The sequence below is a fragment of the Lithobates pipiens genome, unplaced genomic scaffold (assembly GCF_037356315.1).
Source record: "Lithobates pipiens isolate NorthernLeopardFrog02 unplaced genomic scaffold, aLitPip1_a1.2 Scaffold_13, whole genome shotgun sequence".
NCBI classification, from domain to species: Eukaryota; Metazoa; Chordata; class Amphibia; order Anura; family Ranidae; genus Lithobates; species Lithobates pipiens.
Genome location: NW_027507718.1, coordinates 72,727,086 through 73,869,986, shown reverse-complemented (window position 1 = coordinate 73,869,986; position 1,142,901 = coordinate 72,727,086). Strand labels below are relative to the sequence as shown.

The window sequence follows — 1,142,901 nt, the reverse complement described above, 5'->3', positions numbered from 1 at the left end:
TGTACCCTTTGCATATGCACGAGAGTAGGTGAGCACCGTAGGTCCATTAAAAAGGATCCCACGCCACTTCCTCCAGGCATATAATAAAGATTTTGGATGCCTGGAGGTTTTGGAGATTGAGGCCATCCCCAAGGGTACACTTAGCAATAACGAGGGGTTTTCCTTCCTGTGCAGGAGGGAAACTTTTTGGATTTATTTGCTGGGTTCCCTCTCACCCGAGGGCACCCTCAATGAAGAACTGGACATTCTTAGTATTATGTGACATCATACCGGAGGCTTTACTAGTTTCCCATTTTGAGTCTCTTGGTAATATTGACAACATCACAACATCTCACTAATAGAGCTGTCTCAATGATAACTGTATGCTTACATATGATGGAATTATATCAAAGAAAGCATGTGTTTCTATACATGCGGTTTCATTCTCTCTCACTTAATATACATTTTAATTTTCAGTTTTTACAATCCCCTGTCACCATTATGGAACAGAATTATGTATTAATTTTATCCGGATTATCTGTAACATGATATTGTTTAGTGTTTCATTGTTTACAGTAATCCTGTTCCATTATTTTCATTTTATCATATATATTTTTATTTTTATTTTATTTATTATTAATTTTATATTTTTTTCATTGTTTTTCATTTATATTTTATTTTTCATATTTTTTATTATTATTTTTATTTATTATTTTCGTATTATTGAGACATTTCATTTTATTATATTTTATTGTATTCATTATTTATAATTAACATTTACATTTGTTTATTGATTCCGTTCTCATATATATATATATATATATATATATATATATATATATATATATATATATATATATATATATATATATATCTCAGCTTATTACTATTACCATCCTATTTATTTGTGAATCAAGTAGATTTATATGCATTTTGCATTTCTTACTTCAAGTTATAGAGCTGAGTGAGGGGTTCACATCATATTTCATGTTTCTTATCTCCACCCCCTCCCCATTCCCTTCAATGTGCTTAAATTCTGTCATTGCCACTTACTCCATGACTTTGAAAAAGCGGATGCACGTGAAACATGTAAGCCATTGCAACCCAGAGCTTGCGGTCCACCATGACAGACGGGCTTCCTGTCTCATTGTTTCCGGCGGGATGCTGACACCATCCAGTGTGCTCGGTTCCAGTCACCTCGTTCGGTTCTCCCAGTCCTATTCAGCGGTGGACACTAAACCATACTGCCTGCGGCTCAGTGGGGTTCCCACTCGCGATCAGCTACAGGGTCTACTGCTTTTCACAAGGGTCCTCCGCCATTGCGGTTTCCAATCTGGACGCCAGCAGAAGCTAACCACCAGCTAGAGGTAAAGGGTTGTGATACAACTATCCCCCTCCAATTACCAGGCTTTAATCATTATCCACATGGATTATTACATCTTTTCCCATGTTTAACCCACAAGCTGATCTGTTGATGTTGACCCTTCCCTGCCCAGATGTTATAGTGGTTACCCTTTTTATTAATAACATTCTTTTACATCAGTATCTATATTGGCTATATGCTTTTATGACTGCCTTTGTATACTCTGCAAGTTTTTATTATTGACAGTTGATGTTTATTTTTCAGAAGTGCAATAAATTAACTTTTTACTCAGCCAAAGGTCTACAAATATTTGTGCTTTACCCATAGAGCTTTTGCCATTTGTTATCCATCCTTCCAGTGGTTGGCAGCTGCACTGGGTTTTAGCCCATGTTATATCCTCCAGAATCTGCCTACCCATGTATATGGCTGACAGTTTTAAGCGCTTAAGAAACTTTGTGTATGTTTACCTCCTAGAGTGCCCGTGTGGCCTGCAATATTAGGATAGTACCACATGAGCACTCCAGGTCAGAAATTGCAGAACATTTTGCCAATATTAAAACAGAAATTAGATGGCACAGCCTGTCAATGCATTACTCTGCTTGCCACAATAAAGATTCATTGTCCTTGTGGGAATTGGCAAATACATTCCCCACTGATGCAGCAGCAATATTAAAAGAGAAATATCCAGGCTGGAAACATGCTGGATTTATGATTTGAGGTCTTATGCTCATGCAGAATAAATGTTGAGTGGAACTTAATTTGTAATTTTAATCTGCATAATTTTTATTTTGGATTAAGTAATTTGAATTTTAAGTCATGGTTTTTGGTTCAATAAATGTGTTGTCTTAAAGTGATCGTAAAGGATGTTTTTTTTATTTTTTTAAATAACAAACATGTCCTATTTACCTCCACTGTGCCTCTCATTTTGCACAGAGTGACCCCGAACATCCACTTCTGGGGTCCCTCGGCAGCTCTTGTAGCTCCTCCCCGCATCAGATAACCCATCAGATAACCCCCCTAGGAGAAGCGCTCTCCCGAGGGGGTTACAATGCAGGCGTGCTCCCAAGTCCAGCATTTGTGTCCACAGACATGAATGCCGGAATCAGCCCCGCCAACCAGCATCTGCATCATTGGATTTGATTGCCAGCAGTGGGAGCCAATGGCTGTGCTTCTATCAATATATCCAATCAGGACACCGGACACGAGACACCAGTTAGAGCTGGTGTGCTCATCCCCCAGAAGTTCAGGTAAGTAAAACAGGGGCTCTTGGGGGCTGCAGCATGAGAGTAGGTTTATCACCTTAATGCATAGAATGCATTAAGGTGAAAAACCATGAGGGTTTACAACGCCTTTAATGTATAAGTATGGACATTTATTGGGTACAATTAATTGCTGGTTGTGGTGTGTTTTTTTTTGTGTTACCACTAGAGGAAGCACAATTTGGCTTCGAGAATAGATTGGGCTTAGAGTGTTTGTAAATGCATTAAAAAAAAGGAATGGAATTGCACAGAGAGGCACTCTTGCAGGCTCACTCCCAAATCTTGCCGTTTGCGTCTATAGACAGTGGGATTGGGCCCCACCCCCATGTCACTGGCTTTGATTGACAGCAGAGGGAGCCAATGGGGTGAGGAGGAGAAGAGCTGCAGATAGGCACAGTATTGGATCAAATGTGAGCTCAGGTAATTAAAAGGAGGGGTGAGGGGGCTATACTGATGCCTAAACATTTTTGTTATCTTAATGCAAGAAATGTATTAAAGTAAAAAATGTTTAGGCTTTATATATACAACTTCAATATTAATAAAAATATGTTTTATTTATGATTTTTTTTTAAATTTTGATTAATGTGTAAAGTTGTTAATAATAAATGTGATCAGTGGCTTGTGTCGAGCTTGATGACCAATTGAGTTGCATAAGGTTTCGATAGACACCGTGGGTAGACTCCCATCCCCTGAAGACATTTGTTAGCAACTAAATGTGTTGTGCAGAGCTTATTCGTGACGCCATCATGCATGCCAATCCCAATGCAGTGATGTTGCTGTGTCAGGTGACCTGAGTCCAGGTGACAGATGCACACCGTTGGAGTCAGGAGTGCACCACTAAGGTAATGGACCCTACGACTGACTTCTGCGGGTAGAACTCTGTGGGGTTCAGGAAGGCAGATCCACTGGATCACCAACACGGATCCCACTGGAAGCTAGAGCATAGATTCCCCAAAGCGCAGAGTCTAAGAGCCAGCAGATGTTCACCAGAGCCTCTAGTGGTAAGGATGGACTGCGCTGCAACTGGCTCCAGGTCGCGGCCACCAGGGTCTCCCAGCTCACACTCACATTAGGCTACAGGAGGATAGAGAGGAAGCAGCAGCCCAGCACAACAAGGTATAGTCAGGAGATAAGCCAAAGATCAGGGCAACTAGCAGACAAGGATAGACAGAGAACACGCCAAAGGTCAGGGTAACAAGCAAGCAGGGATAGTCAAAGATAAAGCCAAGATTGGTAACAGAGACAGACTTGGAGCACACAGCAAGCAGCAGACAGGAAACCAAACACAAAATATTGCTCGGCAAGGCAAGCTTGGAGAATACAATGTTAAATAGTGGTTTCTTTTGAGGCTAGGGTGGAGCCACACTGAGGAAAGATTACTTAACCATACAGGTGTAAGAGTGCAGGCCCTAAGGCTGATACACAGACCAGGTAAGAGACAGACAGGACATAAAAGTATTACTGCAGCGTCATGACATGCAATTTTAGATTCTGTTCATATTGTTAGTACATTATATTGTACTAATAAACTCCTTATTTGAAGACATTATACAGTTTTTTTCCCCCTCTATGGGCTTTATTAATTGGCTGAGCTGACGTGATATTGTGAGCCTTCCTGGTCCAATTGAGACAGCTAGTGGTGGATGGAAAATAGGCTGGCGCTATGGATCTATTGTCTGGTTGCTGCCCCACCCCAAAGCCACTGGTAGAATGTAGTGCAAGTTAATGAGATAAAAGGGTGTAAGTGGCGCTGCCAGCAGTTAGTGCTTGAAGATAACGGCAATGTGAAAATCCTCTACTATGAAAGCTATAATATGCCTCCCTCCCTGGCAAATTAATATGTATGCCTTAAAAAAGTGTAAGTATTCCCAACATTGAGTGAATAATTAAATACTCCAACCATGTTATAATGCAATTTCCCCAGTGTCAAAGTGTCCAAATGTGCAATCAAATGTATTCCCTACAGGGAATAATACTAAAGTGCTAAAGTGTGTGGTAGTACGGAATCTCCAATCCTGGGACCGGGTTTTGGGAACAGCCAGAAGTCTGGCTGGATGATTACACAGGTGGGTCCTGGGTTTAAAACAGAGCCAAGACCATGGTTCTGGGCTCCACCCTCCCGAGGAGTCCAGGCGAGTAAGGGAGAAGAAGTGTGCATGTCTGCACAGGTCGGTCTGTCAGAGCAGACAGAGGGTCCAAGCTTGTGGGCTGAAAAAAAGAAGCTAGTAAAGAGTGCTGAGGTACTGGGTGTACAGGAACTCTGTTAAAGAGCCAAGAGGGCTGCAGCCGAAGTCTGAGCAGTAGTGCTGCTAAAGAGAGCCAGGTGGCTTGGTATTTTTGGTTCTACGTACATTATTGCTGTGGAAAGCTGAAACCCCTGTGTGGGCAACTATTTTGTTATCGGACTTTTCTTTCTTTAATAAAAGTGGGCCTACAAGCCCTTAAAACGGCATATCTGGCGTGGACTCAGCTCACTGGTAAGCTCTACCTTTAAGCTAAAATAACCCCCAAACATTACAAGTGGTGGAGAATGCGGGCACAAGACGGTGGAATCCGGGTCCTTGCTCTACAGTAAGTTCAAGTCAGGAACTATTGGCTGTGTGTGGAAGTGCAGCCAGGCAAAAGGCATTGCGTGTTGCAGGTGGTGTACCTGTGAATGAAAAGTCTAATTTTTTTTTTTTTCTCTTGCTATGAACTGTGTTTGTGTGCATGAGACAGCACAATCAGTGTGTGCAATGTGCAGGTGAGGAAAGCTTGCATGAAGAGAAAAGCAACTTGCTTTAAAAGAGACAGAGCTCTGTGGTTGGAGGGGATGTTACCGCCTGAACGAGCCCCATACATACCTGATCAGAGTGTATCAAGGAGAAAAAGGGCTGGGGTTGTCCCTAGCAACCCTGGTGCAATGAGTGCACAGGTGACTGCTATTATGGAGAGTCCACCAGCATTTGAATCTGCAGTGGATTGGTGCAAGCGGCATTTAGCAGCACTGAACCAAGCTACAGAGGAAAGGAAGCCAACCCTCAGTGCAAGGGGAAAGCCGCTGGATGTCCATAACTGGAAGAGGGCTGTTGTTGCCCCTGGCAAAGCTGCTGCAGTTAAAACAACAGCTATTGTGAAAGATGTGAATGTGTCACAGCATGAGATGGGATCCAGCAGAGAGAAGCCCATGCGATATGCAAGGAGAGAGGCTGATCAAAGGCTGAAGATGAGAGTGGTTGCCCATAGCAACGCAGAGGAAGCCAGTCGGGCTGTCTCTGTACCATGGGCTATGTCTAATAAGGATCGTGGAAAGTGGCTTAAGGAGGAGCCAATTTATCATGTTGGAGAGAGCCAGCAAAGTTCTGCTGGGAGAGTGCGGTCTCCCATGGCAACCGGAGTGAAATTTATGCCTGAAAGGAGCTGCAGTAGAGGTTTGGTTCAGCATCCCCAAAAAGAGGCCTGTGCATTCCGGCCAGCTGTGAATCACCAAGAGAGAATCGCTTTGGGAAAAAATTGTCCAGTACCATGCCTGGAATGTGGCCAGTTGAGGCATGGCAGGTTTTCTTGCCCTAGGTTGTGGAATACGGCTGGAGATAATGTTACTGAGAAAAAAGTTTTGTCTGTAGGCTCAGATTCCGGTGAAAATATGTTTGCAGTCACCCCTAGCAACAAGAAGTTTCCTGTTGTGCCTGCAGGGGCTGCTAAACGGTGGGAGATGCCTGCTGTAGTTTCATCCCATGGCCACCAGGAGGAGTTGGCCAGTAAAAGTGCAGCAGAGGACTGGTGCATAAGACGACGTACTCAAATGAAGATGGTGACCCCATCTACTGCGGTGGGTAAGACTGTCTTTAATGAAATTATGGCTGGAACTGCTGATTTCATGTATAAAAGGATTGGTTACGAGACTGTCCATGACGATGCGAGAGTGACCCCAGTTAGTGGGGCCACTGAATGTGCATTTGAGAATGACTTTTCCCTACATAGTGGGAATGCAAGGGTTAAAATCCAAATAGAACCTGTGTTGATGACTAAAAGTGTTGTGTCTAATGACTATCAGGCTCAAGTTGACCATGGGCTAGGACAGCCTACAAATGCGAAAAATGCTATAAGTGTTACTGTTAATGAAAAGTTTAATGCTGTTGGGAAAACTTTTGCTCTGCAAGAACCTGGGGTTATCAAAAATGGGCCGTTGCCTGTAGCAACTGGTGGTAAGACAGCACAGTTGTCCACAGAAATCTCCAGGGAACTTCATGTGTTGGAGTCAGAGGTTGCCCTGGACAACTGCGATGTCACTCTGGTGGGACAGAATGGAACTGTATCGTGTAATGGTAATGTGTTAGTGCAAGCTGCTAGTACTAAAAATGTGCAGGTAAATGGTGGATTAACACAACCTGTGAAAAATGCAAAGGTGTGTGAGGCTTATGAAATGCAAGCAGAGAAAGGTGGTGAATATGGTGTATTGCAACCTGTGCTACCACAGTCTGACATGATTTACAATGACTGGTGTAATGAGTCTGCAACTAAGCCAGTCTGTTCTTATGTGTCTCCTTGGGCAGATGGATCGGTGCTGAGGAATACCGCAGAAGGGAGCGCACATACAACAGATTGGGATAGTTGGAGCAAAAATCTTATCTCCCTGATAAATAAGGCTTTTATGCACAAAGATAAGGTGGACATGGTTTCTGCTGGGCCAGCAGGAGGGGCTGCAGAACAGCCTGTACCTGAGGGCGCGGTGCCTGCTGCAGGAGTTAACCCTGGTGAGCAGGATGAACCAAATAAGGGCACAGCAGAGACATTGTCCGTGACCCACAAAACTGAGGTTGACATGGAGTGTCAACGTGACGTCACTGGTAATGTTCTGGAGCAGTTCACTGATGCTGAGCCTGAGAAGTTGGGTATGAGTCCAGCAATTGGCAGCGCTCTGGTGGAGCACCAGGCTGTGTTTACCTCCAGCCGGGAGGAGGTTCCGTTAACCATTGCAACTTTTCAAGTCTCAGCAAGTGAGTCTCTCTGCATCCCCAGTGTCATGAAAATTCCCAGGAAGGACTTGGGTCTGGAGTCAAGGGCCTGGTTATTAACCAAAGCATTAAAAGAGATGCTTGAACTTTGGGATGTACAGCCAATCTATACTAGTGTGTCTCCTCCACAGTCTGATGGGCTGGTACTGCGCAGTACCACTAGGTGGAGCACTGTATGGGAGGCTGTACAGAGCAAAGCAAAACAGGACAGGAATGGTTTATTCCTAAATTTGCTACTTTTGTTAAAAGTTGCCGCTACGTATGCTGCTAGATTAGATCCAGAAGAAATATTTGACACAGACGTTGGAGAAGTTGAAAATAAGCCTAAATTGCCTGTGGTTACACCTCCTAACAGCCAGATGGGAAGCATTTCTGCTGCTATGGTCCAGTGTGGTGCTGGTCAGTTGGTGAAGGGCGTGTATACTGCACCAGTAGAAAAACCACATGAGGTGGAAGGGCCATGTGTGGACCTGAAAGCAGCAGAGATCCTGACCAGGGCTCAAACAAAGGTGGTTAAAGAGACTGGGGTCCCCAGTCCAATGGTTGGTTTAGGTGACAAACCTAATAAGGTTCCCGGGACAGGGGAATGGGCAAGGAGCGTGGTAAAAATTGTATGTGGATCAGACGAGAGCTTGCCTGTTCCGGTGGATAAAAATACAGGTAGCATCAGAACGGGTCAAGTGGTAGGACAGCTGCCTGCAGAGTGGGTGAACCCAGGGGAGGTGGCGTCCTGTGAGGTTCCTGTGGGTGATGGCGGCCCTCTGGTATGTGTGCCCTCTGCAGACTCTGCCCTAGCAAATGTTGGAAAAAAGGGCATTGGTGACATGTGCAACATTGAGAGGTCTAATGTTGGTTTGTATATGTCTGTCAATGATGAACCAAATAATGTGTTAATGGTACATGATGATAATGTGGTGTCCAAAGGTACAGGTAAACCTGGTAATCAATTAGTGACTGCTGAGTCAGGTACCAGAAATAAGAGGCGGGTTTCTGTTCTAAACACTATAGAAATAGGCCCCCTACAGTCTCAGAACAGTACTGCTGAGAGAGTTTTGGGGAAACCTGGGAACCTGAAGCGTGGAGGCAGAAGGGTTGGTAGAAAGACCAACGGGAACCCATTAAGATTTCAGGAGAGGAAGTGCTTATGGAAATGCACTCGGAAGAAAAGTTGGGAAGGTTGCATCAAAGCTCATAGCAGAGTGACAGTCTGGCTGGATGATTACACAGCTGGGTCCTGGGTTTAAAACAGAGCCAAGACCATGGTTCTGGGCTCAACCCTCCCGAGGAGTCCAGGCGAGTAAGGGAGAAGAAGTGTGCATGTCTGCACAGGTCGGTCTGTCAGAGCAGACAGAGGGTCCAAGCTTGTGGGCTGAAAAAAAGAAGCTAGTAAAGAGTGCTGAGGTACTGGGTGTACAGGAACTCTGTTAAAGAGCCAAGAGGGCTGCAGCCAAAGTCTGAGCAGTAGTGCTGCTAAAGAGAGCCAGGTGGCTTGGTATTTTTGGTTCTACGTACATTATTGCTGTGGAAAGCTGAAACCCCTGTGTGGGCAACTATTTTGTTATCGGACTTTTCTTTCTTTAATAAAAGTGGGCCTACAAGCCCTTAAAACGGCATATCTGGCGTGGACTCAGCTCACTGGTAAGCTCTACCTTTAAGCTAAAATAACCCCCAAACATTACAAGTGCAATAGACAACATAAATTAATTTATTTTATTTATAAGCAAATTAAAATGTGACCATTCAAAAGTTTACATATCATATACATACATACAAATAAAATGTCCTCCAACTTCAAGTGATTGGTGCTCTAATATTCATGGGTTGTATAATTGGCGGTGAAAAAGTGATTTCACTTGAGCTCCCCCTCCAAAACTGCACTCACCAAAAAAGCTTGACCCCTAGAGGGGCTAGAAGGAACCATGGTTATGCATTCCAGGTCCCTTGTGTGGTCCCTCCTCTTTCTCTGGTATGGGATATTTACATCAATGGTTTGCTCATGTAAGAAGTAAGCTAACCCCATAGCGTGAATCCGTAAGGTTTTATTAATACAATAACCAAAAACACACTTACATATAGACAGGAAGTAAAAGCATCTTGTATCTGTCTGAGATGACATGCATTCCACAGACTGGAAACTGTCTGGGATGCCATGCATTCCACAGACTGGAAACCAGAAGTGACGCAATGATGCTCTAAGCCACAACATATGCGTTTTATCAGAATGGCATCATCAGGAGCGGTGCCTCTCATAGCAACTAAATGTCAACATAAGCGACCAATTTTAAAAGTTATCATTTGTAAGGCACGATGCTAGCAAACCAATAGATCTGCCATACGTTGCTAGGAGACCTAGCTGAAAGTGCTGATGGCCATGTTGGAATTGGTATATCATCCCCAACATAACGGTTGCCAGGTGACCTAGCTGAAAGTGCCAATGGCTATGTGGAAATTGGTATAGCCTCCCCAACACCACGGTTGCTAGGTGACAAGCCATAGTGATTCAAGCTGGTATAAATATATACACACCAACTACATATATCAAAATAATAACTGCAGCATATATATATATATATATACACATTTATATAAAATAAAATTAATTACAAGGCACTGGATATATGAACCCTAATTAAATCTCTTGGTCAGACATTTTAAGCTAGTGGAAGGTCATCCCTAAATGTTCTATCAAAATTAAGATTAAAAATTGGAAATAAAAAAGTTAAGATTAATATCTATATTGAGGGCCCAAAGGTGCAAAGTCACTGGCTGGTAAATCTATTTGGTTTCATTTTGGGACACCTACATCTTCCTATTGTCACCTCTCCAATGCCCCTCGATCTGGTCCATCACATAAAAAATCAATCCTGAGGGATCCCGGTGGTGGAAGGTGTAATGTGTGCACTGCAAGCTTCTCCTGCTGAGATTGTGGGTCTATGTTACATAGGCTGTATTGACCTCCTAGAGCAGAGAGGTCCTCCATATCTAGTAAGAAGTTTGTGTGAGGTGGTGGAGCACATGGAGCATCACCTGTTTGGCAGTGATTTTACAGTACTGTTTTTGGGATATTTTTTGGACTTTGAGCATCAAATCTACATTTATTTTTTAACCACTTCCATACCGCAGGCCGTCATATGATGTCCTGGGCTTTCAGTGATGATATCTGAATGATGTCTGCAGCTACAGGCATCATTCAGATATTGTTTATTTCAGATGCTGATTCCCTTCACTGTAAGAGCAATCATAGAGGCTTAATCGTTCTTACAGGCAACAGGAGGGGACGTCTCCTACCGCTGCCCTAAGGTGCTTCTCCCGACTCGCCCGTGCGATCGGTGAGCCGGAGAAAGAATATACCGTGGAAGTTAGCCATAGAGATTTCCGAGGGTCAGATGGTCCCCAGCAGTCTCTATGACTCTCGGAGTCTCGGGTGCGATGTTATGATGTCACGTTCAGGCCAGTGAAGTAAACAATGCAGGGGACTCGGCTTGAAAGCCTGAGCTTGTTAATGTTTTTGGGGGATCTCAGGCTTTTCTGAGGCCTGGAGGAGAGATGTGGGGTCTCCATATAGAGACTCTATCATGCACTATGATGTTTACATTCCTTGTAATAGGAATAAAAGTGACCAAAAATAGTTTTTTTAAAGAGAAAGAGTAAAAATAAAAAAGTAAAAAATAAATGAACAATAAAAAAAAAATTAAAGCCTCCAGTCCCCACACGCAGAAGTGCAAGTATACGTAGGTTGCATTTGCATATGTAAATTATGTTTAACCACTTGCAGACCGGACCATTTTGCTGGTCAAAGACCAGACCACTTTTTGCGATTCGGCACTGCGTCGCTTTAACTGACAATTGCGCGGTTGTGCGACGTGGCTCCCAAACAAAATTGACGTCCTTTTTTTCCCACAAATAGAGCTTTCTTTTGGTGGTATTTGATCACCCCTGCGGTTTTTATTTTTTGCGCTATAAACAAAAATAGAGCGACAATTTTGAAAAAAACGCATTATTTTTTACTTTTTGTTATAATAAATATCCCCCAAAAATATATAAAAAAACATTTTTTTCCCTCAGTTTAGGCCGATACTTCTACATATTCTTCTACATACTTTTGGTTAAAAAAATCGCAATAAGCGATTGATTGGTTTGCGCAAAAGTTATAGCGTTTACAAAATAGGGATAGTTTTATAGCATTTTTATTAATAATTTTTTATTATTTTTTTTTACTAGTAATGGCGGCGATCAGCGATTTTTATTGTGACTGCGACATTGTGGGGGACCCATCGGACATTTTTGACACATTTTTGGGACATTGTCATTTATACAGTAATCACTGCTATATAAATGCAGTGATTCCTGTGTAAATGACACTGGCAGTGAAAGGGTTAACCAGTGGGTGGCAGTGTAGGGGTTACGTGTTCCTAGGGGTGTGTTACTAACTGTGGGGGGGTTGGGCTTTCATTTAGTGAACACTGATCTCTGCTCCAATCACATGGAGCAGAGATCAGCGTCACCAGTTGCTAGGCAGAATGGAGAAATGTTGTTTACACAGCATTTCCTCCATTCGGCCGCTCCGTGAGACGATCGCGGGGATGCCCGCAGCGATCAAGTCCGCGGGTCCCGCGACCGGACTCACGGGGGTCCCGACCAGCGCGGGAGCGCGCCGCCGGCGGCACGCTTCCGATGGCAGGGTGGCATTGAATATTGGACGTACCTGTACGCCAATATGCCTGCCTGTGCCATTCTGTCGACGTACATCGTCGTGCGCTGGTCGGGAAGTGGTTAAACTACCATGAGCGAGAGCAATAATTACAGCCCGAGACCTCCTATGTAACTCTAAACATGTAACCTGTAAAAAAAATGTAAGTGTCCCCTATAGAGATTTTTAAGTACCAAAGTTTGGCACCATTCCAAAAGTGTGTGCAATTTTAAAGTGTGATATGTTAGGTATCGATTTACTCAGCGTAACATCATCTGTCACGTTATACAAACAAAAAGGGGCTAACTTTACTCTTTTCGTTTTCTTTTATTCAGGAAAGCATTTTTTTCCCCAAACGTGTTTGAAAAATTGCTGCGCAAATAAAACATAAAAAGTTTCAATGACCGCCGTTTTTTTCCCTAGGGTCTCTGCTAAAAATATATATATATGTTTGGGGGTTCTTAGTAATTTTCTAGCAAAAAAATGATGATTTTTACATGTATGAGAGGAGTGCTGGAATCTGCGCGGTATAAAAGTGGTTAATGTGATATGATTGTTTATTTATTGTCTAAGCACTTATGCACTTTAGTCATGTTAATTTTATATATTTGTAAGCACTTTCATATGAATTTATTTATTCACACATCTATTAATGCATTCACTTGATGCACTTTATGTAATTAATTTTTTATATGCTTGATTAATTTGAGAACACGTAAAGTTACAGTGCATCTACTTTTAATATTTCAAGATACACATTTACATCAGTTTTCGAGTGATTAGGTTCATCCATAATAATCCAGCTGCTTAATTCCCTGACCATCAATTCTCAATCAAGTGTCTAAATATTCTTGCCAGTAAGAACTAGAGTTTGTAAAAACATTTCTAAAGCATGTTCACAGAGGTGCTACATAAAGACCTATTAGCAATTGCTAATACCGTATATACTCGAGTATAAGCCGAGATTTTCAGCCTCTTTTTTGAGGCTGAAAGTGCCCCCCTCGGCTTATACTCGAGTCATCGCTGTCTGCCCGCTCGATCAGCGTGTCGAGCAGACAGACAGCGGCCATTCTATTCAAAAGCCGCGCCTCCGGCTCCGCCTTCGCCTGTGATAGGCGGAACACTGAATTTCCCAGCAGCCTGTGTTCCGCCTATCACGGACATCGTATCATCCTCGTACTACGGACGAGGATGATACGACGTCTGTGATAGGCGGAACACAGGCTGCTGGGAAATTCAGTGTTCCGCCTATCACAGGCGAAGGCGGCGGCGCAGCTTTTGAACTTTACAATGGCCGCCGACGAAGAGGGCACGGGACGGCACGGAACGGGACGGGACGGGACGGGGGCAAGGCAAGGCACGACACGACACGGGACGGATGCAAGGAGGCAAGGCACGGCACGGGACGGATGCAAGGAGGCAAGGCACGGCACGGGACGGAGGCAAGGAGGCAAGGCACGGGACGGAGGCTCGGGACAAAGGTAGGCTGGACACACACACACACACACACACACACACACACACACACACACACACACACACACACACACATGGATGGAGACACACACAGGGATGGATGGATGGATGGATGGAGACACACACACACAGGGATGGATGGATGGATGGATGGAGACACACACACACAGGGATGGATGGATGGATGGATGGAGACACACACACACACAGGGATGGATGGATGGATGGATGGACACACACACACACAGGGATGGATGGACGGACACACAAGGATGGACGGACACACAGGGATGGACGGACACACAGGGATGGACGGACACACACACAGGGATGGACAGGCATGTCTCACCCTCGGCTTATACACGAGTCAATAAGTTTGCCAGTTTTTTTGGGGGTAAATTGGGGGCCTCGGCTTATATTCGGGTCGGCCTATACTCGAGTATATACGGTACTTGCAATGAGTGTACTCATTTATTTACAGCACAAGAGAAGGTTAGCAATGTATGTTAAACAAGTTAATATGCCTTAATAGCTCATAATATTTAAATAACGTATTTGAATGTATTCTATAAAAAACATGCCATTTTTAAGGTGATGCATAATTGTTCAGCTTCCAAAGTCCATGGACATGAACCCTTAACCGTATTGTCGACATTTTGGATAGCCTGAACAAGATGTTCTTGAGTTTGGTTAACCTCTGTGTCAAATGCTTTAGGCCATTTCTTTATGTACAGTACTCTCACATACATCTAACACATTGTGGGTAATTCAGATATTTGAAGATGAGGAAGAAAGGATTTAATGGCCTGCTTGTAGGTTCTATTTAGCAGCTTTCCAGTAGTTCTCAGTCCCTCGCTCCCTTTTTTTGTGTGTGTGTTTGGCACACTAATTTGGCATATTGCCAGTGTGACAATCACTGCCTGAACAGTCTCCTCTGTCTGAGATACGTCTCAGGTTTCTTTGTTTTATGACTGGGTGGGGGAGAAAGTTGGCTCATTCTTTACTGAAACAGGATGTCCTGCTGGTGTCCCTGGCTGTGAGAGGCTTCATTTCATCGGATCTGCGAGCCATGCAGGAGGGTTTAGTTTAATCCAGAAAGACTGGGCTGTTGTTTTTTTTTATATATATTTCCAAGACATTAGAACCTGTGAGTAATACTGCCTTTACAATGTTTCAGTATTGAAGTCAAAACTGTATATGAAAAACGGTATGGTGACCTTAGAGTTCAGGACATTCATTGCAGTGCTCTAGGGCATTTGTTTCATTTTTTTTTCTTTTTTTTCTTGTCAAATTTGTTTATTCTAGGGCATTCTTAACTGCAAACATAATTTATTTGAAAAATGAAATTATAATGGTTACCCGAGCCAGTGGCTTACAGCAGGGAATTCCACCAGCAGCCATCAATCATCGTTATTTCCAAAACATACTTTGAGTCTTCAAACAGGGCATACATTAAAGAATACTAATATTTCTACATATAGTATATTGTTGTAATATGGAACTTGCGACACAAATATGGAAAAATATAATAAAAATAAAAAACATCTTTTATGTAGATGAAAGAAAAAAAATATTGTCAATAATAAAGATTTGTGCAGGACCCCTCAACATGCGTTGTTAAAGGGTTGGCTACATTCAATCAGGAATTGGCTGTTTATTTCTAGTCTCCCATGAGAAAGTAGCCTTAAATGATCAGAATTGTCTAAATAATGATAATGTCTCCCATAAAATATTTACACAGATATGGATCTCCTTGTCATGTATAAAATGTTATTAAAATTTGCAATTGCTGTATATTAGCTTCTACCTGCATTTTCATGTCTTTGGAACAACATATTACTTCATTGCAGCTGTATATCAATAAAAATAAGAGCTAACAGCTGTTTACTTTATGGAGAACCATAATCCCCCCTTACACGCCTTAAAAATCATCTATCATCAAGAGCAGATAGACTATAGATGGTAGTTGTCCGTGTATAATTCAAGCATTTTTTTTCTTTTTGTTTTTTTGTTTTTTGTTTTTTTTTTACATATTCCTGGCTATCTATATCTGAGAATTCAAAAGATATCACCCGTTATAAAGAAAAGTGCCGAGCTAAATATAATAATCGTGCAAACATCTACACAAAAATTATAAACTCATATATGAATATGGATGACATCTATAGTAGTTCAATATGTGTATATAGATTACACGTGAAAAAATAATACACTCAAAATAAATCAAAAAAGTCCTTCTATGAACTGTCCGTGAAAAGGATGAGCAACAGCCACCCCTTTTTTTCCTTTTTATGTGAAAAGTGAATGAAAAGAGTCCATCAAGGAATCTAAAAAAGTGCACAATACACCATTATGTGATTACCACCACCTGGAACAAATTCAAGGCTTACCAGATGCCTCTGACCCAAACAGGCATATGCCCGAAGGATCGACACAGCTTTGTTATGAATTGGTTGAATGGTCTCCAAGGAATCGTGAGGTATAGACCAGGTTAGTGCAAAAACTCCTCCAAATCAAACACGATGTCAGACTATCCTCCAATTAGAAGAGCAGACCACACTCCACCAAAAACGATCATACGGGATAGAAAGATGGAACCAACATAGCGTAATTCCGTAAAACTCGTAATTTTATTAATTTAAACAGTATCACACTTACATTCCTGTAGTAGATATAGCACTTTTGTCAAAATGGTTACAGCAGTGAGGTTCTCTCAACGCGTTTCATCGCCCTGGACGTCGTCTGGGGTGTCCCCCCACTGCTGTGGTACTCACTTTTATATGCTTAAGTGTCCAATGGGCTGGAATTTCTAAATTGTGTGTCACCGCAATTCACTTCCGGTTTCCGGTCCAAAATGGCGGCCGCGCGTGCATTCCAAGACTCACTCTGGGTTTACAGTATATCCGCAATTTCCACTTAGTTAAACACCCCCAGTGTATATGTAAAATAGTGGGCTTCTTAGGCGGTTTAAACGAATGTTAATGATATTCATAAATAAGGCAATTTGCTAGCACCAGCAAGGCATATTACCGCCCTACAGCCGAGACCCGGAAGTGTGTGTAAACAACTGTCGACATCACTTCCGGACGCCCTGAGCTGGAACGCAATCACGTCCACCGGAAGTGATGCCGCCGCCATTTTGACCTCCGTTTGGACCGCAAATACACAGCCCACAACCCGGAAGTTATATAATACAGCAGAACCGAAAACAAGGGAAGACTGAACACCTCCCATATTTAAGCAACACTGCTATTATAATTCAAAGTAATACCTAATCGCAATTGCTTCTAATATCAATCATATGTAAATATGACAAAACTATGCATAAACGGAAAAAGTCAGGCCCCTCTTGTACACATCGCATGTACATTGATACATAATGTGATTAAGCATTAGTATATCCTCCAATAAAACAATTTTTAAAAAATGAAATAAAAAAATTAAAAACTTTAAATGAATATATAATAAAAAATCTAATTTATGTAATGAAAATAATAAAAATTAATAAAAATTAATTTTAACTTGTATTGGGATTATAAAGCCATAATGAACCCATATGGCAAAAATTGTGTATGAAACATAAGTTACCACCTGAATCTATAGTTAATAGATGTTCAGGAGAGTATGAAACAGAGATGCTCATCGGACAAATACGTGATATTTAGGCCTAAATATACCCAAAACCAACAAAAAAATATGTACATTATATTTAGAACAAATATGTATTGGGCTCTCAATTTCTATTATAATCAAACTTCATTTATAAAAGCGTTTATGTCCCACTCTACGTTTAAACCATACGGAGAGTAGGACCGGAGCTCATATATCCAGTATGTCTCCAGGCGAGACACCCCCTTGGTCATAGCGCCCCCCCCTCCAAGGAGCTATGTACTTATCTATGGCCACAAACTGAGTACCCTGTGGATTGCTACCATGGCATTCCCTATAATGTCTGGGAACAGTGTGTTTAGTGTCCCTTGCTTTAATCAAAGCAATATGTTCCCCCACTCTAATGGAAAATGTTCTAGTGGTTCGTCCTACGTATTGTTTCCCGCAAGGAAAGGTAATTAAATAAACCACATAGCGAGTACCACAAGTACAAAATGTTTTAATATTGTAATTTTTATTTGTAACCGTGGATCTAAATTGTGTCGTTTTTTGTCTGCCCACTGTGTTATGCACACATACCATGCACTTTTTACACGGGAAGAAACCTGTAAGATTGTGGAAGAAGGAAGGCCTTGTGGGCGGGTTGACAATATTAGGTGCAATGGTACTCCTCAAAGCAGGAGCCCCTCTGAAAAGTACATTCGCTCTATAAGGCAGCTTAGACCCCAGAACTGGATAATTTTTAAGAATATCTCAGTGTTTGTTTACTATGGCTTTAATCTGTCCATGTTGCGTCGCAAAGGAGGTTAACAAGGCCCATTTGTAGCTCTCATTAGGCTCCTGTGGGGGCTTAATGGCCAAAAGTGAATCCCTACTGGTTAATAAGGCCCTCTCAGTCTCAGATTCCAAGACCGCATTATCATACCCTTTATCCTTAAACTGTTGTTTTAGGATTTCAGCTTGTGTCATAAAATTGTCAGTCCGGGTGCAGTTCCAAGAAGCCTAAGGAATTGGCTGCGAGGAACTGATCCCAGCCAGGACCTGTGGTGGCAGCTATCCACAGGGATGAATCCATTACGGTCCGTGGGCTTAAAATGTGTCTTGAATTCAAACTTATTATCAATGAGTTCGATTTCTAAGTCTAGGAAAATGATTTTACTGGTACTCATTTTATAAGTTAACACTATACCCCTGTTGTTAGTGTTTAGGAGAGTAAAGAACTCTTTTAAGGATTCAGAGGACCCGCTCCACAGGAGGAGGATGTCGTCTATGTAACGTGCCCAAAACACCAATGATGGATTGCGTTGGGCATAGACGGCATCCTCCACCCACTTGGCCATAAAAAAAGATTTACAAGACTGGGGGCAAACCAAAAATAGCTGTGTTCTGTAGCGAACTGTAAAAGTTCCATAAGATAGTCACATTGAAAGTCAGCTAAAGAGTGTTCTTGTTCAAGAAAATAACTTTATAATGTTCCTGGAGTTTTATATCCTCCAATTTTCTTATGGTAGCCCCTGTGTCCTTAAGGTAAGATGGTGTCCCTTTTACCATAGGTTGTAAATAAAAATCAATATATCGACCCACACGTGAGGTTATTGAGTTGATCCCACTAACAATGGGTCACCCGAAACTAACTTTACCATAGATCTTTGAAATCCAAACTGGCTAGAAGCCTTGTCTTTTAAGATGATCTGGTAAGGGTGCATGCTGATGTCTGATTTTGGCCAAAGTTGCGAGGATTACTATCTGATATCCAAAGACTGCATAGGGTGCATAACCATAACTATGGCAGGATTTAACTAAAGTTATAATTAAGATCAAAAGTTTATTTTAAAAAATACATTCGTTAAAATGACACACATTGTTAACATACATATCAACCATACATCAACCTTTCCCAAAATCAATGGATTTTGGTGTGCAAAAACAAATTGTATACAATTCTGTTCAGTGTTGGATTAAGCAATAAAGCTCTTACAGAGAGGTCCTCCACACACTCAACATGTTTCTTGGATAGCTTATAAAATTATGCAAAATATGACTTGAAAATGTCACAATAAAGCTGTGTACTACCCAATGTCATTTATTTGCCCTACCTTTTAATAAAATACCTTGCTGAAATATAAGCCCTCCATATAGTTTTGAGTCAGTTACTAAAGATCACGAATGGTATGAAATTGAATCATTAACCCCCTACCTGTTGCCCAGCCCTTTAAGAGTTCTAAAAGCTGGGACTCAGAGACGGGCATTTGGGCCATGTGGCTACCACGCTGGGAGCATGGTCTCAGCGCGGTAAGTTGTTTATACAGTGCCACATATACTGTCCGTGCCATGCGGTTATATATATTTCGAGTTCTTGAACTTACAGCATTTACATGAATCCCTGACAACATACTGCTTACACAAGCTAAAAGTGATCAGAGACACTTTATTGAAATGGATTTGGCATACTGCTTTTAATTGGACCCTGAGAGTTAACTGCTTTTGGGTGCTTGGAGGAAATTTTATACGCATATATACTCTTTTGCCTGTCCTCTCCTTTTGGCGTGATTGAACAAGTCTTGATTTACTGATGTTGATTTTACGTTTTGTCACCTGTACAGGCTTGCTCCCATGTCCCCTCTGGGGAGGGCTCTGGCCTGGGTTCCGTTTTCAATTTCTGCATAGGTTCTTCCCATTCAAGCAGTGGATCAACTATTAAACTATGCCTCCATATCTGTTTCCTGAAGATGTGGCTCACACTGTGAAGCATTTAGAGGATCAATTTATGGTTGGAGTTTGTATTCCCTTGTATTGTACCTCTCCCGGGGATTAGGGTATCAGATCTCTACCTGTATAGTTGTCAAGGGAAATGCTCACCATGATTGTAGAGGATGATCTTTTAATAATGTACTATTGTACTAACGTGTATTGTGATTACCTGTGTATTGTGAATGTTGGGAGTACCTGAGTATTGTGAGTGTTGAGAGTACCTGTGTACTGTGAGTACCTGAGTGTGTAAGTACCTGAGTGTTGTGTTGTGTAGTAGGTGAGTATTGTTAGTACCTGAGTACTGTGAGTACCTGTGTGTTGTGAGTAGGAACGAAACACCCCCTGGTTCGGTTCGCCCCAGAACCTTCAAATAGACCAAAAATGTGTACGAACTTTAGAACCCTATTAAAATCTATGGGACTCGAATGCTCAAAATCAAAAATGCTAATTTTAAAGGCTAATATTGAAGATATGCAACAGAACAACACCAGCAATAAGGGATATCTTCCGGTGTATACTGTGCAGGAGGCACACAGCACCCACTCTAATTGCTGCAGATGCCTGTATTACAGAAACAGAACAACGCCAGCAATAAGGGGTAGCTTCAGGTGTATACTGTGCAGGAGGCACACAACACCCACTGTAACAGCACTAGGTTCCCAAGAAAAAAGACACTGTCCTTGCCTATCTTACTCTTTCCCTGCACGCCAACACACTACACAAGGCCGCCGCGCTGGCAGCCTTATATAGTGTGGGGCGTGTTCTAAACCCCCCTGAGCTATAATTGGCCACAGGCATCCTGTCTGTGGCCAATTATGACTCTCCTCGCTGCTGGCAATGTGATTGGCCAAGCATGAGCCAGCAATGCACTGCGATGGCGTAGTGCATTGTGGGCCGTTCGTGCCACACGAATTTGGTGTGACCGGTCCACAAAGTTCTGAATTCGCTGAACAGGTGAACGGCCCGTGCTCGAGTCCACCATGCGTTTGAGTCGAACACCCAGCTCATCCCTAGTTGTGAGTGCACGTGGGCAGTGAATACATGTGGGCTGCGAGTGCACATGCACTGTGAGTCACGTGGGCTGCGAGTACACTCACAGCCCACGTGTACTCACAGTCCACGTGGGCTGCGAGTGCACATGGACTGTGGGTACACATGGGCTGCGAGTGCACGTGAACTGTGAGTACACATGGGTTGTGAGTGCACTGTGAATACACATGGGCTGTGTGTACATGGACTGTGGGTACACATGGGCTGCAAGTGCACGTGGGCTGTGAGTGCACATGGACTGTAAGTACACATGGGCTGTGTGTGCACCTGGGCTGCGAGTGCACGTGGACTGCGAGTACATATGGGCTCTGAGAGCATGTGGACTGTGAGTGTAGGTGTCCTGTGAGTGCACGTGGGCTGTGAGTGCACGTGGACTGTGTTAATCCTCATTAAATTAGTAGGTGCGATTCCGGCGGGTGTGGAGATCGACTCAGTGTACATCTTGCGGCATGTATACCTTCCTTGATCATATGATCGAGGGCAAATACTGCTGTGCAAAATGTAAGCACATTGTTTCCCTGAAAGCCCAGGTTCTGAATCTAGGGAAGCAACTGCCAACACTGAGAAGACCCTCCATACTAAAGGAGAGCTGGGAACATACCCGCCAGGCAGGGGCCAGCACAGAGGCAGGTGGAGACAACGAGGTGTAGGCACTAGAAAAGAATAGACGGGTGATAGTCAGGAAGGGTAGAGGGGAAAGTGCTAGGGAGGCCGATCCTGGGCTGGAACATCCCAATAAGAATGCCCTGTTGAGTGACATTGGGAAAACCAGTCAGGGACCAGCACTGCTGGAGCCGAGTGTCTCCCCTAGCCGCCAGGGGAATAACTCCTCCAGTGGGAGTGGGGGGGGAAAGCGAAGGGAAAGGAAAGACAGATTCTGGTAGTAGGGGACTCAATTCTTAGAAGGACAGAGAGGGCAAACTGTGACAAAGACCAGAAGCGCCAAACTGTATGCTGTCTACCGGGCACTCGGGTTTGGCACATCTGGTGGATAGATTACTGGGAGGGGCTGGGGAAGACCCAGCTGTTATGGTGCACGTTGGCACCAATGACAAAGTCAGAGGAAGTTGGAGTGTCCGAAAGAATGATTTTAGGGACTAAATTGAGGAAAAGGACCTCCAAGGTAGTATTCTGAAATACTACTGGTACCTCGAGACACATCAGAAAGGCAGAGGGAAATTAGGGAAGTAAACAAGTGGCTGAGGAGCTGGTGTAGAAAGAAGGGATTTGGGCTCCTGGAAAACTGGGCCGACTTCTCAGTTGGTCACGAGTTCTATAGAAGGGACGGACTTTACATAATGAGGAGGGTAACCAACAAAACAATCATATAAAAGATTCAATTCAAAGTAATACCTAATCGCAATTGCTTCTAATATCAATCATATGTAAATATGACAAAACTATGCATAAACGGAAAAAGTCAGGCCCCTCTTGTACACATCGCATGTACATTGATACATAATGTGATTAAGCATTAGTATATCCTCCAATAAAACAATTTTTAAAAAATGAAATAAAAAAATTAAAAACTTTAAATGAATATATAATAAAAAATCTAATTTATGTAATGAAAATAATAAAAATTAATAAAAATTAATTTTAACTTGTATTGGGATTATAAAGCCATAATGAACCCATATGGCAAAAATTGTGTATGAAACATAAGTTACCACCTGAATCTATAGTTAATAGATGTTCAGGAGAGTATGAAACAGAGATGCTCATCGGACAAATACGTGATATTTAGGCCTAAATATACCCAAAACCAACAAAAAAATATGTACATTATATTTAGAACAAATATGTATTGGGCTCTCAATTTCTATTATAATCAAACTTCATTTATAAAAGCGTTTATGTCCCACTCTACGTTTAAACCATACGGAGAGTAGGACCGGAGCTCATATATCCAGTATGTCTCCAGGCGAGACACCCCCTTGGTCATAGCGCCCCCCCCTCCAAGGAGCTATGTACTTATCTATGGCCACAAACTGAGTACCCTGTGGATTGCTACCATGGCATTCCCTATAATGTCTGGGAACAGTGTGTTTAGTGTCCCTTGCTTTAATCAAAGCAATATGTTCCCCCACTCTAATGGAAAATGTTCTAGTGGTTCGTCCTACGTATTGTTTCCCGCAAGGAAAGGTAATTAAATAAACCACATAGCGAGTACCACAAGTACAAAATGTTTTAATATTGTAATTTTTATTTGTAACCGTGGATCTAAATTGTGTCGTTTTTTGTCTGCCCACTGTGTTATGCACACATACCATGCACTTTTTACACGGGAAGAAACCTGTAAGATTGTGGAAGAAGGAAGGCCTTGTGGGCGGGTTGACAATATTAGGTGCAATGGTACTCCTCAAAGCAGGAGCCCCTCTGAAAAGTACATTCGCTCTATAAGGCAGCTTAGACCCCAGAACTGGATAATTTTTAAGAATATCTCAGTGTTTGTTTACTATGGCTTTAATCTGTCCATGTTGCGTCGCAAAGGAGGTTAACAAGGCCCATTTGTAGCTCTCATTAGGCTCCTGTGGGGGCTTAATGGCCAAAAGTGAATCCCTACTGGTTAATAAGGCCCTCTCAGTCTCAGATTCCAAGACCGCATTATCATACCCTTTATCCTTAAACTGTTGTTTTAGGATTTCAGCTTGTGTCATAAAATTGTCAGTCCGGGTGCAGTTCCAAGAAGCCTAAGGAATTGGCTGCGAGGAACTGATCCCAGCCAGGACCTGTGGTGGCAGCTATCCACAGGGATGAATCCATTACGGTCCGTGGGCTTAAAATGTGTCTTGAATTCAAACTTATTATCAATGAGTTCGATTTCTAAGTCTAGGAAAATGATTTTACTGGTACTCATTTTATAAGTTAACACTATACCCCTGTTGTTAGTGTTTAGGAGAGTAAAGAACTCTTTTAAGGATTCAGAGGACCCGCTCCACAGGAGGAGGATGTCGTCTATGTAACGTGCCCAAAACACCAATGATGGATTGCGTTGGGCATAGACGGCATCCTCCACCCACTTGGCCATAAAAAAAGATTTACAAGACTGGGGGCAAACCAAAAATAGCTGTGTTCTGTAGCGAACTGTAAAAGTTCCATAAGATAGTCACATTGAAAGTCAGCTAAAGAGTGTTCTTGTTCAAGAAAATAACTTTATAATGTTCCTGGAGTTTTATATCCTCCAATTTTCTTATGGTAGCCCCTGTGTCCTTAAGGTAAGATGGTGTCCCTTTTACCATAGGTTGTAAATAAAAATCAATATATCGACCCACACGTGAGGTTATTGAGTTGATCCCACTAACAATGGGTCACCCGAAACTAACTTTACCATAGATCTTTGAAATCCAAACTGGCTAGAAGCCTTGTCTTTTAAGATGATCTGGTAAGGGTGCATGCTGATGTCTGATTTTGGCCAAAGTTGCGAGGATTACTATCTGATATCCAAAGACTGCATAGGGTGCATAACCATAACTATGGCAGGATTTAACTAAAGTTATAATTAAGATCAAAAGTTTATTTTAAAAAATACATTCGTTAAAATGACACACATTGTTAACATACATATCAACCATACATCAACCTTTCCCAAAATCAATGGATTTTGGTGTGCAAAAACAAATTGTATACAATTCTGTTCAGTGTTGGATTAAGCAATAAAGCTCTTACAGAGAGGTCCTCCACACACTCAACATGTTTCTTGGATAGCTTATAAAATTATGCAAAATATGACTTGAAAATGTCACAATAAAGCTGTGTACTACCCAATGTCATTTATTTGCCCTACCTTTTAATAAAATACCTTGCTGAAATATAAGCCCTCCATATAGTTTTGAGTCAGTTACTAAAGATCACGAATGGTATGAAATTGAATCATTAACCCCCTACCTGTTGCCCAGCCCTTTAAGAGTTCTAAAAGCTGGGACTCAGAGACGGGCATTTGGGCCATGTGGCTACCACGCTGGGAGCATGGTCTCAGCGCGGTAAGTTGTTTATACAGTGCCACATATACTGTCCGTGCCATGCGGTTATATATATTTCGAGTTCTTGAACTTACAGCATTTACATGAATCCCTGACAACATACTGCTTACACAAGCTAAAAGTGATCAGAGACACTTTATTGAAATGGATTTGGCATACTGCTTTTAATTGGACCCTGAGAGTTAACTGCTTTTGGGTGCTTGGAGGAAATTTTATACGCATATATACTCTTTTGCCTGTCCTCTCCTTTTGGCGTGATTGAACAAGTCTTGATTTACTGATGTTGATTTTACGTTTTGTCACCTGTACAGGCTTGCTCCCATGTCCCCTCTGGGGAGGGCTCTGGCCTGGGTTCCGTTTTCAATTTCTGCATAGGTTCTTCCCATTCAAGCAGTGGATCAACTATTAAACTATGCCTCCATATCTGTTTCCTGAAGATGTGGCTCACACTGTGAAGCATTTAGAGGATCAATTTATGGTTGGAGTTTGTATTCCCTTGTATTGTACCTCTCCCGGGGATTAGGGTATCAGATCTCTACCTGTATAGTTGTCAAGGGAAATGCTCACCATGATTGTAGAGGATGATCTTTTAATAATGTACTATTGTACTAACGTGTATTGTGATTACCTGTGTATTGTGAATGTTGGGAGTACCTGAGTATTGTGAGTGTTGAGAGTACCTGTGTACTGTGAGTACCTGAGTGTGTAAGTACCTGAGTGTTGTGTTGTGTAGTAGGTGAGTATTGTTAGTACCTGAGTACTGTGAGTACCTGTGTGTTGTGAGTAGGAACGAAACACCCCCTGGTTCGGTTCGCCCCAGAACCTTCAAATAGACCAAAAATGTGTACGAACTTTAGAACCCTATTAAAATCTATGGGACTCGAATGCTCAAAATCAAAAATGCTAATTTTAAAGGCTAATATTGAAGATATGCAACAGAACAACACCAGCAATAAGGGATATCTTCCGGTGTATACTGTGCAGGAGGCACACAGCACCCACTCTAATTGCTGCAGATGCCTGTATTACAGAAACAGAACAACGCCAGCAATAAGGGGTAGCTTCAGGTGTATACTGTGCAGGAGGCACACAACACCCACTGTAACAGCACTAGGTTCCCAAGAAAAAAGACACTGTCCTTGCCTATCTTACTCTTTCCCTGCACGCCAACACACTACACAAGGCCGCCGCGCTGGCAGCCTTATATAGTGTGGGGCGTGTTCTAAACCCCCCTGAGCTATAATTGGCCACAGGCATCCTGTCTGTGGCCAATTATGACTCTCCTCGCTGCTGGCAATGTGATTGGCCAAGCATGAGCCAGCAATGCACTGCGATGGCGTAGTGCATTGTGGGCCGTTCGTGCCACACGAATTTGGTGTGACCGGTCCACAAAGTTCTGAATTCGCTGAACAGGTGAACGGCCCGTGCTCGAGTCCACCATGCGTTTGAGTCGAACACCCAGCTCATCCCTAGTTGTGAGTGCACGTGGGCAGTGAATACATGTGGGCTGCGAGTGCACATGCACTGTGAGTCACGTGGGCTGCGAGTACACTCACAGCCCACGTGTACTCACAGTCCACGTGGGCTGCGAGTGCACATGGACTGTGGGTACACATGGGCTGCGAGTGCACGTGAACTGTGAGTACACATGGGTTGTGAGTGCACTGTGAATACACATGGGCTGTGTGTACATGGACTGTGGGTACACATGGGCTGCAAGTGCACGTGGGCTGTGAGTGCACATGGACTGTAAGTACACATGGGCTGTGTGTGCACCTGGGCTGCGAGTGCACGTGGACTGCGAGTACATATGGGCTCTGAGAGCATGTGGACTGTGAGTGTAGGTGTCCTGTGAGTGCACGTGGGCTGTGAGTGCACGTGGACTGTGTTAATCCTCATTAAATTAGTAGGTGCGATTCCGGCGGGTGTGGAGATCGACTCAGTGTACATCTTGCGGCATGTATACCTTCCTTGATCATATGATCGAGGGCAAATACTGCTGTGCAAAATGTAAGCACATTGTTTCCCTGAAAGCCCAGGTTCTGAATCTAGGGAAGCAACTGCCAACACTGAGAAGACCCTCCATACTAAAGGAGAGCTGGGAACATACCCGCCAGGCAGGGGCCAGCACAGAGGCAGGTGGAGACAACGAGGTGTAGGCACTAGAAAAGAATAGACGGGTGATAGTCAGGAAGGGTAGAGGGGAAAGTGCTAGGGAGGCCGATCCTGGGCTGGAACATCCCAATAAGAATGCCCTGTTGAGTGACATTGGGAAAACCAGTCAGGGACCAGCACTGCTGGAGCCGAGTGTCTCCCCTAGCCGCCAGGGGAATAACTCCTCCAGTGGGAGTGGGGGGGGAAAGCGAAGGGAAAGGAAAGACAGATTCTGGTAGTAGGGGACTCAATTCTTAGAAGGACAGAGAGGGCAAACTGTGACAAAGACCAGAAGCGCCAAACTGTATGCTGTCTACCGGGCACTCGGGTTTGGCACATCTGGTGGATAGATTACTGGGAGGGGCTGGGGAAGACCCAGCTGTTATGGTGCACGTTGGCACCAATGACAAAGTCAGAGGAAGTTGGAGTGTCCTAAAGAATGATTTTAGGGACTAAATTGAGGAAAAGGACCTCCAAGGTAGTATTCTGAAATACTACTGGTACCTCGAGACACATCAGAAAGGCAGAGGGAAATTAGGGAAGTAAACAAGTGGCTGAGGAGCTGGTGTAGAAAGAAGGGATTTGGGCTCCTGGAAAACTGGGCCGACTTCTCAGTTGGTCACGAGTTCTATAGAAGGGACGGACTTTACATAATGAGGAGGGTAACCAACAAAACAATCATATAAAAGATGACACAAGGGCTACATCCCAATAAGAAGGACTAGAATAGGAATTTATAAATATGAATAAACCCCATAGTAATCATAACATACCGTCACCCCAGGGATTAAAAAGGTAAGAAGTGGAGGGAAGGAGAATTCCCAAAGAATTCTTCAAAAAGGAACTGCTGTATTTAAAGATAAAAAATTCTTTATTGAAAAATCCACATAATACTAACAACTTATAAATGTATAAATATACCAAACCTCCACCACATACATCTAAAAATGGACAATTGTCTTAGGGACACATATGTCCACCACAAACAGGCAAATAGGCCTCTCAAATATCATGCACAGCTAGTTTTCTATATTGGGTCCTAGCTCAGGCATAATTGGAAGGAAGCACTAAAACAGCAGGGCAGTCCGCTCAATAGTCCAAACTGGGTACTTGTTAGTATACAATGTCCATGCTTCAGACTCCAGTCAGGCGACCTTTGAAATGAGTAATGCCCACTTTGCATGCAGTTTTCCTAATAATATTACAGTCCACATAAGTTAGGCACAGAGTTGAAGTGAGAGGATCCCCCTGGAGTATAAGGGAATGCGTAGGCTGCCCACTTGTTGGTAACAGCTGGGGACGGGCTAGTGGATTCCAAAGGGTACAGGTTACTGTATATGCATATAAACAGCTCTCAATGGGTTAAATTCGAATTCACCACTGCACCATTCGTCCAAAATCTGCCTTGTCCGGGTCTTTGGTGCAGAACAGGTATTACAGCCGTCTTGGGGCTAAGTCTGAGTCATAGGAGATAGGGGGATACCTTCTCCCGAAAGTCAGCGTGTCCACTAAACAAACAGTGCAGTGTGTCATTGCTGTCATACAGCTAGGATGTTTTCAGGAGTCTCGTGAATGCTTACGAAGTCTCCCAAGAGAAGCAGAACGATACAGAGGGAGTTGACTGATAGGTGGATGGTCCATGCCCTCACATAATACAGTATTAAGGATAAATTACTCGCAATAACACAGCTATAGTGAAAATATACACGCTACCTTCCAGCTATGTAAAGTTGGTTTCAGGGTACGGTAAGGGTAAGATAGGGATTAGACAGACCACCCTCTCTCCCCTTGAGGTGGGACAAGGGGAGGAGGGGAGTAGAGATGAAAAGGAGTGAAAGGGAAGTGGGGGGGGATTTTTAACAAAGGAGAGGAGGAAGGAAAAGAAAAGGGGGATGTGGAAAGAAAAGGGGATAAGGTACAAAAGTAGGGGGGTAGAGAATAAGAGAGGGAAAGGGGAAGGAAAGTTAAAAAATTAGAACAAAAGAAGAGGAGGAGAGGACTCTAAAGCCCCGTACACACGATCAGACTTTCCAATGTGAAATGTTGGATGTCAGGCTGTTGGCGGAAAATCCGATCGTGTGTATGCTCCATCTGACAATTGTTGTCGGACTTTCTGCCAACAAATGTTGGCTAGCATGTTAAATGTGTGTTGTCAGATTTTACGATCCTGTGTACACAAGTCCATCAGACAAAAGTCCAAAGTACAAACACGCATGCTCAGAAGCAGAAGTGATCAGTCTTGTAAACTAGTGTTTGTAATGAAGAATTAACATTCATGACGTGGCAAATTATGAAATCTCCAAATGCAGTGCACAATTCTCTTCTTTGTTAATGGTTGTTAATGGGATAATAATGAAGCTGCTTTGTTGGTGATATATGATGGAGTTATTGCAAGCAAATTTTCAAAGGCTTTTTCAAGAATAATATTATATATTTTTTTGTTTTCTTTTATTTGTACAAGTTACCACAACACCATTATCCTGTAGTTTTTAAGAACAAAGATACAACTATGTTGGTGGTTGGTGTCTCCTGTCAATTTTATATTGTATTTTTTTTAAATGTAACTGCCTACTCCCAAACTGTCATTTGAAGTAAAACGCATAGCCAAGTATTATTCATTTGAAGTAAAAGGCATAGCCACAATTTTTTTACTGTGCATTAAAACAAAGAAAAATAGACATGCTATCTGCCAATAAATCTTAACCAAAAAGTGCATTCTATGCATCCAAAAATATAGAAAATATACCAAATCAAATCATTATTCAACCAAAAAAATAATGCCAAAGCAATAACGCCATGGCCAATAATAAATAACACTTTACCTCCTCCGATTCCGCAATATGTCTGGTTGTCAAACGGCTGTTCAGAAATTAACTGAAAAGCACGAAATGAAAAGCGTAAACTGAAAAGAGCTAAATGAAAAACGCGAAAAGAAAAGCACGAATCAAAACTCCCCAAAACTTCTACTAACACAATATTAGCAGAAGGAGCCCAACGGGTGGAACTAAAGATCTGAAAAAACACATAGTACGTCTCGTACGTCACTACGTTCGGAATTGTTGGCTAACATTTGTGTGACCGTATGTATGCAAGACAAGTTTGAGCCAACACCATTCAGACAAAATTCCACGATTTTGTTGTTGGAAAGTCCGATCGTGAGTACAAAGACTTTAGGGTTCAAGGAACACTGACAAATTACATTCATCATTGAGCCCCAGGGGCTGCATGCTATTTAAATTGAAAATGCAATTTTTTTCTTTTTGATAGAGAATTCTATCGAAATATCCTCTTCTTGGTGGTAAAGGGGGGGAGGGTCCAGAGGGGAGGGTCCAGAGGTAGAGATAGTCAGCGCTGAACATATTCCAGAGGGTAGTATTGAGGGCATTAGTGGTAGGTTGACTAAAGCACATAAAACCGAGGTAAGTATAGTAACAACAAGTCCTATTTGAAACCTCGGAACACTCAAATGGGAAAACAGTATGCGACTGGTCTAAACTACGTGGCATGTTCACCAATGCCAGGAGACAAGATGGGAGAGCTAGAGATACTGTTGTACGAGGAGGATTCCGATTTTGTGGGAATTTCAGAGACTTGGTTCAACCGCTCTCATGCTGGCAACTATTCAAGGGTATTACCTTTATCACAGGGATAGAGAGGGTAAAAAAGGGAGAGGGGTATGCCTGTATATCAAGAATAATGTACAAGTGAATGTGAGAGATGAGATCACTAATGGAGCTAGGGAGGAGGTGGAATCCTTATGGGTAGAGGTTCCTCCAAAGGGAGGAAACTAAGGGGAAAGTAATACTGGGCGTATGCTATAGGAATCCTAACCTGAGGGAGGAGGGAGACGGACCTCCAATCACAATTTGGATTAGCGGCAAGGATGGGAAGTGTCATCATAATGGGGGATTTTAATTATCCAGACATTGACTGGGTGGAAGGAACTGCGCATTCGTCTAATGCCGCGTACACAGGAGCGGAATTTCCATTTTTCTGTTCAAGCTTGGCTTGCATACGCACGGTCACACAAAAGTTTGCTGAACTTTCGACCGTCAAGAGCACAGTAACGTACAGAAAATGAAGTTCAATGCTTCCCAGCATGCGTCGAATTGTTTCCGAGCATGCGTAGGAATTTTGTGCGTCAGAATTGGTACAGACGAACCGAATTTCTGATCGAAAATTTTTCCGACCAAAAAATTAAAGAACATGCTCTCAATCTTTTGCTGGCTGAAATTCCGCCAGTAAAAGTCCGATGGAGCATACACGTGGTCCATCGGACTTTTGCTGGCAGAATTTCCGCTCGTGTGTATGCCGCATAAGGCTCACCAGTTCCTAAATGTCTTGCATGACAATTTCATGGGTCAGATGGTAGACACACCAACTAGAAACAAAGCGTTACTAGACCTACTGATTACCAACAATACAATCCTGATCACGGAGGCAATTTAGGGGCAATTTAGGAAACAGCAATCACAAGTCAATTAACTTCAGTATAAATCACACAAATAAGAAACATATGGGGAATACAAAGACACTGAATTTCAAAAGAGCAAACTTCCCTAAACTACAAACCTTGCTAGAAGATATTAATTGGGATAAAATTGTAGGAAAAAAGAACACAGGAGAGATGGGTGTGCTTTAAGAGCATATTAAATAAGGGCATTAGCCAGTGCATCCCATTGGGAAATAAATTTAAAAGAGCGAATGAAAGTCCTGGGTGGTTTAACTCCAATGTAAAAATTCGTATAAAAGCAAAGGAGAACAGGATCAACATTAGTGTTCAAACTTTACAAAGAATGCAACAAGAAATGTAAGGGTGCAATTAGGGCGGCTAGATAGAGAACGAAAGACACATAGCGGAGAAGAGCAAAAAAAATCTCAATAAATTCTTTAAGTATATAAACAGTAAAAGAGGGAGGACAGACCATATTGGCCCCATAAAGAACGAGGAAGAGAATCTGGTTGCAAAGGATGGTGAGATGGCGAATGTATTCTTCTTCTCAGTCTTCATGAGGGAATTGGGGGGCTTTAGTAACCAAAACTGCAGTTGACACCACATCATAGGAAGCACCTTCATGGCTAACAGAGGACAGCATTAGAAATAGACTTGAAAAACTTGAAAACATTAATAAGTCACCAAGACCAGATGGCTTGCACCAGAGGGTCCTTAGGGTACTCAGTCAAGTAATTGTCAGACATTGTTCCTAATTTTTACTGACAGTCTACTGACTGGAATGGTACCAGCTAATTGGAGAAAAGCCAATGTAGCACCAATATTTAAAAAAGGGCCAAAATACATCCCTGGGAATTACAGACCAGCCAGCCTAACACCAATATTATGCAAGCTTTTGGAGGGGATGATACAGGACTATGGGGTTTCTTTGCTAAAGGCATATCCACTTTGCACTACAAGTGCAGTGAAAGTGCACTTGGAAATGCAGTCACTGTAGATCTGTGGGGGCATGCAAGGAAAATAACAAACAGCATTTTAGCTTGCACATGATTGGATGATAAAATAAGCAGTGCTTCTCCACATTTCAGATCTTCCCCTCAGATCTACAGTGACTGCACTTCCAAGTGCACTTGTAATGCAAAGTGGATTTGCCTTTAGTAAATGACCCCCATATACAAGATTTTAGTAATGAAAATTGTATCATTAGCAGTAATAATCATGGATTTATGGAGAATCATTCAAACCAATCTATCAACCTTCTATGAGGAGGTGAGCTGCCATCTAGATAAAGGAAGGCACGTAGATGTGGTGTATCTGGATTTTGCAAAAGCATTTGGTACAGTTCCCCATAAATGTTTACTGTACAAAGTAAGGTTTGTTGGCATGGACCATAGGGTGAGTACATGGACTGAAAACCGGAGAGTTTAGAGGGTAGTGATAAATGGGGAGTACTTGGAATGGTCAGGGGTGGAAAGTAAGGTCCTCTAGGGTTCTGTCCTGGGACCAATCCTATTTAATTTGTACATAAACGACCTGGAGGATGGGGTAAACAGTTCGATCTCTGTATTTGCGAATGATACTACGCTAAGCAGGGCAATAACTTCTCTGCAGGATGTAGAAACCTTGCAAGTAGATCTGAACAAATGAAATCTATTCGATAAGCACCTGAACGACCACAACATACAGGTATATACAATGTAATACTGACAAAAAATCACATACATAGGTTAGACTTGATGGACTTGTGTCTTGTGTCTTTTTTCAACTTCACCTACTATGTAACTATGTCTGAGGGGTCTTCTAAAAAGTTTCCGCACTTTTTTATATTTAACTACTTAAGGACCGCCTCATGCACATGTACCTCGTAAAAGGTACATTTTTTTCAATGTAATTTTTCCAAATTACATTTTTTTTTATTGCATTTAAGTCCAAATATGAGATCTGAGGACTTTTTGACCCCAGGTCTCATATTTAAGAGGACCTGTCATGCTTTTTTATATTACAAGGGATGTTTACATTCCTTGTAATAGGAATAAAAGTGATCCACAAAAATCAAAAGTGATTTTTTTTTTTTAAAGTGTAAAAATAAATAAAATCAAGTAAAATAAATAAGGAAAAACATTTTTTTTAAACCCCCCCCTCCCGATGAGCTCACGCACAGAAGCAAACGCATACGTGAGTAGCGCCCGCATATGAAAACGGTGGTCAAACCACACATGTGAGGTATCGCCGCAATCGGTAGAGTGAGAGCAATAATTCTTGCCCTAGACCTCCTCTGTAATGCAAAACATGCAACCTGGAGATTTTTTTGGGTAAAAGTTGGACGTTATTCCACGAGCGGGCACAATTTTGAAGCATGACATGTTGGGTATCAATTTACTCGGCGTAACATTATCTTTCACAATATAAAGAATAATTGGGCTAATTTTACTGTTGTCTTATTTATTTTTTTTCAAAAAAGTGAATTTTTCCAAAAAAGTGCACTTGTAAGACTGCTGCGCAAATACGATGTGAAAAAAAGTATTACAATGACGGCCATTTTATTCTCTAGGGTGTTAGAAAAAAACAAAATATAATGTTTGGGGGTTCTAAGTAATTTTCTAGTAAAAAAAACAGTTTTAAACTTGTAAACACCAAATCTGAAAAAGAGGCCTGGTCCTTAAGTGGTTAATAGTTTTAAAAATTGCAAATTTTTAAGAGCCCTCATATTAGTGATTGTTGTATGTATCTATGGGGTACAGAGAAAGTCCATGTATATTTTTTTCTTCAATTAGATAACATCCTAAACCCCTAAACAATAAAAATTGCACATAACTCATACAGGCATGCAGAAGCCCTCTGAAATGTAGATACCAACAAGAGCATTGACATAAGAATATTTTTATCACACTTGTAATAACACTATAAATTGATTGCAAATGTAAACCTTAAAGCAAGTATTCACAAGGATGAACAAACTGAAATGTTTATAAAGTGTGCACCAATCACCTATAGGCCATTTTCACACCAGAGGACCGATTAGATCAGCCTGTCCATTTTTCACTCTGTATGAACAGACGATCTGTCACTTCTCCGCTCAGAGAACCGGAAACTGGGTGTTTCCGGGTTCTCCGTGTGCCCCAATCGATCACGACCGTGATCATGACCGCCGGGCACTCACATTGACTCCGTGTACGAGCAGGGGGTGTGCACATGCACCCCCTAGTGGCCGTCTATGTTACCGACGTAACCTGATGGCGATTTGCGCAGCCGAGCCATGTTGCCACAGTACAACTGCGGCGGCTGGTTGGCAAGCGGTTAACTTACTCCAAGTATCTTGTAATAATTGTGTATGAATGTCCACTCCCCCCTTTCCCTTCCCTCTTTGCCAACTATTATCTTTATAATTTGTGACAATATCAATAAAGAATTGTATTTGCCTCTAGATGTACTAGGCCAATTCCCCCTGAGGAAACAAATTTAATTGCGAAACATGTAGAGGAATCCAAACTGGACCTACATCTTCAGAAGCCCCACTACGCTGTGGGTTTCTTACCTCATAAAGTCTGTATAAAATAATCTTTTTTGCTTTATGCAACAATGTTTTTAAATCATTTTATGTACTCATATGTTAAAACTGTCTATGTACAATAAAAAAATGTTTTATATTCAATCGCTTCATCCCTGGGTACCGAGATAGTCCATTCCCATTTTTTGTCTTGGGGCATTTATTGGAGTAGTTCCAGACAACCCCTTATCATTTAGGGAAGCGCTGTACCAATCTTTACACTAAACCAAAAACACTATTTAATTTATTTTTAATATTCAAAGCAAACTCCCCCCCCCGATCCATCCATCCACCCATGTCTCTATCTATGCTATATTTTGTTGAGAAATAACTTTGAAAAAGCCCCCCCTAGCATTTCGGGCCATCACTATCTTGAGCAAGGGCAATGATTCATGTAACATTTACTTCCTGGATTCCATCTGCCTTTAGCTCAGGCTTGCATGCAGGCGTGTGCTTAGTTAAGAAAAACCCTCCTCCCCTCCTAAAGACTGTGACCTTTGCTTAGGCAAGAAACCAGGAAGTAAAAGTGTAAAACAGGTAAATATGGTATACGTTTCCATCTCTTTACTAAGACTAGCAGCATGAGGATTAAAAATAATGTTTTGTGATTATGTTGATGAACTGAGACAAGTACATACTATAGACGCATATAAATTATTCATATTTCATATCTGAGGTTTACAATCCCTTTACGTGTTATATAAATCTCACCTTGCTAGCAGTGTAGATGAAGGAATCTATCACTGCTGACCATTGCATATAAACAAATCAGACTTAAAGTGGTTGTAAAGTCAAAAGTTTTTTTTATTTTAATGCATTCTATGCATTAAGATAAAAATCCTTCTGTGTGCAGTAGGCTCATTAATACTAACCTGAGCCCCATCTCGATCCAGCGATGTTGCAGGAGAGTCTCGGCTGCCGAGGACTCTCCCTCCTCATTGGCTGAGACAATAGCATGGCACCATTGGCTCCCACTGCTGTCAATCAAAGTCAGTGAGCCAATGAGGAGATTGTGTGGGGCTAAAAAGCAATTCCGTGTCCGAATGGACACACAGAGCAGCAGCTCGGGTGCCTCCATAGAAAGTTGCTTGCTGTGGGGGGGCACTCAGAAGGAAGGAGGGGCCAGGAGAGCCTGTGGGGAACCAGGAGGATGGGGGCTGCTGTGTGCAAAACCATTCCACAGAGCAGGTAAGTATAACATATTTGTCTTTTTTAAATGAAAAAAAAAATGGAGACTTTAGTATTACTTTAAATAGTTTTATTTTCCTAAGAGGACAAATTAATCCACTGACAAGAGCAATAAAGATATATATTTTTATTATTTCCTGAAATTAAAATACATACAAGAGCCTATAATAAAAATCACACACATTTTCCTGTCTTCGCACTGAAGAATGTTGCATATCCTCATTCTTCCAGCAGTGGCAGTGAGCAGTCCTTCCATTATACTGAAGGAATATCCCATGAGCACTGTCCAGTAATCTAATACTAAAGAAGGGCTCATTCACATCATGTCCTTTGAGCTGTATTTTGCTGCACACCTCCATACATGTATACTATGAGCAGTACCCATAGGAAACTATTGTATTCTAGACATGTGCACTGCCAAAAAAATTGTTTGCTTTTGTTTTCGTTTCATTCATTTTTTTTTTTCGTTTTTTGGGTCATTCGTTATGATCACAATTCATACATTTGTAAATTCTTACATTCGCACATTTGTACATTCATACATTTGTACATTACAAAAAAAATGTATCCGTAAATTTGTACATTCATAAATTAAAATTTGGAAATTCGAAATTCAAAAATCCGAAAACCCGGAAATTCAAAAATCTGAAATAGTAACTAACTATTAAATTATAGGTATTGTAATTTCCATTCAAATTTAGCTGTTAGTGAATGTAATGAATACGAATTTATCTGAAGTTACAAATTATCCGAAATAACGAATGTCGCAACTAAACAAATGGAACAGAACAAATTAATAATAAATAATAATAATAAAAAGTTTTTATTATTATTATTATTATTATTATTATTGCTATTTATTATTATTAATTCATTACTTTCCATTCGTTTGGATGCGGCATTCGTTATTTTGGATAATTCATAACTTCGGATAAATTTGTATTTGTTACGTTCACTAACAGCCAAATTTGAAAGGAAATTATAATACCTATAATTTAATAGTTAGTAATAGTTAAGTTATTATTAGTTAATTATTATTTCATATTTACGAATTTACAAAAGTACGAATTTACTAATGTAAAAAATTTCTGAATGTACGAATTTCCGAATGTACGAATTTCCAAATGTACGAATTTCCGAATGCACAAATGTATGAATATGCAAATGTACGAATTTCCGAATGCACAAATTTAGGAATGTATGAATGTCCGAATGTAAGAATGTACGAATGTACGTATTTTCGAAATTAAGAATTAGGAATGTACGAACTTATGAATGTACAAATTTCCGAATGTACGTATGTACAAATTTACGGATGTGCAAATGTACAAATTTACGAATGTACAAATTTACGAATGTATGAATTTCCGAATGTACGAATTTACGAATGCACAAATTTATGAATGTGCAAATGTACGAATTTCCGAATTTCCAAATGCATAAATTTACAAATGTATGAATGTCCGAATGTAAGAATTTACGAATATACGTATTTTCGAAATTACGAATTATGAATGTACGAATTTATGAATGTACAAATTTACGAATTTATGAATGTACACATTTACGAATGTGCAAATGTACAAATTTATGAATGTACAAATTTACACATTTTCGAATATTTGAATTTATGAATATTCGGAAAAATTTATCAAACGGGTTTTCGTTAATTCGGATATTTCCAAATTAACTAATTTGTCTAAATTCGCTAAAAAAATAATTTGGAACGAAACTAATTGCACATGTCTAAGATTTGCAATATTCATAAGGGAGGCCGCTCAGGCTGGGGGATTTATTTGTGGGCAGGGTCTTGATGGTGGCCGTCAGTTCCTCTGGGGATTCCACTGCATTCCAGATACTGGTGCAAGCGGTCGGTCAAGTCAGGGGAGTGGGGGTCATGCGGGCTCCCAGGGTCGCTGTATAGGGCTGTGTAGGACTCCTCAAAGGCATGAGCTATGTCTTGAGGGTGAGAGAGAAAGCAGCCGCCCTATTTTTTATTTGGTGAGGGGTAGTCATGTAGGAGCATTCCGACAGTTTGCATGCTAACAGGGAGTGAGCTTTGTTTCCCTTGTCATAGTAAATTTGTTTCAGTCTAAGGAGTGCCTTCTCCACTTGGCCCAGGGACGGTGAGGTTTGTAGTCAAAGCTCCAGGGCCCTGAGGTCCCTTTCAGCTTGTAATTTAGAGGCTTTCGCATCTTTTTTTCTTGGCCGAGGAGATCGCCATACAGCGCACTCTGAGAATTGCTTTGTGAGTGGAAGGGCAGATATAGGGGGTATCATTCTCAAGGAAGTGGTGCTGTAATGTGGACTCTAGCTCCATTTTGAAGGGGATGTGTTGGAGGAGGAAATTATTCAACTGCTAGTGGCAAGGTTTGCGATTAGGGGCACCTATTTCCAGGGTCATAAGTACAGGGACATGGTCGGACCAGGAGATAGGTAGGATCTGGGCATCCCTGGTAACGCGGAAGGTGGCATTATTGATAAAAAATAGTCAATGCGGGAGTGCATGCGGTGATGGGTGGAAAAGAATGCGAAATAGGGCATAACATCTGGTGATATGGCAAAATAGTTTTGAGGTCCTAGTGGCTCGAGTTTGTGGGTCCGTAGGGTTCAGTACATGGCGATCTAGCACCACCGAGTGGGACAAGTTAAAATCCCCACCAACAATCAGATATTCATTAGGTGTCTGGAACAGATGCACAAACACTTTGGTTTAGGAAGTTGATTTGGTGGGTGTTAGGGGTATGTAGGCTACAGAGAGTGACAGCATGCGTTTGCCATTGACCTTGTAAGATAATGTAAATGACTCAGAGCACGTGAAGGGGGAACCACGTTTGAAAAGAATGGCCACTCCCGCCTGCTTACGGGGTTAAAAGTCTGAGGATATTGTCTGGAAGCAAAATCGAAGGAGTCTCCTTTGTTCAAGTTGCGTTTCCTGAAGCAGGACAATGTCCACCCCAGAATGCCTGAGTTTCCTTAACGCAACATGTCTTTTCCTATTCGAGTTTAAGCCGTGGACATTAAGTGACATAATCTTAGCCATGGTCATGGCAATGTGCAAACTTAGAAATACTCATCCGATCCAGCCATGAAGATGCCTTGGTGCCCATGAGGGGAGGATGCCCGTTCTCAGAATAGGTCTGAATGTCCGCCAGGAGCAGGTGGCGAGCCTGGGAGGTGGGGGGGGAGAGGAGAGGGAAGCAGAAACAGAAAAAGAAGAGAAAAACATATTAATTAGAGACATAGAAGTAAAAAATAAACAGTGCAATGAAGCCCCAAGCGGTCCGTACTGCATGGGGCTCAATAAGTTCCAATAAGTCCTCCCGATCAGGGCCCAAAAGAAGGAACCAGGCCGGGCGGACATAGAGAACTGTAGTGATCGATAATCAGATTCCACAGTAGGGTAACAAAGGAACTCTAGTAGGGTAAACCTATGGGGAAACTAGTGATCGGGAAGGTTACCACTCTCAAGTCTTCGGTAGGAAGTGCCCAATGAACAAAACAGATAACGGGCAGGAGGCCTAAGGGGATTGCAAATAAGGCTGATGGATGGATCAGGAGAGTCAAAAAAATAAGTGTACACACCATAATCATGGCTGTCAAGGAAGAAGGGACCTACAGCCATCAGCAATGTTTAGGTTTAGCAGGTCTGCGGGGGGAGTCCTGGCCTTGGGAACGTTTGGTCGGGGGGACCTTCTGTCAAACCGAAGGTGGTGGCAGAGGTGTGGCCACCAAGTCCCATTCTTGAAGGCAGGAGACAGGGATCTCCATAGGTTAGCGTAACACTGCTGATTTTCCTTGCCGGCGGGCTGAAAGGGAAACCCCAACGGTAGACTATGTTGTTTTCCTGTAGCGAAAGGAGGAGGGATTGGAGAAATCTGCATTTCTGTAAGATGATCCAAGGGGGGTCCGGGTACAGCTATATCGTTGCATTGCCAAAGAACATCTTCCTGATAGTGCGGGCCTTATGCATGATGTCCTCTTTTAGGATTTAGGAGTGGATCCTGCAAATGACACCACGTAGTCTGCAAGCAGGTCCCTTGGGACGTAGGGCATGGTGTGCCCGATCCATCTTGATGGATTTATTCGAGGGTTCACCCAGGAGGTCGTAGAATAGGGTTTGCAGGGTGTCATACAAGTCTTCAGGTCCCTCCGATTCGGGCAGGAATCTGACACGAATGTTGTTTCTGTTTTTTTCTATTATCCAGATCCTCCAGGTGGCGCTGCACATCTCTGAGCATCATACGGTGGTCAGCTCCTTGTAGTTGAGTGCAGTGTACTGCCAGCTTGGTTTCTTGTATTTCCTCCTCCACCATCTCCACTCTATCCAAGAGATGTTTAAAATTAGTGTGAAGAACTTGAACTTCGGCTCGGCAGGCAGGCTTAACCTCCTCAATAAGCAGCTTACAATCCCCTTTAGTTGGCATGGCTTGGAAGTAAGCCTGCCTGGGGGGGTTCTGCAGGTAGCGGGGGTCTGTCCCCAATTGATGCTGTGAAAGGTGCAATGAAGAGGGTTCCTGTTGTGGGTGTGGGGGGGGGCGGGTTCTGTGCCAGCGCCCAGGGCTGTCTACCTGCCCCTCCATATGGGCCAAGGTCGTGGAGCTGGCTACCTGGGCATAAGAGATTGTGCGGTCTACCCCCTTTCTTTAAACCTGGGGTCGCTAGGGCGAGACTGTCTCTGTGGCTGAGGGGTAGCAGGGGCAGGGTGGCATGCCTGCTGAGGCATGTGTCCTCCATATTGCCCTGCCTGCGAGGGTCCTGGGGCCCGAGTGTCCTCAGGATCAGGCAAAGAGGGGGCAGGGGAGCCACTGCTTCCTGCAGACAGGCCCGAATCCAAGGTCGTGCGCAGCAGCCGCAGGAAGGCCTCAGAGCACTGTGTGTATGCGGCTGCAGTGAGGCCTAGTAGAGCATGCTGTAGTTCATATGGCGGCACTGCCTGAGAGGTGTGGAGCGAGAGTAGATTCACCTCTCCTGGAGCCAAAGGATGCAGACCGGTTGATCCCCATGCAGAGTCAGGATGGGCCCCGTGGATGGGTTGGAGACTGGGAGCCCGGCAATTGCAGAGACTGCATTGAGGAGGTGGAGGAGGCCAACGCCATCTTGTCCGCCCCACCGAGTTGCATGGAGGGTGGCTAGAAATACCCTCAGAAGGTCGCAGAAGAGTCGGGAGGAGGCTGGGACAATCCTCTGGCTTTGGAGGAGCAGGTTCTCCTGGGTCCACCCATATACAAGCACAGAAAATCCCCTTAAGAGGCTGCAGAGCTGTGGGCTGGTGGAGAGCTAAGAGTGCAGGCTTCCATACAGGGCAACTTCCGCTCACACCCACCCTTAAGCAGTTTTATTGTATTTCTATTTTTATAAAAAAGATTATACAAAAATTAACATCCATGTACCATAATTCTTTCAATCATTAGGAAAAACTTTAACAATTAAAGCGTCAGAACTATTGAGGTTTGAAGAATATAGAAAGCCTTTGTGTCAGGTCACCTTAAGGCGAGGTGACAGATGCACACCGTAGGGATCAGGAGTGCACCGCAAGGTTGTGGACCCTACGGCTGACTGCTGCGGACAGGAGACAGGTCCCACCGGGGTTAGAGCGTAAGATTCCCTGGGGCGCGGAGTCTAAGAGCCAGCAGGTGTTCACCAGAGCCTCGAGTGGTGAGGATGGACTTGGCTGCAACTGGCTCCAGGTCGCGACCCCCAGGGTCCCCCAGCTCACACCCACAGAAGGCAACAGGAGGATAGGGATGGTGAGGGACAAAGGCAAGGTCGGCGCCACAAGCAGACAGAAGTAGTCAGGGACACACCAAAAGGTCAGGCTCACAGGCAAACAGGGATAGTCAAAGACACGCCAAAGTCGTTAACGGAACAACAGAAGAGCACACGGCAGGTAACAGGAAGCCAAACACACAAAGGAATACACAATGGTTGATCAGCACTGATGGCCTGCAGTGCACAGGTTAATATAGGGCTCCCTGATAGGGCCTGGGGTGGAGCCATGCTTAGAGGAGAGGTTATAAAAACCACCAGGTGGAAGTGGCTGGCCTCTTAGTCTGAACACATGAGGGGAGGTAAGCAAACACAGGAAGATCACTGCATAACCATGACACTTTGAATATCATATTATTTTTACCCCTATTTTTGTGCACATGAGAGAAACCATTTAAAAAAATTTTCTTCTCTTCTCTCTCTAAAGTTGAATCTGAGTGCATGATTTTTCAAGAGTGCCTCACAAGGAGGCTGTGTTAGCCTTATATGTATTTTTATCCCAGATCGTAAATTAGAGGTTATTAGTAAAATAAACAAGATAAGGGAACCATGAGCTCACAGACCTAAATTTTTGTTTCCGGGATTGAGCAACAAGAGAAGTCTTATTCACAAATTAAACATCTTGTATTATGTATTGCATAACAATCATGTTAACAATAATCCTCAATACATATATAAGTTTGTTATATTGCAGTAATTAAGCAAATAATTTTACATGTATTGGTTTATGTATTTTAATAATACATTTTCATTATATTTTCATAATTATTGTATGTAATGTAATGTAATCTATATAATGTATTGTATGGATATTTATTAATACATATCTTCTTATAATAAGGGTTATAAATATGGGATCCTATGAAAAGGTTGAAAGTATAGAAGCTGAATTTGTGAAATATAAACACTGGGTTACATTCCAATGAGTGTGGGTTTATTTTCTTAAAGTATTACATTTTAGGAATCGCCACTATGTCTGGAGGAAATTGACACATGAGTGTCAACTTTAGACAATTAATCATTTTCTGATAAGTCCAAAGTTAAAAGTTACATTAAGATTGATTTCTGACAAATTAAAATCAATTTAATACTACACTGCCCCCTGGTGGTGAAAATATTAAGAGCCCAAGATGGCCGTCCCAATGTGGTTGTCATAGTAATGTGGAAACAACCCATCATTTTACACCATCCATTATGTAGTAGTGACACACACACACAATTTTTAGGTGGGATATAAGTGGTCACACATAGCAGAGAGAGGAGATTGGAGGAAGTTTGGAGGGGACTGAATGAATCCTGGAAGGCAAGAGGGTGTTGAGATCTTGATAGCGCAAAGATGTAGGAGGTTGTAAAAAGTCCTTGGGAACCCCAACTTGATGCTTCTCAAAACAACAGAATTCTTAAGCACTGGTAAAGTATTAATCTGTTTACTTTACCTGTTGGTAATTGAATTGTTTTGACATATAGAAAACATCACCATTTAATAATGTGGCCTAGAAATTTGGAGTCGTGTTATTTCTACCTGCAGCATGATATAATTATATTCCAAATATTAAGGGACATACACATTTTTGTCTGTCTCTACAAAGCTAAGACCAAAGTCTGTCCAATGGTTTTGCCATGATATGTGTTTAAAAAAAATAGGTTCATTACATTTTGTCTGTGCATTTTAAAGTGAAAGTTTGAAGGTCTGTTTGTTTTGAGAAGGAATCACAGTGCTAAAGTCAACACCTAGTTATTTACATATGTCGGAAGCTAATTACTAAGTTACCAAGTTATCATTCAAGTATTGAAATATGGTATTTTGTAATAAGAGCTTGTGTAGAAATGTGGTTATCATCTGTATCATCATATATCTTTGATATTTGAAAGTATATCAATATTTGTATTATCACCAAATATACCTGATATTATTTTACACTGAATTTTTAGTTAATAAATATATGTTTTGAGCATATGGTTGTTATCGCTTGTCTTCAAAATAGCTTGATTGTAATGACTTGATTGTATTTGTGGGAAAATGTAAAAATCTCCTGAAACATAGATGTTTGCATAATTCCATAAATATAATATTATTTTAATCTTTCAGTATAAACATTCTGACAGAACATTAAAAAGTCTACACCAAACACAGCTAACAATCCTTATATAAGTACCACTTTATATTATATTGGTAAACCAATGATCGCCGCCAGTTCTAATAATGGAGAAGATGGCGTAAAACGAAGGTAAGAAATATTTTCGCGTTTCTCTAGCCTAGAAAAGATGCATAATTGAAGCTGTCCTTTCAGCTGAGGTTTTGACAGTCAATATGTCAGAATATGTCACTAATGTCTCATACAGACAGCACATAGCAGTTATAGCTGGAATATGCAGATGAAAAATTTGGATGTGTTATTCTCATAGTCTGCTTTTATTTTATGCAGCTAGAGTGTGAATGTGATATGCATACTTTAACAGATATTAGTTACATTCTTATACAGACACAGGTGTAGTTTATATCTCCATCTATCATTTAATATATTAATTTATCTGTTCTTCTATTGATCTAAATCATTTTTTATTTAGAACTCCATACATAAACTGAAATAGCATGACACAAATGTTTACTGAACAAAACATCATGTTTTAAAGCTGCAATGCATGACATTCGGGTTAATTTTACAAAACTTTTCTGATCACCAAACTCAATATATTTTTCTGGTATTAAACTTATTTCTCAAAGCATTTCTGAAAAAATACTATTTTTAGTTTCTCTTGACAGCACAAATCCATTCTCTGACCAAACCATATCAGTTTTTTTTTGGTTTGGCCAGTGACAATAGTTTTCCCGAGTGTCCATAAAAATACTTGCCACCTATCTGCATTTTTCTGCATATTTGTCACATTTAAACGATTCAGATCATCAAACACATTTTAATATTGCACAAAAATAACCCAAGTAAATACAAAATGCAGTTTTTAAATGATGATCTCGAAAAAGCTGTTTAAATCTGTCTGGCCCTATGTAAAAAAGCAATTGCTCCCTGAACCAAAAACTGGTTGTGCCACCCTTGGCGGCAACAACTGCAATCAAGTGTTTAATTTTAACTGGCACTGAGTCTTTCACATCGCTGTGGAGGAATTTTGGCCCATTTTTCTTTGCAGAATTGTTTTAATTCAGCCACACTGGAGGATTTTCGAGCATGAACAGCCTGTTTAAGGTTATGCCACAAGATCTCAATTGGGTTTCAGTCCGAACTTTGACTAGGCTATTCCAAAACCTTCATCTTGAGGTTTTTTTGAGCCAGAGGTGGACTTGCTGGTGTGTTTTGAATTATTGTCCTGCTGCATAAAACACGTGCACTTGAGCTTGAGGTCATCATCTCCTTAAGGATTTTCTGGTAGAACACAGAATTCATGGTTCCATCAATTATGGCAAGTCATCCAGGTCCTGAAGCTGCAAAGCTGCCCCAGACCAGCACACTACCACCACCATGTTTGACTGTTGGTATGATGTACTTTTTATGAAATGCTGTGGAAGTTTTATGCCAGATGTAACGGTACGCACACCTTCCAAAAAGTTAAACTTTTGTCTCCTCAGTCCACAGAATATTTGCCAAAAAATCTTCGAAAATCAAGATCATTTTTGGCAAATGTGAGACAAGCCTTTGTGTTCTTTATGGTAAGCAGTGACTTTCGCCTTGGAACTCTCCCATCAATGCCATTTTTGCCATTTATGAACACTGACCTCAAAGTGGATGTAAACCCACTCTCATCATTTCTAAATTACTGTCATTAAGGATATACATGCCTTCTGTGTGTGTATCCTTACCTGTCAAATATCTCCCCTTTAAACATTTGGAGCCCTGCAATACACTGGATTCTGTGGGCAGGTCTGCTGTTCAGGGCTCGGTGGGTGGAGTTGTGATGTCAGTAGACTCCCCGCCCACCTCTACACACCCCTTGGCCAGGCATCGATATTTATTACAGTGAACTTCTGCTGGTCCCATGGATTATGCCCCATGATCACTAACATCCAGTCAAAACCCAGGAAAGTCACCACATGACTTCAGCATGCTCAATGTGTGGAGCAGCCAATCCTTGGGAGATTGCCTGCTCCGGCGTACAGACCTCATTTCTCCCTCTCCTATAAGCTTATGGTCACTTCAATGACCATAAGCTTAAATCAGACTTGTTTGGCACACTCTGCTGAATAATTCTATAACTCTGATCAGCAGATTACAACCCGCTGATCAGAGTTATTAACCCTAAATGTGACTGCCCCCCCCCCCCACCGATTCCCTGTCCCCTGCCACTCCACCCCTGCTGCTGCATTTCATCCTAAACTGCCGCCTTCTCATTTACTATCCCCTTCGACCCCCTTCTTCCCCCCCAGCACTGATCCCCCTCCCTCCACCTAATCCAACCCACCCGCAAACCGGATCCCCCAGAGTCCCCATCAGCCGGCATCCCTCCTCTGCCGCTCAAAAATAAAAAAGCAAAGAAAAAATTGCAAAAATGGTCTGGCCACAGTGTACAAAATGGAGCACAGAGCCTGGCAGCAAAAGGGTTAAGGACCTCCTGGATGAGTTGTTGTGCTCTTGGAGTAATTTTGGTAGGCTGGCCACTTCTGGGAAGGTTCACCACTTTTCTAAGTTTTCTCCATTTGTGAATAATGGACCGTGGTTCACTGGAGTCTCAAAGCCTTAGAAATGGTTTTGTAACCCTTTCCAAACTGATACATGTCAATTACTTTGTTTTGCACCTGTTCTTAAATTTCTTTAGATCGTGGCATGATATGTTGCTCTTCAAGATCTTTTATCATGCTTCACTTTGCCAGACAGCTTCTATTTATGTGGTTTCTATATTCAACAGGTCTGGCAGTAAACAGGCCTGGATGTGACAAGTAAAATTTAACTTTGCTTTTCAAAAAATGTGGTTAATCACAGTTCAGTTTCATATAGGACCAGGCAAGTTTGGACAGCTTTTTTTCTCTTAATAAAATAAATGATAATTTAAAAAAATGCATTTGTATTTACTCAGGTAATCTTTGTGTAATATTACAATTTGTTGGATGATCTGAATCATTAAGGTGTGACAAATTTGTAAAAAAAAATCAGGAAAGGTGCAAATTTTTCTACAGCACTATATTGCAGCTTACCAGTTCTTGAAGTATATGCACTTTTTTTTTTTATTTGCTCCCATATGGTCTGTTAAATATACTATTGAAAGCATTTCATTATATCTGTTTGGCAAGTGCAAAAAAAAAAATTGCCAGCTCCGGCTGTCAGAATACAATAGTTAGAGGGGGAGATCAGTCCATCCACAATGCATTGCGTGATTGGAAGAATCTGTTAGATGGCTTTTTGCTGTATATTCTCAAATGCTTGTATGGAAGGCACTAAAGGGTCCTACAACCCTATATAAGGGAGGTAGGAGGGAAGTAGTGGTATAATTCCTGAAGCATGTGCTGTGCAACCCCCTTTCTCCCTATGCGTCCTGAATCACCAGGAAGGTTTGAATCTGATTGTTGGCTGTGAGGAAACTCTTATGCCCCATACACACAATCAGATTTTCTGCTGATTTTTTCCTTCAGGTTTGCCAAAACCATGTAGTGCAAGGGCCTGCCTGATTGCATACACATTGAAACTCCTAAAGTTTGACCTCATATTATATGGTTTTGGTAAATCTGAAGGAAAAACTCAGCAGAAAAACAGGTAGTGTGTATGGGGCTTTAGTACTAAATTGTTTCAACGTCAGGTTTTCTGTGTATGAGAAGCAGTAAAAAAAAAAAAATCAGCTTTACCAGCACATGTTTTCCACGATCACAATATTGTGGACAAAACAGGGTGGGGAGAAAAAAGATGATGATGGGAAATGTCTGAAGGAAAATGTGACCTACTCAGCAGGTAGGTTGTGCTCACTATTTGCAATTCATGGTTTGCGTTCTAATTTTGACTGCAATGTACCTTTGAATACTCTAGTAACACCATAGCAAAAGTTTAATATTAAAGCAGTTGACAAAAGTTTCTTAGAGGATCATTTACATAAAATATACAAAATCTTCCCTACGTTATCTAGCCAGTAAAATTACTATTTACATAACACAAAATTATTAGCTGCCCTATCTAAGTATTAAAATGATAAAGTCAAAGACCACAATGATAATATACAAGTCAGTATTCTGGCTCATTCAAACAGCCAACTATTATCTGTTAAATTTGGTAAGCAGTAACAACTTCATTAGAAAATATATTGAAAGCTGCATGATGCCCAGGCTCCATTAGATCTCAGATGAACAGCTTTCCCAGGGGTACATGTAGAGTTCAACTGGAAGTCACTGCAAGATATAAGGAAAGTGATCCTGTTCCCATTCATGTTTTGAAAGGTGATATCAAACAGGGATTTACTTTGCAAGGCTACTTATTGACAGTCAAAAGAGATCTGTGTATTTCACCAATCTTTTCTTCCTATTTTGAGGGACGTCTTCAGTAGATCAGCTTTAAACACGGGATATCTGAAAAAAAAAAAGAATGTCTTCAAAGTACTCTTTTATTAGCTTAACTGGTATAAAGTTTTTACCGTAGTTAGTCATAGTCTAGTAGAAGTGTTTTTTTGCCATTCAAACAATTTTTTCTTGTTTAACCCATGATTAACCCTCATGCTCTTCTTAGATTTTACCTTTTTTTTCCAGTGCAGACTACTCTATGCTTTCATTTATTTATTTAATTTGTTTGTGTAACATCACTTCCCCCCCCCCCCCTTTTTCCTTTTGGATGATACCCTCACTTTGCAGGGATTTCCTCTCACTTTCTGTTTTTGTTACAGAAAACAGGAAGTGTAGGGAAATCGCCTCATCTGGACACATGTGGCAAAAAAAACCTGACAGGGGTATAACCATCCCTTACTCTTTTGCCTTTAGTGGCACTTTAACCACTTCCCACCCGGACACTGTACATAAACGGCCGAGTTCTGAGTGGACATCAAGGAATATCATCAGAACACGTGCTCGATCATGTGATCTGAGCAGAGATCGGGATATGGGCGCTGTGATTGTTTCTCTCGATCACGTGAAGGCTGTGTCCAATCACAGCGGTCACAATGTAAACAGAGACGCGTGTCTCTGTGACAGTTCTCCCAACCAAGCTCATGCAGAGCTCAGTGCGGGGGGTGGGGGGGCTGCAGCCCTGTGGCAGCTCTCTGTGTAAGGATGGTTTTATACAGAGGGTCATCACAGATCCCCCCCACAAAAAGTACAGCAAGCACCACTGTCACCCCTGTCCCCATACACATGTCAGTGTCCCCATAAAACATCTGTCACAGTGCACAAAATATCTGTCATTCCCCCATCACCGCCGGTGGCCAATTAAAATCTGTCATTACTACCATAGATTTTAGACTATAACTTTCACACAGACCAAATAATATACACTGATTTGGGTTATTTTTACCAAAGAAATGTAGCAGCATAATTTTTGGTCAAAATTTATGAAGAGAAATTACTTATTTGCAAAATTTTATAACAGAAACTAAAACAAATGCTTTTTTTTTTTTTTTTTATTTCTGCCTTTTTTCATTTGTAGCGTAAAAAATAAAAACCCCATTTGTGAACAAATACCACCAAAAGAAAGATCTATTTGTGTGAAAAAATTATAACAATTTCATTTGGGTACAGTGCTGCATGACCACGTAATTCTCATTCAAAGTGTGAGAGAGCTGAAAGCTGAAAATTGGTCTGAGAAGGAAGGAGGTGAAAGTGCCCAGTATTGAGGTGGTTAAGGATAGTACACCAAAGAGAGAATAAGAGAGAAAAGTAATAAGAAAAAGACTAAAGTGGTTTACACACTATAAGAATATTCGTCTGATTTTTCTCTGTTTCACAGCAAATCAGAAACCGATAAACGAAAATTTATAGGAAAATTCTCATGCGACCAGGGCTTCTTTTTGTTGTTTATTGTTTTTGATAATGCGCAATCTTTCTTTTCTGATTTTTCTTGTACAAAAACCATCCAAAAATGGTACACAATAAACCGAAATCGTTCATTCTGTTCCCGTACAAGAAAAATGTTGGAGTTTGTCCCTTCGGGAATTTTCGTACGACAATTCAGAATCTGTTGTCAAAAGTTGTGTACACACTATACAAAAATCGTATGCAAATTCTTTGGACGAAAATGTTCGCCTGATTTTCTTTCTATTCTGATAGTATGTACGAGCCTTAAGGCTGTCCATACAGTATACATTATACAATTCTCTTGTACAATTTTCCTTTAGGTTTACCAAAACCATATAATATGAGGTCAAACCTAAACATTTCAATTTGTACGCAATCAGCCAGGCCCTTGCACTACATGCTTGAAGGTAAATCTAAAGGAAATTGAACAAGAAAATTGTATCATGTATCTCCAAGGATAAGCAGTATGCAGTGTTTCATTGCCCATAAATGGATTATAACCAACATGAATGTGGCATATCAGCAATGGCATATTGGCAATAAATTTGATCCAGGGGTTCCATGTCTTTTCAAAATATTGTTGACTATCTTGTAATATACTTACTTAGACCCCTTTCACACCAGGGAGTTTTGCAGGTACTATAGCGTTAGAAATAGCGCCTGCAATCCGCCCTAAAAAAAGCTGCACCATTGTTTGTAGTGTGAAAGCCTGAGGGCTTTCACACTACAGCGGTGCGCTGGCAGGATGCCAGGGAAAAGTCCTGCCAGAAGCTTCTTTGGAGCGGTGAAGGAGCGGTGTGTTCTCCTCCACCGCTGCTCCCCATTGAAATCAATGGGGCAGCGCTGTAATACCGCCGGCAAAACGCCGCTATTAACCCTTTCTCAGCCGCTAGCAGGGGGTAAAAGTGCCCCGCTAGCGGTCGAAATGCGCCGCAAATCCACCGCAAATCCGGCGGTAAGCCACCGCTAAAAATAGCAGCGTTTTACGGCCCACGCTATGGGCGGTGTGGTGTGAAAGGGGTCTAATTGTTTTATGGGACATAATCCAGGATATTTTGTGTTTAACTGATTTAAAATGAACCACTGAAGTTTTCTATATCCTTGCAATTGACATTTTAGCAGCAAGTAGAATAAAAAAAAAAAAAAAAGATCATAGCCCATGAGTGTTAAGGTGCACTCTGGATGGAATCATTTAATAAAATGGTGTGAGAAAATGTTTAATTTGTTATTCTTGCTTTTAGCAGTAGTAGAGTACTGTACTATGTTAGCCACTGATTAATACAGAAAGTTTGGAATTTAGGTGATATCCATCTTTGACTAACTTAAGTTATTACATTAAGTATTTGGGATAACTTAAATACCTTCTTCTGGCTTTATACATAATGCATAAATCCTGAAGAAGAAATGCAAGGTTTCCCACAGATTTTCATCTCTAAAGTGGTAGTAAACTCTTTCTTGTAAGTAGGTATGGTCTCGATGTTCGAATGGAACGTAAGTTTGACTCGAACATCGGGCGTTCGTTTGTTCACAAACAAACCAAACATATGGGACGTTCACAGCAAATGTGAGCTCTGCGGAGTGCCCCATAATGCATTGTGAGATCGCAGTACATTGACGGCTGCTGACCTGCATGCACCTGACCTGCATGCTTTGGCCAATTACAGCCTGATCTGCTGTGAGAGCCATAATTGGCCAAAGGCAATGCCTTTGGCTAATCATGGCTCAGGGGGCTAAGTTCATGCCCCACACTATATAAGGCTGCTTACACAGCGGCCATATGTAGTGTGATCTGTGGAAGTGTAGACTATATAAACAGTGCAGTGCAGTGTAGACTATATAAACAGTGCAGGCAATGTATTAAAATATATACATATACACCGTGTATATATATATATGATTTCTTGGCCATTTTTTAGAGAATATGAATGATAACACAAAAATTCTTTCACTCATGGTTAGTGTTTGGCTGAAGCAATTTATTATCAATCAACTGTGTTTACTCTTTTTAAATCATATGGCATCAGAAACTACCCAAATGACCCTGATCAAACGTTTGCATATCCTGGTAAATTTTATGCTGATAACATGCACACAAGTTGACACAAAGGGGTTTGAATGGTTGTTAAAGGTAACCATCCTGACCTGTGATCTGTTTGCTTGTAATTAGTGTGTGTGTATAAAAGGTCAATGAGTTTCTGGACTCCTGACAGACCCTTGCATCTCTCATCCAGTGCTGCACGGACGTTTCTGTATTCTCATGGGGAAAGCAAACGAATTATCAAAGGATCTGCAGGAAAAGGTAATTGAACTGTATAAAACAGGAAAGGAATATAAAAAGTTATCCAAGGAATTGAGAATGCCAATTAGCAGTGTTCAAATTCTAATCAAGAAGTGGAAAATGAGGGGTTCTGTTGAAACCAAACCATGGTCAGGTAGACCACCTAAAATTTGAGCCACAACCGCCAGGAAAATTGTTCGTGATGCAATGAAAAATCCACAAATAACTTAAGGGGAAATACAGGAATCTTTGAAAACATTTGGTGCACAATAAGGAGGCACTTGGAGAAAGATGGGCTGCATAGTCGAGCCGCCAGAAGAAAGCCATTACTATGCAAATGCCACAAAGTATCCCACTTACAATACGCCAAACAGCACAGAGTCAAGCCTCAAACCTTCTGGCACAAAGTCATTTGGAGTGATGAGACCAAAATTGAGCTTTTTGGCCACAACCATAAATGCTGCATTTGGAGAGGAGTCAACAAGGCCTATGATGAAAGGTACACTATTCCTCCTGTGAAACATGGAGTTGGATCGCTGATATTTTAGCTACAAAATCACAGGAAATTTGGTCAAAATTGATGGCGAGATGAATGCAGTATGTTATCAAAAAATGGTGGAGGAACATTTGCATTCATCAGCCAGGAAGCACATGGGACGTAATTGGACATTCAAACATGACAATGATCCAAAACACAAGGCCAAATCGACCTGTCATTGGCTACAGCAGAATAAAGTAAGTTCTGGAGTGGCAATCTCAGTCTCCTGACCTCAATATCATTGAGCCACTCTGGGGAGATCTCAAACATGCAGTTTATGCAAGACAGCCCAAGAATTTACAGGAACTGGAGGCTTTTTGCCAAGAGGAATAGGCAGCTTTACCATCTGAGTAGATAAAGAGTCTCATCCACAAATACCGCAAAAGACTTCAAGCTGTCATTGATGTTAAAGGGGGCAATACACAGTATTAAGAACTGGGATATGTAAACTTTTAATCAAGGTCATTTGGTGAGTAGTTAGTAGTTTCTGTTGCCATTATGATTTAAAAACAGTAAACACATTTGATTGATAATAAATGGCTTCAGCCAAATGCAAGTGTTATTTTTTAGATTGTAAGCTCTAACAAGCAGGGCCCTCTGATTCCTCTTGTACCAAATTTTAATGTAACCGTAATGTCTGCCCTCATGTTGTAAAGCTCTGTGCAAACTGTTGGAGCTATATAAAACCTGCATAATAATAATATAATAATAACCATTCATATTCTCTTAAAAATAAAAATCATAAATTCTGCCAGGGTATGTAAACTTATGAGCACAACTGTATAGCTGAAAGCAGTCTAACATATATATATATTGTGGCAGCACGCAGGTAAAGTCACCTGGTTGTATCCAGGATGGGATATATGTGTGCCCTAGATTCAGGCTTTATGCAGACTTTTACAATTAGAGGGGAAGAGTTAATGAGCCCAGCTGAAGTAAGTGGGCTCATTAAGACCTCTACAAAAAACCCCAGCATGCTTAGGGAGATGCTCCATCCTGGAACCAGTTTTGTGTTGTATAGACTGGGGAGTGTGATATCTGTTCTGTGCGGTGAGTTAACGCCTGTGTGGCAAACCTCTACAACAGAGACAGGGACTGGTGCAGCACAAGGCTGCACTCAGTTGTAGACAGGGAATCTAAGTGTGTAGTTAGAGGTCAAGCTGACCAGGATTTATTTTCATGTTTTATTTTTGTTTGGCTGTTATATGTATCACTGCATGTAGCATAAATAAACCGCATCTTTTGTTTTTTGTACCTACAACGCTGTCTGCTGTGCCTGATTTTGTGTTGTGAACCCATCCAGGGGGTCACACACACCCGCTGCCGAGCTAACCCCTCACAGTTGGTGGAGAATTTTGGCAGTTTTTTTTCATTTTTTTTAAAGGCCAGCATGGAGGAGATACTGAGACAGCTGGCTCTAGCAAATGCAAATCAGCAGCAAACAAATGCGGCTTTACAAAAGAGCCTTGCAGCTCAACAACAGAGCCTTGCAGCCCAGCAGAAAGCTCACCTGCAGAGTCTGGAAGCTCAGCAACAAGCCCAGCAGCAATCTGAAGCCCGCTTCATAGACCTGTTGCAGAAGCAAGAGCAGAATTTTCAACAGAAAATAGAGACATTAATACAGCAACGTCCGCAGACCAATGAAGCAAGTGGTTACAATAATACCGCATCCTTTGGTGTGAGCCGTTTATTGACAAAAATGACTGGAGAGGATGATCCGGAGGCGTTTTTGACCACATTTGAAAGGACTGCTGAAAGGGAAAAGTGGCCTAAGGAGCAATGGGCTGGACTGGTGGCCCCTCTGGTAACTGGGGAATCGCAGAAAGCTTATTATGACCTAGAGCCTGACCAAGCAAAAGACTATGTGGTGCTAAAAACAGAAATATTGGCACGGCTGGGTGTCACCCTGGCCGTCTGGGCTCAGCGTGTGCATAATTGGACTTTTCAGGTTGGAAAACCCCCCAGGTCTCAAATGTATGATCTCATTCACCTGAGCAGGAAGTGGCTGCAGCCAGAGACTTTGACCGCACGAAACATTGTGGAACGTGTTGTTATGGATCGTTTCCTGAGAGCTCTTCCTACTGCCATCCAAAAATGGGTAAGCCATGGAGACCCAGAAAATGCAGATAAACTTGTGGATCTGGTTGAGAGGTACTTGGCTACAGAGAACCTGACCACCTCTTCCAGGGACTCACGGACTTTCCACCCTAAGACCAGATCATCCCCAGTGGCGGGTAAGATGACTCCAAGGGGTGAGGGTGGAGAGAGTGAGAGGGTGGGAGTTCTACCTAAGGTCTGGCGGGAGCAGCCCAGGAAGCCCATGCTGCAAGAGACAGCGAAAAAGATTATTTGCTACCGCTGCCGGCAAGAGGGACATATTGCAGCCAATTGCCCCGTTGTGGATGAGCCTATGCAATGTGACTTTATAAGGGAGAGACATCAGTCGCTGTTTGCGACAGTTACATGCACTGCCATTCGGGGACCTGAGAAACATTTATGTAAAATGTGTATTAATGGTAGAAATGTTGATGTGTTGCTGGATTCAGGTAGCCTGGTAACATTGATAAAAGCTGAATTAGTTACTACAGAGGTCGCTGGGAAGAACAGGGTGGCTGTTATTTGTGTGCATGGGGACACCCGAGAGTATCCTGTAACTTCAGTGTTTTTTGAGACCCCCAAAGGTAACCTCTCTCATCAGGTGGGGTTAGTGTCTCACTTACCACATGATGCTATTGTGGGAAGGGATTTTCCAAAATTCTGGGAACTCTGGGATTGTCCTGAGCCCCCCACTGGTGCCCCTATAAACCAGGAAGATGACCAGAATTCCTCTGGGAGTGGTGAGGACTCTCCTGAATTTCCCTTGTCGGTATTGGCGGGGGAAACTCGAGAAACTGGGGACATCCTCAGATGAAAACATGCCGTCTGTGGAGTTTTCGGATCTTGAGGTTCACAGGGAAAATTTTGCCACAGAACAGTTAAAAGACCCCACCCTAATAAAGGCACGGGAAAATGTGGTGAAAATAGATGGCGAGTTAGTGAACCCAGATAAGACTTGCACTTATCCTTACTTCACTATGGAAAGGGACCTGCTGTATCGAGTGGCTCAAAGGGCAGAAGAAACCATTGAGCAACTTGTAGTGCCCAAACCTTACAGGAAGTTGGTGTTAGAATTGGCTCATGGGCACATTCTGGGAGGTCATCTGGGGACAGAGAAAACCAGAGAGAGGATATTGCAGAGATTCTATTGGCCTGGGGTCATGAAGGAAATAGAAAATTATTGTTCCTCCTGCCCTGTGTGTCAGAAGTCGGCACCTATGCCACATTTCCGTAACCCGCTGGTACCTCTTCCTATCATTGAGGTCCCCTTTGAAAGGATCGCAATGGATTTGGTAGGTCCGATAATGAAGTCCGCCAGGGGGCATCAGTACATTTTGGTTATATTGGACTATGCCACCCGTTATCCGGAAGCAATTCCTCTCCGAAATACCTCGGCCAAAACCATAGCCAAAGAGCTATCTCTTGTTTTTAGCCGCGTGGGTATTTGTAAGGAACTGCTTACGGACCAAGGTACACCCTTTATGTCCTGGGTTATGAAAGAATTATGCAAGTTGTACAAAGTGACGCAATTGCGTACATCTGTGTATCACCCCCAAACAGATGGGTTGGTTGAAAGATTCAACAAAACCCTTAAACAAATGTTAAAGAAGGTGGTGGATAGAGATGGAAAGAATTGGGACTGTCTAATACCCTATCTAATGTTTGCCATTAGGGAAGTACCCCAATCCTCTACGGGTTTCTCACCCTTCGAGTTGCTCTATGGGAGACACCCAAGAGGGCTGCTGGATATCGCCAAGGAAACTTGGGAAAATGAGAGTTCTCCTCACAGGAGTGTGATTGAGCATGTCGCCCTGATGCAAGATAGAATTGCACAGGTTATGCCAATCGTAAAGGAACATTTAACCCAAGCGCAGTTAGCACAGCAGAGAGTGTACAACCGTGGGGCCAAGACCCGTACTTTTTCCCCGGGGGATAGGGTCTTGGTGCTAGTCCCTACGGTTAAAAGCAAATTTCTGGCCAAATGGCAAGGTCCATATGAAGTAATTTAAAAAATTAGTGAGGTGAACTATAGGGTTAGACAGCCAGGAAGGCGAAAGCCGGAGCAGATCTATCACGTCAATCTGCTGAAAGCCTGGAGGGATAGGGAATCCCTAGTCGTAGAGACTTTGTCACAAGTACAGCCTGATTGCTTAGTTCCTGAGGTTGGAATAGCAGACACCTTATCGAAACCCCAACAACAGGAGGTTAAAGAGTTTGTACTTCGTAACAAAGAGATTTTCTCTGAGCTTCCGGGACAAACATCTGGCGTAGAGCATGACATTATCACCCCGCCAGGAGAAAGGGTAAAACTAAAACCTTATAGAATACCAGAGGCCCGACGGGAGGCAATACGTGGGGAGGTTCAAAGGATGTTGGAATTGGGTGTGATAGAGGAGTCCCAGAGTGACTGGTCCAGTCCTATCGTACTAGTGCCCAAACCTGATGGGAGCTGGCGGTTTTGTAACGATTTTCGACAATTAAATAAAGTTACAAAATTTGACACCTACCCCATGCTGCGTATAGATGAGTTGATTGACCGGCTGGGAACAGCCCGATAGATGACAACTCTTGATCTCACCAAAGGGTATTGGCAAATTCCCCTGGCCGAGTCGGCCAAGGAGAAAACTGCGTTTGTAACCCCAGATGGGGCATTCCAATATAAGAGAATGCTGTTTGGGTTACAGAATGCACCGGCAACATTCCAGCGGAAAATGGATAAGATTCTGAGGCCCCATCAGAAATATGCTGCAGCTTACCTGGATGATGTGATTATCCATAGCACAGACTGGGTCTCACATTTGCTGAAAGTACAAGCAGTCCTAGACTCTATCCGGGAAGCTGGGTTTACGGCCAATCCAAAGAAGTGTACCATTGGACAGAAGGAGGCCAAATATCTTGGGTACACTATTGGGAGGGGGGTGATAAAACCCCAATAAAGTCGAGGCCATACAGAGTTGGCCACGTCCCAACAGCAAGAAACAGGTACGAGCCTTTCTGGGAATCGCTGGCTATTATCGACGATTCATTCCCCATTTTGCTTCTCAGGCTGTGCCCCTCACCAACCTGACAAAAGGGAAAGAGTCTGTTATGGTTAAATGGTCCCCAGAGGCTGAAGAAGCATTTCAGTCCTTAAAAACAGCCTTATGTAGCCAGCCAGTGTTGTACTCACCAGACTTCTCTAAGGACTTTGTTGTACAAACTGATGCATCAGACGTTGGGTTAGGAACAGTGTTATCCCAGGTCTGGAACGGGGAAGAGCACCCAGTCATTTACCTCAGCAGGAAGTTGAAGTCCCATGAGGTAAATTACGCCACGATTGAGAAGGAATGTTTAGCAGTGAAGTGGGCTCTAGATTCCCTTCGGTACTATCTTCTAGGTAGGCACTTTGACCTGGTGACTGATCACGCTCCTTTAAAGTGGATGGCTCAGAACAAGGAGACCAATAGGAGGGTAAATAGGTGGTTCCTGGCCCTACAAGAATTTAACTTTACAGTTAAGCATCGCCCTGGTGTTAAAATGGGGAATGTGGATGCTTTGTCTCGGATACATGCGTGTCTGACTGCTTGTGTTACAACCCCAAGGTTGAAACAAGAGGGGGGGGGGGGTATGTGGCAGCACGCAGGTAAAGTCACCTGGTTGTATCCAGGATGGGAAATATGTGTGCCCTAGATTCAGGCTTTATGCAGACTTTTACAATTAGAGGGGAAGAGTTAATGAGCCCAGCTGAAGTAAGTGGGCTCATTAAGACCTCTACAAAAAATCCCAGCATGCTTAGGGAGATGCTCCATCCTGGAACCAGTTTTGTGTTGTATAGACTGGGGAGTGTGATATCTGTTCTGTGCGGTGAGTTAACGCCTGTGTGGCAAACCTCTACAACAGAGACAGGGACTGGTGCAGCACAAGGCTGCACTCAGTTGTAGACAGGGAATCTAAGTGTGTAGTTAGAGGTCAAGCTGACCAGGATTTATTTTCATGTTTTATTTTTGTTTGGCTGTTATATGTATCACTGCATGTAGCATAAATAAACCGCATCTTTTGTTTTTTGCACCTACAACGCTGTCTGCTGTGCCTGATTTTGTGTTGTGAACCCATCCAGGGGGTCACACACACCCGCTGCCGAGCTAACCCCTCACAATATATATATATATATATATATATATATATATATATATATATATATATATATATATATATATATATAGTGCAGTCAGTGTGGAATATATATACAATGCAGAATATATAATACAGTGCATTGAAGTGGTTAAGGGGAGCCCTATGCCAAAAAAAAACAGGATGGGGTATGGGGTTCCTCCCCCCAAAATACATACCAGGCCCTTTTGGTCTGACATAGATTTTAAGGTGAACTCCACTCCAAATATTTTTTTTAAAAATGGTGTGGACCCCTCCCCCCAAAATCCATATCAGACCCTTATCCGAGCAAGCAACCTGGCAGGCCAGGAAAGGAGGGGGTGAGCGAGCGCCCCTCTCCTAAACCATACCAGGCTGCTTGCCCTCAACATGGGGAGGGTGCTTTGGGGTCCCCCCCCAAAGCACCTTGTCTCCATGTTGATGGGGACAAGGACCTCTTCCCAACAACCCTGGCCATTGGTTGTCAGGGTCTGCGGTAGGGGGGCTTATCAGAATCTGGGCCCCCAGATCCAGCCCCCCCATGTGAATGGATATCGGGTACATTGTATCCCTACCCATTCACCAAAAAAAGTGACAAAATGTAAAAACCACAATAGATCGTTTTTGACAAATCCTTTATTAAAAAAAAAAAAAAAAAGTGTCCCGCGATGTCCATCCATCTTCAATCACGCCACTCGACTTTCCAGGCTTTACTATAGCTTTAATAACTTAAGCTAGCCAATAAAGTGCATTACTTCAATTCCAAAATGTCTGCATTATTCTTACTTTTGAAATATACAGTATATAAGATTAAATCATTGTTTGAAAACAGTAGCATCTGAATCCTTATAGCCTGGAAGCTTTCAGTCTTGTCCCCCTAAAAAACAATATAGATATATTACTCTAGTCAGAGCGGGCCCTACCATGGGTCCCAATGGGTTCATGGGACCCAGGCGGCAATTTGAGAGGGGTGGCAGAGCAGGGCCTGGTGCTACCTACACTATCCACATCAAGTGCAGACTCAGTGAGAGTGTTGCGGGCTGTACCTGATACTTCAGTGACAGCTAGAGATCAGGGTGAGAGTGAGTCTCCTCACTTGCTCCGCCCATATGATAGAGTCAGGACGAAGTTACTCACACAAGCTCCTGATGAACAAGCATGGTGGCGAGTACAGATCACTGACGTGGAGGGGGTCAGGGGGAAGTGTAGAAATGCTGCCCTAGCCTGTCTGTATATGCTACTCTAGTTTGTCTGTATATACTACTCTAGCCTGTCTATATATACTACCCTAGTCTGTCTATATATACTGCCCTAGCCTGTCTATATATACTACTGTAGCCTATCTATATATACTACCCTAAGCTGTCTGTATATACTGCCCTAACCTGTCTATATATACTACCCTAGCCTGTCTATATATACTGCCCTATCCTGTCTGTATATACTGCCCTAGCCTGTCTGTATATAGTGCCCTAACCTGTCTGTATATACTGCCCTAGCCTGTCTGTATATACTGCCCTAGCCTGTCTGTATATACTACCCTAGCCTCTCTGTATATACTACCCTAGCCTGTCTATATATACTGCCCTATCCTGTCTGTATATACTGCCCAGGACTGTCCGTATATACTGACCTAGCCTGTCTGTATATACTGCCCTAGCCTGTCTATATATACTACACTGGCCTGTCTATATATACTACCCTAGCCTGTCTATATATTCTGCACTAGCCTGTCTGTATATACTAGCCTAACCTGTCTATATATACTGCCCTAGCCTGTCTGTATATACTGCCCAAACCTGTCTGTATATAGTGACCGAACCTGTCTGTATATACTGCCCTAGCCTGTCTGTATATACTACCCTAGCCTGTCTGTATATACTGCCCTAGCCTGTCTTTGAATACTACCCTAGCCTGTCTATATATACTGCCCTAGCCTGTCTGTATATACTACCCTACCCTGTCTGTATATACTGCCCTAGCATGTCTGTATATACTACCCCAGCCTGTCTGTATATACTGCCCTAGCCTTTTTTATATACTGCCCTAACCTGTCTATATATACTACCCTGAGGATGAGATAAAATGATGGACAGCTGCACTTCAAAAATTTGCCTTTATCCTTAAAAAATATGATCAAAAATACATGCCACAGCAGAACAGACAGAAGAACTGACGCGTTTCACACTATCAAACAGTGCTTTATCATGAGCTGGGATTAAGCACTGTTTGATAGTGTGAAACACATCAGCTCTTCTGTCTGTTCTGCTGGGGCATGTATTTTTGATCATATTTTTTACAAATAAAGGCAAATTTTTGGAGTGTGGCTGTCTAGAATTTTTTCTCCTCCTCATTCCTATATGCATTGCAAGCACATGTGGCTTATAATTTAGAGGAGAGGTTCATTCCAATCTGATCTACTTAGAGCGGTGATACCACTGTCCCTATATATACTACCCTATCCTAGAGCCAGCAAGGTGAGGCCAGAGAGTTATCACCCTGGCCTGACTGTCTGCAGGTCATAGGTAAGTCCTGGTCCAGACACCCTGTCCTCTCCTCCTTCCCGGAGGGAAACTGCATGTGGCCATGGAGATCGCTGAGCTGTATGGGGGATTGATAGTAAACTGTAAAATCGACTGTAAATCTCATGCTTATGTCATATGTAGGGACTCTTATTATTGGCAGGTGAATTTAACACAGTCCTAGGTAGTTCTGTGGATAGTTTGGGATTGGTTCTCATTAGCAAACACCTATGTGTTCACGTTTAAATAACTTTGATCTCATAGATTTTTGGAGATGTATATTTGCTGAAGCCTGTACATTTTCTTGTCAGTCCGATTCTGTAGTTCTGATTGGTGATGGATCATGCTGTGATTGGCATGGATTGTACAGTATATGAAGAGGAATTTCACCATTTTCACATTTATGGACTATTACTTTATTATATTATGTTAACACATGTGAATCACCTGATGTGTTCACAGTGCTGTTTTTTCTGTGTATTTTTTTTTCTTTACCTACACAATGATATACCCTATTGATTTTCTGGTTTTCAATATAAAATATCACTTCCATATGAGAAAATTATATAACTGATTAATGAAACACTGTTATGTTCTTAACATAGATTTATTGATTGAGATGGTGACAGTACAGAACAGTTAACACAGATTCTTTCTATTGCTTTAAAAGATATAGTCAAGATATAATATTGCCTTATCATTTGTAGGCACATGTTGTTTATTTGTCTTTCTGCCATTCTTCTTCTCTGTAAACATGTACTCATTGTACATTGCCCTATAAAAAGATACAAAAAAAGGTACAAATTTTCCTTTAAAATAAGCTATACTCAGACCATTAGTATTTTTATTTTAGTTTTATGTAAATGCATGCCATTTGGATGATCTTCCAGTTTCTATATTTCTTGGACACTCTGACAGCAAGCTATATATATTTTAAGTCTTCGGTCTTAACCACCTATAAAAATCTTGCTCTTTTTGGCTAAGCTTACACTTGTGGTTGGAGCGGTTATAACAGGTAGTAGAGCTATATTTATACAAACCCCTGACAAGTGCCTTAAAGCGGAGGTCCACCCTAAAGTGGACCTTCGGCTCATTGGAATCCTCCCCCCCTCCGGCGCCACAATTGGCACCTTTCAGGGGGGAGGGGGGTGCAGGTACCTGTACAGTACAGGTATCTGCACCCACTTCCGGGATAGCTCTCTGCGGAAAGGGGCGTAGATTACGCCCCTTTCCGAAAGTCCCCCGCTGCCTGCTGGGAAACACACAGATCCCAGAGGCAGCGGGTCCATCCTTATTGCGCAGCGCGACTCGCGCATGCGCAGTAGGGAACCGGGAAATGAAGCCGAAAGGCTCCACTTCCTGATTCCCATACCTAAGATGGCGGCGGCAGCACCCGAGAGACGATTGAGAGATCGGCTTCGGGTGCCGACATCGCGGGCGCACTGGACAGGTAAGTGTCACTATTTTAAAAGTCAGCAGCTGCAGTATTTGTAGCTGCTGGCTTTTAAAAATAAAAAAAACGCGGACTCCCGGCGGACTCCCGCTTTAAGATGCAAATGTAGCTGGATTGGTTTGGGTACTTGCTGTGCTGATTTTCTTTTCTTCAGTACCACCTGCTGAACATGACCTAAAAACTGGTTCATGTATGCCAATCATTAGTGGGTGGATGCAGGGTGATAATTTAATGGTGGGCATACCCACTGATCAATCTCTTTTTTCGTTCAGCCCACAGGCTGCATGAAAAAAAAGAACATTACAATATAAGCCCAACAAGGACCAGCAACATACTGGTATGTTGCTGGATTTTGAGTGGCTATACCAGAGTGATGCCTGCAGGTTTAGGTATCATCTTGGAATCATTCTTTTCAGCCAGCATTCGGCTTTCATGTAAAAGTAATCCTAGTGGCTAATTAGCCGCTAGACTGCTTTTACAAGCAGTGGGAGGGAATGCTCTCCCCCCCCCCCCCCACCATCTTCCATGGTTTTCTCTGGCTCTCTTGTCCAAACTGGGAAACCGAGAATGCAGCCATTGGTTCCACCAGCTGAGCATAGAGCTGATCGAAGACCAGAATCCGATCATCTCTATGGCCTAAGAAACCAGAAGCTACGAGCATTTAATGACTTTGGTTTCGCCAGATTTAAACAGCACCATTGGGAAATTGGGAAAACCTCTTATCACACCGATCTTGGTGTGGTCAGATGCTTTGAGGGCAGAGGAGAGATCTAGCGTCTAATAGACCCCAATTTATAAAAAAGAGTACCTATCACTACCTATTACTATCATAGGGGATATTTACATTCTCTGTGATAACAATAAAACTGATAAATAAACAAAAGGAACAGAGTAAAAATAAAAATAAAAATAAATAAAATTAAAAAGGCAAAATAAATAATAATTAAAAAAAAGCACTCCTGTCCCACCGTGCTAGCGTGCAAAAGCGAATGCAAGCTTCGGTCTCATGTCATATGTAAACAGCAATTGCACCATACATGTGAGATATCACCACGAACGTCCGATCAAGGGCAGTAGACCTCTGTCAATCTAAAGTAGTAACATGTAAAGGCTTTTAAAAATGTATGTAGTTTGTCACCACTGCACGGTTGTGTGCAATTGGAAAGCATGTGGTGTTTGGTATATATGTACTCAGCATAAGATCATCTTTTATATTTTACCAAACATTTGGGCAATATAATGTGTTTTACTGCATTAAAATTGAAAAAGGTTTTTTTTTCCCAAAAAATTACGTTTGAAAAATCACTGCACAAATACTATGTGAAAAAAATTGCAATAATCACCATTTTAATGTGCTAGGCCTTTGCTTTCAAAAAATATATAATGTTTAGGGGTTCAAATTAATTTTCTAGGAAAAAAATATTTTTTTATGTAAACAAAAAGTTTGTTTTTAAGTGGTTAGAAGATGGTGGGTGATGTGTGGCATAAGCTTCTAAAGTTGTGCATAAAATACCAGTTCAAAACCCCCCAAATTACTTTTTGGAAAGTAGACACTCCAAGCTATTTGCCGATAGGCATGTTGAGTCCATGGAATATTTTACATTTTTCCAAAAGTTTCTGGAAAATTACAAGAATTTTTTTTTTTCATAAAGTTGTCCCTAAATGACATATTGCTCAAACATGCCATGGGCATATGTGAAATTACACCACAAAATACATTCTGCTGCTTCTCCTGAGTACAGGAATGCTGCATGTGTGGGACTTTTTGGCAGTCTAGCCCCATCAATGTAGACTTGAGACAGCAAAATCCCAGTGCCTTTGATACTTCACACCCGAACCATGAATGCCTGCACTGCATTGTTTCATCACCCCTCTGCCTCGGAAGAGCGGAACTCCAACATTGATGGTGGGATCCTGGCATCCTTTAGTCTCATAACTTGGGAATGCTGTGTGATGTTTGCAAAGATTGGATCAGACCATGAGACGGCATCGTTCAGCATGGTGGAAATGAGGAAAGTTAATGACAGTTTAGTCATTGTCCCCCTTAAGATATGGCGTGATGGTTTTTGTTGCTTCTTCAGGTGGTATTAGGACGGGCCTCCAGACAGTTGTACATGAATACAAAAAAAAAGAAAGGAGACCATCAGTCTACAGTTATTGGAGGAATGCCAGACAGGAGCAGCAGTGTGGCCATTAAGGTTAAATACTTATAGGTGTAATGTGAACGAGTAAAATGGGATCCCCACAGGGTACGGAATCTGAGCCACAGCCAGTATCCACTAGAACCCTTGAAGGTAGGGTTAGTCAACAATGCATGCTATTGCCAGGTCCCTTGGTACACCACACCTGCTCACGGGGCTCAGGTTAAAGCAGTAGACAGACTGGGAAATGAAGAATTACAATGAGACATAAGACCTGGATGTCCAGGGATACTTTGTGAAATATGGTACTTGCATGTTTCAGGAAACCATTATATTGGACCCACTGGACTCTTAAAAACAGAGCCAGGCAGAAACTGTAAAGCCTTACAATTCACAGCTCATCTCTGATATTCAAACAAAAGTTCCAGAAGATGAATACATTTACCTTTAAAGATATAGAAGAATATTATTAGCTAATGGACTGTACCATCACTTAATTAACAAGTAATTAAAGATAAGAATATGAAACAATGAAAGTAGGAAAGAGAAAGAAGAGAAAAAATAAAAAAAGCAAACAAAAAAAAAACATACAGGTTTAATGGTCCTTCAACCCAGACAAGTTTATCACACCCATTTCTCTTTATGTGAAAGAGCATTCATAAGAACAAACAAACAATATATAACTGTCCTGAAAAATTATTATAAAGTGCCTTAAAAATAATACATTGCAGCTGTTGCAGCAGCAACTTAGCGAAAAAAAAAAATCACTGTCACTAAAAATGTACAAGTCGGGTACAAAAAAATATTAAAAAGGAGAGAATAAAACAATGGTTGCCAAAAAAGGTTTAGAATTTAGTCAAATCCGGCTGCACTTAATTACTCAAAATTTTTTAGAGGCTTTTCCCCAAAACAACAAAAAGAAAAATAGAGTTAGCTTTTAAATGTAAAACAAAAAAGATGCGCAAATTGCAAGTGAATAATCAAGTGATTGAACACTGACTAAAAATCAGTGTAACAACTAATTCTAAATTTGGTGAAAATCATGACCCTTTATATTTATCTTGAAAGATAAAGCTAAAAAAGTGGGTTAAAACACACACAAAAACACACAGAAAAAAAAACAAATAGTGAAATGTTCTTTTAAAAAATATATAAGTAAAAAGAAAAAATGTGTATATATAGTCCCACAAAAACAGTGTTTTAACAGTGTTTAGAAACACAGATCATTAAAAGGATAAAAAAACATCCAAAGGTGCTGTTGTAATTCTGATATCTATCAAAGGTGTAGCAGTCTCCAGAGTGCAGTGCTTTTCACTTGTCAGACAGCCTGCTTATGTGGGATAATCCATACATATCAGATATCATGCATTTGACAATAGATCATTTTCAACACTTCCAATGTTAGACCCCTTTCAAGAGAGAGAGTGATATAGACAGCCGGATGGCCCCTTACCAGGAATGGTGAACTCCTATCATGGGACTCAAACTCGCCTTGTGCTAGGAAAGAAGAAACTGCTTCAGATGTTCATACCGACAGCCAGTCTGTTACACAGAAACCTCCATGCAAGGATCACTCGCATGGTGTAGCCTTTGGGCGGATATCTGGTTTTTCACTTCTGATCAGCTGCTCTAATCCCTCCATACGGATAATTGAATGTTGACACTCCATGAGCATTCAACTCAAAGAGGAGAACGTCATAGTGCAGTAAGCAAATGGCACTTTATTCCAAAAAATTCCTTAAAGCGCAGAAAACGAAAACAAATTAATAAAATCTTAAAAACAGCTGCTAATGTTCAGGTAGCCTGCTGATATGTGGTGACGTCATAATCCCCTACGTTGGTCTCTTAATAATTACCGACTGAATCACACCGCAGAGCTCCGCCTGTGCAGGGCGCTGCCTCTGCGCGTTATTCTAAAAGTTCTTTGGTGTGGGCCTTTTTTGAGACGAGTGCATCAGATCGCACCGCTGCTATTTGCAACATATGTCTCAAGCGTATCTCGCGTGGCCAAAACATCAGCCGCTTGGGCACCACATGCTTGACCAGACATATGTTGACCTGCCATGCAGCTCGTTGGCAAGCGTACCTCAAAGACCCACACCAAAGAACAAAGCGGACCTCTCCTTGCTCCTCATCAGCTGGCATCTCCAACCCCACTAGACCTTCGGTCCTCTCTGAAACCTGCTCTGAGAGGAATGAAGGTGTAGAATTAGGTGTGTCACAGCCAAGTGCTTCCGGGCACTCTGCTAGCAGTACACCCACGTCCGATTATAGCAGGCAAATGTCCCTGCCCCAGCTGCTGGACCGGCGAAAGAAGTTCACTCCCAGCCATCCACATGCCCAGCGGTTGAATGCTAGCTTGGCTAAATTGCTAGCACTTCAACTGCTGCCTTTTCAGTTGGTAGACTCGGCCCCCTTCCGTGAGTTTGTACAATGTGCGGTTCCTCAGTGGCAGGTCCCCAAACGCCCCTTTTTCTCACGGAAGGCGATTCCGGCTCTCTACCGGCATGTGGAAGGCAATGTCCTTACCTCGCTGGACAGGGCGGTCAGCGGTAAGGTGCATATTACCGCTGACTCATGGTCCAGCAGGCATGGACAGGGACGTTACCTGTCTTTCACGGCCCATTGGGTCACTCTTCTGGCAGCTGGGAAGGATGCAGGACAAGGTGTAGTAGTGCTGGAGGTTGTTCCGCCACCACGCCTCCAAAATGCTACTATTGGTTGTGACACACCTCTCTCCTCCACCCCCTCCTCTTCTTCTTCCTCCATGGCCTCTTCCAGTGCTCTGTCCTCAGAACCAGCGGTGCTCCGTAGGCGTTCCAGGGGCTATGCAAGTACGCAGGCAAAACTATGCCATGCCGTGCTTGCGCTGGTTTGTTTGGGGGACAGGAGCCACACTGGGGCGGATGTTTTGTCAGCTCTGCAGGGGCAGGCCGAGAGGTGGTTGACGCCACGCCAGCTTAAGCCAGGAATGGTGGTTTGTGACAATGGCACCAACCTCCTCTCCGCCCTCCGACAGGGACAACTGACCCATGTGCCCTGTGTAGCTCACGTCCTTAACCTGGTGGTGCAGCGGTTCTTGGGCAGGTACCCCGGCTTACAGGATGTCCTGAAGCAGGCCAGGAAAGTCTGTGTGCATTTCCGCCGATCATTTAATGCCTGTGCTCGGCTGGCTGAGCTCCAAAAGGAGTTGAACCTGCCCAAGAACCGCCTTATATGTGACATGCCCACCAGGTGGAACTCAACGTTGGCCATGCTGCAGCGGCTGCACACGCAGCAGAGGGCCATCAATGAGTACCTGTGCGACTACGGCACCAGGACAGGGTCAGGGGAGCTTGGTTTTTTTCTCACCACGCCAGTGGGGCATGATCAGGGATGCATGCACTGTCCTGTCACCGTTTTAGGAGGCCACAAGGATGGTGAGCAGTGACAGTGCATGCATCAGTGACACTGTACCTCTTGTCCACCTCTTGGAGCATACGCTGCGTGGAATAATGGACAGGGCACTTGAGGCAGAACAGAGGCAGGAAGAGGAGGACTTCCATGCCTCTCAAGGCCCCCTTTATCCAGACAGTGTTCCTGCTGTGCCACCCATCACACAGGAAGAGGATGAGGAGGAGGAAGAGGAGGAGGAGGATGATTGTGTCAGCATGGAGGTGGAGGCTGGCACTCAGCATCAGCAGCAGCAGTCTTGTAGGGATGATTTATAGTCCCAAGAAACACGTGGACTTGTACGTGGCTGGGAGGAGGTAGCTGCGGATCATGTTGCCCTTAGTGACCCAGAGGACTCCGGACCGAATGCCTCAGCTAACCTACGCTGCATGGCCTCCCTGATCCTGCAAAGCCTGCGGAAGGATCCTCATATTCTTCGGATTAAGGAGAGGGACCATTACTGGCTGGCCACTCTCCTTGATCCACGGTACAAGGGTAAGGTTGCCGATCTTATCTTGCCATCGCAGAGGGAGCAGAGGATGAGACATCTCCGGGAGGCCTTGCAGAAAGGCCTGTGCAACGCGTTCCCAGAGACTGGGAGGTTACAAACTCCTGGTCCTGGACAACGTGTTGCTGAGGCATCGGTCAGAAGGAGCGGTGGAGAAGGTGGCCGTCTGACTGATGCTTTCAGACAATTTTTTAGTCCACAGCCCCAAGGTATGATCGGTACCAGCAACCATCGCCAGCGTCTGATTTACATGGTGCAGGAATACCTAGGGGCAAGGTCAGACTTGGACACCTTTCCCACCGAAAATCCTCTGGCTTACTGGGTCTTGAGGATGGATCACTGGCCAGAGCTTGCACAGTATGCAATTGAGCTACTGGCCTGTCCTGCATCCAGCGTTCTTTCGGAACGCACCTTCAGTGCTGCTGGTGGCTTTGTTACCGATCACAGGGTGCGCCTGTCCACCGAATCAGTTGATCGACTGACCTTCATCAAGATGAATCAGTCTTGGATCACCCACAGCTACCAAGCACCTGAAGCTGATGTAACCGAAATTTTTTTTTTGAAATATCACATCCCTTCAAGACTGCCTATGCTGAGTGACTGTCCTGTTATGTTGATTGTCTATCCTCTTCCTCCTCTGCTGATATGTTGGAAGAACATTTCTGGCTCTGGGTGATGCCATCAGCCCATTTTTTCTGCCCCTGTTTAACAGGGGCGTTTAATTACAATTTTTGATGCAATGCTTTGCAGCAGGGCTAATTCTTGCAATAAAACTAGAGTATATGGGAGAGGTTGCAGTGTGGTGGCACCAGCACCAGTGCCTAAGGCCCAATTTTTCTGCCCCTGTTTAACAAGGGCGTTTAATTACAATTTTTGATGCAATGCTTTGCAGCAGGGCTAATTCCTGCAATAAAACTAGAGTATATGGGAGAGGTTGCAGTGTGGTGGCACCAGCACCAGTGCCTAAGGCCCAATTTTTCTACCCCTGTTTAACAGGGGCGTTTAATTACAATTTTTGATGCAATGCTTTGCAGCAGGGCTAATTCCTGCAATAAAACTAGAGTATATGGAAGAGGTTGCAGTGTGGTGGCACCAGCACCAGTACCTAAGGCCCAATTTTTCTGCCCCTGTTTAACAGGGGCGTTTAATTACAATTTTTGATGCAATGCTTTGCAGCAGGGCTAATTCCTGCAATAAAACTAGAGTATATGGGAGAGGTTGCAGTGTGGTGGCACCAGCACCAGTGCCTAAGGCCCAATTTTTATGCCCCTGTTTAACAGGGGCGTTTAATTACAATTTTTGATGCAATGCTTTGCAGCAGGGCTAATTCCTGCAATAAAACTAGAGTATATGGGAGAGGTTGCAGTGTGGTGGCACCAGCACCAGTGCCTAAGGCCCAATTTTTCTGCCCCTGTTTAACAGGGGCGTTTAATTACAATTTTTGATGCAATGCTTTGCAGCAGGGCTAATTCCTGCAATAAAACTAGAGTATATGGAAGAGGTTGCAGTGTGGTGGCACCAGCACCAGTGCCTAAGGCCCAATTTTTCTGCCCCTGTTTAACAGGGGCGTTCAATTACAATTTTTGATGCAATGCTTTGCAGCAGGGCTAATTCCTGCAATAAAACTAGAGTATATGGAAGAGGTTGCAGTGTGGTGGCACCAGCACCAGTGCCTAAGGCCCAATTTTTCTGCCCCTGTTTAACAGGGGCGTTTAATTACAATTTTTGATGCAATGCTTTGCAGCAGGGCTAATTCCTGCAATAAAATTAGAGTATATGGGAGAGGTTGCAGTGTGGTGGCACCAGTGCCTAAGGCCCAATTTTTCTGCCCCTGTTGAACAGGGGCGTTTAATTACAATTTTTGATGCAATGCTTTGCAGCAGGGCTAATTCCTGCAATAAAACAAGAGTATATGGGAGAGGTTGCAGTGTCGTGGCACCAGCACCAGTGCCTAAGGCCCAATTTTTCTGCCCCTGTTTAACAGGGACTAGTAATTACAATTCTTGATATAATATTTCACAGGAGGGCCCGTTCCTGTGCCCACCCAGAGTAACTGTGAGGACTTATAGTGTTGTGGCACCAGCACCACAACCACCAAAGGTCAATTTTTCTACCACTGTTCAACAATGGCATGTAATTACAATTCTTGATATAATCGTTCACAGCAGGGTGCTCCAGCGCCCACCAAGAGTCACTTTCAGGGCTTACAATGTTGTGGCAAAACCAACACCTTGTTCCGCCAGTTCTGCAGAGCATATAGGGCAGGCCCCTACTTTCAAACATCCAACTTACAAACATCTCCTACTTGCAAACGGAAGGAGACAACAGCAAGTGAGATGAAAAAAGATGGACGACAAAACAAATTATACAGGGGTGATAACCCTTCCCTATGTTTTCCAAAAAGCTTAAAAATAGTTTTTTTGACTGGAGCTACACTTTAAAAATGTACCAGTTGAAAATTACAAACAGATTCAACTTAACACAACAAACTTACACAGTCCCTGTCTTGTTTGCACCGCCTGTATACTGCTGTTCTGAGTATATAGGGCCTGGGGGCCACACGCATTTCCTTTTTTTAATATGGGTACAGGGTTCCCCTTAATATGCGTACAAGACCCAAATAGGCTGGTAATGGGCAGGGAGGGCTATCCATGCCATTTTTCTCAATCATTTTCAACCATATTGCAGGAACCAGATATAACATTAAAACCGCAAGCAGTTTTAAATGGTGTTATTTCCGTTTAATGTCATTTTGTGCAGGGACTGTTCTAAACACGGGAAACACGTGGTACTTCACAGGCATACTACAGACACCCCCCAGGCACCATATTTAAAGGAATATTTCCTTTTTTTTCACTTTAATCGTCATTAAAATCAGTGCTCCCGCCAAAACGGCCATTTTTAAAAACATTTTAGGCATTGACCCATGTCCCCTGGGGCAGGAGCCAGGTCCCCAAACCCTTTTTAGGACAGTATCTTACATATTAGCCGTTAAAATTAGCACTTTTAATTTCGAACGTTCGAGTCCCATAGACTTCAATGGGGTTCTAAAGTTCGTTCGAATTTGGGGTCCGTTCGAAAGTTCTGGTGCAAACCGAACCAGGGGGTGTTCGGCTCATCCCTAGTGAGGAGGATAACCAGGTAACACGTCATTACCTGGTTGTTTTTTACAGCTTTTTACTCACTGATCACCAGTCTAGTGTCCCCACAGTGTAAAAATCACAAGTTAAACACACATGCCCCCAAAACACATGTTTCTAAAACACATGTCCCAAAACCACATGTCTCCGACATATGTAACAGTAAAATCACATGTCCCAATGATTATCTGCACACATATGTCCGTGATCACACAAACCAATTATTATACATTTAACGGAATGTTTTTTTTTTACCAAAAACATGTAGCAGAATATATTTTGGCTTAAATGTATGACAAAATTAGATTTTATTGGATTTCTTTTAAAATAGAAAGAAGAAAATATTGTTTTTTTTTCACATTTCCGCTCTTTTTTTGCTTACCGTATATACTCGAGTATAGGCCGACCCGAATATAAGCCGAGGCCCCCAATTTACCCCCAAAAAAACTGGCAAACTTATTGACTCGTGTATAAGCCGAGGGTGAGACATGCCTGTCCATCCCTGTGTGTGTGTCCGTCCATCCCTGTGTGTCCGTCCATCCCTGTGTGTCCGTCCATCCCTGTGTGTCCGTCCATCCATCCCTGTGTGTGTGTGTGTCCATCCATCCATCCATCCCTGTGTGTGTGTGTCTCCATCCATCCATCCATCCATCCCTGTGTGTGTGTGTCTCCATCCATCCATCCCTGTGTGTGTGTGTCTCCATCCATCCATCCATCCCTGTGTGTGTGTGTATCCATCCATCCCTGTGTGTGTGTGTGTGTGTGTGTGTGTGTGTGTGTGTGTGTGTGTGTGTCCCCAGCCTACCTGTGTCCCGAGCCTTTGTCCCGAGCCTCCGTCCCGTGCCTTGCCTCCTTGCCTCCTTGCCTCCGTCCCGTGCCGTGCCTTGCCTCCGTCCCGTGTCGTGCCTTGCCTTGCCTCCGTCCCGTCCCGTCCCGTCCCGTGCCGTGCCTTGCCTTGCCTCCGTCCCGTGCCCTCTTCGTCGGCGCCTCGGCGGCCATTGTAAAATTCAAAAGCCGCGCCTCCGCCTTCGCCTGTGATAGGCGGAACACTGAATTTCCCAGCAGCCTGTGTTCCGCCTATCACGGACATCGTATCATCCTCGTCCGTAGTACGAGGATGATACGATGTCCGTGATAGGCGGAACACAGGCTGCTGGGAAATTCAGTGTTCCGCCTATCACAGGCGAAGGCGGAGCCGGAGGCGCGGCTTTTGAATTATAGAATGGCCGCTGTCTGTCTGCTCGACACGCTGATCGAGCGGGCAGACAGCGATGACTCGAGTATAAGCCGAGGGGGGCACTTTCAGCCTCAAAAAAGAGGCTGAAAATCTCGGCTTATACTCGAGTATATACGGTATATCACAAAAAATAAAAAATTGAGTCGTGAATATATACCACCAAAAGAAAGCTTTATTTGTGTGAACAAAATTATAAAAATGTAATTTGGGTACAACGTTGCATGACCACGCAATTGTCATTGAAAGTGCAAGAACGCTGAAAGCTGAAAAATGGTCTGGGAAGGAAGGGGGCGAAAGTGCCCAGTATTGATGTAGTTAATCAACTTTTCATTTAAAACTAAGTGAGAACTGGATATGATCAGTCATATTGTCACTGGTAATAGGGGATTGCGGATTTTAGCTAGTGGTTTCTGCTAATCAGTGGAGAAAAGAAACTCATTCATACCAGAGCTTCATACATGTTGGATTAGATCATACCACACACACCCAAGTTAGACCAACAAACAGAGGCACCAACTAAATAATGGTGATGAAAATCTAAAACATTCACATGTGAGAACCAACAAACCAGGAAAAATAAAATCTATTTTGTGATCTCCTGTCATTCTGAAAGGTGACAGTTCATGTCAGCCCCTGAGCACTTTGCTGGCATGGACTGGGCAACTGCAAAAGGCCCAAGTCCTGACAATTGCTCCTTGTCTCCCTGATCATCCCAACTTTGTTTATGCATGTCCTTAAGTTCAAGCATTGTTTAGAATGATTTCTCCTTATATTCTATAGTAAAAACATTAATTTCCTCTGTTCTATTTGCTGACTCCAGCATCCATATACTCCAAGCATCTTTTTCATATGTCCACATCATCTTTTTGTGATGAGCACAGTACAGATCCTCCCATACTTTAAGCTTAAATGTGCCTTTCTTAGAAAACCTTTTTCCATTCCAACTTTCCCAATCACAAATATATTTTACCACCCAGGGCCCATATTTATCATTTCTTCCCTTGGGGTCAGTTGGTAGGGTTTACCACACTCAGACACCCTCTTTGAAGCTATTCTATTCCCCATCCTTATGGACGCTTGGACCCTGACCTGATTTCCCAACCTTTTATAGGTTGCGCCTCCAGAGGTAACTACTTTCTGGACTGCGATTGGTTTGACAGGTACCGCCCCTATCACCGTTGCTGCTTTTCACTACTTATCAGAACAATATTTTCCCTCTTCGTGATGATAGTCCTTCAAGTCAGCCTTGAGATTTCCCAAAACTCATTAATGGTTCAATCTCCCTCGTGGACCTTTCTGAGGTATTCTAAAAAATGCCTTAAGGTAGGTTTATTACTTATGTTATCTAAAGAATGATTAGAGCAAACGTGGATAATCAAGAAAATATATGCATGCTTGAAGTACAGAAGGCAGTCAACTGAGGCACACTTATTTGCAATGTGATTTGTATCTATATATATAGCCAGTATTCACAGGTGTCACGTACCTTACAGCGGAGTCAGACTGCTGAGGGTGGCCTCTCGCACGGTTCCGGTCACCACGCCCCTGGAGATGGGAACAGGGAACGTGAGGACACGAAAGGGTGCAGGTGCCTGCAGATGGAAGTAGAAGGCCTTGAAGATGCTGGGTCCTCACGGTAGAAGAGATGTAGATTGGTCACGTAGGTAGGCACCAGAAGACCAGCAGGCGTGCAGGGAACACTACGTGTCTGAAACAGGTAGGATCGGCAACTGGCAGGCAATGCGGCACAATGACAGGAGACAGGTGCGAAATCAGGAACAAGCAAGGGGTCTGGTAACATGCAGGCAAAACGAGGTACCGAATCGGGAGACAAGCCGAAGTCAAAAGTCCAAGCCAAGGTCAGAGGTGGACCAGGAATCCGAGAGTGGGTATCAGGAACGGGTCAAAGGAGCAAGGATCACAGGAGCAAGGCCACAGGAGCAAGGTTTCAGGAACAAGGTCACAGGAGCAATGATCAAGTCTTACAGGAACAGCTGAAGACGATCCAGCATTGGTGTCAGGCCAGGACCCTGTTTATATAGAGGGAAGTGAGCCAGGATTGGTGGAAGTGGCCGTCCGTGCGTGAAGACGTACATCCGTTCAGTTTGCGCGGGTGTTTTCGCGTGTTCGGATTGGCGTACAGCCACGTGTTCGGATTAGCATACGTCCGTTCGTCCTGGAATTCGTACGCCTCTGACGGAGACACCTCGCATGGCGCCTGGAACGAACAGGAACTACTGCTATACGGGAGCGGGCATAAGTACGGTGAGTTCCCTGACAGTGCCCCCCCCTTAAGGGCAGCCTCCGGGTGCCCCTTTGAACCAACCTTTGAGAGCGATGAAAAGCCCGTATAAGCCTCTGGGCATGAAGATTCGCTTCGGGTTCCCAGGAATTTTCTTCGGGGCCGAAGCCTTTCCACTTAATCAAATATTGGTTTTGTCCTTGGCGCTTCCTGTAACCTAGAATGGCTTCGATCTCAAACTCCTCCTCACCATCTATCAAAATAGCTTCTGGAGAGCATAATTCCCGATCTGGAAAGGAATTGGGTACATCAGGCTTAAGTAGAGAAGTGTGAAATACAGGATGAATTTTAAATGAGCCGGGAAGTTCAAGTTCATAGGCTACTGAATTAATTTTCTTCTTAATTGGAAAAGGCCCCAAATATCTGGGTCCCAATTTTTTAGAGGGACACGCCAGTTTCAGATTTGCGGTTGACAGCCATACACGATCACCGATCTTTAAATCCAGTTCTCCCCTTCTCTTCCTGTCAAAAAATTTTTTATCGTCCTCCTGAGCCTTAGAGAGGGTTTCTTTAAGTACCTGATTGTTGGTAACAAAGAAATTCAGCCTATCCTGGACAGCTGGTACAGGAGAATCCGGTAAGGATGTTGGTAGGAAAGAGGGATGAAAACCAAAGTTAGAATAAAATGGTGACTGGTTAGTGGCGGAATGAATAGAATTATTAAATGCGAATTCTGCTAAAGGTAGTAACGAAGCCCAATCCTCCTGAGAAAAAGAAGTGAAACAACGTAAATATTGTTCCAAGGTTTGATTAGTGCGTTCGGTCTGCCCGTTTGTTTGGGGATGGTAAGCTGAAGAGAAATTTAACTTGATACCCAGAGTTTCACACAATGATTTCCAGAATTTTGACGTGAATTGGACTCCACGATCAGAGACAATATCACCGGGAATTCCATGGAGTCTGACAATTTCTCTAATGAATATTCTGGCTGTCTCGGTTGCAGATGGGGTTCCCTTCATGGGAATAAAGTGTGCCATTTTAGAAAAGCGATCCACCACCACGAAGATAGAGGAAAATCCTTCAGAGGGGGGAAGCTCAACAATAAAGTCCATTGCGATCTTATCCCATGGTCTTTCAGGGATAGGTAATGGCCTCAATAATCCCCAGGCTTTATTTTTGCTGTTTTTATTCCGGAGGCAGGTTGAACAAGAACTAACATAGTTCCTGCAGTCTTTCGCGAGGTTTGGCCACCAGAAATGCCTTTGAACTAAATTTGTTGTTTTGTGACTCCCGAAGTGACCCGCCAGAGGATAGTCATGACAAACCTGTAAAATGGAGGCGCGAAGGTTTTGAGGGATGAATAATTTGCTTCCTCGCCAAAACAGACCATCTTTTTCTTGAAGGTTCATATCTGGAGGGATGGATGCACCTCGGGATGACTGTCGAACCTGTGATAGAAAACTGGTTTGTGTTAATAGGAAGTTTCCAGCTTGCAAAATAGTGTCTGGAGGGGATGAGGCTTCAGTTTCAGAGAACATGCGGGACAATGCGTCGGGTTTACTGTTCTTGGATCCTGGTCTGTAGGTTATGTGAAAATTAAAACGGGAAAAGAAAAGAGCCCATCTTGCCTGCCGGGGCCTGAGACGCTTAGCTGTTCTGAGATATTCCAAATTTTTATGATCTGTAAAAATCAATACTGGATGTGTTGCCCCCTCAAGAAGGTACCGCCATTCCTCCAAAGCCAGTTTGATTGCTAGGAGTTCTCGGTCTCCCACATCGTAGTTTCTTTCTGATGTATTGAGTTTTTTGGAAAAGAACGCTACAGGATGCATTAATGATTTAGGCCCTTGGCGTTGAGACAGAATGGCACCTACGGCGTTTTCTGAAGCGTCTACTTCCAGAGTGTAAGGTAGAGCAGGATCAGGGTGTTTGAGTATTGGGGCTGATGTGAATAATCCTTTTAGTTTATTGAACGCAGCTTGGGCCTCGATGGACCATCGAAAACGGTTTTGTTTGCTGGTCAGTTGCGTGATGGGGGCAATAACACTGGAAAAGTTTTTGATAAACTTCCTGTAAAAATTAGAGAATCCAATGAAGCGTTGTACCCCTTTTTTATCAGTTGGAGGTGGCCAGGATAAAATGGCTGAAACCTTTTGAGGATCCATCTCTATTCCCTCAGTTGATATTACCAGACCCAGGAAGTGAATGGTCTGCCGTTCGAACTCGCACTTCTCGGCCTTGGCGTAAAGCCCATGTTGCCTTAATCTCAGGAGAACTTGTTTCACATGGTCACGATGGGTTTCTAGAGAGTCTGAAAATACCAAAATATCATCCAAATAAACAATTACAAATAAATCCAAAAAGTCCCTGAAAATGTCATTAACAAAATGTTGAAAAGTGGCTGGGGCGTTGCAAAGTCCAAATGGCATGACCAGATACTCAAAGTGGCCAAAACGTGTCCGAAAAGCCGTTTTCCATTCGTCCCCCTTACGGATTCTGATTAGATTATAGGCCCCTCGTAAATCCAGCTTTGTGAATATTTTGGCTGATCGAAGTCTCTGGAATAATTCTGGAATTAATGGAAGGGGGTAGCGGTTTTTAATCGTTACTTTATTTAAATCCCTATAATCCACACATGGGCGGAGCGAATGGTCCTTTTTTTCAACGAAAAATATTCCAGCACCGGCTGGAGAAGATGAATGTCGAATAAATCCTTTCTTGAGGTTCTCATCAATGTATTCTTTGAGGACCAGGAGCTCGGGTTCTGATAGAGGGAATATCCTCCCGAATGGAATTTCGGCTCCAGGCAATAACTCGATTGGGCAATCGTAGACCCGGTGAGGAGGTAGTGTGTCCGCCTTTCTTTTGTCAAACACGTCCAGGAATTTGTGGTATGTGGTTGGGACCAACCCCTGGAGCTCAGATGTAGGACCCGAACAGGCAATGACCGGAACCAGGTTGTTTGAGGTCCTGACACAATTTTGGAGGCAGTAAGTGGACCGAAACACTACCTCACCGGTTATCCAGTTTATTTGGGGATTATGGGCTTGTAACCATGGCATTCCCAAGATGATTGGAAAGAGTGGTGAAGAAATGACATCCAAGCAGATTAATTCTTGGTGACCGGATAGAATGTTGGCGAGCAGTGGTTGAGTCTCATGGGTAATGGGACCTGATCTGATGTTGGATCCATCTGCTAACCGTATAGAAAGTTGGCGTTGCTTGAGTGCCAATGGAATGTTGTGTTGCAGAACGAGAGTATGGTCAATGAAGCAACTACAGGCGCCCGAATCAATTATAGCTTGGACCTGTAGTGTTCCTCCTGGCAGCTGTAAGGAAAAAGGAACAGCTATATGAATTGATTTCGTCAGAGGTAATGCATTGGATACAAGAGGTGAGTCTTTGATCTTACGATTTTTATTGGGACATGCATTCGCATAGTGACCAGTTTCCCCACAGTAGAGGCAAAGGTTATTCTGACGCCGGCGTAGCTTCTCCTCTGAAGACAATGGTGAGCGAAGTAATCCTAGTTGCATTGGTTCTGGAGCTTCGGAGATGGGAGCAGGTGTAGAGGTAGGAGGATAATTAGGAACCTTGGGTAACATCCAGGTGGGGCGAAACTGACCAACTCTTTCAGCTCTCCGTTCCCTAAGACGGCGGTCAATTTGGATTGATACCTGTATGAGGTCTTCCAAAGAACTGGGAACTTCGATGCGGGCTAATTCGTCTTTTAATGGTTCGGACAGTCCAATGCGGAATTGGTAACGTAGGGCGGCGTCGTTCCAATGAGTGTCAGAACTCCACCGCCTAAAGTCCGTCACGTAATCCTCTACAGGTCTGCGACCCTGTCGTAGAGCATGGAGACTGGCCTCAGCAGTGGTGGCACGCTGAGGATCATCGTATAATTTAGCCATCTCATTCAGAAAAGAGTCCGTGGTATCAAGCAGGGAGCTGGCCTGTTCCAAGAGGCGATGGGCCCAGGTCTGAGGTTCCCCGAGAAGCAAGGAGACGATGAACCCAACTTTTGTGCTTTCCAAGGAGAAGGTGCGAGGCAGTAGCAGGAAGTATAATTGGCATGCATTACGAAAAGCACGGAATTTGCTGCGATCTCCGGAAAATCGCTCTGGTATAGGAACTCGAGGCTCCGGGGATGGCACCACTATTGCAGGCATGGATGCTGGAGTTGCCGGACTGGCGGACCGAGACGCTGTAGCCCCTTGGGAGGCAGTAGTGTTTGGAGATAATGACTCCACCCTCTGCTCGAGTTGATGGTAACCATCTTGCAAGCCTTGAACTGCTTGGGTAAGGGCAGAGATCTGTTGGCACAAAGCGTCCAGAGGTGAGGCCCCCCTGTCTGACTCCATGTTTCTGGCTGGATCGTACTGTCACGTACCTTACAGCGGAGTCAGACTGCTGAGGGTGGCCTCTCGCACGGTTCCGGTCACCACGCCCCTGGAGATGGGAACAGGGAACGTGAGGACACGAAAGGGTGCAGGTGCCTGCAGATGGAAGTAGAAGGCCTTGAAGATGCTGGGTCCTCACGGTAGAAGAGATGTAGATTGGTCACGTAGGTAGGCACCAGAAGACCAGCAGGCGTGCAGGGAACACTACGTGTCTGAAACAGGTAGGATCGGCAACTGGCAGGCAATGCGGCACAATGACAGGAGACAGGTGCGAAATCAGGAACAAGCAAGGGGTCTGGTAACATGCAGGCAAAACGAGGTACCGAATCGGGAGACAAGCCGAAGTCAAAAGTCCAAGCCAAGGTCAGAGGTGGACCAGGAATCCGAGAGTGGGTATCAGGAACGGGTCAAAGGAGCAAGGATCACAGGAGCAAGGCCACAGGAGCAAGGTTTCAGGAACAAGGTCACAGGAGCAATGATCAAGTCTTACAGGAACAGCTGAAGACGATCCAGCATTGGTGTCAGGCCAGGACCCTGTTTATATAGAGGGAAGTGAGCCAGGATTGGTGGAAGTGGCCGTCCGTGCGTGAAGACGTACATCCGTTCAGTTTGCGCGGGTGTTTTCGCGTGTTCGGATTGGCGTACAGCCACGTGTTCGGATTAGCATACGTCCGTTCGTCCTGGAATTCGTACGCCTCTGACGGAGACACCTCGCATGGCGCCTGGAACGAACAGGAACTACTGCTATACGGGAGCGGGCATAAGTACGGTGAGTTCCCTGACACAGGTCTACAAAACTTACAATCCCCAGTTAGTAATTGCAAAGAAGAAAGATTCATACATAAGATCATTCAGTGTGATTTAGTCTCCGTTTCCACTAGTGCAATTTGTTATGAGACTTTGGACACATAAAGTTGCATTACAAGTTGCAGCCCATTGATTTCAATAGCACCCATTCCAATCTATGCGATTCAAAGCTGCAGTGACTCCGAAAAGGCACCTGCACCACCCAGATGCGACTCTGACCCAGAGTGTAAATTTGGATCAAAGTCGCATTCAAAGCCACACCACAGTCGCACTAAAGTCACACTCTAAATCATGTGACTTTGGAGTTGCACCAGTCGAAACGTAGCTCTAGGCCCACAGGTGCATTGCAATCACAAAGATTGGCCTAATCTCAGTCACGGGTCAAATGGGCCTGCTTTTTTGGCAGAGAGGCACGTATCCTTTTCCACTGCCTCCAAGATTCCAAACTGAGCTCTTATAATTCGCATTTACAATTATATTTTATGTATTACTCAAAATCAGTCTGATCAAAGTATTAGAGATGAAAGGTAAAAAAGAAAGTTCTGAAAAGTTTGTTAGTCTGGGTATTCAGATGGGAGACAGGTGAAAACAAAACAAAACGCTTAGCGTTTCTGGAGTTAGGACTGTATAGACCAGCTCTGTCTTCCATACAAGAAATAACATTTGTCCAAATGTTAAACTTCGTCACACAAGGAGGAAACATCTGTTATGGCAATGTTTACCTACCTCACTTATATGATATTAATGATATATACCATAAGTGATTATAGCCTTGTCTATATAAGAATCAACCAATGTGGTTGCAGCTATAACTCATGAAGTCAATAAGGAAATGACAATGATGCTAAAATACAAAGATCTAATTTATTTATACAGAAAAGAAACATTAGAATAATCAGATATTACCAAATATAACAACTTTAAATGCAGTGATGTTACAAATAAAGCTTTGCCAATGGACAAAGATAATTTAAGTTACATACAAAGAAAGTGAAGGGAATACAGTAATGGAAATACGATACACAGATAGACCTTACGTGTCCATGCTTGCACGCGATCATGAGGCTAAGAGAGAGGCCAGTGATCTGTGTTCCAATATATCCACTTGCAAAAGTCCACCTCTCCTTAATTCCTTCCAGGTAAAAACACCCCCTCTTACATATCCTAAGGCATTGCCACATTCACTCAAGTGTCGGGGGGTTGTAGAGTCCTATTCCTTCACATAAGCCAGGTGGTCAACTGGAGGTCAATATATGTCAAAAAACTTGAGAACTTGGCTTGTTTCTATATCCCCTCTCTGCCCAACCCCATTTAAATAAAACATGTTTGGTAACATTACCACTCTCAGTTAGAGGTCATCCTCACAGCCCAGAAGTGACTACCTCCAGGCAAGGGATTGACTTAGTTACAGTACATCTATGAACCAGGTAGTATAGTGGACACTATAAACAGAGATTCCTAGATACTAACTCTAGATAACATACTAGAGCTGTTTTATGATGTCAGCTGTTCTCAGAATGTCCAGGCAGTTTTCTGACACACTGTTTAAGCCATATTGTATGTCCATTTATTAATGCTGATTATCATTAAAGGTAAAAATCATAGGCCTCACATTTTTACATCAGGCTCACCAGGTTGTTCTTACTCAGCAGAAAAGTCTATCAAATCCTCAGTCTCTATAATTGATGTATGGGGATAGAGGTTCACCATTTTCTGTTCGTCGAACCCAGAAGATGTTATTAGTGCTGGGCAGAGGTTAGCAGAGCTCTGCCCTGTTGCAAACACTTCAGGTTTGGGGACGGCAATCTCCGGAGTTTCCACTGCCAAAATTCTGGCATGCTGCTGAACGTGTTCTAGCAGTTTCTTGTATTACCTTTCCAGATGCTGTTCTTTCCTTAGCAAATACTCCAGATCAGGTTTAAGCTCTGAGACCCGTGCAAGACCAAGCATAGCCTCTCTATAATCTTGCAGGTCCTCAAGGGTAGGTTCTCCTTCATCGCCAAACACAAAGCGATCTGTAAGGCTCTCCCACAGCAATCCAGGGCCGTCAAAGTCATATTTCTCCGGAGAGCATTCTGTTGTCTCCCCTAAATATCCCTGCTCTGCATGCCATTGCAGAGTCCGATAACGATTGTACAGCTATATCTCCTGTTGGACCAGCCTGTCCAACTCAGTCACCCATTGCTCTTGGGGTCGCTCTCCCAGGAATAGCATCCGTAATTCCTGTTGGTCACTGGCTCTTTGCTCTGGGGTTGGAAAGCACTGTCCTGTTGCATACCAGTGACCTGGGGGCCCCAATCCAGAGCTCCACCCAAATCTGCTGCCTGAGCTCCAGGTATTCATCCACAGACACAGTCCTGGATGATCTGCAGCAGCCCCGAGAACTCTGATGCCAGATCCATATCCCTGCTGGGGGTGACCAAAGTCTGCTATCATGATCTTGGATCCAGGTAGAGGTTTGGATTTCCTAGACTGCAGGAAGTGTCCCATCACTGCCACCAATGTAACTGATCCCCATTGCACTCCGCTTGAGTGCTTCTGTCAGTACACAGCTTCCTCCCATCTGGACTTTCAGATATCAGGTTTTACAACTGAATAATGTAACCAAGATCCAGACAAGACTAGCTCAGTTACGCAGCTTTAACATGGACTGTTTATTTTGAGATCTCACACAAATACATACACCAGAATGACAATACAAACTATATGTCAGGGCTAGCTTAGCCCTTCCTTCTCTGGGCTGGCTGTTCAGCTGTCGGCTAATTGCCAGCTCTCATCTCTCTCCACAGTCACCCAGCTGTTCCTGATCCTACGTTTTCCTACGTTTTCCCCTCAAGCTCAGTGGCCCTCCGAGGGAGAGGGGTCATTGAGGAGGGGGTACTGTCAGGACTGGCTTAGCCCTTCCTTCTCTGGGCTTAGCTGTTGGCTAATTGCCAGATCTCAAGCTCTCATCTCTCTCCACAGTCACCCAGCTGTTCCTGATCCTACTCGTCTGACCTGCCTACTTAAAGCTGTCCAGCTCACTTCATCTCTGCCTTTGCCTTGGTCACATCACAAGAAACCATCTCCTGCGGTTCTGTTTAAAGATTGGCTTGCTGACATCCCTTCTGGCTCCTTACCCTGCTTGCTGTTGCTCCACTTAGATCCCTGACTTCTGGCCTGGCTGATTACCCAATCTGGTTATTGAACTCTGGACTGGCTGACTACTCAATCCGATTACTGGACTCTGGCTATGCTTTGACTATGCTTACTCTATTTACCTTTTTATTTTTTATTAATAAACAAGTGTGAATTAATTGTACTTCTATCTCGGTCTGGTTCATGGTTTCTGCCAGTAGGCAAAGGCCATGAATTCAGGAGATACATTCAATCCACTTGTCGGTAATATTTTTTCCAGATTGGATGAGCAAGATCACCGCATGGATCAGTTTGCCATAGCGTTACAAATGCTCCTGAGTCGCACGGCTCACCTAGAATCCCCCACTGTGGCTGCTCTGGTAGAACCTGAGTTGCAGGCCGTCCCTGCTGCTGCGCCAATCTCTGTGCAGGCATCCGCCTCGAGTATTACTTCTATAAGTGGTATGTCTGGTTCCGCTCCGCTTCCCCAGCAATTTGGGGGCGATCCAGTTCAATGCAGAGGGTTTTTCAACCAGGTTGAGATTTACTTTGAAATGCTGCCCCAGGCGTTTCCCACGGGCAGAAGCAAAGTAGGTTTTGTGATATCGTTGCTTTCTGAGAGAGCCTTGGCCTGGGCAAACCCTCTATGGGAGACGCAAAAAAAAAACTGTTGTCTTGAGTTACCCTGACTTTGTGGCCTCCTTTAAAAGGGTATTTGATGTTCCCGCACGCTTCGCTTCTGCTGCCAAGTGCCTCATGTCCATAAAACAGAGTACGAGAATTGGTTGCTTGGAACAATGAGGCCCTCGTGGCTGCTTTTTCTCATGGTCTCTCGGATTCCATCAAGGATGAGATAGAAGCCCGAGATATACCCACTGAGCTGGAGAGCTTGATTTTGTTTGCCATCCTCATTGATTTCAGACTCAGAGAAAGATTTTCTTTTAAAGAGCACTTGCGGAAGCCTCCTGTACATTTGCCTTCGAGCTTTGCAGTCCCATCCGTGCCTCTCTCACCTCCCATGCCTCCTGGTACTGAGTCGGTCAGTGAAGATGAACCCATGCACTTGGGCTTCACGTGTCTCTCTGCAGATGAGAGAGTCTTTAGGAGGAGGGAGAGATTGTGCCTTTATTGTGGCCAGGCAGGTCCCTTTTTGAAGTCTTGTCCTACCTGTCCAGGGAGCGCCCAAACCTTGAGGTCCTGTCATGGACAGACCTTAGGCGGCATTGTTTCGTGCCCAGTTATCCAGAAGGATAAGCCCAGGTTTTGGTCATCCTTTCTTGGGCCAAGTCGTCCATCGAGATACAGGCTCTAATCGACTCTAGGGCTGCAGGCCTGTTCATTGATGCTGCATTTGTTTCGCAGCACTCGATTCCGCTGCAGCTGCGTGACACTCCACTTGCCATTGAGGCTCTTGACGGGAGACCTTTACAGCCTGCCCATGTGACTCATGAAACAGTTCTGTTGTCCATGGCCGTAGGGGCTCTTCACCATGAGATAATCCAATTCCAAGTTATTTCCTCACCCAGGTTTCCGCTGGTTATTGGTTATCCTTGATTACAGAGGCACAACCCCTCTTTTTATTGGCTCCATGCTGAGTTTCTCTCCTGGTCACCACAATGCAGTGAGGCATGCTTCCTGAAGGTATCCAAGGTCCTGTGCACCTTTTCACTCTCCTCCCTGCCGGAGGAGTACCGTGATTTCAGCGATGGCTTTGACAAAGGTCAAGCCGGTAGTTTGCCTCCACACCGGTCTTATGATTGCGTAATTGGCCTTTAGCCTGGTGCCATACCTCCTCGTGGCCGGGTTTACCCTTTGTCGGTCTCTGAGGATAAGGCCATGGAGGAGTATGTTGCAGATGCACTTTCTCAAGGTTTCATCCGCAAATCCTCGTCTCCTGCTGGTGCTGGTTTCTTCTTTGTGAAGAAGAAGAGCGGTGAACTTGTATAGATTATAGCAGTCTCAATCGTGTCACGATTAAGAATGCCTACCCGATTCCGTTGATTACAGAGTTATTTGACCGCCTCAAGGGAGCAACGGTTTTCACAAAGCTTGACTTGAGAGGGACATACAATCTCGTGCGCATTAAGGAGGGCTACGAGTGGAAAACTGCATTTAATACCAGAACAGGCCATTATGAGTACCTGGTAATGCCTTTTGGCCTTTGTAGCGCCCCGGCAGTTTTCCAGGAATTTATTAACGATGCTCATATTTTCCAAGTCCCTGGAGAGCCACCACACAGATGTCTGTCATGTGCTTCAGAAACAAAGAGAGAACAATCTCTATTGTAAACTGGAGAAGTGCGAGTTCTATCGTGAACAGGTTACATTCCTGTGATTTCCACTGCTGGTTTTTCGATGGACCCAGAGAAACTTTCGGCAGTCCTACAGTGGCCTCGACCCGTGGGTTTACGTCCTCTGCAGCATTTCCTGGACTTTGCCAACTACTATTAGAAGTTTATTCGTAACTTCTCGTCTCTGGTCAAGCCTCTGACTGATATGACCAAAAAGAACGGTAACCCACAGAGTTGGTCTCTGGAGTCCATTAAGGCTTTTGAGACTCTCAAGGCTGCCTTTGTTTCTGCTCCTGTGTTGGCACATCCTGATCCTATGTTGCCTTTTATCATAGAAGTTGATGCTTCTGAGACTGGAGTTGGTGACTTTCTGTCTCAACGTCCTAACTCTGAGAGCGCTATGCATCTGTGTGGCTTCTTTTCAAAGAAATTGTCACCTGCTGAGTGCAATTATGAGATTGGTGACAGAGAGCTGTTGGCGATCATTTTAGCCCTGAAAGAATGGAGACATCTCCTTGAAGGTACCACTGTACCGGTTCTTATTTTACTGACCATAAGAATCTTGTCTGAGGCTAAGCGCCTCTCTCCCAGAAAGGCGCAATGGGCTCTTTTCTTGTCGAGTTTTAATTACATTGTCTCAGTCTTACCCGGTGCCAAGAATATAAGGGCTGTTGTCTTGTCATGACAATTTTCCTCCACTTCCAAGTCGGAGTCTGTACCAATTCCTGTCATTCCCCCTGATCGTATCTTGGCTACAGTTCGCACCAGTCTTACTTCTCCTTTGGCTGACAAAATTCTTGCTGCTCAGGTAAATGCTCCTCCTGAGAAACCTTGTGACCGCTACTTTGTCCCAGAGAGTCTCCATACTGCCATGCTCCAGAGTTACCATTTTCCCAAGGCAGCTGGCCATCCTGGGAAGAATCAGCTCATTTGGGCCATTTCCAAACAGTTCTGGTGGCCTAGTCTACGGGCTGATGTTACTGCCTTTGTAGCTGCCTGTTCCGTGTGTGTTCAGAGTAAGGCCGCGTACACACGCGGGGACTGTTCGCCCAACTTTGTCCGCTGAACAGTGTTTCGGTGGACAGTCCGCTCGTGTGTGGGCTTTCAGCGGACAGTTTCAGCGAACAGTCCGCTGAACAAGGTTTTTCGGAAATTCCGAAAAACTGTCCGCTGAAACTTTGTTTCAGCGAACAGTCCCCTCGTGTGTAGGCTTGTTCGTCAAACTAAGTTCCGCGCATGCTCAGAAAGGATTTACACGCCGAAAGTTATAATGCAGTGTATAGGACGTCGTATTTTTCGTCCCGTCGTACGTGCCGTTCACGTCATCGCGCACGGTTTCAGCAAACTGTTCGTTCGTCGTGTGTGGCCATGTCCGTCCATGCTAATTTTGAGCGGACTGTTTGCTGAAACTGTTTGACGGACAAAGTTGGGCGAACAGTCCCCGCGTGTGTACGCGGCCTAAGACTCCACGACACCTTCCAGTTGGCCTCCTACAACCCATACCCAATGGAGAGAGGCCCTGGACCCACCTGTCAATGGATTTCATTGTGGAGTTGCCCAACTCTCAAGGTAACACTGTTATCCTTATGGTGGTTGACCGGTTCTCAAAGATGTGTCATTGTATTCCACTTAAAAAGTTGCCTACTTCTAAGGAACTGGCTTCCATTTTTGCTCTGGAGATCTTTCGCTTACATGGGATGCCCAAGGTGATTGTCTCGGACAGGGGCAGTCAGTTTGTCTCCCGGTTCTGGTGAGCCTTTTGTGCACAGTTGGGAATCCAGCTTGCTTTCTCTTCTGCGTATAACCCGCAGTCTAATGGGGCCGCAGAGCAAGCCAATCAGTCCTTTGAGCAATTCCTATGTTGCTATATTTCTGACCACCATAACAACTGGTCAGACTTATTACCATGGGCAGAGTTTGCTCACAACAGTGCCTTGAATTCTGCCTCCCGATTGTCTCCATTTATGGCGAATTATGGTTTCCAACCTTCCATGTTGCCTGACTCGTTTGTTCCCCAGAGCATTCCTGCATTAGAGGAGCATCTCTGTGGTCTTCGTTCGACTTGGACACAAGTCCAGGAGGCTTTGCGTCATGCTAATGATAGGTACAGACTCCATGCTGACCGCAGACGCCTGCCTGCGCCTTCCTACCAGGTTGGGGACAGGGTCTGGCTGTCATCTCGTAACCTACCGACTTCGTGCTCCCTCACTGAAGTTTGCACCTCGGTTTATTGGGCCTTTCCGTATCCTTCACAGGATTAACCCAGTGGCTTACATGTTGGACCTTCCTCTGAGGCCGCGTACACACGGGCGGACTGTCCGCCCAACTAGGTTCGTCAAACAGTTTGGCAAACAGTCCGTTCAAAATTTGCATGAGCGGACTTGACCACACACGACGAACGAACAGTCCGCTGAAAACTTGCGCGATGACGTGAACGGCACGTACGACGGGACGAGAAATTCGGCGTCCGATACACTGCAATGCAACCTTCGCCGTGTAAATTCTTTTTGAGCATGCGCGAGACTTAGTTTGCCGAACAAGCCTACACACGAGCGGACTGTCCGCTCAAACCAAGTTTCAGCGGACAGTCTTACGGAAATTCCGAAAAACTTTGTTCGTCAGACTGTCCGCTGAAACTGTCCGCTGAAGCCCACACACGAGCGGACTGTCCGCTGAAACACTGTTCAGCGGACAAAGTTGGACGAACAGTCCGCCCGTGTGTACGCGGCCTTAGTATGCGCATCTCTAATGTGTTTCATGCCTCCTTATTGAAACTGATTTACCACCTCTGTGCCACGTCCTCACCCTATTCAGGTTGAGAACCATGAGGAGTATGTGATACAATCCATTGTTAACTCCCGTAGGTTTCGTGGGCGCATACAGTACATGGTGCATTGGAAGGGGTACGGTCCGAAGGAATGCTCCTGAGTTTCATGCTCAGACGTACATGCCCCTGTCCTCCTCCGCGAGTTCCATAGATGTTTTCCCCTCAAGCCCATTGGCCCTCCGAGGGAGAGGGGTCATTGAGGAGGGGGTACTGTCAGGACTGGCTTAGCCCTTCCTTCTCTGGGCTTAGCTGTCGGCTAATTGCCAGCTCTCAAGCTCTCATCTCTCTCCACAGTCACCCAGCTGTTCCTGATCCTACTCGTCTGACCTGCCTACTTAAAGCTGTCCAGCTCACTTCATCTCTGCCTTCGCCTTGGTCACATCACAAGAAACCATCTCCTGCGGTTCTGTTTAAAGATTGGCTTGCTGACATCCCTTGTGGCTCCTTACCCTGCTTGCTGTTGCTCCACTTGGATCCTTAACTTCTGGCCTGGCTGATTACCTGATCTGGTTATTTAACTCTGGACTGGCTGACTACTCAATCCGGTTACTGGACTCTGGCTATGCTTTGACTACGCTTACTCTATTTACCTTTTTATTTTTTATTAATAAACAAATGTGATTTAATTGTACTTCTGTCTCGGTCTGGTTCATGGTTTCTGACACTATAACCAGAAACCTAATTAACATGAGCTAATTAACTAATCATTTAGACAGCCTAGGTGACTCAGAGGTATGATCTTTCAGGACAGACTGGCCGACTTTTAGCTCAGAACACACAATCAACATTATCATAAATATAAAACACAGCAAACCTTCTCACAAAAGCAGAAGTTGATTACAATTAACAATACAAACAGTGATCTCCCCCTCCTTAGCCTAGTAGGCAACAACTATAGTAGGAGTAGACTGTCCGGCTCCTATCCAGTTCTAGGAGTCTGTGATCAGCTCTTTATATATATCATGGGAGATATTGTGGATAAATGTTACTGTTATATTTAAGTAACCATCTTCTCATTGTCCATGAAACAGCTGTTCATCATTTTTCTAATTCACCCTTTGCCCCTAATGGACACAGGGTGACTTAGACATAGGAGCATGGGGAGCTGAAACAAGGGTTTCCAAACCTCTCCAAGGGATTCTCGGTTACACGGGCCCTCCCGTCACAACTTGGATTACAAAAATAGAGCAGTAATCATTATTATGACTAGTGGATATCAATTACTGTGAGATAGAAAAAGTCATATGTGTTCAGTGTTCCAATTTATCAGTGATAAGTGAGTTATCAGGCACTGGGTGTTTAGCACAAATTCCCAGGACCTCCTTTGTGTTTCCAATGGAGGATGCTTACACCCCGGCTGAATATTATAAGCCTTATGTGTCCACTGAGACAAATTTAATGTAGCAGTGTTCTACTTGCTTGGCTTGAGCAATACCAGAATAACGCCACATGTGTTGTATGCTTGGACAGAACTATCAGTTCTCAAGTCAGATATCATGTTTAAGACTAGGGATGGGTGAACAGTTCGGCCTGAGTATGAGTTTGGGCCGAACCTTTGTTGTTTGGACATTTGATGAAAGGCCGAATAAATGGGTCATTCAACTGTTGGCCCCTCCCCCCCGAACCGACCACAATGCATTGCGGCACTGAACAGTGAATTGCAAGCCCTGATTGGCAGTGAAAGCTTCAGCCAATCAGGGCACAAAGCACTGTCAAAGTCATGATTGGACACTGTCAACGTGACTTTATCCAATCATGACTCACACTATAACAGTATTCTTTCAATGGCAGCCATTTTCAGTGTGATTTTGGCGTGGAGAGAGATAGAACAGGGCTCTATTCAGTGCTATTAGTTAGTGTGCTACACTGTGCTATTTTACTTCAATTGTCAGTGTAGAATATTAGTTTAGTGTCAGTCTAGGGATAGTGTGAGTGTAATGAGGAGGACCATCATTCAGCTTTGCATAGTGTGCCGCTAGAGTAGGGTCAGCCATATAGTTTTGTGTGCATTACTGCCAGTTTAATGCCATATAGTTCTGTGTGAGTTACTGACAATTTAATGCCATTTACTTCTGTGTGCATTACTGCAAGTTTAACATCATATAGCTTGTGCATTACTGCCAGGTTAACGCTATATAGTTCTGTGTGCATTACTGCCAGATTAATGCCAGATTTTTCTCTGCACGTTACTGCCAGTTCTACGCCATAAAGTTAATTGTGCATTACTACCAGTTTAATGCATGTCGTTTTGTGTGTTACTGCAAGTTTAATGCCATATAGTTCTGTGTGTGTTACTGCCAGTTTAACACCATTTACTTCTGTGTGCGTTACTGCAAGTTTAACGGCATTTACTTCTGTGTGTGTTACTGCAAGTTTAATGCCATATAGTTCTGTGCATCACTGTGCGTTTGGCGCATTATGTTGCAGTATATTGTAGTGTATCTGTGGAGTGTGTCTGTGTAGTGTGAGTACTCAAATTAACTGCACCAAACACCTAAGCACAGATTTCCACTTCTTCTTTACGTTTGCTTATAAGCACCACCCTCTGCCTCCCAATAATGACTGGGAGGACAACAAGGAGAGGCAGACGTTCCCTTGGCACTGTAAGGGGGCCAGCAACAAATGTGTCCACAGGCAAAGGTAGACATGGTGGTGTCAGGGCTGTGCTCAGCCCTTCCTTTTCTGAGCTAGCTGCTCAGCTTTTGGCTAATTGCCAGCTCCTATGTCTCCACAGTTACTCAGCTGTTGATGATATCCTGCTTGTCAGTCCTGCCTACTTAAGCCGTCCAGTCCAGAGGAGCTCTGCCTTCGCCTTGGTCAACATCACAGAAACTCCTGTGATCCTGTTCAAGACTTGCTTTGCTGACATTCCTTCTGGCTCCAGATCCTGCTTGCTGTTCCACTACATTGATCCCTGACTTCTGGCTTGGCTGGCTATCCGTCCTGGTTACTGAACTTTGGCTATGTTTTGACTACGTTTGTTCTTTTTACTTTTATTATTAAACAAGTGTGATTTAACGATACTTCTGTCTCGGCCTGATTTCATGATTTCTGACAGTAGGCGAAGTCCATAAATTCAGAAGATGCAGTCAATCCACCTGTTGGTAATATTTTTTCCAGATTGGATGAACTGGATCACCACATGGCTCAGAGTCGCACGGCTTATCTGGAATCTCCCACTGTGGCCACCTCAGTACTACCTATGTTGCAGGCTGACCTTGCTGTTGTTTCAGTCTCTGTGCAGGCACCTGCCTTGAGTATTAGCTCTATAAGAGGTATGTCTGGTTCCGCTCCGCTTCCCCAGCGATTTGAGGGTGATCCAGTCCAATGCAGAGAGTTTCTCAACCAGGTTGAGATATACTTTGAGATGTTGCCCCAGGCATTTCCCATGGACAGAAGCAAAGTAGGTTTTGTGATATCTTTACTTTCTGAGAGAGCCTTGGTCTGGGCAAACCCTCTATGAGAGACGCAAAAACCTGTTGTCTTGAGTTACCCTGAGTTTGTGGTTTTGTTTAAAAGGGTATTTGGCATTCCCGCATGCTCCGCTTCTGCTGCCAAGTGCCTCATGTCCATCAAACAGAGTACGAGAACTGTTGCCGACTACGCCATTGAATTCCGTACTCTGGCAGCAGAGGTTGCTTGGAACAATGAGGTCCTCGTGGCTGCTTTTTCTCATGGTCTCTCAGATACCATCAAGGATGAGATAGTCGCCCGAAATATACCCACTGAGCTGGAGAAGTTGATCACGTTTGCTATCCTCATTGACTCCAGACTCCAGATAAAGACTCTCTTTTAGAGACCGCTTGTGGAAGCCTCCTGTATATTTGTCTCCGAGCTTTGCATTCCCCCTCGTGCCTCCCTCACCTCCCATGCCTCCTGGTACAGAGTCGGTCAGTGAAGGTGAACCCATGCACTTGGGTTTCACGCGTCTCTCTGCGGATGAGAGAACCTTTAGGAGCAGGGAGAGATTGTGCGTTTATTGTGGACAGGCAGGTCACATACTGAAGTCTTGTGCTACCCGTTCAAGGAACGCCCAAACCTTGAGGTCCTGTGGGGGACAGACCTTAGGTGGCGTTGTTTCATCCCCAGTTATCCAGAAGGATATGCCCCTGGTTGCTGTTACCCTTTCCTTCCTGAGTCGCCCGTCGAGATAGAGGCTCTAATTGACTCTGGGGATGCAGGCCTGTTCATTGATGCTGCCTTTGTATCGAAGCACTCGATTCTGCTGCAGCTTCATGCCACTCAACTTGCCGTTGTGGCTCTTGATGGGGGACCTTTACAGCCTACCCATGTGACTCATGAGACTGTTCCATTGTCCATGGCCGTAGGGGCTCTTCACCATGAGATAATCCAATTCCAAGTTATTTCCTCACCTAAGTTTCCGCTGGTTATTGGTTATCCTTGGTTACAGGGGCACCTTTGATTGGCTCTGTGCTGAGGTTCTCCCCTGGCCACCATAATGCAGTGAGACATGTTTCCAGAAGGTAGCCAAGGTCCTGTGAACCTCTTCACTCTCCTCCCTGCCAGAGGTGTACTGCGATTTTAGCAATGTCTTTGACAAAGGTGAAGCTGGTAGTTTGCCTCCACACTGGCCATATGATTGCGCAACTGACCTTCAACCTGGTGCCATAGCCCTCGTGGCCGGGTTTACCCTTTGTCGGTCTTGGAGGATAAGGCCATGGAGGAGTATGTTGCAGACGCACTTTCTCAAGGTTTTATCTGCAAATCCTCGTCTCCTGCTGGTGCTGGTTTCTTCTTTGTGAAGAAGAAGAGTGGTGAACTGAGACATTGTCTCATTGTTACCCTGTACTAAGAATGTAAGGGCTGAAGCCTTGTCACGACAATTTTCCTCCACTTCCAAGTTGGATACGGTTCCAGTTCCTGTGATTTCTCCTGATCATATTCTGGCTACAGTTCGCACCAGTCTCACTTCTCCTTTAGGTGACAAAATTCTTGCTGCTCAGGTCTGTGCTCCTCCTGAGAAACCTTGTGACTGCTGCTTTGTTCCAGAGAGTCTCCGTACTACCATTCTCCCAAGGCTGCGGGTCACGCTGGCAAGAATTAACTCTTTTGGGCCGTTTCCCAACAATTTTGGTGGCCTAGTCTACGTGCTGATATAACTACCTTCGTAGATGCCTGTTCCATGTGTGCTCAGAGTAATGCCATGTACACACGATCAGAAATGCTGCCAGCAAAACTCAGATGAGAGCCTTTTGTTGGAAAATGTGACCGTGTGTATGCTCCATAGGTCTTTTCCTGGCGGAATTCCAGCCAGCAAAATATTGAGAGCATGTTCTCTATTTTCCGCTTGGGAAAAGTTCCTATCCGAAAATGCGATCGTCTGTGTGCAAATCTGACACGCATAATATCACGCATGCTCAGAATCAAGTGTAGCACTAACCCCTGAAGGAGCTGCTAGTTTTATTTGGGCTTACCGTTACCTCACTTGGTTGCTTCTCCATCTTGGGGTTCCCGTGGTAGATAGCCCAAAGAATGTGGAAACTGACACTTAATCCTCTTTTGGGTTATTTATTTAGAACAGAACAGAGTCTCTTAACAAAGGGTAGAGGGTTAGTAGTGAGGCCCTTAGATTGCAAAAACGTGGAAGTCTTTAGAGAAAATCCAGAGAATATAGATCGTTTCACAACTGGATTTAACAACCCCCATATAGACCTCTCTCACTAGGCCTAGCTGGTGGGACACTCGACAAAGTCTCTGCCACAGACTTGTGAGATACACTTGAACGTTACTGAGGGACGTAGATAAATTTTATTTTATTTTTTACAAATAACGTGGTGGTTTATTGAGAATACGAATAAAAAGAATATACAGACATTGGTCAATACATAAATTGTAACAGCAAGAGAATACAAGGAGAACACATGTTGTGTGATAGGGGGGGCCCAAGTCCCCAAAATATCAACCGGAGCAAGAAACAGAAAAATTAAAAAAATCATACATAGCAGAGGGAACAATTCCACAGGGTGAATCCAGAGAAGCACTACATCAGGGGATCTCCAGGACTATCATGAAAGTATACCTTGCAGTGTTATCATAGCGCAGCACAGTCCCAACTCTCCTCAATTCAATTATGCAGGATCTTCTAGCTCCTGCGGGGGAAGTTCGTCACAGGTGTCGGCATCATTCAACCAGTCCCCCCAAACTTTAGTATATTTCGACTGACAGCCCCTATGGGCATAAAGTTCCTTCTTATATGGGAGTACATGGTTAATCGCAGCCACCCACTCCTGAGGCGTGGGGGGCTGGACTTGGAGCCATTTTCTCGCCACCAGCAACCTAGCCACAAACAGAGATTCATATAGAAATATCTTGTGATATTTGTCCGAGTCCGGATCTGGAAAAACTCCCAAAAGGCATTGTTTGGGGCACAGCGTCAGAGGTGATCCCATTCTGTCGTGGATAAACCTGACTATGTGAGACCAGAAACCCTGGATCACCGGGCAAGACCACAGTATATGAAAAAAGGTGCATTCCGAGCCGCCACATCTAGGGCAAAGGGGGCTGTAATCGGGTTTGTATTTGGCTATACGTGTCGGCGTCAGGTATGTTCTATGCAGAATATTCAGGTGGGTGAAGCGGTCTGAAAGTCTGGGCGAGACCCTTTTGCCATTGTCCAAAGCTTCATCCCATTCATCGTCCTCAAGTCTCCCCACATCCTCCACCCATCTCTCCTTAAGGGCCTCTGCCAGTGCAACCGCCGGAGGTCTAATCAGAAGGTTGTATATACTAGAGATCAATTTGCATGGATCCTGCCCCAACAGCACATCCACTATCGCCAAGCTGTTCACCCCAGGTGGGGATTGCCCAAATTGTGCCTGAAGAGCATGGCAGAGTTGGAGGTACCTGTAGTGCATGGAGTTCGGGAGAGCAAATTCCTCCCTGAGCTCCTGAAACGATTTTAGCACCCTCCCACGATATAGATCAGAGATATAATTAATCCCATGCGCGAGCCAGATCGAATAGCCAGGGAGTAGCCGCAATTCGCCCAAACCAGGGTTATCCCAAAGTGGGGTGTGGGAGTGGGCCTCAGGAAACGACAATCTTTTCCCAACCACCTCCCAAATCCTACAGTGTGCGTAGAGTAGTCCCCTGCGATTCCCCCGAAGCTCCGCCGAAACCCGGTCCCTAAATAGCAGCTGGAAGGGATGGGTAATTAAGTACCCACGCCTGGGGTAAATAAACGTTAGGTATCTGTCTCTGTCTTGTTTGTCCAGATGGTAAAAGTGGGACACCTGGGCCGCCAAGTAGTACAGGGCAAAATCTGGCATGGCCACCCCTACCAGATCCCCAGGGCATTTTAATACTTGCCACGATAATTTATGCCGCTGTGAGCCCCATACAAAGGAATTTAACAGGGCTTCTATAGATTTAAATAGCCTCAGGGGTAAATAAACAGGGGAGTGCCAGAACACGTACAGAAATCCTGGCAGAATGATCATTTTCACCAGGTTCGTTCGGCCCATAACGCCCAAAGGGAGCTTAGCCCATGTCTTAATTTTGGCCTTCATGGTAGCTATTAGGGGGTCTATATTCAGTCTTATATAATCCTCCGGGGATCTGGTGACAGAGACGCCCAAGTACTTTAACGCACTAACTCGTAAAAGGGGAGCAGAGGCCTCAATTTCAGAGGGGGCACCGATATCCATGGGTAGTATTTGGGATTTCTCCCAGTTAATTTTAAGTCCCGAGTGTGTTCCAAACAATTGAATCGTTTCGAGAGCCGCCCAGAGGGAGGGGCCTGTATCCACCAAATACAATAACATATCATCCGCATACAGACTGATCCTCTCCTCCAGGCTGCCACACTTAAGTCCCCTGATACCGGGGTGTCCCCTAAGGGCCGCCGCGAGTGGTTCTACCGCTATGGCATACAACAGCGGGGATAAGGGACAGCCCTGCCTAGTACCCCGAGAGAGAGGAAAAGGGGGCGACACCTGCCCATTAACCAAGATCCTGGCACAAGGGCCACTATACATAATGCGAATCCATTTGATAAAGCGGGGTCCGAAACCGAAGCGTTGTAGACAGCTCCATAAATACCTCCACTCCACTGAATCGAACGCTTTGGCTGCGTCCAGAGACACCACCGCTCTAGCTCCCACCAAATCATGCTGCGCTTGTAGGTTCATATGGAGCCTTCGTAAGTTATAGGCCGTGTTTTTGGACGGCATGAACCCCGTCTGGTCGGGATGGATAAGGTCTAGGATAACCGCATTCAGACGGATAGCCAGGACCTTGGCCAGGATCTTGATGTCTAACTGAAGCAGGGAAATAGGCCTATATGACTCGGGGAGTTCCAGATTCTTCCCGGGCTTAGGGATAAGGACTATGTATGCCTCACACATCGAGGGAGGGAGAGATTCCTACTCAAATATGTGGGAGAACAGTTCTTGTAGCCTAGGAGTCAGGGTGTCAGCATATTTTAGGTAAAACTCGAGGGGAAGCCCATCCGAGCCAGGGGCCCTGGACACATGCAGTAAGGACATCGCCTGTGCGATATCATCAGTGGTAATGGGGGCCTCCAGGAGTGTCACCTGGGATGGTGTAAGCGAGGGTAAGTCAAGAGGTCCAAGAAGCCCATCCACCCCATCATCAGCATCGGTGGCCACCGAGGAGTACAGTGAGGCATAAAACGCCCTGAACTCCTCAGCCACCGCATCAGGATCAGAGATCAGCACCCCATCGGAGCCCCGTAGGGAGACCACCGTAGGGGGCCGCTGGTCCATGTGCGCCAGGTAGGCCAGCAAGCGGCCAGCCCGCTCCCCACATTCATACACCCTTTGCTTAATGTGGAATATATTCCGCTCAGCCCTCTCAACATGCAAGCCATTCACCACCCTAGATTGTAATTTAAGAAAGTCAGCCTTACTCGGGGACGGGTCATTGGCGAACTCCCTTTCAGCGGCAGACAGTTGGCGCTCCGCCTGGAGCAACGCCCCGGCAGACGACCTGCGATAGTGCGAAATCCGCTGGGCCATTACTAACCGAGCGTGAGCTTTAAACGAGTCCCAGACCAATGTAAAAGGGGCCGTACCGCGGTTCAGATTGAAAAATAGTTCCCACTCCGACCCTACATCCTCCAGGTCAGGGACCACACCCAGCCAAAAAGGATTCAATTTCCAAGAATAGGACTTCGGAGGGCCCGGGAGACGCAACTCGACCCAATATGGGGCATGATCCGAAAGCACACGCGGATTAAACCCCACCGCCCCCAAATAGGGGAGAAGGGGGCGGGAGATAAAAATAAAATCGATCCGGGACATAGCGGAATGCGACGCAGAAAAACAGGAGTATTGTTTGCCCAAGGGAAAAGTATGACGCCAGGTATCCACCAGAGCAAGCTCAAGGAAAAATCTACCAAATCTTGTAAGCCCCGGCGACAGTGCGGGTGGGGGAGACAACACAAGTCTGTCCAAATCCCTGTGTGCGACATTGTTGAAGTCCCCCAGCCACACCGCCGGGACAGTAGGAAATTGGGACATAAACGCCAAGCCCTCATTTAAGAAAGTAAATTGAAATGGGGGGGGTATATAAATAGCCAGGAGAAGGAGTTCTCTACCATTAATCTGAGCATGTATAAAAAGAAACCTGCCCTCGGGGTCTGATTTAAGCAGGAGAAGTAGGAACTGCACAGATTTAGACACCAATAACGCCACGCCCCTGGAATTAGCTGAGAACTGGGCTTGGTACACCCAGCCCACCCAGGGTTTCTTAAGCGTCAGTAATAGGTGGCCAGTGAGGTGGGTCTCCACCAGGACCACTATATCTGCCTTCTGAGCTTTAAGATAGGTCAGGACTGCACTGCACTTCGGTCTCGCCCTGATCCCTCTGACATTCCAAGTGAGGCATTTCAAGCTACTCATAACAGGCATTTCAGTAATACAGTAGTAGAGAAGAGACCAGCACTCCCTCCCGTCCCCCTCAACTCAGGAAAAAGAACTCCCGACAGATTACCCAGCCCACCATCACATAAATACATTGACCAATATACAATTATTATAAGCGGGCACAATACATACCACCAGATAAAAACTGAAAAACTAAATGTAAAAAAATATACAGTATAACATACACCGGACCGTGCGGCGCGGCCCCACCCCGACCAAAAGGTCAGAGGCAGGAGCCGACCCGGCCCGGCCCGGGGAAACCAAGCTTGAGACTCGAGTCCGCAGTCCTGCGGCTCAGAGACCCCCGTAGAGGCCCCAAAAAAACTTAAACCTATTGTGACGGTTATACTCTGAAACGTGAGCAATACCGTAAGGAGCATGGCCCCCGGATGCATCCACGGATAATCAAGTGGCAGCGGCATGCAGGCCAACGTCCCATGCCCGTCCGGGGTGCCATGAAAAATTGGAGTCCGCTGGTAGAGTACAAAACAGTTAGAAGGCAAAGAAATGTTCGAACATCCCAGGCGGGAATACAAATAAGTCTAGAAGGTAGCGGCTGTGGTGACATGAACCAGGGAAAGGGTGGGGAGGGGGGGGGCCCGGGGGGGAGACAGGACCCAGGATTAGAAGGAACGGGGAAGCACACCAAGTACATAGGATGGAAGCGGGAGGGAGGGGAGCCGCAAGTCCAGCAACAGGAGAAACATCATCCGGCCATCGCAGCCAGCAGGGTGGTAAAAGAGTACAGTACCTTGCCATAGGATAAACGTAGATCGGAAAACATAATGTTAAACACTTCACTCCCCCACATCCCCAGCAAACAGGGGGTTCCGACTCCCGACAGAAACATGAATGGTTAGGCAGCCTCCCGTCGTGGTGCCGCCCTGCTCTCCAGCCAGCCGATCACCGCCTCTGGGGTATCAAAGAAGTGGGCTCTATCCTCCCCCGCCACCCGGAGCCGGGCCGGGAACAGCATGGCATATGAATAATGATGTATGCGCAGCTGGCGCTTAGCTTTAGCAAAGAGAGCCCTCTTCTTCTGAACTTCGGCCGAGAAATCCGGGAAAACCTTGATCTCCGTATTGTGGTAAGGGATGTTGCCCTTCAACCGCACTAGGCGCAGGATGGCATCTCTGTCCCGAAAGTTCAGAAACTTTGCAATAAATGTCCGGGGGGGAGCCCCCTGAGGGGGAGGCTTCGCAGGCATGCGGTGGGCCCTCTCCACCGCAAAGGAAGAGGAGAACTCCGCACGGCCAAAGGAGGAGGTCAGCAGTTGTTCAAGAAATGCAGGGGGATCGTTGCCCTCCTCTCTCTCGGGCAGGCCGACGAAGCGCAAGTTGCACCGCCTTAAGCGGTTCTCCATATCGTCCTGCTTCGCCAGGACCGTGGAGAGCTGGTGTTGCAGTCGCTCGGTAACCGTCTGGAGCGGGGGCAGATCGTCCTCCACGCGGCTAATTCGGGCCTCCGTCTCAGTCACCCGGTCTCGTAGCTTCTGCACATCCTGTCGGAGGAGAGATACATCCACCTTCACCTCCTCTATCTTCCCCATAAGAGCGCTCTTACAGTCCAGAATAGCCTCCAAAACTCTAGCATCAGGATCAGGTGCGGCAGAGGAGGAGGGGGGAGAGGCGCCATCCGCGGCCATATTGCCTTTCTCCGCGTGGCGGAATTTAGCCAGTTTAGCCGCCGCTTCCAGCTTCGCTTTAGAGGGAGACATGTCTCCTACGTGTCCGGGATGTTCCGAGGTTCGTATCAGTCAAATATAAGCAAAAAAATAGCCTCAGGATAGAAGTAATCAGATGTTAAGCCAGCGGAGCTCACACACAGTGCTCCTCACGCCATGCCGGTCCAGGCCACGCCCCCGGACGTAGATAAATTTAAAGGAACTGACATATGGTACTGGGTTCTCTCAACTGATCCAGCGATACCATATGCGTGCTGATCCAGGATGCATCCTTCAACTAAGCCTCCAGGCTTCTCCAGAGAAGCCAGCCTTGTGCAAGGTCTTCTCCTGAAAGAGTCCTCCTCTGGGGTTCTTCAGTTGCTGGGCCTCTCCCTTCAGATGAGACTGCACCGGACCACCCTTGGATCAGTAGGCCCCGAAATTCACTCAGGCCTGTCCCTTCAGTTGCGTCGCCACGGGCCTGCCAGCCCCGAGACTCAGGATGCATGGCTCTGCACCCCTGGCCAGGAGGGCCATGGGGCTGGGTCAGGAGAACCTCAAGAAAATAATCCCCCCGACGCATGGTGTTGGTACCTTAAATACCCCCCAGAATGAACAGCAGGAGAACACTCCCACTGGGCTGGTTCCAAGAGATTAGTGGCATTAAATGCACCCAGCTAGACTGCGTCTCTACTCTTGCGTGACAGCGACACTTGCGGTCAAGGAGAAGCCAGTGCAACCCAGCTGGACTGGTAATGAGACCAGAAATTTGGAGAAATAGTCCGGAAACCCAACTGTGGTTTCAGGCAAATTAACTTTTCAAAAACCATAGTGCCTGCTCGTCAGGAGCCAGCGCTACATAATCCCCCCTCCCATTTAGACGATGTCCTCATGTCCTCATCTTCTAGGAAGGAAAAAAACAAAGACTTTCAATCCTGAAAGTCGGATACGTGAACTCGAAAATGGGTTGAGGGATGGAAAGGAAAAAAGGAAAATATGAACATACAATACATTGAACAGTACACATAAAACAAGTCCCATCATAACACACCCCCAATACCTGATTATCTACACCACCCACTCTCCGTCAGCTTGATAGATGATCTTGGTGATTCCTGAATAGAAAATACACAAAACCAAAACACATACTAAGTGTACGGTATAGGAGGCAAAATCCCATTCCTATTTGGAAAATGAGACTCTCTCTCCAGTGTTTTTGACCTACATGTCTGCGTGCAACTGTCCATGTGTTTGCGCAGATTTCCACCATCTAGTGGCAAAAGCTACAAAATGCAAGTCCTTCCTACAAGTGCTGTGGCCAGTAGATGACCTTGACACGGAGCTTTCCTCTAGTAAACCTGACACTATCTAACTAGCCCCACAGGCCTAGTTCTTTTTGCAGAAGAAAACTTTTTCCAAGCAGAGGAAAAACAGTCTCAATAATTACTTTACCAATAAAAGTGAGGGTCTGGTAAAGTTAATGTTTTCCCCTTTGTTTCCACAGTGGTGATAAAGTATATTACGTTGTCCTTTCCCGGCCGGCAAATGACAAGTTTGCATATGTGTCTCTCCCTTCAGATGAGACGGCACCAGACCACCTTTGGATCAGTAGCCCCCAAAATTCACTCAGGCCTGTCCCTTCAGTTGCCCCGAGACTCAGGATGCATGGCTCTGCACCCCTGGCCAGGAGGGCCATGGGGCTGGGTCAGGAGGACCACCAAAACTGAACAAACAGAAAAATAATCCCCCTGACACTTGGCGTCGGTACCTTAAATACCCCCCCCCCCCCTAGAATGCACAGCAGGAGAACACTCCCACTGGACTGGTTCCGAGAGATTAGTGGCATTCAATGCACCCAGCTAGACTGCGTCCCTACTCTTGCCGGCGGTGACAGCGACACCTGCGGTCAAGGAGAACCCAGTGCAACCCAGCTGGACTGGTACTGAGACCAGAAACTTGGAGAAATAGTCCTGAAACCCAACTGTGGTTTCAGGCAAATTAACTTTTCAAAAACCATAGCGCCTGCTCGTCTGGAGCCAGCGCTACACATGTACAAGATGTAAGCGCTCGTTCTGGTAAAACAAGCGTTTCGTAATGGAGATCGCACATTTGTCATGCTGTAAATTTTTGGATCTTTTAATGCAGCGCATTCGTTTGTTCTTTATAATGCTAGAAGAATGAAGTTGTTTTGCTACTGATATTCACACAGAGTTCTCACAAACTTATTTCTTTTTTATTTCTCGTGATCTCCTGAATAATCTTTTTTGATTTTAAAGCCAGATCTCCAAAATAATGTTTAGAATTATTTTTATAGTCATTTTTTTGTAATCAAGATCTCCTGTTTTTTTGATAATTTTTTAATTATTTTCTAGTGATTTCCATATTTTTTTTTTTTTGTGTGTCAAGTTTCCACACCAACATTATTATCTTGTATTTTTAAAGCTCAAGGAGGTTGGTTGTTGTCCCTTTGTTTGACAATGTATTTTTGAAATTTACCTGCATACTCACAAACTCCTTTTTGAAGAAAAACACAAAAACGCAATTATTTTCATATAAAAAAATCTCCATTTATTCTGGCTCATAACAAAATAAAGAGGAAAGCAACGCTGGAGAAACTGCTTGAATTTGCGAAGCCTTTGTAACCCAGGGGACACATCAACTCTTTGTAACTAAAAATTGGTAGCCTGAGAAGTCCATATAATAGGGAGCACAATCTGGTCCAGGATTCCCAGAGATCATGAACATCAGCAGATGACATATGTCCTCAGTCTGTGGTATTACCACAGCCTGCGTCTTCTGTCAGACCAGACTGAACCCAGGCCATCACTTTCTTGTCTTCCCTGCAGCCTTCCCTCCACGCTTCCCTGCAGCCTTCCCTGCAGCCTTCCTTGGAGGCTGTGGCCCGGGAGGTGGACTTGTGGCAGGAGGCGGAGGAGGATGGGCGAGCGCACATAAGTGCATGGTCTCACTAATTTGGCCCCTCAAACCCTTCCGAAGGGCTTGAAAAATAAGATTCTCACACATGAAGCATTGGCCCTCCTCCATTTGCTGCAATTTTGCAGCTACATAGCAGCTATAGGCCTCTTCAGCGTCGGGGGGGGGGGGGGGATGTTTTCAAGGCCGCATTAGCATCCTTAGTGAGGCCCAGTGCTGCCTCCTCCACGTTACTCCCCTTCCTGGCCCTTTTTATTGTAAGGTGGAGAGGAGGCACCTGGGATTGGGTGAGGCTACAGGGCCTGGCCCCCTCCTGGCTGACACTCTTCCCCGCATCCTCCTGGCTGACACTTACCTCCCCCTCCTCCTAGCTGAGGTCTTCCTGTGTATGAAAAAGGGCCATAGTTTTAGTTTTTGGTTCATCAATCACACACAATTTTCAGCACATGATTGTTGCAAATTGAATGTTAATAAATAGAAAAGACCATCATTCTGAGCCTAGCATTTTTCATTCTTGTCCCAATCATTTTTGGTCCCTAATGTCTATTGATATGTAAAACACTTTTATTCAATTATTCATTTGTTATCAATAATAACATCTATTTAACAACAATAATTTTCGGACAATAAATATGTTCAAAAATACTATACCTGGCTCCAGCTGGGCTCATCAACTTCTTCCAGGAGGCCCAGGTTGGTCCTCAGAAGCCTCAGCTGGGGTTGAGGGAAGGGTGGATGGAAGTGTAGAAAGTGATTCCCTGGCTTCAATCTGGTCTTCCAGAAACTGCATCCTGTTGTAGTACCACAGACTGGGTCAGTGGCGGCTGATGACGTTTTAAGATGGGGGAGCGCTAGACCCTGCCCACCATTGTTGATCCCTCCCAATTCTCATAAGTCCCACCCCTTATAGAATCTACCCACTCCGTCCCCTGTAGTACATCATATACCAGACTGTATATTATACACAGGGCTCTGTACATCATATACCAGGCTCTACATTAAACAAAGGGCTCTGCACATCATATTCGAGACTGTACATTATACACAGGGCTCTGCACATCATATTCCAGACTGTACATTATACACAGGACTCTTATGACACATCAATCTGTCTCACAGCCCATCAGAGACAGAGGGATGGTGGTGGGGTAGAATCAGGGACAGAGGGATGGTGGGTGGGATGGGATCAGGGACAGAGGGATGGTGGGTGGGATGGGATCAGGGACAGAGGGATGGTGGTGGGGTGGGATCAGGGACAGAGGGATGGGATCAGGGACAGAGGGATGGTGGGGTGGGATGAGATCAGGGACAGAGGGATGGTGGTGAAATTGGATCAGGGACAGAGGGATGGTCGGTGGGATGGGATCAGGGACAGAGGGATGGTGGGTGAGATGGGATCAGGGACAGAGGGATAGGATCAGGGACAGAGGGATGGTAAGTGGGATGGGATAAGGGACAGAGGGATGGTGGGTGGATGGGGGATGGGAGTATTACTCTTAGTTTCAGTAAATTCCCTCTCCCTGCTCAGCGTTCTCAGTCTGGACTGTGCCTCCAGTAATGGCTCTCCTGACACGGGGACTGACCAGGCTGACTTTCTCCTCTACTCCAGGGGAGCTGCTGTACCAGTCAGTGAGAGCTCACGACCCCCCCCCCCAGAGTACTGCTTTCAGCTCCGCCTCCGCTCCATGCAAAGAATGGAGCTGCCGAGTGCCTAAATCACTTCCGGTTTTTGTTTATTACACGAAATCCGGAAGTAACTTCGAAAGTTAAACCACAATGCTCTATGCATTCCTTCTGCCCGTAGAATCACTATGGGCGGTAGGAAATCATCCCTTTCAATTGCGCCACAAGGCGGGTTTTAACCCTGCAAATGAAGCACCAATTCTGCAATCTCGTGATTGACGTGGCGCTTCCCATAGTGCACTGTGTCCGGCGCTCGGACACAGTGCACTTAGTTAAAGGAAATGTTTTTGGAAATGTTTTTTCTTAAAGGGGCCGGCACCCCCCATGGACGGGCCGCCACTGGACTGTGTACATACACATCCTCTGCTGCTGCTCCTGATCTCATGGAAGCCTGGACCTTATTAAACTCCTTCCTATACATGCTTCTCAAGCTACCAATTTTCTTATCCACAAACTCGATGTCTGCGTGGGGGACCTGCCTCTTCACAAATTGTAGCAGTTTCTCCAGTGATGCCTTCCTAGCTGGTTTATTTCGATATACAGGGTTTTTAACATCCCACAAATTCTCATATCCCTGTATCTGTCTTTGAACTGGCCCATGAATTCAGGGTCTTTGAATTGTTTCATATTTGCTGCAAGACAAAACACAAGACAAAAACACTAACATCAGGCTAAACTCTCCTAATCTTATTCCATTATAGGCCTCAATCTTTAATCAGTATAGGCCACTGATGTACCAAAGTTAAAAAGTTTACCTTCATTAAAACGTTCCTCCTCCTTCCTTAGCACACCGAACGTACATACGACACACGCGTGTTAACTTTATATACACTGCGCATGCGTCAAACTCCACCCGCATCGCCCACCCCTGACGTTCGTTCTACAATAATCCCTGCCCCGTCTCTTTCATCACAGTGGGACAGGAACATGCCAGAGAAACAGCAGGTGCTTAATAGCAGTAACGATGAGGAGGAACAACCGGAGCAAGAAACATCCCGATCCAGGAGAAGATTTAAGGCCTCCAATATGTCCTTTGGTGAGATGGTGGAGATGGTCGACATATTGAAGAGGGCTGACTATGCTGGGAAGCATGGACTGTACCTAAACCCAAATGTGTGAAAGGCCAAAATCATGACTAAAGTTGTGAAGAGTCTGCGCCGGAATTTTGGGGTACGACGATCCAAGGAGCAATTGAGGAAACACTAGTCAGACCTGAAATTGGGGGAGCAGGATCAGGACAGAAGGATCAAGAAAGTGCTTCTAAAAAGTAAGTACTTGTCGTGTGTTCCTATTATGATTATTACTTTCATGCTGCTCCATGTGCTTTTCTTTACTGTTGTACAGTTAAAAATGGCTATTTTCATGTTCGTGGGCACAGTAATCGGTCGTAGGAAACATTGTTCGTTTGCCAACTAAATACAATGTTTTTGGCAGATACAGGGTTAACTACATTTGGTCATGCTAATTTGTATTAAAAGAATTTTAGAACATTGTTGTCTAGATGTCTTTGAAACTATAATGAATTGCAAACTTGATTCAGTGTAATGTAAGGAGAGGACACTCAGCAACTGTTTACACATCTGGACTCAAGAGCACTAATGTGGGACACCAGAGCAAATTTTTTAGGGTGACCCACACATGTGCTCCAGTGGATACTTGGGGTGTCTCCATGTGTGAAACTTGTCCAAAAAAGGTAAGTATTCCAGCTTTGACAAAGGAAAAAATCATGTCTTCATGCCAACTCTGCCAAAACAGACAATTGTACCCCACTTCCAAGCAATGTTTCATATTCCTATTTCTGGCCTCAAATATCTGTGGGCTAAGTATATCTTTTGTTTCATTCTCATAGGGGAGAAAATACTCAGGATGTCTTCTGAGGACACCAGGAACTTCCCACCTCTGAAAGAAGGGGAACTTCAGGATGTGGAGGAAGGAGAGGTGGAAGAAGTGGTTGAAATTGACACCACAACAGGTCAGCTTCAGACACCACAGATTCAGGTAATAGGGGTATGCCTGCATATTTATAATTCATGGTGTGTATTTTTTCTTTTAGGTGATCTGCAGGTTGTGGAAGTACAATCTCTTCACAAGATTAATCAAGGACATAATGTGGTGTATTTAGACATCATCAAGCAAAAAAACAAATGAGGTTGAACAAAAACTGAACATTGAACATGATTGAAAAAAAGAACATGATTGATGTACTAGGGAGAATCTAAATAACAACAAAATGCCACCATTTTTTTTTTTTGGTACATTGTTCACAAATTTTTCTCGCATTTTAAAAGCCAAATTTTGAAGATGCACACAGTGTGTCAACATGTGCTATCTGCCATCAGGGGATTTCAATGTACGCGTTTTGTGGGTGCAACCCCTTCCTTGCAACTCTAGTAGGTGTGGGGAAGTGCTTGCACCCCCAAAACATGTTAATTCATCCCCCATGATGGGAGATAGCACATGTTGACGTTAGGCATGGGATCAGGAGGGAAATCCCCAGTTTGACTCCCAATTTGTATGCATCTTCAAAATTTGACTTTTATAGGGGTGACATCACCCCATCTGATGAAGGCAAGATCAAAACATTTTTGACACTATAATGTCTCATATTGCCTTCAGTTTTTCAAGTTATGTTTTGAAACATGCCTGTTTATGTACTTTTAAAGCTAACAATTTAAAAAACCAAGATGGTGTTTTTTTACCAAAATAGGTTTTCTAAGACACATGTGCACGGAGTAAAAAGATTGTATACTCAACAATGTGTGGCTTCTTCTTTCAATGCTCAATACCAGTTTTTGTATTAAGTTGGTGTTTACAGTGACAATGGGGGTTAGTTAATAATGTAAAAACCACTTGGCACTACAAGTGCACTAGGAGAACCTAGGAGACAGCTAAAAGAACCACAAGCAGTAAATAAAAATCAAGATTTTATATGTAGTGCCGGCTCCTGAAGAGCACGCTCTATGTTTTTGAACTTTAATGTTACACCTGAACTGCAGTTTGGTTTGGGTATAATTATTCTAAATTTTTACAACAGCATCAGACTGACTGGACTATAGGGTATTCAGCCTGGCCGTAGGGGGAGCTGTCTTTTCTGGCAGTCATGGAAACACAGTCTGGTTGGGTGCTTTAAGGTTACTTTCTCTGAGTCAGCCCAGTGGGAGTGTCACTCTTGCTGTTCTTTCTGGGAGAGGGTACTTAAGATGCAGATGTCACGTGGTTCGGGGGTTACGGTCCAGAAGTATGTTCTGACTCCATGGTCCTGGTCCTCCTGACCAGCCCCCAGGAAGGTTATGGCCTGGTGTGCGGATACACCCGACTTTATGTCTCAAGGCTGGCTAACCCGAGGCAAGGAAACTAAGGAAAGTATTCGGAGGTGGTCCGGTGCTGTCTCCGGTTGTGAAGAGGCCCAGCAACTTCGTAGCTATCCAGGGGAGGACTCTTCAGAAGAAGGCCACGCGCGGGTTGGCTTCTTAGCAAGAGCCTGGTGAGGCTGAGGGACCTAAGTGAATCCAATTTTGTGAGGTATCGCCGAACCGGCTGAAAGATACTGGTACCACACGAGTGTTCTACAAGTATTCAGGTTTCCTTGTTCATGTTCTACTGCAAAGTCTGTGGCAGAGACTTATTCTTACATGTTCTACAATAAAGTCTGTGGCAGATACTTATTCCTACATGTTCTACAACAAAGTCTGTGGCAGAGACTTGTTCCTGATTTTAGCACCCTGTTGGCTGCTAGGCCTTGTGAGAGAGGGACTATCCAACTAGAGTGAACATCCAGCTGTGAATGGCTATTCTCTGGATTTAGTCAAAGTAAGCAAGTTCTTTATTATTGACACTAAGAGTACCTGGATTTTTCTCCTAACCCTCTGATCCTATACTGAAAGACTGTTCGTTAACTACGTTTTTGCAAATAAAAATCCCTTTAAGCGGATCTGTCGTCAGTCTCTAATCGAGGTGAAGAAGGTAACGGTAAGTCCAATCAAACCAGCAGCTCCTTCGGGAGTTAGTGCTACATATAAGATCATTTTATTTTATAAAATATAAATTATTTCCAAATTTCTGGCATAGCAATGGCCCCCCTACCCGTAAAATAATCCACATATTTTTGCTGCACTTAATGGGCGCTTTGGGGGGGGGGCAAGCCAGGACGGCCAGATTCCAGGGCCGTCAGGGTAGTTTCATGAAGTTTGGCCTCAGGCCCAACTGAGGCAACATAATTAGGAGCATTTCTCTTTAAAAAACTGTGAAGTGTGCAGCATGCTATGTGGTTCAGTTTGTACTCCGCCATATTTATTGGCTTAAGAAATAGGTGTAACCGGCTGGCCATTATCCCAAAGGCATTCGCCATGACTCTTCGGCTCTGGCCAGCCGGTAATTAAAAACACTCTTCTCTGGGGTGAGGGTCCTCTGGGGAATGGCCTCATCAGGTGATCACCCAGACCAAATGCTTCATCTGTGACAAACACAGATAGGAGTCCTTCTACGTTCTCTTCCGCAGGTGGCAATCCCAAGCCACCACTCAGGAGACGTCTGAAGAACTCGGTCTAGGCAAAGACTCCACCATCCGACATCCGGCCATTCTTCCCAACGTCCATATAGAGAAAGTCGTATGTCGCCGACACCACCGCCATCAACACAATACTATGAAACCCCTTATAGCTAAAATAGTATGACCCCGAGTGGGGTGGTGGGCGATGTGGACATGCTTCCCATCGATTGTCCCTCCGCAGTTTTGGAAAGTCCCAAAGATGAGAAAATTGGGAAGCCACAGTCTGCCATTCCTGTGGCGTTGAAGAAAACTGTGGAGTCAAAAAAGAAAAAAAAATATTAGTACTTTTGTACATAACATTGCAAGCAGATTAGACACAAACATTCTTGGCCAACATCAGTATAAACATTTATTTTAAGGAGTATTTAAAATGAAAGAAATACAATACATTAGCATACATTAAATACATAGAATGTGATGTTAAAGGAGAAAACGTATCCTAATATAGTCCTTCTGCAGGACCTGTAGACTTCTCCCCATTGCCAAGTACTGCAACGGGGTGACTAGCCTCTGCTCGGGAGCGATGGCTTGCCGCATACAGGTGTCCTGCTTCATAATATGGTGATGGAACAGATGGTGAAAAATGGGGTCCCTCATCCGGAGAAAATTCCTGAAATCATCAGGGTTATTCTCCCTGATCTCATGCAGCAAAGGCATATGAGAGAATTGTTCACACTGGAGCAACCAATTCTTGGTCCATGAACTCCTCCCCACCCTGTTCATGGACTAGGCTTGGGTCAAAGTAAGAACCCCAACACCAAGCCCTTGCACAGCACGAACTCTACGATGAGCACGTACCCACAACATGGCTTCAAAATGGTCAGCTGGTCAGAACGAACGAACAGAATGCACCGATGAACAAAAAGGCCTGCGAAGAGCGAGCTGAATAGCAGAAACGAGCGACAAGAATGCACTGAAAAACAGATACAAACTGACTACACACACTGAAAACCAGATACAAACCCACAAGCACAAACTGAAGAGCAGTAATGGACTGAAAAGCACACATTGTCTCTCACCAAACTTCACCTAACACGAAATTAGCAGAAAGAGCACAAAGGGTGGTGCACTCGGTATTGAACTTCAGTTTTGTAGTCCCGTGTTGTACGTCACCTTGTTCTTGAGGGTCGGAATTTGGTGTGACCGTGTGTATGCAAGGCAAGCTTGAGCGGAATTCCGTGGGAAAAACCATCCAAGTTTTTTCGGATGGAAATTCCGATCGTGTGTGTGCGGCATTAGACTCCACGACACCTTCCAGTGGTCCTCCTACAACCCATACCCAACGGAGAGAGGCGCTGGACCTACCTGTCTAAGGATTTCATTGTGGAGTTACCCAACTCCCAGGGCAACACAATTATCCTTATGGTGGTTGGCCAGTTCTCAAAGATGTGTCATTCTATTCCACTTAGATCCCTTTCACACTGAGTCATTTTGCAGGCACTATTGCGCTAAAAATAGCACCTGCAAACCGACCTGAAACAGCCGCTGCTGTGTCCCCAGTGGGAAAGCCTGAGGGCTTTCCCACTGGAGCGGGATGCTAGCAGGATGGTAAAAAAAAGCCCTGCTAGCGGCATCTTTGGAGCGGTGAAGGAGTGATGTGTATACCGCTCCTTCACCACTCCTGCCCATTGAAATCAACGGGTTAGCGTGGCTATACCGCCAGCAAAGCGCTGCTTTAGCAGTGCTTTGCGGTGGTTTTAACCCTTTCCCAGGCACTAGCAGGGGGTAAAACCGCCCGATAGCGGCCGAATACCACCTCTAAAGCGGCGCTAAAAATAGCGCAGTTTTACCGCCATTGCTGTTCCCCTCCCCAGTGTGAAAGGGGCCCACATCTAAGGAACTGGCTTCCATTTCTGCTCAGGAGATCTTTTGCTTACATGGGCTACCCAAGGTGATTGTCTCACAGTTCAGCTTCCTTTCTCCTCTGTGTATCACCCGCAGTCTAATGGGGCCACAGAACGAGCCAATCAGTACTTGGAGCAATTGCTATATTTCTGATCATCATAACAACTGGTCAGACCTATTATCATGGGCAGAGTTTGCTCACAACTGTGCCTTGATGATAGGTACAGACTCCATGCTGACCGCAGATACCTGCCTGCGCCTTCCTACCAGATTGCGGACAGCATCTGACTGTCATCTCACAACCTTCGCCTTCGTGTTCCCTCACTGAAGTTCATACCTCAGTTTATTGGGCCTTTCCGTATTTTTCGCAGGATTAACCGAGTGGCTTACACATTAGACCTTCCTTCTCATATGTGTATTTCAAATGTATTTCATGTCTCCTTATAAAACCTTTGGTCTGCAAACGCTTTACTACTTCGGTGCCACGTCCTCAACCTGTACAGGTTGAGAACCATGAGGAGTATGAAGTACAGTCCATTGTTGCCTCCCGTAGGTTCCGTGGGTGCATACAGTACCTGGTACATTGGAAAGGGTATGGTCCAGAGGAACGCTCTTGGGTCTCATCCTCGGACGTACATGCACCTGTCTTCCTCCGTGATTTCCATAGATGTTTTCCCCTCAAGCCTGGTGGTCCTCCGAGGGGAGGGGTCATTGAGGAGGGGGTACTGTCAGGGCTGGGTTCAGCCCTTCCTTCTCTGAGCTGGCTGCTAAGCTGTCGGCTAATCGCCAGCTCCTATCTCTCCACAGTTACCTAGCTGTTGCCTTCGCCTTCGAAGTGGCCTTCGCCTTCGTCAACATCACAGAAACTCCTGTGATCCTGTTCAATTCTTGCTTTGCTGACATCCCTTCTGGCTCCAGATCCTGCTTGCTTTTCCACTATATTGATCCATGACTTCTGTCTTTGTTGACTATCTGTTCCGCTTACTGAACTTTGGCATTGTTTTGACTACGTTTGTTCTTTTTACTTTTATTAATAAACAAGTGTTTTTTAACCATACTTCTGTCTCAGCCTGATTTCATGGCTTCTAAACCAGGGCATCATTTCCTCTCTTTAGTGAGTCTGCCCATGCTATCCAGCCACAGCATGCAGAGGAGGTGGTGGAATGGCTTACTAAACCTTCCTCATCCTCTTCCATGCAAGTAGAGACAAGTGTGCAGTCCCCTGCTGTTGCCAGAGTGGATAAGCCTAACTCCTTGACCAAATCTATTCCTGCCATAGCCCCAACATCAGCCATGGAGGAGTCAGCTGAGTTATTTGACCACAGCGTCAGCCACTTGCTCCTTGATGATGCCCAGACATTACTGGATTCAGATGTTGGTTCTGAGGTTGAGGATGGCAGGAACATGAGCCTAGAGAGTAGGGAGAACACTGGTAAACAAATTGGCATTCATGTTCCCCCAACCACAGCGTATTGCCAAGTTGTCTCCAGTGGTAATGCTGATGATAGAGGAGATGGAGGTGATGATGAGGTCACTAATGCGACTTTGGTGCAGAGGCGGAAACTGAAGGTGAGAGGTTAAAACCCCAAGGAGGCCCACATCAAGAAAGAGTAGAGAGCAGCCACCCTATTCCATCACATTCTGCAGCTGTTATCTCCCAGCCCACTCCCCAAAGCTCAGTTGTCTGGGCCTTTTTTCAGCACATCTGCAGCAGATCGCACTATTGCTATCTGTAAATTGTGTTTCAGGCACATCAAACATTGAAAAAACACAAGCCATTTGGGTACCACATGCTTAACAAGGCATTTAACATCCAACCACTCAGCATGTTGGCAAGAGCACCTAAAAGTATAAAAGGGGCACAAATCTGTCCCACTCCTCTTCCTCCTTACCCACTTAAGTCTGCCCCTGCTATACCGAGTCATTACCTCTCAGCAGGCTCCACTGACAGGGATGATGGTATAGCACAGGATGTCCAAGGTCCTAGCAGCACATCTGCCAGCAGCACATCACCAGCTGTAGCCTGTAGCTAGCAAATTTCTCTGCCCCATCTGCTGCAGTGGAAAAAAAATGCAGTCCCTGCCACCCACATACCCAAAGTCTAAATACAAGCTTGTCAAAGCTGTTGGCTCACCAACTTCTGGCTTTCAGCCTGGTGAATTCTGCCCCCTTCCATGAATTCGCACAATGTGCTGTACCACAATGGCAGGTTCCCAGTCGCTACTACTTTTCATGTAAGGCCGTTCCATCTCTCTATCATCATGTGGAAGGGAATGTTCTGGCATCATTGGGCAAGGCAGTCAGCCATAAAATCCACCTTACTGCTGACGCGTGTTACAGCAAGCATGGGCAGGGACAATATATTTTTGTTTTTATATCAGAGCTCGACGCTGCAGCTTGTTGTGCCCCCACTTCTCCATACAGCTGGTGGTGATGATGCCAGACCTGTGAGCTCTACCCCCTCCTCTTCCTCCTCCACCACCTCCATGCCCTCCTCTGCAGAATTGTCCTATTAACAACAGGTACCCCGTAAGCATTCAAAGGACTATTCCCAGAGTCAGGCTAAAAGGTGCCATGCAGTGCTTCAGCTGGTGTTTAGGGGACAGGAACCACAATGGAGCAGAGATTCTTGTAGCTCTGCAGGGACAGGCCCAAAGGTAGTTCACACCACGCCAGCTGGAGCAAGGAATGGTAGTGTGCAATAATGGCTCAAACCTCCTGTCCGCCCTTAGACAGGGAAAGTTGACACATGTGCCATGCCTGGCACATGTCCTCAATTTGATGGTGCAGCATTTCCTAAATACATACCAGGGGTTGCAAGAAGTGCTAAAGCTGGCCAGAAGAGTCTGTAGCCATTTCAGGCGGTCATACACAGCCAGTGCTTGGTTGGCTTAAATTCAATGGGAAATCCACCTGCCCATAAACCGCCTGATTTGTAACATGCCCACCAGGTGGAACTCGACTTTGTCAATGCTGCAGTGGCTATACATGCAGCAGAGGACCGTCAATGAGTACTTGTTGAATATGGCATTACAGGCTCAGGCCGCCATGGCTTTTTTTTACCCACACCAATGGCTGATCATTAAGGATGCATGCACTGTATTGTCACCATTTAAGGAGGCCACAAGGTGAGCCGTGGCAGTGCATGCATCAGTGACACAATCCCTGTTGTGTTCCTGATGGAGCAGACTCTGTGTGGCATTATGGACAGGGAACGGGAGGCAGAGAAACAGGAGGAAGAAGATAACTTCCTTTCCTCTCAAGGCACACTTTATCCAGACACCATCATTCCTATGTCACAGAACACACAGGAGGAGAGAGGAGAGGAGGATGAGGAGGAGGATTCTGGCACTTTCATAGGCTTCGAAGAAAAGGAAGACATGCGTCAATCTGTAAGCGATGACTTTTCAACCCCAGGACCCTTTGGAGTAGTATGTGGCTGGGAGGAGGAAGTTCCAGATGCTGTCATCCTGAGTGACCTTGAGGAGTCTACTTCTCAAGCCTTGGCACATTTGAGGCGCATGCACAACCTAATGCTTCAAAGCCTGCAAAAGGATCCAAGAATATGTGGCATAAAGGAGAAGGATGATTACTGGTTGGCAACCCTCCTTTACCACCGTTATAAGGGGAAGGTCTCAGAACTCATCCTGTCCCCATAGAGAGTGCAGAAGATAAAATCTCTTGAGGACACATTAAAGAGGATTTTATTGAACGTTCTTCCTGACTCCAGTGGGTTACAGTGTCGTGGAAAACGTAGATTTGAGTCTTCTGTTGGTCAAGAGAGGAGCGTTGGAGAAAGAGTGAGGCATTTCGTCATTTTTTTAATCCTCGCCACCCAGGGCTGTCAGCTTCCACATCCCATCGACAGCATCTGCATCACATGGTGTACAATTACCTCGGGGTCCAAAACAGCGATGGAGAGCTTTCCAGCTGACGATCCACTGACTTACTGGGTCATGAGAATAGACCACTGGCCAGAACTTTCCCAGTATGCAACTGAGTTGTTGGGTTTCAGAACGGGCATTCAGTGCTGCAGGAGGTTTCATTGTTGATCAGAGAATGTGTCTGTCCACAGACTGCGTGGACCGTTTGACTTTTATAAAAATAAATCAGTCCTGGATTACCAGCTATGAAGCCCCTGATGCCGATTTCACTGATAAGTCTTTTTGGGATATGGAATCTCTGCAGGACTTTTAGGCTGCCTAGCTTTGAGGGTGTTCAATCATTTCATCTGGAAGGATGTTTTTGGTATAGGTTTCATGGGCACAATTAACACCCCAAAGACCATTTTTTCAGCACCTGTTTGACAGGTACATATCATTGCAATTTTTTTGCCTTAATCAAGAGCACCTCTATAGGGTTATGGTGGGAAGGCGCCCCTGACACCCAAAGAGTAATTTTTCTGCACCTGTTTGACAGGTGCATATTATTGCAATTTTTTACAGCAAGGCCAATTCTTACTTTCATCAAGAGTACCTCTATAGAGTTATGGTGGGAAGGTGCGACCGGCACCCAAAGACACATTTTTCTGCACCTGTTTGACAGGTACATATCATTGCAGTTTTTTACAGCCAATTTTTGCTTTCATCATGAGTACCTCTATAGGGTTACGGTGGGAAGGCTCCACCGACACCCAAAGACCAATTTTTACGCACCTTTACTTTACTCTAAAATCAAAGTGACACCAGAATGTATCCAAAAAATCTCTAATCTTGTTCCCAGTGCATTATATTGTGGCCTCATCGTACACACTGGCTCCCTGCAACTGGCTGTTGCTGAGCAAAATAAAGGCAGCTTGCAGGGAAAATGTCATTTTTTTGGCTTTATAAATGCAATTATTGCTGCAGCAGATTCTCGATATGGTACAGATCTGCCACTTTACAGGTAGACTAAGGGGACCCCCCGGCACTATATTGGAAGGAGTTTTTCATTTGTATACTTTCACTTTAAAAATCAAAATATATCTGCTCATTTAAAAATTACAAACTTTTTTTTAAATTGATACATGTCCCTCAGGGCAGGACCCAGACACCTATAATCATTGTATACCCATTGTATACTTGCATATAAGCCTTCAAAATGGGCACTTTTGATTCTTAAAGTTCGGGTCCCATTGATTTTAATGGGGTTTGTTTTTCGGGTCCAAACTTTCGCGGTGTTTGAAAGTTGTGGTGCGAACCAAGCAGGGGTCCGTTTGGCCCATACCTGTTTAAGACTGCAAGCTTGTATATTACAACAAAATTGTGTATGTGAATGCCAAGCAGACTACCATATGTTTTAGCTATATTTAACCATAGCAGCAGTATTCTGTTACTGATTCTCCAGATCCTTTTCTGAGGGAAAGCTGTCAATATGTGGCAATGAATAAAACAATACATAACAGATGTACAATAGTAACTCTTTTAGGGGTTCACCTAATAAAACTTTTTACATAAACCATCTTTTGTGATTTATGATTTAAATGTGGGGCTGTAAAAGCCTGTTTTCAAATTGCAGGTGCATGTAATAATGAAGGTTTTACAGACCTCTCTACATGCTATAGAATATCATCCTGAACACAGAAAAGATTAATTCTTCTAAAACATCAATTATGTCATGTTAGAAATACAACCATATTTTGTGCTTCCCAGTCAAATTATAGTTATTCAACTGAGGCTTTTCAACACAGCTTCAAAGCATCAAAGCATCATATGGTATAGTGCTTATCTGAATCATCCATATGCAGTGTACTATGCATTTCTCCTATCACAAGCATATTCAAAACAATTGAATTAAGAAATGTGTGCATTGGCATGTCTGTCTATAGCTACTTTATGTATGTGTTCTGTTTCAAATGTTGCTTTATGCATTGACATACCTCCTTGGACCCAGTCTGAACAGTATGGTCATCTGCTTGTAGGCACTGGTCACTATCTTACCCCCTTAAGAGTAACGTTCATTTAAAATCCTTTCAGGAAGGAGAATTATTTCCTCCTGGCAGGATCATATAAATACATGGTATGTAGCTTCGCAGTGGGCGGAGACCAGTCTGGGCAATAGGAAGAGCATCCAGAGAAAGAGCTTCATTTAGGATGAAAAACAATTTTTTTTTTAACCCTAGGGATGGGCACCCTTACTACTGAGCTCTCACGTCTACCCCAACGCCAGTGGTCAGACACTATAGCTGGCTACTGTGTTCTTCACCTATAGCAGCCTGTTTTTGCCATAAGGCAAGCAGGTATACCGATACTCAATTGCCCCCAGGACTTATACACAATGCTATAGTGCCTGGCTAGCATGCCAGGGCACATGAGAACTGAGCACAGGAAATAGATACTTGCGGTTAGCAGACAGACAGCATGGTTCTATGACAGTCTAGGTAAAAGGCAGGCTGAGTTCAAGGAAGAATCCAAAATCCGGTTCAAAGTCATACACAGGGAAATCCAATCTAGCAGAGCAGGGCAGACAGACAGAGAGCTTGATCAGGAACAACACACGTATCATTCTCTATCACAAGCATCCAAATGAGAGTTCAGCTGGCTTATAACAGGTTTGGTTTCCACCCAGGGATTGATCACATTAATCAGTTTGACTGGTTGTTGTAAAGTTAGGTAGCACACCATTAAGCCATGTTTGACAGTGCATCTCATGAAATACCCACATGGTGAGGAGGAATACTGGTGTACTCAACTGTTTGCAAACTTAGTTAGACAAGAAGATGGTGGTGGAAGGGGCAATTGAAGGCCTATCCTGGAACCACGTGAAGGTGTTGGGTCCGTCGCAAGAACTTTCCCCAGCCAGAGTGGTATGATTGCCAAGGGAGATCAGGAGTAGGGTGAGTAGGTGCATAGAGTCTTAGGCATGCAGCACATGCAGGTGTAGAGCGGAGAAAGACTGCTTAGAGGGATGTGGACCATGTGCAGTCTGGAGCTAGGCCTTATTTTGTCCCGTATTAGCCAACCCCAGATGAAGGACATGTGGGTGACTCAGTCACGGTCCAAAGTTCTCATGTGCTGACTTAGCACCATCCATAGGCAGCTTAACTCTTCAATAGGACACAGAAGTTGAATCCAATGCAATTTTACTGAAGCCAATTGCTGTGCAGAGAATGTTTTCCAGTCTGTTGAAGTCTAAAAAGAAAATAGGGGTTATTTACTAAAACTGCAGAGTGCAAAATCTTGTGCAGCTCTGCAAAGAAACAAACCAGCTTCCAGGTTTTATAGCCAAAACTTAGTTGAACGAGCTGAAGTTGGAAGCTGATTGGCTACCATTCACAGCTGCACCAGATTCTGAGTGCACCAGTTTTATTAACTCTCCCCAATGACTTTCCTGAACCCTTCCTCTGCAAACAATTAACACTGTCTGATGGAAAATGGGGAGCTAGTCTTTAGCTAATGCTAAACAAATTAGCCATAAGCAGGAGAGAAGGACAGAGGAAGATACCAAAATTGCACTAAACAAGTTGCAATGGTCTAGAACCAATATCAGATGACAGCATCTAGAAAAACATTTTTTATTATTATACAGAATTTATATAGCACCCACAGTTTGCGCAGAACTTATGATAACATCATGCAGTTCAATGCAAGATATAAAAATACATGAAATTGGGGCAGAACAGTATGTAAGTGAATTTACCAAATATATGTGCAAATAGAACCTCTGTATAGAATTTGGAACAAAGAATAGCTTAGCATCAATTCCGATCAGCCCAGACAAAGCTTACATACTGTAGGTCTATATATACTCTCAAACATTTTAGCTCTTCAAGGGCCAAAATTGACATATTTTTAGTCCAACTCTGCAGAGGAACATTGCTGAGCTCATCAAGCCTCATCTAAATATTAATATCATGTCACTATGATTTTTTGGCCAGCCTAGTCCCCTGCACCAAGTCCCAACTACTTGTGTGCCTTAAGTGCTCAGTCACATAATTGTATATTTACATGTTGCTGAAACATTTTCAGAAGCTAGACTGGATTTCCTGCATGAATGAAGTTCTATTCATCCTTATGCATTAACAGAGCCGTTCTTCAGCCACAGAGACACTGGTAAACAGGACATGTGTGTCTGTCACATAAATGTCTTTGCCTATAGCCTTACACCTGGCCAACAGTTCATGGAATAACTGCCTGTTTCCTGTAGAGCTAGGAAGGGTTCCCACTCACCTACAGTGCTTGCTTAACCACTTGAAAACCAGACGTCTTCTGACACTTTTTGTTTACATGTACAAATCAGGGTTCATAATATATATATATATATATATATATATATATATATATATATATATATATATGTGTGTGTGTGTGTGTGTGTGTGTGTGTGTATATATATATATATATACACAGTAGCTCCCAAAAGTGAGTACACCCCTCACATTTTTGTAAATATTTGATTATATCTTTTCATGTAACAACACTGAAGAAATTACATTTTACTACAATATAAAGCAGTGAGTGTACAGCTTGTATAACAGTGTCAATTTGCTGTCCCCCCCAAAACAACTCAACACACAACCATTAATGTCTAAACCGCTGGCAACAAAAGTGAGTACACTCCTAATTGAAAATTTTCAAATTGGACTCAAAGTGTCAATATTTCGTGTGGCCACCATTATTTTCAAGGACTGCCTTAACCCACTTGGGTTGGGAGTTCACCAGAGCTTCACAGGTTGCCACTGGAGTCCTCTTCCACTCCTCCATGATGACATCATGGAGCTGGTGGATATTATAGACCTCACGCTCCACCTTCTGTTTAAGGATGCCCCACAGATGCTCAATAGGGTTTAGGGCTAGAGACACGCTTGGCAAGTCCATCACTTCACCTTTACCCTCAGCTTCTTTAGCAAGGCAGTGGTCATCTTAGCCCTTGTACACACGGTCGGACATTCCGACAACAAAATCTTTTTTTTGTCCGAAACTGGTGTTGCATACACATGGTCGGACAAAGTTGTCGGAAAATACAGTCGTTCAGAACGTGATGACGTTATTTCCTTACGACGGGACTACGTTCAGGCTAGTAGCCAATAGCTTTGGTCTTGTAATTTGATCTGAGCATGCGTGGAACTTTGTTCAATCGGAATTCTCTACTAACATTTCCAGAAGCTAGACTGGATTTTCTGCATGAATGCAGTTCTATTCATCCTTATGCATTAAAATGGAAGTAAACCCATCGACTTAAACAGTTTCAAAAAATGGCATGCTGGGAATGCTAACTGCACATTGGCTGTGCTCTCAACCAAACTGTCAAACCACCCAATGGCTGGTGTCATAATGGATCACATGTGCAGCACCGTGGCAACTGAAGATTAAACAGAGGCAAAGATGGCAGCTTCCGTGGATGAAAACAATAGGGGAGTTTACTTCCATTTTAACAGAGCCGTTCTTCAGCCACAAGCTGGTTGCTCACACAGACACTGGTAAACAGGACATGTGTGTTTGTCACATAAATGTCTTTGCCTATAGCCCTACACCTGGCCAACAGGTGACTGTAGGCAAGACACACTTGTCTTTGTATTCCTCACTTGATTGCCACCACACACGTTTGACACCAATCTGAACCAAATAGGTTTATCTTGGTCACAGACCACAGCACATGGTTACAGTAATCCAGGTCCTTAGTCTGCTTGTATTCAGCAAACTGTTTGCAGGCTTTTTTGTACATCATCTTTATAAGGGGCATCCTTCTGGGACAACAGCCATGCAGACGAATTTGATGCAGTGTGCAGAGTATGGTCTGAGCACTGACAGGCTGACCCCCCACCCATTCAACCTCTGCAGCAATGCTGGCAGCACTCCTATGTCTATTTCCCAAAAACAACCTCTGGATATGACGCTGAGCATGTGCACTCGACCTCTTTGGTCGACCATGTCGAGGCCTTTCCTGAGTGGAACCTGTCCTGTTAAACCACTCTATGGTCTTGGCCAGAGTGCTGCAGCTCAGTTTCAGGGTCTTGGCAATCTTCTTATAGCCTATGCCATCTTTATGTAGAGCAACAATTCTTTTTTTCAGATCCTCAGAGAGTTCTTTGTCATGAGGTGCCATGTTGAACTTCCATTGACCAGTATGAGAGAGTGAGAGCGATAACACCAAATATAACACACCTGCTCTCCATTCACACCTGAGACCTTGTAACACTAACTAGTCACATGACACCGAGGTGCAAAAATGGCTAACTGGGCCCAATTTGGACATCTTCATTTAGGGGTGTACTCACTTTTGTTGCCAGCGGTATAGACATCAATGGCTGTGTGTTTAGTTATTTTGAGGGGACAGCAAATTTACACTGTTATACAAGCTGTACACTCACTATTTTACATTGTAGCAAAGTGTAATTTCTTCAGTGTTGTCACATGTAAAGATATAATAAAATATTTACAAAAATCTGAATGGTGTACTCACTTTTGTGAGATACTGTGTATATAAGCAAAAAAGTCCAAAGGATTGCTGCACTTAAAAACGAAAAAGTTTATTCGTTCAAAAATTTGTCACAAATTTTTGAACGAATTTGAAGAATTGTCTTCTATCCATATGTACACTCTACTCTGTTGGACTATCTGACATTGCTGTTTCATTTTTGGTAAATGTCTTCTATCGCCATATCTTTAAACATCTATATTTAATGTTGAATCTATAACAAACACACTGCAATAGCAACATTACTGGTGATTGATTTTCAACCCCATTTGGCTTGAGTGATCAAGAGAGTTAATTAGCTTATACGACCCTAGCCTGTGTCTGTGGCTGGTTTGGTATTGGCCATCTCCTTTCCCATATTACGTGTCTCAAATCAGACCCTATAATGACCCATTGAGAAATGCATGCCTTCTAAGCCCCTGTACACACGGTCGGAGATTTCCACAACCAAATCTGTCGGATTTTGCCCGTCGGATTTTGTCAGTCGGATCTTGTCCGAAACTGTTGCATACACACGGTCGGACAAAGTTGGGGAAAAAATCCAATCTTTCAGAACGTGATGATGTCATTTCGTTACGATGGGACTACATTCAGGCTAGTAGCCAATAGCTTTGATGTAGGAATTTGATCTGAGCATGCGTGGCACTTGGTCTGATCAAAATTCTCTACACATGATCGGAGTATGTCCGATCGGCCCAGTTGGTCGGGAAATATTTCCATGTTGGAAAATTGGGTCCGACGGAATCAGTCCGATGCATACCACACACAGTCGGATTATCCAACGTCACGGTCCGATAGGACACATTCCAACGGATTCTCCGACCGTGTGTACAAGGGCTTAGTCTCTCTATACATTTAAAGCAGCCTATGGGGAGGCGCAGACACCATAGCTCTTTCCTGAGTGGCTCTGTCACGAGTGATACGCAGTTTCACCCCCACAGTTTAACAAAAGCATGATATCTAAAGCTGAATGAAGATACAACAAGAACTCTTCTCCACGCTGAAAGACGAAAAGCAAACCAGCATTTGACATTTATTTTATATGAAGTCAGATTCGCTCTCTATCCACTAACATGCTCTTCTTTTCTTCCTTCTCACATCGGTGTCTTCTATCCTCAAATTATCCTTACTCTACCCCTCCTCTCTACCCTACAGCATGCACATATCACCCTCACTCCTACCCTCTTCCTACTACTACACCCACATGCTGACATAAACACCAAAGCCTTGAGACATGTGCGCTCATGCACATCCCACTCCCATCTTGCCTTCCTCACCCTCCTTTTCTTAGTCGCAGGTGATATTGCTCCTAATTCTGGTCCGCCATTTTCCAACTGCAAACCACATATACAATACCACTCCTCCTCTGGCAACCACCACAATCTGCTCAGTTTTATTTTTATCCCCCTGCTTCCTCAAACCAGCCCCCCAATCTCATGCACCCTTTGAAACGCCTGCTTCATCTCTAACGAGCTAACAGCTGTGCATGACCTTTTCATCTCTCAAGGCTTTAACATACTCGCCATAACTGAAACCTGGCTTCAAAATTTTGACTCAGCTTCTCCTTCTGCCCTCTCTCATGGTGGCCTCCATTGGACATACTCCCCCAGACCAAAGGAGAGAAAGGAGGTGGAGTTAAATTCCTTCTATGGCCGCAAAGCATCTTCCAAGTCCTTCCTATTCCTCCTTCTCTATCCCTCTCTTCTTTTGAGGGGCACTGCATTTGTCTGTTTTCTCCCATTTCTCTGAGTATTCCAGCAATTTATCGGCCTCCTGGACCAGTATCGTGCATTTTTGATGACTTTGCTGCCTTGCTACACTACTTTCCCTCCTCTGAAATACCGACTATCATTCTTGGTGAATAAACATTCCTGTCAATGTTAACAGCCCAGCTATAGCTCAACTTCTTAATTTAACCTCATCTTTTGACCTAACCCAATGGATACTTCTACTCCCTCCAATGGTAATACCCTCGGCCTTGTATATTCCCATTTCTGCAATCCTGGCAACCTCCACAACACCCCCTTTCTTCTCTCTGATCACAACCTCATCATTTTCACTATATCCTTGCCGCAAACTACCCATCCCTCCTAGCAGCAAATGCCACTTTAACCCTTTCCTTCTCTATTTTGCTACTGACCACCTATATGACATAATCTCTCCCATATCATGTCCTGACCTGGCCACCTCTGTCTACAACAGTTCACTCTCATCATCATTGGATGCACTTGCTCCTCTAACCACACGCAGAATAAGTGCCTGACCGCTACAACTATGGCAAACTGACAACACTAGAAATCTCAAGAGACCTTGCCATGCTCTTGAACGACTGTAGCGTAAAACCAAATGCCTGCAAGACTTCACCCTATATAAAGCTGCCCTTCTAAAATACAATTCCTGCCTCCATGCTGCCAAACAAGCCCACTTTGTCTCTCTTAAGCCACGTACACACAATCAGACTATCCGGCGGACAAACCGCCGGACTATGACGGGAGTCCGCCGGACTTTTAAAATGAATGGACTTGCCCACACACGGAGAACAGTCCATTAATTTTGAACGTGGCTCCAGGTAGACGGGACTAGCGAAGGAAGTCAATGTCGCCGCCTTCATCGGCGAGATTGACACCTCGCTGGCCCGTCACCTGGTATGGACTTAAAGGGGAAGCCCTACACCAAAAAAACGGTGTGGGGGTCCCCCCTAAGTCCATATCAGACCCTTATCCGAGCACGCAGCCCGGCCGGGTCAGGAAAGGGGGTGGGGACGAGCGACCGGGGAATTTTTTATGTCACACGGTATTTGCACAGCAGTTTTTAATTCAATCTTAATTTTATTGATATATAGAAAGCAAGCTAGAGAAAATGCAAACTAAACAAACAGATTCATTGTACAATGATACTTAATCAGTAGAAACCAGCTTTGTTACAATAGTGTCAAAGATTAGAATACGTTGTTGAGCTTCGGATCGTCTATTATAATGTAAGAGCCTGTATACCTACAATGTCTAGTCCAATTTAAAGTGGTTATGTCTGCACCACTATCCTCTCTACGAGTGATTCCCCCTCATTACAGGTAGGCTAGGGCTCTTGTCTTAATCTGGCCATGTTTTCTCTGGGGGGGGGGGGGGGGGAAGCTCTGTGTGTGTCACCATTCCAGTCTAATGAGACTAGAGGTCAAGTAGTAAATTATTTGATAGTACTGCAACATGTAGGGGGGGGGGGGGGGGGAGAGAAGAGAGTAAGGAAAGAGGGGTCAGGACAGTAAAGAGCTTAGGGATCAAGAGGTAGACATTCCCTCTGATTACATAGGTGTATCGGTAGAGTGCTCTGTGGCCCATGGGATAAATTCTGAGGAATATCGAAACATAGTCCATGAGGTCCAAGTCTTGGAGAATTGTTCCTCCCTTCCCATTTCCTGCGCCAACATTCGTTCCAAACTATTAATTCGGTCCACCTCAATTGCCCAATCCCTAGCAGCAGACAAAAAGTGACGCAGAACGTCTTTCTTGACTGACTTAAGTGATCCTGGGAGCAGAGATAGCAGAACCATCTCGGGAGAGGGTGTGACTGAGGTCACCATGAGTCTGAAGTACAAGTCGAGGATCTTTTGCCAGAACTTCCTGACAGGGGGGCATTCCCACCAAATGTGAAGTAGGGTTCCCCTAGAAGACAAGCAGCGCCAGCAAGTATCTGGAAGCACCGAGTTTATCTGGTGTAAAGTCGAAGGGCATCTGTACCAACGGGTCAACAGCTTGAACCCCTTTTCTTGAGAATTGGAGGCTAAGGACATTTTGTGAGTCAGTATGAAGCATTTTTGCCAATCTACAGGCAAGATGGAGTGGCCCAGGTCTTCCTTCCAGGCCTGTGTGTATGGGGTAAGGTCAGGATTATAAGCCATGTGTAAGAAAGAGTATAATTGAGAGACTACATGTGTAGGGGGGGTGGCCTGGAGCAACATGCTCTCCAAGTCTGTTAAGTCAGTGAGTACTTCAGGTAATGATGGGAAGGTGTGAATGAAGGAAATCACCTGTTGCCTCTGCAGCCAGTGCGCATTGAGACCTGAGAAAATGGGTTGGAGGGAACGTCATGAGTCAGAAAGGGGTCTGAACGTAGGACTTGGGCTGCACAGCGGTTTTTGAAACACAATTTTTTTGGGGAAAAGATAAACTTTAATGAATTTTAATGCAAAGAAACACAACATATACCCCAATTTTCAGTAGGGTATAAAAGATGATGTTACGCAGAGTAAATGGATAACTAACACGTCTCGCTTTAAAATTGCATACGCTCGTGGAATAGGGACACACTATCATAAAATAAAATCTTAAAATAGGGGGGCTGGCAGTGAATCATAATGTAGGGTTACAAACCCTTTAAGGTAAATGGGTGGCAGTGAGAGGATTGTAGGCAGCAAGGAGTTAAGCACTGGCCACACTGTGCCCCCCACCTGGGGTATAATTTTTCCTTACCTTGGTTAATCAGGTTGTTGCTGGGAGAGGAGAAGCAGGCTGTGAGAGAACATGCTTGCAGGACTGGAGCAGACCCAGTGAGGCCTATTTATTGATCAGGAGGCTTAAATTTGTTTGATGGACTTTTGCTTTGGGATTATGTTTTCTACCCCTGTGTGGGAATCATTTTCATTTTGCTGAGCAAATAAATGCAGGCAAGAAGCCCTTAACCTTCCACACAGCTGGGTTACCTCTCTGAGAACTCTCCACTTACAGCTGACCCCCCACAATTGGAGGAAACTGATGCATGCAATCCCTTTACTGATCAACGTTGAAAGGCAAGTTTGCTGGCTACACTGTGTACCTGTTGTTAAAAGACTGCATTGAGATAAGCTGTGTGAACATTGTGTCAGCGTTGTTAAAAGGACAGCAGTGTGTGTCTATACAACTTAAACGCAAAGTGTACTGCTGCGTAATTGTAAATCTGCAGCATGGAGGACTTAATAAAGGCTTAATAATAGAATGTTGGCTGCTCAGTTCCTGAGAGCTCTACCTGAGTTACAGAGGGTGGTAAGGCAAGCTGATCCAAATTTGAAGGATGTTCTAGTTGAGCTGGTGGAATGCTACTTTGCGGAAGAGTACCTGGTTGCTGGGTCTGCAGTTTCTCCTGTGGCCATTTGGTCAACCCCAGGGTGGTTAAGCCAAAAAAGGGGAAGTGTTGGCGGTGCGGTGAATGGCGTCACATCACTGACAAGTGTCCCTTGAACCCTGAGCCTATGGAGTGTGACGCAGTCTGATGCATGTCCTTGTTTGCTCCTCTGGGCCTAGTCACTGATCCAGACATGTCATGCTCTGTTGTAAATGTAGCACTAACCCCCGAAAGGAGCTGCTGGTTTGATTTGGGCCTGCACTCTACCAATAACCCTACTAACTTGACTCAATCCCCTTGGCACAGCTGTGGTGCAATGCAATACAATACAATATAATACAAATGCAAAGTACCTGTATTGTAACCTCAGGATCGCCTGGCTCCACCTGGTGGGGAAAAACAGTATGCCACAACACTCAATACTTAACCAGAAATATATTTTACTGTAGAATATTCAAAACAGGTGGTTACAGAAATTGTGCTGTCATCCCAACATAGGACGACAGCACAATATTTTTCAATAGGAACAATTTAAAACAATATATATATTTATATATATATATATATATATATATATATATATATATATATATTTGTATTTATACATGGGAGCTCCCCCTACTTTAAAAGCAATGCATTCGATCTCACTTAAAGTACTTAGTCCGTGATCTTCTTTCTTCGCTAGCTAAAGTAACTCCTTTGTGATTTGTAATCCACAGTCTATGAAAAGTTAGGTTGAGGTGCTCCTGGTGTGGCTCCAATAACTAATTTACAATGCTTGAGGTGCCAGAGTAGATAAGCAACAAGCCTTCTCAGTGTCAGTTGCTCTGCTCCTCCTCCGTGGAACTACAAATTCCAGTGAGGCCTGTATGTGCGTCTAACTGCGTGTAAAAGTTAACAAACGATGGGCCGTAACCCGCTCACCAACTGTATCGGAGCTCCGTTTGGTAACTTTGGTCCGGTGACTGCAGCTTGCTTCTCTGTCAGCTGGGCCAGTCGCTCCGTACCGGTCCGCTGGATGTATCCGGTCCTCCGATGCTCAGATGAGTGTCACTGGACCTTCTCAATCTGGTCACCGTCTCTCAGGCACCATCAGATCACTTTACAAACAAGCAGGGTTGCGCTCCGCAATGGCTGTGGGCCGCTGTCTCCGGGAAGCCTCACAGATAGGCACAGGCAGGAAACGCGATCTCAAGAGACCTAAAATGGCCGCTAGGGTCCCTTTTATCCCCTACCCAGCATGCACTGCTTAAGAGAGTGTTCATGGGTAGGTCACACAGACTCCTGGGTAATAATGTCAACCTTCTCAATCAAAACAACAGTCACTTCCTTTATAAGTCTTTTGTGTTTGTTCTGAGGTAAATAATCATAATAGTGCATTACCCTTATTTAGTCACTAGATGTCTCTAAATGCTGAACCGTAGCAATGTCCATAGACTTTATATTAATGTATACAAACACATATCAATACACAAGGATGTCAGCGCTACATAAAGATAAGGGAGAAAAGTGTGCATGCTCTCCTGGACCCTGGAAGCCTGGTCACCCTAGTCCATACCTGGCTTGTTGACCCCGAACAGCTGACCCAGCATTAGGTAGGAGTGGTATGTGTGCATGGTAACTGTAAGAAGTACCTCACAGTGCTGGTAACCTTTGAAACCAGCTCAGGATCTGCTTGCCATGAAGTGGCTGTGCCCCTATCCTATTGCACAGTGTAAAACTGGAGAGAAACATTGCACTGTATTAGGAACTCTGCAGTGTGAAGATGAAAATGCTGTAGGGGTGACACCTGATTAAAATGTCTTGTCCCCTAGAAGTCTGTGTGGGTGAACCAGAGGTGACCCCTCAGACCCTAGAGTTGCCTGGTGTGTCAAAGCTAGAGATCCCTTGGGACAACTTAGGGACTGCCCAATTACAGGATCCTACTTTTGTACAAGCCTGGAAAAACGTGAAGGTAAACAATGAGCCCCCCTAGCCCCAAGGCTGGAGAATGTGTTTCATATGGTGGTTATCCATGACATGTTGTATCGGGTTGACAAATTTTGTAGTGAGGTTGTGTAACAAATCATAGTGCCTGTCCCTTATAGGAGGAGAGTGTTGAATCTGGCCCATACACATCCCTTGCCTGGCCTATGGAAATACCAAAGAACGTATTTTACAGCATTTCTTTTGATCCAGAGTACATGCCAATGTGAAAAACTACTGTGAGTCATGCCTCAAGAGGCAGCCCCTATGCCCAAATTTAGTTACTTTGGCTTTGCACATTTTTTTGTATTGTTATCCAGAATGTTTTTAGTTTTGCTTATGAAGATATAGGGAGTGCTGATCACTTCCCCCCACAACCGTGTGAGGTGGGAGTGTCCTCTATTTAGCGGTTCAGTAGGCCAGTCTTCCTTTGGGTTTTGAAGAAGCACAATGTATGCATGAAACATTGTCACCTCTTGGTCCGTTGTCACAGTCCTGGTGGCAGTCTTTCAGTAAACCTGTTGGACGGATGTTGGTGTGCAGCTAATTTTTCTTTCTTGACCCTATGCCCCATTACCATAGCCCATTGGTGCCACTGCCTGTGAGTGAGGTTCCTTTTGACCAAAATGCCATGGATCTTATAGAGCCAGTAGTTAGGTCTGCTAGAGGCTATCAGCACGTCCTTGTGGTCATGGACTATGCCACCCGGTATCTGGAGGCTGTTAAGAACCACTTCCTCCAAGACAATCTCCAAAGAGTTGTTCCACATGTTTACCCCAAAAGAGGTTCTAAATGAACAAGGGACTCCCTTTATGTCAAAGGCAATGAAAGAGTTGTGTAACTTGTTCAATATTAAGCATTTGCATACTTCGGTTTACCAGCCTCAGACAGATGGTTTAGTGAAACAGTTTAACAAAACCCTCAAGAGTATGCTAAAGAAGGTGGTAGCTACAGATGGAAGAGACTGGGATTGTCTACTGCCATATCTGTTGTTTGCAATTAGAGAGTTTCCCCAGTGTTCCATTCCATGGGGTTCTCACCCTTTGAACTTTTGTATGGGAGGCATCCCTGAGGGTTGCTGGATATTGCTAAAAAAAAAAACCCGGGAGACTGAAACTACTTCCTAACCGAGTTTCATAGAGCATATCTCAGCCATGCAGGATAGAATTGCCCCGGTAATGCCCCTTGTTCGAGAACACATGCAGCAAACCCAAAGAAGTGTGCCATAGGGTTAGAAGAGGCCCGATATCTGGGATACACCATCAGGAAGGGCCTAATCAAACCCAAGTCCATAAGGCAGAAGCCATTAAAGATCGGCTTGCTTTTGCCACCAAGAAACAAGTGAGAACCTACCTAGGCATGGTTGGGTATTATCAGAGGTTCATACCAAACTTTGCCACAATGGCACCACCCTTAACTCACCTCAGCAAGAGCAAAAGCTCCTCTGTAGCGATTAAATGGAATCCTACGGCTAAAGCGGCATTCCAACGCCTGAAGGATGCCATGTGTAAAAAGCCTGTGTCGGTGGTCCCAGACTTTAGCAAAGAGATTGTGGTCCAGACAGATGCCTCGAGCATAGGTCTGGGGGCTGTCTTTTCAGTGGTAGGTGTAGAAGAACACCTGGTGATCTATTTTAGTCAGAAGCTGACCCCGTCAAATGGAAATTATAGTATTGTGGAGCGAGAGTGTTTGGCACTTAGGTGGGCCTTGGAGGCTTTATGGTACTGCTTGCTGGGGCGCCACTTCCGACTCATAACAGACCATGCTCCCTTAAAATGAATGGCCCAGGATAAGGACTATAATAGCAGGGTTACCCATTGGTTCCTTGCACTCCAATATTTATCTTTTAAAGTGGAGCCAGGGCGGGTTGTTTGATAGCTGGTGTTCGAACCCATGGGTTCAAACAGAGGGTGGAGGTATGTAACAGACAGCCCCTGTCAGTAATAGATGGTGTGTATCTGCCACGCAGAATCTTGAGGTTTTTGAGGTAAATAGATGGCAGTGATAGGTTTGTAGGCAGCAAGGGGTTAAGCACTGGCCACACCATGCTCCCCACCCGGGGTATAATTTTGCCTTACCTGGGTTAATCAGGTTGTTGCTGAGAGAGGAGAAGTAGGCTGTGAGGGAACATGCCTGCGGGACTGGAGCAGACCCAGTGAGGTCTATTTATTAGCCAGGAGGCTTACATTTGTTTTGATGTACTTTTGCTTTAGGAATATGTTTTCTACCCCTGCATAGGAATACTTTTTCTATTTGCTGTATTTGCTGACCAAATAAATACAGGCAGGAAGCCCTAAACCTTGCACTCGACTGGAATACCTCTTCACTTGAAGCGGACTGCCCACAATATATAAATAAGTTGAGCATCTTTTCCTCATACTTTGCTAAACGTGAGATTTTTACTTGGAAATCAATCATCAGCTCCTCCTACATTATCTGGATGGAAGGCAGTTATTAACAGGTCCATTCCTCACTACAAACTCACCTATGTGAGCAGGAACTGCCCTGTGAAATTTAATACAATTTGGAGCAGTTGGATTGACGCACAAGGCATAACTATCTGAAGGTTCCGTTATGTTTATATATTGGTTATCCTAACCCTGAGTTTGAAATTACTTTTATGTTCCCCTCCTTTTTTCCTCCCTTTTCTTTAACAACCCCCCTCCCCCCCAACCTTAGGCTCTTCTTTTTGTAACCTGCTTGCTTAGCTAAGATTTCTATGCAATGTCTATGTAAACCATGCATATGTTTGATACATTGACTGCTTTGTTCTGAGCGCTTGATTGACTTGTACTGTACCTTATGTTTTTGTGTCCTGTTGTACAACATGTTGAGCAAATTAATTTAATAGCCATTTGTAACATACTGTGTAAATTGACAGCACTATACTGTATAAGTACCTGAAATAAATAAACTCAAAGCTAATACCTGTAAAGGCTTTTAAGGCATCACCTCTGAAAAATTTTAGGTACCATAGTTTTTTCCATTTCATAGGCTGACAATTTTGAGTCTTGACATGTTTGCTATTTACTTGATGCAACCTTGTATTTTATATTTTACCAAACACTGTGGGTATTATATTGCATTTATGTGCATTAAAATGAATTTGTATTTTTTTCTGAAAACATGCATTTGATAAACAGCTGTGCAAATATTGTGTAACATAAAAAATTGCAACTGCCACCATTACATTGTACAGGGCCTTGGCTTTCAGAAAACATATCATTTTTGGGGAAATAAGTAATTTTCTAGAAAAAAATTACACTGTGCCTTTAGGCCATGCTAATATCCAGAACAATTTAGCCACACCCACTTTTCTATGTGTCACACTATATGCACTGTATGTTTCTCTTTTCTAGTTGGTCTCTCTTTCTCAGCTTCAGATGTTGGGTGGTAAGCAGACACAGACAGGCACTAGATACAATGTCCAACTATGAATATAAAATAATATAAAACAATATTGGAAGTTAAACATTATTGTCAAGCAAACGTTATAATTATTACTCACAATGGAAAAATGTATCAAAACTCAAGCAGCTGTGTGTGTGGTAACCAATCAGCTTCTGGCTTCAGCTTTGAAAATGAAAGATTTTAGCTGATTGGATGTCATGCACATCTGTTCCAGATTCTGTCTGTTCCAGTTTTGATAATGTCCCCTCTATGTTTATTTGCTGACTACTCTATAGTTTCCCCTTACATAAAGCCATTTTCACTCCCACTCTCACTTCCATTATGCAATTACTGTCCTCCCAGTGAAATTGTTTCACGATTGCAGAGCCCAGCATGCTTAGGAATTTATTTTAGACTGTGAATTTTATTTGGGTTAAATGATTTATTTATGTTAAAAAGCACTCTGAAAGCTATATAATACAATTTATTTTAGGAGCACTGTGTTTCATCAAACTCATGGTTTATTTGTTCTGTATTTCAATGGCTGCGGGTTTCAGAAAAAAGCTTCTTCTTGCCTATTTGAACCCTTGTAGCCTTTCTCCATTTTTATACACACTGGCCACAGGAAAAGTATATAATTATGTCCAAGATGAAGAGTGTGTAATAATGACATGTCAAAAAACAGTATTTTTAAAATATGAAGCTGCTGAAACCAGCAACTATTGCAGCTATTACAATTTGTTCATTATACATCAAGTTAGAATGCAAATTGAGTGCTTGGCACCCATGCAAACTATGATGTACAGTGCCTTGAAAAAGTATTTATACCCCTTGAAATTTTCCACATTTTGTCATGTTACAACCAAAAACGGAAATGTATTTTATTGGGATTTTATGTGATAGACCAACATAAAGTGACACATGATTGTGAAGTGGAAGGAAAATAATATATGGTTTTTAATTTTTTTTACAAATAAATATGTGAAAAGTGTGGCGTGCATTTGTATTCTCCCCCCCTGAGTCAATACTTTCTAAAACCAGCTTTCACTGCAATCACAGCTGCAAGTCTTTTTGGAGATGTCTCTACCAGCTTTGCACATCTAGAGAGGGTCATTTTTGCTCATTCTTCTTTTCAAAATAGCTCAAGCTCTGTCAGATTGTATGGAGAGCGTCTGTGAACAGCAATTTCAAAGTCTTGCCACAGATTCTCAATTGGATTTGGGTCTGGACTTTGACTGAGCCATTCTAACACATGAATATGCTTTGAGCTAAACCCTTCCATTGTAGCTCTGGCTGTATATTTAGGTTAGTTGACTTCTGGAAGGTGAACCTCTGACCAAGTCTCAAGTCTTTTGCAGACTCTAACAGGTGTGGCAGAAAACCACACCAGCCTGAACACATCTCCACCGTAAAAAAAAATGGTGGTTGCAACATCATGTTGTGGAGATGCTTTTCTTTAGCAGAGACAGGGAAGTTAATCAGAGTTGATTGGAAGATGGATAGAGCCAAATACAGGGCAATCTTAGAAGAAAACCCGTAATGCCGCGTACACATGACCAGACTTTCAACGGACTAGGTCCGACTGTCTTCCCGGCGGACTTTCAGCGGAGTTCCGATGGACTTTCCAAACAAATGGACTTGGCCACACACAAGCACACCAAAGTCCAATGGATTCGAACGTGATGACGTACAACCGGACTAGAATAAGGAAATTCATAGCTAGAAGCCAATAGCTGCCCTAGCATTGGTTTTCGTCCGTTGGCCTAGAAAACAGGTGAATGGATTTTTCGAGTCTGTTGGAAAGATTTGAAACATGTTTTATTTCTAGGTCCGTCGGACTTTTGGGGAAAAAAAATCCTCTGGAGCCCATACACGATCGTAATATCCGACAGATTCTTTCCATCGGACCTAGTCTGACGAAAATTCCAGTCGTGTGTACACGGCATTAGAGTCTGAAAAAGACTTGAAACTTGGTCCGAGGTTCAAAGCACCTTGTCCCCATGTTGATGGCCTTAGGGTCTGTGGCCAGGGGGCTTATCGAAATCTGGAAGCCCAGGTCCCCCCATGTGAATGGGTAGGGGTACATTGTACCTGGGGACAAATTCTCCCACCTGAGCTGTGGATCTCTTTAGCTCCTCCAGAGTTACCATACCTCTTGGCTGCTTCTCAGATTAATGCTCTCCTTGCCCTGCCTGTCAGTTTAGGTGAACGGCCATGTCTTGGTAGGTTTGCAGTTGGGCCATACTCTTTCCATTTTCGGATGATGGATTGAACAGTGCTCCGTGAGATGTTCAAAGCTTGAGATATGCTGTTGCATGCTGATGCTGTTGATGCTGTTTATTCACTAAGTCACTCTAACAAACCTCTGAGGGCTTGATAGAACAGCTGTTTTTATGCTGAGATCAAATGACACACAGGTGGACTCTATTTACTAATTAGGTGACTTCTGAGGGCAATTAGTTCCACTAGATATTTATTTGTAAAATATTTTAAAAACCATTCATCATTTTCCTTCCACTTCACAATTATATGCCACTTTCTGTTGGTCTATCACATACAATCCCAATAAAATACATTTTTACGTTTTTGGTTGTAACATGACAAAATTAGGAAAATTTCAAGGGGTACGAATACTATTTTAAGGCATTGTACTAAAGGAGCACAGACTGTTTGCTTTGCAAAGTGAAAGTTTGTAAATAAGGTTTTTGCCTTAATCAATTAATAATGCGCTAGCAAAAGTTTCTCACCTTGCACATGGTTGTGCATTCAAAGTTAACAAAGGTTTGTTGTATTTACTAACATTCAGGTTGCTAAATGAACAGCCTTTGCAGCTTTATTAAATAAACCACTGTGTATTTTAATTAATTCACTCTAAAATTCTGTTCTGAGTGACAACATAGCTCACACAGAATTAAAACTGAGAAAGTTTTCACTGCATTTTTTTTTCAGATGAGCTGCTGAACAGGGAAGCCAATAGTCACCAATACTGAGCATGTAAAATAATAGTCCTTAAATCTAACTGTAGCCAATAGTTAACATAATGCAATTAGGAAAAAAGTAAAAAGAGCAATAACAAAATAGGGTACAGGAGAAAGAGTGGAACGGCCTAAATCGGTTTGGGTATAGTAACCCCTGTCTATATTTACTTACCATAAGATATTATATATGTATTATCTTGTAGGAGTTCTAGAATATCCGTGATCACATCTGCTAGTCTGATATTCTGACTTTTTATATTTTTTGCTTATGAATATACACCAATCAGCCATAACATTATGGTGACCCACCTAATATTGAGTAGGTCCCCAATTTTACACCAAAACAGACCATTTTGCCACCAAAACAGTCCTGACCCGTCGCTGCATGGATGCCACTAGGCCTCTGAAGGTATGCTATGGTATCTGGAACCAAACCTTCAGTAGCAGATCCTTTAAGTCCTGTAAATTGTAAAGTGGGCCTTCATGGATCAGAGTTTTTATTCCAGCACATGCCACAGATTTTTTTAAAGGATTAAGATCTGGAGAATTTGGATGCCAAGTCAACACTTTGAAATCATTGTTGTGTTCTTCAAACCATTCTTGAACCATTTTTTCAGTGTGGCAACGCACATTATACTGCTAAACAAGGGCACTGCCATCAGGGAATACTGTTTCCATGAAAAGCAGTACTCGGTCAGCAACAATATTTAGATAGGTGGTACATGTCAAAGTAACATCCATATGAATGACAGGACTCAAGGTTTCCTAGCAGAACATTGCCCAAAGCATCACACTGCCTCCACCAACTTGCTTTCTTCCCATACGGCAGCTTGATGCCATCTATTCCCAACTAAGCGACACACATTCACCCAGCCATCCACATTCTGTAAAAGAAAACATGACTCATCAGACCAGGCCACCTTCTTCCAATGCTCTGTGGTCCAGTTCTGATGCTCACATGCCCATTGTAGGCACTTTTGGAAGTGGATATGGGCACCCTGACCAATCTGCAGCTATGCATCCCCATACACAACAAAGCTTTCAACACATTAACTTTATGGACAATATGTTTACTTGCTGCTTATTATTCCCCACCATCTTTCAGAGACAACTGTAATGAGGTAATTGTTGTTATTCACTTTACCTGTCAGTGATCCTAATGTTATGGCTAATTAATGTATGTCTTTTTGAGAAATAACAACAATGTAAGTAACAATTAAAAAAATAATGCTTGTTATATACATATACATATACATATACATGTTATGTATAGCAGTGTATTTATACACAATGGGGGTTATTTACTAAAGGCAAATCCACGTTGCACCACAAGTGCAAACTACAATGGCAAAGTGCACTTGGAAGTGCAGTCGCTGTAGCTCCGAGGGGACCATGCAAGGAATGCTGGATGATAAAATCAGCAGAGCTTCTCCTCATTTCAGATCTACCTCTCAGATGTACAGCGACTGCACTTTCAAGTGCACTTTGCACTTGTAGTGCAAAGTGGATTTGCCTTTCGTAAAGAACCCCCTATGTTTGAACATTGTCAATGTCAATAATTAAAACAGCCAGCCAGGGATTTGTATTGCTTGGAGAAGACAAGTGAGTCTACAAGTCACAACACTGACTTTAGACGGTGACAAGGTTTGAAAAAGATTTGTATGGGATGCATGAATTTGTTCCATGCTGGCTGTGTTATGGCACAATTGTCATGTTTTTTTTCGCCAGGTAAAGGCCCATTTGCAGAGACAAGTGAAACCCTGAATGCATGCTTTTTATTTGTATTTTAAAGACAATAGATGGCAGCGGGAGTTTTGTCCATGTGGATAGGACAAACCATGGATTTCTGTTGTTCAACCTGCCAGGTTGAATAAGGGAAATCTTTATGTGTTTGGCAAGCTTTAGATATATTTACCCTACCTTTTTTTAGGTGACAAAAATGTTATAAGGCAGGAAGTAAGGGAGAATCTACAATGGGGGAACATATAGAAATAAATATTTGAAAGGGGTTATAGCCTTCCCCTAATCTAAAATGCATTTTGTTTTTGTAAAACATTGTCAGCAGGACAGGAAGTGAGGCAAAATATTTCTAACAGATCCCTGGATAGAAGTAAAAATCTAACAAGGGTTCTAACTCTTTTTCACTCAATCCATAACTAAGATAAAAAAGTTTTGGCTTGACAAACACCTAAAACCTACTAATCAACAAAATAAAGTATTATATTTCAACTTACGAATTCTTAGATGTAATCGCTGCATTATGTTTCTATTTTATGCTTTCTTTTTTAACCTGGACTGTAGCTGATAACTGCTGTGGAACTTCTTCCATTATTGCTGCTGTATTATCCTTCTGCATTGTTGACACGGTTAAACTGAATATTCATTAATGCAGAAGTGTAGCAGCCATCTTTATAGAGACTGATTTGCCATGGTCAGCTATGGAGTGACTCCAGTGCAGGGAGCAGACATCTTGGCTGGGTCTGGAGGATGGTGATTGGTTGATGCAACAGAGCAAGAAGACACAGTGAACTGGGCTGCTGGAAAAGGGAGCTCTGTTGTTCCACCAGCCTGCAGAATGCAGGGAGAAAGCCATTCGGGGGACCATGTGCTGCTGCAAAAATTTCCTGTTATGAACAGCTGAGCGAAAGCCCCACAAGGTTGTAGTGAATGGGAACAGTGGTGTGGCCTGTGTTTTCTGGAGCTATTTGATGCTGTGCTGTCCAGGAAAAGAGCGTTGATCAGATACAGCTTCTTCCATTATACTATGCAATGGTACATTTAAGGGGCCGGGATCCTGAGAGCATGCACTGGTGGTCAGTGTTTCACTTGCTGGACACAGTTAGTGATTGTGACCATCAGTAGACCCCTGACTATTAGGGGAGGCCCACTGCCTACTATTACTGGGCACTAGCTTGAGAAGGAGGACCCTTTCCCAAACCTACGTAGAAACACTTGAAATTTTGAGAGTTTCTACTGTGGCGAGAGGCCTCTTGGCCACTGACTTTTCTTGTGTGACAGAATTGTCCAGCACTCAGCTTAGTTGCTTCCGTTAAGATATAGCTCAGGACATAGGTACCAGATATTATAGCTGACCGTCCAAGTCTAGCCGACAATAACTCAGATGAGAACCGAAACTGTTTATTGAAAACTCACACAGAACATATAGTACAACAAATCAGGTGAGCTTGATCACATTATCATATGCAAAGGAAACTGTATACAGGAGTATAATTAAAGTGGTTGTAAACCCTTACAACACACTTTGACCTACAGGTAAGCCTAGATTAAGGCTTACCTGTAGGTCCAAGAAATATCTCCTAAACCTACACGGTTTAGGAGATATTTTCCGAAAGACAGGCACTGCTGTCTATGGCGCATGCTCCATAGACAGCGGCGCGCAGGCGCACTGAGCGCGGCATCGTCAATGACGAAGATGCCGTGCGTGTGTTGGCTCCCGTGCGCATGCGCGGGAGTGACGTCATCGCAGCTTCGCCAAATGACAGCGGCGGAGCAGCAAGACCCCACCGAGAAGATGGATGCGCCAGACTACAGGAGACAACGGTGACATCGCTGGCTCCTGTGTCAGGTAAGTGACACATAATGGACTACTATGCGATGCATAGTGGTCCATTATGCTTTGCCTTTGCAGGGAATGAAAGAGGAAGTAAACTCATCAGGGTTTATTTCCTCTTTAACATAACAAAGGAACAACCAGCATATACTAATCCACATCTAGCAACTAATAGTTGTCAGCTAATTAACATAAACATATAACATCTCACAAGAAACAATAGGTGACCCAATTAACAATGGGAGAGACACAAACTTGTGTACTCTGTTCACTAGACAAGTCATCAGAGGACATACAATGTCCCAGCAGTCTGATACAGTGGAATTAATTTATTCTCATAGATCCCTTGAGGATTATGGTTGATAAATATTTTTATCCCAAGTAAAGGAGCCTCTATAACCAAGCCTGCAGGAGGGCCACCATATTCCCTCTTACCATTGGCCTGTACAAGGTTAATATTACACCTTTCCATCCACTCCAGAAGGGAAGTTTTATTGTCCTTATTCAGGGAAGTAATTCAAGCCTTGTTCTCAGTGACCATTAAGTGGGGTTCCATCATTAGAAATCTCCTCTCTCCATGGGCCATAATCAGTGGGTAGGAGGCTGGCCCCTAGTTCTCTCCCAAAAGCCCCTGTCTTGGCTTCCCTGGGACTGGTAAGAGACTAACATCATTCAAGTTCATATGTTGTCTGCTGAGAAATGCTGTGCTTTCTTCAAGGGCTTCAACTTTGCTGGCAAAGGTTTTTATTTTTTTATTTTTTGATCATTCACTGGCCAGTGGGATAAAACAGGGACTGTTTTTGCAAGTTAGCATTTTTTATACTGTTGCTAGGTAAATGCAATTCAGTTCTGTTAAAGTGGTTGTAAACCCTTACAAACCACTTTGACCTACAGGTCAAAGGCTTACCTGTAGGTCCAAGAAATATCTCCTAAACCTATACGGTTTACAAAAAGACAACCACCGCTGTCTACGGCACATGCCCCGTAGACAGCGGCGCACAGGCGCACTGGGCAGGCCGCAGATCGCGGCGATATGCCGCTCATGTCGGTTCCCGTGCGCATGCACGGGAGTGGCGTCATCGCGGCTCCGGCGAATCACAGCACCGGAGCAGTGAGACCCGGAAGTCACTCCGGGATACATGGCAGCGGCGAAGAGGAAGACGGAGGACCACTTTGGGGGCTTTGTTCTCAGATAAGTTATTCATAATGAGCTAGTATGCTATCCAGTTCAATGCAGAGGTTTTCTCAACCAGGTTGAGATATACTTTGAGATGCTGCCCCAGGTGTTTCCCACGGATAGAAGCAAAGTATGTTTCGTGATATCTTTGCTTTCTGAGAGAGTCTTGGCCTGGTCAAACCCTCTATGGGAGACACAAAAACCTGTTGTCTTGAGTTACTCTGAGTTTGTGGCCTCCTTTAACCACTTGAGACCCGCGCTATAGCCGAATGACGGCTACAGCGCAGATCTCCTTTTCTGGGACTACGTCTATTGACGTAGTCCTGTGCACGAGCGGCGTGCTCTGTGATCGGCGAGTCTACGAGACTCGCCTGATCACCTATCCGTGCAAGGGGTCGATCCCGACCCCTTATCACGTGATCAGCTGTCAGCCAATGACAGCTGATCATGTGATATAACGGAGCCGGTAATCGGCTATTATTCCTCCTCGCGCTGACAGCGCGAGGAGAAAAAAAAAGCCGATCACCGGCAACCGTGATCGGGACATCAGTCCCGATCACGGCCAGCCCTGCCAGTGCCCACCTGCCCCCTGCCAGTGCCCACCTGCCCCCTGCTTTGCCTGCCTAATTAAAAAATGTGTCCCCCCTGTCAGTGCCACCCAGCAGTGCCCATAGTGCCACCCAGCAGTGCCCACAGTGCCACCCAGCAGTGCCACCCAGCAGTGCCCACAGTCTGCCTAAACAAAGGTGCTGCACCCCAGTGCCACATATCCGTGCCCAGCAGTGCCACCCATCAGTGCCCAGCAGTGCCGTCCATCAGTGCCCAGCAGTGCCACCTCTAAGAGCCACCTATCAGTGCCACCTATCAGTGCCCAGCAGTCCCATCTATCAGTGGTACCTATCAGTGCCACCCATCCGTGCTACCCATCTGTGCCACCCATCCGTGCCATCTTATCTGTGCCCGTCTTTGCCCATCAGTGCCGCCTTATCTGTGCCCATCGGTGCCGCCTTATCTGTGCCTATTAGTGCCGCCTTAACTATGCCTATCAGTGCCCACCAGTGCAGCCTATCAGTGCCCACCAATGCAGCCTATCAGTGCCCACCAGTGCAGCCTATCAGTGCCCACCAGTGCAGCCTATCAGTGCCCACCAGTGCAGCCTATCAGTGCCGCCTCATCAGCGCACTTCAATGAAGGAGAAAAATGACCTGTTTGCAAAATTTTATAACAAACTATTAAACATGATTTTTTTTTCTTTTTTTGTTTGTTTAGCAAAAAATAAAACTCCCAGCTGTGATTAAATACCACCAAAAGAAAGCTCTATTTGTGGGAAAAAAATGATAAAAATTTCATTTGGGTACAGTGTTGTATGCCCGCGCAATTGTCATTCAAAGTGCATCAGCGCTGAAAGCTGAAAATTGGTCTGGGACTGAGGGGGGTTTAAGTGCCCAGTAAGCAAGTGGTTAAAAGGGTATTTGACGTTGCCACACGCTCCGCTTCTGCTGCCAAGTGCCTCATGTCTATCAGAGTATGAGAACTGTTTCCGACTACGGCATTAAATTCCATACTCTGGCAGCAGGGGTCACTTGGAACAATGAGGCCCTCGTGGCTGCTTTTTCTCATGGTCTCTCAGATTCACATCAAGACATAGCAGCCCGAGATATACCCACTGAGCTGGAGAAGTTGATCAAGTTTGCCATCCTCATTGACTCCAGACTCAGAGAAAGGCTCTCTTTTAAGGAGCGCTTGCAAAAGCCTCCTGTACATTTGCCTCCAAGCTTTGCAGTCCCACCTGTGCTTTCCTTACCTCCCATGCCTCCTGGTACCAAGTCGGTCAGTGAAGATAAACCCATGCACTTGAGCTTCACGTGTCTCTCTGCGGATGAGAGAACCTTTAGGAGGAGGTAGAGATTGTGCCTTTATTGTAGAAGTCTTGTTCTACCCATCCAGGGAACGACCAAACCTTGAGGTCCTGTCACAAACAGACCTTAGGCAGCATTGTTTCATGCCCAGTTATCCAGAAGGATAAGCCCCTGGTTTCGGTCACCCTTTCTTGGGCTGAGTCGTCCATCGAGATACAGGCTCTAATCGACTCTGGGGCTGCATGCCTGTTCATTGATGCTGCCTTTGTATCTAAGCACTCAATTCCACTGCACTCCATTTGCCATTGAGGCTCTTGACGGGAGACCTCTACAGCCTGCCCATGTGACTCATGAGACAGTTCGGTTGTCCATGGTCGTAGGGGCTCTTCACCCTTCTCCAATTCCAAGTTATTTCTTCACCTAAGTTTCCGCTGATTATCCTTGGTTAGAGTGGCACAACCCCTCTTTTGATTGGCTCTGTGCTGAGGTTCTCCCCTGGTCACCACAATGCAGTGAGACATGCTTCCAGAAGGTAGCCAAGGTCCTGTGCACCTCTTCACTCTCCTCCCTGCCAGAGGAGTACCGCAATTTTAGCAATGTCTTTGACGAAGGTGAAGCCGGTAGTTTGCCTCCACACCAGCCGTATAATTGCGCAATTGACCTTCAACCTGGTGCCATACCCCCTCGTGGCCAGGTTTACCCTTTGTCGGTCTTTGAGGTTTCATCCGCAAATCCTCGTCTCCTGCTGGTGCAGGTTTCTTCTTTGCGAAGAAGAAGAGCGGTGAACTGAGACCTTGTATTGATTATAGGGGTCTCAGTCGTTTCACGATTAAGAAAGCCTATCCGATTCCATTGATTACAGAGTTATTTGACCACTTCAAGGGAGCAACGGTTTTCGCGAAGCTTGATTTGAGAGGGGCATACAATCTCGTAAGGATTAAGGAGGGCGACGAGTGGAGAACTGCATTTAATACCAGGACAGGCCATTATGAGTACCGCGTAATGCCTACTGGCCTTTGTAATGCCTTGGCAGTTTTCCTCCGAGATTTGTTTCAGTTATGTGTGGTGGTTTATCTGGATGATATCCTCATATTTTCCAAGTCCCTGTAGTGCCACCACACAGATGTCTTCAGAAACTAAAGCCACATACACACTATCAGATTTTCTGCTGATTTTTTCCTTCAGATTTACCAAAACCATATAATATGAGGTCAAACCTAAGGAGTTTCAATTTGTATGCAATCTGGCAGGCCCTTGCACTACATGGTTTTGGTAAATCTGAAGACAGAAATCAGCAGAAAATCTGATTGTGTGTATGGGGCTTTAGAGAGAACAATCTCTATTGTAAACTGGAGAAGTATGAGTTCCATCGTGAACAGGTTAAAGTCCTGGGCTATGTCATTTCCCCTGCTGGTTTTTTGATGGACCCAGAGAAACTTTCGGTAGTCCTACAGTGGCCTCGATCCATGGGTTTACGTCCTCTGCAGCATTTCCTGGGCTTTGACAACTATTATCGGAACTTTATTTATAACTTCTCGTCTCTGGTCAAGCCCCTGACTGATATGACCAGAAAGGATGGTAACCCACAGAGTTGGTCTCCGGAGTCCATTAACCTCCCTGTCGGTATGATTATTTTGGATTTTAGGTGCTGAAAGCGGTACCATTATTTTGCATGAAAATTTGGCGTTTTATATTGTAGTCCTGTAATTCTTAGGAATAACTCACTTAAATCTGTCCAAACCAGAGTCTAGCAGACATCCCGGGTATGATAAAGTTTGAAAAATTAAATCATAAATTATAATATTATAAATAATTATACCAAATAATAATATAATAATAACAAAAATGATTCAATAATGTAATCAAATCAAAAACACTGAAATTTGCTCAGTTGCAGAATTGTCACTGTCATTACTTTTCAGTATTTGATGACGGATCTCCCCACAAATCGATATTGCTCAAATCTGCGAGTGATTCAAATTTGTGTAATGTAAAGGGACAGTTTTGGTTGCTATGGACAATCTCCAGTTTCCAGGCAGAAAGAACCGTTTTTATAATATAAAACTGCATGCAGGACACCACTGGGGACAAATGGGATGTGAAATAATTACATACAGCAATGTAATCTGTAAGATTACATTATACTGTATGTAATGTGTGTGTTTTACTTTTTGAATTTGGCGCCGTTCTCCCTTCCCCGTGCGTCGCAACGCTCGCAGGGAACGGAGCCCGGCGATGTGATACATTGAGTGGAGGACGGCTCGCTTGGACTGCGGGGGGGGGGGGACATCGCTGGATCCATGGGACAAGGTAAGCAAACTCATCCTGGATCCAGAGATGCGGTCCTGAGTCTGGCTCGGGCTTGGGAATACCGCCAGGGGGGTTAAGGCCTTTGAGAGTCTCAAGGCTGCCTTTGTTTCTGCTCCTGAGTTGGTACATCCTGATCCTGCGTTACCTTTTATCCTTGAGGTTGATGTTCTTGAGATTGGTGTTGGCGCCCTTCTGTTTCAACGTCCTACCTCTGAGAGAGCTATGCATCCTTGTGGATACTTTTCCAAGAAATTGTCACCTGCGGAGTGCAATTACGAGATTGGTGACAGAGAGCTGTTGGCGATCATTTTAGCCCTGAAAGAATGGAGACATCTCCTTGAAGGTACCACTGTGGCGGTTCTCATTCTTACTGACCATAAGAATCTCACATTCTTGTCTGAGGCTAAGCGCCTCTCTCCCAGAAGGGCGTGATGGGATCTTTTCTTGTCACTTCTCCTTTGGGTGACAAAATTTTGCTGCTCAGGTCCATGCTCCTCCGGAGAAACCTTGAGACTGGTGGTTTGTCCCAGAGAGTCTCCATACTGCCGTGCTCCAGATTTACCATTCTCCCAAGGCAGCTGGATTGATTGGGCCATTTCCCAACAATTCTGGTGGCCTAGTCTACATGCTGCCTTCTTAGCTGCCTTCGTAGCTGCCTGTTCTGTGTGTGCTCAGAGTAAGACTCCACAACACCTTCCAGTGGGCCTCCTACAACCCATACCCAATTTGAGAGGCCCTGGACCCACCTGTCTATGGATTTCATTGTGAAGTTACCTAACTCCCAAGGCAACACTGTTATCCTTATGGTGGTTGACCAGTTCTCAATGATGTGTCATTGTATTGCACTTAAGAAATTGCCCACTTCTAAGGAACTGGCTTTCATTTTTGCTCGGGAGATCTTTCGCTTACACGGGCTACCCAAGGTGATTGTCTCAGACAGGGGTAGTCAGTTTGTGTCCCGGTTCTGGTGAGCCTTTTGTGCACAGTTGGGAATTCAGCTTGCTTTCTCCTCTGCGTATCATCAGCAGTCTAATGGGGCGAACGAGCCAACCAGTCTTTGGAGCAATTCATACGTTGCTATATTTCTGACCATCATGACAACTGGTCAGACCTATTACCCTGGTCAGAGTTTGCTCACAACAGCGCCTTGAATTCTGCTTCTGGATTGCCCCCGTTTATGGCGAATTATGGTTTCCATAACCTTCCATGTTGCCTGACTTGTTTGTTCTTCAGAGTATTCCTGCATTAGAGGAGCATCTCTGTGGTCTTCGTTAAATTTGGCACAAGTCCAGGAGGCTTTGCATCATGCTAATGATAAGTACAGACTCCATGCTGACTGTAGACGCCTGCCTGCACCTTCATACCAGGTTGGGGACAGGGTCTGGCTGTCATCTCGCAACCACCGACTTTTTGTTCCCTCACTGAAGTTCAGACCTCGGTTTTTTGGGCCTGTCCGAATTCTTCGCAGGATTAACCCAGTGGCTTACACATTAGACCTTCCCTCTAATATGCGTATTTCAAATGTATTTCATGTCTCCTTATTAGGGATGAGCCAAACAACCTCCTGGTCCGGTTCACAGCAGAATATACGAACACCGTTAAAGTCGAACATGAATAATCAAAAGTGCTAATTTTAAAGGCTTATAGGCAAGTCATTGTCATAAAAAGTGGTTGGGGACCTGGGTCTGGTATGGCTTTTGAGGGGAACCCCCACGCCATTTTTTTTATTTTGGCGTGGGGTTCCCCTTAATATCCATATCAGACCTGAAGGGCCTGGTATGGAATTTGGGGGGACCCCCACGCTGCTTGCTGTTCCACTACTTTGATCCCTGACTTCTGCTTGGCTGACTATCCATTCCGGTTACTGAACTTTGGCTTTGGGTTTTCTGAACACCTTACCTCTCTTCCTGGAGTTTTTTTATGTAAGCAATAAACTCCTTTTTGTTTTGCATCTTAACATCTTAAACTGACTCTCACCCATCAGTTCACATCCCACTATTGCCCAAATAATCAGCCTGAGGTAAAATGTCAGCCCAATATAGAAAAATAAAAATAGAAAAAGGTGAACAAGTCCAATGTTAATAAACAAATCTCGGTGCAGCCAGTAATTCAGTAAAATGTCAGCCCAATATAGAAAAATAAAAATAGAAAAAGGTGAACAAGTCCGATGTTAATAAACAAATCTCGATGCAGCCAGTAATTCGGGGTTAAGGAGCACACCCTGTCTCTGGGGGTCATTGTTTCCTTATATTATTGCTTGTGTTATATTATAAAATATTATCAGACTGAATCTTATCATCTCACTGAGATATATTCTTTGCAACCAACTCTCTCTGCTTGTTAATAGGGATGAGCTTTGTGTTCGAGTCGAACATACGTTCGACTCGAACATCGGCTGTTTGCCCGTTCGGCGAATTCCGAACATTATGGGCTGTTCGCGCCAAATTCGTGTGGCGCTCACGGCCCACAATGCACTGCGTCATCGCAGTGCATTGCTGGCTCATGATTGGCCAAGCATGCACTGTGACCCCGCATGCTTGGCCAATCACAGCGCCAGCAGCGAGGAGAGCCATGATTGGCCAATGGCAGGATGCCTGTGGCCAATCATAGCTCAGGCTGTGTAGTACACGCCCCACACTATATAAGGTCGCCAGCGCGGCGGCCTTGTGTAGTGTGTTGGCGTCTGAAGCAGTTAGTGGGTGTTCTGTGTACCTTCAACACAGTATACACCGATCGTTATCGGCTGATTTTTCGATCTTGCTCTTCTGTAGTGGTTGTTGTCTGCGTGCCCTGACCGCAGTATACACCGCTATATTCACCTCACCTATATAGCTAGCGATCTATCTTTTATAATAGAGCTCGCAGTCAGTAGTGTTAGGAGCTTGTGCGTGCTGTCTGCGTGCTCTGTACCCAGTACACACTGCTATATCCACCTACATAGCTCTTCTCTATTTGAGCCATCTGCCATCTGCAGGAGTTATTGGAAGTTGTGTGTGCCTCCAGTATAGCACAGTATACATCTGTATATACCCCTTTATCTCTGGTGTTCTATAATAAAGGCATCTGCAGGAGTTAGTTGGTGTTTTGTGCCTCCAGCACAATATACACCTGTATCTACCCTTTATTATTGTTCTCTAATAGAGCCATCTGCAGGGTTTAGTGGGTGTTGTGTTCCTCCAGTAGAGTATACCCCTTTATCTCTGGTGTTCTATAATAAAGGCATCTGCAGGAGTTAGTGGGTGTTGTGTGCCTCCAGCACAATATACACCTGTATCTACCCTTTATTGCTGTTCTCTAATAGAGCCATCTGCAGGGCTTAGTGGATGTTGTGTGCCTCCAGTACAGTATACCCCTTTATCTCTGGTGTTCTATAATAAAGGCATCTGCAGGAGTAAGTGGGTGTTGTGTGCCTCCAGCACAATATACACCTGTATCTACCCTTTATTGCTGTTCTCTAATAAAGCCATCTGCAGGGCTTAGTGGGTGTTGTGTGCCTCCAGTACAGTATACCCCTTTATCTCTGGTGTTCTATAATAAAGGCATCTGCAGGAGTTAGTGGGTGTTGTGTGCCTCCAGCACAAATATACACCTGTATCTACCCTTTATTGCTGTTGTTCTCTAATAGAGCCATCTGCAGGGCTTAGTGGGTGTTGTGTGCCTCCAGTACAGTATACCCCTTTATGGTGTTCTATAATAAAGGCATCTGCAGGAGTTTGTGGGTGTTGTGTGCCTCCAGCACAATATACACTACCCAACTGCTGTTTTACCCAACTCCCTTCAGGCCATTACCATGTCTGGAAGGCCAGCAAGTAGAGGCAGACAGGCGCGAGCCGATAAAAGAGGGCAAGCAGGCTCTGTGTCTAGAGACAACAGCGCTTGTCCTTCTTTTCGGCAGCTGGACATGTTGAACCGTAACATGCCAACGACTTGGTAGAGTGGATGACCAAGCCCTCTTCATCCTCCTCATCCTCTCTCACCCAGTCTCAGGGTACTAGCAAAGCAGCTGCCAACGCATTGTCTTCCCTCGTCTCAATGTCATCATCAGTGACTCCTTCCCTTGACCCACCACGTCCTCCTGAGGAGTCTCCTGAACTCTTTGAGCACAGTGTTGGGTACATGCTCCAGGAGGATGCCCAGTGTTTTGTAGGCTCTGATGATGACACTCAGCTAGAGGAAGGCAGTAGCGTGAATGCAGAGAGAGGGGATGCTCAAGAAGGACAGCAATCTGGCAGTCATGTTCCACAAGCTGCAGCATACTGCCAGGTTTGCTACAGCGATGAAGAGGGAGGGGATGATGAGGGCACTGACTCCACGTGGGTGCCTGGTAGGAAAGAGGAGGAGGAGGAGGAGGATTAGGCACATGTCCAACGAGGCAGGATGCCCTCCGGGGGCCAGCTTAGGGGCAGCACACCGACTGAATCACACCGCAGAGCTCCGCCTGTGCAGGGCGCTGCCTCTGCGCGTTATTCTAAAAGTTCTTTGGTGTGGGCCTTTTTTGAGACGAGTGCATCAGATCGCAGTTTCAGTTGGTAGACTCGGCCCCCTTCCGTGAGTTTGTACAATGTGCGGTTCCTCAGTGGCAGGTCCCCAAACGCCACTTTTTCTCACGGAAGGCAATTCCGGCTCTCTACCGGCATGTGGAAGGCAATGTCCTTGCCTCGCTGGACAGGGCGGTCAGTGGTAAGGTGCATATTACCGCTGACTCATGGTCCAGCAGGCATGGACAGGGACGTTACACCTGTCTTTCACGGCCCATTGGGTCACTCTTATGGCAGCTGGGAAGGATGTTGAAGGTTGTTCCGCCACCACGCCTCCAAAATGCTACTATTGGTTGTGACACACCTCTCTCCTCCACCCCCTCCTCTTCTTCTTCCTCCATGGCCTCTTCCAGTGCTCTGTCCTCAGAACCAGCGGTGCTCCGTAGGCATTCCAGGGGCTACGCAAGTATGCAGGCAAAGCGATGCCATGCCGTGCTTGCGCTGGTTTGTTTGGGGGACAGGAGCCACACTGGGGCGGATGTTTTGTCAGCTCTGCAGGGGCAGGCAGAGAGGTGGTTGACGCCACGCCAGCTTAAGCCAGGAATGGTGGTTTGCGACAATGGCACCAACCTCCTCTCCGCCCTCCGACAGGGACAACTGACCCATGTGCCCTGTGTAGCTCACGTCCTTAACCTGGTGGTGCAGCGGTTCTTGGGCAGGTACCCGGGCTTACAGGATGTCCTGAAGCAGGCCAGGAAAGTCTGTGTGCATTTCCGCCAATCATTTAATGCCTGTGCTCGGCTGGCTGAGCTCCAAAAGGAGTTGAACCTGCCCAAGAACCGCCTTATATGTGACATGCCCACCAGGTGGAACTCAACGTTGGCCATGCTGCAGCGGCTGCACATGCAGCAGAGGGCCATCAATGAGTACCTGTGCGACTACGGCACCAGAACAGGGTCAGGGGAGCTCGGTTTTTTCTCACCACGCCAGTGGGGCATGATCAGGGATGCATGCACTGTCCTGTCACCGTTTGAGGAGGCCACAAGGATGGTGAGCAGTGACAGTGCATGCATCAGTGACACTGTACCTCTTGTCCACCTCTTGGAGCATATGCTGCATAGAATAATGGACAGGGCACTTGAGGCAGAACAGAGGCAGGAAGAGGAGGACTTCCTTGCCTCTCAAGGCCCCCTTTATCCAGACAGTGTTCCTGCTGTGCCACCCATCACACAGGAAGAGGAGGAGGATGATTGTGTCAGCATGGAGGTGGAGGCTGGCACTCAGCATCAGCAGCAGCAGCAGCAGTCTTGTAGGGATGATTTACAGTCCCAAGAAACATGTGGACTTGTACGTGGCTGGGAGGAGGTAGCTGCGGATCATGTTGTCCTTAGTGACCCAGAGGACTCCGGACCGAATGCCTCAGCTAACCTACGCTGCATGGCCTACCTGATCCTGCAAAGCCTGCGGAAGGATCCTCTTGATCTTCGGATCAAGGAGAGGGACCATTACTGGCTGGCCACTCTCCTTGATCCACGGTACAAGGGTAAGGTTGCCGACCTTATCTTGCCATCGCAGAGGGAGCAGAGGATGAGACATCTCCGGGAGGCCTTGCAGAAAGGTCTGTGCAACGCGTTCCCAGAGACTGGGAGGTTACAAACTCCTGGTCCTGGACAACGTGTTGCTGAGGCATCGGTTAGAAGGAGCGGTGGAGAAGGTGGCCGTCTGACTGATGCTTTCAGACAATTTTTTAGTCCGCAGCCCCAAGATATGATCGGTTCCAGCAACCATCGCCAGCGTCTGATTTACATGGTGCAGGAATACCTAGGGGCAAGGTCAGACTTGGACACCTTTCCCACCGAAAATCCTCTGGCTTACTGGGTCTCGAGGATGGACAGTATGCAATTGAGCTACTGGCCTGTCCTGCATCCAGCGTTCTTTCGGAACGCACCTTCAGTGCTGCTGGTGGCTTTGTTACCGATCACAGGGTGCGCCTGTCCACCGAATCAGTTGATCGACTGACCTTCATCAAGATAAATCAGTATTGGATCACCCACAGCTACCAAGCACCTGAAGCTGATGTAACCGAATAATTTTTTTGAAGTATCACATCCCTTCAAGACTGCCTATGCTGATGCTGAGTAACTGTCCTGTTATGTTGATTGTCTATCCTCTTCCTCCTCCGCTGATATGTTGGAAGAACATTTCTGGTTCTGGGTGATGCCATCAGCCCAATTTTTCTGCCCCTGTTTAACAGGGGTGTTTAATTACAATTTTTGATGCAATGCTTTGCAGCAGGGCTAATTCCTGCAATAAAACTAGAGTATATGGGAGAGGTTGCAGTGTCGTGGCACCAGCACCAATGCCTAAGACCCAATTTTTCTGCCCCTGTTTAACAGGGGCGTTTAATTACAATTTTTGATGCAATGCTTTGCAGCAGGGCTAATTCCTGCAATAAAACTAGAGTATATGGGAGAGGTTGCAGTGTCGTGGCACCAGCACCAGTGCCTAAGGCCCAATTTTTCTGCCCCTGTTTAACAGGGACATGTAATTACAATTCTTGATATAATATTTCACAGGAGGGCCCGTTCCTGTGCCCACCCAGAGTAACTGTGAGGACTTAGTGTTGTGGCACCAGCACCACAACCACCAAAGGTAAATTTTTCTACCACTGTTCAACAATGGCATGTAATTACAATTCTTGATATAATCGTTCACAGCAGGGCGCTCCAGCGCCCACCAAGAGTCACTTTGAGGGCTTACAATGTTGTGGCAAAACCAACACCTTGTTCCGACATTTCTGCAGAGCATATAGGGCAGGCCCCTACTTTCAAACATCCAACTTACAAACATCTCCTACTTGCAAACGGAAGGAGACAACAGCAAGTGAGATGAAAAAAGATGGACGACAAAACAAATTATATAGGGGTGATAACCCTTCCCTATGTTTTCCAAAAAGCTTAAAAATAGTTTTTTTGACTGGAGCTACACTTTAAAAATGTACCAGTTGAAAATTACAAACAGATTCAACTTAACACAACAAACCTACACAGTCCCTGTCTTGTTTGCACCGCCTGTATACTGCTGTTCTGAGTATATAGGGCCTGGGGGCCACACGCATTTCCTTTTTTTAATATGGGTACTGGGTTCCCCTTAATATGCGTACAAGACCCAAAGGGGCTGGTAATGGGCAGGGAGGGCTACCCATGCCATTTTTCTCAATGATTTTCAACCATATTGCAGGAACCAGATATAACATTAAAACCGCAAGCAGTTTTAAATGATGTTATTTCCGTTTAATGTCATTTTGTGCAGGGACTGTTCTAAACATGGGAAACATGTGGCACTTCACAGGCATACTACAGACACGCCCCAGGCACCATATTTAAAGGAATATTTCACTTTTTTTTTCACTTTAATCGTCATTAAAATCAGTGCTCCCGCCAAAACGGCCATTTTTAAAAACATTTTAGGCATTGACCCATGCCCCCTGGGGCAGGAGCCAGGTCCCCAAACCCTTTTTAGGACAGTATCTTGCATATTAGCCGTTAAAATTAGCACTTTTAATTTCGAACATTCGAGTCCCATAGACTTCAATGGGGTTCTAAAGTTCGTACGAATTTGGGGTCCGTTTGAAAGTTCTGGTGCAAACTGAACCGGGGGGTGTTCGGCTCATCCCTACTTGTTAAACGTATGGTATACCAGGGAACTTTATGCACAGATGGCTGTTACCCACCAGTGTTTGTAAATATAAATATTAGTACCTACTCTTAGCAATAGATGAAGTTCTGATTATATCATTACAGCCAAATTTTTCCAGTAAAAAAGAAATACTGTATATTTTTGTTTATATAGCGGGTCAATTTAAGCTTCCATCAAGGTTGGCAATAAACGGGATTTACAAATATAGATGGAAAGATGATGTTTACTTGGTTTCCAACAAATCTTTTTGAATCAATATTTTCCTGATAGCAGATTAACTCTAATCCCATATTTTAAATCCTTCAACTGGAAAAAATGTGTGCTGTTAACACTCTGGCTGTCGGTAATTGCTCTTTAAATATCATGTCATGGGAGCATCGAAGCGAATGCAGAGTGCTGACTGATTTAGTCCTCAAGTAACTGGCTATCCAGGCTTTGAAGATTTTAAGTTTGTTAAACCCACTTACAACGGCATACTGGACTGGAGCTGTAAATGTGCTTATGTTGGATGGCAGCCAAAGTCATTACAAAGGTTGTTATTCTCTGGGCTGTAATTTTGTGGAATTTTGATGAGAAGGGTTTACAAAGTTGTATTATTAAGTTGCCTTGGGCTTCTTTCTAATACAAGAATATTATTAAATCCCTAACTCATCCATGAGTACAGACACATGAACATGATTATTCATTTTCATATGATCACACCTTTGAGAGATCTTTAATGTATCCCGTGTGCACACCTAGTATCCAAAACTTGTTGGGCAAGTTCCCCCATAATATAGAATAACATTGCTTTTTCCTATCCCCACAGAATCAGAAGACAACAGTGACGTCTAACAGAGAATACTACACAGGTTGTGTCAATGCCCTAGAACTAGTATGGAGCAGAGGAGACCTAGAGTATTTTATCTGTATACTAGCTATGTACCACAGTAGAACTCCTGGGTATCCCCAAAACCTGGGTCACGCTGTTTTGTAATGACTTGCCAGCTCCCTGGTCACTAGTGCTGACTAAGCATTTCTACCTCATCTCCCTTTCTATTAGCCCTCTAACTGTGAGGGCCTTACTAACTAAAACTAAAGCAGACAAAGTGAGTCTAGTGCTAGCAATCAAGAAACTGGATGGTAAATTAGTACAAGCATATTGACATGTTTGCTTTTAAGCTTAATGTCACTTTACATTTATTTTTCTCTAGGGTCACTGGTAAACTTTAACCTAAACATACAAGTATTACTATGAACATAAAATTTTAATCAATATAGTCTAAATATTGGTGAATTAGACAACACTTCTCAGTTATGAAGATGCATATACCAGTTTTGCAGTTCAAGCACCAGTAATAAAGTTCTATTAGGATGGAAATTAATAAAAGCCACCTAAACTTAGTAGCTGGCACCTTTATTTTCCATCACAATGAAAATTCTGGAAAGGCTTTGATCACATATAATGCAAGAAATTATCTACTTTGATTACAGAGATCAGAATGCTAAATGATTAGTAAACAATTTAATCGTTTTTTACTCATAAGGCAAAAGCCGTACGACTTCTCATGCGACTTTGCCCTGCGACTTAAATGAAAGGGATCCGACCATACCAGGCCCTTTGAGTCTGGTATGAATCTTGAGGGGGAACACCACATCAAAAAACGACGTGTGGCCTCCCCCCAAAATTCATACCAGATCCTTATCTAAGCATGCAGCCTGACAGGTCAGGAAAATGGGGGACGAGCAAACACCCCCCTCCTGGACCATACCAGGCCACATGCCCTCAACATGGTGGGGTGGGTGCTCTGGGGCAGGGGGGTCTCTGCTCCCTGACGCCAAAGTGCCCTGTTTCCATGATGATGGGGACAAGGGCCTCTTCCTGACAACCCTGCGGTGGTTGTGGGGGTCTGCAGGCAGGGGGCCTATAGGAATCCGTTCTTCTCCCTCCGCCGAAGACTTCTTCCTCCACCGACCTGGTCCTCCTCTGACACTGGCTCCCACTGTTGTGTCAGGTCTGGTGTCTGCCAGTTCTTATATAGCCATGATGTGTGGCCACCTGGGGATATCACTAGGAGACCCTGCCCCTGTAACCTCAAACAGAGATCGCCGCCCCCTGTCACGACCCTGCCTTAGTTCAGGGTAGGATAGACCTTGTTAACATAGTAAAATAATCTGGTGTAGAGCCATTATATATGAGATCTTTGTAATATTTTTGTACTGCCACAACAGCCTTCTTTTGTCTTGTTTATTTTACTTGGTATGTTCTCCTTCCTGTTTGGTCCTGGTTAGTACAGTCTCCAGCTAGACACCCCCTGCCTCTCACTGTAATGATCAGTCTAATTTCCCTTTCCAAACAGAGCAGAGCATAGATAAGTTATTGTCTTTTTATAATTCAAAAGTTTGGAAAAACATCCTCTGTACTGCACTTATGTGAAGTAAAATTATGTGGTATTTCTTATCCCACACAAGTCTTATTGCAAAGTTAAGCTGCCTATGCCTTATTGAAGAGTTAAAGAGGAGGTCCACCCTAAAATTGAAAATGATATTAACTTTCTACAAAAAAAAATTAAAAAAAAAAAAAATTTTTTTTTTTTACTTACCAGAAATGCCTGTTGCTAGGCAGTCTTCCTAATCTGCCTCTTCCTATTCCGCCGCACTGCTCCTTCACTTCTTCCTCTTCGGTGAGCTGCCCTGTCTTCTGGGACATGCATGTGTCACAGAAAACCACAGGGCCATTCACAAAGCACTGCGTGACTCACGCATGTGCAGTAGGAAATGGGCCGTGAAGCCGCAGGGCTCCACTGCCTGTTTCCCTTAGTTAGGATGGTGGCGCTGGCACCCGATCCGATGGACGGATCGGCCTCGGGGGGCCGACATCGCGGGCTCGCTGGAAAGGTATGTGCCCTTATTAAAAGTCAGCAGTTACAGTGTTTATAGTTCCTGACTTTTTGTTTTCTAAATGGCCGGACCTTAGCTTTAAGCTGCCAGTGGCAAAACTTTCCACACAGACTGGGTCTAGGACATGGGTGCTCAACCTGTGGCCTTCCAACTGTTGTGGAAGTACAGATCCCATCATGCCTCTGCCTTTGGGAGTCATGCTTGTAACTGTCACAGACTTGCAATGCCTCATGGGACTTGTAGTTCTGCAGCAGCTGGAGGGCCACAGATTGAGGAACCATGGTCTAGGACAGGGAAATGCAATTAGCGGCCCTCCAGCTGTTGCAGAACTACAAGTCCCATGAGTCATAGCAAGACCCTGACAGCCCCAAGCATGACACCCAGAGGCAGAGGCATGATGGGACTTGTAGTTTTGCAACAGCTGGAGGTCCGCTAATTGCATATTCCTGGTCTAGGATATATGGCATTGCATACAGTGGTGTGAAAAAGTGTTTGCCCCCTTCCTCATTTCCTGTTCCTTTGCATGTTTGTCACACTTAAGTGTTTCGGAACATCAAACCAATTTAAACAATAGTCAAGGACAACACAAGTAAACACAAAATGCAATTTGTAAATTAAGGTGTTTATTATTAAAGGTGAAAAAAAATCCAAACCATCATGGCCCTGTGTGAAAAAGTGATTGTCCCCCTTGTTAAAACATACTATAACTGTGGTTGTCCACACCTGAGTTCAATTTCTCTAGCAACACCCAGGCCTGATTATTGCCACACCTGTTCACAATCAAGGCATCACTTAAATAGGAGCTGCTTGACACAGTAAGGTCCACCAGAAGATCCTTAAAAGCTACACATCATGCCGAGACCCAAAGAAATTCAGGAACAATTGAGAAAGAAAGTAATTGAGATCTATCAGTCTGGAAAGGGTTATAAAGCCATTTCCAAAGCTTTGGGAATCCAGCGAACCACAGTGAGAGCCATTATCCACAAATGGCGAAGACATGGAACAGTGGTGAACCTTCCCAGGAGTGGCCGGCCGCCCAAAATTACCCCAAGAGCGCAGCGACAACTCATCCAAGAGGTCACAAAAGACCCCACAACAACGTCCAAGGAACTGCAGGCCTCACTTGCCTCAGTTAAGGTCAGCGTTCATGCCTCCACCATCAGGAAAAAGACTGGGCAAAAATGGCCTGCATGGCAGAGTTCCAAGGAGAAAACCACTGCTGAGCAAAAAACATCAAAGCTCGTCTCAATTTCTCCACAACACATCTTGATGATCCTCAAGACTTTTGGGACAACATTCTGTGGACCGATGAGACAAAAGTGGAACTCTTTGGAAGGTGTGTGTCCAAGTATATCTGGCGTAGAAGGAACACTGCATTTCATAAAAAGAACATTATACCAACAGTAAAACATGGTGGTGGTAGTGTGATGGTCTGGGGCTGTTTTGCTGCTTCAGGACCTGGAAGACTTGCCGTGACAAAAGGAACTATGAATTCTGCTGTCTACCAAGAGATCCTGAAGGAGAATGTCCGACCATCTGTTCGTGTACTCAAGCTGAAACGAACTTGGGTTCTGCAGCAGGACAATGATCCTAAACACACCAGCAAGTCCACCACCGAATGGCTGAAGAAAAACAAAATGAAGACTTTGGAGTGGCCTAGCCAAAATCCTGACCTGAATCCTATTGAGATGTTGTGGTATGACCTTAAAAAGGCCGTTCATGCTCGAAAACCCTCTAATGTAACTGAATTAGGACAATTCTGCAAAGATGAGTGGGCCAAAATTCCTCCAGGACGCTGTAAAAGCCTCATTGCACGTTATCGCAAACGCTTGGTTGCAGTTTTTGCTGCTAAGGGTGGCCCAACCAGTTATTAGGTTTAGGGGGCAATCACTTTTTCACACAGGGCCATGATAATTTGGATTTTTTTTCACCTTTAATAATAAACACCTTCATTTACAAATTGCATTTTGTGTTTACTTGTGTTGTCCTTGACTATTATTTAAATTGGTTTGATATTCCGAAACACTTAAGTGTGACAAACATGCAAAGGAACAGGAAATGAGGAAGGGGGCAAACACTTTTTCACACCACTGTATATTCGCAATGGTGACAGATGAGTTTTTACATAAACAATCTATTTCTAGCAGCTTGCAATGTTCAATGCATCTATGCACTTATCTTGAAACACGCATCCTTGCAAATTAGTATGGGAATTACATATTTTTTTAAATCATACTTATTTAGGTGGAGAGCTCTGGAGCACCAGCGGGGAGTACAGTGACAATAGGCAGCAGTAAACGGCAATTTTGATCAAATATACCAGGGGACAGACACCCATCAACATCGCTATGTCCAGAAAGCATAAGGAGGAACGGGGACCTAAGAAGCTGACTGCTTTCTTCCCTTTACCTGTGCAAGGCAACAGGCAAGATGGGGTTGGATTCCCTCAGCCCTTCCTGCTGCAGCCCAGTGAAAGCATGTCTGAAACTAGATTTTGCAAGCATGGATCAGGAGGTAAGCCATGACGCTGATCCCCTAGACCCCGGCACAATAGAAGGGTCACCAATAGCCTTCATAACCCTTCATAAGTCACTTCATGCTGACATTCTTACATTAACTAAACAACTCTCCAGAGAATTTTATTCACTGGATGATAGAGTGCATACCATAGAGAAATCCATGGGAGAAATGACCACCACTATCAACGACTTAGTGGAAGCTCAGGACAAAAACATAGAAGAAAGAGCGTGGCTCAAAGCAAAAATAGCTGACTAAGAGGACCATTCGAGGAGGAATAAGCTCAAAATTAGAGGTATTCCTGAAGCAATTCAACCACCAGACTTCAAAAAATACATTGCTGACCTCTTCTCCAGTCTGTTACCAGAAACACCAGCTATAGAACTTACGATCGATCACATACACCGTATACCAAAACCGACCTCCTTACTGCAGTTGACCCCATTACAGACATCGCAGTGTTTCTGTTTATGCTAATTTTGACCGACCAAAATGTGGGTGTTCATTTTTAATTTATTTTAATAAACATTTTTAAACGGTATCACGCTATGCTAGTTCTTTGTTTGCATGACTGATGATACCTGAGCTCCTCATTCTCGCCTAATGATTGAATATTCCCTGATGAACAATATTGACGAATATATGGCTTGAAGTCTTCTGGGACATGATACACAGGACCCCTTACCATTGGTTTTTGATAACCAGCAGGCCTGTTTGACTTGAGAGGCGCAAGCCCCTGTAAGTCAACATCATCTGGTAAGCCTCCCTTTTGTACTACGGTGGTGGTGTCATCCTTTCAAGCTTTGACGTCACATCAGAGGCTGCATCTCACTATCTCATTCTTTTGCTTTTCACGTTTGGACTTTTTGATTTATACTGCAAACCTGGGAGAGTGTGCAGAATATTCACCATATATACTTTATTGTAATTTTATCTGTTGTACACAAAAATTTGTGTTTGCACTGTCACTTTAGTGATCCGCTGAGATCCACGTTTTATTGGCATTTAAGATATTCATGTGATCCTATTGGATCTCAGCAGGGGTCAAGTCCTGGGGAAAAAAGTGTGGGAACTCCCACCCAAGATCCACTCCCCTACCAAAAAAAAAAAAAAAAGATACGCTCATATGCATATATATATTTCACATAAAATACAGTGACTGCAAATGCGACATGCTACAAGAGATGACCAGACTGCGAATGTGACTACAGGAGATGATCAGACTGCGAATGCGACATAGTACAGGAGATGACTAGACTGCGAATGTAACTACAGGAGATGACCAGACTGCGAATGCGACTACAGGAGATGACCAGACTGCGAATGCGACTACAGGAGATGACCAGACTGCGAATGCGACTACAGGAGATGACCAGACTGCGAATGCGACATAGTACAGGAGATGACCAGACCGGGAATGCGACATAGTACAGGAGATGACCAGACTGCGAATGCGACTACAGGAGATGATCAGACTGCGAATGCGACTACAGGAGATAACCAGAGTGCGAATGCGACTACAGGAGATGACCAGAGTGCGAATGCGACTACAGGAGATGACCAGACTGCGAATGCGACTACAGGAGATGATCAGACTGCGAATGCGACTACAGGAGATGATCAGACTGCGAATGCGACTACAGGAGATGACCAGACTGCGAATGCGACTACAGGAGATGACCAGACTGCGACATAGTACAGGAGATGACCAGACCGGGAATGAGACTACAGGAGATGACCAGACTGCGAATGCGACTACAGCAGATGATCAGACTGCGAATGCGACTACAGGAGATGATCAGACTGCGAATGCGACTACAGGAGATGACCAGACTGCGAATGCGACTACAGGAGATGACCAGACTGCGAATGCGACTACAGGAGATGACCAGACTGTGAATGCGACATACTACAGGAGATGATCAGACTGTGAATGCGACATACTACAGGAGATGATCAGACTGCGAATGCGACATAGTACAGAAGATGACCAAGTAGCTAGTTTTAAAATTTAAACATGTCCTCAGCCCCTTTATGGCACCTCCTTTACATTCCTGTCCTCACCCCCTTTGTAGAACCCCCCTTCACATTCCTGCCCTGCCTCCCTTTTATATCACCCCTCCTCATTCCTTTCTGTTTCTGATACTTTCCCCCTCCCTCCTTCATAACAGTGCCCTCTTCCCTGTCTTACCTTACACAGGACACAGCAGATGACATCGGAAGTGCAGCAAAGGGATGGACAGAGGGCGGGACCTGCCCCAGTTAACTGATTGGTTGATAGAATGCAGAGCAGTTCTATTAACCAATCAGTTAACTGAGCCAGCCCCTGCCCTCCGTGCATCACTGTGCTGCTCTTCCGATGTCAGCTCTGTGAAGACAAAGCAGCTAGCAGACTGTGTTAGAGCCTCGGGCGGCTCTGGTCCTGCAAAGGGAACGGCGTTCCTGCTGTGAAAAAAGTGCGGGGACGCCGTTCCCACGCGTTCCCGCAGGACTCGAGCCCTGGATCTCAGTTGATTTAATTTTTCCCTTTTTTTCAACACTTGTATTGTTATTATATTGATCTGTTGAGATCTATGTTGACTGGTTCTAAGGTACCTATGTGATTGAGGTGTTTGCAACTGAAGCGCTATACTTTTTGGTTGTAATTATTTTATTCGCTGCTTGTCTATAGCAGTGTTGGCAGCTAGGTTGCTTAGTTATGGTCAGAGCGCAGTATTTTCCAATTTATAAAAGACAATATACGCACCGAATAATAGACAAATATCCTTTTTGAACAAAGTCGTGCGAAAGATCTGCCAGATGCAGAAAGGGTCAATGATTATCTGTGGGGATTTTAACATAGTCCCTGACCAACAGATGGAAACATCCAATCCCAGAACTAGAATTAACTTTGCAATGGGAAAATTTATAAATGATAATGATCTCTACGATGCCATCATCCTGGGGAACGAGAATATACATATCACTCTCAAGTACATAATACTTATACTCGTATTGATTATATTTTGACTGATAAATGGTTGTTACAATGGGTTGAGGAGTCTGACATTGCACCCACAACCTGGGCAGATCATGCCCTCATCAGTATAACAATACTACCCAAAACCTCGCAACCAGTATACAAACTGTGGAGAATCAATGCCCAGATTTTAAAAATGCCTACATATGCTACAACTTTACAACAACAGATAGAAGAGTTTTACTACTATAATGTGAGCTTGGTGTCAGACTCAGCAACCCTTTGGAGCACACATAAGGCGTTCGGGAGAGGGGTGCTCATACCCTTAGGCGCCCAAGCAAAAAGAAGGTGGACGCAGTAAATCGAACTCCTCACTAATGAAATAAAACTATTAGACTCCCAAAACCAGTCACATCCATCTCCGAAGTTGAAAAATAGACTCTTGATCTTAAGACAAGAGCTTAGAGCAACTTTATTAGACACATACGAAAAACAACAGCTAGGTACTATCACACCAGTAATAAAGCAGGTAGAGCCATGGCAATGCGGATCCGCGGCCGCCGTCTTAAATCCAAGATCCCATACATATATCACCCTAGCACTAAAGAAAAAACTACAGGAGCCCCAGGCAATAGCTAACGCCTTCAGCTGTTACTACAGCTCCTTGTACAACCTTAAAGAGGATCCTCGTAACTCACAACCTACGCCCGAGATGATAAACCAATTCTTGGAAGGAATTAAACCCCCCTCCCTAGATCTCAATCAACTTGCAGAATATATCACTCCTTTCACCATAGATGAAATTGCAAGAACTATTGACTCCCTACTGAATTGTAAGTCCCCTGGCCCAGACGGTTTGATAGGGGAATATTATAAATTACTTAGAGATGTACTACCTCCACAATTATGTCAATTATTTAATGAAGCTGCCTCCTCCTCCACATTCCCAGCAGAAATGCTAAAAGCTTCAGTCAAAACATTACCAAAGCCCGGTTAAGATCCCAATGTTCCCTAAAATTTCCACCCGATATTACTACTAAACATTGATATCAAAATATATGCTAAAGCAATAGCGACACAAATGATGACATATATGCCTACACTTATACACAGAGACCAAACTGGATTTACTTGGGGAAGACAATCATCAGACGCAACAAGACAAATAATTAATATCATACACTTTGCTAAACGAACTCAAGCGCTTTCTCTGCTCCTCTCTTTGGACGCAGAGAAAGCGTTTGATAGATAGATAGATATTAATAAAATTTGTGTTTGTGGGAACAATATTATCTGCTATCTTAGCATTATACAATCAACCCTCAGCACAAATATATGTCAATGATATGTTATCCCAGCCCTTTCGTATCTCAAATGGTACGAGACAAGGCTGCCCCCTTTTTCCTTTAATTTTCAATTTGATCATCGAGCCCCTAGCAGAGCGAATTCACTCTGACCTAGACATCTCAGGGATAGCAGTAGGGAAAACGGACCACAGAATAAGTTTGTTTGCGGATGATGTAATACTTATAATTGCTAATCCGCTCACCTCTCTTCCGAGAATCCAAAGTATACTAAAATAATTTAGATTCTTTTATTCTCTTACGACTCCAAATCTCATATTTTAGACTTAGGAATAGATGAAAAATCCAGAAGCATACTTTCTACTGCATACCCTTACCAATGGAAAGAAACAAGAATCCCATATCTAGGGGGGACTCTTACCAAAACAACGAAACAACTATTCCACGCAAACTTTCTCCCTTTCAAACTCCAATTTGAGTCAGAACTGCAAACACTAACAAAATTCTAATTCTCATGGGCAGGTCGCCTGGCAGCTTTCAAATGATGGTACTGCCCAAATTGCTACATTTACTCAGATCCCCCCCCCAATTTGCATCCCCAAATACTACTTTAAAGCACTACAAGGCGCCCTAGCAAATATCTATGGCAAGGTAGGAAACCTCAATGTTCATACCACATACTAATTAGACACAGATCTATAGGGTGCTCCTCTATTCCAGAACTAACCGATTATTACTAGGCTACTATTCTGACCCAACTGAAGGAGTGGTTCTTACCATTCCCCAAAACTCTATGGGGAGAAATAGAACAGGCAGCATTATTATCACACATGAATATGCAATTTTGGCTTCTCAGTAGACAAGTCAAATTGACTACCCCTGCATATCTCTCACCTACAATTAAAGCCTCTGTCATGATCTGGAAGAAGCTGATAATATACAAGTGGGAAAAGATATCTGCTACAAAGATGACCCCCGCCCATCTGTATTCAAAACACTAATCCTTGACATACGCGTACAATCGTGGATCAAAGACCTAAACACTAAGATTGGAACCATATGTGAGCAAGGGTCTCTTAAAACATTTACTCAACTCCAGAAGGAATTGAAACTCCAAATCTCTGAACACTTCACCTACCTTCAGATAGCACACTGTCTTCACCATAATCGTCAACTTCGGGCCTCTATCCCTATTAAAATTTGGACCTTCCTAAATAATTCTACCAACATGACTAAAGGAATATCAACTATTTATCCTGTACTAAGAGAAAAGAATATACCTACTAAATTACTCACATTAACCAAATGGGAACAGGATTTAGGATGTAACTTCACACCAATTCAATGGGCATCAACATTCCAATCAATCTATAAAGCTACCTCCTGTGTTACCTTATGGGAGCTAACCCCAAAAATAACCCAAAGGTGGTACTTAACCCCAACAATTCTAGAAAAATTTTAAGGAAATACCCCACCCACATGCTGGAGGAACTGTGACCAATTGGTAACCCTAATGCACATTTTCTAGGATTGCCCTCTTCTACATACCTATTGGGAAGATGTATTTTCTCTAATAACTAAAGTCACTGGTACCCCTGTTCAGGCCTCACCAGATTTAGCCATTCTCAAATATAAACCATATCCCCCCAGCACACCGCAAGATTGCTATACATATACTTCTAGCAGCTAGACTATCGCTAACCAGAAAATGGAAAATGACCACCCCTCCATCCCTAAATGAAGTCATCACACTAACTCAAACACATCACACATATGAACTCATGATCACATCAAACAAAGCCCAATATCTTCGGGAACAACAACTATGTGGCCAATGGATCAAATGGTATAACACTTAGGCCGCGTACACACGCGGGGACTGTTCGCCCAACTTTGTCCGTCAAACAGTTTCGGCAAACAGTCTGCTCAAAATTAGCATGGACGGACATGGCCACACACGACGGACGAACAGTTTGCTGAAACCGTGCGCAATGACGTATGTCACGTACGACGGGACTAGAAATAGGAGGTCCAAGGCACAGCAAAGCACCCTTTGGGCTCCTTCTGCTGACTTTGCGTTAGTAGAAGTTTGGTTAGAGACGATTCGCGCTTTTCAGACTCCAGCTTAATTTGTCCGTTCACTGCAGCGCAGTCTACCTGTGAGGTTTGTATCTGTCTTTCGGTACGCGTGGATCAGTTGTACCTGTTATTAGGCGCTTCTGGTCCGCTCGTTTCTGGGTTTCAGGTCGTTCTTCATAGGTCTGGCTGTTCTTCAGTGCGTTCAGTTGAGCTTGTCTGTCCAGCCGACCGTTTCAAAGCCATGGAGTGTGGACGTACTCGGGAACGAGTTCGTGCTATATGGGGGCTTGGTGTTGGGGTTAATACTGTGACCCGAGCCCAGTCTGTGAACAGGGTGAGGAGGAGTTCATGGACAAAGAATTGGTTGCGCCAGCGTGACCAATTCTCTCATATGTCTTTACTCCGTGAGATCCGTGAGAATAATCCTGATGATTTCAGGAATTATCTCAGGATGACGGACCCCGTTTTTCACCGTCTGCTGGCTTTGCTGACCCCTTATATCAGCAGGCAGGATACCTGCATGCGGCAAGCCATCACTCCGGAGCAGAGGCTCGTCGCCACGTTGCGCTACTTGGCGACAGGGAGAAGCCTTCAGGACCTCAAGTTCTCGACAGGCATCTCCCCCCAGGCTCTGGGGATCATTATTCCAGAGACCTGTTCTGCCATTATTCGGGTCCTGCAGAAGGAATATATTAAGGTAAGTTTGTTATTTTAATATTGCATTGTATGTTTGTATTAATTTCATCATGACTTTTAATATCCATGACAGGAATATGATGTGAATGTCCCCTTTATATGAATGCATGCACTTTTTTTTTTTTTTTGTGTCATTTTTTTTAGCTTTTTACCTTTTTTGTGTATACATCCTGTGTGTGGGGAGAGAGAGAGATAGATAGAGAGAGAGAGATAGAGAGAGAGAGATAGAGAGAGAGAGATAGAGAGAGAGAGATATAGAGACAGAGAGATATAGAGAGAGAGAGATATAGAGAGAGAGATATATAGATATAGAGAGAGAGAGATATAGAGAGAGAGATATATAGAGAGAGAGATATATAGATATAGAGAGAGAGATATATAGATATAGAGAGAGAGATATATAGATATAGAGAGAGAGATATAGAGAGAGAGATATATAGATATAGAGAGAGAGATATATAGATATAGAGAGAGAGATATAGAGAGAGAAAGATATAGAGAGAGAGAGATATAGAGAGAGAGATATAGAGAGAGAGATATAGAGAGAGAGATATATAGATATATAGAGAGAGATATATAGATATAGATATATAGAGAGAGATAGATAGATATATAGAGAGAGATATATAGATATAGATATATAGAGAGAGATAGATAGATAGATATAGATAGATATAGATATAGATATATAGATAGAGATATGGATTGTCAACTCATTAATTTAATTATTCCCCCCACTCAAATTTGTTTCATGTGTTGTATACTTAGTAATTAGTCCCCCCCCCCCCCCACCCCACTTACCCACCTAATTTATGTCCCCTGGTCCATCAGAGGGCTGATTAATCTGTGAATTGGTCCGCCTAATTTTTTTTTTTTTTTGTGTCTTTTTTTTTGCCTTTAAATGTTTTTTTGTTTTGTGTCATTTTTTTTTTCTTTAAATGTGTTTTTTTTTTTTTTTTGTGTCATTTTTTTTTTTAGCTTTTTACCCTTTTTGTGTATACACCCTGTGTGGAGAGAGAGAGAGATATATAGAGAGAGATATATAGAGAGAGATATATAGAGAGAGATATATAGAGAGAGATATATAGAGAGAGATATATAGAGAGAGATATATAGAGAGAGATATGGATTGTCAACTCATTAATTATTCCCCCCACTCAAATTTGGTTCATGTGTTGTATACTTAGTAATTAGTCCCCACCCCACTCAAATTTGGTTCATGTGTTGTATACTTAGTAATTAGTCCCCACCCCACTCAAATTTGGTTCATGTGTTGTATACTTAGTAATTAGTCCCCACCCCACTCAAATTTGGTTCATGTGTTGTATACTTAGTAATTAGTCCCCACCCCCACCCCACTTACCCACCTAATTTATATCCTCTGGTCCATCAGAGGGCTGATTAATCTGTGAATTGGTCCGCCTACTTTTTTTTTTTCTTGGCAGAAAACAAATTAGCAAGATTTCTGTTTAACTGTTGTTCCAAAATGTTTTTGAATTTTCTTTGTTATGAATTGTTTTTATTTAATGACAAATTTTTTTTTTTTTTTTTTTTTTGTTTCAGCTTCCTTCAACGCCACAGGAATGGCAGACTGTGGCTTCCTAGTTCGCTGCCCGTTGGGACTTCCCCAACTGCGGAGGGGCCATCGACGGGAAACATGTGAGGATTGTGCCCCCACCCCATTCGGGGTCCTACTATTGGAATTATAAGGGGTTCCATAGTGTGGTGCTAATGGCGGTGGTGTCGGCACAATGTGACTTCCTTTATGTGGATGTGGGGAAGAACGGCCGGATGTCTGACGGAGGAGTCTTTAGGCAGACCGAGTTCTGCCACCGTCTTACCACTGGTGGCCTGGACTTGCCACCAGATGCCGAAAATGTGGAGGGGCTCCCGTTTGTTTTTCTGGCTGATGAAGCGTTTGGTCTGAGTGAACATCTCATGAGACCCTTCCCCCAAAGGACCCTCACCCCGGAGAGGAGGATTTTTAATTACCGGCTGGCCAGAGCAAGAAGGGTTGTGGAGAGTGCCTTTGGCATTATGGCCAGCCGGTTCCGTCTGTTGCTGACAGCCATCAACCTGGCAGAATATAAACTCAACTATGTTATTCTGTGCTGCTGCATTCTTCACAATTTTTTAAGGAAATTTTCTGGTAACCAGTACCTGCAGCCTATTGGGCCTGAGGCCGGACTCAGGCTTCCAGAACTGACAGGGCTGGATCATGCCCTTCCTGGCTTAGCCCCCCAAACAGCACGTGAGGTGCGTGACCGCTATGTCAGCTATTTTAATGGTAGGGGGGCTATTCCAATGCCAGCTGACCAATAAAAAAAATCTTTTTCTTGAAATATGTCTTGTCTGTTCAAATTTTTAAGTTTGGTTCTTGTTTGCTTTTCACGTTGCTTGTATCCTACATTGACCTAATTCAGGGATATGCAATTGGCCAACCTCCGGCTGGTGCAAAACTACAAGTCAATCATGCCTCTGGGTCTCATGCTTGTGGCTGTCAGTCTTGCTATGCTTCATGGGACTTGTAGTTCTGCAACAGCTGGATTTCCACAAATTGCATATTCCTGTCCTAGTGCATTTGTATAGCAAAGTGGTTTTTGACAATAGGAAATAAGGCCCTTTGTGACAGAAAACACAAAATGACTTTCCAAACTGGTATTGAGTATTGAAAGAAGTAGACACACACATATTATTTTTTTTTTTTTGATTTTTTAATAGTGCACATTCAAACCAGTGCCTCTTATTTAGATCTTTTTTTTTGTGTTTTTTTTTTTTAATTCTTTTTTTTTTGTGAAATTGGTTTTTAAAAAATAATTTTTTTTATATTTTTTTTTTTTTGTTTTTATAAATTATTATTTTTTTTTTTCTTTTTTTTTTTTCGGTAAACGTAGAAATATATAAATATATCAAAAATGCAATTATCACAAAAATTTAAAATAATAAAATCAGATTTTTAACTATTTACATAAAACAAGGGGTAAAGCCAAATTTTGAAGATGCACACCAAAAATTGGTAATGTCAACATGTGCTATGTACCATCATGAGTGATCAATGGACGTGTTTGGTGTGTGCAATCCCTTCCTCTCTCATACTAGAAGGAGGAAGGGTTTGCAAACACCAAATGCGTCCATTGCGATCCTCTGATGGCACATAGCACATGTTGACACACCGTGTGCATCTTCAAAATTTGGCCTCTAAAAATCAACTAAAAACCTTAAAAACTTTTTGGCAAGGAAATGAAGGACATGATCGATTGTGTTTTAGGGGAAAAGGGGCTTATATTCTCCCTAAAACATCGATCATGTCCTTCATTTCCTGCCTCATAGGGACCAGCTGTTGTTGAATGCCCTGGATTCGTTGTTGCGTGGCCAGGATTTGTTGTTGCATGGCCTGGATGTTGCTCTCCATTAAGTCGATCCTGGCATTCCAGGCCATGATCTGCCCTATCAGCCTCTGGGCACTGTCCGCTGAAAAGGGCTCCGCAGCTTCTCCTACCACCACCAGATCATCACCTAAAAACATGTGTAGATAAAAAATTGGTTAAAATATACAGCCATTAATTGTTTACCTTAAGCTGGGTTGTCAGACACTCACTTTCACTTTGTGGGGTGTGTAACTCCACCTGCTCTTCCTCCTCCACATCTAGCCCTGGGCTGGGCTCATCCAGTGGAGCTACGGAGCTTGGTCCAGCGGAGGATACCGAGCTTGGCTGCTCCCTCGAGGACACTGGGCTGGGCAGCTCCAATACTGACGCAGGGCTGGATGGCTCCATCACCGACACGGGGCTGGATGGCTCCATCACCGACACGGGGCTGGGGCTGGGGCTGGGGCTAATTGCCCAATCAGGCTGGCGAGGTCAGGGGGTCCTGGGCTGCTCCGCCTCTTGTCTGAGTCTTTGTTTCCCTATGAGAATGAAAAAAAAAAAAAAAACTTTTAAGCATAGTGATATTTGAGTTCAGAAATTTGAATATGAAACATTGGTTTGAAGTGGTGTAAAATTATTAGCTGGTTATTACAAGATCCTAGTTTAATACATCCTTAAAATGACTTTTTTTTATTTAGGCTGTGTTCAGACTGCTGCGATGTGTGAACGCTGCAAATCTACTGTGGTTTCACGCATCGCATGCGCAGTTCGCACTGCCCTATGTGACCTGCTGGGAGTATCAGTGTAAAGTTTTATTGACACCTCCAAATTAGTTCTCATTTCACAGTGCAATCTTTAAACTCGGACAGGAATCGGACCACATGGTGTGAACACCCATGTGATCCGATTCGGCTGTGGACTAAAAAAGGGCCATGTACAAGTTTGGTCCGGATGCGATGTAAATTCAGCCATACTATATGCATGGCTGAAATCGCATCACACAGAGATCACATGTGATTTGCACTGCAGTGCGGTGCAAATCACATTTGATCTCGTACATTGCAGCAATGTGAACCTAGCCTTTAACCAAACTGTGATACTGTATATCTTTTGTCCAAGTTTCACAGACGGACACACTCGAATCAACGCCTGGAGTACCTGTGTGTGATTATGTCAAAAATGTTCTATGAAGGCCCAAACTACACTTATAAAAGTTTCCTAGTCCAGATGTTGAACCAGCATTTTATCTATCTATCTATCTCATTTTTTTAATTGAGTCTACATTGCACTGAATAAATTTATGAAACTTTATTAAAAATGTATATCCTATAAACTGAGCGTGACAATTCAGTTTATCATGAACAATACAATTAAAAAAAAAAAAAAAAAAAATAACTAATTAAAATCTAATCCAACACCAGATAAATTTACACCATACACAAATTCATGCTATTTACGCCCACATATACGAACAACCATATGCGCCATATTTTCATAAACTACCTACACGAATGATTACGATCTAATCCGCCAGATTTACACCGCCTACACGAACGATTAATATAAATCCGCCAGTTTCAGTCATTATCTACATGAACGATTACGATCAAATCCGCCAGTTTATATACATTATCTATACGTACGATTACGATCAAATCCGCCAGTTCTACATACACTACCTACACGAACGATTACGATCTAATCCGCCAGATTTACACCGCCTACACGAACGATTAATATAAATCCGCCAGTTTCAGTCACTATCTACATGAACGATTACGATCAAATCCGCCAGTTTTACATACACTATCTACACGAACGATTACGATCAAATCAAACGATTATGTCCGACAGTCACGAGAAACGCGGAGTTTACTCACTTTTTTTCAGGACCTTTTTGATGCGGTCATATTGGTCCGGCTCCCTGGACTTGATGTCCGACCATCTTTTCCGCAGCTGGTCCTTTCCTCTCCGTACCCCAAATTTTGTCTCCAAGGCTGTGACCACCTCGTCCAAGATGGCGCTTTTCCTGATATTCGGTTTTGGGTAAGGGCCATGTTCCCCATCATAGTCCTCCCTTTTAAGGATAGCCACCATCTCCACCATCTCTTCGAAGGCCATATTGGTGGCCTTGTATCTCCTCCTTGCTCCTGAAGCATGGGGCCCATGGCTTTCCTCCGCGCTGCTCACGCTGCTAATTGAACTTGCATCCGCCATTTTCTACTCTCATACACCCACAGCGGAAGGAGGGTAAAAGGGGCGGGGAAACACGGTCCCAAGGAACGTCAGGGGCGGGCGACGCAGGCGGAGCCTGAGCGCATGCGCCGTATATAAAGCGTTACCACGAGGCCGTACGCTTGTCCGAATGGGAGCAGCGAGTGCTACACGCGACGGTAAGATAGTTATCATTTTATTTTCGGTTAATTTAAAGCCTGCGTTAGGGATATGCATATTGAATTTTATTCTTATTGATGTTTAATTGATTTCTATGTGGGTTGGTGGTTGAGTGGGCTTGGTGTTTTGTGTGGTAGTGTGGGGGTGGGTGTATAGGGGGTGGGGCTAGTGTGTGTGTGTGTGTGTGTGTGTGTGTGTGTGTGTGTGGGGGGGGGGGGGGGGGCAGTAGTGTGTGTAGAGTGTGTGTGGGGGGGGGGAGTGTTTGTGTGTGTGTGTGTGGGAGGGGTAGTGTGTATGTGGGAGGGGTAGTGTGTGTGTGTGTGTGGGGGGGGGGGGGGGGGGGGTAGCGTGTGTAGTAGTGTGTGTCTCGCCTACATTGTCACAATATAGTGTGCATTTGGTCTGACTTTTTTTTTTTTTTTTGTTGTTGTTTTTTTTTTTTCAGAAAATGCAAAAGTATACTGCAGACCCCTTTAAAGAGGAGGCCTTCCTCTCCACCTTTCTAGATTTAGTGGAGTCCCACAGCAATCTGTGGGATACAAAACACCCCCAATATCCAATCCGTGCTGCCCGGAAGAAGACACTGGAGACAGTTTTGGCGTTTGTGAAAACCCGAGTCCCCCAGGCAGACACTAATTTTGTGAACAACAAAATTAAGAACCTGCGTAGCGCGTATAGGCGGGAGCAAAGAAAGATCCTAGAGTCCCAAACATCAGGATCAGCAGCAGGTCAGGTCTATGTACCTAAGCTGTGGTATTATGACAGGCTGCGTTTTCTGGATGACACGTCAGAAGCCAGGCCGTCACTTTCGACTCTTCCGTCTACCCGTCCCTCCACCCTTCCCTCCGCCTCAGGTGAGCCATCCCTGGAAGATCCAGACCCTTCCTTGCTGGACGAGGTTGATGTGCCCAGCTGGAGCCAGGTATATTTTAGTTTCTAACGTTTGGATTGCTCAAATATTAATGATGTCAAGTTCAATGTTTGAATTGCTTCCAAATCTAGGATTTCATCACAAATTAAATTAGATAGAAGGATACAGTAGTTTACACAAATGTGGCTGAAATCTTAATGAACTGATGGAAAAATGATGGTGTCAAAATGATAGCCTTTTGTATTTCAAGACAAATGTATTTGCAAGTGAGAACTGTAAAATTGTTAGTGATTGATGATTTCTAAATATAGACATATTTTAGTTATTGATTGCTTTGTTTTTTTACACAGGATGAGCTCACCCAGGAGGAGGCCGGGACCAGTGGTATGGAGGAGGAGGCCGGGACCAGCCACACGCAGGAGCTAGCTGGGCCCAGCAGGAGTAGGACTGAGAGCCAGGTCCCTCCCCTCCGCCTAGCCAGCAAAAGGCCCAGGAGGATGGGCCGTACAGAGGAGGAGTCCTTGGTGCTGATACAGCGAGCCACACAGATTTTGTCCAAACCCCCCAATCCTGAGGAGGCCTATGCCACTTATCTGGCTAGCAAGCTCCAAGAAATGGACAAACCCCAAAGAAACATGTGTGAGGCAATCTTTTTTGATGCCATACAACTGGGTCTGAAGGGTGAGCTCACACCCACCACTAAGCTCTACAAAACAGACCCTACTGCTCCTCCTCCTCCTCCTCCTCCTCCTCCTCCTACCACAACTCCACCACCAGAGGCACAGCCTCCAGCGAAGCGTGGAGGGAAGGCTAGACGGAAGAGTCGCAAGTGACTGCCTGGCTTCAGTCTGCTCTGAAAGAAGACGCAGGCTGTTGTAGTACCACAGTCTGGGGACATAGATCTCATCTGCTGCTGTTCCTGGTCTTTGGGATTCTAGGACCTGGTTGTGCTCCCTATGTACATGCTACGCAGGTTCGGAATTTTGGTGTCCACTCACTTGATGTGTGCCTGGGGGACAAAAGGCTTCACAAACGTCAAAATTGTCTCCAGTGTTGCCTCCCTTTTGTTTTGTTTTTTTGGTTCTGAGGAAAAATAAAAATTTATTATTGCAAAAAAATCTTGTATGTTTTTTTTTTTTTTTTTTTATCAATATTTTTGTATAATTTTGGGTTAAAAAAACAAAGTTTATTTGTGAGTAGGCAGATACATGTCAAAAGACTCTGGGGGTTATTTACAAAACACATGTTCATGTAAATATGCTAACTTCAAGTGCAATTTTTAAAGCACTGCAAGTGCACTTGGAAGTGCATTCGCTGTAAATTTGAGGCTTAACATTTGAAATGAGGGGAAGCTCTGCTGATTTTGAACATGCAATCATGTGTAGGCTAAAATGCTGGTTTGGGTATCTATCTATCTATCTATCTATCTAGATATATATATATATATATATATATATATATATATATATAGATTTTTTTTTTTTTTTTTTTTTTGGGTTGGTTTTTTTTTTTTTTTTATATATAAATTGGGAATATATTTTTGCTATAATTGGAAGATTAATCATAGGATGAGGATGAATAAAAACATGTAGTATAACTCTGTGTGAATATAAGCAGCAAAGCTACTTCACTTTTCTTGCTTTACGAAGAAGAAAAGAACGGGCTATATTAAAAAAAACACAAAATTAGCAGCATGACGAATATGCTAGCTTCAATACGAACACGAGTTTTACAAGACCGAGCGCTTCCGCCCTGTAAATTCTTTCTGAGTATGCGCGGAACTTAGTTTGACGAACAAGCCTACACACGAGGGGACTGTTCGCTGAAACAAAGTTTCAGCGGACAGTTTTTCGGAAATTCCGAAAAACCTTGTTCAGCGGATTGTTCGCTGAAACTGTCCGCTGAAAGCCCACACACGGGCGGACTGTCCGCCGAAACACTGTTCAGCGGACAAAGTTGGGCGAACAGTCCCCGCGTGTGTACGCGGCCTTACACTCAATTAAAATAAACATCAAAATCAAGAACAACCAAATTTTTGTAATGGAAATTTGTAAGTTCTGTATATAATTGTATTCTATTTTATATGTACAATGCCCTCACTGTGTACACAGCACTAATAATGTTTTAAGTACATGTTTTGCATTCTTTCGAGTCCTGATTAGAATTAGCCTGCGTATGTAACGCCCCTTGTTACCATAAACGTACAATTGTAATATTAATGTGATACCTACCTAATCAGGTGTATAAAAACCTTCACATGCGTCATAATAAAGGAGAACAGTTATTTGGAAAGATGCTAAGCGTATGTTTTGTGCCTGTTCCCTACTGCAGTAGTTATTAATTTGGAACCACTAATCAATATGAGGATAGGAGTTGCCGATCTCCAAAATATATAAGTCATTTTAAAAAGCACATAGACCCAATGACAGGAGAAATTTCCCAAGTAACAAACATATATCACCAGTCTAGTATGGAATGATATCAAAATGTTTACAGGTGATCTCAGGCAAGGTTTGCTTAAGGAATTTATGAATATAATTACTAGCTTGAATTATGTCAGTACACCTCAATACGTATGCCGTATCATTATTACCCTATATAGTAGCCGATACCTTCTGGATGACAATAATAGTAAAACCTTGTATGCATATGTGGTACTAGTGTATAAGATGTATAAGATGTACTAAACTTATTAGGAATATTGTCAAGACCATGGTACTATAAAGGTGGGGCCAAACACTTCACGACACAGCTAGTTCCCATTTAGGGGTGTCGGGAGTGTTATGGCAGTACCAGCAACAAGGAAGTGCTTAAAGCTCAGCAAGTTAGTTGACGTATAACTCAGAGGATTCCTTTATGATATACACTTACTTACCTGTACCAGTGCATTTTCTATAGACTGCTCAGTTGTATACTATACCTTTGTTGTGTACTGTTTTGTTGTAATATTCTGATGTTGAAAATTCAATAAAAATAATTGAAAAAAAAAAGCGCCCCAAATCGGTAGCAAATTCCCAGAGTTCCTAATCTTGAGTCAGTTATGGCCAGGGGTTACAGGCATCATAAATAATGAAAAACATAAAAAACATGAATACTTTTTTAAACCTGGCAGCTCATTATTACCAGTATGCTAAGAAAAACAACACAGGCAATAATGAACTACTCCAAATGCACAGATTAGTACTGCTTGAACATGCCACATGGACATATGCCAATAACATTATAATTATATTGATGTTTGAAAACTCTCAGTTCTTGATCTAATACAGTAGACATTTAGACAATCTGTGGTGAGAAACATGAGAAAAAGGGAATCAGGGAATGAGGGGGCAGGAGGTTATAATGCTCTATAAAATTCCACAGGCTACTCTGCAAATAAATATATACAGTAAGTGCATATTATTAAATCTAGAAAAAACAAATAAAAAGTATGTTAATAAACTTTGGGCAAATATAAAAACATAATTTTATGAAGTTATGTGTCATTTTAAAAACACATACAATTAGCAAAAGTATCTGAATCTTGATATCAGCCTCCTGTAATTTCATAGCTTTCAGGCTAGGAAAGGGAGGGGCAGCACTAGTATTATTTTATCATAGGAGTAGTTGATCTTTAAAATAGGCTCTATTACTGGGTAGTTGATGCCTGGATTAGACTCCCAGCAGAGGTAGTGAGTCAATCACAGAAAGTGGATTCCAAAATGCTTGGGACATCCATAGTTTTATACTCAGAGAAAAAAAAAAAACATATAAATAAATAAATACGGGGAAGACTTAATGGACTGTGTGACAGACCTAGCCGGGACAGAGGCTTTTGGAGAGGACTGAATGCTAGCCTCTTGAAATCCTCTTCTGGATTTTAAGGGAGCAATACTCTTTGCAAGGTGTATGGCTGGGGACCTTAAAGTAATGTTACTTTGGGTTCAAGTCCATGTTCATAGGAGAGCTACTGAACGTCTCAGAAGTGCACTGGGCACTGGAAGATATAGAGTTTCTGGCCGTTCAGCAATGGGAGCTGGAGATCGCCTACAGACGGCTGCTAGACTATGCTCAGACTATGCTCAGCGCCAGGGCTTGGCTCCCTTTGCCTGGGACTATCAGGAAATACAAGCAGACAGCTCTGAAATCCTGGCTGAAGATTCGGCAAGGTGGCATAGTAACAGTGTGCTTCGCCAACCTGCCCCCGCAGCTATGGACGCAGAGGTCTTATGGCGGATGCAGCAAGTGCTGACTGACCTTGACGAACCTGTTTCTGCACAAGACAAGGTTGGATGGAGGAATGTGCCTGTCCTGCAGCATGCCAGAGAATGTGCAGTGAAAATCTGGAGATTGCCATCCCAAAGCTGAAGTGCTGACAACAGGGCAGAGTTCTGCTAACCTCTGCCCAGCATCGATAGAATCTTCTGGGTTCCACAGACACGAGATGATAAACCTCTATCCCCAGACACTAGTTGCAGAGACAGGGAATTTGATAGACTTTTCTGCTGATGAATAACAACCTAATTCGCATCTGGCAGAAGAGCTGGTATTAGGGCCAAACTTCACTGAGCTTTGCCCAGCACCAACAGCAGTATTTGTGGAGTTACAAGGAACGTCCCCAGCTGAAACGCTGGCCACCGGACATAGGCTCCAAGACCTCTGCCCCACATCCGTGACAGTCCCAGAGGTTCAGGGCGAGAAGGTGGTGGTCACTTCCCAGCAGCAAGATGAGGGAATGGAAGAGGAAGCAGCTGGCTCACCTCTCCAATGGCAGCTACACAGTTTGGGAGTGGAGGAAGCCAGCTTCCTGCCCCAACGGTTAGCTAGAGCGGAGGATGTGGAGTCCCCAGCAAAAATGCTGGCAACAGGGCAGAGTGCTTCCAACCTCTGCCCAGCACCAGCAACAACTGTGGAATTACAGGGAGCCGGAGCAGTCAGCCCCTCTCTCCAGTGACAAGCTGATGTAGTAAAGCTTCTACTCCCAGCTGAATCACTGTTAACAGGGCAGAGCATCTCTGGCCTTTGCCTAGCACCTACAGTATCTCTACAGCTTCAGGAAGCTGGGGAGATTGGCCCCTCTGCCCAGCAGCAGACCGAGCCCGGAATGTTAAAAACCACCCAGCTGAAGCACAGGCAGCTGGACAGAGAGTCAATGACCTCTGCCCTACACCTACTGATGTCAACAATTCCTTGCAGCCAAGATTGGAGATCATGCAGACTGACTATGTGAGTTCACTCTGCCCGATTAATGCATGTCCAGACCAGGTGGAGGTCTGGGACCTTGTTAGTCGACTTTTGATGGGGAGAAATGTGACAGGCCTAGCTGGGACAGAGGCTTTTGGAGAGGACTGCATGCTAGCCTCTTGAATACTGATTATGGGCCCTGGATTTCAAGGGAACAATACTCTTTGCAAGGGGCAGCACAGTGGTGTAGTGGTTAGCACTTTCACCTAGCAGCAATAGGGTCGCTGGTTTAAATCCCAACTACGCCTGGAGTTTGCATGTTCTCCTTGTGCCTGCGTGGGTTTCTTCCTCCCACTCCAAAGACATGCTGGTAGGTTAATTAGATCCTGTCAAAAAATTGGCCAAATATGTGTATGTGTTTGTAAGCATGCCAGGACCCCATGGAGTAAAGGACCATGCTATACTGCAGATGGAAACCGGCAGCTAAAGCGCACTGAGGCGATTCAGTTTGCATAGGTAGCACTATACAAGTCATTCATTCATTCATTCTATGCCTGGGGACCCTGAAGTAATGTTACTTTAGCTTCAAGTCCATGTTCAGCAACCAAGCGAGTATTGCCTTGTTTCCTGGTTGTCAACGGTTTGAATATCTGATATCTATATTCAGAGTGGGAGGAAACGATAAATGAAGCGGCATGTGGGGCGATTCGTTAAAGACCACTTGCCATCACTCTTGTTTGTTTCTACTCACAACAGCTGCAATGTAACTGTTTGTAGCTAATTGGGCAGGAAAATACACTATATTGTCAAAAGTACTGGGACACCAGCCTTTACATGCACATGAACTGTACTGGTATACAGTGGCGGCTGGTGCTCAATTTTCTTAGGGGGGTGGCCCTCGGCCTCCCCAGCCAGCCAAACAGCTCTGCGCCCTGAGCCCACCCTTTTTGAAGCCAATTAGAGCCTCTGGCTCTAACCATGTGCATTCGAAAAAAATAACAACTATGGAATCCATGCACCCGGCACCCTGCATATAGATCAGGGGCCAGGCACATGGATTGGGGGGCGGTACTCCTGTGCCCGGCATGAGAGGCCGCCACTGATGGCATCCCAGTCTTAGTCTGTAAGGTTCAATATTGAGTTGGCCCATCCTTTACAGATATAATAGCTTCGACTCTTCTGGGAAGGCTGTGCACAAAGTTTAGGAGTGTGCTTATGGGAATGTTTGACCATTCTTCCAAAAGCGCATTTCTGAGGTCAGTCATTGAAGTTGGACGAGAAAGCCTGGCTCGCAATCTCCACTCTAATACATGCCAAAGATATTCTATTGGGTTGAGATCAGGCCAGTCAAGTTCCTCCACCCCAAACTTGCTCATCCGTGTCTTTATGGACCTTGCTTTGTGAACTGGTGCGCAGTCATGTTGAAACAGGAAGGGGCCATCCCCAAACTGTTCCCACAAAAGTTGGGAGCATGAAATTGTCCAAAATTTATTTGTATGCTGATGCCTAAAAAATTCCCTTCACTGGAACTAAGGGGCCAAAGTCAACCCCTGAAAACTCATATGTGTATATCTCAATTGAGAATTTAGGTCTGTTCCTGGAGGTCAGCTTTCCTGACTGGCCGGGTTGTGTGCTCGGATAAGGGTCTTATATGGACCTTGGGGGGACCCCCACGCCATTTTTTCCACGTAGGGCTTCTCCTTTAAGTCCATATCAGGTTACGGGGTCAGCAACGTGTCAATCTCGCCGCCTTCGGCAATGAGATTGACTTCCTGTGCTAGTCCCGGCTACCTGGAGCCACGTTCAAAATTAACAGACTTTTCTCCGTGTGCGAGAAAGTCCGTTTATTTCAAAAGTCCGGAGGACTAGCACACAGACGGCCGGATTGTCCGCTGGACTCGCAGTCCAGCGGACAATTTTGGAGTCAAAACTACTTTCTAAGTCCGCTGGACTTTTGGGGAAAAAAAGTTTGGCGGAGCCCACACACGGGCAGATAGTCTGATCGTGTGTACGCGGCATAAGATTACCTGGATTTTTCACCTAACCCACTGATCCTACACTAGAGACTGTTGTTAACTACGTTTAACGTTTTAGCAAATAAAAATCCCTTTAAGCAGATCTGTCGTCAGTCTCTAAAGTTTCTGGGCCATCTACCACAGGAACCCCTAGACGCGAGGAGCAAGCTAGAGAAGGTAACGGTAAGCCCATTAAAACCAGCCGCTCCTCCGGGGGTAAGTGCTACACTACCTCTAGGTTGAGAGATTAGAAAAATCTTGAATCATGAAAAACATTGCATATTTATATGTAATAATTTCCTCTTGAACTAGCAGGTTGTACTTTGAGCTCATTTTTATATGTATTATTTTTTACTCATTGTTGTAAAAAGCCTATTGTTTACAAAGCTCAGTAGCTCACAGCAGTAACTCATGCCTTCCCTCCAAATGCCTCGATCTAAAGGTTTCAGTGAAAAGCAGACTGATGCTAGCTCTTTACTCTGGGAACTTTTTTTGACAAGTAATAACGGTTATTCGTAAAACAAATTGTGTACATACAGAGAAAAACATTTGTTTAAAATCATATAAATGTTAAAAAAAATAAAAATTCACTCAAGCCATTCAGGTTTCTCATTAAAATTCTGTGTTAAAACTGAAAGAGAGAAACAAAAATTTGTTTTAATTAGTAAATGCTTTAATCTTAGACATTAGGAAATACTGACAACACAAATAAGCCAACTTCTCACTAAATTGCAAGAAACCAATTTGTCAGTTTAAAAAAAAGAAAAAGGTCTATGCTTGTCACACAAATTTCCTGACATCTCTCCTAAATTAAGCTATCAAATGATAATCAGCTCCCTGCCACCTTGGACCACCCACAACGCTTTGGATATAAAACACATGTTTTTCTAACACAAGCACTGTGTTCTGAAAAGGATAAGCATTACATTCTTGTTAATGCAGAGCTTGGCAGCATCATCTGCTCTTTACTTCACCATATCTCTGTTATGATATGTGAACCAAGTGACCAACAAACAATTACATGCTTTATTGTGGTAGATGAAATGTTTAAAATAGTATTAACCGCTTCAATACTGGGCATTTCATCCTCTTCCTGCCCACGCCAATTTTCATCTTTCATCGCTGTCACGCTTTAACTACTTATCAACCAGCTGCCACAGTTGTACTACGACAGGTTGGCTCTCCTGCATGAATTGCCATCATTGTACATCGGGCGCGTACACAGCGATCTGTGGGTGCGCGTGCCTGTTCGCTAGCAGGAGAGCCAATCAGTGGGTCCGGCGGATTCTATGACTGTCCAATCTTTCCGCCGCAATGTCGCAGTCCTGCTAAAAATCGCCTCTCACCACCATTACTAGTAGACACGATAACTTTTGTGCAAACCAATCAATATACGCTAATTGGGATTTTTTTTACCAAAAATATGTAGAAGAATACATATTAGCCTAAACTGAGAAAGAAATAATTTTTTTTACTTTTTTTGGGATATTATCACAAAAGAGTAAAACATTTTTTTTTCAAAATTGTTGGTCTTTTTTTGTTAATAGCACAAAAAATAAAAATCGCATAGGTGATCAAATACAACCAAAAGAAAGCTCTATTGGTGAGAAAAAAAGTTTGTAAATTTTGTTTGGTCTCTTTTGTTTGCAAAAAAATGGCCTGGTCCTTAACCACTTGACCACTGGGCACTTAACCACTTGCTTACTGGGCACTTAAACCCCCCTCAGTCCCAGACCAATTTTCAGCTTTCAGCGCTGATGCACTTTGAATGACAATTGCGCGGGCATACAACACTGTACCCAAATGAAATTTTTATCATTTTTTTCCCACAAATAGAGCTTTCTTTTGGTGGTATTTAGTTACAGCTCGGAGTTTTATTTTTTGCTAAACAAACAAAAAAAGATGCAAAAAAAAATAAAAAAAAATCATGTTTTAATAGTTTGTTATAAAATTTAGCAAACGGGTCATTTTTCTCCTTCATTGAAGTGCGCTGATTAGGCGGCACTGATAGGCTGCATTGGTGGGCAATGATGGGCTGCATTGGTGGGCACTGATGGGCTGCATTGGTGGGCACTGATAGGCTGCACTGGTGGGCACTGATAGGCATAGTTAAGGCGGCACTAATAGGCACAGATAAGGCGGCACCGATGGGCACAGATAAGGCGGCACTGATGGGCAAAGATGGGCACAGATAAGATGGCACGGATGGGTGGCACGGATAAGTGGCACGGATGGGTGGCACGGATGGGCACTGATAGGTACCACAGATAGATGGGACTGATGGGCACTGATAGGTGGCTCTGATAGGTGGCACTGCTGGGCACTGATGGGCGGCACTGCTGGGCACTGATGGGCGGCACTGCTGGGCACTGATGGGCGGCACTGGGGTGCAGCACCTTTGAGGCAGATTTTGTGTGGCACTGTGGGTGGCACTGCTGGGTGGCACTGTGGGTGGCACTGTGGGCACTGCTGGGTGGCACTGTGGGCACTGCTGGGTGGCACTGTGGGCACTATGGGCACTGCTGGGTGGCACTGACAGGGGGCACTTACTTTATTTCAGGATGGCACTGCGGGTGGCAGGTGGGCACTGGCAGGGGGCAGGTGTCCGTTTAAATTGCTGGCCGTGATCGGGACTGATGTCCCGAACACGGCCGCCGGCGATCGGCTTTTTTTTTTTCTCCTCGCGCTGTCAGCGCGAGGAGGAATACTAGCCGATTACCGGCTCCGTTTTATCACATGATCAGCTGTCATTGGCTGACAGCTGATCACGTGATAAGGGGTCGGGATCGACCCCTTACACGGATCGGTGATCAGGCGAGTCTCACGGACTCGCCGATCACAGAGCGCGCCGCGCGCGCCCCTCAGGGGGCGCGCAGGCCGCTCGTATCCGGGATGACGTCAATAGACGTAGTCCCGGAAATGTGGGTCCGCGCTATTGCCGTCATTTTGCAATAGCGCGGTACCCAAGTGGTTAAACACCCTTAATAACCAGACCAATTTTCAGCTTTCGGTGCTCTCACATTTTGAATGACAATTACTCAGTCATGCAACACTGGACCTATATGACATTTTTGTCCTTTTTTTCACACAAATGGAGCTTTCTTTTGGTGGTATTTAACCACTTGCCGACCGCCGCACGACGATATACGTCGGCAGAATGGCACGGGCAGGCATATGGGCGTATATATAAGTCCCTGCCTGCCCGCGGGTGGGGGGCCCGATCGGGCCCCCCCCCCGGTGCCTGCGGCGGTCGGCATTCCTTTGAGAGCGATCCGGGATGAGGGGGCGGCCATTCATTCATGGCCACCCCCTCGCGATCGCTCTCGACGAATGGAAATCCCCGGTGACATCACTTCCTCTCCTGTAATGTAAACACAGGAGAGGAAGTGATGTATTCTCTCCTCCGTGTCGGTATTTTTCGTTCCGACACGGAGGAGAGCGGATCGGTGAGTTGCACCAACACTCTACACACACAGTAGAACATGCCAGGCACACTCACACCCCCCCTTTACCCCCCGATCACCCCCCCAATTACCCCTGCCCCCCAGTCACAGTGACACCAATGTCATTTTTTTTTTTTTTTTTTTTTTGCATTGGTGTCATTTGTGACTGTAATAACTGTTAGGGCAGTTAGAGTTAGCCCCCTTTAGTTCTAATGTGCCCCCCTAACCCCCCCCAATAAAGGTTTAACCCCGTGATCACCCCCCGTCGCCAGTGTCACTAAGGCTGGGTTCACATTGCAGCGGTTTATGAGAACGAATGTGATTCGCACCGCACTGCAGTGCAAATCACATCCGATCTCTGTGCGATTCGAGTTCAGCCATTCGCCGCACCCGCCGCACCCGCCACACCCGCCGCACCCGCCGCAAATTTGCACGGGACCCTTTTTTTGGTCCGCAGCAGAATCGGATCGCATGGGTGTTCACACCATGCGATCCGAGTTTGCAGATCGCACTGCGATATGCGAACTGATCTGGGGGTGTCAGTAACATTTCACTGACACTCCCAGCAGTTCGCATAGGGCAGTGTGAACTGCCGCCGGGAGGCATGCGATGCGGGAACCCGCCGCGGATTCGCGGCGTTTCCGCATCGCTCCAGTGTGAACCCAGCCTAATAAGCGATCATTTTTCTGATCGCCGTATTAGTGTCACAGGTGACGCTAGTTAGGCAGGTAGGTATTTAGGTTCGCCGCAGCTTTTTATAGCGCCAGGGACCCCCATATACTACCGCATAAAGCCCCCTGATTGCCCCCTAGTTAACCCTTTCACCTGTGATCACCATATAACTGTTACAGGTGACGCTGGTTGGTTCGTTATTTTTTTATAGTTTCAGGGCACCCGCCATTTATTACCTAATAAAGGTTTAACCCCCTGATCACCCGGAGGGTGTCATTTGTGACTAATACCTGTTAGGGCAGTTAGGGTTAGCCCCCTTTAGTTCTAAGGTACCCCCCTAACCCCCCCAATAAAGGTTTAACCCCGTGATCACCCCCCGTCGCCAGTGTCACTAAGGCTGGGTTCACATTGCAGCGGTTTGAGAACGGATGTGATTCGCACCGCACTGCAGTGCAAATCACATCCGATCTCTGTGCGATTCGAGTTCAGCCATTCGCCGCACCCGCCGCACCCGCCGCAAATTCGCACGGGACCCTTTTTTTGGCCCGCAGCAGAATCGGATCGCATGGGTGTTCACACCATGCGATCCGAGTTTGCAGATCGCACTGCGATATGCGAACTGATCTGGGGGTGTCAGTAACATTTCACTGACACTCCCAGCAGTTCGCATAGGGCAGTGTGAACTGCCGCCGGGAGGCATGCGATGCGGGAACCCGCCGCGCATTCGTGGCGTTCCCGCATCGCTCCAGTGTGAACCCAGCCTAATAAGCGATCGTTTTTCTGATCGCTGTATTAGTGTCACAGGTGACGCTAGTTAGGCAGGTAGGTATTTAGGTTCGCCGCAGCTTTTTATAGCGCCAGGGACCCCCATATACTACCGCATAAAGCCCCCTGATTGCCCCCTAGTTAACCCTTTCACCAGTGATCACCATATAACTGTTACAGGTGACGCTGGTTGGTTAGTTATTTTTTTATAGTTTCAGGGCACCCGCCATTTATTACCTAGTCTCACTAGTGTACCCCTAAATTTAGGGGTGTCTACTTTCCAAAATGGGGTCATTTGGGGGGGGTTTGTGCCATCTTGGCATTTTATGGCCTTCAAAACTGTAACGCCCTTAGAAAGCCTGAAGGCGGTGCTTGGTTTTCGGGGCCCCGTACGCGGCTAGGCTCCCAAAAAGTCCCACATATGTGGTATCCCCATACTCAGGAGAAGCAGCAGAATTTATTTTGGGGTGTCATTTCACATATGCCCATGGCATGTGTGAGCAATATATCATTTAGTGACAACTTTGTGAAAAAAAAAAAAAAAAAAAGTTTGTAATTTTCCCGCAACTTGTGGCAAAATATAAAATATTCCATGAACTCAACATGCCTCTCAGCAAATAGCTTGGGGTGTCTACTTTCTAAAATGGGGTCATTTGTGGGGGTTTTGTGCCATCTTGGCATTTTATGGCCTTCAAAACTGTAATAGGTAGTGAGAAGTGAACTCAAAAATTTACGCCCTTAGAAAGCCTGAAGGCGGTGCTTGGTTTTCGGGGCCCCGTACGCGGCTAGGCTCCCAAAAAGTCCCACATATGTGGTATCCCCGTACTCAGGAGAAGCAGCAGAATTTATTTTGGGGTGTCATTTCACATACGCCCATAGCATGTGTGAGCAATATATCATTTAGTGACAACTTTGTGTAAAAAAAAAAAAAAGAATTTTTTTTTGTCATTATTCAATCGCTTGAGGCAAAAAAATAAAATATTCAATGGGCTCAACATGCCTCTTATCAATTTCCTTAGGGGGTCTACTTTCCAAAATGGGGTCATTTGGGGGGGGTTTTGTACTGCCCTGCCATTTTAGCACCTCAAGAAATGAGATAGGCAGTCGTAAACTAAAAGCTGCGTAAATTCCAGAAAACGTACCTTAGTTTGTAGATGTGACAACTTTTGCGCAAACCAATAAATATACAATTATTGACTTTTTTTTTACCAAAGACATGTGGCTGAATACATTTTGGCCTAAATGTATGACTAAAATTGAGTTTATTGGATTTTTCTAATAACAAAAAGTAGAAAATATCATTTTTTTTCAAAATTTGCGGTCTTTTTACGTTTATATCGCAAAAAAAATAAAAATCGCAGAGGCAATCAAATACCATCAAAAGAAAGCTCTATTTGTGGGAAGAAAAGGACGCAAATTTTGTTTGGGTACAACATTGCATGACCGCGCAATTACCAGTTAAAGCAGCGCAGTGCCAAAGTGTAAAAAGACCTCTGGTCATTTACCAGCAAAATGGTCCGGTCTGAAAGTGGTTAATCACCGCTCAGTTTTTTATTTTTTGTGCTATAAAAGAAAAAATACAGAAAATTCTGTAAAAAAAATGATTTTTTCTTTGTTTCTGTTATAAAATTTAGCAGATTAGTAATTTTTTCTTCATAAATTTTGGCCAAAATTTATACTACTACATATCTTTGGTAAAAAATAAGTACAAATTGGTGGACATTATTTGGTCTTTGTGAAAGTTATAGGGTCCACAAGCTATGGTGCCAATATCTGAAAATTGATCACACCTGAAGTACTGGCGGCCTATTTCACTTCTTGAGACCCTAACATGCCAGAAAAGTACAAATACCCCCCAAATGACCCCTTTTTGGAAAGAAGACATTCCAAGGTATTTAGTAAGAGGCATGATGAGTTTTTTGAAGTTGTCATTTTTCCCACAATTCTTTGCAAAATCAAGATTTTTTTTCCTTTTTTTTTTTTCACAAAATTGTCATATTATCAGTTTATTTCTCACACACAGCATATGCATACCACAAATTACACCCCAAAACACATTCTGCTATTACTCTCGAGTACGGCGATACCACATGTGTGAGACTTTTACACAGCGTGGCCACATACAGAGGCCCAACATGCAGGGAGCGCCATCAGGCGTTCTGGAGCACCCAGGACAATTCTGACATTTCTCTCCTACGTGTAAAAATCATCATTTATTTGCTAGAAAATTACATAGAATCCCAAAACATTCTATATGTTTTTTAAGCAAACATCCTGGAGAATACAATGGTGGTCGTTGCAACTTTTTATCTCGCACGGTATTTGCGCAGCAATTTTTTTAATGCTTTTTTTTGGAAAAAAAAACTGTTTTGTGCTTAAAAAAAAAAAAAATAAATAAAAACACAGTAAAGTTAGCCCAATTTTTGAAGTTACGCTGAGTAAATAGATACCTAACATGTCACTCTTCAAAATTGCACACGCTCGTGGAACGGCGCCAAACGGCGCTACTTAAAAATCCCCATAGGCGACGATTTAATTTTTTTTACTGGTTATATGTTTTGAGTTACAGAGGAGGTCTAGGGCTAGAATTATTGCTCTCGCTCTAACGTTCGCAGCGATACTTCACATGTGTGGTTTGAACACCGTTTTCATATGTGGGGGGGACTATGCATGCGAGCACATGGGGACAGGGGCGCTTTAAAAAAAAAAAAAATGTATTGTTCATTTTACTTTATTTATTTTAGTTTGATATTTTTTTCCCCCCAAAAAATGTTTTTTATCACTTTTATTCCTATTACAAGGAATGTAAACATCCCTTGTAATAGGAATATGGCAGGTCCTCTTTACAGTGAGATATGGGGTCAATAAGACCCCGCATCTCACCTCTAAGCTGGGAAGTCTGAAAAAAAAAAGATTCTGGATTTGATCGTATTGGCGAGTCGGTAGAAGCACCGGTGGGTGGCGGGAGGGGGGGGGATGTCTATGGGGGGGGATGTCTATGGTATTGCAGGGTATCACCGACTATGGCTGGGTATGGCTGGGTATCTCAGAGTATGGCTGGGTATCTCAGAGTAAGGCGTTGCAGAGTATTGCGTTGCAGAGCATTGCAGGGTATTGGCAGGTGTTGCAGAGCACTACAGAGTGTTGCAGGGTATTGGCGGGTGTTGCAGAGCATTGCAGAGTGTTGCAGGGTATTGGCGGGTGTTGCAGAGTGTTGCAGGGTATTGGCGGGTGTTGCAGAGTGTTGCAGGGTATTGGCGGGTGTTGCAGGGTATTGGCGGGTGTTGCAGAGCATTGCAGGGTATTGGCGGGTGTTGCAGAGCATTGCAGAGTGTTGCAGGGTATTGGCGGGTGTTGCAGAGCATTGCAGAGTGTTGCAGGGTATTGCAGAGTAATGGCAGGGAATTGAGGGGTTAAATTTCGGTGAGCAGCGATGTGGGCACTGCAGATGCAGCCCACAGCGCTGCTGACACCGATCTCTTCCCCCTCCGCTGTACCGATCGTACAGAGAGGGGGAGGGAGGAACCGGTGTCATAACATGATGCCGGTTTGTTTACAAGTGATCACTCCGTCATTTGCGGCCGTTTACCGTGATCCGTGATCCAGTGGACCGGCGGTCACGGATGCTCTTGTGTGCGCGCCCCTTCTGGGAGGCCGTTAATTAACGGCCTCTCAGAGTTAAATAACCGCCCTGAAGCCGTTAATCGGCAATGGGCGGTTGTTAAGTGGTTAAATGGTTTAATGGCAATTGCCTGGTCATGCAACACCGTACCCAAATTAAGTTTTTATCATTCTTTTGAGACAAATAGAGCTTTCTTTTGGTGGTATTAAATCACCACTGGATTTTTTATTTTTTGCTAAACAAAAAAAGACTGAAAATTTTGGAAAAAAAACCCTTTCTTCATTTCTGTTATACAATTTTTATGTGTATAAGTACCCGGCAGACACACTGATGCCTTGCCTTGGTATCTTCCTTGCGCTCTGAACCTGTGAACCTGTTCGTTTCCTGAACCCTGGACTCTGAGCCTTGTACCTGATCCGTCCCTCCTGTGACCCATCCATCCTCTCCGTGTCCTGTTTCTCTTCCATCCCCACCTGCTGAACCCCCGTTGTCGACCCTGGCCTGGCCCTGTTTATGATTCCGGTATTTCCCTTTACTTGTATATATTTGTCTGTTTCTATTTGTGGGTTTCTGTTGGTGATTGTTTGGTTGCACATTGTAGTATATTGGAGGCGGTTGTGTTTATTCGCTTATCTTAATAAATTATATATTTTCACTTTATCTGCATTTGTTGCTCTGTTGCTGTCCACACAGCTCTGGTCACACCAGATACGTGACAGTATACCAAGGCCATTCCTGACCAGAAGTGGCTGCACAGAGGAACCATTTTGGTTCTATTTCACACTGCTGGGATGGATTCAGATATAATTGTTCATTATGTTCTGCTGGCAACAGAGAGTTCTGAATATCTCCGCCAGACATTGAAGGGGTGGTCCAGTGATCAGCAGCTGGAGATTATTCGTTTAGCTCACTCTGTGGTTGATCAGGGCAGTGTACTATTTGAGGATGTTCAGCCTTTGATTGGAATGTGTACAGAGCTGGCTCTGCCCTGTATCCCAAAGGGCCATGATGACTTTGAAGAAGGGGGGCTTCACCATTAACCAGGTTGTGTCCTTAGTATGACTGTTGGAGGATGTTATGCCCAGCTTCTGTCATCTCTCCACAACCCAGACCTGCTATTAAAAACCCACCTGCCTCTTCTCTACTACCTGCAACTTCCCCAGAAAAACTTCCTCTGGCCGCTGTTCCCCCTTCCTTGCCATATCCCAGCCCTTCGTTCCAGCCTGACGCCTTCCAGCCTGATGTCCCGGCCTTCCAGCCTGACGCCTTACAGCCTGATGTCCCGGCCTTCCAGCCTGACGCCTTACAGACTGATGTCCCGGCCTTCCAGCCTGACGCCTTCCAGCCTGATATCCCTGCTTTCCAGCCTGACGCCTTCCAGCCTGATGTCCCGGCCTTCCAGCCTGATGTCCCGGCCTTCCAGCCTGATGCTTTCCAGCCTGATGTCCCGGCCTTCCAGCCTGACGCCTTCCAGCCTGATGTCCCGCCCTTCCAGCCTGATGTCCCGGCCTTCCAGTCCGACGCCTTCCAGCCTGATGTCCCGGCCTTCCAGTCCGACGCCTTCCAGCCGGATGTCCCGGCCTTCCAGTCCGACGCCTTCCAGCCTGATGTCCCGGCCTTCCAGTCCGACACCTTCCAGCCTGATGTCCCGGCCTTGCAGCCTGATGTCCCGGCTTTCTAGTCCGACGCCTTCCAGTCTGATGTCCCGGCCTTCCAGTTCAACGCCTTCCAGTCTGATGTCCCGGCCTTCCAGTTCAATGCCTTCCAGTCTGATGTCCTGGCCTTCCAGTCCGATGCCTTCCAGTCTGATGTCCCGGCCTTCCAGTCCGATGCCTTCCAGTACAATGTCCCGGCCTTCCAGTCCGATGCCTTCCAGTCCAATGTCCCAGCCTTCCAGTCCGATGCCTTCCAGTCCGAAGTCCCGGCCTTCCAGTCCGATGCCTTCCAGTCCGATGTCCCGGCCTTCCATTCCGATGCCTTCCAGTCTGATGTCCCGGCCTTCCAGTCTGATGTCCCGGCCTTTCAGTCTGGTGTCCCGGCCTTCCAGTCCGATGTCCCGGGCTTCCAGTCCGATGTCCCTGCCTTCCAGTCCGATGTCCCTGCCTTCCAGTCCGATGTCCCGGCCTTCCAGTCTGAGCCTGACTTGCAACGTAAAACAAAACAAGATAAAGTTGGCGCACAAATGAATGGTCTCTTTAAGAGCGTTTGACTATCTCGTGGGATGTTTGTTTATTTAAATAAATGTCCTGTAGATGGTCTCAATGTGCGGCTGTTAACCCATTATGGACTTGGCAAAAAATGGATGCAGCAGAAAAAACTATCAAAAACAGCGCATCAAAGGGACTAGTAGATTGATGTGAAAAAGACTTTAAAATGTCATTTATTAAATGTAAAAAATAAACACAGACATCTGATCCCTGCAGGATCTCAAACACATAAAAAACACCAATCATAAAACGGACAGATGTTTGATAATGAAAAGCTCCTCAGATCTCTCAATTATAACTTTGGAAAGGTCAAAACCAAAGACCAATGTGCACAGCTTTCGAAATGCCTAATGAATGCAATCAATCATCTGAAAGAACCCAAAAAGTCAGTGTAAACGAATGGAACAACGTTTCTAGGGACACTCACTTCATAGGTGTTCAATGGGCTGCAGAGCTGATGAGTCCAGTCTGATGACCGAGGGGGAGGTGTTTATTTCAGCTCCATCTGAAGCGTTCGGCTTGGAGGCAGAGGTGTAATGCTGCACGCTAGGTGGTAAGGATCAAGCTTAGTCACCAGATGATATCAGCTGTACACATAGGCAGCTTGGAGAACGCTGCACTGCCTGCAGTGCCGCTTGTCCGAGCGGCTGTGGATCACATGAGAGGCTTGTCACGTGGAAGGCTGTGAAGGGGAAGGTTGCTATGCCGACTCTCCTGCTTACATGTTTCGCGCTCCTGCGCTTTGTCAAAGCTCAGGAGCGCGAAACATGTAAGCAGGAGAGTCGGCATAGCAACCTTCCCCTTCACAGCCTTCCACGTGACAAGCCTCTCATGTGATCCACAGCCGCTCGGACAAGCGGCACTGCAGGCAGTGCAGCGTTCTCCAAGCTGCCTATGTGTACAGCTGATATCATCTGGTGACTAAGCTTGATCCTTACCACCTAGCGTGCAGCATTACACCTCTGCCTCCAAGCCGAACGCTTCAGATGGAGCTGAAATAAACACCTCCCCCTCGGTCATCAGACTGGACTCATCAGCTCTGCAGCCCATTGAACACCTATGAAGTGAGTGTCCCTAGAAACGTTGTTCCATTCGTTTACACTGACTTTTTGGGTTCTTTCAGATGATTGATTGCATTCATTAGGCATTTCGAAAGCTGTGCACATTGGTCTTTGGTTTTGACCTTTCCAAAGTTATAATTGAGAGATCTGAGGAGCTTTTCATTATCAAACATCTGTCCGTTTTATGATTGGTGTTTTTTATGTGTTTGAGATCCTGCAGGGATCAGATGTCTGTGTTTATTTTTTACATTTAATAAATGACATTTTAAAGTCTTTTTCACATCAATCTACTAGTCCCTTTGATGCGCTGTTTTTGATAGTTTTTTCTGAGCCTGACTTGCCACTGCCTGTTGCCCATCTTGATGTGCCCGCTGCCCGGCTTGATGTACCTCCATCCGTTGTCCGGCTTGATATCATGGATTTTTCTCGGCAACGGCTAGTTGGATCGTCCGGAGGCCGCTCCTTTGAGAGGGGGTACTGTCAGGAAAGGTTCCACCCGCTGATGATACTGTCTGACACTTGGCGTGCAGTACTGTGGTCCACCATCAGATGTCTCCTGGCAGTCTGGAACTGCCTGGGGAGCCTTCCCCGGTTGATAGTATCATATGATCCTTGGGCCGCAGTACTGGTGTCCACCAGCGGGTGGTTCCCGGCAGTGTGGGGCCAACATCATCTCCTGCAATTAGGTGTCACCTGAGTAATTGCAGGAGGTGTGTATAAGTACCCGGCACACACACTGATGCCTTGCCTTGGTATCTTCCTTGCGCTCTGAACCTGTTCGTTTCCTGAACCCTGGACTCTGAGCCTTGTACCTGATCCGTCTCTCCTGTGACCCATCCATCCTCTCCTTGTCCTGTTTCTCTTCCATCCCCAGCTGCTAAACCCCCGTTGTCGACCCTGGCCTGGCCCTGTTTACGATTCCGGTATTCCCCTTTACTTGTATATATTTGTCTGTTACTATTTGTGGGTTTCTGTTGGTGATTGTTTGGTTGCACATTGTAGTATATTGGAGGCGGTTGTGTTTATTCGCTTATCTGTTTGTTGCTCTGTTGCTGTCCACACAGCTCTGGTCACACCAGATACGTGACACACACCTATTTTTGGACAGTTTCTCCCATTCTTCTTCGCAGGACCTCTCAAGCTCCATCAGGTCGGATGGGGAGCATCGGTGTACAGCCATTTTCAGATCTCTCCAGAGATGTTCAATCAGATTCAAGTCTGGGCTCTGTTTGGTCCGCTCAAGGACATTCACAGAGTTGTCCCTTAGCCACTACTTTGTTATCTTGGCTGTGTGCTTAGGGTCATTGTCCTGTTGGAAGATGAACCTTCACCCTAGTCTGAGGCCCAGAGCGCTCTGAAGCAGGTTTTTGTCAAGAATGTCTCTGTACATTGCTGCATTCATCTTTCCCTTGACCCTGACTAGTCTCCCAGTTCCTGCCCCTGAAAAAACATCCCCACAGCATGGTGCGGCCACCACCATGCTTCACTGTAGGGATGGTATTGTCCTGGCGATGAGTGGTGCCTAGTTTTCTCCAGATATGATGCTGCCATTCAGACCAAAGAGTTCAATCTTTGTTTCATCAGACCAGAAAATATTGTTTCTCATGATCAGAGTCCTTCAGGTGCCTTTTGGCAAACTCCAGGTGGGCTGTCATGTGCCTTTTACTGAGAAGTGGCTTCTGTCTGGCCACTCTACCATACAGGCCTGATTGGTAGAGTGCTGCAAAGATGGTTGTTCTTCTGGAAGGTTCTCCTCTCTCCAAAGAGAAATGCTGGTGCTCTGTCAGAGTGACCATCGGGTTCTTGGTAACCCCTTCACTAATGCCCTTTTGGTCCTGGTGGTTGCAAACTTCTTCCATTTAGAGATGATGGAGGCCACTATGTTCACTGGGACCTTCAATGCTGCAGACATTTTTATGTACCCTTCACCAGATCTGTTCATCGATACAATCCTGTCTTGGAGGTCTACAGACAATTCCTTGGACCTCATGGCTTGGTTTGTGCTCTGACATGCACTGTAAACTGTAGAACCTTATATAGACAGGTGTGTGCCTTTCCAAATCATGTCCTATCAACTGAATTTACCACAGCTGAACTCAAATCAAGTTGTAGAAACATCTCAAGGATGATCAAGGAAAACAGGATGCACCTGAGCTCAATTTTGAGTGTCATGGCAAAGGCTGTGAATACTTATCTACATGCAATTTTTTATTTTTTTTATAAATTTGCAAAGATTTCAAACAAGCTTCTTTTACATTGATATTATGAAGTATTGTTTGTAGAATTTTGAGGAAAATAATGAAGTCAATCCATTTTGGATTAAGGCTGTAACATAACAAAATGTGGAAAAAGTGCAGTGAATATGTTCCGGATGCATTGTACATCAGTAAACCAGCGAGAAGTCATACAGTTTTATATAGCCAATATACTTGTTTTATACTGCTTGTTTTAGGGTATTGCACTTTTTAATGTATCATTTCCTTTAAATGGTGTATTACCTCTCAAGGCAAATTGCTCTTTTTATTGGAAGAAAAAAAACAAGAATCTAACGATGCTTGTGTGTCATGTCAGAAAGTGTAAAAGGTCCGTCATAACTTCTAACACCAAGCGTATTAGACCTTTAATTCAGTCTTGAGCTAAACTATAAACTATTCAAAGACTTACATTTCTTGAAAAGTCATGCACTAGTTCTTTTTTTTTACATTGCCACTTGAGAACTGTATTTTTTCTTTGATGAAAAACAGACATCAGTTGCTTACGCCTAAGTGCTTTACCATATGGAGAAAAACAACAACGATCTTTTTCTCAAAACATATTAAACCAAATCTTTGAACTGATACCTTAGTAACGGCATCACACATAATATCAAATGCAGCAGGGATGAAAAGGTCTTTGCAACTGAAGGCAAAGAGGTAAATACACAGTTCCCATGCCTATTTGTGAATTGTGTTACATGCAAAATGATTTGTATTTCTGTTGAGCCTTGTAATGCAGGCACTACTGCAAGACCTAAAAAACAAGTTGGTGATCACAAATGTCCCCAATACCTACACTCAGCAGCAGAACATTTGTTAGATCATAACTCCGGTCTCTCCGCCTTTCACCAAACCTGAAAAACAGAAATGTAGCTAAGCCTGGCTGGTTTAAACTGCTGGCCCTCGGTTACCCAATCAAAGGCCTGCTGTGCAAGGGTTTGCATGAAGATGATATACTGTATTCCGTTACATACACTAGTTGCATTTTAAAAATGCCTTTTGTGGACTTAATGGTGCTTTAGTATATTTGCCTGGAGTTCGTTACAAAATACTTTATAGATGTGTTTCAAGTATAAAAATATGCCTCTTATAATTGCTTTCCATTATTTCACTCTAGGCAACATTTGTTAGCACTCATAAGAACCTACAGTTCAAGTATCACTTGTACGCCTACGCCATCACTGTGCAGTGAAGGAGGCACCCTAGGAATAGGGCACAGTCCTACACAGCCGAAGAAGATCCTTTCCTGTTCTTTAATTATTGGAAATACTGTAATATTATATTACTGTAATATTATATTACATATGTATATATATATATATATATATATATATATGGTTACCCCAAAAAGCAACAGGCACCTACACTGCAATCTAATTAAAAAAAAGAATTTGAAAGAAAGAAAATAAATACCAGCCTTTGCCCCCACAAAATTGCTTACCCCACACGCGCGGTGACCACTGGACAAAGAACTAAAACAACCTCATTATTTCTCTTCAGCCTCCACCAATATAAGCACATGCTCATGTAGACCTCGCATCTCCAAGTACATAATGCAAATCAACTAATGGCTTTGTTTCAAGCAGAGCTAACCCCCCAACACCCCCCCCCCCCCCCCCGAAATGATTTGTATTTATTGCAGCATATCAGACTTTGGATGTAGTGGCACACTCTTGCAAGGGCGGAATGTACACCTGCCGTGTGGGAAAGGCACATGGCATGTGCCTTTCTCGCACTACATTTTGGAATGCACTGCCCTTAGACTTTTTCCTTTATTTTCACCTGGCGATTCTGCCATAACACACTTCCTGTATTAGTATGACAACAGGGGCAGACTGACCCATCGGTCATTCGGTTGCAACGGCTCTTCCTTCCCTCTCTTCCGTCGTAGGTGCTTGCACTGTACACTTCATCACCTAGGACAGACAAAAAGGGAGGAGGGGCCGGCGGGGAGCAGCGCGCCATTAGCGGTATTATTACAGGCATCAGGTGACCGGGGTGAGGGAAACTTTTTTTTTTACTGGAGGGCCACCATCGGAGGGAGGGGGCACTGCAGTACAGATGTATGGGGCCCGGACCAGACTTCAGTGTGCTCTCCCCCCTCCCCACACTACCCCACTGTATGCTCCCCCCCAGTGTTCCCCTGTGTGTTCCCCCCTAGTGTCCCCCTGTGTGTCCCCTCCCCCCATGTCCCTTTGTGTGTGTCCCCAGTGTCCTCCCCCCAGTGTCCTCCCCCCAGTGTTCCCCTGTGTGTCCCCCTGTGTGTGTCCCCAGTGTTTCCCTGTGTGTTCTCCCCAGTGTCCCCCTGTGTGTCCCCCCAGTGTCCCCCTGTGTGTCCCCCCCAGTGTCCTCCCCCAGGGTTCCCATGTGTGTCCCCACCCAGTGTTCCCCTGTGTGTCCCCACCCAGTGTCCCCCTGTGTGCTCTTCCCCCCACAGTGTCCCCCTGTGTGCCCCCCCACCCCCCACAGTGTTCCCCTGTGTGCTCCCACCCCCCCACAGCGTCCCCCTGTGTGCTCCCACCCCCCCACAGCGTCTTCCTGTGTGCTCCCCCCAGTGTCTCCCTGTGGGCTTCCCCCCTCCCCAGGGTCCCCCTGTGTGCTCCCCACCCCCCACAGTGTCCCCCTGTGTACTCCCCACCCCCCACAGTGTCTTCCTGTGTGCTCCCCACCCCCCAAAGTGTCCCCCTGTGTGCTCCCCACCCCCAAAGTGTCCCCCTGTGTGCTCCCCACCCCCCACAGTGTACCCGTGTGCTCCCCCTAGTGTCCCCCTGTGTACTTCCCAATTCCCCAGTGTCCCCCTGTGCCCTCTCCCCCTCCCAGTGTCCCCTGTGCCCTCTCCCCCTCCCAGGGTCCTCCTGTGTGCTCCCCACCCCCCACAGTGTCCCCCTGTGTGCTCCCACCCCCCCCCAGTGTCTTCCCGTGTGCTCACCCCAGTGTCCCCCTGTGTGCTCCCCACCCCCCACAGTGTCCCCCTGTGTGCTCCCACCCCCCCCAGTGTCTTCCCGTGTGCTCACCCCAGTGTCTCCCTGTGTGCTTCCCCCCTCCCCAGGGCCCCCCTGTGTGCTCCCCATCCCCCACAGTGTCCCCCTGTGTGCTCCCCACCCTCCACAGTGTCCCCCTGTGTGCTCCCCACCCCCCAGTGTCTTCCTGTGTGCTCCCATCCCCCCCCAGTGTCTTCCCGTGTGCTCCCCCCAGTGTCTCCCTGTGTGCTTCCCTCCTCCCCAGGGTCCCTCTGTGTGCACCCCACCCCCCACAGGGTCCCCCTGTGTGCTCCCCACCCCCCACAGTGTCCCCCTTTGTCTTCCTGTGTGCTCCCCCGAGTGTCCCCCTGTGTGCTTCCCCCCTCCCCAGTGTCCCCCTGTGCCCTCTCCCCCTCCCAGGGTCCCCCTGTGTGCTCCCCACAGTGTCCACCTGTGGGCTCCCCACCCTCCACAGTGTCCCCCTGTGTGCTCCCCACCCCACGGTGTCCCCCAGTGCCCTCTCCCCTTCCCAGTGTCTCCCTGTGTGCCCCCCCAGTGTCCCCCTGTGTGCTTCCCCCTTCCCCAGTGTCCCCCTGTGTGCTCCCCTCCACCGTGTCCCCTTGTGTGCTCTCAAACCCCACAGTGTCCCCTGTGTGCTTTCCCCCTCCCCCAGTGTCCCCCTGTGCCCTATCCCCCTCCCATGGTCTCTCTGTGTGCTCCCCCCAGTGTCCCCCTGTCTGCTCTCCCCCCCATAGTGTCCGCCTGGGTGCTGTGCTCCCCCCCCCAATGTCCCCCTGTGCAGGTTTGGCTTGGGATGCAGGGGGCCCCATGATCTTCTATTGCCCGGGGGCCCCATCAGTTGTCAGTCCGCCGCTGTATGACAATACTAACTCACCCTACTGTATCAGGAGAACATAAACAGGGCAGGACTATTGGAGCCTCCCCCTGTCCTTGTGCTAATAACAAAATGTGGGCTGGGTCCTGTAGTTCTCAGAACAATATAACCAATAACAGTGAAGCACAGGAAATTCACTAGCTGATAAAATTCCTTGCAAGATAAACAGGTACTGTTTGCACCCATCGGACAGATGAAACAAAACTTTGGCTTCAATCTGTGTAATAGTTTCCTGCTCTGTCTTAAGTTAGTATGTTGTTTGTATGTTTTTACTAAACCCAACATAATATTTGTGCACTTGCAAAAAAACTGTAAACCTTAGTGACACAAAAAAAATAAAAACTCAATTAGATCGAATGGAAACTAGCATCTAAATCACCAATCTGAGTAGAATGTGTAACAAGCTCCAACCAAACAATAAAAAGTGTGCTATCATTGTGCTAGGTATAAGTCAATAAATCACATAAGAGACACATTAAAGTGCATTAAAAATATGATGAACTCATCCTAAATTGACATATCTGTACAAATAAAGTCCATATAAAATGTGCAAACACAGTGCAAAAATAATACTATAAAAAATATATATAAAAGGTGCTCAGATTTTCTAAACTTCAATAGTCCCTCTTTCTTTGTTATGAAGCAATGATTATAACGTGCACCACAAAAGAAAGAGTGCTCCCAAAAGGCATCACCAGAAGATAGACTAGATGGAGGAAGTTAAAGTACAGAGGAAAAAACACAGTGCATTTCACCAAAATTTTAATAAAATGATTAAAATCACACAATTTTGAAGGAACTACACGGCACGTGTACCAAACAACCAGCAGGTCCAAGCGGTCAGGCCAACTTGTGGAATAAAGTCACGTGTGAGGCCCCTCCCAAGACACATGTATCTCAGTAACTAGCATCATCTGGGGATAGGATGCTGGTTACAGAGAAATGTGCGTGTTGGGAGGGGCCTCACATGTGACGTTATTCCACAATTGGGCCTGACTGGATCTGCTGGTTGTTTGTAACATATAATGTGTAATTCCTTCAAAACAAATGGCCCGTACACACGATCCGAATATCGTAAGACAGATCGTATACTTTTTTTCGCTTACTAGTCTCAAGTAGAAATTGAATAGGTTACTAAAGTCACAAAAATTGTCGTACAAAAGAACAAAAAAAAAAATCGGAAGTGATGTCATGTTTTGTAATGTATTTTTATTGTATTTTAGGACGACAACTGTACTGACTAAACGAAAATCGTTCGAGGAAAAGTTTGGTGCTTGTCCAGTTGAATAATATCAAATTAATTGTTGTGATCGGCTCTCGAAAGCACCGTACGAACGATCCAATTATCGTATGATCGTGTTGAAAGTACTTTGTGTATGGGCCATTAGTGTGATATTATTAACCACTTCAGGACCGCCGTATTGCCATTGTACGTCAGCACAATGGCACAGGCAGGCACAATCACGTAGATTTACGTGATTGCCTTCCAGCGGGTGGGGGGTCCGATCGGACCCCCTCCCGCTGTTTACGGCGGTCCGATTCGGTCCAGGAGCGCTCCGTGATGAGGGGATGGCCGTTGGTTTTCGGCCACCCCCTCTGGATCGCTCCTGGCCAATGAGAAGCTTCCTCCCCTGTGTATTGTTTACACAGGAAGGAGGAAGTGATGTCATTCTCCTCGGGGCGGTCTTTTTGACCGGACTACGAGGAGAAGACTAATAGTAAGTGTGCACCAACACTACACTGACATGTAGCGCCAGGGACCCCCATATACTACCTAATAAAAATTTGAACCCCCTGATTGCCCCTAGTTAACCCTTTCACCACTGATCACCGTATAAGTGTTACGGGTGACTCTGGTTAGTTTGTTTTTTATATATAATCCGGAAGGCAGTGCTTGGTTTTCGGGGTCCCGTACGTGGCTAGGCTCCCAAAAAGTCCCCCACATGTGGTATCCCCGTACTCGGGAGAAGCAGCAGAATTTATTTTGGGGTGTAATTTGACTTCTGCCCATAGCATGTGTGAGCAATATATCATTTAGTGACAACTTTGTGCAAAAAAAAAAAAAGTTTGTAATATTCCCGCAACTTTTGGCAAAATATAAAATATTCCATGGACTCAACATGCCTCTCAGTAAATAGCTTGGGGTGTCTACTTTCCAAAATGGGGTCATTTGGGGGGGTTTTGTGCTATTTTGGCATTTTATGGCCTTCGAAACTGTGATAGGTAGTGAGGAGTTAAATCAAAAATTTGCACCCTTAGAAATCCTGAAGGTGGTGATTGGTTTTCGGGGTGCCGTGCGCGACTAGACTCCCAAAAAGTCCCACACATGTGGTATCCCCATACTCGGGAGAAGTAGCGGAATATATTTTGGGGTGCAATTCCACATATAACCATGGCATGTGTGAGCAATATATCATTTAGTGACAACTTTTTTTTTTTTTTTTGTCATTATTCAATCCCTTAGGACAAAAAAAATAAATATTCAATGGGCTCAACATACCCATCAGCAATTTCCTTGGGGTGTCTACTTTCCAAAATGGGGTCATTTGGGGGGGATTTGTACTGCCCTGCCATTTTAGCACCTCAAGAAATGAGATCGGCAGTCATAAATTAAAAGCTGTGTAAATTCCAGAAAATGTACTCTAGTTTGTAGACGCTATAACTTTTGCGCAAACCAAAAAATATACGCTTATTGACATTTTTTTTACTAAAGACATGTGGCTGAATATATTTTGCCCTCAATGTATGACTAAAATTTAGTTTATTCGATTTTTCTTATAACAAAAAGAAGAAAATATCTTTTTTTTTCAAAATTTTCGCTCTTTTTCCATTTATATCGCAAAAAAAAAAAATCGCAGAGGCAATCAAATACCATCAAAAGAAAGCTCTATTTGTGGGAAGAAAAGGACGCAAATTTCGTTTGGGTGCAATATTGCATGACCGCGCAATTACCAGTTAAAGCAGCGCAGTGCGAAATTGCAAAAAGACCTTAAGGTCCTTAAGGTGTTTATTGGTCCGGAGCTGAAGTGGTTAAAATGTTGGTGAAATACTACACTATATATATTTTTTTCTGTGCTTTAACTTGCTCCATGGGGTCTATCTGGGCTTAGGAGTTCATGAAACCTTTGCATGCAAGATCGTGGTGTATATGGCTGGCTGCTATACAGCAAAGCGTCTGATGGTCTCCCTGTGGGATCAGAGCATCTGGTAAGAAGCTAGTTTAATCGCTTGTGGAGATTCCTTTGGGGAGCACTCTTTCTTGGGTGGTGCATGTTATCATCATTCCTTCACAGCAAAGAAAGAGGAACTATTGAAGTTTAAAAAAATATGAGCACCTTATTGCACCATATATATATATATATATTTTTTCTTTTTTTTTTTGCCCAGTGTTTGTGCATTTTATATGGACTTTATTTGCACAGATGCATCAGTTTAGGATGAGTTCATCATATGTTTCATGTACTTTTATTGTGTCTTTTATGTCAGTGGTCATCAACCCTGTCCTCAGGGCCCACTAACAGGCCAGGTTTGCAAGATAACTAAAATACATGACAGGTGATATAATTTGCTGCTCAATGATTGCAGTATTCTAGTCTGCATCTCCCCAAGGTAATACATAAAACCTGGCCTGTTAGTGGGCCCTGAGGACAGGGTTGATGTCCACTGTTTATGTGATTTATTAACTTATACCTAGTACAAGGATAGCACACTTTTTATTGTTTTTATGTTTTTGCTGAAGTACCACAAACTAATAATCTTTTATTCTGAAAAAAACAGCTGCAACAAAACAATTTTAATGGGACCAGACAAATCTCAATCCATGTATGGACACTGTGGTTGTACAGAATTTGATCTAACTTTTGTACAACCACCCTACTGGAAGATTTCCATTTGATTAGCACTGAAGGCTATTGTCTGCAGAGCTGATCTGTGCATTCTGACAGCATGAAAGTTTCACCACTGTCAGAATATTGACACAGCGGGGATAATTCCCCCATCCACCTCAAATTGGATCCGTTTTTTGTTTTTTTTTCATTAAACCCGCTTGTTGAACAAAAAAATAAAAGATCCATCTATGACTAGCTTAAAAGGGAGTATAGATGTTTGTTAGGATTTACATGCCCTGTAATACAGGAGAGAAATTGTAAAACTATGAATGCTAGTCAAGAACGGTTTAGCTGGAAACTTTCATTTTAAGTAGGGGGAAAAAAACACAGCTGCATAACTGATAAATGGAAGCATTGCTAAATGTTATGGTTGTAAAAACATAAGCTCCAGTCCAGTAAGAATAGACAGGGTCATGTCTTTTTTCTTTGCAAGCATCCATAAAATAAGGAGGATTACAGGAAAGGTTTGCTCTACATAGAAATCCTGATCACTCAGTTTATTAGCAAAGATGTTAAATGAAGAACAGACATAGCTGCTCTTAAGCATTTAAACACATGGGTGAACATATCAATATTCCACCATTGAACCATAATAGATTAACTATTGATTTTTTTTTTTTTAGCTCAGAACTAATGTCAACAATTTGACAGCTAAAACATGGGCCAGTGATGGAAAAAAGACTGTGTATGTTTTTAATGTTAAAATACAATTTGTCATGCTTAACCCCTAATCTTATTTTTATATTCAAAACAGAAGAACAAAAAGATAAGGAACATGGGATAGCACAAAGGAGTTAGTAGCAAATAACACACAGCACACAGTAATTTGCTTTAAACACTTTATTGGAATTTATTTTGGCCATGGTGCTATTTATGGGGTAACCTTAATTTGAATTAATAAAAAAGCAAATTTATTTAACCAATATACTGTATAGCCGTCTCTGGCTAAAACATCACCCATAAACAAAATTAGTCACGATGTCGGTCCAGATAAACTGGACAACTAATCCCCACTAGCTGAGACCAGCAAGGAACTGGCTGGCTGAGGCCCCCCTAACACTGTGGCTAAATCAATTATGTTTTGCAGACCCATGTTAAATATGTCGAGGCCAATGTTGGACAGATACACCAGGTCATGCCTAAATAGACCAGGCAAAAGCCCCTCAAACTCAACATGACAATATGATGGTCCACCAGAGGAAACAAAATAGTTATGGACTGTCCTAATTCAGGCATCTCCGAAGGTAGTGAAAATTACCCTGTGGAGACCATATAAGCATAGGAATCATCTCCGAATAGGCCAAGACAGCATGAGGGAATTATAGTTTAAAAGAACATACTGTAAGTCTTTTTTCATCTCGCAGAGAAGCTCCCATGTCTTTATTTTTCCAACATCATTAGCCCTGGCGTTAATAATTAAAACGTCAGGCAGAGGCCAAATACCCGACAAATAGATCAGTTGGTCTCCAACATTCCTCCATCAGAGACCTCTAGCCCCACCAAAAAACCTAAAATATATATTAGAGTTCAAACCTAAATTGGCCGACTAATTCCTGGACTCAGCTCGATTCTTGGCCCAATAAATAAATGAATGACCAGCTATCCAAATTGTATGTTTGGACGCACCTGAAAAACAACAGATTTAATCAACAGGTTAGGATGGACATAAAGTTTGTACCTATCACTATCCCAAAACCCCACCCTTCTAAGATCAGCAGTGGAGAAACCTAAGTGATTGGCAGTTGTGGCAGCACCAATTCTAAAGGAATGGGAAGTAAAGTGGAACCCAGAAAGATTTTACTTCTTCAGGCATGAAGAAAGAATAGTCAAAAACTGAAATCTCATGAGTGGGGAAAAATTGGCATATATGAAAAAAGAACCACGACACTAAGGCCTAACTGACACATATTGAGATGCATTAGAAACAGGTCAGACTCGAAGAACAGAATAAAGTAATGTCTGCCCAGACCGAGTGAGTCAGTTTTAGATCTACTGATGTATATTTTAATAGAATTAACATCAATAGAGACATGAGAAGATAACAGAAAGCTGGACGATGATTTATTTAGAGCGGTAAATTCCTCCAGTCTTAATGCTCCAAAAAAGGCTAAAGTAAAGGCAGATCGAAACAGCAGACAACCTCAAGAATTGAGATGAGATTACCGATTAAAGCAATATAGGACGTCTGTTGTCCAAACTCAGGCAGGATTTTTTGTAACCCTTCAGAACCTGCGAAACTTGATAAAAGGATGTTAGACTAGGAAGGCCAGAAAATTTCAGGAAAAAGGATATTCCTGCTAGTATTTTGTGCATTGAGGCCAGACTGAAACTAGAATGCATTAAAAAGGACACAAAAGATAATGCCACATACGCATCTAATTTCAAAGGATTGATAGACATATTAGATCAAAAAGAAGACCATTTGTACCAGGAACTCATGTAATCCTCCTAGGTCTCGATGGAAACAGAATTCTCAAGGGTGGCAGAGATCAATCCCAGATCAAGGCCCAGAGGAAATCTGGGAAGGGAAACCAATCGGATCTGCCTCTGGAGCCAATTCTCGGAAAACCTGCCAGAGCGGAAATGGGATAAAGCATCCGCTATGTTGTTGTTGACTCCAGGAATAAATTTTGCCCTTACAAATATATAAAATCTCATACAATGTAACACAAGAAAACTGAGTAATTTAACAACTAATTCTGATCTAGAGGATAACTGATTAATTGCATATAATACACCCTTATTATCTGTGTGCAAGAGAATGCACTTAGGCCGCGTACACACGGGCGGACTGTTCGCCCAACCTTGTCCGCTGAACAGTGTTTGGGCGGACAGTCCGCTCGTGTGTGGGCTTTCAGCGGACAGTTTCAGCGGACAGTTGGACGGACAAGGTCTTTCGGAAATTCCGAAAAACTGTCCGCTGAAACTGTGTTTGAGCGAACAGTCCGCCCGTGTGTGGGCCTGTCCGCTGTACTTTCGAAATGAGCGGACTGTTCCCGCTCGGAAAGTCCGCCCATTTCGAGCGCGTGTACAGGTAGGCGGGGCCCGCGAAGGAGACGTCGCGGGCTCCGCCGCCTGGAATGGGCTTAAAGGGGAACCCCAACGCCGAAAAAAATCGGCGTGGGGGTTCCCCCAAAGTCCACACCAGACCCTTGTCCGAGCACGCTACCCGGCCGGCCAGGAAAGGGGGGCGAGCGAGCGCGCCCCCCCTCCCGAGCCGTACCAGGCCGCGTGCCCTCAACATGGGGGGTGCCTTGGGGAAGGGGGGGCCGCGCGGCCCCCCCACCCCAAAGCACCTTGTCCCCATGTTGATGAGGACAAGGGCCTCTTCCCGACAACCCTGGCCGTTGGTTGTCGGGGTCTGCGGGCGGGGGGCTTATCGGAATCCGGGAGCTCCCTTTAAGAAGGGGGCCCCCGGATACCGGCCCCCCACCCTATGTGAATGAGTATGGGGTACAATGTACCCCTACCCATTCACCTGTGAAATAAAGTACAAATAAAAACACAACACAGGGGAAAAAAATATTTTATTGCACAGCCGGGGGTCTTCCGTCTTCGGGGGTCTTCTCGCCGGACTCCTCCGCTATGTGTGTGTAGCTCTTTTGCCAGCGGAGGAGTCCGGCTTTCTTCCTCCCCGCCGCCGGCCTCTTCTCCCGACTTCGGGGGTCTTGTCCCCCTCTTCGGTTCTTCTGCCGGGCCACCGCGCCTGGTCCGGTGGCCCGGTCTTCTGTCGCCGTCTTCCGTTCTTCTGTCGCCGCCTTCGGTTCTTCTGCCGGGCCACCGCGCCTTCTTGTAGCTCTTTTACAGGCGGTGGCCCGGTCTTCTGTCGCCGCTGTCGCCGCTGTCGCCTTCCGTTCTTCTTCTTGTTCTTCTTGTTCTTCTCCAGGAGATGTTGACACGTCGCTCCCTCCGGCCGGAATGCCAGAGCCGCCCTGCGCTGTGACTTATATAGTGACAATGGGGCGGTGTCACATGGTATATGTCACATGGGTTGGTCACATGGGTTGATGTCACATGGGGACTATGACATCGTAAGGGGGCGGGGTCACCATGTGACCAACCCATGTGACATATACCATGTGACACCGCCCCATTGTCACTATATAAGTCACAGCGCAGGGCGGCTCTGGCATTCCGGCCGGAGGGAGCGACGTGTCAACATCTCCTGGAGAAGAACAAGAAGAACAAGAAGAAGAACGGAAGGCGACAGCGGCGACAGCGGCGACAGAAGACCGGGCCACCGCCTGTAAAAGAGCTACAAGAAGGCGCGGTGGCCCGGCAGAAGAACCGAAGGCGGCGACAGAAGAACGGAAGACGGCGACAGAAGACCGGGCCACCGGACCAGGCGCGGTGGCCCGGCAGAAGAACCGAAGAGGGGGACAAGACCCCCGAAGTCGGGAGAAGAGGCCGGCGGCGGGGAGGAAGAAAGCCGGACTCCTCCGCTGGCAAAAGAGCTACACACACATAGCGGAGGAGTCCGGCGAGAAGACCCCCGAAGACGGAAGACCCCCGGCTGTGCAATAAAATATTTTTTTCCCCTGTGTTGTGTTTTTATTTGTACTTTATTTCACAGGTGAATGGGTAGGGGTACATTGTACCCCATACTCATTCACATAGGGTGGGGGGCCGGTATCCGGGGGCCCCCTTCTTAAAGGGAGCTCCCGGATTCCGATAAGCCCCCCGCCCGCAGACCCCGACAACCAACGGCCAGGGTTGTCGGGAAGAGGCCCTTGTCCTCATCAACATGGGGACAAGGTGCTTTGGGGTGGGGGGGCCGCGCGGCCCCCCCTTCCCCAAGGCACCCCCCCCATGTTGAGGGCACGCGGCCTGGTACGGCTCGGGAGGGGGGGCGCGCTCGCTCGCCCCCCTTTCCTGGCCGGCCGGGTAGCGTGCTCGGACAAGGGTCTGGTGTGGACTTTGGGGGAACCCCCACGCCGATTTTTTTCGGCGTTGGGGTGCCCCTTTAAGCCCATTCCAGGCGGCGGAGCCCGCGACGTCTCCTTCGCGGGCCCCGCCTACCTGTACACGCGCTTGAAATGGGCGGATTTGCCTCCTTACGTGGGCGAGTCCGTTCATTTCAAAAGTTGAGCGAACTGTTTGCCCAACCTTGTTCGTCAAACAGTCCGCTCGTGTGTGGGCAAGTCCGCTCATGCAAATTTTGAGCGGACTGTTTGATGAAACTGTTTGCCGAACAAAGTTGGGCAAACAGTCCGTGCGTGTGTACGCGGCCTTATTCTTGAACATATCACACCAGATAACCACTGAAGCTACCACTGGAATTAGTTCCAGTAAAACTAAATTATGTAGAATTTCTGAAGTCCTCCAAGTTTTGTGCCATTCAGCAGCGCACCAGTGACCTTGCAGAAATGCACCAAAACCTATACAGCCAGTGAAAGGTTTTAGGCTAAAGTCATCAGTCAATTCTTCCTGCCATATAGTAAAACCATTAAAGCTGCTCAAGAAATTATCCCAAATCTTTAAGTCTTCTTTAATTTGTTTAGAAATAGTAATGTGCGCAAAAGGGTTTTTAACCACTTCAATACATGACATTTATACACCCTTCCTGCCCAGACCAATTTTTAGCTTTCAGTGCTCTCACACTTTTAATAACAATTACTCAGTCATGCAACACTGTACCCAAACAAAATTTTTATCATTTTTTTCATACAAATAGAGCTTTCTTTTGGTGGTATTTAATCACGACTGGGTTTTTTTATTTTTTGCGACATAAGTGAAAAAATGTGAAAATTTTGAAAAAAAAAACACTTCTTTTTAGTTTCTATGATAAAATTTTGCAAATAAGTCATTTTTGTTCATAAATTTGGGCCAAAATTTATACTGCTACATCTCTTTGGTAAAAAATAACCCAAATTAGTGGATATTATTTAGTCTCTGTGAAAGTTTAAGAGTCTACAAGCTATGGTGCAAATCATTGAAAATTGATCACATCTGATGCACTGACAGCAGGCCTGAGGCCCTGAATTGTCAGGAAAGTACAAATACCCCCAAATGACCCCTTTTTGAAAAGTAGACAGTCAAAAGGTATTTATTAAGAGGCATGGTGAGTTTTTTGAAGTTGTAATTTTTTCCCCAAATTCTTGGGAAAATTAAGAGTTTTTTTTCACAAAATTGTCATAACAACAAGTTATTTCTCACACACAGCATATGCATATTTCCAATTATACCTCAAAATACATTATGCCACTCCTCCCAAGTATGGAGATACCACATGTCTAACTTTTAGACAGTCTGGCCACACAGAGAGGTCCAACATTCAGGGAGCACCATAACGACCTATTACATTTGTGAAGGCCCTGGAGCACCAGGACAGTGGAATTTACCCACAAAATTACCCCATTTTAGAAAGCAAACACCCCAACGTCTATTCTATGAGGCATAATAAGTCTTTTGAATCATTCATTTGTTTCCACAAGTCTTCGGAAAACGGGGAAAGAAAATTAAAACATATTTTTTTTTTCTTACACAAAGTGGTCAGTTTATAAGATATTTCTAACTCAATGCATGTATATAGCAAAAATGACACCCCAAAACACATTCTGATACTCATCCTGAGTATGGAGATACCACATGTGTGAGACTTTTACACAGCCAGTCCACATACAGAGGCCCAACATTGAAGCAGTACCTTCGGGCGTTCTAGGAGCATAAATTACACCTCATTTCATTCCTACCTATCACAATTTTGAAGGCCTTTGAGCACCAGGACAGTGGAATTACCCACAAAATGACCCCATTTTGGAAAGCAAACACCCCAACGTATATATTCTATGAGGCATGGGCTGCAGATAGCTACTCAGTTACTCTGATGGTGACAGGTACTCGGGTACTCTGACTGGAGATAGATACTTGGGTACTCTAATAGCCCGGTGACAGGTACTCAGGTACTCTGATGGCCTGATGACAGGTACTCAGGTACTCTGATGGGCTACAGATAGGTACTTGGGTACTCTGATGGGTAGTGACAGGTACTCAGATGGGCTGTGACAGGTACTCAGATGGGCTGTGACAGGTACACAGATGGGCTGTGACAGGTATTTAGATAAACTGTGACAGATACTCAGATGGGCTGTGACTGGTGCTCAGGTACTCAGATGAACTATGACAGGTACTGGGGTACTCAGGTACTCAGATGGACTCAAAGAAAGGTGGTGCTGCGCTGTTCCCAACAAAGTGAAAAAAAAAATCTCACTGCTAAAGCTAGCAGTATATAGGAAATTTCAATAGGGTAAATCAACAATGTGAATAAAAAAATCGTAAAATAAAATAAATTAAAAGATGAATTCCAAACAGTAGTCAGGGCAGTGCAAAGTGCATAAATAAATTGCTAATACCACTGTAAAATATACAATACGCAGTAGTGAAAAACAATGTGCAAAAATGACAATTATGCAAAATAGCAAATGTGCAATAAAACAAATATGTGCAAATAGCGGAATTCCCTGATGAAGTCACATGATCGTGACCTCACATGTAGGGAAGGAAAGGCACTCAGACTGATGTGGGCAGACGAGCTCACCACTCGTAGGAGATAAGTTAATTGTTTACATATGTTTGTGAGTACCCCTTTGCTGTTGATTTAATAAACGCTACATTTCCTAAATACTGCTACCTTTAGCAGTGACTTTTTTTTTCACTTTGTTTGGAACAGCGCAGCACCACCTTTCTTTGATTCTATTTACTATGGGTAGGGTTTTACTCCTATTCTGTGCTCAGGTACTCGGGTATTCAGATGAACTGTGACAGGTACTCAGGTACTTGGCTACTCATATGGGCTGTGGCAGGTACTCGGGTACTCAGATGGGCCGTGACAGGTACTTTGATGGGTGGGGACAGGTACTTTGATGGCTTGTGACAGGTACTTTGACGGGTGGTGACAGATAATTTAATGGCTGGTGACAGGTCCTCTTTATCCACTTTACGACCGCCGCATGACAATGTATGTCCATTTTTTGAAGAGGGATATCTCGGTAATGGCAGCAGCTGCTGCCACAACCGAGATATCGATCTCTTCAAGCACCGGTCGTGCATACGATAATGGTTGTCTCTACGGCGGGTTCACGGTGAGATCACCATTATTGGCGGTGGGAGAGATTTACTGTCTGTATTGCCGGCATCTAAATAATTTCTGGTTAAAACTGATAAAAAGGAGGAAGAAAGAACTGAGGAAGATAGGAGGAGGGCCATACCAAAAAGTTTTTAGAATTGACTTCAAGCCTTCTATATTTATGCTGCGGTTTTGGGTGAACGCTTTCCAGAAAAAGAATGCATTAAGGTGAAAAAATATTTACCTTTACAACCCCTTTAAGAAAGCCTATGCTTCATCACTTCACTTGCAAAACCAGAAATCAGGTATCAAAAGACAGAACGCCGGTGATGCTAGCAAAAATACTACCATGGCTCGATCATTGGTTGTCTCTACGGCGGGTTCACAGTGAGATCACCATTATTGGTGGTGGGAGAGGTGCCACCCCCCCTCCTGCCACTTGCCAGAGCCGTCGGTAGCGGCAGAGGCAATCAGGAATAGCCAAACACCAGGATGGCGGCTCTGTTGTGGAGAGGTTTCAGTGAGGGACTTTTGGCTCCTTCCTTTAATGGTAAGGGTTGCTCACCTGTAAAAAAAATTTTGTTCAGTCTTGTTTCACTCCAGTATTGTGGAAGATAAGATTAAAAAAGAAATTGAGGAGGGTAGGATAGCCAGTCCCCCCCCCTTTTCAGATTTTCGACTTTCTCCTTTAGGTCTAGTCCCAAAAAAGGAGCCGGGGGCTTTTCATCTAATTCATCATCTATCCTATCCCCGGATAGGTCTCTTAATGATGAGGTTGGCGATGTTGGGACCTCTGTATCCTATACATCTTTTACATCTTTTTATGAGGCTTTGGTTTCATTGAGACGCTTTGGTAAATCAGCTCTTTTAGCCAAAGCTGACATAAAACCAGCTTTGTGCCTTTTTTCTGTACACCCTAAGGGTTTCAATTCTTTGGGTTTTCAGTTTAATGGCTCATTTTATTTTGATAGGTGTATGCCTATGGGTTTCTCATTGTCATGCTTCTACTTTGAAGCCTTCTCCACCTTTTTCAATGAGTTCTTTCTGAAAATACATCATCGGGTGGGTCTCTGCACTATTTAGATGATTTTCTTTTTGTTGGCCCCCCTGATTCAAGTACCTGTTATGATACATTAGCCTGTTTCCTCGATATTTGCAAATCAATTGGGGTCCCGCTGGCACAAGAAAAGACAGTGTTCCCAACCACAGTTATTGAATTCTTTGGAATTACTATTGATTCCTATAACATGGAGTTCAGGCTACCCATGAATAAATTGTTCTGAATGAAGTTCATAATCACTTCCTTCCTATCTAGGCGTAAAGCTTTATTATAAGAAAGGCAATCCCTTCTTGGTCTTTTCGCTTTTGCAGCGAGGGTGATACCAGTGGCTAGAATATTTTCTCATCAATTGGCTCTGGCTACAAGGGGTATTAACCATTTCAATACCGGGCTATATTCATATGACATCTGCAGATGGGATCTCCCATCCTGGGCGGGCGCCATATGACATCCTCAGTTTCTTGCCGCATTCCAGATCCGTGTAAAGAGGCAATAAAAAATTTAACTTTCCCACATGACCGGCTGTGTCCAATCACAGCTGGTCACATGTACTTCCCTCGTGTACGCTCCTAGGGCGCTCACAGAATGGAAATCAGGGATGAGGCTTGTCACCCTGACACAGCCCAACCCCGCTCGCAGTAAAAGAGCCAATGAAACTGGCTCTTTACCACGTGACCGGCTGTGTCCAATCACAGCCTGTCACAGAATGTCAATAAACCACGGTAATGAGATATTACCGGGTTCTCCTCCTCACACCGATCATGTGTGAGAAGGAGATTGTGATAACATCTCGTTACTGCTCACAGTGTACACCAGTCAAACTGATTCCCCCCCTAATAACCGGGCCTCTTTTTCAGACTCAGTGTTTACAATGTTTAAAACAGTTTTTTTGCTAGAGAATTACTTAGAACCCCCAAGCATTATATATTTGTTTTTTTTTCTAACACCTTAGAGAATAAAATGGCGGTCATTGCAATACTTTTTTCACACCGTATTTTTGCAGCGGTTTGGAAAAAAATCACTTTTTTGAATAAAAAAATAAGACAACAGTAAAATCAGCCCAATTTTTTTTTACATTGTGAAAGATAATGTTATGCCGAGTAAATTGATACTCAACATGTCATGCTTCAAAATTGTGCCCACTCGTAGAATGGCATCAAACTTTTACCCTCAAAAATCTCCATAAGCGACATTTAAAAAATGTGTTACAGAGGAGGTCTAGGGCTAGAATTATTGCTCTCGCTCTACCGATCGCAGTGATACCTCACATGTGTGGTTTGACTACCGTTTTCATATGCGGGCACTACTCGCGTATGCATTCGCTTCTGCGCGCGAGCTCGTCGGGACGGAGGGTGTTTTAAAAAATAATAATTTTTTCTTATTTATTTTACTTGTTTTTATTTATTTTTACACTGTTTAAAAAAAAAAAAAAGGATCACTTTTATTCCTATTACAAGGAATGTAAACATCCCTTGTAATAGAAAAAAGCAAGGCAGGTCCTCTTAAATATGAGATCTGGGGTCAAAAAGTCCTCAGATCTTATATTTAGACTTAAATACACATTGAAAAAATGTTACTTCCTCCTATGGTATAGAGATGAGTGGGGGCCTCACTCGTCTCCATACCCAGCATAGGAAAAGACCCGATTGCCTCTGCCGCTACGGACGGCTCTGGTAAGTGGCGGGAGGGGGGGTGGCACCTCTCCCACCGCCAATAATGGTGATCTCACTGTGAACCCGCCGTAGAGACAACCAATGATCGAGCCATGGTAGTATTTTTGCTAGCATCACCGGCGTTCTGTCTTTTGATACCCGATTCCTGGTTTTGCAAGTGAAGTGATGAAGCAGAGGCTTTCTTAAAGGGGTTGTAAAGGTTGTAAAGGTAAATATTTTTTCACCTTAATGCATTCTTTTTCCCGAAAGCGTTCACCCAAAACCGCACCATAAATACAGAAGGCTTGAAGTCAATTCTAAAAAGTTTTCGGTATGGCCCTCCTCCTATCTTTCTCAGTTCTTTCTTCCCCCTTTTTATCAGTTTTAACCAGAAATTATTTAGATGCCGGCAATACAGACAGTAAATCCACAAAACTACCCTTCCAATTTTTTTCTTTTACTGCGGGGGCTAAGTGAAAACCGTGGGGGAATAACTCATATGGGAGAGCCTTCTTAAGGCATGTTTCAGCCACCAAAGTGTCAGGAGCAATAGCATTTGTTAATGAAATTGTAGAAGAGCTGACAGGCAAATAGGATCGATTAATAACATAGGAAGGGTTAACTTCCCCTTGCCAAAATTATGCAACATTTAGCATTTTTTAATTTATAACCCCTTGCTGGGGCAAAAAAAGGACCTGTAAATTTCTGAGAGTCAACATTTTTTAAAGAATTATCACAAGCACCTCAGAACTTTGAGCATTTTTAACAACAGCTAAAATATCAGAAAGAGCATTAACCACCAAACTTAATGCATTAATATTGGACAGAGACCAATTCTCACCAGTATTCATGCCATTAGAATGCCCGCTAGAGGCTGCTGATAAAGCCTGTGGAGTGGCAGCCTGAGCCGTATGTGAAGAAGTGCCTCCGTCTGAGCCAGAGGGAGCACAGACATTGTTGAGCGAAGGAGAAACAGCATCCTTCCTCAGCCTTTTTCTACCAGGCTGCCTTGCCTGTACCACAAAAAAGGGGGCACCAGCCTTATGAATTATCCTTAGACTTTTTTTTTATTAAAAATAAGATAAAAAACTACTCACAAACGTGGGAAAAGGTTCGCAAAACAAATGATCTCCAGATGACAGCAATTAATTGACTGACAGACTCCAGATGGTAACAAGAGAAATTTCAAGGGCCACTGCCTGCTGACGCATTTCAAAGAGATGCCTTCTTCCTCAGAGCCTAGCAGTGTTGTCACCTTCAAATTCCTGTATGTATGTATGTATATATACTGTATAATACACACATACATCAATGAGCATTTTGAGAGGCTCACAACAAAAAGGTAACGCCCACCGGGCAATTGGATATGCCACCCTAATGGTATCTACATAAGTAAATAAACAAATAACTCATATACTTGATAAAATACATACACAGGGAAAATTGTGTCTAGCATTACAAGTACCTGTGTATGCACTAGAGGGCAATAACCAGAGTCTACAGAAAACAGTAAACAGAATATATATTGATTGATTGATATCAATGGTTGGAGTGATCAGCCTTAAGAGCCAGATGGTAACAATGGTCATTTGTATACACAGTACTAGGCGTCCCAAACTCACCCAGTCGCTAGACCATCGATCACCTCCACACACTACTACCAGTAAGGGGGGGGTCAGGGATATTGCCCTTTAGTGCAAGGTGGTGCCTCTCCAAATGCTCACTGATGTATGTTTGTATATATATGGGAAGCTGAAGGTGACAACATTGCTAGGCTCTGAGGAAGAAGGTATCCCTTCAAAAAGGCGTCAGCAGGCTGTGGCCCATGAAATCTCCCTTGTTACCACCATCAATTGCTATTACATGGAGGTCATTTGTATTGCAAACCTTTTCCTATGTTTGTGAGTAGTTTTTTATCTTATTTTTAATAAAAAGACATCTAAGGATAATGCACAAGGCTGGTGCGCCTCTTTCTTTTTTCTCTTTTGACTATTAAGATACCCCTATCCTTGAGGGCAGCAAGGCCTGAGGCACTTTTCACTATGAACTCTAGTCCACCTGGTAACTCACTTGTGTGCAGGAGTGTTTGTCTTTCTGCTATCTGACTTCCATCTGTGCAGGGGGTGCAAGGGGGCAGGACTCTTCTTCTAGACGCCGCCTCAGCCATTTTTCCATTCTGCCATTCTTCTGAGGCGGCAGCAGTGCGGGGACAAAATCCAGAAGGTAAAAGAGTGAAACAAATATAGAATAGAAGGTAAGAAGGAAAAAGAGGGGTAAGGAACAAAAGAGATTTGTGGCAAGTTTTATTAAAATACTCCACACCTGTTGTAATCACATTATTTTCTAATGGCTCACACATTCCTTAGATTGGGAGAGTTCAATCCAATTAAAAAAACTATTTTTTATTAGGCTTTTAATTTAGCCTTTTTTTTTAAAAAAGATGTCAGTTTTTCCTTATGCATCATCTCATTATTGTTCATATCCAAAGTGTTACAAGGGTCTTCAGGGCTTTTCTAAAGTAAGGCAGGACTTACTTATTGTGGTATTTTACTATTATGCTACTGCATAAGATGTAATCATTAATTATTGCAAAATGTGTATCAATAGAATTAAAGTAAGATCCCTTACCTTTTTTGGAATGTATGCTCTATTGAATTTGTTGCTAATTGAAGAGCTGTGGGAGATGTATATCTGTCTTTATGGTAATTTATTAATGCTGAACTCAAAGTAACCAGCTAAATGCACATTAAATGGGATATATACATATACATATATATATATATATATATATAAAATATATATTAAAATGTACATGCTGCTGTTGCAAAAAACGCATTTCACTGTGTATTTACCAAAAACCTGGTAGACTCTCACACAAGGGATAAAACATGCTTAAACATGAGTGTAGTCAACTATAACATTTGCAAGGCTAGCCCAGCCTGCAGGCATTTGAAACATTAAAAAGTTATCTATTATGAAAGTAACAAAGAGAAAATGTATGGTTTTCCTACAATAGAAGTGTGAATATGTTAAATCAATTTAATTATCACCTTTTTTCTGTATATATTAGCATAATATTCACGTGTGAAATAATTCTAGTTTAAAATGTTTACTATTCAGCTTCTTAATTGTTATGAAGTTGGTTATCTCTCAAATATTATGCAGCACCTGTGTAGCTGCTGATTTAAAAAAAAAAAAAAAACAGAGAAACTTGGCAGCTTATTAGAATTGCAAAGAGGTACAGCAGATACACCATACATCATTGTGGTTTAAAAAAAACAAAAAACAAAACCCTTTCATGAGAGCAATGAAGGATCTGCCATTGCTGATATGTAGCTTCCTTCCTATACTACTCACCAACTGAACAAAATCACATTTGAAACAAGTTAGTGATAACTGTGTCTATGTCTTAACTAACCACACCAATTGATCTTGTATACATGTTGTTTTTATCCTGGAAATTACCATTTTACGCTGAATATTCACTGGATTGCTGTAAGTGTTTAGTAACTTTTTCTCAAAATAAGTATTTTACGGTTTTACACTATGTGGACCCCCTTTTTCTTCTTTATTGGTCACCTCTGAGGAACACCAGGGGTTTGTTTAGTCAGCCATGTTGCCTTCCTTTCTGGTCTAACCACTTTGAGTGCTGGATCATTATTTAAATGCCTATCTAGACTTCCTATATAACGTGGAGTCTAGAGACCTGGTAGGCTCACATCCTGTTTATTATCATGGTGGAGGTGCACCAGGTGGATATTCATCTAAACATTCACATTTTTTTGGACATTACTTCAATTAACTTTTCTCATCTGTCACTATGCACTTTTGTGTTCAAGCACTATATGGACTATTTTTTAATGATTTACTTTGAACTTAATTCATTTAGCGCTGCAATTTTTATCATGTATGCACAAATGGTTCTGTTGTGATATTGCAAGCATCTACAGTCAGATCCATAAATATTGGGACATCAACACAATTTGAAACTTTTTGGGCTCTATACACCACCACAATGGATTTGAAACAAACATGATGTGCTTTAACTGCAGACTTTCAGCTTTAATTTGAGGGTATTTACATCCAAATCAGGTGAATTGTGTAGGAATTATACATTTGTATATGTGCCTTCCACTTTTTAAGGGACCAAAAGTAATGGGACAGATTAACAATCATCCATCAAACTTTCAATTTTTAATACTTGGTTGCAAATCCTTTGCAGTCAATTACAGTCTCAAGTCTGGAATGCATAGACTTCACCAGACGCTGGATTTCATCCCTGGTGCACTGCCAGTCCTCTACTGCAACTGTCTTCAGTTCCTGCTTGTTCTTGGGGCATTTTCCCTTCAGTTTTGTCTTCAGCAAATTAAATGCATGCTCAATCAGATTCAGGTCAGGTGATTGGCTTGGCCATTGTATAACATTCCACTTCTTTCCCTTAAAAACTCTTTGGTTGCTTTTGCAGTATGCTTCGGGGTCATTGTCCATCCATACTGTGAAGTGTCGTCCAATGAGTTCTGAAGCATTTTGCTGAATATGAGCAGATAATACTGCCCGAAACACTTCAGAATTCCTCCTGCTGCGTTTGTCAGCAGTCACATCATCAATAAATACAAGAGAACCAGTTCCATTGGCAGCCATACATGCCCACGCCAAGACACTACCACGAACATGCTTCACTGATGAGGTGGTATGCTTTGGCTCATGAGCAGTTCCTTTCCTTCTCCATACTCTTCTCTTCCCATCACTGTGGGACAAGTTGATCTTGGTCTCATCTGTCCATCGTATGTTGTTCCAGAACTTTGAAGGCTTTTTTTTAGATGTTGTTGGGCAAACTGTAATCTGGCCTTCCTGTTTTTGAGGCTCACCAATGGTTTACATCATGTGGTGAACCCTCTGTATTCACTCTAGTGAAATCGTCTCTTGATTGTTGACTTTGACACACATACACCTATCTCCTGGAGAGTGTTCTTGATCTGGCCAACTGTTGTAAAGGGTGTTTTCTTCACCAGGGAAAGAATTCTTCGGTCATCCACCACAGTTGTTTTCCGTGGTCTTCCGGGTCTTTTGGTGTTGTTGATGTCACCAGTGCGTTCTTTCTTTTTAAGGATGTTCCGAACAGTTGATTTGGCCACACCTAATGTTTTTTCGATCTCTCTGATGGGTTTGTTTTGTTTTTTCAATCTAATGATTGCTTCACTGATAGTGACAGCTCTTTGGATCTCATATTGAGAATTGACAGCAACAGATTCCAAATGCTAATAGCACACTTGAAATGAACTCTGGACCTTTTATCTGCTCCTTGTAAATGGGATAATGAGGGAATAACACACACCTGGCCATGGAACAGCTGAGCAGCCGATTGTCCCATTACTTTTGGTCCCTTAAAAAGTGGGAGGCACATATACAAACTGTTGTAATTCCTACACCGTTCACCTGATTTGGATGTAAATACCCTCAAATTAAATAAATGTCCAGAGTTCATTTCAAGTGTGCTATTTGTGCTATAAGTGTGTAAAGATTTGTACAGTGTGTAAAGATTTGTACAGTGGAGGGGAGAGATCGGATGGAACCAGCGCTGTGGGCACTGTGTGCGCGCTCTGTGACAATTGCAGTCGCAGCCATCCCTCAATACCCTGCCAATACTCTACAGTACTCTGCCAATACCCTGCACTACCCTGCCATTACGCTGCAATACCCCGCCAATACTCTGCAGTACCCAGCCAAATCCCGCCAATACTCTACCATAACCTGCCAAAACTCTGCCATACCCAGCCATACTCTAATACTCCGCGATACCCAGTCATACTCTGTAATACTCTGCGATACCCAGCCATATTCTGTGATACCGGGCCATGCTCAGCCAATATTACAGTGGGGGAGATTGTGGATATTACAATGGGGACTATATGGTGGTGGAATTTTCACAGGGTTTTGAAAAAATAATTATTATTTGCTGATCCAAAAAATTATCCGATCCGTGACTCTGATCCGAGGAACAATCCGATCCATGAGTTTTTTGATCCGTTGCACCCCTAGTGATACCACATGTGTGGGACTTTTTCACAGCCTGGCCACATAGAGAACCTCAACATCCAAGGAGTACTTCAGCCATTATCTACTTTAAAACCAGGCCTTATTCCAACACTTTTTGTGTACAAGTAAAAATCTGTATTTTTGCTAGAAAAGGACATAGAACCCCCAAACATATATTTTTGTAGCAGAGGCCCTGGAAAATAAAATGGTGGGTTTTGCAAATTTTTACGTCACACGGTATTGGCAACAGCGGTTTTACACACTAATGCATGAATAGTTTGATGGATTTTAATGCACGCAGAGGCAATATAATACGAACACTTTGGTAAAATATGGTAATGCACCACTTAAAAGGATACCAAACACATCACGCTTTAAAATTGCGCATGCTTGTGAAATGGTGTCAAATGTCAGTATTTAAAATATCCATAGGCGTTGCTTTATAAGCCTTTATAGGTTACCAGTTTAGAGTTACACAGGAGGTCTGGTGTTAGAATTATTGCTCTCGCCTTTGATATCTCACATGTGTGGTGTGATCGCTGTTTACATACATGTACGTGACAAATGTGTACGTTCTCCTTTGCTCGCGAGCATGGGGGGACAAGGCGCTTTAAATGTTTTATTTATTAGTGAGACACTGGTACACTAACAGATGTTTTTGTGCACTTGTACACTATGACAGATATTTGATCGCCCACCGGCAGCCACTGACAGATGTTGATGACACAATTAAACACTATTGTTTGTGTGCACTGGTACAGATGTGATGGAGTGCTGTGACAGATGTTTTGTTCACTGGTAAAGATGTGATGGGACACTGACAGATGTTTTGTGCACTGTGACAGATGTTTGAGGACAGAGACAGTGGTGCTTGGTGTACTGTGTGTGGAGATCTGAGAGCTGTGTGTGTAAAATCATCCTTACAAACAGAGCTGTCAAAAAGGCTTCAGATCCCCCACCTCCCCCTGCACTGAGCTCAGTGGGGAGAACTGACAGAGGCGTGTCTCTGTTTACACTGTGAAGGCTGTGATTGGACACAGCCGTCACGTGATTGGGAGGGACAATCAAAGCACCCATATCCTGATCCCATCTTGGCTGTGTCCTGTGATCACATCCAGCACAGGATCATGCTTATGCGAGCTGGCACCTGTTCTGAGGGACGTACGGAAAGTCCACTGAGATTGGTGAAGCTCCCATCTGGCTATTTATATACATTGGCTGGATGGGAGGAGGTTAAATACTGCCTCAATATCTTATTCATTACCTTCTATGTCTGAATCCTCTAGGACTTGCATATCAGGATCCAACTCTGGTTAACAAATTGGAGTAGGAGAAGAGACGTGGTGTTTTTGCAGTCTGGATGGAGATGGCTGTCAGCCCCGGAAGGATCTGACCCCTTAATGACCCAGCCATTTTTTGCAGTAGGACACGGTGTCAATTTAACTGAAAATTGTGCAGTCATGCAACGTTATACCCAAACAAAATTGATGCCCTTTGCCAAAATGAGGGGTGGGAAAAAAAGCATAAAACTTCATCCACCATGGCATGTGGGAGCTAGTACAAATTTTACCCACAAAAAACTACAGTGTGTGGAATAATCACCACAAAAAAAACAGGGTGCTCCTCAGAGAAGCCCTACCCTCAAACTGCACCAAAAACTGCGGTAACGAATGCAACAGTGCATTAACTTAAAAGGTACTGCGTTTTTACCACAAAAAACAGGAAAAAAGGAAAAAAAAATGCATCTATACAGCCGCCTGCAAAACTTTGTGGCCAAAACAGGCATCATCAGATGCACTGACATCTACCTTGTAGAATTTTGTAAACGTGTGGACAGACGACCAGGTCACTGCTTTACACACTTGAGCATCAGACGCTTGATGTCGGAAGGCCCAAGATGTTCCGATTGCCCTTATGGACTGGGCCGTGACCAGAAAGGGGGGCACCTGCCCCTTCAAGGCATAGGCTTGTACTACAATCTGTCTGATCCACCTGGAAATGGTGGCCGACGAGACCGCCATGCCTTCGTTGGACCAGCCACCGAAACAAACAGTGAGTCTGACTTCCCGAAGGGAGCCGTGGCAGACAAATACACCTTCAGAGTCCGAACCATGTCCAGAGCATGAAGGGCCACCTCCTTAAGATGTGTCGGCTTAGGACACAGAGATGGTAACACAATGTCCTCACTGATGTGAAACGCCGAAACTAACTTCGGCAGAAAAGATGGTTATGGACGCAACACCACCTTATCCTTGTGGATAACCAGATAGGGCAACTTGCAAGACAAGGACGCCAGTTCCGAAAACCCTCCTGGCCGATGTGATGGCCACTAGAAAGAACACTTTCTGGGAAAGAGTCACCAGGGGAAACTCTAATATTTTCAAATGGCGGTTTTTGAAGCGCCGATAATACCAGGTTCAGATCCCACGGGGGTAACGGTGGACGCACCAGAGGGACTACTTGTCGCACCCCTTGAGCAAAAGTACCCACTAGAGAGTAAGATGCCAGAAGTCGCTGAAAAAGGACAGCCAAAGCTGATATTTGTCCTTTAATGGTACTTAACGCCAATTTCTGGTCCACCCCTAGCTGAAGAAACAGCAGGATCCTGGATATAGAAAAGGAGCGTGGACGCCATCCTTTTTCCTCACACGTGGAGATGTAGGCCTTCCAGGTACGAAGATATATCTTCCGAGAAGATTTCCATGCTCTCAACATAGTTGGGATCACCGAATCCATCCGGCCCCCAGTTCCTCAACACCTTGCTCTCAATAGCTATGACATTAAAGCCAGTGATGGTAAAGCAGGATGGAGAAACGGACCTTGAGACAGAAGGTCCTCTCGCAACGGCAGTCGCCAGGGACCGTCTGCCACCAGGTGCACTAGGTCTGCGTACCAAGGACGCTGAGGCCAATCTGGGGCAGCCAGTATTACTGTGATCCCCTTGGCTTCCACTCTGCGAAACAGACGTGGTAACACTTTCAGTGGAGGAAAGGCGTAGATCAGCTGGTACGTGCCACCAGCACGTCTGACTCATCTGCCCACGGATCTCTTGTCCTGGACATGAATCTTGGCACCTTCCGATTGAGACGGGAGGCCAGAAGATCCACGTCTGGTGTGCCCCACCGCAGGCACAGTAGCCTGAACACCTCCAGATGCAACGCCCATACGCCTGGGTCCAGCATCTGACGACTTAGATAGTCTCCGTCTGCCAGTTCTCCACACTCGGGATGTAAATGGCCGACAGGGCCGGTACATGTCGCTCTGCCCACCGAAGTATGTGAGCAACCTCACGTGCGGCGGTCAAGCTTCTTGTTCCTCCTTGGTGATTGACGAATGCCACAGCAGTGGCGTTGTCTGACTGGATCCTGATCGGACACCCTTGCAGTCTCATTGACCATGTGGAGAGGCATAGCCTGATCGCTCTCAGTTCGAGCAGATTGATCGGCAACTTGGATTCCTCCATCAACCAGAGGCCCTGAGTCGACTGAACTCCCATCACTCCACCCCAGCCGAATAGGCTGGCGTCCGTTGTGATCACCGTCCATTTCAGAGGTAGGAACGACTTCCCAGACTGAAGCACCGGGGACCTCAGCCACCAGATCAGGGAACCCCTGACTAACTGACTCACCTGGATCTGTTGATCCAGGGACAACGGAGATTTGTCCCACTTTGTCAAGATCTCTTTCTGCAGGACTCTGGTGTGGAACTGGGCATATGGTACTGCCTCGAAGGAGGCCACCATGAGTCCCAGGACTCACATGCAGAAGCGCAGTGACGACCACTTGTGGTTCATCAGCAGTTTTACTGTAGCTTGTCTGAAGGGAGAAACACTTTTGCTTCCATGGAGTCCAGCAGCAAGCCTAGGTACTCCAAGCGCTGAGTCGGTACTATCACCAAATTTTTCAACAGCCACAAAAATTCTTGCAGGGTCCGCATGGTGATCGTCACATCCTCTTCTAACTCTGAGGCGGAAGAAGCTCTCAGGAGGATATTGTCTAGGTAACCCACGATCGCGATTCCGCATTGCCGTAGCAACGCCAACACAGAAGCCAATACCTTGGTAAAGACTCAGGGGGGCTGATACCAAACCAAAAGGGAGCGCTACAAACTGGTAGTGGGCTTCCCCGACTGCAAATCACATAAGGGTATGTGCAGGTACGCATCCTGGATGTCTAAGGATGCCAGGGAGTCCCCTTGATGGAGTGCAGCGACTACTGAGCAAACTGATTCCATTATGAACCTCTGCACTTTCCCAAAGTGATTGAGGGCTTCTAGATCCAAGATTGAACATACCCCTTCCTTCCTGGGAACTACAAAAAGGTTTGAGTAGAACCCCTGGAAACGTTTCCGATTCCAGAACAGGTACAATCACCCCGCGATTCAGCAGGTCCCTTACTGCCCCCAACAGGGTCTCCCGGCGAACCAGGAGAACGGGTATGCTGGAGGGGAAGAATCTGTTTTGCGGCCAAAAGAAAAGGAACTATCTTGTAGCCGTAGGAAATCAGATCGCAAACCCATTGGTCGGACAGTCGAGAGGATCACCGGGCTGCAAACCCCCAAAGTCAACCCCCCCCCCCCACCCGAGTCTTGGGTGGGGGCAAATCTTCATGCGGTAGCACTTTTGTTCACAGGCTTGTTAGGCTTGCGGTTCCAGGGACATTTCTGTCCTTCCGTGGTCGTCCTGTCCGGTTGGGGACATTTAGCCGAAGCTCCAGGCGGACGAAAAAGCCGTTTGTGAGCGGAAAAAGAGGGCCCTTGCCTACGGCGTGGCTCCTTAGCCTTCCTGGCCTGTGGGAGTAGAGTACTCTTACCACCTGTGGCATTCTTAATAATGTCATTCAAGGAGGCTCCAAAGAGCCGGTCGCCAAGGAATGGAAGATCCGTCAGGGCTATTTTGGATGCCTGGTCAGCAGACTAGCATTTCAACCAAATCAGGCACCTCAGTACCACTGCGGACACTGAAGACCTGGATAACAGGGAGAGGGTATCCAGGGCCGCGTCACAAACTTACTTATGGCCTTGCAGTAGTTGGTCTGCTAGTTCCACGCAGACAGGATAGGCCTGCTGTTCTCCCAATTCGCGGTGCAACAGTTTTGCCCACTCAGTTAGTGTCTGCGACACAAGTGCAGATGCCAGTAATGGTCGCATGGTTGACCCCACAACCGTAAACAAGGAACGAGCCACTGCCTCGGCCTTCCTGTCGAAGGGATTCTTAAATGCTGGAGTCCCTTCTACCGGGATCGTGGTTACTTTGTTTAACCTGGATACTGGGGGGTCCATGACCGGAGGAGCCAACCACTTTTTGAGAAGGCTCTCCTCAAAGGGGCAACGTACCGCCATATATTTGGGGATCGAAAAGGTCTGTTGCGGTCGACCCCATTCCTTGTAAATTAACTTGTCAAAATAAGTCAGATACGGGAACACCTTAGGTGAATGGCTGGCTTACGGGACCCAAAAGGGACCGCTACATCAGCAGAGGGATCTGCTGGCTCCTGAATCCTCAGGGTATCACGCAGCCTCAGCAGGGCCCAAGTCTGCGTCAGAGCTCTCCCCAGAGGACGGGGTGCAGGGGGCGCTTTTTAGCACCTTGCGCCCACGTACCGCCTCCATCTTGGCAACAAACGAATTGAGGACTGCCGACAAAGCGCCCAAGGGCACTGTGCATTCCACAGGCGAACCGGTTGCAATTGCCTGGATTTTGGGGGAAGAAACACCAGTTTCTGAAGCCATGCTGACCCTACCCTGTCTGCCACCTGAAGGGCACTTAGGACAGTGATGGTCCACCCTCCTTACTGCTGCTGGCTGAGGGGCTCTTTCCCGCAGGACTCACCACACTGACAGGTTCTGTGCTGTCCAGCAAGTAGTGTCCGTGTTCTCTTTCAGCTCCCAGGTGCAGAGGAATCCGCTCTGTGTCATTCAAAGCTGCTGCTAATGGCGCTGAAACCGCTCTGCAATGAGCTAAGGCTCAAAGAAAATGGCCGCACAGCGTCCAGCATAAGGAGATAAAGCACTGGGAAAATGGCCACCGGATTACAGGAACAAATGCTGTCTCTAGAGAAGCTGAAAAAAACGTGCTCAGGCTTATAGAAAATGGCTGCTGGCATCCAGTATAAGGACAAATCACAGGGAAAATGGCCCCCGGGACACAGGAGAGCATGCTTTCTCTTGTCCATACCTAAGATAGCCGCTGACACTGAAAAACCATGAGGCACAGAGCTAAAATGGCGGTGCTCAGCGCTACAGATATCACAGGCACAGCCTCACAGGCACCCCCAGGGACATGAAAAACACTACTCAGGACACAGCCAGCCAGTGCAGCCCCCCCCCCACAGGTGAGAGCTCCCCCAGAGAGCCCCTGAACATGACACACACACTGCTAAGCAGCCACACGCAGCATCCTCCACAGGGAGGGAAGATAGGGACAGGGAGAGAAGAGAGGGAGGTGAGGGACCCCTGAATCGACCTCCAAGGGAATGCCCAGCCCCACCGAGGTAGGGAAAGCTGTACTTGCCAGTCCTGAAGAGCTGGGAGACATTCTATTACAGACCCACTCTCTGATCAGTACTGGGTGGCTGCTGGCCTCGGCACACTGTGACGCAGACATCAGTATCCAGGTCATATGTGGGCCGAACTAGAAAGTCCTAGTTTTATTATCACATGTTAACATGTAATGCCTAGTCCTCTCCTGAAGGTGGCATAACAACCCAATGGTCTAAAGAGAGAAGCTGTGTCAGTCGGTGAATATAAGAGAAATAAATATATTTTATTAACTTTTTAAATTTTATTCTTCGGTTTAGTCCAATATGTTTTCTTCTACATTTCTAATCACAATAAGCATATATGGATTGGTTTGCGCAAAAAGTTATCGCTTCTACAAACTATGGGATAGATTTAGGGACTTTTTTAAATTGTTTTTACTGGTAATGACGGGGATATGCGATTTTTAGCTTGACTGCGACACTGCAGTGGACAAATCTGTCCCTAAATTACACTTGTTGGGGACCAGTGACATTACTATATTATAATGTATAAATGACACTGGCAGGGAAGGGGTTAACACTAGGGGGCAATCACAGGGTTAAATATGTTCCCTCAACATGGTCTAACTGTACGGGGGATGGGCTGTCTGGGACATGATAGAGAATGCTGTTCCTGATCCCTGGGAACAGCAGATCTCTGAAATGTCCTCTGTCAGAACGGAGATCCGCCTTGTTTACAAAGGCAGGTCCCCATTCTGCCTCTGTCTACATCGTTTATGAGCGGGCGGCACACATCTAGTACGCCGGTTCTCGCAGAAGAGCTGACCTGCCGCAGTATAAGTGCGGCGGCTGGTCAGCAAGTATTTAAAGTTGTAATCTCTCTAAGGAAATGTGACAGATGCAGAGAATTCTGTTTTAGTCAAATAGGCTGCTTGTAGAACGCTTGGAATAGAGCAACAATCAGAAGCCAGGAGTGGTGCTAGAGCCGCTTCCTGCACCCGTTCAAGGGATGCATCATCATCATCTGTCACGATCACTCTGGCGTTTCGGCCGTACACAGGAGACTTACCCGTAGAAACCTGTCGTGGAGAACCCGTCGTTTCCCCTTGACGCGCGCTAAAGCGAACGAACGCACTCGCGTCAACTTGAACGAGCGCACGCACGCACGTGGGGTCACGAACGGGCGCACGTCTACTCGCGGGGGCGCGCTGACCCGTCGCACGACCGTTTTGGCGCCCTAAGGTCTTCTTAAGGCACTTGCTCCCTTCCATCCGTGCTGTCCAGTCTACAGCGTGTCCGTGACCTTGCTTCCTGTACCTGTACCTGTTACCTTGGTTCCTGATACCCGGCTTGTTCCTTGACCCTGATCCGTTGCTGCCTGTCTACGACCTCTGCTTGTCTGACCACGTCTCTGCCTTATCCTCTTGTACCTTGCTGATCGATTCCTGCTGACCCGGCCTGCACCTGACCCTGCTGTTCCTGCTTACCTGTTGGGGTTCCTGTATTTCCTGACGTCCACCTGCCTGCCAGTCTACCCACTTGTGCCTGCCTGCTACAGTCAAGTACCATCAGCTCTACCTACTCGCTGTCGGTGCCCTGCTGCTTATCCGGACCGGTCTTAATCCGCCAGGCACTTGTGCCCCCTGAACTTTTGAATACCTGTCTCCATCTCCAGGGGTTCATTAGCCAGGGGATACGAGGGTCCGCTCCCTGCATTCCAGGCTCAACCACTAGGTACGTGACATCATCACTCTGAGTGTTGTGTGGGCCTTCAGCAGAACATCTGTTCGCCTATGATTTTGCATTGATCCCCTTTTGCCTGTTCTCTGTCATGGTTACAAGGTTATGTGGGGTACTCCTGGAATAGGGTGTGGAGCATAGGGTAAGCGATGCCATAAGCATTATGCGGTAACCTAGGTGTAGACCATCCTGTAACTATTCCTTATGGCGAAAGAGTGGGAGATAATAAAAAGTCCAGGCTCTGGCAAAAACATTGAGCATGCCCCCAAAGAGTTCTACAGGGACTTGGTTCCACAGTGATGGACAATGGCCCTGGACTTGTTTAGCACCAAATGCCAAAGTGAGCACCCATGTAGGATTCAGTGTCCTAAGCAACAATAAAAACTAGCCCCACAGCATGGAGTCTGGCCATGGCTTTCAAGGTTTTACCAAGGTTGTGCCAATCTGGATACACCGTTTTAATAATAGCGCTAGAAAACTGTATGTCGCTCCTTTAAGACTTAACAGCAGGGCGTGTGCATGCTTCCAGCGCTGATGCACCCGAGATCACTTGTGACAGAGCGAGAACCGGGATCTGTGGGTGTAAACACACAAATCCCGGTTTTCTCAGGGGAGGGGAGACAGATCATGTTTTCATACAAAGTATGAACACCGATCTCTCTCCTCCCCTAGTCAGTCCCATCCCCCTACAGTTAGAAGACACTGAGGTGACACCCCTTGATCGCCCCCTAGTGTTAACCCCTTAACTGCCTGTGTCATTTATACAGTAATCAATGGCTATTTTTTAGCTCTGATCGGTTTCTAAATGTCAATGGTCCCAAAATAGTGTCAAAAGTGTCAGCCGCAATATCGCAGTCCCAATAAATCGCAGATTGCAGACATTACTAGTAAAAAAAAAAAAAAAAATGCCATTAATATATTCCCGATTTTGTAGATGCTATAATTTTCAATCAATATACACTTATTGCGATTTTTTTTCCCAAAAATATGTAGAAGAATACATATTGGCCTAAACGGGGGAAAAAATTATTTTGTTTTTTAAAAATTGGGATTTTTATTATAGTAAAAACGACAAAAGTGTGATTTTTTTCAAATAAGCACATAAAATAAAAAAACGTAGAGGTGATCAAATACCACCAAAAGAAAGCTCTATTTGTGGGGGAAAAAAAGGACATACATTTTGTTTGGGTACAACGTCGCATGACCGTGCAATTGTCAGTTAAAGCGTAAAAAGTGCAGAATCACAATGGCCTGGTCAGGAAGGGGACAAATTCTTCCGGGGGCTGAAGTGGTTAAAGTAGATGTAAACCCACCGCTCGCTATGTATCAACTAATGTCACAGTATCAATGTATACATATATGCAATTCTGCTGCATGTATAGCTACCTTGAAAATGTCACCCCCTTCTGCAGAAGGAGCCTGGCAAAACTCTGGAATTGGTGGGTGAGTCAATTTACTGGTGCTCTGGGGGCAGAGTCGCAAGACTCCCCTCCCACCTCTACACTCCCCTTGGCCAGGCAGCATCGTGAGGACGAACCTCGCGCCTGGGGAGTGAAAAGAGCGTGTTCCAGGCGCACTCACTGCCCCCCGGTTACTCCTGCACGTCCTATACAGTCGGTGATGGATGCAGTAGAGACTCTCTCTACTCGCATGCTCGTGCATGAGATAAGGAAATCAGATGTCAGTCACAGCAGGGGGGGGGGGGGGGGAGTGGTGACACAAATGTATCTGTTTCGTTTTTTTATCATAGTAAAAAAAAATAAGAGGATTGCTCAAAGCTGGATTAACTCTTCGTGGCAACACTGGGCACAGGTGACTTGACATTCTCTACTCTACCAGGTAGAAGTCTTCATTTAAATATATTTAAAGTGGATGTAAACCCGAAAAAACTAACTGAAGGATTTGTTCCCCTGAAGTTCATTGGAAGGAATTTCTTTCAAAAAGGTTTTCTGTCTTTTTTTTTCCTTAATAAATTGTTCTTTTGTTTAACCCTCTATTAACCCTTAGTGAACTCTAATCAGCCCTAATTAACTCGTTATTCTCCTTCACCATTCAATCGTTATTTTCCTGTAGATTTCTTTTTTTGTTCTTTTCTATTTTCATTTAATTTGTAAATATCTTTGCAATGCTTTGCACCAGAATCCTAATTTTAGGGTGATTTACCAGGACAAATTACACATAAAATCGTGCATTTTTTATCTGCAGTAACAGTATTTAAACGAACACTGCCTAAGGATTGCTGAACAAAAAATAGGATTTTTAAAACAGCTTACCTGTAAAATCCTTTTCTTGGAGTACATCATAGGACACAGAGTCTCAAGTAATTACTTGGTGGGTTATAGGCCTACCTTCAGGTGTTGACACTGGTATAACCAATACAGGAAGTTGACTCCCCTATATAACCCCTCCTCCTTCCAGGAGCACTCAGTTTTTGTAGCCAAGCAATGCAAGTAATATACTCTCACCCCATAAAACAGAGGGGAGGGAGCTCTGTGTCCTATGATGTACTCCAAGAAAAGGATTTTTACAGGTAAGCTGTTTTAAAAATCCTATTTTTTTTATCGTACATCATAGGACACAGAGTCTCAAGTAATTACTTGGTGGGATGTCCCATAGCAATGCTACTTGAGGGGAGGGGCAACCTGTAGGGTAACCCCCAGACCTGAGGACTTATACTGCTGCCTGCAGCACACTGCGCCCAAAGGCGATATCCTCATTCCATCTTATATGCACTTGATAAAATTTTGCAAATGTATGTACTGAAGGCCAAGTTGCGCCCTTGCAGATTTGAGACCTGGAGGCCTGGTGACGCACTGCCCAAGAAGCACCAACCGTTCTGGTAGAGTGCACCTTAACTTGAAAAGGAGGAATCTTTCCCTTTAAATCATAAGTTTGAATTATAACTTGCCAAATGCACTTAGTGACAGTGGATTTTGATGCTGCCTGTCCCTTCTTAGGACCCTCTGGCAGACAAAATAAGACATCAGTCTTACGAATCGGAGCAGTTTTCTTAAATACATTTTCACTGCTCTTACTACATTAAGACAATGTAGTTACATAGTTAGTCAGGCTGAAAAAAGACAAGTCTATACAGTTCAACCAAAAAAAAAAAAAAAAATATATATATATATATATATATATATATATATATATATATATATATATATATATATATATATATATATAAATATCATACCAGCCCATATACCCAATTCTATACCCACAGTTGATCCAGAGGAAGGCAAAAAAAAACAGCAGAGCATGATCCAATTTGCTAAAGCAGGGGAAAAAATTCCTTCCTGATTCCCCGAGAGGCAATTGGATTTTCCCCGGATCAACTTTACCTATAAATGTTAGTACCAAGTTATATTATGTACACTTAGGAAATAATCCAGGCCTTTCTTAAAGCAATCCACTGAGCTGGCCATAACCACCTCTGCAGGGAGTCTATTCCACATTTTCATAGCTCTTACTGTGAAGAAACCTTTCCTTATTTGGAGATGAAATCTCTTTTCCTCTAGACGTAAAGAGTGCCCCCTTGTCCTCTTTGTTGACTGTAAAGTGAATAACTCAACACCAAGTTCCCTATATGGACCCCTTATATATTTGTACATGTTGATCATATCCCCCCTTAATCTCCTCTTATCAAGAGTGAATAAATTCAGTTCCTCTAATCTTTCCTCATAGCTGAGTTCCTCCATGCCTCTTATCAGTCTGGTTGCCCTTCTCTGCACTTTCTCCAGTTCACCGATATCCTTTTTGAGAACTGGTGCCCAAAACTGAACTGCATATTCCAGATGAGGTTTTACTAATGATTTGAACAGGGGCAAAATGATATCTCTCTCTCTGGAGTACATACCTCTCTTAATACAGGAAAGGACTTTGCTCGCTTTGGAAACCGCAGCTTGGCATTGCATGCTATTATCAAGCTTATGATCTACCAAAACCCCCAGATCCTTCTCCACTATGGATTCCCCCAGTTGTACTCCCCCTAGCATGTATGATGCATGCATATTCTTAGCCCCCAAGTGCATAACTTCACATTTCTCAACATTAAACCTCATCTGCCACAAAGTCGCCCAAATTAGACAGAGCATTGAGGTCGGCTTGTAAATTGGAGACATCCTGTAAGGACGTTATTCCACTGCATAGCTTGGTGTCATCTGCAAAGACGGAAATGTTACTTTTGATCCCAGACCCAATATCATTTATAAAGATATTAAAAAGTAAGGGTGCCAACACTGAACCTTGGGGTAGTGACCTTTCTTCCCTGGAACAAGGTCTTGGGAAAAAACCCTGGCAGGATAATATCTTCATTCAGATGAAAGCCTGAAACCACTTTTGGCAAAAAACCTGGTCGAGGGCGTAACACTACTCTGTCCTCATGAATAATCAAATATGACTCCTTACAAGAAAGAGCAGCCAATTCTGAAATCCTCCTTGCTGAGGATATAGCAAATGAAAATATCAGCTTCCTAGTCAGAAGGACTAAGGGAACATGCTGCAACGGTTCGAATGGCTGTAACCTGAACTAAAGAATGCATAGCAAGCAGTCTTTGAAATAAAAATTGATAAGGCTGAGACTTGGCCCTTAATAGTACTCAGGGCCAACTTCATCTCTACGCTTAATAGTAGAAAGGTAAGAATTCTGCCTATGATATATCTCCGAGGGTACCAACCCTTGGACTCACACCAGGAAACATAAGCTTTCCAGGCTCTATAAAGCTTAGTGTTGAATCTAGACACTAGAAGGTCTACGTCCGGAGTCCCCCATCTTTGGCAAACAGCCTGAAACACCATGAGGTAAAGAGACCATTCTCCTGGGAATAACTGCCGGCGACTTAGATAGTCCACCTGCCAATTCTCTACTCCCGGAATGAAAACTTCCGATAGGCATGAGACATTCTCTGCTGTCCGAGTTAGAATCTGGTTCACCTCTCTCTAAACTGAGAGAGACTCTTGGTGACCCCTTGTGATTGATATATGCCACAGCCGTGGCATTGTCAGACTGGATCTTGGCAGCACAATCCTTTAACCTGGAGGTCCAGGTTTCTAGAGCCAGATACACTGCCGGAATCTCTAGGATGTCGATGGGCAAGGCTCCTACTCCCCAGCCTGAAAGGCTGGCATCTGTCGTTACTACCTTCCAGATAATTTATCTGAAGGACTTTCCCTTCAGCAGGTTCCCAGATAGTAACCACCAACTGAGGCTTTGGGACACTCATGGGGACAGCCACTTTGGCAAGTCCAAAGCTTGAATCGTTTTGTTCCAAGCAGACAGAATACGGCTTTCAGTTTTGGAATTGTGCATAGGGAACTGCTTCGAATGAGGCTACCATCTTCCCTAATAACCTCATGCAAAGGCGAATTGAAGGATCTCTCTTCGACCTGATCATCTTCACCAGCTCCTGTATGGAGCTGATCCTTGCGGGAGGCAAGAACACCCCTTTTCTGGGCTGTGTCTATGATCAGGCCCAGATACTTCAGCCTTCTTAGTGGCTTTAAGAAGGATTTCTTTAGGTTGAGAATCCAACCCAAACCCTCCAGGTAACTGCTTGGATGGCTAGACCTTGCTTCAAGCAAGCCACTGACTGGTCTATTAACAATAGATTGTCTAAGTAAGCCAAGACAGTTATGCCCTGTGCCCTTAACCTGACTAGAGGTGGGGCTAATACCTTAGTGAATACCCGAGGTGCTGTAGCAAGCCCGAAGGGCAAGGCTATTAACTGAAAATGCTTCTGTTCTACTTTGAACCGCAGAAACCTCTGGTGAGGAGGAAATATATGGACAAGCAGCTATGCATCTCTGATGTCGATGGATGCCAGAAGTTTTTCTCCTTGCAGGATGGAAACGACTGACTTGATTGACTCCATGCAAATGGAGCGGATTTTCAGGAACCAATTTAGATTACGTAGAGCTAGACTTGGTCTGATATCCCCATTTGGCTTTGGCACTGTAATTAGGTTTGAGTAAAACCTCAAACCTTGCTCTTGTTTGGGAATCTGTCTGGTCAACCCTTGAGCCATGGCGACAGAAGCCCGGCAAGAAGAACCGAAGAGGGGGACAGGACCCCCCGAAGAGGGCGACAAGATCCCCGAAGTCGGAAGAAGAGGGCAGCGGCGAAGAAGAAGAAAGCCGGGCTCCTCTGCTAGCAAAAGAGCTAGCAGATGATAGCGGAGAAGTCCGGCGAGAAGACCCCCGAAGACGGACAGAAGACCCCCGGAGCTGTGCAATAAACTATTTTAACCCTTGTGCGTTGTGTTTTTTTTTACATTTTTTCACAGGTGAATGGGTAGGGGTACATTGTACCCCATACTCATTCACATAGGGTGGGGGCCCCCTTATTAAAGGGGGCTCCAGGATTCCCATAAGCCCCCCCGCCTGCAGACCCCGACAACCAACGGCCAGGGTTGTCGGGAAGAGGCCCTTGTCCTCATCAACATGGGGACAAGGTGCTTTGGGGTGGGGGGCGCTCGCTCGTCCCCACCCCCTTTCCTGGCCGGCCGGGTAGCATGCACGGATAAGGGTCTAATGTGGACCTGGGGGGGACCCCCACGCCAATTTTTTGGCGTAGGGGTTCCCCTTTAAGTCCATACCAGGTGACGGGACCAGCGACACCTCCTTCGGGCGGGAAAAGTCCGCTCATTTCAAAAGTACGGCGGACTGGCACACACACGGCCGGATTGTCCGCCGAAATGCGAGTCCGGCGGAAAGATTGGAGTGCAAAACTACTTTCTAAGTCTGCCGTACTTTTGTGTAAAAAAAGTCTGCTGGAGCCTACACACGGGGGGATTGTCACCGGATTGTTTGATCGTGTGTATGCGGCATTAGTGTGACAGACTGCCTCTCTTCAGTTAAAATGTCTTTCTGAAATTAGAGTGTCTGTGATATAAAGCCTCAGGTGGAACCTGATTGGCATCCTCAGCGCTTCCCCTCAGCTATGCGGCGAGTGCTGTGTGACCTTGCGGACATGCCATTCACAGCACTACGTGACCTTGCGGACATGCCCCTCTGCGTTCTCAGGCCCTGCTAGGGACCTGAATGGCCAACACAAAGGTGAACGTACTATACACCTCTACAAGGGGGGAGGGGAAGATGGGAAGGGGGAGGGGGGGTTCTGTCCGCAGATTTATAGTTTTTTTAACCCACAGAAGCATAGGGCGTTTCCCAATGTTACTAGGTGGAAGTGCTGGGTTGTAATTAAACCATGCAGCTAAAGCAGCTGCGTCAACCAATCAGCCACTGCCCATATAGAAGTTTATACACATCTCTGTATTAGCAACTGCTGTATTTTTTACCAAATCCCACAAGATCTATTTAAGTAAGAACCCCCTCTGCCGCTGGGACCACACATGTTCTGAGACAGAGATGCACTAAGACACATCATAGGTAGCGTAAGTTACTCCTTATAGAGGAGACATTTATAAGGCATATAAGGTATATTGAAGGAAAAAGCAAAGCTTCTTCCCTTACCTTGTCCTCGCTGCAGGATACTGCTGATTTAACAGACAGATCCAACTTTCACCCATCACGGCGGGCTGCGTTTAAACACGCTCAAAGACTAGGGCCCTTTTAAAAGGGGTTCCGCTCCTTTGGGCCTTGTACAGCACCCCTCAGGACAACTTCAGGAAATGTAGCAAGACCAAAAAGAGTCCTGGTTCCTAGGGTCCAACTCTCAGAGAAGAGAAGCATTACAGGCAAAACCTTGTTCTTGCATCGAGGTCCAGGTACCATCCTATGGACTCAGTGGCGAGGATGGATCTGATTGTGGAGGTTTCTTTAAATCCAGCATGGATCCCTCCTGGAGCTCCGCAGAGCACATCTTCACTCGTGACCAACACCTTAGACACTGGCAAAAAAACTGAGTGCTCCTGGAAGGAGGAGGGGTTATAGAGGGGAGTCAACTTCCTGTATTGGTTATACCAGTGTCAACACCTGAAGGTAGGCCTATAACCCACCAAGTAATTACTTGAGCCTCTGTGTCCTATGATGTACAATAAAGAAAAGACAATATCATGAACAAAAAGCCTTATTTGTCCTTAACTAGTAGGATTAAAGTGCTTATACTGGGATGATGACTGCAGCTACAGTGATTATCCCAGTGTCAAAATTTTCAGCAGGCGATTTTCTTTTGTAAAGAAGTGATTCAAGTGGCCATACAGCCACTCAATCATGTCTAGAGAAAGTGGAAAGGGGTCAACCCAATCTTGCCTTTCCCTGGTTCTCCAATCCCATCAAGGCGATCCTGGGACTGCTCCAACTGGTGGCATCTGGTGCAATGAACAAAGAGAGAGGAACTGACATTGTTCCTTCCTCAGAAACCAGAAGCAACAAGGATTTTGTCACTTGCAGTTGTGAAAGCATCTGTTCAAATTGATCTTGGTTTGATCAGATGCTTTGGAGGCTAGAGGAGAGATATGGGGTCTAATGCATCCCTGGTCTCTCCATAAAGAGGATCTGTCATGGTTCATGTTATCACAAGGAATGTTGTTCATGCCTTGTGAGAACAATAAAGTTGCTATAAAAATGAAAATGTACAATTAAAGTAAATTTAAATAAAATAAATGTGCTCACGTGCATGTAGGTCCCTCACACATATGTAAATGGTGATTGTACACATGTGAGATAACACTGTAGACACTGTACAAATACAGCGTGACATTAAAAAATTACTACTTCATCATCTAGGGCCTCTGCTTTAAAAGATGATTTTTTACATGTAGGAGAAAAAATGTCAGAATTGATGTGGGTGGGAAGTGGTTAAAAAACATTGAAATATGGAAGGTAGTGGGTTTTTTTCTGCAGTATTTGGCAATCATGTTACTTGCATATTTGTTAGTGTAAAACCAAGATCCAGATATGTTCTTTGGGGCTCTGATTTATTGTACTTCACATATTGTGAAGATGTAGAAAAGCAGCATTTCTAATATCCTAATGCCGTGTACACATGACCAAACTTTCTGGCAGACTAGGTCCGATGGTCTTCCTGACTGACTTTTCAGCGGAGTTCCGTCGGACTTACCAAATGAACGGACTTGGCCACACACAATCATGATGACATACAACCGGACTAGAATAAGGAAGTTCATAGCCAGTAGGCAATAATTTCCCTAGCATAGGTTTTCGTCCGTCGGACTAGCATACAAACTGATTTTTCGTCCGGATTCGAGTACGTCGGAAAGATTTGAAACATGTTCTAAATCTAAAGTCTGTCTGATTTTTAGACAGCAAAGGTCCGATGAAGCCCACACACGATTGCATTGTCTGGTGGATTTATGTCGGACCTTTGCTGTCGAAAAGTCCGGTCGGGTGTACACGGCATTAGACTGTTATCCACGTCTCCTCCAACATTTATGTATTATTAGAGAGGAACTGAACTCTTGAAGATGTGTTCACACAAAACCAGGCAGGGAGCAAAGGACTAGTCACCAGTATTGTCAGTGGTCTGCAGCTGATGATTCTGGATTACTGACTTTTTCTGCACTTGTCTCTGTGTAGTGGCAGAGTTTTTTCACCCTCACATGCTATGATGTGCACTACTATGTTTCATGGGGAATTCCCCCAAAAAAATAAAAAATTTTAAGGATAATTGCTAAAACCCAATTAACATTTTTTCCTATGATCTAACGAATCTGAACTTTTTTTTTTTTTTTAGTTTATTCTCACTTTAACCACAAATGTCTAACACAATATAACAATTTTATTAAAAAGAAAATGTTCATTGTTGTGCTGAGAAGAAAATAAGACAGTTGTTTTTCTAGTCCATGATCTCAAGTTCATTGCTGAGTCTTACAGACTAAGCAAACGTGGACTATTAATGATAATCATTTTCAGTCCCAAAGAAGGTTATCTGAAGTGGTCATTTGCTTCGCAGAAATTACTAGACCACGGTTTAAACCTGCTAATATAATAGAGTTTACCATTAAAATGAGATGCCTTCTCTTCAATACCTCTAAGCAGAGATAAATTATATATATATTTGATGAACAAATGTTAAAAAAAAATCAGTGCTGCTGTGCTTCCTAAAATGTCTTACATGTAACATTATAGGTAACAGTGATAACTAGTCAACTTTTATATGATCTAAAATCTGATTCAAATAACACAAAATTATTGAATGTTATTATGCACCAAATAGTACATACACATTGATTTAATAATGACAAACTGTAGATTGTGCACCAGCTAGTAAAATGGTAGATTGTTTGGATAATTCCATACAGATCAAACATAACCAAATAAACAGGAAACAAGAAACAACACACATGCGTCATTTTTAAATTTTACGGTTTGCTTGATATAAATTGCACATTGATAAGTAGACTATACAACAAAATGCTTCAAGTATGCTTCATGCCAATCATCCTATAGAGTCATAACATTACTGGAAAGTACACTTGTTCAGGAAGCAACTCAAGTCCTTCCATGGTAAAACATACACGTAAAAGTAGGGAAAAAAATGAAATACAAAAATATTAACTCTTTGGGCTGAAAGAAATGCAAAGATATTGAAACATGTTGGGAAAAAAATATACCACACTAAAGTATATAGTAACCAAGTAAACACATGTGACAAGTGGCACAAAACTAGGTAGGAGGAATATATAGACTGGATGCAGCATAGGAGAACAGTAGAAATGCAAATGCAGGCAACATGTCCATTTGCTTAATCATAAAAATGATGCGTTATCGTAATGACTTGTTAGGTCACAGAGGCAATTAGTAGGAAATGTGAATTCAATTGTTTTCCATAGTTCACAGGTAGTGTTTTTTGACAATCATACAATATGGTTGATGAAGATTACCTGTAGAGGTGGCAGACACTGGATTTTCTTTATTTTTTAAAAAGTTCCTACAGCTGCAGCCATGGCAATTATTAATGTGAGTTTGTGACAGCAAGCTTATTGTGAATGTTGGAGTATTTGATTGTTTTTATATTTAATTAATATATTCTGGAATGTTTAAAAAATGTGCATGTTCAATGACCTAATGAATGGATCACTAAACTGATCTGCAGTTAATGAAATAATCGGGCTAGTAGTAAGCTAAAAAGTTAAACTGGCCAAATAAATAATTTAAGTGAAACTCCAGGAAATTTTTTTCCAGTTTCAAGATAAATAAATTGGAAAGGCTATAAATCTCCATTATGATTTTATTACTATCCACCTTGCTAGGGGGATTCCTCTTGTTTTCTGACCTTGTAAAAACATTGTCACGGGGCCAGTAGTGAGAAGAAATATCCAAGCTGAAGAAGGATATTGCCTTCTCCATGCTCCTTTAGATTGTAAGCTCCATGAGCAGGACCCGCCTACTCCTGTATATAACTATATTGTAATTGTACTGTCCACCTTTACATTGTAAAGCGCTACGTCAACTGTATGCGCTATACAAATCCTGTATAATAATATAAAAAAAGGATTCCTGTTTTGGAGCTATTTTTTCACAATAATGATATACTTATCAGCAAAAGATGTAAAGGTGAATTTTCAGTAAAGGGCAATAAAATCTGACTAAGGTTGTAACCCTATGAAAACTAAGAAATGTAATCTTTAACAGAATAATATATGTACCCTCTGCATTTTTTTTTATATAATCAACACTTATAAACCGCCCTCATCGTAGTAAACTGCTTCTTCAACAGAGGCACCAATGCCTGTTGGCTTCCCTGTGATCACAGCTACGACTGAACATAGGCAAATTAAGTTACTACAGTTGTAGTCATCAAGCATAATGGCAGTACTGGATTTCAGAAAACAGACGTGATTTTTTTACATGTCTATTGTTGGCCACACTTTGTGTACAGATCTTTTGTTTTATATGACAGGGGGACACTTCAGTAATAGTGTAACCGAGTATAATGGTTCGATAACACCAGGTTCACTTTCAGTGCAATCTATATGAACAGACATAGTTGCTTATTTTGTTACTACACAATGTAGGTGTAAAACTGCATGTACGTTCCAGTCTCAATGGTTTCATTACAGAAATAATCTGATGAAACTATATTAAAGCAAAACTAAGTAACTTGTGTTTACTTTCAAGACACAAACACCAGCATCTCATTGTATGCACATTTTATATGTAAACAATATAATGGATTCCTGAAGCTAATCCAAAAAGGTACAAAAGAACTGATCCCGACAGAGAACTGTATAAGACTTTCTTTAAAGGAAAGGAAATTTAATTTCTGAATAGAAAAACATTAACATTAGTGAGCATAAACAAAGATGAACATATGGAAAAAAAACCTAAAATGTTAAATGCCATTTCATCCATGGTAGCAATAATTAACACAACTGTCAACTATAGACAGTGAAAATGTAATAAATAGTCTCAAATTAAGACATTTCTACACCATTTCTTAAGGTAAGAATGGAGAGTCAAGGTCCTTTTCAACAAAGAAACTGTAGGCTGCCCCTACTTTTGTAAACAAACAAATATATATATATATATATATATATATATATAGATATATATAGTTGAGACAGGGAGAGAAATAGATCACATTTAGAGCCACAAGCACATTAAGTAGATAAACATTGCTAGGATTCAGATCAGCTCAACACCTATTCTTGTATCTGAACATGATTTCACTTTGTAAGGCTACAAGTCACATAACGGTGTTTGGGTGCATTCATGGAAGATCCTTATGATGACATCATGGAAAGAAGAATCCTAAATTAAACAGAGTTGACAGTAAAAACCGAGCTTGGTCCACTTTTGGGTCTTCCTATTTGTGTCTACCAGTCCATGTAACATACCAGTGGAAAGAGAAACCAAGTATTTGCTGTGTAAGCTGAGAAATGTTCTTGTGAATAGAGTCATCATCATCATGTTTCTGATGCAGTCCTGCTCTTAGAGCGGAGTGTGTATTTTTGGATGGGTGAACTGGACCTTGTAGCATGTGGTAGTGTCATTCCCATACTGATGTTTGGAACCTAGATATGCGGTAATAAATAGATCAGTCACGTAGTAAGGCAGTGTGTGCTCAACATAAGTGCGTCATACGGAGACACATGATCCTGAGCACATTAGTTAATGAAATAAGTCATGTTGTCTATGTCTTCTTTTTCAAGGCTTTCCAGGTTTAATCTCCAAAAAATGTATAATATGAAGGATGATTTATTTTTAATTGTGGTTCATCATTTTCCACTTTGGGCATAAAAAAAAAACAACTAGAAAGAAGTTAACCATCCAAAGATGTTTTGTTTCTTGTCGCTCTTTAGAGTAACAGACCCACTTTTAACATCCTGAATGAATACAAGCAGTTCAGTTGTACTGACTCCTGTCTAATTGTCCACATAAGGCAGGTCCATTGTATACTCTCAGGATGCCCCAGACGTCTCCAAGTAGCTCTGTAGTTTGCGAACTGTAGTTTTATCAAGGGAACAAAGGTCAAAGTCAAAGGTTGTGTTTGTGATATGGAAGTGCCCAGTTTCTTCTATAAGGTTCACAATCTAAAAAAAAATAAAAAAAAATTGTCCATAAGAGAAAACATTAGCATCAGAATAAATTGCAGAGGTTTTCATCACAGTTTTATCATCAAGAAAATGTGGTATATTTGCCACATGGGTCCCTTCAGGGTAACATAACTTGCCTTGTAAAATAAAAATGTTCAAATATTACTAATTTTAAAACAAGAAATATGAAATAGAAATTTGAGATATGTTCCCTTAGTCATAATTTCAGCATCATTAAAAAGGGAAATTATTATTACGTTAATAGTAAACAATATATAGCATAGTTAATTAAGGTAATGATTATTCATCATAACATTCATTAGTGTCAGGAGCATTTAACATGCCCACAAACGTTGACTATTCTTTCATTGACACTACACCTCCAGGAACATTCTGGAAGAAAGACAAGGATAACTAGTAGAAGAGGCTCCCCAACTCTTGACCAAACTGACTACCTAAAGAACGACCGGATGTACACATCTTAACCACTTGCCGACCACCGCACGCCGATGTACGTCCCTAATTTTGGGACGGATATCGTTGTTATGGCAGCAGCTAGCTGCCATAACCCCGGTATCCCAGTGTTCGGCTGGCTACAAGATAAAATTAGTCTCTGCAGTGAATTCGCCGCAAGATCACTTTTATCGGTGGCGGGAGAGGGCCCCCTCTCCCGCCGTGATCTGGTGTCCTCCGAAGCCATCGGCAGCGGCGGAGGCGATTGCATCTGTTTTCCTGTCAGGTATGGAGACAAGTGAGGGAAAGATGGCCCCCCACTCGTCTCCATACCATAGCTGGGCGGAAGCAACGTCAAAAAGTCACTTCCGCCCATGCCTCTTAAAGGCACATTTTTTCAAATTACAAAATTATTATATTTTTTTATTGCATTCAAGTCCAAATATGAGATCTGAAAACTTTTTCACCCCAGATCTCATATTTAAGAGGACCGGTCATGCTTTTTTCTATTACAAGGGATGTTTACATTCCTTGTAATAGGAATAAAAGTGACCCAATTTTTTTTAAACAGTGTAAAAATAAAATCAAGTAAAATAAATAAGCTCGCGCGCAGAATCAAGCGCATACGTAAGTAGCGCCTGCATATGAAAACGGTTGTTAAAACACACGTGAGGTATCTCCGCAATCGTTAGAGCGAGAGCATTGGAGATTTTTGAGGTTAAAAGTTTGACGCCATTAAATGAGCGGGTGCAATTTGAAAGCGTGACATGTTGGGCATCAATTTACTGGCGTGACATTATCTTTCACAACATAAAAAAAAATTGGGCTAACTTTACTGTTGTCTTATTTTTTTATTCAAAAAAGATAATTTTTTCCAAAAAAAGTGCGCTTGTAAGACCACTACGCAAATACGGTGTGAAAAAAAGTATTTCAATGACCGCCATTTTATTCTCTAGGGTGTTAGAAAAAAAACAATATATAATATTTGGGGGTTCTAAGTAATTTTCTAGCAAAAAAAAACACTGTTTTAAACATGTAAACACCAAAATCTCAAAACGATGCTGGTCCTTAAGTGGTTAAGCCAGCCATAAATTTTATTGAAATTCGGCTGGCTCAGCAGGTACGAACCAAATTTCAATCCATGTATGGGCAAGGCTGGTTGTACAGAAGTCGATCAACTGAGTGAAAAAGTTGTACAACCAGCCTGTCGAGTTGTTCTCAATTGACCAGTGCCGTAGACTATAGTCAGCAGCACTGATCAGTGTATTCTGACAGAGGGGGAAGTCTCCCCGCTATCAGAACACAAAAGGCATAGCAGGAGGATTTCGCCATCCACATCATATATATGATTGGGGAAATTTGTTTTTCTATTTTTTTGTTTAACCTGCTGTTCGAATGAAAAAAAGAATTATGTATGGACTGCTTTAGCTTTACCTAGCACACACAAACCACATATACGGTTGTGTTAAAAATAATAGCAGTGTGTTTAAAACATGCAACACAAACTCTTCAAGTATTATGATGTGCATCACATGGCGGGCTGATCCATGATCCCTGGTATGCGATAACTAGGCATCCCCATATCATGATGCTTGCGCCACCATGCTTTACATTGTACTATGGCTTGAATTCAGTGTTTGGGGGTCGTCTGACAAACTGTCTGCGGCCCCTAAACCCAAAAAGAACAATCTTGCTCAAAAATGTTGCGCCATTTCTCTTTAGGCCAGTCAATGTGTTCTTTGGCAAATTGTAAACCTCTTCAGCATGTCGTCTTTTCAACAATGGGACTTTGCAGGGGCTTCTTGCGGATAGCCTGGCTTCACATAGGCATCTTCTAATTGTTACAGTACTCATAAGCAACTTTAGACCTTCTTTGCTCATCCCTGGAGCTGATCATTGGCTGAGTCTTTGCCATTTTGGCTATTCTTTGATCCCATTGAATGTTCCGTTTCCACCCACGTCTTTCTGGTTTTGGTTGCATTTGAGATCATTTCAGCTGAGCAGCCTATCAGTGTTTAAAATTCTTTATATGTTTTCCCTCGCCAGTCAACTTTCTCAAAGTACGCTGTTCTTCTGAACAATGTCTGGAACGACCCATTTTCCTCAGATTGCCAGAGAGACATGCACAATACCCAGCATGAACAACATTTGCTGCCTTCGTCCTTAAATAAGTGCCACTTGTTTGACACCTGTTTTTTTATAGACTGAATGAACTCAAAAATTTAACTCCACGCTGCTATTATTTTGAACATGCCCTTTTAAAGTAATAATTCAATTACACAGAATCAGCATGCATGTCATAACTGTTCTGTCTGTTGGTTTTCAATTACTCTAGTACACCTATCATTAACCAATTCAGCCCCAAAAGGATTTGGCCAGTTAATGACCAGGCCATTTTTTGTGATACGGCACTGCGTCACTATAACTGATAATTGCACGGTCGTGCAACGCTGTACACAAACAAAATTGATGTCCTTTTTTCCCACAAATAGAGCTCTCTTTTGATGATATTGGATCAGCTCTGCACTTTTTATTTCTTGCATTATAAACAAAAAAAGAACGACAATTTTGGGAAAAAAAACACAATATTTTTACTTTCTGCTATAATAAATATCCAAAAAAACAAAACAAAAAATAACAACAAATTTCTTCATCAATTTAACCACTGTTTACATATGTGAACGGGACTAATGTGTGCGTTCGCTTCTGAGCGCGAGCTACCGAGGATAGGGGCGTTTTAAAAAACAAATTTTTTTCTTTGACTTTATTTTTTTAATTTTACAACTTTTTTTTTGATCACTTTTATTCCTATTACAAGGAATGTAAACATCCATTGTAATAGGAATCATTGATGACAGGTCCTCTTTATGGAGAGATGTGGGGTCAATAAGACCCCACATCTCTCCCCCAGGCTGGAAAGCATGAGATTGTGAAAAAAATTTCACCGATCCCATGCTGACAGCCGTGATCGTGGCTTTGTTTACTTCCGGGAACTCTGACGGGCCTCCGACGGTCATAGAGATGACTGGTGACCATCTGGTCATCGGAAATCTCTATCGTCATCATCCGGCGCCGGACGATTCTTTCTCCAGGTCCCCGATCGCATGCAAGAGCCCGGAGAAGCACCGATGGTGGCAGGAGGGGGGATGTCCCCTCCCGTTGCCTGCAAGAACAATCAAGCGGCGGAACTGCCGCTATGATCATTCTTATGGTGCGCAGAATCGCCGGCTGAAAACAATGATATCTGAATGATGGCTGTGGCTGCTGGCATCATTCAGATATTCCCACTGAAAGTCAAGGAGGTCATATGGCGGCCTTGGGCGGGAAGTGGTTAAGCCAATATGTATTCTTCTACATATTTTTGGTAAAGAAAAATCACAATAAGCATATATTGATTGGTTTGCACAAAAGTTATAGTGTCTAAAAAATAGGGAATAGATTTATGGCATTTTATTTTTATTTACTATCAATGGCGGCGATCTACGAATTTTAGCAGGAATGCGACATAGCGTCGGACAGATCAGCCAATTTTTGGGACCGTTGACATTTATATAGCGATCAGCGCTAAAAATAGCCACTGATTAATTTTATAAATGTCATTGGCAGGGAAGGGGTTAACACTAGGGGCGATCAAGGGGTTAAATGTGTGTCCTAGGGAGTGTTTCCAACTGTGGGGGGATGAAACTGCTTGGAGGAGACTGATTTCGGTTCATAACCAATATGAACAGCAGATCTATCTCCTCTCCCCTGGCAGAACGGAGATCCGTCTGTTTACATTGACAGAAATTAGTTATGTCTCTCTCAGGAGACATCGTGGGTGCCTGGCGGACTTTGCGTGTCACATGGCGGGCATGCGCTTGCACCTCTGTCGGCGTACAACTACGGCAATTCGCGCAGGGGAGCCAACCTGCCGCTGTATAACGACCGTGGCTGGTCTGCAACTGGTTAAATTAATTGCCATGTAGAAATATATTTTAGACCAAAATCAGTGATTAGTGGTTAGTGATGTTGGAGTGCTATTGTCTTGAACACAACTGTATGTATTTATTTTTAAGGACACTTGTTATGTAAAATACACAGGCTGTCGCTGCCAACCCCTTCATGAAAATATTTATTATCTGACTGCCATACAGGTCCTTTTGTTTCAATACTTTGAGTCTGACATGGAAAAGACAGAGTAAAGTCAGAGCTCCTTACTGGTCTACCTGTTCAGGATCAGGTAGATATGTGTTAGCGCAGGGCCAGTAGGGATGAGAACTGAAGTTAGTGTGAATCCAAAAGAGGATATGTTCTCCTTAAAGGAGGTGAGTGATAATAGTGCAGTGCGTATAGAGTAGGGCTGGTTCAGATTTAGGCTGCCATCTCCCTGATTATGATGGAAGAGTCGTCCTTTAGAACCTATTTTAAATTAATTTTAAATATTTATTGAACTAGAATGTCAGGTACAGCCATTTTTTGGGGGAAATGATCCCTCTTTAGGAGTAAACATACTGTATATAAGGGGTATTCAAAAAGTTTCTGCATTTTTTTATATTTAACTGACTATTTTGAAGAACCCTCGTAATAAAACAATAAAAAATTACAAAAATATAATTTAAGATAAATGAATGGGTCCTAAAAAAATATATATTCAAATGGTTATTTCAAATATTAGTAACTATACAGATGTAGCATATCATATCACATGGTCCATGAAGTGTACATCTATCCTTTAACGCATACAAAAATGACATAACATTAAATGCCAGTTCACACCAGAACATGGGGCCTGACTAAGGGGTTCTGCGTGGCTCCGAAAAATCATTCTCTGTTGCAATGATGTGATCGATGATTAAAGCTTTGGACCCATTTTTGGAGATCCTGGTATGCTGGTGACATTTCTTTCTTTCACAGTACAGAAAAGCCACGCCCCGCGCACGCTTCCCGCACTGCGTTCAAAATGCACTGCCTTTTTGATCTGTCAATATATTCTTAACAGCACCCAAAACACAGACTGCAAAGGCAGTGCCTTTGTTGGCACCAGATCACATGGCACCACAGTTTTTAATGGATAACCGTTGTGCTGGATAGAAGCAACCAATAAAGACCAGAGATGGAACACTGACCGGGGAGATGCAACACTGGAAGGCAGAACCTGAATGACAATACTATGGAGAAAATAATAGTAGTGAGGCTGGGGAAGTGATGCAATTATATGGTTGTGGGGGTGGGGGGGTGTTGTGATCATAGTGGGCAGGAGAGCAAAGAAGGATGAAATGAGTGTTCGTGGGTGAGATAGAGATATCAGCAGTGTTAAGCAGGCAAAGAAAGAAGAGGTGCAAGACAAGAAGAATTAAGTATCTGTGGCTGGGGTGAAAAGATTGTCAGTGTGTCAGGTCAGCACCTCTGCACATGCACCAGACAGTCAACAATGGCAGTGCTGGTACAGGGGGGGGGGGGGGGACAATAAGGGGACAGAATTTCTCCATTAACAAATTAAATATTTACTCAGTCTAAATGATTCATGTATTTTAATAAAAAAAAAAAAATTAAAATTAAAAAGCAATAAAAAAAAATGATATCCAATTGTAGGAGAAGGATGAGGGCTAGAGTCAGATGCAAACAATATTCTGTGAAAATCCACCTCAAAAGAGATAGAATTCTATCTTATATATTATTATATATATTTGCTATTATTATTTTTTTTGCACTGCATTGGCTGTATTTGACATTCTTGTTTAACCAGTTACCAACCCCATATATACTGCAGAAGGTTGGCTCTATTGTACAAAATCACTTACCTGTACGTGATTTTGTTCAATGGGCACTGGGGTGCATGCACGTGCCGCTGGAACTGCGATCATGCACTGATTGGCTACAGGGGGAGCCAATCAGAGGGCGTGATGTCCGCTGGCCACCCGCGATTGCTCCCCACAGATAGGATGGTGGTCTGCCAATGTAAACAAGGCAGACCACCGTGCTGTCAGGCATGGACACTTATCTTGTGTTTCTGCTAATCAGGAACATGGATCACTGTGTCCATCCCCTCACAGTAAGAATGCACAAACACTTAACCCTTTGATTACCCCTGATGTTAATCCCTTCCCTGCCAGTGTCATTTAAACAGTGTCAGGGTCCCTTCTAGCAAGGTATCTAACCCATATGAACAACAAAATGTGGGGGGAACTCCGACCACCCTTTTCAGGGGCATTGTTGCGGAGTAGGGGAGGGAAGAGAGGGGAGGAGGGAGGGGAGAGGGGGAGGGAGGGATTAGTGGGTTTGGGGCTAGAGTCCCCCCAATTTTTTTTTTTTTTTTTTTTTTTCCCCAATGGTTTACCCCCCGGTGTTTCAAAGGGGCTGCGCCCCCGGATCAGCCTATGTGAGACTCCGACTTATACTGCAAGTATGCGATGGTTGCAATTAATGTAATATCATATAACGTAAGGGGACTAAATATAAAAGAAAAAAGATTCAAGATAGATAAAGAACTCCAATTATTAGGGGGGAATGTGGTCTGCCTCCAAGAGACATTTATCACTAACGGATCCCCTGTAAAGCTGTCATCATTTCAATTCCCATTATGGTTTTACGGGGACACACCTTCAGCCCACTCAAGAGGCGTAGCTACGGGGTTCGATAGAACAACCAGATTTGAAATAGAGGAGCGATTGGCTGACCCGGAAGGTAGATACCTGTTTCTTAGGGGCAAATTGTTTGATTTGAAATGTACTATAGTGAATGTATATGCACCCAACAGAAACCCAGACAGATTCTTAAGGACTGTTCTTGAGACGCTGGAGGGTTTCAAAGTGGGTAAATTAATCATCGCAGGGGACCTGAACTGGACTCTAAACCCTAAAATGGACAACTCGGGGGGTGGTAGTAGGGTGGCAGAGGGGAGATATAGATCTTTAAAAAGAACCTTAGCCAACGCACAGATTATAGACGCATGGAGAATTTCCCACCCAAAAGATAGAGATTACACTCACTATTCAGCTCCACATAACTCCTTCGCAAGATTAGATTATATCCTACTCGATCACCAATTAGTCCCAAATTTGAAAAAAGCGGAAATTAAATCAATCACCCTTTCGGACCATGCCCCAGTAGTAATCCAGTTGGAAGTACAGGGAGAGAGTGGATCAGGGAGGACATGGAAATTAAATAATTCTCTATTACAGGACCCGGAAGTCTCAGCCAAGATAGAACAGGAACTGATTAGTTTCTATGAACTAAACGACACAGCAGGTATAACGAGAGCTACCCTGTGGGAAACACACAAAGTAGTCATTAGAGGGGTCTTGATCGGGATTGGAGCATGGAAGAAAAAGGAAAGGGAACAACAAAAAACTTACCTTTACAGGGAGATTAACAAATTAGAACAGGAAACTAGACCAAAGGGACTAAGGGAGAGACAGGAGTTAAGGGAAAAAAAAAGAGAACTGGAAAAAATTCTGGAACAAGAAAGGGAATCGGTATTCCATAAAATAAACAGAGAGAGATATCAATGGGGGAATTGGTCGGGAAAATGGATAGCAAAAAGAGTCAAGGATCATAAGAATAGGACCCATATTTCAATGATTAAAGATAAAAGAGGAGAGATTCAATACTCCACTCCAAAAATTGCAGAAAATTTCCACAGGTACTATAGTGAGTTGTATAACATAAGAGGGAAAGGGGGAGATAAGGAGAGGAGGAAAGGAAAAATAGAGGAGTATCTTCGGGACATGGACTTCCCCAGAGGAGTAAAGGAGGAGATGGAGTTATTAGAATCTCCGATAACACCGGAGGAAGTGAGTAGAATAATTAACAATACAGCACTCGGGGGGAGTCCAGGTCCCGACGGATACTCGATTTTCTATTATAAGAAGTTCCAGAAGTTCCTAATCCCAAAACTCTGCGACTACTTCAATGCAGTGGGAGTAGGGGAGAGGTTTCGGGAGGAAGCCCTGTGTGCACACATAACCTTGATTTTGAAAGAAGGTAAGGACCCAGCAGCCGTAGAGAGTTACCGACCGATCTCCCTATTAAACACGGACATAAAGATCTTTTCGAAAATACTAGCAGAAAGACTAAAAACCCTCCTCCCGGATTGGATCCATCCGGATCAGGTGGGGTTTGTCCAGGGGCGAGAAGGGAGAGATAACTCTATAAAGTCCATAGCATTAATTCAGGAAGCTACCAGGAGAAAGACTCCCACAGTACTGCTGTCAGTAGATGCCGAAAAGGCCTTCGACAGAGTGGAGTGGGAGTTTATGGATAGGGTATTAGAATATCTAGGACTAGGAGAAAAGATGCTGAGATGGATTAAATCCCTATATTGGCAACCAACAGCGAGAATCAGAGTAAACGGATCCCTGTCTCGCCCCCTACAATTGTTTAATGGGACGAGGCAGGGATGCCCCCTTTCACCGATCATGTTTGTGATCGCTTTGGAACCACTGCTGGTCGCAATAAGGAGGAACCATGACATACGGGGCCTTCGGGTTGGTGGGAAGGAATATAAAATCTCTGCATTTGCGGATGATGTACTGGTGTACATGGTTAATCCAATTACAACAATCCCACCCCTCCTTAAAGAGTTTGAACAGTTTGGCCACTTTTCAAACTTTAAAATAAATGCGACTAAATCGGAAATTTTAAACATAAACTTAACGCAGGCCGAACAGACAGCGCTAAGCTCCCAGTTACCATTTAAATGGTGCAAAGGAGAGTTGTCCTACCTGGGCATAAAGTTGACGTCACAAATGGGTAACCTCTATGGGGCGAACTATCTACCTCTATTGAATAAAATTAAGGATAAGTTAAATAAAATGAGATATAAAGCTCTCACGTGGATGGGGAGGATAAATACAATAAAGATATTTATACTACCATTAGTAATGTATACGCTCCAAATGATCCCTATCCCCTTGCCCGTAAGCTACCTGGGAAAGGTCAAATCAATGATCTTGTCGTTTATATGGGCTCGAAAGAGGCCGAGAATAGCCTATAGTGTCTTAGTGAAGGAGAAAGAGAGGGGAGGGGTAGCTCTACCAGATCTCACTAAATACTATGAGGCGATAATAACTTCAAGGGTAGCGGACTGGTGTCATAACAAACAAGGGAAGAGCTGGGTAGATTTGGAAGTTACACTAAGCAACACAGAGTTAGCTAAAATGATATGGATCCCCCCTCAATATAGGGATTTAGGGACGAGCACTTGCACTTTAACTAGGCACACGTTAAAAATTTGGGATAAAATAAATAAAAGACACAAGTGGCACTTCAACTCACCTTTAATGTCACTTTTGGACACAAATTATTTCCCCCCAGGGAAAGAAGAACGCTTATATTTTAGTAGGTGGGCAAAAAGGGAAGACATAACACTTTTAGAAGTAATGAAAGGGAATAGGATAAGCACTTTTAGGGAAATTTCACAAGAATGGGGGTGTAAGCCACTTGACTACTGGAGATACACGCAAATGGTGCACTTTGTACAAGGTTTACCACAACCATTAAGAGGAAAGACACAACTTTACCCACTAGAAAAATTATTTAAAGAACCACAATGTCTACAGAAAAGGATTTCTAAAATATATAAAATATTAAAGCAAGAAGGAGACGTGGAGCTTCCAGACTACTTAAGGAAATGGGAGGAAGAAATAGGGCCCTTGAGAAGTCAGGAGCAGAGGAGCAAAATAATCAAAATGACTTACTCCCTGGCAAAAGATATGCAGACGATCGAAATGTCCTTTAAATTAATAGCGAGGTGGCATTGGACGCCACAGAGAATACAGAGGTTCAGTGAGGATAACCAGAAGTTATGCTGGAGGGAATGTGGGGGACTGGGCTCTTTTAAGCACATATGGTGGGATTGCCCCAAAATAACCCCTTTTTGGGAACAAATAAGAGAATTGATATTTTTAGTGACAGGGGAAATGGTGGGAAATTCTCCATGGGAATGCCTGTTCCATGATACAAAGAAAGGGATCGGGCAATACAGAGGCACAATGACTCCAGTCTTACTGAATGTGGCCAAATCCCTGATTCCGTGTCATTGGAAGTCCGTGCAGGTACCGACAGTAGCAGAGTGGACCCGGAAAGTAGAACATATAAGGGTAATGGAGGAATCCATGCAAAGACTGGGGGACTTAGGCCAAAAACATGTAAGCAAATGGCAACAATGGGGAGCATTCTTGGAAAAAGAGCAACACACATGGCTGAGTAGGGAAGGAGAGGTAGGAGGGGAGTGATGCGGGGGATTGGGGGCTGGGCTCACCCTTTTTTTTTTTTTTTTTTTTTTTTTTTTGGGGGAGGGGTACATGAGTATTGGTATTAAAATAATGAATGTAAGTGTAATATATACATGATGATTTGTAAGTGAGAAAATAAATAAAGAGTATATAAAAAATAAACAGTGTCAGTGCATATTTTTAGCACCAATCACTGTAATAACGTCACTGGTTCCCAAAAATGTGTCAAAAGTGTCCGTTAGGTGTCAGATCTGTCCGCAGCAATCTCGCTAAAAATCACTGATCAACGCCATTACAAGAAAAAAAAAAAAGGCCATAAATATATCCCTTATTTTGTAGAAGCTATAACTTTTGCGCAAACCAATCAATATACACTTATAGTAGAATACATATTAGCCTAAACTGATGAAGACAGTAGATTTATTTTTTTGGATATGTTTTATAGCAGAAAGTAAAACATTTTTTTCAAAATTGTCGCTCTTTTTTTTGTTTATAGCACAAAGAGGTGATCAAATACCACAAAAAGAAAGCTCCATTTGTGGGGGAAAAATGTACAAAAATTAGATTTTGGGTACAGCGTCAGTTAAAATAACGCAGTGCCGTCTGGCAAAAAATGGCCTAGTCAGGAAGGGGGTAAAACCTGCCGGGGCTGAAGTGGTTGACAAATGTTTTCAAGAGATTTAAAAGCAATATGACAATTTTTACTAGGTGCTCCCAACCACATATCTAAAATAACTAAATACTGAAGCAAAAGGGTCAGAACTGCAACCATGCAACTAGTATTTTTAGGAGAACTCAGCATGTTACAATCAGATTTCTCACATGGTAGTAGAAATAAAATTCTATCTCAATGTCTACCTCTGCTTATACATGTCTTCATTATAAAATCACACTAAATTGGTTAGGTTTGTGACAGGCTTACTTTAATACTAATACAACAGAAGTATACAAAACGCCATACAAAGAGATTTTTTCCCTCTAATTCTTCGTTATGCTGAAATGTTTTTCAAACTCCTTGTGGACCAAAGTCTTTGATCATTTAAAGAAGCTACAGTCACAATGTCAAACATGAAAGTGGTGGTCCTTCACAAGGTAACTTACAAATTGTGCACATGGCTCCTAATTAAGTCCAGTCTGTATACACAAATATATGCAATCTTCTTCTATAGAAAAAAGGAAAGCATTTTCTAGTTCTAAAGACAAAAAATAACCTGACAACAAAATGTCAAGGAGAAAGCTAGATCTAAGACACTCATTAAGTGGGAAAACCATGTGCACACCACACATTCTGGAAAAATCATCTATTCTTCTATGTGGGCAATAAACCCTTGATATAACACCCTGGAATTGAATATTGTAGCTGCTTGTCTCTTCTTTTAATTACCACCTATTTAGAAAGGAAGATGGTATTTGCAAGTTCACTCATTCAGCTGAACAGTTGTAGTTTTCACTCTTGAACCCCTCTATTTAAAATGACTTACTAATATTTATTGGCAAACAATTGGTAGACATACATTACAGTGCTAGCCTAAAATACCTCAACTGTGTGGTTCATCAGTTAGCCAACAACTAAATTTACTATGACTCTGCAGGAACATATTTGTACACTTCACCAGGCATTCCTTCCCCTAATATGATTTTACAAAAAGTTGTGTTTGAGTCTACTGGAAGGCACACAGATATACTGTACAAAATTGACAAACTGACAAAGCCTCTGATAGAGACTACCAATCACGCACCTTTTGCTTTAAAGGATAAGTTCACCTTTGGAAACGTATTACATTTTCCACCTGCTTTTAGGGTGGAACAAGTAACATGTTTTTGCTCCTGCAGCCTCTCTGAAATCCCCCTTCTAATTGTGACAGTGGACCAGAGATCTTCTCCCTGCACTGACGGTCACAATTTTAAAAACGCGGTCGTGTGCGTCTCCACCCACATGTCAGCGTCCTTCCTTCACAGAGTTCTGTAAATGAACTTCAAGTACCGACAGCCTTTGCGGCTGTCAGCTTGTAGTTCTCGATGAACTACCAGGGCACTGGTAAACGCTCTAGGTAGTTCATTAATGCTTCCCGTCATTCAGTAATTGACTGCCCGCATGAGGTACTGGGAAGAAAGCTACACAGTCTGCAGGAGCCTGAGGTTGCACCTGTGATCTGCTGAATGCGGGTGCAATCCTTTACAGGCTCCTTAAAAAAATGAATTGATTTTTTTTTACCTGTAAAAAATGTGCATGCATTATTTTTTTTTTTTTTTTTTTTAGAAAGGTGAACTTATCCTTTAACCATAAAACATTTGTATATCAGAGGAAAAACACTCTTTTGAAACGCTCAGTTAACATGTACAATTCCATTAACATATTTTACAACTAGAGTACAGTTAAAATTTAGCAGCATGTAAGCTAATTAATTAGCATTCTTGCCTTAAAGCTTTGGAATCAAATCTGGGTCCCTATATCCATGGGGTTTTTATGTTTTTTTTTTCCATATGTTAGCATAGGTATCCTCCCACAATCTAAAAGCAGGGTGACTGGCTTTATTTTCAAACTGCCTGTTTGTACGAGGAGGTAGGGACATTATGAAGGTTCGATATAACTGCATCTACAGTACATACTCTGTAAACAGCTCTAAAATAATAATCCACAGAAAATACTAAAACAATAAAAAAAACAAAAAACAATTTGACGCTATTAAGCCCAAATATAGTTTTTTAAAATAAAAGATTTGAGGAGTAGTGTTTTCTGTGTCCCTGTTGGAGAGATTTTACTCACTGTTGTAGCGAACAGGAAAGAACACAGAAATAAAATAAAAAAATGGTAAAAGTTTTATTAGTTTACACTGTATTAAACACAAGTACTGGTCTTGCTATCTGTGCTGGGGAGATTCTTCCGAATGTAGTATCAACAATAAAAACCTGACAGATCTAACCCTTTTGCTCTATTCAAATTTAAAAATGCTTTGGCTATAGTTTTAAATATAGTTTTAGTATAGTTTTAACTTTATAATATTTACAAACGTATTGGAAACGCATCTATTTTCTTGGGTAGTTTGCTACAGCCGATTTACATTCACAGCCCTTTCACATGAGAGGTCAGATTGGGTCCGGCTGTCCATTTTTCAGCCAGACCCGATTGGACCTTACATTCTCTTTTATGGGCAGTCGGATGTAAACTTGTGCCTGTTTATACCAGGCTACCTTTGGGTCCGATCAGATTTAAAAAAAAAGGAAGGGGCTGGCTGGATCAGAGGGCAGTCAGGACAGCCGGTCTGCTTACCTCCGGCTGCCCACAGAGAGCGCCACTCTGGGCTATGCCCGTATCTGCTCTGTACAAGCAGCCAGTCTGCTCACCACAGCAGGGGATTCGAAAGGAGCCTTCCTATGTGCCCCTCATGGCCCCTGCAGACAGTGGTCACTCTGTCTTTTGGTGGTCACCCAGGCCAATGAAAGAAAAACATACTTTAGAGTAGCTAGTAAATGGTTTGGTTTATTTCTTTCTACATTATTCTTCCTTTTTTTTTATCATATTCAATCATTCCTTTTGTTTTTATTTTTCCTCTGATCTTTTATAATCCATCTTTCTGAAAGAGATATGAAATGTGGCACAATTACATCTTTAACAGGACTTTAAAGAACACAAAGGTGAATGTTCTGACTGTAAAAGCTGTGATCTCTACCAGTCTATGTCTTCTAAAACATGTTCCCAGTCTCCAATTCCTATAGAATTTTTGCAGTCTTTGACCATCTTCTGTTGAATGTCCTCCATCTGACAGCTTTCTGCAGACTTGCATTTACTAAACATCATGTGTACCCCTTGGTGAGGTCAGGGTCCGCACTTGAGACCCCTTATAACAAGTAAATCGACCACCACTGGTCTACACTCTGATAAGAACACATTTTTCAAATGTGGGTGGTATAAATGTGGAGAATTGTTAAATCAAACGCCTAACTAATATAAGCCAGGTCTTTTTTCTTTAAAGTGACTTGCTTCCTTTAACCACTTCGCATCCAGGCCAATTCTGACATTTCTCTCCCACATGTAAAATTCATAATTTTTTGCTAGAAAATGACATAGAACCCCCAAACATTATATATGTTTTTTTTTAGCAAAGACCCTAGAGAATACAACGGCGGTTGTTGCAACTTTTTATCTCGCACGGAATTTGCGCAGCAATTTTTCTGCTTTAAAAAAAAAAAACAGTAAAAGTTAGCATAATGTGAAAGAGGAAGATACGCCGAGTAACTAGATACCAAACATGCTACGCTTCAAAAATGCACACGCTCGTGGAATGGCGCCAAACTTTGGTATTTAAAAATCCCCATAGGCGAAGCTTTACTTTTTTTACTGGTTACATGTTTTGGGTGAGAGAGGAGGTCTAGGGCTAGAATTATTGCTCTCGCTCTAACATTCGCGGCAATACCTCACATGTGTGGTTTGAACACCATTTTCATATGTGGGCAGGACTTACGTATGCGTTCGCTTCTGCGTATGAGCTCACGGGGACAGGGGCGCTGTACTTTTTTTAGTTTGACACTTTAAAAATAAAGTAAAAAAATGTGATTACTTTTATTCCTATTACAAGGAATGTAAACATCCCTTGTAATAGGAATATGGCATGATCGGACCTATTTACAGTGAGATATGGGGTCAATAAGACCCCACATCTCACCTCTAGGCTGGGAAGCCTAAAATAAAAAAAAATAATAAAAAAAAAACGATCCTGGCTTCCCAGCCAAGGCGGCGCCGTTATTTTGAATGCAGAGGCCGGGCGTGATGTCATAACATCGCGCCCGGCCTCCGAACGATCATAGAGACTCCGAGGACCATCTGGTCCCCCAGAAATCTCTATGATACCATCCGGGGCCGGCGGATCCTGTGACTGACTCACCGATGGAAGCGGTGAGTCGGTAGAAGCACCGGAGGGTGGCGGGAGGGGTGGGGGGGACGTTTAGAATACGTATCGGCCTAAGTTGAGGAAAACATTTTTTTAATATATTTTTGGAGGATATTTATTATAGCAAAAAGTAAAAAATAATGCCTTTTTTTCAAAATTGACAATTTTTTTGTTTATAGCGCAAAAAAAAAAAAAAAAACGAGGTGATCAAATACTACCAAAAGAAAGCTCTATTTGTGGGAAAAAAAGGACGTCAATTTTGTTTGGGAGCCACGTCGCACAACCACGCAATTGTCAGTTAATGTGATGCAGTGCCGAACCGCAAAAAGTGCTCTAGTCTTTGGCCAGCAAAATGGTCCGGGGCTTAAGTGGTTAAAGTGGATATAAACCCTTTCAGATAACCAGTGAAGTGAAGCCTCAGATGATACATAGAGATTAAACAAATCTCCCTACATAAGTTTTGCATGTATATCTGCTGTCTTCAGCTTTATATATTCTTTAGAAAGTTCAGATTCTGTTAGGAGATGTTCTCTTCCTGTTCAGTACTGCAGTGAAGCCTGGGCATACAGCCAAGACAGCTGATTGGAGGAAAGGCACACGGCCCTCTCCACATAGGTAAAAACTTTCAGCTCTATTTGTTAAATAGTTCAGCACTCTGCTAATGTATTTATAGCATCATCCCCAACACAAAACTCAGGCTGCTTTTTTTTTTTTTTCAAATGAACAAGCTGTTCTGCAGATATAGCCGTTTGAGACAAACTATTTACCACTTACAGGGGTGCTTACAGACAGCTTTTATTTATGTAATATCGTTATCTAAAAAGAAAAAAACTGGTGAGAAGTCTAGTGATCCAGCCAATAAGTCAGTGGTTTTTCAAAAGCACAAGCTCTCCAACAGAACTGACCAGTTTACATGGATGAAACAATCAGTTTAACACTGGAAGGGGTGATTAAACAGATCAGCTTTAATTTATTCATGAAAAACCTTTATCCGCCCCCCCCCCCCAAAAAAAAACAGTTTGCAGCAACTGCTTATAAAGCATTAGATGGAGTCTGGCATCAATTTGTTGGTGTATCTAAATGTGCTAGTACATCTAACACTCCCTTCCTCCCAGACTGACAGTGCTGCTGTCCAAAGGTGCCTCCTATGCTCCTTCATCCAGAGTGGTGACACTAAGACAGGTGGTGTGTTATTGTCCAGATCACCATATGAAAACAAAAGGAAAAAAGCCTTAAAAAAAGAAAACAAATGCAGTCACCACATCTAATGAGGGGTAGCCTGCAATATATTATGGGGGGGTTAATACTGTAATACTGCGTCGAGACAAATCATTTCCCTTAAGCAAAAATAGAACAATATACTGTTTTAATACATGCTTTGTCATGATACAGCTCGTTAAGTCTACATGTGCCATTAGTTTACTTTGGTTCTGAATGACTGTAATCTGGAAACAACCGTATAAACTTGTGTCTACAGGCTAGTGGGAAGGGATTTTCTCTCTGTCTGTCAACAAGCAATCTGTACTTCTATCCCCAAAGGCTTTTAACAGCACCTGGTGAGCTTGATTTATGCATATTTCTACTAGCTTATTGTTCAAAAGATCCTCAGCAAAGCAATGTTGTGTCGAACATAAAACACCTTTAGCACATCTTTAAAAATCAGCAATGACCTAGTAAAAATGTAGCACTCTGACTGCTACACGATAACAGCAAGGGGGATCATGGGTGTTGGAAAATGTGAGTTCTTAAAGAGGAGTTCCATCCAAAAATGGAACTTCTGCTTATCTGGTTCCTTCCCTCCTCCGATGTCACGTTTGGCACCTTTCAGGGGAGAGGGGGGAGCAGATACATGTCTAATAAAGATATTTGCTCCCACTTCCGGTAAAAGAGCACTGCAGAAACCGCATTGATCTACGTCATGCCCGGCCCCTCCTCCGTCCCCTTCCACTGTCTTCTGGGAGACACACAGGTCCCAGAAGACAGCAGGGATCAGTCAGAACGCACAGTGTTTGGCCGCACATGCGCAGTAGGGAACCAGGCTGTGAAGCCGCAAGGCTTCACTTCCTGATTCCCTTATTGAAGATGCCGGTGCCTCCACCCAGATCATCTTCATCATCATAATATAATTGTATTAGCAGCAGGAGGGACAAAAAACTGACTACAGTGTCAGGGCTCAGCAGCCATGATAAACTATGGTCAATTTACAGGAGGGTGGGACAGAACCAGGCAGGATCAGCCAGGTGATACAGGGGGCCAAATTAGACAGCAGAAGCACTGTGCTGCTGCTAATGCTTTAAAGGAACAGGATACATTTTTTTTTTTTAGGGTAACAAACACTTTGACTATTTTCACAATTAAGAAACAGAGATGCCTATACATCTGTAATTTACCATTCTCATAGCATTCCATGCCTTTACAGTATCTCACAAAAGTGAGAACCCTAACATTTGTGTAAATAGTTTATTATATCTTTTCATGTGACAACACTGAAGAAATAACACTTTGCTAAAATGTAAAGTAGTGAGTGTACAGCTTGTATAACAGTGTACATTTTCTGTCCCCTCAAAACAACTCAAAACACAGCCACTAATGACTAAACCGCTGGCAACAAAAGTGAGTACACCCCTAAGTGAAAATGTCCAAATTGGGCCCAAAGTATCAATATTTTGTGTGGCCGCCATTATTTTCCAGCACTGCCTTAACCCTCTTGGGCCTGGAGTTCACCAGTGCTTCACAGGTTGCCACTGGAGTCCTCTTCCACTGCTCCATGACGACATCATGGAGCTGGTGGATGTTGGAGACCTTGCGCTCCTCCACCTTTCCATTTGAGGATGCCCCACAGATGCTCAATAGGGTTTAGGTCTGGAGACATGCCTGGCCAGTCCATCACCTTTACCCTCAGCTTCTTTACAAAGGCAGTGGTCATCTTGGAGGTGTGTTTGGGGTCGTTATCAAGTTGGAATACTGCCCTGCGGCCCAGTCTCCGATGGGAGGGGATCATGCTCTGCTTCAGTATGTCACAGTACATGTTGGCATTCATAATTCCCTCAATGAACTTTAGCTCCCCAGTGCTAGCAGCACTCATGCAGCCCCAGACCATGAAACTCCCACCACCATGCTTGACTATGGGAAATACACACTTGTCTTTGTACTCCTCACCTGGTTTCCGCCACACATGCTTGACACCATCTGAACAAAATAAGTCTATTTTGTGGTCATCAGACCACAGGAAATGGTTCCAGTAATCCATGTCCTTAGTCTGCTTGTCTTCAACAAACTGTATGCAGGCTTTCTTGTGCACCATCTTTAGAAGAGGCTTCCTTCTGGGACGACATGCAGACCAATTTGATGCAGTGTGCGGTGTATGGTCTTAGCACTGACAGGCTGACCCCCCCCCCCCCCATCCCTTCAACCTCTGCAGCAATGCTGGCAGCACTCATGCATCTATTTCCCAAAGAAAATCTCTGGATATGACGCTGAAAACATGCACTCAACTTCTTTGGTCAACCATGGCGAGGCCTGTTCTGAGTGGAACCTGCCCTATCGAACCGCTGTATGGTCTTGACCACCCTGCTGCAGCTCAGTTTCAGGGTCTTGCCAATCTTCTTATAGCCTAAACCATGTAGAGCAATAATTCTTTTTTTCAGATCCTCAGAGAGTTTTTTGCCATGAGGTGCCATGTTGAACTTCCAGTGACCAGTATGGGAGAGTGAGAGAGAACACCAAATTTAACACACCTGCTCCCCATTCACACCTGAGACCTTATAACACTATTGAGTCACATGACACCAGCGAGGGAAAATAGATAATTGGGCCCAATGTGGACATTTTCACTTAGGGGTGTACTCACTTTTCTTGCCAGCGGTTTAGACATTAATGGCTGTGTGTTGAGTTATTTTGAGGGGGCAGCAAATTGACACTGTTATACAAACTGTACACTCACTACTTTACATTGTAGCAAAGTGTAATTTCTTCAGTGTTGTCACATGAAAAGATAGAATAAAATATTTACAAAAATGTGAGGGGTGTACTCACTTTTGAGAGATACTGTATATTCCAGGAACATACCATATCCATAAACCAGAAATGGCCAGTGTGACAGTCTCATACACCAGGTACGTATTCTACTCAGTGAACCTCAAACATTATTATAATTATTATTATTTATGCTTCTACTTTACATAATATCTCAGTGCTTAAATACTACCAATTACTATAAATCACGTTATTTAGTTTACTCCTTTTTATTCCTGTATTGAGATATTAGAGATATGGTCACCTCAGCTTTATGCTGCAGCATGGTAGTAAGAACAGTGATGCACCTGCTTTTCTGTCATCAGCATTCCCGCATAGACTTTGACTTACCTGCTGAAGTATGTGTCTTTCTCTTAAAGTCATTAATCGCCTGTGGAGCTCAACTAACTCATCTAGGTATGCCTGGAAAAAGAGAACAATTTTAAATACTACTCATGTGGCTCAGATAAAACAGCAGGGAAATGGAGAACACCAAGACAAGCACACAGGCAAGAATTTTAATTAACATTTATACATCAGTAAGATAGTTGGTTTGGGTTTTTTACTGAGCACAAAGGATGCTTTAAGACACAGAAAAAATGCAAGAGAACAAGGCAAATAAGATAAAATATTTACAATTATGAATACTTAAAGTAGTAATAAACAGTTTTTTGCATAAAATACATTCAGATTTACTAAACAATATTTCCCCAAAAAAAGTTTATTTATATGTCCAAGCCTTTACCGTTCCTATGTTACAAAGCTGCTCAGTCCAGCACTCAATGCTGCCTCTCCAAACTCCCAAATTCCTGTCAAGTAGGTCATATACTGTTTTCATCACTTAAATGCAGTCAAGCTGCTGTCAATCAATTAGCTTGGAGGTGAGAGGAGGCTTTCAACCAAGGGCCATTTCTTTCTGAAGACAAAGGCACTGTGGGGAGACTCCTCTGCAGGGTCAGTAGGGAGTGTGCTGGGAACACCCAAAATAAGGTGGGTCCAGGGGACCTTGTAATGTAATAGAGACACCCAAAAAGAGGAACCAGGGAAGTGACCAATTTAAGAGTTGGAAATAAAAGCAACCATAGGAAGAAATAAATAAATAAATAAATTAGGCATGCGAAATACGTAAGTGCTTAGGTCTCCATTTCCATGTCAAATGCTGTAAAAAGTTAAACACAAACCTTGTGGGGAAATACAAAGTTAGTAAATATACCTATTTTAACTAAGGGTGATCTTACAATCCTTATTACGAGATTCCAGGGTACTCCAAGTTTTGGTAGATGACATGTTAGCACATTACAGGAGCTTAATCTTGTGAGATTTCAAAGACTCCTGTGATCTTCTCAGATGGATTCTGTAGAGTACGGCTGGCCATAGATGAAACTGACAGTGTTGACAGGGGAATCCCTCCTGCCAAGCCATTGTGTTTTTCTGGCGGGGAAAGCCATATCCGCTGGGAGAGCACAGTGATTATTGTTAGTGACTATAACAACCATTAGTGAGAATAGCAAGTCAAATCCATCAGGTTGGCTGTACCAATGTTGATCGATCAACTTGGAAACATTCAGCCTGCCCATACATGGTTTGATTCTCGGTCAGTTCAACAGGAACCTATGGCTGGCTTAACCATACACTGGAAATCAGCTTTAGAATCGTACAGAAGTCCCGGGTGGAACAGGAAGGATTGTATGTGCTTTGTGAGCATGAGGAGCAAGGTTGGAACACTTAGCCCTTGTACTCACGGTCGGAGAATTCGTCGGAATGTGTCCTATCGGACCGTGTCGTCAGATAATCCGACTGTGTGTGGTATGCATCGGACTGATTCCGTCGGACCCAATTTTCCAACATGTTGGAAATATTTCCCGACCAACTGGGCCGGTCGGACATATTCCGATCATGTGTAGAGAATTTTGATCGGACCAAGTGTCACGCATGCTCAGATCAAATTCCTACATCAAAGCTATTGGCTACTAGCCTGAATGTAGTCCCATCCTAACGAAATTACGTCATCACGTTCTGAAAGATCGGATTTTTTGCCAACTTTGTCCGACCGTGTGTATGCAACAGTTTCGGACAAGATCCGATGGACAAAATCCGACGGGCAAAATCAGACGGATTTGGTTGTGGAAATCTCCGACCGTGTGTACAGGGGCTTATTCTGCAAGTGTATTTTTAAGAATGTTTTTTAAAGGTAAGGATTTTACAGCATGTGTTGTCTCTATTACTCTCTGGGTCAGGACCAGAAATGATAGGTTCTCCATGTGTTATCTGCTGATATGGGCCATGCCTCTTAAACTTATACAGCGTGACCTATTTGATATTAACATGGGTTACATATACAGGGTGAGTCTCTGATCAAAGGAGGAGTGCATGTGGGGAAGTTGGCATGTTTTTACATCCACAGTGGAAAAGAGAACTTTTCAGAGGATTTTTGTGTTTTTTTTTATTTATTTTTTTATTGAGCATGATTGACTTTTCCAGATTTATGGATTTATTTATTCACAAACTGTGTGATATATTTGACTTGGTAGGGTGTAGTGATTCACAGAGTATTATATTGCTGAAAGTTTTATTTTTTAGATAGCAGTGCTGCATTTTTTTTTTTTTTACACTTCTTGTCATTAGAAAGATGGCAACATGACCCCTTGCAGTGCAGAAGCTATTTTTTTTTAAATCTTGGTTCAGCATTGTTCACACCCATGCAATCCAATTCCTGTCCGAATTGCCAGTTCGCACAGCAATATGCAAACCAATCTGGGGGTGTCATTAACTTTCTATTCACACCCGCAGCGGTTCACATGGGGGAGTGTGAACTGCCTGCGGGTGACATGCTATGCAGGAACCCGTGCTGGATTCACACAAGTCTTTGCATCACAGCAGTGTGAACCAAGCCTTAGGATACCTTGAGCTCTCTATGCAAACAAGTGACTTTCCTTAGGATGTCAGTCATTAAGACTAACCATGAGAAACATGTAGGTCAATGAATAGGGCAGCAGTATTAAAGGGGCACCAAGTCACAACACTTTTTATGTAATTGTTATGACTTTACCCGATAGTAGGTGGGGCAGGCTCATGCAAGATGCAGATCTTAAGTTGTACCTCGGTCTTCACCAGACCACCCCACAAGAGATGAGTCAGTGACACTAGTGACCTCTAGGCTACTTTGCTACAAGATGTCACCAGGTCAGGACCACCGAGGTATAACAAGAGCAGTACTGACTATGATCAAAAAACAGGGTAGCGACACTACTGTCTGTCAGTTCAGGCAGTGGTTGAGGCATCAACCAAGGCAAAAAAAACAACTGGTATAACAAGTCCACTTGATTAATATACTTCTCTACCACTCACCATGTAAGGTGTTGTCGCCATAACCATAAACTTTAAACAAAAAAGGGGGGGGGGGTTATCTCCAAGACAGTCATTGGGAAAGCATAGTGGTTACTATGGGTAACAAAGGATAGTACTGAAGTAGTATCTGGAAAAAAGTTCATTTTATTGAAATGAAGTAAAAAAAAAAAAAACAATGTGCTACTCTCTTGGTGTGCAGCTTCTCAGTATCACCTATATTGTGACAATACCTCAATAAGTGCTTTGTCAAAGACAACAGACAAGGATATACATAGAACATAACAGTGCTAACACATTAAAACCAAGGAACGTCCAGACGCCTGGTACTAATGTACTAACCGTATGTCAGGCCATAATTATCGCATGAATGGACCATTTTATAACCAAAATGTATAATCATATGGCATCTGGTCTGTGCATAGCCCCGATAATGTTGGAAGGATGGTGATACTCTTCTTCTAACACTGGGAAAGAGAGGTATCAAGACATTCACGTGGAGTGGGAAGTGCATAATATGCAATGTGTGGAAGGATATATCTTGAACCATACAACGGAATGGTGGCTGCAGGGAAATTCTCACTGGGGTATGCCACTAAGGACAGTGATGGAAGACATGATGAATGTCACTAAATTCACTAGGACATCCAAATACTGATGGATAATTATTTCCCATAAAGTCCAGTTGCATATTCCAATCAATGAAGCGGCGGTAAAACTCCGCTATTTTTAGTGGTGTTGTTTGACAGTTGGATTTGCGGAGCATTTCGGCTGATAGCGGGGTGCTTTTAATCCCAGCTAGCAGCCGAGAAAGTTAAAACCGCCCTCAATTGCAACGTTTTTCCGGTGGTATAGCCGTGCTGCCACACTGATTTCAATGGGGAGCAGCGGTGGAGGAGCGGTAAACACACCACTCCTTCCCGGCTCCAAAGAAGCTGCCGGCATAAAGTTTTTCCGACGTCCTGCCAGGGCACTGCTCCAGCGTGAAAGCCCTCAGGCTTTTAAACTGGAGACAATGGAGCAGCTATTTGAGGGCGGATTGCGGGTGCTATTTTTAATGTTGTAGCACCTGCAAAATGCCCTCGGTGTGAAATGGGACTAAGTATAAGTACAGATACGTATATTTTGGAAAGCCATGTGTACATTTGTTGTTAGTTCATCATGATCAGTGCATATTAATGTACATTAAGAAGTGGAGTGACATCCGCCACATCGATGGGAGCAACGGAAGCAATGAATTGGTTAGCTTAAGACTAGCAGTCAGAGACTATGCAGATGAGGATGGGTGAAGAGTAAATGACAGAAGGAGGAAGGTTGAGACGGATCTCCTATCACAATTTGGATTAGCAGCAAGGATGGGAAGTGTTATAATGGTAGATTTTAATTATCCAGACATAGACTGGGCGGAGGGAACTACACATTCGTCTAAGGCTCACCAGTTCCTAAATGTCTTGCGGGACAATTTCATGGTTCAGATGGTAGACGCACCAACTAGAAATAAAACATTACTGAATATACTGATTACCAATAATACAGACCTGATCACATGTGGAAATACGGCAATTTAGGAAACAGTGATCACAGGTCAATTAGCATCACACAAATAGGAAACTTAAGGGGAATACAAAGACACCGAATTTCAAGAGAGCCAACTTCCCTAAACTACGAACCTTGCTAGAAAGCATAAATTAAGATAAAATCTTAGGAACAAAGAACACAGAGGAGAGATGGGTTTGCTTTAAGAGCATATTAAATAAGGGCATTAGCCAATGCATCCCATTGGGTAATAAATTTAAAAGAGCGAACAAAAGTCCTGGATGGCTTACTTCAAAGTAAAAATGCATAAAAACTCAAAGGAGAAGGCTTTCAAAAAATACGGGGTTGAGGGATCATCATCAGCATTTAGACTTTATAAAGAATGCAACAAGAAATGTAAGGGTGCAATTTGGACGGCTACGATAGAACACGAAAGATACATAGCGGAGGAAAGCAAAAATAATCCCACAAAATTCTTTAAGTATGTAAACAGTAAAAAGGAGGACAGACCATATTGGCCCCATAAAGAATGAGGAAGGACATCTGGTTACAAAGTATGTGAAGATGGGGGGGGCTTCAGTAACCAAAACGGTGTTTATCCTCAAGCCATATGAATGCAATCTATACAGTGGGAGGCCCTCTGGGGGAATCAAGGATGGAAAAGGACCTGGGGGTCCTAGTAGATGATAGGCTCAGTCGCTCTACAAGACTCTGGTCCGGCCACACCTAAAGTATGCTGTTCAGTTTTGGGCACCAGTTCTCAGAAAAGGGTAAGATAAAGGGTTTGGAGGATATGAGTTATGAGGAAAGGTTGCGAGCACTGAACTTATTCTCTTTTTCATGGAAGGGAGTTTAACAAGACAGGTGGCCACTCAGTAAAATTTGAAGAAAAGAGGTTTAACCCAAGACTAAGTAGAGGGTTCTTTACTGTAAGAGCGGCAAGGATGTGGAACTCCCTTCCACGGGTGGTGGTATCAGCGGGGAGTATCAGTAGTTTCAGGAAACTGTAAGATAAGTAGCCGAACGACCACAACATTCAGGGTTATACAATGTAATACTGACATATAATCGCACACATCAAAGGTTGGATTTGATGGACTTGTGTCTTTTTGCAACCTCACCTACTATGTAACTATGAAGGCAATAGAATGTAATGTCTAGTGCTTATGGGTACTGTGCATGGCTTGGGTACTTTACCACAGCTGACACTTCATTGTTGTTTGTCTTCCTCCCATATACTCTTGATAGCTGACGCAATATTTGGTGTCATCTCTGTGTTTTTTGCTATCCAAGCATCGGATGTACACTTGCGGCATGGCACACTGGATATACACTCGTGGCAAGGCACAATGTGCACCTCTTCCTGTGTGCAACCCGCCAGCATGAATGGGGATACTGCAAACGATGTCATGGGCATGCAGTAAACAAGAATAGTCAAGGTTCAGGCAGAGGTCAAAGCCCCGCTGTCTGGATGGGGTAATCGATCCCCAAACAAAGGAGGAGGTAGGTTGAAGGCTGGCTGAGCCGGAGGCCAGTCAGAGGTCTAACTAAGTGTCAGGCTGGGTAGGTTGGTGTCATGGTAAGTGGCAGGCTGGGTTAGTCATTGTCCAGGCAGAGGTTGAGGCATGCCGGTGTTCAGGTAGAGGCAAGGCAAGGGGCAGGCAAGAGTAACTGGCAACAAGCAGAGTCAGCAATATGGACAGGTTAGACAGTCTCATAAGAAAGTTACAGTCTCACTTACAAAGTAGCTGGCAAAAAGTCACATCACCAGACACCATAAGGGAAACTTTAAATACTACCTAGGCCTGTGTGCATGGCCATTGTGAGGGATGCATACGCAATGATAGCTAAAAGTTCATGCTCTGGCACATGGACAGAATGGACTAGACCCCTGGATGTAAAGATATGGAGACTAAAAGCAGTAGCACTGAAAGAGCTTACAGTCTAATACCTATGCCTACCACAATCTTACAAAAACAGTAGGATCAATTTGGAAGAAAGCCACTCAATTAAAACCTACACCCAAGCACTGTGATTTTATGAATGTACCCACAAAGTTGCCTTTGTTCCTTCCTTCCTCCGTGCCCCTCGCATGCACTTAGAAGAGCTGAGCAGCACACCCTTCAATAAAAACATATACCAGTCATGGACAAAAATATTGGCACCCGGCATTTCTGTCAGATAATGTACCACTTTTACCAGAAAATTGTTGCAATTACAAATGTTTAAGCATTCTCATGTTTATTTCTTTTGTTTGTACTGGTAGGACACAAAAAAGTGGTAAAAAAAAATTAAAAATCGAAAATCTAACACATTCCACGCAAAACTCCAAAAAAGGACTGGAAATTTTTTGCTACCCTCAATTTAATATTTGGTAGCACACCCCAAAATGATGGAAAAAATAACTGAAATCAATTGCTTCCATTAACCATCAATGAGTATCTTACACCTCTCTACCGGACTTTTGGACCACTCTTCTTTCGACAACTGCTCCAGGCCTCTCAGATTTGAAGGATTCCTTTTCCCAAATGCTGTTTTGAGATCTCTCCACAGGTGCTCTATGGGATTTAGAAGTGGACTCATTGCTGGTTAGTTCAGTACTCTTCAGAGCTTTTTCTTAAATCATTTCTGGGTGCTTTTTGACGTGTGCTTTGAGTCAGTGTCCTGCTGTAAGACCCATGACCTCTGACGGAGACCCAACTTTCTGACACTGGGTCCTATATTGAACCCCAGAATTCTTTGGTAGTCTTCACATTTCATAATGCTATGCAAACGGTCAAGACATCCAGTGACTGAAGGAGTTAAGCAAAACCAAATCATCAGTGAATCTCCACCATGTTTTACTGTAGGGAATGTATTCTTTTCTTCAAAGGCCTCATTTCTTTTTCTGAAAACAGTAGAATGATGGGCTTTAACAAAATGCTGAAATTTTGTTTCGTCTGTCCACAGCACATTTTCCCAAAAGGATTTTGGCTTCCTCAGGTACGTTTTGGCAAACTCTGATCAATTTTTCTCTTTCTTCCACGTACAGGGAGATTAGCAACAGTGCCATGGGCTGTAAACTTCTTGACAATGTTTTGCACAGTGGACACAGGAACATTAAGATCTATGGAGATGGACTTGTTACCTTGAGATTGTCCATGCTTTTCCACAATTTTGTTCTCTAATCCTCAGATAATTCTTTGCTGCACTTTCTGTTCTCCATGCTCTGTGTGGCACACAGAGTCAATTTTTCACCATTTTACCTGGTTGTTGGTGTGATTTCTATATTGTCAGCACCTGTTAATTTATACAGGTGAGCTGAATTACAAATTACAGGAGCATCACAAGCTTGGAATACAATTATATTTTAACATTTTGAGAAGGTGCCAATCATTTTGTCCAGTCCATTGTTGGTGTTTTGTGTGGAATGTTCCACATTTGGCTTTTTGTTTCTCTACTTTTTTCTGTGTGAAGTGGTGCACTATTTGACAGAAATGCAGAGGTACCAATATTTTTGGCCATGACTGTAGGTACATGGATCACAAAAAAGCACTATGAAACTTTGTAGGAATTATCTCCAATAAAACTGTAGACACAAACGTCAAAAATATATTTACCTTATCGCAGTCTCCGTTTTTTACTTGTTTTTCTGACTTGCTCTGTTTAATCGGACTCTTTACTTCCAGGATCTACAAGCCAGACACCAATAAAAAAGTAAATCACCTTCGTAAGAAACACAGTGAATTGTCAGTTTAAACACATCCCATGCTACAAATGCGAGACTCCAGGCAGTGCTGTCATTATTCTGTATTAAGAATAGTAATTAGAGGTTGCACAAAAGGTGCATACAAGTATGTGTAGCCCCTGACAGATGCGTGAAGCCTAGGGTGATGAAATATGGCTAGATACACATAAAAAAGGTAAATATACATAAGCTGTAAATTCCCAGTCTGACCTCTGGTGAGACTGATAAAAGCTCTTGACCTCTGGTCTTGCACTTTATGGTTTCAGCCAGGCTTGGCGGAATTTGCAGCCTACTGTAAAGTAACAAGTGACATCTTGACAAATAAGAGCAGGACATGAGATTCAGAAAGAAGAGACACTGTTCATAATAGAGCACTTTACTGAAACCTTAAGTGTAACAGGTTATAGTGCCCTTTGTTTACCATTTTATTCTGGATAACGTTTATCCTGAAAACATTCTGTATTTTTATGTATACAGGCAGACTATTTACACGTCTGAAGTATGCCATGGCAATAAAGCGGAGCAGGACAAAAAAATCAAATTGAATTTGGAAGAGTTTTTCACATATTCCAGATTACAAATTCGATTTCTTTAAAGTACACCTTTCATTTTCATCAAATGTAATAAACCAACAGTACTAGTAAAGTGCTGGCAGCAGCTGTGCTTGTCTTCATATTAGCTTGTTTGTGCCTAGGAAGAAACCTGTGTTGCTAATCCCATACTGTACACAAAGCAGGGTTGCCAAACGCCAGTAAATTTACTGACAGTTTGTAAAAATCTGATTTTTTACAACTGCCTATAAATATCAGGGGCTGATAATTTTTCATGCTGTGTTGACTTACATGTTTTGTCATTAAAAAATGCTGCGGGAGGTTGGCAACACTGACAATGCTGTACATTTGCTATTAAATAAAGAAACATGTATACTTAAAGGATACGTTCACCATGTTACACCCATATTTAGGTTGTAAGATGTTACAGATGCACAGGCCCCCCCACCCCAATCACGTTTTGACAGCAAGCAAAGGATTTTCTCCCCCCACTGGTTGTCAATCTAAAAAAATGGCTGCATCATTCATTTACAGTGTTCTGTGAATGTGAAAACTACAAGTACCGCCATCTATTGTAGTTCAATGAACTAGCAGGGCGCTATTGATAGCTCTGGTAGTTCATGGAGTCTTTCTGTCAGAGTAACTGCCTGTCCATATTGGAGGTATGGGCAAACAGCTACACGGACAGTCTGCAGGAATTATGATGCTGACCAAGTTGAAATGCTTTACAGATGCCTAACAAAAAAAATAACAAATGCATATTTTTTCTACCGGCAAGTGAGTGTACAGCTTGTATAACAGTGTAAATTTGCTGTCCCCCTCAAAATAACTCAACACGCAGTCATTAATGTCTATACCGCTGGCAACAAAAGTGAGTACACCTCGAAGTGAAAATGTCAAAATTGGGCCCAATTAGCCATTTTCCCTCCCCGGTGTCATGTGACTCGTTATTGTTACAAGGTCTCAGGTGTAAATGGGGAAAAGGTGTGTTACACACTGGTCACTGGAAGCTCAACATGGCACCTCATGGCCAAGAACTCTCAGAGGATCTAAAAAAAGGAATTGTTGCTCTACAAAAAGATGGCCTAGGCTATAAGAAGATTGCCAAGACCCTGAAACGGAGCTGCAGCACGGTGGCCAAGACCATACAGCGGTATAACAGGACAGGTTCCACTCAGAAAAGGCCTCAACATGGTCGAACAAAGAAGTTGAGTACACGTGCTCAGTGTCATATCGAGAGGTTGTCTTTGGGAAATAGATGTATAAATGCTGCCAGCATTGCTGCAGAGGTTGAAGGGGTGGGAGTCAGCCTGTCAATGCTCAGACCATACTGCATCAAATTGGTCTGCATGGCTGTTGTCCCAGAAGGAAGCCTCTTCTAAAGATAATGCACAAGAAAGCCCACAAACAGTTTGCTGAAGACAAGCAGACTAAGGACCTGGATTACTGGAACCATATCCTGTGGTCTGAGACCAAAATAAACTTATTTGGATCAGATGGTGTCTAGCGTGTGTGGCAGAAACCAGGGGAGGAGTACAAAGACAAGTGTGTATTTCCCACAGTCAAGCATGGTGGTGGGAGTGTCATGGTCTGGGGCTGCATGAGTGCTGCCGCCACTGTGAAGCTGCAGTTCATTGAGGGACCCATGAATTCCAACATGTACTGTGACATACTGAAGCAGAGCATGATCCCCTTTCTTGTGGAGACTGGGCTACCTTGCTAAGGAAGCTGAGGGTAAAGGTGATGGACTGGCCAAGTATGTCTCCAGACCTAAACCTTATTGAGCATCTTTGGGGTATCCTCAAATTGAAGGTGGAGGAGCGCAAGGTCTCCAACATCCACCAGCTCCGTGATGTCATCATGGAGGAGTAGAAGAGGACTCCAGTGGCAACCCGTGAAGCTCTGGTGAACTCCATGCCCAAGAGGGTTAAGGCAGTGCTGAAAAGAATAGTGGTCACACAAAATATTGACAACTTTGGGCCCAATTTGGACGTTTTCACTTAGGGGTATACTTTATTTGCCAGAGGTTTAAACACTAATGGCTGTGTGTTGAGTTATTTTGAGGTGGCAGCACATTTACACTGTTATACAAGATGTACACTCATTACTTTACATTGCAGAAAAGTGTTATTTCTTCAGTGTTGTCAAATGAAAAGCTACAATAAAATATCTACAAAAATGTAAGGGGTGTATTTACTTTTGTGAGATACTGTATATAGGGAGCTCCTCAAATTAAGCAGAGGTGCTAAAAAAAGGTACTAGTGTCCTTATTTGAATTCAGCTAAATATAGCTGCCAAAATCCCAGAGTAATAAAGTTGAAAGTAATTGTAAAGTGTCGTATACTAAAACAAAAATAATAATAAACATGTTATATTTACCTGCTCTGTGCAGTGGATTTGCACAGAGCAGTCTGGAGCCTCCAATTCTCGGGTCCCTCTTAACTGCTGCTGGCCCCTCCCTTCTGTCCAGTGGCCCTACAGCAAGCAGCTTGCTATGGGGGCACCCGAACTGAGCTGCAGCTCCATGTCTCCATTCAGACACTGAGCTGCCATTCGGCCCACCCCTCTCTCTCCTGATTGGCTAACTGACTTTGATTGAGAGCTGCAGTTGCCAATGGCACTGCTGCAGTGTCTCAGCAAATCTGGAGGGGGAGAGTGGGACAGCCGAGGTACTCGTGGACATCACTTGACAGAGATGGGGCTCAGGTACAGGAGTGCTGGGATGGCTGCTGCACACAGAAGGCTTTTTATCTTAATGCATTACCATAAAAAAGGCTGCCTTTCCAACTCCTTTAAGATGTGGAAACAATTTAACATCCTATATATTACCCTAGGCTTAGTGCTGTGAAGTTATTTGTTTCAGAAGCACTGCACAGCTGAACAATATGGGGTTGGCTTACTAAAGGCAAATAGCCTGTTCACTTTGCAAGGGAAGTTGCACTCTGCAAGAGAATTTTCCCTAGCATTTAGTGAACCTGGTAAAGTTTAACTGTGCAAAGAATATAATCAAAAAAAAAAATGTTAAGCTCTGGAGCAGATTGCCTTGCAAAGTGAACAGCCTATTTGCTTTAGTAAGTCATTCTCTTTCTCAATAAGATACAGAAACTGCTCTGTTTTCTAGAAGTGGGCCTCAAAGCTACACTAGAATGTCATGAAAGAGTTACTAGTAGACTTTGCACCCAATTCTTTTGCCCCCTAAAATGTATGAAGAAATGAAAGTACAGGCCAAATATGAAAATTATAACTCATTCAGAGAAGTCAATAGGGAGAAGACGGATTAGAAAATTAAGATACATCCACTTTCTGATGTTTTCATACATATCAATTTAGTGCATAAGAAAAATAAAGTAGCCCATTCATACGAATGAATTCCAGGGTCTGGCACCTATAGCCTGTCCATTCAGCAGTGCTGAGTTGATCTCTGAGCATTTTACTCCTGCCTGCCCTGTTTGATGTCAGTCTTACAGCACAATGAATCCTAGTTGCTAGGCAGGAAACTGTGCAGCCTTCCAAAATCTCCCATATATGATTTCTTTCCTCCAACAGCTAAGCATATATGTCAATAACTGTGGCTAAACACTAAGGCCGAAGCGTTATTTCTGTCAATTTACCTTATATAACAAGTGGTAAAATGCAGAGCAGACAGAGGAAGAGACAAAGAAAACCCAGTGCATTCTCTTCTGCCATTTTTACATACCAGATTTCAGCTTTTAAAATAGTTGCCATGTATCTGAAACAATCAAATCTTTTGAGCTTGATTCAACTAGCAGCAATGCCTAATTTTCATATACCGTATATACTCGAGTATAAGCCGAGATTTTCAGCCTCTTTTTTGAGGCTGAAAGTGCCCCCCTCGGCTTATACTCGAGTCATCGCTGTCTGCCTGCTCGATCAGCGTGTCGAGCAGACAGACAGCGGCCATTCTATTCTAATTCAAAAGCCGCGCCTCCGGCTCCGCCTTCGCCTGTGATAGGCGGAACACTGAATTTCCCAGCAGCCTGTGTTCCGCCTATCACGGACATCCGCTCATCCTCGTACTACGGACGAGGATGAAAGGATGGCCGTGATAGGCGGAACACAGACTGCTGGGAAATTGTGTTCCGCCTATCACAGACAGGGAGGCGCGGCATTTGAACAGGAAAATGGGCGCCGACGAAGAGCGGTGATCCTGGGACGGGACCGGACGGAGGCTCGGCTCGGCTCGGGACGGGACGGGACCGGACGGAGTCTCGGGACGGGACGGGACCGGACCGGACGGAGGCTCGGCTCGGGACGGGACCGGACGGAGGCTCGGGACCGGACGGAGGCTGGGGACACAGGTAGGCTGGACACACAAGGCCTCACACACACACACACACACACACATGGATGGACACACACACAGGGATGGACACACACACAGGGATGGATGGATGGATGGATGGACACACACACACACAGGGATGGATGGATGGATGGACACACACACAGGGATGGATGGATGGATGGACACACACACAGGGATGGACAGGCATATCTCACCCTCGGCTTATACACGAGTCAATAGGTTTCCCAGTTTTTTGGGGGTAAATTGGGGGCCTCGGCTTATACTCGGGTCGGCCTATACTCGAGTATATACGGTAATTGCACTCAGGTGCAATTTTTATTTCAATTTAAAGAGGGGAAAGCACTTCTTAAAAGGAACTGTGTCATGAGAAATGCATGGGGTCTACCATCACTGAATTTCAGTTCTCAGAGCCACTTACCTATAACAGAGAGACAGATGAGGATTTCTGACATCTCTCTGACTTTTCTCATCTGTGCCATTGTTTTATGTCAGAGACTGGGATTGTAGGGACCAGTAGTTGGCATAAAAGCCAGAAAACTAGCATTTTCAGCAAGGATTGCCCCATGGTTTTCTCATGACAGGTTTACTTTAAAGCAACTAAAGGAAAAAATGAGGGAGGTAGATATTTCCCCCCGGTTTTCCTTTTTAAAACATAACAAGGGGATCAGTACACAATACGCACTTTTTATGACAAGCAATTCAATCAGCACTGCTACAGCATACCTCAACACTGGTGTAATTGGATCTATAGGGAGTATGCACAGTACCGTGCCTCTACATTTCTCCTCAACTAAACCTGAAAATCATGAAAAATACATCTGAAAAAAAATGACTTTCCTTGAATAATCGATCTTTGCAACTGTTCTTTGTACAAAATGTACACCACCTACAAAAACATAATTAAAAGCCATGGAAGCACAATACCTCGCTCTCTATTACTGGTGTATTTATTATTAAACCATATACTGTATAGTGTCACACAATATTTTCTGGATTCTACATGCAATATCTACTCAAAAGTGCTAAAGATCATGAGGCCATCCATGGAGTTGACAGTCCAATGTTAAAGTGGCTTCCTATGGGGGGGGGGGGGGGGTGCATGTGCCGGCTCAACACACTGCCTGCGTCCATAGATTCACATAGTACAACTTGGCCCCAGCCTCCTGTCACAAGATTTGACTAACAGCAGGTGGAGCCAATGGCTCCCACTCATTCAGCAAAGCCCATTAGAGAAGGGAGAAGCTTCACAGCACTGGATCGAGTGAGGGGTCAAGTATAAGGGAGGGTGGAGGGGTTAAAATAACATTTGTTACTTTAATGCAGGGAATGCAATAAGGTAAAAATGTTAAGGCTTTAGAATCAGTTTAATATCTCAAGTCCATATATAAAAATATTCCTGTGATATACAGTAAACTCAAAAGAAACCTGTTGGGTGATACACAGTACTGAATCACCTACTTAATCAGTATACCATAAAATTATGAATCATTTTTATCACAGACACAGGTACGTATAATGCATATTCTGCCCACCAATGATGCTTAAAGTGTTACTAAACCCACAACAGTAAAATCGGTCTGTATATGCAGTAAAGCATGCTTGTTATACTCACTCTGGACCCTAAGGGGTTAATCCTCTGCATTGTGTGAAAAGGCTGTTTGATCCTGTCTTCTCTGCTCCTCCCCTTCTTCCACTGTTCCCAATCCATCTCCTGATAAGACAGAGCTTTTGGAGTCACTCCGCACATGCTTAGTTTACAGTGTATTGCTAGAGAGTTTTATTTTATTTTTTTCTTGGAAGGGTGCATGTGATCAGCACAGGGAAAATCAGCACTGTCCAGACAGAGGGTCAGGGGTCCTGCAGCCTCATAGGACTGTCAGAGGAGAATGAAAACCCTCCTACAAGCTCTAATAGAAGTCACAAGGCTGCTATATGCTTCTGATGAGAAAAGTAGTTACATATTTACTAAAATAATTACATTTCCATGTTCTGTGTACTGTGGGAGACCAGATATAATGAATGTAGGGTCCTGGGTTTAGTAACACTTTAAGGCTAGGTTAACTCTGCTGCAATCAGATTTTGAACTGAATTTCAGTACGATTATGTGGTGCAACTTAGATGCAGTTTACATATTCTATGGGGCCAGAATTGTGCTGGAATCTCACCAAAGTAGCACAGAACCCTTTTCAGGATCAATACCACTGTTCAAGTGCCTCCCAATTCATAACATCCACAGCCAAAGAATTCTGGGGTCAAAGTGAAACTAAAAGCCCAATGCCATAAACAGGGAGCATGGCCACCATAGTTGAAGGAATTCCTGCCAAGATATGTTTGGTGCAATACAATACATCTACTAGAAGTGCCAAATAAAATGAGCATGGCAGCCGTGTCTGCAACAAACACCTGAAAGTGAGTAACCCTTGACCTTGAAATCATCATCCAATGAACATAATAGTGATTAAAAACAATGTGTGCAGTTGTAACTAATGGCAACGAGCTAATTCAAGTTTCAAAATGTTTGTCCCTCTCCACTTTTGAAAAAAGCCTAATAGCAGCATATAAGGAAAGTTCAGTCCCACATTTCCAGTGGGTGGCCTATTATCCAATTCAAAGAGCTCTGATGAATGCATCTTGGCAAGTAAAACACATTCTACAGAAAAAATATTGGATGGTCATTGTAATCCAAAATTTCATACTCATACATCCAGACTGGTAGATAGAGGGAGACTGTAAGCCACACACCTGACTGGTTTTGCTAAACCCTCTGGTTGCATCAGAGGTGAGGCTCCAAAACACCAGGTGGGCCCCATCCTCTCACCAAACAGTGGATGCCAACATCATGATGTTAACAGTAAACACTACTAAATACGTCTCGATGTATTGTTCCTGCAACACCAATTTGTGGTGTTGTCATAATTGGGAATATGTAAACTTTCATATTATAACATAGAGACGGAAAACAACAGCAATAATCTCAAAGGCTGCGTTGGGTAATACAGATTTACTATTTGGTATAAATAGGAATCCATGCATTCTTTTGTTTCCTTTTTAGCATGATGAGATGTAAAAGGACAGTTTGCTGTGCACTTCTAAAGGCGCTGATGTATAAAAAGTGTGCTAAGGAACATTTCTTGCTGCCAAAAGCGACCAATCACAAACCTTGATTCATTTTGTAACCTGAACGGTTTGGAAGTTATAGGCAACAAGAAAAAGTCCTCTAAGCCCTTTTTATACATCAGCCCTTTATGTTTTTCATTTATACGTTATTTATGCTGGCCAAAAGGCTTGGCAGAGCATCAAATACTCCAAAACTGTGAAACGCTGCATGAACAAAAGGGGTGTCAAAGCAGTATACAAACTGTTCAAAGGAACTTACAAGAAGCTCGTGGACAGCTTTTATTCGAGGACAATAGCTAGGTTTAAGAATATAGCCGATATATGTCTTTTTCTGACAGCTAGAACAAAGCATGTTACACTGTTTCTACTGAGACAAGTGAAACAAAAATCTGCTTCAAAGCATGGGAATTCAGTTCTATTTCTCCTCCAGCCTTTCCTTCACACTGATCATATACAGCCTGATTTTCACTACAATTGCAACCTACTTAAATGCAAAGTGTGTGCATTACCACTGTGCTATAGAAAAAAAAAAATAGCAACTGAAGCTGGTCATACACATCGCAATGTGATGGCATTATATCCTTTTGATATTGTGCCCAACTAAACAAGCATGTCAATTTGTATGCAGCCCCTTATATCTCTCCAAATACATAGTTGTTGGTAGGTCTAAAAGAGATTGCACATTCAGATTGTTACATGTAAGCTCAGTTTAAAGCAAATCTTTGCTCTGCACATTCAGAGTTTTCTTTAAAGCCTCTTTCCCATTGGGGCGGTGGGTGCGTTGGCGGTAAAGCACCCCTATTTTTATCGGCGCTTTACCGTCAATTACGCGGCACTATTCGGCCACTAGCGGGACGCTTCTACCCCCCGCTAGTGGCTGAGAAAGGGTTAAAACCACCTGCAAAGCGCTGCTGCTGGTGGTATAGCCGCACTGCCCATTGATTTCAATGGGCAGGAGCGGTGGAGGTGGGGTATATGCACCACTCCTTCGCCGCACCAAAGATGCTGCTAGCAGGACATTTTTTAGCATCCTGCCAGCGCACCTCTCCAGTGTAGCTCTTTCAGGGAGCTTTGCAGGCGCTATTTTTAGCGATGTAGCACCTGCAAAGAACCCCAGTGTGAAAGGGGTCTAATGGTTCCACCCCCAGCAGTGTATACTGCCAATGCCCATTCTTTGCACCCCACCACTCTGTAAAACCAAAAGTAATTCTAAGTACCACCTATATAGTAACATGTGGGGTACAAACCTAAAGGTATGTATATGAAATAGGGGAGGTGTGCAATAAAGTGCATTCCTTGATTTGCCCCATATGGGAAAAACACAGACACATTTACACCCCTGTTCACATTGAAGCGACTTGCCATGCGATTTGACAGATCAAATCGCATGACAAGTCACACCCTATTGCCGGCAATTGCACTGTTCGGTTCGACGCCGACTTTGCGGTGCCACATCGATTTGAAGTAGTAGTTCTTGCACTACTTTTGGCAATTTTGGGTGTGACTTGCATAGACATCTGTGCATGAAGCTGCACAGATGTCTTCCAAGTTGCACCCAGTCACACTGACACAGAGCTTTAAAATCGCGTGATTAAGTTGCACGATTTCAAAGCTGCAGTCAATGTGAAAGAAGGCTAAAGCAACTTTAGACAGCAACAGTGCAAAAGTTCTAATTGGAAATACCACTATGATTACCTATATAATATGTATATACAACTTCTCAAAGGGCTTCTAGAAATAATGTTCATTGCTTGAACCACAAAGTTAGTGATATTAAACACCTGGGTTGTATATTTACATGCCTCAGGAAGTGGTATTCCCAGAGTACTATGAAATGGAAAATAAGCAGCAAGGCGGCCTGGTGCACTGTAGCTAAACCTGGTGGAATACAAAACTGTGGGCAAATACAATGTTTTCCTGGTATGCATTTTTAAACTTGATTTAGTCTGCAATGTATTTTTATCTTGCATTAACCCTTTTGCTGCCATGCCCATACAATGTACGAACTTGGCACAAATGGCCGATATATGCTCCAGAATATAAACACAGGCCTCCATAATAAAAAAAAAGAAAAAGTGTTGTTTGGAGTTCCACTTTCATTTACCAGGAGTGCAAATGCATGCAGCAGAATCTTCAAACCATCTTTCCATTACAGTAAATATTCATGCGTTTGCTACACCAAGTTTTCTCTATGCAGTATGAAAGTAGTTTACTCCAGTGTAATGCAGTCAGCTAGAACTCTCACTTGAAAGGTTAGCTTTATCACAGAGGACCGAGACACAAACTTGGTGAAGAATTCCATGAAGACAAATGATCAACATAACTCAGACACACAAAAATAATAATGTGCTCTAACATACTCACTGGCGGCTGAGGAAAATACACTGGAAACATACCGCTTGGTTAAGAAAGGCCATTAGCACAGTTAACTATACATACTTGACGATCCTGCTGCTACAGCGGCACTATTAAAGTGTAGGCAGCATTTCATACATATGAGAGGCTACATCGTCACTGTGTATTATTATTATGTGCTTTATATAAAGAGCTGTATAGGCAGCTCATGTGCTTTTATTGGCATTGAAATGTTAACAGATTTCCAGAGTTTCAGCAATAGCAAGCCCTTGATGTGGCAAAAAAAATTACAAAGTGCATTAAGTAACCTAACACGGTGGAATGAGACATGGTTTCCAGTATCATTAACAGTGCAAAAAATGCAAGACCATAACAGATTAGAACAATGTGTTTGAAGTTAGTCTAAAGAATCTTACCTGATTATTGTTCGTTTTTAATAAGGTGGGAGGCTCATGTCGTAAGGGAGATGAAACCGAACTGCTTTCACTATTGCTTCCATCGCTTAGGCTAATTCTGTGAAGAAAGAAGACAAATGATAGGCTTAGAAGTGCTTGCTGTATACTGTCTCACTGGTTAACCATTGCCTTTTAGCGTAATAAAACAAAGAACAGTGTTCTATTTATATGTGAATGAGGGAAAAAAAGACAGCTCTATAGGAAAGCACATACAATTAAGTACTTTGCAGAAAAACTATTTCTGGGAATAAACCAAGGTGGTCAGTCTGACATAATGAATTTGCCAGCACCAATGAGCATATGCAGATTTTGACCATTTAAAAGCTGTGTCACTTATTACATAGTCACATGATCTGAGATTTTACCTAAAAATTTCCTGAGTAAGTTTAAGTATAACTTTCTTAAAGTGGTTGTAAACCCACAAAAAAAACAAAAAACAAAACAAAAAAAAACCCCACAAGACAAAGGCATAATGAGCTAGTATGCATAGCATACTAGCTCATTATGAAATACTTACCTTAGAACAAAGCCCCTGCAGTGGTCCCTTCATACTGCTCTAGCCAGTGACATGTCTCCTGGAGTTATTTTCGGGTATGGCGGGCTCCGATGCGGTGACTGGCTAGAGCTGCTATTACGTCACTCCTGCGTTAATGGCACATCAGCTGAAGACAGAGCATGCTTGGTCAGTTTCTTCAGTGTACATGTGCCGATGACGTCAGCACATGCTGATACAGGGGATATCTCCTAAACCGTGGTTTAACCAGGTTTAATAGATATCCACAGTAGCTACAGGTAAGCCTTAGTATAAGGCTTACCTGTAGTCAAAAGTGGTCTATAAGGGTTTACAACCACTTTAAATTAAAGGGTATATAATTCACGTATTATCTAGTTATTAATACCATTTGTCATATTAATTTTTAACTTTCCGTCATTTAGAAGTCTTTATTAATATGTTTTTCTTAGTCCTATTTATATGTGGGCATATACTGTATATCACCAAATTTAATGTTTTTTAATGAAATTTCTAATTCTCAATGGCATGCATAAGTACATTTTTGACTTTTCCTATATAGACTCAAGCTGGTCAGCTAATTATATTTTTTTATTAATACCCAATTGTAATACTTTCATATTATTTTACATTTTATTTTATTATTTAAACACTGGTTCAGAGGGATCATAATTTGTCCAGTCTAAATTGCCCTGGCCTGTTTATATCAATAACAAATTGTTAAAACAAAAAAAACAAAAAAACACTGCCAGGGATACTTACAAAGTTCACTAATTCTAAACCAGATTAGGACCAATAATACAATGTTTTGTGCAACAGAGTTGATTTGAGTAGAAAGAATATTGATTTTAGGCACCAAACATGTCCCTACAGAGGTTTAAACACGGCTTTGGTTGAACAGTTTGGAATGGTAGAGAAACATACAAATAATGACATAAAAAATAAAAAGAATTCAATATACTGATTATCAGGTCTTCATCATATATATAGTTATCATAATCTAGTTTTTTGTATGATTGTGATCCTTTAATTAGCTTTTGATGTAACCATTATTCATATACATAAAGCTTTGATGATCTCATTCTATAGTCCTTTATTTTTTTCTCACGAAATACATTGTGTGGTTAAAAAGGTCAATTCAATTGCAAAACTAAATCTCTAATGTAAATTAAAGTAAATGGCTCAAGTAAATTTAAATGAATAATGTCCTACGCTCTGGGGAACGGCTATTGTAAAAGTTATTTCAAGGTTTGTGAAGAAAATATCATCCCAGGTTATGTTCAAGGTTCCCAACTCTTCACAACATGGGGAGGGAGATTTACACCCTTGGAGGTTTTCTACCTGAAGCGGATACAAAAATTTCTGGTTTCTAATCTTTATCAGTGAATAGGTCTTGAGATCCTGTCAGAATACACATTATATATATAAACAAATGTTGAGGGTGAAGTGCACAAGATCCAACATAGCATTGCTGAGCAATCAGGCCCTTCCACAGGCCATATATAGAAAAACATACAAGTGGGACTGCTGCACTTAAAAATGTATTTTAGAAAAGACATCAATTTATGTTCCATTCATTGAATGAATGAATTAAATACTTGTATAGCGCACAATGCGAACTGAATCGCCTCATTGTCAAATGATTGACAGTTTCGGGCTATACAGATAACGCCCTTCTTCAGAACTAGACACATATATATATATATATATATATATATATATATATATATATATATATATATATATATATATATATATATGTATAAATAAATAAATCAAAGCTCTTGGCAGTCTCTCCTGTCCTGTCAGATTACTCAGTAGATATATACATAGACCAGAAAAATATAAAACTATTTATTTTTCTCCACTAAAAAGCCATAAGCTCAAACACAAAGGGATGTAGTAAATTGGATTCATGATGTACCTGCGAGCTCGACTTCCTCCATGAATATGTATGGTCCTCTCACTTTCCGAGTCATTGTCTTCAGGATCATCAGATTCTTCTTCATTTTCATCGGAATTTAAGTCTTTCATTATAGACCTCAGGGAACCTGTACAAGACGTAAAGAAATCTAGGCAAATGAACATTTTAGCAGGGCATTTTGAACTATATTTTTCTTGGAATCATGACAATGCTAGTTTATCAGAATATTAGCATATAAAAAGTTTCATCTTGTCAAAATGAAAAATATTAGAAGAGCCAAATAGCACTCTAGTTTTCTGTGTGCTTCCTTAAACCATTGGCAATAAGCGCAGTAACAACCCTCTTTAGGCTGGCTTTGAGAAATCCCAGGAGAAAAGTTAAAATATACAAAAGCTTACTACCGATGCCCCAATTGCTGTTGTCAAGGGATCCACCATTTCTACTGCAATTTTTGGTGCCTATTTAGACCTCTACAAACTGGTATGCTGCATGGATTTTGCTATTCACCAAGGCTATCTGGGATGACAGAGAGTTTATCTTTCTAAATTAAAACAGTGGCTGCAAGGTAGACCCATACAGTACAAACTACATCCAATTAAGGCAAATCTCCATCTGATGTACCAGAGCCAGACAAATAGATGGCAGTTCAATAAGGTGAAGGGCTAAGACCACCCTAGGAAGAAAAGAAGAAAGGAAGGAGGCCTCAACACTACCTTAACTCTATGTAAGACCAGAAAAGATTCTTTAGAAGTCCAAGTTCAGTCATGCTCATGAAGTTGATAGTGACAAGGAAAGCAAGCTTGTGAATACTGTATATGTAAAAGGGGAATAGCCTCAAAGAACCAAATAAAAATTCTATGGAGTGCAGGGGGAACATACAGGCAAAGCGACATCCTGTACAAAAGTCTTAATCAAAGAATAGGAGTTTAGCGAGTCTGTGGAACAGATTGTAAATGCTGAAATTTGACCCTTGATAGTACTCAGAGCCAAATGCCGATACAAATTTAATATGTCCTACAAAATATTTTCTTTCACCAAGAGAAGTATGCACCAATCAGCCATAACATTACGACCGCTAACTTTTTAAGTAAATAACACTATCTCTTGACAGTGGGTAGGATATAAGAGGCAGCAATTAAACATGTTGTCCCTGAAGTTGATAATATTAAAACAGAAAAATCTGGCAAGCATAAGCATTTGAGTGACTCTGACGAGGGGCAAACTGTAATGGCTAGATGACTGGATCAGGACAACTCCAAAACTGCAGGCTCCTGTGGGATGTTTCTGTTCTGCAGTGGTGAGGACCCACCAAAAGTGGTCCATGGAAAGAAAACCGGTGAACCAGAGACAGGTCATGGTTGGTCAAGGCTCATTGATGCACATGGGGAGCGAAGGTTGGCCCGTGTAGTCTGATCTAATAGAAGAGCTACTGTAGCTCATATTGCTGAAAAGGTTAATGCTGGTTCCGACAGAAATGTGCCAGAACAAACAGTGCACCACAGTTTGTTGCCAACATGACTACATAGCTGCAGACTAATTAGGGTGATACATGCTGACCGCTGTCCACAGAAGAATGGTAACATAAGCATCATAACTGGACAACGGAGAAATGGAAGGTGGCCTAGTCTGATGAATTGAAGAATGGTTTGAATAACAGAACAAGAACAGGTCTCAGGTGTTTGCTTGGCCCCCAAAATCTCCAAATGTCAATCCTACTAAGCACCTGTGGGATATGCTAAAAAAGTCGGATCCATAAAGGCCCCACCTTGCAATTTACAGCAAGGATCTGCTACTGATAGCTTGGTGCCAAAAACCACACCATACCTTCAGAGGTCTAGTGGAGTCCATGGCTAGAAAGGGTTTTGGTGGGTAATCATAATGTTGTGGCTTATGATTTCTTTCATGTGTGATGATAGACCTTTCAGGAAATGGACATCCTAGATTTCAGCACTATAAGAATCACCAGTTCAGAGAGTCTTCTATTCCTGAAGATCTGGGCTTCAGCAGCCATGCTGTTAAAACAAACAACTGTGAAGCAAGATGGTACCACATCTACCTGGGCCAGTCCAGAGTTATGAGGCCCCTCCCCCCGCTGAGAGACACACAAGTCCCAGAAGACAGTAGGGACCATTCAGAACGCAGAGTGACTTAGGCATTTGCAGTCGTAAACAGGCTGTGAAGCCGCAAGGCTTCACTTCCCATTTCCCATAGTAAGGATGCCAGCACCTGCACCAGTAGCTGAGGGACAGGTCGGCTTCGGGTGCTGACATTGTGGGCTCCCTGGACAGGTAAGTGTCCTTATATTAAAAGTCAGCAGCTACAGTATTTGTAGCTGCTGATTTAATTTTTTTTTTTGCCAGGCAGAACTCCCAGGCTTTAAAACTTTCCCACCACAGGAAGTGAGGCCCTAACCCTCTGATCCGGAACACCTCTAAGGGCTGCAGTAAGGTCCTCTAACCTGTAAAGGCTGGAAGACAAGAATCAGAAAAAGTTACTGAAAATTAAACTCCAGTTTCTAGGACTGATGTTCCCCCAGCCCCCAGTGGGAAAAGGGGGAAGGGGCATCCTTCATGACGAAGAGGTTTGGGGGGTTTAGAAGATAAGTTTGCAGATGAACTGCGCCCTTGTCTTTGGTTTGGTCTTAAAGGCTGAAGCTTAGAAAAAAGTAACAGCTTCAATACTGGACACTTTTACCCCCTTTCTGCCCAGGCCAATTTTTAGCTTTTAGCGCTGTCACACTTTGAATGACAAAGTAATGCAACACTGCACCCATATGACATTTTTTTAATTTTTTCCACACAAATAGAGTTTTCTTTCGGTGGCATTTAATCGCCATTGCTAGAAAAAAAAGTTTTGCAAATAAATACTCTTCATTAATTTAGGCAAACATACTGCTACATTTACGTGGTGAAAATAACCAAAATCAGTGTATATTATTTAGTCTGTTGGAAAGTTATCTAAAGTCTACAAACTATGGTATATATTTCACAGTTAATCAAATGGTACAAATGGGCCGTGATTAGCCCTGTCTGTACCATGTGATGTGATCTATCCAGCTTGAGCTCTAGGCTTCTTCTGCTGGGGTAGAGCAGTACTCTCATCCACAATGGCATCCTTGATGAGAATGTCCAAAGGACATGCTCAAAAGAAGATTTTTACAAGCCTGCTCTGCAGACTAACATTTTAACCAAATAATTCTTCACATGTTCAATGATAGGAGACTCATTCTGAAAATAAGACTAACCTAACACAGTAGTGTGGGTCAGCTTGCATGAACTCTAAGGGCCGGTTCACACTGCGGGCGATGCGAGGCGACACGACTTGCCTCGCCGCGATCTGACAAGTCGCCCCCGTTCTGTACAATGGAACCGTTCTGAGAGGAGCGACTCGAGTCGCTCCGACTCAGAAAAAAGGTTCCTGTACTACTTTTGGGCGACCTCGGGGCGACTTGCATTGACTTCTATACAGAAGTCATTTGCAAATCGCGGCAGGTCGCGGCGAGGCAAGTCGGTGTCGCCTCGCATCGCCCGCAGTGTGAACCGGCCCTAAGTCAGTGGTTCTCAACTCCTGTCCTCAGGACCCCCTAAATCACAGGTGATATAATTTTCTGCTCAGTGATTGCAGTATTCTAGTCTGCATCTCTCCAAGGTAATACTTAAAATCCGGCCTGTTAGTGGGTCCTGAGGACAGGAGTTGAGAACCACTATTCTAAGTGCTCTACAAATAGACAATCAGTATGGATGGAAACTGGATCACTTTTCATGAGTTTAATCCATTCACCTAATGTTTGACAGACTAACATCACAGATTTGGCAGGTTGCAATGCAGGTCCTGTCAGAGAAAACAAGGTTTAAAAAAAAATCCTCAATTGTTTATCTATGGAATCCTTAAACTCGGATTAACTCTATTAAGACCTGACACTGCCAGGTCAACTTCTTAAAAAAATGACTCCGCAAATGGAAATTGAGATGCAAAAAATTTGGGAGATATAAATAGATTATCAGGATTTTCCGAATAAGCAGTCTGAATGTAATGGGTATATCAGAAGAGTTTTTCTTTGGCCCATAAGGGATTCCAGACAAGTAACAGAAATAGTAAAAGCAGTTCTATAAAACACTAAATGGAGCATAGCTTTTCTTTAATACCACTAAAGCCAATCTACAGAGACTACATTTATGTTACGCAACATTATTTTATTAATCAACTATGAGCTATTGATTGTGTAAATAGCACTTTCAGCAGCTGATTTAATCACTTACTAAGGCATGCCATGGATGGAGCTATTTTCTTTCCTCAAAGTAAAGAAGAAATGGCTGCACATGGAGTAGATTCCAAATGCCAAAATCATCATACCTAATGATTAAGCACTTTTATACAGTGTGAAACACGTCTACAAGACTTAGCGTCCGTGTCCTCTGGTGTCACTTCAATAAACGCCATTTGGAATGTACTCGATGTGCAGCCATTTCTTCTTTACCTTGACTAATACCCTAGGAGGTGGGCCGGGGCTAGCACTCATTTGGAAGTCCCATCAGGCACACCTATTTCACCTGGAGCAGAAAGTTATTTTTATTTGCGATTTTCTTTCTTACAACCACAGGTTGCAGCACTGGGGGGAACCATTAATGCCGGGAGAGCACAAGGATTATTGCTAGCGGCAATAACCGTTGGCAATAAATCGCATGCCAAAAAATTTGACATGCTGGCTACACCCAAGTCGATCAATTGATCGGCTTGGGTACATTCAGCCTGCCATAGATGGTTTGAATCTTGGCCAGTCCCTGCCAAACCAGCCGAGATTTGAAACATCTATGGCTGGCACCTTTGTCTTTTAATGCTTGCTTATTTTCCAGTTTAAGGTGGTGCCATGATCGCACACCCAGGTTTCTTTTTTCAGGGGGGCTCTCTTCCCTGACTAGAGCAGTGTCTCCCCACACTGTGTGCATCAATAGGAACACACATCCCTATAGCCCAAGATAGCAAAGCACTCGTGTGCAACTCCCTCCTCTATCCTCCTTCCTTCTCCAAGTTGGAGGCCACACTGTCCATTGTTAAAACCAGATGTTCAAGGAAGCAGCGCTTAAAAAAGATTGAGTCAGTAGTATTGAAAGTTGTAAACTGCAAGTTCTGGGGTAAACATTTTAACAGTTTATTGAGGAATGTTTATTTTCTTGGGCTTAAAGTGGGAATAAACTAACTTGGTTGATGTTTTTATCTATAGGTAAGCCTATAGGTACAGTAAATATCTCCTAAACGAGCACCGTTTAGGAGATATTCTTTTTAATCAAAAAAGTTTTTATTGAACAGATTAAACAACTTGCAATGCACAAGCCACAACTTTTGAACAATCACAGTTACATATTCCAGTTAACACTGCAGCAGCTTTCAACATAGCATACATTTACTCACTTCCACAACCCCCTCGTTGACATAGATCCCTTTATATATGTATCATATATAGCATAATCTGTAGAAGTCAAGAAGCCTAAAAAAGTGCAGTACAGAATGCAATCCTTAGCAGTTCCTCAGGGATCACGTCCTCCAGAACTCCCAGTATGCAGCATATTGGGTCTAAAGGTACCTTTGTTTGAAACACCTGGTTGAGTGTTCCAACCACCTTGATCCAATAGTGGTGGAGCTTCAGGCAGCACCACAGGAGATGTATGAGATTCCCATTGTGTTGTCGGCACTGATCCGCCAGTCTGCCCATTTTATGGAGTTTTGTCGGGGTGTAGTGTACTCTCAGTATAATATAGAGTTGGGAAACTTTTTGTGCCACATTCAAAAAACAGGTAGATATGGACTGCAGGGCCTCCTCCCACTGATCTCCCGAGGGTGGCCCTAGGTCTCTCTCCCATAAAGACACTGCCCTACTGGGGTATGTCCGTATGTATTGTGTAACAAATGTGGTAACACTGAGATATGATCCCCTTAGTTTCAGTGCTGAACTGCAGCACGTGAAAAATAAGAGTGGGTGACAATGTCCACTCTCCCGCAGCCCCCTGTCCATTAATGGCATGCCGGAGCTGAAGGTAAGAGTAGAACATAGTGACGGGCAGTTTAAATCTGTTTTGTGGTTCAGGGAAGGACAGCAGTTTACCATTGATAAATACGTGGGACAGCAGAGTCACACCAAAGGTGCGCCGCCTGGGACCCTGCTGCTGCTTAACCAATTCCACATAGGAGCGGTAAACACACCGCTCCAAAGAAGCTGCTGGCAGGACTTTTTCTGATGCCCTGCCAGCGCACAGCTCCAGTGTGAAAGCCAGAGAAGACAATGGAGCAGCTGTTTGAGGGCAGATTGCAGACGCTATTTTTAAAGGTATAAAAGGTGCAAAACGCCCTCAGTGTGAAAAGGGTCTAAAGATTTTGAGATGTATCACTACAAGTGAGTTGTGGAAGAAATACAGCAGCTGGGGCACTAAAATAATTTTAATTAGATTGGCTTTGCCTACCAGTGACAGTTTAAGGTTGTTCCATGTATTACTCTTATCTTGAAAGCGGAACAATAAGGGATGCACATTTAGGGAACAATCTGTGAGCCGGGGCGAAATTTGTATTCCTAGGTACTTGAAAGTGACAACTACTGGAATGGGAAAAGAATCAGGAAGTTCCACCTCCCGTTCCTCATCCAGCTTCATAAGGGTCAATGTAGACCAGTTTGTAGTCAGGCCAGAAAAGTGAACAAACTCTGATATTATGGACATGACAACCATTAATGAGTGGCTGGTGTCTCCCAAGGAGAGCATCATGTCACCCGCATATAGCATGATTTTTTTCATTCAGAGCACCATATTGGAATCCACAGACCTGAGTGCTGGCCCTCACCAAGGCTTCTAACAGTTCTATAGCAATCACAAAGAGCAGGGGAGACAGCGAGCAGCCCTGCCTTGTTCTCCTGCCCAGAGCAAAAGCAGATGGCATCCTGTCCGCTACCCTGATGGTCACCTGTGGGGAGGCATATAGCAAATTGAACGAGGCAATAAACCTATCCCCAAAGTCAAACTTGGATAGCACTGCCCACAGATACCTCCATGTGACACTGTCAAACGCCTTGTTGGTGTTGAGAGAGATGAGAGCCCTGTGATCCTCATTATCTGCCTGCAGTTGCACATTAAGGAAGAGTCACCTAAGGTTGGTAGCTGTGGACTTTTGTGGCATAAAGTCAGCCTGATCTGGGTGGATAATGGAGATATTATCTTTTTGACCCAAAGTGCCAGCGCCTTAGCAAGGATTTTTTACATCGCTCTGAAGCACTGAAATGTCTGTCTATTTGAGCCTGGGTCAACCAGATCCTTCCCCGGCCAAGCAGCAAAATCACATTCGCTCTGGCCATAGAGGCAGGAAGGCAACCCTCTTTGAGTGAAACATTGAATACTTCCAACAACCTTGGCAGCAGTTGTTCTCCAAATTGAGTGTACACTTCCATAGGGAGGCCATTCTCCCCAGGAGCTTTGCATGTGGGGAAAGAGCAGACATACACATATATATATTTACGGGATTGTCCCTTGGGCAATGGCAATATTCTGGAGAAGCAACAGCACCTGGTAGATGGACAAACAAACTGACTGGCATATGCTAAAGTGGCTCTCAATCTGTGGCCCATTTACCGCCAACTGGGTAGATCTGGGGCCTCCCAAACAGTGTAGGGCTCGATCAGCAACAGTACTCCTGGTGCCAACATGGAATTTAAACTCAAGCCATGTAAATCATGACAGGCAATGTACAAGCAGTGCACACGTTAGAATTTCACATGTACACCTGTACCAATGTGGTATCCATTAAGGAAAAAGAAAAGAGTGGATTTTCACTCCCTGTGGGTGGGTATTGTGTAAAGGCCCTCTGAAACAACATGTAAACTGTAGGGGTAATTAGACGCCTTTTATGCCTTAGGGGAATTCCAAACAAAGCATCAACCTTCACCGTCTTCGCAGCCACGGCGACGTAAATCTTGCTCGTTCTGATTGAGCAACACTGCGGCATCTGGTAAGTTTTCAAAGAATTGATTCACACATAACTTGGCCGGGAACAGCATTGCATAGGGTAACTAAAGCCTTTGCAATCTCTTTTTGACATCAGCAAAATTCGATCGTCAGCTTTGTACTTCTGCAGAGAAGTCAGGGTAGAATGATATTCTGGTGCCATTGTATTGTACAGCACACTTTTCTCTGGCCAGTCTCAGCACCACTTCCAGGTCTCTGTAGTTCAGGAGTCTGGCTAGAATCGATCTGGGAGGGTTGCCCGATAGAAGAGGGCACGGCAGTACCATGTGGGCCCGCTCCACTGTGTAGATTAGTGAGAAAGCCTCCTTGCCAAACACTTCTTGCAACCAGCCTTCAATAAATGCAGTGGGGTCCTTGCCCTCCACTTTTTCTGGGAGTCCCACCATGTGTACGTTGTTGCATCTTAGCCGGTTCTCAATATCATCGGTTTTATTGAGGGCCTATGTCACTTACTCTGCCCTCCACAGCAGTGGTTCTCTCCCTGATCTTCTTAATGTCTTGGCATAGGAGAGACACTGTCTCCTTCAGCCCACTAAACTGTTCTTTCAAATCATCCACAGAAGTAGTGCATCTATGTACAGCGTGCAATATTTCACTGAGTGTGGGCTGGGGGCTATCTACCGAGGGCATATCAAACAAGTCAGGCATGGGATCAGGTACAGACTTCATGGCTGCAGTGTCATCAAGCCTGTCTGCATTCTCCCTGTCTGCAAGCTCTGGGGAGAGAGCAGTCTGCTGAGCTTTAGCCTGAGAGGATTCAGCAGGACCTGCTAGCTTTTGGGCATAGAACAACATGTCCCTGGGTTGTTCCTTGGGCTTAGGGGGTTTGTTGGACTTAACCCCCTGCTCCGTTTTCTTGTCAGTGTCTCATGGTGTCCTCCGAGACGGAGACTGCCATCTTGGAATTCCTGAGGGGTCAGGGCATCTCCTCAGTTCCCACGGGTCAGCGTGCTGATTTATCTGCCAGCCATCGCGTCCTGGAAGGTCAGGGGATCCGCAGGTACAGGTATCAGCCGAATTTGGGTGGCAAGAATGGCGAGGGAAGGATTAGTAACAGGATCAGCAGTGGGAACTCCGTGGAAAAACAGCGGCTCCCGCGCACATGCACGGGCGTGGCGCCATCTCAGTTCGTTCAAAGGACTGGAGCACTGCCAAACTGGAAGGAAGAGCTTATGAAGAAGGAAGCCCTGTTTCACATAATGTGCTAGTATGCAATGCATACTAGCACATTATAACTTTGCCTTGCAGGAGGAAATCATTTTTTCCTTTCTTCACCGAAGTTTACTATTGCGTGAACTAAAAAATTCCTAGGGTTTAGTGGAATTTCAGGCACCACCTGACTAATCTAAAAATGCTCACCCCACCAAACACCTATTCTGACTAAACTGTGTAAAAGAGTGCTGTCTATTTACCTATTTTCAGGCTGCTCCAGTCCAGTCACATGATCTCCCTTGGGTCACCCAGCACCGGCTGCAGAGGAGAGTGTACTCTGACAATAACTGGTAATACCAAGAAGGACGATGTCACCCTTAGGGTCCCTTCACATGGGCGTTACATTTTTTTGTTCAGTTCAGTTAAAAAGGATAAAAAACAGATACAGATGTAAATTTTTAAATACGTTTTCATGTACACCAACATCCGTTTTTTTTTTTTTTACAAAAAAAGTGACTGAACTGAACTTTAAACAGTGCATATAGCTGGTTGCTAAGGAGAGGGCGGGAAGCCCCCAAAAGCCATACCAGCCCCTTATGCAAGCATGCAGCCCGGCAGGTCAGGAAAGGGAGAGGACGAGCAAGTGGCCCACCCCATCCTGAACCATAACTAGGCCGCATGTCCTCAACATCGGGGGGGGGGGGGGGGCTCTACCCCCCCAAGCACCGTGCCCCCATGTTGCCTAGCCAGTGGTTGTCGGGGGGTCTGGGGAAGGGGGCTTTCGGAATCAGAGCTTTAACAAGGGGGCCCCCAGATCCCAGGCCCCCATCCCCTATGTGACTGGGTATCGGGTACATCATACCCCTACCCATTCACCCCAAAAAGCTGTTAAACGTAAAAAAAACAAAAAAAAAACAAGAGCCTGTTTTTGACAAGTCATAGGTCTGAGCAGTCTTCTCCCGCCGCTGTCGCTCCCAGTGCCACCTTCTCCTGATGCTCTCCTGCTGCCATCTTCTCCCACTGCCGTCTTCTTCCTCGCCACTGGCTACCCGCCAAAAAAAAAAAGCTGCTGTACTTCTATGAGAGAGCACGGCGGTGAGACAGCGAGGCAACGAGAGAATACAGTGGCGGGAGAAGACAGCACATGGGGGGTGCACCCACCCCCCCATGTTGAGGGCATGCGGCCTGGTATGGTTCAGGAGGGGAGGGGGGCTCGCTCATCTCCTCTCTTTACTGACCTGCCAGGCTGCATGCTCGGATAAGGGTTTGGTACGGATTTTGCTTGCACACAGGACAAGCAGATTCCGAAAATAGCCGAAGATGAATGGCGCCATGAGTCCAGGTTCTAGCCCCACCATCCAAGTGGACATAGAGTTAGAATAAAAAGAGCCAAGCGAAGCGAGGCCATGCCCGAAGCGTGGCGAGCGAAGCAAGCCCGTGAGTTGCCCTCCAATATGTGCAGCCCTATGTCCACTTGGATGGTGGGGCTTGCACCTTGACTCACGGCGCAGGCGATGTTCATCTTCTGAGATTTTCCGAAACTCGTTCTGCTGCGTACTGCGCAAGCGATGCGCCTGCGCAGTACGGGGCGGACACTTTTAGATGGCTGGACTCTGTCACAATACCGGATCGTGTAACCTGATCAGAGCAGCCAGAAAATAGGTTATACAACTCTTGTTTTGCACAGGTTAGCCAGCATAGGTGTTAGGAGAAGAAGGGAGAGAGGGAGTGTTTCTAAAATTTGTAAGTAGTGCATTCCATTTTAGTACTACTTGAAGGTTCTTTTGACAAAGAATTAATACTGTTAAAAAATACTTGAGAACAATGGATTCTGTATGGTTCTATAGCCTAGACGTGCCTTTTCTAGCTTATTCTAGAACATTAAAATGTAAATGTTTAGAATACTCAAAATTAAGGAACAGATAATTATATTTTACCTTATGGAACAGAAAGAGAATGACGAGATTTAGAGTGGTTGGATTGCTATTATTGCGTTTTCCATAAAACAGCAGCAAGGGCTGTCACAAATCAGACTCTACAAAGCAGATGTTTATAAAAATGTATCCTGTTAGATCCATCTGTCACAGCCAGTAGTGAACATGTTTGGATAGTATTGTAGCGGATCATTTTGTCTACTTCGTTTCCACAACTTTTTTCAGTATAACTTTTTTCTCCAAACTTGTTAATTACCTTTTCTAACTGATTCTCTGCTATTGCTTGTCTACATTTAACTAATATCTGCAGTTAGAGTGCATGTTTGGTAGCTGTCTGTCTACCCAGTCCACTTATCTATATTTTGTACTATTGATCTTGACATTTGCCTATACAGTAATAGTTTATACCTGTGACAACTTCACTGTCTAACCTCACTCAGCATGTCTTGAAATTCATGTATTTGTGTCTATAAGGGACATGATGACCCTTGCCTCTGGCTAAGGCCCCTTTCACACTGCTGCAACTTGAAAGTTGAGCGATTTTACTGCAATTTCGCCATGATTTCAGGGAATGCCTGTGTAAACTTGAGATCTATGGACCTCAACTCGCATCAAAGTTGGACCAAAGTAGTGCAGGGACTACTCTGAAGTCGTACAGATCTGAATGGTACTCATTGGAAATAGTGGGGTACGACTTGTCATGCAAGTCCCAAGTCGCAGGGCAAGTCACACAAGTGTGAAAGGGGCCTTACTGTATGATTTACCTGGATTTTGTCTGTCATGTAGGTTGGGCCCAATTTCTGCTCTGGGAAACCAAATGTTTATAATATGGTTCCACTGTCCTCGATATCAGCCTTAGGTGTTTATAACTCCTGTCTCTGGTTTACATGACACATTCTATACATGCAAACGTATTCTAAGCTGGGTGCAGCCTAGTTGCTACAGTTGTATTTAGGGAAAGATATTGACCCAAATTTTTGGGTGCAATATTTTGACGGTGAACAATATTGGTGCTTCTACTGGTCTTACATTTAAATTACAAATTGGTATTAGTGCAAGAGAATATTGTGAATTTTAATTAAAGCTAATACATTGTTCCTAGTGCAAAACAACTGGGAAAGTCAATATGTAATGTGCCAACACCCCTCTAAGTAGTCTGTTGGGGTGCAGAGGGTCTGCTTATAACTTTGCTTCTACTAAGGTGCCTGGCTCTCCTTGCAAAGCTTATTTTTGACTGTATAGCCAGTGTTATTTTCAGTGCTGACAACTTAAAAAGAAAAAAAATAACATAAAAATAGAAAACAGATACAAACTAATGCAAAGACTGCAAAAAGACTATACATAGTTTACGTATTTCCATTCATTTTTTTTTTCACCCCTTATCCACTTGCAATAAACTACGCCTCAAGCTCCCATTTAAACCTTACACAATGCACATTTGCATGAACCTAAAACTTCCTTTTTTATGATACATTAATCTACCCATACACTGCAGATGTATATAAGAGAATCAAAGGAAATATGATACACAGTGTCTATTACCTACACCAAAAGTGTTAATGTTAGCTCAATAGTAAAAAACAAAAAAACAAAAAAAAAAACAGGATAACAAATCAATTTGATTGTAGATGTCTCTGAAGCGGCACCTTTTGTTTGCCAGTTTTTGATCTATTTAGTTTTTGATGTGCTTATTTGAGTTCAAGGTCAAATTCTGGTCAAGCCGGCACTCTTCTCAAAACTTAATGAGAGTTCTATGTTGCTTCCATATCACTCCCTCTGCCCTTTGGTCCTCATTACATTCAACAAGTGAGCAGTAATACCCCAAAAGCTGAAGAACACTATGAACCAGGTTTATAAATGCAAGTGCAGAGAAAAAGATGATGGCTGCTGTCTGCAGCTACGAATACCATTTTAACTTTCATTCTGCAGAGTCAGAAAAAGAATAAATCATATATTATCATAGGAGATGCTATTACAGAGTCTCTTTCTTTATTCTCCTTTGAAATAATTGTTATAAGGCACACATGTATAATGTATTTTATTATTAAATGTATGCTAAATTGCCAGTAGATTTTCAAATGTTGTGCTGTTTATATAGAATGAAAAGACAGGGAAGGGGATAAATGACTGGCAATGAAAAGGTAGAAAGGCATTCTTCAGTGCACTATATGGTCCAAGAATGCAGCACAAAGGGTTAAAGATCTACCAGCTTGATTTTGCCATTGTATGTCAATGAGGGAAAACTCAGTGTGCCCCTCTTTGGTAGGCCATACATTATGCAATTTTCTTTCAATCGGGGGAAAATTGCTCAGTTACCCCATCAACACAATCCCTCCCCTTGCCCTAGTATATTAGGATTAGAATAGGATTCCCTGCTGTCAGAATACAATGCTATAGGCAGTGCCGGTGATCGTACGAAAAAACTCAACAGGCTGCTTGTACTGAAGTCAATCCATAGATCAACTTTGGTACAACCAGACTGCCCATAGATGAATCATATTTTGATCAGTCTATGGCTGGGTTTTGTCACTGGGGACAGATGGAGCTTCCTCTCATTTCAAATTGTTCAGAAAAACTCGCAATCTGTCCAGAGGCCTGCATCAAACAATCATCCAAACGGTAAGAGATATTAAACAAAATAACTTTTAGGTATGCTGTGTGGATAAAAACACAAAGGGGGAATTTACTAAAACTGGAGCAAAAAAAATCTGGTGCAGTTCTGCATAGTACTCAATCAGCTTCTAGGTTTTATTGTCAATCTATGATTTTACCCTCTTCCTGACTAGAGCACTTTTTACAATTTGGCACTGCGTCATGCGACACTGTACCCAAAGTAAAATTTGCGTCCTTTTTTTTCCCCACAAATACAGCTTTCTTTTGGTGGTATTTGATCACCTCTATGGTTTTTATTTTTTGCGCTATAAACAAAAAAACGCTGACAATTAAAAAAAGAATTTAGAATTTTTTACATTTTGCTATGATAAATATCCCCCAAAAAGTTTTTAAACAAATTTCTTCATCAGTTTAGGCCAATATTTATTCTTGAACATATTCTTGGTAAAAAAAATAAAAAAATAAATCACAATAAGCATATAGTGATTGGTTTGCGCAAAAGTTATAGCATCTGCAAACTATGGGTAAGATTTATGGCATTTTTATGGCAATTACATTTTTTATTTATTTTTACTAGTAAAAGTATCACAATTTTTAATGGGATTGACATTGCGGCAGGCAGATCAGACATTTTTGGGACCATGAACATTCATACAGCGATCAGTGCTATAAAAATGCACTGATTACTGTGTAAATGTCACTCGTTGGGAGGGGGTTAATACTAGGGGGCGAACGAGGGGTTAAATGTGTGTTTCCTCAGTGTGTTCTAACTGTATGGGGATAGGACTGAGTAAGAGAGAAGACATATCACTGTTCCTATTTACTAGGAACAAATGATATGTCTCCTCCCCCTGACAGTACAGGGATTTGTCTGTTTACACACACAAATCCCTGGGCTGGCGCGTGTGCACACGATCGCACATAGCTGGTGGCAATCGCGCCCACTTGCATTGGGTCCCCCGCCGTGCAACGGGCACGCATGACTGGAATTGAATGGGATTTTGAGCACCCGTGCCACTTTGCTGACTTATCAACGTGAGCCAGTCCACATGTGGTTAAATGCACAAGCTGAAGTTAGAAGCTGATTGGTTATTATGCACCGCTGCACCAGAATCTGTGTGCTCCATTTTGAGGGCCAGTTAACAGCACAATTTCTGTGTTCCTGATGTGTTTCTGTATGCATGTTATTAATGCCTTCCGGTGACTTTTTGATGCAATCCAGTGCATTTTGTATTCACTTTTTTTCATCTCAGTTGATGACAATTGAGGACGTGTGTGTGTTTCGGTGCTTTTTTGATACATTTTTCCCAGATGCATTTCATACAGAAATAAAGCAGCATGTGTTCTTTTGTTGACAGCACTGGAACACACTGCACTGGTGTGAACTAGGGCCATCGGAATCCATGTTTAACACTGTCCATGCATTTTTGATGCAGAATAAAAATGCACTGGACTGCATCTGGTGTGAACTAGCCCTTAGTAAATTGCTCCCAAACATATAGTAGGGTTATCTCAAATTTGATTCCCAAAGTGGAAATAGGAACTATACCATCTGATTTAATGTAACTGTTACATTCAAGGCACTGTGATTACTGTCATAGTTGCCAGTGTGCTCATGTCAGCTTTAAAACTTCAAGCCCTCAAATGGCAGACATCATAGATGATCACATAGTAACATGGCACCTGCAGAGTTAACTAGAGGCCAAGATGGCAATGTCTTAACTGTGAACAATAAAAAAAAAAAAAAAAAAAAAAAACAGTAGTGAAAACAATGTTTTTTTTGTGACGTAGCAACACGGCAAATCAGTATCTTGGCCAGGCTGCACAATTTTTTAATACCTACTAGGGTCCCTTGACTGCATAGGCCAATTTCTGAAATAAGTTAACTTAGACTTTAAGTTCTGCTTAAAGGTTGCTTGACGTTACACTGCTACTTAACAAGTATCCAGGGCCGCCAAACCTTCAATCAGTGAAATGCTTGTAAAGGATTTCTTGGCAAGCTACTTGCCTTAATGCTTTTAACACAGCTAATATATATTCAAAATCCAATTCTTCTCGCAGAAAAAGAAAATGATCTACCGCATACCATGAAATTCCACCCAGCAGTGCATCTTTCCCGACAAAAAACTAGAGACTTATCTGGAGCTGTGAAGATATCATTTATAAATTATAACTTTGAGCAGCACCCAGCACTGTCAAGCAGCCTAGGATGATCTGCATGTTCAGTAATTGATCTGTTTTGTGCAGATAGCTTATGTTATCATTCGAACGCTAAAGGCTCAATGTACAAAGCTAAAACACCAGGTACTTTTTTTTTTTCTCAAGAAAGTGATAATTGTTTTAATCTGAGACTTAAAAGATATATACAGGCGTTGGACAAAAATATGGAAACACCAGGAAAAAGAACAAAATCATTACCCAATATGGTGTTGGATCACCTTTGACATCCAAGGTGGCCTGAGCCCACGTACACACGGTCGGAGATTTTGCCAACCAAATCCGTCGGATTTTGCCCGTCGGATTTAGTCCGACCGATTGTGTCCGAAACTGTTGCATACACACGGTCGGGCCAAGTTGGGGAAAAATCCGATATTTCAGAACGTGATGACGTAATTTCGTTACGATGGGACTACATTCAGGCTAGTAGCCAATAGCTTTGATGTAGGAATTTGATCTGAGCATGCGTGGCACTTGGTCCGATCAAAATGCTCTACACATGATCGGATTAGGTCTGTCTGGCCCAGTTGGTCGGGAAATATTTCCAACATTTTGGAAAATTGGGTCGGACGGAGATTCGGATGGAATCAGTCCGATGCATACCACACACAGTCGGATTATCTGACGACACGGTCCGATAAGACTCATTCCGACAGATTCTCCGACCGTGTGTACAAGGGCTGAGAATTGACAAATATTATTCCTGGTCACAATCCTGCGCAATGTCCTTTTGTCTCTATTGGTCAGTTGACCATGTAGATTGCGCTTATGCTTATCAGACGACATCTTCCCAGAAACTGTATATGCTGTCATAACATCTGATACTGTACCTCGTGATGCCAGAAAAAATTGTTAACTTCAGTAATAGAGGTATCAGCTAAGCGGGAGCCAACAATTTTCCCTCTTTGAAACTCTGTAATCGATGACATGACTCCGTATTACTAGCAGTGCATGCAGTAAATGACGAAAGTGAAGCTTCCCACCTGTTAGCTAGGTGTCTTATCACACAATGGAAGTAAAAGAATGTGAGTAAAGGAGGGATAGCCTTTTCCTAATGGGATGATGGCGATACGAGTTTCATGTGATAGGTCAAAAAAGGTCAGATGATTGGGAATGTTCTAGAAGTTCTGGGAGGTCCTCTAGAATAGTTCATTTAAGGTCACCTGACTCCCCAGAACATTGCAGAAATTCCCAGGACTTGCATTTAAGTAGGAGGCTGAAGGGGGTCTTTGCCAGTCACCAGATGGAGATTTGAAGAGCACCCCACTGATTTTGTTTACAGTTTTAATGTATTTATTGACTACAAGAGTTGCAGTGAATTGTTCATTGTTTATAATTGTGAAAACCAATAAACAAGGACATGGCTGTTATTAATTAAGTTTTGTGTCTCTAGTGTTCTTTGTATGTTTGGAGTTTATGCCGCCTACCGTCCCATGTTACATCACTTCCGCTTTTAAGGCAAAACATGTCTTCACTTTCACACCTGCAAATCATGTAGTGTTTCCATATTTTTGACCAACTCCTGTAAAAGTCTTGGTTAAAGCATAATTCCTTATCATGTGTTTAACATTTTCTGAAATCAGCATGATCCATCCAAAATCCATCATCCAACACTGCAAACATTCACATGCATTATAACAGTTATTGTCTATTATCTGTTCAATACCTTGTCTATGGTTATGTGGTGGTGCCAAACTGGAACTTGAACTGGATGTAGAACTTGCTGGGCTTGGCTGTCCTGACTGCAAAAAAAACAAAAGATAAAGTTGTTATGAGGCTCTCTAATCCTTGAGATGGAAGGTTAAGCACTTTCAATTAAATTAAAGAACAGGGCCCAGCCTGCTACCTGTATAGCTTTGCCTGACTGGTTATACAGATATTGTCACCTTCTCCATACTGGGCAAAGTGACTGTCTTTGTCTCTACATTCTGTACATTCCACTCTTCCTTATCTACCAACCCTTTGATGACATATCAGGGCTCCATGGTTATTCCTGTTTCCATCACAGCCAGGGATAATACCCGGCACTTCCAAGCATTAAAGCGTTTGTTAACCAAAAAAAATAATAATTCATATCCTGGTCCCTTAAAGCAGATTAATCACATGCCGACCAGCCGCCTCAGTTGTACTGCGGGAGAATGGTAAGGCAGGGCGAAACTACGTTATGTACTGTCGCTTCGCCCTGTGGCCACTAGGGGGCGTGTGCCCGGTGGTCTCGATCGTTGCCGGGCTCCCGCGATCGCCACCGAGACATGGAGAACCCAGAACTGTGTGTAAACACACAGTTTACGGTTCTCTGAGGGGAGAATTGACAGATCGTCTGTTCATACAGAGTATGAACAGCGATCAGTTATCTTCCCTGCACAGTCCCCATCCCCCTTCAGTTAGAACACAAACTAGGACACACTTAACCCCTTCACTGCCAGTGAAATTTTTACAGTAATCAATGCATTTTTAATTGCACTAATCGCTGTATTAATGCCAATGGTCCCAAAAATGTGTCAAAATTGTCCGACGTGTCCGCCATAATGTCACAGTCACGATAAAAATCGCAGATCGCCACCATTACTAGTAAAATAAATTATAATAAAAATGCTATCAATCTATCCCCTATTTTGTAGATGATATAACTTTTGCGCAAAGCAATCTATATACGCTTTTTGCGGTTTTCTTTACCAAAAATATGTAGAAGAACACATATCGGCCTAAACGGAGGAAAAACATTTTTTTTATCTATTTTTGGGGGATATTTATTATAGCAAAAAGTAAAAAATAATGCGTTTTTTTTTTCAAAATTGTCGTTCAACACAGTGCTTGTGCTGTGTAATCTTCCCCCCTCTGAACTGTCAAAAAAAATCTCCCTGAACCTAGCACTTCCTGTATGCCCTATGTATGCAATCACAAAAATCATGGCTGCTGAGCCATGACCACCGTTGTGAGAGTGCATCCCTCCATCATACGCTGCCCTGCTCTCAGTTCTCTAATCTCCCCCCTTACCCCCTCCTTCCGGCCTCTCATCTCCCTCTCTGTCTGTCTCCACTTAGCCCCACCCCCGCCACTATTATTGGGAAAAAAAACCTGACAATTGTCACTGCTAGCCCCTCTATTAGAGGCTGGCATCCCACACTGTGTAAATCATTTTAAAAAGCGAGCACTATAAATACTGATTTTCAGCTGTCTTCAGGCCGGTTACATGACTCATGGCCGCTTTACAGCTAAGAGACAGAGCTTCTGTGGGTGAAGCCAATCGGCCACGTGATCTCCCCGGTTGATGTCAGAGGGAAATCACACTCCCTCTCACAGAAGCAATCCATTGGAGCTGGAAAGCGGCTGCGAGTCATGTGACTGGCCTGAAGACAGCTGAAAATCTGTATTTACACTGCTTGTTTTTTAAAATGACATACATAGTGTACTATGCCAGGCTCTAATAGAGGGTTTGGTATAGACTTACAGTGCCTTGCAAAAATATTCTCCCCCTTGGTCTTTTTCGGGTTTTGTTGCCTCACAGCCTGGAATTAACATGGATTGTTTGAGGATTTGCATCATTTAATTTACAGAAAATGCCCACAAATTTGAAGATTTCTTTTATTTTTAATTATTGTGGAGAAAACAAATAGGACAAAATAACAGAAAGAGACAATGTGCATAACTATTCACCCCCCTAAAGTCTATACTTTGTAGAGCCACCTTTTGCAGCTATCACAGCTCCAAGTCACTTTGGATAAGTCTCTATGAGCTTGCCACATCTTACCACTGGGATTTTTGCCCATTCCTCCTTGAAAAACTGCTCCAGTGCCTTCAAGTTGGATGGTTTGCGCTTGTGAACAGCAATCTTTAAGTCTGACCACAAATTTTTTACTGGATTGAGGTCTGGGCTTTGATGTGGCCATTCCAACACATTTACAGGTTTCCCCTTAAACCACTCAAGTGTTGCTGTAGCAGCGTGTTTGGGGTCCTTGTCCTGCTGGAAAGTGAGCCTCTGTCCTAGGCTCAAATCGCAAACAGAGTGGTACAGGTTTTTCTCAGGAATATCCTTGTATATAGCACCATCCATCTTTCCCTCAACTCTGACCAGTTTCCCAGTCCCGACTGCTGAAAAACATCGCCACAGCATGATGCTGCCACCACCATGTTTCACTGTGGGGATGGTGTTTTTTGTGTGATGTGATTTATTGGATTTGTGCCGGACATAGTGTTTTCTTTGATGGTCAAAAAGTTAACCCTTACAAACCACTTTGACCTACAGGTAAGCCTAGATTAAGGCTTACCTGTAGGCCCAAGAAATATCTCCTAAACCTATACGGTTTAGGAGATATTTACCTGAAGACAGCCACCACAGGCGCACTGGGTAAACCGCAGATCGCGGCGATATGCCGCGAGTGTCAGCTCCCGTGCGCATGCGCGGGAGTGACGTCGTCGCTGCTCCGGTGAATCACAGCACCGGAGCAGCGAGACCCACGGAGACCCACCAAGAAGATGGATGCTCGGTACTACAGGGGACAGCGGTGACTTCGCTGGCTCCTGTGTCAGGTAAGTGACACATAATAGACTACTATGCGATGCATAGTAGTCCATTATGCTTTACCTTTGCAGGGAATCAAAGAGGAAGTAAACTCATCAGGGTTTACTTCCTCTTTAAACTTAAGTCTCATCAGACCAGAGCACCTTCCTTCATACATTTTGGGAGTCTCCCACATGCCTTTTTGCAAATGCAAAACGTGCCATTTTGTTTTGTGTTAAAAGTAATAGCTTTCTTTTGGCCACTCTGCCATAAAGCCCAACTCCATGGAGTGTACGGCTTATTGTCGTCCTATGTACAGATACTCCAGTCTCTGCTGTGGAACTCTGCAGCTCCTCTGGGGTTACTTTAGGTCTCTCTGCTGCCTCTCTGATTAATGCCCTCCTTGCCTGGTCCGTGAGATTTGATGTGCAGCCATCTCTTGGCATGTTTGCTGTTGTGCAATGTTCTTTCCATTTGGTTATGATAGATTTGATGGTGCTCCTAGGGATCTTTAAAGATTTGGATTTTTTTTATAACCTAACCCTGACTTGTACTTCTCAACATTATTGCCCCTTACTTGTTTGGGGAGTTCCTTGGTCTTCATGGCAGTGTTTGGTTAGTGGTGCCTCTTGCTTAGGTGTTGCAGCCTCTGGGGCCTTTCAAAAAGGTGTGTATATGTAATGACAGATCATATGACACTAAAGGCCCATATATACACGATCAGACTTTTTGACAACGAACATGCAAATGAGCTGTTTTGGAGCAACATCCGACCGTGTGTACGCTCCATCGGACAAACTTTTTTGGTTTTCATCAGACTTTTGTTGGCTGTGCGAACGGACAAACTTTCTGGCAACAAAAGTCCGATGGAGCAAAGTCTGATCGTGTGTACAGAAAACCATAGGACTTTTGTACAAAGTACAAACAGGCATGCTCAGAACCAATGCAAAAGATCAAACAACAATACAGAAGTTGACCAAAGGTGGCGGTAAAGAGCAGAAAAACCACATGATTTGGTGAAAGTTGGCTGAAAAAGTCCTGCTGTGTGTATGCAATACAAGTTCAGGGCCAACGCCCTTTGTACAAAAATCCAAAGGAAAGTTTGTACAAAGTCCTATCGTGTGTATGAGGCTTTAGATTGCACACAGGTAAACATCATTTCACTAATTATGTGACTTCTGAAGGTAATTGGTTGCACCAGAGCTTTTTATGGGCGTCATAACAAAAGGGGTGAATACATACGCACATGCCAATTATCAGATTATTTCTAAAAAAAAATAGTTTTATGTATATATTTTTCTAATTTTACTTCACCAACTTAGACTATTGTGTTCTGATCCATCTCATATAATTCAGATTAGAAAAACATTGAACTAAAGGTTGTAATGTAACAAAATAGGAAAAACCAAGGGGGCTGAATATTTTTGCAAGGCACTATATACAAATGGCTTCACAAACCCTTTAAGGCTTGTGACCTGCTCTCCTGTGTCAGTGCTCAGGTCTAGAAGTCAATCGCTGGGTATGAACACTACCACATGACCAAGGTAGTTACATTACTGCTGCCCCTGGCATCCAACCCAAGCCAATGCTAGACATTTTAGTGCCAGTTGCTACATAAGCAGCAGCAGGCAAGGGGAATACGATTGTGTCTGGGGGCCCTTTGCTCAGTGTATGTTTCATTGAGGAGAGCTCTCACTTTCTGTTTTGAATCACCAGAGCAAGCAGAATTTCACTCTTAGATGCCACCAGAATTAGGATTCCTATTGGTCACTGCTGCTTGATGAAAGCTTTCACTGATGGCTCTCATGTGAGAAATAAAAGTGCATTATGACTTTGATGTGTTGGTGACATATCTCTTCTCCTTGCTACAATATAATAGTGCTATTCATTGCTTAGTCTTTTCAGCTCCTGCAGTCATGGCAAAAAATATTGTCACCCCTGCATTTCTGTCAGATAATGTACCACTTTGCCCAATTGTTGCAATTAAAAATGTTTAGGCATTCTCAAGTTTATTTCTTTTGTTTGTATTGGTATGATGAAAAAAAAGAGGAGAAACAAAAAGCCAACATTCCACGCAAAACTCCAAAAAAGGACTAGAACATTGATCAAATGGTTTGCCAAAACTTACCTAAGGAAGCCAAAATAATTTTGGGAGAATATGCTGTAGACAGATGAAACTAAATTGCAGCTTTTTGGTAAAGCCCATCATTCTACTGTTTTCAGAAAAAGAAAAAGGCCTTTGAAGGAAAGAATACAGTCCCTATAGTCAAACTTGGTGGCGATTAACTGATTGTTTTGGGGTTGCTTTGCTGCTTCAGGCACTAAATGTCTTAACTGTTTGCATGGCATTTTGAAATCCAAGACTACCAAAGAATTCTGGGGAGCAATGTAGGGCCCAGTGTTAGAAAATTGGGTCTCCGTCAGAGGTCATGGGTCTTACAGCAGAACAATGACCCAAAGAACATCCAGAAATGGTTTAAGAGAAAGTGCTGGAGAGTACTGATCTGGCCAGCAGTGAGTCCAGATCTAAATTCCATAGAGCACCTGTGGAGAGATCTCAAAACAGCAGTTGGAAAAAGAAACCCCTTCCAATCCGAGAGACCTGCAGCAGTTGGTGAAAAAAAAAGAGTGCTCAAAAATTCCAGTAGAGGGGCGTAAGAAACGTATTAATGGTTACAGAAAGCGATTGATTTCAGATATTTTTTTAGTAGTGTACTACCAAATATTAAATTGCGGGTGCCGATAATTTTGTCTAGTCCATTTTTGCTTGGAATTTATCAGATTTGGCTTTTTCTTTCTTCACTTTTTTTGTGTTATTCCAATACAAACAAAAGAAACATAAACAACTGTAATTGCAATTTCCTGGGCAAAGTGGCGCACTATCTGAAAGAAATGCAGGGGTGCCAGTATTTTTGGCCATGACTGTATATACTAAGAGTATAGTATATACTACTGCCATGTTCAGTGTGCACTGCATCCTATAGGAAGATTTCCCTTCTAGCCCTATTCTGGTAACAACTGTAAAATTTAACATTTCTTACTTTTTACCTTGGTGACAATAGCCACTGGGACAGTGTGCATTATTCCAGCAGGGTCACAGATATTAAAAAACCCTGCCAAGTTTTTATTGCTATTTTAACATTATATTGCCCTCTATCCAAAGCGATACAAAGGTTTTGACTTGAGACACAAAGGGCGGCAGAGTGAAGTATAAAGCCAACATTTTATCATATAAAAAGAAAACTTGAATCTGACTGGCAAAGCAGATTATTATGATTCATCAGATTCCGCCAGGAAAGACTCAATCAATGTGCAATCAGGCCACGCGCAAGCCTTTAAATCAGATGAGTTCAGTCACTTGTCATTTTAGATACGTTATTGCATAATCTAACAATTTTACTCCTTAAAATTTCTATTTAGGCATGGAAAGGGTATGTGCCACCAAGACATCCTAACACAATATGTGCAACTGGAAAATATTAACAGGTCATAGATAATTCACATTCCAACAGCAACCACGCATAAGGCCTTCATTTAACTATTATTACTGGTGTCACATGAGGTAAAAAAGAATGTCACTCTTCAGGAAGAACACAGTTTAAAAGGGAAGTATGGGGTGCCCCCCCAAAAACATTTCAAGCCAAGAACATCTGATGTTCATAGATCAGTACCATTTGTAAGAACCGTAAGGGCCAGTTACAGACGATGATGGCTGGAAAATGCATACAGATTTACCAGTTAGTTTAGTAGGACATCAGATCCTTCTTTAGGTAGTGTAAATGATTCCAGTACTAGCAACTATATAAAAAAAAACTTACACTTTTTGCCTGGGGATATGTTGCAGTTAGAGTTTTAACTGCCTTGATAAATGACCCCCAGTGTAAAGCTTCTGTCACACAGATCTGTCTTTTTACACGTAAATCTCTGCTGCTCTGACTCTACTCACCAGCCTGTTTGAGGAATATTATCATTAGGATTATACTGTCAGTAATCCCAGCAAAGCCATACAGCTCCCAGTAACAGAGGTAGTGAAAAGCTGTGGGGCTTAGCTGCATCTTTCAGCATCTACACTACATAAGTCTAGAACAGTTGCTGCACCCTGTAAATCAATTCATTGTTACTCTTTATAATGAGCGGGCAGATTTATAGCCTTTCTGCTGCCCTTTTCTCACAATTAGGAAGATGCCTGCTTTGTAAATGAATGTTGTCTAAATTTCTACCATATAGGGAACACAAATCCTGTCACTTCTCTGTTGAAATCATAATTTACCAAGCTTTATTACTGCAGAAATTTAAAAATGTAGTACCCACCAAAAGGAAAGTTATCTGGCCAACACAATATGCCACGTAAGTGTGCTGTAACCGAATGATGTGGAGTGAACATGAGTTAGCATAATAGTGCCAAAAGATTTAATATAGAACCCTATAAAAAGTAACCCTATTGAAAAAAACTTTATTCATTTCATGAGGCTCACCACACTTTATGTATAGTTTACATATGATTACTAGATACTTTGTGTTAATCATTGTGTTAATAAATGCAAATGATTATTATATATGGAGGGGGGCTGAGTGAGTGAGAAGCAATTAAAGTGGTTCTAAAGCCTCAAGTTTTTATTTTTTACCTTAATGTATTCTATGCATTAAAGTTCAAAACCTTCTCTGCTGCAGGATTCCCCCAGCACCCCCACCCCCCCATTCTTACCCAAGCCCGCCCCAGCGACATCATGAGAGCAGTGACTATCTCCGCTGTCTCCCTACTCATTGGGCAGATTGATAGCAGAGGAAGCCATTTGCTACTTCTTCTTTCAATCAACTCCAGTGACATGGGAGAGGGGACGCTGCCCGTGGGGCTTGGGAGAGAGCACACCCCCTCATTTGAAGCAGTTTCCCATGGGGGCACTGGACAAATAGAAGGAGCCAGGAGCAGGCAAGTATAAAGATGTTTGTTAATAAAAAGAAAAAAATCTTTACAATTGCTTATAGGCTTCTTGCCCAGGATACTCCTGTTTGAGCATCTACTTTTTCAAACTTTTTTTTTTTTTTTTTTTTTTTTATGTATTTGTGCGTATTTTCGGTCATATGCATCTGCGCAAACTTATTCTGGTTTTCTCTTTTTACACAATATGTAAATGCACTTTTTTTGCACAACCGCACATGAGGCGTACATTACTGACCAAAAATTCACATTTTTATATATATATTTTTTTTTTTTTACTGTAGAATGCATGGCGCTTGTTTATGTGCCTGTGTGCATAGGCAAATTACAATTTATGGGCTGTAAAAAAATAAAAATAAAAAAAACTCAGAAAATAAAAAAAGCTGAACTAAGCTTTTTCAAGCTGAAGTGTGCAAGAGGCCCAAGTCGATTTTCATTAGTTGTGCAAAGCACAATGACTGGCAAACCTCAGCAACGATAGCAGTCAATGTACTGAAATGTTTACTAAATAGATCTAAAAACATGAAGTAGTTTAGGCAAATTATAATCTAACCAGTCTTAAAAAAAAAAAAAAGTATAATATTATTTTGGGTCAATTTTATTTACAATACTATTGTGAACTATTTACAAGGTTTTAAATTGCTATTTTATATATATATATATATTTTTTTTTAAGTAAAATATTTATATTACAAACATTTCATACAGGATGCACCCATGACACTGGCTTTTAGAGCATGCTTGATTTTCAAAAGAGTTAAGATGCCAGTAGCTTTTTCTCTGTGACGGTCTCTCTACCTAAATCCTCATCCCATGGCCTTCTCTGAACACAACTGGTCCCATCTAAATAGAGCAGGCAGAACATATAAAAGAGTCCCTTTTTTTAAAATAACTACTACTTTTTTTTAAATAACTACTACTTTTTTTAAAATAACCAGGGGTTGCAGAAAATAAATTCACTTAATTTCCCCCCATCAACACAGACAGTGTCAATGTGGGAATCCCTCCTGCTAGGCCATTGTCTTCCCTCGGCAGAGGAAGCCACCCCCACCGGGAGAAGACCTTGACTATCGGTAGCAGCTATAGCAGAATCCAGTAGGCTGGTTGATCAATCGATCAACTTGGTACATTCAGCCTGCCCATTAACAGTTCGTTTCTCAGCCAGTTCCTGCTGAAACAGACGAGATTTGAACCGTGTATGGCCCGCCTAACCGATTTAGCAGTTTTGGTAATTTTAGCTTCAGCTTTTAGGCTTTGTAAGGATGAGCTCAGGCGTGTTTGCAACCGCATGTGCAGAGCCCACCAGGAAGTCGGCACTGCACTAATCACAGGCAGTGAGACATTTCCCGATCTCTACAGCCGCGGATCGGAGAAATGTCTCACTGTTTGCGATAAGCGCTCGGTAGTGCCGACTTCCTGGCGGGCTCTGCAAGTGCGGCTGCTGAGCTCCTTAAGGCTTAAGGCTCTGTAACCATTTTTTTCTTTTTCAGGAAAGCAGTTAAAGTAAACAATGAATTTCTCTTTTGTTTTGTTAAATTTACAATCGAAAGCATTTTTTTATATCTGTCTGCTCTCCTGGATACAGTTTATGTCAAGGGCCACTCATTCATCCCTGTGTGCAAATAAATGCTTGAATATGCAGTTATGAGAGTATACACAAAACCTGAAATCGATTTGTACACAAACACTAGTCACTCACAGGCTCAGGATACAGTTGTTTTTGCAGTGTATGATTCTAGAAGGCCGTGTGAACGAGCCCTGATTTTAAAGAGTAGAAAAGTACCATCATCACGATTACAATGCATAAGATTAAATGACAAAGCTGTAATGAGATATATGATAAATTACACACCAATGACAAACGTGTACTGTTACTGGCACTACTGATTCTGTCTATTGTCATCCCTAAGTCTGCATGCTTCCAAAGCTATGCCAGACACTTAAATGGCAGAAAAACTGATCTACTGCACACAGCTGTCAAAGCAGATGAATGGAGGCAGGTGACAAAATAACACAGCCTGACAGCTGTGTACATCCATCTACCCACTATCATGACCATGCTACAATCTTCAGACCTTGGAACCTTACTTTTTTCTGTGACTTTATGAGGAACAAGGCCACATTAGCCACTTCACAAAGTGTTACCAAGGTCTGCATAGGAGGCTGCAGTTGGATTTTTAGACATGCATGCATACTAGGGTCAACTTAGAGAGAAGTCAGTTTACCATCAGCAAGTCTTTGGAATGTGGAAAAAATCTGAAATACCCAGAGGAAACCCACGCAAGCACAGGGAGAACATGTAAATTCCATGCAGATAGTGTCCTGCACACAGCTGGGGTGCAGCCACCAGCTGTTTTTCCTATCCCATAGATAGAAGATGGCTTTTTAAAAATGTAATGAACAATATTAGCAAAATCCCTAAGCCACAAGCATCATTTGTGACTATAAAAACTTTAGTAAAATGCAGATGGGCATGCAGTTCATTAGATTATAAGAGAAAGGGCAGTAACAAAGATTACTTTTTCTACCCTGTATATTTTTATTTGATGGTTACTATTTTCCCATTAAATTGAGGTTTTGCACGAACACGTCAATTTGAAAAGAAACCTCTACTTTCATTTTCTCTAGCTTATAACTAGTACTGTAACGTTATTTAAGGATAACTAACTGCTAAATTATACACTGTTTGATTTATAATATACACTTGGCCTAGACACCGATTCCTGATGTCTGACACAAACCCATAACTGAACAGGGGTCTAAGGAGAACAATGTTGTTTTAGAATGTCTCTCCTTAATTATAGGCTTTGTGGAAAGCTCCCTCAGACTTACAATGAATATTCTTTCCTATAAATAAAATGACTGGGCCATGCTGTTCAGCTTTACAGAAAAGATTATATATAAAGAATGGCCTAGGGCCACAAGCTCCACAGACAAATATTTAAAAGGATCTCAAACAATCCCAGTCCTTAATAATTACTGAAACTAAAAATAGAGTCAATCAAGCAATGATCCATGCTAAAACAGAGGCTATAACTCAAGATAAAATATCCAACTTTGAGAATATATGGAGTCCCTGGGTGACTCACTTTTTGCCTTCCAATTTTGATGCTTCCCTACTAAGACCTTGGTAATCTCGATTTATACTTCCATTATCTGCATTCATGGTATGTGTTTATTACCATGTATTACCCCGGGGACCCCTACTACCTTTCATTTCTTTCTTCCCTATCTATTTTTTCTCCTACCTAAGATTACTTTTTCTTTTATCTTCTTTCTCTCTTCTACTCCCCCCCCCCCCCCTATTCTCTCTTCCCTCTATCAATTTACTCTTTATATAGTTCTGGTAGAAGAACTTTTATTTCCTTGGTTATCATTATACCAATTGTACATAGTTCCAATATGTAGTATAAGATTTTAGATTCTATAAAAAATTATTTTAAATTTTTTTAAATTAAAAACTATACTCTTGATAATAATCTTTAAAGACTTTATCGGAGGTCATCTTATATTAACCTGTTCTAAGTTGGTTTTATCCTCTCTTATACAATGTATGACACGATCTTTTGAGTAGTTAGATCCTTGCTAAAATTGTTTTAGTTAAACTAATTTTAGTTTATGTTGGAACTACAACTCAATATTATTACCATATATGTGATCTTTTCTTTTGCTGCCACCATATGTACTTATGGATACCAATTTTTAAAATTCAATAAACAAATTGGACAAGAAAGGGATCTCAAACACCACTGCGCAGCCATATTATCCATTATCTAAGATGGCTTTAAGGCAATCCAAAGCAAAGAAAACTGCAATACTGAGCACAACCGAAATAGAAAAATATAGCTTCAATCCAACTCTAAAATAGGTCAAAAAGTTTCATGCAATAAGTGGTCTTCCGCAATGTGTAAACCTTTATTGTGATCAAAAAGGAGTGGTTGATGAAAAATTATTCGTAACAATAATATAAAAATATGCCAAGTTAGCAGCTTTCATGCACTAAATCAGGGATCCTCAAACCACGGCCCTCCAGCTGTTGCGAAACTACACATCCCATAAGGCATTGTAAAACTCTGACATTCACAGGCATGACTAGGCATGATGGGAATTGTAGTTTCTGAACAACTGGAGGGCCACAGTTTGAAGACCCATGCACTAAATAGAACAAGATGTGTATTTTAATTAAATATAATCCCAAAATTAAAAACTAGAACACAACAGATTTCTATATATTAAAGTGAAACTAAACAGACGTGCCAATTGCCATAATTCATTCACATAAATTATATATATATTATGACGCTGTATTTTTTTAAAATCCTCTAAGTACCATATTCATGCAGTGCTGTTGTGTGGTCACATAATATTTTCCTGTTCTTTGCCATTTGCAGGAAAGATCCTTGGGAGGGGCTTTTATTACTCTGCTGATATATGCGCTCTACAGTGTGAGTCTGTCTGCACTGCCCCGATTGGTATTGTGTCAGTCACATGACAAAAAAAAAAAAAAAGTTTCAGAAGAGCATGTCAAATTAGATAATACATACCAAAAAACTGTTTTACAGCTCCCTGTAAATCTTTACTGATCATCACATGTGTATTTTTGTATATTAATATGGTGTAGGTAGAGTCAACAATGATTGGCACTAGCTTTCACTTTGTTCAGATGCCATCTGCATCCTAGTATCTTTTTTATTTTACAGATATTAGCAATTACATTTGAATACTTTATTAATATTTAATACAGATTTACTTTAAAACTAAGTGTTTTTGTGAGTTTCTTAGTGAATGAAAATCAATCAACATACTAAATTCCGCCATAGTGATTAGCAATTGGAAGATATGGAGGAGGGGGGGCGGGAAGAGTGTCATTTATCACTCTGTATACACCTACATGTGTGACTCTATACTCATGAGGGCTACACAGATAAGAAAGAAGAGGAAATTAAGAGTTTAGAAGGGAACTAAAATGGAGCATGCTCTGTAGAGGACACCAGCTAGCCTACACAATCTCAACCTGCACTGGGGACACAGAGAACTTGGGAGGGACAGCCGAAGGCAGGATCAACCAGGTATATTTCACTCTACACAAAACAAAAATCCTTTAAAGGCTTTGTGAGTATGAACACACTGTTATATAGCATTTAACCCACGTTCACATTGAGGTCCAGTTTGAAAATCGTACGAATTCCGCTGAACTCACACGATTTCAAACCAGCATTTCAGTCCAACTTTGGGGGCAATTTTTGACAGACATTAAGTGCGGGTTAATGCACAGATGTCTATTCAAACCACCCCCAAAGTCGCCAAAAGTAGCAGGAACTACTTCTGGAAATCGGTGCTGCGCTGCAAAGTCTGTGTCGCACCGATTCAGACGGTGCCATTGTTAAATCGCATGCCAAATCGGCCCAATGTGAACGTGGCCTTAATGAGAATTAGTCTGGGCTTAATGATACTTTAACTGAAATAGATAAAAAAAAATAAACATCTCACTTGAACTATTTTGAACTCTGCAGAGATATAAAAAGCAGAAATGAATATAGTACTGTATTCATTAATGCATAATTAAAACCAGTTACATAGTAGGTGAGGTTCAAAAAAGACAAGTTCATCAAGTCCAACCTATGTGTGTGATTATATGTCAGTATTACATTGTAAATCCCTGTATGTTGCGGTCGTTTGGGTGCTTATCTCATAGTTTTTTTAAACCATCGATGCTCCCCGCTGAGACCACCACCTGTGGAAGGGAATTCCACACCTTTGCCGCTCTTACAGTAAAGAGCCTTCTATGTAGTTTAAGGTTAAAACGTTTCCTTCTAATTTTAGCGAGTGGCCACGTGTCTTGTTAAACCCCTTCCGCTAAAAAGTTTTATCCCTATTGTGGGGTCACCAGTACGGAATTTGTAAATTGAAATCATATCGTCTCTTCTCCAGAGAGAATACGTTCAGTGCTCACAACCTTTCCTCATAACTAATATCCTCCAGACCCTTTATTAGCTTTGTTTCCCTTCTTTGTACTCGCTCCATTTCCAGTACATCATTCCTGAGGACTAGTGCCCAAAACTGGACAGCGTGCTCTAGGTGCGGCCGGACCAGAGTCTTGTAGAGCAAGAGAATTATTGTTTTATCTCTGGAGTTGATGCCCTTTTTAAAGCATGACAATACTCGGTTTGCTTTGTTGGCAGCAGCTTGGCATTGCATGCCATTGCTGGGCCTATCATCTACTAGGACCCCCAGGTCCTGTTCCATTCCAGCCCCCCCCCCCCCCCCCCCCGTGTATAGATTGCATATTTTTGACACCAAAATGCATTATTTTACATTTTTCTACATTAAACCTCATTTAACATGTAGTTGCCCAAACCATTAATTTGTTCAGATCTTTTTGCAAAGTTTCCACATCCTGCGGAGAAGTTATTGCCCTGCTTAGCTTAGTATCATCCGTAAAGCACTGTTTACAATTTTTCCACACTACACCACAGACACTGATTTGAACTGACCACATAGAAAACAAATGTTTTTGGTGTGTCCTTGCAGTGACTGGTGGTGATCCAGTACAGAACACCACCAGTCACTGCAGTATGTGTGAACTGGCCTTTACTGTCACAGTAGCTATGGTTTCATTGGCTAGAAACTGAGGGAAAACATGTAAAAGGGAAGCAATAGTAAAAAAAAAAAAAAAAAAAAAAAGAAAAGAAAACTGACAAGTGGTTCAGTAAGGCTGGCCATAGGTGATACATTTTTTTTTGTTCAACCAGCGAGTTGAAGGAAAAAAAAACTGATTCCCCCTTCCACACCTTCCAGGTGGATAGGGAAATTCTTCATGCTGAGCTATTATATTCTGAGAGCGGACAGCCTTCCCCACCATCAGATCATAATGATCAGTGTCACCGGATATAGCACTGATTGTTCTGGAAAAGACTGACAGGCTGGTTAAACACAAGTAGGCTTAAAAGAGCAGGGCCATGGCTCTTTTGGCCATACTTCTCCTTTGGGTCACAGGAGTGAACATAGTTCTGCACTTCTGTGACCCTTATTCAGCCAACAGCATCTAAAGTTCGCTGTCAGCTGAGGTCACTTTCAGTCAGTCTAGACTCAGGAGGAATCCCAGCATTAATGTTGGGATCCACCCACATGCCTGATCAGCAGCTGACTCTGCCTCTGAGTGCGTTGCTGAGAGCCTGAGCCAGCTGCTCCTGCACAGTCTGGTACTCCAGTGACCACTGGAGGGTCAAAGCAGAAGACTGGTACAGACCGAAAAATGCGCAATCGGTGGTCTTTGGCCTCTCAATTCTTGGTCTTACAAGTATCCGGGGACAAATACAGCATCGGACAGATGCTATATCCACCTAGGTGAGTATGTATGTTTTGTTTCTTTAATCCCACACTACTCTTTTAAGTGAAGGAAAATATCTCCAACAGAGACATACAAAGCAGGACAAAACTTTAACCTTTCACACTGTGGCTGTGTGGGGGGGGGGTAGCGGTAAAGTGCAGGTAGTTTTAGCGGTACTTTACCACTGTTATAGCGGCGCTTTTCGGCTGCTAGCGGCCAAGAAAAGGGTTATGAGCGCCCGCGTTGAGGCGCTGCTGAATCACTTTGCAGATGCTTTGGCAGCACTGGCCATTCACTTCAATGGTATTGGAGTAGCGGTGTATATACCGCTCTTCCACCTCCCCAAAGATGCTGCTTGCTGAACTTTTTTTCTTGTCCTTCAAGAGCACCGCCCCATTGTGAAAGCACTCGGACTTTCACATTGGGGTGGCTCGAGAGGCGCTTTTCAGGCACTATTTTTAGCACTAAAACACCTGAAAAGTGCTCCAGTGTGAAAGGGGTCTTAACCGTAGGGTGGAATATATAAGCACATGACTAAGGTGGAGATTAAAATAATGCTTGGCCCATAGGTTCGATTATTTCCAAGAAAGTAACTGATAATGGATCTATAAGAAGGGGAAAACAAAAAAAAAAAAACTTATTACATAAGATATGAATTATAATTGTGTAAGTGATTGAAAACAAATCATGAAGCAATTAATTTTGTCATGCACTGTTATTTTTTTCTGGGTCCTTTAAATATCCATATGTGCCAACATCTGCCATTTATTTAAATGGCATACAATTTCTTTAGGCTCTTTTCTTGTTGTGCCTGTGAAGCGGTGCTGAAAAGCCACTCATGCACACAGCCTAAATGTGAAGTCTATCATACACACACAGAAGACCTACACTGTGAACAGGAGGTGGCCAGACACTCTCTTAAAATAAACAGGACTTTGAAGTAGCAAATGTTTTTGACCATTCTGGAACTTCTTATCAGACCATAGAGACCTTCTCCTGCTGTACCGCTTGTAGTCATTGAAAGCCTCATTCAAGATCCCTTGAAAACAACACATCTTTTTAATGGTGTCACATTCTCCAGCTAATCAGCAGCCAACTAAAGCAGACACATTCTGAATAAAAGCACTTACAAGACACCCTGGATTCAAAACACACATTCTCCAAATGATTGAATAACCTCACTGTGAACACATTTATAGGTCATTTTCTACTTCCCATGATTTGCTTTTAAGTAATCCAACTCTGATCTCATTTATGAGAACCTGCGGGCACCTTCATCTTTCCATACTTGGCATTTTAATTACAATTAATCAATTGTATTTCAGTATCAGTTAGACTGCAATGCTGGACACAAAACCCCTGCCAAGTTAAATTAATTGTAGCCCCATGAGACAAATATTTCAAAAGCTCCTTAAATCAGTACATATTCTCGTCTTCATCAAAGGGTGCAAGTTGGATGTAGTAAAGTCTAACATTACTTGGGTGTATAATTGATGCATAACTATAAAATTTGGCTTAGGCAATTCATTAGCCACTTAAGCCCCGGACCAATTTGCAGCCAAAGGACCAAGCCCCTTTTTGCGATTCGGCACTGCGTTGCTTTAACTGACAATTGCACAGTCAGCGATGTGGCTCCCAAACAAAATTGGTGTCCTTTTTTCCCACAAATAGAGCTTTCTTTTGGTGGTATTTGATCACCTCTGCGGCTTTTATTTTTTGCGCTATAAACAAAAATAGAGTTACAATTTTGAAAAAAATTCAATATTTTTTACTTTTTGCTATAATAAATATCCCCAAAAAATATATATATATAAAAAAACTTTTCTTCCTCAGTTTAGGCCGATACGTATTCTTCTACATATTTTTGTTAAAAAAAAAAATCGCAATTAGCGATTATTGATTGGTTTGTGCAAAAGTTATAGCGTTTACAAAATAGGGGATAGTTTTATAGCATTTTTATTAATATTTTTTTTTCACTAGTAATGGCGGTGATCAGCGATTTTTTTGTGGCTGCGACATTATGGTGAACACATTGGACATTTTTGACACATTTTTGGAACCATTGTCATTTGCACGGATTCCTGTGTAAATGACACTGGCAGTGAAGGAGTTAACCACTAGGGGGTAGTGTAGTGTTATGTATGATGTTATGTGTTTTTTTTATTGTAAAGGGACGTGGCCTGGCATGTGACGCCACTGATCGTTGTTCCCTATAAAAGGGAAGAGACGATAGGTGACAGCCACACAGGGAAGCATGGGGAGAGGTTTGTTTACACAGACCTCTCCTCGTTCTTCAGCTCTGTGACCCGATGGTGGGACACCAGCGGTGATCTGGTCCGCTGGTCCCGCAGCAACGCTCACAGAGCACAGGACCGGGTTGGGAGTGCCCCGCCCCCGGCGCGCTCCCGACCCACGGCTGGGCACTTAAAAAGCAACGTACAGGCACGTGCTTGTGCCCAGCCGTGCCATTCTGCCGACGTACATCGGGTTGAGGCTGTCCTTAAGTGGTTAAAAATAATAATAAATAAAAAATAAATAAACAGCTGTTACACCAAATTGTATTACAGCATTGGATTTCACGACTAGTCCAACTTTAGTTACTTGGGATCCTATTGGACTTGGCTAAACAACAACCCCGGAAGTTATAAAAAATAAATAAAAAAAAGAGCTCTCAGTTGTCCAGCAAATACATATTGCATCATTGATCCATTGGGTTTAGTAACAAACACAAACGAGGTTTGTGTGCGCTCTAGCATGACCACCCACAAAATATACCAGCGATGGGTACAATTAGATCCACATGGGCATAGTCCAGCTAACAAACACTCTCTACGTCCCCCTATTATAATATAATTTAGCGTCCCCTTCTTTATATACTAGTTTATCATATCACAGTAGGAGTCTTATGGGATACTCCGAAATATTTCTTAAGCCGCGTACACACGGGGCGGATTGTATGGCCTACTTAGTCCGTCATACAATCCGACGGACAGTCCGTCCTACTTTCGAATGAACGGACTTGACCACACACGGATGCACAAACAGTCTGTCGAAAGCTTGCGCGATGACGTGTACAGCACGTACGACGGGACTAGAAATAGGAAGTCCAATACACAGCAATGCAACCTTCTGCCGTGTAAATCCTTTCTGAGCATGCGCCATTCTTAGTCCGTCGAACTAGCCTACTCACGAGCGGATTGTCCGCTGAAACCAAAGTATGACGGACAATATTACGGAAATTCCGAAATACTTAGTCCACCAGACTGCACGCTGAAAAAGTCCGCTGAAGCCCACACACGAGCGGACTGTCCGCTGAAATGTGTTTCGGCGGACTAAGTAGGCCATACAATCCGCCCGTGTGTACGCGGCTTTATATTTACAGATAAACCAAGCCATATTGCAGGAACTTGGCCCTGGAAATACCTACTTACTGTTCCTAATTATCCTGTATCACTTTTGACTTACCACCTAATACATATATTGACCTTTCTTGATCTTTATACAAAACCTATTACAACACCCTACCCCATTATCTTTATTCTCCATGTTTAATATTAAGAATAAATGTATCATAACTTCAGATACATATGTTACATGAAATATTGTATCATTTAAAACTTTTTACTTTATATTTTTATTTAATACTCATTATCAGAGAAACATTACTATTATTTCATGCTCCTCCATGCATTGTATAACCACAAATGATGTTACTTTAAAACCCTAGTTAAAACTTATATAAAACATAAAAAAATTATGAAACAAGACAAATACTCTCTACACACCAGCATTTCTGCCATATGTTGAAAATACAGCTGTGAGCCTCCAGGCCCACATTAATAGCCAACCTTACTTATATAGAAGACCTATAAATAGCACTTATGTGTTCTATAGTAATACCTTTATTTCCAAGATCCATGTGTTATTGTACATGATGAGAGGCTTTGTCTGATGAGCTGTAGTCAGTGAGTATTGCAGCCTATTATGGTGGAGGTTTCTAGAAAATCTGTGTTGTTGCAACATCAATGCCAGGAGGGAATAGAAGTCTGTGACGACGGGTCCCTTGTGCCCATGTACAACAAGCTTTCCTGTTCTGTAATCCCATTGAAGAACACTGCACTCCCTTTCAGTTGCTAAGACAATGTGAAATATTTCAGCCCCTGTACGGGTAGTCTAAACACTGCAAAAACAGCTAGTAACTGCTTATATAAGGCAAGCTGCTAGAAGACGAGAAAAACGACTAAAGCTGGCCATAAATAGATTTTTTTTCATTTTTTGATCAGCCATTTGACTGATAAAAAAAAAAAAGAAAAACGGATTCCCTCATCCACACATTGAAGGTGGATGAAGAAAGCCTCCCAGCTGCACTATTATATTCTGACAGCGGGAATTCCTCAGCTGTCAGAATACGTTGATACAGCCAACTGGTCGCAAGCAGTGATTGAAGGAAAATCTACCAGCTATAGATGGATCAAAATGTGTCTGTTCCCTGCTGAATCAGCCAAATTTCAATCCAACTATGGCCAGATTAGCAAGATATACATGGCTCCTTTTCTCTCATTCCGTCCCGCAGGCTCAATGAGTGAAATCAATTGATTGCCCTTTCCACGCTAAAAATCTGGAATCTCTACTGCTGGCTATTGGCTGCTGAATAAGTGAACATTGACTGTATCTGACAGGATGCAGTCACTGTTTGGCCGATAATGTTTCACCTTGCTCAATCGATTTATACATTTTTTTTTTTACTATAGTTATATAGCACCAACAATTTACACAGTGATTTGCATTTGCACTCACCGGCCACTTTATTAGTTACACATTGCTACTCCTGGGTTGGACCCCACTTTGCATTCAGAACTGCTTTCATTCTTCGTGGCATAGATTCAACAAAGATTTTGGTCCATAGTGACATGATAGAATCACGCAGTTGCTGCAGATTTGTTGGCTGCACATCCATGATGAGAATCTCCCTTTCCACCTCATCCCAAAGATTCTCTATTGGATTGAGATCCGGTGACTGTGGAGACCATTGGAGAACAGTGATCTCATTGTCATGTTCAAGAAACCAGTTTAAGTTGATGTGAGCTTTGTGACATGGTGCATTATCCTGCTGGAAGTAGCCATCAGAAGATGGGTACACTGTAGTCATAAAGGGATGGACATGGTCAGCAACAATACTCAGGTAGGCTGTGGCATTTAAACAATGCTCAATTGGTACGATGTGTCCCAAGAAAATACCCACCCTCACCATTACATCACCACCACCAGCCTGAACCATTGATACAAGGCAGGATGGATCCATGCTTTCATGTTTATGCCAAATTGTGACCCTACCATCTGAAATTAGTGACCGAAATCGAGACTCTTAAGACCAGCCAACATTTTTCCAAACTTCTATTGTCTAATTTTGGTGAGCCTGTGTGAATTGTAGCCTCAGTTTCCTGTTCTTAGCTGACAGGAGTGGCACCCAGTGTGGTCTTCTACTGCTGTAGTCCATCTGCTTCAAAGGTTTGATATGTTGTGCATTCAGAGATGGTATTCTGCATACCTTGGTTGTAACAAATGGTTATTTGAGTTACTGTTGCCTTTTTATCATTTCAAACCAGTCTGCCCATTCTCCTCTGACCTCTGAGATCAACAATGCATTTTCGTTCACACAACTTCCACTCACTGGATATTTTCTCTTCCTTGGACCATTCTCTGTAATCCCTAGAGAAGGCTGTGCGTGAAAATCCCAGTAGTTCAGCAGTTTTTGAAATACTCAAACCAGCCCGTCTGGCACCAACAGCCATGCTACATTCAAAGTCATTTAAAGCCCTTTCTTCCCCATTCTGATGCTCGGTTTTAACTTCAGCAAGTCATCTTCACCACATCTAGATGCCTAAATGCACTGAGTTGCTGCAATATGATTGGCTGATTAGCAATTTGTGTTACCAAGTAATTGAGCAGGTGTAACTAATAAAGTGGCCAGTGAGTGTATATTTAGCATTCACAACAGTCCCTGCCCACGAGGCGCTTACAATCTATCGTCCCTAACTCACATTATATACATACTAGGACCAGTTTAGACAGGAACCAATTAACCTACCAGCATGTCTTTGTAGTGTGGGAGAAAACCAGAGTACCCAGAGGAAACTCACACAGGCACAGGGAGATTGGGAGGTTGCGATTTGAACCAAGGCCCCTTGTGCTGCCAGGCATAGGTGCCAACCACTTAGCCACTGTGCTGCCAGGTGATTCTTGCAGGGCCAGGCATGGCTCAAACTTAGGTCAATTTAGCAGGAATTAATCAAAATTGAAAAATCGAAAAGCTGGCCATACACTACTAGATTACAAATAGACAAATCTCCCAGCTGGTCTATTGTATACTAAATGCCAGTACCAGTGGATGTCAGAATACCCAAATAGCATCTGCATCTGTTAATATGCAGCCACTGTTCATCCAAGAAATTTCTGCTTGGCTCCTTCAATTTTTCAATCAAACAATGTCATGTAGGAGGAATCCGACAAGGCCATTGGTTCATCAGCTATCATATACTACTACTTAGTGAATGCATTTGCTCACAGTGGCCATACTGATGAATTTCATTTTGGATCCAAGGATGAATACCAAGGAAAGTATTTATGTAACTCTCGTTTACTTCTAGCCTCACATATAATAGTTTTGGAGAATATTTAATTAATCTACAAGAAAATCAAAAAAGTAGGAAGACATAGACAGTGAAGATATCAGTATTTAATTCTGTACATGCTTAACAGGCCAACAGTGCTGCAGTAAAAAGTTAAAGAAAATAGCAGCATAAGCAAACCGATACCAACTGAATAAGCAAACCTATTACAGCACAATTGCCAAGCATATATGCTTCAGTAGATTCCTCCTGCTGTTCCTGTGACAAGCTGCTGAACAAACAATTAAACACTCTTGCTTGCATGATTGGTCAGTTTTATCAGACGAGTTTAATGACAGCTATTGTGATACCCAATACATAAATTATTTGTATGATGTTCCTGCAGAAGCATGTAGAACATACCTCTGGTTTGGCAGCAATAATCACACCCATTACTATCCAGAAATATGCAAATCACAATTATTCAAGCATAGGAAGCATTACAATCCCATAAAGTTCTCAACATATAATGTTGAGAACTTCTAATACATATAATGTGTATAACAAATAACAATAATAATTCCTTAAGTACTTCCTTAGAGCCGGTTCACACAGCCCCCTGAAAAGTCGCGTTCCGTTTTGTACTATGGAACCATTCTAATAGGAACGACTCAAGTCGCTCCAACTTAGAAAAAGGTTCCTGTACTACTTTTGGGGCGACTTCAGGCAACTTGCATTGACTTCTATACAGAAGTCATTTTGCAAGTCGCTGCTGAAGTCATGTGCAGGTCGTCTGAGGCAATCGTGCTGCCCCTGTGTGAACTGGCTCTTAGCTTGGCACACTTTTATGAGCCATGGGCTAATGGACTGCACTGCTTTTGCGGGATTTAGGAGAAGACCGATAACCAAGAACTCAACAAACACATAAGAAATGGAATGTCGATCTGTCTCATTCACCAAAAGAACAGTATTTTTTACTTTTACTTTACATTGCAGTTAAAGAGGAAGTAAACCCTGATGAGTTTACTTCCTCTTTCATTCCCTGTAAAGGCAAAGCATAATGGACTACTATGCATCGCATAGTAGTCCATTATGTGTCACTTAGCTGACACAGGAGCCAGCGATGTCACCGCTGTCCCCTGTAGTTCCGAGCGTCCATCTTCTTGGTGGGTCTCCGTGGGTCTCGCTGCTCCAGCGCTGTGATTCGCCGGAGCAGCGATGACGTCACTCCCGCGCGTGCGCACGGGAGCCGAGACTCGCGGCATTGCCGTCATCGACGATGCCACGCTCAGTGCGCATGCGCGCCGCTGTCAACGGCGCATGCACCGTAGATAGCGGTGCCCGTCTTTGGGCAAATATCTCCTAAACCGTATAGGTTTGGGAGATATTTCTTAGACCTACAGGTAAGCCTTAATCTAGGCTTACCTGTAGGTCAAAGTGGTTTGTAAGGGTTTAGAACCACTTTAAACATGAATGTTTCCATTTGATGGGACACAAAAGGTTAACATTCATTAGGAGTTTATATTTAACCATATTTTATTTTGGCATTGATCATTTCTAGGTGGATCTTTCTGGGCCTCAATTGGACTATCTTAAAACATAGCAGCAGTATACACCTCAATAAGCGTTCTAATTATGCACCCAAGACATGCCCATTCTAATTATACATGTCCCTGATTAGAGCTGCACGACTAATCATTAAAAAAAACGATCTCGATTCAACCCCTCGTGATCTTAATCTGGCATTTCCCCCAATTCTATGTGAACAGTGCAGAGCAGTTCTCTGCTCAGAGCTGTAAAACAAAGAAAGCCGGCAAATGTTTATCAACACTGGTCAGCGCTGAGAGATAGAGAAGAGAAGAGATACAACGTATCACTTGGTTCTTTTAGATGAAAGGGATAAACTTCAGTCTGTAAATGAGGTCAGTTTAACCACTTAAAGACTTATGCCACGTACACACGGTCAGATTTTCTGACGGGAAATGTTGAACGCGAGCTTGTTGTTGGAAAGTCTGACCATGTGTATGCTCCATCGAACATTTACGGTCGGACTTTCCGCCAACAAATGTTTTCTAGCAGGTTCTCAAATTTTCCAACAAAACGTTGTTATCGGAAAGTCAAATCGTGTGTACACATGTCCATCGCACAAAAGTTCACGCATGCTCGGAATCAAGCAGAAGGAGCCGCACTGGCTATTGAACTTCCTTTTTCTCGGCTTGTCATAAGTCTTGTATGTCACCACGTTCCCACGTTCGGAATTGTTGGCCTACATTTGTGTAACCGTGTAACCGTGTGTGTGCAAGACAAGTTTGAGCCAACAACATTCAAACAAAAATCCACGTTTTTATTGGCAGAAAGTCCGATCATGTGTATAGGGCATAAGCCTTTTTCTGACATTATATTATAATTATATATATATATATATATATATATATATATATATATATTATATATACACACATACATATATACACACACACACACACACACACACACACACACACACGCAGTCCCCGAGTTACGAACTGGTTAGGGATTGCCTGTTTGTTCTGAAGTTGGATTTGTTCGTAATCCGGACACACATGTGCAGGACGGCATTTCTGATTTTTTCCGCAGTTTTCCGACGTGCCCGCCGGCGCCACCTGCTGTTCGTAAGTAGGAGTCGTTTGCAAGTCAGATGATGGTAACGCCAGGTATACTCCCTGTATATTTATTTTTAGCAGAAACCTTAGAGAATAAAATGGTGATCATGATGCAATATTTTATGTCACACTGTATTTGTGCAGCGGTCTTTCAAACACAATTTTTGGGGAAAAAATACACTTCAATGAATAAAAAAATAAAAAAACAGTAAAGTTAGCCCAATTTTGTTGTATAAATGATCTTTGTTCTAAGCAAAAAAAACAAAAAAAAGGCGATTCTTTTTATCCAGAATTGTACAGATCTACCCCTGATGATTCTGAAAATAATTATTCTTCATAAATAGGCTCACTTACACCACTGCCAGTGCAAGGAAGATGAAGGAATACAGAATGATTGGCAAGAGATTACAGTCTTGCCCTGCCTACAGACTTAATACAAGTCTCTCAAGAAGTCTGCAAAGGACCATGGGGAAATTTCACAAAATCTTAAAAGTGGAGTTCCACCCAAAAGTGGAACTTCCGCTTACCTGATTCTGTCCCCCTTTTCCTCCCTCCCCTGGGCCAGTGAGAGAACGCTGCCGAAAGGCTACACTGCCGGATTCCCTTACCCGCAATGGTGGCGGCAGCACCCGACCAGCCGATGGAAACATTGCTGGACTCCAGGACAGGTAAGTGTCCCAATGTTAAAAGTCATAAGCTACAGTATGTGTAGCTGCTAACTTTTAATTTTCAAGGAACAGGTGGAACGCCGCTTTAAAGACATTACATCAACAAACCTCTAATGAAATTAGGTAACCAATGGCCATCCTGCATTTCCTTATAGTAGCTACAGTTTCATTGATCATTTTGCTTTCTATCAACTTTATAATAAAAATGTAACAAAAAAAGAATGGTAAGCTCCTTATACTAACAAAATTAGAGTGAACAATGTAGGTTATAAAAACACTATTACACATTTATTGATAAGGCATCAATAAAAATGCAATCATGTAATAATAAAAATGGAAGCTTAACCCATTCCCTCCATTCCATATGTGGTCTCATCGTAGTGGGTCTTTTTCCATGGACCTGCATATGTGTGTAGGTGTATTTGTGCTGAGAGTTCAATGCATAGCATCCTCCCAGCACAGAAAGAAACTGTCACCGACACTGTCACTGGTTCTCGTAGCAATGATTGGCAGCCAGGAGGACTGGCTCTCTATCAGACAATTGCTGTGATAGCTTGTGATTGGCTATAAACATGGTTATTCACAACAGAAGCCCACTCCTATACTTTTTCTCCTCTTGATTGGAGAAAGAGATACATTTTATCTTTCTCCTTGTTAGGCTGAGTTCACACTGGCATTAAGAGCAGGCGTTTGAGAGGCGTTAAAAAGGCCTATGCACAAGATACAATAGACAGCACATGGTGCCGTTTAAAATAAGCATTAGCGTTATGTTGCTTTGTAAATTGAAGCCTCGTGTCCAGTCGGGAGGCATTTGAAGCCTTTTAACGCCTCCCATTCAAGTCTATGGTAATGCCCCGCAAATGCTCTGGCAGGCAGTTGCATGGCATTGAGATTAGTTAATTTACTGTAGTGGAATAGGCATTTGTGGAGCAGTTTTAATGCTTGTCAAACGCTTCCAAACTGGCCATAGGGCGTTTGTGGAGCATTTTAACTCCTCATTAATGCTTGTACAACGCCTGTCTAAAGCCTATACTAAAGCTCAGTGACACCTGTCTGACGCCCATACAAACGCTATAGGAGCATGTGTTGAGCATTAGAAATGTTGAAGTGTGAACAAGCCCTTAGAGAAGAAATTTGTAAAAAAAACAAAAAAAAGTGAAAGTAAAAATAAATAAAATTAGGATAAAATAGCTATATTAGGGTTGGATCTAGGCTAGTGACTGTCAGGGGAGGGTCAAGTTTAGGGATAAAAGGTCAGGATCAAAAGGTTGGTATTACATTTACTGTGATCATGAGGTGTAGGAGAATTTATTTTGGATTGTTGTTTGGTGGTAGGCCATGGTAATGGCAAGAAACATATAGCTAAATTTCAAAAAGTGATTTTTTTACAATTTGAGACAGTTTTTCTTCAATAATGAAAAAAAATTAGAACATATCCATCTGCGGCTAGCTTGTCCCGGTTGTGGGTGCAGATACCTGGATTATCCAGTTATCTGCACCCCCTCCCCCCTGAAAGGTGTCAATTGTGGCACCGGAGGGGGGTGGAGGGATCAGATGAGCGGAACTTCCACTTCAGGGTGGAGGTCCGCTTTAAGTAGTTGTGGGAATATGTTTTACGAACGAAATGTCAAAGTTACAAAACTGGTTTCGGACATTTTACCTTCGTCATGCAGGGGTTAAAGAGAAGCTTTTTTAAGTCTAGGGTTGAAATGAGCAAAAAAATAAAAGAGCAGAATTAATTGCAGACAGAAGAAGCATCTCATTGTCATCTAAGGTAAATTCACTAACACAGATGGTAAATTTTGTATTAAAGAGATAGTAAACACTGGTTGTTTTAATTTTTTTTCTAACCTGAAAGGTAATGCCATAATGGGCTAGTATATGCATAGCATACTAGCACATTATGTTAAACTTACCTGAAAACAAAGTCTTCCAGCACCACGCTGTCACCGCTGCAGGCGTTTTCATCTTCACCCGGTCTTTTTTCCAGGTTCAATGATGTCGCGCTCGTGCATGCGCATGGGAACTGCTGTTTACGCCACAGGAATTTGAAAGAACGTCTCCGGGTGGCAGTTCCTCCAGAGAACATGCGCCAGTGACGTCACAGTAAATATCTCCTAAACGGTGCATGTTTTGGAGATATTTACAGTACCTATAGGTAAGCTTATTATAGGCTTACCTATAGGTAAAAGTCAGAGATGGGAGTTTACTCCCACTTTAAGGGTTAGAGGGGGTCAAGTGTTTGGTGCAGGAGAGGGGGCACTGTTAAGATCTTGGTTAGAAAGGGTAGAAATGACATGCCAATGTTGGAGAGTGCAAGGGTTCAAGGTCAATATACCGTATACCCCTATGGCCAGTTAAGTCATAAGTTAACATACAGATACTGTTCCTGGCATGTGTCAAACACAGAATGTAGTCCTTGCAAAGGTAGGAGTGTTTACTTAGCCACATTGCTGGAATGATAATATAACCTTCCTTGTATCATGGGTTAAATATTTCTGTACTGCTTATAATGCCGCGTACACACGACTGGACTTTTCTACGGATTAGGTCCAACGGTTTTCCCAATGGACTTTCGGCAGAGGTCCGGCGGACTTTCTGAACGAAATGGCCACACACGACCGGACTAAGTCCGTTCGAAAGTCTGTTAGTTTTTAACGCGATTACGTAAATGGGACTAAACAAGGAAGTTCAATAGCCAGTAGCCAATAGCTGCCCCTGCGTCGTATTTGGTCCGTCGGAACGGCACACAGACGAACCGTTTTCCCGATTTTTAGTCCGTCGGATAGATTTGAAACATGTCTTATTTCTAGGTCCGTCTGACTTTTGGGGACAAAAAGTCTGCTGGAGCCCACACACGGTATGCTGGAACAAGTCTGCCGGAAAGTCTGATCGTGTGTACGTGGCATAACCGATACAAACCACCTAAAATCAACAATAGTTCTGGTCATCCTCTCAGAGCATGCCGTCTAGGTGACAAAGGCCCTATGATAATTTCTACCCACAGCATATAGATTACAAAAAAAAAAGAGTTAGGTTTTATGATCAGCTTTTTAATGTACTATTAAATAACACATCTACTAAACTGACCTTTTAGCTGTGATGGTTTACCAAATTTGGAGATCTGCCTGTCATCACTGCAATTTGAAGGGCGCTAAATCATTTTAAACACAACTTTCCATCCAAGGTTACTCAGATTAACAATGTACCAAGCTGGTAGGCACAGTCCACTGTCATGATTTAGAAAATGTCCAATGTCTGTATTGTAAGATAACTGTAGCATACTCTAGTGACTTGGATGGTAATACATGACAACAGGCAACCTCCCTTCCCATAGTGTACTCTGCTAATGAGGTAGCCGCCAAGAGGTTTAAAAGCAAAATACGGGATGATGTATGGCTAAGGAATATCATTTATGTCATATGTAATTACTGGGGGAAAAAAAACAGATGGCAGATCCTCAGTACATCTTGCCTATACAGCATAATGATGACAGGTTTGTGTAATAATTCTTTCTAATTCACATAACCAAATGCAACTCATAACAACACTGGGGAAAAGGTAGGAATAATGCACGGTATTTGCAGGCTCCTGTCACATTTTCTGCAGCTTAGTGTCATTTTTCTGCAACACTAAGTGTGAGCGATCATTTTAACGATGGGGCTGCACATACAACTAGAGTAGAAGACTGTTGTCACAACAAAGCTCTGTGCCCACAGGAATGCACATACACTGGATGCTTTGGATGGATACATGAATTATTCATGAGAAATCTGCAAGATGATAAGTCTCTCTACAGTGCTGGTGATCAGCAAGTAGCAAACCTGCCATCATTTACTATTTTCAGTAATAGCTATTCCTTCTAAATTACCTGTGTATGGAGTTTATGTTTATGGTCTAACTATTCAAATGTAACATTGCTATGTTAAATATATACACATTTCTAGAACAATCTCAGAAAATAAATATTACTAAATGTAACTGCTCAGTTCCCCAGAGGTCTGCATTGTATTTCTACGTTAAAGGGATTTTCAGAAAACATGGAAATTTCTATTTCATAATGATTGGTTCTTCATAGTAACTCATAGTAGTTCTAAGCTCTCACAGCCACTTGTATACGAAGGTTAAAGTGGAACTTCATTCATTTTTATCATCTTTCCATCTATTAAATCTTCTGTTCTGCACTTATTGTTTTGACTTTGCATAGTAAAACTTTTTTTCTGCCAGTAAATACCTTATACAGCCCACTTGCTGTTTCTTGTCTGGTCATTAGCCTAGGCTTATCACATCATGCACAGCTCTCTCTCTCACGAGAGTTTGCCAGAAAGGGAGGGGGGGTGAGTCATAAGAGGGCCAATGAAATCAGCAGAGATGGAGGATGTGCCTCTGTGTGTCTGTGTAAATCCAGGAAGTGAACAGGCAGAGGTCAGATCAAGCCTGCACCATCAGCTGATGATCTCTGGGCAACTCTATCATGTTTCTGACTCCCCACCATACAATCCTTTCCTCCTCTGAGACAACTTTTAGAATTACTGGGCAGTTAAACATCTCATCTATGCGTCATCTTATTTATGTATGGCTATTATATGTATTTTGTGTTTTTGACATTTTAATTGGTTTCAATAAACTTTCTTCTTTTGTTTTTGGTACAGTGGGCCTGGTGACACTTACCCACTTACCTTGTGGGAAGGCACCACCATTATAGTCTATTAATGTTATTCCTAAAGCCCCGTACACACATGCATAATTTCAGGAGACATTTGTTGGTTAAAAAAAAGAAAAAAGAAAAAAGAAACTGCTGACATTCGGCCCGTGTGTATGTTGGTCTGTCCAAAAGAAGTTTGGTAGGCTTCAGTCTGCATACTGCAAAACCAGCAGCCGGCCGACGCCAGATCAGCACTATTAGCCAATGGCACAGCGTGCTAATCGGAGTGTTCTGGGGAGGGGGGGGGGGCTGGGGGAGGTCGCTGGACCAACCACGCATGGTTAGTACAGTGTCCCCAACTGGAGCTGACTGTTAGTGTGTACACAGCTTAGGATCCACCACCTCTTTTTTGTATGGTTCATGTAGGGTGTTCTTGATTTTATACACGTTTACATTTATCCTTAGATATAAAATTATCTTGAAAGAAACTTCTTTAAAGCGGACCTCCACCCTGAAGTGGAAGTTCCGCTCATCTGATCCCTCCCCCCTCCAGTGCCACAATTGGCACCTTTCGGGGGGGGGGGTGCAGTTACCTGGATAATCCAGGTATCTGCACCCACTTCTGGGACAAGACCGCCGCAGATGCCCCCCGTTGTGTTCTGGGAAACACACAGTTCCCAGGACACAGTGGGGACCAGCAGAGACGCGCAGCCCGACTCGTGCATGTGCAGTAGGGAACCGGGCAGTGAAGCCGCAATACTCGTCATCTGCCGCCGACATCGCTGGACCCTGGGACAGGTAACTGTCAATTTATTAAAAGTCAGCAGCTGCAATATTTGTAGCTGCTGGCTTTTAATATATTTTTTAAAGGTGCAGAACCACTTAAAGCTTTACACCTGCAAAATATGACAACACGTTAGACTTACGACAGTGAAAGAAGGCCAGATGGAATCCCTAACCACACTGCAGCTTGAAAATGTTCAGTACAGCTTATTTTTTTTACTGCGCTAAAATATAGCCCATTAATTGTAATGTGCCTATACACCCAGGGGTGTAAACAAGTGCTGTTTTATCTTCAGTAAAATAAAATAGAAAAAAAATAGTCATTTTTGGTCAGTAATTTGCGCGTTATGTGTGCAAATGCGCGCATTTGCACAAATGCACACAGATTTTGATATTGTCAATCCGGGAACAAGCTTCCACACGTGCAAAATTATGCACAAATTTGTGTGAAAATTGCATGAATGCATATGCGCAAAAATACATAAAAAAAAAAAAAAAAAAAGTTCTGAAAAAGTAGATGCTCAAACAGGAGTATCGTGTGCAAGAGGCCTTAGTTGGGCATCATTATAATAGCTCTAAGCACAGTTCAGCAAATCGATCTTCTACTTTATTTTATAACACACTTCACTCCTTCATTGTCACAAGCATACACTGTTCTCTTCTGGTTGGCAGACAAAAAAAAATCAATTCTATTACATCACATTTAAAACTTGGTTTATCTTGGCAAGAAATTTTAAGTATTACTTGCAGAATTTTTATCAGCTTCTGAGAGAAAGCTGCCAGAATGAATCAAGCTCACTTACAGAAGTGTAAAATATATATTTCCCTTATTCCCCCTGAGAATGTACAAACTGCAAAGTTAGAATAAGCTGCCATAAAAATATTAAACTTTTTTCTAGCAAAGTATATGTTTTTCCATATGCTACATACATACAGATATTACTTCTATTACAGAAACATTAGTATGACTTAGAGCTTAACTTCATAAAGGCAGCTAAAATTAGATTTTTGTACTTGCTTTAAAATCCATTTTTCTGCGTTTATTGAGGGACGCAGGAATTCAGAGGCTGCGTTCATCTGTGTTTTTGACAAACTAAGGTTAAATGCCTTTATAGCTACGGAATATAGTGCATCCTTCTCACCTTAGAAGAAAAGGATCCGAATAGGAAATGCGCACCCTGAACTCTAACAAATCAATTGATTATCATTGAGACAGAGGAACACAATGTAATTATCTTGTTATAGAGGCTTTAAAATGGCTATAGTCCCTAGACTGAAGGTTGTCGAAAATGTTCTATAAATGCACAGACATGTGTTTAGGACATGTGAGAAGAGTTGTCTCCATAAAGGACGCAGCTCTTTAAAAATGTAAGTTAATTGTTACATGCCTTTTATTCTCTTTTTGTTTGGTAATTACAATGTTACTCATATGCAATCTATATAGTGGAAAATTCACAATGTTTGTAATATTACTTTGGAGTTTTTTTTATCTTTTGTGAAAAGATTTCAATAAAAACACTGCAAACAAAAGTGTAGCCTACTGATAATTTTTGGGTATCATAATTTTTGTGGGTGCAGGCAGCTTTGATACATGACACATTTAGGATCCATTTACTTTACACTACCTAATGCTTTGTTACGTACAAAAAAAAAAATAGGATTGAATTGTGTGCAATAAAGTTCATTTCAGTGTATTTTCTCCTGAAAATAGGGATTTCATAAACAGCTGTGCAAATATTGTGCATTAATAATTGCAACTACTATATTTTTTATTTTACAAAGCCTCTGCTTTCAGAAAATATGTATAATGTTCTGATGATTGTAGAGCGGCTTCACACTGCCATGATGTGGTCCCGCTGCGCTTTGGCCAAAGTGCAGCTAACCCACCAGTTAGCTGCACTTTGCCATATACTTCTACAATGTCCCGTGGTTCTGGTGCAGTTTCAGAAAGCGCAACAAAAAGTCAGCATGTCATAATTTTATATCCAAAAATGCTGATTTTTAGCATGTGTGCAAAATTAAAAAAGAATGCTACAGAAGGGAACTAGTTAAAGTGGTTGTAAACTCACAAACTAAAAAAAAAAAAAAAAAACAAAAAAACACGCAAGGCACTAGCTCATTATGAATTACTTACCTCAGATCAAAGCCCTTGCAGCGGTACTCGTACATTGCTCCAGCTGGCAACATTGCTCCCGGAGTTACTTCTGGGCATCACGGGCTTCAGCGCTGTGATTGGCATGCCTGCGGGAGCTGCCGGTAACGGCACACTAACTGAAGCAACAGCACATATGTGCCGTTGCTTCAGTGCGCATGTGCCCACGACGTCAGCCCATGCAGATACAGGGGATATTTCCTAAACCGTGCAGGTTTAGGAGGTATCCGGGGTAGCTACAGGTAAGCCTTATTATAGGCTTACCTGTAGTAAAAAGTGGTTGTAAAGGGTTTACAACCACATTAATGTCTTATCTCTGCCTGCAGTTCAGCTTTAACATGATTATAAATATAAATTTGTCTAAATGGACACTTACATATTAAATATAAAAGTAGAAACAAATACTGAAATACAAATTTAAAGAACATTTTTAATTTGTTACCCTGATTATGAAGTTGGAAAACAAAACCTAGACATTTCTGAATAAATGTATACTGAAATGTAACTGAAAAAGCCAAAGCATAGGATCATGCTTTGGCGGATTGCCTGCTAAATCAGGATTTGTGGCTTAACGTATCCTGAAAATTTCACATTTACCATTAGCCAGGTTAATAGCTAGTTCCTGCCTTGTATAAAGTGGAATTCTATAGGTAAAGTACTAAAATTTAAAAAAGTTAAAATGCTATACCACGCTTTAGGAATTCATGTCACACACGCAAGTATTACTGTATATTCAGGTATATGGAAAAATAGTAGATAGCGATAAGAGAAAATCTGGTTTCTGTTAATGACTACTTTTATTTCTGCATGCAGAATTGTTATCTCTTTTCCTAGTATAAATTATTAATATGCAATATTTTATATTTACTGGATAAAACATTTCAGACAGAACATACATTAAAAACCACATTGCTCCTGGACAATCAAAGAGGTTATCTAGGAAAAAAGATATTAGGCAGCTCAAATGTATAAATAAACTGGATAAACACCATGCTTGGCTGGTACAAAATTCATAAATATAGTGAATGAAAAATGTAATTATTGTAAACATCCCACAACTGTGAAATAAAGTGCTCGTGCGATGATAGATAATCGGTGTGGCAATGTTCAGACAGGGTGCCCCACATGGATGCACACTCACCCCCAGATGTTGACCACTTTTTGCTGGAGTGGTCGTTTGCACCTTGTGGGGAAAAGACCCCTGGATGGTATCTTTCAAGATCTGCTACACTTAGGAAGATCCTCCATGAATTGGGAAAAATAACAACAGAAGGGGCCCTCATAGCATAAAACTATTTATCATTAAAAAAGATGGCAGTATAAAACAAATGGGATGCACTCACACGTATTGAAGCCTTTGCCTGGCACCTGGTGTGATCAGCATGTGTTTTGAATAAGGGGGTGTTCCGGCTGGTCTCCATTGGACGCCGCTCTATTGCGGTAAGGCTCGATCCCCCGTTCTCGTTTTTCGGCGGATCTGATGTGGCGATGATGCGATCAAGACGTTTAAGCCAATAGGAAAGGCCGTCATCAGGAATCTCTGAGCCTTTCCTATTGGCTGAAAGCACACCTTAACATATTAGCAATAAAAGACGACCATAATTTTATTTTTATTTTTTAACACTACGCCCATGTTATGCATTCTACTTCCTGTTGTAAGGTAATGCCCCACATTGTACTGTTTGCTATCTCTAAAGTAGAATTGTTTTCAATCTATGCCGATTTGGGCTACAAAGAACTTCCACTTCTCTAATTTCCATTACATAGGAATAAAGGTTGTGTAGTTCTGTCAGAAGATAGCTTGGAAAACTGATACATTTCAGCATACAGGAAGTTACAAGGATAATGGAATTCTATAAGGATCTACAGGTCATTATCTGTACTGGTGTAAAATGTACTTCTGTTACAAAAACAAATGCAGCCACCACATCTCAGGGTCGGTAAACTGCAATATACTATATTTTTGCTCTTGGATTCGTATATACGTATATAAACATAATGTAATCCAGTTATTGGATTATATACCGTATTTGCCGGTGTATAAGGCGACCGGCATATAAGACGACCCCCTAATCTTACAGGACAAAAACGCTTTTAAAACTGTACTTACCGTATAAGACAACCCGGCTTTCGAGGCTTCCGAGGCTTCATATTTCTTCTTTCTTCCTGCATTTGCTGGAGCCAATCACGGCGAGCGATGTATTCTATTAATGAATACAAAGCCTGCTTGGATTGGCAGAGGCTGTAACATCATCAGCCCGTGCCGCTCTGACTCTCCAAGTCAATCAGAGCAGGCTACAGAGTAGCCTGCCCGGATTGGCAGAGGTCGTTACTCCAATCCGAGCAGGCTTTGTATTCATTTGAATACATCGCTCACCAGGATTGGCTCAGTGGTATATACTGTATGTAGCCGGAGCTACATACAGTATTACCGAACACCCAGCCGGCATCCGAGGGGCTGACCCGGCGTATAAGACGACCCCTGCTTTTTGGCCGATTTTTTTACATGCAAAAGGTCGTCTTATACGCCGGAAAATACGGTATATATTGATATATTGATTAAAAACATGTACAATGTATTAGAAATGCATTTAGTTTACCCAATTGCCTTTATTGTAGCTTTCTGTAATCCCATGTAAAGCAGCACTTATGAGACTCTACTATGGTGCTACTTGATTCTTAATTTTCTAACGCTAGGTCAGGTCTTGGATTAAACCTTTGAAGGCACAAGTTTAAGGGATGTCATCCTGATTCCTTTTTTGCTTATCACTGACCTGGAACAAGCATATACATCTGAAGTATCAGACGAGTGATATGCACGTGTTTGTTGTGGGTCAGTGACTTACTAAGTAGTAAAGAAAGAGACAGCCCTGGAGCCTGCATGTATAATAGCAGGTCAGCAATAGTAGCTCCCATTTATACCAGAACTGTGTTTAATATAAGCCAGTGTTTCTCAAATCCAGTCCTCAGCCCCCCCCCCCCCCCCCAACAGGTCATGTTTTCAGGTTTTCCATTATTTTTCACAGGTGATTTGATCAGTTTCACTGCCTTAGCAATTACCACAGCCGTTTCATCTGAGGGAAATCCTGAAAACATGACCTGTTGGGGGGGCCTGAGGACTGGATTTGAGAAACACTGATATAAGCCAACATATTGCTGACTGATAAAAAAAAATAGCTTTTAGTTGACTCTACTTTTGGTGCAGAACTCATTAGGCCGTACAACAAAACACCTACACATTGGTCTCTCACTGATGAATAAGCCATCAGAGTAGATGAGGTCCCAAAAGGAGGTCTGCCAGTAGATGGTTTCCAATGTGATGAATAGTAGTTCATTAAATGGCAAAAAAAATGATACAAAAGGAGAAAAGAAACATGCCACTACAGGCATAAAAGTATATCTTGTAGGTATGTTTTCTACCAACAAAGATGGAATACACTAACAATACACCATAAACTACCAAAGACCTCTGGAAGAACCAAAGTCTTTCAACAGAGCAAAAAAAACAACAACTGTAGATCTAAAATCAGCTAAGAAACAACAAAGGCACCTGGAAGGAGTCAGGATTATAAAATAATTCTTTGCCAAAAGCACTTAATGCCAAGCTTAAACACCCTCTTTAATTAGTGTCATTTGTAATAAGACAACATGTTCAATTTGTGTATTTTGCTTTTTTTTATTCTGGCACACAGCACAATAAAATCTTCAAACTACATGCCATAGAATATCTTTGTCCCTCAATCACTGCAGTAGTGTGATAGATTATGATGGCCATTACTCTAATAGAAGCAGGAAAATGGAAAGTTAAATTTAAAGGATAACATTTTTTTTGTTTTTTAATCCAGTTCCCCTATGTAATAATATACCATTAATGTACCTCAGTAACATAATAATACAAGCTCTCTTTAATTTTGATTACAAGGCCTTACCTTAGCCCTTGCTATATTTCTTAGAAAGCGTCAGAGACTTCCTGCTATAGAGACAGAGAAACCAGTAAGACACAGGAAGGAGTTTACCAGCTGACCTCATCAGCACACACCCATCACCTATCAACTTCAAAGTTTTCACAGCATCCCTGGCATTTCTCCACGCATGCATTTGGCTGGCTTCCCCAGCATCCCTTCAGAAGGGTTCAGGCTGCATGCTAAACTCCCAGGAGCCACATGCACAGGACACCCCTGCGGCAGTGCATGAGCCTGCCTGATTGGATATAGAGCGATTGGATAGATGGTGTGTCCTTTTATTACATCATTTTGGTAAATCTAAAGAAGATTGTACAACGTCCTTTGGATAAGGATGGATGTGGGGCCAGTGCTACAAGTAACATGCTACGAAAGGTGAACTTATCCTTTAAATATCTCACCCAAAATAAAGACCACACCCTGTACTAGTGGCATAATTTACAATAAAAACTAGAAAATTAATTTCCTAGAGAAAATGTGTGGGAATGCTGAATAGCATCAAAACTGCCCCCCACTAAAACTGCCCATCATATTCCTCTATTATAAATCAGTACATGGTGTGTCTGTGCTCTCCCCCACTGCCCATCACTGTGTATAGAAATGTTGGTAACCATGAAAACAAAACAGACAACAAAAGCATTGCTGCCCTAAATTTAATTACATTTTCTGAAATCACTAAACTTAAACAGCTTTTTCACACTGAAAAGATATAGTCAGATAGCTGAATATTTTGTGAACATTTTAAAGTTTGTTTGGCATCTGTAGGTGAAAGCATGAAGGAGTTGAAACTTTTGGCAGCGGAAGATTTTATGGATTTTAAGCATGCTCTCATTGACTTCAGTGTTAAAAAAAAAAAAAAAGTGTTAAAAAGCTTAATATTTTAAAAAGTATAAATAATAGAAAAAAAAGTCCCATCATCAGCTGAAAGAGCTGAACATTTTAAAAGTTGAATGGATTTAATAGCTGAAAGTATGCAGAAGTTACGCAGAGCCAAAAAACGTACGGACTAATAATACAATTAAAAAGGTGATGTTTAATAAATAAAAAAAACTAATAATAATAGTGGGACTGCTAAAGCAGTCCCACTAATAAAAAGATGATGATTATATACCACAGTAAGGTATAGTTGTTTTGCCAGGGATAAATATTTATGTTTGCATGTTCTCATTTGTTAGTTCCGTTTTCTAGTACAGTAAAACCTTGGATTGTGAGCATAATTTGTTCCAGGAACATGCTTGTAATCCAAAGCACTTGTATATCAAAGCGAATTTCCCCCAAAAGAAATAATGGAAACTCAAATGATACATTCCATAACCATTTATTCAGAAGTTCTTCAGTCTACAGTCCATATAAATAGATTATAGCAATGTGACCTGGTTCTGTAACCATAAAATGTCCATCCACAAATGGAAGCTTCCACAAGGGGATTAGAAGCAAAATCCAGCAGGAGCTACAGAGTATAAAAGAGAAGATAGGCACCTCTAAGTGTGGCAATATGATTACATTTAATGAAGGTACAACATTTAGCAACTCGCATTGATTGATGATTAAAACAGGCACTTCTAAGTATGTAGGCATCTGGGGTAAAGCTGTACACATAGACCATCCCCCACACCGCCGGTTCTCACCGCTCTCAGTCCGCAATTGTGACCGTGAAGACTGCCCTGCAGTAGAGCGATCTGAAAGCGAGGCTACCTCTAGTGGAGCGCAGCGTGGAAGGGACGACCTCAATGGCAGTACAGAGGACAGTCTATGTAGAGAGCTTCACCCCGGATACCTGCATACTCAGATGTGCCTCTTTTAACCACTTGCCGACTGCTTACACGCCGATATATGTCGGCACAATGGCAGCGGTGGGCAAATGGGCGTACCTGTACGTTCCCTTTAATTGGTGGGGCTAACAGGCCCCTGTGTCCCGCAATCGTGTCACGGAGCCGCAGAACGGGAGGTGCCTATAGGCTCTTTACCATGTGATCAGCTGTGTCCAATCACAGTTGATCACATGTAAACAAAAAGCGGTTATTGGCATTTCCTATCCTCATTGCTGTCAGTGTCTGAGGAAAGAAAAGCCGATAAACAGCTTTCCTGTGATGACAGGGGCATTTACACTGATCATCAGTGCCCTGATTATCAGTGCAGCCCCATCAGTGCTGGATATCCGTGCCCATCAGTGCTGGATATCCGTGCCCATCAGTGCTGGATATCCGTGCCCATCAGTGCTGGATATCCGTGCCGGATATCCGTGCCCATCAATACCGCCTTATCAGCGCTACCTCATTAGTGCCTCTTTCTCATTGCTCAACAGTGCAGCTGATCAGTGCCGCCTCATCAGTGCCCATCAATGCAGCCTCTTCGGTGCAGCCTATCAGTGTCCATAAGTGCCCATCAGTGTAGCCTATCAGTGCCCATCAGTGAAGAAGAAAAATTAAGTAAGTTTTACAACAGAAACAAATAAAAAATTTTTTTCCCCAAAATGTTCTGTCTTTTATTTTTTGCAAAACAAATAAAGAAAACCCCAGTGGTGATTAAATACCAGCAAAAGAAAGCTCTGTCTCAAAATAAGAATAAACATTACATCTGTGTGCAGTGTTGCATGCCCGCGCAATTGTCATTCGAAATGCGACAGCACTGAAAGCTGAATATTGGCCAGGGCAGGAAGGGGGTAAGACTGCTCGGTATTGAAGTGGTTAAAAAACCTTAACACATATGAATAGATTCTATCCAATTTAGTCTTACAGCTAATATGCCTTTATTGTATTAAAATATTTTTAGGTCTCACATATAATAAATCAGGGCTCGACAAAACCCGGGCGCCAGGTCGCATTTGCGATTAGAATTAGCGACCTGGCGCCTGGGGCAGCACAGCGGGGGTATCCTGTCTCCGTGGACCCCCCCCGCGTGATCGCGTCGGGCCGCGCCGCCGGTAATTGAGCCCCCGACTTTGAGGCCTTCTGCGGTCCTATGGTTCCTTCTGGAATCTGGCGCCCTCTTGTGGTGGCCGTTGGAATTACAAACCAGCAATGCTAATGGAGCTGCCTGCCAGCCTAAACACACATATATATATATATATATATATATATATATATATTTTTTTTATTCTAACACCCTAGAGAATAAAACGGTGGTCGTTGCAATACTGTCTGTCACACCGTATTTGCACAGCGGACTTACAAGCGCACTTTTTTGGGGAAAAAGAATTTAATAAAAAAAAATAAGACAACAGTAAAGTTAACACAATTTTTTTTATATTGTGAAAGATAATGTTACGCTGAGTAAATCGATACCCAACATGTCATGCTTCAAAATTGCGCCCGCTCATGGAATGGCGACAAACTTTTACCCTTTAAAATCTCCATAGGCGACATTTACAAAATTCTACAGGTTGCACATTTTAAGTTACAGAGAAGGTCTGGGGCTAGAATTATTACTCTCACTCTACTGATCGCAGCGATACCTCACATGTGTGGTTTGAACAGCGCTTTCCTATATGCGTTCGCTTCTGCACACAAGCTTGGCGGGACAGGGCGCGTTTAAAATTATTTTTTTTTCTTCTTATTTTAACGTTTTATTTTTTAATTTTTTTTTTTTTTTTAAAGAACAGTGAAAAAAATATGTGTGTCACTTTTATTCCTATTACAAGGAATGTAAAAATCCCTTGTAATAGAAAAACGCATGACGGGTCCTCTTATATATGAGATCTGGGGTCAGAGAGACCTCACATCTCATATTTACACTAAAATGTAATTTTAAAAAAATTTGTCATTTGAAAAAAATAAAATAAATAAAATGTCCCTCTAAGAGCTATGGGCAATGACTTGGAGACAGGTGGGGGGGGGCGCTATCTTCCCCTCACTTGTCTCCATGTCAGGCCAGGGACAGGTGCAGATCGCCGTCACGGACCCGGCTCCTAACTTTTTTAGCTGGCTCCTAGATTCCAAGCCAATTTGTCAACCCCTGTAGTAAATTATATGATTTCTAGTGTTATTTTTTAGTTTTATGAACAATATGAGTGAATATTTGCTTAACCACTACAATGCAGGGCACTTTCGCCCCCTTCCTTCCCAGACCAATTTTCAGCGCTGTCGCAAATGACATTTTTATAATTTTTTTCGGACAAATAGAACTTTATTTTGGTGGTATTTATTCAGGACTCTGTTTTTAGTTTTTTGCGATATAAGAGAAAAAAGAGCGGAAATTTGGAATGGAAAAAAAATATATATATTTTCTTCTTTTTATTTTAAAATAAATCCAATAAAATCGAATTTTGTCATAAATTTAAGCCAAAATGTATTCTGCTGCATGTTTTTGGTAAAAAAAAATCCGTTAAGTGTATAATAATTGGTTTGTGTGCTCACGGATATATGTACGCAAATGATTATGTACAGATGTGTGCAGCTGATCACGGACATATGTGTGCAGATAATCATTGGGACATGTGATTTTAGTGGGACATATGTGGGGGACATGTGTTTTGGGGACATTGTGTGGGGACATGTGTGTTTACACTAGACTGGTGATCAGTGAGTAAAAAGTTGTAAAAAATAGCCTAGCAAGCGGCTGTTTGTTTACATCACATGACGGCTGTGATTGGACATGCCCATCAAGTGATCAGGAAGGCCAATCACAGAGCCCTCCTGCCGATCGGAGATGCGCCGTGTCTGGGTGACACGAGCGCATCAGGATCGCACCGCTGCTCGGGCACGCAATCCCCCTCCTTCTGAAGGACATTCCTGAACGTCCAGTCAGAAAGAGAGAGCTCCCACCCGGCCATACATTGTACATTGCCCAGGTGGGAAGTAGTTAAAACAAGCACACAGACCTAATATTTTATATACCACATTTATCAGAATATAACACGTTCTTATTCCTCTGAAAAATTAGGGAAAATTACGGGTGTGTGTTATACACTGCCAGATTAGACAGAGCCAGGATCTCCTGTGTACTTGGCACGGCTTCACAGTCACTCCCAGTCCCACCTACTGGATAGCTCCTAGCATTGACGTTACATGTCCCGGCGTTGGACCGGTGTTTTGTCCATTATAGGAGCCGGGACAGGAGGCGGGACTGGACGTGACTGCGACCCAAGTACACTGGAGATCTGGCTTTGTCTAATCTGGCACTAATAAGGCTGCATTAAGGGGCAATGGTGGGGCTGCAATAATGGACAATGGTGAGGCTGCAGATGGGCAATGGTGAGGCTGCAGATGGGCAATGGTGAGGCTGCAGATGGGCAATGGTGAGGCTGCAGATGGGCACTGGTGAGGCTGCAATGATGGGCACTGGTGAGGCTGCAATGATGGGCACTGACCATTATTTTGCTTCAAAGTACATTATTTAAAATGTAAGTTTTTTTTCCTGAAACTTCCCTCTTAAAATTAAGGTGCGTGTTATACACTGATAAATATGGCCATTTTCTTCAAACCATTTTTGAAGCAAAAGCCAGGAAACTTTGCAATTGCATGAATAACTGTGCAAAGATGACATGCTATAAAGCACCTCCCTGTACCACCTATGCTACTCTGCTGAACCAAGTTGCTTCTTATCTTCACAAAGCATGTAGATTTAGTTGGAGACATATTTAGCAACCAGAGGGTCTAGACTGCTAGCCACTCAACAGAGTATCACCATTCCTGATTGGAGACCCACTTGTTTTACAGTTAATTCAATTTGCTTCATTACTTGTCAGTGAAAGCATCAAAGGGAATGACTATGTATTCCACTGAGGGTGTCCAGTGCACAAACAGCAGCTACAGTGAGATGATAGCCTCCATTGCAGGAAAATAAATAACCTTGTCAACATGACTGAGAAATAGGATATGTATAAGTAGATGTCCTAGACTTATTAAGTGGAAAATAGTCTGTGGAAAAGATAACATTATGTAAAAGAATATTCACACCTTGTGAAATAGAAGACATAACGACAAAAAAAAAAAAAGAATAAAAATGTATATCAATTCACAAGGATTGTTGTATATGGTTTGATTTCATAGGAAAATAATCCCACACATCATGGGGAAAAAAATAAATAAAAAATAATAACATATCAAAATTTAGAGAACTTTAAGCCAACACTGGAACAATGGTAGGACCAATGATCCAAGGCAAAGACACACATTAAAGGCTGACATAATACATCACGGTACACATTTTTTATACTATCTAAATTACCTGTGCCAGGTCAGCGATTCAATAAGCATTGAAACCAGTGCATCAGCATGACAGCCAGTCAACTAGTATTCAGTAAGAATGGTCAGCAACAGCAGCCTCAATAAATATTTTCTTAATGAGCCACATAGCTGGAATAGTGAGGCAAACTGCATACTGACATAGAAAGTGTGAAGCATAATATTTATTTACTTCAAATCTGACAAAAGCACACATCTCTTGGCAATTCTGAAGCAGTAAACCGTAAACTGTTTTAACAACGTGCCTACTATTAGTCGTCATTGCAAAGATCAACAAGTTATCTAGCACAGTTGCTGACCCCAGCCCCCAGTATCCTCTGCCCAGCATGCCTCTGTTTTGTGGCGAAGGAGTACCAAGGGTATGAACAAAAACACAGAGGGGTGAGATCTGAGCCATTCAATGGACTTCTAGAAATAGATTTTGCAGTAAGTACAAAAGTCCCAAGTAAAGTGACATAAGAATTTAGATACAGTCAGGCTGTCCAAAAGCAGTCCAACTGAGGGGTGGGCAACACAGGAAAAAAAACAAAAATGGAACCTGCCACAAAATCAATGAGGAGAGCATTAAGGATCAACCTGGGGCTCCAGAACAGGATGGAAAAGTCACCACTAGATGGATAAGATTTCACTCAGAAGGAAAAAATAAACCCGAGCCATAGAGAAGCTGCTCACCTAGAACCACCAAAGAGAGGGGGAACAGTACAAAATCCCATACAGGGGAAAAAAAGAAAGAGGCCACAACCAAGAACAAAGCACCAGGGATAATCCCCAAGAGGAACAAGTCCCAAAGGGAACCTAGCATTAGGTCCAAGTAAGAGAGACCAGCCAGCCTACATGGAAAGGCTGAGGCCTGACATCCCTAAACCCTTAGGGTCAAGGGCATAAAACCAAGTGACTAAAGGAGGTGCAAGTCAGGCATCCAACCCTGTTGATCAATAGGAAGAAAAGAATGTACCCTCCTGGGTTCAGACACTTTGTCTTTGTTGGCTGTTTATTGCCATTTTTTGGAATAAAATCATTGGAACGTTCCTTTAGTGTGCAGCCATTCTTTTCTTCCTATGGATCATCGGTGGTGGGCCGTAGCTTGCACCCAGCACATTCGGACTGTAGTGACTGCTCGCCTTGAGCGGCGTCTTCCTTGTTTGAGTCTTAGGCATCCAACCCACTAAGTGAGAAACACCAGATAATGTTTGACAATAGTAAAACCCATTAGCCCACAAGAACATGAAGAGACCCCTTAGACCCCATACACACTATACAACTTTTGTTGTGTGATTTCCTTTAGAAAACCAAAACCATGTAATGTAAGGGACTGCCTGATTGCATACAAATTGAAACTCTTAAGGTTTGACCTCATATATGGTTTTGGTAAATCTGAAAAAAAAAAATCTGTATAGTGTGTATCCAGCTTAAGACAACTAAAGAATGCAAGGTAGAACCTGCAACAAGGGTAAGCAGCAATGAAAATTATCCCCAGACTGGTAAGATGGGAAATGCCAAAAGGACACTGTTGATGAAAATGAAAATATCCTCTCTGACACCCCTGGGTGACACTTGGGGTTTGCATAAGAATGCTGTAGAGCCTGCATAATCCTGATGACAGCCATGGTTCTAAGAAGATTTTGATCATCCCGGGGCCAGAAATGCATCTATAGGCGAAGAGTAAGGCTGGGTTCACACTTATGTGATGCCAGAAATTGCATGGGATTCGCACCGCATTGCTGTGCACATCACATGCGACGTCTGTGCGATGCAAATTCAGCCATACAGTTTGTATGACCCAAATTGCATCACATTCGCACCAAAATGGTGCCGGGACCCTTTTTTTGGTCCACACTGGAATCAGATCACAGAGTGTTCAAACCCATGTAATTCGATTCCACAGCTTGTACTGTGTTATGCAAACGGATTTGGGGGTGTCATTAACTTGCTATTGACACCTGCAGCGGTTTGCAGATGTCAATGTGAACTGCCTGAGAGTCAGATGCGATGTGGGAATCCGCATCTGACTCGTGCTTGTTCCCGCATCGCACCAGTGTGAACCTAGACTAAGGGACACGAATCTGAGCTGAAATATTAAAAGCATTTACCTGATTTAGGGCAGGACAAGGAATGACATCTGGAGGACCTTGCCAAGGCGGCTGCTGATGAGCCAAGGATGAAGGGGAGTTTTGTCTCCTGATGAAGAGGTCCTACAAAGTCCTGTAGATGTACTTTGTCCCTAAGTCCTTGTACACACGGTCGAACATTCCGACAACAAAATCCATCGGATTTTGTCTGAAACTGGTGTTGCATACACACAGATGGACAAAGTTGTCGGAAGATCCGATCGTTCATAACGTGATGACGTTATTTTGTTACGACGGGACTACGTTCAGGCTAGTAGCCAATAGCTTTGGTCTAGGAATTTGATCTGAGCATGCGTGGTACTTTGTCCGATCGGAATTCTCTACAAACGATCGGACAAAGTCTGATCGGATCATGTTGTTGGAAAATTTTATAGCCCCGCTCTAAAACTTTGACGGTCGGATATTCCGACGGAAACAGTCTGACGGAGCCCACACATGGTCGGATTATCCGACAACATGGTCCAATCGGACATTTTCCGCCGGAATGTCCAACCGTGTGTACAAGGGCTAACAGGAAGCTAGGGTGTCTTACCTGCTGACAATTCAGTCAGGCACATGGCCCTCCACCAGCCGCAGAGGAACTGAGGCATACTGTGGTGCGCAAACCTTTCCCATGGGTGCAAATGCTACTTGTTGAAGAGAGCCAGTTACCAAGGTAATGTCCTTCAGAAGGACAGTTCGAGTGAGGTCAATTCTCTAAGCATCGTCCAGAGTAGAGTAGGGGTCAGGCAGATAATCCTTATGGACGCTATTATGCTATTTTTAGTAATAAATAGCTGAGATGTTTTTTTTTTTTTAATTTACTTTACTATTACTGTATTATTTTCCCACTTTACTGGTAAATTGGCCGCACATAAACCTTACCCTATATATCTGCAATACTATCTAGTGTCCCTGGTGACAAAGTCGGTTCATTTAGGAGGCAAAGGCACTGTCACTGTACTGAATGGGCAAGGTGACGGTGTCTCTAATATTAGCAAACATTAAAATACTGTTATCAGGTTTACTGAAACCTTTAAAATACCATGTTTTATCTCACTTTTATTGTATGTAATTTCAGCATATAAATTGTACATACAATTTCTAGTGATGTAGACAAAAGTTATTCATTATTGGTTATCTTTAAAACTATAATTGTATAATTGTAGCTATTCTAGTTTATAGAAGAATATTTACTTTTTTCAGTGCGGTAGATGGTTTGTACTTTTACATTGCATACTATTTATAATTTTTTTTTAAATGATTACAGTAAAAATTCTCTCAAATATGCAAAGATAATTCATGATTAGTTGCATCAGACCTTGTGGCAATCAATTCAGCTGCATGTTACATTTTACAGCTTAACAGTCAGAGCGAAAGGTGGCTAAAAGGAACAATGTTAACTCCAAAGGCTGTTAAAGCAGTCAGCGTAATTGCACATCCCTGGGGCATATTTTGTTCTTTGCTGATCTCTACAAAAGAAGCAATATCAGGAAATTGCAGGCATTAGGTGACTGTCATTATATTAACAGAAAAGTCATGAATCAGCTGCCACCACAATGATGTTACTATGTGTTACATTATTCGGATGAGGACCGCTGAATGTCCATCAAGTAATGAACTTTCAATGGCAACGTCTGAAGAGCACCACTGGGACATTCTCAAGCCAAAATGTTAATATATAATGATGCATGTTACTCCATGGGGGGCCTGCAAGCAGAACATGATACTTGGGAAAAACAAACAATCTGCACAACAGGCTTTTTACTGACCAATATAGATTAACAATATTTTCAATTAAACTGAAAATCAGCCCTGAGCATGTGTGTTCAAAATCTATTAATAATTCTTATGCCAAAATACAAAAAAGGAAAAGAATTTGTGAAGCCGCACAAACCCATCTAAGCCTATAAAACAATGTTCCTTCATCTTTCAAATGTAAACAAAAGATAGGTATATTAAAGTGGTGTTCAACACGCACACAAAAAAAAAATAATAATGCTTAAAATTCCTTAAAAAAAAAATTAGAATTTTTTTTTTTTAACTCACCTCTAAATGCCTATTGCTAGGGGGTCCCTTGTAGTCTGCCTGCTTCAGTGCCTGGGCTCCTGATGTCACTTCCCCTCGGCGCAGGAAGGGCTCAGCTCTGTCCCCTCCCTCCTGTCAGTCATCTGGGTCACGTGACAGGTCCCAGATGACAGCGTGGCCAATCAATGCTCGCGCATGCGCAGGTGCCCACAGTTGCAATGCTAGTGCCGCAGAGAGGAGGGGGGATGAGCGGGGCCCTTCCCCCGCATCATTGTACCTTGGGACAGGTAAGTGTCCAATTATTAAAAGTCAGCAGCTGCAGTATTTGTAGCTGCTGACTTATTTTTTTATGGGAAACTCCTCTTTAACCAGTTCCCGACCAGCGCATGCCGATGTACGTCGGCAGAATGGCATGGGCAGGCACGTCCAATCTTCAATGCCGCCCTGGCGCATTCCGGTCAGGACCCCAGTGAGTCCGGCCGCGGGTCCCGCGGACTCGATCGCCGCGGGCATACCCGCAATCATCTCACGGGATGGCTGAATGGAGAAATGCCGTTGTAAACAGTATTTCTCCATTCTGCCTAGCAACTAGTGACGCTGATCTCTGCTCCATGTGATTGGAGCAGAGATCAGTGTTCACTAAATGAAAACCCAGCCCCCCCCCCAGTTAGTAACACACCCCTAGGAACACTTAACCCCTACACTGCCACCCGCTGGTTAACCCCTTCACTGCCAGTGTCCTTTACACAGGAATCACTGCATTTATATAGCAATGATTGCTGTATAAATGACAATGGTCCCAAAAATGTGTCCGCCATAATGTCGGAGTCACAATAAAAATCGCTGATCACCGCCATTACTATTTAAAAAAAATATATTAAAAAATGATTAATAAAAATGCCATAAAACTATCCCTATTTTGTAAACGCTATAACTTTTGCGCAAACCAATCAATAATCACTTATTGTGTTTTTTTTTTTTACCAAAAATATGTAGAAGAATACGTATCAGCTTAAACTGAGGGAAAAAAAATTTTTTTATATATTTTTGGGGGATATTTCTATAACAAAAAGTAAAAAATAATGCGTTTTTTTCAAAATTGTCACTCTATTTTTGTTTATAGCGCAAAAAAAAAAAAAAAAACGCAGGGGTGATCAAATACCACCAAAAGAAAGCTCTATTTGTGGGAAAAAAAGGACATCAATTTTGTTTGGGAGCCACGTCGCACGACCGCACAATTGCCAGTTAAAACGACGCAGTGCCGAATCGCAAAAAGTGGTCTGGTCTTTGACTAGCAAAATGGTCCGGTCTGTAAGTGGTTAAGTAACAAAACAATAGAGGATAGATCGTCCAGTTTTGTTGAAATAAAAGCTTTGCTGTCTGTAAATTTTACATGGAGGGGATTTTATTTTTAATAGATTTTCTAACAGACCCTATTCTTAAAATGCAACTGCTTAAAGATGGTGCTAGGGTGGGCTGTTGCTGTAATTATATGATGGAGAACTGCATGACCAGCATGCAATCAGCCGTGCAACAAAAAACAAAAAAACTAAATGTAGGACATTAATATCTGATCAATGATCCAGATCTTCTCTGGCTTATTTGCTGAACATCTGAAGACATGCTGGTTGCCAAGTTCAATATGTTCTAGTAAAACCGGGGGGGGGGGGGGGGGGAAGACACTTACATGAAATCTCTCATTCTTGGTTTATACATTTTTGGTTTCATGAAAGCAAAGCACACTGGGCAACCGCAGCCAATTTAATATCACAAAGGAAAAATTCCTTTGCTGGATCATTATTTGTATACTATTGTTAATAATTATTAATTATGGAATCACCTAACTGTAAGAATAGGATTTAGTCTTTTTTTGAACATTGTAATGATTTATTACTGTTTTTTAATACTATTTTTTATTGATTAACCACCTTTTAACCACTTCAGCCCCGGAAGATTTGGCTGCTCAATGACCAGAGCACTTTTTGCAATACGGCACTGTGTCTCTTTAACTGACAATTGCGCAGTCGTGTGATGCTGTATCCAAACAAAATCGCCGTCCTTTTTTTCTCACAAATAGAGCTCTCTTTTGGTGGTATTTCATCATGGTTTTTATTTTTTGCTCTATAAACAAAAAAAAGCGACAAGGGGGGAAGGGGGGTAGTAAAAAGAAAGGGTGACCCGGACATGGAGAAAAAGGAAGGGGGGGGGTGAAAGGGGAAGGGATAAATACTTAAAAATGTATTAAAAAATATAAATGGGGGAGGGGGGGGGAAGGAGAGGGAAAAGGAGTGAGAGAAAGGGGAGGGGAGGGCGGGGAAAGAGGGCGAAAGAAAAGAGAGGGAAGGTAAGGGAAGGAAGAGGGGAAGGGGTGAAGGGGGAGGGAGGAAAAAAAAAAGGGGATGTGTGGAAAGGTAAGGAGGGATTAAATTAAAGTGCAATTAAAGGAAAGTACCATGCTTGTGATGAGAAAGGCAAGTGCGGAAAGGATCAAAATTAGAGACTCACCACCAGGGCCAACCTTTTCCACCGAAATACAAGAAAATAAAAACACCAAAACCATCAGTGCAAACTAAGCAAGACGCAAGGGCTAAGACAGCTATATGGGTGAAGATAGCATAAAGATAGTATAAATAATGGCAGTAGTTTTTTTTTTTTCCCCTCTAATTTTATTTTTATTTATTTATATATTTTTTCATTGTTCAATATTTTTTCTCCTTTCACACTCTCAAATATTTTCCTTTTCAATTCTTCATTTCACCACTTTCTCTCCCTCCCTTTCCCTCTCCTTTCCCCGCTCCCCTACCCCCCCCCCCCCCTCCCCATTTATATTTTTAAATACATTTTTAAGTATTTATCCCTTCCACTTTCACTTACCTTGCCCCCCCCCCTCTATCCCTCTACTCTCATTTGCTGCCCCCGGTCTTTTCTCTCCCCTTTGCCTCCCCTCCCCCTCTTCTCCCCACTCCTTTTTCCCCCCACTCGTTTCCCTTTCTCTTTTATCCCCTCCCTCCCCCCTCTTGATTTCTTCACTTCCGTCCTTCCCCCCCTTTTCTGCTGTGTTCACTGATCGGTGTTCGGGTCACCTAGTTACACCAGTTACGGGGTAATGCCCCAGTAGAAGACTTATTAGTCAAAGCACATCGGGCTAGCGTTTCCTGCTCCCCATATTGCTTTTTATTATTCAATTATTATTATACAATTTATTGGATCACGTGATTTTTTGGATATCATATTTTTTATGTAAATTGGTATTTTTATAAATAAAACCTTCAATGGTGGAATTTCACTATGCGAGGCATTGTGTCCATACTTTTCGTTTATGGTGAACCCGCTCCGAGCTCCTAGTTGACTGGAACCTTTGATATACAGTGGAGAACTCCTTGAGACCTGTGGTGCACCAATCTTGAAGCTGGCGAACGGAGAAGGTATCGACTACTCTGATGGTGAGCCATGATCTAACGCACACGAATAGTTTGTGACATATACAAGCCTGCATGACACATTTGCTATATAGTAGTTTGTGTCCATCACCTCTGGTAAGGGTACCCACCTTTTTCTGCAAGATTTCTGGCTATTGACTGAAGGCTTTATATATTTTGTGTCAACGGAATATCTGGACTCATGTTCTACACTATTCTGTTATAGTTGGACTTTTTTTGTTTATGTTGTCAGTTCACTCTAGCACATCAATATCTTTCTTTATTAGGCAGCACGACATATGATATGTGTGCTGGCTTCTAAATTTGATCTTACTACTAAACATATTGGGTATAGGTAGGTGTGACTTATATCCAGTTCTGTTGTTTGTGGTCACTTTTTTTGACATTTTAGCACTACATTGTTTGTCACATTTTGTTACTTAGACTTTGTTTGTATGTTAGCTGCTGTTTTGTGTCACATCACAATTGTTGTCATTTGCATAGGTAGCACAGTGTTTTCCCCCTTTTTTTGTTTTTCATATGATTTGTACTGTCCAGGATAAAATACTTAAGTTGAAAATACTGCCCAGCTTTCTATTTTTTGCTTTATTGTAGACTTTAAGTACTTGGCAAAAAAGGAGATTGAAAGACTACAAAGTAAAAGCAGAGCAACACGAAATGTAGTAACAAAGTAAAATATCATCGGAAAGAATTAGAAGGATTTCCTAATTCAACTCTCAGCTATGTCATGCTTATTTGTACAAACTGTTTATGCTTGCTCAACATTATCAAATGTGCCAAAGTTAATTACGCTTTTTTGAAATGTGTTTCCAGCAAAGTAGAAGACCGACCACAGCCATCAACTAAAACAAGAATCCTATGGAATTTTTTCAGAATCTAACAAAACCCATTTTGTAAAGTGGCTCTAATATTTATGTATGTTCCAAAGCAAACTGAATTGTTTGACAACTCTGTGTGTTATTTGTGGAACCACATAAACGCAGCAACTCAGCAACAGTAAGGAACGGTTTGATTTAAACATTCATAGTAGCATTTTCATATGCTTTGTTCAAACTTCATAACAAGTGATGCTTATTTAAAAAACCGTGTTACACCATTGTATTTCGTAAACACTGGTTACATGCCTATACATTATCTGCGCATACATACATTATATCCAGTCACCATTTTTAACAAATAACCTGTTTAAGTTACCATCTACTTCAATGGAGATGAATCATTCTGGTTGACTTCTCTGCGTATTTATATCTTTATGTGGTCCCTATTTGTTGTATTGTCAGTGTTTTGTTCTACAAACAGTAATAAAGAATCTCAGCAGAATGTATTCTAACCTTGATAACGTCCAGAGAGCTTATTTTATTTATGACTTTTGTGAGTCCTAGGCTACATGATATACACCAATAATCAAGACCACTATCAAGCCCAAAGTAACTGACTTTTTCCAGCCAACCAAGTGAGGTGGATGGAGGAATCCCCTTCCCTGTAAGAAAATTCTACAGCTGTTGATCAAAGAAAATTTTCCAAAATGTCCCTTTGACAGAACAATCAACTTCTGTGATGGCAATACATTGCTTGAAATTTGGCCAGTCCCTGCGGAACCGGCCGAATTTCCCTGAGTGTCTGACCAGCCTAACTTTGTGGACATAACCATCACTCTATAGAAGAGACTATAGTAAGGCTTCAATTATAGGAAGCCAACTCTGCTGTTGTTGGGCTAGCCTGTGCTGCACATTTAAAAAAAAATGGTGTTATAAGTTATTAAAGATGAAAGCTTCATACATTGAAACTCTCTGCAATGTATTTGCTAAATCATTTTGACTTCTAAACATACAAGAAGTGCACAAAACAAGAGGAGTATGTGAAAGTTACAGCGCTCCAGGGAACACTTTCACAACGTTCAAGTATTTTGTTTAACAACCAAGTAACCATCTCCATCCAAAAAGGACTATAAGAAATATTGCCTGTTCTTCAGTTATCTGCATATCAGATTCTAAATCAAGTTAATCAGGCAACACTCTGATTTCATACAGACTGTTAAATGCTTGGAGGCAGATACCTTTAATTTAAACTAGATGTAACAGCCTTCAGAATCAAAGCCAACATTTCAGCAGAGCCACAACATTCACAAGACATAAACAGATTACGGAGTCCGAGACATGCGTGAGCAGAATAATCTTGATTAAGCAAGCAAATATAACAAGGCTCATCCATTGAAAATAAATAAATATACAATACCTCCGACTTGGATGACATGTTGTCCTCCATATCTGTATCATTGGGATCCACAATATCTTCAAAAGGTGGTAATGAGACCTTCTTCTTGTCTATGACTTCACTTTCAATCTTTACCTTTCCAGTTTTAGTCTGAGCTTTGTCTTTCAAAGTTTTTTTTTCAGATGAGGATAATATTAGAAGTGAGGAATTTGGAAAACTTTTAAGAGATGACTCGGAGTTGCTTTTCCTTCGTTTCCTGGTTAGAGGATCTTCAGAGTCTATGTGAGATGGCCTTTTACTAGAGACTTTTTTTTCTTGTTGATGCCCACTTGATACTGTAAGAATATTATTGTTCTCACACCTGGTTTCCTTTGTCATGGGTTTAGGTTCCTTAAAGGCCATTTTAGGGACAGTTTTTTCATCTTTCAGTGGTTTGTTTTCTTTGGGTTTTTTGGAGGATTCTTTGGAAGATTTTGTATGATCCCTGGAAGGTTCTTTAAAGGCACTTCTATGCTCTTTTGAGTCTTTTAATGATTTCTCCTTATGTTCCTTTGAAGATTTATGTGGCTTTGATAAGCTAAGTGTGTTACTGCTACTGTTTACACTAACCAGTTTATTTGGGTCCTGAAAGAAGTCAAAACAAGCCATCACTTTCAGAAAAATGAGTCAAAAATATAGGCTCAATTGACAAAGCTTTAATACAAGGATTAGTATCTTTGTTTTAGCCATGTAAATATTATTTTCTAATTTAAATTGGACTCAAAATAAAATAAACATAACAAAATAAAACAACTTCCATATTTGAAAATAATGATCTTCATCCTGGTGTGTTAGCTTCTTAAATTGAGCCTTACGTGTCTTGTTTTAGTGCCGAAGGTTAATTAAGCAGAACAATTTAAATTATATATATTATACTAGAACTTTTAAGGCATTTTGCAATGGGAACTAAACCAAGCTATGTACTATAAAAATTACAGTTATGATGCCATCATATCAAGCAATAAGAATGTTCAAAATGTGAAAAATATAAATTCATGCTCCATTTGAACATCAACTAACAACAAAGACGCGATGAGCTCAGGTGTGTTCGTATACTAGCCTGAATACACCCGAGCTATCCTGCCAGGAAGCTGTCCTTTCAGACTGCAAAACATAAGTGATTGAGGCATTACCTGCCGCATATATACAAGGTGGTGTGTATTCGCGCAGCTGCAGGGTGGAGAATGCCTTGGCAACTTATGATTGGCAGTCCACAGTGACAGCTTCCTGTTAAAGTCCTGTTACCAGCTAATGTGGCTGGTAAAATAGATGGCAACTGACCCTAGCCCTTCCACTTTACATTAAACAGGTACAACTGACAAGCCAAATCCTGTATCATTATTGGTGTTTTTTAATTGGTTGTCTCTGCTATGATGAACTGAAAAATTATGTAAACTGCATCTAAAAATTAGATGTCAAGGGAAGCCATTCATTTTCATGAAGATACAGACATCTGTACTGCAGAGTCATTCTAGTTGATTGACATACACTATGAGAATTGGAGACACATTATATATATATTATACACACATACAAACACACACACACACACACACATATGAAGATATACACATACACACAAAGAAACAACAAAATTGTTTGTATAGAAAAAAAAACTGATACAGCACTACTGTTTGCCATATTTTTCAAAATTACTGCAATCGGTAGATTTGTGGTTGGCAACACATACTAATCGTTTTCATGTAACAAAATTTATTTCTGAACAGAAAGAAATGTTGCTGTGGTTAATTATAAATTTGACATTAAAGCCTGACACAAAAGTGGCTCTTAATACTTACTTGGGTATGAGTCGTAACCATAGAATGGCAAATATACTTCAAAGCACACAATAAGTTAGATCACTTTATTTTATCTACTTTATATGTCATCTTTTTAAAAATCTTTATTATATTACAAGCTCCACTATTCCACAGCAAAATAAGGCCATCTCTGTAATCTATTGTCCACCTGTTTTATCTAATTGTTAAACACTCTGCTGCTTTTGATATCTGAAATGGCAATATGCACTAAAAACAGGTTAGGCGTAGGAATGAACTTTGAGATCTAACCTCCAGCCTATATTTGGCCAGTGAATGTGCGCAAATTTCCAGTTGCAGCGTGTAACAAACCAGCCGCGAATCCTGGATGTTGACACTAACCAAATATGATCAGTGCTACCCTCCCAGGCTGCATGCCTGGAAAGGTTGTGGAATCAGTCTTTTTTTTGTTTAAAGGGCCTAGTATGGTTTAGAAAGAAAGAAGGGGCACACACTTGCTGCCTCTTTCATGGCCACCTAGGCTGCATCTTGTATAAATTTCAAAAGGAAACACAAATACAGTTTCTTTTATTTTTTTATGTTGCTTTAGGGCCAGTTCACACCAGGCGCAGTTCCATTCAGTTCCGTGCGCTTTTTTTCTGCACTAAAAATGCATGCAGAGTGTTTTCCATGTATTCTAATAGCTCTAGTTCACACCATGCAGTCAGTTTCAGGTCAGTTTCTGGTGCAGAAACTGACCGGAACTGACTGTATTGGTGCAGAAAAAACAGAACTGCACAGAACTGCATGGAACTGCATCTAGTGTAAACTGGCCCTTAAATCATACTGTTCTCTAGCTTCACGTGCCACTTCAAGGCACCCCTGGAAACATGGTATTTAAGGGCCAGTTCACACCAAATGCAGTTTCATACAGTTCTGTTTTTTCTGCACCAATACAGTCAGTTTCCGGTCAGTTTCTGCACCACCCTCTCCCTACTGAAATGTATTTGTAAAGATTTTTACATATCTCTCATAGCAGTATCCAGTTACCCATGCCATTTAAAAAAAAAAAAAAAATCAGAATTAAAAAAATTGGAAAAATAGGAAAAAAAAATGAACATTCAGCTTACCAAAGCTTGCCCAGTTTTCCCATACCAACTCAGGTGTGTGGCATATAAACAACATTTCTAATTGCTATGAAAACGCAAACTTTTCTATCAGTCCTTGTTTACACTTGCAGTTGCTGGCAGTAAAAACAAGGCAGAGTCGTGTTTTTACTGCTCCCACCCCCTCCCGTCTAGCCCCCCTAACCCGACCCGAAGCCGCTCTCCATTGGGCTGCAAAGGGGGTTGTACACATGCCACAGTGCCTTGCAGTACTGCCTGCCAAACATGACCAATTCCACTGAATAGGGCCACACTGCGACCACTTGCACTGTGGTGCAGGTTTTTAGTGGTTAAGGCAGATTTTGAGGAGATGACACTGCACCTCCTCACCGCCTGTCAAATGCCCTCTGAAAAGCAATCCACTGTTGACAATGCCAGTGTAAATGAGATCTAGTATAAAGGAAATGGTGTTAATTTATATATTACCTCACAGTTGAAAATATTTAAAATTATATATATTAAAATAATTACAAAAAAATATATATATGTACCGTATATACTCGAGTATAGGCCGAACCGAATATAAGCCGAGGCCCCCAATTTACCCCCAAAAAAACTGGCAAACTTATTGACTCGTGTATAAGCCGAGGGTGAGACATGCCTGTCCATCCCTGTGTGTGTGTCCGTCCATCCCTGTGTGTCCGTCCATCCCTGTGTGTCCGTCCATCCCTGTGTGTCCGTCCATCCATCCCTGTGTGTGTGTGTGTCCATCCATCCATCCATCCCTGTGTGTGTGTGTCTCCATCCATCCATCCATCCATCCCTGTGTGTGTGTGTCTCCATCCATCCATCCCTGTGTGTGTGTGTCTCCATCCATCCATCCATCCCTGTGTGTGTGTGTATCCATCCATCCCTGTGTGTGTGTGTGTCTCCATCCATCCGTGTGTGTGTGTGTGTGTGTGTGTGTGTGTGTGTGTGTGTGTGTGTGTGTGTGTGTGTGTGTCCAGCCTACCTGTGTCCCGAGCCTTTGTCCCGAGCCTCCGTCCCGTGCCTTGCCTCCTTGCCTCCGTCCCGTGCCTTGCCTCCGTCCCGTGTCGTGCCTTGCCTTGCCTCCGTCCCGTCCCGTGCCGTGCCTTGCCTTGCCTCCGTCCCGTGCCCTCTTCGTCGGCGCCTCGGCGGCCATTGTAAAATTCAAAAGCCGCGCCTCCGCCTTCGCCTGTGATAGGCGGAACACTGAATTTCCCAGCAGCCTGTGTTCCGCCTATCACGGACATCGTATCATCCTCGTCCGTAGTACGAGGATGATACGATGTCCGTGATAGGCGGAACACAGGCTGCTGGGAAATTCAGTGTTCCGCCTATCACAGGCGAAGGCGGAGCCGGAGGCGCGGCTTTTGAATTATAGAATGGCCGCTGTCTGTCTGCTCGACACGCTGATCGAGCGGGCAGACAGCGATGACTCGAGTATAAGCCGAGGGGGGCACTTTCAGCCTCAAAAAAGAGGCTGAAAATCTCGGCTTATACTCGAGTATATACGGTATAAGGTGTAACTATGTATATATATTAAAATAATTACAAAATATATATATATATATATATATATATATTATATATATATATATATATATATATATATATATATATATATATATATATATATATATATATATATATATATATATATATATATATATATATATATGTATGTATAAGGAGTAACTTTTAAATCTTACAAGGCTGCCTAAAAGCCCCTAATCTTAATGGGTAAATATGGGAATTTAGTCATATAATATGGCCATACCATGCTTAAGCCCACCCCTGTGCCAAAGTACCCCATTTTTAGTGGGTCCTACACCATTCATAAGTATCTTCCATGGTTAAGAGAAGTGAGATTTAGCTTTCTTTTTTATGAATAGTGTGTGTATATATTATATATTGCATAAGAGAAATGTGGATCATTAATGATTCTTCCTACTTAAAGAAGGGTGTGAACCAATTTTAGCCTCAAACAGTTGATATGGAACAGTCTCATGTTTGTGTATATATATATATATATATATATATATATATATATATATATATATATATATATATTTTTTTTTTTTTATATATTTCTAATAAATTTTGAGCGCAGCAATCTCAAAAGCTTTTTCTTACATGTGGCCTGTGGGAAGGACCTGATTGCATGCACCTGCAAGATGTTGGAGTGCTGTTCACCCCAACTGTATTTTATTATATATATATATATATATATATATATAGATAGATTATATATATATATATATATGATAATGCACCATTTTACCCAGAAAATTGTTGCAATTACAAATGTTTAGGCATTCTCATGTTTATTTCTTTTGTTTGTATTAATATGAGACAAGAAAAGCAGAAAAACAAAAGCCAAAACAGATACATTCCACTCCAAAAATTATTGGCACCCTCAATTTAATATTTGGTAGCACACCCCTTTGAAAAAATAACTGAAATCAATCGCTTCCTGTAACCATCAATGAATTTCTTACACTACTCTACTAGAATTTTGAATCACTCTTCTTTCACCAACTGCTCCGGGTCTCTCAGATTGTAAGGGTTCCTTTTCCCGACTGCAACAAAGCAACCCCAAAACATCTTTGAACCTCCAGGGGACTGTATTCTTTTATTTAAACTGCCTAATTTCTTTTTCTGAAAACAGGAGAATGATGGGCTTTACCAAAAAGCTGTAATTGTGTTTCTTCTGTCCACAACACATTCTCCTAAAAGGATTTTGACTTCCTTAGGTAAGTTTTGGCAAACTCTTTGATCAATTTTTCTCTTTCGTCTACATCCAGGGAGATTAGCTACAGTGCCATGGGTTGTAAACTTCTTCCCAATGTTGCACACAGTGGGCACAGAAACAATAGGGTCTCTGGAGATAGACTTCTCTTGAGATTGTCCATTTTCTCTTGAGATTATCCAATCTCTCTTCTCTTGAGATTGTCCATGCTTTTCCACTATTTTTGTTCTTAAATCCTTTAGACAAATCTTTGCTACTCTTTCTCTTCTCCTTCCGCCATGTGGCACACAGAGACACACAACAGAAAGGTTGCGTACATTTTTCAACAATTTAACTGGTTGCCAGTGTGATTTCTATATTTCCAGCACCTGTTAATTGATACGGTTTAATTACAAATTACAGGAGCATCACAAACTTGGAATGCAATTATTTCTTACAATTTTGGGAAGGTGCCAATAATTTTGCCCGGTCCATTTTTGGAGTTTTGCGTGGAATGTGTCAGATTTGGCTTTTTGCGTCTCCACTTTTTTGTGCCATACCAATACAAACAAAATAAATAAACCCGAGAATGCCTAAACATTTATGATTGCAACAATTTTCTGGGCGAGGTGGTGCATGATCTGTCAGAAATGTAGGGGTGTCAATATTTTTGGTTGGCCATGACTCCAATTGTAATATATATAAAATCTTTAGTGTCTTTGTTAAGTCTGACGCATGTGCATTGTTGTTTTAAATATGTATATATATATATATATATATATATATATATATATATATATATATATATATATATATATATATATATATATACATATACATATACATACATATACATACACATACATATACACACAAACAGCTATTTATAACTTCACTCACCTTGGATCCATGAGATGATTTGCTTTTCTTTACATCTGAGAATGATAGGGAATTACTAGGAAGGCTGGGAAGATGAAGACTGGTGCCTGAAGATGAACCCTCTGACATAACCATTATCTATTACCAAAAATAAAAGAAAGACAAACATTAAATATAGAGCATCCATACAAATTCAAAAAAGATCAGTATGACTTACACCAGGCATGTCCAAAGTCTGGCTCGCGTTACGGTTTCAAACAGCCCCACTGGTAATTTGGCTATATATATATATATCTTTTGTGGCCCCCAAAGAATCCCCGTTCGCCGCTGGGGCCACAAAAGATATATATCCATAATTATGTATATATATGTACCTCGGAAGGGACAGCGAGGGGGTGGGACATGGCGGCCTCTGTAATAGGAAGCCCCATCTCCTGGGCTGCCATTGGATAACTTTTCTAACATAGGAAGCGGGACTCTGTATTAAAGAGACTGTCGAGAGGGGCGTGGTCGGATGCGGGAGTGAGTGAGTGAGTGCTGGGCGCGCTGTTCTCGTCTCCCCTCACTCTCCCTCGATGGGATGAAATCGGCCTGGTAATGGAAGCGGTGTTCCGTGTCTAACATAGCAGCCTCCCCATCCCTTAGCTCGAGGAAATCACCAACCCCCTTGGTACAACGCCTGTGACGCCAGTGATAGTAGAGGGAGATCACGCGGGCACTCGTACTATCGCGAGCCCTAGATTCGGCTGGTCAGCGGCGTGATACGAGGAAGGAACCAAAGGAACTCGTGGGAACTCGCAGGACTCCACATAGCGGTCTCGGTACATCGCGAGACCTGCTGTAGTAACCCGGCAGAGCGGGCAGCCTGCAAACAGAAGAACGCAGCAAGTGCAGTTGTACCTGAGGAGCCTCGGTGAAGCCTAAAGCAACTGCTTAGGCTAACGGTAACGCGGGAGAGAACAGTGGGGGAGAGGGAAGCAAAGGAGGGTGCAGGAGCCGGGAATGTGCATCTGAATGACCAATGAACGGTTCCAGTTCCAGCTATATGGTTCATTAAACTATTAAACTGTTATACTAATATACTGGGAGATAGAGGCTGTCAGGCTCGTGGTGTAGCCGGGGTTCATCGTATGACCTGGCAGCTCTGCTTCCCATGATAGTGTTGGTGGAAATCTTCTCCCCCCCCCCTCTCCTCTCTATATGGCTGCATTGTTGTGTCCATAGCATGACGTACTGAGCCAACCTAACTGGGTAAATCCGACATTTAACTGTGAAGAAGTTAAATGCGAGCAGTGAGTGTGAATTCGATAATGCCCACGGTCGAGTCTGCCTTCAACTGCTAATATAGCATTCTCTTCTTCCCCTTTTTTTTGGCAGTGTCAGTGTTGGTGAAAAAATCTCCCTTTTTTTTTTTTTTTGGTACGGCTAGTCGAGCGTACCCTGGGCCTGAGGTCATTATATTATTTAAGCTGTACTGAACTGCATGGTCTTATATCGCATAGACGGTCTATATAAATAAAAGTTAACTGTTTGGAAAATGTGCTGCCATTGGGTCCCTACTCCGTTATCGCCAGCAAATTAGCCCCCCTCCCCCCCCCATTGGTTATACCTCCCCCCCCCCCTCCTTGTTTTTCGTTTTTTTTCTGGTGGGGTGCTTTATTGTAACCTAGCAATACTATTATCCCCAGTCGTAACATCATGCTTAGTAAACGGGTTAACGAGGATGGCCTGATTAGCGAGGGGAACCAAAAAACCCGGGCCGCCAAAGAAAAAGCAAACCAGGCATCTACCGCAACAGCAGCAAAACTTGAACGCTTTGCCCATGCAACCTCCCCTACCAGAAGGGGGCTTCACCAGCCAGCAGGACAGACAAGGATACAGGGGGCTGCTCCGGAAAGGAGAAGTATTAGCCAACTAACACCAAACCCAGGCCGATCACCTAGTGCAAGCAAGGTGAATGACTTGGCTGCAGCAGCAAGCAAGACAGCACATAACACAACAGCTTTAGCAGAACTCCCTTTGATTGAGTACGGTGAACCTACACTACGCGATATACTGCAAGCAGTTAATGAATGCAAAATTTCTATAGGTGGCCTTGATAACCAGCTAAGTAGTATTAAAATGGAACTACATTCTATGGGCCAATTATTGAGCAATACAATGGGAAGAACTACGGTCCTAGAAGGAAGAGTAAGCACGGTTGAGGACGAGCTCTTCCCATTACAGCAAAAAATAAATGGGCTACAGAAACAAATAGATATACAGGCACTGCAACTAGACGCAATGGAAAATGGGAATCGCAGGAATAACGTTCGCCTGATTGGTCTCCCAGAGGGGAGCGAGGGCCCTAACCCTATAAACTTTCTGGAAAACTGGTTTAGGGAACTCCTGGGCGAAACCCCTTTTACTCCACTCTTCACCATAGAACGGGCTCACAGAGTCCCTATAAAGCCTCGACCACCAGAGGGCCGCACTAGGCCATTGATATTGAGACTTGTGAATTATAATGACCGCATTATTTTGATGCGTAGGACCAGGGAACTGAGAGACATCTTCTACAAAGGGACTAGGGTCTCGGTCTACCCAGACTTCTCACCAGACCTACAGAAGCAGAGAGCAGAGTTTAATTCCATCAAGCGTACTCTTCAAAAATATAAGATAAGCTACGCACTGCTGTACCCTGCCCGGCTACGCATAACCGCTCTGGGCTCAACTTTTTTTTTTGGTACCCCAGATGAGGGGGTAAAATGGCTGGAGGAGCATGAAAAGGATCTCTAGCTCCTGTAGTACAACCAGGACTTTCCCCCTTTTTTTTTTTTTTTTGCTCTGCCTCTTGTTTTGGATGAGGACTGTATAATATTTTCACGAGAAATAACTTTATCAAGCACAAATATGGAATGTTTAATATGGTAGCTAATTCTAGGGAGGGCTATGTCACTATGAGTTCACTTATCAGTAAGGAGGGAATAGTAGGGTGATGGTATGAATAGCACAACATAGCATAAATATCACTATAAAGGCTCAGAAGGTAAGCATTATGGGGACTAGCACTGAGTTCCCCCCCCCCCCCCCTTTTTTTTTTTTTTTTCCCTAAGGAAGGAGGGCTAGGGGGGAAAATGGGGTGAAGCAAAGGGGAAATTAAAATAGAAGCGCAAAGGATTAAAGTAGCTAACATTTCTAAAGGGAGCGGAAGCTTATAGCCATCCTCTTTATGAGCGTAGCACATGATTTGAATATTTATTGGGGGAGGGTGGCAGTGAAAATATGAAATAGGCGCACAGAAAAAGCACAGATTATAATATGTAAATTCATTGTTAAGGTATTATGTAGAGTGAAGGGGGGTGTGCTCTTTTCTTTTTTTTTTTTTTTTTTTTTTGTGCTTCTTTTCTTTGTAAAGTTGGATCCAATGGTAGCCTAGCTTGGGCCTATGCTATCTAGTTATTATCTTAAGTGGTGGGGACGAGCGAAGTTGAGGGGTGGAAACCTGGGGAGTTCAGGTGTTTCCAGGTAAATCGGGTGAGAAGGGGGGGCGGGAGTGGGCGTCCAGGGTTTTGAGTGTATGGAAAATCGGGCCACAATAGTGACCCCTAGGGGTGGCCCTGATGGGCAGGTAGGGGGTGGGGATAGGGGAAGGGTGGGGGGGGAGTGGGTGGGTAGAGGGGTTGAGGGGGGCACTTCGGGCGCGCATTGCTGGTACAACGGTATCGTGAGGGGGGGGCGGGGTGGGGGGGCAGGCCCCCTCCTCCCCCTCCCCCCTCCCCCCGCCTGGGCTAGAAATTATCAACACTCATGGGTAGTGTACATATTATTTCATGGAATGTGAGGGGGTTGGGTGATCCAAAAAAGAGGGCAGCAGTCATGTTGGAAACAGCGAGGGGGGGCCCGGGTTTGCTTTTTCTTCAAGAGACGCATCTAACCCCTAGCACAGCCCCACTGTTAAACAATCGGAAGTTTTCGGCATACTATCACTCCTTCCATACATCATACTCTAGAGGGGTGAGTGTCTTTGTTAAGAGGGGCACGCATTTTCTGTGTAAGGAGTCCTCTATTGACAAAGAGGGGAGATTTGTTTTCCTATATGGCCTGTTGTGCGGGCAGCAACATATTTTAGCCAATATATATATACCCCCTCCTTTCAAGTTGGAGGTAATGTTTAAATTACTGGTGTTTTGCCTAGATAAACCGGGTGTCCCATGGATAGTAGCAGGCGATTTCAATGAAACGTTGGACTGGCATATGGACAGATTTCCTGCACCAGCGGGGGCTAGAATAGGGCGTTTGCAGGGGTTTGTCTCCGAAATAGGACTAAATGACCTATGGCGAATAGGTCATCCTCAAGTAAGGCAGTACTCTTGCTGGGGAATAAAGAAGCTGCGGAGGTAGTACAGGATATAGAATATGGGGCAAGAGGGGTCTCAGATCATTCCCCCCTGTCCATGACAGTGCTTTTGGGTGCTAGAACAGGCTTAAGGGAGTGGAGGATAAATCCTGGCTGGTTGGTACTAATGGGTGGCTTAAGTCCCTCTCAGGATAAGATAGGGGAATTTCTTCAAATAAATAGGGGCTCAGCCTCTCCTGGTATAGTCTGGGATGCCCTAAAAGCCTATATCAGGGGTACATTAATACAACAAGTCGCAATAATTAAGAAGAAAGCCCGAGAACAGGACCTAGCAATAAGAAACAAAGTTACTCAGGCGGAGCAAGCATATATAGTAGCCCCATCGACTGCAAGCCAGCAGGAATGGCTGGCTAGTCAACAAGTCTATAAAATGGCTCTTCTGAAAAAAGCAGAGAATAGGCGGATATTCCAGCGCCAGCACTACTTTGGCGAAGGAGAGAGGGTGGGTAGAGCCCTTTCCCTTTTGGTCCAAACTAATGGAGCGTCAACAGTAGCTCAGGTAATTAAGACCCCAAAAGGTGACCTAGTTTCTAGCCCCCCTGCGATCATGAGGGTACTCCAGGATTACTATAAAAACCTATATAAATCCGCCAGCCAGGGACGAGGTAATCTAGCCACTGACTTCCTACTTCAGACAGCAATTCCAACATTATCAATAGAGGACAAATTATCCCTCGAGTCACCGCTTACACTGGAGGAGTTAAAAAATGCAGTAGCTGCAATGCCCAACGATAAATCTCCAGGGCCAGATGGCTTACCAGTAGAAATCTACAAACGCTATGGGGAGGTGCTATTGCCGGAACTTTTGGCGACATTGAATTATGCATTAGAGGTGGGCGAACTTCCTGCCTCGATGCTAGAGGCCAATATTATCTTAACTCTGAAGGAGGGGAAGGATTCCCAGGAAGTCCCATCATACCGGCCGATATCCCTGCTATGCTCGGATATTAAAATACTAGCCAAGGCACTAGCAACTCGGTTAAACACATATATCCACAAATTAATACACCCAGACCAGTCGGGATTTATCCCGGGTAGGTCAACTAGCGTCGACATCAGAAGAGTCTTCCTCAATATTCAAATACCCAGAGACAATGAGGGATTGGGAGCTATTCTAGCACTAGATGCCACTAAGGCCTTCGACAGCCTGGAATGGGGCTATCTGTGGAAGGTGTTAGAGAGGTTTGGTTTTGGCCCCTTATTTCACCAGTGGATAAAACTACTGTACAATAAACCTAGGGCCAAAATCAAGATGGGTACCGAATTCTCTGAAACATTCCAGCTGGAGAGAGGTACAAGACAGGGGTGTCCGCTGTCCCCCCTCCTATTTGTATTGGCCATGGAGCCCCTGGCGGTCCTAGCAAGATCTTGCCCTGACATTCAGGGATTCCGTCGGGGTAGGGAAGAAGAAAAAATTTCTCTATTCGCGGACGATGTCCTGTTTTTTATTGGAAATGTGGACTCTACCCTGAATAGAGTGGTCCAGCTGATGGGAGAGTTTGGCCAACAATCTGGTCTAGAGATTAACTGGGGTAAATCAGCCCTTTTGCCATTGCCTAGACCTGGAGATCAGGGGGGGCTGCCAAGGATTGTAGGTCTGGAGACGGTGACCAAGATGAAGTACCTGGGTATCTGGATATCTGGCGATGTAAACCAATATTCCAATGAAAATCTAGCACCATTATTGTTGAAAATGAAGACGAAACTTAATAGATGGTGCGGCCTCCCTCTCTCAGTGGCGGGACGCTGCAGCCTAATAAAAATGCTTTGGCAGCCTCAAATACTCTATATTTTACACAACTCCCCAATCTGGATTAACTAGAAATGGTTCCAAATCATAGATTCGCTTATCCGGGACTTAATTTGGAAAAAGAGGCACGCCCGGATAGGGCTACACACGTTGCAGCTCCCCATCACGGAGGGAGGGTTAGCCATACCCCACCCGGGGACATACTTCCTGGCTGCTCAACTCCAGCATTTAGTAGGGGCGGGGCTCCAAGAGGGGGGTCTACAAATCATAAGTTGTTGTTGCTGGGAACACCCCATAAATTAGTACCCGAAGCTCTAGAGGCTAATTCATTCACCCATAGTTGCCCTACTAATACTTTGATGAGGAAAGTATGGCAGCAAGCAAAGCAAAAGTTGGGTTATGTGGGAGTAACTACTTACACCCCCCTATGGCAGAATCGCCATTTGTGCGAATTAAACAAGATAGATAGATCTCTGGAATGGGTTAGCCAGGGGATTAATAGATTGGTTCATCTTTATGATGGGAATACAATGAAGTCCTTTGAAGCTATTAGACAGGAATTCAATGTCTCTAACAGGACGTTTTATAAATACTTACAGCTGAGACACGGAATCCAAGCTCAATACGGGACACTCGATATTGAGCGTACCGAAATCCCCCAGCTCCAGGGTCTTTCGGACCGAAGCCAAGCAAAAGGCCAGATTTCGCGGTTATATACAAAGCTCAGAGGAAAAGTCCTGAAAGGTGAAGGCCCAGCTAAAAGTAGACAGGGCTGGATAGGGGATGTAGGTCCGATATCCCAAGAACAATGGGCTAAGACGCTCGAACAGGGGCATCTGGCCTCTATATCTCCATCTCAACGTGTGTCCCATCTGTTCCTTATATATAGAGTATATTATACCCCCCAAAAACTGTGGAAAATGGGTAGGAAACCTAGTGACGAATGCCCTAGATGTGGGGCACCGGGAGACCTCTTCCATATGGTATGGAAATGCCCAAAACTATATAGCTATTGGCTAGAAATAGTGCTTAAAATAAATAGGGTCTTTAAGACCACCCTGAAACCCGAGGCCAGGGCTTGTTTGCTGGGGATATTTGAAGAGATTAGAATTCCTCCGCTAATTAAGCCATCTATCCTGAGGTGCCTATATCAGGCCAGGCGGCTGATAGCACTAAATTGGCAAACCAAAAGTCCCCCGGTAATTGAACAGTGGGTCAACGCAATTAACTCCATGGTATGGTGTGAGAGAGCAATGTTCATAAAATTAAAGAATCTAAGGAAATTCGGGATATTATGGAACCCCTGGTTGATAGACATGGGGTTCCCTCCGGAGTGAGTTTTATCATGAAGGTGGACCAGAACCCGTCTGGCTTGGGGGGGGAGGAGTTGCTTCCCCCCCCCCCCCCAGGCGGACTCCCCTATGGGGGGACCGCGGGGTGGGGTGGAGCGGCCTTTTCCCTTTTTCTTGTTCTTGCCCGCCTGAATATAGTTATCTGACCATGATCTAGGCGACCAGTGCCGGCATTGCGCGCTCGAGGTAGGCAGGGTGGCGGGGTTGGGGGGGAGGGGGGGAGGAAAACGCATATTGAGGCTTGGTATTAATGTGTAGGTGGGCTATATCTTTATTGTTATAATACTCAGTCTGCTATGTAAGCTGCTATATATAACCTATAATACTGTCATTTATATTTGAAAAATTATTAATAAAAATATATTAAGTCTAAAAAGAGACTGTCGAGAAAACAGGAGATTATGCAGTATTTAATTTGTTGGCGCTCGTCTCGCCCCCCCTCCCTGTCCCCTCCGAGGCTGCAGATGGGCATCGATCAGGCTGCATTCATGGCAATGGGGAGGCTGAGTTCATGGCAATGGTGAGGCTGAGTTCATGGCAAAGGTGAGGCTGCAGATGGGCACTGACCCTATTTTCCTTCACAGTTCATTATTTAAAATTTACATTTTTGATGAAACCTTCCTCTTAAAGTGAATGTGCGTGTTATATGCCAATAAATACGGTATATCCAAATAACACACCCAAGCGACGCTCAGGGATTTGTTGGGGGCCACAAAAAGATATATATCCCAATGAAATGCCCGAGCTCATCTCTTCACCACACACAGCCACAAAGGCAAGAGAATTTTAATGTTCCAAAGAATGTCAAACAAAATGGTCGTCCCTCACGCATGTTCACTTCATCAAATCTAGCCCTCTTTGAAAAACGTTTGGACACCCCTGACTTACAACATCATTCAGAATACATTAACGTCATGTTTTTACGAATGTCCACAATTGTAAAAATATTGTAACTATGTGCAGTTTTGCATCAAGACATTGATCATTTTAAAACAGACATACACACAAGAAAACTATTTCAGTAAAAAAAAAAAAAAAATCATGCATTATGGGAAGAAAGCACAAATTCTGTGGATATAAGGGCCACTGTTCCCTAAATGTAGACCATGAATAAATGCAATGTACACGATAAAACAGTTTGTTCCCTTTTCTCCACAGATGCCTACCTTAAAGGATAACTTCACCGTCTGTAGCATGCTATATGTTACCAACCTTATTTAGGGCAAAACATGTTGCAGACCAGGCCCCTGCAGCCCCAATCCCCATCACTCCCTCTGACAGAGGGCAGGTGATCGTCCCACATTTTGAACACAGTCGCATCACTCATCACAGGAATCTGTGAATGAGAAATCTACAAGCCCCGTCTCCACCACAGCTGAATAACTTGTAGTTTAACTGGACTGCAAGTGTTTTTATTAGCAATACTCTGCAGGCTCCTGTTTTTTAAAAAAAATGCTCATTTTTTAACTCTGCAAAAAAGTGCATTTTATATTTTTTTTGTAAAAGGTGAACTTGGCCTTTAACAGATTTTTTTTCCCAAAATGTTGTAAAATCTAACTGATAACTCTTTTTATGCTTTTATTTTATTGTTGCCAAAGTGAACCAACCTACCTTGCCCTGTAGTTTTCTGACCACCACAAAATAATCTCAAAAAACCACAATAGATTACATGCAGCTATAGGGCATGTATGGATACTTATTAGTTCTCTACTTTTATAGCACACTACAGTGACACCTCTGCCTATGCACTCCAAAATTGCTGGAGCTCCAGGACACAATGTGGATCCATAATCATCAACATGTAAAAGACTCATTTTGTTATCTTTGCTCCATCACTTGCAACTATCAGGCTGATGTGACTGCTATACAAAGTACCCTAGTTGTATGGAGTTGCATGCATGCAAATGTCTATGACTATCTTAATGTCAATTGTCATTAACAAGTTTGTATCCTTTTATTTAAGGGTACTTTAAGGGTACTGTAGGGTTAAATGAGCAGAAGGAAAACAATTTCCAAATGGTTTCCACACTGTATTCATGTTTTGGAATTTATCACTGCAAACTTTGTGCAATGATTGACAGGAACAGGGAAATGGACAGCTCCCCCTCTCCAAAAAAAAAAGCTTGCAAGTGCCAACACTTTTGCTGCTTGTAGGCTTTGAAGCAACTTAAATTACACTAGCCACCTGTTGTACACCAATTTCTGGTAATCTGTTATGAAAACACATATTTCTGATTTGTTAAATTAGTAACTTCCAAAACAAGTGCATGTTGTTCCACATTTGCAAGCAATGGATATAAATACAGGGACATAATCGGGTACAAGAACAAGTAGATCTTCCTTACAAATTAGTTTTTATATACATATATAAAAAAAAATCACAAGTAACATTCCAAAGCAGGATGTAAAGCTTATGACATTAAAGGGAATGCAACATCCCCACCCCTCACCACCTCTCTGTGCTCTCCTGTGCGATTGGGCAGCCTGGTATGCAATTTGGCACTTCTGCTGGGTTACCATAGACCCTACCATGACATCACTTCTGGTATTGACAGATCTAAAACACTGCATTTTTTTTTCTAAGCCCTTGTACACACGGTCGGACATTCCGACAACCAAATCCGTTGGATTTTGTCTGAAACTGTTGCATACACACAGTGGGACAAAGTTGTCAGAAAATCCGATCGTACTTAACGTGATGACGTTATTTCATTAGAACGGGACTACATTCAGGCTAGTAGCCAATAGCTTTGGTCTAGGAATTTGATCTGAGCATGGGTGGCACTTTGTCCGATCGGAATTCTCTACACATGATCGGACAAAGTCCGATCTAATCATGTTGTCGGAAAATGTTATAGCCCAGCTGGAAAACGTCCGTTCGTCGGATACTCTGATGGAAACAGTCCGAAGGAGCCCACACACTGTCGGATTATCCGACAACACGGTCCTATCGGACATTGTCCATCGGAATGTCTGACCGTGTGTAGAAGGGCTAAGAAAGCATGGGGGGAGGGGGTTATCTCATGCTGTCCAGGGCAGATTATCTTTACTAATTGACCACAAATATCTCCACAAAGCGGACCCGTCATGCCTTATTTCTGTCTCAAGGAATGTTTACATGTCTTGTGATAGGAATAAAAGGGATTAAAAATATAAAATTTAAAGGGGCAGTGTAAAAAAAAAAAATGTAACGTGTCCCCGCTCCCTCGGGCAGAAGCAAAAGTATACGTAGGTCGTACCCGCATGTTTAAACTGTGTTCCAACTACACATGTGCGGTATCACCGTGAATATTATAGTGGGAGCCATAATTATACCACTAGGCCTCCTATGTAACTCTAAACTGGTAACCCGTTAAAAAAATTTTTAATGTGTCCCCTATGGAGATTTTTAGGAATCGTAGTTTGACAGCATTCCACGAGCGTGCATAATTTTAAAGCATGACATGCTTTACTCGGCTTAACCATCTTATATATTTTACCATAAAAATTTGCAACACCCACCATTTTATTCTCCATGGTCTCTGCTTAAAAATATATATGTTTGGAGTACTGAGAATTTCCTAGCAAAAAAAAGATTTTTACATGTAGGACATAAATACCAGAATTGGCCTGGTAGGGAAGTAGTTAAGCAGCAGGTGGCACTCTCCCTCCCTTTTCTTTTTGAACAAAAAGCCTGTTTGCAGACTTTAATCGCTCAAGGTGAAAGTGTCATGCAGAGGTAGACTATTCTTTCATGTGATACATCCCTTATTTAAAGTGGTTGTAAACCCTTACAAACCACTTAGTGCAGGCGCACTGAGCGCGGCATTTCCAAGAATGGAGCTGCCGCGCGTGTCGACTCCCGTGCGCATGCGTGGGAGTGACGTCACCGCGGCTTCGCCGAATGACAGCGGCGGAGCTGCGAGACGCCACCAGCAAGATGGATGCGGCGGACTACAGGGGACAGTGGCGACTTCGCTGGCTCCTGTGTCAGGTAAGTGACACATAATGGGCTACTATGCGATGCATAGTAGTCCATTATGCTTTGCCTTTGCAGGGAATTTAAGAGGAAGTAAACCCATCAGGGTTTACTTCCTCTTTAAATAAAGTATAAAGGTTCAACGTTTCATTTAGACTAAGGATGAGCCAAACACCCCCCTGTTCGGTTCGCACCAGAACCTGCGAACAGACCTAAACTTCGTGTAAACTTTAGAACCCTATTAAAGTCTATGGGACTCGAACGTTCAAAATCTAAAGTGCTAATTTTAAAGGCTAATATGCAAGTTACTGTCCTAAAAAGTGTTTGGGGACCTGGGTCCTGCCCCAGGGGACATGGATCAATGCAAAAAAAAAGTTTTAAAAAATGGCCGTTTTTTCGGGAGCAGTGATTTTAATAATGATTAAAGTGAAACAATAAAAGTGTAATATTCCTTTAAATTTCATACCTGGGGGGTGTCTATAGTATGACTGTGAAGGAGCGCATGTTTCCTGTGCTTAGAACTGTCCCTGCACAAAGTGTAATTTCTGCAGAAAAAAAAAGTCCTTTAAAATCACTCGCGGCTATAATGAATTGTCGGCTCCCGTAATACAGAGAACACTCATTGAAAGTCATTGATAAAAAAATCAGGTCTGGTATGGATATTAAGGGGAACCCCGCGTCAAATTAAAAAAAATAATTGCTCTGGGGGTCCCCCTAAAAATCCCTACCAGACCCTTTATCCGAGCACGCAACCTGGCAGGCTGCAGGAAAAGAGGGGGGGACAAGAGAGCGCCCCCCCTCCTGGACCGTACCAGGCCACATGCCCTCAACATTGGGAGGATGCTTTGGGGGTCTGTGACCCCTCAAAGCACCATGTTCATGGGACAAGGGCCTCATCCCCACAACCCTGGCCGGTGGTTGTGGGGGTCTGCAGGCGGGGGGCTTATCAGAATCTGGAAGCCCCCTTTAACAAGGGGACCCCCAGATCCTGGCCCCCCCTGTTTGAAATGGTAAGGGGGTACAAAAATACCCCTACCATTCCACAAAGAAAGTGTAAAAAATAGTTAAATAAGACAAACACACTTTTGAAAAATTCCTTTATTAAAAATAAAAAAATTAAAAAAAAGATTGAGGGAATGAGGCCCTTGTCCCCATCAACATGGGGACATGGTGCTTTGAGGGATCACAGACCCCCAAAGCATCCTCCCAATGTTGAGGGCATGTGGCCTGGTACGGTTCAGGAGAGGGGGCACTCTCTTGTCCCCCCCTCTTTTCCTGCGGCCTGCCAGGTTGCGTGCTCGGATAAAGGGTCTGGTATGGATTTTTAGGGGGACCCCCACGTAAAAAAAATGTTAAATTTGACACGGGGTTCCCCTTAATATCCATACCAGACCTGAAGGGCCTGGTAATTGAATTTGGGGGAACCCCACGCTTTTTTCTTTATCGATGACTTTCAATGAGTGTTCTCTGTATTAAGGGAGCCGACAAGTCATTATAGCCGCGAGTGATTTTAAAAGACTTTTTTCCTGCAGAAATGACACTTTGTGCAGGGACAGTTCTAAGCACGGGAAACATGCGTCCCTTCACAGGCATACTATACACACCCCCCAGGTACGAAATTTAAAGGAATATTACACTTTTATTGTTTCACTTTAATTATTAAAATCACTGCTCCCGAAAAAACGGCTGTTTTTTAAAAAAAAATTTTTGCATTGATCCATGTGCCCTGGGGCAGGACCCAGGTCCCCAAACACTTTTTAGGACATTAACTTGCATATTAACCTTTAAAATTAGCACTTTAGATTTCTCCCATAGACTTGTACAGGGTGTTCCCGGCTTTTCGAATTTGCCACGAACACCCCAAATTGTTCACTGTTCGCCAAACAGGCAAATAGACAACATGAGTTCGACTCGAACTCGAAGCTCACCCCTAATTTAGACCAGGGGTCTCTGAAATTTCTAATTAAAGGGCTTCAGACTTTAGGGGGGCCGAACGTTGATGTGAGTGGGAGAAATAGTGCTCCATCGATGGTGTCAGTGGGAGGAAGAATGCCTAATATCATTGGTGCCAGTGGGGGGAATGGTGCCCATTCATTGGTGTCAGTGGGAGAAATAGAGTCTCATATCTGTGAGAGGAAGTGTGTCCCAAGGGCCAGATAAAGGTATGCAAAGGGCTGCATCCAACCCCTGGGCCACAGTTTGGAGACCACCGATCAGTAGTCCATTAAGCACCCAATGTCTCACTAGCTCTTTGCTACAGCAGGAGTATACTCGATCAGCCTGTGCATTCGGGATTTTGACAGCTCTGAAACAAAAGTGTTCATAAGTGAGCACTTCTGGTTTACACTGCTGCAGAGGAGATCAGGGAAAGGATGGTCCCAGATCTCCCGCCGCTCGCCATCCTGATACAATTGCTGATATGCAGTTAGGTCTGTATGTTCCAACACAGGAATTCTGCATTATTGTCATACATCCCTGAGCACTACACATGCAGTCCTAAATGCCTGTAAGAGCAGTACAGCATCCAGCCACTTGTAAATGTCCAGTGCACCTGCAGATACAATGGATACAATGTCAGGTTTCTCTAATGTCAAAAAATGAGACAGAGTTAAATAATTTCAGAACTTTTTCCACCTTTAATGTAACCTATGTCAATTGAAAAACAAACTGAAATCTTTGGGGGGGGGGGGGGCGAATAAAAAAATAATAATAATGTGGTTGCATAAGTGTGCACACCCTCTTATAACTGGGGATGTAGCGGTGTTCAGAATTAAGCAAACACATTCAAACTCATGTTTAATAGAAGTCAGTACACACCTATCATTATTTAAAGTGCCTCTGATTAACCCCAAATAAAGTTCAGCTGTTCTAGTAGGTCTTTCCTGAAATTTTCTTAGTCACATCCTAAAGCAAAAGCCATGGTCCGCAGAGAGCTTCCAAAGCATCAGAGGGATCTCATTGTTAAAAGGTATCAGTCAGGAAAATGGTACAAAAGAATTGCCAGGGCATTAGATATACCATAGAACATCGTGAAGACAGTCATCAAGTGGGGAAAATATGGCAAAACAATGACATTACCAAGAACTGTATGTCCCTCCAAAATTGATGAAAAGACAAGAAGAAAACTGGTCAGAGAGGCTGCCAAGAGGCCTACAGCAACATTAAAGGAACCGCAGGAATATCTGGCAAGTACTGGCTGTGTGGTACATGTGACAACAATCTCCCTTATTCTTCATATGTCTGGGCTATGGGGTAGAGTGGCAAGACGGAAGCCTTTTCTTGCGCAGAAAAACATCCAAGTACAGCTAAATTTAGCAAAAACACATCTGAAGTCTCCCAAAAGCATGTGGGAAAATGTGTTATGGTGCGACGAAACCAAGGTTGAACTTTTTGGCCATAATTCCAAGATTTGTATGGTGCAAAAACAACACTGCCCATCACCAAAAGAACACCATACCCACACTGAAGCATGGTGGTGGCAGGATCATGCTTTGGGGCTGTTTTCCTTCAGTTGGAACAGGGGCCTTAATCAAGGTAGAGAGGATTATGAACTGTTCCAAATACCAGTCAATATTTCAGGCTTCTGCTAGAAAGCTGAAGAGGAACTTTATCTTTCAGCATGACAACGACCCAAAGCATACATCCAAATCGACAAAGGAATGGCTTCACCAGATAAAGTTTAAAAAGTTTTGGAATGGCCCAGCCAAAGCCCAGACCTGAATCCAAGGGCTTCAGGAAATGCAAAGGCAGTGCACAGGAGATGCCCTCGCAATCTCACAGATTTTGAGTGTTTTTGCAAAGAAGAGTGGGCAAATATTGCCAAGATGTGCCATACTGATAGACTCATACCCAAAAAGACTGAGCGCTGTAATAAAAATCAAAAGGTGCTTCAACAAAGTATTTGTTTAAGGGTGTACACACTTATGCAAATTATTTTAGTTTTATATTTTTATTTCCATCCACCGAAATATTTCAGTTTGTTGTTCAACTGAGTTGTACAGTTTATAGGTCACATTACAAGGTGGGAAAAGTTCTAATGATTTATCTTTGTCTCCTTTTTTACATCACAGAAACCTGACATTTTAACAGGGGTGTGTAGACTTTTTATATCCACTGTATGTCGCAACAGCCCTACACCTTTTTTTTTTTTGTAATTGTTTATTTTAAATTTTCAACATCATACAGAAGAAAATATACATGAGATATGAATATTAACGTATCAAGAATGCAGGTATACTTTGATTACAAGGCATACAAAATCTAAACATATAGAGGCATAGCGATGTGATTAAAGTAGTGATCTTCCACCGTATCTTTAAGGGGGTTATAGACAGAATCTGTAAACAGACTATGTAACATCAAAGAGAGCTTTAAGGAAAAAATAAAAAATAGATTTCAGACCTTCTCTCGGGGACATGTATGTATCCAGGTTTATCTAAGTAGGAGCAATCCCATCAGAACCATATGTAGACTCATCCCATGTTGACCAAATTTTAGAAAATTTGTGCATCTTATCCTCCACTACGGCCGTCAAGTGTTCCATTCTGCGTATGTCAGCTACAGTGGTGATCAATTGCGGAAGTGTAGGTGGAGAGGTGGACAACCATAACCTGGGTATGACCCTTTTAGCAGCCAATAAGATAAAGGACAACAATCTGCGCAAGGCCTTAGAATTACCAGAGAGAGGGAGGCCTAGCAGATAATGCATGGGCGTCAGGGGAATAGGAGTGCCAGCCAGTGTTTCTAACAGATTTTGGACTTGGAGCCAGAACTGGTGGACTAGGGGGCAGTCCCAAAAAATATGGTAGTGAGAGCCGACTTCCCCACCACATCTCCAGCATTGTTTCGAAATTAACCTGTTACGGGCATGTAGAATATCTGGAGTCCTATACCAGTGCATTAGAACTTTGTAAGCAGTTTCCTTGTGGGTTACACATCGAGATATTCTGGAAGTGTGCTCCCATATGTTCCCCCAGTCCACCAGGGAAATATCGTGTTGTAGAATCTGAGACCATTTCCTCATGTAGTGGTGGGTGTTCACCGTCATAGGTATGGCGTCATGTAATATCGTGTAAATAGTAGAGATCAGTCTGCGTTCGTAAGGACCCTTAGCACATAGGCTCTCAAAGTCTGTGGGTTTGTCCAGAGTCAGAGAGGGGGACCTGATAGAGAAAAAGTGTCTGATCTGTAAGTATGAATGTAGAAGCCTTTGGGGGATCTGGTGTTGCTTTTGCAAGGTGGGAAAAGTCAATAAATGGCGTGTCGCCGGGTTAACAAAGTGTCGGAGTTGAAAGAGTCCCGCTTGGGTCCATGGTAGCATACGATCATAGGACAGGCTATCTGGGATGTCTGGGTTAAATAGGATATTTAAAAGCGGTGGACAGGGAAAAGCGGTCATTGCACCTTTTCCAGATATTCAACGTGAACAACATGGGAGCTAGGCATATGTGCCGTAATTGGGGCATATGAAGGGCAGTAGAAGGCCAAAGCATATAGCAAGGATGTACCGGGGCTGTAACACTCATTTCTATTTCTGACCATCTATTTGGGGCCTTCCGGGAGGTCCAGGAGGTAAGAACTCTCAGGTGTGTGGCATAATAGTATTTAATGAAATCTGGGCCTCCGAGCCCCCCCCTATTCCTCCGAGCCAGGACCACTGTCCACGCTAACCTGTGGGAAGCGTTATTCCAAACAAAACGGAGGCTTCTCCTTTGAAGGGATTTCAACTGTGACATAGGGATAGCCACAGGTAGAGTTTCAAACAAATATAATAACTTAGGGAGGATAGACATTTTAAGGACATTGATTCGGCCCAACAGGGATAGGGGGAGAGATGTCCAGTATGTCAGCAAGCGATTAATTTCTGAGAACAGGGGGGGGAAATTGGCCTTATATAAAGTATCATAGGAAGCAGTAATGCGAACCCCCAGGTATTTAAGTGAGTGAGGACACCAGTGGTAATTATACTTACTTTGAAGCAAAGATAAGAGGGACGGGGCCCTACACCTTTTACTATTAAAAATTTACATTCAAAATAGTAAATCGACAGTTTGAAGAGTAGACAGGGGTTTAGTGCTGGCTGTACTCAAGCCCACCCCCCAAACACCTATAAACTGGGATTCGGACTGGGCTGTAACAACAATCAGTATTAACATGAAAAAGTAGGAGCTTTTATTTACGAAATGGGACCACCAATCAGAATGAGTCAAAATATTATTTCCACAAGGTCCCCTAAGGGATTAAATAAAAGTAAAAAAATAAAATGGGAGTTCACCTTTTAAAAAAAACAATTGCTGCTTACTTGCCTCCTACATAGCCTCCCCCTTTTCCCTTCTAGATATTCCTAAAGAGGGGGCTGGGTAGTTATGGTCACAATAATTAACATCTGTACTGTGCTGGCAAAACACATTATCAGTTGTATACTAAATGCACACAATCTGTCCTAACAAAAGGTTAAAGGCTTGGATAACATGTTGTATATTAAAGAGGAAGTAAACCCTTCCAAACAACTTGGACCTATAGGTAAGCCTAGATTAAGGCTTACCTGTAGGTCCAAGCAATATCTCCTAAACCTATATGGTTTAGGAGATATTTGCCCGAAAATGGGCACCGCTGTCTACGGCGCATGCGCCGTAGACAGCGGCGCGCAGGCGCACTAAATGCGGCAAATCCAAGAATGGATTTGCCAAATTTGTCGACTCCCGTGCGCATGCGCGGGAGTGACGTCATCGCGGCTTCGCCGTATGACAGCAACGGAGCTGCGAGGCGCGACTCCCGTGCGCATGCGCGGGAGTGACGTCATCGCGGTTGCGCCGCTGTCATTGGTCGGAGCTGCGAGACGCCACCAGCAAGATGGACGCGGCGGACTACAGGGATCAGCGGCGACTTCGCTGGCTCCTGTGTCAGGTAAGTGACACATAATGAGCTACTATGCGATGCATAGTAGTCCATTATGCTTTACCTTTGCAGGGAAAAAAAGAGGAAGTAAACCCATCAGGGTTTACTTCCTCTTTAATGCACTTAAAATAATTCACTGAATCTGTCCCCATAATTGCACATTGCAAACTATTCTGAACTATTTCAAGCAGCCTTTAGAGTCCTGTGTATAAACCTGCATTGCATTTGGACAATCAGATCCCCACACCACCTGCACATCCGTTGGACAGCACATTCTAAGAAAGCTCTTTGTAATGTTTTTATATAACCAAGTATGATTACATATTTCAAAACACCTGAGTGGAGCTATAATAACCACAGTGACAAACTGTGCCTGTTTGTCCTCAACCTTGTGACTAGACTGTCACAAGGTTGTATCTAAAATTGTTTAACAATTTGGCTCTGCATATGGGCACTTTCTGTTTTCCATAACACTAGATAAATGGGAAAAATAGTACACGGCCCAGCCATGCAGTAAATAGTATTAAAATACAGGTATATCAGTTTATTTGCATTATCAAGATTAATATACATACGTTTAACCACCCCATGAATTTTTTCAGTTTTCAGAGCTGTTATACTTTGAACAATTATTACTCAGCCATGCACCACACAAAAAAAAAAAGATTATTATATATATTTTTTGGGACAGATAAAGCTTTCCTTTTGGTGGTATTTATTCACCACTGGGTTTTTTATTTTTATATATAAATGAAAAAACAAAACAAAACAAAAAAAAAAACATGCTTTTTCTAATTTTGCCATACAATTTGGTGTATATTAATTTGTCTGTGGTAAAGTTATAGAGGCCACAAACTATATTATACAGTAAAGAAATAAATGGGGGCTGTACATGCAGATTTCCTCCTGAAAATTCTAGTTGCCCGTCTCTTATGCTGTCCCTGATGTAAAGTTTTCTACTTGGAACATGCATAATAGGAAAATAAGAATGAAATCCTAAGGGTCCTTTCACACGGGCGGGATCTGTGATAATCCGCCCCATGAACATCTGCTTGCTCAGCGGAGATCACTCCGTTGATCCCCGCTGAGCTGGCGGATGACAGGGCGGTCCCTGCACACTGTGCTGGGACCGCCCTGTCAGATCTCTGCTCTCCCCAGTGGAGGGGGGGATCGGATGAACACGGACAATCTGTCCGTGTTCATCTGATTCGCTCTGCAGACGGATAGAAAAATAGGATTTTCCTACGTCTGCAGAATCGGACCATAGCTGGGACGGACGATATCGGGTGTCAGCGGATGTTCATCCACTGACACCTGCTATCCCATAGGGTTGCATTTACGTCCGTATTTCATCCGAAAACGGATGGATGAAATATGGACAAACGGTCCGCACATGTGAAAGGGGCCTAACTCTTACTTATACTTCTTTTGAATAGATTTTTAAGTTGGAAACTAAGCACTATAGCCAGGCAACTAGCATTTGCTTAACGACAAATCAGCAATGTCAGCCTGACTGTTTCTTTCAAGCAAGGTTCTCATTATTATTATTATTATTATTATAATACAGGATTTATTTAGCGCCAACAGTTTGCACAGCGCTTTACAACATGAAGCCAGACAGTACACTTACAATACAAGTCAATACAGGAGGGACTAGAGGGCCCTGCTCCTTAGAGCTTTAATATCATGCCTTTCAAGCCAAGCTATGTGACTACTGGACAAGTATGTTAAGTACTGACGAACCTACATTTGTAAGGAAAGAAGCAATAAGCTAAAAAAGCAGTACTCCTTGTCTGACTGCTAAGAACCTAATTGACATTTGGAATAGATTTCTCCCCACAAGTGCATTTAACAGCAACTGTAGAGGTCACGAGCATCATCTCTAAAATTTATGTCTGTAATAATCATACGTTTGTAGGGATCCATTGCCCTCTAAGGTGAGCTGCTAGTATCATACTGTAATGTATAATTATGTATGTCACTTCCTGACTCCTATCTGGCCCTTTGCTAATAACTGTTTGTACATTTAATGTGAACGCTGGTTTTAGATTTTCTTATAAAAAGTGTGCATTATATACACACTTGGGTGCATCTATACATTATGGTTAATGTTATAGGAGGGCTGTAGTAGTTCCTCTGCTCTCAATGCCTCTGATAAGATTACTGGTTAACTTCCCAAGAAGGGAATCCCCTTTGTTCACAGAGGCTCTGTCCTGGGTGGATGCACTGCCAACAATATCAATCCCATTCTTCCACTAATGCCCTGTACACACGGTCGGACTTTCCGACGGAAAATGTGCGATCAGATCGTGTTGTCAGAAAATCCGATCGTGTGTGGGCTCCATCACACTTTTTCCGTCGGAATTTCCGACACACAAAGTTTTCCGACAACAAAATCTGATCATTTAAATTCCAATAGTGTGTAGACAATTCCAGCGGACAAAGCACCACGAATGCTCAGATTAAATTATGAGACAAAAGCTATTGGCCACTGGCCCGTTTATAGTCCCGTCGTATGTGTTCTATGTAACCGCGTTCAGAACAATGGGTTTTCCGACAACTTTGTGTGACCATGTATATGCAAGACAAGCTTGGGCCAAAATCCGTCGGAAAAAATCTGACGGATTCAGAACGTGTGTACAGGGAATTAGTGACGGTTCTGGTTCTTTCCTTTACCTACAGGTTTACGGCAATATTCTGTTTTGGGAGGGCCATTTCTCACCGTCTCCCCTAAAAAAAAAAAGAAAAAAAAAAAGGAGGGGGGCTACATATTTGTACACTTCCTGCAAAACACACACTTTTGTGCTTGTTCTCAATGCACCCCTGATCATTACACAGTCCTAGCACTGGAAGAGCCAGATGATCATGGATATATTACTTTTTGTCATATATCCATAATCACCTGTCTCTTCCATAAAAACATTGCGCTAGGCCTATGTAATAATCAGGTGGAGAATTAGAACAAGCACACAAGTATGCCTTTTTATCACTATACTGACTCATGTTTAATTAAAATAAGACTAATTTTCCAACTGTAAGCCAGTTATCACCTGTCAGAAACTATAAAGCCATTGCTACAGAATAATGGATCAAGTTGCTGCAAAGTGTCATTTTAAAGAAATTACACATTAATCTTGGTTTATGTCGTTCTTTTTCCCCAAGACTTATGCTTTAGAGAGAAGGAAGAAAATGATACACTGACAGGTTGAGTATACCCCATCCATATAAACCAGTAGTCACTTTGAAATATACATCCCATAAGCAAATGAAATCCGATTTGTCACTAGTAATAGAATTCATAGTGTGCTACCAGCACAGGCAGACAGCAATAAACGTTACAACAGATGATATATAGTTTAATGAGGACCGATCTGAACTTCATATACTGCTTTCTACGTTACTTCATAGTCCCAGATGATTTGTACCAGTCCGATGTCTTGATGAGTCTCCAAGTCCCTTATTATGGCTCAGTTAATCTTTCCTTTCATTTTAATGTGAAGTTTCATCAGCGCACACAACAAGGTGACCCATTATGTAAAGCACATAGCAGCTCATTTCCTTTACTGAGAAACATTAACCAAAAGACTAATGGAAAATGCAGCAGCTCCCGTGTACTTTGTATTGGACACTTTCTGGAAAAGCATCTTGTGTTTGCTCACCTGTTCCTTTACAAACAGCAAACATTCAGCTTATCACCGCATGCTGCACTAAGAGCCCATTTTATTGCATGTCAACAAGGCCCTCAGAGACATTTCGATAAGAAGATCTCCTTACTGCTCCTGGCATTAGCGGATTTATAACATCAATATCATTTAGTTGTATTAAAAGATATTTCCAGCTGCTGGGAACTACAGAAAATTAAAGAATCCCAGGTCCAATGTAATTAAACATATACCATACCTGTGGCATCCCTCTAGAGCAGGGATCTTCAAACTACGGCCCTCCAGCTGTTGTGGAACTACAAGTGTCATGAGGCATTGTAAAACTCTGACATTCACAGACCTGACTGGGCACGATGGGAATTGTAGTTCCTGAACAACTGGAGGGCCATAGTTTGAGGACCCCTGGTCTAGAGGCTAAAAATCACTAACAGGAACTGCTACTCCAGTGATCTCTATTAGCTTCTGGGTCCTGTGCTGAGCCCCTGGCCTGTTGCATTGTGAACACACATGGTTGGCTGTTCAGCACAGGCACCATTCAGAGAATGCTTTGCATTTTTTCAATGAATGCAAAATATTTTCTGACTGGATGAGGTGAAGAGGTGGGGTGGTGATATAAAGCTCTCCACCTCATCCAATCAGAGAAGGTTTGGCATTCATTGAGAAAATGCAAAGCATTCTATGAATGGCGTGCATGCCAAGTGGCCAACCTATTGTGTTCAGAATGCAGTAGGGCAGCCACTTGGCATGGGACCCAGAAGCAAGTGGAGAGCACTTAAGTAGCATTGTCTATTAAAGTAACCTCCAACTTTCAGGTGGATCGCACAGACATGGTATATGCATCGCTGCATCAGCCCAAACTGGACCACGGTAACTATGTAAAAAAAATCCATACCTGGACTTTTTCAAGTTTCAAGTTTAGGTGTAATTATAATGATTTCCACCATCATTAACAATTGCAAAGCATGCTTCCATTTTGAACTTGGATCATGAATCAGCATCTACCTTCTTTTCTAAAAGGAAACCTGGATAAAGATGATGCCAGTGTTGACTCTCCATTTGTTTGCCTTACATGCTGATCCACTGGCTGACCTGGAAAGTAATAAAGCTGGAGACAACCAGTCAACTAGTATTCTTGTTAACAGGTCATAGATGGCCACCCCTGTATTTATCTCACAACTTGCCTTTATCCTTAAAGTGGTTTTAAAGGCAGAAGGTTTTTTTTATCAATGCATTAAGATAAAACGTCTTCTGTGTGCATCAGCCTCCCTCAGCCCCACTAATACATACCAGAGCCCCATCTCGATCCAGCGATGTTGCACAAGAGATTCGGCTGTCCGGGACTCTCCCTCATCATTGGCTGAGGCGGCAGCGAGGCGCCATTGGCTCCCGCTGCTGTCAAAGTCAGTGAGCCAATAAGGAGAGAGAGGAGACTAAGCAGGTACTAAGCATTAGTCTAAGCAGGGACTAAGCAGGTATGTATAACATGTTTGTTTGTTTAAAAAAAAAAAAAAAAGAAAAGAAAACTTTAGTATCACTCTAACTTCTATCATAGCTCTGACAGAACCCTGACCTTTTTTAAAAGGGACAATGCAAAGGTAGCCAAAGATGAGGCATGGCAGCTGGCCATTAGAGAACAGTTCATTTGACCACTGAGAAGCTTATTTACAGGACTTCACAACCACTTAAGCTGAACAAATATGTGCTTTGACCTCTGGCTGGTTGCATGCCAATGAAATATGAAAACAGCACAGGACTGACTTAAGGTAATATTACCCTTCATTTTTAAGAACTATCAGCAGCTGATGTAATTACTTTACCTTTTAAACATTGTCTATAATACACATTTAAACTGGTGGTTTGACCACTGCCCCAGATTTCCTGTTTCATGGTGACTCCTTCCTCAGGCAGCATCCTATGGACCCACCCTTGTATGCAAGGAGTAGAGTTGCTGTGTGCATCAATAGAAGTATGCAGCTCCTAATCAAGGATGGCAAGACACCCCCCCCCCCTCATTCCTCCATCATCCTCCACCCTCTTACAGACAGCCTGAAGACTGCACTGACTATTGTTAATGACCCATACACACAATGAGATTATCGGCTGAATGATCGTCCGTTTTTTATTGCATGCTAATCTCAGATCGAATCTGATGAGTTTACTAAAGCCACGAAAATTCCTGCACGACAGAAAAAAAAAAAAAATCGGAAGTGATGTAATGGGCTGTATTACATGTGTTACATTTTGGGCTGTATTACATTTTCGAATGATAGTTGTACTGATTAAATGAAAATCATACGATCCGGCATCGTACAGAAAAAAATTCCGTCTATGTCCCATAGAATAATAATCGGATGAACTGTCCTGATTGGCTCTCAAAAGCTCTGTATGAATGGTCAGATTATCGTATGATCGCTTAAAACGCGGTATTTTGCGTACGATTTTCTGATCGTGGGTACGGGCATAAATCTTTTTTGTAAAGAACAGATGTTCAGGGAAGCAGCACAAACAGCATGAGCCAGCAGCATTAAACATTGTCAAGTTCTGGGTTATGTATTTAAGTGCTGGGTTATGAATTTTAACAGTTACTGGGGAATATTTTGATGTACTGTGCTCAATATGTTAAGCTAAAAAACATTGAGGGTTTAATACTACTTAAAGCTGGCCATACACCAGTTTAATGCTGCATGAAATAAATGAGCTTTTTGAACATTCATTCATTCTTTTCAAAGTGAGTGGGGTCAAATACTTGATTTTTTTTTCCAGATGTATCGACAAGGAAGATCTAAGGAGAAAGATGGATAATTTTTTTTTTAATAAATTCTGGATTTGGTTTGAATTTACAAAAAGTCATAAATATTGTAATGCACATTTTAAAATCGATAGTAGAACTCAAAACATTTTCAGGGTTTTCATACAAAACTGTTTGAGTGCATAATGGCACAATCAAATGCTCTGAAGAACAATTTCATGAACGTTTGAATGAAATGTATGTATGGCCAGCTTCCCAGGCTGGCTGATTAGGCCTTCTTCCAACAAAGGTGTTTAAAAGTTCTTAATAATTAAAGTATGTTATTCCACATTTCAGCCCTGACACGCTGTGATAAGAAATCCCTAACTGCATGAGCATTCTTCCATTTTATCCTTTGATTAATTACATAACAAAAGCTAAATACATTTTATTTTTTTTGGTCAAGTCAACCAGTTTTTATAAATTTTATTTAAGCATAGTGCAGTAGAGCCTTCTTTTAATAAACAGTATCACAGATGTAATTTTTTCACATATTGCAAAAATAGGAGGATTGTTCCTTATTTTAGGATAGTGGGTGAAGCCATGCAGTTTTTGCAGCAATAGCTAACTGCACATACAGAACCAGTTATTCTTTCGCTGATAAATGTCTCTAATATTAGTGCAGTTGGCCATTGGGGAAAAGGGGAATTATTTGCATGGTTCCACTCACTGTCCGGCAATAAGAATAATCCTCCTATTATGTGAGGCATGTGTATACCTGCTGTTATAAAAAGCTTCTTCCTTGTTATACCCTGCTTTAGTGGAGGCATTTTGGTTCCTTTTATCTCTTCTGGGTTATAAAATCTTATAATTATCTTATAAATTAAATTTGTAATAGAAAACACATAAAACTAGATTATATCCAAATGAATTAGCGTTGAGGCCTAGAACATCATTCAGAAACAAATTGTCCCCCACAACATATACAGAACTTTTATACAATCCTACAACCCTGGTGACACATACCAGCCCTGGCTATTGCCAGATAAGATTGATTTCAGACCTTCTGTCTGGTCACTTGAAACACAGGAGTTAATTTATTTAAAGTGAAAGAGAGCTTAGTGAATGTGGTGTAATTTGACTTTGCAAACAATACCCAAAACATTTTTGCTTGCACATGATTGGATGATGGAAGTCAGCAGAGCTGTGCCTCATTCACTAAGCTCTGGGGCAAATTCCCTTGCAAATTGCACAGCCTATTTGCCTTTAGTAAATCAATCCCACAATGTCCTCTTCTTCTCTTGGCCAGTGATGGGTCCTTGATAATGTAAAGAACATCACTAAAGGAATGAGGTCAGAAATATTCTGTGCAGCATTGTACATTGAGTGTGAGGCACCATTATGAGAATCCCTCTGGTATTAGAATCAAGACACCCTGAGCTTAACCACTTGCTTACTGGGCACTTAAACCCCCCTCAGTCCCAGACCAATTTTCAGCTTTCAGCGCTGATGCACTTTGGGTGACAATTACGCGGTCATACAACACTGTACCCAAATGAAATTTTTATCATTTTTTTCCCACAAATAGAGCTTTCTTTTGGTGGTATTTAGTTACAGCTCGGAGTTTTATTTTTTGCTAAACAAACAAAAAAAGATGCAAAAAAAAAAAAAAAAAAATCATGTTTTAATAGTTTGTTATAAAATTTTGCAAACGGGTCATTTTTCTCCTTCATTGAAGTGCGCTGATTAGGCGGCACTGTTGGCTGCATTGGTGGGCACTGATGGGCTGCATTGGTGGGCACTGATGGGCTGCACCGGTGGGCACTGATGGGCTGCACCGGTGGGCACTGATAGGCATAGTTAAGGCGGCACTAATAGGCACAGATAAGGCGGCACCGATGGGCACAGATAAGGCGGTACTGATGGGCAAAGATGGGCACAGATAAGATGGCACGGATGGGTGGCACGGATAAGTGGCATGGATGGGTGGCACGGATGGGCACTGATAGGTACCACAGATAGATGGGACTGATGGGCACTGATAGGTGGCACTGATAGGTGGCTCTGATAGGTGGCACTGATGGGCGGCACAGATGGGCGGCACAGATGGGCGGCACTGCTGGGCACTGATGGGCGGCACTGGGGTGCAGCACCTTTGAGGCAGATTGGGTGGCACTGTGGGTGGCACTGTGGGTGGCACTGTGGGGTGGCACTGTGGGTGGCACTGTGGGTGGCACTGTGGGTGGCACTGTGGGCACTATGGGCACTGACGGGGGGCACTTACTTTTGCTTTTATTTTATTTCAGGATGGCACTGCGGGAGGCAGGTGGGCACAGGCAGGTGGCAGGTGGTCCCTTGTATTGATGGCCGTGATCGGGACTGATGTCCCGATCACGGCCGCCGGCGATCGGCTTTTTTTTTCTCTCCTCGCGCTGTCAGCGCGAGGAGGAATAATAGCCGATTACCGGCTCCGTTCTATCACATGATCAGCTGTCATTGGCTGACAGCTGATCACGTGATAAGGGGTCGGGATCGACCCCTTACACGGATCGGTGATCAGGCGAGTCTCACGGACTCGCCGATCACAGAGCGCGCCGCGCGCGCCCCTCAGGGGGCGCGCAGGCCGCTCGTAACCGGGACCACGTCAATAGACGTAGTCCCGGAAATGTAGGTCCGCGCTAATGCCGTCATTTGGCAATAGCGCGGATCTGTAGTGGTTAAGGAACAAGGTACATGGGTTGAATGATGTATTCACGGCCTGGCACTGGACCACAGAACAGTTAGACCACAGGAGATGGCACTGGGGAGAAAATTAGCTCTGCTGCAAAAGCTATGTTTCTTCTTGCTTTACACAGTCCTGGGAAGATATTAAAGCGGAGTTCCATCCAAAAATGGAACTTCGCTTTAAGCACTTTTTTTGGGGGGGGGGGGGGAGTGGGGGCTTCATTAAGAGGAGGACTTCCTGTCCCACTTCCTCCTTCCGCCCAGGGACCACCAAGGCGACTCCTCCTTTCGCCTTAGGCAGCCCCTCCCTCTAGGCGATCTCCTGGGACACGTGACAGGTCCCAGGATATCATCTGTCCACTCCGGGAGCGCAGCCCGACTCACACATGCACCGCGTGTGCCCGGCCATGAAGCCGAAAGCTGTCATGGCCAGGTGCCCAGAGTGGCAATGGAGGCGCCGGCGAAGAGGATTGGGAAAGGAGCGACACCCCGTTCGGACGCATCGCTGGACCGTGGAACAAGTAAGTGTCTGTTTATTAAAAGTCAGCTACTACACTTTTTGTAGCTGCTGACTTTTAAAAAACATAAAAAACCTGGAACTCCCCTTTAAAAAAAAAGGCAGCTAGCACTGTTGATTGGAGCACTGGGCATATCAGACTACTAGAGACCCAGGACACTGAGTTGTGCGTCAGCAGCAGTCTAGCTCTCCAGCTGCTGCCAGCACAGGGTAGTGTGACCCTTACTGCAGCACAAAGGAAGGTAAAAAAAGGAGCATATTACTGTATATGTAAACCTGACTGCACTGAAGCTATAAATACAGAAGCTTCATTTGGAATTTAAAGATACTTATTTCAATGGATATTCCACAGTCTGAAAAACAACATCATGGCAATAAGCATTAAAAATGGAATAAACAGAGCTTTATCACTTACTATAACACATCATTAAGCTGCACTATCCTGTTCTGTACAACTACTCAAAAAGGATTGGGTCTCAAAGTTGGAAAGAATTCAAACAAAGCACATCTTAATTTAGGGTGTTATAAATGCAAAGTATTGTATACGTTAACATAACTACAAGTCTCACCCCTCCGGCTTTAAGCAGTTTCCTTCTAAACTCCTCAGTGGGGTTGTTAAAGGTGAGTTTTTCACAGCGTAGGTGGTTTACAGGCGGATGACCTTCAAGGTGCAGAAACAAGTCGTAGTCAAATCGCACTTTTCTAGGTTCTTCCTACAAGAAGGAAAAGCAAATATATAGTTAGGAAGTATATATTTTTTTTTTGTCTTTTTTGATTTGTGTTACTGATAATTCAGTCATCCATAAAAAAGAAAGAATGTGTATAAATCCTAACCACTAGAGAGCAAACATTTGTCCCTCTGCTTAACATTTTTTGGAGATGAGGGCTGGCCTGGAACTATAGACTTACTTTGTGAGGAGTAGAAAAAAAGAAAATATTCTGCTGTACATGTATAATTACAGTGCCTTTAAAAAGTATTCACACCCCTTGCAATTTTTAAAATGGTCATGTTTCAACCAAAAATGTAAATGTATTTTATGTGATAGAACAATACAACGTGGCACATAATTGATAATTGTGAAGTGGAAGGAAAATGATAAATGGTTTTCAAAATATTTTGCAAATAAATATGTGAAGTGTGTGGTATGAATTTGTTCATTCCCCTATACTCTGATACCCCTAACTAAAATCTAGTGGAACCAATTGCCTTCAGAAGTCACATAATTAATAAATCCACTGTGTGTAATATAAAGCGGACCTTCAGTCATTTTTTTTCAACTTTCCACCTATTAAATCCTCTGCCCTTGTTGTTTTAAGTTCGGATAGTAAAACATTTTTTTTTTTGCCAGTAAATACTTTATACAGCTCACTTCCTGTTTCTTGTCTGGTATGACATTATGCACAGCTCTCTCACTTCAGTGAAAGTTTGCCAGGAGGTTGGGGGGGGGGGGGGGTGCCTCTGTGTGTCGTTGGAGGGAAGCTTCAGAATGGCAAAGATGCTTTTATTACAAATTATGTGAGCAAACTGCAGTTCCTCTTTAATCTCAGTATAAATACAGCTGTTCTGTGAAGCCCTCAGAGGTTTGTTAGTGAACCTTAGTGAACAAACAGCATCACAAAAGGCCAAGGAACACACCAGACAGGTCAGGGATAAAGTTGTAGAGAATTTTAAAGCAGGATTAGGTTATAAAAAAACATCCCAAGCTATGAACATCTAACTGAGCATTGTTCAATCCATCATCCAAAAAATGGAAAGAGTATGGCACAACTGCAAACCTACCAAGACATGGCCATCCACCTACTAAACTGACAGGCCGGGCAAGGAGAGCATTAATCAGAGAAGTAGCCAAGAGGCCCATGGTAACTCTGGAGGAGCTGCAGAGATACAGCTCAGGTGGGAGGATCTGTCCACAGGACAACTACTAGTCGTGCACTCCACAAATCTGGCCTTTATGGAAGAGTGGCAAGAAGAAAGCAATTGTTGAAAGAAAGCCATAAGAAGTCCCGTTTGCAGTTTGCAATATGCCATGCGGAGGACACAGCAAACATGTGGAAGAAGGTGCTCTGGTCAGATGAGACAGAAATGTAACTTTTTGGCATAAAAGCAAAATGCTGCGTGGCGGAAAATTAACACTACACACCACCCTGAACACACCATCCCCACCGTGAAACAAGGTGGTGGCTGCATGGTGTTGTGGGGATGCTTTTCTTCAGCATTGACAGGAACGTTAGTCAGAGTTGATAGGAAGATTTCTTTTAAATGTACAACTTAAAAACTCAGAAAAGACCATAGGACTTGAGGGGATGCTTTTCTTCAGCATTGACAGGAACGTTGGTCAGAGTTGATGGGAAGATGGACAGAGATAAATACAGGGCAATCTTACAAGAAAACCTGTTTGAGTCTTCTAAAGACTTGAGACTGGGGCAGAGGTTTATCTTACAGCAGGACAATGACCCTAAACATACAGCCAGAGATACAATGGAATGCTTTGGAGCAAAGCCAAGTGACTGAATGAAAAAGCTGAACCAAATTCCCCCCATCCACACATTTGATGTGGATTAGAGCTGCACAATTAATCGTTAAAAAAAATCGTGATCTCGATTCACCCCCCCCCCCCTGACGATCTCTCCTGCAGAGGTTGCCGATTCTTTCATATAAACAATTGGAGAAACTATTTGCTCACTCAGCTGTCAAAAGAAAACATCTGGACAGTCTGACAAGTTTTTTATTTTTTTTTAACTTGCAACATTGTAACTAAGCTTCCTTCTTAGATAAAAGGGATAGAACTTATGTGTAAATAATCTGCAGACTGCCAAGGTTTCAACAACTGTAAATGCAGGAAGTTTAACCACTTAAAGTCTAAATCTTTTTCTGACACTTCTTTCTTAAGTTAAAATCAATATTTTTTGCTAGAAAATTACTTGGAACCCCCAAACATTATATATATTTTAGCAGAGACCCAAAGGAATAAAATGTCAATTTCTGCAATATTTTATGTCACACTGTATTTGCCCAGCGGTCTTTCAAATGAAATTTTTTGGGAAAAAAATCACTTCAATGAATAACAAAAAATAACAAAAAAAAAACGAAACCGTAAAGTTAGCCCGTTTTTTTTTTTGTTTTAATGTGAAAGATGATGTTACGCCGCGAGAATTGTGAGAGAATCATTATCTATCTTCTAAGCAAAAAAAATTGTGATTCTCATTTTAGCCAGACTCATGCAGCTCTAATGTGGATGCAGGAATGCTCCCCACTGTGTCTTCTGACAGAGGGACTCCCTCGCCATCAGAATACACTGATCAGCACTCCAGCCTACTGGATGCATGCATTGATCGAGCGAAAATTTACCAACAAGCCAGTTCATGAGAAGTCCATTGATAGACTGACTTCTCATAATGGGGACGGCCATACATGGCTCGAAAACCAAAACCAGCCGCATTTTAATCCATGTATAGCCAGCTTTAATGATCCTGTAATCTTTTTTTTTAATTAAATAATTTTTCACAAATTTTCCCCCTGCCCCCTACACTTGTGTGTCAATCTTAGGCGCAAGCAAATTAGGGAAGTTACATTCCTACATATAATGGGACCATGGAAAACAAATTTAGCCAACCTCTGATCACAGCACCAAAAGAAGAAAAAGGAATTTGTAGATTCAGGTGAGACAGAGCAATATAGGGTACTTTTTTGATTCTAAATGCTGCACTTGTTACAAAGAATAATAAAAAAAATAATGAACCCCAACTACCCTGACAATAAGTGAATTATATGATTATGCTACAAATTTTTGCTTGTCAGACAACTGCACTTGCTAACATGTTTTACTGTAATATTTCTAAGTATTTTGTATTAAAGGATTTTTCATTTGTGTTGACTCTTCATGACAGTAGCATTTATAGTTAATAACAAGAAAGCATACCAATATTCTGATTATTAAATTATTCTTTAATTTTATAATAAATTCTTACCTTTAAGTAAGTCTGCTGAATAATGTGACAAATTAATCTACAAGTAACATACCACCTTTATGATTTAGCCTGCATTCAAACAGCAATGATGAACATCCTCCAAAGTATCTACTCTCTACTACTATCTACTCTCATCAAAAGCAAACTATATTATTTATGGTGATATCCTATCATGAACAAATACATGGTTAAAGTTTAATTGCACTGCACCACAAACCAAAAAACGCTTTTTAATTCAATTTTGAAATTCAAAGCAAACTTCCCAATCTATCCAAGTCTCCATGCTTTATTTTGCTGAGAAATCATTTGTGAAAAACACCCCTTAGCACTTCTGGCCCAGGCCATCTTTAGGCACTGATGAGAAGGCACTAATATGCAGCACTGATGGGCACTAATGAGCACTGATAGGTGGCACTGATGGGCAATGAAAGGGGGCTCTGATGGGCGGCACTGAAAGGCAGCAATAACTTGCATCACTGATGGGCACAGATTGGCCTCCCTGATGGGCACAAATTGGCATCACTGCTGGGCATTGTTGGGGCTGCACTGATAATCAGGGCACTGATAATTGGTGCCCTGATTATTTGTACAGGTCTCCCCTGTGAGGAGATGCCACTGATCGGCTCTCCTCTCCTCACATTCTGTGCGAGGCAAAGAGAGCCGGCAACTGCCATTTCCTTATTTACACGTGATCAGCTGTGATTGTATACCAGTGATCAAATGGGTAAAGAGCCACGTCATCGGCTCTTTACCGAGATCGGGGGTTGCACCGCATCCCAGTGACACGGCACGCAAGAGTGGTGAGACTGGGGTGACGTCATATGACATCATCGCAAAACAGGGCAACCCACCCACCATCATTTGTCTATATAGTGGACGGGATGTAGTTAAATCAGTTGTAAAGTTATTTATTTTATCCTAAAATAAAAAATTGTATACGCACCTCTCTGTGCAATGACTTTTGCTTCTGCGGTCCCCTGCCAGTGCTCTCGGCTCCTCCTCTTCTGTGTGTGCGCGAGCACAGTAAGCCTCTTCCTATGGTGGCATATGTGTGGGCTTAATCCCGAGCCAGGCTGTGTGCATCCATTGACACACACAGCATGGCACGGGCCCGCCCCTTCCTCTCTGGATTTGACTGACAGTGGCAGGAGTCAATGTCTCCTGCTGCTCTCATCAAGAGAGCAGAGAGGAGAGAAAACCCACAGGCGAGCGCAATGATGGATCGATACAGGACTTGGATAAGTATTTGGAGGGGGAGAGGGGGCAAAACAGGCACTGAAAATCTACGTTAGACTTACCGGTAACAGTATTTCTACGAACCTTCCAGGACGACACACCTGAGAGTTGAGGTCTCCTCCCTACAGTAAAACACAATCAATTGACAGATTTTTATAAGTCCCCACCCTTCCCCTTGATTCCCAGTTTGTAATAAAGTAATCCTGAACAGGTTCACAAGGACAATCACTCCATATAGGTACTCACCACCTAGTGTTCAACTCATTTTCCCTCCACCATAGGGTGGGAAGTAGGCCTGCGGTCCTGGAAGGTTCATAGAAATACCATTGCCGGTAAGTCAAATGTAGGTTTTCTCCTATCACCTTCCAGGACACTTGAGAGGATAATCAAGTAAACACAGGCCTACCATCAGGGTGGGACCACAGCCAAGTCTTGCTGTGACAACACTTCCACATGGTAGTGCTAAAAGGAGGTATCCTGACTGGACCAGGTGGATGTGCTACGTCTTTGTTCCCAGGAGGCCCCTGCTTTCTCAGCCCAGTAAGTTGCTAGTGACCTGGTTGAATCAGTCTTAACTTTTGCTAGTGCTGGCACCCCAGAACACTCATAAGCCAGGGAGATAGCTCCCCGATCCACTTCGAAACTGATACTTTAGAAGCCTGAAGTCCCTTCCTTGGCCCAGCGTATAAAACTAGTAAGTGATTGGATTTCCTAAACTCTTTTTCTTTGTTAACCACTTAAGGACTGCCTCACGCTGATATACGTCAGCAGAATGGCACGGCTGGGTACAATCACGTACCTGTACGTGGCTCTTTAAGTGCCCAGCCGTAGGTCGGGAATGTGCCGCCATTGGCGAGCTCCCGACCTGGTCCTGAGCTCCGTGACCGTGGCCACGGGACCAGCGGACCCGATTGCCGCTGGTGTCCCGCAATCGGGTCACAGAGCTGAAGAACGAGGAGAGGTCTGTGTAAACAAACCTCTCCTCGTGCTTCCTAGTGTGGCTGTCACCGATCATCTGTTCCCTTTTATAGGGAAGGATGATCAGTGACATTGCATGCCAGGCCAGGCCCCCCTACAATAAAAAAAACATATAACATCATACATAACTCCTACACTGCCCCCTAGTGGTTAACTCCTTCACTGCCAGTGTCATTTACACAGGAATCAATGCATTTAAATAGCACTGATTGCTGTATAAATGACAATGGCCCCAAAAATGTGTCAAAAATGTCCGATGTGTCCGCCATAATGTTGCAGTCACAATAAAAAAAAATTGCTGATCGCCGCCATTACTAGTAAAAAAAAAAATATTAATAAAAATGCTATAAAACGATCCCCTATTTTGTAAACGCTATAACTTTTGCGCAAACCAATCAAAAATCGCTAATTGTGATTTTTTTTTTTACCAAAAATATGTAGAAGAACACATATCGGCCTAAAAAGTTTTTTTATATATTTTTGGGGGTTATTAATTATTACAAAAAGTAAAAAATATTGCATTTTTTTCAAAATTGTCGCTCTATTTTTGGTTATAGCGCAAAAAATAAAAACTGCAGAGGTTATCAAATACCACCAAAAGAAAGCTATTTGTGGGAAAAAAGGACACCAATTTTGTTTGGGAGCCACGTCGCAGGACCGCGCAATTGTCAGTTAAAGCGACGCAGTGCCGAATCGCAAAAAAGGGGCCTGGTCCTTTGGCTGCAAATTGGTCTGGGGCTTAAGTGGTTAATAGGTAAGGAGACACCTTCTTACATCCAGGCAATGAAATTTAATTTCTTTCTCCTTTTTTGGTTTATCACAAAAGGACGGGAATGTTATATGTTGTGTCCTATGAAATAAAGATACTACCTTTGGTAGATACAAAGGGTCTGGGCTGAGGGTGACTATTTGGCTGTATCAATAGGAAGGGGTTCCTTCATGGACAGCCCTTGTAGATCCCCAAACCTCCTGGTCATGGTAAATGCTAACAAAAATGAAAATTTTAAGGTTAGAAACTTAAAATGAACCTCCTCTATAGGTTCAAATGGTTGTTTAGAGAACACCTCTATACCCTTGTCAGGTCCCATGGTGGGAAACTGCGTTGGAGGCCAGGGAAACCCTTTCCCTGGCCACCAGGAATCGCTTAATGAGGTTTTGCTTTGCTAGTCTTGTATCAAGGTAGGCCGAGAGCGCTGCTATCATCAACCGAAGGTGCTGACTGCTAGGCCCTTTTCTACTCTGTCCTGGAGAAACTCCAAGATAACCGGGACAGTGATAGAGGTCATCTGTTTTTCTATACCCTAGGAACAGAAAGTCTTCCAAACTTTTGAGTAAATTTTCTTAGTCACTGGTTTTCTGCTCAGAACGAGGGTACCCATCACTCTCTCTGAGCAGCCCTTACGCTTTAAGATCTGCCGCTCACTAGCCAAGCCGCCAGCAGGAAAAGTTCCAGCCTTGGGTGCAATTGGGTGCACTGGACCCTGCCTGAGAAGATCCGACCTGTTTGGGAGCATCCACGCCTCTGCCACCGCCATTGGATCTTAACCACATGCTGACCGGCGCACGCCGATATACGTCAGCAGACTGGCACAGACAGGCAAATAGGTGTAAGGTACATCCCTTTAAATTTGCCGCTGTGCCATCGTGTGCACGCCGCCGGTCGGAACCTCCGTGAGTCTGATCGCGGGTCCTGCGTACTCTATCGCCGCGGGGATACCCATGATCGCCTCACGGGCAGGAAGAACGGGGAGATGCTAATGTAAACAAGCATCTCCCAGTTCTACCTAGTGACAGCGTCACTGATCTCTGCTCCGAGTTCAGTGATGTGTCATAGTCAGCCACGCCCCCCCCCCACAGTTATAAACACGCCCCTAGAACACACTTAACCCCTACGCTGCCACCTAGTGGTTAACCCCTTCACTGCCAGTGTAATTTACACAGGAATCAGTGCTTTTGTATAGCACTGATTGCTGTATAAATGACAATGGTCCCAAAAATTTGTCAAAAATGTCCATTGTGTATGCCATAATGTCGCAGTCATGATAAAAATCTGTGATCACCGCCATTACTAGTATTTACACAGGAATCAGTGCAAATGACAATGGTTCCAAAAATGTCCAATGTGTTTGCCATTATGTCGCAGCCACAATAAAAATCGCTGATCACCGCCATTACTAGTGAAAAAATAAATATTAATAAAAATGCTATAAAAATATCCCCTATTTTGTAAATGCTATAACTTTTGCACAAACCAATAAAACGCTAATTGCGATTTTTTTTATTTTTATTTTTTTACCAGAAATATGTAGAAGAATATGTATTGGCCTAAACTGAGGAAAAAAAACATTTTTGATATTATTTTTTACATTTTGCTATAATAAATATTCCCCAAAAATATGAGTTTTTTTCAAAATTTACGCTTTTTTTGTTTATAGCGCAAAAAATAAAAACCGCAGGGGTGATCAAATACCACCAAAAGAAAGCTCTATATGTGGGGAAAAAAGGACGTCAATTTTGTTTGGAAGCCACATCACACGACTGCGCAATTGTCAGTTAAAGCGGCGCAGTGCCGAATCTCAAAAAGCGGTCTGGTCTTTGGCCTGCAAAATGGTCCGGGGCTTAAGCGGTTAAGCTTGCCAACCAAGCTCTCCTTGGCCACCAGGGCACTATCAGGAGGAGCTGGCCTGGAGGCTGGTTGAGCTTCTGAAGGACCTGCAGAATCAGTGCTAGGGGTGGGAAGGACATATGCGAGCCTGCACTGCCAGGTCTGAGACAGGGCGTCAGCCTTCTGACTCCCTCCCTTGGGAAATTGAGAAATACCTCTTTGACCTTTCTGTTCTGTCAGTTGGCAAACAGATGTATTTCCGGATTCCTAAAGCCCCATACACACGATCAGATTTTCTGAAGATTTTTTCCTTCAGGTTTACCAAAACCATATAATATGAGGTCAAACCTTAGGAGTTTCAATGTGTATGCAATCAGGCAGACCCTTGCACTACATAGTTTTGGTAAATCTGAAGACAAAAATCAGCAGAAAATCTGATAGTGTGTATGTGGCTTAAGTGCTGCACCAGGTTTTGAAATACCTCCGATGGCTGAGGAAATCTGCCTTGATGTTGCATGTCCCTTTTATGTGGACAGCTGATATGGAGAGGACCTTCCCTTTGGCCCAGTCCAGAATCTCCTTGAATAATTCCAGGAGGGATCTGGACCTGGTGCCTCCCTGGTGATTTAAATAAGCTACAACAGTGACGTTGTCGGAGCTGACCTGAACCTCCTTGTTTAGGTTTTCTTGAAAGGATTTTAGGGCCTCTCCCACCGCTTTGCGCTCCGCGTTCTTGACCGTCGGACTTTGGTGTGATCGTGTGTACGCAAGACGCAAAACCTTCAGAGTTTATTCAGACGGGAAAACTGGTCGTGTGTACAGGGCATTAGGTTTACTATAAGCTGATACTTTCCCGACAGCTTGTGAACAATGGGAGTAGAATCCTTGGTATAGTTGTTCTTTTTGTAAAGGTACAATCACCTGCTGTTCTACCACTTCCTGGATACCATCCAGAAGGGCGGATCATTTCAAGGTATCCCTGGGGGGTGTGAGGGCGATCATAGAGGGGGGTTTTGCCTAAAATTCCAGGCGATGACCTTCTCGCAGGATCTGGCAGATGTAGGCGCTATCTGATATCTTTTCCCACTGTGGGACAAAGTTAGACAGCCGACCCCCACCCTGAGCTTGGCATCACTTAGTTTCTTTGGCGCCAACTCTGGGGGAGAAAAAGAGTAAGTTGCTCTTTTGCCTTCCCCTACCACTGCCCCACCTCCTGTTGGGCTCTTTTTTGGCTCAACGCTGCGGTTGCCACTGGGGGGGCCACGAAAAACGTTCTTACTTGGGCTTTACTGGGAACTTACCCTTTTCTGAGGATCTAGACAGGACATCGTCTAGGCCCTGGCCAAAACAGCAATAAGCCCAGAAAGAGAAAGCTGTATAGTTCAGCCTTTGATGTGACCTCTCCTCCCCAGGCCCTAATCCAGACAGCTCTTCTAGCTGAGTTGATTAATGCGGCCGTCTAGCCGAGGATCTTGCAGACTCAACTGCGGCATCTACAAGGTATGCAATGGCTTTTCTTATCACTGATAGGCAGTCAAGGATGTCATCAAATTCAAATTCCTGTGACAGGTGTTTGGTCAGCTTTTCCACCCAGAAGTCTGCATTCCTGGCTACAGAGGCTGCTGCTAAGGCTGGACCCATGGCTGATGTATTTGCATCCCAAGCCTTTCTAATGAGGGATTCTGATTTATAGTCTATCAGATCCTTAATACTGCCTGCATCCTCAAAGGAGAGGTCAGACTGCTTGGTGACTTGAGACAGAGATGCATCATGTTTTCGGAGCTTAAAAAATGTCTCTGCGTCATCCTCTTTAAAGGGAAATCTCCTTTTCCAGGTTTTTTGTCTGACAATTCTCCTTTCAGGTTCCCTCCATTCCTGTAGGATCAGATCCTTTAGGGACTGGTGGAGTGGGAACACCCTGGATTGAGCCTTGCTCAGCCCCCTGTATATCTTGTCCTGTGCGGAGGTCACCCTGAGTCTCTGGAATCTTCTCTGTGGCATATATCGCTTGTAGGAGCCCATCCAGATTCTCCAGGACAAAGAGGTGTCTCCTTAACCTGACATCCTCCTGTGTCTCGCTTAGCTAGTTTGGATCCACCTCCCCATCTGAGCTGTGGCCTGATTTGACCTGGCTTTCCATTTCTCCCCCATCCTCCTCTTCCTTCTCTACCTGAGCTAGAGGTAGTGGCTGTGAGGACAGGAGGAGAGCACTGGGCTCCCCCGCTGGAGAGACTTTCCTGGGAGGATGGGCCTTCTCTAAGGGCAAGCTCCTCTGGGTGAGGGCCCTGGACTGTTGATTGTCAGGCTGCTTCATGGAAAATCTAAATGTTGCCAGCATGTCTGCGTAGATTAAAGGAACTTCTTCATTAAGGTTAAAGCCTCTTTCCCTGCTAATTTGTTAATACAATTATAGCAGAAAAGCTTGGAATGGAATTTTGGAAGCTTATCCTTTTTTTTGAGGAGCTATGCCCTGTTGCGGAAAGAGGCTGTTTATTTGGGGCCTCCTGGTTTCCTCTGGGGGATTCTGTAAGACAAGACGTAGAGCATACATCTAACTTACTCTGTCTTCCCCCTAACTGCGAGCTTGTACTGGCAGGGGGAGTAAGGTGATTAGTGAGACCCAGCCTGTCCTGACTGGGCCAGGGATTCTCAGACTCCTTAGAAGCCACAGTCTCTCACCCCCCCTCCTCACTGGACCCTGATTTGGATTTGCCCGCAGTTGTAGTCGCCATCCCTTCCTCCTGTTCCATCTCTCCTTCCCCACGCCGCTCTCCACGCTGTTTCCTGACATTTTAGAGGTACATCCTGGGCACGCTGCTCCTCTGGTGCTGCCCACTTCCTGTGAGGCGGCCGTGACCTTATCCAGAGCAAGGCAGCACTTCTGCCAATGCAAAATGGCTTCTCCCCAGGAATCCTATGAGGAAGAGAGCAGCTGGTGGAGGCGGTTTTCTGCACTTACAGCGATGGCGCGCACTCCCTGTGGCCAGAGCGCTGGTGCAGCCTTGAGGGCAACCTGTGAGAATGACAATCCGGCAGGTTAGTTCAGCCCTCCCTGGTTCCCTAGAACATGCCTCAACAGGGGACCATCCGACACTCCCCAGTCATTGGGTCCCAAACAAAACAAACATGCTGCTGTGTTCGGGAGAAACACAATCAATACTGGGGATCAAGGGGAAGGGTGGGGACTTATAAAAAATTGTCAATGGATTGCGTTTCCTGTAGGAAGGAACCCTCATCTCTCAGGTGTGCGGTTCTGGAAGGTGATAGGAGAAAGGTTTTTTACCTAGAGCATGGAATGCATTTAGGTAAAAAAAAACCTTATGACTTTTTAACGAACCAGGTTGAGGTAAGATAAAGGAAACAAATATATAACAAATGAGTTCCAACTTCGATTTTACAGTTTTGCACACATAAGAATAATGTATTATTCACATTTATTGGAAACCTGGTATCTGTGGCTATAAGATGTATTGTTTGGGTTAGGAGGCTCCTCCAGGTACCTACACATATTAAGTATTTTGTAGAGCATCTTAGAACCATAAATCCCGGCATTTTTGTTAGGCCCATCTAAAGGCCGCTGGGCCCCTGGATAATACTATACAAATATCATGAAATATACATTTTTAATCCTGAATTTAGGTTTAAAAAATACTTGTACTGAGGTTGGAAAATACAGAGGCTGCCTTTCCTGACCTGATCATGGAAATGCTGCACAACTGCATTACTATGAGGCTGATCTGGGACAATTATATGGATTAGTAATATCAAAGTAAAGCCAATTCTTCTAATCTTGTTTCAGAAGCAATCGCACCAGCATTGTAGCCAGGGAACCAGTATTTTAAGAGGCAAATTTAAGTGATGCCTGTCCCCACACTTTTTTTCTATAGGTTCCCTTTAAAAGTATATGTAAACCTTCTTCTTGTAAAACATCCCATTCCGTTTAAAATAGGAATGAAAGGCAAAACATTTGTGCATAGAAAAGGCTGTAAATGCCTTTTCAATCGCCCCCCCCCCTCCTTTTTTTTTTTTTGATCACATGATCTCGGTTTTCAGCTGCATAAAGATCTTAGAGACCTGGGGAGGATAACAAAAAAAGGGCCTTCCCATTGAATGGCAGTGCAGGGGAGCGTATCAGCAGAAGTCTGATAATTTGAGCAGAGTAGGCTGAGTTCCCAGCACAGCCAGAACACTGACCAGGAAGAACTTTAATGTCCAGTGTGGTCAGTTTTCAATAGAAAAGCAGAAGAACTGGCAGGAACACCAGGTATTTCACACAAAGGAAACAACACAAAGAAAAAAGGATTTGCAGCAAGCTATTGATACAGCAGGACTTTGTGTCTTGGATTACAATGGCAACAAAGGTGGATAAAAATTGATGATTCTTTTAAAAAAAAAAAATTTAGATTTTTTTGATTTTTATCAAATGTATTTTATTAACCACCAAAGGACTGGACTTATTTTTTACACTAGATGTTTACAAGTTAAAATCAGGTATTTTTGCTAGAAAATTATTTAGAACCCCTAAACATTCTTTTTTTTTTTTCCCCAGACACTCTAGAGCATAAAATGGTCATTGCAATACTTTATGTCACACCGTATTTGTGCAGCGGTCTTACAAATGCAATTTTTTGAGAAAAAATAAAACAATTTTAATTAAGAAATAAGAAAACAGTGAAGTTAAGCCAATTTTTTTTTAGATATTATGAACGATGATGTTACGCCGAGTAAATTGATACTCAACATATCATGCTTCAAAACTGTGCCCGCTCATGGAATGGCGACAAACTTTGACCCTTAAAAATCTCCATAGGCAAAGTTTAACAATTTCTACAAGTTACTAGTTTTGTGTTACAGGAGGAGCTCTTTTGCTAGAATTATTGCACTTGCTCTAATGATCACAGCTATACCTCACGTGTGGTTTGAGCATTTGCTTCTGCCCACGAGCATGGCAGGATGGGCACTTTACTTTTTTTTACTTTTTTTTTATTTTAATTGATTTTACACTATCCCTTTAAAAAAGAAACATTTTTGGATCATCTTTATTCCTATCACAAAGAATGTAAACATCCCTTGCAATAGAAAAAAAGCACGACAAGACCTCTTTAATGTGAGATCTGGGGTCAAAAAGACTGTAGATCTCACATTTACACTTAAACGCAATAAAAAAAAAAAAAAAAAACTTTTTTTTTTTTTATAAAAAAAAATTTCCCCTTTAAGACCATTGGGTGGAAGTGATGTTTGACGTTGCGTCCGTTATCCAATGGTATGGAGTCACATGGGGGCCATCATTCCCTCACTCAACTTCCAGCCTCTGAGGAGAGGAACCTCATCGTCTCCACCACTGCGGTAAGCAGTGTAGATGACAGAGAAGCAACAAGAGGGGGTGTCCACCTCTTCCGCCGCTGACAGAAGTGATCTTATGCCGAATCTGCCGCAGAGACCACTTTTATCTGAAAGCAGTCCGCCCGCAGTTTTTAAAAATACCAGGGTTATGACAGCTATCTGCTGCAATAACAGTATTCAACGTCAAAGTACCGACGTATAATGACGGCGGGCAGTCTGGAAGTGGTTAAAATGCTTTTGGAGTAAAAATCTATCTAAAGATAGTTTTCTACTTAAGTTTAATAATTTAGTTTATTCAGCATGAAATGGAGCTTAGTTATGTAGCGCGAGGCTGTATATTCTGCAATATTTACATTTTTATTAAACTCATTCAATGAATCCAAACTCTGCAAGCTGAGATAACAAGCACTACATTGATCAATTTGTACAGTTTCACAGTAACAATGAGATAAAACAAAGTTCAGGAATATTCCTTTATCCCACAGTTTTGCAAATCTATGTACACTTCAAACTGTATGATTGTTTGAAGAGAAATGCATCTGTGCTAGGCTCTAAGTGTGAGGAAGAAGGGCAAGTAGTAAAAAGGAAATTGAAACCTTCCAAGCAGCTTATAAACCCTGTGATCTTTCTGCTCATAGCTTGAAGTGCTTTATTCCTCCCTTGGGGAGCAAAATGACAGCAGGCAGTAAAAGAGCCAGTTTGGGAATATGGTAATGAAGTTCCCCTACCTATAGGTAAAGCAGATATGCATGCAAAATACAAGCAATGCAACAAAGAGATGCAAGGCCTAGTGGCCCAAATGAAACAACATCATGATAAGACGTGCAGTGATGAAAGGACCGTGTTTGAATTTTTTTTTTTTATGTGGACCCAGCTGATATATTCAGTTTAAGTTCCTTTTGTAAGTTTGTTTTTTCAAAGATATTCAGTTACTAAACATTGATTTTTTAAAAGGGTTGTAAAGTCAGAAGGTATTTTATCTTAATGCATTCTATGCACCTTTTGTGTTCAGCAACCCCCCTTGGTCCCCCTAACACCTGAGCCCCATCGCTATCCAGAGATTTCCACGGGTGTTTTAGCCATCTGGGGACTCTCCATCCTGACTGGCTGAGACACAGCAGCGGCGTCATTGGCTCCCGCTGCTATCAAAGTCAGTTAGCCAATCAGGAGAGAGAGGGGGCTGAGCTGAACCACAGCTCAGTGTCTGAATGGACACACGGAGCTGCAACTCGGCTTGCGTACTCCCATAGGAGGCATAAGCGTTTAGGGGCAGTAAAAAAATAAAATGACAGCCTGTGCTTCCAGAAGCAGTAAAAATGAAAAATGCCAAAAATCATGGCTAAAAGGCATCCAATCGCGGCTAAACATGTCAAGCCACATTTAAGGTTTTAACATTATAGGGAGTGTTTTTAATGAAAAATGTCCAAAGACGCTAACTGCAAAAATTTGGGAAAGCGCAAAATAACGATAATTTAAAAATGCGTCTAATGCGCTGGCATTTTTAAAACGCCCTGTGTACATGAGCCCTTAACCTAAAATCAGTTCTGATATCGCTGTTTTACTAATCTGAAAGCTTAATATTCTAAATAGGAGACCTTCATTTTGCTTGCAAATGTTACCCACTTCAGCTCAGGAAGATTTTACTCCCTTCCTGACCACAACACTTTTTACAATTTGGTACTGCGTCACTTTAACTGACAATTACATAGTCATGCAATGCTGTACCCAAATAAAAATTTGCGTCCTTTTTTTCCCACAAATAGAGCTTTCTTTTGGTGGTATTTGATCGCCTCTGAGGTTTTTATTTTTTGCACTATAAACAAAAAAAAGAGCGACAATTTTGAAAAAAAAACAATATTTTTTACTGTTTGCAATAGTAAATATAACCAAAAATGTTTTAAAAAACAAAACAAATTTCTTCATCGGTTGAGGCAAATATATATTCTTCTAAATTATTTTAGTAAAAAAAAAATCGCAATAAGCATATATTGATTTGTTTGCACAAAAGTTATAGTGTCTGCAAAATATGGGAAAGATTTATGGCATTTTTATTATTATTATTTTTTTTCTTTACTAGTAATGGCGGTAATAGCAGTACTGTGACATTGCGGTGGACAGATCGGACATTTTTGACACATTTTTGGGACCACTGACATATACAGTGACCAGTGCTGTAAAAATGCACTGATTACTGTGTAAATTTCACTGGTAGGGAAGGGGTTAACACTAGGGGGTGATCAAGGGGTTAACTGTGTCCTACGGAAGTGTTTATAAGTGTGGGGGGAGTGGACTGAAAGGGAGTACAAAGAGATCACTGTTCCTGATCACTAGGAACAGACAATCTCTCTCTAATTCCCTGACAGAATTGGGATCACGGAGATTGCAGGGGCGATCAAGGGGTTAAAATGTGTGTTCCCTCAGTGTGTTTTAATGTATGGGGAAAGGACAGACTGGGAGAGGAGACCTATCGTTGTTCCTACTTAGTAGGAACAAACGATAGGTCTCCTCCGCCCTGACAGAACAGGGATTTGTGTGTTTACACACACAAATCCCCTAGCTATTGTGCACATGATCACATGTAGCCGGTGGCAATCATGCCCGTGGGCACGCACATTGGGTCCCCCACACTACCAGCAAGAATGAGTCCTTACATTTAAAGAGCACCTGTCATTTCAGATCCATCATGGCAGCGCCTGTTAACTGGTATCCACTCACCTGCTGCTGCCACATTCCTCACCTTGTTGTGTCACTGCTGCATCACCAGCCACCCCATTAAAGTGAATAAGAACTGTTGGTGAGTCAACAGCGGGTCAGAGGAGGAGCTGCTGGGAGACAGAGATGACAGTTGCTCTGTAAAAGCTATGATTTGAAGAGCGGCAAGGATGTGGAATTCACTTCCACAGGCGGTGGTCTCAGCGGGGAGCATCGATAGTTTCAAAAAACTATGAGATAGGCACCTGAACGACCACAACATACAGGGATGTACAATGTAATACTGACATATAATCACACACATAGGTTGGACTTGATGGACTTGTGTCTTTTTTCAACCTCCCCTACTATGTAACTATTTAAATCAAGTTGATATAAACCTCACCTTTTAACTAGTGATTTAAAACGACTTGATTTAAATCAAATCCACCCTGATGGCAACTTCTGTTTGAAGGGGTTGCCCCACAGCATCTTGGTGGTCCTAGCACTGAGAAAAGTGTAATCACTTAAAGAGCATGTCTTTACTTAGAGTATAAAGCATTAAAAATGTTCTAAAGTCAAAAGTTTTTTTTTTACTTAAATAAGTATATTCATCTAGGTGGATGCTGCATCTGCCCCCTGCTGCTTCTAAGACCCAGAACTGAGCGATCAAAGACAGCTGGTCACTCGGTTCTCAATCTTTAGTGAGCAGAGAGCTGGTGACTGTCAGTCACTGACTCTCTGCTTTGCCCCTCCAGTGCTCACTGGAGCGCTGGGCTGTGGAAGGGGTGGGACAAACTTGCTCAGTCTCCCATCGGCTTGCTGAGGCAGCTGCTCACCAGGCATCCAGGTGGATCATGACTGCAAAGTCAGGATCCATGCAGAGCCTGGACAGGCTGAGTGCCATCAGCCTACAGGAGACTTTAGCCCTCTGTAGGCTGAAAACGGGTAACAGAAGTGCAGAATGAAGTGCACTCCTCCGATCCATAGGAGAAGCAGGGGCAAAAAAAGTTTTGCCTATGCATCTTCTTTAATGCATTACCTGCATTTTGGTAAAAAAAATGTCCCCTTGCTGTTTCTTTTCCCCTCTCCCCAAACACTTATCTGAGTCCTTTCTCGACCCAGCGGGGAGCCTGTCTGCTGTAGCACTTGTCTTTCTCACTGCTCTCAGTAGACCGTCTGATAGCAGAGGGAGCCATTGGCTTCTGCTGCTGTCAATCAAACCATGTGAGGAGGGAGTGGGTGAGTGGATCTGAGCTGCGCTGTGTGTGTGCCAATAATAATCATCTTTTATCATAGTAGGTAAAAAGATACGAGGCATTAGTGTCACTTTAAATAAGTCAAGAACAAGTCCAGGGTCTATGCAAGTCACCGTACAATCAAGAAAGCATTTATAAAACGTGATTGACGTCTGCAAATATTTTGTGAAACATATGTCTGACAGCAATTCAAAAGCCGCTAATCATTCTTTATAAAACATTAGGTTCAATTAGCTGTAGAAGATATATTCATATGACAGATGACACTATGATGAAAAGTTTCATCATCACTCAATTAATAAAACCAGACATAAGCTCATTTTTGGTCATAAAGTGCATTCCATTACAATAAAAAAATGATATATTTGGCTCCTAAGCAAAATCAGCAGCTGCAAACACAAGCCAGCCTAATCAAGGGCGAAACAAATCGGGGCGGAGCTTGTACTGTAAAAAAAAAAGATCAGGATAGATTAACACTTTTGAGGCACCTCCACCATGTAGAAAATTTGTGTGTGCTACATTAAAGCAGTAATGAACACAAAAGCAAATTGATTATTATATTGCAGCTTACCAATTCCTAAATATGGTAGCTGCATGTCTCTCTATTTTTTTTTTTAGCCTTCCCTTTTTACTTTTATGCTTATAAAACATATTCAATAACAAATTAACAAAATCAAATCTCTTCATCAATTTAGGCCAATATGTATTCTGCTACGTTTTTGGTAAAAAAAAATAAAAAATCTCAATAGGCATATACTGATTGGTTTATGTGAATGTTATAGCCATATACAAACTATGGTATATTTATGTTTTTTTTTTTTTCATACTAGATATGGCAGCAATCAGCAACTTATAGCAAGACTTGGAAAATGCGTTGGACAATCGGACACTAATGCCCTGTACACACGGTCCGACATTCCGACGTCAAAATCCGTCAGATTTTTTCTGACGGATTTTGGCCCAGACTTATCTTGCATACACACAATAGCACAAAGGTGTCTGAAAAATCTGATCGTTCAGAACAAGGTGACGTACAACACGTCCGATGAGACTAGACCAGTAGCCAATAGCTTTCGTCTCATAATTTATTCTGAGCATGCGTGGCACTTTGGAATGGTCTACACACGATCAGAATATAAACAATGTTGTCGGCAAATTTTAGATCCAGCTGTCAAACTTTGTGTGTCGGAAATTCCGATGGAAAAAGTCAGATGGAGCCCACACACGATCAGATTTTCCAATAACACAATCCGATCGCACATTTTCCCATCGGAAAGTCTAACCGTGTGTACAGGGCATTACACTTTTGACACTTTGTGGGAACCAGTTACACTAATACAGTGATCAGTGCTAAAAATATGCCCTTTCACTGTACTAACGATACTGGCTGAGAAGGGGTTAAACATCTAGGTTGATCAAAGGGTTAACCAGTGTGTGCCTAACCAGTGTTTTTGTGTTCTGTGTTAGGTGCATTTACTAGGTAAGGAAATGGATGTTATGCCCTGCTTAACACAGGGAATCCATCACTTCCCTCGTAAGAACTGCCTTGTTTACATAGCCAGAGCTCCATTCTGTGTGTTTTACTGAAGATCCAGTGCCTGACAACAACAGATCGGCTTCGGCAGTGATTAATCACTCCCTTGCAGGCGGAAGTGCAGAATGACATTATATATATATATATATATATATATATATATATATATATATATATATATATACACACACACACACACACACACACACGTGTTCCTGCACAGAAGAGCCACCCTGTAGAAATAAATCTGTTATGGGGCAGAAGACGGCAAGTGGTTAAAAGGCAAAACTTTTTTTTTAGTTTGGGATGAAGTGCTGAACCCCTGTTAGTTTTTATTGCTTTCTGTGTCCCTATAAAGGAGGTTTGCCCAGTCTCTTTGTCCTGTTTACCATTTATGATTGAAAGTAAATATACAAGACAATCCCAACATTTGGGTTGGCCTCAGAAAAAGAGGAGACATCTTCCCTTGGGGACACTAGTTCTGGTGAGCTGGGGGTCCCTTAATTAACAGGGATTTCCTCTCACTTCCTGTTTGGCTATGGGACAGGAAGTAAAGGGAAATCTCCACAATGGGACACAGATGGTGGGAAAAAAATCCGACAGGGTTTATAGCCTTCCCTTGCTCTATCCAAAATGAAAAAAGATAAAGTTTTGTCTATAGTTCTACTTCAAAGTTGCAGCGGAACAAAGCTCCTCTGCTGTGGGATGTGTACAGCCTCCTCAGGCTGTATGTTAAGTTTTAGGCTGCATTCTCACCTGAGCGTTTTATTTTCAGGCAGAAGGTCATGCGTTTTTGCCGCGTTTTTGCACAGGTCAAAAAGTCACCAATGTAAAAAGCAGTAAAACTCCTGTAAAAAGCTTGTGTAATTTGAGCTTCAGGCTACAAAACGTTCAGATGTTAACAGGAGCCATTTAAATGAATGGGGTTTTGCTTTTTGGGCATTTTTCAGGTGTTTTGTTTCTCCCATTTTACGAGCTGAAAATGCTCAGGTGTGAAGGCAGCCTTAGGTAGGCAGCCTTAGGTGGGCAGCTGGGTGGGTGGGGGAGAAGTAACAGAGTCCTAGATAGCTGTAAAACCTACAAGGGGTTTTACCCTTTCCCCACTGTATATAAAACAAAGAAAAAACATTTTTGGTTACTTTAAATCACTGCTTTGAACTATGCAGACCAAGAATTTAGATTTGGCTGCTGGGTTAGCAATGCAGCCATGGACCTTGAATTTTAAAGTGGTTGTAAACCCTTAGGCCCGTTTCACACTTGTGCGACTTGTCCTGCAACTTGGGAATGCAAAGTCACATGACAAGTCGTACCCTATTATATTTAGTATCATTCATACCCGTGCGACTTTAAGGCCCAGCGCCTTCAGAGTAGTCCCTGTATTACTTTGGTCTGACTTTGATGCAACTTAAGGTCCAAAGATCTGAAGATTGCACAGGCATTGCTTCGAGTCGCGTTAAAGTTGCGTGACTTTCAGGTCGTACATTTGAAAGGGGCATTACATATACCCAGGGAAGTGACTGGCCTCAGGTGATATGTAGGATGATTTGTTTCATCTCTGTGTAAGTTGTACCCGGTTTATCTGCAGCAATCTCTTCTCTACATCCGTTCAAAATGTATACAAAGTTGTCTGAGCTTTCAGAAAAAAATAGGGTGGAGAGATGAAGTTGCACTCTGCAAAGCTCAGTGAGGAGAGCTCTGAGACCTGATTGGAAGGAAAGAAGGAACAAAAAAGGTACAGAGCTGAGGCTGTCAGACTCCTGGAGAACCCTCCCATCACCATTTTTCTCTTGGTGTCAGGAACACTTGCCAGAAGAGACTCATGCTGATAGCAGAGGAACAAAGCAGCAGACAGAAATGACACTTTGTGCTCTGGATTGAGACAAGCACACACTATAGAGAAATATGCTTTGTTCTAGGATTTCTAGTCTGAGGTGTATAACCATGTTAAGAAGCAAACTTATTAATGGCAGGTTACATACACCTTGATACAGAAAACTCTTTTCGGTGGAGAAATAATATCTCTCACTTACAAAACAGAATGCCTATGACAAAACAAACAACATAACATACACCTGGTAGTACTGTGTATGTTATGCTGCTGTGAAGGGAACATTACAGCAAACGTGTTGCTTTGTCAAATCACATGCATACTATATGATGTATGTTGAAGAGTTAGGGACCCTATACATATATATTTGAAATATGCATATAAAACAGAGTTGGCCATGTTTTTACGACATACCTGCTTGCAAATTTTAAGGCAAACATATCAAAGACTGGAAAAATGGTTTTAGGATTTGTTGATAATTATTACACAAATTTCAATCATAAAGTACCTTATTTTTGAAGTAGACTTCTATGGGTAGAATGAAACCAGCGTACCCAGATTCTTCTACTTTATATGGTGGGTCTTTACACACTGAAATACAAATGCAAAATAAAATTAGCCTATGTACACTGAATGGGTTTTATAGGTATACACTTATTACATGTCTAATATTCAGTTACACATTACATTCACAGATAGAATACCAATTGAACAGTTCATGTGAGGGATGAGTACAGGCACACAGTCTGTCAGTCAATGGCCCAGTGAACATCTCACTCGCCGGCCTTTTAGCCTGTGCTGACACAGAACACCCACGAGCACCAACACAGACCTCTCCATAGATGGGTATACTGGATCAGCAAAGGCCATGTGCTCTCCTAAGTTCACATACACATGCCATTTACTCATTAGTCCCTACTATATTTGGAGTCTGAATGGGAGTAAATAACAGCAAGGCCTGTTTGTGAAAATAAATAAATAAAAAAAAAACACATGGAAATCCTTTCCGTTTTGGCTTTGACAATATTAATGGTGGATGAGTTATGAAAGCTGGAGTACAGACCAACTAGTCAAAGTACAACCTTTATTCTGTATCCACAGCATTAGCAACACACTTGACTGAAGCAAAAGGTTCATTCAAACGGCATGCCGTTTATCCAGTTCGGCTCCAGAGCAATTTATTTTTTATTTTTATTATACATGTAAAAATTACTTAAACCCCCAGAATATTAGATATTTTCTGAAAGTGGAGGCCCTGTACAATAAAAAGGTGATAGTTGCAATTTTTTTTACGTCACATGATATTTGAACAACTGTTTATTAAATGCAAATTTTCAAGAAAAAAAAATATATAATAAAATGAATTAATGCAAAAACACACATTTTTTTCCTTACCTGCAAGACAAAGACATAATGTGCTAGTATGCATTGCATACTAGCACATTATGTAAAACCTACCTTAAAAGGAAGGCTTCCAGCAATGCGATGTCATAGCTGGATACAGCTTCCATCATTACCAGTTTTGCTTCTGGGTTTGCGGACTCCAGCTCTGTGACTGGCCGGAGCCGCGATGACGTCACTCCCACGTATGTGTGAGAGCTGCCAGTCAGGGCACAGGGTGGTCGTTGCTTCAGAGCATATGCGTCAATGATGTCAATGGCTGCATGTACAGTAAATATGTCCTTAACAAGCACACGTTCAAGAGATATATATACATTACCTATAGGTAAGCCTTATTATAGGCTTACCTATAAGTATAATTTAAAGATGGAAGTTGACTTGCTCTTTAAAATATAAAAGATGAGGTTGTATGACTAGATAGATTGGTTCCACGTAGACGTTCCATGCCTTAAAATTGCATGCACCCAAGATATTACCAAAAACCATGGTGCTCAAAAATCTCCTTAGGTGATGCTTTAACCACTTGAGCTTTGGAAGATTTAACCCCCTTCATGACCAAGCCACTTTTTGCCATACAACACTACATTACTTTAACTGACAATTGTGTGGCCATGCAATACTGTACCTAAATAAAACGTATGTCCTTTTTTTCCCACAAACTGATCTTCTTGGTGGTATTTGATCACCACTGCTTTTTTTATTTTTTTGCGCTATAAACAAAAAAAAAAAAATACTTTCTGCTATAAAACAGTCAATTAAATTATAAAAAAAAAAAAAAAAAAAATCTAATTTCTTCATAAATGTAGGCCAATATGTATTTAGCTACATATTTTTGGTAAAACAAATCCCAATAAGCGTTTATTGACTGGTTTACGCAAACATTATAGCGTCTAAAAACAATTTGATATATTTATGGAATTTTGATTTATTAAATTTTTTATACTAGTAATGCCGGTGATCAGCGACTTTTAGCGGGACTGCGTTTTTGTAGCAGGCAATCGGACACTGACACTGTGTGGCAACCAGCGACACTGACAGTTATCACTGCTAAAAATATGCACTGTCACTGTACTGATGACACTGGCTGGGACGGGGTTAAATAAGTGTTTATGTGTACTGTATGTGCTGCTTTTACTAGGGGAAGATATGGATTCTAGTCCCTGCTTTGCAAAACACAGAATACGTTCCTTTCCCCCCTGTCAGAACGGCAACCTGCCTTGTTTACATAGACAGATGACTGGTCTGTGTTGTTTACCGACAATCGATTTGGTGCCAGAGGACATCGAGTGCCCAGAAACTACAGTTTGGCTTCTGCTGTGAAAAAGTCACAGTATAAGCGGCCCACCGGCTGTGTACTTGCACCCTCTACAGACAGAAATGCTGAATCACATATATATTACACAAGATCCTGCGCACAGCTTCCGGCCTGTAGCAGTAAAACTGCTATACGGTGGTCAGCAAGTTGTTAAACGTGTTTACAGCTCCTCATTTTAGAGTAAACCAGGAGCTCTTGTGCTAGGATTATTGTTCTCAGCATTCGCAGCGATTCGTCACAAGTGTGGTGCGACCGTCGTTTACATATGCGTGCATACCCTGGGCTTGCATTTGAGCAGGTGGGGTTTAGGCAATTTTTTATTCTTTTAATAATAATAATAATATATATATATATATATATATATATATATATATATATATATATATATACACACACATACACATACACACACACACACATACATATACATATACATACACACACATTCTTTTCTTTTTTACTTGATTGCTATAGCAAGGGGTTAATAAAACCCTATGTAATAGCATTGGACAGGTGACAGGTACTTTTTATGGAGACATTAGGGGTTAGCACAATGTGCTAACCCTAAATCCTACCCTTCATGCCTTCTAACCAAGCACAGATTGGCTTGGATAGATGTGCTGGCCTGGAAAAGGTGCATCTGAAACCAGAAGTGACATCACACAGCACAGCACTCTCCCTCCCCATAGCCGCTACTGCAGCCATCAGCTTGTGATCAAAGGTTCACTCGTACATCCAAAGAGCTGAACTGGTTATATGTGCTTTTCCAAAATCAGCTTGCCTGTAGGTGGGACGAGAAGCCTTCTGTAAAACAAGTGGCTGTAAACCCGTACATATATCCAATGAAGTGACTGGTCTCAGGTGATACATAGAGATGAAACAAATCCTCCCACATAAACTGTAATCTGCAGTCTTTTCTTCCCTACAGCCTTTCAAAGTCTGGAATTTATAAAGCTTGTGTGAGCTGTCAGAAAAAAAAAGGTTTGGAGAGCTGAAATTACTGCACAGCTCAGTCAGGAGAGGTCTGAGAGATGATTGGAGGGAAGCTAGGTGGATAAAAATCAATGATTTTTTTTTTTAAAACCCCTTTCACACTGGGGCCGCCTGTGCTTTCACAATAAAGCGCCGCTCATGGGGTGTTTTTAACCACTACAATACAGGGCACTTTCGCCCCCTTCCTTCCCAGCCCAATTTTCAGCTTTCATCGCTCTAGCGCTTTCAGTGGCAATTGCGCGGTCATGCTACACTGTACCCAAATTAAATTTTTATCATTTTGTTCGCACAAATAGAGATTTATTTTGGTGGTATTTATTCACGACTCTGTTTTTTATTGTTTGCGATATAAGCGCAAAAAAAGTGGAAATTTGGAAAAAAAACAATATTTTCTTTTTTCTATTTTAAAAGAAATCCAATAAAATCAAATTTTGTCATAAATTTAAGCCAAAATTTATTCTGCTACATGTTTTTGGTAAAAAAAAATTCCGTTAAGTGTATAATAATTGGTTTGTGTGATCACGGACATATGTACGCAAATGATCATGTACATATGTGTGCACATAATCATTGGGACAAGTGATTTTAGTGGGACATATGTGGGGGACATGTTTTTATTATTAGGGACATGTGTTTTTATTTTTTGGGGACATGTATGTTTTGGGGACATGTGTGTGGTATGGGGACATGTGTGGGGACTGTGTTTACACTGTGTGGTGTGTTGTGTGTTTACACTAGACTGAAGATCAGTGAGTAAAAAGCTGTAAAAAACAGCTCATACTCACTGATCATCAGCCGGCTGCAGCAATCTGCTCTCCTCTCCTCAGCGATGACTTCTGTGTGAGGAGAGGAGGAGCCGATTGCCTAGCAACCGGCTGTTTGTTTACATCACATGACGGCCGTGATTGGACACGGCCGTCATGTGATCAGGAGGGCCAATCACAGAGCCCTCCTGCCGATCTGAGATGCGCCGTGTCCGGGTGACACGGGCGCATCGGGATCGCGCCGATGCGCGGGCACGCGCGCGCGATCCCGCTCCTCCTGATGGACGTTCCTGAACGTCCTATCAGGAGTAGACGGCTCCCACCCGGCCGTATATGTGCATTGGCCGGGTGGGAAGTGGTTAACCCCAAAAAAGGAGTTAAAAATTCCAGTGCTGCTGTGCTTTTCAGACGCTTAAGAAGCGCTGCCCATTCATTGCAACGGGCAGGGGTGTTTTGGGAGCGTTTTTTTATCAAATTTATTTTAATAAAATGCTTTTGTAGTAAAACTATATCTAAAGATAGTTTTCTATTTAGAATACTTAGCATGAGGCTGTCTATTCTGCAATATTTAAATTTTTTGTAAACTCGTTCAATGAATCCAAGTTCTGCAAGCAGAGATAACATTAATGCATTCACACAATCTCACAGTAACCATAAGATAAACCAAAGTTCAGGAATATTTCTTTATCCCATTGTTTCGCAAATCTATGTACACTACAGATTATATGATTGAATCGGTTCTAATATCTGTTTTACTAACCTGACCGCTTATTATTCTAAATAGAAAACCTTTACTTTGTTTGCAAATATTAAAGATTCTAACTACCAGCAAGAATAGATGCTTACCATTTAAAGAGCACCTGTCATTTCAGATCCATCATGGCAGCGCCTGTCAGCGGGCATCTACTCACCTGCTGCAGCCACGTCCCTCACCTTGTTGTGTCACTGCCGCATCACCAGCCGTTCCATTAAAATGAATGGGACTGTCTGTGAGTCAACAGCGGGTGAGAGGAGGAGTAGATGCTGGACAGAGATGACAGTTGCTCTTTAAAAAATGTTATTTAAATTGAGCTGATTTAAAGCCAGCCTTTTTACTAGTGATATAAATCGTGATTTAAAGTGGCTTGATTTAAATCAAATCTACTCTGGAGGGAAGGGACACACCCCCATCACACAGGAACAAAGCTGGGACTGTCAATCAGCTGGAGATCCCTTCCCTGTCACCTTTTTTCTGTTGGGGTCAGAAAAAATTGTCATAAGTGACTCTTGCTGATAGCAGAGGAATGAAGCAGCAGACAGAAATGACAGTTACTGTTCTGGATTAAGACGTGTGTGTGTGTGTGTGTGTGTGTGTGTGTGTGTGTGTGTGTGTGTGTGTGTGTGTGTGTGTGTGTGTGTGTTTTGTTTTTTCCTGTTAAAAGTGCAAGTCCAGGCTTAAACCAAAATCCCTGCCTCTATAGCCACCAACATTCTAGCACTAACCTCTCTAGCCCTGAAAAGAAAAAAAAAAATCAGTAAATCAGTATACATACCTTTTCTGCAGGCGATCTCACCTAATCTCCAGCGGCAGAAACTCTGCAGAGGACACGCCCGACAACGGCTGTGAAATGAATGGGAAGTGGCGTCACCCATAGAGCCATTATATGGCTTCAGTTGACGGACATGTCCCTTGCACCCGCCTCTACAGAGAAGCCGCAACTGACAGCTCAGCGTGGGATCAGAGCTTCCGCCGCTGTAGATGGGGTCAGATCGCCTGCAGAAAAGAAACGTATACTGATTTTTTCCTTTCAGGGCTAGAGAGGTTAGCGTTAGAATATTGGTGGCTATAGATGCAGGGATTTTCATTTTTTTCGAATGGATTTCACTTTAAGTTATTTGTCTGTGTATAAATCTACACACTATAGGAGCAGGGGTACCCAACTTGTGGCCCCAGGGCCACATGTGGCCTGCGGAGCCCTCTGATGTGGCCCGCGACCTCCTGCTCTGTGATGGAATAGAATACCGTTATTAATAGTAAATTTATTACTAACATCACAGTATATATATATATGGGCATATCTATTCTGCAGTGGTTACTGGGCTGCTTTCAAACTGATCCGCAGGTGCAGAGTATTGCACCTGGGGGTTACCTGCACTGAGCCATAAGCCCTTTCACATGGTTAGTCCGACCCAATTGGACCCTCCATTCACCTCTAAGGAGTAGAAGATGTAAATGGATTTGTGTCCGTTTACAATTGCCTACCTCCAATCCGATCTGCAAAAAGAAACAAAAAAAAAAAAAGAGTAGAGTGGGCTCTATAGAGTAGAGTGGGCTGAAATGCACCCGCTATGCTCGTTGTATCCTGCGACCGGTTACCAAGTCGCTTAGGTGGCCCTCGCTCTTCAAAAGTTTGAGCACCCCTGCTATAGAAGGATATGCTTTGTTCATATTTCATGTCTGAGGTTTACAACCACTTTATTTTGGTTAGAGCTTACAAACAGTTATAGAATCTCTCGCTGAACTCCTCCATGTGACCACAATGGTGCCTGGTTGTTTGCCATACAGGCATCCAGCAATGGGGGAAGTGGAGTCATAGGCGCCATCATGCCTGCAAACATTGTGTTTCAATTTGAACTAAAGGAAAAGCTTTTTAGAGTAAGGGAGGGATTTAACCCTTGTTAGTATTTTTTTTTTTACCATGTGTGTCCAATAAGAGAGCTTTCCCCTCACTTTCTATCCCATAGCCGCATCAGGATGTGAAGGGAAATCCCTTCAAAATAAGGGAATCCCTGGTTGTCAAAGTTAGCAAAAATGACGTTCCCATTGGAAGATTGACCCTTTATTTCTGTTCTGGGGACAACCAACAATTGTTAAGTGCATGCATTGTTTAATGTCTATTTGGCATGTAGATAGGGGTTCTTTTGATTACTTGTCCCCAGAACAGCATATATCCACTGTAGGCCTTTGGTAACAGAGGCTCCATTGGCCTTGTCACATTGCCTGTACAGCATTCTTGTAATTCTACAGTTACCCAGAAATCCTTCACACATTTTGAAACTGTTCACCCACACAGTTCCACAGAAACCAGCAACAGATTTTAAAGATTATGTAATGAGCATTTTTGCTATGTGGAAGCACCTTCAGTTTCTCTTAGCCATTGAAGAAAAGACTGTTCCTCTGTGCATGTAAGCCCTGTGAACCGAGAGAACAACAATGCTGGGCTCAGAGTACATTTCCTGTTAACAAACCACACTGTTTTCTCAGTGACACGTCAAATTTAACTGTGCGATATTTGGCGCATAAAAGGGAAAATTACAAGAAAATGATTGTGCAAGCAAAGGCTCAAACAGGTATAGAATGCAATTTTACTACATACCGTAATATTCAGTGCAACCTTTTGTAATTATTTCCAAAACAAAAAAACTGCTCTAGTAGAGTACAACTTATGACTAATACATCTCGCTAAGGCCTCATTCACCACATATATGCAGAAAAACTGATGGAAAAAAAAAAAAACTTGCAGATTTTGACTTGCACAGAATATGTTGAACTTGTTCACACATTTTAACCACTTGAAGACCAGGCCTTTTTCTGACACTTCTCACATATAGTACATGCTAGAAAATTACGTTGAACCTCCAAACATTAAAAAAAAAAAAATTCTAAAACGGTGACAATTTTCTAATCTTCCAGTTATGTGATTTATTTCTATCTTCCAATAATATGATTTTAATGTGGCTCTTAAAGTGTATACTGCTATATTAAATTATGTTGGACAAGATCACACCGGATGCCACTCCTGTCAGCTAAGAACAGGGAACTGAGGCCACAATTGACACAGGCTCATCAAAATTGGACATCAAAAGATTGGAAAAAACATTGCCTGGTCTGATGAGTCTCCATTTCAGTTGCAACATTCAGATGGTAGAGTCAGAATTTGGTGTAAATGTGAAATCATGTCCATCCCTTTATGATGACTACAGTGTACCCATCTTCTTATGGCTACTTCCAGCAGGATAATGCACTGTCACAAAGCTCAAATCATCTCACCACTGGTTTCTTGACAATAAGATCACTGTATTCCAATGGTCTCCAGTCACCAGATCTCAATCCAATAGAGCATCTTTGGGATGTGGTAGGATGAGAGATTTGTATCATGAATGTGCAGCTGACAAATCTGCAGCAACTGCGTGATTCTATCATATCAATATGGACCAAAATCTCTGAGGAATGTTTCCAACACCTTGTTGAATCTATTTCACAAGAAATTAAGGCAGGTCTGAAGGCAAAATGGGGTCCAACCGGGTGCCAACAAGGTGTACCCAATCAAGTGACCAGTGCGTATATACTATACAAAGATAAAAATAACTAAACACCCATCAAGGGACAAAGAATGAAGTACAAGATACAAAAGCATACCATTTAGGCCCCTTTCACACTTGTGCGACCGGTCCTGCAAATTGGGACCTCAAAGTCACATGACAAGTCATACCCCATGATTTTAAATGAGTATCATTCATATCTATGAGATTTCAAAGTAGTCCCTGCACTACTATGGTCTGACTTTGAAGCTTGTTGAGATCCATAGACCTCAAGTTTACACAGGCATTCCCTGAAAACGTAGCAAAATCGCACGACTTTGAAGTTGCATTAGTGTGAAAGGGGCCTAAGTGTTCATCATAGAGAAGACAAAGTAAAATCAAACTACTGCATGCATTTTTACAACTTGTTTTGGCAGTGTAACCCAAAACAAGATTAGCGGGGCTTACTATATGTAGTGGTATCAGGAATGCTAAAAGGAATAATTTTGCTAATTATTATTACTATACTGGATTTAAAGGGCTACGAAAAAAAATAAAAAAAATAACCAACAAGGTAGATACAACCTAAAACAGCATTAAATAAGAACCCTGCTAAGGAGCTGTGTGTCCACCTCTTATGAATGTTTTAGGCTTCATGTACACAGGACGTTATTACAACCTCTCCTGAACGATTTAACTTGACAGATAGTAACCCACATTTAAAACGTCTGTTTTGCCGCGTTTGCGTTTAGAAGCCTTTTTTTTCTAAAGTGGCCAAAAACGAAACGCGGCTAAACGCAAGTTACTGCATTTAGCCTTGTTTGTCGTCTGAAACGTCAGAAACTTCGGCATCTGAACCCATTTTTTTACTTTCGAAGAAACTCTTAAACGCAACTGCCTAAAAATGGCAATAAACGAGACTGTGTACAAGGTCACATAGGATAACATTAAATTCGTTCAGGGGCAGTTGAAAAAAGCATCCAACTGCCTCTGAACATACATTTAGCAGTATCCCGTGTACATGGGGCCTTACAGTCAGAGTTTGGTGTTAAGTGGCCCAAATGGACTTGAGTTTATTATTGCTCAAACCAGTTTCCTTTTTGACTACTACAAGGTAACATAAAGGTGCCTACTTGTACCTTTTACCATCTTGAACAAGGAACCTAACAAAATTTCTATACAAAGTCAAAATATGCATGGGGCTCAGCAAGCCTTTCTCTTTGACCATGCTCAAGTCTGGCAATGGACTGCTCAAGCACCTAAAAGCTGGGCCAGGTTGCTCATGCCTGGAAGTACTGGGTTTAACTCAAAGCTCTGGCAATAGATTGGATGCTGAAGACCGCAGGCAAAGTAAGCACAGGCAGCTTACAGTGCTTGCTGTGTAATGAATCAAGTATTCACAAAATACAGGTTTGCTTTAGGCTCCATGCACACTGAAGCTCAAAAAAGCTTTTTCTGGACGCCAGATTGCTGGCAGAAAACGCTGGCTGAAAAACGTGCTTTTAACAGCGTTTTGTATTAGTGTTCATGAGCGTTAGCGTTTATGGGAGTTTTCAATAAAAATACACAGAGGACACTCCAAAAATCCCACAGTGCATTCCAAACTCCCACAATGCATTGAAAAAATAGAATGCCAAACACTACTTAACGCGTGTTTATGAGAGTTTATCGTCGTTTGTCGTTTTTTGGCAGTGAAAAGCGGCACTTTGAACGTGAATTTCTGGCGTTCAGAAAAAAGCTCATAAACTCCACTGCTCATTAAAGCTAAAAAACGTCCATGTGTGCATAGACACATAGGCTAACATAGAGTGGAGTTTATGGGCTTTTAAAAAAAAAAAAGCCTAAGGTTCCATGCACACTGGAGCTCATAAACTGCAGTTTATTGAAGTTTGGCCGTTTTTTAGCTTTAATGAGCAGTGGAGTTTATGGGCTTTTTTCTGAACGCCAGAAATTCACATTCAAAGTGCCGCTTTTCACCGCCAAAAAACTACAAACGCTGATAAACGCTCATAAACACGCGTTAATTAGTGTTCAACATTCTATTTTTTCAATGCATTGTGGGAGTTTGGAATGCACTGTGGGAATTTTGGAGTGTTCTCTGTGTATTTTTATTGAAAACGCCCATAAACGCTAACGCTAATAAACCAGCGTTTTCTGCCAGCAGTCTGGCGTCCAGAAAAAAGTTTTTTGAGCTTCAGTATGCATGGAGCCTTAAAGTTTTTAAGAGTTCTAAGTTCACCACACACATTTGGTTTATAGCATCATCATTGTAATAACAATACAAACATTTATTTTTGACAAGCCAATATAAGCTTATGTGAAAAACCTCCTTTTCATTTTCCAAGCACTTCCAGTCTGCTGGCCATCTCTTTCCACACCTTCCCGGATTCCCTGCATGCTTTGCAGCTTCTCCTCTTCTGTTTATGGTCAATTTCTAAGGACTACATATCCCATGGTACTTTGCTGACCACGAGCAGTGATTTCTGTACTGACTCCGCCTCCTGAAATTCCTCCTCACAGCACCTCTGTAGATCAGAAAGCAGGCTCTGTGAAATGTGTGACACAGCAATGCTTTGCCACAGAGCATTGTGAATATGCGTCACAAAACTCAAGGCAGTAAATGTGCGGGGAACTTCATAAAGTAAGTTTACAAACTTCAATATCATTCACATTAATAGGAGTAGGCTAGAAATAAGTGGAATACATTTTTACCATAGATACACTTTGAAGAGAAACTCCACACTTTGTTGAGAAAAAAAAAAAACATTCCCCTGGGTGATCATTGCTGTAAATGGCAAAGATTTGAACAAACTTTCTTGCAGATTCCTACCTTTTGCTATTCTGAAGACGTGTGTGTGTGTGTGTGTGTGTGTGTGTGTGTGTGTGTGTGTGTGTGTGTGTGTGTGTGTGTGTGTGTGTGTGTGTGTGTGTGTGTGTGTGTGTGTGTGTGTGTGTGTGTGTGTGTGTGTCCATGTGGGAAAGTGAGTCTAATGGGAGTGGTTTCATAATTATCAACCTGCTGCACCCACAGGGCTCTAATGAGGAAAGTGGTAGGGTCTGCATTCATTTGGCTTCTTGTTTTGTCCCCCGCAAGGATCGATGTCCAATATCCGATGTAGGGTGAATTTGATGAGGCCACAGAGTCTGTAGGATCACACCAGCTGTTTTTATCTCCCCGCTCTGGACTTTTTTTCTATATATATAAAAAAATTATATAGATATATATATATATACACACACACACATACACACACACACACACATTTTCTTATGCACTTGTGTGTTGAATTGTTGATCATTTATTTTTGTCTGTAGGTTGGCGTGTTTCAGAAGCTTTTTTACTGTCATTATTTCACATGCAACATATATGACCCGTGTTTACTTATTTATTTAGATTTTTTCACATTGTCCCTTTAATTTTTATATAGATTTTTTTAATTTTTACACATAAAACAGTTTTTGCATTTTTATCACGATTTTTATAAAATGTCAATTATTTAAAGGGTGTTTTTACACACAAATTTTCACCATTTGTATTTGCACAACTTTTTGTGTTTAGTAATATTGTTTGGATTAAGTATTTAATCTTATAAGTTTGCAGCATTTATATTTTCGATTTTCACCTTTTAGAGATGAGCGCAGAATTTATTTACCTTTCCACTGCATTCATTTAGATAAATCTTTCCTATTGGGAGTATCTCATCAACCATGACATTTTTGTTGCAGGTGATGCCTGAAATCTGACTTGCATCTTAGTGCAGACTTCTGGGAAAATCAGTGAGCCAATCACACAAGCAGGAAATGGGGTTTCTGGGGGGCGTTCTATATACATTCTGTGTACAGAACACCTCCAGGTAGCCATGTTGCATTGCATTTTCAGAAAATTACAGAGGCTGCAGATTGAAAAGGAAAGGTCTTTTTTTTTTGTTTTGTTTTTAACATTCAATTACAATATGACTTGTGTTGCAATTGTATATGCTATATTATTATTTATTTATTTTTATTTGATATTTTTTTCCCCACAAAAGTGGAGTTATCCCTTAGCAAATGTACACAGTATAAAGAAAATGCAGAGAAATATGTTTAGCTGTCTTCAACACAGTTCAATCCTCAGCACTTACTACATATAATAGAACTTGAAATGATAAAGTGAAGTTGCTTTGCAGCTACAGTAATAAAAAAAAAAAAAAAAAAAAAAAAAAAAGGAGGTCACTTTACCTTGAAGAAAGCTTATATTTTATATATATATATATATATATATATATATATATATATATATATATATCAGATGCTTATCACAACAAGTCTTTGTTTTATTCATCAGAGACTGGGGAACTGGCAGACATCCCAAAATGTATCAGAAAAACATGGTATTTATGTGACTTACTGAGATTACCCCTTATCTGATAAATGGGATGCTATGTGAACAAGTCTGGATGTGATTGTTCTGCAGAATGGAGCTGCTGTGACACAAGTCAGGCACTCCCCTTCAGATAAAGAGTAAGGCTTACAAGCCATTAAAACAAACATGCCATCAGCCCTTTAAATAACCTGTATTATGGCACACATCTGTCGGAGAAACGTGGGAGGTCCTAAATGAAGGTTACAAAAGGACAGTGTGCACTTTGGGTGAATTAGGAAATCTCCCAGAGTAAGCTAGCACCTGTAGGATAAACTATAGGCTACAAGGGGGGTGCCTGTCTATTAAATGGGAGTTAGCGGTGTTAGTAACAAAAGAAAAAAATGCACTTGGAGCTGCAGAAAGTCTGCACTGCTGCTTACTCACTGCAGGCGAGACCAGTGCAGACAATCACTCTGGGGGTTCTTTACTAAAGGCAAATCCAATTTGCAATGAAAGTGCACTTGGAAGTGCAGTCGCTCTAAATCTAAGGGGGAGATCTGAAATGAGGGGAAGCTCTGCTGATTTTATCATCCAATCATGTACAAGCTAAAATGCTGATTTTTATATTCCTTGCATGTCCCCCTCAGATCTACAGCGACTTTAGTTCCAAGTGCACTTGCAGTGTAAAGTGGATTTTCCTTTAATAAATAACCCCCTATGTGTGTGTGCATAAACCATAGAAGCAGGATCAGATCACAGGCAGGCTCTGATTAACAAGCGCAAATGTGGATTACAATATACTTTTTTCATTCAGAGAAGACAACCATACTTTTAAAAAGTAGTAGTAATTTTAAAGGGTTATTCCACAGAAAAAAATTTAAATGGTGTACCAACACCCTACAACACATCTCGCCTCCTACCAACCCCCCCACACAGTGTAGACATTGAGGGATTTCAAATTCATGCTTTTCTCTCCCTTCATTTTTCAGGGCTTCCAGGATGGATCATAGCCATGCTCTGTGCTGATGCTGACCAATCGCAATCTCTCTGCTACATCCAGGAAGCCCAGCAGAAAGAAGGAGGAGGAGAAGAGCAGGATTTCAAATCCCTAGACTGCTACACTAGCTGAGTGAGCACTGACAGCTCATCAGCCACCGAGGCGAGCAGAACGGAGACTAGGGGGTAGAGTTTGTAAGGTGTTTGTTTACCTTTTAATTATTTTCTAAAAAGGTGAACTTGACCTTTAAACCCCTTGCCACTGCTAAACCCCCCGGTGACCATGCTGCGATAAATGCTCTACCATGCCTAGTGTGGTCAGTTTGAAATAGACTGACAGCATCAGCAGGGATTTCACACATAGGAAGCAATGCGGAAAAAAGGATACTTTTTAACACAAGTACATGGTACAAAAGACACATATCAGGAATATGAAATGTGGAGGTAACATATTCTTTAAATGTAGGAGAAACATATCTGAGAAGTTGTAGTAGTAGTAGCTGTTTTTTTTGGGTTTATATGCAAAGGGTACATGCATTTATCTATAAATCAGTTCCATATATAAATTGTATTGTCAAAAGTATTGGGACACCTGTCCTTAGGCTGGGTTCATACCTATGCGAATTGGATGCGGGGGTTTTGTCCGCATCCAGTTCGCATGACAGGAGATTGTGACTGGCTTTCTATGGAGCTGGTTCACATATCTCTGTTGCAGCTGCGGATTGGTTTGTCTATAGTAATGTTTAACCATTCTTCCAGAGGTGCATTTCTGAGGTCAGGCACTAATGTGGACAAGAAGGCCTGGCTGGCATTTTCAACTCTAATTCATACAAAGGTGTTCTATCGGGTTGAGGTCAGTTCCTCCACCCCAAACTCGCTCATCCATGTCTTTATGGACCTTGCTTTGTGCACTGGTGTGCAGTCATGTTGGAACAGGAAGGGGTCATCCTCAAACTGTTCCCACAAAGTTTGGAGCATAAAATTGTCCAAAATGTCTTGGTATGCCGACACTGAAACTAAGGGGCCAAGCCCAAGCCCAACCCCTGAAAAATAGCCCCACGCCATAATCCCCCCCTCCACCAAATGATTTGGACCAGTGCTCAAAGCAAGGTCAATAAAGACAAGGATGAGTGAATTTGGGGTGGAGGAACTTGTCTGGCCTGCACCTCAACCCAATAGAACAACTTTGGGATGAATTAAAGCAGAGATTCCAAGCCAGGCCTTCTCATCCAAATTCAGTGCCTGACCTCACAAATGTGCTTCTGGAAGAATGGTCAAACATTCCCATAGACACACTCCTAAACCTTGTGTACAGCCTTCCCAGAAGAGATGAAGCTGTTATAGCTGCAAAGGGTGGGCCAACTCAATATTGAACCAAGACTGGGATGCCATTAAAGTTCATGTACACGTAAAGGAAGGTGTCCCAATACTTTTGATAACAGTGTATGTTCCATACAAACATTTTCCGCCAAGCTCCATTTTAATTCCCAGAATCATGAATTTATCTGCACAGATATGCATTTTTTCTAAATGCAACAGAACTGGATGCACCTGAATTCAAGTAATCACACAGTCTGCATTATATCATTTACAATTCTTGCAGACATTTATATGTGCTTAGAAACTACTTATGAATACAGCTGAACAAGTTGGATGATGTCGCATTTGTATTTCCCATCATTTCCTATCTCAATGGTCTTCAGGATAAAGTTGTCTGACATTTTTATCCCTCTCTAATTGGTCCAAAAAAAAAAGTGAGTGAGCATTTCAGAACAATTGTACGTCTTTTGCATTTCTAGCATACGCAGATATGTCAACTGTAATACAAGCTTTTCTAAGGATGATAAAAGGAGAAAACCTGGAAAGTAGAAATCACTCAGTCTGAAACCCTTGTGTGTGTGTTTGGGCTGTTTGCTTAGTGCTTAAAGGCAATTACTGTCTTTACCATAAGCTGGATATTTATGACAGCTCCACAGAGATCCCTCTGGCCACTTTCTGAAGTTTGCTGACCTGTCATGGAGACAGCCCAAGAGAACATGTTTTTCTCATGCATTAAAATACACGGCTGCGTCATTGTCTCACTGTCACTTCTTGAAGCATTACTTCAAATACAAAATCTGGTTACAGTATTTTCATTCACATGCAATAATGTGAACCAAGAAAAATGACACGAAAAGGAAAACCCAATATTGTTTTGCTCTGAGATGATCAAAGTGAAGTTTTTACACCATTTCTCTATGGAAAAGTGAAGTCACCTTTAAATCTAATAATCTTCAGTTATCTTTGGAAGTTATTGTTCCCAGTGGACTCAGTTCACCTTTGTACTTTTTAGGTCATAGAAACGTATTTGGCGGCTTTTAAAATTTACAACCCTGTGATGTGTTGGATTACACTGCAACAACATGGGTTCTAAAATGTAGTAATTGCATTTTGTCATTTGTGTAAAGGCCTATTCACACCTTGTGCTTTGGGATGTGGTGCTCAATTCCCAGAGCATATACAGTCCAAATTCTAGAAATGCAGTTCACACCAATGCATGTCAAGGCATATTAACCACTTGCTTACCAGGCCTTTTCTGGAGCTTGTGGTTTACAAGTTTAAATTTGTATTTTTTGCTAGAAAATTATTTGAAACCCCAAACAATATATACCATATTTATTGTGTATAACACGCACATTCATTTTAAGAGGGAAGTTTCTGAGAAAAAACGTACATTTTAAATAAGGAACTTTGAAGCAAAATAAGGGTTAGTGCCCATCTGCAGCCTCACCATTGCCATCAATGCAGCCTGATCAATGCCTTCAATGCAGCAGCCTCACCACTGCCTTCACAGCCTCAACATTGCCTTCAATGCAGCAGCCTCACCATTGCCTTCAATGCAGCAGCCTCACCATTGCCTTCAATGCAGCAGCCTCACCACTGCCTTCAATGCAGCAGCCTCACCACTGCCTTCAATGCAGCAGCCTCACCACTGCCTTCAATGCAGCAGCCTCACCACTGCCTTCAATGCAGCAGCCTCACCACTGCCTTCAATGCAGCAGCCTCACCACTGCCTTCAATGCAGCAGCCTCACCACTGCCTTCAATGCAGCAGCCTCACCATTGCCTTCAATGCAGCAGCCTCACCACTGCCTTCAATGCAGCAGCCTCACCACTGCCTTCAATGCAGCAGCCTCACCACTGCCTTCAATGCAGCAGCCTCACCATTGCCTTCAATGCAGCAGCCTCACCACTGCCTTCAATGCTACTTGATCGATGCCCATCTGTGTCCTAGAGGGGAGAGGGAGGGGGGCGGAACAAGTGCAGGCAGATTACATACAGTGAGAATCTCCTACGATAGACAGAACAGTGGTCCAATGGCGGCCCAGGAGACGAGACTTCCTATTACAGAGGCCACCAATTAAAACAGGAGATTTTCACTGAATGTAATCTGACGGTGTTCATCCCACCCCCCTCTGTCCCCTTCAAGGCAGCTCAAATTTAAGTATCGGCGTATAACATGCACACCCTATTTGCACATGATTTTCAAGGTGAAAAAGTGTATATTATATGACAATAAATACAGTATATTTTTTAGCAGACATTCTAGAGCAGCGTTTCTCAACTCCAGTCCTCAAGGCGCCCCAACAAGTCATGTTTTCAGGATTTCCCTCAGATGAAACAGCTGTGGTAACTACTACACAGTGAAACTGATCAAATCACCTGTGCACATTAATGGAAAGCATGAAAACATGACCTGTTGGGGCGCCTTGAGGACTGGAGTTTAGAAACACTGTTCTAGAGAATAAAAAAGCAATCGCTGCAATTTTTTATGTCACACTGTATTTGCGAAGCAGTCTTTCAAACACAATTTGTTTGGAAATATGCACTCAATAAAAAACAATATAAAACAAAAAAACAAAACACTAAAGTTAGCCCACTTTTTTTGTATAATGTGAAAGATGATGTTACGTAGAGTAAATGGATACCTAACATGTCATGCATGCTTGTGGAATGGCGACAAACAAACCTTGAAAAATGACTGGTCATGAAAAAGTTAATATGAGTGCAATAAATTTTTGAACATTTTCCAATTGTGTTACCTACATAAAAATGTGCTAGAAAAAAAAAAAAACACAATATATTGCAAACATCACAATACCTTTCGATTGAAAATTGGGTATAGTTTAACATGTTGCAATAAGATTGAAAATCATTGTACAAGGTTTAAAATAGTCCAAGCCTTTGCTTCTCCATCATCTGAGGATGTACCCAGAAACATCACCTCTGCTCAGTATGTCTTCTTGAAATAACAATGACCAGTACTAAGATAATGCCTATAAGAGCAGACATCATAACACAAACAAAGGAGATTCTATAAAAGGTATCTCACAATGTTAGCAATGAGAAGACAATAGAGGAGAAAGTGACCCCACAGGAATTGTTCCTTTAAGTGAAGTGTCCTTAAAATCAAGAGAAGCAAATAAAAATATATTGCAACAAATGAAGAACATAACATAGGGCAGTAAAAAGTACATGTCAGCGTATGTCAACATGAATGCGTTTAACATTTGGGGCATATGTCCCTGAATGCAAATGGCTTAAAATGCAAGTTCAGCTCAGTACAGCGTCCAGCAGCTAGGCATTTCAGCACGTCATAATTGGACAGAATTTTATGGTCATGGCCAAACCACCCTTACCCATGAGGTCTATGTTAAACAGCTATCGTAAAGCGGAACACAACTGTATCTGGGCACCACAAACTGAAACCACTATTCAATGCATTTTTAATATTCAAGGTCACCTCCCTCATCCATCCATGTCTCCATGCTTTATTTTGTTATGAAATCACTTTGAAAGACACCCCTCTAGCATTTTTAGCTGTGTCTATCTTGAGTACAGGCGGACAAGTCCTATAGCATTTGCTTCCTGAAATCCATCTACCCATAGCTCTGGCAAGCAGTGTGCTTAGCTGAGACTGAAGATAAAAAATGTGTATGAAAATCTCAGAGATGCATGACGTTATTTTGGCCTAGACCAGAAACCTGGAAGCAACTGAAGAAATGTAAAAAACAATAAAAATAACAACCAAGTATATAATAAATGTTCCTATCCAGTTACTAATGCTAGCAGCAGAAGGATTAAAAATGATATTTGTTATGAGACAATAAACATGAACAAATGTATACCTACTAGAGAAACAAGTTGGGAACCTTTGCACCAGGATTATCTCCGGATTCCTAATGCAGAACTGGCCACATAAATCTGGTGCGTCAACACACACACAATGAGACCTGTTCCATTAAAGACAATAGTACCCTTGGACACCAATACATTTTTTTTTAAGGCTAAACTTAATGAGGAAAATAAAAATCCTCTTTGGTAGTGGGACTGTCCCCTCAATGCAAGAGATAAATACTCGTTTACACTATCGGACTAGGAAAAGCAGCTTTACTTACTCGAACTTCCACTCCCACATGCAAAACCAGCCCTGGTAGCTTCTTCTCCCTGTGAATCGTGTAAATTCTGCCTGCAATCCCAAATCTTCTAAATGTCAACAGGGCCTAAATCATACCAATGGGAAAATCCAAAAGCAGTCCAACGAAGGGCTGGGTAACACAGCAAACACCACCAATAGGCCCACATACCAAACACGTCAAGAAGACTAGACATACTCAAGAGCAACTTGTAGCACCTTAAGCCAGAAACTAACATTGGAGAAGGCTTGAACATCCCCCTGGTAAAATGTCAAACTGTGTGAAGAGAAGCCCAGGGAGCACCCTTGCAAATCTGAGAAAAATAGTCCAGAAAGTACTAACAGATCTGGTAGAATCAAATTTCCATAGAAGGTAAGCTTCTCTCAGAAAATAGAAGAGGTTCATCACCTGGGGACACTAGTGTCCAACCACCTGAAGGCAGCTGCATCCAATCTAGTCATAATGATCAAAGAGCGTGTGTCCTGTACTGTACAACTAGGAAATATACTTATTTTGCCCATGCAAAAAATGTTACCAGTGCCCCTACTGCAGAAAAAATACACAAGAACAAAGCGCTGGCTTTTCAAAATTGTCTGTTGTAGTTATGCCCATCTCAAACTAGTGGCTAATGATGGAATCACCAAGTCTAGTTGCATGCTCCTATGGTGTCACTCTTCCAATGGTCAAACCATAGAGCTATTGCTATCTTCCTAGCAATAAAGATTCCGAGGAGCTTAGACCATTGAGGGGGAGACATACACTATATTAGCAAAAGTATTGAGACACCTGCTTTACCACACACATGAACTTTAATGTAGGGCCAAAAATTTTTATCGATAATTAAAACAGTTATCAACTAGCAGCTGATAACTATATAGCTGCTATAGTTGATAACTATTTATGAAAATAATCTATTAATCACCCAGCCGATTAGTTGGCCTGCATACAGAATGCATTATTTGTTTACATATCAGGAAATACAGTGCAGCACACATACAGCTCAGTACACCATCCATACATGTCATTAAGTTCCTGAGAACTTGTGAATGTGTGAGGAGCAATGCCTCATGGTACATGTAGTCCTAGGCAAGAAGTAATTGGTTCTAAAGTCAGAAGTTTTTTACCTTGCTATAGGGCCACTCTATACTATACTTTGCAGCTTACTATTGGGGCACTCTGAAGGCAGGAGGAGCCAAAAGCCTTGATGGGGGACCCCAGAAGAGGAGAATCAGGGCTGCTCTGTACAAAAATATTACACAGAGCAAGTATAACATGTTTGTTGCTTTTAAAAAAAATACTTTAACCCTTTAAATAGGCCATCTGGCGCCAGCGTGTGTGCGCCATATGTGTTACAGAAGTTCTCTTACACACTGATATGGACGATAAGGCCTGGTTTGCAGTCTCCACACTAATTCATCCCAAAGGTGTTCTATGAGGTCAGGACTCTGTGCTGGCTAGTCAAGTTCCTCCATCCCAAATTTGCTCATCCGTGTCTTTATGGAACTTGCTTTGTGCATTGGTCCAAATCATTTGGTAGAGGAAGGGACTATGGTGTGGGGTAGTTTTTCAGGGTTTGGGCTTGGCCCCTTAGTTCCAGTGAAGGGTACTTTTAAGGTGTCAGCATACCAAGATATTTTGGACAATTTCATGCTCTCATCATCTTTGCGGGAACAGGTTGAGGACAGCCCCTTCCTGTTCCAACATGACTGCGCACGAGTGCACAACTAAGGTTTATAAAGACATGGATGAGCGAGTTATGGGTGGAAGAACTTGACTGGCCTGCACAGTCCTGACCTCAACCTGATAGAACACCTTTGGGATGAATTAGAGCGGAGACTACGAGCCAGGCCTTCTTTGTCCACATCAGTGACTGAACACACAAATGCACTTCTGGAAGAATGGTCAAATATTCCTAAACCTTGTGGACAGCCTTCCGAGAAGAGTTAACGCTGTTATAGCTGCAAAGGGTGGGCCAACTCAATACTGAACCCTGTGGACTAAGAGGGATGTCCTCAAAGTTCATGTGCGTGTAAAGGCAGGCGTCCCAATACTTTTGGTAATATAGTGTAGGTAAAATATCAGTTGCATCTTGATGATACTGTGGCTAGTGGGGTGTTAGCAGCAGAATCATCAGTATGATGCAGGTACAGTTCGTGATTGTCAATAGTAGAAGTATGAAACAATAAGCATATCATTTGTTTAAGCAAAAATAAATCTTTTTGCAGCTGTTAAAGGTTTTTATTCAATAACAGAAATTGTGACTGAAATATCTAAACTTTCCCTGAGGGCAGTGTCACGCCAATGCACCACATCACGTGACGTACGTGCATTGCCATTCTATCTGGCAACCCAATGCACACATACAGGTTTCAGGAAAACTGTTCTTTAGCACAGCCCAACACACTATATATATATATATATATATATATATATATATATATATATATATATATATATATATTGTAAGGGATCTTCCCGGGGTAGGGTGTGTTTGGACACAGTTCACAGCAGACTTGGAATTTATAAAGCAGATCTTGGCGTTTATTCGTGGTACAAACAGTCCAGCAAACAAAATATACAGCAACACCGTGCTTTCTAAGTACAACAAAAATAAAAGTCCTAGCCCGGCTGGGCGCTTACTAACAGGTTCTGCTCACCTATCTGACACTTACAAACACAGCGTCTTTCGCCTGGATATCGCAGGGTGAGTTTTAGCTCCAGCAGTCGCTGTGCTTGCAGCTTCCTTCAACACACAGATTGTTCATTCCCTGGCTGAGAGCAACCACCTGCAGACCCTGCAGTGCCTTTAGCTTCCCAGGCTAATTAGGATCAAAGCTCACCTGATCCCAAACCCAGAACTGGATCGGGGGATGTGGAATGACAGGTCCCTCTACCAAACCTACCTGCCATTCCATATAAACCCAGGCCCGGCAAAATTAAATAACAACTCAGCAGCATATCGCTGCTGAGAAACTGATCCATCCTGGATTTACCATCTCACACTGTGTAGCAACCTAGGTGAGATGTACACCCCCTCGATCACTTCTCCAGTGACATGTCTACAATATATATATATATATAATAATTATTATATTATGTGTTATGGTACACAGCACTGACTATAAATGGTTTAGAGTAGACTTGTTACCCAAAAGTAAAAAATAAATAAAACACACAGTTCTGCTCACGCCAAAACATGCTTTAGCATGTGCACAAATATGACTAGGCCCCAAAACCAACATGAAGGTTGCAGGAGGACAAATGGCTATGGGGCTTATTTCATAAACCAGAATAAAAAAGTAGACACTATTTTCAGTTTACTCCATTTTTCAGAATTCAGCAACATCTTTTCTACATACCCAGGCTCTTAGTAGAACCTATTCACAGCGGGGCATATCATGTGGTTATATTTGTGCCTGGGGTTTAAACAAGTCACACACTCAAACGTTAATAAAATGATTGCAGGTTCTCTGCAAAACCTAGTCACTATATAAGGAACACTAACATTGTTCACAATGAAAAGCTGTATGCAGTAATAGGGCTAAAACAGCCTCTGGAAGGCTATTTTTATGTGAAACGAACCCTCAGCTCTGGGATGTAAATGAATAAATTAAAAAACAAAAAAACCTCTGCAGACTTTAAGACTACTGTGAATGGAGCACAGACACACATGGTAGGCATTAAACCTCCTGTGGGAAAAATCAAAGTTTATTGATGTGAGGGGCTGAGAGAAGGGGGGGGGGGGTACAACTTAAAACAATATCATTCAAAAATGGCAAAGCTGTAAGTGGCTTATTAAAAGGTCTTTCACTGTGGCAGCAGACGTCTTCAAAAAATATCAAATTCAACTTGGAGGGTCATGTGGGAACACGGAATTATTGCCATGCTTAAAGGGCCAGCTTGACACACACTGCTAAACGCAGGATCATTTTGTTACTGAAATAATAGGTAACAATTTAACATTTCATTCATTATATTCTTTTCTATGAATGCAAGGATTTGTTTTGTGTCTCCTTTTTGGTGAACCATTGAATACAAGTCAAGTGATTTCTCTGTTCCAGTCTGGCGACCTCTGCTTTTTTTTTTGAGACAAGTCTGGAAAGGGGTTAGGAAGCCATTGTGTAGCTACCAGTCACACAAAATACTATCTTGCTTTGTGTGCCCTGAAATTTAAAGGCAGAATACAAACGTCATCAGTATAGCTGTAACCAAGTTCCTCTGGGTCTCAAGGTAAAATCTTAACCAGGACCCCCATTAGATGTCCTTATTAATATACAGTATCTAACAAAAGTGAGTACATCTCTCATATTTTTTGTAAATATTTTATTCTATCTTATGTTGTGACAACACTGAAGAAATTATACTTTTCTACAATGTAAAGTAGAGAGTTTACAGCTTGTATAACAGTGTAAATTTGCTGTCTCAAAACACAGCCAATGTTCAAATTGGACCGAATTAACAATTTTCCCTCGCTGGTGTCATGTGATTCGTTAGTGTTATAAGGTCTCAGGTGTGAATGGGGAGCAGGTGTGCTAAACTTGGTGTTATCCCTCTCACTCTCTCATACTGGTCACTGGAAGTGCAACATGGCACCTCATGGCAAAGAACTCTCTAAAGATCTGAAAAAAAAATGTTGCTCTACATAAAGATAGCGTAGGCTACATGAAGATTGTCAAGACCCTGAAACTGAACTGCAGCACAGTGGCCATACAGCAGTTTAACAGGACAGGTTACACTCAGAACAGACCTCGTCATGGTCAACCAAAGAAGTTGAGTGCACGTGCTCAGCATTGTATCCATATGGGAAATAGACGTATGAGTGCTGCCAGCTTTGCTGCAGAGGTTGAAGGAGTGGGGGCCTGTCAGTGCTCAGACCATATGCATCAAAATGGTCAACATGGCTGTTGTCCCAGTAGGAAGCCTCTTATAAAGATGATGCACAAGAAAGCCCTCAAACAGTTTGCTGAAGACAAGCAGACTAAGGACATGGATTACTGGAACCATATCCTGTGGTCTAATGAGACCAAGATAAAACGTATTTGGTTCGGATGGTGTCAAGCATGTGTGGCAGCAACCAGGTGAGGAGTACAAAGACAAGTGTGTCTTGCCTACAGTCAAGCATAGTGGTGGGAGTGTCATGGTCTGGGGCTGCATGAGTACTGCCAGCACTGGGGAGCTACAATTCATTGAGGGAACCATGAATGACAACATGTACTGTGACATACTGAAGCAGAGCAGTTTTACACTGTCCCTTAAATTATTTTTCTTCCTATTACAAGGAATGTAAACATCCCTTGTAATAGAAACAAGGTTTATGGGGAGATCTGGGCTCAAAAAGACTCCAAATCTCTCCTTCACTTTTAAAAGCAAAAAATAATTGTTTACTTCCGCCCTAGTGATGACGTCGATCCGGTCCTCCAAGGCCATATAGACAATCGTAGGTGATCTAGTCTCTCATTACCTCTCTGACCAGCCAGCCACACCGCCGGATCGTTTCTCAGGCATGCCAGTGGCAATGGTAAGACAGAGAAACACCAGCTAATGAGCCACTCGGATTGCTTTAATGAAAAAAAAAAAAAAAAAAAAAATGCCACACGCCAGCTGAAAAAAAAAAAAAAAAAAAAAAAAAAACATGCCACTTGCAAACCACAATGTATATATACATATTGCAGTCGGAAAGTAGAGAATTTCTAGTATTTTGTCTCGCTTGGGATCAAGCAAGATTCACAGTAAAAAGTTGTAAAAATTTGGAATGGACTCTCTCAAGAACTGCTTTTGATTGTCGGATTGTTAGTACAGCGCTTGCGAGAGCCTATCAGGACAGTTCATCTGATATTATTTGATCAGACATCCACGAAAATATTTTTCGTACGATGTCAGATCCTATGATTTTCGTTTAAACAGTACAGCTGTTGTTTGAAAATGCAATACAAATGCATTACAACACATGACATCACTTCTGAATTTTTAATTCTGTTGCGCAAGAATTTGTGACTTAAAGTAATCTTCGATCTGAGATTCGCATGCAAAAACAACAAGATCATCATTTGTACGATAATCTCATTGTGTATCGAGCTTTTTTATTTATTTATTTTTTTTAAATAAAAGAGTTGGATGCATCCCAGAATTCAGAAAACATAACTGGATAAAACTATTTATAGGGGGGGGGGGGGGAAGAAATTTTGGATTCAGACTACATCCGATTACCTTCTGCGGGAAAAAGACGGGATTTTTATTTGATTCTTCCTCCATTGGACCATTATTGGTTTTATTTGCCTTCCCATGGCTCAATTAAGAGAATTCTGTATATGCCAGTTTTCAATTTATTTATTCTATTTATTTTTTGTATTGGTGGAATTAGATGGATTTCTTTCAACCAGACATAGTGGGGCTGATTTACTAAAAACTGAAAAGTGCAAAATCTGGTGCACCTCTGCAAAGAAACCAATCATCTACCTTTTTTTTGTCAAAGCTTAATTAAACAAGCTGAAGTTAGAAGCCGATTGGCTACCATGCGCTCTCCAGTTTTAGTAACTCAACCCCAATATGCAACTTAAAATAGATTTTTTTTTCTCCAGAATTTAGTGTCACTATAACTCAACTACTTAGAATCTGTTAGTGGAGTTATAGTGACAAAAATGTATACCCTTTGTCAAGAAGAGGCAAATAACATATTTCTATCCACACAAACAGTGGAAATCAAACTGCAACAATGCAAATTAGTTGAACAAAGAACGATGACAAATGTCACAAATTTTCCAAGTCATGTAGAATCATCCGTTCATATTTAGCAGTAGGACATAACTAGTAAAAGAACTGAGCAATCTACTGCTTTTGCCACATCAATTATCGAATTCGTTGGGTTTCACTTAGCATATGGTAAACATATGGAGGAAGGAAGTATCGCTGGAAGCTGTTTGAACTAAATATATTGTAATCAGCAGACACTAACTAGGAAGCGGCTCTGATTAATTGCAAACTCAATTACTAACTAAACATTTAGTTTTTTTATGAAAGAAAAAAAACCGGGCACTTTAAACTAATGTAGAAACACAATAATTCATCCGGGCATGACAAATGGTTTAATTGGAAGGCCATGTTTATTTGCTTTCAATGAGAGCTGGATTCATTCTAGCAATGCTCAATCATTCGCCGGGGATGCAAAATAATGATGTATTATGTCACTTGTTTTGTGCAGGCATTTAATCTTTGTTATGGTCACGCTTACTTCAAAAGTTAATGATCTCCAAAACCAGAAAGAGAAAACAAGCAATGATGGAACAAAAAAAATGGAAAAAAAAAAAAAAAGATTACAAGACTTATGATTTTAAATTATATAAATAATACATTAAGCCTGTGTAAATTATCCATTCGCAATACACTGGCAAAAAGCACACATTGGACACGTCAAGTGCATTGCTTTTCCTTGAGGCAGGCTTCCTGAGAAGAGCAAAAAGCAAACTTCTGTAATAATGCAGATGCAGCATCCAACAACTGGGCGAAGTTCACACAAGTGCAGACTAGGGACATCATTGATCTGCAGTTAATGCATTCCGAGAACTATGTAACTAAGTACCCAAGGGTGTAGCATCAACTATTTTCACTGCAAACTCCTGTATATAAACCTGCATTATTGCAAACTAAAATATAACCAGATATGACGGCTTACCACATCACACACATCTTTCTTGATATCAGCACTCATTGTATAACTCGAGTAACGTCCTACCGACCACTGACTGCTAATGCACTGGTGTAGGACTCACGTGTTGACAGGTTACCATGACCTAAAGTGATGCCATCAAGGTGTTCTATCTCTGCAGTAAACAAGGTGAACAAATCCGCTATATGCAGCAGAATTTTCTTTTTAGTGGTGTTATTTCAAAAACTGCTTCAAGTAAGTTGTCCGTGAAGGAGTCCGCAAACATAAGTGAAAAACTTGGCTGTAGAGACCTTCAAACATATTAGAACAGCTCAACAACTGTTTAATGAATAACTTAAGTTTAAACAAAATCTTAACAATAGCTTCTAATGGCAGGTTAGTGTGCAAAATAATACCAATTAAAACCTTTTATCTCAGCTTCTGAACATAGAAGGGATCTTGATATACAAATTAAAAGAGAAAAATTCTGGAATCATACTCCTAGGTGGATGCAGCATCGGTTTCATGCTGCATATGTCTCCTGCTGGCTCTAAGGCTGAGAACTGAGCGAGCAAACACCGCTAATTGCTCGGTTCTCAGAGCTCCCTGAGCAGAGCGCTAGTGACTCTGTCACTGCTGTCTGCTCTGTCCCTAGTCCCCCCTTCCCACTGGAGTGCTGGGCTGTGAAGGGGGTGGGAACTGCCAGCTTAGGTCAAGCCAGGTCTGAGTCCAGGCATGTGGGCAGGTCCCAACCATATGGTTGCAAACTTTCCTGAGCCTGGACTCTGCGACATCAACCAACAGCAGGCTTCAGACTGCCGAAAATTGGTCACAGGAGTGCAGAATGAATTGCACTCCTGTGATTCACAGGAGAAGTACAGCCAAACAAGCTTTGGCTGTACTTCTCCTTTAAATCATTTAATGCTTGATTCATCTTAAAATGAACCCATGGCCAGGCTATGGACAGTCAATTATTTACATTTTTTTACAAAGTAGTAAATGATTGTTAAGACAAATACTCACTGACTCTTTTAGATGCAAGAACTTCATCCTCACAGTTCAAAACAAAGGCACCCAAGCCGGTTGTAGTCCATTTCTCACCTGCAGAGTAAGGACTGGTATACACAGCTGAATATCTGCTGGTTCAACAGAAACCGGCCAACATTAGGCCCATGTGTACATCAGCCTGTCCTACAGAAGCTGGTCAAACGGGCTTGCTGGAAAAGCAGCATCCAATCAGCTGCCGATCAGCGCTGGCAGTCAATGGCTGCAGGGGGGGGGGGGGGTTGAGGGAGGCAGGCCCCCTGTCAGAACACAAAAGCTCAGTGCAGAGCCGGCTGTACTAACATCACATAGTTGGTATAGCAAGTTCTTTTTCATTCAGCCCAGTGAGTTGGACAAAAAAAAAAAACTGATGGTGTCTACCAGGCTTTAGATAAAGCTGGCGAGAAACAGACCTGACAGACAGTGCCTTAGCTGTGAGTGATTTTTTTCAGGATTAATTGTTCCACAGTGTCTGCAGCTACAGAGGTCAGTGAGGGCTTGTTTTAATGCTTACTAATTGTTGGGAATATATAAATACTTGGGATGTCCATAGCCTGGCCACAAGTAAATGCCACTGAACACTTGATATGAAGTTTGCCAGCTAAAAAACCTTCTTCATATCTAGTAAAACGTGCTCTTCCTAAACAAGGGAATGACAGCTGACAGAGCTGAGCCCTGAAGTCAAGCTCCATTAACCAACCTAAATTGGCTTAAAAGTTGCTTGAAAAGGTTGTTGTAACCATAGGTGTGTGCAGCCTATTGCATTAGGGTGTGTACCCCTAAGTTCAAACACATATTACTGTGTGTGTACATATACACACAGACACAAACACTAAATAAACATATAAATAAAAGTAAACAAACTTTTTAAAACATGGATGGTATGGTATCAGTAGGAGCAGTGGTCATGTCAGTAGGACAGTGGATGGTGTCAGTAGAACAGTGGACTTTGGGGAAATATGCACTGCACAGGGTGATTAGGGTGTGCCCAGGCACATCCAGCACACACCCCTGTGCACACCTATGGTTGTAACAATTTCTAATAACCAATGTAGATAAAAATTGGTGTTATGGAGATTCTTTTTTATCCAGTATGTCAATGTGGGTTTCCTTTTAAAGGACAGAGAGACCGGTCACCTGCCACTGATATTCATGAGACACCTACCCACTGGTTTAGGTTTGCCTGAGATTTTCTGAAACTGTTTAAGCTGTATTATCTGATGAAATGGCTAAAAAAAAATAGCTGCAACCTTTTGCTAAATAAAAATATGCAAACCCGTAGACTGATGTCAGACAGACAGTTCTGCCACTAGAGACAATTCACCAGCAGCAGGGATTGCTGAGAGGCTGCCTGTCTGTCCCTAGGGAATTGTTCACTATGTAATCAGACGGAGCCAGACTTTGCCCTGTCACTGATTTGAATGTTGCTGAATCTCGATCACTAGCGATAGGAGGAGCAACATCTTGTTGCCTCAGCTACAGAAAAATGATTCCATAAGGACAAAAAGGCCTCTTGGCAATTTTGCCACTTGCGATTTTCACAAATTGCCAGTGGCAGGATCATGATCAGCAAAATCATTTGTTTGACAGCTTAATAGTGACATTCACTTGGCTCCTTTTTGGTCTTGTTACATAACAAAACACTTTCATTTAATATGTGCCTGTTGATCCTGCCAGAAATCTGCTTTTGCTTGTTCTCAGTTCTCTCTCTGAACTACAGAACACCTGCCCTAGATTATAGGGAAAAATAGAAGGTGTACTGTAGGACCAACACACTCCCAGTCCTAGGGAACAACAATATTTCTTCATGGATACAGTACAGTGAAAGAGCATTGTCAACCTAGGCCAGAAAGTGTGTCACTGGCAAAATAAAGGAAGGAAAAAAACATTAAAAATAGTACTATTGATGATAACAACAATAATGCCACTACATCTAAGAACTGATTAGTTGGAGTATATCACATTTTTATTTTTGGGTTCAGATACACTTTAACAATGACAGTTAAAAAAAAAACAGGTATAGTAGTATTTATAGTAGTGGTTTAAAAAAATAAAAAATAATAAAGAAGAAGAAAAAACACAAAGCTATTGTGTTGCTTTATATAGCAAACATATGCAGGAAAAATAAAAAAGTCTAAGTAACTGTAACTGCAACTGCATGGGGGGGGGGGGGGGGGGGTTGAGATCAATAAACATGTTTGCTATTTTTGTAGAGCTGGCATTACAAGCTTGTCTCCCAGAATGAACAGTAATTAAGTGGACATATTTGCAGTATGCACATTATACAAGCACAAACGCCATTCTTTGGTCTTCCGCATCTACAGCAGTTTTATTTCACAATTTAACTTTTTTATGGGTCAGTTAAACTAAAGTCGGTTTTGCTAAATACCAAGTAAACCAAGGATCTTCAAAGTCCCTGGTTTACAGTTCTCTGGAGCAAATCTCTGCCTAGTTCCATGCTTTTATTTTTTTTCTTTTGATTACATTTCAATTTAGAGCTGGCAATCTGAATCAGCCTTGTGTGTGGCCTATAAAATATGGCATATATAGTTAATTATAATTTGTTAAATACAGGAAAATTGTGTTTTCTTAATAGGAGATGCATTTTTATACGAAGATATAGAACTTTTTAAGCAGAAAAATACTTTTTATTTGGACTCAATTTTAAATAAAATCACATTTTCTTCTCCTTGTTAATACATAAAAATGGTCTTTTTAACATTTTTCTTTTGCCAAGCTAAGGTACCCCTTTATGGATGAACCAGTCCACAGATAAAAAAAACAAAACTCACTGCTACTTTAGTCCATACATTCAAACTATGTAATGGTTTAGCTGCTGAGCATTGGTGTGCATTTACCCACCTGGAGTATGTCACAATCCCTACTTTTTGCTGGCTGTGGATTTGTGTGTGCAAGATCTTTATTATGAAATGAGCAGAAATTCATTACACAACCTGCTTGTGACCAGACATATTTAAAAGCTAGATATACAAATCCAGACTTTAGGTCAGCATTTGGAGCACAAGCATACTGGAATGGGAAATGTAGAGAAATAGATCTGATGTGTCAGATATGCGAGGAGCATTGTCAGTAATTCAATCCTAATTCCATGTTATGATTGTGCCATGCTTTTATAAATATGTACATCAGTATGGATTTCTTTCAGGTGTTCTGTTCTATCCATACATACTGTATGTAAAGTAAAGCTATGCTATAAATACTAAGGCAGCCCATAGATGATTACATTTTCTAACCTTCTGGAAAAAAAAATTGCGTGATTCCCTCATCAACACATTCAGGGTTGATGGGGGAATACCTTCTGCAGCGCTACTGTGTTCCGTCAGAACCTAGGCAGCCTTCCTGGCTGGCAGAACATAATGATTACTACTAGCGGCTATAGCCAGCAGTAACCAAATGTAAAAAATCTGCCAGGCTAGTTGTACCCAAGTCGATCAATGGAGCCACTTCAGTACAATCAGTCCCGCTGAACCCATCAAATTTCCATTCATGTACGACCGGCTCAAGTCCTACTGGTACTTAGATGATTGAAAAGGATGATTTTGACAATCTGAGGAAGAGGGTATGCAAACATGCTGGGCAATCCAGTGAAGGAATTTTCTCATAAATAGGTTAAGAAATCCTGTCCATGATTAAAGAGTAAATCGGTTCGATTCAAGAGTAAGCTAACAATACTTATTGCATTGAATGATTATTATTTTTTTCCTTCACTTTGTTTTTAATTTAATTAAAAAATAATTAAATTGTGCAGGTTCTCACCTACACAAGACTCTTTCCTTCTGACGCCTCCTGGTATAGGCAAGTCAAGCATTGACTTCCATACTGCAGCCACTGATGTAAAGGAGGCAGCGACACAGAACCTGGTGTGCAGCAGATTATAGATGGACAATGCTGAATCCGCTGGGCATGTGATTATGTTTATTGTGGCTAACTTCAGCAAAAAATGGTAAAAGGGAATAAAAAAAAATAAATAAAAAAACTCATGAGAGCAGGTGAAGGCCCTCTTTAGATGGACATTGGCATTTACAGTATGAATGCTTAAAAAAAAAAAAAAAAAAAAAAAAGGTATTTATTTCAAAAGGTATTACATTTAAGTCCTAATATAGCAGGATGCTTTGTATCCCTTAAATGTGGCTTTCTGTTCCCTGGGGATACAGTTTTGATCTGTACTCCTCCCATTTGGAGCAGGGTAAACAGTGCACTTTTAAAATATATGACATGTTGTCAGGTTTGGAAAGTCTTCTTGCATATATTGGAGCACAGTGGAAAAAAAAAAAAAAAAAAATAATATTACTTTCAAGTCTTATTTCGTTAAGACAAACATGCAAAAGAAAGACCATATTTAGCGTGACTTCTAATGTTTAGCAGCATTTTGTTCCAATGACATCTCCAATAGTGAAATTTTCAAAAGAAATGCAACATCCTTGTTTTCATTCCAGCCATTAAATGTAACAGTATCCACTTTACACATGCTTTTTATTTTGATGGTCTGCAACTCATTCATGTGAAATCACGAAAAAAAATAACTCCATGAGCTCCAAGGTCAAAGAGAACAAATAACTCTCTCCTTATTCAGTAAATTGCTAGGCCCTATTAAATATTCCTTTTCAAACTGATGGAGTATTAACATTTTATATCTTTGGAACACTACAATGCATCAATGTCTTTTTAACATTCCCCTGTGTTTGTAAATTCTGATGAGAAGAAATTGGTCTTCAAGCAGACCTAAAACTCAACTGAATGAAATTTATGTTTGCTGTGTATCATAAACAACTGCCATAGGCTTTTTTTTTTTTTCAGTTTGCCAGAACCTTGGGAACATAACACAAGATTGATTATGTCTAACCATTTACAGTCCATATAGTTTTATTATTTTTAATAAAAATATTAATAAAATATATTTATTACACCATAGATTAAAAAAAAATACATTTTGAGGGAATATTGCGCTGCCCTGAATAATGTTTTGGATTCTTAGGCCTCATGTGTACTGGGTGTCAAAAATATGCCACTTTTAAGGGTATTTGGGTTTTTTTTTTTTTGCTTTTAAGCACCCCTCTATGTTGATCTATGGGAGAGATTTACTAAAACTGGAGCGTGCAAAGTCTGGTGCATCTCTGCATAGAAACCAATCAGCTTCCAGGTTTTGATGTCAAAGCTTAAATTGAACAAGCTGAAGTTAGAAACGGATTTGCTACTATGCATAGTTGCACCATATTCTCAGTGCCCCAGTTTTAGTAAACTTTCCCCTATGCAACCATGCATACACAGGCATTAAGAGGTAGATAAAATAAAAAACCTCAGGGCTTGCTTGTTCAGGAGTTAAGCATTTTGGCGTTTGGGCAGAAAAAATGTCTGATGTACCTAAATTAGTGTAAAACGTGCCTAAACGCTAGGCTTGTTTATTACTTGAACATTAATTTCAATGCACAGAATACATTCATATTTTGACCACCAAAATGAAAGAAATTCAAAACACTTAAGGACCCTGAACTGGTCTAAACACTCTAAAACAATGCAGTTTTAGGTGTATTTTTTCTCCTGCCAAGAGAAATGTGTTCAGAAGAGCTGGGCAAGTGTTGGGTGTACATGGAGCCATATATAAGGAATACTACAATATCTCCCCATATTACAGTTTCTAAATCTGCCATGGAGTCTCAATACTTCTGCTAGACTAGTTATAAGCTAATATGAAGGTATAAAATTAATCGGGAAGAGTGAAATGCTTATGCACTGGATTGTGTCAGTTGTGCAGATGTGGTAAATGAGTTGCAGGGCTTTTACCACTGACATTTCATCACCTACATCTGTATTACTTCTTTGAGAGATTTGATTATTTAAGAAATGAAGTATCCACATAGTAAAATTTGTATGGGAAAGGAGAAAAATATAGCATCCCTAAAGTCACAATTATTGAAAAAGTTTACACTCAATTCAAGGACATGGTACATGAATCGAGGAACAGTTGCTCAAAAGCTTAATCACCCAAGTGTTTTGCTTAGGGTCAAATTTTCTTTAAATTCACTTGCCTCTAACACCTAATATATGCACTGTTGAAAGAAAACCTCAGTCGAAATGTAAATTTCTGTAGTACACTAGAAACAGAAATTCATGCAACCTAATCCAACAAAAAAACATTTAACTTCACACCATGTCATTGATAAAAATTTTCTACAAGACTTGATTGTTAAATCAGTTTGTTTTTGAGTAAAAAAGAAAAAGAGAGACTCAAGCATAGGAGACTAATTTGGTATAGACCGTCACAAAGCCCTGTCATGTTGTCAGAAGAGGTATATGGCACTCAATGATGCAGGTTGAAAGTCTCCAGAATAGCTATATTGAGTGGAGAAAACTGGTTTTGCAGTTTTTATCAAGACTGATAATGCCTGGATTGAGTTTTGGAGCCCAGAGACTACGAAGAGTCTTTGGACGGATGAAGCCTCTAACCCTGTGTACACATCTTACGACAGACCAGCAGTCTGATGGTGCAGGTGTGCAAAGCCTTTTTAACCAAGGGGTCTGTCTGTGATCCCCTGGAGACAAGCTGCAGCTGGAGAAAAAAAGTGACCTGTGTGCCCCAAGATGTGGTTGTCTTGTTGGATATGTAACTTTCAGTGATCTTTTACATCAGACTTGCATCTGCCCAAACTTGCTCACATCAAGTTAGGTCAGTAAATGTGGACCTGGAAACAAACATATTGCATTTATTCCAGAGAACGTGAATGGACCTGGATGTGGGCGGATAGAGGCAGTTGCATATATGATTACATCTGGCCACCCATAGGGGTACACTGCAGTCCCCTTTTGATCCATGCCATCACAGAATAAAAACAGACTGCTGGAATGCCTGTGTGGAAGGGCCCTTATACAAATACCATATTCTACCAGAAGGCAAGCACTTCACCCAACCTGCTCCCAAACATTTTATGCAACTGTATTTTTTTACGTATTTATTTCAATTGGCACTGGAAGAGTGTTTGTTTATGTCCACTGGCACTAGAAGACTGTTTGTCATGCAGATGGGACACCGCGTTTTTTTTCCCCCAACTTCTAAATGCAGCTCTATGTTAGCCTATGTAGCCATGCACACATAGGACTTAATAGGAGTATTGGAAGAGGAGAATTTATAGGCTTAAAAAAATAAAAAACAAAACAACCACTTGCACGTTAAAGGAGCTTTTGGGGAAAAAAAAAAAAAACGATTGACGCGCCCAAACACGTAGCTCCTTGCAGGAAAAAAGCTGGAGCTTAAAAAAACATAACTAAAGCTGCATTTTGCAAATGCATTTAGACACCTTTAGAGCGTGAGTGTTCAATAAAGATTCTGTCCAATAGAATGCATGAACACCCAAATGCTGGACCCTTTAAACCCTTTATGCAGTTTAAGGTTAAACCGCTTCTCTTCTAATTTTAGTGAATGGTCGTGCGTCTTTTTAAAATCCCTTTCGCAGAAGTTTTATCCCTATTGTAGGGTCACCATTAGGGTATTTGTAGAATGAAATCATATCCCCTCTCAAGCGTCTCTTCTCCAGAGAGAACAAGTTCAGTGCTCGCAACCTTTCTTCATAACTAAGGTCCTCCAGACCCTTTATTAGCTTTGTTGCCCTTCTTTGTACTCTCTACAGTTCCAACACATCCTTCCTGAGGACTGATGCCCAGAACTGGAGACCATGTGCCACCAGACCAGAATCTTGTAGAGTGGGAGAATTATCGTTTTATTTCTGGAATTAATACCCTTTATAATGCATGCCAAATATCTGTTTGCTTTGCTTGAAGCAGCCTGCCATTTGCTGAGGGAAAAAAAAAAAAAAAGTAAAGGAGGGCGCACCAACCTAGTGCATTACCACTAATAGAGCTTTATTCAATAAAACACAGTGAAATATATACTCAAACGAGTATTGATAGAAGGCATAATCAATAAAGCAAAATCTACTATTCCGAACATCAACAAGCCAGGACCTGACGTTGAGTGGATCAAACAATACCTCAAAAAGTTTCAGGGGAGAACCCCTTTCTTCAGAGCCTAATCGGACAATGGTTTCTCACATATAAACACCCCCATATATATGTCTGTGTGTGCGGCTGCGCAACCAAGACCCCATCCAAACCACCCACACACAGACCACACCCACTCATACTGAGTAGAATTTTTTTTTTTAAATATTAAAAAATATATATGGCACTAGAAATTATATGTATAATATTAAATAGATGACTCAAACATCCATAATCCATAATCATAATCATGAATACAACACCATCCCACACTTACCCATGCAGCCAAGACTCCACCCAAACCATCCACACAGGCCACACTCACTCATACTGAGTGGGGAAAAAAAAATGATTAAAAAAAAATGAAAAAAAATATATGGCACTAGAAATGATATGTATAATATTAAATAGGTGAATCAAACATCCATAATCATAAATACACCACCATCCCACACTTACTTCTCTGGACTCTCTATAGTTCCAACACATCCTTCCTGAGGACCGATGCCCAGAAATGGACAGCATACTCCATGTGCCGCCGGATCAGAGTCTTGTTGAGTGGGAGAATTATCGTTTTATCTCTGGAATTAATACCCTTTTTAATGCATGCCAATATTCTGTTTGCTTTGCTTGCAGCAGCCTGGCATTGCATGCCATTTGCTGAACCCGTCATCTACTAGGGACCCCCAGGTCCTTCTCCATCCAAGATTCCCCCAGAGGTTCACCCCTAGTGAGTAAATAGCCTTCATATTTTTGCCACTCAAATGCATTTTACATTGTTCAACATTAAACCTAATTTGACATGTAGTTGCCCACCCCATTCATTTGTTCAGATCTTCTTGCAAGGTTTCCACAGCCTGCAGAGAAGTTATTGCCCTGCTTAGCATCGTCCGCAAATACTGAGATTGAGCTGTTTATCCCATCCTCCAGGTCGTTAATGAATAAATTAAATAGGATTGGTCCCAGGACAAAACCCTGGGGGACCCTGCTTTCCATCCCAGACCATTCCGAGTACTCCCCATTTATCACTACCCTCTGAACTCGCCCTTGTAGCCAGTTTTCAATCCACGTACTCACCCTATGGTCCATGCCATGGTTATTTATTGATAACTTTATACATATGTATTTCTGTTATAGTTGGTCGAATATTAGTGGTCTTCAAAATCCCCCTGAGGAAGTCAATATTGTCAAAATGTGTTGGGATCAGACACTACATCACAACCATCAGTTCAAAGTGATCATTTAATGTGACCTTTTATTGTATATATGTAAATTTAAAAATATATTTTTATATGTATATTTAACTATATATTAAAAAAACTTTGTAAGTTTTATATTTTAGACTGTTCTTCTTCTTTGGCCCAGTTATAATCCCATCTGGCACTCTCTGCACCATATAAAAAATATATAATTAAAAGGGATGAGGTGCATGATGCAACACGGTCACCTAGCTACAATACTACCAAAATTCTATACACTATACAACCTCATATAGATCTACCATGGACTATGAAGTGCCTGCCTGATTTCATACAATGAATAGATTGCTTAGGTGTGTCCTTGTGTAGTTTTGGTAAATCGAAGGGAAATTTTACAGAGATTGTACAAACCATATTGCATGGTCAGCTTTAACAAAAACACACAAGCTACACACATTTAGGGCGCTTTCACACTGAGGCGCGGGGGCATCGGTGAAAAAGCACCAGCAGTTTTAGCTATGCTATACCATTGTTTTGGAGGCACATTTAACCCACGCTATCGGCCGAATAAAGTACCGCTGAAGATGCTGCTTGCAGGAAAGGTGCTTTGCAGTCGTTATTTTTAGCGCTATAGTACCTCTAAAGCACCTCAGTGTGAAAGTAGCCTTAGTATATGTACATCCGATGCATGTCAGTTGTCCTTTTTGTATAGACATCTGGTTGTTTAAACATTTTAGATTTGTTTCAGTGAAAAACTAACATTTTTTATAAAAATATATAGTAGCTCAATAGTGAATTAAAAAAAAATGTGTCCAATTCAATTTTAAAAGCAGTCAGAATTCAGGATTGTAATTCACAGATTTGCTCTTGTTGAAACAAAAAGGACACATTTCACTAAATAGCCAGTTGCAGATGGAAAGGAAGGTTCTAAAGGCAATGCTATCCTAGAAGACTCTTCTGAGGGGCTAATAATTCTGCTGGGATGTATAGAAAATAATAATGGAAAGGCAAGAATACACAACTTAATTGGAGAAATCGCTGCACTGTGCTCCCTGTGATGCACATTATAAAACTGAAAGCCTATGCATATGGCATGAATAATCTCTTCAAGAATGACATTAATAAAATGGCCATTTTGTCCACTTTTATTTGTTCCAGTATGATTATTAATTACAAGTACTTATATAGCACTGTCGACTTACGCAGAGCTTCACATATATATTGTACATTCACATCAGTCCCTACCCTCAAGGAGCTTACATTCTAAGGTTCCTAAATCACATTCATACATACACATATTAGTAAAGGTTTAGACAGGAGTCAATTAACCTACCAGCATGTCTTTGGAGTGTAGAAGGAAACCGGAGTACCCAGAGGAAATCCACACAGGCACAGGGAGAACATGCAAACTCCAGGTTTGCAATATGAAAGCTATGTTCTCACCTGAATATACCTGTCTTTTTAGACTGGAGTGACATCTTTTTAAAGCTGGCCACACTCATTATATAGAAAAGTCTTCCAACATACTTTGTACCTTCTGCTATATCAAAGAAAGTTCACACCAGCCCACATGCTAATAACATGTATAACCTGGTAGGCGTTATGTACACATGCTGCATTTTTATGAAACACACCACAACACAGCATTATGGTGTTAACTGGGCACTAAGAAAACTATTATTTTGTATGTGATCTTGCGTTGATCCATGCAGATCAGCACAGCTTGATGTGAATGAGCCCTTAAGCCCCATGTACACTGCTGCTGCTAAACATACATTTAGAGGCAGTTGCCCCTGAACTCATTCAATGTTATCTTATGTGTACATGTACACAGGTTCGTTTATTGCCGTTTTTAAGCAGTTGTGTTTACAGGCCTTTTTTTAAAGGCAAAAAAATTAGTTCAGACGCCAAAGTTTCCGACGTTTCAGACGCCAAACACATCTAAATGTGGTAACCCACGTTTACCCACATTTCGTTTATAGGCGTTTTTTGTTTTTGCCCATTTAAAAAATATATATATATTTTTTTCTAGAAACGCTTCTAAACACAAACGTGGCATGTAAACACGGCAAAACTGATGTTTTAAACGTGGGTTACTACCTGGGTTACTACCTGTCAAGTTAAATCGTTCAGAAGAGGTTGTAAAAACGTCCCGTGTACATGAAGCCTTAGTGTGGTGAGCTAAAGGAACCTGAGCTAATCATTTTATGAACTGGATTAACTAAGGCAACCACCATCACAAGCATTCCACTGAAATATTAATAGCCCAGGCAAAAATGTAATTTAAATAGTTAATTAATTCCCTTACTTCTCAGTCTGAATTCCAAACACATCCTCCTAAAGCCATCCTGCAATGTACTGAATTAAACTGTAGGAACCAAGTTGATTTCCTGCCCTGTGGACCAGTGATTTTTCCCTGCTCATCTTCTTGGCCACTCGTCCTCTCACCACCCCATGAGTTCTCCTCTACATTTTATGGGAGAGGACCTGGCCAGTGGAAGTGTTCACACCATCAACAGGCACTGTACGTTGACACATCTTTCAACCATTTTCTATGAGGCGTGAAAAAGAAAATCCAAGTTATGTTCATCTGTACCTGATCAGTACAGAAACGAAATAATGGACAAAATGTCAACCCTCCTGACTGACTTTACCAAACTAACATGTTGGAATCACTAGTTTTCTAGGTTATTGGACCATGCAGGGATTAAATACAAAATAACCAGCACCTGTTAGGCCCCATTCGCAGCTCAGAGCTTTGTAGCTTGAAGATCTCCACTCCAAGTAGGCTGAAGCTCCAAAAAGCTCTGGAGCTTTTTTTTTTTTGCTCAAATTGGGCAGATTTGCACGTTTCTATTCCCATAGAAATAAATGGAAATGTGCCATTTGCGTGCTTTTGTGTGCATTCAGTTGCGATTTTCTGCTCAAATGAGAAAAAATGTTAAAAAAATAAAATTAATAATAATAATAATAATATAGGAATAAATAAATGTAAAATAAATACACAAATAACCAAAAATCATCATAAATAATAAAAAATATGGAACAATACATAAATAATTACCCCTAACCTTATTTTTTTTAAACTACAGCTATTATTATTAATAAAATAATAAACACCCAAATGAAATATAAATGATTATAATAATGTATTGTATTTATGACTATTTGTACTTATCTTACATTTATTTATTCATGTAGTAGCAGTAGCAGTATTAACGCCAAAACAAAAATAAATAATAACCCTAACCTTAAGTCTAACCCTTTACCATAACAAAAAAAATGATGATGATGATTGAATAATAATAATAAAAAATAAATAAACGCTAATGGAAAAGCCAAAAACCTAGCAACAAATACAACAGATGATAGTTTTCTCTACTGGCTAATAAAAAACGCTGTATAAAAATGTGCTAATCAAGCATAAAACGAGCAAAAAAAAAAAACACTGAAGAAACATTTCAAAGACTAGTGTATCCAAGGTGTTGGATAGTTGGGCTTTTTTTTTAAAGCAGAAATAACATCTAAAAAAAAATGGCCGAGGTAGTATTTTTATGACAGAAGAGAGCATATTGGTCAGCTGTAACGAACACTGAGCTGTACATGTAAACATGTAAAAAGTAGTGTAAAACACTATTTTATGTGACTAAAATAAGACTAAAATTAAAAGATTTCAGATGACTAAAATAAAGGCTATGACTAACTAAAATTTGATGAAATTTGACTTCAAAATTAACACGGTTGTACAGCTCTGTTATAGATTTCCAGCACCACTCTGTGTCATGATGTGAATCAGGTGTGCATGCACAGAGTTGACTTCATCGCAGCCTGATGACTGAAGAGTCCGAACATGGAAGAAAGGAAGACCAGAAGAAAATGGAAGCAGCACATGACTGCCAAGACCGCCAATTCCATTGTGCTAGAGGAGAGAAGCCTGGTGTTAATGATCCCATAGATCACAGGAGAGAGCGCTCTATTCCAGTCGGGTTTCATGAGATGCGTAAATGGCATACACCTAGAGAAAGGGCATTTTTAAACTATGGTCAATACTGCACAGTGTTATATCTACAGATACCCCTTTTCTGTATAGCTAGTTTTTTGGTAAAGGAAAAAAAGGTAAAAGTTTTATCTGCATACTCCATCTTTTTGTAAATTTTCATCAGTGGTCTCCAAACTGTGGCCCAGGGGCCAAATGCGGCATTTAGTTTGCTTTTATCTGGTCCTTGGGGCACAATTTCATGAGATTGTAGGTCGCATCATATACTAATTAAACACAGTACAGCAGATTGGTGTTTAAAATGGCCGCTGCACCTTCAGTGGTATTAAAATAAATCAAATAACTGTATTCAAAATGAATCAACTAAACAATAAATTAAATTTCAAACTTAAAAGACAATTCTAAACTCGCTCATAGGCCTTGAGCTATAAATAAATCAATTCATACAATCAAGTCCCCCCTTGATCCAAGGGTGACATAACCACATAATGGCACCAGCGACAAAGGTGGGAGGGAAGGGGAGCTCAAGCTTAAGCCACCTCAGGGCAAATGTGAACGAGTCTGTCACACAGGGGCTTATATAGCCTCTTGATACTGAGGAAAAAATATAGCCTCTTGATACTGCCTCGTGACCTCGTGACAATCCCATGATGATCCTTGGGGCACAATTTCATGGGATTGTAGGTCACACCATATACTAATTTAAATAAACACAGTACAACAGATTGGTGTTTAAAATGGCTGCTGCATCTTTATTGGTATTAAAATAAATCAAATTACATTATTCAAAATGAATCAATGAAAGAATAAATAAATGCAATTTCAAACTTAAAAAACAATTCTAAACTCGCTCAGTCATAGGATTCGAGCTATAAATCAATTCATACAACCAAGTCCCCACCAGCTGGGTTTTTGCAAACAAAAAAATGGTTACCCCAGCACCGCGGCCTGTTCAATGCAATTTTGAAGGCCCAAGTTAAAGATATCAAGACCAACATCAGAAAGATGTACGCCATCCTGTCTATATAGACCGGAAAAGTCTCCTTTAAGATCGACGTGACGGAAAGAGAACCCCCCAATCAATGGCAAGAATTTGTCAATCGATTGATTAATTCTCCGTTTAATCTTCTCAAGTGGTCTACCACCCTTAGAATATAACCAAGGTAGGCGGGAAACCATTTCAGAGAAAATAATACAAGTATTAGGAAAATTTTATTTTAAACAATGCAAATCTTGTTTCATTAAGAACATCAAGTCTAAACTTTTTAATCTACCAACATCGTTACCTCTAAGGTGCAAAATTAACATAGAAGGAGAAGGCCAAGAATGAAACAAATCAGAAAGATGAAAGAAAAGATTAGCCCATTGTAGACCATGAATGCCTTTCCAAAGAACATGAAACTTATCAGAAGGTAACGATAGGTTGGAACCGTAACAACACTGTGAAGCTCTTTTATGAGCCCAGTATATGTATGAATGGCCAACTATCCATATGTAAGATTTGGCACCTATAAATTAAAGAGAGAAGTTAGGTCGAATGTAAATATTAAATCTACTAGACTCCCATCTAACTAATCTCATAATGACCTCACCACTCAAACCCAAATCTAGCAGCTTCTGTAGCTGCTAAATTTGAAATTATGAAAAAATGGGTAGAACATTTAAAAAGCGAAAGACCTAAGTGAGAAAAACATCATCTTAGGACTGGTGAAAACTGGAATTTTGTCATAGAAGAATCCATATGAACAAAAAAAAATGCTGACCTAAAATCGGTCTGACCGAAAGGTATTTTTTGAAAATTAATAAAAGAGAGGATGGAGTCGCTATAAGCTAATAGATTGAGCCACTGACCTTTTCCTGATCTATCCATTTTAGATCTTTTAACAAGAAAAGAGAACCTTATCTAAAAAAGAATTTTCTGATAAAAAACAAAAAACTTTCCAAACTCTGTTTGTTATTAGGTAACATCTCAGAGATACGAAAAGCCGCATAGAACATTAAAACAAAAGCAGCATGAAATAATAAAGACTTGTAAACTGAACTGCAAGCAAAAGGAGTGGCCAAACACAGCTTGGATAATATGTCCAAAGTAATCGGCCTGCGCATATCTGGAACCAATCTTACCTTCCTCAAACCTTTTAAAGCTTGCTAAACAGAAAATAAACAGTTACAGGCCGGGAAATTATTCAGTTTCAAGAAAAAAGAAAACCCTGCTAATATTTTATTAATATGATTAAAAGAAAATTTAAACTGTATTAGTGAACAAAGAAAAGCCTAGATCAAACGCTCAGAAGGGGGTAATCCAGGAGAACCTAACTCGTAATTGAACTTCAGCAATCTTTCCCATGCAACTGAATAATTAGTCCATGTTTTCGGAGCGATCTAATTTTTTATAACCAAAAATACTGGATTTAAATCAGATCCCAAAGATGACTCAGGTAACGGTACCCAACCAGATCTGCATGGGGCAACAGCTGTCTGAAATGAGCCATCTGGAATCGAGATAAGGCATCAGCGATGACATTGAGATTGCCTGGTATAAATTTTGCCTTAATCCAAATGTTTAATTTTAAACATAAGAGAACTAAATAACGTAAAAGTTTTATGATAAGGATTTTTGAAGAAAGGAAGCTTAAAGCAAATAATACACCTCTTATCTGTATTAATAATGATTTGTTTGTTAGCGAGTTGATTACCCCAAATTTCTAAAGCAACTACGACTGGAAAGAATGACATAAAAAAAAAAACCTCTAAATCTGCTGCAAATACGAAATCCTCCTGGAAAAAAGACCTGCCATTATAATCCTGCAGAAATTGAGACCATACCAATAAATTGTCTTTAAGATCACAAGTCAACCTAATGTGGGAAAATGGGCATTTGAGACCTGACATGGCCAAGGATAACCTTCTGGAAAATATTCTTCCCACAGGACTAATACGTGTAGCAAAAGCCAGGAGACCCAAAAAAAAGATTGAGGCTCTTTTAATAAAATTTTCTTCCAGTGCAGGAAGAAATAAAGGATTGAAGCCTGCAAATTTTTAAAGCAGGAAGTTCAAATTGGAATAATAATGTATTAATCTTTATGCCTAAAAATTTAATAATTAGAGATGGAAAAGTGTTTTTTTTTCAATTGCTAGGGGAATACAGAAGTATTCTGTTAAAAAGGAAAAATAACTTGAGGATTAAAGAACAAACTATAGAATTTGGTGGACCAATGAAAAGGAAGTCATCTAGATAATGAATTATCCCAGTATTACCAGATTCAAAACTTAACACCCATTGAAGAAATGAGGCAAAAATTTTACCATGACAGTGAAAAACCCATTGGGAGGCATTTATCATAGAAAAAAAATTACCTTCAAAACAAAAAGGGAATTATACGATTTTGGAGCAATGGGCAATAATCTAAAAGCCGATTGAATGTCATCTTTTGCTAACAATGCACCCCGATCAAACGTTTTTATAATCTGAATAGCATCATCAAAAGTTGCATACTTAACAGAAGCAGATAATGGGTCAATTTCATCATTTAAAGAGTGACCTGCTGGGAATGAAAGATGATGAATCAGCCAGTAAGAATTAGGTTTTTTTTTTTTTTTTTTTAGGTACTAAACCCAAAAGGAGAAACTCGAAAATTAACAAACGGAGGGGAGATAAAAGGGCCAGCAATTATATTGGCTGAAATTTCTTATATTAATTTATCCCTCATTATATCAGTGTAGACAAATACTTATTTAAGATTATTTGATAACTGACAACCTGAACCTGTAAAAATAGGAAGTTTAAAAACTGTTGAAAAACCATCAATTAGTAACTGTGCTTTCCCCTTGTCGCGGTATAACCATGGATGCATTGTGAATAGCCTCACTGGCGCGCAGGCCTTTTGAGTGATTCCTGTGGACTTGATTGCTAGATGGTCTTTTAAAGCATCTTAAAGAGGAAGTAAACCCTAATGGGTTTACTTCCTCTTTTTTTCCCTGCAAAGGTAAAGCATAATGGACTACTATGCATCGCATAGTAGCTCATTATGTGTCACTTACCTGACACAGGAGCCAGCGAAGTCGCCGCTGTCCCCTGTAGTCCGCCGCATCCATGTTGCTGGTGGCGTCTCGCAGCTCCGACGAATCACAGCGGCGCAGCCGCGATGACGTCACTCCCGCGCATGCGCACGGGAGTCGCGTCTCGCAGCTCCGCCGCTGCCATACGGCGAAGCCGCGATGACGTCACTCCCGCGCATGCGCACGGGAGTCGACAAATTAGGCAAATCCATTCTTGGATTTGCCGCATTTAGTGCGCCTGCGCGCCGCTGTCTACGGCGCATGCGCCGTAGACAGCGGTGCCCATTTTCGGGCAAATATCTCCTAAACCATATAGGTTTAGGAGATATTGCTTGGACCTACAGGTAAGCCTTAATCTAGGCTTACCTATAGGTCCAAGTTGTTTGGAAGGGTTTACTTCCTCTTTAAGCCTGGGTGGCTACCGAAACAAAAAGAACCTTCATGGCGGTAACGACATGAATTCAACCATTTGCATTGAGTTTCATTAAATGCTTAACATATCCCTTTTTTATACACCAAAGTTGACACATTTGGGTTCAGATTTGACTGGGGTTGTGGTCTTGTATATACAGGCTTCGGAGGAGTAATGAGGTTTAAACATAGCCCAACATCTTTATTACCCCACTTTAAGTTAGGATACATTGCAATTTTTGGCAAAACGATTCATCGTAACTAAACCATCCCATACCGTCAAAACTTTTATATGCCTCCAGAACATGCTCAAAGTGCTGAAACAGCCCAGGACATTTTTCTGGTTGCTTCTCACCCATTATTGCAGAAAAAATACAGAAAGCCTGCAGCCAATTAAAAAAGGATCTAGAAATGGGACAGCGTCCATCATCAGCACCATCCTCAGACCTCTCATCTATAATGAAATCCTTGCAATAGGTAATAAAGATAATAAATCTAAGAATTCGCCTTTCCATATCTTTTCTTTAACTGCTAAAGGCAAATGGAATCCTAAAGGAGACATTTCACAAGGGAGTACCTCTTTAAAACATGTCTCAGAAACAGAAGTAGGAATACAGACAGGAATGCTTGTATGTGTAGCAACAGGATTGTTATTAGCTAGAGTTACCTCACCAAACATTACCTGGAGTAGGAGATACAGATGTGATTACAGATGTAGAATGATTAATAGATATATTCTCATTAAATTTGTTTAATGAAACTAGTAACTGGTTAATTAAATCATTCTGAGCAGACTCACCAGCATGGTTGTATTCTGGATGACTACACCTAACTAAGATGTACCGTGTGTTGAGACTTGGCTAACATCTGGACCTGCGGAGGAGGAAAGAGACACAGGGGCCCCCACAGCATCCAACCTAGATGGCCTGGATGCAAGTAATGCCGAATTTATGATCCGGAGGTACCTGCCTGGGAGGATTCCCAGCAGAGATAGGCGACGTTGGCGCTGTGGGCAGAGCTATACCTACATGAGGAGAGGCAGGAGAAGCATCTGCTACGCTGGGCAATGACAACTCATCCGTGTGCAGAGTTTCCCTAAGCGGAATGGACGAGCAGCATGTCTCGCCTCTGCCTCCTCTATTGCAGATGGGAGATTCCTCTTGCCACGCCGGTTCACTCTGTGAGCCCCATGAAAGGAAACCTCCTGCCCCGCTGTAGAGCTAGACCGCTCCTCACTCACCGCTGCAGCATCTATTACTGTGTGCTTTGAAGGTAAGCTTCGCTGAATGCTGCGAGCCGTTGAGCGCTGTGCTGAAGTAGAGGTGGCTGGCCAAGATTCATCGAGTGGCTCCCTAATACTCCGGGTAGGCTGCTGTTCAGCCACTACTGTCCGCAAAGATGTTTCTTCAGCGAGTGCACCGCTGAAGCCATTCATTACCCTCCCTCAGCTTCAGTCCTTTCAAGGACTCAGCGACCAGCGACTTCATGCCCTGACATGGCTAATCTAGTTAAGTTTAGTGCAGCGGAGCTCAAGCTTAAGCTGCCTCAGGGCAAATGTGAGCGGGTCTGTCACACAGGGACTTATATAGCCTCTTGATACTGAGGAAAAAACATGTTTCCCGCTCTCTGCCTTGTGACTAGCCTGCTCTCTTTTTTTTTCCCCCATTTAAAAAATTAAAAGGTTTATAAAATTTTGTGGCGACCACAATCCCATGATATGGGCGCCTTAATGTGCCCACTATTCATTCACTGACAACAACGAAGGGACACAATTCCTCCCAACAACACCAAAGATGAGCACAATTCCTACCAATGATACCAACAATGAGGCCCAATGAGGGCACACAAGTCCTTCAAAGGACAGGACATTTTCTACTCTTGATGGCCCCCTAAAGTGTGACGGAAGGTAAACTGGCTCTTTGTGTAGAAAGTTTGGAGGATCCAGATTTAGCTCAGGAGAATGAGTACATCATGTCAATTGTATCTGTTTTGCAAGTATAGAAAAAATGGGGTTCCCTCGCGCTATCAAAGTGAAAAATATCTGAATGTGGTATGTCAGTTAGATTGCTGCTAGACCTAAAGTGTATACCGTGCACTTGAACAAAAATAAATAAAAATCAGTGCAAACTATATACCATATATTACTACAAAGATGGAATATCCTTGTTTGATATGTATTCTACCTCATAGATAAAGTGCAATAAATCAATAATTATACCAATACTAATGGTGAATCCTAATGCAAATTGCTGTGCATTCAATTATTTAGCTGCTGTGCAAACTGCTACTGTGCTAACTATGCAAATAAATTATTTTTTAAAAATGCGCAACACATTACCATAAATTCATAAAGTGAATAAAATAGCTGCTGCTGTGCAGATAATTAAAACAAACAATTAATATAGTACAAAATCGTGAAAATCATCATCAGGTGCCTAATTATTAAATAATAATTGAACGAACACTAAATGGAGCAAAATGGTGCAAGATTATAAAGTGCTGAGTATCAAATGATCCTTTGTGTACACCTTTAAGTGTGTAGGTGTATCAATACAGTCCTATTTATATTGTGTAGTGATACCCATAAAAGTCCATCCACAAACCGTAAACATGCAAATTAGTGCAAAAAGTGCTGGTGTGCAGCAATGTGACAGGCAAACTCTTCAGGTGACATCCACTGTGTACTCTTCATGTGCTCCACTCAGTGCTCTCTATGTGCCTACCTCTAAATGCATAAGAAATGCCACTCAGATATTTCTAATGAGTCCTCCTGAGTGTGGTAACCAGGGGTGATGTCCTTAAGAGTGCTGTATTGCAATAATGGCTCCCAGTTGGTTAGTTCGCCCGTTCATCCACGGCAAACGAAAGCGGGGAATAAGCAGGAAGATCCCATAGCGTAATAGGTCTCAAATAGGTTTATTTATGTTTAAAAAATGGCTACTTACAACAATACTGAAAACGGCAGGCAGATCAAACAATGTGCGGTGTTACAAACGTCTCTATGCGTCACTTCCGGTAGTTCCTTAATCCAGCAACTTTCCTATGCATTACGTCACAGGTCATGACTTCATCAGGGCAGTTTGCATAGTTTGCACAGTAGCTAAATAATTGCATGCATAGAAAATTATTTACGTACTTTGCACAGTAGCAGTTTTTCACAGCAGCTAAATAATTGCATGCACAGCAGCAATTTGCATTAGGATTCACCATTAGTATAATTATCGATTTATTGCACTTTATCTATGTGGTAGAATACATATCAAACAAGGATATTCCATGTTTGTAATAGGATATGGTATATAGTTTGCGCTGATCACCTTTTTTATTTAAAATTGCAAGTATATCACCTTACTTTTTTACAAGACTGGACCTACGGATCCAAACAAAAGCCACAATGCACATGTTAACTGGGGAAAGAGCATATTATGAAATATTTCCTCATCCCAATCTTCAAGCAACAGCAAAATCAAAACCTAAATGAAGCATACTATAACTATAGATCGAGAAGATAAAATGAAAATAATGTTTAAATAGATGAACATTCTTTGACTTGCAATATTTGCCTCAAAGGCCAAAAGTGCAGCAGCCAGAATATTAAAAACAAAGAGATTCAACAACAGATCCAGTTCAGAGTTAGCAGGGATGTACATGTCTCTCCAGCAAGTGCCAAAAATAACTTAACTACAGTTTGATGAATGGTGCTAGAGGAACAATTAAATTGTCATGCTGTAATAGAAGGATTGTCTCTGTGTCTCCTAATTTATGCATGGCACAAATGTATATTGATTACTGTTTGTCTCATATATGTTACAGTTCTAAGAAAAACTGTTGCCTATAATTTGAAACATACAACTGCCTCATGTCATAACTGTCTAATCACAACCTACAGGCATATTATCCAGTGTCCGCCTCCACAGTTACGAGCACCATTTGTCTTTCAGCGCTGAGATTTATAATACTTCCAAACATGCCGGCTTGTTACAACTGTTTGCACAGCAATTATTTTTGTCCCGGGATGGTTTTGAGTAGGGACTGCATGAAAGTACAGATTCGGTAATTGTTCTTCCCCCAGGTGGGTTCAGAAATCCTCACTTTGTTTCTATACGCGGCCTGCACATTCCCCCCCCCACCTTCAGTTTATTCATCTGTCTGCAGCCCACACTGCAGCATTATCCTGCCAATGTTAGGAGGTTAAAAACAACCAAGGACAGCAGTTTACTGCACTTGGTAATAAGGAAAGAAAAGAAGGAAGAAAGACCCTTCAAATCTTATGAAAATGGGTGGGTAACTACCAATATCAAGGGATATTCTTTTAAACTTAGATACATTTTATTTAATTTTTTGCTTTTTCCAAATATATTCTAAGCTTTATTCTATACTGTTCAAGAAAACCAACATTAATAGCATGGCCGATTCTTATTATTTTTTGACAATTTCACAAAATACAAATCAAACATAGTTACATTGCTACATAGTTAGTCAGGTTGAAAAAAATAGATAAGTCCATCTAGTTCAACCATAAAAAAAAAATAATAATAAAAAAAAATTAAATAAAAAATATCATACAATCCCATATAGCCAATCATATAACCACAGTTGATCCAGAGAAAGGCAGGGGAAAAAAATTCCTTCCTGATCCCAGAGAGGCAAATCGGATTTTCCCTGGATCAACTTAACCTATAAATGTCAGTACCCAGTTATATTATGTACATTCAGGAAAGAATACAGGTCTTTTTAAAGCAATCTACTAAGCTGGCTAGAACCACCTCTATTCTACATTTTCACAGCTCTTACTGTGAAGAAACCTTTTAGTATTTGGAGGTGAAATCTCTTTTCCTCTAGATGTAAAGAGTGCCCTCTTGTCCTCAGTGTTGACAGTAAAGTGAATAACTCAACACCATGTTCACTAAAGACCCCTTATATATTTATACATCATGAAACTATCCCCCCTTAATCTACAAACTACATAATTGCAATTCCTACAAAACACTATAAGCCCTTGTACACACGGTCGGACATTCTGACAACCAAATCCGTTGGATTTTCTCACACACACGGTCGGACAAAGTTGTCGGAAAATCCGATTGTACATAACGTGATGACGTTATTTCGTTACAACGGGACTACGTTCAGGCTAGAAGCCAATAGCTTTGGTCTAGGAATTTGATCTGAGCATGCGTGGCACTTTGTCCGTCGGAATAGGCTACACATGATCGGAGTATGTTCAATCGGAGCATTTTGTTGGAAAATTTTACCGTCGGATACTCCGACAGAAACAGTCCGATGGAGACCACACACAGTCGGAATATCCGACAAAACAGTCCGATAGGACACATTCCTTCGGAATCTCCGACTGTGTGTACAAGGGCTTAGTGTTGCTATATACATGCATACTGAAGAGCATGGATGGACAAATCTCCTGCTGCCAGCTATTGTAATATGACAAACAGCACCTGTGGCTGACAGAACACCTAAAAACTCTAACTTTTTTCTACCTGGGTAGTTTGGTTTCCTAGTTGAAGTTTGCCAAGTGTTATCAGCAGGTTCACAGCAGTGAAATTAAATGTTAGTCTTTTTTTCCAGCATTCAGGTAGCAATATATTGCTGAATAGCATTGCTTTCAGTCAGAGTCGGGACAAGGGGTGGGCAGGAAGGACGGTTGCCCCTGGCGCAATGGTTTATTGCAGGGGTAGGGGGCACCCTGACCCTAAGGGAAAGGGGGGCGTATCTTTACCCTGGGCGCTGGATAACCTTGTCCCGGCACTGCTTTCAGTACCCTGGCTATGTAGAGGTTAACTGTGTGTACACCTAACAAAAAGGCACGGTTTTAGATTTACAATTGGCAGTAAGGTAAGCACAAGAGGTTTTTCCGATCTTGCACCTCCTGTAAGTATAAAGACAATCTATGCTCAGTCATCATTGCTGAACCCGAGCCTAAATATATACAAGGGTTGGACAACAATATGGAAACAAAGCATGATTTGCAGGTGTGAAAGTGACATGTTTCGTGTTAAAAGCGGAAGTATTTTAACATTCTTTTCGCTGTGTGATAAGAAACCGAGTTAACAGGTGGGAAGCCTCACTTTTGTCACGGCTGCGTGTGCTGCTAGTCATACGATGTCAGGGGTCAGAGCTTACGGAGTTTAAAAGAGGGCAAATTGTTGGTGCCCACTTAGCTGGTGCCTCTGTGAAAATGTTGTCTGATAAGCATAATTGTGGTCAATTGACAGAGAAAAAAGGATATTGTTCAGGATTGTGACCCGGATTTCTGCATGAAGAGTGGTATCAGATTCCATTATCCACCATCCAAGACGTATATTTGTCCATTCCCAGGGGAATTCAGGCCATCTTGGATGCCAAAGGCAGCTAGCACCATATTAAGTAACAAATTTTGTTTTTATCATACATGTTTACATCATTTTTTCCAACCCCTGTATGTAAGACCAGTTTTACCTACTGAAGGATGTGTATTTCTGTCCATTCATTCTTAAAATGTATACAGCTCAGCCAGCCAGGAAACCTGATTCTATTTCACTGCACTTAAAGAGGTTGTAAACTTCTGAAATGAGAAATGAACAAAAGCATATTCTTCTTCTATAGTGTGGCGTGGCGTGGCCTTGCCTTGATCCAAAGTACAGAGTGTGATTTCTGTCCTACCTCTTCTATCTGCATGAGTCCCTTCTGACAGTCTATGCTGACACTAGACAATCCAGACCCCCAGACCCCCCCCACACACACACACACACACACACACACACACACACACACACACACACGATGACTGATAGCCTCAGGTGTGCATATTTCCCTATGAGACTGTGTAGAAGGGTTGTGTCTACTCCCTCCACTCAGATCTCAGATTACACTCAGCTCCTCTCTGTGCTGCACAATGTTTCACATCTTACCCACTCGCTGCCTTCTGGAGCTCTGAAATGATGTGTTAAAATATGTGCTTTAGGAATCTGTAGAGAGGAAAGGATTGCAGATAAACTGATTCAATGAATATAGGAGGATTTGTTTAATCTCTGTGCATCACCCAAGGCTAGTCACTTCAGTGTATATATGCAAGGGTTTACAACCATTTTCAGTACACAACTATGTTTTAAACCTGTACCCAGGCTGTGATTAGAAAGTAACAGTAGTATGATAACCTCATCTCTTTCACTACGCTCTTTTATCCATCCCATCAGCATGTTCATTTTTATTACAAGAGAACTGCAGGACTACAGGCTGGCTCTTGGCACCATTACGACCCCACCCCCTCTGAGCACTGCTGTCCAGGGCAGTGCAAAAGGCTGATACGAAGTCAAGTTCAGGTACTTACACAAGATGCTTTTAAACATACGCCCACTAATGCCTAGTACACATGATCAGAAAATCGGATGAATAATACTGCTTTTCAAAGCAGGCTGCATTCAAACTTGAGTGGTTCGTTGAACTATGTTAATGCCCACTATGTCACTCGCCAATGCACTAAAACGGACATGGTGCTTTTTGGCACTAATGTATACCTCAGGATGTGTCATGCGTTTTTGTTAACAGCTGATACATTTTGTGACAATGATTTCATGACTGTGCCATGACATATGCATATACTTAAAACATAAGTCTGAATGTGCCCTTCATATTTTTTTTGTGACTACCTGCATGAACCAGTGTGTTTTTTGTTTTTTTGTTCCTCCGCCTAGAGTTTAGCATTTATATCATGAAGTTGTTTGTTGCATTCTTTCACAACCCACATTGCCCATCAAGGAAGCTAAAGTACTACTAGTGTGCAATTGCCATTCTAAACGCTTAGCCTGTTTTAAACAGGTTGTCCAGCAGTTACCATTGATCTTCTGTTCCTGCTTAGGCCCCCTGGATTCTGTGTCTTGTGAACTAGCATATGAATTTGTTTGCCCGGAGGTCAGAAGAAAGCAGAAACCCACACATTACCTAATTGAAGCAGTGTGCGTCTGAAAAGTCTGAAGCATTTTTTGTCAAAAAACTGCATAGATATATTTACCAGCTATGGGTAGGCAGATTTTCTGCTTCAAATGAGGCATATCATTATTATTTTATAGAGTACACATAAATGCAACATAATATTCTTAAGAGTTATATACTCTGGTCAAAATTTACCACTGACTATAAAACACTGGATACAAAAACAGGACATAGTTTGAAAAAAGAACGCAACCTAATTTCACATGGCTGCTGTAGTTTATAAATACTTACTGAATAATTCAACTTCCTATGTTTTATCATGCTGTTATCATGTTTGGTTTTATTTATTAACATCCCCCAATATATATTACATTCTATCAGTCCTTAGCTATGGTGCCCCCATTAGCTTACTTTTTCAGGCCATTATTCTTTTATTTTCACCTGGCAATGCGGCCAGTAACACTCCACCTAAGGCTGCTCTCCTGATTTGGATTACCAGCTAGCGATGGGCTCATGCGAGTTCACACTAAACCCGCCAGGAATCCGGCACTGCCCACCGCCAATCATAGTCCGCAGGTGTATGTGCAGATGCGGGCTGGGAAATGTCTCACTGCTTATGATTGGTGGTGTGCTGTGACGGCTTCCTGTTGGGTTTGATTCGAACATGCCCTAGCCCATCTTTATTACAAGCACTTACCTCTTCTCTTCATCGCCATTACATAATAGTCAGGTGTTTTTCTTTTTTTTTTTTTTTTTTTTTATAGCTGGGAAGTTCAATAATTTTTTTATGAGATTTCAATTCAGTGCATAGGAATTTGCAAGGACAGTGGATTACTAGCAGGTTTCACAGGCAAAATAAATAAATAATAATTATAATACAGCCACCAGAAATATATACATTTTAATACAGTTTACTTGATGTAGAGTTATTCACTGTGACATTGGACTCTGGTTTGAAAAAAATAATCTATTTAAGTATGTATTTTTATAGGATAAGTTCACATTTTATAAAAAAAAAAAAAAATTATAATAAATGATGATTTTTTTTGCAGGTGAAATAAAATGTGCATTTTTTTTTTACACTGGAGCCTGCAAAACATTGTACCTTGATCAGGAGATCTTGGGTGCAATGCCAGGATTCTGAAAGATTTTTTCAGTACACTGTCTGCCCGCCCCTCCAATAAGGGCGGGCAGTTATTAAATTGCAGGAAGAATCAACGAACTAGGAGAATGCTCACCAGTTCACTGAGAACTACAAGCTGTCGGCTTCAGTGGTCAACAGGGGAGACCCCACAAAACTGCACTTTTTTTTTAATTGCTACAGTGGGTCCCTGGGGGGGATCAGGAGGAGAGGAGGCAGGAGCTGGAACATGTAGCATGTTCCACTCAAATACAGGTGGAACATGTAACATGTTTTAAAGGCGAACTGCGCCTTTAACTTAAAAAGTACCTTCTATTGCTCTTAGCCTCCGTCAAATGTATTTATTTTTGCTGCTGTGATCAGATCTCCTGTTAGAGGGTGGCTACGTGTATTCCATGTGGTCCCACTCTTGAGATGGACTATGGGATTTGCAGTGCACATGACCACTACTAACGTGCACTTCATTGTAAACAAATAAAAGTGAGCGGAGGGGACGGGGTGAGGAAGAGGTTCAGGCGCTTACATCATTTTTTTTTTATTTTTGTTTTGTTTTATACAGATGCCATTATGAGAAAAGCAGAAAAAGGATTATGAAAAATAGATTACAGGGTCAAGTAGTGGACGTGTACGGATTCTTTTTAGACAATAAGGATATAGTTTAGACTCGCTTTGCTGTCTGAAAAGCCAAGTCTCTAAAATCTGCAGAAAGCAGTAACTTTTCACTTACAGACAAAAATGCTAACACCGGGAATTCATGCTTTCGTAATTATAGGGAGAGAGTCTAAAAGGTAAACAATGTGATTCTTTGTTCCTCTTAACACCTGAAAAGTGGACAGTTTTGATGTGAAACATTGTGCATCTTTTGACATGTTCTGAAATAAATCAAGTATCAAAGGGTGCTTCTCATGAACTCTCAATTACCTAATTGGTGTAGAGGGGCTTGCCTGGAGAGCTCTTGCTTTCCTGTGGGTCCTGGGGATCTGACCTCAGGAGCACTACATTTAAAGAAGAAACAAAGAAATACCTTTGTTCCAGCTGCCGTGTTATTTGTCCAAAGGTTCCTACTGTTTCCAAGTTGGCATGCCATGGTCATGGGCAATGGCTGTAAAAAGAAACTTTTGTCTAGCTGTTAGCGGTAAATTCTGTCATGCAAAAGTTAAATTGTTACATGGGGCAAAAAAAAAAAAAAAGAAAAAAAAAAAATTTGTTTGCATAAATCTCACCATTAACCTTACTACATTTAGTGGTTGGAATAAGCATTTGCGCCCCTGTGTTTTAAGGCTGCTAGAATTAGAAAAGTCCAAGAGCACAATGAATTTTTTTGGGAGTTTAAGATACACTAAACACTTTGCAGGTGCAAAGTATTTTTTTATTGTAACATAAAAGTACAAAAAGTTGAAATATTTTTATTAGGCAAGTACTCACACCCAAGTAAGTGCTTTTTAGGACTACTTTTGGCCCTAATTAGCGTAGGACATTTGTTGCAAGTCTCTACAACAGCCTTTCTCAACTAGGTTGCTAGTGGTTCCTTGAGCAATGGGCAATTTCCGCCTTTCAGATAAGAGACCAATGACAACAATGATCTTTTTAGACATCTGTAACAGGGGCAGAATTCTTTCCAATGACCACAAATGTAAGAAACTTTCTTCCCAGTGACTACCATGCCTTATGTACCGCGAGTTGTGGATATAATAATTAGCAGGGATTTCCTGAGACCCGGAAAGTTATGTTGAAAAGGTTGACAAAGGCTGCTCTACAAGCTTTGCAAATCTGAATCCTGCAAATATGCCCATTCTTCTAAGCTGAACTTTCCCTAGGTCCATATAGTAAACAATTTCAAGGTCTGCCAAAAAATTCTCAGTTTGATTGAGGGCTAGACTTTGACTAGATCTTTTGTAGGACATTTAGGTTGTTAGCTAGAACTACTCAAAGTGACCTAGCACTATGTGTTTGGGGTCATACTCCTGCTGGAAGGTTAACTTCATCCTCAGGCTCAGGTTTCCTGAAGATTACTGGAGAATTATCCTGTATTTGACCCATTCATTTTACTTTCAATCATGATGAGTTTTTTTGATGAGCCAATCAAAAGCAACTGCACACCATAATGCTTCACTGTGGTAGTGAGGTTTGCAGGGTAATGGGCAGTTTTGTCATTTTGGTTTCACCAAAGGAACATTTTTCCCACATGTTGTGTCTGACATATGGTTTTTGGTAAGCTTCAGGATTTGAAGTTTTTTCCTCATCACTTTTTCATAAAACCCAGCTTTGTGACATGGGTTATAGTTGTTCCATCAATGTCTTTTCCAAACTAAGCTGTGGACCTCAGGAGCTCCTTCAGACTTACCACAAAGTACGATCTTTGGATCGGGGTCAAACATGGGTAGGACGTGAACCCAACCCAACTAGCCATTCTGCCTGCCCAAGCCCAACTCTACCCCCCAACCCTTGCAAGAAAGGATGGGTAACTTGTCTGCCTCCCTTTGCAGTGTATTCACGCAATGTTTAAGACATGTAGCCTGGTGACCTGGCTGCACCCTCATTCCTGGGCAGTCATAATGCATGCCTGAAGAGTCTTATGAATAACAGAGGGTATCTGCTCGCTATTGAAAAGGAAAAAATGATATAGAGTTTCACTTAAAATTCATAAAAGACCCTTCTCCAGACATGCAGACTGTGTGGCCAAGAGGGGGCAGCTTTGTGCACCTCCCCTATCCTGAACTATAACCAGACCAAATATCCTGCCCTAAACACTGAGAGGATAACTTAAGGATCCCCTCAACTGCAAAGCACCTTGTCCCCATGTTGATAAGGACAAGAGCCTCATCCCCACATCTGATATCCCAAGAGGTAATGCTACAGCCACTAAACAACAGACCCCTAAGTACACTGGTACTGCTCCAAAGTTTCAAGTGCAGATATAAGGCACCTTTAGGCTATGTTCACTCTGCAGTATGAAGCGGCTGACAGCAGGGGTCAGGTACGTCCCTGTTCACTGTTTCAGTTTTGATTTCTGTGAAATTTGCTCCACAGCCACCCCAGAGATGTGTGAACTGGCTCCATTGAGAGCTGGTCACAATCTACTGACATGCAAATTGGATGTGGGAAAAACCTGCATCCAATTTGCAATAGTGTAAACCCAGCCTGAAAGTATGTATTTAATATTGCCCTTTAAGCCAAATTAAAAAGATCCTCTCCCCCGTAATTGTATTTTAAACCTTTTTTTCTAGCATATGTACCTGACCCTCATGGCAGTGCACAGCTACCTATACCATTTTTGGTAATTCATACCATTACTCGTTTTGCAAACTGGCCTTTAGGCTACGTTCATATTGGGCTGATTTGATCTGCCAAATCAGAGGCTATTGCAAGCAATGGCACAAACCGAATCAGTGCAACGCCGACTTTGCGATTCCCAAAAGTAGTCCCTGCACTACTTTTGGCGACTATGTGGGAGATTTCAATAGACAGCTGTGCATGTCTCTCAAATCGCCCCTGAAGTCGGATTGAAATGGCAGTATAAAATTGTGCAAGTTCAGCTGAACTTGCACGATTTCAAACCTGCATTCAGTGTGAACCTAGCTTAAAGAGGGAACAAATAAATTTAGCTAATATACACTTTAATACAGCTCAGTGATAGATTTTTTTTTCCTGGGTTCGCTTTACACGATTTGTTCATTCCTACTCACCAAAATTCTCTTGGTTGTTTCTCCGATTAAGGCCCTCTTTACTCAGTCAAGCCTAGTACACACAATGAGAATATCGGACAAAAACACGCATTTGGAGGGTTCGTCTGCGAGCCAATCATGGCAGTTAATGCGAAAATATCTGAACCGCTTCCCGACAGGCGCACGACGATGTACATCAGCAGAATGGCACGGACAGGCAAATTGGCATACAGGTATGTCCATTTAAAATTGCCGCCATGCTATCACGTGTGCGCCGGCGCGCGTGCCGGTCGGGACCCCTGTGAGTCCGGTCGTGGGTCCCGGGGACTCGATCGCCGCGGGGATACCTGCAATCGTCTCACGGGAGGCTGAACACAGACACGCCCCCCACAGTTAGTAACACGCCCCTAGGACACACTTAACCCCTACACTGCCACCCCCTGATTAACCCCTTCGCTGGCAGTGTCATTTACACAGGAATCCGTACATTTGTATAGCACTGATTGCTGTATAAATGACAATTGTCGCAAAAATGTGTCAAAAATGTCCGATGTGTCTGCCATAATGTCATATATTGTCATTCACAATAAAAACTGCTGATCGCCGCCATTACTAGTAAAAAAAAAAAATTATGCATAAAAATGCCATAAAACTATCCCCTATTTTGTAAACACTATAAATTTTGCGCAAACCAATCAATAACCGCTTATTGCGATTTTATTTTACCAAAAATATGTAGAATACATATCAGCCTAAACTGAGGGAAAAAAATGTTTTTTTTATATATTTTTGGGGATATTTATTATAGCGAAAAGTAAAAAATAATGCCTTTTTTCAAAATTGTTTTTCTATTTTCGTTTATAGCGCAAAAAATAAAAACCGCAGGGGTGATAAAACACCACCAAAATAAAGCTCTATTTGTGGGGGGAAAAAAAGGACAATTTTTTTTGGGAGCCATGTCGCACAACCGCGCAATTGTCAGTTAAAGTGACGCAGTGCCGTATTGCAAAAAGTGGTCTGGTCTTAAGCCAGCAAAATGGTCCGGTCTGAAAGTGGTTAAGGGACAAACACGAAAAATGTTCTCTCAAGAGAACAGAATGACCGATTTTTGTGTAAATAGTATAGTATTTGTACAAAAAAAATAAAAAATCATGCGACCAAGACCATGCATTCTTAGAAACGAAAGAATACAATAAAGGAAGGGGATTTTGTTAGAGATTATAATAGTGCCACTTATAAACAGATATTTCTTTAAAAAGTATACATTTTATTATAAGGGTACATTACAAAGAAATAAGGTACATAAAGGAAACAGCAGAGTATATATAGTAACTGATACTGGCCACAGCATTACATTTCTATGAGATGGTCACTGATGCATATCACGTCCCTACATGTTTCAGCAACATTGTCTAGAGTATTAAAGAAATTATTTCAAACTTGTATATTCATTCAACCCTGTCTTGTAGCATCCAAATTGTGGCTCCAACGAGTCTCTAATTGTAATAGAGTGCAATCGATGCCTTCGCCCCTCACATGTAGGGGTACATGTTCAAGGGAGGTAAATGTGATCATGTTGGGATCAAAATCATGTTGAAGACTAACATGTCTGCTGATAGCAAGAGTCATAAGACGTTTGAAAATAGGGGTAATGTGATCCTTTAGGCGTTTAAAAAGTGGCTTAGTTTTGCCCACATAGAAGCATCCGCACAGACATTTATCCAGATATACCACACCAACTGTGTGGCAGGTAACCCTATGTTTAATAGGATGAGTTAGACCATTTGGGAGAATAAATCTCCTGGCCATTGGAAATAAAACATACATCACATTTCTTGCATGCAAAAGTGCCAATATAGGATGGATGGTCACAAGCCTTAATAGAGTGATGGCTCTTGACCAAGCGATCATGTGACAGCCCACAACTGCCGCTCAGCATACTGGTCCTTGTAGGCAAAGGGATGGCCTCCTCTGGCACACGTGCAGTGGTTTTGATACATCCACACTCGGTCGGTGACATGAGATGCCGACCGAGTGGGGGGCCTATAAGGCCGGCCAGTCCAGACCCACATCAGCTAAGATGACAAGGGCGACCATTGTGTGCTCTTATCTTTTGCAAGGTAAATTTAACTCTCCCCACAATGTATTATTTAACCTCTGTCCTGACTAGGTGCAAACATGTCTCCTTTGGTGTTTTGTTCTGGGTTTTTCTCACTCTTTTTTAGTATATTCTCTTGTCTTCATAATTATTCCTGTTCCTCATTTTTTCTTCCTCCTTATTTTTACTCAATTATCACGATCCACCATTTAACCTCACCGATACTTCCTGTGACCAGTGACCATCTCATAGAAATTGTATACTATGGGCAGTATCAGTATATATATATATATATATATATATAATATATATATATATATACACATATATACATATATATATATACATACACACACATATATACATATACATACACACACATATATACACACACACATACACACACACTCTGCCATTTCCGTTATGTACCTTATACCTTTGTAATGTACCATTGTAATAAAATGTATACATTTTAAGAAATATCTGTTTATATGTGGCACCATTATAATCCCTAATAAAACCCCCTTCCTTTGATTCTCAATAGAAGAGATAAGGTGTCGGATCATTTAAGGTCACTCAACTCACACCTTTCCAACAATACATTACATCACTTCCAAAGTTGTATTCTGCCTTAGGGTAACTTTAGTAAATTCTTGGTTTTCCATACGAGACTAGCATTAAAAAAAAAAAAAAACACGGACAATCATTCATCTGATATTCTCATTGTGTGTACTAGCCTAAACTCTTTTTAGAGAACGCGCTTCTAGGCAGAAATGCATTTTTCCATATTCTTTACACTTCTAAATAATGGATTTAAATGGTGTTCAAGGCCATTATCAAAAGCTATGCCTTGAATAACTCAATCTTGACAGACACTTTTTGAGAGCAGGATGTTTCAGATATGTTCATTAACCTCTGGGGCCCTCCTGAAACAGGTGTATTTATTTGGAGGTCATGTCACACTCCAATTGCACATGTACTTTTTAAGTTGGCTACACAGGGCTTATGTGAAGGTTTCACTCCAAAGCAGGAGTTTATTTTTTTTTATTTTTTTTTGTAAATAAAAAAAAAAAAAAAAAAAATGTTTTTAATTTGCCATTTTGGACCATTTTATATAAATTGGTAACATGGTGTAAAATCTCAAAAAAAAGTTAAAGTAGTATTAAATCCAAAAGCCAACATTTATCATAATACAGCTTACCGATTCTTAGATGCGATGGCTGCATTTTTTTCCTTCTAAGGCTTGCTTTCTTCTTATTTTATAATCTGTCCAACAAGGGTTTAACAGCACAAACATTCCAGCAGAATGTATCAGTTTACATGGATGAGACAAACCACTTAACACTGGCAGGGGTGATTAAAATTATCAGCTTTTATATACTCATGAAAACCCTTTGTCCCAAAAGGAAAACAAATCTGTCTGCGGTAACTGCTTAGTTCTGAGCTGGAGATCGGATTCAATTTGTTAGTGATCCTAAACCAACTACACTAACACCCCCCCTCCCCCCATCCCAACTGACAATGCTGATGCCTGCTGTACCTCCACTACTCATTCCTCCAGAGTTGTATCCCACCAATACAGGAGGTGCGTTACTGGTCAAATCACCAGGTGGAAACAGGGGAAGCCAAGCAAAAGAAAAATGAATCCAGCCACTATATCAAATGCTTGGTAAGCTGCAATAGTACATGTATGGTTTTGAGTTTAATACCACTTTAACTCCAGGTAGTAAGATGGAAAAATGTGAAAAAGACTGAGGGGGTGAATACAACATGTACAACCAAGTGTTAAAGGATACCCTTAGGCTGGGTTCACATTACAGCGATGCGGGAACGCTGCGAATCCGCTGCAGGTTCCAGCATCGCATACCTCCTGGCGGCAGTTCACACTGCCCTATGCGAACTGCTAGGAGTGTCAGTGAAATGTTAATGACACCCCCAGATCAGTTCGCATATCGCAGTGCGATCTGCAAACTCGGACAGGAATCGGATCGCATGGTGTGAACACCCATGCGATCCGATTCTGCTGCGGATCAAAAAAAAGGGTCCTGAGCGAGTTTGGGGCGGGTGCGATGCGAATTCAGCCATACTATCTGTATGGCTGAACTCGCATCACACAGAGATCGGATGTGATTTGCACTGCAGTGCGGTGCGAATCACATCCGATTCTCATCACCGCTGCAGTGTGAACCCAGCCTAAGTGAGAAAAAATATAGGCTGCATTCGTTGAACTCTTTTGCTGCTTGCCTGACTCATTGGTATAACTATTACTGTCCTGTAAAAGAATGCATGCAGGTTTTCTAACATTTAAACTGCCTATACATATTATTTCTTGAGTTCAGCCCCGCAGATGGGCAAATCTGCAGTGCCGACTACTTTTTTCTGACAGCTGGCACCCATGGCTGACAGAATACTTGTACAGATCCTACATCTAACTGGATGCAGGCACTATGCCGCTGCGAATATTCCGCCTGGCTCCTTCAACAAAACTCAGTGGTGAAACTGTTTACTAGCTGCTTGCCCTGGGACTGTGACTCAAAAATTAACATTGCTGGGGATAGACGGGGAAAAAATACAATTTTAAGAGGATGATCATATTTCTCTCAGTACAGGTTACAATCAATATAACTAAAAAGTGTTACTAAACCCACAACAGTAAAATCAGTCTGTATATGCAGCAAAGCATGCTGGTTATACTCACTGTGAAACCCAAGGGGTTAATCATTTGCATTTTGTATAAAGGCCGTTTGATCCTGCCTGCTCTGATCCTACTCTTCTTCCACTGTCTCAAAAAAATAACCTATTTACAGAGCCAGGAGAGAAGCTGCACATGCTCAGTTTGGTGTGTATTGCTAGAGTTTTTCTTTATTTTCTTGGGAGGGTGCATGTGATTAGCCCAGGGCCAATCAGCACTGTCCAGACATGTTCAGACAGAGAATCAGGGGAGAATGAAAACTGCTACAAGCTTTACTAGGAACTGATAGAAGTCACAAGGCTGCTATATACTGCGAATGAGAAAAGGTATTTATTAGAGGTCGACCGATATGGGTTTTTCTCTGGCCGATGCCGATATTTAGAAATCATGGCGGCCGATGGCTGATATATGATGCCAATTTTTTTTGGGCCGATATGTTAGGCCGATTTTTTTTATTTTATTTATTTATTTATCCCCCTTCATCTCATAAAACCTAACAGAAACCTTTCCCTCTGGGGTGTTTTTTAAGGCGCCTTTGGGCTAAAAATAGCACCTGTAAAGTGCCTGCAAAATGGCTCCCCTGCAGTCTGTGTGAAAGACAGAGTGCTTTCACACTGAGGCGATGTGCTGGCAGGATGTTAAAAAAAGGTCCTGCAAGCAGCACATTTGGAGTGGTGTATACCGCTCCTCCACCACTCCTGCCCATTGATATTAATGGTCACCACTGCCAAAGTGCATGCAATGCTTCACGGGCGCATTTAACCTCTTCTTTGGCCTCTAGCTGGGTTATATGCGCCCCACTAGCATTCGAATAGCACAGCTAAAATGATGGTAAAGCGCTGCTAAAACTAGCAGCATTTTACCATCCACGCCTACCCGCCCCAGTGTGAAAGCAGCCTATAAAAATGAACAGGTAGTCAAAACTTTTGGACGAAAAAAAAATGGGCTAACTTTATGGTTTTAGGTGTTTTTTTTTTTTTTTTTAATCATTTAGTGTAATTTTTTTTCCCAAAAAATTGCATTTGAAAGACCTCTGCGCAAATGCTGTGTGACATAAAATATTGCAACAACCGCTATTTTATTCCCTAGGATCTCTGATAAAAATATATATATAATTTTTTGGGGGTCTGAGTGATTTTCTGGCAGAAAATACAGGATTTTTACTTGTAAGCAACAAGTGTCAGAAAGATTTCGTCTTTAAAGAGGAAGTAAACCCTGATGAGTTTACTTCCTCTTTCATTCCCTGCAAAGGCAAAGCATAATGGACTACTATGCATCGCATATCACAGTGCACATAGAAGCCTAGAAAAAGAAAGAAGTAGGAAGTGACCTCACAGGACAAATGCAGATAGGAAAACGTGCATAAAACGCACATCAAATGCACGCATATGTGCAAGGAAAAAATGAGCAGTAGATGTGCAGTTTCTAGTGTGAATTGGCCCTTAGAAAGGAATGGAGGAAAAATGCAGGGCTGAAAAAGACACAAAAGTATAAAGGATGGGTAAATAAAGCTGATCATAAAAATAAAGATGCTTGGGGGTGTAGAAGTAGCAGACAATGACAAGGGCAAGTAAGGCCCCTTTCACACTGGGGCGATGGGTACACCGGCAGTAAAGTGGCGCTATTTTTAGCAGAGCTTTACCATCAATTCCGCATCTATTTTATTTTACCCCTCCCCCACTAGCGGCCAAGAGGGTTAAAGCAGCGATATGCCGCTTCCCAAAGATCCAAAGATGCTGCTAGCAGGACTTTTTTTTAGTGCCCTGCAAGCGCCCCACTCCAGTGTGAAAGCCCCGAGGGAGACAGCAGTGGCTCTTTCAGAGCACTTTTCAGGCGCTATTTTTTGCGTTATAGTGCTTGCAAAGTGCGCCAGCGTGAAAGGGGTCTTAATGACAGCTGCATGGGCAAAGCAAGTGGTCCAAGGTCAAAATCAATGAGAGGTGGACTGGGCACAGGTTAGGGTGGGATTAATAACAGCTGAATACGATGGATAGAAACAATGGCTATATAGGCAGATACAGGAGGAGAAATTGGTGAGAGCAGAAAGATGGATGGTGCTGGCGGTCTGGACTTCCTAGTGGTGAAAGTACAGAGTAAACAGGAGGGTGCAAAAAACCAAAAAAAAAAAAAAACAAGAACATGATGTATGTCAATTAAGTGGCAATAGGGACTTCTAAGACTGCGGCAAATTGTAGACATTGAGCGAACACTGAGTAAGATTAAAGAATTAAAAATAGAGTTTAAGCTTTCTGTATAGGTATGGGTACTACTGCTGGCAGAGCTCAACCTTGTGAAAATCCTCCAGCATAAAACCATATTATGCCTTTTCTCTTCAATCCAGGATATTACAGAAAGCATAGGATGGATGTAGAACCTGATGACAAGGGCAGTAATATGGGGGGGTTCCCTGGTGTATTCTGAAGTTATCACCATTTCACACATTGTTCTGTGTCATTGAGTACTTGTAATATCACAACAGACCAGAAATATACAAAAGTGCTACATGGGCATTCCTCACAATGGCATTGATGAAATGATCACAGGAACAAAGGATTTTCAGTTTAAAAGAGGTTTACATTCCAGTAGGAAACTTTTATCCCAAAAAGGTAACACTAAAAAAAAACACTGCAGTGGTTCTGCTGAATACCTCAAGTATATGCCACAACTTTAAAAGGGTCTGTTTTGTCTCTCCAATGTATATGCAGCCATATACAAATGGTAGAAAACCAGTCAATGCAGACAACGTCCATGCTTCAAAAGCAACAAAATATTCTTGACCAATGAGACCCAAGATTTTATTATTGTAGATAAACCGATATATACAGTAGATAGATGACCTTGTTAGTAGAGTGTTTCAAGATCGTATGGATTCTCAGTCATATGACAAATTAAGGTCAAAGTCCACCTGATTAGTGCCTGCACAGATCCCAATATATAGTCTTTATTAATCATCCTGTTGGTTGCCAAATTTTATATAACAATAATAGCCTGCTTATCAAACACATTAGCATTAATCAATCATTCTTAAAGAAATGCATCTCCTCATTAATGTCAAGGCTTGCATATCCTTTTCTTTTAGGCTGGGTCCACACCTTTCCCATGTGTAGTTATGAATTTGCAGGCATGGTTTTAAGGGGCTTTTTCAAGCTGAAAGAGCACATCTCACTGTCAGGCAAAACAGACACCATGCCTGTGCACTAAAATTTAGAGATTTCATGTGCGGCTAGTGTGAACAGGGTCCTTGCCAAAAACTATATCCAATCAATTTGTATACAATAGAGCAAGACCTTGCGCTACATAAAAGGTTGGTAGATTTAAAGGAGAAAGTGCAGTCAGATTATAATGCGTGTGGTGAGCTTTAAAGAACTGAAATGAAGGATAAATTCCAGCAATAACCAGTAATCTGTAATAAATATTTTATATGAATAGCTGTGTACCTATCCAAGTCTGTACCTTTCTTGCTAAGAAGAAGTAGTATTCTGACTCCTTCACTGCCATAATCAAATTAATTTTCTGAGGCAACATTCAAGAGGTCAAACAAACCGTTACCCACCTGAAAGATAAGGTCTCTACTGTAGCAGCATATAGAGATGTTATGCTGCAGCATATCTTCCACCTAGAAACCATGCACTCCCAGCAAGTCAAGTGGCTAATTTTCCACCTGCAGCAAAACAGCCTTGAAAGCCACAGTAGCAGAAATATAAAAATATGGGAAGTATCTATTTCTAAGGCTAGAGTCTCAAATCAACTGTAACAGAATCCTGAATACAGTCCTTTAAACACTTACCTCAAATAGAGACTCACAGGAGGCATAGAATCAACATACCAAAGGACCAAGTACAGCCCAGGAATATATTATGCAACCCTTTAGTTGCATCACTCCCATTGAACTATTCTAATGAGACGACAGCTGAAACTTCAACAAAAAACACATGAAGCCAACGGTTGCTACTTCTTGGGACACCCTTTCAGTGTGCAGATTCACTTCAACGGTAACAAGTTCAGCCTACAACACCTAATTTCCCTCTAACTTCTTGACACCAATTTAACTTCCAGACTGGACTGCAATGGATTTACCTCCCTCCACTTGGCCTCTACTGCCTCATCAATGCAAAGAAGTGGGTAAAGACACTCTGTTCCTGGCCTAATGGCCAACAAATTAATTCTCTGATGCCTGGTACACACAATGAGATTATCAAACAAAAATTCTCGTACGACAACTAAAATTCTGAAGTGATGTAATGTGTTGTAGTGTATTCGTATTGTATTTTCAAATGACGATTGTACAGTTTAAAACGAAAATCTGATATCGTACAAAAAATCCAGCATTGTTGCCCAACTTTAAAAAAACATAACTGCTATGAAACTCATCGCCACAAAGTCATGAGATGCCAAGTTTTTCTCATATCACAACAGGAACTGTATGAGACACTGCTTTAAAATTTTTGCTAGAGCAATAGCTGGACACAAAACGTGTTGCTTCACGGAAATTCAAGCAACTAATGTTCTGGTCTAGCACCAGTTTGCCATCTGGGTGGACTGACCTTATGGATGCATGTGAATATCCTGAGGAGCTAAATTCTTGGGAAATCGAAATAAAATAAACATAAAAAGGAGGAGAAGATGGGTCAACTAGAGCGCTTGAGTGGACCGAGGTCTTTATCTAAAAAAGACACCGGTGAATTGTGCAATATGGCGGCTGAGGCTTCTAATACCCAATACCTAGTATGGAACATGCAACAGTGTAACCGATTAAAGTTGTTAAGTGTAGTAAAATATAAAATCTTTATTCATTATGAAATTTACATCATAGACTCACTTCTTGGTGTATAGAGGGAGATGTAGAGGAGAAAATATATCTTATAAGAATAAATGACATAAGTTGTTGATGATCTGACAATTGTATAAGGAATCGATTATGTAATACGTTCGTAAATGTACCCTTTACGTGATGAAGAATAATAAAAAAAAAGTATAAAAAAGGAACAAAAGATTTATACTATTCACTTTTTAAAGATAATTCAGGACATGGGAAAAAATTACCCAGGTGGTATTTAGTCCCACAAAACTTGCACAACTCTTCCGCTATGTAATTTTTATGGGCTGGCTCTGCAATTGAAAGCAGGGCATGTTTTTGTATATCCCTGAAAACACATCATCTTTGCAGAGAAGCCTATCCTGCATCCACCTAACAACTGTACTATCTTTGTCCTATGCCCAATTTTGGGATTTCTGCAATATCATTACTAAGTTCACAGACTTTAACATTGTCTTTGGCCTGGCAAAACATTTGTTGATACACAAACATGTTGCTAATAAACTAATGTTGTAAATCGCTATATAAATCCTGTATAATAATAATAATAATAATAATAATAATAATAAACCTGTTCAATGCTGTATTCCATTGCTTTGGAAACAGAAGCCCAACTTCACTGAGGCTAGTAAAAAAAATCCAAAAATGAAATGGAAGATTAACACTCCAACTTCAAAACAGAGGTGACCAATTCAGAAAAAAGTAACGGGCCTCTTTGTAAACCAGGGGTGCTCAACCTGTAGCTCTCCAGCTGTTGCAGAACTACAAGTCCCATCATGCTTCTGCTTTCGGGAGTCATGCTTGTGTAACTGTCAGCCTTGCAATGCCTCATGGGACTTGTAGTTCCTCAACAGCTGGAGAGCCACAGGTTGAGCACCCCTGCTGTAAACCCTTGCCCCTAAAAGGGCACACATGCACCTTCCCTCAACCCAGCCCCCCCCCCCAAACACCCTCTTTCTTTACTACATTAACCCACTCCCCCTCCCCTTACCTACCCCTCTGTGTAACCATGCTGATGAAGATTAATCTCTACCAGTTCAATGAAGACTCACACACTGAGAATATTGTGACCTTTTCTCTTTGTGAAACTATAACTCCAAAAACCTTTTATGCTACTGTATGTTTGAATTGGCTTGTAATGCGTCACCTGTTTATGCTTGATTTTATATTTTGCATCCCAACATACTGTCCCCTTTCAATATAAAATAATGACTGTATGGTTATAATAAAAACAAACTATACAGCAAGTTTTTTTTAAAATATCAACACAATATATATATATATATATATATATATATATATATATATATATATATATATATATATATATATATATATATATATATAGTGAGTGTACAGCTTGTATAACAGTGTATATTTGCAGTTCGCTCAAAATAACTCAACACGCAGCCATTAATATCTAAACCACTGTCAACAAAAGTGAGTACACCCCTTAGGGAAAATGTCCAAATTGGGGCCAATTAGCCATTTTCCCTCCCCAATGTCATGTGACTCATTAGTGTTACAAGGTCGCAGGTGTGTTAAATTTGGTGTTTATCACTCTCACTCTCTCATACTGGTCACTGGAAGTTCAACATGGCACCTCATGGCAAAGACCTTTCTGAGGATCTGAAAAAAAAGAATTGTTGCTCTATATAAAGATGGCCTAGGCAATAAGAAGATTGTCAAGAACCTGAAACTGAGCTGCAGCACAGTGGCCAAGACCATACAGCGGTTTAACAGGACAGGTTCCACTCACAACAGGGCTCGCCCAAAGAAGTTGAGTGCATGTGCTCAGCATCATATCCAGAGGTTGTCTTTGGGAAATAGACATATGAGTGCTGCCAGCATTGCTGCAGAGGTTGACAGGGTAGGGGGGTCAGCCTGTAAATGCTCAGACCATACTGCATTAAATTGGTCTACATTGCTGTCGTTACAGAAGGAAGCCTCTTCTAAAGATGATGCACAAGAAAGCCCGCAAACAGTTTGCTGAAGACAATCAGACTAAGGACATGGATTACTGGAACCATATCCCGTGGTCTGATGAGACCAAGGTAAAAATGTATTTGGTTCAGATGGTGTCAAGTGTGTGTGACGGCAACCAGGTGAGGAGTACAAAGACGAGTGTGTCTTGTCTACAGTCAAGCATGGTGGTGGGAGTGTCATGGTCTGGGGCTGCGTGAGTGCTGCCGTCACTGGGGAACTACAGTTCATTGAGGGAACCATGAATGCCAACATGTACTATGACATACTGAAACAGAGTATGTTCGGAGACTCGGCCACAGAGCAGTATTCCAACATGATAAAGACCTCAAACACACCTCCAAGACAACCACTGCCTTGCTAAAGAAGCTGAGGGAAAAGATGATGGACTAGCAAAGCAAGTCCCCTGACCTAAACCTTATTGAGCATCTGTGGGGCATCCTCAAATTGAAGGTGGAGGAGTGCAAGGTCTCTACATCCACCAGCTCAGTGATGTAGTCATGGAGGAGTGGAAGAGGACTCCAGTGGCAACCTGTGACGCTCTGGTTTACTCCATGCCTAAGAGGGTTAAGGCAGTGCTGGAAAATAAGGGTGGCCACACAAAATATTGACACTTTGGGCCCAATTTGGACATTTTCACTTTTGTTGCCAGCGGTTTAGACATTAATGGCTGTGTGTTGAGTTATTTTGAGGGGACGCCAAATTTACACTGTTATGCAAGCTGTACACTCACTACTTTACATTGTAGCAAAGTGGAGTGGCATTTCTTCAGTGTTGTCACATGAAAAAAAAATACAAACACACACAGTCATGCTCAAAAGTTTGCATACCCCGGCAGAAATTGTGAGATGTTGCCATTAATATTGAAAATATGACTGATAATGCCATAGCGATCGCATGAAGCCATTCATTATCACAGTTTTTTGGATCCTTTTTAAATCATAACAACAGAAATCACCTGATCCACCTGACCTTGGCTTGGTATCAAGAGATCCCCAAATTTTCCACTTCTTATTAAGTGATTGAACAGTACTGACTGGCATATTCAAGGCTTTGGATATCTTTTTATATCCTTTGTAAAGTTTCATTACCTTGTTACGCAGGTCTTTTGACTTTTATTTTCTACCTCCTCAGTGTCTAGCCTGTTTAGTGCATCCATGTGAGAGCTAACAAACTCATTGGACTATTTATAGACACCAATTGTAATTAAAAAGAAAAAGCCACAAATGTGGGAAATCTGTACCAAGACAAAACATTAAAAAAGGTATGTAAACTTTTTGTCAGGGCCATTTGGGTGATTTCTGTTATTATGATTTAAAGCGGGAGTCCGCATTTTATTTATTTTTTTAAAAGCCAGCAGCTACAAATACTGCAGCTGCTGACTTTTAAAATACTGACACTTACCTGTCCAGCGCGCCCGCGATGTCGGCACCCGAAGCCGATCTCGCGATCATCTCTTGGGTGCTGCCGTCGCCATCTTGGGTATGGGAATCAGGAAGTGGAGCCTTTCGGCTTCATTTCCCGGTTCCCTACTGCGCATGCGCGAGTCGCGCTGCGCAATAAGGATGGACCCGCTGCCTCTGGGATCTGTGTGTTTCCCAGCAGGCAGCGGGGGACTTTCGGAAAGGGGCGTAATCTACGCCCCTTTCCGCAGAGAGCTATCCCGGAAGTGGGTGCAGATACCTGTACTGTACAGGTACCTGCACCCCCTCCCCCCTGAAAGGTGCCAATTGTGGTGCCGGAATCCAATGAGCGGAAGGTCCACTTTAGGGTGGACCTCCGCTTTAAAAAGGATCCAAAAAAACGAATGTGATAAATAGCTTCATGTGATTATATATATATATATATATATATATATATATATATATATATATATATATATATATATATATATATATATATATATATACACACACACACACACACACACATTATTGTCAAACGTATTGGGACACCTTCCTTTACACGTACATGAGATTTAAATTACATCGCAGTCTTAGTCCGTAGGGTTCAATATTGAGTTGGCCCACCCTTTGCAGCTATGACATCTTCAACTCTTCTGGGAAGGCTGTCCACAAGGTTTAGGAGTGTGTCTATGGGAATGTTTGACCATTCTTCCAGAAGAGAATTTGTGAGGTTAGGCACTGGTGTTGGACGAGAAGGCCTGCCTCCAGTCTCCGTGCTAATTCATACAAAAGGTGTTTGGCTTGAGGTGCAGGCCAGTCCAGTTTCTCCACCCCAAACTTACTCAGCCATGTCTTTATGGACCTGTGCTTTAGCACAACAAGATACAAAGTAGGTATACTGCATCAGCAAGGTCTATCCCAGGGCAGGGAGGCGTGCAATTGGCCCAAAATGTATTCTGCACCAGGACAACAATCCCCAACATACAGCCAATGTCATTACGAAAGATCTTCCGTGTAAAGAAGAACAAGGAGTCCTGGAAGTGATGGTTTGGCCCTCACAGGGCACTGATCTCAACAACACGGAGTCTGTCTGGGATTATATAAAAAGACAGAAGACTTTGAGGCAGCCTAGAGCCACAGAAGATCTGGAATTAGTTTGCCAAGATGTTTGGAACTACTTGCTGAGTTTCTTCAAAACTGTGTGCAAATATACCTAGAGGAATTGATGCTGTTTTAGAAGGCAAAAAGTTTGTCACCCCAAATATTGATTTGATCTTCTCATTCTGCTCTCTATTTTGGTAACTGTTAAAAAATAAACTATTAACACTTCCATTTATGAAAGCATTCTTCATTTACAGCATTTTCAAACATACCTAGAACTTTAGCACAGTAGTATATATATTTTTCTTTTCTTTTCCTGGCAAAGGTCCACAAAGAGGGTGTGGGAGGGCCACATGTATTCAGAAAGCAGCAGTGTGACATAGTGCAGATGATCACTATACAAATATCTCACCCGGTTCTTCATCCACTTACTGTTCTAAAAATATCTGTCCAAAGCTTGGAAAGTGAAATCATAAGTAACCAAGTTTCCTGGCTACTCTTTTGTCCTAATAAAACTAGAGGGAATTTTGAGTGCCATTTGGCTGATAGAAGGTTAGCCTTCCCCACCTCTTTTATGGCAGTCAGAAGCAATCTACACAAACTCAAGCCAGCTTTTCATTTCTCTCCTTTAGCACAAAAGAATCTTGAGAGTCTAATGCCTGGCAAGTCATCTGTATCACTGAATGGTAAACTGTATATTTGTATACAGTGCTGTTGGCGCTATAAAAATATTTAAAGTGATACTAAACAGAGAAATGTTAATCCATTCACATAAACATATACATCATGCCACTGTATTCTGGTTGTTTTTTTAACCACTTCATGACGGCTACATCATGGCTCTCGTTCTGGGAGAACATCCATGTACAGCGCACACTTTGTCCAATCACAGCTGATAACGTGTAAACAAACTTGCCAGTTATCGGCATTCCTTTCCTCACGTGCTGTCACAGCATGAGAGAAGGAGAGCCGATAACGGGCAATTCTGATAGCACACATTTACACTGAAAATCAGGGCACTGATCATTCGAGACCTGATCAGTGCCATCCATCAGTGATGCCTCATCAGCACCGCCTCACCAGTGCAGTCTCACCAGCCCAGCCCCATAAGCGTACATTAGCGCAGCCTCATCAGCGTGCATCAGTTCAGCTTCAGTCAAAGAGGAAAAAATGTATTATTTTCAAAAATTTTAACAAAGACTAAGAAAAACTTTTTTTTCCAAGCTTTTTGGTCTTTTTTTAGCTTCTGTAGCAAAAAATTCAAAAACCCCATTGATGATTAACCACTTGCCGACTGGCCACAGTACATACACTGCGGCAGGTTGGCTATTGCACGAAACAAGGTACCTGTAAGTAATTTCATGCAATATCCAGCGGGGGCACGCAGGAGTGCCGATTGGCTAGAGGGGGAGCCAATCAGCGGGCCCGGCGGATGTGATGTTCGCCAGCCACCCGCGATCACTCCCCAGACAGGCAGGATGGCAGTCGTCGTGTGTCAGGTATGAGCAGAGAGGTCTTCTGTTCCTGCTAAGCAGGAACACGGATCTCTGTTCATACAGCAAGTCCATCCCCCACACAGTAAGAAAGCATCACCTAGGTAGACACTTAACCCTTTGTTCGCCCCCAGGTGTTAACCCCTTCCCTGTCGTTGTCACTAGTACAGTAACCGTGCATATTTTTAGCAATGATTACTGTAATAATGTCACTGGTTCCCAAAAAAAGTGTCAGTTAGGTTTCTGATTTGTCCGCCTCAATGTCGCAGTCCTGCAAAAAAAAAACGCTGATTGCTGCCATCACTATTAAAAAAAAAAATAAATATGTCATAAAAACATCCCATAGTTTGTAAACGCTATAACTTTTGCGCAAACCAATCAATACATGCTTATTGAGATTTTTATTACCAAAAACATGTAGCAGAATACATATTGGACTAAATTGATGAAGAAATTAGTTTTTTTACAATTTTTATTGGGTACGTTTCATAGCAAAAAAGTAAAAAAAAATACTTTTTTTCAAAATTGTCACTTTGTTTACAACGAAAAAAATAAAAACCACAGATGTGACCAAATACCACCAAAAGCAAATGCTATTTGTGGGAAAAAAGGACATCAAGTTCATTTGTGTACGACCGCGCAATTCTCAGTTAAAGTAGGGCAGTGCCGTATTGCAATAAACAGCCTGGTCAGGAAAGGGGTAAAACCTTCCAGGGCTGAAGTGGTTAAATACTACCAAAAGAAATCTCGATCTGTCAAAAAAAATCATAAAAATTTTATATGGGTACAGTGTAGCATGTTCGCGCAATTGTCAAAGTGTGACAAAGTGTGACATTGCTGAAAGCTGAAAATTGGCCTAGGCAGGAAGGGGTGAGTGTGCAGATCTAAAATCTTCTAAGTACCTTATACCTGCAGTGCTGTTGTATGGTCACATGATCTTTCCCTGTTCTTTGGCATTTGCAGGGAAAGATCTTTGGGAGGGGCATCTATTACTGTGCTGATGTATGCTCTCTACAGTGCGTGTATGGCCAGCTCTGATTGGTGCTGTGCCAGTCATATGATTAAAAAGTAAAACAGTTTCAGAAAAGCAATTCAAATTAGACTGAAACAATCAAATGTTTGACATAACCCTAGAAGTCTTTATTGAATATCAAATGTGTATTTTGTGTGCATTAATATGGTGTAGGCAAAGTGGAAGATGACGGACACTAGCTTTTACTTCTGCATCCAAGGCTTTTTTTTCACTTTACATATATTTCCAATTACAGTTCATATATTTTCTACTGCTTTAGGTCATAACTAAGCTTTTCTGTGAGTGTCTTCATGAATGTAATCAATCAGCATACTAGATCTCGCTCACATAGTGGGACATGAAAGAGGAGGGAGGAAGAGAAGTGTAATCTACCTGTGTATACACCCACATGTGTGACTATACTCAAAGTGCTTAAATGGATCTGACATTGAGCATGCTCATTAGAGGACACCAGCTGGTCTACACAATCTCAGGATACAGTGGGGACACAGAGAAGATGGGAGGATAGCTGAAGAAAGGATAAACCAGGTATAGTTCACTCTACACAAACAAATGCTTTGGTGGCTTTTTGAGTATGCACACTCTGTTATGTAGCTAGTAATTATACTTTTTCATAGTCTGGGTTTAATTACACTTTAAGGCAATACACACAAATGAAGAAAATGTTAAAATACGAAACTTAAAAGAAAAATAGAGTGTATGTTTAGTAAGAACACATTTATAATTTTATTATCACAATATTTATCTTTATGTCACTTACACTTCCATAGTTTTGTCATTGGGGGGGGGGGGGGGGCAAAGGGCTAGTTGCCAGTATTGCCTGTGGGCTCCCCGCTGATGATCTGCTCCCCAATACAGACTCTGTGTGAATACAGCCCAGCACTGCTGGTTCTTTTGTTACAGCTTCTTCTCTAGGTGAAAACTTAGCAACACAGTAGTGGCATCACCAAATCTAGCAGTCACAAGCACCAGCGCCCTGGATCTCACACTGTAGATATACACTATGAGGCTGTAGGCACAGGAATGACTAGGCACCCTCAGATGCCAAAGAGAGCATTTGTCGATTTCAAGGGAATTTTTAATATATAAATAAAAGAAGGAGAAGGGTAAATCTTTTAGGTCACTGCTTGAGCACAATTAAGATTTCTCTACTTTTTCAGTTCAGGTCCACTTTAATACAAACAATACCGAGAGCAAGCATGGAAAATATAGTAATCCCATTACTTGACACATTGCAATACAACTCAAATTATGCGCTTCTAGGAAAAAAAATAACTACTTACTTCCTCATTTAAAAGATGCATCATTGAAACAAAAACAAAAAACAACATTTTAGCTTTGAAACAGACTCTTTTTTTTTTTTATTATTATAATTTTATTATTTTCGGACAGTGCAGTAAACTTATTACAGCTCAGAGATCAATAATCACTGTCATGACCAAAGATGACATTGCACTGGGTTGACTAAAGTGACCACAGATTTGCAGAGTGCAAACAAACAGATATTTGCAGTCTCTGATCTCTATAAGCAAGATCCATTCACCATGATTTTACAATATTAGCAGTGAGCTAAAGAGAACCTCAATAACATTTCTGGGGTTGTTCAAAAATTTCTAGTTCCAGGGACAGGTCACAAAATTAGTATTGGTCCACAAAACGGGTCACGGTCTTGATGCATGTAATGGATCCTTAGGGCTGGTTCACACTGGTGTGATGTCAGAGATCGGATGCGATTCACACCGCACTGCAGTGAAAATCACATGCAATCTCTGTTCGATGCGATTTAAAGCTGCCAATTAATTTGGGGATCGGATGTTTTTGTTGATCCCTCTTCTCCCCAACAAGCGCATTGTCTATTTAGTGTATGCCAAGTAAATACACATTGCTGCAAGTGCCAAACAACTCCAGCTTTCCTTACTGCTTGAGCTTTATACTTTTAAATATTTTGCCCAATCCACTAAAATGTAATGGAAATGATCAATATGACAAATAACATGTTATAGTTTAGTAAATTGTGCCTACTGTCATATACCAGACATCTGCGACAAAAGCTAGATCCTAAAGCAAAGCTCATATGTTCATTCAGTGACACAGTACATGGGTCCTGTATACGGGCTCATTCATATGGGTGCTCATGCATGCAGGCAGCCTATTAATGAATAGATACACATTGCCTCTGCAAACCCGAGTTTGGCAGGTATTTAGAGACGGGTAACCCCAAACTCGAGTTTGGCAGGTACACATGGACAGGTGATCTGCCCTGGATGCAGAGACTCTGCATCAGGCACAATGCACCTAGCCCTGCATATAAATCTGTAGAGCTGAGGTGTAACTATTCACATATATAAAGCTGCCTGCATGCAGTTCAGGCTGGCGCAAAAAGATAAACTGCTCTGCACACCACACAGGACTGAGCGTCTGCATGAATGAGCCCTAACACCAACAAGTTATATTATGTAAATTTTCCAGTGTACACAAAATGGGGTACTACCATGATTCTGTGCAATAGGGAAAAAAATGCACACAAAACGCAGCCAATAAACCCTAACCCTTGGTTCACGCCTATGCATTTTTAGTGCATTTTGCAGAAATGCACTACAATCCATTTAACATGATTTCCTATGGAACTAGATCACATCTGTGCGTTTTGAGCTGGTGCTTTTTTTGGAAAGGGTCAGAGACTTTTTCCCCACAGCAGATCGTGTTTTGTGTGTCATAGGTTACAATGGACAATTGTTACGTTTTTGATGAATTTCATGCGTTTGGGGGGGGGGGGTGGCTTCTGTTCATGGAGTGCGACTTTGATGTGACTTTACAATCTCTGGCACTTAAGTGGCATCAACGTAGTTCAGAAAACTTTGTGTGTCCAGAGTCACATGTTAGGGATAGGGTTAAGGGCTAGGGTTAAATGTTAGCATTCGAGTGAGAGGTAATTGTTAGGGTTAGAACAATTATCGCCAACCCTAACTCTAACCTTAACCCTAACCCTAGCCCCTTACCCTAACATTTAGCCCTAACCCTAGTCTTCAACCCCAATATCTAACCCCAGCCCTTAGCCCCAACATCTAACCCTAGCCCTTAAACCAAGCTCTTAACCCTCACCCTAGCCCTTAACCCTAACCTTTAAACCTAACCCTTGCATGCAACTTTGGACACATAAAAGGTTCCTGCAATATTTTGATGCAACTTCAAAGTTCACATCATAGTTGTACTACATGCAACTAGAACTGTCATACTTTCTTATTAGCCCCAAAAAAATGCATAATGCATAAAAAAATGCATCATAAATGTGTGTTCAAAAATGTAAAATGCACAGCAAAGCGTGCTAGAAAAACACATTAACCACAACCTGCATAGATAGGAATGGATAAGCAAAAGAAAAATTGCACACAGGGAAAATGGGTGAACGGCCAACACTCAACTAGGCAAAAAGTGAATCACCAAATATAAAAATGAATAGTGTAGCACTCAAAAGTGGTAAAATAAAAACAATGAAAAATGAAATAAACCAGTGTGACAGGTGATATAGGGGAAATGACATAGCATATCAGTCCATCTAGATTGGTTATTCACACCGTCGTGGTATATTTAAACACAAGTGTAAAGTCTAAATAATAAATCTTGAAAAAGTGCTTGATCATTAAGTGCAGACAAGAAAAGTAAGGTTGGCACGCTTATCAGATGGGGTGGACACATGTACCTTACAGCACAAGGGTCAAACAGGCATGGTGATGACTTGGCCTCAAATGTAGTAATCTGTAAAATGAAGAAGTAGGTGAAAAGCAGACCTTAATGATGGATGATGGAAGATCGTACTCAGACAAATTTACTCCAAAGGATGCAGCAAATGTTAAATCATTCCATTGGCATTGAACATGGAAAACAAATAGATCCACATAGCATAATACCGTAAGGTCTTTTATAAAAAAAAAAAAAAAAAAAAAAAAAGAGGGATTCACACTTACAGAGGTGTAGATAAAAACAAGCTTGTTCTATGGAAGGTAAAAAGAGAGATTGCCACGAATGTGGCATAGATGTGAACCTAGCCTAAAATGCCAGTTTTTCCAACAAATGTTTTAGTGCTTTTTTTCCTGCTCTATCAAAGGAAGAAAACGCTTGGAAAAACCTTGCATTGGCTTATTTCTTTCCCATAACTACAACTCAAATACAGAAATTTCAGCAGGCTCAGCTGCGTCAAAAAATAAATAAATATATATATTTTTTTAAAGGATTCTTAAATTTAGGGGGAATCAGATTGCAACTATACAGTTAATCAGTCTCATTGCTCTTGTTTTGCACTTCTTTGCCCCTGGATAAGTTTGAAAAAGGTCCTCCAGTCTTTCTTGCGACAAAAGTCACTACCCAAGAATTGGTGGGAAACAGCATGTTTGTATTTGGAGAAGGAGAAAAAAAAATCCTACAGACCACATGAAAGAAACGAGTAATCCACCTTTTTAGATGCGATACAAAAATGTGTCACTCCTAATCTGCTCAAAGTAATTATTTGCCAAGCATGGAGGTTCTTTGTTAAATCTGGGACTTTATAGATTTAAATTCTCAATATTCACGATGAAAGAAAAGAACAGTAGGGGACATTACGCACTGCTCGGCATCATTGTACTGTCAAATGTAGACACTGTAAGTAAACACACACTGTACTCACAACATAACCTATCCAAGCACGTAAAGAAGCAAAACACATCTTGAAGCTATTCTGGGCTCTTTTGTTCATTTTTAAAAAAAATATTTTTATCCTGAACAGTAATATGTTTCAGGTCAAACATTTCTTCAAATTTACAGTCCAAAACCAAGCTGGATTCAAATAGAATACGTTAAAGTTAGAAATCTGCTACAAATTGAGGAAATGTCAAAACAAATCAGCAGATCCAGAGATAAAGAGAGCTTAAAGCAGAACTTCACCCAAAATGGGGAGTCCTTTTTTTCCGCCACCTCCCCCCTCTATCACTTTTGGATATTTTGTTTCTGGGAGCAGGTACCTGGTTTTGACAAATACCCAGTCCCACTTCTGCTCAGGTCGCTGAGCCAAAGTTCAAAACAACCCCCCCATAGGTGTGTGCAACCTATTGCATTGGAGTGTGCACTCCAAAGCTCAAACACATGGTACCACTCACTGTGTTCATTCAGAAAGGGAAAGGATCATTAATTACATATTTACAGGCCCTTTCCCCCACTCATTCTAAAACATCCCTGTGTGTGCCTGCAACAGCAGCCTGTGGGAGAGAAGAGGAAGGAAGTCAGAAGCTTTGGGGGGGGGGGGCAGGGCACCCCTATGCCCCCCTCCATTGTGAAGCTGTAAGGAGTCACAGCTTGCTTCTCTAAGTAAACATGCAGGTGCCAGAGACCCAAGGACCAGCGCATAAATGGCCGGGGTGTGGATAGCGCTGAATCCTTGGAGAGGTAAGCGTTTTTTTCATAGAGTCTGAAGATGCTCTAAATTCCATGCAAATTTTTAACTTGACCATTCTCCCTCATCTTAAACTTCTGCTTTGTACCTTTAAAATGATAGGTGGCTTCTTGGAGGTGGGAGGGACCGGACCAAACCCAGATTTTAGGAGGAAAGAAAAGTCTAAATTTGCATGCCAGTTATCTGCCTAGATTCATATCTAAAACATTCTGACTGCCAATTTTCTTCTAGTGCATATTTATTTTAGGAGAATTAGGGCCAAAGCTTTTCTGGCCACACTTCTCCTGTGGGTCACAGGAATGCACTTAGTTCTGCACTCTTGTGACCTGTATTGAGCCAACAGAAGGCTAAAGAGCAGTGCTGAGAACCTGAACCAGTGGCTTCATAAAACAGTGTACTTATAGACATTAAGGATTCCATATTGCGATAGTCATCTCTGCTTGATCCCTACTGGCATACCGCCTATATCTGATGACTGTGGGTGGATTGTGTAATCACTTAGGATGTCAGATATGTCATACATTGGTTAGTTATGGTGCCCTCCCTAGGATTATTTTTATTGTGGTTTTACACAGCATTCACCCATTGTGGCTTTAAGGTGCCATGCTACCACATACAGGTTCCCTGGGTGCCACTGAGTCCTATGACTTCTACGAATAACAGGTTCATATAGCGTACCAGTGCACACATATCAGGGATTCCATCAGTAGGGGGGTCTAGTGTATACATTCACCTCTGTCCCAGTTCCCAGTGGGAGGGCTGTATATGTTTCTGTATTAGAAGGGGTTCTAGGGTTGCTGGGTATGGGTGGGTATCATTTATTGGTGAGGTGGTAATAACAGGTTTGTGTGGGGGGGGGGGGGGGAGGGGGGACTGAGCTTTTTGCAGGGCCATACACAATTTTGATGCCGTTTTATCATTACTAAAAAATTAGGAGGAGGAGGTAGCCCCTAGGTGGTCATATGTGTTTCTTTTTTCTTTTCTTATTTTTTGTAGAGAACCTGAACCAGCCACTCCTGCCCACTGCACAGACTAACGCTCCAGTGAGTGCTGGGGGGGGGCAGAGAAGAGAGCCTCAAAGTCACAGTTACTGGCTCTCTGCTCACTGAAGACTGAGAACTGAGCAATCAGTGGAGTTTGATCCCTCAGTTCTTGATCTTAGAAGCAGCAGGGGACAGATGCAGCATCAGACCGAAGCTACATCCACCTACCATAGCCGAGTATGTGTGTGTAGCGGATGACATTTTTGACAAAGTGTCATTCATGTGTAAATTTAGTTTTTGCCTCAGAATGGGGTTCTGAAGGTTAATTATGTAGGTTAACTTTGACAACAGTTTGGCTGGGCTGTGTTGGAGTTCTGCCTGGTCATGTGTACAGTGAGGTGCACACGACAGGCCAGAACCAGGCCTGGTTGGACGTTTTGGGTATCAACTTCCTTGAAGCCAATCAGTGAGTGTGCCAGGCCCCGCTGAGGAGTCTGGCGAGGGGTACTTAAGATGTTGAGGTCATGTGTTACAGGGGTTCATTCGTGAGGCCGAGTGGTCTGTTCCTGTTTCCTGGACCGGGGTAGCCCCGCGAGGGGTTCCGGTCATCGCGTCTTCGACGCGCCGCAACATGCTTCTGTTGGTTACCCCTGGTAGACCCACCTGGTCTGGGGTAGGGATCCGTCTGTTCCTGAGTCTCGGAACTGGCTGGTTGTTGGGTATCAACCCTGGGAACCCCTAGACGTGGAAGAACAAGCCAAGCGGAGGTAACCGGTAAGCCCAAAAAGTTAAGGCCGCCCTGCAAAGGGTTATGTCCGCTACATGTATTTTATTTATTTTTTTCAAAAGCCCACACTTCTCTTTTAAACCTACTCTCAATGCATCAGTTTTATATTAAATAATGCCAAATGGAAAAAATTAATCCTCACCTGGAAATGGAACCATTCACAGAGCATCTTGCATGTTTTTCAATGAATGCAAGGCATCATATGATCAGACAAAGTGGAGATTGAGATAACACCGCTCTATCTCTCCACCTCAACCAGAGAAAGCCTTTCATTCACTGAGAAAAAATTAAGACATCCTCTGAATGGCACCAGCGCCAAGCAGGAAATCACCTGTGTTTACTATGCAGCAGGGCAGCCACACCGCACAGGACCCAGAAGACCGTAGCGATCACTGTAGTAGCAGTGACTACTACAGTGATTGCCAGCTTCCACAGCCGTCCCATGGGTATGGCACATGTATACTTACTATGGTCTAAGCAGGACCAATGTAACTATGCAAAAAAATAATAATAATTCATACCAGGAATTCAGCTTTAACCATTCAAATCTCTCTCTAATCTATCAAAATTCTTCAAAAGGTTTGCCTTTATATAAACTGTATAAAAAGGGTGAATATCAGAGAATAATCCCAGATTACTTACATTTTAATTTATCCCACAAAAATACTACACAAGCCACTTTTTAATTTAATGCAAGAAGAAAATTAGCTATTCATTGTAAACTGCGGTCTGGCTCTAGTTTTCTAAAACCACCAAAAATTATTGCTTCTATGCAATCATATCAGTACCTAAGTAAAGTAATTATAACAGTATCATTGTAAAGATGACAATGTAGGCAATGGCATGGCTTCACAGAATCCTCATATCCCGTCTGCTGTAACTGGGTTGCTGTTTTTAAAGTCATGCATGCCAGGAGCTTGAAAGCAATATTAAAGCCAAAGCCAAAAATGTAATATATTGCAGCTTACCAATCATTACATGTAGTAGCTGTATTTGTTTTCTTTTAGGCTTCCCCCCCCCCCCGGTTTTCACCTGGTAATCTGGCCAGTAACAAACCTCCTGTATTAGATAGAGTGTCCAACTCAGGATGAAGGAGCAAAGGGAGCACATTCAGGACAGCAGAATTATCATTCTGGAGGAATGGGAGTGTTAGATGTAATAGCAGATACAAATTTAAATCTATTAAGACAAACATTTTTTTTTCTTATGGGATAAAGGTTTTACAAAAATAAATGCAAGTGCAGCTCTGATATGATGTCAATGGAATAGACAGCAAACTAATATAACTACATACTCAGTACAGTGACCTAATTTATGAATGAAAGCGAGTGCTGATAGCAAATGCAAATCTATGTTCTATAATGGAAAGGTCATGAAATCCCCATACAGTCACATAGACCAAAAGTGAACAAACAAATGAAAAAAAAAAAAGTGTCAAAACGGCCTCCTCTGATGCTACTGCGTCACTTTCCTTACTTTGTATTGCAAATCAAGTGCGAGTCATCAAATGTGAGTGTTCCTCTTTTTACATATAATAAATGTTTTTTTAATTGAAAAGGAATCACACTATGTGGCCTATTCCTTGTTCTTCCTATAAAGCACATCATTTGGAAGAAATCCTCCGATCCATCCTTTGGCCATCATCCCTCCGGTGGCCATCCATTTGGAAGTAGTGCTGCTAAGGACCACACGAGTTATCTCCCATTGGATACTGTATGTGCCAATAAAAGATTCCCCTGGGTGTATTACACCACAAGCCTTACTGACTCATTAGGCTTATGCCTATTTGGGTTCAACTTTTCTGGTAAGCCATATTTATATATTTATATATATATATATATATATATATATATATATATATATATATATATATATATATATATATATATATATATATATCGGTGGTTGATTATCTACTGACAAAGTGTCTGCACCAGGCTTTTCAAGTCACCATGCTGTCATATATATGGCCGTTTATGGACTTTGATGTTTACTTATGAATGCACATATTTCCTTTCGTTTCACATTATTATTATTTTCATTTGTTCACTTTTGGTCTATGTGACTGTATGGGGATTTCAGGATCTTTCCATTATAGAACATAGCTTTACATTTGCCATCAGCACTTGCATTCATTCACATATGAGGTCAGTTTACCGAGTATGTAGTTTTATTAGTTTGCTGTCTATTCCATTGACATCATATCAGTGCTGCACTTTCTTTTATATATAGTTTTTTCACTTTGCAAATCGATCCTTAGCTGTGTCAGCTGCTAACACATTATTTAACGAGACAGCACGGTTTATTTGTTTATATATTTACAAAAATAAATAAAAGTTGCTTATAAGCACTACTGTCAGTGGTAAATGGTCTGTTTCATCCTTGTAAACTGATACATATGGAAGAGAGCTTGTTCTTTTGAAAAATATCAGATTTACTGGCTGGATCACCAAGTAAAAATAGACAAAGGAAATAAAAACAAAAACGAATGCAGCCATTACATCTAAGAGTTGGAAAGCTGCTCGAAGGAACTTACAGGCATCCTTTGCAATATTCCTTTGCTTGCTGCTATCTGCAGACAGAACCAAGTATAGGAAGGATCCTGACAATGATGGTTGAATCCATGCAGCTGACAGCTGGCTCCACCATTCAGGAGGCAGTGGAAAACCAGAGGCAGTCAACGCCAGCCCCCTCCCCAACCTGGTGCTCCACTAATGCTGGAGAGCAGTGTAAAGTCACTGTTCTTTGCTGCCAAAGGACCAAAAGCTGACTGATCGGCAGTCAATTAATGGCTCAGTTCTCTCGAGCCTGCGTAGGACAGCTGCAGTGTGACAAAGATGCTGTAGCATGAAAGGAAGCAAGTTCTTCTGCTTAAAAGTCAGACCCTCCCCACTTTAGCCAAGGTTTCAGTAATGGCCTTTTTAACAATCTCCAGAAAAGAAGCAGGGCAGATCTGCAGGAAGGCTTACTAAACTCAACTTAAAGTGATTGGAAATGATCACCTTGTAAAACAAAGCATTACGTTTAACCAATTCCCGAAACCACCCACAGCACATTTACAGGTACGTTGTTGCTTCTTCCGGGTCTGGGGCGAGTGCACCACTGGCCACCCGCTCCCGCTGTGGTTGGATACAGCGAGAGCCAAGCAGCAGGTACAGTGGATGTGATATCTGCCCGGACCAGCCACAATCGTTGACAGGAGAGGCAGAACTGTTCTGTCAGAGAGGAAGATGGAGATCTTGTGTTTCTGCTAAGCAGAAACATGGATCTCTGTCTTCCTCCAGTTAAGCCACCCTCCACACAGTTAGGCTGGATTCCCACCTATGCATTTTTAGTGCTTTTTGCAAATTTGCACTACAGTGCATTTAACATGGTTTCCTATAGATCACATTCTGTAGTGCAAATCTGCAAGATGCAAAAAGCACTAAAAATGCATAGGTGTGAATCCAGCCTCAGAAAGAACTCCCTAGGGGCACACTTAACCCTCTGATCGCCTCTGATGTTAACCCCTTCCCTGCCAGTGTCATTAGTACAGTGAGAGTGTATTTTTTTAGCACGGATCACTGTATTAGTGTCACTGGTTCCCAAAAAGTGTCCAATTTGGGGGGGGGGGGGGGGGGGAGTTCCCAGTGAATGGCTATGCAGGAGGGGTGTGTCAGGATACGTCTGATTGGAGGAGAGTACACAGTTCCCAGCATTGCTAGAGAACTGACCACGATGTGCTCTTCCTTAGTGCGGCCAGTTTTTTAATAGGAAAGGAGAGAGACTGGCTTGAACACCAGGAATTTTACACAAAGGAAGCAATTCAAAGAGAACAGGATATTTTCTCATACAAGTACATGGTACAGCATCCACGTATCAGGAATATGAAGCTTTGGAGTAACAAAGGCTTTAAATTGTGTTTTGCCTAAGAAAATGTGTTTCTAACAATAAAGGGAATCAGTTATCTACAGACTTTGCTAGCTAGATGAGTGAGGCATCACTCTCACTGGCAAGGGACAACCTGCAGCATATCCATCCTATAGTTCAAGTCTGATTTACAACACATGAAAAGGGGGAACCCAATCAGGGGACTAACCAATCAGAACATCAAATCACTTCTGTGGTCTGTAACCACTTGCCGACCGCTCGCCATCGTTATAGATCGGCTGTTTGAATAGGAATATCGTTGTTATGGCAGCAGCTAGCTGTCATAACCCCGGGATCTTCTTCTTCAGCGGGCGGTCCAGTTTCATATAAAAGTGGTCTCTGCAGCGGATTTGCCACAAGATCACTTTTATCGGTGGTGGGATAGGGCTACTCCCTTCTGCCGCGCTCCGGTGCCCTCCATTGCTTACCGGAGCCATCGGTAGTGGCAGAGGCGATCAGATCCTTCTCGGTCTGTGGTATAGAGCTGACTGAGGGGAATATGGCCCCCACTCGGCTCCATACCATCGCAAGCGGAAGCAATGTCAAAATGTCACTTCCACCCATAGTTCTTAAAAAGGACTTTTTTTTTTTTATTGCATTTTTGTGTAAATATGAGATCTGAGGTCTTTTTGACCCCAGATCTCATATTTAAGAGGTCCTGTCATGCTCTTTTTCTATTACAAGAGATGTTTACATTCTTTGTAATAGGAATAAAAGTGAATTTTTTTTTTAAAGAACAGCATAAAAATAAAAAAAATAAAAAGGAAAATAAGAAAAAATAAATAAAAACATTTTTAATGTGCTCGTCTCACCGAGCTCGTGTGCATAAGTGAACCCATACACGAGCAGCGCCAACATATGAAAACGGTATTCAAACCACACATGTGAGGTATCACCATGATCGTTAGAGTAATAATTCTAGTGCTAGACCTCTTCTGTAACTCAAAACATGCAACCTGTATAATTTTTTTTAAACATCGCCTATGGAGATTTTTAAAGGGGAAAAGTTTGTCGACATTCCACGAGCGGGCCCAACTTAGAAGCGTGACATGTTGGGTATCAATTTACTCGGAGTAACATTATCTTTTACGATATCAAAATACATTTGGGCTAACATTGTCTTATTATTTTTTTAAGAACGCTGCACAAATACGGTGTGTTAAAGTATTGCTGCAGGCATCATTCAGATATCTCCACTCAAAGGACAGGAGGTCATATGACATCCTAGTGGCAGGAATTGGTTAATACCTCAAACAGATGAGAAAAATCTGATTGGTTAGTATGGCTTACTGCACGTAATCATTGCAGCCTGCCTTAATACACAAGCTGATATGTATATCCACTTGACCTCCAGAAGATTTACATGTCAGAATGGCAATCTGCCTCTCTGCTCAAAGACCATCAGGTGCCAGTGGTCACTGTACCCGCCACTGGGCTCCAGCTTTGTGTGATCAGATCGGGAGCGGGCCTTCGGTGGCCCCTACCCAGACTTGCAGGACCACCTATATGTAAAACTGCTGTAGGGCGGTCAGCAAGTGTATATACAGCTTATGATAATCAAAACCAGCACCGTGAAGTATGATTGAATGCTGTGTCACAATCATTTCTATATGCAACCAGCAAATAAAGGCAAAAAAAAAAAAAATACACAAAATACAACATATGAATCTCAAAAGACCACACAGCTCAACGAAATCTAGAGCAGTGTTAGGTTCCTAGTGCTTAGGTCTCAATGAAATAACTAGATAATTGTCAAATTTATGGAACGCTTGTTAGGAGAGCTGCTTACAATCTTTAAAGCGAGCAACTGAGTCAAGTCCGAAACACTTGGTAATTCAGCTCCAGAACAGTGTTGCTCTCTCTTACGGATACCCACGATTCATACACAGCTGGTAGTATTTACTTGGGCCCCTTTGCCACACACATACTAAATCTGGTTGATGATCTTCTCCACAGACTTTTTATTCCCATTAAGTTCATAAAGTTCCACTTCCTTTACAAGCAGCAGCTTTCTATAGCCTGGAAAAGACAGGGTTACAGGGTTGCGGACACAAAGTAGCCTACAACCTTTAAGTGTGCCATTACAAAGCAAGAGCAAGAAGATTATTCTGAGCAGAATACCTTTGTTTAGCCAAACCTACAGCTGGGATATTGTACGTTCTTTGAAACATGGAAAACAATCACAAGCCACATGTTGCTTGTTCTTGTTTTACAGACCTCATGAATAATGAAAGCAAGGACAATGCAGGTGATAGGCCTTAAAAGGGCAGTCTTCCTTATTTTCCTATGGGGCATATAAAAGGAACAAAACTAGGCTCGAAGCAAAGATTTCAAGAAATAAAAAGATCAATGACACAATAGCAATTTAATCACAAACTGTAAGAAAAACACACTATGGGGCCTATTTAGAAGTACTGGAGAACAGAATGTTCTTTAGTGGAGCAGAGAATTTGTCCATAGCGAGCAATCATTCTCATTTTTCACTATCTAGGAAAGTTAAACAAGGTTTTTGATTGGCCGCCATATGCAAGCACTGCATTAATAATAAACTAGTCATTATCTGTAGTATTCATCTCCTCGCATCCAGCCATACAAACCAAGTACTTTTTTTTTTTACTATTTTAAAACTTACAAGCTTGAATTTGAAATGTAGACTGAATCCATAGCGTGCAGTGAAAAAATCTGTAGAAAAATAAGAAGAAAATACTAACTCAGTGTAGACAGTATCCCTGATGAGATAAATCCAAGATCACGACCATTTCAGATTTTTTTTCCACCATCTTTATCCATTGCAGTGATTTCCCTTCACTTCCTGTCCCATAGCCAAACAGGAAGCGAGAGGAAATACCTGCATATTAAGGGAATGCCTTAGATTCCCCCAAGTCACCAGAACTAGTGTCCCCATTGGAAGATTTCCCCTCTATTACTTTTCTGAGCACATTCCAAAATTTGGGATTTTCTTTTATTTTCACCTTCAATGATAATGGTAAACAGGACAAATAGAGACGGTGAATCTCCTTAACGGGGACCAGACAGCAACAAGACGGGCATTCTAATCACTCTCCACTTTATCCACAAGTCAAATAGTTCTGCCTTTGATTTTACTTTAAAGAGGAAGTAAACCCTGATGAGTTTACTTCCTCTTTCATTCCCTGCAAAGGTAAAGCATAATGGACTACTATGCATCGCATAGTAGCCCATTATGTGTCACTTACCTGACACAGGAGCCAGCGAAGTCGCCGCTGTCCCCTGTAGTCCGCCGCATCCATCTTGCTGGTGGCGTCTCGCAGCTCCGCCGCTGTCATTCGGCGGAGCCGCGATGACGTCACTCCCGCGCATGCGCACGGGAGCCGACACGCGCGGCAGATCCATTGTTGGAAATGCCGCGCTCAGTGCGCCTGCGCATCGCTGTCTACGGCGTGTGCGCCGTAGACAGCGGTGCCTGTCTTCAGGCAAATATCTCCTAAACCGTATAGGTTTAGGAGATATTTCTTGGACCTACAGGTAAGCCTTAATCTAGGCTTACCTGTAGGTCAAAGTGGTTTGTAAGGGTTTACAACCACTTTAAAGCCTCATTCACACAGGAGTACTACAGCACATAAAGGGAACCACAGGGATGTATAGGCATTTCATGCATCCCTGTGCAGGCAGTCTCATTCACGTTAATTGGTTGACGTGAATGGGACTGCCTGCATGGAACAACTGTTTATCCCCTTTGTGGGCAAACATGACCCTCGCATACTTTAGATCAGTGATGACGAACCTTGGCACTCCTGATGTTTTGAAACTACATTTCCCATGATGCTCCACTACACTGCAGAGTGCATGAGCATCATGGGAAATGTAGTTCCAAAACATCTGGGGTGCCAAGGTTCGCCATCACTGCTTTAGATATACCTCAATTTAGGACTGCATCGATATGGATATCGATGACAATGCTAATAAGCATTTGCATGAGTATCGGCACTCTTACAAATGCTCCAATACCTAGACCGATACTTTCAGACTCCGTTCTTTCAGCTGTCAGCAGGATTCCCCCACTGACAGCAGAAATGTAAAAAAACAAAACCGGCAACTATCGTGCTTAAGGGTTGGGGCCGCCACGTCCTTAACAACTGATGACTCATTCAGCTGTCAGTGGGGTTCCCCTGTTGACAGCTGAAGTGTAAACTGCAATTGGAGCTGTCCAAAAAAAAAAAGCAGCCGGGCAATGTTGATTAACAACATTGTTTAGCTGCTGAAACAGAAAAGATAAAAAGAAACATTGTTTCTTTTTACATCTTTCTGTTTATTCATCTACAGATCGAAGGGATGAACTTCGATCTAAGGCCCCTTTCACACATGCGGATGATATGTCCGTATTTCATCCATCCGTTCACGGATGAAATACGGGCATACATTCATCCCTATGGGATAGCGGGTGTCTGCGGATGAACATCCGCAGACACCCGATTTCCTCCGCCTCCGCAACAGTCCGATTCTGCAGACGGAGGAAAGTCCTATTTTTCTATCCGTCTGCAGAGCGGATCGGATGAACACGGACACACGGTCCGTGCTCATCCGATCCCCATAGAGGAGAGCGGAGAGCTGACAGAACGGTCCCCGCACAGTGTGCTGAGACTGCCCTGTCCGCAGCCGGCTCAGCGGGGACAACGGAGCGATCCCCGCTGAGCGAGTGGATCATCACGGGGCGGATCATTACTGATCCACTCCGTGTGAAAGAGGCCTAAAGATGAAGTCAGCTTAAAGCAACCCGTCAATTAAAAAAAAAATGTTTTTGGTTTTTATTAAATGTTTTTCTGTTTAACCCCTTCTTAACCCCTAATTTACTCTAATCAGCCTTAAGGCTGGATTCACATGCATTTTTAATGCTTTTTTCATTTTGCAGATTTGCACTATAGAACATGTTCCATAGGAAACCATGTTAAATTGACTGTAGTGCAAATCTGCAAAATGCAAAAAGCACTAAAAATGCATAGGTGTGAATCCAGCCTAAAGGAGAAGTCCAGCCTGAGCTTTTTAGGCTGGGCTTCCCTAAGGGTCACAGGAGTGCAATTAGTTTTGCACTCCTTTGCACGGTTTCAGCGGAGAGTGATCTGAAGTCCGTTCTCCGCTGACGTCACTGGAATCAGTCCAGGCAGCGCTTCATCTCGACTGTGAGCCACTGAGAGGCTGAGACGGACGCTCCCCGTCCCTCCACTGCTCAGTGCTCCAATAAGCATGGAGGAGCAGAGCAGGAGAGATGCTAACTGGCAGGCAACAGCTCTCCACTTGGGGAGGTGAGAGAATCGAGCCATCTGCATTGTTCATTGGCTCGGTTCTCAGTGAAAAGGCTGGGGGGGGGGGGGAATGCAGCATCGGTCTGATGCTGCATCCACCTAGGTAACTATGAATCTCAAAAAAATTTAAATAAAAAAAATCATACTTCTCTTTTAAAAGTGCTTGTAAAGTCTACTTTTTTTTTCTCTAAAAATGACAAATGACATGTTATACTTATGTGCCCTGTGTAGTGGTTCTGCACAGGGCAGCTCAAATCCTCCTCTTCTCGAATTCCTCTTCACTGTTCCAGGCCCCTCCCTCCTGTTGAGTGCCCCTACAGCAAGATTGTTTCACATACGTTGATATCACATGATTTAGAGCTATTTATCCTAGTGCAGGTTATAAAATAATAATGTATCTATTTAATTAACATAAGCACATCTTATATATTAAAAAATAAATAAATAACAATTCGGTATTTTTTTGCACTACAACTCATTTTAGTGTATATTTTCCTGAAAATATGCTTTTGACAAACAGCTGCACAAATATCATGCTGCATAATAGCAACTGCTACCATATTTTTTCTCCGGGGCCTCGGCTTTTAGGGAATAGGTAATTGCTTGGTGGTTAGAAGCACGTTAATAACAAAAACTGCAGGTTTGAATGTGTGTGGCAAGAAGAAAGCCATTGTTGAAAAAAAGCGCAAAAGTTTAGTTTTCAGTTTGAGAGAAGCCATGACACAACAAAAACATGTGGAAGAAGGTGCTCTGGTCAGATGAGGCAAAAATTGAACTTTTTGGCCTAAAAACAAAATGCTGTGTGGCATAAAACTACACTGCACATCACCCTGAACACATCATCCCCACCGTGAAACATGGTGATAGCAGCATCATGTTGTGGGGATGATTTTCTTCAGCAGGGACAGGGAAGCTGGTCAGAGTTGATTGGAAGATGGATGGAGCCAAATACAGGGCAATCTTAGAAGAAAACCTGTTGGAGTCTGCAAAAGACTTGAGTGGGGTGGAGGTTCACCTTCCAGCAGGACAATGACCCTAAATATACAGCCAGAGCTACAATGGAATGGTTTAGATCAAAGCATATTCATGTGTTAGAATGGCCAAGTCAAAGTCCAGACCTAAATCCAATTGAGAACCTGTGCCAAGACTTTTAAATTGCTGTTCACAGATACTCTCCATCCAATCTGACAGAGCTTGAGCTATTTTGCAGGGGGTAAAATGGGCAAAATGTCACTGTGGATGTGCAAAGCTGGTAAAGACATACCCAAAAAGTTTTGTAGCTGTAATTGCAGTGAAAGGTGGTTCTACAAATTATTGACTAGAGGTCGACCGATATATCGGCCGGCCGATATATCGGCCGATATTTGCCGTTTTTTAAATAATCGGCATCGGCCGATTCTGCTGATAAAAAGCCGATTCTACAGCGGGACTTTGAAATTACTTCTGTAAGAAGTCAGTGTGAGTTGCTGAGTTGTCATAGCAACACTTTCCTCCTCTCTGGGCAGACTGCCAAGAAAAGAACTAAATGTTACAATGTTTACACTGAATGAATGAAGTCATCTCTGTGTAGAAGTTCTCAGTTTAACCATTTAAATACTTTTCTTACACTTGTTGCTTACAAGTAAAAATCCTGTATTTTCTGCCAGAAAATCACTTAGACCCCCAAAAATTATATATATTTTTTTAGCAGAGATCCTAGGGAATAAAATAGCGGTTGTTGCAATATTTTATGTCACACGGCATTTGCACAGAGGTCTTTCAAATGCATTTTTTGGGGAAAAAAATACACCATTTAAAAAATAAAAATAAAATAAAAACAGTAAAGTTAGTCCATTTTTTTTTTTTTTTGTCCAAAAGTTTTGACTACCCGTTTTTATTTAATATATAGGTTTTTTTTTTTTTTTTTTTAATCTAGATCATACATACAAGTAAACTGATTGGAGGTTTGTTTTGTTTAATAAATGTTTAAGTGTAAGAAATTTTCTGTATCACTAATGAAGGCTGCTTTCACACTGGAGCGGGCAGGCGTTGATGGTAAAACGCAAGTTTTAGCGGCGCTTTGCCATCATTTTAGCGGTGCTATTTGGCTGCTAGTGGGGCACATATAACCCAGCTAGCGGCCAAGGAAGAGGTTAAATGCGCCCATGAAGCACCGCTTCGGCAGTGGTGCCCATTCATATCAATGGGCAGGAGTGGTGGAGGAGCGGTATACACCACTCCAAACGTGCTGCTTGGAGGACTTTTTTTTTAAGATCCTGCCAGCGCATCGCCTCAGTGTGAAAGCACTCTGTCTTTCACACAGACTGCAGGGGAGCCATTTTGCAGGCACTTTACAGGCGCTATTTTTAGCCCAAAAGCGCCTGAAAAACGCCCCAGTGGGAAAGGTGTGTTAGATCAAGGGGGATTAAAAATAAATAAATAAAATAAAATAAAATCGGCCTAACATATCGGCCCAAAAAAATCGGCATTATATATCGGCTATCGGCCACCATGATTTCTAAATATCGGCATCGGCATCGGCCAGAGAAAAACCCATATCGGTCGACCTCTATTATTGACTCAAGGGGGCTGAATACAAATGCATGCCACACATTTGTAAACAATGTTGCAAATCATTTATCATTTCCACTTCACAATTATGTGCCACTTTGTGTTGGTCTATCACATAAAATACATTTATGTATGTGGTTGTAACATGACAACATGTGGAAAATTTCCAGGGGTGCGAATACATTACTTGAATCAAAAAAGACTGGCAACTCGGATGCTCTTGAATAAAAGTAATTTATTGGTTACATGGGTACAAGGCTGATGGTGAAGGCTTCCTAGCCGAAACACGTTAGGGTCTAGCCTGTACCCATGTTACCAATAAAAGACTTATTCCAGAGCATCCAACTTGCCAGCTTGTGGACTTTCATATTGGCAGTGGAGCTGGAGTAACATTTTGTTTCTCTTATGAATACTTTAAAGCACCATAGATTAAAAAAAAAAAAAAAAAAAACACAAATGGATTGCCCCATCCATACAAGTGTGGTGAATAGAGGAATTCTGCCGTGCTATAGTATTCTGACAGTGGGGACTCAAAGTCTGAATACTCTGATCAGTGCTGCAGCCAATTGGCTGCAGGCACTAAACTGAATGACATTTTTCCAACATCCCCGATCTACTTCTGTCAAGCAGGAACAGCCATAGATTAATAAAAATTTGGATGTCACTGCTAAGCCAGTTGAATTTTGATACATTTGTGGTCAGCTTTACTCTTTATACAATAAAAGAGTTGGCTTGCATAGGTAAAACCATGAAATGGCTGCATTTAAAGCGGAGTTCCTCCCAAAAGTGGAACTTCTGCTTTAAGCACTCCTTGCCCGCTGACATGCCACATTTGGAATGTCATTTTATTTGGAGGGGGGGGGGGGGTGTACCCTTTTTTTCGTGGAACTTCCTGTCCCACTTCCTGCTTCCCATCTTCGGCCGCCTAGGCGACGACTACTCTCACCCTAGGCGGCCCCTGCATGCCAGCAATCTTCTGGCACAACTCAGGTCCCAGAGGATCAGCTGGTCAATAGGAGAGCGCAGTGCAACGCACGCATTCGCAGTGTGTGTCCAGCCATGAAGCCTAAGCTGTCATGGCTGGGTGCCTACAGTTACCATGATGGTGCCTAGGAGACTAGGGGGAGAGGAGCGAGGCTCCAGATGGCCACATCGCTGGATTGTGGGGCAGGTAAGCGTTGGTTTATTAAAAGTCAGCAGCTATGCTTTTTGTAGCTGCTGACTTTTAATAAACTAAAAAACAGATGGAACTCTGCTTTAAGGTGGTTTAAATGTAAGGTGGTATAATGTGCAGCTGTCCACAGAAGATATGATTTGCATGACTCTGCTCAGTCTCCATGTAAGGGATCATCCCTTTGGTTTTTGGATTTGTGATGGAAGCAATTACATATGAAGTAGGCCTTCGGAAAACTTGTCAGAAGAAAAATATGGAGGATGACCCCCCCCCCCAAAAAAAAAAAAAGCTGTCTGACTTGCTGTCATGCTGACCTTTAGTCTCAGTTCACACAGATGCGAATCTGATGCGATTTCACAGTGTGATTTCTATTGTGACAGGTGGGATTTTAATGCGAATGAATGCAATTTCTTAGGGCATATGGCAGAGCTGGAAATAATATTTGCACCGACTCCACACTAAACTCACACAGGAAGCTTTCTTTAACCGGACCAGAATCATTTTCAGATGACATGCAACTATGCCTTTCGGATTGGATCAAATTTGCATACAAGTCGCATCAGTGTGAAATGGGGAGTGACTGACCTTTAGTAAGTAGGCAGGTATGAAGAAGAGGAATGTTCCTGATTTATTTTGGTAAGGGACTCAAATCTTGATGCTAGAAAGATCCAGACAACTATCCTATTCAGGAGAGGGTCAACATTAGCAGCTCCAGTACTTCTCATATGATGGGTTGCCTTATTCCCCATTTGAAATGGGTCTCCTTCAAGCAGACACTATCACTTTGCCCTGAGTGGGCACGTTGACCGTGTCCCTTTAAGACAGCAGTGCTGTATATTACCATATTTGAGCGAGCTGATTCTTTTGCAGCACTCAGTGTACCCTGACTGGTCATTATTCATCCTTGCAGAATAAATGATATCAGTTACTGTTTTTCAAGAGTGCTTCTGAACAGCGCTGGTTTAGACACTTTTCTTATTCTACCTCTGCAAAAACAGACACAGCTTTCAGTCCAGTCTGATTTTACATAGCAAAAAGGTGGAAAAAGAAAGTCACCATAATTTGTTAACTAGTATGAGTAAATGTCACCAAGATAACATTCTTTTTCTTCTCCTGAACTTGGCTTAGAACAATGTAATGAAGCAACCTCACAATAAGTGCAAGAATATTTACCTTGGCCCATTTCCCAGACTGTTATAGTAATCATAGCCAGGTTTTGTACAGCCCCAAGTTATGATCACATACACTTTACTGAAGCAGCCTGGCAACTTCTAGCCTAACAACAACCTGTCTGCGCACGAGACAAAGACCTTTATTTCCAAATCTGATAAACTTTGCAGAAACTCACAAAAGCCATGAGTTTGCGCCAGAACTCTCAAACATCGCAAAAGTTCAGACCCGAACTCCAAACCCTATTAAAGTCTATGAGGCCCGAACTTGGAAAAAAAAAAAAGAAGAAGAGAATGTGTGCTGGATTTCAAGATAATTTGCCACGTCACAAATGTAAATTCTCCATTACGAATGCTAGCTTACAAGAACGACCGCTTTTGGCTCATCCTTGCTTCCGAGCATGCGCGTTTGTACTTTGGACTTGTGTACACACGCTCGGAAAATCAGAAAACAAACATTTGTCCGTGGAAAATTTTAAAGCCTGCCATCCAACATTGGTCCGTGGAAAATCTGACAATTGTCCGATGGAGCATACAGATGGTAAGATTTTCCATCAATAGCCTGTCATCACACATTTCATGTTGGAAAATCTGATCATGTGTGCACGGCTTTACTCTAGGAGGGTGCTGGACTGACACCGTGTTCAAATAATTCAGCTGATTCCTCCATGCTTGATGCTGGGGCTAGGTTAGGAGTAGTTGTACCTCTCATTGTTGGCCTCCAAGACATGATGTACCCAAATTTAAAGTAGTGTTCCAGCCGCGTTTTTTTTAATTAATTTTTTTAAGTCAGCAACTACAAACACAGATTAGGAAGACTGCCTAGCAACAAGGGTTTCTGGTAAGTAAAAAAAAAAAAAAATTTATATTTTTCTGAGAATGATATGACATGTCAAATCGCATTTCAAATGGGCACTGCACAGATTTCAAAAAGTCGTTTCTGTACTACTTTTTGCATTTCGGGCTGCGATTTACATTGAATTCGGTGAAGAAACCTGCACAGATGTCTCTGAAGTCGTGTCCAAAATCATGCGAGTTCAGCTGAACACGCATGACTTCATTTCCATAGCTCAGTGTGAACCTGCGCTAAATGTTATGTAATGCAGTGTTAAACACTGAACTACACTAACACAACTGACACTACACTCAGTCACTAGTAGCAAACTGAACCCTGCTCTATCTAGCTCTACTCCAACAACACACCACAGAAGCTCTGACTGTGTTCTGCACCCTGATTGGGCAAAGCCCCACAAATTCAGATGTTCGCCCAACGGGCGATGTTTGGGCTGAACCTTTGCTTGACTCAAACTATTTGACTAAATTAGGACGCTTCTAAACTAGGCACACAGCAAACAGTCTGCAACTTGCTGAATGGACAATGAAGAAGCAGCAGTAATCACTCTGTTCTTCCTCCCTATCTGCATATTCCCAGTCAACATTTGCACTGCAGCAGAGTTTGATTGTTAATGCTGGCTCTGCCTCTACTAGGCTATGCAGGGGATTAAACCACACTGATATTAAAAAAGTGTTAGCAAACCCAGGACCCTGCATTCACAATATCTGTTTTCCCACAGTACACAGAACATGGAAATGCAATTATTTTAGTAAATATAAACTGCTAAATACCTTTTCTCATCAGCAGTATATAGCTTGTGACTTCTATCAGTATCTGACCGAGCACTGGACATACCAAACAGCATTGAGTGCCTCCAAGGCTCTGTTCTATCATCAGATGGATTGGGAACAGCAAAAATGGGGGGGGGGGGGGTCAAAGAGGACAGGATCAAACCGCCTTTTGTTTTGTTTTTTGTGTTTTACACAATACACAGGATTAACCCCTTTGGTTCCACAGTATGAGTATAACAAGCATGCTTTACTGCATATACAGACCGATTTTACTGTTGTAAGTTTAGCAACACTTTAAAGCGGAGGTCCACCCTAAAGTGGACCTTCCGCTCATTGGAACCCTCCCCCCCTCCGGCGCCACAATTGGCACCTTTCAGGGGGGAGGGGGGTGCAGGTACCTGTACAGTACAGGTATCTGCACCCACTTCCGGGATAGCTTCTGCGGAAAGGGGCGTAGATTACGCCCCTTTCCGAAAGTCCCCCGCTGCCTGCTGGGAAACACACAGATCCCAGAGGCAGCGGGTCCATCCTCATTGCGCAGCGCGACTCGCGCATGCGCAGTAGGGAACCGGGAAATGAAGCCGAAAGGCTCCACTTCCGGATTCCCATACCCAAGATGGCGGCGGCAGCACCCGAGAGACGATCAAGAGATCGGCTTCGGGTGCCGACATCGCGGGCGCGCTGGACAGGTAAGTGTCACTATTTTAAAAGTCAGCAGCTGCAGTATTTGTAGCTGCTGGCTTTAAAAAAAAAAAAAAAAAAAAACGCGCACTCCCGGCGGACTCCCGCTTTAAGGTCTTGTTTTACACCAGAGGCATTGAAACCATGGAGTATTTTTTATTTTTTTTTGGAGCTTTCTCGTGCGAAAGCTGGCGAGAACGGGCGAAAGCCACCGAGAACTACCGAGCGCCGCCGAGATACACAGGACATCCGGCTATGTATCTTGGCGGCACCATTTTTAATAGGCAAAGCTGCAAATAAAACTGACAAGGCTGCAAATGATGGACAAGGCTGCAAATGACACTGACAAGGGTGCAACGATGGACAATGCTGCATGACAAAGCTGCATATGACACTGACAAGGCTGCAAATGATGGACAAGGGTGCAAATGACACTGACAAGGAAGGGTGCAACAATGGACAAGTCTGCAGATGGACACTGATAAGGCTGCATTGATGGACATTTAAATGCAAGTTTTTTTTTCCTTAAACTTCCCTCCTAAACTTGGGGTGCGTGTTCTACACCCATAAATACGGTATTTTTTTATTTATTATTATTAATTTATTTGGGATGCACCGATACCATCTTTTTAAGACCGAGTACAACAAGTACCGATACTTTTTTGCATCAGAGCATTTGCACGAGTACAAGTACTTGTGCAAATCCTCAGTATCGGCAGTGCTATATATATACATATACATATACACACACACACACATATAAACACACACACACACACATATATATATATATATATACACACACACACACATACATATACACACATATACACTGTAGAAATGACACTTTGCTACAATGTAAAGTAGTGAGTGTACAACGAAGATACTTTCAGAGATATGCTGTGACAACACAAGCTCTCTGATTTAAAAGAAACCTCCCTTGACACACATTTTCGGCTGCTTTTAGCTCCCATCTCGGAGAACTTGTCAGAAGTAACAGAGGAACTAAACCGAGGAAAGACATGGGACTCAGGGCTTTGGAGAGAGATAATTAAACACCCCTCACATTTTTGTAAATATATTTAATTATACTTTTCAGGTGAACGCACTGAAGAAATTGCACTTTGCTATAATGTAAAGTAGAGAGTGTACAGCTTGTATAACAGTGTAAATTTGCTGTCCCCTCAAAATAACAAAACACAATGTCTAAACCACTGGCAACAAAAGTGAGTACACCCCTAAGTGAAAATGTCAAAATTGTGCCCAATTAGCCATTTTACCTCCCTGGTGTCATGTAACTCGTTAGTAACTCGTTAGTGTAACAAGGTCTCAGGTGTGAATGGGGAGCAGGTGTTATCACTCTCACTCTCTCTTACTGGTCACTGGAAGTTCAACATGGCACCTTATGGCAAGGAACTCTGAGGATCTGAAAAAAAGAATTTCACTTTGGAGTGACAGGAGAGGTGCTTTACAGGCACTATTTTTAGCGTGTGAGTGTAGCAGTGTGAAAGGGGTCTTAGAGAGTCAGAGTGTCTCAGAAGTAAAGAGGTGCAGAGGTTCAACCCGTGAAAGCGGCATTTAAAAACTGTTGAATATTATTCCTCAATGTAAAATTGCACCCTTTTGCTGCCAGAGCGTTTTTGCGTACGTTTAAAACATAATTTTAGGTCTCAAGATTGAATAAAACCCCCTGAAAGCAGACACCCTAGAGAATAAAATAGTGATAGTTCCACTTTTTTTTTTTTTGTTACACAATATTATTGGTCCAGGAAACCCCAAATTTCAATAAAAAATGCAGTAAAGTTAATTTTAGGGCACACAAACGCAATAAATTACACAATTTCTGGTCAAATATAAAAGATGAGGTTGCACAGAGTAAATAGATACCCAACATGTCAAAAAGGTTAAACGTGCATGCGGCCGTGAAACGGCAACAAACTTCAGTACCCTATATTTTCCATAGGCAATGCTTTAAAAGCCCCTCTAATGGTCATCAGTTTAGGGTTACAGCGGAGGTCTGGTGCTAGAATTATTACTCTGCAGGGTGATATGTATCACAATCAATGTTTAGGTGTGTAGGCGTTTACGTTTGTACACTCCTGTATGTTGGGGGGCATAAAAAAATGTGTTTCTTGGGGGGGGGGGGGGTTGTAATTGGGTGTAACGTGAATTTTTCACTATTTTTTTCATCACATAGGGAACAAAAAACACCTGGTAGAGCAGCAGATTTACCTTGGGTCTCTATGCTAGAGTGCAGGACACCATATTCACCCTTCATACACGTTTAGTGGCATACTGGGATAGATTGCAATGATATTATACTTAATTCTTCTCTGGTCACATGAGTGAAGGAAGATTTCCCAAGCTCCATTCATCTAATTGGCAGGGCTGCTTTTACACAGCTCAAATTATCATTGTCTGCCAGGAGTTTTCTTTTAATAACCTAGATCACATTTCCATACTGCTGATGGTGTTTTAGGGAAACCATGAATAATGTATTTCTGCTGTTCATGAAAGGATGAGAGAAAGGCAGTAAAATCAGAGCAGCGGCTCTCCCCCACATAGGATTGTATTTTTCTGTGAAGCAATATCCAAAAGTTCCTTTGTCCATACTAACACAACATACCTTCAAAGCAAACCTGGTGCAAAACTAAAAATAAGCAAATCATGTTCCCTTCCTTATTCAAAACACTCTTTTGGATGGTGGAACAAGTGGTAGTAAATGCTCATTGGACACTTGCACCTACAGGTAAGCTAATAATTAAGCTTACCTACAAGGAATATTCCCTAAATGTACACCATTTAGGAGATATTCAGTGTCTCTGCAATCAGTGACATCACCGGCGCATGACCTATGAGGGAACGGCATGTCCGCGCCGTTAATTCAAAGCTCTGTGCCGCGGCCAAGACTCCCATGCATGCCCGACCTTACTTTTAATTTTGTGACCTGGTGATTTTATTAGGATCTTTCTGTGTCGTGTTGTAACTACAGAACATTAAGTTAGCTATAGCATTGTGTAGTGTACAGGTTTGGCTGCTTTTACATTTTGGATATTTGTAATGTGAGCTCTGAGATTGCCAAAAGCTGAATGAACATGTGTCAAGTAGCCTAATACAGCTTTCCTATGAATATATGCTATTGGTTTATGTGTTGCCTCCTTCAACCCACAATGCCTATATTATTAAGTCTTATGCCGTGTACAAACGACCAGACTTTCTGGCAGACTAGGTCCGACGGTCTTGACTGACTTTTCAGCGGAGTTCTGACAGACTTTCCAAAAAAAAACTGACTTGGCCAGAGACAATCACGCCAAAGTCCGACAGATTCAAACACGATGACGTATGACCGGACTAGAATAAGGAGGTTCATAGCCAGTAGTCAATAGCTGCCCTAGCGCAGTTTTTCATCTGTCGGACTAGCATACAGACGAACAGATTTTTTGACCGGACTCGAGTCCATCAGAAAGAGCTGAAACATGTTCTAAATCTAAAGTCCGTCTGATTTTTAGACAGCAAAGGTCCAATGAAGCCCACACACAGTCGAATTGTCTGGCGGATTCGTTACGTCGGACCACTGCTGTCGAAAAGTCCGGTCGTGTGTACGCAGCATTAGGGTGCCCATACACGCTTTGATAAATAATCAGTTATTTTCGATCAACCTCTTCCGATAGGAATAATCAATCTATAGTCAACAACCCATTCAATCGATATGTCATATGCAGGGAAGTGGATTTCAATCAATAGTAAGTTACCAATTGCATCGGTTTCCATTATGTAACATTTCAATCTATTCAATTAAAACGTGGTCATATATTCATAAACAAAGTATCATAGTGCCAATTCCAAACAAAATGGATTCTAAATTGATCAGGAGTTCTAGCTATTCGATTTCTTGAGGATTCAATAGTTTTGATTGGATAGCAAAACAATCACATAAAAATTGGAAGCATGTGTGGCCACCTCTAGGCTGATGTCAAAGGGGTGGCTCTGCTGCTTGCGATGCAGCCACAGTAGAAATTGCCAGCAGCAGGTTTTCTTAAAGGCTGAAGCAGCCCATTTGTCCCTTTGGGAAAAACATTGGGGAACCATTCCATAGGGAAAGACAGGCAGCCTATGTAATGATTGTGCCACTGGAGATTTGTCTCTAGCAGCAGAATCAAGCATCTGGCATCGGCCTTACCTCAATCTACTTGTGTGTTAGTAGGAAATGGGCTAAAATGATCAACAGCTATTTTTTTTTAAACTACTGAGTACAAAATACTCATCTGAGTAAAATAGTAATAATGAGCTACAACATATGTCCATATTTTGCTGACACTACTTATTTATTTTTAGAGTGTGTTACTGTCACGCACAGCAAATATAATTGCAGAGTGTCTATGTTAATGTAATCTTATTAGTCATGTGCAGAGAAAGTTTGCCTGCAGTAGGCAGCATAAAAAGAAATAGCAAGCATCTCATGACATTTGGTAGCATGGGGGCCATTTCTGTACTGCTTACATGGAAATATGGCACCCAGGCCAACAGTTTTATTTTTTTCTTCCACACTTTTACAATGTGAACAGTAGCTCCAAGCACTCAGGGTGCAAGTTTAACCACTTGCTTACTGGGCACCTAAACACCCTTCCTGCCAGACCAATTTTCAGCTTTCAATGCTCTCACACTTTGAATGACAATTACTCAGTCATGCAACACTGTACTCAAATTAATGGTTTGTCCTTTCTTCCCATAAATAGAGCTTTCTTTTGGTGGTAGTTGATCACCTCTGGGGTTTTAATTTTTTTGCGCTATAAATGAAAAAATAAACGCATATTTCTTTGTTTCTGTGACAAAATGATGCAAATTAATTTTTCTTCACAAATTTTGTCCACAATTTATACTGCTACATATCTTTGGTAAAAATAACCCAAATTAGTGGATATTATTTGGTCTTTGTGAAAGTTAGAGAGTCTACAAGGTGTGGTGCGAATCGCACAAAATTGATCACATCTGATGTACTGGTGGCCTATCTCATTTCTTGTGACCCAAACAAGCCAGAAAAGTACAAATACCCCCCAAATGACCCCTTTTTGGAAAGTAGACATTCCAAGGTATTTAGTAAGAGGCATAGTGAGCTTTTTGATGTTGTCATTTTTTTCCCCACAATTCTTTGCAAAATTAAGATTTTTCATTTTTTTTCATTTTTTCCCACAAAATTTTCATTGTAATAGGTTATTTCTCTCACATGGCATGTGTATACCACAAATGACACCCCCCAAAAAAATTCTGTTACTCGTCCTGAGTATTACAATACCACATGTGTGGGACTTTTTCACAGCCTGGCCACATAGAGAGGCCCAACATGCAGGGAGCGCCATCACGTGTTCTAGGAGCATAAATTACACATCTAACTTGTTGACTGCCTATTACACTTTGAAGGCCCTGGAGCACCAGGACAATGACACGTGACACTGATGACAGATGGCACTGATACGTGGCAATGATGACACGTGGCACTGATGACACCTGGCACCAATATGGGGCACTGATGACAGATGGCACTAATACGTGGCATCGATGACAGATGGCACTAATACGTGGCACCGATGATGCGTGACTGATGACAGATGGCACTGATAAGTGGCATTGATGACACGTGACACTGACAACAGATGGAACGTGACACTGACAGGTGGCACTGATGACAAATGGCACTGATGACAGATGGCACTATGTGGCACTGATGACACGTGGCACTGATGACAGGTGGCACTGGGGACAAATAGCACTAACAGGTGGCACTGGGGACAGATAGCACTAACAGGTGGCACTGGGGGCAAGTAGCACTGGGGTGGATGGCACTGGGGCGGACGGCACTTTTATTTTTTTATTTTCCCACTTACGGCCACTTCAGCCGTTCATCTCTCCCCTCTCACACGCTGTCTGTGTGAGGAGGGAGAGCGGCGCTGAGAGATGAGAACACCGGCACTATACAAGTACCTGTAATAAATAAATAAAAAGCAGAAGTCGTTTTAAGTAGTTGTATGTACTATTTTTGAGATCTGGAATTGCAGAGGGGAAATTTTTGTTACTAAAAGATGCACTTTAAAAAAACAGGCATGAGATGAAAATAGCGCACACATAAAATACAAAAAAAAAAAATACTTTCAGCTGCAGTAGTAAAAAAGCAAAAAGTAACAGGAACCTGCCTTTTACCATAAAAATACATTCTGTGTGTAACTTCCAGGAAGGTTTGAATGTTTTTATTGTACATCAGGTCCATAAAAGATTAAATGGCATACTGTATAGTCTCAGCATAGCTACTGTGCGAAGCTGCTCAACAGGAGGAAACAAAAACAAACCCCCCCCCCAAAAAAAAAAAAAGAAAAAAGACAGACCCTTGTTAACCTAGCATGAACAAGATACTTCCTAATGTCACCCTTTCCCCAGCCCCCAGGCATCATACAATGTGGAGACTATACAAGCGCAGTACTAAGGGGTTAAGAGACCAGCAGAGCAATTTGCATTTATGACCTAGTTCCTGTTTCCAAAATACAATTTAACTGTTTTTTTTTTTCTCTCTTTCCCTTCAGTCTTTTATGGCAGGGCATAAATATCAGCAAATTGTCAAACCCCCAGCTATTTTGTGTGCTACCTTTACCAATAGGTCTGATTTCTGGCAAGCAATAAAACACTTACTGCTGAATTCCTGTAGTGCTTTGATATCCAGAGCTGGCCCGAGGGAGCCTGAAAAGCCAACATGTATACTATATGATCCAGTGACAGAGACATGCAAGTCAGCAAACTGCCACACAAGAAACACAGGCACACTGGGGACGTTTATACACACTGCAGGCACATATATGGCTTTGCACACAATTCCCACAGCTTTTATCACTCATGCGTTACTTGGGACTTTTTTTTTTTTTTTTTTTTAAGGTGATTGTAGCATTATTAGTGCACTTGAAACCAAAAAAAAAAATAATTGATAACTGCCCGTGATGCTTTTATTTGCACCAAAAATCAAAACCAGCTTTTGGGGTGAACCTCCTCCTTCTATAGTACTTCCTGAAAATGTGATAGTTTGTGCAAAAAACATAAGAATCACAACAGTACTCAATTGTTTTTGTTGGGATTTTTTTAAGCTTTCATCAGTTTGTGGTTGTGGCCCTTCTCTCACAGCCGACAATGCTTCCTGTATATTATTACTTGCATTATTTCGGTACTATTTGCTCCCTGTCCTGCTGGAAAATACAACATGATATTGTTCTGTTTTTATCACAAGGCCAAAGACCCTTAGTGGGGTGTGGCAGAAGCAGGAATAAGCAAAACTATTCAGAACTTTTCTGCACACAATTTACACATCACTAAAAAATAAAAATGCATACTAAATAAGTTCGGTAATAATGGAGAAATGAGGGACTGTTGTCCCTATGCAAAAATGCAGGTAGTTAAATTTTTTCATAGTGTGCCATATTATATATTTATATAATATTATCATAATATTCCACAGAGCTGGACATTAAAGTATATATAAATAGGAATTATAACAGAAAAATGGTAATTGGATGTTAGATGACGGTTAATGCAAGACCGATAAGCGGGTGCTGCCGCCGCCATCTTGGGTATGGGAATCAGGAAGTGGAGCCTTTCGGCTTCATTTCCCGGTTCCCTACTGCGCATGCGCGAGTTGCGCTGCGCAATAAGGATGCTCCCCGCTGTCTCTGGGATCCGTGTGTTTCCCAGTAGGCTGCGAAGGGACCTTCGGAAAGGGGCGTGGGGGGGGGGGGGGGGGTTCCAATGAGCGGAAGGTGGACCTCCGCTTTAAGAGTCAAAATTGAGATCCTGTCCCAAAAAAGCTCAGGTATGGCATTTTGCATGTAAAAATGCACATAAAAATAAATAAATCACATACCTATCCTATGCCAGGAGGAAAGGTAAACCCCTCAAAGTTAACACTTGACAGCAAAGGAAATCTGACAGAAGTCTAAGGGTCCTTTCACACTAACGTCCCGTTCAGGCCCGCCTGTCAGTTTTTCAGGCGGACCTGAACGGGTGCTCCATAGAGCTCTATGGAGCGTCGGATGTCAGCGGTGACATGTCCGCTGACATCCGACCCGCTCCGATCCGAAAAAGTATAACGGAGGAAAAAGCTATTTTTCCATCCGTCTGTGGATCGGATCGGATGACGACGGGCACTGCGGTCCGTCATCATCCGATCTCCCATAGGGGAGAGCGGCGCTGTGACAGGTCCGTCCCTGCGCAGTGTGCAGAGACGGAGCTGTCATCTCCCTGCTCAGCGGGGATCGGCGGAGTGATCCCCGCTGAGCATACGGATATCCACGGGGCGGATCAGAACTGATCCGCCCCGTGTGAAAGGACCCTTACTCAAAATTAGAAAAAAGCAAGAACATTCAGATCCTTTTAAGAGTAGTTCCTCCACTCACATTCTCATACTCTCATACAAAAGCACTTTTTTTTTTTTTTTTTAACAACACGGTTGGTTTTATTGAGAAGACAGAACATAGCAAGCAATATACAGACATCACAGCAGGCTGGTACAGCACAGAAGATATCCAGAATTAACATAATGTAACAAGCGAGCCAGATCAGCAGAGCTACATGAAAAGAGAATGGTCCTAAACAACAGGCTCACAGACAGACCCGTAACATATCCTTACCAAAAATACAAATGCGGAGGAAGGAGGGGGGGCGGGGAAGGAGGGGGGGCGGGGAGGGAGGGAAGGGAAAAAAAAAAGGGGGGAGGGGGTGGGTAGGGGGAGGCCCAACGTCAACACCCCAAGAATTCAAAACTGTTCCACCCAAGGTAACCACACCCGGTCAAACTTCTGCGGTCACCCTCTAACCAGATAAGTTAGCTTATATAGGGGGAGGACAGCATTAACCGCAGCATCCCACAATTCCACCGTAGGGGGCGTGGACGATATCCAGTGCCGGAGAATCTCCCTCCGGGCGTAAAACACCAGGAGGGAAAGCAACAGCTTACTGTACCGAGGACGCTGTTCATCCTCCTGAATCCCCAGGAGGGCGAACTCAGGCGTCATAGGAACTGCCAATTGCAGGCGAATATTTATACAATCGAAAACATCCCTCCAGAACTGAGCAATTCGGGGGCAATCCCAAAACATGTGTAGAAAAGTGCCTTCAGGGTAATGACACCTGGGGCATTCCGGGGACCGATGAGGATAAATTCTATGCAGCCTCTGCGGCGTAAAATACACGCGGTGTAAAAATTTCGTGTGTATCAGCCGGTCCCTAGAGGAGATCAGCAGCCGGGACCCATCCTCAAAACACTCCTCCCAATCCTGCCTATCCAACCCAGGGATGTCCGCCCGCCACTTGTCCCAGAGGGTGTTCATCCTAGGGGACCCGGAGCGCAATAGAACCTGATACAGCGTGGTAAGGGTCTTTTTGAGAGATTCCTGTGCCAGGGCATCTTCCATCGGATCCGCGCACAGCACAATAGGCCTGGGAAACTGTGCCCTGGCCGCATGTCGCAGTTGATAATAACGAAACAGCATGAACCCAGGAAGCCCCGATCTCTCCACTAGACTTCTAAAGGGCAGTAAGGACCCCTCGGCATAAATATCCCTGAGGGTCCGAATATTGTACCGGGCCCACAGCTGCGGGTCCGGAACCGACCGGAAGTGGGGGAGACCCGGACTACCCCACAACGGAACAAAGGGCGAGTATCGATCCTCCCGAATGAAGCGCCTTCTAGCCACCGCCCAAGCCCGCAAGGTGGTCGCAGTAGCCGACGGAAGAGACCGATACGCCCTAGGACCCCTGTAAACCAGATTCCCGAGCTCTCGCATGGAACCCAAGGCCGCCGCCTCCAGTCCCACCGCCGCATTAGCCCCCGACTGTTCAAACCACCACCTCACCGACACTAGAATCGCCGCCCAATAATACACCTGCAAGTTCGGTAAAGCCAAGCCCCCACACCGGACCGGCAACTGCAGGGTAGCTCTAGCCAGTCTAGGGGCCCTGCCACTCCACAAAAAAGTGCTCAGGTATCCCTCCAGCTCCCTAAAAAAAGAACTAGGGAGCCATACCGGGCAGTTGCGGAACATATACAAAAAGCACGGGAGGAACATCATCTTGAAAATATTAATCCTACCCAATAGAGACAGGGGTAAATCTTTCCACTTAACACAATGGTCCTTAAATTTCGCTACCAGGGGTTGAAGATTAAGCCGACGAAATGTCCGAGTCTCCCTCGCGACCAACACTCCCAGATATTTGAACTCTTCTACCCAAACCAGCGGGGACGGTGTCTGCACCGCCCTCGCCTGCGGATCCAGAGGGAATAAGATAGACTTAGACCAGTTAATCTGGATGCCCGAATATCTGCCAAATTCGGTGAAAATATCCAGGGCAGCCTGCAGCGAGGCCCCCGCATCTTGTAGATACAACAGGGCATCATCCGCATATAGCGAGATTTTCTCCTCCAGAGGTCCCACTCTAAGACCCTTGACCTCCGCTGAGTCCCTAATTAAAATCGCCAAGGGCTCAAGGGCTAATGCAAAAAGGCTGGGCGACAACGGGCACCCCTGCCTGGTGCCCCTCTGGAGGAGAAAAAAAAATCGGAGAGGGTGTCGTTCGTGCAAATTCTGGCCCTCGGACTCCCATAAAGCAACCGTAGCCAACCTAAAAATTTAGGACCCAGCCCAAACCTCCGGAGCACTTCCCAGAGGTAGGCCCACTCCACTGAATCAAAAGCCTTCTCTGCATCCAGAGAGGCTATGACTCTAGTGCCCGCGTTGTCATGAGACATGTCCAAATTAAGAAAGAGCCTGCGAATGTTGATATCAGTGCCCTTCCCCGGCATGAACCCCGTCTGGTCCCGGTGGACAAGGTCCTCCAGCACCTGCATCAATCGGCATGCTAAGATTTTTGCCAGCAGCTTAGCATCTGCATTAAGCAGCGAAATGGGCCGATAAGCTGCACAATCCTCAGGATCCTTACCGGGTTTGGGCACCAACACCACCACCGCCTCAGACATGGACTCAGGGAGAGAGCCCAACTGCGCAAACTGGGAAAAAAGGGAGACCAACCGCGGGGCTAATAATTCCTGATGTGTAGAATAAAATTCAATTGGGAGACCATCCGGTCCCGGGGCCTTACCCGCCTGCATACACCCCATCGCCATCTGCACCTCCTCAAGAGAAATATCCCGCTCCAGGTCCTCCCGCCGAGCCGGGCTCAGGCATGGGAAGTCTACCCCATCCAAGAACCCAGCCAACTCCGCCTCCGAGTAACCGACCCTAGAGGAGTAGAGTCCCCGATAATAGTGCAGAAATCGGTCGTTAATCGCCTCAGGGGTGGTAAGGGGGCACCCCCGGCATCCCTCAAGCATCCTATGTGGGTCACCGGACACTGTCCCTTGGCCAACCAGGCCAAAAGCCTCCCGTTTTTATCCCCATATTCGAACACCCTCTGGGCACTGGACAACATGGACTTCTTGGTCAGGTCAATGCTGAGCAGCGATAACTCCCGAAGGGCACCCTGCCAAAGGGAGTAATTATTAGGCTGCGGGCTGGTGACAAACCTCCCCTCCAGATCTCGCGCCCGTTCCTCCAATTGCCGCAGAGACTGCACATATTCCCTCTTTCTTTTACCAATCCTTCGCATGTATTCACCCCTAACCCAGGCCTTGAATGTATCCCAGACACATAAAGGGTCGACAGAACCATACAAAAGCACTTTGAACAATCTTTTTAAAGCAGTGTCTAAGCCAGCATCTCTCAAATTTTTTCAGCCATGACACCCTTTAAAACTATGCAAAATCCCCAGTCTAAAAGGCAGGCACACCAGTCTAAAATCAATGGGAAACCTGAATCTGAGACGAAGCACACAACCACCTTGATGAAATGAACTTCACATTGAAAAGCCTACCGTGTCAGAGGTCTGCTCATTACATTGTAATCCTCCACATATGTCACAGTCCCCCCCATAACCAAGTCTTCTCATCACATCAGAATCCCCCTATCACAAAGTCCCCCAAACACACAATCCCCTATCCGAATCAAAGCCCTACTTTTTGGCTCCAGCAGAGGGTGGGAGAAGGAGCAGGTCAGCCAAACTTCTGTTCTCCACCCCACCCCCCAAATTGTTGAAGGTGACTCTGCATTATGCCTGCACTGGATCAGTGTCTTAAGCTGCCATGGTACAGATGGGACAGCCAACACCATAATAGATGAAACTTGGTTGGGCAGTACTTGGTTGTTATGGAGCCATCGGCAGGCCTGCTCACACCATGGCAACTCATGACACAGATCTAGGGCAAACTGGCACCCAGGTTGAGAAACACTGGGCTAAACAATAGGTTTATACACATCAAGCATCTTTCTATAATAGCTGTGTGTGTGTGTGTGTGCGCGCGCGTGTGTGGTGGTCTTAACACTGAATGCCCAATAGAACTTACACATACACAAATTCAGACACATGTAATAAAAGCTGAAAACACGAAAGAGCAATTTGTCACTGAATTAATGAAACTTTTTAGAACGTGCCATGCTTGAACTAAAAATTCCTTTGATCACAGAATGAACCATTTGCAGCATCAAAGAAAGCGTATTAACAGAGAGTTGCCTGTGATGCAGATCTAAATGTAGATAAAGCTCTTCTGATAAGGGGTACAAGCCGTGAAAGCACAAGTAACACTCACAGGGGAATTTCTATTCAGTACAAAAGACCTCAGAACATGAAATGCCACTCATATCAAGAAATCCTTGTTACCAGACAGAATCTTGCTTACTAAGAAAAGAAGGACGGTGGTGGCCACACACAAAAAAAGGCAATTTATATAGAATTTCTCTTTCTTGATTAGGCTTTAGATTAAAAAATGATGGTTGCTTTTCATGTGTTTACCAGTGTAACCTTCACATTATACACAAGCTGCTAGGCTATCAAACTGATGTAATGGCTTCAAAACTCTAATGCCGTGTACACACGAGTGGAATTTCAGACAGAAAAAGTAAGACGGAAGCTTTTCATCGTATATTCCGATCGTGTGTATGCTCCATCGCACTTTTTATATCGAAACTTCTTAGTAAGAGAACATGTTCTAAATTTTTCCGACGGAACAAATTCCTATCGGGAAAACCACTCATCTGTATGCTGTTGTGATGGACCAAAAACAACGCATGCTCTGAGACTGAAGTTATTGCCTACTGGCTATTGAACTTCCTTTTTCTAGTCCCATCATACGCGGTGTACGTCACCGCGTTCTTGCTGGTCGGACTTTGGTGTGACCATGTGTATGCAAGACAGCTTGAGCGGAATTCTGTTGCAATTCCGTCGGGGAAACCTTCAAAGTTTATGCCAAGGGAAAAAACGCTCGTGTGTACACGGCATAAGGGGGCAGTTCACATCTGTGCAGATTCAGGTGCACTGTATTTTAGGTGCGTTACACCTTTGAACTCTTTATGACATGAGTTTTCATGAAAGTGCATCAAATATGTAGCAAACAGGTTTTTGTTTTTTGTTTTTTGTTTTTAACACACTTCACCTAAAACACACAGGTGTGAATGGGGCCTAAGTAACTGAACACGAGCAAGCAGTCACATCAGAAGTTCTGACTTCAAAAATGACTATTTCTAATACAGTTGGGAGGGCATAGACTGTTTTTCTTTTGCTTTTTATTACTTCTGTGCACCCTGGGAAGGTTCACCCTCATCATTTGCGCTTGTGACTACAAAAACTGAAGAGAAATCAAGATTTTACAGTTGCCATATTTAACTCTGTCTGTACTGTTCCAACAGATCTTAATAAACAAAATTTTGACAGATCCTATCATCGGTTGCAAATTAAATTTGACACAATCTTAAAAGGGTTTTAGATTTGGAAGCTGACCTCCTGCATTGTATGTTAATGAAAAGAAGATCAGCAAGTCTTTTGGACAGAATAAAGCCGGCCATCGATAGATTGAATGTTGGATGGTTCAGCAGGGAATGCCTGAGATTTGATCCCTCTATGGGCAGGCTGGTTGTACAATCGATTTCCCTACAACTAGCCTGGCGTATTTTTTTCATTTGATTACCGACGGTGGCTATATTCGCCAGCAGTGATCATTGTGTTCTACTGACAGGGAAGGCACCCCACCAGCAGACCACAATAGCACTGGGATGTGGTGTTGATGGGAGAACCAAGCTATATACTTTTCTTTCCACGTCTGTGGTGAAATTAAAAAAAAATAGTGCATCATTTGCAGGCTTCTTTGTAATTGTTCAGAGATACATGCAGTCTGCCATGAAAACTTCTCTTGAGAAACATAAAAGATAAGAAGTATTAAAAAGTGATTATGTTACAAACCTCATACTTGGGGGGGGGGGGGGAATATTAAAAGTAGTCACTTTCTATTTCCCCCCACATTTGTATAGCTCAAGGCAATGGTGGTCAAGGGTGTGTAGGGAATGGGACCTACAATGACAAAATGTTTTATGAATTTCATCAATTATGCGTTTCTGTATGTATTAAGCCACTGGCGCCTCTACTGGTTTTTCGCCAATACTAACAAGGACTTGGAAGGCTGCAATAATAGATGCCAGAAGACAAATCTGACATCCACTGCAGCTACAGTCAATTTCCCTCATGGTCAAGAAAACAAATGTAGGTTAAAAAAAATAAAAAAAAATAAAAAATAGTATAGCGGTTAGGTGTTCGTTGTGTTATTTTATTCTGTCAGTTTTGCTTATTAGTATTTTGGACATGATTTAGAACTGACAGCTTTACTTTGATGCCTCTTCAATGATATGATCATTGTGACTTATTTTTATATATATGGCTTATATCTTATTTTGTTAATCTGGTCTGCTTATATACTAGATGTTACAAGAGTATATTAAGTCAGTTTTCTATTTTCAACCAGTTTGGTTGGAAATATCTGGTAGAGGCAGCCCCCCTTCATCTGTATATACATATATACATACATTATCCATAGCACAATCCTATCCCCTTTTTTCATTAAGTCAGTTTTCTATAGATTTACTTTTGTATTCGTTAAATATCAATAAAAACCTAACGTTTAAGAAAAAATGTGTATAGTTTTCATGTACAGCTACAGAAGGTAGCCCTCTAATGTGGCTCCTAAAATGAACTAAAAAAAAAAAAAAAAAAAGGAATAAAAAGATCATCATTTAAAAATAAACTAACAGGAATGCTAAAAATATGAAAAACACCGTTGAACATTTCTGTAGCCTGGGTAAAGGCAAATGTGTTAAAGCAAGGAAGTGACCTCACTACAGCTCTGTGATTTACTCAACAGGTTGTTTTAATTTCATTTCCCGATCAAAAACGTCTTCTAATAAAAACCAAAAAAAAAAATGGCAGCTCGGTTCTTGAAAGTCTAATTGTTCACATATGAAGGCAGTAATCTGCAATGACTGACAGCACTTATGAGTGGTGACAACAGTCTTCCTGCACTACCAACATTAAAGTGTTTGTCCACCCAAAACTGCGGGCTGATGCTCATAGACAATCTCACAAAAATGGGCAAATGGCTCTAATTCTGTGTGTCCCATAATGTCTTCTTGCTATGGCAAGGATGTATTTACAAAAAAAAAAAAAAAAAAAAGGAAGGAAGGGAGGGGGAGTGAGCCCCCTCATTATATAGCAGAGGCAGATGGGTGAACTTGGATGAAACACCTCAAAATCCATGACATGTGATGTTGAGGTCTTCATACTACTGGCATTTAATCAAAACTGAATCCAGTATAGACAGCAAAAGGTGGATGGAAGAGACATTCCTCAGTGCTCTACTATAGTGCAAGAGAAATTTTTACGTTTTACCCTTCATTTTATTTTGTAACAGACTTTAAATGAACAGGAATCAGGTTAAACATGCTCCTCACAAGAAAGGAACTAAAAACAACCTCCTACAGATCTCAAAATTACTCACCACTACATGTTCTTCTGAGAAAGTTGGTTCGGTCAGTCTTACTTCTAAAATTACTATACTGAACCACTAAAGTTTCCTTTTGTAGTGAATCTTGTAGGTGGATACTATAGTTTGCACATATATTCACCTAACATAAGGGAGAACTCCCATGTTTTGTAATTAATACAGTTTACACTACACAGATTGTCATTTGCCAATATTTCATGAAAAACAACCACTGTTGCTACAAGAAAACCCCTGAAAATGACATTTAGCGCTGTTTATCAAAGTTTTCACCCAAGATTTACAGATACCACACAATTCAATTAAAATGGTAAAAGTTATATGAAAACTTGGTGGAAAACATTGATTAAATAGGCCTCTCAGTATGTTTTAATACTCGAAAACTGGCTAAAACACAGAATTCAGAAAATAGTGGTTAATGACTCATACTCTGAATAGACTAAAGTTATCAGTGGTGTACCCCAAGGTTCAGTGCTGGGACCCTTACTTTTTAATACCTGTATAAATGATATAGGGTCTGGGATTAAAAGTTAGGCCCCTTTCACACGGGACGGATCCGTAATGATCCGCCCCATGATGATCTGCTCGCTCAGCGGGGATCGCTCTGTTTATCCCCGCTGAACCGGCGGATGACAGGGCGGTCTCCGCACACTGTGCAGGGACCACCCTGTCAGATCTCTGGTCTCCTCTATGGGGGATCGGATAAACACGGACTGTCCATGTTCATCCGATCCGCTCTGCAGATGGATAGAAAAATAGGATTTTCCTACATCTGCAGAATCGGACCATTGCGGAGACAGACGATATTGGTTGTCTGCGGATGTTCATCCGCAGACACCCGCTATCCCACAGGGATGCATGTATGTCCGTATTTCATCCGCAAACGGATGGATGAAATACGGACATACGGTCTGCATGTGTGAAAGGGGCCTAACACTTCTGTCTGCAGATGACACCAAGCTGCACAGAGGAACAACACACACAGGATGTCTCCAATTTACAAGCTGACCTCAATGTCTAATTGGGCAACTAAGTGGCAAATGAGGTTTAATGTTGATAAATGTAAAGCTATGCACTTGGGGACTAAGAATATGCATGCATCATACATACTAGGGGAATCAATGGTGGAGAAAGATTTGTGGGTTTTGGTAGATCATAAGCTCAATTTCAAGCAATGCCAAGCTGCGGTTTCCAAAGTGAGCAAAGTCCTTTGTTGTATGGAGAGATAGAGAGATAGAGAGAATGAATTTTGCCCCTGTATAAATTAGTAAGACCTCATCTGGAATATGCAGTTCAGTTTTTGGCACCAGTTCTCAAAAAGGATATCGGGGAACTGGAGAAAGTGCAGAGAAGGGTAACCAAACTGATTAAGAGGCATGGAGGAGCTCAGCTATGAGGAGATATTAAAAGGAACTGAATTTCATCTCCAAATACGGAAAGGTTTCTTCATAGTAACAGCTGTGAAAATGTGGAATAGACTCCCTCCAGAGGTGATTCTGGCCAGTTCAGTCGATTGCATTAAAAAAAAAGGCCTGGATTATTTCCTAAATGTACACAATATCACTGGGTACTAACATATATAGGTAAAGTTGATCCAGGGAAAATCAGGAAGGAATTTTTCCCCTGCTGTAGCAAATTGGAGCATGCTTTGCTGTTTTTTTTTTTGCCTTCCTCTGGATCAACTGTGGGTGTAGGTTAGTGTATATGGGATTTTATATTTTTTGGTTAACCTTGATGGGGTTGTGTCTTTTTTCAACATGACTATGTAACTATGCTAATAGCTGCAGAGGGATACATTTAAAAATAAAGTTAGAGCCCACTTCAGTAAAGTTTATATTCTCCATACATACACAATCAAGGTTTATAATGTGCCTTAATTTTACTTTTGCCAGAGACAATTATATACTTTAGCTGGTTATAGACTATTCATGTTTTTTCGATCAGCCAGCAAGCTGATCAAATGAATAAAATTCCCCATCCAAACAAGTGAGGTGGATAGAGAAATCCTCCCCACTGTGCTATTGTGGGACTCCTCTGCTGTCAAAATACAACGATCAGTACATTCCTGTACTACATAAGCCGATAGGAGTCAATTCATCTATGGCCAGCTATAAATGACAGGTAGTGATGCATCTGTCTTCAAGCAAATACTAGACCACCAGATTTCTTCTTTTGGTTGTCATCCTGATGTTTTTTTCCTTTTTTTATTTTAAATTTATAAACAAATGCTGCATTGCACAAGCCTAAACTACTTAATCTGGAACTTCACTCTCTCAACGAACATGGGCTACTTTGAATTTGAAATTGATTTCTCAACAAAATAAAACATGGAGACATGGATGGATGGGGAAATTGCTTTGAACATTACAAATTAATTTAAGTGGTTGTAAAACCTCACATATACCCAGTGAAGTGAACAGCCTCAGATGATACACAGGGATGAAACAAATCTCTCTACATAAGTTTTACATGCTTATCTGCTGTCTTTAGCTTGCTACATTCTTTAGAATTCTTACATCGGGTTAGAATTTTCACTTCCTCATTCAGCAGTAGGAGTGGATTCTTCGCCTACACTGGGAGACAACTGATTGGAGGAAAGGCACTCACCACCAACCCCCCACAAGACAAGCTCTCTGCTAATTTATCTATTTATAGAAACCTCCCATGACACACAATTTTCAGATGCTTTCATCTCCCATCTCGGAGAACATGTCAGAAGTTGCTGGTAACAAAGGAACTAAACAGCAGAAAGACATTGGACTCAGGGCTTTAGAGAGAGATAAGTAGTGTTTCTACAGATATACAGTATCTCACAAAAGTGAATACACCCCTCACATTTTTGTAAATTGGATTATATCCTTTCATGTGATAACACTGAAGAAATTACACTTTGCTACAATGTAAAGTAGTGAGTGTACAGCTTGTATAACAGTGTAAATTTGCTGTCCCTTCAAAATAACTCAACACACAGCCATTAATGTCTAAAGTGCTGGCAACAAAAGTGAGTACACCCCTAAGTAAAAATGTCCAAATTGGGCCCAAAGTGTCAATGTTTTGTGTGGCTACCCTTATTTTCCAGGACTGTCTTAGCCCTCTTGGGCATGGAGTTCACCAGAGCTTCACAGGTTGCCACTGGAGTCCTCTTCCACACGACGACATCATGGAACTGATGGATGTTAGAGACCTTACGCTCCTCCACCTTCCGTTTGAGGATGCCCCACAGATGCTCAATTGGGTTTAGTTATGGAGGCATGCTTGGCCAGTTCATCACCTTTACCCTCAGATTCTTTAGCAAGGCAGTGGCCATCGTGAAGGTGTGTTTGGGGTCGTTAGCATGTTGGAATACTTCTTCCGGCTCAGTCTCCAAAGGGAGGGGATCATGCTCCGGTTTAGGACGTCACAGTACATTTTGGCATTCATTTTTCCCTCAATGAACTGTAGCTTCCCCAGTGCCAGCAGTACTCATGCAGCCCTAGACCATGACACTCCCACCACCATGCTTGACTATAGGCAAGACACACACTAGTCTGAACTCCTCACCTGGTTGCCTCCGCACAAGCTTAACACCATCTGATCCAAATAAGTTTCTCTTGGTCTCATCAGACCACAGGACATGGTTCCAGTAATCCATGTCCTTAGTTTGCTTGTCTTCAGCAAACTGTTTGCGGGCTTTCTTGTGCATCATCTTTAGAAGAGGCTTCCTTTTGGGATGACAGCCATGCAGACCAATTTGATGCAGTGTGCGGCGTATGGTCTGAGCACTGACAGGCTGACCCCCCCACCCCTTCAACCTCTGCAACAATGCTGGCAGCACTCATACGTCTATTTCCCAAAAGACAACCTCTGAATATAACATCAAGCAAATGCACTCATCTTCTTTGGTTAACCATGGCGAGACCTGTTCTGACTGGAACCTGTCCTGTTAAACTGCTGTATGGTCTTGGCCACCGTGCTGCAGCTCAGTTTCAGGGTCTTGGCAATCTTCTTATAGCCTATTGTGACAGTATAGTTCCCTGTCCTAGTAATTGTCGCCCAGGGTTCTGAAATAGGCAGGTTGAGGGGCTCCAGGGGTATTTAATGTGGAGGAATCTGTTTCATCAGTTTCCTCCAAAGTTTGTAAAATCCACTTGGCGACTTGGAGCCTGGAGATTCCATAGCGTTATGGGTGGGATGGAATCTCCAATCCTGGGACCGGGTTTTTGGAACAGCCAGGAATCTGGCTGGTTGATTGAGCAGGTGGGTCCTGGGCTTATAGCAGAGTTAGGATTAGGGTTCTGGGCTCCACCCAGAGAGACAGGAGGTCTCCAGGAGTCCAGAGAGTGCAGGTGTGCACTAGAGAAAGCCAGAGACCCATGTCTGAGGATCAGAGCAGTGAGGGGCTGCTTTCTAGATAGACGCTGTGTGTGTTGAAGCTGTGTGCATCTAAGGAGACAGATGAGAGCCTGAAGTGGAAGGCCTGAGCAGCAAGTAAGCTGAAAAGAGGTACAGCAGTTGTACGGGAACCCTGTTATATGGCCAAGAGGGCTGAAGTGTAAAGCCTAGATGGCAGTACTGCTGAAGAGAGCCAGGCAACCAAGAGCATGTATGAACTTTATTTTGTTCCTTTTAATAAAAGTGGGCTACCATGCCCTTAAACTAAAGTTCCTGTTCCATGCCCCTGATGATGCACGTTTGTGAGGAAACCTTGGGTTTAAGAGGGACCTGTGACATGTAAAGGAGCACGAGAGTGGTTTCCATCCAGTGGTTTGCGTTTCATCTGAAATGCGAGTGTAATTTTATTGGGATTTTTATATTAAAGAATGATTAACTTATGACGTCTGCGCAATGAAACTATTCTTTTCATTTTTGCATATGGCCATTGAACTTTTTTGAGGACACATTTGATGAAGTCTTGAGAAGTGCATTTTTTTGCTTTCTGACGTTTTTTTTCCATGGAGTAATCATGTTGGGATAAGGAGGAGTCTGGAAATCTGACCATTTACAATTTGATCCTATGTGCATTTATTACATGCACTGACGGTAAGAGTCAGTAATATCGGGTGTTGGTGGTGGTCCCTTCTGTCTCTTTTATGGATTGATGGATAACGACTCTACTTTGACCGTTTTCTGGAATTCTTCCATTGCGGATATGAACTTTACATTTATCAAATGTTAAAGCGCTACACCATACTTTATTAAGTTCCTGTTCGCTGTGAACTTACTGAAAAGGCATCTACCACTGAGTTAAACATCCCCCAATGTCACACTATGTAGAGCAACAATTCTTTTTTTTCAGCTCCTCACAGAGTTCTTTGCCATGAGGTGCCATGTTGAACCTCCAGTGACCAGTATGAGAGAGTGAGAGCGAGAACACCAAATTTAACACACCTGATCCCCATTCACACCTGAGACCTTGTAACACCAACGAGTCACGTGACAACGGGGAGGGAAAATGGCTAATTGGGCCCAATTTGGACATTTTCACTTAGGGGTGTACTCACTTTTGTTGCCAGCAGTTTAGACATTAATGTGTTAGGGGTTATTTTGAGGGGATAGCAAATTTACACTGTTATACAAGCTGTACACTGTAGAAAAGTGTAATTTCTTCAGTGCTGTCACGTGAAAAGATTTAACAAAATATTTATAACTTGAGAGGTTTACTCAAGTTTTGGGAGATATTATATGTGCCTAGGTCACATTTCATGAATTGGGTTTACATCCACTTTTAATAGCACTTTTGGTTTTTGGTGCTCAGATACAGTGCAGTTCCTCTTTAATTTTGTCTATAATCGAATTATCCTGGAACACACTAAGAGTCCATTCACACAGGGGCAACTTTGGATCCGACTTCAAGTCGCCCCAAGTCACGCTACATGTAAAAATCAATGTAAGTGAATGAGAGCTGTCTTAATGTACACTACTGAAGTCGCTCCGACTTCAGAAAAGGTTCCTGTACTACTTCAATCCTACTTCTAGGCGACTTGTACCCATTGATTTCAATGGAAGTCTCCAAGTCGGACCTCCATCTATATTGAAGTGACAATGTTGCCGCTCTCACAAAATAATCAGCTCCCAAGGGGGAACTCCACGCAAAATTTTAAATAAAAAACGGCATGGGGGTCCCCCCAAAATCCATACCAGACCCTTATCCGAGCACGCAGCCCGGCCGGTCAGGAAAAGGGGTGGGGACGAGCGAGCGCCCCCCCCTCCTGAACCATACCAGGCCGCATGCCCTCAACATGGGGGGGTGGGTGCTTTGGGGAGGGGGGCACCCTTTGTGGCCCCCCCACCCCAAAGCACCTTGTCCCCATGTTGATGAGGACAAGGGCCTCTTCCCGACAACCTTGGCCATTGGTTGTCGGGGTCTGTGGGCTTATCGGAATCCAGGAGCCTCCTTTAATAAGGGGGCCCCCAGATCCCGGCCCCCCACCCTATGTGAATACATCGTACCCCTACCCATTCACCTGGGGGGGAAAAAAGTGTCAATTAAAAAAAAAAAACACAACACAGGTTTTTTAAGTAATTTATTAATTAGCTCCGGGGATCTTCTTCAGACTTCTCCACTCTGTTCGGCCTCTTCTCCCGGTGTCCGGCGTCGTCTCCTGCTCTTCTGCTGGCTCCTCCGCTATCTTCTTGTAGTTCTTTTACTAGCGGAGGAGCCCGGTCTCCTTCGTCCTTCTTCCCTCTTCTCCCTTCTTTCTTCTTCCGGTGTTGACACAACGCTCTCTTCTGCTGTAATGGCTTGTGCGACGTGCGTGGCAACTTATATAGGTAAGGGGCGTGGTCACGGGTGATGTCACACGGTGACCCCGCCTTGTATGACGTCACAGACCCAGCATGCCCCGGGACTTGACGTTATAAGGGGTGGGGTCACCGTGTGACATCTCCCGGTGACCACGCCCCATACCTATATCAGTCACCGCTTACGTCGCACACTGCATTTTAGCGGGAGAGAGCGTTGTGTTAATATCAGAAGAAGAAAGGAGAAGAGGGAAGAAGGATGGAGAAGACCGGGCTCCTCCGCTAGTAAAAAAGCTACAAGAAGATAGCGGAGGAGCCGGCAGAAAAGCGGGAGACGACACCGGAGAGCGGGAGAAGAGGACGGACACCGGGAGAAGAGGCCGAACAGAGCGGAGAAATCAGAAGAAGACCCCCGAGCTGATAAATAAATTTATTGACACTTTTTCCCCCCCAGGTGAATGGGTAGGGGTACGATGTACCCCTTACTCATTCACATAGGGTGGGGGGCCCCCTTATTAAATGGGGGTCCCGGATTCCGATAAGCCCCCCCGTCCGAAGACCCCGACAACCATGTCGCTTTTTTATTTAAAATTTCCCCCTCGAGAGCTGATTATTCTCCGATTGGCAATGGCCAAAGTTGTGTTGTAAGTCACCCCAAGTCACGAAGTCGCTCCAAGTCACGCTGTTATTCATACTCAAGTCGTGTCCAAGTTGCCTCCAAAAATCGCGCTGGAAGTCGTGTTGCCCCTGTGTGAATGGACTCTTACGCTCCATGCACAAAACTTAAAAAAAATTCATATAGAGCATTTTTTGTACAAAGTTTAGATGAGTTTAAGAGAGTTTTGCATTTTTTTTTCTGCTAGTAAGCTCCAATCAGGATCTTTTCCTGCCTCAAAATGTTGAGCTTAAAACATGCCTGTAATTGTCCTAATGTGTATGGACACATAAGAGAACACTGAGCTGCTTCTACAGGCAGAACAACTCCAGTAGAAGCAGCGCTTTTTAAGCCAGTGTGCACGGAGCCTTACTTGTCATACCGAAATACACTCCTTACGACTTCCCACACATAGAAAACCTACTGCAGAAAAATGGGCCAGCACTGAAACATTCCTTATTATTTTTTTATTGATCTTTATCCACTATGCATGCTCACTTGTTGCCTAGAATTAATATTTAAAGTATAACTAAAAAGGAAAACACTTTTTTTTAAGATTTGAATAGAGTGGAGTTTTTCTTGCGGTCTGTGTCCCCATTAGGGAGATATACTCTCTCTATGGGCCTTGTTTACAGTTTTTGAAACAAAGAAAATCCCAAATTTTGGGTTGTGACCAGAATAGGAATAGAGGGTAAATCTTCCAATTGGGATGCTAGTTCTGATGGCCCTGGTGACATCCAGGGTTCCCAATCTTTGGAGGGCTTTACCCTCTCTTCCCGTTTTGCCCACGGGAGCAGAAGTGAAGGGAAAAGTCCCCAATGGGTCCCAACACTACTCTGCTAAAGCCCCTCCCCCAGCCCTGCTAAACTTCTCGCTATGAAAGTAACCACCTGGCTGCTCATAAAAAAGAATGTTCCCATGCTTTCCTTTTGTCTGTCTTTTGTTTAAATAGTAACTTGTCTAGGCTGATTTTAGAGTGAGTACATATACTTGTAATGCAGCATTACATAATAATATTAAGATCTTCTGCTACATTACCTGTGGACCCCAACAGAGTGAGAAAATGAAGACCCTAAACACCAGAAAGGGGTTCAACAAATAAACATTTAAAAGTAGGGATGCATTGATGTATTGGCCAAAATAGGGTTTTCTGCGTTTTGCCGCTAGAAAAAAAAAAAGGTGCAGATAAAATCAATTTAGAACTTTTTTGAAATGTGTTTTTCTGGATATTTTTGGTATTCTATCTCGCCGTTAGGCCCCTTTCACACAGGGCAGATCCGTTTTGACAGACTCCGCTAGCTCAGCTAGAATCCATTTCTGCAGTGATGGACCTGTCAGAGCTCCGCTGTCCTCTATGGCGTGATCGGATCCACCTGAAAATCGAACAAGTGGACCGATCATGTGAAAGGGGCCTGAAAATAAACCTACCATTAAAATTATAGACTGACCTTTTCTTTGTCAATGGGCAAACCAGCTGGGGATCAAATACTTTTTATATATATTTTTATTTTTTCTAACTGTGCATTTCTGTTCCGGTTTTTGAAAAAATGCATCTTGAATATTTGAATCACATCACACTCCTGTGCAAATCACATGTGATGTCTGTGTGTGATCTGAGACATTTTATATGGATCAAATGACACCACATCCGCACCAAAATGGTACAGGAACCTTTTTTTTTTTTTTTTTGCCACACCAGAACTGGATCCGATTCAGGCAATCAAACTGTTTTTGGCAAGCGGTTTAAGGGTGTCTTTAATTTACCTTGACACCTGCAGCAGATTGCATGAATGCTGTGCAATGTCAATGTGATGTAGTAAACGAACAGGATTCACTGAGTTTCCCACATTGCATATATGTGAACAGAGCCTCTAGGTTTTTTATTTTAATGCATTCTATCCATTAAGGTAAAAAAAAAAAAAACTTCTAGGTGCAGCTCACCCCCACCCTCCCTTTATACTTAACTGAGCCCCATCTCAATCCAGCAAAGTACACAAAAGCAGTGGGTCTCTCTCCCCTCACTGGATCACACAGCAGCTTCCTGTGTAAGTTCAGAATAATGACACCTCCTAATTGTCTTTTAGGCCTGGTTCACACTAGGGCGTTTTCAGATGTGAATGATTTGCACATTATCACATCACAATAGAAATCACATAGCTTTCAATGGTGCCCGTTCACATCAATGCAATGCAACTTTGGAAAAGGTACCTGTGCTACTTTGGTGTGATGCAGCATGGTTTTGACTTTAATGGAGATGTACCAAAAACTCATATACATGCAGTTTTGGCGCATTTTTGCCTGAGAGATTTGTGTTGGTTGTTAAGGAGTAGGAAACCGCCGGCTTCCAAACAACCCATAAATCATCCCCGCTCGGACAGCATAAGGACCCACAGGAGTCCTAACAACAAGTGACTCATCCCTGCTTTGACAGGTTGTGACCAGAATGTAAACAAACGAGCGATCAGTACACAATAAATAAATAAATGGCCTGGAGTTCCCCTGCAATCCTTACCAGGCCATGGGGAGCTCCTGGCAAAGCATCTTTTCCCAAGTAGGGGAGAGCAAAAACATCTTCCTCACAACCCTAAACCTGTGGCTGGTGGTTGTGGGGGTATAAGGGGGTGACTTTTTAGAATCTGGAAGATCCTGCCCATACCCATGTGAATGAGTAGGGGGTACTCATTCAAAACAATGTAAAAATGTTAATAAACACACAACATAGATATAAATCCATCGTCAATGACAGCTGCCAACCCACAAAAAAATAAAAAATAAATGCCAGCTGACAGCAGGGATGGGTCAAAAAGAAATAGTAACATTGGAGGCAATTGTTATACATTATGGTCAGCATGGATACATCTATCAGAACAAGTGCAAATCAATAATACACTCACTAATGCCCTTTCACCTGTGTATTTACCACTGAGCTTCCAGCAAAAGAACCCTTCCCCACTAAGCAGCCACTTAAAATAATGTGTGATTTCTGTGTATTTGTTCCTATTATAAATAATTGAAACACGTGGCGCTAAACCAAGCGACTTTTACACCACTAAATATTATACTACAAAGTGCATCAAATATAGCTTCAAAAAAATTGTATACATAAATAAATAAAAAAGGGTAGGCGTGGCTACTAAGAAACAGAGTGAGAGGAACCATCGGACAGCTCACGTCTATCTTCACCAAGGTGCTGGCGAGGCCAAGGAGCGGTGAGAGATTTAAAGAGTGTGTCTCGCATACCCTGGGTCCGCTAAAATCACCAATGCTTTGGCAATTAGGCTTGTGCAATTCGTTTCGTAACGAATCTAAATTCAGCCGAATTTTGCATCTTTCGGACATTCGGATGCATCCGAATGTCCGAATAAAAAAATAACGAATAACAACGAATACGAAAGAAATATAACGAATGAATTCGAATGAATTCAAATGAATTTGGTAATTCTTTAAAGATCTAATGAAACAAAAGGTCAGCTCAAAGTAAATCTTATAGTCCAATCAGTTAATTAATTTTGTGTCAGAGGTTGGATTACTGGCAAAGTGCATTCCTGAGAACTGAGTTAGAAGGGTGTTGTATTGTATTTGAGCCGAGGAGAAGAGATGTTGTCATTGTGTGTGTTAAAAGATTCAATAAACAAATGACTTTCCAAACTATGAATCGATGCATCCGAATGTCCGAATAAAAAAAATAACGAACAACAACGAATACGAAAGAAATATAACGAATGAATTCAAATGAATTCAAATGAATTTGGTAGTTCTTTAAAGATCTAATGAAACAAAAGGTCAGCTCAAAGTAAATCTTAGAGTCCAATCAGCTAATTAATTTTGTGTCAGAGGTTGGATTACTGGCAACTGAGAACTGAGTTAGAAGGGTGTTGTATTGTATTTGAGCCAAGGAGAAGAGACGTTGTCATTGTGTGTGTTAAAAGATTCAATAAACAAACGACTTTCCAAACTATGAATCACTACGAATCACTACGAATGTCTATACATTCATAAATATCGAATTTCAACGAATACGAACGAATGAATTCGACACTCTACGAATAATAACGAATTATCCGAAAATGTATTAACGTAACATAACGAATATAACAGAACGAAATTATGTATTTTACGAATGACAACGAACCGAAACTAAACAAAATTTTCCATTGTGCACAAGTCTATTGGCAATCAGCTGTGTTAAAGTGTGCTGTGCCTTGACTTATTTGGCGTGGTTCCAAGTTTTTAAATGTGAGTGTAACTTAAGAGGATCTTCTTATGTGTGATTAAAAGTTTTTTATTGGTATCACGCTATGGGAGCATTTCTTTTTTTCTATTTCATGAGAGCACTGTCTATGAAAGTGTCAATTGGGTCAGCTTTTCTCCTGCTGAAGTGAAGGACTGTCATCCACATCCCTGCAAAAAGGGTTTGGAAAGCGCTTTTCTGCCAAACACATTGATTGTGAGGTCGATTTAGTCAGTGAGTTAATTCACATAAAGGGGAGAGGAATCACATTTCACAGCGGTGTGGTGAAGGAAAGGCGGTTTGAGAGGAAAAAACACTGATCAATATTGCTTGTTAAAGTGAAATATGTTTTGGAGACTCACAGACTTTTGCAACATTGTATGAACACTGCATATGCTCTGCAATACTCCCTGAGGTGTGTTTAAATGTATAGTGTGAACTATCACTTATTCACTGGGTTATTTATTTTTATTTAATGTTTATTATTAATAATGTTTTATTTATGTATACAATTTTTTGAGCTATATTTGATGCACTTTGTAGTATAATATTTAGTGGTGTAACAGTCACTTGGTTTAGCGCCACGTGTTTCAATTATTTATAATAGGAACAAAATACACATAAATAGAGCAAGTACCTCCAGCTACTGTTTTTTCAAATGATACTGAACCCCCAAAATAAAGGATGAAGGTTTTTGTGGTAACCAAAGCAATTTGTCTCTGAACCAATAAAACAAAAAATAAGTACTAATTTATGTCCATGGCCAGCCCTACTTTCTTGCACCAGTCGTAACCTTTACATTTAAGTCTTTGTACATATGGATAAAAACAATTATGAGCAAGCAAAAATCTACCAAAAAGGCTAGAAATTTCTGTCTCAAGAGCATGAAGTGACTAAAATTATCCATGTAATGGGCAGTCTGCCCAGCTCCTGAAACACTCTTTTCTGTGCATAGACATTAAACAGCGTGACACTAAAACAGCAGGTGGCAGATGCTTGGCACCGCCAGAGGCAATCCTACCAGTGCCAGCCAAGCCAGTTTATCATACCAAGACCAAGGTGTTTTAACCTCTACTCTGTTAAATAAATAACTGTAAAATGTGACTGTGAAATTTTATACATGCTCCATTGTGTCAAAACTACTGAACACTTCACCCTCTTCTAATCTCCATAAAATCTAAGTGGGGTTTTCTGTAGTTCAGAGAGAACTAGAAACAATATAACAAAACACTTTCAACTGTATATTTACCAGACCATGGGGGGGCAAATAAAATAAAAAAATAAAAGAAATGTATTGTAGGGATACATAGTACTTTGAAGCATGACATAACGGTTATATAACTAGTACTAAAAGTATTTCCCCTCCTGTATTTAGGTCATTACATACAGTATCCACAAAAATGTTTTTATAGTTCTTATTATATGTATTACTTTTCACTTACATGAAAATGGCCAGCACACTATTAGCTGTTATTTCACAGCCTTCCTAATGGCCCATACACACAATCTGAAAAACGGACAACAGATCGTCCGGGGTTTTTTTTGCATGCTAGTCACAAAATGGAGAGGTTACTAAAGTTATGAAAATTCTTGTACGACAGAATAATAAAATAAAAATAAAAAAAAACAACAAACAGAAGTGATGTCATGTGTTGTAGTGTATTTCTATTGTATTTTTGGACAACTGTACCGATTAAATGAAAATTGTACGATTTGTCATCAAACGAGGAAAATTTTCGTGTTTGTCCCATCAGATATCATCGGATGAACTGTCATGATTGGCTCTCGAAAGCGCTGTACTAACCATCCAATTATCGTAGGATCATTTCGAAAGTGGTATTTTCGTCCAATTTTTGGATCGTGTGTATGGGGCCATAAGAATGCCAAGAAAAATATGCAAGCTAACGTTCCACAAATATTCCTTCGCAGACACTAAAGTAGGTTATACACTTGGCAAATTTAAGTTAATTTCAACCACTTTTGATCAACTAGGAATCTCAGATATGATTGAAAGCAAGAGCAGTACATTAGCAATGTTTCAAGATCAATTAACCACCAACATTTGCTTGATTTTTCCACTGGGTTTCAATTCCATCTCTTTGCAGTCAGTCAATTAAACTACAATTTTAGGTCTTCGACTGCCAAACAATGAAATAAAAAGTTTGATTGCTCAATCAAATTACTGTGTGTATGGCCACCTTAAAAGTGCAACTCCGCCTCGGTGGAGAAATAGCCTACTATTAGACCGGCTGAACACTTTTCAGTCCAGTTTATGGGCCTCCTAATATTTCCCTGCTGGACCTGCAGTTAGTGCAAAAACACCCTGATCATGACCTAATGCTACAGAACACTGATAATCCAAAAGGTACATTTGCTATGTGACATATGGATGGGTGTTGGCAATGTCAATTATTAACCCCACCGTCACCTAAGACTACACAACTGATGGAAAACTGCTGAGTCTACATGTGCAGACAAACCATTGACTCAAGCAAAAGTAAGCAAAGAAAATTACATTAAAGCACGAGTTACAGTAAGCACAAAAAGTTACATGTTCCTCTCTAGCAGGTGAATTTTTGATCACAGATACTAGCAGGCATGTACTCTATTTGATATAAAAGGGACGTGTTACGCAGCCCGCATTATTTTTTTTTTTATAATAATAATTTTTTTTTTCAGTCAGAGGAAAATGCATTTTTTTTTTTTCTCACTAGGCATATGTTGTGCCTATATAATGCACATCTGTGCGCTTGTACAGGCCCAATTTACGCCATACACTATAGATTTTTTTTTAATAATGAATGTAGATTTTGAATGTGAAGTATATCGTGTTTATAAGCCCTAATGCACAATAGATATTTTTACAGCTGCCCCTAGGGGAGCCTGGCGTTTTTTTATTTTCCTGCCTTTAAACTCCCCTGCATGTTAGCCTATGCCTCCATGCACATACAAGCTTTTTGCAACATTTAGACTCCTTTCACACCACACCGCCCATTGTGTCGACGGTAAAACGCCACTATTTTTAGCGGCTTTTTACCGCCGGATTTGCGGTGCATTTCGGCCGCTAGTGGGGCGCTTTCACCCCCGCTAGCGCCTGCAAAAGGGTTAAAACCGCCAGAAATACGCTGCAATGGTGGCATTATAGCGCTGCCCCATTGATTTCAATGGGGAGCAGCAGTGGAGGAGCGGTAAACACACCGCTCCAAAGAAGCTGCTGGCAGGACTTTTTTCTGACGTCCTGCCAGCGCACCGCTGTAGTGTGAAAGCCCTTGGGGCTTTCACACTACACACAATGGTGCAGCTTCTTTAGGGCGGATTGCTGGCGCTATTTGTAACGCTATAGCGCCTGCAAAACGCCCTGGTGTGAAAGGGGTGTTAGTTGCAGGGGCTTTTAGACCCCTTTCACACCAGGGCTGCAATCTGCCCTAAAGAAGCTGCACCATTGTATGTAGTGTGAAAGCCCGAGGGCTTTCACACTACAGCGGTGCGCTGGCAGGACGTCAGAAAAAAGTCCTGCCAGCAACTTCTTTGGAGCGGTGAAGGAGCGGTGTGTTTACCGCTCCTCCACCGCTGCTCCCCATTGAAATCAATGGGGCAGCGCTGTAATACCGCCGGCAAAACGCCGCTATTGCGGCGTATGGTCGGCTATTTTAACCCTTTTGCGGCCCCTAGCGGGGGGTAAAAGCACCCCGCTAGCGGCCGAAATGCGCTGCAAATCCGGCGGTAAAACGCCGCTAAAAACAGCTGCGTTTTACCGATGACGCAATGTGCGGTGTAAAAGGGGTCTTAGAGGCAGAAAAAAAAAATTAAAAAGAACTCTGCCAAGTGCATCCAGGAGCAGCATAGTTTGGGCAGGAAAAAAAAAAAAAAAACGCTTGACGCTGGTAAAACGCAGCCAAACTCACCTGTTTAGTGCTTGAGCTTTAATTAATTTCAATGGGCAGAATAAATTATTTATTCTGGCCAATGAAATTAATTAACAGCCAAGAGCTCTACGCCTGTAAAAGCTCCTAAAAGCTTGTAAAAAGCTTTACCTTTTACAAGTGTCAGGCATTATTTCTGCAAAAACGCTGCTGGCTTCTAGAAGAGGAGTTAAATAAATGTTCTGTGTGCATGAGGCCTAACTGAACTGAAAAGGCAGAAGCCATGTAAATTCATCATCGTTATGTCATGTCACTTCAGAAACCTAAGTGACCATTACATTTTCCAGCTAGTCAGTCAGTGAGAAGACACTATAAACGTTTTTTTTTTTTCTGTGAGAATCAGGTTTTCTTGTTTGTCTGGCACCTGCAGAAAGCAATCATAGCTTTATGGGGCCTTACTATTCATGTGCTTCTGAAGACTGATGAGAAGAGGAAATGAGAGGACTTCAGAGAAAAAGGATGTGCAGTTGGGTGCCAGTCATAAAGACACAGGGGATCAATTGCCCCTACTCAAGTTAATGGCTATAATGAGTAACCTAGTCACATGAACCTATTGTAAACTCCAAGCCCCAAACTTCTCATTTTGCTTAACATCTGCATTAGTAGCCATATTACAGTAAATTTACAAATGCAGTCTGGACTTTGGAGATAACCGAGAAACGCTCTGATATTTTCTAAAGAAACATAACATTTTATATTACGTATGCATAAAAAGCAAATGTGCAAAGTGTAGTAATCCATAGCAACACACTCAATTTTTATTTTTTTAACTAACATATTCTCAAAATCACATCATGTTATGAGGTAGTAGGCCTAAACAAAGTGCTCAATCCAACTTTAACCACTTTCAGACCGGACCATTTTGCTGGTAAATGACCAGAGGTCTTTTTACACTTTGGCACTGCGCTGCTTTAACTGGTAATTGCGCGGTCATGCAATGTTGTACCCAAACAAAATTTGCGTCCTTTTCTTCCCACAAATAGAGCTTTCTTTTGATGGTATTTGATTGCCTCTGCGATTTTTATTTTTTGCGATATAAACGTAAAAAGACCGCAAATTTTGAAAAAAAATGATATTTTCTACTTTTTGTTATTAGAAAAATCCAATAAACTCAATTTTAGTCATACATTTAGGCCAAAATGTATTCAGCCACATGTCTTTGGTAAAAAAAAAGTCAATAATTGTATATTTATTGGTTTGCGCAAAAGTTGTCACATCTACAAACTAAGGTACGTTTTCTGCAATTTACGCAGCTTTTAGTTTACGACTGCCTATCTCATTTCTTGAGGTGCTAAAATGGCAGGGCAGTACAAAACCCCCCCAAATGACCCCATTTTGGAAAGTAGACCCCCTAAGGAAATTGATAAGAGGCATGTTGAGCCCATTGAATATTTTATTTTTTTGCCTCAAGCGATTGAATAATGACAAAAAAAAAAATTTTTTTTTTTTTTTACACAAAGTTGTCACTAAATGATATATTGCTCACACATGCTATGGGCGTATGTGAAATAACACCCCAAAATAAATTCTGCTGCTTCTCCTGAGTACGGGGATACCACATATGTGGGACTTTTTGGGAGCCTAGCCGCGTACGGGGCCCCGAAAACCAAGCACCGCCTTCAGGCTTTCTAAGGGCGTACATTTTTGAGTTCACTTCTCACTACCTATTACAGTTTTGAAGGCCATAAAATGCCAAGATGGCACAAAACCCCCACAAATGACCCCATTTTAGAAAGTAGACACCCCAAGCTATTTGCTGAGAGGCATGTTGAGTTCATGGAATATTTTATATTTTGCCACAAGTTGCGGGAAAATTACAAACTTTTTTTTTTTTTTTTTTTTTTTCACAAAGTTGTCACTAAATGATATATTGCTCACACATGCCATGGGCATATGTGAAATGACACCCCAAAATAAATTCTGCTGCTTCTCCTGAGTACGGGGATACCACATATGTGGGACTTTTTGGGAGCCTAGCCGCGTACGGGGCCCCGAAAACCAAGCACCGCCTTCAGGCTTTCTAAGGGCGTAAATTTTTGAGTTCACTTCTCACTACCTATTACAGTTTTGAAGGCCATAAAATGCCAAGATGGCACAAAACCCCCACAAATGACCCCATTTTAGAAAGTAGACACCCCAAGCTATTTGCTGAGAGGCATGTTGAGTCCATGGAATATTTTATATTTTGCCACAAGTTGCGGGAAAATTACAAACTTTTTTTTTTTTTTTTTTTTTTTCACAAAGTTGTCACTAAATGATATATTGCTCACGCATGCCATGGGCATATGTGAAATGACACCCCAAAATAAATTCTGCTGCTTCTCCTGAGTACGGGGATACCACATATGTGGGACTTTTTGGGAGCCTAGCCGCGTACGGGGCCCCGAAAACCAAGCACCGCCTTCAGGCTTTCTAAGGGCGTTACAGTTTTGAAGGCCATAAAATGCCAAGATGGCACAAACCCCCCCCAAATGACCCCATTTTGGAAAGTAGACACCCCTAAATTTAGGGGTACACTAGTGAGACTAGGTAATAAATGGCGGGTGCCCTGAAACTATAAAAAAATAACTAACCAACCAGCGTCACCTGTAACAGTTATATGGTGATCACTGGTGAAAGGGTTAACTAGGGGGCAATCAGGGGGCTTTATGCGGTAGTATATGGGGGTCCCTGGCGCTATAAAAAGCTGCGGCGAACCTAAATACCTACCTGCCTAACTAGCGTCACCTGTGACACTAATACAGCGATCAGAAAAACGATCGCTTATTAGGCTGGGTTCACACTGGAGCGATGCGGGAACGCCACGAATGCGCGGCGGGTTCCCGCATCGCATGCCTCCCGGCGGCAGTTCACACTGCCCTATGCGAACTGCTGGGAGTGTCAGTGAAATGTTACTGACACCCCCAGATCAGTTCGCATATCGCAGTGCGATCTGCAAACTCGGATCGCATGGTGTGAACACCCATGCGATCAGATTCTGCTGCGGGCCAAAAAAAGGGTCCCGTGCGAATTTGCGGCGGGTGTGGCGGGTGCGGCGGGTGCGGCGAATGGCTGAACTCGAATCGCACAGAGATCGGATGTGATTTGCACTGCAGTGCGGTGCGAATCACATCCGTTCTCATAAACCGCTGCAATGTGAACCCAGCCTTAGTGACACTGGCGACGGGGGGTGATCACGGGGTTAAACCTTTATTGGGGGGGTTAGGGGGGTACCTTAGAACTAAAGGGGGCTAACCCTAACTGCCCTAACAGTTATTAGTCACAAATGACACCCGCCGGGTGATCAGGGGGTTAAACCTTTATTAGGTAATAAATGGTGGGTGCCCTGAAACTATAAAAAATAACTAACCAACCAGCGTCACCTGTAACAGTTATATGGTGATCACTGGTGAAAGGGTTAACTAGGGGGCAATCAGGGGGCTTTATGCGGTAGTATATGGGGGTCCCTGGCGCTATAAAAAGCTGCGGCGAACCTAAATACCTACCTGCCTAACTAGCGTCACCTGTGACACTAATACGGCGATCAGAAAAATGATCGCTTATTAGGCTGGGTTCACACTGGAGCGATGCGGAAACGCCGCAAATCCGCGGCGGGTTCCCGCATCGCATGCCTCCCGGCGGCAGTTCACACTGCCCTATGCGAACTGCTGGGAGTGTCAGTGAAATGTTACTGACACCCCCAGATCAGTTCGCATATCGCAGTGCGATCTGCAAACTCGGATCGCATGGTGTGAACACCCATGCGATCCGATTCTGCTGCGGGCCAAAAAAAGGGTCCCGTGCGAATTTGCGGTGGGTGCGGCGGGTGCGGCGGGTGCGGCGGGTGCGGCGAATGGCTGAACTCGAATCGCACAGAGATCGGATGTGATTTGCACTGCAGTGCGGTGCGAATCACATTCGTTCTCATAAACCGCTGCAATGTGAACCCAGCCTTAGTGACACTGGCGACGGGGGGTGATCACGGGGTTAAACCTTTATTGGGGGGGTTAGGGGGGTACATTAGAACTAAAGGGGGCTAACTCTAACTGCCCTAACAGTTATTACAGTCACAAATGACACCAATGCAAAAAAAAAAAAAAAAAAAAAAAAAAATGACATTGGTGTCACTGTGACTGGGGGGCAGGGGTAATTGGGGGGGTGATCGGGGGGTAAAGGGGGGGTGTGAGTGTGCCTGGCATGTTCTACTGTGTGTGTAGAGTGTTGGTGCAACTCACCGATCCGCTCTCCTCCGTGTCGGAACGGAAAATACCGACACGGAGGAGAGAATACATCACTTCCTCTCCTGTGTTTACATTACAGGAGAGGAAGTGATGTCACGGGGGATTCCTATTCGTCGGGAGCGATCGCGAGGGGGTGGCCATGAACGAATGGCCGTCCCCTCGTCCGGGATCGCTCCCGCACGAATACCGACCGCCGCAGGCACCGGGCGGGGGCCCGATCGGGCCCCCGACCCGCGGGAGGCAAGGGACGTACATGTACGCCAATATGCCTGCCCGTGCCATGCTATCGACGTACATCGTCGTGCGGCGGTCGGCAACTGGTTAAAGAGAAATGGTCATGAGAGATTAAAGAAGGCAACCATTACTAAACTGCTTTTCACATGCTATTTATGTGGCTGTCATTCGACTGCTTTGACCTCATTTACATCATGCTTGTTACGGAACTGTCTGAAACATACATAAGTCAGACACAGCCAGACATCTAGCATGTTGAGAAGACGGCCTGCAATGTCAGCCTCCATACTTTTCTCATGGCCGAGTCACTTTAATCCAATGTGGTGCTTGGGCAGAAAACAGCTTTGAGGTAAAAATTGTATCTCAAGGGGTGATAATGAAAATGTTTGTCATCAGAAGTAGTTGTCACTTTTGTCACTTGGCATACCCTTTAATTTGTCTTAATGAGCAGAAAAGATTTTATATGTGCATGCATCACTGTGTAAGAAACCGTAATGGGCACGGAACTACGAGTAAAAGGTCGTAGCCTTCTTGTTCATAAGATGACATCTGTGCACTGCCCGCCCTTATACATGTTATACAATAAAAGCATGTTATTAAACTGAGTAAAACAAATATGCAATACCAAATATATATATATATATATATATATATATATATATATATATATATATATATATATATATATATATATATACTTTCCCATTGCCGCTACAAAATCTACAGTGGAATTAATGAAGTGTTATTACACACAGTTTCACCTGCAGTAAATGCTGGCAGTATAAAGATGTATGTCAAAGTAGGCAATCAAGAAAAAAAAAAACATCTTTTGTGACTATATATATATATATATATATATATATATTATAAACACAATTCACATATCTGTATTCCTTTGTGCTGCAAAGAACAGCAGAATGCAGGTCTTTTTATTCATGCACAGTGGTAGATAAAAACACAGGTAGCCATGTGTGAGCTCCCGAGTTACCCCTAAACTCTTTCAGTTATTAAAATAAATAAATTTAAACTGAATTTCATATGCACAGACACATAATAAAAAAAAAAACAACCACCCAGACAAAGAAGAAAAAAAAAAAAGAAGCAAAACTGAAGCAAGACCCAAAATGTAATGTACTTTCACTGTTGATTTCCATTTCAATGTACATAGACTCCCACTGAGTAGGAAGCATTTACTTATCAGCATGTAGACTATTTACACCATGGGGAAAAGAAAGGACACAGCACAATGCTTTGTGCCTTACATTTGGAATCTGGAAAAGCCAACATGCTCACAAATAGATTTCCCTTTGTTTGTCGTTTCCTCCTACCCTCACATTGTATCATTTATTTATTGTGTTTTCTCCTGAAGGTGAGCGATTAGGAGTGCTCTATGGATTGGAGCTACAAAGCCAAGTCTAACAAGTTCCAGTAAGTATTACTGTGCAGATTATTCAACAGTGTTCAAAATTCTAAAAGCAAAAGCATGGCTTATTATACGTTTTATACTTCTTCTCCGACCTCCTCACAAAAGATTTTTTTCTTGATTGCCTACTTTGACATACATCTTGATACTGCCAGCATTAACTGCAGGTGAAACTGTGTGTAATAACACTTCATTAATTCCACTGTAGATTTTGTAGCAGCAATGGGAACTACTACCCAATGTATTAAGCTGGCCATATACTGTACAATTTTCTTATTCAATTTCTTTTAGCTCTACCTTCAACTATGTAATGCAAGGGCCTGCCTGATTGCATACAAATTGAAAGGGTTAAGACCCCTTTCACACTGGAGCTGTGGCCACGTTCGCGGTAACGTGGCTATTGTATTAGCAGACAAAAAAGACAGGGCTTTCACCGTGTCAAAAGCTGTGGTATGGCGATCCCATCCCTACATCAAATGCAAAAAAGAAACCCCCTTGATTGGACTTTAATAGACCACCAATACTACCAAAATTGCAGGTAAAACTTATATTTTTATTCATTACAAAATAAAAAGAGACACCCAGACACAAAGCATCTCCAATAAAAATATAAAATTGAAGAAATATACAGAAAAAAAACAACATCTATACAAAAAAACCACTGATACTCTCATAGGTGTCCCAAACCCGACACGTTTCCAGTGTCTGCTGTTACAGAACTTTCTTTAGAGGTAGAGAGCAGGAAATAACAATAGCGTGGTAGTTCTTAACAGCGCTCCTCCAAGTATGTAAGGTAGGAGCGCTTAAAGATGCTGAAATCATATGGCCACACTTTCAAGATCTTTCATTAGAATAGTCACACATGGTACAATCCTCCAGAACTGTTTCACAATAGCGGATGTAAAATATACATCCACTTCCCCAAAGGGGGCTATGGGTGGGTTTTTTTTTTTAATATAATAAATAGCCCCTCAACGACATGTTTGCCGTCCCCAAAATGGGGGTCCCCAAGTCACCTATGGATACAAATACAGACAAGATGGGGGTGTGCGCTGCAATCTGTCCTTGAGCTAGTGGTGTGACTGGTATTGTATTAGCAGCCCTTTGTTTAAGTGGCACTTTTGCGCCACTTTATGGCCGCTAGTGTGGCACTTTTAACCCCAAAGAAGGGATTAAAAACTCCTGTGTTGTGGCGCTTCAGAAGCGCTGGCCATTTATTGCAATGGGCAGGGGCATTTGGGAGCGCTTCCAAATCGCCCCAAAGATGCTGCTTGTAGGACTTTTCCAAACGTCCCGCAAGCGCACTGCCTCGGGTGTAAAAGCACCCATTGCAGAGAATGGGAGGCAGTTTTCAGGAGCTTTACAGGCGCTATTTCTAGCACTAAGGCTGGGTTCACACTGCTGCGGCTAGGAGAGCCGGATGTGATTCGCACCGCACTGCAGTGCAAATCACATCCGATCTCTGTGCGATGCGAGTTCAGCCATACAGATAGTATGGCTGCATTCGCATCGCACCCGCCCCAAACTCGCACAGGACCCTTTTTTTGGTCCGCAGCAGAATCGGATCGCATGGGTGTTCACACCATGCGATCCGATTCCTGTCTGAGTTTGCAGATCGCACTGCGATATGTGAACTGATCTGGGGGTGTCATTAACATTTCACTGACACTCCCAGCAGTTCGCATAGGGCAGTGTGAACTGCCGCCGGGAGGCATGCGATGCGGGAACCTGCCGCTGATTTGTGGCGTTCCCGCATCGCTGCAATGTGAACCCAGCCTAAAACACCTGAAAACTGCCTCAGTGTGAAAGGGGTCTTAGGTTTAACCCCATATTATATGGTTTTGGTAAATCTAAAGGAAGTTGAACAAGAACACAACATATACAAGGAAAGTGAAATTTCCACCATGTCACAAGGCTTACAGCACTGAAATTATCTAAAACACTAGCATTCCCAGACATCTTCTATGAACTACAGGATACCTCTACCATAAGTGATGGGAAGAGCAGGGGTTTGTAGGCCAGGTCAGGAGAGCAGCCCAGAGTGACAATGCTATTCTATAGATCAAGTGCGGTGAGTAAACGTTGTCACCCTAGGAAAGAAAGTGTTAGGGCAGTTCACACTATAATGCCATGTATAAAAATCGGTGCTCGATGCTGGTTTCCCAGACTGCATTCAAATCGCACTGCCCTGACGATTTGAAGCGTGTGTCAGCGCAAAGTTAACAATACCCCAAATGCAGGTTGCTTGCACCAGAACGCATAGTATAAATACCATGTGATCCAGCTGCAGTGCATATCTAAAAGCAGGTAATGCACTACTTGTGGTGCAGTGCGATTTTAGCTCATTCAAAATGAATGGGCTGAAATTGCACCACACAGGACTGCACGTAGTTCTTTGAATGGGTCTTTACTGTCAGGATCACCAAGTTGGAAAAAAAAAATAAAAAAATCTTAATTAAGGCTGGCCATAGATTTATTCTTTTTTTAGCAAACAAATTCCCCCACTGTACTATTGTATTCTGACAGTAGGGACTCCTTTGCTGTCAGACTACACTGATCAGTGCTGTAGTGGATTGGCTGCATGTGCTGAACAAATGAAAAATTTAACAGAAATAGTTGGAGTGAAAATTGTCTGGTCCCTGTTGAACTTGATTTTAGATGCATCTAAGGGCAGCTTAAAGTGGTTTTAAAGGTTCAAGATTTTTTTTTAGATTTATGCATTCTATGAAGGTAAAAAAACTTGTGTGCAGTGGTCCCTCCAAGTATAAAATGATTTTTTAAATTTATTTTTTATGAACCTTCAGGTTGGGTTCACACCATTGCAAACTGGATGAGGGATCTACGCATGCAGTTCACAATAGCAGGATATTTTTACCGTCTGCGCGTGTTTTGATCCGTTTCAGGTCCAAATTCAGCCCAAAATTTTGGCTGAAATTGGACCCGATCGGTGAATGGGGACACACAGGACCCCTGCTGTGAGACTTATACTGCAGCAGGTTAGCACAGCTGCGCAAATCGCCATAGCTGTATGTTGCTTCTCTATGACATCACAGCAGACGCACACATACACGCACGATGACTGACGGGCACCCCGCGATCACTCGTGACAGAGCGAGAACCAGGATCTGTGTGTGTAAACACACAGATCCCGGTTTTCTTAGGGGTGAGGAGAGAGATTGTATCTTCCTATAAGTATGTACACCAATCTCTCTTTTCCCCTAGTCAGTCCCATCCCTCCTACAGCTAGAACACACCTAGGGAACACAGTTAACCCCTTGATCGCCTTCTAGTGTTAACCCCTATCCTGCCAGTGACATTTATACAGTAATCAATGGCTATTTTTAGCTCCGATCGCTGTATAATTCTCAATGGTCCCAAAGTGTCCTATCTGTCCGCTGCAATGCAACAGTCCTGATCAAAATAAAAAAAATAAATGTAAAATCGCAGATCGCCACCATTACTAGTATAAAAAATAAAATAAATAAAAAATTACATAAATCTATTTTGTAGACGCTATAATTTTTGGCGCAAACCAATCAATATACGTTTATTGTTTTGTTTTGTTTTATTGTTGCTATTTGTTTATAGCGAGAAAAAAAATACGCAGGAGGTGATCAAATACCATGAAAAGAAAGCTCTCTTTGGGAAAAAAGGACATATATTTTATTTTGTTTCAGTACAATGTCGCACGACCACGCCAATATCAGTTAAAGCGACGCAGTACCGTATCACAAAAAAATGGCCTGGTCAGGAAGGAAGGGGATCCTTCTGGGGCTAAAGTGATTAAAAACAATACAGCCACAACTCCTCAGACTGGTAAGTTGCAAAGTATTATATTTTTGTTTTAGGGTTCTTTTCATCTGAAGAGAGTGACACATAAGAGCGTGAGCTAACCAACAGTGCTTCTCATCTGTGTCCCTGCCATTGTAAAGTTTTCCATGCATCCAAGTAGAAGTCCAATCAACTTGAGCAAACCTGGAGGTAGGTGCATGAAGGCAGACCCAAACCCGCTTGCATCCTCCCTCCTTTCACGGTTTCTGGAGCCCAGACTACAGTGCCTTTAAAAAAGTATTCCTAACCCTTGAAATTTTCCATATTTGGTCATGCTACAACCAAAAAACGTAAATGTATTTTATTGGGATTTTTACGTGATAGACCAACACAAAGTGGCACATAATTGTGAAGTGGATGAAAAATGATAAATGGTTTTCATATTTTTTTACAAATAAATATGTGAAAAGTGTGGCGTGCATTTGTATTCAGCCCCCCCGAGTCAATACTTTGTAAAATCACCTTTCACTACAATTACAGTTGCAAGTCTTTTTGGGGATGTCTCTACCAGATTTGCACATCTAGAGAGTGAGGATGAGCTCCGGTGTGGTCTCACACTCCACGGGCAGAGCCCGTCGGGAAGTAGGCGCAGTGCTGCGCTAATCACAGGCAGTGAGACATTGCCCCGGTGTGCAGCTTCAGAGATCGGGAAAAGTCTCACTGCCTGTGATTAGTGCAGCGCTGCGACGACTTCCTGGCGGACTCTGCACATGGAGTGTGCGAACACGCGGAGCTCATCCCTACTAGAGAGTGATGTTTTTGCCCATTCTTCTTTGCAAGATAGCTCAAGCTCTGTCAGATTGGATGGAGAGCGTCTGAACAGCAATTTTCAAGTCTTGCCACAGATTCTCAATTGGATTTAGGTCTGGACTTTGACTGGACCATTCTAGCACATGAATATACTTTGATCTAAACCATTCCATTGTAGCTCTGGTTGTATGTTTAGGGTCGTTGTCCTGCTGAAAGGTGAACCTCTGCCCCAGTCTCAAGTCTTTTGCAGACTATATAGGCCTGATTCACACCTATGCATTTTTTTGTGCTTTTTGCATTTTGCAGATTTGCACTACAGTCCATTTAACATGATTTCCTATAGAACATGTTCTGTAGTGTAAATCTGCAAAAAGCACTAAAAATGCATGTGTGAATCAGGCCTAACAGGTTTTCTTCTAAGATTGCCTTTAGTTCATGGCTAAACTTAAACTGCCATCCCCATGTCCAACAATAGTGCCTCTATGTCCAGTAAGGGCACCCTCAAAAACGTAGAATTAAAATGTACACCACTATGCTGATCCAGAAACTATTCTTAACATATGATGCCGGCTGCACTAGACTAGTATGAAAAGGCTGTCAGTCTTTGAAGAAACTGTGGAAATTTTAACCAAATGAGCATCTAAGGGAATGAATATTGCAGCTGGTAGATAACATTTAAGCACATTAGCATTACAAAAATGACGTCCCTGGCAGATTCCATAGCAGAGACAATCAATCTTTGGCTTAATAATGACAGCGTAAAGACTTCTGAAATGGATTTATCAGGCATCTCACAAAAACGCAGAACTGGTGTGTTTACTGCGTGCATAACCCCATCAAATAACCTATGGTGTACAGTGACCTCTCTAAAAGGCACAGTTGTTGTTAGAACAAGATGGAGATAACGGGTACAGACAAAAAAGTGACAAAAGCAGCAAGTGAATCACCCTCCTCCTTTTTCCAACTCCATCTCACTTTGATGTATGACACCCTGGAACAGCGGCACATTAATAATGCTCAATTTAAAAATCATTTCCCAACGCACTCAAAGGAATAGTGTAAACCTTGCAGCGGGCCTGGAAGAATATGATGTGTGCTTTCATCGTCAGCTTAAAGGATTGTTCTGCTCAAGGAAACTAACGATCTGTTAATTAAAATCTGCTTGTTTGGTTAAACCTCTGCTTCTAAATAAAGACTAAAGCATCCCATTAGAATAATGGCTTTTCCAAAACTTAACTCTGTATTTAAAAAATAAAAATAAAATCATTGACTAAAAGTGTAATTTTAGAACCTGAAAATATTAGACTAATAAAAAAGGAAAACCACATTTCCGATGAAATTAATGGGTTTCCCAATACATTAAGGTCTGAAATACTTGCTTTGATGTAGTGTTTGCACATACCGTATATACTCGAGTATAGGCCGACCCGAGTATAAGCCGAGGCCCCCAATTTACCCCCAAAAAACTGGAAAACTTATTGACTCGTGTATAAGCCGAGGGTGAGACATGGCTGTCCATCCCTGTGTGTCCGTCCATCCCTGTGTGTGTGTCCGTCCATCCATCCCTGTGTGTGTGTCCATCCATCCATCCATCCCTGTGTGTGTATCCATCCATCCCTGTGTGTGTGTGTGTGTGTGTGTGTGTGTGTATCCATCCATCCATCCATCCCTGTGTGTGTGTGTGTGTGTGTGTGTGTGTGTGTGTATCCATCCATCCATCCCTGTGTGTGTGTGTGTGTGTGTGTGTGTGTGTGTATCCATCCATCCATCCATCCGTGTGTGTGTGTGTGTGTGTGTGTGTGTGTGTGTGTGTGTGTGTGTGTGTGTGTGTGTGTGTGTGTGTGTGTGTGTGTGTGTGTGTGTGTGTCCGTGCAGCCTTGTGTGTGTGTCCAGCCTACCTGTGTCCCAAGCCTCCGTCCCGAGCCGCCGTCGTCCCGAGCCTCCTCCGTCCCGTGCCGTGCCTCCTCCGTCCCGTGCCTCCTCCGTCCCGTGCCTCCTCCGTCCCGTGCCGTGCCTCCTCCGTCCCGTGTCTCCTCCGTCCCGTGCCGTGCCGTGCCTCCTCCGTCCCGTGCCGATGGATCGCCGCTCTTCTCGGCGGCCATTCTACAATTCAAAATTCCGCCTCCGCCTGTGATAGGCGGAACACTCAATTTCCCAGCAGCCTGTGTTCCGCCTATCACGGACATCCTCTCATACTCGTCCGTAGTATGAGAATGAGCGGATGTCCGTGATAGGCGGAACACTGACTGCTGGGAAATTCAGTGTTCCGCCTATCACAGGCGGAGGCGGAGAAGGAGGCGCGGCTTTTGAAAATTAATGTCCGCCGTCTGTCTGCTCGATACGCTGATCGAGCAGTCAGACAGCGGCGACTTGAGTATAAGCCGAGGGGGCACTTTCAGCCTCAAAAAAGAGGCTGAAAATCTCGGCTTATACTCGAGTATATACGGTAGGTCCTATTGACACCTGTGCATTTTATGTGTGCTTTCATCATAACGCACATTATATAGAGCTCAATGGTGATGTACCTAAAATTCAACACACTTAAAAAAAGGACACCATGCAGATGTGAACCAGGATTCCCAACCATGACACTACCTGCCTGGAGTTTGCATGTTCTCCCTGTGCCTGCGTGGGTTTCCTCCGTGTACTCAGGTTTCCTCCCACAATCCAAAGACATGCAGGTAGGTTAATTGGCTTCTGTCAAAAATTGGCCCTAGTGTATGAATGGGGACCTTGGATTGTGAGCTCCTTGAGAGTAGGGACAGACATGAGTGTGCAATGTACAGGGATAGGGATAATTGTAGACACTCAATCAGGTTGAACTGGATGGACTGGTGTCTTTATTCAACCTAACTAACTATGAAACATATATTTATATGGGGGCATGCATATCTATAAAATTGCATAGGCAGGCTTTGTGCTATACTTCGTACTAAGCTACATTAAAGCAGCCTATAAATTATGCCATTTCCTTTCCTTCCAGCACAAGTGGAAGGAAAGAAACTTGCTTGATTCCCCCATCAACACTGAATTTCCCTCCTACAGAACTACTGTGTTCTGCTGGTTGAGAGCCTTCCCTGCCAGAAGTACGCAATGATCACTCTTGGCAGTTACAGGCACCAGCAGTAATCACATGAAAAAAAAAAACTTGACAGGCTGCTTTTATTGAAGTCGGTTGATGGATTGACCTCAGTACAACCAGCCTGCCCATAGATGGATCAAATATCAGCTGGCCCCCGCTGAACAGGCAGAGCTTTGATCCATCTATGGACAACTTAAGACTTTTACATAGAAATAGAATTTTCATTTAAAGGAGGATCTATCATTTTTTTTTTTTTTTTTTTTTTTAAGATTTTCAGGTAAGATCAGTGTTCATGATTCAACAATAAGAAAGACTGGGCAAAAATGGCATCCATAGGAGAGTTCCATGGCCAAAGACACCGCTGACCAAAAAGAACACAAAGTCTCATCTCATATTTACCAAAAAACATCTTGATTATCCCCAAGACTTTTTGGCAAATATTCTGTGGACTTAGGAGACAAAAATAATAATAATTACTTTTTGGAAGGTGTGTGTCCTGTTACATCTGGCATAAAATGAACACAGCATTTCATAACAAGAACATCAAACCAATAGTCAGACATAATGGTGGTACAGTGGTCTGGGGCTGCTTTGCAGCTTCAGGACCTGGAAGACTTATCATAATTGACGAAACCATGAATTCTGAGCTCTACCAAAAAATCCTAAAAGAGAATGTCCAGCCATCAGTTTGTGACCTCAAGCTCAAGTGCACTTGGGTTATGCAGCAGGACAATGATCTGAAACACAACAGCAAGTCCACCTCCAAATGGTGGAAACAAAGCAAAATTTAGGTTTTGCAGTGGCCTAGTCAAAGCCTGGACTTAAATCAAATTGAGGTGCTGTATCATTACCTTACACAGTCCATTCATGCTGAAAAACCCTCCAATGCAATTCTGCAAAGAAGAGTGGGCCAAAATTGCTCCACGGCAATGTGAGAGACTCATTGTCAGTTATTGCAAATGCTTGATTGCAGTTGTTGACCGGCAAGGGTGGCACAATCAGTTATTAGGTTTAGGGGGTATTTAATTTTTCACATAAATCCAAGCAGGTTTGGACAGATTTGCCTTAATAAATGAAACCATCCTTTAAAAACTGCATTTTGTATATACCCGAGTTATATTTGTGTAATAATAAAATCGGTTTGATCCAAGTCATTTAAAGTGGTTTGGTACCTAAAAATGAAAGTTCATGTTATTAAAATCAACAGACAGCATACTTACCTAAACGAACCCTGAAAAAAAAAATATTATTTACTTACCTTTTATTTCTGATGTTTCAGCTGACTTCCTGGTTCTCCTCCCGTGGGAGTAGGCGTGGCTATCGTCCTCGCAATGGTCCCTGGGAAATTACCCAAGAATCCATAGGGGACAATGAAATTCCGAAATCTCGCGAGATTTCGTTAGCACGCTGGTCACGTGACGAGGGCGTGTACGAATTTCCCATTTTTAAAGTGGGCAGACAGCTGTATCTGCCATTACACACGAGGAAGCAAATAAACAACAAAGCAAACAGCACCAGCGCATTTTTTCTTCAGCCAGCTTCTCACAAAAGGTAAGTCATGTTTATTCCATGGTATAATTAGCCTCATTAGCCTCCTTAGCTTCTGTGGGTTCATTTTCATTCATTCTTTGTTCTCTGTGCTGTGTGGTTTTCGTTGCCTTGACAACGGGGCGGGAACTTCCTGGAGTTTTTCTTTCCTTGTCACTGCTCTCACTGAGCATGTGCAAGATGGAGCGGAGCATGCTGGGAGCCAGACGTCATCATATACCAGGAAGTAAATGCCTGTGGGCTTCAGACGCCCACAGTTAAAATGGAAAATGCCAGAGTAGGTTTTTATAAGTCATCCTGAAGAAAAGATTTGTCGCGCCGGGGGTCAAATAAACGCCGGACGTGGATGCCAATCGAAGCTAGCACTCACCCACCAGTGAGACAGGTAAGAAAAAAATAAAAAAAGAGCGGAATCCCACTTTAAGTGTGACAAAAATGCAAAAAAAATAAAAAATCAGAAAGGGGGCAAATACTTCACACAACTGTATATTTTTTTAACCACTTGCTTACTGGGCACTTAAACCCCCCTCAGTCCCAGACCAATTTTCAGCTTTCAGCGCTGATGCACTTTGAATGACAATTGCGCGGGCATACAACACTGTACCCAAATGAAATTTTTATCATTTTTTTCCCACAAATAGAGCTTTCTTTTGGTGGTATTTAGTTACAGCTCGGAGTTTTATTTTTTGCTAAACAAACAAAAAAAGATGCAAAAAAAAAAAAAAAAAAAAAAATCATGTTTTAATAGTTTGTTATAAAATTTTGCAAACGGGTCATTTTTCTCCTTCATTGAAGTGCGCTGATTAGGCGGCACTGATGGCTGCATTGGTGGGCACTGATGGGCTGCATTGGTGGGCACTGATGGGCTGCACTGGTGGGCACTGATAGGCATAGTTAAGGCGGCACTAATAGGCACAGATAAGGCGGCACTGATGGGCAAAGATGGGCACATAAGATGGCACGTATGGGTGGCACAGATGGGTGGCACTGTGGGCACTATGGGCACTGACGGGGGGCACTTACTTTTGCGTTTTATTTTACTTCAGGATGGCACTGCGGGAGGCAGGTGGGCACTGGCAGGTGGTCCCTTGTATTGATGTCCGTGATCGGGACTGATGTCCCGATCACGGCCGCCGGTGATCGGCTTTTTTTTTTTCTCCTCGCACTGTCAGCGCGAGGAGGAATAATAGCCGATTACCGGCTCCGTTCTATCACATGATCAGCTGTCATTGGCTGACAGCTGATCACGTGATAAGGGGTCGGGATCGACCCCTTGCACGGATCGGTGATCAGGCGAGTCTCACGGACTCGCCGATCACAGAGCGCGCCGCGCGCGCCCCTCAGGGGGCGCGCAGGCCGCTCGTATCCGGGACGACGTCAATAGACGTCGTCCCGGAAATGTAGGTCCGCGCTGATGCCGTCATTTGGCAATAGCGCGGATCTGTAGTGGTTAAATAAGGGTAATTAGATTTGCTCATTACATAAGCAGGCTCTGTTTATCCTCTAAGCTCATTGATGAAATACGCCTGATATTTCCTCTTTTACTTGGTTAATATTTTTTTTTCAGAAACATGAGTTAACACATAACTCATATGAGTTGACACATTTAATGCATTACAAATAGTGCTTAATTGCAAAACAGCTGTGGATTTTGGTGTTCGTACATATGAAAAAGGACATGTGAGCATTTAAAGCGGTTCTAAAAGGCAGAAGGTTTTCTTATCTTCATGCATTCTATGCATGAAGATAAAAAAAAAAACCTTCTGTGTGCAGCAGCCCCCCTCAGCCCGTCTAATACTTACCTGAGCCCCATCTTGATCCAGTGATGTTGCACGAGACAATCGGCTTTGCGGGACTCTTCCTCCTGATTGGCCAATACAAACAGCAGGCACCATTGGCTCCAGCTGATGTCAAAGTCAGTGAGCCAATGAAGAGAGGGAGGGGGTGGTGCCGAGCCACAGCTCCGTGTCGGAATGGACACACAGAGCAGCGGCTCAGCAGAAAGGAAGGGGCCAGGAGCGCCGAATAGGGACACGAGAAGAGAAGGATCTGGGCTGCTCTGTGCAAAACCACTGCACAGAGCAGGTAAATAAAACACGTTTGTTATTTTTAAATTTAAAAAAAATCTAGACTTTAGTATCACTTTAAAAATACTACCTATTTTTTTTATTTTATATTGTCATCTAGAAATGCCAGTATGCCGCTATTGATTCACATAAAGATGAATTTTATTGGTAGGTCTAATTTATAGGTAATCTCTAACCTAATCATAATTACATTCCATCAATACCAGTTACTATTATTACTAGTAATGTTGTAGTACAATGTAAAAAACAAAACAAACAAAAAACAAAAACACACCAAACTGGACATGTGCAACTTGTCCCCTAGTTCTGTACTACCAGGAGATGCATTGTGGACAGTGGAAGAAGGGGAGGATAACAGACAGGATCAAACAGCTTTCTTACACAATGCAGCGGATTAACCCCTTAAGTTCCAGAGTATAGCAAGCATGCTTTACCACATATACAGGCTTATTTTACTGTTGGAGGTTTACAAAAATTGCAGTCCACTGCCTGCCCTTAGGCACTCCTGTCTCCTGGGCCTCATAGCTGTATATCTGTGCAATCTCATCTAAAGCTGGGCACAGATGGATCAAAATGCATCCACTTCAGCAGGGACTGCTAGCCTCTCAAAATATAGTGTGAAATTTAGTGGTTATTACTGTGCTGCTCTTGTTCTTGAGAACAACTTTACTTGGTGTGCAAGTATCTCCCTGTATCTGCCTCATTCATTCTGTGACAACTTCTGCTTCTTGATTCATTACCCCACCAATCATCAGATCACCAGTCATTGGCCCTGCAATTCTGACAAAGGAATGCAAGCCTTGCTCCTTTACCAAGATGGCAGCCTCCACACAGAGTCACAGGGTGAAACAAGACATGGTACATCGGTAATGGGGAAAGATCAGCTACAGGGAGACCACAGGCAAAACTACTGATACTCCCTTGCCCTCTGCTTGCCCTTCCTGGTCGCAGCTTCCACAGTTTTTTTGCTTTCACATTGATCAGTTTTTTTTTCGTCCCGTTTTTGCTTTATGAAAAGCAGAAGAAAAATGTATGGCCAGCTGTGGGTCAGTTGCGTTTCTAAAAGTTCTGCATGCTGCTTTTTCGGTGCAGAAAAAAAAAAAACGCAGACACACCTCCCCATTGAAGTTAATGGAAAATGCATCAAACACACCCACTGTTAAGTTTTTTAAGTCACATGTCCTTTTTTCACAGGTGCAAAATGCACTAAAAAGTTGAAAAAGTCGTAACAATGCAGCAAAAATGTATGTGTGTTTTACCGCATTTTTTTTTTTTTGCAATGGAGCAGTATGAAAGCAGCCTTTAGGTTCTCTTCAATGTTTAATTTATAAAGAAGTAAGCTGAATGCTTGCTTAGGAGTACCATCTGAAATTGCCTCTGTTAGTATTACTTTACTATCAGAGGCAGATTTGTAGAGGAATAGTGTTTAATCCTTCATTTGTTAAAAGCATATTTGCCTAGACAGAAACATTCAGTTAAATAGGTGGAAAAGCCAACCAGACTGTCGAGTCTTTTATTTTATGTTTTGTAGAAATGTACAGTTTGTATTAAACACGTTACGTGCTTGCAATATACTAGTTTAACCTTATGGAAAAGCAGATTACAAAATGGGAAATGTCTGCGGGTACCACTGTGAAAATCCTGGCTGGGTTTGCTCGTTGTGGTATACCAAGGTTATGTGGAAACACTGGGAGACGAGTGTGTGAAAGGGTCACAGGCATCCAGTCAACCGTAACTCAATTTTGTTTTATGGGCTCTCCTTCAGAAAGAATGTGAACACTGCAGGCCCCCTAGAAATGAGCATGTATGCATGTCTGAGGAGAGGCTGCTGCAGAACAATCACCACAACCTGGACAGTAGAATAAGGCAGAGCTTGGATGCTCTAGACGGGCACAATAACAGGTTAAAATGCAAAGCACACGTTTACCAGATAAAGATTTTTTTATTTTTATTTTTAAAATGCAATCTTTAAGCATGTCTTAAAAATAAAAAAAATAAAAATAAATAATTACATTTTAGAGAAAGGTTTATTTTTAAAACATTTTGCATTATGAACCCAAGGGAGTTGCCATCATCTACTGTGAAGGATACGTACATAGCCTGTGAAGCAAAGCTAAGCTTTTAACAATTTTGTTTTGCTACTACTGCATTCACATACCTTACCTATAATGAAGAATGACCCACATCCTGCAGGCTGATGATTCCAGTAGAAATCTTCTCTCCAGTGATGCCCAGTCCCCTTTACAGTACTGAATTTCCAGAGAGGCAGGGGTTAATAACTTCGTTTAACACTAATTTTGCAGTACCATGAAGAAAGTTTAGGTAGGCACCCACCCCCCTCCTTTACAGTCTTCCATAGACAATGGTCCTTGCATTATTTTCACAGACTGGCAACGCTATTAACGCCTTCAGAGCACTTTGAAGAGGACCAGGCATCATTGGAGAGACTATTTTAATAGCCTGCAGAAGATGATGCCATAATTAATTACAGCTAAGTTGTGTGATTGCAGCAGCAATGATATAGAAAATTAAATAAACTGAAGCTTTAACAGCATAATATAGGATGATAAAGCACAAAGCATAACACATACACACACACACACACACAAACACAACACCAATCCACTGTATAGAGCAATGTTTCCCAACTCCATTCCTCAAGGCGCCCCAATAAGTCATGTTTTCAAGATTTCCCTCAGATGAAATGGCTGTGGTAGTTACTAAGGCAGTGAAAGTGATCAAATCACCTGTGCAAAATAAGGGAAATAGGCTGGAATATCTGTAGCTGGGTTTCCCACTGATTATCCTGCAGACAATTACACGGTATTCTCACACTACCAGGGACCTTTACCGTTGGCTGTTGGTTTACCTGCTGAGGTTTGATACCCTGGCCTGTCTCCAGCATAGGAAGAGTGATTTGCTACTGCTGTTGGTGTCCCAATGTGCAGTATAACTACAGGCCTGATATTGCTTGCCTTCTGGTAAGCACATCATTTGTGTGGTAGAGGTCACAATTATTCAGTGTTGTTGTCTGCACAGAAGATTGCATTCATTTACTTTATTTACTTTATCACCTCACTGGACTATTCACTTATCTACTATAATACTTCACTAGACTATATTTTTTACTTATTGATTTAACATCCTTTCAGGATTTGTTGGTTATTTATAATCAATATCATGTATTCAAATGATTCTTTAGTTGGTGTTACACACTAATAGGATCATCACCATACACTATTTAATGTATTTGCACAGCCTCTCTTTTGTTTTTCTTTGTATTGTGTTTGCATATATCTTGCAAATTTGAGCGGCAGCATAATATATATATATATATATATATATATATATATATATATATATATATATATATATATATATATTTTTTTTTTTTTTGGTTCTAGCACGGTATTTCTTTTCTTTTTACAAAATAATGGAAAGCCTGAAAACATGACCTGTTGGGGTGCCATGAGGACTTGAGTTGAGGAACACGATATAGAGAACAGTTTCAAGAAAAGCTGTACACGGCACATGTGCATGGTTTATTTCCTAATACACACCAGTAGCCAATGTAGGACTTCTCCAGCCCTGCCCATGTGGGTTCATTGCTTAACGGCCTAGTCATCCACTGTTGGGAAAGGGTCTCAATTGGGTTCACTTTTCTCACCTTAGCCTTGGTTCACACTGTGCACTACATGTAGGACAGCCTATTCATTTTAAGTGAGAAATGCAGAAAAAGACGATACTTGCTCTTTTTGAAAAACGCGCCGTACCAAACTCCATAAGCAGCACATGCCAGGGACACATGTGATTTTGTGCATGTTCTCAACATGCAGATATGTGAACCAAGTCTCTGATAAGGAGTGCTGGCAGCTGCACCTCATCTCCTGCCCCCAAGGACAAGAACATTTTTGTTGAATAGTTTTTGTAGAAAGTCAATTTACATAATTTAGTCAGACATGCCCTCCAGTATAGATATTTCTTCTAAAAATAATGGACTGCAAAGAAGGTAAAGGATGCAAACCAGAAGTCCAAATAAAAGGAAATGAGTAAAACACTTGACTTGAAAGGGGACAAAAAAAAAAATCATCATCAGTTGTATTTTAGACTACAAACCAACAATACACAACACCCATAAATCTAGCTTGGAACAGAAAGGTTGTGGGAGCATTTTGGATCAGACACAATACAGCTGAACTACAAGCATGGGAACATTATATTTATTTACCACTTCCACTCCAGGGGGTTTTACTACCTTCATGACCATTTTTTGCTATTCGACACTGTGCTACTTTAACTGAAGGCAGTCATGCAACACCGTACATGTACAACATTTATATCATTTTTTTCCACACACACAGTTTCTTGTGGTGGTATTTGATCAACACTGGGTTGTTTTCTTTTCTTTTTCTTTTTTTTTATATATATATATAAACGAAAAAAGAACGCCAATTTTGAAAACAACTTGTTTTTATTTCCTGCTAAAAGTGATACCCAAGAAATAAATAAATAAATAATAAGAAAGAAAAAGTCTTTATACATTTTGCCCAAAATGCATTCTGCTACATGACTTTGGTAAAAGAAAAAAAAAATCCCAATAAGTGTATATTGATTGGTTTGCATGAAAGTCATAGTGTGTACAAACTATGGTATACATACTGTAATTTTCTTATTTTATTTTTTATACTAATAATGGCGTTGATCAGCAACTTATAGCGGACTGCGATAAAAGGTAAGTAACAATATGTGGTGCTGTGCTGTTAAAAAACGGAATGGTGGTGAGGTAAGTGGCATTCCTAGACAATGCATAAAACAGACACAGCAATAAGACTGTGTAAATAGGTGAATATGTCCTGTTTATATATGTGGTGTGAACCACTTACAGCAAAAAAATAAATACCACGAATGATATAAATGATATGAAACAGTCTTGGTACACAAGCAATTGAGGTTGCTATAGGTTCATAATGTGACCAACAATGGGGTCATAACAGATTGAAGATTGATTCAAAAGATTGAATGGTGGGGACATGTATATGCAAGTCCTAAAAAACTGGTGTAGATGACGTTAAAATGATAAGTTCACCATGTAGAAAATAGGACACCTCTGTGTTGACTGGCCTCTCACCTTACTGCTGTTAAGGGGTGATGCTAGCAATCCAATGACTCCTAATGATCCTCCTATGGCAAGCTCAGCTGGTGGCTCTCTCAGATGGGTGGTTCTGGCTCCCTCTAGGGGTCCTCCTCCCTTTGGCCCGATAGATAGCTCTCTATAGTTGATATAGACTCTTCTATGTTGGCCTGATGGTCTGGGAGTCTCTCAGGCTCCCTTATGTGATATATAGAAAAGGGTCCCAGATAGTTTAATATTCCTGCAGCTGCACGCATCATCCCAGTATAACCCCCCGAAAGCCGAGGCCACATATCTGTGTACGATTGGCGGGAAGGGGTTAAAAGCAGCGGCAAGCCTGCTGATCTCACAGCTTTGCTAATCTGACAGAACACTGCTGCTTTTATAATTCAATATTAAAACAGTCTGAGGGATTTGAAGATACTGAATTTCACTATATAAGCTGAGTTACTGTTAAAAATAAGTGTGAAATGCAAAACTTCAGTGGGTGTAACAAGATGTCCGCTTGCCACCTTCTCATTGTATCCTTACTGTGGACACGTGCAGGGTGTAGCAAGATGGCGGCCACTGACCATCACTTCTGTTACAAATTCTGACGGGTCGTCCAACCTGACGAAACACCTGCAAATAAGTACAGGAGGGGGCAGAGTCAAGACCAGTCACCCAGTACAGTGAGAGAACGCAGCAGTGACTTGTCTTTATTAAAGGAAGCTTGTGCACAGAGTCAACGTTTCACAATGGATAATTGCACAGATCTGGAAGTAATACAAACCACACCAAGATTCATCTAAGAACGCACATAACTCTTGTGGTCAGACAATATTTGTTTATATTGTAGCTTTAAGTAATGCAGATCACAGAGCACCTTAATATATTTAAAAAAAAGGACTATAAAGACCCTTTTGTTTTGGTATATTTGCCATAGGTTCTTATCTCAAGGCAAACAGAGGAGGATATTCTTCCTAAAGGAATCATTACAAAAAGGTAATAAAATTTTACTCAAATGTGGTGATCTGCTTTGTGAAACCAAGTCTACAAAGTGACTGTAAAAACTGAGCATTCCCAAAGGTAATTCCTTTGCTGAGGGTTTGGAGAGGAGGAGATAAGGTATCTGGCTTTCCAGGATCAGAGAAGCTGAATGAGGTGTTTGGACAAGTTAACATTTTTACATTGCTGTTTTCAGAGATCAGGCCAGTTCACCTCCCTAGACATGTCTGCCCATAATCCATCCAGTATGTGCCGTCATTCACTTACACATACTTTATGCAATCGTTTCACGGCTACGCTTTCCAGCCACTCTCTATGATCATTTAACACATACATGAGCGTCCCCAATGTTACAATAAAAATGAGTTACTGCAAAGAAGTTAGTTACTTTGGAATGGACAGATTTAAAGCATAGTGTGGAATTAAAGTAAAAGAAATGTAAACCGTTATATGGGATTTCTCAACCATGGTTCCTTGAAACATTAGGGTTTGACAAAAGTTACTTAGGGGTTATGCTGTTGCAGCAGAATTATATCCACCCAACAGATGGCTTCCCTTACCCCCATGGGTGATCAAAATCCAGGCAGTTGGAGGAAACCTCCAGCACACAGCCTGTGATTGACAGCCTCAGCGCTAGGGCTGGTGGAGGAATCGATTAAATCTTGAATCAAGTTGAGAGGTCAAATCGATTCAACATTTAAGCAAATCGATTTTTTTTTTTCCACCAGGACTGGCGCTGACACCACGCTGGTCCTGAGCTGCTGCAGGCAGGAGTTTTAAGGCGAGGCCGCGGCTTCAGCCTAGTCCATGAGGTCTAGTCGCCTAAAAACTCCTGCCCGCAGCTCCTCAGGACCGGTGCTGTGTCCAAAAAAAAAAAAAAAAAAAAAAAAAACTTGATTCGAATCATGAATCAAGTTTTTTTTTTTTTTTTAAATCGCTGATTTTATTTATTTTAGAAAATCGTCCAGCTCTACTCAGCGCTGTGTGTTCCCCATTTAGTGGGAGTGAGGAGGTGTATTCTTTCCCTCCAATCAGGTCTCAGAGCTCCCCTCACAGAGATCTGCAGCGTGAGACATCAGATCCCTGCCCCCTGCTTTTCAGAGCTGAGAGATGCTGCATAGGTTCTGCACTTTGAACAGTTGTAGAGGAGAAATTGCTGCAGATAAACAGGTATAATTTACTTCATATCTGTGTATCACCTGGGGCTAGTCACTTCACTGGCTATACAGTATGTGAGGATTTGCAAGCACTTGTCAAGAGTTGGTGAGAGTTTTGCAATGAGCACCAATTTCTAAAATATGACACCATCATCGGTGAGCGCAGACTATTGTATCAGGGGTTGCATCCCAAAGTTCAAACACACATACCTTTAGCTGCAGCTTCAGCTGCATGGGACAGTGAATGAAATGTGCTCTGTGCTGAACAGCTTCCTGTTCATTGTGAATAAACACAGTGAGTGTGTTTACTTAGAAAATGATGTAATTTACCAGTGCCTTCCTTTTCTAACCCCTTTCTTCACTCTCCATCCTGAAACAACCCTTGCAGCAGTCAGGGGGAGACGTGAGAAGGGAAGCCAGCAGCACTGCAGGGTGGGGGGAAGACAACATGGGGGAATCGGCACTGCATGTATTAATTAGGGTGTGCCCAGGCACACCTGGCACACCTATTGACACCATTGTGTCTGAATACATATTTATTGATACTGTCATTCCAATATTTAGTATCCAATTCTGTTTTGGATGTTAGTGTTTGATAAATCTACATATTTACTGCTATATCTAATGTACCATGAGCTGTAGATGAGAAAATTATTTCAGGGGTTCCCCAAGATCTCAACAACATTTCTCAATAGTTTGGGGATAATAAAAAAAAAGTAGATTGTACCATAAACTCTGTAGTGTGCACATCCAACACCTCCAATTTAAGCCCCGTATACATGGGCCGAATGTTGGGTGACATCAGTCAGTTCAATAGAAACTGTCTGACATTCATCCCGTGTGTACTGCAACCGAGCCATCATCTGTCGAAGAACCTTGACCGAAAAAGGTCTGCTGACCGGTTCCTACTTGGTGCTCTCAGCCAATGGCAGGAGTGTTCTAGATGGAGGGCTATCCCCTTGTCAGAGCACAATAGAACAGCTGGGAAGATCACTGTACCAACATTGGATTGTTAGTGCAGTGGCTCCATACTTAACTGTCAGGTTTTTTTTTTCTTCCATTCAGCCCACTGGCTTAAACAAAAACTAGCAGTGTGTACTAGGCTTTAGCACTGTCTGGCTTGATGATATATTGGCAATGAATAGCAAGGAGGCAGCAATAGCCAACAAAGTCATTCTTGAAAGTCATCTAAAGCAGTGGTCATCAACCCTGTCCTCAGGGCACACTAACAGGCCAGGTTTGCAAGATAACTGAAATACATCACAGGTGATATCATTTGCTACTCAGGGATTGCCGTATTCTAGTCTGCATATAAGTGCATAAAACCTGGCCTGTTAGTGGGCCCTGAGGACAGGGTTGATGAGCCCTGCTCTAAACCACTACGGACTGCTATTGCTGACCTCCATCTGAAAACCTTTGTCACATACGTCTGATGTTTCTTTTTAAAGTCACAGACCTGGCACATGTATATAGTATATAGAGGAGTGTCAGAATTGTTTATTACTATACTTATTTTTGGTTTTGTGAACTGAAGCCTATGGATCGGCATGACAGCCAGGCAACTAACATTTTCAAAGGAATGGGCAGCAATGGAAACCTCCATGAATTTCACATAGTAGGTTTTGCTTTAAGACACTGCTTCAGTCTTCCTGAGCCGCCACAAACACAACATGTCTCCATCACGTGAACTCTAAATTTACACCCAGTGGTTTCTAGCGTGAGCCGACCAGCTCCTTGACTTCTATATAAACAAGTGCTGTGAATGGACCTATAAAGCTTGCTAACACTCCTGGACTAAACCGCAGCCTCTACAAGGTGCACAACGATTAGGAGATGGTGGAGGTGTCTGCCCTGGCTTCATTACTGTAAATCTGTGAAATGAAATCAGAAGCAAATGACATGTTTAGTGTAACCTGAACTTCAGCACGCAATAGCTCCCAGCAAACAGAAAATGCTCTGAGTCATGTGTAATTAGAATATGACAAGGTCTCTGTGGGGCCATGTAAGCTGGCACATTTCCCAGCACTTGTCACTTTGTGGAAACACACAGCAGAAAAACTTCAACTCCCAAATAACATGGCAAAATAAAAGAAAGGATCAACTCATTTTCTTTCCAGGAGAAACAGAAGCTTGTGGGACAAAAGGAAAGAGCCATACTTTACTTCACATGCAGCCTGTCTAACTGTGAAACCCGCTTCACCCCACCTAGCAACCATTCCCAAGTCTGCCTAGTAATTTATCCCCCCCAGAGGATGGAAAAACGCAATGGCTGGAACAACGTTGACTTAAGGAAAGCAGGGAGCAATGTGACCTTGTACGTCAATAAGGCAAATTGCAAGAACACTTCTAGGGAACTTTGTAACTCAATCATCGTCGTCTGTCACCCACCTTCAGCCATACATGATCCTTTTAGCAAAACTGTGGTTGGGAGTTGGTTTTAGTTGGCCTTACATTTTTTTGATCCTGGGAACATATGACACCTTTCAGAATATTAGCATGGACAAATTTTTACACTGGATACGTAGACCCCTTTCACACCGAGACACTTTTCAGGCATTTTAACTTTAAAAATAGCGCCTGAAAAGCGCTTCTCATGCCTCCACAGTGTGAAATTCTGAGTGCTTTCACGCTGGGGCAGAGCAACAGGAAAAAAAAAGTCCTGCAAGTAGCATCTATGGGGCGGTGCAGGAGCGCTGTATACAGAGCTCCCACACTGCCCCTGCCCATTGAAATTAATGGGCCTGAAAAGCGCATTAGAAGTGCCACAATACAGGCGATTTTAAATCAGCACTTCAGCTGATAGCGGGGCCGTTAAAAGTGCCTGACTAGCAGCCGAAAAGCTCTGCTAAAATGACAGTAAAGCACCGCTTTACCACCAACGGACCCCTGCCCCAGTGTGAAAGTAGCCTTAGATAGATGGATTTATTCAGTTTTATCTGGATAAAAGGTCTATGAGACACCCCTAAAGTACAACTCAAGCCAAATCTTCTTTAAATAAAATGTATGTAACGTGAGTTAACGGCGCTACCCCCAGTGAATAATATTATATTATATATAAATAACTCAAACAAATGTATTCAAAAGGTACATACAACACACAAAAAAGTTATTAAACAAATAAAAATTAAATATGTGTGGATCAGCATACATAAAATAAATCCTGTGCTGGAAAACAACCCTGTTCTAATAAAAAATAATAATAATAATAATAAAGTAAAAATCCATAACGTGTGCAAAACAGTCCATTAGCGTGACTCCTTGGGTGCAAAGCCCCAAAATGGATTTTCTTTTTACAGCATAGTCCCAAACAACAGCCAAAAGGATAATAAAAAAGCCAGGTGGTCGCTTACCAGAAAAGTGGGATCTCTATTAGGGAGATCTAATGCGCACAGTCAGGAGGGATCACTCAGGCAGGAACAGCGATTTCAGACATCCATCCGCAATAGCAGGAGATTTTGACCGTCTCTCTGTGGAGGCGGTTCACATATCTCCACTGCGGCTCTGGTGCAAATTTACACAGAAGCCCTGTGCGTCTTTTGGTCTGTTTCAGGTTCGAAATCAGCCCAAAATTCAAGCTGAAATCGGACCTGAAATGGTGAACGGGGACGCACCGGACCCCTGCTGTGAGCCGCATGCGAAGATAGTGTGAACCTAGCCTTGCGGCTGTCAGCAGGTCAGTGTCTACAAATTTGGCACAGTGTCTAACGATAAAGAGCAATTGAGCATTTGCAGAGCAGGAGGAGACAGTGTATTACTGGATTTTAAACAGTAGGGGCACTTTTTAATATTTTAATAACTATAACATAACTAATATAACTATACCTGCAAAAGTAGCCAGCCTGAATTACATTTTCTGACAATTGGTTCTCTTTAAGCTGGCCATACTTGGCCAATGTAGCAGGGAACAGCTAAGTTTGGGTCAGTGTGTGGCTGTCCCCATTTGAGAGAAGTCAATCGTTTCAAAATCTTCTGGTGAAGGGACATCAGTACATGAGTATATTCTGACAACCACTGGTGCCTCTGTCAGAATACATTGTCCCAGTAGGGAGAGGATGGATGGGTTCCTCCATTCACCTCATTTACCTCTTTTTGTGTTAACAGGAGGAAATGGTTACTTTTCTCTTTTTCATTCAACCCGATAGTATGACCAGCTTAAATGCCTAGTGTACACAGTGCTATTTTTTTTGGGGGTTCAACCCAGCAGGTTTGAACGGAAAAAAACAAAAAAAAAAAAAAAACTGATAGCTTAGGAGGAACCTTTGTACTAGCCATGCAATGTTAGTACAGTGATCTCCCCTGCTGTGTTATTGTGTCCTGACAGGGGGGACTGCACCCCGCCAGAACACTCCAGTCAGAGCGCTGATCGGGAGTCAGTCAGCAGGCCTTTTTTGGTCATGCCCCTTCCGCCCCCCAATTGCATCCCTTGCAAACAGTTGAGCAGCCAAGTTGCATTGCCCAGCCAGTTACTACTGTTTACCTGGAACAGAGGGTCAATGCTTAAGCCAGCCTTAGATGGTTCAAATCTCGGCTGGCTCACCAGTTGATCAATCAACTTGGGTACAACCAGCCTGTCAGATTTTACATGCGATTACTACTACCAACTGTTATAGCCGCTAGCAATAATCACTTGGAGGGGACAGCTTAACCCACACCCACGCTGGGAGAACACAATAGCTCCATGGGAGGGATTCCATTATCAACACTGATGGTTTTCTTTCCTGCAACCCGTGGAAAGAAAATTGCTCTGTCTATGGCCGGCTTTAGTGCATAAAAAACGCACACAAACATACACTTTTTTGAAGCTTCATTGGGAGCGTGTCCAAGATGGCCACTGAGTGAGCTCTCTCCCAGCCTCCTGCGTTATGCCCTTTTTTCCTGCAGACTGGCTATCCTAGCCTGCATACATGGACGAGCCATCGGCGGTTACCGGTATGACCAAGGGGAAAGGTGCCCTGACCACCCGCAAGTCCCAAAAAGCAGCTAAAACTCCTGCTGAAGGGGGGCCCTCTTCCCACCGCAACTAACATGGCATCCCAAATGGAAGACACAGACCAAGCGCTGAGAGAGCAGTCCAACTTTGATGCCCTGATGCAGGCAATCAACACCTGCCAATCGAAATCACACTGCCTCCCTCCACACACGAAGATTAAGACCCTAGAGGCTCATGCGGAGGACGCCGAGAACCGCAATAGGCAGAATAATCTCTGCATCGTAGGGCTGCCGGAAGGTGCAGAGGGGACAAACCCGACAGCGTTCACGGAGCACCTGCTTCGCACCCTCCTCCCATGTGCCCCAGTCTCTAGTTTATTTGTGGTGGAGAGGGCACATGGAATGGCTGCTACCCAGGGGCCCCTGGGAGCTCCTCCACGCACTTTCATCCTGAATTTCAGGGTCCAGGATCTGGTCCTGCGAAAAGCAAGAAAGATAGAAGTGCTGCGTCATGAGGGGTCATGATCTTCCCCGACTACTCGGTGGACACTCAAAAGCTTTGCCGCTCCTTCGATCAAAAATAGTATGCGGTTCACCTCCCCCGAAGATAAGTTTCAATGGCTGGAGACCCTACCTAGTGGCTGATACTAACTGTAAGCTATATAGCATATTTGTTTCTTTAACTGCCTGTTTTTCTCGGTTTGCATGGCTAAACCATGCTCATGCTACTCCACCCCCCACCCCCTCCTCCAACTGCTATGTGTTGGAGGATAGACTGCCTGCAATTCTGGGGTCCTACTCAGCACTGAGTAATCTGGTGTTTAGGGGTCCCAAGGTGCATCCCGCAATGACAACTCCCATGCATACAACCATCCAGGTCGGGAAGCAAATGTCTGTGAAACGTAATGAATACAATCTCTCCATATATGCTGCTATGAGGTAATCCTAAATTATGCCACCTCCAATCTGTCCCAGATCCAGTCCTATGGGCTAGATATGAGATCAAGATTGTACAGCAAATTATGCCAGAGGGCAGACTCCTCCACTATGATATTCTGCGGAAAAGCTTTCAGCTTCTCTCGCAGATGTTTTTCCACTACTTACAATTACGACATGCGGTACAGGCTCAATTCCCTTCAGGTGTTATCGTACAATACCATGTGGTGGAGCGTTTCCTAATTTCCAGGAGTGCGGATTGCATCCTTTCCTCCCTGTATCTTCGGATATCATGTGAAGGATCTGATGGAGTGACCAAACGGTTTCATAAATGGAAGAAGAATTTAACTGCCCTTGCTGCAGACGATTGGGAAGAAGGGATTCAACAATATATCCCTCTGATATCAGCAAGGGATAGATATATCCAATTCAAATTCCTCCATAGAGCGTACTACACGCCACAAAAACAAAACCTCTCTAGAATATATCCAGCTCAAACCGATAGATGTCCCAAATGTACAATTGAGCTGGGTACATTTTTTTTTTTTTTTTTTTTTTTTTTCAAATAACATTTTATTGAAGATATTAAACAGCATCTGAAAATAGCCTGAGCTTTGTAACACAAAAACAAAGCTGAGACACACAGTTAACTTATACACATGTGGTGTCAGTAAGCAACTTTCTAGGTGGAAAGTACGCAAGCTCAGGGTACTATTATAGGTATCAATACGCAGTAACATTCCATAACCTCTGCTCTCCGGGCTACAGAGGGGCCGGAAAGCCAAAGAAACAGGCGACAAGACATATAGAAGAAGAAGAAAAAGAAAAGGTTGGAAGAATAAGAGGAGGGGAAAGGAGGGGGGGAGGTTGAGGAAGGGAATGGGTGTCCACCTCTCAGCTCACGGTGGGTCCTCATGACGGTGCCACCCTCCCAGACCCTGTTATGCACCCCCAACCTATCCTGTAATCTGGCCGTCATCCTCTCCGTGTTTTCTACATCTTTTATTCTAGCATATAGGCTTTCTTGAGAGAGGGGGGGGCGCTGCCTCTTCCAGTGGAGGGCAATCAGGCATCTAGTGGAATCCACAGAGGTGACACTCCTAGTAGGAAAAATTTCGGGGGCAGGGGGATTCGGGACTCCCAGGAGGTGGGACAGCAGGAGCTGGGTTTCTGTCCAATGAGCTGGTCTTGCCCTCTCATTCAACAATTTTGGTCAGAAGTGGTTGCTGTAATCAATTCAGTAGCCATTTGCATATAGGAATTGACCCTCTTGTCCTGCTCCTGGGAATATGTGATAATGTTGCACCTAACACATAAGAGACTGTTTGTATTCTATGCCATGTTTTATGCCAGAAAGACTAATTTTAACTAAATGGAAGCAGCCTGAACCCCCTACAGTTTCCCATTGGAGAGCCCTGATTGATTCCATTTTGCCACTTTATAAACTCACATATATGAATTGCAAATGCCCCAAGAAATTTGAAAAGATCTGGGGTGCCTGGGCCAAGCACTAGTGACTCAGCCACCTTGTTAGGAAGCTCACACAGAAAGGAAACCAGACGGGGTACAGTGTTGCACTGGCTCACCCCCCTCTCTTGTAATTTCATTGATCCTCTTCATTCCCCCAAACCCCCACTCCTTTCTCCCTTCCCATACTCCTCCCACCCCCCCCCCACCCACCCCCCCCCCAAACAGAGTCACTGGTAAGCTGATAATGTCCTTTCACAACTAACAGTCAACCGTGGTAGTGAGTAAATACTAGCATCCTAGACAGGTTCACCTAATGGTGTCCTTTACCAATTGACATGAACATATTTCTGTGGTTCGATCCATATCTTGTCCTGTATTACTTTATGTGTTCTTTTCCCCATGACACATTTCTTTTTGTATTGTAGAGCTACACTGTAATTGTATGTAAACTTTCTCTCCTTTTGGAGACAAATAAAAACTCAACAGAAAAGTGAAGCTTAATTTTTTTCATCTTTCCATCTATTAAATCGTCTGTCCTTGTTGTTTTAACAGTAAAACATTTTTTTTTCTGCCAGTAAATACCTTATAAAGCCCAATTCCTGTTTCTTGTGTGGTCATTAGCCTAGGCTTATGACATCATGTACATCTCTCTCTCTCTCACTCTGGTGAGAGTTTGCCAGGAAGGGAGGAGAGATGAGTCACAGGAGGGCCAATCAGAGCTGCAGAGCTGGAGGTGTGTGCTGGGTAAATCCAGGAAATAAATAGCCAGTAGCTTTAGCTGCCCATAGTTAAAATGGTTGCAGCCAGACTCAGTGGAAGGAAATTTCTGCAGCATATTTGGCAAATACAGAATCACAGTATATATAAAATAATATGCAAAGTGATTGGAGGGAAGAATCAGAATGGCAAAAGGATGTTTTTATTACAAATAATGAGTAGTGAGCAGAATGGAGATCCTCTTTAAACTTTTGAAATATATTACACTATTGATTCAGGTACCCCTGCCAGATTAGTGAGCGTTGCCAGATTTTCAACCTCCCCACAGAAAACACATACCGTATATACTCGAGTATAGGTCGATCCGAATATAAGCCGAGGCCCCTAATTTACCACAAAAAACTGGGAAAACTTATTGACTCGAGTATAAGCCGGGGGTGGGAAATGCAGCAGCTACTGTAAGTGGCAAAGAGGGTCAACAATGCCCATCTGCAGCTGCATGTCTCACTGTGTCTATTGCATGCCTCCCTGTGTCCTGTGCAGATCGGCCTACCTCACTGTGTCCTGTGTATACCTCCATGTGTCCATTGCAGCCTACCTGTGCTAATCTTCATCCTTTGTGTCCTGTGCATGCCTCCATGTGCCCATCTGCAGCCACCAATCAGCGTGTCATAAAAACATACGGCGGCCATTCCAGTATTCAAAAGCCGCGCCTCCTCTTCGTCTGTGATAGGCAGAACACTCAATTTCCCAGCAGTCAGTTTTCAGCCTATCGCGGACATCCGCTCATCCTCGTCTGAGGTATGAGGATGAGGGGATGTTCCGTGATAGGCTGAAAACTGACTGCTGGGAAATTGAGTGTTCTGCCTATCAGACGAGGAGGAGGTGTGGCTTTTAAATACTGGAATGGCCGCTGTATGTTTTTATGACACGCTGGCCACCGTCTGTCTACATGACATGCCTGATCAGGTAGGCAGACGGCGGTGACTCGAATATAAGCCGAGGGGGGCACTTTCAGCCTAAAAAAAAGGGCTGAAAATCTCGGCTTATACTCGAGTATATACGGTATTAGTAAAGAATGAAAAAAGGATGAAAACAAATTCTAGCTTGCTGATTGGACATAACGCAAAAGCATAGTAATGAAGCTTTGCCTCTGCACACTCTCCCCTGGCCTGTATGTTCAATATCAGCAGAGACTGCCTGGCAAACTGTGGTTTACCTCCTTCTCTCAGGACTGTACAGGAACCTAAATGGGAATAATAGCAAGACAAATTCAAGTACTTTTTGTTGCATTCAATATTGTTTTAATGATTACTTATTTGCATTGCTATTGTGTTTTTTGGCCCAGAGGAGTTCTACTTTCATTGTTCTGCACATAAAACAGCAAACCAAAACCACAGCACTTTTTACAACTATTATCTTGACTAGGAAAAAAATTGTAAATAGGAAGCATCATATTCTAGTCAGTCAACAAAAATGCTGCGGTCACCAAAAGCAGCAGTGCCACACAGGCAATATGTAAAATACTGAAAAGGCCAAAAAGGGGCTGTCACATTTTGTCACTGCCTTGGGATTTTCCAGAAAACATTCTAACTATCAGCTTTACAACCACATTGTTTGATAGCCACCTCCACGTATGTAGAAAACACACAGAATTACTCAGCAAACTAGTAAAGAGGTATTTCCATGGCCCATTTTCAGCATGACATGCTTGGGCTTTACCTTAATGGAAATTATAGAGTCAGGCGCCCTCCCCATTAAATCACACTGAAGTGCAATAAAGAACAAGGCATTGAGGGTATACAATACAGAGATGAAATTCAGAATAGGATCCTTGACACGGTAATCCCATAAGGGTCTTTTTCTTTGAAAACTATTACAATAATTAGTACTCCACTGCTTCTACTACCCTAGAGCTACTGGCAATGCATAAGGTGAGGTATATAAATCCCTAAATCATACCTATTATATACACATTCCTAAACTGTGCACGTACTTTATAGAAAGAAGAGAAAATGCTTAGGAAATACCCAGTCTAATATAAGCCTGAAGAGCATCAAATGTAGATGTGGAGCTTTTATCTGTAACAACTTTAATCCTAGCTGTGGCCCAAGCAATAGCACATTTTCATTCACTGATGGATCCGAGTATTCCCACATAGCTATGAGCAGAATGGATTTATTATAATGTTGTTCTAAGGAACTGCAGGAGTTCAAGATGCCAATAAAGATTACCGATCAAATGGACGACTGAGACATATCCATTGTGAGCTGTGCTAAGACAAATAAACCCTCTCTACAATAACAATGACATGCTTTGTGTCAGCACTACTACCTGAACTAATCCGAGTAGGACCTCAGACAGAATAACCATTTCTATATAAAATCTATATTTCTAAGAAATGGAACCAATATGTATTCCTTTTCAAAGGAATACATTAAAATATAAAGCTTGTAGTAGGTCAAGTAAAACTTAGAGACACTAAAAAAATCTTTTAAAAAGTGTATTTTTTTACCATTACATCAACTTTTGCAGGAAAAAAATAATGCATTAGCTTGTTGGATTGAACACAGACACTCCTATTCAGGACTCAGACTTCCAAGGTCATACTAGTACATGCAGCTTTTTCTTAAGAACGGAAACAGGTAGGACTTGTTTTCCTCCAGAACAACAGAGTTAAGCTGGCCATAGACAGTTCAAATCGAATCTTGGCCAGTTCAGTAGGGACCCGCCCAGATTCAAACCATGTACAGTATGGGCAAGCTGATTGTACTCAAGTTGATCACTCGATCAACTTGGGTACAACCAGTCTGTCGGATTTTTCATGCAATTATTGCCAGCAGATATAGCTCCCAGTAGGATGGCTCCCCCAGCTCAGAGAACACAATAGCTCCGGGGAAGGGATTTCTCCATCAACAGTGACTGTGTTGATGGGGGAATCTTTCCTGCAACCCTTGGTTGCAGAAAAGAAAATTGCACCATCTATGGCCAGCTTTAGGCAGCCCATAGACTAATCATTTTTTTTGTTCAACCAAGGGCTTGACTAAAGAAAAAAAAGAAAAAAAAGGATCTAATTCCCAGGAATCATTCCTGCTGTGCTATTGTGTTTTGACAGCAGGGAGCATTCCCCGCTGCCAGACTACAGCTGGCGGCACTGATCAATCCAGAAAATCAGGCTGGTTGCACATAAGTCGATAGGTAGATTGACTTCTGTACAACCAGGGTGCCCATACACAGACTGAAATTTAGCTGGTCCCACTGAACCAAATTTCAATCCATGTATGGCCAGCTTTTATTCTTTAAAGCTTAACTCTAGGCAGACATAGAAGACACAAATTTTGCAGCTCTGTATTTATTAATACATAACCATTGTCATGCAGGCATACTACAGTACTTTGCACAGTGTCGTCAATGAACATGCCTAAAAGAGAAGAGCAGAAAAATGTCCCATCATTGGCTGTGGGAGTGGCAGGTATTATAGCAAGTAAGGAATTAGAATTCCAGCAGCAATTCTTTCCATAGACTTACCATCAATTACGCAAGTGTCATTACCACTGTTTCATGGAAAGAATATAGGGTAACAACAAATCATTTTGGATCTGCAGTAGATCATTGGTTACACAGCGTAACATGCATCCATTTTGGTTAGCATTTGGTGAAGTCAAAAAAACTTTTAGCACATTCATTATACTGAAATATTGATCGTTATTTGTTTACTCTTACCTTAAAATGTAACCCTCATGACTAACCCCAACACACCTCCTTATACCTAGCTCTTAACTTGATCCTAACCCCAAGCTGATCATAGAACATGGCGATGTTACACCAACATCTGTACAACAAAAAATGTAAGTGCATGGGATTTTTGTTACACCATCTATATTTGGCTACCAACATTATTTGCAATTAGAAGCATTCATTTAGCTTGTATGCAGTTTTTGCAAAAGTGGTGTAGAGTAAAAATTATTAATATGTGGAATTTCCACTGCATTATAAAAACAGAAGTTTTAAGAAAAAGTGATTTCAGCTGTGGCCTTTTGCTTTAGATGTGTCCGATTCACTTTAGAGCCAGGCAAAAGATAAAATGCACATATACACACCTATAAATCGCAGGACTCAATTGCATCAGTCGCTAGCAAAAAAGGTTAGAAGAGAGCAACAGAAACATATACAAATCACTGAAAGACTAATGTACTTCCCACAAATGGAGGCTTAGTGATATCTATTTACACAGAGACTCAAATCAAAGACTGAAATACACAATGTATACATTAAATCGGGACAGGAGGTCTTTCCTCCACAACTCTTGAAAATAAACATTTTTCTGCTTAAACGTTCCATATGTGAGCTTCAAATGTCTTCATCAGACTTCTGCAAAGCTAGCCAGCAGTCAATAGCCTAACAGTATCATCATTCAGTAAACAGAGAAGATGAGAGACTTGCTTTGAGACACAAAGAACTGATTTAGCTTACTTAGAACATCTCAAAATATAAAAAATTAAGCAACCAAAAGTTCCTCATCCAAGGCATTAAACGGAGAACCTAGGTTAAAGCAAGCCCATCACAAAAGTAGGCAAGTTACACTGAGCACATGAAGAAGTAGGAAAATACATCTAACAAGGTTACCCTTTTTTAAAACATGAAGATGATTAGACAATCAAAAAAAATACAATTCTATAGATGAAGAAATAGCAAATCTCACTATGAAAAAAGTTAAAACTTGGCCCTGTCCTCTTCTACCAACCAAGCCTCCCGTTTAGGAACTGTATGGTTATGGGCAGCCTCAATGTCCAGAAAGGAGGTTATGGAGGCAGGAAGGGCATGGGTACCAAACACAAGATTCATAATCATCTACTGTATAATACCAACATTAGAACATGCTGTAGTTCCACTTGTAATGGGGACTTTCATAATTTAAAGGCATTCTTTGAGAACATGGTGTCTGGGGCAAATTCCCTACCTTGCACACCTATACTCCAAGACAGCCAACGAATTAAAACACTTTTCTCCACATTGGCCACCAGACAATATGGTAGCATACACATTAAGCATGGCCCAATGTTTAAATAACCAGGATAACTTATGTGCATGTTATGTGGTTTTTGGAGTAAATATATACTCACAAAAGAAAAATAATGCTTACTTTTTAAAAGCCATCAAGCAGGTGAAACAGACAAGTATATGAAATGATGCCCAGATATAATGTTAATAAGCTCATTCTTGTTCTCCTTTTAGATGCCAAGCCCTGACTAAATCACATCCACCAGCCACTGTATAATTTTTGTGGCAGATATTTAATTTTTTTTAAAAGGTATCTTTATTAAATTCTCGAAACAAAACAAAAAGACACAAAACAGGGTACATAACGAGAGGCCAAAAATACAGCCATTATAATAGAATATGCAGACATATACACCTAAAACAATATGTAGAAATGCCAATCTCAGTTACATAAACAAATAAAAAAAATGAAACTGCTGTTGAATTTACAAGTCAGGGTACAAAAAAAATCCAATCAGTACAAGCAATATGTGTAGACACAGGAATCATCCATGCCCCATGGGCCCATCAGTACATCAACAAATAGGGCTCAGGTCACAGACAAATTAAAAGCCAAAAGTATTTAAACCTCTATGTCTCCCGAAACTGCAGATGTCCAACTTGAGGTGGCAGATGTTTTCAACTGTTGGAAACACCAATTTAGATGTAGGTCTATGATGCAAATACATTTGTCAAGAACACAATGAAAAATATAAATGATAAAATGGGTATCAAGACATATGCAAAATTTTTGGAGCGCGACAAAAACAAAAATTACATATCACAAAATTAGACTCATCACAGTTTTCCATGCTTTCAGTTAATGCACACTACTATTCCACCAGAGAAAGCTTTAGAACAAGCCTCTAGAAGGTTCTTCTAGGACATTTGCATTTTTCAAATGTCCCACAGGATGAGTAGAATTTGAAACGTGGAACAAAACGGTTACTTCTTTCAACAATATATTTCAAAAACCCCAAGCAATACCCTACAGTAAGAGAGCCTTTATGCAGAAGAATACAAAGCATACATCTAGCCACATAAACTGGCACTGTGGCTTTGTCTCGATAAGTGGCTTTAGCAAATTTGTGTTACCAAAACCAACCATAACACTAATGCCTTGATAACTGGCCTATTCAATTGAAACAACATGCAGTAAACCCTACTCAGATAAACTTCTGATTATAATTATGAACACTAGCAAGAATTCTAGTTATTTTACCTGGCTTGACCATGGGGTTTCTGCTCCAGCAATGCTGGAGGTATCATAGTGACCACTGTGTCCACAAAATGTTTTAAAACATACCTCGGAAGAACAGAGGTAAACCACCCAAGGTCTTTTATAAAAGTGAGGAACAAAAAATGAGTTAACATTCTACAATATCATTTCAGCATACTAATTATTCAGCAACATTTAACAGTGAAAAACAAGATACTATAGCACAGTTTAATATAAGTTAAAAGCCAATGGTCCTTACCTCGCTTGGGCCTTGGAAAGCTTTCATGCAAGTGAAATACAACTTTTTCCACAAAGTGCTGAATGTTACTGTGCTCTGGTCCTCTGACAAATACCATCCAATCATGGGTAAAACCCTCAAGTGTTGGTTTCTTCCTAACCTGGGCTCGATGACCCAGTTCCAGCTTTACTTGTACAGCACACTGCAAAACAAGAACAAACCTTGAATATACCAGAAAGTCCCTTACTTAAGAAAAAAGAGGTGGTTAGGCGTCTGTGGGTTTTAACAACTTGTTATATTTCTCAGGTATCCCAACAGCAAGTCCTCTTTGCCCAGGCACCATAGCCATAAGGAAGGGATATCAGCTAAATTTTCATCTACTCATGATGTAAACAACAAAAGGATCTTGTTGAGATAGGTTTACAGTTCTGAAGTATATTCTTTATTTCCAAAGGCTGACCATGATGGGATGAGAGTCATGGGCTCCAATGAATGCAGCTGTCTTGATTTTTACTCTCTAGAATTATGCCCTGTACACACGGTCGCACATTCTGATGACAAAATCCATCAGATTTTTTTTTTTTCTCCGATGAATTTTGACACAAACTTGCCTTGCATACACACAGACTCACAAAGTTGTCGTAAAATCTGATCGTTCAGAACGAGGTGACGCACAACACATATGTCGGGACTATAAAACGGGCCAATAGCTTTTGTCTCGTAATTTATTCTGAGCATGCATGGCACTTTGTGCGTCAGATTTGTCCACACACGATTGGAATTTAAATGATCGGATTTTGTTGCCGGAAAATTTTAGATCCAGCTCTTAAACTTTGTGTGTCGGAAATTCCGAAAGGAAAAAGTCCAATGGAGCCCACACACACACGATCAGAATTTCCAACACAATCCGATCGCACATTTTCCGTCGGAAAGTCCGACCGTGTGTACAGGGCATTCAACTTCTAGCTGGTGGCTTTTTCTCAGAAAAGATCTGAAATGGTTCTTTTGAACAGCAGGACTAAAGGATTGTTATCATATCTATATTTTACATACTCCAGCCAACCACTGGAAAGGATGTTGACCACACCAAATACAACCCCAATTCCAAAACAGTTGGAACACTGTGTAAAAACTTAGCATAAACAGAATGCCACGATTTGCAAATCTAAAACTCACATGTATTCACAATAGAAAACATCAAATTTTTACACTGAAAAAAAATAAAAAAGGTACCTTTTTTTAACAAAATAAGGTAATTTTGAAATTGATGGCAGCAACACATCTAAAAAAAAATAAAGTAAATAAAAAAAAATAAAGTGGGATAGGGCCATAAAAACCTTATTTTTTTCTAAAATGGGCAGTTTAAACATTTGATATATTATCTATTGTGAATAAAATATGAGTTCATAAGATTTGCAAACCATTGCATTTTTTTTCTTCCCTGGCAGGGAAGAGGTTAACCACTAGGGGGGCGATGACGGGGTTAAGTTTGTCCTAGGGAGTGATTCTAACTGTGGGGGGGGGGGGGGGCTTCAACATGACAGCGATCACTGCTCTTGATGACAGAGCAGTGATCTGTGTTACGACAAGCCAGAATGGGGAAATTCCTTGTTTACATAGACATTTTCTCATTCTGCGGTTCCGTGACATGATCAACGGGAGACCAGCGACACAGAGTCCGCAGGTCCCGCGGGCACGGTCACGTGCATCCTATCCCCGCCTCTTAAAAGGGAACGTACAGGTACACCCGTTTGCCCACCACTGCCATTAGTCAGCAAGCGGTTAAAGTGTAGATCCAGCACTGTGCATGGATCCCGCGATGTCAGCACCCCAGCTGGTTTTTCAATCAGCTCTCGAGTGCTGCTGCCGCCATTCCTTGTAAGGGAAACTGGCAGTGAAAACTTGCGGCTTCACAGCCAGTTTCCTAATGTGCATGTGCGCAGCGCGATGTGCTTTCTGAATAGCCCGACAGCAGTGGAAGGAGGGGGGGCCATACTTCCTGGAAACCTCCTGCAGATGAGATCACCCAGAAGTGGGGACGGGTACCTGTCAAAAACAGCACCCACTCCCCCCCACCTCCAAAAAGGTGCTGAATGTGGCAATGGAGAGGGGGGGGTGAGGGGAGGAGAGAAAGCAAACAAGTGGAGCTTCCCTTTTTGGGTGCAGCTCTACTTTAACTTGCCCCAGTTTTCTCTCACTCCTCCTATTTGGAGTGCGGCAAGGGGGGATGTTAAAAAAATGGCCTCAGCTGCTTGGAGCACAGGGGGAAAGCAGGGCTGTTTCCTTCTATTGCAACCACCATGAGCTGGAACCATCCATCATTGATCACATGAGCACTTAAGGACGTGTTTCAGGCAGAATCCCCTTCAACACCCTCTGCATCACAATATATATGTGAGTGTAACCATTTGGATTTTTAACTCTTTATTAAAAGGAAGCTTTGCACAATGCTGGTGTTTTTGTTTTTCCATTTCAGGGATTTAAAATTGCACCTATGTAGGTTTTAAAGCTTCCGTCTTCATGTTATATTTCTTTTTAAAATGGTGAATTTTACATCACAACATGATTATTGTTCATAGTTAGGCAACTGCCACTCATTATTGTGTCTATTTGTCTGTTCTTTGCAAGATCTGCTGTAATAATGTATAGATTACATTTTTAAAAATCCAGATGGAAGTGATTGTGCCGTCCTTAGGAAGCAACTAATGCTTCTTTTTTCCCCAAAAGATTTTATACTATATATTTTCTACCATGATCTCCTGTTAGGGTGTTGTTCTGTATGCTCTCACTGTATATAGGAACCCTCTCTTACTTGCTCCCAAGATGGGTTATTGGATTTGTAGTGAACATAGAGCAGTGCACATGGCCCACATAACATGCACTGATTGTTCCTAACAAATGTAAGTGAGGTGGTAAAAGGAGAGGTTCAGGAGCCCACAGAGGACGTTACAAAGTGGCAGGAAAAAAAAAAGTAATGTTCTCTTCATATTTAAAGCCCCAGAGCAGCCAAAAAATAAATAAAACAACCACAGAAAAATCAGCACAAGGGACACAACTTACAATCGATAGGATGTGTCATTGTGCTGATTCCTCTTCTGTTAAACCTTCCTCTGTTCATGTCAGCAACCCTCAGGGGGTTGGAGCTAATCAATCCTCCATTCATAGATCCTGTTTAATTCATAGAAGCTGTAGTATATATCTTCTATGAATGGAGCAGCTGGGTAAAAAGGGCAGACAGTCAGGCTCTCGATGATTACCATCGATTCAAATAGACCATTTTATGCTCTAGGGTGTCTACTAAAAAAAATATTATATATATATATATATATATATATATATATATATATATATATATATATATATATATATATATATATATATATATATATATATATATAATGTTTGGGGGTTACAAGTAATTTTCTAGCAAAAAAAAATAATAATGATTTTAACTTGAAACCAACAAATGTTAAAAAAAAACAACACTAAACCTTTTTCTAACACCTGTAGGGGCAATGGCATAATGAGCTAGTATGCACCGCATACTAGCCCATTATGAAATACTTACCTTAGAACAAGGCGCCAGCATCTTACTCACTCCACGCCAAGGGAGCCGACATGTGTCTTCCGGGTATTGTGGCTTCGGTGGCCGTGGTCGCTCCCATGCATGCGCGCGAGTTTTCTTCCTGGCAGGGTCTGGCGTCTGCCGGACTTTCAGTCAAGAATCCCCGGTGCACAAGCGCCTTTTTACCTACAGGTAAGCCTTATTATAGGCTTACCTGTAAATCAAAGTTAAAAATTTGACTATACAACCACTTTAAGTGGTAAAACTTTTTTCAATTACACAAAGTCTATTCCATTGACAAATTGTTACAATGTTTATACTTAAGTTCAACTGATAAAGAATGTTTTGATTCTTGGCAGATGGCCCAGTTTTTCCCTTCCTTTATTTTGAAGGCTGTGGCTTCAGAAGAGCAGAGAGAATTCTTTGCATAGAAAGAATTGTGAAACGCTTTAGTCAAGATCGCAATAACGATTCTTGACAATTATTTGTGAAGCTCGAATATCCATATTGGAGGTTTGGTGGAGTATGGTGTATAAACCAGGAATTGATGTCTGTTCTAGAGTCCTGATTTGGGGTGGAAATAAGAGGGAGGGACCTAGAGGTTTTTAAAAATGTATTCATCAGTTGTAATAACCCCTACCGCACCAGAAGATTATGCTGGCTGGGGGAGGGAAAGCATGAATGGAGGAGGATTTCAGCTAACAGAGGCATCAGCACAAGGGATACAAGCCCCGTACACATGGGCTGAATGTCAGGCTGTATCGGCCGGTTCAATTGAAACTAGCCAACATTTGGCCCACGTGCAGCCAGTCTGACAGAAGCTGGACGTTCGGCCAGGCTTCTGTCGAAAGGGCATGACCCAAAAAGGTCTGCTGACTGGCTCCCTACCAGCGCTCTTAGTATGTGTACTTAGGGGTCTGTTTATAATTTTGTTTCACACAAAATTTCCACAACTTTCACCTAGAATGAACACATTTTTCCAATGGAAATGAATTAGAAAATGTGAAATTGGAGGGAAAGCTTGTGTGGGGGGAAAAAAAAATTATATAAAAACAGACCCCTGTGGTAAATAATTGCATTAAGGATTATACCAAAAAATGTTTTAATATTTTAAATTAAAAAATGGGAATTTTTTCAAATTCTTGTAAATGTCTGATACATTTGTAAAAAATCTACTCCATGATTAGCTATAAAAATTTGATTTTAAAACTAAAATAATTTAAATATTGCCTTTAATATGATAAAGCGCACAAGTCATTTAAGTCCACTGCAAACGTCGTATATGAGTTCAAGGTGATTACCACAAGTCATTGTAGTAGGTTAACGCATTAGTGGTGTGCTATCCTAATTGTCATAATGGCTGATTAAAAGCCTCAGGGGCTTTAAACAATTGTGTATTCTCCCTATTATCACCACACTTTCTACTCTCTATCTGAATGGCTCTTTTGTACTTAAGTGAAGACCTAACAAAAACAAAGAGAGGGCATCAGTTACAACTTTAATATGCAAACTAAATGCTGCTTGACAAGCACAGGCAGCCCCAAAGCAAATAAGCCATTAATAGCAAAACAAACAGGACTAGTGTCTGGAAGGTGGATCAAAAAAAGCTGAGTAGTTGAGACAGATTAGTTGTTTTTTTTGCTGGCTAGCTTGAAAGTGTGCTAGGGACCCCCTCTATAGCATTTGGGAAGGTGGAGGAATGCCATCTATGTAGAACTAGTGCTCCAACTTGAACCCTCCTGGGAATCGATATGAAAAGGTTGACAAGCACCAGTCTACAGGACAAAATCCAACTGAAAAATAAATTCATTTGAAACTTTAAATGCATAGAAATGCTGGAAGTAGAAAGCAGTTATTGGCCAAATTCTCTTGATTTATGGTTCTTATCCAGGAAAAAAGATCATAATAGCCTGCTTAACGTTTATACCATACCGCTGGGTATCTCTATCACAATTCACGACATGATGCATGACAGTTAGTATTGTGAACTGTGGGGGCAGTGCAAACAGGAAGCGTTTGTATTCCTAATTTCATTGATAAAAACGTACAAACCACACTTCTCAGCAATGCAGATTAGATCTGCAGAAGACATTTTTAGTACAATGTTTCCAGTAACAGAGCTTGTGGAAACCTTGTTTCAATTGTTCCCTGGCGTTTTAATATTTAAAAAACGCATTCAAGAACCCTTTAAAGAACATATGCTATGCAGGACTTTGTAGAGGAAAAAAACTGTGCTGACATAATCAACAAGAAGGACCCATAAAGCATTTTTACAATGTGTCTGTGAGAATGCTTTTGTGTATATTTCATATTTCCATCTTTCAATGGATTTTAAATCTGCATTTCCAAATGTACTTTCTGCAGCTAAGTGCGTTATTATATATGCATGTCACAAGCAGTACTGATCTCACCCAATCAGCAAATGTAAAATAACTAATCGATGAGAACAATATCACTGAAGACTAGTCATGTGCTATGGGACAGAGTTTTTTTTGTTTTTTTTTAACATATACACACACGCACACACACACACACACACACACACACACACACACATTTAAAAAAATGCTTTGTTTAATTTGACCTAATAAATCCTGCCATATATTAACAGGCAGCTGGTTTAATGCATTGTTTCACCACAACTGTCACCAACAGAACCGAATAGGTTCTATAAAGAAAACAAAACACTTAACACAATGAGATTAGGGATAACAGGTATGAAATATGGACTGTGATGCAATTCAGCGTAATAAAAAAAAAAAAAAAAGCACAGTTACATTATACCCCAGAGGCACTAGTGTGATTTCCACTGCAGATACAGAAGAGTAACATTCACTAGATGGAAACTGCATCTTCTTATGGAAGAAGTGACTTGACAATACACACCAACAATACATACGTTTAAACAAGATCATCAACATTGTTTCTGGATATCCATGAGCCAGGGGGTTCATACACACACATACACACATATATAACATACATAGCTCACTGGATTTAAATAAATCTCCTTAAAAGGAAGAATTGACTGTCAACAATACACCCCAACAATTCATGGTTTCACCAGCCATCATCAACCCACAAACACTAGGCTCACTGGATGAAAATGCATCTCCTTATGAAGAAGTGATGGGCATACACTCCAAAAATGATGGTTGTATCATGAAAGTCAACCTAATCTCCAGACATTTATAGGACAGAAGTGGTCACAGGAATATACAACATTTCATAAAGACACACAAACTATAATATATTATATACATACACACACATATATATATATATACATATACATACATACACACTCAATTAAGCTCATTGAATAAATATAGTGTGTCCTTGTGGTAACTGACATACACCCCTACAATTCAGGGTTTAACGAAGATCAACTTAATCTCTGAACATCGATCAAAAGAAGAGAGGTTCACAAGTACACCCCCTACTTTATACACATATACATACATACACGCATCATTTTATTTTTTTTATTTTTAAAGTATAATAATATCAACTTGACTAAGCTCACTGCATACAATGACTGTCCTTATGGAAGGAGGGACTAACATACACCTTAACAATTCATGGTGTAACACTAAGATCGTCAACCTAAACTGTGTAGGATTTGGGTTTACAGGTAGGCTCACTATAGATTACACATGTTTCTTTCTTTTAGATGGAGCGCTTTGAATTAAACTTGCAAGTCCTTATTAAAAGAAGGCATGCACCCAAACATGGTTTAATCAAGACACAAGACATCTATACTACAGAAGTTGGCAGGTAGATGCATTATATAATTACTCCCCCCCCCCAAAGATTAAGCCTATTGAATGGAATTTGCATCTGCTTATGGAAGTAGTGATTGACATACATCCCAACCATTCATGGTTTAATCAAGACATCTATTGAGGAGTTGACAAGCACATACACAGATGATATTATTATTATTATTATTATATAGGATTTATATAGCACCGACAGTTTACGCAGCACTTTACAACATTAGGGATATATATATATATATATATATATATATATATATATATATATATATATATATATATATATATATACACACACACACACATAGTGTATAATAAATAAATGAGTTGACAAGTACACACACACACACACACACACACACTATTATTATATACATATTATTATTATTTTATATTATACACACACACACACACACACAGTCTATCTATACATTCCTAATTATTTTTTAATGTATATTTTTTTCAGATGAAGCTTATTGATTGGAATGTACATGTGCCTGTAGCAGTAGTGATTGCCATATATCCCAAGCATTGATGGATTGATAGGTGGAAGGTGCCCAGGTACACACACCTATTACTATGATGGATGGGTAGGTGTAGAGATCAGCCAGGTATGGTTGGTGATGATGATTGGCATGATGTAACCCCCCCGATGCCCGTGTGTCTCTCTCACACACAGACACATGAGGGTGTATGGATAGTTACCATGCTAGCGGCGCCTCCTGCAGCTCGAGCACAGCTCGGTGTTGGTGCTCCTGGCTCCCTCGTCCTCTATTGTGATGCGGGCTCCTCCAGGTAATTAGGGTAATGTCCCTGGCATTAGGTATTGGTCCCGATGGTGTGCTCTAATCATCGCCAGGTGTGGGGCCCCTCCTAGGACTCGTCCAGTGTATTGTGGCTCCGGGGGATCCCATAGCTCGGGCGGCACAGGAGAACACTCCTCTACACAGATGGCAGCGCCGGGTTGCATGAAGGAGAACGCTGGCTTCCACCTCTCCTACTCACCATGCCTAGGGCTTTTTCTTTTTAGTCCTCTTCCTTTAAGATGCGTTTGTGCTGCCCTCGCCAACAGAGACGGGAGGAGGGTAGAGGGCAACGAGACGATGCCAGCCAGCAGTGCCTTCTCTATCTGTCTGCGGCTCTACACTAGACCCGGCGGCTGGCAGTGGGGCCGCGCATGCGCACTCCAGGCCCGCTGCCATACAGAGCACGGCGCAGGAGGGAGGGAGAGAAGAAAAGAAGAAGGGGATAAAAAAAAAGGGGGGTTTATAGGGCTGCTGTGCAGGTTTGGGAAAGTAACAAAGCCGCAGCGTGCGTTTCTTTTCTTTTTTTTTTTTTAGAAGAGGAGAGTGCAGAGGAAGAGCGCAGGGCAATGGGAAGGAGAGAGTGATAAGCAGCATGAATGGAGGAAGAAGCCGCACACAGACAGCAGTAATGGATCCTAGAGAACAAGAGGCTGATCACTATTACTGCTCACCTGTACTGGGCTCTATGGACACAGCACACTGGGGGCTCAGTATGGCCCACATAGCAATCACAACATTGCTTACATATCATTTGCATTTATTTCATTTGTACTAATGTTGGAGAATAACCACTAAAGATAAATATAATTGCAAGCAGGCAGGGTTTTTTGCATGTCTCTTTTGCAACAAAATCTTTACCTGCCTCTTCCCAATCCCCTATGGAATGTACACAGAGCTGTGTATTCGCAGCACACTGCCTATGTGCCGGGATGACTGCATAGCTCCCAACAGTCCCTGATTTGGATCAAAGTCCCTCTGCCCCTCTTTCCTCCTCATTTGTCCCTCTTTTTGGTCTGAACTATATTAATCACTTACCCACTGATAGGTATGCGGTGCATATTAGCTCATTATGCCTTTTCCCTTGCAGGTTAGAAAAAAAAAAAAAAAAACGTCAGCGGGTTTACTCCCACTTTAAACCCCCTTCCTAACCAGACCAATTTTCGGCTTTCGGTGCTCTAACACTTTGAATGACAATTACTCAGTCATGCAACACTGTACTCATATGAAATGTTTGTCCTTTTTTTTTCACACAAATAGAGCTTTCTTTTGATGGTATTTAACCAGTTCCCGACCGGCGCACGCCGATGTACGTCGGCAGAATGGCACGAGCAGGCATATTGACGTACAGGTACGTCCAATCTTCAATACCGCCCTGCCATCGCGAGCGCACCGCCAGCGGTGCGCTCGTGTGCCGGTCGGGCCACCGTGAGTCTGGTCGCGGGTCCCGCGGACTCGATTGCCACGGGCATACCCGCGATCGTCTCACGGGGCGGCTGAATGGAGGAAATGCCGTGTAAACAGCATTTCCCCATTCTGCCTAGCAACTAGTGACGCTGATCTCTGCTCCGTGTGATTGGAGCAGAGATCAGTGTTCACTAAATGAAAGCTCCGCCCCCACACAGTTAGTAACACACCCCTAGGAACACTTAACCCCTACACTGCCAGTGTCATTTACACAGGAATCACTGCATTTATATAGCAGTGATTAATGTATAAATGACAATGGTCCCAAAAATATCCGATGTGTCCGCCGCAATGTCACAGTCACAATAAAAATCGCCGCCATTACTAGTAAAAGAAAAAATTATAAAAAATTATTAATAAAAATGCCATAAAACTATCCCCTATTTTGTAAACGCTATAACTTTTGCGCAAACCAATCAATAATCGCTTATTGCGATTTTTTTTTACCAAAAATATGTAGAAGAATACGTATCGGCCTAAACTGAGGGAAAAAAAATTTTTGGATATATTTTTGGGGGATATTTATTATGACAAAAAGTAAAAAATAATGCGTTTTTTCAAAATTGTCGCTCTATTTTTGTTTATAGCGCAAAAAATAAAAACCGCAGAGGTGATCAAATACCACCAAAAGAAAGCTCTATTTGTGTGAAAGAAAGGACGTCAATTTTGTTTGGGAGCCACGTCACACGACCGCGCAATTGTTAGTTAAAGCAACACAGTGCCGAATCGCAAAAAGTGGTCTGGTCTTTGACCAGCAAAATGGTCCGGTCTGTAAGTAGTTAATCACCGCTGGGTTTTTTATTTTTTGCGCTATAAATCAAAAAAGACTGAAAATTCGTAAAAAAAAAAAAAAAAAAAAAATATTTGTTTCTGTTAAAATTTATTGTATTGTATTGGCGAGTATTGGCAGAGTATTACATTGTGTTGGCAGAGTATTGCATATTATTGCTGCAGAGTACTGCAGAGTATGGCAGTACTGGCAGTGGCAGAATATGGGCACTGAGCAGCGCTGTGGGCTGGATCTGTAGTGCCCACAGCGCTGCAAATGATCTCTCCCTCTCTCACTGTACCGATTGGTACAAAGAGGAGAGGAACCAGCAACATGATATGACGCCAGTTTGTTTACAAGTGATGCTCCGTCATTTGACGGAGCGATCATGTGGTAAACGGCCGCTATCAGCGGCCGTTTACCGTGATCCGTGATGCACCAGGTCCCCCGGACCCGGTGGTCACAGATGTTCCCGGGTGCGCACCCCAAGGGGCACGCGGGAGCAAGATTCTGTGAGGACGTCCATGGACACCCTCCCAGAATAAGCCGACCACACTGTAGCCGTCTTTCAGCTATGGCCCAGTCGGCATGTGGTTAAGGATGAGCTCCAGCGTGTTCGCACAGCCTATACGCAGAGCTCGCCAGAAAGTCAGCACTGTGCTGCACTAATCACAGGCAGTGAGACATTTCCCAATCTCTGCAGTCACGCATCGGGAAATGTCTCACTGCCTGCGATTAGCGCAGTGCAGTGCCGACGCCCTGGCGGGTTCTGCACGTGGGCTGTGTGAACGCGTTGGAGCTCATGCTTAATCAGTATAGTTGTATATAAAATGCCCTTTTTATCTTTCAAAAAGTGTTTCCCAGTGCTAAACCTTTCATTCAATTTCTAAATTGCTGCATTTGTAAATATCAAAAGCCAGTATAAACTAATAGTAGTGGTAAAAAAGCAGCTATGGGTTTACCTAATATTTTTGTATAAGTCTCCTTTAAGTCTCCTTTAAGAGGACATGCTAGGGGGTGTGTCCTATGTCTACATACTTTTGCTAATAGGTGTCCATTGTTCCTACCTCAGAAAGTTCAGAGGTATGTGATTGTACCCCTACACACAGCACTAGGGTGACCGGATCAAATTCCAGATACAACACTAGCTGCCTAGAGTTTACATGTTCTCCCTGTGCATGCATGGTTTCCACATTTCAAAGATACACTGATAGGTTAATTGGCTCCTGTCTAAATTGGCCCTAGTATATGTATGAATGTGATTTTGGGACCTTAGATTGTAAGCTCCTTGAGGGCAGGGACTGAGGTGAATATACAGTATACAGCCGTGGCCAAAAGTTTTGAGAATGGTACAAATATACATTTTCACAAAGTGTGCTGCCTCAGTTTTTATGATGGCGATTTGCATATACCCCAGAATGTTATGAAGAGTTTTGAAGAAAATACATGGGCGATGGACTTTTTAGGCACGGATCCATGCCTAAAAAGTCCATAGCCCATGTATTTTCTTCCTTTTTCTTCAAAACTTAAATGTAGGACGCGGCACGTTTGGACTCTTTTTGTATCCACCCGACCACACAGTGTTTTGATACAATAAAATTATATGTTCTGAAGAGTGAACAGATGAATTGCAATTAAGTGCAAAGTCCCTCTTTGCAATGAACATGAACTTAATCCCCCCCCCCCCCAAAAAAAATAATTTCCACTGCATTTGTGAAGAAGGCTTCAGGGAACCCAAGAAAGTCCAACAAGCGCCAGGACCATGTCCTACAGTTGATTCAGCTGTGGCATCTGGGGGGAAGGCAAGTGTGAGTGCATCTGCACACACTGTGAGGAGAAGACTTTTACAGGATGGACTGGTGTCAGGAAGGGCAGCAAAGAAGCCACTTCTCCAGGAAAAACATCAGGGACAGACTTATATTATGCAAAAGGTACAGGGATTGGACTGCTGAGGACTGGGGTAAGGTAATTTTCTCTGATGAATCCCCTTTTTGATTGTTTGGGGCATCTGGCAAAAATAAAAAAACTTGTCCGGAGAAGAAAAGGTAAGGTCTACCATCAGTTCTATGCCATACCAACAGTAAGTATCCTGAGACAATTCATGTGTGGGGTTGCTTCTCAGCCAAGGGAGTGGGCCCACTCACAATTTTGCCTATGAGCACAGCCATGAATAAAAAATGGTACAAAAACATCCCCCGAGAGCAACTTCTCTCAAACATCTAAGAACAGTTTGGTGAGGAACAATGTCTTTTCAAGCATGATGGAGCACCTTGCCATAAGGCAAAAACTATAACTAAGTGGCTTGGGGAACAAAGCATGTCAATTTTGTGTCCATGGCCTGGAAACTCCCCAGACCTTAATCCCATTGAGAACTTGTGGTCAATCCCCAAGAGGCAGGTGAATAAAAATTCCCCCACAAATTCTGACAAACTCCAAGCATTGATTATGCAAGACTGAGCTGCCTTCAGTCAGGATGTGGCCCAGAAGTTGATTGACAACATGCCAGAGAGAATTGCAGCGGTCTTGAAAAAGAAGGGTCAACACTGCAAATATTCACTCTTTGCATAAACCTAATGTAATTGTCTATACAAGCCTTTGACACCTATGAAATGCTTATAATTATACTTCATTATACTATAATTGACATGAAATTTTCATCACATGTTGGTAATAACCCATGCAATCCATACAGACAAAGAAACCAAAACAAATATGTTCAGAAATTAAGTTATGCCTAATAAAATTAAATGACACAGGGAAAAAGTATTCAACATGCTACCTGAAATGTATTTATTATTTCATACAAAATCTTTTGGTAATGACACCTTCAAGATGCCTCCTGTATGGAGAAACTAGTCACATGCATTGCTCAGGTGTTTTTGGCCCATTCTTCCACACAAACTTTTGAAGGTTCCGTGGGCCTCTTCTATGAACTATGATCTTTAGTTCTTTCCATAGATTTTCTATTGGATTCAAGTCAGGTAATTGGATGGGCTGTTCTAGCAGCTTTATTTTCTTTGAAACCAATTGAGAGTTTCCCTGGCTTTGTTTTTGGGATCATTGTCTTGCTGAAATGTCCACCCTCGTTTCATCTTCATCATCCTGGTCCATGGCGGCAGATTTTTATCAAGAATGTCTTGATACATTTTTCCATTCATCCTTTCTTCAATGATATGAAGTTTGGCAGTACTGTATGCTGAAAAAACAGCCACCCCACCATGATGTCCTACCCCCAAACTTCACTGTTGCTATGGTGTTTTTGGGATGCTGTGGATTTCCATTTGACCTCCAAACATAGTGTGTGTTATGGCTTGCAAACAGTAAAATTTTGGTCTCTCAGTATTTCACAGGCTTGTCTAAATGTTGTGCAGCAAACTTTAAACTAGCTTCAACATGCTTTTCCTTCAGCACTGGAGTCTTGCGTAGTGAGCGTTCATACAAGCCCTTGCGGTTGAGTGCATTACTTATTGTTTTTTTTTTTAAACAATTGTACCTGCTAATCTCAGGTCTTTCTGAAGCTTTACACATGTGGTCCTTGGCTCTTGGACAATTCTTCTGATAATTATTTTCACTCCTCTTTCAGAAATTTTGCGAGGAGTACCAGGTCGTGGCCAGTTTATGTTGAAATTATATTCTTTTCACTTCTGGATTATGGACCCAACAGTGCTCACTGGAACACTCAGAAGTTTAGAAATCCTTCTGCAACCAATGCCATCAGTATGTTTTGCAACAATAAGGTTGTAAAGGTCTTGAGATGTTTCTTGTGAGACACCTTTTTATAGGCCATTAGTTGAGACTGAACACGCTAATATTAATTTGCACTGACAAGGGGCAGGATTGCTTTCTAATTACTGATAGATTTCAGCTGATGTCTTGGCTTTCCATGCCTTTTTGCACCTTCCCTTTCTTCCTGTGTTCAATACTTTTTCCCTGTGTCATTTCATTTTATTACACATAACTTCATTTGTTTTTTGGTTTCTTTGTATGTATGTATTACACGGGTTGTTACCGACATGTGGTGAACATTTCATGTCAATAGCACCTTTAAAAATATATTTACCTAGAAAAAGGGTGACGTGTTCAATACTTATTTTACCTGCTGTATATATTTGGAGAGTAAATTGACAGCGCTATATATATAGTAAGTACCTGTAATAAATAAAATGTATGGAAGTGACATGATCCAACACTGTCCAATATAAACAGGTGAAGACCAGCACCCAGAAGAAGCCGGGTAGAAGATGCCAATGAGGGAATTTGCTGGCATTCGGAATGTTGGAACTAAAATATTCCTACCTCTACCTGGAGCCTGGGTTCACACTATAGTGATGCGGGAACCGGCGCGATTCCAGCGCCGGTTCCCGCATCACATCTCTCCCACAGGCAGCTTACACTGCCCTCTGCGAACTATTGCGGGTGTCAATACAAAGTTAATGACACCCCCAGATCAGTTCACAGATCGCAGTACGAATAGTGGATTTGGACAGGATCCAATTCTAGTGCGTGGAGAAAAAAAGTCGATGAACCTTTTTTAATGTGAATCTAATGAGAGATCAGCCATACAACTGTATGGCTGAACTTGCATTGCACAGACATCACATGTGATCAGCACAGCAATGAGGGTGTGGATCAAATGCGGTGTCTGTGTTCGCTATAGTGTGATCCCAGGCTAAAGCAGTATTAAACCCAAAACCAGAAATGTATTATATTTCAGCTTACCATTCATTAGATGTGGTGGCTGCATCCGTTTTCTTTTCTTTGCTGTTTCCTCCTCTGATTTCACCTGGTGATCTGGCCAGTAACACACCTCCTGTATTAGTGAGACACAACTCTGGAGGAATGAGCACAGCAGACAGCAGCATTGTCAGTCTGGGTGGGAGGGGAGTGTTAGATATATTAGCAGATTTAGATACACTAACAAGTTGAAGCCAAATTTCAGCTCACACTTTATAGTCAGTTATAGCAAACAGTTTTTTTTTTTTTTCATTTTGGAATAAAGATTTTGCATGAATAAATAAAAGTTGATCATATTATTCACCCCTGTCAGTGTTAAATAATTTGTCCCATCCACGTAAACTGATACATTCTGCTGGAGAGTTTGTGCTTTTGAAAAACAACAGATTTGCTGGCTGGATCACCAGATGAAAATAGAAGAAAGAAAGCCTAAAAAAGAAACAAATGCAGCCATCACATCTAAAAATTGGTAAGCTGCAATATAATAAATCTTTGCTTTTGAGTTTAAAGCGGCGGTCCACCCTAAAATAGACCTTCCTCTCATCGGAATCCTCCCCCCCTCCGGCACCACAATTGGCACCTTTCAGGGGGGAGGGGGGTGCAGTTACCTGGATAATCCAGGAAACTGCACCCACTTCCGGGATAGCTCTCTGCGGAAAGGGGCGTAGATTACGCCCCTTTCCGCAAGTGCCCGCCCCCTTCCGCAAGTGCCCCGCTGCCTGCTGGGAAACACACAGATCCCAGAGGCAGCGGGGACCGTCCTTATTGCGCAGCGCAACTCGCGCATGCGCAGTAGGGAACCGGGAAATGAAGCCGAAAGGCTCCATTTCCTGATTCCCATACCCAAGATGGCGGCGGCAGCACACGAGTGACGATCTACAGATCGGCTTCGGGTGCCGACATCGCGGGCGCGCTGGACAGGTAAGTGTCACTATTTTAAAAGTCAGCAGCTGCAGTATTTGTAGCTGCTGGCTTTTAAAAAAAAAAAAAAAAGCGGAGTCCCGGTGGACTTCCGCTTTAATACTGCCGTAAGGACTCATTGAGATGGGCAGTAAAAACAGGCATTGGTTGTGCTGAAGTTGATCTATCAACTGACTTCAGTACAAGTAGCCTGTCAGACTGTTCTCGTGCGATCACTGCCACCGGCTATAGCTGCCAGCAGTGATCGTTGTCTTGGTGACGGAGGGGACTGTCAGAATACAATAGCGTAGCGGGAGGGATTCCTCCATCAACACAGTCAAGCAATTTTCTTTCCTTCCACTTGTTGAAGGAAAGAAAATTGTATAATGTATGGCTTGTTTGAAGGGATTGTAAAGTCTCGCTTTATTTTTCTAGCAAAATAACAAACACATTATACTTCCCTGCTCTGTACAACGATTTTGCACAGGACAGCCCAGATCCTCCTCTTCGTGGGTTCCTGGCTGGAGCTCCTGGCCCCTCCCTCCAGTTGAGTGCCCCCCACCAGCAAGAAGCTTGCTATGGGGACACCCGAGCCGAGCAGCAGCTCCTTGTATCCATTCAAACATGGAGCTGCTGTTCAGCCCCACCCCCTCTCTCTCCTGATTGGCTAACTGAGTTTGAAAGTAGTGGGAGCCAATGGCGCCGCCGCTGTGTCTCAGCCAATCAGGGGGAGAGTCCTGGACTGCTGAGGCATTCATACACATCGCTGGAGGGGGCTCAGGTAAGTATTGGGGGGGGGCTGCTGCACACTGAAGGCTTTTTATCTTAATGCATAGAATGCATTAAGATAAAAAACCTTTTGACTTTACAACCCCTTTAAGAAGTAAACAAAAACCATTATTGGGCCATTTGTTTAGCCTGTTTCCATTTTTGCAGTCAGCCCCTACTATATTCGTTGTGTGTTCTTATTCACACAGAGTACCAGCAAAAAAAAAGAACTGCTTGATACCTTTCAGATGTTTCTGAGGTAAAGGCCTCATATCAGGTTGTAAGTGTTTCTGGAAGGTCTCAGGTTCTTAATTAACATACAATGCAGGAGGTGGGTTTTCAAATTTTAACCTTTTGTTAGGGAAGACTGTGTTCAGATCTAGTTTACAACTGATAATGAGATATGTCAGCACAGTATAAACAAGGTTAATTATAGTAAACAATACTCCAAAGCCCCCTCCTAAACATTGCAAAGCAGGGAGAGCTAGGATTTTTAAGCAAGTAAAACACAGTCTGAACAAGCGAAATGTAAGGGATTCCTCCATCCATACTGAACTCGTCAATGGTCATGGCTCCTCCTCTTCGCATTCCCTTATAGCAAGCCATTTGCTATTGGGGCACACAGTGCGTGGCTCACTCCCGAACAATGTGTGTCTATAGAGCCGCGCTACTACATTTTATTGACAGCAACAGGAACCATTGGCTTCTGCTGCGGCCTGAGTCCTTGTGTGAAGAGGGCAGAGAGGGGAGAAGGGATACAGCCATGCACAGCACTGGATCTACTCTCCTCTCTCTTCCCCTTCACACAGGAAGGGGGGCAGAGAAGTAGATTATATTTTTTACCTTGATGCAGGGAATGCATTAAAGTAAAAAATATTTTGGCTTTAGAACCACTTTATTAAATACCTGAACATTGGCTTTATCTGATTGGATGCAGGCACTGTTCAGCTTACAATTTTCCACCCGACTCCTTCAGAAAATATCAATTGAAACCTGGTCAATCTGGGTGGTGCTGACAGGGTCACCCATGGCTCAAATTTCAGCCGATTCAGCAGGAATTGGCCGAAATGTATAACTGCGGCTTGGGGAGTAAGGGAGGGTCGAACTGGCCTACCAGGATAGAGGGAGGGTTTCCTGGTAGGCCGCCTGCCCTGGGGCCGCTTCAGTGTTGCCATCCGCCTGCCCAAGGCACCCATATAAAGTATGGCTGGGGGCTTACAGTGCAACTGCGCATGCACTGTTCCCAAAGTCTGTCAGGCTCAAGAAAGCTGTACATACTCGGCCGAGCGGCTGCAAGCACAGTGACATAATGGCGCCACCTGGCATCATTTTTGAATGTGAGGCACCGGTTTCAGCGCAGCAACGGTGCCTCGTCATCACATCAGCAGGTAAGAACGGACCACTCCACAGCCTCTGACCACCCCTTGCACCATGTCCGCTGCCTCTGACATCTCCTGCACCATGTCTGCAGCCACTGACCACCCCCTGCACCATGTCCGCAGCCGCTGACCACCACCTGCGCCATGTCCGCAGCCAGTGACCACCCCCTGCACCATGTCCGCAGCCGCTGACAACTACATGCACCATTTCTGCAGCCACTGACCACCACCTGCACCATGTCCGCAGCTGCTGACCACCACCTGTATCATGTCTGCAGCCGCTGATCACCACCTGTGCCATGTCTGCAGCCGCAGACCACCCCCTGCACCATGTCCACAGCCCCTGACCACCACCTGCACCATGTCCGCAGTTGCTGACCACCACCTGTACCATGTCCGCAGCCTCTGACATCTCCTGCACCATGTCTGCAGCCACTGACCACCACCTGCACCATGTCCACAGGTGCTGACCATCACCTGTACCATGTCCACAGCCTCTGACATCTCCGACACCATGTCCGCAGCCGCTGACCACCACCTGCATCGTGTCTTCAGCCGCTTACCACTACCTGCCCCATGTCCACAGCCGCTGACCACTACCTGGACCTTGTCCGCAGTCACTGACCACCACCTGCACCATGTCTGCAGCCACTGACCACCACCGGTACCATGTCTGAAACCGCTGACCATCACCTGTGCCATGTCCACAGCGTCTGACATCTCCTGCACCATGTCCGCAGCCGCTGACCACCACCTGCACCATGTCCGCAGCCGTTGATCATCACATGTACCATTTCCGCAGCCTCTGACATCTCCTGCACCATGTCCGCAGCCGCTGACCACCACCTGCACCATGTCCGCAGCCGTTGATCATCACATGTACCATTTCCGCAGCCTCTGACATCTCCTGCACCATGTCCGCAGCCTCTTGGTGGCTACTTCACAGCAAGTGAAAGGAATGCCCCTTCCACCTTAGACAGCAGCCCCCACTCATAGATTGCCACTCACCTCCTAAATAGAACTGTCAGTGGTGGAATGCCTTCTCATTTCTGTCACCAGGACAGGAAGTTGGAGTATATCTCCCTAATGGGATGCATTACAAATCTGACAAAGGTTCTATCCCTTCACCGCTCTATCCAACTCTATAAAAATGTTGGCCTCAATTCTACTTCAAAGTTCTCCTGATATACTGCATCCAATTCATTCAAACACTTATTTAATTTGCCCCACCTTCCCCAGTGAATCTCTAACTTTTTATAACTGTTAAGCTATTTTACACTCCCGATTCCTAAATCCATCCAGCTCATCCATGCCATTGGGAAGTGTGAGCACTGCTAGGAGGAGGAATTTGTGATTGGAAAGAGCCTTTGATGCTTTGCTTTAAGGCCCCATTCACACTTTGCGTAGCAGAATCACGTCCCTGCTCCCAATTTTGTGTGGGTGATTTTCATGCTATGTCACACTTTGGGTAACCCATTCACTTTAATGGCCTGCTCTATGTGCATTTGTCTTGTTTTTGGTTTTGCATTTTTTTACAGTTGCATTCTGCCGCAAAATCACACCCCGTTTGTGGAATGAATGGCGCCCAAACGATCGTTGCCGGTTTTGCCCAGATTGCCATGCAATTTGGAATCGTGGCCCGAATCGCAAAATGGCAAAGTGTGAATGGTACTTAGTAGTACTAACATGACTGTACTTGGAAACTGCCAAGGGAGCTCAGGGCAGTTAACAGTAAAAGTTACACTTTATCCATAGTCAAAACATGCCATTTTAGTTCTAGAGCCAGAACCTCTGGCAGGTATTTATTGCTTCCTGTGACCTTTGTCACCAGGAACAGAAAGTCAGGAAAAATGTAAATGATTACTGTTGTCACTAGAACTGATAGTGAGGTATAATCTTCCAATGGGGCACATGTTCTGGTGACAGCTGTCTATGAAGGAATTTCCCCTCATTTTGGGGGGGATTATCATTCACTTCCAGTTGTGTGTCTGGGACAGGAAGAAAAAAAGAAATATCCTCAACAGGACACAGCAAAATAAAAATAAAAAAAGCTTCTAACCACTCTATAGTCTATCCACAGCTAAAAAAGAAAAGTGTCAGAGATATACACTTTAAACATTTTTTTTTTTTTTTTTTAACCAAATGCATGCTGGTGTACGATTGTGTTGTTACAACATATTAGATTGTTTTTCATTTTTTGTTTTTAACTCTATGCACCACAGCATGTTGCAACGTGATGCAATGATATGCAGTGACATGTATTGTGCAAAAATGCAGTAGCAATACTCCTAGTAAAAGTGCTTGTAGATTCATTCTGTGTGAATGGGGCAAACAAAATGAATGTTAGGCTATTTCTTGTATTGGACAAATGTGTTTCATTGATTTAACACTGAAAATATTGCATTAGGCCACTGGATGGTGGTAAGTATCATAGGAAATTCCTAATTTTAGCACCTTCTAGTAGCCAAATGCTGTATTTTCCATTTTAAATCAATGAAAACATTTATCTAGCACTTGAAATAGCTTGACATTCATTTTTGTGTCCCTTTCGCACAAAACTAATTACACTTTGAGTGCATGATTATTTTATTAAATTTTTTTAAATACACCCTTTAATTTTATTGTCATTTTTAGGCTTGGTTCACAAATATGCGAATTGGATGCGTTTTGAACGGCATCCGATTCACATGACCGGCTTTCTATAGAGTCGGTTCACATATGTCCAGGCTGGCTACCTCTGTTTTAAAAAAAATCCTGTACATTTTTTAGTCTGGTTCAGAGGCAATTTCAAATCAAAATTTGCACCTCACGGACTCTGGTTGTTCAATGTGATTTTTCTTGTTATTTGCTGCAATACTCTAATTTAAAAACTTAAAACAAAAAAAAAAATTTACACCGGAATCACACCTCAACCGGGGAATGAAACTGCACCAGACTCCTTTTAAAAATTACACATAAGTGAACCAGCTCTAAGACAGTTGGACAAGCACAGCTTTTTAAAGCGGTAGTAGTAATTTTTTTCACTTTGACCTACAGGTAAGCCTATAATAAGGCTTACCTGTAGGTAAAAGAATATCTCCTAAACCTGTACGGTTTAGGAGACATTCCCTTTGCATGCAGCCACTGTCTTCAGCAGCGCATGTGCTCTGAGTTCCCAGCTGAAGGTCCGGCAGATGATGCCGGACCTTGCCGGAAAGAACTCTCCGTGTGCATGCACGGTAGTGACAACATCGCGGCTCTGGCCACTCACAGCGCTGGAGCCGCAATATCTGGAAGATACGCTCAGGGAAAATGTCAGCTTCTTGGCGTGGACTGAGATCACCTGCCGACGCCTTGTTCTAAGGGGATTTTTCATAAGGAGCTAGTATGCCCTTTAAACTTTAAACTACAGGCAAGCCTATAATTAGGCTTGTCTGTAGCTGCACTGGATATCTCCTAAACCTGCATGGTTTAGGAGATATCCCTATATTTCCAACGTCATGTGGCACATGCACACTTAAGCCAACGGAAGCAATTGCACGTGCCGTTCCCAGTAGCTCCTGTACATACGCGGGAGTGACATCATTGCGGCTTTGGCCAATCACGGCGCCGGAGCCACGATACCCCCAAGTAACCTCAGGGATAGATGTGGCCGGCTGGAGGGGGAGACAAGCATGGCTGCGGGGGCTTCGTTCTTGGTAAGTAATTCATAATGAGCTAGTATGCTATGCATACTAGCTCATTATGCCTTTATCTTGCAGGGTGTTTTTTTTTTCAGGAGGGTTTACAACCACTTAAAAAAAATAAAAAATCTGCGTGTTTACTACAGCTTTAAGAAGTTGTTGCCAATTCTGCATTTCTATAAAATAGCCTATATATGCTACAATAATGATACACTTGGCCCACACAAAGCAATGTCACATACATGATAAAAGGAGTCTACACATTACACCTATTTAATAATAAAAAATTGATAAAAGGAAAGTGATTTTAATAAAGCTGTCTTTTTCGCTAGCACATTAGAATAATATAACCCAGAAAATGTGTGATTTGTGATTGAACACTTTAACACACAGCGTTAACATCTCAGCTAAGCACACCCTCCTGCCTGTATGCCTGAGCTAAAGGCAGACAGATTCCCGGATGTAACTGCTATATGAATCATCTGGCCCTTACTCAAGATGGCCACAGGCAGAAATGCCAGGGGATGTTTTTTAAAATGATTTCTCATCAAAATAAAGAATGGAGGGATCCATGGATGGGTGAGTTTTCTTTGAATATTAACATGAATTAAATTGTGTTTTTGGTGCGTGATGTCAGATGGAATGTAGTTCCAATTTAAAGAAGTGACTCTTTTTGACCACTAGAGGGCACATTAAGTCTTGTAGAAATGTCCTTATTTGACCTTGTCATAAAAGAGCTAATTTTTGTTCTAATAATCTGGTGAAGAGTGCCTTCTAGGCTTTGGACATACACTCTGCAAATCATTAGATGAATGAAACAAACAATAAGAACAATGACGAGGACCTAATATTAGTGACATCATTAGTTGTTTAATGATGTGTTACAGCAGTGTAACTTAATTGAGTTATCATGGGGTGAGTGTACATGAATATATACCAGCTTTTGTACATGGATTTCTACACATTTTCTATTTATTTTGTAGATATAGAGAACTTTAGCCTCTATAATTTGATAAATGCCTAACTTGTAATGTCAGGGATCATGGCCAAAGCCAAAAACTAAGTGCAAAATGTAACCCTGGCAAAAATATAATAAACACTGCAGAGTGATAATAGATGTATGAAGCTGGTTTACATGCTGAATGGGCAGCATTAATGACTGAAATTTGACCATTACAAATGCGCTGTCGGCATCCATTACTACAAGTACGTGAAATCTAGATATAGAAAAAAAAAAAAAAAGTGTGTTGGCTGCCCATTGATTTTTTTTTTTCTTGGATTTATGTTTATTGTTGAATTGTAACCATATTTTATAGTGCTAGTTTTGTTTTTCTTGTCTAAAGAGCAATTCATCTGCTTTGAATTAAACAAGGGTTAAATAGGGCAAATCAAGGGCTCCTGCAATGTGTGCTATGAACTTTGCTAAGAACAGAAAAAGATGTTTTATTTCCTGTTCTGAGCTCGGTAAGGACCCACAATTAAGCATATGCCTATACACAAACTTTAGAAAAAATATGCTAGTAAACAGAAAGGGTCACTTCACAGTCTTTTAACCCTTTCACTGCTTAGGGCTGCCTCCAATTTTCTGTCTTTAATACCACATCTGTAATTTCTTTTTTTTTTACACATCCACCAACAAAATTCACATACTAGATTTGACAATTCAGTAAGACCCCTTTCACACCGAGGCAGTTTTCAGGTGTTTTAGCGCTAAAAATATCGCCCTTAAAGCACCTGAAAACTGCCTCTTATGCCTCCCCAGTGTGAAAGGCTGAGTGCTTCATACTGGGGTGGTGCGCTTGCAGGACGGGAAAAAAAGTCCTGCAAGCAGCATCTTTGGGGCGGTGTAGGAGCAGTGTACACACCACTCCTACACTGCCCCTGCCCATTGACATGAATAGGCAGCACAACATGGGCACTTTTAACCCCATGTTAACCCCTTATTGGGGGGTTAATAGCGCCCTGCTAGCGGCCAAAAAGCACTGATTAAACAACAGTAAAGCGCCGCTAAAACAGCGCCAGTGTTAAAGGGATCTAAAAGACTGAATAGTTTCAGACAAAAAAGAATCTGGAAAATTAAAATGACTTGTTTTATATGGCCCACGATTGCTGCAAAAACGTTTATTAACAATATTATTTCAATACAATACAATAAATACACTAAAATCATTATAAGCGCACGCACACAACAAAATGTAGTCTCCAAAATTTCTACCTAATATTACATTTCTACTTAATATATAAGGTAAAATTATTATTATACTTATCGAATAAGTACAGTGATACCTCAGTTTGTATAAGAGCGTTTCGCAAGACGAGCTATATTTAAAAAAAAATCCTGACTTGATTTGCCAGCACTGTCTCGCAAGATAGCAGGACTAAAGCCGTTGGTGTATGTATTACCGTATATAGCCAGAGGTGAGGGGCTCTGGAGAACAAGGAGACCCTTGGAGACACTCGAAGACACTCTCAGCTGGGTGGGGCAGGCATAATGTGCGTCGGAGCACCCAAAAGCATCAACAGTTCCTGAGTGTCTCTGAGCATCCCAGAGCATCTCCGAGCGCCACCAGCACCCCCACACCTTTGGCCACATACAGTACTGCATACACCAGCAGTGGTTGTGAAACAAATCATCTGAGTTTCCATTATTTCTTATGGGGAAACTTGCTTTGATATACGAGTGCTTTGGATTACAAGCATGCTATTGGAATGAATTATGCTCGTAATCCAAAGTATTTCTGATCCACCTCTTCTCGAGTCCCCCGCCGGTGCTCCTGCCCCCCCCACCAAGTGCCTCCATAGCAAGCCACTTGTGCTCACACCCTAAATGGCTCTGAGTGTTCATAAGACACCCAGAGTGGTGCTCAGCCCCGCCCCCTCATCACTGGCTGTGATTGATAGCGGCAGGGGCCAATGGCCCACGCTGCTGTATCTAAGCCAATGATCAGGTAGAGAGCCAAGAGAGCCTCTGCTCTCGTACACATCACTGGATCGAGATCAGACTCGGGTATTTATTTAGGCGGGGCTGCGGGGGGAACTGCATGCAGACATTTTTTTTTACTGTCAATCATAGAATATAGTAAGGTTAAAAAAAATAAACCTTCAGCCTTTACAACCACTTTAGGCTTTGGCAAAAAACATAAAAACTGATCGGTTACTATGTACAGCTGCACCAGATTCTGTGTGCTCCAATTTTAGTAAATCTTCTCCAGTGTGTATTAAAGTGAAAATCAAAAGGATGATCCCAAAACTTTTAAGGCTACATTCACACAACTGCAAATAGTTTGCTGTGCTCAGAGGTGACTAGACACCACCATTGGACACAGCAAAAGCCCGTGCTATGGCTGCCACAAAAACTGGCAGAAGCGCTGACCTGGATGCACATTGGCTGCTTCCAAGGTCAGTCAGGGGCTCCATTCACATGTAACTGCTCAGATGAACAGTTTGCTTGCAAACTGCAGAGGTGACTGCCATTGATTTGTACAGAATACATGTCATACTGGAGGTCATTTTGTAGGGCTCTGGCAGTGCTCATCCTGTTCCTCCTTGCACAAACAAGCAGATACCGGTCCTGCTGATGGGTTAAGGACCTTCTATGGCCCTGTCCAGCTCTCATAGAGTAACTGCCTGTCTCCTCTGGAATCTTCTCCATGCTCTGGCAATGGCCATCTTGGATGAGTTGGACTGCCTGTGGATCTTCTATAGGGTCCAGGTATCGCCTCATGCTACCAGTAGTGACACTGACCCTAGCCAAATGCAAAACGAGTGAAAAACAGTCATGGCGTGTACATACGAGCGGAATTCTCATCGGAAAAAGCTCTGATGGTTTTCCCGTCGGAATTCCGCTCAAACTGTCTTGCCTACACGCGGTCACACCAAATTCCGACCGCCAAGAACGCTGTGACATACAACACGTACAACGGGACTAGAAGAAGGAAGTTCAATACCTAGTAGCCAATAGCTTCCATCTCGTATTTGAGTCTGAGCATGCTTGAGTTTTTGCGCGTCGGAATTGCATATACACAATCAGAATTTCTGATAGAAAGTTTTTCCATTGGAAAAATTGAGAACATGAGATCAAATTTTTGCTGGCGGGAATTCGATCAGCTAAATTCTAGTGGAACATACACATAGTCGCATTTTTCGATGAAAAGCTTTCATTGGTCTTTTGCTGGCCGAAATTCCGATCGTGTGTACGCGACATTAGAAAAGATGAATAGGGAAAAAAACATTTCCTGGTGCCTCCATGGCAGCATACCTGTGACAAGCTCCGCCTTGGCTCCTCCCTCAGGACTAGTGAATATTATAAAAGAAATGGTTAGCGCAGCCCCAGCATTCTCCTTTTTTTCCTCATACCTCATGGCAGTGAATTCTGGTCGGCGTCCTTACCTTCTGCATTTGGCAGCCTCCGTCCGGGTTCAAGCCTCTCCCGCACGCAGTTCCTTCTCTTGGGCAGCTAAACGCGCTTATAAGGTTGGAAGTCCCTTCTGTAGGATCTTTTGGGACAAGCAGTTTGTCTCTTAAGTAAGAGCTTTATCTGCAAATTGATTAGGCACCTGCTCAGTCATGGTAACGGAGGCAGCAGCTATTTCTACATTTCTTTTTATTTTTCCCTCTCTCTCTTCCCCTCCTCAACTTTCCATTTCTGTCTTTCTTTTGACCGCTCATTTTTATTTTATTTTTTGTTGTTTCTTTTAGAGGGAAAACCCCTCTCCTAGCCCCTGCGCTGTTGTCAGCTCCGTAGGAGCCGCGTGTGCTCAGCCCCGGCACTTTATTCACCCCTCGGCATTCCCCGCAGTGCTCTGCGCATGCGCTGGCGGTGCGAGGCTTCTGGGTTTCCATTCCGCCAGTCGGCGCATGCGCAGTAGTTCCGGAGGCCGCCGCGGCCATTTTGGATAAGGGCATGGTGACGACTATGCCATTAAAACGTTAAGGACAGGATAGAGGTGTGCCCTGTCTCTCCTGTTCCACTATTTATCTCCCTGGCGGCCTCAGTGGGACGCCTGTGGCTGCAGGGAGAACTGCGTCTGAGAGCTCCCTGCAGCAAATACCCATTCCTTTCAGGTAAAATAAATAAATAAATGTAAAAAAAAAAAAGGGGGGGGGAGCAATTAATTAAATAATATAAAATAAAATAAAATAAAATAAATATATTAAATTATTATATAAATAAAAATAATACAATTATTTAAATAGACGTTCATCTGGGTTCTTAAAAAAAAAAAAAGACAAAACGTAGAGAACCCATTATTTATAGAGGTAATTTCACTTTTACCAAGTCAGGACAGGGCGGGTTGATTTTTCTCCTCTAAAACTCTTTTCTTAGCTGCTGCTTCTGCTAATCCGTCTAGTATGAGCCATTTGCCGCCCGCACAAGATCCTACTCTACACCGAGGTAAGGACCTACGTCCAGGTAAGTTGATACACTTTTAAAAAAATAAATAAAAGAGTGCACTGAGGTTGGTACTTTTATGTATTTCAGTCCTGTATGCCAGAAGACGTCTAAGAGGACCTCAAGGCAACATGAAGACGATGATGACTCTAGTCACAGCAGAGACAGGTCATCCAGGCATGGGGATTATAGAAGTGGCAGGAAAGCATCGGCCAAAAAGCGCAGTCATTCATGCTCCCCGAGACCTAGATCTCCAAGATGTCAGACCTGTGGGGCTACCCCACTTCCAGACAAACTGATCTGTCGAAATTGCCTCAGGGACTATGCAGCGGTGGCTGAGGCTCCCATTCCCGGCCGTCCACAAGTGGAATTTCTTGTCTGACGCCTGCATCTTCCTCTAAAACATCAGGAAGAGAATGCCATCTCAGAGGAATCATCTGATGACCTACAGTAGATGCCTCTGGCTTTGCTTTCGCCATGGTACAGCCTTCTGTACAGGCAGTTAAACAAGCGATCGGCTGGGAAGAGACCAACACAGAGGTTAAGAAGTCTAAATTGTACTTCCCCTTTCTCAAACGCCAGATATCCTTTTTCCCTCTCATGGACGAGATCAGGGATGTGATTGAGGAAGAGTGGAAAAAGACAGAGAAAAGATTCTCCATTAATCAGTTGGGAAAGTTATACCCTCTCTCAGAGGCTGATTCCGCAATGCTGGAGGGTTCTCCAGTGGTCAATGCAGCAGTGGTAAGGTTGGCAAAGAATGTCACGTTGCCCTGGAAGACTCAACTTCTTTAAGGTTCCACTGGACAGAAGGATGGATCTCGATCCAAAAAGGCTTACCAGATGGCAGGCAACGCCTGTAAATCTGCGATAGCCCTGACATCAGTGTCAAATGCACTACGTGTCTGGATGGATAATATAGAGTCGGCAGTCCAACAGGAAATCCCAAAGGAGGATATAATCAAGGCCTTGGATGAGCTGAAGCTCTCAGCAGACTTTATTGGTGAAGCCGCCATTGATTCAATTCGTTGCTCCGCAAGGGCAATGCTCTTGGAAAAGCACACAGTCCACGTTCCTCAAGACCCGAAGACAGAGACCAGTGCCTACCCCACAGGATTCCACTAAATCCTTTTGACGCCAGGCCAGCCCAAGCTATGGGGACCAGGTTAAAACACTTCTCAAAGATCTGGGAACAAAAGTGCAGGGATCCTTGGGTAGTCTCCACAGTCAAATACAGCCCTTTCTGGTCGTTCCTAGACAAACCTCCCAAGGACTTCTTCTCCCCGAAAAGGGTGTCAAGGCCCCCCCCCAAAAAAAAGCAGAGGTGCTACAGCGATTTCTTCTCTCCTTGCAGGAACAGCAAGCAGTAGTCCCAGTGCCTCCATCGGAGAGATTTTCAGGGTTTTTACTCCACCCTGTTTCTAGTCCCCAAGAGAAATGGAGGGTGGAGACCCGTGATAGACCTAAAAAGACTAAACCGCTATATCTTCCTAGAAAAATTCAAAATGGAGTCACTACATATGATTATTCATGTAGTCCAACCAGGGGACTGGATGTTGTCAATAGGCTTGCAGGACGCTTACCTGCATATACCCATACTCCCTCCATTCCAGAAGTATCTGAGATCCATTTGGCCTCTGCACATCGCCAACAGTCTTCACAAAGACCCTGATTGCCATCATAGCCCCTCTGAGGGAATTGGTGCTTCAGGAATGCCACTACTAGGACGACCTTCTACTCCTGGCAAAGGATCCAGCCCAGTTAGTGGAACACAGGAACATTCTTTTGACAACTCTAGCAGAATTTGGATGGAAGATAAACCAGGAGAAAAGTCACCTTTCTCCAACCCAGGAGATGGTTTATTTGGGCGCTCTGTTCAATAAAAGGAACGGAACAGGGGCTCTCCCACCTCAGAAGGTGACATTCATTATTCAACAAATGAAGAAAGTGAGTACGAGGTCCTACCTGACAGCCTCAAACTGTTTGAGCCTGATAGGCCAGATGTCGTCATGTATCCCTATGGTCCCCTGGGCCCATTGGCATTTGAGACATTTCCAGCTGGAGTTCTTGAGACTGTGGAACAGACGGTATCTATCCCAACCCACACACTTGACGACCTTGATGCTCAGGAGTCTACGTTGGTGGATGAAGAAACAGACACTTCTGAAACCGCGCCCGTTAGGGCATGTCGACTGGATCACAATTTCTACCGATGCCAGTGCAGCAGGTTGGGGAGCACACTGCAACCAGATCTCAGTGCAGGAAAGATGGTCCTTCCATACAGCAGGCTTGGTGTCAAATGTCCTGGAGGTCAGAGTGGCCTACCTTGCATTTCTATCCCTAGAGTTTCGTGGATGCCAACGAATGGTCTCTACACCCGGAGATTTTTGACTGGATAGTGAACTAGTGGGGTCCCCTCGAGCTAGACCTATTTGCAACAGCATTCAATACCAAACTCCCAAGGTTAATCTCAAGGCTTCCTCACCCCCCTGGGCATGCAATTCGGCCTATGCCTTCCCTCCACGGCCTCTCATTCCAAGATTCTTGTCAAGACTTATGACGGAAACCACGACGGTGATAGCGGTCCTACCGTACTGGCCAATTCCCCACAGCAATTTATCTGAGTACCCGGCCTCCAGTCAAGGTTCCAATAATACCTCTTCTCCTGTCGCAAGGATGTCACACCCATCCAGATCCCCGCAGGCTGGACCTTCACATCTGGCAGCTGAAAGGGAAAGGTTCCAATCCCTAGGGTGTTTCAATAAAGTGATCGCAACCCTGCTCAAAGCAAGAAAACCATCCACAAACGGCATATACGATAAAGTATGGAACAAGTTCAGGGCCTTCATGCTTGGCAGAAGCTGTGATCCAGGTTCCCCATCATCCTCTCAAATTCTTGAGTTTTTGCAGGCAGGCCTAGACCTAGGCCTTGCACTAGGTACACTAAAGGTACAGGTATCAGCGATTTCAGCAGCAACCAGTAGAAGATGAGCCGAGGATCCATTAATAATCCAGTTCTTCAAAGCTGTCAAAAAGATCCAACCGCCAACTAAACAATCTTTTCCCACTTGGGACCTCGCTATCATCCTTATCGTCCTTAGCCAATCCACCTTTTTCCCCTTCGGAGTCAGCATTGCTTTGGAGTCTAACCTTGAAGCTAGCCTTCCTGATAGCTATAACCTCTGGCAGACGGGTTTCAGAGCTCCAAGCTTTAGGAACAGATCATAATCACATCATATTCTATCCGGACAGAGTAGAACTCAGAACAGTGGGAGGATTTATTCCCAAGGTCGCATCATCCTTGAACATGTCGGAACCTTGGGCACTCCCAACATTTTTGGAACAGGACTCTGGTTCTCTTCATGAGCTCGACATTGCCTCCACTTTGAGATGCTATCTGCAGGCCACAGCATCATTCAGGGATTCCATCAGGCTGTTTATAATTCCCTGGGGTAAAAACAAAGGAAAGGAGGCATCAGCAAGAACGATTGACTCATGGATCGTTAGACTCATCCACAAGGTGTACAGGACAAATGGGCTGGAACCCCCTTCGGCGGTCAGGGCGCACTCCTCCAGAGTGGTTTCGGCCTCTTGGGCGGCAAGAGCGAATGTGTCAATTGAAACTATTTGTAGGGCAGCGACTTGGTCGTCCCAACATACGTTTCTGAAACATTACAGGGTGGACTCAGGAGCTCTCTCATCAGTGGAGTTTGGCAGACAGGCAGTCACATCAGCCCTCGCTTCTTCTAAATAATAATTTCTTTAAAATAAACTTCTAAGCATCATCCCACCCATCTCAGCTAGTTATTTGTCACAGGTATAACGCCATGGAGGCACCAGGAAAACAGAAAATTGTACCATACTTACCGTAATTTTCTTTTCCTGGTGCCTATCCATGGCAGCATACAATCCCACCCTCGGTATTCTATATTACGGAGAATGCTGGGGCTGCGCTAACCATTTCTTTTATAATATTCACTAGTCCTGAGGGAGGAGCCAAGGCGGAGCTTGTCACAGGTATGCTGCCATGGAAAAGGCACCAGGAAAAGAAAATTACGGTAAGTATGGTACAATTTTCTGTTTTCTGTTGTCATCTCATTGTCATCTCATTGTTTCCCATCTAGTGCACCTGTTGTTAATTGTATTAACACCAAAGCAGCTGAAACTGATTAAAAACCCCCTCTGCTATTTAACTGACCAGATCAATAATTCAATAGGTGCACTAGATGGGCAACAACCAGACGACCTCTAAAGCATGAATGGTTTTACAGGTGGAGGCCACTGACATTTGTTTCCCTACTCATCTCTTATGACTGTTTTTCACTAGTTTTGCATTTGACATCCATCGACTGCAAGATCTAAATGTTTGTTTAGCCAACAGTGGGTGCTCTCTTCTGGTCATACAATGTACTGCAGGTGGGCCCTTGTTGATGAGGACAAGAGCCTCACCCCCACAACCATCGCCTATGTAAAGGGGTAGGGGTACATTGTACCCTTACCCATTCACCAAAAAAGTGTCAAAAAAGTAAAAAAGACAGCAGACAGTTTTTTACAATTCCTTTTTTTTTTAATAAAGTATCCTGCAATGTCCACCCATCTTCAATCACAGCGCTGGCGGTCCTAAAAAAAAACAACAAAATAAGACAGAAAAACTCCACCTCCATGGGAGGCATCCCGCTGACTGCAGCCTTTTCATGGTGATAGCTGTTATATAGCCCCTTCTGACGTCATGTGACAATGCAATGTACAATGCACAATGTACCCAAATATCACATGCAATATCTGAATTGAGCCTATAGCATGGAATAATAAAAGTCAATTCATCAAAGTAAAACCTAGAAATTGAGGCAAATACCGCAAATTTGACATTTGCTAAAAATATGAGGTAAATACTGCAAAAACCTGGCAGTCTCCCCTATGGAGCAGCGGATATCATTGGTGACATGTCCGCTGACACCTGCCAATATCTGATTCGATCCTGTCTGCAAAATCTGGATGGATGGTGGTCCTATTTTTCATCCGTCTGGTGGATCGGATATGACAGGCGTTCTGTTTCCATCAGATTTCCCCATAGAGGAGAACAGGACTGTGTCAGTGTCCATTCGGCACAATGGAGCGGACAGGACCTGTCATCCCCCTGCTCAGCAGGGATCAGCGAAGGACGCATAGGACCCTTTTGGAAATTGCTTTGCATTCAGACTGCATACTTGTGAATGGCCTCCATAGCAAAACATGCTATTTCACTTGTCATGCGGCTCAATGCACTATGAAAAGCATCCAAAATCACATAAATGTGAACCAGGGCCCAAAGTGGTATCAAAGTGAAGCTCCAGCTCCCCTATCAAAACATTAAAAATCAGCAGCTACAAATAATGTAGCTACTGATTTTTACTATTAGGGCACTTACCTGTCCAAGGATCCCAAGGTGTCCTCATCCAAGCCAATTTTTTAACCATCTCTCGGGTGCTGGTGCCACCATCTTGGGTAAGGAAAACTGACAGTAAACCCTTGTGGCATCACAGCTGATTTCCTACTGCGCATGCATGAATCGCACTGCGCTTTCTCAATGGGCCGGCCGCAGCGCGGGACGAACTTCTGGCTGAGCTCGCCTTGGCGAACTCAGCAGTAAGTGGGAGCGGGTGGTGCCAAATGTGATACCAGAGGTGGGGAGGAGGGGAGGCAGACTCCTCATTGACAGCCAATGAGGAGAGAGGTCCCAGGACATTGCAGCATTGGGGGGAGCTCAGGTAAGGACTTGGGGGGGGGGGGGGGGACTGCACACAGAAGGTTTTATACCTTCATAGAATGCATGAAGGTAAAAAAAGTCTTTAGGCCACTTTCATACTGAGGTGTTCTTCAGGCGCCTGCAAAACGCCGGTAAAGCGCCTGTCCTGTCACTCCAGCGTGAAAGCCTGAGTGTTTTCACACTAGCGCTGTGTGCTTGCAGGATGTTAAAAAAAGTCCTCCAAGCAGCATCTTTGGCGCACTTTAGGAGGGGTGTATACACCGCTCCTAATGCGCCCCTGCCCATTGAAATCAATATGCAGCACCACTGAAGCGCCTACAGAGTACTTCAGCAGTGGTGCTACACGGGCGCTATTGACCCCTTCATCGGCCACTAGCGGGAGATAAAAGTGCCCTGCTAGTGGCCGAAAAGCACCACTAAAGCAACGGTAAAGCGCTGCTAAAAATAGCAGCACTTTACCGCCGATGTCCCCACCATCTCAGTGTTAAAGTGCCCTTAGAACCACTAGGGGGAACTCTGCACTGACCAGTAAGAAAAAAAATATACAATGTATCAGCGTGAAAGTGTTCTGGATGGAGTTCAGGAATGTAAATACATTGTAGCATTTCACTAGAAGATCTTTCTGTAAATGAAGGCACACACACAGTACTGATATTTGAACACTAGTATTCCTGGGCAAAATTTCTTATTTTTAGTGCGTACGCGTGTACACATGTAAAATAAACTCTAGCTCTCAAAGTGGACTTTTACATCTGTACATGTGTATTTGCATGTAAAAATACAGACCTGCAAGTCAGATTTCTGTATTTTTTTCATCCCTAAACAGCCCATGTTTACACATCTGTGTGACATTGAATGCATTTAGATCAGTAAAATAAAAAAAATAAAAAAATGCCTACAGTAATTTTTATGAGGGGGGGGAGGGAGGTGATGTTTTTTTTCCTGACATGTTAGTGTTATATCTTTCACTTGGATGTTATAAGTTTCTTTGACTAAATACAGCTGTATAAAACAAACATGGTGTCTGTCTTCATTTCAGGCTGCAAAGCAACAAAATGTAATTATTTTAAAGGAGGGGATCCTTTTCTGTACCCACTGTATATGCCTAAAAATGCAGAGTTTTTAAAGAGGAACCAGTTTCGGACAAAGTCCGATGGATTTTGTTGTCGGAATGTCCGACCGTGTGTACAAGGGCTTAGGCTGCCTTTACACAGGCATTCTGGGCATTCTGCATCACAAATGTATAGGCTATATACTGTATATGCTACTTTTTTTGCTGTTAATCATAAAAAAAGTGCAGAAACTTTTTGAGTTGAGTTGAGTTGCATCTTGATATAGTGCGGTCCTTTACCCGTAGGGTCCCGACGTGCTTACAAACACAATCACATACACACTTACACAACAGTGCAATAACACTTGGTAACACACTAATATACCTTTACAAAGTGCGATATGTGAAAAATTTGTGTGTATCTCAGATGTGATAAATCTTAAACAATGAAATTCTGTGTAACAACCAAACATAAACAGAGCTGAAACTTTTTGAAGACCATATATATATATATATATATATCAACAGTATATATATATATATCATACAGTATTTCCACTTCAGACCTTAGTCCCTGAGGGGTTATATAAAATAGTATTATTAATTGTTTTATGACATTTGTTTGCATGTTTTTTTGTTTTTTTTTATATTGTTGGTATTTGTATATTGTTTTTAGGATATTTATATGACTCTGTATAATATAGAATCAGAATGAAAAGTTAATGTGAATATCTGTGTAGGAAGTGCTTTATGTATCGATATCTCCTCCTACACATGGATATGAATTTTAATATTTCTACCAATAGTTTCCACTTGATTTTTCTTGCTGCATAAAAGCCCTTGGGAGAAACTTTATTGTAATTATGACATGCTACAAACCAGACTGAGGCTTGGTTCACACTACATAGTTACATAGTTAGTCGGGTTGAAAAAAGGCACAAGTCCATCCAGTTCAACCTTAAAAACAATAAATAAATAAAATAAAAAATATCGTACAATCCAATATACCCAATTTTATACCTACAGTTGATCCAGAGGAAGGCACAAAAAAAAAAACCCAGGAGAGCATGATCCGATTTGCTACAGCAGGGGAAAAATAATACTTCCTGATCCCCCCGAGAGGCAATCGGATTACTACTACACTACTCTGTGATGTGATTGCAGTGCAATTATGTAGTGTGACTTGCTTGCATTTTGGATGTAGTTTGCATATTCTATGAGGACAAATTGCACAAAAGTAATACATGAACTTTTTCCAAAAATGCACTGTCTGGAGTTGCACTGATGCGAACAGGCAGTGAAAATAATGTGATTTCCTTTTAATGCAATTCTGTGCAACTCAAGTCACACTAGTGTGAACCAGCACTGTCAGCCAGTGATGGCGAGGAGGCTGGTTATCATTTTAGCACACAATGCTGGATTCAGGCAACTCAAGTGTATGTTTAGCTTTGTTTTCAATAAAGTTGGTTGAGTTACATTACATTGAGAGTGTTCCTGTTACTGGTGGTTGCCGAGCAACAGAAAGGAAGTCTGCGCTCCATGCAGTGAGGGTACATGAAAGCGAGGCTTGGTTTCCAGGCAGGCGCTGACAGAGTGGCATCGTGGGAGAATCCAGTGTGAAGTCACAGCAGTGGAAGAGGTAGTGTCTGTGATGAAGGGAATCGAGGAATACGGCTAACTCGTTGATGTTTGGTGCAGTGTGTTTGATGGGCTGCTCCTTATAGTATGCTATTTTTTTTTTTTTGCAAGAAGCTGCTAGACCGCAGTGATATCATGTGCTCCAGGCTCATTAGAGTTCATGGGTCAGCTTAGTAGAGCGGGAGCTGTGTAGCTTGTATATAGTGTAGCTCATTTAGTTCATACAGATCAGTGTAGCTGATGCACATGTGTCATGTTTATTATGGCATTGGTAAACTTCTGTCCATTGGGGATGTTGGAACGTTACTGATCATTGTATTCTGACAGCTGCAGATACTAATGTCAGAATACATTACCTGGCAGGGGATCCCTCCCTCTACCTCTCTTAAACTGGCAATACACCATACAATTTTCTTATTCAATTTCCTTTTAGATTTACCTTCAACTGTGTAGTATAAGGGCCTGTCTGATTGCACACAAATTGAAAGTGTTTAGAATTGACCTCATATTATATGGTTTTGGGAAATCTAAAGGAAATCTATAGAAGAAAATTGTATAATGTATGGCCAGCATTAGATGGCTAGATTTATACTGATCGTCTGTTTCTGTGCTTGTAATGTAGAACAAAAGCAATTGCTGTGTGCGTGCGCGTGCAAAAAAGTAGAACAGTAGTAGCAACAATTCCTTGAATCTGACCTCCAGCTTTCCCTTCAGTCTTGCACAGTTATGCCTGCTCCTCTCCATGGCTTAAGCTGGCCATACACCTAGAGATTATCTGCAGATTTTCTATGGTTAGATGGAAAAAGTGGGAGATTCCTCCATCCACACAGTTTAGCGAACATGGAGAAATCTGTTGCACTTTTTCCATCTAACCATGGAAAATCTATAGGTGTATGGCCAGCTTTACTCTGATTTCACTGCACACTCTGATCTTCTCACAGTGTGCATTAGAAGCTGCAGCAAGTTGCGGAGAGCCCTCATTATTTCCAGCATCATCTAGCCTCACCTACCTAGCCTAAGTGGTACTAGCTTACCTCTTCTTCCCTTTTTTTATTTTTATTTTTTTTAATTTTTATTCATTGGATTTTAGTTTTTTCATTCATGGAGGCTTCACAGCACATGCAGGCATTAGCAGATGTGAGTAATGTCAGCATCTATGGGTAAATGCAGATTAGCTCAGAACTTGCATGCAAATAGGAACTCTTTACTTCCCCTGATGTGCTGCTCCTCCCACCAGCCTTTTAACTGCCTGCAATACACCGGGAAGCACAGAGACCCAGTGATGACATCACTAGTTCTAAAATCTAGTATGCAATTATAACAGGTTTAATTAAAAAATTTCCTTTAAAGCGGTTCTCGGCTCCTGCAAAAAGAAAAAAAAAATGTAAAATTCAGCAGCTCCAAATCCTGCAGCTGCTGACTTTTAAAGTGGAAGTAAACCCACTTTTTCACCTCTTACCTGTACATGACTATCTCCTAGAGTAGCACTGTTTAGGAGTAAGGATGAGCTCTGCGGTGTGTGCAGAGCCCGCCAAGAAGTCAGCGCTGCGCTAATCACAGGCAGTGAGACATTGCCTCGATATGCGGCTGCAGAGATCGGGAAATGTCTCACTGCCTGTGATTAGCACAGCGCAGTGCCGACTTCCTGGTGAGCTCTACACGTGCACTGTGTGAACATGCCAGAGATCTTACGAGTACATGCAGCCTTTGACATCACCAGCGCATGCGCTCTGAAAGTCCTACATGCTAGAGCTGCACGATTAATCATCAAGAATCGTTATCGCACTTTTTTTTTTTTCCAGTTGCGATCTTAATAAAAGTGTTTCGTGATTCTTGCTATGCAAAGAATTCTCTCTGCTCTTCTGAAGCCACAGCTGTCAAAAGAAAGGAAGAGAAAAACTGCAGTCTGCCAAGAATCACAACATTCTTTAGCAGTGGAACTAAGTATAAACATTGTAACAATTTTTCAATGGAATAGATGTTGTGTTTAAGTGGGGATAGTTTAACCACTTAAACACTAAACCTTTTTATGACATTTGTTGGTTTCAAGTTTAATCTTTTTTTTTTTTTTTGCTAGAAAATTACTTAGAACCCCCAAACATTATATATATTTTTTAGTAGAGACCCTAGAGAATAAAATAATGATTGTTGCAATATTTTATATCACACTGTATTTGCACAGTGGTCTTTCAAATGCAATTTTTTTTGGAAAAAATTACTTTAACGAATTAAAAAAAAAAAAGTAAAACTAACCAGTAAAGTTTTTATTTTTTTGTATAATGTGAAAGATTTTATGTCGTGAGAATCATGATCTTTTTATTCTAAGCAAAAAAATTGTGATTCTCATTATGGCCAGAATCGTGCAGCTCTACCGCATACTGGTCTTTAGAGCCTGTGCTGTAAACCGTGCACCCTCGGCCACTCATGTAGACGGAGGCCGCAAATCCGCAAGGAAGACCGAGAAAAGATGCAAGCCCTCTCATTGGTGATAGCTTGCCGCTGGAGGGCTTATTTTTAAGGTAAGTCTCTCATAATGTGCTAGTATGCAATGCATATTGGCACATTAAGACTTTGCCTTGCAGGGGATTTTTTATTTTTATTTATTTTTTCCATTCAATGCGGTTTACTACCGCTTTACTAATGGGACACTTACCTGTTAAGGGAGCCAGCGCCATCCTCACCTGGGCTAGGTCTTCACTAGCCTTGAGGTTCCTAGACATCCAGGCATTTTAACTGGGAGCAGCTGGCTGTGCTGCTTGTGGCTTCACAGACGGTTACCCACTGCTCATGTGTGAGCCACACTGTGCATTGTAAATGGTCCCGCAGTCTTGTTGGACCTGTGATGTGCCCAGAAGACTGTGGGGAGGGAGGGGGAGAGGAGAACTCCTGCTTGGATTGCCTAGGGCTAGGCAGTCAAAACTAGGTATCCATTCCCACCCCCCTGAAAAAAATGACCTGCCACATCAGAGGCAGGTGACAGAATTTCCACTTTTTTGGGTGAAGCTCCGCTTTAAAGCAGGACTATACTTACCTTCAATAAAGTGATGTACCGTCCTGGAACTCCCCGCTAGCCACTGTCATCTTCAGGCGGTCAGCTTCTGGGTCTCGATCACTGCCCGCTGTCATTGACCAGGCTGAGCTGACGACATACAGGAGTTCTCTCAGCTTCGGCATTGAATTTGTACAGTGAGCTGTATGTGCTTTGCTTACTGCACAGAGGTGCACAGGCAGGTAAGTAACTTTAATGCAGAACAGGCAAAGCATGTCTCTTCTGCATTTAACATCCTGCCTGTCTGTTTTCCCATTTTCATTATCTAGCATAAAGTTCCACTTTAACATGTTGATAAGAGGGGGAGGGATGGAACAAGGAATGCAAAATATAAGGAGAGTAAATGTCATCTTTAACACAATTCAAGTGACTCTTCTGCTACAGCAACTCCGATGACTAATGTTTGTTTTATGAATTGCCAGGACTGCCCTTCCTTAGTGTAGTAAACCTCATACTGTACTAGATATGCCTTATTTTGTTTCCAAAAGTTATAGCTAGTTATATACCAGTGCCATCTTAATAGCATCATGGGGCCCCTGGGCAAAGTAATGCTCTGTGGCCCTAGCAGCCTGCCCCAATTTATGCACCCATTCTCAAAAATGTAAGTATAAATAGTAGACGGCATTAACCACTTCAGCTCCGGACCAATAAACACCTTAAGGACCAGAGGTCTTTTTGCAATTTCGCACTGCGCTGCTTTAACTGATAATTGCGCAGTCATGCAATATTGCACCCAAACGAAATTTGCGTCCTTTTCTTCCCACAAATAGAGCTTTCTTTTGATGGTATTTGATTGCCTCTGCGATTTTTTTTTTTTGCGATATAAATGGAAAAAGAGCGAAAATTTTGAAAAAAAAAGATATTTTCTTCTTTTTGTTATAAGAAAAATCGAATAAACTAAATTTTAGTCATACATTGAGGGCAAAATTTCTTTAGCCACATGTCTTTAGTAAAAAAAATGTCAATAAGCGTTTATTTTTTGGTTTGCGCAAAAGTTATAGCGTCTACAAACTAGAGTACATTTTCTGGAATTTACACAGCTTTTAATTTATGACTGCCGATCTCATTTCTTGAGGTGCTAAAATGGCAGGGCAGTACAAATCCCCCCCAAATGACCCCATTTTGGAAAGTAGACACCCCAAGGAAATTGCTGATGGGTATGTTGAGCCCATTGAATATTTATTTTTTTTGTCCTAAGGGATTGAATAATGACAAAAAAAAAATATATATTTTTTTTACAAAAAGTTGTCACTAAATGATATATTGCTCACACATGCCATGGTTATATGTGGAATTGCACCCCAAAATATATTCCGCTACTTCTCCCGAGTATGGCGATACCACGTGTGTGGGACTTTTTGGGAGTCTAGTCGCGCACGGCACCCCGAAAACCAATCACCACCTTCAGGATTTCTAAGGGTGCAAATTTTTGATTTAACTCCTCACTACCTATCACAGTTTCGAAGGCCATAAAATGCCAAAATAGCACAAAACCCCCCAAAATGACCCCATTTTGGAAAGTAGACACCCCAAGCTATTTACTGAGAGGCATGTTGAGTCCATGGAATATTTTATATTTTGCCACAAGTTGCGGGAATATTACAAACTTTTTTTTTTTTTGCACCAAGTTGTCACTAAATGATATATTGCTCACACATGCTATGGGCATATGTGAAATGACACCCCAAAATACATTCTGCTGCTTCTCCCGAGTACGGGGATACCACATGTGTGGGACTTTTTGGGAGTCTAGTCGCGCACGGCACCCCGAAAACCAATCACCACCTTCAGGATTTCTAAGGGTGCAAATTTTTGATTTAACTCCTCACTACCTATCACAGTTTCGAAGGCCATAAAATGCCAAAATAGCACAAAACCCCCCCCAAATGACCCCATTTTGGAAAGTAGACACCCCAAGCTATTTACTGAGAGGCATGTTGAGTCCATGGAATATTTTATATTTTGCCAAAAGTTGCGGGAATATTACAAACTTTTTTTTTTTTTTGCACAAAGTTGTCACTAAATGATATATTGCTCACACATGCTATGTGCAGAAGTCAAATTACACCCCAAAATAAATTCTGCTGCTTCTCCCGAGTACGGGGATACCACATGTGGGGGACTTTTTGGGAGCCTAGCCACGTACGGGACCCCGAAAACCAAGCACTGCCTTCCGGATTTGAATATAAAATGCTATAAAAAACAAACTAACCAGAGTCACCCGTAACACTTATACGGTGATCAGTGGTGAAAGGGTTAACTAGGGGCAATCAGGGGGTTCAAATTTTTATTAGGTAGTATATGGGGGTCCCTGGCGCTATATAAAAACCTGACGGGGAACCTAAATAACTAACTGGCTAACCAGCGTCACCAGTGACACTTATACTGTGATCGCTGGTGAAAGGGGGTGAAAGGGTTAACTAGCAGCAATCAGGGGGTTAAAACCATTATTGGGTAGTATATCGGGGTACCTAGCGCTATAAAAACCTGGCGGTGAACCTAAAAAAATAACTAGCTACCTAGCGACACTGATGCAGCGTTCAGAAAAATTATCGCTTAGTGACACTGGCAAAAGGGGGTGAAAGGGTTAACTAGCGGAAATCAGGGGGTTAAAACCATTATTGGGTAGTATATCGGGGTACCTAGCGCTATAAAAACCTGGCGGTGAACCTAAAAAAATAACTAGCTACCTAGCGACTGTAGCGACACTAATGCAGCGATCAGAAAAACGATCGCTTAGTGACACTGGCAAAAGGGGGTGAAAGGGTTAACTAGCGGCAATCAGGGGGTTAAAAACATTATTGGGTAGTATATCGGGGTACCTAGCGATATAAAAACCTGGCGGTGAACCTAAAAAAATAACTAGCTACCTAGCGACACATGCAGCGATCAGAAAAATGATCGCTTAGTGACACTGGCAAAAGGGGGTGAAAGGGTTAACTAGCGGCTATCAGGGGGTTAAAAACATTATTGGGTAGTATATCGGGGTACCTAGCGCTATAAAAACCTGGCGGTGAACCTAAAAAAATAACTAGCTACCTAGCGACTGTAGCGACACTAATGCAGCGATCAGAAAAACGATCGCTTAGTGACACTGGCAAAAGGGGGTGAAAGGGTTAACTAGCGGCAATCAGGGGGTTAAAAACATTATTGGGTAGTATATCGGGGTACCTAGCGCTATAAAAACCTGGCGGTGAACCTAAAAAAATAACTAGCTACCTAGCGACACATGCAGCGATCAGAAAAATGATCGCTTAGTGACACTGGCAAAAGGGGGTGAAAGGGTTAACTCTAGGGGCAATCAGGGGGTTAAATCTTTATTGGGGGGTGATAGGGGGCTACCCTGGACCTAACACTAACTGTCCTGACAGTTTTTACTGTCACAACTGACACTGAATGCATTGATCAGTAAAGAAATGATCAATGCAATCAGTGACACTGTGACTGGGGGGGGAGGGGGGGCGGGGGGGCGATCGGGGGGGGGGATCGGGGGGGGGTTGTGTGCCTGTGTGTACCTACATGTCAGTGTAGTGTTGGTGCACACTTACTTTTACTGTTCTCCTCGTAGTCCGGTCAAAAAGACCGCCCCGAGGAGAATGACATCACTTCCTCCTTCCTGTGTAAACAATACACAGGGGAGGAAGCTTCTCATTGGCCAGGAGCGATCCAGAGGGGGTGGCCGAAAACCAACGGCCATCCCCTCATCACGGAGCGCTCCTGGACCGAATCGGACCGCCGTAACCAGCGGGAGGGGGTCCGATCGGACCCCCCACCCGCTGGAAGGCAATCACGTAGATGTACGTGATTATGCCTGCCTGTGCCATTGTGCTGACGTACAATGGCAATACGGCGGTCCTCAAGTGGTTAAACACATTTGTATTTAGTACTATCATAGAATTGAGTGATTTTTAACCAATAAAAAGTATACTCTAAATTTAAATACTAATTAACACAAATGGCACAGTACAGGAAGGGGGGGGGGGGGCTACAGGGCACATTACAGGGCAGAAGGATGAAAAAATATAGGGAGGGCACAGTGGGGGAGGGGGACAGGATAAATGGTTTGGTGGGCAGGAGGACACAGTTCATGGGGAAAGGAGGGCACAGGACAGTAAGGACAGCTCCTTACAAATCTGGGACAGTTGGTAAGTATGATGTAATGAAAAACTATCATGGGGCCCCCTGGACAATGCCCAGGGGTGCCCATGTGTGTAGATGGCCCTCTTTTATATTAATAATTTAGAAAGAGAAAACACTGCTACTGATGGGCAAACCTGGTTTCATCCACCAGTACTGCTTCCTGCCTGGGCTGAAACTTACACTTGGGCTCAGTTCACATATGAGCCGCATGCGGCTCACAGCAGGGGTCTGGGGCGTGCTGGTTCACCATTTCAGGTCCGATTTCAGCCTGAATTTTGGCCTCAATTCGCACCTGAAATGGACCAAAACTGCAAAACACACCGGACCTGGTGCCAACATATGTGAACCAGCTCGATAGGGAGCTGGTCAAAATCTTCTGCTGTTGTGAATTGGATGTGGAGATTCCGCATCCAGTTCGCAATGGTGTGAACCCAGCCTTAAAGTGGTCCTTGCACTAAATTGTTAGGTTACCCACCCCCTCTCAAAATGTATCAATGTACCTACCTTGCCCTGCTTTCACCCATAGCACCAAGGCGAGAGTGATGTCAGCATCATTTGGGAGATATCCCAGCAAATGCCAAGTAGCCCAAAACTTTGCATGCAGATAGGAATGTTTTGACTTCTCTCTGACAAAGCGTAAATGATTCAAGAAATATTGATGTAAGTGAATCCCTGCAGTACTGGCAGGGCCACATCATACTCAGCATTGGAAACCTTTTGTCTATGGGTCCTAAAGAAGTAGGTAGTAGATGGCTTTTCTTTTAGGGCCTGTGGAGCTTATAAGTACAGCTATTCTTCAACATGCTAATCTAAGGGTTCTTAACCTGGGGCCTATTGGGGTCTGATATAAAATTAACATTTGCATTCACTGTTCAGCAACCTCCCCTTGCAGCCCAGATCCCCATCCTTCCTGTTACGGGGGGGGGGGGTCTTCTCCCTGCATCCACTGTCACATTTTGAAAATGGCCTGGCCTTGTGGGGCTCTGCCCACCCAGCCGCATCATTCATTCAGAGGAATCTGTGAATGCAAAATCTACAAGTCCCTTCCACCACCATGGCAGATGGGCATGTAGTTTGAGGCTACATTCACACCTGAGCAATTTCAGCTTGTAAAACATCTGAAAAACGCTCAACAAGCAAAATCCCATTCATTTCAATGGCACCTGTTCACATCTGAGTGTTTTGTCACCTGAAACAAAACGCATGAAAAACACCTTAAGATCAAAAATGAACATGACCTTCTTTGGAGCAGATTACAGGCGTTTTTTTCTGCTTTTTATATTGGTGACCTATACAAAATCACAGTAAAAACGCGCTACTTTGAAACCCTCAGGTGTGAATGCAGTCTGAAGGAGCCTCGAGTGTACTTGCACCATTGTAGTACATCTGGTAGTTGCTGGAGCAATACTATACAGACTCCTGTTAAAAAAAAAAAAAAAAAAAAAGTTTTTTTTAACCTGCAAAAATATGTGCATTTATAATTTTTATAGTAAAAGGTGAACTTATCCTTTAAAGGGTAACTCTGGTTTTGTGGAAAAAAAATAGGAAATAAAAAAATACAGTATTTATCAGCGTATAACACACACTTTTTTACCCTGAAAATAGAGTGTAAACCGTGCCTGCATGTTATCATCTGTTTTTTTTACTAACGGGGTGGAGATCAGGCAGTCCACCCTTGGTGCCACCCAGTGGGAGGGTGTCAGGTCAGCTGCCCCGCCTCTCCTGACCCTGGGACAGCGCTGCCAGTAAACTTTTTAAAGTGGATGTAAACCCAATATCATCCTTTCTAAACTACTGCCATAGGGGTTATCTATAAGCCTCCTGCATGTATCTTTACCTGTCAAATGTTTCCCCTCTGTGTTATGAGACCTGAAAAACTGCAGATTCTGTGGGTGGGTCTGTTGTCTGGAGCTCGGTGGGTGGAGTCGTGATGTCAGTAGACTCCCTGCCCACCTCTACACTCCCCTTATCAATATGCATTTTCTCCTGTGTATTTCTTACAGTGAACTTCCACTATGATCACTAACATCCAGTGAAAAGACAGGAAAGTCCCCACATGACTTCAGCATGCCCAATTATGCTGAAGTGTGGAACATCCAATCCTGGCAGAGAAGCAGAGGAAAGGAGTGGGAGGGAATTGAAAAATAATGCATGTCTTAGGCTAGTGCACGAGATATGTTAATCACCTGTCACTCACAGCAAGGGGGAGGATTTGACAAAGTTTTTCTGTTTGTCAAGATTTATCTCACTGAACAATAAGAGGATTGCTCAGAGATGGATTAACTCTTTGTGGCAAGACTGGGCTCAAATGATAGGAAATCTTATACTCTACATTATGACATCAAAAAAATAAAATAAAATTTGGGTTTACATTCACTTTAAAGTTCAGAAAACATTACTGCCAGCCCTTTGTCATATACTGCTCCTCCTGTGTCACTCTCAATGTAAATCCAAGCCTCTGAATCCCTCAATTTAACGATGCTCGTTGTGGCTGCTCTGCTCCTCTGGCTCCGCCTTCTTCCCGTGTGTAGCTTTTGATTGGAGGAGGAGAGCGGTCGCATGACTGGGACCGTCGTTAATGGAGGTATTTAGAAGCTTTGATTTATAATGAGAGTGACACAGGAGGAGCGTTGTATGAGACGAGGCTGACAGTGTGACATTTTCTTAACCTTAGAGTATGCTGGCAGAGCTGTCCTAGGAGACTGGGGGTCTCCTGGGAGTGCCAGGGAGGGGATCTTTGTAATGAAAGGGGGTGGTTTTGTGCAGGGGGCTATATAAAAGTTTTTGTTTTTTTGCTGAAACTTCCCTCTTAAAGTTAAGGCGCCTGTTCTACGCTGATAAATACGGTATATAGAAAATGCAATTGCTACACGCGTCATATTGTTATTAAAAATGATCTTTCCTTTCCTTTTCAATCTGCAGTGCTGTAATGTTCTGTAAAAACGCAATGCAATATGGCAGCCTGGGGGCATTCTGTACACAGATGATTTAGAAAACATCCCCCCAGAATAGGCATTTCCTGCTTGTGTGATTGGCTTACTGATTTCCCCAAAAGTCTGTGCTAAGATGCTCCTAAAGGAAAAGCACACCTGAAAGGATGCAGGCCTTGTCACTTTCTTCATTAGAACTCTGCTAGTGCAGTAGCTAATTTCTAACTATAAAGTCACTCACTTTCACATTCACTTTGGCACATGGACACAGACTAACAAACAGCTATTCAGAAGAACAAATGGTAAGGACTCAACAACGTTTGTTAATATCTTTGCAATGTACATAGATCACCCAGAGAGGAATGCTTTTTTCTCAACAAAAGTGGAGTTACCCTTTAACGTGAAAACCTCAGAAAGCTGTCCAACATGCCAGAGGTAAAATACAGGCAGTCCCTAGGTTACAAACAAGATTCTGTAGGTTTGTTCTTAAGTTGTGTTTATACGTACAGTACGTTGGAACAGGTACTCCTGCCAAAAAATGATTTTTAAATTTTGGTTAGCAAAGGAAAGGGTTAACTGGCCATGTAGTGATGTGGGATTGCTGACAGGTCTGCCAGACAGTAGGTGGCAGCATGTGGTGAGCAGCAAGATGGCTGCCCGGCGGTTTCTGGGACCCGAATGACATCACTCTGCCTTTGTGCTTAAGTACAAGTTGTATGTAAGTCAAATGTTTTTAACTCGGGGACTCCCTGTATATAGATTGTTCCAAAATGAAGTTCTGCTTCAACAACCTCCTATAATATCACACACTAAAGAAATCAGTCTGAGCGTGGGAGTGCCAGCACCGTCAGCCAATCCATTTCTGTTGAATTGTTTTAGTTTGGGGAATTGTCTGCTACAGGTTATAGTGTAAATGAACCCAGCTACTAGATGGGCCACATTGCATTATAATTTTAGTTCTGACCACACAAGATAGAAAGTTGCACAACCTGCATATATAGTGGAGTATGGATGGATTATTACCTATTTTGTACACTGACGTAGACTGGCAAGCAACTGTATACACATCTAAATGTAGTTTTCCAAAGTATGCTTGCATTGGGTTACTGCACATTGGCAATCAACTTTGTACTGCAATGTTTGCTTGTTGATCTCCATGCTTTTCAGTTATATAAAACATAAAAAAAATAAAAAATTGATCTTTTAAAGGAAAACGGGGTATACATTTCTTTCGTCTGGTAGGAAAAAATGGAATAAATAAGATCATATTTAAATTAATTTGTTTGAAACTGATTATTTAAATACCTAGTGCAGAGTATGGTTTTTATACAAACTTAGCAATTATTTTAAAGATTAGATGATTAAAAAAAAAAGTTACTTTTTAAAAGAAAAAAGGAGGAAATATGGCTGAAATACACCTTGAGGACACTTCCTTTTCTGACATGTCTTCATTGAAAATGACAGATTGTGCCAGCTTTAAAGATGAGTGCCAACCAGAAATGCAAGGAAAGACATTTTGCCAGAGTATAAAGAATCTTTAAAATAGCATTCAGAGGATTCTTTTCACACTCCCTAGAAATGTAGAAATAAATAAAACGCAATAAACCTTCAGATGCAATATTTCCCAATTCCCATACATAGTTGCTTTATATAGTTTTTGCAGCTGATATGTTTTGAATATGTAACTCACATTTGATAGAATCCTTGTTTTCTTGCGTGCAATTTGGCAAGCCAGCAGCTTTTGCTTCAAACACACTGTTCAGTAAGTGACATGAGTTTGGTTCCCATCCACACCTTGTGGCCAGCGGACTGCCTCTGCTTATTAACTCCTCTGTTGTCAGCTAGCAACTTACATGAAAGTGAAAACACCCATACTGCTACCATTAGATAAGTGCTTGGAGAGGGAGTGTTCCCTACTTCATGCGCTTCATGAACACACCCAGCTTACTTTTGATCTATTATCCTTACAGTTTAATTGACAAATGCTTCTTTTAAGGGGCTTTTTGGATACCTTTATCAGCTGTCCTTTTTTTTTTTTCCATTTCACATTATTTGACTTTTAACAAAAGCATGCACTTTGTTTTTTTATTTTTTATCTTATTATTTTTTTCAGTACCCACAGAAAATGTCAGAAGATTTGAAGAAAAGATTAGAGTTTCCAAACTCTCTTATTCAGACTCAGGTATGTATTTTTATTTAGTGCTTTTTCTTCATTATACGTATTTGGTACTTGGGAGTAGTGAATTTTTATTTCTACCCCTGCAGCCCTTTGTTCAAGTTTTTGCCATATTCCCTTTATTGCTTATATTACCGGTGGCTATATTGTATGCATGTAGCTATTGTTATACTTGCCTACTCTGTGAAATGATTTTGCACAGAGCAGCCTGGATCCTCCTCTTTTTGGGTCCCTCGTCGGCACTCCTGGCCCCTCCCTCCTGTTGCGTCCCCCCACAGCACACAGCTTGCTATGGAGGCTGCCGAGCCCTGGGTCCAGTGTCCATTCAGACACAGAGCTGTGGTTCAGCCCCACCCCCTCTCTCTCCCCTCATTGGCTAACTGACTTTGACAGTGGGAGCTAGCGGCACCGCTGCTGTTTCTCAGCCAATCAGGAGGGAAAGTCCCGGGCAGCCGAGGTACTTGTGCACATCGCTGGATAGAGATGGGGCTTCTGTGTAAAGTATTTGGGGGGCTGAAGGGGGCTGCTCCACACAGAAGGATTTTGTAGTCGTGCATAGAATGCATGAAGATAAAAAAAAAACATTCTGCCTTTACAACCACTTTAAGTTTTAGAGTTGGGAATGATTTTACCTCCTGCCTGGTTTATTTGTTTGGTCTGTGTCCTAGGGTATTTTCTTTTATTTCCTGTTCTGGAGATACAACAAGAAGTAGGAGAAAACCTCCTTCAAAACGAGCCTGACTCCTATTCTAGGCAGTTGTCGCCATTACTTACCAGGACAAACTGGGTACATTTTAAGTTGTACACAGACAGCAAACAAATCTTGACAGGGATTCTTGTATTTCTGTGCATTAAAACTGGAATTGCACTGTGCATTCCCAATATTTACATTCTCCTCTGTTGGCCCTCGTTGCTCCTCCTCTTCTAGGTGTGCCACCATAGAAAGCAAGAAAGCAGCTTCCTATGTTGGCACAGCTGCAGGCTCCATCCCAAGCCATGCTGCCTGTCAATAGACACAGACAAGGGTGGCTTAACCCCACCTCTGCTCCCTCATCACAAGCGTAAGTTCACTTTGAGGTTTAAAATTCCTGTACATTACATAAAAGGTGCACTAATGTAATGATATTTTCATCAGCAGACTTTGCAAACCACTTCAATACCAACCACTTACCTTCCTTCCTGCCCAAGCCAATTTGCAACTTTCAGTGCTGTCCCTTTTTTTAAAAATGAGAATTACATGGTCATGCTACACTGTACCCAAACCAAATGTTTATCATTTTGTTGCCACAAATAGAGCTTTCTTTTGGTGGTATTTGATCACTTTTTTTTTTTTTTTTTTTTTTTTTTGCTAAACAAATAAAAAAAGACCGAAAATTTAGAAGAGAATTTTTTTCTTTGTTTCTGTTATAAAATTTTGTAAAAAAGTAAGTTTTCTCCTTCACTGATGGGCACTGATCAGATGCACTGATGGGCACTAATGAGATGGCACTGATGGGCACTTATAGGCAACACTGGGTACTTATAGGTGCTACAGATAGGCTGCACTGATGGGTACTTATGGGTGGCACTGATAGGTAGCACTGGCAGATATTTTTAATGGGTACTGATTGGCAGCTGCCTGAGCACTGGCATATCCCTGGTGGGCTGCGCTGATCAACAGCTCAGGAGAGCTGCCGATGGGCTCTCCTCTACTCGTTTCTATTACTGGACTTAAAATCTTTAAACAAATTTTGTTGGGTACCATAATACCAGATGAAATCAACAAGATCTGTCTTTGTTTGTCCCAGACAAGGGGAATTTCTGGCATCAGTTGACATACAAGATGCCTATTTCCATCTTGTCCTTAAATCAATGTTTTCTGTGTTTTACTGTGGGAGACCAACACTTCCAATAAGTAGCAGACTACTCAGGCTTTCCTCCGCACCCCAAATGATCAAAAATATGCTGACCCTGCTTCTGGCTATTCTGCGAACCCAGGGCATTCACATCACAGGTTACCTGCATGATCTCTTACTGAAGGACTCTTCAGTCACAATCTTGTCTGCCAACTTTTATTAATTAATTTCTTCAAATCTTTAGCTGGATACTTTTCCAATTCTGCTATCCAGTCGTCGCACTGGAGTATTTGGGTCTAATCTTGGACACAGCCTATGCCAGAATTTTCCTCCCTCAGTAAAATGTGCTCCCCACACTGAAATCCTCAGGTCAAAACAGTTCGCTTCTGCAGGAGGGTTCTAGACTTGAGGGTTGCCTCCTTTGAGCCAGTTCCCTTTACCCAGTTTAACACCTGAAATTTTCAAACCAACATACTTACAACCTCAAAATAAGCAAATCCAATCCTTGGATTGTCCAGTGCTTCTGTCCAGCCAGGTAAAGCTCTCCTTAACATGGTCGACCTCCAATCCTGCCCTGGATTTGGAAAAGCTTTTCCCTCATATGCCCGGTGCACACTACGAGTTTTTTTTTTTTTTTTTTTTTTTTCCGTGTTCCAGCAGGTTGAACGAGAATAAACTGACAGCTCCGGTCAGAGCCTCTATACTAACCATCCGAAGTTAGTACAGTGATTTCCCCCCCCCCCCCCCCTAAGCTGTTGTGTTCTGACGGGGGGAAGCCCCCCACCAGAACACTCCAATCATCGCTCTTTACCATTGGCTGAGAGTTCTGATCGGGAGTCCGTCGGCTGCTGGTTTTCCAGAATGCTCGTCCGACAGAAGCCGGCCAGACCAACATACATATGGGCCGAGTGCCGACTGTTTTTATTTTTAAATACATTTTGAAGCGGTCCATGTCTCCCGACATTCGGCCTGTGTGTATGGGGCTTCTGGATACAAAGAGAACATGATACTTGTAGAAAAAGGAAAACAATTGTATAATGTGTTTTTATTTTATTTATGTATTTTCTTTTATATCTATACACAAATGTTTTGCCTTTCATTTCTATTTTGGAATGAATGGGTTGTTTCATAAGGTTATTGTTTACAATCACTTTAAGGGGCAGGTTTCTATTCCAGAAACCTCTTGCCTCGCAATCCCTAGTCATAACTTTTCTTCAGGGAGTTGCTAAAATAAATCCCCCCCAATTCAATCTCCTGTGTATGCTTGGGATCTCAACCTGGTGCTGTCTATACTTTATAGACCTCCCTTTTGAAGCAATTTAAAGATATTCCATTTGAAGACCCCACTTGTAAGGTTGCAGCTCATTCCTGTAAAGAGCCCTTTCTAGTTTTGCAAAAGGACAAAGTGGTTTTAATACAAAAATCTTCCTTTCTACCTAAGGTCGTGTCCTTCCTTTTTTTTTTTTTTTTCTTCTTCCACCTCAATGTGGACATTGTTCTTCTCTCCCTTTGTCCTGCACCAAACTATGACTATGAACTTGCCCTCCATTGCCTGGATATGGTCAGGGCTATCAGGGTCTACCTCCCAGCCACAGCCTCAATTTCTAAGACTGAGTTCTTCATTGTGGACCATCATAGATGGTACCCTGCTTTCCAGTCCACCATTCCCTGGTGGACCCAGCAATTTATCTCCAGGGCCTACACCCTTAGGGACAGAGTTCCTCTTTTCCCTATTAGAGCCCATTCACCAGGGCTTTTGGTGTTTCTTAAAGCTTTTCAACATCAAGCATCGGTTTCCCAGATTTGCAAGGCTGCCACCTGCAACTCTGTTCACACGTTCTACCAGGTGGATGTTCAGGCCTCATCTGATGCAAACTTTGGGTGCAAGGTCCTTCAAACTGTTATCTGTGTGTTTTTGTTTGGGTTATTTTACCATTGTTGTCTTGTGGGCCTGTTGGCAGTTCTGTTTGTTATGTTGTTGCCTACTCCTCGGTTTTTTGCTTTGGTATGTCCCATGGTCTAGAACTACAAGTCCTGTTTACTGTATCTTAAGATAATATGAATTTCTATTTAGCTATTCCTTATCTTGGATTACTATACAGGACTCAAAACCATCCTGTCAGTGTCCTGATCACTTTTTTATTATGTGCTAATAAAGTGGAGTTATATGGGTGTGCTTCAAATGTCCAGTCAACTGAAGGTAGTCTGCATATAATTAATAGTCTATGAATACAAGTCTTGTGTCCTGTACTGTACTCTAAGATAAGAAATTACAAGTAAGTCAATATTCCTATTAGAGGACCTTGCTTTTAAAAACACTCTAGTGCAGTTGGCTCTATATTTGTGTTTAACAAGAGATAAGTGTTTTGTGTTCTTTTGTTGCAGGCTGTCGGTCATTTAATAGCTTCAGTGCTTAAAGAAAATGTTTTCTCAGCCGTTATAAGACAATCGTCAAATCAGGTAAAATTTCAATTGTGTTCTAATAAAAAAACGTAGATCTGAAGTGCATCCTTTTTTGTATGTGATGACCTATTCTTTTCTGTAGTACATCCTTTTTTATTCGATGATGACCTGCTCCTTTTTCTTTTTATTGTAACCAAAAACTACTTATACTGATCTGAGTTTTATTTTTCCATTTTATACTGTTTTTTTTTTTTTTTTTTATAATTATAGACTAGAAAATTGAAAGAAGTCGTCAGCAATAAACACATGTAGATAATGCCAAATTTGAGCTTTGGGGATTACAATTAGAAGCTTGTACAGGTGCTATTTTTTCAATGACAAAGCACTGTACTCAAAGAAAAAAAATACTAATGCCGAATTCCACAATGTTGCTTCACACTGGGGCCTGCACTTTGATCCCCTTTCTTAAACTGCAGAACGCTGTATAGAGGGAGAAATTTGTAAAATCTATATTTGAAGAAGAGGCAGGCGCAAGGTTGACAACCCTTCTTCTTTTTTTTTTTTCTTTTTTTTTTTTCTTTTTTTTTTTTTTTCCCCCTTTCAATTTTAAAAGCACTTCACTGGCTTCAGAGTCCTAAAGTCAGTGATGCCCTAAGCAGATTTCTATATTGTAAAACGGTTTTATTTTGTAAGGCAACACTACAGTTTTTTTCTAAAGGACCCTAAAGACTTGAATCTTTTTTTTTTTTTTTTTTTAACCAAAGTAAGGTTTGAGTATGTAGAAAAGTAATACAGCGTGTTTACACAAACGGAAACCGGTGCAACAGGCACCAAACATCACAAAAAAGAGGAGTACATTCCATGTCTGACATACCATATCAAAGAATACAGGATATACAGTAAGTTGCTTTCATATATTGCAGATAAAAACTCCAGGGCCTCCCGGGTGGTCGCAACAGAGAGACCCAGGTCCACAGTCCCCCCACAGACCCATCGCCCTAATTCACGCAGCTGTGTGGGCTCTCTAACCACCTGTCCCAAATTTTGTGAAATTTCAGCGGGCATCCCCGATTAGAGTAGATAGTTTTTTTTGTACGGTAGAGTTTGGTTCACAGCTCTCTTCCACTGCTGGATTGTCGGGGGAGCTGGTCTGAGCCACAATTGGGCTATCTGCATTCTAGCAGCAAAGAGAGTCTCCTGTAGGAAAGTCCTGAAATATTTGTCCTCTTCATGGAGGGGGAGAAGACCGAGGATACACTGGCGGGGGCAGAGTGTGAGAGGAGAGCCCATATGATCATGTAGAAATTGGACTATCTGTGCCCAGTACCGTTGGATGGGGGGGCAGGTCCAGATAAGATGAAAAAATGTGCTGGAAGCATCTCCACAGCTAGGGCATAGAGGATTAAAGTCAGGTTTGTATTTAGATAATCGTCTAGGGGTGACATATGAGCGATGGAGTATGTAAAGGTGAGTCAGTCTATCGGACAGTTTGGGAGATACCTCAGTCGACACCGCCAATGCCTCCCCCCAAAGTTCGTCCTCCATACCTCCAATATCAGCCTCCCACTTAGTTTTGAGATTATAAGCATGAGCTGTGGCCCCAGGAGTGAGGAGGTGTGTGTATATGGAGGAGATTAGTTTCCGGAGGTCATCCCCAAGAACCAAGCTAGCTAGGGGCGTGCGAGCCAAGGTCGGGGGTGTATTCCCAAACTGTGTCTGCAACGCGTGACGGACCTGCAGATAGCGAAAAAGTGCATGATTGGGAAGGTCAAATTCATCCTTGAGTGTCTGAAATGTCTTAACCCCATAAGGAGAATAAAGTTGAGACAGATAAATAACCCCCCTGCATATCCACACCTTGTAGTCCGGTACCCGCAACAACTCCGGGAAGTCAGGGTTGTCCCAGAGGGGCGTATGTGCATGTAGGGAGGGGGCCCCGGATCTAAGCTTCGACGCCCGCCAAACTTGGCTGTGATGTGTGACCATAGCATGCCTAGGCCCTAAGCGGGAGAGACCCCTGTGTTTGCAGAAGAGAATCTGGAAGGGGTGCGCAATCGCATCCGTCGCCGAGGTGCACACCAGATGGGAGTATCTCAGTTTGTCATGTGTGTTGAGATAATGGAGGTGGGAGAGCTGGGAGGCCAAATAGTATGATTCTAGATCAGGTAATGCAGCGCCACCCAGATGGAGTGGGCATTTGAGAGTCCGCCAGGCCAGCTTGTGCCTGGAGGAGCCCCAAACGAACGAATTAAGGATCGATTCCATATCACGGAACAAGCGAGGTGGTACATGCATCGGGGCATGCCAAAACAGGTAGAGAAGCTTGGGAAGGAGGATCATTTTAACAAGACCCAGGCGGCCCATAACCCCGAGAGGGAGTCTGGACCAGACCTGTGTCTTCTGTTTCATAAAGACTTGAATCTTAAGTCTCTTTCTAAATAGTTGAATGTCAGATTGCCCATAGTCTAAACTGTGATAAAGTGTATCAATGGGCAACGATTGTCTTAATGGTTTTACATAGGGTCGTCATCACAAGTGTTCTCCTTGCAACATTTCCTCTCTTGTTGCAGTGAAAGCAGTAAAATGTATATCTCCTCATTTTCTATTCAAGTGACATTGGTCATCTGGATACAGAAGGTGTGCATCTCCCAAGCAGTGACACAGATGGAAATAAAGACCTGACACAGGTTCTAACAATTCCACAAACGGAGCCATATAACGTGCGAAATACACACACAGACAGGTGCACCTAGTGCAGGCAGAGGTAGGTATACGGTGTATTGCATGCAGTCTGACCGAGGTCAGGTATGTCTTGTAGCATATAAAGTTGGATTAATTTATTGTTGACTGCCGGAGATACAGATAGATGGGCGGAGCATGCTTCCTCCCAATCCACATCAGACAAATCGGGGACAAGTTGTTGCCACTTGATGCACACCTCCAGTGGAGCCCCGCTAGTTGTGGCAGAGAGTAAATGTAGATACAAAGTTGAGAGAAGTCCCCCTAGGGCCCTGAGATCGAAGCACTCCTATCAGTGGGTATACAGAGAAGTCAGTGTCACGAGTACAAAATTGAGTATGGAGCACATGTCAAAGTCGTTAATGCCTATAAAAGGTAGATTGGGGCAATTCATATTTCCTTTGCAATCCCTCGAAAGAAGCCAATACATTTCCATCATAGATGTTGTCCAGATAATACATTCCCCCACGCTCCCAGAATCCAGAGTCCACAAATTGCTTTAACTGGGGGAACATTGGATTGTGCCAGTGGTAGCATCTCATTAGTACCCTGAATTTTTATTTTATTTTTCTTGGTCTCCCTCCACACCATATGGGCCAATGTCAATATTGGTATATGCCTTTCCCAAATACTTTTCCAAATAATAATAATATGAGTTAGGCAATGCCATGCCAGCATCAGCCTTCGGGTGGAGAATTTAAGTCTCCACCTATGGGTGGCCCAAATAAAGGTCATAAGTAGCGTGTCCATCGTTTTAAAAAATTATTTAGGTACTGATGTAGGCATGTGAGAAATCGCATACAGACACTTGGGCAGAAACAGATCAAGGCCAGCAAATAAAAACATGACATTGTTTACAGACCATAATAACAATATGGCCAGTGTCACCATTCAGATCAGGATTCTTATACAGAGTAGTGCAAACCTAATAAAGCTGCAGTTATAATCATAAAACATATCTATACACATATATAGTAATAATATTCTGACCGAAGTCGCAAACAATGCCACTATATTGACAGCGCTACTAAATAAATCTAATGATCCACTAAAAACATAATTAAATAAACAAAAACTTCATAGAAATTAGAGGGAATAGGAAAAGTGTGTGTGTGTATATATAATATTATTTTTTTTATTTTTTTTTCTTAGTAATGGTGGCAATCTTCTTCTTCTTCTTCTCCTCCTCCTCCTCCTCCTCCTCCTCCTCCTCCTCCTCCTCCTCCTCCTCCTCCTCCTCCTCCTCCTCCTCCTCCTCCTCCTCCTCCTCCTCCTCCTCCTCCTCCTCCTCCTCCTCCTCCTCCTCCTCCTCCTCCTCCTCCTCCTCCCTCCCTCCCTCCCTCCCTCCCTCCCTCCCTCCCTCCCTCCCTCCCTCCCTCCCTCCCTCCCTCCCTCCCTCCCTCCCTCCCTCCCTCCCTCCCTCCCTCCCTCCCTCCCTCCTCCCTCCTCCTCCGTAGGTGTTAAGTGTGTCCTAGGGAGGGATTCTAACTGTGGGGGGGAGGGGCTGTGTGTGACACAACACTGATCACAGTGTCACTAGGCAGAACTGGGAAATGCTTGTTTACATCAGCATTTCCCCATTCTTCCTCTCCGTGAGACGATCATGGGTATACTCACAAACATCGAGTCAGCAGTACCTGCCATCGCGCACACGAAGCTCTGTACGTGCCCTGCTGCCGCAGTATATCTCCGCGAGGCGGTCGGGAAGTGGGTAAAGAGAGGAGAGAACTTTACTGATCAGGGAGGAATGTCCAAGTGGGATGCAGTAGCTGTGTTGTGTATTAATTTAATTATGGAAATAATCTGGCAATATTATATAATGGATGGCTGATAGATTCCCAAGGTTTATATGCTTTAGAAAAGGGGTAAGAATTGTACTCGTGTTTTCAGACAAAAAAAAACAACATACTCTGTATGTTTGTGTGGTCTTTAAAGTTGTGTTTTGCCCAAAGTTTTTACTTTTTTAGATAAAAATACCCCTATAATACTGATGCTTAGCATAGTCTACTAAAGGTATGCTGTAAACTAAGGTCCATTTTGCATATGTGCAGAGTTGTTTTCTTACTTTAGTAAGTCCCAGCATGCTGTGGCCATCTCCTGTGTGGGCATCAGGAGCTGCAGTGTATTATTGAATTCCATGCATGCTGGCTACCCAGCATGCACCTGCCAATCTTGTGCATGTGCAGTATAGCTTGTAGGTTGGGCTTGCCTACTGGGATTGATGACACACATCTCCCAGGAGACATTGCAAAGTCACAGATGATGTGTGGGGCCGTAGCCACTAAGGAGGAAATGGGGGGAAAAAAGTTAAAAACGGAAATAAAGTAAGTGATCCCCAAAAAAAAAAGGGCAATTCGTTTTAGGGGTAACACATTAGTGCTGGATAGTGAGGGGTGTAAAATATGGGTGGAACTCCACTTTAAGACTAGCCGCCGCAGTTGTACTGCAGCAAGTTGACTCTCCTGGGCGAAACGCCGTCATTGTACGCCAGCCGCTTTAAGAGGTCTAGTGGGCACGTGCCGCAATGCCAGAGCTGATGTGCGTGGCCAGTGGCCACAGACAGATCCTCGTTCTGTCGGGAGGAGAGACAGATTTGCTCTTCCTAGTGATTAGGAACAGCGATCTCTCTCCTTCTCCTCCAGTCGCTACACTCCCCCCACAGTTAGAAACACCTCCCTAGGGAACACTCAACCCCTTTATTGCCCCCTAGTGTTAATCCCTTCCCTGCCAGTGACATGTACAGTAATCGGTGGCTATTTTTAGTACTGATCGCTGTATAAATGTCAGTAGTCCCAAAAAAATGTTTGATCTGTCTGCCACAATTTCAAAGTCCCGCTAAAATCGCTGATCACCGCCATTATGAGTTAAAAATAATAATAATTAAAAAAAATGCCATAAATCCCTTATTTTGTAGACGCTATAACTTTTGCGCAAACCAATCAAGATACGCTTATTATGATATTTTTGGTAAAACATATATATTATATTGTAAAGTAGTGAGTGTACAGCTTGTATAACAGTGTAAATTTGCTGTCCCCTCAAAATAACTCAACACACAGCCATTGATGTCTAAACCGCTGGCAACAAAAGTGAGTACACCCCTAAGTGAAAATGTCCAAATTGGGCCCAAAGTGTCAATATTTTGTGTGGCCACCATTATTCTCCAGCACTGCCTTAACCATCTTGGGCATGGAGTTCACCAGAGATTCACAGGTTGCCTCTTACACTCCGCAATGATGACATCACGGAGCTGGTGGATGTTAGAGACCTTGCGCTCCTCCACCTTCCATTTGAGCATGCCCCACAGATGCTGAAGAAGGTTTAAGTCTGAAGACATGCTTCGCCAGTCCATCACTTTTACCCTCAGCTTCTTAAGCAAGGCAGTGGTCATCCTGGAGGTATGTTTTGGGTCGTTTTCATGTTGGAATACTGCCCTGCGGCCCAGTTTCCGAAGGGAGGGGATCATGCTCTGCTTCAGTATGTCACAGTACATGTTGGCATTCATGGTTCCTTCAATGAACCGTAGCTCCCAAGGCATGCCTTTTTAATTTTATGGTCATTCGCCTTGTTCACTCACATAATGGTGAATGTAGAGGTATATATATTTAGGTGTATCCCAAGATAGAGCCTTTTTGCGGGCTCCTTATCGACGCATTGTTCTGTTCCCATTCTCTTATATTTATATATACGTTGATTATGGTCTCTAGAAGGGTTTTTAATGATCACCTTCCAATACCAATTTCATCGTATTTTATTATATTTTACTTTATTTTTATAGTCTTTTGCCAACACTCTATATGGTGGTTTTGGCTTCATGTTCATCCTGTATGGGTTACATCTGAAGTTCTGGTTTTCAATTCATATCGAAGGCATGGTTTATTGTTGCTGTATATAATGCGCGGTACGTCAGCGCATCGCCCGTTCCCCAGGCAATGTCATTTTATTGATGAAACGTTCTTCGGGAGGAGCTGACGTGCTGACGTCTCCGCGTACTTGGTCTCTTGGACGGGCGTCCATGCACAGCAGGCCGGCTATTGGCTATACTGTATTTTTAACATTGTAAGTGCAATATTTTTTAGTTTTTTTCCATTAAAACGGCTTATTACACCATGGTGAGTTTTTCTTTTCTGGGTTACCTTTGATCTCCCCTGGAGTGATTATTGCTCAGGAGAGCCTATTGAATTATTTCCCTGATCGATGGAGCGTGATCTCCTGGTGTTATCTGCCCTGTTTTGAGATAAGAGACTATTCTACTAAAGGCCCTGACCGGGTTTAGGTCACAATCTTCATTTGCTTGCTAGTTGGTAAGCCTTCATTTTATATGGTGGTCACATATGGTGGTGGATCAGTCACAAATTATGTGTTATACGCCAATAAATACGGTAAATGTATTTATTCACTCATATGATTTGATATTTTTCACCATTTTTATTTATTTATCAATTGTGTTTATCATCAGTTTGATGCATCACTATTATTTGTGGTATCACACTGTTTAAATCATATGGTTATCACTGACACTTGTTTTATTAAAAAAAATATTTTTTAGCGCTGCTACAATTTTTCTTTACTTGTCTTTGTGTGTATCTCACATTTAGCAGTTGCTTTTGTCTCTGTTTTTTTTCTCTTTATTATAGCACAGTATTTATCTTTTTCTTTATACCATCAAAAGAAAGCTCTATTTGTGGGGGGAAAAAAAAGGTCATATATTTTGTTTGGTACAATGGTGCACGACCGTGCAATTGTCAGTTAAAGCGTCTCAGTGGCGTATCGCAAAAAATTGCCTGGTAATTAAGGGAGCAAATCCTTCCATCCTTTACTAGTTATTGATGTGAAATGCCCTCAATGGTAGCAAGGACCAAGCCTAGGCTAAAATGCGCAGGAAAACTGATTCTTAATTTTTGTCTATCAAAAGGTCTTTTTGCTGAAAATATTGCCGTGATTTGATAATATTTACTGTAAGCTATACATTTATTCCTGTTGCTATTTAATTTAGAATAAACGAATTTACATGTAAAGACATTTGTTATGCATCTGTCAGTAAAATACACTTGTTAAAGCTGAAACAGCATAAAATACTGCTCTGTAGAAGAATGACTAAGGCAAATTGCCAGTGTCCTCCTGACTGGGGATGAATCATGAGCTTAGCTTTTGTAAACCAAAGGAAGCTTTCATTATGCAAGAAACAAGCCAAACTCTCTTAATTGTTCATTGAGGGACACGGCTTTTTTGGTAAAAAGCAAACAAGGGCTATACAGCCTCATGCAGAAGAAAAGGACACCAGGCACCTTAAAAAAAAAAAAAAAAAAAAACTGAAGGCCAGAACACTAGAGGCTATAATTCCTCCCAACCCACACACTGACAATTATACTCGTTATTATAGTGTCTGCGGGGGAATGGATATTTCCTTATATTCTGCTGCCTTCTTTTTATTGAACTGGAAGATTTTTTGTACTTGCAACAGCTACTGGTAGATTTATACCAGATATTTGAAATCCTATAAGTGGTTTTCCTAGTTCTGTATGCTGGAGTTCTATCTGCGACTGTCCTCCAGTATCAACATGACTTCAAACAGTAGCACTGTGCTCTAATCTAAATAAAAAAATACAATTTGTTAACGTGCATTATTTATAACAAATATGACAATATATATATATATATAAAACAAAAAAGGAAAAATATTCTTCATAAAAATAAGATGAAAATGAAGGAAATGAATAATAAACTTGAAAATGGTCCACCAAAAATGTGTGAAAAGTCGTGAACGCCACCACACACCACCTCACATGTGATAGTGAATCCTTTTCCCAGCAGATTACACATTCACCACAATCTATTGCCTTCCACTCTCATGGTTGACACAAATGATATAAAAAAATGTTCTGCTGTCCAGGTCAGAGGTTGTTCTTATGTATCACCCTTATAAATGAAATGATGACCAATAGCATATAGAAGGAAACAGAAATAGACTCCAATGATACAGTAACCAAAACGACCATAATTTATTAAAAACACAGTCCAGAACTACTCACATTGTACAAGATAAAAACTTGCATATGATAAAACTGCGCTGTGACATCAGGTGTATCATAATCGTGTGATAGACTGCATTGTTTCACTGCCTCCAAGTAGTGCACACTGTGATAGTTCGTCTCCATGTTCTCATCTGTCCTCCTTCCTTGCTTCCTGATGCCCTCAATTGTTTCTGTGTAACCACACCCCAATGCGTTTCATCACTTCCAATTTCGTCCCTTTATGAACTGTGATAGTCGGACCTGTCGGTGCCGATTTTTGTACCCCTCTTTCATTCTCTTTGTGCCCTACAGTGGAGATGTTTTCTGCTGTTAGAAGAGTTTTTATAACTAGTTACTTCTCCTGTTCGCAAGGGTTTAAAACGCCCACCACCTCCTATAGTGTAATCAAATTTTTCTGATTTCTGTCAGGGAGCCTCACAAGGATTAATTGTCAGATGCCAAGCTTCTCCCTTTCTTTAGAGAAGACGATCCCATTAGCTGACTCTTTGGTCAACAGTTGTCTTACTGAAACAAAAGGAAACCATTTCTTTTCTAAGAGGTGGTACACACGGTCAGAAAATCGTACGAAAAATACCAATTCTGAATCGATCATATGATAATCTGATCATTGGTACACAGCTTTTGTCCAAAATTATCCAATGGAACAAACACGAACATTTTTACCAGATCGTACCATTTTCATTCATTCCTCATTTGATGGTTTTATCTTATGCTTTCCTCTGCAATGATTTCCCAGTTGTTGACTGACTGGTCTAAATCACTAAGCGAGGATCTGGTATCTGGTGTTGACCAGATGATCATTGCATTGACCTTTGTATATGCGACGCTCTGCTGGATGCGAGCTGTACTTTGTCTTGAGTAGCCCCTTCTTCTGTCCAGGTCTGTAGGGCATTCTGGCTTAAGTGCTGCGGGGCAACCGTATAAGAAGGCTTTATGCCTACCCTTCGATAAACAAACAAAATCATTAAAGTTGTGATAGTGAGTAAGGCCCCTTTCACACTGGGGCGGTTTTCAGACGCTAAAGCACTAAAAATAGCGCATGTGTAGCTCCTGAAAAAAACAGCCCCTTTCGCTCCAGTGTGAAAGTCCTCCAGCTAGCAGGATGTTGAAAAAAGTCCTGTTAGCCGCATCTTTGGATCGTTGAAAGGAGCGGTGTATTCACCGCTCCTACCTATTGAAATCAATTGGGCAGCGCGGCTATACCGCCGGCAAAGCGCCGCTGCAGCAGTGATTTGTGGACGGTTTTAACCCTTCTTCGGCCGCTAGCGGGGGTTAAAACCGCCCCGCTAGCGCCCGCAGACCGACGGTAAATTGCCGCTAAAAATAGCAGTGATTTACCGCCGACGCCCGCACCTCCCCGGTGTGAAAGGGGCCTAAGAGTACCCTCTTACTCCAGCTACACAAAAGTAACTATCAGTGATACAGTCGACTCCCTTGAATCCTGCATTAAAAGTTCCTTTTTTGTTCCTCCAATTCGAGTTCCAGTTGCCAGACACTGGGAATTATAAATTTTATAAATAACCAAACGGACCAAAACCCGTGGCTAAATCTGCCTCAGCATCAGAGCCCCCCCCCCCCCTAACCTGATGCTTCATGTCTTCCCATGTCTCAGCAATTTCACACAGACCTCTTTACAACTATTCGGGTATTGCTGTCCTGGAGGTTATCATTTCTTTTCCCCTAACAAGATGGGTTCAGGTGTGTTTGGTGTGTGTGTGTGTGTGTGTGTGTGTGTGTGTCTTTGTCCCTTAATTCCAAAGACTTTCTAGCATTGATTTGCATAATGCATGCATATTTGACACTTCTCGTTGTTTAAAGCAGAACTAAAGTAATTTTTTTCCTCTTTCCATCTATTAAATCTTCTGCCCTTGTTGTTTCAACTTTGGATAGTAAAACATTTTTTTTTCTGCCAGTAAATACCTTATACAGCCCACTTCCTGTTTTTGTCTGGTAAAAAGCCATGGCTTTTGACATCATGCACAGCGCTCTTTCACTCTTGTGAGAGTTTTCTAGGAAGGGAGGGGGCATGAGACATAAGAGGGCCAATGAGAGCTGCAAAGCTGGAAGTGTGTATGTGTAAATCCAGGAAGTGAACAGGCAACAGCTTGCCTCAGCCCTGAGAGTATTTACAAAGGTCCTAGCACCAATTCTGGGTCTTCTTTATCTCAGAGGTATTCCAGTCTTTTAATTCGTGGAAGATCTGCTGCTGTACAAACAGACCAATCTGTCTTTGGAATTCAATGCGTCACTCACAGTGTGGAGAATTTCAGAATGATCCTTAGGAATTCCTTAGGATCCATATCGAATTTGACCATATTTCGTAGAGTGCTTGGGATATGCAAACAAGTATATTCTTTTTAAAGCATAAAAGGACATTGTACAAATGAAAACAAAGCATGTTGTACATGATGACAAATGTGACTTGCTCAATATATAAAAAGAAGGGCTAAAAAGGCACTTGTAGAACAAACAATATCCACAAAAAAGGAGGTAGCATCAGTCGGTAAGATGTAGTCATGCAGTTATAGCCTGCATTTAAAAATTTTTTTTTTTTCAAGGTGGGTTGTGTTATTCCTTTCCTTCAGTTGGGGGTAAAACTACATTTGGTTGTTAGTATCATAAAAGGACAGGTGTTTGTCTCTACCAGCTTTGCACATCTAGAGAGTGAAATGTTTGCCCATTCGTCTTTGCAAAATAGTTCAAGCTCTGTCAGATTGGGTAGATAGCGTCTGTAAATTGCACTTTTCAAGTCTTGCCACAGATTCTCAATTGGATTGAGGTCTGGACTTTGACTAGGACATTTTAACACATGAATATGCTTTGATCTAAAACATTCCATTGTAGCTCTAGCTGTTTAGGTTTTTTGTCCCGCTGGAAGGTGAACCTCTGCCACAGTGTTAAGTCTTTTGCAGACTCTAACAGGTTTTTTTCTAAAATTGTCCTGTATTTGGCTCCATCCATCTTCCCATCAACTTGGGCCAGCTTCCCTGTCCCTGCTGAAGAAAAGCATCCCCACAACAGAATGCTGCCACCACTATATTTCATGGTGGGGATTGTGTGTTTAGGTGATGTGCAGCGTTCATTTTCCACCACACATAGCGTTTTTGCTTTTAGGCCAAAAAGTTACATTTTGGTCTCATCTGACCAGAGCACCTTCTTCCACATGTTTGCTGTGTCTCCCACATGGCTTCTCGCAAACTGCAAATGGGACTTCTTATGGCTTACTTTCAACAATGGCTTTCTTTTTTGCCATGCTTCCATAAAGGCCAGATTTGTGGAGTGCACGACTAAAGCCTCATACACACGTTTGGACTTTGTACAAAAATCCATGGGAAAGTTTGTACAAAGGGCGTCGGCCGAGAACTTGTATTGCATACACACGGCAGGACTTTTTCAGCCAACTTTCACCAAATCACATGGTTTTTCTGCTCTTTACTGCCACCTTTGGTCAACTTCTGTATTGTTGTCTGATCTTTTGCATTGGTTCTGAGCATGCGTGTTTGTACTTTGTACAAAAGTCCTATGGTTTTCTGTACACACGATCAGACTTTGCTCCATCGGACTTTTGTTGCTGGAAAGTTTGTCCGTTCGCACAGCCAACAAAAGTCAGATGAAAACCAAAAAAGTTTGTCCGATGGCGCGTACACACGGTCGGATGTTGCTCCAAAACAGCTAATTTGCATGTTTGTTGTCAAAAAGTCCAATCGTGTGTAAGGGCCTTAATAGTTGCTCCTCCAGAGTAACCATGGACCTCTTGGCCTCTTCTCTGATTAATAGTCACCTGGCCCAGCCTATCAGTTTAGGTGGATGGCCATGTCTTGGTAGGTTTGCAATTGTGCCATACTTCCATTTTCGGATGATTGATTGAACAGTGCTCCATGAGATGTTCAAAGCTTGGAAAAAATATTGATAACCTAAACCTGCTTTAAATTTCTTCACAACTTTATCCCTGACCTGCCTGGTGTGTTCCTTGGCCTTCACTATGCTGTTTGTTCACTAAGGTTCTCTAACAAACCTCTGAGAGCTGTTCTGAGGGCTTCACAGAACAGCTGTATTTATAGTGAGATTAAGTTACACAAAGATGGGCTCTATTTAATAGGTGACTTCTGGAGGCAATTGGTTCCAATAGATTTCAGTTAGGGTTATCAGAGTAAAGGGGGCTGAATACAAATGCACGCCGCACTTTTCAGATAATTATTTGTAAAAAATTCTGAAAACCATTTATCATCATTTTCTTTCCACTTCAATTATGTGCCACTTTGTTGGTCTATCACATAAAAATCCCAATAAAATACATTTATATTTTTGGTTGTAACATGACAAAATTTGGAAATTTCCAAGGTATGAATATTTTTTTCAAGGCACTGTGTCCCCTTCACCTCACTATTTGGACACTCAATGTGATATTTGGCCTCAGTTAATAATAAGGTGTGGGACATAGCAGAGGGCAGGCTAAAGGTCAATCTTATTAGCAGAAGTCAAGATTGAAAACCCTTGAACTATGGTATATAGAGATATATGTGTTTTTACATCTAGTTGCCTGCTTTTCAGGTTTGCTTGTAGACTACCATTATCACTTTTTAAGATTTTCAGACAATTTCTATTTTTTTTTTTATAAAACCATAGCACAGAAAATGTCAGTCAAAGACAAGTGAGTAATGCCTGGTCTGCAGGTTTAATTGTGGTGTGTTCTGATTAAATAAAAAGAAAATCCTGAAAATTAGGATGTTAACAGAACCTCCAACATGTCTTTTAAACATGCTTCTTGTCTGCTATTTTAACTATTACGTTAAAGCAAAGTTGAGTATGGGCCACTGTTAACAGATTACAGTAATATACACTGATGCTAGTTTAAGTTAGCTAATGGGCCAGGGTGTAATACCAATAAATAAGCTCTACAGGGCTAAACCAACATGTGGAAGAAGCTATTAATGCAGGGGTCATAAAGTATTCTGATCAATGGTGCATTAGGAAACCTGCTCCCATTGCAAGCAGATGTAAAACCAATAGAACTCACTCTACTGGGCAATGTAAATATGCTAGAGGATCCTATTAAATCCTTATATCTATATTCTGCATACCTCCAAGAACCTCAGAGAAATAAAATATTTTTCTCAATTGTTTGTACAGACATAGGGCCATGGCAGATTAGCAGTTCAAACACCTGACGGCTGCCCACTGCCAACAAGATCATTAAAGTGGAGTTCCACCCAAATTTGGCCCAGTGACACATTTGGCACCTTTCAGGGGGAAGGGGAGCGGATGCCTGTCTGACTGACCGATATCCTGTCCCCACTTCTGAGAGTTCGGGCCGCAGAGCATTAAGTCAGCAGCTCTCTTCTCCTCCCTCCTCCTCCCGCTGCTGGGCCAGTCGGAGAGCGCAGCGGTGCCTCTCGCAGTAGGGACTTGGCGTGAAGCTGTAATGCTGCACTGCTGGGTTCCCTTACCCGCGATGGGAGTGGCAGCACCCGACAGCTGATGAAAACATCAGCTGCGGCGCCGACATTGTTGGACTCCAGGACAGGTAAGTGTCCTATTATTAAAAGTCAGCAGCTGCAGTATGTATAGCTGCTGGCTTTTAATTTTTGCATGGGTGGACGGACCTTCTCTTTAAGGAGGGCCCTTGTCTTTACCCTGGGCATTGTTTCCTTGTCAGCAAAGACACTGCAGAATGTTGTTTCAGCCACTGAACATCAGGACTGTGGCAGTATACATGACCCTCCTTTCATGTGGCATTGCCTGAACCTACCTGTATGTACTTTTGCTCAGGCACCACTCGCTGTATTTGGGGGGTGAGAGTGCTTCTGTTTCTGCAATCAAGTCCCTGCTTAAAATTCTGAGTGCAGTAGAATGATGAATAACAAAAGCAGTGGTATATCCTGGCACTTTTTTAGTATGGGCTTTTATATGTCTGTGTTTTTTTTTCGCTTCAATGTAGAAAGAGGAATTTACAACCGATTTGAGGATTTGAATTCAGTGGAAGATTTTATTGTAGCTGTATTATCTATGTAATTGTTATTGTTTTTCTAGCTATCTTTGCTTCCCATGTTTGTTATTTTACTGTACTTACTCTTCAGATCTCGTTATAAATTTTTTATCTTTATAAATTAATTTGTGACATGTTGCAATATATAGCAAGCTAAGATGATATAATCAGTCTGCTGCAGACAGGAGGAAACATTTACTTAGTCACCAGTTCCCCAGTGATCAAACTGCAGAATTATCAAAAGGTCTGTACACATGAATGATTTTTGTTTGTTTTTTGGCTGTTGTTTACATGCTAGAATACAACTTCAGAAGTGATTATTTTTTTTTTTTGGACAATAACTGTACTGATTAAATACAAATTGCATTATCTGGTATCATACGAGAAACCTTTTCACGTTTGTTTCAGACAAACTGTCAAGATCGGCTCTCGAAAAGCTGTGTAATAAAGATCAGATAATCGTATGATCACTTCGAAAGTGGTATTTTTCGCCCGATTTTCTGATCATGTGTACTAGACTTAAGCGACGGAGTGAAAAGTTGCAGCAGGATCAACAGATTTCCGTGTCAGACATTTGTGATGATGCTAAAGCCTGGTACACACTACAAGTTGTGTTTTTTTTTTTTTTTTTTTTTTTTTAATCAAAACTGACAACTCCAGTCGGAGCCACTGTACTAACTATCCAAAATGAGTGCAGCAATCTCCCCTGCTGAGCTGTTATGTTCTGGCGGGGGGGGGGGGGCCTTGTCAGAACACTCCAATCAACTCTCTCTCTGCCATTGGCTGAGAATGCTGATCGACAGTCTGTCAGCTGTTGGTTTTCCAGCATGCTCATCAGTCTTCCGTCAGACAGACCGACATACACACAGACCAATTGTCGGACTGTTTTTATTGAGCTGGCCGATGTCTCTCGACACTTGGCCTGTGTGTACAGGGCTTTAAACAAAGATTATATTGTACTTGTGAATAGAACGGAATACACAATCATTGTCAGTAGGAATGCTGTGATCTTTGTAAGGTGTAGCAAATACCTTCAAGTGTTGCGACAACACATTACATAACATGCATGCATTTAAAGTGGTTGTAAAGTCAGAAGGTTTTTTATCTTAATGTATTCTATGCATTAGGTTAAAAAACCTTCTGTGTGCAACAGCGCCACTGGCTCCCGCTGCTGTCAGTCAAATTCAATCAGCCAATGAGAAAAGAAAAGGGGGGGGGGGCAGGCTGCAACTCTGTGTCTGAATGGATATACAGAGCTTCAGCTCGGCTTGGGTGCCCCCATAGGAAGCTGTCTACTGTGGGGGCCCTTGTCAGAAGGGAGGGGCCAGGAGAGCTGAAGAGGGAACCGAGAAGAGGAGGATCTGGGCTGCTCTGTCCAAATCCACTGCACAGGGCAGGTAAGTATGACATGTTTATTAAAAAAAAAACAAGACTTTACAATCACTTTAACATAAAAAAAATATAGCCATTTTTACATTCGTGCAATCTATGTTGACCTTTGGAAGATGTTTTCAATCTTTACATTTTGCTCCATCCTATAGTATGAATATTATTGTTGTGGTACCCTCTTGGAGCAGTTCAAAGTCTGCAAAAATGATTAATTATATACACTGACAGTTCAGGTATGTGATGATTTTTATTCTATCTGATTGCAGACTCCTGCCCTAAATGTTCTCTGGGAAAAATGCTGCTGTGATGACGTGGTTGTGAGGACAGCATGTTGTGAAGCCTTGGTGACACTGGTGGAGCAGAAACATGCAGACTTCACCTATGTCTTCAATGGAATTCTGAACCTCTTCCCTTCCGCAAAGTAAGTTTGAAATGTACACAACCTGTGGTAGAATGCTCTTTTCTGTGTTTCCCACAAGCAATCCCTTTTTTCAGCAACCTTCGTCCATTACATTTGTGATCTTTTTGAAGTGTGGCCTAATGATAGTTTGGATTTTGGATCCGTTTAGACTAACATGTATTAAAATTTTGCGATTTTTTTTTTTTTTTTTTTTTTTTTTTTTTTTATGGTGAGCTGTTCTAGACTGAAATGAAGACCTGTTGTTCTTGGGCCTTGTCACCTTACTATGATTTATTATGTTACTGTTGTAAGGGGGTATCTAGGATTACGCTTACTTTATAATATTAACACATTGGGGGGGGGGGGGATCCTGGAAAATCAGTATTTTGTCTTTTCTTCTTTTTGAACCAATTAAAACCAATTCAATAAATTATGTTTACAAAAAAGTCTTGTCTATCTGGGAATAAATCTATGTAGACAAAGCTATTTTCCTTATCATACATCATGGGACACAGAGCCACAGTAATTACTGTGTGGGTTATATAGGCCACCTTTAGGTGATGGACACTGGCACACCCTAGACAGGAAGTTTTACTCCCTATATAACCCCTCCCCTTACCAGTAGTACCTCCGTTTTTTCGCCAGTGTCTAAGGTGTTGGTCATAAGTAAAGATGTGCTATGCTGAGCTCCGCTGGAGTAATCTTTGCTGGGGCAAGCTATGCAGCTGGATCCATTAAAAGTGTCCTTTTTATGCCAAATTGAATGGTACCTGGGCCTCGTGTTGTAAGAAATGATGTTTAGCCTGCAATGATTCTCTTTTTAGAGAGATGGACTCCGGGATCCAGTGCTTTGGTTTTTTCCAGCCATATAGCTTCCTGGTGGGGTGCTATATGGGTCCAAGGGTGTGGAACCCCCAATAAAAAGGGATCCTTGAATTTTTTCTAACGGAGCCTGCCATGAGGGGTGAAGATTGCGTCTGTTTGGTTTACCACAGAACCCTGCGGCAGGATAAGGCAAGTGGAGATTCCTAAAGAAAAGTTCTGGTTTTTCTCCTTTAAGTAAACGTTGTCATGCCTAAAGTCACCACCGGGGGCTGTCAAGAGCACGTACCTGTTCCATTCTTGTCAGATCTCGTTTCTGTGTCAGCAGAGACTGCAGGCTTCCTCCTGTCCCAAGCCTCTGATAAGAATTTGGGTTTTTTTTTTGCTTCTGAATACATCCCCCACCAGGGCTCCCCTCTCCAGGAAGCAGTGGGAGCCCGGAACGGTCATTGGTATGCCATTCCGCTGCCTCTTACACCACTGTCAGCGGCGGTTCTTTCCTTCTCCGTCCTCCGCTCAGATTCGGCTCTCCACCCCCCTCCTCCCACATGCCGATCCGGTTGATCACGCGGGAAAACAATCTCTTTTAAAAAGAGTGAGGGGAGGGCGGAAGACGGAGGAGGGGGGGACATGGCTTAACGTGGCGTTGGCGTGCTTCAGCGTCCACATGCACAGGACTGTGTAGGCTATAAATACAGCATTTGCAGGCTGCATTTGCCTAACGGAGGGACACGGAGCAGACTGGGGAATGTAAGTGTGGTGACACAGGCATTCCCCAGGCATGTTTACTTTGCATCAGGCTGAGCATTAATGGCAGTGGCAGTTACTGGACTATTTGCTCAGCAGTGTGTGCATTTTTTTTTCTGTCAGTACCTCTGTGTTTGTGTTTGCCACTATGAGTGGCAGAAGGGGATGTGAAAACACCCCAAAAAAGAACCCAAAGGTGTTACCCTCGGGCTCTGGGAACCCTGGTCTTCTGCAGCACCATCCTCCTCTGAAGGAAGTGGGGAGATGGGTCAGAGTGAGCCATCGGGTTTGGCAAGTGTTGCCACTGTTTCCAACATTTCAGCCCCTGTCTTTATTACTGAGGATGTTTTCTTCTCAACTATGAAGGGATTGGAAGAAAGGTTAGCGGCTTTAATTGTGTCGTCCCAGAATAGGAGAAAGCACATTAGGCCCCTTCTACCACCCAGGACCCTCAAACAGAGGAACAATGGGAGGGAGAAGATGAATCCTCCTCAGGGGATCATGAAGAGGCTGATGGTACCCATAAAAGCAACACTGTTCTGTATCCTACATATTTACTTCATATAGTGATTAACCTCATTTAAAGTCCCGCTGACCACTTTCCTTTCTCTTTGTCCAATCCGATCAGTTGTCTCCATCCTACAGGAGGAGAACTTCTGGTATCAATCAACATCAAGGATGCATACTTGCATGTGCCTATATTCAACGCTCACCAGAAGTATCTGCTTTTCGACGTAGAAAAACTAAATTTTCAGTTTGTAGCTGTGCCTTTTCAGTCTAGCTACTGCACCTCGGGTGTTTACAAAAGTTCTAGCCCCTCCTCTGGCCAAGTTAAGGGCTCAAGGTATAACAATTGTGGCATACCTAGACGACCTGCTCTTGATAGACCGGTCGATAGCCCGCTTAGACCAAAGCATGGTCACCACAGTCAACTACCTGGAATACCTAGGTTGGATCCTCAATCTAGAGAAATCTTCCTTAAAACCATTAAGAAGACTAGAGTACTTGGGTCTGATCATAGATACAGCCCAGAAAAGAGTGTTTTACCTCAGGCAAAAATCTGTTCCATAAAAGAGCTAGTTCAGGTGGTCAGGGCGAAGGATACTTCTATTCACCTTTGCATGAGGTTGTTGGGAAAGATGGTGGCTTCATTCGAAGCAGTTCCCTATGCTCAGTTTCATTCGAGACTGCTACAAAACAGTATCCTGTCTGCTTGAAAAAGGAGGTCCAAGCTCTAGATTTTCCAATGCATCTGTTGCCAAAAGTGTGCCAGATTCTCAGTTGGTGGAGGATATCCAAGAATCTGCAGAAGGGGAAATCCTTCATGTCCGTTACCTGGAAGGTGGTAACGGATGCCAGCCTTTCAGGTTGGGGAGCAGTCCTGGAAGAAACGACTTTCCAAGGAAAATGGTCCAGGAATGAAAGGACCTTGCCTATCAACATTCTAGAGATTTGGGCAGCACATTTAGCCCTAAGGGCCTGGACATTCAGGTTGCGGAAATGTTTGGTCAGCATTCAATCCAACAATGCCACAGTAGTGGCTTATATCAATCACCAAGGGGTACAAGTCATTCAGCCCAGGGAGAGGTAAACCATATCCTAGCCTGGGCAGAAGAGCATGTACCATACAGATCGGCAATCTTCATTTCAGGGATAGAGAATTGTCAGGCGGACTACTTGAGTCACCAACGGTTGTTCCTGGGGGAATGGTTCCCCCCCCCCCCGACATCTTCCTGGCCATATGCCAAAGATGGGGGGGGGGGTCCCGGATGTCGACAACTTTGTGTCAAGAACAAGACATCTGCACGGACACCTTAGTGACCCCGTGGGATCGGTTCTCACTGATTTATGCATTCCCTCCTATTCTGATGCTACCTCGTCTTTGCAGGATCAAGCAGAAAAAGAAGTTAGTGGTTCTTGTGGCCCAGATGGTCCTGGTATGCAGAGATCATAAGGATGGCGGTAGGGGACCCATGGACCCTACCACCACGTCCAGACTTGCTCTCGCAGGGACCAGTATTCCATCCTACCTTACAAACGCGAAATTTAACGGTTTGGCTATTGAAACCCACATTCTGAAGAATTGTGGGCTTTCAGGTTCAGCAATCTATACTTTGATTAATGCAAGGAAGCCAGCTTCCAGAGTCATTTATTATGGAGTCTGGAGGGTATATGTTTCCTGGCGTGAATCCAGGGGTTGGCATCCTAGAAAATATGTTATAGGTAAAATTCTTGCCTTTCTACAAATGGGATTAGAATTGAAGCTGGCCTTGAGTACCATCAAAGGTCAGGTCTCGGCCTTATCTGTATTGTTCCAACGGCCACTTGCTTCGCATTCTCTGGTCCATAATTTCATACAGGGGGTAACACGGCTTAATCCGCCAGTTAGGTCACCCTTGAAACCTTGAGACCTGAATCTAGTTTTGTCGGCTTTACAAAAAACAAACTTTTGAGCCGATACGGCATACTCCCTTGATCCTTTTGAGAAGGAAGTTTGTTTTTCTGGTTGCCATGTCTTCTGCAAGAAAGGTATCAGAGTTGGCTGCTCTTTCTTGTGAATAATTAAATATGGCTCTTTACAAGGATAAAGTGGTATTGCATCCCCATCCTAACTTTCTACCGATGGTAGTGTCAGGTTTTCATCTAAACCATGATATTGTTCTACCTTCATTTTTTTTCAGAACCCTGTTCCACGGAAAAAAAAAAAAAACTACATCCTCTTGATGTAGCGAGAGCAGTCCGTCTACTTGAAGGTGACTGCTCAGATTCTGAAAATGTATGTTTTGTTTGTGTTGCCTGAAGGTCCTAAAAAAATTAAAAAAAATTTAATAAAAAGACAGGCAGCATCGAAATCCACTATCTCTAAGTGGATTCGGCAAGTGATTGTTCAGGCTTATGGTTTGAAAGGGAGACTTCCACCATTTCAAATCAAAGCACACTCCACCAGGGCTGTTAGTGCTTCATGGGCAGTGCATCACCAAGCCTCCATTGCTCAAATCTTGGTCTTTAGTCCATACATTCACCAGATTCTATCAGGTGGATGTAAAAAGATAGGAGCATATCGCCTTTGGGTGCAGTGTGCTGCAGGCAGCAGTATAGGTGCTCAGGTTTGATGACACCCTACTTTGGTTTGTGTTTCCCTCCCCTCAGATAGCATTGCTCTGGGACATCCCATATAGTTACTACTATGGCTCTGTGTCCCGTGATATACGATAAAGAATATGGGATTTTTATAACGGCTTACCTGTAAAATCCTTTTCTTGGAGTACATCACGGGACACAGTGGTCCCTCCACCCTTCTGGTATACATGTATTTCTTTGCTACAAAAACTGAGTTATTCCCGGTAAGGGGAGTGGTTGTATAGGGAGTAAAACTTCCTGTCTAGGGTGTGCCAGTGTCCATCACCTAAAGGTGGCCTATATAACCCATATAGTTACTACTATGGCTCTGTGTCCCGTGATGTAATCCAAGAAAAGGATTTTACAGGTAAGCTGTTAAAAAAATAAATAAATAAAAAAATAGGATTTTTATGTGTCTACATAATTAATTTATTTATTTATTGTTACAGAAATGTCCAGGGATTGGTAAAATGCATTTGGCAACTGCTTCACAGTGAAGCAAAGAATGCAGAGAAAAGCAAGGAGCACATACAGAAAAGCATTTACAAGATCTGGTAAGAGTTTTTATCAATTCTCTGAATCTTGGATGAATGGACAAGAGCACGTTTTCTCAGTGGGAGATATGTACTGTAATGAAAAAAATGTAATTATATTCAGGGTTTGTCAATGAAGGCCAACCAAAACAAAATAATTCATTTTTCAACAACCTATTGGGAAAATCTGTAGAAAAAGTAGAGCAAAACTGAGAATGTGAGCTCACCTTTCAAACACTTAATAGTATTGCACTTGTTTTTTTTTTTTTTTTTCTTTTTAAACATGTGCGATTTGAACCATTTTTGAAGTGTTCCTTCCTCTTAGCCCCTTCATCTGAGATCATTATTCTGGGCATTTCATAGCTTCTAGCCTGAAGACGTTGTAGAACAGCTAGGTGTCAATTTGGGACCGACAAGCTTGGCTTCATCATGTTGTGCACATGTGCAGCTGTTTCCATGCCCAAGATGGAGGATAGATGGAAAGGATGTCGTGCTCTACAACATTCTTACTGGATAAGTTCTAACTGTCTGAACTGTAAGGATCCTTCATTCAGGACTAGTAAAAAAAGGAACACTGCACCAGATGATGGGTATATTTTGCTAAGAAGTCTTATGTAAGTTTAAATTGTGGTTATAAGTGTATGCTAACATGTTAAAAAAAAAAATAATAATAATTATTATTATTAATAATTTTGACTGTTTTTTTAATTGTTCTGTAAAAACCTGCAAGCAAATTATTTTACTACCCCTTAGACTGTTGTATATTTCTTCTAAGGCCGCGTACACACGGGCGGACTGTTCGCCCAACTTTGTCCGCTGAACAGTGTTTGGGCGGACAGTCCGCTCGTGTGTGGGCTTTCAGCGGACAGTTTCAGCGGACAGTTGGACGGACAAGGTTTTTCGGAATTTCCGAAAAACTGTCCGCTGAAACCTTGTTTCAGCGAACAGCCCGCTCGTGTGTAGGCTTGTTCGTCAAACAAAGTTGCGCGCATGCTCAGAAAGGATTTTCACGCCGAAAGCTATAATGCAGTGTATAGGACGTCGTATTTTTCGTCCCGTCGTACGTGCTGTTTACGTCATCGCGCACGGTTTCAGCAAACTGTTCGTTCGTCGTGTGTGGGCATGTCCGTCCATGCTAATTTTGAGCGGACTGTTTGCTGAAACTGTTGGACGGACAAAGTTGGGCGAACAGTCCGCGCGTGTGTACGCGGCCTAAGGCTCGCTTCAATGGCACACAAAGCTAAAGGTCTTCATTAAATGTTTTAGAGAAATATATGTATAATTTGTTTTGGCAAAGAGAGATTTGCACCAAAATGCGTTACTATTTTGACTTTTGAATTGTTCTAACAAAAAGTCCTAATTTTTTTTCTCTTGTAGAGTGCATATAGATCCTTGCTGCATGCTGTATAATAATGTTTTCTGATCCTATGCGTCATGTTCACAAAGAAAGTTGAATGGAATTCAGCCAGTATGCCAAAATAATGCTAACCTATAAAATACTTTTAGAAAAGTAAACATCATTGTTCCTATGAGAAATTTTCATGTAAATCGTTTAAGCCTAATCTAATCATTTTGCATATCATTTTTAAGTGCTGTAACAAAAAATTTCGTGTTGGAAAGATCACCATGAAACAAAGCTGGCATGGAACCATTCAGTTATGCACAGGCTGCTAACAAACATACAGCAGTGTTTGGTTTTCTTATTAAAAAGCCCAACATTTTTTTTTTTTAAATCTGTCACTGCATTATGCTTTTAATGTGTACCTGTAGTTAAACATACCTTAAAGAGACACTGGGATTGATTTTTTTTTTAAGACAAATAGACTGTTTACTTTGCAAGTGCAGTTGCAGTCTGCAAGGAAATTTGCTCCACAATTTAGTAAATCAGGAGAAGCTCTGCTGACTGCCATCATCCAGTCGTCTGCAAGCAAAAATGTTGTTTGTGTTTTGTTTTGTTTTTTCCTTGCATGTCTTGGACATTGTTTGCAAAGTGAAACTTCATCTGATTTACTAAGCTTTGTAGCAAATTCCGCTGCAGAGTGCAACTGCACTTGCAAAGTGCACAGTCTGCTTGCCGTTAGTAAATCAAACCCACTGCCATCAAGTTGAATGTTTTTAGAACAGTTGCATTTGTAAAATATTTGAACTTGGCATTTATTAATGCTGCACTTGCTATAGCAAATCAACATGCCATTTGTCATTAACTCTGTAGTTTTCTTCACCCTCTGACACTTTTAGGTGTGTCAGAGGCTTTTTGTAGTGGCCCTGTACTGGCCCTGAACTCAAAGTGACTGACTGTAACCTGTGAAATTTCCAATGCCTGCTACCATGTGTGAGAGATTGCCTGAACAATACTAATGACAACAATGAGTTCTAGTGTTGAAAAAACTACAGGGCTGTTACTATAGAAAGGGCAGCATCAATATGTGCTAATTGTAAACATTTTCTTGTATGTGAGCAACTTTCCAAAGAGTTTCCAAAATCAATGGTTCCTGCTGAGGATGAAGGGGAGCCCCCGCCAAAATGAAAAAGAAATTGGTGTGGGGTTCCCCCCTCAGACAATACCAGGCCCTTCGGTCTGGTATGGATTTTAAGGGGAACCCACTTCGCCGAAAAAACGGCGTGGGGGTCCCCCCAAAATCCATACCAACCCTTATCCGAGCACGCAGCTCGGCCGGTCAGGAAAGGGGGTGGGGACGAGCAAGCGCCCCCCCTCCCCCCTCCTAACCCCTACCAGGCCGCATGCCCTCAACATGGGGGTAGGTGCTTCATGGCGGGGGGTGCTGTGCCCCCCCTCCCCAAAGCACCCTCTTCCCATGTTGATGAGAACAAGGGCCTCTTCCCGACAACCCTGGCCGTTGGTTGTCGGGGTCTGCGGGCGGGGGGCTTATTGGAATTTTGGAGCCCCCAGATCCCGCCCCCCCCACCCTGTGTGAATGAGTATGGGGGTACATTGTACCCCTACCCATTCACCTGGAAAAAAGTGTCAAAAATAAAACACACTACATAGGCTTTTAAAGTACCTTATTAGGCAGCTCTGGGGGTCTCTTACGACTTCGGGGGTCTCTTCCTTCTTCTCCGCCCTCTTCTCCCGCTCTCCGGTATCTTCTGCCGGTCTCCTCCACTACCTTCTGCTCTTTTGCCTGCTCTTTTGCTAGTGGTGGCCTGGTCTGTGGACTAGTTGTGAGTGGCAGTCACAGTGATCACATGATTGGAAAGCTCCCGGTCACAATTGTGCATCGTGAGCTTTCCGGTACCCACCAGTTAAACCCCTTTTCACACTGGGGCGCTTTGCAGGTGCTACAGCGCTAAAAATAGCCCCTGCAAAGCGCCCTGTGTCTCCCATGTGAAAGGCAGAGGGCTTTCACGCTGAAGCGGTGCACTGGCAGGATGCTAAAGAAAGTCCTGCTAGCAGCATCTTTGGAGCGGTACATACACCGCTCCTGCCTATTGAAATCAATGGGGCAGTGCGGCTATACCACCAGCATAGCGCTGCTGTAGCAGCTCTTTGCAGTGGTTTTAACCCCTTCTCAGCCACTAGCGGGGCCTAAAAGCGCCCTGCTAGCGGCTGAATAGCACTGCAAAGTTGATGGTAAAGCTCCGCTAGAAATAGCGGCGTTTTACCACCGGAGCACCCACCGCCCCAGTGTGAAAGGGGCCTAACAGTGCTGTAAGGATGAGCTCAGGCATATTCGCAACTCCATGGACCAGGAAGCGGACACTCTGCAGCACTGATCACAGGCAGTGAGACATTTCCCGATCTGTGCAGCCAAGGGTCGGGAAATGTCTCACTGCCTGTGATTAGCGCTGTGGAGTGTCCGCTTCCTGGCAAGAGTGGGCACATGCAGTTGCCAACACACCTGAGCTCATCCTTACAGCGCTGGGAGCGTGCACTCAGCACAGTTAGGTGTTTACTTAGGACCACATACATGTGGCCTCACCCGCTGGGAGGCCGCATATATGTGAACAGCCAATGTTTAAAGCGATAGTTAATGTTATCGCTGCTCTCCATGCTGAGAGAAGGCTGTAGCTCAGGATCTGCAATGCATGCATCGTCCCACTTCTGCTTCACTCAATTATGTTCATCTGTGATGTCTCCCTCTCTCCTGCTGCTTCTTAATCATTTCACCACCAGTCATCAGGGGTGAAGCCTACCTAACAAGGATGGTCACTACCACACACAAATAAATATGTCAAGCCATGAAAAGTCAGTGATGGGAAGAATATTAGCTGCTGGGAGCCTACAGGAAATGTGGGTAACTAGTCCTTTGTCCTCCACTTACCTTTTTTTGGAATGGCTTCCACAGTTCAGGTTCCCTTTTAGTAGCCTATATAGGCTATACAGAATAGGTTGCTTTCAAAAGGCATTCTTGCTGCCCTGCTTTATAATAAATTGTCAAAAAACGGTGGCATAATACATGGAGATTAGCAGAGGCACAATATCGGTAGGCAATGTAACAGCTCTCATACAATATGCAAACCTCATCGGAGACTTTTGCTGGAGCAGGCTGCAGGAAAAAGGGCATCAAACTGAAAGCAGACACAAAGAGGAGCTAGGGTAGTGCACCTTTCTCTGCAGCATCCTTTCTCGTCAGATGCGTACTATGAGAACATGTATTCAGCTGAAAAGTGAAATTAGCTAAAACTGCAATTTCTGCCAACGTTACCCCTTCAAGGTTATTATGTGTTTATCACAGCCTGAGGCCACAATCAATTCACTTCAGCTTTATGTACATTACCTCTGTAAAGAATAAAAGGTAAAATGAATTGTAGACTAGCTCAGTGTGTCCTGAAGCCTTCTGAAGTCGAGCATGACAGTACACAAACCTTTGTCCCGTTTTACAGCACATAACTAGGTCTGCTATTAACTTTAGTCACTAATCAAGTGTAACATCCTGTTTCCTTGCTGCTTTATTTTATTTTTTTCCTTTGGCTGCACAGCATAGTCCCATTTTTCCATGTGAAAATGCTTTATCTGCTGGACAAAGAGACTGGCTCGCCTACTAAATTATCCCTGAGCCATGCAGTTAAATGCTCGCTATCTTTGCAGCTCCAGCCAAGTGATTGCTGTCTGATTTGGCCTATAAGAACTGGCCGCCATTTTACTGATAGTGACTATTTAGCTGTTTTGTTTAGTTGTTTGCTTTTTAATGCTTTTTTAGTTTCATTCAAGCGGTATTAACCACTTGCTTACAGGGCACTTAAACACCTTCCTGCCCAGACCAATTTTCAGCTTTCGGTGCTCTCACACTTTGAATGACAATTACTCAGTCATGCAACACTGTACCCAAATGAATTTTTTGTCCTTTTTTTCCCACAAATAGAGCTTTCTTTTGGTGGTATTTTATCACCTCTGGGGTTTTTATTTTTTGCGCTATAAATGAAAAAAGACCGAAAATTTGGAAAAAAACGCATATTTCTTTGTTTCTGTGACAGAATTATGCAAATTATTAATTTTTCTTCATAAATTTTGGTCACAATTTATACTGCTACATGTCTTTGGTAAAAATAACCCAAATTAGTGGATATTATTTGGTCTTTGTGAAAGTTAGAGAGTCTACAAGCTGTGGTGCGAATCGCACAAAATTGATCACATCTGATGTACTGGTGGCCTATCTCGCTTCTTGTGACCCGAACAAGTCAGGAAAGTACAAATACCCCCCAAATGACCCCTTTTTGGAAAGTAGACATTCCAAGGTATTTAGTAAGAGGTATAGTGAGCTTTTTGATGTTGTCATTTTTTTCCCACAATTCTTTGCAAAATTAAGATTTTTCATTTTTTTTTTTTTTTTCTCCACAAAATTGTCATTGTAATAGGTTATTTCTCTCACGTGGCATGTGTATACCACAAATGACACCCCCCAAAAAATTCTGCTACTCCTCCTGAGTATTACAATACCACATGTGTGTGACTTTTTCACAGCCTGGCCACATAGAGAGGCCCAACATGCAGGTAGCGCCATCATGTGTTCTAGGAACATAAATTACACATCTAACTTGTTGACTATTTATTACACTTTTGAAGCACCAGGACAATGACACGTGACACTGATGACAGATGGCACTGATACGTGGCAATGATGGCACTTATACGTGGCACTGATGACAGGTGGCACTGACATATGGCACTAATATGTGGCACTGATGACAGATGGCACTAATATGTGGCACTGATGACGGGTGGCACTTATACGTGGCACTGATGACACGTGGCACTAATACGTGGCACTGAAACATGGCACTGATGACAGATGGCACTAATACGTGGCACTAATATGTGCCACCGATGACAGATGGCACTAATACATGGCACCGATGACGCGTGACACTGATGACAGATGGCACTGATAAGTGGCATTGATGACACGTGACACTGACAACAGATGGCACGTGACACTGACAGGTGGCACTGATGACAAATGGCACTGATACGTGGCACTGATGACAAATGGCACTGATACGTGGCACTGATGACGGATGGCACTATGTGGCACTGACGACACGTGGCACTGACGACACGTGGCACTGGGGGCAGGTGGCACTGGGGGCAGGTGGCACTGGGGTCAGGGGGCACTGGGGGCAGGTAGCACTGGGGTGGATGGCACTGGGGGCAGGTAGCACTGGGGTGGATGGCACTGGGGGCAGGTAGCACTGGGGTGGATGGCACTGGGGGCAGGTAGCACTGGGGTGGATGGCACTGGGGCAGATGGCACTGGGGCAGATGGCACTGGGGCAGATGGCACTGGGGCGGATGGCATTGGGGCGGATGGCACTGCTGGGGGCGGATGGCACTTTATTTTATTTTTTTTACTTTTTTTTTTTCCCCCCACAGGCAGAACGGCTGCCGCTGCAGCCGTTCATCTCTCCCCTCTCCCCTCCTCGCACAGACAGTGCGAGGAAGGAGAGCGGCGCCGAGAGATGATCTCATATGTTTACATATGAGATCATCTCCCATTGGACACGCCGATCACGCTGTAAACGGCCGCTGTGATTGGCCGTTTACAGCGATCTGTGTTTGCCTGTCCCCGGGGGACACGGCGAACACAGAGCTTCCGCGATGCGCGCCCGCGGGGGCGCGCATTGCGGAAGTAAACATCGGGCCGTCCAGGGACGACCGCCCGGACGAATGCGCCTGCTCTACGGCCGTAATTCGGCCATAGGGCGGGCGCGAGGAGGTTAAACCCAAAAACAAAAATGTTACATTTTGCAGCTTACCAACCATTAGAAGTGGTGGCTGCATTTGTTTACTTTTCTTAGGCGTTCTTCCTTTTGTTTTCACTTGGTGATCTGGCCAGTAACACACCTCCTGTATTAGAGTGCCCCATAAACAAACACTGGGGAAGGGGAGTGTTAAATGTGTTAGCAGATTTAAATACACTAATTGATGCCAGGCATATTGGCGTACAGGTACGTCCAATCTTTAATGCCGCCCTGCCATCGCTCTCGTGCTGGTCGGGACCCCCGTGAGTCCGGTCGCAGGTCCCGTGGACTCGATAGCCTTGGGCATACCCGCGATCGTCTCACAGGGATCCTGAACGGAGAGATGCCGTTGTAAACAGCATCTCCCCGTTCTGCCTAGTTACTAGTGATGCTGATCTCTGCTCCATGTGATTGGAGCAGAGATCAGTGTTCACCAAATGAAAGCCCAGCCCCCAACAGTTAGTAACACACCCCTAGGAACACTTAACCCCTACACTGCTACCCACTGGTTAACCCCTTCACTGCCAGTGTCATTTACACAGGAATCACTGCATTTATATAGCAGTGATTGCTGTATAAATGACAATGGTCCCAAAAATGTGTCAAAAATCCGATGTGTCCACCATAATGTTGCAGTCACAATAAAAATCGCTGATCGCCGCCATTACTAGTAAAAAAAAAAAAAAAAAAAAATATTAATAAAAATGCCATAAAACTATCCCCTATTTTGTAAACGCTATAACTTTTGCGCAAATCAATCAGTAATCGCTTATTGCATTTTTTTTAAACAAAAATATGTAGAAGAATATGTATCAGCCTAAACTGAGGGAAAAAAAATGTTTTTTTTATATATTTTTGGGGGATATTTATTATAACAAAAAGTTAAAAATAATGGGCTTTTTAAAAAATTGTCACTCTATTTTTGTTTATAGCGCAAAAAATAAAAACCGCAGGGACGATCAAATACCACCAAAAGAAAGCTCTATTTGTGGGGAAAAAAAGGACGTCAATTTTGTTTGGGAGCCACGTCGCATGACCGCGCAATTGTCAGTTAAAGCGACGCAGTGCCGAATCGCAAAAAGTGGTCTGGTCTTTGGCCAGCAAAATGGTCCGGGGCTGAAGTGGTTATGCATACTTGCCAGTGTTGAGTGTTTTTTTTTTTTTTTCCATCTTTGTAGCTGATGCATTCTGCTTGAGAGCTTGTGCTTTTGAAAAACAATAGACTGCTGGTTAGAGCTGCATGATTAATCATTAAGAATCGAGATCACAATTTTTTTCCGCCCCCTCGCTATCTTAAAGCATTTTCACAATTCTATGCAGAGTTTTCTGCTCAAGCCAATGTCTGTCGCAAAAAAAAACAAAAAAAAAAACAGGTAGTCTGCCAAGTTTCACAACATTTCCCAGCCCCTGAGCTAACTATAAACATTGTAACATTTTGTTCTTTAGATCAAAGGAATGAACTTCGGTCTGTAAATTAGGTCAGTTTAACCACTTAAAGACTAAACCTTTTTCTGTCACTTGTTGGTTTCAAGTAAAATTCATTTTTTTTCTAGAAAATTACTTAGAACCCCCAATCATTATATATAATTTTTTTTATTTTTTTAGCAGAGACCCTAGAGAATAAAATGGTGGTTGTTGCAATATTTTATCTCGCACCGTTCTTGCGCAGCGGTCGTTCAAATGCAATTTTTTGGGCGAAAACAAATACACTTTAATGAATTAAAAAACAAAACCGTAAAGTTAGCCCAATTTTGTCCCCCCCCCCTGCCAGAACACAATAGCACAGTGGGGGGATCGCTGCACTAACCCTCTGGGTTGAACAAAAAAGACTTCTTTGTGTATACTAGGCTTTAGTGGGGGGGGGGGGGGGGAGCACACTTGGATGGAATTGCTTTTTATATAATGGAGCCCAAGTCCAGCCTCACCAGCTGTTTTCCAGTCCCTCAAGAATAACAACTTGCATTTCCCATTTTTCCCTGGCTGTGTATTTCTCTGTGAATGACTAGCCATTGCTTTAACTCTAGGTTAAATGGTTCCCAGTCTTATCCATCTTCTTTCATGCATAGGCAGCCATGGCCGCACCTCCTGCACTTTTCTAACCTACAAAAGGTTGCAGTACAATGGATTGTATACTTGGACTCCTATAGTAATGGCGTACATGACTTTGTGATGTTTGTGTGACGACTTTTTTCATCTGGAGATTCGCTCCAGTAAATGCACAATGTCTTTTTCCCTAGTCGGCAATCTGCAGATGTGAGCTCTGAGCACAGCGGTCACTGCAGTGGTCTGACATGCCCCCGTTGATTCGCATCTACAGCTCTCCAATCAGCAAGGAGTATGAGCATGTTACTTGCAGAACTCTAGCTCTGACTCAGTTGGGGGTGTTTTACTGCTGCAGCATAGTTTTATCTGTAGACCAGGGTTCTCCAAATTTTTCAACACAAGGGCCACATTGTAGATTTCAAAAGTATTTGGGGGCCGAAAACTTCTGCACGTTTTGTGTCCCCATCAGAGTCTCCCAAATATCAATTTTCCCCATTATCAGTGTCCCCAGTAGAATTTTCCCCATGATCAGTGTCCCCAGCATATAGCTGTCCCCATGACCAGTGTCCCCAGCATATAGCTGTCCCCATGACCAGTGTCCCCAGCATATAGCTGTCCCCATGACCAGTGTCCCCAGCATATAGCTGTCCCCATGACCAGTGTCCCCATTATCGGTGTCCCCAGCATATAGATTTCTCCAGCATCAGTGTCCCCAACATAGATGTCCTCATTATCAGTTTTCCCAGCATAGATTGTCCCCAGCATAGATGTCCCCAGCAGATGTATGTGTGCAGATTTATTTGACGGTTGCCTGCACAAGCCGACTTCTTCACTGTAGGAGCCAACTTCAGCTCTCCTGCACCTCCCGACTCCCGCCCACTGCTACACATGCATGCTGTAAGGGGGAAGGATTCCTAATGCAAACAATGGGCGGGAAGTCGGGAGGTGCTGTGCTGATGATGTCACCTCCTAGCAGCCAATCCTCAGCTCAGCACAGCAGCCAATCCTCTGGCAGCATGGGAGGGTGTGCGGCGAGCGGCTTTCTGTCCTGAACCTGCCAGACATATACTGCCGATAGCAGCTTTTAAATGCCAGCAGATCGGCAGTGCTGTGTTGGCAGAGTCTGGGCAAGCTGAGGGCTGGAGACCCCTGCTGTAGACTATTGCATGGAGGAAAGGACTTTGTACTTTAGCTGCCTCTGATTGGCAGACCCATTAAAAAATAAATAAATATATAGATAGATAAAGTTATTTTTTTAATTGCACTCGATGTATCTATTAATTAAAACTAGAATTGGCTTTTAACTTTTTAACCTGTTGCTGTAGGCTGTCTCTGCATAGATGAGAAAGGAAAAATGTAAAATATGCCAGCTTTTTTTTTTTTTTCTGGATTGATCTTCTATGTAATGCCAGTCTCTTGAGATTCTCCTCTGTTACCCTTACAAGTTAAGGTTACATATTTTTTTTGTACACCATACAAAAAATATAGATTTAAAAAGATCACAAGAGATCCATCTGACCGCAACAGTGGCAAGCAAGGCAGTAAGCAAAGTAAGTGTCTCGGCTATAAGCATTCAAAATCCAATACATTTTCCCAACCTCTGTAAGCTTATAGTAGGGTGGCTAATATGACATTGGATTTTTTTTTTTTTTATTCTTGTTAATAAATTAATGTGAATTGATGAAGATTATGGCAAAACCCTTAAAATGTGTGTATTCCATTGTTTCCTCATATTTCACGACAGAGTAGTATTGCGCTTGCTTGGCAAGAGTAGAGCGATTTCCTACATTCTCTACATTTAGCGTCTCTTCAGAGTTCAGGACCTGGGTTACTAAATGAAAGAGAAATAATAATATGGTTCCAGGATGGCGACATCATTTTCCTCCATCTTTTTTTCTCCTTTTTGTATAGGTGTTTCGCTTATTCCTTTTCGGTATTTCTGTAACATGTTTTGATAAATTTAATTTTGGTCTAGAACAGGGGTCACCAAGCTGCAGCTTGGGGGGGGGGGGTCATAAGCAGCCCTAGTCCTCACAATGGGGCACATTTCCTGCCACTGACACCAACAATGGGGCACTATTACTCCCCTGAATACAAAGCTGGTGCACCGTTTGTTCCCACTGATGCCAGGAAAAAATTATATTCCCACTGACCACAATCCAGCCCCCCTTAAATCTAAAGTACGATAAACTGGCCCTTTTATTTACAAAGTTTGGAGACCACTGGGCTAGAACATTACTCATGGGTTTTTTTTTTTTTGGTACATCCTGGTTTTAGACAAAATCTTGAGGGTATGTGAGATAGTTTCTTTAATCTTTCAGGGGTTGGTATCTTTATTTTGTCAAGTGTATGGCATGTTGTTTTTGAATTTAGTTTTAACCATAGTTTAAAGGAAAATGGGGCGGTAAGTGAACATCAAGTATTCTACAACTTGATCACATTGCTCAAATCAATATACTCATATATATTGTCCAGAAACCAAAGGGAAATTGTAATTGATTTATTTATTTTTAATATTTCAGAATGTCTTTCCTTTTTTTTTTTTTTTTTTTTTTTTTTTTTTTTGTAATACATAACATTTAATAAAAAAAAAATAAGATTACAACAGGAAAAAAAAAATGGGTAATGTCAGTCTACTGGTAACATTTTTCTGTATTGTGTATGGTTAACTTTTTACACCATATAAAAATACAGATTTGACTGCAACAGTGGCAAGCAAGGCAGTAGGCAAACTAAAGCATTTATTTTTTGTTTATTTTTTTTATTTGTGCAATTCCTTGGGGCTGCGCAAAAAAGACTGACAGCCCCGGATTGGGAGCCGCTGTACTAACCATGCGAGGTTAGTTCAGCGATCTCCCCCACTGAGCTGTTGTGTTCTGACAGGGGCACAGCCCCCGCTGCCAGGAAAACTCTGATCAGCACTCTCTGCCATTGGCTGAGAGAGCTGATTGGAAGTTGGTCAGCTGCTGGTTTTTCATCATGTACATCTGACGAGAAGCCTGCTGAATAGCCGACTTCTGTTGGACAGACCGACATACACACGAGCAGAATGTTGGCTGGTATTTTTGTACTGGCAAATGTCTTCCAACATTCGGCCCGTGTGCACTGGGCTTTAGTGTCATGGCTATTGCCATTCAAAATCCCATACATTTTTCCAACCCCAGTAGGATGGCTAATATGACATTTGGATTATTATTATTATTTTTATATTGTTTATTGTGTTTTTATGGCATTGCAGCAACTTGGGTAGTAAAATTAATGTGAAGTTTAATTTTATGACAAATGGGCAGAACCCTTAAAATGTATGTATTCTATTCCCAAAATCTACATGGGCTCTCACAGATTTAACCATTTACAGTATAACTGATCATGTTTTGAATATGGAGCGTTGTGCAGATTGTACAGTTACATCAGACAGTTAAATGGTCAGTGTCAGATGCATTCATAAGCAAGCTACATATTACACAAGTCCTTGTGAACATGCACTTTCTTATTGCCGTGGCTATTGATAACAGCTGTGGTCATAGTGAGGTGTCTAGGGGCACTCACACTGGTATCTAAAAAATGTAACCAGCATTTTTAATTTAGGTCTCAGCTTAATTTTTATTGGCGTAGATTATCTATTGTTTGTTTTTTTCTTTCCAGGAATCCACCTCATCCATTCATCAGCATGTTGGAAAACAGACCTGATTGCTGGCCTGCCTTCCTGCAGCAGATGTCTACTATCTCTTCACATTGTTCAGATCGGTAATAACATTATATCTATAGCAGCAGTTCTCCTCACTTCACGAAATTGTGAAACTCTAGATAGATAATATCCAGTGGGAAAAGAATAATAATTGTGGGTAGAAAAATGTTGGATAATTCTTTGAGCAAGCAAATAGACCTAATGATCAGGTTTGTAGTATAAGCATTTTTAGAAAAGGAAAGATAACAGTTTGCAATTAAAATAATGTGCATGTAAAATGTGTGTGTGTGTGTGTGTGTGTGTATGTATGTATGTATGTATGTATGTATGTGTAGTGCTTTTTGTTTACAGGTTAAAGGTATGCATATTATAGGTTATAGTTGAACTCGTCATAACCTGTTAAACAATGTGTGTGTTTGTATGTATACACATACATGCATTTCATTTTTTTTATATGAAAGAGTCGTTTTTTTAATAAATTCAGCCATTGTGTTTCTTAACTGTATCATGGCAAATTATGGTGATAATCTTACCCTAACCATTGTTATTGCAAAAAACCCAGGTTTTTCTGTTACAAATAAAACAAATGGCTTATTTAGACTAAAGGCATTGGATTAAGGCACCTACTGTCAATGCTTACAAGGCGATAAGCTGCTCCAAAGGTGTGCAAGGGGGAAAAAAGGTGGGAAAAAAAGCAGAGAGATTTGTGTCCATACTGCATTGGTATATAAATGTAAGAGGATACTTTCAACCCTTTCGCGGCCAGGTCCTGGGCTCTATTTTTACACTCGGGTAGCCAGGCCAATTTTGTAATTTTTTCCCTTCCAGCTTTCAGAGTTTGTTAATGACCCCCCCCCACCATATATTTTCTGAAAACACATGACCAGTACAATACAAATAAGGGGCTACTGATTTTTAGGGCACAATCATTTTTGAGCAAATGTCAAATCAATATATTCTGTAAAAATACACTCAAATCCTTATTGACAGATAAAAACACAGTACATTTTACAAAATTCCTACTAAATATAAAAGCTTAACCTGTATTGAGTTAATAAATAAATAATTTTAAATTACGCCTTTTTGAAAAATGGTGAAAACCGAACGTATGCAAAAATATAAATAAACCATGTTGCTCTAAAAAATCTAGAGGTTTTCTTTTGTTCCCTTTTTAAAGCTTCCAGTTTGTTAAAGACCCCTCCCCAAACATATATTTTCTGAAAGCATAGGACCAGTAGTATAAAAAGAAGGTGCTACTGATTTTTAAGGCCCCACAATATTTGTGCAAATGTTTATCAAACAATATATTTGCGAAAACTTTTCTAAAATCATTTTTAGCAGATATAAATACAGCAAATTTTTCAAAATTCCTGCTAAATTCCTACTAAATATAAAAGCTTAACCTGTATTGAGTTAATAAATAACATATTTGTAAATTTTAAATTGTGCTTTTTTGAGAAATAGTGAAAATCAGACTTAGGCAAAAATGTATTTGAAAATCTGGAGGTTTTGCTTTTTCACTTACAGCTTTCAGAATTTGTAAAATATTTGTATATATTTGTACATTTTAAATTGCCCCTTTTTGTGAAATGGGGAAAACTGAAGGTACGCAAAACTGTAAATAAAAACCATTTACTCTAAAAATCTAGAGGATACCATTTTTTACTTAGAGCTTTCAGAATTTGAAAAGACCCCTCAAATTAGACATTTTCTGAAAGCACATGACGTGTAGAATAAAAAAAAGTGCTACAGACTTTTTTTTTTTTTTTATTGGGCTCCGCAATAATTGCGCAAATGTTCATCATATCGTTAATAGTGCACATAAACATAACGTACAAAATTCCTGCTAAATTGCTACTAAAACATCATTCACATGTGGCATGCTAAAGTGTATGCCCATGGAAGGCCATGTTTACCTGCACAGGGATGCACAGGTGTTCTATGCATCCCCATACAGGCAGTCCCATTTATGTCAATTGGGTTGCAACAGCTGCACAGGCATAGCTGCTGTTCCCAATCTGACATCCAGGTGGGTATGGGTACTTGACCCCAAACGCAGACAGTGTCAGCTCAGGGACATGCATGCATACCTACATGGATGTAAAATTGGGAGCAATGGCTCTGTTTGTGCAATTGCTACATCCCATATTACATCAATGGGACTGCCTGCACAGAGATGCACAGAACACCTGTGCATCCTTGTAAAGGTACGCTGTGTATGCCCTGTGTGAACAAGACCTTATGACCCCTTTCACACAAGCAGGGACCACCCATTGTTCTCTATGGAGAGGCTGATGTAAATGGACATGTCTGTTTACACCCGCCTGCATCCGATCCAGTCCAGTCTGCTAAAAACAGACAGATGGGGATCCCATTCCCCATCCATCTAGCATATCGGATGTTATCTGATGGAAATGTACAGGTGGTCTGTTTCCATCCGACCACTATTATTGGGGCGGATGTGGATCTGTCATCCACTTGCTCAGCGGCAATCAGCAGACAGATCCCCCACTGAGTAGGCGGATCTGCTTGACAGAGTCCATTCAATGTGAAAGGGGTCTATCCAGGAGCAGCCGTTTCATTAGGGGCGCTGCCCCCCTGCAGGATGCTGGACTCATACTTTTTTTTTTTTTTCAAACCACATGATTAGAGCCAGAGGCTTTAATTGGCTTAAATAAGGTTGGACTCTGGGTGCAGAGTATCATCATCGTGGAGAGGTGAGGGTTTGTTTTTTTTTTTTGGTGAGATATCAGAGATCTAAACAGACCCCCATATCTCTTTTTTTGAGACAGAGAAAGGGACTGAAGATCGTTCCTTTCTCTGCAGCACTTCACATGAATGAATAATAATTCATTCATAAAATGACATTCTGATACATAGTAACACGCGCTGATTACTATGTATCAGCTGTCAGTGGACATGTACTACAGGTGGAGGGGCTTGGTAAACACATGTTTGCCAAGCCCCCCCCCCCCCCCCCAAGCCACAACTATCCCCAAGCTCCCTAAGCCTGACAGATCACCGGAGCTTAGTGCAGGCAGAAGCTGCAGGTGGCGGGAGGGGAAGGAGGAATGCGGCTGGGAGCGCTGATGGATCAGGGGTGCGGGGCAGTACAGGGGGTAATCTGACTGGCAGGGGGCAACACATCTGGATACCTCCAAGCCCCATGCAGCACCTGAAGCTGGTGAGAACAGAGTCTGCTGAACAATTATGATATAAGTTTATGGTCATTGAAGTAACCATGAGCTTATTGGAGAGGGAGAAATGAGGTCTGTACGGCGTATGGACCTGGCCACCTGGAGGCACTAATGTATGTCCTGCAAGGGTTAAATATGTTTTATCTAAATGAACATGCAGAAATGGTTGTATTGCCGTATTGGTGCACTTGCAACAAAAACAATTGAGTACTGTCTGTGATACTTTATTTATTTGCACTAACGTACAGTTTTTCAGGACAAGCTTTCGGGGTATATCCCCTTCTTCAAGATCCTTGCAGTACATTTTTTTGGGGGTGGTCACAAACAAACAAAATTCTGAAAAATACTGAAAAAAAACATCAAATGTCACCACTGTGCCCATCAAATGCAGCCTCTTGTACCCCATCAAATGCCGCCACTTGTCATAGTTACATAGTTAGTCAGGTTGAGAAAAGACACAAGTCCATCCAGTTCAACCACAAAAAAAATAAAAAAAAATTATATCATACAATCCCATATACCCAATTCTATATCCAGAGGAAGGCAAAAATACCCAGCAGAGCATGATCCAATTTGCTAAAGCAGGGGGAAAAAATTATTTCCTGATCCCCCGAGAGGCAATCGGATTTTCCTCGGATCAACTTTACCTATAAATTTTGGTACCCAGTTATATTATGTACACTTGGGAAATAATCCAGGCCTTTCTTAAAGCAATCTATTGAGCTGGCCAGAACCACCTCTGCAGGGAGTCTATTCCACATTTTCACCGCTCTTACTGTGAAGAAACCTTTCTATATTTGGAGAAGAAATATTATATATGGAGAAGAAATCTGTTTTCCTCTAGACGTAAAGAGTGCCACCTTGTCCTCTTTGTTGACTGTAAAGGGAATAACTCAACACCAAGTTCACTTTATGGACCCCTTATATATTTGTACGTTGACCATATCCCCCCTTAATCTCCTCTTATCAAGAGTGAATAAATTCAGTTCCTCTAATCTTTTCTCATAGCTGAGCTCCCCCATGCCTCTTATCAGTTTGGTTGCCCTTCTCTGCACTTTCTCCAGTTCCCCAATATCCTTTTTAAGAACTGGTACCCAAAACTGAACTGCATATTCCAGATGAGGTCTTGCTAATGATTTGAACAGGGGCAAAATTCTCTCTCTCTCTCTCTCTCTCTCTCTCTCTCTCTCTCTCTCTCTCTCTCTCTCTCTCTCTCTCTCTCTCTCTCTCTCTCTCTCTCTCTCTCTCTCTCTCTCTCTCTCTCTCTCTCTCTCTCTCTCTCTCTCTCTCTCTCTCGACCAGCGCATGCCGATGTACGTCGGCAGAATGGCACGGTCAGGCATATTGGCGTACAGATATGTCCAATCTTTAATCCCGCGATCGTCTCACGGGGCGGCTGAACGGAGAGATGCCATTGTAAACAGCATCTCCCCGTTCTGCCTAGTAACAAGTGACGCTGATCTCTGCGCATTTGTATAGCAGTGATTTCTGTATAAATGTCAGATGTGTCCACCATAATGTCGCAGTCAAAATAAAAATCGCTGATTGCCACCATTACTAGTCGAAAAAATTATTATTAATAAAAATGCCATAAAACTATCCCCTATTTTGTACACGCTATAACTTTTGCGCAAACCAAGCAATAATCGCTTATTGCGGTTTTATTTTTTTTCCTACCAAAAATATGTAGAAGAATACGTATCTCCCTAAACTGAGGGAAAAAAATGTTTTTTTTTATATATTTTTGGGGGATATTTATTATAACAAAGAATAAAAAATAATGCATTTTTTTTCTCAAAATTGTCGCTCTATTTTTGTTTATAGCGCAAAAAATAAAAACCGCAGAGGTGATCAAATGCCACCAAAAGAAAGCTCTATTTGTGGGAAAAAAAGACATCAATTTTGTTTGGGAGCCACGTCGCATGACTGCGCAATTGTCAGTTAAAGCGACGCAGTGCTGAAACGCAAAAAGTAGTCTGGTCTTTGGCCAGCAAAATGGTCCGGGGCTGAAATCGTTATTACAAGAAAGGACTTTGCCTGCTTTGGAAACCGCAGCTTGGCATTGCTTGATATTATTGAGCTTATGATCTACTGAAACCCCCGGATCCTTCTCCACAATGGATTCCCCCAGTTGTATTCCCCCTAGAATGTATGATGCATGCATATTCTTTGCCACCAAGTGCGTAACTTTACATTTCTCAACATTAAACCTCATCTGCCACATAGTCGCCCAATTAGACAGAGCATTGAGGCCACTGCATAGCTTGGTGTCATCTGCAAAGACGGAAATGTTACTTTTGATCCCAGACCCAATATCATTTATAAAGGTATTAAAAAGTAAGGGTCTCAGCACTGAACCTTGGGGTACACCACTGATAACCTTAGACCATTCAGAGTAAGAATCATTAACCATAACTCTATGAATTCTGTCTTTTAGCCAGTTTTCTATCCATTTATAAACTGATATTTCCAAGCCTGTAGACTTTACCTTACACATGAGCCGTGTGTGCGGAACTGTATCGAACGCTTTTTCAAAATCCAAGTATGCCACTGCCACTGCCACCTCTCTGGTTTTACTTACCTCCTCATAAAAAGAAATCCGGTTTGTCTGACAACTTCTGTCTTTCATGAATCCATGCTGTCTGTTGCTTAAAATATTTTTTTCCTACAAGAACTCTGTCTATGTGGCCTTTTATTAATCTCTCCAGTATCTTCCCAACTATAGAAGTTAAACTAACAGGTCTATAGTTACTTGGTAAAGACTTTGTTACCTTTTTAAATATAGGCACCACATTGGCCCTGCGCCAATCCAGTAGTACTATTCCTGTCATTAATGAATCCCTAAAAATTAGATACAATGGCTTTGAAACTACAGAGCTCAATTCTTTTAGGATCCGTGGGTGGATGCCATCCTGTCCAGGTGCTTTATCCACCTTTATTCTGTCCAAATATTTCTGGACCATATCACTTTTGAGCCATTGTGGATTTGGGGCTGTGTCACTACCACCTCCATTATGGACATGAGCTCCCCCATGCTCCTTTGGATACACAGAGCTGAAGAAATTATTTAATAAATTAGCCTTATCTTTGTCCCCAGTCACCCACTCCAGATTTTTTTGTAAAGGGCCTACATGCTCAAACTTGACCTTTTTACTATTAATATATTTGAATCATTTTTGGGGGTTTGTCCTACTATCTTTTGCAATCTGTCTTTCGTTTTGAATTTTCGCATCCTTGATTTCCTTTTTACATATTCTGTTATATTCTTTGTAACATTTAAATGACACTAGTGTTCCTTGGTTTTTATATTTTTTAAAAGCTCTTTTCTTATAGTTTATAGCTTTTTTTACTTTGGCCGTGAGCCATATAGGTTTTATTTTTAGCCTTTTAAACTTATTGTCCATGGCAATATACTTTGCAGTGAGATCACAAACAGTCTTTTTGAAAAATTCCCATTTCTGTTCTGTGCCCATTGATGCCAATATTCTCTCCCAATCTAAGTCCTGGAGAGCAGCCCTCATCCTTTGGAAAATTTGCTCTCTTGAAATTAAGTGTTTGTTTTTGTATGTGATTTTTGCTTACAGCTAACATCAAATGAAATCATGTTATGGTCATTGCTACCCAGGTGTTCCTTTATCTGAACATTAGTAATACGCTCTGCATGGTTTGAGATTACCAGGTCCAACAGAGCATCATTCCTAGTTGGGGCCTCAATAAACTGGACCATAAAATTGTCCTTTAATAGGTTTATACATTTTTGCCCTTTAATTGTCCCAGTACTCCAGTCAATTTCTGGGTAGTTAAAATCCCCCATTATTATCACTGTCCCAGCCCTTTCTATCTATGCAAGGAGCTGAGTCTCCACCTCCTCATTAACATTGGGTGGTCTATAACAACCGCCAATGATTAACTTTGAACTATGCATATCTGTATGTAGTTCCACCCATAATGCTTCAGACTCATCACACTCTCCATCCACCAGGTCCTCTTTCACACTCGCTTTGAGATCACTTCTCACATACAGACAGACCCCTCCACCTTTCCTTTTTACTCTGTCTTTCCGAAAGAGTGCATAGCCAGGAATATTGATAGCCCAGTCATGTGAGGAATGAAGCCAAGTTTCAGCAATACTGATTACATCATAGCTCTCCTGATGCACCAGAGCTTCCAACTCACCTATTTTGCTTGACAGACTTCTGGCATTGGTGAACAAACATTTCATGAAAAAACTGTATATTAGTGCAAATAAAGTATCATGGACAGTACTTAATTGTTTCTTCTGCCAGATAGAAACTTTGATTGTTTGCTATTATATGTTGAAGATGTGCACTTAGACTTTTCTCTGTTGCATCTGTACACAGAAGTCAAACTATTACATTGTATACACCAGTGTGGTGCTAAGAGCTTGACTCGCCTTAAAATTAAGAAAGTTGGGAATAACTGACATTCTTGGAAACGGGGATGTATTTCATTTAAAACATCCCTAGAAAATACAAATTCCTGGTGGATAAAACCGTTTCAATAATGGATATTCTACATATACCGGTAATATTAGTAGCCTTGAAAGGACAACTTGCAATTGAGCTTGATAGTCTGAAATACTATGTTTGAGTCAATAGATGACAAGACCATGTTTAAAATTTTTTTAGTGGTATAACAGGCGTATCATGGGTCCTATAGCCACATCCTGCTGGTTAGTATTTTAGTTAAAGAGGAAGTAAACCCTGATGGGTTTACTTCCTCTTTGATTCCCTGCAAAGGTAAAGCATAATGGACTACTATGCATCGCATAGTAGCCCATTATGTGTCACTTACCCGACACAGGAGCCAGTTAAGTCACCGCTGTCCCCTGTATTCCGGAGCCTCCATATTCTTGGTGTGTCTCGCTGCTCCGGCGCTGTCATTCGACGGAGCCACGATGACGTCACTCCCGCGCATGTGCACGGGAGCCGCTACTGGCGGCATATTGCCGTTAACAGCGGCGCGCTCAGTGCGCCTGCGTGCCGCTGTCTACAGCGAATGCGTCGTAGACAGCTGTGCCTGTCTTTTGGCAAATATCTCCTAAACCATGTAGGTATTTCTTGGACCTACAGGTAAGCCTTAATCTAGGCTTACCTGTAGGTCAAAGTGGTTTGTAAGGGTTTACAACCACTTTTAACATTGTTTTTCCCCCTTAACCCCCTGTCACCCACCTTTTTTTTTTTTTTTTTTTTTTTTTTTTTTTTTTTTTTCCCCTCCTCCTCCCGTCTTTTCAGTCATTCTTCTAAATTTCACTAACTGTTTCTTTCTACTTGTCTTCTAGCATATTCTTCTACATAAATAAAAAAGAAGGTTCTTTGGCGTGCCCTCCTACCATAAAATGTTGATTGACTTTGATTTGTACATATTAACAGAAGTTTATTTGTTGGATGTGTATAGGTTTTTTTTGACTAAATATGTGCCAGTGGAGGGTGCTCTCCTTGTTAACCACTTAAGCCCCAGACCATTTTGCTGGCCAAAGACCAGACCACTTTTTACGATTCTGCACCGCGTCGCTTTAACTGATAATTGCGTGGTCGTGCGATGTGGCTCCCAAACAAAATTGACTCCTTTTTTCTCTTAAGTTCACCGACTAACACAGCTCCTTTCTTAGACCATTGGGTTGTTACGCAACCTTCAGGAGAGGACTAGGCAGAACATGTTCACATGTGATAATAAAACTAGAACTTTCTAGTTCCGCACCAAGGGGGGGGGGTCCCTTAAGTAACAACCCCTCAGCCTGCCACTGCAGCTTCAGCTTCAGTTTTTTTCTGCCTAGAGAAGAAGGACCTAGGAACCCTGCGGGCCCATCGGTCTGTGGATTTTTCTGCAGAAGCTTTGCTTTTTGCGCAAGATTAAAGATCCTGTGATCTGCTATCAACAGCCTGGCCAGTGAGTGTGTGCAGACCAGAGCTCCATGCTGGGTCAGCCACGACATTCCCCAGCTCCAGTGGTGGTCGCTGTGCGTATATGCTCCGAGGCACACATATGACCGGGCTACTGATGTCTGCGTCATAGGGTGCCAGGCCAGCAGCCACCCCGTACTGATCAGAGAGTGGGTCTGTGATGGAATGTCTCCCAGCTCTTTAGGACTAGTAAGTACAGCTCTCCCTGCCTCGGTGGGGCTGAGCAGCTGAGCATTCCCTGTAAGGTCAATTCGGGGGTCCCTCACCTCCCTCTCTTCTCTCCCTGTCCCTATCTTCCCTCCCCCCTTCCCTGTGGGGGATACTGCTTGGGTTGCTGAGCGGTGTGTGTGCCATAGACAGGGGCTCTCCGGGGGGGCTCTCACCTGGGGGGGACTGCGCTGGTTGGCTGTGCCCTGGATGTGTGTAGGTATTTTCCTGGAGGTGTCTGGAGGCTGTGTCTGTTGATCGCTGTAGAGCTGTTTCACTGCCATTTCTCTGCCTGTTTTTTCACTGTCCCTCATGGTATACAGTGCTCGGCGGCCATTTTTGGTGTGACCAGGGAGCAGCATGCCTTGTCTCATCTTCCTGTAGTTTGGCGGCCATTTTCCCTGTTATTATTATGTCCTTTATACTGGACGCTCGTCTGCCATTTTCTTGAATCCTGAACACGTTTTTTAAGTTTCAGCGGCATTCAGAGCAGCTCTGCACAGCGCGGTGTTGTCTCCTATGCATCTGGGAGCTGACACAGGCACTCTTAGCTGGACGGCGCAGAACTCAGGGTGGTGAGTCCTGCGGGAAGAGCCCCTCAGCCAACAGCAGTTAGGATGGTGGGCAAAACGTTTGCACTGCGAATTGGGAGAGCAACAGGCTTCTCCTGTCTGCGTGGAACTAGCAGACCAATTAGTGCTAGGCCTTAAGTACATTTGTGACGCGGCTCTGGATACTCTCCCTCTGTTATTCAGGGCTTCAGTGTCACCAGTGGTGCTGAGGCACCTGATTTGGCTAAAATGCTGGTCAGCTGACAAGGCTTCTAAAAAAAAAAAGCCCTGACGGATCTTCCCTTCCTTGGCGACTGGCTCTTTGGAGCCTCATTAGATGACATTATTAAAAATGCCACAGGTGATAAGAGTACACTACTCCCACAGGCCAGGAAGGCTAAGGAGCCACGCCGTGAGCAAGGGCCCTCATTTTTCACTTACAAGCGGCTTTTTCGTTCGCACGGGGCTTCGGCTAAGCGTTCCCAGCCTGACAGGAGGACTTCTGAAGGACAAAATCGTCCCTGGAACCAGAAGCAAAAGTGCTACAGTATGAAGGTTTGCCCTCGCCCGCAAGACAGGTGGGGGGTCGCCTTCGGGAGTTTGCAGTCCGGTAGGCATCTCGGCTGTCCGACTAAAGGGTCTGATTTCCTCAGGCTACAAGATAGAGTTCCTCTCTTGGCTGAAAAACAGATTCTTCCCCTCCAGCATACCCATACTCCCGGCTTGCCGGGTAGCCCTAATGGGGGTGGTAAGGGTCCTGCTGAGTCGCAGGGTGATAGTACCTGTTCCGGAATCGGAATGTTTCCAGGGGTTCTACTCAAACCTGTTTGTAGTCCCCAAAAAGGGACAGTTCACACAAATAGGTTTTAAATTCAAACTGTAGCACTGACATAAGTAATTATTTTTTTTTTCTCACAATAGCGTGACAATCCCTCCACCTCCAGTCTAGCTAAGCACTCTCACCTTATGGCATGGACCCCTGTGCAAACAGGTGGCCATGTAAGCAGGTATCAAAAGGGTTAACACGAACCATAAACTTCTCTCATGTCTCCTTAGATCTCAGCAAGGACGCCAGGTCATGGGTAGAAAGAAAAGATCTAAGTGTTCACCGCATAAGTATAAGATTTAATTTTTGTGTTCAAATATCGATGATGCCAGTTTTGCAGACGGCCTTGTAATTGCAATTGCACTTACATTTTTTTCCTGTTTTTTTTTTTTTTTTGGTAAAAACACAGTACCTTTTTAAGTAAATGCACTGTTGCATTTGTTACCACAGTTCTGATGCGGTTTGTAGGTAGTGACCCAGTTGAGGAGCACCCTTTTTTTTTGTGGATAAAAAGGTTTTTGGTTATTCCTACACACTGTTGTTTTTTGTGGGTAAAGTTTTTTTTTTTTTTTTTTTTTTTTTTTATACTAGTTCCCACATGCCATTGTGGGTGAAGTTTTTATGCTGGTTTCCCACCCCTCGTTTGGCACTGCTTGGGGACGTCCCAGTTGTCTATCAAAGGAGCTTTTTTTACTCACCATAAAATCCCTTTCTCTGTAATTCTGTAGTAGTATTCTACATATTTTTGGTTAAAAAAATGCTATAAGCGTTTGATGGCACGGCGGCAAATTTAAAGGGACGTACAGGTATGCCCATTTGCCTGTCCGTGCCATTCTGCTGACGTACATTGGCATGCGCCGGTCGGGAAGTCGTTAAAAGTATATAGCACAAAAGAGTAAATGGTAGGATTTTAAATACCCCTCCAGTGAGCATGCAGATAGATTCATATATAGAAACATACAACATTTTATTTCTGACAATACGATATCTAAAAACTCATATAAAATGTCATATTAATACCAACAAACATTGTCCACTGCAAATATGCATTGCTATTGGTCGAAATAGAGAGTTTAGGTCAATGCGTTTTCACGGAAAACGCGATTCCTCAGGACCTCCTGTCTTTCACATAAGTGCACATGCCCAAAGAAATTGTATTCTAAGGACAAAGGAAACATATGTATAAGTTACAAATCATCAAGAAACGTAATTGAGTTTGTTTAAAATGATCATTATGTTAGAAAGGTACATGATATCGATCTCCAAAGAGAAGTTAGGGGTGGAGAGGAAAGGAGAACAATATATTTTTTCAGAATGATTTCAAACATGTATAATATCGTATATCGAACCTGAAGAGTTTACTAAAGTTATGAAAATTCTCGTACAACAGAATAAAAAATTGGAAGTGATGTCATGTGTTTTAGTGTATTTGTATTGTATTTTCGGATGACAACTGTACTGATTAAAACGAAAATCGTACGATCTGGTATCGTATGAGAATATATTTTGTGTTTGTCCGACCAGATATTATTGGATGAACTGTCGTGATCGACTCTTGAAAGCTCTGTACTAACGATCCCGTTATTGTATGATTGCATCAAAAGCGTTATTTTTCGGCCGATCGTCTGTATGGGCCATTACTCTCTGATGGTAGTGTTTTCATCTGATCTGCAGGTGGGAAAGATATCGTTGTTGTTTCTAAGTCATGTTAAGTGAATTGATTACAGAAATGCTCCAAAGTAGCATAAAGTATACTGCTGATCAGCAATGATTGTGCAGATTGAAGAAAATGTCCACAATTTTTTTGAATTTTTTTATTGCAGCATGGTGCTAGAGATTGTGTGATCCTCATTCAATATTTTTAAGACCACATAAATGTTGTGCCATATTATGTAAACTCTATTCAGGTTGTGAAGTTTTTTCATGATGGTAGTTTTTAATAAAACTGCATAATTTCCTTGTTAACTGAGAAAGCTGGTTTTCTCTAGACTTGAATTTCAAGTGAGTTCAAATTAGATGCTTGCCATACATTTTTCCTCAACAGATTTCGAAAGTCTTTAATTTTTTTTTCAATATGGCACACATAAAGCCATTACTTTTTTCTGAATATGGTTTTCAGTCCTAATTCTCTCTAACTACATGTGTACTAATTGAGAAGGCTGTTAGCCTCCACTTTGATTTGCCTTTGCTATTTTGATCTAATGGCACAGGTTTACAATTTAATTTGTTCATGAGAAAAGCATTGTGCTCCTCTATGACAAGAAAGCAGATGCAACTCAAGGTTATTCCACCTTACCTGATCAAACTGTAAGGTAAAAAGTAAAACAGGCCTGCAAGATCATTAACCACTTAAAAAACCCATTAAATATGGCTGCCAGCTCTCAGATGTTATCTAGTAAAAACTAAGAATGGTGTATGCATAAGGAAAATACTGATAACCAAACTAAAACCTATCCGCTGTCAAATACAGGAGATGAAGACTACAGACAACATTGTAAAATAATTGGGAAATCCTCAAATGGGGGCACTCAGACCCCAGATACAAAATATGATTCTTTAACCACTTCAGTTCCGGACCAATAAACACCTTAAGGACCAGAGGTCTTTTTGCAATTTCGCACTGCGCTGCTTTAACTGGTAATTGCGCGGTCATGCAATATTGCACCCAAACGAAATTTGCGTCCTTTTCTTCCCACAAATAGAGCTTTCTTTTGATGGTATTTGATTGCCTCTGCGATTTTTTTTTTTTGCGATATAAATGAAAAAAGAGCGAAAATTTTGAAAAAAAAAGATATTTTCTTCTTTTTGTTATAAGAAAAATCGAATAAACTAAATTTTAGTCATACATTGAGGGCAAAATTTATTCAGCCACATGTCTTTAGTAAAAAAAATGTCAATAAGCGTATATTTTTTGGTTTGCGCAAAAGTTATAGCGTCTACAAACTAGAGTACATTTTCTGGAATTTACACAGCTTTTAATTTATGACTGCCGATCTCATTTCTTGAGGTGCTAAAATGGCAGGGCAGTACAAATCCCCCCCAAATGACCCCATTTTGGAAAGTAGACACCCCAAGGAAATTGCTGATGGGTATGTTGAGCCCATTGAATATTTATTTTTTTTGTCCTAAGGGATTGAATAATGACAAAAAAAAAAATAAAAATTTTTTTTTACAAAAAGTTGTCACTAAATGATATATTGCTCACACATGCCATGGTTATATGTGAAATGACACCCCAAAATACATTCTGCTGCTTCTCCCGAGTACGGGGATACCACATGTGTGGGACTTTTTGGGAGTCTAGTCGCGCACGACACCCCGAAAACCAATCACCACCTTCAGGATTTCTAAGGGTGCAAATTTTTGATTTAACTCCTCACTACCTATCACAGTTTCGAAGGCCATAAAATGCCAAAATAGCACAAAACCCCCCCAAATGACCCCATTTTGGAAAGTAGACACCCCAAGCTATTTACTGAGAGGCATGTTGAGTCCATGGAATATTTTATATTTTGCCAAAAGTTGCGGGAATATTACAAACTTTTTTTTTTTTTGCACAAAGTTGTCACTAAATGATATATTGCTCACACATGCTATGGGCAGAAGTCAAATTACACCCCAAAATAAATTCTGCTGCTTCTCCCGAGTACGGGGATACCACATGTGGGGGACTTTTTGGGAGCCTAGTTAACTAGCTACCTAGCGACACTAGCGACACTGATGCAGCGTTCAGAAAAATTATCGCTTAGTGACACTGGCAAAAGGGGGTGAAAGGGTTAACTAGCGGAAATCAGGGGGTTAAAACCATTATTGGGTAGTATATCGGGGTACCTAGCGATATAAAAACCTGGCGGTGAACCTAAAAAAATAACTAGCTACCTAGCGACACATGCAGCGATCAGAAAAATGATCGCTTAGTGACACTGGCAAAAGGGGGTGAAAGGGTTAACTAGCGGCAATCAGGGGGTTAAAAACATTATTGGGTAGTATATCGGGGTACCTAGCGATATAAAAACCTGGCGGTGAACCTAAAAAAATAACTAGCTACCTAGCGACACTAGCGACACATGCAGCGATCAGAAAAATGATCGCTTAGTGACACTGGCAAAAGGGGGTGAAAGGGTTAACTCTGAGGGCAATCAGGGGGTTAAATCTTTATTGGGGGGTGATAGGGGGCTACCCTGGACCTAACACTAACTGTCCTGACAGTTTTTACTGTCACAACTGACACTGAATGCATTGATCAGTAAAGAAATGATCAATGCAATCAGTGACACTGTGACTGGGGGGGGAGGGGGGGCGGGGGGCGGGGGGGGGATCGGGGGGCGATCGGGGGGGGTTTGTGTGCCTGTGTGTACCTACATGTCAGTGTAGTGTTCGTGCAGACTTACTTTTACTCTTCTCCTCGTAGTCCGGTCAAAAAGACCGCCCCGAGGAGAATGACATCACTTCCTCCTTCCTGTGTAAACAATACACAGGGGAGGAAGCTTCTCATTGGCCAGGAGCGATCCAGAGGGGGTGGCCGAAAACGAACGGCCATCCCCTCTTCACGGAGCGCTCCTGGACCGAATCGGACCGCCGTATCCAGCGGGAGGGGGTCCGATGGGACCCCCCACCCGCTGGAAGGCAATCACGTAGATGTACGTGATTCTGCCTGCCTGTGCCATTGTGCTGACGTACAATGGCAATACGGCGGTCCTGAAGTGGTTAACCACTTGCTTACTGGGCACTTAAACCCCCCTCCTGCCCAGACCAATTTTCAGCTTTCAGCGCTGATGCACCTTGAATGACAATTGCGCGGTCATACAACACTGTACCCAAATGAAATTTTTATAATTTTTTTCCCACAAATAGAGCTTTCTTTTGCTGGTATTTAATTACAGCTGGGAGTTTTATTTTTTGCTAAACAAACAAAAAAAGATGCAAAAAAAAAAATCATGTTTAATAGTTTGTTATAAAATTTTGCAAACAGGTCATTTTTCTGCTTCATTGAAGTGCGCAGATGAGGCGCACTGATAGGCTGCACTGGTGGGCACTGATAGGCTGCACTGGTGGGCACTAATAGGCACAGATAAGGTGGCACTGATGGGCAAAGATGGGCACGGATGGGTGGCACTAAGGGGCACTGATGGGTACCACTGATAGATGGGACTGATGGGCACCACTGATAGGTGGCTCTGATAGGTGGCACTGCTGGGCACTGATGGGCGGCACTGATGGGCACTGGTAGATGACACTGATGGGCACGGATATGTGGCACTGGGGTGCAGCACCGTTGAGGCAGATTGTGGGTGGCACTGTGGGCACTGCTGGGTGGCACTGTGGGCACTGCTGGGTGGCACTTACGGGGGGCACTTATTTATTCCTGAGGGGGGGCAGGTGGGCACTGGTAAGCTGGCCATGATCGGGACTAATGTCCCGATCACGGCCGCCGGTGATCGGCTCTTTTTTTTTTCTCCTCGCGCTGTCAGCGTGAGGAGGAATAATAGCCGATTACCGGCTCCGTTGTATCACATGATCAGCTGTCATTGGCTGACAGCTGATCACGTGGTAAGGGGTCGGGATCGACCCCTTGCTCGGATCGGTGATCAGGCGAGTCTCATAGACTCGCCGATCACAGAGCGCGCCGCGCGCGCCCCTCAGGGGGCGCGCAGGCCGCTCGTGCATGGGACGATGTCAATAGACGTAGTCCCCGCAAAGGAGGTCCGCGCTGTAGCCGTCATTCGGCTATAGCGCGGGTCTCAAGTGGTTAAACACCAATGTAGTGGCTTCAGCAAAGCTTGTTGAGTAGTGAAGCCATCTGAATCCTTATTTGCCCACTGCAATTGTGGTTAGGGGTTACACTATAATTTTCTTTGTGTACTTACCTTTTTTGTTCTGATGTTTTTTAAAGAAGTGAAATATAAACTTTTATGAGTATCATTAGGTGGTTCCATAACTGGTTTATGTAATAATAATGTGCAAGAACTTATTTATTAAAGCTGTATTCCAAAAGCTGAATAGACATTTAAAAAAAAAAAAACTACATATATGGGAACTGTTTTACCTGCCAAAGTATTTGTAGTTATGTGTAGACAATATTATGTTACCAGAATCTTTCTAGAGCGCACCATCAGATGTTTGATTTCCACTGTAGCCAAAGCATACCTGATTGTTTCCTAGTGCTGGCAATCACTCCCATCTGTGTACTGTTGTACAGGGGATTAGAAGAACTTGATAATCAGTTTCTTACATCAAAAATACATTTACAGTACAGTGGCACATTGACTAAACGTTATTAATTTGCACTTGTCTCTGCAGAAATCTAAAGGCATTCCAGGTCATGCATACTCACCATTATAGTCTAATCCTATGTTTGCATCCATCAAGCTGTTTTTGACCACCACTAGAGGAAACCTTTTGGAGGCAGTGTAGTGTGTTTTGTGTGTGTCATATATTGTGTATATATATGTATGTCCATGTATTTTATATGGTGTATCAAAAGGGATTTGTTGATGTTAATATGCAAGAATATAGATTAGGGATATAGGCATTCCATACAAGTCCATTCTACACCTCAAAAGGGTGTTAAGGTGGTATCTGTTAATCTAATTGCGCATATTAAAGGGGACTTGTTGATGTTAATATTCAAAAATATAAATTTGTGCAGTTTATGACTACAGCTGTTAAACGGCCAATCAAATTGCTCAGCCATTCAGTGTGTTGGGAATATAACATGGCATTTAGTCTTGTCTCAGTGTGTGTTTATGAAGGCACCAAGGTCTAGGAAACATGGGACTCTGAATATTTATTAGTGTTGTCATATATATTCTGTTGGATTTTGTCATCTGTTGCAAGACTCTGTGCTGTGTTGGAAGTCAATATAGTGCATCTCTCTGCAAGAATTGGGTTGCTATGGAAGAGTACTTACATCAACATTATAATAACTACTAATTATCTAACCACGATAATATATCACTACAGGCAGGTGACCTGGTTGCTTCATACTGACCTTAACTGAGAAAAATTTTGAGTGTATCGGGGTGTACTCGAGACCAGGGGCAAGGAACCATTCCTGGGAAACAGGATTTTTCTTTAGTAAAGTTAACCTAGCATATTGGAGGGTGCTGACCCAAGTACAAATGTATAGTTTTTAGTGAGAAATCAGTGTTTGTGTATGTATGCCTAAAGTTTATTTTTTATGGTGTCACTGGAGCTATCTTTGTTCCGGTTAGATATTTAATATACCATTTTTGATTCAGCAAGCTTGGGCCCTGTTTACACCTGCCAAGTTCAATATATATATATATATATATATATATATATATATATATATATATATATTATTATAAATATAATATAATATGTGTGTATATTTAAGTACTATAGTATAGTCAAGACTGTGAATGCATAGTGAGGTAATAGCAGCTCAGTAATAAGGTCATCTCCATATTTTCTCCTCTAACAAAAAAGCTTTATTTATTAAATTCCCACCACAGTGCAGTGCCAAAAAGTCTAATTGGCCCAAAGAGCTGCTTCTTTCATTTCCACTTTGAATATTGCTGTGCAGGGGATAGCTGAAGGTTACTGGAAACTCAAGTTTTATTTAAAATACATTGAAGTATTTTAATGGCCCTATAACTAGATTACATTTAAAGTGGTTGTAAACCTCTGAAATTAAAATGTAAATAACAATATCTCTCTGTAGTATGTACTAGCCTCAATCGAAAACACCTAGTGTGTTTTCTGTCTTCTCTCTCTTCCTTATGCCATCTGCAGTAGTCACTTCTAACAGGCTATCCCACACCACAGAATCCCAGGAGATGAAAGCATATATTCCTATGAGACTGTGTGAAGAGTGGTGTGCCCTTTCCCTCCACTCATATCTCAGAATAAACTCCGCTCCCCGATCTATGCTATGTGGTGTGTGATGTCAGATCCATGCCCCATGCCTGCTAGAGCTGAGAAATAGCCTTTGGTCTTTGTGTTTTTTTAAGGCTGTGGAGAAGAGAGGGCAGCAGATAACCAGGTGCAATTTATGCAGGATGATTTCTTTCATCTGTGTATCACCTAAAGCTTGCAATTTCAGTGGGTATATGTAAGGGTTTACTTTGAACTTTTTCTAGTATCTGCCTTCAGTTTTAATGTATTTCCCTGATAAATATACTTAGAAACCAAGTTTTGTTCCCATGTCTCCGCTACATTCAGCATTAGATCATGAACCATATACAGTATCTAGGGGATATATGGTTCATAGGCTATTGGGTGATTCATCACTAGTGGGCAGCAGCAGCTACCAGGATTGATTTTTATATACAATATATATATATTTTTGCTTGTTCTTTGAACTATTTGTGTCACCATCAGTGCAGGTACACTAGATTCAGGAATAGATGGCTATTCATGGTGACCTGGTGTCGGACAATTCGTTATATAATTTTCTCCTTCCTATTCTTCCCAATCTTTTTTTCTTTCTTTGTACCGTCATACTTAAAGTGGTTGTTAAGCCACTCTAACATATATACACCATCAGCACTGCCTTCTATTTTAGTATCCCCCTCCTGTGTGTGATTTATAAAAATAAAATAAATAAATAAATACCTAATTTTACTGCCTGTGTTGTTGTGCTTTGATATAAATATACCTTTTTTCTATAAGACTATGATAAAAACTAGCCACTTCATCATGCAAGAAGGTGCCTGATCTCCAGAAAAATTGTTGTCAATAGAGATCACTAACATACAGTAACCGGAGTTGAGTAACTTTTAAGTGTATTCCTACTGTTACTGACCATAGGCTGTTTATTTGCTAGGCATTTTTCTTGTTTATAGATATCTGTCAGTCTTGTACTGTATATTCCTAATATTGTTATAGTTTTGTATGTACAGCATTTTTGTTTAGTAACAGCACATTTACACACTGCAGAGGTCTCAGATTCCTTGCTTATACCACAAAGTAACCTTGCTAAATAGATGCAAGCAAAACTATTTGGGGGCTTGTCCGGGATCTACGCTATAATTCAACTGAAGCAGACTTTTTTTCTGTGGTGTGTTGTGTAGCTTGTGCTAGGTAAAATATTTTATATAAGCTGTTTAGGAAAAGCAAGGCTGCAGAGGGTTCTGGTGGCCAGAAGAAAGTGCATTGCTTACCTATCTGGGCCAGAGACAATGAGTGGGAGCCTCTTGCTAAAGAATTTTGTGATGTATGCTTCTCGCTTGAATATGGCTTGGGGTGATAAAATCTCAGATCATTTTGTAGATTTTAGCTTTAAGGGATTAGGTTTAGGTAAAAAAAAGAGACTAGGACAGTGTCCACAGGGAGTTGGTACTTCCTTCATGCTATTTATACTGAATCATATAGAAGGAAGAAGGCAGAGGCAGAAGTTACGGTATTAAAAAAACAGCTAGCAGTTGCTTCAGAGTGTAAATGTTCAACCACTAGTCAGGCTGATAATTTGCAAGAGCGGAGCGGTGTGCAGCCCTCATGACCAAATCAATAATGCCTTAAGGAAAAAGAAGGGCTGTAAACCTGTTAGTAAAGCCAAGGTATGTACCATTGTCACATCCCAGAACTGGGGTTGTGAGTATGTGCTCTCCTCAAATGATGAAGACATAGTTTGATATTTCAAATGATGATCTGCTAGTGGGAAAGAAAAAGTATGCCAGACCTCTCATTACTAAGCATAGGAAAAGGCAACATGATAGAGAGGATATGGCAGATGGGGAGGTGCATTATCGCAACTGCAGAGATATTCAATTTGAAAAAGTACATGAGTTTACACAAACTGAACTCCATGAGCTGGCGAAACAAGACAAGCAAAGGTCTGGGGAGCCCCTAGTGATTTGGCTCCTACGCTTGTGAGATGAAGGGGCTTTGTCAGGTAAGGAAGCAGTGGCTATGGGAATGTTAACCCATGATCAAAAATTACATCAGGCAATGCGAAAAGCCCGAGAGTTTAGTGTGAATTTTTCACTATTAGACCTCCTGCGAGATAGAATAGTCCGAGTATACGCTAGTCCTAGTGACCTGGAAAATACCTACTCCTGGAGATCAATAGGAGAGGGTATTTCCAGGTTACGTGAGATGGGTTGTGTAACCATATTAAATCTGATTCCAGAATAGATGGGTCCAGATATGGAACCCTTTACGTCTGCTCTGAGATCTAAGCTGATGAAGTCTGCGCCATTTAATCTCAGGGCTCCATTATTGTTCTTGTTGGGTGGCCTGGGATTAAACAGCCAGATTCATGAAGCCACTACCCTGTTAAGCCAGTTGGGGGAGCTAGAGGAGACTAAAACAAAACCTATCAAGGCAGTAGATAAGGTGAAGGCCAGACGGGAAGAATACAAGCAGAAAATGACTTTAAAGCGGGAGTCCACCGGGACTCCGCGTTTTTTTTTTTTTTTTTTTAAAGCCAGCAGCTACAAATACTGCAGCTGCTGACTTTTAAATAGTGACACTTACCTGTCCAGCGCGCCCGCGATGTCGGCACCCGAAGCCGATCGCTCGCTCGGCTGCCGGGTCCCGCCGCCATCTTGGGTATGGGAATCAGGAAATGGAGCCTTTCGGCTTCATTTCCCGGTTCCCTACTGCGCATGCGCGAGCCGCGCGGCGCAATCCGGACGGTCCCCGCTGCCTCTGGGAGCTGTGTGTTTCCCAGCAGGCAGCGGGGCACTTGCTGAAGGGGGCGGGCGCTTGCGGAACGGGGGCGTAACGTACGCCCGTTCCGCAGAGAGCTAGCCCGGAAGTGGGTGCAGTTACCTGGATTATCCAGGTAACTGCACCCCCCTCCCCCCTGAAAGGTGCCGATTGTGGCGCCGGAGGGGGGGGGGATTCCGATGAGCGGAGGTCCATTTTAGGGTGGACCTCCGCTTTAAGCCCTTGTACACGCGGTCTGACAATCCGACGGAAAATGTCCGATCGGACCGTGTTGTCGGATAATCCGACTGTGTGTGGGCTCCATCGGACTGTTTCCGTCGGAATATCCAACGGACAAAGTTTTAGAGCTGGGCTATAAAAAATTCCGACATGATCTGATCGGACTTTGTCCGATTGTAGAGAATTCCGATCAGACAAAGATGCTCAGATCAAATTCCTAGACCAAAGCTATTGGCTACTAGCCTGAACGTAGTCCCGTCGTAACAAAATAACTTCATCACGTTACGTACGATCGGATTTTCCGATAACTTTGTCCGACCGTGTGTATGCAACACAAGTTTCGTACAAAATCCGACGGATTTTGTTGTCAGGATGTCTGATCGTGTGCACATGGGCTTGCAGAGAAGAAAGGGAATGTGGGAGAGAAGACAGGCGGTGAAGAGAATACCAGGCTAGTTATTTCTAGGAAAGAATGTGGGTGGGCCTATTAAAGGCAGGAGTACTTAAAGATTAGATATATGGGATTTATACTGCAGAAATGCTGAAGAGGTGGAAACCTTTAGCAGGGAAAACTGTCAGGGTTAGAAACGCTACCCCTAGTGAGGATAACACCTCCTGTTAACCCCAAACCAATTCCCAAAACTGAACATAAATCCAAACCCAAATCCTTGGGGGGTAGAGAGAATCAGAAAAGGGGATTTGGAGGTTCCTTATCCTTTATGATGGGAAGGTGAGTCTCCTGTAATAGCAGTGAAAGCAGTGACAGCAGGAGACCGACGCCCATTTGCACCTGTCATTGTATGGTGGGGGGAGTCCTCTTTTCCTACACATGTAATGGCTTTAGTCGATACCGGAGCTGAAGTTAGACTTTTTTGCAAGAAAATCCTTCCCATCGCAAAGAAGCATTGATTTATGTAGAAGGTTTGGGAGGGCAAACCACACCAGCAGTTAGGATACGGGTGAAATTGGCTATTGGCAAGGGATCAAGAATTATGACAAATGTTTTGGTATCAGAGTTACTCGAACATATTCTTAGGATGGATGTACTTCAAGGTCAGCCAATTCAGGCTGAAAGGGGTACACTCAGATTCCGGTATCCTGATAAAGTGTATCTGGTTAGGTTTCCATTTTGCATGACCTCTGACCACAGCCTTCACCACCCTATCTACATTCTCCACCAGAGAAGCCAGTCTGTCTCCAAGCAGTACAGACTTCCTGGAGGCCCCAAAGAAATTGAGGGGACTATTCAAGAACTGTTGAGAGTAGGGATCCTTAGACCTTCTGTATGTCCTTTCTCGTCTCTGGTGTGCCCAGTAAAGAAACCTGAAGGGACATATAGAATGACTGTGGATTACAGAGGTCTAAACAAATTGGCTCCTCCATTTTAGTCAGCTGTACCTGATATGATCTCAATTGTTGAGAAAATTGCTAAAGAGGCAAGAGAATATCATGCTGTGATAGACCTGGCTAATGCTTTCTTCTCGATTTTGATAGACCCAGAGGGTCAAGAACAGTTTGCTGTGGTGTGGGACGGCCGCCAGTACACTTTGAGCATGCTTCCTGAAGACTATGTTCATTCTCCATTGATTTTTCATGAACTAATTGTCCCATATTTAAGTACCCTGAGTTTGAAAGTCGCTGTGTTTCACTACATTGATGACATCATGATATCTGTAACAAAAGATGTAACTGAAGCACTACACCTGCTGATACAGTGTGTGTATGTATGTGTGTGTGTGTCACCAGAAAAAAGACTGAGGCTGCTAAAGAAGCTATTTTGCAGCATAAGGGATTAGGACACGTGAGACAAGGGGTACCATTTCAGCTGGATGTAGTGGAGCAGAGTGGTACCATATCTTGGAGTCTGTGGCAGCCAAATGAAAAGAGAGGACTGAGAGCAATACTCTTTGGATTTAGAGAGATACACGCTCCTAGAGAGGTACCTGTTTGATGCCTACACAGCACTTCAACATGTAAAGACCATTACAGGAAATGACAGTCACCATACATACTGCATTGCCAATAGCAGGATGGGTGAGAGATAATGGACTGACCACTAGGGCAGCTGTAGCTCAGAACCAGACGCTGATGAAATGGAAGTGGTACCTTCAAGAAAGAGGGGGTATTGCAGCTGGGGATGTTAGATACGTTTCAAAACAGTTGGCAGGGCTTGTTACTTTTACCATCACCCAGCCAGAAGAAGAAATTCCTGTGCTGTAGTCTTCCCTTATTCAAGAGGCTCCACCCTTTGAGTCTCTGTCAGAAGACATGAAGGAGTCAGCGTGGTTCACTGATGGTTCAGCCATAGTCGCCTCGTCTGGGTGTAAATGGACACCAGCAGCCTACAACCCAAGTACAGATACAGTCCTGCAGGACACCAGAATTGGAGGGTCCAGTCAGTATGCAGAGTTGAAAGCTGTAGTGATGACTCTTCAGGAGGATCCTTCTTCCCATGTCACTATCTGCACTGATGGGTGGTTTTTAAAGGACTGACAACTTGCATGCCCACATGGAAGTCCAATGAATGGATGATTCATGTAAAGGTGGTGTGGCGAGACAAAGAAGTCTGGAACTACATCTGGAAGGATGCTCATTCCCGCACCATAAAAGTGGGGCATGTTGACGCACGTGCCCCTAGTTCCAGACTTTGAGAACTATAACAGAGTTGCAGATGAAATCGCTAAAGTGAAGGCAGTTGTGCCAATTGATCCTGTCTTTATGAACTTGGCCAACTTGAGCCCACAAGCAATCTGGACATTTGGGGCAGAAAGCAATATATGAATGGGAACAGCGGAGAGGATTGCCTATATCCATGGACATGATAAAGACTGTAATGGGGAACTCTACGATGTGTAGAGAAGTGCGACAATGGCCATTGCAATTAATGAACAATCCACTGGGTCATTTAAGAGAGGTGAGAGGCCTGCAGTGATCTGACAGATTGACTTCATTGTTCCCCTGCCCCGGGGAAACAATGCACTGAGATATTGTTGCACTGCAGTGGAGACTTTATTCCTACTCTGACTGGTTTGTGCATACTTCACAGTAAGAGTGGAAAGTGAGGCTACATAACATCAAACCTCCCAAAATAAACAGCAGTGATCTTCTGGGAAATATCGGTATATTTCCTCTCCTCCCTATGCAAGAAGCTATTTAGAGGAGAGATAGTAGCTGAAAGGGCAGGATGTACTGTTTCTGTATTAGAAGGAACAGATAATCCGCTTTGTTTTCCACACAGGCTGTCTCTGATTTGCTCCATAGGAAGACCAGAGAATAGGGATTACATGATGGAAAGAATGACGGAAGACCGCAAGAGCTGTGGAGAACAAGGCCTTTGATGTATTACAAGCCTGGACTTGTTTCTAAAGAACTTTTTGCAACTTCTTGCTTATACCAGGTGTCTTTACTCTCTCAGGGGAGAGACTTCATACATGGCAAGCCGCTACAGTGCTCCGCAATGTCGAACTTTAATGGCAATGGGTATGTATGCTTTTATTCTTATCTCTTGATTGCAGCGATTCCCTGGCCCTTAATATCTCCACACAGTGTTTTTATAGCACTGATTGCTGTATATATGTCAGTAGTCCCAGAAATGTGTCAAAAGTGTCCGATCTGTCTGTCGCTATGTCGCATTATCGCTAAAAATTGCAGATCACCAACATAATTCTTTCACCAGAATGCAGCTCAGTGTACTCGGAGAATGACTACTTGTAGCAAGTAGAAGGAACAAATGAGATACTTGGTCTGTTTAGGGAGCAAGGGACGCCTTGTCCCTTGTAATGTTTATTGGCGCAGCTCTATATTTGCTCTCTATGTTTTATTGTGTGTGTATCCCACAGTTGAACAGCAGCCTAGAGGTTCATTCATAATTTTTTATAAATATTCATTGTTATTAGGTCTAGCGCGTTTCTTTTCCTTTTTCCCTTGTTTATTTGCTATGCATTTTTACTTGTTATAGATATCTGTGTGAGGGCCCAACTAGGTTGGAGTCCATGGTGCAGAGATGTACGCTCTCCCTTGCAAATAGATACAGCCCACAGTAACAAACAGATAAGCTACCTGGGCTATGAATCTGTGCACGGGGGCTTGACAGGAAAAGCCAAGGGATCGTCGAAGAAAGACGTTGTCCGGGATTCCAGAAGTCAGCATAAACTAAATACAAGCCAGGGTCAGAAGCCGGGGTCCGTCTTGGAACACTGTAACTTTGAACACAGGAACACAGGTATATTTGGTGACCAGAGACAATGAACTGACCAAGCCCTTAGAGTGAAGCAGTGCTTTATACCCAGCTAATTAGGTAACCTGCCACAGCTGATCCAAGAGTAACCGGTACAAACAGAATTGCCCACAGTAAAACTAGGCATGGCTGGAAAGCAGGCAGAATAGAACTGAGGTGTGGCTCAGGGGTAAAGAATCAGGAGCAAGAACAAACAGTCATTAGTTCAATACCACCCAGAGCCACTTGGGGCGCGACCACGCCTGGCTGTCTAAAAGACACGGTAGGGACCGTGACAATCTGTCAGTCTTGAACTGTATTCCTAATATTGTAATAGTTTTGTATGTACAGCATTTTTGTTTAGTAAAAGCACGTTTACGTCTCAGCTTCCTTGCTTATACCATAAAGTAACCTTGCTAGATAGATGCAAGCAAAACACTGCCGAGATCGCGATCACATAACTGTCTAGATTTCTCCTTTCCTCCTCTGAGAGATGCAGTGGCGTGACAGATTCCCCTACTGATACTTACAAAAAGAGAGGGAGGACGAGGAGGGTGCACCGACCTAGTGTATTACCAAAGATAAAATGTATTTATAAAATATAACAAGAATAATATCTGGTCAAACATCTGGTCCAGGTCGCAGGCGTCTAGAGATACAGTTCATAATTGCTGGAGTATTGATAAGCCTTGTTTTAAAGCTCGTTTTGTGAGTAGTATTCTTGTTATATTTTATAAATGTTATCTTTAGTAATGCACAAGGTCTGTGCGCCCTCCTTCTTCTCTTTTTGTATGTTCAGTTCTAAGGATACCCATTGTTCTGAGGAGGGCAGAACATTTGTCCAAGCTCCCAAGCTCAGAAGATTGACATCAGCAGGGGAATCAAAACCACACAATACAGTCTGGAGTGGAGGAGGAGAGAGCTGGTCATGTGATCGCAGTCTCGGTTCTTAACCACTTGCCTACCAGCCGCCGTCATTATACAGCAGCGGGTCAACACGATTCCACAAACGCTGTAGCTGTACGTCAGCCCTTTAAATCCCTATAGCAGGTGCGCCTGCTGCATGGCGGGGGAGCCGATGTGCATGGCTTGCGGTTGCGGGCACAAGAGCCAGAACAGGAATATGTGTGTGTGTAAACACAAATCTCTGTTCTGAGAGGAGAGACAGATCGTCTGCTCCTGCTAGCTAGGAACTACAATGTCTCCTCCTCTAGTCAGTTCTATCCCACAGTTAGAAAAACAAATGAGGGAACACATTTTAACCCCTTGATCGCCTTCTAATTTTAACCCCTTCCCCGCCAGTGACCCTTATACATTAACCAGTACATTTTTATAGCATCGATCACTGTATAAATGTCAGTGGTCACAAAAAATGTGCAATATGCCAGATCAGCCAGGTTTTTTAGGTGTTAGAGGGGGCCAAATGACACAGGACAAGCACTATGTCATATAACATGCTTTGGAGCAGGATCCTTTGTTAACCCCAAAAAAATGCTTTAGCATTATTTCTCTCTATGGTGAAGTTTCATGGAGGATTATTATAAAATCGTATAGGATCATTTAGGATTTTTTTTAATCTACCATACTTGATAGGATAGTCCTCTAGGATAGATAGGATTGATAGTCTTCTCCTATGTGACCTCCATTTATTTAGTATAATACTCTTTGCACTATCAGTCTTTTTTTGTAAACCTAGAAAAGACATTTGTTTCAATTGAACATATTGCTGTTATTTATTTATAATATTATATACAGTGCTCAGCATAAATGAGTACACCCCTTTTGAAAAGTAAGATTTGAATCAATATCTCAATGAACACAAGAAAAATTTCTGAAATTGTATAAAACTGAGTTTTATAGAACATTTGTTTATCTCATTACATGAAAGTAAGGTTAATATAACTTAGATTACAAAATCTTCAGTTTTACTCAAATTAGTTGATGCAAAAATGAATTGACTCCACAACAAAAACTACTACATCTAGTCTTTTGTATGACCTCCATGATTTGTAAGGACAACACCAAGCCTTCTAGGCATGGAAGGACCAAGTTGGCGGCATATGACATCACCCGGTGACCCCGCCTCATGCCTATATAAGTTGTAGCGCACCGTGCACACAGCATTGCAGTGGATGAGAGCGTCGTGTCCACATTGGAAGAAGACGACGGAAGAAACCGGGCCACCACTAGCAAAAGAGCAGAAGATAGCGGAGGAGCGCGGGAGAAGAACCGGAGGCCGGAGAGAGCGGAGAAGTCGGAAGAGACCCCTGAAGATGGAAGAGACCCCCGGAGCTGCCTAATAAACTACTTTAAAAACCTGTCTAGTGTGTGTGTGTGTGTGTGTGTGTTTTTTTTTTTTTTTTTAATTGACATTCTCTTTCACCCAGATGAATGGGTAGGGGTACGATACTTATTCACATAGGGTGGGGGGGCGGGATCTGGGAAGCCCCCTTATTAGAGGGTGCTCCCGGATTCCGATAAGCCCCCCTGCCTGCAGACCGGGAAGAGGCCCTTGTCCTCATCAACATGGCGACAAGGTGCTTTGAGGTTGGGGGCCTGCAGAGCGCCCTCTTCCCCACCCCCTTTCCTGAGTGGCCGGGCTGCGTGCTCGGATAAGGGTCTGGTATGGACCTTGGGGGGATCCCCACGGCGTTTTTTCAGCGTAGGGGTTCCCCTTAAAATCCATACCAGGCGATAGGGCTCGCAAGGTGTCAATCTCGCCTATAAAAACGGCGAGATTGACTTCCTTTTCTAGTCCTGTCATAACTCTTGAAAATGAACGGACTTTAGTCCGTGTGTGGGCAAGTCCATTAATTTGGAAGACCGTTGGGCCTTGTCTGCCGGAAAATCCTGTCGTGTGTGCGCAAGTCTGCTCGTTCGGAAAGTCCGTCGGAACTCCGCTGAAAGTCCGTCAGACCTAGTCCATCATAGTCTGGTCGTGTGTACGCAGCATAAGACTTTCATTGGGGTGTATTCATTTTTGCAACATGGTCTTGAATGAATTTGTGAGGAAAACATTTTTTTGTGTCTGCAAAGTAACAAATCTTGGTTGCAATCAATGGCCCACATTTGTGGGAGTATTGTGTTGTATAGTGTCCCGTAGAAAATGTTGATTCTGTAAAGAAAGTAATGGTTTTCTGACAAATTTGTTGGTGTGTACTCATTTATGGGCAACACTGTATATATAGCTAAAAGTTATTTTTTCAGGGAAGTGTGAATTTTGGTTGTAAGATCTTAACCACCCTGCCTATTTTTTGCAGGTTTCATTTTCCCTCTTGGAGGCTTCCCATATGCAGTTTAGAATGACAGCAAGGCCAGTGTACACAGCCGGGGATTATCAAGGGAGGGGCTCTAGAAGCAGCTCCTTGTTGTCCGAAGCTGCCAAAATCAACTCCACATACAACGTAAAAACTGGCGCACAATACAAAGCAGGACGAGTTCTGTCTAGGGATCTTACCTCTCCACATGACATTGTGTATAGCTGGAGGAAAGTGGTGATCTTTATATCTTCACAAAGATGATAAACCCATCAAGTTCCATAGTGTTCTGCTTGCAGAAGGATTTTGTGGAAAGAATAAACTTTTTTTTTTATTTATTTTTTTTTTTTTTTTGCCTCTTTTTAAATTGATTTGCTGCTTTTTGCATCCACTTCTTGTCTACATGCATGTACTGCAGTGCTGGCTGCATTGTAATTCTCAGGGCAGCTTTCCTAATAGTGACCTGTAGTTTTCATTGGAACCCGTGTGACAGGGTGATAATGCAGGAGTACAATGGCAAGATGGTGCCTATGCATTTTTTATTTTAATTTTTTTCAAACAACGTTCTTTATTGGAAAAGTATGCATGGTTACAAGATGACAGTAATCATGATGCAAATATTGTACATCTACAAGGAGATACAGATGGAATATCGAAAAAAATAAAAAGAGGAAACAAAGTAAATATTCTTTGGTAACAGTGCAGATACATGCATGTGTTAACGGTAACATATCACCTTTTGACTCTACTGGTGTAATGCGAGGAGAAGAGAATGTATACATTCTGTCCTCACTCCGATCAGGTGAAGACTTCTCCCAACCAGGCATCCCAAATCTTTCCATATTTGGAAGGACATCCTCTTTGAGCATACATCTCCTTTTTGTTAGGTAACACATTAACTGCGGCGATCCATTCCTGAATGATGTTCGATAACGCCCTAAGCCATTTCCGTGCTATGAGTAATCTAGCTATAAACAGTGTTTCTTGTAGAAATGATGTGGTGGAACTTATCGAAGTCTGGGAACACTCCCAGTAAACATTGTTTAGGGCACAGTGTGAGGGGGGAGCCCATTTTGTCATGTATGAATTGCACTATTTAGGACCAATAATCCTGCATCACCGGGCAAGACCATATAGTATGGAAAAAAAGTGCCAGTAGACCCATCGCATCTGGGGCAAAGTGGGCTGTAGTTGTCTCTAAACTTAGCTAATGGTGAAGGGGTTAGGTGCCTATGCATTTTAACATTATAAGAGTAAGTGCCTGTACAAGGACCTTGGTATCTGAGGACTATTGGGTATTATTGTAATGAAAGTTACAGAGTTAAAGATCTTGAAAATGTCTCTTGAAATTATATTATATATTGATGTGAAACTTCATAAGACTTTGATTGCTAATTATATAGAGTATCTATAAACCCTGCTTTCCTTGAAGTATTGATTTATGAAGTATTTCTTGGGAAACAAACTAAATATCTTATTGCTGTGTTTTATTGTATAGAGACACAATTCTAAGAATTTTATAAAAGGAACTGACTTTAAGCACCTATTTGATTGCAGGAAGCAGCCCTCCAGTGTTTATATTTTGACACCGTTTCTGAGGTATTTGTATTGTGAGCCATCACAACTACAAGAGTACTCCACCCTCCGACTGGGAATCTGGAAAGCCCTTCTACAATCAAAGAGTGGTTGTAGCACTCGGAGACCCTCAGAATTAGAAGAGCAAATCCTCCGCCTGTTCCTTGACATGATAAGCTACATGCAAGTAAGTGCTTGTTAATTTAGATCCCTGTTTATTGATAGTCGAATTTAGAAAGCATAACCATTTTACCAGTTCATGCTAATTTTAACTCTATAACCAAGTAAGTCAACTAAAGTTGAAAATGGCATGCATTGTGCAGATTGTTAAAAACTTTATAATGTATTTTTTATTTTTATTTTTTTATGGTTGTTATGGACTTTAAACCAAAGTGATACTATACACACACTGTTGAATTTACATTGTCTCTTATATTTCTGTATGTGGGTGATGGCAGTGTAATTATTTGAATTTAAAAAAAACATCTAAGTACCTTTTTTCCTAATCGATTTACAGCTGTCAAATGACCCAGATCTTTACCAGCCTGTCTGCAAGGAAACAATGCATTCACACTTTAGCGTTTTTGAATCGCTTCAGATTTGCCGTCAATCTGCCTGTGATTTGAAAATGCTGATGTTTGAATGGTAAATTGCGGGACTCGTTTAGCGCCGCAGGTCTGCAGCGATTGTCGCACGATAAATTGTGGCAACACATGTCACGGGAAGCATGTCACCCAAAAAAAGTTCTAGAGCTTCTTTTAGGCGGCATGTAAACCACAATGAGTGTTGCTGCAATTTATCGCACAACAATTGTGGCAGACCCACGCTGCGTTTTGAGGTGTCATTTAAATGGCATCTCAAATGCGAGTTCCATGATTTGCCGTTTACACATCAGCGATTTAAAATTGCGGGCAGATTCGTGGCAAATCTGCCCTCGATCCAATGTTAAAGTGTAATTCATCCTGACAGGAGGAGCATCTAGTCCACTGCTGCTGGTCACATGTTTGAAAAAACAAAACAAACAAAAAACAGCCTTGGGAATACAGAGTAAAAATAAATAAATGATATCCTTTAAATTGTCATAGGATTAAATTGTCATACAAATATATTTGAAATATATTTGACATCAAATATTTATTATTTTGTAGAAATAACATGCTGTGTCACACCCCTCCATCCTGTGTCTAGAATAAGAGGAAGGTGAAGCTTCTATCAATTTGCATGTACAATGCATCTGGAAAGTAATCACAGTGCTTCACTTTTTCCATTTTACAGCCTTATTCCAAAATGGATTAAATTAATTATTTTCCTCAAAATTCTTCAAACAATACCCCATAATAACAACGTTAAAGAATTTTGAAATCTTTGCAAATTTATTAAAAATTAAGAAACAAATCCCATGTACATAGGTATTCACAGCCTTTGACATGACACTCAAAATTGAGCTCAGGTGGCTTTTTCCACTGATCATTCTTGAGATGTTTCTACAACTTGATTTGAGTCCACCTGTGGTAAATTCAGTTGTTTGGACATGATTTGGAAAGGCACACATAAGGTCCCAAAGTTAACAGCGCACGTCGGAGCACAAACTAAGCCATGAAATGACTTCTGAGACAGAATTGTATCGAGGCACAGATCTGGGGAAGAGCAGAGAAACATTTCTGCATCATTGAAGGTCCCACTGAGCACAGTGGCCTCCATTATTCGTAAATAGAGGAAATTTGGAACCACCGGGACTCTAATTAGAGTGGGCCGCTCGGCTAAACTGAACATTCGGGGGACATGGGCCTTAGGGAAGTGACCAAGTACCCGATGGTTACTCGGACAGAGCTCCATCATTTCTCTGTGGAGAGATTATAACTTTCTAGAACAACAACCATCTCTGCAGCACTCTGCAGCACTCCACCAATCTGTATGGTAGAGTGTCCAGGTGGAAGACACTCCTCAGTAAAAAGGCACATGACTGCCTGCCTGCAGTTTGCCAAAAAGCACCTGAAGGACTCGCAGACCATTGGAAACAAATGTCCCTTGTCTGATAAAACAAAAATGGAACTTTTTGGCCTGAATGACAAGCGTCATGTCTGTCACCACTCATCACCTGGCCAATACCATCTCTACATTTAAGCATAGAGATGGCAGCATCATACTGTGGGGATGTTTTTCAGCGGAAGGAACTGGGAGACTAGTCAGGATCAAGGGAAAGATGAATGCCATGTACAGAGACATCCTTGATGAAAACCTGCTCCAGAGTGCTCTGGACCTCAGACTGGGGGTGAAGGTTCATCTTCCAACAGGACAATGACCTTAAGCACACAGCCAAGATGACAAAGTGGCTATGGGACAACTCTATGAATGTCCTTGAGTGGCCCAGACTTGAACATGGATGCTCCCCATCTAACCTGATGGAGCTTGAGATGTCCTGTAAAGAAGAATGGGAGAAACTGCCCATAAATAGGTGTGCCAAGCTTGTAGCATCATACTGAAAATGACTCCAGGCCATAATTGGTGCCAAAGGTGTATCAACAAAGTATTGAGCAAAGGATGTGAATACGTATGTACATGGGTATTGTTTTTTCGTTTTCTTATTTTTAATAAATTTGCAAAGATTTCAAAGAAACTTCTCATGTTGTCAATATGGGTTATTGTTTGTAGAATTTTAGATTAAGGCTTTAACATAGCAAGATGTGGAAAAAGTGCTGTGAATAGTTTCTGAATGCACTGGAATATCCCGCCCCCATTGTGTTTAGCTGGTTAGTGGGCATGGAGAAGGAGGGAGGTAGTGGACTGTCATTTACCACTGTGTATACACCCGCATGTGTGACTCTATAGTCACATGTGCTGCTCAGAGTGAAAACTGAGCAAATGCAGAGTAGCCACTACAGAAACAAAATCCCTAGCTGAATTGGAGACATTCTTATTATACATGATTTATATAGTGCCAACAGTTTGCACAGTTCTTTACAACATGAGGTCAGACAGTACAGTTACAATACAATGCAATACAGCAGGAATCAGAGGGCCCTGCTTGTTAGAGCTTACAATCTAGAAGGGAAGTGAAACCAGAGGTAATAACTGTGGGGGATGAGCTGATGCAGAAAATAAAAATACAGTTGTAAGGTGTGGATAGGATAGGCTTCTCTGAAGAGGATGTTTTTCAGGGATCATCTAACAACTAGTAGGAGATAATTGGACAGATTGGGGTAAGGAGTTCCATAGGATTGGCAAGGCTCTGGAAAAGTCCTGGAGATGAGCATGGGATAAGGTGACAAGGGAGCTAGAGCAGGAGGTCTTGAGAGGAACTAAGAGAACGATTGGTTGGTATTTTGGGACTAGGCCAGTGATGTAGCTGGACGCTAAGTTGTGGATGGCTTTGTAAGTAGTTGTTAGTAACTTCAGTTTAATTTGTTGGGTGAGAGGAAGCCAGTGGAAGGATTGAAAGAGAGGAGTAGCAGACAAAGAGCGATTGGTAAAGTGGATGAGTATTGCAGCAGCATTCATGATTGATTGAAGGGGGGGGATAGACTAAATGAGAGTTAAGCCATTATGTCAAACTTCTGTTTTGAAGTGATTGGCAATCGCCTGGGCAGTGAGTGAGTTAGTGGGTGAAGGCAGTGGAGAACGAAGTAAAGAGTTGAAGGTGGAGAAGGGTTGACGGAGACTGGATGATAAGTTGTTAATGAGAGTGATAAACTAGCTCTGCACTGATAAGACAGTGGGAGCTTTCAGAGTTAATAAAAAAAAAAAAAAAAAGCTGGTGATTGGTTTTTAGGACTACCTAGCAACCAATCACCTGGAAAGTTAACTCTGGAAACTCCCGCTGTCTTATAAGCGCTGCTATGTGTCTCTCCCGTGTTCTAATTCGGCTTCCTGCTGTGCTCTGTTCTTAATTAAAATGTCTGCGGGTCAGGTGCATGTGTATACATTACATCGCCGACTCCTGATTCAGGGGTTTAAATCAGGTGGTAAGGAGGCGATATCCTCACCACCTGTCAATATACATCTGAAAAACAATCCGTGTGCGGATTGCTTTCCAGCAGAAGGCAGTTTTTTTTTTTTTTTACAGTAAGTGTTAGGAATCTTCTCTTGTGATCAGTCAAAACTCCAGATGTATTGAGAAGCAGACAATTTATTTCTGATGTGGCCCACAAAAGGGAGACATGCTTACAGGACAAAAGCTGCAGTAAAGTCTCACAAAAAGAATGTGTCTTCCCCTCCTTATCCCTACAAGAATACCACCTCTATGCTTCTATTGGCTGAGGAAACATAAATAACGTTGTCAAACTGGTACTTTATTTTGATATTCATGTTTCCCGTACATTCTTAGGCTATCATATTTAGTTAAACCTAATCATCCTACAACTTACTATGGAGTTAGTTAAGACAAAACAATACAAAAAGTTAATACAATAATGTGCTCAGAAGTAAGTTTTTAAAAATCAGTCTCAGGAATATTGTTTTTCTAATAGTCACACAATAAACATTTAAAACTTTTCTAACAGTAAGAGACTTGGAGTTGCAGAGGAGAGGGACAAATGCATTTTATTAAGTTGAGGGGGCTGGGAATGGGGTGTGTTTTACACAGTGGACTCCCCAATTATGCAGCATTTGGTGTCCTCCAATTGAATTGTAAATGGTTGTGACTGCTACAGATACACACTCTCCTATCTACCACCTCGGTGTGTGTGTGTGTGTGTGTGTGTGTGTGTACATCAGGGGGCAGGGCTGCTAGTGTGGCTACAGCAGGGATTGGCTACTTTACAAGGTGTCTTCAGCACTCTGCATCCCTGTGGTGTTCACTCTGAATCCTGCCTTTAATATCTCACTCACAGGATTTGTGTGAGATATTGAGTGACAGGATTGGCACCGGCAGCTACAGAGACAGCACAGTTCACTGTGCACCACGGAGTCCTGGCTGGGCAGGGGGTGGACTGTGAAGGCGAAGCTGCCGACATTCAGCAATGAGCACTCACTTAGGGAGACTCAGCGACAGGTGGAAAAGTGACAGGCAGCCCAGCTGACAGGCGTAACAGAATGTGCCACCTGCAGGACCTAACTAGTGCCGCTGACCCTGCTGGCACAGTTGGGGCTAAGTTGTCCAGAGCTAGAGAGTGCAGTTACCATCCTTCCTTCACTGCTGCAGCCCCCTAGACTGTGTCTGACTGACGGGCCGGACATTTAGCGGCGGCAGACAGGTTACCGACCCCTATTCTACATCATAAATCTTAACATAACATGTATACAAAATGTACCAGTAAGTCAAGAGTAGGGCTGGGGAAAAAAATCTATTTAAATCTTGAATCGAGTTGAGAGGTCAAATCGATTAAAAAATTTTAAGCAAATCAATTTTTTTTTAGATTTTCTTTTTTTCACCACCGCGCCGTTTCTGAGGTGCTGCGGGCAGGAGTTTTTAGGCGAGGCCGCTGATTCGGCCTAGTCCACGAGGCTGGGCGCCACAGACTAGACAGAAGCCGCGGCCTCGCCTAAAAACTCCTGCCTGCAGCTCCCCAGGACCGGCGCAGTGTCCATCAAAAAAACCCAAAAAACTTGATTCGAATCGTTAATCGAGTTTTTTTTTTTTTTTTTTTTATTTCTTTTTCTTTTTCAATCGACAATTTTTTTTTTTTTTTTTTTAAATCGCCCAGCTCTAGTCGAGAGCTGATTGATACCAGTACAGAAGGTAAACTGCTCATATTAAATGTTCTATAAAATATATTTTTTATGATGTATATCATATTTAGTACATCTAGTTGGTTACCTTCAACTGGATTGGTCTGTAATATTTAAGATGTTTCATAGCTTACCAAGCCAATTCTTCAGTTCCTAGAGTGTTAGGAATATTTCCAGCATTCATACTTACACCTTTGAACACCTTAACCCAATCACAATGGAATATGTAAATGCTGATTGTCCAAGAGAAGGTTGGAAGGTTAAAGTTGTGCTATCCTGTCCTAGCTGAGTAAAACCATTGTTGGTGTCAAGAAGCCTGCAGAGGTGTTAGTTTCTCGATTTTCAAAGCTACTGCCCTGTACACACGGTCGGACTTTCCGACGGAAAATGTGTCATGTTGTCGGAAAATCCGATCGTGTGTGGGCTCCATCGGACTTTTTCCGTCGGAATTTCCGACACACCAAGTTTGAATGCTTTTCCGTCAACAAAATCCAATAGTTTCAATTCCGATCGTGTGTAGATAATTCCGACAAAGTGCCATGCATGCTCAGAATAAATTATGAGATGAAAGCTACTGGCCTCTTTATAGTCTCATCGTACGTGGTTTACGTCACCTCGATCTGAACGATCGGATTTTCCGACAACTTTGTGAAACCGCATGTATGCAAGACAAGTTTGGGCCAAAATCCGTCGGAATGTCCGACCATGTGTACAAGGTATAAAGGTGTGAAATGCCAAACTAGCAGTGCAGAGATGGTTAAACTGCATTATATGAGATAAAGGCCCTGTTCAGGCATGGTTGTTCCATTTTGATGTAGATGGTATCTTTTGTGGCTCTGCAAACCATTTGTCCCCTCTGTCCAAAATGTGCACTTTGTTGTCCTCCAAAGAATGTTCCTTTTCTTTAAGGTTTAGGAAGACTGCTGTGTCTTGGCCTGTAGAATTCACCCGCCTGTTTTATACCATTTGCTTGTTGAGAGGTTGTTTTCTTCTGCCCAATGTACAGGACACCAACAATGAGGTTTTGTAACTAGAACAGAATGGCACCGCAACTTTCACATCCTGCTCTTGGACAATCAACTTTTACACATTGAATGGTGATTAAGGTTTCCTAAGGTGGAAGTATAAATGCTGGAGTAGCTTCTCGACTGGTGATGTGGCTTGGTAATTTACGAAATGTCTTCAGCATTACAAAACAAGACCAGTTTAATATGACTAACTACTACTAGATATACCTTGACTTGTATAAATGAGAACCTTTACAGACATATTTGGTCTTTTTAATAGTAATTTAACCACTTTCCTCCCAGCCTAAAGCAGAATGATGGTTGGGAAGTGGTTCAGTTATTTTGACTCCGCGTCATATGACGTCAGTCAATCTGACATGCCGCATCTCCGATCGTGGTAAGAAGCCTCTGATAGAGGCTTCTTACCACGTGATCAGCTGTGACCAGTCACAGCTGATCATCGCATGAACCAGGCATTCCTCGGTTCACGCTGACGGGGGTGGTCTGTGCTGACAATCAGCACATTAATTATCAATACAGCCCCATCAGATGTGCTACCACAGCTGCCAGTGAGTGCCCCATAAAAAAAACATGATCGTGCCAAGATCAGTGCCAATTAGTGCCCAGCAGTAAAACGTGTCAGTACCTTAGTACTTCCTCATCAGTGCTGCCCATCACAGCCACCTGTCAGTGCCCATCGCAGCCGCCTGTCAGTGCCCCTATTGGTGCCCATCAGTGCTGCATATCATTGTGGCCTATTGGTGCCCATCAGTGCTGCCTGTCAGTGCCCATCAATTCTGCATATCAGTGCCTCCTCATCAGTGCCAACCCATCATTTCCGCCTCATCAGTGCCCGTCAGTGAAGGAGGAAACAAAATTTTATAACCGAATTGAAGAAAAAGTTTTTTTTGTTTTTTCAAAAATTTCGATTTTTTTTTTTTTTTTTTTTTTTAGTTTGTTTAGCAAAAAATAAAAACTGTAGAGGTGATCAAACACCACCAAATAAAAACTCTATTTGTGGGAACAAAATGATAACAATTTTGTTTGTGTACAGTGTAGCATGACCGTGCAATTGTCATGCAAAGTGCAACAGCGCTGAAAGCCTAAAATTGTCCTGGACGGGAAGGGGCGAAAGTGACTGGTATGGAAGTAGTTAATTCTGTTTACTAATATGATGTTTGACGAATTGTAAAATATTGGTCTTGAGAAGATTTTGATATAATTTAAAAAAGTGTCACTAAAGGGAGTATCTGCTGAATTATAATCGCACACTTTAGTTTTCCTACAGAAAACCCCTTTTGATTAGGCTGGGTTGACTTAGTGATTCCCTCTAGGGTCAGCAAGAACCTACTGCATCTACAGCTCAGGGCTCTCGGTTTTCCATGAATATGAAACTATGTATGAACGCTGAGTCATTCCTGAGGGCCAGTGAAACTTTCAGAATTGGACTTAACCACTTGGTGGCTGTGATGGGCAGCACTGATGAGGAAGTACTGAGGTACTGACACGTTTTACTGCTGGGCACTAATTGGCAATGATCTTGGCACGGTCATGTTTTTTTTTTTTTTTTTTTTATGGGGCACTAACTGGCAGCTGTGGTAGCACATCTGATGGGGCTGTATTGATAATCAATGTGCTGATTGTCAGCACAGACCACCCCCCTGGCAGGGAGAGCCACTGATCGGCTCTCCCTGTCAGCGTGAACCGAGGAATGCCTGGTTCGTGCGATGATCCTGGACATAACCGTACATCATATGCCGCGTACACACGAGCGGATTGTATGGCGTACTTAGTCCGTCGAAACACATTTCAGCGGACAATCCGCTCGTGTGTGGGCTTCAGCGGACTTTTTCAGCGTGCAGTCCGGAGTACTAAGTATTTTGGTTTTTTCGAAATTCTGTCCGTCGTACTTTGGTTTCAGCGGACAATACGGTCGTCAGTATGCTAGTTCGACGGACTAAGAATGGCGCATGCCCAGAAAGGATTTATACGGCGGAAGGGTGCTTTGCTGTGTCTTGGACTTCCTATTTCTAGTCCCGTCGTACGTGCTGTACACGTCATCGCGCAAGCTTTCGACGGATTGTTTGTGTATCCGTGTGTGGTCAAGTCCGTTCAGTGGAAAGTACGACGGACTGTCCGTCGGATTGTATGACGGACTAAGTACGCCATACAATCCGCTCGTGTGTACGCGGCAATAGGGAACAAGTAGGATACCTGGATCATGTCTGCGTCTGCAGCTGCAGCCATGTTCCTGGTAACAAAATTTTCAGTTGGAAATAGCACCCCTCCTCCTACCACCATCATTCACCATCATTCCTGGGCCTTCCTGTGGCAGACAGAAAAGATGGAACTTCCCCCTTCTTTATGATCAATGAACTTGGAAGCAACGTGTATTAACTCACTTCCAATTCCAGTAGTTTGTTTACTTGCCGTTACCGGCTAGGTAAGCATCTGATCATTCCGATTTATGATTTTTAAATCTTTATATACATAGGGACAGCCATATTTGTTGATTACATATGTGGGTTCTGCTTAGCTAAAAGCCACTTGGCTGTTATACCGGAGGAATGGGAGGGGACGCCCCCCCCCCCACCGCCCTTACCAAGCCACCCGTTCCACCAGGAGACCCGATCAACAATCTGATGCCTCCGGTGGCTAGGGACAGACTGGAATGAAGCCGTAAGTGGCTTCATTCCAGTCTCCTGATTGTAAACACGGAAGCGACGTCATGATGTCACTTTCCGTTTATTCGGCTGCCAATGGCGCCGGTTTAAAAAAAAATATACAGTATTCAGAATCGCCAAAAATGGCGATCTGAATACTTTGAAGTACAAAGTAGGGATTGGAGGTCTTTTAGAGCCCCGTTCCCTCCATAAAGAGTACCTGTCACCACCTATTACTGTCACAAGGGATGTTTACATTCCTTGTGACAGCAATAAGTGATCATTTTTTTTTTTTTTTTAAAAACAATGTATTAATATGAATTATTTAAATAAAATAAGAGAATTTTTTTTTAAAGCGCCCCAGTCGCCACAAGCTCGCGCAGCAAAGAAAATGCATACGGAAGTCGCGCCCGCATATGTAAACAGTGTTCAAATCACACATGTGAGGTATCGCTGAGATCGTCAAAGCGAGAGTAATAATTCTAGCACTAGACCTCCTCTGTAACTCTAACCTGGTAACCATAAACATTTTTTAAAGCGTTGCCTATGGAGATTTTTAGGTACAGTAGTTTGTCACCATTCCATGAGTACGTGCAATTATAAAGCGCAACGTTTTTGGTATCTATTTACTTGGCGTAACATCATCTTTCACATTATACAAAAAAATTGGGCTAACTTTACTGTTTTGTTTTTTTAAAGTTCATGAAATTGTCCCTTTTCCCAAAAAGTTGCATTCAAAACACCGCTGCACAAATACCGTGTGACATAAAATATTGCAACAATCGCCATTTTATTCTCTTCTGCTAAATATATATATATATATATGTGTATATGTATGTTTGGGGTTTCCAAGTAATTTTCTAGCAAAAAAAAAAAAAGGTTTTTAACTTGTAAACACCAAATGTCCAAAATAGGCTTAGTCTTGAAATGGATAACTAGTTAGTGTAGGTGTTAAAAGGGGGGTGGGAGCTGTTTTAGGCTTAGTTAGTTCTAGCCTTGAAGTTTCACTTTTAAATGCTACCACCCCAGCACAGAAGTTCAAACTTTTCAGACATCAGTGACTGAATGGCCGTTCCAGGTCAGTGACTCATTAGATGAAGAAAAGATTAGGAGATTGTGGCTTTAAAAACATGTTTGCAATGAGAGCGCCTATATTTAAATCCTCATAGATACACAGTTGTACGTTTGAATACAATATACTGTGGTGTGTGTGTGTCAAAAGTATTGGGACATCTACCTTTTACACACACATGAACTTTAATGGCATCCCCGTTTGTAGGGTTCAGTGTTGAGTTAGCCCACCCTTTGCAGCTATAACAGATTCAACTTCTCTGGGAAGGCTGTCTACAAGGTTTAGGAGTGTGTCTATGGGAATGTGTGACCATTCTTCCAGAAGCACATTTATGAGGTCAGGCACTGATGTTGGACGAGAATTCCTGGCTTGCAGTCTCCACTCAAATTCATCCCAAAGGTGTTCGATCGTGTTGCGAATATGTAATGAGCTGATGGAAGTGGTAGAAGATTAGGTGGAGGTGTGATGAGCTTTCCTGAAGAGATGAGTGTTCAGGGATCGCCTGAAGGTAGCAAGAGTAGGGGATAGCCGGACAGGTGGAGGTAGCGTGTTCCAGAGGATGGCAGAGGCTCTGGAGAAATCCTGGAGAGGAGCATGGGAGGATGATATGAGAGAGGTGGGGGGGGGGTCTGTCTTGAGAAGTGTGGAGAGGACGACTTGGGTGATATTTGGAGACAAGATTGGTGATGTATTTCGGAGCAGCGTTGTCAATGGCTTTGTATGTTGTGGTTAGTATTTTGAATTTAATTCGCTGGGTGGTTGGGAAAGCCAGTGTAGGGATTGGAGGAGAGGGTTGGCAGACACTGAGCGGTTGGTAAGGTGGATAAGTCTGGCAGCAGCATTCATGATAGACTGAAGAGGGGATAGCCTATGGAGAGGCAGGCATATGAGAAGGGAGTTGCAATAGCCAAGGCGAGAGATAACAAGGGAGTGAATGAGGAGCTTAGTGGCTTCATTTGTTAAAAAGGGGCGAATTTTAGAGATGTTACGGAGGTGAATTTTACAATCTTTTGACAACAATTGGACTTGGGGCTGAAATGACAAGTCGGAAGTCTAGGATTACACCTAGTACCTTGGCGTGAGGGGAGGGACTGATAGTTGCATTGTTGATTTTGATGGAAAGGTCATGGAGGGGGGGGGGGGGCACGGGCAGGGGAAAATATTAATAGCTCAGATTTAGAGATATTTAGTTTAAGGAAGTGGTGCGACATCCATGCTTATATGTCAGTTAGTAAGTTAGTAATGCGAGAGGAGACTGAAGGGGTGAGGAGTAGACAGATAGATTTGGGTGTCATCAGCCTATAAGTGGTATTGGAACCCGCGGGCATTATCAAGTGACCAAGGGAGGAGGTGTAGATAGAGAAAAGAAAGGGTCCAAGAACAGAGCCTTGGGGGACCCCCACAGAAATGGGCAATGGAGAGGCGGAGACAGAGTTGTGGGTGACACTGAAGGAGTGCTGTGATAGATAGGCAGAGAACCAGGATAGAGCAAACTCTTGGAGGCCAAGGGAATGTAGTTTGTTGCCGTTTATTGCCCCTTTAACATCAATGACAGCTTGAAATCTTTTATGGCATTTGTGGATGAGGCTCTTTATCTTCTGAGATGGTAAAGCTGCCAATTCCTCTTGGCAAAAAGCCTCCAGTTCCTGTAAATTCTTGGGCTGTCTTGCATGAACTGCATGTCTTGAGATCTCTGCTGTAGCCAGTGACAGGTCCACTTGGCCTTGTGTTTTTATAATGTCCATGTACGTCCTACGCGCAGCATCCTGTCTTATGAATGCAAATGTTCCTCTAGTATTTTTTGGTAACATACTGCATTCATCTTGCCATCAATTTTGACCAAATTTCCTGTGCCTTTTGTAGTGCACACCTCCCCAAAACATCAACGATCCACCTCCTTTTTTCACAGTAGGAATGGTATACCTTTCGTCATAGGCCTTGTTGACTCCTCTCCAAATGAAGTGTTTATGGTTGTGACCAAAAGCTCAATTTTGGTCTCATCACTCCGAATGACTTTGGACAAAAGAAGTATATACTTAGTTGACAAGAAGATAAATGCAAAATTATTCCTTTTAAAATGATAATAAAGGTAGTTTTGTTGGAGGAAACTGTATACGATATGTACATGTTGGAAGGAGCCACCACATACCAATTTGTCTTTCCATACATGCTTTAGCTTGTAGGATCTTCTGCTAGGCGTGTCCTACTGCTGTGGACATGAATTTGCAAGAAATACAACCTTGCGTATGAATCTGTCTAAAGATGGCATATGTTTAAGAATATACAAAAGTCAAATTGCATCTTTAGTGTAACTTTTTTATCTGACATTCACATTGAAGTGCATACATAAGAAAAACATTTCCTAAGTGCATATTGAATGCTTCAAGAGCCCGTACTTCCATTCCTGGATAAATTGTCAATGAATAATTTTTACATACTGTGTCACTCGCTGCATTTCCTAACACACATCACTGGAGCTGCACTTGCAGGGGATAAGTATACTTTTCCACAAGGTCTTTTTCAAAACATGCTTTCGAGGTATAATCATATTCAGATCATGTTGGGCCTCGTTTTTTCTAACATGCATAGTGATGCCATAATGCAGCCTTTATCCTGTCTAATGTAATGTTATCAGGGGAAATGCACAATAAACATCAGCCCACAGCTGGTGGTGACTTTAGAAACCCCTTCATTCCTCGCCTAGTTAACACAGAACTACTTATTGGCTGCCATTCTGTGTCATCAGTGAATGGTTCTGGTTACCCCACATTAAAATTGCTTCTGTGTTACAGTTCTTAAGACTAATTGATTGACTCAGCTTTAGCATAGTACGTGGAACAAGTAAACCAGTTTGCAGGCTTTGGTTACTTTCCTCTTTTTTTTTTTTTACTTTGTGGCTGTGTAAGGGTTAATGTTTGCAGAGGCCACAGGGATGTTGGGTAGAGTATGCATAGCATTGATTCCAGATTTCCCAACAGAGCAGCTGGTCCACACAGAGCAGTCCAACTTGGAAGGTGGGAAATCTTGCCATCCGGCATATTGGTCAGATGGCTGTCATTGGCATATATCTCTTTGGCTGCTGTGTTTCGTTGCCAGCTGCACATAAAACATGCACCATTGTAGACAAAGCAACTGTTTTGCAGAGACTCGCTTGTTTGTAGCATAATGGGAAAGCACTCAAATCATAATACACAGCATCATAACGGGGTATGCATGCCATTGTTCAGCTGGTCACTCTAGCTATGCCTTTTAGCAGTGTGTGTGACTTGTACCAGTATGTAGAAATGGTGGATGAGTATCAGTATGCAGTACATAATAGTAATATAGACACCTAATGATTTTGTGAATGTTTGTATAGTTAGCTTCAAATCCTTTAGCCCCCCATTCACATTGGTGCGAGTTGTCATGCGATTTGACAGTATGGAACCATTCGGATCGCCACAACTCATGTTGCAGCAATTATGAAAAATGTTCCTGCAATACTTTTTACTGATTTCATTGTGACTTGCATAAACTTCTGTTAAATGAAGTTGCAAGCCGTAATTAAATTGGCAGTACAAATTGCACTGATGTGTGGCTTTGAAAATCACGCTGGAGTAGCGTGATTTCAAAGCTGCCCCGGTGTGAGCCAGGGCTTAAACTCTGTTTATCAAGAGGGTGATGTGTGGATTATTTTCACAAACAATGTGCTTAGATCTTCCACAAATTATTTTTATTATACAGGATTTATATAGCTCCAACAAATTAAAATGATTTTCCCATCATAAAATTTATATTTGCAGCTTGATTTTTTTATTAAATTTTTTCATTGTCAATTATGTTTTGACTGTAAATATAGCCGTGCAATTACACATTTCACTAAGGCAGCCAAGTCTAAAATGCAAATTGACTTGTGCAGAAATGTTTTCTGTAGCTTTAACATATCTTTTTGTGTAGAGTAGCCCAGATAGGGGCTTTTTTTTCAGTATAGCAAATTATTCAAACCTCTGGTTAGTACCACCTTAAAGTGGTTGTAAACCCTTACAACACACTTTGGCCTACAGGTAAACCTAGATTAAGGCTTACCTGTAGGTCCAAGAAATATCTCCTAAACCTACACGGTTTAGGAGATATTTGCCGAAAGACAGGCACCGCTGTCTACGGCGCATGCGCTGTAGACAGCGGCACGCAGGCGCACTGAGCACGCCTCGGTCAACGGCGATATGCGGCGAGTGGCGGCTCCCGTGCGCATGCGTGGGAGTGACGTCATTGCGCCTTTGCCGAATGATAGCGGCGGAGCAGCGAGACCCACCAAGAAGATGGATGCGCCGGACTACAGGGGACAGCGGTGACTTCGCTGGCTCCTGTGTCAGGTAAGTGACACATAATGGACTACTATGCGATGCATAGTAGTCCATTATGCTTTACCTTTGCAGGGAATGAAAGAGGAAGTAAACCCATTAGGGTTTACTTCCTCTTTAAAGCAGGCTTAACATATATTATAATCTGACTTTCAGGAAGGGCACTCCTGGACAGAACATATATAAAATGCTTTCTCTTTGCCCACCTTTATTGTTTAATTGTTATACACTGCTTAGCGTAGATTTTCTCTATACACACACTGGCATTGAATTACACAAGAGCATCTTACCTAGTGCATAAATGTGTCTAGTGGAGTCAGCAGAATGTAGAAGCTATTCAAATGGGCAGAATTGCAATCTTGCACACACAGATGCTACAGTCTGGGTTTATGTTAATTTTATTTATTTCAGGTACTTGTATAGGGCCGTTAATTTATGTAGCACTTTACACACAGTATAAATTGTACATGCACATCGGCCCCTACCCTCAAGGAGCTTAATGAAACAGTTTGGCACATGACAGGGATGCTGTAGTAATCTTGACTACAAAGAAAATAGTTTAAGAGAAACCCCTATTGAGAGTCAGATCTGGAAACCCATGCTGCATCCCATATATAGAAATTTGCAAAAGGGAAATGCCCCAGGGATTATATGGGCATGGGAGGTAAAACCAGATCATAAAAAAGTACAAACTGTAGTGAAAGTACACATGAGCATAAGCTTGATATACAAAAATCCAAATACCTATAAAAACAATAATATATGACACAAATGATAAACAACAAAGGTTGACTAATATACACATGAGGTCTAGACATGTTGTCAACCAAAATGTGTTTACAGTTGTAGCACTAACCCCCAAAGGAGCTGCTGGTTAGATTTGGGCTTACCGTTACCTTCTGTCTTCCTCGTTGCACGTCTAAGCCCTTGTACACGGTCGAAGAATCCGTCGGAATGTGTCCTATCGGACCATATCGTCGGATAATCCGACTGTGTGTGGTATGCATCGGACTGATTCTGTCGGAATATCCGTCGGACCCAATTTTCCAACATGTTGGAAATATTTCCCGACCAACTGGTTCGATCGGACATACTCCGATCATGTGTAGAGAATTTTGATCGGACCAAGTGCCACGCATGCTCAGATCAAATTCCTACATCAAAGCTATTGGCTACTAGCCTGAACGTAGTCCCATCGTAACGAAATTACGTCATCACGTTCTGAATGATCGGATTTTTCGACAACTTAGTCCGACCGTGTGTATGCAACAGTTTCGGACAAGATCCGACGGACAAGATCCGACGGACGAGATCTGACGGACAAGATCCGACGGATTTGGTTGTTGAAATCTCCGACTGTGTGTACAGGGGCTAAGGGTGTCCCGTGGTAATGGCCCAGTAACTTGAGAGACCAACAACAGATCCACTTGAATAGATTTTATTTGCAAAACGTAGACAATGAACAGTCTCTTAACCACTTAAGCCCCGGACCAATTTGCAGCCAAAGGACCAGGCCCCTTTTTGCGATTCGGCACTGCGTCGCTTTAACTGACAATTGTGTGTTCGTGCGACGTGGCTCCCAAACAAACTTGGCGTCCTTATTTTCCCACAAATATAGCTTTATTTTGGTGGTATTTGATCACCTCTGCGGTTTTTATTTTTTGCGCTATAAACAAAAATAGAGCGACAATTGTGAAAAAAATGCTATATTTTTTACTTTTTGCTATAATAAATATCCCCAAAAAATATATAAAAAATTTTTTTTTTCCACAGTTAAGGCTGATAGGTATTCTTCTACATATTTTTGGTAAAAAAAATACCAATTAGTGATTATTGATTGGTTTGCGCAAAAGTTATAGCGTTTACAAAATAGGGGATAGTTTTATAGCAATTTTATAAAAAATTTTTTTACTAGTAATGGTGGCGATCAGCGGTTTTTATTGTGACTGCAACATTATGGCGGACACATCAGACATTTTTGACACATTTTTGGGACCATTGTCATTTATACAGCAATCAGTGCTATTTAAATGCACTGATTCCTGTGTAAATGATACTGGTAGTGAAGGAGTTAACCACTAGGGGGCAGTGTAGGTGTTATGTATGATGTTATGTGTTGTTTTTTCTTGTAGTGGGCGTGGCCTGGCATGTGACGTCACTGATCGTCCTTCCCTATATCAGGGAACAGGCGATCGGTAACAGCCACACTAGGAAGCACGGGGAGAGGTTTGTTTACACAGACCTCTCCTCGTTCTTCAGCTATGTGACCCGATCGTGGGACACCAGCGGCAATCGTCTGTGGTCCCGCGGCTACGGTCACGGAGCTCAGGACCGGGTCGGGAGCTCCTGACCCACGGCTGGGCACTTAAAGAGCAACGTACAGGTACGTGCTTGTGCCCAGCCGTGCCATTCTGCTGACGTACATTGGCGTGAGGCGGTCCTTAAGTGGTTAAATTGGGATCAGAGGGTTGGAAAGGGAATTCAGATACTCTTAGTATCGAAGTCAAAATGTTGAAGAACTTGCTTACTTTGACTGCATCCAGAGAATAGTCATTCGCAACTGGATGATCACTCAAGTTGGACAGTTCCTCTCTCACAAGGCCTAGCAGCCAACAAGGTGCTTACTCAGGAACAAGGTAACAACAAGGCCTAGCCAAAGCTTGCAAACGCATGCGTAAGCCACAGAGCCTCGTCAAGGCACCCTTGCTAGGTGTTTGGTGTACTGCATGTACATTTAAGAAGGGGTGGGCTCCTGTTCAGTCCACCTGACCTCATCTATCCATTAGAATGCATGTGCCTCCACTGTGGGGACACTCATACTTTAGTGTTAGGACCACAGATACAAGGGTGCCTTGACGAGGCTCTGTGGCTTACGCATGCGTTTGCAAATGCGTGCGGACTAAACCCCTGTTTTTAACGTACTGTTAGACAGGTCAATTTGGTTGTCTGCGAGGTGGTGGTAAGTAGGCTTGGATTTTTCCTGGGCAAACCCCAGGCCTTGTTGTTACCTGATTTAGCCTTCCAATGCCACTTACTGCTATAGCCAGCTATAGATGAGGGCGGTGGCGAGTTTTTTCATATAGTTTTTTCAGACTCAGGAACAAGTCTCTGCCACAGACCTTGTTGTAGAACACGTACAAGATAATGTCTTTGCCACAGACGTTGTTGTAGAACACGTAGGGAAACTTAAGCTTGAAAACACTTGTAGGATACCTGGATCTTTCAGCCAGCTTGGCGATATCCACAAGACCAGATTCTCTTGGGTACTTCAGCCCTTCTAGGCTCTTACTAAGAAACCAACCCGTACATGGTCTTCTTCTGAAGAGTCCTCCCCTGGAATGCTTCCTTAGTTTCCTCGCCTCGGGCTAGCCAGACATCAAAATCGGGTGGATCCGCACCCCAGGCCATAGCCTTCCTGGGGGCTGGTCAGGAGGACCAGGACCATGAAGTCAGTACACCATTCTGGACCGGAACCCCGAACCACGTGACGTCCGCATCTTAAAGTGGTTTTGTACTCAAAATTGCAACTTAAAGGGGTTGTAAAGTAAAAATTTTTATTTTTTTTAAAATAACAAACATGTCATACTTACCTCCACTGTGCAGCTCGTTTTGCACAGAGTGGCCCCGAACCTGCTCTTCTGGGGTCCCTCGGCGGCTGTCTCTGCTTCCTCCCGCAGGTGCTTCTCACGTTAATGTGAGCTCCCTCGCATTGGTGAGAAGCACTCCCGTGATACAGCCGGCGGCTATAGCCGCTCGCTGTATCACAAGGCCCCGCCCCCCTTCACGCTGCGTCATTGGATGTGATTGACAGCAGCGCGAGCCAATGGCTGCGCTGCTTTCAATCCATCCACTCCAGCCAATCAGCGGCCAGGCTGAGCGGCGAAGAGGACGGCGGGGGCGAGCGCGGGATTTTCGAGGGGTCAGGTAAGTAAAACGGGGGGACTGGGGGCGCCAGCAGTGTGAGATGTTTTTTCACCTTAATGCATAGAATGCATTAAGGTGAAAAAACATTTACCTTTACAACCCCTTTAATGTTATTTAAATCACTTTGGACCATATATGCTGAAATGACCATTAAAAAAAATTATTATGCAGTAATTACCTTTTAGTAGTAATTATTATAATGTCTTCCGGGCTCTCCTCCCGTGGGAGTAGGCGTGTTTTTTCGCCTTTCCCCGGCTTCGCAAAGACCCCTGGGAGCTTTGTTAGACTCTTCCCAAGAATCCGTGGGGGACGCCGTCATGCCGAAATCTCGTGAGATTCCGGCGATGCTGCCCGTTGTGATGGCAACCCGAAATTCTACGGCGCTGCTCACTGATATCACTGAGCATGCGTGGGATCGAGCGGTGAATGCTGGGAGCACAGCATTCACTGCATCCAGGAAATCAGTGCTTGTGGGCTTCAAATGCCCACAATAAAAATGGAAACCGCCAGGAGGAATTTATATAAGTTTACCTCACGGACGAAATCGGCAAGCAACGGATATAAAAGCTGCAAGAAGTGAGTGATAGCATAATACTTTAAACGTATAGCGATGAGACGCAAAGAAAGAAAATTATAGGTCAGCGTAATCCCGCTTTAAATACCCTCTCCCAGAAAGCACAGTGAGCGCCACTCCCACTGGACGGGCTTCGAGAGAGAGTAACTTAAGCACCTAACCGGACCATAGTTTCATGCCTGCCAGAAGAGACCGTGCCCCCTGTGGCCAGGCTGAACATCTCACAGTCCAGTCAGACTGATGCTGAAGTCTAATTTAGATAATTGTACCCAAACCAAACTGCAGTTTAGGCAATTTTAACTTTGAAAAAAATGCATAGCGCGTGCTCTTCAGGAGCCGCCGCTACACAGTATACCCGACCTGTTTCGGAAAAGTGGTATAGTATTTATTTCCTTCTTCGGGGACTGAGCTGAGGTAAGCATCTCAGGCCAGAAAAGGTGGAAACATCTAATAGGTGAGGTGGCTTCTGCACCTCACTAATTACCTAGAATCGCCAGTAAGACATCAGCCTTAAATTCTAAACCCTGAACCTCTTTCCGACACTTTCTGAATACATGCATACACTCCAGCATCAACTGCAAATCATTGCTCTGGACCAGGTTCCTGCCAGTGGTGGGCAATGACTGCTCAATGTTGGCACAGTCTCTTGTAGTCTCAGCCAAAGGCATGTGTGACAGGATGATAACATAGGAATACAGTTGGGAAACCATTGTCACCCCATAACAGAGTATCTGATAAATACCTTAATGGCAGGATCACCATGTATTATTTTGATAATATTTAAATCTGCCTATTTAAAAAGATTAATAGCACATTTTGAAATAACAGATGTTCCATTAGAGGAACAGGGCACAGGTTTTTATTCAAACATTTTTACGGTTCCAAAACCAAACGGAGAGGTAAGATCCACTCTAGATCTCAAAGATCTGAATTGGCACTTAAACATCCGATCCTTTCGCATGGAGTCAATCCGATTGGTTTCCATCCTGCAAAGAGGGGAGTTTTTGGCTTCAATCGATATCAAAGATGCATATCTCCACATGCCAATATTTCCCGCTCACCAGAAATGTCTGCGCTTCGAAATTAGAAAATCATAATTTTCAGTTTGTGGCCCTGCCATTCGTTCTAGCCACAGCACCACACTTGTTAGAAAAAGATTCTGGCACCTCCTTTAGACAGATTAAGGGCTCAGGGCACAACGTTTCTAGCCTATTTAGATGATCTACTTTTAATATATCATTCAGTTTCAGGTCTAAATCAGAGTCTGATCACAGCTGTAAACTACCTGGAATCTCTAGGTTGGATACTGAACCTAGAAAAATCCTCCTTAAAACCATCAAGGAGATTACAGTACTTGGGGCTGGTCATAGATACCGTACAGAAGAAGGTATTCTTACCCCAGACAAGAATTAGTTCCATTATAGGACTAATTCAACTTATCAAAGCAAAGAAAAATCCTTCCATTTGGCTGTGCATGAGATTGTTAGGCAAAAAGGTGGCCTCCTTCGAGGCCGTCTCTTACGCGCAGTTTTACTCGAGACTGCTTCAAAGCACCATCCTGTCGGTCAGGCCTTGGATTTTCCAATATGCTTGGCTCCCGGCGTACAACAGAGCCTAAATTGGTGGTTGATATCCAGCAAGCTCCAAAAGGGAAAATCTTTTCTAATGCCGCGTACACACGACCGGACTTTTCAACATCAAAGGTCCGACGGAACAATTCCGGCAGACTATTCGATCGTGTGTGGGCTGCAGCGGACTTTTGATTTGCAAAAGTCTGACAGACTTTAGAAATGGAACATGTTTCAAATTTTTCCGACAGAATTCTGCCGGACCCAGTTCCTACCGAGAAATCCGCTCGTGTGTATGCTAGTCCGACGGACAAAAACTGACGCTAGGGCAGCTATTGGCTACTGGCTATGAACTTCCTTATTCTAGTCTGGTCGTACGTCATCACGTTCAAATCCTTCGGACTTTGGTGTGATTGTGTGTGTAGCCAAGTCCGTTTATTCGGAAAGTCCGTGAGAACTCCGTGAGAACTCCGTGAGAACTCCGTGAGAACTCCGTGAGAACTCCGTGAGAACTCTGTGAGAACTCTGTGAGAACTCTGTGAGAACTCCGTGAGAACTCTGTGAGAACTCTGTGAGAACTCTGTGAGAACTCTGTGAGAACTCTGTGAGAACGCCGTCAGAACGCCGTCAGAACGCCGTCAGAACTCCGTCAGAACTCCGTCGAAAGTCTGTCGGACCTAAGTCCGGTCGTGTGTGCGCGGCATTACAGTATCCTGGAAAGTGGCGACAACAGATGCCAGCCTTCTAGGCTGGGGAGCAGTCCTGGAAGAAGATTCTGTCCAGAGGAGATGGTCCAAGTTAGAGAGGACCTTGCCTATCAACATTTTGGAGATTCGAGCAGTACATCTGGCCCTACAATCTTGGATGGTCAGACTACGGGATTGTCCTGTCAGGATTCAGTCCTACAATGCCACGGCTGTGGCTTAAATCATTTACCAGGGGGGCACGAGAAGTCGTGCAGCCCAAAAAGAGGTGAATCATGTTCTAGCTTGGGCAGAACACAACATTCCTTGCCTATCGGCAATTTTCATTCCAGGAATAGAGAATTGGCAGGCGGACTACTTGAGTCACCAAAAATTATTTCCGGGGGAATGGTCTCTTCAACCCGACATCTTCCTAGAGTTATGTCAGAGTTGGGGTATTCCGGACGTGGACCTTTTCACGTCCAGATTCAACAACAAAGTCGACAATTTTGTGTCGAGAAAGAGGGATCCACTAGCATGCGGCACAGACACATTAGTCTTCCCATGGGATCAGTTTTTACTGATCTATGCGTTTCCTCCAGTTCTGATACTTCTGCGTCTTTTCCACAGGATCAAGCAGGAACGAAAGGAGGTAATTCTGGGGGCCCCAGCGTGACCCAGAAGATCTTGGTTTGCCGAGATCATAAAGATGGCGGTAGGAGTCCCTTGGACTCTGCCATTATGGCCAGACCTTCTCGCACAAGGTCCGGTATGCCATCCTACCTTACAAATGCTAAATGTAACCGTTTGGCTATTGAGACCCACATTCTAAAGGATCCTGGGTTGTCTCCTTCGGTAGTGTCTACCTTGTTTAATGCCAGAAAGCCGGCCTCCAGAATCATTTACTATAGAGTCTGGAAAGCATTTGTTTCTTGGTGTGGATCCAGGGGTTGGCACCCCAGGAAGTATGTCATAGGTAGGACAAACGTGATTAGAAATGATGCTGTCCTTGAGTACTATCAAGGGCCAGAGCTCAGCCTTGTCAGTAGTTTTTCAACGGCCTCTTGCTTCCCACTCTCTGTTGCGTAGCATTGTTCAGGGGGTAACACGGATTAATCCCCCTATCAAGGCACCTCTAAATCCTTGGGATTTAAATTTGGTCTTATCTGCTTTGCAGAATCAGCCGTTTGAGCCTGTATGAGAAATTCTCTTAGTTCTTTTGACAAGAAAGATTATCTTTCTGGTTGCCATTTGTTCTGCTAGAAGAATATCGGAACTAGCGGCTCTGTCTTGTAAAGAGCCATATTTGATCATGCATAAGGATAAGGTGGTTCTACATCCTCATCCTGAATTCCTACCAAAATTGGTAACAGGTTTTCATCTTCTTTCCCTTGATGTATTAAGAGCAATCAGAGTCTATTTAAAGGCGACCGCTCAGGTTCGCAAAACAGATGTTTAATTTGTACTGCCAGAAGGTCCAAAAAGGGGATAGGCAGCATCAAAATCTACTATTTCCAAATGGATTTGTCAAGTGATTGTTCAAGCTTATGGCTTAAAGAAGAAAATCCTTTTCATGATAAAGCACACTCAACCAGAGCAATCAGTGCCTCTTGGGCGGTGCATCATCAGGCCTCTATGGCTCAGATCTGTAAGGCTGCAACTTGGTCTTCAGTTCATAGGTTTACCAGATTTTATCAAATTGATGTTAAAGGTCATGTGGATATTGCCTTTGGGTGCAGTGTACTGCAGTCCTCTGGCCTACTTTTTTTGTTGTGTCTCCCTCCCTTCAGTTGCCATTGTTATGGGACATCCCGCATAGTAACTACTATGGCTCTGTGTCCCCTGATGTATGAAAAGAAAACAGGGTTTTTATAATACAGCTTACTTGTAAAATCTTTTTCTTTGATGTACATCAGGGGGCACAGAGGTCCCTCCCTTCTTGGTATACACTTGTATTGCTTGGCTACAAAACTGAGGACTCCCAGTAATGGGAGGGGTTATATAGGGAGTACACTTCTTGCCTTAGGGCATAGTGTCCATCACCTATCAGTGGCCCTATAACCCACATAGTAACTACTAGGGCTCTATGTCCTCTGATGTACATCAAAGAAAAGGATTTTACAGGTAGGCTGTATTAAAAATCATGTTGTTTTTTTTTTTTTTTTTATGAGCCTGCAAAGCATCATAAGTATGATCAATGTATCGCAGATGCAATTCAAAGGTTCCTATAGACTCTCTCCAGCTTTATGCTATGCCCCTGCCAAGATGCTGACTTTCAGTTATTGATTTGGAGGAAGTATCGACAAGTGTGGTAGTCCGCACCATGTTACACCCAAAATATGGTGTAACATGATGTAATATGGATGTAAAAATCCAAAAAGTTAGTGCATCAAGCTATATGAGAGTGGTGTAGTTCTCACAGCTCAGGTATGTTGCAAGCGGGCATTGGAGAAAAATTGAAACATAAAAATTGAGTGTAAAGACCTAGGCCACGTGTCAAACACAAGACCCAAATGCGGCCCTCCGGGTCATCTTTTTTATTTATTTTTTTTTTTGCCATTTCACCACCTCCAGCTCCCACCCTCTGCTCCCCATTCACCAATATTACTTGTTAACACAGAAGCCTTCTGCACTTATGAGGACAGCTTTCCTTGAGGCAGCTTCCACAGATCCCTGCCTGCTTTGTATACATGGATGGGACAAGGGAGATGCATGTGCAGTGTGGAACGGGGCATCACATGGCAAGCTTCATGATGATCTCCATCTGTGCACAGATGCCCACCAATGATCTCCCTGCAAGTGAGATAGAGGTGGAGCCGCCTACAGTGCTGGGAGATATTGGAGCCCCCCTGGGGAGACGGGGAAGAGTGGAGCAGAGGTCTGAGCTGAGTAGGGGTGGAAATGATATGTGGACAGCCTGTGAAAGAGAGCTGAACCCTGCACCCCCTAAACTCTGCACTCTGTAGCGCATTCCTCAACCCTACACTCTGTACATAGTGACCCCTTGAACTTTGTACATAGCACACCCCTAAACTCTACATTCTGTGCACTCCTGAAACTGCACTTAACACACTCCTGGTATTTATTGCCCCTTGAAGATCCTCACACTGTTGCAATTTGGCCACACCCACCGTCTGATATGATTCAGCCATGGAGGGGGGGGGGGCCTGGTTGAGTTCCTTCACCTATTCTGACAAAAAAAAGTGCTGGATAAATTAGAAATAGTCGTACAGGTACAAGCGGCAGCCATAATACTGATGCGGCCCCCTCACCTAACATATTATCTTCAAAAACATTTATTAATTTAAAACAAGCATTGCACAAACACGCAAACATTCTCCATTTGTGTTTTTTACTTTTTTGCTTTTGGAATTATTTATCACCTAATCCCAGTTTCAGAATGCCAGATAAGCATTTTATTCTACACTGTTGAAGTTTCCTACATGCACCTCTACAATTACATTAAAAGCTTTGTCCCGTTATTTCTGATCAGCGCATACAGTGTTCTGGTTTCTCTGCTTCCTATGATGTAATTGGAGGGTAGAGTGTCAATTGACATGTTTTAAGCTGGTTGTTTTGCATTAAAGATGAGAGGGGTTAAAACTAGACATAGGCCTCATCCAAGGTACTGTATTTATCGACGTATAACACGCACCCCCAATTTAAGAGGGAAGTTTCAGGGAAAAAAACGTATTAAATAAACCACTTTGAAGCAAAATAATGGTCAGTGAGCATCAATGCAGCCTGATCTGTGCCCATCTGAAGCTTCAATGCAGCCTGGTCTGCGCCGATTTGCAGCCTGGTCTGCGCCCATCTCCCAGGAAACCACAGAGCCATCATCTCCTGTTTACTCGGCTCTGTCGGCAGTCACATACACAGTCCCTCCTCCGCCATCGGCATTGGACCAGCTCCTGTGATAGACAGAACACTGGTCCAATACTGGTGGCGGAGGCAGGACTGTGTGTGTGTGACGTGAGAGCCGAGTGGAGAGATTACTGCTCAGTGAATTCCTGGCGGCACTCGTTCCCCTCTGAGGTACGCTGTCAGTGTATAACACGCGCCTGTGATTTCCCCCCTATTTTCAGGGGGAAAGAGTGTGTGTTAAACGACAATAAATACTTTAATGGAGAAAACCTTATTAAAGGGTACACTCACTTTGATTACATACTAACTTCCAGCCATTTCTCACTAAAGTTCACAAGTCAGCTGTTTTGTCTGGGTCTTGCTAATGTAAAACGCCATCATTGTTCAGGTGCTGTATCCCAATGATGGAACTGTTTTCCTACTTTACTTTTACTTTTCACTTTACTAGCCCAACTGGTAAACCACAGACAACTTTCAATAGATCTGTAATCCGAGTGCAAAAAACGAGGAGTCTCTGCATTTAATAGACATTAGTGTTGCTTTTTTAACATCTGTCTGGTATGGTCATGACACATCACATCTGCTTTAACAGGTCTCTGTAAATGTCTTTGTCTCATTGTTTAGTGTTTTGGCTGCAGCTGGCCTTTTAGCAGATCACTCCCATGTCTTGATAGTGTAACTTTTTTTTTTTATGCCTCTGCTATCATTTTGCAGGCTCTCAGATATTTTTTCTTAAACTGTGAATCACTTGGTGAAGCTGCCAAAATGCATTTTTTTACGGTTGAGGTTAGTGTGTAGTAAGGTAAGCTTAGGGTAAGGCTCAGCATGATAGATTAAAGAGACACAGTTAGACCCCTTTCACACCACACCGCCATAGCGTCTTTGGTAAAACACCGCTATTTTTAGCTGCATTTTACCGCCGGATTTGCGGCGCATTTCAGCCGATAGCGGGGCGCTTTTAACCCGCTAGCAGCCGAGAAAGGGTTAAAACTGACAGCAATATGCCGCAATAGTGGCGTTTTGCCGGTGGTATTACAGCGCTGCCCCATTGATTTCAATGGGGAGTAGCGGTGGAGGAGCGGTAAACACTCCGCTCCTTCGCTGCTCCAAAGAAGCTGCTGGCAGGACTTTTCCCTGATGTCCTGCCAGCGCACCGCTGTAGTGTGAAAGCCCTCGGGGCTTTCACACTACAGACAATGGTGCAGCTTTTTTAGGGCGGATTGCAGGCACTATTTCTAACGCTATAGTGCCTGCAAAACGCCCTGGTGTGAAAGGGGTCTTAGGGCGGATTGCAGGCGCTATTTCTAACGCTAAGCGCCTGCAAAACGCCCTGGTGTTAAAGGGGTCTGACTGTACTTTGCTAATTCAGTCAATTGTAAAACCTGAACACTGTCACAAGAAAAGTTGGTATTGCATTATCAACTCTGTAAATTTTTAAAATATCTGACACACAGCTTCCATGGGGTTAGGGCTGCAGACAAAAACGGTGTTGGGGAGTGCAGGGATTGTGAGTATAAGTGTGTTGGGATGGGGAAGAGGGGGTTAAAGACACTCACTTTACCCTAAATATAGGTGGCAGCAATGGTGACGCTGCTCCTCTGTATATACAGTACAGCAAGTGAATGTTGTCACCCTTGAATAGGAATGCTTATGCAGCCACCATATAGAATGATTGGAAAGCTGTAGTATTTTTAAATTTAACATTTTGTAATTCTATCTCCTTCTTCTCCTGCAGACACCTAGCACTGCAACAACCTACTAACTTCTGCTACCTTTTAATACATTTGCACTCTTAACCACCACCTTATATACACCTCCTGATGACGTTTGCTCACTTGTTATTCAAATCTAACCAATTTCCTATAGACATTGATTTACTTGGCAGGTCTGGGAATTAAATTAGGTTACTAATTTACTATCTTTAGGCAATCTATAACATCTTCTCCACTATGACAGTTAATCGCTTATGAATCCTTAACTATATGAAATAACAAAAGCTATGTACACTAAACTCTAACAAAATGGTTATAAAAGTGTTAGTGGAACATGCAGTTGTTGAAAGACTGTTCTTTGGAATGATAATGGCAAAACATGCATGTCCTTATTGGTTAAACATGAACGTTTACACACTGAGCAGACCCTCCTGGTGCCTACTTTATCTTAGGGGAATAGTAGCTATGAGTCAGAAAAGTGTAACCTGGCCACTCATTTGCCTTTAGCAATACATACTTTTTTGGGGCATTTTTTATAAAGCAGTAAATATGATTTTCACTAAACATTGGTGGGGATTCAATCCCTGTCATTACCCAATTCCCCTTTGGGGAAAAAAATTTCAGGCACATGTTGGAGTCAACTTGTAAAAGACTTTCAATGGCATTATAGCATAGAGATAAAAAATTCAAAGCACATGGTACTATTGGCTGGATTTCGTGCAGTCTCAGGAGTACAGACAACTTTTGCTAAGTAGTAGGTGTATTCGTCGGAAAGCTGAACCGCCAATTGTTCTACCCCATTAAACTATTAAGTATCTTTGCCCTACACTATTCCCCCCCTATTTCTCACACCCTGTTCTACTATCTCTTTCTTCCCCTCTTCCTCGTCATTATATATGATTATGTGACTATATGTACGTTTTTTCGTTTCCACCTTTTGTGATATGTCTCTCACATCCAAAATAAAGAATTTTACAAATAAAAAAATCAACATGGGAAATTTACTTCAAGTAGGTAAAAAAAAAAAAAAAAAAAAAGTTGGGACAGGCAGTATTTTTAATACAAGAGACATACTATGCCTCTTTTTCCTTAAAGCTTCTTACTTGCCTGAATGCCTCTGTACACTGAGCTGCGCAGTGCACACTTTTGCACAGCAATTCTGTAAGGGCCGAACTCCTGCTTATGCACAGGAGTGAAGTTATCTTAGCCCAGCTAATTAATATGGCTGAAATACAATACACGGAAGCCTACCCAAAAAATGCATTTACATTCAAGATGGTGCTGCTATAAGACCACAAACAGAACAAAATAGATTGTAGCGCACACATAAAAAAATTACATTTAAATCCTGCAAGGCTATTTAAAACCACCTGAACATATTATATGGTCACACTATATGGTCGTGTAGTGCTAAGCCCACTTACTGCGTTAAAGTACCCCATTATAAGTGGGTCCCACACTATCCCCTCCCTCTCATCCCCTCCCCTCCCTCTCATCCCCTCCCCTCCCTCTCATCCCCCTCCCTCTCATCCCCCTCCCTCTCATCCCCCTCCCTCTCATCCCCTCCCTCTCATCCCCTTCCCCCCCCTCCCTTCCCTTCCACCCCCCCTCCCTTCCCTTACCCCCTCCCTTCCCTTACCCCCTCCCTTCCCCCTCCCTTCCCTTTCCCTCTCTATCCTCCCTCCCTATTTTTCCTCCCTATTTTCCCTCCCTATCTTCCCTCCCTATCTTCCCTCCCTATCTTCCCTCCCTATCTTCCCTCCCTATCTTCCCTCCCTATCTTCCCTCCCTATCTTCCCTCCCTATCTTCCCTCCCTATCTTCCCTCCCTATCTTCCCTCCCTATCTTCCCTCCCTATCTTCCCTCCCTATCTTCCCTCCCTATCTTCCCTCCCTATCTTCCCTCCCTCTCCTCCCTCCCTCTCCTCCCTCCCTCTCCTCCCTCCCTCTCCTCCCTCCCTCTCCTCCCTCCCTCTCCTCCCTCCCTCTCTCGCCTCCCTCCCTCTCCTCCCTCCCTATCTTCCCTCCCTATCTTCCCTCCCTATCTTCCCTCCCTATCTTCCCTCCCTATCTTCCCTCCCTATCTTCCCTCCCTATCTTCCCTCCCTCTCTTCCCTCCCTCTCTTCCCTCCCTCTCTTCCCTCCCTCTCTTCCCTCCCTCTCTTCCCTCCCTCTCTTCCCTCCCTCTCTTCCCTCCCTCTCCTCCCATCCCTCCCTCCCATCCCTCCCATCCCTCCCATCCCTCCCTCCCATCCCTCCCATCCCTCTCATCCCTCTCATCCCTCTCATCCCTCCCTCCCAACCCTCTCATCCCTCTCATCCCTCCCTCCCAACCCTCTCATCCCTCCCGCTCATCCCTCCCTCCCATCCCTCTCATCCCTCCCTCCCATCCCTCTCATCCCTCCCATCCCTCTCATCCCTCTCATCCCTCCCTCCCAACCCTCTCATCCCTCCCGCTCATCCCTCCCGCTCATCCCTCCCTCCCATCCCTCTCATCCCTCCCATCCCTCTCATCCCTCCCAACCCTCTCATCCCTCCCTCCCATCCCTCTCATCCCTCCCTCTCATCCCTCTCATCCCTCCCTCTCATCCCTCTCATCCCTCCCATCCCTCCCTCCCGTCTCTCCCTCCCTCCCGTCTCTCCCTTCCTCCCGTCTCTCCCTCCCTCTCATCCGTCTCTCCCTCCCTCTCATCCGTCTCTCCCTCCCTCTCATCCGTCCCTCCCTCCCTCTCATCCGTCCCTCCCTCCCTCTCATCCGTCCCTCCCTCCCTCCCTCTCGTCCGTCCCTCCCTCCCTCCCTCTCGTCCGTCCCTCCCTCCCTCCCTCTCGTCCGTCCCTCCCTCCCTCCCTCTCGTCCGTCCCTCCCTCCCTCCCTCTCGTCCGTCCCTCCCTCCCTCCCTCTCGTCCGTCCCTCCCTCCCTCCCTCTCGTCCGTCCCTCCCTCCCTCCCTCTCGTCCGTCCCTCCCTCCCTCCCTCTCGTCCGTCCCTCCCTCCCTCCCTCTCGTCCGTCCCTCCCTCCCTCCCTCTCGTCCGTCCCTCCCTCCCTCCCTCTCGTCCCTCCCTCCCTCCCTCCCTCTCGTCCCTCCCTCCCTCTCTCGTCCCTCCCTCCCTCTCTCTCGTCCCTCCCTCCCTCCCTCTCTCGTCCCTCCCTCCCTCTCTCTCGTCCCTCCCTCCCTCTCTCTCGTCCCTCCCTCTCTCATCCCTCTCTCTCATCCCCCCCTTTCCTTACAAACCGTACCCCCCCCCCCCCCCCACCAAACAAATATACAGCTTTTAATTTCAACTTCAATTTATTATATATCTTCACTTTTTATATATTTTTTTTCTGTGTTCTTTTCAATTTTTCACATTCAGGCTACAGATCCTGCTTGCTGTCCCACTACTTTGATCCCTGACTCCTGGCTTGGCTGACGATCAGTTTTGGTTACTGAACTTTGGCTATGTTTTGACTACGTTTTTGTTCTTTTTACTTTTATTATTAAACAAGTGGGATTTAACTGGACTTCTGTCTCGGTCTGATTTCATGGTTTCTGACAATTAGCCTGCAAAACTAGTTGAGATGTTATACATGATCAACTATCCCACTGTGATCTTTCCTGCTTGGGGATCATTATCTCAGTGATACACATGGATTGTTACTGTTTTTAACCTGTAACTGATTATTTGTTATGTGTTATTAATTCTGTATTAACCACCTCAATACAGTGCAGTTACACCCCCTTCCTGACCAGACCAATTTTCAGCTTTCAGCGCTCTCACAGTTTGAATGACAATTACTCAGTCATGCAACACTGTACCCATATGAAACTTGCGTCCTTTTTTCCACACAAATAGAGCTTTCTTTTAGTGGTATTTAATCACTAGTGAGTTTTTTATTTTTTGTGCTATAAATAAAATAAAACGTAAATTTTGTGAAAAAAAAAGCCTTTTTCTTTGTTTCTGTCATACATTTTTGCTAATTAGTAATTTTTCTTCATACATTTTGGCCACAATTTATACTGCTACATATCTTTGGTAAAAATAACCCACATTAGTATATATTATTTGGTCTTTGTGAAAGTTATAGAGTCTACAAACTATGGTGCCAATCACTGAAAATTGATCACTTCTGATCAGGCCTTCAGTACATCAGGTGTAGCTCATTTCTTGAGACACTAACAAGTCAGGAAAGTACAAATACCCCCCAAATGACCCCTTTTTACAAAGTAGACATTCCAAGGTATTAAGTAAGTAGCATGATGAGTTTTTTTAAGTTGTCATTTTTTCCCACAATTCTTTGCAAAATGAAGATTTTTTTTATTATTATTTTTTTTACAAAATTGTCATATTATCAGGTTATTTCTCACACACAGCATATGCATACAACAAATTACACCCCAAAATACATTCTGCTACTCTTCCCGAGTACGGCGATACCACATGTGTGAGACTTTTACACAGCCTGGCCACATACAGAGCACCAACATTGATGTAGTACCTTCAGACGTTCTACGAGCAAAAATGACGCATCTCATTTCTCAACCACCTATTACACTTTTGAAGGCCCTGGAGTACCAGGACAATGGAATTGCCCATAAAATTACCCCATTTTGGAAAGCAAACAGCCCAACGTATAATCTGTGAGGCATAATGAGTCTTTTGAACGGTTAATTTTTTTTCCAGAAGTTTTTGGAATATGTGGAAAAAAATTAAAACGCATTTTTTTTTTTTACACAAAATTGTCAATTTATAAGATATTTCTAACACATAGCATGTATATAGCAAAAATTACAACCCAAAACACATTCGGCTACTCCTCCCGAGTATGGCGATACCACATGTGTAGGACTTTTATACAGCCTGGCCACATAGAGAGGCCGAACATTGAAGTAGTACGTTCAGGCATTCTAGGAGCATAAATGACACATCTCATTTCATTCCTACCTATCACACTTTTGAAGGTCCTGGAGCACCAGGACAGTGAAATTACCAACAAAAAGATCCCATTTTGGAAAGCAAACACCCCAACGTATATTCTATGAGACATGGGCTGCAAATAGGTACTCGGGTACTCTGATGGCCTGGTGACAGGTACTCGGGTACTCTGATGGCCTGGTGACAGGTACTCGGGTACTCTGATGGCCTGGTGACAGGTACTCTGATGGCTTGGTGACTGGTATTTGGGTACTCTGAAGGGCGGTGACAGGTACTCATATGGACTGTGACAGGTACTCGGGTACTGAGATGAACTGTGACAGGTACTCGGGTACTCAGATGAACTGTGACAGGTACTCAGGCACACAGATGAACTGTGACAGGTACTCGGGTACTCTGATGGGCTGTGATAGCTACTCGGGTACTTTGATGGGCGGTGACATGTACTCGGGTACCCTGATGTGCCGTGACAGGTACTCGGGTACTCTGATGGGCCGTGACAGGTACTCGGTACTCTGATGGGCCGTGACAGGTACTCGGGTACTCTGATGGGCCGGGACAGGTACTCGGGTACTCTGATGGGCCGGGACAGGTACTCGGGTACTCTGATGGGCCGTGACAGGTACTCCGGTACTCTGATGTGCCGGGACAGGTACTCAGGTACTCTGATGGGCCGGGACAGGTACTCGGGTACTCTGATGGGCCGGGACAGGTACTCGGGTACTCTGATGGGCCGGGACAGGTACTCGGGTACTCTGATGGACTGGGACAGGTACTCGGGTACTCTGATGGACTGGGACAGGTACTCGGGTACTCTGATGGACTGGGACATGTACTCGGGTACTCTGATGGACTGTGATTGACAGGTACTATGAGGAGTGGTGACAGGTCCTCTTTATTGGGGGGGGGGGCAATCAGTGTGATTGGTGTACACTAGGCGGTAACGAGATGTTACCGCAATCTCCTCCTCACACACGATCGGTGTGTGAGGAGAACAACCCGGTAACATCTGGTTACCGCGGTTTGTTTACATTTTAGTGATCGGCTGTGAAAGGATCACAGCTGATCACATGGGTAAACAGCCGGCCAATGGCTGTTAACCAGTGTCGGTGACGAGTAGTGTTCCCGGGGGAACACGCCGCCACCGACGTGCACGCGCAGCATGCTCGCGACCGCGCGCTTGCGCCGTGCACAGCCGGGGTGTGGCCACCTGTGATCGGCTGTGACTTCATCACGGCCGATCACGTGGTAAACAGCCATAACCAATGGCTGTTCACCCCCTTCGGTGGCGAGCGGTGTCTCCGTGACACGCCGCCACCGATCAAACAGGGATGCGCGCGCACGATCGCGCGCATTCCCTGTTTAAACGGGAGGCCGTCATATGACGGCCTCCCGCCACAATAGGTGCGCCGCCTGGCCATCATTGGACGGCCGGCGGTCAGGAACCAGTTAATAAACCCTTGTATTATTTTATACATTTGCTTACATACTTGAACTCACCCCCTTTCTTTACTGTACCGAGATAGTCCAATTGCCCTACTCCTTTGGGGAGGCCTGGTTGGGGACCAAGTTTCCAATTCCTTAATCTCATGGGGGTGGGAGTGTCATGGCCTGGGGCTGCATGAGTGCTACTGGCACTGGGGAGCTACAGTTCATTGAGAGAACCATGCTAACATACTGTGACATACTGAAGCAGAGCATTATCCCCTCCCTTCAGAGACTGGGCAGTATTCCTTCATAAAGACCCCAAACAAACCTCCAAGACTACCACTGGCTTGCTAAAGAAGCTGAGGGAAAAGGTGATGGATTAGCCAAGCATGTCTCCTGACCTAAACCCTATTGAGCATCTGTGGGACATCCTCAAACGGAAGGTGGAGGAGCGCAAGGTCTCTAACATCCACCAGCTCTGGGATGTCGTCATGGAGGAGTGGAAGAGTACTTCAGTGGAAAACAATGAAGCTCTCGTGAACTTCATCCTGAAGAGGGTTAAGGCAGTGCTGGAAAATAATGGTGGCCATGCAAAATACTGACACTTTGGGCTCAATTTTGACATTTTCACTTAGGGGTGTATTCGCTTTTGTTGTCAGCGGTTTTGACACTAATGGCTGTGTTGAGTTATTTTAAGGGGACAGCAAATTTACACGGTTATACAAGCTGTACCCTCACTACATTACGTTGTAGCAAAGTGTAATTTCTTCAGTATTGTCACATGAATAGATATAATAAAATATTTACAAAAATGTAAGGGTTGTTCTCACTTTTCTGAGATGCTGTACATCACTACTTTGACATTAAATACCATTGTTATGGCAGCAGCTAGCTGCCATGACCCCATTATATTTATCCATGGCCGGTGATCCTCTTTCATATAAGTGGTCCCAGCAGCAAATTCACCACAGAATCACTTTTATGGGTGGCGAGAGAGGTACCCTCCCGCCGCTTACCGGAGAGCTCAGCAGCGGCAGAAACGATTGGATCCGATCTGATGGACGGATGGACAGGAAGTCGAGTGAGGGCAAGATGGCCCCCACTCGACTCTATGCCCTTGGAGGACCGGAACGTCAAACGTCATTTCCGCCCTTTGCCCTTTAAAGGGAAGATTTTTAATTGTTTTGCTCTAAAGGGTAAATGTGAGATCTGAAGTATTTTTTTTACCCAATATCTCACATTAACCACTTGCCGACCGCCTAACGCCGATGTACGTCGGCAGAATGGCACGGGCAGGCATAAGCACGTACATGTACGTGATTTGCCTCCCGCGGGTCGGGGGCCCGATCGGGCCCCCGCCCGGTGCCTGCGGCGGTCGGTTTTCGTTCGGGAGCGATCCCGGACGAGGGGACGGCCATTCATTCATGGCCACCCCCTCGCGATCGCTCCCGACGAATGAAAATCCCCCGTGACATCACTTCCTCTCCTGTAATGTAAACACAGGAGAGGAAGTGATGTATTCTCTCCTCGTGTCGGTCTTTTTCGTTCCGGCACCGAGGAGAGCGGATCGGTGAGTTGCACCTAACACTACACTAACAGTAGAACACGCCAGGCACACTTTTCACCCCCCTGATCACCCCCCAATCACCCCCAATCACCCCTGCCCCCCCCAGTCACAGTGACACCAAGTGCATTTTTTTTTTTTTTTTTTTTTTTTTTTTTTTTTTTGCATTGGTGTCATTTGTGACTGTAATAACTGTTAGGGCAGTTAGGGCTAGCCCCCTTTAGCTCTAGGGTGCCCCCCTAACCCCCCCAATAAAGGTTTAACCCCGTGATCACCCCCCGTCGCCAGTGTCACTAATAAGCGATTTTTTTCTGATCGCTGTATTAGTGTCACAGGTGACGCTAGATAGGCAGGTAAGTATTTGGGTTCGCCGCAGCTTTTTATAGCGTCAGGGACCCCCATATACTACCGCATAGCCCCCTGATTGCCCCCCAGTTAACCCTTTCACCAGTGATCACCATATAACTGTTACAGGTGACGCTGGTTGGTTAGTTATATTTTTTTGTTTCAGGGCACCCGCCATTTATTACCTAATAAAGGTTTAACCCCCTGATCACCCGGCGGGTGATATAAGTTTTTTAGGGTCAGATAAGGCCTGCGTCGCCCCAGCGTCAGGTTAGTGCCAGTACCGCTAACACCCACGCGCAAAGCATACACCTCCCTTAGTAATATAGTATCTGATCAGATATATATTAGCGTTGCCAGCATTTTAGGTTTCCCAAAACGCATTGTTAGCGGGATCAGCCCAGATACCCGCTAGCACCTGCGTTTAGCCCCTCCGCCAAGCCCAGCCCAGCCCACCCAAGTGCAGTATCGATCGATCACTGTCACTTACAAAACACAACACACATAACTGCAGCGTTCGCAGAGTCAGGCTTGATCCCTGCGATCGCTAACAGTTTTTTTTGTAGCGTTTTGAAACAGTCGCTGACAGGCTAGGTGCTTTTTTACCTGTGAGTCTCACTAGTGTACCCCTAAATTTAGAGCCCAAAATGGCAAAGCGAAGGTACACTAGTGATGAGGCCTACACGTTTCTGAGCATGACAGATAGTGAAGAGGACGTCACTCATCTGTCAGATTCAGGCTCAGAATACGATCCTGTAGAGGACAGCGGCTCCATGACAGATAGCTCTGACGACGGAGATGAGGCCGCTGTTAAGAACAGGTGTGCCCAATCCCGTATGTATTCTGTTGTTGAGGTGCAGGAACCGCAGGTCACTCGTATGGAGCAGAGACGTACTAGAGCCGCTCAACCTTCTGGTGAACTGGCAAGCACCAGCGGCCTAGTACACCCTGGACCTACATCCAGCACTGCAGTAACACGTGGTGACGTGGCGAGTCCCATAAGTGCAGTTCAAGCTGGCGAGGTGGCAAGCACAAGTAGTGTCCCGCTGCCACCAAGAAGAAGACAAAGACAGGCCCGTCGTACCCATAGTGCCCTTCCTGCAGAATTCGCCAATCCTATTTGGGTGCCCACCACTTCTGCAGAACCCGTACTTCCCCCATTCACTGGCCAACCTGGCATTAACGTGGAAACAGTTGATTTTACGACACTTGACTTTTACTCACTGTTTTTCACCGAAGATCTCTTTAGATCTATTGTGGACCAAACCAATTTGTACGCTGCTCAACACATCGCCACTATTCCCCAGTCCGCCCTTGCCAGACAATGGAAACCAGTTACGGTTTCCGAATTTAAAATCTTTCTGGGCCTCTCCCTCAACATGGGCATAACCAAAAAGAGTGAGTTGCGGTCATATTGGTCCATTGACCCAATTCACCATATGCGCGTGTTCTCTGCTTCCATGTCCAGGGCACGATACGAGATGATTTTGCGGTTCATGCACTTCAGCGACAATGAACTCTGTCGTCCTCGTGGAGACCCTGAGTATGATCGGCTCTACAAAATTCGGCCCCTCATAAACCACTTCAACCAACGTTTTGCAGCCTTGTTTACTCCCGATCAAGTTGTCTGCGTTGATGAGTCCCTGATTAAATTTTCTGGTCGCTTGTCCTTCAAACAATACGTCCCCAACAAGCGTTCCAGATACGGGGTCAAGATGTATAAGCTCTGTGACAGGGCCACAGGCTATACACGTAGTTTCATGGTTTATGAGGGAAGAGATAGTCACGTAGAGCCGGAGAACTGCCCTGATTACATAGGAAGCGCTGGCAAGATAGTGTGGGACTTGGTGTCACCCTTATTCGGAAAGGGGTACCACTTGTACGTGGACAATTATTACACAAGCGTGCCACTCTTTAGTCACTTGTTTGATCAGCAGATTGGAGCATGTGGCACCGTGCGACCTAATCGCCGGGGCTTTCCCCAGCGGCTTGTAGAGTCCCGTCTTAGGCTGGGGGAGAGAGCCTGCTTGCGCAGTAATAATTTGCTCGCTATGAAGTGGAGGGATAATAAGAATGTTTTCGTTCTTACCTCCCTTCATGCAGACACGACGGTCCAAATTTCTACGGCGACTGGTGTTGTGGAGAAACCCCTCTGTGTCCACAAATATAACCTTAACATGGGAGGGGTGGACCTCAATGACCAGTTGTTGGCGCCGTATCTAGTTGCCCGTAAGTCCAGACGCTGGTACAAAAAAGTGTCTGTTTATTTATTCCAATTGGCTATACTGAATGCTTATGTACTACACAAAGCTTCAGGACGGACTGGATCCTTCCTCAAATTCCAGGAGGATATCGTCAGAGCCCTTCTGTATCCAGACGGTGCTCCACCTCACCTTCCCCTACCAGATGCAGTAAGCCGGCTGCATGAGAGGCATTATTCTTATGTCATCCCGAGTACCCCTACCCAACGAGCCCCCCAAAAAAGATGTCGTGTCTGTAGCAAGCGCGGATTTAGGCGTGACACCCGTTCTTATTGTCCCCGCTGTCCTGACCAGCCTGGTCTTTGTCAGGGTGAGTGTTTTGAACGCTACCATGAACTAGTTGAGTATTAGCGCAGGGTACAGCATTGCACAAGCTAGGCACACGTTCACAGGGTCTCCCAAGATGCCATCACATTTTGAGAGACCCAAACCGCTGGAACCGTTACAACAGAAAAAGTGTTAAAGTTACAAAAAAAAGTGTTAAAAAAAAAAAAAAAAAAAAAAGTAAAAAAACCAAAAAAACCAACTCTATTGTTCTGCTCCTTTGTACTGTATTCTATTCTGCAATGTTTTATTGTTAACCATTTTTTGTTTTCAGGTACGCCATTCAGCTGTAGCGTGGATTTATTTATCTTGACAGCAACAGCGTTTGCTCCCACGATATGTAAAGCCACGACTCCAGCGCTGTCGGAGGTGATTTCACCACCACAGTTAAAAAAGAGCATATATGCCGAAGCATGGGGGCATAAGGGGTGGAGGATCGATTTTGCTCCTAATGCCGCGTACATACAGTCAAAATTCCGACGGAGGGCTTGCCCGTGGAAAAGTTTGAATGTATGTACGCGGCATAACTTTTTTGCGGGAGGATGCCCCCATGCTTCGGCATATATATATTTTAGGCACAGATTGTGTTAAATGTGTTATTTTTTGCGATTTTTTTTGTATTTGCTTTGCAGGTATGGTAAGTCCTACTGTTATACTGTAATGTTACTTTGTTTTATTGTTAACCATCATTTGCTTAGCAGGTACGCCATTCTGCTGCAGAGCGGATTTATTTATCTTGACAGCAACAGCGTTTGCTCCCACGATACATAAAGCCGCGACTCCAGCACTGTCGGGGGTGATTTCACCACCACAGTTAAAAAAGAGCATATATGCCGAAGCATGGGGGCATACGGGGTGGAGGAACGATCTGCTCCTACCTTTTGCGGGAGGATGCCCCCATGCTTCGGCATATATAAATGGTGCATGTATGCCCACCATTAGAAAGTGGGTGGATGAAGGGTGGTATCTAATGGTGGGCATGCCCACCGATCAATATTTTTTTTTCGTTCAGCCCACAGGCTGCATGAAAAAAAAAATACAATATATGCCCAACCAGTTCCAGCAACATACTGGTATGTTGCGGGACTTTGAGTGCTTATACCAGAATGATGCCTGCAGGTTTAGGTATCATCTTGGTATCATTCTTTTCAGCCAGCGGTCGGCTTTTATGTAAAAGCAATCCTAGTGGCTAATTAGCCTCTAGACTACTTTTACAAGCAGTGGGAGGGAATGTCCCCCCCCCCGCACCATCTTCCATGGTTTTCTCAGGCTCTCCTGTCCCAACAGGGAACCTGAGAATGCAGCCGGTGGTTCCGCCAGCTGACCATAGAGCTGATCAGAGACCAGAATGGCTCCAATCATCTCTATGGCCTAAGACACCGGAAGCTACGAGCATTTCATGACTTAGATTTTGCGGGATGTAAACAGCGCCATTGGGAAATTGGGAAAGCATTTTATCACACCGATCTTGGTGTGGTCAGATGCTTTGAGGACAGAGGAGAGATCTAGGGTCTGATAGACCCTAATTTTTTTAAAAAAGAGTACCTGTCACTACCTATTGCAATCATAGGGGATATTTATATTCCCTGAGATAACAATAAAAATCATAAAAAAATATATATAAATGAAAGGAACAGTTTAAAAAAAAAAAAAAAAAGCAAAATAAATAATAAAAAAAAAAAAAAAAAAAAAAACCACCCCTGTCCCCCCCTGCTAAGGCGCAACGCGGAACACAAGCGTTGGTCTGGTGGCATATGTAAACAGCAATTGCACCATGCATGTGAGGTATCACCGCGAAGGTCAGATCGAGGGTACTAATTTTAGCAGTAGACCTCCTCCGTAAATCTAAAGTGGTCACCTGTAAAGGCATTTAAAGGCTTTTAAAAATGTACGTAGTTTGTCGCCGCTGCACGTTTCTGCGCAATTTTAAAGCATGTCGTGTTTGGTATCCATGTACTCGGCCTAAGATCATATTTTTTATTTCATCAAACATTTGGGCAATATAGTGATTTTTAGTGCATTAAAATAAAAAAAAGTGTGTTTTTTCCCCAAAAAATGCGTTTGAAAAATCGCCGCGCAAATACCGTGTGAAAAAAAAATATGAAACACCCACCATTTTAATCGGTAGGGCTTTTGCTTTAAAAAAACACTACATGTTTGGGGGTTCAAAGTAATTTTCTTGCAAAAAAAAATATTTTTTCATGTAAACAAAAAGTGTTTTTCTTGCAAAAAAAAATATTTTTTCATGTAAACAAAAAGTGTCAGAAAGGGCTTTTTCTTCAAGTGGTTAGAAGAGTGGGTGATGTGTGACATAAGCTTCTAAATGTTGTGCATAAAATGCCAGGACAGTTCAAAACCCCCCCAAATGACCCCATTTTAGAAAGTAGACACCCCAAGCTATTTGCTGAGAGGCAGGTCGAGTCCATGGAATATTTTATATTTTGACAAAAGTTGTGGAAAAAATACATTATTATTATTTTTTTTTTTTTTTTTGCACAAAGTTGTCATTAAATGATATATTGCTCAAACATGCCATGGTTATATGTAAAATTACACCCCAAAATACATTCTGTTGCTTCTCCTGAGTACGGGGATACCACAAGTGTGAGACCTTTTGGGAGCCTAACCGCGTACGGTACCCCAAAATCCAAGCACCACCTTCAGGATTTCTAAGGGTGTAAATTTTAGATTTCATTCCTCACTGCCTATCACAGTTTCGGAGGCCATGGAATGCCCAGATAGCACAAAATCCCCCCAAGTGACCCCATTTTGGAAAGGAGACACCCCAAGCTATTTGCCGAGAGGTATGGTTAGTATTTTGCAGACCTTCATTTTTGTCACAAAGTTTTGAAAATTGAAAAAAAGAAAAAAAATATACATTATTTTTTTTTTTCTTCATTTTCAAAAACAAATGAGAGCTGCAAAATACTCACCATGCCTCTCGGCAAATAGCTTGGGGTGTCTACTTTCCAAAATGGGGTCATTTTGGGGGGTTTTGTGCTATTTTGGCATTTTATGGCCTTCAAAACTGTGATAGGTAGTGAGGTGTAAAATCCAAAATTTACACCCTTAGAAATCCTGAAGGCGGTTCTTGGTTTTCGGGGCCCCGTACGCGACTAGGCTCTCAAAAAGTCCCACACATGTGGTATCCCCGTACTCAGGAGAAGCAGCAGAATTTATTTTGGGGTGTCATTTCACATATGTCCCTGGCATGTGTGAGCAATATATCATTTAGTGACAACTTTGTGAAAAAAAAATAAAAGTTTGTAATTTTCCCGCAACTTGTGGCAAAATATAAAATATTCCATGGACTCAACATGCCTCTCAGCAAATAGCTTGGGGTGTCTACTTTCTAAAATGGGGTCATTTGTGGGGGTTTTGTGCCATCTTGGCATTTTATGGCCTTCAAAACTGTAATAGGTAGTGAGGCATGAAATCAAAGATTTACGCCCTTAGAAAGCCTGAAGGCGGTTCTTGGCTTTCGGGGCCCCGTACGCACCTAGGCTCCCAAAAAATCCCACACATGTGGTATCCCCGTACTCAGGAGAAGCAGCAGAATTTATTTTGGGGTGTCATTTTACATATGCCCATGGCATGCATGAGCAATATATCATTTAGTGACAACTTTGTGAAAAAAAAAATAAAAAAAAAAAAGTTTGTAAATTTCCCGCAACTTGCGGCAAAATATAAAATATTCCATGGACTCAACATGCCTCTCAGCAAATAGCTTGGGGTGTCTACTTTCTAAAATGGGGTCATTTGTGGGTGTTTTGTGCCATCTTGGCATTTTATGGCCTTCAAAACTGTAATAGGTAGTGAGGCGTGAAATCAAAGATTTACGCCCTTAGAAAGCCTGAAGGCGGTTCTTGGCTTTTGGGGCCCCGTACGCAGCTAGGCTCCCAAAAAGTCCCACATATGTGGTATCCCCGTACTCAGGAGAAGCAGCAGAATTTATTTTGGGGTGTCATTTCACATATGCCCATGGCATGCGTGAGCAATATATCATTTAGTGACAACTTTGTGAAAAAAAATAAAAAAATAAAAAAAGTTTGTAATTTTCCCGCAACTTGCGGCAAAATATAAAATATTCCATGGACTCAACATGCCTCTCAGCAAATAGCTTGGGGTGTCTACTTTCTAAAATGGGGTCATTTGTGGGGGTTTTGTGCCATCTTGGCATTTTATGGCCTTCAAAACTGTAATAGGTAGTGAGGCGTGAAATTAAAAATTTACGGCCTTAGAAAGCCTGAAGGCGGTGCTTGGTTTTCGGGGCCCCGTACGCGGCTAGGCTCCCAAAAAATCCCACACATGTGGTATCCCCGTACTCAGGAGAAGCAGCAGAATTTATTTTGGGGTGTAATTTCACATATGCCCATAGCATGTGTAAGCAATATATCATTTAGTGACAACTTTGTGAAAAATTTATAAAGTTTGTCATTTTCCCGCAACTTGTGGCAAAATATAAAATATTCCATGGACTCAACATGCCTCTCAGCAAATAGCTTGGGGTGTCTACTTTCTAAAATGGGGTCATTTGTGGGGGTTTTGTGCCATCTTGGCATTTTATGGCCTTCAAAACTGTGATAGGTAGTGAGGAGTAAAATGACATATGTATGCCCTTAGAAATCCTGAAGGCGGTGCTTGGCTTTCGGGGCCCCGTACGCGGCTAGGCTTCCAAAAAGTCGACCACATGTGGTATCCCCGTACTCAGGAGAAGCAGCAGAATGTATTTTGGGGTACAATTCCACATATAACCATGGCATGTGTGAGCAATATATCATTTAGTGACAACTTTGTGTAAAAAAAAAAAAAAATTTTTTTTTTTGTCATTATTCAATCGCTTGCGGCAAAAAAATAAAATATTCAATGGGCTCAACATGCCTCTTATCAATTTCCTTAGGGTGTCTACTTTCCAAAATGGGGTCATTTGGGGGGGTTTTGTACTGCCCTGCCATTTTAGCACCTCAAGAAATGAGATAGGCAGTCATAAAATAAAAGCTGCGTAAATTCCAGAAAATGTACCTTAGTTTGTAGATGTGACAACTTTTGCGCAAACCAATAAATATACAATTATTGACTTTTTTTTTACCAAAGACATGTGGCTGAATACATTTTGGCCTAAATGTATGACTAAAATTGAGTTTATTGGATTTTTCTAATAACAAAAAGTAGAAAATATCATTTTTTTTCAAAATTTGCGGTATTTTTACGTTTATATCGCAAAAAATAAAAATCGCAGAGTCAGTCAAATACCTTTAAAAGAAAGCTCTATTTGTGGGAAGAAAAGGACGCAAATTTCGTTTGGGTACAACATTGCATGACCGCGCAATTACCAGTTAAAGCAGCGCAGTGCCAAAGTGTAAAAAGACCTCTGGTCATTTACCAGCAAAATGGTCCGGTCTGAAAGTGGTTAAAGAGACCCTGTCCAGCTTATTTCTATTACAAGGAATGTTTACATTCCTTGTAGTGGGAATAAAATTTATCACTTTTTTTTTTTAAGGTACAGTGTCCAAATAAAAGATCTTCCTTCGGTCTTGAGACATCGAGCTGATGGAAGTTCTGGTTGGCCGGTTCGACCCTGTGTTGTTGTTATTTTTTTGTCCTCTTGATGAGTACTGTTGCTGCTGATTGGTTTGTGATGATGTACGGGCTGGAGTCTTTGGTTGGGATATGCGGTGGGGGGAGGTGGTCTGACCGGCCAATGGTGTGCACCTCTGGGGGGGTGCTGTCCGTGCGTTCCATTTGAGACTGCCTGGTTGTTGCGGGCGTGCCCTCGTCTTCGTCTTGAACACACTTTCGATCAAGTGGACATCTTGGATAGTGGAACGCTGTTTCACGTCTCATGTTGTGCATGGACATCTTGGATAGCGCACTTGCACTTCCCCCCGGACGTTAGTTCATATTTGGGATGCCCTTTTTGGGCATCTATTAAGTGAACATCTCTATGTAGGACAGTCGATTTTGCATTAGGTGATTTTTGGCGCCCCCCTTTTTTTTTTTTTTTTTTTTTTTTGTTCTTGAGGATGGGCTGGTTTACATATTAACCGGTTCCCGACCAGTGCACGCCGATTTACGTCGGGAGAATGGCACTGGCAGGCATATTGGCGTACAGGTACGTCCAATCTTCAGTGCCGCCCTGCCATCGCGAGCACGTGTGCCGGTCGGACCCCGTGAGTCCAGTCGCGGGTCCCACAGACTCTATCGCCGCGGGCATACCCGCGATCATCTCACGGGGCAGCTGAATTGAGGAAATGCTGTTGTAAACAGCATTTGCCCATTCTGTCTAGCAACTAGTGACGCTGATCTCTGCTCCATGTGATTGGAGCAGAGATCAGTGTTCACTAAATGAAAGCCCGGCCCCGCACAGTTAGTAACACACCCCTAGGAACACTTAACCCCTACACTGCCACCCACTGGTTAACCCCCTTCACTGCCAGTGTCATTTACACAGGAATCACTGCATTTATATAGCAGTGATCGCTGTATAAATGACAATGGTCCTAAAAATGTGTCAAAAATGTCCGATGTGTCCGCCATAATGTCGCAGTCACAATAAAAATCGCTGATCGCCGCCATTACTAGTAAAAAAAAATAATAATAAAAAATTATTCATAAAAATGCCATAAAAATATCCCTATTTTGTAAACGCTATAACTTTTGCGCAAACCAATCAATAATCGCTTATTGCGATTTTTTTTTTACCAAAAATATGTAGAAGAATATGTATCGGCCTAAACTGAGGGAAAAAATGTTTTTTTTATATATTTTTGGGGGATATTTATTATAACAAAAAGTAAAAAATAATGTGTTTTTTTTTTCAAAATTGTCGCTCTATTTTAGTTTATAGCGCAAACAATAAAAACCGCAGGGGTGATCAAATACCACCAAAAGAAAGCTCTATTTGTGGGGAAAAAAGACGTCAATTTTGTTTGGGAGCCACGTTGCACGACCGTGCAATTGTCAGATAAAGAGACGCAGTGCCAAATCGCAAAAAGTGGTCTGGTCTGTAAGTGGTTAAATAACAGGAGGGAAAGAACGAGATGTGTAGAGACCAAACGCCTATACTTACGGGTCAGGTGATGAGGAGAGGCACGGCAGTGGGTGTGAGGGAGGCCGGGAGCGTCACCTGGCACGGGAGCTGAGGCAGGCAGAGCATGCGGCAATACAGGGAAGTGTAGTGCCAAAAAATAAAAACCAACCAAAAATGTGATCCTCACCCTAAGATCAATAATTCCGTGTTAATATCGACTCAAGACATCTAGCACTAAATGTAAACATGATGTAAGTGAATGAGATTGAAAATTACTAGAGGGTGTGATTGCATAAGGGATATGAAAAATTACAAGTAGAATGGGACTATTGTGACACAGTGTATAGTGAAGCTATGTTGCGAGCAATATAAATGCTCCAACAGTAGTGAACGCTAGCGTGTATAAATGAAAAACTAAAAAGTGAAAAAATGGAAAAAAACCTGAAAAAAAAAAAGGGGTGTACTGTGAGACAATACCTTGATGTGTTGAACTAGAGGTTCATTCCATCTCAGTGCACTGTGTTAATAAAAGCAGCAATCGCCGTACTAGTGGTGCCTGTACCTATGAACCAAAGATCTCCAAACTGTTTACTTTATCTGTGTGTGCTTCACTGCAGCCGCATGATGCCGCCAACATCACACCGGCGACTAAATAGGAGGGGCAGTGTCATCACCCAGGGAACCGCCCCCCGTGCGCGAGTGGCGCCAAATCTCAATCCCTCCTACCGAGCACGTCTTTGGTTTGATTGGTCAATGGCAAGAGGACCCACCCAGCACCCTGTCGACTGCCCCTTCATTTGGGTGTATATATAGGGGCAAGTTGGTTTTGGGGACTTTCAGGCTGGATTGCAGATTCCTCAGGAGACCCGGTGATAATGTACTTATCATTTATGTCCTCTCCACATATGGAAGGTATTTTCATGCGTTTTGCAGAAATGTGAGACCTCTTTACCCTTTATTTGTGTCATTGGTGGGCGATATATTCCTTAATATTGGTAAGCATTGTTGGCTGGAGGTCTGTTTCTCTGCTCTAGTCCACAATGGATGGGTGGTGATTTATTTCAGGTACTGATATATATATATATATTTATTTGTTATTAGAATAAGGATCCTTTAATTGACTGAGCCGTTGGATGATATGCACCTGTTGCAGGGTTACCTTAACCTTTGTTTTAATTTTGAGTGGCTCATCATATCCAGGTGGGTCATGCGTGTTTTTTTTTTACAACAGAGCAGTGAGTTTGATGTGATCTTTTTTAACACATATGCAAACATGTTGGCAAGCTCCATACAACACCCATTTGACATTATGCTGTGACAAGTTTTTAAATTACACCATTTGATGTTTTGTTACATATGTGGTAATTTTATAGCTATAGGGGACTCTTTGTTAGCCCCTTTATGTATATGAATATGTATCTTCTATGGAGATTTCAATAAAGGTTTGTTTTTACGAATTTTGGTGTATGCTATATCATCAGGGAATCGCCACATAAATGCCAACTTCCTTACATTCTCTGTTTACTTGTACATTATTATGGTGTCATTGATTAACCATTGCAATTTCCTTGGTATATCATTAATTGTAAATATTAAATGGGTTGTTATGGCAATGCTCACAATCACTGCAAGACCCTCTGCTAGGATAACATGTAGTATACAGTGTATGCCGTTGTTTAAAATTCTTCTTCTAAATACCTTATTTCTTCTCGCCGATCTGCGGTCATGTGACCGCCCGTTGCTCTCTTCCTCCAATGTATGTACATCGAAAGAAGAGGCCAAGATCTCCCTCTGACGTCTGCCGGGTGGTCATGTGACCTCCCTCTGTAGTACATGCGTCGGAGGAAGAGAGTGACGGGTGGTCACGTGACCGCTGTTGGGCCTGAAGAAATAAGGTATTTAGAAGATGAGTTTTAAAAAAATGACATTCACTATATACTACAAGTTATCCTAGCAGAGGGGCTGGCAGTGATTGGGAACAGTCATTTTTGAACTGCTCAGAATGATGCTAGAAGGGGAGGGGAGGGGCGGCTCACACACAGCGCTGACAGCCAGGGAGGGGGGAGGGGATGGGAGAGAGCACATAGGAGAGCTGCGGATGATGGAGGCACGTAAACTGACCACGGTATCAGGGTTCAGCAGCCATGATTAACTGTGGTCGGTTTACGGGGGGAGGGCAGAACCAGGCACGATCAGCCAGGTATTTCAGGTGATAGAAGGGGTCAAATTACATAGCACAAGCACTGTGTTGTTTTTCATGCTTTAACCCTTTCACTGCCAGGTTTGTACGCCGTATGGACCTACAGAAGGGCCTGCAGGCTGCCAAGTCCATACGGCGTTCAGGCCTCATTTCTCCCCCTGCTATAAGCTCATGGTCACTTCAATGACCATAAACTTATAGCAGAATTGTTCAGCAGACCCTGCTGAACAATTCTATATCTCTGATTAGTGAATTACAACCCGCTGATCAGAGTTATTAACCCCAAATGTGACTGCTCCCCCTTCATGCCACCGCTTTCCTGTCCCCTGCCTCTCCACCTCCCACCACTAACTTCCATCTATAATTTCCCCCCCCCCCAGCACTGATTACTCCCCTCCACACTCGATTGGACTCCCCCCAGTAAACCCCTTCCACTCCCGCAGGTGCTGCATGGGGCTTGGGGGGGGATCCAGATGTGTCCCCCTCACCACTCAGATCACCCCCCCATATTGCCCCGCACCCCTGACCATGGCCACTCCGAGTGGCGTCCCTCCTTTCCCTCCCACCACTTGCAGCTTCTCCCTTCACCGATCCCTGTGCTCTGTCAGGCTGGGGAGCACGGTGGGGTTAGGAGTGGTTGGGGGTGAAGTTGGGGCTTGGGAGGGCGCAGGCAGTGATCACCACAAATTGCTCCTGGACCTCACACTGACATGACAGCTGATATATAGTAACCACGATTGTTACTATGTATCAGACTGTCATTTTATGAATGAATGAGGAATCTATATACAGATTCCTTATTCAAGTGCTGCAGAGACTTTCTTCGTCTCAAAAAAAGAGATATGGGGGTCTGATATCTTAGCACAGACCCCCCACACCAAAAAAATAATAATCAAATTAAAAATATAACCGTAAAAAGGAAGAACAAAAAAAAATAGTAAGACCCAGTGACTTTTTTTGGGGGAACGGCAACCCCCCGGGTCTGCCCGACGCACCCCCCCGCACTCACCCCTCCATGGTGACGGTCTCCCCCCGCACTCGCCCCTCTTTGGCTTCCTTGGGAGAAGCCAGAAGACAATAGCTAATATTAATTCGCTATTGTCACAAGTGGGTGTGTTCGGGGTGCAATGCTCTGCGCCCCGAGCCCAACCTTTTTCAAACCAATTGGAACCTCAGGCTCTAATTTATGTAGCTTGAAAAAAAAAACTTGTACAAATGTATGAGTCCGGTGCCCCGTCACCCCTAATAGACCGGCCGCTCCACATGGAGTGGACTCTGTCAAGCGGATCTGCCTGCTCAGTGGGGTATCGGTCTGCTGATTCCTGCTGAGCAGATGGATGAACGGTCTGCGTTCGCTCCGCTGATGCAGAGAGGACACGGACACAGCCCGCTATTCTCTATGGGTCGGTCGGATGGAACGGAACCAGTTGTACAGTTCCATGGGATACCATCCGATATAATCTGCTAGATGGATGGGGAATGGGATCCACATCCCTTTGTTTTTAGCGGACGACTTGATCAGAGGCAGGCAGGTGTAAACGGACACATGTCCATTTACATCAGCCTCTCCAAAGAGAACAATGGGTGGTCCGATTGGGCTCGCCTGTGCTTTGTGTGAAAGGGGCCTAAGGCCTTGTTCACGCAGGGCATACACAGCGTACCTTTATACGGTTTGACAGGTGTTCCGTGCATCCCTGTGCAGGCAGTCCCATTGATGACATTTGGGATGTAGCACCTGCACGAACAGAGCCCAATTTTACATCCATGTAGGTCCTCATGCATATCCCTGAGCTCACACTGTCTGTGTTCGGGTTCATGTACTCAAACCCACATGGATGTCAGATCGAGAACAGCAGCTATGCCTGTGCTGTCATTGCATCCCGATTGACATAAATAGGACTGCCTATACGGGGATGCATGGAACACCCGTGCATCCCTGTGTGTGTAAACATGGCCCCCCCATGGGCATAAACTTTAGTATCCCACATGTGAACGATGCTTTAGTAGCAGTTTAGCAGGAATTGTGTAAGTTATGTTGTGTTTATGTGCAATATTAATGATTTTGGTGTATCTTTAGTGAAAATATTGATTGAAATCAATAGCACTTTCTTTTTATTCTACTGGTCCTATATTTTCTGAAAATATATGGTTTGGGAGGTCTTTCACAAATTCTGAATACTGTACAGGAAAAATGAAAACCTTCGGATTTTTAGAGAAATTTGTATATTTCCATTTTTTGCATACCTTCAATTTTAACCATTTTGCAAAAAGGCTTAATGCAAAAATTACAAACAAAAAATGTGTTGTGTATTAAATCCATACAGATAAAGCTTTTATATTTCATTGGAATTTAGCAGAAATTTTGAAATGCTAATAATGGTTTTAGTGTATTTTTACCAAAAATTTTGTTTTGATAAACCTTTGCGCAAATACCGCGAGGCCTAAAAAATAAGTAGCTATATGCTTTCAGAAAATATATGGTTTGGGAGGTCTTCTACAAACTCTGAAAGCTGTAAGTAAAAAATGAAAACCTCCAGATTTTTTGATACATTTTTGGGTACGTTCGAAGATTTTGCAAAAAGGCGCAATTTAAAAATTTAAATATTTGTTATTTTACAGGTTAAGCTTTTATATTTAGTAGAGATTTAGCAGGAATTTTGTGAACTTAGCTGTTTTTATCTGCTAATAATGGTTTTAATGTATTTTTTGACAATATATTGGTTTGATAAACATTTGCGCAAATACCGCAGGGTCTAAAAAATCAATAGCACCTTCTTTTTATTCTGGATGTTAATATGTGTTTAGAAAATATATGGTTTTGGGGGTCTTTCACTAATTCTGAAAGCTGTAAGAAAAAATTTAAAACCTTCAGATTTTTTGAGAAATTTGGATATTTACAGTTTTGCGTTTGTTCAATTTTCACCATTTTGCAAAAAGGCACATTTTTAAAGTTACAAATGTTTATTATTTATTAACTCAATACAGGTTAAGCTTTTATATTTAGTAGGACTTTTCTAAAATCTTCTGTGTTTTTATCTGCCAATAATGGTTTTGGTGTAATTTCTGCAAATATATTGGTTTGATAAACAAATACTGTGGGGTATAAAAAAATCAGTGGCACCTTTTGTTTATTCTACTGATCACGTGCTTTCAGAACATATATGGCTTGGGGATCTTTTACAAACTCTGAAAGCTATAAGTTAAAAATAAAAAAAATCTGATGTTCAGAATAACCCGCCCACAGTGAACACCTCTCCGCGCTCTTTGGATTAAACGTCTGCTGGTTCTTAATACAATTAAAATAACATTAAAATTATATCACATGAAGCAGCTACTTATTTTAAAAACAAACCGGCAATATTTAAAACATCAATAAAGAGTCCTTTCAAATACTGCAGCAGTTCTTTTTCTTATCCACCATCAAATGTAGATATATATTTTCATAAATTGTCTATGTTAAACATATAATGGTAGAGGAACAAGTCGTTTGCTGTGCTGTAAAGCTTCCACCAAAGATCACCACATGCGATGTAATCTCCCCTTTGGGGATGCACTCACCAGACAACAAATAATTCCACGCCTTAAGAGAATTCCACCTGGACACACAGCAAGGAAAGCCGTCCACAGGGGTGTAGCACCAAAAGATATATATTGCGCATGCTTATAGTGGGAATTTGTGACCACTTACCGCTGTCTGATTTATACTCCAATATCTATACATGACTACTATATACCAGTGGTATCTACTATAGACCACATTATATATGTGTATCCCACTATTTTAGACACACATATGCAATTTCGTTTTTTCTGGTGTTTGTCAGTTTGATCAAGTTCTCTCACACCTTGAGCCACACGTTTACCAGGTCTTTTGGAATGTTATACTGACATCTGGTGGATGGTAAGAGATGAGCTGGTGAAAGGTGGAATTACCATTCTCTTAAGGTGTGGAATTATTTGTTGTCTGGTGAGTGCATCCCCAAAGGGGAGATTACATCACACGTCGTGATCTTTGGTGGAAGCTTTACAGCACAGCAAAAGACTTGTTTCCCTACCAGTATATGTTTACCATAGACAATTTATGAAAATATATATCTACATTTGAGAGTGGATAAGAAAAAGCGCTGCTGCAGTATTTGAAAGGACTCTTTATTGATGTTTTAAATATTGCCGGTTTACATGAAAAATAAAAAAGTAAAGGAAAAATTGCAAAAATGGTCTGGCCACCTGAGTGTACAAAATGGAGCGCAGGGCCTGGCAGTTTAAAACAAAAAAACAAAACCCTTTAAATGTTAAGAGGTGATTAGTTCACATACTCTTTTATATAAGTTAGTCCTTAAATTTACATGATTGCATAGCAGGAATTTATAATGGTTTTGGGTCACATTAATGGTTTTGGGTCAAATTGAAAATTTTGCTAACCAATACTTTCTATTACACAGCTTGCAAACTGGACTCAGATCACAGAGGTGACCATGTACATGAAGGATGTGCGTGCCAGCTTCCAACTACATTCTGATTACTTTAAAAAAGAGCTCAGTCTGTTATCTCTTCAAATCCTGTGTGCATGTGAGGTCAGTCTGAAGATCACAGGAGACTGCTCCACACTCATGCACATGCTAGAACAAAACTTGGACCTGCTGAAAGATGTAAGTCAAGATCATTTTTTGTATTTTTTTTTTATCTGCCACTTGTAGACTTATAATTCAAGTGTGTGTTTCACCACTGCAGAGATTGCAATACTTTTTTGGCTTGCATACTATATTGTATCGCAATGAAAAAAGTCCTTGGAAGACTGACGCAGCGCACACACTTTATGTATAATAAATGTTCCTACTAATCGCATTCAATCATATATAATGTAAATTAATAATAATCAAATAAGTTCAAATATTAAACTTCTGGAAGAAAGCTGGCACCGAAAAGAAGACTCCTCCACGCGTGCTCAACACCACTTGTAGTATCCTTAGGCTTGTTTCTTAAAAAAAATATTTTTAGTCCTTTTAATTGTTTGCATTAGTTTTATCTGCCGTCCGGCATTTTAGTACAATATGGTGCTGATTATTTGATTCTACTTTTTAGTCGATTCTATTCTTATGCTTATATTTTTTTTTTTTCATGAGCTTTATAAATTTTATGATCTCATGAAAATATTGATATGGGGGATGCTATATCATTGCTAGTATTAATTATCATATTATTTTTATTATCAATATTCGCATGATTTCATCTAAGTGTTGATATGAGGTATGATATATTGTTGCTTTGATTGATTATCATTTTATTTGTAATTATATATAGTGCAACATGTCTGATCATATATTTATCACTATTTGTAAAAAAAATTTTGGTTTGATGATCATTGAATAGATATAGCTTCTTCTTTAAATGAAATCCATATCAGTAATGTTAGGTACGCATGAGATGTGGATTTGAAAATCATTTGTAAAGGATAGACTGCGTGCTGGTCTGGTGTGTCCGATATAAATACATAATGACAAGTTCTGTGATTTAATTTATTTTGTATGTTTGAACTGCAGCAGATACACAGTGTTATAATTATGTGCTATAATTATGAACATGTTTGTTATCTTCTGTCCGAGGCTGAGCACACAGCCTGCCTATTGCCATTTGTATTTGTGTTGTATCACACAACCAATTGACTAATGATTACGGGCTACGAGTAGGTATATATGAATGAAGATTTTCCGTGTGGCCCCACCCTCAGATGATGTCGTGTGTGACGAAACGCATCAGAGTGGAGACAGACGTAGTGACGCTAGCTAAACATAGAGCAAACAGCCGGGGCCTCCGCTGCGGACACTAAGGAAGTGGTAGGAGTTGTCATTAACGCCGTGGGCATAATGCTAGCTTGTGAGCAATTTTGTTGACGTTACATCAATATAACATTGGTTTCGGAGCGATCCCATATTATTAATAGGAGGAGTGGATTGTAATGCAGAGAGCTTGACACGCAAGGATAAAGGTTATAATCTGTTTGGAGCGATCATACATTATTAAGAGGAGAGGATACATGTCCAGTACAGAGATACGTATATGCAAAGATTAAAGCTACTTTCTGGTAAGAGGCTTTGATGCAAGGGGGTCTCAACACCCCCCCCCCCCCCCTTTTTTTGCAGTGGTTTGTGCACGCATGGAGGTGTCTTCTTTTGGTGCCAGCTTTCTTCCAGAAGTTTTTAATATTTGGACTTATTTGATCATTATTCATTTACATCAGGGCTTGACAAATTTGCTTAGAATCTAGGAGCCAGCTGAAAAAATTAGGAGCCAGTTATTTAAATCCTCTGCCCAGCGCCCAGAACTGCATGTCTGGGGCATCGGACAATAAGAATTGCCCATGCCTGATGCCAAGAGAAAAAGACCATATTTAAAAAAAAATAAAAAATCAACTTTTGTTTTGTTATAAGATTTTGCAAATAATTTTTTTTTCTCCACTGATGTTCTTTGATAGGCTGCACTAATGGGCACTGATGGTGCGGCATTGAGGTTGGAACTGATGGGCACTGGCAGGGGGCATTGATGGGCACCAATAGGCAGCATGGAGGTGCCACTAATGGGAACTGGCATGTGGCACTGATGGGCAGCATTGGCAGGTGGCACTAACTGGCATTGGCAGGCGGCACTAACTGGCAGGTTGCACTGCTTGGCACTGGCAGGTTGCACTGCTTGGCACTGGCAGGTGGGTCTAACTGGCATTGGCAGGTGGCACTAACTGGCATTGGCAATGGGTGGCACTGGCAGGTGACACTGGCAGGTGGCACTGATTGGCACTGGCAGGTGGCACTAACTGACAGATGGCATTGGCAGGTGGCACTAACTGGCATTGGTAGGTGGCACTGGATTGCACTGGCAGGTGGCAATGGGTGGCATAGATTGGCAAGTGGCACTGGATTGCACTGGCAGATGGCACTAACTGGCACTGGCAGGTGGCACTGGATTGCACTGGCAGGTGGCACTGATTGGCACTGGCAGGTGGCACTAACTGACAAGTGGCACTAACAGGCATTGGCAGGTGGCACTGGACTTGCAATGTCAGATGGCACTGCTTGGCACTGGTAGGTGGCACTGGCAGATGGCATTAGAATGTGGCACTAACTGGCATTGGCAGGTGGAACTAACTGGCATTGGCAGGTGGCACTGGATTACACTGGCAGGTGGCACTGGATGGCACTGATTGGCACTGGCAGGTAGCACTGCTTGGCACTGGCAGGTGGCACCAACTGGCAGGTGGCATTGGCAGGTGGCACAAACTGGCATTGGCAGGTGGCACTGGATTGCACTGGCGGGTGGAAATGGTTGGCACGTGGCACTGGCAAGTGGCACAGGTTGGCACTAATTGGTAAGTGGCACTGATTGCCACTGCCAGGTGGCACTGGCTGGCACTAACTGGCACTGATTGGCAAGTGGCACTGGATTTCACTGGTTGGCACAGGCAGGTGGCACTAACTGGCAGGTGGCATTGCCAGGTGGCACTAACTGGCATTGGCAGGTGGCCCTGTATTGCACTGGCAGGTGGCACTAACTGCTATTGGCAGGTGGCACTGTCATTGGCAGGTGGCACTGGCATGTGGCACTAACTGGCATTGGCAGGTGGCACTGGCAGGTTTCACAGCCGATAGTGTAACTGTGAAACTGAATGCTCCCTGCAGTGCTGCACTGTGTGAAACTGTATGGAGAGAGAGGAGCTGACACATTCAGCGTGATGTCAGAGGTGGGCGGGACCCGGGGTGGGCAGGACCTGGCAGCTAGCCAGCCAATGATTTGGCTGCTTAAGAAAGGGGAGGGGCCAAATACACGTATCGGCCCGCCCAGATCCCATCCCATTGGCTGGTGTTGGAAAGCAGGGCCCCGCCCACCCCGACATTCAGCCTCAATTTTGACAGCTCCTCTCTACACACAGTTTCACACACTGCGGCGCTGCTCTGCCAACAGTGTGTGGAGAAGGGAGGAGGATGTCAGAGGCTGCTGAGCCGTTCTCTTCCTGCTCCATCCCAACTACCAGACAGTGCTCTGTGTCTGGAGGCACCAGCCACAGAGCAACAGAGGCACCTGTCAGTGACAAAAACCCAGGCGCCAGGGCACAATTTCTAGTCGCAATGGCGACCTGGCGCCTGGGATTTGTCGAGCCCTGATTTACATTATATATAAACTCTGATTTAATGTGATTAGTAGGAACATTTATGATACATAAGTGTGTGCGCTGCTTTAGTCTTCCAAGGACTTTTTTAATTGTTTCTTTTTAAGTAGAACTGCGGTTAATTTTAAGCAGCTGCCGTGACCATTAGTTTGGTATCTTATATTTTATGTGTGTTGGGAATTGGGGCTATTTTTTGACACACTTTTTTTTTATATTGTATAACATGTTGCCTTTGTTTTCTCTTCCAGAGTTTTCCAATAGAGCAGACTTTAGTTGGGCTCAGTCTCCTTATACTACAGGCTCCTACCAGTCAGCAAAGACAGATGATGAAACTAGGTAGGATTATTTATTTATTTATTTTTTATTAAATCTCAAATCTAGTCAAACTTTTGTTTTTGTATTGGTTAACAATGAGTTGGAGCCTCTCTCAGGTTTTTAATGTGTTCTCATTGAAAAGATTGCCCTCATTTCTTGCCCCGTTACAGGGATCACCAGATGATATAAACAGGGTTAGGTCTAAATTAGCATCATCTACCGGTCTTCTGGTTCATGCAACTTGCAATATCTGTTCATACATTTTTTTTTTCTAGCGCTTACTAGTGCGTTTTACTTCTTCAATGTTCCTGTTTATTCTCTTCAAGATCCTTTAGTGATATCTTCTTTAATCTTAAAACTTAACTACAGGAATTATATTTATAGCATACTTACATAGTGTAATATGCATTTCTCATACCTGATAGCCCTCCTCCCCACCTTGTCCATTCAGAGAACAAGAGTGACACCATGTGGAGTGTGCATTGGAGCAGCCACTTGGGTAAAACATCAGCAAGGCCCTAAAGATAGCAGATGTCACTGTAGTAGAACCAACTGCTACAGTTATAAAGTAATGAGTAATGCATACTTATATTGAGCCATGCTTGACCAATGTACGTATGCAATACAAATAATTCCTGGAGTTTAGCGTTAAAGTGAACCTCTAAGGGCAAACTATGGGAGCTTCCACTGAATTACTTTTGAAGGGGGGAGGCTTTGTGGCTGTCATCCTGATCTTGACTTTCACTAACTTTAACAAAACATGTAAGAAAGGAGTCCAGATGATTCTGGCTTCACTAGCTGCATGCTTGTTCAAGGTCATTGACTTACAATGCATTGATGTCAAATTAGGAATGACAGTCCTGTACCTTTTGAAATCAATTCAGCAATGGCAGCTCCCGTTATTTTCAAAACATTACTTTAAGAGTATTTATCTTTATACCAGCTGCTGGCCAGGTTCATTCATGGATATCTTATATTTTCTTATATATTGCTAAAGTGGAACCCATTACAAAAGTAATGTTCTCTAGCAAGAAACCTACATTCCACGTGAATAATTATGCTACCAAAATTAGTGTGTGCTGTAAATTGCCTTCAGCATTGTTCCTGTTTCTAATTACTGGAGGCCACCATTTTACTGAACAGCATTAAATATTTAGGCTTTCAGCAGATCGGCCTCTATAAATTTGGCACAGTGCCTAAAAATATAGATCAACTGACCATGTGCAGAGCAGGGTGAGACCGTGTCTTACTGGATTTTAAAGTGGATGTATACCCCCCCCCAAAAAAAATTCTAGGATAGCATACTAGCTCATTATGAAATACTCATCTTTGATCGAAGCCCCCGCAGCGGTCCCAATACAGAGCTCCAGTCCGTGACTTCGCTCCCCGGAATTACTTCCGGAGCTGTGATTGGACTGAGCCGTGATGCTGTCACTCCTGCTCTTACGCGTGGGAGCCGCTGGTAATGGCACAGTAGCTGAAGCAAAGGCACAAAGCACCATTGCATCAGTGCGCATGTGGCTATGACATCCACGCATGCTGATACGGGGGATATCTCCTAAACCGTGTAGGTTTAGGATTTATCCAGGCTAACTACAGGTAAGCCTTATTATAGGCTTACCTGTAGAAAAAAAGGTGGATTGTAAGAGTTTACAACCACTTTAAACAGTATAGACACTTATTTATTTTTTGTTTTACATAGCTATACCTGAAAAAGGGGCCAGCATGAAATGATCTAGTGGGACTTCATTTTCTGACTAAAGTTCCACTAAGTTAAAGAAAAGTTTATGGCCGATCAATCATTCTCAAGATATTACACACCCTTTGCATCACTCTGTTACCTAATATATTGTAAAATGTATTGAGCATGACCTGTGTCTCCTGTTATCCTCTGTATTGTTATTTTGTGTAACAATTAGATATGTAATTTAGATATTGAATTGTAATTTTGTAGCTCACATTGTAAAGATAACAGCTGGAATATGATGTGTACAGGCAGCAGCTTCTTTGTCCATTCTAACAGTGTTTTATGGAACTCAGACCTATTATCATTTGTGGACTGGTTAAAAATAAGAGGAGCAGAGAATACCTATACAAGAGCAAAAGAGATGTCTGCAGCAACCAATAAGCATGGCATTTGTAAGGGTAATTGCTGTACAAACTCCATGCATATTGATGTGTGCATGTTGATTTTTGCATTCCACATACTGTATGGCAGATAATGTGTTATCATTTATTTCTTCATAGCTCTTCAAATTTTGGAAACTCCAGCGGAAAAGAAAATGGTACCCCTGGCCCAACTGTTAGTCATGCCAGTATTGCTGGTAGTTTCATCTTCAGGCTTGGCAGACTGCTTCAGCGTGAAGGATGGAGGATCTTCTTTACAGCAACTGGCCCTAACAATCTTGGAAAAAATACAAAACGTAGACCACAGGGAGATGGTGACAGAGAAACTGGTAATATATTTATATATACAGCTCTGAAATTATACTAATTTAACCGGTATATGCAGAATTGTTGGCATACAAATGCACACAACATTGTAGGTACTACATGTATTCCACTGTTTACATAGTTATTTGCCTATTTATAGCTGCAAAAAGGTTTATACTTTATGGTCACATATCCAGTTCCAGCATATGACTAATACAGTCAAATCGAACGTTTACCAATAAAGTTGTATGCGTTGCACATGGGCTAAATTAGCCTCACAGCAGGCTTCAGATTAACTGGATTTATGTATTTTTGTTTACTTCTGTATTCCTTAGATTGCGAACTGCTGTTTTTATTCTTTATCCCATAAAGACCAAGAAAAATCTCATATTGATAAAGGTGCAAGAGAGTAATCTAAGGGGCTCACTACTTTCAGCTCTTAGTGCGGATGCTGGGCTTCTATTTAATAATGATTAGCGTCAGCATCTTTGGCAATGAGAGATGACAAAGTCCTTAGATTGTTCTTTGAAAAGCAATGGCTTAATACAATTGGAACATCATACCCAGCCAGTGCATGACATAGTAGCTCAAAATCTTTTGCTAATAATTGCTTCCTTAACTTTGTGTATATGCTTTTTGTTTTCTTTTTTATAGTACCTTACATATACAAATACATGGCACCAGCAATAACAGAGTGCGTCAGAGGAAACTGGCACAATTATGGCAAATTGACAAATTATTTTAAGAGCACCCTCTACCCCCCAAATGATAGCTTTTCTGCTCCCCATTGGCAGCTCTGTTGGAGCCCTAAATATACCTAGCACTTCCAGGTATGGGGGACCCTCTGACCTTCTCTTCTTAGTACTCAGTCCAAATTCCCCAACGGACAGACAAAACTTTGTCATGTGGATAAGAGTGAAAGCAGACCTTCAAAATGTAAAGTATTGCTCACCCTTCCTCCTTCCCTCCTCCTCCTCCTGCATTTTTTGACAGGTACCCACGCCCACTTCCTCGATACTCGCGTAGACTAGAATGTTGCCAGTTCAGCCCTCCCTCTACTCTCCCCGCTTCCTCCTGGGACAAATTACACATCACAGGAGGCTGCAAGACCTGTCTTACAGCACCTATTTTATATATAGATAAAACTGTCAGTTCCTAAAAGTACTTGATTTTGTAGAACCAAGCTTAGATTGTGTTTTAAATATTTTTTTTTCTTTTCATTCTAGGCTGTAGAGATGCTGTCTTTGCCTGTATCAGGTTGGCATTATACAATCACTGTTACTTTGAACATGTTAAAGAAATTTAAAGAAGATGGTAGTGCTTCCTTTGACTGGTTGTCCTCTTTGTCATCAATATTGCCATTCACTACATGTGTCCCTGCTCATATATCACTGCTGCTGGGATATCTTCTCATTCATGAGTCAGGACACAGTCTGAGGAAAGCACTTAAAGTCACCAGTGATGTTGCCAAGGCTGACTCTTCTCAGGTAAAATAATCATACCTTAATTACTGTCATATATTATTAAGGTTTGCAACTGAAACCATAAACCTCCTTAAAGTGGTTGCAAACCCTCTCATATACCCAGTGAAGTGAATAGCCTCAGATGATACAACTCCAATTACATAGGTTTTACTTGCTTATCTGCAGTCTTCTCTTTTGTACACCCCTTCATAAGTGCTGATTTTGGATAAAAATCCTGCATTTTTTGGTATCACAGATGAGGGGGTGGAGAGCTGCAGTTAGAGATCTGAGACAATGTGTGAGAGCTGATTGTAGGAAAGGAACATAGCCCCTCCACACAGCAGAATAACTGTGTTGTGAATAAACAAGCTGTGTGCTGAGCTCTCCTCCTCGACACAAATTGTATCTCATTTGTCAGGAAAACTTGTCAGAAGTGACAGATGCTGATAACAGAGGAACTAAGCACCAGAGAAAAGGGACACCTAGAGCTTTGGAGGGAGACAAGTCAAAGCTACAGATATATGCAATGTGTTCAGATTTCATGACTGAGGTTTACAACCACTTTAAAGGTTTATGTCAAGTCCAAAGCTTTTTTTCTAGTTTTTCGATAGAGTGAGTAAGTATCAGAACTCGTGTAGGGTTTTATTGCTATCTGGGGTTCCTTCATAAAGCTTTACCAAGCTTCCTGTTGTGGTGACAATGGTTTCTATAGGCACAGACAGAAATCCATATCTGACAGTTTATGGGTTTCTCCTGCTCCACTAATGAAAAGCATTTTATTTATGTCTATATTGCATTTTACCAGACAAGGGTTACCCTCACGTCCAGTCTGGAAAAAAGTCCGCAGGACAAGAAGAAAAGGTAAATATCGCTAAAAAAGCTTTGGGTAAAGTAAAAATTTGACAGAGGTTCTACTCTTCCCTACTCTGTCTAAAGGAAAAAAGTTTTGGATGGAAATATACTTTTAATAATGGATCACATTTTTTGGTGATTGGCAAGAATTTATCACGTATAGTTTACACCAATACTATGTAGTATATTGTATGTATTATTATGACATGATAGGAACCTCTTGCAATCCCTTATACTGTAGAACACTGACGGGGATAGCTGGGCAGGACAAGGAGCCAGTCAGGTGTGATGCATGCAAAGGTGCTGACAGAGAACACGCTGATAAGAGATGAGAGCAGAGTAAACAAATAATACCTAGTTGGGCTACTGCTGCCTTTTCACTGTCTGATCAGCAGGCTAGGGATGAAGAGAGAACACCACTATATTCCTTATTTATACAGTCTCTCTGTAACAGATTAAGTGGTGTTGTCCATCTAGCAGTTCTGTTGTTGTGTAACTCTCAGGAGTGGATGGACTACAATACAAATCCTTTGGCAGGTAAAACCCTTATATGTGTTTTAATCTGTTTTATATACTGTAGTTATTGGCTTGGAAACACTTGTGGCTGTGTGCAGTGCTTCTTCCAATCTTCTGATAATAGGGACGTTTATAGTACTTAGGATCCCTACCAGGTCATCCAGGATTTCCAGAATTCCTAAGACCTTATGGGTATTCCAAGATTCTCAGGGCCTGCAGTTTTCACAGGATTCCAGCCGTGTCTTCCAGGACTTCCTGACTTCACTGACCAGAAGGGATCTTAAGCACCTCAAGTTAAGTCTTTGAAGTGCTTAGTCTTATTGCCTGCTACCCTAGAACTAAAGCACTATAATACTCGTCTGTCTGTTGATGAGCCGTATTGACCTGACTACTTTCCTGCCTGCCATTGACCTGGACCAGATTGCTCTCCTGCCTGCTATCTGCCTGGACCCGACTACTCCCTCACCTACCAAGACCTCTGCCTGACCTGATCACTCTCTTGTCTGCAGCTTTGTAAATAGTCTCCACACCATAGTCTTGCCATTCCAGCCCCTCCCTTGGTGGGGTGATCCTGAGGTCTGTGACCAATCTGCTTAAAAAAAAAACAGTGACCACTAGGGGAAGTCCAGTTGCTTCTAAGACTTGGCACCTCAGGTTAGCCCCTGTCACCTGCTAGGGGGCACCATAACATCAAAACTGATTCAGCTACATCTTCTACAAGTCCTTTAGTTGTTTTTGCTCAACTTTGCCTACTACACCCGAGCCCAAGGTGCCTCTTCTGAATAGTGGAGCACAGCCAGTTAGGGTCTTTCAAAGTGCTTGTCCCCTCTACTTTTCCATACTACCCAAGACCTTTGCTAATGGGTGCTTCAGAGTGGACCGCTAAAGGGGAACCTTAAAGTTGTATGTCCAAGTTTCCTGTAAATTTTACCACCTCAATACCGCCGCGCCATAGCCAAAAGATTGCTACAGTGCAGCTCTCTAGTTATGGAAGGGTGTCCTTGGATGTCCTCCTAGAACACGCCTCCCACTCTCCCCCTGGGGGACACAGCTGATCACAGATTAAGTTAAAGGACCAATCACAGCTGATATAATTTTAAACAAATTTTCCGGTTATTGGCATTCCTTTTCTCACATCCAGTCAGGGCTGACAGGGCACATTTACACTGATAATTAGGGCACTGATCATCAGTGCAGCTTATCGGTGCCCCCTCAAGCATCCGTTTCACCCCAGCCTCTCGGAACTGCTAAAAAAAAAAAGAAGCCTTGCTAGACAGGTTGAAGGAGCTTGCCTGACTTGCTTGTCAAGATGACCAGTGCCCTGGGGACTGGAAGCAGGAAAAGGGGGATATTTTCTTCCTGAAGGAAGGATAGCCCACTTTTCTCCACCAGAGGCAACAATCACACCCATGTCCTTGTAGCTTACAGACTTCCAGAACAGCCCTAACACCCAAAGAGTGGCTGCCTCATTGACAGGATAACTCCTCTCCTCACTGTGGTGACCCTTGCTGTTTCCTTCATTAATCACCATTAGGCAAGACCTCATCACTTCCCAGCTTACCGTGGCCCCGCTGATTTTCCCCACTCATGTTACATTGACTTTGTCTCTGGATGGTAAGGAAAAGACCACTAAAGTTCAGGCGACCATTGATTTGGGTGCATTCACCTGGTTTCTGGATTATTCTCTTGCCTATCATTTAGGTCGCCTGCTACGTTTCAAAGCTTACGTACTACCCATCCAACTATATATACGCTATATTGATTATTTTTGGATAATGAGGACATTGTTTTTTTTTTTTTTCACTTTAAGTCTGGGCTCATCGCCCAAGAAACCTATTTCCCTCCTGACCATTGACATCATACCGTCACCCCACAACACCAGCATTAATTGATCTCCAGGGAGATGTTGCTTTCCTCTCAGACTACTGCTGCCAGTTTTGCTTGTCCAGCCCTGAAAGTCACTCCTGCATAAATGTAGAAAGGAAAGAAAATATTCCCCTAACATCCTGTAACTTCCTTGATATCGTCTACAAAAAGTAACAGATACTTTCCCTCCACACCGCACATATGACTGTCTGATCAAGCTCCTTTCCAGGTGTGGTCATCCTTGTAAGGGTTAATCCTGTGTCTAGGGTGGTTCCTTTAACCTCTCAGACCTTGGATACAAGGTATTAACCTCTCAGACCTTGGTAACCAAGGTATTATTGTAAATGGGTAAGCAGCATTGTTGGGTACTCAAGATGTTCATGCTTTGATTAGATTAGGTAGTTCTGCAATGAAAAAATCTGCATCTAGCAGTTCACATGTGTCCTGCCAGCCCTTGTGACCCAGTCCATGGTATTGTGCAATGAACAGGGGGCGCTAGCAACAGGAATACATGGTTTCCCCTCTTTGCAGATTAATCCTGTTTTAGGATGCTTCTGTACTATTCCATCACAGTTTCATTGTGCAATATAATCAGGGGTGGCAAAAGCCAGCAGTTTTGTGAGCCAATGTGTCTCTTTAAGGGAACATGGCTGAGGTTTTAGCATGGGCATTTGAATGTCTACCTTTTGTGTAGAGAAACAAAACAAAAAAGGAAGGCACACTGACCTAGTGCATTACCATAAATAGAGCTTTATTGAAAACAGAACAAATAGCAAAATGGCTACTCACAAACGAGAATTGATAAAAGGCATAATCAATACAATTGGATCCATCGCACTGAACATCGACACATCTAGATCTGATGTCAGATGAACTGACGAATACCCCAATGTAAACGGCTAAAGCTTTTCAGGGGAGAACCCCTTTCTTCAGAGCCAAAACAGGCAATGGTTCCTCGCTGGAGGCTAGCGTTCTATATATGGAGGTTTCTGAAAGCATGTGGCCTGAAGGTCATGGAGCTCCCCCCACAAAAAAAACACAACAGCACCACCTATGCTGTCCTATGAAGCCCAGGCGATTTGTCTATTCGATTGAGGTTATATGAAGCCCACGGGATCTGTCTATGGGGTCCTTCGGCCACATGAGGGCCCAAGCTTTTAGATCGGGTGTATATTCCGGCCATATCCCTTTAGATGCGTCATACATAATTAAATAGTGATAGACTTAGCCTTAGGTGTATATTTGTCAGGTAGACAGGTTTAGTTTTGGTTCAGTTCTTGGTTCAGTTTTTGATTATTTAATTAATTGATTTGAACTAATTTAATTTTAGGCTTTTTATTTTACTTTTTTATACATTTTTTAATAATTTTTTTTATTATTTACTATTTATCATTATTTATTTTTTTTATCTTTTTCCCTGTCGGTTTTGTTTTATTTAATTTCACATCTGTAATATTATTATTATTATATATTTGTAATTTACAATACTAATATGACACTATTTATCGGTCCACGCCATTGACCATAGGCATGCGGTTTCTCGCTGGTGAGTTGGTGTGTTTTTTGGAGTTGGAGGTTTTTTTTTTTCTAATTAATTATAATTTTTTTTCTCTTTTTTTATATATACAAATGAATAAATCATTTTAAATTTGATTTTAATTTTATTTTTAATGCAATTACTTTTTATTTTTTTATATATAAATTTTCCTTATATGCAACGTGTATCCAGGTGCCGCCCCCCCTCTTTCCTTTGAGCCGAGACTTTAGTATGTGTTTACATTGATACGTTGCTGCCCCCACGCTCAGGCATTTGGCTGGCGTGCGTGAGGGCGGAGGGGTTGGGTCTGGCGGTCTAAAGCTGTGGGCGGAACTTACTCGGCCCGAGCTTCCGTTGCAGCTTGCGCTCCAGCGACTCTGGTGTACGCAGGAGCGGAAGCTGAGTACAGAAGGCGGCCGGATGCTTGCGCTCAGGCGACCTCTATGTGCGCATGAGCGGAAGCATCCCATTCGGGGCGGCCGGAAGTTGCGGGTGGAACACATTTGCACCCGCACTTCCTGCTATATGAGGCTGGGTGCGCTCCAGCCACGAATCAAGCGGGGAAGCGAGTGAGGTATATATTTATACTAGGTAAGACTTCCCCCTTTTTTATACACCAGTGCAGACACCTGTGTGGACATTAATGTGGAGACTGATGGATACTTATGTTGATGCCTGCACTCCTATATATGCATATATATATATATATATATATATATAAAATATGGGAAAATATATATACATAAATATATACAAAATATATAAAAGATATATTCGAATAACGTTCTTCTATATAAAAATATAGAAATAAAAAAAAATATATATTTTTTTTTATATACACCTCATATAGACACACTTTGTATCAACTAATCCTTTTCCTCCATTCACTCATATACCACTCTATTTATTCATTAATTTATTTAAATATTTATACTATATATAATTCATATAACTTTTTTTATTATTGTTTAAATTAAAATTAAAACTAAAATCAAATTGAAACTAGAACTGTAATGAAATCAAAATTACAATAAGTGAGATGAGTGCTGTTGTGTTTTTGTTTTTTTGTTTTTTTTGTGGGTGGAGCTCCATGACCTTCAGGCCACATGCTTTCAGAAACCTCCATATATAGAACGCTAGCCTCCAGCGAGGAACCATTGCCTGTTTTGACTCTGAAGAAAGGGGTCCTCCCCTGAAACGTGTTAGCCGTTTACGTTCCGGTATTCGTCAATTCATCTGACATCAGATCTGGATGTGTCGATGTTCGGTGCGATGGATCCAATTGTATTGATTATGCCTTTTATCAATAATTGAACCATCACAAGAACAGCGCATCAGAGAGACTCTGATGTGAAGAGCATAGAAACAATTTATTAAAATGAAAAAGAAAAAAACTCGATAAAAGACGTCTGATCCTCCAGGGATCTTAAAAACTTTACATCAGTCAATCACGACAATAAAACAACAGTTGCTTGATGATAAATTAACCCTGGAAACTTCTACTCGTAACTTTGAGATGTTGGTAAAAACAGGGCTGTGTTGCTAGTGTAGTCTATTGTACACGTAGATTGAATGATTGTGGGTGATTATCTCCCAGAGGCAGGGGGAACCAGTGAAGTTCGTATATAGGTGTAAATAAATGATTGGAACAGAGTTCCCAAAAGACACTCACTTTTGTTAATGGCTGGACTGTAGGGCTGGGGCGCCGTCACACTGAGCTGGAGGAGTGGAAGAAAAAGGGTCAATCCTGCTCCCTGTGCTCCGGGACGGAGGTGCAGTAAGCGCGTCCACCTTGTGTGTTGGAGAGGCTTGGAGCGCAGCGCTTCGCTTGCCCGAACGGTTGCGGGTCACTATTGGTCACGTGGAAGGCTCCGTAGCGAGGGGGGTTGTCATGCCGACCGGCCTGCTAACATGTTTCGCGCGCATGCGCTTTATCAAAGCTGAGGCGGCGTGTGGTACACATAGGGATATATAGCATCGGGTTGTATGGAGGGGCGGGGAGTACCGGAGTGCACTAAATTAACCCCTCATGTGTCAAAACGTATGTTTTGCTTGAGACTTGTGGAACAATGATATCTATTGGTGTGTAGACTTAAGGGACACCGATAACAATGGATTCGGATTCGATTGAGATATTGAGTGGGTGAAAAGGGATATGAAAATCTAAGGAGAAGTGTGGGGTGGGGAAAAAGAGAGAAAATTATGTGAAAAAAAGGGGGAAGGGGGGGGGGGGGGAAGGAGGTGGGGAATGTATAGGAAAGATGTATATTGGATATAGCGACATATCTTTGGTAAAAAATTGTAAATATATGGAACGTAAAAAATGTAAAAAATGTGAAAATAAAAAGAAAGATGAATAAAAAAATATATAAAAAATATATAATAAATATATAATAAAATAAAAAAATAATAAAAAAAAATAAAAATAAAAATAAAAATGAAATGTAAAATGTATATGTACATATGTATTCACCCACTCAGATACATGATACAATTGGGGGGGGGGGGGGGGGGGGGAGAGGGGAAAAAAAAAAAAAAAAAAAAAAAAAAAAAAAAGGTTAAAAAATATAATAATATATTGGGGGATAGCGGGCAATGGGTTATGTTTATGTCTGACAGATGTGTATCAGGAGGTTATGCTGAGGATATCGATGTCTTCGTTGAGGCCTTCTGGTGAGAGGGTACCCATGAGATATATCCAAAAGGTCTCTCTACGACACAGAAGGGAAAATCTTTCGTTATCCGTTAGGGTACCCTTTGGGATAGACTCAATTGCAAGAACCTCCATTTTTTTAAAATCTTTATCATGGAACTGGCGAAAATGGCGCGGGATGCTGTGTTTAATGCAACCCTTTTTGATTAGGCGGCGATGTTCGCCCACCCTAATACGTAAGGCCCGTATAGTACGGCCTACATAAAGGAGGCCACAGGGACAACGTAGGACGTAGATCACATATTCGGTGGAGCATGTAATGAACTGTTTTATCTCAAAAGTTTTTCCTTGAGGTGTGATAATGGTGGATTGGCCATTAGGGATGGATTGGCAGGTAAAACAGCCTCTTTTGCGACATTTATATATCCCATGTCTATTGTCGAAATACATCCTGATATCGGAGAATGTTTTATTGCAATTTTTACCTGATTTAGTAAGTTTGCTAGGGGCGATAATATTTTTTATTGTACGGGAACGTCTGAAGGTAATTTGTGGTCTAGGCGGAAGGGAAGAAGCCAGGATAGGATCTAGCTTAAGGATATCATAATGTTTGAGAATTATTTTTGAAATATGTTTATACTGTGTATTAAAAGTGGAAATGAACCTGACTGTGGGGCTGTCGTTTGTGGAGTCTTTGGGACGCTTTTTGGTGGGTGAGTGCTTGGTTGTGTATTTCCTGAAGGCCTGTGTGATTAGGTCATCTGGGTAGCCTTTTTCTAAAAACTTTTTAGCCATCTGCTGGCCTTGTTGTATGTAATCATCAGTTAGGGTGCAGTTTCTACGTAGCCTCTGGAATTGGCCGCTGGGGATGTTTTTCTTCCAAACTGGGTGATGACAACTCTTATAATGTAGATAAGAGTTGCCTGATGTGGGTTTGGAATGGTTGCTAGTGGTGACATTTTGCTCATTATGGGATAAGACAAGATCCAAAAAGACTAACTGGTTTTGGTCAATAACTGATGTAAAGGATAAGCCCATAGGGTTGTTGTTACAGAAGCTGACGAAGGAGGCAAAACTGTCTATGCCTCCACTCCATATGAGCAAAATGTCATCTATATATCGACCATAAAATACGATGAATTCGGCAAAGGGATTGTTTGTCCAAATGTTTTGTTTTTCCCAGAACCCCATGGTAAGATTTGCGTATACTGGGGCAAAACTCGCTCCCATGGCTGTGCCTTGGAGCTGAAGATAAAATTGATCAAGGAAAGTAAAATAATTATGTCTCAGACAAAATTCTATGCTTGATAATAAGAATTCGATTTGTCTAGAGTTCATGCCTTCATTGATACTCAGGAAATGTTGAACTGCGGTTAGTCCAATTTCATGGGGTATGGAAGTGTAGAGAGAATTAACATCCAGAGAAGCCCACATGTATTCATCAGACCATCTGTAGTTGTCCATGATCTCGATCACGTGGCTGGAATCCTTGATATACGAGGGAAGTTGTACTACCAGGGGCTGTAAGATGTGATCTATGTAAGTAGATAGTCCACTGGTAAAGCTGTTGGTACTAGCCACTATGGGTCTTCCTGGGGGATTGGTGGGGGACTTGTGGATCTTGGGGAGATGGTAGAAGTAAGGAGTGCTACAGACTTTAGGCAAGAGAAAACGCTTTTCTTTGGAATTGAGCACCCCATCTTTATGGGCTTTCTCAACCATGGAGGTTAGGTCACACTGGTACGTAGGGAGGGGGTCGGTTGTAAGTTTTTGGTAAGTGGTCGTGTCAGATAACAACCGAATGGCTTCGCCAAGGTAATCACCCATGTCCTGTATGACTAGACTGCCTCCTTTGTCAGCTTGTTTGACTACGATATTTTTGTTGGTGGTGAGATTTGTAAGGGCCTGTTGTTCTGGTTTGGTTAAATTGGTTTGTTTTTTATTCTTGTTAGTGATATTACATAGCTCGATAAAATCTTTATAGACTGCTTGATAGAAAGTTTCAATATAGGGTCCCTTGGATTGGGTTGGATTAAAGGTAGACACAGGTTTCAGATGGGTGTGTATAACCGCAGGCTCTGTGAAGGGATATTGTGTCTGACTGGAGATGTTGCTCTCACTCCACAGCTCTTCGAGAATTCCTAGGATATCGTCGTGTGGGGTGACATTTATATTAATTTTATCTAGTTCTGGTGTCGGATCACATTTTGTGTTGTTAGTTGTTATTTTTGTAAAATGTCTGTTTAAGGTGAGGGATCGGACGAATTTGTTTAAATCTTTGAAGAGGCCAAATTTGTTGGGTCCTGTGGATGGTGAAAAGCTTAGACCTTTTTTCAATAATGTTAATTCGTAGGGAGTTAGGGTATGTGTTGATAGATTGAAGATTTTTATGGTGCTATCTTCTACTAGATCTCTACCCGTTCCTTTTTGTTTTGTCTTGAGTTTTTGTCCTCCTCTACAACCTCTTCTAGTTTTCTCTTTTCTTTTGCAAACGTGACTCCCTTTGGAGAAAGGACTAAAAAACCTTCCTCAAAATTGGGAGGGGTAACTATAGTCCTATCTTTTGTCTTACTTACATCAGGGGCACTTATGCTGTCATTCAATTTGGGGCGAGCTCCTTCTTTGATATACTTGTCAAGGTCCTTTGCTAAGGGGCTATACTTATTTGCTGTGGCTACTGAAAAGGTCGGTAATTCACAATCAATCACATCCGATTCCTCAGGGGGCCTGTTGGAGACTGTGGGGACCCTGGGTGGGGTGCCTATTGTGGGGGGGTTGGTCAACGTGTGTGGGTTAAGATTTATACCCTTCGTTGTGTCCTGAATGATTGGACGTTCCTTTGAGCCCCAACAGGGGGCAGAGGTGTTGTGTGTCTCATTATGGTAAAAACAAAAAGGAACGGGTAGAGATCTAGTAGAAGATAGCACCATAAAAATCTTCAATCTATCAACACATACCCTAACTCCCTACGAATTAACATTATTGAAAAAAGGTCTAAGCTTTTCACCATCCACAGGACCCAACAAATTTGGCCTCTTCAAAGATTTAAACAAATTCGTCCGATCCCTCACCTTAAACAGACATTTTACAAAAATAACAACTAACAACACAAAATGTGATCCGACACCAGAACTAGATAAAATTAATATAAATGTCACCCCACACGACGATATCCTAGGAATTCTCGAAGAGCTGTGGAGTGAGAGCAACATCTCCAGTCAGACACAATATCCCTTCACAGAGCCTGCGGTTATACACACCCATCTGAAACCTGTGTCTACCTTTAATCCAACCCAATCCAAGGGACCCTATATTGAAACTTTCTATCAAGCAGTCTATAAAGATTTTATCGAGCTATGTAATATCACTAACAAGAATAAAAAACAAACCAATTTAACCAAACCAGAACAACAGGCCCTTACAAATCTCACCACCAACAAAAATATCGTAGTCAAACAAGCTGACAAAGGAGGCAGTCTAGTCATACAGGACATGGGTGATTACCTTGGCGAAGCCATTCGGTTGTTATCTGACACGACCACTTACCAAAAACTTACAACCGACCCCCTCCCTACGTACCAGTGTGACCTAACCTCCATGGTTGAGAAAGCCCATAAAGATGGGGTGCTCAATTCCAAAGAAAAGCGTTTTCTCTTGCCTAAAGTCTGTAGCACTCCTTACTTCTACCATCTCCCCAAGATCCACAAGTCCCCCACCAATCCCCCAGGAAGACCCATAGTGGCTAGTACCAACAGCTTTACCAGTGGACTATCTACTTACATAGATCACATCTTACAGCCCCTGGTAGTACAACTTCCCTCGTATATCAAGGATTCCAGCCACGTGATCGAGATCATGGACAACTACAGATGGTCTGATGAATACATGTGGGCTTCTCTGGATGTTAATTCTCTCTACACTTCCATACCCCATGAAATTGGACTAACCGCAGTTCAACATTTCCTGAGTATCAATGAAGGCATGAACTCTAGACAAATCGAATTCTTATTATCAAGCATAGAATTTTGTCTGAGACATAATTATTTTACTTTCCTTGATCAATTTTATCTTCAGCTCCAAGGCACAGCCATGGGAGCGAGTTTTGCCCCAGTATACGCAAATCTTACCATGGGGTTCTGGGAAAAACAAAACATTTGGACAAACAATCCCTTTGCCGAATTCATCGTATTTTATGGTCGATATATAGATGACATTTTGCTCATATGGAGTGGAGGCATAGACAGTTTTGCCTCCTTCGTCAGCTTCTGTAACAACAACCCTATGGGCTTATCCTTTACATCAGTTATTGACCAAAACCAGTTAGTCTTTTTGGATCTTGTCTTATCCCATAATGAGCAAAATGTCACCACTAGCAACCATTCCAAACCCACATCAGGCAACTCTTATCTACATTATAAGAGTTGTCATCACCCAGTTTGGAAGAAAAACATCCCCAGCGGCCAATTCCAGAGGCTACGTAGAAACTGCACCCTAACTGATGATTACATACAACAAGGCCAGCAGATGGCTAAAAAGTTTTTAGAAAAAGGCTACCCAGATGACCTAATCACACAGGCCTTCAGGAAATACACAACCAAGCACTCACCCACCAAAAAGCGTCCCAAAGACTCCACAAACGACAGCCCCACAGTCAGGTTCATTTCCACTTTTAATACACAGTATAAACATATTTCAAAAATAATTCTCAAACATTATGATATCCTTAAGCTAGATCCTATCCTGGCTTCTTCCCTTCCGCCTAGACCACAAATTACCTTCAGACGTTCCCGTACAATAAAAAATATTATCGCCCCTAGCAAACTTACTAAATCAGGTAAAAATTGCAATAAAACATTCTCCGATATCAGGATGTATTTCGACAATAGACATGGGATATATAAATGTCGCAAAAGAGGCTGTTTTACCTGCCAATCCATCCCTAATGGCCAATCCACCATTATCACACCTCAAGGAAAAACTTTTGAGATAAAACAGTTCATTACATGCTCCACCGAATATGTGATCTACGTCCTACGTTGTCCCTGTGGCCTCCTTTATGTAGGCCGTACTATACGGGCCTTACGTATTAGGGTGGGCGAACATCGCCGCCTAATCAAAAAGGGTTGCATTAAACACAGCATCCCGCGCCATTTTCGCCAGTTCCATGATAAAGATTTTAAAAAAATGGAGGTTCTTGCAATTGAGTCTATCCCAAAGGGTACCCTAACGGATAACGAAAGATTTTCCCTTCTGTGTCGTAGAGAGACCTTTTGGATATATCTCATGGGTACCCTCTCACCAGAAGGCCTCAACGAAGACATCGATATCCTCAGCATAACCTCCTGATACACATCTGTCAGACATAAACATAACCCATTGCCCGCTATCCCCCAATATATTATTATATTTTTTAACCTTTTTTTTTTTTTTTTTTTCCCCTCTCCCCCCCCCCCCCCCCCCAATTGTATCATGTATCTGAGTGGGTGAATACATATGTACATATACATTTTACATTTCATTTTTATTTTTATTTTTATTTTTTTTTATTATTTTTTTATTTTATTATATATTTATTATATATTTTTTATATATTTTTTTATTCATCTTTCTTTTTATTTTCACATTTTTTACATTTTTTACGTTCCATATATTTACAATTTTTTACCAAAGATATGTCGCTATATCCAATATACATCTTTCCTATACATTCCCCACCTCCTTCCCCCCCCCCCCCCCTTCCCCCTTTTTTTCACATAATTTTCTCTCTTTTTCCCCACCCCACACTTCTCCTTAGATTTTCATATCCCTTTTCACCCACTCAATATCTCAATCGAATCCGAATCCATTGTTATCGGTGTCCCTTAAGTCTACACACCAATAGATATCATTGTTCCACAAGTCTCAAGCAAAACATACGTTTTGACACATGAGGGGTTAATTTAGTGCACTCCGGTACTCCCCGCCCCTCCATACAACCCGATGCTATATATCCCTATGTGTACCACACGCCGCCTCAGCTTTGATAAAGCGCATGCGCGCGAAACATGTTAGCAGGCCGGTCGGCATGACAACCCCCCTCGCTACGGAGCCTTCCACGTGACCAATAGTGACCCGCAACCGTTCGGGCAAGCGAAGCGCTGCGCTCCAAGCCTCTCCAACACACAAGGTGGACGCGCTTACTGCACCTCCGTCCCGGAGCACAGGGAGCAGGATTGACCCTTTTTCTTCCACTCCTCCAGCTCAGTGTGACGGCGCCCCAGCCCTACAGTCCAGCCATTAACAAAAGTGAGTGTCTTTTGGGAACTCTGTTCCAATCATTTATTTACACCTATATACGAACTTCACTGGTTCCCCCTGCCTCTGGGAGATAATCACCCACAATCATTCAATCTACGTGTACAATAGACTACACTAGCAACACAGCCCTGTTTTTACCAACATCTCAAAGTTACGAGTAGAAGTTTCCAGGGTTAATTTATCATCAAGCAACTGTTGTTTTATTGTCGTGATTGACTGATGTAAAGTTTTTAAGATCCCTGGAGGATCAGACGTCTTTTATCGAGTTTTTTTCTTTTTCATTTTAATAAATTGTTTCTATGCTCTTCACATCAGAGTCTCTCTGATGCGCTGTTCTTGTGATGGTTCAATTTCTGCTTTCTTCCACCATGTCCAAAGTGGTCTAGCAGCTGCACATTGAGACTAATTATAGGCCCTCTATGAGACAACAATTAACCTAATATTTGGATAAAGTGTTCTCTACAAAAGGTTTCTTCCATTTGTGCGCCAAGAACTTTTGTTTTTAATATTGTGACTTTTATCAATACTCGTTTGTGAGTAGCCATTTTGCTATTTGTTCTGTTTTCAATAAAGCTCGATTTATGGTAATGCACTAGGTCAGTGCGCTTTCCTTTTTTGTTTTGTTTTTCTCCAGTATTTGAAAACCCAATATTTTAAGGAGGGGTGCAAGACCTTTTTGACACTACCATCTTAAACTGTCGGTATCACACTTTGAAGACCGAGACACCAGAGCGCAGGAGAAGTTGTCTTTTTCTTGTACCTTTTGTGTAGATGCAGCTTCTTTGGCGATTTTGTCAGCTAATGTATTCCCTTTGGCTATATCAGTCATTTGGCCTGTATGTGCCTTACAGTGCATGATAGCTAGTTTTCAAGGCAACTGAATTGCATCTAGTAATGCTGTGACTAGGTCAGAGTGTGCGATGGATGCTCTTTCCATCTGCTGCCACATATCCTCTGCAAAGCCATATTACACCATGGTTCTAGACTACAACATGAGCATATCTGCAATCAGTGTAAATATTTACCTCTTTTCCTGCAAACAGCTGACATGCACAGGTCAATGCTATCAATTCAGCAGCCCAAGCAGACTGATAGGGCACTGGATTGGCCTCTCGAGAACAGTATCCGGCACTTGGACCACAGCATATCCCACGTAATAGACATTATCACTTGGTCTGTATAAAAATCAAATAAATGGTGTTGCGCTACCTCATAAAATCAAATTATACTACAATCTCTTATACTAAAAAAAATAAAAAAATAAAAAAGTTGTGCTACCAAAAATGTAATTTCTGCCTATTAAGTAGGTAAAATATACCTTAAATTAAACAGTTATATATTATACGGTATATCAAAATAGTTCCAACTATATAAAGTGCCTTAAACAAATGCAATCGTGAATGATCGAATAAATGAATATAAAGTGTCCAGTGCTTAAATTAAATAGCAGTAATAAATATCAAAGTGTCTTGTGCATCCAAAACATCTATAAAAGTAAATTCAATCAAAGGACTGTGTACATTCCAAACATGGCACACACCGTGCAAAATCAACAAAAAGAAAACCAATAAAGAAAATAGCTCAAAAAAATTAAAGTCTATGTTGTGAACTTAGGGTGAGTAAAGTGACCAGTGATTGATTCAGTGCTTCTCCAAAAGGGTTGCCAGAAAACGTGTCTAATCCTTATTCTGAGTGTTTCCACAGCATATCAGGTAAAATGGCCCCTTACCTTACTGCTGTAAGGTAAACAGCAGAACAGCCCAATAAAGAAAATTCAGGGATTGTATCCCCCTTACCTAGCAGGTAAGTGCTGGCCCCCACGGTTGGTATTTTCCACACAGATCTTATTGCTCAATATTATTCCATAGTTGTTTCATAGGAAAGAGAGAAGTATGCTCCAATAGTGAAGTATGTAATAAAATTTATTTGTATAAATACATTAGACAGGTACTCACACAGCGGAAGAAAATAACAGCTTTCAAGACACAAACGAGCGTTCCACTCGCAATACGAACGTCACTTCCGGTATCCAAATTCCGACGCGTATCGTCACCGATCACGTGACTTCCTCAGGGAATGAGATACATGTTCACGGAAGTGTCTTTTATACTAATATATGTAGCGGCCATTATCCCGGAGTCTCTCATAGACTCCTATTACCGCGGCCATTTTCTAGTGGATCAGGCTCCGCCCGCGGCCATTTTGCGATTACTCAAGTACACCCGCGGCCATTTTCTAGTAGATCGAGCTCCACCCGCGGCCATTTTTGGGTTATTCAGGTACACCCGCGGCCATTTTCTATATGACCAATCGTCAACTATTTCCCCATAGGGATCTCTTTATTTATGACTCATATGGGCGATTTATTATACTAATGGGCTACACCCGTGGCCATTTTCCGTGTGTCTAGATATCGTTTATTTACCCAGGGTAACTCATATATTTATTACCTTGCTATCCCGTATTAACTATTTAATCCACTGTTAAAAAATTCCGATTTATATATCTAAATAATACACATATAAAACATAATAAAAATTATTTTTAAAAAACAGGTAAAATTATTTTTTATTTATTAAAGTTTAAAACCTAAAATTGGGCTGAGCTCTCCCTCACTAATATTAAATTCTCCTCAAGGTATAAGGGCATGTCTTTAATCACATTCGCATAACCGGTATAGGTAGCCCATTACCCTTGTTCAACAGCCCATACCCAATACCATAGGGCAATTTTTTATATTAAAAAATAAAAAAAATATAAGGATAAAAATGTCCAAACATAAGATCAATTATTCCGGAAGTGGTGTTCAAATAAACACACATTTTATATATAATACACAGATCAAAATTAAAATATATACTGCAAGATCCTTCAGTTAGACAATTCCTAAATATCTTATAGCTGTAATTAAATCAGAGCTGGATACTAAAAATCACTAATAAAACAGTTCAAATCAAAATCTATGTTCAAACCTTAGGGTGTAAATGTATCTAAAATAAATATCCACTTGGATTCCGCTTGGCTAAGTGTCCTAACTTTATGGCCCCCCCTCCAGTGCTTTCTATACGGTTCTATACCCCAAAAGGTAAGGTGGGTGGGGTCCTTGTTATGATGGGTACAGAAATGTCTGGACACACTAGGTTTGTCAAAGCCACTAATAATATTTTTTACATGTTCCTTTATTCTTACTCTGAGTGGTCTTTTTGTTCGCCCCACATATTGCAACCCACAGCTACATTGAAGGGCATATACAGCTCCTTTCGTATTGCAGCATATGAAATCTTTAATTTCATATAGATTTCCAGTGCTTGTAGAAGTAAAATTAAATCTCTTTTCAGCCGGTGTTTTAGTTCTTGTGCAGGCATAGCAGCGTTTACACGGAAAAAATCCCTTTCCCGTGAAAAAAGTTAAGCCGTTATATGGGGGATCAGGGATATTCTTTACAATCTTGTCCCTTAAAGTTGGTGCCCTCTTATAAATTGTGGATATTGGGGTAATATCTCCTGAAGGTGTATGTCTGACCGTAGTATATGCCAATGCTTTTTTATCATTTTCTCAATCCTCTTATGTTGTATGTTATAATTCAATATTATTGGTACTCGATTCGTTTCATTGTTTGCAGGTAATTTATCCTTTATCAGCATTGTTCTATCCATCTTTTCTATTTCTCCAATCTTGGTCTGGATGTCTTCAGTTTTATATCCTTTGTTAATAAATCTCTGTCCTACTTTCTCTGCCTGTATCAAAAAATCTTTTGGGTGGGAGCAGTTCCTTCGTAAACGGATCAGATCCACGGCATCTCACCTTTCGGGGTCTCCTCTATCAGTTGTAATACTTGCTTCGTGTCTCTTAGGAAAAAAGAAAAATTAATTTAGTGGAAGTTTTTAATAGTTCTGATTCCAATTCCCATAAAAATAGTGGTTTAGAAATCCTAATGCGCAAGTTAGGTCATAGTATGGAGAAAAAGGTGAGTCTCTGGTGGGATGTGATCACCTTTGAACGATATTTAAAGGATAAAATAGTACCCAGACGGCTTAGATGGGATGTACCACCGAATGATGGACTTCTAGACCAAGACTCTATGGATGAATGGTTTAAATTTTTTAATGAGAAAGGTCTAGAACTCCTGGAATTTCTATTAAAAAGAAAGCAAAGGAAGCTAGGGAAGATTGACCAGATCATAGGAGAAATTAAAGGGCAACTAGAGACCCATAAGGAGAAATCTGAGTTTATTTCTCTAACCACACAATTAAATAAGGATCTATGTAGGAAGGATAAGGAGGTCCAAACTAGGAAAAGCAAAAAATATACTAGAGATATTAATGATTATAAAAAAGATGAGGTATTCAAATGGCAGAGCCAATCCGGCCATCCTGATCCCATCTCTACATTTTCGACACCTGAAAAAATTCCACAACAGGTTAAAACTCAAGGGAGACCATATCAGAATGACCAACAAATATATTCCCCAAGACACCCAAGAAGTAATGAAGCACAAAATGATCACAATTACTCTACTCCGCATAGATATGATCAAAGACCACACTACCCGTATAATACCCCACAAAATAAAGGTAAAAAGCCATATTGGAAGTACAATAAGAAACCATATAATGGTAATAATAATGGAAACAGACCAACTTATGACCAGAGAGACAACAGAGGCCATCATGTACCACGAGGGAGAAGTCCACAATATAATTATGGAAATGAACAAAGAGCCAATTGGGGACCAATCGTATAAATGATGGAAATGGACAAAGAGATAATTGGCGCCCCCCATTTAGGGAAAATCGCGCAAATGATCATAGCACGGTACCATTGTACAATTACTATGCTCCATTGAGAGACTATCATGATGATGAGAGAAATGGAGGAATACAAAATTATTATCCAGATCCATACCAGAATAGGGCTTTTTTAGAGAGAGGGATGGAAAACCATCCCCCAAAGTGGGCACAGGAACTGAGAAATCCAAGGGCAAGTCCAGGAAGAAGAGAGGAAAGAGAGCCGGAAAGAGAACACAGATCAAGAAAGTAAAGGGCGAAGGGATTTTTAACCTGAGTGGTAAACCCCTATCCCACGAAGAGATTGGAGTGTTGGACAAGGGTTTGAAATACGCACCAACAAAAAATCTAGACAAATTTGAGACTTGTATACAGATCCAAAAATATGTGAGAAACTAAATATTAAGAAGTACATAGCTAGCAACCCTATTAAAAAACAATTACCGATAGAAAACCAAGAAGTCGTCCATAGTTCATTAAGGAACAGATCTGTTTTTAATCCACCTATTAATAACAATAAGCACATTGATGTTTTTAAAAAAGCTGTACTGCAGGATCTAAAAGAAATGAAAATGAAAAAATCAGAAGGACCTAAGTTCATAAAGAGTGGTATAAGTAAATTGATAAAGAGAAAAGACATTGTCATTCGGCCGGCAGACAAGGGGGGGGGGGGGGGTATTGTAGTTTTCTCTAAAACACAATATAAAGAAACAATGAAGAATCTCCTGGGAGACAGGGATACATACACAATATTACCGAGTAATCCAGTATTTAGGTGTAGGAAGGAGTTGGAACAAATTGTACATCTAGGTCTGAAGAGAAATATCCTAAATAAAAAGGAAGCAAGATTCCTGATCCCGGAGTCATGTAGGACTCCAGTCATATATTCAATACACAAGGACAAGATAAACCCTCCACCGAGACCTATAGTCAATGGGATAGATTCCCTGACTTCAAGAATAGGACAATACTTGGACAACTATTTACAGCCAGTAGTAAAACAAACAAAAGCATATCTAAGAGACATGAAGCAAGTATTACAACTGATAGAGGAGACCCCGAAAGGTGAGATGCCGTGGATATTGGCAACTGCGAATGTGTCTTCTTTGTATACAATTATTCAGCACTACCAGGCATGTGAAGCCACAAAATGGGGCCTAAGAAAATTTTCCACCTTGCCATGCTTCCAGAGAAAGTACCTAATCAAATGCCTGGACTTTTGTTTAAAAAAACAGCTACTTTTGGTATGATCGAAGTTACTACCATCAAAAAGTAGGAGTAGCGATGGGGGCAAAATTTGCACCTAGTGTGGCATGTTTGTTTATGTCCCAATGGGAAGAGGAGGCGGTCTTCAAGAATCCCCCAGAAGAACTAGTGACCTTTAAGAGGTATATTGATGACATATTAATATTGTGGAAAGGGGAGAAAGAAATTGATCACCTTCCTAGAAAGATTGAATAAAAATGACAGGAACATCAACCTAGTTTGGGAGATAAGTGATAAGACAATCTCGTTTTTAGACCTAGAGATTGGACAAGAAGATAAAGTACTATACACTAAAACACATTTCAAAAATGTGGATAGAAATAGTTATTTAACGATAGACAGCTGCCACCATTGGAATTGGTTGTGCAATATCCCAAAAGGGCAACTGATCCGTTTACGAAGGAACTGCTCCCACCCAAAAGATTTTTTGATACAGGCAGAGAAAGTAGGACAGAGATTTATTAACAAAGGATATAAAACTGAAGACATCCAGACCAAGATTGGAGAAATAGAAAAGATGGATAGAACAATGCTGATAAAGGATAAACTACCTGCAAACAATGAAACTAATCGAGTACCAATAATATTGAATTATAACATACAACATAAGGGGATTGAGAAAATGATAAAAAAGCATTGGCATATACTACGGTCAGACATACACCTTCAGGAGATATTACCCCAATATCCACAATTTATTTATAAGAGGGCACCAACTTTAAGGGACAAGATTGTAAAGAATATCCCTGATCCCCCATATAACGGCTTAACTTTTTTCACGGGAAAGGGATTTTTTCCGTGTAAACGCTGCTATGCCTGCACAAGAACTAAAACGCCGGCTGAAAAGAGATTTAATTTTACTTCTACAAGCACTGGAAATCTATATGAAATTAAAGATTTCATATGCTGCAATACGAAAGGAGCTGTATATGCCCTTCAATGTAGCTGTGGGTTGCAATATGTGGGGCGAACAAAAAGACCACTCAGAGTAAGAATAAAGGAACATGTAAAAAATATTATTAGTGGCTTTGACAAACATAGTGTGTCCAGACATTTCTGTACCCATCATAACAAGGACCCCACCCACCTTACCTTTTGGGGTATAGAACCGTATAGAAAGCACTGGAGGGGGAGCCATAAAGTTAGGACGCTTAGCCAAGCGGAATCCAAGTGGATATTTATTTTAGATACATTTACACCCCAAGGTTTGAATATAGATTTTGATTTGAACTGTTTTATTAGTGATTTTTAGTATCCAGCTCTGATTTAATTACAGCTATATGATATTTAGGAATTGTCTAACTGAAGGATCTTGCAGTATATATTTTAATTTTGATCTGTGTATTATATATAAAATGTGTGTTTATTTGAACACCACTTCCGGTATAATTGATCTTATATTTGGACATTTTTATCCTTATATTTTTTTAATTTTTTTATATAAAAAATTGCCCTATGGTATTGGGTATGGGCTGTTGAACAAGGGTAACGGGCCACCTATACCGGTTATGCGAATGTTATTAAAGACATACCTTGAGGAGAATTTAATATTAGTGAGGGAGAGCTCAGCCCAATTTTAGGTTTTAAACTTTAATAAATAAAAAATAATTTTACCTGTTTTTTAAAAATATTTTTTATTATGTTTTATATGTGTATTATTTAGATATATAAATCGGAATTTTTTAACAGTGTATTAAATAGTTAATGCAGGATAGCAAGGTAATAAATATATGAGTTACCCTGGGTAAATAAACGATATCTAGACACACGGAAAATGGCCGCGGGTGTAGCCCATTAGTATAATAAATCGCCCATATGAGTCATAACTAAAGAGATCCCTATGGGGAAATAGTTGACGATTGGTCATATAGAAAATGGCCGTGGGTGTACCTGAATAACCCAAAAATGGCCGCGGGTGGAGCTCGATCTACTAGAAAATGGCCGCGGGTGTACTTGAGTAATCGCAAAATGGCCGCGGGCGGAGCCTGATCCACTAGAAAATGGCCGCGGTAATAGGAGTCTGTGAGAGACTCCGGGATAATGGCCGCTACATATATTAGTATAAAAGACACTTCCGTGAACATGTATCTCATTCCCTGAGGAAGTCACGTGATCGGTGACGATGCGCGTCGGAATTTGGATACCGGAAGTGACGTTCGTATTGCGAGTGGAACGCTCGTTTGTGTCTTGAAAGCTGTTATTTTCTTCCGCTGTGTGAGTACCTGTCTAATGTATTTATACAAATAAATTTTATTACATACTTCACTATTGGAGCATACTTCTCTCTTTCCTATGAAACAACTATGGAATAATATTGAGCAATAAGATCTGTGTGGAAAATACCAACCGTGGGGGCCAGCACTTACCTGCTAGGAAAGGGGGATACAATCCCTGAATTTTCTTTATTGGGCTGTTCTGCTGTTTACCTTACAGCAGTAAGGTAAGGGGCCATTTCACCTGATGTGCTGTGGAAACACTCAGAATAAGGATTAGACACGTTTTCTGGCAACCCTTTTGGAGAAGCACTGAATCAATCACTGGTCACTTTACTCACCCTAAGTTCACAACATAGACTTTAATTTTTTTTAGCTATTTTCTTTATTGGTTGTTTCTTTTTGTTGATTTTGCACAGTGTGTGCCACGTTTGGAATGTACACAGTCCTTTGATTGAATTACTTTTATAGATGTTTTGGATGCACAAGGCACTTTGATATTTATTACTGCTATTTAATTTAAGCACTGGACACTTTATATTCATTTATTCGATCATTCACGATTGTATTTGTTTAAGGCACTTTATATAGTTGGAACTATTTTGATATACTGTATAATATATAACTGTTTAAGGTATATTTTACCTACTTAATAGGCAGAAATTACATTTTTGGTAGCACAACTTTTTTATTTTTTTATTTTTTTTAGTATAAGAGATTGTAGTATAATTTGATTTTATGAGGTAGCGCCTCATAACACCATTTATTTGATTTTTATACAGTTACTATTTAGGGGGTAGGGTTATACCCCTACAGGTGGCCTGCTGCAACCTAAATTTAGGGATAGCCTATGTTCTTGTTGATAGCGCAGGGATACTTTTACTACATATTATCACTTGGTCTACTGCAAGAGCTATCAACAAAAACTGTGCAGTAGGGATTGGTACTGAAAGCATATCTGCTGTAGCTGATATAGTCATGAGGTGGTGGTAAGTCATCCTGTTCTCCTTTAAGACCTAACAAGGCATTAAAAATTGGAGCTGGGCCAGAGTTTGTTTGAACTTTTTATTTTCAGGTTTGGATTGGACAGGATGATGACTTCATACCCACTCAATATTTGTGCTGAGTATGTAAAGTTTTGAGGAGTGTGGTGACATTGTGTGTAGTGTGTAAGGTGGTGTCATAACTCAACCATCCTCTTCTACCATTGCACAAGAAGCTAACGCTCTGAGGCACACAGGCATGCCTTGCACCTGTACTGGAACCACCTTTGAGAAAAAAGCTACAGGACGCAGTCTCCCACCATGTTCCTGGGCGACTACTCCTGCCATGGTTCCACAATTTTCCCTGACAAACAAGTGAAACATTTTGCTATATTCAGGGAGGCTGAGGCTCAGGGTGGTAACCATTGCACATTTCAACATGGCAAAAGCATTTAACATTTCATCAGACCGTTTTACAATATCAGACATTTCAGAGAAGGTTGCTTGTCTCAGTATATTGTGATAGAAAGAACAGTCAGGTATCCATTGGCAGCAGTAACCAATCATTCAAAGAAAGGTGTGCATGTCTTTCTTGGTAAGTGGGCGGGGCAGACCCACTAGAGCGGCAGCTCTCTTGTGACTGACTTTCCTAATTCCCGGAGACAGCCCAAACCCTAGGTACACAACCTCCTGTTTTTTCTAAGACACTTTGTGACCACATACATGTAACCATTTCAATAAGGTAATGCTATAAGCTCGGCAGTCCTCCTCTGAAGAACTGCAAATCAAAAGATCATCAACATATTGCACTAGTACAGAACCATGAGGGGCAGTCCAAGGCCTGAGGGTGGCTTGGAGTACTATAGAATAGACCACAGGTCAGTCTATGTAACCCTGGGGTGTTCTACACCAGGTAAACTGGCAATTGTGTTGGTCAATCGACACAATAAAAGCAAAGAGTGGCCATGTCTCCTCATCTGCAGGGACGGAGGAAAAAAAAGCATTCTTTAAATCAATCACAGTAAAACATTTGGCTGTTGCTGGAATGGAGGACAGGCGTGATGGGACATCAGGTACAATGGGTGCTATTGGGACTATGAGGTCATTTATTGCCCTCAAGTCCTGTACAAACCCGAAGGAGTCATCCGGCTTCTTTATAGGGTTAACTGATGTGTTGTAAGGGGAAATCATTTCTTCCAGGATCCCATCCTGCAGAAACTTTTCTACCATTGGCACTATGCCATCCATCTTTTCCTTAGACAGTGGATATTGTTTCTGATAGATAGGAAATGCACCTTCTTTGAGAGTTGCCTTGTATGGTGTGCACCGCTATCAACGAGATAGGGAAAGAGTCTCCCATTTGCTGAAATAACCATTGGACTGTCAGTGAAATCATTTGAGACAAAAGGAAAAGCTGGGACACTACCCTCCGGGCCCCATCATTGTTGATTTCCCCATTTGATTGGAAATGCTGGACCTTGTTGGGTGGATGCCTGTGATTGTTATGTCTGGTTAGGGGCAGAGCTGGAGGGGGGAGTCTGTGGCGAGGTGGGGTGAGGATACTGACTCACCCAGTGGTCCTCGGCACCACAGGTGAAACATCCATTGTTTCTAGGGCGACTCATCCCTCCTTCCATTTCTGCCTCTAATCCTGCCTCTACCTCTTCCTCTAAAGTTTCCCTTCATATTTCCTTGGAAATGTTGTGTGGAGACAGGTGATGGCTTTGGTCTATCAAAACAACCTGCTGCGGGGGCGTGGCCTGACTGCGGTAAGGAATGGACGCTTGAGAGAAGAGCTCCCGTCCCTGTCCAGTCCCACCGCTCCTTCGGAAGCTCTTTAGCACTAGCACGGCCGGTAAACTATGGGCACAGCATCCAGGCACTCTTCGGCATCCTGCTCAAGATCGCGGCGGCGGCAACAGAGCAGCGTGAGCCAAAACATTCCGGACCTCTTCTGATCCCAGAGAGGTAACATGGCAGCTTCCCGCCAAACCCCGCCACAGGCAGCGCATTCAGCTCTGCCGAGCGTCTCTCACAGCCTGACACTGACTGAAATAGGAGAGCAGGGGAACCCCCAACAGCAGCATCCAAGCCTCCTAGATTTGAGAGCTGTGGCAACGGACATCAAGGAAACTCTGTCTGTCGCCATAGCAGACCTTAGACTGGACATACGTGTCATAGCAGACAGGGTTCATGAGGTGGAGAAGATGACGGCACAGCAAGGCATTGCGGTCCGCAGAGTAGCCCAAAAGGTGGATGCCCACACAATGCAAATGAGAGACCTCCAGCGTCACCTGGAGGATTTAAACAACAGAGGCAGATACCATAACCTGCGGGTGAGAGGTCTGCCAGAATCAGTGGACTCGGATCAACTTGAGGCAACAGTCACAGGGCTGTTGAATAACCTCCTGGACAAACCAGCTCAGTCTCTGGTGGCAATGGAGAGGATTCACCGAGCTCTACGGCCTAAAGGGAGAGATACTGATCCCCCATCATGATGTAGTCTGCTGCCTCGTGGACTATAAGCTTAAGGAAGAAATACTTTGCAAGGCTCGTAATAGGATACAACTCGCGCATGATGGCACCACCGTCCACAGATACCAGGACCTTTCAGGCATAACACTCCAACACAAGCGGCATCTGAGACCACTCTTGGACACGCTGCGAGCAAAGGGCATACCATACAAGTGGAAGTTCTCGTTCGGCCTATCCGCCATTCACCGTGGTCGCACCGCCCTACTGCGGGTTCCTGAGGAGCTTCCCTCCTGCGATGCGATGGACATACCGGTCATGGACGTCCCCAATTGGTATGCAGGATTCCGTTGCCGTCTGCCGCCCAGCAGGGAGTGACAACAAGAAGAACCGATGCAAGCTCAAAGCTCCAGACATCACAGACACAGGTCCCCCTCAGGCAGTAGATCCTACGCATCAATGAGAGGCTCCCACACAGGCAGCAGCCCGACCGACTCACCGCGATCAAGAAGAGCCAAACGTGACTTCGGCCCTTACCGGGGGCAATCCCCAAGAAATTGACCGACCACTGCAGCTAAGTTCTGGAATATCTCTGTCCTATTCCCTCTTCACCTTATAGCCTCACCCTTCCTGTTTACCTGTACTTTTGCTTCTTACGCCTAATTCCCCCCCCCCTATGCAGTTACACAGTGCAACTCGGCCCAATACAAGAAACCCTGGAATTGGTGAGATATAGATTAACCCCTCACTACAGTCCTATACACTGAGAAGCCCCTTTTTAGAGTATTTAAGGTCTACCCCCCTTATGGATTGCTGAGGTAGTTTGAGAGACAACTTGAGCACCGAATCTAACCAGAAGGCCACACCATCAGGGCGTCCTGTTATGGTGAGACAAGCACAAGGCCCTACTAATAGCTCATGGCTGGCCGAAGAGAGACTGTAATCTCGAACAGGTGCCGATCTCTCACACGTCCCGGCCATCAGGACCAGAACCTCCTTAGGCCCTATGTATTGTAGATACAGCAGATCAGGCCATGCATTTATGGACCAGTATAGTGGGCTGGTTTCATACCGCTCGCAGTGCATGTATGCCATCATGAGGGCATGTAGGAAGCCCCCCTCCCCTAGCAAATTCTGTTTGAGCTTGCTTAACCACATGCCATGTAGCACCCCCCGGATATGTCTGCGCCAATGGGGCCTAATCAGCTAAAACGAGGGTGGTTACCCCCTCATCCTAAGGGGTGTCACATAGCGCACTAAAGGTTAGGTACTCCCATAACCCAGTATCCCCTCAAAGGATGACTTAGCCACTTGGATGCCTTTATTATAAGCTGCATAAGGGTCAAAATCTTTATATTGCCCCCACACCCTAGCGGTGGTCCCAAGTATTAACGGGTCTGAGACGGAACGCACATTAGCTTGGTAAACCACTGCGGACCTCCATACTGGACTTCAAACACTGCATCCCTACAGGTGCTCTTAAACAAATATAGCGACCACGGTGGCCGCACGGGCCACTTTGAGAGGACATTTGACAAACACGGTCCACTCCTGAAGGGCCCCCACCCAAAGGGCCTTGAATGTCGCCAATGACAATGAGCCAACCGTATATACACACATGGGTCTGATTTGCGTTTTGGGCCCCACAGCACAGTAGGTGGGATCGGTCACAACCGTTAGCCAGTTTGCAGGGCTCTATGACCCCCCCCTGCCTAGACAGCTGCATGGGACTGAAAAGTTAACCCACTGAGGGAATTACAGTTATAGTTATTTCTGAAAGTTTACTATAAATGTCTGGATCTGCATGTTTAGTTATAAACATATTGTGTTATATACATCCCGGTTCTCCCACATCTCCTTTACACAAGCCCAGAGGTCCACAAACCACAAACACTGGCTCAAACGAGCCCATGGCCCTGACTGAGCACATGATGTAAACGCCGGCAACAGGGCCTACACCCGGCGGGCGCTCGCAAATCGAAGCCCTAGCTTCTGCTACATGGGTTAAGCCCACAAGACACACATACGTACCAACCTACCACCATATAACACACTTCCAACTGACACACTTACCTGTCATGGGATTGGATAGCGGTGGTGTAATATTGTCACCTATTACTGTCATTGATCCATTCCTTGTTGAGAGATCTTGCCCAACCCCCACACGGAGACTTAGATGAGACTATCTCTCCTATTAGTGGTTTCGCCTCATCTGAGCTCCATACCACACGGAACATTCACGATTGAAAAGGTGGGGCAGGTCCCTTACCTTTCTGGTGTATCACCCCGGAGTAGACCCTCTCTACTCTGTCCCCTGATCCCTTCCCTGCTTTCAAACACCTCTCCTACGCCGGCGAGTACCAACTCCAACATCGAGATATATTTCAAGGGGGGTTTCCCTATAGCAACATGACCAACAGAGACACCAAAAACATACCCCCTCAGGTCAAGCTATATTCCGTGAAAATAAGAGGCCTAACTACCCCAGAGAAAAGATCACAACTTTTACTTCTCCTAAAAAAGGCTAACGCAGACGTGGTTTTCCTTCAGGAATCTCACTTTAGAACCAATAACTTCCCCAAACTGTCCTATTTCCCAACAGCATATCAAGAATAAGATTCACTTACCGAGTCCATTAAGTGCTGTTAGTCTTCCAACCTCGGACGAGCCTCCAGTGCTGTAAGGGCTAATCCTGTGTCTAGGGTGGTCCCTTTAACCTCTCAGACCTTGGATCGATATATGGTGCAATTTCAGATATATCTGGAGCCAAGTCTCTGAGAACAAAAGACATGCATTCGATATAGTGTTCTGGGAATCGTCTGTATTTGATACGCGTCCTAGCATCTTTATAGTAAATTACAAGTCACACAGAATATTCATAATCAAACATGCACAGTAGATATTAATTACATATGCAGTTACACCTGGATAAAACAAGTAGCCTTTGTTGTTTGTTCTCCGCTGCTGAAGGAATGTGAAAACATTAGATAAGGAAGCGTGTGAAACAGTTCATTTAGAAGAATCTCATGCTGATATAGACTTCTGCAAAGCTTTAGAGATAGTCTAACTGTACATATTGTGTAAAATGGAAGCTTGCAAATATGAGATGGCTGACAAAACAAGATGGAAGCTTAGCATAACCTTTCAATACTGTTTGGCCAGATGTATGAACTATTCGATCCCAAACTAGCTAATCTTTATGGAGAATATTGGGGAAAACTTGAAAAAGGGGTTTATCTGGCCATCCACCTTCCTGGCAGGGGTGGGTATCTTCTTTCTTGCGAAGAAGTATCATGCCATGTGATCAATGCATCAACTCCTCCCAATGTTGCCATCAAGAATTGCTACCCGTTCATACTTGTCACTTAACTATTCAAAAACCTTTGCTCATACCAGATCTTCACGAAGCTGGACCTACGTGGGACTTTTTACTAATAATAATCTGAGAGGGAAACAAGTGGAAACATTATTCCATACCAGTTTTGGGCACTTTACATACCTTTATGATGCCGCTAGGGCTTTGTAATAACCATCCACTTTCCAAAATTTTATCAACCTCTTATGAGATTTATGATCATGTACTTGGATAACATTTTAATCTTCCCCTCCTCCCCAAAAGGAGCACTAGAACCAAGTAGGAGAGGCGTCTCCATAGTCAACGGCTGTGAACCAACTCCCAAAAGTGTCGACAAGACAGTTTCATCTCCCCATGGGTATCACCGTAGGCCCCAAAAAGGTCTTGGCAGTCCTGCCCCCACCAATAAAAAGGGGATCCAACACTTTATGGTGTTCGTAAACATCTAAAGCCATTTTATTTGGAACTTCTTTGTCGCTCCTCTATCCCAGCTTACCAGCTCACATACCTAATTTTCTTGGGCATCCTAAGCCTAGTCCACTTTCAATACATTGAAGACGTTGTTCACTTCTGCACCCATCTTGAAGCACCTGAATTCTTCCTTACCTTTTTATCTTGGAAATTGACACATCAGAAACCACAATAGGACCTATAGTTTCCAAATGTTCTGACCCTAAGGCCCCAATGTTGCCTCTTTTTTCTCAGAAGATGAGTCTGGCATAGAGGAATTATGGCATCAGTGACCGGTAATGGCTGGCCTTTAAGGTGGCCTTGGAGGAGAAACGCTATCTACTGCAAGGGGCATGCTGTCCCACCCTTATCCTAACTTACCACAAGAACCTGGAGTATTTAAGGTCTACTAAGTGCCTCATGCCATGTCAGGCTCAATGGGCTCTTTTCTTCAAATTTGACTTCCACTTGACCTTTCCGCCGTGTCCAAAAAACAGAAGTTCCTGACCTCAAGTTGGGATATCTAGTGCTGCTTTCCACTACCAAGCAAAGGCTACATTGTCTCTCTAGGGAGCAAGATTCTAAATTCATGGGGCCATTTGCATTCAATAAGTCCTCAATCTCATAGTGGTCAAAATCACAAATTGATTGATCTGTCAGGATACCTTTCCTGGCCGATCTGTTCATCCGCCTCCTCTAGTTCTTGTGGATGGTACTGAAGATTTGGTAAATTCCAGACGAGTCGCTGGATATCTTTAGTATCTGATTAAATGGGAGGGATTTGGCGCTGAAGAAAATTCTTGGGAGCCAGCAAGCCATGTCAATGTATTTAGGCTAAAGCCTAATACACACAATGAGATTATCGGACAAATGCTTGTCCATTTATTTTTATTTTTTTAAATGCTAATCTCCATATTGAAAATGAATAGGTTACTAAAGTACGAAAATTCTCGTACGACAGAATTCAAATTCAAAAGTGATGTAATGTGTGTAGTGTATTTGTATTATATTTTCGGATGATAACTGAAAATCGTACGATCTGATATCATACAAGAATAATGTTTGTGTTTTCTCTCTTTGGAAAATTTTGGACAACAGCTGTGTACAAACGATCAGATTATGAAAGATTGCTTTGAAAGCAGTATTTTTTGTACTATATTCTGATTGTGTGTATGGGGCTCAAGCTTTTTATCATGCACCTCCTAAGAAAAAACAGGCCCTGGGGGCATGCAATGACTGCTCCTGGTGCTGTGGGGGGAGAGGGGGTCCGCAATCTTGCAGTACTCACAGGATCCCAGATGGGTCTTCCAGGAGTTCAGGGATCCCTTGGACATTCAGTACTCACAGGATCCCTGTTGAGTCTTCCTGAATTTTCAGAATTGAACCTTCAGCGCTTCCAGAGGTTCCTGGAATAGTGCTGGGTATGTGCTTTGACCAAAAGGGTATTTAAGAACCAACCTTTGAAGTGGCTGTCACTTTGTGTTATCACCAGCTACCTAAAAGCTAAAGAGTTGTAATACCTGCCAGATTGACCTGCCGAGACTGGACCTGACTACTTTCTCACTTGCCAACTGCCTAGACTTCTGTTGTGACTGCTCTCACCCTAGTGTCTTGTGAACAGTCTCTGCACTGTAGGCTTCCTGTTCCTGCCTCCCTTTGGTGGGTTGGAACAGGAAGGAGGGTGTGACCTGGTTCCCATTCACAGCAAAGAAAACCAATGACCACTAGCTTTTCCAGCCCATCATCCCTTGCAATGTGCTCTGGTTAGGACCAACAGTCCCTTGGAGCCTGCACTACCTGCCAGGGGGCACTGTAACAGGGTAGAGCAAAACTGAGCACCAAAGGTGTTCTTAGTAGATCTACACAGGACAGGACCTGGTGCTAAGCACTGTTGTCAGAAAGTGGGAAGAAGCACTGCATACAGATGCATGGAAAGTGTGTTTATAATTAATCTTGGTATTTGGCTGCTTGAACACGCAGTACTTGTTGAAGGTGTTCTTATATATGTGTATTAGTACAAATTGCTGGATGTACAGTACTGTGCAAAAGTCCTTGGCAGGTGTGAAAAATACTGTAAGTTAAGAATGCTTTTAGAAATAGAAGTGTCAATAGTTTATTTTTATCAATTAAAAAAATGGAAAGTAAATGAATGGAAGAAATATTCAAATCAAGATTTGGTGTGACCATTCTTTGCTGTCAAAATGGCATCAATTCTTCTAGGTACACTTGCACACAATTTTTGAAAAACTCTGCAGTTAGGTTGTTCCAAACATCTTGGAGAACTAACCACAGATCTTTTGTGGATGTAGGCTCCCTCAAATTATTCTCTCTTCATGTTATCCCAGACAGACTCGATGATCTGGACTCTGTGGGAGCCAAACCATTACTTCCAGAACTTCTTACACATAACACTGATATTTTGACTCATCAGTTCAGAGCACCTGCTGCCATTTTTCTGCACCCCAGTTCCTATGTTTTCATGCATAGTTGAGTCATTTAGACTTGATTCCATGTCCTATGCACAAAAACATAGGGACGGGGGTCCAAAAAATGCAGCAGGTGCTCTGGACTGATGAGTTTAAATCTGAAATTTTTGTTTGTAGCAAAAGGCAGTTTGTTCATGAGGGGCGGGCTAGAGAGCAATCCAATAATGAGTGTCTGCAGACAACAGTGAAGCATGGTAGAGGTTCCTTGCAAGTTTAGGGCTGCATTTCTGCAAATGGAAGTGGAGATTTGGTCAGGATCAATGGTGTCCGTAAGGCTACTTTCACACTGAGGCGCTTTACAGCTCTAAAAATAACACCTGTCACTCCAGTGTGAAAGCCCTTTATTCAGTCGCTAGCGGGGTTAAAAGCGCTAACGGCAAAAAAATGCCTCTAAAACTAGCGGTGCTTTACCGCTGATACCCCCGCACCTCAGTGTGAAACTGCCCTTATGCTGAGAAATACAGTCAGATACTTATCTATCATGCCATACCATCAAGGAGGCATGTGGTTTGCCCCAAATGTATTCTGCAGCAGGACGATGACCCCAAACATACAGCCAATATCATTAGGAACTATCTTTAGTGTAAAGAAGAGCAAGGTGTTCTGGAAGTGATGGTTTGGTTCCCACAGAGCCCTGATCTCAACATTACTGAGTCTTTCTGTGATTATATGAAGAAACAGAAGTATTTGAGGCAGCTTGTATCAACAGAAGATCTGTGGTTAGTTCTCCATAGTGTTTGGAACAACCAACCTGTTGAGTTAACTGTGTTTAAGTGTACCTAAGAGAATGAAGAATTGATGCTGTTTTGAAGTCAAAGGGTCATCGCAGGAAATATTGGTTTGACTTTGATTTCTCTTCTGTTCGTTTACTTTCCATTTTAATAATTGATAAAAATAACACTTATGTTTCTGAAAGCATTCCTAATTTGCAGCATTTGTTTTACACCTGCCTAAAACTTTTGTACAGTGCTATATATTTGTTTTGACTTTGCACCTTCTCTTGCTGTACTTTACTGCATCTTACAGTATATTTTGATGAGACAGATGGGAGTAAAAAAATTAAAGCCTAGGTACACCACTGCTTGGGAGGTATTGATTTAAATGATGTGTGAGAAAAATGCATACGTGTTTATTTTCTCCCTGTGTCCTGAAAATTCCCTACCACCTATTCTGTGCTTGTCAGAAAATGTGTCACAATTGTCAGCATAGACGATTCTCACTCAGCATTTATGTTATTATTTTCTTCCTAGGGACTGCATTTTCACACACATTGACTGAAGCAATGGACAGTGGAAAATTGCATGCAGTTTATAGACAGAGGGGAGGATGTGAGGATAAAACACACTTTCGTGATATTAATTAGACAGATGACCTAGCTGCTGAATATTTAGGGATGAGATGGGACGCAAAATGCCCCTAGTTGCTTAGCAACATGTTTTACCATCTCCTGAGTGGTCCACTTATGTCTGAAACTAATGATTCGTCCTGTGCACTTATCCAGCTGTTGTATGATTCAGGGTTTGCAAGTGTTTGCAGTTTACCCTTTCTCGTCCATGGTTACCTCTGGCTTGCTGGAATGCATACTGTGGCTTTCCATGCTAAACAGAACTCCCTGTCACAGTTTTGAAGGCATTGAGCTTTTGGTTCACACCTTTGTTGGTGAATATGGTTACAGCGACCCTCTAGCTTCAAATTGTGAAAAAAACTGTTCTTGTTTACTATAGCAAACAATATGATTTTTCATAGAAGTGGACTATACTGAACTAACCAAAGTAGAGCCTTTGTAAAGCAGAAGGTATCCATATGTCCCACTTCCATTAATATCCCAAAATGAAAGGTGTATGTCTCATATTAATATAGTTGAAGGAGCCATTCAGATCATTCCTTTATGCTTGTGGGTCAACCGTGCATCCATAATCCTTGGTTTACAACACAGATAGGATATAATAAAATCTATTTTCTCTCTCGTTCATTGACGGACACAGCTCCTTTAATTCTGGACCTTAGGGTTATCACTTCACCTTCAGCAGAGGACTAGGCAGAACATATAACACATGTAAAAACAGCAAGACTGCACAGCACCGCCCACGGGGCAGTCCCTCTGGCTATAACCTTTCAACCTGCTTCCTGCAGCTCATTTTTTTTTGCCTAATGTAGGAGAATGACCTGGCTCCCTGAGGGGACCACGGGTCCTGGGATTTTTTTCTTCTATTTTTGATCCTGTGATCTACTATCAACAGCTGGTTGGATGACAGGCTGGATAATGTAGATCCTTGTAGTCTCTCCAGCCTGCCCATCGAGCATGAGCAGACCCTAGCTACGCGCTGGGTTGGCCACGACATGCCCCTTCTGCTCCAGGGGTGGCCGGTGAGCTATATGCTCCGGGACACACACATGACCGGGCTACTGCTGTCCCTGTCACAGTGTACCGTGGCTAACAGCCACCCCATACTGCTAGGGTGATGGGTCTGTGGTGGAATGCATCCAGTAATCAGACAGGAAGGGTGAGTACGGCTCTCCCTGCCTCGGCAGTATAGAGCAGCTGGGCATTCCCTGGGAGGTCAACTGGGGGTCTCTCACTCTCCCTTTCCTCTCTCCCTATCCCTCATTCCCTCCTCCCCCTTCTGGGGCTGCTGTGGACCTGGGCATGAGGTGCAGTGTATGTACCTAGGAGGCTCCGGGCTTTGGTGGGGGGCTGCGCTGGCTGTTTGGGTCCGTTTTTACTTTTCTGTCCCTTTTTTCTTAGCTGTGAGGTGCCTGAGTAAATTTACCTCAGGAGAGGCCACCGTGTGGGCCGTGCCCATTTTCCTGTAGCCTGTAGTCTTATGCAGTGTATGGGCTTTCAGCCATTTTCTAGAAGGTTCAGCAGCCATTTTCTTGGTGATTTTTTTGCTAAGGACAGCCGGCGGCCATTTTCTTGTAGCCTCAGTGCGTTTTTACCTCTAGTGCTGGGTCTGTGTACCTCAGAACAGCGCAGTTTTCAATCTGAGCACTTTGTAACTGAAACAGGGCAGAGCAGGCAGCACAGAGCAGCACTCGGTCAGGGTGGCGAGTCCTGCGGAGGGGCCCCTCAGTCTGTGAGCAGCTAGGAGGGTGGGATTTGTTTACCTTGCCTTAAGTCCCTAAGTTGTGGCAGGCGAGTGAGGGTCAGCATGGCATCAGAAGCTAGCGCTTCTTCCCCAGACATGCCTGCTTTTGCAACCGGCTCACCTGCAAAAAATGCAGTGCTTATGGATGCTTTGTGGGTGGTCCTGGAGACCTTTGTTGCCAGGGTGGAAGCAGCATGTGGGCGCAAGGGGGATAAAAAATGCCCCCTGCCCCCCATCTTCTGGGGAGATCTCTGATTCAGACTGGGGTCCTGTGGTAACTGGTGGCCCCTGTTCTGACATGTGAGAGGATGCGGGCCAGGATCGTTCGGACAGTGAGAATGACTCTGTGTCCAGGTTAGCGCAGGGAAAAACGCTAGGAGCACTTATCACTGTGATGCGGGAAACACTGAAGATACAGGATGCAACAAGAACCTCTGCTGAGGTGGCAGTCCCTTTTGGGTTCCGCAAACCGGCCCGCACGCCTAAGGTGTTTCCATATTTGACTTATTTTGATAAGTTCATCTACAAGGAACGAGGAAGTCCTCAGCGGGCCTTTTCAGTCCCAAGAAGAATTGCGGTGCGTTATCCCTTTGAGGAGAGCCTCCTGAAAAAATGGACGTCTCCTCCGGTTGTTGACCCCCCCCCCCCCCCCCCCGATATCCAGGTTAAATAAAGTAACCACGATTCCGGTAGAAGAGACCCCTGCCTTCAAGGACCCTGCCGAGAGGAGGGCCGAGGCAGTGGCCCGGTCCATGTTTATGGTAGTGGAGTCAGCGTTATGACCTGTGCTGGCCATGGCCTTGGTGTCGCAGATGCTTACTGAATGGGCAAACTTGTTGCACCGTGAATTGGAGAAGTAACAGACTCTCCCCGGTCTGCTTAGAGCTGGAAGACCAGTTAGTGCATGGCCTTAAGTATGTCTGTGATTCGGCCCTGGATACGGCCCCCCTGCTCTCTAGAGCATCAGTATCAGCAGTGGTGCTATGGCGCCTGATTTGGCTGCAAGGCTGGTCTGCGGACCAGCATGTAAAAAAGCATTGGTGGATTTGCCCTTCCAAGGTGAGAGGCTTTTTGGAGCTTCGCCAGATGACATTATTAAAAATGTTACTGTGGGAAGAGCACATTGCTCCCACAGTCCAGGAAAGGCGCCACGCCGTAGGCAGGGGGCCCTCTTTTTCCACTCAGAAACAGCTTTTTCGCCCGCCTGGGTTAGCAGGTAAGCGTTCCCAGTCCGACAAGGCGCCAGCTGAAGGACAAAAGCGTCCCTGGTTTCGTAAGCCAAACAAGTCTGCAAGTAAAAATGTTACCACGTGAAGGTTTGCCCCACCCAACTCTCGGGTGGGGGGTCACCTTCGGGAGTTTGCAGCTTGGTGGACCTCTCTACTGTCCCACCAATGGGTCTGCAAACTGGTTTCATCGGGATACAAGATAGTTTCTTTCTTGTCCACCAAACATATTTTTTCCCTCCAACCTACCTCTACTTGTGGCTCGTCATGGCAGTACAGGCCCTGCTACTGCGCGGGGTGATAGTAACTGTACCAACGCTGGAAAGGTCCCCAAAAAGGAAGGGGTACGTCCAATCCTGGACTTGAAGGCCCTCAACAGCTTTGTGAAATGCAAAGGTTCAGGATGGAATCAGTTCGCTCCGTGGTCGCTGCACTCCATCAGGGGGACTTCCTGGCGTCCCTGGATATCCAGGACGTGTACTTGCATGTACCCTTATGCCTCAGGCATCAGAGGTTTCTGCGATTTGCAGTCGGGGAAAAGCACTACCAGTTTGTGGCTCTCCCTTTAGGAGCGAAAAAAAAAAAAAAGGAAAAAACTGCGCTACGGAATACAAATGGTATTGAACGGAAGCTGCAATTCAAATGTACACCAAGAATACACCAAACAGAAATAGAAAAAAGAAAGAACTGCGCTAACCACGAATACCCAATGTGAGTAGGGTATGTATATGTGCCAGACCCACGATATGGGTCTTAGTATCTTAATGTCTCCAAGACCACCTCCAAAATATAATGCAAACCATATACAAATAAGTGCAATTTAAATACAAAAACAAACCATAAATGCGTGTCAAGAGTGTGAGTTCCCCAAACACAATATGAGTATATCAAACTCAGTACATATACCTCTAGAAAATAAAAAATTAACAAATAGAATAGAATATGAAAAAAATGTTTGCAATTTTTTACATAAATGAACTATCAAGAAAAAAGATTGTATTTAGAGACACTCTATATAATGTCCATATAGTCATATGTCAAAAAATAATAATAGAATGTCCATATAGTAAACAAACACCAGTGAAGTAAAGCTTCAAGTGGAGTGCAGCAGTGAAGGACAAACTTCAAACAGCTGAGTTATAAGTACACAAATTAAAAGTTCTTGTATCAGTTTCTGTGAAATACCATTTTACTGTACTTTTTCTTGCTGTTTTATTTTGGTACATATTATTGTAGAACATATCCTTGTTTTTCTCCTTTTTTGGCCCCTTTTGGATGGCAGGCCTGGCTTTGGGTTTGGTGGCCCTCTAGATGTGGGGACTCACGTTTAATTGCATTCCTTGATATTTGTTTGGGATGCCCTAGGCTAATCTCTGGGGAATACGCGAGTCAGTAAGGTTTTTGAAATACATGTTTACAGTAGCCCCAGTTCTTAACTGAATCTGATGGACATACAAATACATCAAGAAACGCATAATTTTTTGGTGTATCTCTATACCAATTTTGCGATATTTTACTTCATTTTATTCTTTTGTCTTATTTTATTATTATTTATTATTATTCTTCATTTTATTGATTTTTTATTTTAGTTTACCCTCCTTTTTGACCTACACTATGCCCTATTTCTGGACATAGGAAGGGTATTTTAAAATGAGGGCATTTGCCACGTCTCTCTTCCAATAGGGTTATTACCTGGAAGTGAGGCTTGGTTTATGACCATATGACGTTCGTATGGAAACGAGGTATGGTCTACAATCATAGGACGTTCGCTGCGGATACGCACATCTGACGTTCGTGATTGATAGTGAGGCTTGGCCCATGGTCTTTGATTCCTAATGCTTAAGCGATATCTAAGATGGCCGCTGACCCAAAGCGAGGCTTGGTTAAGTTGATGGTTATAAAAGGGGTGACGTCGCACGCCGCCCGTGCCCCTGGACGACGTAAATTATTACGAAACGCGTAGGGCGGTGCGAACGTGTCGACGTCACCCCAGTCGTCTTCGTTCTTTTTGGACCAGGAAGGACGGGTTGGTCTCTGCGTTGGCGTGCATCCGGCCGGTGCACGCTTCTGTTTTGAACCTGCTTTTAAAGTCTTTTATGTAAGTGTATACGTTCGTTTTTGCAAATTAAAGTCATCTGGTTTTACACTATCTGGAGCCTATGTTTTTCCCTATGTGATACCACGTTGAGTTGGGAGTGATATGTGGAATAACAGCCATAACCCTATCGCGTGAAAGATTCAGGATCGCTTGAGGAGGAATCGCTATCCGGATATCCTTTGACTATTGTCGCCTGTGGTGACCCTCTGTAACGGGGGGTCGCTTGGATCTGGTAAGGAGCCAATTTCCATCATTCGGTGTTGGGAAAAGCACAGTACATCTTTGGAGAAGATTTTAATTTGTGTACTTATAACTCAGCTGTTTGAAGTTTGTCCTTCACTGCTGCACTCCACTTGAAGCTTTACTTCACTGGTGTTTGTTTACTATATGGACATTCTATTATTATTTTTTGACATATGACTATATGGACATTATATAGAGTGTCTCTAAATACAATCTTTTTTCTTGATAGTTCATTTATGTAAAAAATTGCAAACATTTTTTTCATATTCTATTCTATTTGTTAATTTTTTATTTTCTAGAGGTATATGTACTGAGTTTGATATACTCATATTGTGTTTGGGGAACTCACACTCTTGACACGCATTTATGGTTTGTTTTTGTATTTAAATTGCACTTATTTGTATATGGTTTGCATTATATTTTGGAGGTGGTCTTGGAGACATTAAGATACTAAGACCCATATCGTGGGTCTGGCACATATACATACCCTACTCACATTGGGTATTCGTGGTTAGCGCAGTTCTTTCTTTTTTCTGGCTCTCCCTTTAGGCCTGGCGTCAGCGTCCCGAGTCTTTACCAAATTGTTAGCTCCAATTCTTGCGCTGTTAAGGCAACGTGGGATCGCAATCGAGGGTTAGCTAGACGACCAGCTGCTGAGAGCAGCTTCCGCCTCAGAATTAAGGGAGGATGTAGCGATCCCCATGCAGACTCTCCGGGAGTTTGGTTGGGTGCTGAACCTAAAGAAGTCGATGTTGGTGCCAACTCAAAGCCTGGAGTACCTGGGCTTACTGTTGGACTCCTGAGAAGCGAGAGTGTCATAAACTAGATGTGACCAGAACTGTGACTGCAACAGAGTGAACCAGACATAAATAGGTGAAAGTAAGTTTATTAAAGAAAATATATAAATGTGAACACACCACCAATACAAACTGAGTGAACAAACCAAACAACCAAACAGTGATGATAAACAAACTAACCAGCATATGTAGCAAAAGGTTCCAGGGATGCAGGAATAGACAGGATCAGGTACAACAGGTTCAGGAGGCAAGATGCAGGAATCAAGGTTTCAGGATCAGGTAACAGATAAACAGGCTGCAGGTCAGGGCACAAGGACAATACCGGGCAAGGTGTTTGTGCACTTGCCGAGTATTTATACTATGGCTGCTATCAGTCATGTGATGCCTGATTGCAGAAGGTAATACCTGCTCCACACTGCCAGGATCCATCCGCTGGTGGACGCCAGTACTGCGGCCCAAAGATGACATCATTCCAGCAGGGAAAAGGTGACGGCTCCAAACTGCCAGGAGACACCTGGTGGTGGATCTCAGTACTGCATGCCAAATGATCAATATTACCAGCGGAGGTAAGCTTTCGACTTCCAGACGCTCCAACTAGAGGTTCCTGGGGAAAGTCCATGGCATCAAGCCGGGCCGTGGGCACAATCACATCAGGTTGGGCAATAAGTACGTCAAGCTGGATAGCAGGCACAGGAACCTCAAGCTGGGCAGCAGGCACATTGACCTGGGCAGCAGGCACATTGAACTGGGTAACAGGCACATTAAGCTGGGCAGCCGGCACGGGCACATCAAGCGGGGCAGCATGCACATCAAGCGGAGCAGCAGGCACATCAAGCTGGGCTGCAGGCATGGGCACATCAATCGGGGCAGCAGGCACGTCAAACGGGGCAGCAGGCACATCAAGTGGGGCAGCAGGCACGGGCACATCAGGCTGGGGAGCAGGCTGGGCAGCAGGCATGGGCACATCAAGCGGGACAGCAGGCACGGGCACATCAAGCTGGGGAGCAGGCACATCAAGCGGGCAGCAGGCATGGACCCTTCAAGTGGGGCAGCAGGCACGGGCACTTCAAGCTGGGCAGCAGGCACGGGCACATCAAGCAAGACAGCAGGCACATCAAGCTGGGCAGCAGGCACATCAAGCTGGGCAGCAGGCACATCAAGCTGGGCAGCAGGCACAGGCACTTCAAGCAGAGCAGCAGGCACATCAAGCGGGGCAACAGGCACGAACACTTCAAGCAGAGCATCAGACACATGAAGCTGGGCAGCAGGCACGGGCTTATCAAGCTGGGCAGCAGGCACATGAAGCAGGCACATCAAGCGGGGCAGCAGGCACGGGCACATCAAGCTGGGCAGCAGGCACATCAAGCGGGGCACCAGGCACGGGCACATCAGGCTGAGCAGCAGGCACATCAAGCTGGGCAGCAGGCATGGGCACATCAAGCTGGACAGCAGGCACATCAAGCTGGGCAGCAGGCATGGGCACTTCAAGCTGGGCAGCAGGCACATCAAGCTGGGCAGCAGGCAGGGGCACTTCAAGCTGGGCAGCAGGCACATCAAGCTGGGCAGCAGGCACTTCAGGCCGGGAAATGGGCAACGCACCTTCAGACCAGGAAACTGGCTCTGGTTCTTCGGGCTGAAATGCTGGCTCTTCGGGCTGGAACGCTGCCTCGGGCTCTCCGGGCTGGAACGCTGCCTCGGGCTCTCCGGGCTGGAACGCTGCCTCTGGCTCTCCGGGCTGGAACACTGGCACAGGAACTTCAAGCTGGGACAGATTGGTGGGTGTGGAGGCAGGTTGGGTTAATGGGCGGTTTGTTTTGGTTGGTAAAAACTTTTGTTTTTTCTTTGGCTTAGCCACTGAAGCTCTGTAGGTGACTGCAGCATTGTAGGTAAGGGGTGCAGCAGACTGGAAAGGAGGATTGGGATATGGCAGAGAAGAGGTAACAGTAGCTGGGGGAAGATCTTGTGGGTTTGTAGGCAGTGGAGAAGTGGCAGGTGGGTTTAATGCAGGGTAAGTACAGAGAGCAGAGACCGGATATGAGTCTTTGGTTGGGAGCAGCGTGTACTGGGCTGCAACTGAGGTTGACATGGCTGATGGGGAAAGATACATTTGGGTAGGCTGGTGTCTGATGCCAGAGGTGGTTTGTTTGGCTGGGGCTGATTGCACCATTTCAAACCATGCTGAAAGTATAGGTTGTACAAACTGTAGTTTTAAGTCTCCCTGTCTAACAAAAGACTGAGCAGACACAATGCACTCAGCAATCACCTGTGGGGAACAGGCTGAGTAGTGTTCACAAAAATCAACAGGATCATCTTCGAAAAGCCATACTAAGGATACAACCTGATTCATATTAAAAGGAGGAGTGCAATCATCATGGCCGTCTGGAATGCAGGGCCAGCTCAGTACAGATCTTTTTAGAATAAAAAGAGAATGTTGGGACTTTAAATGAGGTGGTGACCGGGTAAGGTCAGTTGCCTCCATCCCTATTTGAATAAAGCAATCAGGATGACTGGGGGTTGGGACTTTGAATGAAGCAAGCAGGTGTAAAACATTTAAATTTATTGGAAAATCAGTGGTAAGTTGCATGAAGATAATCATGAGTACACCAAAAAAAACAATATATTCCATTCAATTGATAAACCTACAGCAATAACAATTGACCACTAAAAATACAAATCGCATATTACAAGTGATCATTAAGTAAGTAAAACGTATAGTTGGCATAAAACATGGCATATAGTAGCTCTATGCATTTTGTGGATTCATCCACTCTTCAGGAGCATGCCTGTGGAAAACTGAATACTGTAGTATGATAATAAGAATATCTGTAAGGTCTGACCCTGTCACGGAAAGGAGGAGATTAAAATAAAGTAATTAGAAGTAATATTGGCTAGGATAAACCCCCCAAAACCACTCTCAAAAGTACTTGCATTATCTGTATCTATGCAGTAGCAATGTGCCAACATGAATCAGAGTAACCCCATATGGGTATCACTGGTGGGAGCTGAGGTGGGTAAGGCAGACCAGGACTGGACAAAAATGGTTTCCAAGAAAGGAAATTCCAAAAATTAATAATGGGCAACAATGACCATATGTGCTAAAAACAAAAGAGAGATTGTAAAATAGGTTGGAAGCTCATATTATGTGGTACCATAGGTCATCTGTCCTAAACTTGGTAAAGGATAGGATAATGCGATGCTAATGAGTGTATAGGTAAGGTTAAGTTAGTGAGAGTAGAAAGTTAGAATGATTGGAAAGGTGAAATACATAGAATATGAAAAATATTGAGAAGCCATATCAACCAAAGAGATTGGATGAGATAAAATAGAAGTGCAGATGGTGAAAAAGTAAGATCAATTTACCTAATAAACACTTCAGTGTTGCGTGATCCACAAAGTGTGCAGATAAAAGGCTGGAACCACCATGTCAGTCAATCTGCCCCAGAAGGCTTATAAGGGCTGGTCTGCCACACCCACCAATGTCACATAGGCGTGCACTAAGGAGGATAGGCAGCTGCAGCAGGGCGTAGCCGCCCTCAAGCAAAACAGTGCCAAATTATTCCTCCACCTGGCTGCTAGATGTAAAAAGCAATGGAAAGCGGCGGCTCCAAAGAGTTCCCCACACAAGCTTCCCTGCACACTGTGTTCACAAAAGGCTCCGAACGAGTAACGTCACTGGCTCCACCCGACGCATTGCATCATGTCACATACCCTTGATAAAGTCATGTGACATATGATGCAGCGCGTCGGGTGGAGCCAGTGACGTTACTCGTTCGGAGCCTTTTCGCAAACACAGCGAGCAGGGAAGCTTGTGTGGGGAACGCCTCCTTACAGCTGATTGTTTGAGCGCGCTACTTGACGGCTGAGGTTATGTGAGTGAAATTGGTCATTGCGCAATGAAAGTTTTCTTTATTTAGTGCCAAGATCTGGGATAATACGATTGTGATCAATAGTGTTGCTGGAAAAGTGTTTTTATTTTTGAATAAGACGATCGCAAGTAACACTATCTGGAGATATTAGTGGAAATTTTTCTGATCATGATCCAATTACATTTGAAGCTGCATACGAATATGGATTAAGTGACTGTTGTATATATCAATCTGTGGCTATTATTTGATGTTATATTTTCCTGGGCTCAGTACACTGCTATAGTTGTTTCTACAGATACATGTATTTATTTATATATTTTTTATGCGATTATTTGTGATCACCAATTAATTTTTTTTACACATAGCCCATTGTTAGAGTTGTTCTCACAGAAATAATTGTCTATTTTAATTTTTTTTGCTATTTGCACGTTTATGGGATTTCGTTTCTATTGGAATATACGCGCCGATTAGTAGGCAGGTTGAATGATAACAAGCACATTTGCACTTTAATTGAATGTGAAGTTCGGCATTCAATTGGTGCTAGGTTTTTTTTTTCTCTAGTAGATATTAGTAATTGCACATATTTTGCATTATTTGCACAGCACTTTGCACCTTTAATATTTGTTTACATAATTTTGAACATTATATTGCATATTTGCACAGTGAATAACCTAGCTTGATATATATTGTTATAGTAGCCTCAGGAATTGTAGGCTCATAGTCTGTGTGCAGACATTGAAATAGAAAGTTGACCAGAGCGCACACCAGATGTGGGCCTCTTGGCCTCTCGGCTCAATCGGAAGGTGCAGAGTTTTGTGTCCAGGACAAGAGACCCCTGGGCGGACGTGTCAGATGCATTGGTGGCTCCATGGGGCATTATCGTCTGATTTATGCCTTCCCCCACTCAAACTTTTACCTTATCTGCTGCGCAGAGTGGAGGCCAAGGGGATTCCAGGGATTTTGATTGCCCCAGATTGGCCTTGACGTCCTTGGTACACTGACCTAGTATGACTGGTGGCGGATGTTCCTTGGAGGCTGCCAATGCGAGCAGACCTTCTATCGCAAGGTCCGATACTTCATCCTGCGTTACCATCGCTGGTTTTAACTGCATGGCTGTTGAAAACCAGCTACTAAGGGCCCGAGGTCTGTCGGACTTGGTAATTTCCACTATGTTGAGGGCACGGAAGTCATCTTCTCAAAAGATTTACCATCGTACATGGAAGTCTTGCATCTCCATGTGTGAGGAGATAGGGTGGCGTTCGCGCACATACTCAGTTTCCAGGATCCTGCTGTTTTTGCAGCAAGGAGTGGATCAGAAACTTGCCTTAAGCACCATCAAGGGACAGATATCAGCCTTGGCTGTCTTTTTCCAACGTCCCTTGGCGACTCACTCATTGGTGAGTACTTTTGTTCAAGGGGTTTAACAAGTAGTCCCTCTGGTTCGACCACCGCTACCTCCGTGTGTCGGAATCTGGTGTTATCAGCGCTTCAGAAACCACCGTTTGAAAACAGGGAGATTCCATCCCTCGTTTTTTGACGCTGCTTGAGGACATGCCTAAGGTCAAGAATTAAAGGAGGGAAAATAAGAGAAACTGCGTTTACAGTATAAAAAATACTACATAAATTGCGTGGTAGGTGGTCACTATGAGGACCTGTTACAGCTGCAGCTTGACTGTATCACATAACTACATAAGACATAAATAGAAAAATAAGCTGCGCTACAACCGTTTCAAAAATATGTATATATATAGTGTATGTGTTACAAAGGCTGCATCAAGTAGCCAAAATATTGCAAATATCACATGCACTCTCTAAATTAACCACTTGCACATGTGTAATATTAAATACAAACTTAAAGGAAATCCATGTAAACACAATTGAACATCACTTATTACCGTACAATCCAATTGCTAATAAAACATCAATGTGATTAATACCCATGTGTACTAAAAAAAATTAAAATAAATGATTAGATACGAAAATAAATTGAAAAAAAGTATTTTCAAGTAAATTAGTAGACTGAAGAGCGGGTTCTACCACTTGTAAACTGTGCAAAATCCACCACCAAAGTGTAGATATTTACTTCTTACCAGAAGTTCGTGACCCCCCCACTACAGAGGGTCACAGAAAGCGTGCAAATGTAAGTGTTTCTCCTGATCTGGAACAGATGCTGCTGATCTCCTTAGACCACCCTCTCCACCGAGTAGATTGACGTCACCTCGTGTGGAGTAGTGTGTGGATCCAGGAAGGATGGGTTTGTCCGCATGTGTCCGGCCGGCACACCGGACTTAAGGCTCTTGTTTTTCTGCACATTGAAAGTGTATTTTTATATTTTATTGGAATGAATTAAAAAGGTTTTACACTATTGGAGCCATTATTTTTCTTTTATGATACCTATGCGTACTTATGAGTTCTAAGTACATGAGGGATAAACTGAAGAGGTCCGACCTAATAATCTACTCGGTGGAGAGGGTGGTCTAAGGAGATCAGCAGGATCTGTTCCAGATCGGGAGAAACACTTAAATTTGCACGCTTTTTGTGACCCTCTGTAGTGGGGGGTCACGAACTTCTGGTAAGAAGTAAATCTCTACACTTTGGTGGATTGTGCACTGTTTACAAGTGGAAGAACCTGCTCTAAAGTCTACTAATTTACTTGAAAATACTTTTTTTCAATTTCTTTTTGTATCTAATCTTTTTTTTTTTTTTTTTTTTTTTTTTTACACCCAGTACACATGGGTGTTAATCACACTGATGTTTTATTAGCAATTGGATTGTACTGTAATAAGTGATGTTCAATTGTGTTGTTTACATATATTTCCTTTAAGTTTGTATTTAATATTACACATGTGTAAGGGGTTAATTTAGAGAGTGCATGTGATATTTGCAATATTTTTGCTACTTGATGCAGCCTTTGTAACACATACACGCAGGTGATTTTTCAAGTTTTTTGATACGGTTGTAGCGCAGCTTATTTATTTTTATTTTTCCAAGAATTAAAGGAGCTGTGTCAGTCAATGAACGAAAGAGAAAATGGTAGTTTTGTACTGTAAAATCCTTTTCTCTGAAGTTCATTGACAGACAGCACCCACCTCTCCTATTTATGTTTGTACTGATTTTTGACGAACTGAGTAGCAGAAAGCAGGGTGAGGGGTTATAGCCTAGTCCTCGCCTGAAGGTGGCGTGATAACCCTAATGTCAAGAATTAAAGGAGCTGTGTCCATCAATGAACTTCAGAGAAAAGGATTTTACGGTGAGTACAAAAATCCCATTATTCAGAAGACACTTGGCTATTTCCGATTTGTTGCCCATCATCAGTGCATTGTGTGGAAACCAGGTTTTCCATGCAGTTGGGGTTGGAGACCAACAAAAAAGTATAGACTGACAGATTATGATGGGTTAAAGAAAACCACAAACCCCTCCAGTAAATCAGTAAAAAGAAAGGTAGAGCTGTCTTCAAACAGAAGGTATCTGCATGTTTCACTTTGTAACATAATAATAAATTTGAATAAGTGTTGCACATAACAGAAAAAATAAACTAATACTGTAAAACAAATGACCTCAAATGATCTGTGATGAATATTATCAAATCATCAAATTAAATAAAGTGCACATGTACTAAAAAGTAATTAATAGTCCATATCAAATGATAAATAAGATGTCTAGTTTTCTTCAGTGCAACAACATATAAACAAATGGTGTACTTCGACCTGATCATGACACCTCAGTGCTCCAAGTATTCTCACCACAATGAATAATCAAATACACATTTGATTACATATAGAAAAACACTTCAATCGATGTTCACCACCTTGTAGGGTGGTGAACATTTTCAGTTGATTTGGATATCCTCTGGTGTTGGTCCCTTTAGGACTCCCTCACATGTGCTCATCCATATGTTAGGGTAAAAACAAAGAGACCTCTTATAGTGTAATATTGTCAGTAAAAATCGTTTTATAAAAGGAGTAACTCTTACATCAGAAATGCAGTAAAAACGCCTTTGGTATCATGTACTGCATAAAAACATCTCCAACACCTCACTTCCAGTCTGGGATGGTATTACGCATTATATCATGCCCACGTGACTTCATCAGGGATCCCTGATGAAGAGTTACTCCTTTAATAAAATGATTCACTCCTTTAACCACTTGTGCTTACTGGGCACTTAAAACCCCTCATGTGCAGACCAATTTTCAGCTTTCAGCGGTCTCACTCTTTGAATGAGAATTGCACGGTCATGTAACACGTGCCCAAATTTTTTTCACCACAAATCTAGCTTTCTTTTGTTGGTATTTGATCACCTCTGGGTTTTTTATTTTTTGTTATAAATTTTGCAAAAAAGTAATTTTTCTCCTTAATTGATGTATGCTGTTGAGGCTGCACTGATGGGAACTAATATGCGGCACTGACGGGTACTGATAAGGTGGCACTGGTGGGCACTTTTGGGTGGCAGTAATGGACAGTGGTAGGTGACACTGATAGCACTGCTACATGGTACTGATTGGCATCACTAGACTTGGTAGTCTTGGGCATTGTTAGGTGGTAGCACTGATATTAACTGTTGGGCACAGATGAGGCAACTATCTCTGCCTCTTCCTCTTCGGGACCGATGTCCCTTCAACAGAAGCTGGTGAATGGCTTTTTTTTTCCTCACACTGTCAGCATGAGGAGAAAAAAAAAATTACCTAGCTTCTGTTTACATCACGTGATCAGCTGTCATTGGCCGACAGCTGATCACGTGCTAAGGGGCCGGTATTGGCCCCCTACTCTGATCTGTGAGCGAGGAAAAGGGAGGATGTCTATTGACGGCCTCCCGGCAATGTAGGTCGACACTATAGCGCAGACAAGAATAGGTTAATAAAGTGATTTTTGCTGACAATATTACACTATGAGAGCTCACTTTTGTTTTTATCCTAACATATGGATGAGCGCAAGTGAGCGAGTCTTAAAGGGACCAACACCAGGGGATATGCAAATCAACAGAAAAGGACTAGAAGGTGGTGAACATTGATGGAGGATTTCTATATGTAATCAAATGTGGATTTGATTATTTATTGAGGTGAGAATACTTGGAGCACCGATGTGTCACGATCAGGTGGAAATACACCATTTGTTTATATGTTGTCACACTGAAGCTGCCTGCACTGAAGAAAATTATACACCTTATTTATCATTTGATATGGACTAGTGTGCATTTTTTAATGTCCACTTTACTTTCATTGAACTATTCTAGAAGCACTGAGTGTGAATTTTTTCTTGTAATGCGCAACACTTATTCATATTTCTTATTTAATTACTGGTGGGAACACAGTATGGTGTTTGCAGCAACCACACTTGGCTAATATATATGGTTTTAGTTTCTTTATTATACACATTAGTTCATACACTGTGGATTTGTTCTACACAGGCAGCACAGGGGTATTATTTCTTAATCGCTTTGTAACATATCACAAAAAATAGGATTTTTAAATCCGCTTACCTGTAACATCCTTTTCTTTGAAGTACATCATGGAACACAGAGCCATAGTAGTTACAGGCCACCTTCAGGTGATGGACCCTGAGACGAAAAGTAAATATAACCCCTCCCACTACTGGGAGTACCTCAGTTTTGTAGCAAAGTAATACACGCGTGTACCAAAGAAGGGAGTGACCTTTGTGTCCCGTGATGTACTTCAAAGAAAGGGATTTTACAGGTAAGCTGTTTTAAAAATCCTGTTTTCTTATCGTATATCACGGGACACAGAGCCATAGTAGTTACTATGCGGGATCTCCCATAGCAATGTCAACCGAAGGGAGGGAGACATAACAAGAGTAGGGCACTTAAGAGACTAGAGGACTTATACTGCAGCCTGCGGTACATTGCGCACCCAAAGGGCGTAATCCTCATGACCTTTTACATCTACTTGATAGAATCTGGTAAATGTATGGACTGAAGACCAAGTTGCGACCTTGCAGATCTGAGCCATGGAGGCTTGGTGATGCACTGCCCAAGAAGCACTAACAGCCCTGGTGGAGTGTGCTTTAATATGAAAAGGTGGGATTTTCCTTTTTAAACTGTAAGCATGAACCATTACTTGATGAATCCATTTAGTAATAGTAGATTTTGACGCTGCCCATCCTCTTTTAGGACCGTCTGGCAACACAAACAAAACATCTGTTTTTTACGAATCTGAGCGGTCACCTTCAAATAGACCTTGACTGCTCTCACCACATCAAGAGAATGCAGTGACCTTTCTTAAACAGAACAAGGTTCTGGAAAAAATGAAGGCAGAACAATATCCTGGTTTAAATGAAACCTGGCACTACCTTTGGTAGGAAATTAGGATGAGGCCGCAATACAACCTTATCCTTATGAATAATCAAATGTTGCTTTTTACACAAAAGAGCAGCCAACTCTGATACTCTTCTAGCAGAAGATATGGCAACCAAGAAAATTATTTTCCTCATCAAGAGGACCAAGGGAATATCTCGTATGCCGACAGGACTATTCAAGTCCCAAGTGTTCATATGTGACCTAACTGGAGGATTAATCCGCGTTACCCCCTGAAAAAAGTTACGAACCAGAGAGTGTGAAGCAAGTGGTCATTGAAAAAATACTGATAAGGCCAACACCTGGCCTTTGATAGTACTCAAGGCCAGCTTCATTTCCAATCCCATCTGTAGAAATTCAAGGATCCTACCTATGACATATTTCCTGGGGTGCCAACCCCTGGATATACACCAGGAGACATATGTCTTCCAGACTCTATAGTATATGACTCTGGAGGCCGGCTTCCTAGCATTAACCAAAGTAGAAGCTACTGAACCTGACAGCCCACGTCTTTCAGAATGGGGGTCTCAATAGCCAGACCATTAAATTTTGCATTTTAAGTTAGGATGGAATACTGGACCTTGCGAGAGAAGGTCTGGCCATAGTGGTAGAGTCCATGGGTCTCCTACTGCCATTTTTACTATTTCTGCAATCCAAGATCTTTTGGGTCACAAGAATCACCTCCTTCCCTTCCTGCTTGATCCTGCAAAGAAGGCGCGGAAGCAGCGGAATAGGAGGGAACGCATAGATCAGTGAAAACTGATCCCACGGAAAAACCAAGTCATCTGTTACGCATGCCATCGGATCCCTTGTCCTTGACACAAAGTTGTCGATCTTGTTGTTGAACCTGGACACAAACAGATCCAAGTCCAGAATTCCCCATCTTTGACATATTGACAGAAAGATGCATTGTTCCTGCCAGACCCTTGAAAACTGCAGAAGTCTTCCCCTCACTCCAGCGAGCGGGAGCGCCCCTTCATAAGGAGGTTTTAGTATTTTGTTTAGGGGGTTTCCTCCCCCAGGACCTTTTTTGACCCTGGGACTGACCCTGAGGTTTACCTCTTGAACCTGACGGTGGAGGCCGTTGCGACTGCCTGGAGGCTGATGCTCCTGGAACTGGAGAAGAAGCTTGTCTTAAAGAAAAACGCTTAAACTTCTTAACTGATAAAAGGGAACTTTTCCCATTTGAAATTCTTTGGATGCATTTATCCAGATCATTTCCAAATAACCATTCACCGTGAAATGGGAAACTGGCCAAGAGATTTTTGCGTGGTGCTTCGGCTGACCAATTTTTCAACCATAAGATTCTGTGCATATGTACCAGCCCTAGCATAAGCCATGAGGCCTGGAGAATAGAATCTTTCATAGCGTCTACTGTAAAACACAACGCCTTTGCTATCCCGGCCAAATTTTGGGCCTGCTTATCAGGAATAATTTTGAGTACCTCTATAAACTGGTCCTTTAGGGACTGAGATACCCCAATCGCTGCCAGCGCAGGCTGAACCACTTAACCTGCGAGCGAAATGTAGTTTTTAAAAAGGAATTCCAACTTATCTGTTGGCTCCTTCAGCATTTGAGCATTGTCTATAGGACAAGTCAGGTTTTTTGTTTACAGAGGATATAGCAGCGTCTATTGCTGGAATCCCCCATTAAACTCTTCCTCCATAGGATAAAGTGTTGAAAACTTTTTTGAAGGAAAAAACTGTTTATCTGGGTGCTCCCACTCAGAATACATAAGCTTTTTTAGCCATGAATGGATAGGAAAAGCATGAACAGTTTGGGGAGGCTTTAGTAAACCCAAACCAGAAGTGGGCTCATCGACTGACTCTGCTACTGGCGGCAAAAATGTGGAGCGGACCAATTCAGTGAGAGATTATACCAACAACCTTTCTTGTGAACCTGATCCTTCTGCATTAGGTTCTTCGGAAGAGGAGAATGAGCCTCTTCCTGGTCCCCTAAGAGAAATTCATCATCTCTCACCCCCTGTTCCTCAGTGTGAAGGTCCTGAGCAATGGACATGTTGTGCTTGGTCCCACTCTGGGATGCGATTAAAGCATGAGTTTTTTGCTCCAGGCCTAAAATTGTTGAAGGAAAAAAATAATAATATATATACAGTGCTGCAGTTTTAAGTGCAGCTGCAACACTTGTCCCTCCTGATGGGTCACTCTGAGCAGCCATATTACTCTCCAGGGAGGATACCATCTTTTTTTAAATGGTTCTAGGCTTCTGTGTGACTGTAGAAGACCTTCTTGAACGCTTTTTTGAGGTGCTTTAGCCCCCCTTCGATCATAGCCCGATGCACAAAGCAGAGGTACTACCAGAAGGAACACATCCACTGCTTGAGCAATGGTCCAGCCCCGTCGCTGCTATTAATGCTCAGCCTGATGCAGCAGTAAATGTGTCAAAAGGAATGCCTGTATCACCAAACCTCTTTCCTTTGCTCTTGTGTCCCTCCACAGCTTGCAGCAACACCAAAGGTGCCTTTTAAACACTTTTTCCCACGCTAAGCCTGGTCGCCTACAGCCCCTCTCCTTTCCTTTGAAAAAGAGATATTTCCCGTGCGAGTGCGGGCTTATGATCCTATGGGATCATCAGTGAGGGGAAGAAAATGGCGAAGGGGGGCCTGGAAGCCGCTGAGTAAGGTGGCATGCCAGTCGCTTTTTTTTTTCCTAGTGAAGAGGGGGAGAAAAAAACAGCACAGGGGGGCATCTGGTGGGAAGGAAAAAGCCCCCCCCCAATCTTACCAGAGGTTTGCTGCTGGCTGGAGGAAGGAAAACTGCTCGTTTCAGACACAACGTGAGTTCTCTGAGGAAGCGTGAGAAGCTAAGCACTCTATACAGCCCCCAGTGGTGACAACATTTACTAAATTTAAAGGAGACATAAGAAAATTTCCAAAACAATTCTTGGCAAACTCCATGTACGTTTCCCACCACAGGGTTTTCTGTGGTAAAACCAACAGACCTAATCTTCTGTTAAACCTTCAGGAGCCGGGAATCCTCAAGGAAATTCACAATCTTGGACTTGTAATAGCACCACCGCCAGTAAAACTTTATGGCGCCTCATGGTGCAGACTGTATAACAGTTTTTAATCAAACAAGTAGTTGTAAGCATAATTTACATTTAGGCAGTAAGTATAAGGCATGGTATGATCTCAAGTAGCTTGAGAAAGGAGTGCGGCCGTCACACTATCCACGGCCTGCCAGGTCAAGAAACGCGTCGCTCTTCCAGTAACGTCATTACCTCTCACCTGGATTCCAGTCTGCATCCTAAGTCTCGTTCTGACACCCATTCACCGCTGTCCGCCGAACACCATCTAGCAGTTCTGGAGACGAACACAGGGACAGCACATCCATCCTAGGGACTTGACTACACTGATGCCCCCGTTGTATGGGACCATACCATGCCTTATACTTACTGCCTAAATGTGAGTTATGCTTACAACTACTTGTTTGATTAAAAACTGTTATACAGTCTGCACCCAGAGGCGCCTCTTTTTCTTGTTTGTTTCAGTTTCTTGGGAACATGGTTTCTGTTTCCAGCGGCTGCTGTGATTGTGGACTTGCCTTTCCCTTCCTCTCTCCCCGATCAGCTGTATTGCTATTGAGCATATTGTGCCTCTATTGCCATCATGCACAATTTATGGACTTCCTTACTACCATACAGAGTCGACTTGAAGTCTCTCCTGTGCATACATTTTATGCTTATTCAGCACTTTGTTTTAGATCATTTTTGGATTACTGTTTTTAGTTTTGCTTCATTTGTAAAACTCATACAAATTGTACTTGTATGAGTAAAACTTTATGGCCTTACTACCAAAAGTACTGGATCCCAGGGTCCAGCTCTCTAAAAGAGAAGCGTTTACAGGCAAAACCTAATTTCTTCGGATACGAAGGTACCATTGAATTTTGCCTAAAAGACACTTTTAATGGATCTGGCTGCATGGCTAGCCCCAGCAAGGATTGCTCCAGTGGAGCTCAGTACAGCACATATTTACTCATGACCAACACCTTAGACACTGGCAAAAAAAACGGAGGTACTCCCAGTAGTGGGAGGAGTTATATAGGGAGTGCACTTTGTCTTAGGGCGTGTCAGTGTCCATCGCCTGAAGGTGGCCTATAACCACATAGTAACTACAATGGCTCTGTGTCCCGTGATGTACGATAAGAAAGAAAGAGGGTTTATTTCTACTATTAGTATAATGGGGGGAGGCATGCAGATTATTTCTTTTGTGTCCCTTGGGCCAACTGTGCATCCAAACAAGGCTGGTTTAGTGGGGGCTTTTTATTCCCTTTTAGCCCACTTCATCACAACCTGTCTAGTTATACTCTCACTATATTGAATTAGAAATTGGAAAATTGTAAACAAAATTGTCCTTTCAATTTAGTCATAAATATCACAATGACTAATGCTGCCCTATTTTATGTGTGTTTTCTCTGGGACAAGGATTTGACAGTGCAACAGCTATTTTATTTAAAGGACTGCAATGCAGTTCCAGCATTTCATATATATTCTTTATTTGGTGAGCACTACCTCTTCTCTTTTGATTAGTCTGTGCACATACAGTGCCTTGAAAAAGTATTCATACCCTTTGAAATTTTCCACACTTTGCCATGTTCACCACTTGCCGACTGCCGCATGCCAATGTACGTCCCTACTTTGGGGACAGATATCGTCGTTATGGCAGTGTTCGGCTACAAGTGATCACTTTTATCGGTGGCGGGAGAGGGGCCCCCCTCCCGCCGCGATCTGGTGCCCTCCGCTGCTTACCAGAGCCGTCGGCAGCGGCTGAGGTGATCGCGTGTCTCCTTTCTAGGTATGGGCGGAAGCAATGTCAAAATGTCACTTACGCCCATACTTCTTAAAGGCACATTTATTCAAAATTACATTTTATTTTTATTTTTTTAAATTGAATTCCAAATATGAGATCTGAAGACTTTTTGACCCCAGATCTCATATTTAAGAGGACCTGTCATGCTTTATTCTATTACAAGGGATGTTTAAATTTTTTTTTAAATGCGCCGCATCCTGCGGAGCTCACGTGCAGAAGCGAACGCATACATGAGTAGTGCCCGCATATGAAAACGGTGTTCAAACCACACATGTGAGGTATCGCCACGATCGGTAGAGCGAGAGTAATAATTCTAGCACGAGATCTCCTCTGTAACACAAAACATGCAACTACTAGAATTTTTTAAATGTCGTGGAAATTTTTAAGGATACAAGTTTGTCACCATTCCACGAGCGGGTACAATTTTGAAGCGTGACATGTTGGGTATCAATTTACTCGGCGTAACATTATCTTTCACAGTATAAAAAAAAAATGGCTAACTTTACTGTTTTATTTTTTAATTCAAAAATGTGTATTTAAAAAAAAAATGGGCTTGTAAGACCGCTGCGCAAATACGGTGTGACAGAAAGTATTGCAGTGACTGACATTTTATTCTCTAGGGTGTTAGAAAAAATTTTTATATGTCTGGGGGTTCTAAGTAATTTTCTAGCAAAAAAAAAAAGTTTTTAGCTTGTAAATACCGAGTCTGAAAAAGAAGCGTAAGTGGTTAAAACCAAAACCATAAATGTATTTTATTGGGATTTTATGTGATAGACCAACACAAAGTGGCACATAATTGTATAATATCTGAAAAGTGTGGCGTGCATTTGTATTCAATACTTTTGTAGAACCACATTTCATTGCAATTACACATGTAAGTGTTTTTGGCTATGTCTCTACCAGCTTTGAACATCTCAAGAGTGAATTTTTTGCCCATTCTTCTTTGCAAAATAGCTCCAGCTCGGTCAGATTGGATGGAGAGCATCTGTGAACAGCAATTTTCCAGTCGTACCACAGATTCTCAATTGGATTTAGGTCTGGACTTTGACTGGGCCATTCTAACACATGAATATGCTTTCATCTAAACCATTTCATTGTAGCTCTTCCTGTATGTTTAGGGTCCTGCTGGAAGGTGAACCTCCAGCCCAGTCTTACATCTTTTGCAGATTCTCACAAGTTTACTTCTAAGATTGCGCTGTAGTTGGCTCCATCCATCTTCCCATCAACTCTGACCAGCTTCTCTGTCCCTGCTGAAGAAAAGCATCCCCACAACATGATGCTGCCACCACCATGTTTCATGGTGGGGATGATGTGTTCAGGGTGATGTGCAGTGTTAGTTTTCTGCCACACATAGCGTTTTGCTTTTAGGACAGAAAGCTTAATTTTGGTCTCATCTGACCAGAGCATCTTCCACATGTTTGGGGTGTCCCCCACATGGCTTCTCGCAAACTGCAAACAGGACATCTTATGGCTTTGTTTCAACAATGGCTTTCTTCTTGTCACTGTTCCATAAAGGCCAGATTTGTGGAGTGCACGACTAATGGTTGCCTTGTGGACAGGTTCTCCTTGCCCAGCCTGTCATGTCTTTCCATTTTTGGAGTAGAGGGGGCTGAATATAAATGCACGCCAAACTTTTCAGATATTTATGTGTAAAGAATTTTGAAAACCATTTATTATTTTCCTTCAACTTAACAAATATGTGTCACTTTGTGTTGGTCTGTTACATAAAACCCCAATAAAATACATTAAGTTTTTGGTTGTAACATGACAAAATGTGGAAAATTTCAAGGAGTATGAATACTTTTTCAACATATGTAAGTTAGAATAATGGCAAAATATAGGGGGGGCCAAGCAGTTTTAAGAAAGGGCATATCCATGAAATCCTCTGTTGGAATTACCAGTTTCATAAATGACAAAAGTGGTCCTGGAAAATATTTTTTTTTTGTACTTTTCATAAACTTTCACTGGCATCTGCTCATTTTTAAAGGGAAATAAATAATAATACAGAGTATACGTTTTGAATGACTGTTAATCTTTACTGAAGAATTGGTATTGTTAGGTGTCTTCTTTTTTCATGTGCTAGGTCTGTCCTACTTAATTATGGTGTTTTATATCAAGATTTGTAGATTCTCCATATAGCAGCTACTTGTTTTGCGGGCAATACTATCCTCCTCCTTGCGGAACAACTGAGATAAAATAAGCCAGTCATTTGGGGTTAAATCGGTAGTTAAGGGAACAGTAAAAGCACACTCAAAGCTGGTGATTATTTAACATTATAATACAGAGCAAATGTTTTTCCTTTCTCTGCAATTCTCTATCTTAAATAACTGGACTCTGCAACACCCCAGGCTTTGATTTTCAGACTAGAATTGGTATCACAGCTCTCGGGCTGCAGAAATATTCTAGTGTTGTTGACTTACAGAATTAATATGCACTAATTCAGCAGCAATTGCACGTCCTCCAACTGCCCCAGAGGAGCCCATGGAAGTATAATTCAAATTTAGGATATATTCTTAATGAATCAAGGGGCTTCATGGTGAACAGATAATAAAAAGTGAAAAAAAAAGTTTAGTTCAATAAGCAAAATAGTTATGTTTGCATAAAAATTCTCCTCTGTACATGGCACTTAGATTGAAGTCCTGCAGCCCAGGATAATGCTTCTGCAGATCTTCCAGTTGATACCCTGAGAGTGCTCATAGGTCATGGATACTCAAAGTTACAGTATAACATACACGTCAGCCATGTAAAAAATTATAAAGACTTAACAATGTTAGCTGTCTTGTTAATTACTAGCCAGATATAGATACCAGTCTTTCCTGTGTTTCACAGACACAATCACTTTTAAGAATTTTTTTTTTCTTTTAAAGTATATTTGATATGACTAGTATTTGACAATCCACATACCCTCTTTTTCATGTTTTTTCTTTTATCTATTTCATGAGTTTTATAATTGTGTGTATATACATGTATGTGCCTTTAGTAGTACATTACTCTGGGTTTCTAATTTATCATGCTTAATTCTAGGTTCCTTACTTGGTGCCGGTTTTGATGTTTAGACTTGGACACCCATTAGAGCCGGATTTATTACGAGAAATTTTGTACACTCTTCCTACGCTGGGGACACATAAGGTGCCTATGCTATTTCTGTTTGTTATCAACCAAGATTTCGTGAAATGCACAAACATATGTATACAGTGGTTTTTTTTTATAATAATGACGTTACATAGTTAAAATTAAATACACATTTTTAAATATGTGTCCATTTATAGCGGAACCATTTTTTTGTACATATATTCATGAAGCCTAATTCAGGACTCGTTTAATATAGATCATCACATAAACATAATGCCTTCTTATGGGAATTGTGTGGCAAGGAGTCAATTATAGATACTGCACCTCATCCCTGAATAAATCACATCAAAAGCAACAAAAGAAGAAAATGGGATTATCACGGTGCATAGATACAGATAAACAAAAAAAAAAAAAGAAACCAAATTGTATTACCAAATTTTAATATCACACAAAATAAAAATACAAAAAACATAAGGAGAATTGAGACAATTAAATAGTTGAACACAGAATAGATATATTCTATCCAATTTTCAGACAGCCAAGAATTTGCAGCGTGTTAGGCCGAGGTGGCGATGGCCTTAAGATGCTGTCTGGTCAGTCCTTCCCTACATGTTTCGCCATAAAATGGCTTCCTCAGGGGCAATAGAATATAATCTCAAAATGAGAGAACGGTTCTACAAAGAAAAAAGAAAAAACACGTATGCATTAAAGTCAAGGGCTGCATGAAAGAACTTATATATATATAGGCACCCCCATGGATCTGGACAAATCAAAACCATCCAAACCCATCAACAATGCCTACGTGTGGCCGAATACCTACCCCTCGGTGACCCCACATGAAGGGCCACTCGGCCGCAATCATGCAGATGGCGATCGCCTAATAACCACCTTAGTGTAGCTGCAGGGGGTACATAGAGACAAGAAAGTCAAAAAAAGAAAGAAAAAAAAAACGTATAAATTTATAGAGTCCACATCGGGATAACCCTACAGCTAGGGCATCACGGCATGAAATAAAGATGCACAATATAAATGCATACAAGCCAACATGGCCTTCATTAATTACCTACCAATTTAAAGAAACATCTAAAAACATGGGAGGCGCTGAAGAGGTTGCATTTAATGATGAAAATTAAATAGCATGACCCGAAAATGTCTGAAAACAAAACCAAAATTAATTTAAAGTAAGGAATACTAAGGCGAATAAAGACCAAAGGAAACAAATAAACAGATGTACAGCATGACCCAAAAAGGTCAGAAAATAAAACCGAGAATCATTGAAGAATAAGTATCAAAAAAAAAAATGGAAAGGGTGCAACTTTGTAATTTTGTATTGAATGAATTAAAATGCTTACCTCCAAAATGAGGGCAAGCATTAAACCATCAGGCAATCCAAGCGTGGAATAGGTATACGGGTATTATGCAGGAGTATCCACTCAATAACTAGTGTGCATACACCTGCCCCCAGCGCTCATGTATGTGATCAAACTGTTCCCACCTGGGTTTAAATCTCAATATCTCAGCTGCTATTATACAAATAAAAACTATACCATATAAACCAATGTGATCGACCTGGGAAACCAAGACAAACACTAACAGCACTTGTACTGCATACTGGTGGGACTATCAGTTTCCTGTTTCCACCGTGCAGTTCGTTTAGTTTAAATACATTATTATTTTGCTAACAATCATTAATAAAACCTTAAAGAGCTTTACAAACATAAAAACAGAAAAAAACATATATATAAGAAACACAGTCCCGTATTAATCAGTCCAACATCAAAATCAAATTGTAACAGAGTCCTTCACACTCTTTCTGCGTGATTGTGGTGTATATCATACAATCTGTCTTCCCATGTGTGTGGATATACATAGGTGGAATCCTACACCTTCACCAGATTTTCACCTCTGTGTGTGTCCACTCAAATGGCCGCTTACCAGACAATAGTATCTTTAGAGCCAATCTCTGCTGTGAAGGGTCCTGCTGTATAATGCTGTGTCCTCCGTTTGGATCTCACTCCTTAGATGCGGACATGTAAAAAAATGCAAGGGGTCTAATATAGCGTAGTATCCTTTATTAATAGTAATACCCTTCTCCCCCCTTACATAATGCGCTTACTTTGAAAAGTTTCTGTTAAAAGCATATAAAACGTGGATGCCAGCTATACCAGACAAGCGCCTCACCGTCAGGCTGAAGCCCTCATGCGTCGTAGCCTGCGTGTGGAGACCCGGGTCCTTGTCAGATACTGTTCACCCTCACTGCTCGCGTGACCACGCACTGACGCGTTTTGTGATTACGTCTTCAGAGGGCGCCCAGAGGTGAAAATCTGGTGAAGGTGTAGGATTCCACCTATGTATATCCACACACATGGGAAGACAGATTGTATGATATACACCACAATCACGCAGAAAGAGTGTGAAGGACTCCGTTACAATTTGATTTTGATGTTGGACTGATTAATAAGGGACTGTGTTTCTTATATATATGTTTTTTTCTGTTTTTATGTTTGTAAAGCTCTTTAAGGTTTTATTAATGATTGTTAGAAAAATAATAATGCATTTAATCTAAACGAACTGCACAGTGGAAACAGGAAACTGATAGTCCCACCAGTATGCAGTACAAGCGCTGTTAGTGTTTGTCTTGGTTTCCCAGGTCGATCACATTGGTTTATGTGCAATAGGTATAGTTTAAATTAGCACCTCAACAGAGGACAAGCTCCCAAGTGAGTGGTCTACAAAAATAAAACAGAAAAAGAGGTATAAAACAAATATTGCCCAGGCTGAAAGGGAAGGGAAGTGGAAGGTTTCCCTACCAGTCCAGGTACTAACCTTGCTCAGACACAGCGATAGCGTACAGCGCCTCCAAGAACCCAGCAAATGAATGCTGGATTCAATGCCTATTATATACCCCCCACCCGCTCGTACGCAATTATGTCACCGCCGAGCAGGAGCGGACAGAGAGAGACTGCACGGCATACACTCTGTCCACTAAATGCCTACAAGACCCACAGTGCATTGCAATTCCAATCTCACCGCGAGATTAAGTGACAGCTGGTAAACGCTGGGAGAGAGTGCAGATACCTGATGTAATTAGGATAGCATGGAAAAAGAAAAAAGCGCACTGAAGAGTCCGTAGGCAAACAGAGATGGTAAAGAAAGGAAAAAGAGCGATCGCACCGGGAGTCAAGGGGGCGGGCCCGTTATCCACCTAATGGACCCTTGGGCGTCCATACAGCTACGGGTGGTCTGCGATAGCCACATCCATAAAAGCCGCCCAGCGAGCCCACACGCGGGACCACCAAACAGAAAAATCTCTCTTTGGAGAGGGGGAAAAGAATATTAGTTTTGGCCAAAAGATGTCTCGTTTCTCCTTTTTATGTTTTTTGTATTTTTATTTTGTGTGATATTTATAAAAATTTGGTAATACAATTTGGTTTCTTTTTTTTTGTTTATCTGTATCTATGCACCGTGATAATCCCATTTTCTTCTTTTGTTGCTTTTGATAATGCCTTCTTAGTTTGGAGTGTGAATATGTACTACTCATGCATTTTCTCATTAAAATTAGAGACATATCTGAGGTGTACATTTTTTTTTTATTTTTTTTTATAAATCCACCTTACAGCAAGGAAAATGAACCATCTCGTACATTTGTTCATAAGCTTAACATAGTGAAGTCCTGTTAAGGGGTTGAGGCCTTAAGGAAATTACCTTCTCCAGGCATGTTATGGCTCTAAACCTCTAGATAACTAGAGCCTTCGCCCAGTGGAAGAGTAGGCTTGATAATACATTTGCCAGTGCCTGTACTCAGGACAGGTTCTTTGTGAGAGGAGTAGATTTCCTTCCTGGGAAATGGACCAGTAATTTAAGCAAAGTAATTGGGAGCAGAGGGACTACTATACTCGGCATATAACAATAAACATAATTAGATACACAACAGAAACATTATATGATAAAATATTAGTAATAGTACATACAGTGCCTTGAAAAATATTCATACCCCTTGACATTTTCCACATTTTGTCATGTTACAACCAAAAACTTAAATGTATTTTATTGGGATTTTATGTGATAGACCAAAACAAAGTGACACATAATTGTTAAGTGGAAGGAAAATGACAAATGTTTTTCAAAATTCTTTACAAATAAATATCTGAAAAGTTTGGCGTGCATTTGTATTCAGCCACCTTTACTCTGATACCCCTAACTAAAATGTAGTCGAACCAATTGCCTTCAGGAGTCACCTAATTAGTAAATAGAGTCCACTTGTGTGTAATTTAATCTCAGTATTAATACAGCTGTTTTGAGAAGCCCTCATAGGTTTGTTAGAGAACCTTGGTGAACAAACAGTGTCCTGAAGGCCAAAGAACACACCAGACAGGTCAGGGATAAGGTTTTGGAGAAGTTTAAAGCAGGATTAGGTTCTAAAAACACATCCTAATCTTTGAACATCTCACAGAACACTGTTCAATCCATCATCTGAAAATGGAAAGAGTATGGCACAACTGCAAACCTACCAAGACATGGCCGTCTACCTAAACTGACAAGGAGAGCATTAATCGGAGAACCAGCCAAGAGGCCCATGATAACCCTGGAGCTGCAGAGATCCACAGCTCAGGTGGGAGAATCAGTCCACAAGGCAACTATTAGTCGTGCACTCCACAAATCTGGCCTTTATGGAACAGTAACAAGAAGAAATCCATTGTTGAAACAAAGCCATAAGATGTCCCGTTTGCGGGAAGCCATGTGGGGGACACCACAAACATGTGGAAGATGCTCTGGTCAGATGAGACCAAAATTTAACTTTTTGTCCTAAAAGCAAAATTTTATGTGTGGCAGAAAACTAACACTGCACATCACCCTGAACAGACCATTCTCACCGTGAAATATGGTGGTGGTGGCAACATCATGTTGTGGGGATGCTTTTCTTCAGCAGGGGCAGGGAAGCTGGTCTGAGTTGATGGGGAAAATGGATGGAGCCAAATACAGGGCAATCTTAGAAATAAACCTGTTAGAATCTTCAAAAGACGTGAGACTGGGCCGGGGGTTCACCTTCCAGCAGGACAAGGACCCTAAACATACAGCCAGAGCTGCAATGGAATGGTTTTAGATTAAAGCATATTCATGTGTTTGAGTGACCCAGTCAAATCCAATTGAGAATCTGTGGCGCAACTTGAAAATTGCTATTCACAGATGCAAAGAAGAATGGGCAACAAATGTATTCTCTAGATGTCCAAAGCTGGTAGAGACGTGCCCAAAAAGACTTGCAGCTGTAATTGCAGCGAAAGGTGGTTCTACAAAGTATTGACTCGGGGGGCTGAATACAAATGCAGGCCGCACTTTTCAATATTTGTAAAAAAAAATGTAAAACCATTTATTATTTTCCTTCCATTTCACAATTATGTGCCACTTTGTGTTGGTTTATCACATAAAATCCCAATAAAATACATTTATGTTTTTGGTTGTAACATGACAAAATGTGTAAAATTTCGAGGGGCATGAATACTTTATCAAGGCACTGTACATCCAATATACAAGCATTTAACCACTTCCCGACCGGCGCACGCTGATGTACGTCAGCAGAATGGCACGGCTGGGCAAATGGACGTACAGGTACATATCGTAAATAAATAAAACATGAAACAAAAACTAAAAAGTCCACTTTTTATGTATAGCAGCGCATGCACATTTTTTCAGAATATGCGTAAAAGTTCAGTTCAGTGTTCAGAAGATAGGGTGCTTTGTTCAATCGACTTGCGTTTGTGATTAAAACACAGCTTCCACCATACAGATCACCACTTGTGGTACCAAGGCCGACCCCCTATGGGAATGCACTCACCAAACGTATGAAACCAATAAGCCTTCAGAATGCCATTGCAGTTTTCTCCTTTTACCACCAGTTATCTCCTTTGTGGGAAACGACTTTCACATATAGGAAACAAAAATGCCCAGACATAGCATAATACTGTATAACCATATTTATTATGTAAAAGCAAAATCCATATATGCGTACCAAGTAAAAAACTGTTTAAGCGTTTAAAAATACTGTGCCTTATTCCGCTGTGTTGAATCCGTCCGAGGAGAACCGACCGTTTACAACGTGCACCTAAAAGTGTGTGCTTCCGTATTTCCTCGGATCGTTGGAACGCAGGGATTGAGGCGCACTTGTCACTTCCGGTATAGTTACGTCTGACGCGTTTCGTCATTTCCGACTTCATCTGAGGGCGTCCCCTTAAATTTTCCACCGTGCCATAGTGTAAACAAGCATCTCCCTGTTCTGCCTAGCAACAGTTACACTTATCTCTGCTCCCTGTGATTGGAGCAGAGATCAGTGATGTCCCCCACAGTTAGCAACACGCTCCTAGGACACGCTTGGCCTCTACACTGCCATCTAGTGGTTAACCCCTTCACTGCCAGTGTCATTTACACAGGAATCGGTGCCTTTTTATAGCACTGATTGCTGTATAAATGACAATGGTCCCAAAAATGTGTCAAAAATGTCCTATGTGTCCGCCATAATGTCGCACTAACAATAAAAATTGCTAATCGCCTTCATTACTAGTAAAAAAAAAAAATTATTAATAAAAATGCCATAAAACTATCCCCTATTTTGTAAAAGCTATAACTTTTGCGCGAACCAATCAATAATCGCTTATAGCAAAAAGTAAAAAATATTGTGTGTTTTTTTCAAAATTGTTGCTCTTTTCTTGTTTATAGCGCAAAAAAATTAAACCACAGGGGGGATCAAATACCACCAAAAGAAAGCTCTATTTGTGGGAAAAAAAGAACATCAATTTTGTTTGGGATCCAAGTCAAACAACCGCGCAATTATCAGTTAAAGCGACGCAGTGCCGAATCTCAAAACGTGGTCTTGTCTTAAGCCAGCAAAATGGTCCGGTCTGAAAGTGGTTAACACTGCAAGTGATCCCAGTAGAAGTCCTGGTGAAATTGCATACATATACTTGAGTATATAAAATTATTAACATATAGATTAAATTTGCAACAAGTCCAGTTTCAGGGGCCACTGAGAGATGTTCGCAGGCAGGGCCGCTGTTAGAAATCATGGGGGCCCGTACAGCCTACCTGACAGGGCCCCGAGCAGCTCTGCAAAGTGTGCCTGGCACAATCCCTCACACATCTCTGGCAGCAGCCCCTCCCTCTGGAGCTACCAAGAGAGCAAGGCAGGCAGGTATTTGTGGTATATCCCTCTGTCAGTTTGGCCCGAAACTCTCAATTTAGAATCGACAGATTCACCTCCCACCACCCAGTAATTTCCACTCCTGCTACAAGCTCCTGGGTCCCTGTGATTCAAGGTTGTGCATGAGGGCAGAAAGTGACCTTATACATGTCTTAACTGCTGTTATAATATCACCTAGAGTTTGGTTCAGACACGTTGTTAGCCATTTGAAAGCCATATGATGGTAGTTCTGAGTAGGGTATACACACTGCACTCTCCACTAATCAACGTGCTTTAGCAGCGCCGCAACATCGGCCACCATCAAGGGTTAAAAGCACCCCGCTAGCGGTGGAAAAGCTTTGCTATAACAGTGATAAAGCGCTGCTAAAACTAGCGGCGCTTTACCACTAACGCTGCCGCCACCCCAGTGTCAAAGCACCTTTAATGCTATACTGAACACTGCACACACAAAATTGGCACAGATCTAGTTACCCTGCACTATTTACATGAGATAATAATAGGAAAGAGACACTTTTTTTCAGTAGACTTCAAATCCACACAAACACTACAGCAGTCACACTATTAGAACACTGAAACACTTGCCTAATAGTCTCTGCTTCTGGTCTGGATGAACTACAGCAGCAGCAGCTCTTGCATGGAAGGTCACGCAGCCCAGTTCTGTCTCTACTTCCTGGAAAATCACCTTTATTTTTTAACAAAAAAAGAAGATACAAATGTAAATGGTTACAGCAGATATGGATGTACAATAAATGATCATTCCAGTAACAGAGTAGAGCATCTCTAGCAGATTAGCAAGAGAGACCATAAAGCGGAGGTCCAAAATGTAGTATATTGCCAGAAATATACTCAAGTATTATTAACAGGAATAACCTTTAGGTTAAACAGTTTACAGGAGTAATAATGGCATTACCCCAAGGTTATAAATGGAGAGCACAAGCATGTTCCTCAACACTAGAGCGTAAGTGTAGGCAAATACCTGATGTCTACTGTAACAGAACTAGTGTAACTACAACTTAAATAAAGGAATAGTAGAACAGGAAAGATAAGATAGAGAACAAAAAAGAGAGGAAGTAGTAAGGTGGGAAGAATTAGGAGGGGGGAGAAGAAGCGTTGTGACCTCTCCTGCCAGATTATTCCAAATATTCTGATATAATACACTGGGAATGTATGGTACATCATTAAATATAGTGTTAGAGAAAGGCTATAAGATACCAGGGCTGCCATATTTTGTTAATTTAGGTGTTGTTGAGTCGAGTTGTGGAATATTCCATGTTATAAACATCTTGAATAAGTTTGTAGAGATCTGCTAAGGATGGTGGTAGTGGTTATTTTCATTTTAAAGCTATCGGGCATCTAGCTGTAGTCAAAACATGGTTTATCAGCTTGGTAGTGAGTTCAGCTCTTTTTGGGATTAGTAATTCCAGAAGGTAGTGTACTGAGAGGAAGAGAGGAAGTAGTAAGGTGGGAAGAATTAGGAGGGGGGGAGAAGAAGCGTTGTGACCTCTCCTGCCAGATTATTCCAAATATTCTGATATAATACACTGGGAATGTATGGTACATCATTAAATATAGTGTTAGAGAAAGGCTATAAGATACCAGGGCTGCCATATTTTGTTAATTTAGGTGTTGTTGAGTCGAGTTGTGGAATATTCCATGTTATAAACATCTTGAATAAGTTTGTAGAGATCTGCTGAGGATGGTGGTAGTGGTTATTTTCATTTTAAAGCTATCGGGCATCTAGCTGTAGTCAAAACATGGTTTATCAGCTTGGTAGTGAGTTCAGCTCTTTTTGGGATTAGTAATTCCAGAAGGTAGTGTACTGGATCTAAAGCATTTGGAGGGCCAAATAATGATTTTATGAGCGATTTAGTGTGTTCCCAAAATAATTATGGAAACTCCCTTTTTAAAGGATATCCTGGTTTCTGATCGAACGATTGGGATCAATAAATACCAGTCTAACTTTGTGATCATTGTCAAGAAGCACTATCCCTGTCTCCATGTTTTCCTATTACCAGTGAGATCTTGGGTCCATTTAGATATATGAATCCTTAAAAGCTTGTCCTAGCACCCTCTTAATATCCTACCACATCTTTACCATATCACAATGAACATGAACTTCCAAAATACCAGAGACCCACAGTTTAAATAGTAAGATGCCAGAATAATTCAACCAAGGAGTACAACCGACTATTTAATATGTTAAATGTTACACATGCATGCTATTGTTATGTATTATATGGTGGTCCTTGCTACTCGTAATCTGTATGTTCTTTATTTGTATCATAGTCTCTTAAAAATATCATAAATATAAATTAGAAAAATAAACTGCCAACCATTGTTGTCACGGTTCAGTTACTTTTGATCTGAAAAAAAAAAAGAACACACAGATATTCATTTGTACAACTTTTATATTCTTTAGGTTCTTGAGACTTAGGCTCTGTTTACTATAGGAACTGCATATGAACTGCACTGCATTCCTGTTCAATTTATGTGCGATTTAGTGCAGTTCAATTTGAGCCACCTAATTTTGAATGGGCACAAATTGCACCACATCGCACCAAAGAAGTGCATGCATCTTTTTTGAGCTTCACCACAAACTGATTGTTTTTTACCATGCAATAGGGTGCAGGCAAGCACACTGCATTTGCAACCTGCGATTGGATGTCGTTAACTTTGTACCGCCACCCGCACATCGCAAAGGGCAGTGAGATTTGCATGCAGTGTTGAAAATGCGCACGGATCGTTGCATTTCCTGCAAATCTTGCAGATTAAGAAATTGGCAAGCAGTTTTTCTTAAAAAATAAAAAAAAATTAAAGAATAAAACGGGTGAGGCACAAAGAAAATTCTGCAACAGTTATGCAAATCACCTGGGTGGTAGGTTTATTAATTAAACCCAAATTCTCACAGTAAATTGACATTCAAAAATGATATTGAATAATAAAACAGTATCATTCTTTATCCATAGGTATGTGTGCCTCAGATCCTTCGATCCTTGCAGATGATTGGCAGCACATCAAAGCTTCAACCAGTTGTCATGCGCCTTATGACAACTTTGTGGGAGAAACAGGTATTAAGAGTATGCTGATGTTCATTAAAGGGGTTGTAAAGGTAAAAGTTTTTTCACCTTAATGCATAGAATGGTGAAAAAACATCCGACAATGCCGCCCCCCCCCATCCCCCTGTTTTACTTACTGACCCCTCGAAAGTCCTGTGCTCGTCCCCGACATCCTCTTCACCACTCACCCTGGCCGTCGATTGGCTAGAGTGGATGGATTGAAAGCAGCACAGCCATTGGCTCTCGCTGCCGTCAATCACATCCAATGATGCGGCGCGCCAGGGGGGTGGGGCCAAGTGATACAGTGAGCCGCTACGGCCGCCAGCTGTATCACGCAAGCGCGCCCGCAAGCAGTCCACACCATGCGAGGGAGCTCGCATGAAGTTGTGGAGTCCTTGCGGGAGGGAGCCGAGACAGCCGCCGAGGGACCCCAGAAGAGCAGGTTCGGGGCCACTTGCAAAACAAGCTGCACAATGGAGGTAAGTATAACATGTTTGCTATTTAAAAAAAAAAATTGCCTTTAGTGATCCTTTAAGTAGGCTGAAACTTTCATTGATGTTAATTTTTACTATTGTACATTTTGGAATTGGAATATTATTCTGTTATTCTGTGGTATTTATACATTCTGCTTGGACTGATTGTACATGTGATCCGTTATCTTTTATTTTCTTCTTTCTCAATGTTCTGTTCCAGGATAAATGTTAGCTGTGTGGTTGCCGCAAAGCTGGCTAATGTATACAACTTGGTTTAAAGAAAAGCAAAAGTCTGAAAATTCCAAACAATTTTGGCAATCATTGGACCAGTGTGGGTTAAAAAAGATTTTATATATACTGTATGTAGGCAAGAAAAAGTATGTGCATCCCTATGAATGAACTAATTTTCTGCAGTAATTTGCCATAAAATGTGATCTGATCCTCATCTGTCACAACAATAGACAAACACAAGCTGGTAACACACAAACAATTCTATTTTTGTTGTGTCTCTATTGAACACACCCAATAAACATTCACACTGCTGGGTTAAAAAGAAAGCAAATCCATAGAATAATTACTTCAAGAAAAGTTAATTGGAGTCAGTAGTTTAGCACACACAGAGTTCAATTAATGAAATGAGTTGGAGGTGTGGTTTTACAGCTACATCGATAAAACACTTTTTAAAGTGGAACTTTACGCCAGCCATACACGATTCAAATTTCGAAAGAATTTTCTTTTGAAAATCGTATCTAAGAATTTTTGTACGAATTTTGCGGGCTTTTGTGGGCTGCAGCAACAGCCGATTTTTGTGCGGAAATCAAATTTGAGGAATCGGACATGTTGGAAATTTTTTGAAAAACTAACGATTTTCTAATCAATGATGGGAGAATCGTGTGAGAATTGTAATAAAAAAAGAAAATTTACGGAGAGAAAAGAAGATTCCCAGCCACGAAAATTCTTTTCTGTAGCAACATGAGGTAAAATTGAAGGCTTGGTCAGCCGAATTTCGAAAATCAATGGTGGCATCATCGGATCACAAAAAAAAAAAAACTTTCTGATTTTGAAAAGAAAATTTATTTGAAATTTGACCATGTATGGCCTGCATTAGTCAGACAATTAGGTCCTGCTAGATCATTTCAGGCTGGCCTAGTTTGCAAGTATAACATGCAAAACATTAACAATAAGCGTATATACTGTATAAAATCCCCCCTGCTCTACACATGCTCAGTTTCTCTCCATTTTTAGGCACTTCCGAGTTTGTAGAGGCCAATCTGCTAACATCTTTAAAGCAAAATTAAACCCTCCTATCCTTTACAGCCAAGGAAGCTATTTCTGTTTGATCTGCAACTACCATGGTGCTGCACATGACACCAGCCATTTGAAGGTTTGACACTTTGGTTAATGACACAAGCAAATGTGACAGTTGTCAATCCTGGCATTTCAGGAATGTAATATTTTTTGTGAAACTGTTAATTTGATGGGTTTAGTTCTGCCTTATGATTTACTGCTGGGGCTCTGGGCTTCAGCAAAATGGCAGCCCCTGGCAAGAAGAAACAGGAGCAATACTGGAGGCATTTTACAGCACACACTAATTTTGGCAGCATAAGTATTAATGTGGAATGGTATGTTCTTTGTTAAAGAACATTATTTTTTATCAAGCTGTTATGGGTAAAGTTCCACTTTAAGATTGTTGGTCAAGAAGTATCAGCTGATGTGAACCATGCCTGGCAAAAAGGAGCTCTTTAAAGATATGTGATCAAGAGTTAATATGCATACGGATGGAAAGGAATACAAAGCAATCTCAAAGTGTGTAGGCATCCATCGGATGACAAATTGCCTATAAATGCAGACAGTTTAGCACTGTGGCTACTTTTCTCAAAAGTGGGTGCCCAGCCAAGATGACTCCCAAGGTACAACACATAATCCTCAATGAGGTAAAGAAGAACCCACAAGTAACAGCTAAAGGCTTGAAGAAATCACTGTAACAGGCAAACATCCATGTTCTTGAGTCTGCCATATGTATGTCTTTTTTTACAGGCAGGGTGTCTGTGGCAGAAAACCATGGCGGAAACCATAAAAAATAATAATAATAATAAAATAATAAAAAATTTAAAAAAACCTTGCTATGCGCCTGTAGTTTGCCAAAGAGCACCTTGGAAAACTGAAAAGGCTACTGGGAAAATGTTTTGTGGACTGATGAAATATTATTCCAACAAAACATCATCCCAATGGTAAAGTAGGGTGGAAGGAACATCTTGTTTTGAGCTTACTTTGGGCCTGGACCACTTGCCGTCATCAAGGGGAAAATACATTCCCAAATCTACCAAAATATCCTACAGGATGATGACAGGGTGGCTGTCCACCAGATGAAGCTTAGCAGATGTTGGGAGATGCAGCAGGACATTGACCATACTAGCTCATTATGAAATATTCACCTTAGTTCGAAGCCCCAATGTGGTCCCCGTGCATGGCTCCGGCCGGCGACATCGCTCCCGGAGTTATTTCCTGGTATTGCGGGCTCCGGCGCTGTTATTGGCCAAATGTCACTCCCACGCGTGTGTGAAGGGGGGCCACCGCTAACGGCACATCAGTTGAAGCAATGGCACGAATGAGCAGTATCTTCAGTGCCCATGTGCCAATGATGTCAGCACATGCTGATTCAGGGGATATCTCCTAAACCACGTAGGTTTAGGAGATATCCATGGTAGCTACAGGTAAGCCTTATTATAGGCTTACCTGTAGTAAAAAGTGGATTGTAAGGGTTTACAACCACTTTAATCTTTGAAATAAATCCACCACACACTGGCTTCAGAAAAAGAAAATACACCTTTTTTGGAGGGGCCCAGTTAGAGCCCAGACTTTAATTTCATAGAGATGCTTTGGTGGAGTGACCTCAAGAGAGCTGTTCATACAAATTTGTCTGAACCAAATTCGTTTTGTAAAGAGGAATGGTCAAAAATTCCTCCTGAACATAGTGCATGTCTGAGCTACCAAAAGAACTTGCATTGCTGCCAAAGGAGGTTCAACCAGCTATTCACTCCACATGCATTCCAGAGCATTTCTTTCTGCATCAAAAACTCATGGCTAGTAGGTTATAAGGTTTTCAATGGCATAGCTCCAGGGATTTCCAGTTCCAGAAAAAAAAGTAGAATATGCTGCATTTTTTCTGTACTGTACTGGAACACGGTAAAGCGAATCAAGCATACACCAAAAACGCACTGGAGAACATGTCCTTATTTAAGGTTAAGAAAAAATAGGGGGAAAAAAAATGCACTAGACTGCATCAAAAACATGCAAACTTGCCCTAAGAGTTCACTTTCGGTTTCTTCCAGCGCTGTATTTGTTTAATATGGTAAGTTCGGTAAAGACATGAGAAATTAGAATGGTTTGTGTGTTACCAGCCTAAATACATTGTGTTGCTCAGTTGTTGTGACTTGTGGATCACATCACGTTTTATGGCAAATTAATGGAGACAAACAGTTAATTCCAAGGGGCTCACATAATTTTTGATTATTTGTACACATGTATGTGTGTGTATGTCATTTTACTCTGTCGTGGGCCAATTTTTGGGCGATCTGCAAACTCGGACAGGAATCGGATCGCATGGTGTGAACACCCATGCGATCCGATTCTGCTGTGGACGGAAAAAAAGGGTTCTGTGCGAGTTTCGGCCGGATGCGATGCGAAATCAGCCATACTATCTGTATGGCTGAACTCGCATCGCACAGAAATCGGATGTGATTTGCACTGCAGTGCGGTGCGAATCACATCCGATCTGGTCACCGCAGCAGTGTGAACCCAGCCTAAAACCAACCAGGTGTAACCCTATACTACGTTGTAACCCAAAATTATTCTGTGTAATTAACCATTTGTGATAAAATAATTCAGATTGTAGTTTGTAGCAGTTTCTGGATCACATCATTGTCTAAGATGACTGCCTCAAGCAGTCAGTGTTGCCATTTTTCTCTCTTCCATTCTCTCATAGTGTTGAGAAAACTGAAGGGGAATCTGTTTTCTGTGGGGTGATACAAATTTTCTGAGACATTTCTTCTCGCTGTAACTTTGGTAATTGAAGTCTAGAGTAATCTACTGTGCAAATTTTGTTCCAGGACAGAGTCTATCCAGAGCTCCAGAAGCTAATTGCTGTTGCCGATTCCCAGTGTTTATCAACTGGCAAAGAAACCCAATGGGAGAAAACTGTTGCAAAAGCAGCAACTATCCGAGATATATGCAGGCAGAGGTAAATGTGTGTTCTTATTTGCTTATTGTGAGCAGCTAAAAAATGTTCCAAAGTTATAGCAAGACATAGCCAGAGTTCAGTTGTGATTTTGTTCTTGCTGCATGAGGCTGTGGTAGCAGACAATTCTACCAAAGTGGAAATAGGAGCCTTTAGGACAGGGGTAAGCAACCTTAAAGACGTGGAGATCTACCTGAACAGCATAGGGGAAGTCAAAGATCACCGACACCGTGTCACCTACTCACACCTGGTATACACCTCTAATTGCCGTACTAACGTGTCGCAATCGCGTGCATTGCACAGCAATCGTGTTTAAATCAGGTGGTTAGGAGGCACCTGTCAAACACGCTCAGATCGCTTTTCAGAGGAACAGCAGTGCCTGCTACACTTGTGAATGAGCCTTTAGTTGCATTCAGCAGCGGCACCCTTAGGGCTCATCCACGGTGTGAGTAAATCACAGTGAATTAGTGTGAAAGGAGCCGTATGCTATTATGCCCACTGTATTGCTTCATACTGACGTGAAAATCTCTTCTCTCCTGCTTCTGGCACCACTCTGCAGACCGCTAGCTGGGATAATAGATGGTTTGCAGTTGGTATCACTCTGCATGGTACAGGAGCCAGCACTACAGAGGAGGCATCAATCTATACGGTTCTTGATCCCTACTAGAGCTCCAACTTTACAAATATTCCCTCTGCATTGCACTGTTTGATGCTCTGGGATAGCAAGCCCAGATCGTGATTTACCAGTCACCTGGCAGCTATCTACTGGTAGATAACGATCTACGAGTTGCTGGCCCCTGCTTTGGTGCATACTTACAGGAGTCACTGTTTTCTGTGTACTTTGGTAGCACCTTCAAAGGACTTGGAATGTAGTATTTGACTTTTACTTATGATCTGTTTTACAATACATTTTATTTTACTAAAAAACAAAGCATAGAGGGGGGGGGGGGAGTAAAATTTTGGATTGACACAGATGGAGCATAAGTGTTATTATTACGTTATACCGTATTAAATGTATCATTTTGATGAATAAAAATACTTTGTTCATAACAAAAAAATAAAAATGTAAAAAGAATCGGAAGAAAATCTAAGTCAATTAAGTCAAGTGAATCAGAAATGTAAAAGTATATAAATAAATAAAGGCAAGAAGAAAGTAGCTAAGAAAGGGTGGGGTGGGGGGGGGGGGGGGGGGTAGGAGAAAGGGACATCAGATCCCTTTACTTTGGATATGATGGAGCAATATTCACTTGTGTTTATTGCTTCATTATACTGTCTTTGAATGGCTTCTCCATCCCCTACCAACTCAACAAGAATACATAAAAAAGCAAGCCAAAGCAACTCAAAAGCATCTTAAATTATTCTGTGCACCTGAAAGCGTGCTGTATTTGCTTTGGGTCTCCATCTGATGCTATGTAAATAAACCCTTATTTGCTATTGATCCTAAAAAGTTTTGTTGCCTTGGACATTTGCTAACTTCTTTTTTTTTTTTTACTTTTTATGTTTACTTTGCTGAAAAACAAAATAAAGTATTTAAGATAAATATAATTAATGACCTTTCATTATATAATTAGTTTCATATTTTCTGTGAAAATTAAAAACATTTGCAAAGGAATTGGGAATTATAACTAGAACCTTTTGTCTGCTTTCTACTGCTATCTATATCTCCAAAGTAGACAGTTCCTCTGTTTCCGTGTCACAAAAACAGAAAAATACAATGACAGAATTTTGTATTCCCTGCATTTTTTTTTTTTCAGTGACAATGGTCGCCAAACTGTGTACTGTAAACCTACGTGTCCCCATCTTTTCAGTGCATCTGTTATTCCTGCATGTTGCTGTGCATTTTCAGTTTGTGGCCCTGCCATTTCCCATTTCCTCTGAACCTCAGGGTATTCTCCAAGCTGCTGGCCTCAGTACTGGTCTTGCTGTGCATTTGAGCATTCCCATGGTGGGATACTTAGATGACCTCCTACTGAGGAAGCATTTGGCAAGCAGTTGGCTCAAGTTTTGACAGACAAGCATATTCCCGACTTGCCAGACCATGCAGAGATTCAGATGGATCCTGAATCTACAGAAGGAGCTGGAAATTACTTGGAGTATTTGAGTCTAGTCCTTAACACAATTTAAGCCAGAGTTCATCTGTGGGAGACACTCCACACTCTCCAAACATGCACTTGTACGTGTTAGTACAGGAGTCATTGGACTTTCAGCTTTTGCATGTAAGTTTTGGTCTGATGGTGCTCTCCTTTTGAAGCAGTCCATTTTGCCCAGTTTCAGTTCAAAGCCCTTCAACATTCTTTCTTTGACATTGAACAAGTCAGTCTAGTCAGTGGACATGTGGATTCATCTAGCACTGAGGACCAGGTTATGTTGGGCCTGGTGGGACAGGAATTCAGCTCTGGAAGAACTAAAGTCTTTCTTTCCGATCCTTTAAAACAGGGGTCATCAGCCCTGTCCTCAGGGCCTACTAACAGGCCAGGTTTGCAAGATAACTGAAATACATCACAGGTGATATCATTTGCTGCTCTGTGATTGCAGTATTCTAGTCTGCATCTCCCCAAGGTAATACATAAAACCTGGCCTGTTAGTGGGCCCTGAGGACAGGGTTAATGACCACTGCTTTAAAAGGTCCTGACAGATGACAGTCTGGCTGTGGAGGAGTTCTGGGCTTAAAGTGGATAACAGGGTACTTGGACATTGGAGGAATCTTGTCTCCAGATGAACTTGTTGGAGTTTCAGGCTATTTGGCTGTCTGCAGCACTGGACCAGACTTATCTGAATTCAGACAATGCTACAGAAGTAGTTTACATTAACCATGAGAAAGGAACCAAAAGTCTCGCTGCAACAATAGAGGTTGATCAAATCCTGAACATTCCAGTCTTGTCTGCAGTTTGTCTCCAGGTACACGGATCATCTAATGGATGTTCTGGTGGTTCCGTAGGATCAGTGCAACCTTATATCTACCTTTCCTCCCTTGAAATGTCTTCCACAGGATTTAGACTGAGGGCATTTCAGTTTTCCTCATTGCTCCAGATTTGACCTGGTTATATTGTTGGTGAGCGTAGGCTCTTCCAGATAACCTGGATATTCTTCTCTCAAGGGCGGACTTGTCATCCTTCTTCATGATCACTGGCTTTATTGGCATGGCTGTTGAAGCCCAAGCTTTGAAGTGCATGTGCATCTGTAAAGTGGTCATTCCCACAATGCTTAAAGCTAGATTTTGACTTCTAGTAAGGACTTTCACTGAATGTTGAAGGCATACTTCACATTGTGTGAGGCACACGACCTTTCACCCTAGAAAGTGTTCCCTGGGACGAATTCTTTAATTAAAACCTTAGTTCAGGGTGTTTACCATGTGGCTGCCTCTGTTTTTTTTTTCTCTGTTACTCTTTGAATTCTAAAACATGGTTCTCTTGGCACTTCAGTAACCATACTTTAAACTCATCAGAGATGTTCTGCTGTCCACCCTTATAAGGTGGTGTTCTTTACAGCTGTCACCTTTTACAAAATGAAAACACTTTTCTTTTCATACATCAAGGGACTCAGAGCCATAGTAGTTACTATGTGGTTTAATAGGCCACCTTTAGGTGATGGACACTGGCACGCCCTAAGACCAGAAGTGCACTCCCTATATAACCCCTCTCACTACTGAAAGCACCTCAGTTTTTTCGCAAGTGTCTAAGGTGTTGGTCACGAGTAAAGATGTGCTGTGCTGAGCTCCACTGGAGCAATCCTTGCTGGGGCTAGCCATGCTGACTGGATCCGTTCAAAGTGTCCTTTAATGGGCCTAAGGAATGATACCCAGGCCTTGCGTCCCGAAGAAACAAGGTTTTGCCTGCGAATGCTTCTCTTTTTAGAGAGCTGGACCCTGGGATCCAGTACTTTTTGGTAGTAAGGCCATTAAGTTTTTACTGGCAGGGTGCTGTTGCAGGTCCAAGATTGTGGGTAACCTCTAGGTTCCTGAAGGTTTCGGTGCCCACCATGAAGGGTGAAGATTGGGATCATCTCAGATAACCCTGCGGCAGGAAGGTAAGTGGAGTTTTCTAACAAATATCTTTGGATTTTCTTATGAATTTCACCTTTAAGTATTTAATGTCACCACTGGGGGCTGTATTGAGTACTCACCGCCTTATACTGGAAACAGAGCTGTGTCAGGAACCCTCACCTCCTCCTTCTCCTCTGGCCAAAGCAGCAGATCCTCTGGTAAGCAAAGGGGGGACTGGTCTCTCCTCCTGCGCCCCCCTAGGTTGAAATTACCCCCCTCAGGGCTTTGTATGCCCGAAATCACTCTTTTTTTTTTTGTTTAAAAAAAAAAAATGTGTGGCCGCTCAGCGGTGCTTTTTACCCCCCACCGCCACCATGTCAGCTGTTCGCTAGACACCTAGAGCCCGCTGCTCGCGCGAGAAAGCTCTTTATTTTGAAAACGGGGGGGGGGGGGCGTAATCAGAGCAGGGGGCGGGGCTAACGGCGTCAGATGCTGGCTACACGTGGAGGACCTTTTTTTAAAACCACTGTGTGTGTTGCTGCTGCTAGCTGTGGAGGGACACATGAGCAGAGGTGGCTTACTTCAGGTTTGGTGACACAGGCATTCCCCTTTGACACATCATTACTTTACCAGGCCAGGCATTAATAGAAGCTTTGAAGTGCTGGACTATAGCCTAGCAGTGTACATTCTTTTTGGTAGTGCCTCTGCTTTGTGCTTCAGGCTATGAGTGGAAGAGGGACCAGGAACTCCTCAAAGGGTTCTGAGGGTTTCACAACAACCTAAATCCATTTCCAAAAGAATGTCATCCTCCTCTGAGAGTGATGTGGCTGGTTAGATTGAGCCGTCAGGGGAGACTGATGTTGCAGCAGCGCTGGACACTTTAGCCCCTATATATATCACACAGGAGGTTTTTTTGTCTACCATTTCTAATTTGGAAAAGAAGATTGATGCTATGATCACTCTCTATAGTGGGTCTATAGTCTGTAGCAGATCCCCACCCAGTGCTCAGGACCCTCATATTGAGGTACAAGGTGCAGGGGATCAAAGAAGATTTTCCAAGAGATTTGGAAGATACTAATATATCCTCTTCAGAGGATCCTAATATAGAGGGAGTAGTATCACAAGACAGTTTGCTTGTACACTCTTACTAAATTGGTTCGTTCAACTTTTTTCTGCTTGCAGCGCATGCTCTTGATGAACCCACCTCTGGTTTGGGATCACTAAAACCTCCCCCATCTAGGGATGCTTTTCCTATTCATTCATGGCTAAAAAAGATTATATATTGTGAATGGTAACACCCGGATAAACAATTTTATCCTCCCGGAAAGTTTCCTATACTATATCCTATGGAGGAGGATTTCTATAAGGAATGGGGGGTTCCTGCAATTGATGCTGCAATCGCCTCAAAAATCTCACTTGTCCGGTGGATAATGCACTGATGTTAAAAGTTCCAACAGATAAAAAGTTGGAACTTCTTTTTAAGAACAATATGTCTCTAGCAAGATCAGTAGCGCATCCGGTCCTTGCGGCATTTGGTGTATCTCAGTCCATTAAGGAACAGTTTGTGGAGATAGTTAAAATTCTTCCTTATCAACAGGCCCAGCAATGGGCTGGCGTATCAGATGCACTATGTTTTACAGTAGATGCTATGAAAGATTCCATTATCCAAGCTTATGTTAGGACTAGTGCATTCTCGCAGAGTTCTGTGGCTAAAGAATTGGTCAGCTGAAGCACCGTGTAAGAAACTTTTGGCCAGTTTCCCTTTTCATGGTGAACGGCTATTTGGGGACGATCTGGATAAACACATCCAAAGAATCTCTAATGGGAAGAGCACTCTTTTACCGGTAAAGAAGAAGTTTAAACATTTCTCCTTTAAGCGTGCTTCCTCAACTGTGCTAGGGACATCAGCCTCTAGGCAGTCTCGATGGCCTCCACTGTCAGGTTCAAGAGGAAGGCCCCAAGGGACAGGGTCAAAGAGGTCTTGGGGCATTAAGCCTGCAAAACAGAATGCTAAGGCCCCCTTTTGAAGGGTTGCCCCCGCTCGCTTGGGTGGGGGGGAAGGCCTCTGCATTTTTTAAAGCTCTGGCAGGAACAATGTCAAGACAGATGGGTGGCTTCCTCAGTTTCTCTAGGTTACAAACTAGAGTTCCGAGAATTTCCGTCTCCACGTTTTCTAAGATCAAACGTTCCCAGAGATCCAGAGAAAAGGAAGTCTCTCTTTTTAGCTCTGGATCATCTCTTATCCCAGCTGGTGATATCAGAGGTTCCCTTAGAGGAACAGGGCTCAGGTTTTTATTCAAACTTTTTCACGATTCCAAAACCAAACGGGAAAGTAAGACCCATTCTAGATCTTAAAGATCTGAACCGGCACTTAAATATCCTGTCCTTTTGCATGGAATCATTCTGATCGGTTGTTTCCATCATGCAAGGAGGGGAGTTTTTGTAATCGATCGATATCAAGGATGCATATCTCCACGTGCCGATATATCCCGCTCACCAGAAATTTCTTAGCTTCGAGATAGAAAATCATTGTTTTCAGTTTGTGGCCCTGCCATTCGGTCTAGCCACCGCACCGCGGGTGTTCTCAAAGATTCTGGCACCTCCTTTAGCCAGATTAAGGGATCAAGGCATAACTGTCCTAGCCTATTTAGACAATCTACTTTTAATAGATCATTCAGTCTCTGGTCTAAACCAAAGTTTAATCACAGCTTTAAACTACCTAGAATCTCTGGGTTGGATACTCAACCTAGAAAAATCCTCCTTAAAGCCATCAAGGAGATTACAGTACTTGGGGATGGTCATAGATACTGTACAGAAGAAGGTATTCCTACCCCAGACAAGAATCATTTCCATTATAGGACTAATTCAACTTGTCAAAGCAAAGAAAGATCCTTCCATTAGGCTGTGCATGAGATTGTTAGGGAAAATAGTGGCCTCCTTTGAGGCCATTCCTTACACGCAGTTTCACTCAAGACTGCTACAAAATACCATCCTGTCGGTCTGCAACAAGAAGGTTCAGGCTTTAGACGTACGTCACAGCCTAAATTGGTTGATATCCAGCAACCTCCAAAAGGGGAAATCCTTTCTACCAGTATCCTGGAAAGTGGTGACAACGGATGCCAGCCTTCTAGGCTGGGGAGCAGTCCTGGAAGAAGCTTCTGTCCAGGGGAGATGGTCCGGGTCAGAGAAAACTTTGCCCATCAACATGCTAGAGATTCGGGCAGTACGTTGGGCCCTAGAGTCCTGGACACTCAGGCTACAGGATTTTCCTGTCAGGGTTCAATCCGACAATGCCACGGCTGTGGCTTACATCAATCACCAAGGGGGCAGAAGAAGTCGTGCAGCCCAAAAAGAGGTGAATCGTGTTCTTGCTTGGGCAGAAAACAACATCCCTTGCTTATCAGCGATTTTCATTCCAGGAATAGAAAATTGGTAGGCGGACTACTTGAGTCGCCAACAGTTATTCCTGGGGGAATGGTCCCTTCACCCTGACATCTTCCTAGCGATACGTCAGAGATGGGGTATTCTGGACGTGGACCTGTTCGCATCCAGGTTCAGCAGCAAGGTCGACAACTTTGTGTCAAGAACGAGGGATCCGCTAACATGCCGAACAGACGCTTTAGTCTTCCCATGGGATCAGTTTTCACTGATCTATGCGTTTCCTCCAGTTCTGCTACTTCCGTGTCTTCTCTGCAGGAACGAAAGCAGGTGATTCTGGTGGCCCAGAAGATCTTTTGCCGAGATTATAAAGATAGCGGTAGGAGTCCCTTGGACTCTGCCATTATGGCCAGACCTTCTTGCACAAGATCCGGTATTCCATCCTACCTTACGGACGCTAAATTTAACAGTTTGACTATTGAAACCCACATTCTAAAGGACCGTGGGTTATCTCCTTCAATAGTGTCTACTTTGGTTATCCGGCCTCCAGAATCATTTACTACAGAGTCTGGAAGGCATATGTTTACTGGTGTGGATCCAGGGGTTGGATCCTTGAATTCCTGCAAATGGGATTAGAAATTAAGCTGGCCTTGAGTACTATCATGGGCCAGGTCTCAGCCTTATCAGTGTTTTTTCAACGGCCTCTTGCTTCTCACTCTCTGATGCGTAGTTTTATTCTGGGGTAACACGGATCAATCCCCCTGTCAGGGCACCTCTAAATCCTTGGGATTTGAATTTAGTTTTATCGGCTTTACAGAATCAGCCTTTTTAGCCTATACGGGAAATTCCCTTGGTTCTTTTGACAAGGAAAATAATATTTTTGGTTACCATTTCTTCTGCTAGAAGAGTATCGGAACTAGTGGCTCTCTCTTGTAAAGAGCCATATTTGATCATTCATAAGGATAAGGTTGTTTTGCGTCCTCATCCTGAATTCCTACCAAAGGTGGGTGACAGGTTTTCATTTAAACCAAGATATTATTCTACCTTCTTTCTTCCCAGAGCCTTGATCTAGGGAAGAGAAGGCACTACGTTCTCTTGATGTAGTAAGAGCGGTCAGAGTCTATTTCAAGGCGACCACTCAGGCTCAGGTGTTTTGTTTGTAATGCCAGAAGGTAGAAAAAGGGGACAGGCAGCATCAAAATGTACTATTTCCAAATGGATTCATCAAGTGATTGTTCAAGCTTATGGACTAAGGAAGAAAATTCCTCCTTTTCATGTTAAAGCACACTCTACCAGGGCGGTTAGTGCTTCTTGGGCGTTGCATCATCAGGCCTTTATGGCTCAGATCTGTAAGGCCGCAACTTGGTCTTCAGTTCATACATTTTTCCAGATTTTATCAAATCGATGTTAAAGGTCATGAGGATATTGCCTTTGGGCGTAGTGTACTGCAGGCTGCAGTATGAGTCCTCAAGCCTCTTTTTGCCACACTTTGGTTGTGTCTCCCTCCCTTCAGTTGCCATTGCTATGGGACATCCCACATAGTAACTATTATGGCTCTGTGTCCCCTGATGTATGAAAAGAAAACAGGATTTTTAAAACAGCTTACCTGTAAAGTCCTTTTCTTTGTTGTATATCAGGGGACACAGAGGTCCCTCCCTTCTTTGGTATATATACTTCTATTGCTTGGCTACAAAACAGAGGTGCTCCCAGTAGTGGGAGGGGTTATATAGGGAGTGCACTTCTGGTCTTAGGGCGTGCCAGTGTCCATCACCTAAAGGTGGCCTATTAACCCACATAGTAACTACTATGGCTCTGTGTCCCCTGATGTACATCAAAGAAAAGGATTTTACCGGTAAGCTGTTTAAAAAATCCTGTTTTTCTGAAACCCATTTACAGCATGCTTTTTCTGGGTCTATGACTGAAAAGTACTGAAGCCAGGTACAACCCGACCAGCAATTTTTTTTAAAAGAGAGCCAGCAATTGCAGCAATTATTCTCAAGACAATGTCATTTTAGCACTCAGGGTACCCATTTTACCCATAACCCACACCCAGCCATTTACTTGTTAGCTTATAACAAGCAAACTGACCATTCCCATGCCATTTTAAATTTCTCCAGAGACAGGATTGTCCTGCATAACCATACAAAAAAAAAAAAGGCAAAGGGGAAAAGTTGCTTGAATTTTTATTCTGTTATTTTAAATAGTTTCTGAGCTAGCAGACAATAAAGCTTACCTATAGCTACTGTAAAGATCTCCTAAACATGCACCGTTTAGGAAATATTTACCCTTAGATGCAGCTGGTGATGTCAATGGCCCATGCTCAGGAGTGACGTCATCCCCAGCTTGGCCATTTATATCACCAAATCCAGCAAACCCAAAAAGACGACCAGGTGAAGATGGAAGCGCCTTCAGCGCACTACTGAAGGGCTTCCTTTTCAGGTAGGTTTCTCATAATGTGCTAGTACGCATACTAGCACTTTGTGGCTTAAACTGCCAGGGGTCCAATTTTTTTTTTATGCGGTTTACTAACACTTTAACCTTTTTTTTTTTTTTTTTTTTTTGGGGGGGGGGCTTTCCGTTTTGTCCAGCTTCAGTTTATCAAAAGGAAATTCTCCTCCATCGCCTGGATTTATTTTGGGCTGTGAAAGTTTATCTCTCAGCCACTGGTTCCTTCAGAAAAACAGATTCTCTTCATCATTCCAGATGGTCCCTGCTTCTCATTACACTATCTCTTGGTGGTTTAGGCAGACCATTATTCAAGGCTATAGTCTCAAGGATCGTATTACTACTTTTCTTGTTAAGACTCTACTAGATGTGGGCCTCATCTGAGGCCAACATAGGGCATAAGTTTATGTAGGAGGCTCTCTGCACTGCAGGCAGTCCCCAAATCTCTGTTGTTTTTTCAACCATCTATTAGTTGTTGTTTGCTGTCACCCATCCCTCAGTTTATCTACTTTGGATGCCATGATAGTAATATCTATTTGTCCCTTCTATAGACGAGCAAGAAAATAGGATTTTTCTACAAACTGTAAAATAATTTTCTTGGAGTCCATTGAGGGATACAAGTTTCACTTTTCTGTGTTCATTTCTTAATAAATGTTGGTACAAAACTGAGGCATGCTTGATAGTAGATGGGGTCATCCTGGGCTGGTCCACAATTTTTTTTCTTTTTTTTTTTGTTTGCCAGTGTTTACTCCTTATGTAGGTGACAGTATAAACCAGTATTAATGACTTCTGGTGTCCAAGGAAAGGACAGTACATATTACTTTTACTAAAATAAATTGTGTGTGTGCTAGTATTCAAGGAGTTTGCAAACCTTTTGTAGAGCGACACAGAGGCAATTTTATCAAACTCATTATATAAACCTTTGTTACCGTGTCTGCTTGTACCTGAGTGTATTAGTTCACAAATCACATTTAAAAAGAAACATCTATCGTGGTCCTTTAGCCTTAGTTAAGGTATTGTACCAAATGTATTGTTCCCGCTTGCTATGCCAAACATTTGCTGCAGATGTTCAGTTTAAATCCCTATGCCCTGTCCTTAAAAAGTAGCTTTGTCAGGAGAAAAGTATGAGAGCTGCCATTGCTGACCTCTCCTTTGAGAATATTAGAATGTTAATTCCCCATCTCTCTTGTTGATGTGTAGGCTTCAATGCTGTCTAAATCTCTGATCTGGAACAATTTCACAGATAGATTTGACTTTGGAATTCAGATACTTTTTTAACGTTAACATACAGCATGCTTGCTCTGCGTATTTGACTCAAAAGTACTGAAACCAGATTCAACCAGGCAGCTAGAATTTTCAAAAGAGGACCAACAATTGCAGCCACAATTCTCAAAACACAGTAAATGTAATATCCCAGATACACACTGTACCCATAACAACCTAATTTACTCGTTCACCTATAACAAGCAAGCTATCTAGTTTCCATGCCATTTTAAAACTCTTCTGAGGCAGGATTATAATTTATTCCCTAAAATATAACACAGAGAATTTATTGTGTGACTGATTGCCCCTTGTTTATAATATATTCCATAATTTAACTAATACTTAATGACTTATTGGTTGTTCAGTTTATTATGTGTTTCTGGTTCCACAGGCCTTACCAACATGGGGCAGACATGCTCGCTGCTATCACTCAGGTTTTGAATGAATGCCCAAAACATGACCAAGCCACTCCTGTTGCCCTGGTAATGCAGGGCCTCCATGCTCTCTGCCAAGCTGAGGTCAGTGAAATTGAACTTCTCTCTAACAAGAAGCTTTGCAGTTACTAATATATAATATTTTTAAGTAATTATAATATATTAGACTGATAATGTATAATTGAACATTACAATGACTTCTACATGAATCCGGCATTATATATAATTTAGTAAACGTGCAATTTATTTATCATGATTAAATTAGTCCTGGGAGACCTCCATCATGTTTGACATGAATGACTATTCAATATGTTACTTAATGCAACATAAATTGGTTGTTACCTTGGGGGGAAAACCGCTAAAAACACTTTTGAACAAACATAAACACTAACTGTACTACATGCTACATAAAAGACCACCAGCAGTGTGATTAAAATTGGAACAAATATGGTAATTGTTGAATATCTACATAGCCCCAAGTCTTTGGAAAGAACTAAAGCAAAATCTTCTGCAGCTGTCCTTGATTACCATGCACAAAAGAATGAACAAAATCTAGGAGAAAAAACAAAGAGAAAAACAGTGCACACCTTGCACAGTTAAACCTTTAATAAAGTATTGAAATCAGCAAAGGTTGCAATCACATATTTCCTGTACTAAAAGTGCCTTGAATGCAATCCCATCTTGCCGAAGTTGTAGAACCATTCAAATTGTGATATGTGTTGTTCGGGGGTTGCTCAACATGAAGTTAAAATTTCTGTCTGTAGGCTGGCGGGCTAAAGGGATGCAGACAATTCAGCTCCATGCTGGGCTCAGCTTCATATCCAAGCCTGCTGCTCACACAGGTCACTCCGGCTATCAGGTGGACGTGGCTACATGTTTTGGGGGCGTGTCTCCTTTCTCAAGCAAAAGCCCGGCATTGTGTGAAATTTAAATCCTTAAAGATTGCAAAAGGGTCTTGTGTTTTCAGACAATGATAAAAAATGGTTCAAAATGTACACAAAAATCAGGTTTATCCTAATTGAACAGTACAGGATACAGGCAAAGTATTCATGGACCCTGGGTTATAAACTCATGATTGGACACCGGCAAAGCTTTAAGGACACGCCCACAGGGCGCCTCCTCTATAATCCTTAGAATGCATTAAGATAAAAAACTTCTGCCTTTACAACCACTTTACATACTTCAGTCAACTCCTCACTGCCATCTAATGCCACAAATAGAAGTATCTGGATCGGGATGACCTTGATAAACCATGAGAGCCATAGCTGGACCCCACACTGTGGGGACAGCCTGTAGAGTTGCTTGGGGCACTGGATTCTTCATGGGCACTCAGCTTTGCATTTAGTGTAATGTGTGTAGCCAGCCACAGGGTGCTCTACCGGACTGGGATCCATCCCTGTAGAACCCAGATCCTGAAGGCCTCTTGGGTTACGCCCATCAGGATGGCCAAAGCCTGAACTTTTATCCACAGTCCAGCATTGTAGACTGGTAGGGCAGGGTCACCCTCTAAGCTTCTGATTGTAAATGTAAAGACCAATGTGATATCTGATTATTCACTACCATGTAAACCTTTTAAATATGGTGCTAAAGAGCTTAATCACGGAGCTAAGTTTCAGGTGGATGGCCAGGTGCGACATCACACCACAGGTTACACAGTTTGCCACCACTTCTGCATAGACCCCTTAGGCTCTGTTCACACAGGGGCGACTTGTCCAGGCGACTTTGCCGCCTGACAAGTCGCGCTCCGTTCTGTACTATGGAACCGTTCTAATAGGAGCAACTCAAGTCGCTCCGACTTAGAAAAAAGGTTCCTGTACTATTTTTGGGGCGACTTCAGGCGACTTGCATTGACTTCTATACAGAAGTCATTTTGCAAGTCGCCGCTGATCGTGTGCAGGTCGCGGCGCTGCAAGTCGTGCCGCCCGTGTGAACCGAGCCTTATAGGTGCTTTTTCCTGCCTTTTTGCTTCGGACAATCCCTGCCTGAAGGTTTACACCCAGATTGCTGGATTCTCCTTCTGGACATCCTTACAGTATATTTTACGCCCTACTCTGAGAGTATTGCACAGGCGAATATCCTCCAACGTTGCCATGGCAGGTAACCTTTCTCACTGCTGAAGGCTTGAACAATGCTCAATTACAAAGTGACAATGCACATATTGTTCTGAAGCAGGAGCCGTTTCTTAACCACTTAAGCTCCAGACCATTTTGCAGGCCAAAGACCAGAGCACTTTTTGCAAATTGCTTTAACTGACAATTGCGCGTCGTGCGACGAGGCTCCCAAACAGAATTGAGTCCTTTTTTCCCATAAATAGAGCTTTCTTTTGGTGGTATTTGATCACCTCTGCGGTTTTTATTTTTTGCACTATAAACAAAAAAAGAGCGACAATTTTGAAAAAAAAACACATTATTTTTTACATTTTGCTATAATAAATATCCCCCAAAAATATATAAAAAAAATTTTTTTCCTCAGCTTAGGCTGGTTCGTATTCTTCTACATATTTTTGGTAAAAAAAAACGCAATAAGCGGTTATTGATTGGTTTTCGCAAAAGTTATAGCGTTTACAAAATATGGGATAGTTTTATGGCATTTTAATTAATATTTTTTTTTTTACTAGTAATGGCGGCGATCAGCGATTTTTATGATGACTGGGGACACATCGGACATTTTTGTGACCATTGTCATTTATACAGCAATTAGTGCTATACAAATGTACTGATTCCTGTGTAAATGACGCTGGCAGTGAAGGGGTTAACCACTAGGTGGCAGTGTAGAGGTTAAGTGAGCCCTGGGGAGTGTTTCTGATTGTGGGGGGGGGGGCGTGGCTGTGTATGACACGTCACTGATCTCTGCTCCAATCACAGGGAGCAGAGATCAATGACACTGTCACTAGGCATAACGGGGAGATGCTTGTTTACATTAGCATCTCCCCGTGAGACGATCGCAGGTATCCCCGCGGTGATGGAGTCCGCGGGACCCGTGATCGGACTCATGGAGGTCCCGACCGGTGTGCCACCGGCGGCGCGCATGCGATGGCACGTCGGCAAATTTAAAGGGACGTACCTGTATACCTATTTGCCTGTCCGTGCCATTCTGCCGACATACATCGGCGTGCGCCGGTCGGCATGTGACGAACATCGTCTATGCATCCAATTTTAGCTCTTTTTCAGCGCACAATAATCAGCATATACCAAAGTAGAATTTTCTGCTTCTTTATCACAATTTATCAGACAGAAAGTGGCCTTAATACTGCCATCTTTGCCCAGGGCTTAAATACAAAATCACTGCCAGCCTCTCTATTATAAGTGGGTATACCACACTATGTAAGTCATTTCTAAAAACAAGGCTTGCAAATGCCTATTTAGAGTGATCTTTAGGCCAGTCATGTGACTGTGCGGATGACGAAGGGACGTTTGCTGTCCACGGTGGTAATGGCTCAGCAGTCCTGATTTTCGTGATTAGTGCAGAGAGGGGGATACAGAAAGTGGCAGGTTCAGCCAGGTTTTTTTTTTTTTTTTTACAGTTTGAGGGGGCAGATTACACAGCACAAGCACTGTGCTGTTTAATCTGCTTTAAAGTGGTTGTAAACCCTTACAAACCACTTTGACCTACAGGTAAGCCTAGATTAAGGCTTACCTGTAGGTCCAAGCAATATCTCCTAAACCTATATGGTTTAGGAGATATTTGCCCGAAAACGGGCACCGCTGTCTACGGCGCTGTCTACGGCGTAGACAGCGGCGCGCAGGCGCACTGAGCGCTGCATTTCCAAGAATGGAGCTGCCGCGCGTCTCGACTCCCGTGCGCATGCGTGGGAGTGGCGTCATCGCGGCTTCGCCGAATGACAGCGTCGGAGCTGTGAGACCCCACCAACAAGATGGATGCGGCGGACTACAGGAGGACAGCGGCGACTTCGCTGGCTCCTGTGTCAGGTAAGTGACACATAATGGGCTACTATGCGATGCATAGTAGTCCATTATGATTTGCCTTTGCAGGGAATGAAAGAGGAAGTAAACTCATCAGGGACCAGGGGCTCATCTTTAAGGGACCAGGATCTGAACAATTTTTTTTTGGGGGGGGGGGGGGGGGTTAACAAACGAACACTTTAAGGCGCTTGGAGCAGCACTCTGAAGTTGGGTCTATCTGACGCTTGTTGTTGGGCTTGTTGGCCCAGTTCATTTTGACACGATTCAGAATTGTGGACAGAATTGGGGTGATTATGCTTGCGATTCCAAATCACCAATATGTGAATATGGCCTAAGATGAGAGAAATTTTGACTTGCCTGTGAATTCCTTTTCTTGGAGTACAGTACAGGTCACAGGCCACACTCCCTTCCATTCCTTGGCTACTTTGCATTGCTTGCTAAAGAAGGAGGACCCACAAAGTGAGGTAGGGTTATATGGGATGCACCCAGGAGGTGTATCCTCAAATGCTTTGCTAGTGTCTAATTGCATGAATATATGAGCCTAACCCAGGGTCTATAAATACATTGCCTTTGTCCTGTACTATATTTGGGTAGGATTATATAAAATTAGGTAGCTAATTTTAATATCTAAACTGAGACAAAAAAAACTGTTAAAACATGAGTTTACCCTTATTTTTATATTGTAGTACTTTTTCTAATAGTATTTAAAAAATGTTTAATGTTGAATGTATGTAAAATTTAATTTTATTTAATGTTCTTTTTGCATTTTTTGCATATTATCCTCAGGTAGTGGATATTCGTACTACCTGGAATGCTTTATCTCCTAAGCTAGCATGTGAGAAGCGCCTTCATGTTCTTAAAGTATTACATGAACTCTTTGCCTTGGTTCCCTCTTTAATTGTTAACACTGAAGACTATGAGGTATACACATTTTTTCATAATCTTTTTAAGTCACTGTTTTGTACTTATTTATTTCTGTCATTTTGTATTATATTTGCCATATAATTGTAAAAATATTTTGTTTTTGCAGAAGTTTAAAGCTGAAGTTATCAGCATTCTCTGGAGTCACACTCAGAGTAAGGTAAGAAATATCAGATGCATATATTTTTATATACTTTGAAAATGTTATTGGGTATATCATTTCTAAATTGTTGTACAGGTATGGACATATGTGTGACTCCTGTTTGTAGATAATATATACAGTATATGTAACCAGTTTTTTAACCATTAAATTGAAAGATTATTTGAGATAAACTTTTACTGTTTCAAGATATGTTATTCAATGTTTCTGTTAGGATGTCGTTGTGTCTTCTTCAGCATACAAGTCCCTGTGCAAGTTTAACTCTGATGAACATAGTATCCTTCATCTGCCTGAGAAGGTCAGTTGTCAATCTGTTTCTATTTGTGCATGAATTAAAGCTTTCATTGCAAAAAATTACAATACAATATTGAAATTTCAACCACAACCAGAACCTACAGCACCTACATATTGTTTGTAGTATCTTGACCTAGTCCTAGATCGGGCCCTGTCCAGGGTCTTTCTTTCCCAGGAAAGCTTCAGTCTCCTCACTTCCACGTTTGGACCCTTACATCCAGGAGCTACCCAATCATCCTCCTTTGCAGGGGGGTTTCAGGCCTGATGTATTACCATAAAATTGAAGAAATCATAAATAATTGGACCATTGATGTTTTCAATATAGCCTGTAAAGGATAGCAGGGGTTACGCAAAGGTAACTTACCTGATGTGTCTGCTATATTAAAGGTGTTTAAAAAGTACCCTTGTTTCTAATATAAACTATTATGGGCAGTTAAACAAATTTAAAAATAACGGTTTGCATTTAAAACATATATGAACTAAATATACACATTTTCAGTGAGTTATGTAATTATTTATGGAAAAATGTGCAACCCCTGATATTGTTTTAAAAGCGTGTTCTTTGCCTGTTCAGGGCAAAGTGATAGGTTCCTTTGATTGGGCACCCCTTTTCTATACCTACAGATACTTGCCTTCCCACTGCTCCCCCACCAAGCCATTTATCTGCAAGAGCCCTGAGTTTCAACCTTGTGCAAGCTTTGTGACAGAGTATTTTTCCTTTCTTCATATGACAGTGTGAATGTTTGCAAATGGCCTTGCAAATGGCCATGCAAACAGCCTTGCAATTGGCCGCTCAGGCCCGAGCACTGCATTTTGTGAGTTAAGGAACAGGATCACATGTCCACATACTCAGAAGTACAAGGTATTTCTCAGGGTTCTGCAAGGTGAACAGACTGGTGGTGGAGAAAGGTAAGTATGTGTGGAGGGGAGGCCTTTAAAGATAACCTGTCACTAGCCCTGAATCGCATTAGTAATATACCAAGAACGTTTGTGCATTACTGGTTTTGTTTGACCCTTTTTTTCATCATGCCGAAAATGTTCGTTTAACCACTTTCAGACCGGACCATTTTGCTGGTAAATGACCAGAGGTCTTTTTACAATTTGGCACTGCGCTGCTTTAACTGGTAATTGCGCGGTCATGCAATGTTGTACCCAAACAAAATTTGCGTCCTTTTCTTCCCACAAATAGAGCTTTCTTTTGATGGTATTTGATTGCCTCTGCGATTTTTATTTTTTGCGATATAAATGGAAAAAGACCGCAAATTTTGAAAAAAAATGATATTTTCTACTTTTTGTTATTAGAAAAATCCAATAAATTCAATTTTAGTCATACATTTAGGCCAAAATGTATTCAGCCACATGTCTTTGGTAAAAAAAAAGTCAATAACTGTATATTTATTGGTTTGCGCAAAAGTTGTCACATCTACAAACTAAGGTACGTTTTCTGGAATTTACGCAGCTTTTAGTTTACGACTGCCTATCTCAGTTCTTGAGGTGCTAAAATGGCAGGGCAGTACAAAACCCCCCCAAATGACCCCATTTTGCAAAGTAGACCCCCTAAGGAAATTGATAAGTGGCATGTTGAGCCCATTGAATATTTTATTTTTTTGCCTCAAGCGATTGAATAATGACAAAATGTAATGTTTTTTTTTTACACAAAGTTGTCACTAAATGATATATTGCTCACACATGCTATGGGCGTATGTGAAATGACACCCCAAAATAAATTCTGCTGCTTCTCCTGAGTACGGGGATACCACACGTGTGGGATTTTTTGGGAGCCTAGCCGCGTACGGGGCCCCGAAAGCCAAGAACCGCCTTCAGGTTTTCTAAGGGCGTAAATATTTGACTTCACTCCTCACTACCTATTACAGTTTTGAAGGCCATAAAATGCCAAGATGGCACAAAACCCCCACAAATGACCCCATTTTAGAAAGTAGATACCCCAAGCTATTTGCTGAGAGGCATTTTGAGTCCATGGAATATTTTATATTTTGCCACAAGTTGCGGGAAAATTACAAACTTTAATTTTTTTTTTATTTTTTTTTCACAAAGTTGTCACTAAATGATATATTGCTCACACATGCTATGGGCATATGTGAAATGACACCCCAAAATAAATTCTGCTGCTTCTCCTGAGTACGGGGATACCACACGTGTGGGATTTTTTGGGAGCCTAGCCGCGTACGGGGCCCCGAAAGCCAAGAACCGCCTTCAGGTTTTCTAAGGGCGTAAATATTTGACTTCACTCCTCACTACCTATTACAGTTTTGAAGGCCATAAAATGCCAAGATGGCACAAAACCCCCACAAATGACCCCATTTTAGAAAGTAGATACCCCAAGCTATTTGCTGAGAGGCATTTTGAGTCCATGGAATATTTTATATTTTGCCACAAGTTGCGGGAAAATTACAAACTTTAATTTTTTTTTTTTTTTTTTTTCACAAAGTTGTCACTAAATGATATATTGCTCACACATGCTATGGGCATATGTGAAATGACACCCCAAAATAAATTCTGCTGCTTCTCCTGAGTACGGGGATACCACATATGTGGGACTTTTTGGGAGCCTAGCCACGTACAGGGCCCCGAAAACCAAGAACCGCCTTCAGGTTTTCTAAGGGCGTAAATATTTGACTTCACTCCTCACTACCTATTACAGTTTTGAAGGCCATAAAATGCCAAGATGGCACAAAACCCCCACAAATGACCCCATTTTAGAAAGTAGACACCCCAAGATATTTGCTGAGAGGCATGTTGAGTCCATGGAATATTTTATATTTTGCCACAAGTTGCGGTAAAATTACAAACTTTTTTTTTTTTTTCACAAAGTTGTCACTAAATGATATATTGCTCACGCATGCCATGGGCATATGTGAAATGACACCCCAAAATAAATTCTGCTGCTTCTCCTGAGTACGGGGATACCACATATGTGGGACTTTTGGGAGCCTAGCCGCGTACGGGGCCCCGAAAACCAAGCACCGCCTTCAGGCTTTCTAAGGGCGTTACAGTTTTGAAGGCCATAAAATGCCAAGATGGCACAAACCCCCCCCCAAATGACCCCATTTTGGAAAGTAGACACCCCTAAATTTAGGGGTACACTAGTGAGACTAGGTAATAAATGGCGGGTGCCCTGAAACTATAAAAAAAATAACTAACCAACCAGCGTCACCTGTAACAGTTATATGGTGATCACTGGTGAAAGGGTTAACTAGGGGGCAATCAGGGGGCTTTATGCGGTAGTATATGGGGGTCCCTGGCGCTATAAAAAGCTGCGGCGAACCTAAATACCTACCTGCCTAACTAGCGTCACCTGTGACACTAATACAGTGATCAGAAAAACGATTGCTTATTAGGCTGGGTTCACACTGGAGCGATGTGGGAACGCCACGAATGCGCGGCGGGTTCCCGCATCACATGCCTCCCGGCGGCAGTTCACACTGCCCTATGCGAACTGCTGGGAGTGTCAGTGAAATGTTAATGACACCCCCAGATCAGTTCGCATATCGCAGTGCGATCTGCAAACTCGGATCGCATGGTGTGAACACCCATGCGATCCGATTCTGCTGCGGACCAAAAAAAGGGTCCCGTGCGAGTTTGCGGCGGGTGCGGCGGGTGCGACACGAATTCAGCCATACTATCTGTATGGCTGAACTCGAATCGCACAGAGATCGGATGTGATTTGCACTGCAGTGCGGTGCGAATCACATCCGTTCTCATAAACCGCTGCAATGTGAACCCAGCCTTAGTGACACTGGCGACGGGGGGTGATCACGGGGTTAAACCTTTATTGGGGGGTTAGGGGGGTACCTTAGAACTAAAGGGGGCTAACCCTAACTGCCCTAACAGTTATTACAGTCACAAATGACACCCGCCGGGTGATCAGGGGGTTAAACCTTTATTAGGTAATAAATGGCGGGTGCCCTGAAACTATAAAAAAATAACTAACCAACCAGCGTCACCTGTAACAGTTATATGGTGATCACTGGTGAAAGGGTTAACTAGGGGGCAATCAGGGGGCTTTATGCGGTAGTATATGGGGGTCCCTGGCGCTATAAAAAGTTGCGGCGAACCTAAATACCTACCTGCCTAACTAGCGTCACCTGTGACACTAATACAGCGATCAGAAAAATGATCGCTTATTAGGCTGGGTTCACACTGGAGCGATGCGGGAACGCCACGAATCCGCGGCGGGTTCCCGCATCGCATGCCTCCCGGCGGCAGTTCACACTACCATATGCGAACTGCTGGGAGTGTCAGTGAAATGTTAATGACACCCCCAGATCAGTTCGCAAATCGCAGTGCGATCTGCAAACTCGGATCGCATGGTGTGAACACCCATGCGATCCGATTCTGCTGCGGACCAAAAAAAGGGTCCCGTGCGAGTTTGCGGCGGGTGCGACACGAATTCAGCCATACTATCTGTATGGCTGAACTCGAATCGCACAGAGATCGGATGTGATTTGCACTGCAGTGCGGTGCGAATCACATCCGTTCTCAAACCGCTGCAATGTGAACCCAGCCTTAGTGACACTGGCGACGGGGGGTGATCACGGGGTTAAACCTTTATTGGGGGGGTTAGGGGGGTACCTTAGAACTAAAGGGGGCTAACCCTAACTGCCCTAACAGTTATTACAGTCACAAATGACACCAATGCAAAAAAAAAAAAAAAAAAGCAATTGGTGTCACTGTGACTGGGGGGGCAGGGGTAATTGGGGGGGTGATCGGGGGGTAAAGGGGGGGTGTGAGTGTGCCTGGCATGTTCTACTGTATGTGTGGTGTGTTTGTGCAACTCACCGAACCTCTCTCCTCGGTGCCGGAACGAAAAATACCGACACGGAGGAGAGAATACATCACTTCCTCTCCTGTGTTTACATTACAGGAGAGGAAGTGATGTCACGGAGGATTTCCATTCGTCGAGAGCGATCGCGAGGGGGTGGCCATGAATGAATGGCCGCCCCCTCATCCCGGATCGCTCTCGAAGGAATGCCGACCGCCGCAGGCACCGGGGGGGGGGGCGATCGGGCTCCCCACCCGCGGGCAGGCAGGGACTTATATATACGCCCATATGCCTGCCCGTGCCATTCTGCCGACGTATATCGTCGTGCGGCGGTCGGCAAGTGGTTAACCACTTGGCCTTCGGAATGTTTACCCCCATTCATGGCCATTTTTTGTGATACGGCACTGCATTATTTTAACTGACAATTACAGTCGTGCGATGCTGTACCCCAATAAAATGTATGTCCTTTTTTTTCCCACAAATAGAGCTTTTCTTTGGTGGCATTTGATCACCTCTGTGGTTTTTATTTTTTTCACTATAAACAAAAAAAGACCAAAATGTTTGGAAAAAAATAATATTTTTTACTTTCTGCTATAAAAAAACATCCAATTCAAAAAAATTTTAAATTAAAATTTCTTCATGAATTTAGGCCAATATGTATACTGCTACATATTTTTGGTAAAAACAAAATCCCAATAAGCATATATTGATTGGTTTGCGCAAAAGTTATAGCGTCTACAAACTATGGGATATTTTTATAGAATTTTTTTTTTTTTTTACTAGTAATGGCATCGATCAGCGACTTATAGCGGGGCTACAACATTGCAGCAGACACATTGGGCACCAAGTGACACTTTTGATACCCTTTTTGGGGACCAGTGACACCAATGCAGTGATCAGTGGTTAAAAAAATGCAATGTCACTGTACTAATGACACTGGCAGGGAAGGGGTTGAAACTTCAGGGGCGATCAAAGGGTTAACTTTGGTCCCTGGGAGTGCTTGCTAACTGTGTGGGGGATGCTTTAACTGAGGGAAGCAGAAACACAGGATCTCTGTCTTCCTTACTAACAGAACGGCGATCTGCCTTGTTTACATGGGCAGACCACCATTCTGCCTCTATCAGGAAAGATTGGCAGGTCCACCGGACACGCTGATTGGCTAACACTGTGCCCAATCACAGCGGGATCGTGTCACTGACTTGTAAAGGCAGAATGATGAACCGGTACATCATTCTGCCCAGAGGACCTGCCGCCCCACAGTATATGTACGGTAACCTCAGGGCAGTCGGCAAGTGGTTAAGCAGTCCAACGGAATATTGCACAGGAGAACTTTTCAAATCTGATTTAGAGCTTGTGGCCTCCACAGATCTTAGAACCTAAGGCAGTCAGGTATTAGGATTGATCTTCCTTTTTTGGATATCTTGATAAAATAGGCACACCTTCATATTAGTGATGAATTTTAGACGCTGTCTCTGATACATTGGCCTGTGGATAGAGGCTTTTGCCATTCTTCATTGTATAAGACTTCAACAAATATTTGTGTTTGCTCATGCCTATATTTCAAGGAATACTAGAAACACACAGTCTTACAAATTAGAATTCTGACTGCATGGGAAGTCTTACAAGTACAATGTCTGAGGAAGGTGCTGAAATCTCTTGCCATTAAAAAGTGCAGATTTTTTTTTATTTTTTCGTCTGGTGTAAACACATCTTCAGCGGCTGTCAGCAAGCCTGTGTTCACCAACAATAGCATCCTTAATTGGGGAAATGTGTTTGCTGCTCACAAACCAAAGGAAGCTTTTCACAAGGTCTAGTAGTAAATGAATCACTCAGACTGATTATCTCAACAGCCTACTCCATCATAATTCCTTTCTAATTACCAGAATGTTAACCTTGCCACATAGCGCACACCTTCTATAGACTGAGTGAGGAGGACTTAATAGAGTTGAAGAGTTCACTCTGTAACATGCCTTCTAACAATTTTAATAGGATCTGCAGAGTCATGTAAGTGGGGAGTGAGCATTTTTACTTATAGGCTTCATTGCACTTGTCATTCTCCTAATGTTGTACAATCCATTGAGCTATTGAATGAATAAATAGACTCGCATTTTTCACCTATTTTAATTTGTGAAAATATCTTCTATTACTATTTTACTTATAAAAATACATTTTAATTCATTAAAGTGGTTGTAAACCCTCCCTCGCAAATTTGTCCCATGTAAATCAGCATAAAAAACCCTAATGAACACTGCTTGTAGATATATCCTTACTTGCTTAGTATTGTTGTAGTCCTTTGTTTTCTTTAGAATGATGTCACTGAGCATGCCCAGATCTCCCCTGATTTACGGCACACTCTCTATGTCGTATCTATCTGTTATGAGGACTTCCTACGGCACAACACTGATATCCCAGGAGACGTCATAATCACTCAGAGCTTCCTCCTACACACCATGTGACCTCACATGCAGTGTCAAGCAGGGCATGGGACAGCATTACTGCAGACTTATCAGCTGAAGCTGATAGGACTCGCACAGGCAGACACTAGATAATCAGAACAAGTAAATACTATGAAATAAAACAAGTCAGCTATGAACAGGGAAGCAGGGTTGCCATAGAAACATTGGATTGAGAAGAAGGCTTGGTTAACAGTACAGGAAGTGCTCATTGTAAGGGCGGAAATACACTCCACTGTGGACTCAGAAAACAATACTTAAGATGGTGCTGCCTAACCCCTGAAAACAAGTTTTTTAAAGCTTCTTTAAACAGTAAGTAATATGCAATTTGGGCTGGATTACAGTGGCTATAGTCTGATAATGACTTATTATAATGGAATAAATGAAAAGAAGCTTCAGAGTGGGAGAGTTTACGTCCTCTTTAATGTACATTGTAACTGAAACATTCAGTTTACTAACACAGTCAGGTTGAACAAAAGCAGGTCTCTGCATCTACACAAGTGATGTGGATGTAGGGATCTCTGCAAGTGTTGATTGATTGCTAGATCGATTTTATAGCAGGACTGTTTGATAGAAGGCATTTTAACCACCAGCATCTGGTAAACAGGGGTAAACCCATACTGAAATTTGGCCTGTTCCCGCTGAACCAGTTGAAAGTTGAGATACTTGTATACTCAGCAGGACCATATCTAGCCTGTCTGATGTCTGGGTGCAGTAAAAAATTTCAGAGGGTCAGAGCGGATGGGAGATAAGGAGGGCTAAGGATAAGGAGATGGGAGATAAGCAGGGCAGTGTACAGGTGGTAAGAAGGGCATAGTTAGCAGTTTGTGTGATGGTGTACAAAGGTTATTAGTTTGACAGGACACCCCTACCCTCCAAAATATCAAAACAATATTTGTGCTTAGAATACACTAAAATCATTATTAGCGGGCACAAACACAACATAACTTACAACTTTCCTGCTCAATATAAAATCTCTATTGAGTTAATAAATAAAGCTTGATATGAGGTCTTGGGGCTCATTCACATGGGTGCTGTGGCCTGTTCAGAGTAAATCAGTGTTTTTTTGTTTAATGTGGCTGGGGCTGTTGTAGGCAGGCTATGTTATGCTATGGGGATATAGTGGCTATGCAAACACAGCCACAGATCCTAACTAGACAGATGTGTGAATGAGCTCTTAATTTTTTTTTTTTTTTTTACTTTTAAATTATTTTTTAGAATGTTTAAGTTATGCATAATTTACTATATAAATTTGGGGGTGTTCCACTCAGATGGAGACTTATATACTATTGTGGGAGCTGCTGCCTGCACCAAGACTGCTACCTGGGTAGGGTCTATATGAAAAAAATAAAGTAAAGGGGTAGTAGTGGGTATGACGCTCCTCTTGCAGAGTATTGACGATCGAACATTCTGACAACAAAATCCTGGATTTATTTCCAATGGATGTTGGCTCAAACTTGTCTTGCATACACACAGTCGCACAAATGTTGTCAGACATGCCGAACGTCAAGAACGTGGTGACATACAACACGTACGACAAGCCAAGAAAAATTAAGTTCAATAGCTAGTGCTGCTCATCTGCTTGATTCCGAGCATGCATGGAATTTTTGTACGTCGGAATTGTGTACACGCGATTGGAATTTACGACACCAGATTTTGTTGTTGGAAAATTTGAGAACCAGCTCTCAAAATTTTGTTTGTCGGAAATTCCGACAAAAAATGTCTGATGGAGCCTACGCGCGGTTGGAATTTCCGACAACAGGCTCACATTGAGCATTTGTTGTCGGAAATTCCAACTGTGTGTACGCGGCATATGTATAACCGCGTGTTTCCCTTTAAATCAATAAAATAAAGAAATAAAAACAAGTGCTTGGTGTTCTGTGGTTTCACAAATATTAACACCTTATTTATAATGAAAAAATAAGTTTGTGATCTTTTATTAAAACATTTTCTATGTGCAAACAAATTCCACAATTAAATTCTCAACATGTTCAATAATAAAGTGACAAGTGCTTGAAAGCTGGTAAACATTAAACTCTGTGCTGGTAAATATAACCACCCAATGTGTAAACAATGAAATCCTGGTGTGAATGGTTAGTCCATGACTAAATAAAAATAAAAAATGAAATGAGTTTCTAAAATAAAGTGACACGTGCTCTTTATCAGTACTTGTAACACATCCAGTGCAGGTGCTCCTCTTTTATGCTATTACACTCACCAAAAGGTTCTCCCTTTTAGGGGTAGCTCGCTTTCACAGCTAATCTGCTGTGTAACAGGACCCAGATCCACGTATATATTCCTCTTCTTTCTCCTTTAGCCATTTTGCCCCTTTTTGTATTGTGCTGCCTTGGGCAAGATCAAACATTTGACCTTATCCTTTTGCCACCTCTTGCTTTGCACTCTGTCTAGGCCAGTAGTTTACTATGCTTCAGGTATGAATGAACACAGTGAGTGATTGGTACTGATCACTCACTGTGTTTATTCAGAAAAGAAAGGGGCCGGTAAGTAAAGCATATGCAGGCACATGGGGTGAAGACTGCTTTCAGAGATGGCTGATCACAGAACAGGGTAAAGGGCCAATCACATGGGCCTTTTACCATGTGATAAGCTGTCAGTCAATGACAGCTGCTCATGGAAGTAAACAGAAGCTGGTTATTGGCTTTTTTTTCTCCTCACGCTATAGAAAGGGAGAGAGACGGTAACCGGCTTCTGTTACAGGGACATTGGTCCCACTCAGTGCCCATCAGTGCTTCAAATTGGTGCCTCATCATTCGGTGTCGCATATCAGTGCTGCCTACCAGTGCCCATCAGTGCCACCTATCAATGCTGCCTATCAGCGTCACCTCCTCAGTGCCTTTCAGTGCCGCCTATCAGAGCCCATCCCTGCCACCTATCAGTGTAGCCTCATCAGTGCCACCTCATCAGTGCCCACCTGTGCAGCTTGATCAGCGCACACCAGTGGAGAAAAATTACCTGTTTGCAAAATTTTATAACAAATATTTTTATTTCAAAATTTCCGGTTTCTTTTTGTCTCTTTAGCAAAAAAAACAAAAAACTCAGTGGTGATTAAATACTACCAAAAGAAAGCTCTATTTGTGTGAAGAAAATTGTAACAATTTCATTCTGGTATAGTGTTGCCTGACCACGCAATTGTCATTTAAGGTGTGACAACGCTGCAAACTGGCCTAGGCCCCCTTTTTTTCCAGGTCATTGAAGAAGTAAATTGACAACCCTGATCCCTTAACGCTGAATTTTAGATACGACATTTTTTTGCATAGTTACTTTGGTCCAGCTTGGAGAAAAATGTGTTCTGTGAATTGCACCAGAACAAGTAACCCATTGTGCTTATATGCAATAGGGCAGCCACTATGAACAGGACGTCACTACTTCAGTGATTTTCTGCTTCCACAGGTATGGAGTATATTGATTGAAGCTGAACCAACTGTACCTATGCAATAAAATCCATACCTCGAATTTTAGCTTTAAATCATGCAAGCTTTAAATCATGCAAGAGCCAGATACTTGTCTCCTGCTGCATTGAGTGCATGTGTGCGTGCGTGTGTGTGTGTGTGTGTGTGTGTGCGCGCATGTGCGTGTGTGTGGTGAAGGAAGAGAAGGGGCTAAGGATATAAAAGTAGAGTCCCTACATAAAAAGAGCTGCATTGTTTAGCCATTCATGTTTAGGCCATGCAAGGCCCACCTTACTACCTATATCACTGGCTTATAAGAGAGGAAAACATAGTAATCAATAAAGCCTATTTATTTTGTCTGATTTCTCTTCTAATTCACCAGAGAAACTAGATCATCACCAAAACATTTCAAGATGACTGGATCATAAGAGATAATGCATCTGTAGGCATTTGTGGCTCTTTCATTAAGACCATTACAAGTCTTACTATAAGCTGAAACTTGATTATTGTGGGCTTACTATACATTTTTCATCACCATTTATCTTTCCAGTGCTTTACTTAATAAGTTGGCTGAATGAATCAATATAAACAAGTAATGATCTCAATTCTGAACAGTATTGGTAATTATTGGGGGTAGTTCTTGTACCAGAAGAAGCTATTGGCTTGTTCCCACGGTCAAGAATTGAATAGGCCCTCCTGCTCATGCAGTTTGTATAAGCACAGGCAGATCCTCTCCTGCCCACTGTTATCCAGTGTTTACCTGTTTGCATATGGCCAGCCCATGTTGTCTCCTACCATATATAATTTCCTGTAACAAAAGTAAACTTTTTTTCCATGCAACTTTCAAACAATATCTTATTTTAGTTTATTAATAAAGGACAACAACACACATTATCAATTATCTCCTCTCCTAACATTACTTTTGTGTGTTCATTACTTTATTCAAATGTTTGTGTTTTACATTTACAGCATTGGTTGCTAGGATGAAGGCCACCTGCAAGACAAGACACACTGAGTTGACGTTGGGCAGAGCCTGATGAGGAACTGTGAGTGACCAGTTCCTCATAAGGTCTGCTTTGCCTGTAATTGACAGCGGATAGCAGTGAGTGGACCCATAGCCACTGTTCAGGCCAGTTGAGGCTTTGAAATCCACCCACTGCCATCTCCTGTCAATCACCGGCAAGGTAGACCTAGTGGGGAACTAGTTTCAGAGTTCCCCATCAGGTTCTACCCACATGATCACTGTGCTTTTTTAGTGGATGGAGCCTGATGGAGAACTCTGAAACGAGTTCCCCATCCGGTCCACCCTGCGTGTGATTGGCAGCTCACAACATTGGGTGGTTTCTATTGGACTGAATAAGGGCTATGGTTTCATTCCCTGCCATCTGCTGTCAGTCAAAGGTAAATCAGACCTTATGGGGAACTAGTCTCTCAGTTCCCACTCAGGCTCTGCCCACCTCTAGTTTAAAATTTGACGGCACAGAGACCATGGTGTGAGGGAGAGCACTGAGAAAGACGTGTCCAATATGGACACTCCTTTGTCAGTGCTGGATTTAACAGATTCATGTAGCTGGCTCTGATAGGTATATAAATCGGGCACAAGCACCATGACCTTATGTGCTTCCTCCCGACAGAAATCTAAAGGGTGTTTAAGAATTTTCCAGAGTCTGTCTGAAAGCTAAACTGCATGCATTTTGTTTTGCATGGATTGTTTAGTTCAGGGCACCAGGTTATCACAGGTCTCTTAATGGAGTGGATATGACGTTTCTCCTAGTGTACATTATGGTGCGGGTGATATAACTAACGCTCCTCTGTTGTTTCTTTTGGCTATAAGGGAAATTCTAGATGAGTCCATAGTTCAGTTAACACATATCCACATGCAGACAGAAAAAAAAAATCCTCTTCAAAATGTACTTGTTCAGTTCACATTTTACCAGGGAAACCACAGTGGGAACAAATTTGGAGCCCTGCAATCTGAAATATAATATGTTATGTGAGGTTCTCCTGGGCACATGTGTATGCTGAACTCAGAAATAATCTCACACATTAAATGATTACATGGAGAAGAACCCACATGTGGTATTCATAAAAGATAACTTTTCCAAATACAGTTATGCTAAATGGGTTTTGCTAGTAGTTTTCATTGCATGCAGATGGAGAATTGAGCTAGCTTAGTCCTGGGTTAGGTTTTGCGTGTGCATGTTATAATGTAGGTGATGCATATCTAATGAAGTCCAGGTTTTAAAGTACACCTTTGATGAAAGCATATGCTAATAGTACTGTAAGACCGCTTACCATATGTTCAGTCACTATTTCATTGTGTACTGTGTAGCATGAGATATTGGAGTTATGTTTTTTTTTGTTAGATGAATTTTGTGTAAAGTCATTAATCTTAGGCTGGCCATACATTATACAATTCTCTTGTACAATTTTCCTTTAGATTTTCCAAAGATTTTCCATTTAATATGAGGTCAAACCTAAACACTTCCAATCAGGCACGCCCTTGCACTGCATAGTTGAAGGTAAATCTAAAGGAAATTGAACAAGAAAATTGTATAATGTATGGCCGGCTTTACACTTCCTTTATAGCAAGGCCAATACTCTGAGTACAAACTGAGTTTCTAACTTGTAAAAAAAAATGCATTGGTTGTTACTATTTGCTTTCAAACCTTTCCTGAGAGAAACATGGAGACTACTTATCTGGTGTGAACAAGCCTCTAAATTCCAACTTTAGCCAGATTGTTTTTATTAGTTTAGGATAGAGTAGGGAAGTGTTAAAGCCCCTGTTAGTTTTTTTTTTTTTTTTTTTTTTTTATTGGAAAGATTTATTTTCATGTTCTATATGGTTACATGGAGGGGAAGGGTTAGTACTTTGCTCCTGTTGGGGTGATTTACCCTCACTTCCTCTAGGAAAATGTCTCAACTTTTTGGGTAGAGCTTTACAACTATAGGTAGAAATTGAATAATGAATAACTTCTGCTCCTGAATTCAAGAATTGGTGGGGGGGATTGGGGCGAATAAAAACTGTCATATGCCTGTTCACACTTTAAACCCCAGATCTATTTCGTCTGCTTGATCATCTAACCACTGCTATGCAGAAGATTCCCATACACCATATAGTTGGTACCATTGAATATTTAACCTTTAAAAAATAACTTAATTTCCTAGTATATTTCCATACACTTCAGATACTTTTCTACATGATCTTTCTGTCTGTATTTGTGTAAATTAATTATATGATGTGTGAAACAAGACCACGTTGAGTAGACTAGAATTTGCAGACATATTGACATTTTATAGTCACACTGCGGTTCTATATAAATCTTGTGATGGCTTTTAGTGGAGCAGTATTTTGCCCATGTAGGGCAAAGCAGCAGGTTCCTTTTAAATGCAGGTCTCCACTGACACTTTTATATTGGTCTTCCTTTAGCTCTCCCACCTCTGCATTCATCCTTTGGGAGTAAGCAAAGCCCAGGTTTGCTTTTGCATTGCAGACAATCGGGCGCTCTGGATGGGGTTTTGTGAAGATAATTATTCAATATGGCAGCGTCTATATTCAACCACATTGGAACAAATTCAGAGATAGACAGACATGGTGCTAACATGCTATTTAATTATTGTACTCCTGCACGTCCAGACACAGTTTCCATGGGGATAAATTACCTTTGTGTTTGCGTGTTTCCATTCATATTTGGTAAATTTAGTTAAATGTTTGCCACGTTTTGTTTGGTTTAATTTTTACAGTTTATATATTTATATAACTTTAAGAAATACAGTTGTTTCTTTTCGCGCAAAATAAATCCACCTAAATGTTCAGATCATTTCAATACACGTCATTTGGTTTGAATTAGGCTAGGCCAGAGATAATCCCACCAGATGAGTCTGATTTGGCTGGAGAAGAAGAGGAAAAGGAAGTCGACCTTTCCGTACCTGGTTCCTCATATATAAAACTATTGGCACTAACTCATTCACCTGTATTGCCAGGTAAGAAATGCTTCTCTATTACAAAGGAATACCAAGAAATCCATCTCTGGTAATCTGCCACCCATTTCTCAAAGTTAACTTTAAAGCTGTTCTAACAGTTGCAGGAATCACAAAGCAATCCCCATAGGGGTTCATAGCAGCCCATTGAATCTCAGTCACATTAAAATTGACGTTATTGTAGGTAGTGATACAAAGAAACATGAGGTTTACATCTAACATTAAAATGCTTTCTGGTTCTGTTTCAAATTAAAGTGTTACTCCACTTATGGTTAGAATAGAGCACTCTTCTGGTCCGCTATATGCTTTGCTAAAGTTTTAGCAAAGTTTATGGCATCTAACCTGTAGCCATTTGTATTGACGGGCATACATGGATTCTACTTACTTTCTACTTCCTGCAGCTTCTTGTGTGCTAAGTAGTAAATCTACTGAGCAGAAAAATATATTTCAAAGGGAGTTCTGTACACCAACGTTATATAGATCTTTGCTATACAAGATACCCATGATTTAGAAAAATCACAGCTGGCTGCAGATTGAACTTGAATGGCAATTTTCATTGTTTTAAAATACAAAATGGCTTGTCTAGCAATAATATCTGATGTATTGATTCTTTAACACATTTAAACTTACCTTGTGAAAAAAAGGCACAAGAAAAATGTGTTGAAGTAGCTTTCTAAAACTTTAAAGTGGTTATAAACCTTTACATATACCCAGTGAAGTGATTGGCCTCAGGAAATACATGGAGCTAAAATGAATCATCCTATATAAGTTGTATCTATCTATCTGCAGTCTTCTCTTCTCAACATCCATTTTCAAGTGCTGAATTTTAAAGCTTGTCTGAGATGTCAGAAAAAAGGGGTGGAGAAAGGATATTACACTCTAAAGATCTCAGTGATGAGAGCTCTTAGAGCTGATTGAAGGGAAGAGAGACACCCTTCTCCACACAGCACACAGGAAAAGAGTCTGTCAATCTGCTGGAATTCCCTCCCCGTCACCATTTTTCTTTTGGTGTCAGGAAAACTTATCAGAAGTGATTGAGCAGAGGAAGAGACAGAAGACAGAAATGACATGTAGTGCTCTGAATTAGAGGTCGACCGATATATCGGCCGGCCGATATATCGGCCGATATTTGCCGTTTTTTAAATAATCGGCATCGGCCGATTTGTGCTGATAAAAAGCCGATTTAGAACTACAGTGGGACTTTGAAATGACTTCTGTATAGAAGTCAGTCTAAGTTGACTGAGTCGTCATAGCAACCCTTTCCTCCTCTCTGGGCAGGCTGCCAAGAAAAGAACTAAATGATACAATGTTTACTGTTGAATGAATTAAGTCATCTCAGTGTGTAGAAGTTCTCAGTTTAACCATTTAAAGACTAAATCTTTTCTGACACTTGTTGCTTACAAGTAAAAATCCTGTATTTTCTGCCAGAAAATCACTTAGACCCCCCCAAAAATGATATATATTTTTTTAGCAGAGATCCTAGGGAATAAAATAGCAGTTGTTGCAATATTTTATGTCACACGGCATTTGCACAGAGGTCTTTCAAATGCATTTTTTTGGGGAAAAAATACACCATTTAAAAAATAAAAATAAAATAAAAACAGTAAAGTTAGCCCATTTTTTTTTTGTCCAAAAGTTTTGACTACCTGTTTTTATATATATATATATATATATATATATATATAATTTTTATCTAAATCATACATACAAGTAAACTGATTGGAGGTTTGTTTTGTTTAATAAATGTTTAACTGTAAGAAATTTTCTGTATCACGTATGAAGGCCGCTTTCACACTGGAGCGGGCAGGCGTTGATGGTAAAACGCAAGTTTTAGCGGCTCTTTACCATCATTTTAGCGGTGCTATTTGTCTGCTAGTGGGGCACATATAACCCAGCTAGCGGCCAAGGAAGAGGTTAAATGCGCCCATGAAGCACTGCTGCCAAATCGCATTGCATGCGCTTCGGCAGTGGTGCCCATTCATATCAATGGGCAGGAGTGGTGGAGGAGTGGTATACACCACTCCAAACGTGCTGCTTGCAGGACTTTTTTTTAAGATCCTGCCAGCGCATCGCCTCAGTGTGAAAGCACTCTGTCTTTCACACAGACTGCAGGGGAGCCATTTTACAGGCACTTTACATGCGCTATTTTTAGCCCAAAAGCGCCTTAAAACGCCACAGTGGGAAAGGTGTGTTAGATCAAGGGGCATGCAAAATAAATGTACCGCTTTCAGCACCTAAAACCAGAATGAATCATACCGCCAGGGAGGTTAAGGAACAATTGATCTATTTGCGACATAAACCCCTATCCTGGATAGGCAGAATGAACACATTGAAAATTAACATCTTGACAAAATTAAGATATATATTTCAAATGATTCCAATAACACTACCCCATAAAATATTTAAGGAAATTAAGATCTATGGTATTAAAATATACATGGACACACAAACGCCCTAGGATTTCATATGCAACGTTGGTGAAGGAAAAAAAGACAGGGGGGCTAGCAGCTCCCAACTTTAAGAAATATTATGAGACAATTTCTATCTCTCGGAGAGCAGAGTGGATGCACAATAAGGAAGGGAAAAGTTGAAATTTCACCAAGTAAAGTTGATTTAGGGAAGATGGTATTGATACCACGGCTACACCAAGATTTAGCTAGTAGCACAAACCCACTCACTAGGAACACTTTTAAGGATATGGGATGGACTAGGCAGACAGTATAACTGGGAATACAATGCACCATTAATTTCTATATTAGGCACAAATTATTTTAAGCCAGGGAAAGAGGAACATGTATACTTTACTAGATGGGCAAAAAAGAAATGTTATTGCAGGATGTGATGAAAGGGAATAGAATATACACGTACAAGGAAATTACACAAAAATGGGGAAATATGCCATTAGATAGATGGAGGTATACACAATTGCAGCATTTAGCACAATCACTACTGCAACCACTGTGGGAAAAAGGTAATATGACGCTAATAGAGAAACTACTCTGCTCTCCATTGTGTTTAAACCAAAGTATATCTAAGATATATAAAATACTGGTAAAAGAAGTAGAGCCTGAGTACCCATCTTATATGGGAAAATGGGAGGAAGAAATAGAAACCCTCAGAGATGAGGCGCACAGGAGGAAGATCTTAAGATTAGCCTGTTTTTCCTCAAGGGACGTTAAGACAATGGAGATGTGTTATAAACTATTAGCAAGATGGTATGTGACCCCACAGAGGGCATATAGGATGGGAGCGGATGCCCCCCCCAACATATTGGAGAGGTTGTGACGCTCCAGGGACCTTTGCGCACTTGTGGTGGCAATGCATAAAGATACAGCCTTACTGGGAGGGAATTATAGGAGCGATTTATCAAATAACAGGAGAACACATTCAGCTAGACCCCTGGAAATGTCTATTTCATGACACGAGAGAGACAGTCATTCAGTATAGGAATACATTAGTCCCACAGCTATTAAAGGCAGCTAAAGGTCTCATCCCGAGATTATGGAGAACCCAAGGAGCCACGAACATGAAAAATTGGGTAGCAAAGGTGGATTGGTTGAGATCTATAGAGGAAACAATACACAGAGCAGATGACTCACTAGACGTATATCACGCTATATGGGGTAAATGGTTGAAGTTTAAAAAATATCTTGGATATATGACTTTGTTGGATGCTAAATGGGACCAAGAAAGTTGAGACATTGTGGGGTGGGGGGGGGGGGGGTTGAAGGAGAGAGAGAGGGGTGATTAGGGCGATTTATTTTATTTTTTATTAAGGGGAGGGGATATGGAGAACACAAATCAAATGAAAAGAATGTAACTGAAACATAGAAATTTGTTTATTTACTTTTGTAGTTGTATGTTTTTTTTGTTTGTTTTTTTATAAATTACAACAATAAAAGAGAGAATATAAAAAAATAAAAAAACTATTTGAATATTGAAAATCATTTAAAAATCACATTACTAAAGTTAATATTCTTTTTACAACTTTTAATGACATCAGGTCCACTTCAGAGCCACTGCTTCACCTAATAATGCATTTAATCTTTATTTAGCATATGAAGAGTTCCTCTCGTCTCTGGTGAAGCAAGAAATGAGCCGTATGCCTCGTGGCATATACCATACTGCCCTCCGTGGTGGAACAATGCGATCTTACCAGGGCAAAGCAGTTGCAGGAGTTCCTAGCTTTATGCTGAAGATGTATGAGAAGAACAGACAGCCTGGTCTGAAACCAGGACTTGCAGGTGGTGATGTTCTTAGACTGCCTCATCATCTATCTTGTGGTGCTTTGTGTGGGGGAATACTGAGATAAACTGTAGCTAATATGTGAAGTGATTCCTGGCATGAAATGTGACTGTTGTAGGAAGTGAATCTGTTACGTGTAACTCCAGTTTTCTCTGTATTTCAGGTGATGTAATGCAGGGTAGATAATGATTAACACTAGTTAGCTTTCCATTAATGAGGAATACTATTTAGCTTTCCGTTCTGATTCTTCAGTCAATCTGAACATGCAGTCTGTCAGCAGCAAGGCTGGATTCCCGCCTGTGCCCTTTTAGGGCATTTTGCAGATTTGCACTATAGAACGTGTTCAATAGGAAGCCATGTTAAATGGACTGTAGTGCAAATCTGCAAAATGCAAGAAAGCACCAAAACTGCATAGGTGTGAATTCAGCCTAACTGTACCTCCAGTTCAATTTTCTGTTTATGCACTTTTCACCAAATGTAATGGATTGGCTTCAATAAGTACCTCTCAGATTCCCCCATTTTATGTTTTTAGTTTAGTATGTATGACTGAGAGGAAGATTATTACTAACTTCTGCTGTTATGTTAATTACTGTTTATTATATCAGTTAAACAATTCAATGGTCAACTGTGGTTAATTGCAAGCCAGTGCAGACCGACAATAGTGATAACGGTAAGCTTGGAGGATATCCCAATGGACATAAGACATTCCAAAAAAACTGTTCCACCATAACACAATAAGATACCTGCTATCTACTAATTATCTCACTCATTTGTGCTAGGATATGTACAGTTGTAAAAAGTGTTGGATTACATTTTTTAATGATGTAGCCCTAGTAGAGCCAATTAAAATAAGACACATTTTAGTAGGTTTATCGTGTCCTTTGTTTTATGTTGAATGTATTCTGTTAATTTAATAAGGACAGTACAAAGAGATGATTTCATTGTATTACTGGCAATGGACATGGTAAAATAGACATGAGAAAACAACTGTGAATGAATCATACGTTATAAACATCCCGCTGATTTCCCACTCTTCCAAGAAAACAGTGATTATATCCAGTTTCTTATGATTTTTATATCAAACAGATGTAATGCGCATAAACATAATTTATTACCATGATACTTATCTGTCCAAATCTGCATTTACCCATTAAAAAAAAAAAAACACATTCATTGTATGAAGAAAGCTTTTCTGTCATGTAGACTTCGTACATTCTTTATGGGTTTTCTCACCGAATGTTACATTTTACAGCCGGCATGCTGCTGTGCTATGACCTGCCTGTTCAGACGGACAGAGATGGCAGACCTATCAATCGCTTCCTTGCCAGCAGGGGCCGCAGTTACCAGCAGATGTTAACAGCCCTTATACATGAGGTATGTGTTAAGAACCTCTAATGATGGCAATACTGATCTGCCTTTGACTGATTTATATGGTCACACGGTTATAATGTGCACCACTCTACTGCTGTGCTACTGTTATTACCACGTTTTGTGTTTTCGGAAGAGAAAAAATCATTTGGGCATTATTTATTTTGAAAAAAACAAACACATGTCAAATCCTTTGAAATATGTTATTTGTATATTAATATCAAATTAATTTGTTAAGGTGTAATTAATGAACAATTCTTTCACACCATTTAAAGAGTCTTTCCTTCTCATATGCTCACCTTCTCAAGCAAACACTTTTCTGATGAATGTGCATTGAGTTATCCTATCTTTGCTCATTTATAAGAGAAGGAATAAGTTAGGAATTGCCAAATCATTTTTTTATGCAGCTGATTGACATGCAGCCACTTTTCCGGTTTTCTCAAATGCTCAAAAATATTATTCCTAGTATGATGGATGTGATATTTAAAGAGACACTGTTGTTGGTATACATTTATCCTTGCAATAAGGTCTCTTTAAAATGCATGTCCTATATTTATCAGCATGGCCATTAGTTTATCCAAGCTTCTCTAGCAGAGCTATATTTTTCACTTCTGGATGTGTCAGATGTTTGCTCGCTGTGGTTTCACCTATTGGCTACTATATCACTAGTGTGCCCCGTCACCAGTGTATGGGTACACTGGTGATGTAACAGCTAGCCGGGGGAGCTGCTGCCTGCCACAGGGCGATGCAAGCATCCAACATACCCAGAAGTGTTGAATGAATGCTGAAAATTTTACTGACAGCATTAGCTCTACAAGACATTGAGGGTTGCATTTGACAGAGGTGCAAATTTTAACTGTAGTACATGTATTTAAAAAAAGATACTGTTGTTAGGATTACATGTGTCCTAAAACTGTGTCTATTGAAGACAAACCTGTTACAGACCTCAGCAGTTTAGACATGCACATGTGCATATAATAAAGCTATTTTACAGAAAAAGTAGAACTTTGCATGTAACTTCAGTGCCTGTATCTCAAGATACACTGATTGTTTTGACAACTTACCAACTGCACATTTGTTTCCTGTAGGTAAATATCCAGTCCTCGGAATGGCATCGCTCTATTCTGTTGCCTCAGTCATGGCTTGGCTTCATGGGAAGGACATACCATGCTGTGCTTCAGGTATGTTCATGTGAAAAGAAGATGCTACGTGTGTGTTAAAAAAAAAAAAATATATATATATATATATATTACATTCTGATTTTACAATGTCCTTTACCAATAGCGGTGTAGTTCAGGGGCCTACCCACACAATGTATTCAATTATTATCCAGTCAGTTAGGTCCTTTAATGTGGGATTAGATAAATATAAAGGAATTTGTATAACCAAATTGTAACCTGTATAACCAACTTTAGGCAGGCATGACCTTTTCATGTAGATTGTTATTCCAGTAATGACATCACTGATACTTATTTTTACCAGTAAATAGAGAACTGTACCTTGACTGTTTAGATGCAGTTGAGTGCACAAGTTTATTTTTGCCTTGGAATATGATATTTTGTTGCTAGGAGCTTTTTTATCTTATTCAATTTGCCTTTTATATTAGGTTGAATAGCATTGTAAAATGAGGTGTTTTGAAAAGTTTGGTAGTTCATTCTTTTGTCTGATGAAATGGACTTTGCCATGAAAAAGGAATTGGGGGTATCATTGCTGACCTCTTTGAAAATGCTAGTTGTATAGCTGTCATGCAGAGGTTCTATTGCTTTCTGAGTTTGTGACCTGGAACAAGTATAGAGATTGGGAACTCTGACACTTTTCCGACACTCATTTACAGCATGCCTATTCTGGGTCAGTGACTGAAAAGTTCTGATGCCAGCCATGTAAAATTTTCCAAAGATGTAGAGCAATAGAAGCCCCACACTTTTCTACTTTTTGTGATTTTTCTGTTTATTTTTTATTTTTTTCTAGGGTAGGCAGGCTGAGCTAGAGATGCAGCTGAAACATGGAAAGGATGACCCACAAGAACTCCAGTATAAAGCACACACAGCATGGCTCTGGTATGGAGCAGGTTATGGGTTATGTCATCTAACAAGATGGTTCAGTTATTGTTATAATTCTATAAGTTGGCAAATACAACATTTTCAGAACCGCACCATTTTCTTGATGTCATGCAAATATTATCACTCCTTCATATGGAGCCCAGACATGTTGTCTTTTTACTTTGTTTATTGTAGTGTTTAAAAAGAGCGGAGAGAATACTTAAAAGCTCTCTCCAGTTTATATTGCTATATGTGTCTTTGTTGGAGAGATTTGCCTTCACCTCCTGTTTGACAAGTGTCACACAAAACGAGGAGGGGAAATTTCCAAATAGGAACATAGACCACAAGAACTTTATTTTTAGTAGGTTGGTGAAGGGTTAGAACTTCTGTGAGAATTTTATTGCTCTTTGGGTTCACATTGGGGAAATTTTCCCCAGATGCCTATCAAGCTGTCAAAAAGAGCAGGCACTAAGGGAATATATCCCCAAATTAACAGAGAATCAATGAAAACCTAATGAACGTTACAACCCTTCCCCACACTAAATCTAAAACTTACAATCTAAAACAAACAAAACATTTTTTTTTCTGGAGTAGAGGCTTATACATGTTTTTTTTCTTTTTTACGTTTTGTGTTTCGTGACAGTTTGTAATTTTGTATTTCAGGGTAAGAGATGCGCTGACTGAAGTGATAAAATCTGCTATCAAGTAAGCTATTCACCTCTTTTAACCAAGCTACTAACTTGTTAATCCTCATTAATCCACTTATAGGGGAGGCAGGCTAAACTCTTGTTTGCAGCTATAGGGCAGGATCTAACTGCTAGGCACTCCCCCCACCTATCTGCTATTTGAACATCACTGCTGAGTAACTCCAGGGGTATCACTGCTTAGAGGGCACATCTTCCTTTAAAAGCTTGCCTCACAAAATCGGACTGATGCCTAAAAGCTGTGCAGATGCTATTAAAAAGGTTCTTTGCCGTGTTTGAAAAAAAGTCAGCAGCTACAAAAGAGAACTTCTGGTGGATCGTTGTGACAATCCGACCTGAAGTGGGAGCGGGTACCTGTTAAAACCAGAAAGGGGCGAGGAGGGCATAAAGCAGAACTTTCCCTATAGGGTGATAACTCCTACAATATTAACATGGGCTTCCATATAAAATAATTCTTAATTCCAGGACTTTCAGGTGTTCATGGACAACAGTGTATAATGTTGGATGGTCCATCAGCGTACTAACATATCACAATTGACAGTTTAACCACTTTCACACCGGACCATTTTGTTGGCTTAAGACCAGACCACTTTTTGTGATTCGGCACACAATTAACTGACAATTGCGCGGTTGTGCGACGTGGCACCCAAACAAAATTTACGTCCTTTTTTTCTCACAAATAGAGCTTTCTTTTGGTGGTATTTGATCACCCCTGCGGTTTTTATTTTTTGCACTATAAACAAAAATAGAGCGTCAATTTTGAAAAAAACGCATTATTTTTTACTTTTTGCTATAATAAATATCCCCCAAAAATATATAAAAAAAAAATTTTTTTTCCTCAGTTTAGGCCGATACGTATTCTTCTACATATTTTTGGTAAAAAAAAACGCAATAAGCAATTTTTGATTGGTTTGCGCAAAATGTATAGCGTTTACAAAATAGGGGATAGTTTTATGGCATTTTTATTAATATATATATTTTTTTTACTAGTAATGGTGGCGATCAGCGATTTTTATTGTGACTGTGACACTATGGTGGACACACCGAAAATTTTTGACACATTTGTGGGACCAGTGTCATTTATACAGCAATCAATGCTATACAGTGATTCCTGTGTAAATGACAGTGAAGGGGTTAACCAGGGGGTGGCAGTGTCGAGGGTTAAGTGTGTCCTAGGGGCGTGTTACTAACTATGGGGGGCAGGGCTGTGTGTTAGTGAACACTGGTCTCTGCTCCAATCACAGGGAGCAGAGATTAGTGTCATTTGTTGCTAGGCAGAACGGGGAGATGCTGTTTATATCTCCCCGTTCAGCCTCCCAGTGAGACGATCGCGGGTATCCCCATGGCGATCGAGTCCGCGGGACCTGCGACCGGAGTCACGGGGGTCCTGATCGGCGCACGCACCGCCAGCGGCGCGCACGCGATAGCAGGGCGGCAATTTCAAATGGACGTACCTGTACGCCAATTTTCCTGCCCGTGCCATTCTGCCGACGTACATCGTCGTGCGCCGGTCAGGAAGTGGTTAAATGTCATTAAAATGTAAGTTTAAATATAACCCATATAAATTTCCATTTTACTGTTAAATGGTGCAGTTGTATTTGCCATGAAAGCAGGACAACTAAAACATTAGAGAGCACTTACTGTAAGTGAGTTCCAAACATAAAGATTCCATTCTGAAGTCAGAACTTTTCAACTCTCTCTCTTTTTACAGAGACAGCCCTGTAGTAAAGGGGAATGCACTCCTAGCTCTCACTGGCCTAGCTGTTACTGTCTTCAAATATGAAAGTAGTCTTCCATCAGAAACCGAAGGTGCCCCAGAGGTGCGTGTGTTTGTGTGTGTCTATGTTTTTATTGATTCTTTTTGTTCTATCTGTTTTATTGGGAACACTTTCCTGTTGTTTCCAGAGTCGGAAGTACTGTTAACATCTGGTGTGGGCGAGCCTTTGGTTCACACATATGTGGGAACATGTGTAATTAGCATGTATTCCCTGACCAGCATATGTGTGAACCTAGGTATTTAGTACATCCGCACATATTTTGATGATGAATTATGTTAGATCATCAAATAACAGCTTCCAGAGGAACTAAGCATCCTGAAAAATACTAATGAATGTATACAACCCTAAAGAGAATGCCTCCGATCCAAAGTCTTCCCCACCTTTGGCCTCATAAACCTTTATTTTCTACACTGACACTTAACTCAGTTTAAACTGAGCAACACATATCATAATTTTTGCTTACGTAGGTTCAGTTTGCAGGAGCAAGTCCTGCAATAGGGGTCTGTCTCTGTTTAGAAAATTGTGATCCTATAATATTCATTGTGCAAAAAGGCCTATTGCACACGATACTCCTGTATGAGCATCTACTTTTTTCATATGTTTATTTTGTATGTATTTGCGCGTATTTACGTGTATATGCTTTCCCGCATTGTTACACACACTCGTGCATTTTTGTGCAAATGTGCGAAAACTTATTCTCGTGTTTTCGTTCTGCACAATATGTAAATTGGCATTTGCGGACGAGGCGTAAATTCCCGACCAAAAAAGCAGATTTTTCTATTTTTTTCTATTTAATCTAGAAACATTTGGTATGAAGGAGCATCCATAGGCAGACACAATTTGTGAAGAAGTTTATTTATACAGAGTTTAGAGCTAAAAATACCCATGGAACCATTACATTAAAATCTACAGCTTTAATTAGGCAATACCAGGTTTATCAATTTAGATTCAAACAAAATGCTTTTAAGATCTCTGACATAAGTCATGAAAGCCTCTACTTTTGATAAGTGTGGCAAAAAGGTCTTCCACTTTTTCTTGACTTTGGATAATCATATAACTATGCACCTAGTGTTAATATTAGCATTCTGTGAAGAAGTGAGCTGCCATCTAGCTAAAGGGAGGCCTGTAGATGTGGTCTGGATTTTGCAAAGGCATTTGATACAGTCCCCACAAAAGTTTATGTTACAAACTGAGGTCTGTGACCTAAAAAAAAAAAAATAGGGTGTGCAACTACATGGCAAATGAGGGTTAATGTTGAAAAATGTAAGGTAATGCATTTGGGTGCCAAAAATGCGAACGCAAGTTACTCGCTAGGGGAGAACCTCTGGGGGGAATCCAGGATGGAGAAAGATCTGGGGGTCCTAGTAGATGATAGGCTCAGCAATGCTCAGTTGCTGCAAGCAAAGCCATCAGAATATTAGCATGCAATAAAAGCAGGATTTACTCCAGAGATAAAACAATAATTCTACCCACTCTACAAGACTCTAATCTGTCCGTATCTTGAGTACGTCGTCCAGTTCTGGGCACCAGTCCTCAAGAAGGATGTGCTGGAACTGGAAAGAGTTCAGAAAACGTAAACAAAGCTAACAAAGGGACTGGAGGACATCAGTTATGGGGGAAAAAACTACAAACATTGAAAGTGTAACTCCACTTTTGTTGAGAAAAAAACATTCCCCTCTGGGTGATCTATGTACATTACAAGGAGTATAATAAACTTTGTGGTAGATTTCTACCTTTTGTTATTCTGAAGAAATCCACATGTGTTTGTCTCTGCCTCTATTCTGAGTGGGTCTAATAGGAGTGGTTTCATAATTAACTGTCAGGTGTGGCAACAGTATGGCACTAATAAGGAAATCTGCTGGGCCTGCATCCCTTTAGATGGGTTCCTATTGAAATTATCTCTCTAAAAACTAAATTTTTGTTGCAGGGGTTGCCTGAAATCTGACGTGTATCTTAGTGCAGATTTCTGGGAAAATTGGTGAGCCAATCACACAAGCAGGACATTGTTTCTGGGGAATGGTCAGTACACACTCTGTGTACGGCACAACCCCAGGTAAGCCATATTGCAATGCATTCTCAGAAAAAAAAAAAAAATTTTTATTGGAATATTTATTATAGCAAAAAGTAAAACACGACTGTGCAATTGTCAGTTAAAGCGACACAGTGCCGTATCGCAAAAAATGGAACAGTCAGGAAGGGGGTAAATTCTCCCAGGGCTGAAGTGGTTAATAACATTCAATTACAATATGATTAGTGTTGCAATTATATGCAATATATTATTTTTCTTTATTTGTTATTTTTTTGTTCCCCCATGAAAGTGGAGTTACCCTTGAACTTATTCTCTCTGGAGAGGAGACATTTGAGAGGGGACATTATAGTGATATACAAATACATTAGTGGTCACTGTAGCATAGGGGAAAAAACTTTTCAGTGAAAGGGAGTTTAAAAAAACATGCAGCCATTCGCTGAAATTGGAAGAGAATCGGTTTAGCCGTAATCAGCGTAGAGGGTTCTTTACTGTCAGAGCAGTAAGGATGTGTAATTCTTTTCCACAGGCAGTGGTGTCAGCAGGGAACGCAATGGTTTAAAAGAATGATTAGATGGGCATCTGAACGATCACAACATACAGGGATATGCAGTTTACTACTGAAATGTACACACACACAGGTTGAACTGGATGGAGTGGTATCTTTTTTCAATCTAACCAACTGTGTAATATGTTTAAAGTGCTGTATGACCACCCCTACAGAATATCATTATTATTTTACGGCAGTATCTACTGTGCTTTCTTTCTAAAATCTCTAGAAGTGCAAAATTGCTAGTTGGATTATTTATACACTTTGGCACGTCTTGTTGATCTTGCATAACAATTTTTCCATTTAAGATCCTGAAGTTGCAGGAGCTCTTCCCAGGCTTAATATATAAAAGGATACCTTTTTGTCCAGGTCACCTTCTGTCAACTGTTAACCGGAACCATATAGCGGTGCTGACACTCTGGTGCATAGGTAGTATGGTGTGGATGCTGTTTTTGCTTTGCTGAGACACATTTTAATGTCGTAATCTTTAATCTTCATTAAAAGTATCTGAAAGATAGACCATTAACCTTCATTTATTCTTATTTATGAAGGGTTATCATCTTTTTTCCCCTTCTTTTGGCTGACGTTTGGTTTTATTTCTCTTACAAAGGTATACTAAAGTTCAATCTCCTGCGCACGGCAAGGAGTATGGGACAATAAGGCTATATCTTCTCCAAAGTCATGATCCTACAGTATTATATTGAGTCCCCTGATAACTCTGGATGCAGCATTCACACACCACTACTTGATGACAAGGTTGAATAGCACTGTGGAATGGTTTAGTTGAGTGGAAATGTTTCGTTTTGCACAGTAAGAGCCGGTTCACACAGGGAGGCGACACGACTTCCAGGACGACTTTGTGAGGCAACTTGGAGACGACTTGAACACGACTTAGACACGACCTGGGGCGACTTACAACACGACTTTGAAGTCGCCCCAGGCCAGGCGACTTTTGCCGTGGCCAATCAGAGAATGAGAGAAAATTGGCGTGGGTTCCCCCTCCGAGAGCATACCAGGCCCTTAGGTATGGATTCTAAGGGGAACCCCCTACGCCGAAAAAAACGGCGTGGGATCCCCCCCAGATCCATACCAGACCCTTATCCGAGCACGCTACCCGGCCGGCCAGGAAAGGGGGTGGGGACGAGCGAGCGCCCCCCCCTCCTGAGCCGTACCAGGCCGCGTGCCCTAAACATGGGGGGTGCCTTGTCCCCATGTTGATGAGGACAAGGGCCTCTTCCCGACAACCCTGGCCGTTGGTTGTCGGGGTCTGCGGGTGTGGGGCTTATCGGAATCCGGGAGCCCCCTTTAATAAGGGGGCCCCCGGATACCGGCCCCCCACCCTATGTAAATGAGTATGGGGTACAATGTACCCCTACCCATTCACCTGTGGAAAAAAGTAAAAATAAACACAAAACACAAGGGTTAAAATAGTTTATTGCACAGATCCGGGGGTCTTCTGTCTTCGGGGGTCTTCTCGCCGGACTCCTCCGCTATCTTCTGCTAGCTCTTTTGCTAGCGGAGGAGCCCGGCTTTCTTCTTCGTCGCCGCCGCCCTCTTCTTCAGACTTCGGGGGTCTTGTCCCCCTCTTCGGTTCTTCTTGCCGGGCCACCGCTTCTTCTTCCAGCTCTTTTACTAGCGGTGGCCCGGTCTTCTGTCGCCGCTGCCGCCTTTCGTTCTTCTTCTTCTGGAGATGTTGACTCGACGCTCTCTCCGGCCGCAATGCCAGGGACGCAGTGCGCGGCCACTTATATAGGGACAAGGGGCGAGGTCACCGGATGATGTCACATGGTGACCGCCCCCTTACGATGTCACAGTCCCGGAGGATGCTGGGACTGTGACATCGTAAGATGGAGGGGTCACCATGTGACATCAACCGTTGACCCCGCCAAAAGACGCCGCGCACCGCATCCCTGGCATTGCGGCCGGAGAGAGCGTTGAGTCAACATCTCCAGAAGAAGAAGAGCGGAAGGCGGCGATGGCGGCGACAGAAGACCGGGCCACCACTAGTAAAAGAGCTGGAAGAAGAAGCGGTGGCCCGGCAAGAAGAACCGAAGAGGGGGACAAGACCCCCGAAGTTGGAAGAAGAGGGCGGCGGCGACAAAGAAGAAAGCCGGGCTCCTCCGCTAGCAAAAGAGCTAGCAGAAGCTAACGGAGGAGTCCGGCGAGAAGACCCCCAAAGACAGAAGACCCCCGGAGCTGTGCAATAAACTATTTTAACTGTTGTGCGTTGTGTTTTATTTTTACTTTTTTCCACAGGTGAATGGGTAGGGGTACATTGTACCCCATACTCATTCACATAGGGTGGGGGGCGGTATTCGGGGGCCCCCTTGTTAAAGGGGGCTCCCGGATTCCGATAAGCCCCCCGCCCGCAGACCCCGACAACCAACAGCCAGGGTTGTCGACTTCTCCTCATCAACATGGGGACAAGGTGCATTGGGGTGGGGGGGCCACGTGGCCCCCCCTTTCCCAAGGCACCCCCCATGTTGAGGGCACGCGACCTGGTACAGCTCAGGAGGGGTGGGGCGCTCGCTCGTCCCCACCCCCTTTCCTGGCCAGCTGGGTAGCGTGCTCGGATAAGGGTCTGGTATGGATCTGGGGGGGGACCCCACGCCATTTTTTTGACGTAGGGGGTTCCCCTTAGAATCCATACCAGACCTAAGGGCCTGGTATGCTCTCGGAGGGGGAACCCACGCCAAATCTTTTTCATAAATTTGGCGTGGAGTTCCCTCTTGAGAGCTGATAATTCTGTCAGAGTCGCCTCCGTATAGACGGAGATCCGACTTGGAGGCAACCTCCATTGAAATCAATGGGTACCAGTCGCCTACAAGTCGGATTGAAGTAGTACAGGAACCTTTTCTGAAGTCGGAGCGACTTCAGTAGCGTGCATTAAGACGGCTCTCATTCACTTTCATTGATTTTTAAATGTTGTCCGACCTGAGGCGACTAGGGGCGACCTGAAGTCGGATCTGAGTCGCCCCTGTGTGAACCGGCTCTAAAGGTGAAGTAGAAACTTTGAATTATATACTGTAGATCATAGAGCAGATAGTAATGTGCATGTAAGTTTGGCTCAGTCAAAGGGCTGCGTTAGCTTGCATGCATTTCTAAATATATAGACTGTTCAAGGATGAATGAGTTTCTGTTTACCTGCAGATTGGACCTGAAATCCTTCCCACCCAAGCTTGGATTTGTATGGTGCTGGACACTCTTCTTAGTATTGTCAGCAGTCATTATTATCCTAAGGGCAGAATCTTTCCTTGGTTCCAGCAGGTAAGTTTGCTGTATATTAAAAAAAAAAAAAACATCAAAGTATGATCACCATTTTACTGCTTCCCTTTTCACAAACTTTTTGTCAGCATCATCAATACGGTGTATATTAATAATAAAGCATTTTTTTGTTAGCACTTAAATTTCAAAGGTTTGTAGAAGTTTGTATTTCCCTTTCTGCACCAGGCAAAAGAGTCAATGTGCACAAATATTTTCTAAATGTTGTAGTGTCTATGTAAACCTTGTTTGATAAATTGTATGGAGCCGTAGGCTTGCCACAATATATATTATGATTTAAACTGAAAAAAAAACAACTGGGGATTAATTTATTAGGAAAGCTATAATGAATTAAAAGAGGATGCATTAACTGAGATAGCTTTTTATTACATGCATTTTATTTGGTGAATTTTCCCTTAATGGATAGAATTAGCATGGCAGCCGTTTAAAACATACCTCTGACCAGGTCCAAGATGTACACTTTGGAATGAAAAGTGTTCCAAAACCACATTTTAAACATACCTATATGTCAAAATCAACCCAGAATATCACTAATTTGAACTACACTGAAAAAAAGTGGATGTTACCAAAGCATCCAATCAGGTGTACACAACCTAGCGGCTCCAGTCTTATTTCAGTTTTTACTAAAACCATAATTTTATCTTTAGCCTTTGGGTGGCCGTTATATTATGTTATTTCATACAAATTACAACACCGCAGTTATTAACTTATTGACTTGGGTAAGAGACCAGCCTTTTCAATTTACATGCATCTTATTGTACTGCAAAGGTTTTTTTTTGTTTTTTTTTATACTCAGCATTATCTATGCTTTTAGAATTTAGACTACCCCTTTAACGCCTAATTTGATGCTTTGCCAGTCTGTGAAGTGTGGTTTGCAGAAAATGAGTTGGCAGCTTTCCACTAGGCTCTGGTGGGAGAACGTAGAAGCAGATGGCTTATTTCCTATAGGGGGTTAATTCATTTTAATGAACAATACCCAGACATAAATAACAAGGAAGACAAGTCCCAGGGCTCTCTGGTTAAAAAACATCAAGACACTAAGCACCAAGAGGTTCATATTTCCTACAATCAAAGAGTATACTTATTATAGTGCTGGGCTGGATTTCATTCAACACAATTTTACAATTATGATAATATTTAATCCAGAAAGCCTCAGTGGTAATTTCCTGATCCTCTTCCTAGTGATTATTTCCTCAAATTATAATCATGTCGTTTGTTCTTCCTACATGTTGTTAATTTTAAAGAATTTGAAAATTGAAAATAAATACATTCCTTATTTAATACTATGATCAGTGAGCTGTCACACATAACCAAACTATCAGAAGCATACGTGTCTGTGCTGCCAAGGGAAAAGGTTATTAGCCAGTCTGAAATTTTTCCCCTGATAACTTGTTCACCCAAGATAACAGTGAGACACAGTTGGTCTCTGTATTAAACATAGGCATGTGCATTTAAGGGAAATAAGCATGTGTATTGGGGGAAAACTTTGACCAATGTTGAGTATCAATGGATAACAATTACAAGAAATAAGTGGCACAGCTTGACTGAGGGTTTTCAAAATGACATTACTGACTATTAGCCAATTATGTGAGACTCTGCTTCATGAATATGGACTGATGGGAAAGTGGACAGAGATGACTTCATTAGTGTGTACTACTCCCTCATAGGCAATGTAGTTGGCTGGGTGTGTGTTTTGTCCAAAGTTATTGACCAAGCTGTATTTCTGTTGTAGAGATTGAGGGTCCTAATATGTTGGCAGGAGTGCTTGCATTACAAAATTGGCTGCACAGATTTACAGATTCGTTAGCAGGTTAAACAGTTAATTTACAGTATTTATTTGACATATATTTAGCTGCTTGCTTGAAGTTTAGCTGAACTCCTGGAAAATGGCTAAATGTATAGTAGAAATACATAAATAGGATCATTTTTAATTGTCAAAAGATTTGTCTCTGTAGTTGCAAAATTTACACAGTTCTGAAGCACAGTACTGCCAGTCTAGAAACATGACTTTAAGCAATAAAACTACAGTTAAAGGGTAACTCCACTTTGTAAACCCTATTTGACTAGGCTTTTAAGCCATGATATCAAAATAATCAGCTTTGTAAATAACTCCCTTACTTATATTTCCTACTAATATATTACCACTTGCTGTCACTGTATATAAATAGAGGGGACTTCAAGTAGTTAAAACAAGCTCAATGCTACAGCCATGATCTTGGTGCCTTTTTTAAAAAATAGCAATTGGCTTCTCTGTAAAAATGATCTGGGCAACTTTAGAGCCACCCAATCACTTTTAAGGTACTGAGAATTGGGTTCCCCCTGACGATGATTGCGTTGGTTCCCAAGCTCTCCCGTTTCTCCAGAGAGCTATGGGGCACTGTAATGTGCTTCAGGATGGCAAGTGGGAGGAGCTCTGGGAACAGCCATTCTTCAATCTCCTCGGCAATGAATGAAGGCATAAGCAGAACAAGCATTTTGTCACTTCTGGTTTCAGCTCCTTGGCATCTGTAGAAGCTGAAGGCAGAGGGGACCAATAGACCTCTGATCTCTCTATAAAGAGGACCCACCCTTGGTATCACATAGGGGGCTTGTTAAAAGCAACCCAGTCACCCCAACCCAGTCACCCTGCACAGACATGCAAATGTATTCATGGACCACGTACGTGTGTGTAATCAGCGATTGCTCCACACATATAAGGTATCACCACAAAGATGAGATTGAGAGCAGTAATTTTAGGTTCATCACTTGCTGTCAACTGTAAATTGATAATCTATAAAGGTGTGTCGTCTATGGACTATTTTGGCTGCTGTAGTCTTTCACCATTTCAGATCCATGCAATTTTAAGGCTTGAAATGCCTGTTGTCTTTTTACTTAACACAACCCAATCTTTGATATTTTACCAAACTTTGGTATTGTATTTTATTTGTATGCATTGAAATTCCTATTAGTTTATTTTTATTAAAATATGCATTTTAATAAACAGTTGTGAAAATATTGTGCAACATAAAAAATGCAAATACTATTTTATTCCACAGGTCCTCTACTTTAACAAATACAACTGTTTGGGGGTTTTAAGTAATTTTCTAGCAAGCAATGCAGATTCTAACGTATGAAAAAATTGCCCTGGAACTCAAGTGGTTAAGGGACACAGAATTTGAAGGAATTCTGGGACAAATGTGTTATATTGATGCATACAGGAGACTGGACACTGGCAAACAAAAAAGATGTTAGCCAAATATAGCCCCTCCCGCTCCATCATGCTTCAGTTTCTTGCTAGTGTCTTAGAAGAATGGATGTCTTTTCTTCTCAGAGAAAAGCAGACCCTTTTTGCTAGACGTTTTTTTAGTTTACATCAAGATTTTCTTTCTTCACTCGAGACTCTTAAATAACTCCAGAGCCATGAGAGCTCCTTTTGTGGTTTTTCAGATCGGCTGATCCTTTGCATAGACCTAGAGGTCAGAGCTGGAACATGCCACGATAAAGATGCTGGGCCTGACTGCCTGTTATTCAGGCACTAGGTTCTACACTCTCCAGAGACACAGGGGTCTATTCATAAAAAAAACATTGCAGGGTGAATATCTCAACAAAACTCAAAATATTTCATCCCGTTGACGTCACAGAGGAACATGGCGCTGTGGGACCCAGCAGCAGCTGCAGAGAAGAGGATCCCAGCAAAACAATGTTGGTTTCAATGTGGGGGTGAGTATCTCAGCTGCGGCCATCTCACCATCAGGTAAAAGGTTAAGAAGAATGAAAAATGATAGGTGGCAGGATTAAACTCCTCTTTAGGTAAACTGACATTTCATACATATTACAAATTACATATCATTTTTTTCAATAAATGGACCCTATAGTGTACTGTGCTACTCTTAGAATGCTTTACATATCTAGAGTTGTGATTCACCCATTGACGTAATTCTGTAAGTCCCTAAAGACTCTCTGGAAAGTATGCCCACCTGAGGTGAGGAGACTGTCTGGGATGTGATGTGCTTCCCTGGGTCCTGCATTTGCACTCTCTAGTATGTATTTGCTATGTTTGCTGTTACAGGTCATATTCCAGACCAAGACTGCAGTAAACTATTGGGGCTTATTCTCCTTTCCACAGAACTGGTATGTCTTCCATTCCCCTATTACTTCCCCAGTTAAGGGTTAATGCTTGGAAAACAGTGCTTGGGACTCTTCATTGTGTTGCAGACAATCTCTGGTACAGGGCTGTGACTGTTTTTAACACCTGTCACATGCCCTCTGTTTTTATACAGCACCACTCTCTTTTGCACGAATGCCCAGCCCAATTCCATCTATCAGTCTGTTGAACCTCATTATTGACCCAGAATGTATATGTCTAGATCTGTGACTGAATTATCTAAGGTTACCACTGTGGGATCTCTTAACAGTACTAAACTTATCAAAACCTTCCCAGTACACTCACTACAACCTGTTTTTTATGTGAGAGGTTAATTCCAGACAAGCTTTCTTTTGTTTTCTCTTTCCCAAACATTTTGTACAAATATACTCTATGCAGGAAGCATCTAGGATGCCTTTTAGCCTTTTGTGACCATTTGGACTGAAATATCCAGCAAACTATACAGGAAGTCAGGTCTTCTTTTTCTTTATCCTACATCATAGGACACAGAGTCTCAAGTAATTACTTGGTGGTTATGGGCCTACCTTCAGGTGTTGACACTGGTATAACCAATACAGGAAGTTGACTCCCCTATATAACCCCTCCTCCTTCCAGGAGCACTCCGTTTTTCGCCAGTGTCTAAGGTGTTGGTCACGAGTGAAGATGTGCTCTGCGGAGCTCCAGGAGGGATCCATGCTGGATTTAAAGAAACCTCCACAATCAGATCCATCCTCACCACTGAGGCCATAGGATGGTACCTGGACCTCAATGCAAGAATGAGGTTTTGCCTGTAATGCTTCTCTTTGAGAGCTGGACCCTAGGAACCAGGACGGTTTTTGGTCTTGCTACATTTCCTAAAGTTGTCCTGAGGGGTGCTATACAAGGCCCAAAGTAGCGGAACCCCTTTTAAAAGGGCCCCAGTCTTTGAGCGTGTTTAAATGCAGCCCACCGTGATGGGTGGAAGTTGGATCTGTCTGTTAAATCAGCAGTATCCTGCAGCAAGGACAAGGTAAGGGAAGAAGCTTTGGAGTAACTTACACTACCTATTTTTGTGTCTTAGTGCAGCTCTGTCTCAGAACATGTGTGGTCCCAGCGGCAGAGGGGGTTCTTACTTAAATAGATCTTGTGGGATTTGGTAAAAAATATAGCAGTTGCTACACAGAGTTGTGTATAAACTTCTATATGGGCGGTGGCTGATTGGTTGACGCAGCTGCTTTAGCTGCATGGTTTAATTACAACCCAGCATTTCCACTTGGTAACATTGGGAAATGCCCTATGCTTCTGTGGTTTTAAAAAACTATAAATCTGCTGACAGAACCCCCCCCCCCTCCCCCCTTCCCCCTTGTAGAGGTGTATAGTACGTTCACCTTACCTTGTGTTGGCCATTCGGGTCCCTAGCCGGGCCTGAGAACGCAGAGGGGCATGTCCGCAAGGTCACGTGGCGCTGTGTATGGATGTAACGTCCACACACACAGCACTCGCCACATAGCTGAGGGGAAGCGCTGAGGATGCCAATCAGGTTCCACCTGAGGCTTTATATCACAGACACTCTCATTTCAGAAAGACTTTTTAACTGAAGAGAGGCAGTCTGTCACACTAAGAGACACCAGAGCGCTGGGCACGTAAGGGTGTAAACGGGCATTTCCAGACAGGAAACCTATTGTTACTTAGTAGCAAAGAACTGTTATTTTGTGTGTACCTCTGCTTGTGCTTTGCACTATATCTTCAAGACCTACCATGAAGGTACCTAAGGTGTCACCCCCCCAGGCGCTGGGAATCCCGGTTATGCCTCCATACTGTCTTCCTCTTCGGAGAGTTTAGACATGGCAAGCAAGGGTGAGTCATTGGAAGCTAGCGGTGGTGCAACTGCTTCACGCACTTCAGCCCCTGTAGAGGTGACTGAAGATGCATTTTCCTCTGCCTTGCAAGGCTTAGAAGGAAAATTAGCGGCTTTAATTGCATCCTCCATCCAGTGTATAGGAAGCGTCCTAGATCCCCCTCCCCACCTTAGACTCTTTACAGTCATTGGAGTTTCCAAGAGAATTATGGGGACAGGATGGGGTATTGCCCTCAGATGATCGGGAGGAAAGACGTGATTATTTCTCTGCGGAGGAAACAATACTTGAAGTTCCCAAGGATCCCTACTTTACAATCTTAAGTACAGAGGCTTGCAAAGATGGTTCGCTCTACTTGCATGCTACTCATAACAGAGTTAGCTGAAGGGCTGGTCTCTTCCTTAAGTTCTTTGAAGCCTTTACAGCCTTTGCATGCGTTTCCCGTCCACGCATTACTCAAAAAGCTTATTTATACTGAATGGGATCATCCGGATAAGCATTTTTTCCCTTCCAAAGAGACTTGCAAAGCTCTATCCTATGGAAGAAAGATTCACTAAAAGATGGAAAGTTCCAGCAGTTGACGCTGCGATTTCCAATGTGAAAAAAAAAAAATATATATATGTATATGTATATATATGTATATGTATATATATATATATATGTGTATATATATATATATATATATATATATATATATATTTTTTTTTTTTTTTACTTTTACCCAGTTGACAATGCGCTTATACTTAAAGATCCAACAGATAAGAAGTTGGAAGGTCTGTTCAAATCCTTTTTTCCTTAGCAGGGACTGTTGCTCAGCCTGCAATTGCAGCTATAGGCATCTGTCAGTCCTTAAAGGACCAGCTTACAGATGCTCCCAGATGAGCTTCCTGCACAACAAGCACAGGAACTGGCCGAGCTACCTAAAGCATTATGCTTTGCTGTAGATGCTATGAAGGATTCTATTCACCAGGCATCAGGTCTTGCGTTTGTACTTGTACATCTATGAAGGACCCTTTGGTCAGCTGAGGCGCCTTGTAAGAACCTTCTAACTAGTTTCCCCTTTAAGGGAGAACAATTATTTGACGATAGTTTGGATAAATACATTCAAACAATTTCCAGCGGGAATAGTACTCTTTTGCCAGTCAAAAGAAAATATAACCGTCTTTCATTTAAACTGTTTGGCCTCTGCCATCAGACCAGGCATAAAGGAAGACCTGGGGCTACAAGTCTGCAAAGCAGAATACAAGACCTCCTTATGAAGAGGCATCTCACCTCACCAAGGTGGGGGGGAAGACTTCTGATGTACTCAGAAGTCTGGCAAAGGAAGATTCAGGACAAATGTACTCTTTCCACAGTGTCTCTAGGATACAAGCTAGAGCTTTGAGAGTTTCCACCATCTCGTTTCCTGAGATCAAACGTTCCCAAGGATCCAGGGAAAAGGCAATCCCTGTTGCAAGCATTATTGGCCCAAGGGGTGATCAGACAGATTCCCAAACAAGAGCAAGGTTTGAGGTTTTACTCAAACCTAATTACGGTGCCAAAGCCAAATGGGGATATCAGACCAAGTCTAGATCTACGTAATCTAAATTGGTTCCTGAAAATCCACTCCATTTGCATGGAGTCAATCAAGTCAGTCGTTTCCATCCTGCAAGGAGAAAAACTTCTGGCGTCCATCGACATCAAGAAGCATTTTCAGTTAATAGTCTTGCCCTTCGGGCTTGCTACAGCACCTCGGGTATTCACTAAGGTATTAGCCCCACCTCTAGTCAGGTTAAGAGCACAGGGCATAACTGTCTTGGCTTACTTAGACGATCTATTGTTAATAGACCAGTCAGTGGCTTGCTTGAAGCAAGGCGTAGCCATCACAAGCAGTTACCTGGAAGGTTTGGGTTGGGTTCTCAACCTAAAGAAATCCTCCTTAAAGCCACTAAGAAGGCTGGAGTATCTGGGTCTGATCATAGACACAGCCCAGAAAAGGGATGTTCTTGCCTCCTGCAAGGATCAGCCCAATACAGGAGCTGGTGAGGATGATCAGGTCGAAGAGAAATCCTTCAATTCGCCTTTGCATGAGGTTGTTAGGGAAGATGTTGGCTTCATTCAAAGCAGTTCCCTATGCTCAATTCCATTCGAAACTGAAAGCAGTATTCTGTCTGCTTGGAACAAAACGATTCAAGCTATGGACTTGCCAATGTGGCTGTCCCCATGAGTGTCCCAAAGCCTCAGTTGGTGGTTACTATCTTGGAACCTCCTGAAGGGAAAGTCCTTCAGATCAATTATCTGGAAGGTAGTAACGACAGATGCCAGCCTTTCAGGCTGGGGAGTAAGAGCCTTGCCCATCAACATCCTTGATGTTGTGTATCTGGCTCTAGAAACCTGGACCTCCCAGGTTAAAGAATTGTCCTGCCAGGATCCAGTCCGACGATGCCACGGCTGAGGCATATATCAATCACAAGGGGTCACCAAGAGTGTCTCAGCTCAGAGAGAGGTGAACCAGATTCTAACTTGGACAGAAGAGAATGTCCCATGCCTATTGGCAGTTTTCATTCCGGGAGTAGAGAATTGGCAGGTGGACTATCTAAGTCGCCAGCAGTTATTCCCAGGAGAATGGTCTCTTCCCCCCAAGGTGTTTCAGGCTGTTTGCCAAAGATGGGGGACTCCGGACATAGACCTTCTAGCGTCCAGATTCAACACTAAGCTAGTCAACTTTGCATCCAGGACAGGGGACCCACTCGCATACGGAACAGATGCGTTGGCGACCCCGTAAGTTTTTACTGATCTATGCACTTTTCCCAGATTCAGTTGCTACCTCAAGTTCTTTGCAGGATCAAGCTGGAAAGAAAATCGTTAATACTGGTAGCACCAGCATGGCCCAGAAGGTCATGGTATGCAGAGATCGTAAGGATGGCAGTGGAGGGTCCAGGGCTCTTCCCACTAAGGCCAGACCTGCTATCTCAGGGGCCGATATTCCATTCTACTTTACGAACGCCAAATCTAACGGCTTGGCTATTGAGACCCACATTCTGAATAAACGTGGTCTTTCCAGGTCAGTTATCTCTACTTTGATTAATGCTAGGAAGCCAGCTTCTAGAGCTATATATTATAGAGCCTGGAAAGCTTGTGTTTCCTGGTGTGAGTCCAAGGGTTGGTACCCTCAGAGATATGTCATAGGCAGAATTCTTACCTTTCTACAATTAAGCGTAGAGATGAAGTTGGCCCTGAGTACTATTAAGGGCCAAGTCTCAGCCTTATCAATTTTTATTTCAAAGACTGCTTGCCTTGCATTCTTTAGTCCAGGGTTTCATGCAAGGAGGGCTGCAGATTAATCCGCCAGTTAAATCACTCTTAAGCCCTTGGGACTTAAATTTAGTTTTGTCAGTGTTACAAAAACAGCCATTCGAACCGTTGTAGCATGTTCCCTTAGTGCTTCTGACTAGCAAACTGATATTTTCGTTTGCTATATCCTCAGCAAGGAGGATTTCAGAATTGGCTGCTCTTTCTTGTAAGGAGTCATATTTGATTATTCATGAGGACAGAGTGGTGTTACGCCTTCATCCAGGTTTTTTGCCAAAAGTGGTTTCACGCTTTCATCTGAATGAAGATATTGTCCTGCCAGGGTTTTTTCCCCAAGACCTTGTTCCAGGGAAGAAAGGTCACTACATTGTCTTGATGTAGTGAGAGCAGTGAAAATGTATTTAAGAAAACTGCTCCGATTCGTAAGACTGATGTCTTATTTCTTCTGCCAGAGGGTCCTAAGAAGTGACAGGCAGCGTCAAAATCCACTGTTGCTAAGTGCATTTGGCAAGTTATAATTCAAACTTATGATTTAAAGGGAAAGATTCCCCCTTTTCAAGTTAAGGCGCACTCTACCAGAGCGGTTGGTGCTTCTTGGGCAGTGCATCACCAGGCCTCCCAGTCTCAAATCTGCAAGGCCGCGACTTGGCCTTCAGTACATACATTTGCAAAATTGTATCAAGTGCATGCAAGATGGAATGAGGATATCGCCTTCGGGTGCAGTGTGCTGCAGGTAGCAGTATAAGTCCTCAGGTCTGGGGGTTACCCTACGGGTTGTGTCTCCCTCCCCTCAAGTAGCATTGCTCTGGGACATCCCACCAAGTAATTACTTGAGACTCTGTGTCCTATGATGTACGATAAAGAAAATAGGATTTTTAAAACAGCTTACCTTGGAGTACATCTTGGGACACAGAGCTCCCGACCCTCTGTTTTATGGGGTGATAGTATATTTACTTATATCGCTTGGCTACAAAAACTGAGTGCTCCTGGAAGGAGGAGGGGTTATATAGGGGAGTCAACTTCCTGTATTGGTTATACCAGTGTCAACACCTGAAGGTAGGCCCATAACCACCAAGTAATTACTTGAGACTTTGTGTCCTATGATGTACTCCAAGAAAAGGATTTTACAGGTAAGCTGTTTTAAAAATCCTATTTTTTTTCCACAAGTCTCTGCTTCTATGATTGGACTGTGCCATCCAGGAGCTGGTAACTTTCTTAGAGGCATTTCAGAATGCCCAGTTCCACTCCTAACCATTGCAACTCAACATTCTTGCAGCACTAGACAAGAAAGGTCTCTGCATTTATCGATTTGCCGGACACCCAGGACCAGGTTGACTTGCGAAAGTATTCGGCCCCCTTGAACTTTTCAACCTTTTTCCACATTTCAGGCTTCAAACATAAAGATATAACATTTATATTTTTTGTGAAGAATCACCAACAAGTGGGACACAATTGTAAAGTGGAATGAAATCTATTGGATTTTTGAAACTTTTTTAACCAATAAAAAAAATGAAAAGTGGGGCGTGCAAAATTATTCGGCCCCCTTGCGTTAATACTTTGTAAAGCCACCTTTTGCTGCGATTACAGCTGCAAGTCGCTTGGGGTATGTCTCTATCAGTTTTGCACATCGAGAGACTGAAATTCTTGCCACTGGATGGTTGGGTGGAGAGCGTTTGTGAACAGCAGTTTTCAGCTCTTTCCACAGATTCTCGATTGGATTCAGGTCTGGACTTTGACTTGGCCATTCTAACACCTGGATACGTTTATTTGTGAACCATTCCTTTGTAGATTTTGCTGTATATTTGGGATCATTGTCTTGTTGGAAGATAAATCTCCGTCCCAGTTTCAGGTCTTTTGTAGGCTCCAACAGGTTTTCATCCAGAATGGTCCAGTATTTGGCTGCATCCATTTTCCCCTCAATTTTAACCATCTTCCCTGTCCCTGCTGAAGAAAAGCAGGCCCAAACCATGATGCTGCCACCACCATGTTTGACAGTGGAGATGGTGTGTTGAGGGTGATGAGCTGTGTTGCTTTTACGCCAAACATATCATTTTGCATTGTGGGCAAAAAGTTCGATTTTGTTTTCATCTGACCAGAGCACCTTCTTCCACATGTTTGGTGTGTCTCCCAGGTGGCTTGTGGCAAACTTTAGACGAGACTTTTTATGGATATCTTTGAGAAATGGCTTTCTTCTTGCCACTCTTCCATAAAGGCCAGATTTGTGCAGTGTACGACTGATTGTTGTCCTATGGACAGACTCTCCCACCTCCGCTGTAGTTCTCTGCAGTTCATCCAGAGTGATCATGGGCCTCTTGGCTGCATCTCTGATCAGTCTTCTCCTTGTCTGAGCTGAAAGTTTAGAGGGACGGCCAGGTCTTGGTAGATTTGCAGTGGTCTGATACTCCTTCCATTTCAAAATGATCACTTGCACAGTGCTCCTTGGGATGTTTAAAGCTTGGGAAATCTTTTTGTATCAAAATCCGACTTTAAACTTCTCCACAACAGTATTACGGACCTGCCTGGTGTGTTCCTTGGTCTTCATGATTCTCTCTGCACTTTCAACAGAATCCTGAGACTATCACAGAGCAGGTGCATTTATACAGAGACTTGATTACACACAGGTGGATTCTATTTATCACCATCAGTAATTTAGGACAACATTGGATCATTCAGAGATCCTCGCTGAACTTCTGGAGTGAGTTTGCTGCACTGAAAGTAAAGGGGCCGAATAATTTTGCACGCACCACTTTTCAGTTTTTTATTTGCTAAAAAAGTTTAAATTATCCAATAGATTTCGTTCCACTTCACAATTGTGTTCCACTTGTTGGTGATTCTTCACAAAAAATTTAAATTTTATAGCTTTGTTTGAAGCCTGAAATGTGGCAAAAGGTTGAAAAGTTCAAGGGGGCCGAATACTTTCGCAAGGCACTGTAGCTCACAGATCCAGTCCTGGAGTCAGGGAAATTCTTAATTTATTTGTTTGGCAGATTCTCACAATGGATGCCAGGTTTATAGGCTGGTAAGAAATCCTGGGCACCCTTATGGTCCAGCGGACTTGGCTGCCTGGAGATAGCTTGTTTCCAATCAACATATTGGAACTCTGGGTGATTCAGTTATCCCTTCATAGCTGAACCTCTTGACCGCAAGATCACCTGACCTGGATTTAGTTGGACAATGCTATTAACCTTCAGGAAGGAATCAGAATTGCAGCTGGAATAAAAGCTGACCAGATTCTGGCTTGAGTGAAACTTTCCATTCTGCGGTGCACATTTCAATTTGTGTGGGGAAAAAATTATAAAAATGTCAAATGATTACAGTGTTGCATGACCGAGTAATTGTCATTCAAAGCTGAAAATTGACCTGGTCAGGAAAGGGGTGAAAGTTACTGGTATTAAGGGGTTAAAGACCTCTGTCACAGGTGTGGAATGCTGAAAGTGAACCTACTAGATTCCAATTTCAGCAACAAACTGAGCACATTTGTTTCCAACTAGCCATAACTGTGGATGTTCTGGTGAGACACTGGGATGAGTTTCCTTTCCGTATTCAGGTAATTTTCATTGCACCAAGGTGGCCCAAGCAGATGTGGTACTCGAACCTCATCAGACTTTTGGCAGACTCTCCATGGGCTCTTCCAGAATGCCCAGTTCTGTTGTCCCAAGGACTAGTTTTACACCTACTTTATGGTTGCTGGCTTTAACGGCATGCCTACTAAATCCCAGGCCCTATGCAATAAGGGCCCACTCAATTCCATTATTCCCAAATTCCGAAAGCAAAGAAAATCCATCTCTCATAAGGTCTACTATCCCTCTTGGAAAGTATACTTTACATCAGGAGTGCCAAACTCAATTTCATTGGGGGGTGCATCAGCATTATGGTTGTCCTTGAAGGGCCAGTTGTATCCATAAGACTAGATGTCCAGAGCAGCCCCCTTACATCAGATATAAAGAGACCACCCACCACATCAGAAGTCAGGAGTCTGCCACCCTTCCTTACATCACGGGTACCACTTACCTTGTGCTGCTGCTGGAAAGAAGCTTGGGGTGGAGCTAGAAAGCAGATGGCTCAGGGTCTGGAGGAGGACCAGAGGAACACTGAAGTCTACTGAATGTTGAGACTATGGGAGGCGGAGAGGAGGGAGTGCTGCCACTGAACAGAGAGGCACAGGATCTGTAGGAGGAGTTCTGTCTTCCTCTCTGCCACTGACTGCTAGGAAAGAGGGGGGGGGGGATTTGAGCCTCTCTGTGGCTGCATAGAGAAGCACAGGATCTGGTCGAGGAGTTTTCTTATCCTCTCTGCTTCTGACTGCTGAGACGAGGAGATGAGGGCAACAACAAGGGGTTTGCCGCAGCTGCAGGAGAGATGCGAGGGCCACATGAAATTTCGGCCCCTGGGCCTTGTGTTTGACATGTGCTGTACATCATGCAAGGCAAGGAAATGCTATCCTAGAAAATCTGCTGATGGTACAGGTATCACAAAGTCTATTATGGCAGGCCACTCTCACTCAAAGCTGTTCTCATAGTACTAATATAGCACTAATATTTCTGAGTAGATTTACTTGAGTATAAACTAGGGTCTTACTGTTGCGGGCTGTGGTCCACATACCTGCAGAAGTCGAGGTTATTTCTATTTAAACTGGAAATTCTCTTCTCTGAATTCCTTAGTAAACATCTGCTTGTGAGTTTCTTTACAGTACTATAAATTTGATTCTAGCATATTATAGTAAATACATTTTTTATGAAACCCCGTTTGCTTATTTGAGGCTTATCCCATTTTAATCAGTAGTGAGACTCCAAGTGGAGTGGTAAAATGGTTCTCTTTTAATTGAACTAAATTTGTGCGTCATGCCGCAGTAGCAGACTTCATCAGCAAAAAGTGGAGGGGTCATGGGGGCATCCGAAGCAGACAGGGGATTTCTATTTAAACTGAAAATCTATATCTCTAAACTCCCCAGTGTAAAATAAAATAGCTATACTTGTTAATTTCCCAACCAATGCACACTCCCTATTTATTTGTTGCTTAGGAAGTGAAAAGGTTAATTGCCACAATAACTATCACTCTAAACTCTCAATTAATTTTCCTCTTCATAAAACAGATTACTACTCCAGATTATTTCATCCCTCTGGAAATAATCCATCTGCCTGGATGCCTCTTCCCATAATAGAGCTGGCCACATGCCAACTAATGTCTCCCCACAACAGCTGCATATTTAAAAAAAAGAAATATCATTTTTTTTTTTTTTTTAGACGAATCGTTTATTGCCAAATAATGGCTGTTGTGTATTTTATGGTGAATATGGCCAGAAAAAAAATCATGCTTTTTGTGTCACATGGCTGTGATATAGGAAATTTTAATGCAGTTTTCGCCAAGGCCTCAAAATGCTCACTCCAATTAGTATTATATGTCAGTAAGTTTGCATACATTATATTGTCAAAAGTATTGGGACACCTGCCTTTACACACACATGACCTTTAATGGTGTCTTAGTCCATAGGGTTCAATATTGAGTTGGCACACCCTTTGCAACTATAACAGCTACAACTATTACATAATGGGAATATTTGACCATTCATCCAGAAGCGCATTTGTGAGGTCAGACACTGATGTGGACGAGGAGGCCTGGCTCAGTCTCTGCTCTAATTCATCCCAAAGCTGTTCTATCGGGTTGAGGTCAGGACTCTGTGCTTTATCCACCTTTATGCTGTCTAAATATTTCTGGACCAAACTATAACATATAATGACACATATATGGGAGTCTGATAGGGCTGCACACCCCGATACAAATATTTGAAAGAAATGCATAATTCCCCATGGGGCTTTTTAGCAGCATGTATAAGTTAGGATTTTCTTAACATTGGATGGTATTATTATAACCAATAACATTGTGGGGAAACATTCTCTCATGTTTATTTTTCAAAAACCATACCACATGCTATCAATTGATTGATTTTCCTTCCCAGTCCAAGCTGTCTCGCATTGTGTACACCAGAGCTTATATTTTAACTTTCGTATTTAATTCATGTCCAATTGTCTTTGAAAATAGAATTTTTGATTTTTATGAACTTTTTGACTTCTACTTGCTACTAAAAAGCCCCATGGGGAATTCTCCATTTCTTTCAAATATTTCTGGACTATATCACTTTTGAGCCATTGTGGATCTTTTTGAGCTCCCCCATGCTCCTTTGTATACACAGAACTGAAGAAAGTACTTTAATAAATGTGCCCTCTCTTTGTCCCCAGTCACCCACTCCAGATTATTTTGTAAAGAACCTACATGCTCAGACCTGACCTTTTTACCATTAATATATTTGAAGAATGTAACCTCCTTCCATGATGCAGTGTTCAGACTTGGCAGCCAATTGGGAGGACACTCCTAAAAATCAAAGGTGGCTGACTATGAGGATTCAAGTGTGATGAAACACAGTATCAGATCCCTGCCCTTCTCACCAACTTGTGGCAAAGGACTGGACAATCTCGCACAGCTGCATCCTGCACAAAGATTTTCCAGCTTGCAGGACTCAATCTAGGTGCAAGCAGCCTGAGCGTGATTGCCACTGGACTACATAAATTAAGCAATTAACCCTTTAAGCAGCCATCACCCCCTTTTTACAGAGAAGGAGGAAACTCCCAATCTTAGCAATACCAACTATGATTTGAGAATAAACTTCTGTAACACACACTGTCAACACAGGCGATATGTTCAGAAGATTTATGCTATACAGTAGCACTCTTCAAGAGACAGGGATTCTTTTTAGTTTTGCATGAAAAGCGTTGGAGAGAATGTTAACACTGTTCAAAATAGGGTTTGAAAATGAAAAGGTCAGAAATGGTGCAAATAAAATATTTACAGAAAAAAGGTTTTACAAAGAACCAAAGGGACACTAAAACAACAGGGATAAAAAAGGTGTTGAAAAGAAAGAATACTTGCAAATCCTGGTTTTATCAGAGTCCAGGGAATAAGAAAACATGGTACAGTGGCTCTCACAACTCCTGTTAGGTGTTCCTTGGTTTGATGTTAATGAGAGCTAAACTCTGCTGGTATTCCTTTTTTTCTTTGGGATCAAATGGGTGTTGACAGGGGCCATCTGACCAAATAAAGGTCTAAGAGGGATTTCTGGGATGTCACTATGGTTATGACTATGTCCCAGAGACCATTTTCTATAGGTACTCAAATCTCTGAGTACCTACCTGGTACAACCTGCTAACATGAAGATTATTGTCCAGCTTAAATGTAGCGTCAAAATTAATATAGATATGGGAGGTTTCAGTTGCCCAGTTCGCCTAGGAGATGAACTGGGCTGGTTCTCTTCTTTGAATCCTCCTAGGGCAGTGGTGTTTGGAACTCAAAACACTATAAATTAACTAAGGGCGGTAAATATGTCCATATTCTGGCTGTGCTGCTATTATTTCATGAGTTATGAAACCTGCTGACGTTTCAGAGTTATAACTGCTAACCTGTCTGCAGAGATGTGTATTGGCCATTCCCTCCAACCAAGCTATTTACAACCAATATCTGTTCTCTGGATTGCTCAGCTTGTGAGAGTGACAGTTTTATTAGGGTTTCTAGACCTAAATTGTGGATTGGGTAAAGGAAAGGAAAGGTCTGTGTGTCTTTGCATCAGTTAACAGTTTGTGTATTGTAAAAGAAGGAGAGGGGAAAGGAATCCGAGCTGCTGGATCTCTGGTTTTAAAACAGAGAAGCTAATGACAAATATATTTTAATGGCTAATGTTAACAAAATGCCTGCTACACACACTGCTATTCGGGAGCCCAGTACACTTGACCTATACAGCAAGAAGCATGTCTGCTCCTCGATTCCTGCTTCTCCAAAGAATTAGAACATCAGTCAGCTCTTGGGTTATAGTGGCTCTTTCCAAAGACCTGCAAATACCCTCTCATTCAACATGCCTTTTTATGAATATCCCACAGGAGCTTCCCTTATTTAACAATAGCGGAGACAAGCCATAGAGGAGCTGAGAAAAAGGGCCTAAAAGCACTCGGGCTATAGATGGAATCAAGGAAAACTAGCTAAACGCTCAGAGTAGTAGCTGTGCATCTGTGCCAGAGCAAGGTTTTATACTGACACTGTGCCCTTCCTCTAATTCTAGCTCCCGCTCTGCCTTGCAACAGATGACCTATGTGACTAGGGTAAATTTTACTGCAGCTATGTCTGATTTCTGTAGGAAATGGTCTGTCGTCCTTGTGGCAGACACAGCACTATGAAGTGCCTTATGCGCTGTGGCATTAGAAGAATTTTAATTTCTGACCTTTTAGTCCAAACAGGACTATCTCTTACTTTATAATTCCTCCAGCACCGTTCTATGGAAGCAGTAGGTTTAAAGTGCACACCAAACCTCTATGATATCATCTTTATTAACTTCAGCTTTTCTTCATGTAAACACTGACAATTTAGCAGCAGGCAGTGCACGTACAAACATGTGTTGAATAAAGTATAACAAATGGCGGTTATACTGTTCAATCTTGTCATTCTACATAAAATGGTAGATATATTTCTCTCTTCAGTATCTGTACTTTCACTTTAAATACTTTAGACACTTTGTGATCTCTGAGAGGTATATCTGAGGCTTAAAGGGGTTGTAAAGGTAAATGTTTTTTCACCTTAATGCATTCTATGCATTAAGGTGAAAAAACATCTGACACTATCTGCGCACCGAGCCCCCCCGTTTTACTTGCCTCACCCCTCGAAAATCCCGCGCTCGCCCCTGCCGTCCTTCTTCACCACTCAGCCTGGCCGCTGATTGGCTGGAGTGGATGGATGGAAAGCAGCGCAGCCATTGGCTCACGCTGCTGTCAATCACATCCACTGACGGGAGGCGGGGCCGTGTGATACAGCGAGCGGCTATAGCCGCCGGCTGTATCACGGGAGCGCGCCCGCGGATGCTTCTCACCATGCGAGGGAGCTCGCATGAACGTGAGAAGTACCTGCGGGAGGAAGCAGAGACAGCCGCCGAGGGACCCCAGAAGAGCAGCAAAATGAGCTGCACAGTGGAGGTAAGTATAACATGTTTGTTATTTAAAAAAAATAAAATGTAACTTTACAATCCCTTTAAGGAATAGTTTTGCTTGTTTGAACGCTTGCTATGATGTTTATTGTTTGCTATAGTGTCTGTTTGATGATGTTTGGTGGAACTACAAGTGAACGCATAACTAGTTCAGTATACAGTTCTAATCACATTATTTAACAGTAGTAACACATATAACTGTATTAAATACCTATTTTGGCCACTTGCTTCCATAAAACTGAACTCTGGCTGGATCTGTAATCTGTTCAGGTCCCCTCTCTCTAAAGTAATTAGATCTAGAAATGTGCTGGGTAATTAAAACAAAATAATCTAAACAAAATAATAGGTGTAAGGCTGTCTGTGATTGGCCAAGACTCTTGCTCAGTGTGAGATTGACTGTGATTGGCTAAAACTACTGAGAGTCACAAAGGTTTAACTCTGTGTTTTCTGGTTTCAATTCTACTGTGTCTTTAAGCTTACCTTTACTGTCATAGAATGAATCTTAAAAGGCATATGTTTCTCGTTTGCTTCTGTGAACACAATATACAACTGTTATATGACATTCGTATAAAAAGTCACAGTAAATAACTCTGCTTTTATCTCTCACATGTGAGCATATAAACTGTATTAAGGTTATTAGCAGGTCTAACTGTATATGCATGTAAGTCACATTAACAACCTAGGACAGGTCTTCGCTAGCCAGCTACACTTCTGGAGCCTGCGGTCTCCTTGGGTCAAAAGGGTCCAGTGCTCCCCTGTGTCTTTAGGGAGGGTTGGACTCCCTCCATTCTCACCTGCCCTCTGCCTATCCATTATAATGCAAGTGCTTGCACTGTGGAGGCTCTCAAAATGTTATAGTTGGGACTACAGAAAATACTGGGGTGCCTTGACGAAGCTCTGTAGCTTACGTATGTATTTGGAAATGTGTGAAAACGAAACCCTTGTTTTTAACGCATACTGTTAGGCTAATTTGGTTGGTTGCAGGCTGGTCGATAAGTTGAGCTGGGAATTTCTGTGGTTTTGTTTTCCAAAAGCGTTCTTATGCCTCTCCACCACCTGAATCTATTCAGGAGTGAGACCCTGATCTTCCTAACCCCTTCAAGAAGGATATAGGGTAGGGTGAGATGCATGCAGAGGAATTTTTACCTTTTGCGTTTCCTGGACCCCACTCAGTCTGGTATGTACTCTTCCTCCAGTGATGGTGCTCACTCAACTACTTCACAAGAAAGGGGGGGGGGGCACGTTCTAGTTATTCTCATGACCCCAAATTGGCTCAGGAGAACTTGGTACACAGACATACCATGACTCCTGGTGAAAAAGCCTTGGCATCTTCCAAACAAGCAGGGCCTCATGTCAGGCAAAGAAAGAATAATAAGCAAGCCTATGATGTAAAGAACATGCAAAGGTGCACTACGAAAATTTAGCTGAAAACAAGCTAATAAGTGCAATTGTGCCAAATTTATTTACAATGCACACACTAATACAAAATTATATATGCATTAAAATCCTGGTGTTCCCTCAGTCTGGTCTAGATCAGCATCTGGCTTCTAGTGTGCTAAAGGAATAGGTTTTTGCCCTATCCATTCTGTCCCAAAGGCACTTGGCTTAACACCCTATTGTAAATATATTTATAAAGTTTTTGGGTCATGTTAATCTTTCACTTTGACTACCAGTGTCTCCCTGGGATTTAAATCTGGTAATTTTGGTTCTTCAAAGACCTCCCTTTGAACTAATCTAGGATATCCCATTGGATCTCACCAGCAAAGTTGTCTTTTGGTTGCCATTACCTCCATCAGGCTTGCCTCTACGTTAGCTGCTGTTTCTTGTAAAGAATCCTTTTTTTTTTTTTTTAATCTTGCATAGAGATAAGGTGGCCCTGAGACCTTGTTAGGTGGCTCAGGCAGCTCATTACATCCAGATGAAGCTACACAGTTTCACTTCCGGTCGGACGCCACGCTATGTCCAGAGTACCCAGTCAGGCATATTTTGAACAGGAGGATGACCGATTAGGTCCCGGCTAACTGTGGAATCAACGTGTGTACAGCCACAGTCCACCTCGGTGCAATATATTGACTGAAATGGTTCAGCATATCACAGAGTGTTATACATGACTATACATTGGATTGACTGGAAAGTATGAATGGGTTCTTGGACTCTGTAAGTATATTTCATTCTATATCTCATCACTGGAGTTAATAAGTACTGCTTACCTACATACCATTCACTATAGAGACTGCATACTTTGAATGATTAGTAAGAAGTTACATCATTGCAAAGCCTTTCTGATGACTCCTTGCATCCCATGTTTCTATTGGATAACTGCATTATCTGGATATATGTCCCTATGCACACAGCATACTGCAGTATACTCCAAGTGATCCCTGCAATCCTAACTCTTGGACTTCTGATGGTGGCGTTATCACGTCTGTGGCACTGTAGTTACTGCTGAATTCCTGGCCATTACTGTTCTTCAGCTGGTTCGAGCCTCCGGGGAAATTGGCGTCGGTCCTGCCCTGCTATTTAGCACTCGCTGGTGCACATTTATTAGCACCAGTGCGGGATTGGCACCGATTTTGTCGGCGTCCATATGTTTATTTCATGTTTTTATGTTCTTTGTATGCACTGTGTATGTGTTTGTTTCCCCCTTGTCTGTGCTTGTTCTGACTGAGTGATCTCGCTCGGTTGGTAACATTTTACATGTTCGTGATTCTGATAGTGGACCTCGATCCTGCATGCTCTAGTGATATTTGTACTGTGTAAATTATATATTTTTACTATTTTTGAATAAAGAGGATTTGATTAGAGATTTTGGTGTTCAGCTTCTCAGTGAGCCTCATCTTTCTCGGGTCACTTTCTATCGGGACCCTTACTTTTTGGCACCTCATTTCCAGGGCTTCTGCTCTCAAGGAAAGTGTTCTGCCTTACATATGAGGGCCCACTCCGTTAGATCTGTTTGGTGTTTATTGGACCTGTCATTATCAGTCATCCATTTCACATGTCTTTAAAGCAGCCAGTGCCACCTGGTGTTCTGTTCATACATCCTTAAAGTTTTACCATGTGTACCTCTGGGGCTTAACTGATGCAAGCTTTGGCCACAAGGTGCTTCAAGCTGTCTTCTGAGTGTTTTGGACCTGTTGACCCTTGTTTTCTTGTGGGCCTGTTTGCCATTGATTGCTATATTGTTACCTGCCCCTCACATACAGTGCTCTTTTCTTATGTCCTAATGTCAACACATGACCAGAATTGCAAGGATATTAACAGGTTCATTAATGTTAGAAAGGGCGTTTACATCCAAACTTCTGAAGGTAGGGGGGTCAGATGGTTGTACAGCAGGAGAGTGCAGCCACATCTGCCACATTTAAAAAAAAAAAATAGTACGGAATGCTCTCTGCTTGTATAAATATTTTTATACTTTGGTAGCTTTAGAATCATCTGGCAGACTATCATAGGACTACCATTTTTTCCAATTGAGAGTAATTAATGATGCCTAGAAGACAGATCTCTGGAGGTCAGTGGGGCCTGAAATTGAAGATGGGTGTCCAGGATAGACCACAAACTGAACATATGCATCATGTTGGCCAGACATTTTGGTCAATTGACATGGGATACTAGGCTCATTTGCTGCAGGTTATTTGGCATATAATATACAGTGGCAAGAAAAAGTATGTGAACTCCTTGTAATGAACTAGTTTTCTGTAGCTGCCGTGACTTCAAGCAAGTGCTTTTGATGGCTCTGTATTCGATATGTACAATGTTCAGGAAGAATTTTTGACCATTCCTCTTTACAAAACTGCTTCGACTTAGACACAATTCTAGGATGTCTGGTGTGAATGGCTGTCTTGAGGTCATTCAACAGCATCTCTACAGGTGTAAGGTCTGGGCTCTGACTAGCACATATTCTTCTTCCTGAAGTCAGTCTGTAGTGAATTTACTTTGATTGCTTAGGGTCATTGTCCTGCTGCATCACCTAACTTCTACTAAACTTCAGCTGTCAGATAGTGAGGCTGTCATTGTCCTGTAGGATATTTTTGTAAACCTGGGAATGCAGTGAATCAAGCCCAAATATTGATGTTTTGTCCATCATAGTTAAGCGTTGGAGTGATGTTTTGATGTTGGAAAGTTGTGGCTTTTTTGTGGCATACATTTTGCATACACATATAAGTATTCAACTTTTGTTTCATGTCAACAAAACATGTTCCCAGTAGCATTTTAGGTTGCTAAGATACGCTTTGACAAACGTCAGGTGCACAGCAGTGGTTTCCTTTTTTTATTTTTTTGGGGAAGAACAGTGGCTTCTTTACCTCATTGAGGATTCTGCGTTGTGCCTTGGGAGTCATCTTGACTGGGTGCCCACTGCTAAGAAGATTAGCTACAGTACTAAACTGCCTCCATTTATAGACACTTTGTCTAACTGCCAACTGATGGATGCCTAAACACTTTGAGATTGCTCTGTATACCTTTGCAGCCTTATGTAGATTAACTACTCTTATTCATATGTCTTTAGCAAACTCCTTTTTGCGAGACATTGTTCACATCAGTGGATGCTTCTTATGAATAGCAATCCTAAAATATTTGTGTCTTTTATTACATTAGCTCTAAACCACACCTTCAAACTTATTTCATGAGTTGGACTCCAATTGTGCAAGCTACTGAATGGATTCACATACTTTTTTTTGCTGTATTTATCAACCAATTTAATTGAAAAAAAATTTTAATTAGAATTCCCAGAACAAACAGTAAACACATGAGGTTACAGAATAGAAAGAAGGACACCAAAGTACAGGCTCCCACCCAGGGGAGTGCCCGGGGGGGGGGGGGGGGTATATAGAATGCATGGCTTAACTAGCGAAGTGGGGTAAAGAAGAGAACGGGAAAAAAAACATACCACTTTCTCAGATTGCCTCATATGGTCAATCAAACATTCACGTAATTGCTGTTGTAGGTATTCCCTGATTGGGAACCACTAGAGAAGACACTAGGCATGGTCTAAAAGAGGGACGTTTAGACTGTGACATTTGCTTTTACTGGGAGGAGCATTTACAGTGAAGATCGAAAGTTTGGGCACCCCATGTAAAAATGTGTATTAATGTGCATAACGAAGCCAAGGAAAGATGGAAAAATCTCCAAATGGCATCAAATTACAGATTCGACATTCTTATATGTCAAAAAAAGTTTGTTTTTATTTCCATCATTTACACTTTCAAAATTACAGAAAACAGAAAAATGGTGTCTTCAAAAGTTTGGGCACCCTGCAGAGTTAATATCGTGTACTGCCCCCTTTGGCAAGTATCACAGCTTGTAAATTCTTTTTGTAGCCAGCCAAGAGTCTTTCAATTCTTGTTTGAGGTATCTTTGTCCATTCTTCCTTACAAAAGTGTTCCAGTTCTTTGGGATTTCTGGGCTGTCTGTCAAGCACTGCTCTTTTAAGGTCTATCCATAGATTTTCAATAATGTTGAGGTCAGGAGATTGGGAAGGCCATGGCAGAATCTTCAGTTTACGCCTCTTGATGTAATCCCCCATGGATTTTGAGGTGTGTTTAGGATCATTATCCATTTGTAGAAGCCATCCTCTCTTTAACGTCAGCTTTTTCACAGATGGCATCAAGTTACCATCCAAAATTTGCTGAAATTTTATTGAATCCATGTTTCCTTCTACTCGTGAAATGTTCCCTGTGCCACTAGCTGCAATACAACCCCAAACCATGATTGATCCACCCCCATGCTTAACAGTTGGACAGAGGTTCTTTTCATTAAATTCTGTGCCCTTTCTTCTCCAAACGTACCTTTGCTCATTCCGGGCAAAAAGTTCTATTTTAACCTCATCGGTCCACAGAACTTGTTTCCAAAATGCCTCAGGCTTGTCTATATGTTCATTTGCAAAGTTTAACGCTGATTTTTGTGGTGAGGACGTAGAAGAGGCTTTCTTCTGATGACTCTTCCATGAAGACCATATTTGTACAAGTATCTCTTTATAGTAGAATAGTGTACCACAACTGCAGTGTCTGCCAGATCTTTCTGGGGGGATCGTGCAGTCAAGCGTGGGTTTTGAATTGCTTTTCTCATAATTCTGCGAGCTGTTCTGTCTGATATTTTTCTTGGTCTTCCAGATCTTACTTTAACTTCCACTGTTCCTGATGACTGCCATTTCTTAATTACATTCCGAACAGAGGATATTGACATCTGAAAACGCTTTGCTATCTTCTTATAGCCTTCTCCAGCTTTGTGAGCGTCAACTATTTTCAGTTTCAGTTTTCTAGACAACTGCTTAGAAGAACCCATGGTGCTGATTGTTGGGGCAAGGTCAAATGAGTCTGGCCATTTAAAACCTTTGAGATTGACATCACCTGGTCTTCCCAGACGATGATTCAGAACAATACATGACACTGGCAGGTCTCAGCTTTGCAATGGGGGCAGTGCATGCTATAAATTCTGCAGGGTGCCCAAACTTTTGCAGACGCCATTTTTTTGTTTTCTGTAATTTTGAAAGTGTAAATGATGGAAATAAATTCTAACTTTTTTGACATATTATAAGAATGTCTAATCTGTAATTTGATGCCATTTGGAGATCTTTCCATCTTTCCTTGGCTTCGTTATGCAAATTAATACACACTTTTACCTGGGGTGCCCAAACTTTCGATCCCCACTGTATATTCTTCCCAATAGTACAATTTTTTTGTTTTTTGGAGGTAATTCTCGTCTCTGAGGGCCACTTTAGGATCTTTATCTCTTGCGTTTAATTTACTCAGTCGGTGTCGGTGAGTTTGGGCTTTTCCAGAAACTAGGGTCAAAGAACTGGCTGTGTTTTAATAGGTGAACCAGCATATATTTCTTGTATCTCCTTTGGGAGAGAGAGAGAGAAACCTGTGGGATGCTGGATGTTCCATTGCCCATTTTTTGGTGCCAGTAGGATTGTTATGCAGGGCATTCCCTAAAAATATGTAAGAAAGATCTGGGATGTGTGTTACAATTCCAACACAGGCCACTTTGTTGAGGAAATAATTTGGCTAGTGTCCCGTACCATCTGTTTACTATTTTGTAAGCAATTGCCTGGTATTTGTTACTAATAGAGGCCCTGTGAGTAAAAACGGTATGTAAGTAATCCATAGGTCTTTCTCACATTAAAAAATAAATCCTGGGTCATCTCTTGATTGAGCATCCACCAGGAAATGGTAGGACAGGATATGGTGCATTGCCTTGGTGGGAATACAAAGCTTTACATAAGAAAGTCAAGTCTCTTGCCAAATGTTAAGATTTAGGAAGGGAGTGTAAAAAGTTAGAGAGTTGGCAATAATGCCAGGAACCTCATGAGTCACAGAAAGAGTTACATCATCACCCCAAGCGGTTCCAGTTTGAAATTCCTATGTTCTTATCGCCCTCTGTCTACCCATGTGTGAAATGGCATTTTAGTGTGATTCTGGGGGAATTTGGGATGGCTGAGGATTGGGGTCATCTGGGAGGGAAAGCTCCAGAGGTAACTATAGAAAAGGATTTGTCCATCTCACATAGCATGGGACAAATGAGTGGATGTTTCTGTAAGGGGTTGGGAATAGACTGTACACTTGCTAAAGGTACCTGTGTACTGTTCCTGATTAACTTCAGGCAGGTAGTGCTGTGGTTGGGATTCGAACCAATGACCCTAGTGCTGCTAGGTGGAAGTGTGAACCACTTGGCCACTGTGCATTTTACATAACATTTCTGGAAGGCACTGTTCATGTAGCCTTCTCAGGGGACAGCTAGAAGACACTGGATACATCACCATTGCAAAAGAAGACCAGGATATTCAATATATTTAAATTTAAGTTCACTAAAAAATATTTTGCTTTACATTTGCATGGTTTGTATTGATCAGCATGCAAAGCTGCATGCATCTCACTCCAACACACAGATTTTATGGTAAGTACACAAATCTTGTTATGCTTCAGCTGTATTGTATTATCTCCATGTTAAATAAAATGAATACAAAAAAATAGCAACACAGCGGAAGTATTCTTGAGCTGTGCTGGAAATCTCAGAGGATGATGCATCATGAATGCAGGCGACTCAGCAAAATGTTACCTCCTGCCCTGCCATGAGCTGTGTGCTAGGCTCAGAGTCTGCTGAGATTACAAAGCTAATGTCTGCTGCTCAGTGACTTTGTCATGCACATTGATTTCATATTATACTGTTGTTGTTATCACGTATTCATGAACAAGCTGCATTTTCTTTTAGAGTCCCAGGAGAAGCATTTCTTTCTATCTTCTCTGAAGATGCTGAATGGGCAACTGTTTGTTTGGCATAGCACAGCCTTATCCAATAAACATTTTTTTATTTTAAAATGTCATCTTACATCTTTCTATCATCTGTTAAATAAAGAAACATACATTCATCATTTACAGCCACTGATTTAATGGAATTGTGATATTAAAAAGAGATGTCTTCCTTCAGTATATAAAGTCTCACACTATGTACCCAATTCATAGACTATATAATTGTCCACATAGCTTTTAGAACTGGATTATGTCATTGAATTAGTCCGATATTTAAAGGTTGGCTATGAGCATATATAATATGTATGTGTGTGTGTGTGTATGTGTGTGTGTATATATATATATATATATATATATATATATATATTAGTGTGTGTGTTTATATATATGTATATATAAAACACAACAATAGTGCAAGTATTTATTCATTTAAATGCTTTTACATTTGATTCTAAATACAGCTAATTTGCTTTGATATAACTTTCCTGAGTAAGGCTTGGTCAGCTGTACGAGCCAATCAGTCTTTGCTGCAGTCCACATGTGTTGACAGAAGGAGACTCCTTCAGAAAAAAAATAAGTCAAGCAGCTACAAATACTGTAGCTGCTGACTTTTGGACCCCTTTCACACTGAAGGCACTTAACAGGCATTTTAGCACTAAAAATAGCACCTGTAAAGCACCTGTAAATTGCCTCCAATGTCTCCCCAGTGTGAAAGCCCGAGTGCTTTCACACTAGGTTGGTGCGTTTGCAGGAGAGAAAAAAAAAAGTCCTGCAAGCAGCATCTTTGGGGAAGTGTATACACCACTCCTAAACTGCCCCGCCATTGAAATCCATGGGCAGTGCTGCTGAAGCGCCTACAAAGTGCTTTTCGGGGGGCTTTGAAACCCCTTGTTAACCCCTTCCTTGGGGTTAAAAGCACCCCACTCCCGCCCACACAGCATCGGTAAAGCGCTGCTTTACCGCTAGCACGGGACCGTCTTCAGTGTGAAAGGGGTCTGAATATTAGGACACTTGCCTGTTCAGGAATCCAACAGTGTCCTCACCCAAACTGATTTTTCAATCGGCTGTCGAATGCTACTGCTGCCATGTCCACTAGGGGAAACTGGCAGTGAAGCCTTGCAGCTTCACAGCCGGTTCCCTACTGCATATGCAAAAAGCATGCTGTGCTCTGTGAATGGCCCAGCGGCAGAAAAAGGAGGGGGACCCAACTTCCGGCTAAGTTCACTGCAGGCACCCGTTCCCCCCCCCCCCAAAAAAAAAGGGGCCAGCAGTGGGGGGTGAGGAGGCAGATAAGTAGAGCTTCTGCTTTAAGCAAAGTTGATGACAGTGTGTTGCTGCTCCTTTGTTTTCCAATAAACAGGCTAAGGGTGTGTATTTGACCCAGTTGTGTTGCAGCTGAAGAGGGGGCCAAAGACCTTGTTTTGCTTTTTATAGGGGTGTTGGCATCACAGAGATTGGCTACACGGAATTGGAAAGTCTTTGGCAGGTTATAGTTCCTATATATGTATTTCATCTGTGTATAGCTGCTTGTTGGGAATTGTGTATTATTAAATGACTATGACTTTTGTGTTTTTGTTGCAGAAATCCTATTCTGGGGAGAACACAGCCAGTGTCATTGTCCGCTCCTGTGCTGCCACAGCCCTCTCTCTGCTTGTCCCAGTGCTTGTTGTATCTTTTAAGGAGAAGGTGCAGGAAATTCTCAGCATCCTGACTGCCAGATTACCTGGAAGGCCAGAAGCAGATGAGTCGCAGTCTCTCCAAGTTCATATGGGGTTGGCATTGGGAATGTTCATCTCTCGTTTATGTGAAGAGAAAGTCAGGTATATCATATTTATGCTCATACACTACATACCCACAATGAACACTGGCTTCTGGGGTTTTGTGAAGAAGGAAGAATGGGTGTCAGGTATAAGGGGAAATTTTCTAAAAATGGAGTACAAACTCTGTTCAGCTCTGCACATAAACCAATCAGTTTCCAGGTTTTATTGTCCAAGCTTAATTGAACAAGCTGAAGTTAGAAGCTGATTGGTTACCGTGCACAGCTGCACTACATTTTCCACTCTCCAGATTTAGTAAATCAACCCCATAGCATTCTATACCTGTAATACCATTGCCATTATAATGCAACGTTAGCCAGCTAATAATATTCCTAGGAATGTGTCTGTGTAGTATTTGTCTATATGTCATAAGTCTATATTGTCTATATGTGTATAAGCCATGCACAGAATTTTTAGAAAATGACTCAACAAAATTTTCCTACTGAGACTTTACTTTCAATAATGAGATCTGACAACTAATAGAAATTGAAAATGTAATTGGTTGATAATTTATTCTTATACAGCAAGGTAATTTTTAAGATATGTCATCATTACAGTGATTGCTTAGAGTAGATACCTGTTGCCAGTTCTCACAAAGAAATTTGTTAGCATTCAAAGCAGTGTTAATTTTGTTCTTGAAAATATTTTTGTCATAATTTTGGTCAGCAGCATGTTTCCAGTGACAAAATCTAAAGTAAAATTACTAAATTTTTCATCAGTTGATAATCTATGACGAAAATCATCTCCAATTTTTGTCAACGAACTAAAATGGAACAAAAATGTGTGGGTGGGACTTATAAAAACGTTTATATAACGGTTAAATCTGTGTAGTTTGTTCAAACCTTAATACCATAAATAATAACATGTTGTTTGTTTTTTTTCTACCCCAGGAGTATATGAGTTTGGAAATTCTAGAGAAATGCTTAAAAAAAGCATTACAATTTAACCATTCGATTTTAGTCGACGAAAATGTAATGGAGATTTTAGTCGACTAAAATGTAATGGAGATTTTAGTCTACTAAAATGTAATGGAGATTTAGTTGACTAAACTGCACTGCAGATATTATTTGACTAAAATATGACTAAAACCTAAATAATTCAGATGACTAAAATACGACTAAAAGTAAAATGGCATTGTAGTCAGAAGACTTTGACTAAAACCAAGTTGAAATTTGACATCAAAATTATAACTGATTCAAAGGCACAAACCATAATATACAATGGTCGATCACCATAGAATCATACATGTCACATAATAACATTGAAATTGTTACTATCATTACCTCGCATATAACTTGAGAAAATCATTTTTGTTAAATCTTGTGTGTTTCTGTGTATGGCCATCAAGGTATTATGTGCTTTAATTTGTTTTGTTTTTTTGCAGTGACACGTCTGGTCAGCAAATGAACTTAGTAATCATGAAATCTTTGGATGTTTTGGAAAGCTGTTGTTTTGATGCCAGCCTGGATTATAAGTACGTAATCGGTACAATGTATGTAGATGTATTTTGCTGATTGTAAAGTAAAAGATACAATGCACATAGTAAATTGACAAGTAAGTGCATCAGTATTGTTTTTCTGTTGACAGACATATTGGACCATGGTAGTATCAACATTTAGATAAATTGCATATTATAATCAAGGTAATACAGAAGTGTGAACTGTTCCAAGATAATGACAAAAAAAATATTATTAGTAATTGATAATAGGCACCATAAAGTGCTGAATGTTTCCTGTATGTTAACTATCCTCTGCTTTACTACACTGCCACAAAGGTTCCTATGCAAATGCCATCTTTATGAAATTCTGAAACGGCATAATTTAAAGCAACTCCCTCCTTCAGACAGTGCTAAGGCCTCGCTATTGCTTTCTTAAACACTGAATACCGTCACTTTTGGAAGGCAGGGCCAAGTACCCCCATACTGGCCTCATTCCCCTATTTAACTGCACTATCAAAGTCCTCCGAAACTCTGACTTCAGTGTTAAGTTTACAAACAAGTTATAACTGGTCTCTTCTAGTGCCTACTATGTGGTATCAGAGGGTAACAGAGTTAAAAAGTCTTGGGCAGAGTACAGATCCATTTTAGCAGTTGGTATATTTGAGTGGCAGTCCAGGGGTGCCATAATTCTCACTGTGTGAGGGGCACTTTGAGTTTTATTGGCACCTTGGTCACTGCACCATACACACTTTTTTTTCGCACCTGCCTCTAGGGCCTTTTGGCTGGGACCAGAGGAATTTTTGATTCCAGGCCGAAGGGTTCAGCCATTGTATTGCACAATGGTCACTTTCACTTCTTCTTCTCACTTCCTTCTTCCCTCTTTTATTTATTTACCCCATGTTTGTCACTTTTTTGTATTTTTTTCGTTTGTGTACACGGTTTGTCACTGTGTGACTCGTAGGGTGTAGGTCCTCGGGCCTGCCCTGAAAATCTTGGGAGAGGGTGGACATGGCCTTCTGGCTTGGTTTGCCCTCTCTCATGGGGTCTCCCTTTGGGGGAGCCCCATCAAGTACTTGGGTAGGTCTGTTGCGGGAGACCCTCCAGAGAATATGGTCCATCTGGTTTCAGCCAGATGGGCCATAGTGAGTACATCAGTCCCCGTCTGGAGCCTAATGCCTCGGGGTATCGGGTAAGGTCCTTCCTTCCTACCATAGTACACCCATTGCACGTTTTGTGTTAACTCTTTATGCGCGTGTACTTTTTTTGGCATCTGGTGGAGTTTTTGGGTGTGTTTCACACGCCACTGGCTTTTCAAAAAAAAAAAAATTGTATATTAGATTTTAATTAGTAGAGTTACAAATGTAAATTGTACTTTAGAATTTTAAATATGCGGGTAGATATTGGGATATTTATTATCTTATATGCACAACTGGTTTACTAAGATTCCTGATATATTTGTTATAAATGTGCAAAACTAGGTTCTAAGACCATTAGTTAATATGACCGTTCAGGTATCCAAAAATAAAGGAAATAGTGACAGATTCTTCCTAAATAGGTTAGTCTGCATGCATATAGTTCAAGAGTTTTCTGTTGTACAGTCAGTTATACAGTCAGTGTAGTTATTTTCTGTTATTTTGTAGTTTGCAGTAATGATACTGTCTGTAAGCTCCTTTATACTGGTCTTTGCTTTAATAAAGGGCATAATGTTTTCTTTTAAATGTACCTAACATCTCACTTATGAATTGTTCACCATTCTTGCACTATTAGGCTCTGCTGTACTGCCCTCTTCTGGTCATTTTCTAAATGGCTGATTTACATTTTTTTCTTTGTTCACTGCCCAGTAATATATGTTTCCAGATTTAAAATTATTTATATGCTACACTAGTAAATAAGATGATATATAAAAGAAGCAAGACAGGATTGAGTAGCTTATCTCCTCTTATATAACTACTATTTCTATAGCATATATTCTTCACACATGGCTTGTGCCATTAAACAATAAAGTAAAATCCTTAAATAATATTAATATATATATATATATATATATATATATATATATATATATATATATATATATATATATATATATATATATATTGTTATTAATAATATTTAGGTTTGAAAGGGTATATGTTTTTAGGTTGATATTTTATAATTTTTATGCTATGAACAGACAATCTTTGCTTATTTCTAAAACAATTTAATACAGATCAAATGATTCTAAGAACAGTATGGTTAGCTAAAGGAACAGAATAGCATAAGTTGCCTGCCTTGATTGAAATCTAAAAAGTAACTCGGATGAGTGAAATTTTAGCCTGCATTATGGAACTGTGTAGACTTTTTATTTTATTTATTTATTTATTTTTACAACACATGCTCTCCTAACTGAATAGAAGGACTACATAATAATTATTTACATTCGCAATAAAAAAAAAATAAAAATAAAAAAAAACAGTTTTAGACCAATATATTTTCTCCTTGAAGAAAATCTGTCATGTCCTTCTTTTGAAAGCTTGTTGTATGACTTATAATTACAGTATGCTTGTTCAGTATCTTTACTAGAGACAACCAAGCAACTAACATTTTCAGAAGTACTTTATATTCTCTCATGATGGTTATACTGTAAATTGTGTATTTGTCAACAGCATTGGCTGCATTCTTGGAGTGGGCCTCGTTCTTTGTTTCATGAGTCAGAGCAGCCAGACAGACAATCGTGTCCATGTCTCAGCCACACTCCGTAAGATGTATGAATGTCTGGAGAACAGTGGTGACCAGAGCCGAGCTGTACAAGAGGTATGACGCTATTAATGGGATACAGAAGTTTATCCCTGGCCAATAAATGTGTTAAAGTTGCAGTGCAGTCAATTTGAAAATAAAGTCCTAAGATGTATACAGTACAATAGCTTGCCTGACGTCAGTACTTCAGTTTTTCAACTAGGCATTGCTGTAGAGCATTAATCAACCCTGCAAGTTTTGCAACTTTCCTACAAGGAGTTGCTGTATCTTTAGCAGTTCTTTCCCCTCAGGCCTGGCCTTATTAGCAGCACTTTCTTTTTGTTCCCCATGTCTGCAGCCTTTCTTTCCAGGGTCTACAATCTCTATTCCAAAAGGCCTTGCTCTTTTCTGTTTGCATTGTGATACTAATGCACTTTTTCTGCTTTACGTTTTCTCTACACATAAAGTATGCATTTCATTGATGACATTTCTCAGGGCAAGTTTCCTGATGGTGACAACAGTGGACCATACCTGGCTAATGTGCTTTGAAACAGCCACTTGTATTCCCCATCGGGAGCCTGTGAAATGGTAATATCCCACAATTAAGAAACAATGACAAAGGGTTGTTAACCCAAAGCAGGAAGTACCTAAACCAAGACCTCTTAGTACAGGATGCTAGATCTGTTTTAATAAAATCTGCAGACTTAAAAATATGGAAATTACTTTTTTATAGCAATAACATGTTAATGGTTTTAATGACTCGGTTTGCATTATTAATATTGTTTCAAATTCTAGGTGCTGTCATACTCTGTTGCCTGTGTCTCGGTGTCAGCTTTTAGTGCTGGAATTGTTGGTGCAGATGAAGCCGAGGAACACATGAATAAACTAAGAACACTGACTGAACAGAACCAGCAGGTTAGTTTACACCTATGTATTTGAATATTTATCTGTGTAAAAATGTAATCCTGTTTAGTATTCTATAGACATAGCTTTGTTTTTTAGATTATCATTAAGTGTATCCTAAAATGTTACTTGTAAACCTTAAACTCCTACAGACACCTGGTTTAGCTCTTGCGCTAGGAGCTATTGTTCATGGCTTGTCTGTATGTGGTCATGGGAAGGCAGAGGACCTAAACAACCGTTTGCTACCTGCCTGGATTAAGATCCTACTTGCAGAGGTAAGTGCTAGGTTCCTTCTCTGTAACCTAAAAAATTAATGGTAAATAGTTGTCTACATAAGCTTTCTATTGTCTTTCAGGGCTGTCCTACTATGCAACGCTTAGCTGCGCTTAATGGACTTGTGGCATTGGTAGGCTCTGAATCTGCACTTATACAAGTAAGTAATCAAATTTAGGCAAAAAAGTGAACCAGGCCAGTTCACTAAATTGTGGAAATGTACAAAAGGGAAGAAAAATCTGTTTAACCACTTAAGGATTAAGCCGCTTTCTGAGATTTGTTGTTGTTTTTGCTAGAAAGTTACTTAGAACGTCCAAGCATTATACTTTTTTTTTTTCTAATACCCTAGAGAATAAAATGGCGGTCATTGCAATACTTTCTGTCACACCGTATTTGCGCAGCACTCTTACAAGCGCACTTTTATGGTAAAAAATAAAAAAAATTTAATTAAAAAATAAGACAATGGTAAGGCAATTTATTTTGTTTATTTTATTTTGTGCCATCCTCCCCAGTGCCACCTGCCCCCAGTGCCACCTGTCATCAGCACCTGTCATCAGTGTCACATATAAGTGCCATCTGTCATCAGTGCCACATAGTGCCATCTGTCATCAGTGGCACATATTAGTGCCATTTGTCATCAGTGCCACCTATCAGTGCCATTTGTCATCAGTGCCACCTGTCAGTGTCACATGCCATCTGTTGTCAGCGTCACATGTCAATGCCACTTATCAGTGCCATCTGTCATCAGTGCCACGTATAAGTGCCATCTGTCATCAGTGCCTCATATTAGTGCCATCTGTCATCAGTGCCACGTGTCATTGTCCTGATGCTCCAGGGCCTTCAAAAGTGTAATAGGTAGTCAACAAGTTAGATGTGTAATTTATGCTCCTAGAACACGTGATGGCGCTCCCTACATGTTGGGCCTCTCTGTGTGGCCAAGCTGTGAAAAAGTCCCACACATGTGGTATCATAATACTCAGGAGGAGTAGCAGAATTTTTTTGGGGGTGTCATTTGTGGTATACACATGCCATGTGAGAGAAATAACCTATTACAATAACAATTTTGTGGAAAAAAATCTTAATTTTGCAAAGAATTATGGGAAAAAATGACAACATCAAAAAGCTCACCATGCATCTTACTAAATACCTTGGAATGTCTACTTTCCAAAAAGGGGTCATTTGGGGGGTATTTGTACTTTCCTGGCTTGTTCGGGTCGCAAGAAGTGAGATAGGCCACCAATACATCAGAGGTGATCAATTTTGTGCGATTCGCACCACAACTTGTAGACTCTCTAACTTTCACAAAGACCAAATAATATCCACTAATTTGGGTTATTTTTTACCAAAGATATATAGCAGTATAAATTGTGGCCAAAATTTATGAAGAAAAATTAATAATTTGCACAATTTTGTCACAGAAACAAATAAATATGTATTTTTTTTCAAAATTTTCGGTCTTTTTTCATTTATAGCGCAAAAAATAAAAACCCCAAAGGTGATCAAATACCACCAAATGAAAGCTCTATTTGTGGGAAAAAAGGACAAAAAATGTGTTTGGGTACAGTGTTGCACGACTGAGTAATTGTCATTCAAAGTGTGAGAGCACCGAAAGCTGAAAATTGGTCTGGGCAGGAGGGGTGTTTAAGTGCCCAGTAAGCAAGTGGTTAAAAAAAAAAAAAAAAGTGACTTTTATTCCTATTACAAGGAATGTAAACATCACTTGTAATAGGAAAAAAAGCACGACAGGACCTCTTAAACATGAGACCTGGGGTCAAAAAGACCTCAGCTCTCATATTTATACTACAATGAAATTAAAAAAATCAAATAAAATTTCCCTTTAAGAGCTATAGGCTCAAGTGATGTTTTGATGTCGCATCCGCCCTGCAATGGTATGGAGAGGGGTGGGGGCCATCTTCCCCTCATACGTCTCCATGCCTAGCAGGAAGAAGGATCCGGTCGCCTCCACCGTAGCCGATGGCTCTGGTAAGCGGCAGAGGGCACCGGAGCGCGGCACGGGGGGGGGGCCCTCTCCCGCCACCAATAAAAGTGATCTTGTGGTAAATCCGCCGAAAGACCACTATTATCAGAAACCGGACCGTCTGCCGAAGAAGAGGATACCAGGGTTATGACAGCTAGCTGCTGCCATACCAAAGATATACCTCTTCAAAGTTAGGACGTATATTGGCGCGGTCCAGAAGTGGTTAAAAAAAAACAGCATAACTACTTGTGTTCAAACCTTAAAATTATTATGTGAATATGTTTATTAAACTAAATTAAATCCAACACAATTTTACTTAATATAATTGCAGTACAGAGGATGTTTTCCTGTATTTTGAAGCGTATGTTGACAATAACTTTCCTAAGCCCCATCTCTGCAAAGAACTTACACTGACTGAGGGTACATGGAAGAAACGGGGAGGGCCTAGAACTGAATTAGTCAGCACTAAACAGGACGGGAGGCAGGAGGGAGATACCAAATCACATGTAAACAAGTTGCAGTGGCCCAAACTGGCAAATAGATGTCAGCGTACCTGGTTAAAGGTGAGCATCTACTGTGTTAGATGGTAATTTAGAATCAGTAGTTACACAACCCATGAACTGATGAGCATCCGTATTGGGTTGCAGGATCCCAGCATCAGTAGATTCCTGGACACCTATTGAAAGTTCTGTTTTGTTGTTATCAGTAGTAGCTTGAGATGTAATACTGACGATGCTCTAAGGTGAATTTCTCAAGTAGACTCAAACGCTTACAGATAGTCTTGTTATTCGAGTTATGCAAGATGAAAAGAATTTTTTGATTTCTCTCAACAATTGTTTTATAAGTGCGCGCACTGAGTGAACTAGAATAAGAGTGCCAATAATGATCCAACCTAGTTTGGTCTTTTGAGCATAAGGATAATTACAAAGATCACCAGTACACTAGTCTTATGCCTTGTGGACTCTTCGGATGTCTCTTTCCAGTAGAAATATGATTTTGGTGTTATCTACCAAGGGTGGTGTGTAAACTTGTTTTGAAAAGTTAGTCATAAATGTAATGTACATCTTCACATATAGGGGTTTCCTCTCTTACATTTGGCATTTGGTAACTATAAGATGGATTTTTCCACTACCTTTTATGTCTGACATAATGAATTCTCCAGCAGGGGCAATTCTTCCTCTGGTTTCTACTATATATGTGCCAGGTGTAGGACAGTACTACTCCCATTATGTTAAATATGTCAAAGAACTCTGACATAGCAAACAAATGTTTGTTTTATGTGTCTTAACCACTTTCAGACCGGACCATTTTGCTGGTAAATGACCAGAGGTCTTTTTACAATTTGGCACTGCGCTGCTTTAACTGGTAATTGCGCGGTCATGCAATGTTGTACCCAAACAAAATTTGCGTCCTTTTCTTCCCACAAATAGAGCTTTCTTTTGATGGTATTTGATTGCCTCTGCGATTTTTATTTTTTGCGATATAAACGTAAAAAGACCGCAAATTTTGAAAAAAAATGATATTTTCTACTTTTTGTTATTAGAAAAATCCAATAAACTCAATTTTAGTCATACATTTAGGCCAAAATGTATTCAGCCACATGTCTTTGGTAAAAAAAAAGTCAATAATTGTATATTTATTGGTTTGCGCAAAAGTTGTCACATCTACAAACTAAGGTACGTTTTCTGGAATTTACGCAGCTTTTAGTTTACGACTGCCTATCTCATTTCTTGAGGTGCTAAAATGGCAGGGCAGTACAAAACCCCCCCAAATGACCCCATTTTGGAAAGTAGACACCCTAAGGAAATTGATAAGTGGCATGTTGAGCCCATTGAATATTTTATTTTTTTGCCTCAAGCGATTGAATAATGACAAAAAATAATATTTTTTTTTTTTTTTTTACACAAAGTTGTCACTAAATGATATATTGCTCACACATGCTATGGGCATATGTGAAATGACACCCCAAAATAAATTCTGCTGCTTCTCCTGAGTACGGGGATACCACATATGTGGGACTTTTTGGGAGCCTAGCCGCGTACGGGGCCCCGAAAACCAAGCACCGCCTTCAGGCTTTCTAAGGGCGTAAATGTTTGATTTCACTTCTCACTACCTATTACAGTTTTGAAGGCCATAAAATGCCAAGATGGCACAAAACCCCCACAAATGACCCCATTTTAGAAAGTAGACACCCCAAGCTATTTGCTGAGAGGCATTTTGAGTCCATGGAATATTTTATATTTTGCCACAAGTTGCGGGAAAATTACAAACTTTAATTTTTTTTTATTTTTTTTTCACAAAGTTGTCACTAAATGATATATTGCTCACACATGCTATGGGCATATGTGAAATGACACCCCAAAATAAATTCTGCTGCTTCTCCTGAGTACGGGGATACCACATATGTGGGACTTTTTGGGAGCCTAGCCGCGTACGGGGCCCCGAAAACCAAGCACTGCCTTCAGGATTTCTAAGGGCGTTACAGTTTTGAAAGCCATAAAATGCCAAGATGGCACAAACCCCCCCCAAATGACCCCATTTTGGAAAGTAGACACCCCTAAATTTAGGGGTACACTAGTGAGACTAGGTAATAAATGGCGGGTGCCCTGAAACTATAAAAAAAAATAACTAACCAACCAGCGTCACCTGTAACAGTTATATGGTGATCACTGGTGAAAGGGTTAACTAGGGGGCAATCAGGGGGCTTTATGCGGTAGTATATGGGGGTCCCTGGCGCTATAAAAAGCTGCGGCAAACCTAAATACCTACCTGCCTAACTAGCGTCACCTGTGACACTAATACAGCGATCAGAAAAACGATCGCTTATTAGGCTGGGTTCACACTGGAGCGATGCGGGAACGCCACGAATGTGCGGCGGGTTCCCGCATCGCATGCCTCCCGGCGGCAGTTCACACTGCCCTATGCGAACTGCTGGGAGTGTCAGTGAAATGTTAATGACACCCCCAGATCAGTTCGCATATCGCAGTGCGATCTGCAAACTCGGATCGCATGGTGTGAACACCCATGCGATCCGATTCTGCTGCGGACCAAAAAAAGGGTCCCGTGCGAGTTTGCGGCGGGTGCGGCGGGTGCGACACGAATTCAGCCATACTATCTGTATGGCTGAACTCGAATCGCACAGAGATCGGATGTGATTTGCACTGCAGTGCGGTGCGAATCACATCCGTTCTCATAAACCGCTGCAATGTGAACCCAGCCTTAGTGACACTGGCGACGGGGGGTGATCACGGGGTTAAACCTTTATTGGGGGGTTAGGGGGTACCTTAGAACTAAAGGGGGCTAACCCTAACTGCCCTAACAGTTATTACAGTCACAAATGACACCCGCCGGGTGATCAGGGGGTTAAACCTTTATTAGGTAATAAATGGCGGGTGCCCTGAAACTATAAAAAAATAACTAACCAACCAGCGTCACCTGTAACAGTTATATGGTGATCACTGGTGAAAGGGTTAACTAGGGGGAAATCAGGGGGCTTTATGCGGTAGTATATGGGGGTCCCTGGCGCTATAAAAAGCTGCGGCGAACCTAAATACCTACCTGCCTAACTAGCGTCACCTGTGACACTAATACAGCGATCAGAAAAATGATCGCTTATTAGGCTGGGTTCACACTGGAGCGATGCGGGAACGCCACGAATCCGTGGCGGGTTCCCGCATCGCATGCCTCCCGGCGGCAGTTCACACTGCCCTATGCGAACTGCTGGGAGTGTCAGTGAAATGTTAATGACACCCCCAGATCAGTTCGCATATCGCAGTGCGATCTGCAAACTCAGATCGCATGGTGTGAACACCCATGCGATCCGATTCTGCTGCGGGCCAAAAAAAGGGTCCCGTGCGAATTTGCGGCGGGTGCGACACGAATTCAGCCATACTATCTGTATGGCTGAACTCGAATCGCACAGAGATCGGATGTGATTTGCACTGCAGTGCGGTGCGAATCACATTCGTTATCATAAACCGCTGCAATGTGAACCCAGCCTTAGTGACACTGGCGACGGGGGGTGATTACGGGGTTAAACCTTTATTGGGGGGGTTAGGGGGGCACATTAGAACTAAAGGGGGCTAACCCTAACTGCCCTAAGAGTTATTACAGTCACAAATGACACCAATGCAAAAAAAAAAAAAAAAAAAATTGGTGTCACTGTGACTGGGGGGGCAGGGGTAATTGGGGGGTGATCGGGGGGTAAAGGGGGGGTGTGAGTGTGCCTGGCATGTTCTACTGTGTAGTGTAGTGCTTGTGCAACTCACCGATGCTCTCTCCTCGGTGCCGGAACGAAAAATACCGACACGGAGGAGAGAATACATCACTTCCTCTCCTGTGTTTACATTACAGGAGAGGAAGTGATGTCACCGGACATTTTCATTCGTCGGGAGCGATCGCGAGGGGGTGGCCATGAATGAATGGCCGTCCCCTCGTCCGGGATCGCTCCCGAACGAATACCGACCGCCGCAGGCACCGGGCGGGGGCCCGATCGGGCCCCCGACCCGCGGGCAGGCAAGGACGTACATGTAAGCCCTTATGCCTGCCCGTGCCATTCTGTCGACGTACATCGTCGTGCGGCGGTCGGCAAGTGGTTAAACAGCATACAATCTTTCCACTTTCCTAGGTTGTCCTCGTGAAAACACTTAGCACTGGCTTTCTTCTTAATGATGCTATATTTAGATATGTCTGTTGGACGTGACTGCTCATGGCTCTCCCAGACATGGTTTGACAGGGGTAGGCAACCTTAAAGAGGTGGAGATCTACCTGAACAACATGGGAGACAACATGGGAGATGTCAAAGATGGGGCACAGTGTAGCCTCCTCACACCTGATTTAAGCCTGTAATTGCCACCGAATCGCAATTGCGTGCATTGCACAGAAATCAGGTGGTTACCTGATGACAGGCACCACCTGTCGTCACAAACTGTCAAACCCACTCGGATTGCTTTTCAGAGGAGCAGTGGTGCCTGCTGCACTTGTGAATGAGTTGCATTCAGCTGTGGCTCATTCGCACATAAAGTTGCAGGGTCATGGATTTACCATCCCCCAATCCCTGTGGCAGAAGCCAAAGGTATACATAATTGAACCCCCTGTTGCTTTTGGTGGATGCTACCACCTGCCAATCACAACCCATTAACCACTTCTGCCCCCCTAAGGATTTACCCCCTTCCAAACCAGAGCATCTTTTGCTATTTGCCACTGACTGGCTTTAGCTGACAATTGGGCGGTCCTGTGACGTTGTACCCAAACAAAATTTACGTCCTTTTGATCACCTCTGCTGTTTTTATTTTTTGCGCTAGAAAGAAAAAAAAAAGTTACAATTTTGAAAAAAAAGCTATATTTTTTACTTTGCTATAATAAATATACCTAAAAAAAAAATTTCTACCATAGTTTAGGTCGATATGTGTTCTCCACATTTTTGGTAAAAAAAAATCACAATAAGTGTGTATTGATTGGTTTGCACAAAAGTTATAGCATCTACAAAATAGGGGATAGATTTATGGCATTTTTATTACAAATTTTGTTTTTATTAGTAATGGCAGCGATCTGCGACATTGCGGCGGACAGATCGGACACTTTGACACTATTTTGGGACCATTGACATTTATACAGTGATCAGAACTAAAAATAGCCACCGATTACTGTATAAATGTCACTGGGGGGATAGGAAGGGGGCGATCAAGGGGTTAAAGTGTTCCCTCAGTGTGTTCTAACTGTAGGGGGGAAAGTCTAACTAGAACATGACAGAGATCACTGCTCCCAATCACTGGGAGCAGTCGATCCCTGTCATGTCACTAGGCAGAACAAGGAAATGCCTTCAGTCTCTCCTCCTTGCAATCGTGGGCCGCCGGCGAACATCAAGTCTGCGGGACCTGTGGGCATGCCTCCTCGACAGGCGCACGTGTCTGCTAGTTGGGAGATACGAAAGAACGTACGGGTATGCCCTTTTACGCACCCGTGCCATTCTGTCAACGTAAATCGGCGGTCGGCAAGTGGTTAAAGTAAATAGGGCCATTCTGCAAGCACCCCGCATGCTTCTGCGGGGTCCAAGGGGTTAAAGCAGGTGGGAAAAAGCAATGCTGCCTGCTTTAACCCCTTGTTTTCTGTACTGCACAAGGTTGCAGGTCATATGCAGAGTGGCCTCATTCACTTGAATGGATCATGCTTGGCAGATGCTACACCCACCAAACATGACAGTGTGTGTAACGGTTGCTGCGGCTGCGACATGTGTATACCCCTGACCACTGCAGCTAAAGGGGGTGTGGTTGGGGCAGGGGTGGTAAAAATACTCCTCAACTATGGGGGTTTTACCACCCCACAAACTACAAATGTAAATGAGCCCTTACTGTTCTATAAGCCCCTATAAGGCTGCTTTCACACTCATGTGCTGCGGTTTATCTGCCCCGTGGGTGCAGCACAGTGCATCTGCAACCTTCCTGGGTTAGCTGCGCTTTGCCATAGTCTTCTATTATATTCTGCAGGTGTGGTGCACTTTCTGAAAGTGCATCAAAACTTCTACATTTATAAAGTGCACCAAACCTGCAGGATATAATTAAAGTCTATGGCTAAGCACAGAAAACCTGCAGGAAAGGTGCAGGTACACTGGTACTTCACCTGTGGTGTGGTTATACAACAGCACATCTGTGTGAAAGGAGCCCTATACTAGTAAGCCCAGTTTATTGCTCCACACAGGCCTGAAGATCTCTTCTATCCAGTTGCTGGCACCACTCTGGAGACCACTAGCTGGGATAAGAGGTGGAGTGCAGTTGGTAATACTCTGAATGAGACAGGAGCCAGCACTACAGAAGAGGCATTGGCATATGCGGCTTTTGTTCTCTACTACAGCTCCAACTTTACAAGTAGTCCCTCTGCATTGATGCTCTGGGATGGCGGGTCAGCAAGCCCAGACTGCGATCTACCAGTCACCTTGCCATGATCTACTGGTTGCTGACCTTCAATGTAGCGTCTCAATTAAAGGGGGCTCAGTGTAAGGCTGATGCATAGATGTCACTATTGCATTTAGAGCACATAACTGTAGTCTTTGCGGTCTCTGGTGAAGTTCTCTGTGGATGCACAATGTGAATAGAATGTCAGGGTTCCTTACAAACACCTTTGTGATCGTCAAAGGTCTTTCCTTTGAATGCATGACACTTCATCATGGGATATGGTTTGTTGTGAATAAGACTGTAAGGGCTTGTTTAGACTTGCTGCATTTGACACACTTTTTTAAAGCACTCTGAATGCCAAGCAAAGTACATCTCACTAAATAAAATGGTTACCTTACAGCCCTGTTCGTACTGTTGCGTTTGCTTTGCTCCTCTTCAAAAATGATACCACTTTCTTGGTGCTTCAAAGTGTCTCCAAAGCTTCCATGGAAGTCTAACACAATGCTCCCTAACAGTAATGGCAGCATTTGAAGGTAATTTTTTCAGAGTTGGCTTTGCTTTGTTTTGGAGGTATGAGGTATCCCAGAACCAGAAATGCATCATTCCTGTTCATGTGTGTATATTATGAGAATATCTGCTGTAGACATCACATCTTGTGTGTAGTATGGAGCAGCAGGAAGGTAAGCAAGGTCCGGACCAGAGCGGAGTAACTATAATGCAGCACACATTGTGTGCGACATAGGAACACTATAGCGGAAGGTGAGCGGGGACTGGAGAGAGAAAGGACTGAGCCGTGGAGAATCAGCAGAATTGAGGGACCAGAGCAAGAGAATATAGCTGGAGGTGAACGGGGACTGGAGAGCAAGAGGATCAGCAGAGCTTGGGGTTACTACCGAGCAGGGTATCAGCAGAGCGGGGAGTACTACTGAATGGAGCATCAAAAGGGTTGAAGGTAGTACTGAGCTGAGGATCTGCTGAGCGGGGGTACTAATGATCTGGGGATCTATTGAATGGGAGACTAATGGGCTTGGGTGTATTACTGTGTTTGGGGTACTACTGAGTAAGGGTTCTACTGAGCCCTTTTAAGACAAATAAAAAGTCAACACACAGTGCATGTGCCAAGCTTCATTAACTGCTTTTCGCCGTTCTGATTGGGGCATCCTCCCACGAGCCGTGCTTTGGCACAGTCTGTTATCCGCTGCTGGTAACCATGTTATCACTGTGACCAATCACAGCAGATCACATGACAATTGTACACAATAGATGGCTTCAATTCATGCCATTCATTGTGAAACGACACCCCCTGCATGTAGCAAAGTCTGAACCCCACAGACAACAACAGTATTTATTTAGAACCGTAAATACTTCCACATTCTACAGCCCCTTTATATGCCACAGCCCCCTTTACATTTCACAGCCCATTTTACATACCACAAGCCCCCCCCCCCCCGTTTACATGATGGAACCCGCTATTTACATATTTACATTACACAGTCCCCCTGCACTCCCAGGAGACCCCCTGCCTCTCCCAGGACAGCCCTGCTAGCACATTCTAAAGTTAAAACAAATCACTGTCAGTCCCTCTGTTTTATGTATTCCTTCCTACGGTGTGTAAGGGTTAATGTAAGCCAATGCCTCTACCTTACTATGTCTGATCTTTCATTCTTTCATCCCCGGTCACGTGCCCTCTGGCCGGGAGGGGAGGAAGGAAAACGGCTGGCTGGAGGGCACATGACCTTGACCGGATATCAAAGAGCAGAGATAATAAGGTAGATGCATCGGTTTACATTAATCCTTATACATGAAACCGAGGGACTGACAGTGATTTGTTTAAACTTTAGAATGCGCTGGCAGGGCTGTACCAGGAGAGGCAGGGAAAGCTGGGATGACGTCATCCATGCAATCGATGCGGTCGTTCTCTGAATTGAATCGTGTAAGGCTGCAACGAGATGCATGGATTCTACGATTATTTTCAACACCCCTAATAATATACGGTAGTTTGTGGACTACTACAGACTAAATTTATAGACACTGATTTGGCTAATTTTCAGCAAAGAAATGTAGCAGTATAAATTTTGGCCTAAATTTATGAAGAAAGATTATTTGCAAGATGTTATAATAGAAACAAAGAAAAATACGTCTTTTTTTGTTTATCAAAACGACCCAGTAGTAATTGAATACCACCAAAAGGTTCTGTATAGTTACTTTTTCTACAGTGCAGGATTCATCGGGTGGATAGACGAACCTGGATATACCAATATGCAAGAGTTGGCACCGTTGTGCCCTGTTGCTTTCTGTGTGTGCCAACAGCCACTCTAAGGAGGCTGAGAAGATGGAAGGATTTCCTTTCAAGTTTGCCTGACCGAGATTTAACCGGTTATGCTGGTTCCTGTGCCCTTGTGCTCCAAGTTGCTTTGTATCATTATACCACAGAAAAAGTACTGCTGCTTTTGTCCAACTCCAACTTTCCCCAATGGCTGAGATTTCTGAAATATCGTGGAACTTTTGAATTCCCCTCTTAAACGTTTGATGATAGCCACCTGTTTGAAAAAATTCCATCCAGCCATTTTATGCTTCCAGGAAACTCATTCGACTGCAGAAACTCAGACCTGTCTTAAATATTCTTTGGTGAGAAGGGCGTACCATTCCACCCACACCTCATTTTCTAGAGTTGTGAGTGTCCTGGTGCATAGCTCAATAGATTTCCAAGAACTTGATGTGTGTATAGACCCAGAAGGACGTTTTACTTTTCTACACTGTCACATTGGGTCACTGCAATGTATTCTTGAGCGCGCGCGCGTGTGTGTATGTGTATATATATATATATATATATATATATATATATATATAATGTGTGTGCATGTATGTGTGTGTGTGTATATGTATATATATATATATATATATATACACACACCCCCCTTTTGCAGTGACAGTACTCCGCAGCCTGCTATCATATTTGGGGGAGGCTGGATTTACCGTTCCTGATCGTGGGTGACTTCAATTGCTGGTTGAGCCCCTCCATGGACAGACACCCAGTTTTAGGGCAGTCTGCCACATCAAGGGGTTCTCCGCTGCTACGGTTGCTTGATGAGGTATGCTAGGTGGACATTTGGAGACACAGGAACCCTTTGGACAAGCAGTTTTCATGCTTTTCCAAAACTCATGGTACCTTGTCTGGAGTTGATTTGGCAGTGGGTAACTTGGCCATTCTCCAGTCATGTCCTGGCTGTCAGGACTACCGGCAGTTTCCTGGTGGGCCGATGGTTCAGTTGTCTGGAGCTGCTCCCCAGTGACAGGAACGATCGTGCAATTTCACTCCTGTCAACAAGGAGCAGCTGCTGAAATTTGTTGGAGTGAGGATTGGGCTTTCTAATCCCTCCAGCCTGCAGGGGAAATAGACAGCAGGCAGATTTTCCTTTTTCTCTCCCTTATAACTTGTCACTTATCACATGACTGGAAAGAGGAACGAGAAGCTGCCCTGATTCTGGAGAGCTGTGAGTACACGTGGAGGGGGGGGAGGGATGACACCTGATGTAAAGAGACGCTGATGGGGACGCTGATGGTAAAGGGGATGCTGATGGGGACACTCTGATTTAAGGGGATGCTGATGGGGACACGCTGATGTAAGGGGGTGCTGATGGGGACACTCTGATGTAAGGGGGTGCTGATGGGGACACTCTGATGTAAGGGGGTGCTGATGGGGACACTCTGATGTAAGGGGGTGCTGATGGGGACACTCTGATGTAAGGGAGTGCTGATGGGGACACTCTGATGAAGGGGGGTGCTGATGGGGACACTGTGATGAAGGGGGGTGCTGATGGGGACACTGTGATGTAAGGGGGATGCTGATGGGGGACGCTGTGATGAAGGGGGATGCTGATGGGGGACACTCTGATGAAGGGGTGTGCTAATGGGGACACTCTGATGTAAGGGGGGTGCTGATGGGGACACTCTGATGTAAGGGGGACACTGATTGGGGCACTGTGATGAAGGGGGTTGCTGATGGGGATACTCTAATGTAAGGGGGTGCTGTTGGAGACACTCTGATGTAAGGGGACGCTGATGGGGACACTGATGTAAAGGGGGTGCTGATGAGGACACTCTGATGTAAGGGGGTGCTGATGGGGACACTGATGTAGGGGGGGGTGCTTATGGGGTCACTCTGATGTAAGGGGAGTGCTGATGGGAACACTCAAAATTAAAGTGGGCCAGTCTGGATGAAGTTCAGGGGCACATTTTTGTCCCAGTCCTGCCCTGCCATTCTCCAATCTGTCTCAGAAGTCATATATAAGCCCCGCTGTGTGTCAGATCGTTCGCATATGGTGATACGCTTAATTGTGCCCCCACTACCTAGGCTGCCTTTTGGCTGAAGTTATTTTATTCCCATGAGGGGATGGAACGGAGCATGAGTGAGTTCTTTACTGATCAAGATCCTGCTGACTCCCTTCTGGCCCAGTGGGATGCATTTAAGGCCCATCTGAGAGGTCTTCTCATTGCAGAAATTACCAAAGTTATACGTAATTCTTCTGGGTTGAGGGAGGAGCTGGAGAAACAAGTGCATGCCTTGGAGGTGCAATATGTACAAGATCCTACTGACTCGACCAGAGAGGCATGGCAGTCTCACAATCTGCTAATGAGGCTGCTGTCCTCCTCGGCAGAGAAAAAAAGGTTCTTCTCTAGATTGAAATTTTTTGAAGAGGGGGAGAGCACAGGGTGCCTTCTGGCTAAGTTAGCTAATTCCCAGAAACATTCTCCAGCTATTGGAGCTATTAAAACTCCAATGGGTAAACTAGTGCATTCCCCCAATCACGTCCTGCAGCAATTCGTTTCTATACTCAACTTTATCTTCCTATCGTTGAGTATACTCCTGAGGACCTGGCAACTTACGTAAATGGCATCAACTTCCCATAACTCACAGAGGAGCAGAGGGGAGTTTTAGATGCTCCACTTACTTTAGAGGAGTTACAAAATGCACTCTCTGAGTTTCCGAACTGTAAGGCCCCTGGTGAGGACAGTCTACCAATGGAAATATACATAAAGGATACTGTTTCAATTGACTTCAACTCAATTGTTATACTGCTGTAACCCCTTTTACTCTTCAATAAAAATCTGTTTGGGAAAAAGGAAATATACAAACAGTATGCGGGAGTGCTCCTCCCTCAATTGCTAAAGGTTTTTAATGCGGTGAGCCCTTCCTCCTTCTATGTCCAAGGCCAACATTGTATTCGTTTTGAAGCCTGGCAGGGATCTGGTGGACCTGCGCTCATATAGACCTATATCATTATTAGCCCTTGTACACACAGTCGGGCATTCCGACGGAAAATGCCCGATCGGACCATGTTATCGGATAATCCGACCATGTGTGGGCTCCATCAGACTGTTTCCGTCTGAATATCTGACCGACAAAGTTTTAGAGCTGGGCTATAAAATTTTCCGACAACATGATCTGATCGGACTTTGACCGATTGTTTGTAGAGAATTCCGATCGGAAAAGTGCCACACATGCTCAGATCAAATTCCTAGACCAAAGCTATTGGCTACTAGCTTGAACGTAGTCCCGTCGTAATGAAATAACGTCATCACGTTACGAATGATCGGATTTTCTGACAACTTTGTCCGACCGTGTGTATGCAACACCAGTTTCGGACAAAATCCGACGGATTTTGTTGTCGGAATGTCCGACCGTGTGTACAAGGGCTTAGAGTGACATTAAAAATTCTAGCAAAGATTCTGGCGCTTGAATTCAATGGGGTAATTACGTCTTTTGTGCACTTAAACCAAGCTGGATTTCTGCCCAATAAGGCCACTGCGGTCAACCTGAGGAGACTCTTCCTAAATATTCAATCCCCAGCTGATAATGTAGGACACAGGCCTCTGCTTTCACTGGAATGCTATGAAGACATTTGATAGCATTGAGTGGCTGTATTTGTGGGGATTTCTCCAGAAGTTTGGCTTTGCTGAAACGTATATCTCCTGGGTTCGCCTACTATACTGTCAACTGCGGCTGTTCGGGCATCATGCAGCATGTCCCATACTTTTGCTTTGGGAAGGGGAATAAGACAAGGGTGCCCTTTGTCACCCTTTCTCTTTGCACTGGCTATTGAACTATTGTCAATCCAGATTAGAGACAATCCGAGCATTGCTGGTTTCCGTTATGGGGACAGACAAGAAAAAGTGATGTTCTATGCTGATACAATGATTCTGCTAGGAGACATGGAAGGTTATCTTAAGGAAACCATGTCCACCATAATGGAATTTGGTAACTACTCGGGGCTCAGAATAAATTGGACAAAGTCCACCCTAATGCCTATAGAGGTGAGGGGTACTCCTCTGGATGATTGTTCCATATCAGTTGCTACCTCATTCTGCTATCTGGGAGTCCAAGTGACACCCTCTAACCCGGGAGTATGGGGGGGCTTAATAATTCCCCACTGTTACAAAGACTCTGAGATCGCATTAAAACATGTAATTCTCTTCACCTGTCTGTAGCTGGTGGGGTTAACTTAATCAAGATGATTCTAATGCCCCCGTTACTGTACATCCTGCACAACTCCACAGTTATGGCCCCCCTTAAAATTTTTAGGAAGGTGAATTCCTTATTCCACGCCTCAATCTGGAAAAAACACTCCCCTAGAGTAAAGCTTGAATTTCTGTAGCACCCTAAAGCCTGCACAGATGCAGCATTTGAGAGGTACATTGAGGGTGGATGTTGAACAGGAGTGCGCCAACCGTAGCTCTTCAGAAGTTGTGATGCTGCACACAGTAGGGTGTGATATAGTTCCAGTAGCTCTGGAGGCTCAGGTGTTCAGTAAGCCGTATAAGACCTGTCTAACATATAATCTTATTGAAAAAATATGGAATAAAACTAGATACTTGCAGGGTGTGACAGGATATACTGAGTTCAGCCCGATTTGGTCGAATGTTATATGGAAATTGCCAAGCTCCAACACAGGACTTTATGGAAGAGGTATGGAATTTTCCAAAAACAGAGTATTGATGTGCTTTGAAGCTTTACAAGAGAGGTTTGGTTTACAGCTTTCCATGCATTTCTATTACATACACTTAAAGCATGCCATGATATCTTGAAGTAAATCTTCGGAATTGGTCTCAGTCTCCAACATCTTTGTTTAATTTGATCAAAGGGGCCTCTACTTCCAAGGGGATAATATTGCAATGTTATAATATGCTACTGCAGACTTTTTTGAATAAACACCCTTTAAGAATAAGAGATGAATGGGAGTGGGATGTCGGTCAGATGGATGGGGATCAATGGGAGGAGGCTCTGCAGTTGGTACCGACCTGCTTTCTCAATGTTTCACAAAGATTAATGCAACAGTTTATCCTTCTGAGGGTGTACTACATCCCACATAGGCTTCACACTATGGGGCTATTGTCTACACCAACATGCACTAGATGTAAACATGACCATGGTGACCTGATTCATCTACTGTGGAGGTGCCCAAAACTACATTCCTATTGGAAGGGAGTGGTGGATACTCTTAACAGGACATTTCAGATCTCTATCCCTCTAGATCCAAAACCATGCTTGCTCAATCTGCTAGAGGAATTTGAATGAGAAGAGTGCACTAGAGTTGCCATTGTCAGAACCCTATTTTTAATGACATATTGGAAGTCAGAGAATCCTCATACAGTCAAGGAATGGTTAACTGCTGTGGGTAATGCACTCCGGATGGAGAAAGTAATTTATCAGTACAGGGGTTGCACACAAAATTTTTAAAAACTGTGGGGTCCGTGGCTTGATGTGCCTGGGCTCGCCCCGGAGGATATGGTCATAGACTGGCTACTTGGCATGAATGCCAACTGAGAATATTTCAAACAGTAATTGACTAGGTTATCTTGAAAATGTGGTATACAATGGTTAAATAAGATTGGAGGAAGCATATGTTCACGAGAGTTTATCTTCGTTGACCTATTCTGGGGATGGAGCTGTTATTGATGACTTGTGTTTATGCTTAATAAGCAGTTTATTCGGTTTGATGTAATGTCTTGAGCTGTATGTTTTTTGTCCCAATAAAACTTTTTTCTTTGGATAAAACAAATAAATATCACCAAAATTAAGCTTTTTTTTGTGTGAGCAAAATTATAAAAATTTCATATGGGTACAGTTTTACATAACCGTGCAATTGTCATTCAAAGTGTGATGGTGATCAAAGCTGAAAATTGGCCTGGGCAGGAAAGGGGTGAAAGTGCCTGGTACTGAAGTGGTAAAGGATAAGTTCACCTTTCAGGGCATGTTGTATGTTCCACCTGTATTTAGGGTGTAACATTTAGCATGTTCCAGCTCCTGCAACCTCTTTCTCCACTCCCCACCTCAGTGGGCAGGGTTTATTTCTTCTTCTCCAAACACCTGCTGTGACAATTCAGAAACAGTTTAGCTACGCGGGACTCCGTCCTCATAGCCGCGTCTGTCATTCACAAATTCTGCGAGTGAATAGACTACAGCTAGTGTCAGCCTCTATGGCTGATGGCTTGTAGTTCTAAATGGACTGAGAGGGCACCGATGAGCACTCTTGGAGGTCATTCACAAGCCATGCAGCCTCTAAACAGTCAGCCCATAGTGGAGGAGGTATAGGCTGAAATCTGCAGGGCTTGTCTGCAGAAGCCTGGCATTGATCCTCTGATCCATTGATCACAGGTGCAATGCTTTCCTGGGTCCAGCTGCAGGCATCATCCTAATATGTTTTTTGTTTTTTTCAGTCGGTGGATCACTTTCATGTAAAAAGCAATCCAAGTGGCAGGAGGGCCCCCTCCCACCACCTTCCCGAGCTCTCTGGGGGAACCTGGGACTGCAGCTGGCTGAGCATAGAGCTGATTGGAAACCAGTTAGACCCCATCATCTCAATGGTCTAAAAAAACGGAAACGATTAGTATTTTGTCACCCGTTTCTCTGGTTGTAAACAATCAATTACAGGTTTGAAAAAAAGCATCGGATCATACTGATCCTGGTATGATTCAAAGCTTTTAAGGCAGAGCAGAGATCTAATAGACCCCAGATCTCTCAGTAAAAAGGGCCTGTCACTGCCTATTTCAATTGCAAGGTATGTTTATATTCCTTTGATAACAACAAAATTGATTAAAAAAAAAATGTAAAGGTACACAACAATAAATTAAATGGAATTATTTTTTTTTTAAGCAAACCCCCCCCCCCTCCCCCCCATATGCACGCAAAGTTGAACGCATGCGCCGGTACGTAATCAGCGATTGCACCACATGTGAGGTATCACTGCAAATGTCAGATTGAGAGCAATAATTCTAGCACCAGACCTCCTGTGTAAATCTATAGTGGGAACCTTTAAAGGATTTTAAAGCATTGCTGCCGTTCCATGTCCGTTCACAATTTGAAAGCGTGACATGTTTGCTATCTGTTTATTCTCCATAACATCACCTTTTATACTTTTAACAAACAATTGGGTATTGTGTTGTGATTTTGTGCATTAAAATTAAAGTGTATTTTTTCCCAAAAAATTGTGTTTGAAAAACTGTTATGCAAATATTGTGTGACATAAAAAATTGCGACATCCACCATTGTATTCTCAAGGACCTCTGTTTTAAATTAATATAAATGATGTTTATGGGTTTTGAGTAATCTTCTAGCAAAAGCTACAGATTTTTACGTGTAAAAAAAAAAGTCTTAGAAAACGGCCTGATCTTCAAGTGGTTAAGAACAAAAGTAATCCAATACGATTCAACGCAACACAAAAAATTTATTTAGGTAGGACAGAACACAGAGCACTGTTACATGCAGCAGATGGTGTGCCTTAGCTTATATGAACTGTTTGTTTAGAATTTTTGGGAGGTTAAAAAGCAGAGGTTGGTACAGACTGCAGTTATATATCCAGTGACTGTATAGTGTGGTTGTTCAATATAGGTGTATATGATGTACCCTGGATTCATAAGTTATTGTTTACTGATTCTCTCGTACTACAGCTGAAATCTGAAGCTATTCAGTCATCCTTGTTCCAAAGCAAACTTAATGAAGTTGTCAAAGCAATTACTGAGGTAAGAAAGCTTTACAATGGTGCTAAGTTTTTGTATGTTATATCCTCACCGATTGGTCTTATCATACACGTACGGTGTGTGTGTGTGTGTGTGTGTGTGTATATGTATGTATATAAATATATATATATATATATATATATATATATATATATATATATATATATATATATATTGTGTATGTGACAGACCCAACCAGGACAGGGGCTTTTGGAGGGAACAAATAATAGACCAAATATCCCAACTAAACATCCATAGAGTGAACTGCTGAAGAGTGTGTTGATCTAATATTCAATCAGTGAAGATACCCAGTGCTCCCCACAGGATAGATGGGGAAAATATATCTGCTTACCAGATATTAAGGCCTCCCAAGGTCTATATGCACATCGGTGAGCTTTCATCCCTCAATGGTATAACCGCTTCAGCTGTCCAGCCTGCTTGGTTGGATTCCACAGGTGTATCCCCCACAGCTATCAACAATCAAGTGAACTCCAGTGTCCGGTCACACAGTGTGCATATGGAAGAGGAAGATAAACTCATTGCGTAATATTCTTTAAAAGCACACAGGAGTTTCTTAAAGGTTCTACTTAAAGCAAAAACTATAAAATAGACTCGTTTTTCCAGCACCCTCCACAGGTGCTCAGATGTCACTGCTGCTCTGTGCCCAGCCTGACGTATGTTTCATCCAATGGGACTTCTTCTGTGTTAGTTCACCTTACAGATTTTTCTGTGAAGGTGAATTTGCACTTTAATATTAGGGAAAACTTGAAGAAAGAATAAAGCAAATGATGCTGCAAGAATCTAAACTTATCCCACCTTAGTGGATATTGTCAGTCAGTAGAACAATGGACAGAGACCCCATTAGACATCAGAGTACCTCCCAACATCAGTCCCCATTTCACATCTGAGCCGCCTCCATCACATCTGAGCCACCTCCATCACATCTGACCTGCCTCCATCACATCTGAGCCCCTCTCAACATCAGTCCCCATTTCACATCTGAGCCGCCTCCTCTATCACATCTGAGCCGCCTCCTCCATCACATCTGAGCCGCCTCCTCCATCACATCTGAGCCGCCTCCTCCATCACATCTGAGCCGCCTCCTCCATCACATCTGAGCCGCCTCCTCCATCACATCTGAGCCGCCTCCTCCATCACATCTGAGCCGCCTCCTCCACCACATCTGGGCTGCCTCCATCACATTAGAGTACCTCTCAACATCAGTCCCCATTTCAGGTTGGTGGGGGGGCGGGGGCCCCTCAGGAGGAGTCAGGATCGTTTAGATTACGAAACTTTTCCGACAGTCTGTTCTAATCTGTTCCCATATGAGAGAACTCTCCTGCACAGCAGGGTGTCTCTTACCTCAGAAGCTCCTATCCTGGGCTGCTAATCCTCTGAGACTTCTTTCCTTCAAACAATGAGAGCAGCGGAGGGGTGTGGTCTGGGAAGAAAGCAAACTAGAAGCTCTGGACTGGATTACAGAGCTCAGCTGGGGTCCTGGGAGATACAAGGCAAATCAGACCCCAGTCCCGATTAAAATCGCAGATTGCCGCCATTACTAGTAAAAGAAAAAAAATAATAAAAATGGCATAAATCTATCCCCTATTTTGTAGACGCTATAAATTTTGCGCAAACCAATCAATTCATGCTTATTGCGATTTCTTTTTTTTTTTACCAAAAATATGCAGAAGAATATATATCGGCTTAAGCTGAGGAAAAAAATTATTTTTTTTGGAAAAAAAAAAAATGTGGGATATTTATTATAGCAAAAAGTAAAAAATATTGTTTTTTTTTTTTTTTTTTTTTTTTCAAAATTGTCACTCTTCTTTTGTTTATAGCGCAAAAAACACTGAAGAAAAGTGCTAGTGTCCTTAGGAGAATGGATGTATTTCTTTGTTCTGCAAAGACCGATATTTGAGTGGATTCTGCTAGCTATTCAGCTGCTAGTTGTTGAGTCTCTCCAGTGTAGCCATCAATTGCAGTTTTTTCTTAGCTGGCATGCTCATGGATCTCACTGCAACGACACCTGACATACCCACTTGGTTTTGGATCCTTCATGATAGTGTCTTCCAGGTTTACTTCACTATTACTTGACCCTGTCTCTAAAGACTCCCTTCCATATTGTGCAGGTCAGACACAATATTAGGGGTTACCTCTGATTTATTTGTCTCTAGAGCAAATTGTGTGGAGCTGTCCTTGAAATTGCCCAGTTTGTGTACTGAGTCCCTTGTTCTTGTCTACATTGGAATAAAAAAGGTTGAGCTGGTGGTTTGGTGCTGACATCATTGAGCTGGGTGGAGTGTCATGTGTATGTGCTCTGCATCCTCTTTCCCACCAGTGAGCAAAATGGGGGGATCTCACTATTTCTGCCCCTGCCTTCTAGAGGCACTTGTTCACTATCTGCTGCCCAGCAGACCAGAGAAGCTAGGCAGGACTAAGAATCACTTTGTGCTGTTAGCAGCTAGACATCGCAGACAATCCTCATGGGCTGGGAGGTGGTCAGGATTAATGGTGAGGTTGGAGACAAAATATGAAACTCCTAAAAGAAAAATTCTTGAGGCCGGGCCACTTTTATGACCGCTGTTAAAATGAATATACCACTATGTGAACATAGAGTGACTTTGTTCCCACAGATCATTACTTTTTCTGGAGTGATTGGCCTGCAGACCAATGCTGCCTGGATTCTGGGTCACCTTCACTTATCCAGCCTTTCTTCATCTCAGAGCAGAACGTCTGGTGAGCAGATTGCTACTTAAGGCTGACATGATCATCCTAAACAACAATCAGTACATTTTTAATGCCTAGTATAATTTAATTTGGCACATACCTTTTATAATTTCATATATTTTTTTGATATGACATAGCAAATTAAAACTGAATTTTTGATAATTTTCAAAGGTATTTTTAAAGCCTAAGTTTAGCTATTTTTTTTATCAACACAACAGATGAAATTAGAGGTTAAAGTAGGACTACACTCTCTCAATCAACATTTACTATTTTATTACATTTCTTCAGTTACTTCCTGGTTTCCAGGCCTAGACAAATGATGTCATACATCCCAGGAGTCTTCAGGAGGGTAGGAGGGGTTTTCTTAGCTAAGCACACCCTTATGCCCAAGCTAAGGGCAGATGGATTCCATTAAGTAAATGCTACAATAATCGTCTGCCCTTACTCAAGATGGCCATAGCCAGATATCCTAGGGGGTGTTTTTTTTTTTTAAAGTAATTTCTCAGCAAAATAAAGCATGGAGACATGGATGGATTAAATTGCATCTTTAGTTTGTGGTGCTCTGTTGCAGTGTAGTTTCACTTTAATGCATAATGTCCCTTAAAATTATGGCTGCTACTTTAGTTGAAACTTGAAGTCCCCCTTTTCCCCCATTCCCCCACAGCCGTGACCTGTTGGTTAGGCAGGGATTAATATCAATTCTAGAGCTGTCACAGGCACTCGTCAAGAGTATTGACCCACCCTTTGCCCCCCCCCAATCCATAGCTGTACTATAGCTTCCATGAATTAAAGGTTCTCTGTGAAAGCTGGAGGCAAATTTTTCATTCCTCAATTTTATAGATCGCTTTTCATTCATGAAAGCTATATTACAGCTTCTTTGATTGGAAGAGATTAATATTATACAGGATTTATATAGTGCCAACAGTTTGCGCAGTGCTTTGCAAAATGGAGGGAGGCAGTATAGTTACAATACGATTCAATATAAGTGGAATCAGGGAGGACCTGCTTGTAAGAACTTACAATCTAAAAGATTTCAGGACAGGCAGCGCCAGCACAAAGGACCCCCCTCATTAAATGTATGAACTGCCCCTGGTGATGATATATATATTTTTTTAATTTGACTAATATTAGGCTTTAAAAATTACTCATTGAATGTCCTACATATGCTAAAAATTGTGTTAAAATGTGCTAAAAACGTTGAACTTTGGTCTAGTCACAAAAGTTTTTTGAATTACCTCTGGACTTGAAAACTGTTATAGTGTAACTTCTATAGTGCAAAAATCGAAAAAAAAAACGAATTTTGGTTGAAGTTTCAACTTAGTGTAGCATATTTAATATTTGCATGAATTTCCTCTTGAAAAAGATTTCATTTTGCTAATTGTAGCATAGCATTTTTCATATTTGCATTTTCTTTAATTCTCTTATAGTTCCTCCAGATTTCAGCTACTTGCCTGAAAGAAGCTTAATACGGGTTATTGTAGATTTTCTCATTTCAGCTGGCAAGAAAGGTACAGTACACCTCCCCTACAACCCTCTTTTCCTAGACCTGTTCTTTTCTATGTTAACATAGACTGTTGTGTGCCCAAAGTACCTGTACCTCTACTCTCAGCAGCATGGAGGAGATGCATTGGATACCAGTGATATTTTTGAAAAAGTAATAATTTTTTTTTTTTTTTAGTCCATTCGTTTTATTACCTTTGTAATATAGTACATAAAGAAGTCTCGTGATCATATAGGGAGCGGAAAAATCACATAAACCCTTAACAATGTATTAATATCAAGGATCTGCTACTGCTTTCCCAAACTTTCTGTAAATGTTCAATAATGTTTAGGGCCATGTCAGATGGGCAATTTAATTAGTGGGAATGCTCTTTATTTTTTTTCATAAGCAATTTTTTTAAGGAAATCATCCATATTTTCTGTGGAATCTTGCTGCTTTTAACAGCAATTTGTAGATGAGTTGCTCAGTGTAGCAATTCAGCTATGATTTTCTGAACCATGTAGTAGGGTTTAATGTCATGTAACAGTGGACTGTATCAGTAGTTTTTATTTTTTGCAATTTATAGATTTTTTGCAATGCTTTACTTTTTTTGTGTGTCAGCGTTTTTTTATTTATTTATTTATTTTTTACAATTTTACCTTTTCAAATATTTGTAAAAAAAAATGTTATTATTATTATTTTATCAGCCCTGTTGGGGGGATTTGTTGAGATATCAGGGGTCTAAACAGACCCCTGACATCTCCTCTTTGAGACAGAGAAAGGGGCTGAGAACACAGATTCACCATTCCCTTTCTCTGCAGCCTCAACTGCACTGAAAATGAATGGACAGGAGACAGATAAATAAACTGAGACATTGTAAATACAGTTTACCCTGCTCAGTTATAAAGTTATAAGTGATCACTGACTCTGTGCATTCAAAAAAGGAAGGAGCCAGTAAATTACAGATTTATCGGTTCCTTCCTCCGCTCTCAATACTGACAGATCCGGGACGGGGGGGGGGGGGGGCAGGAGGACATGGAGGGGGACAGGAGGAGCACTGAGGGCACAACGGCAGACTGGAGGATCGTGGAGGACATGGAGGGGGAATGGAGGAGGACACGGGACTGTCAGGGATGATCAGTATGGTGGTAGGGGGAGTTACAAGCACCGAACTCCCTGTATAAATTTCAATAAAGCAGTTGAAAGCCACGGGAGGTGGGGGGAGTGGCTGTTGGCTGCTTTATTGAAATCTATACAGGGAGATCGGTGCTTGTAACTCCTCCCACTGCCATACTGATCATCCCTGACTGCCCAGGCATCGGGTCAAGCATCAGAGCATTTGCACAAGTACAAGTACTCGTGCAAATGCTCGGTTTTGGTACCAATACTAGTATCGGTGCAACCCTACTATGTAGCACTGGTTTATCATGTAGCAGCAACATTACCTCTTGGCAAGTCACCAGTGACTGTAGCGATTAATTCACTGGCTACAAATTACTGTCATTGGCATTGGTGACTAGGGATTAGCTTGTGCATGTTTGGATTTGAGCCTGAACCCACATGGGCGAGCTTACCAGGAAGCTTTCACTCTGGTCCAATTATAAGTGTCCGCAGCTTGCCCCACAGCCATAATTGTACATTCCTCTTGTATATGTGCTGCTATGGGGAGAGGATTGGCCCAATACAGGGACAGCTTCATGGCGGGCTCCCTTACATGGGTTCAGAATAGGACCTAAACACACCCGAACTCATCCTTGTTGGTGATTTGTAGCAGCAAGGAATACCTTCTACAAAAATCGTCCATTTGACATTGCCTTTAGACTAGGGGGTTAAGAAGGGCACAATGTGTTTCTTCATGCTCTTGAATGTGTTTACTAGTGTGTTTGGGGGGTTATTATCATCCTGCAAAATAGGCATCTTCAAAGGGAAACGTTTTTGTACAACACGGTCTGTAAAATCGTCTCATACTCTTTGTTATATACATTTGGGCTTGTTTCATTGCAGTTTAAACACCTGATTTACAATGACTTTTCATTCCTTGAAAAAAAACAATTATGGTTGCTAGAAGCATATAAAATGTTAGTATTGCATTGTTCAGCAGTATTCCTGTCATGTTACAGTTGAAATGCTGAACTCTAAAATAATTTTTTGAATAGGTGACTTAATTGTGCAGTTTGTTACTGTATCACAATTATCACACAGGTATACTACTTTTTTTAGGTGATGTATCTATTATTTTGTTTTTATAAATGATAGTGTAAAAACTCACACAGCTTTGCATGTTTAAGCCACACCCTTTGTTTTCCAGAATGACAGTTGACAGTTACGGAAGTCAGTATGGTTTCCTTTGACCCTGACCACAGCTTACCAACAGTACTTGATAAGTCACTGCAGGCATGCTCTAGGAGAAATGTTTGAAAGAGCCAAAATTCTTTATTTCATAGCTCAGCATTAGTCTGAATTTAAAGTTCCAATGCACAGCTTTTTTCTTTTGCGTGGGAGACTGTGTGATTCCTACTTTTGTCAATAATCAACCTGTGTGCTGGCTCAGGTATCAGGTAAAGAGCTGGGATGGAAGATGTGGTCATAGGAAAGCCCACCAAGGACTTGTATCTCTTTTTTTACTGTTTAATATGGCCATGTAGCACACACGCAACAAAGTCTGTCTCCAAGATGTAGGTGATCATATCTATTACAGATGTAGCAAATCTGCCTGCATAGTAACCAGTTTGCTTTTTGTTGTGCTTATTAGTTTAAGTGATAGCTTAATATCATTGTCATGATATCATTTGCTAGTGCCTTTAACTGTAAGGCCAGTAGGTTGCTTTTCATAGTAAATTTAGTGAACAGTATAATGAATTCTTATTCATGATTGTCACTGTAATGTTAGTAGATGTCATTAGGAAAATGTAAAGGAAGTCATAAAAACATTTTCAGTTATGAAGACCTTGAAGGATAAATTCACCTTTCAACAAAAAATAATAAATGCAAAATTCGTTGCAGGTAAACAAATGTGCGTTTATTATTATTTATTTCTTGTAGAGCATTGCACCAATGATCAGCAGATTGTTGATGCCATGTAGGTCTCCTGCAGACCGGTCAGTGTATCTGCTTCCTCATACCTTGTACAAGGAAACCGATACATTCTGTCAGGTAGACTCAATGAACTACCACGGCGCTAATAGTGCCATGGTAGTTCATTGAAAACTACAAGCCGACAGCCGCAAAAGGCTGTAGTACCTTGTACCTTGTAGGACCTTGTAGTTTTCCATTCACAGAGGACTGTGAATGAGTGACGCAGGAGGACTGAGCCCCTCTCAGCGACATTTTTTTTTTAAAACTGAGACCGCTACCAGGGAAGAGAACATCCCCTCTAGCTGTCAGATTGTTGAGCCGGGGGCAGGGTGTGGGGACTGGTCCGTTTGTAACATGTTACACCCTGAATTTGGGTGTAACATGTTACGAAAGGTGAACTTATACTTTAAATTAAGATGTTAAAGTAGTAGTAAAGTTAATTTGTTTATGTTTTACTTACAGGTCAGCCTATAATAAGGCTGACCTGTAAGTACTGTAAATATATCCTAAACGTGCACTGTTTAGGAGATGTTTACTTGTGTAGCATCCGATGACGTCACCAGAGCATGCGCTTTGAAGGAACGGCATGCTTGGGCTGTAAACCGCGACGGTGATGTACTCGCGGCTCGGCCATTCAAAGGACCGCACGGCCATTCGCGCTGACAGCACACCACTGGAAGGCTTTGTTTTAAGGTAAGTTTAACATAATGTGCTAGTATGCAATGCATACTAGCACATTATAACATTGCCTTGCAGGGGAAAATTCTTCTTTTTTTTTTTGGTTACATTTTCCAGTTCACTACGACTTTGAGATAGTAAATGAATTATACTGTAACGTGTTAATCAGTCCTTTGCAAAAGCAATCTTTATTATATTTTATGGTAGCTTCCTGTTAAAAAGTCGGCGCAGGGGGTCATAAATATTTGTATGATGTTTTAGCTAGGTTTCCATGCTAGCTTATAAAAAAAAGTGCCAGGGAAGACCAATATACTTCATTTGCAGTGTATAGTGTATCTAAGTTAAAGCAGAACTCCTGCCAAGAATAAGCTAAATGATAACATAACAGAACTAGCTTTTGCTGCAGCATTCAATCACAATCCAGAAATTTCCTCTACAGTACTTTTTTTTTTTCTGCCACTAGATGGCTTCAGTCTTATGGTCAGTTTCAATCATCCAAAATTTTCTGAGCAAAGGTCTTCCTGAAACTGCTCCAGCCTGTGAGTGGACAGTTCAAAGAGAGACAGCACAGTAATGTGCTCATCTCTCTGTCACTCTGCATTCTCTGTCTGTTTTCAAATAAGAATTAAGTCAAATTCTTTGGTATGTTATGTTACTTTTTGTGTCACTCATTATAGGTCCTGAACTGATCCCTACTTCTCTGGTCAAGGTGTGCATGGCTTCAATTGCTGCAGCAGCTGATGGATATCAGTACCCTCCTATCAACTGGGCATCCATTCTTGCTCCACTAATGAGGCTCAATTTTGGTAATTTAGAATTTACAGATACAGTAGCACATTTCTGATAGAATATTCCCTGTGTTACCCTAAGTAACCCCCAATAACTAATCAGCTGGTGTAATTTAAATTAATGGTAGATGGAGTAAGCATAGACTGTGTTCTGAAATAGAAATGACAATACATGTGAGAATAGATTATACTTATGTATTTATTATTTTGTATGCAGCATATTCATTACCAGCAACACTCCTCCTGATGAAGCCATTGTTGGCAAAACATGTTGAGGAAGACATTAGTGTAACTGTTATGGAGAGATTCCTAAAACTCACTACTGTAATTTGATGTTGAAAAAAAAAATGTATGTCTTTTTAACTTAATGTGAATAAAAAAACACTTTTTAATGAAATTGTATTACCTAGCTCTTTTAAAATCCTGTTTTAAATCTATTTTTGTAAAGAAGAATATTAGGGTTGTAGTGCCATTATTTGTAAAGTCTCATTCAGTCCAGTTACCAATATATATATATATTCAGCTAGTGTGTTGATAAAAAAAATAATCAAATACAGTATTCCTGATTGGGTGGAAAACACAATATTGTTTATCAAGGTAATTAGGCATGAATAATAATCATTCACATTGTATGAATTCCAAGTTATATTCACTAATAAATAAAGGAATATGACCTCTAAGTGCAGTAAGATTTGACAGCTGAGACATACCCACAAGGAAGATCTCATCTGATCCTAATGGCAGGTGTAGTTTACCATAATTAGAACGTTGATTTATGGTATATGTCCACAGATTGCTAACCAGAGATATTCAATTCAACCAGGCTTCAAAAAAGAAAATACTCTAAAGTTTAATAAAATAGGTAGAAAAAAGGGTGCAGAACACTCTCTCATTTTGGGGCTATGTGATGTAATGAGACATGTGAATACTATCTGTTCTAAAAAGGCTTCACTGTGCCCAGCAGGTACAGTGGATATAAAAAGTCTATACACCCCTGTTAAACTGTCCGGTTTCTGTGATGTTAAAAAAAAAAAAAAAACAGAACTTTTTCCACCTTTAATGTGATCTATAAACTGTACAACTTTAGTTATACAACAAACTGAAATATTTTAGGTGGAGGGAAGTTAAAATAAAAAACTTAAACAATATGGTTGCACACTTTTAAACTAATACTTTGTTGAAGCAACTTTTGATTTTATTACAGCACTCAGTCTTTTTGGTATGCGTCTATCAGCATGGCACATCTTGACTTGGCAATATTTGCCCACTTTTTGCAGAGGGCCTCTGCTGTGCTCAGCCCTCTTCAGATCACCCCACAGATTTTCAATCAGATTCAGGTCTGGGCTCTGGCTGGGCCATTCCAAAACTTTCATATTCTTCTGGTGAAGCCATTCTTTTGTTCATTTGGATGAATGCTTTGGGTCGTTGTCATGCTGAAAGATGAAGTTCCTCCGTGTTCAGCTTTTTAGCAGAAGCCTGAGGGTTTTGTGCCAGTATTGACAGGTATTTGGAACTGTACCTCTGCCTCGACTAAGGCCCCTGTTCCAGCTAATCTAAAATGGCCCCAAAGTATGATGCTGCCACCACCATGCTTTACTGTGGGTATGGTGTTCTTTTGGTAATGTGCAGTTTTGTTTTTGGGCCAAGCCTATCTTTTGGAATTATGGCCAAAAAGTTCAACCTTGATTTCATCAGACCATAACGCATATTCCCACATGCTTTTGTGAGACTTCAGATGTGTTTTTGCACAATTTACCGGGCTTGGATGTTTTCCTTCGTAAGAAAAGCTTCCATCTTGCCGCTCTACCCCATAGCCCAGACGTATGAAGAATACAGGAGATGGTTGTCACATGTACCACACAGCCAGTACTTGCCAGATATTCCTGCAGTTCCTTTAATGTTGCTGTAGGCCTCTTGGCAGCCTCCCTGACCATTCTTTTTCTCATCTTTTCATCAATTTTGGAGGGATGTCCAGTGCTTGGTAATGTCACTGTTGTGTCATATTTTCTCCACTTGATGATGACTGTGTTCCATGGTATATCTAATGCCCTGTAAATTATTTTGTACCCTTCTCCTGACTAATACCTTTTAACAATGAGATTCCTGTGATGCTTTGGAAGCTCTCTGCAGACCATGGCTTTTGCTGTAGGATGCGACTAAGAAAATGTAGAGAAAGACCTACTAGAACAGCTAAACCTTATTTGGGGTTAATCAGAGGCACTTTAAATGATGGCACATGTACTGACTCCTATTTAACATGAGTTTGAATGTGATTGCTTAATTCTGAACATAGCTACATCCCCAGTTATAAGGGGGTGTGCACACTTATGCAACCACTTTATTTTAGTTCTTTTAGTTTAACTCCCCCCTAAAAGATTGTTTTTCAATTGAGTTGTACCATTTATAGGTCACATTAAAGGTGGAAAAAGTTCTGAAATGATTTATCTTCGTGTCTTTTTTTTTTTTTTACATCACAGAAACCTGACATTTTAACAGGGGTGTGTAGACTTTTTATATCCATTGTATGTACATAAATGAGCCGATTGAACAAGTTCTTACCTTTTGAAGGATTTATGAAAATAAAGATACGGTTAACAGACACATTGGGCCTTACGTGGCACATTGCTGTTTTACCTGAATGTGGGTCCCATGTCTGTGGCACTCTCTAATTTATAGTTTCATGACCAGTGGACAATGTGATTTTTGTTAAGCTAAAAGTTTAAAAAAAAAGTTGTACATTATTAGTTAGATATGCTAGTAATAGTATTGTTAGTTTTAGTGAAAATATATTTTGCACAAACATCTGTCACAATTAATTCTTACTTGGTACCTTTGTTTGCTGATTCTTGAGTGGTTTACTGAGTTTGTTTTACTGTATTAACAGGTGAAGAAATTCAGAAACTATGCGTGCAGATAGCAGTGACTCAGGCCGAGTCCTCTCAGAATGCCGCTGTGCTCCTTGGAATGTGGCTGGTTCCACCCTTAGTTTACAGCCTTACTGTGAGTTTTTCCTTTCTGTTCACTCTTTGATGTGTTAGGACCCAGTATTGCAGTGATATTATTGTGCACATGGACTAAAATATTTTAATTTAAAGCGGAACTCCAGACAAACCGCTAAACGCACAAAAGAAATACATATATTAAATGAATTACTACATGTGTAGAAATAACTACATGTATTAAATTAATTTACCATTGTATATTTGCACCTCTTAACAGCGTAGTTATGCACATGTACACAGCATATTTAGCTAAATATGGAATTCTTCTAAAAGGTTTAAAGTTCTCATCAGTTTATATTTGAAGGAATAGGAAACTATGTGATCATTTCTGTTAATTTCCCTTTAAAACATATAACACATAAATTAATACTATGATCACAAATCTAACTACACTGTGTAGTAAAACATTGAGTGCATTGGAAACGTCATTTTTAATCTTAAAAACTAGTAAATAGTGCAATCTAATAGAAATATTGTTGTATTTTAATGAATGCTTGTGTCCCTAATGTGGGATGTATTTGTTTGCATTATAGGTGCAAACCTGTTCCTACCTGCTTACCTCGCTATCTCTGTGGATGAAGCATGTCTCTGAAGATAAGCTACAATCCTTTGCAGATGTATTCATGATTGCACCGTTTGAGGTGCAAAAAAAGACCTACAACAACGAGATGTCCAGGGATATTGTGCTAGGCCTTAGCCAGGCTATGAAGCTCCCCAACCCCTCTCAAGCCTGCTGGAGTTTTCTGTGCAAAACCACAGAGAGGATCTATCAGTTGTTACCAGATGTCATCCAGGTACACACAGCTCTATTTAGTGCATTTATAGTCTAGCTGCTTTCAGCTTTATAAACCAGCTAAATGAAAAAATATAAGTTCAGCCCTTGAAACATATGTACTTCAAAGGAAAGGATATTAATGATCTTTATTTCGAGCTGTAAAAAAGGCAATTTCTAGGGCAATGGAGAATGTTCATTCTTTCCAGAATTAGGGAAAATTTCACTCCTGAATCCTTAATAAAAAATGTTTTGTGACATCTGCGTCCTCCTTGCAGGCAAATAAACTGTGATATAAATATGTAAATATGCTCATAAAGTGTCATCATATACATATATAAGATAGCATTGCAGCTACAATCTTGCTGATCATGCTCTGAGCCAAAATGAGAGATGTGGAAGGTTCGGATCTCCTTTTTGTTATTATACAGAGGACTCAGAAGTAGTGTTGCAGGTTCCATTAGCATACAAAATGAACATGTTTGTTTGCTTCTACAAATTGTAGAAAATGTAGAATAAAAAATATAGAAACTGTTTTTGGCCCCGTTTTCCTCCTATGCATACTGCAGATGCCAGAGGTGGGATAAACAAGGCTAAAGCATGACTTCCTTTGACATTTTTTAGACCATTTATTTGAAGGGAATCTGCTTGGAAGCAAAATATTAGTGGACGCCTTGACTAAAAGCCATAATTACCGGAGTGTTGAAACAATAGTTCCAGGGAAATGTAGTTAAATTGAATTCACTTTATTGCAAGCTCTGGCGCAGAATTAGTATGTCGCCCAGGAGTTAAGATGGTCACAGATGAATTATTTTAATTTTTTGACCAGCCAGCTGATAAAAAAAAAAAGATTGCCTCTTCTACACATTCGAGGTGGATGGGGGAATCCCTTAGCACATTGTATCCTGGCAGGGAGACTCCTACACTACCAGAATACACTAATCAGCGCTGCATCCAATTGGAAATACACCGACAGTCCTGTTTGGAAGCAGTCAATCACTAGATCAACTCCTCACAAAAAGAAATGGCCATACATGGAACAAAAATTGTCTGATATTTTTTTTTCTTTTGATCCATGTATGGCCAGCTTTAGAGAGCAGTAGCTATCATATGAGGCTTCTTTCAAAGATCTTTTTTTTTTTTTTTTAATAATTTTTATTTATGAAAGGTTCACTAATAAACCTAAAACATATAGGGGAAAATTCAATAAATCCCCACCAACACAAGAGCTACGGCCCTTGAAAATACTCTGTGGCAGATTCAAATCCCTGCCGCTTGTTTCAGTAAGTTTACTAAGACATGCGTTAGATTCAGGTAGCTCTTAATAGCCCCATTTTTGCAAAATGATGCTATTAATGCAACAAGTTAAACAATTACCTCTAGTTTTTGGGTAATGAAACTAGAGGTAATTAAGGCCTACTGTAATTTGGTGTACAGAAACACGCAGAGTGCCTGCCTCTACAACAGGTACATCAGAAACGAAAGAATGTCTTAAGCCAGCCATGGACGGTTAAAATCTTGGCCGGTTCAGCATTGACTGGCTTAGATTCAAACCAGGTATATGCAGGCTTATTGTATCCAAGTCTTTTGGATTTTTATGATGCGATTATTGCCAGTGGCTATAGCCGCTAGCAATAATCACTGTGTTCTCTGGGCAGGGACTGTTCCACCACGCTCCCCCGCTGGGAGAACACAATAGCTCTGTGGAAGGAATTCAACCATCAACATTGGCAATTGATGGGGGAATCAAGCAACTTTTAAATAATCATATTATTTATAGCCAGCTTTAGACACTCTGTATGAATTTTCCTGATTCACTCCTGTATAATGGCAATTCTGATGTATTCATTTTTTTTTTTTTCTTGTGGATATAGAACACAAACTTGGACCTGTATATTGACGTTACAAAATGCATCTCAGAAATGGCTGATAGTGAAATTGATCGAATAATTTGCATTTCCCAGGTAAATTGATATCCTAGGCCTCCAGGGGGAGTATATCTGTATTGATATGCAGTGAATTCTTTTTGCTAAAATGGCTCCACTTGACATTTTTTCCTGACTTTTCTTCAACTTCTGTTTTTGATGCACAGGTGAATATTAGGAAATCCACATTTGTGCAGTTAAATCTGATTTCTCAGGGACGTCTGCCATTGTCATACTTGGGTGATATAATTAATGTAGCTGCAGAAAGCAAGGATAAGCATACCATTATCTGGATGTTACTGCAGGCTTTCTATCAAGCACGCCTTGTAAGCCACCAGAATACAGGTAGGTATACCCGTGTTGTCATTTTCACTCCATAAAAGTTTACAAACGCTAAGCTATTTTCTATACAGGAAATATGTAGAGAATATGATTATATTATCTTAATCTAGTCTGCCACTTCTATGGTCTTACCCACTGCCAGCATGACTCGGTGTTGTAGCAAGCAGTACTGAAAGCATGATAATAACCATAGAAGGATAGGACAGTCAGTGTCAGTGGACTCCAAAAAATGGTGAGTACAAAAACCCTTTTTTGTTCATTAAGGGACACAGGAAGCTTTTTGTATTTGGGATGTCCATAAGCAGTCCAACTGAAGGATAACCAATACAGCAAACAAACACTGATAGGCTCAATAAAAACAGATACCTGGGGACTCTCAAAGAGCCACCAGAAGAACCTTACCCCTGAAGCTGACATCAGATAAGGTGGCAACGTCTGCCTGGTAGAACTTGTGTGAAAAGAAGATCATGCAAACCTGTTGCTTGATGCTAAAAAGCCCAAGAAGCAACCACATATCTATTAGAGTGTGCATTGACATGAAAAGTTGGAGCTCGATCTTTAAAACCATAAGCCTGAGACCACCTAGAGATGGTGGAAGGATAAGCAAAAAAACCCTCAGGTGGACCAACCCGAAATGACAAAAATGGAGTCAGTCTTCCTGAAAGAAACCGTGACTGAGAGAGAAATTATTGCCGCTCAAACCACTTCCAGACGATGGAAGGAAATTTCCTTTTGGTGAACTAGAACCAGAAAGAGGGATGAAAGAACAATGTACCGGTTGAGGTGAGAGGCAGAAACTGCATTAGGCAAGAAGGTACTGTGTCGCTGTGTCGTGCAACGTGGCTCCCAAACAAAATTGCAGGGGTTAAGTGTGTCTTAGGGAGTGATTCTAACTGTGGGGGGCTGGGCTACGTGTGACAGGACACTTCTCACCACTGCCGATCACAGGGAGCTGTATTCCCTAGGCAGAACAGGGAAATGCTTGTTTACATCTGCATTTCCCCGTTCGCCCTCTGGGTGGGACGATCTAGGGTATCCCTGCGGACATCGAGTCCACGGGACCTGCTATCACACTCGCGGAGCTCGTGGCGCATGTGCGCCCACAATGCAGCATCTTAAAGGGCAACGTACAGGTACGTTAATATGCCTGTACCTGCCCTTCTGTTGACATATCGGCGTGAGCCGGTCGACACGGGGTTAAGTAGTTCAAACGGCAGTTTCTAAAGAGCAAAGAGAAGCTGATTCACTTGCCATGGAGTCGTAGGGGAACAAACAAGGAGAACTATATGGTAGACTCCCTGTACAAAGATTTTAAGGAGTGAGAAGCCAACAGTCTTTGAAACAAAATAGAAAAGCCGATGTTTAATACAGCTGAGATCCAAACATCAGTCTAGACCCAGCTGCAGTAAACAGTGGATTCATCCCATGGAGAAACTTCTAGGCTGGTAGCCCCAATATTCACACCAAGTAAAGTATAGTCCCCATGTCCTGTCCTCCTTGGCTTTACAGGAATCATCCTTCCTAGCTTTAAGCATTGTAGAAATAATCTCTCTCAAAACCTGAGCATCAACAGCTATGCCATTTAAGCCAGGCATGAGAAAAAGGATGACAAATTGGTCCTTTTGGTTCCTGCCTGGTGGTTGATGTAAGCCACCGTTACAGCATTTCTGCAGGTGTTATCCTTAATACTTGAATTAAGGTTAGATTCAAAGGTATATTGCCTCTTGAAGGCTATGTGGAGCAGATGCTTTGTGAATGCGGGTTTTGCAATCTACCTCTTTAACTGAAGTGTCTTATGTATGTGTACTGACAGGAGACCTAAGTGTGAGAGGTAAGAGAGTTTTCCCTTAGCTTAGTGAATGCAATAAAAAAAACTTTGCAAAGTATACCCAAGCCTTTTTTGAAAAAACAAAAAAAGTATTTTTGCTTGCACTTAATTGGATGATGGAAGTGAGCAGAGTCATTCAGTAAACTAAAGGGAAAATTCCCCTGTAAAGTGCAATTTCCTTTGCAGAGTAAACATCCTTTTTGCTTTTAGGAAATTAACCTTATTTTCTCCATGTGTTCTATAGCCAAGTTGATCAACCGCAGCAGTGGTAAGATCTCTTTTAAGGAATTTTGCCCAGTCAGACATTGGTTGGCACAATAAAATCGTTGCCAGGGTGGGATTCAGAGCAGGGAGAAAAGTGTCTTTTTTTGGGGTCTTTACAGATGGGTGCATGCTGTACTAGTATGGTTTTTGATTTGTTACGTTGGGACACTACTGGATCCACAGTGAAGGTAGACCACTTTTTTACATAATACTTTCCAAACAAGGTACAAGGTTAATAAGTGGGGGGGTGGATTGGGCAGAAAACCGCTTGTCAAGGTCAGAGAGAGTTGAAACGGCAGGTGCAAGGGGGCAAGTTTGTCGGGCAAAGACTGGAGTGAGCCAGAATCCAACAAAGACTCAGCATTTGAGGGCTCAGAAGCTGCCAAGGCCATGGATAAATCATATACAGTATCTAGAAAAGAAGGAGCAGGAGTTGCCTCTGCAGTCAGAGTCTGCAAATGACCTGGTGGTTTTGGCCAAAATGTCTTGCATGCCTGTAGTAAAAATCTCAGGGGAACAGAGAAACTGGCCACTAGGGATGAGCCGAACACCCCCCGGTTCGGTTCGCACCAGAACTTGCGAACGACCCCCGCGTTCGGTACGAACGTTAGAACCCCATTGAAGTCTATGGGACTCAAACGTTCGAATTGGAAAGTGCTAATTTTAACGGCTAATATGCAAGATAGTGTCCTAAAAAGGGTTTGGGGACCTGCCTCCTGTTTCAGGGGACATGGGTCACTGCAAAAAAAAGTTTTAAAAACTGCCGTTTTGGCGGGAGCACTGATTTTAATGACGATTAAAGTGAAAAAAAAAGTGAAATATTCCTTTAAATATGGTGCCTGGGGGGTGTCTGTAGTATGCCTGTGAAGTGCCACGTGTTTCCCGTGTTTAGAACAGTCCCTGCACAAAATGACATTAAACAGAAATAACACCATTTAAAACTGCTTGCGGTAAGTTGAATCTGTTTGTCATTTTCAACCGGTACATTTTTAAAGTGTAGCTCCAGTCAAAAAAACTATCTTTAAGCTTTTTGGAAAACATAGGGAAGGGTTATCACCCCTGTATAATTTGTTTTGTCGTCCATCTTTTTTCATCTCACTTGCTGCTGTCTCCTTGCGTTTGCAAGTAGGAGATGTTTGTAAGTTGGATGTTTGAAAGTAGGGGCCTGCCCTATATTATAGCGGTATGTACTGGGTATGTACTGGGTACACTACTGACTGCAAGCTCTATTATTAACCACTTGTTAGCCCAATGTTTGCATAAAGTGAAAGATGAAGTTATGCTGAGTAAATAGGTATCAAACATGTCACTCTTCAAAATTGCACATGCCCGTGGAATGGCGCCAAACGTCGCTACTTAAAAAATCCCCATAGGCGACACTTTAATTTTTTTTTTTTACTGGTTACATGTTTTGAGTTGCAGAGGAGGTCTAGGACTAGAATTATTGCTCTCGCTCTAACATTCTCGGCGATACCTCACATGTGTGGCACATGCGAGCACATGGGGACATGGGCGCTTTAATTTTTATTTTATTTTTTTATTGTTCATTTTACTTTATTTATTTTAGTTTGACATTTTTTCCCCCAAAAATATATTTTTGATCACTTTTATTCCTATTACAAGAAATGTAAACATCCCTTGTAATAGGAATATGGGGTGACAGGTCCTCTTTACAGTGAAATCTGGGGGGTCAATATGACCCCACATCTCACTTCTAGGCTGGGAAGCCTGAAATAAAAAATAAATAAAAAAATAAAAAAGATTCTGGCTTTGATCGTACTGGCGAGTTGGTAGAAGCACCGGAGGGCGGTGAGGGGTGGGGGGCGTCTATGGCTGGGTATTTCAGGGTATCACCGAGTATGGCTGGGTATCTCTGAGTATGGCTGGGTATGGCAATTTATGGCAGGGTATTACAGAGTATTGGCGGGGTATTGGCGGGGTACTACAGAGTAATAGCAGGGTACTGCAGAGTATTGGGGGGTACTACAGAGTAATGGCAGGGTACTGCAGAGTATTGGGGGTACTGCAGAGTATTGGGGGTACTGCAGAGTAATGGGGGTTACTGCAGAGTAATGGGGGGTACTGGAGAGTAATGGCAGGGTACTGCACTGCAGAGTAATGGCAGGGTACTGCAGAGTATTGGGGGTACTGCAGAGTAATGGTGGGTACTGCAGAGTAATGGTGGGTACTGCAGAGTAATGGCGGGTACTGCAGAGTAATGGCGGGTACTGCAGAGTAATGGCGGGTACTGCAGAGTAATGGCGGGTACTGCAGAGTAATGGGGGTTACTGCAGAGTAATGGGGGGTACTGCAGAGTAATGGCAGGGTACTGCAGAGTATGCACTGGTATTGCAGAGTATTGGCAGGGAATTGAGGGGTTAAATTCGGTGAGCAGCGATGTGGGCACTGCAGATGCAGCCCACATCGCTGCTGACACCGATCTCTTTCCCCTCTGCTGTACCGATCGGTACAGAGAGGGGAGGGAGGAACAGGCGTCATAACATGACGCCGGTTTGTTTCCAAGTGATCACTCCGTCATTTAACGGAGCAATCACGTGGAAAAAGGCCGCTATGAGCGGCCATTTACCGTGATCCGTGATGCGACCCGGCGGTCACGGATGCTCTCGAGTGCGCACACCTCGTGGCACGCGAGAGCAGAATTCTGGGAGGCCGTTAATTAACGGCCTCTCAGAGTTAAACAACCCCCCTGAAGCCGTTAATCGGCAATGGGCAGTTGTTAAGTGGTTAAAGCTAGATCACTAGCTATATAGGTGAGGTGAATATAGTGGTGTATACTGCAGTCAGGGCACAGACAACAACCACTACACAGCAGCAAGATAGGAAATCAGCCAAAAACGATTGGTGTGTACTGTGTTGAAGGTACACAGAACACCCACTGCTTCAGATGCTAAGTAACACACTACACGAGGCCGCCTCAAAGGCGGCCTTATATAGTGTGGGGCGTGCACTACACAGCCTGAGCTATGATTGGCCACAGGCAGGATGCCTGTGGCCAATCATGGCTCTCCTCGCTGCCGGCGCTGCGATTGGCCAAGCATGCGGGGTCACAGTGCATGCTTGGCCAATCATCGGGCAGCAATGCACTGCGCCAACGCAGTGCATTATGGTCCGCGCGCGCGTCACTCGAATTTTGACGCGAACGGCCAAAACGTTCGGAATTCGCCAAACGCACGAACAGCCAATGTTCGAGTCAAACGTATGTTCGACTCGAACACGAAGCTCATCCCTACTGGCCACCTGACAGTTTGAGGAGAGTGATCACTCCAGTGAGGGATATCTATATGAAGACTCTATGGCCAGTGGGCAACAGAATTACAGACTTTGGCACCATCAGGGGGAGTGCTGCAAGCAACCCCCCCTAATGCAAGGCATTAGGGTGGTTAGCGTGTTCGTTGGGGGCACCAGTTACAGTGGAACTGTCCCCCCCCCCATATAGAATCGGGCACATTGCAACCATGTGGCAGTACAGCAGTGTTTCTCAATTCCAGTCCTCATGGCCCACTAACAGGTCATGTTGTCAGGCTTTCCATTATTTTGCACAGGTGATTTGATCAGTTTCACTGCCTTAGTAATTACCCCAGCTGTTTCATCTGAGGGAAATCCTGAAAACATGACCTGTTAGTGGGCCATGAGGACTGGAATTGAGAAACACTGCAGTACAGCAACCTAAAGCTCGGGGTATGAGGCAAGGCCTCAGGTATTCATGAAACCCAGACAGCTGGTAACAGGTGAGGAAGAGATAGCCAGAGGTGACCAAAGTTTACTGTAGGTGGGCAGAAGGAACATATTAAGGTTCCATGTTGCTCTGTGTAAGCAGGAGCAACAGTGGGAAGCTGCTTTCCCGTTGCTGTATGGCAGCAAAGAAAGCATGTGTGAGTCACTACACCTAATGGATTATGCCAGTCCCACAGTATTAACCTCTTTTGCGGTGGAATCTGATGGGAAGCAGAGAATTTTTATAGACATTCTCTACTTAAGGTAGTTTATAGGCATTCAACAACTTAAGGTAGTTGCGTTGCTCAACCCAGCTGGCTTACTTACTAAAAAACTGAGTCTTCAAGGACAGGCCAAGTGCTGAGGCAATGCCAGTGGCTTTGGACCTGGAATGCACGCTTCAGTTAACTTGTTACCAGGGTCGGGTCTGGGAAGCGCTTGGTGTCGAACCCAGTGCCCGAAGGTCACTTGCAGGCTATTCTTGCAACATCCAGTCCAGTGGAGTCCAGACACAAAACTCAAAAAGTTAGATGAAGAATGGCCATACCGATTAGCTGCGCTAGGGAAGATGAGCTCTACCAGCAATGTAGAGAAGGGCTCTAAAGAAGAAAGATCTCAAAGCATGGTGCTAGCAAAAACAACTGCCCACACTGTTACTTAGAAATAATAATTAATCTTTAACACCTACAGTAAATATATGAAACCATTATATTGTATAAATAATTATCACCAATGTTTGAATTAAAATGTGTATAACATTAAAATATAGCAATAAAAAAAATAAAACATGCATTTTCTCAGTTCCATGCAATACTGTACCCAAATACAATATTTATCATTTTTTTTCACACAAATATAGCTGTTTTTTGTGGTATTTAATCGCCACAGAATTATTTATTTTTTGTTAAATGGAAAAAGACCAAACATTTTGAAAATTCCAGAAAAAAAAAACAAGTTTTTCTTCATATATGTTATAACATTTTGCAAATAAATAATCTTTCTTTATAAATTTAGGACAAACTGTATTCTGCTACATTTCTTTTGTGAAAATAACCCAAATCAATGTTTATTATTTAGTCTGTAGGAAAGTTATAGAGTCCACAAACTATGATATATATATAAAATTATAATTGATCAATCTTGATGTACTGTGGCCCATCTAATTTCTTGAGGCCCAAAAATGCTAGGACAGAACGAATGACTGCTTTTTGGAAAGTAGACAGTCTGAAGTATTTAGTAAGAGGCATGGCAAGGTTTTTGAAGTTAAAATTTTTTTGTCACAATATTTTGGAAAAATGAAAAACTATTTAAAAAAATGGTTTTCCAATTTTTTTTTTTTTTTTTAAATACTGTCACAAGTGCAGTACAGTATCATCGTATAACTGGTGTGGTGGAAATCAGGGACACTGGTAACAGTTTGTAAAAAATAAAAAAATAAATTTTTTTTCAATCTTTTTAAACTTTTTTCTTTTTTTATCACCTTTTTTTTTTTTTTAACACACTGTGACCAGAGCAATACAGTATTACCATAGTAACATTGCACTACTCTAGAAAAATTATCTTTTTTTTTTCTTTTACACATTGTGATTGCTTATACTAGTGAATTTCACTGTTATAAGTAACAATTTTTACTGAATAAAATCGGTTCATTCATTGTTTACTATTGTGATTAGCTTTGATGGCCCACACAGATGGGCTGTGATTGGCTCTGTCTGTACCATATGATCACTGTGACCAATCACAGAGATAAATTCAATAGTACACAATGGCTGGCATGAATGAAGGCCATCCATTGTGTACAATTGACATGTGATCTGTTGTGATTAGTCACATGGTACTGGCAGCAGCCTGTACACTGATCAATCATCTGCTATGTCTTCTGGACATAGTGGGCGACAGATCGTGCCACAGCGTAGCCATTTTGAGAGGATGCCATATGGCGGTCCACCGGTCGTTTGTCTGTAGGTTAGGCTGGTAAAATCTGTTAGTCCATCTAACACTCTACCCAGACTGACAATGCTGCTGTCCAAAGGTGCTCCCATGCTCCTTGATTCAGAGTGGGGGCACTATAGTACAGGTGGTGCGTTATTAGCCAGGTCATCAGGTGAAAACAGGGAAAAAAGCCTAACAAAAGTAACCTAATGCAGCCACTACATAAAATGATAGGCGAGATGCAATATATTACATGTTTGGTCTTGGGTTTAATACTGCTTTTAAATCTTGTATGGATTGCCTAATATTTTCAGATGCAGAACTAAATGTAGGTTTCCTATGATAAAGTCAAGTTTCCTAGTTATTGACACTTTTACACCATCACATTGCTTCCTTTTGATATGATGATCTTCTTATACTATGTCTGCTTCACCCCCATATCATTATTGTCTTATCTTTCTACACAACAATTTTCCAAATGCAGGCTATACAGTGATCAACATTTTTATCAGTGTCTAGCTTCCCCCGCTCAACAAAAGTTGATTATGTAATCGACTTATGTTAAAGGGACTTGTCGGAAAATTTTCAGGCAATTAGCAGCTGCCACGTTGCCGGCCCCGTCACCTGGTATGAACTTAAAGGGGAAGTCCTATGCCGAAAAAAACGGCGTGGGGGTCCCCCCCAGGTCCATATCAGACCCTTATCCGAGCACGCAACCCGGCCAGTCAGGAAAGCCATACCAGGCCACATGCCCTCAACATGGGGGGGTGCTTTTAGGAAGGGGGGCAGCGCGCCCCCCCACCCCAAAGCACCTTGTCCCCATGTTGATGAGGACAAGGGCCTCTTCCCGACAACCCTGGCCGTTGGTTGTCGGGGTCTGCGGGCGGGGGGCTTATCGAAATCCGGGAGCCCCCTTTAATAAGGAGGCCCCTGGATACCGGCCCCCCACCCTATGTGAATGAGTATGGGGTACAATGTACCCCTACCCATTCACCTGTGAAAAAAATGTAAATAAAACACAACACACAAGGGTTAAAAATAGTTTATTGCACAGCTCCGGGGGTGGTCTTCCGTCTTGGGGGGTCTTCTCGTCGGACTCCTCCGCTATCTTCTGCTAGCTCTTTTACTAGCGGAGGAGCCCGGCTTTTTTCTTCGTCACCGCCGCCCGGGGGTCTTCTTCCGGCTTCGGGGGTCTTGTCCCCCTCTTTGGTTCTTCTTGCCAGGCCTCTGCTCCTTCTTCCAGCTCTTTTACTGGGGGTGGCCCGGTCTTCTGTCGCCGCTGTCTTCGCCGCCTTCTGTTCTTCTCTTCTTGACTTCCTTCGCTAGTCCCAGCTATCTGGAGCCATGCTCAAAATGAACAGACTTTCCTCCATGTGTGTGGGCAAGTCTGTTCATTTCAAAAGTCCGCCGGAAAAGTCCTGTGTGTGGGCAGGTCTGCTCGTTCGGACAGTCCGGCGGACTTTACAGTGGTTTGTCCACCAGACAGTCTGATCGCGTTTATGCGGCATTACAGTTGAAGGCCTGCATGCATTCAGCAAAAGTGTGCGGAAATAGAGAAAATCGGTGGCTTTTCATGTTCATCTGTGTGTCAAATTAAATGTAAAACACTGCATGCTGCAGGCTTAATTCATAAAAATTTGCAAATGCATTTTGCTGTTTTGTGCACTATTGAGTTTTAATATGTTGTTTTGCTTAAACCTTTTTTCAGGTGTCTTAAAGAGGATGGAATGGCTGATTGACCTCATTAGTCACATAAGAAATATAGCTTATCGGTCCACCCCAGTAAACAATGTTTCACTCAGCGAGGTACATGAATGTCTCTGCGTTAGGGCAAAAGATTAATGGAATGTTACTTTTCAATTTACTTTACATTTTTACTTCAATTGTTTTTTGCAGGCACTGGACTTTTTTCTGCAAGTTTTTGCAGCATCTGTAGTGGCTTGGGCTGATCATGCGACTCCTTTACTGCTCGGAGTTCACGGTAGCTGGATTCCATGTAAAAATGAAGCCCCACTTACCCCTGGCTGTTTAGCAAATCAATCCCTGGACATTGTGACTGTACATGAGTGTTTAACTGCCCTTCCATTAAGTCTACAGTTATTGTTAGCCAAAGAGCCCTGGAAGGAACACACACAGAAGGTATTACTTCCAGTTACTCAATTTGATTAAAAAAAACTATTGTATCGTTTACACTTTATTGTGATATTATTGCATTGCATGTTCATCATGCTAGTGCACATGGCCTGCACTAGTGTGAACGAAAATACAACCTTTCAAATGTTACTATACATGATTAATTTTACTTCAAGTGGAAGAGAAGAGAGTTGGTATTAACCCAGAACAGATACAGCTCACTATCCTAGAGCATATGTGATTTTCCAATTGGTGCATGTTTGTTCTGGATCTGCTTCCATACAATCAATTGTGGATTTTGGGCATGTAACATGTAAAACTTTATCCAGGTACACAGGGGGTACATGTCCAGTTCCTTGCACCTGCTGTCTATTGCAGCTGCAAGTAAAACATTTATTTTTGAATAAAATTTGTTTTATTTAACTTTAGGCCTATGTTTGGAATGTATTAATTTATACGTACAGTGTAAACGTTTAAGGTTGGTTTCACACCTAAGTGAATTGGATGCAGTTTCTCCGCATCCAATTTGCATAGCAGGAGAATGTGACCGGCTCTCTATGGAGCCGGTTCACATATCTCCGGGGCAGGCAAAGATTCATCCCTGAACCAGAGAATAGGGGATGGGCAGCGTTCCTGTGCAATCCGCTGCTAGTTCCGAGCCTAAAACTTGGTTCAAAAACTCAGCTGTTAAGAGCTTGGTACCAGGTGGATTACCATATGTTACATAGCACCACTGATCGCACACTTTACCGCCACTTCTGTCTAGAGCCCTTATAAGGTACTCAGGCACTTCTTCCTGTTCTTTTGCCACTACAGAGTGATTTATACCCACAGTTGCAGTGTACTACTCCTCGGTTATGCTTACCCTATATTCCGCACTCCGTGGCTATAGCTATAGCGGAAACCAAGCAAAATGGAGCCATGTTTAAACTTCAAGCAAACATTTGCTTTGCTGAAGTCCTACACGACACTCAACCTCAGAGTGATGATGTTCCCCTTGCATTGGACTCTAGACCTTGCATTTTGTTCTAGCTTTATCTCAGGCAAGCAGCAAGTGGTCTCCCTCACAGAAGAAGAATTGTATGCATCTATGTTACAATGCATTGGACAAATCATAGCTTTAATACAACCATCTCTGTCCAGGGCTACAAACCACCAAGCCCCTTCTCCAGCCCCTCTCTCTTTAGCTATGATTAAGGCTACATGCCAAAATGCATAAGCCCTGTATTATTTTGTACCACACCTGGATTAATAAATGTATTCATTGCGGAAGAATGAGCTGCCAGCTTTCTTTTATCTATGTGTTTGCTCAGGTGCTAGGAGGCCACTACAAGCCAGTGCACCGCTCACCACCTCTGGGAATTACTACAGGTGTTCTCTACTATATTTAAGCCCCTCTGTTGCTACTTAAATCAGATCCTGATATTCCTGTCCTAGATGAGGCAGACACAGAAGGTAATGAGGATATAAAAGGCAGTGTTAGAGGAGGCTGGGGAAGATTTTTCTCCCCTGCACTTTTTTACACCTGAACTGGTAGCTTCATGCAACATGCTTGTTCATGCTAATGTGGATTAGCTGATTGATACTGTGCACAAAAGGCTGAGTATTGTAGTTGATTTTTCTCTGTCTCTCCATGCCCCTTTTGGTATTAACAGACCTGCAAATCAAAAGACATTCCATGTTCATGAACAGATAGAATGGACCTGTCAGCTGTATCAATCCAGAAAAGATTTTTACTCCTTCACATTTTTTTGCTGCACTCTATCCAGTGGAAAAATAGTTCACTGAAAAGTGGGCTGTTACTGTAGTTAATCTTGTAGTCTCGGTCTTAAACATCTCATTATACCAGATGTTCCCTCATTTAAAGATTCTGCAGATAGAAGATTTAGCTCTATTTACCCTTGCAGGCCCAGCCCTATAATCAGGTTTCGCTGCAATTTCAATATGTCAAACTGTAGCTAATTTGATTAGTGTAATGAACAACTAAGAGGATACTGTACTCCTGGACCATGCTTTAACAGAGCGATTACATAAATGACCTTCTACTCTGCTCGTTTGTGTCGATTTCTTAGAAATGAATAAGATCAGAATGTGAAAGGTAGACATCTTTTGTGGCGAAACACTACATGTCAGATAACTATAGCAGAAGTCGTCACATGTATACATCCCTCTCTGCTGCCTATTGTAGCTTAAGGGGCAGAAAATCACAGTATGCAGTGAAATCAGAGTAAGCAATTTCAGTACAGGAGAGGAGCCTGTTTGACTGATGAGGTTAGACTGTAGTTCATTTTTATATCGTGTTCAAGGCAGGCACTTTGTTGGCTTTATCTTATTTTAGTTGACAAGTGCCAGGCTTCCGTGACTGTCATCAGCAGAATAGTGGGGAATGAAAGCAAGGCACAACTACCTCTCCCAACATTGGATACTATGCCAAAACTATACTATGGATTCTATGCCAAAATAAAATGTGTATAAAACCAAACTTGACATTCCTTTCTCAGTGTGCTTCCCCTCTGGCCAAGGAGTTTTGTAGTGCAGTGGGCAAAACCTGATGAGGAACTGAAAGACAAATTCCCAGTAAGGTTCACCTTGCTGTTAATTTACAACACATAACAAGTGGGCAGGTCCATAGCCGCTATTCGGTACCGATAGGTGCTTTTGAGTCCACTATCTGCAATCTGTTGTTAATTTAAAACAAAGGCAGAACTGATGGGTAACTAGTCTCTCCATTCCTCATCAGGCTTAACCCTACCAGTGGTATTGTGGCCATGGGGAATATTTCCCCATCAGTTCTGCCTCCCCTGACTTGTTTTTTCCCAAATATAGAAATTGCCATATTTGGGAAATGGCAACACCAGTATCCCATGCCTCTTTGTGTATATTCTGCTTTGGGCCAGGGACTCTCATGACAGCTTTCCAGTACAGACCTGCCCCACTTTGAGCACTGGTGTACCTTTTGTATGCCAGCTCAGAGATGGTCTTTATTACCAACAGTTCTTTTTAATTTACGAACTGGCGGTAATCCTGTCACAAACAAAGTGACAGATTATTAAAGTGGCGGTGGTTAGAACTACCTGAATTTGGCATACATGTTGGTAATGTTTCTGAAACGAGCACAAATGTTTGCCTGACTTTGACACAAAGAAAACTTCACCCTGAAAATAGCCATTGATGCTTTGAGTCCGCCCTACATGTTAAATTAAGAAAGTGCTAAGATATTATTTTTACATTTCCTATTTTTTTATTAAGTTTATAGACTGGTTGATGACTCTTCTAGAAAGTCCAGAGGAAGTCTTGTCAAAATCTTCAAGAACAAAATTGAAAGGTTTAGTATATGTTACTAATTATTAGTATGGCTGGAATACATTGTGATTTAACATGAATGCACTTGTATTGATATCCTATCAGATGTTTAATAAGGGCTACAGTGAACACAGTTATCATCCATATTTCTGCAAACACTGAACACACAGAATATAATACAGGATGTGCAATCAGTGTTTCTACAAACACAATTGCTATTGATAAAATGTGAGTTTGTTAATAAATGCTGAATGGAAGCCAAGTGGATATCATCTGTTGTTTCCCATTTACTGTAAAAGGTAGGATTACAAGTCTGACAGAGATTTTGCCAACTCTGTGTGTTTTGTTGCTTTAGCGGCTCCTAAATACAATATCTTAATCAATGATTCTTATATGCCAGAAATTCAGCACATTGTGTGCTTTCTTATAAAGTTAAATAATTCTATAAATGTAATAGTAGTACACATGCTGTCATATTTATTTTTAAAGAAATGGTTATTACTAGACATCAGAAGATGCAAAGAATATCAGTTTCATCACATATTCTTGTCCATGTAAATGAAAGTACAGAGGAAATGATTGCATCTGAGGATGCTTACATAGTAATGACATACGCTCAGTCTAGTAAACATTTTTAAGTTTAACTTAAAAACCTATATAAAACAAACCACACACGAAAAAAAAAAAAAACATAAAAACAATTATGAAAGATATGCAAGTCCTTAGAGTGTGTAATACTACCATATCTGCACTCCAGCTATAGGTCCTCTTTTGAATGAATGAATGAAATACTTGTACAGCGCACAATAAGAACTGAATCACCTCTAGTCCACCTCGTCTCCCAGTATTCACTCAGACATCTGGCTCACCCTCCAGAGTTTAAGTAGACTCATCCCAACGGAACCAAACCTTCTTTTATTTTTTGGGGCATTTTTTTGGCAGCAAACCAAAGGGCCTTGGCGTGCTCAACCAGATGGGAATTGCAAGGATCCAGGGCCATATAATATCTAGAAACCAATTTACCATGATCTGGATCCAACGATACTGCTTCCAGTTTAATATTTTGTAACTGGACAGCACCTCCCCCAAACTGAGCTGTCTCTGTATGGCATAGCTGTGCGTATTTAAAACGGCAAGTCCTTGGAATCCAATATGCCCTAAATAACTGCTTAAAGGAGCAAAATCGTCTATCTAGGTATAACTGATGAACATAACGGGCCCAATAAAGTTGCTCCTTCCAACTTATAAAGCTCTCCCAAAGAAGGGTTGAAAGAGTAGCATTAGGGGACCTATACAGGGGTATATCAACTAGTTTGTGGCAACATAAATGAAAAATCTTCCCAAGTAGAGATAGAACTTTGCCCACCTCCTTCCCCCGGGATTTCTTTCCTATATAATCTTTCCTATATACCATATTAAAAGAGAAGTATGGTTTTGATTCATACTTACCTCAGCGGATGGAGCAACAGACCGATGCAGCAGCTGTCCCCCACCGTCTCTACACTGAGAACCGAGCCACCGAACATCACCGATGGCACGGTTTTCACAGATCCCCCCAGAGGAGAGCTGCTGACTGTCAGTCAGCGTCTCTCCTCTCTGCTGCTCCACACTCACTGGAGCGCTGAGCTGTGGCGGGGTGGGGAGAGGCCATCTCAGCAGCTTGCTGAGACTGCCATCAATCAAGGCAGCTGGTTGATCCAGACTTGGGAAGTCGGGGTGACTCGCTGCCTTGACTGATGGCAGTGATGTCAGTGGAGAGCGGACTTCAGACTGCTCTCCGCTAAAAACGGGTCACAGGAGTTCAAGACGAATTGCAATTCTGTGACCCAGAGGAGAAGCCCAGCCTAAAAAGCTCAGGCTGGACTTCTCCTTTGCGTAATGTTTTATACGAAGTAGCTACCGCTGCCTCTGTCGCATTCAGAGTCTGGGAAAAAAACCGCAAATGGAGATAGATCAGTTGAGAAGGAAAATAGTAAGCTCTTAGATCTGTCAATGCTAGCCCCACCAAAGCCAAGGGCAAGTTCAGAGTAGTCAAAAACCATTGGGGAGTATGGGAGCCGCAAAGAAAAGTCGAGACTATAGAGTATATGGCCTAAAAACCCATTTAGGTACATACATAGGGGAATTGGATAATTATATATAGACATTTAGGGAGAAATATTTTAAATAAGTTTATTTTCCCCATAATAGTAAGTGGTAAAGCCTAATGCTGTCATATTTTACACATAGACCAAAAAAAATCTTAGGATCAGTTAATGTTGATGCTTTCCATACATTTGAATCTAGTTGTTTTTACAGCTACAATGATATATGTTGTGTAAAAACTGAAGATATGTGGACCAATCAGTGGATCACTGTAATTGGTCATATTTAGAGCCGTTTAGATATGGGCACTCATCTCTGTTATATGAACTTGGGCTGGACAAATTCAGATATTCTGATTGATCCCTTGTTTTTCCTTGTAATGAATATCACAATGATACAAACAAAAATTGTGTAGCGCTAAGGCTTGTAATAGCCATGTGAGAAATAAATCAAAATCACAAAGTGAACAATAATGTACAATGTGCAAGTGAAAGTCCAGTGACCAATGTGAAACTGGTAAATACCAGTGACCAATGTGAAACTGGTAAATACCAGTGACCAATGTGAAACTGGTAAATACCAGTGACCAATGTGAAACTGGTAAATACAAGTCTGTCTGGAGGATTAAAATCCGAATGGAGATCAACCGTAATGTCTCGGAGATGATGAGTACACAAGGATGTAAAGCTAATGCTTAAAACACTCAATGAGGTACTCTTACCAGCAGAGGTGGACACAGATACCATATGGCAGTGGGTCAAATACACTTGGATAGTTGTCTCTGGGTACGATAGCGAGGTCCCCGGATAGTTGTCTTTAGGTATGATGACGAGGTCCCGATCACAGGGAGTCCCACTTGTCAGTATTCACCGGTACCAAAAATATCATAAAAAAAGAGGGAAGAAAAGTGCTCCATATAGTGCAGATCAGCCAATAATGTTTTATTGGAAAATTTCTCGTGGTCAAGGAGACATAAAAAGAACACAATAGTGTAATAAAAATGGCGTAAAATCCAAATGCCCCTGTTGATGACCGTTTGAGTAGGAACGCATAGGGATGGCTATTTTAGACTCCCATACTGCTTGTTATGCCATTTTTATTACACTATTGTGTTCTTTTTATGTCTCCTTGACTACGAGAAATTTTCCAATAAAACATTATTGGCTGATCTGCACTATATGGAGCACTTTTCTTCCCTCTTTTTTCATATTTTTGGTACCGGTGAATACTGACGAGTGGGACTCGCTGTGGAAGTGCCTAGAGATCATCTCCGGCCGTGAACCTATCCCTGTGATCGGGACCTCGTCGTCATACCTAAAGACAACTATCCGGGGACCTCGCTATCGTACCCAGAGACAACTATCCATGAATATTTGACCCACTGCCATATGGTATGTGTGTCCACCTCTGCTGGTAAGAGTACCTCATTGAGTGTTTTAAGCATTGATGTTCTCCATGTCACAAGCTTTACATCCTTGTGTAATAATCATCTCCGAGACATTACGGTTGATTTCCATTCGGATTTTAATCCTCCAGACAGACTTGTATTTACCAGTTTAACATTGGTCACTGGACTTTTCACATTGGTCACTGGTATTTACCAGTTTCACATTGGTCACTGGACTTTCACTTGCACATTGTACATTATTGTTCACTTGTGATTTTGATTTATTTCTCACATGGCTATTACAAGCCTTAGTGCTACACAATTTTTGTTTGTATCTGTATGACTTTGTTTGAGTGTTAGCTGCTACAGAAAATTATTTTTCATTTTTTTGGGTATACCACCCTCACTTTTTAGGTTTAGCGCAGTGTTATTCCCCCTTCTTTGTAATATCACAATGATTACTGTACAGGCATACCCCACTTTTAAGTACACAAGTAAAGTGTAAAATCAGGCTCACTTCTGCATAGAAACCAATGAGCTTCCAGGTTTTATTACCAAAGCTTAAGTGAACAAGCTGGGGTTAGAAGCTAATGGGTTTCTATGCAGAAGTGAGCCAGATTTTGCACTTTCCAGCTTTAGTAAATAAACCCCATTATGTACTGAAAAGCGGGGTATGACTGTACTGTGTTGCTAGTGAGCTTGAATGACCAAATAATTTGGCTTTTTTTCTTTTTTTAGCTACACTTATTAACCTAAGGGGCCTTCCAGAGTTCAAAAGAAAAGCAGTGTGGACAAGAGCCTTTGGATGGTAATGAAACCATCTGTCACAGAACTGTTGGGCCAGGAACAATGCAGTGGAGTTCTACCATAAATGTCTATAATGCACATCTAGTCGGTTGAGCGAAATAGCAGTGGAGACTGTTGGATTTTGCACTAAAACATTACAATGATTAAACTGTTACACTGACCAAGGACACATCTTTTACATTTATGGTCAGGAAAACCTTACTTATTTAACAGCATGTTTACATCTATTTTCAACATTGCCTCTGTAGTATTATCTGAAATATTAGTTTATTAAAGCATTTACTGCTACTTGTGTCATTTCACTTTAATTATGAGAACCATGTAATTTATTATTTCAGTATTCATTTTTAGAATTGGATGGCGTAGGAAAGGGTTAGAACCCATGGCTGGCTAATATTGTGTTTGTGTGGCCTGACACAGGCAGCAGTCTCCACCACCTCTCTGCAAAGTAATACATGGTGGGTCAGCTTCCAGGCATTTGAGGAGGTGATACTGCCACCTCCCGAATGCCTATTTTTTTGTTTTTTGTTTTTTTTTTCAGCTGCAGGGGGATTTTTCATTTAAATACTATGTGGCTGTGGCACATTCCCATTGGCTGCCTGTCAAACTTAAAGTGCTAAGTTAAATTTGCCACATCCGCAAAGCATCACAACTGTGGCATGTGTTTCTCCTGCCAAGGTAGGATTTTAGTTACAAACCAAATCTGTTACTTTTGTACCTACTCTATTTCTTTCAACTGCAGATCAAAGTGACGAGCTTCAGTCTGCATATGATGTCAGTTAAATCAATGTGACAAGTGAAAAAAAAAAGTTTTTTTATTTTAATAAAATGTGCATGACAGTCTAAAGGGACCAATGAAAGGAGCAGCGATGCTTACTGAAAAAGGAGCCTGGTTCACAATAAGCCAATTGCTGTGAAAGCTTCTAAATTACTATTGTATTGATCATTCACTGTACAGCCTGCCAATGTGATTTTTTTTCCCTCTTAAATGTATCTTTTTCTCCTTGCTAAAGGAAAAAAGTGTAAACTGATGTAAATGCATAGTATATATGTAAAGCACTGCATATATTGATGGCGCTACATAAGTACCTGTAATAAATAAAGAAAAGAAAAAGTAAAAAAAAAAGAGAGAGAGAAAGCTACATCAGGATTTGATCAAGGTTAGGGTCATGGTTACAGTCAAAAGTCAGGATTAAAGGGGTTGTAAAGGTAAATGTTTTTTCACCTTAATGCATTCTATGCATTAAGGTAAAAAAACATTTTACAGTGCCTGCGCCCCCAGCCCCCCCCCCCCCCCGTTTTACTTACCTCACCCCTCGAAAGTCCCGCGCTCGTCCCCCAACGTCCTTTCCACCATTCAGCCTGGCCGCTGATTGGCTGGAGTGGATGGATGGAAAGCAGCGCAGCCATTGGCTCGCGCTGCTGTCAATCACATCCACTGACGCGGAGCGCCGGGGGGCAGGGCTGCGTGATACAGCAAACGGCTATAGCCGCCGGCTGTATCATGGGAGCGTGCCCGCAGATGCTTCTCACCATGCGAGGGAGCTACATAAACATGAGAAGTACCTGCGGGAGGAAGCCGAGACAGCCGCCGAGGGACCCCAGAAGAGCAGGTTCGGGGCCACTCTGTGCAAAACGAGCTGCACAGTGGAGGTAAGTATAACATGTTTGTTATTTAAAAAAAATAAAAAATTCACTTTACAATCCCTTTAATATATATAGGCAGGATTAAAAAAAAAAGTGTACATTTTTTAATTTAGTATCTATGTCTGCTAATGTTAGGTAGGATAAAAAAAAAAAAAAAAGAAGCAAAATGTGCACTATTGTTTTCCAGGTCCTACTACAAATAATAATATACAAATATCAAATAATAATATACATATATGTTATCGCTGCAATCGTCAGGAGCAGGAGAATTATTTTGAATTGGTTGTAGGTATGGCAATAGCAAGAAAGATACAGTTTCATGTTAATGTTATTTTGTGCCAGTTTTCCTTTGTCCTGAAAAAAACAAGGTATACCTGGATACACTAAGTAGTTTTGATTATAGGTCAGTAGTAGATAGGGCACTGTACAGAGGTCTGTAGTTTGTAGGGCACTGTACAGAGGTCAGTAGTAGGTAGGGCAGTGTACAGAGGTCAGTAGTAGGTAGGGCAGTGTATAGAGGTCAGTAGTAAGTAGGCCAGTGTATAGAGGTCAGTAGTAGGTAGGGCAGTGTGCAGAGGTCAGTAGGATGTAGGGCAGTGTGCAGAGGTCAGTAGGATGTACAGTGCCTTGCAAAAGTATTCATCCTCCTTGGCATTTTTCATGTTTTGTTGTCTCACAACCTGGAATTAACATGGATTGTTTGAGGATTTGTATCATTTAATCTACAGAGCATGTCCACAACTTTAAAGATGGTTTTTTATTTTTTGTGTACAGAGGTCAGTAGTTGGTAGGGCAGTGTACAGAGGTCAGCAGTAGGTAGGGCAGTGTGCAGAGGTCAGTAGGATGTAGGGCAGTGTGCATCATTTAATCTACAGAGCATGTCCACAACTTTGAAGATGTTTTTTATTTTTATTTAAACAACAAATAGGACAAAATAACAGAAAAAGCCAATGTGCATAACTATTCACCCCCCTAAAGTCAATACGTTGTAGAGCCACATTTTGCGGCTATCACAACTCCAAGTCACTTTGGATAAGTCTCTATGAGCTTGTCACATCTTACCACTGCGATTTTTGCCCATCCCTCCTGGCAAAACTGCTCCAGCTCCTTCAAGTGTAATGGTTTGTCCTTATGAACAGCAATCTTTAAGTCTGACCATAGATTTACTATTGGATTAAGGTCTGGGCTTTGCTTAGGCCATTTCAATATATTTACATTTTTCCCCTTAAACCACTCAAGTGTTGCTTTAGCAATGTGTTTGGGGTCATTGTCCTGCTGGAAAGTGAACCTCCATCCTAGCCTCAAATCACACACAGAGTGGTAAAGGTTTTGCTCAGGAATATCCCTGTATTTAGCACCATCCATTTTTCCCTCAACTCTGACCAGTTACCCAGTCCCGACTGCTGAAAAAACACCACCATGTTTCACTGTGGGGATGATGTTCTTTGGGTGATGTGATGTGTTGGGTTTGCGCCAGACATACAGTGCCTTGCGAAAGTATGCGGCCCCCTTGAACTTTTCAACCTTTTGCCACATTTCAGGCTTCAAACATAAAGATATAAAAATTTTATTTTTTGTGAAGAATCACCAACAAGTGGGACACAATTGTGAAGTGGAACGAAATCTATTGGATTTTTGAAACTTTTTTTAACTAATAAAAAAATGAAAAGTGGGGCGTGCAAAATTATTTGGCCCCCTTGCGTTAATACTTTGTAGAGCCACCTTTTGCTGCGATTACAGCTGCAAGTCGCTTGGGGTATGTCTCTATCAGTTTTGCACATCGAGAGACTGAAATTCTTGCCCATTCTTCCTTGCAAAACAGCTCGAGCTCAGTGAGGTTTTAATGGAGAGCGTTTGTGAACAGCAGTTTTCAGCTCTTTTCACAGATTCTCGATTGGATTCAGGTCTGGACTTTGACTTGGCCATGCTAACACCTGGATACGTTTATTTGTGAACCATTTCTTTGTAGATTTTGCTGTATGTTTGGGATCATTGTCTTGTTGGAAGATAAATCTCCATCCCAGTTTCAGGTCTTTTGCAGACTCCAACAGGTTTTCATCCAGAATGGTCCTGTATTTTGCTGCATCCATCTTCCCCTCAATTTTAACCATCTTCCATGTCCCTGCTGAAGAAAAGCAGGCCCAAACCATGATGCTGCCACCACCATGTTTAACAGTGGGGATGGTGTGTTGAGGGTGATGAGCTGTGTTTAGAGGGACAGCCAGGTCTTGGTAGATTTGCAGTGGTCTGATACTCCTTCCATTTCAAAATGATCGCTTGCACAGTGCTCCTTGGGATGTTTAAAGCTTGGGAAATCTTTTTGTATCCAAATCCGGCTTTAACTTCTCCACAACAGTATTACGGACCTGCCTGGTGTGTTCACGGGGAGGCTGAATGGGGAGATGCCGATGTAAACAGCATCTCCCCGTTCTGCCTAGCAACAAGTGACACTGATCACTGCTCCCTGTGCTTGGAGCAGAGATCAGTGTTCACTAGCACACAGCCCAGCCCCCCACAGTTAGTACAGATACCCATAGTTAGTATCACGCCCCAAGGACACACTTAACCCCTACACTACCACCCCCTGGTTAACCCCTTCACTGCCAGTGTCATTTACACAGGAATCAGTGCATTTGTATAGCACTGATTGCTGTATAAATGACAATGGTCCCAAAAATGTCCGATGTGTCCGCCATAATGTCGCAGTCACAATAAAAATCACTGATCGCCGCCATTACTAGTAAAAAAAAAAATTATTATTAAAAATGCCATAAAACTATCCCCTATTTTGTAAACTCTATAAATTTTGCGGAAACCAATCAATCACTTATTGCGATTTATTTTTATTTTTTTTTCCAATAATATGTAGAAGAATACGTATTGGCCTAAACTGAGGAAAAAAATAAATGTTTTATATATTTTTGGGGGATATTTAAAAAGTATCAGTTTTTTTTTAAAAATTGACGCTATTTTATTGTTTATAGCACAAAAAAAAAACGCAGGGGTGATCAAATGCCACCAAAAGAAAGCTCTATTTGTGGAAAAAAAAAGGATGTAAATTTTGTTTGGGAGCCACGTTGCACGACCGTGCAATTGTCAGTTAAAGCGACGCAGTGCCGAATCGCAAAAAGTGGTCTGGTCTTAAGTCAGCAAAATGGTCCGGTCTGAAAGTGGTTAATTTGTCTTGGTGTCATTGTGTACGCTCCCATTTTGCAGCACTTGTGAAACACACACACTATTGTATACACATATTTAGTTTCCCCTTTTTATTTACTCCTAAGTAGCGCAAAGGCCTTTAACACTACCAGTAAAAAAGCAAGACCAGAGCACATTGCCCACATAAAAGACAATGACGGTTACAGATGACACAGAGAGAGCAACTGTACTAAATGTTTTTTTCTCCTCAATTTTTACACAGGAAAAGGAGGGGTGTACCGGACATATTCCTGGAAACTACAGGCCAGTTAGTCTAACATCAATAGTATGTAAATTATTGAAGGAGATAAGAGATTATTTCCAAGAATTTACTGAAGAAAACTGTATCATCATCAGTAATCAGCGTGGGTTTATGAAGGGTTGTTCCTGCCAGACCAATCCTTTAACATTTTAAGAGGAAGTGAGCTGTCTATTAGAGGGGGGAGGCTTATGGATGCGGTGTATCTGGATTTTGCAAAAGCATTCGATACAGTTCCCCATAAATGCTTAATCCACAAGCTGAAGTCTGCAGGTATGGACGTTAAGTTTTGTTCTTGGATAGAAAACCAAAGTGTGGTGATAAATAACGTGTACTCAGACTGGTCTGGAGTAATAAGTGGGATACCCGAGGGCTCTGTCTTGGGACTAATTCTGTTTAATTCATAAATGATAGAAAGGATGGGATAAATAGCTCAATCTCAATCTTTGCGGACAACACAAAAATAAGCAGGGCAATAACTTCACATAAGGATATAGACATTTTACAAAAAGACCTGATCAAAAAAAATGGGGTGGGCAACTACATGGCAAATGAGGTTTAATATGGGTAAATGCACTTGGGGGCTAAAAACATAAACGCATACTACTTATTAGGAGGAGAACTTCTGGGGGAATCAAGGATGGAGAAAGGACTGGGGATCCTAGTAGAAGACAGACTGAGAAATAGCATGCAATGTCAAGCTGCAGCTAACAAAGCGTGCAGACTATTAGCATGCATTAAAAAGGGATATACTTCAGAGATAAAATTACAATCCTGCCACTTTTTAAAACTCTGGTTAGGCCACATCTGGAAATACCTCAATGGTGACCCCAACGTGGGAAAAAAAACAATTCACTCTTAGGGAGGGTAAGAGGACATGGGGCCACACAATGAGATTGGAGGAGAAACGGCTTAACCTATGTACCAATAAAGCACTAATGTACTTATTTTGCAAAAATAATCTAACTCTCTTCATAGCTGTTTAACTCCCCTTGCTCGATTACTTCTGCCTTACTTCCTGGTCAGACTTTAGGTTGTGACACAGGAAGGAGTTGACCAACTGAGGGTAGATGATGCAGGGTGTGTGCTAATGAGGTCAGCTGGTCAACTCCTTCCTGTGTTATGACCTAAAGTCTGACCAGGAAGTAAGGCAGAAGTAATCGAGCATTGTTTAAACAGCTATGAAGAGAGTGCGGTAAACCTGTGTAGAACATTGACATTGGGGAAAGTTTCCCTTCAGTAAGTGAGAGGATATCCCTACAAATTAAAATAATCCCTTGGGGACCCCAAGTCACCAGAACCAGTATCCCCATTGGAACATTTCCCCTCTATCACTTTTCTGGGGACAACCCAAAATGTGGGATTTTCTTTACTTTCACATTCAATGATAACAGTAAATGGGACAAATAGAGAGGGAGAATCTCCCTAACAAGGGCACAGACAGCAATAAAGACCTGACAGGGGTTCTAATCTATCTCCACTTTATCCAAAACTAAAGAAAAGGTTTGCCTTTAAGTAAATCAACCCTAATGATTCTGTGTTTTTCCATATTTAGGTTTCAATGCATTAGTGTTGAGAAACAAAGATCCAAAAAGGTAGAGACTGCTCCAGTATGGTAGACTACCAAAGGTAGAGACTACTCCAAATTGGCTATTATAATTTTACATTCCTTCCATACCTCATGCCTGGACCACTACTTATTTAACTCTCTAAAAACTAAAAATTTATTAAGGCTTGCACATTGTACAGTATAGGATTTCATGTCATCTGTGCCCAGTCTTGCCACAGAGTTAATCCAGCTCTGAGCAGCCCTCTTATCTTTTTTCAGTGAGACAAAAACTGACACACAGAAATAGGAGTCAGTTCTTCCCCCATGCTGTGAGTGACAGGTTATTTACATATCTCATGTAGAGCCTGAGAGAGGCATTCTTTGTACTTCAAATTCCTTCCTCCTTTCTTCTCCATCTCTTCCCAGGGTTAGCTGCTCCACACCTCAGCATGATTGGGCATGCTGAAGTCATGTGGTGATTTTTATGGGTTTTGACTGGATGTTATTGATCATAGCAGAAGTTCAGTGTAAGAAATACACAGGGGAAAATGCATGTTGACAAGGGGCGTGTAGAGGTCTACTGACATCATGACTCCACACACCAAGCTCTGGACAACAGACCCACCTACAGAATCTGCAGTTTTTCGTGTCTCGTAACAGACAGAGGGGGGACATTTGACAGGTAAGGATACATGCAGGCAGGGCCGGACTTTCAATAGGGCTTGACGGGGCTCAAGCCCATGGGCCCCGTCCAATAGGGGGCCCCGCGAGCCCATACTTTGCACGAGGCGTCCGCGCTATAACAAGCTACAGCGCGGACGGCAGTTGCTTGGAGGGCGTCCCTGGACGTCCTCCTCTCGTTTACTTCCCCTGATGCGTGCTGCGGGCGCGCATCGGGGAAGTTCTGTGTCGACTCAGCAGTGTCCTTTGGACACAGCCAAACAGCCAATCACAGATCATGCTAAATGGCCAATCACAGCGGCCATTTAGCACTGATCTGGGTGTCCAATGGCAATGAGAGATGATATCATGAGATCATCTCTCATCGCCGGCTCTCCCCCTCACAGAGACAGCCTGTGAGGAGGGAGAGCGACGTGCAGCTTGTCACTGTGAGTAAAAAAATAAAAAAAACAGTGTAAAGTGCTGTCCCCAGTGCCATCTGTCCCCAGTGCCACCTGTCTCATCTGCCCCCAGTGCCACCTGTCCCATCTGTCCCCAGTGCCATCTGTCCCCAGTGCCACGTATAAGTGCCATCTGTACTCAGTGCCATCTGTCATCAGTGCCACCTGTCATCAGTGCCACCTGTCATCAGTGCCACCTGTCCCCAGTGCCACGTATAAGTGCCATCTTTCATCAGTGCCACCTGTCCCCAGTGCCACATATAAGTGCCATCTGTCATCAGTGCCACCTGTCCCCAGTGCCACTGCCATGTATAAGTGCCACCTGTCCCCAGTGCCACCTGTCCCCAGTGCCACCTGTCATCAGTGCCATCTGTCATCAGTGCCACCTGTCATCAGTGCCATCTGCCATCAGTGCCACCTGTCCCCAGTGCCACGTATAAGTGCCATCTGTCATCAGTGCCATCTGTCCCCAGTGCCACCTGTCCCCAGTGCCGCTGCCATGTATAAGTGCCACCTATCCCCAGTGCCACATATAAGTGCCATCTTTCATCAGTGCCACCTGTCCCCAGTGCCACGTATAAGTGCCATCTGCCATCAGTGCCATCTGTCCCCAATGCCACCTGTCCCCAGTGCCACGTATAAGTGCCATCTGTCATCAGTGCCACCTGTCCCCAGTGCCACGTATAAGTGCCATCTGTCATCAGTGCCACCTGTCCCTAGTGCCACGTATAAGTGCCATCTTTCATCAGTGCCACCTGTCCCCAGTGCCACGTATAAGTGCCATCTGTCATCAGTGCCACCTGTCCCCAGTGCCACGTATAAGTGCCATCTTTCATCAGTGCCACCTGTCCCCAGTGCCACGTATAAGTGCCATCTGTCATCAGTGCCACCTGTCCCCAGTGCCACGTATAAGTGCCATCTTTCATCAGTGCCACCTGTCCCCAGTGCCACGTATAAGTGCCATCTGTCATCAGTGCCACCTGTCCCCAGTGCCACTGCCATGTATAAGTGCCACCTATCCCCAGTGCCACATATAAGTGCCATCTGTCATCAGTGCCATCTGTCCCCAATGCCACCTGTCCCCAGTGCCACATATAAGTGCCATCTGTCATCAGTGCCACTGCCATGTATAAGTGCCATCTGTCATCAGTGTCATGTGTCATCAGTGCCACCTGTCCCCAGTGCCACGTATAAGTGCCATCTTTCATCAGTGCCACCTGTCCCCAGTGCCACGTATAAGTGCCATCTGTCATCAGTGCCACCTGTCCCCAGTGCCACGTATAAGTGCCATCTTTCATCAGTGCCACCTGTCCCCAGTGCCACGTATAAGTGCCATCTGTCATCAGTGCCACCTGTCCCCAGTGCCACTGCCATGTATAAGTGCCACCTGTTCCCAGTGCCACATATAAGTGCCATCTGTCATCAGTGCCATCTGTCCCCAATGCCACCTGTCCCCAGTGCCACATATAAGTGCCATCTGTCATCAGTGCCACTTCCATGTATAAGTGCCATCTGTCATCAGTGTCATGTGTCATCAGTGCCACCTGTCCCCAGTGCCACGTATAAGTGCCACCTGTCCCCAGTGCCACGTATAAGTGCCATCTTTCATCAGTGCCACCTGTCCCCAGTGCCACATATAAGTGCCATCTGTCATCAGTGCCACTGCCATGTATAAGTGCCATCTGTCATCAGTGTCATGTGTCATCAGTGCCACCTGTCCCCAGTGCCACGTATAAGTGCCATCTTTCATCAGTGCCACCTGTTCCCAGTGCCACATATAAGTGCCATCTGTCATCAGTGCCATCTGTCCCCAATGCCACCTGTCCCCAGTGCCACATATAAGTGCCATCTGTCCCCAATGCCACCTGTCCCCAGTGCCACATATAAGTGCCATCTGTAATCAGTGCCACCTGTCTCCAGTGCCACGTATAAGTGCCATCCGTCATCAGTGCCACCTGTCCCCAGTGCCACGTATAAGTGCCATCTGTCATCAGTGCCACCTGTCCCCAGTGCCACGTATAAGTGCCATCTTTCATCAGTGCCATCTGTCCCCAGTGCCACCTGTCCCCAGTGCCACATATAAGTGCCATCTGTCCCCAATGCCACCTGTCCCCAGTGCCACATATAAGTGCCATCTGTAATCAGTGCCACCTGTCCCCAGTGCCACGTATAAGTGCCATCCGTCATCAGTGCCACCTGTCCCCAGTGCCACTGCCATGTATAAGTGCCATCTGTCATCAGTGCCACCTGTCCCCAGTGCCACGTATAAGTGCCACCTGTCATCAGTGCCACATGTCACCAGTGCCACGTATAAGTGCCATCCGTCATCAGTGCCATCTGTCCCCAGTGCCACGTATAAGTGCCATCTGTCATCAGTGCCACTGCCATGTATAAGTGACATCTGTCATCAGTGTCACGTGTTATCAGTGCCACCTGTCCCCAGTAGCATCTGTCCCCAGTGCCACCTGTCCCTAGTGCCACCTGTCCCCAGTGTCACATGTCATCAGTGTCACGTATTAGTGCCATCTGTCATCATTGCCACGTATTAGTGCCATCTGTCAGCAGTGCCACATATTAGTGTCATCTGTCATCAGTGTCCCATGTCATCAGTGCTGCATATTAGTGCCATCTGTTATCAGTGTCATGTGTCATCAGTGCCACGTATTAGTGTCATCTGTCATCAGTGCCACGTGTCATTGTCCTGGTGCTCCAGGGCCTTCAAAATTGTAATAGGTAGTCAAGAAGTTAGATATGTAATTTATTCTTCTAGAACACATGATGGCGCTCTCTGCATGTTGGGCCTCTCTAAGTGGCCAGGCTGTGGAAAAGTCCCACACATGTGGTATTGTAATACTCAGGAGGAGTAGCTTGTGTTTTGGGGTGTCATATGTACACATGTCAAGTTAGAGAAATAACCTATTACAATGTCAATTTTCTGAGAATTGTGGGAAAAAAGTACAACATCAAAAACCTCACCATGCCTCTTACTAAATACCCAAAAAGGGGTCATTTGGGGGGTATTTGTACTTTCCTGGCTTGTTCGGGTCACAAGAAGTGAGATAGGCCACCAGTACATCAGACGTGAGCAATTTTGTATGATTTGCACCACAGCTTGTGGACTCTCTAACTTTCACAAAGACCAAATAATATCCACTAATTTGGGTTATTTTTACCAAAGATATGTAGTGGTATAAATTGTGGCCAAAATTTTTAAGAAAAATTAGTAATTTGCTAAATTTTATCACAGAAACTGAGAAAAATTAGTTTTTTTTTTCAGAATTGTTCCTTGCTCCTTTTCTCTTATCTTGCTGTTTGCTGATTGGTTATTGGCAGTTACATAGTGCCTCGTTTACTGGCGCTGAGAAAACCTGTCTGCATTAGACAGTGATGGCAGACAAACGGTATCAGAGTGGTGCGCTTAAACGAAAACTAAAAAATGAAAGACAGCAAGGCAAAAAGGAAGATCTCAGTAAAATGAAAAGAATTACTGGATTTTTTACACCCATGATACCACAGCCTGATGTGCAAGCAGAGAATCCAGAGGACAACAACACAAACCCGATGGAAGAAACGCTTGGAGACGATTTGAATTTACGAGCAGGGCAGCCCATCAATGAATCATCATCATCTCTTCAGTCAGAAACTGCGACTGAACAATGTCCAACTAAAGATTCTTTATCCACTGATCCTGCTCGCTGGGGTAAAATTGATGAAAGCGTACGTGCTTATTGGGCGCGAAAAGGCCCAGAGTCTGCTCAAAATAAGGATGCCAATGTTAAGGCTTCTGAACGCCACTACAAACATCAGAAGAGGCTGTTTTCTAAGACTCATTTCAAACGCAAGCATTTGAATGGTGAGTACTTGCCCAGAGAATGGTTGCTTTACTCACCATCCACTGGTTGTGTGTTTTGTTTTGCTTGCCGCCTTTTTGGCGATGGTAACCGTCAATCCCTTTTTGAGTCTGGCTATAATGACTGGAAACATGCTACCAGACGCATTGCTGAGCATGAGAATAGTGAAAGTCATAGAAAGGCTATGTTTAATTACATCAACAGAGCAGCAGCTGACGGAGTTATAGATTCTCAGCTTAAAAAGCAGTTTGAGTCGCAATGCAATTATTGGAGTGAAGTTTTGCAAAGAGTGGTTGCAGTTGTAAAATTTCTGTCAGAGCGGGGATTGGCTTTCCGAGGCTCCAGTGAAATATTTGGCCGAGCTGACAATGGGAATTACATGGGAATCCTGGAACTTATCAGTGAATTCGACCCATTCTTGAAATCGCACATACAGATATATGGCAATGCTGGGGTAGGAACCCCCTCATCTTTCATCGAAAACATGCGATGAATTTATCGAGCTAATGAGCAACAAAGTACTTTCTGAAATCATTGCTGAAGTGAAAGTGACAAAGTACTTTTCCATTTGCATTGATTCAACTCCCGACATGACGCACATTGATCAGCTTACATTTATCATAAGGTATGTTTCATCAGAGGGCCTCGTAGAAGAGCGATTCTTAAAATTTCTCCCTATATCTAGCCACACAGGGAAGGCACTCTGTGATGCAGTGTTCACAGTTTTACATGAGATGGACATAGATATCAGTAACTGCCGTGGACAGTGCTATGATAATGCCGCAAACATGTCAGGAGTGTACAATGGGCTGCAAACTCACATCAAAGACATTAATGCACTAGTAGAGTGGGTGCCCTGCGCCGCGCACACGCTTAATCTGGCTGGAGTTAATAGTGTAAACTGCTGTACAGAGACCGCCGATTTTTTTAACTTCATTCAGACTTTGTTCAACTTCTTCTCGAAATCCACAGCTAGATGGAAGGTGGTAACTGCAGGTTTGCAGCCTAATGAAAACCACCGCATTGAGACACTAAAATCTCTCTCTGACACCAGGTGGGCTGCGCATGCACAGGCCACCAAGGCACTGTGCCGGAACTATGCCAATATTCAAGAGTCACTGATGAACATTGCAGAAGACAGCAAACAGAACCCGACAACACAAAATGATGCTTGGTCTCTACATAAAAAAATGAACAGGCTTGAGACTGCTTTTCTTTGCACTGTGTGGAATTATGTTCTACAACGCTTTCATGGGACAAGTGTTGCACTTCAAGCTGTGGATCTGGACCTGTGCAATGCTGTTGATTTGGTGAGGTCACTGCGGGAATATATTGTTGGTTTGAGAGATGAATTTGATGTGTTTGAAGACCAAGCAAAAGCGATGTCTCCCACCGTTTCCGCAACATACAAACAAGACACACAAAGAGAAAGAAAACGCAAGACTCATGTGGATGAGTCTGCAACACCTGAGGTTCACTTATCAGGAAGAGAACGGTTCTCATCTGGTGTGTTTCTAGTTGTGATGGATAGGCTGCTGGCTGAACTTGATCGCCGTTTTCAGTCCTATAATGACCTCAACAGCACCTTTGGTTTCCTGAACAACATATCTACCCTCTCTGCAGAACATCTTCGTAAAAAAGCAGCAGATCTACAGAAGAGATACCACACTGACCTGGAAAATGAATTTTGTGAAGAAATCATCCAGTTCAAAGAATTCATCTGCCATGATGAGCCATCATCTGCTAGGGAACTTATTTTGTGCATTAAAAAAAGAAAACTACAGACCATCTTCCCAAATGTGGATGTCGCTCTCAGACTTTACCTGACATTACCAGTCACAAATGCAAGTGGGGAGCGCAGTTTCTCCAAACTGAAACTATTAAAAAATAGACTAAGATCCACAATTGTACAGCAGAAATTAAATCATCTCACTCTGATGTCAATTGAGAGTGACCTTCTACGTAAACTGGATTTTACTGATTTGATCAAAGACTTTGCTGCAAAGAAATCCAGAAGATGCCACTTCTAAATAGTATTATGTTAATATCTTTAAAATGAGATGACATGCATGAAGTCATAACATGATCACCTTTCTCTTTCTTTCTCTACCTTACCTGTTGTTGTTTTAAATGATCAGTCTCTGGATACTGTTGTTGATGTAATGCTTTCTTAAGATATGATAGTGTACTACTTTTATTTTATTGACTGTACATTTCTAATTTGTGTGCATAGTTAAGATTTTTCACTACAACACTCACTTATGTACTACACACACACACACAATTTATCTTGCACTTTGTTCAATTAGTTATTTTGTTATATTCTTGCAATTGATTTGTTATGATTGCAACCTTACAAGGTAGTTGATTCAAGTTTTTCAATATGTTTTCCAGGTAAATAAGTGTTTTATGTTCTCATTCTGACCAAGACATTTGTGCATTGCAATAAACACTTGATCACTTTGAACTTTTTTCATCATTATTTATTTATTGGAAAAAAGCTTTTCAAGCTTCAATCAGTAATCGATTATTACTTTTTTTTAGCATTTAACGCTGTCTATGGTACCAGTCACCTTTTAAAAGTACTTTGCAGTCCCTGGTCGATAAGGGATTTCAACTTGAGATATTGAATGAGAAGGAGAGAGTATACCTTGTCCCTAAGGCACCACAGACTCCGGTGCTCTATTACCTGCCAAAAATCCACAAGAACCTTATTTCCCCCCCGAGACGTCCTATAGTGAGTGGTATAGACTCCGTTATGTCCCGGGTGGGGAAATATATCGATTTCTTTCTCCAGCCCTTAGTCCAGAAAACGCCCTATTTGAAGGACACAAGACAGGTGATCAATTTACTCTCAGGGTTGAGATCGAATGAACGCACGTTATTGGTGACAGCCGATGTCACCTCGCTTTATACGATCATTCCACATGAATTAGGGGTCGCGGCTGCGACACACTATTTGAATACCATGTCAACTTTGTCAACACAGCAACAGCAGTACATCATTGAGTTACTTGAGTTTGCGGCAAACCATAACTATTTTTGGTTCGAGCAAAAGTACTTTAAACAGATTCGGGGAGTGGCAATGGGGGCGAAGTACGCCCCTAGCCTAGCGAATCTCTTTATGGCTAAGTGGGAGGAGGACGTCATCTATAAAGACCGAAGCCCGCACTTGGTGTTTTGGGCGAGGTATATAGATGACGTCCTCCTCCTGTGGGAGGGGACTAGACCCCAATTGGAAGACTTTTTTCTTAATATCAATAACAACGATAGGGGCATCAGATTTTCAGTGGAGGTCAGTCCAGAGAGAGTCCATTTTCTTGATTTGACCATTAGCAAGTCTGAAGGGGGTTTTAAAACGATTTCCTATTTTAAGAAAACTGATAGGAACTCTTTTATACCCACAGAGAGCTGCCACCATAACTCATGGCTAAGATCAATTCCTAAGGGTCAGTTTATAAGGATGAGGAGGAATTGCTCTGACGTTAGCGACTTTAGGTCGCAGGCTAACATTTTGAAAGGGAGACTGGAGGAAAAGGGGTACGATGCCGAATCCATGAATGCAATGATTGAACAGATTGCTGAGGGTGACAGAGCTGCTCTTTTGGGGGCTAGTTCTGGTAAGGAAAGGGAGAAGCTTATTGTCCCTTTTGTTACGACTTTTTCCACCCAACACTATCTAGTCAAAAAGATGCTGCGTAAACATTGGCATTTGCTGTCGAATGATAGAGTCATTCGTACCTTTCTTCCAGCTAAACCAGAGATCATCTTCAGAGGGGTTCCCTCCCTGAGACATAGGATAGCTCCTAATGTAATTGATCCCCCTACTAAGAATATTTCTTTTTTTCAACATATAACAGGGTACCACCAGTGTCGAAGGTGTCAGATCTGTATGTTGAATAAGAGTAAAAAGAGAAAAACTGAATCCTTTGTCTCTACTAGTACTCAGAAAGAATATCAAATTGAACCCTTTATAACGTGCAGCTCTAAGGGCGTCGTATATCTTTTGCAATGCCCTTGCGGGCTCCAATATATTGGGAGAACCAAGCGAGCTATGCAAGTACGCTTGGGTGAGCACATCACAAACATTAAAAATGGGTATAAATTTCACTCAGTATCCAAACATTATGATTTACATCATGGCCGTAACCCAGCAAACACCCTATTTCTGGGTATAGACAAATTTAGTGCACATTGGAGGGGGAGCTCCCTGGTGCGCGATTTGTCTAGACTAGAAATGATGTGGATACATAAAACACGGTGTTATACTCCACACGGTCTCAATGTGGATGTTGACGTGAACGCCTTCATAGATAATGGCTAAACCCCTTTAATGTGAACCACTTCCGAATTCCTGGGTTTGTTCCGTATTTTCGGTCCTGATAAGATTAGAGAATTTTTGAATTATCCACTTTTTTGACAAATCACTGGGGGTGCCCATTCTGAAGTATAGCAATTAATTATTGACCTTGCGGGATTATTTCCATCTATCCGACATCATCCCCTGTGAGGTGATGTGAGGGGTATATCCCGCTTTAGTACTGACCAGTAAGACTTGGTAGAGTGGTTCTGGCCACCCTTTACAATGTTTTAGGTCACCCTGGGAACGGGTTTCATTCATCTTTTTAGGTGGGTGATGAGGAGGGCTCTATGATCTCTCCCATCTATATATTGAGACGTCATAGAACCCCCGATCCTTTAGGGTTTAGCATTGATTAAAATGTTAGATATTAGGTGATATGAGGTCATATTAACATTTGACCACCCTCTCTTAAGAAGTCTACCATAATTGGTGGGCGACCCATAATAAAGTATGGGATAGTAGTCCCCCCCTGTGGGTTTGGGTTAACTAAGCTCACTTGGGGATGTTTTTGTTTTTTGTTATTTGCGATTTATTTAGCTTACTTGAGGATTTTTTCCAATGGCCTATGTTATATAAGGCCTAATTGGAATAATGTCCTGTATATGAGAATGTTCCTTTCCTTCTTTATAGAGTTTTATGAAATTTTTAGACTTAAGAAATGGCCTGATGGTCTGATGATCTGACAGTGTCCTTTGCCCATGTGGAAGAGTAAGGTCGGGGAATGATGGTGGGCCCTCCTATGTTCTGGGTGCAGTTACTAGTACTGTGCGATCGGGTATGGGGGGTTGACCTTGTCCGATCGTGCTCTCCTAATGGGTAGGTATGCGACCGGATTGTACCATCAGATATGATCCCATTCAGAGAACAGGTCAGTTCTGATTCTCTAGAGTGTTTTTTAGTTTAGTTTATTTTTAAGATTTTTTAATTCACAAAAAAGATCAAATGAGTATGAACCTATTTGTGAAACGGTTCGTGTCCGATTCCTTATAGCGTTCGTGTATTTTATTTCATTTAGTTTCATTTAATGATCAGGGCGAACGATCATTTTTGCCCATTTCTAAAATGGCTGATTAGGAGCTGTAGCCAGGAGCTCGGAAGTGGGCGGTTACGTTCTGTAGCTAGTGAGTATTTAGGCGGTGGGTCAGCGCGCCGCCCGTACCCCAGGAAGAAGTCACTTTTGACGAAACGACGTAGGGTGAGCGGCGTGCTGACGTTACCGCCATTCCCCGTTGACCAGGAAGGACGGGCAGTGTTAATAGGAGAGAGCCGGCCGGCTCGTGATTGTACTTACGCTTGTACTCAACTGGAATTTGTGAGTTTGTTTTACTTTTATTTCGTTCGTATAAAATTTTTATGCGGAATTACGCTATGGGAGCCTTTCTTTCTTGTCTTATCTAAAAAATTCGGTGGAATGTGAGACGTTGTAAGAAAGAGATATAAGAGGTGGAGACGCCAGCAGAACCCATCGGAGAGACCAGGAACGATCGTTTTTTCTTCATGCCTGTATGATCTCCCTAAAAAGAGATCTTGGCAGCTGGTAGGCCTCATTGAAATAGGTGGTGGATAGAACTTCCTCTTTGGGCGCACCTGCTATACATCTGAAGGGTGTTTGTAAAGAGTCACTTCAAGGGACTTATTCCATACCTTCGTACTTCCCTCTCTTTGGACTTTTTATGTGCTTCAAGTTTGATGTTTTTATACACAATTTTTCTTGATAGTATACATTGTTTAATACTAGAATTTAACACGTCACATTGTTAATACTGTAATGTATAAGTTTTAGCGCAGCCTTATTTTTTGACCTTTTAAAAGTAGCTTGGCACTTCAAATAACGATTGGATCGATTATATTGTTACGGCACCAGATGGCGACAAATTAATATAGAAGGTAGGGCCCGAAAGTGACTCAAGCCCAGGGGCCCCCAGCACCCTAAGTCCTGCCCTGCATGCAGGAGGCATGTATATCCTTATAGATAACCACTATGGCAGTAGTTTAGAAAGAATGAGAGTGGGTTTACATCCACTTTAAGTGAATTAACTTTAACATGGTTTTATTTGGTATTTACCTTGTGTTTTGGCTTTTTGAGGTAATTACCTCATAAGGTGATAGGGAATTGACATTTTCATTATCTCATGAGATAATTGGCGGAAATGTGTCACATGATTCAATTATCTCACAAGATAATCTTTAGTGAATTGAGCCCAATGTCTTTCCTTTCCTGAGTCCCCCTTGTAACTTTGGGCTTGCGGCTTCACTGCCCATTTCCTACTGCATATGCGCGAGCCGCGCTGCACTTTGTGAATGGCCAGCTGTCTTCTGGGACACATACAGGTCCCAGAAAACAGCGAGGGGCTCGTCGCACAAAAGGATATGACGTCCTGCGCCGCAGACGGGCTGGATTGGAAGTACACTATGTACTTCATAAAAAGGTACTATAGAAGAAAAAATAAATAATTTCATATCCAAAAACGAGGGGTGGTCTTTCATTTAAGGCCACCTCTCAAATGTGGGTGGAACTGCGCTTTAAGTAATGGCAGTTATTACTGAATAAAGCGGCCCATAACAGAAATGTAAACATTGCTCGGGGTCATAGATATGTATTTTTATAAAGTTAAAGTAGAACTAGGAAAAACTTTTTTTATTATTATTTTGGATAGAGTAAGAAAATGCTATAACCCCCGTCAGGTTTTTGTTTTTTTGTTTTTGCCATCTGTGTCCTATTGAGGAGATTTACCTTTACTTCCTGTCCCATACCAAAAGCCAATTGGAAATCTCTGCAAATTAAGGCAATCCATTGGGTTTCCCAGCTCAACAGAACTAGTGCCTCCATTGGAAGATTTCCCCTCTATTATTATTAGGAGACAGCCTAAAATTTGGGATTTTCTTTTACCTTCACTTTCAATAATAATGATTGGGAGTTGGGTAACTCCACAATGAAATCCATAGACAGGTGGGTCCAGTGCCGAGTCGATTCTTCCCAGGGTGGCCAGCTGCCTTGGGAGAATGGTAGGTCTGGAGCTCGGCAGCACAGAGACTCTCTGGGACAAAGCAGCGGTCACAAGGTTTCTTCTACAATGTACCCCATACTCATTCACATAGGAGGGGGGCAGGATCTAGGTGCCCCCTTATTAAAGGGGGCTTCCAGATTCTGATAAGCCCCCTGCCTGCAGACCCCCAAAGCCCAGGGTTGCGGGGAAGAGGCCCTTGCTCCCTCTGCCACAATGCACCCCCCACCATGTTGAGGGCATCCGGCCTGCTAAATTTCATGAGGGGGGTGCTCGCTCGTCTCCCCTTTTCCTGAGCTGCCGAGTTGCATGCTCAAGTAAGGGTCTGGTATAGATTTGGGGGGGGGAGCAGAGTGTTTTTCACAAAAAAATTTTGCCAGCAATTTTTTTTTAAATTCAGCTGTCAGAGGGGAACCCTGCTGCAGCTGATGGCTCATCAGTCGTTAAGGATGCGGCGGCCAGCTTCTCTGCCCGCTCCTTAGCAACCAGCTATATACAGTGTTTTTAAAGGGGAAATAAAAAAATGCAACACTTGCATTTCTGGTGCGACTCCATTCATTGAAGTCTATTATTCGCAAAACACAATCTGTTGCGGAAAACAAAAGATCCCCACCCTTTCCAAAAATGCACTGGCTGAAAAACGCATAGATGTGAACATGTACCATAGGAAAACGTGGGTTTTTGGGGTTTTTTTTGTCAATTTATTTTTATTGTTTTGTGCAAATGCATAACAAAAACACCTCGCTACACAGGACAGAATATCAGAATATACAATAGAAAAACATAAAAATTTCTATCCTTTTAAAACTTTTTTTGCAAACTGTAGCTGCATTTGTGACTGCGGATTGTCATGCACGGTATTTCCTGTTTAGAATCATATAAAGGAATCATAAATGTGTGTAAGGCTATGCAGACCATGTTTTCTAGGTCAGCCTACAGTTAGCTATTTCAAGGACAGTCAGAGTAGAATGAAAACTCCTCCTAAAGCTTTAACCAGACACTGATAAAAGTCACAAGACTGATGATGAGAAAGGGTATTTAGCAGTTTATATTTACTAAAATAATTGCATTTCCATGTTCTGTGCACTATGGGAGACTAGATATAGTGAATGCAGAGTCCTGGGTTTAGTTGCACTTTAAAGAATTCCAGGTATGGTATATTTTTACATAGTTACATTGGTCCAGCTTGATTTAAAAAATCAATGTAGGAATATATTCTAGTGAGATAAAGTTTGCATATAGTAATTGGGAATAAAGAGGCTTAATGTAGCCTGTTTTCTGTTATGATACGAGCTCATAACAGCAACGAGGTATAGTAATATGAGATGTGAACAATAAAGTGTCTGCGGTCTACAAGAAAATGACCGCCGTGATACTATAGGAAGATTCACACCACAACAGTCCAATACAATTCCCCCTGAGGAAGATGCGTTGGGGAGGGGACAGGACCGTGTAGGAGACAACAGAGTGTTCTCAGTGCAGAAAGGATACATCAGCTCAGCGCCCACAATGGCCCTCACTACCTGTATAGAGTGGTGCATTATAGCACCCACTAAATGTAAGTACCCTAGTAAAAGGGACTATTATATATCAATAAATTTAATTTAAAACAATTTCACACTATAGAGTTTCCTCTGTTATATCTACATGTGGAAAACATACCAGCAATCAGCCCAGGATCCCAGCACAGACACTGAACCCAGAGGAGGTTCATATGCATGTTTTGACCAACTTAATTGCAAGGTCACACGCTCTAAGGTAAGCGCACACACTGAAGAGGGAGTGCACCCGAGTGGACACAAGTACACGTTTGGTCATTACCAATATAGACTGTGGATCTGATAAAATTGGAATGAACTTTATATGTACATCAATGCATGTTATCGCATGAAGAATTTTGAACGTAGCACTATACTACACTGAAACACTTTTTGTTCTATATTATTGAAGCACTTTACAAGGATTTTGTTAACCGCTTGCCGACCAGTCGCAGTCATTCTACTGCGGCAGGTCGGCACCATCCTGCGAGCCATTGTAGCTATACATCGGCTCGTGGGTTCGGGATAGCAGGCGCGCGCGTGACAGGTGCACTGCGGGGGAGCTGATGCTTGTGGCTAACGGTCGCAATGACCACCGGCCACAAGAGATCATGGGCATGAGAGGCAGAACATGGAAGTGTGTGTGTGTAAACACACAAATCCCTGTTCTGCTCTGTGAGGAGTGACAGATTGTGTGTTCCTAATAGCTAGGAACCACGATCTGTCATTTCCTCTAGTCAGTCCCCTCCCCCTTCAGTTAAAAACACCTAGCAGGAAACACAGTTAACCCCTTGATTGCCCCCTAGTAATCAGTGCATTTTTTATAGCATTGATTTCTGTATAAATGCCAATGGTCCCAAAAATGTGTCAAAAGTGTCCGATGTGTCCACCATAATGTCGCAGTCCCGATAAAAATCGCAGATCGCTGCCATTACTAGTTTATTTTTATCAAAAATATGTAGAATACATATTGGCCTAAACTGGGAAAAATTGTTTTTTTTTTTTTTTTAAAGGGATATTTATTATAGCAAAAAGTACAAAATATTGTGTGTTTTTTTTTTCAAAATTGATGCTCTTTTTTTGTTTATAGCGCAAAAAATAAAAACCGCAGAGGTGTTCAAATACCACCAAAAGTAAGCGCTATTTGTGGGGAAAAAAAGAATGTAAATTTTGTTTGGGTGTAGCGTGACATGACTGCGCAATTGTCAGTTAAAGTGACCCAGTGCCGAATCTCAAAAAAATGGCCCGGTCATTCAGCAGCCAAATAGTTTGGGGCTGAAGTGGTTAATAAAATGTTATAAGTGTATACACTGTATTATATTGTTGCACATTATTTACTTTTTTGTCATTGGGACATTTTAAGCATTAGATAAGGCACTAATATCTAATGATCTTAATTATATGATTTTGATTTGGTGTAAGCACTAAAGGAAGTATAATATTTTTGTGGTTATCACACATTTAGACTAAGATCTCCTCTGTACTTTAGTCATTTCTTCAGTGTTGTCACATAAAAAGATATAATACAATATTTACAAAAATGGGGTGTACTGACTTTTGTGAGATACTATAATTACATCTTTATATATTTAAAAGAGATCAATTTGTTATTGCAGGACTCTCTAAGAAAACAAATAAATAAATTCTTTTGAAATAGTTTATTAACAAATAATATTCTAACGTTAAGGAAATGACAGTATTCTAAAAAAGAAATTGTACATTTGTTCTTACACACACGTACACCTTACATTTCTCCTTCATTGTCCCTAGCACTCTAATAAATTGTACTATTTACCAAAAGTGTTATACTAAATTAAAAAATATCTAAACCCCCAAAATTTTTAATATATTGCAGCTTACCAGTTTTTAGAAGTTGTGGCTGCAGACTATTATTTTTTATTAGTATTATTACTAAAAACATTTTCAGCTCATAGGTGAGCAAATAATTGTTGGTTAGTAATTTACATTTTTACAGACAAATATGCAGATATCGCTCTGGTTCCTGACGTTTAATACATAAAACACCACTTATAATACTGTATATACTGCATATATCTGTCTCACCAATGGTAGAAAAAAAAGGACATGCAAGGGTCTTTCCTAGTGTATTTCATCATCCTCTCTTACAACAGTCTGTCTCTCAACATGGAACTTGTACAATGCCTGCTGGAAGTTGTAGTTCAAAAGTAGTCACGTGGTCAGTGATGAAACTTCAGTCTGTACAGTCTCTACAGTTCTTTTTTTTTTTTTTAATGCAGCTGAGACACAAAATAAATGCGAAAGACAAATTTACTTAGTCCAAGTTTAACAATAAAAAAACAGGTATTTAAAAGGAGATATTTAGAATTAGCACCATTTACACTGTTTCCTGTTAGATGTGTTGTGTGCCTGTAGTTGAGCTGTAGGGATTACATCTAAAATAAAAGCGGCCTAGAAATGTACATTCCTAGAAAAACAGTTTCTTGAAACAAGTGTGTCTTTCTTACAGTCCAGCATGGTGGTGGGATTGTCATTGTCTGGGGCTGCATGAGTGCTGCCAGCACAGGGGAATTATAGTTAATTGAAGGAGCCATGAATGCCAATATACTGAATTAGAGCTTGGTCCCCTCCCTTCAGAGACTGGGCCTCAGGGCAGTATTCCAACATAACGACCCCAAACGCACCTCCAAGACAACCACTGCCTTGCTAATGAAGCTGAGGGTAAAGGTGATGGACTGGGCAAGCATGTCTGCAGACCTAAACACCATTGAGCATCTGTGAGGCATCCTCAAACGGAAGATGGAGCAGCGCAAGGTCTCTAACATCCACCAGCTCTGTGATGTCATCATGGAGGAGTGGAAGAGGTCTCCAGTGGCAACCTGTGAAGCTCTTGTGAACTCCATGTCCAAGAGGGTTCAGGCAGTGATGGAAAATAATGGTGGCCACACAAAATATTGACACTTTGGACCCAATTTGGACATTTTCACTTAGGGGTCTACTCACTTTTGTTGCCAGCAGTTTAGACATTAATGGCTGTGTGTTGAGTTATTTTGAGGAGACAGCAAATTTACACTGTTATGAAAGCTGTACACTCACTACTTTACATTGTAGCAAAGTGACATCTCTTCAGTGTTGTCACTTGAAAACATATAAAAAAATATTTACAAAAATGGGAGGGGTGTACTCATTTTTGTTAGATACTGTATGTTACCAATCCAGGCTGAGTAAGTATTATTGTAAATTGAATCCCTCTTAATGATATTCAAGAAGGATTTTGAAATCAACATCCCCTAATATTTATTGCTTGAATGCAACACAACTGCCACACAACTTGCACAATGTTACATGTTGCCCTCGAATTTAGGGTGTAACCATGTGCAAATGGGACCAACCCGGCAGCAGCTGTCACTTTTATAGTCGACATGGCTGTGTGTGACTGCACCCATTAAGCCATATAATTCATTCACAGAGATTGGTAAATGAATGAATTTTAAGTCCCTCTTCTACCACGGCATGTGGACTTTTAGGTCTCAATGGAACACTTTCTCCAGCTCTCCAACTCAAAGAGTGTATCTTGGTACTGAAATAAAACTGGTGGAAGAGCCTAGCATTGTACCCACAACCCCCTGATTGCAGGTGCAATGCGCTGGCTCCAGTGGCAAAAAATAATACATGCACATTTTTTTCATGTAGAGATGTGATTTATTATTTTTCTGTAATAGGTAGAAATAACCTTTTAATTAAACTTTGATTCGTATATATGGAAAAGGTAAAGTATAGGCACCCGTGCAAGGACAATGTACCAAAGCTAAATGGAATACTTTCTTTGGCATGTTTTTTAGCTGCAAGGAGCAAGGCTATTTTGACCTAAATCCTTGACTCTTGCATTGTCTTTATCATGACAGATTCTTTCTTGCAATACTTCTTATTGGGGAGTTTTTAGATGTCTTAAGTCATCCACAGATTTTTGTGTCATAAAGAAAACCTAAACAGAGAACAAATTTAGACATATCAAAGATAGTATTTGAAAGGTTCACACCAACCATAGCTAGTATTTACATTGAAATTTGGCTGCTTTAGCGGGAACAAGTCGAATGTTAATGCATCTATGGGCAGGCTGGTCAATAAATCAATTTCAGTACAATCAGCCTATCTGCTTTTTTTGCATGATCACTGCTGGCTATAGCCGCTAGCAGTGATCATAGTTTTATGATGGTGGGGAGACCTCCCATAGGAGGGATCCCCCCATCAACACTGACTCTGTTGATGAGGGAATCAAGCAATTTTATTTCTTTCAACCCGTGGTTGAAGGAGAGAAAATCGTATAATCTATGGCAAGCCTTAGTCCACCTTTAACTGAAATATGTTTTTTACAAGGTATTACTCCTTTAAAGCAGATGTGTTTGAAAACACACAATTTGGTATATAATTTTGTAAAGTGCATGCTAAATACTGATGTTTTTCTTACAGAGTTAACGTTACTATTCGTTATGTAAGGCCTCTTTTAGACAGGAAGGCTCCGCCAGCAGATCAAGTCTGTGTCCGCTTCGCATATGCAGAGCGGACACAGATACGGCCTGCTTTCCTCTATGGGCGGTTGGATGTAAATGGACCGACTGTCCATTTCTATCCGAATGTCATCGGTTCCAGCGTGCCAGACAGATGGGGAATGGTTCCCCCGTCCGTCTGCTTTTGGTGGATAGGATCAGATGTCAGTGGGTGTCAATGAACATATGTCTGTTGACATCTGCTGCTCCATGGAAGGCAATGGAGAGTCTGATCGGGTCAGTTAAAAAAACAAAGGTGAACCCAATTGTCCGCCTGTGTGATGGGGCCTAACTGGCATTTATACAGTATCTGGACAACTGTAGTGGTATGGCCCATATCAGAGGGCTGCTTTCTCTTTCCTTCAGTTAGACACAAGTTGTGTCTTGACAACTGCTTTTGTGGTGCATATGACCCCCTTTATGGATTTTGACTTAATGTCTGCATTGTTAAACAGTAAGTAGGAAATGTTCTCTCCTTTGTAACAGCTGAATAACAATAAATTGGTAGTATTCAAAAAACTTTGTGGAATTGTGTTACTTACCTTTCAATATTATTTTATTTTAATTTTTTCATTCTGTACTTTGAGATAAAGTCTTCTTTCTGAAAAAAGATGGCTGCATGTGTACAGCACACCTAAATAATATTTACATTTTAGTCAGCTGGTTTATGGAGTAGATTTTAAAACTTTGTTATCATCCTGTTACTTTACCTGCAGGTAGAAGAGCCAAGTATGCCTTTAAAATATATGGGAAATGAATAGATACAGCAAATGGCAACACTATATTGTAGGAAAATGTGCCAAAGGATTCAAAATAAGGCAGCGATTCATAGACTGTGTACACTGTAAGACAAATATGTTTTTGCTTTAGTCATTTCACTTGCACACTTAAAGGGCATTTGTGTATATATAATATTTATTTTTTTCTTTTTCTTTTTTACTAAGTTGCCCCCCACTCCTCATTAGATGCTTGAGATTGAAATTTTTACAGATTTCTAGTACAGTTTTAAAAAACAGAAGTGCAACATAAACTAAAAATCTATGATAATGAATGTGAAAACTGTGCAATAAACATTTTAAAATAGGACTTCCAAGAAAAAAGGAAGTCCTCTGTGTCGGGTCTTCCAGATTATAACATAAAAGGTTTCCCACATCCCACAGCCCCTCTACAGGTAGATGGACTCCATTAACAAAGGGGTGTTGCATGAGGCTGGTACTGAGAAAAAAAACAGGCTGCCATTACTGACTTTCATTTTAAAAATGCAGATTGTCTGGATAACCCAAAACCTGTTGAATCTTTTGAATTAACAAAGACCTGGAATAAATAAACAAAAAATAGTGCACTCTTCTTTAGAAAATCACAAATGGTGGTCAATACATGAATATAAACAAAAACACTGTGCAAATAATATGCTGATATTCAGTGAACAATATGATTGCATGAATCAGAAAGTGCAAGTAGACATATTAAGCAAAAATAAGCAATGTGCAAAAGAAATTGGTAACTAAGACCTAAATCGGTAACCTAGACCTTTATAGCAATATTAAACCAATAATTGAAAAACAATGAATAACAACATCAAAGATAGTCCATATGTGAAAAGGTTCTCAATGTGCAGCAAAATCTCAAAGTGCTGAGGTGCTACAAGGTGCTCCTTTAAAAAAAGATGGCCGCTTACCAAATGGTATGGATCCAATTACAGGGATCAGAAAAGTATGTAATCCATCCAGCAATATGTGACACCCATATCAGATTTGCTTCCTAGAAATGACTCCATCGAATTGCATTGGATCGGCTTTATACTAATCTTAAACCGTCAATTTGTGGTTGAAGGTCAGATTGATGGGGTGGAGCTTCAAGGTCTGTTCCTGCGAATGTTGCTGGGCTTTCATTCCAGAAACTTCAGGCAAAGCGGACGCTTCTCCTGGTGAAGGTACCACATCAACACTCGGCAGTTTGCATAGAGAAGGATCACTGATGGCGAGCTGTCAATGGGTCTATTGACAGCTCACCATGAGTAATCCTTTTCTATGCAGACTGCCGAGTGTTGATGTGGTACCCGTCACCAGGAGAAGCTTCCACTTTGCCTGAAGTTTCTGGATTGAAAGCCCAGCAACATTTGCAGGAACAGCCCTTGAAGCTCCACCCCACCCATCTGACCTTCAACCACAAATTGGCGGTCTAAGGATAGTATAATGCCGATTCGAAGGAGTAATTTCTAGGCAGCAAATCTGATATGGGTGTCACGTACTGCTGGATGGATTACATGCTTTTCTGATCCCTGTAATTTGGGATCCATACCGCTTGGTAAGCGCCCATCTTTATTAAAAGGAGCACCTTGGAGCATGTTAGCACTTTGAAATCTTGCTGCACATCGAGCAGCTTTTCATATATGGACTATCTTTGATGTTTTTATTCATTGTTTGTCAATTATTCGTTTAATATTGCTATTAAGGCCTAGGTTATCTATTTAGGTCTTAGTTACCAATTTCTTTTGCACATTGCCTGTTTTTGTACAATATGTCTGCTTGCACTTTCTGATTCATGCAATATCAGCATATTATTTGCACAGTGGTTTTTTTTTATATTCATGTGTTGACCACCATTTGAGATTTTTTTTAAGAGACAGCGCACCATTTTTTGTAGATTTTCCGAATTTGCCCTGTGTTGTTAATATATGGACTGCAGCAGTTCTTTCAGGTTCATTTAAATAAACCCAATTTTAGGGTGCACTGAGTGTAAGATCTTCTTTTATATTACTGGAATAAATATGCAAATAAGGATTTCTGTCTTTCCTCTGACTCTTCTAGCTGCAAGCTTGTTCCATGTCAGTGACACAGTATTAAAATATTTGCATCAACAGCCAGACAACTATTATGTTTAAAATGAGAATTTAGTAATGGCAGACCCTATATTTTTCTTGTGACAAGTTTACTTTAACAATAAGAAACTGTGTCTTCCTGCTTGCTTATGGGTGATCAGAAACTACAGGAAGCTGTATTTCCCCATTTCAGAGATATCAAACAAAACAGACATTGTTAAGATTTATTAAAGCCATTTCTAGAACAAGTTGTAAGCGCAGTAAAATATGTTTACCTTCTGCCAGCAATGCCAATGGATAAATTATGATCCATACTGTGTGGTTGAACCAAGTAAGAGCTGGGTAATCTATTCCAAGAGCTGTTAACAGATGGTATGGGTATCTGTAAAGACACAAGCAATAACCAGCAAAAATTTCAGTATGATATCACTTGCCCTGGACTAAATGAATGTAAATGATTGTATTGATTGTTGTCATCCACATGTCATTTGATAAAAAGTCCAAATTATTCAATAGATCTGATTGTTCATGATGCCATGGGGGGATCCCCCAGGAATGTATGTGCAGAGCACTGCTGTTGTCTTCTCCGGAGCGGTTCTTGGTTATGGCTTCTACATGGGGTGTACATACTTTTGCAACAAAGGTATGCATTATTGTGTTATGACCACCATCTTGTTTTTGGACCACATTATCCATACACATTTAAGAGCACAACAGGGAAAATAGCATTATAGGCTTATGTATGGTATATATCCACTGTTGTCTAATAGTTACTAAATTGTGTTAAGTCTAGGCAATATGATCAGAATAGCAACGTATTGTTGCCTGCTGTTAAATATGATCAGGAAATGATTAGCATAGGAAAATAAAAAATAGTGTTACCTCATGGCATCCCAAAGGTTCCACAGAAAGAAGAGAAAACACACTATGCATTTGCTCTGCATTTCTTCCTGGCTGCTGATGACCACAAACAGGATAACCAACCTCTCTGTTACCTGTAAAGCAATAGGAATGGTATTTGTAACAGTATTTGTAACAGTCATACACAGCACGATATCTGTGCGAGTAATGTGACTTATCTGAGCAACTAATTTATCATTGGAGGGATTAATCCTGGTATATAACAAGTATTTGCAGGCTTCGGGTCACTTGTTCTTTTTTCTTCATATGTTGGATACATTTTATGACATTTAATATTATTAGCAAAGTCAAAGTAATGCCGCTCTAGGTGAGTGACTGACTCTGAGGTGTTGTGAACTGGAAACCAGGGTGCTGCACACCCCGTCTATGAAATTCAGTAACATGCACTAATCAGGAATATTGTTGCACTCCTTGGCATCTTTGTTGAAGCATTAAAATGGCATCACAGGTATGACAGGAACATTAAAATGTGACGCGTTTCCTGCAAAATTCAACACTTAATCAAACCCCATGATATCAAGAAATGCAGCAATATTCCAGACATGTGCATGTTACTAATATTATTAGCACCAAAAACTAAAGTTATGATGTTTTAGGAGTACTTCTCCATTTAAAAGACAAGAGGAAATATTTTCAAGTTTCTTGATCTTGTGAAAGAATTCATAACATCTTATAAAGGTCAAGTTGGGCAGTAAACATTCTGTCCTTGATCATGTACTTTGCAACAGCTTTAGTCTTCTGTTAGAGAGACGTATTCTGACTTTTTTTTAATTAGGTATGGAAGCCTTGTTCAGCTTATTGTGAGCATTGCATACAGTTGGGTGGCACTGGGTTGTAACTTTATGATTTGCAGGAAATTGACAATAACGGTTAAAAAACAAATTCCATTCTTATATGGAAATGTGTGTATCCCTTTGACTTAAATGGGACACTTTTGTGAGATGAAAAAAAAACAAAAAAAGCCGTAAGCTTTTTTAAACCACTAAATTATTAAGGAACAACACTTAGGAAATCAGGCTGTGTCATACATCTTCTATTTTCCTACTCTGCAATAGTATTATGAAACATATCTACACAAAGCCGTTTTCTAATGTAATGTTTCCTAATAATCCAGCAAATAAAAAATGGACGGCAAGAGTTTCCATGTTTGTTTCTGGACCATCTGAAATTACCTGGGTACCAATAATGTTTCATACAGGACCCTAAAGATGTAAGAGTTAAATGACCCTTACCTGTAAAAACTTTGGCATGAAAGGTTGTTGTTCTATGCCCAGAAAAACGTGTAACAGCTCCAAGACAGACAGTAACTGGCAGGCCTGCATCACCATCCCAATTGAATAAAATGTATCAGCAAATGAATCTGCACACAAAAACATAACATATTTCCTGAAATAGGGTTAAAAAGCGATTGTATTTAGCACTTATACAGTACAATCATTGTGTAAATTTACATGATATTGTCAAATATGTCGGGACACCTGCATTTACACGCACGTTAACTTTAACGGCATCCCAGTCTTAGCCTATAGGGTTCAATAGTGAGTTGGCCCTCCCTTTGCAGCTATAATAACTAAAACTTATTTGGGAAATCTGTCCACAAGGTTTAGGAGAGTGTCTATGGGAATGTTTAACCATTCTTCCAGAAGCGCATTTGTGAGGTGGCAGTCTACACTCTAATTCATTCCAAAGGTGTGCTATCTGGTTGAGAGCAGGACAGTCAAGTTCCTCCACCCCAAACTCGCTCATTAATGTCTTTATGGACCTTGCTTTGCGCACTGGTGCGCAGTCATGTTGGATCAGGAAGGGGCCATCCCCAAACTGTGTGTCCACAAAGTTGGGAGCATGAAATTGTCCAAAATGTCTTGGCATGCTGACACCTTAAAAGTTCCCTTTACTGAACCAAGCCCAACCCCTGGAAAACAATCCCACTCCATAATCCTCCCTCTGCCAAATGATTTGAACCAGTGCACAAAGCAAGGGGCTCTTGGGTAAGCCTTATATCCTTGGCATGAAAAGGGGAAAGGGCTGTCTTTCTGCTTTAAAGAAGGGATTTAGTGTATGCCCTGTGATCTCTTCCTGTCCCCCTTTTTGTAATGATTCATTTGCTAAAGCAATACACATAAAATGATGTGCACATTAGTTTCTGGGTCTTCTTCTGACCTTTCTTCAATTCCAAGATGGCAGAAAGGAGAACCTAGCCACTGTAACGCACAGGCAGAGACCCTATTTAAGGAACATCCGTCATGAGAAACACTAATGCCCTATACACACGATTGGACATTCCGACAAACAAAATCCATGGATTTTTTCCCACGGATGTTGGCTCAAACTTGTCTTGCATACACGGTCAATAGCCAGTGTGGCTCTTCTGCTTAATTCCGAGCATGCGTGGAACTTTGTGCATCAGAATTGTGTACACATGATCGGAATTTCTGACAATGGATTTTGTTGTCTGAAAATTTGAAAGCCAGATGTCACATTTTGTGTGTCGGAAATTCCGATGGAAAATGTCCAATGGAGCCTACAGATGGTCGGAATTTCTGACAAAAAGCTCCCATCAAACATTCTCTGTTGGAAAATCCGACCATGTATACGGGGCACCCCTGCATTTCTGTCAGAAAATGCACCACCATCGCCCAGATTGTTGCAATTACAAATGTTTAGGGCCGGTTCACACTGCAGGCGAGGCGAGGCGACACCGACTTGCCTCGCCGCGACCTGCCGCGACCTCAGCGGCAACTTGCAGATGACTTCTGTATAGAAGTCAATGCAAGTCGCCCTGAGGTCGCCCAGAAGTAGTACAGGAACCTTTTTTCTGAGTCGGAGCGACTCGAGTCGCTCCTCTCAGAACGGTTCCATTGTACAGAACGGGGGCGACTTGCGAGAGCGAGGCGAGTCGTGTCGCCTCGCCTCGCATCGCCCGCAGTGTGAACCGGCTCTTAGGCATTCCTATGTTTATTTTGTTTTATTGATATGACACAAAAAAAGTGTAAAAAAAAAAAGCAAATCTGACACATTCCACACAAAACTCCAAAAATGGACTGGACAAAATTATTGGCTCTTCTCAAAATTGTAAGAAATAATTGCATTCCAAGTTAGTGATGCTCCTGTAATTTGTAATTAAACTCACCTGTATCAATTAACAGGTGCTGACAATGTAAAAATCAGACCAGCAACCAGTTAAAATGGTGAAAATTTGATTCAACCTTTCTGTTGTGTATCTCTGTGTGCCACACGGAGCATGGGGGAGAGAAGGAAGAGCAAAGAATTGAAGATTTGAGAAAAAAATTGTGAAAAAGCACGGACAATCTCAAGATTACAAGTCCATCTCCAAAGATTCACTGTGCACAACATTGTCAAGACGTTTACAGCCCATAGCACTGTAGCTAATCGACCTGGACGAAAGAGAAAAATGTATCAAAGATTGCAATGAAGGATTGGCACAGGGTACAACTGTGTCAGCTCGCACTATACGTTGCCATCTGAATGAAAAGGGATGCTATGGTAAAGCCCCGTACACACTATCAGATTGTCTGCTGAGTTTTTCCTTCAGATTCACCAAAACCATGTAGTGATTGCATACACATTGAAACTCCTAAGGTTTGACCTCATATTATATGGTTTTGGTAAATCTGAAGGAAAAACTCAGCAGACAATCTGATAGTGTGTACGGGGCTTATGAGACCCAGGAGGACCCTAATGCTGACACAGTAACATAAAAAAGCCAGATTGGAGTTTGCCAAAACTTACCTTAGGAAGCCAAAATCCTTTGAATGATATATTTTACCAAAATGATATCTTTTTTGGTAAAGCCCACCATTCTACTCTTTTCATAAAAAGAAATGAGGCCTTTAGAAAGAAAAGAATATAGTCTCTAGGGTCAAATATGGTGGAGGTTCACTGATGTTTTAGGGCTTCAGTCACTGGATGTCTTGACCGTGTGCATGGCATTATGAAATCTGAAGACTACCGAAGAATTCTGGGGTGCAATGTTGGGTCGAGTGTCAGATAGTTGGGTCTGTGTCAGAGTTCATGGCTCTTACAGCAGGACAATGACCCAAAGCACACATCAGAAAGCACCCAGAAATGGTTTAAGACAAAGCGCTGAGTCCAGATCGAAATCCCATAGAGCGCCTGTGGAGAGCTATCAAAACAGCAGTTGGGAAAAGGAACCCTTCCAATCTGAAAGACCTGGAGCAGTTGGCGAAAGAAGAGTGGTCCACAATTCCAGGAGAGAAGTGTAAAAAAACTCCTTGATGGTTACAGGAAGCAATTGATTTCAGTTATTTTTTTTCCAAGGGGTGTGCTTCCAAATATTAAATTGAGGTTGACAATAATTTTGTCCAGTCCATTTGTGAAGTTTTGCATGGAATGTCAGATTTGGCTTTTAGTTTCTCCAGTTTTTTGTGTCATATCAATACAAACAAAAGAAATAAACATGAGAATGTCTAAACATTTGTAATTGCAACAATTTTCTGGGCAAAGTGGTGCGTTATCTGAAAGAAATGCAAGGGTGCTGATATTTTTGGTCACAACGACTGTACCTTACTGATCTACATGCTTTTTCCTAACATTTTCAGATAGAATGGCAACTCCTATATTCCTCATGAAAGTAAACTCTTATGTTGAGGTTACTTCAATAGGAACAAACAGCACATTTCAAAGTGCAGCAAGTCACAAAATACATCTAATCATATTTTACTGGTCAGAGTATTTAAGGTTATCTCAGAATAACTGGTAATAGTAAATGGTATTGTAGATGTCTGTTTTAAAATGATCTCTTTTTTGGACCATTAAACTTTTGCTGGACAAACCATTACCTTTCCACCAATGGAACTGCACTAAAGCTTTTCACATCTGACAAATATGTAAAATCTGAAATGATCACTGAATAAATAAACCTCACAACAGCATAGGTGATACAGTTGGCATGTTAGTAGGTCCAGGTGAATGAGAGAAATTTGGCAATAACAGATAAATATTGTATTCATATGATTCTTAAATTCATAAAAAATGCTTACCTTTTCCAAAGAAAAGAAGCCTGGCTGTCATATTGGTAAAGATCCAGGAATGACCACAAAATTGTAAAAGATAATAAAAAGAGATATAGTTCTTCATCCTGGATCTGCAAAGACAAACCATAAAGCCTAAGTCCATGTTTTGGTGAACTTTAAATAGTTCATTTGGATCAAGCTGGTGAACAATTTCCTTTAACAAATGCATCAGCCATCAGCACAGTATAATTGAAGGTAGCCTCAGCACATACAGTATAAAGCCTTATGTTCCTGGAACAAAATAAAGTTGGTTTGTGTGCTTCTCAGCCATTCACAAGGAGCTTTGTATTTGATGAATGAAAAAAAAAAGCATCCTCTGATTGGCTGGGGCGGAGACTGTGATGTCATCCACCTGCCTCTTCACCTCAGGCACTCACTGGAATTATATGCAGCAATAGGAGGTCTATATGGCCACCATTCCCAGAATCTGAATACAAGGTACAACTGTATTCCTGTCACTGTTTTCATTGAGCTGGATCACCATACACAAGGGTTTCCAGATTTTTTTAAATGAAATCCAGGGCCACCCTACTGATGATGCCCCTGTTTCTTTAAAATGCCCTGAAAAAAATTGGAAATGATGCAGCACCTATCGCCAAGATAGAGTTGGTCTTAAAGGATAAGCTCACCTTTGGAATGTGTTCCCATTTTTAGGGTGGAACATGTTTCAGCATCTCTCTCCCCTGATTTCCCCTCCCTGTGAGAGCAGACGGGGGATCTTCTACCCACAGCCATTGTCACAATTTAAAAACAGCGTAGCTGTGTGGGGCTCCGCTCACACGACCACATTATTCATTGACAGTTTCCCAAGAATGAATGCCCAAAAAACTGTCAGCTATTGTGGCTGATGGCTTGTAGTTCTCAATGAGCTACAAGGGCGCTGGTGAGTGTCTTCATAGTCCATTGATCTTACTGCACTAAGGTAACTGGCTGCCTGTATGAGATATGAGCAGACAGCTATGCTGAGAGTCTTCAGGGGCCTGAGACTGCACCTGCGATCTGCTGATTCTGCGGTGCAATGCTCTGTAGGATCCTTAGATAAAAAAATTAATAAATGCACATCTTTTTACCTGCAAAACGTGCATTTATTACTTTTTTTATTTTTTTAAGGAAAGTGAACTTATTCTTTAATTACCCCAGTTTCATTATGTAACAACTGGAGGTAATCCTTTTTGAATTTGTTGCAGTCAAAGCTTTTAAGAACTACCTGAATCTGTTGTACGTTTCAGTAAACCTACCAAAACTGGCAGGAGCATGGGTGTAGCATAAGGGGTTGCAGGGGTCACAATCACAACCCAGCCCCTAGCTTCAGGGGGCCCCTGATGCCTCCATGTCATATTATCATATCCTTCACAAAGTCCATCTCCGATCTGCCCTAGGGCCCCACAGCCATGCTCCCGTACTGGGCTTCCACTTTGCCACATGGGGAAGTGTCTGTGTGCTGGCAACATGGAATGGTAACCGAGCTCAGCGAGTTAGGAGGAGGAGAGTGCCGTCCTGTAGCCACAATGGGAAGATGTCACTGGCGAGGTAAGACCCCCGCTCAGTGTCTTCTAGTCACTAGCTGGGATTCTCTGTACTCCCCCCCCCCCCCGGGATGTCCGCTTACCCCACTTCCGTGACAACTGGGGAAAAGACACACACCTGGCATTCCCCCAACACCTGCCAACACTGACAGAGAAACCTTCAAATATTGCTAAAACAAATCCCTCAACACCTCCTGAGGGGCCACTGAGGGGCTGAAGGCTCCAGATTTCGTATATCACATGGCCTTGCCCTCCCCAGATCTAAGTTGCGCACCTAACCACCCTCAAAGCCCTGGATGCTATGCCCGCTGCAGAGCTTCTTTCCCAGTACAGCACTCTATAATGCTCCTCCTCTGCAGGGCTGAAACAACATTCCTTTACAACACAGCCAGTCAGCCATGATCTGCATAGGGTTTATCTGTTTATTGCAACTACACTGCCGTTCCAACCAAGGGATTTCACAGGTCAGAACGGCAACATAAAAGCCAGATGGAGCCCCCCTGTGGAGGCTCTGATAGACTGTGTGTAAAGGAATGTGATTTCAGCCCAGTCTATTGTGGGGGGTGGAGGAGCTGTTTACAGTGCTGGAATGGGAAAGGAGCTCTGCCCAATGACCTGCCATGGTTTCCTGTCCTCTGATTATCCAGGGGTGATCCCTGTCCTCTAATGTAAGGAGGAACTCTGGGATCTCTTAAGCCACTTTGGGTATCTTGGCGTGTGGAGGGTGTATCTACACACACGGTGGAAGTGGTGGGTGTTAGTGGAGGGGGGGGGGCCCAGGTCAACTTTTGCATTGGGGCCCACAAGCTGCAAGCTACGCTCTGGGCAGGAGGATTATTGTGATACTGATACAGGACATTTTAAAGGGCCAAAAGTGGAGTAAATGCTTTATTGAATACCCCCACTTGTGTTCTGAATCTCTGCTTTGGGCAGGCATAAACCTGAACTGCTGCTCTTCCTATACCATTGCTATCCTCAGGCTACACACTATAATATTCTTAATGTATTGCTCTGTAATCGGCATTCTATTTGTTATTTCTTATTTATAAAGTCTGCTTATTTAGGCTTTTTCATACATATCCTGAAGGAAAAAAATGGGCCCAAATAGAGTGGAAAATCTTTCTACTGGAATCCCTGACAGCAGTAAAACCTAACAGGGATTCTAACCTTCTTCCCTACTACATACAACACTAAAAGAGAAAGAAAATGTTGGCTATTGATACACTTGGTATTGTCTTTGCTTTGTGCAGCATGCCATGTACATAAACTATTAGTATCCTCAGGTTACACACTATAGTATTCCTCTATGACTGTCATTATAAAGTGAAAAGTGCTATTCCTCATTTATAAAGTCTGATTCCTAAGGTTCACCACACACTACCCTATCTCTCAACTTTTGAACTTCCCAATGAGGGATATTTGAGGCAAGGGACAACGTGCGGCGAGGAAAAATGTGGGTGTGTAATGTACACAGAGCAGGGGTCAGGAGTGTGTAATGCACAGAACGCAGGGGTTGGGAACGTGTAATGCACAGAACACAGGGGTCTGGAGTGTGTAATGCACAGAACACAGGGGTCAGAACAGTGTAATGCACAGAATGCAGGGGTCAGGAGTGTTTGGAGTCTGCATTTTTTTACTACGTTTATTTACTACCTGCCCTCCAGCCAGGTGCTGTCCTGCTCCCCAAGCCTGCTGACACTCAGTCTGCATGTTCGCCCAGGGCAGCACCTGAATGGTCAGGCTGCCCTTTGGCTATGGCTATGGCCAGGGGAGGGCTGGGCCAGGGGGCAGGGATGCAATTGCCCCCTGGGCTGCTCTGATATGCGGTGGCAAAGGCTGCTGTGTCGTCAGCTCAAAACCACAACATGCACAGTTCTTGAGCTGGCCGAGTCCAGTACTGTGAGCCAGCGATGTCTTCATGTCAGGGCTGACAGTCTGTGTTACACAGCACAGCCCCGCCCAGCCCTCCCTTCTCCACACCATTGGCTGGCAGAGACTGGACCTACTCTCTGCTCAATCTGAGCAGTTGGCTGGAATCCACTGAGGGTCCTGGGAGGCTGGGACCATCCAAGTAAGTGAGCTCCTCCTCTCTCCTCCTCCCTGCAGCCAAAGAGTTTTTTTCTAGCAGTCTGTGCCAGTACCTTGCCCTCCTAGGGCTAGGTGGTATGATGAGGGCTCTCACTGACATGCTGCAGTTTGGCTGCAGTGCTGGTGTACTGGCAGTCATCCTGCATGTTGCCCCTGGGACATAGAGGATGCACATTTTTACTGCATGTTCTGAAAGTGCACAAAACGTCCTGCATGCTGCATGTTTGGTGCACTTTCAGAAAATGCAGCAACAATGAGTAACCTAAAAGAAGTCTGAGGGGGTGTGACACCCGCCAGTACACCCGCATTGCAGCCAAACCGCAGCACACCAGTGTGAGCCTAAATGCTTGTATTCACTTGCAGCAGCCACTGCCACTCCTCTGAAAAGTGATCCATGCTCAGGTCACTTTTCAGAGGCCTTTGACAGGCAGTGAATAGTTGATATCACATTTCATCCCTGCCTGCTTTAAGCCCCCTAAATGCCAATCCCTGCAGGTAATGACACAGTTCACTTTGAACTCCACCTTATTTCCATTACTTTCTGTAGGTATTAGATGTGGTCTCACCTTTTTGTTTGCACATCTAATACCAAAGGGTACTTTCACACTGGGGCGATGTGGGCGGTAGTAGTACAGCGCTGCTCGTTTTAGTGGCGCTTTATCATTGTTTTAGTGGCGCTAGCGGGGCACTTTTAACCCCCACTAGTGGCCAAAGAAAGTGTTAAAAAGGGCCGTGTTGCATTCATTTCTATAGGCTGGGCGAGGTGCCCCAATAATGCTGCTTGCTGGACTTTTCAGAATGTCCTTCAAGCGCACCTCCCCAGTGCGAAACCTGGGGTGGCATAAGAAGCGCTTTACAGGTGCTATTTTTTAGCACTAAAACGCCTGTACAGCGCCTTCAGTGTTAAAGGACCCTAAAGAGAGTTCTGGAAATAAGGTGGAGTTCAAAGTGAATTTCTACACCTAAGTGGAGCCCCCCTTTCAGAAGATTTGAGGATATTATTAAACCCAGAGACTGGTGGACTTAGGCCACAATAGACAGATTGAAATTCTGCCGGTTCAGCAGACATTTCAATCTATCTCTGTGCAGACTGGTTGTACAGAATTTGACTCCATCAACTGACACTACAACCAGCATGTCTATGTTTTTTAGCGATCAGTGCTGGCTGCTATAGCTGCCAGCAGTGATCACTGTATTCTGATGGCTTGGAAACTTTCACCTCAGAGCACACACCGACACACGGCTCTGACAGAAGCTTGGTAATTCAAGTTCTGGGCTTCCCTAACATTACAGCCCTGTGGGGCTGTGACCAAGTCTGGGCAAGAGCTGGGATATGACATTACTTACCTCATATCCCTGCCACTCCTAAACCTGCTCCACTGCAGCACCAGGCCCACAATGCCCTTAATCTGACTGGTGCTCCGGCATGCGCCTGCATGTGCATTTCTTACTATCCGCAATTGAGACAGGAGGAACCTGCACCCTAGTGAATCTGGTGTTCATGCCGGGGAGACAGCAGGACTTGCGTGTTTAGCCTGCTGCGCTCACTGTGACTCTCAGCTACTCTGCTTGCTTAGCTTGCCCAGTGGTGTGGTGCTCACTCACCAGAGAAGCTCTGGACTCCACAGGTAGTGCTTAGTGTGGTGGCAGTGACAGCACAGTCTTTAGTCTTCATCTTCCTGCAGTCTCATTGGTCTGTGTACTGGGTGTGGGGAAGGGGCCAGCTCTTTTTCTCAGTCTCTCTGGGGGCAATCATGCAGTCTCTTTCTGAGAGACTGCTCCATTCTCTGAGAGACTGCTCCACTTCACACTGCCTGTACAGCGACTGACTGCTTCACAGTGCCTGCACAGAAAGTGACTGCTCTCTCTGTGCAGGCAGTGTGAAGCGAGGTCTGTGCAGGCAGTGTGAAGCAGGGTCTCTCTCTGTGGAGGCAGTGTGAAGCGGGGTCTCTCTGTGGAGGCAGTGTGAAGCGGGGTCTCTCTGTGGAGGCAGAGTGAAGCGGGGTCTCTCTCTGTGCAGGCAGTGTGAAGCGGTCTCTCTCTGTGGAGGCAGTGTGAAGCGGGGTCTCTCTCTGTGCAGGCAGTGTGAAGCGGGGTCTCTCTCTGTGCAGGCAGTGTGAAGCGGTCTCTCTCTGTGGAGGCAGTGTGAAGCAGTCTCTATCTGTGCAGGCAGTGTCAAGCAGTCTCTCTCTCTTTGGGGCAATGTGGAGCAGTCTCCCTCTCTCTCTGTACAGGGAATGTGGTGAGCTGATTCAGTGGTTCAATGGGCCACTTGACTGGACTTGCCCCCCAGGCCTAAGGCTGCCAGCCCTCCCCTGGCTATGGCCATTGGCTATGACCCCGGGACATAGATCAATTTTTGGAACGGTCCAGGACAATCTGGGGTGGTTGGGAGGTATGAATACAATTGTAATAATTGTACAATATCCTTTAGATCTAGCAAAAAGTATATCATGCAAGGGCCTGTCTGACTGGATAAAAAATTGATTGGATAGATTAGGTTGGTCCTCATAATACATAGTTATGGTAAATCCATAGTTGATTTTACAAAGGTTGTATGGTTAGATTGTAACATGGTGATCCTAAGATCAACCATGGTGACCCTAAGACTAACAACTAGCAACTAACAACTAACAACTAGCAAGGGCCTATCTAAATGGATAAAAATCAATCGGATGGATTAGGTCGGTCCTTACATTACATAGTTTTGAAAATCAAAAGTTGATTGTGCAGACAGATTGTAAAAGTACATTCTTATGGGCGACTAGCAGCAGCAGTGATTCTTGAAGCTGTTTTTGTCACCTGGGAAAGGCTAGCTGTGGCTACGAAGACCTGTACACTTCAATGACAGGTCGGCAGCTGGAGCTATCCGTGGCTGCCTGCAAATCAAGTGATAATTTGCACCATGGCTAGTTGCCCCCTTTGCGAATGTAGCCTTACATGTATGGTGAGGCTTGGATGAAAGCCAAGCCTCAGCTTCCTTGCCATTGTGTAATGACTAGGGAAGAGATCAGGTGTGTTTGGATCATGGCCCAAAGCCACCAGAAGCTTTTACCCATTCTGCGCCAACCATAAGCAGCCAAGGCATTCCACAGCTCTTGTATATATGCGGCTCCAGGGCGGGGAATGCTCGGCCACTAATTATTATTATTATTATAAAGGATTTATATAGCGCCAACAGTTTGCTTTACAACATGAGGGCAGACAATACAGTTGCAATACAATTCAATACAGGAGGAATCAGCGAGCCCTGCTCGTTAGAGCTTACAATATAGGAGCATATGGCTCAGTGCAGAGGTCCACCCCAGGGGCTTGTACGTGACATCACCTGGGACGGATGAGAAGAGCAGAGGGGGCAGTGGGCAGCAGCTCGCTGTGAGAGGTCTTATTACAGGCATTGGGCGAGTGAGTCTGTGTATGGGGCTCAGCAATGGTCCCTCTGTGGCAGCCATTCCATCCATTTCTCCGCTGACAGCTTGCACACCACACCAAGCTACTGAGGATCCCCCCTCCTCAGCTCCAGTGTTCTCATACACAGGAGGGGGAGGGGGGGACATTGTACTGCTAGAGCTGAATGATGATGTGAGGTCACTGTGTATGGATAGATACAGAGGAGGGGGACAGGTAAGGGGTGCATAGCACACATATTGGAGTGAAGGGAAAGGGGAGTAGAAGATTTGTGCTGGGGAGTGGATTTGGGGGGACTTTCAGGTCCTATCCCCTTATCAAAGTGATGCCGCCTGCCACAGAGGACCTGTGCCCTCCTCCACAGTGTCCCACTGTGTCCCCCCTCCTTATGGTGTGCAACCCCCCCAGCCCATGGTGTCCCCCCCAGGCATCCCCGCCCACAGCATCCCCCCTGTGTCGTCCCCCACAGTGTCCCTCTCTGTCCTCGCCACACTGCATTTCTCTCTGTCCTTGTCTCACTGCATTTCTCTCTGTCCTCATCTCACTGCGTTTCTCTCTGTCCTCATCTCACTGCGTTTCTCTCTGCCCTTGTCTCACTGCGTTTCTCTCTGTCCTCGTCTCACTGCGTTTCTCTCTGCCCTTGTCTCACTGCGTTTCTCTCTGTTCTCGTCTCACTGCGTTTCTCTCTGCCCTTGTCTCACTGCGTTTCTCTCTGTTCTCGTCTCACTGCGTTTCTCTCTGCCCTTGTCTCACTGCGTTTCTCTCTGTTCTCGTCTCACTGCGTTTCTCTCTGTCCTTGTGTCACTGCGTTTCTCTCTGTCCTCGCTGCACTGTGTTTCTTTCTGTCCTCGTCTCACTGCGTTTCTCTCTGTCCTCGTTGCACTGCATTTCTTTCTGTCCTTGTCTCACTGCATTTCTCTCTGTCCTCATCTCACTGCGTTTCTCTCTGTCCTCATCTCACTGCGTTTCTCTCTGCCCTTGTCTCACTGCGTTTCTCTCTGTCCTCGTCTCACTGCGTTTCTCTCTGCCCTTGTCTCACTGCGTTTCTCTCTGTTCTCGTCTCACTGCGTTTCTCTCTGCCCTTGTCTCACTGCGTTTCTCTCTGTTCTCGTCTCACTGCGTTTCTCTCTGCCCTTGTCTCACTGCGTTTCTCTCTGTTCTCGTCTCACTGCGTTTCTCTCTGTCCTTGTGTCACTGCGTTTCTCTCTGTCCTCGCTGCACTGTGTTTCTTTCTGTCCTCGTCTCACTGCGTTTCTCTCTGTCCTCGTTGCACTGCATTTCTTTCTGTCCTTGTTCCACTGCATTTCTCTCTGTCCTCGTCGCACTGCGTTTCTCTATGTCCTGATCGCACTGCGTTTCTCTCTGTCCTTGGCGCACTGCATTTCTTTCTGTGCTCATTCCACTGCGTTTCTCTCTGTTCTTGTCTCACTGCGTTTCTCTCTGTCCTCACCACACTGCGTTTCTCTCTGTCCTTGTCTCACTGCGTTTCTCTCTGTCCTCACCACACTGCGTTTCTCTCTGTCCTTGCCCCACTGGGTTTCTCTCTGTCCTTGCCGCACTGCGTTTCTCTCTGTCCTTGCCGCACTGCATTTCTCTCTGTCCTTGCTGCACTGTGTTTCTCTCTATCCTCGTCTCACTGCATTTCTCTCTGTCCTTGTCACACTGCGTTTCTTTCTGTCCTCGCTCCACTGCGTTTATCTCTGTCCCCAGCATCCCTCTCTGTCCCTGGTGTCCCTCCCTGTCCTTGTCGCAGGCATCCCTCTCTGTTCTCCTCCCACAGCATCCCCTAAAAGGCAACTATGATAGGGTGCTCAGGACAGTAAGGACTTGTTTACATTTGCAGTTTGGGGGGTGGTAAAACCCCATAGATGAGCACTGTTTTTACCACCCCCAAATGCACCCCACTACAGTGGCCAGGGCTGCACACATGTCACAACAGGAATTATACACGTGTGACAGGGTGTATCATTTCTGCTGTGGCTGCAACATGTGTACACCCCTGGCCATTCCCTGTGATGTCCCCCGTGCTCTGCTGTGTACCCCCTGATATGCTCTACTGTGTGCCCCATGCCCTGTGATGTGCCCCGTGCCCTTCTGTGTACCCCTTGAGGTGCCCTGCTGTGGGCCCTGTGATGTGCCCTGTGTGCCATGTGATGTGCCCTACTGTGTGCCCCACTGTGTGCCCCATGATGTACCTACTGTGTGCCCCATGCCCTGCTGTGTACCCCGTGATGTGTGGTGTGCCCCCTGTGATGCACCATGCTGTGCTCAATACTGTGTGCCCCCTGCCCTGTGATGTGGTTCGTGCCCTGCTGTGCACCCCTGATGTTCCCTGTGATGTGCCCTACTGTGTGCCCTGTTATGTGCCCTGTGCCCTACTGTGTGACCCATGCCCTGTGACGTTCTCCGTGCCCTGCTGTGTCCCCCCGTGCCCTACTGTGTGCCCCCTGATGTGCCCTGCTGTGTGCCCCATGCCCTGTGCTGTACCCCTTGATGTGCCTTGTGCCCCATAATGTTCCCTGCTGTGTGCCGCACTGTGCGTCCCATGCCCTGCTGTGTGCCATGTGATGTGCCTTACTGTGTGCCCCATGATTTGCCCTGTGCCCTAATGTGTGCCCAGTGATGAGCCCTTAACATGCCCTGCTTTGCTCTGACAAACACATGTAATGTGGACAGTGAAATATGTAGGTGGGGCTTTGTGAAAGTGTGGGCGGGGACAGGGGCCCCATGATCTTCTATTGCCCGGGGGCACCATGAGTTGTCAGTGTGCCCCTGTCCCTGGGTAAAAGTTTAGTGCAGACAGAAATGTGGACTCACATGCTGCCCCTATAACAGGTGACTGTCCAGACATAAGCTGTGTAGTTGTGGCCTCCCTTCTGTGTCCAGTCTTGTCAGACGTAGCTCGGTGTTCCTCACACTCCAGGAGATGTCCTCCTCACCATTGTAGGTGGTAGAGCAGCAGACAGTGGGGCTGATCAGAGATTAGTATAGAGCACTCGGCACAAGTCCATGCAGATCTATACAGTGCAATGAAGGAGACAGAGAGGAGGAGGAGGAGGAAGAGGAGGAAGAGCAGCTAAAATGTGTACCACCTCCTCCCTCCCTCCTACTTTCCTCTTCTCCTGGAGTTTTGGCAGCTTTGTGCAGAGTTTGAGTTGAAAAACACAGTTGAGTACTTTCCGTTGTCATTGTTTTTTTTTTATTTATTTTTTTGCACTAACAGTTACATTTTCAGGACAAGGTTTCTAAGGACCAAATAGTAATGATAAGTAATGAAAATATTTCAAAAGATTGCTTGGACTTCAGAAGAAGGGGGAACCTCTCAGAAGCTTGTCCTAAAAATGTACATGTTATTGCAAATAAAGAAAAGTAACAAAGTATCACAGACAGTGTTTAACTGTGTTGTTGTAAGTGTATGATTACAATTTATAGTGGTATTAAACTCAACATCAAATATTTATTATAATGCAGCCTACATTTATTTATTTCTTTTATTCTCACCTGATGAGCTGGCCAATCAGCCTGTTGTTTTATTGTTTATTATTTTGTTGTTTTATTATTTATGTAAAACATTTATCCAAAAAGGCAAAAAAAATGGTGCTCTAACTGCTTAGAAAATTATTATAAATTATTATATTATAAATATTAGTTGTAGTTTGCCTTAATTTTGTTAGTGTATTTACATCACCTAGTCCATCTAACGCTACCCTTACTCTGTCGGACAATGCCGCTTTCCAAAAGAGTCTCTGCTGCTCCTTCATCCAAAGTGGGGGCTCTAATATAGAAGGCGCGTTACTGGCCAGAAAACAATCAGCCTAAAAAAAGAAAACAAATGCAGCCACCACATCTAGGGATGGGTAAGCTGCAATATGTATGTTGGTTTGGAGATTTAACAGTGCTTTAAAGTATACCGTATGTGAACACTTGCCTTGTAAAACAACCCACTTAGTGTAAAAGAGAAATGCAAGGCAAAACATTTGTGTATATATATATATATATATATATATATATATATATATATATATATAAAAAACCTTATAAATACTAGAGTTGTCCTGTGTACAAGTGCCGATACTTTTTTTCAAGTACCGATTACCACTCCTTTTTTTTAATGTAATGTGACAGTTTGACTGATGGGCACTGACTGATGGGGACTGATAGGTGGCTGGCACTGATAGGCAGCACTTATGGGCACTGATAGGTGGCACTGACAGGTAGCTGGCACTGATAGGCAGCACTTATATGCTCTGACAGGTGGCTGACACTGAAATGCAGCAATAAATGAGATGAGGAAAGAATTTATTTTAAAATGCTATGCTGCGACGCCCATCTTGGTACACCCTGCACCCGGCCAGAGTAAGCAGCAATAGCAGACATCTTGTTACACCCAGCCCCAACTATATTGGCTGGGTGTAACAAGATGTCCTCTGCTGGAATCACGTCACATTCAGCTACCCATCACATTTTGCTACCCGCTGGAGTGCGCGTGCACGACGCCGCCATATGCGTTCCAACATTATTGTAAGACATCACTTTGCCACAGGGCCCCTCGCGGGCTTGCTTTGCTCGCCACGCTTCTGGCACGGCCTCGCTTCACTTGGTATAATTATAGTCTAACTCTATGTCCTCTTGGATGGTGGGGCTTGAACCTGGACTCAGGGGTGTGGCCACAAAATTTGGTGCAAACGCAGATCGCCACAGTGTTGGAACTCATATGGCGACGTCACGCATGCGCAGTCCTGCAGGTAGTCAATTGTAATGGGTCGCCATATGTGACAAAACACCCGTTTATTGCAGCCAAGTGCAGGGTGTACCAAGATGGGCATCAGGATGTTCAGCTACTGACGGCGAGCGAATGCGACGGCTCTGGTCACTGATCCTGATACGACTGTGCCCTGCACCCCTGCCAGCTTGCCTAGCTCATTCCACTGCAGATGAGGACTCCTCTCCACTCCGCTGGCTGCCCCCGCCCTCTCCGGCTGCTGACTCCGCCCACCCTCTCCGTCCACCGACCAGGTATCGGATAAGGCATTGGGAGCATTTGTGCGAGTGCAAATGCTCGGTATCAGTCCCGATACCGATACTAGTATCGGTATCAGGACAACCCTAATAAATCTTTCTTTCCCTTTTTTCTTTCTTTTCTTCTTTTTTCTTTTAGCCCCAGTTTATAGCTTTTAGAGTAAGGTGCACATGGAGGAGCTTTGCACTTTCAAGTAAGTTTGCCATTCATCCCAGGTTGATGGGGACAGTCCCCATTATGAGGTGTCAGTCCCTATGGTGCTGTCATTATCAGTAGAGCCAAACTATGCCCACCCTTTCCACCCAGCTACTTTATTCATAGAAGCTGTACAGCCCACAGCTTGTATGAATGAAACAGGATCTATAAATAGCTTTTTTTTTTCTTTATAAGTGTTCACATAACTTCTGTTTTCAACTGTATATGGAGCTTAGAAAGGTTGGGGTGGAGAAACAGCAGACTACTGATCTTCCCACTGAATGGCAGTGCAGGAGGCACTGCAGGTGTCCCATTACCAGCCCCCTTACATGAGAGTGTCCCATCAGCACCCACTTACATGAGAGTGTCCCATCACCAGCCCCCTTACAACAGAGTGTCCCATCAGCACCTACTTACATGAGAGTGTCCCATCAGCACCCCCTTACATCAGACTGTCCCATCAGCACCCCCTTACATCAGAGTGTCCCATCATCAGCCCCCTTACATCAGAGTGTCCCATCATCAGCCCCCTTACATCAGAGTGTCCCATCAGCAGCCCCCTTACATCAGAGTGTCCCATCAGCAGCCCCCTTACATCAGAGTGGCCCACTGAGCCATCGGCCCACCGGGAAACTCCCGGAAGTCCCGATGGCCTGTACATGCCTGGCAGGAAGTTGTGTCAGCAGAACTCTTGGCCATTGAAGGACAGACAGGCTGTTCTCCCAGCATAGCCAGAAAAACGATCGCATTGGGAAGGATGAGCTGTAAGCCTAGGTGGTCAGTTAGCAATAGGAAAGCAGGGGGACTGGCAGGCTTGGCCATGTATTCCACACAAAGGAACAAAGAGAGCAGGATGCTTTTAATAGAAGTACATGGTCCAACAGAAACATATCAGGAATATGAAATGTTGGGGCAATGTATTCTTTAACCCCTTATTGCCTGTCACAGCAGTTACATGAATGGAAAACTCCCGATCCCCACCAGCTACCCTGTTGGAAGTTTGCAGGGCGCATGGTAAGTTGTAAACACAGGGCCGCATATATGCGTCTGCTCGACATCAAGCCCACCCGCTGAGAGGTCTTATATATGCATACGCCCAGTGCCAAGGGGTTAAGCATGATGGAAAAATGCAGAGAAGCAGCAGTGGACCTTGGTGTTTGCAGGCTCATTTCAGAAGGGCCCTATATGATACCATAAATTGCTATGTGCAAATATCTGATATAACAACATAACTTCACTAGAGACCTATCTTATGAGAGATATGAAAGCTACCATTGTAGATGAAAATGTTAATTTCTTGACTGCATTGTTGGATTAAAGTCATTAGTAAACCCTAATATTTTTAGTAGCAGTTATAGCAGCTTACCTGGACACTTGCCTTACTTACGTACTCTTCTTTAAAAGCTTGCCTTTCTTCTTCATTGAGCCATTTAAAGGATCCCTCCTGCTGGTTTCCTCTTCTCAGGTGGCTAAATTCCTTTGTAGGTAGTCCTATTGTACCACTGTTTTGTGCATGCTCCTGGGAGAGAAACTACAAGTGGTTTTAGGGGACTTTCTATGTCGTGATTGCGCACTTGCCAACCAGAAGTTTGGGGAAGCAGTCCATAGCAACCTTACACTTTTGTAAGCTTTTGTGCACCTTTTTTTTTTTTTTTATTTTTTTTTTTTACGTAAACATGTATTACCTTCTGCTTAAAGCGGTAGTAAACCCGCAATTTTTTTTTTTTTTTTTTAAAACCTGCAAAGCAAAAGGCATAATGAGCTAGTATGCACCGCATACTAGCTCATTATGAAATACTTACCTTAGAACGAGGCCCCGACATCTCGCCCGATCCACGGCGAGGAAGCCGACATGCTCCCTCGGCGTCTCTTCCGGGTATCGCGGCTCCGGCGCTGTGAGTGGCCGGAGCCGCGATATCGTCACTCCCGCGCATGCGCGCGGGAGATTTAAATCCGGCCGGACGAGCGCTGCCGGATTTTCACGGAGAGAACCCCCTTGTGCGCATGCGCCGCTGCAGTCAGCGGCGCATACCGAGGGGAATATCTCCTAAACCGTACAGGTTTAGGAGATATTTTTTTTACCTACAGGTAAGCCTTATTATAGGCTTTCCTGTAGGTAAAAGTTAAAAAAGTGGGTATACAACCACTTTAATAGACCTATATAGATCTGATCCTGAGAAAAATAAATAAATAATGTCTTTAGTACTACTTTGAGGCAGAATGGAGCCCCATGCAAGGTAGCAGCTTTGCTTTACCTTCCCCTTCAATCCCCTTAAATGACATCCATATGCATTGAATTAGGCATAGAAATACCATCCTATATACTGTCAAGTGTCAACTCACCCTAAATTTCAGGGTGCTATCCTGTTTCTTTGTTTTTTTGTCCACCTTTTACCCTGTCACCCTGCATGATTTACAAATCAATCAAAAATAAAAACTGATTACCACCAAAAGAAAGCTCTATTTGTGTTAAAAAAAGGACGTACATTTTGTTTGTGCCGCACCACTGTATAATTGTCAGTTAAAGCGATGCAGTAGCATATCGCAAAAAAATGGCCTGGTCATTAACCGCTTACCGACTGGCGCACGACGATGTATGTCGGCAGAATGGCACGGACAGGCAAATGGGCATACAGGTACATCCTTTTGAATTTGCCACCGTGCCATCGCATGTGCACCGCGTGCGTGCGCTGGTCGCAACCTCCGTGGGTCTGATTGTGGGTCCCGCAGACTCGATCGCCGCAGGGATACCCATGAGCGTCTCACGGGGAGGGAGAATGGGGAGATGCCGTTGTAAACAGCATCTCCTCATTCTGCCTAGCAAAAAGTGACACTGATCTCTGCTCCCTGTGATTGGAGCAGAGATCAGTGATCTGTAAAACACAGCCACGCCTCCCACAGTTAGCAACACACCCCTAGGACACACTTAACTGCAACACTGCCACCTCCTGGTTAACCCGTTCACTGCCAGTGTCATTTACACAGGAATCAGTGCATTTGTATAGCACTGATTGCTGTATAAATAACAATGGTCCCAAAAATGTGTCAAAAATGTCCAATGTGATGTGATAATGTCGCAGTCACAATAAAAATCGCTGATCGCCGCCATTACTAGTAAAAAAAAATAATTATTAATAAAAATGCCATAAAACTAGCCCTTATTTTTGTAAACGCTATAACTTTTGCGCAAACCAATCAATAATCGCTTATTGTGATTTTTTTACGAAAAATATGTAGAAGAATACGCATCGGCCTAAAATTTTTTTATATATTTTTGGGGGGTATTTATTATAGCAAAAGGTAAAAAATAATACTTTTTTTCAAAATTGACACTTTGTTTTTGTTTATAGCGCAAAAAATAAAAACCACAGAGGTGATCAAATACCACCAAAAGAAAGATCTATTTGTGGGAAAAAAAGGGACATCAATTTTGTTTGGGAGCCACGTTGCATGACTGCGCAATTGTCAGTTAAAGCGACGCAGTGCCGAATCGCAAAAAGTGCTCTGGTCTTAAGCCAGCAAAATGGTCCGGTCTGAAAGTGGTTAAGGGGGCAAATCCTTCTGGGCCGAAGCGGGTAAAGAGTATTTCAGCCCATCCATTTAACATCAGGGCATGGCAACTAATGCAGGGCACTGTGTTCTGCTATGAATGGGGTGATGCTGTGACTTAAACCAAACCTTGTTTTTTAATTTTCCTTGCACAATTGGGTATTCTTTGTAAACTCAGTTTTCACTTAGATTCTCCTCATTCACTAACCTAAGTAAGAATTCATTTTAGTGAGTAAACATTCTCCAATACGTTATTAAATCAACCCGATCATATATACATGGTGACAGCATAGTACTTCTCTCACATGCTGAAAGTAATCCTTGGCATCTGTTCTTAGTTGCTGCACAACTTCCGATGTCTGCTAAACATCTCCTTTTTACTTTCATGTTTATAAATTCCTTTTTTAAACCACACCCCTTAAAGCTGAACTCAAGGAATGATCTGTTAAAGTAGTTGTAAACCCTTACAACCAACTTTGACCTACAGGTAAGCCTAGATTAAGGCTTACCTGTAGGTCCAAGAAATACCTCCTAAACCTACATGGTTTAGGAGATATTTGCCAAAAGACAGGCACCGCTGTCTATGGCGCATGCGCCGTAGACAGCGGCGCGCAGGTGCACTGGCAATATGTCGCGAGTGGCGGCTCCCGTGCACATGCGCGGGAGTGACGTCATTGTGGCTTCGCCGAATGAAAGCGGCGGAGCAGTGAGACCCACCGAGAAGATGGATGCGCCGGACTACAGGGGACAGCGGTGACTTCACTGGCTCCTGTGTCAGGTAAGTGACACATAATGGACTACTATGCGATGCATAGTAGTCCATTATGCTTTACCTTTACAGGGAATCAAAGAGGAAGTAAACTCATCAGGGTTTACTTCCTTTTTAAAGCCTATATATGTACCACTTAGTTACATCAAATTCTACATATCTCACATGGGGTTGCTGGGGATGCATAAAATCATTGTAGTATTCTGTGCTACATATAGTCAGCAGTACTCTTCCCATTCTGATCCTCCTTCTCCATATTGAACATGTGGGTCACTCAGTTGGCACCTCCACCGATTTCAAAAAGTCATTTTTGTACTACTTTTTGCGATGTCAGGCTGCGATTTACATCGCAGGCCGAAATCAGGACTGATGGCTTCATTCCCGCAGATCAGTGTGAACCTGGGCTTTGAGCATTTTACTGCTGGTTTTCCTACACCTGACTTCACAGAATCCCATAGAAAGGTAGGTCGCACCTATCCCTCCTTCTATACCCAAATTGCCTTTAAAGCGGTAGTAAACCCGCATTTTTTTTTTTTTTAAAACCTGCAAAGCAAAAGGCATAATGAGCTAGTATGCACCGCATACTAGCTCATTATGAAATACTTACCTTAGAACGAGGCCCCGACATCTCGCCCGATCCACGCCGAGGAAGCCGACATGCTCCCTCGGCGTCTCTTCCGGGTATCGTGGCTCCGGCGCTGTGAGTGGCCGGAGCCGCGATATCGTCACTCCCGCGCATGCGCGCGGGAGATTTAAATCCGGCCGGACGAGCGCTGCCGGATTTTCGCGGAGAGAACCCCCTTGTGCGCATGCGCCGCTGCAGTCAGCGGCGCATACCGAGGGGAATATCTCCTAAACCGTACAGGTTTAGGAGATATTTTTTTTACCTACAGGTAAGCCTTATTATAGGCTTTCCTGTAGGTAAAAGTTAAAAAAGTGGGTTTACTTCCACTTTAATAAATAAACACACTCATGACTTGCCTGGAATACAATTGGCTGAGGCATGTTTATTGTGTAAACTGTGAATAACTTAAATCCATCCAATCATTTTATTAATTCATAAAATTCTTACTCGTAAATAATGAATATAAACAGTTTAGTCTTCAAGACTCAAGCAATATCGTATATCAAAAAACAAGTTCCCCCTTTGAAGGGTGACAAACCACATAAAGTGCCCGCGACAAAAGGGGGGGATGGGGTTTGGTATAGCTTGTTGCTGTAATCTGACCAGCTGTGAGCAGATTTCCAGAGGACCCCTTTATATAGCCTTCCCCCGCTTCCAGAATGTTCCCACTGGTCATGTGACCTTTTTAACCTTCCTGATTGGATCAATTACATTCCCTACCTATACCCCAATGTTACCTGACCCTTATTTCCTCGCCTGACCTACTGTACCTTTTTCTTAAAGTGACATGACTCTTTTTTTTCTTATTTAAATAAAGTTAAATATTCTATCTGCCCGGGGGGCAGCCACATGTCCATGCTGGTCAAGCCATATTCTTTAGCCCTCTCAGGACATTCTTTCTAATTTTGCTTGTTCACACTTGTACATTCCAGTTGCCATACACTCTATGCTCAAAAAAATATGAGATTTTTTTTTAGCTTATTTAAGGCATTTTTTATCCTATAGACTTCAATGGAAATGTCTGTAAACAGCTAATATTATTATTTCAAGTAATAGCACTGTCAATTTTACACCGCTTTCCATATATATATTGTACATTCATGTCAGTCCCTACCCTCAAGGAGCTTACATTCTAAGGTCACTAACACACATTCATACATACTAGGGCCAAATTAGACAGGATCTGATTTACCTACCAGTATGTTTTTGGGGTGTGGGGGGAAACTGGAGAAAGCCCACATGGGCACAGGAAGAACATGCAAACTCCAGGCAGATAGTGTCATGGTTGGGATTTGAACCAGCAACCCTTTTTGCTACTAGGTGAAGGTGCTAACCACTACACCACTGTGCTACCCCTAGTTTTGCACATCTTCTCAAGTGTGAATGCAGGTTTAGGTACACATAAAAGGGCTTTGCACTGAGCATATCCAAACAACTTTCCCAGCTGGAGGTTTTAGAACAACATTTGCAAATATACTGTATGGGGAAGCTGCTCTTGTCAAGGTTCCTCTGTAAAGCACAGTCCTAACTCTAGTCTATAAGCCCTTGTACACACGGTCAGTCATTCCGACAACAAAAAGATTTTGTCCGAAACTTGTGTTGCATGCACACGGTCAGACAAAGTTGTCGGAAAATCCGATCGTACGTAACGTGATGACGTTATTTCGTTACGACGGGACTATGTTCAGGCTAGTAGCCAATAGCTTTGGTCTAGGAATTTGATCTGAGCATATGTGGCACTTTGTCCAATCGGATCATGTTGTCGGAAAGTTGTATAGCCCAGCTCTAAAACTTTGGTCGGATATTCCGATGGAAACAGTCCGATGGAGACCACACACGGTCGGATTATCCGGCAACACGGTCCGATCAGACATTTTCCGTCGGAATGTCCGACCGTGTGTACAAGGGCTAAGAGTCTCTATGTTGGACCATCTATGGCATTAGATACATTGCTGGAAGATGTGCCTGGAGGGAGCTCATTTCTCTATAAAAGCACAGGTACTCACCAAAAGCCCAGCAGAGTACAATGGCAGCTGGAGAGTGCGTTTCAGAGCCAATTCCAGCAAGGTAAACAAAAATGCCAACAGCATCAATTTATAACTAGTTTTTAGAGTAAAACCCAATACACATGATCAGAAATTCTGCCAGCAAAAGTCAGATATGAGCTTTTGGTCAGAAATTCTGACCATGTGTATGCTCCATCGGACTTTTGTTGGCAGAATTCCAGCCAGCAAAAGATTGAGTGCAGGTTCTCTATTTTTCAGTTGGAAAAAGTTTTGATCACAAATTCCGATCATCTGTACAAATTCCGACTTGCAAAATTCCTACGCATGCTTGAAAACAATTCGAAGCATGCTCGGAAGCATTGAACTTCATTTCCTCAGCTCGTCGTAGTGTTGTACGTCACTGCATTCTTGATGGTCGAAAGTTTAGAGGACTTTTGTGTGACCGCGTGTATGCAAGCCAAGCTTGAGCGGAATTCCATTGGAAAAAAACATCCAAGATTTTTCCGACGGAAAATCCGCTCGTGTGTATGGGGCATAAGGTGCACAAGGAAGAGCTTTGCACTTTAACCCCCCTGACGGTATTCCCGAGTCTGACTCGGGGTGGATTTTTTATACCAAGAGCGGTATCCCCGAGTCAGACTCGGGACTGCATCGCTGGATCCAGGAGGAGGTTTACTTACCTTCTCCCTCGGATCCAGCGTTGTCTCCCCGCTGTACGAGCGAGCCGTGTCTCGCTCGATGCATTACATCGCCGATCTCCGTGCCCTGCGAGCGTTGCGACGCACGGGCACGGAGATCGGCGCCAAATTCAAAAAGTGAAACAAACAGTAAACATACAGTATAATGTAATCTTACAGATTACATTGCTGTATGTAAATATTTCACATCCCCTTTGTCCCTAGTGTTCTGCCCAGTGCTCTGCATGCAGTTTTATATAATAAAAACTGTTCTTTATGCCTGGAAACTGGAGATTGCCCATAGCAACCAAAACTGTCACTGTACATCAAAAATGATTTTAGACCAGCTAGAAAACAGCGATAATAAATTAGAATCACTCGCAGAATTGAGCGATAGCGATTTGTGGGGAGATCCGTCATCAAATACTGAAAAGTAATGACAGTGACAATTCTGCAACTGAGCAAATTTCAGTGTTTTTGATTTGATTACATTATTGAATAATTTTTATTATTGTTATATTATTATTTGGTACAATTATTTATAATTATTTATTATATTATAATTTATGATTTAATTTTTCAAACTTTATCATACCCGGGATGTCTGCTAGACTCTGGTTTGGACAGATTTAAGAGAGTTATTCCTAAGAATTGCAGGACTACAATATAAAACGCCAAATTTTCATGCAAAATAATGGTACCGCTTTTAGCACCTAAAATCCGAAATAATCGTACCGCCAGGGAGGTTAAAGAACGTTTGCAATCATCCAAAATAGCTGGAGACAGTCCCCACATTGAGATGTCAGTCCCTGGCAAAAAAACATCCCTAGGGTCGTCACCGTCAGGATACCCCCGACTATGCCTGCCCTTTGCACCCAGCTGCTCTGTTTATAGAAGTTGTACAGCCCTAAGCTTTTATGAATGAAAAATTATCTAAGAATGAAAGATGGGCCGATAGCTCTGTATGCTCCATTCATAGATCACGTTCCATTCATACAAGCTGTAGTACGTCTTCTATGGATGAAGCAGCTGGGGGAAAGGGAGGGCATAGTTGGGATCTCTTGATGAGAGCCCGTGACAGCCCCTTAGGTGTATTAACCCCTGCTGCACTGGAAGATTACAAAAGCTCGGGAGGGAGTAGGGGTATGAATGGAGGAAGATTTTTTCTGACAGTAGAGGCATCAGCACAAGGGACATATCCTACTGACTGTGTTAGGTCCCTTGTGCTAATTCTTCTGCTTTTTATTTTGGCTGCACTTAGGCTTTAACATGTGTAGGTTAACCACACTGCAAGGGATCACATTGGTGCAAATGAATTCTTCAGACACCTCTACACTACCTGCATGCTAAACTGCTCCATTTTAGTGTGTAGGCTGGTGCCTATTTTGCCAGGCAGAGAGGGGGCGTTGCTCTTTCTCCTATTTCTATAAACCTTTATTGAGAGTGTACGAATGTACACAGCAGTGCAGGGCAATACTTGTATTGTAAATAAATCTGGGTGAACAAATATCTGTGCTAACTCAAACAAAGAACAACAGCAGCCAGCACAGTTTGCTGATTCATTAAATATAAACAATAAAAAGTCCAAAGTGCAGCGCTCTAATAAATCAGATGTTGAATGTGATTGTCCATATAAAAATCAAAATAAAGATGACATAGATCCTCCACCAAGTTTCAATGTGCATATGAAAAACACACCACACCTGCGTGCCCTCGATCTGCTTACCTGAACGATATGAAAAAAGGCAATGTAATCAGATGCAAGAGGTCAATAATGGACTTGAATTGCATACTCCAAACTTCATAGACAGGACATAAAGGTATGCAGGTTCATCAATATCAGAAATAACATCAGGACTCACACCAGAGGATGGATGTATTGTGCAATCATCACCAGAATGTAAACCCCAATGAGGAAAAAAGCAACAATAGCGAAGTCTGTAAAAGTAAAACATATAAGTATTTATTGTAGTCTACTTACAGGACAGAAGAAACATCATAACATATAAAAACTCTGCGGTTCACAGCGTATTTCAGTGGTGGAATTATAGGGGTCGCCATGGCTACCGGGCCCTTGCTGCAGGGGGCCCTTGAGGGCCCCCTGTACTCATTGATAGGAGGGGCGGCTGAGAGGAGCTCCCTGATTGTCAGCCGATTCCCAATTGTAATCGGCACTGTGCAGGGAGCTCCTCACATTAGTCTTTAGTGAAAGCAGTGTGTGCTCTTTGTCTCCCCCTACCCGGCAGGAAGATCCAAGGTAAAGGACTGCCTTTTTTTTATAAGACTATCTACTGTATGTGTGTTTATATGTGTGTGTGTGGGTGTGCATGTATGTGTGTGTGGGTATGTGCATGTATGTGTGTGCGCATGCATATGTGTGTGCATGCATGTATGTGTGTGTGTGTTCATATATGTATGTGTATGTATGCATGTGAGTGTGCATGTATGCATATGTTTGTATGTGAATGTGCATGTGTTTATCAGTGGTGGTGCATCCAAAAGGGCGCACAGGTACCGCCCTCTCTCTCCAGCCACTCCCTCTATGACCAATGGATAGATTCATGCATAGCATAGTATGAATATATCCATGGCCACCGCTGCCACCCCCACAATTAGGCATCCAGTCCCTTTTGGGGCGCTGGGTGCCTGAATTACAGCGGAGGGTGTTTTTGAAGCACCCAATTAGAGCCATAGGCTCTAATAGGCTTCAAAATAGGTGAACTGCGAATTGCCATGCTTGACGCTCACAGTCCACCCAGGTGTGTTAGAAAAGTGAATTAATATTCACTTTCCTAACATTGAACCACCTCTCCACCAATCAAGTGTGCGGGTCTGTTACCTGTCACCTGACTGGCTGAAACGATAGGTGCAGCTATTGGACGCCTATCAGGAGGAGAGGACAGGAGATGAAGATGGCAGGAGACACATGGAGGATCCTGCTTGTGGCCGTCAGCCACTGCCCCACCAACACAGGGTAAGTGCCGGGCAGACGCCGAGCGGGCGGTGGAGATTCGCAGTGGCAGCATTTGATGGCACACTGCCAGCATTTGATGGCACACTGGCAGCATTTAATGGGCACACCGGCAGCATTTAATGGGCACAGTGGTGGCATTTGATGGCACAGTGGTGGCATTTGATGGCACAGTGGCAGCATTTGATAGGTACACTGGCAGCGTTTGATGGGCACACTGGCAGCATTTGATGGCACAGCAGCAGAGTTTGATGGGCACAGTGGCAGCATTTGATGGGCACAGTGGCGACATTTGATGGGCACAGTGGTGGCGTTTGATGGTACAGTGGCTGCAATTGATGGGCACAGTGGCTGCAATTGATGGTTTTTTTTTCAGAATTTTTCAGTTTGCTTGCGCCCCCTAAAAATTTTGAGCACCAGCTGGCACTGGTTTATATGTGCGTGCATATGTGTATATATATATATATATATATATATATATATATATATATATATATATATATATATATATATATATATGTATATATATATTTGTTTATATATGTGTGTGTGTTTACATGTATGTATGCACATTTTATGTAAAATGCTGTTCCTCTGAAAAGCCATCCATGCTCAGATCGCTTTTCAGAGGCATTTGACATGCCTACTGTCCACCTGTTTTAACCCCTTAAATGCATCATCCCTATGCTGCAACGGCATGCAGTGCGCACAGTTTCAGGGGGGTTGGAGTGCAGCCCCATTCACCTAGGGGTATACTTCAAGGGTGCCCTGACTGGAAAAAGATTGTGAAACACCGACATAGAGGAACCCATCTCTCCATTTTTCTCCTGCAGCCGCTGAATGCCTGTGGGAGGGAGAGGAGGAGAAGCGGGGGGAAATGGAGAAATCAGTTCCTTTATATGCAGCCATCCACTTGTGACGGGGCCCTGGTGTTCCGCCATCGGGCTCGGAGGAAAAGAGCCCTGTCTGGAGGTTGGGGTGGGGGGGGGGACCTCTATGGTTTCTTGCATCGGGGCCCTGAGGGTTCTAGTTACGCCACTGGCGTGCTTGCTAGGCTGGCTGATAAAAGCACGCTGTGAACCGCAGAGTTTTTATATGTCATGATGTTTCTTCTGTCCTGTAAGTAGACTACAATAAGTGGGAAGGCTGGTCGCAGGCCAGCCTGTATTTGTGGGAGGAGTCTGAGGGACTATTTAACCCTCCTCCTCTGTCAGGGCCAGGGTTGGTGTTTTCTAGGTGACGGTCAGCCACGGCAATGGAGGCCGCCCTGCCGTCTACCCTCGCAGCCCAGGTTCTAGCGGGGGGAGGGTGTTGCTGCCCGCCCGCCCGCCCGCCTGCCTGTCTGTCTCTCCCGTCCATTCATCCTCCACTACCCACGGCTCCCTTTAGATAGCATTCCGCCCGCCTCTCCCGGCGTCCATGCTGGGGGTGGGGGGAGGGGCTGTCCATCCATCCTCCACCACCCACGGCTCCCTTTGGCTTGTATGCCGCCTGCATCTCCCGGTGTCCATGCCGGGGGTGGAGAGAGGGGCCATCCATCCATCCATCCTCCACCACCCATGGCTCCTTTTGGCTAGCATGCCGCCCGCTTCTCCTGGCGCTCATGCCGGAGGCAGCGGGGTGCGTTCGTTCCAGGTGCATGGCTGCACTCTCCCTGCCCGCCCACTCCCCATGCGTCTAGCTCCATGAGGGAGCCGGCCACCCACCTCCTCTGTCCCCAGGCTCCTGGCACTCCATGTAGGTGACCCCGGCAAGTCTCTGGTGTGTGTGTGTGTGGGGGGGGGGGGGGGGGGTGACCGGCTGCCGACTCTGCTCCCCACACATCTGCAAGGGGGGGGGGTGCCTGCCTAGTTGTTCGGCCGCACACGCCAGATCCCATCTCCCTGTGTTTTATATGGGGGGGGGGGGATTGGTCGATGTTCCATATGTGCATCCATCTTCACCATCCGCACGCCTGGTGGGTCCCGGTGCTCACTGAGGGGGGATGGGTGGTCACCCGCCTGTCGTTCCTTTTTTCCTTCTCAGTTTTACTTGTTCTCATATTCTTTGGTAGCGTTCTGTCAGCGTTCGGTCACAGCGTTTGGTCCAGCATTTCTGTCGCACCGTTCTGCTCGGCATTTCTGTCGCACCGTTCTGCTCGGCATTTCTGTCGCACCGTTCAGTCCAGCATTTCTGTTGCAGCATTCAGTCCAGCATTTCTGTAGCACCGTTCAGTCCAGCATTTCTGTCGCACCGTTCAGTCCAGCATTTCTGTCGCAGCGTTCAGTCCAGCATTTCTGTCACAGCGTTCTGCCCAGTATTTCTGTCGCAGCGTTCTGCCCAGCATTTCTGTCACAGCGTTCTGCCCAGCATTTCTGTCACAGCGTTCTGCCCAGCATTTCTGTCACAGCGTTCAGGCCAGCATTTCTGTCACATCGTTCAGTCCAGCATTTCTGTCACAGCGTTCAGTCCAGCATTTCTGTCATAGCGTTCTGTCCAGAATTTCTGGCTCATCGTTCTGCCCAGCATTTCTGGCACAGCGTTCGGCCAGCATTTTTTCAGTCATAGTGTTCGGTCCAGCATTTCGGTCACAGCGTTCGGTCCAGCATTTCGGTCACAGCGTTCTGTCCAGCAGTTCTTTCTTAGCGTTTCTGCCCTTACATGTCTGTCATAACGTTTCTGCCCCGGCATGTCTGTCTTAGCGTCTCTGCCCCTGGATTTCTGCCTTAGCGTTTCTTCCCCTGGATGTCTGTCTTAGCGTTTCCGCCCCTGGATTTCTGTCTTGGCATTTTTCCCCTGGATTTCTGTCATAGCGTTTCTGCCCCTGGATTTCTGTTGTGGTTTTCTACCCCTGGATTTCTGTCGTGGTGTTCTGCCCCTGAATTTCTGTTGTGGTGTTCTGCCCCTGGATTTCTGTCGTGGTGTTCTGCCCCTGGATTTCGGGCGTAGTGTTCTGCCCCTGGATTTCGGTCGTGGTGTTCTGCCCCTGGATTTCGGTCGTGGTGTTCTGCCCCTGGATTTCGGTCGTGGTGTTCTGCCCCTGGATTTCGGTCGTGGTGTTCTGCCCCTGGATTTCTGACGTAGTGTTCTGCCCCTGAATTTCTGTCGTAGTGTTCTGCCCCTGGATTTCTGTCGTAGTGTTCTGCCCCTGGATTTCTGTCGTAGTGTTCTGCCCCTGGATTTCTGTTATAGTGTTTCTGCCTCTGGATTTTGTCTCGGCGTACAGTTTCTGTCTCGGTGTACAGTTTCTGCATTTCTGTCATAGCATTTCCTGCTCCAGTATTTCTGGCTCAGCGTTTCTGCCCCAGGATTTTCTGTCATGACATTGCTGCCTCGGCGTTTCTGCCCCAGGATTTTCTGTCATGTCATTGCTGCCTCAGCGTTTTTCTGCACCAGGATTTTCTGTCATGTCATTGCTGCCTCAGCGTTCTGTCATTGCGTTCTGCTCCTGGGTTTCTGTTCGTTTCTGCCTCAGCATTCAGTTTCAGCGTTTCTGTCATGGCGTTGCCTTCTGTCATAGCGTTTCTGCACCAGGATTTATGTCTTTTTTTGTTTCTGCCTCAGCATTCAGTTCAGCATTTCTGTTGCAACATTCTGTCATAGGGTTGCTGTCCTTGCATTTTTGGCCCAGCATTTCTGTCACTCATGGCATACTACGGTATCTGTTTTCATATTTTTTGGTTGTCATGTCTCATCATGCCTGTGTTCATGTTTGTACCTAGGGCAGTTAGCTAGGGCTCACACGTCAGGATCTGTCACGTCTACAGATCCATACGGGCTGAGGTTTCGTTATTAATGATTGTTGGCCACAATCTTCTCGCCCGTATACCATACGTCATACGATGCATGTTCATTCACCACACCTGTACGTCTACCCACCACGGTCTGTGGGTACTCTAGGCCTGAGTTTCTGTTAATTACCTGTCTCTGCGCTGCAGGTTACTCGGGCTAACTCACTACTCACACGGGGGGGGTTCGTCATCAGGTTCATTTATGCGCTGTGGTCTTGACTTTTCTGCTCATGTTCTCATTCTTAGGTAGGCAGAGGGGCGTTGTTGTTCTCATGTCTGGTTGTCTGTCTTTCCTTCTAGTTGCGTTTTCAGGTTGGGCCGTCTTGGCATCCATACCGATATCAACCATGCCTGCACTCACTTACAGATGTCGTTTCACCACTGGGCTCACCCTCGGGTCGGAAGCAGACGTCAATTTTCTTCAGTTGACATCCTGTTGCATAGAGGCCCTGGTTACCACCCTGGGATTTATACTCTCAGGGTGTGTCCTAAGCCAGGGTCCTTAGGTGGTAGGTTGGGCGACATCGTCATGATTCTGGATTCCACTCTCAGCTCCGATCTCTTGTCTAGGAGGTTGCCTGGAGTACTGCTCAGGGACGTCGTTCCAGTCATCTTTGCTGATCCCCGGTCTGTTCCAGGTGGGGAGGGGGGGGGGGCTTTAGTCACTTTGGGCAGGGCTGCATCATGCCATGGGACTTATTTCCCTGGGTTGGAGTCTGTTTCTCCTTCTTCGGTTCAGGATTTGGTCTCGGTTGGTAGGTCTCGGGCAGTAGCATGACCTGTTCGCATCCGCTGGGACCAGTCTGTCTTGGTGTCTCCATGTTGATGATGCTCATTGCCATGGCACCTACTCCATCACATCAATCGGGCAGCCAGCTTTTCCTCTCCTATCACTTGTATTTTTGGCGCTTACCCTCTCACTTCCTCTTGCCAGGTATGGGTAGGCCAGGGGGGGGGGGGGGGGGGGGGTTCACGGTGCTTCTTCTGGTGTCCGTTGTGGGCTTTTTCAGTCTGCTCAGCCATCTTCTTGCAGGGGTTCTTCGGGTCAGCCCTTGCTCCCTTTTCCCCACGTATCCTCTCATTCACAAGCAGTTCATTCTCATGTCTGGGTTATCTTGGGCTTCAAGCTCATCCTATCCTTCACAGGACATTCATTTGGGTTTGCGTAGCTTGCAGGCTCTTAGGGGGTTCCTTCTCATCTCCAGGTCAGGAGTCGGTGGGTTCTACTCTCACAGCGGTTACTTACCGGTTACTTACAGTTGGCGTTTGGGCATACGTCATTTTATGGATGGGATCTTTACCTTCCCTTTTCCACCTAAACTTGTGTCTTTTTGCCCACTTTTCAGGCATACTGACCATCCAGGCCATGGCACACCTCACGCCTTGTTTCTTAAGTAATATCGCATTTCCCACTTGAAGACTCCGATTACAAGTGGGAAGGCTGGCCGCAGGCCAGCCTGTATTTGTGGGAGGAGTCTGAGGGACTATTTAACCCTACTCCTCTGTCAGGGCCAGGGTTGGTGTTTTCTAGGTGCCCACTCACCCGTTTCCCCCAGCTTTGTCACTCATACTCATAGTATTTTTTTCTCATTCTTACATTCAGGGTATGCCCTCTTTTCAGGCATACTGACCATCCAGGCCATGGCACACCTCAGGCCTTGTTTCTTAAGTAATATCGCATTTCCCACTTGAAGACTCCGATTACAAATACTTATGTGTTCTACTTTTACAGACTTCGCTATTGTTGCTTTTTTCTTCATTGGGGTTTACATTCTGGTGATGATTGCACAATACATCCATCCTCTGGAGTCCTGAGGTTCTTTCTGATATTGATGAACCTGCATACCTTTATGTCCTGTCTATGAAGTTTGGAGTGTGCCATTCAAGTTCATTATTGACGTCTTGCATCATATGATTACATTGCCTTTTTTCATATCGTTCAGGTAAGCAGATCGAGGGCACGTCGGTGTGGTGTGTTTTTCATATGCACATTGAAACTTGGTGGAGGATCTATGTCATCTTTATTTTGATTTTTATATGGACAATCACATTCAACATTTGATTTATTAGAGCGCTGCACTTTGAACCTTTTAATACTCTGTAGTGAACTGTGGTGGCATTTAATGCAATAAATGCAGCCTGTCTATGTTGCTTTGCCCTGCATATCACTGCAGCATTGTAGTATTAAAAGGGCACATAGAAAACATTTTTTTTTCTACGTGCCTTGGTGGCGACCTGTGTTGTTCTTGTGCAGAAAAATGAAAGTCAGCGCACACAATTTGAACAAAAATGGAATGTTAATAAAGTTTTGAAAAGTAGGGTTAGATATAAATGAGGTGGAAATGCACCATTTGAGAATTTGTACTTTGTATAGGCTAACAGTGGCAGGTAGGAAGAAGCAATTTCCGTGAGAGAGCTGAAGTTGTCTTTCTACCATGTTTAGTTCCAAAGCTCAGAAATGTTTAGTTTTTCAGTTGCAGGTAACCACCTTCTTCACCTGGCTGGCACTCTCAGTGGTTTTTTTTTCAGTCCTAGCTGCTGGGACTATGTAGTCTCTCTGCTCAGACAGGGAGAGCAGAGAGCAGGAGACACAGTACATCTTTACATTAGTTTACGTTACATCAACGTAGACTGCACCGGTGAGAGCAGAACCTACAGACATAGCCCAAAGCCAGGGTCTAGGGATGATGGGACTTCAGCTATAATAAAAATATGGCTGCAAGGGAAGGGTTCTGGCTACCGTGAAGACAGCAACAGCAGTGGTTATCATGGCAGGGAGATCTTACTTGGAGTATAACATGAGGTCAGCCCACCAAGATCCACCTATAATTAGCACAAAACTTCTGCTATCCCAATTTGGGTTATTTACAAAGCATAATGAATGTAAAAAGTAAAATCTGTTGCTGTATTGTTTCCTTCTTCTCTGCAGTTTATCTTTCCTTGCAGTTTTGGTTTAACCGTTTTGATATCCTAACTTTTTTTTTATTTTATTTGCCCTGTATTTACTTTTATGTCATTTTTTCCAAAGAGGTAACAAGAAAAGAAGATATTCTTCTATATACTCTGCATTGGTAACCAAGTAACCACTATTTTTTATGATGCAAAAGGAAGGAATGCACGGAGCTAGATAAGAATTTAGAATATGTGCTGAAATTGATAAGGTGGTTTCCTACACATTCATAAGGAAAGAATGATATTCAGCATCATAAAATGACTAAATATGCGGGTTGGTTTTAGCTAGTGCATTATACTGTAAACCCATTTCAAATTAACTACTGTTGTATGGAATACAGGAATAATGCTACAAAGAAGCAAAGCAAGAAAGCCTCCTATATAACAATTCTTAAGCCTCATACACACGATTGGACTTTATACAAACTTTTCCTTGGATTTTTGTACAAAGGGCGTCAGCCCCAAACTTGTATTGTATACACACAGCAGGACTTTTTCAGCCAACTTTCACCAAATCATGTGTTTTTTCTGCTCTTTACCACCACCTTTGGTCAGCTTCTGTATTGTTGTCTGATCTTTTGCATTGGTTCTGAGCATGCCTGTTTGCACTTTGTACAAAAGTCCTATGGTTTTCTGTACACACGATCGGACTTTGCTCCATCTGACTTATGTTGCCAGAAAGTTTGTCCGTTCGCAGAGCCAACAAAAGTCAGATGAAAACCAAAAAAGTTTGTCCGATGGCGCGTACACACGGTCGGATGTTGCTCCAAAACAGCTAATTTGCATGATTGTTGTCAAAAAGTCTGATCGTGTGTATGGGCCCAATCACATGGAGCAGAGATCAGCATCACTAGTTGCTAGGCAGAATGGAGAAATGCTGTTTACACTGCATTTCCTCCATTCAGCCGCCACGTTTGACGATCGCGGCGATCGAGTCCGCGGGTCCCTACGACCGGACTCACGGGGGTCCCGCCCAGCGCGGGAGCGCGCCGCCAGCGGCGCGCTCCCGATGGCAGGGCGGCATTGAATATTGGACGTACCTGTACGCCAATATGCCTGCCCGTGCCATTCTGTTGACGTACATCGTCGTGCGCTGGTCGGGAACCGGTTAAATGCACTGATTCCTGTGTAAATGACACTGGCAGTGAAGGAGTTAACCACTAGGGGGCAGTGTAGTGTTATGTATGACGTTATGTGGTTTTTTTATTGTAGGGGGCGTGGCTTAGCATGTGATGTCGCTGATCGTCCTTCACCTATAAAAGGGAAGAGACGATCGGTGACAGCCACACAGGAAGCACAGGGAGAGGTTAGTTTACACAGACCTCTCCTCGTTCTTCAGCTCTGTGACCCGATCGCGGGACACCAGCGGCGATGGACACCAGTGGCGAAGCAATGTACAGGTACATGCTTGTGCCCAGCCATGCCATTCTGCCGATGTACATCGGCGTGAGGCGGCCCTTAAGTGGTTAAAAAATAGCCAGTCTGACTTTACATTCACTACTTCATAAGATTTACACAGAGAACATTTTTTAAGGCCTAAAAACATTTTTTATTAAACATGCAATAAGTTAATAAACATTAGGGATGAGCCCGATATTCGAGTTGAGTGTAAGTTCAACTCGAACATCGGGTGTTTGCCCGTTCAGCGAAATACCAAACTTTTTTGGGCCTTTTGCGGCAAATTTGAGTGCCACGGAATGCCCCATAATGCACTGTCAGATCACAGTGCATTGATGTCTGATGATTGGCCAAAGCATGCACTTGACCTGCATGCTTTGGCCAATCACAGGGGGCTTTGCTCTGAGAGCCATGACTGGCCAAAGGCAGGGTGCCTTTAGCCAATCATGGCTCAGGGATCTAAGTCCATGCCCCACACTATATAAGGCTGCTTACACGGCAGACATATATAGTGTTATGAATGAGAGAAGTTAGCTACAGGCAGGTTAGTTAGTGGCGTGCAGGCAGTTTAGTATATACAGTATATATATATATATACACACAGTAGATACCGTGTATTCAGTGTAGTGTAGACAATATATACAGTGCAGGCAGTGTATTAATACAGTTGTGCTCATAAGTTTACATACCCTGGCAGAATTTATGATTTCTTGGCCACTTTACAGAGAATATGAATTATAACACAAAATGTTTTTTTCACTCATGGTTAATGTTTGGCTGAAGCCATTTATTATCAATCAACTGTGTTTACTCTTTTTAAATCATAATGGCAACGGAAACTACCCAAGTGTTAGGAAGAGGTAGAGTGGTGGGGTGTGACGATGCGCTTTACACCTTGTCCAATCAGGACAAGGTAAACAGTTACATTGGTCCAAGCTGGAACCAATGAAACTTTTCAAAAATATCCATAACCAAAATTCTTATTTAGGTAAACTAAAACGTTCTTTTCCTTCTTTTACTGATCCAAATCATTATTTATTTATCAGCTACGGGCTATTTGCGAGACCGGCCGGCTCGCTATATGCTGTAATTTGAACGTCTTATTGTAAGTGTTCATTTGTCAGTTTTTTGGATATAATAAATTTAAAAAGGTTTTTATGCTATGCGAGTTTTACTTGCCTTTTGGGTTACCCGCAATATATCTGATTACCGTGGATCATTCCTGAGTTGGGGAATACCTTTTGGTACCAGTCTGTATAAGCTGTGACGCTGTCCATTCTGTGGCTGAGGAGTTCCGAGTTACACCATTACTACCTTGGGCTGAGTTCATAGCCAGTTGCGCTGTGTGGTCCCCTGTAATAAGGGACCACTGAGTTCTGGAAAGCTGCAGTGTGTTCATGTGGTGGAGGTCTCTCACATATCAGTGTGTATGGAAGTCACCCCTTTATATTGAATCACGGACATTGAAAGACTTGCATATATATTTATATTCTTTTTTATTTTTATTTTTTTATTTTTTCTTATGAAGAATGTTTTGATATATATCATTATTATCAATAACTATTGTAGTTACTTTATATTATGTCACTGTATTTATTTGATAACACTGTGGTTTTGCTTATTTGATTTAGTATACGTTTTTTTTTTACCATTAGATAATTTTACAGGTAACACGTATAGCCAGTTTTTGGCTACAAATATTGTGTGGTCACTACTTAGCGCAGCTCCTTTTCTTTGTCTTTCTTTATTTGTGTCTCATGTACTCCCCCTCTCAGACACTGCAGCTCACCGTGGGAGGGTTTCAACGAGAGGCAGTGCTGTCAATCAAGAAAACAGTGTGGAGGACTAGGCGTCACCAGGTGCTGATTAATAAGCTACAAGCCTGTGACAATGCTGGTAGATATGTAATCGATAACATTTTTTTCATCCCACTGTAGCCACAGCCTACATGAGAGTGGCAAATCTGTAGTAAATTCAGGAGTAACGCATCAGCATCATTACCACCTCATCACAGGAACCTGCATTTAAGGGTGGCTTTAACAGGTATTTGTGGGATTTTTGCAGGAGGTACATGTGCTTATAATTATGTGCTGCAGCATTTTTTAAATGGGAGTCCATAGATCTATTATGATAGCATGCTTCATGTGGCTGAGCATATGTACTTTACCTTTTATCCACCAGATGGCACAGTTGTCCAGAAAATCCTAGTAATTGCACAGTAAGACAACTGTAATGCAAGCAGTGTTTGATGCAAAATCCAGATTCTTTAGAGTGATACCAAACACACACTGTTTAATTTACTTTATCCCTTCTATTTCTGTGTGTGGATGATGGCACTGTAATTATTATAGTAAAAAAAAAAATTATCGAAGTACCTTTTTCATAATCAATAGACAGCAGCCACATCTTTCCAAGCCTATCTGCAGGAAAACATAAGCAGGAGGAGCTTCTAGTCCTCTGTTGCTGGGCACGTGTTCAAAAAAAAAAATAGCTTTTTGGGATACAGAGTAAAAATACGTAATATCAATAAACTGTTTTAAATTGGCATACAATATATATATTTGAAAAGAAATCTTTATTATTTTTTTTAGAAATAACATGATGTATGTGGATATCTGCCAGTCACAGGCTGTGTCACTCCTCTCCAGCCTATGTCTTAGAATAAGAGGGAGATGAAGCCTTTATTTATCTCCATGCAATATCCTACCTGATTAGTGGACAAGGAAGAGGAGGGAGTGGGTTGTCATTTACCACTCTGTATACAACCACATGTGTAACTCTATAGTCACATGGGCTGCTCAGCATAGAAACTCACTGAAAACTGAGCATGTCCAGAGTTGCCACTACAGCTTCAATATTCCTAGCTGAATTGGAGACATGAACAGAAGATGGGGATAGAGAGCAGCAGGATCAACCAGGTTTTTTTCAGAACACAGAAAACGAATCATAATGACCAAGTGAGTATGATCAGCATATAATACAGCATTTATTGACAGTTTTTTTTTATGATGTGGGTTTAGTGACACTTTAAGACTGCCATTACCCACTTATACACACAGGTCTATTGAAATTTGTGCCTAAAGAATTTGTTTTGAATACTTAGATATTATTAAAGACATGTATCTCACACAGAGTGGTACTGTGGATACATAGGGATACAACGTGTGCCATGTCCCAATTTAACAGGAAAAAAGGAGAACAAAGGGGGGGCTTCTGGACTTTTTAGGCACCATATGGTGCCTAAAATGTCCAGAAGCCCCCCCCCCCCCTCCTTTGTTCTCCTTTTTTTCTTGTTTTGAATACTGCCATGCTGTTATTCACCTATAGCTCTGTGCTAAAGGTGTTGTTACTGAAACATCAGTGACAAAGACAGCAAGGCCTCTTTAGTCAGATGTTGCAGGCAGCAATGACTTGCAAGGTTTACTCTAAATGGTGTATTTATGAAGCAGTGAATGTAGCTTATGCCAAACATTCACTACAGGCGTATCTTTATCTTGATGTGTTTCAAATGACAGTGAATGATTGCCACATTAACTGCTAAATATGCTGCATAGACATGTAAAGACTTTTTTTTTGCATACTGTACATTGGAATGGAAGGCACTTAATCAAAAGATCTGTTTGGGAGTTGGCTCCTAGTGGAAGATTGTTGGAGATTTTAGCTGGCTGGGGCCAAAAAGCAAAATTGTCCAAGCTATAATGGCATCATAGTTCGGCTGTATGGTAGAACAACCAATACCAGAGCACAGAATCTATTGCACTTTTGGTCATATGGAGTATGACAGAAAACAGTGATAGGTGCTGGCCATGATAAACACTCACAGTTATTTACAGTAGAACTGTTGACAGGCAATGCCTGAAAAAAATGACCCAAGAAATCACAGCTTTACCACCACAACAATAGAAACAGACTGGCTTAATGCAATAAGGCTAATTTACAGCATAAAATAAACAAAAGCAGTCATAAACCAAAAGAATTGATAGGACTGTGTCCCTGCATGTGTAGATGCCAATGCACTATTCCCAATGCACACATTCCTGCAGATATGGCTGTCAGAAGCAACCACTGGCTGGAACCATGTCTATTCAGAGCAAGAGAATGTCATCAGCACATCAGGGATCTCCAGAGCGAGTCCAAAACTTTATTCCGTGAACACATCTTTACAGCACATTGCAACGTTTCAGAGCCAGGCAGGACCCCTTCATCAGGAATGTCTGATCCCTGGGGTGCTGGTGACATTCTCTTGTTCTGAAATGTTGCATTCTGCAATGTTGCATTCTGCTATAACAACTGAATAATGCTTTGGACTAGCTCTGGAGATCCCTGGTGTGCTGGTGACATTCTCCTGCTCTGCTATATGTAGACGAACCCATGTTAATTTACAATAACATGTGCAGTCACAATCAAAGAACCTATCTATCTGCTTGTGCGCTAATGTTCATTGACAACATTGCAGTCCTACTTCACTGCTGTATGTATTGAGCATCTAAATAATGATGCTTATATGCCCATTGTTCTTATAAGGTGCACCAAAGAATATGCATACCAAACTATTTTTAAAACCAATCACCAAGGTATAGGCATACATACAAATAAACCCCACATGAGAAAGTCCGTGTATTTTTGAGGATTTATCACTGGAATCTACTGTATAACCCAATCACCAGGGGAAGAACTGTGGAATATATATATATTTATGTATTTATACTGAGATCAATTTGCACACAGGTGAACTCTATTTACTAATTAGGTGACTTATGCAAGCAATTGATTCCACTAGATTTTAGTTAGGGGAATCAGAGTAAGGCTGGGTTCACACTGAAGCGATGCGGGAACGCCGCAAATCCGCGGCGGGTTCCCGCATCGCACACTGCCCTATGCGGACTGCTGGGAGTGTCAGTGAAACCTTAATGACACCCCCAGATCAGTTCGTATATCGCAGTGCGATCTGCAAACTCAGACAGTAATCGGATCGCATGGTGTGAACACCCATGCGATCCGATTCTGCTGCGGACCAAAAAAAGGGTCCTGTGCGAGTTTGGAGCGGGTGCGGTGCGAATTCAGCCATACTATCTGTATGGCTGAACTCGCATCGCACAGAGATCGGATGTGATTTGCACTGCAGTGCGGTGCGAATCACATCCGGGTCTCCCAGCCGCAGCAGTGTGAACCCAGCCTAAAGGGGGCTGAATACAAATTGAAAGTTTTTCAATCAATACTGTACTAAAGAAAGGGGTAGCATTTTGTAGCTATGTTTCTGTGCATACAGTATAAATATTATTGTATATAAATTAGCTTGACTCCTTGTCTTTTAAGTCTCCTTTCAAAGCAATATTTCAGAAGAATTAGAAAAACTTGTGAAGTGCATCGTATAATTTGCACTCTTTTATAAGGCCTAGTAAACATGAGTGGCGTGCTAATCTTCAGCTATATTCCTAGCAGTTCAACCATAGCTCTATATTGTAAAAACAACTTTGGTGTGTTTCATAATCATTTATAGGATTATATTTTTTAATGCACCATAACATAACATTCTTTAATAAACCAAATAATTGTAAACTATTAACAAAATAATGGTAATCAGTGAAATAATCATTGGCAACAGCATATTTCCTAGTAAAAATGGCTTTGATTGGTAGGTCAAGTTCCTTGACATAATTCATACTACACCCTGCCAAGTAATCTTAACTGACATATAAAAAACAGCATGATTAACACTGTTAGCATGTGACCTGGTCTTGATACACTATCTATCTAGTACATTGTTAGTAGTGTTTTAAGAATACTAATATTAGGAATAAAATTTCAGAAAGGAGTGTCATTTGTTGACTTACTGCTAAAAGGAGGAGTAGGAGGGGCAAGCATTTTGCAAGAATCCAGTGTAGATGCTAATATTTGACTGCACACCAAACATCTCCATGTACAGATAAAAAAAAATGACACATATATACATACTTACAGTGCCTTGAAAAAGTATTCATACCTCTTGAAATTTTCCACATTTTGTCATGAGACAACAAAAAAACGTAAATGTATTTTATTGGGATTTTTATTTTTAGACACATAATTGTAAACTGGAAGGAAAATTATAAATGGTTTTCAAAATGTTTTACAAATAAATATCTGAAAAGTGTGGCGTGCATTTATATTCAACCCCCTTTACCCTAGATAAAATGTATATCAAGGGTGCTCCGAATATCAGGGCCAAGCAGATAGTGTCTATATTGGATGGATGATGTGGTCTTCAAACACTTAGGGCTGCACTCGAAGAGGGGAGCAATCTCTCATAGAAAACAAATTAAAAAAAAAATAGTTTTTAATAACCTAACACTACTTTAAACTTCTCCACAACTTTATCCCTCACTTGTCTGGTGTGTGCCTTCATGATGCTGTTTGTTCACTAAGGTTCTCTAACAAACCTCTGGGAGCTTCACAGGACAGCTGTATTTATACTGAGATTAAATTACACACAGGTGGACTCTATTTACTAAATTAGATGACTTCTGATGGCAATTGGTTCCACTAGATTTTAGTTAGAGTTATCAGAGTAAAGGGGGTTAACAAATAAAAGAAAACAGGCGCCTCTAAGTGCAGAATTAAGACTTTTAATATCCACAAAAAGGATTAAAAACCCAGAATCAAGGATAGGAAGGAGCATTTCATGGATGTATAAAACAGGTGATCCAGCATCAGGGAGGTCCCAGTATATCACAGCTTTCCAGGGATATCGATATACAGCAGCGGAACTGTTAGGGCTAGACTCAGCCCTTCCTTCTCTGAGCTGGCCGCTCAGCTGTCAGCTAATTGCCAGCTCCTTTCTCTCCACAGTGACTCAGCTGTTGTTGATCTGCTTGCCAGTCCTGCCTACTTAAAGCCATCCTCTTTGGGGTACAGGTACCCCTGACGCCAAAATGTTTCCTTCTTGGCATATCACCATTACAAATTGCCAAACCATCCAAGAAGCTACTTAGACATGTCTTTACAGCTGCACAATGCCTGGTTGCCCTCAACTGAAGCGGCGCTCCCCACTCTCCCAAGAAGATCTGTACGCCAGAATAAAAGATGTGGAGTTAATGGAAAAAATTACAGCTAGATTACAGGATAGGTTGGAAATGCACGATAAGGTCTGGGAGGAGTGGCACTGCCCGGAGGACACGCCCTGAGCCGATGGTTGCGCTACAACCTTACTTTCCCATCTTCTTTTTCTTATCTTCTTCAACTCTCTTTATCCCTTCTCTCTTTTCTATCTTTTATTTTATTTTTTCTCGCACACTCCTTAGGCTCTCATACAGCCTATGGCAAATTTAAATTATTATCTAACAGTTCATAGTATGATTTAGCAATGATCATGCACCAAGTACTTAAAAAAGGGGGTTGTTCAAACCCCCGCAGGGCCAAAATGAAATGCATGGTGTCCCTGCTCTGCAGCCGCACATGGCAACAGCGACAGACAGCACTGCAGTCAGTGGCACACAGAGTGTAATAATGCCGCTGCAGCAAATGTAATAGATCATTAGACATACCCGCATGCAAGTTGTGGTACACCGATAGGCCAGTCTATCGGGCTTGGGCTGAAGTCTGACAGATCTATCACCAGGCAACACACTGAGTACAGTGGGAGCCAGTGGTGCGTGTGGTCCTGCTCATTGCTCTCTGCACCCTGTATTCCAGTTGGCTTGCAGTGCCACTCCCACCTTGGGAGAGGAGCTTTCCCTGGGCCCTGGAGGGCAGTGTGCTTGTACAGGGCTGTGTAGCCGCCAGCCCCCCACATGGATGCCACTGTCCTGTCCAATTATGTCCCTCTTTCTGTTCTGGCCTAGTATCAGATAGTCTCAGAGAGTGTCCTCAGACTTACCTCTGCTCAGACGGCTGTGCTGCTGCTGACATTCTGTTGTTCATACCTGGAGCCAGTGACAGACCGTCTGTGATTCTATGTGACAATTGGCAAAGTATGTGATTGAGGCTGGCTGGGCTAAATTTTGCATTCCTTGTGTTACTGACAGTTGACTGAGGCTAAGCCTGGCACTGGTAAGCTTGTTGTGGTGCTCACGGGCTTACTGGTTCAGCAGTTGGCAGCACAACATTTCTGCCAATGCCAGGCTGGACTTTCTGCTGCTCTCAGTGGCATGCCTTGGCCCTGTTTTACCACTGGTTCATACATATGTGGTGCAGGAAAAGCATTGTAGTCACACTGTGCTTTTGATCTGCTGCAGGTGTCAATTCAAAATTAACAGCTCCCCAAAAGAAGGTCGCAATTTTTGCAAATGCAGTGTTTGTCTGAACCAGATCACATGGTTGGTCAAAAAAAGGTACCTGCACTTCTTCGGTGTGATTCAGCCCAATCAAAATGAATGGCCACACACCACACAGAATCGCACGTGAATTGCACAGGAATGCGGTGCAGTTCCTGTGTGATTCACATGTAAACTAAAGTGTGAAACCAGGCTTAATGTATTGATTGCTGTGCAATCAAGGCCCATTCGATATGAATGGGCTCAAATCTCACCAAAGTCATGCACGCCCCGCACCAATTTAGGAACCGCGCTGAAACCGGTTTGCAAGGTCATTTTGTGAATGCGATCCGGTGCAGGTAAGCACACTGTGTTTTGCAACCTTTGTTTGGGGTGTTGTGAAGATAGCACTGACACCCACTGCAGATTGCAAGTGGGGTGCGATTTGAATGAGGTGCATGAAATGTGCGTGGGTTGAGGGTTTCCCGCATTCTAGTGTTCCTTGGCATATTTCCTAAGCAGCAGTGTGTATTTCCTCTGCCAGTGCAGGAAGGTGTGCAATTACACACCTTCTCACACCTGCTCAGATGTGAACCTAGCCTAAAGAAAACTCTGTATTCCTGGGTGGTAATTTTTCAGTTGATTTTTTATTTTATTTATTCTGTAATAAATTGAAAAGCGCTTGTAAAGCGCCTCTCCTCTCACTCCAGCGTGAAAGTCCTAATCTTTGTCTAAGGGTACAATGGCCACCTGACATCAAGGCTTGAGTCTATTGGGGGCAGATTGAGGAGTGTGGGGTTATCAAACCATGGAGACTGCCTTTCGGGGGACACCTACAGGAAGGTCTGAGTGCTGAGAGTGACACATCCATCAAAGCTTTCTGTGACATCCTGTAAGGGGATGTCATAGACTTCTGGTAAGAAGTAACTCTACTCACTCTGGTGGTGGAATATCACAAACAGTCAATCACTTGAAGATTGCTTTGGTTGCTCATGGATGTTTTCTGAACTTTGGTTGTTAATGCCTAATTTTTAACCCTTAGTCCTGCACAGGTGGATAAGAACTCTTTTTTTATGATATGTTTAGAGACGATTTATTCTTAATTTTTCACATATTTTTTGGATAGGTGATTTAGCGTCTCTCGCTTTATTGTTATTAACTTCATTGTTTACTGCATTTGATTGGTCATACGATCAGAGTATGATCTCTATGGTTCACGTATATGTGGTTTTATGTTAAACGACACATTTTTTGTCGTTATATAGGGACTGTGTCACACACAATTCTTGGGTTTATTTCACACTATCAATACATATGATTTAGATATATTCTATTAGGTTAGCGCAATTCTTTTATTTTTCATGAGCTTCTTTGGCCTGTTTGGAGCAGAGGGAGAATTGAATCGTGACTTTCCAAAAACGTACAAAAGAAAAGCTTGAAAAACACAGTGTAGTAGCATCCCTCAGATATGAACGAAGCCCCAGTGTTAATAACCCCGCCTACAGCAGAGACCTACAGGGAAAAAGAGTGCTAGTACAAGTAGTAGATTGGGTTTTGTTGCATGCACACATATGCACACATATGCTGTCGGTGAATAAAATGAAAGCATAAGAGAGAGCAGAGCGCTAACCTCATCACTGTGCTCCTTCATTGTCCAATTAGCAGGTTTTAGCATAACCAAGCTGTGCTGCTAATGTCTTCACCATTGAGAATCTGGCTGAGCTGTCTGGCATGAGTGCCTGGACAAAACCGAAGGCACAGAATTGCAATTCCTATAAAAGTTAAATGTTAAAGAGGTGTTCCCCTTAAAAAAAAAGAAGAAAAGTCAGCAGCTACAAATACTGCAGCTGCTGACTTTTATTAATCGGACACTTACCTGTCCCAGGGTCCCCCCTCCGCTCGGCGGCGCCGACATTCTAACTGTGGGCACCTGGCCGTGCGCCGTGATTGACCACGCAGTCATCTGGGACCTGTCACGTGTCCCAGATGATTGACAGGAGGGAGGGGGCAGAGCTGAGCCCTTCCTGCGCCGATGGGGAAGTGATGTCACCAGCCCAGGCACTGAAGGAGGCAGACTACGAGGGACCCCCTAGCAACAGGCATTTAGAGTTCAGTTTACAAAAAAACTTTTTTTCAAATTTTTATTTTTTTTATTTATTTTTTTTAGGAATTTTAATGGGGTTTTTTTTGTTCCTGTGGAACACCACTTTAAGTTGATTCCCATATATCGGCATGAACTACATATTTTAGCTGTTCCTGAGGAATTCTGCTTTATTTATTATACTAATGGCAGCTGAAGCTGTTGTATATCACATTCCACTAAGTGACTCACAACAGCAGTGCTTACTTCCTCCACAGTGCTACAATTGTAAAATGTGGGTAGTACCCTACTGCTTGTGTAGTCTAAATTGTGTGCAGCATAGCCTGGCTGGCTTCCTTTGTATCCAATAAAGAATGACAGAACACAAACACTTTGGATATAAAGATTTTTTTTTAGTTCACAATCTTTTTTAACAATAAATATTTAATACATAGAAAAATAATTTTAGACAGTGTAAACATTAAATAAAGTGTATCAATATTACAACAACTTAGCATCAAGTTGTATTTAGGATTGTACTAACTAGAGAGCAAAACACAGTTAAAACACCATGAAGTGCACTCACTATTGAAATATATGGGGGTTATTTACTAAAGGCAACTCCACTTTGCACTAAAAGTGCACTTGGAAGTGCAGTCGCTGTAGATCTGAGGGGGACATGCAAGGAAAATAAAAAAAATGCATTTTAGCTTGCACATGATTGGATGATAAAATCAGCAGAGCTTCCCCTCATTTCAGATCTACCCCTTAGATTTAGAGCGACTGCACTTCCAAGTGCACTTTCAGTGCAATTTTAAGTGCACCTTGCACTTGTAGTGAAAAGTGGATTTGCCTTTCGTAAATAACCCCCATAGTGTGCCAACACAAGGGCAATAACTCTTATAGATAGTTATATTCTATCTTCTTAGCGAAGATTATTATTATACCTCTCTATTTACTATCTTAAATAGCATTTAAAAAAAAAATTACATCACAAATACACATTAAAGCATAACTGTTTTATAATGCAAAGGTAATCAAACTAATGACAACTCGCCCCCTTTAAATAACTCAGTAGCTACCATTTATAAAATAGTATAATTAAAACGAATCCAGCACCGCTGTTGTAAATTACATTTAAATGTTCTGTTTTTTTTTTTTCTGGCATAACGAGAAATAGGTTAATAAAGTTTATAAATATGTGTTGAAATTATTTCAGTTTTTTTATAACACCATAGTGTGAATCCAGCTTTATTTGAGCCTGGCATAGGTATTGATTAGAGGCCCACAGAGGTAACTCTTTTTACAGTACATATTTATGTATTTAAAACCTATAAAATATTTACAAAAATAAATAAATAAAATACAAACCTATAGTGATATATTTCTATCCTAGTTATCACAATTTATACAAGCGTGTTTTTTGTGAAAATGTGTATAAGTGACACAACATATTCACATACCAGAGTAATTGAATGCAGAGTACTCCATGCACTCTGTGCGCAAATATAAACAATGGTAAATAATACCTGGCACAAAGCTAAGCATCTTTTCACTAGCCTCTTATAGTAGCAGACATTTTCTGACTCATACAGGTTGACCTAGCAAAGGAATAGATCTGGTTCACTTAGCTTGGTAAATAAAGCTGGCCAGAGAGTTCAGCAGGGACTGCCCATATTTTGATCCATCTATGGCTGGTCCTATTTGAGAGGTGTCCATCTAATGATTGACTCCTCTCAAACCAGACTGCTGGTATATTTTTATTCAACTGGTGCTTGCAGCCAATCAGTTGCTACTGTCTGGCTGAACCAAAAAAACAAAAACATCTGTGGCCAGATTTAATTGTTCACTTCAATCATGTGTAAGCAAATATATGTTTGTATTTTTTTCCTTTGCACACAATTAAGGCATTGCTGTCTGGCATAGATTGTGAATTCCAAAACATTCTGGACAGGTTTAGAAATACTTTGGCAGATAAGGCAGTTTACATACGTTTGCGAACTTTATAGTGTATTTAGGTGGAGTTTGGGTTTAAAATAAACAAATCTCAGAAGCCTCAGTGTCAGGAGAGTATTAATTATTATGTCTTTTTATGCTTTTTGTCTTTTTACGCTACTGCTTCTTTATTTTAGAGCATATATGTATGTATATAGAATATTAAAAATAAAAAACTATTGGCACCATCCCCTTCCCTACTGACACAGTCCACTGGCCTACTGAAACCATCCTCTGCATCCACTGCCCTACTGAAACTGTCCACAACCAACCACTGTCCTACTAACACTGTCCACAACCAGTCACTGCCCTACGGACACCATCCACTACTCTACTGACACTGTCCACAACCAACCACTGTCCTACTAACACTGACCATAACCAGCCACTGCCCTACTGACACTGTCCACAACCATACACTGCCCTACTGTCACTGTCCACAACCATACACTGCCCTACTGTCACTGTCCACAACCATACACTGCCCTACTGTCACTGTCCACAACCAGCCACTGCTCTACTGACACCATCCACTGCCCTACTAACACTGTCCACAAGCATACACTGCCCTACTGTCACTGTCCACAACCAGCCTCTGCCCTACTGTCACTGTCCATAACCAGCCACCGCCCTACTGACACCATCCACTGCCCTACTGACACTGTCCACAACCATCCACTGCCCTACTGACACTCTTTCCACTGCTCTACTGACACCATCCACTTTTAAGGCAGGCTAAGTTTATGTCTTTACAGTGGCATTTGCTTTGGTATGTTTTTCTACGTTTGCCTTACTATTTAGCTGGGCCTTGCTAGTTAATTTCTTTTTTTTTTTAAAGGCACTAAACCCCAGTGATCTCTGATCTTTTCATGTTGTTCAGGGGGATCTCCACCTCTCAAAGGTTGCCTGCCCCTGCTATACACTATACTTGCTTTGATTTGCTCAATATAGTTTAATAATCTGTCATTACTGTGACACAGGCTACATAAATATACCATGACCTATTTGTGGGACATTTCTCACTTGCTTTGTGATTGAATTAAGGGCTCATCTAATGAACTGAAATAACAGGTTAGTTCAATGAACTGCACACATGTAACTAAAAGGTACTTAGGTGCTTTGGTGGCTGTAAAGGTTTTAATTTATCCAGTTCATTGTATACCAAGTAATAGTAATTTACTATTCGGTTCTGCAGTATGTGTTTGGGAGCATATTACTTAATAATAGCTGGGGGTTCATTTATTACTACAGAAAAGCATGTAGCATGAACTTGATGTGAACCAACTCTAAGCCCTTGTACACACGGTCGGAGATTCCAACAACCAAATCCGTCGGATTTTGTCCGAAACTGTTGTATACACACGGTCGGACGAAGTTGTCTGAAAATCCGACGTGATGACGTTATTTAGTTACGACAGGACTATGTTCAGGCTAGTAGCCAATAGCTTTGATGTAGGAATTTGATCTGAGCATGCGTGGCACTTTGTCCGATCGGAATTCTCTACACATGATCGGAGTATGTCCGATCGGAGCATTTTGACGGAAAATATTTCCAGCAAGTTGGAAAAGTTGGTCCGACGGATATTCCGACGGAAACAGTCCGATGCATACCACACACAGTCGGAATATTCGACAAAACGCTCTGATCGGACACATTCTGTCGGAATCTCTGATCGTGTGTACAAGGGCTAATAGAGCAGACATTGCATGGTGCACCTTCATTATTCAGTCCATTTCTAGTCAAGATTGTTTTGAACACAAGACTCCATGGCTAGCCAAAATAATTTCCCTGTACTCAGGACTTTACTCTACCTTCAGGTCCTCAGGTGTAGCGTGAACCCCAGGAACAACAGCGGCCTCCCAACCACTCTAATTGGAGCCCAAAACCAGGGATAGAATATCTCACATAATCAGGCCTGTCACTGTGGGCATTGACATAATGTTCTATGCCCTACAGGGACACAAGGGGCTTCCAGCATGACAAAGTCACAACTCCAAACACACTCTGTGACTAGCAACCTTGTTCTCCATGTTTCACAGGTTGTTGCATCATGAAAATATTCTTAACAGCAATATCCAGACCACAAAGCATTTAAATATGAGGCTCTTTACTGAAAGAAAGTGTTATATCAAATCCAACACAGTGGTCATATTCCCTAGCAAGGTCAATAGAATTGCACTATATCCTATGCTTCACTTTAACCGACAATTGCACGGCAGCGATCTGCAATTTTTATTGTGACTGCAACATTATGGCAGACACATCGGACATTTTTTACACTATTTTGGGACCATTGTCATTTATACAGCGATCAGTGCTATAAAAATGCACTGATTACTGTGTAAATGACACTGGCAGGGAAGGGGTTAAACACTAGGGGGCGTTCAAGGGGTTAAGTGCATCCCAGGGAGTGATTCTGACTGTGGGAAGGGTGGGCTTCAACTCACATGACAGCATTCACTGCTCCCGATGACAGGGAGCAGTGATCTCTGTCATGTCACTAGGCAGAATGGGGAAATGCCTTGTTTACATAGGCATCTCCCCATTCTGCAGCTCTGTGACACAATCTCAGGACACCGATGGACATCGAGTCCGTGACCTGCAGGCACAGTCATGATGTATGCGGTGAGCGTGCACGCCGGCTAGCCCCGCCATTTAAAGGGGACATACACCCGTTTGTCCACCTCTGCCATTGTGCCAACATATATCGGCGTGCAGCAGTCGGCAAGTGGTTAACCTGCACTTTATAAACTTTATGATGTTTGTTTTCAAGCAATTCATAGCTTCTAACTTTCTAACTGATATTGTAAGAAAAAGAGTCATAAAGGTGAGTATCAACCAAAGACGGGATGGGCAGCTTAAGCTGGCACAGTCATGGGAACTGTCATTTGTAATATATAGTCATACAAGAACAACCCAATCCAAGAGGAAATAATATACATATTATAGTAGGGTTATAACTACAGAAAAAACTATGAACTCATTTGCTATAGTACTAATTATAAATAATATCCCCTTAGTATAGGTATTTTAAAGTGCTTTTATGCACAATTCTTAGTCATAAGATGCTCTGGGTACTGTGTACACCATCTGTTTTTGCTCAGTTGATTATGTCAGTGTTAACACTATTACACAAAAATGCATGTACATCCAGGCCTGTATGTGCACAGCATGTGTTGTGGAAATTTTATCAGGATATATTTAATATGTATTGTCATAATGTCTCCCAGTGTTAGTTCTCCCGCAGCCCGCTCTAAAGAGCTGACTGGGGCAGACTGGCACTGGTTGAGATTCGTCTGATAGTGAAAAGCTTCTTGGGGATGTAGAGAAGTGTTTGCAGAGTGGATATATGTCCACCAGCGAAGGGCCCCTGTGCAATGCACAGACAATCGTCTGGCGGGGATGTGTTCACTCTGCAAAGACATTATCAGTTATGAGTGGATGTATGCTCATGTCACCCCTGTGTGCCTGAGCAACACATTTGGTGGGGGGGGGGGGGGGGGGCGTGGCGTGCCCCTGCAGATAATCTCCAACTCGCAGGAATGATAGTATAATCCGGGTATACTATAAATAACAAAGCTGAGGCTCCAGGGACAGTCGAGCTGTGGAGCTGAGGATGTAAGATGGTGGTCATGTCTGTATTACTTTGGATGATACAGGAAACAGGGACATAGTAAGATACACTATACCAAAAGGCTGAAAGGGTGCTTATAGCGAAATCTCGAAGACACATGCTACTGATAATACTGGCCCTATTACATTATTGTACAGTCAATAAAAATCAGTAGCATGAAATTCCATTAGAAATGTTAAAGAATAGACCTCTATCACAGTAAAGTAGTAAATAAATACTAATAGAAGATTTGTATCTAAAACTTTAAAGGCATTATAAACCTTTCTACCTACACCATGGGGGTTATTTACGAAAGGCAAATCTGCTTTGCACTGCAAGTGCACTTGGAAGTGCAGTCGCTCTAAATCTAAGGGGTAGATCTGAAATGAGTGGAAGCTCTGCTGATTTTATCATCCAATTATGTGCAAGCTAAAATGCTGTTTTTTTTAATTTCCTTGCATGTTCCCCTCGGATCTACAGTGACTTTACTTCCAAGTGCACTTGCAGTGCAAAGTGGATTTTCCTTTAGTAAATAACCCCCTATGTGTTTTTCACCTGTACAATTATAATGTAGATTTATTGTGTAATTTCTTGCCCTGTACACACAGCCTACAGTAGAATACATTTTCACATTCCAATGTCAGAAATGTATTTTTGTGTTCAAACATGAGGCATGTGGCATGGCACTGCACTGGGTAATGCATAACCTCTGTTTATAGTCTAAGAACTGACACTTCCTGTAAAGAAGCAACATATCCCACAATCCCTGGGTCTCTCATTCTAGGACTTGTGAAGGTGAGAGCTAAATAGTAATTTAACCCGACAAAAGCCCAAACAGGTAGAGCATCTAACAGAAATTACCATGCTGGAAGGGATGTGGTTTAGTCACATTAGCACTCCCATATTTGTGATAAAACATATATGAAAATGGCAACACATGGTTTGGATGCTGTGGGACCCAGAACAAGAAGTCGCCTGTCCGTTTAGAGAATATGGACAAGCTAATGAATACATGGACATATGGGAATCAATTCGCCTGGACACTACAAACTGCAGCTAGAATATATAAGTCCATCATTACAAAGTAAGGTAAACAAACAACACAGGGAATATTCCTACATTAATGCCTAATTAAAGCAACAAAAACAATTGATAGTGTACAATGCCTTTTAAACATAATCATTATTTTACTGTTAGCTGTAGTTTAAAGAAAACAGTCTGTGAACCCTATAGTGAACCTGTTCTAAGTCAATTCAAGACAAAGAAATAGGTACATTTAACTGGCACCATCCCCTGCTGCACATGCATAACTTACTTTTGCCCCCCCCCCCCTTCTGCTCTATTGGGCCTCCTGAAACAGCAAAATGAAGGCATATGTAAGCTCCAACTTTCAATTTGGATTGTACCCAGGGATAAGGACTGTCACCATGTGGCAGTACTAGGTCTGAGACTGAGTGACTATAGAGGCCTGGGGAGCGTGGCACGTTAAACCTATGTGGGCAAAGCATGGGTTCTCCTTTAAGCAATTTAAAAATGTAAGATGAGAGACACTCATTCTACTGTTTGTTTTCACCTGAGTCAGGCTGAGTGAACAAATAATGAAAATGGTGTTAAAGAATTGACCATCAGCCAATAGTTTCCTATCAGGTCATTCATCAGGCATGTTATTATACTTGTTCTGATTGGTCTTGTTCTATCCTCAAATAAAAAGTGTTGTCGTCAGTGTCTGCGAGACCAGCTAAAATCCTCCCCTGCCCATGGACATAGACTTGCTTGGTCAGCAGATTTGGGTGCTGTACTTCTGAGCACCATCTTATGGCTATGCGTAGCTTAAACTGGCATGCTCAAAGCTTACCTGAGATCGCAGAGAGGTGTGCATTTTGCCTCAGACCTTGTATAAAGAAAATTTCCTTACATTGATGAGTCATTTGGTTTACAATACATGTTACTAGCAGATCCCTTCAAAGACCAGCATCTGTCATGTAGGGTTTAGTTGTTATTAGGTTTTATCCTCTCTGGGATTTGCTGGAAATCTTTTATTAGAGAGGGGAGATGTTCTAGCAGCTGTAGGGCTGAATTCTCTAGAGTGTGAAGGTTTGTCCTGATGTTGGTGTTTTGTCTGTTGCCTGTATTCCCTCTTCGAACCAGATGTTTGAATTGATGGGTCGGTTGTATGTGGAGATCTAGAAAAATGATTTAAGTCTGCACGTTCTAGCTTATGCTGCAATCGTTTTGTTGGTGACATAGCAGGTGATAAGGTGACCTCATTAGACTGGGAAGACTCTTGGTTAAGCCTTTTATTCAAATCATCTTTTTTAGTATTAGATGGGAATCCACTGTTTACTGTTTGCTTGTCGTTTTGTCTTTGGGTTTTGTTGGAAAGTTCTGCATCCTTCCGGGAATGACTTTGAGGTGATGATGAAGTAGAAGATGGGGCATCACTGGAATATGATGATGGTGAAGACTGTTGACTATGCTTGTCAGGTCTTTTTTCTTTTCTGATACTAGAATAAAAATCAGCATTTTCTGAGACATGAAACTGATGTTTTTGGGAAAGATCAGGGCTTCTATTATGATGCCTTGGAGGTGAAGATGAAGTGGATGAGGGGAGATCACTAGACTGTGAGGATTGTGAAGAATGGTAATTTCGTCTTCTATATAACTCCTCTTTACTTGAGCTTAGGTTTATCATCACTATTGAATTGTCCTTATTTCTTTGAGCTTTTGGGGAAATATTTTGATGATGCCTAGTAGGTGATGAGGATGATGCAATTTTCCTGGCATTAGGAGGAGAATGTGAAAGTTTGTGATCAGTTCTGAGTTGCCTTCTCCTTTCTGGTGACTCTGGTTTCCTTGCTCGTTCTGGTGATTCCTGTTTCCTTGCCCTTCCAGGTGATTCAGGTTTCCTTGCTCTTTCGGGTGGCTCCATTTTACTTGCCCTTCCAGGTGATTCAGGTTTCCTTGCTCTTTCGGGTGACTCCATTTTACTTGTCCTCGCAGGTGATTCAGGTTTCCTTGCTCTTTCGGGTGACTCCATTGTACTTGTCCTTGCAGGTGATTCAGGTTTCCTTGCTCTTTTGGGTGACTCCATTTTACTTTCCCTTGCAGTTGATTCAGGTTTCCTTGGTCTTTCGGGTGACTCCATTTTACTTGCCCTTGCAGTTGATTCAGGTTTCCTTGGTCTTTCGGGTGACTCCATTTTACTTGCCCTTGCAGGTGATTCAGGTTTCCTTGCTCTTTCAGGTGACTCCATTTTACTTGCCCCTGCAAGTGATTCAGGTATCCTTGCCCTATCTGATGAATCATTCTTAGTCCTTTCTGGCGATTGCCCCATTTTTGGCTTTTGTGGTGTTTCCATTTTTATTGTGAACCCAGGCAAGCCACCTTGCAAATCAAGTTTTTGAGAAAAATGTTGGGTTGATGCTGAAACATCATTTGTCAATGATTTATGTTGATGCTTATGATGTCGTCCATCATTCTTATATGGTAATGCATCCTTTCCATCAGCACCAGAAGACACTTTTGGATTCTCTTTAACAAGGTTCTGAACACTCTGAACATGATATTCCTGAAACTGCACTCTTTTTCTTTCATTACCAGAAGTTTTTGTTAACACCTCTGAATTGTTATCTGAGTTTGAGGATTGTAGTACAGTGTCCTTTTTTATGTGTAATATGGGTTTCCTACCTTCAGCAAGCAAGGCAGTATCTGTAAGTGTTATGCCCATTGTCTTTTCTTGTGAAGTGTCCTGTATAGCTTGACTTTGTGGTTCTTTAATTGGCTTTTTTACACGAACTGCAGGCTGTCTCTGTAAATTGTCCCTTTGAGAGATATCCTTAGCATTTTGATCTCTTTTAAATAACCTGTCTGTCTCTGTAGCCACTGTTCGTAAAGTGTTCTGTTGAGTTTGTTGAACAGGCATTGATTTTTTTTCTGTACTTTGTTGTTCTCTAGAACTAGATAAACTAGGCACATCATCCTTGTGTGTATCTTTCTGTTGGTGCATTGTAGTTCTTTCTTCTTGAGAAGTGGAAATGGATTGCACAGTGGCAATATTTGAGAGATTCATTTCCTGTGATTTTCTGCTTTGTTGTGTTATAGTCTTAAGTTGGGTTCCTTGAGTTTTGGGTCCAGATTCTTTATTGTTGCTGGTAGCAGAGGTAGAATTCTCTGGAACAGGATAATCTTCCACTGGCAACTCCAGTTGGTGAGTTTTTTGCTGTGCTTTTTCTCTGTTCTGTGCATTGGAAGTTTTTGCCAAATGGTTTTCTTTCTGATTGTTTTGAGAAATGTTTTCATTCTGGTCAGTGGTATTTTTTGCTGTATTGTCATTTTGAGCATTTGATTTGTACTCAATGGTATCTTTTTCAGATGTTATGGTGCTTGTATCCTGATTACCTGTTTCAGTAGTAGTTATATCTTCAGGTTTATGATCTTTAATGATATCCTCAGACCCTTCATTCTGCAGTGATTGCTGTGCAGTTGATGGATTGTCATGGTCTAGTGAAGACACTTCTTCAGGCAGATCATTTCCATTTTGTTTATCATTGTTGTTCTGTGTTAGATCACTTGGCCCAGAGGGAACGTTTTCTGTTATCGTCTCTATATCACTGATGCTTGCTTCGTTAGAAGGTGTTTCATTGTGTATCCTATAGGGTGGTACTGTTTGAGGAATCTGTCCACTAACATTTGGATTAACAAAAGCAGTAGGCAGTGGTCTTTGTGGTTTCCTGGAGAGAATTTTGAATGAGAGAGGCTGCATTCCAGGGTATTTCCTCTCAACCCACAAACAAGAAAGCACCAAAAATATTATGCCTCCAAAGTACACAACTGCTCCAACTCCTAATATAGACAACCCGACTGTCCCATATGGATTTAAGTAGCCTACCGCAATCAAGGCTGCTGACCCCAGGAAGAGAAGACAGGTGATGATGCCAATAGTCCACAGGATTATAGGTGGAGGCTTCCTTGCTCTGGCAAGTCTTCTTGCTGCTGGAGCATTTCCAGGGACCAAACAGGGTCCCGGCTGTCCTCTCATAATCAGGTAATTTTTCTCGCCAGCTCTCTCTTCACTGATATCTACACACTGTGTTCATGTCTTGTCGTATCACCCACAATAAAGCAACACTTTGCCCTTCCCAGCTAAAAGCACTTCACATAGCACAAACAGGAAAAACTTGCTCATCAATTACTACACGGTGACTACATTGCTTTCTTGCTGTACAGTAAACTTTGATCAAGAGTTAACCTGGCAGCATCTTCTTTTGTAGCTATACCAGCTGAACTACTGAATACATCTTCAGATTAAACTGAACCAGGGCTGGACTGGGACAAAAACCCAGACTGGCCCACTTTAATTTTGAGTGCCCCCATCAGCACTCCCCTTATATCAGAGTGTCTCCATCAGCACCCCCTTACTTGAGAGTGATCCCATCAGCACCCCCTTTACATCAGAGTGTCCCCATCAGCACCCCCTTACTTGAGAGTGATCCCATCAGCACCCCCTTTACATCAGAGTGTCCCCATCAGCACCCCCTTATAAAAGAGTGTTCTCATCAGCACCCCCTTTACATCAGTGTCCCTATCAGCGTCCCCTTACAACAGAGTATCCCCATCAGCAGGCCCCTTACATCAGAGTGTCCCCCATCAGCACTTACCTTTATCACAGTGTCCCAAGCAGCATCCCCATTACATCAGAATGTCCCCACCAGCACCCCCCCCCCCTTACATAAGAGTGTCCTCATCAGCACCCCCTTTATATCAGTATCCCTATCAGCGTCCCCTTCATCAGAGTGCCCTCATCAGTGTCCCTGTTACATCATAGTATCCCCCTCAGCACCCCCTTACACAGTGTCCCCATCAGCACCCCCCTTGATCACAATGTCCCCATCAGCACCCCTTTACATCAGTGTGTCCCCATCAGCACCCTCCTTACATCAGTGTCCCCATCTGCGTCCCCTTACATCAGAGTGTCTCCATCAGCACCCCCCTTACATCAGAGTGTCCCCATTAGGACCCCCCTTCATCACAGTGTCCCAATCAGAATCCCCCTTACATTAGAGTGTCCCCATCAGCACCCTCCTTACATCAGAGTGTCCCCATCAGCACCCCACTTACATCAGAGTGTCCCCATCAGCACCCCCCTTACATCAGAGTGTCCCCATCAGCAACCCCCTTACATCAGAGTGTCCCGATCAGCACCCCCCTTCATCACAGTGTCCCTATCAGCACCCCCTTCATCTCAGTGTCTCCATCAGCATACATAAGCCGCCTTGCGTGGCAAAAGCGTTCCCTTTTCTATCTTATCATGACAACATTGTCCTTGAAGACTGGGAGGGTCTAGAGTGCATTTGTTTTTCTGAAAAAAAAAAAAAAAGCTTGCTGTGAGGTACCCATTTGGGAATTCCCCTGCCTTTGCTGCATTGCCGGACCTATGGTATAAGCACTGCAGTATGTCAGCTACTCCTCTTGGCTGTAGTTCCCCTGGTTGCTAAGCTTCTAAGGTTTCCTCAGTGGTGCTTAGACAGGTTTTTTGGGGGCTACCTGGATGTCAATACTTCCAATGGGCATCTACTGCCGCTTGCTGTTCTCCACGGGGGATGTGCAAGCTCCATTGCTGCAGAGTGTGCCATGGTTCCCGTGTCGGGAACAGTTTAAGGCCCTGACCTATCTTGGGTGGGTACAGAAGGTCAGGATGGAGTCTATTAGCACTGCGGTAGCACCCCTTCATCATGTGGACCTTCTGATTTCTATCGACATCATGAATGCTTGTTTACGCATTCTATTATGTGCCCGACTCCAGCACTTCTTCTGTTCTGCTGTTGGTGTGGCGCATGATCAGCTCCTCGGGTATTTGCGAGGTGTTGGCCCTGGATCGTGTGTGGTTGCATCTGTCGGGGTTTGTGATCCTGGCTGCTTGTTCAGTCTTCTTCTACCACTCCTCGGTTACCCCAAGGGGCAATGTAGTTTCTATACAGACCTTGACTCATTTCAGTAGGCATCTATACTTTCTTTGGGTTTTTCCCCCTGGGACACTCATGAGGTAGTTTTCTTGGTGTCCTGGTTCAGCTGGACGGTACCAAGGTTTCTGGTAAGGTCATGGGTTGCTCTGGCAGCTCTGATGACCCATGGGGCCAGTGATGTTTTCCCTATGCCTTTCCTCCTCTCTAGCTTCAGTTGTGGCTTTACGCAGGATCACGGCTGCGGGGGTTCCGGTCATTCTATTATACCCGGATGGGTCCAGTCAGTCTGGGTACGCTGACCGGGTGCGCCTGGTCGCTGGCATTCCTTGTCAACTGCCTCTCAGGAAGGATCTATGGTCTCAGGGCCATTTTCTATCCTGCCTTAGAGTCACTGGTTTTAACGGCCTGACTGTGTTGAGCCAGGTGCGGCAGTTCTGGCACTGTTGATGTCCATCTTTTAGGAGGTTTTAACCTTTGGGTGTGGAGAGCGCATATATTCTGGTTTGAATCACCGGGCATTCATCCTTGTTCTTTCTAGGTGGCTCCAATTCCGACCCCCATTTACAGGGGTTTAGCAGGAATGCGCATCAAGTACCGTCGAGGGCCAGATGTCAGACTGGGTGGTTGTCTTCAGCATCCCCTGGTCTCACGCTCCCTGGTGCGTAAGTTTTATTCAAGGGGTTAGACGTCTGTTTCCACTGGTGCAGTCTTTTTCTACCGCCGTGGAATCTGAATAAATTTGGTGTTTTCGGAGGTGCCGCGCTCTCTCTCTCAAAATATCGGGAGATTCCACTGCTTACTCTGTCTTAGAAGGTGGTCTTTGGTGGCTTTCACCTCTGCTCACAGAGTGTCGAAAAGGTTGGCGCTATCTTCTCGTTCACCTTACCCAGGTTTAGGTGGTGCTTTGCCCTTTTCTATAATTCCGTCCCTGGGTTTCCATTTGAACAAGGACATTGTGTTTCCTTATTTGTGTCCCTGGAAACACATCCCAAGGAATTTGCCTTATCTGCCCGGGATGTGGTTTGGGGGATTCAGTTGTATTTGTCAGTCACTGAGTCTTTTGGAGGTCAGGCTCTCTGTACTTTTGGACAGGCCAAGAAAGGGGCTGTTTGCTTCTTTTGTGACCTTCTTCTGGACGGATCAGACAGGTGATGACTCTGGGCTATTCTGTCAGGAATCTGATTCCTGCTTTCCCTGTTACGACACATTCTTCTCGGGCGCCTAGTGGGTTTTGAGCCTTCTGTCTTCAGGTGTTTGTGGCGCATTTTTCACAAGTTCCACAAAGTGGATGGCTTGGCATCTGCGGGTCCCTTTTTGGCCCCAAGCTTTTTGCAGGTTGCTGTAAGAGGGTCTAATCCCTCTTGAAGGGGTATCGTTCAGGTTGGGTTCCAGCTTGTCCTGTGTGAAGCTCTTGCTACCTGGTTGGCTTTTGTGTTAGCCTTGGGATTTTTCGCTGTCCCACTCCTCATGTTCAGCACTGCTTTGGGACGTCCCTATTGTTCTGAATAAAGAAGGTTGTGTCTGCCAATGAACGAATGAGAAAATAGGATTTTTTACTTACCGTAAAATCTGTTTCTCTGAGTTCATTGACAGACACAGCACCCACCCCTCTATGGAGTTTTTTGATACTTATATTACTACTTGTTACTAAACTGAATACCTAGAGCAGGGAGTGGGTTATATACTGACGGAGGACAACCCATGGGCGTAGCCAGGGGTTGTTTTTTTGTTCTGCCTAGTCCTACTCCTGCCGAGATGATATAACCCTACCGTTCTAAATAAAGAAGGCTGTGTCTGTCAATGAACTCAGAGAAACTGATTTTACGGTAAGTAAAAAATCCTATTATTCCCTAGGCTGGGGCACCAAGATCTGCACTAACAGAGGCCATATCTTCACGTATTAGAGGAGGGTGAGGGAAGTAGGTGAGGGAAGGAGGCTCTGAGTAATTGATGGGTCAAAGGATCACAGGGATGCCAAGGGCCCCTGTGGCCTCACAACTCTTTAGGTACCATGTGTCACATGATTGCAGGCTGCAGTAGGTGACATCCTCATCCTCAGTATTCTGTATGAGGAGTCCCCTCTAATCCTCTCCTTATACAGTGCCTTGAAAAATAATTCTTACCCCTTGAAATGTTCCTCATTTTGTCATGTTACAACCAAAATGTAAATGTATTGTACTAGGATTTTATGTGATAGATCAACACAAAGTGGCATATAATTGTGAAGTGGAAGGAAAATGAGAAACGGTTTTTAACCACTTAAGGACCGACCCTCTTTCTGAGATTTGTTGTTTGCAAGTTAAAAACATTTTTATTTGCTAGTAAATTACGTATAACCCCCAAAACATTATACATTTTTTTCTAAAACACTAGAGAATAAAATGGAGGGTGTTGCAATACGTTCTGTCACACTGTATTTGCGCAGCAGTCTTACAAGCGCACTTTATTTGGAAAAAATACACTTTTTTGAATAAAAAAAATAAGACAAGTTAGTTCAATTTTTTTATATTGTGAAAGATAATGTTATGCTGAGTAAATTGATACCCAACATGTCACTCTTCAAAATTGTGCCCGCTCTTGGAATGGCGACAAACTTTTACACTTAAAAATCTCCATAGGTGACCTTTAAAAAATTCGACAGGTTGCATGTTTTGAGTTACAGAGGAGGTCTAGGGCTAGAATTATTGCTCTCGCTCTATCGATCACGGCGATATCTTGCGCTTGTGGTTTGAACACCGTTTTCATATGCGGGCGCTACTCACCTATGCATTCGCTTCTGCACGTGAGCTCGGTAGGACAGGGCGCGTTTAAAAAATAATAATTTTATTATTTATTTTACCATTTATTTTTTATTTTTACAAATAAAAAAAAAATGGTGTCACTTTTATTCCTATTACAAGAAATGTAAACATCCCTTGTAATAGAAAAAAAAGCATGGCAGGACCGCCTAAATATTAGATCTGGGGTCAAAAAGACTACACTAAAATGCAATATAAAAATAAAAAATAAAATAACAATTTTGTCATTTGAAATTTTTTATTTTTTTTTTAAATGTCCTTTTTAGAGCTATGGGCAGAAATGACTTTTTGAGGTCGCTTCCGCCCTGCAATGGTATGGAGATGGGTGGGGGGGGGCCATCTTCCCCTCACTCATTTCCATACCACACACGGAAGAGGACCCGATTGCCTCTGTGGCAGGAGGGGAGCCCCTCTGTCACTACTGTTAAAAGTGATCTTGCGGCGAAACCGGACCGCCCACTGAAGAAGAGGATACCTGGGTTATTGCAGCTAGCTGCTGCCGTAACAAAGATATCCCTATTCAAACGGCCGACGGTCTGGAACTGGTTACATTTTTCTAGAAATAAATCTGTGAAAAGTGTGGCGTGCATTCAGCCCTTTGTAGTAGCACTTTGTAGTAGCACTTTGTAGTATCACCTTTCCCTGCAATTACAGCTGCTCTTTTTGGGTATGTCTCTACCACATCTAGAGAGTGACATTTTTGCCCATTCTTCTTCGCAAAATAGCTCAAGCTCTGTCAGATTGGATGGTCAGTGTCTGTGAACAGCAATTTTCAAGTCTTGCCACAGATTCTCAATTGGGTTTAGGTCTGGACTTTGACTGGGCCATTCTAACACATGAATATGCTTGCTTTGATCTAAACCATTCCATTGTAGCTCTGGCTATATGTTTAGGGTTGTTGTCCTGCTGGAAGGTGAACCTCTGCCCCAGTCTCAAGACTTATGCAGACTCTAACAGGTTTTCTTCTAAGATTACCCTGTATTTTGCTCCAATTATCTTCCAATCAACTCTGACCAGCTTCCCTGTCCATACTGAAGAAAAATATCCCCACAACATGATGCTGCCACCACCATATTTCACGGTGGGGATGATGTGTTCAGCGTGATGTGCAGTGTTAGACACACATAGGGGCTGATTTACAAACGGTTTGAGCCATGAGTTGCGTCGCACGCCGATGCGCAACGGCTATTTTCATATTCACAAAGTATTTGCGCCTGTAACACAGCACAATTCCCCATTTACTAATATCATGTCGGCGCACGGGAGGCGGCGATCGGTGCACCGCTATAGACATGGCGCACGCATTATTCAACTCAGAATTAAAAGAAGGATGGAAGTGCCAATATTATGGAGGTGCTGTGGGTGATGTGAGGAAGTATAGTTATAACTGTCCAAGTAACAAATATGCCTAAAATAGAATGGAAAAGTAACTTTCTCTGAACAAGCCTGCTGCGCCTGCAAATACACTTGGAACTGCCCGAGGTCAATTTATGCCCTACGCATGCGCAAGCGGCATTTGCGCACGTTCAAGTGCTTTGGCTCACTGCGCCGGCAAAAAGTAAATGTCTAGCCACGTAGATGCATTTGTATAAGTTGAACGGGCGCACCTCTCAACTTGCCTTTTTTATTTTTAATGCTGTTTCACGTTTTTTTTAAGGCTATTAGCACACAGGTCATATTAGCATTAAGAAAAAAAAGAAATTAAGAAAACAAAATGCGTGGGGGTCCCCTGAAATTCCATACCAGGCCCTTCAGGTCTGGTATGAATATTAACCACTTGCCGCCCGCCCTATAGGCAATTGACGGCTGCAAAGTGGTTTCATAATCCTGACCGGACGTCATATGACGTGATCAGGATTATGAGCCGCTGCGTGCCCCCGGGGGCGTGCATCGCGGCGATCGTTGTTGTAGGGTGTCAGTCTGACACCCGGCAACTATGATCTCGGTAAAGAGTCTCCGACGGAGACTCTTTACCACGTGATCAGCCGTGTCCAATCACGGCTGATCACAGTGTAAATGGGAAGAGCCGGTGATCGGCTTTCCCTCACTCGCGTCTGTCAGACGCGAGTAGAGGAGAGCCGATCGGCTGCTCCTCTGACAGGGGAGGTCTGTGCTGATCGATTATCAGCACAGCCCCCCCCGAGGATGCCCACACTGGACCACCAGGGACGCCACCAGACCACCAGGGAAAAGGTAATCCTCCCTAGACCACCATGGATGCCAGTCAGCACAATGGATGCCAATCAGTGCCCATAATGGATGCCAATCAGTGCCCACAATGGGCATCACTGATTGGCATGCATTATTGTTTGGCACTGATTGGCATCCATTACTATAGTATAACACCAATGCCGCCTATGAGTGCCCACCTGTGCCGCCTATGAGTGCCCACCTGTGCCGCCTATCAGTGCCCACCTGTGCCGCCTATCAGTGCCCACCTGTGCCGCCTATCAGTGCCCACCCATGCCCATCTGTGCCGCCTATCCATGCCCATCTGTGCCGCCTATCCATGCCCATCTGTGCCGCCCATCCATGCAAATCCGTGCCAGCTATCAGTGCCAATTTGTGCCACCTATCAGTGTCCGTCCGTGTCACCCATCCGTGTCGCCCATCCGTGTCGCCCATCCGTGTCGCCCATCAGTGCCGCCTATCAGTGCCACATATCAGTGTCCATCAATGCCACCTCATCAGTGCCACTTCATTGGTGCCACATTGGTGCCCATCAGTGCCACCTTATCAGTGCCCATCAGTGAAGGAGAAAACGTACTTATTTACAAAGTTTTGAAACTGAAACAAAAATAAACATTTTTTTTTTCAAAATTTTCGGTATTTTTTTATTTGTAGCGCAAAAAATAAAAACCGTAGAGGTGATCAAATACCACCAAAAGAAAGCTCTATTTGTGGGAAAAAAATGATAAAAATTTCATTTGGGTACAGTGTAGCATGACCGCGCAATTGTCATTCAAAGTGCGACAGCGCTGAAAGCTCAAAATTGGTCTGGGCAGGAAGGTGTTTAAGTGCCCTGTATTGAAGTGGTTAAGGATCTGGTATGGATTTTGAGGGCGACCCCCCACGCCATTTTTTTTTTTTGGCGTGGGGGGTCGCCCTCAAAATACATACCAGACCCTTATCCAAGCACGCAACCTGGCAGGCCACAGGAAAAGAGGTGGGGACGAGAGAGCGCCCCCCCCTCCTGAACCGTACCGGAACACATACCCTCAACATTGGGAGGGTGCTTTGGGGTACCCCCCAAAGTACCTTGTCCCCATGTTGATGAGGACAAGGGCCTCATCCTCACAACCCTGGCCGGTGGTTGTGGGGGTCTTCGGGCAGGGGGCTTATCGGAATCTGGAAGCCCCCTTTAACAAGGGGACCCCCAGATCCCGGCCTCCCTCCCTGTGTGAAATGGTAAGGGGGTACAAAATTGAGAAAAGTGTTAAAAATGACAAGAGACAGTTTTTGACAATTCCTTTATTAAAGTCTTCTTCTTTCCATCTTCTTCAGGTCTTCTTCCTTCTTCTTTCCTTCATCCTTCAGTTTCTTCCTCCATCTTCTTCTTCCTCCGATCCTCTGCTTCTTGCTCCGGTGTTCTCGTCCGGCATCTTCCTCCACGGCATCTCTTCTTCCTTGCTTCGTTCTCGGGCCGCTCCGCGCAATGGGAGGCTCCCGCTGAATGACGCTTCTCTTCTTCTGACAGTTCTTATATAACGGAGGGCGGGCCACCCGGTGACCCCGCCCCCTCTGGCGCACGGTTCTGTTATATAAGTGTCAGAAGAAGAGAAGCGTCACACAGCGGGAGCCTCCCATTGTGTGGAGCCCCTGTTGCCCCTGTGTGAATGGACTGTTAATGATACGGTGTGCGATATTATCAATGGCATATCATTATTGCGTGCGCCGGCATATTATCTGTTGCGCTTATGCATGCGCCGGTTCACACGCTCAATTACTAATTTATCTGGTGCACAAATTAAGGTATGAACCGACGCAGCGCATTAATCTTAGTAAATTACCCCATAGTGTTTTGCTTTTTGGCCAAAAAGTTAAATTTTGGTCTCATCTGACCAGAGCACCTTCTTCCACGTTTGCTGTGTCTCCCCCATTTGGCTTCTCGCAAACTGCAAATGGGACTTCTTATGGCTTTCTTTTTGCCACTCTTCCATGAAGGCCAGATCTGTGGAGTGCATGACTAATAATTGTCCTGTGGACAGATTCTCTCACCTGAGTTATGGATCTCTGCAGCTCCTCCAGAGTTACCATGGGCCTCCTGACTGCTTCTCTGATTAATACTCTCCTTGCTCAGCCTGTCAGTTTAGGTCAGTGATGGCGAACCTTGGCACCCCAGATGTTTTGGAACTACATTTCCCATGATGCTCTGGCACTCTGCAGTGCAGTGGAGCATCATAGGAAATGTAGTTCCAAAACATATGGGGTGCCGAGGTTTGCCATCACTGCTTTAGGTGGACGGCCATGTCTTGGTAGGTTTGCAGTTGGGTTATACTTTTTCCATTTTCAGATGATGGATTGCAGTGGCGGCCCGTGCACTGTGGGCGTATGGGCGCCGCCCCCCCATCCATGCCCATGGATGGAGACATCCAGGAGACACGACGCATGGATTCCTATGGCGGGGTGGTACATTTTGAAGCACCTGATTAAAGCCAGAGGCTCTAATAGACTTCAAAATAGGGTGGGTTTGGGGCGCAGAGAGATAAAATCAATGTAAGTGAATGAAAGCCATCTTAATGCACACTACTGAAGTCGCTCCGCCTTCAGAAAAGGTTCCTGTACTACTTCAATCCGACTTCTAGGCAACTTGTACCCATTGATTTCAATGGAAGTCGCCTCAAAGTCAGATCCCCTGTCTTAACTGAAGCAACTTTCCAGGAAGTAAAAATAATTCTCTAGGCAAACCCCTCCCTCCCACAGAGCTGATTATTATGTGATTATTAAAAAATTTTATTTTTTTTTGCACAAAGTTGTCACTAAATGATATATTGCTCACACATGCTATGGGCATAAGTGAAATTACACCCCAAAATAAATTCTGCTGCTTCTCCCGAGTACGGGGATACCACATGTGGGGGACTTTTTGGGAGCCTAGCCACGTACGGGACCCCGAAAACCAAGTACTGCCTTCCAGATTTAAATATAAAACGCTACCAAAAAAAACTGTCAGCGATCGCAGGGATCAGGCCTGACTCTGCGAACGCTGCAGTTATGTGTTTAGTGTTTTGTAAGTGACAGTGATCGATCGATACTGCACTTGGGTGGGCTGGGCGGAGGGGCAAAACGCAGGTGCCAGCAGGTATCTGGGCTGATCCCACTAACAATGCGTTTTTTTGGAACCCTAAACTGCTGGGGACACTAGTATAGATCTGATCAGATCAGATATTGATCTGTTCAGATTCTCTACCACTACCGGCGTTTTATGCTTTGCGCGTGGGTGTTAGCGGTACTGGCACTAACCTAGCGCTGCCTGGGGCGACGCAGACCCTGACCCTAAAACCTAATTGATATCACCTGCCGGGTGATTAGGGGCTTAAACCTTTATTGGGTAATAAATGGTGGGTGCCCTGATGCTATAAAAAGCAAACTAACTAACCAGAGTCACCCGTAACACTTATACGGTGATCACTGGTGAAAGGCTTAACTAGGGGCAATCAGGGGGTTAAAATCTTTATTAGGTAGTATATGGGGGTCCCTGGCGCTATATAAAAACCTGACGGGGAACCTAAATAACTAACTGGCTAACCAGCGTCACCAGTGGCACTTATACGGTGATCGCTGGTGAAAGGGTTAACTAGGGACAATCAGGGGGTTAAAACCATTATTGGGTAGTATATGGGGGTACCTAGCACTTTAAAAACCTGGCGGTGAACCTAAAAAAATAACTAGCTACCTAGCGGCACTAGTGACACTAATGCAGCGATCAGAAAAATTATCGCTTAGTGACACTGGCAAAAGGGGGTGAAAGGGTTAACTAGGGGCAATCAGGGGGTTAAAACCGTTATTGGGTAGTATATGGGGGTACCTAGTGCTTTAAAAACCTGGCGGTGAACCTAAAAAAATAACTAGCTACTTAGCGGCACCAGTGACACTAATGCAGCGATCAGAAAAACGATCGCTTAGTGACACTGGCAAAAGGGGGTGAAAGGGTTAACTAGGGGCAATCAGGGGGTTAAAACCATTATTGGGTAGTATATTGGGGTACCTAGCGCTATAAAAACCTGGCGGTGAACCTAAAAAAATAACTAGCTACTTAGCGGCACCAGTGACACTAATGCAGCGATCAGAAAAACGATTGCTTAGTGACACTGGCAAAAGGGGGTGAAAGGGTTAACTCTAGGGGCAATCAGGGGGTTAAACTTTATTGGGGGGGTAGGGGGCTACCCTGGACCTAACACTAACTGCCCTGACAGTTTTTACTGTCACAACTGACACTAAATGCAGTGATCAGTAAATAAATGATCACTGCAATCAGTGACACTGTGACTGGGAGGGGGGGGGGGGGTTGATCGGGGGGGATTTGTGTGCCTATGTGTACCTACATGTCAGTGTAGTGTTGGTGCTCACTTACTTTCTCTGTTCTCCTCGCAGTCCGGTCAAAAAGACCGCCCCGAGGAGAATGACATCACTTCCTCCCTGCCTGTGTTTACTATACACAGCGGGGGAAGCTTCTCATTCACCAGGAGCGATCGAGAGGGGATGGCCAGAAACCAACGGCCATCCCCTCATCCCGGATCGCTCCTGAAGCGAAACACACCGCTGCATCCAGCGGAAGGGGGTCCGATCGGACCCCCCACCCGCTGGAAGGGGAGCACGTACATGTACGTACTTGTGCCTGTCGGTGCCATTGCGCAGACGTACATTGCCATGCAGCGGTCCTTAAGTGGTTAAAAGGACCTTTGTGGACCTAGTAGCTAGTGATTTGCAGACTGTCCCTGCTCCAAACACCAAACTGTCCCTCAGTCCTCACACTGATAAAAGACAGCTGCAGAATCAGGCAGTAATCAGCTCAGCAGTCAAGTATAATATGCTTTCTATATTTGAAAGAAAGTATATTATACGTGTACAACCCTATATACTGTACACCTATACCAGTCCTTAAAAGGACCTTTGTGAACCTAGTAGCTAGGGATTTGCAGACTGTCCCTGCTCCAAACACCAAACTGTCCCTCAGTCGCTACACTGATAAAAGACAGCTGCAGAATCGGTCAGCAAGCACTCAGCAGCACAGCAGTCAGCAGTGCACCATAATATACTTGAAAGAAAGTATATTCTAAGTGTATTACAACCCTATATACTGTACACCATATATATACCAGTCCTTAAAAGAACCTTTGTGGACCTAATAGTAATAGCTAGTGATTAAACTGACTGTCCCTGCTCCACACAGCGTCCTGTCCCTACACTGACAAAAGACAGCTGCAGAATCAGTCAGCAGTGCATTCAGCAGCACAGCAGTGCACCAGAATATACTTTGTATCTTTGAAAGAAAGTATATTCTAAGTGTATTACAACCCTATATACTGTACACCAATAGCAGTCCTTAAAAGGACTTTTGGGGACCTAATAGTAATAGCTAGTGATTAAACTGACTGTCCCTGCTCCACACAGCGTCCTGTCCCTACACTGACATAAGACAGAATGTAAAATGGCCGCCAGATCAGGTCTATTTATAAGATAGGGTGTATGTCCAATTGTCCATGTGCTGAAATGTCTCAATTGGCTGTCCTGTACCCCATGATGGATGTGTCATCATGGGTCAAAGTTCTTCACAATGTAAACGCATATGTCCGCCGCACAAACAGCGGCAGAAGTTCGCCGGTTTGGCGAATCGCGAACGAGCAAAATTCGCCGCGAACCGACCACTGGCCGAACCGCAAGGCGATCTCTAGTGAACAGCCTTCCCAGAAGAGTTGAAGCTGTTATAGCTGCAAAGGGTGGGCTAACGCAATATTGAACCCTATGGATTAAGACTGGGATGTCATTAAAGTTTATGTGCGTGTAAAGGCAGGTTTCCCACTACTTTTGGTAATATAGTGTATATTATGGTCCTTGTACTACTGGCCAATTGTACTATTGCAAAAAACATACTTGAAAAAAGGAAATGTTCCCGCTGCTTCCTAGGACTGATAAGCTGCAATGCATTACTTTGCTCTTGGGTTTAGATACCCTTTAAAGTGGTTGTAATCCCTTTTTCACAACATTTTCCTACAGGTAAGCCTATAATAAGGTTTACCTGTAGGTACCGTGAATATCTCCTAAACTTGCACAGTTTAGGAGATATTCACAGTATCCACATGTGCTGACGTCATCGGCAGATGTGCGCTGAAAAAATGTCTCGCTCGTGACGTTTCTTTAGCTGCTGTGCTGTGACTGGCGGTTCCCATGCACATGCGCGGGAGTGACTTCATCGCAGCTCCAGCCAATCACAGTGGCAGAGCCTGTGAACTTAGAAATAACTTTGGGAGACATGTCGTCGGTCACAGTGGTGTGCTGGGACTGCTGCAACAGCTTTGTTCTGAGGTAAGTATTTCATAATGAGCTTGTATGCGATGCATACAAGCTCATTATGCCTTTGTCTTGCAGGTTTTTGTTCTTTTTTTTCCATCTGGGTTTACAACCACTTTAAAAGACCCTGTATTTTCAAATATGACATCCTATGCGAGGGAATGTCTTTTGACCTAATGTCTTTTGACCTCTGTTGAAGAAGGCAACAGGTATTTCACCTTGGGTGCCATCTAGACATGTGCCCATAGTTCTGAAGCCTAATTATAGATGTGAGTGCTTTTATTGTTAAGCTTGGTTGCATGTCATTTGTAATGTAGCTTCCTAATGAATAAATACATAGAAACGTAAGTTATCATAAATAATTATTGATACTAATGAGTCAATGTCATTCTCTTGGCACACTACTTGGATGATACAAAAAAAATTGAGATTTCCCCATGGCATGTTGTGACATCCTCATTGTATAAACATGTGTCAGCAGTGTAGCAACTGTCTGGTTTTGATTAACATTTCTTATGATACAATTGGGAGTAACACATTGAAAAACAAATACTTGTGGGTACATGTTTATCTAGGTTACCTTTACACATTTGAATTACATTTTAGTTGTTGAATGTGCTGTGCATGTATCTTTCACAATTAATTGCCAACAAGCAATGAGTCTTTTATTTGCTTTATACCTTTTTATCATAGAAGTGGGTTTCGAATGTGGCCATATGCTGTCAAAAACTATTTCTGATCTCCAGAAGGCAGAGGGCAGAGATCTGATGACACTGTCCAGCACAGAGCTGAGTGTAATCTGGGACTTGGGTGAAGAGAATGGACACCCCCCTCCACACAGTCTCATAGGAAACCATGCACAGCTGAGGCTGACAATCCCCTGCTGCGTTCTGGTGGGGGGAAGTTCTACCCCCCAGAATTGTCTGGTGCCACCATAGACTGTCAGAAGTGACCCATGCAGATATTAGACAAAAATCGCAATAGGTGCTTTGTACTGAGGCAAGTACACACTATAGAAGGATTATTTTTGTTCATTTTTCATTTCAGAGCTTTACAGCCACTTAAAGTCACTTCCCTTGAAGAGATTCTGTCACTTTAATAACACTGAAAGCTGCTGACACTAATGCCGTGTACACACTATCAAACAATCGGGTGGAAAAGTCCGGCAAACTCAAGTCCGCCGGACAATCCCCCCGTGTGTAGCCCCCGGCGGACTTTTTTGACCCGAAAGTATGGCGGACTTAGAAAGTAGTTTTGCACTCCAATCTTTCCGCTGGACTTGCATTTCGGCGGACAATCCGGCCGTGCGTATGCCAGTCCGCCGTACTTTTGAAATGAGCGGACTTTTCCCGCCCGGAGAAAAGTCCGCTCATTTTGAGCACATCTCCAGGTAGGCGGGGCCCGCGAAGGATGCATCGCTGGCCCCGTCACCTGGTATGGACTTAAAGGGGAACCCCAACGCCGAAAAAAATCGGCGTGGGGGTCACCCCCAGTCCACATCAGACCCTTGTCCGAGCACGCTTCCTGGCCGGCCAGGAAAGGGGGGGACGAGCGAGCGCCCCCCCCCTCCTGAGCCGTACCAGGCTGCGTGCCCTCAACATGGAGGGTGCCTTGGGGAAGGGGGGGCCCGCGCAGCCCCCCCACCCCAAAGCACCTTGTCCCCATGTTGATGAGGACAAGGGCCTCTTCCCGACAACCCTGGCCGTTGGTTGTCGGGGTCTGCAGGCGGGGGGGCTCATCGGAATCGGGAGCCCCCTTTAATAAGGGGGCCCCCGGATACCGGCCCCCCACCCTATGTGAATGAGTATGGGGTACAATGTACCCCTACCCATTCACCTGTAAAATAAAGTAAAAAAAAACAGAACACACAAGATAAAATAGTTTATTGCACAGCTCCGGGGGTCTTCCATCTTCGGGGGTCTTCTCGCCGGACTCCTCCGCTATATTCTGATAGCTCTTTTACTAGCGGAGGAGCCCGGCTTTCTTCCTTGCCGCCGCCCTCTTCTTCCAACTTCGGGGGTCTTGTCCCCCTCTTCAGTTCTTCTGCCGGGCCAACGCGCCTTCTTCTAGCTCTTTTACAGGCGGTGGCCCGGTCTTCTGTCGCCGCTGTCGTCGCCGCCTTCTGTTCTTCTCTTCAGATGTTGCCTTGTCGCATCCTCCGCTCACAATGGCACGGACGCGACGTGCAGCAACTTATATAGGGACATCGCCGGATGATGTCCCCGCCTATTATGATGTCACAGTCCCAGCATCCTCTGTGGGCGGGGACATCATCCGGCGATGTCCCTATATAAGTCGCCGCACGTCGCGTCCGTGCCATTGTGAGCGGAGGATGCGACGAGGCAACATCTGAAGAGAAGAAGAGAAGAACAGAAGGCGGCGACGACAGCGGCGACAGAAGACCGGGCCACCGCCTGTAAAAGAGCTAGAAGAAGGCGCGTTGGCCCGGCAGAAGAACCGAAGAGGGGGACAAGACCCCCGAAGTCGGAAGAAGAGGGCGGCGGTGAGGAAGAAAGCCGGGCTCCTCCGCTAGTAAAAGAGCTAGCAGAATATAGCGGAGGAGTCCGGCGAGAAGACCCCCGAAGATGGAAGACCCCCGGAGCTGTGGAATAAACAATTTTATCTTGTGTGTTGTGTTTTTTTTTACTTTATTTTACAGGTGAATGGGTAGGGGTACACTGTACCCCATACTCATTCACATAGGGTGGGGGGCCGGTATCCGGGGGCCCCCTTATTAAAGGGGGCTCCCGGATTCCGATGAGCCCCCCCGCCTGCAGACCCCGACAACCAATGGCCAGGGTTGTCGGGAAGAGGCCCTTGTCCTCATCAACGTGGGGACAAGGTGCTTTGGGGTGGGGGGGCTGCGCGGCCCCCCCTTCCCCAAGGCACCCCCCATGTTGAGGGCACGCAGCCTGGTACGGCTCAGGAGGGGGGGTCGCTCGCTCGTCCCCCCCTTTCCTGGCCGGCCGGGAAGCGTGCTCGGACAACCCCTGGCAATTGCTATTAAAAGACACCCAGATATTATTGGATACCCCATTGGAACTTTTCAGTTTAAAGAGGAAGTAAACCCTTCCAAACAACTTGGACCTATAGGTAAGCCTAGATTAAGGCTTACCTGTAGGTCCAAGCAATATCTCCTAAACCTATATGGTTTAGGAGATATTTGCCCGAAAATGGGCACCGCTGTCTACGGCGCATGCGCCGTAGACAGCGGCGCGCAGGCGCACTAAATGCGGCAAATCCAAGAATGGATTTGCCTAATTTGTCGACTCCCGTGCGCATGCGCGGGAGTGACGTCATCGCGGCTGCGCCGCTGTGATTCGTCGGAGCTGCGAGACGCCACCAGCAACATGGATGCGGCGGACTACAGGGGACAGCGGCGACTTCGCTGGCTCCTGTGTCAGGTAAGTGACACATAATGAGCTACTATGCGATGCATAGTAGTCCATTATGCTTTACCTTTGCAGGGAAAAAAAGAGGAAGTAAACCCATCAGGGTTTACTTCCTCTTTAAACTCTGCATGTATGCAGATGATGTTATGTTTTTTTTTGATTCAACCCTGATGTATCCTTCCTTACCCAAATTATTCTCCACATTATGTAAATTTGCCTCTATATCCGAACTCTGTCAATATCACTAAATATACAGCTCTCCCAATCAATATACTGATTGCCCAGTGTGAAGCCCTCTGAGGGTCCTTTCCAGTGGTGGCCCGCCCATAGAGGGTGCATGGGTGCTGTCTCCCCTATCCATGCACCGGCCCCCTGATCTACATATCAGGGCACCGGACTATGGATTCCAATGCGGGGTGTTTTTTTTTAAGTACCTGATTAGAGTGGAAGGTTCTAATAGGCTTCAAAAAAGGGTGGGCTCGGAGCGCAGAGCATTGCGTTTCTAGCCCACCCAGTTGTGTGACGATAGCAAATTAAGTTTCGCTATTTTCACACTAAAATTCCTCCCCACCAATCAGGAGGCAGGTCGTGAAACCTGTTTCCCAATCAGCCAATGCATCAGGGTATCCTATTGGATGCCTAGGCTGAAGAGAGAGGAGACATACGGCAGAGGAAGTGGCTGGAGGAGCGGACACCGGAGTCGCTGCCTGCACCCTGCCACCTGCAAGGACCGTGCTGGAGGACACCACAGCCCGCAACATAGATCGGGTAAGTGCCGGACCACCAGGCGCCCAGGGTGGGTGGAGGGTGGTAGTGCCACCCTGCCTGCAAATAGGAGGAGCATTTGTATAACGTGTAAGCATGTGGAAAATTTGAGGGCTGCTCTAATAAATAGTTTCTAAACAATAAAAAACATTGACAGGGTTGCTTACAATGATCAGATTTTGTTTATTTATGTAAAACCTTTTTTCCCTAAAAGGAAAAAAAACTGTTGCTGCAACTGCTTCTAAAGTATTAGCTGGAGTTTGCTTTCAATTTGTTAGTATATTTATATCTGCTAGTGCATTTAACACGCCCCTTCCCCCAGATTGATAATGCTGCTGTTCAAAGGTGTCTCTGTGCTTCTTCTTCTAAAATAGAGATGCCCTAAGACAGGAAGTGTGTCACTGGCTGGATCACCAGCTAAAAATGGAGGTGAAAAGGCCTAAAAAAAGATTTCAGCCTCCACATCTAATGATTGGAAGCTGCAATATATAAAATTTTTGGTTTTGGCTTTAATACCATTTCATTTTAATGTCAAGTCAAATACAGTCCAAAGATCAGGTTAGAAAAAAACAGGATTATTATTTATAAAGTTAAACCAAGTCAGAAAGTCAAAGTCCAATGCACATATCAATGATTCATTGATCAGTAGAAGACTGCATCAAGAACAAAGTAAAAACCTACCCTTGAGTATGAAAATGCAGTGGACAAGCTGCCAGCAGATGAGGAATTTTTTGTGGCTCTCTTCCAGGTGCAGAATAAATTGAAGGCTTTGGCTCATTATAGTGCTATCAAATTGGTAGACAATTTGATTTAAAATAATGATTTTAGCATTGCTCCTGGTCCTGGACTTATCTCCATTGTTAATGGGCGTTAACTTTTTGATGTTTTTTTTTTATAATTCAAATTTTCAGTGCATACATCAACAAGACAGTACAACATCTCCATATATAAATATGTCAGAGAGGTAAAAACATACAGCATAGGCCTTAAGATAAGGTACTAACAGAAGTCACCCCAAGGAACCAGGAGGGATACATAAACATGTCAAAACAGTACTGAATGGCAACAGTTATGAGCAATTTGACCCGGGAAAACCCCTTGGAGCACAGCAAGACAGGTTAACCACCCATATTAATTAACCCATGTACCTTTTTCAAATAACATTGAAATGTTAAGGTATGTAAAACCTCTTAGACTATGCCTTGCGTATGTACTTAGTTTCCAACATGGCTTAAAGACAGAAAGAACTAGTGTTGTTTTTAAATATACTGTTTAGCCTTCTTTTTGCATATTTATTTTATCCTCGCTGTGACCTCCTACACATCATTATAATGTAAAACTATGTAAACTATTCAGCTTTATGGGAAGTGGTGTGGTTAGCATCATTAATATCAGCTTCCTACACGTGCAGAGCTTTTACAGGGAGGTCGGCTTATGGGAACAATGAGCTTGACCTATTTTTTATGACTCAAATAGATTATGTATCATTAAGGAGTATGTGGCAATAATTATTGGAATCACACATCTGAATGCCAATCGTGTTTCTAACAAGCACAGTATCTATTCCTTGTATAGTTCACTGCTTAGTATTATTGTGTTTATTATTATTGCAGGGATACTGGGTTTAACTCCCACCACATTATTGCCTGCATAGAGTCTGTGCAGTATATGTTTTAGTGGGCTCTGTTTCCAGAATCATTGCCTCCGGTATGTTTTTATTAAACCTTTTGCACAACACTCATGTTAATGTTTCATATATTTGAACGTCTATAGGGATTTATTTTATTACATTAGCACCATCATCCCAGCATACGGAGAACCAGCAAACTAATAAAATAGGGGATTTGAAAGGTGGCAAGTATCTACAATCACCAGTGGAATAGCCAAAGAGTTTTTTTATAAAATAAATATTTATTAATATTGCACCATAAAAAATTTGCTTTTTAAAAGTATTGTACAGCATATTAACAATATCTTCATAATGCATAACCTTCTAAAAATATCCCACAATTTAAATTAACACCAAGTTACAATTCCCAAAGTAGGATATTATAACTCTACAAGCATTTTGCAGAAAAGAGATGCTTCATCAGGATACTGAGGTTGCATATACCTAAAAAGAGAAAACAATTAAAAACTTTAGTACAATCATTTTTTACTGTATACCACATATGTTAATCCAATGACTAAACATATATGCAAAACCTAACAATCCAGCCAACACACAGGCAATTTTCTACTTAGGAAGGCCATGTTATATCCATGCCACATAATGGTAGGTAAATTGGCTTCTTACCCAGATTGGCTCTACTTTTTGTGCTTTGTTTGAGGAGTGATTTGAAGCGCAACTTATACTTAATTGAATAAAAACATTATTTTCTGTAGTTTTGGAGACAATGGGAAACAGTAAGAATCTCTGTACGGTAAGTTTTGATTGCTACTAGAATATGAAGTCAGGGGAAAACATCCCCAAAGGGGACACAGAGAGCAATATTAACATCAGAGCTTAAACCAACAGAAGGCACACCAGACTAAATAATTAAAGGAGTCCAAAACAGCTTTAATGATTCACAAAACTGTCAAACCATTTTGGAGGCTAAACATGATCCCCTTTTATCAGGGCACAATAATGTTTTCAAATGTTTAAACTGACTCAAGGAAATCTTAAACTTAATCTAGCCATTGATGGATCTTTCTTTCTTTCTTTCTTTTTTTCAGCAGGCTGATAATATATACTGATCTGAAGTCAATTGGCTGCATGCGCATGTAGTAGAGGGTGGAGCGTGTTCGGCAGTAATAATTTACAGTCAGGTGCAATGCAAACTTGTATTGAAGTAAAGTAGCGACAGTTCACAACAAATCCAGTACTCAAGCTACCCAACCGGGTGCACTCATGGTTTCCAACATGAAGAAGCAGATTCCCACCTGACTGACGGCTTCTGTAGAGAGGGAGCAGAGCAAGGCCTGGCCATCTCATGCCCAGTCAAGGGGGTGGGGGGGGTATCCAGAAGAGAGGCGCCCGTTCACTTTTCTTCCTCTTCATGAACCTTTCCCTAGCTAGTACTGTCTCTCACAGGCGGGCACTTGTTCCTACTCTACCAACTCACCAAAAGCACACCAAACCCAGGAGTCAGGGCCTAAAAAAAACTCTGCTTGACCCAAGATGATCGCCAGGATCACATGGGGTGGCCAATCCAATCTGATTGCTTTCCCAGTAATCATGTTCCTTCTGACTTCCTTACTCAACTGCAGTGCCACTGCGAATAGCGCCACCTGCTATGGAGAAAGTAGACTGCACCTGCCTACATGCTGATTGCATGAAACATTTCCAACATTCCCGTTTGAGAGAAGCCAATCATTAAATCAACTTCTCTCAAGTGGGAACAGCCATAGATGGATCGAAATTTGGCTGGTCCGATTTTCGATCCATCTATGGCCAGCTTTACTGTTTACAAAGCAACAGTCGGGGGGGGGGGGGGAGGGTACTGTCTCTCACAGGCTGGGACTTGTTCCTACTCTACCAACTCACCAAAGGCACACCAACCCCGGGAGACAGGGCCTTAAAAAACTCTGCCTGACCCAAGATGATTGCCAGGGTCACATAGGGTGGCAGCATCCAATCTGATCGCTTCCCCAGTAACCACGTTCCTTCTGATTTCCTTCTTCAACTGCAGTGCCACTGTGAATAGCCCCACCTGCCATGGAGAAAGTAGACTGCACCTGGCTATATACTGATAGCATGAAACATTTCCAACATTCCCATTTGAGAGAAGCCAATCATTAAATCAACTTCTCTCAAGTGGGAACAGCCATAGCTGGATCGAAATTTGGCTGGTCCGATTTTCGATCCATCTATGGCCAGCTTTACTGTTTGCAAAGGAATCAGATGGGACAGAATTATGCCCTGATGAAAGTGAGCGTGTTTTGTCCCCAAAACATGCTGAATGTTTTATGAATCATTAAGCTGTTTTGGACTCCTTTATGAGTAATAAGTAATGTTCCAATAATATGTAGGCCTGGCTACATGTTTGCCACCCAACCAGAGTTAGTGAGCTCTTGGAATGACTGTCATTTCCCCTTTACTACCCTGGATTAATGAGTATTGAAGTCCCAGCACCTCTTGGATGTATCCCTTCATGCAATAGAAACTTGGCAGATGTTCTAATCCTAATCATTCTACTAAAAATTCTCCTCGCATCCTGACTTATCTTATTATCTGTGCTTATCAATTCATCATATTCTCATGAAATTTTTTTAAGAGTACAGGAAGAGGAAATTTGAATTGAAAGAAGGTCATTGGTGTGAAATGTGGATGAATCAACAGATACAGGTGACACTTCATAATGTACAGCCATAAATAACTGCAATAAATATTTGAAACGACATACAAGTTTTGGGCTTGTGTTGATGCCTCAGTTTGACATCAGTTTGAGATGCTTCTGATAGCATTCAGAATATATGTGTAAGTACATTTGACCTCCTTTTGACGTGCATTTGGTCTGCTTTAAGTGGGTTTTGCATTTTCATACGCCTGTATGGGAATGAAAAACCCATCTGACACAAGCAAAAGTCTGTCTACATAGGCTTTAAATGTGTTTTACAGTTGATCCTATGTGTGTAGCTTATAGAGTTTTCCTGCTTTTCTGTACAGAAAGAGTTATAGTTCTGTGCTAGGTTTCTGTGTAATTCAGAGACCTTTTTATTTTCCACTGATTGTTAAATGACATAGCCAGAGAGTATTTAAAAATTTTTTATTTTTTCCTTTTCTTGGAGTACATCACGGGACACAGTGCCACATTAATAACTGTAGGGGTTATATGGCACCTTCAGGAGATGAACACTGGCACACCCTAAAAAGGAAGTTAAATTCCCCATACAACCCCTCTCCTTACCGGGAGTACCTCAGTTTTGTAGCAAAGCAATACATGTGTAACCAGAAAGAGGGGAGGAACCTCTGTGTCCTGTGATGTACACCAAGAAAAGGATTTTACAGGTAAGCTGTTATAAAAATCCTATTTTCTTTATCATACATCACGAGACACAGAGCCACAGTAATAACTGTATGAGATGTCCCAGAGCAATGACATCTGAGGGAAGGGGACACAACAAAAGTAGGGTCCAGTCAGACCCGAGGACCTATACTGCTGCCTGCAGCACACTGCGCCAAAAGGCGATATCCTCATGCCTTCTTACATCCACCTGATAGAATCTGTTGAATGTATGGACTGAAGACCAGGTTGTGGTCTTGCAGATTTGAGCCATGGAGGCTTGGTGATGCACTGCCCACGAAGCACTAACAACCCTGGTGGAGTGCGCTTTGACCTAAAAAGGTGGAACCTTCTTCTTCAAGCCATAAGCTTGAATAACCACTTCCTGACCGGCGCACACCGATGTACGTCGGCAGAATGGCACGGACAGGCAAATGTGCGTACCTGTACGTCTCTTTAAATGTGCCGCTGTGCCCACGAGTGCGCGCCACCGGAGGTACAGGCCAATTGGGACCTCTGTGAGTCGGATCCCGGGTCCTGTGGACTCGATCGCAGCGGGGATACCTGCGATCATCTCACTGGGAGGAAGAACGGGGAGATGCTAATGTAAACAAGCATCTCCCTATTCTGCCTAATGACAGGGTCACTGATTTCTGCTCCCTGTCATCGGGAGCAAAGATCAGTGACATGTCACACACAGCCACGCCCCCCCCCCCCCCCCCACAGTTAGAAACACTGCCAGTGTCATTTACACAGGAATCAGTGCATTTGTATAGCACTGATTGCTGTATAAATGACAATGGTCCCAAAAATGTGTCAAAAATGTCCGATGTGTCCGCCATAATGTCGCAGTCACGATAAAAATCGCTGATCGCCACCATAAGGCCACTTTCACACGGGGCGGATCAGTAATGATCCGCCCCGTGATGATCCACTCGCTCAGTGGGGATCGCTCCGTTGTCCCCGCTGAGCCGGTGGCGGACAGGGCGGTCTCCGCACACTGTGCAGGGACCGCCCTGTCAGCTCTCCGCTCTCCTCTATGGGGATTGGATGAGCACGGACCATCTGCCCGTGTTCATCCGATCCGCTCTGCAGACGGATAGAAAAATAGGATTTTCCTCCGTCAGCAGAATCCGACAGTAGCGGAGGCGGACGATATCGGGTGTCTGCGGATGTTCATCCGCAGACACCCGCTATCCCATAGGGATGAATGTATGCCCGTATTTCATCCGCAAACGGATGGATGAAATACGGAAATATCGTCCGCATGTGTGAAAGGGGCCTTACAAGTAAAAAGAAAATTATTAATAAAAATGCCATAAAACTATCCCCTTTTTTGTAAACACTATAACTTTTGCGCAAACCAATCAATAAACACTTATTGCAATTTTTTTTACCAAAAATATGTAGAAGAATACGTATCAGCCTAAAATGAGGAAAAAATATGTTTTTTTATATATTTTTGGGGGATATTTATTATAGCAAAATGTAAAAAATAATGCGTTTTTTTCAAAATTGACGCTCTTTTTTTGTTCATAGTGCAAAAAATAAAAACTGCAGGGGTGATCAAATACCCCCAAAAGAAAGTACAGAAAAAAGGACGTCAATTTTGTTTGGGAACCACGTCACACGACCGCACAATTGTCAGTTAAAGCGACGCAGTGTCGAATCACAAAAAGTGGTCTGGGGTTTGGCCAGCAAAATTGTATGGGGCTTAAGTGGTTAATTACCTGCCAAATCCATTCGGCAATAGTGGATTTTGATGCTGCCTGTCCTTTCCTAGGATCTTCAGGCAATATGAAAAAAATATCTGTTTTTCAAATCTCAGCAGTCGCCTGCAAACAGATCTTGACTGCTCTCACTACATCCAAAGAGTGTAGTGACTTTCCTCCTTAGAACAATGTTCTGGAAAAAATGAAGATAAAATGATATCCTGGTTTAGGTAAAAACCTGAAACCACCTTTGGCAAAAAGCTAGGATGAGGATGCAATACTACTCCATCCTTGTGAACGATTCATTATGACTCTTTACGAGAAGGAGCCGCCAACTCTGATACCCGTCTTGCAGAAGAAATGGCTACCAGAACAACTCATTTCCTTGTCAAAAAGGACCAAAGGAATATGTTGTATCAGCTCAAAAGGCTGTTCTGTAATGCCGACAGAACTAAATTCAAGCCCCAAGGGTTCAGGGGTGCTCTGGATTAAGCCGTTAACCCCTGTATAAAGCTTTGAATCAAAAGAAAATGCGAAGCAAGTGGACGCTGAAACAATATTGATAAGGCCGAAACCTGGCCCTTGATAGTACTCAAGGTCAGTTTCATCTCTAGCCCCCTTTGCAGAAAGGCAAAAATCTTACCTATGACACACTTCCTAGGGTGCCAACCCCTGGATTCACCCCAAGAAACATATGCTTTCCAGACTCTATGATAAATGACTCTGGAAGCTGATTTCCTTGCATTAATCAAAGTAGGTATCACTGAGCCTGAAAGCCCACGATTCCTTAGAATGTGAGGTTTCAATAGCCAAACCATTAAATTTAGCGTTTGTAAAGTAGGATGGAACACTGTTCCCTGCTATAGCAGGTCTGGACGTGGTGGTAGGGGCCATGGGGCCCCTACCACCATGATTACTATTTCTGCATACCAAGATCTTCAGGGCCATGCTAGGGCCACAAGAACTTCCTTCCCTGCTTGATCTTGTGAAGAAGTTGAGGTAGCAGTAGAATAGGAGGGAATGCATAAATCAGTGAGACCTAATCCCATGGGGTCACCAACACATCTGTTCCGCATACGAGTGGATCCCTTGTTCTTGACGCAAAGTTGTTGACTTTGTTGTTGAACCTGGATGCAAACAGACCTACATCCGGGATCCCCCATCTTGGCATATGGCCAGGAAGATGTCGGGGTAAGGGAACCATTCCCCCCGGGAACAACTGCTGGCCACTTAAGTAGTCTGCCTGCCAGTTCTCTACCCCTGGAATGAAGATTGCTGATATGCACAGCACGTTTTTCTGCCCAGGTTAGGATATGGTTTACCTTTGCCGTATTTCATCCGCAAACGGATGGATGAAATATGCTGTGGCATTGTCGGTTTGAACCCTGACAGGAGAATTCTGAATGTCCAGGCCCTTAGGGCTAGACACACTACACAAATTTCTAGAATGTTGATGGGCAAGGTCTGTTCGGTCCTTTTCCTAGGGACAGACACTTCTTTCAGGACTGCCCAGTAAGAAGGATTTTCCCTTCTGCAAATTCTCAGATATCCTCCACCAACTGAGGCTCTGGCGCATTTTTGTTGACAAACACCTTAGAAAATCTAGTGCCTGCATCTTCTCGTTTCAGGCAGATAGGATACTATCTTGCAGCAGGCTTGAATAAAACTGAGCATAAGGAACTGGTTCAAATGAAGCCACCATCTTCCCCAACAACCTCATACAAAGGCGAATAGAAGGACCCTTCTTTGCCCTGACCCCTTGGACCAGCTCCTTTATGGCGGTGACCTTTGCCTGGGGTAAAGAAACCTTCTTCTGAGCAGTATCTATGACCAGATACAAGTACCCTAATCCTCTCTAAAGAATATTTCTCTATGTTGATGACCCAACCTAGGCATTTCAGGTAATTGACTGTGGTGACCACTCTTTGGTCCAAGCAGACTACTGACCGGTCTATTAAGAGCAGGTCATCCAGGTATGCTATTATTGCTATACCTTGAGTCCTTAATCTGCCCAGAGGAAGGTCCAGAAGTTTTGTAAACAACCGAAGTACAGTAGCTAGACCGAAAGGCAAGGCTACAAACTAAAACTAAAGTTTTTCTACTACAAAACGCAGATACTTCTGGTGAGCGGGGAAAATAGGTAAATGCAGGTATGCATCCTTGATGACAATTGATGCCAGAAGCTTTGAGGGGAAACGAAAAGGATACCAAATAGGTACCAACATGTCGGACTTCTAAGGCATAGAAACAAATGAGAAAGTAACAAAAAAATTGTTTATTAATGAAAAATACAAAGTATCATAACAGTGTTCAAAATAGATAAAAATCATATAAAATTATACATTTTGTACATTGAGCCCTTGTGTGTAGCGTCTACGCGTTTTACCATAAAGGTTTCCTCAGGACACGGAAAAGGTTCAAAGACGTAATAAGAAAGAGCAGAATAAATCTCACTATCTTCAAATGGGCTACGCCTCAAGTACAAATATCACGGCAACCGGGACAAGTCCAAATATATGGGGAGAGTCTGCCAAGCTGTGATAAGATAAACAGCACTTGGCACGTTCAAGAAAATAGTTAATAGTTGCTTATAGTAGGGACAAAAAGAGTCTCATTCCACATTGTAACATCAACAGGAACAGGCCATAAAGCCCAGATTCCCATCCAAGTGGAGCTTAGTAGATACTGATAACAGGTAATGTACCCCAGTCAGCATAGTCAGCAGCTAAAGATAGATGTATGTGTGATGAAACAAAGAGACATGCCCCTGGGAGACAGCCTGACGCTGTGCACGCCACCCCTTACCTTATCCAGCTGCAGGGTTTTGTGGTAAAAGACCTCTCACGGTGGGCTCCGTTAGAAAGGACCCAGGCCCCCTTTTTATCAGGGGATCCACAGCCCTAGGCCTGTAAAAAGCACCTTGCCAGGAATATGGCTAAAAAAAAAAAGACTGGATCCCGGGGTCCAGCTCTTTAAAAAGAGAAGCGTTACAGGTAAAACCTTGTTTCTTTGGACATGAGGCCCAGGTACCATTCTATTCAGCCTGGAAAAGACACTTTGAATGGATCCGGTTGCATGGCTTGCCCCAGTAAGGAATATTTCAGCGGAGCTCAGCACAGCACATCTTTACTCGTGACCAACATCTAAGACACTGGCGAAAAAACGGAGGTACTCCCGAAAGGGGAGGGGTTATATGGGGAATTTAACTTCCTGTTTAGGGTGTGCCAGTGTCCATAACCTGAAGGTGCCATATAATCCATACAGGTATTACTGTGGCTGTGTCCCGTGATGTACAATAAAGAAACTATTATCTCCCTTATACACTGAACTGATTGCACGTTAAGTCTTCGATATGAAGATTAGCTAAAATAATTGCTTAAAATGGAATTTAAACAAAAGAATACATTTTACATAATTTGTTAGTGATTGCTGTGTTTTCCGGTTTAAGTGGCTCTGTGTGAGCCAAAAAACAATTATATCTTATCCATCATTTTTCAGTCCCCTACATCTTGCCTGAGCTGCAGGAGAAGCAGGCTGAGCAGGTTAGTAAGTCCTGTTTTCCTAGCCACAAACTCTAATTAATTGTTCTTGTGGGAATCCAAAGAAAAGAAAATCTACTATACAAAGAGATAATGCAAAGTTTGATTAAAAGCTTAATCCAATACAACAAAGTCACTTGAAAAAGCATGCATTAAAGGCTCGTGGTTTTTAGGAACTGTCACTTGTAATTATTTATGAAGTTACTGAATGCTGGATGATCTCATTAAATGAATATGTGGCTCACTAGTGAAGAGGACTGTAAACAGATATCTAGGTTTAGTTTCCAAATAAAATCTGAGTGGTGTTACATGTATACCTCTTATGTATGCAGCCATGTGTTACTGATGCCTTTAGTCTAGTTAATGGACTGAGAAAAACTACTTCATTGCTGACCATATGCTATATTTATACTGTGCACATTGGTGGAAAAGAAAGCTACAAATTAAGAAATACTATGGAAGTCTTGATGGTTAAATGTATTCTCCATCTTTTACAAAACGTCATGCAAAATTGAAAAGCAAACCTTTCTCTTGGCAGTCTCTACAGAAACTACTGAAAATATGAACAACTCGGTTTATTAACAACTCCATTCAATTCAATGAATAAATACCCAGTTATGTCTCCACTGGCAGTTGCCATCTTATTTCTCACACAATATAGAGAAGGTGAAGCCAGGCTGTCAACCACAGCCCCCATGCTAGACACCTCTGCCCTATACATGTTTTACTGATATCTTTATATGTGAGCTAATGGGAATGGGTAGGGAAGGAAATGAGGACTTAGCTGCTGATGTCTGACAAAATATTGTAATGTCAGTAACATTGCTGTAAAACTATCTCCCTACTATCTCTCCTCTAAATTTACCCTCTAACCCCCCCCCCCCCCCCAACTCATCTGGCCAGGCATTTAAATGTCCATACCATGTGTAGACAATTATACTCTGAAAATGCTAAATGCCTTGCTTGTATGAAACATCCTTAAGGCCGCGTACACACGGGCGGACTGTTCGCCCAACTTTGTCCGCTGAACAGTGTTTCAGCGGACAGTCCGCTCGTGTGTGGGCTTCAGCGGACAGTTTCAGCGGACAGTCTGACGAACAAAGTTTTTCGGAATTCCCGTAAGACAGTCCGCTGAAACTTGGTTTGAGCGGACAGTCCGCTCGTGTGTAGGCTTGTTCGACAAACTAAGTTTCGCGCATGCTCAGAAAGGATTTACACGGCGAAGGTTGCATTGCAGTGTATTGGGCGTCGTATTTTTCGACCCGTCGTACGTGCCGTTCACGTCATCGCGCACGGTTTCAGCGGACTGTTCGTTCATCGTGTGTGGTCAAGTCCGCTCATGCAAATTTTGAGCGGACTGTTTGTCGGATTGTTTGACAAACTAAGTTGGGCGAACAGTCCGCCCGTGTGTACGCGGCCTAATACTTTGAGCCACTGACCTGGACCAAGTGCATTGGTCAAGGTTCCAAACTTTGCCACCACTTTACTTGTTCCATCTTTGTTCTGGACTCATGACTTTCAAAGCTCTAAAAACAAAAAACAATAGACAGCTATCAGCGTATTTAGTTGAGTTCCTAGGGCAACATGGTACATCTAAGGCCAGCCATACACGGAGCGAATTTCTTTCAACCCATGGTTGCAGGGAAGAAATCGGCTTGATTTCCTTGATTTGCTTGTGTCCTACATATTTCTGCTAATAGGTATCCCTTGTTCCCATCTCAAAAAGTGGTGAGGCATGCATACTGACACCACCCATTGATTGTTGTCCATCACCAATTTCTGCCTACCTAATCCATGTGGTAACATTACTTGACTGTATAAGGCACGTATACTTTTCTCAAACCCAGAAAATGTAGCTGCTTGCTAACACTTGCAGTAGAACACTGTCCACTGTCTGCAGCATGGTACAAGAGAATTGCAGGCCTGGCAGTTCACTCCATAGACACGTGCAGTCAAAAAAATGGCAGTTGTGGACAGACAAATTACTACCTTCCCTAATCTGTTCTTTGATGTGGACTTGGCTACAAATGATGATGTCTTTTGATAAGAGTCTTAAAAGCTTGTCAAAACGTTTAAAACTGATTTTCTAACTGCTGAAACCTAGCAAACAGCAGATGCATCAGATATTATCACAGGAGTTCAGATAAAAGAATTTATACAAGGATTGTCCCTATTCTGCTCCTTTGGAAAGTTTTAAGGTTATGAAAAGGAATCACTATCCAGAGTGATCCAGGGTTGTATTTAGACATCACATTGCACTTGGCACACTTGAATATACACTCTGTCCCATATAAGTTGAATCTACTTTAGATTGTAAAGTGCTATATAAATCCTGTATAATAATGATAATAACACTGCTAGAATGACAGACAGTGTTGATGCGGGAATCCCTCCTATCGGGAAATTGTTTTCTCCTAGGGGAGGGTGGAGGAAGCCATGCCCAGTGAGAGAAGACAGTGATTACTGTGGCGGCTATAGCAACCACTAGTGCAAATCGCAGATAAAACCTGACATGCTGGTTGTATCCAAGTTGATCGATCAATCAACTTGGTACATTCAGCCTGCCCATACATGGTTCGAATCTCCTGCTGAGACTCGAACCATGTATGGCCGGCCTAAGTCTTTCACCCCTAGCATTGTTATCTGTCATTTGGCAGCTGGTTTCTGATCTGTATCAGTAGTTAAAGCTATCTTAGTAAGATGTAAAAACACATTTTTTTTTTTTTTAAATCTGTTTCCATTAAACCAGTTACCATTAATATGCAAACTTTTATTTTTATTTTTTTTATTTGATTTTGTTTCTTTGTTGTTGTAGCATTGCAAAAATAAACAACATTTAAACAAAAAAGATTTTATTTAAAATAAATGCTCTGTACTAGAGTTAAATAGACCAAATGATACAAAATCTGTACTTTTTATGCAAGTTGTTTTAAAGCTATCACTATTCAAACTATATACTTTTTGTTTTGTTATGGGGACATAAAACTATTTTTGTAAGAATGCCTTACCAATAAAAAAAAAACTTGGAAAACTGTCCACCCAATGAAAGTTTTTATGTCTTATTGCCATAGCATCCCCAGAGCATGATACCCCCACCAACGTCCTTCATTATTGGGGATGATGGGGTTGATTTAATAAAACTGGAGAGTGCAAAATCTGGTGCAGCTGTACATTGTAGCCAATCAACTTCTAACTTCAGCTTGTTGAATTAAATTAGACAAAAATCCTGGAAGCAGATTTTGCACTATCCAGTTTTAGTAAATCAACCCCGGTGTGTTTATGATGATGTGCAGCTTTTGGTTTACATCAAACTTAATTGTTTGGTCTCATGGTCAAAAAGACAAAATTCAGTCCCATCAGACTATAGAACCTTTTTCCAGCATAATTCAGAATCACCATATGCCTCCTGGAAAACTGTATGCAAGATGTCATGTAGGCTTCTGTTAATAGTGCCTTTCTTTAGCCACTCTCCAATAAAGCTGCCAATGGCAAAAGTGCTAGGACAACTGTATGCACTGACTCTCCAGCAAAGTAGTCATATGTCTCTTGGTTGGGGTTCTCTTTCTATTCTCTTTCCATTTCCTAATGAATTATTTAACTGTATAACAAGGAATAGTAAGTGATTTGGAAATTTTCTTGTATCTGCCCCCTGATATATGTGCTTTTTATTTTTTTTCCCAGAGAGTTACTAAAGGTGTCTTTTGGTTTTATTGTGTACATTATGTCATGATATGACCTCACCAAAACTTGGACCTTCCAGATACTTGTGCATACTACAATCATCTGAAACCCCTTGACTTCAAAGATATAATCACCGTTAGAAATTGTGGGGCTCCTACAGCCTGCCTGAGAGGACCCCCCTCCCCCCAAGACCCTCACTACTTCTGCCTGACAGGTGTTGGATGGCCAACCGGCATCCCTATTGGGCAGATGCACCCTACAATATACCAGTGCCCAGGCCTCATCAGTTCAGCAGCAGGATAGAGCTATAACTGGGGATTGAGAGAGAGAGCTATTTACTCATTTTTAGTATCAGGCAGAGAAATGATTTGTTTTGCCACAAACTGAAGTTCCACGGGGGGACTGAAGAAGAGGGCAGAATTTAAATGAAATTGTTTGGAGCTGTGGCATGGATGATTACTTTGCCTGCTCCTAAAACTGAGCAAATAATCCCTTGCTGCTAAACTAAGTCCCGCTGAACCTTTATTTAATTGCTGGAAGCCACGGCCATTGGAATGAGTGTGGATGCGCCCGAAGGGCCCATTCTAAATTAGAAGGATAATTCATATTATTATTTTTATATTTAGGGCTGTTGAAACATGTTTTTCAAAAAAACAGTAACTGTTAGCACCCGATAATCCACTTTACACATTACTCATTGTATTGATTATCACGATAGAGTATTGTGATTTCCTTTATAAGGCTGACCAATTAGTGATATACTGTCTGTTCTGTTTCCAACCCAAAAGTTATGCTTCATAGCACCAATATTTAAAATAAACTGATATCTGGTTCACAGAGGAGTAAAAGGCAGTTGTGCTTCATGGTGCCAAAATCTAAAAGAAATTGATACTGTATCTGGTTCACAGAGAAGTAAAAGGCAGGTCTCATAACATTGACCCTCAATCCTTAAACTAAGATCCATGTAGTGAAAGAGTAGCTTGGCATGATTTTGGGCAACATTTGATGGTTTAAACTTAAGATGTAGTAATCATAAATAATTAATATTTATAGTCAATTTTCATTTTTGGTGATGGAGATAGTGATAGGAACATCAGCAAAACATTTGTGCTTGCCCAAGAAACTGAATTTATATGAATTATGGATAAAGGAAGGAAGATATTGTTTAAAATGAGGAATTGTTGAACTCACTAAAAAACAAAAACAAACTATATATAAAAAAGGAAGGAACAAAACAAAAAAACAAAAAAACTAAAACAAAACCTTGCTTAATCAGCTGCTATGTATTAATGACCACCCAGGCACGTCTTGTATAAAAATAAAGCAGAAAAATTGTCCTTTATGTTATGGGAGCTAAACTTTTATTCTGTCTCAGGTCTCAGTTGTGTGACTTGTGAGGAGGAATATTTGCCCAAACAAAAAACGAAAATGAAATGTGTATGCCTTTATCTGACATGGCATTAATGGTTCCTTTATGGCATAAAATGTTATGGATTTACTGAAATTAAAAGTGCAGAAACCCATAGCAACTAATCCAGTGAAGATGGATCCTGCTTTTTTTATACACTGAGCAAAATTATAAATGCAACACTTTTGTGTTTGCCCCTGTGCTAAACTGTAATGCACTGTACACACGGTCAGAAATTCCGATCGAAAAGGTCTGATCGGATCTTGTTGTCGGAAAATCAATCCGATCATGGGCTCTATCAGACTTTTTTTCCGTCTGAAATTCAGACGGAAAAAGTTTGAGAGCTGGATCTAAAATTTTCCGACAACAAAATCCGATCTGACTTTTTCCGATCGTTTGTAGAGAATTCCGACAGACAAAGTGCCACGCATTCTCAGATTAAATTACGAGACCAAAGCTATTGGCTACTAGCCTCTACGTAGTCCCGTCGTACACAACTAACGTCAGCTCGTTCCGAACGATCAGATTTTCTGACAACTTTGTCAGACCGTGTGTGCGCAACACAAGTTTCGGCCAAAATCCGTCAGAAAAAATCCAACGGATTTTGTGGTCAGAATGTCCGACCATGTGTACAGGGCATAAGATCTACGACTTTTTCTATGTACACGAAAGGCCTATTTCTCTCAAATATTATTCACAAATCTGTCTAAATCTGTGTTAGTTAGCACTTCCCCTTTGCCCATATAATCCATCCACCTCACAGGTGTGGCATATCCAGATGCTGATTAGACAGCATGATTATTGCACAGGTGTGCCTTTGGCTGGCCACAATAAAAGGCCACTCTAAAATGTGCAGGTTTACTGTATTGGGGGGGGGTCCGGGAGGTCCGAAAACCAGTCAGTATCTGGTGTGACCACCATTTGCCTCGCGAAATGCAGCACATCTCCTTTGCATTGAGTTGATCAGGTTGTTGATTGTGGCCATTGGGATGTTGGTCCATTCCTCTTCAATGGCTGTGTAAAGTTGCTGGATATTGTCAGGAACTGGAATACACTGTCATACAGTGGTGTGAAAAAGTGTTTGCCCCCTTCCTCATTTCCTGTTCCTTTGCATGTTTGTCACACTTAAGTGTTTCGGAACATCAAACCAATTTAAACAATAGTCAAGGACAACACAAGTAAACACAAAATGCAATTTGTAAATGAAGGTGTTTATTATTAAAGGTGAAAAAAAATCCAAACCATCATGGCCCTGTGTGAAAAAGTGATTGCCCCCCTTGTTAAAACATACTATAACTGTGGTTGTCCACACCTGAGTTCAATTTCTCTAGCCACACCCAGGCCTGATTATTGCCACACCTGTTCACAATCAAGGCATCACTTAAATAGGAGCTGCTTGACACAGTAAGGTCCACCAGAAGATCCTTAAAAGCTACACATCATGCCGAGACCCAAAGAAATTCAGGAACAATTGAGAAAGAAAGTAATTGAGATCTATCAGTCTGGAAAGGGTTATAAAGCCATTTCCAAAGCTTTGGGAATCCAGCGAACCACAGTGAGAGCCATTATCCACAAATGGCGAAGACATGGAACAGTGGTGAACCTTCCCAGGAGTGGCCGGCCGCCCAAAATTACCCCAAGAGCGCAGCGACGACTCATCCAAGAGGTCACAAAAGACCCCACAACAACGTCCAAGGAACTGCAGGCCTCACTTGCCTCAGTTAAGGTCAGTGTTCATGCCTCCACCAGCAGGAAAAGACTGGGCAAAAATGGCCTGCATGGCAGAGTTCCAAGGAGAAAACCACTGCTGAGCAAAAAGAACATCAAAGCTCGTCTCAATTTCTCCACAACACATCTTGATGATCCCCAAGACTTTTGGGACAACATTCTGTGGACCGATGAGACAAAAGTGGAACTCTTTGGAAGGTGTGTGTCCAAGTATATCTGGCGTAGAAGGAACACTGCATTTCATAAAAAGAACATTATACCAACAGTAAAATATGGTGGTGGTAGTGTGATGGTCTGGGGCTGTTTTGCTGCTTCAGGACCTGGAAGACTTGCCGTGATAAAAGGAACTATGAATTCTGCTGTCTACCAAGAGATCCTGAAGGAGAATGTCCGACCATCTGTTCGTGTACTCAAGCTGAAACGAACTTGGGTTCTGCAGCAGGACAATGATCCTAAACACACCAGCAAGTCCACCACCGAATGGCTGAAGAAAAACAAAATGAAGACTTTGGAGTGGCCTAGCCAAAGTCCTGACCTGAATCCTATTGAGATGTTGTGGTATGACCTTAAAAAGGCCGTTCATGCTCGAAAACCCTCTAATGTAACTGAATTAGGACAATTCTGCAAAGATGAGTGGGCCAAAATTCCTCCAGGATGCTGTAAAAGCCTCATTGCACGTTATCGCAACGCTTGGTTGCAGTTGTTGCTGCTAAGGGTGGCCCAACCAGTTATTAGGTTTAGGGGGCAATCACTTTTTCACACAGGGCCATGATGGTTTGGATTTTTTTTCACCTTTAATAATAAACACCTTCATTTACAAATTGCATTTTGTGTTTACTTGTGTTGTCCTTGACTATTGTTTAAATTGGTTTGATGTTCCGAAACACTTAAGTGTGACAAACATGCAAAGGAACAGGAAATGAGGAAGGGGGCAAACACTTTTTCACACCACTGTATACGCCGATCCAGAGCATCCCAAAAATGCTCAATGGGTGACATGTCCAATGTGTATGCTGTCCATGCAAGAACTGGGATGTTTTCAGCTTCCAGGAATTGTGTACAGATCCTTGCAACATGGGGCCGTGCATTATCATGCTGCAACATGAGGTGATGGTCGTGGATGAATGGCACAACAATGGGCCTCAGGATCTCGTCACGGTATCTCTGTGCATTCAAAATGCCATCAATAAAATGCACCTGTGTTTGTTGTCCACAGATATGTTGACATCAGCAAACCACTCACCCACATGACGACATTCACGCTGTCTGACATCTGACCTGTACAGTGAAAACCAGGATTCATCCATGAAGAGAATACCTCTCCACAGTGCCAGATACCATTGAATGTGAGCATTTGCCCACTCAAGTCAGATACGACGTCGAACTGCAGTCAGGTCGAGACCCCGATGAGGACAACGAGCATGCAAATGAGCTTCCCTGAGATGGTTTCTGACAGTTTGTGCAGATATTCTTTGGTTATGCAAACCGATTGTTGCAGCAGCTGTCCGGGTGGCTGGTCTCAGAGGATCTTGGAGGTGAAGATGCTGGATATGGAGGTCCTGGGCTGGTGTGGTTACACGTTGTCTTCGGTTGTGAGGCCGGTTGGATATCCTGCCAAATTCTCTGAAATGCCTTTGGAGACGGCTTATGGTAGAGAAATGAACATTCAATTCAAGGGCAACAGCTCTGGTGGACATTCCTGCAGTCAGCATGCCAATTGCACACTCCTTCAAAACTTGCGACATCTGTGGCATTGTGCTGTGTGATAAAGCTGCCCATTTTACAGTGGCCTTTTTTTTTTCCAAATATATATTTTATTAGTTTTCAACAATGGGACAAGGGCCCGTTTAACATACAGCGGTAGCAAAAAAAAAAAAATGGAGGTCGCAGCCTCCAAGTCACTCATCTTGACAAGATATAAAATACAGTGCATATTCCAACAGCACAAGAAAGAGAATATAACCAGGGTCTATATGTCCCCGAGGTCCAGTTTGTTGGTATAGGCAAAATCTAAACAATATAAGCCGACATATCGCTACCAGAAAAGAATGAGAGAAGAAAGAAAGGTAAGTTACAGGGGAGAGGGGGGAGGATCGGGAGAGAAGGGGGGCGTGGAGGGACAATGGGAGGCGTGCGACTGAGATACCTGTCCATGGGGTTGGAACCTCCGTGTACTGCCTAGTGTCCATGTAATCACAACAGCTCAAGTCGCAAGCAGCGACTTTCCTTCATCTGAAAGTATGAACATATTCCAGAGAGACCAGGTTTTCCTGTAGGTGTCCTGTCTGTGTTGCGCTGTCAACACCAAGTCCTCCATTTTATTCATGTCTTCTACCCTCCTCAACCACATTGCTACGGTCGGAGGACAGTCTTGTTTCCAAAGTAGGGGGATACAGGATTTGGCAGCGTTAGTCAAGTGTCGCAGTATAGATCGCTTGTATCTTCGGGGGGGCAGGGTGGACACATGGAGTAGAAAGAACGCCGGGTTGTTGGGAATCAGCAGGTCCGTAAATTTTTGAGACACCGTTCGCACTGCAGTCCAGAAAGGCGTCAACTTAGGGCAGGACCAAAACATGTGTAACATGGACCCCCTCTCCTCATGACATCGCCAGCAACTTGCTGAGGTGTCTGGGAAAATGGCATGTAGGCGACTAGGTGTAAGATACCACCGGGTCATGATTTTATAATTGGTCTCTTGTATTTTAGTGCACAGTGACGTTTTAAGAGAATGGTCAATTATATTCTGTTTCTGGACTGCAGTAAAGGTGCATTGAAGCTCCGCCTCCCACTTGTCCAAGCACGCCAGGCTCGGCGGGTGGGCTGGTGTATTCAGTGTCGAGTACATTTTAGAGAGGACTCGAGAAACTGGTTCCGTGCCTGTGAGGAATTCCTCGTATGGGGTCAGCGGTCGTGTGTAAGACTGGGGATTTGGGATGCTTTGAAGAAAATGGTGTATCTGTACTGCCTCCCAGAAGGAGAGCTGGAAGGAGCCCGCGGGATCGGTTAGCTCCGTTAACAAGGGCCACCTATCTCGCCGCACAAATCGTGCAGCCGTTACACAATCTGACTCCCTCAGCACCTGAAAGCGTGTAGGTGAATTCCCGGGGGGGAACCGGTGGTTACCTAGAATCGGGGTCAAGGGAGAGGTTTTGGTAGTCAGGGAGTTTTGGAGTATCGCCTGAAGACATTGCGTCAGAGTGTTCCCTATCAAGGGATGCGATTTTATCTCAGGGGGGAGGGAGCCACCACACCATAGCGCAGATCGCAGGGGAATGTTTACCTGCCGTTGTTCTATCTGTACCTATAATTTAAATTCTTGATGTCTCCCCCAGTCCACGATTCTGCCTAAGTGTATTGCTTGGTAGTATCTCCTAATATCGGGGAGTGCCAATCCCCCATATCGTTTGGGCGCAGAAAGTTGGGCACGTGGTATGCGCGGTTTCCTGTATGCCCAGACAAATTGGACAAACAAGGTCTGCACCTGTTTAAAATATGTGGGAGGTATTCTGATCGGGAGAGCCTGAAAGAGGTATAACAATTTGGGCAGCACACTCATTTTTAGTAGATTGCATCTCCCAAACCATGAGTGTAGTCCCTTATGCCATGTGTCTAGCAGTGCCCTAATCTGTATCAACAAAGGGGGAAAGTTATAGTCATAGATGCGAGACAGGTCAGTTGGGATTTTCATGCCCAGGTAAGTCAAGGCAGAGGACGTCCATCTAAATCGGAAGGTGGATTGTAACACCGAGAGAGTACGTGCCGGAATAGATATCCCCATTGCCTCAGATTTAATAAAGTTAATTCGAAGGTTAGAGAGTTTCCCGTACGTCTCGAATGAACTAAGGAGGTTCGGAAGGGAAATTATTGGGTTAGTGATGGAGAAGAGCATATCATCCGCATAGGCTGACAGCTTACAGTGCAGTCGGCCAATTGCCACCCCTTGTATATCGGGGTTCATTCTGATCTTGGCTAAAAATGGTTCCAAGGACAGAGCGAAAAGGCGGGGGGACAATGGGCAACCCTGTCTCGTCCCATTGGTGATCTTAAAAGGTTCTGATAGTATACCGTTGGCCTTCATCTGGGCTGTAGGACTACTATATACACTAGCTATGCGGCTCAGCATCACCTCCCCCAGTCCGATATGTCGTAGTACTGTAAACATAAATGACCAGTTAACCCGGTCGAACGCCTTTTCGGCATCCTTGACGGGACAAAACCCACCTGATCCAGATGGATAAGTTGCTGGAGATGCGATGCCAGCCGAGTAGCCAGTATTTTGGTGAATAGTTTGAGATCTACATTCAGCAGCGATATAGGTCTATAACTGCCACAGGATGCCGGGTCCTTCCCCTCCTTAGGGATCACGGAGATATGGGCACCCAGGGTAGCGGAGGCGAATGTTTCTCCCGACCCCATGGCATTAAAGACCGTGAGTAGTTGGGGGCCTAATACTGGGAATAGGGTTCTGTAGTATTGTAAGGTATAGCCCTCAGGACCCGGCGCTTTCCCGGGCTTCAGGGACTTCATGGCCGTTTGGAGTTCTGATAAAGTTATGGGAGAGTCTAAGATCCTCTGCGTGTCAGGCGAGAGAGAGGGCATGTGAGAGGTCGCAACGTATTCGTCCATGTCTGATTGGGGCGCTGTCACCAGAGGCAGGTTGTACAGGGTGGAGTAGAAAGAGTGAAACTCCCGTGTAATATGTGTGGGCAGGATTGCCCTTTCGCCCCCTGCCTTGTTAATATGAGGGATGTATGTGGAAAGTTTTAAGTCTCTGACCATTTTTGCCAACAATTTCCCGCATTTGTCCCCTGATTCATATGTCGTTCTACGGCAGATCTGTAAATGTGCCTTAGCTCTGTAGTGGAGGAGATCGTTGATCTGTTTCCGTAAGGTTTACAGTGGCCTTTTATTGTGGCCAGCCTTAAGCCTCGTACACACGATTGGATTTTTCACAGACAAAATCTCGTATTTTTGTTCCAAAGGTGTGTGCCTGGATTTTGTCTTGCATACAAACGGCAAGGAATTGTCGGCCAACAAACACAAACGTAGTGACGTACTATGTTGTTTTTTTAGCTCTTTAGCGCCACCCTTTGGGCTCCTTCTGCTAACTTTGTGTTTTCATTTAGTGATTTTCATTTTGCACTTTTCATTTCGTGCTTTTCAGTACGTTTCTGAACGGACGTTCGTCAACCAGACATGTTGCAGAATCGGAGGAGATAACGTGTTGTTTATTATTGGCCTTGGAGTTATTGCTCAGTCCAGGAACAGGAGAAGGAGGAGTTCTTGGACCAAAAATTGGTTGCTTCATTAATCGTGACTAAGTATGTCATATGCCTTTGCTGTGGGAGCTCCAGGAGAATAATCCACATGATTTTCGTAATTATCTCTGGATGACGGACCCCCTGCTTTCCTCAACTCTTGGCATTGTCGACCCCCTATATTAAGAAGCCGGACACATGCATGAGGCTTTTATTTTATTTTTTTGGTTGAATAATAATGATTTGATTTGTTATATTTTCTATATTTTTGGATGCATACAATGCACTTTTTGGTTAAGTTTTATTGGCAGATAGCATGTCTAATTTTATTTGTTTTCTTTTTTTAACACACAGTAAAAAAATTGTGGAGAATAATACTTGGCTATGTGTTTTACTTTAAATGACAGTTTGGGAGTAGGCAGTTACATTTCAAAAAATACAATGGAAAATTGATAAGGTACACCAACATAGTTGTATCTTTGATCTTAAAAACTACGGGATAATGGTGTTGTGGTAACTTGCCCCCCCCCCAAAAAAAAAAAAAAAACAGCATAAAATTATTATTCTTGATATCACTATAAAAAAAAGCCCTTTGAAAATGCGTTTGTAATAACTTCATCAGTATCACCAGCAAAGCAGCTTCATTATTATCCCATTAAAGAAGAAGAAAAAAATCAAGATTGTGTGAGGTATAGGTTAAGATCCGCTTATTAATAGCCAACATCCCAACATGAAATACTATAGAAGTTTTCCCCTTAAAAAAGGCGGGACTTTTTAGGCATAGACTGTGACACCAATTGGTTTAGTAAAAATATAAAAAAGTAGTTTTATTTAGACATAAAGAGAAAAAACAAAAAATTATATATTGACATACATTTCCAAACAGGAGAAAGGGACACATTACTTCCTCCATGTACACATATTCATAAAACCAGAAAACATTGAAAGGTTTACTTCCTAAATCTTGTTCCAAAGGAACAGACTCCTATTATATTATATATAGGCGTATTCAAAAAATTGTACAAACAAAATCAAGTTGCGTAAATATTGTCCATCCAATGTAACCTACGCGTTACGGAGTTATCTTACTCCTTCTTCAGGGATGATCCATTTTAGCACATTAACTTTACAAAAAAGTAGAATCTATAAAGACATAAGAAACAAATATATATATATATATATATACGTACAATTTAAAAAAAAAAAAAAACAACCACCACACCATTAAAATGCACCACCTATACGTTCTTCACTCCAAAATGTAGGTCTGGGCTCACAAAGGGGGGAGTGTTTGACCACCTTCCTGGATGGGAACCGGGACCGCAGTGATAGGCGGACCAGAAACGTCTCTTGAGATGGTTCTCTGTGTCCAGAAAAAAACTGGGATTCCTATGTTGGAATGTATAATTTTAAAATAAGATGCCCAAATGTTGATGTTCGCAACTCTTTCAAACGTTTAAGGCAATCTATTTTGCTTATATTCGCCGCAATGTCTCTGTGGTCCAAGGGCTTTTGGTACTGTGAGAAAAAAAATGTCCCCAGAGACAGACGTGTCAAGACTTGAGTCCGCAATGGCCAAGGAGGAGGCGATTCGCTGAGAGATACAACCCAAGGCTGGACTTGACACGTCTGTCTCTGGGGAAATTTTTTTTCTCACAGTACCAAAAGCCCTTGGACCACAGAGACATTGCGGCGAATATAAGCAAAATAGATCGCCTTAAACGTTTGAAAGAGTTGCGAACATCAACATTTGGGCATCTTATTTTAAAATGATACATTCCAACATAGGAATCACAGTTTTTTTCTGGACACAGAGAACCATCTCAAGAGACGTTTCTGGTCCGCCTATCACTGCGGTCCCGGTTCCCATCCAGGAAGGTGGTCAAACACCCCCCCCCCCTTTGTGAGCCCAGACCTACATCTTGGAGTGAAGAACGTATAGGTGGTGCGTTTTAATGGTGTGGTGGTTGTTTTTTTTTTTTTTTTGAAATTGTACGTATATATATATATATATATTTGTTTCTTATGTCTTTATAGATTCTACTTTTTTGTAAAGTTAATGTGCTAAAATGGATCATCCCTGAAGAAGGAGTAAGATAACTCCGTAACGCGTAGGTTACATTGGATGCACAATATTTACGCAACTTGATTTTGTTTGTACAATTTTTTGAATACGCCTATATATAATATAATAGGAGTCTGTTCCTTTGGAACAAGATTTAGGAAGTAAACCTTTCAATGTTTTCTGGTTTTATGAATATGTGTACATGGAGGAAGTAATGTGTCCCTTTCTCCTGTTTGGAAATGTATGTCAATATATAATTTTTTGTTTTTTCTCTTTATGTCTAAATAAAACTACTTTTTTATATTTTTACTAAACCAATTGGTGTCACAGTCTATGCCTAAAAAGTCCCGCCTTTTTTAAGGGGAAAACTTCTATAGCATTAAGACCGGGTTCACACTGCTGCGGGGGGAGATCCGGATGTGATTCGCACCGCACTGCAGTGCAAATCACATCCGATCTCCGTAGTGATGCGAGTTCAGCCATACAGATAGTATGGCTGAATTCGCATCGCTCCCGCAGCAAACTCGCACGGGACCCTTTTTTTGGTCCGCAACAGAATCGGATCGCATGGGTGTTCACACCATGCGATCCGATTCCTGTGCGAGTCTGCAGATCGCACTGCGATATGCGGACGGATCTGGGGGTGTCATTAACATTTCATTGACACTCCCAGCCGTTCGCATAGGGCAGTGTGAACTGCCGGCGGGAGTCATGCGATGCGGGAAAACGCCGCGGATTCGCGGCGTTCCCGCATCGCTGTGGTGTGAACCCAGCCTTAAGAAGAAGAGAATGATCGCTGCATTTCGAAACTTCATAATATGCCATGTCACGAATGTTAATTCTCAATTACGAATGCTAACCGCTTCTGGCTCGTCCTTGCTTTACGAGCATGCATGTTTGTACTTTAAGACTTTTGTTCGACAGACTTGTGTACATGTGCTCAGAAAATCTGACAACAGACATTTGTCCGTGGAAAATTTTAAAACCTGCCATCCAACATTTGTCTGTGCAAAATCCAACAACAATTGTTCGATGGAGGGTACAAAGGGTCAGATTTTCCGCCAACAGCCTGACATTTCCTGTTGGAAAATCTGATCGTGTGTACACGGCTTAAAGGGGAGTTCCAGGCTTTTTATGTTTATTAAAAGTCAGCAATTACAAAAGGTGTAGTTGCTGACTTTTAATAAACAGACACTTACCTATTCCACAGTCCATCGATACGGCCGAACGGGGTGTCACTCCTCTCTGCTGGCGCCTCCATTGCCACTCTGGGCACTGGGCTGTGACAGCTTTCGGCTTCACGGCTGGGCACGCACGGTGCATACGCAAGTCGTGCTGCACCCCCGGAGTGGACAGGCGATCTCCTGGGACCTGTCACGTGTCCCAGGAGATCGCCTGGAGGGAGGGGCCGCCTAAGGAGAAAGGAGGAGTCGCCTTGGCGGTCCCTGGGCAGAAGGAGGAAGTGGGACAGGAAGTCCCCCTCCTAATGAAGCCCCCACTCCCCCCCCCAAAAAAAAATACTTGCCAAATGTTGCATGTAAGGGGGCGAGGAGTGCTTAAAGTGGAAGTTCCATTTTTGGTTGGAACTCCGCTTTAAGGCACACCCGTGCAATAATCATGCTGTCTAATAAGCATCTGAATATGCCACACCTGTGGAGGTGGATGGATTATCTAGGCAAAGGAGAAGTGCTCAGATTTAGACAGATTTGTGAATAATATTTCAGAGAAATAGGCCTTTTGTATACATAGAAAAAGTCGTAGATCTTTGAGTTAAGCTCATGATAAATAGGAGCAAACACAAAAGTGTTGCGTTCATAATTTTGCTCAGTGTATGTATACTTTCCTTTTATACTGGGTTTTTCTTTCCCTTTTTATTATTGAAGAAGCATGTTTAATATATGTGTTAAATGTTTTCATTGTACACGTGAATGGCACAACCCCTGACAGATGGTATCCATCGCAGATCGATTCCCAGAATTGTTGTGTGCGTGACATGCATAATGTGTAGACTGTTTACCAATGTGATGGATGGTGTGACAGTGTCATTTCAAAGCTGCAGTACAGTCTGAGGATCTATTGGTAGTGTGCCTCTCAGGAGGAAATCATCATGTAATAAACTAGCAGGCAATGATTAAACCATAGTATACTTTCATCCCAGCTCATGGTAACAAGCCACCACCCACCTGGCTAGGTTTTTTTTTTTTTTCAGAATATAAAATTTACAATGGCCAGCATTTATTACACTGTTGACCTTACTGGCTGTACATACAACAATGTGGGTTTCCAGGGAGGCTATTCTAGATTTTAATACATATAGCCTGTGTTGTACTGTTAGTGGGGAGCAGCAGTATGAAACACGTATCTAAGCTAAGCAAACTGGATATCCTGAGCTGTATAAGCATGCAGCTGAGAGGTTCTCCTAGGAATTGCTCCATGGTAACTGGACCGAGATAACATTTACTTAGGGGTGGATACATGAGCACTGTTACATTAGGCACTTACTCATTCCTTTGCTGTGGAAGAGATGCGAGCAGCAAAATAGGTAAGATGGCCAAATTACTATAGTTCTTACATCAAACTATTATATCATGTCCTAATTCTTTTGATATTATACAATTCCATATACCAACTAGCAAGACATGAAATACAATCATTTAGATTGATGCATGCTATCAAAATAAAAATGTTGAATAATATTGTTAATACTAAAGGATTCTATTGCTAACTAATACAATCAGGCATGTGATAATTCTATTGTTATATGCGAATAAAATACATATGTGACTACTGCATGCTACTTAAGTCATGTTTGAATAAAAAGAATAGCACATGCTATCAAAGCACAAAGTAGTTTTAACATTTTTTTGATAATAATTGCTACTCCTTACTAATAAAATGCATAACTGCCTTTATGCATCCCAATCTCAATCTGCACAGATGTCTTTCAAATCACCCCTGAACTTGCACTGAAATGCAGGTTTAAAATCGCACATTTTCAGCTGAACTCGCACGATTTCAAACCTGCGTTCAGTGCAAATGAGGGCTAAAACCTAGAAGCTGATTGGTTACTATGCACAGATGCACCAGATTATGTGTGCTCCGGTTTTAGTAAATCTCCCGCTATGCGTCTTTAAAATCATTTGCACGCCTTTCCCTTTTTCAGTGACGTTCCATCTGCATTTTGTCTCTTTACAACTGTCAAGATTTTAACACACCATTAACATTCCATTTTTGTTTTACTTTTTTTTGCCATTGATAGCTTTGTGTATATGTGTATACACACAACCACACACACACACACACACACATATCTATATATATATATATATATATATATATATATTTATTTATTTATATATCTTATTTTATTATTATAATTTATATATATCTATACACACACACACACACACACACACATATATATATATATATATATATATACATATATATACATATATATATATATATATATATATATATATATATATATATAAAATTTTATTATATATATATATATATATATATATATATAATATACTGTGGTGGACTAGGTAAATAAGGGTTCAGGAGGAAGAATAGACTCCAACGTAATGCCTAAGCAGGTCTTCAGACCCAGGTAATTAACCCCCCTAGCGGTAATCCCGAGTCTGGCTCCGGTTGGGATTTTCATTACAGGAGCGGTAACCCCGAGCCAGACTCGGGATTGCTTCGCTCGATGCAGGGGAGGACACAGGGATCATTACTCACCTTGTCCCCTGGATCCAGCGATGTCCGCCGCGCTGTGTAATCGAGCCGTCCTGCGCTCGATTCACAGTGCCGAATGCCGCCGAGCTCCGTTCCCTGCGATGTTACGGCGCACGGGAGCGGAGAACGGCGGCAAATTAAAAAAAGTTAAAACACACAAAACACAATTGCAATGCCCTGCATGCACTTTTATATTATAAATACTGTTTTTTACTGCCTGGAATTTGGAGATTGTCCATAGCAACCAAAAAGTGTCAATTTTTCAGTGTTTTAGGATTTTATTACGTTATTGAATAAATGTTATTATTCTTTATTATATTATAAACTTTATCATACCCGGGATGTCTGCTAGACTCTGGTTTGAACAGATTTAAGAGCGTTATTCCTAAGAATTACAGGACTACAAAATAAAAGCCAGATTTCCATGCAAAATAATTGTACCGCTTTCAGCACCTAATTCCAGACTGAATCATACCGCCAGGGAGGTTAAACTTAGTTTGTTACCTTTACAGGTCCTATCAGTTACTGAATATGAGGTCTTGTTGGACCAACTCTTTAATGGGCTGTTTTAACTTACATATTGTGATGTTTTCAATGCATCTTTTTTTTCTCTGTTAATAATACACTTGGTTTCTTTTATACTCATGCATTCCGAAGGAAACAGAAATTTAAAAAAATGTTAGATTCCTATTATTTACAGGAGCTGGATGAAGAAGAGGTATTATGTGTATTCTGTATGTGTGTTTTTAGCTTGTCCTTAGCCTTTCTAGTAAGTGCTTGTGTTGTTATGTGTACATTTTTTATTTCTAAACCAGTAAATCCACAAAACAATGTATATCTTTACTAAAATATGTTTTTATTTAACCACTTGCGTACTGGGCACTTAAACACCCTTCCTACCCAGACCAATTTTCAGCTTTCGGTGCTCTCACACTTTGAATGACAATTACTCATGCAACACTGTACCCAAATGAATTTTTGTCCTTTTTTTCCCACAAATAGAGCTTTCTTTTGGTGGTATTTGATCACCTCTGGGGTTTTTATTTTTTGCGCTATAAATGAAAAAAGACCGAAAATTTTGAAAAAAAAACGCATATTTCTTTGTTTCTGTGACAAAATTATGCAAATTATTATTTTTTCTTCATAAATTTTGGCCACAATTTATACTGCTACATATCTTTGGTAAAAATAACCCAAATTAGGGGATATTATTTGGTCTTTGTGAAAGTTAGAGAGTCTACAAGCTGTGGTGCGAATCGCACAAAATTGATCACATCTGATGTACTGGTGGTCTATCTCACTTCTTGCGACCCGAACAAGTCAGGAAAGTACTTATACCCCCCCAAATGACCACTTTTTGGAAAGTAGACATTCCAAGGTATTTAGTAAGAGGCATGGTGAGCTTTTTGATGTTGTCATTTTTTCCCACAATTCTTTGCAAAATTAAGATTTTTCTTTTTTTTTCTTTTTTTCCCACAAAATTGTCATTATAATAGGTTATTTCTCTCACATGGCATGTGTATAACACAAATCACACCCAAAAAAAAATTCTGCTACTCCTCCTGAGTATTACAATACCACATATGTGGGACTTTTCACAGCCTGGGCCACTTAGAGAGACCCAACATGCAGGAAGCGCCATCACGTGTTCTAGGAGCATAAATTACACATCTAACTTGTTGACTACCTATTTCACTTTTCAAGGCCCTGGAGCACCAGGACAATGACACGTGGCACTGATGACACTTATACGTGGCACTGATGACAGATGGCACTAATATGTGGCACTGATGACAGGTGGCACTTATACGTGGCACTGATGACAGATGGCACTAATACGTGGCACCGATGACAGATGGCACTAATACGTGGCACCGATGACACGTGACACTGATGACAGATGGCACTGCTAAGTGGCATTGATGACACGTGACACTGACAACAGATGGCACGTGACACTGACAGGTGGCACTGATGACAAATGGCACTGATACGTGCCACTGATGACAGATGGCACTAATATGTGGCACTGATGACAGATGGCACTATGTGGCACTGATGACACGTGGCACTGATGACACGTGGCACTGATGACAGATGGCACTTATACGTGGCACTGATGACAGATGGCACTGGGGACAAATGGCACTGACAACAGGTGGCACTGGGGACAGATAGCACTAACAGGTGGCACTGGGGACAGATAGCACTAACAGGTGGCACTGGGGACAGGTGGCACTGGGGAGGATGGCACTGGGGAGGATGGCACTGGGGCGGATGGCACTAGGCGAGGATGGCACTGGGGCGGATGGCACTGGGGGAAGATGTCACTGGGGCAGATGGCACGGGGGGAGGATGGCACTGGGGCGGATGGCACTTTTTTTTACTTTTTTTTTACTTACGGCCGCTGCAGCCGTTCATCTCTCCCTTCTCACACGCTGTCTGTGTGAGCAGGGAGAGCGGCGCTGAGAGATGATCTCATATGTTTACATATGAGATTATCTCTCATTGGACACGCCGATTGTGCTGTAAACGGCCGCTGTGATTGCCCGTTTACAGCGATCTGTGACTGGCTGTGTCTGAGGGACACGGCCAGCACAGAACTTCCCCGATGCGCGCTCCCGGGAGCGCACATTGCGGAAGTAAACAGGAGGACGTCCAGGGACGGCCTCCCGACAGTTAGCGTCCGCTCTGTAGCCGTCTTTCGGCTATAGGGCGGGCGCGAAGCGGTTAATAGAAAAAGGATGGGATGTATTATGACATAAATAGAAAAGTTTAAACGAAAATGATCTCACATGTCAGGGCATACAGTTTACAGCAGACCTTTACTTTTGCAACATCAACATTAACTAGGGATGGGCTCGATGTTCGAGTCGAACGTAAGTTCGACTCAAACATCAGCTGGTAGTTTGTTCGTAGAACAAACGAACATATGGGACGCTCGCGGCAAGTCCGCTCACCACGTAGCGTCCCATAATGCACTGCAAGATTGCAATGCATTGATGGCTTCTGATTGGCCAAAGCATGAGCCATAAGAAATGGTTGCACATCCAGAACTTCCGATTGCCTTTTATTTTTTTTCAAAAAGATAACACCAAAGACAACTTGTGTTATCTTTGGGAAACAAAATAAAAGGCAATTGGAAGTTCTGGATATGCAGCCATTTCTTTCTTCTTTCCAGGTTTCCAATGGAGATGGGCCAGGGCTAGCACTCTGCAAGATACTCCAATCAGCCTTATCTTTATACACCTGGAGCAGCAGTTCTTTTTTTGCCTTTGGGCAGTTATGGCTCAGAGTTTAAGTCCATGTTCCACATTATATAAGGCTGCTGCTTACACGGCAACCATATATAGTGAATAAATATGAATAAATAGAGATTAGGCAGGTAGTTGTAATGTGCAGTGTAGTATATATAATACAGTGGAGGGTATATAGTGCAGTCAGTGTAGTATATATAATACAATGGAGAGTATATAGTGCAGTCAGTGTAGTATATATAATACAGTGGACAGTATATAGTGCAGTCCATGTAGTATATATAATGCAGTTCAGAGTATATAGTGCCATCAGTATAGTATATATAATACATTGCAGAGTATATACTGCAGTCATTGTAGTATATATAATATAGTGGAGAATATATAGTGAAGTCAGTGTAGTATATATAACACAATGCAGGGTATATACACTGCAGTGCAGAGTATATAATAGAGTGTATTTAAGTGGTCATAAGGGGAACCCTATGACAGAATTAAGACAAAAAACAGTGTGGGGTCCGCCCCAAAATCCGTACAAGGCCCTTTGGATCTGGCATACATTTTAAGGGGAACTCCACACCAAAATTGTAAAAAGAAAATGGCTTGGGGTCCCCCCCAAAATCCATACCAGACCCTTATCCAAGCCTGCAGCCTGGCAGGCCAGGAAAGGGAGGGGACGAGCTCCTGAACCATACCAGGCTGCTTGCCCTCAACATGGGGAGGGCGCTTTGGGGTGTCCCCCAAAGAACCCTATCCCCATGTTGATGGGGACAAGGGTTTCATCCCGACAACCCTGGGCGGTGGTTGTTGGGGCCTGCGGATGAGGGGCTTATCGGAATCTGGAAGCCCCCTTTAACAAGTGGCCCCCAGATCTCGGCCACCCCCCCCATGTGAAGGGGTGTTAGGTATTATACCTCTGCCCATTCACCAAAAAAGTGTCAAAAAGTACAGACCACAAAAGACAGTTTTTGACTATTCCTCTATTAACCACTTCCTACCCATCACTGGCACCCGCGATTGCCGGTAACAGAGCCGGGATGTGGATGTGTGTGTGTAAACATACAGATCAACGTCCTGTCAGGGGAGAGGAGACCGATTGTGTGTTCCCAGTACAGAGGAAACACCTGCCCTTGTGAGTCCCCTCCCCCTATTAGAAGTTAGAATCACTCCCTAGGTAACACATTTAACCCCATGATCGCCCCCTAGTGTTAACCCCTTCCCTGCCAGTGACATTTATACATGTGAATGTCGCAAAACAGTGGCAAAAGTGTCCAATGTGTTCTCGGCAATGTCGCAGTCACAATAAGAATCGCAGATCGCCGCCATTACTAGTAGAATTTTTTTTTTTCATAAAAATGTCCTAAATCTGTCCCCTATTTTGTAGACGCTATAACTTTTGCGCAAACCAATCAATATACACTTATTGCGATTTTCTTTACCAAAAACATGTAGAAGAATATATATCGACCTAAACTGAGGAAAAATTCGTTTTTCTTTTTTTTTTTTTAATTGGGATATTTATTATAGCAAAAAGTAAAAAATATTGTGTTTTTTTCAAACGTTTCACTCTTCTTTTGTTTATAGCCCAAAAAATAAAAACCACAGAGGTGATCAAATACCACCAAAAGAAATCTCTCTTTGTGGGGAAAAATTTTTTATTTCATTTGGGTATAGTGTTGCATGACTGCGCAATTGTCATTCAAAATGCGAGGGCGATGAAAACTGAAAATTGGCCTGGGCAGGAAGGGGGTGAAAATGCAGTGGTTAAAAAAAAAAGTGTTCCGCGATGTACATCCATCTTCAATCGTGCCTCCCAACGGACCCTAAAAAATAGAAAAAATGGCTTTTTCGCTTTGACAGCTGTCATACGGGCAAGGGTGGATACACCCGGTGACATAACCCAGTGATCCCCTTCTGACATCATGTGACAGAGTAGTTTTTCCATTTTTTATATTTTTCATGTCGGTGAATGTACGGCTGGATACTTTTTTTTTCTTTTTTAATAAAGGAATTGTCAAAAACTGTCTCTTGTGGTTTTTACTTTTTTAAACTTTTTTTGGTGAATGGGTAGGCATACAATGTACCTGATACCCATTCACATGGGGGGGGGTCAGGATCTGGGTGCCCCCTTGTGATAGGGGGCTTCCAGATTCCGATAAGCTCCCCGCCCACAGAGCCCGACAACCACCGCCCAGGGTTGGAGGGAAGAGGCCCTTGTCCCCATCAACACGGGGACAAGGTGCTTTGGGTTGCACCCTAAAGCACCCTCCCCATGTTGAGGGCATGTGACCTGGTATGTTTTAGGAGGGGGGGCTTGCTTGTCCTTGCTTGTCCCCCCCTATCCTGACCTGCCAGGCTGCATGCTCGGATAAGGGTCTGGTATACATTTTTGGGGGGGGATCCCATGACAATTTTTAAAAGAAATTTCTTTGTAATACATTACAGCCGCGAGCAAGTTAAAATTAAAATGTTTCCTTTAGAAATGTAATTATTGCTGTGACATGTTTCATTTTTATTGTTTCACTTTAAGCATCATTAAAATCACTGCTCCTGAAAAACACGATTGTTTTAAAAACTTTTTTTTTTGCATTGATAAATGTCCCCTAAGGCAGTTTCAGGGTCCCCATACACTTTTATTGGCAAAAACTTTTAAAAAAGCCTTTAAAATTAGGACTTTTGATTTTTCATGTTCATGTCCCATAAACTTTAAAGGGACTGTAAACCCTCAAGGTTTTTCACCTTAAGGCCTCATGCACACGGACGTTTTTACAGCCGCTTTTTTGAGCTTTTTTTGCAGCTTAAAAAGGCCTGTCCATGTTAGTCTATGGCTTCATGCCCACCTAGGCCTTTTTGAGCTGCAAATGGCATAGGCGTTTTTAAGCTGTAAAAAAAACCCAGGACCAGTGCGTTCCGTGGCGTGGAGCTAGAGCTGGAAAACGCGCAAAAACGCGCATAAACGCGCAACATATTTTCTTTGTTTTCTGAGTCCTATAGCCAAGAGATGTGTTTCTTAAAAAAAGCTACTTAACGCTAACGCTAAAAAACGCGCAAAAACGCCAATGCAAAAACGCCAATGCAAAAACGCGGTAAAAATGGGGGGCTGACATCCATCGGGCAGCATTGTATACCTGTATACCCGCCGTATAAGACGACCCCCAATTTTTGGGCATTTTTTTTAAGTGTAAAAGGTAGTCTTATACGCCAGCAAATACAGTACATCTGTCTGTAGATTGTTTTACTTGTAATTCATACTGTATATGAAGCAGGAGAAAGAAGCACATCTCTGCTTAAAGTGGAAGTAAACTTCCATTGATTGTTTGTACCTATAGGTAAGCCTATAATAAGGCCTACCTATAGGTAGTGTAAAGATCTCCTAAACTTGCACCATTTAGGATATATTTACTGCATTTGCAGCCGATGACATCATCGGAGCATGCAATTTGAAAGAATGGCCACCTGAGCCCTGTGCTGTGACTGGCGGGTCCCGTGCGCATGTGATGTCACATGGCTCCAGCCAGTTACACAGCCAAAGTCCGCGGACCCAGAAGGAAGATGGGCAAAGATGGATGCGGCCTCCAGCGGTGACAATGAGGGCTTCGTTTGCAGGTATGTTTAACATAATGTACTAGTACTAGCACTGCCTTTACTTTGCAGGTCAGGGAAAACAAAATAAAAAAGACAGCTCTTTACTTCCTCTTTAACCACTGCAACACTGGAAAATTTGACTGCTCAATGACCAGGCCAATTTTTGCGATACGGCACTGTGTTGTTTTAACTGACAATTGCACGGTCGTGCGACCTTGTACCCAAATAAAATTGACGTCCTTTTTTCCCACAAATAGAGCTTTCTTTTGGTGGTATTTGATCATCTCTGCAGTTTTTATTTTTTGGGCATTAAACAAAAAAAGAGACAATTTTGAAAAAAACACAATGGGGGTTATTTAAGAAATGCAAATCGACTTTGTACTGCAAGTGCACTTGGAAGTGCAGTCGCTCTAAATCTAAGCCCCTGTACACACGGTCGGAGATTTCCACAACCAAATCCATCGGATTTTGCCCGTCGGATTTTGTCCGTCGGATCTTGTCCGAAACTGTTGCATACACACGGTTGGACAAAGTTGGCGAAAAATCCGATCTTTCAGAACGTGATGACGTAATTTCGTTACGATGGGACTACATTCAGGCTAGTAGCCAATAGCTTTGATGTAGGAATTTGATCTGAGCATGCGTGGCACTTGGTCCGGTCAAAATTCTCTACACATGATCGGAGTATGTCCGATCGGCCCAGTTGGTCGGGAAATATTTCCAACATGTTGGAAAATTGGGTCCGACGGATATTCAGACGGAATCAGTCTGATGCATACCACACACAGTCAGATTACCCGACGACACGGTCCGATAGGACACATTCCGACGGATTCTCCGACCGTGTGTACAAGGGCTTAGGGGTAGATCTGAAATGAGTGGAACCTCTGCTGATTTTATCATCCAATCATGTGCAAGCTAAAATTATGCCCCCCCTCGGATCTACAGCGACTTTACTTCCAAGTGCACGTGCAGTGCAAAGTGGAGTTGCCTTTAGTAAATAACCCCCAATATTTTGTACTTTTTGCTATAATAAATATACCCGATTTTTTTTTTTTTTTAAAAGCTATTTTTTTTCTCAGTTTAGGCTGATATTTTCTCCTATATATTTTTGGTAATAGAAATCCCAAATAAGCGTATATTCATTGGTTTGCACAAAAGTTATAGTGTCTACAAAATAGGGGAAAGATTTATGGCATTTTAATTATTATATATTATAAAAAAACGCACTAATTACTGTGTAAATGTCACTGGTAGAGAAAGGGTTAACAGTAAGGGGTGATCAAGGGGTTAACTGTGTTACTTGGGGAGTGATTCTAACTGTGGAGGATATGACTGACTGGATGAAGAGAGCGATAGTTGTTCATACTAAGTAACAACAGATCGCTCTCCTCACCCCTGACAGCACGGAGATCTGTCTGTTTACATTGAAAGATCTCTGTGGGTAAGCCCCCTAGTGGTCAAAAGGCGAGCTGACATATAGCCACTATGATTCACCCAGGGGATCCAACCTGCTGCAGTATAACTGGTTAGGAAGGGGTTAATTAGTAGCTTGGAAAATGTGCATGAATGAATTCCTGACTAGGAATGGGCCGAACACCCCCCTGTTTGGTTCTCAGCAAAACTTCCGAACAGGGGAAATGTTTTAACACGAACGGCGAACCCCATTAAAGTCTATGAGAGCCACACAGGAAAAATCAAAAGTGCCCATTTTGAAGGCTTATATGCAAGTAATTGGCCATAAAAGGGTATGGGGATCTGGGTACTGACCTGTGGGACATGTATGAACATTTAAAAAAAAAAAATGTTTAAACAATTGTTTTTTCAGGAGCAGTGATTTTAATTATGCTTAAAGTGCAGCAATAATAATGAAAAATTCCTTTAAATATAGTGCCTGGGGGGCCCCCTTAATGTGCCTGTAAAGTGGCGCATCTGTAGTATGCAGAAAAAACATGCTACAGCAAAAATTACATTTCTAAAGTAAATAAAACGAGTCAAATGCTATTTAAAAAATACAGAAAAAAAACTCCATGTCAAAATGTAAAACAAAAATGGCGTGGGGCCCCCCCAAAATCAATACCAGACCCTTATGGGGCATGCAGCCCAGCAGGTCATGAAAGGGGAGAGGACGAGCGAGCACCCCCTCCTCCTGAACTATACCAGGCCACATGCCCTCAACATGGAGGAGTGCTCTCTCTCCCCCTCTCTCTCTCTCTCTCACTCGCTCTCTTGCTCGAGCTTGCTCTCTCTCTCTCTCGCTCTCGTCTTCCCTTTTTCTCCTTCTCCCTGTTTCCATCTCTCCTTTCCAACTAAAAAATAAAAATTGATGGGCACAGAAGCTTATATTTACCCTATATTAGACTTCAGCTAGTAGAGTGAGCCTGACTGAGTGGTCTCCCTTCACTCATATGCAATTGTTATGTATAAGGGCCAGTTACATGCAGTTCCGTTTTTTCTACACCAATACAGTCAGTTCCGGTCAGTTTCCAGTCAGTTTGTGCACCAGTGCAGTCAGTTCCGGTCAGTTTCTGCACCAGAAACTGACTGGAAACTGACCAGAAACTGACTGCATGGTGTGAACTAGACCCATTGGAATACATGGAAAACACTGGGCATGCATTTTTAGTGCAGAAAAAAAGCACACGGAACTGAACGGAACTGCGTCTGGTGTGAACTATCACTAATTGTTGTGCTTAATGCGCTCGTCCCATTCTATATGCAATGCAATGCTGTCTTGACATCTGTAGGACTCTAAGCCCAGTGTATTATAAACCTTTTACTCCTCCAATTACCCTTAACCACTTCCCGTAACCCACCTTAAACAAATGACTGGACTACATATGGATTAAATGGCCATCTGGCCGTAATTTATTTAACAAATCTGTTTCATAAATAACATAAATAACTTTAAAATAACCGTAAACCTTCCCAGCCTTTAAACGGGTCATGGGTACTAGCATAATAACATACTGGTCACTGCGAACGACTTTTGAACTTTGACCTCTTGACCTCCAGACGGAATCCCCTGTCTCGGAGGCTATACCTAAATCGTCGCAGTGACCTACCCCTTTTAACCCTTCCAGGTTAACCCCTCGTAACCTGGAAGTACCAATAAACCACCCCCATCCATGGATGGGTACAACAGTTTACTACCCGTACCTCCCATTGTTACCTTAAAACTGCCAAAGAACCGCCTGGCTCCCCTTGGAGCACTAAAAAACCTCCCAACAAACGACTCTCACTCTACAACTAGGGAGGGTGGGTGGGGATCACTTCCTCCTCCACTATGTGACTGAGCGCAGCACGTACTGTAATCACGGAGCTACGCGCTAGGCTCCGCCCCTGGCTCCGCCCACCTGGCCTCCTTAAAGCGGCCCTGATCTTCCCTAAAGACGGCGACTGTGCAGTCCAGCACATGTCATGCCGTCCCTGCGCCCACCCCCTATGGCTGCTAGCTCCGGGACTCTCTTGACATCTGTAGGACTCTAAGCCCAGTGTATTATAAACCTTTTACTCCTCCAATTACCCTTAACCACTTATCGTAACCCACCTTAAACAAACGACTGGACTACATATGGATTAAATGGCCATCCGGCCGTAATTTATTTAACAAATCTGTTTCATAAATAACATAAATAACTTTAAAATAACCGTAAACCTTCCCAGCCTTTAAACGGGTCAAGGGTACTAACATAATAATATACTGGTCACTGCGAACGACTTTTGAACTTTGACCTCTTGACCTCCAGACGGAATCCCATGTCTCGGAGGCTATACCTAAATCGTCGCAGTGACCTACCCCTTTTAACCCTTCCAGGTTAACCCCTCGTAACCTGGAAGTACCAATAAACCACCCCCATCCATGGATGGGTACAACAGTTTACTACCCGTACCTCCCATTATTACCTTAAAACTGCCAGAGAACCGCCACAGCCCGAAAGGGGTAAAGCCTTACCCTTTTGGGCACCTCCACACTCGCAGCCCTCGCTGAATGCCCTCTTGCAAGCCTAACGTCCACAGATCCGTCCCAACGTCATTCAAATGAACGCCATCACTCATCAAATACCTCCACGTTTCCATTTCTAATTCCCTATGTCTGACTGCAAGGCCCCCATTCCTGATGAAGAACTTGCTGACCTCCTTGTTGACCTTCACCCTGGCCCGGTCTACCTTCTTGTCTGATAGGGCCCACCTCCAAGCCATCCTGCCCACGATGTCCGACCATACCATAACCATATTAGGGTAAGCACCCTTTAATCATAAAAAAAAATCACATTTTATGTCCCGGATGAGATCTCTCATCGACCTGGCCCCCATGTCATTGCCCCCCACATGAAAAAGCAACACATCGGGTGACCTGTCCAGGCGTGAGAACCTATGCACTTCTCCAAGCACCCTGTTCCACCTCATGCCAGGGATCCCAATCCAACGAACTTGCGCCTCCTGCCTCGGTATGCGAAGCTGCCTGCCGTTCGGCCGCATATCCCCTCTCTTTGCTCCCAAAAAAACATATGAATGGCCCAGTATCCATACCAAGCCCACTTCATAACCTGAGGAGAAATAAAGATTAACACATATGAAAAAAACACTAACAAACCCATCTGAACCCCCAGCCCAAAACTTGAAACTAAGAAAAAATTACATTAATCTAACAGCTGCGGACGGACATACAATTTAAACCTGTCCGAGTCCCACCTCCCAATTCGCCTAACCGCCTCGACACCCAACCCCGCTCTAGAAGCCTCGGTGGCAGCCCCAATCCTGAAGGAGTGAGAGGAAAAATTGGTTGGGTCAAAACCCGCCGCCACCACGCGCTTACGAAAAACAGTCACAAAGTGCCATCCAAATGTATTAGGAATGGGCCCGAGACCGCCGGCCGCACCGCCAGGAAGCTTTCCACAGCCCTAACAGGGCAGAGTGCCACCTCCCCTATCCTGGCCAACTCCACTCGCAACCCCCTACCCTCCTGGTCGGTCTTAGACCGCCGAATCAGGATTCTAACCCCAGCCTGGCCCAGTTCCACATCCTCCCGCGCCAAACCCCCCGCAACCCGTTTTGACGGGCTGACCAGTTCACTAATCCGCAATGCCCCAAAAAAGGCGAGGGCGAAAGCCACACAGAAAAGGGTTCGCTCATAGGCCGAACTACAAACCCCCACCACAGCCCGACTCAGGGCACAAAGAAGGTCGAAAGAGACTGGTCGCCTCCTGTCCCTCCTCTTGTGCGCCCGCCTGTAGCCTTTCACTGCTTGTCTTAGCCAAAATTCCTTCGTGAAGTCCCGCTGACCCAAAAAAGCCAGCCCAGCCAATTTCCGATCAATGGTGACTGCCGATTCCCCCTTATCCAGAAAACCACTAATGAAATAGAACACCGCCTGAGCCATGCCCGCATCACCCGGGGCCATGCCGATAGCTGCCAAACAATCCGACCATTCACGCCACACCCACGTAGCCTTACACACAGATTGCTCTATCCAGCTTGCCGCTGTTCTAGCGCAATGCTCCACAACCCCGTGGGGCAGTCGATCCCGTGATGCTCCGCCTCCGGTGCCAGTCCCCGAAACCTGTCCCACTGAAAACGAGACAGAGCATCAGCAATTGTGTTGTCAACTCTCGGCAAATGCACAGCATAGATGAAAGCATTCACCTGTAAACACCGTAAAACCAAATGCCGAAGAAGCCTGACAACCGGCCCTAAGGCCGCCGTCAGCCGATTCACCACCTGCACCACCCCCAGATTGTCGCAATTGAACCTCACTTTCAGGTTACGAAACGCTTCCCCCCAAATTTCAACCGCCACCAAAATAGGGAACAGTTCCAACAGCACCAGGTTTTTTAACAACCCCGCCTCAGACCACTCAGACGGCCATTGTGCCGCGCACCATCGTCCAAAAAAACGCTCCGAACCCCGTGGAACCCGCAGCGTCCGTGAACAATTCCAGGTCAAAATTACTGATCGGGCCGGACATCCACAGTGCCCGGCCATTAAAGGTCTCCAAAAACCCTTGCCAGACTTCCAAGTCCGCCCTGTGATCCTGATTGAGGGTCACAAAATGTTGGGGGGACCGGATACCAGATGTAGAAAACCCGCCCCATGGGCATGATCCGACAGGCGAAGTTCAACTTCCCTAGCAGCGACTGCAACCGCCGCAGTTGCACCTTACGCACTCCAATCATCCCACGCAGTTCCTCCTGAAGTGACGTCAGCTTGTCCAATGGTAACCTGCACTCCATTCTCGCGGAATCAATCACGATCCCCAAAAATGTGATGCAGGCCTTGGGCCCCTCTGTCTTCCCAGGAGCCAAAGGAACTCCAAAGCGCTCCGCCAAATGTTGCAGCGTCCCCAAAAGAGCACCGTGGTGCCCGCTGGGCCAACACATAGGAAGTCGTCCAAATAATGGACTACCGAGTTGATGCCCGACACGTCACGGACGACCCACTCCAAAAAGGAGCTGAATTGCTCCCCTTCTTGAAACACTTGGAGAGCGCATGCATACCTCCGCACCCGAACATAAGTGCTTGAACCCACAGTTGGCCCCAAACTTACAGGTGCCTGCGTTAAACTGCCAGCAAAAACCCCAACGTTTTTCGGTCGGCTGCCCTGAGGTTGTCGAACTTCCGACCCCCGGCTGAAAAAACGGGTTAGGAGCCCGCGCCGCTGTCATGAGCTTCATCCACAGGCTAATATCCTTGTGATCCCAGCGAAGAGACGGTCGGACTGCCATACGTTGTCTAAACTGCTCATCATAACGAAGCCAAGCCGTACCACCATACGACCTGTGCGCTTCACTGATGGCTTCCAAATACACGAACAGCGCCGAACAGTGTTTTCCGGTGTCCGTTCTCCCACGACGCTCGCCAGGATCGCGAATGCCTGTAGCCAGTTGGCAAATGTGCGCGGGATTAACCTGTACCGATGCTTCTCCTCATCCTCCTTCTTCCGTTCCTCAGGCTTCAACCTATCTAGGTTGAACTTCTCCAGCGGCAACAAGGTGAAAATCTCGATGTACTCACCTTTCCAAATCTTCTCTTTCACCTCTGTCTTCAGGTGTGCTCCGAGAGGGCCCTCGAAGCAGACGTATACCTCACTCTTCGCCGCATCCGCCAAATGGACAGATTCAGCCGTCTTGTCAGCCTGTTTAACCGTGCCCCTATCCGCTGGGGCCCCGGCTAACGGCTCAACCACCGATGCCCCCGCGTAACTGGCGGGGGCGGGCTGCACCCCAGTCACCTCTCCAGCTGTGCCGGACACAGGCGTATGCGCCTTGGACCACGCGTGAGCCGGCCCGCCCGCACCCCGCTGTTCAAACTTTTGCACTAAATCTTTGAGTCCCTGCAACAAACCCCCCAGGGCCTCCTGACCCGCCTGACCGCACTCCCTCTCCCCTGCCACAGGGAGGTCTGCTCCGGGCCCCACAGCCCCGACTCCACCCCCAGCAGCTGTACCCTGCGGGCTACCCCGTGCAAGTAAATCCTGTAACAAGGAAGAAAAAACATTAGTGGAAGCACACTCACCGGGCTGCCCAGGACTGGGCCTTGCAGCCGCCTGGTTCGGACCCACCGCTGCCGACCGGACCTGGTCGTCCCCTCCGTCCGACTCCGACAGTTCCCCTTCGGACCTTCCGCTATCGAACTCCAGCTCCCTGCGAGGAGCGCAAACTCCAGATGCACCAGCTCCCCCGTCCTCGGATCTGCGGTGTATGGGGCGCGACTCCCTCCTTCCGTGGCTGCCCGCCGCGCTCACCCGTGGCGGCGAAGCACTCCTCCACCTCCCTTCCAGCCGGCTGCTCCTCTCTGGCGTCACCTCATAGGCCCCCCCGGCGGCATGGCGCCCCCTATGCCCGCCTCTGGGCTGCCTGGGACTGGGGGCCGCATTCACGGGCAGGACCCCCACCCGCTCAACCACCTGCTTCCACCGCCTGGGCTGGCTGTTGCCACCCGCACTGCTTGTGTCCTTTAGCCGTCCCATGCATCGGCGCCTGGCCGGGGGCGCCGAGCCCTGTGAAGCCCCTGTCTCTCCCAACGCAGCTGCCTGGCCTCTCCTTAGCCCACTCCTCCCGGCTGACCTGGAGGCTCTCTGGCCGGAGGAGGCCGCCACCTCAAGGGTCTGTGATGTCCCCGCCGCTCCTGCGTCCCCCCCAGGGGTGCCGTGCGCCCTGTGATGGTGCCCCCCGGGCCGGCCTCTGGGCTGTACCGCTCGGGCGGCCTGGATCGCCGCGCCCGAGGTGTAGCCACCGCTCCCCCGCCGGCCGCCACCTCCCCCTTAGCCGTCATGGCCGCTATCTGGGCCCTGAGCCATGCGGCGCCCCAACTGGCTACCGCTGACCGCAAGTCTTCCAAGAAATTGTCACCTGCCGCCATGGTCACGAGTGCCGCGCTGTGCTGTGCTGCGCCGAGCGGGAGGGTCCGATCACTTCCTCCTCCGCTCTGTGACTGAGCGCAGCACGTACTGTAATCACGGAGCTACGCGCTAGGCTCTGCCCACCTGGCCTCCTTAAAGCGGCCCTGATCTTCCCTAAAGACGGCGACTGTGCAGTCCAGCACATGTCATGCCGTCCCTGCGCCCACCCCCTATGGCTGCTAGCTCTGGGACTCTCTTTTTGTTTGTATCTGTGTCACATCTTTAAATAAAGAATTTAAAAAAAACATGGAGAGGTGAATGCTTTGGGGTGGGGGGGGGACAAGGGCCTCTCCCCGACAACCCTAAGCTGTGGCTGTCGGGGTCTGCGGGGGATTATCGGAATCTGGAAGCCCCCTTTAACATGGGGGCCCCCAGATCCCAGCCTCCCCCTATGTGAATGGGTATGGGTACATCGTACTCATACCCATTCACCAAAAAAGTGTCCAAAAATAATAACCACAAGAAATAGTTTTTGACAAGTCCTAAAAAAAAAAAAAAATAGTGTCCCTCAATGTAAATCCTCGTCAATCACAACGCCCGCTGGACCCGAAAAATAGAAAAAAAAAAAAAAAAAGGGTCGCCTCCTGGGAGGCCTTTCGCCGACTGCTCTACGCTTTGACATTTCTTATATAGTCTATGGATGGAGCCACCCGGTTACATCACTTGGTGGCACCACCCCCTTCTGACGTCAATTTTTTAGTAAAAGACTTGTCAAAAACTGTTTCTTGTGGTTATTACTTTTTGACACTTTTTTGGTGAATAGGTAGGGGTATGATGTACCCGATGTCCATTCACATGCTCCCCCCACCCGCAGACTCTGACAACCACAGCACAGGGTTGTCGGGAAGAGGCCTTTGTCCCCATCAACATGAGCCCCCTCCACCCCCAAAACACCCACCCCCCCATGTTGAGGGCATGTGGCCCAGTATGGTTCAGAAGGTGTTCGCTCGTCCCCTCCCCTTTCCTTACCTGCCAGGCTGCATGCTTGGATAGGGATATGGATTTTTAAAATTTTGGTGTGGGGTTCCCCTTAAAATCCATACCAGACCTCCACTCCCTTGGTCCCTGTGACTCTGCTCTTTCCTGGTTCTCCTTCTGCCTATCTCAGTACACTTTCAGTGTCACATACAACACCATCTCCTCCGCTCCTCTTTTGCTTACTGTTGGGGTGCCCCAAGACTTTGTCCTTAACCTTAACCGCAACATTTCCAGAATTCACCCCTTTCTGACTAACGACACCTCAAAACAACTTATTCACTTCCGTCTTGACTACTGCATCTCCCTCCTCACTGTCCTACCTTTACACAGGCTATCCCCTCTTCCAACTATTATGAATGTTGCTGCTACACTAATACACCTTACTAAACAATCCGTGACTGCTGCTCCTTTCTCACAGTCTCTTCATTGTCTTCTCATACCCCATCGTACAAAATTTGAAATACTAACTAGAACATCGCCCCCAGCTACATCACCAACCTCATCTGCAGATATTGCCCAAATTGTCCTCTACGCTCCTCCCAAGGCCACCTGCTCTCTAGCTCCCTTGTTGCCTCCTCCCATGCTTGCCTCTAGGACTTCTCCAGAGCCTCTCCCATCCTCTGGGACTCCCTGCCCCAATATGTTCGCTCAGCTCCTATCTTGTCTTCCTTTTTGCCGGTACTTGACAACTCACTTATTCAGGGAAGCTTACCCCGCCTCCACTTAAGAACTCTACCCAAGTCACCTCCATGAGATCATCTCCTGCAGCTATTAACTTTTGTACCACCTCCCCCTCTCTTTAGATTTTAAGCTCCAAGAGCAGGGCCCTCCTATTCCTTCTGTATTGCAATCCTACTGTCCCCCTTTATATTGTAAAGCGCTGTGTAAACTGTTGGCGCTATATAAATCAAAAGCACTGAGATGATTATAGGCTTAAGAGGGTAAGCAACTTTTGCTCTCCTTAGTCGCTCATAAATAGCTCTGGCAGAACACATCAGGTGAATAAGAAAGGTACGGCTTTACCAAATTTTTTACTACAATACATTTAACAGATGAAAACAAGAATGTGGCCTAAATATGATGCTTAGGTCCTATACAGTCACTGACCATTGGAGTAAATAAATGCAAAGTCTGCCAACAGGGACCCATTAACCTGGCATTGGAAGGCTTGACCATCAAATTAAGGTATTTGTAATCCAATGGAGGGATAAGGTTCACAATGTATTCTAGGGTGACTCAGGTGTCCATTGAATGTCTTCCTGACAGCAGTTTATAGTCCAATTCAGCAGACTCAATGATGGCTGTAAAACAGGCTGAGATCACATAAACTGGGTGGCTGCAGAACAGGTGCCTCTGTGCCACTGGCCAGTCTTTCAGAGGTCAGGCACAATGGGACTTTCCTCTCCAGTCTACACTTTCCTTTCAGGTCACTTTGTGGATCTACGTTTCTGCACCACAGCCTTGCTTCTATTATACTTCTTTCTTGGACTCACTTTGCTTTCCTTTCCTGTGACACTCTTCCAACCTCTCTGCCCTCTCCAGCAGGTCTGTTCGCCATCACCAGATAGATAACAAGGATTTTATATGCAATATAGCTGCAATACCTTGGCTGTACAGCTCCCATTGTCAAAAGGGTCCGTTGGCACATATTTCTGTAGCTAATTTACAGTGAGATCTTTTTTCTTTCTTTAGAAATATAGAGTAAACATAAGCGCATGAGACAGCATTGGTAAAGTATTGTTTAAACATGATGTGGGGCCTTGCACCCTGTACTTTTTATTTACTTGCTATATTAGAAAATAATAATAGTTTTACAATAGTAATAGAATAGTAGTATAACTCTTTTAAATTATATCTTAATCCCATTTTCAATCTAGAAAGCAATGCATGAATTCAATAAGGAATGGAAGCTTTCAGGTATACAGAGGATCTTCTACAATAATCTTGTTGGAGAATGGGGAGGCTTTGGCTCCGAAGTTGGGAAATTCATTTGGCCTACAAGCGTAACAAACACTTTAGATGGTGATCTGGCCATTAAAGATACAGGCAACCACCAAATCCAGATCTTCTCTCTAGAAGGACACCACAAGCAAACATTTTCATATGGGTCTGAAAATACCAAATGTCTTGGAAATGTGGCATGCACAAATGAAGGTCTTCTTCTTGTGTCAAATGGATCTAAGGGTATTAAAGTATTTACTAAGGAAGGGGAAATGATACATATTTTGAAATCATCTAAAGCAGATTGGAAGCATTCTTATGGGCTGGCTGTAATGCATTCCAACAGTATTGCAGTGACTGACTGGACAGATGGGGGCAAAGTACACATTGTTAGTGTGGACTGGCGAATGAACGCTGTTTTGAAGACGAATGTTGTTGATGGACTTCATAGACCGGAATACATTGCAGTTACTAAGGTATGTAAAATAGGACTGGTTTAAGTGAAATTTTAATTAAGCACAATATAAAGTTACAAATAACTGTTAATGTAATATTGTTGCTGGTATAGAGGCTCAACAAATGTATTTGCAAGCAATATAAAGTGCCTTCAAAAAGTTTTCATACCTCTTGAAATATTGGGATTTTATGTGATAGACCAACACAAACTGACACATAATTGGGGAGTGGAATGAAAATGATAAATGGTTTTCAAAATTTTTTACAAAAAAAATCTGAAAAGTGTAGCTTGCATTTGTATCCAGCCCTCTTTACTCTGATACCCCTATAACTAAAATCTAGTGGCAACAATTGCCTCCAGAAGTCACCTAATTAGTAAATAGAGTCCATATGTGTGTAATTTGATCTCAGTATAAATATAGCTGCTCCATGAAGCCGTCAGAGGTTTGTTAGAGAACCTTAGTAAACAAACAGTATCATGAAGGCCAAGGACCACATCAGACAGGTCGGGGATAAAGTTGTGGAGAATTTTAAAGCAGGGCTAGGTTATGAAAAAATATCCCAAGCTTTAAACATCTCACAGAGCATTGTTCAATCCATCATCCGAAAAATGGAAAGAGTATGGCACAGTGTTGTCCACCTAAATTGAGAGGTCAGGCAAGGGCAGTATTAATCAGAGAAGCAGCCAAGAGGCCCATGGTAGCTCTGGAGGAGCTGCAGAGATCCACAGCTCAGGTGGGAGAATCTGTCCACAGGACTACTATTAGTCGTGCACTCCACAAATCTGGCCTTTATGAAAGAGTGGCAAGATGAAAGCCATTGTTGAAAGAAAGCCATAAGAAGTCCCGTATGCAGTTTGTGAGAAGCAATGTGGGGTACACAGCAAACATGTGGAAGAAGGTGCGCTGGTCAGATGAGACCATAATTAAACTTTTTGGCCTAAAAGCAAAACGCTATGTGTGGCGGAAAACTAACACTGCAAACCCTACCCTAATACTACATCCCCACCGTGAAACATGGTGGTGGCAGCATCATGTTGTGGGAATGCGTTTCTTCAACAGGGACAGGGAAGCTGGTCAGAGTTGATGGGAAGATGGATGGAGCCAAATACAGGGCAATTTTAGAAGAAAACTTGTTAGTTTGCAAAAGACTTGAGACTGGGGCAGAGGTTCACCCTTCAGCATGACAACGACCCTAAACATACAGCCAGAGCTACAATGGAATGGTTTAGATCAAAGCATATTCAGGTGTTAAATTGGCCCAGTCAAAGTCTAAATCTAAAGACCTAAATACAATAGAGAATTTGCAGCCTTAAAAGAATTTGCAAGACTTAAAAATTGCTGTGCGCAGATGCTCTTCATCCAATCTGACAGAACTTGAGCTATTTTGCAAATGGGAATGGATAAAAATCTCTAGATGTGCAAAGTTGGTAGAGACATCCCCAAAGAGACTTGCAGCTGTAATAAGGGGGTTTAACAAAGTATTGACTTGGGGGGGGAAATACATACACTGAACGGAGTGTAATGGGGGGGGGGTGGCCCTATCAGAACACAATAGCTCAGCTGGGGAGATAACTGTACTAACATTGGATTGTTAGTACAGTGGCTCTGACCTGAGCTGTCATTTTTTTTTCATTCAGCCCGCTGGGTTGAAGGAAAAAAAAAAATTGTAGTGTGTATGAGGCTTTTCTCCAGGTCCAAACATACCTTTAGTTCCTCAATTCATTATTTGCATGAATGTGAGCCATAAACATTGATGGCTTTTAACAAGCTATATTTCTATGGTTGGCATCCATACCCCACAGTCACAGATTTTTGGCTCCAAGGAGTCTCCAAGGGCTAGCCGGCTGTGGGAAGGCTAGGCCAACCAGAACTTTGGTCAATTCACAGGTCTAATAAATGTTAAGATGAGCAATTTTGGTAATAAAATGAAAATTTTCAGCATTCAAAATTTATATTTTGTGTAGTGCAGTTTCCCCTAAAAATCACAGTTGAGGCTTTATTCACATAAGGCAGTGATTTGTGGAGCAGTGTTTTTCAGCAAATTGAGGGTATGGTAAAGCAGGCACTGACCTAAAAAGGCACAAGGAAGCATTTCTATATATCCTAATTTCCTGCCTTTAAAGTATCAGAACAGTGCAGTATTCAGCCAGAACTGCAGGTTTTTAGAGGGTCCTGATTAGGGATGAGCCGAACACCCCCCGGTTCGGTTCGCACCAGAACTTGCGAACGACCCCCGCGTTCGGCACGAACGTTAGAACCCCATTGAAGTCTATGGGACTCGAACGTTCGAATTGGAAAGTGCTAATTTTAACGGCTAATATGCAAGATAGTATGCTAAAAAGGGTTTGGCGATCTGCCTCCTGCCTCAGGGGACATGGGTCACTGCAAAAAAAAGTTTTAAAAACTACCGTTTTGGCGGGAGCACTGATTTTAATGACGATTAAAGTGAAAAAAAAAGTGAAATATTCCTTTAAATATGGTGCCTGGGGGGTGTCTATATAGTATGCCTGTGAAGTGCCACGTGTTTCCCGTGTTTAGAACAGTCCCTGCACAAAATGACATTAAACGGAAATAACACCATTTAAAACTGCTTGCGGTTTTAATGTTATATCTGGTTCCTGCAATATGGTTGAAAATCATTCAGAAAAATGGCATGGGTAGCCCTCCCTGCCCATTACCAGCCTATTTGGGTCTTGTACGCACATTAAGGGGAACCCTGTACCCATATTAAAAAAAAGGAAATGCGTGTGGCCCCCAGGCCCTATATACTCAGAACAGCAGTATACAGGCGGTGCAAACAAGACAGGGACTGTGTAGGTTTGTTGTGTTAAGTTGAATCTGTTTGTCATTTTCAACCGGTACATTTATAAAGTGTAGCTCCAGTCAAAAAAAATATCTTTAAGCTTTTTGGAAAACATAGGGAAGGGTTATCACCCCTGTATAATTTGTTTTGTCGTCCATCTTTTTTCATCTCACTTGCTGTTGTCTCCTTCCGTTTGCAAGTAGGAGATGTTTGTAAATTGGATGTTTGAAAGTAGGGGCCTGCCCTATATGCTCTGCAGAAATGGCGGAACAAGGTGTTGGTTTTGCAACAACATTGTAAGCCCTCAAAGTGACTCTTGGTGGCCGCTGGAGCGCCCTGCTGTGAACGATTATATCAAGAATTGTAATTACATGCCATTGTTGAACAGTGGTAGAAAAATTGACCTTTGGTGGTTGTGGTGCTGGTGCCACAACACTATAAGTCCTCACAGTTACTCTGGGTGGGCACAGGAAGGGGCCCTCCTGTGAAATATTATATCAAGAATTGTAATTACATGTCCCTGTTAAACAGGGGCAGAAAAATTGGGCCATCACACTGCAACCTCTGCCATACACTCTAGTTTTTTTGCAGGAATTAGCCCTGCTGCAAAGCATTGCATCAAAAATTTTACTTAAACGCCCCTGTTAAACAGGGGCAGAAAAATTGGGCCTTAGGCACTGGTGCCATCACACTGCAACCTCTGCCATACACTCTAGTTTTTTTGCAGGAATTAGCCCTGCTGCAAAGCATTGCATCAAAAATTTTACTTAAACGCCCCTGTTAAACAGGGGCAGAAAAATTGGGCCTTAGGCACTGGTGCCATCACACTGCAACCTCTGCCATACACTCTAGTTTTATTGCAGGAATTAGCCCTGCTGCAAAGCATTGCATCAAAAATTGTACTTAAACGCCCCTGTTAAACAGGGGCAGAAAAATTGGGCCTTAGGCACTGGTGCCATCACACTGCAACCTCTGCCATATACTCTAGTTTTTTTGCAGGAATTAGCCCTGCTGCAAAGCATTGCATCAAAAATTGTACTTAAACGCCCCTGTTAAACAGGGGCAGAAAAATTGGGCTGCTGGCATCACCCAGAACCAAAAATGTTCTTCCAACATATCAGCGGAGGAGGAAGAGGATAGACAATCAACATAACAGGACAGTCACTCAGCATCAGCATAGGCAGTCTTGAAGGGATGTGGTATTTCAAAAAAAATTATTCGGTTACATCAGCTTCAGGTGCTTGGTAGCTGTGGGTGATCCAAGACTGATTCATCTTGATGAAGGTCAGTCGATCAACTGATTCGGTGGACAGGCGCACCCTGTGATCGGTAACGAAGCCACCAGCAGCACTGAAGGTGCGTTCCGAAAGAACGCTGGATGCAGGACAGGCCAGTAGCTCAATTGCATACTGTGCAAGCTCTGGCCAGTGATCCATCCTCAAGACCCAGTAAGCCAGAGGATTTTCAGTGGGAAAGGTGTCCAAGTCTGACCTTGCCCCTAGGTATTCCTGCACCATGTAAATTAGACGCTGGCGATGGGTGCTGGAACCAATCATACCTTGGGGCTGCGGACTAAAAAATTGTCTGAAAGCATCAGTCAGACGGCCACCTTCTCCACCGCTCCTTCTGACTGATGCCTCAGCAACACGTTGTCCAGGACCAGGAGTTTGTGACCTCCCAGTCTCTGGGAACGCGTTGCACAGAGCTTTCTGCAAGGCCTCCCGGAGATGTCTCATCCTCTGCTCCCTCTGCGATGGCAAGATAAGGTCGGCAACCTTACCCTTGTACCGTGGATCAAGGAGAGTGGCCAGCCAGTAATGGTCCCTCTCCTTGATCCGAAGAATACGAGGATCCTTCCGCAGGCTTTGCAGGATCAGGGAGGCCATGCAGCGTAGGTTAGCTGAGGCATTCGGTCCGGAGTCCTCTGGGTCACTAAGGACAACATGATCCGCAGCTACCTCCTCCCAGCCACGTACAAGTCCACGTGTTTCTTGGGACTGTAAATCATCCCTATAAGACTGCTTCTGCTGATGCTGAGTGCCAGCCTCCACCTCCATGCTGACACAATCATCCTCCTCCTCCTCTTCCTCCTCCTCACCCTCTTCCTGTGTGATGGGTGGCACAGCAGGAACACTGTCTGGATAAAGGGGGCCTTGAGAGGCAAGGAAGTCCTCCTCTTCCTGCCTCTGTTCTGCCTCAAGTGCCCTGTCCATTATTCCACGCAGCGTATGCTCCAAGAGGTGGACAAGAGGTATAGTGTCACTGATGCATGCACTGTCACTGCTCACCATCCTTGTGGCCTCCTCAAACGGTGACAGGACAGTGCATGCATCCCTGATCATGCCCCACTGGCGTGGTGAGAAAAAACCAAGCTCTCCTGACCCTGTCCTGGTGCCGTAGTCGCACAGGTACTCATTGATGGCCCTCTGCTGCGTGTGCAGCCGCTGCAGCATGGCCAATGTTGAGTTCCATCTGGTGGGCATGTCACATATAAGGCGGTTCTTGGGCAGGTTCAACTCCTTTTGGAGCTCAGCCAGCCGAGCACAGGCATTAAATGATCGGCGGAAATGCACACAGACTCTCCTGGCCTGTTTCAGGACATCCTGTAAGCCGGGGTACCTGCCCAAGAACCGCTGCACCACCAGGTTAAGGACGTGAGCTACACAGGGCACATGGGTCAGTTGTCCCTGTCGGAGGGCGGAGAGGAGGTTGGTGCCATTGTCGCAAACCACCATTCCTGGCTTAAGCTGGCGTGGCGTCAACCACCTCTCGGCCTGCCCCTGCAGAGCTGACAAAACATCCGCCCCAGTGTGGCTCCTGTCCCCCAAACAAACCAGCGCAAGCACGGCATGGCATCGTTTTGCCTGCGTACTTGCGTAGCCCCTGCAACGCCTACGGAGCACCGCTGGTTCTGAGGACAGAGCACTGGAAGAGGCCATGGAGGAAGAAGAAGAGGAGGGGGTGGAGGAGAGAGGTGTGTCACAACCAATAGTAGCATTTTGGAGGCGTGGTGGCGGAACAACCTCCAATACTACTGCACCTTGTCCTGCATCCTTCCCAGCAGCCAGAAGAGTGACCCAATGGGCCGTGAAAGACAGGTAACGTCCCTGTCCATGCCTGCTGGACCATGAGTCAGCGGTAATATGCACCTTACCGCTGACCGCCCTGTCCAGCGAGGCAAGGACATTGCCTTCCACATGCCGGTAGAGAGCCGGAATTGCCTTCCGTGAGAAAAAGTGGCGTTTGGGGACCTGCCACTGAGGAACCGCACATTGTACAAACTCACGGAAGGGGGCCGAGTCTACCAACTGAAAAGGCAGCAGTTGAAGTGCTAGCAATTTAGCCAAGCTAGCATTCAACCGCTGGGCATGTGGATGGCTGGGAGTAAATTTCTTCCGCCGGTCCAGCAGCTGGGGCAGGGACATTTGTCTGCTATAATCGGACGTGGATGTACCACTAGCAGAGTTCCCGGAAGCACTTGGCTGTGACACACCTAATTCTACACCTTCATTCCTCTCAGAGCAGGTTTCAGAGAGGACTGAAGGTCTAGTGGGGTTGGAGATGCCAGCTGATGAGGAGCAAGGAGAGGTCCGCTTTGTTCTTTGGTGTGGGTCTTTGAGGTATGCTTGCCAACGAGCTGCATGGCAGGTCAACATATGTCTGGTCAAGCATGTGGTGCCCAAGCGGCTGATGTTTTGGCCACGTGAGATACGCTTGAGACATATGTTGCAAATAGCAGCGGTGCGATCTGATGCACTCGTCTCAAAAAAGGCCCACACCAAAGAACTTTTAGAATAACGCGCAGAGGAAGCGCTCTGCGCAGGCGGAGCTCTACGGTGTGATTCAGTCGGTGTGCTGCCCCTAAGCTGGCCCCCGGAGGGCATCCTGCCTCGTTGGACATGTGCCTCCTCCTCCTCCTCCTCCTCCTCCTCCTCCTCCCTCCTTCCAGGCACCCACGTGGAGTCAGTGCCCTCATCATCCCCTCCCTCTTCATCGCTGTAGCAAACCTGGCAGTATGCTGCAGCTTGTGGAACATGACTGCCAGATTGCTGTCCTTCTTGAGCATCCCCTCTCTCTGTGCTCACGCTACTGCCTTCCTCTAGCTGAGTGTCATCATCAGAGCCCACCAAACACTGGGCATCCTCCTGGAGCATGTACCCAACACTGTGCTCAAAGAGTTCAGGAGACTCCTCAGGAGGACGTGGTGGGTCTAGGGAAGGAGTCACTGATGATGACATTGAGAGGAGGGACGACGATGTGTTAGCAGCTGCTTTTCTACTACCCTGAGACTGGGTGAGAGAGGATGAGGAGGATGAAGAGGGCTTGGTCATCCACTCTACCAAGTCGTTGGCATGTTGCGGTTCAACATGTCCAGCTGCAGAAAAGAAGGACAAGCATGTCCCATGGCCACGTGCTGATGACAATGCACCGCGTCCCCGACCAGCACTGTTGTCTCTAGACACAGAGCCTGCTTGCCCTCTTTTATCGGCTCGCGCCTGTCTGCCTCTCCTTGCTGGCCTTCCAGACATGGTAATGGCCTGAAGGGAGTTGGGTAAAACAGTAGTTGGGTAGTTTATATTGTGCTGGAGGCACACAACACCCACTAACTCCTGCAGATGCCTTTTTTATAGAACAGCAGAGTTAAAGGGGTATATACAGATGTATACTGTGCTGTGCTGGAAGCACACACAACTTCCAATAACTCCAGCAGATGTCAATCGGGCCCAAATAGAGAACAGCTATGTAGGTGGATAATAGCGGTATGTACTGGGTACAGAGCAGGCACACAGCACGCACTATCTCCTGAGTGACACTGCTGACTGCAAGCTCTATTGTTAAAGATGGACCACTAGCTATATAGGTGAGGTGAATATCACGGTGTATACTGCGGTCAGGGCACGCAGACAATAACCAGAAAACAGCAGAGTTAAAGGGGTATATACAGATGTATACTGTGCTGTGCTGGAAGCACACACAACTTCCAATAACTCCAGCAGATGTCAATCGGGCCCAAATAGAGAACAGCTATGTAGGTGGATAATAGCGGTATGTACTGGGTACAGAGCAGGCACACAGCACGCACTATCTCCTGAGTGACACTGCTGACTGCAAGCTCTATTGTTAAAGATGGACCACTAGCTATATAGGTGAGGTGAATATCACGGTGTATACTGCGGTCAGGGCACGCAGACAATAACCAGAAAACAGCAGAGTTAAAGGGGTATATACAGATGTATACTGTGCTGTGCTGGAAGCACACACAACTTCCAATAACTCCAGCAGATGTCAATCGGGCCCAAATAGAGAACAGCTATGTAGGTGGATAATAGCGGTATGTACTGGGTACAGAGCAGGCACACAGCACGCACTATCTCCTGAGTGACACTGCTGACTGCAAGCTCTATTGTTAAAGATGGACCACTAGCTATATAGGTGAGGTGAATATCACGGTGTATACTGCGGTCAGGGCACGCAGACAATAACCAGAAAACAGCAGAGTTAAAGGGGTATATACAGATGTATACTGTGCTGTGCTGGAAGCACACACAACTTCCAATAACTCCAGCAGATGTCAATCGGGCCCAAATAGAGAACAGCTATGTAGGTGGATAATAGCGGTATGTACTGGGTACAGAGCAGGCACACAGCACGCACTATCTCCTGAGTGACACTGCTGACTGCAAGCTCTATTGTTAAAGATGGACCACTAGCTATATAGGTGAGGTGAATATCACGGTGTATACTGCGGTCAGGGCACGCAGACAATAACCAGAAAACAGCAGAGTTAAAGGGGTATATACAGATGTATACTGTGCTGTGCTGGAAGCACACACAACTTCCAATAACTCCAGCAGATGCCAATCGGGCCCAAATAGAGAACAGCTATGTAGGTGGATAATAGCGGTATGTACTGGGTACAGAGCAGGCACACAGCACGCACTATCTCCTGAGTGACACTGCTGACTGCAAGCTCTATTGTTAAAGATGGACCACTAGCTATATAGGTGAGGTGAATATCACGGTGTATACTGCGGTCAGGGCACGCAGACAATAACAAGAAAACAGCAGAGTTAAAGGGGTATATACAGATGTATACTGTGCTGTGCTGGAGGCACACACAACTTCCAATAACTCCAGCAAATGACAATCGGGCTCAAATAGAGAACAGCTATGTAGGTGTATATAGTGGTATGTACTGGGTACAGAGCACGCAGACAGCACGCACTAACACTACTGACTGCAAGCTCTATTATTAAAGCTAGATCACTAGCTATATAGGTGAGGTGAATATAGTGGTGTATACTGCGGTCAGGGCACAGACAGTAACCACTACACAAGAGCAAAATAGTAAATCAGCCAAAAACGATTGGTGTGTAACTGTGTTGAAGGTACACAGAACACCCACTGCTTCAGATGCTAACAAACACTACACGAGGCCGCCTGAAAGGCAGCTTTATATAGTGTGGGGCATGCACTACACAGTCTGAGCTATGATTGGCCACAGGCAGGATGCCTGTGGCCAACCATTGCTCTTCCCGCTACTGGCGCTGCGATTGGCCAAGCATGCGGGGTCACAGTGCATGCTTGGCCAATCGTGAGACAGCAATGCATTGCGCCATCGCAGTGCATTGTGGGCCACACGAATTTTGCCGCGAACGGCCCAAACGTTCGGAATTCGGCGAACGCACGAACGACCGATGTTCGAGTCGAACATGCGTTCGACTCGAACACGAAGCTCATCCCTAGTCCTGATGGTATGAAAAGGCAACCTAGGTCCTGTAAAACTAGGCCATGTCCCCAACGAGTTTCGCTCCATCGTGATCAAGTTCCGGGGGGCAGAGTGAAACATGTTGGGGTGGCTTATGGGACACTATTCCTGGTACATTGTGACATTTGGCACCGAGATGAGCTACGTTCCTGGCCGGCACTCCCAGCAGTTGGCATTGTATGAGGGCCCTCCAAAGCTTGAGCGGTACCTATACTTTCTATTTGGCTCACTGTGTATTTAGTTTTGTGGCTGGAGCAGAGCTTTTATTGGCACACCACACTAATAACAAAAACAGATGAATATATTGTAATAAAGATTTTAAAAAATGCACTTTCAGAAAGTTAAAGTGATACTAAAGGCTCCATACTAAAGGATAATGCACAGATCAGCCCCTTCCTCTTCTAGAGTCCCCTAACAGAGCAGTCCATTCCTTGTCTCCTGCATGTGCCCCCATAGCAGGCCATGTACTATAGGGAAAAATGTGTGGGTGTGCTCCCAAGCCGGGCTGTGTGCGCCCATATACACACACAGATGTTCAGCCTTGCTCCTTGTTCCCTGCTCACGGGATTTGACTGACAGCAGCGGGACATACTGTCTGTGTGTCCTGTGAGAAGAGGAAGAAAGGTGAGCGGAGCTGCAGATGGCCACAGCACTGGATTGAGAGATGACTTGGGAAAGTGTTTAGGGAGGTTTGGGGTGGAGGAACAGCTAGTGGAAGGTTATTACCCTAATGCAGAGAATGCATTAAGATAAAAAAATCTTTTCACTTTAGAACCACATTAAACAGGGTAAATAAATTGTGCAGAAAAAATAATGGAGATACACTCACATACACGCACACTCAAACCAAAAAAAAACTTAAAGTAGTAGTAAGGCTTAAAGTGTTAAAAACCCACAACAGTAAAATCAGATTGTATATGCAGTAAAACATGCTTGTTATTGTTGTTGTTGCTTGTTATTGTTGTTGTTGTGTAAAAAGGCTGTTTGATCCTCCCCTTCTTTTCACAGTCCCTAGTCCATCTGCTGATAGTACAGAGCTTTGGGGGTACTCTGCACATGCTCAATTTGGTGTGTATTGCTAGAGAGTTTTTTTTCTTGGGAGGGTGCATGTGATGAGCACAGGGCCAATCAGCCCTGTCCAGACAGAGGGTCAGGAGTCCTGCAGCCTCATAGGACAGTCAGAGAAGAATGAAAACTCCTCCTGCAAGCTTTAAACAGACACTGATAGAAGTCATAAGACTGCTATTAACTGCTGATGAGAAAAAGTATTTAGCCGTTCATATTTACTAAAATAATTGCATTTCTATGTTCTGTGTACTGTAGGAGACCACATGTATTTAATGCAGGCTCCTGGGTTTAGTAACACTTTAATTTTTATTAACCTTAATGCATTTACAGCATTAAGGTAAAAAAAACACCATCGTACGTGTGTCACCCCTCCCCCCGATCCTCCCCAAACACCCACCTGCCATGTTGTCACTGGTGTTGGCTATGGGATTGATCTGCACTGATCCCCGAACTTCTGTATTGAAGTGCGAACTTCCTTCCAGAATACACTGAGGGCAGTGGAGCACTAGATTCCATCTGCTGTCAGACGTATTTTTGGGAGGAGGGAGCAGGGATGTTTCTTGTCGGTGCTGTGTGTCTACGGATGCACACAACCCCATATAGTAGTGCGCACCCACAGGTGTCTCTTTGCTCCCTTATAAAGGTAAAAGAGACACAAACAAACAACACAGGGGGCAAGCACCTTTGGGACCTCGAATACAGTTTCAAAAGAAACAATTTCAAGATCAAAGATAGGTGAAAATAGGCATGTCTAGACTCTCATTTACAATTTAAAATTGCTTGCCATGGAACCTGGAAGCTAGTAGAGATTACTGGAGTAGCTGTGACTATAACCATGATTTCCAGCCTCTAGAGCAGTGGTCATCAACCCTGTCCTCAGGGCCCACTAACAGGCCAGGTTTTATGTATTACCTTTGGGGAGATGCAGACTAGAATACGGCAATCACTGAGCAGCAAATGATATCACCTGTGATGTATTTCAGTTATCTTGCAAAACTGGCCTGTTAGTGGGCCCTGAGGACAGGGTTGATGACCACTGCTCTAGAAGCATCCCACAGATATGTTATATGCAAATAAATGTGTGCAAGTGTACCTCTGTGCTACCCAATGGTATATGTATAGTCACATTGGTCCAAGCTTGAAATAAATACCATACCTAGAATTCTTCTTTAAAAATTGTTAACATTTAAACCTGGGACTTCAATTAGTAAAATATTCTAATGGTTTTTGCATGGTGTATTTAATGGTCAAATACAGACCTGTCCTGCTCAGACCAAACTGCAGGGTTGCTTATCCTTCCTTGTCCAGCTACGTTCACTTCCAAAACACATGGCCATCTTCCTCTTAGATGTTTTTGTGTGTGAATTCTCACCTCTGGGTCCTTCCTGGGAGAATCGCCTTTTGTGGAGTGAAGCTGAACTTGGGCCAGTGTGCCCAGTGACAATTTCAATGACCCTTAGAAAATCTCAATCCAGCCCCCCATTTGTTCTTGTTTTTAAATTTTAGGGGAAAGACAGACTGGCTTTTATTATGTGTGGGGTCAGAGAAAAACCTTTGACAATAAAGACGGCATTGCATTTAGAATGCCTTTATTACAAATGCTATAATAAACTATACTGCAGCTAAGATCTCTGATCACACGGGCAACCCTAACACAAGTCTCAGGGAAATCCAATGCCATTGTAGGCCAGTATGAGTCTTTCAGCATTTGATGTGTTTGAGTAACATAATCTCACATGAGCTTTACTGAGTGCTGTCATACAATGTGGTTAGCACTTGGAATTTTCTGTTGTTATTGACTTTGCCAGCTTTGAGTTGCTAGACAAAACACTTGTCAAAACATGTTTTAATAACTTGTTAGTCTATACAGCATTTTTTGTGTAACTGATAAATGTTCTTATTTTATACAATGAGTAGTTGGGATGGGCTGCACAATCTTTTCCTGGCAAAGTGTTTTAATGCCTTATGTGGATATGTTTTTTGATTACCACCAACTGTCAAAAGTTCTTCAAATGAAAAAGTGTTCAGATTTAAAGAAATTCTGAAACTGATGTTTGTGATTAAAGCCCAATTTTAGCTTTAACAAATACACATTTATTTTCCCAACTGTTTTTAAAATAAAAAAGTATCCTTAGCTTAAATATTCCCCTTTTCTGTGGTGCTGTTCCCTACAGACTTCCTGCTCTGTCATTCCTTGTTAGTCCTCCTCTGGGTTGAAGGAGCTCCATTCAACACATGTCTTGTGACCCAAGGGTATCAATGGCCCAGCCCCTGAGGGTGTGTCATCAAGCTGCCCTCAATGCGAATAATTGTCACCAGTACACCAAGAATTCCTCAAAGGGGTCCAAAGCCTTATTACATGGTCACATGGTACATACACAGGCAACATTTTGGAGCCACGCAGGGCCCCTTCATCAGGCAAGTGACAAAGCTGCCCTGGACTAATAAGAGAATGCTTCAGATAATGGTGCTATGTCCTTATGTGCCATTTTCTGCAGTATTAAGTACTAGGCATCTGCCAGAGGAAGAGGATCTGTGATGTCGCATTATCATAACGCGGATCCGTGAAAAATAGGTATGTATTTGGGGGGTCTAAAAGGTTTATAAAAGATGAAATTCAACTTTAAAACCTATGTCACATGGGAAATCCTGTCACTAGCAACAATTCACTGGTGACAGGATCACTAACAGACCATAGATCTCTTGTTGTGTAGGCGTTCCCTGGCTAGCTGGACCAGGTAGATATCAGTCTCTGCATATATATATATATATATATATATATATATATATATATATATATATATATATATATATATAAAAGCAGTGTTATGAGCTAGCAAGGCAGCAATTCCATTAAGATAAATATAAAGGCCCATGCGCACAATCAGACTTTTTGACAACAAACATGCAAATCAGCTGTTTTAAGGCAACATCCGACCATGTGTACGCTCCAACGGACAAAATTTTTTGGTTTGCATTGGACAAATGTTAGCTGTACAAACAGACAAACTTTTCGACAACATAAGTCTGATGGAGCTAAGTCCGATCGTGTGTACAGAAAACCATCTGACTTTACAAACATGCATGCTCAGAACCAATGCAAAAGATCAGACAACAATACAGAAGTTGGCCAAAGGTGGCGGTAAAGAGCAGAAAAACAATGTGATTTGGTGAAAATTGGCTGAAAAAGTTTGATTGTGTGTACGCTTAACAAGTTCATGGCCAATGCCCTTTGTACAGAAATCCACTGGAAAGTTTGTTTAAAGTCCGATCGTGTGTATGAGGCTTAAGACTCTTCTCTGTGATTCTGCTGCTGACAATTTGCCATTAGCTGCAGAATTGCCATGTGACATTGGCCTAAGGCTTATAAAATTGGGCAGCATAGAAGTGATTTTACAGATTCAGCTAGGTGTCAGATAAAGCCTAAAATAATGAAATGGTGTAGCACCTACATTCCTTTTGATGGTCAATGCAGGTTGTATTATACTGTACTATACATGCAGTATAGGGTAATCTAAGATTTTTATGCAGGGCATAGAAATAGTTTATTCCTGGTTTGAGGCAGCCCCAAACAAACAATGTAGGGACAGCATATAGAGGGATAGAAAAAGTCAAGATCTTACCCTTTGCATCAACTAACAGAGCTACACTGCTGCATCAAGGCACCTCTATAAAGTGTATACTTGCACATGGGCAAGCAAAAGCCCTGTTTTTAACCTGAGGCTTGGATGTTGAAAAAGTTTAGTTTTTAGCTGCCTAGTTGGAAAGTGTGCTGGGGAACTTTTGTAATACTCTGTATATTGCAAAACTTGATCAGGGACATTTGGTTAGTTTGTTGCCATTATGATTTAACCACTTGCTTACTGGGCACTTAACCACTACAGCCCCGGACCAATAAACACCTTAAGGACCAGAGGTCTTTTTCCAATTTCGCACTGCGCTGCTTTAACTGGTAATTGCGCGGTAATGCAATATTGCACCCAAACGAAATTTGCGTCCTTTTCTTCCCACAAATAGAGCTTTCTTTTGATGGTATTTGATTTGACTCTGCGATTTTTATTTTTTGTGATATAAATGGAAAAAGAGCGAAAATTTTGAAAAAAAAAAAAAGATATTTCTTCTTTTTGTTATAAGAAAAATCGAATAAACTAAATTTTAGTCATACATTGAGGGCAAAATGTATTCAGCCACATGTCTTTAGTAAAAAAAATGTCAATAAGCGTATATTTTTTGGTTTGTGCAAAAGTTATAGCGTCTACAAACTAGAGTACATTTTCTGGAATTTACACAGCTTTTAATTTATGACTGCCTATATCATTTCTTGAGGTGCTAAAATGGCAGTAGACACCCCAAGGAAATTGCTGATGGGTATGTTGAGCCCATTGAATATTTTTTTTTTTGTCCTAAGGGATTGAATAATGACAAAAAAAATAAACATTTTCAAAAAGTTGTCACTAAATGATATATTGTTCACACATGCCATGTAGTGATGGCCGAACGGTTCGCCCGGCGGTCGTTTCGCGGCGAATTTCCGACATTCGCGGTCCGCACGTTCGAACGCCTTTTTCCGTCGTTCGCCGCGGCGGACTTACGTGTTTAATGTATACAAGAACTTTAACCTTTGGTGACACGTTTATCATGTGATACAGGACAGCCAATTGAGACATGACAGCACATGGACACTTGTACATTCCCCCTAACCTATAAATACACCCGATCCGGTGGCCATTTTACATTCTTTCTTCTGTTACGATAGGGACAGGTTCCTGTGTGGAGTAGGGAGAGATAAACCACTAGCTATTTGGTACACAAAAGTTCTTTTCAGGACTGGTATAGGTGTTAGGTGTTGATAGGTTTGCTGTGCTGCTGATTCTTGCAGCAGCCTGAGTGTCTTTTGTTAGTTTAGAGAAAGGGAAAGGACGGTGTATGCTACAGGGACAGCCAGATTAGTCTTTCATCATCATCATCATCATCATCATCATTAGCTGTTACTATCAAGGTCCACAAAAGAGCTGTTCCAGTAACCACTAATCGTTCTCTTTTTTTGCCAATTTGTATAGGGACAGGAAGGAAGCAGTGTTGTCAGGCAGTGAGGGTAATTTTAAAGACTTGCTGTTATTATTAGTTCCACAAAGGTTCTTTTCAGGACTGGTATCAGTGGTACAGTAATAGGCTTGTACATGTATAATATTCTTTCTTCCAAATATAGAAAGGATATTATACTTGACTGCTGCCCTTCTGCTGCAGTCTGCTAAACATTCACAACTCACTTGTTCCACAAAAGTTCTTATAAGGACTGGTAACTTGGTATAGGGTGCTACGGTACATAGGCTTGAGTGCGGTACAGTCTGCTGTTCTGTAAGGACCGCTATCGGTCCACAATAGATAGGGTTGACGTGCACCACTGCTGACCGCTCACCTATACTGCAGCAGTCCTTCAGCGGTATAGGGACTGACGTACAGTCTGCTAATCACTAACACACAACCTGCTTGTTCCACAAAAGTTCTTATAAGGACTGGTAACTTGGTATAGGGTGCTACGGTACATAGGCTTGAGTGCGGTACAGTCTGCTGTTCTGTAAGGACCGCTATCGGTCCACAATAGATAGGGTTGACGTGCACCACTGCTGACCGCTGCCCTATACTGCAGCAGTCCTTCAGCGGTATAGGGACTGACGTACAGTCTGCTAAACACTAATACACAACCTGCTTGGTCCACAAAAGTTCTTATAAGGACTGGTAACTTGGTATAGGGTGCTACGGTACATAGGCTTGAGTGCGGTACAGTCTGCTGTTCTGTAAGGACCGCTATCGGTCCACAATAGATAGGGTTGACGTGCACCACTGCTGACCGCTCACCTATACTGCAGCAGTCCTTCAGCGGTATAGGGACTGACGTACAGTCTGCTAATCACTAACACACAACCTGCTTGTTCCACAAAAGTTCTTATAAGGACTGGTAACTTGGTATAGGGTGCTACGGTACATAGGCTTGAGTGCGGTACAGTCTGCTGTTCTGTAAGGACCGCTATCGGTCCACAATAGATAGGGTTGACGTGCACCACTGCTGACCGCTGCCCTATACTGCAGCAGTCCTTCAGCGGTATAGGGACTGACGTACAGTCTGCTAAACACTAATACACAACCTGCTTGGTCCACAAAAGTTCTTATAAGGACTGGTAACTTGGTATAGGGTGCTACGGTACATAGGCTTGAGTGCGGTACAGTCTGCTGTTCTGTAAGGACCGCTATCGGTCCACAATAGATAGGGTTGACGTGCACCACTGCTGACCGCTCACCTATACTGCAGCAGTCCTTCAGCGGTATAGGGACTGACGTACAGTCTGCTAATCACTAACACACAACCTGCTTGTTCCACAAAAGTTCTTATAAGGACTGGTAACTTGGTATAGGGTGCTACGGTACATAGGCTTGAGTGCGGTACAGTCTGCTGTTCTGTAAGGACCGCTATCGGTCCACAATAGATAGGGTTGACGTGCACCACTGCTGACCGCTGCCCTATACTGCAGCAGTCCTTCAGCGGTATAGGGACTGACGTACAGTCTGCTAAACACTAATACACAACCTGCTTGGTCCACAAAAGTTCTTATAAGGACTGGTAACTTGGTATAGGGTGCTACGGTACATAGGCTTGAGTGCGGTACAGTCTGCTGTTCTGTAAGGACCGCTATCGGTCCACAATAGATAGGGTTGACGTGCACCACTGCTGACCGCTCACCTATACTGCAGCAGTCCTTCAGCGGTATAGGGACTGACGTACAGTCTGCTAATCACTAACACACAACCTGCTTGTTCCACAAAAGTTCTTATAAGGACTGGTAACTTGGTATAGGGTGCTACGGTACATAGGCTTGAGTGCGGTACAGTCTGCTGTTCTGTAAGGACCGCTATCGGTCCACAATAGATAGGGTTGACGTGCACCACTGCTGACCGCTGCCCTATACTGCAGCAGTCCTTCAGCGGTATAGGGACTGACGTACAGTCTGCTAATCACTAACACACAACCTGCTTGTTCCACAAAAGTTCTTATAAGGACTGGTAACTTGGTATAGGGTGCTACGGTACATAGGCTTGAGTGCGGTACAGTCTGCTGTTCTGTAAGGACCGCTATCGGTCCACAATAGATAGGGTTGACGTGCACCACTGCTGACCGCTGCCCTATACTGCAGCAGTCCTTCAGCGGTATAGGGACTGACGTACAGTCTGCTAAACACTAATACACAACCTGCTTGGTCCACAAAAGTTCTTATAAGGACTGGTAACTTGGTATAGGGTGCTACGGTACATAGGCTTGAGTGCGGTACAGTCTGCTGTTCTGTAAGGACCGCTATAGGTCCACAATAGATAGGGTTGACGTGCACCACTGCTGACCGCTCACCTATACTGCAGCAGTCCTTCAGCGGTATAGGGACTGACGTACAGTCTGCTAATCACTAACACACAACCTGCTTGTTCCACAAAAGTTCTTATAAGGACTGGTAACTTGGTATAGGGTGCTACGGTACATAGGCTTGAGTGCGGTACAGTCTGCTGTTCTGTAAGGACCGCTATCGGTCCACAATAGATAGGGTTGACGTGCACCACTGCTGACCGCTGCCCTATACTGCAGCAGTCCTTCATCGGTATAGGGACTAAGAGTTTTGTCACAGGGTCATTTAAAAAATGACAGGCAGAGGAAGAGGCAGGCCCTTCCGCAGGGGTGGTAGGGGTAGGGCAGGAGCAACAGGCTTGAGCCAAAGTGGGAAGTTGCAGAAGGTGCGTTCAATTACTTTAAAGGATGCACCAGACTTGGTTGAGTGGCTCGCTCAGCCTTACTCTTCTGCACCCTCCTCATCCTCTCGATCTGCACCCTCTTCTTCACTCTCTGCTATGTGCACCCCCAAAGACACTACCACCAACAACACGACCACCACCACCACCACCACATACCTTCCGCTTGAGTCACTGGAATTATTTTCCGATCCATATCAAGAGGACATTTCTGATGCGCAGCCACTCTTGGTATTGGATCAGGAAGAGGAGGTAGCAACAAGCGCTACTCAGCAGTCTGACGCCAGTACCCAGATCAGCCCAAGGAGGAGGTTGGTCCCCGGTGTTGCTGCCTACTCCGAGATCTCTACTTATAGCGGTGGGGAAGGTGACGTTGATGATGACGTGTCTAGTGATGTCACGTGGGTGCCCACAAGAGAGGAAGAGGAGGGGAGTTCAGAGGGAGATATGGACCAGCAGATAGGGAGGAGAAGCAGCAATGACTTACATTGCACAGCAGGGACAAAGCAGACTGCAAATGTATCAGGAGCGAGTCATCGACCATGTACGGTCACATCTGGCGCTCCCAGGACACCGGCACATGGCTCCGCAGTGTGGGCTTTTTTTAACGTGTCCGCTGCTGACAATAGCGTTGCCATCTGCAATCTTTGCAGTCAACGCGTTAGTCGCGGTAAGCCCAATACTCACCTAGGGACGACCGCCTTAAGAAGGCACATGAGCAGCCATCACCGAGCCCAGTGGGAGCAACGGAACACACAAAGCCACACTGCAGGCTCTCACCGTCCAGCCTCGTCTTCTACTTCTCCTTCTCCTCTCTCCTCACAATTGTCCTCCACTCCACCTTCCATCACGCCAAGCTCACATTTTTCTGCAAAAAGGCAGGCTTCCGTGGGCCTAATGTTTGAGCGTAAAAAAATGATGACGCCGGATAACCCTCTTGCCCAACGGTTGGCGGCTGGCTTGTCAGAACTCATAGCCCGCCAACTACTGCCATATAAACTGGTGGACTCGGAGGCCTTTCGCAAATTTGTGGCCATTGGAACACCACAATGGAAGGTCCCAGGAAGGAAGTATTTCTCAGAGAAGGGCATCCCAGAGCTATATGGCCATGTTCAGCGGCAAGTGAATGTATCTCTGGCACACAGTGTCGGTGCCAAGATACATCTGACCACAGACACGTGGTCTAGCAAACACGGGCAGGGAAGGTATATCAGTTTTACTGCCCACTGGGTGAACCTTCTGACGGCCGTCAAGCATGTAACCCGTGGCACCCGTGTAGATTTGGTTTTACCGCCACGGATTGCATGCAGGCCTGACTCTTCTTCTCCTCCTCCTACTCCATCCTCCTCCCTCTCCTCCTCAGCTGCCTCCTCCTTTTCCGCTGCTAGCGTCTCTTCCACTGCACCGCCCAAGCTCCCCAGAACCTATTCCACATGCCAGGTGAGACGTTGCCATGCCGTGCTGCGTCTGTTGTGCCTGGAAGCAAAGAGCCACACTGGCCCGGCACTCCTTTCAGCTTTGCGTTCACAGGCAGATGAGTGGCTAACACCGCTCAATTTGACAGTTGGTAAAGTGGTGTGTGACAACGGTGCCAATCTGCTTAGCGCATTGAAACAGGGCAAAATCACGCACGTGCCGTGCATGGCACACGTCTTAAACTTGGTCGTGCAGCGATTCCTTGTCAAATACCCTGGGGTCCAGGACATCTTGCGGCAGGCAAGGAAAATCTCGGCCCATTTCAGAAGATCTTACACGGCCATGGCTCGCCTTGCTGACATTCAGCGGCGACACCATCTGCCGGTCAGACGTCTTATTTGCGATTGCCCGACGCGATGGAACTCAACCTTCTATATGCTTGATAGGCTGCTCCAGCAGAAACGTGCAGTTAACGTCTACCTGTATGAACTCTGCGAAAGAAACGGTTCTGGGGAGCTGGGTTTTTTTTCACCGCGCCAGTGGCTGCTCATGCGCGACACATGCAGACTTCTGCGGCCATTTGAGGAGATCACCAAACTGGTCAGTCGCAGCCATGGCGCCATCAGTGACATGGTACCTTATGCCTTCTTTCTGGAGCGTGCATTGCGTCGTGTCATTGATCAGGCTGTGGAGGAGCAGGAGCGGGAAGATGAGGAAGTCGCAATGCTGGATGAATTCCCAGGGGGGGCTACTCTATCTGAGACAAGTCAACAACAGGAGTCTGATGAGGAGTCAGAGGAGGATGGTGCCGGGGCGGATGAGCAGGAGCAAGAAGAGCATGCTTTAAACCTTTCTGGGATCCCTGTTGTGCGAGGATGGGGAGAGGAGAATGAAGAGGACGACATTATCCTGGATGATGAGCAGGAGCCAGGCCACCACACCGCTTCCACTTTAGTGCAAATGGGGGCCTTCATGCTCCAGTGTTTTAATAGGGACCCCCGTATAAAAAGCATGAGGGTCAAGGACCAGTACTGGGTGGCAACGTACTTAGACCCCGGTACAAACACAAAATGGCGGAAATGTTACCGCCGTCGCAGAGGGCTGTCAGAATGCAGCACTTCCAGGCCTTGCTTCGAGAAATGCTGCATTCTGCTTTTGCGTGCGCTGGCAGAGGAGCAATTCCCACTCCCAGAGAAGGATTTGCGGGTACCAATCCAACAGCGCCTGCAAGAAGAGGCCGGTTTGAAGATGTGTTGGTGACTTCGGATATGAGGTCATTCTTTCAGCCGACCCATCGACAGGTGTCATCCGGATCCAGCATCAGGGAACGCCTAGACCGTCAGGTGTCCGACTACATTGGGTTAACGGCCGATGTGGACGCTCTGAGGAGTGATGAACCCCTAGACTACTGGGTGGGCAGGCTTGACCTCTGGCCAGAGCTTGCCCAATTTGCAATCGAACTGTTGGCTTGCCCCTCATCCAGTGTCCTGTCCGAAAGGACGTTCAGCGCAGCAGGGGGGATTGTGACCGATAAGCGTACTCGCCTAGCTCACCACAGTGTTAACTACCTCACATTTCTAAAAATGAATGAGGCATGGATCTCGGAGGAATTCAACACATGTGATCAGTAGACCATGTATATGTCTATAAACAATTTTTGGAATCAAGCACACAGACCTTCTTAATTCATTTGGCTCACTTCCCTGACCCAAAAAAGCACACCGTACTATATGCCCCTACCCTCCTCTTTGAAGAGGTTGAGCGGTGTCATATTTCTACTGGGGCTGCTTATTATGAGGGGTTCCCACCATCCCTGTGCTGTGCTGACTTCCTCCTGGGTGTTCTTATTATGAGGGGCTCCCACCATCCCTGTGCTGTGCTGACTTCCTCCTGGGGGTTCTTATTATGAGGGGATCACACCATCCCTGTGCTGTGCTGACTTCCTCCTGGGGCTGCTTACGGTGCTGCTGTCAGCGCTGTATGTCACGGAGCTGCTGTCAGCGCTGTATGTCACGGAGCTGCTGTCAGCGCTGTATGTCACGGAGCTGCTGTCAGCGCTGTATGTCACGGAGCTGCTGTCAGCGCTGTATGTCACGGAGCTGCTGTCAGCGCTGTATGTCACGGAGCTGCTGTCAGCGCTGTATGTCACGGAGCTGCTGTCAGCGCTGTATGTCACGGAGCTGCTGTCAGCGCTGTATGTCACGGAGCTGCTGTCAGCGCTGTATGTCACGGAGCTGCTGTCAGCGCTGTATGTCACGGTGCTGCTGTCAGCGCTGTATGTCACGGAGCTGCTGTCAGCGCTGTATGTCACGGAGCTGCTGTCAGTGCTGTATGTCACGGAGCTGCTGTCAGCGCTGTATGTCACGGAGCTGCTGTCAGCGCTGTATGTCACGGAGCTGCTGTCAGCGCTGTATGTCACGGTGCTGCTGTCAGCGCTGTATGTCACGGAGCTGCTGTCAGCGCTGTATGTCACGGAGCTGCTGTCAGCGCTGTATGTCACGGAGCTGCTGTCAGCGCTGTATGTCACGGAGCTGCTGTCAGCGCTGTATGTCACGGAGCTGCTGTCAGCGCTGTATGTCACGGTGCTGATGTCAGTGCTCTGTATTACGGTGCTGCTGTCAGTGCTCTGTATCTCCTGCACCCTCTTGTTTGCCTACCCTGGTCCCTGACCTTCCCTCTCCTCCATTGCCTTCATTAGCTCCATAGTCCTGAATTGTCAGAACAATTTCCCAAATAAAAAAAAAATGCTTGTAGTTATCGATCCCAAATTCACCTCATACATGTATTATGCTATTGTCCAGGTGGTGGGACTACGTGCTACCCCCTAATAATTACCCCGTGGCCGCAAATTCGACCTAAAGGTTTGCGAAATTCGCCTCCCATTGAAGTCAATGGAGCCCGCGGCGAACGGTCGTTTTCGCGAACGTTTGTGTCCGTTCGCGTTTCGCGTTCGCGAAACGTCCCGTCGGAAGTTCGTCCATCACTAATGCCATGGTTATATGTGAAATTGCACCCCAAAATATATTCCGCTACTTCTCCCGAGTATGGGGATACCACATGTGTGGGACTTTTTGGGAGTCTAGTCGCGCACGGCACCCCGAAAACCAATCGCTGCCTTCAGGATTTCTAAGGGTGCAAATTTTTGATTTCACTCCTCACTACCTATCACAGTTTCGAAGGCCATAAAATGCCAAAATAGCACGAAACCCCCCGAATAACCCCATTTTGGAAAGTAGACACCCCAAGCTATTTACTGAGAGGCATGTTGAGTCCATGGAATATTTTATATTTTGCCACAAGTTGCGGGAATATTACAAACTTTTTTTTTTTGCACAAAGTTGTCACTAAATGATATATAGCTCACACATGCTATGGGCATATGTGAAATTACACCCCAAAATACATTCTGCTGCTTCTCCTGAGTACAGGGATAGCACATGTGTGGGACTTTTTGGGAGCCTAGCCGCGTACGGGACCCCAAATTCCAAGCACCGCCTTCAGGATTTCTAAGGGCATAAATTTTTTATTTTACTCCTCACTACCCATCACAGTTTTGAAGGCCATAAAATGTCAAGATGGCACAAAACCCCCCCAAATGACCCCATTTTGGAAAGTAGACACCCCAAGCTATTTGCTGAGGGCCATGTTGAGACCATTGAATATTTTTTTTTGTCCCAAGGGATTGAATAATGACAAAAAAAAAAATTTTTTTACAAAAAGTTGTCACTAAATGATATATTGCTCACACATGCCATGGTTATATGGGGAATTGCATCCCAAAATATATTCCGCTACTTCTCCCGAGTATGGGGATACCACATGTGTGGGACTTTTTGGGAGTCTAGTCGCGCACGGCACCCCGAAATCCAATCACTGCCTTCAGGATTTCTAAGGGTGCAAATTTTTGATTTCACTCCTCACTACCTATCACAGTTTCGAAGGCCATAAAATGCCAAAATAGCACAAACCCCCCAAAATGACCCCATTTTGGAAAGTAGACACCCCGAGCTATTTACTGAGAGGCGTGTAAAGTCCATGGAATATTTTATATTTTGCCACAAGTTGCGGGAATATTACAAACTTTATTTTTTTTGCACAAAGTTGTCACTAAATGATATATTGCTCACACATGCTATGGGCATAAGTCAAATTACACCCCAAAATAAATTCTGCTGCTTCTCCCGAGTACGGGGATACCACATGTGGGGGACTTTTTGGGAGCCTAGCCACGTACGGGACCCCGAAAACCAAGCACTGCCTTCTGGATTTAAATATAAAATGCTACCAAAAAAACTGTTAGCGATCGCAGGGATCAGGCCTGACTCTGCGAACGCTGCAGTTATGTGTTTAGTGTTTTGTAAGTGACAGTGATCGATCGATACTGCACTTGGGTGGGCTGGGCAGAGGGGCAAAAATGCAGGTGCTAGCAGGTATCTGGGCTGATCCCGCTAACAATGCGTTTTTTTGGAACCCTAAACTGCTGGGGACGCTAGTATAGATCTGATCAGATCAGATATTGATCTGTTCAGATTCTATACCACTATGGGAGGTGTATGCTTTGCGTGTGGGTGTTAGCGGTACTGGCACTAACCTAGTGGGGCGACGCAGACCCTGACCCTAAAACCTAATTGATATCACCCGCCGGGTGATCAGGGGGTTAAACCTTTATTGGGTAATAAATGGTGGGTGCCCTGATGCTATAAAAAGCAAACTAACCAGAGTCACCCGTAACACTTATACGGTGATCAGTGGTGAAAGGGTTAACTAGGGGCAATCAGGGGGTTCAAATTTTTATTAGGTAGTATATGGGGGTCCCTGGCGCTATATAAAAACCTGACGGGGAACCTAAATAACTAACTGGCTAACCAGCGTCACCAGTGACACTTATACTGTGATCGCTGGTGAAAGGGTTAACTAGGGGCAATCAGGGGGTTAAAACCATTATTGGGTAGTATATCGGGGTACCTAGCGCTATAAAAACCTGGCGGTGAACCTAAAAAAATAACTAGCTACCTAGCGACACTAATGCAGCGATCAGAAAAATGATCGCTTAGTGACACTGGCAAAAGGGGGTGAAAGGGTTAACTAGGGGCAATCAGGGGGTTAAAACCATTATTGGGTAGTATATCGGGGTACCTAGCGATATAAAAACCTGGCGGTGAACCTAAAAAAATAACTAGCTACCTAGCGACAGTAGCGACACTAATGCAGCGATCAGAAAAATGATTGCTTAGTGACACTGGCAAAAGGGGGTGAAAGGGTTAACTCTAGGGGCAATCAGGGGGTTAAATCTTTATTGGGGGGTGATAGGGGGCTAAGCTGGACCTAACACTAACTGCCCTGACAGTTTTTACTGTTACAACTGACACTGAATGCAGTGATCAGTAAAGAAATGATCAATGCAATCAGTGACACTGTGACTGGGGGGGGGGGCAGTTTGTGTGCCTGTGTGTACCTACATGTCAGTGTAGTGTTGGTGCACACTTACTTTTAGTCTTCTCCTCGTAGTCCGGTCAAAAAGACCGCCCCGAGGAGAATGACATCACTTCCTCCTTCCTGTGTAAATACACAGTGGGAGGAAGCTTCTCATTGGCCAGGAGCGATCCAGAGGGGGTGGCCAGAAACCAACGGCCATCCCCTCATCACGGATCGCTCCTGGAGCGAACCAGACCGCCGTATCCAGCGGGAGAGGGTCCGATCGGACCCCCCACCCGCTGGAAGGCAGGCACGTACATGTACGTGCTTGTGCCTGCCTGTGCCATTGTAATGACGTACAATGGCAATACGGCGGTCCTTAAGTGGTTAAACACCCTTCCTGCCCAGACCAATTTTCAGCTTTCGGTGCTCTCACAATTTGAATGACAATTACTCAGTCATGCAACACTGTACCCAAATGAATTTGTTGTCCTTTTTTTTCCCCACAATTAGAGATTTCTGTGACAAAATTAGGCAAATTATTAATTTTTCTTCATAAATTTTGGCCACAATTTATACTGCTACATGTCTTTGGTAAAAATAATCCAAATTAGTGGATATTATTTGGTCTTTGTGAAAGTTAGAGAGTCTACAAGCTGTGGTGCGAATCATACAAAATTGATCACATCTGATGTACTGGTGGCCTATCTCATTTCTTGTGACCCGAACAAGTCAGGAAAGTACAAATACCCCCCAAATTACCCATTTTTGGAAAGTAGACATTCCAAGGTATTTAGTAAGAGGCATGGTGAGCTTTTTGATGTTGTCATTTTTTCCCCACAATTCTTTGCATAATTAAGATTTTTTATTTTTTTCCACAAAATTGTCATTGTAATAGGTTATTTCTCCCATGTGGCATATGTATACCACAAATACGTGGCACCGATGACAGATGGCACTAATACGTGGCACCGATGATGCACGACACTGATGGCAGATGGCACTGATAAGTGGCATTGATGACAAGTGACACTGACAGGTGGCACTGATGACACGTGACACTGACAGGTGGCACTGATTACAGATGGCACTAATATGTGGCACTAATGACAGATGGCACTATGTGGCACTGATGACAGATGGCACTGTGGACAAATGGCACTGACAACAGGTGGCACTGGGGACAGATAGCACTAACAGGTGGCACTGGGGGGAGGATGGCACTGGGCGAGGATGGCACTGGGCGAGGATGGCACTGGGCGAGGATGGCACTTTTTTTTTTCACTTACGGCCGCTGCAGCCCTTCATCTCTCCCCTCTCACACGTTGTCTGTGAGAGGAGGGAGAGCGGCGCTGAGAGATGATCTCATATGTTTACATATGAGATCATCTCTCATTGGATAGGCCGATCGCGCTGTAAACGTCCGCTGTGATTGGCCGTTTACAGCGATCTGTGTTTGCCTGTCTCCGGGGGACACGGCAAACACAAAACTTCCCCGATGTGCGCCCGCGGCGGCGCGCATTGTGGAAATAAACACGAGGACGTCCAGGGACGGCCTCCCGGACGAGAGCGTCCACTCTATAGCCGTCATTTGGCTATAGGGCGGGTGGGAAGTGGTTAAAAAGAGTAAACACAGTTGATTGATTATAAATGGCTTCAGCCAAACATTAACTATGAGTGAAAGAAAAGTTTCCTGACAGGCTCCATGGCAGCATACGTGTGGGTTAGCCCCGCCTCCATAATTACCCAATAGGACCTCTACTCCCATAAATCTTTGCTCCAGGCTGCTATCCGTGTTCCTTTTTTGTCCTCCTCCATAGGACAGGTGTTTCCTATCTGAAGAGATCTTCACTACGATCAAGTTGGCCGACTATCAAGCTTTTGTTCCTCCGATAGGCCCTGTCTGTTAAGCATGGGTATGGAGTGTATGGCAGAGTAGCGCTGAAGACTTTGTTTATCCGAAGATAAGTGCGCACGGCTTTTTACCTGCTATGTAAGGTGGCCATTATCTGCCCGGTGGATCGGTGGTGTGTGCTTGAACCTGTTCGGCCAGACGATCGTTGGTGGAGTGGTGAGCTGTAAAAATTCAGTTTTTCATGGCAGCAGTGTTTATGTGTTTTCTTTTCTACCTGTGTCTTTTCATATGCCAGCTGGTTCTTGTGTATAGGCGCTGACGCTTCCGCGTTCCAGCAGCCTTTCTCCCCCTGTTTCCGGGTCCAGCGCTGCGTTCTGCGCATGCGCGGACCCAAATCCAAAGCGAGGCTTGGTTCCCGCGCATGCGCGCGGGCATCTCGCGTCTGACGCCGCTGATGACGTCATGGGCGCCATATTTAAAACACAGTGAGAGATGTCAGAATTTGGGAATGATTGCAGGAGATTCAGCGACTTCCCGGGGCTATTCTCTGGTTGGTGTAAGGTAGGTTTATGATCTGCTCTGATGTATTGTTGCTCCTGTGTTTTGTATGGCTGCTTATGAGGGTCTATTGTTGTTACAGTCAGCGTTCTTAGTCATGGATGCCTCACTGCCTACTAGTGACCTGCCCGCTTGTAACAGGTATGTGCATGGCTGGATTGCTGTGTATTTGTGGAGTATTCCTTAGCATTTGATACCAGCCTGGTCTGTATCTCTCTCTTTTCTTGTGTATTTCCTTATAGCCCTTCTAGGTCTGAACCGCATTACAGTGCGCATAGTCGCAGTGGATCGTTAAAATCGCACCACCGTAAATCATCGTCAAAGTCTGGTTACCGTAGGTCTTCCAGATCTGAACAACGCAGTGGTCACTCGCATTCAAGCAGAGGACCAGATAATTCATGTTGGGGCTGTAAGATGCCCATCCCATCAGACAAATCGCTTTGTGATCATTGCTTCTCTAAAGTCGCAGATGAAAGAGATGGTGCGGATAAACGCTTGGAATCTATGGTGAGAAGAGTGGTAAAGGAATCCCTGCAGCAGAGGGAAGCTCATCACGCTATGGAATCCCCCTCAGACCCATTATGTCCTTCAGGAGGTGAAGGGCTCTTACAAGAGACTGGGGAATCTTCTCAACCAAGCCACCACTCTGTGCTCTTGTCTGACAGCGAATCGGATCCAGAGGATCCAGGAGTAGGATTTGATTATGCTTTAGTACCTGCTCTTGTCAAGGCAGTGAAAGAAGCTTTAAAATGGGAAGAACCCACTACTTCTCCCCAAACAAAGAAAGTTTTTCAAACAACTCAAAAGGGAACGGCAACATTTTCCTTTCCTATCTGAATTGGGAGAAATCATTACTGAAGAGTGGAGCAAGATTGATAGGAAGAGCTCCATGCAATCAAAGGTGTCTAAATTGTACCCCTTTAAGGAGGATGATGTGAAGCACCTTGAATCAGCTCCTCTGGTAGACGCAGCACTTATGCGTTTAGTCAAATACGTGACTCTCCCTTTGGAAGACACAGTATCTTTCAAAGATCCGTTAGAGAGAAGAATTGACTCAGATCTGAAAAGAATTTATCTAACTTCAGGGATGGCTTGTAAACCAACTTTGGCTTTAGCCGCAGTCTCAAAGGCTATTGAAACATGGGCCGACAATGTTGAAGAGTTCTTGAGAGGTATCTCAGTGAATACGGCTAAAGACTCTCCCATTCAGGAGATCAGAATGGCATCAGCCTTTTTGGGGGAGGCATCTATTGACATTACCCGCCTTCTGTCTCGGGCTATGTTGGCAGCAGTCTCGGCACGCCGTGCTTTGTGGCTCCGTCCCTGGTTGGCGGATCCAACATCTAAGCAGGCATGGTGTCGTATACCATTTGAGGGAACCTCCTTGTTTGGTAATAAACTAGATAGCGCCATATCCCGGGCCACAGGTGGGAGGTCTGGGTTCCTCCCTCAAGACAGACGCCTTCAAAACCAAAAACGTATTTTTCCAAGAAGGCAGACCTCGGATCGTGCTAGAGAAGCGCGCAGTTATAGACCCGGCAGGGAGTTCTCTAGATCTTGGAGGTCCAGACAATCCTCCCTTAAGAAAACCTCAAAGGGGGCTTCCGCAGGTAATCAAGATTCTACCAAATCTTTTGAATTTGGGCGGCCTCAATTCAAGATTATTGGACCGTCATGACGGTTTCCTCGGGTCACAAGTGGACTTTCATCAACACTCCGAGATTAAGGTTCATTCCTACAACAATTCCAGGCTCAGAGGAAAAAGAAACAGGTCCTATTGACCTACGTAAGTTGTTTGCTGGATCAAGGCGCAGCCGTGCCCGTGCCAGAAGACGAACGTGGCGAAGGCATGTATTCCCCTCTGTTTATGGTTCAGAAAAGAAATGGCGCATGGAGGCCGGTGATAGATTTGACCTTCCTCAATTTCCTCATTCGCAAGGAAAAGTTCAAATGGAGTCTCTTCTTACAATCCAACAGTCGGTGCAGCTAGGGGATTGGTTAATCTCAATCGACTTGAAGGACGCATACTTTCACGTGCCAGTAGCAAGGGATTTCCAGCAATTTCTCCATTTCGCAGTTGGCAATCAACACCTCCAGTTTACCTGTCTCCCATTCGGGTTGACAACATCTCCTCGGGTCTTCTCCAAGGTACTCCTAGCGATAGTAGCTCTTTTACGAGTCAAAGGAGTTCGTCTCCATCATTATCTGGACGATTTGCTCTTATTATCTCAGGACAGAGATCAAATTCTGGTTCACAAGAGTTTAGTCATCTCCACTCTACAGACGTTTGGTTGGCTCCTGAACCTAGAGAAGAGCCATCTGGTTCCAACTCAAGTGATCGTGTTTCTAGGGGCTCAGTTTGACACATTAAAAGGCACTATCTCTCTGCCAGAGGAAAAAATCTATGTTATCCGGGACAGGATTCACAAGGCTTGGGAATCATCTCATCTTTCGGCTCTTCAATGCTTGAAAGTGATCGGCCCAATGACGGCCACCATCCCTATGGTGAAGTGGGCCCAGTGGCACACTCGTCCCTTCCAGAAAGGGTTTCTGCAACAGTGGGACTCGTCCAATCAATCACAGCGCATACTCCTTACACCAGCGATGAGGATGTCTCTCCTCTAGTGGCTTCAAGGGAAGAATCTACGCAACCATCATTCGATAATCCCCATTTCCTGGGTGATAATAACCTCAGATGCCAGCAACAAAGGTTGGGGCGCTCATTGCCTTACGGAAGTAGCTCAAGGAAGGTGGTCGTTCCCGGCGCTGTGTGTAGTCTCCAACATCCTGGAGTTGAGAGCAGCCTTTCAAGCACTAATAGCATTTCGCCATCTGGTGGCAGGGTCTTCAGTAATGCTGAGACTGGACAACACAACTGCGGTGGCCTATATAAAGAAACAAGGAGGGACTCGCAGTTGGTCTCTACTACGAGAAGTAGAACTGATAATGAACTGGGCTCAGAAGAATGTGGTCAACATTTCTGCTGTATACATCCCGGGGGTCCAGAATGTTCAAGCAGATTTTCTGTCAAGGGTCAAAATAGACAACAACGAGTGGTCCCTTCACAGGGATGTCTTCGAGTGGCTTCTGACTCTGGGAGTATCTCCAGAGGTCGATCTGTTCGCTTCGCCGTACAATCGCAAGATGCACAGATACTACTCGAGGTTCAGGGATCCTCAGGCGTTCGGGATAGATGCTCTCACGGATTGTTGGAAGTTCCAGAGAGCCTACGCCTTCCCTCCAGTTCCTGTAATCCTACAGTTCCTTCGGAGGCTCAGAGGGGAGAAGGTGGAAATCATTGCGATAATACCATTCTGGCCCAACAGGCCTTGGTTTCCTCTGCTGTTGCTCCTCAGCTATCAGGACCCAGTTCCCCTGCCTCTCAGGCCAGATCTACTGTCTCAAGGCACACTGTTACACCCATACCCATCCTGTCTACACCTCAGGGCATGGTTCTTGAGAGGGGAAGGCTAGAAGCTCTAGGTTTCCCAGAAGAAGCGATTCCAACCCTTCTTAGTGCTAGACGGAAGAGTACCAATAAAGTGTACGAACGTATATGGGCCAGGTTTATGGGCCACATGTCTTCTAGATCAAATTCATATAATTCTCCGGCAGTTCAAGATATCTTGTCTTTCCTTCAGTCAGGGTTAGACTTGTCTCTGGCAATAGTTCTCTTAGAGTACAAGTTTCAGCCATTTCAGCCTTTACAGGAGTCTCGTGGGCGAATCATACATTAATACAACAATTCTTTAAAGGAGCCATCAGGCTTAGGCCTCAAAAGAGGCCCAGGTTTCCCAAATGGGACCTTCTGTTAGTATTGGACTTTCTTTCTGATCTTGGGAAAGGTTTGGATGCTCCCCTGTCTTTAGGAGATCTCACTATCAAGACGGTTTTTCTGGTAGCAATAACTTCAGCCAAAAGAGTGTCGGAAATTAGGAATCTTGGGTCAGTTGAACCATTTCTATCTTTCTTTCCGGACAGAGTGGTCCTGATCCCTATGCTTGGATCAAATCCAAAAGTCACATCAGTATTTCTCGAAAATCAGGAGATCGTGCTACCTACGTTTAGAATGTCAGACAACCAAGAGATTCATCCCCTGGATGTTGGTCGCACCTTGAAACAATATCTGGACGCTACAGCCTCGTTCAGACGAACAGACTTTCTTTTTGTCCTTCTTCATGGCAAAAATAAAGGGATGCGAGCATCAGTAAGATCGATCTCATCTTGGGTGGTCCAAACGATTCAAAGGGCATACAAGGCAAAGGGCATGGTTCCTCCTGAGGCAGTGACAGCTCATTCAACTCGGGGCATCTCGATCCCTTGGGCAGCAGTTCGACATGTCGCACCAGAAGTTATCTGTAGAGCAGCTTCCTGGTCTTCAATTAATACCTTTGTTTCCCATTATTGTGTAGAGCCAGCTGCGCTTTCTTCTGTTAATTTTGGTTTACAAGTATTGTCAGTGGACAATGAAAAATAAAATTCTAGTTTCTTTGCTCAACATTTTTAGCCCACCCGGGTGTGTTTGGCGAGTTATTTCCCACACGTATGCTGCCATGGAGCCTGTCAGGAAAAAGGAAAATTTATATCAAATACTTACCGTAATTTTCCTTTCCTGATGGGCTCCATGGCAGCAGGAGTTCCCTCCCAAATGTTGGAGTAGGCTAGTTACGGAACACGGATAGCAGCCTGGAGCAAAGATTTATGGGAGTAGAGGTCCTATTGGGTAATTATGGAGGCGGGGCTAACCCACACGTATGCTGCCATGGAGCCCATCAGGAAAGGAAAATTACGGTAAGTATTTGATATAAATTTTCCTTTTTTTGTGTTATTCATATTCTCTGAAAAATGGCCAAGAAATCGAAAATTCTGCCGGGTATGACCAGAGGTAACTTATGAGCACAACTGTATATATTTTTTTTCCTTTTGGCTATTTCAAATTTCTATTTGTAAAACCTCATATATTGGTTAAATAAATAGCACGTTAACTCTAATATCAAATCCTGTGAAATGGTTAATTACAAGAAATAAAAATACAAGTGAAACCTATAAATCTCATATACGTGAAAACACCACTATAGTGCTAGTGTTCAGATGTAAAAAAATTCAAATTATCAAACAAATGTCCATCAAAAGGTGTATATCAAATTTTTCAAGAAAATGTCCATCAAACATGAATAATAGTATTATTTCACTCTCCTCAAATTTTAAAGGTCCAATTCTTTATTGTGTGCACGCTACTCAACACCTATCCTGTGCAAAATCCTCCAACATCCAAATTTCTCACTCACCAAAGTGACATATAATATGAGCGGAATCATCCAGTACACCAGTGAGCCTGTCTCCACTTAAAATGGGATATCCCCTCACACTCAGTTAGGAAATTAAAGAAATGCTATCATTGTGCAACATGTTTATTCATTAATGCATTAAAAAAACACCCACTTAACAAATGCTAACTCACATATAAAAATGCCTCCAAACGGCACTGAGTCTATCCAGCAATCTGTATTGTTGGCTTGCATGCCGTGCAGAGGAACCGGTGTGCGTCTCAAATCTCGGATTCGGTGGTACCAAAGGCAGGAAGTGACGTGTGCATCGCACAACTATTTCTCTATTTAACCCACTGTGAAGGAACCATAGCTGCTGCAAAATCACACAGTATATTTGATACATCTTTATTTTTTCATTTGGATTTTTGTACTGGTGACACATTTTTTATTATTACATTTGTAAAACCTATTAAAAAATAAGTGCTTTTGATCTCTCTTTAGACATAGTACTAGTCCTGATAAATGCCTATTTTATAAGTCTAAACTTATGGATGGTTACTGCTGCAAGTATACAGTGACAGTACAATAAACATATTCATGAATGTTGTGTCTTTCAGGATGACGACCTACTAGTAACTGAAGGACAACTCTTTGGACAACACTCAGGTGGCTGCCTTAAAGTTATAGATAATGATCGATCTATTAAAAAAACAATAGGACCACAATATGGACACAAGTTCAGTTTTGTAAACCCATCTGGAGTCTGCGTGGATGGAAATGGCAACTTTTTCATAGCAGATAGATGGAAGAACAACGTCACCATGTTTAATCCAAACTCAACTCTGATGTCTACAGTTGTGACACATGACCTAGAAGGTCCTAGTGGAATTACCATCGCAAACAAAGACCTTCTAGTTGTGACAGACTGTTACCATCATACTGTAAAACTATACAAATATAAACAGGGAATACTGCTCCATTAGGAAAAGAAACTGAAAAAAAAAAGCATGTAGCAAGCAGCATTATTCAAGATTAATGTGTACAACACAACATATATTAAAACCAAAAAGTCACTGCAAAGCAAATGAGCAAATGTGAAAAATAAATGTCTGTAATTACCTCTGATATGCCTAAACTGAACCCCTGACAAATTATTTCCAAGTCATGTTTTTTGAGCCTAGCTTGTTGTAGTCAATTCTTCTACCCCGTGTCCTTTAAAATGAAACTTGGCAAAAATCATCTTACAGTTCATCTCTGAGCAAAACCCAAGCCCATCTCTGTACATAAAACACCCTCCATATTTTTTTTTTTTTAAGGCATTGTCTAGCAGTTATTAGTTTTAATCACCTATGTCCACCATCTAGACAATCAATAAAATGCACCCACAGCAAGTAAGCATTAACATACTTTTTTATTAAGTTTTAAGAAAGTATCCAAGCAATAAAGAATGTTAAACAGATAAGCAATACATTTCAATATACAAAGGTTGTTAAAAGAAGCAATACAATGCAGCTAAAACAGCTTGAAGAAAAGAGGTATGAGGCAATGGAAATAACTACAGACAATGCAGTATCCAAGTAGCACATTATAAAAGCAAATCCATGATATATTTTGAGATGTACAGATGTCATTGAGAACTGGGAAATATCATCATCGCTGGAGTGTCATATTGGGAGTACAATGATTTAAGAAAAAAAAAAAAAAAAAAAAAGGTATTCAGCAGTAGTAACGATGTGTATTGTCAGCCAGCTGGTTCATATTTATTAAGTCTTAAACACCAATCTATCCACAGTGTTCAAAATACAAATATGGGGGTAGCTTCAATCGGCAGAATGAAGAAAAGAACCCAGAAGAAAAGAGTAAGAATATCAAGGACTGTATTTTCCTAATTCTAATATCCACCAGCTTTTCTAATACTAAAAGAAATATTTCTGACATAGGCTGGAATAAAGAAGATGTTTCAAGAGTCACGTTGCTGCTTTAATGCATAAATGTATCAGTAGAGCAGTAGGGCAGTGGCCAGTGTCAGTAGGGCAGTGGCCGGTGTCAGCAGAGCAGTGGCCGGTGTCAGCAGAGCAGTGGCCGGTGTCAGCAGAGCAGTGGCCGGTGTCAGCAGAGCAGTGGCCGGTGTCAGTAGAGCACTGGACGGTGTTAGCAGAGCAGTGGCTGAGGGCAGTGGCTAGTGTCAGCAGGGCAGTGGCCGGTGTCAGTAGGGCAGTGGCTAGGGTCAGTATTAGAACATAGATTACTATGGTGCTTTATTGGCAGACAGGCGTAACAACATTGGAGCCATGTCCTTTTACAGACATCCAGGGCAGGTTGATTAACACTGGACTGAAACATAAAAAGTGAAAAAAAAATTGAGATTTGAGGGAGTTGCACTTACTTTTGCTTTGTGCCTCCTATCTTGCTTTAGCCTCTAGCACTTAATACAGTCTCTCTTCTCCTGGGCACCATCCTT

The 1,142,901-nt window shown here is 42.7% G+C and overlaps 5 protein-coding genes across 22 annotated transcripts; 2 read left to right on the top strand and 3 right to left on the bottom strand.

Annotated features, from left to right (window-relative positions):
- Nucleotides 1-236,014: 236,014 nt before the first annotated feature.
- Nucleotides 236,015-623,747, bottom strand: MLLT3 (MLLT3 super elongation complex subunit). Of its 13 annotated transcripts, XM_077475204.1 has the most exons (15): nucleotides 623,613-623,747; nucleotides 591,253-591,364; nucleotides 576,172-576,352; nucleotides 407,378-407,460; nucleotides 390,694-390,753; nucleotides 385,996-386,139; nucleotides 357,461-357,577; nucleotides 350,928-351,530; nucleotides 298,368-298,443; nucleotides 280,783-280,930; nucleotides 278,309-278,405; nucleotides 274,033-274,131; nucleotides 267,415-267,486; nucleotides 259,286-259,357; nucleotides 236,015-239,361 (listed from the first exon to the last, which is right to left on the bottom strand). In XM_077475204.1, the coding sequence occupies exons 2-15, from the start codon at nucleotides 591,253-591,255 to the stop codon at nucleotides 239,230-239,232; spliced, it is 1,887 nt and encodes a 628-aa protein (XP_077331330.1). In that variant the 5' UTR covers nucleotides 591,256-591,364; nucleotides 623,613-623,747; the 3' UTR covers nucleotides 236,015-239,229. The 13 variants fall into 13 exon arrangements, with proteins under 13 accessions (XP_077331330.1, XP_077331333.1, XP_077331329.1 ...); XM_077475207.1 differs by lacking the exon at nucleotides 591,253-591,364 and having other exon boundaries at nucleotides 623,613-623,743; XM_077475203.1 differs by lacking the exons at nucleotides 591,253-591,364; nucleotides 623,613-623,747 and adding an exon at nucleotides 584,200-584,909.
- FOCAD (focadhesin) lies at nucleotides 611,677-957,888 on the top strand. 2 transcript variants are annotated; one of them, XM_077475201.1, is made up of 44 exons: nucleotides 611,677-611,804; nucleotides 624,036-624,104; nucleotides 628,319-628,393; nucleotides 644,752-644,906; nucleotides 650,024-650,128; nucleotides 662,996-663,097; nucleotides 693,631-693,835; nucleotides 745,230-745,436; nucleotides 749,194-749,281; nucleotides 751,508-751,716; nucleotides 752,920-753,180; nucleotides 810,368-810,472; nucleotides 820,574-820,675; nucleotides 825,246-825,376; nucleotides 836,833-836,959; nucleotides 841,585-841,719; nucleotides 841,829-841,879; nucleotides 842,094-842,177; nucleotides 856,671-856,803; nucleotides 860,856-861,044; nucleotides 862,298-862,419; nucleotides 863,502-863,594; nucleotides 864,382-864,470; nucleotides 865,116-865,157; nucleotides 866,868-866,976; nucleotides 872,661-872,777; nucleotides 900,888-901,126; nucleotides 902,508-902,597; nucleotides 905,207-905,354; nucleotides 906,072-906,191; nucleotides 906,332-906,454; nucleotides 906,535-906,612; nucleotides 925,269-925,340; nucleotides 927,971-928,073; nucleotides 929,492-929,572; nucleotides 933,975-934,103; nucleotides 936,970-937,085; nucleotides 937,621-937,881; nucleotides 939,734-939,823; nucleotides 939,952-940,129; nucleotides 949,594-949,691; nucleotides 949,782-950,024; nucleotides 953,268-953,343; nucleotides 957,532-957,888. In XM_077475201.1, exons 2-44 carry the CDS (start codon nucleotides 624,048-624,050, stop codon nucleotides 957,603-957,605), a joined length of 5,412 nt encoding a protein of 1,803 aa, XP_077331327.1. In that variant the 5' UTR covers nucleotides 611,677-611,804; nucleotides 624,036-624,047; the 3' UTR covers nucleotides 957,606-957,888. The 2 variants fall into 2 exon arrangements, with proteins under 2 accessions (XP_077331327.1, XP_077331328.1); XM_077475202.1 differs by having other exon boundaries at nucleotides 611,758-611,888.
- Nucleotides 957,889-979,771: 21,883 nt separating this feature from the next.
- HACD4 (3-hydroxyacyl-CoA dehydratase 4) lies at nucleotides 979,772-1,001,530 on the bottom strand. Of its 3 annotated transcripts, none has more exons than XM_077475197.1 (8): nucleotides 1,001,290-1,001,530; nucleotides 991,418-991,521; nucleotides 987,629-987,756; nucleotides 986,358-986,470; nucleotides 985,751-985,857; nucleotides 983,365-983,496; nucleotides 983,197-983,288; nucleotides 979,772-980,386 (listed from the first exon to the last, which is right to left on the bottom strand). In XM_077475197.1, the coding sequence occupies exons 2-7, from the start codon at nucleotides 991,512-991,514 to the stop codon at nucleotides 983,206-983,208; spliced, it is 660 nt and encodes a 219-aa protein (XP_077331323.1). In that variant the 5' UTR covers nucleotides 991,515-991,521; nucleotides 1,001,290-1,001,530; the 3' UTR covers nucleotides 979,772-980,386; nucleotides 983,197-983,205. The 3 variants fall into 3 exon arrangements, with proteins under 3 accessions (XP_077331323.1, XP_077331322.1, XP_077331324.1); XM_077475196.1 differs by lacking the exon at nucleotides 979,772-980,386 and adding an exon at nucleotides 981,787-982,092; XM_077475198.1 differs by lacking the exons at nucleotides 979,772-980,386; nucleotides 1,001,290-1,001,530 and adding an exon at nucleotides 981,787-982,092 and having other exon boundaries at nucleotides 987,629-987,782.
- A 31,645-nt stretch (nucleotides 1,001,531-1,033,175) lies between these two features.
- LOC143974112 (uncharacterized) lies at nucleotides 1,033,176-1,043,415 on the bottom strand. The gene has a single exon (XM_077475195.1). The coding sequence runs from the start codon at nucleotides 1,043,360-1,043,362 to the stop codon at nucleotides 1,040,324-1,040,326; it is 3,039 nt and encodes a 1,012-aa protein (XP_077331321.1). The 5' UTR covers nucleotides 1,043,363-1,043,415; the 3' UTR covers nucleotides 1,033,176-1,040,323.
- A 21,502-nt stretch (nucleotides 1,043,416-1,064,917) lies between these two features.
- LOC143974111 (E3 ubiquitin-protein ligase TRIM32-like) lies at nucleotides 1,064,918-1,141,575 on the top strand. Of its 3 annotated transcripts, XM_077475192.1 has the most exons (4): nucleotides 1,087,388-1,087,673; nucleotides 1,089,533-1,089,593; nucleotides 1,106,974-1,107,513; nucleotides 1,141,058-1,141,575. In XM_077475192.1, the coding sequence occupies exons 2-4, from the start codon at nucleotides 1,089,552-1,089,554 to the stop codon at nucleotides 1,141,421-1,141,423; spliced, it is 948 nt and encodes a 315-aa protein (XP_077331318.1). In that variant the 5' UTR covers nucleotides 1,087,388-1,087,673; nucleotides 1,089,533-1,089,551; the 3' UTR covers nucleotides 1,141,424-1,141,575. The 3 variants fall into 3 exon arrangements, with proteins under 3 accessions (XP_077331319.1, XP_077331318.1, XP_077331320.1); XM_077475193.1 differs by lacking the exons at nucleotides 1,087,388-1,087,673; nucleotides 1,089,533-1,089,593 and adding an exon at nucleotides 1,064,918-1,065,082; XM_077475194.1 differs by lacking the exon at nucleotides 1,089,533-1,089,593.
- The last annotated feature ends 1,326 nt before the right edge of the window (nucleotides 1,141,576-1,142,901 follow it).

Excerpts from the sequence above, each read along its gene's own strand:
- MLLT3 (XM_077475204.1), bottom strand. Across the intron at positions 357,578-385,995 it reads AACTGCTTAAAGCCGGAGGG|ATAATGGTTATGTCAGAGGG; the intron begins GTGAGACTTGTA and ends TTTTGGTAATAG. Across the intron at positions 274,132-278,308 it reads TAAAAACGAACAATAATCAG|GAGATGGATTGGGAACAGTG; the intron begins GTAAGATTCTTT and ends CTGTCTTATCAG.
- FOCAD (XM_077475201.1), top strand. The coding sequence starts at position 624,048 with ATGTCAGAAGATTTGAAGAAAAGATTAGAGTTTCCAAACTCTCTTATT. Across the intron at positions 825,377-836,832 it reads CGAGATATATGCAGGCAGAG|GCCTTACCAACATGGGGCAG; the intron begins GTAAATGTGTGT and ends CTGGTTCCACAG. Across the intron at positions 950,025-953,267 it reads GGAAGGAACACACACAGAAG|TTTATAGACTGGTTGATGAC; the intron begins GTATTACTTCCA and ends TTTTTTATTAAG.
- HACD4 (XM_077475197.1), bottom strand. The coding sequence starts at position 991,514 with ATGAAGAACTATATCTCTTTTTATTATCTTTTACAATTTTGTGGTCAT. Across the intron at positions 983,497-985,750 it reads ATTGGCATTGCTGGCAGAAG|TGTACACAGTCTATGAATCG; the intron begins GTAAACATATTT and ends TTTGTCTTACAG. Across the intron at positions 983,289-983,364 it reads CTTGGCTCTTCTACCTGCAG|GTGTGCTGTACACATGCAGC; the intron begins GTAAAGTAACAG and ends AATATTATTTAG.
- LOC143974112 (XM_077475195.1), bottom strand. The coding sequence starts at position 1,043,362 with ATGAGAGGACAGCCGGGACCCTGTTTGGTCCCTGGAAATGCTCCAGCA.
- LOC143974111 (XM_077475192.1), top strand. The coding sequence starts at position 1,089,552 with ATGTTAGATTCCTATTATTTACAGGAGCTGGATGAAGAAGAG. Across the intron at positions 1,089,594-1,106,973 it reads AGGAGCTGGATGAAGAAGAG|AAAGCAATGCATGAATTCAA; the intron begins GTATTATGTGTA and ends TTTTCAATCTAG. Across the intron at positions 1,107,514-1,141,057 it reads AATACATTGCAGTTACTAAG|GATGACGACCTACTAGTAAC; the intron begins GTATGTAAAATA and ends TGTGTCTTTCAG.